This window comes from Meles meles, chromosome 4 (assembly GCF_922984935.1).
Source record: "Meles meles chromosome 4, mMelMel3.1 paternal haplotype, whole genome shotgun sequence".
In the NCBI taxonomy this organism is placed as follows: Eukaryota; Metazoa; Chordata; class Mammalia; order Carnivora; family Mustelidae; genus Meles; species Meles meles.
The window spans coordinates 159,345,189-160,498,621 of NC_060069.1; the positions used below are offsets into that span (position 1 = coordinate 159,345,189).

General features: G+C 43.8%; 2 protein-coding genes across 2 annotated transcripts; both read right to left on the reverse strand.

Moving 5' to 3' along the window:
• Positions 1–92,289: 92,289 nt before the first annotated feature.
• On the reverse strand, positions 92,290–910,532 carry DSCAM (DS cell adhesion molecule). The gene is made up of 33 exons (XM_046001392.1): positions 910,445–910,532; positions 760,673–760,990; positions 738,590–738,736; positions 424,871–425,017; positions 415,969–416,247; positions 412,172–412,447; positions 407,816–408,112; positions 406,794–407,069; positions 371,490–371,768; positions 352,599–352,718; positions 333,757–333,930; positions 238,512–238,708; positions 237,388–237,484; positions 236,629–236,757; positions 227,517–227,684; positions 216,592–216,662; positions 199,678–199,918; positions 197,946–198,092; positions 190,592–190,747; positions 180,483–180,616; positions 156,502–156,655; positions 153,285–153,402; positions 151,853–152,016; positions 150,093–150,191; positions 146,521–146,709; positions 144,988–145,278; positions 141,448–141,624; positions 128,658–128,688; positions 121,175–121,290; positions 116,995–117,144; positions 108,549–108,746; positions 106,514–106,816; positions 92,290–93,188 (listed from the first exon to the last, which is right to left on the reverse strand). The coding sequence occupies exons 1-33, from the start codon at positions 910,485–910,487 to the stop codon at positions 92,836–92,838; spliced, it is 6,039 nt and encodes a 2,012-aa protein (XP_045857348.1). The 5' UTR covers positions 910,488–910,532; the 3' UTR covers positions 92,290–92,835.
• On the reverse strand, positions 807,700–808,279 carry LOC123939637 (transmembrane protein 179B-like). The gene has a single exon (XM_046001393.1). It carries the CDS (start codon positions 808,274–808,276, stop codon positions 807,890–807,892), a length of 387 nt encoding a protein of 128 aa, XP_045857349.1. The 5' UTR covers positions 808,277–808,279; the 3' UTR covers positions 807,700–807,889.
• Positions 910,533–1,153,433: the final 242,901 nt, after the last annotated feature.

Consider the following 1,153,433-nt stretch of genomic DNA (forward strand, 5'->3'; position numbering starts at 1 on the left):
TCAGCCAATCAGAATCCTTCTCTCATGAATTTGGACTAATGGTCATGGTTACTGAGCTAGTTAACAGGAAAGAGATGTTGAGTTGGGGTCAAAGCTGTTATTGTGACAGATTAATCCGAAAAAGTCTTCACAAAAACGCAACCCTCCCCCCCATTTTTTTCCAGGAAGTGACAAAAGCCAATTTGGAGAGAGATGTAAGAGAGTGCCAAGAAGATTTGAGGACCCAAGAGAGACAAAGGTAGCTTAGGTTGAGTTAGTCATTTTGTTGCAATGAGCAGAAACCCATTCACATGAGCTAAAAACAGAATTACTCAGGACTCACAGACATCTAAAAATAGAATATCCAAGACATCCGAGTAAAGAATAGAACACCATGGGAAGGCAGAATTACATTAAATTTATAAATAAACTGGAGTGTGGTGGGGGAAGAATTGACATGTTTATATTATTAACTTTACAGCATTTTACGACTTTCAGTGAAGTTTTATAGTTTTCTTCACAAAGGTCTTTCTATTCTATTTCTAGATATTTCATGGTTTTTGTTGTCCTTCTAAATAGAATCTTTGGTGGTGGGTATTAAGGAGGGCATGTATTGCATGGAGCAGTGGGTGTGATGCATAAACAATGAATCTTGGAACACTGAAAAAATAAACTAAAGTTAAATAGAATCTTTGCCCAAAGCTTTTCTATTCGTTTTGCTGTTACTCAGGAAAACTACCAATATCTGTGTATTTAAGTCTATAACTACTCATCTTACTGAACTGCATAATATCTGATGGTTTTTCAGTGGATTCTTTGGGATTTCCCAGTAGACAGTCCTATCATCTGCAAAGAACAATAATTTGTCTCTTTTCCCCCATGTTTTTAGCTCCTTTCTTTTTCCTAGTATTCCTTATACTTCACCTTGCACTTTGAGGGAGACTTGGGGGTTGTAGCAGCCTTCGGTGACAGTGACAGACCACCTCTTGAGGTATTGTTCTCACAGCTCATCTATTTTGGGTTGACAGATTTTAACATCAGAGGGTCATGTATTTTCACGTCCTGTAGTCTTCTTGTCATACCTTTGAAGGAACAAATTTTATATATCCCAAAGACTAGTTTGGACAAATTAGTAGAATTATAAGGGAGGAGTAAGGAGGAGAGTTTAGGCTTGGTGCTTAAGGTGAGGATTCACATGGATGGCATGTTTAGGAGATTTCACTTGATTCCAATTCAAAGCATGGATCATTGAGGTGGGGTCCCCTGGTTAGTCATAAGTCATTGAGGTGGGGTCCCCTGGTTAGTCTGAGACATTCACAGTCTTAGTCAGCTTAGGCTTCTGTAACAAAATACCACAGACTGGGGGAAACAGACGTTTATTTCTCTCATTTCTGGAGGCGGGAGGTCCAAGATCAAGGTGTTGGTTAATTCGGTTCCTGGGGAGAGCCCTCCTCCTGGTTTGTAGGTGGCCTCCTTTTTGCTGACTCTTCACATGGTAAAGAGAAAGAGAGCTCTGGTGTCTCTTCTTCTTATAAGGGCACCAATCCCACCATGGGCTTCCACCCTCATGGCCTCACCTAAACTCAATCACCTCCCAAAGGCCCCACCTCCTAATACCATCATACTGGCAGTTAAGACTTTACCATATGAATTCTGGGGGAGAGAGACATTTAGTCCGTGACACCTGCCTCTGCCAGTGCAGGGATGGCCAGTTCTCCTAGATGTCATTGACTGTAATATGATCAGACTAACACATTGGACTTTATTCATGGCCTGGCTGATTTACTGCAAGGCTGCAATTTGCGGCCACTGCCCGACACTGTGTTGGCTCTCTTCCCCTGATGGCTGTGACAGTGGGCTCCATTCAGAGCCACATTGCCCTTTTGGAAGTAGTTTGTTCTTTTGTTAACAGATGCTTAACTGAATAAGAATTAAGGGTGAGTGAGATGCTACCATGCTTTCTGTGACCTCCCCAGGAGACAGGGGTCCATAGGGCAGGGATAATGATAGGTTTGGCAGGGCCCTGAATAAAATAACCAAACAACCAGAATATTATCAAAAGTAGAAGCATTAACCTTGTTCTCTCTCTCTGCTCCTTGCCCTGTAAAGCTGATCTGAATATGGAGACTTTAACCATCACCCCACCAGTCACCTCCCCCCACCCCCACTGCCCAGCTAATCATTCTCATTATTTCTGTGTACCTCTGCTGCTATAGGGTCTCTGCCACCTGAGTGTTTTAAAAGATGCCATCACATGAGTCATGATTGCTCACGAAGGTTCAAGAAGTGCCTTTCTGTTAGAGGTTCTTGAGCTTTGGTTGGGGGTCTTTTCCCAGCCCCAACAACTCAAGAACAACTTCCTAGCCCACCTGTGAAATGAATGTTAGAGCTTCCATTAGATGATTGTTTTGTCCAAAGCCAGGCTGAGTCCTTGACTGGTGAGATGGATTCCTGCATAGAAACACCCAGACACAAGTGAGACCATGGAGAGTTCCATGCGAACACGTTCAATGAGGGGCCCGAACTTCTCTGCTGGGTTTCCCAAATGTGACTGCACCATTTCCCTCTGGTGCAGCCATGGCCATCTGTGTCCCAGGCCTTTAACCAATCACTGTGGTTAAAGCAATCACAGGGCATGCATTCTGTCTGAGAAAGAAAGCTTTGGCTGACTTGTTAAGTGTTGACTTGTGGTTAGAGCTAATGGTGGGGAGAGAGTCAATGCCTTTCCACACCTGGATCACTTCAGCAGTCACTCCTCTGATTTCTCTACTCTGTACCTATTTTCCTCTTTCCAGTGCATTCCTTTGTGTCAGCCGATCATTTAAGAATGTAAATTGAATCATGTCATCTTTACCGTGCCTTCCCATTTCCAAACTTAAAATCCTTTGAGGATTTCACTGTGTCTCAGGATAAAGCCAATTTCTTTGACATGGCCTTTGACAACCTGCATGGTGCCCTTTCTATTCACTTTCCGGGAGTATCTCTTCCTCAAGCATACTTCCCCCCCTACCATAGTTCCTTTGAGCCTGGTCCTCTGTCATTGCATCCTTTAGTTCTGGGCTGTCATGCTACTTTCTGGAGCAGTTGAGATAAAACTACCTACCAGGAAAGATAAATCCTCGAATCATGGAGGTTGAGCCCTATAGAATTTTATTTCTCACCACAGAGCCTGATGCAAGTGTTCTGAGTCATGACCAATCTCCATGTGGAAGATGGCTTCAAAGGTTTGTAATGGACCAGCCCTAGAGGTGATCAGTTCCAATGGTCAGAATGCAGGCACATGCACCTTTTCCTCTCCTCTCCTCTCCTCTCCTCTCCTCTCTTCTCCTTTCCTTTTCCTTTCTTTCCCTTCCATTTTTTTTTCTTTTAGAGAGTATGCATGAAAAGGGAAAGGGCAGAGCCAAAACGAAGAGTTGATTGCTTAGACGACTAAACCACCCAGGTGCCCCAAGGCCACACCTATTTTTAAGGGAAGCTATGTGGTCAGGAGGTAGAGGAAACAGGTTTTGGTGGGCACTTGGCAGTTTCTGCCATGAGCCCTCCTGTCCTATCCCCACCTCACACTTGAGGTCCTGTTCTTGATGATACTTACTACAGCTTAATCTCAGATGTGCTTATGTGATTCTTTGATTAAGGCTGGCCTTCTCTGCTCAGCTCTATTAGGGCAGGAATAATCATTTTATGGGCAGTTTAGTTATTCAGCAAATACTTACCTTGAGAATTAGTGAATACATAGGTGTCCAAGTTGCATGTGCTTTATAGAAAATGTCTCTCCCAACATTTCTGAGGGCAGAGGGACATAGAGAAATCCTGTGCTTTCATTTAGTAAACAGCCCAGAAAGACCATGATTTGGTCAGAGTTCAAAGTCAGCCTATAGTCTTTGGCTTTTCATTTTCTTTCTAAGGAGGGTCTTAGAAAGCCAGCCCTGTTGTAGATTTTCTTGTCACCCTAGTTTATGATGGGTAGGTATACAATGGAATCCAGTGCAGACGAACACTGATGCATGGGTACATTTCTAGTCCACCTTTCTTATGGAAAGGAAAAAAATCAAACAAACTCCCAAGCTTGTGGTGCCCTCAAGGACAACAGTGTTCTGAATATGGCAAGTCCAGGATTCTACTTACATATTTTTTTTTCATGTCATTCCTTCCATATAGAACATAGCCCCAGCTTTCCACTCACCCATCTGGGAAAGAAGACCTCCTTGGACTATGGTCAGTGTAGCCATTGAACTCAGTCATTATTACTAGTGTTACCTGTAAGAACTGTAACTCCCTCCTGCCTCAGTCTATCCCTCTATAAAGTGGGTATAATAAGCCCCCAGGATGGTAGGAGGGGAATGGAGTCTTTTCCATGTGTCAGCCTGAAGCAAGATGCTGAGTATCTAATGTGTATTAATTCATGTGATTGTAGCAATCTTAGAAAATAGGTACTTTATCCCCAATTTACAGATGAAGGTATTAAATCTGAGAGAAGATAAGACAGTGCTCAAGTTTGTGCAGGTAGTGAGGGGCGAGATGGAATTTCTCATCTGGGTCTGACTTGCAAATGTGGTTTTTAACACCTAAATCACCCAGTGTGAGGTACTGAATACCAATGGACCTTACAACCAGTGATATTTTTTACCCACATAGGGCATCATTCAAGTTCTACAGCCCTCAGAGACCCCTGTGGTGCCTCCCTCATCCATTCAGGTCTTCGGGGAGTCCTCTTGACTTTGAATTCTGGCAGTGGTGGTGGAAGATAGAACAATGGCCCTCAAAGATGCCCATGGTCCAGTCCCCAGCACCTGTGACTACATTACTTTACATGGCAAAACAGACTCTGCTGTGATGTGATTAAATCACGGATTTGGAGATAGGGAGGTTATGCTGGGTGTCTGGTGGCTCAGTGTCATCATGGAGTTCTCATAAAAGGAAGACAAGAAGATTGCGTCAAAAAAGATAAGGCTACTGAGCTAGATTGGAGAGAGAGCCTTGGAAGGTGGAGGAGAGCCGGGGAGCCAACCGGTGTGGGTGGCCTCTAGAAACTAGAAAAGGTGAGGAAGAAGATCTTTCCTGGGGCCTCCAGAAAGAACTCAGCCCAGCCAAAATCCTGACTTTACTCCACAAAACTCATTTTGGACTTTGGACTTGCACAACCATTACTACAAATTTGTATTGTTTAAGCTATGAGATTTTGGGAATTTTTTGCAGTACGATAGGAAACTAATACAGTGGTAATTTCTTATACCCTAACACTCTGTGTGGTCTTCTAAATTTAGCTGTTACCCATGTGTTCAGTATTATCAACCTATCTGTGAAGATAGAGTGGGGGAGACCAGTTTATCCCTCTCCATAAGGATGTTGTAGAGGGATTGTGAAAAAGTCTGTTGGGTCCAAAACCATAGTCCAGTGGTAAGGCCATTGAGAAGCCAGCAGACCAGTGTGTCACCAAGCCCTGTCTCTGGGAATAGAAGCTGCACACATAGCTTCATCACCCTGCAGTCTCTGTGGGGCTCTCAGGAAGGTGGTGATGGTTGAAGGGAGCCAGTAGTACTATGAGGTCCATAGCTGCTGGGACCAGACCACTGTGGCTGAACTCAGTACATGGCAGTGCCCTGCCTTGGAGGTGGGCCAGCACTGCCTGTCACTGCCTGTTCTTTCAGGGTTCAGGTATAGCTCAGGCTCTTTTGTGTATTTTGTTTGCAACAAGCCAGCAGGCTCTGCAGCACCAGGGCCCTGAGCCAAGCTGATGAACATAGTAGCCACAGGAGTGGCTTTGCCACTGCAGTGCTATGAGCCAAGATGGAGCAATGCAGGCTCTGAACCACTTGTAATATTCCTCCTGTGTTCCCATCCTCCCACAGAAGTGGAGCTCTGAGCAAAGAAAGATGCACATCTCCACCATCCTCCCAGTGTAGATTAACAGTGGGGCGAGACTTTTATTAATTTGATAACCTCCTAGGTGGGCATTCAATGGTGTGGGACCTCCATGGAGCTGTTCACAGAGTGGCTGGCTTGGTTTTATGACTGTCTGGGTCTAAATGAACAAAGGCATTCTCCCGTTCCCTGGGGGAATTGCCAGGATCTCCATCCACCTCTTACTTACTCACTATAGCCCCTTATTTGCTTCATGCTCTTAAATCAAAGAGCATTCAGTGCTGCAAACCACTGTAGAGGTCTCATCCACCCCGCATTTTATGAACAAATAAAGCAAAGCTTGGAGTAATGGAGTGGCTTATCCAGGGCCTCAAGGCCAGACCCTGGCCCAGAGTCCTTCAGGGACAGTGTGTCCTTGAAAGTTTAGACCACAAAGAGAGCTGATGCAGCCCATCCCAACCTCCCATCAGATACGTGACGCTGGTCTTTAGCCCCTTTCTGGCCAGGCTACACAACCTTCTGCTAACATTCCCTAGAAGTGGAAGTAGAAGGAAGATCAGAAGCAAAAAAATAGTGGGCTACCCCATAGCTGTTGTAGCACAAATCTTGGGAGAGTGGAGAGGAGGAGGTATGGCAGTCAGGATAAGCCCAACTGCTTTCACCAAACACCCCAAATAATAGTGATTCCAATAAGAGGGCTGTCTCATGTGGGGCCATCTGCATCAAGCATTCCAGGGCTGTGTGGTACCTCCTAGTGTCAGGAACAGTGTTTCTACCCACTTGTTCCACCATCCTCATGTCCTGCCCTTTCCCTTCTAGTCACTGTGGGTCCACATTCCAGTTCTAGGAAGGGCACATGGGGATGGAAACCTGGGAGGATGGATACAGAGGGATAGCACATGGTCTGTGCCAAAGGGGTCATCTTGTGGCCTAAACTATGGAGATGGGCATATGTATGGCCCAAGTTCTCCAGAAAGTTGTCACCTGTCCACTCTTCTCAGCAAGCGTGGTCTGGGGATATGTGACTGATGTGGCGTAGCATATGTTCTTATCGCCTGCCCAGAACTCTCCAGTTAATGTGACAGCCTCCTCTTCTGAGCCTCTGTGACTCCCCTGGGGCATCTCCTGGCCCTCACGCAGGGCAACAAGGGAGTGACAGGGTGTTCCTGCCATTCAGTGAAGTCCCCAGCTGATGCCTGATGGGGGTTGGAGGACAACTATCCCAGTTTCCTCGCTCCTTGGGAGCTCATTCCAACGCTGTTCTCTAAGCGCAGAGCAACCTTGGTTGGCTTTGCTCCTTCCCATCTCATGTCCTCACTTCCCTCCCCATGCTCCCTCAGACAACCTCCCAAATAAACCACTTACATTTCAATCCTGGCCTCAAAGTTTATTGGGGGAAACCAACCCTAGACATATGGTGAGGAAGACGTGTGGGCACTTTTAGCTAAAACTCCAGGTTCTAAGGATTCTGGACCATATGTTTTGTTTATATCCTATTTTTCACAACCTCTTTTTATTAAGAAATCAGCCTCTTAAGATGAAAACAGGCAAGAATTGATTTAGTTTTTATCTACCAAGAGTTATTTTGTTACTTTACTTGAAGAAAAAGCTTGCCTTCAGGGAGAAGGAAGGTGGAATGGGATAGTGTAACCAATCTCCTTTGTTTTTGGCTCTGGATGAGTCCTGTAGATACAATAATGAAGGAAACATGGCCTCTCTGTCCCCCCGAAGGCTGCCTCCAGCGGGCGATTGAAGACGTAAGAATATAAGGAAGCAAGTAAGGCTGAGCATGCAAATGTGTCACACGGAGCTCATTAGTATGAGAGAGTGTGTGTGCTCATGCAATGGAGGGGTCTCCATGGCCAGGGTGAGGGGCAGAAGCTTCTTGGACTGGAAAGATGGAAAGAGGAGAGAGGAGAGCCCAACATTGGGGTTACAATGTCTGTGACAAGACCACATGTTCTTGCATCAACTTCAACTATTTGATCACAGGAACTTCAGTCACGAAAACCTCCCTCTGGTTCCTTGGGCATTGAATATTAACTTACTCTCGCCTTTTCCAGCTTAGCTGAACATGCGTTTCAGGTCACTTCAGGGACACTGCTATCTTCATTGATTTGTTATGACTTGGTGCTCAGGTCCCTGGGATATGCTAACATCTTGGGTCTGCTTCAGCATCTCGGGTTAAAATAAAAAAAAAATAAGGATGATATTCTCTACATAGGCACCTCTGTACTTTCTCCTGGTGGTGTTCCTCTCTGCCCACTCTCTCTGTTCCTCCCAGAGGTTCACTCACCTATTCTTTGTTGAAGCGCTCTTGGGCCCTTACCCTCCAGACCATTTTCAAGAAGGTTCTTGCTCCCTAAGAACAATTCCTTGTATGTGGTCCAGTCTTAGTTTCCTCAAGACTCTCTGCCTGAGGGGTAATGCTCTCCAGGAGGCTCCTTGATGCCTCAAGACAGCACTTCCCTGATGCACACAAACACTCAACGGTCCTGGTTGCAGAGAAGCTTGAGCTGGTAGCCTGCACAGAGCTGAGCCTTTCTCCTGGCACCTATGTTATTCTAGAACTATGAAAAGCTACTCCAGTTAAGATCAGTTTAGTTTGGAATGAGACCGATTGCACTGCAGTCCCTCAAGATCTTCTGAGTCCTGTATCTCTACTTTTTCTATAGTTTCTAAGCCTCAGACGCTGACCTTCCAGTTTTCTTAAAGGGCAAACTAACAAACTGAGTTGTCTCCCAGAAAGATTATATCATCTTTATCTTGCTTTAAACTAGATGCCTGACCTGGATTGAACCAGTCCTGGGTATGCCTCTTGGCTTCCTCTGGGACCACACTGATTCTCAATGTGAGGTCTCCCTAGGAAATCGTGTCAATGTGCTTCTGTGGGGTTTGTGGACTTTAAAACCTGGCTTTGTATTAAGTGATCTGACTTGGTGTCTGAGCTGAAAGTGACTCAGGTAGGTTTTAGGGATAAAGTGGGACTAGCAGGGGGTTGTGTGTTTCTGTTGTGTGAGTCATTCTATCCTGGGTCCAGATTCACATGAAAGATCCAGAACTTGATATGCCATCATGGATGAGGAGGTAGACTGCCTTCCTCCTCTTCTTCCCACCTTTTCAGCATTCAGGTTACTCTTCCTTTCTGTCTCTCTCGAGTCCCACTTTAGATCCCTTAATAATAGTAGCCATTACTCAGTATAATTAATGCTTAATAATTAAAACCACATCTCAATGGTTTGATGGAGAAGAAGTGAGTATCTCATTCCTATGAGGTCTCGTGAGCATTGTGTAGCTCTCCTAAGCAGCTCTCCACCCAGGGGGCCACTCACAGACTCAGGCTCCATCTCTTGGTGACTCTGCTCTCTTGGATCATTTGCTTCTGAGATAAAGAGCCTGAGGGATATATGGTGTATTGATTTTTTAAGGCTTCCATAGAAAATTGCTGCAAACTAGGGGTTGATGACAGCAGATGTTTATTATCTCACAGTTCTGGAGGCCAGAGCCCAAAGTCAAGGTATTGACAGGGTTGATTCCTTCAGGGGACACTGAGGGAGAATCTGTTCCATGCCCCTCTCTTAGTGTCTTGTGCTTCTGGAAACCCTTGATTTTCCTTGGCTTGTAGACACACAGCTTCAGTCTCTGTCTTCACTTGGACCACTTCTATATGTATCTCTCCCTCTCTCTCTCTCTGTTTCCTTTTAAAAGGACATCTGTCATTTGATTTAGGGCCTACTCTAATCCCGAGATTAGCTCATCTTATGGTCCTTGACATAATTACATCCATAACTTCCCCCCCCCCACCTTTTTCCAAAATGAGGTCACCTTCACAGGTTCTAGGGTTAGGACTTGGATATATATTTCCGAGGACCACTACTCAACCTAGTATAAGCAGTTTGTTTTATTGTCAGTCCTAGAGGGGCACACAAATCTACCTACATTCCACTGGCCAGAACATAATCATACAGCACAGCCCTAGTTGTGGGGGAGGCTGGGAAGATAGTCTTCTAGTGTTAGTGTATCTGGAGAGAAGAAATGGAGGAGGGAGGCACCTGGACAGTTTCTGGCATCAGCAAACACTCAAGGGGTATTTACTCTGTGTCAGATGCCCTGCTAAGGACTTTGTAATGATAATTTCATTTTAATCATTTTTTATCCTCACAAGAAACCTTTGCAGTAGATAGGTAGATACTCTCAGTTTTCCAACTTCCAGATCAGTAAACAGAGGCAGAGAGCCCTTTGAATGATTTCCCAAGGTTATTTGTGGATAATGGAAGCACTATTTTTGTCTAAAAAGACTGTTTCAAAGCCCGTCCCTTTGGCCCCTGCATGACATGGCTCCTAACTGCACTGACCCCTGGTTATTTGTCCCTGTGAAACACAGTTGTTACCCTTCCTTGCATGTCCTCAAGCCTGTTCTCTGATCTTCTTTTACTCATCGCTGGGGACCAACCTAGCTGGAACCAAGTGCTTTTTGGGTGTTTCCTTTCCTAGGAAATGCTCATCTCTTCACCCTGGGAAGTCTCTCAGCCTTCTTTCCCTCACAGTGACTTGTTCAAGGACATTTCAATGGACACCAATATAGCAGCCAAAGTAGTTACCTGCCAGCCCAGTAACAGGATGGAACCTACTGGCAGGAAGGGCAATGCAGATGTCCCAGATTGACTGAGGTAAGTGCTGACAAGTTCATCTGCCAGAGAAGAGGAACTGGCAAGTAGAGCCTCATGAGCCGCTTGCAAGCACAATTATTGACTTTTGAGCTAGAGGATACTGTCCATTTATTTCTGTTTTGACCGCCTGCAGGACGGCATTTTGGTAGCTCTAACATAACCTACATCAAGCTGCAGAACATCAATTGGCTGCTTGTTTGAAGTGGATCCAAACTACCTTGTCTGAATAGAGAACACAGCATATTTGTAAGCAGGAAGGCCTTGGATTCACGGCGTGTGGGGAGGAAGGGATCAGGGATACTTTCCTTCTCCCTGCTGCCCCTTCTGTTCTGGAAAATTTTCTGCTGGCTCGCAGAAGTCCAAGGAAGAAAAGATGCTAGTGTAATTTTGGATTTCATTACTGATTATTGATCCCAATCTGGCTTGTACACATAGCAGAAAACAATATTTCTGTGAAGAAATAAAGTCCAGGAGAGGAGTGAGGTTGGAGGAAGGGTAAGAAGAAGGAAGAAAGGAATCAGAGAAAGGGGGAGAGGCAGGAAGGAAAGAAAAAAGATACACATAAGCAGGAAGAAAGATTTCCCTTTAGCTTGGTTTTGAGGTAAGAGAAAATGTTTCTTACCATGTCCTTGGCGAGTGCATAGTCAGAGTACATCCATGCCCACTAAAAGTTCTGTGAGTTCTCTGTTGGTGTCTGCAGATGCACTAGGCTTCATTACAGGAGCTGGAGACCTATGACCAGTCCGTGGATGTGGGGTACACCTGAAGTCATGAACTCACAGCAGTTCACCTTGTACCTGCTATGTAAGGCATTGTACCAACTCCTCAGGGACACAGAGTGAATGATGCAATTAGTTCTCACAGTTTGCAGTGGTTAGGCACACTGTTAAGGCATGACCATCTGTCTGCAAGGAGCTTGCTTTTTAATGGAGATGATAGATGTACTTACAAAAAAGATAAAATGTCAAATTCTTTGGCAGATAGATGAAGAATGGAAAGGAGTGAGATCAGTCTCAACAAGAGAATACTTCCTGGAGACATGTGAGTCTTGAAAAAAGCATAGAGCTTAGACATGTGGGGATAGAAAAAGGGACGTTCTTGGAGAGCCAGACACAGAGGCAAGAAAACACTTGTTTGGGAGAATATTAGCTATTACAATTTGGGGAAAGCACAGGGAGATTTGGATGGTGGGGTGGAATCAAAGCCTGGAGAGGAAGTTTAAGGCAAGGCCAGATTATAGATGGCCCCTGTGGCAGAGATGGTTTGTAGTGCACCAGCCAGTCTTCTCCTTGTCTTGGAGACACAGCCATTTTACACGTCTCAGCCTTCCTCATCGTTGTATGTGACTATGTACATGTGAATCCCAACCAAGGGAACAGGGGCAGAAGCATCTGTAAGAAAAGAAGAGTGGACACCATGGGTGGGTGAAGGGTAAGTCTGAGCAACTGCACCCCCACTTCTTAGCATGCCAGTTGTCACCACCACTAGCAACACCACTGCCACTATTAACATCACTACCATCGGTATCACCACCATCAACACCAACACCAATGCCACCTCTCCTATCACCATTAGCACCATCAACACCACCACCACCACCATCATCATCACCATCATCGCTACCATTACCATCATCACAACCGTCACTGTCAATGTCATAACCACCACCACCAGTCACCACCACCATCACTAGTGCAGATCCACCATTACGTCACCATCGTCATGATGCCTCTACTGCTGCCATTGCCACTGACAGGAGTATCAAGTGCACATGCTAAGCCAGGTGCTGTTCTGAGTATTCGCACATCTTATCTATCGCATTTAACCTTGACATTGACCCTGTGAGGTGGGCACTATGATGAGTCCGTTTTGAAGATATCGTTAAAACCACTAATTGTGTTCTAGATTCCAGGAATTTAAGCCCACCTATGCTTTTGAACTTTTTTGAAATTAATTCTTTTTTTTTATGTAGATGTAACTTTTTTTTCCATTTTATTTATATTTTCAGCGTAACAGTATTCATTGTTTTTGCACAACACCCAGTGCTCCATGCAAAACGTGCCCTCCCTATTACCCACCACCTGTTCCCCCAACCTCCCACCCCTGACCCTTCAAAACCCTCAGGTTGTTTTTCAGAGTCCATAGTCTCTTATGGTTTGCCTCCACTTCCGATTTTTTTTTTAATAAACAAATAATGTATTTTTATCCCCAGGGGTACAGGTCTGTGAATCGCCAGGTTTACACACTTCACAGCACTCACGATAGCACATACCCTCCCCAATGTCCATAGCCCCCTCCCCCTCTCCCAATCCCACCTCCCCCTAGCAACCCCAGTTTGTTTTGTGAGATTAAGAGTCATTTATGGTTTGTCTCCCTCCCAATCCCATCTTGTTTCATTTATTCTTCTCCTATCCCCCTAACCCCCCATGTTGCTTCCCCATGTCCTCATATCAGGGAGATCATATGATAGTTGTCTTTCTCCGATTGACTTATTTCACTAAGCATGATACCCTCTAGTTCCATCCACGTCGTCGCAAATGGCAAGATTTCATTTCTTTTGATGGCTGCATAGTATTCCATTGTGTATATATACCACATCTTCTTTATCCATTCATCTGTTGATGGACATCTAGGTTCTTTCCATAGTTTGGTTATTGTAGACATTGCTGCTATAAACATTTGGGTACACGTGCCCCTTCGGATCACTATGTTTGTATCTTTAGGGTAAATACCCAGTAGTGCAATTGCTGGGTCATAGGGTAGTTCTATTTTCAACATTTTGAGGAAGGACCTCAATGTGAGAAAGGAATCCATCCAAATCCTTGAGGAGAATGCAGGCAGCAACCTCTTCGACCTCAGCCGTAGCAACATCTTCCTAGGAACAATGGCAAAGGCAAGGGAAGCAAGGGCAAAAATGAACTATTGGGATTTCATCAAGATCAAAAGCTTTTGCACAGCAAAGGAAACAGTTAACAAAACCAAAAGACAACTGACAGAATGGGAGAAGATATTTGCAAATGACATATCAGATAAAGGGCTAGTATCCAAAATCTATAAGGAATTTAGCAAACTCAACACCTAAAGAACAAACAATCCAATCAAGAAATGGGCAGAGGACATGAACAGACATTTCTGCAAAGAAGACATCCAGATGGCCAACAGACATATGAAAAAGTGCTCCACGTCACTCGGCATCAGGGAAATACAAATCAAAACCACAATGAGATATCACCTCACACCAGTCAGAATGGCTAAAATTAACAATTCAGGAAATGACAGATGCTGGCGAGGATGTGGAGAAAGGGGAACCCTCCTCCACTGTTGGTGGGAATGCAAGCTGGTGCAACCACTCTGAAATTAATTCTTGAATCATAGTATTCAGGTCATGGCTTAGGTTTTCTTTTGTTTTGTTTTCATTTCATTTTTATTTATTTTTAAATTTCTTTTCAGTGTTCCAGAATTCATTGTGTATGCACCCCACCCAGTGCTCCATGCAATACGTGTCCTCCATAATACCCACCACCAGGATCACCCAACCTCCCACCCTCTCTCTTCCAAAAACCTGTTTGTTTCTCAGAGACCAGGCTTTGTTTTCTTAATCATGTTCACCATGAGTCTTGTAGTCTTTTAGTTAATTATGAATAGTAGACCATGGTTTTCAAATAAAAGCACATTTAGCTGCGGATGAAAGAATTTCCAGCAAAGTGCTAAAGCATATAAATGTTTAGTGTTGTATAACTGCTTAAAACTTAGGCAGCAACAGACATTGCTTTGATAACTGTCCTTCACTCTTATGTCTCTTGCTCTTGATGAAATTATATAGGATAAATAAAATTAGGTGTTTAGAAACTTAACCTACAGTGGAACAAGAAAAGTGAAGATGGTTTTTGAAACAAAATGTTCTGATGTGAGTGCCAAATTCCTCTGTAACGTCCATTAATTCCTTCTACCTCTCTACAGCTACCATCATTTTTTTACTTCACTCTGCATTCATGGCTTGACCAGTGTCTCTAATGTCTCTACTTTCCTTTCTTTTTAGTATCTTCCTGGATCTCAGCCATTTCTCAGGCTACACATTCCCTACCCCTCTTCATGTGCTACCAGTAGATTTTAGTTAAATTTGACCTTTAAAAATGTTGTATAGTTCTACAGGTCTTATAAAAAAAAAAAACAGCCATGCTCTGCTTTACCCGTCCCACCTCCATGTCCTATTTCCCAAAGGAAATTCTTTCAACTTCTTCAGATGTTTCTTTGAGCATTTACCTCCATATTTCTAAAACAAGCTTACACAGCTCTTACTATTTCAGTTTCAGGTATTATATGTGAACTTCCTAAATCAAACACAAGGATTTACTTCCCTCTCAATCTTTTTCTTCTATTCTCTCAATATAATTATATTTTAATTGGGTTTGGCATTTTCATTATTATGTTAATAATATAATATACATAAGTTATATATTATAACTATATTATATAACATATAATATAGCTATATATTATATATGTAATATAAGATATAGTAAGTTACTATAATCCTTAGCTGAATAACTTAATGTACCATCCATTGTATTTTCTTTCCTGAGTTTATAATTGTCTATCTTTTTCTGCTTAGGTTTTATGTACTTACCACTATTGTAATCCCAAAATTTCCACCCAAAGTGTATATGTCCCCAGTCCATTCAAATACCTCAAGTAATCTGTAGCTTCCTTCATTCTTGACATATTTTTCAATCCTCTTGCTTCACTAGGACGGCAGCACAACTTTCACCCTAGAGTGTCCATCTATCCCTCAGGCGGTCACTTAATATGTCTCCTAAGTTAAAGTTCAAAACTTTTGGGTCTTATATGGTCCTCTTTCTTGATTAACTCCTTCATGTTGATGGGGCATATCTTTGGATTCCTACTAAGGAAGAATACCTGGAAGGCATATTTTTTTGAGATTGTGTAATTAAAAAAAAAAATTCTTGGGGCGCCTGGGTGGCTCAGTGGGTTAAGCTGCTACCTTCGGCTCAGGTCATGATCTCAGGGTCCTGGGATCGAGTCCCGCATTGGGCTCTTTGCTCAGCAGCGAGCCTGCTTCCCTCTCTCTCTGCCTGCCTCTCTGTCTACTTGTGATTTCTCTCTGTCAAATAAATAAATAAAATCTTTAAAAAAAAATTCTTATTTTTTTTTATGTTTGTCACCATACATCATTAGTTTTTAATGTAGTGTGCCAAGATTCATTGTTTACATATAACAACCAGTGCTCCATGTGCTCCATGCAATACATGTCCTCCTTATATCCATCATCAGGCAACCACCACTCCCCCAAAAAACCCTAGTGTCTCACGGTTTGTCTTTCCTCAATTTTCCCCCTTCACTTTTCCCTTTCTTCTCCTAATGTCCTCCATGCCATTCCTTATGTTCCACAAGTAAATGAAACTGTATAATAATTGACTTTCTCTGCTTGACTTTTTTCACTCAATATAATCTCCTCCAGTCCCATCTATGATGATGCAAAAGTTGGGTATTCATCCTTTCTGATGGCTGATTAATATTCCATTATATATATATATATATGTATATATATATATATACATACATATATATATATATACATATATATATATATATGGACCATATCTTCTTTATCTATTCATTTGTTTAAGGGCATCTTGGCTTATTTTTGAACATGTATTTTTCTTACATTTTACAATTGAGTGGCAGTTTGGCTAGGTATAAAAATCTAGGTTGTGAATAATTATTTTCAGATTTCTTATATTTCTCATTATATTCAGATTTCTTATATTTTCAGATTTCTTATAAACGCACTTTCCCCAGCTTTACTAATGCATAATCTGCATATAATAAAATTTATTCTTGAAAAGTATAATTTTTTTTTGATTTTGGTAATTATATATAATTATGTAACCACAGCTACAATCAAGATATAGAATAGTTCTATCACTCTAAAGATTACCCCTCTATAGTCAGTCCTCAGGAAACTACTGCTTAGTTTTGTGTCACAATAGTTTTGTCTTTTCCAAAATTTCATATAAATGGAATCATACATTTTATAGACTTTCGTGTTTTTCCTTTTTCACTTAGCATGATATTTTTGAGAGTATATTGTTTTTGTGTTAATATGTTATTCCTTTTTCATGGCTGAGAAATATCCCACAACATATATGTACTGCAATTTGTCCCTTCACCAGTTGATGGACATTTTGTTTGTATCAGTTTTAGGATTTTATTAATCATTCTGCAACAAACATTTGCATACAAGTCTTTGTATGCACATATGTTTCTATTTCATTTCTTTCTCTGTGAGTGGGTGAGATTTCTGGGTCATATGGTAGGTTTGAGTTTAGTTTGCTAAGAAATGGCTAAACTGTTTTCCAAAGTGGCTGTGCTATTTACTTTCCCACCAGCAATGTATGGGAATTTGGCTAATCTCACATCTTTGTCAACACTTGGCATTGTTTCTTAAGGATTTTTAAAGATGTTTTTCATTATATTACTGTCTCTACTGTTGCTGAAGAGAAATCATATACCATTTTGATTTTCAATCTTTTATCTGTGCCCTGGTATTTTTTGTTATGTATTAAGCTTTTATTTTTATTCCAGTGTAGTTAACATTCAGTGTTGTATTAGTTTCAGGTGCACAAGATAGTGATTCAACTCTCTCATACAATACCTGGTGCACATCACAATAACTGCAGTCCTTAATCCCCATCACTTCTTTCACCCATCCCCTACCCAGCCTCTCCTCTGTTGACCATCAGTTTGTTCTCTGTAGTTATGAGTCTCTTTCTTGTTTTTTTTCCTCTCTCCCTGTCTCTTTTTTCCTTTGCTCACTTGTTTTGTTTCTTATATTCCATATATGAGTGAAATCATAGCATCTGTCTTTCTCTGATGGACTTATTTTGCTTAGAATAACACTCTCTAGCTCCCTCCATGTCATTGCAATTGGCAAGATTTGCTCTGGAAACTTTAAGGTCCTTCTCTGTATCCCGGTTTTCTGAAAATTTAGTGATGTGCTTTGAGATACGTGTCTTTCATACTTCTGTACCAGGTGTTTAAAGCAGACTTTCCAATTGGAACCTCATGTCCTTTAGCTCCTGGAAATTTTCCCAAATTATTTTTTTTATAATTTATTCCTTTCTGTTTCTCTCTGAACACATTTTTTAAAGCCTCTATTGTGTGAGAGTTGGCTTTCTGAACAAGTCCTTCCATTTCATTTACTTTTCTTTCATACTTTCAATTTCTCTATCATTTTGTCTTACTAGTTAAAATATTTTTTCAATTTTGTCTTTCAGTATTTCTATTGTGCTCTCCATTTTGATCTCATATTTTTAGTTTCCAAGAGTTATTTTACTTTTTTGTTGTTTGAATGTAATTGTTTTATAATCACACTCTATTTTTTATTTATTAAAACAGCATTTACCCATATCTATCAGGATATTAATTGCAGCTTCTCCCCCCAGAGATAGATTATTATCCTTGAATCATCCTTATTTCCTTTTTACTCTTTGTTTTGAAATTTGTCTTTTCTTTTCCTGCTAGATCATGATTCTCAACAAGGCAGGTGTGTGCAGTGGAGGAGGAGGAGGGGCAGGAGAGGAAGAAGAAGAGGAGTGAATGAGGAAGAGGAGGAGGATTTTATTCTCAGGCATATTTGGCAATATCTAGAGATAGTTTCAGTTGTCACAGCTGGAGTGGGTTCTACCCCCTCTAATGAGTAGAGGCCAGGGATGTTGCTAAACATTTTACAGTATGACCACCTCCCACTCTGAGGCAAAGAATTATTCAGGCCCAAATGTTAATGGTGCAGAGGTGAGAGCCCAGTGCTGCTGAATGCTTTTGTCAAATGTCTGGTGGTCCTTCGCTGTCAGTCCATATTTAAAGTTCAATGCAGTACAAACTACTATTGGCAGAGCTTGTTGACTGACGGATCCCGTATAGAGAAATGTGGCTGGGTATTTTCATTGTTGTGTAGGTCATTGGCAGAGCTGAAGAGAAATCCTTAACTCTCCTGAGTATGAATGTGTAGGAGGCAGAGGAAGGATGGCAACCCACGTGCTCCCAGCTGAGGAGGGAGAGAGTCCCAGGGGTCTCAGGACTGAGTGTGTGAACTTATTTAATTCTTGTGTTTCTATCTATTCCCTGACCTCAGCTCTGTATACCTTGCCTCTGTCTCAGTCTCTCCAGAGAATAAACCTCAACCTTCTGCTGGGTCAAAGAGGATAACTTAGGACATAACACCTTTACACAGACTTCCGATCCATGTCTTGCTTTTGGTGATAACTGGATCTCCCATTGCTCCCCTGAGCTCTAACCTCAGCCCAGCCTCCCTGGGGTTCATCTGCTCTTTCAGAGTTGCCTCTGCTGCTTTTCCACAGCAGCTGCCATGCACCCTGGGAGTACTTCCTAAACACCCACCTCACTGCCAGCTGTTCCCAAAATTCTTTTTTTTAATATTTTATTTATTTGACAGAGAGAAATCACAACTAGGCAGATAGGCAGGCAGAGAGAGAGGAGGAAGCAGGCTCCCCGCGGAGCAGAGATCCCAATGCGGGGCTCAATCCCAGGATGCTGGGATCATGACCTGAGCTGAAGGCAGAGGCTCCAACCCACTGAGTCACCCAGGCGCCCCTGTTCCCTAAATTCTTAGAGGCTCATCCCACTTCCCGCCTGACTTCTCAGACTGAAGCCATTCTGATGTAAACCCCTGACTCCATTCCACTTAGAGACAACATTTCTAAGCTGCATCATATCTCTCACTCCTGTTTATGAGGAAATATCTCTTTCCTTGAAAAGGCACACCATCAACCCTCTGTGGGATCAACTCCTCTGGTTTCTTAGGAAAGGTGCTCCACACTTTCACTTTTTTCTTGAATCCTTTGTTTCTCTCTCCTCATAGCCTCCCTTTTCCCTGAAATGACACAGTTCGGTGTTTAAAAATGACCCTGGTGTTTCCCAAGACTCCTCTCCTTCCCTTAATGACCAAATTTCTTTTTACAAATTGTCTGCACTACTTAAAAACACTTAGCCAACTGGTATGTGCTGACCAGCCCTCACTTCTGTCCCTCCACATCACTGGGGATAGTTTTGCCTTGCACCTTCTGAGATAACCCCATGCTTCTCCTCCCTCTTGTCACTGCTCCTTCTCCTTCTTTTTGCTGATTTCTTCTGTCTCCTCTACTGAGTCTTCCTCTTGCACTGCTACTAACCAAATACCTACACTAATGCTCAGAGCAACCCCAGGATAAACTTATTTATACCCATGGCTTCTCTCTGTTGACTTTCAAATCTCCATCACCAGCTTCTTGGTTTTAAATGCTCAGACTCTATATAAAGCACATCTAAGAGAAGTAACACTTTGATTTTAGATTATGTTGGGGGAGGAAAGATGGTAGCCCAAAATATTGCTGTAATGGCTTGATACATATGGCACTATACAGTGGGCCATCAATCTGCTGGGCTCACTCCATCAAGGGTGGAAGCAGCCTCCCACCTCAGCTAAAAAGCCAGTGTGTTTGCTCTTTTTCCACACTAAATCCTTATTTACCCTTAATTAATTTGGGACCTTTTTTTACACCTAAACTATTCACATCTGTTTCCCAAATTACTCTGAAATTACTTTTTATAGTGCATCTGTAGCTTGACCAAAGAAATATATTCAGTTCAAAATAAAAGCATAATTTTGTTTATTCTGTGACTTGGAGCACAAAGGAGTAAGGCAAACCTCCTCTGAAACCCACACTTGCTCACACACTCATTATGCTGACCCTGGATTGGGTCTTGTGGCTTAGGTTGTTGGCCCTGGCTCACACTATAATCACCTGGGGAGCTCTTGAAGCATGACATTGTTCAAGCCCACCCCAGATCAATTACGGGCCTTGGGCATCAGTCCTCTTACAAAGCTTGTTAATTTGATGCCAATGGGCTGCCAGAGTTGGGAACCATGGTTTCAGCTGTTTTTTTTTTTTTTCTTTGTCCAGCTTTTATTCTTTTTTGGCCAACACTCAAATCTTACTGTAGTGGCTCTCAGACTTGAGTGGGTGTAAGACTCTCCTGAAGAACTTATTAAGCAAGATTTCTGAGCCTTGCCCTCAGAGTTTCTGATTCAGGAGATCTGGCTAGGCCCAAGAATTTCCATTTCTGACAAATTCCCAGGTGAGGATGATGCTGGCCTGAGGATCACACTTTGAGAACCATCGCCTTACTCCACCTGAGAACATGAGTCTTTTGGAGTCTGCTTCTCAGCATCAGGCTGAGCCATAGTCTCCCTGTTGGCATTAATAGTACCACATCTTGGAAAATACCTCAGTCTCAGGAAAACTGAAATAGGTGGTTACCAAAAAGCTATGTCCCCATACTAACCCCCAGAACCTGTGACTATGATCTTATTTGGAAAAAAAGGGGGGGGGGTCTTTGTAGATGTACTTAAGAAGAGTCTTGGGATGAGGAGATCATACTGGATTATCTGGGTGGGCCCCAAATCAACGATAAGTGTCTAAAATAACAAGGTGGAGGGGAATTACAGAGAGAAGAGAAGGGTGTGTGGCCAGAGAGGCTGAGATTGGAGAAATCAGCCACAAACCAAGGAATGTCCTGGGCCTACCAGAAGCTGGAAGAAGCAAGGAAAGGATTCTTCTATAGAACTTTCTCTAGAGGGAGAAAGTATGGATCTGTTGGCTCCTTGATTTTGGACTTCTCTAGAAATGTGAGGGAATACATTTCTCTTGTTCTTAAGCTACCAAATTCATGGTAAGTTATGACAATAGCTGCAGGACATTGATAGAGTGGCCTTAACCACCGTTCCTCTACTGGGGGTGTTTCTTGTCTCTTGTGCCCATAAAAAGTGAGCTATTCTGGAAAATACATTGCCTCCACAAAGACTGGCTGATTGATTAATGAGTCTGTTAAAATGCTTCCCAGAAAGAACAGGCTAGAAGCCAATGGATTGCAGCTAATCTGATATATTAAAAAGTTCTGAAGATTATCTCTAGTAGGTCATTAAGCAGCAAATGGCGTATATAGAAAATCTAATAATACTAAATGTGCTACTTTGTTATGCAAGATATGGCAGCCCAACAATTGTGGGCATCCTGTCAGAAATATTCTGGAGCAATTGTGTCTGGAAACAAAAAAGAGAAGCACGTGGAGAGCCTGGAGAGTGCCAGTGTGTCCTTGACCCGTGGGAAAGTCCTTCCAGCCCAGAGTCAGGGATTGAAGGGTTTTCTCTGTTCGGGGAAGGTATTGGCACCTTTGCATCGTTAGGCCACATAGAGACAGAGCCCAAGTGAGAGGTCTGGGCCACTCTGAGGGGCATGATTTGTCAACTACATGTCACTTGTTAGGGCTTTATTCACAGTGTTTGGAAGAGGAAGGTTAAGATACATCTAGAAAGCTCCAGGAAGGGCAGGTTTTCTTGCAATGGTCTTTGGATCCCATACACTGGGCTGGTTCTATCCTGGAAAGCTGGTGTGGGTGTGTGTGGGGTCCACTGGCTTCTTCTGAGGGGTCTCTGGCTCCTACATCCTTGCTGAGGTCTGAGTCATGGTTTTCCTGATATTCAACTTCTGGACTACCCTGTGAATGTACCACTGTGTAAACTCACTTGTCCAGGTTGCCCATACTGGTATATGTCTGGCATATACTGAGATATGTTATGCTTTTTCTGTTTATTTATTTATTTATTTTTTTTTTTTTTTAGATTCATTTATTTGACAGATAGAGACCACAAGCAGGCAGAGAGGCAGGCAGAGAGAGAGAGAGAGAGAGAGAGGAGGAAGCAGGCTCCCCGCCAAGCAGAGAGCCCGATGCGGGGCTCGATCCCAGGACCCTGAGATCATGACCTGAGCTGAAGGCAGAGGCTTTAACCCGCTGAGCCACCCAGGCGCCCCTGTTTATTTTTTTGAAGATGTCCATCCATCGTCTCATGGACGTTCTTCTGCATGCTGTGATTACTAATTATTTAAGGACAATAATCAGGCCATCTGCTTTTTCTTACTTTCAAAACACCCAGTTTTGGCACCAGCACAGAGTGGGATCGTATCTGACATACATGCATTCACAGGTCCCATTATTTTTTGAATTATTGTTACTGAATCTGGTTCCACTGTGAATTGAATGGGGCACCCTGGATGGGCCTCAAAAGGTGGCTAAATGTTCTAGCACACAACGGTAAAGGATCAACACAGCAGGTGGGGGAGAGGATGATAGAGCCAGGGGCAGATCTCAGTACCCAGCATCTTTGCAAACATTCAGGGACTGTGTATTGAATGAATGCTGCCCGAGGGAATTAACAGTGTCTAACATATTGTAACAGAATACTTTGTGGGTATTTTTGCATCCAGAGAGATTCTGTTTGGAAACTCTGCAATGCCTTTTCTTATGGGACTGACTTCTTTTCCAAGAACGCAGAGGAGAAACTCTCAGTTACATTTAGCGTCATGTTCAGCCCAAGACATAATCAGCCCAAAGGCCCAAAATGTATTTGAAAGCTGGTGTTCTAGCCTAAAAAATCACATGAATGTCCGTTCTAATCTCCAGTGTTTGCATTGTACATTGTGCAGGGAGGAAGGTAACCAGTCTTTAGGGGAGATATGTCATGTGTGTTTCATTACTTTATTTCCAGCTCCTTCTAAATCTGGGGCCCAGGGTCCTCCTGCAGTGCCCTCAAACATACTGGCCCAGAGCACAACTGTAAGGAGCTGTATTAAAATAGTGATTTAAAAAGGAAGTGATGAGCATAGTTTGTAACGTGGAAAGATGTAAGATCTAATATTTAGCTTTTCCAGCTAACTCTACAGCTAGTGTGGCAGCATGAACTCACAGAAAACATAAAGTGCTTCTTGCTAAAAATAGAAGCAATTTGTCCAGATACAAAAGGCTAGTGTGACAGGCTTTGCAACGTTTTCTTTCTTTCTTTTTTTTATCAAGAAAGAAATGTTAGTAAGCTACAATGCTGTGGGTTTTAATTCACAGGTTTGCTATTGAAGTTTTTAATTTGGGAAGGCTGACATTAAAAAAATGCTTGGCTTGCAAAGCTGTTAGTAATTTAGGTAATGTTTTCTTTGGGACTTATTTACTGATTTCATTGAGAGTTTACAGTATGGGGAAGAGAAAGTGACTATTTTTGAATGTGGTTGAAGCTATGCTATACAAAGCTTCTAAACTGGAGAAATAAGATAGAACAAACTATCTCCTGTCAGTGGGAAGATAATTATTTCAAATACCAACAATATTGTATTAGTCACCTTGCAAAAAAATTAGAACAACTTTTATGTCAGTTCCTTGTAAGTTTTAACTGGAATTGTTACAGCATTTTATTACGAAGTACCAAATCCAAAGTGAATTTTGTAAAACGAACTTCTTCTGCTAAAAAAGAAAATGTGTATCCAAGGATAATCAGGCTTCCTCCTGATAAACACTGGCCATGTTTTCTTAGCTATTGTTCTGTACTTCTGAGATACTCTTATGAACTTACTAGTGCTTTTGAATCTTGGAAACACAAGCCAATGTCATGTACATGAAATTAAACTGAGAAAAAATTTAATCCTTGTTTGAGCACTCTCGATAAATATTGAAAAATAGATTTTTAAAAGTAAGTTCTGACCTTGAGGAGTTATAGTATGTGATAGGGTAAAGCCAAAGAGAAATAGCATCTAAAAATCATGTGAGCCTGCGAACTCTGTCCTGGATTTTAAAAGTACGTGTGGGCACTCATTTTATTTTATGTTTTTATTTTATTTTTTTATTTTTACTGTGTTATCTTAGTCACCATACAGTACATCATTAGTTTTTTTTTCTTTTTGTTTTTTTTTACCATTTTATTTCTTTTTTTCAGCGTAACAGTATTCATTGTTTTTGCACAACACCCAGTGCTCCATGCAAAATGTGCCCTCCCTATTACCCACCACCTGTTCCCCCTACCTCCCACCCCTGACCCTTCAAAACCCTCAGGTTGTTTTTCAGAGTTCATAGTCTCTTATGGTTCACCTCCCCTTCCAAATTTTTTTTTTTTATAAACATAAAATGTATTTTTATCCCCAGGGGTACAGGTCTGTGAATCGCCAGGTTTACACACTTCACAGCACTCACGATAGCACATACCCTCCTCAATGTCCATAACCCCCTCCCCCTCTCCCAATCCCACCTCCCCCCAGCAACCCCCAGTTTGTTTTGTGAGATTAAGAGTCATTTATGGTTTGTCTCCCTCCCAATCCCATCTTGTTTCATTTATTCTTCTCCTATCTCCCTAACCCCCCATGTTGCTTCTCCATGTCCTCATATCAGGGAGATCATATGATAGTTGTCTTTCTCCGATTGACTTATTTCACTAAGCATGATACCCTCTAGTTCCATCCACGTCGTCGCAAATGGCAAGATTTCATTTCTTTTGATGGCTGCATAGTATTCCATTGTGTATGTATACCACCTCTTCTTTATCCATTCATCTGTTGATGGACATCTAGGTTCTTTCCATAGTTTGGCTATTGTAGACATTGCTGCTATAAACATTCAGGTACACGTGCCCCTTCGGATCACTGCTTTTGTATCTTTAGGGTAAATACCCAGTAGTGCAATTGCTGGGTCATAGGGTAGCTCTATTTTCAGCATTTTGAGGAACCTCCATGCTGTTTTCCAGAGTGGTTGCACCAGCTTGCATTCCCACCAACAGTGGAGGAGGGTTCCCCTTTCTCCGCATCCTCGCCAGCATCTGTCATTTCCTGACTTGTTAATTTTAGCCATTCTGACTGGTGTGAGGTGATATCTCATTGTGGTTTTGATTTGTATTTCCCTGATGCCAAGTGACGTGGAGCACTTTTTCATGTGTCTGTTGGCCATCTGGATGTCTTCTTTGCAGAAATGTCTGTTCAAGTACATCATTAGTTTTTGATGCAGTGTTCCAAGATTCATTGTTTGCCTGTAACACTCAGTTCTCCATGCAGTCTGTGCCTCCTGAATACCCATCACCAGTCTCACCCATCCCTTCACCCCCTCCCTTTTAAAACTCTCTGTTTGAGTCTCAGAGTCCATAGTCTCTCATGGTTTGTCTCCCACTTCAAAGACCTTCCTGGTATGAAACTAAGTTTCCTGAAAAAAAGTGGCATTTCCAAATGTCTCAGAGTTAAGTTTGCCTGAGGAGGAAGACATTTCCGTATGCGTGATTAAGTCAGAAGACCCCATTTGGAAAGGCATTTACCATACCTTTCACTCATTTACCTGACTGTCCAAGTGCCATTCCTAGAATCCCTGCACACTGAGTTTGCACAGACTACCACGTATGGGTGTAGATCACCATCGGGTGAACACATGACGTGTTTAACTGTCAGGTCCAGGTCCGAGGGATGTTGTGGGACCATGGGTGGAGCTACACAAGTATTCTTGTTGCATTTTCCAAGCCACCATTCCTCCAAGTCATTCCCAAAACTTGCTTCTATCAATATTGATGTTTATGGAGAAGCTGAGCTGTCAAGTTGTGTTGGATGTTCTTAACTTGCTTCATTTTTTGAAATGTGCTGACCTGATGTTTTCCACCTTGAATTTCAAGAGCCAGGTGGATTTTTTTTAGAAGTTCAAATTCCCTAAGTGTGTATGTTATCTTTAGCTGGGGCTCAAAAAGAAAATAGGAAAGCATTCATAAAAGGGAGACTTTTCAAAGAATGTTATTTCTATACTTTTATTTTTAACAGTTTGAGTAGACATTTAAAAAGACTCTTTCATGTCAGCAAGGGAGCTTACAGAATAAAACTTTTCTTAAAAATTAGAACTTTTGTAAAAATCCCAGAAAAAAAAAAACACAACAATATCACTTAGGGCAGGAAACAGGAGCAGAGATGAAGTATAGGACAAAGTGTATGGGTCTGACCTGGGTTCTTTCCTCAGTTTGAGGGAAATCAAGTAATTTTTGGCTTTAGTCTTTTGTCTTTTGACACCAACAATCTTCATTTTCATTTCATTTCAGAACCTGTCATTCATGGATCTTTTTCTGGATCTTACAACCTGAAGGAGGGCAAATTCTTCACCATGGCTACAACCTTTGGTCTTTCCCACTGCCTCCCTCAGAAGATTCTTTTTCTCTTTATAAAACCAGTACTCTTGTAACTAGTAGACTGGCTCTTCCCATTCCACCAGCAATCTCTCCCCTAAATCCCACACTTGGTCAGGGTTAGATGACCAGCCATTCGAACCGTTCTCTCACTAATGTTGTCAGTTTCAGTATCTACTTGAATTTCCTCAACTCTCATGTGGTTTTTGCTCAACATGGATTAAATTCTTGTGCATAAATCATGTGTGTGTGTGTGTGCGTGCATGCACCTGTGAACATGTATGTGTTTTTTTTTAAAGATTTTATTTATTTACTTGGCAGACAGAGATCAGAAGTCGGCAGATGGGAGGCAGAGAGAGAGGCAGAGAGAGAGAGGAGGGAAGCAGGCTCCCCGCTGAGCAGAGAGCCCGATGTGGGGCTCGATCCCAGGACCCTGGGATCATGACCTGAGCTGAAGGCAGAGGCTTTAACCCACTGAGCCACTCAGGTGTCCCCATGTATGTGTTTTTATAGCATTGATGTTGAACTTTTAGATGCTACTGGAGAAAGATACTCAATACCAAAAAGTTGTCTTATGTAATCCTAGCTGAAGTCTATGGTTACCTGGTATTTCTTATCATTTATTTTATTTTTATTTTTTTGAGATTTATTTACTTTTTTTAGAGAGAGAGAAAGAGAGGGAGTGGTGCTTGAATGAGGGGAGGGGCAGAGGGAGAAGGAGAGAATCTCAAGCAGATTCTGGAGCCCCACGTGGAACTCAGTCTCATGACCATGAGATCATGACCTGAGCCAAAACCAAGAGGCAGACACTCAATGGACTGAGCCACCCAGGCGCCCCTTATCATTTATTTTGGTTAAGTCCTTAGAGGATTGCTTACAGTGGCTCATCTATCTCTTTTCTATTGTCTTTAAGTCTCAGACTGACTCCTTAAACTTCATTCTCTGATGGTGAACTGTGTCCTGCCCTGCTGAGAAGATAGGGCTATATAAACTCTCCCTTACTCTTGGCTTCTCAGACCTATATATTAGAATTATATTTCATCTATTGCTCCCTTCTCTTTAGCTAATATGTCAGAAGATGTAATAAATCTCCCCCTTTTTCAATGCTGGAAAATTCTCAGTCATTATTTCTTTGAGATGACTTCTGCTCAATTTCCCCTCTTCCTTCCCCTCTTTGGGACACAAGCACAGGTATGGTGGACTTTCTGAGAGTAGCCAAGTGCCATTTAGGTTTTTCCTACTATTTTTTTTTCTTTCCACAATTTCGGTGGGTTCTAGCTTTTTTTCTCCCAATCTGTAAACACTTGTTCTGTGTGTCCAGTCTGCCATTAAACCTGTACACTATTATCACAACTTCAGACATTATGCTTTTTTCAGTTTTAGATGTTCATCGATTATTGATGAACTTAAGTTCTCCTGCAAAATTCTCCACCTTTTGGTCTATATTATTATTATTATTGTCTTCATTTAAAGAAAAATATTAGTCAAGTTAAATCCTTATTTTCTATCCCTAGTATGTAGCTTATCTGTGTTTGTATTTCTATTGAATGTTTTTTTCTATTGATTATTGGTCATTCAATCTCCCCCTCTTTGCATATCTAATTTTTAAATTCATACTGTATTATAAAAAATAGTACATACTACCGTTGATGTTCTCTTCCACCAAAAAGACTTTTTCTTTCTTTTTTGGGCAGGGAGGATGAGGGGTTGATAAATTTACAGTCAGGATTGAGTCAATTGGGTGTTGAGTGGCAATTGTAGTTAAGACTCAGTTTATATCTGATTCATTACTGTTTCAGGCTTTGACTGAGAGCATAATTGGTCTTTTTCTCAGCCTTGAAAGACAAGAAAATTCGGTTCTGCCCTTCAGAGATTTTCAACTTAGTTCTTTAACTTCACACACACACACACACACACACATACACATGTATATATAATATATAATAACAAATATAGTTACATATGTCATTTATACATAACATTTATATTATATAATTATAATATACAATTATATGTATATGGCTATATTATAATTATATAATATATAATATTATAAATGTATATATTAAATAATATTTTTATACGATGGTAATATTATATATATCATATATATTACTTATCTCTTTCTGCAAAACACATTGCCTCAGACATAGAAGCTTAAAACAACAAACATTGTTACTCAGTTTCTATGAGACAAGAGTTTGAGAGCAGTTAGTTGGGCAGTTTGCCTGAGGATCTCTCATGAAGTTGCACTTGGCTGCTGTGTCCTTTCCTCCTGTTTGGATGTTGACCAGAAGCCTCATTTCCTCACCATGTGACCTTTCTATGGGACACTTATGTGTCTGGGGTTTTCCCCAGGATGAATGATTCAACAGAAAGAGGAAGGTGGAAGTCACATGTCTTTATGACCTGGCCTCAAAAGCCATTCTCCATCACATCTACCACGTTCTATTCCTTAGAAATGAGTCTCTAAACAGAGCCCATACTCAAGGAGAGGGAATTATCTCTACTGAAGGGAAGGGTATTGAAGCATTTGTGAACACACCTTAAACCACCACACCTTCACAAGCATCTTTAGAAACCTGGCACACAGATTGAGGGACGATCTGCCTTGTGTTTGAGGCAGACTCTCTGAAGCTCTTATAGCTTCTTATAGCTTTTATAGCATCAAGAGAATGCAAGAGGATTTGTTTTGTTGTCTAGAGCGTGTGGCCTGAAGTCTCCCACATGGTCCAGAACTCAGAGAACGTCCCCAGACCCCTCTCCATTCCCATTTGTCACCGCAGTCTGGGGCACTGCAGGAAGCTCAGCTGTTTCTCTTTCTCCTGATGGAAACCCTCTGTGGGTCCTGAGCGCCAGCAGCCACCAGGAATGGGAAGTGCTCTGGGGGAATAGTGGATGGCCATCATCACATCATCACAGAGTGGCTCCTCTGTGTTTGGAATCTTAGTTCATTAGTCCCTCATGTTGCTTCCACAGTTCTCAGGTCCTTTACAAACATAATTTTGTAATTTTTTCACTTTTTTGTGGTTGCTGCCGTAGAAGCATTGGCCTGCCATGACTGCTAGAACCCACCCTGAGGCAGAAGCTGTTCTCTTCCTTTAGAAGAAAATGTCTCCATTTGTTTTCTTGTTTCTGTGTCCTCTGGGTCTTGCTCCATGCAGGATATGTTCTTTCCCTGGAATCTCTCTTTGATCCCATTCTTTACAGACAAGCAGCTTTATGTCTTTGCTCTCTTGAGTAAATCTGGTGTTTGCAATCCTGACATCTCTTTGAAACCAACCTCCAACTCCCCTTCCGCTCTAGTGTTGGAGTTCCTTTGCTTCATCTCCCATTTGGGTCCCTACCCTCTGGTTTCTCAAAGTCCCCACAAGGTCCTGTAGTAACCCGACCGCTCTACTGACCACGTGACAAAGCCCAGAGGCTTCTTCTCAGTTGGCCGCACGCCCAAACATGCAGCAGTGTCCACTGTTACAAACCGCTGTTCTTTGGCCTTTCCCTTGAGGCACTCTGTTTGGGTACATCTTCTCCCCCTGCAGTGCTCTTTCTCTCATTGTTGGATGTTCTCTCTGAATTTCGCTAAAACCCAGGGCTTTCCCTTCCATTTCTATTCAAGCGATCCCCCAATTTCACTTCTGTCAACTTTTTTTTTTGTTTGTTTATTTACAGCATAACAGTGTTCATTGTTTTGGCATCACACCCAGTGCTCCATGCAGTACGTGCCCTCCCTATTACCCACCACCTGGTTCCTCAATCTCCCACCCCACCCCCCCACCCCACCCGCCACCCCTTCATAACCCTCTGGTTGTTTTTCAGAGTCCATAGTCTCTCATGGTTCATCTCCCCTTCCAGTTTCCCTCAACTCCCTCTCCTCTCCATCTCCCCATGTCCTCCATGTTATTTGTTATGCTCCACAAATAAGTGAGACCATATGATACTTGACTCTCTCTGCTTGACTTATTTCGCTCAGCATAATTTCTTCCAGTCCCGTCCATGTTGCTACAAAAATTGGGTATTCGTCCTTTCTGATGGAGGCATAATACTCCTTTGTGTATATGGACCACATCTTCCTTATCCATTCATCCGTTGAAGGGCATCTTGGTTCTTTCCACAGTTTGGCGACTGTAGCCATTGATGCAATAAACATTGGGGTACAAATGGCCCTTCTTTTCACTACATCTGTATCTTTGGGGTAAATACCCAGCAGTGCAATTGCAGGGTCATAGGGAAGCTCTATTTTTAATTTCTTCAGGAATTTCCACACTGTCCTCCAAAGTGGCTGCACCAACTTGCATTCCCACCAACAGTGTAAGAGGGTTCCCCTTTCTCCACATCCTCTCCAACACACGTTGTTTCCTGTCTTGCTAATTTTGGCCATTCTAACTGGTGTTAGGTGGTATCTCAATGTTGTTCTGTCAACTTTTATCTTTCCCTTGGGACACAAACCAGATTTCAAGTGCTTATCAGACGTCTCCCTATGACTAGCCCATTATTACCCTAAACGCAGTATTTTGACTTGAAATTTTTTCAGAATCTCTGTTTATTCTTCAAGACTCAGCTCATGCTTCCCTTCCACTTACATCCTTCTGTGGTCCCACAGGCTACATGGTATGGGGTGAGCAGGTTTCTCTGTGCTCCCCATGAGACTCTGGCATGGCATTCATACTCCATGCTCCATCACCTGCTAGCTGTCTGCCTTGCCTCCTTAGAGCACTGGTTCTCAACTTGGGGGGGGGTCACACTATTCCCCTGCCCCCTAAGGGATGTGACAAGGTATAGAGGTGTTTTATGTTGACTCTTTGGACACTGCTCTTGGCATCTCAGGAGTAAGGGGCAGGGATGTGCTGAGCACCTTCTAGTACACAAACCAGCCCCATAGCAAAGAAACCCAGTGTCTACAGCTGAGAAGCCAGTCGACACTATCAGTCTGTTAGAAAATAGTGACAGTTTTCCTGTCTGTGAACCCACAGTGCTTGACTCACTGTGTGCACTCACTAAATGTCTTTGAAATGTCTGAAAGAGAAGAAACTCATTAAATACATCATCACTAGCCATCAGGGAGATTCAAATTAAAACCACATTGAGATACCACCTCACACCAGTTAGAATGGCCGAAATAAGCAAGACAGGAAACAACGTGTGTTGGAGAGGATGTGGAGAAAGGGGAACCCTCTTACACTGTTGGTGGGAATGCAAGTTAGTGCAGCCACTTTGGAGAACAGTGTGGAGATTCCTGAAGAAATTAAAAATAGAGCTTCCCTATGACCCTGCAATTGCACTGCTGGGTATTTACCCCAAAGATATAGATGTAGTGAAAAGAAGGGCCATCTGTACCCCAATGTTTATAACAGCAATGGCCACGGTCGCCAAACTGTGGAAAGAACCAAGATGCCCTTCAACGGATGAATGGATAAGGAAGATGTGGTCCATATACACGATGGAGTATTATGCCTCCATCAGAAAGGATGAATACCCAACTTTTGTAGCAACATGGACAGGACTGGAAGAAATTATGCTGAGCGAAATAAGTCAAGCAGAGAGAGTCAAGTATCATATGGTCTCACTTATTTGTGGAGCATAACAAAGAACATGGAGGACATGGGGAGATGGAGAGGAGGAGGGAGTTGAGGGAAATTGGAAGGGGAGGTGAACCATGAGAGACTATGGACTCTGAAAAAGAACCTGAGGGTTTTGAAGGGGCAGGGGTTGAGAGGTTGGGGAACCAGGTGGTGGGTAATAGGGAGAGCATGTATTGCATGGAGCACTGGGTGTGATGTAAAAACAATAAATACTGTTACGCTGAAAAAAAAAACCCTCTCATGAAGTGAATTGGGGTAAATCAGAGGGGAAGATGAACCAACAGAGACTGTGGACTCTGAGAAACAAACTGAGGGTTTTGGAGGGGAGGAGGGTAGCGGTTGAGTGAGCCTGGTAGTGGGTATTATGGAGGGCACGTATTGCATGGAGCACTGGGTGTGGTACATAAACAATGAATTCTGGAACACTGAAAAAATTAAATTAAATTAAAAACATACAGTCTGCTGCTTTATCTTCTTTTCCAAGTTCTGTAATACCTTATTCTCTTTTTGTTTTCTAAAATCTTTTTTTCCCCTTTTTGTTTACTAAAATCTTATGCATGGTTCAACTTGAATACTAGGAGCAGTCCACGGGATCTGTCACTGAGCGAGATCTGTCCTGCCTCTGCAGGACTCCTCTCTCTTCTGCATGCTCCCAAAGCAATGCACCAGGAACCATCATCCCTCTTCTGGAGAAGTACGTGTATTTGCTTCCATTGACACCTCCCTCAGTGATTCCTAAGTCCCCTGGGAGCAGGGTTGGATAACTGGTCTTTTTAGAGAGCTCCCAGCACAGTGGCTCCGGAGAGTGGGGCTGTGTTTCATCCTGAGTAAACTGACTCATGCTGCCAAATGGCCCTCAGTCTCTCTCAATCTGGGAGTCCTTCCTGGGTACCATGCCACATCCCCTAAAACGATGCAGAAATGAATGTATTATTTGAGCTTCCTGATCGGTGTCCTCTGTTTTCTGATAATAAATGCCTATTTTGGGACACTTGTGTGGCCCAGTCAGTTAAGCGTCTGCCTTTGGCTCAGGTCATGGTCCCAGGGTCCTGGGATCCAGCCCTGCATCATGTTCCCTGCTCAGTGGGGAGCCTGCTTCTCCTTATCTCTCTCCCCCACTCATGTTCTTACTCAATCTGCTCTCTTTAATAAATAATAAAATCTTTAAAAAAGGCCTAATTGGGAACTGGTAGGTTGGTGATGCCCTATAGTATTTATTAAATAAATTCCAACAAAAGGACTTTTAAAAACATCTTGTTTAACAGCAGCATCTCTGGAATTAATACATTGCCTTTCTGTAATGATGGGCAGTTTGTATTTTAGTATATAAATATCAATATGTTTACAGAAGGAAAATAAAGCATATCACTGAACAGTCACACCTGGCTTACAGCCCTGAAGGTAGCAGGATATTGCCACCCCAAAATATGCCACTTTGCTATAGGGATTATTCTGAACTAAAGGCAGAACAGATATAAGAAAAGCTCTCTGCCCCTCCCAGTTGTCTAAAAGGAAGACATAGATTTGTAAAGATGTCCCCTCCTGCACTTGCTACAAGAAAGGACAGAAGGTAATTCCTGGAGACAACTCTGGACATTTACTGACCCTATGATGACCCCAGAGGAATCTACATAGCACGTTTTACCAGATAGACCTATTTTTTATTGGTTTCTCCATTTATTTACCTTCCCAGAATTTTCCACCTCTAGAAGCTGACGTCCTTTTCCTATATCTTATCGCTTCTCTGAGAATGTGTTGTTCTCTTGTTAAAATGCTGTAGATGCCCAAGTTCTAATGATCCCTTTGAGTTCCTCATTGCTGGGTACCCTTATGTGTACATGCATGGCATGTATTAATAAGTTTCTGTCTGTTTTTCTCCTGTTAATCTTTTTTTTTTTTGTCAGTCTAATTTACGGCATTCTAGGAATCCAGGATGGGCAGAGGAAAAGGTGCCCTATTATACCTCCAAATCATCATGAATAAATTTGGAGATAAGGCCACTTATTTAAAAAGACCTCTGGGCTGGCATGAAGCATAGAGCAGGGAGCAGCATGTTCTTTCAAAGACAGACCCATCCTTCTTGCCATTGCCAAATTCCTGCTCTTTGATGGTGGATTTGAATTCCTGAAGTTGTCTAAAATCATTCAGAGTTGAGAACAGAGAGCAAAGAGAGCCATGTGCCCTCTCTAACTCACTCTGAATGAATTTCAGAGTGAAACTCTGAGTTCAGAGTTCAGAGTGAACTCACTCAGCCTGAATTTCTGGATTCATTTATAAACAAGTTCATAAAGCCATTCCAACGTTGCTTTATACGTTCTAACATCGCCGAACAGCTTCCACTGACTCCAAGTAGCTACTCAGAGTCTCAAACTCATGTTGATATGTAAACACAGTTGATGGAAATCCAAGCTAGTACAGGAACTCTGGAAAACAGTATGGAGGTTCCTCAAGAAGTTGAAAATAGAGCTATCCTAGGACCCAGAAATTGCATTACTGGGTTATTTACCCCAAAGATACAGACGTAGTGAAACGAAGAGGCACCTGAGGCCCAATATTCATAGCAGCAATGTCCACAATAGCCAAACTGTGGAAGGAGCAGATATGTCCTTCAACAGATGAATGGATAAGGAAAATGTGATATTACACACACACACACACACACACACACACACAGAGGACTATTACTCAGCCATCAGCAACTATGAATACGTACCATTTGCACTGATGTAATTGGAACTGGAGGGTATTACACTAAGTGAAATCCATTGGTCAGAGAAAGACCATTATCATGTGGTTTCACTCCTTGTAGAATATAAGAAATAGTACAGAGGATCATAGGGGAAGGAGGGAAAACTGAATGGGAAGAAATCAGAGAGGGAGACAAACCATGAGAGACTCATGACTTTGTGAAATAAGCAGGATTCTGGAAGGGGAGGTGGGTGTGGGAAATGGGATAACTGGGCGTTGGGTGTTATATGCAACTGGGTGTTGCACTAGGTGTTATACGCAACTTGAATCATCGAACACGGCATCTGAAACTGATTGCTGTATGTTGGCTAATTGAATTTAAATAAAAAAAAACAAATTCTGTCATGATCTCATTATCTGCTAATAATACCTTCTTTTGGGGCGCCTGGGTGGCTCAGTGGGTTAAAGCCTCTGCCTTCGGCTCAGGTCATGATCCCAGGGTCCTGGGATCGAGCCCCGCTTTGGGCTCTCTGCTCAGCAGGGAGCCTGTTTCCCCCTCTCTCTGCCTGCCTCTCTGCCTACTTGTGATCTCTCTCTGTCCATCAAATAAATAAATAAATAAATCTTTTTTAAAAAATACCTTCTTTTGAAAGTGTGTTTAAAGACCTTGTGAAGAGACGATGGGTCCTACTTTATTAGAAAAGACTAGAATATTCAGAAGACTGGGGAAAAAAGAACACTCAACATCCTTCTCCTGGATGACTCCTTGAAATACTTTTATTATTTTAAATCATGGTGTCTCTGTTCTGCCTCTGGCTAGGAAACTTCCAGGCATCTTAGATTAGGTTTTCTGTGCTTCCAACACAAGCATATCATTGGGGAGCTAAATTACATTTAGAAGTTGCATTTTTATTTTGATGATATATAGTTGATTGACTTCGCACTCAATTTAATAGAGTAATCATCTTGCTCCTGAGTGGCTATGACATGCTCAGTGCCCGAGGCCACGAGCCAGAACCTAGATCTGTTATAAGAAAGTCATCGGGTTTTTTCACAGAGCAAAGAAAGAGAATAGATTCTCTGCTCCCCACCCTCCAGCCCCACCAGCTGTTTTGAACTCATTTTCACCGGGATTCCAAAATTAATGAATTGTCTTTTCCAAAACAATAATATGTTTGTACAAATTGATGAGTCCTGAGTGGGCAAAATAGGTGTTTGTTTTGCCTTTGGGTAGGCCTGGGCTGTAATGTTGCATACTTAGTTTCATCTTCGTTTTCAAAAGACACACACACACACACACGCACACGGCAAATTGTGATGAAACATTCTAGAACATCTAATTCCACAGTGCTGGGTTTGGATTACAGTATATATTACAGTTCTGCCTTGACTTAATATTTACAGCTCATATTTTGTGTTTTATTTTTCAAAACAATCACTAGGGGTGGGGAGGGAGTAACTCACTAGAGATGAGAACATGACCAGGCTGGGCTTCAGGGTCAGTATTTGACTCAGGTCATCCACCCACTTCATTATAAGGGTGTTTCTCAAACTCAAATACTGGACAGAACCCCGTATGATACTTGTACAGGAGAATCCTTCTTATGAGAAATGTGCAAGTGAAATACTTCCATCTTGGTGATCACCTGGTCTCATAGCATCATAAGTTCAGAGGCTAGCATGAGCACCTGGGCTCTTGGACTATGCTCCTGCTTTGAAGGTTAACATCAAAGTGAGAACACACAATGGACAAGATACATAGGATTATAGCATTTGAGGGTTCCCTGTGAATCTGGGACTCCAAGACTAAAAAAAAAAACATCATGACTTATGACAAAGAATTTTTTTAACTTTCTTGAGTGAAGATGTAGAATTTACATTTGAATATGCAAGCTTTGGCAGAGAGTGTGAGTCTCAGTCCCTAAACCCAAGCATGGAAACAATGCAGCCTTGTTTCCATACATTTATCCTAAGCCCATGAAGATGGTGATAGTGGAAGGTCCTAGTTCATTAGACATAATCACTGCCAGGTCATGGTTTCCTCTAGTGATTCAGGGTCTTCTCTTCTCCCTAAAGTGGTGAGTTCTATTTCAAGGGTGGTAGGTTTAGGAAGTTCCACAGGATAGGAGGAAAGGGGCATCTTGGTTTGGGGTGTCATGGTCTACTCTTGTGAGCTTCTGAGATCTCCATGTTCCATTTGGTTAGGGGTCACTGGTTCACCAAGGTCTTTCTACAGGGAGCCCTTGGCAGGTGTTTTTTCCTCTGCTTTGTCATCACCTGAGTGATCCTCAGCAAGGATGGTATGATAGTTAATTTTGTGGCAACTTGACTGGGCTAAGGGTTGCCCAAATAGCTGGTAAAACATTATTTCTGGGTGTGTCTATGATGGTGTTTCCAGAAGGGACTAACATTTGAGTCAGTAGACTGAGTAAAAAGATCTGCCCTCTCTAACGTGGGGGGCACCACACGATCCATTGACAGCCTAAATAGAATAAATAGAACAAAGGACAAATTCTGCCTTTTTTTGGGACATTAATTTTCTCTCATCCTTAGACATCAGGTCCCCTGGTTCTGTGGCCTTTGGACTCTGGGGTTTCCACCTATGACCCCCACCCTATCTGGTTGAGACTTGAACTGAATTATTCCACCTACTTTCCTGGGTCCCTGGCTTGCAGACAACAGATTGTGGGACTTTTTTTCCCTCATAACCACAGGAGTCAATTCCCATAATACATCTGTTCTTTTTGTTTGTTTGTTTGTTTGTTTTATTTGTTTATTTACAGCATAACAGTGTTCATTGTTTTGGCATCACACCCAGTGCTCCATGCAGTACGTGCCCTCCCTATTACCCACCACCTGGTTCCTCAACCTCCCACCCCCCCCCCCGCCCCTTCAAAACCCTCTGGTTGTTTTTCAGAGTCCATAGTCTCTCATGGTTCATCTCCCCTTCCAGTTTCCCTCAACTCCCTCTCCTCTCCATCTCCCCATGTCCTCCATGTTACCTCTTACACTGTTGGTGGGAATGCAAGTTAGTGCAGCCACTTTGGAGAACAGTGTGGAGATTCCTGAAGAAATTAAGAATAGAGCTTCCCTATCACCCTGCAATTGCACTGCTGGGTATTTACCCCAAAGATACAGATGTAGTGAAAAGAAGGGCCATCTGTACATCTGTTCTTATATATATCTCTATTTATCTTACTCTCTGGAGAACCTGGCTATTATAGATGGGACACTCTCATCTTATGCAGAGGTTTGTGGGCCTATCCCAGCTATCACTTCTTCTGCAATACAATACCTTGGGATGGGCAAAAAGCTGCAGATGTTGGTCCCCAGAAGAAGCAAGGCACAGGACATCTCTGCTCCTGGATCCCTAAACTTCTCCAGGTGGGGAAGGCACATTTGTCATTCTCCCCTTGTGTAGATCAGGGTTCTTCAAGGAAACAGAACCAATAAGATCTTCCATATATAGGTGAGTAGATAGCTAGATAGGTAGATAGATAGAGATTTATTTGAAGGAATTTGTTCATGTCATTGCATAATTGTGAGGACTACGAAGTCTGAAATCTGTAGATTAGGTCAACAAACTAGAAATTCAAGTGAGTTTATATTAGAGTCCTCAGTTCAAGTCATATAGGGTAGCAGACTGAAATTTCAGGCAAAATTCCTAGGCTGCAGACTCAAGTTTGATTTCCTTCCTCTCTGGGAAAGCCCCAATATTTGCCTGGAAGGCCTTCAACTGATTAGATGAGACCCACCCACATTTTAATTAGCTTTATTCAAAGTCTATGATTTAAATGTCATTCATATCTACAAAATATCATCACAGGAACATCTAGGCTGGTGTTTGACTGCAGAACTGTGCACCATGGTCCAGCCAAGTTCATATATAACATTAACTGTGACACCCTTCCCTGCATGACTTGGCTCTATTGAACAGACCAGCCTGGGTCTGGAGTATCTTTTCAGGACAGCCACTGACCTCAAATTCTCAGGCATCCCTTGCATGCCTTCTCTCCAGCCTGGGGACATTTAAAAATTCTCGCATGGGGCAGGGAAAACTGGCTCTCACCTTATCCTATGTTCTTCCAAATCTGTTGTTTGTGGTGTAAGATGTGCTTCCTTGGGTCCTTTAGGATTGTGGTCTCTGTCACTCAAGTGGATTTTTATGTCAACTATAGTTTCTTCAGTGACTTGGAAATGTTGATTTTAGACTCAAAAGCCGAGTTGACACCCTGGTTCTGTTGTGTTATCACAGAGGGAACGGATCACACAACAAAGGACTCTGTGATGTTGCAGCTGCTGCCTGATCCCAGGGGGAGCAACACAAGGCACAAGCAGAGTCTCTGGGGGTGGGAACCCTGGAGCCAGGCCATCAGCACAGCCAGGGCTACATGTCTACCACATCCGCCTGACAGCCTGCATTGTTGATGAGATCGTGTGTGTGTTCTCTGCCCCTGGACCAGAGCCTTCTCTGCGGCCGCCTCTGCTGGTCATTCAGCCTGCATCTACCCTGCAGTTAGGTTTCACCAAAAAGAAGATGAGTGGAATGGGAAAAGGCTTCCAATTTTTCTCTCATACTTGATGACTATCTGAGCGAGGCCAGGGAGCAGAGCAAGGATACATGTCTGTAAAGAGAACCAGAATCTCTTCGTCCTCTCTGGCTGGCACTGTTCCTTAAAGTAGTTGAACATTTCCACAACCATGGAGACCCAGGGCTTCCTGAATTTGCACCTCTCTCCACAAAGCCCTTTCCTGTGGTTAAAGAATAAGGCCAAACCCATCTTTTTGGTCACTCAGGTCAGTTATTCTAGCTGGATTTTGGGAAGTAAGACAGACATAGAAGGAAGATCTAACTGCATCATTTAGAGCTAGTCCTCTGTGTCCTTGAACAGGTTTCTAGTTTCTAGCAAGAAAAAGTTGGCTCTGTGAAATATGGCATATCTTTTACTTGCTGGTGAAGACCTACATAGATCTAAGGCTGTGTGTCTTTGAACCAAGACATACTATGGTACATAATGCACAGAGGAGGCTCTCGGTATTATCTGTGCAACACATGAATACATGTTAGTAATATAGAGGCTCATGTAAGATGTAAATTAGTCACTGAGCCGCAGGAAGGACAATTGTCCATGTGACTTAAACTATTTGGCATTGTTGACCCAGATATTACCATGCTCATTTCCCATTCTGAGGGCCTTTTTGTCCGGGCATCAATTGTCAAGACCTCTAGGGTGAACCAGAGAGGAATTCACTGGAAGCTTCCAGGAATGAAGGGAAGCCTGGAGAGTCCAGCTCAGAGAAGACAGGGACTACGGTAGATTCAGCAGCACGGCTGGAGTCCAGGGGGCTCCAGTCTGGATGTCCATGTTGATGCTGTCACCACTCCCTGATACCTAATGCCAGTCCTGACATGCCCCAGGGCCGAGGCCGCCCTGGACATCTGTCTTCATCATCTTGTCCTGACATGCCCCAGGGCCGAGGCCGCCCTGGACATCTGTCTTCATCATCTTGCAGCCACCATGACCACTTATCTCCCTCATCCCAGCAGATTTCTGAGTCACCTGTCTGGATGCAAGGCTCAGGCAGGAGCTTCTTGGTGGTCACATGGAAGTTGGTAGCCGTCAGGGCGGCATGCACAGCACTGCTGTCCACCAAGATTCGCACAATGTGGAGATTCCAGTGTCCAGACTCCTGGTGAGCAAAACCCCCAGTGATGCTCACTGCTGTGTTGCAACTGACTCATGAGCACATGTGGGCTTACAGGAATGAAAGCAGTGTAGTACTAAGGAAGCAACCTTATGTTTCTATGGAGCCACTTAGCAGAGTTGGGTTCATGATAGACATTGTTTATTACGGCTGATTTATTATTCATCATTAGCAGTAATAGGCATTTGCCCAGATTTTTAAAATAGTGGGAAATAACCAATGGTCCGTGGGCTGGTTGTCTGTGAAATTGTGCAGCCGGGGAATTTTGTCTCAGACACCCCCTGTCCTGCATTTTCCACTCTCCCATCTACCTCCTTCCCATTACCACTCTCTTCCCATGCTGTCTGATCCCCTTTCTCCATGATGCAGACTCTTGTTCTTTGCTGGTGGTCAACTACTGTTTGCTAAAGGAGTTTACACTGAGAAGGGCTTACATGCGGAGCTATTTGTATTCATACCACGAGCTTGCAAAGATCTTACAGTTTGCAAGGCCCAGAGAATGCATCTTTAGTGGTGATACTTAACTGTCACAGGAATAAGGAGAATGCAGTAAGTAAGCACATGTTACGGGAATACATGTTGGGTGCGGAGGGAAATGCTTTGAATGTGCTATCTCCTCCTGGGCATGGAATTGTCACAGTCTTTGAGCTGGCTATGACTATTATTATCCTCTTGATTTTCAGGTGGGAAAACCAAGGCCTAGAGTCAAGGCTTGAACCCACTTTTGGCCAATCCACAGCTCATGCTGGGAGCTGTAGATCAAACTGCTCCACCTTCCGTCTTCTAACGCCTTCTCCCAGTGCTCATTCTTGACACTGCTGCCCACTCCATTGATAAGGAAAACAGCTTAAGGATCCTGGAGGAGTCCTGTGTTCATCAGGGTTCTCCAGGGACACAGAACCACTAGGATGTGTAGATAATCATCTCACGTCATCATGGAGGCTGACGAGTCCGAGATCTGCAGTCTGCAGGCTGGGCACCCAGAAGACCTGATGGTGTAGTTCTACTCCGAGTCCCAGTCTAAAGGCAGAAGACTGGTGTCCCAGCTGCAGTCAGGCAGAGAGCGAAGTTCTGTGTTACATAGTCTTTTTGTTCTATCCAGGCCTTTAACTGGTTGGAACAGACACACATACATGGGAAAGACAATGGGCTATACTCAGTCTACCAATTCAAGTGTCGATCTCATCCAGAAGCATCCTGACAGACACACCCAGAATAACATTTGACTAAATGCAGGGCACCTGTGACCCAGTCAAGTTGACCCATAAAATTGGCTATCACAAGTCCAAATCTTCTAAAGTGTTTCGAGGAGAAGTGAGTTGGGGGAAATTGGAGGGAAAGACTAATTATGAGAGACTGTGGACTCTGAGAAACAAACTGAGCATTTGGGAGGGGAGGGGGTGGGAGGTTGGGAGAGCCTGGTGGTGAGTAATAGGGAGGGCACGTATTGCATGGAGCACTGGGTGTGGTACATAAACAATGAATTCTGGAACACTGAAAATAAATTTAAAAAAATTAAGATAAAAACATTCTAAAGTATTTTGAGTTCCCTAAAGCCAAGAATTAATTTTTGCTCGTTTTTGAAGTTCTTTGTTACGTGTGAATATTTGGGACTCAGCTAGTCAAGCTGAGTTGAGTAAGTCTTTACCAGACCTTAGTTTCCGTGCATGGTGGCTGGAGGGGGTGGACAATCCCAGGGGCTATGGTGAGGGATCATGTGTCAAGCAAGCCCAGGATGTCAGAGCCAGAAAAGCCTGGTTTCAAGCCTTGTGTCTGCAAATAGCAAGTAATTCAAGGTCTCCAAGTCTGCAGATGGGAGAGGACAGCATCTGCTTTCTGGAGTTGCTGTGAAGATTGGAGAAAGGGCTGGGGGCACGCTGGGCACATAGTGGCCCACCATAAGCAGGTGCTATTATATTAAGAGAGGAGGAAAATGAAATCAGCTTTCGTGGCAAGGATCAAAGATGGCAGCTATATTACCAGCTGTGCCCAAAGTCATTTAGGGAGTTGGTCCACCCCAAGCCGGCATCCATCAACTGGCCATTTAAAGATATTTTCACACTCTCTTCTGGACTGCTTCATTTAAGAGACACCCAGCATGCCTTCTTTTAAAAGATAAGTCACTGAAAATGTGAGCTTTTATCCAGTGCAAACAAAATCTCTGAAATGCTGAGAAAACCTTTCAAGTGAGGACGTTTGCTAAAGACGGGCATAGCCAGGATTGATGACCTTTTAATTGATGGTGTACCAAGCTCTCAGAAATCAAGTTCAAAGTTAATGTGTCAAATACTCTTTCTTTAAGAAGTTGAGAGCCGTGACTTCTTTCTTTCTAATGACAGCATAGGGGTTTTACTTTTTTAGCCAGTCTTTGCTCCTTTTTAATATCCGCCCCCATCTCCCAGCATCTCTGGGCTTTGACACAGAAGTTCATTCTCTGTGGTCAGGGCCTCTGACCTCTGAGAGAACCCAGGGAAACAGAATAGGCTTCAAGACTCACAAAGACTTACAAGGAGTTCCCAAAGGTCTAGAAGGACAAATGTTGGGTCTGATATTGCAAGTCACTGAAAATCCATTTTGGAATTATGGCACAGTTGAGACTCTCTGCTGATTCTGTTCAATTTTCCCTTGCTTACCATGCAGTGGTAAGTTGTGACTGTTAGTGGGAATGCTTGCCCCTGGGAGGAATGGGTCTAGGTACTTCCTTAGACTTGAAATAGCCTTTAACTCTTTTATACTTGGCCAAGCCACCCCTTTCAACTCGATAATTCTTTCATTTTGCAAATGTCCTTTCCATTCTGGATTTTCCTGGGCACCACGGCTCAACTCAGCCATGCCTGTGAGCTGATTCCCAAGTTAACTCTTCTGATGGGGTAACTTCTGTTCCTTTCAGTCACCAATATCTTGGTAAAGATTCAGATTTGCTTAGTTATGCAGCGTGTACTTGAAAAAAATCCAATAGAATGTTTGGCTGTGTGGATTTCTAGAACGTTCCATGTACTCACAAGTTTGTTATCTACTCCCACTTTCTGGGAGTCCTGGTTTGTCTTGAGTACACCAAGGTCATGAATACAGATGGCCTGAGGTTTGGTCAGTAATCCCATGTCTGTCCAAAGGGTAAATCCTAAAATTTTTACCATGCTGGACCCCCTATAGCCTGGAGTCACACCTTTAATAAAGCCCAGACCATGTCCACCTCTCCCAGGAGGGGGTCAGCTTTTCTTCAGTCCCTTATTCCTCTCCCCTTGAGGTGGCCCATCAAGTCAGGATACACAAACCCTCTTGGTGCTGGTGCTCCTGCCCCTCCCCCCAAAGTGTTCCTGCCCAGAAGGGCATTCCTGAGGGTTCTGCCACCATTTGAAAGCATGTACAATCAACTTCAGATGGAAGGAAACTGCTTCAGCCTGGAGTACTTTTAGCTCAGGATAGCTAAGAGCCATGGAATGCTGATTTATTTTTCATTTTTTTGCCAGCAGCACATAACTGCCTCTTTAAATTATTTCAGATAACTTCCCTTGATGGTCTGTGGATAAACAAAAGTGCCAGTTGCACTGAGTTTGTGGGGTGGTTGGTTTCACATAAAAGAGGCATGTCCTAAGTAGGAGATCCGAGCTCCAGAGCGTCTAATTAGGAAAACCCAAGGACAGACTTGGTAAATGTCTCCCAGGGAACTCGCAGCTGGGCTCAGGCATCAAATGCAAATGAAAGATTCATAGATTCTGAGTCATTAGAAACTATGTAACAATCATAAGGCACAGTCAGCTCTTGGGGAAAATAGAAGGCACCATTATGGATTTAAAAGTCATTTGTCCTAGTGTGTTTGTGTGTGTGTGTGTGTGTGTGTGTGTGTGTGTGTGTGTGTGTGTGATGCAAGAATGTTCAGTGGGTGACCTTTGTTTCATAGGCCTCCTGTCTTGGCCTCCACTAGGCCCCTAGCCTCCACCCTATACTCTGTGTCTCTCCTATAGGCCCCTATATGGAATTTAATGCCTCTAAGTTCTTGTTATTTTGCTGGTTGTCATGTTTGGAAAACTAATATCCACTAAGCATTTTAGCATTTTAAATGAACACATTTTAATGTAAAGCTTCTGAAAACTGAAAAACTTTCAAGACATACAAGGATTCATGTCCAAGAGTGACATGTAGGCTCTTAAAGAGTTGATGGAAAAATAGTGGCCAGAGGTGTCTTTTGCTCACTCCATCTGTTAGTGACCTGGGCTAAGAACAAATGATCCCCTTTGTTGCTTATAAACTGCAACAATGTATCCTCTAGGTTCCTGGGAAGGTGGTTTACAACTGCAGCATTGTATCCTCTCCTTTCTGGAGACGAAGTCCAGAGTCAAGGTGTCAGCACAGCCAGGCTCCCTCCCAGGCTTCCTCCTAGGCTCTTTCCATGCCTCCTCCAGCTCCTGGTGGCCCCAGGTGTTCCTTGGCTTGTGGCTGCATCCCTCCAGTTTCTGTCGCTATGGCCAAAAAGAGTCGCATGCATTTTATTAGTCCACACATGGACCATAAAAGGGAGAGAAAATTCTTTGTATGGAGCCAGAGAGGAGAGCACACTGTGGTTAACCACGCTTATGCTCTGACTGCCTCAGAGACCCCTTTCCTAGGTCTTTCTCCCCACCCTGCCAGGCTCTTCCTGGAACAACATAGCCAGATGGCATCAGTCAAAAGAAGTATGACAAGAAATAAGTAGTTATGGCCTGAAAACCCACTTGGGAAATCTGTGCCCCTTTTCCAGGGGTTTCTAAATTTAATGTTTCTTACTCAGTCTTTCTATGTTCTGCACTTACTGGCAGGCAATGGTTTTCCTTCGAGACAGCTACAGACAGAATGACAGAAGTCATCTGCTAGGCAGAAGTCATCTTTTGGAGCCATAAAAATCTTGGCAGAATCCAAGAAACTCACTGGTGGTCCCAGTGCATCTCTCGGTGATCACTCTACTGAATCACAGGAGACAGAAAATTTGGTCCAAGCTCCACTGACTGCTGTTACAAAGTTGGGATTTATTACAGAGCTCAGCAGTCTAGCAATCCTGGGAAATCAGGGAGAAAGAGGAAATTCCCAGCTCTTCAGCAGAAATACTCTACTAAATAGATACAATCCTGTCTCTCATTGTGAGCTTAAGAGACTAACTTCAGAGATCTAGAAGTTTCTGCTGTTGAGGCTACTTAAAAGTGGCTGGTTCCAAAATCCTCAAGTGTTCTGTTTGTAGAACAAATGAAGTTTTAATGGCCTGCAGTGCCATTTGAATATTCATGCTAATAGGTATTTTCCATTTAGGAAATAAGGAGAGTAACCAAGAATTAATTTCAACGGTTGGCAGTTGTTAAAGGCAACTAATTTACCCTGATTCTTGACTAGAAGAAGCAAACTGCCACATCCATTAAGGAAATTAAAGGAGACCATTCTTTTCTCTTTCACCTGCACCAGCCCCACCGCACCCTATATATGCTGAGCATCTAAATGTCTCCCAAATGTGTTTACCAGTTTTATTCCAACCATTAAGTGCTTTCCATTTACTGCTATTCAGTTAACAATAGAGGACCCTGATATGAAAACCTACATTAGGTTTGAAGAGTCCAATACTTAAAGCACATTGTTAGGTCCTTCAAAGAAGAATGAGCCCAGCAGATGGGCAGTAAATCTTGTAGGTCATGGTTGTGCAGATCAGAACCCTGGTTGTTGCTCCCAGTTAAGTATGTAGATTTCAGAATGTATAGAACTGACGGGGTGAGGAGTTTGGATGCTCTCCTTTGCGTAATTGGACAAGCCAAAAAGAAAGCATTTGCAAGAAAGAACCGGATGGTCTCTTTCTTTTCCAGTCTTCAATCAGGATCATAAGAATCATTCTTGACCTACCAGCCTTCTCCCAAAATCTACATGTTAGATGTCAGAACCTCTGCTCATACAACTTGTCTGAAAATAGTGATTTTTTTGAGGGGGGAATCATCCCTTGAGGGTTTTCTGCTTTCTGTTTTGTTTGTTTATTTGTTTGTTTGTTTAAACTGAGACTGACAGTCTTAAATAAGACCACCTGGACTGAGAATCAGCCTCCCTGTCTCTTAGATCTGGTTCTGCCACTAACTAGGTTGGTGGACTGCTGAAAGTTGTCTAAATATGCTAAGTCTCAGTGTCCTCATATCTGTGGCACAGATGTTAGACCAGACAATTTTCAGGGTTTGTTTCTAGATATTTCTTCATTTATTAATGATTTATTTATTTATTTTAAATAAATAGATTTTAAATAGATTTATGGATTTATTTTAGAGAGAGAGAGCATGGAGGGGAGGGTCAGAGGGTGAGGAAGAGAGAGACTCCCAAGCAGACTCCTTCCTGAGCATAGAGCCTGATGCTTGATCTCATGACCCTGAGATCACGACCTGAGCTGAAACCAAGAATTAGGATGCCTCACCCAACTGAGCCACCCAGGTGCCCCTGTCTGTTTCTGTTTAATACTCACTTAGACAATGGTACTTTCCCACTAGTGGAAGCTCATACCATACCAAGTTCAAATAGACCCTTTAAGTACCCTAACACAAGAAAACCAGAGAAGAGAAAGGTTCTAGGATCTTGATGGGGAACTGAAATATCCTAGACATGGACGTGTGCCTTATGCACTTGAGTACAGAGAATTTCCCCCAGTGGTCTTCCCTATGTCAGATTCTGTTGTTGGAGAACCACCTCTTCCTACTTTGCCTATAAATGCATAATATTTAGATAAGTACGCGCAGAGTTCTCCAAAATGTTTGAGCTATTTTTCTCACTGAACTTCTGACACCAAATCCGTGAGGTTTTCCACACCAAGCAATTCTTCAGTTTTCTGAGAAAGCCAGCCAAGTGTCTTCCATTTGTTTCAGTTCTGATACTAACCATCCAGAGTTAGGGTCAGAACCCACCGCTAAGGGTTTGGGCCCACAAGACTGCCCCCATTTCAGACATCAGTCCCAAGTCCAGGCCACCTGGACTTCTGACTGCTCCCTGAGCACCTCAATGTGGATGTGTTGGCCCACCCAGAAGCTCATCATCATTCCCGAGTTCTTACAGAGCTTAATGTCCAACCCCTCTACCCCTTTCCCTGGTCTGTGTGGGACTGAAAGTTCCAACCCTCAAATTGCTTGATCTTCCTGGTGACCAGCTCCTCATAAACTATGGGTGGGGACGAGTGCTGCCCTAAGTCACCTCTTGAACATAATTTCTGATGTGATTCAAAGGGGCTTGTGTTGAAAGAAAAAAAAAAAAGCTTTTATTTTAACTCAGGAAATTCCCAAGTGTTTTGGGAGCCCTGTGCCAAGAATGGGGGCAAAGACCAAATATATTTCTTATTGCACTATATCTACACTTCTTGACTACAAAGTTGGGGGTTCCTAAAATCCTCTATCCCTTTCTGGTTCAGTGATTTCCTAAAATGACTCACAGAACTCAGGAAAACACTTTTCTTACCATTACTAATTTGTTATAAAGGATACCACTCAGAAATAGCCAAACGGAAGAGATCCATAGAGCAAGGTATGGGGGTGGGGTGCATGAAGCTTCCATGTCCTTTCTTGGCATCTTTTCTGTACCTTGGTATGTTCCTCAACTTAGAAGTTCTCTGAACCCCATTGTTTAGTTTTTATGAAGGTTTTCTTACATAAGCATGATTGATAATGTCATTGGCTATTGGTGATAGAACTCAAACTCCAGACCCTTTCCCTTCTCTTAAGGTAGGAGTAGGATGGGGCTGAAAGTTCCAACCCTCTAATCACGTCTTGGTTTTTCTGATGTACAGATCTGGAGCTGTCAGGAGTCCTCCAACCACCAGGCATCTCCAAAGCACACAAAAGACACTCTTATCACTTGGGATATTCCAAGGGTTTCTGGAGCTGTGTGCCTGGAAAATGGAGACAAAGACCAAATATTTACATTTTATTACATCACAGTGCTCTCATATTAATTATGAGAAGACCTCTTTCCTATTGCATAGGTCAAGATCAGTGAAATATTTAGTCACATTTAGGTTGTATTTTATGAATGTATCTTCTCTCTAAAATATTTGTGTTGTGCATATAACCATTGTTCACTGCTATATTCTTACTGCTTGCATGTGGCAGGTAGTGAACAAATATTTATTGACTGTGTAAGTAAATGAATGAGTACGATTCATTGGTGTTTTTAAGGTTTTTATGTAAGCCATGTGCTGCTGGGCACAAAATATTTAAGAGTAATGCCTGATCTGTCATTCCTGGGGAAGGAGAGAGGATGTTTCTGACGTTGCAACACAGAAATACATCCATTTTCATCTTACATCCTAGAAGTAAGTAACTCCTTCAGCAGAAGAGTCTTTACAGAATACCTTCCAGTACCACCAATGCTAATGGTACTGGGGCCAATGGTGCCTCCAAACGTACTTCAGGGATCATTCCATCAGAGAACTTTGTTTCACGCATCATTCCTATTTTTTAATTAACATATAATGTATTATTTGCCTCAGGGGTACAGGTCTGTGATTGATCAGTCTTACACAATTCACAGCACTCACCATAGCACATACCCTCCCCAATGTCCATAACCCAGCCACCTTCTCCATACCACCCTCCCCCAGCAACCCTCTGTTTCTTGAGATTAAGAGTCTTTTATGGTTTGTCTCCCTCCTGATCCCATCCTGTTTCCTTTTTTCCCTCCCTGCTCTCCACGGCCCCCTGCCCTGCCTCTTAAATTCCTCATATCAGGGAGATCATATGATAATTGTCTTTCTCTGATTAACTTATTTCACTTAGCATAATACCATCTAGTTCCATCCATGTAATTGCAAATGGCAAGATTTCATTTTTTTAAAGAGTATATATATATATATATATACATATATATATATATACACATATATATATATTTAAAGATTTTACTTATTTATTTGACAGACAGAGATTACAAGTAGGCAGAGAGGCAGGCAGAGAGAGAGAGAGAGAGAGGAGGAAGCTGGCTCCCTGCTGAGCAGAGAGCCTAACGTGGGGCTCTATCCCAGGACCCTAAAATCATGACCTGAGACGAAGGCAGAGGCTTTAACCCACTGAGCCACCTAGGTGCCCCAAGATTTCATTTTTTTTCTTTAACACATTGTTCCTATTTCCTAGTAATATAGGCAGCCTGGATTTTATGCAGTAAAGAATAGCATTTCATAAGATTTAGTTGATGAGACTCAGAACTTAACTATCATTCTTCTATTTAATTGATTTTTTAAGAGATTTTATTTATCCATTTTTGAAATAGAGAGAGAGAGAGAGAGAAAGCAGGGGGAGCAGCAGAGGGAGAGGGAGAAGCAGACTCCCCACTGAGCAGGGAGCCTGATGTGGGGCTCGATCCCAGGACCCTGGGATCATGACCTGAGCTGAAGGCAGAGGCTTAAACAACAGAGCCATCCAGGCACCCCTCCACTTAACAGATTTTTTAAAAGAAATGTGTCTTTGTATCAGGGACTATGTTGTATTCTAGGGATGAAAACATGATTAAGATAGGGTTCCTATTCTCAAGATAGGAGGAGGCCACCCATTACACAACCACTGTTTAAAGTGTCATGACACAAATGTCCACACTGTACTGTGGGAGTTTATCCTGAACTTCAGACTGAGGGCCTAAATCGTCTTGTACTGAGTCATCAATATCTGCGACTCTCAACACCATGTCCCCTCCGTGCCCATGGAGATACAGTAGATCTGCAAGAGAGATCAGCAGCGGTCTCCAAATTTTCTGCGAGTTTTAATGAAGTGCTTACCAGGATGGGTCATGGAAAAATCTCTAATTAACAATGGTGCTTACTTCCCACACCAAATGACCCTTAACAAGTTCATTGAATAAAACATCAGGGAAAGAAGAGGGCAAGATGTTGGAAACTCCCTAATTTCCCCATAAGAGCACACAAAGCATCTAGGACAGCAAAACTAAAAACCCATGGGCATCAACTACCATGAAACTTGGTGGGAAGACAAACCTACAAAATTCTAACATCTAGTGAGTCAGAAGTCCGTGTCAACAGGTATAATCACACCACTCTTTTCTTCATCATGTGATGCATCATGTGCTCTTCATGACTTGCCATGATCGTTGTGTTCCTTCTTTCCTCACTTCTTTCCTTCCTTCTTTCTTTGTTTTCTTTTTTTTAAGATTTTATTCATTTATTTGAGAGAGAGAGCAAGCCTGCACATGAGCAGGGAGAGAGGCAGAGAGAGAAACAGACTCCCTGCAGGGCAGGGAGCCTGATATGATGCTGGATCCTGAGATCATGACCTGAACTGAAGCCAGAAGCTTAACCCACTGAGCCACCCAGGGGTCCTGTCCTCCTACTTTGTTTTCTGAAACTGAAGTCAAAACCCAAGAAGAGAAACTAATACGTATTGGCCTGCTATTCTCTGCCCATCAGGGGTATACGCTGGAGTCTTATCAAACCTCCCCAAACACACATGCTATTTTCCAGAATCCTTATGTTTTCACGTAATTTTGCTCATTTCAATAAAGTCAGTTTGCTAAAAATACACAACCAAATGCTATTTTTGTATGCTTGTAAAACTTCTCATAAATAAATTCATAAATCATAAAAAATCTTGTTTCTAAATGTGTACCAAGATCTTGGTTTGGGAAATATAATTTTTAGAGATGACACAAAGGGACAAATTTAAATTGAACAGCTGGGGAAACAAGTTAGAAAAAAATTCAGCCTCTACATAAGATGGAAGGATTTGATGGTGAAGTATAGTTCAATGAAAGTTGAAGTGAATGCACAGGAGATTTCATAGTGTTGGTTTGTGCTCCTGAGACATGGCCCAGCTATGGTGAAAATTCACTGTATGCAAGGCTCTGTCATTGGGTGCTGCTTCTGCACTTTGCTGCCCCCTTCCCCAACTGGCCCCACTTGCCTGTGGAGTGCACACTTCCTTCAAGTTCCCATTGAGCCTGCTGCTCTTCCTGCTCCCTCTTATTCCTGGGGGATGTCTCCGTTGTTCACAATTTGTGCAAAATATGCTAGTGACTCCCAGGGTCCTTCTTCAGTCCTGACTAGCCTCTGGAATTGCAGACCCATATCCGCATGGAGACTGGAACTTCTCAACCTGGGTGTGTGGGTACTTTCTGAGTTGAGGGATAACAACAGGACATCCGTCCATGTGCATTTTTTTCTGGGAAGAGGGTACATAGGTTTTATCAAATTTTCAAAGTGCCCCTCTCCACCGTGCCCCCTTCACTCATCATAGCTAACATTCAGTGAATGCTTTCCTTGTGCCTGGCATTGTTGGAAGTCCTTTGCTTGAGTTGTGGCCCGTCATTATTGTAGTGGTCTGCTGAGGTGGGACGTGTCAGGGGCTCCTAGTTTTGTGTGTTGGGAACTGGGATAATAGTGAGATTGGTAAGTAGCCACGCTTACATCTAATGGATGTTAAAGGTAAGGTCCAAACTCTGACATCCCTGTCCTCCGCCTACCAAAGATAAGAATCCTAACCCTAAAGCCACGTTCTCTACTGGACACGGCTTCATATCACTATCACCAACCTAGTTCTCTCGACTCCCCTCTCTCCCTCCTCTGCCCAGGATTTTGTTTTTGTTCTCATAGTCTCCTCTAATCATATTCCAAACATGATATCTGAGTTAAGGCTCTCCCCACCTCAGATCTGATTATGGTCCCATGGGGTTCACCCCTCTCCCTCCCCTCTGTCTACCACCTGCTGCCCTCATTGTTCTCAGAGGTATTGATTGGCTTGATTGGATCACATTCCTCTGCTCAGTCATGTTTGTGGGCCCATAAGATACAATCCAGCCTTTTAGCAAGAAGTCATGATGCTTCATGATCAAGGTCACTCTGACCTTTTCAGCCACAGCTCTGACCGGCTCCTACACACACACACACACACACATCACACACACACCATGCAGACACACACATCACACACACACATCCCACATGTAGATACATCACTCACACCACACACACAGACCACACAGACACACACACACCATACAGACACACACATCACACATACACCTCCCACATGTAGAAACATCACACACATCACACCACACACACAGACACACAGACACACAGACACACACACACCATGTAGACACACACATCACACATACACCTCCCACATGTAGAAACATCACACACATCACACCACAGACACACACACAGCATGCAGACACACACATCACACACACACATCACACATGTAGATACATCACTCACACCACACACACAGACCACACAGACACACACACAGCATGCAGACACACACATCACACATACACATCCCACATGTAGAAACATCACACACATCACACCACACAGACACACACACACCACAGCATGCAGACACACACATCACACACATCACACCACACACACAGACACACAGACACACACACACCATGCAGACACACACATCACACATACACATCCCACATGTAGAAACATCACACACATCACACCACACACACAGACACACAGACACACAGACACACACACACACCATGTAGACACACACATCACACATACACCTCCCACATGTAAAAACATCACACACATCACACCACACAGACACACACACACACCACAGCACGCAGACACACACATCACACACATCACACCACACACACAGATATGCACCCCACATCAGATATGCACATCACACACACCGTATCACAGACATTCACATCACACATTCCGAGAATGACCCAAGTCCTTGCATGACCTCTCTACTTGGAACATGACCTCCTTTTGCTTTTAGGTGATAACTGCATGGTTGGTGGGGTAGGTGGGAAAGGAATACTGAGAGGGGCTTGTACCATCAGAAAGTCTGGAGACTCTGTCTGAGAAAGCAGAAACTCGACTTGCTTGTAGAGTTACCATGATCGTTGTATTGTAACTCCTTGCAGGTCCACTGAGGGAGGAAATTATCAGCTATGAGGGAGAGAAAGCAGTGGAAAGGGTTGGGGAGGGAGCTGGGCAGCCCCAGGCATGAAGCACCCCAGTAGAATGTAGTCCCCACATCTTCCTTGCCCCCATGGTCAGGCAGTGACTGGCTCCATCCATTCCTTGGACGCTAGCCCAGGGAGCATTTGGTGGTCACTCGGCCACCTGTGCTGGCTCTCAGCACACCCGAGATTCTCACAAACGAGCGAGAGAACATCACCTGGCACCACCTGGCCTTGCTTCTTGGTGACAATGAGTGATGGAAACGTTGCCTCTCTTGTTCCTCCGCACCCCAGGGAGACCTGGACACCACCGGGCTGTGTCCTTTTGCCCATGACTCCTGCCACCTTGCACCCTTCTTCATGTCCATTCCCCCTGTTGCTCACTGTTGCTCACTGCAACACTGCCGTTTGCTTCTGGGAGTGGGAGGGCTTTGGAGAAACAGGTATGAGGCAGAGGGAATGGTGGGCTCCCTGAGGAGGCTCCCTGAGGCAAGGGGTCTGGACCTTCTCCACACACTGCACTGGCCTGTCATTGGGTATGAACTGTCCCTGGGGAGGGACAGGACTCCTGGCAGGAGGGTGCTCATTAGCTGGACGCCTCTGAGACCTTCAGCCACCGTCACTCTCAGCAGCTGGAGGAGAGAAGTCCTCAGTCCTGAAGGAGGTGACCCATAAGTCACCCACCACCTTTTATCATTAAAACCCTTTTAAACCCCAAATACAAGAATCTCACAGAACCAGTACAGGAAGGAGGGACTCTCTAGTGTGAATGCCTTATTTCATTTGTCAGAAAAAAGAGGTACTAGGAGAGGTAAAACGTCTACCCAGCCTGTGGTGACTCAGCTCCCTTGTCGCTGAGCGAGGACCAGGACCCATGAGATCTTCCTGTGGGTCCAGCCCTGTATCTATGTATAACAGTGGACCTCCCTGTCCTCCTTCCCAGAGTGGATGCTTTAGTTGCTTTTGGCTGATGGGGCTAGTCTCACGTTGACTAGCCACAGGCAGCCAACTTGCACGTTCCTCGATAAATCTCCGCAAAGGAAAGACTGCAGAGCCCCCTTCATGAAGGGGCAGACAGGCCAGCCATGTTTGCAGGGTTAGCAGAAGACACCAGCATTTTGGACGGCCCCCAACCTTCTCTGACAGTGATGGCCAATGGCTTGCAAAGTCCTGCAGGACAAGAACCCCCTCCCGGGTGACCCCACCGAGTCCCTAGCACAGAGCTGGCGCATGGCGGGGCCCCCCACCGTGGGCTCTCCAAGCCAATAAACCTCTTCACAGCAGCTAACTTGCTCATCCAAACTGCTAACAGGTTTTTCTTCTCCAAAGTTCCCTCAGAAATTAGCATTACCTTCTCCATTCTTATACATATCTGAATTTTTTTTTGGGGGGGGCAAGCTCTAAAATGAATGATGATCCCATTCTACACCAATTTGCCGATCTGCTGTCCTCCCACTGGGAATATCATGATTTAGCATCTAAGGAAATCCCTGGCGAGGAGCTCTGATGGGAGGGGCATACAGGAGATTTGCTGGGGCTTGCTCTGAAAGGGAGGAGAGCAGAGGGAGATGACGCATGAGATGAAATTGTAAGAGGCCTCATCTGGACTTTAGGGGCTCCTGAACGGTGCTGCCCTTGGAGTCTTCCCAAGTCAGGGCTAAGCGTGAGGACTCTGTACTGACCCAGTCCTCGGATGCATCATGATGGCGGAGGGGCCGTCCTCACAGGCAGGGCAGCGCCCTCCCCAACCACGACCCGTGCTGGAGAGGGCCTCAGCTGTGAGCCGGGGCTTTGGTTCTCAAGGGCCATCGGACGGGCACACACGGTGTCCTCTGCACTCTGTCGTTGGTTAATCTGTCTAGATATGGCAGACACACCGTGGGCCCAGCAACCATCAGACAAAACACGCTCTTCCCAGCTGGTGTTGGGAGCTGTGGCGCAGCCTGTTCTGCAGATGTTTCTGGGGGATGCCTCCCTCTCAGCCCACCCTCAGTCTTTCCCACATTCCCCTGGATATTTTCCAAGGATCTGTTTGCAAGGTCAAGACTCCTACCAGGCACCCCTTTAAAAAATTCCCTTTCTCGGGGTGCCTGTGTGGCTCGGTGGGCTGAGCCTCTGCCTTCGGCTCAGGTCATGGTCCCAGGGTCCTGGGATCGAGCCCCGTGTCTCTGCTCCTCAGGGAGCCTGCATCCTGCCTCTGCCTATTTGTGAGCTCTGTCTGTCAAATAAATAAATGGAATCTTAAAAAAAAAAAAAGAAATGCTACAAATGCCTGCTCTGAACATTAAAAAAAAATTCTCTTTCCCAACGTCCATCACTCATAGCCAATTTCTCACCCTCCTGCCTCATCCAAACACCCTTCAGTAGCAACCGGTGTTTCTGGACTCCACTTTGGCATGGACTCTCCTCTTAACTATGAGAAGAACCACCGGATGGAGAGGACTGAGGTGGGAAGACTCATTTCCCCAAACACAGAAGGTCACAGTAGACACCTGGTACAACCATACCAAGCCGCTCCTGTCATCTGTGATTTTGAAACATGCATCAGGATCCAATTTCATGGCATCTTTCCAAAACAATGACTCGTTTTCATTTAGAACAGATGCACATGCCTAGCACGCCTGTGCAGTTGGGGCCCCACAGATACGGGGGTCACACCGTACCTGTGTCCCTGCTCACTGCTGTCTGGCTCCTGGTCATCACGTGACTGAGGGTCAGTTCTCCAGTGGTCCCCAGGTTGCTGTGCCCGGCAGACAGTCCCCTTCATTTCCTCTCAGTCCCTTTGCAGGACTCTTCTTCCTCCTTTGTTTAGAAGCTCCCCTGTGGTGATTGGAAGCCGGACTCTGGTTCTCTTCGTACCTCACTTACCACTCTGTCTTTTGCTCTCGGATTTCTCTTTTCCAGTTGCCTACGAAAGCATCACCTCACTTCTTGCTCATCTCCAGAATAGTCCCGTCCACCCCGATGGCTTCAAACACTGTGTCCATGATATTGAGGCTCAAATCCCCTCTCCAGGCTGCACTCCTTAGCTCCAAACCCCGAGGCACCTCTGCCTCCTGGATCTAGAGACACATGGGGCTTCGGACAAAAATGTCCAAACCCACACGTTCTGCTGCTGAAATTCCTCTCCATTCCTTTGAGCAGTGTTCTAATCTAAGGCAACATCGTGTGTAGCTCGTGTGACAAGATGAGGGCCGAGCCCGCCAAGAGCTGCACAAATGCACCCAGTGAAGAGCTGAGGCTTGTGTGGCCATGCTCTTGGACTGGCCTCACACTGTGCTCTCCCCACACCCATGCACGCACCCTCACAGACTCATGCACACTCTCATGGGCATGTAGTCCTGGTGCTGCAAGCGTGGGAGGTCAGTGTTTCTGCTGAAGGTATCTCCGGGGACAAGGAGGATGCAGGTCACATGCCACACAACCCACCTTCTCTTTCAATGCCTCCTTCTCTTCCCCAGCGGCTCCTCTCCCAGGACAGCCCACATCCCTTTCCTCCTCCTTGTTTGTCCCTCTTGTCCTTGTTCCTCCAGCCTCTTTCTCTTGGGGGTTTTTCATCTTTGCCAAGGAAAGACTTCTGGTCTCTTCTGGTCTCCTGAATTTCTCCTCTGACCATTGTTTTCCTTTGGGGACACAGCACGAATGAGAAAAGCAAAGGGCTTGTCCTGTTTAATAAATGCACTGGCTTCCTGGGGCTACTGTCATCGAGTGTCACAGAGGTTCTACCTCATGGTCCCAGAGGCCAGCATCTGAAATTGAGTGTCTGCAGGGTGGGGTCCCTCTGAGGGCTGTGGAGGAGAATCCACTCTGGGCCACTTCCATAGCTTTGGGGGTTTACGGGCAGTCGTTGGCAGTCCTGGGCTTCTAGAAGCATCTCATGGACCTCTCCCTTCATCTTCACGTGGTGTTCTTCCCATGTACCTGTCTGTGTCCTTTTCATAAGGACACCACTCCTACCACATTGGGGTCGCTCTACTCCAGTGGGACCTCATTTTAACTAATTATATCTGCATGGCCCTCTTTCCAAACAAGGTCATATTGTGAGGTTCTGGGAGTTAGCACTTCAACACAGGAACACAACTCAACCCATAACAAGTAGGGAGGGGAAAAGGCATTGTAAATATTGTCCCTACAATTTCATACATTTTCTTCCACCTCCTGCTCAAGGGAGGAAGTCTCAGAATCCCACGTGGCCTGGGATATGAGCAATGTCAGAGAGTAGAGATTTCTGGTGGTGGCCTCACGGTCCGTGGGCCAAAACAGGGTTTCCAGCTTTTATCACGCAGTAAGTCCCGGAAACTTCTTTAAAGGGCAGAGCTCTCTGGAACAGACACAGGTTGGTTCCTGGGTCTCTTGGTGCGCGTCTGCTTTGTGGGTAGAGCGTGTGATGGGATGGAGGCACCTGTGGCCGCACAGTGGGTACATCCTGTCATTTTCCATCAGTGGTCATCAGTGATCATAATACCGATTCTAACATTTATTACACTTTCCCATGGGCCAGGCGCCAGGCTGAGGATTGAACATGTGTGATATCATTGATGTTAGCTGAGGAAAGCAAGGCCGGTGGGATGAGGACATGGGCCCAGGTAGGCAACAGTAAATTCACTGAGCATCAGTTGAGCAGCAGTGGGAGGGGATTTCTGGAAAGACCAGGCTCACCCTGTGTGGGGAGGGGCTGGCTGCAGAGAAGCAAGAGATGGAACCTGCCTCTATTCCACAGGGGTGTGTACACCTGCCCTTGGGAGCCTCACAGGTGTTCCTGCTCCCGAGGGGACACGTTTCCTACTTCCTCCCTCCACCACTACTAACCAAACCAGTGGTTCTCAAAAAGGGGTGCACGGGCAAACCGTATCCATGTCACCCAAGCTCTGGTTAGCGATGCGGTCTCGGGCCCCACCCTGGACTTTCTGAACAAGATGCTCTGGGCCTAGAAATCTGTGTCCTTTCAAGCCCTCCAGGTGATTCTCATCCACTGAGTCTGAGAAGCACTGAACTAAACTGCCAGGTTTACCAAGCCTCTACCAAGTGTTTGTTGAGAGGAATTGGGTTTTTGATGGGGACGGACTTCACTGTGAGCAGAGGACACCAGACACTCCTGGGGGAGGGGTGGCTCCGACCCCAGGCCCCACACCCCATCTAACTCCTTTCTGCCCTCTTGTCTCACTTCTCATAGAGTTCATGCTTCTGCATTCTTATAGCCTGTCTGTTCCACAAACAGTTTTACTTGCCATCTGCAACTGCGTCATAATTTCAGCTGTGAAATTCATTTTAATGAACGGAAACTCGCGAATGCCTTGTTATGCCTGTGCTCACGGTCCCAGATCAGTGTCAACTAGGAATGCTTATGGGGAGTTAGCTACCATGTTGCAGTGTCAACTAGGAATGCTTATGGGGAGTTAGCTACCATGTTGCAGTGTCAACTAGGAATGCTTATGGGGAGTTAGCTACCATGTTGCAGCTAATCCAGAAACCCCAGGCTCTAAACCCCTGACTCTGCAGGATGCTGAACACGTCCCTTTCCGTAATTTATCTGGAGGGAAGGGAAAACAACTTAGACCTGTGTATTTTGTTTGGTCCCATGAGGAGCAGCCCCCCAGCCTGCAGGCCTGCAGCACCAGCTGCCTCCGACTGGGAATTGCTACTTCACCTGAGCAGGTTTGGGTCTGCGTTCAGGACAGGAAGGGTAAGTGTGGGGCTAGGGTCTCTGCCCACCTCTGTGTCCCAACAGACGCTCTTCCTAGTTCTCAGCCCACTCTGTAATTTGAGGAGTCGTAGGGAAAGGAGTCGGGGTCTCAAGTTCTTGCTTTGCTGTGATGTTGCTCTCCCACTGTGCTGGGGAAAAGGACCAACGTCAAGAGCTGCCCAACATTGGGTTCTGGTGGTGATACTTTCATTTTGAAACCAGATGCTGTCAATTTAACTGCACCGTGATCGCATTAGGTGCTCTTTTCCCTGCAGGGCGTTTGTTTGAGTGACACGTGGTCTTCTATTTCCCCAAACCCCCAAGCTGAATGTTGGGATCCTTGTGGGGCAGGACTGGAGCGATCGGCCAGATGGAGGGGAGTTTAAGAAAGGCCGGGTAGCCCAGTGGTCAAGGCCATTGACACTGGTGCTGCTCCAGGGTGTACATGGCATGTCTGTGTCTCTGGGCACCCCCCTTTCCCCTCTAGGACTTAGTTTGCTCACCCACACACTACAGGTGATGACAGAAATCCTGCCTCACCTGGGAGCCCCGGGGAAGGCATGACTTAAACTTTATAGTGTTTGGAACATTGACTGGTAGAACAAGAACCCTGCGTAAAAATAAAAGAGGAAATCAAGGATGATGATGCATTTTCATAGACATTTTCCCCCCTAAAATCGTAAGGTGGAAAAGTCATTCTGGTTCATGGAAACAATTGAGGGTCTGGAGAATTTATATTTATATCAGTTTCCTGGGGTCACTGCAGCAAAGTCCCACAAGCTTTTATGGTTTCACTGTTCAGGGGGCCAGAAGGCTGTGAGAGGGTGTCTGCTCCAGGCCTCTTGGCTTGTAGGTGACTATCTTCTCCATGCTTTTGGTCACATCCTCTCTCATCTATGAGTCTGTGTGTCCAAACATTCCCTTCTACAAGGACACTGTCAGGTTGGATTAGGGTGACCCTAACAGCCTCATTTAAGTCGATTCCCTCTGTAAAGATCCGCCCTCCTAGTAAGGTTCATCCTCAGATACCCGGGACTGGGAATCCCACATGTGTTTTTTGGGGGAGCCCACAACTCAATGCATAACAATGTTTAGCCATTATTCTGGTCTCTGTGCTCATCTCAGGTGGTTGGGATTTGGATTTCCGTCAGCTCTCACTTTTCCAATGTGGGTCATTTACATTCGCGTTTGTGCTCAGACCCCCTTTGGCCTCCCGTGATGTGGAATCCTAAATGCAGTCCACCACTCCTCACTGGTTTTACAGGACAGCTGTACTTCCAGTTTTGAGGTCGTCTCAGAGCGGTTGTGCTTTAATGGTTTTATTTCTTTCCTGTCCAGGCAGATTGCTACAAGTGCTTGGCTTTCCGGATGAGGTTTTTGGGATGCTCAGATGTACGCAGCAGGCCAGGATCTGGTCCATGTGCAGGGTGTTACAGGCTTGGAGAGAAAGCCTGATGATTAATAACAATTATCACAGGGTGGGTGCTCAGAGTCAATGTTATCTCCAAAATCGTAATTCTCTTCAGCATCTGCTCGCTTGAAATACAGGCGTGGGATTTGTAAAGAACCAAATATTCAGAAGATGCTCCTTTTCTCTCCTGGGTTCTGAGGATCTCGAGTCACTTTATTTGCTAGATCAAATGTGACTCCTTGTTTTTCATGTGATTTCACGATAAAGTGGGCATCTGACGTACTGGGGAATCAGGTGTAGTTTTATTGGGGTGCCTGGGGTCTGGAAAGGCTGGTTCATGCACAGATGCTATGAGGGCAGCAAGGATGCGGAAAGAGGGATGCCAACGTTTCTGACTCTTAGCCTTGTGTTCCAGCTTTTAGTCATACTCTGCCGAGGCTGACCAAATTTTGAGACACCTGTCACTGCAATTTCAGTGTACGTGCTCTGATATGTGTCTTGTACCAGGCCTTCGAGGACTTTCACTGGACGGGTTTTATTTTATCCATTGTTGCCCTGGAATGCACACTGGATTTTCAAAACCTTGACATTTTGGGGCAGTTCTGCTGTCGGCCTTGTAGCCAGGATCCAGCTGAGCAGGGGGCATGGTGGGTGCCCCTTCTCTTTCCAGATGAGACCCACTGTAGCCTTGAACTAAAGAAGACAAGATACGGAGCTGCTGGGAGCGGCTCAGGGATCACATTTTCCCCATGTATGAGCTTCTGCAAAGGAGACATGGATATGTCAGTGAGGTCTGCAGCCTCTTAAATATGTGCTTTCCAATGAGCAAAACTCAAAAACAAACAAAAAAATAACCGAGAACCTATGTAATGCTGAATTAGTATCCTGGGGCTGCTGGCAGAAAGTACTATAAGCTGGGTGGTTTAAATAACAGAGAGTGATTCTGGAGGCCAGAAGCCCGAGATCAAGGTCCTGGGCAGGGGGCTTCTCCCTCTGAGACCCTGGGGGGCAATCTTCTTGCCTTTTCTCAGCTCCTGGTGCTGCTTGTTGCCTTCAGGATTGCTTGGTTTGGACCTTTGTCACTCCCAGTCTTTCCCAGTGTCTCGTGTCCGAATTTTGCTTTCCTTATCGGATGCCAATCATTGGATTCAGGACCCCTCCCCACTTAATCCAGTAGGACCTGGTGTTATCTTGATTCCATCTGCAAAGACCCTCCTTCCAGATAGGTCACCTTCATGGGGATGGGAGTTTGTAACTTCAGCATCTCTTTCTGGAAGTCACAATTCAACCCAGGATACACTCTGTGATCCTCACCTGCACTCCTCTGTCTGCTTGGTTATCAGAAGCTTGATCACAAGAATGTTAAATTCCAGGATGTACTGAAAATGATCTGACCTTGGGATGTTGAGGTTGGATTTACAGTGACCACACATCTCCATGGATAAGAAAATAAAATTTACGATGGGTTTTGGTTTTTAGGGATCAGTCTAGCTGCCCAAGAGACAGCTTCGAGCTGATTGATCTTACCATTGCCATCAGGACTAGTGAACAACAACTTCCCCCGGACCAGACCCTCTCATAACCACAGCCGTGCTTCATGGCAGGGGTGTGAAAGGGTTCTCTGTGCTTCTGTGTGTGATCAGGCAGCATGGGCATGATCAACACTGAAGTCAAACAGTCGAGCAAAAAGCACTGATGTTTTGTTGACAACATACTTTAGTGTTCTTTGGGAGTTAGGAAATTTCATACAGAAAGGATGGAATAACTTCCGTGGTGCTTCCCCTCTATGGCTTATAGGAAGTGACTATCTAGTGTCCAGAGTCACAGCCTTAGGTGAGGAGACCCCTCTGCATGGCTTCTCTATGCTCTTGACATTGAAGGAGTAAGGGTGATGGCCTCTCATGACCCTCACCATGTTAAGAAGGTCCCCATATGGTTGTTAGCCTGGCAGAACAGCCAAGAACATGTCCATTTCACCTTTTGAAACATTTGCCTCATGATCTCGGGCAAAGGAATCACACTCCCTCTGACTTGCTTCTCTTGTTGTGAAGGGGAGCTCACACACAAGAAGGAAATTCACACAAGAAAGGCTTCGCTGAAATAAGTCAATCAGAGAAAGACAATTATCCTATGATCTCTCTGAAATGAGGAATTTGAGAGGCAGGGCGGGAGGTCATTGGGGGAGGAAATGAAACAAGATGGGATCAGGAGGGAGACAAACCATAAGAGACCCTTAATCTCAGGAAACAAACTGAGGTTTGCTGGGGGTGGGGGAGGTAGGGTAGGGTGGTTGGGTTATGGACATTGGAGACCATATGTGCTATGATGAGTGCTGTGAAATGTGTAAGCCTGATGATTCACAGACCTGTACCCCTGGGCAAATAATACATTATATGTTAATAAAAAAAAAAGCAAAAAAGAAAAGAAAAGCTTCACTGTATGTCAAAAATAAATAACAGGGCCCTCCTCACAATGAGCTTTCAAGAGTACTCATTAATATTTTCAGGGTGCCAGGGCATTATGGAGAAAATTGTAAATTAGACATAAAAATAAAATATAACCAAAAAAATTATATAGATCATAACTTTTTTTTTGTCAACTTTTCTACAGGTAATTGGGACTTTCTGAATACGTGGGCCGTAATGATTCCCTCATGCAAGTAATTCTCTTATGATTAAAATACCTAAAATGACAAGTCCTGAAACCAGCTTTGTAGCAAGTGGTTGAATTTAGAGGATGCTTATTTACATAAATGTGGCTTTTTATACATATATTTAATGTCTTTGTAAGGTAAAAATCGTGTTCACCGAAACAACCATTGTTTGAGAATTTTCTCTCAACTGAAATTGAGGTTGCTGTGGATGAAGGAAAATGGCCTTTTCTGGGTCACTTTAGAACTTCTTAGAGACACAGCAGGAAAGGAAAACAGCGTCATGAGTTATGAGTCTTAGGCTTCTATTGCTGAGGCAGTGATTTGTTACTTGTTCTTTCTTATTCCTTAGTAAGACATACTTGCGATAATATTGACTAAGCTTGAGCCATAGGTTTATGTACCAGTTCCAAATTTTAACTTTCTGAAACCTGAACATATCCATTTACTCACATTTACTGTGGAATTGGCCTCTTGTGAAGTGTCAGTGTGTTGGGATGATGAATGAGAAACCTATAGTTTTATTTTTCCCAATATGCACCCTTCTGAACTCCCGGCACAGCTCCCTGAACAGAGCCTGCAGGTCTGCGTCAGCCCCTTTGGTTCTTAAAACAGTCTCACTCTGGTGCTCAAGGCTCCGTGTTGTGCCTTTGCAGACATCGCTTTCAAGCTGTATGTCTTCTCTCTTCTCTTCCCCACAAAATGGGTCACATGTCCTCCCCATCTTCCTCTTCTTCATCTCCTTCTTTCCCTCATCTCACCTGTAGACACTGGATCCTCTGAGGATGGGGTGAGGAGGTTGACAGAAAAAGGGAACTCTCTCCTGGCTTGACTGGCTGAAATGGCAGTCTGCTCTGCTTGTTATGGTTGCCTCTCTGGTGGACACTGGTGACTTTCGTGCTCTTCTTAAGAATCCATTTATGGTTTGTCTCCCTCCCAATCCCATCTTGTTTCATTTACTCTTCTCCTATCCAAATGCAGGGCGCCTGGGTGGCTCAGTGTGTTAATGCCTCTGCCTTTGGCTCAGGTCATGATCTCAGGGTCCTGGGATTGAGTTCCACATCAGGCTCTCTGCTCAGCCAGGAGCCCGCTTCCTCCTCTCTCTCTGCCTGCCTCTCTGCCTACTTGTGATTTCTCTCTGTCAAATAAATAAATAAAATCTAAAAAAAAAAATCCAAATGCAGGGGCGCCTGGGTGGCTCAGCTGGTTAAGCAACTGCTTTCGACTCAGGTCATGATCCTGGAGTCCTGGGATCCGGCTCCCTGCTCAGCAGGAATTCTGCTTCTCCCAATGACCTCTCTCCTCTCGTGCTCTCTCTCTGTCATTGTCTCTCTGTCTCTCAAATAAGTAAATAAAGTAGTAAAAAAAAAAAAGAATCCAAATGCATAGGCTGTCATGGGGTGGACCCTTGGGTAGTTCTTTGGAGGATCCTAGGTATATCTCCTTCTCTTCAGCACCCACTTCAGGAATTCTCACCCTCCATGGTTCGTGGAGGGAGGGCGCTGCCCTGCGTGGTTGGGAGAGTGAAAGTAGGTAACATGGTAGCTGTGCTCATGGTGGAGCCTATGGACTCCTCTCCCCAACCCGAGGAGAGCCTGTGAGGGAGCAGTGGGTGGAGCTGGTATGGTGCAGCCAGCAGGCTCCTTAGGAAAGGGAAGGAGGCTTCCAGGTGACTCTCCTGGCTGTTTGCAGACAGTTATCCTCGTGTGAACTACATGGCTTCTGTGTCCATCATCAGCCTTGAGCGGAAACACACTGCCTACTTAAATTTGCTTCTCACAGGAATCTCATAAGGCTGATACGGCTGATGTCCTCAAGTAAGGATGAAACAACATCCCACACATTTTGTATCCTTGCACACTATCCATCTGTTCTCCTACTGAGACAGAAATAACTACTTCTCAAAACCTCCAGTGATTAGACTGACCTCTATGGTCTTTCCTCCTGGATACTTAATTTGGCACTAAGTTTAATCTATTTTCATCCTATTTTATCTAACATATGTATTTGTCTTCTTTCCCTCACAAGATGGTGAAATATTTGAAGATGAGAATCACATCTTCTAAGACTTCTGCTCTCCTTTTAATTGACTAGAAAATGCTGGACATTTAACAGGTATTTTAAAAATATTTCTTGATTGACTTGAAAAAGCAGCCCACACTAGTTTTAGAAGCTCAGAATATTCAGGTAATTCCTTTAACTCCTTTTTATTGTCAACTTTTTGTACTCGAAGAGACCCATGATTGGTGGATCTCTCCATCTCCTTCTTTTCATTCTATGGATAAATGAATGACCTTTGGCAGATGGAACCAAGGTGAGGCCCCATTCAAATGCACTAAGAGGGGAGAGTCCCTGGCCCACATTTTCTGAGATCCAGAACCTACAAATGGTAGCTGGGGTCTTCTGTCCTACAACACCCTAATCTCCCTGGAAAAGGATCTCTCATTGGTGACTTACAGAGACATCCAAGGATGTAATTAAGAAGAACCAAAACCGTAGTATGGAAAGTGTATACATGATTTAATAAGCAGGAAATGTCAGTTATGATATGGGCATAAGTCCCTATGTGGTCATGCAATATGTGCCCTCCTTAATACCCACCCCCAGGCTCACCTATCCCCCTACCTCTGTCCCCTCCAAAACCCTTAATTTGTTTCTCAGGGTCCACAGTCTCTATGCTTCATCTTCCCCTCCAATTTACCCCAACTCACTTTTCCTTTCCTTCCTGGTGGTGTATTGCATGGAGCACTAGTTGTGATGTATAAACATTGAATTGGAATACTGAAAAAATAAAAAAAACCCTAAGTAGTCATAAGAACAGTCTTTCTGGTACTAAGCACAAACATATTCTTCCCTAAGCATTAGGAGAACCTGACTGGCTCCACCTCTGTCCCATTCATGCTCCCTTTTCCCCTCATCCAGTTCAGTGGAGACCCTGATCCTCTTTCTGGCCCTTCACTGAACTACACTGGATGGGCAAATACTTGTGTTCTGGCTGATATAAAAATGGCACCAAAGCCTTCATCTACCCAGGAATTATGGTTTAAGATATTGTCTCTAAATTACAGAATTTTCATGAATTAACCTTCCACCACCATTTGTGCTAAGGCAGAGATCCTTTGTAGAACCTGGAAGATTCATAAATCCACTCCATGCCACCCCACCTGGGCCAGTGTAGGTTCCTCACAACTGGCTGCCATTCCTGACTACACCTTCTCAGGAATGGCTCTTGTTTTCTTATGGTTTCAGTGGCTGGGTTCTATAATCCACTGTGGTTTGGGGGCAGACAAAAGCAAACATTGGAATCAGCCAGACATGGATTCCCATCTCTACGATTGGTTATTAGCGGTGCACGAGCTCATCTTTGGCCAACTCATCTGCTCTCACAATGTTTTCACATGATTTCTGCTACGGGATCCATTTGCATGTGTGTGCTAAATTACCAAAGGTCCCCAGCCTGCAGCAGCCCAAGATTGAGGGAGGGGACAAAGACTGTTGTTTTGTTTTGCTTTGTGCCCTTTTCTGGTGACTCACATCTGCACAGCAAACCAAAAATTTGTGTTACTCCATCTGGTGCATACATCAAAATATTGATGCTGATGATAATAAAACCTGAACAAACAAAGAAACAAAACCCTGACATTTGTACCTACCTTTTCCCATGTACCATTAATTGGATTCTTTTTTACTGTTACTGAGTTTTCCTGAGAGTATTTCAAAATGTTTTTACAAGAGCATTCTTTTTTTTTTTTTTAATTTGTTTATTTACAGCATAACAGTGTTCATTGTTTTGGCATCACACCCAGTGCTCCATGCAGTACGTGCCCTCCCTATTACCCACCACCTGGTTCCTCAAACCCCCCCCCCCCCGCCCCTTCAAAACCCTCTGGTTGCTTTTCAGAGTCCATAGTCTCTCATGGTTCATCTCCCCTTCCAGTTTCCCTCAACTCCCTCTCCTCTCCATCTCCCCATGTCCTCCATGTTATTTGTTATGCTCCACAAATAAGTGAGACCATATGATACTTGACTCTCTCTGCTTGACTTATTTTGCTCAGCATAATTTCTTCCAGTCCCGTCCATGTTGCTACAAAAGTTGGGTATTCATCCTTTCTGATGGAGGCATAATACTCCATTGTGTATATGGACCACATCTTCCTTATCCATTCATCCGTTGAAGGGCATCTTGGTTCTTTCCACAGTTTGGCGACCATGGCCATTGCTGCAATAAACATTGGGGTACAGATGGCCCTTCTTTTCACTACATCTGTATCTTTGGGGTAAATAGCCAGCAGTGCAATTGCAGGGTCATAGGGAAGCTCTATTCTTAATTTCTTAAGGAATCTTCACACTGTTCTCCAAAGTGGCTGCACCAACTTGCATTCCCACCAACAGTGTAAGAAGGTTCCCCTTTCTCCATATCCTCTCCAACACACGTTGTTTCCTGTCTTGCTAATTTTGGCCATTCTAACTGGTGTCAGGTGGTATCTCAATGTGGTTTTGATTTGAATCTCCCTGATGGCTAGTGATGATGAACATTTTTTCATGTGTCTGATAGCCATTTGTATGTCTTCGTTGGAGAAGTGTCTATTCATATCTTCTGCCCATTTTTTGATATGATTATCTGTTTTGTGTGTGTTGAGTTTGAGAAGTTCTTTATAGATCCTGGATATCAACCTTTTGTCTGTACTGTCATTTGCAAATATCTTCTCCCATTCCGTGGGTTGCCTTTTTGTTTTGTTGACTGTTTCCTTTGCTGTGCAGAAGCTTTTGATCTTGATGAAGTCCCAAAAGTTCATTTTTGCTTTTGTTTCCTTGGCCTTTGGAGACATATCTTGAAAGAAGTTGCTGTGGCTGATATCGAAGAGGTTGGTGCTGAGTAGTTAGAAAAGGAAATCGAAGGCATGCCAGCCTTTGGGAGAACGTAGTCCCTCCCAGATGCAAGGTAAAAAGGAAAAAAAACAACAAAAAGGAAAAACATTTAAAAAGAACTCATTACCCACCTAGTGGTGGGTCATAAGGAGGGCATGTATTCCATGGAGCACTGGGTGTGGTGCATAAACAATGAATCTTGGAACATTGAAAAAAATTAAATAAAATAATAATAATAATAAAGAACTCATTAAACCAGAGGCGTTTAAACAAAGCAAATCTTAGTCTTTCAAAACTGATCGTTTAGATCTCAATCTAAGAGCATCTTTTGGCTGCAAGTATCAACTTGAATAGTTACTTGAAAGTCTTGAAACATTAGCAGGGAAACTTTAATTAAAAATAGCCATTGCTTACTGCTTTGAGAGAATTTTCCTCTTAGAAGAGGGTCTTCAAACTGCTTGCAAACTGCTTGATTTGAACATGAACAGATACTTCTCCAAAAAAGACATACAAATGGCTAACAGACACATGAAAAAATGTTCACCATCATTAGCCATAAGGGAGATTCAAATCAAAACCACATTGAGGTGATTATCTGTTTCGTGTGTGTTGAGTTTGAGATGTTCTTTATAGATCCTGGATCCTGAGTTTGAGGTGTTCTTTATAGGATCTTCACAGATCCTGCTCTTTGTCTGTACTGTCATTTGCGAATATCTTCTCCCATTCAGTGGGTTGCCTCTTTGTTTTGTTGACTGTTTCCTTTGCTGTGCAGAAGCTTTTGATCTTGATGAAGTCCCAAAAGTTCATTTTTGCTTTTGTTTCCTTTGCCTTTGGACATACATCTTGAAAGAAGTCGCTGTGGCTGATGTTGAAGAGGTTACTACCTATGTTCTCTTCTAGGATTCTGGAGGAATCTGCCTCTAGATTCCTGCCTCAATGAAGACATACAAATGGCTATCAGACACATGAAAAAATATTCATCATCACTAGCCATCAGGGAGATTCAAATCAAAACCACATTCAGATACCACCTTACACCAGTTAGAATGGCCAAAATTAACAAGAGAGTACACAATGTGGGTTGGAGAGGATGTGGAGAAAGGGGAACCCTCTTATACTGCTTTTGGGAATGCAAGTTGGTGCAGCCACTTTGGAGAACAGTGTGGAGATTCCTTAAGAAATTAAAAATAGAGCTTCCCTATGACCCTGCAATTGCACTACTGGGTATTTACCCAAAAGATAAAGATGTAGTGAAAAGAAGGGCCATCTGGAACTCAATGTTCATAGCAGCAATGGCCATGGTCGCCAAACTGTGGAAAGAACCAAGATGCCCTTCAATGGACGAATGGATAAGGAAGATGTGGTCCATATACACTATGGAGTATTATGCCTCTATCAGAAAGGATGAATACCCAACTTTTGTATCAACATGGACGGGACTGGAGGAGATTATGCTGAGTGAAATAAGTCAAGCAGAGAAAGTCAATTATCAAATGGTTTCGCTTATTTGTGGAGCATAAGGAATAACACGGAGGACATGGGGAGAGAGGAGAAGAGAGTTGGGGGAAATCGGAGGGGGAGATGAACCATGAGAGACTGTGAGCTCTGAGGAACTAGCTGAGGGTTTTGGGGAGGAGGGGAGTGGGAGGTTGGGGGAGCCTGGTGGTGGGTATTATGGAGGTCACATATTGCATGGGGCACTGGGTGTGGTGCATAAACAATGAATTCTGGAACACTGAAAAGAAATTTAAAAAAATAAATAAAAATTTTTTAAAAACATGACTTTTCTCTTTGTCTTCCTCAACCTCCCCCCCCCCCCCCCGCCGCCCCTTCAAAGCCCTCTGGTTGTTTTTCAGAGTCCATAGTCTCTCATGGTTCATCTCCCCTTCCAGTTTCCCTCAACTCCCTCTCCTCTCCATCTCCCCATGTTCTCCATGTTATCTCTTTGTCTGAATTAAAAATAAATCAAAGCCAATTATCATATGGTTTCACTTATTTATGGAGCATAACAAAGAACATGGAGGACATGGGGAGATGGAGAGGAGAAAGGAGTTGAGGGAAATTGGAAGGGGAGATGAACCATGAGAGACTATGGACTCTGAAAAACAACCAGAGGGTTTTGAAGGGGCAGGGGGTGGGAGGTTGGGGGAACCAGGTGGTGGGTAATAGGGAGGGCACATATTGCATGGAGCACTGGGTGTGGTGCAAAAACAATGAATACTGTTAAGCTGAAAAGAAAAAAATTCAAAGCAAAACTAAAAAAAAACCCAAAAAAACAAAAAACAAAACCCCAACACATTGAGATGCCACCTTACACCAGTTAGAATTCTTCCATGAAACTTTTGTTTGATCATATATTCCTCCTTCAGTAAAATGGTATAAGTATCTTTTCAATTAACCATGGGCTCTTTGTTAAATACGCATGGTTTTTCCTTGTTCATTAAGGTTCACTGATCCTCTTCAAGGTTGAAGACACCCCCATGGACTCATAAGCAGAGATAAACTTTGCTGGCTAATTTCTATCATCCAAATCCTAGAAATGATCCCTTAGTAAATAACACCTTGCTGTCTTCAAAGAACCTTTGAGCAGCTTATTTTAGGTGAGTTAACCCTGGCTTTGCCATAGATCTTGGTAGCCAGCTCCCCCATCTGCTGAAGGTCCCTGTCAGCTGCTCCAGTCCCCGCTCATCAGCTCAGGGACCAGCATGGTGGTCAGGATCCTAGCCGTGGAGTCACAACTCCTGCCACGGCCACTTGTCAGCAATGTTGGAGGAGTGACTGCAGCTCTCAACACCTCTGTTTTGACATCGGTAAAACAAAGATTCCTATCTCCTATGGTTATCAGAAGGATCACAGGAAATAATACTTAGGAAGGGCTTTTAGGTGTCGGGCATGGGAGAGGGGACTCCATCAGCAATAGCTGTTTTATTGTTATTTTTATTACAGAACCTTTACTGAGACCCTACTATGCACCGGGTGCTGGTTGGTCTAGGTTCACTTGGGGTGTGGAAAGGATACGATGGGTCCTTTGGTCTCAGCAGCTCACAGTCTGAAAGGAGCAGATGAATATATGGACCATGAGAGTTCAGGGTGAGCCTGACTTTGTGGGAGGATTCCCTGGGTGTTTAGGACCATCTGCCCAGATGTGAGCTCTATGGGAGACACATGCAGAGAATTCCAAAGGCAGGGTAAGAGTTGGCCATACCAAAGTGTTTTCATTGACAGGAGAAGATTGAGTAAAGGCCATGAGGCCCAGAGGGGCATGGAGGGGTCTGGAGTCCCTGGTATAGGGTGGGCAGTGAGCATGTCCGATCAGAGGCACCTCTGAGATGGTATTAAAGGGCCATGGGAAGTCACCAAAAAATGTAAGTGAAGGAGCTAGTTGATGTTACTTCTGTTCCAGAAGGATAGATTTTGCAGGAATGTGAGGAAAAGACTGGCTCCCGGTGGCTGGTTCGAGCAACACACCACAGAGAGGGGGAGCCCCTCTTGTTTTGTGTGAAGAAGGGGCTCCCACAGGAGGGGCCAGGCATGCGGGAAGAGACACCAGTGGTAGGAGGCACCCACTGAAGGTGGGAGCTGAGGCGTCTGGAGGAAAGAAGGGTGAGGACAGGGCTACTGGAATTAGCTGGCAGCATGGAGTGAAGCCCTCCGCCCACTTGTAAGGGACCTCTGACTTGGGAGGTCAGATGAGGCATCTGGCTGCCTGAAATCCCAACTTCCATTCTTTATCATCTCTGCCTCCTGGACAAGTGACTCTCTGTGATCCTTGGTTTTCTCCCATGGAACTGGGACTAGTAACATCTTCCTGCAGGGCCTTGTGCACATCTGAAAAGGGAGTGAGTGTGTAAACACGGCACCAGGAGCCCGAGGCTTGGTCAGGGGACCCAGACAGAACATGTGGAAGTGTCATCAGAAATGTGTGAGGCCATGTAAATCAGGAGGGGTCTGATTCGGGGTTTCACCAATTGCAGTTCTGGTCCCAATGAAAATGGGTGCTGGGCTTTGCACCCAAGAAGAGGAGTTGAATGGATCCTAAAGGCATTTTTATCCTGTCCAAGCTGCAGAACCAGTTGCTATAAATGTCACTCAGATAAATCTCAGTCCCAGTGCAGGGAGCTGGGAGCTGAGTGGGGAGGAGACCAGGCTGGAATCAGAGAAGTCTGCCTGTGACACTCAGCCCTGCTGCTCCTTCCTACTTCACCACCTTAGAGAAGTTTCTCACCTTTTCTGAGTTGTGTTTGCTCCCCTGCAAAATGGGGATGGTGATGCTTGCTTTCTGGGCCACTGGGGTGGGCATCAGGGGTGATCCATGGCAAGAAATTTCAAGCAGTGACTGTATTATCATTAGGGGAGATGCAGAATTATTACAAATAGTTATGTAGCACAAAATCAGGAGCACTATTTGGGGAAGAACAAGGTGTTTTGGAGGTGCCTAGGAGAAGGGGATCATTTTTAGCTGAGATAATCAGGAAAGCCTTCCCCTGGAGGATACGGGACTTGCCCTGGTCCTGGAGGAAGGTGGGGATTGGATGGTGGCTTCACCACTGTGACATGGCCAAGGAGAAACAGCAGCCATGTTTCTTTAGCCCTTGGGAGGTCAGTGAACAGTGTCCAGACACCATCATATCTTTTACACACTGTCCTCATCTGCTGGCTCAGCTGTGGTGGCTCCCACTGAAAGTCCCCTCTGCTTCTCCAACTCCTGAACGGTGGTGGGCTTGGCTTCATGAGCAAAAGTGCCACCTTCGTTTGTAGGACACCCCTCCACCCATCACAGACTGGGACACAACTAATCCCTCACTCCTGGGAAAACACAGGAGAGCCTCCCATGGCTCACCACGTCTGCTCCCCATTGTGTTCCTGTAGAAAATGTCCCCTAGCTAAACCACTCATCATGGGGAGCAGGCACAGGGCCTGCTCATTGCTGACAGCAGGCCTCACTTCCCGGCCTGACTGCAGAATTATTCAAACAAGCCAACCATGTCCTCCTGATCCTACAAAACCTGCTCCCACAGCCCTGGTGTCTTCCTTCCCTGGCCGTGAGGGTATGTGACCAACAAGCTGTTGGCAGTCTCACACGTCCATGGTCAGGTGCTCTGTGTCTGATCCTCCCGTAACCCTGTGGTCATAGTCCTTCCCTCACCAGTGAGGTAAAGAGGCCGTGTTCAAAACAGAGAGCCACACAGGTTCCCATCTGTTCTCATGGCTTCTGGTTCTAGCCTGTGGGTTCCATGGGACCTTGCTCTCTCCCATCTGATACCAACCCTTCCTTTCCCACTGCTTTCCTCGTGGGCCTGAAGCACTGGCATCAGACACAAAACCTACTGCTTTGCAGGGACCGATTTCCAGAACTGCACGGTCACGGCCTGGGCCATGTAACTTACCTCATCTCCCCAGAGGCCGTTTTTGGCAAGTAGCAGCAGTAAAATCTCCCTCATTCCCAGTCACGACAGTGACTATTCAGGCTCCTTGCCCACTCCCCTTCTTTTTAGAGGTGGGGGCAAATTCATTCTAAGGACCAACATGACGGCATCGTGGCAGGGGAGGAGACGGGTCTCACTTGGCATCTGGAGACACCAGACTGTGCAACACACATGTCCCATTGGTGCTCCTCAGTTCTGGCTGGCCCATGCCCCTATCCTCAGGACAGAAACCCCTTCTCTGACCCTGCCTGGCACCTCATTTGATTCCTCTCCAATCTATTAGGGGTGGGGACTCTGTGAACCTATCTTGTGCCCTTGGACTCAGCATTCCATGCAGATGGGCTCCCATATCTCCTCAACCCTCCAGTCCCCACCATATCAGAGCCAATATGGCTCTGGGACCCTTCCCCTCCCCTTGGGGCTGGTCCTGGGGTAGGTTCATGGCTCCTTCTCAGAGACCTTGTGCACATCTAATTATTTTCCTTTCCCTGTCTCTCTTCTGGTTTAAAGAGCACTTTTCCCTCTTAGGAAAAGCAAGTAATTTTAAAATCATTTCATTTTTTCCTGGGGCTATAGCTCTTAAAAAAAAACCCTCAGATATTAGAACTTGGCATTTTTCTTCTTTCTTCCCAACTGGCTTGATGACTTTGCTTTGGAGCAATGACAACCTCTAGTTCCAATTGGAGAAGGCCATGGGGGCAGTGGGAGATGGGGGCACACAGCACACCCCAAAGTCCCAGATGGAGGACAAGAGAGGTGCAGAGCCTAGAATTATGGACTAAATGTCTGTGTCTCCCCCATTCACATGTCAAAGCACTAACTCCCAATATGATGATATTTGGAGATGGAGTTCAGGGAGATAATTAGGTTTGGATGAGGTCATGAGTGTGGAGCCTCATGGTGGGGTTAGCACCTTTATAGGAGGGAATCCAGAGGCTCTCTACCCCCTCACCTGTGTCCACTCATTGAGGAAAGGAGTAAGAGGACACAGCAAGAAGGTAGCCAGACACAGACTTGCTTTGAAAAGTTTTTTTTTAAAGATTTTATTTATTTATTTGACAGATATAGATCACAAGCAGGCAGAGAGACAGGCAGAGAGAGAGAGGAGGAAGCAGGCTCCCTGCTGAGCAGAAAGCCTGACGTGGGGCTTGATCCCAGGACCCTGAGATCATGACCTGAGTCAAAGGCAGAGGCTCTAACCCACTGAGCAAGTCAGGTGCCCCTGAAAAGTTTTACTATTAATTTAAAAGTACTTTGCATGATAGACAGTGAATTCAATAAGTAGGGACACATACAGGGTGCTTCCCGATTGTCAGGCCCTACTCACAACATTTAGTGTATATTAATTCCCTCAGTTGTATGTACCAAATGTCTTTCAACTTAATTCTCAAAGCAACACTGTGAGGTAATTACTTTTCTTATCTTCATTTTACAAATGAGGCACAGAGAGTTTGGTTACTCATCCAAGAACACAGAGAGAGCTAGTGGTTGTCAGGGAGACTGGTTCCTAATCACCATGTAGCACTGTCTTATACCAAATGAGTTTTCAGGATTAAAATTGGTTATGTGGTTGATTGATTAGCTGGACAGAGAAAGAAAGGATAATTACTGGAAAAGAATAGCAAAGGATGGACAAAAGGGTGGACCTTTTGTCTACGTAGGACCCATAGCCTAAGTAGAAAGGCTGAGCTTTGAAGGTTGAGGGACAAGACAAAAAACAGACAGAGCTGGAAGGTGAAGTAACAGTGTCTGAGCACCTGGACCCAGCTGCTCCTGAAACTGATCAGATGCATTCTGCAATTTCAGCTTGAGCCAACAAAATCTTTTTCTCACTTGAATCAGGATATGTTGCATATTCACTGACTTGTATCTGAAGCCTGATAACTGATACGTTCAAGGAATTTGGAGTCTGGTGGTGGAGACGAGAGGTGGAGAGCTGTCACTGCAGGGTCTGACCAGTCCCTGTCTAGCTGTCTGCATTGGTGTCCCTGGCCAGTCCTAATAAGTTATATCGCTAGGCTGGATTACATCAGCAGAAATGCATTCTCTCAAAGTTCTGGAGGCCAGAAGTCTGAAATCAAGGTTTTTTTTTTTTTTTAATTTCTTTTCAGCGTAACAGAATTCATTGTTTATGCACCACACCCAGTGTTCCATGCCATAGGTGCCCTCCATAATACCCACCACCTGGCTCCCCCAACGTCCCACACCTTGCCTCTTCAAAACCCTCAGATTGTTTTTCAGAGTCCATAGTCTCTCATGGTGTTGGTAGGGTTAAGCTCCCTGAAGGCTCTGGGGAGAATCTATTGTTTGCTCTTGATGCTGGTAATCCTTGGTGTTGTTTGGCTTATAAATGCATCACCCAATCTCTTTCTCCAGGATCACACAGTAGTTTCCCTATGTGTGAGTGTCTAGGGACACCAATCGTGTTGCAGTAGGGCTCACCTGGGTGGATTAGGACTTCATTTTAATTTGAGTCTATTTTGAAATAAGGTCACATTTAAGGTTAGGACTTCAACATATATTTTTTTGGGGGGGGGCGTAATCCGCACACTGCACTCTTATACATGGCTGTATGTGACATACAGTTTTCTTGATAGTGCCCCCTCTGTTCCTCTTATCTTTCCAAAAGTGTTCACGCAGCTTTCTATCTCTCAGATCTCAAGGGAAGAGAGAGATGATACTGTCTAGAACAAAGGCCAAATTCTTGACTTGGAGTTCCAAAACTGGTTCTTGAAATTCCCTGTAAAATAACGATCTAAAAGCCAACTGAATTTTGATGTGTAAGAGTTGGACTTGGTTGAAAAACAAAAGGATTTGTAAGTTTTGGCAAGAAAACTTGGAGGGCCGAGTACAGAGAATAAAATAAGCCAGATTTCTGGAGAAGACACAGAATGTAATGCAATGGCTGCTTTTCAGCTACTTGCAAAGGGAAATAAGGATTCAACAAACAATGTGCTTAGGAGGCAGGGAGGTTAGAACAGAGCTGTTAGTAGGTGTCTGAGAAGACTCCCAGAGGCAATTTTAAACTCTAAAGAGGCAAGAATCATGCCCCAGAAGTTTGAGGAGCTCAATGAACATAATCTGGAAATATGCAAGTCTCTTAGCACGACCTAAGCAGACACCGAAGTAGATGACAGAAGCATTTAGCCAGACAGATTCCAAGGCAGCCTCAAGGTTCTGCACAACCTAGGGAGGACCAGGGCCCCAGAAGGACCAGAGCACCTGCTAAGTCAGAACAAGGGAACACAGTGGCCATGGAAGGAACCACGGACCTTAGCGCTCACTGGCTGTCAACATAGAATACCAACAGGTCATGAGGGACAGCTTCACTGAAACTCAGGTTGTAGCAGGGGCTGGAGGCCAACCCTCATCCCAGGCAGCCTGCCTGGAACCATGTGACAATTCCCCAGAACATACCTCCTCCAGAACTTAGTTTGCCACAAAGACACAAAAAAGGGGAAGGAAGGAATCCATCACTTGGATAACCACTTAACCCCAGCAGGCTGAGTCATAAAATGGAAGTGACCAATTTTCTTGGATTAAGTTTTAATTTTTAAAAAAGATTTTCTTTATTTGAGGGAGAGAGAGTTCATAAGCATGGGGGAGGGACAGGAGGCGAGGGGGAAGCAGGGTCTCTGCGGAACAGGGAGCCCAACGTGGGGTTCGATCCCAGGACCCTCAGACCAGGACCTGAGTTGAAAGCAAATGCTTAATCACCTGAGCCACCACGGTGCTCTTAACCACCGGAGCAGGATAGTTACATCTGTATACATCTGAGGCTTCTTTTTTTCCCCCCTTGAGCTGTATTATTTCTTCCCTAATTCTTTTTTCTTATTTTTTAAAATTTTCTTTTGAGGCTTCTTAATGTGTGTACTAGTTATTTATTCCCGTGTAGCTTAGCAGCTGAGGACAATGTATGGTCATGGTCTCACAGTTCCTGTCAGTGAGGGTTTAGGGTGGGATGTAGCTGGGTTCTCATCTTCAGGGTCTCTCCAGGCTACTGTGAAGGGGTTGACAGAGACTGAGGTCTCATGAGAATGCCCTCTAGGGAGAAGAAGCAGTTTCCAAATTTGTTCAGGTTATTGGCAGAATGCGTTTCCTTGTAGGTGCAAGACTGGCTGCTGGCTGGAAGTTGCCCGAGCTTGCAGGGGCTCCCTCTGGTCTCCTTCTCCAAAGTCCTCCCCCTGGGTGGTTCACAGCATGACACCTACACCCAATTGAAAGCAAGGTGTCTAGAAAGGTGAAGTCTTATGAGATGTCATCACAAGAATGACACACGGTCACCTTTGCCTCATCCTGTTCCTAGAAAGAAGTTCCAAGTGCTGCCCACACTCAAAGGAAGGGGATTGCTCAAGGCATAAATATCAGAAGGCAGGGGTCAGGGGTCATCTGGCATCTGTCTATGACTGGGTGCAGATCTTCAAACTCGCTACATATGCACGATTGTCTGCCTACAGCTTTCGTTCCAGCGTATGAATTCAACGGTTTTCAGTGAAGTCTTGTCAATTTTGTAAAGTTCTGTTAAAGGTTACAGTGCTCAGAGAAACTCTCTACGGAGCTTTACATGGAAGCCATGTAAATCCTCCCTCACTGTTGAAGGACGGCTGGAGGAAGGAGCAGCTCCAAGTGGGTGTGCTGTGACCGTTTCGTATGCCGCCAGGGTCCAAATGGATGCTTTTCTGTGTTTAGTCAAGTGTTACTCAGTGTAATTTGGCTATTAAAAAAAGATATAACATTTGAGAAACAAGAACTTGTTTTTGCTACTTTTAGTAAGTCTAATAAATAAGAAATACATGAGAACATGTAGCTGCATGACATTAATGACTATTTCACAATTCTAAGCATGCTTCTTTTATAGTGGTAGTGGAACAGTTTCTTTTGAAGTTTAACCCATAAATGCTTTAAGAAGTGGCTTTAATTAGCTCCTCTTTATCTCCCTCCCCTTCCCTTCCGCAGTCCTTCCCCTCCTCCTCCTGTAATATACGTTAATATAATTAGTTTTATGAGCCAAACTGGCTCACATCTCCAGAAGACATGATATAAAATAAAAAAGGCACTGCTTAATTAAGCATTTAAACATGATTAAGCACACTTACATATATGCTCTTGGGCTAGGAATTGATTTCAGTACCATGGACATTCACCCAATCCAAAGCTCCTGGGGCTGTTTGCCTTATGCTTATGTATACAAATATAACAAAATGACCCTTCTCACCCCAAATGTTGAAACAGTGTTTGTAAGTGAGTGGGATGCCTTTTGGGGACATTTTCCATTGATAGGTGTTACTCACCATGCACGGTCTTAAGTAATTGGGTCAAAGGCATCGTTAACCACAGTTGTTAACATTTATTAATAATCTATATGGGCCAAACAGTTGTTCTGAGCCTTTTACATGCATCATCTCATTCCTTATTCACAACATCCCTGAAAGAAGTTAGTATTATTTCTCATACTTTACATATAATAAAATTGAAACACAAAAGTTAAAAGATTATCCATGGTAGAGCCCAGAATCGAATCCAGTAATCTGACTGTAGATCTCATACTCTTAACCACTGTATTTTAAGATTCTAGCAGGGTTAGTGTACGTGGGCAAGTCAGTACAAAAGTCTTTGAAATGACCTAAAGAGAAGTAAGACTTCTTTGAGCTATTTCATTAAGTCTCAAGATGAATAGCTTGATGAAAAGACCCTGGTGTGTTGTGGGTTCAGGGTTCAGTGGTTTCCATATGTATAATGGGGCAGGTTCTAATGAAGCGCATTCTCCTCTATTTATTACTTTTGTTCCAAAGACTAGCTCATGTGAACTTTGAGTGAAATGGTATCTCTTTTTGGCCCTCTTTTAAAATATTGTGCTCAACTCAAGTCAACAATCTCTCACCCTGTGTGTTAGCAACATTGGGCTCCTCTTAGCAGGGATCTGGGAGGATGAATCAGCCACAAAGTGGGGTATCACAAAAAAAGCCTTAAAAGAAAACCAAAATCAGATTTCTGGAAACGGTTTTAAAGGTTCTACATGTATTTCAAGACCTATAAATATCTCATCTTCTATCTTTGAAAACTTTCACTGCTGGTCCAAATGTTAATCCACATTAGGTTATAAACCTGGAAAGGATTCTGTGGTCAAAGATAAAAGACAAAAGATAAAATTGGATGCTTCCTGGCTGAGTCCAACCCTGCTGAAGAAACCAATGACTTTCCCTTCTTGACTTCAAAGCCCTGACAGATTTACTTATTTCCCAAGCCTGTCAATCCAGACGTAAAAGTCCTTTGCAGAGTCCCTGCTCTAATAGTGTCCAGCCAGTTCCTCATGGTAAGAAGGCCTTGGAGGGAAGGTTAACCTAGAACAAGCTTCCACCTCACTTTTTACTGGAGACAATGCCAGTGGTCTCTCATGTTGTTTTCCTTTGCCTTCCCCAGGCTAATAGGTCAGCTTGGGAGCAGCCTCACCAAAGCTGGCTTCTGTCACATCAAGAATGCAGAGGAGCATTTTACAATTCAAACAGAGAGTGAATATGATGGCTACTAGGGGATGGAAGGTGAAGGGTTGGGACTGATGGCCTTTAAGAGTGCAAACTTATAACAGATACTCAATAAGCCATAGAGAACTAACGCACAATATATTGAATATAGGCAGTAACAGTAATGTAGTATTATATTATATAATGTGACAACTATCATTACAATGGCAATGTGAAGTATCAAATATACAATATATAAATGTATCACATGGGGAGGGTATGTGCTATCATGAGTGCTGTGAAGTGTGTAAACCTGGCGATTCACAGACCTATACCCCTGGGGATAAAAATACATTATATGTAAAAAAAAAAATTGGAAGGGGAGGCAAACCATAAGAGACTATGGACTCTGAAAAACAACCTGAGGGTTTTGAAGGGACAGGGGTGGGAGGTTGGGGGAACCAGGTGGTGGGTAATAGGGAGGGCACGTATTGCATGGAGCACTGGGTGTTGTGCAAAAACAATGAATACTGTTACGCTGAAAAAAATAAATTTAATAAAACAAAAACAAAAAACAAAAAAAAAACCCCAAAAAATGTATCACATGCTGTACACCTTAAATTTACACAATGTTACTTGTAAAATTTATTCAACTAAAAAAAAGAAAAGAAAAAATAAAACTAAGAGTATTTGGTCTTATGCTTTGTCCCTTACTTTTGGCCAAGATTTACTCACATCATATACGGAGGTCAGAAATAAATCAGATTTTTCTTCTAGGAAAAATCATAATAATAATATTCCCTAATGAAAATAGTAAGAGAAAAGATATTAACACTTTGATGCTACTTATTCAATTATGTCTTTATTGCCCAATGTTTATTGAACATCTAATACATACCAGGCACTAGGATAGGTACAGGAATAGAGCAAAATGGGAGACCTGGCATTAGTTATGCATCCCTAGAAATAGAACTTGAGATGTGATTTTATATGCAAATAATTTATGGCAAGGTTACAACGCTACCAGGGGAAAACAAAACAGGAGTGGGGGAGGGAGTTTGGAAGAGAGAAGAAGCAAGATGTGCTGCTATCTGACAAAGTCCCAGCTGTAGGCTGGTCTCATGTTCTGAAGCATAAATGGCAGTTTGGATTTTGCTCCGTAGAGAAGCAAGGGAGCTGAGCTCCCATCCTCCTGTGCTCATTAGTCACTGGGTAAGCTCTCTCCAGGGGTGTTAACTCCCGGGCATGCTGGCTCTGTGCTTGTAGGAAAGGTAATCCCAGTAGCTCAAGAGCAGTGCACTGATGGCCATTGTAGGGGCTGCCTCTCGGAGAGCAGCCCACCAAAACTAGTGTGTGGGCACTTGGAAGGACTAAGAAGATATTTGAAGGATCTGAGTGGGGCAACCAACAGGTTCATACAGTCCAGCCCATATTCTGTCTAGATTTACTTCCTTCTTACATTATATTCCCTCCAACTTGTCATGGCTTCTTCAAGATTGGGGTTGAGTTCAATCTCTGTGGAAAGTCATATAAGAGGAGAGTTAGTGGGACAAATATAGCCCCTGGTGCTCTAGTTGGTCCCAAAGCAGTATCTGATGTTCGTGCTCTCTTTCTGCTGGCACCTATTCTGGATAACCTTCACCATTGGTAATTACTTCTGCTGGCCTGGTGGCTTGTTTAGTGAAGTCACCATGACCTCATCCCTGAGAGATGACTATGCCTATGATGGTCATTGTTGTTGTAACTTTACATGCACACTTAAAAATGGGCATGAGAGTGTCCAGAGATACCCCAGTGAATCAACTGCATGGTAAATAAATTACTTTCTGCACCCAGGATGTGGAAACCCTACTTCCTCATGGTAATCAAGGTCAAGAACTCCTGCCGGGATGATGATACCTTTATTTGCCTGCTGATATGCTGTTGGAGAGACCCCAAAATGACTGGGTAGCAGCTGCAGCTTTTAGTTTAATGTGACTTTCACTGTGTCTCCTGCTGGAAACAGTTTTCCTCTGGTAAGTGGGCCTCTAGACCTATAGAACTTAAAATTGTGGGGATGAAATCGCAAATTGCCTTGTGACTTGTTGTAGGTGAAGGTTGGTTATTGTCACTCTTGCTTTCAAAGTTTGGTTTCTGGATCCATGTACTCTACCATGGGGACTTAGTACCTTACAACGGCTGTTGGTTTAAGATAACTGCTGCATCCTGGGGGACCACAGTACCCCAACTTCATGGGGTGTTGTCTCCATTCTAGGATCTTGACTATATCCTCAAGGTGCCCTTATTGTGCTCTATTATTATAGACATAATAGGGGGAGTAGACCCATCATCGTGTGCCTAATGTCACACTTTCTTTGCCCTAAGTGGTCTCTTTGTTCTAGACAACATTTTGCTATACGGGATCCCCATCATGGTACATCTGTTACTCCATGAGCTCTCTGATGTGTGGTCCTTGACAGTGGGGGAGAAAATGTAAAATGATATATGTGAATCTTGATCATGATTGCTGCTTTCTCCAAGCCAGAAGAATAAGGAAGATGTCAAACAGGAGATAACTTCAAAGTCCTGGGCTTAGACTTGTGTCTCAGGGAGAACTGGAGTAAGGTACAGGTCAACAGGGTGGTTGCCCTGCTCATAGGCAAGGCATCTTGGATTCCACATCCTGTGCCTGCCAGTCACTGCCAGTCACCCCCTTCATCCGGGGGACATAAACTCCTCGGCTCCTCCTGCTCTATTTACTTGTATGTAAAAAGTGACTCCAGCAGCCAAAGGGGGTTCTTCCAAGAAGAGTCACATGGACAGACACTTGAAAGCCAGATGTTGGGCACAGAGGAATCGAGTAAAAGAGATGTGAGGAGTTCTGGATGAAGTGCAGACAATGTCTTCCACAGACCTACAGTTCATGGCTAGCAGTGGCAGATCCTAACCAAACTGTCGTAATTCAGAACAGTAGGTGTCATAACTTACCCTGCAATTCCAGGGTCCCTGAGCCTAAGTCTCCTTCTTGGGTTTAAGGATGTGAGAAGGGAGAAGGACAACCATGCCCCAGGAAGTGACCTCTGAGCTGAACTCAGAAAGATGAGTGAGGATTATTCAGACAAGTGGGATAGGGGATATGATATTCCAGGTGGAGGGACAGGCATATGTAAAGTCACGAGGATGAGAGACCAGATACAAATATTGAAGAAACTGACAGAAGCATTGAGTGTGTGTCCATGTGGAAAGGATGATGGAGGATAAAGGGGTGTTGATAGGGATGAAAGAGTAGTCTAGTTTAGACAGAATGCACTAGATGAGAACCAGATTATGAATGGTCTTATATGTCATACTGAACAGCTTGTATAGTTTAATTAAGGCAATAGAAAATAATGAAAATTATTAAGCAATAAATTATTCAATGAGAATTGCATGGCAAGAAGACTAGTATAGCACTGGTGTAGAGAATGAGGTTGGAAAGTGTATAATATTGGAGGTACTAAGACCTATTCCAGGGAGTCTTTGCAATAATCCATGTGAAGAAGGACTTGAGCCAGAGCAGTTGTGGAGAGATTAAGAAGCATGGGGACAAGAGTGAGAGGATAAGAGACATGGTTAGTGACTGTGGAGATGAAGGAGAGTCCTGGATTGGATGGTCAAGCCATCACTGGGATGGGGACTCAGGTAGAGGGGAGCCAGGAGCAGTGAGATCAAACACAGTCGTCAGTGTTCTTCATCTGAATTTGAGCTTTGCATGGGACATTCAAATGGAGATGTCCAAGAGGCTGTTGGATGTGGACTGATAGCTCAGGGCAGAAATTCAAGCTGGGGATATAAATTAGAAATCAGCAGAATGCAGATAATAATTAAAGCTATGATTGCAGCTGGGACACTAAAATTGTCCAGCGTGAGAAAGAAATGCACAAGAGTGAGGGAGGACACCTGGGAATATACACATTTGAAAGGAGCTTTGAAGAATGAGAATATTATCAATAAAATTGAAAAGAATTATCCCAAAGAGCAGAAGAATCAGAAACCAGGAAGAAGACAATTTCCCCAGTGCGGCAGAAGAGCAAACTGAGGGGGTCATGGGATCAGACCACAAGGAACTTCTCTGTGTCTTTTAGGAGGTCCACTTCAGGGGAAAGAGTAGATGGGAGAAAGGTGGTGAGGGCATGTGACCACGGTGTACACTTCTTCAAGATGTTTCTTTGTGAAGGAGAGTGGGGACAGGACAGTGTCCACAGTGAGTGGAGGGTGGAAGGAGAGATTATTTTTTTCTTGATGTGAAAGAGCTGGATATCTTTACATGTGAGTTTGAGAGAAGATAGGAGTGGACAGGGAAGTGTGGGTCTTATAAAGGTGGGAGGAGTTGAGTTCCAGATTACGGATGGACAGAGGAGCTGTGGGTAAGAAGGGACCACTTTTCTACTGCCCTGAGAAGGCAAGAATAAGAAAGGGTGTAGGCTCAGAAGAGTTTGGGGGGGTATGCAGAAAAAGGGGGATGTTTTCTTGGTTGCTGTCTGCTGAAAGTGAGGGCAGGAGATGGGATGGTGGTTTGGAGAAAGTCTTGACAGTTCAGTCTGACCAGGTGGAACTAGGATGGCATCAGCAGTGCTGGCCTCCTAGGAGCTTCAGCTGCAGAACAGTGGTTTACACTTCCAAGAATGGGGAGTGTGATTTCCTGGCACATGTGAGCTACACCCACCAAGGACAGACACCAGCCTTGCTACCAATAGTGGCAACAACAACAAAAATCAGTTTCCTGTGATTATCACAAGGGTTACCGGGATAAACTTAGAAATCTGCTGAATGTAATGTTTGGATAGAGCCTATTTAGGTAGGCTAAATACAGGGTTTTATTTCAAAGGGACTGAGGGGAGGTCAATCTCTCCAATACCCATATGTGAGATTTTATGCAACAGGCAGTGAAGTCTCTATTACCCGAAACCTTCAAAAGTGAAAGTTTCAGTGAAATAGGCATGTTCTCTCGGCATGTGGCCAAGCAGCCAGGTTTCCTTACACTCCCCTCCCTCAGGATAAAGAGCACACACACAGTAATTGGCTGAATTTAAAAGTTTATTAAAAAGGTTAAAATCTCTCTTATACCCCATGCTTAGGCATATTTAGAGCATCCTTTTTGCATTCTACAAAACATCTGCACACCTACATTCACTTCCTAACCATCATTTAAAAACATTTACCAGTTTTGGCTGATGCCTGGGCTGGGGGGAGGAATTAAAAAAAAAAAAAAAAAAGAATGTAGTGCAGTCCTCGCCTCTCACACAGACTTCCAAGGAACTCGGATATTTACCCAATGAGACTGACACCACGAAGGATCATCCCCTCGTTGAGCTGGAAGGGCCTTGGAGAGCAGATCCCATCAGGTCTGTTTGCAGATGTCCAAACCAGATGGCCAAGCAAGAGATACCACGGTGAATTCCCGGGCTTGTTGGTGCTAGAGCCGAGCCTCTCTGCAGTGTTCTTGCTATTATACCATGTGCCTTGCCAGCCCCAAATCTTCCTATGGCCCAACATCATTAAACACACAACATTTTTCATGTTCAGCAGAATGGGCACATCGGGAGGCAAACAGACAAAGACATCTTGAGAATAGTCTTTGACAAGAATGGAAGCTGGAGGGTTTCCAGTTGGCTCTGTAGGCACTAGAATGTCCCCTTACCGCTTGCTATGATAACCCTTGTTGCAAGCATCTTCATTATGCTTGGTTTGATACAAAGGACTCTTAACTACTCTTAATGAAATTATCATCTCTTCAATGGTTGAAGGTTAATTCTTGCTACATGATTGGGCTGAATATCTTCACCAAGGTCTACTATGCTGAAGATCATGAAAGAAGATAAGTGGAAGTTTCAACAAAGCAGGCAAGCTCTCTTTTTTTTTTTTTAATGTTTTATTTTATTTATTTTTTTTTTCAGCGTAACAGTATTCATTCTTTTTGCACAACACCCAGTGCTCCATGCAAAACGTGCCCTCCCCATCACCCACCACCTGTTCCCCCAACCTCCCACCCCTGAGCGGGCTATGGACATTGGGGAGGGGAGGCGAACCATAAGAGACTATGGACTCTGAAAAACAACCTGAGGGTTTTGCAGGCAAGCTCTCTTGTCACGTGGCCAAGCAGTCAGAAAAATAGGTAGCGTTGGGCTAACAGTGCGACTCTACTAGGCTCATGCTTTGCTCTTCAGGTGGAAAGTACATCTCTTTCGACTGTCGTCAGGATACCTTCCTGGTCAATGATGGAGCAACTTCCCACCTTGATGGGAACATAGATGTTGGAGGGTTGCTGACGTGGTGGGTGGGACATGTTTCATTTGTGTGTTAATGAGTGTGGGCACAGTGATTTCATGGAAGATTGTGCTTTTGCTCAGGTCAAAGGTCTTTTTGTTCCACATACCTAAGGCTGAGGGCTAGACAAGCATGCTGGCACCATTATTGCTCCATCTTAGAATTTGAACCTTTGTAAGACACTTAAAATTTTAGACCTGCCCTCCATAATACCCACCACCAGGCTCACCCAACCTCCCACTCCCCTCCCTGGTGGTGGGTATTATGGAGGGCACGTATTGCATGGAGCAATATGTGTGGTACATAAACAATGAATTCTGCAACACTGAAAAGAAATTTAAAAAAATTAAAAAAAATTTGGACCTAGAAACTGGAAGCAGCTTCTTAACAGATTGCCAAATATTTCTGCGTGGAGTGGGAAAATGCCTCTTTTCTGAGGCATTCAGCCCTTAGGGGAACCTCAGAGAATGACAGGTTAAGGCAAACACTGAATTAACTCTTTGAGAACATAATTTTGTGCCCACACACAGCATGGTTGGAAATGTTGCCCCCTGCCCTGCAGCTGTGATATCCAGCTGGTCACCGTAACCCCTCTGTGGTAGTTTGACCCTGAGCCCCACTGTCTCAAGGACATTTCTGAGTACCTTCCCTTCATTACACACATGAATGTATATCTCAGTTGTTTTTCTCTCCGTAGAAGGGTTATTTCTTTGAAGTAGAACACAACCCTCTCTGGGGAGGCACAAAGCCAGTGACAATAAACATTGCCTTTTCTTCTTACAGTTGGCTTGAAGTTTCTGGAACACAAAGAGCTTTCCAGCTTTGCCAAGTTTGTCTTGGGAGATGAAAGAGACATTCCTTGCCATGGGCTCAAAGTCACTTTTTCCCAGCCTTTCCCCCTTTCTGAAAGTGAGAGATTGAGAAAAGCAAAACAGTAACAACAACATTCCCATCAAGTTGCAAAAGGTCTGTCAGTAGATTACACCCAGAAGTCAAAGCTGCAGAGTCCCGCTAGAGAGTGGAGGGGTGCTAGTGTTCCCCACATCTATTTCACCCTTGTCAGGATCTGTAGAAGGTCTGATTTGCACCATAGTCCAAAGCTAATTGGTTGGTCTGCCACAGTTCCATGGGCGCTTGAAGAGGACACGAGTCTCCTAAGTCAGAGACTCAGTTGTGGTATTACTTGCAGCACAGTGATTGACATGACTGCCACACTCCCATCAGTTCCCTTGTGCCCTCAAGGCCCACGGGGTGATGCACAGGAGCTAGGTAGACTCTGTACACACAATAGGTTTGTGTCGCCGCTTATGAACCATGAAGTTAAGAAACACCAAACACATTTTTTATTTCAACAAACATTTATAGGATGCCTCTTATGGATCAAGTGCTGACTTATGAATGGAGGACACAATGAGAAAAATGGAACTCTGTCCTTGTGTAGCTGACTTTCTTGTCAGAGAAGATAAAGGGTGAAAAATAATCATTATAAATAAGTAAATTACATAGTAAGTCAGAAGAGGAGAAGTGGATAGACTGAGAGCTACAGAAGATGTGGGAGCAGGAATGCTGCTGCTGGGAAGGGGCTAGATGTGGTAGGGAACAGGGTGTTCAGAGAAGGCTTCACTGAGAAGACGGAATTGGAGTGAAGACGGGAGAACACAAGGGAACCTGCTTGAGGTCATGTAGATAGACGGGGGACCTGGAGGGTGTGGATGCCTGTGTCTAATGCCTAGGAAACTCCAAACTTAAAAAGGGGTTGTGGGGCGCCTGGGTGGCTCAGCGGGTTAAAGCCTCTGCCTTCAGCTCAGGTCATGATCCCGGGGTCCTTGGATTGAGCCCCACGTCGGGCTCTCTGCTTGGCGGGGAGCCTGCTTCCTCCTCTCTCTCTCTCTCTCTCTTTCTGCCTGCCTCTCTGCCTGCTTGTGGTCTCTATCTGTTAAATAAATGAATCTTTAAAAAAAAAAAAAGGGGGTTGCTGGCAAACCTGTCAAATTTTGCCTTGGAGGGAGACATTGTTTTTATTATCTTGGTCAGAAAACACATCTGCGTTTTGCCCGGCAGGGAGACATCAGTCTATCTTCCAAAGCTATTTGTTAGGTAGCTATTCCTTGAAAATATAGAACAGAATCTATTAATGCCTCCTCTCAGAAGACACGCACGAATGCAAGGGACTCACGACGGATTGTTTCTCAATAGTTATTCCCCACTCACATGCCTAGTGATGCTTGAGTGACCCAGCTAACACTAAGGTCCTTCCAGTCTTCAGTACCAATTTGCAGAGGGGAGAGGGACTCAGCCAGGACCCTGTCCTTAGTTACCATTCACCTTCACCCTAACCCTGGCTTGGCAAGCTCAGTTATTCCTGCTGAGAGCTCAAGAGCTCTACCATCATAAAGCTCAAATAAACAGCATATAAGAGCAAACAGACAGAGTTCTGCCTAAACCTGAAGATTTCTTGAGTTATGCCCTTGTTAAGACCACAACAGCTTCATTTCTAGGAGCTGAAGAAAACTTTTCCTTCACTCCAGCTTCATTCCTCTGGCTGTGCTGTCTGACAGGTCACCTTGAGCCAATGGGTGAAGAATAACATGGAGCACAGAACCCCTGGATATTAAATTGTTGATACTTAATCTTCCCTAGTGAACTTCAGAGAATGGGTGATACCCTCCAGGACACATTCTTTAGGCAACTGAAGAAGGCTTTTGAACAGGGACATATCATCAGCTCCCACTGAACTTTCCAGGGTACATGACAAGTCTAATCAACCAGGCCTTGGATTTCCAGTACTAGTCCCTGCAAGCCATCCACCTTGGCTAGAAATAGATTTGGTGTTCACAACTAGGCCGCAGCCATTGATTTAAAAACCACATTGAGATACCACCTTACACCAGTTAGAATGGCCAAAATTAACAAGACAGGAAACAATAAGTGTTGGAGAGGATGTGGAGAAAGGGGAACCCTCTTACACTGTTGGTGGGAATGAAAGTTGGTGCAGCCACTTTGGAGAACAGTGTGGAGATTCCTCAAGAAATTAAAAATAGAGCTTACCTGTGACCCTGCAATTGCACTACTGGGTATTTACCCCAAAGATACAGATGTAGTGAAAAGAAGGGCCATCTGTACCCCAATGTTCATAGCAGCAATGGCCATGATCGCCAAACTGTGGAAAGAACCAAGATGGCCTTCAACGGATGAATGGATAAGGAAGATGTGGTCCATATATACTATGGAGTACCATGCCTCCACCAGAAAGGATGAATACCCAAATGTTGTATCAACATGGACGGGACTGGAAGAAATTATGCTGAGTGAAGTAAGTCAAGCAGAGAGAGTCAATTTATCATATGGTTTCACTTACTTGTGGAGCATAAGGAATAACATGGAGGACATTGGGAGATGGAAAGGAGAAGGAAGTTGGGGGAAATTGGAGGGGGAGAAGAACCATGAGAGACTGTGGACTCTGAGAAACAAACTAAGGGTTTTGGAGGGGAGAGGGGTGAGGGGTTGGGTGAGCCTGGTGGTGGGTATTACGGAGGGCAACTATTGCATGGAGCACTGGGTGTGGTGCATAAACAATGAATCTTGGAACACTGAAAATAAATTAAAAAAAAAATCACATGAACCTTTTGGCTTAGGCAGAATCAAGGTCCCATACCAAAGGAACCTTAACTGAGTGTGATCTCTTGCTTATTTTAAGAACAGTATGTTTTCTGTATCTTGAAGTACCATCAAGATTCTTTGTGGCAAAGACACGGAGACAATGGGATGAGAGCTTACCCATTCTCACTTGTGATAATCTTTGTATCATTTCATTCCTCCATCTTTCCCTACCTCCACTTCTCCACCCCCTTCTCCTTGTGGGTGGTCATGGCAGATATGGATGCAAGAAAGTGAGCAAGCAGACATGTGAGCCAAATGGAAGCACTGGAGTTCCTGTAGATGAATGTGCAGTGAGGGCTGTATGGTTTTCTGCCAAAGGATTATGAGAAGGCCTTGCTCACTTCAGGAAAATAGCCATTTTTCAGACTGTCAGCTGGATGGATGCCTTAGAGGAAACCCAGCTCATTGACCCTCTAGCTGTTGTCCATTGACTCTAAACCTATTCTCCCTTAACCAAGAGCTATCATGCATTGACTCGATAGCTATTCTCCATCACCCAATATCTATTGTTCATTGACCCTCTAGTTATTGGCAAAGGATGAAGAACTTATCAGAGTTCCAGGGCTCTAAGATACCCTAAGATAACAAGATGACCTCTCAAAGACGTTATAAATCAGGTTAGAGACAAGTAGAGGTCCAGAGGAAAATTAATTATTATCACCCAATAATTGTTGTTTTACTACACAGTGGCCCTTTTAATTTATGGATCTATAGAGCTTTATGGCCATCAGGAGTGGACCACTTCCTGAGAGGTAGGCAACTGTACTTTTTGATACAAAGCTTGCGTTTTGAACTCATTTTAATGAACATCATCAAGGCAGGATTATTGAAAGTAATCCATTACAGAAGCAGGTATGATGCAGAATTTTTATTTTTGCACAGCTTGAGAGAAAAAGAAAAAATGCTAAACTTCTAAGTTTGGGGAATATAGAAGTTTTAAACTGATGAAAGATAGTTTTAATTTTCTCCCAGAAAGTAGCACTTAATTTCTTTTGCATACAAAAACAGTCTGTGAGTGTCTGTGACATGGATCGAATCCTGAAACCATAGCAAGAAACACACACACACACACACACACACACACTGCACAAGCATAGAGTCGTCTATGTTCACATCGGCAGGTGGTCTTGGCTGAGTCCTGGACCTGCTCCGCAGGTGCTCTGTGTCACGTATCTATGTAGGCAAATGTACCTGCCTGGAAAATAAATGGAAGGAAGCAGTGATGGAAAAGAGGGAGGGGGAGGAGGAAGGGAGGAGAGGAGAACAGGAAATACATTTCTGAACATGCTCCAGATGGTATAACTGGCACCCATCTATGTTGGTGGCTTAGATGGGAGCCTGCAGAGAATATTAGGAGAGGAAGGTACTTGTGTAGTCTGTTACCTGGGCAACTGAGCTGCCATGGGCATTTTTCTGGTCCGTGCCAAACTTCTGTCATAGAGACCTGAGGAAGTCTGGGATGGGGTGTGGGTACCATGGGAGGAGAGGTGATCTTTGCTAAGCACACTGTGTAAGGGTCACGGGATGAAGAATGCAGTTCAGAGTAATTAAGAGTAAGTTCCCTGTTAGGGTGGGCCATGTGGTAAGTAATTTAAACTTGGAGGAAGAAGAAGAAAAAGTTAGATTTCAGAGGAACATAACTTACTATTGGCTTGTTTTCCTCTGGGTACAGAGTGAACCAGAGACAACATATACCAAGATGGTCTATTGCAAACTTAGATACTGGTCGAGGTGGTGACAGGACAGGTCCTGGAGGGTAAGGTGCATGGAATTCCCTGGTCCTCTCTTTCTTTCTCCAGCAAGCTGGTGTTAACTATGGGACTCTAGAGTAGGGATCTGCAAACTTTTTCTGTATTGGACCAGATGGTAAATATTTTCTGCTTTGCAGGCCGTACCATTTCTGTTGTAACTATTCAACTGTGCCATTGTGGCACAGAATAGCCATAGACAAAACGCCAATGGTGTACGTGGCTGTGTTCCAATAAAATGCTATTTATAAAAGCAGCAGGGGGCGGGATTTGGCCCCCGGACTATGGTTTGCTGACCCCTGGTCTAGCTAGGGAAAGAGATGCTGCGGAGAGGCAAGGAAGGAGCAGAACATCTGGGAGGCTTAGAGTACCTGGCCGGTCCCTGATTATGGTTGGGACCAGCTGCGTCGTTTGTGCTCTTCCCAGCCATCCCTGAGGAGGCTGGAATGTTGGTACCTCTCTGGTTTATTGAATTGGACTCTGGGTTCAGCTCTGGTGTTTGCAAACACAAGCATCAAGAGGGAGGAGGACCCAGCAATCAGTAGGACACAAGAGAGGTAGACATCGAAATAAAGGCAGACCACCTTTTCTTTTTTATTTCGCTTAGACAAAATGCAAAGAGTGTCTCATTAAATTAAAAAATAAACAGAAAAGAAAATCAAATTGATTCCCCCCACCCCTTCACTGACGGCACTCATCCTAATTCACAACAGAAGGAGGTCAAATTGAGGACCCAGTTTCTAATGGGAAAGAAAGGTGTGCAAACATGACTAAAGTCTTCCCCTGCCCCCAAATCAATGTTCCTTTTAAATTCACAAAGAGGGTAATTTCCCCCCCGTTTTCGTTCTTAAATCTTGTGTGATAGAACTTCCAGTCAGAAGGTTTAATCAGTCCCCCATGCACTTTGTAGAAAATCAGTAAAAATGCAATAAACTGTGAAGATCATAAAACTGGACTTCTTTCCCAAAAATTCAGACGCCCAGGCAGATGGAGCTCACACTCAGACAGAAAAAAATCAGGAGAGTCTTTGCACTGTCTGTGGTTTCAGTATTTTCTCTTTTTTTTTAATATATTTTGGCGATTTTCTTTAATTATAAATATTGGAATTCCGTAAAAAAAAGGTAGCTTTGATTGAATTTTTTAAATTGTATTTACAGCCGCTGTCCAGTCATGCTGTTTGTTATACCAGGGTGTAGGATTTTGCGTAGGGATTGTTTCCTTTCAAATGGCCCCGAGAGTCGAGCAGCGATTCCTGGGAGCTGCTCATCTTAGCCGCCTGTCCCAGCTCTGCTCCCTCTCGCTGAGGTAATGTGGCCACAGCCCCCTGCTGCCACTGCTGTCCCTCTCTTGTGGAGGACGTGGAAGAGGAGGCCTCCATGGGGATGGGCTCAAGGACCGTGGGGCGCTTCAGGGTCCGACTTTTCTGAGGTTCCAAGCACGCCTGCCCCAAACTCAGGTCCCTGCTCGTGCCTGCACCGCTTCGGTTTAACAAAAAGTCCATTCTAAGGTATGGAGGCAAATGTATGAGGTCACCTGCAAAGAAACACAGAACGGTTAGTTGGCTTTTGCTAAGCAGGGGCCGAGTGCCCCTCGGGTGTCTGAGCTGGGGATGTCACCGTACCGGGCCGTGTTTGCAAGACCCCTTGTCAGAGCTCGCCACAGAGGCAGGTGGGATCGTCCTCATCTCCCGTCATCCCACCAGGCATAGGGCAAGCCGGCTTTCCTATGGCACGTTAACTGAGAATCTTAAGTGTCATACTTCAGCCAGAGAAAGAGAGGTAACAAGATCCTTCAAAACCTCACAATGGAAAGAAAAACGTACGTCAAAGGCAACAGTGCATCCCAGGTATAAAGTGTGATGGGCTGGACCCTGTATGTGATTAGAAGTGCTTGGCAGAGCACAGGGCTCAAGGAGAGAGGCAGGGATGCCAAGGAAAGGGTAACGCTCACTGGCTAGGCCCCTGCTTCCGTCTTTCCCACATGCAGACAAGGCGTGTTTGGTGGCAGCAAGCTGGGTGAATGCAGGGGGCTCCTCCCGGCTATCCAGGGCTGGTGGGGCTCACTTCTTCGGCTCACTTGTAACTCCTTCATAGCACACTGCGTGGGGAGCTCTAGATAGAAAACAGGCTGGGGGTGGGCTGTCCACTAGGTGGGAGGATGCACAGGCATGGCTGCGGCCTGAGCTCAGAGGACATCCACGGAATGTCGGGGGATGTAATGGTGAGGCATAAAGGGGCCCAAGGATCGTAGCTTCCAGATGGAGGATGGTGTGAGGGTGACGGGAAGGAGGTGTGGATTTGTATATATCCAATTTCCTAAAAGCAATGACCTGTCTTTCATTCTTAAGAGTTTAATGAGCAAATGACATTAATTTACTCTTTGATTTACTTCCATGACGATGACTTTTATCATTTTGTTCACATACTTGAGAAAATGTGGAATTCATTTACCTCAAGGGTTATTTAAAAATGTAGGTCAAGAGGGCCTCGTGCTGTTTCTGAGACCCAACTGAATCCTGAACACTTGACATATTTGCAATGTGTTGTAACAGATTTGGGAATGAGTCTCTGTCCCAGCTACTCCCTACTGAATGAACAGGGCTTATTAAGCTCTGGAAAAACAATCGGCTGTTGGTCCCAGCTGGTTTGCAGGATGCTCAGGTCCTAGATTAGGTGGAACAAATGTGTTTGAAATTACAGACAAAGCCCACGAGAGCTGCCCTCCGTCTGCAGGGGCTTTCACACTAGTGACCAGGAGGGCTGGGGTAGCTGAAAAAGGTGGGTGAGAATTAGAAATCCTTAATAATGGGAACACTACGGTGCCCACATCTTCACATACGAGGGTTACTTGTGTTTGCTAACTTGACGGCAGGTCTGCCGACAATCTCTGAATATCCACTATCTCTGAGTGATCCAGGTTTTCAAGCAAAGCTTTACTGAGTTGCACGATGCTCTAATTAGCCCTTTCAACAGTGTGAACGCTGCAAATGGGTTCTCTTAATAATTCATGCACTTATGTGGGAGAAAGCACCAGAGTAATCTGTCATGAGATTTGTTTATTAAAGGCATTTTATATCCATTAAAATCCCAACCCATGTGCTGGTCCAAGGACGACTTGGGAAACTGGGATCTCTAATCATCCATGCACCTTCCATGTTCTTCAGGTGCCTACAGATCTGAGATCCAGAGAAGAGGAATGGAAACCGTGGCAACCGTCTGGATGTTGGCACATCTGCTTTTCTCAGCCTCCACCCTCCATCTGCCTGTTTCCATGGGAGAAACTAAACAAGGATTCTAATGGTGCGGATTAGGAGTAGAGGTCTGGGAGGTATTGCCTGCATTTAATCTGGGCTCAGTCTCCTCGCTCAGAAAATGGGAATAATAGAATCTACCACATAGAGTTGTGGTGCAGATCTAATTAGGTAATGCATGTGAATGGTTTTCTGCCAGACATGTCCCTTCTCAGAAGGTCTGAAGTTAGGGCCTGGAGACTGGCCAGGGGTTTCTACCTTGGTTTCTGTCTTCAGTGGATTGATTAGTGCCCACCACTTCCAAAAGATAGGTCCATGTCCCAATCCTCAGAATCTGTGAGTGTGACCTTTGTAGGAGAAAGTCTTTGTAGATATAATTAAATGAAGGATCTGGAAATGATATCATCAGGACTCCAGGTGGGCCTAAATCCAGTGGCAGGTGTCCTTATAAGGAAAGAAAGAAGGAGACTAGAGACAGAGAAGAGGGGAAAACCATGTGAAGATGGAGGGAGAGGATGGAGAGATGTAGCCACAAGGCAAGGAGTACCTGGAGCCCCCAGGAGCTGGAGGGGGCAAGGAAGGGATGGAGGGAGCATGGCCCCGCTGACTCTGGATTCTGGAATTCTGCCCTTAAACCCGTGTTGTTTGGAATCACCCAGTTTTTGGCCCTTTGTTACGCCAGCTATGGGACACTCACGTAGATGTCCTTTCTTCTTGGCTGGGAGAACTTCACTTGGGACCTCTTTGAACGCTTCTACTGTATGGGAACTGTGTCCACTTATGTCAGTCACAGGAAAGGAGAGGATTTCTCTTGAGAGACCAGTAACTGCAGCCCACAGAGTTGTGGTTTATGGGGTCCCCACCCTGTGCTCCGATCAGTCACCTGCACTTCTTCCCTACAGAAGCCAAGGCAGTACCCCTTCCCCTAGATCCTCTACTCCCTGAGGAAGCAGACACCTGTCCAGCTGACCCCCAAAGACCCCTTGAGGACTAGGTTGGAGGTGGCTTCCCTGAAGTCTCCTTCAGGAGGGAGCAGAAGCCTCTTCAAAGGCATCTGAACCCACAGGGAGCAGGTGTCTTGGTTCCTCACTGTCCAGCCACCCCCAGGCGACCCACCCATGGCTGCTGAACCCTCTCCATCTCTGTGGGGCTACATGCCCTAAAGCTAATCTGCCAGGACCCTCTGGAGGTGTCCCATACTTGTGAAAGCAGCAGTGACCTAGGAGACGTTCCAAGATCTTTTTTTGCCTTGAACTCAACAATCACCTCTACCAGGCACACACAGCCCTCGGCATCCTGTGTGTTGACCCGCTACTGCCACAAACACAGGCAGAGCCAAACCCTGACCTTAGTGCATGTTCTGGAAAACCAACTACAGTGGAGTTCACCTCTACTTTCAGCAAGGATTGAATCATTTATTATCTGAGTTCCTCCTCTCTGCTTTCCTCAGCCTTACCTCTCCCCTTCCTCTCTCTCTCTCCTTGTTGTCTTGTTTTCCTTATGCCGACACTCTCCTCCATGAAACAAAGGTAGAAGGAAGATGTGAGAGAGACAGTGCAGGCAGGAGGGGGAAGGAACTGGCAGTGGTGTGTAACGCAGATGCCGGGGCACCATGTCAAGGAAAGTGGAGTGTGTGCATGTGTGTACGTGTGTGTGCATTTGTGTCTACACATGCGTATGCCCATCTGTTCATGTGTGTATGTGTTTGTGTGTCTATGTGTGTACAATGCATATGTGTTTCTGTGTATGTGCGTGTATATTTGTGCGTATGCACATGTAAATGTGTTTATGCGTAGGCGTCTCCGTGTGCATGTGTGTGCACACGTGTGCCATCTGTTGTGTGTTCATGTGTTTGCGTGTGCATGTATGTGTGTGTGTTTATGTATGTGTGTGAGTGTGTGTATGTCATGAGGACAGAGGGGAGGAGAACCCGGTGGGGAGGAGCAGACACCACAAGGAGAGGATGAGGTACCCAGGAGAAAGGGACAGGTGGCAGGAAGACCTAGTCTCACATTCTGACTACTGGGAACCCCAATGCCTCCTTCCACGTTTTCCTTCTGCCCTACTTACCTAACTGCCTACACTTCTAGCGCTTTCCTAGTTAGCTAAACCCATTAGCTACTTTCCCAAACCCAGCATGAGTGCAAAGGCAGTGATGGGGGCTAGGAGCCCCAAATGAGCCTCTGGGGCACACTCCACCCACTGGTTTTTGTGATGCTTATTCATGCACTTGTGTGTCATGAACAGTCACCCCTCTGTTCTCTGCTCCTGAGGCCCACGGCCCTTGAGTCAGAGACGTGGGGTGAGGGCACAGCCGCAGGGGCCGACATACCCTCGGGGAGAAGGGGCTCTGAGAGGCTGAGCTGAGGGGCCGTGGACCTTGGGTACCACTAGTGTCTCCGAAAGTTCACATGAAACAAGCGGCATCGATTTCTCCCTCTGTCTCTAACTACCTTGCTCACGGCGGCCTTCACAACTCCTCACCCCCAGACGCCCTGACGGTCCCGCATCCACCAGCAGGTAGGCGCTCAAAGCTTGCCATCCTCCCCGAGGGACATTTCAAGCCACGGATGGCCCCACTGCATGAAAACTCACAGTAAACCAGCCTCACTCCTCCGAAACCTTCCTATCTGGACACCCAAAGCTCCTGAACTTTCTCGGTAGTGTCAGAGGCACACACAAAGCCTGAATGCACTTTAGCTTTGGAAGAAGGATGGCAAAAATCAATATTGAAAAAGAGCGAGAATGCATCCATTCAGAAAATCTATAATGGATGTGCGTTCCACGAATCTATTCTCAGACGGTGCTTCCTGCCATTCAGTGTGCACACACTCGGGAAGGAAATGTCTAAAGTTGAGATCAGTGGTTCTCAGCAAAGAGGGACTCTGCCCCCATGAGGTGTGTGGCCGTGTCTGAAGACTATTTGGATATCACAGCTGGGGTGTGGCTGCCACTGGTTTTTCCTGGACACAGGCTAGGGATGCTGTCCAACATCCTACAAAGCATAGGACGCCACTGCCCGCCCCTCACGCCATGTCTCCAGTCCTCCGGTGCTCACTGTGCTGACCCTGAGAAATTGTGGTTTAAAGGGGCTAAAGTTCACAATTCCAAGTGGACCCTTATTTTGCTTTAATTGTATTCCAAAAACATTTCATTCTATCAAAATAAAGAATTATACTGTTCAGTATCTACTAATCCACAAAGAGTTATGGCCTCCGTTCTTGGGAGAAAGTGAGGGGTGGGTCTCATGCAACGGCAATCACAAGGTCTTCCTCCTACTTGGTCTGATGAGGTGGGAGCTTAGAATGGGATAAGAACAAGATCTGGAGAATTCTGGGCTTCCTGTAAAAATCCTGCCTTTACCTCTAGATGGTTCTGTGACCCTCTTCAAGTTTTCATCTTATCTTTAGTCAGGTGAAAGGGGCACGGTCATTTCTAAGGGCACTCTCAAGTCTGTAAGAGTCTTTCTTATGCTCTTTACAACCTAACCTGTGAAAACTGGGCAAGCACAGTGCATTAGGAATTTGAGGATAAGTACAAAACAAATGAATGCATTTGGGGGAGCTTAAATTCTGAGGCACATGGCAAAAGCTTTCTTCCCCTTCCAATGCGATACTTCATTAGCTCCTGTGAAAGCATGTATAGGGTTTCACAATAAGTACGTGTAAAAGGAAAATGAATCGGAGTCTCTGGGGCTTAGCTCTCCTCTGGGGCCGTATAAAAAGGAACTTTCATCCATTTCTAATAAGGCTTCACATCTGCCCTTGGATGGAGTTGAGTAATGATGCAAAGGTAAGAAGCAAAAGATGCTTACCTTGACTTCTAGCAATTTCAATAAGAACCACACAGATCAGACTTGTAACGATGACAGCATCAAAGAGCTAGTTACAAGGGGAGAGAGTATGGAGTCTGCCCCTTCTGGAGGCAAAAGAGATCTAACACTTTTTAGTTTAATATTAATGCTGCAGCAAGGTAATGAAAACTTGTAAATGAATCTCTCTTGGTAAATGAATCTTCACTCCCAAATGGCCCCCAGGAAAACCCCTAAATAAATAATGAGAGATTGACACCAGAGGTCCATGTACGTGGATTGTATTACGATTCTTGGCTTGTACTTAGGAGGCTTCATGCATTTTTAAGAGCTCATCAATATTGCCATCCTCCTACTCTCTGGTGAACTTTAAAAACTACACTGAGGTACAAAGTGGGGCTTTGAGTTTGTTGCTGCTCACGATTTTTCTGAAATAAAATAGTTCTGAATAAAAAGCAGGATTGGAAAACCTGCCCCAGCATGGAGGCCAAGTCAGAATCCCTTAGCTGGGTGTTTGGAGCACCCAGTGAGGAAGGGTCCATGAGGTTCAAAGAAGCTCCAGCTCCCACCTAAGATCTATGAGGACCCACAATCTGGGGACGACTGAGGAGTGAGCCTGCTGGGAGACATGCCCCTGCTCCACCGTGGGGCTGGCAGTCCTGTCTCAGTAATCCTGTGCACCTTGAATCATCCCACAGAAGGACCGAGTTAACTGGAAATGAGAGGATTCTAGGCAGATGGAGTATACATTTGGGGAGTTTAGGAGCCCAGAGAGCAGGAGTCATGACCAGTGAGGAAGACAGGTCTGGCTTCTCAAAACCCTGTGAGTCTCTATCCTGAGCAATGGGCTGCTACACAAGGGATTTCAACACCAGAGTGTCCACCACACACTGGAATTTAAAGCTCGTTGCTTCCTAGTTTGGGATATAGGATGCATTAGAAGTTGGTGCCCGCTGTGCCCACACAGGGCTCCATGGAAATATGATGGTCTTTGCTGTTTTCTTACAGTTTTGTATATTCCCAGCACCTTCAGGTTATCATGACATCTCATAGGAGAGTGTGTGTGTGTTTGTGTTGGGGGGGGGGATGAGGTCCCTGTCTTCCAGAAGCTGAATTTTGCCTTGTTTCTTGTATTTCCTTATTTATTTGTTTTGTGTCTATAGGTCTCTGTCTGTTGTTTAGGATACTACCTGCTATTCTGACGAACTAAGGACACTGTAGGAAGTATTGGTTTAATATTATTAACACTTTTATGTCTTAGGATAATACCTGATACAGTATCTTTTTACAGAGAAGATATTCAATAAATATGGGTTGAACAAATGAGTGTAATAGATTTGTGTTTTCAGAGGGCCTTTTTGGAGATGCAGTGAACTCTCACTGTGGTTCAGCCTTTTTGCTTGTCATCTGTGCCACTAGAATCTAGAAACTTTCTTCTGGCCACTCTGCAGGACATAGATGGGCTTCCTATCTCTCCCTTACAAGTTACCAGGAACAGACCTCCTTCTTACCTTGTACCACCCATGGGATCCCTGGCAACTAAAGCTGAACCCCAATAAGCTAACCAAGAAAAACAGAGAGCTCAGGGGCTTGGAGTTGGAGAAAAGGCAGTCTGAACAAAAGAACACACACTTAGGAATTGGAGGACATACACAAGCAGCAGTGTCTACAATAAATCCACAAGAGCTCTCAGAAAGTTGAGAAGACTCAGGCCCCTGGAACCAGAGGCATAAAGGGGAGGAGGCCTGTGAAAAAGGCAAGTGGGCTTGGAGTTTCAAACTTGGGACCCTTCATAAGGAGTCCCACCATCTCTTCATGTGTCCTGGAGACATCAGACTAAAATAACAAGACAGTCTTGTCAAAGACTGTTGAAGAAGGTGAAATCTCCAATACGCGTTAAAGAGATCAGTGGCCTAGTAGTGAGCCAGGATGAGCCTGGTGAAATATTTAGGTCCATCATGGCAGGTATGCAGAGCAATATTTGGAGGTGCTGTTCATGGCCCCCAGGTCTTTCTAACTTTAAATATTATGGGAGTATTTGAAAGTTTGTTGGCTCAGAGCTAACTGTTGCTGTGGGTGGTGAATGTGAAGCTCATTCCAGTCTCCTGCCTTTGCTCTTCCTCTGTGAACCCCACTGTCACCTTAGGATGTCTTCTGGAGTTTCTTTGCCTCATTCACCTTAGATCTCAGTTCACAACTCATTGCTCCAAGAGGACTTCCTGGACCATTCTCGCCAACCCCTAACCCCTGCCAGACTTGATCCCCTTCCCCATTACTTCCCTTCCCAGCACTTATCATGATCTGAAACTGTGTTATTCGCTTATTTGATCAGTGTCTGTCTCTCCCACCAGGGATATAAACTCCCTTAAGATGAGGTCTTTGTGCATCTTGTCTATCGTATCTCCAGCTCTGAAAGTGGGACCAGCTATTGAGAGGGGGATCAAAAAAGACATGCTGAAGTTAGGAAGGACACTGGAAGTCTAGGAGGGAAGAAGCAGGGGCATCTCTGGAAGGATGGAGGCCAGAGAGGCTCAGAGTGCGTGGTATGTGTGCATGCATGTGTGGTGTGCACACCTATTGGTGTCCATGTGGAAGTATCAGAGATACTTGCACTTGAAAGGAGACCCTTTCCATAGTTCTTAGAATGACATCCATAATAGAAATTTCAAAATCTCATTGTAATGAGTGCAAAAAAGAGGAGAAGGTTGCAAACCTGAGGCACAGGACCTCCCATCACCTGACCCAAAGGGGTGAGGGGAGGGGGGGATACAGAACTGCTTGAGAGGAATCCACTCTGGTGCCTTGGGTCAGGAGGAGGGAGTCTGTGCCAGGTGACCTGCCAGGAGCAGAGCTCATTCTGCAGGTGGTGAGGTAGAGGCAGGTAGAATGAGTCTGTGGAGAGGGATTTTTGGCAGTAAAGATCTCTGGAGTCTAATTCTGATTCAAGAGCCAGCATGAAAACCACAGGGGCTTTGGAGGCGAAACAGTACGATCACAGAGACAGCTGAGAACAGGAAGAGCAGCCTTCATTGGAGGGCGCTGCTGGAGCAGAGGTCAGCTTGTCCTTCAGGTAAGCACCTCTCATTCCATGCTTTTCCATTTGATTAAAGGAGGGTGTGAGGGATGGTATGAATGGATCCATACACTGGAAGCCAAAAACTGCTTCAGGTACCTGGTTGTTTAGAGAACCAACAAGTTGGCAGCAGTCTGTGATCATTTCCGGCTAGAGAACCTCAAGTACATTCATCATGGGAGGGGCCAATGAACATATATTTAAGGTTGAGACCCCAGAGTGTGAGTGCAGAGATATAAAGGGGCTTATGCTTCTCTTGCTGCTCGTGGGGCCAGGATGCATTCAGCTGCATATGTGAAGCTTTAAATTGATTTAAGTAGCTTCGTGCAAGGGTATTTCTTGATAGCATAGGATAAACTCATAAATGGAGGTGCAGCCACAATCCAAGAACGTTAGAAACTGGCTGAGAAAATAAGTCACTTTATTTAAAGGTAAACTGGAAGATGGGGTTGACTTAAATGTTCTCTTGTATTTTACTAAGAATTTCTAATAATTGTCATGTTTTAACTAATTGGCCAGTCTTGTCGTCAACACAACAATGATAAATGCATTCATTCAATATATTTATTAAGTACCTACTGTATGTATCAGACACAGTGATAGAAGCATATATTCAGTGCTTAAGTCATTTAAAATATTTCTTGAGTGCTCACTGTGCTGCCAAATTACCTGCTAGACACTGGGAGAGAAGTAGGAAGGCAATAGAGACAAGTTTTCTGTCTTCTTAGAGCCAGTATCTGGCCACGTTGATTTAACTTGATCCTGACTTGATTTGTGGAGTGTTTAAAAGCTTTGGGCTACAAGTGGAAGAAAAGACCATCACACAAGAAGAGCTGATGGTGAGGAGAAAGATGCACAGAGATTGGGAAGACTTCACTGAGGCATAGGCTGACGGATGCCATCTAGAGCCATGGGGACACAGGTGGGAATGAGGTTTGAAAGTGCAGCTCAAGGAACTGATAAATTTGACACAGCCTCCAGTCAGCAGAATAATAAATTGTAACCTTGGCTTTTGCACCTGTTGTTGAATTTAGTCTCATTATAAAGGGACAATAGAAAGGCTTTCTGAAAAGCATATCAAATATTCAATAATAGTAATACATTCATCTAGAGTGGACAAAACAAAGTTTGTGGATGTTTGGTATTACATTGGCTTAAAAAATGACTCATACCTAAAGTTATAAAATCATTTTAGTCTAAATAGCATTTTAAGACTACGCTACTTCAGTTAATTGTGATCTCTCAATTGTTCTGATGGATCCAGGCAGCAATGTCATAACAAAATTTCAAAATTTTTTAAAAAAATTGAATCTAACAAGAGGAACAACAAGACATCAAAAAAGAAACTCAATCAGAATCCTACAGGAGAATATGGGCAGTAACCACTTCGACATTGACCACAGCAACTTCTTTCAAGATGTGTCTCCAAAGGCAAAGGAAACAAAAGCAAAAATGAACTTTTGGGACGTCATCAAGATCAAAACCTTCTGCCCAGCAAGGGAAACAATCAACAAAACAAAGAGGCAACCCATGGAATGAGAAAAGATATTTGCAAATGACAGTACAGACAAAAGGTTGATATCCAGGATCTATAAAGAACTCCTCAAACTCAACACACACAAAACAGACAATCATGTCAAAAAATGGGCAGAAGACATGAACAGACACTTCTCCAATGAAGACATACAAATGGCTAGCAGAGATATGAAAAAATGTTCATCATCACTAGTCATCAGGGAGATTAAAATCAAAACCACTTTGAGATACTACCTTACACTAGTTAGAATGGCCAAAATTAACAAGACAGGAAACAGTAAGTGTTTGAGAGGATGTGGAGGAAGGGGAACCCTCCTACATTCTTAGTAGGAAGGCAAGTTGGTGCAGGCACTTTGGAAAACAGTGTGGAGATTCCTCAAGAAATTAAAAATAGAGCTTCCCTATGACCCTGCAATTGCACTGCTGGGTATTTACCCCAAAGATACAGATGTAGTGAAAAGAAGGGCCATTTGTACCCCAATGTTCACAGTAGCAATGGCCACAGTCACTCAACTGTGGGAAGAACCAAGATGCCCTTCAATGGACAAATGGATAAGGAAGATGTGGTCCATATACTCCATGGAGTATTATGCTTCCATCAGAAAAGATGAATACCCAACTTTTGTAGCAACATGGATAGGACTGGAAGAGATTATGCTGAGTGAACTAAGTCAAGCAGAGAGAGTCAATTATCATATGGTTTTGCTTATTTGTGGAGCATAAGGAATAACATGGAGGACATGGGGAGATGGAGAGGAGAAGGGAGTTGGGAGAAATTGGAGGGGGAGACAAACCATGAGAGACTATGGACTCTGAAATACAATCAGGGTTTTGGAGGTGAGGGGGCTGGAGGATGGCTGAGCCTGTGGTGGGTATTATGGAGGGCACATGTTGCATGGAGCACTGGGTGTGGTGCATAAACAATGACTTCTGGAACACTGAACAGTAATTTAAAAAATAAATAAAAATTAAAAAAAAGGAAAGTCAAGCCTTTAGTTAATTCAAAGCTTGCACAAGTAAGACCATCATTTCTCCCAGGAGCTACTGTATGCAAGGGAAGAAGGCCGCCGATGGAAGCATGGCATACGTTAACTGGGTGATACCCAAATGAGGCAGATGCTTCCCAGGGTGTCTGTGGCCACCGAAGAGAAGTAAACAAAAGAGAGAAGGAGGAGAGGAGCCAACAGCTCATCTGGAGACCACACTGGAGTCTCCATGAGAATCCTAACAACAGCATCAACAAGGCAACAACAGAAACAACAACTGCTAACCATTTTACCAAATTACGCTACACACATCTTACACCAAGGTCATGCCCATTTTACAGATGGGGCAACTGAAGCCCACCAAGGTTAAACAACATGCCCAGAGGCACATTTTCTCCTTTCCTGTGTTCCTCTGCCTTGGGCTTAATGGCCACAAAGAGCTTATGTTTTTATCTTATGTTTTTCTGCATTTGCCTTGCAAATGAATGCCAACAACAAGAAATGCTTGAAATAAAAACACCCACAAATAACAGCTCATCTTCTCCCTGAGGAGGTAGGCAGAATGAGAATAAATGAAGCCATCATTCTTTATTGTATGCTGGCATGAATTTTGACTCAGTTTGGAAGATTAGTTGCTGGATAGACAATTCTTATTTTATATATTTTTATGCATTTATAAAGCTCATTTCAGCTGGGCTATATGCCATAAACCCCAAAGGAATTGCAGTAATTTAAAAGCAAAGATAAATTTTTGAAATAGGACTAGTAGAATGGCTCAGAAAATGGGAAAAAAGGGAAATAAAACTGGATTCAACAAGAATGGATAGGCCGGTCCACAAAGGAAAGTCTACAGGCAGCTCTTTCAGGGTGAAGAAGAAGAGTCTTCAGATGAGAAGAACCACTGGCTTCCATGGTTGGATTCAGTATACGGACCTGTTTATTTGTCTTCTACAGTGGTTTGCAGATACTTGTTTTTATAAAATTTTATTTATTTATTTATTTATTTATTTATTTATTTATTTATTTAACAGAGATCTCAAGTCGGCAGAGAGGCAGGCAGAGAGAGAGGAGGAAGCAGGCTCCCTGCTGAGCAGAGACCCTGATGTGGGGCTCGATCCCAGGACCCTGGGATCATGACCTGAGCCGAGGGCAGATGCTTGAACCCACTGAGCCTCTCAGGTGCCCCTGGTTTGCAGATATCTTACCCAACAATTGAAAACTGTGGCTCTTCATAGGAAACCAAGTTTTCTGGCTCCTCTTGAGAAAGCCACTCATCCTGGCCCCCCATTTTCACTTGAGATGAATTGGCAGGAACATGCTGGAATCTCTCCCCTTTAGACAGTCTGTGAACTCAAACTGTCTATCATGAATCATTCCCCTTCTCCATGCTCCCCATCCTCCTCACTTATGCACATGATCTGCCAGGCCCTGGAGGCCTTAGAACTCAGGGCTGCCATCTACACACCCAGTCCACTCTCACACACCCAGTCCACTCTCACATGCTCAAGGCAAAGACTGAACAGTGGCTGACCAAACCCCACCCAGTCATTGTCACTTTGGGTAGCTCGGTGAAACCAAGGCCCAAGCACTAGCCCACCAGTAAGATCTCTCTCCTCAAAAGTCCTCAGAACAACAGCTTTAAAACTCAAGTTTCTTGTGTTTGAGCCTCCTCTCATCATGTGATGGGGACTCTCTCCAACCTGAGCTCCCTGGGCTCTTTGATTGCTTAAACAACAGAATATGACAGAAGCAACGTGTCACTTTCCAGGCCCAACCTTAAGAGACCGGTTATTTCTACTGTTTGTCTATTGGGACTCCTGCTTTAGAACCGAGCTGCCATGATATGAAGAAGCTGGAGACACAATGGGGCGAAACCCACCGGGGAAGACATGACCAGCACCAGGCTGCCAAGCGAGGGAGGTGTCTGGAAGGGCTCCTCCAGACCTAAGTGAGCATCCCCAGTGACACAGCTGGACAGCTGTCCCCACCAAGCCCTGACGACATTTCAGATTTGTAAACAAAGTAAGTGACTGTTGCTGTTGGAAACCCATAAACTTTGGGGTGGTTCATTATACAGGCCTCTGGATGGAGGCCTGTAAACAGAGCCCCGGGTCCAAACACCAGGACGGGCTTTCGAAGCGGATGCGTGTGAATCAGGAAGACGCGTCTCCTCCCCAGTGGTCCATGCACTGCTTTGCTCACCTGGCCGATGTGCCTTTGGAACCGCCATGTTCATCACTCGACCTCCATCCTGAGGTTTGGGGGGAGATGCAGTGAACCTGCAGATCCCCGATTCTGAAGGGGTGCTGGAGGTCAGACTGTCTGTGTACTCATTTGTCCCTGCCGTCAACTGCTCCGACGATGTGTCTGATATGAAGCACTCCGTGATGGTGAACTTGGCATGCCTCAGTTGCTCTTCCATCTTGGCGTGCTCATAGGCCCTGGCCAGTTCTTCATACGTGGAGGAGGCACTTTCTGTAGAGACCATGCTGCTTCGTGCTCGATCTGCCGTGTGAAAGAGAGAGAACAAGACCGGTCAATTATGGCCTGTGGGTGCACCCACTGGACGGTCATCTCTAGCTTGTGGCTGCTTTTCCCGGATCCTTGTACCACCTGGCTGGGGTCTTGGGGGGTCTTTGGCTGAGAACTGCCTTGGTCACTATGGGGCCTGCTCTGTGTGCCTTGGTAAATTGGGCTCATGGAACTTGGTTTCAGCTGAAGTTTTCCCAGCCTGGGACACTGCCGTCAATCAGCAACGCTTAAAATGTTCTGTGTTGGGGCACCTGGGTGGCTCAGTGGGTTAAGCCTCTGCCTTCAGCTCAGGTCATGATCTCAGGGTCCTGGGATGAATCCCCACATCGGTCTCTCTGCTCTGCAGGGAGCCTGCTTCCTCCTCTCTCTGCCTGCCTCTCTGCCTGCTTGTGATCTCTCTGTCAAATAAATAAATAAAATCTTTAAAAAAAGTAGTTCTGTGTTTCAGGGCATCTGAGTGGCTCCGTCAGTTAGGTGCCTGCCTTTGGCTCAGGTCATGATCTCAGGGTCCTGGGATCGAGTCCCACATCAGGTTCCCTGTTCAGCAGGGAGTTTGTTTCTTGCTCTCCCTCTGCCCCTGCTTGTGCTCTCTCTCACTGTCAAATAAATAAATAAATAATCTTTAAAAAATTCTGCATTTCGTTAAAATAATTGGGAACACGGTGTACACAGACGGCAGTGTCCACCCCCTGCTCTGACTTGTGAATCAGCCTGTTCCATAGAGACTTTAATTGACGTGAATGATTTAAGCTCTGCTGTTAGGCTCCTCCAGCCCCAGACTGGCAAGGAGGACGTGATGGTGGTTGGAAATGAAGCCTGTGACGCTGCACAAAACTGGCCAGTAGGAAGAATGGCCCCTGGTCCCTCAGACTCATCCTTTGTGACCACCACCCTTTATGGGGCCCAGAGAGCCATCAGGACCAAAGGAGGAGAGTCTTGGTCAGAGGAATCTCTATTTTACACACTAAAAAGTTTTGAATCACCTCTGTGGAACTCTGAGACTCTTCTGAGAGAAATAACAGCCATAAAAATAAATGTACAGGGTAACACTCCACCTTTGGAACACTATTTTTAAAGTATATCAGCCAGAACAAAAGAAAATGAGTATGAAAATTTCCTACAGCTATTAGGTTTAGATATAATTTCTTTTCAAAAGTTACAGTGGGGGGTGGGACAAGCCGGTGCTATTCTTAGGCCCTGTCTTCTCTCTGAAATGAAATCTTGGTGGTTGATGGCACAGACTGGATGACTTACCTTATAATCAGCCCCTGTTTAATTGTCAAGAGGATCAGCCTATGTTCCCTATAGAGGGTGCTGTGACCTTGCCCTGAAATTTCAAGTGAAGCCTCTTAAACCCAGAGATGGTGGTGGGTCATGTGCCCTCAGCATATAATCAGGAATTATTACAATTGTGTGGGTGAAAATTTTAAAGTGTCTGTGTCTCTCAGCGGGGTAGGAACTAAAAGGAGAGAAGACCATGAGTCTGAGATTCAGGACACCTGCAAAACAGATGCCTTTTGAGTTTGCTTTGCAGAAATCGCTGGGCCCTGGGCATCACCAATGCTGCCTGATTGTACCGGTACCTGTTCCATAAGTGGCCTAACAATTTGAAAGTGACCTTGAAGGAGCATATGTAGGAGCCTCTGAACCCCTCTGTGGGCCCTGCTCATCCCCAGGGTTGCGGAGGAGGTGTGCAGACTCCAACCTGTGTCTTGTGAGGGGCTGACGCTGTAGCTGTCACTCTCCTTGTCCATTGATCCCGCAGCCCTGGGCGTCGGCAGCCTCCAGTCTGTGGTGAGGGTGTGTGCTGAAATGGTGGGGTGGGGTCTGTTGAGGGTCCACTGGCTGGCATACCGGTTTCTTGCTGTGGGTCCTGCCTTTGCATTCCTCCTGGTGGTGGGATCTGCGAAGAGCCAAGAATAACGTATTTCTTAGTGTCAAGGAATATGCTCAGTCATGAGCAAAGTGTTGAGAGTGGTTCTCTCCAGCCAGCTCTAAGAAACCCCTGCAGGACTCTTGCCTTCAGGAAGCCTTCCCTGACTGCCCCTGTCCAGAGAATTCATTTCCTTTCTCTTATGGTCTGAGACATTGATATGAAATGTAAACATTCTAAAAAGTCCTGCGGGGGAGAGAACATTAAATTTGGACGCAGGAGTTATGGACCCAAACCTTTCTCTCGGTTCTTAATGTTTCTCTGGTTCAACACACATCACCCAAACTTCTAAAGAATAACCACCATCTTCCATGTTTGGCCAAATATGCTCCAACATGGCCTCTTTTTTATAGCTGTCATACCTTAAGGGGTTGTTATGGTTTGAATCATGTCTCCTTAAAAGATATGTCCACATCCTAATCCCTAGGACCTCAGAATGTGACCTTATTTGGAAATAGGGTCACAGCAGATGTCATTAGTTATGATAAAGTCAGACCAGAGTAGTGTGGCCTTCAATCTAACAGAACCAGCGTCCTTCTAAAACAGGAGACAGACACTCAGAGGGAAGACAGCCATGGAACAAGGGAGGCAGAGATTGAGGTGCTGGGGTCGTAAGCCAAGGAATGTCAAAGGTTGTCCACAGCGATCACCAGAAACTAGGCAGAGGTGAGGAAGGACCCTTCTCTACAGGTTTCAGAAAGAGCGTGAACTCTGCTGACATCTTGCACTTGGATTTCTGGGCCCCAGAACAGTGAGACCATAAATCTCTGTTCTTTTTTAAGCCACTCCAGTTTGTGGTATGTTGTTACAGCAGCTCTAGGAAACAGTACCATTTTATTGTGGTTTTGCATTTACTCATTACCTTGAGTAGGACTGTTTTACTCATCAACTAAATTGCAACTCCCCGGATGAGAAGGACCACACCTTCCCCTTAGTTCTTTGCATATGGTAATATCCTTTTAACAGAATTGTCTGAACTTTGTCCAAGATATGGGACATTCAATGTGGAGCACACACAGTTAACCGGTATCTGGATTTTGTAACTGCCACTCTCAAAAACACAGAGATTTATATATATAGAGGCAGGTGACTTATGGGTTTCATTTTCTCTTAATCTGGAACCAAAGACAGCAGGCCAACGCACTGGAAAGAGTTCTTAGTTCAGGCCTTTGTCTGGACACTAGAGTGGACCATGACACAACAAAGTGTCTGTCTTTTCTGGAATTTTGTGGAATAAAGAAAAGGCTCCATTACCTGGAGTGATTTTTTTCTTGGACCCCAGCCTGAAGGCCACATAAGGTCCTAGATGGAACAGTTTCCACCATTGAATTCTCTGCTTCTCAAAAAGGAGTCTTATGCAGTTATGGTACAAGATGGCCTGGCCACCTCTCAAGACCACAGTCAATATTGACTAGTCAGCCCTAATGGAGCAGGAGCAAAAGATCAACACTGAAATGGCAAACCCTTAGTATTGGGACAGTGACTTACTAATAAGCCTTTGTGGACCTGGAGGTCCCTCTGGGGCAGGGGTAAGGGTGTTCATCCTTGGGTCCATTCACAGAGCCTACAATAATCTCTGGTACACAGAGTCCCCTGGATGAACCCACAGAGCCCAAGATCATTTTATGGGTGAGGCAGTAGAGGCAGAGAGAAATGACACAGCTATTAAGTGGTAAATAGGAAGCCCAGGACGGCATGGGTTGGCTCAGAGATTGCCCAGCACTTGACAACAAATATCCCCACCCTGGACATCTAAGTGTCTAATACAGTGTCCCCGTGACACTGCCTCCTTTGTAATGCCATTTTGGATCACAGGAGGCAGACACTTAGAAGTGGTAAAAGGACTTTCCTTTTAAATGGAGGATTTTCCTCTTTGCGAATTCTAGTTATTGGACTTTGAATCTAATCCATCATTCTACAGTGCTGGAGAGAAGCATTAAGATGGCAGCCAAATCAATATATTTTAAGATTTCCTGGGTCATCAAAATGCTTCATCTCAGGGCATATTCTTTGGGGCATTGATTTTAAGACAGGTTTCATCCCTTCCTTGCAAAATTCCACAGAAGAATTTATTGGAAGGTATATTTTTTTTGCCTTGGTTAGAATGTAAATGTGTTAGGCTCGAGCGCCAGGCTCTCTGGACAGCAAGGTATGAATGATAATTGTCCTTCTCCACTGAAATGCTGAGAGAGAGGTCCTCAAAGAGATAGAAAAGTATTCTCATGGGTAGGAGGCTAAGTATCTTTCAGGTACAATGGACTTCCCAAGGAGAGCTTCAATAAATGGAGCTTGTTATTTAAATGCTAATGAAACTTTTCCAAAAAATTACCCTAAATTACATAAGATTTGAGGATTCTCATTTTTTAAAAAATTTTTTGAAGGTTCTCATTTTTATTCTTTAAGTTTCTTGCAACTACAGCCATGGATCAGATTTACTCCCGGCATGGATGCTTGGGTGGTGGGGTGGTGGGTATCCATTTGATCTTTCTACTTCAAGGACGCTATTTTCTCAAACCCCCAAACTCCCTCCTGTGTTTCCTCCCACTGACCTGCCCACCCATAGTGGGGCAGAACCATAGCCCCTTTCTCACTGAGATAACCCTGTGTGGAAAATTCCATGGTCACGTTGTACATGCCAACCTCTATTCAAAGCCGGAACTCTTTTCAAGTTAATTTTGTTCATTATCCTTTTTTTTTCTAGATGAGGACAGTTTTATCAGTGGCCTGATAACGCTGGAAATATAGGTCATGATATTACTTTCCCTAAACCACAGGCTGCAATTCTCTTCTGCTCTAAGCAACCATCCTAGAGGCAAAATTATCTCAGTAGGTAGAATATTGGGGTGGTTGACACACTTTTTTTTTTTTTTTTTTAATAATCAGGTTTTGGGAGCTGTTTTGTACCTGAGCTGAACTCTACGGTAGGGTAGCTCCTAAGATAGCAGCCAAAGTAAAAATCTGACTTGGCATCTACTTGGTAGCCTCCTTTGTAGGCCCTACCAGGTACTCTACTAAGGAAATGTTCACATTTACTGCCCCTGCATGGAAAGCATTTTATTTGGCTCCCTACCATTCTGATATGAATGCAACTTAGTGATGAACCATCATGCTTGCTAAACAGCCAACAAATTAGAAGGTAAGTGATACAAATAACTCTTGGCCTTTCGAGACTGGGTCTGAACCTACATTAAGCTTTTCTGCCCACTGAATCAAATTATTTTAATTATCCTGAATTTGGGATAAGAGAGGATTTTGTGGCTAATAGGGTTATAAAACATGTCATGTGTACTGTGATCTGGATATTAATCTACTTTTATTCTCTGGCATTTGCTGTCCTATCTTGTAGAGACTGTGGCCTCCACTGCACGTGGTGATGATGCGGTGGGGCCTGAGCAGTCCCATCACACAAGGAACAAATATTTACCAAAGGCTCACTATATGCAGGATTTCCTGGCCTATATCAGGCATTTTCCCGTAGTATGGTATTGAGTACAGTTCTGGGTGACAGAGTGTGCATTGGTTTTCCGAGACTCAGTGAAAAAAGAGTGGATGCACGTCACCGGGACCTCTCCTTACTTCTATATGCAAATCTGCTCAGTCCCCAGATGTCCCCTAAGCAGCACGCGCCCCATGGAGCAGCAGCACAGAGCGGCTGAGTCAGGTTGCCGCCTTTGACCCAGTTTCACTCCTTGCCGGTGGTGGCGGTGAGCTTCTCAGATGTGCACACTTCCTCCTCTCGGAGAGCTTATCACCTCACCCACCCACAGGGCTGTCGCGACACATGGAGGGGGGAGCTCAATAGATCTCGGGGCCTGGTCTGATTCCTGAGGGACAAACACTCTGAAAGTGTTGGAGCACATTCTTTGGAAGAGGGTGGCGGGAGATTTGGTGCATTGATCAGGAAGGCTAGAAACTCAGTTTAGAGAGGGTTTGGCAGAAAAAATACACTGATGAAAAAATCAGGACAAGGGGCACCAGGGTGGCTTGTGAGCGAAGCGTCAGCCTTTGGCTCATGTCATGATCCCAGAGTCCTGGGTTCAAACACCGCAGCCCCCACTGGGGTTCAGTGGGGAGACTGCTTCTCCCTCTCTGGCTCCCTCTGCTCATGATCTTTCTCTTTCTCTCTAATAAATAAATAAAATCTTAAAAAAGATCAAGACCAGATGCTGGAGAATTCCCATGCTTCAGCTGAAGGGTAGAGCTGTTAAGGACAGGCGTGCTTCCTAGTCATTCCCATTCTAGGCCTCTTTGCATCAAGGGTGCTTGTACATGTTCTTGGTCCAGATGGGTGGTGACAAAGGGGTGACTTCCATGTAAATAAGACCCCAACACCCAGGTCAAGTCTAACACGTTTCACTTCACCCCTGCACAGTTTGTTTGTGCCCAAGAATTGATTCAAGTTCTCCTGTGATGATCTCATTGGTCGTCTCCATGGATTGTGCTGGGAGACCCTGTGTACATACATGAAGCCTCCAATCAGCTGGCTCCAGACCTCCAGCCTATCAGATGTCTTAGGAAATGGAGAACAGAGAGGCCCGAGTGGACTGCCTGCGTACTGTCTAAAAGGTTAAACATCCTTTCTTTTCCATCCCTTTTACTCTGATTTCAGAACTTGACAGTGGACTGATATTTAAGTATGTTTACTGAGCGCCTACTGTGTGTCAGACCCTGCAGCTGGAGCTGGGGGTGGCGGACACAGACACAGACACCAATAGACGCCCCTCTTTGTCCTGTACTAACCCACAGGGACAAACAGGGACACAAAAGAGCTGCAGACACAGCGAAGGTCTCTGTTTCCTCTCGTTAAAGAGTTAAATAGCCCATTGTTGGGATTTCTCCCAACCTCATAATGAATCCTTGTTGCAAGTTGGGAAAACTAAAAAAAAAAATAAATGCCTAGAAACACAGCTTCTATGATGAAGTCATGACAGTGTGCAAACAACATATCGTAGATGCTCTTCTTTAAACTAGAGAGCCCCGACCTTGACGACGCCGTCCTAGCATCATCAGAACAGAGTAATAATGCCGCCTGCCGCTGAGGAAGCAAGACTCTAGATCCTTCTCTGTACATGCACCCAGCTGTGGTGTGGAGAAACCAGCCGCATGGGACGGAGAGACAGGCGGCAGCACATGGCCACCATGACAGACTTGGGGGCACAGGGTGCAAGCGGAGGGTTGGGGGTCATCTGCGGGGCAGAAACCCACTGTTTCCACTTCTAAATGAAAAATGGGATTTCTTAGTCCTTCATCATGTGGTTCTGGGAGGAATATTTAAGGAAAAACTGATCCCGAAGATTTTTTATTGATAGAGAATGTTGTGCAGACGTTATGAAAGGAATAGCTCTGATGTTTGTTGGTTGGTTGGTTGGTTGGTTTGGACTAGAGACTGAGGCATGCGCTTGAGGAGCTCTGCCTCATGTTTGTAAACACTGCGGGATGAAGTTCATCCCAAGGAAGGAAGCAGCATTCTGGAAGCTGTGGTTGCTTCAAGGTGATGGGATCATCAGGCTGAGCCCTGTGCAGAGCCTCCCAGCTCTCCCAGTATGACAAGCAAACTCCCGAGGTTGGTTGGCCCAGGAGGCCTGGCGACCAGGCCAGCTCTCTCTCTGGTGCCCCCCCACCCCCCTTCCCTGTGGCTCACTGCATTCCTGGACGCCTCTGCCCCAACAGGCCTTAGGAGCTTTTCCCTCCCATCCCCTCTGCCTGGCAGGCGGCCTCCTGGCCATGACTCAGATTTTCTCCTCAATGGTGGGCTCCCCAGATTCGTGTTCAAAGTCGCCTCTCCCATCCTCTCCCACACCCCCAGCTCACTATCTCACCGTTTCTTCATCATATCCTGTTTTTCCCTAGCTCTCTCAGGCAAATGAAAAATGATGGTGTTCTTTGTTTGTGTCTGACTCCTGCGCTAAGATGAAGTGAATGTCTCTTTGGGTCTCATGACGTGTCCCCATCACTGGGTCATATGTCAAGTGAAATCTTAGTCAATATTTTTGGGTCTGAATGTACACATCCTTGCAGGTCCCCAGCCATGCTTATGGGGTTACGGGTCTGAGAGACGCGGACATGCTGCCCATGTGCCTCCGGCCTTCCACTTGCCTCCTGCTGGTTCTAGTTTCTGCTTAGGACCGACATTCACATCTCTGCTGACATTTTAGATGTCCTCGAGTCAGTATGTCCATTAGTCAGGTGGGGGTGTGATCATGCCGCTGGGAGGTTCCCGGTGCGTTGGCGTAAGTCCCCTCTCCTCTATCACGGCCGGGCTCTGTCAGCCCTGCCAGTCCGACATTGAAGGGGAGGTGGGAACGCTTGCTCATTCTTCCCGGCAGAAAGAAGTCGAGTGCTGTGAGTGTGGCAAGCTTGAGAGGTCCTGTCCCATGGCATTAAAGGTCAGGGACACACACAGGTCTAACACTTGGGGAACTATTTCTCTGAGAGGGCTCTGGACAATCAGCATCAGAATCTCCCAGAATGTCCTTTACAATGCGGACTGCTGGGCCAAGTGGGTCAGAATCTCTGCGGATGGAGCCCTGGAATGGGGTTTTGAACAGACATCCTGGGTGATCCTGATGCATTTAAGAGTCTGGGAACCACTACCTGGCACCTGTCCTATTTCCTCTGTCTCTTTCCTATTTTCCTGCTAATGTCTCCATCAGCTTCCATGCTGCCTGGCCATGAACCTCTGAGGTCTGAATTCATCCATTTCAGTCCCCCGGGGTCTGTAGTCTTTCCCTGACTGCACAGCAATCAGTGGCTCAGGAACCCATCAGGGCAGCCTCCTGAAGTGTCCAGACCCTGGACCAGGCAAATGATGATGGGGAAGCCAGTAGCTAGAGAGAATGCCAAGGACCATGAAGCAGGTCTTAAGGGCAAGGCTCTCACTCCTACTCCCTTGCAAAGTTAACTCTCCCTCACGGCCTGTTCCAATCTACAGTGTGTGCAAATGTCATTAGGGAAAGAAGGGGTGAGGTTAGACAAAAGAGGAGGTAAAAGATATCTTTAGCATGTTCTTGAGGACAATTGTTCAAATGAATTTCAGTAACACTTCAAACCATGAAGGAACCAACTGGTTTCCTTCATGATGCTTGATGCATTTCACAAACGCCTTTCGAGTCGGAACTTATGAAAAGTGATTTTTAACATCGTAATATTTACTTTTCTAATTATAACACTCTGAGAATGTAACTTTTTGCAGAGCGATTAGAGATTTAAAAGCTAGACATCAAAGCTTTCAAAAAGATAATAATCGGGACATCAATTTCTCAGTCTTTAAAGAGATTTAGAAACAATTTCAATTATGAAGGAGTAAGAATGTCTAATTAATAAGCTCTAGATACATATTAAGAGATTTAATTTCATTGCAATAACTAATTCCCATATATTATGAATGCGGATATTAATAACTAAGTCAAACATAATCCCCGGGGGTGCCTGGGTGGCTCAGTGGATTAGGCCGCTGCCTTCGGCTCAGGTCATGATCTCAGGGTCCTGGGATTGAGCCCCGCATCGGGCTCTCTGCTCTGCAGGGAGACTGCTTCCTCCTCTCTCTCTGCCTGCCTCTCTGCCTACTTGTGATCTCTCTCTCTGTCAAATAAAAAAAAAAAACAAAACACAAACATAATCCCCGGATTAGCCAAGACTACAATTTTTCTCAAAGAGCGTGTGCAGGAGGAAAGCACAAGGTCCAAGGACAGACCCACAGCTCAATCTTGGCTCCACCCTGCATTGTGTATACAACTTTGGGCTGTTTACCTAACTTCTCTGAGGATCCATTTTTTTTTTTTTTTACCTGTAAAATAGAGGCTATCATATCTATTCATACCCACTATAGTAGGTACCTTGCAGGGCTGCCTTACAGATAACGTACAGGATATAACCTTTTAATCCTAACCCTGGCACAGAGTACATACTCACTAATGTTAATTACCTTCCTGTTTTCTAGTGTCATCCAAATTTAAAAAAGAAATTACCTCGACCTGGAATTTCTAGCACTTTCATAGTAAATCACTACCAAGGGCTAGTGGGTTCAACTGACACAATTTGGATACCAGCTCAGATCGGACAGTAAAAACTCACTGTCCCAGTGAAAGCTACTATCATACGTATTTATTTCCGAGACACGGGGCCAGTGAGCCCCACCTCCGTCTGACGGGGACAGAGTATCAATGTCTTGTCGGTATTGCCAGCACACAGGCACGGTCTGCGCTGCCTGACCACTTACTTGTTCCCGGCCGCGCGTCCGAAACGTCCACCAGGGGCCCAGTGGCTTGTGACACTGACTGGTAGTGTACCGTGTGCGTCACCGTCAGGGACTTCTGCTTCGCTGCCTCCCCAAAGTCAGCATCCGTTAACAGGACCGTGGAGCGATCGTCTGCAGAACGGCAGGGACACAGGAAGCCAGACACGTTTACCCCCTTTCCACGTCTCCCTCGCCTTCCCTCCCCAGGCCCTTGTGTTATCGCTCATTACGACGACAGTTACGACCTCGGCTAAAATAGCAAAAACAAGTAAAATGCAAGCGCTGCGTTAGAACCGCTGCAGAATACTGAAAGGAAGTTATCTGTAGGGGTTGGCTTTCTGAGCATGGATGTGAGAGAGACACCAGAGAGGGCCTTCTCACGAAGCGAACACTGATTTGGGGAGGCTTCTTGTTGCCGCTGACTGTTGAACAGAGTTCGGGAATTCTGTGTTTGGCAAAGCCTCAGACGGAGCTGTCAGCAGAGAAGCGGGCACCACCCCATGTTGGGGCTCCGTTGCAAGTCGGCTCTGTTTGCAGGCTTAGAAGAACCCCACCACAGCTGTCTACACTCGAGGGGCTCTCACGCCAGCCAGGGTTTGGGTTTGGGGGAGTGGAGGGGAAGAGAAGGGCTCTTCTTCCTAGTTTATTGATTCCTCTATTTGAGAGAGTCTGAGGTACGTTCCCTTCCTTCCCACCTCTTCTGAGCTTTAATTACTCTGGAACGTCCTTTAATTAATGACTCGAAATGACTCACTTGTCAGATTTCCAAGCCGAGTTGGCTTCCGAAGGTTAGAGAAGCAGGAGACTGGGTTCAGATGGATTGGGAGGATTTTAGTGCATGGAAAGGAAGCAGTTGGTTGAGCTGTGTGTCATTATTTGGTTGTCTCAAGATTTTCATTACTTTGTTGTGATACTTTCCCCACTTCCTTAAAAGCTCTTTTACTCCAAGGGAAGCTTCTGTTAGGATATGTGGATATATTCATACATTTTCAAGCACAGTAGCCCAGGATGTTGTTCATATGAGTTTATCAGTCAGCTGGGACCACGCTGCGGCGTGCCTTGACACAGGAATGGTGATGTGAAAGTCATAAACAACACAGTTAGACTTCTGTGCCCAAAAAAGGCCCTGAACAGAAAGAACCTTACAAAATCCAATTACTCAGGCTCTGGCAGGAGAGGAAAGCCTCTTGAAGTTAGAATAAAAATTTTTGGCAGGAAGACAGAGGAGAGACTGCCAAGGTGTCTGCTAGCATCCCAGCGTGGGATGCGGCGTGGGCTCCTACTGCTGTAGGAGCCACGGCTCGGTGCAGGGGGTCACGCCGCAGCCTTCCCCTGGTCCCCACACTGGGCGGGCTTTCTCCAGACACAGGTTCTGACAATTGGACCTGACAGCAGAAGCCCAACATCTACATTTGTTTTTCACTAATAATACTGGCGTGTTCTGGTTTCCGACACGTAGCCTGCAGAGAGCACTCCTGATTATCTGTGGCACTAGGGTACAAACTCTTAATGGGAAACTTCAGGTGCCTGTCAGTGTGTGAGGCTAACCTTTCCTTCTGGCTAGAAATTAATGGTACTCTCCTATTGGATTCTTGTAGTCAGAGGCCAGAGTGTTTTAAAGCATCACATTTCTACTTCCCAATAATTAGAAAATGCCATCGACCAACTGTCAAGCATCACCGGGAGGTCAACGCTTCTTGGTGATCAATAATCCTGTAAATAATAGGACACATTTCAGGTGAAGGGCAGTGACTATGGACAGAATGATGGGAAGACCTTTCTCTCATGTTGGGCTAGCAATGACTACCTATTTTAACCACTGTGGAGACAAGGATTAACAAGTCTGATGAGGAACCTTCACCGAATGTTGTAACTATATTATAAGGTCAAAGGGATTATATTTTGATTTTTGAACTGATGTTTCAAAGGAAATTTTGGTTTTCATGCCCAAACTATTGAGTTCAGTAAGAGAGATTCCAGCCATACTCCTGAAAGACAAAGATGGTCAGGAACAGAGCATGGTGCTTTGTCTTGACGTGAGTTAGCGAATAAAATCTTGTACATTTAGAATGAGTAGTGAGCACTCAGACAACACGGGTAGTATTCAACTGAATTTGGTTGATTGAGGGCCATACAGGGCTTGGCCAAACTTCTTCAAGTGCTCTTATGCCTGGGCCCAACTTAAAGCCAGCCAGAGCAGCTCAGGCCTTAGGATTTAGGAAACTTTAAGCCGAGATGTCTCTGCTGTTCTATTAAAACATAATCATGCAGGAAGGGGCAAGGAGCGATGGAGATGTTCTGCCAATCTGGCCATTTACTACTGTTTTTCTGGCAGGAGGCTTCTAGCATAGGTGCCAGGAGTGGGGTAGTTTTAGCCAAACCACAGGATAGGGTTGCCCTGGGACCAAGTGCCAGCAAACACCTTCCAGAACAAACACAGAGTGAAGTTTCAAAAGGGCCAGATCGGGCAACCTGTCTCAGAGTCTGTTTCCATGGATACTGGAAAGCTGAGTGGTATTTCTAAGGTGAGGGCTTCTGGGAAGTAGCTTATTGACACAGAAGCAGGTGGTGACAGTCACAGGAGGCTAAGCTGGTGGCTGGGTGGGTGTCCTGCCCTGGCTCTGCGTAATCTCTCAATGCCCCAGTTACAAAGTAGTATCTTTTTCCTACATTGATTGGGTGGGTTAAATGAAATGATGCACATAAAGTGTTTATAAAATAGATGACATTAGCAAGACAGGAAACAACGTGTGTTGGAGAGGATGTGGAGAAAGGGGAACCCTCTTACACGGTTGGTGGGAATGCAAGTTGGTGCAGCCACTTGGAGAACAGTGTGGAGATTCCTCAAGAAATTAAAAATAGAGCTTCCCTATGACCCTGAAATTGCACTGCTGGGTATTTACCCCAAAGATACAGATGTAGTGAAAAGAAGAGCCTTCTGTACCCCAATGTTTATAACAGCAATGGCCACGGTTGCCAAACTGTGGAAAGAACCAAGATGCCCTTCAACGGACGAATGGATAAGGAAGATGTGGTCCATATACACGATGGAGTATTATGCCTCCACCAGAAAGGATGAATACCCAACTTTTGTAGCAACATGGACGGGACTGGAAGAGATTATGCTGAGTGAAATAAGTCAAGCAGAGAGAGTCAATTATCATATGGTTTCACTTATTTGTGGAGCATAACAAAGAACATGGAGGACATGGGGAGATGGAGAGGAGAAGGGAGTTGAGGGAAATTGGAAGGGGAGGTGAACCATGAGAGACTATGGACTCTGAAAAACAACCTGAAGGTCTAGAAAGGGCGGGCGGTGGGAGGTTGGGGGAACAAGGTGGTGGGTATTAGGGAGGGCACGTGTTGCATGGAACACTGGGTGTGGTGCAAAAACAATGAACACTGTTATGCTGAAAAGAAAAAAATAGTAAAGTGGTATATGTTTAAAAAAATAGATGACATTAGAGAGCCCTCAGTAAACGTGAGCTCTTCTTCTGATCATTATTGCAACGGGAATATAAAGTCTCTGATTCTGGAATGAATACATCTGTGGCAGGAGGCAATGTGGAATGGCAGATTTTGAATGGGGAGGGCTGGAAGGAGTCAGGACAGTGGGGTTCTGGGAGAACCAGACATGGAAGTCCTCCAAGTGAAATGCAGATCTGGGTGTTTCCCAAAGCACTGCCAAGGAACCCATTCCAGGACGTCTGCAGGGTGCTGAGGAATGGTGAAGAGGTGGCCCGTGCAAAGACACTTGTATGTTAAATGCTAAGTAGAGACTAAATGTTTTCTTGAATGAAGACCTTATTGGAGCTGAAGAAGGCACTGAGTGGATTTCCAGAGTGGGGCTTTAGTGTGTGGTCCTTCTAGGTTTATTTGATTGCAGGTGTTTGTTCTTTGGAGGATCAACCATAGTATCTCCAGGAAAGACCCAACATGGATCAAGGTTGGGGAACTCCTGTTTCAGGTGACCTCTGAGCTACATGTGAGTTAATTTCCCCTCCACATTTGCTGGTATTTATTATTATCCTCAATAACAATCATCTCCCTTCTACCTTTGCTCATGTAGCTCTCAAGATGTTCCCACAATTCCTGGGGTTTGGGCTGAGAGGGCATGGCTGTACCAGACACATTGTGTGAAGTCATGAACAAGGACCCTTACCGATGGTCTCCATTGTGTCTCTCTCTTCAATCAAAAGCTGAGCCCTGGGTATGTCAATGTGCATCCTCAAGGTCTGCTGTTGCTTGCTCAAGGTGTCCGAAGTCCGGGTGTTCTTACTGGGGATAAAATAGAGGGGACTTATGAACAAACACAGTTCAGACTTACATGATGCCGGCAGGTGCTTATATATCAACTGGGTTTAGCGTCGAATTATTTGAATACCTTGTGGGAAGGGGAAGGGAAAAAAAGCAAGGAAGGAAAAGGGGGAAAGGAGAAGGAAAAAATATTTTTCCTTTTTTCAAATGACATTTATAATATTAACCTTCAACAATCAGTTGCGAGATTCAAAGAATGAAAACTGTCAATAGAAATTGGTTCCATTTTGATAGAACTTTTGGAATTTCCCCTTTCTCGTGTAATGCTAAGTAAAACAAACAAGAAAAAAAGGTGATTTTTAAACCAGCAACACTTCCATTTGTCAGACATGAGATGTTCCAGTGGTGGCAAGGGAGAAAGCATGTACGCTGGCTGCTCATTGCGGGGGGGGGGGGGGGGGTTCTACTAATGGATTTGTATTTATATCTGGTGCCATTTTATTTTTGTTCCAGTGACAAATCTTAAACCGTGTTAACTTCCCTGACACTAGTTTATCCTAACTCATATCACATTTTAGAAGTAAAAACAAAACCCATCTACTGTAAGAATTTGTGTACCAGAAAATTACTCTCAGAGTGAGCTGTCTTCTAGAAGTAAATGAAAATAGGTGGTAAAATGGCATGGGATAATCAAATTCAGTCAAAGCCTACAGGAAAAAAAATAATCTGCATATTTCACAAAACACACAAAAAGTCAATAAAGGCTTTAATTAGAAATCTGTGTCCCAGGAGGGGTTGTGCAGTCTTTACAGAGTTGTAAGGATTGGGAAGATTTCAAAATAATGTAGAGCTGACCCTGGGAGAGCACAGGTTTGAACTGGAGGGACCCACGTACATGTGGATTTTTCTCCATCAACACAGTCTGGTACTGTGATATTTTCTCTTCCGTATGGTTTCCCTAATAGCATTTTTTCTCTAGCTTATTTTACTGTAAGAATGCAGTGTATAATACATAGAGTATGCAAAACATGTGTTAACAGAGTGTTTATGTTATGGGTCAGGCTTCTGGTCAACAGTAGGCTAGTAGCAGTGAAGTTTTGGGGAAATCGAGAGTTATGTGTGGATTTTCAACTGTATGGGGGGTCAACACCCATAATGCCTGCATTCAAGGGTCACCTGTATATCCAAACAACTTCTCAGGAGCAACAATCATTCAAAATAATTCATTGATGCGATAAACTATGGCATCCATAAATCCAGCCAAAATCAACTTTGAGAAAGATTTCTACTTCTCTCGACGATTTACCGCTGCATTAGTTACTTTTAGTAGAAAACGATAAGAGGGTATCCATACTATAACTGAAATGTTTTTCTTCTCAACTAAGCGTTCACCAGGAGTCCTGGATCCTTTCTTGTTGACGACGACTCACCTACCTCTGAACCCTGTAGCTGAAGGAATGTTAATAATCTGAAGGTCAAGTTCACACAAGGACCCCTGTAGACATTTACATGTTGAAGGCTGGGGTGATATTCTGAATATTTTGTAATGGCCCTTCCCTCATTTGAGTATAAACAAAACAACCTATAGAAACGATAGCTTCCGAAAGGTGCTTTCATTCCTACTTAGGACTTGATCTTGAACCAGATTTCTTGCTCTGCAGAGGAGTAACTGGGTTATGTAGCTAGCGCATGCTAATTATGCAGAGCCCAAATTCAAACGTTTGGCCTGAATTTCTCACATGGTCTATATGCTTTTTGAAATTATTTACTCAACTGCACTTTCACTGTATGTGTGTGTGTGTGTGTGTGTGTGTGTGTGTGTTTTACAGCACAGACTCTAATACTTGTGTGAAATGAAGAACATTTTGGTGACTTGGGGGCTGCCGTTTAGACAAGCTCTATTTCCACAAAAACAGATGGGGAACTGCTCCTCTGTGAGTATCTGAAAGGTCTGTTTAGAAACTCCACTAGGGACTTGAGCTTGTCCTTGCACCAAAAATAGAAATGTGAGCTAGTTCCTTCTGCTCCTCATGAATAGTTATGAGGCAGTCCGCGGCTGCTCTATTAAACACTATGAAGCCAAGCGCAGACTGTACTTAACAATAAGGGGACCACTGTCAGGCTGACACGGGAAGCATGCTAAATAGCCACTGTGCCCCACTGCGGTGGGCGCGAGGACTTAGAATATGGTTGAACTTCATAGACAAAGACAATGAAAGCTGGAAGTAAATTTCTCCTCCTCCTTGAAGGAATGCATGCTGTCTTTAGCCTGTAGCAAAAGGCACGAACATGGCCTAACAAACCTTGAGCTTCAGGAGCTAGCTCTTCCTCTCTCCCTTCGCACTGTTGTCCCCCTTGCTTTGAGGAAGTGGCCATGTGGCTCCCTCCCTGGCTTCAGGGCTTGATGCAGGTGCTGTCTTCTCAATGGAGGCTGGCCCAGCTCTGGGCACTGCCTATGATTCCCCTACCCGCCCTCTGTTGCGTTTTGTTTCCTCAGCACTGAAAACTCTGGCCCATATGTTTAATTGACTTATCTCGTTTGTGATCTGTCTCTTCCGCTGGGATAGGAGCTCTTCAAGGGGTAGCCCCTTCTGTTCTGCCCCTACATATCCCTGCGACTTAGAGCAGTATGTGGTCGGAGTAGGTGCTCAATAAATGTTTGTTGAAGCTTGTTGAATAAATCCTGTTGTTCGGGGGTACAGTGGCAGTGAGTGACAAGTCCCAGAGGCAGTAATATTCTTCTCATTTAATGGGTTATTAGGTCTCAGCTTTCTTAATGTGGCTGCCATAGTCCATAATCTATGGATCTAGGAAGGCTGAATCTCTAAAATTACAATAATTGGTCATTAAAACAGCAGCAAAACTTCTCCCCCACCAAAAAACCCCCCCAAAACAAAAACAACAACAAAAAACCACCTATTTGAGGTAAACTCATTGGTGAAAAGATTCTGGATGTTTTCACTATAGGAACAAAATTGCATCTTTTTCTGATACGGGATCATGCCAAATATGTTAGTTATTTTTGAAATATAATCTTCCACTATCCATTTGCCCTCTGGTTGTCTGATTAAAATGACAGAGAGCTGACCCTCATTCACTGAATATGGTATTTCCCAGCTTAGCCAATAAATTACTTGCAGTTTTTAAAACTCTTTAAAGTCTTAATATTTCCTTAAGCTCTGTGAGGAAAAAAAAACTAATGAAAAAGTCTGCACATCACCCACCTTCCCAAATATGATATGAAACATTCCATAAGTTTAGAATAACTAACTGTAGGGCTATCAGGAACTCATTATAATAGTTTGGTGTTGTTGGTTTTTTTTTTTACTCTGTGTCTTAAAATAGGAACATCAAAAAGGCTAAACTCATTTACATTCACAGTTTGAACCCTTCTCCACGCTTTTCCACTTTCAACTCTGAATAGTACTGGTCTTTGGATGTTAACCACGTATTGGCTAATGCCTTAGAGCAGCCTAGTCTTACCTCTTAGAAGGCTGGTATTTTGCTTTAAATTACGTTCACATCATCATAAAAGAAAGAAAATCCTTTCTATCTTGGGCCTGGTGGGTAAAGCCTCTCTTCTCTCTCTGTGGGGGGTGATTTGCTTGGGTGAAACAGAGGCCAGAGGCGTATGCAGGAGCACGAAGCCCTGGGAAGGGAGGCGGGGGATGACACCGTGTGGGGGATACCCTGGCACGAGCTCATCTGTGTTTGTCCCACAGTAGCATCTGCCTTCCTGGCCCTCGGACAGCGAATCCCACTAAAGTCTGCAGATACACTTTTTGTGGAACATGGTTGGAAAATATGTCATCTTCACCACGATCCTGGAATGGTAAAGCTAGGAACAATGGCAAATTGTTAGCTTTAGATGTGGAAAGTAGAGCACACAGGGGGAAAATGACTGGCCCAAGATCCCAGAACCAGCACGTGGCAACATGAAGTGAGGTCTGCAATGCAGGCGTGGGGCTCTATGTTCTCACTGCACCAGCCTGCCAAGTTCTCCATTTCCCACGCAAGCAGCCGCGAAGATGAGAGACAGCAGTTCTGTAGCCTTCTCTACACAAAGAGATGTGAATTGCATCAATTTTCTGGACCGCATTCAAAATATGGTTGGCCCTCCGATCTCCAGGCACGTGACTGGGTCTTTTGATGCTTGGCCCCACCAACTTGCCAAGCTCAAATTGAACTGACCCTTCAGGATGAAAAGCATTGTGTTACTTTATTAATCCTATAAAAATTCACCTATTTGAGAAGCTTGGAAATTCTCTCCCTTTTCAATCCTGTACCCTCTGGGGGAAAACCACCTCAACTACCTTAAGTGGAAGTATTATTAGCTTGAATGGTCCTAATTTCATGTTGGCTACTGTTAACCTCAAATACCACTATTAATTCCTGTTTTGCTCAGCAGGGTTGACCTATTAACCAAGAAGATGATTTTTGATGTCTCCCTTGGGTCTAATAAGAAGGGGGAGGGATGCATTCTAGGACATCAGAGAAGCTAATACCAACTCATCCTAACCAAACAGATGTTGAACATGTCAGAAAACACAGATTTCAGTGTCATAGGCTTTGGGCAAAGACACGATCTCTGGTTGAAGATTGGTGGAAGGAAGTGGCTGGAAGGTCTCTGGGAGGGCTGCAGGACGTAGGCTGTGGTACAAACCATGAAGTGGACTGGGGTAGAGACAGGGATGGTGACCTGTTACACAGAGCAGAAGTCACGCCCAGTCTACAGGGGTCACTTGATGGACTTCCGGACAGACTTTATCTCTATGCTGTGCCTAGTATGGTCAGAATATTTTCAACAGAAGTCGGAAAACCACAATTTTATATGAAATCTCTTAGGAGGGCAAGTGATGTGATGAGCACTGGGTGTTATACACAATTAATGAGTCACTGAACACTACATCAGAAACTAATGTGTTTCTAATATGTTAGCTAATTGAACATAATTATAAAAGAAAAGAAAGAGAAAAGAAATCTCTTGATTTCTAAATGTCATCAGTGAGTTCATATTTTTAAGTCTACATTGGAAAGTTCATTTTGTTTGGTAAATAAGCTATTATAAATTGATGACTGGCTTCTTTTGCTTGTTTGTTTTTCAGATGTTCTGTCAGATTTGCTCTGCACAGGTGCATGTGTGTCTGCATGCCTTCCATGTGACCACAAAAAATGTCCCAATAGGGGTTAGGGGGATAGGAGAAGAATAAATGAAACAAGATGGGATTGGGAGGGAGACAAACCATAAATGACTCTTAATCTCACAAAACAAACTGGGGGTTGCTGGGGGGAGGTGGGGTTGGGAGAGGGGGAGGGGGTTATGGACATTGGGGAGGGTATGTGCTATCGTGAGTGCTGAGAAGTGTGTAAACCTGGCGATTCACAGACCTGTACCCCTGGGGATAAAAATACATTATATGTTTATAAAAAAAATATTGGAAGGGGAGGCGAACCATGAGAGACTATGGACTCTGAAAAACAACCTGAGGGTTTTGAAGGGTCAGGGGTGGGAGGTTGGGGGAACAGGTGGTGGGTAATAGGGAGGGCACGTTTTGCATGGAGCACTGGGTGTTGTGCAAAAACAATGAATACTGTTATGCTGAAAAAATAAATAAATTAAAAATAAATAAATAAATAACCAAAAAAAAATGTCCCAATACTTGCTTAGGAAACACTTACAGACTTGCATTAGAGCAACGCAAGGCATTTTATATAGATTTTCATATTCTTCTCATGCAAATTTGATCTAGAAGGATGGGTCAAAGACCCATTATGAAAGATACATATTACAGGCCATTTGCATTTCTGAGTTCTTCTCTGAGGTCTAGATTCCTGCTACCAGCTAACTGACACTTTCACTGGACACTTGGGAAGCATCCTGAATTCAAGATGACCTGTACGAGCCTTTTCATTCCTATCAACATTCCCCTTTTCCTGTCCTAAAAAAAAAAAAAAAGTCTCTACACTGCATCTATCTTCCTAATCCCTAACCTTAGCAAATGACACTTATATTTATTTAATTCTTCACTCCAAATATTTCAGAGTAATCCTGAGTCCTCCATATCCATATACAATGCACATAGTTTTAAAACACAGCATGACCAGGGTGCTTGGGTGGCTCAGTTGGTTAAGCAACAGCCTTTGGCTCAGGTCATGATCCTGGAGTCCCGGGATCAAGTCCTGCATTGGGCTCCCTGCTTGGAGGGGAGTCTGCTTCTCCCTCTTACTCTTTCCCCTCTCATGTTCTCTCTCTCTCACTACCTCTCTCAAATAAGTAAATAACATCTTTAAAACAAAACAAAACAAAAAACCACGTATGACCAAACAGATGTCTGTGGAAAATGTAACCTATGAGCCAACGGCAGTTGACCTCTGCCTTGGGTCTTCAAAGATGCTGGTGACATATGGGCTGGGGGCTCGTTGTGAATAATAATAAAAAAGTACCAATTTATATGAAAAAATGCAGAAAGATGTTAAATCCAACTGTGGTGAGATGGGGAGTAGGAGAGACCCCATAACCCATCCTCTTTTTCTCCTACAGTGAACATCCTAAAATGGCAGCACCATTAGGGTTCCTGACATTTTTCTTATCTGATTTCCAGACTCTAAGTACCCTTTTTCACTTTTGGTTTAATCATTACAATATAAAAAAATGCAAATACTGGGGTGTGTTCTGCAGCGGTGAAAAATCACTTGTTTATTCAACTGCCACTATTCATTCACCAGGTCCAGTGCTGGTATTTCTAACAGGAGGAGGACGCATCAGGCTATGGCCTCCAAGACCAGACAGTGAATAGATACTTGCAGCAGAAGTGGGTGAGTGCTCTAGGGCAGCGGCGCTCCCAGTGCCATGGGAGCTGAGGGCAAGGAGGATCTTTCCTGATCATCCCATCTCCTTAGAAGAGCGCAGTGCACAGTGCATTTCCTTCTTAAAAGAAACTTAAGTTCAATTAGCCAACATAGTATACCATTAGTTTTTGGTGTAGTATTTAATGATCCATTAGTTGTATATAATATCCAAAGCCATTTTTTTTTTCATTCGATTAACTGTTAAAGAAGAAGGCTCAACCCCAAAGTTGGTATATTTGGGTGCAAACAAAACCAAAGCTACTTCCTTATAATGTGTCCTTTATTACAGCTTAATGGGAAACATTCCACTGGGTGAGTCTGGTCAACCAGAAAACTACCAATGGCATGTGGAAAAGTATATTATTTGGTATCTATAAATCCTATTAGGCCTCATATGGATATTTGGTACATAGAATAAACTTTATGTGTCAAAAATAAAAAGTGCTATCAATTTCAGAAAATTATTTAAAAAACCACTAAAACAAGTTGGACATTATTCTTTTAAACATGATATCTGAGATGGTAGGTTTTGTTCTTACCTCATGAGCATTTCAGCTAAACTCTTTGCATCTGGGGAAAGAAAGTTAATATTATTAGTACATGATAAACAACTCATTAACATTCACTTAGGCATTTATGACAAATATTTTACAGTCAGATGGCAATAGCCATTTTAAAATGTACCTGTAAATCCATATATTACTACTAAGAACCAAAAGTTTAGTGGATTCCTGATTTCTTCTCCCTGAGAGAATATATTTAATATTTTGATATATATATACTTGAAATATACATTTTTAAAATATATACATATATATACATATACATAAATATATATTTCAAAAAAGTATAATACTTTAGGACCATAAAAATTCTCAGACACCTGCTAAAATCTCTTTACAGTGTATATATTTGCCAATTTTTGAAAACCCAATTTAATTTCAGTAGTCAGAAAATTAACATTTTCAAGCTAGTTTATTTATGTAGTACACATTCTACTCTTTTTGTTATCTGAAAAACAACCTGAGGGTTTTGAAGGGACGGGAGGCAGGAGGTTGGGGAAGCCAGGTGGTGGGTATTAAGGAGGGCACGTATTGCATGGAGCACTGGGTGTGGTGCAAAAACAATGAATTCTGTTACACTGAAAAGAAATAAAAAATAGTGATAAAAAATAAAAAATTAAAAATGTATCATAGTATAGATAACTTTAAGAAAGCATTATTATAGAGATGTAACTGCCTAAGGTTGATTAAAGAATTATGTAAATGGCATATCTTGTGTCTAGATGTTTATTTCAAATTCCAAAGTAAAAAATTTTCTCTATTTTTTTGTCTGAGGACATTGTTTACTAAGATTTGGTTACCACTCTGACAAAAGAAATTATGTCTAAAAATTATGTAGAAAAAAAATTCTACATTTTTGGTGGCATTGCTTTGAAATTCTCATCTCCCTTAAATTATAATTTGTTTTTCTTTTTACACATTTTGTCCTGGCAAAAGATGAATGTTTCCTTTCTTAGAATACAAAAGCCCTCTTCTTGTTTTTTTTTTTCCTATTGCTTTTTAAAAAGTCTTGATGTTAACTGTAGTATTCAATAAACAGAACTTTCTGGAAATGGATTCAGCTATGTGACTGGCTCTATAGTGGAGAAATGCAAATGCTGGAGTATTTTCATTTCATTTTCATCTTTGGGGGCCGACATTTAAGTGCAATCATTATCATGTCAGAGGAGCATGGGATTACCAAGGGGCCAGGGGCGTGGGCAGTCAGGGGGATAACCACCCATGGGCTGGTGCCTCCATGAAGCAAGGCTCAGTCCTTCAAGTCGGCCATGCCAGCTCCCATCCAACCTCACAACGGGGCTCTGGTTTTGTGCACAGATGGGTTCAGTCTGGGAAATGAAACACTGCCTTCTACCCCACCCATATGGTGAAGCAAAGAAAGCAAACCAGCTTTTAACTTCCTAGTTCATGTCTTTCTCTGCAAAGACCAAGCAGATATGAGTTTCTTCTCTTCCTGAATGATTTAACTCTTGCAAAGTAAATATATATATATATATCGTGCCAAAAGCGTGGGATTAATTAGCTCTATGTAACAGCCAAGCAGTGGCTAGCTCAACAGTCTAAAGAAGAGGGGGAAATGTAAGGAGTCCACACTGTACTTCAGCTCGTGATTGGAAGGTAAGTCAGCCTCCGGCGTCTTCAGAATGGAACTGGTTTCCTCATCTTGCTCATTATCATCATGCTTTTTCTGTTCCTGAAGTCAGCACATTTTCTGTCCCATGATTTTCTTTACATCCATGTGCTAAGGAATTGCAGCACCCGACACATGGGTGAGGAGCAGCTCTCAAACACCAGCTTGCTTTAACTGCAAGTTCTCTTTATCCACAACTAGCAGGCGTCTTCACTGTGGCTATGCTGGTCCACAGCTGCAGGCACCCTGAACCATGCTTCCCTCGGCTTATCATCTCGCAATACACCCCTTTCTCTTCCTGTCTGGCTACTATGTCCTCCTCCTGATTTCCTCTGAAATTCTGAGAAAAACGCCATTATTTGAAGTATACTTCTGTGAGTTCACCTTCAAATGTCACCAGTAGAATTTCACTCGCAGTGATGGGGGTTCAACAGCACAGGGGGCACTGGGGACTGAGTGCGAATGTCTTCTGGGAGTGGCCACAGGGTGGGCTGTGGTCAAAACGGAGCATGCACTAGGAATCTGGATGTGTCAGTCTCTGCCTGGGAATTACCATGCCCTCCTTCAGAAACCAGGAAATGGAGACCCAGATACATTCCATAATCTGCTGCAGGTGAGCGGGAATTCATAACCAGTGTCTGTTGGTTCAAACTTTTTTTCCATCACTATCCTTAACTACGGCCACAGCCATCAAGTTTAGGTCAACCTGAACATTGACACTCAGTGTCAATCTGGAAAAATCCAAGACTGCCCCAACTTTAAAGGGACCATGGGACCCAGGGAGCATAGACTCCAACGGGAAGAGAGCTCCATGGCACAAAATCCTGGAATTCAAGCTCCTTCAGGGAACAAGGAGTAGGTCAGTTTGACTGGAGAGAGAAGTTTCCAAGCATGGTTGTGAGTTGAGGTTGGTCAAGGCATAAGGAAATGAGTTGGTGTGACTTTGTGTCACTGGCTGTAGTCCGGACCAAGAGGAGAAGTGGAAGGAGGGAAGAGGTGGTGATGGGTGGGTATGGTTGCTGTGTACTAATGCTGATCCATCCAGAGTGTGTGGAATGGGGGCTGGGGACGGGGACTTGGTGGTGAAGGTGAGAGGCTGGGAGGATTGGCTGCATGAGGATGGGGGTGGGGAGCATCTGACGCTTGAGCAGATGGATGGGGTCTGCAAGAATCGGGACCTGCTGGGTGTGGAGGGGACCAGCGGAGGGGCTGCAGGGAGTCCCGGGAAATTGGGGATATGCAGGGCTAGGTGCAGGGTCACACAAGCCACAGTACAGGAGTCTGGAAGGACATGGAAGCAGCAATGCGGTTGGAGCCGGAAAGCTTGGCTTCGATCCCACCACAGTACTCGACCATGTTAGTGTCAGCGGTGGGACGGGAGGGGAGGCTGTTCAAGGCAGGACTGGAATCGAGTTTGAAAGAGATGTCAGGACTGAGATGGGGCTCAGGGTCTTCATATTCAGGTAGGGACAATGAAACGAGATGGCAAAACCTGGGACACACTTTTGTTTAGGGTGAGAACAGAGTCTGGGGCACGCGAAGAACATGAGAGTCATGAAATCGTGAAATCGCAAGAGCACGAAAGACTCTTCAAGTCAGCCCTGCAGTAAACGTTTGCCTCTCTCCACCGTGTCTTGGGCAGATACTCAAACGACCTGGGACACCGAGCACTCCAGGGACGAGTTGGTGCTGTTGCCCACCTCCCCTCTCAGGTCTGACTCGCTATCAAGTCTGCTGATCTGTCACCTCAACATGTCCCCGTGGGACATTTGCTTTTTTCTCTCTGCTCAGTTGGAATCTCACGACGCGTCAGCAGCCCCTCCCGAGCCTCCCCACCTCCAGGGTGTCAGTTCTCCGAGTGACACGCACCTGCAAGAAGGGGGATGGACCTGAAACACACCCTTCACTGTATCACGCTTGCACTTTGCAGCTCTCAAAGGGACATCCCTGCCAATAGAAATCAGCACAGAGCAACAGCCTTCGCGTGCTGGTCCTAAACGATCTTTCCAGCCCCGCTGCCCTCATGTCCAGCCTTCAGCCCGAGGTTCTAACTCTTGCGTTCTCTGCAGACCGTATGATGGGGCTCCTGGGAAGCTTCCTTTGTCGCTGCATCACATTCAGACGTGACTTGCACTGTGAAGCCCCTCAAGCCCCTCCGGGTGAAGCTGGTGCCTTGGTTCTCTGGCCTTCAGGCACCCTTCTGCACCGTGTCCAGCACAGCCTCTCCCACTTGACATGGTGTCTTCCAGTTCCCATGTCCTCTCTCCATCCATTGGCTGAGACATCTTCCTCTCCAGGCTCAGTCCGGTCCCTGCTAGGCACACCAGCTTTTCCTGGGGATAGGCTTCATTGTGAGACACATCTTTGTGCTCTTGTGCTGAGATCCCTTGATGTAATTTCTACCTGGACGTAATGAGGACACCTGGAGCCATTCACAAGCCATGCGAGTATCTCCAACAGCTGTGAGCCACCTGTCTTTTTTCCAAGTTGAAGTTTCTAATTTTCTCCATCCCTCCTCAGGTGGCATAATTTCTAGGTAATTCTCTTTCTGAGAATCTCTTCTGTGAAAGATCTATGATTTTTTATTGTCCTTCATTAAATGAGGCCCAGCGCAGAAACTGGTCGTTTTTTGATATTCTCCTTCTCCCACACCTGTGAGGACGCAGGGCTCATTATGTGGGTTGCAAATGAGTTTTTACAAGTTATGCAGATTTTTCAATGATCCCTATTACATTTTATCTCTTTTGTTCCAGCCTTTCAAAAACTCTTCAAATTTGGAGTCTTTCCATTAATACATTCGCTTTCCCTCTTGGCGTTCTGCCACCTCTAAAATGGACTCAGCCTGCCCAGACTTCAACCTGGCACTCCATTATTAGCCCCATCCAAATGCTAGTGGAGTTTGTCTGGGCCTCTGCGGATCCCTATAATTCCCTGATTGCTCACAAAACATGCTTCCTATAACCTAGACTACTTTATTTCAATCTGTAATTTCTAGAATTTACTGTTTTTGAAAATGGGTATGGAATATAACTAGTTTGCAACACCTTTAATTTGACTGTTCAAAGATTATCCAGAAATATTTTGGGATTATTTCGGGAAAATATTTATCCAGAATCCTAGGACATCATGATTTGGGGTCTAGGGACCAGTACTACATGATATCCTTCCTAGTAATTCCTACGAGGAAAGAGTCTTCTCCTTCAGTGTATCATCATAGCATTTACTGGTGTCCATATTATGTGGCTCACCATTTAGAATTCTTGCAATAGTTTATTGTAAACATGCCTTCCTTTCTACTAGCAAGAGGTAAGAACTATTATTTTATGCAATTTCCCCTCCTTTGCTCCCATAATGACTAGAACATAGTAGGTTTTGAAAGAATAAGTCAATTTAAATAATCAGAGGCTCTGATTATTTTCTTAAGCTCCTTCCTTCCTTTTCTCATTCCTTCCTTTCTCCCTTCCTTTTCTCCTTTTCTTTCCCTCCCTCTCTTCCCTCTTCTATCCTATCCTCCTTCCTGTTCCCTCTCTGTCCTTTTCTTCCTTTTTTATAATTCTTCTTCCAAATTTTATGGGTTGAATAGCACTTCTCTTGTGCATATGAAAGCGCAGCAGACATTGAGTCGTTCTTTCTACCTGCCATCTGTTAATATGAGAACATCATCTCAAGTCTTGTTCTTGCTAAACGGTCTCTTGTGTTGCCTGTCACATTTTTTCCCCACAAATCTCAGCTCAATCTGAGATTTAGACTTTGTGACACCTTTCCTAAAGTCCTTTGCTACTCCTACATATCCAGCCTTGGCTCTGTGTTTCCCCGTTAATCTTCTGGGCTTGGGCGTGATAGAGAAATATCACCGGGATATTTGGAAGGAAGGGATTTCAAAAAATAACATTTGCAATGAGTCCTAGCAAACGGTATCTGGTAGGAGAATTTGGTGATTAGGAGAGAACTGGTCATCTGCCTTCAGGGGAGCATTTGGGGGTGGGGTGGCAGTGAGACCGTGAGGGTTCAGGAGCTGGTGAGAAGCAATGCTGCTGAGTGTAGAATCATCTTTCAATAATCCAGTGAGGAGAAGCAGCAGAGATAAGGGCATCAGGCAGAAGATATGGAAGATAGAAGTATTGACTATAGAAATAAAAAAACCAAATTATTTTCCATGGGAAAAATAAAATTAGAAAGTGACTGTTGATTCTGTGTTGATATACCTTCTAACTTCAGGCTTCACTGACAACCCTTTCAAAGCCAACCCTACTGAAGGGACATCCAGTTTCTTTTTTGACCATTCCCAGATCTGAGGAAGTTTCATGGAAAGAGAACTGGGATAGGGCAGTAGCGAGCTGGGTGCTCTCTCTAGCTCCAACCTGATATGTGATTTTGGACAAGTTCCTTTAAGTTTCCATATCAGCAAAATAGGGCGTAATATACCACCAAGTTTATACACCACCTGTTTGCACTGCTGTGGAGAGACTGAGACGAGGCAGCATCGCGTAAAGTGTTACGGAGGAGGAGGAAGGGGAAAAAGTAGAAGATAGTCCTCTATTGATCACCGCATGACTCAGTGGGCTCTCGGGAAGAGGCACCCTTGTTGGGTTACGAGTACTACAGTGTGGTTTCGCCCCGCTCCCGTGTTCTTTTTGTGGACCACTCTTCCCTTCGTGGGTCTGCGCACAGCACAGAGGTTCTCGCCCACCAGGCAGCACCACCACAGGGCGTCAGGGGAGCTCAAGGCAAGCCTCAAACACCACAGTTGTGCCAACCCAGAGTCTGGGCCGTTCTCATACTTTGCGGGCCCAAATGTTTCCTTAAAAAAGAGAAATCCCATCATCGCCACGTGACTACACTTTCATTTTGACATTCTGGTTAGGTAGAGCGGGACTTGCTTAGCTTCACCCTGCTGTTGGGAAGGGACTAGCCCCCCCCCACCCCCGAAATGAACACCAGCATGGGAGTAGCAGATTTTACCTAGATTTACAATCCTATCAAGCGTTCTTCGTAAGCTCCCTGACAACAGTCCCTGCTTTTCTGTGAAATTGAAATGGATCTCATAAAGTAGCTTTTTTCATAAGGGCTATGAATCTGCATTTATATATATATTTTTTACCGGATGACAAATAGGACTTCCAATCATCAGTGTGCTATGAAAGCTGATCCCAAAAACCACAACTAAGTAAATATCCAAAAAAGAAAACCCTATATACTTGCAATCTGAGAAAACTGCAAGTACAAACACAGACCAACTAGAATACCCAGGTGGGGGAGGCGCCAGGACCGACGCCGGCTCTCTCCGTCCTGACGGCCTGCTCTCGGTCTCTCACTCCACTAGTTGCCCTTGGCTTGGCCCTGCCGCCGTCCTGATGTTCTTTTGCTCCCCACCCTCTGACACAGAAGCTCCTTTTATTCAATTCTCCCATTGCAAATTTGGAGTTTTGAAATAATAATTTTGTTAAGAAATTAAGGTTTAAATAAAGAAAAAAAGGAAGGAAGGAAAGAGGGAAGGAGGGAAGGAAGGAAGGAAGGGAAAGTTTCAGAACACATGCTTCTGATCCCAGATAAACCACAACTTGGGCATTTGTTAGCTTGGTGAACTTGTGGTTTATTTGGGATCGGAAGCAGGTGCTGCTTCTTTAGATTATTGAAGTTCAAGCACATTTTTGGTCCTACAATTAAGGAAATCATTTAGCTCATTTGCAGACCAGATGAAAGGGATGTTGGAGCTTAGCGGACAATAGCCATCCCTCATGGCCTTCATCTGTGCCCATGTAGAACCACGAGGCTGCATTCTCTCTGGGAATGGCCTTCCGGAACTGATCTGTTCTTATAATATTAACCCATTTCAAAGCAAGCTTAAAATAACTACGCTTCGGAAAGAACCTAGATGTCCATCAACAGATGAATGGATCAAGAAGATGTGGTATATATACACAATGGAATACTATGCAGCCATCAAAAGAAATGAAATCTTGCCATTTGCGACGACGTGGATGAAACTAGAGCGTATCATGCTTAGTGAAATAAGTCAATCGGAGAAAGACAACTATCATATGATCTCCCTGATATGAGGACATGGAGAAGCAACATGGGGGGGTAGGGGGATAGGAGAAGAATAAATGAAACAAGATGGGATTGGGAGGGAGACAAACCATAAATGACTCTTAATCTCACAAAACAAACTGGGGGTTGCTGGGGGGAGGTGGGATTGGGAGAGGGGGAGCGGGCTATGGACATTGGGGAGGGGAGGCGAACCATAAGAGACTATGGACTCTGAAAAACAACCTGAGGGTTTTGAAGGGTCGGGGGTGGGAGGTTGGGGGAACAGGTGGTGGGTAATAGGGAGGGCACGTTTTGCATGGAGCACTGGGTGTTGTGCAAAAAGAATGAATACTGTTACGCTGAAAAAATTAATAAAAAGGGAAAAAAAATAACTACGCTTCTGTTCACAGGATGAAAGGCATTTTGCCACAGAAGCGTGGTCAAATTTTATACCCTCCATTGATTTTTATATGAAGCTTATCTGAAGCTCCAAAAGTGGCTTTTAGGCTTGGCATGCCAGTTGACCCAACTGGCTGGTGCCAACATAACTTTGCACCTTCGTGGCTAGACTCACACTAAAGGAGGAAGTTTTACTGATACTGGTGTTGATTACTTGACGTGGGAATCAAATTTTTACAAGGTTGGGGCTTCTGGGATCATGGACCCAGCCGGGGATTTGCTCTGTAACCTTGCACTTTGAAGGATTTAGTAGTGGGGAGAAATCAGGGCATGATTATAAGCAAAATGTTGCTTCTGGACTCCTGGATAAGGTTACAGATTTTGTTTTAAATGTAGCACTTGCAGACAATTCAGACTTTAGAAGATCGCTCTGCTCTAAAATTAGTGAAGTTCTCAGGAAGGAAGAAATACAGGTTGGCTAAATTGCTTGATTCCCTTCTTTCTTTCCTTCCTTCCTTCCTTCTTTTCACCATTTTTACCTAAAAGACTGTTATGTTATATTCACCTAACTGGGTTGTTAGGCTTCATGGTAAAATATACCTTGCTTATAAACATTTAGTAGTTTCTAACAATCAAACAATTAAAAAATATGAAGTTGAGAAGAATAAATGAAACAAGATGGGGTTGGGAGGGAGACAAACCATAAATGACTCTTAATCTCACAAAACAAACTGGGGGTTCCTGGGGGGAGGTGGGATTGGGAGAGGGGGAGCGGGCTATGGACATTGGGGAGGGGAGGCGAACCATAAGAGACTATGGACTCTGAAAAACAACCTGAGGGTTTTGAAGGGTCAGGGGTGGGAGGTTGGGGCAACCTGAGGGTTTTGAAGGGTCAAGGATGGGAGGTTGGGGGAACAGGTGGTGGGTAATGGGGAGGGCACGTTTTGCATGGAGCACTGGGTGTTGTGCAAAAAGAATGAATACTGTTACGCTGAAAAAATAAATAAAATGGAAAAAAAAAATATGAAGTTGACCTTAAATAGTACTTCTAACGGTGTCCATTAGGGACCCCATGATATTTTTCTATAATCCAAATTTTATTTCCAGTTTTGGTACTCATTGGTGGTTGCTCAAGCAACATTGACATATTATTAGAAAAGTCCTTATTTGGGACAATAACAATATTATACGAAGCAACCCTTTCTGTTGAATCTGTAAATATATTTGAACTCATTCTAATCCAAGCCCAGGATCTGTGCCTTACATGGGTCAGGTTGAAACTGGGTGACTCTACCACTGAGCTATATTTCATAGGGAGGCACCTGCTACATTAAGCTTGGCTGCAGTTTTCCTCTATGAGTGAGTTGGAAAAAATTGATGTTATTAACTAACATTTTGGGGGCTCTGCTGGACTAAAAGAGAAATGTTTGTGGGCAAGTCCAGCCCCCCTCCTTCCCCAATAACTCACATCACCTATTCTGTCCTTTCATGGTGCACTTTCACAGTTAGAGAAAGATGTCTGTCTCTTGTAAGCCTTTCCTCACTGTTACTAGAATGTCAGCTTCTGTGGTTCTGGGACAGGGTTGTAGTCCTCATTTTTCTCTTTGGGACCTAGCCAAACACTTGTGATCAAATAGAAGTGGTTAATAAGAAAATTTCATGTTTCATTTAAAAAGTGGTGACGGCCAGCTCGTGGCAGATGATCAACAATGGTTTGTTGAATTGAATTTACTTCTGTGCCTCCACATTAACACATGCCATTAGGAAGCAGCCGGAGTTGGGGCCTCCGTCCTTTGCACTCTTGCTGCCATCTTGTCCGACGCCAGGTTTGGAAGGCTTTGTGAAGCGTGTGCAAAATGCAAGACGGCAGACACTTTTGTACTCCAGCAAGCTACTTCCTGGGACTCTTTGCTCCCCAGCATCTCGCATAAGTACACCCTCTTGCCCACAGTACTTGTTTTCTTCCTGCTGAAACCTTTGTGCAGTCTCTGTCTTTCCTCAGTCGCAAAGAAAACAAAACTGTTTCTGGGGCGGGAAAGGCTGTGCTCTCCGATGTGATGTATTACTTTTCTTTACCAAGAGCCACTACGAAATACCAGTGTCTAGGAGAAGAGATGTCCACAGTAACAGTGCCAGTCCCAGGATATCTCCTGGTGGGAGCCCTTGCGAAAGAATCCCCGAATGATAAGGCATTGCACTTGTGATGAGCACCATATGTTGTATGGAAGTGATAAACCACTAAATTCTACACTTGAAACTAATACACTATATGTTAACTAACCAGAATTTAAATAAAAACTAGAACAACAACAACAGAATAAGAATAAGGTGTGTGGGCCTGCCATCAGTACAGCCCAGTATGTTGGTAAGAGGTAGCAGCACCTTCAGCATCTTTAGAGACTGGGGAGCTCAGATTATGGGTAGAATAAGGCAAATTAAACAACAGCTGGGAAGGAAGGAGTAATGCAATAGGGCCGGGATGGGTGGGGGGAACGACCAACTTGGCAGAGGGTGATAGAATACCAGGAAGGAGTACCTTCATGTTTAATGCATTTGCTGCCAAACCCTTGTGACTGAATGGAAATGATAAAGAAAAAAAATACTGTTTTTCTTAGAAGATGTTACGTGAACAATTCATAGCCTTTGAAACGCAGCTAGTTAGATCTGGCCATCTAAATGCAACAAGGAGATCGTATGATAATTGTCTTTCTCTGATTGACTTATTTCGCTCAGCATAATACCCTCAAGTTCCATCCACATTGTTGAGAAGCAGGGCGGGGGGCCAAGGGGGTAGAGAAGGAAAAAATGAAGCAAGATGGGATCAGGAGGGAGACAAACCATAAGAGACTCTAAATCTCACAAAACAAACTGAGGTTTGCTGGGGGGTGGGAGGGCAGGATAGGGTGGCTGGGTGATGGACATTGGGGAGGGCATGTGCTATGGTGAGTGCTGTGAAGTGTGTAAACATGATGACTCACAGACCTGTAACCCTGGGACAAATATTACATTATATGTTAATAAAAATAATTAAAAAAATAAAAATAAATGCAATAAGGACAGAACCTTGCTGGTCTGTCAGCTATTGGTTCCTCAATAATGTTGTCTCTAAAGTCCAGAATATGGGATTCTGTTGTCTGTGAAAGGGTTAGAAGAACATCCTTTTGTTATCTTAGTGATGAGCACTTGTGAATGTAATCCAACACAGTTCACCTTACACTGCGTTTCTCAACATCGTAAGCACTATGTGACTCTTATGTAGCTCTAAGATGGCGTCGCCTTCTCTCCCCAGTTGGGATTAATTGCTCCCACTTTTGTGGGTATGTAGGATTTTTTGAAACCCTATTTTGATATTCATGACATTTTTGTTCTTTTCCTGGTAGACGTTCATGTGTCTGCCTCCTACACTAAACCCAAAGTTCAGAAGGCTCTTTCTCTCTGTCTTGAAACAACAAGCACAAAGTACGGTGCTTAGGATATATAGGATTTACTAAGTTAAGTCTGCAAAATTAAGTAAGTGGTTAATGGGATTTAGCAAGGATGTTTCAATGAGATCGATGGCTCATCTGAATGATGGGGCTGTGGGAAATTTAAATGGAAGGGCTATTAACATGTACAGACAGAGCATGATGTACTTTAAATATTCTAATTTTTCAGTGAAGTGGAAGCAAATTGATAGGAAAATGTGTTAGGGCCATGTAAAGAGAAATGCTTCACATAAGTGCAGACGGGAGAAAGTACCATGTTCTGCTGCTCTCACGAGATGACAGTGAACTGAAGTGTTTGCAGAAGATGTCAGTGTTTTCTGTGTGTATCAGTGATGTCTGGGGACGTGCGAGATAAGTCCTGGGGACTGGGTTCCCAGACGAGTTCCTCAGGTATAACTTTTAGGAACATGCAGAATGCTGCATGATTCTAGTCCACCCTGGACTGATTAAATGAGAACATTGTGTCCATGCATTTTATCAAAAAAGGGACTTGGTGGAATACTGTGACAGGTCAAAAGTGAAGGACTCAGAACCACTCTTCCTGACGGGGTTTCATATTGGAAAGAGCTCGTTTTCCTCACATTGCGGTGCAAAGGCAAGGAAGGGCTCTCGGCCAGAAGCTGGAAATAGCTTCATCGCCGGGGACCTCACAGAGCTGGACATGATAATAATGGTCCCTGCTCATAATAGCGCTCGTCTGGCCAAGGCTCTTGTCTTCCATGGTTTTTTGTTGTTTGAGTGAAACTCTTACACTGGGCTTTCGCTCACATTTCTAATTTGGGAAAATGTGTGTTTTCTGCCTCACAATGCTTTACTATAAGCCCTCAATTTCCTCTTCCTGGCAATAAAATAGTTCTCATTGCCACAGCAAATGGGATTGGTCTTTTTAAAGGACGCCATAATTGATGGCCTTGCTGAGATAGCTGAGAAAGCGAGCAGAGTTGAAAGACCCATGAGAAAATAATGTTCTTTGCCTATTGATGTCTATGGTTTAGGAAACTGGTGTGAGGCTGACTCTCTCTCAGGGTCTGACTGTGTTGGGTGGTAACATTGTGCGACTCTTCTCCTAGGGCTCTGCAGCCCTGCTGAAGGCGTATCACAGAGTCAGGTCATTGGGAGATCCGGCCTGGAGAATAAAAGACCTTCTCCTGGGGAGTAGCTCCCACCAGGTCGGCTTCCAGAGAGAGTGGCGCAAGCAGGTGACTGGGGGGCCACCACTCACCTCTCAGCCTCTTTAGCCTCTGTTCCCGCCGCCTCCTCCGCACCACCAGCAGGAGTACGAACAGCAACAAGACCCCCACCAGGATGCAGGAGATGGTCACCAGCATCTTGAGCCCCTCGTTGGTTGTCAGGCCTTCTTCGCTTTGCACAACTGACTTAATGAGTGGAGGGATTGTACCTGAAAGCAGGGTCATGGTGTTAGATGACTATTAATGAAGACGGCATGGCGGAGGGTTTAGGGATGACGGTTACAAGAGGCACGCTGTGTGATCCAAGGGTGTCCAGGGTGATGAGAAATGAAAGGAGTTCTTTATCTAGGTCCTGACTCATTGATTTACTTTCTCATGCCCCTCCTCTGCCCAACTTGCAACTTACTTGACAAAACATCAGATCAGGATTTGCACAAAGGGTGAAGCCCATTTCTTTGAAAGGGACTTCATTTTGCAATGTACTGCTGGGTGCAGGCACTTGAAAGCACAATGTCCAGGCTAGGTCCTTAAAAAAGCCACATGCGTTTCCCTGAAACGGTCACCCATAGTACAACTGCTTGAAAACCCGCACATCAAAGGAAGAACAATAGGTCTGGCCAGTGGACAGAAGTCTGCAGGGAGACTATACCAGTTATACTGGCTTAAAGAAGCTTTGCATCCCTTTTGGTCAGGTAATTCACTTGCTTTTTTTCCTACTTTAGAAACCCTCATTTTAGGGTTAAGTGCTGCAGACAACTTTTCAAAGAGGAAGCATCTAGGTCTACAGACAAGCTCCTTAGTGATCAGGCATTATTATACAGCATCTGTAGATTCAGATTATTTAGAATTATCAGGAAACACCCAAGCAGACTGAACTCTGAGCTATTTGAAGCTGCTTTCTAGGCAGAGGATGAATATGATGGGCACAGAGACTCAAACATAGACCCGTACTATGCGGAGCATGCATTTTAGCACATTCCCTTACATAAGATGCTCCATCCCACTGTATTTTCCATGTAAAACAAGGGCCAGGAAGTCAGTGGTTCAGGAAAAACGATGCAAAAATAATCCAATTTCCATCTGAGCAAAAATGATCTTTATCCCGCACTTAGTAAGTAGAGCAGGGATAATAGAATCCTGGTCCCCTATGTTATCAGCCCAGGTCAGGAAAAGTGTTCTAACTATGTCATATTTTTAGCTGGAAACCCACATCTGGGGATGCTCAGAACCCACGTAATGGGATGCAGGTGAAACTGGTCTGCAAAACCACGGTGGCACAGAGACATGTGCAAGTGTTTGGCTAAGGAAATGGCAGAAGAAAGAGTCAAATACAGACATGGAAGATTCTGAGATCTGACTGGTGTCGGTGTGAGGCTAACGGTCAATGTTTGTTTCTCTCCAAATGAAAGGAAAATCTTCAGTCAGATATGACAAAAGAGATATTAAAGCTATATTATCCATGACATCAGTTCAAAGAAATCCATAATCCTTTTCAAGGGAAATAAAAATATGTATTTTTATTTCCTAGTGTAATAAAATTACTTCAGATTTCGGGAACTTAAATGTAACTCACAGAACTTTTGCATGGTTATAATCTAAGTTCATGGATAAAATGCAAACATTTTTTTTAAGAGGACAAGTATTTAAATTCTTCAGTGTGCCCTGTAAGTTTGAATCACGTTTCAAATTCTTAATGTGAGTAATTTCTAGTTAAAAGATTATCATGACCATGTCACCAGTGTGCACACTGGAGCCCAGCACTCTGGTATCTACAGATTACAGAGAAGCTCCATTCCAGCGTGTGATTATTGTAAGTCAATTAATGTAAGCCAATAAGCTAAAGTCAGAACTATGCTTCCTGCCCAAATGTGTACCTGCCACCAAAGGACTTTGAGGAACACTTAAATGCAAAGTAAAGAGTTTGGTAAGTCAAAGTCCTTTATTCTGTAAGGTCAAAGAATTAAATCATGTTGAAGAGAAAGCCAGTAGGAAGGGCTACTCTGCCTGTGGGTGGTGCTTTGGGATGGGACACTTTGAGTGACATCACTTGTAACTGAAAGCTAGGAAGTTAGACAGAAGGCACCCACAAAGAGCATTGGTTCTTGAGTAGTAGGTTTGCAGTCCAGAAGCTGGGCAAGCCATTCCACGGCCATGGGGGTGGAGTGCATTTCAGAGGCAGGACTCCAGGCTGGTGTTAACAATATCTAGAAAACTTCTACCTAAAGGTCTTCCTATATGCGTGCGCCTCAGGCTGGAAATGCCAGAGGCCAGACAGGCTTCTGGCTGGGAAGGACTTTGTGGTGACATGGCCCTGGGCAGGAGACTTGGGGTGGGTTTCCAGTGTGCCAGAGCAGGAAGAACTTGTTCTGGGCCCTCCAGGAGAGTCCCAGAGAAAACGACAAAATGAGGATTCCAGTCTACATCACCTCATTAGCTTGAGGGTCCTTGGGTTCACAGACACTATCCTTGGGATAGTATAAACTGCACTCCCAGGAAGTGGGAGTTTGCTGGAGCTTTAATTAAGCAAGATCCCAAGTGCACACAAGCAGAGGAGGGAACCACTATTTAGCTTGCCTATGGATGAATAAAGTAGGGTCTTTGCTTGAGTGCAGACTTTCTGGACCAAGCCATCCAACACTGTGCTCTGACCTGGTCAGTGGAACTGGCCAGAAATCTTGGAGGGGCAGGGGATGCTAAGCCAGGATCTCCCAACATCCTGAAAAATCGTGGCAGGTTTACATTGTGATTGAGCACCTAACTCAGTCACCGCTTTACCCTGAGTGAAAGTCACTGCAAAGCTGTAGAAATCAGCACCAACATATAGTTGCTTAAGACTTTCTAAAGTTCCCTAACCTCATAAAAATCAATGGCCCTCTATCTTTCAGCTTCACTGGGTTGGCATTTGTGCAGATATCCATCAATGGCATTTGATACAAGTTGTAGGAAAAAAAAAGATAAAATTTCCTATTGCTTATTTTTGGTTGACTAAACAGTAAAAGATACCTTGCTTGGTTTTCAGAAGGTCCAAGCAAATTGCACATGTCGGGGGGGGGGCAGGACACACACCAACATCCTATGATATTATATTACTTTCATCAGTGCCTGCGTTTCTGCTCAGGGACTACCAGAAGCTCTGGTACCATGAAGACTGTTTCTGCCCATGCAGTCTAAGGGCTAAATGAGAGCAAAGACGGAGTTATGTGGGTTGGGATGTGGTGGGGAACGGGTGGGGAGACAACAAAAGCAGTGTTAGCGCAGAGTCATCAACAAACGCACAGAACCACGTGTTTGGTAAGGGAAAGCAAAGAATCTTTCAGCCCGAAGAGAAATCACTCCTGCACCACGATTCCCTAAGGAGATTCCCAGTGGTTCTCAGTGCCTTATTTCTGGAGCAGATCCATGGTCCCGTGAACACAGTCAACTAGGGAATCCCACCGGGAGCCAGCTGAACGGCTCTGAAGCCTAAAGGGATCTGCAGGCGCTGGTCCCTCTGTGCCCAGGGTGAATGTTGAATGGGAAAGGGACTGTAAGCACATGCATGTGTGGGAGGGCCTCAAAGCCCGCCAGCTTACTGCCGTCGTAGTTGAGCGTGGCGAAGTTGGCCTGCTTCTCCGCGCAGCCAGCACTGTTGCACACCCTCATCTGCAGCTCGTACCACGTGGCTTCCTGCAGGTCGTACAGGATATAGGACTTGGAGAGAGAGGTCCGCTGAGCTGTGGTCCAGACCGTGGTCCCAAAGGGTCTGTACTCCAGTGTGAAGGAGGTGATTGGACAGCCGCCATCATTCCAACCGATGAGGTTTAGCCTCACGCGTGTGGTGTTGATGCTGGCAAAGAGTTCTTGCTCCTTCGAGAACTGGGGTTCTGTGGGAGAATGCACAGTCATTCAGCTCATGGGACCAGCTCGGGGGATACAGGAATGCTGGTCATCAGTGTTGTCCTGCATTTCCCCTGGGGTGCTTTCCCCACCTGGGTGAGGAGCTCAGTTCAAGTCTGGGTCATAGACCAGTCCCAATTTGCCCACTAGTTATAGGGACCTATGGACCAGTGGGCTGTCTCCAGCTATAATAACCTGGGTATGAGAGGGAAAATTGGGTGGGTAGAGATTATTGTTATGTATGTTAGAGCCCCTAAAGAAAAATGCTATTTTCATATATGTGTTTCCTTGAGTGATTCTGAAGGAACTGTACTATGTGTTGAGATGACCTATTTCCACTCTTGTGTGGAGGGACGTGACTCAAGATAAGTCTAATTGGATTTCAGAAGTTCCAACTGGTGTCTCTTGCAACCCAAGCACTTCTTACTGGAGCACAGGGACCTAATGGATATATTTCTGCATAAATTAATCCCTCATCCTCTGAACCCTTGCTGAATCTTAATCAAAACTCAGGTGCCAGATCCAAGTAACACCTTTGCCTTCCCATCCCTGGCTCTTTTGCTATCCAGTGTGGCCCTGTGTACCAGATGAGAGTCAGATGTGAGGGAAAGCTCCAAAGACCCTCTCTTTACCACCTCACCTAGACTCTGTGCCACTGTACCCTTTCCCTTACTGGTGCCCCCAGACTACAATTTCACTGCTGAGCCCCATTTCTGCCCCTCACCCCGCACCGCCCAGGAGTTTATCTCCTCAAAGATTCATGTTTCAGATTAAAAAACCAACTCACATTAATGGTCAACAGTCTATCCCATTCCCTTCCACCTGAAAAGTGGGTCCTTGGAGATAAAGGGAAAGTTATGGGTAGATGAAGCATGGAGTGATGGAGGGAGAAGGCCACACTAGAAGGTGTGAGGGTAAGGTGAGAGGGTAAATGACGTATTTCTTGGCGACCCAGCCAGGGCAATTTATGTAGGCACCAAAGCCCTTGGTTTGCAAATGACACTCTTCATTTTTACTGTAAATGGGATAATGAAGGAAGAGAACCACGTATATCCTCTGAGGACCAGCTATCTCTCTCATTACACTGCAACACACCCAAACCTGTTTTGGGAATAACAAAGTTCAAACTCACAAACAGGCATGCAAATATATGACGCATTATGTGTGATTGCAATGCCCCATTCAATCTGGGAACCAGAGGAAATGCAGACAGCGGAAGGCGTACAGACCTTTCCCCAACGTTTTTGCTTCTATGATTTCACTGATGCGTCCTGGTCCCACTCCATTTTGGGCAGTTAGAGTGAACTTGTACCAAGTACCACACTTCAGATTTTCCAGGCGGTAAGAACGCTCACTTGGGCTGATTGGAAAACTTCCCCACTGTTCACTGTTATCCTCGGAGTACTGCAATATGTACCCTACAGAACACAAGAAATATTCAAAAGAATCTTATTTCCTTTCTACTAGGAGTTGGTGGATGTTGGCATTTTGTATGAGACGAGAGTTCTCAGCATTCATGCATCTCTGGAAGAAAACATCTGAAGTCTCCCTGATGCCAAGAAATTGAACCCAGGCTGGGAGTAGTGATGAGATGATGCTCTGATTAGCATTGAGGCCGTGCCAGATATTACTATGGTGTATTGCTAACTGGTGTGGTGAAAATAAAACTACTTTCTCCCCATTTCCTTTTAAAAGGTGTAGCAGGCAGCAGAGGATGGACATTAAGTCTTTAGAAATCTGCCCTCAGCTCACATGTGCCTGAATCTTTGGGTATCAACATGGTCTGAAGAGGAATTATTTTTAAGAGTACCAAGCTCTGGAAAAGGGATATGTTGTCAAGGGGGTAGGAATCTCCTCAACCAGAGGCTACCCACTCCACAATCCCTAAGGGAACTGGCTTTAAATCCTGTAGCCATCCCAACATTTCTTTTTTTATTATTAATTTTTTAAAATTTTTATTTTTTTTTCTTTTCAGTGTTCCAGAATTCATTGTTTATGCACCACACACAGTGCTCCATGCAATACGTGCCCTCCATAATACCCACCACCAGGCTCACCCAGCCCCCCAACCCCCTCCCCTCCAAAACCCTCAGTTTGCTACTCAGAGTGCACAGTCTCTCATGACTCGTCTACCCCTCCGATTTCCCCAAGTCACTTTTCCTCTCCATCTCCCCATGTCCTCCATGTTATTCCTTATGCTCCACAAATTAGCAAAACCATATGATAATGGACTCTCTCTGCTAGACTTATTTCACTCAGCATAATCTAACACTTCAACAGTCACCTGACTTCTCCTTAGTCTGAAAAATCCCTCCAAAAGTTCAATTCTGCACATGATAACTGTCACCTGTATTTCCATGATCACGAACATCAAGTGTCCTTTTCTTGAGTGCTCACCAGGTACCAGCTCTGTCCTCAGCCTGCTGCATTCATTACCTCACATAACCCCCTAGAAGATAGTGATTATTGTCCCCATGGTGCAGAGCAAAACACTGAGGTCCAGGAAGGTGAAATGACCATTCAAGGGCCCTGTAAGTCAGTGAGAGTCAAACCCCACCTTCAGAATCTGAAGCCAGCTCTCCTGGCCCTTGTGATGACTGGGACATTCCTCCTTGTTATAGTCACCATTCCTATTAACCCAGTCACTTCCTGGGAGGGGAAAATAGGTCCAGTTTTCTCTGTCCCCATCTCTTCCATGTTCACACCAGACAACCCAGGACCAGTCTGCCTGGTGCATGGTGTCCTCACGCTGGTGGACTGCTATCTTCCCTCTGGCCTTTGGGGCTATATTTTTTAAACACAGGTAAAGCACTTCTCAGCTACACACTACAGAGGATTTTAAGCCCACACTGGCAGCATCTAATGTTTTGCAGACCTCTCATATGGAGGTCACATACCCTCAATTCTTCTGTGGTCAGGGTCTGGATCTTCCCTACTCTTTGCTCCTTCTCACCCCCATGGCCCTTTGCTGCCTTGGGATCCCTCCTCCTTTCCAAACCTCATTTTCTATTTGAGTCTCCTTGATCTGTACCCCTCAAAGCTCCTGCAGTACCTGGCAGGTGGGTGAGGGATCTGGGTGCCCCATGCTCCCACTGTCATTACCTGGGTTCCACACCAGCTCTGTCCAAACCACCTCCCGCTGCCTTGAACATCATGGGAAGAACGCTTCCCTCCTGATTTCTTCCAACCAAATAACATCTGGTAAGTTCTTGTAACCCTTGGCAATAGGAGCCCCCGTGCCAATGGCTTTGGCTACCACTGTGTTTCAGGGGCCCCTGGTTGTCTTTCCTTGGAAACTCTTCATTACTAAAATGGCTTCACTTTCAAGATCTGCTCTGACACTTCCTGCAACACCTTTCCCAGGCTCTCACACTTACAGAACCCAAACTCTAGTTGAGCTTTGAATTCCAGAGTCCATTGAACTCTTGCCTCAATGCCCCATTTTTCTTTCCCATAACAATGTTCTCTAATCAGCCTAGAACCTTCTGTAGACCATTTCCACAAGGAGCCTATTTTCACACACTACTCTAACTCTAGCCACATTTTTTCTGCCAGTTAGCAGCTCCGGTAAACAGCAATCCACTCTTCCTCCCAGGTGCCCAGCCCCACTTGACAAAGTCATGAGACTGTGAAATTGTGACCACCACAATTTGGGCTATTTATATGCAGCCAGGGCCTCACTCCCTCTTGACAATGGCTTTGTTGGTCTATTAATGACTCCCTGTGCATTTTACATGGTAGCTGTTACAAATCTTCCCCCACACTCCTCAAACCTACAAACACAATCCTCTCATCCCCAATCAGCCAACTATTAAAAAAAATAAATTCACTGTTTTCTTAAAAAAAAAAAAAAAGGAAGATACTCCCCTTTACTCAAACTGACAAATATTTAACAACTGGCTATACAAAAAAAACAAAACAAAAAAAAACAAAAAAAAAACCAGAGCCTTGACTAGTAGCATTTCTAATTTTGGGGGCATGTAATGATCCCCACCTTGTGTGTGTCACTGAGTGTAAGGGGAGAAAGGGACAGGAGAGCTTGCTCTCATGAGCTGTAAGTTACTGTCTCTAGCATACTGCTGGCTTCACCCTGAAATGACCCCCTATTTCCAGTTGTCTGCTCAACCTCCCCACTTAGAAGAAGGGATGTCCTCTGCTTTTAGAAGTTCCCTCCCATGTGCTCTAGCACCAGCCCCCGACTCCTGTGCATTTTTGGTATGTTTCTCTGGGTTCTCTTCCTTCCCTGTGGCCACAGCTAGCTCAGAATGGTGTTTCTCCAACTCTACACAGGCTAGGATTTTCACACTATATTCTTTTCTGCTGTGGACTAAATGTAAAACTTGGTGCAAATAGATCATTTCCTACCTAAACTCTAGGTTCCCCATCTTTTTGTGCTTTATAAATGAGAAAAATAACTGTTTAATTAGTAATTAAATTATATTAGTAGTTACTAATTACTGGAATGAATGACTGGATACAGGGGTGAATGAATGATAGAGTACTGACAACATGGGGAAGAAACAGTATGCAGAATCTTGGGGGATAGATTACCAAATTCCTTCTTTTCTGCCTTTGTTAATCTTTTACTCAGATTGGAGGAACAATGGTAATTTTGTGAATGAGATGCCTTGGATGAATGATAGGTTTCAGTAAATACCATAAAAATAGATGTGCGGCTTGCTGTTTAAGTAGTGGGGAATTAATTATAACTAACACATAACGATTATTTGGTGGAGATGTGTCATTTATTAGCCTGGGGATAGTGACAGTCAACTACTGTGGGCAACGTATTGCTCATTACCTCTGATGGAACTGCCCCCATTGTCTCCAGGGAGCCACGAGAGTGTAATGGAAGAAGATGTCGTTTTGGACACCGTAAGTCGAGGCTGATCAGGTGGAACTGGATAGGAAACAGGTTTTAGAAAACAAGAATTAGTTTTTCACATCTTTAATCTGCTTGAACAGCCATTTACCAAATCATCTTTAACAGCCATTTATTAAATAAGTGTTTTAGGTTGCCAAAATATGCAATTCACTTCTGTCAAAATGTCTATTTAGTTGATGTCCTTGGTTAAAGAGATAGAGCAGAGCGAATCTATTATTTAATGAAAATTCAACCACATTTCTACTTGGATTTATATCTAACTCATTTCCTCACTGATCCCTTGAATTTCTGAGTCGTTCATCACTAATTGAAGTCTTCTTAAAACTTACTAAAGATGCTTGCATTACTCTGAATTTCAGCCATAATCCGAGTGAGAAAGATAAATGGCATCCACTTAGCTGTTCTGTTCCCAGGGATGTGACAGGGGAAGGAGGAGTGGGGGAGAGGAGATTGAGTGAAGGAAGAGTAGGGGAGGGAGGGAAGGAGGGGAGAGTGGCTAGTGCGAAAAAGAATTGCAAAAATTTCCACTTTTTTAGCTACTCCCCCAAGATGCAACACACACACACACACACACACACACACACACACACACCTTCAGCTCTGGAAATGAAAGGTGTGCCATGGAGGGGCTGTTCATGAACTTGAAAATTCATACAAGGTTTGAAGAATACATACTTCTAACCAGTGGGCCTCAATATTAGCTTGGATCAGCACCAAGGACAGAAACATTCAAGAAATGCATAATCACGTTATGCAAATTATACAGAAACTTCCCATAAAATGTCCATCTCTTTTTCATTGAAAGAGAGGCCCATATATATTAACCCAAAGGTATGAAAACCTGACCTGTCTATTTAGATTCACAGTATCATGTCAATCTTCTGAAAAACCACGGAATTCTGTCGACTCTAATGTACTTGAAATTTCAGATCAATTCTGCATTATTATCTTTTTAAATATAGTTGTTCTCCTCCTCTTCCCTTCCACTGAGGACAACCTGATCTTATTTTTACTCACTGTGATTTATTAATGTGACAGCACTTAAATCCAAAGAGGCACATCCTTTGGTTTTTCTACTAATAAAATATCACTCTTCACCCAAACCTGAACCCAGTCAGTGGCCATTTGGGATTTTACACATGATTTTAATTTAACTATCTTGAATTTGTCACACACATTTTGTATTTGATGTCAAGAAAAAACACATATGCTGTATTAAAAACCCAACTAAATATTAGGGCAATATCCTTGGAGTTTCAGTTGGAGACTTTTTAACGTCCAGTACAGATAAAAGTTTAGTTAATTAGCAGATAAGATACCTCAATTCAGACTTATTTTTGTTTGTGTTTTCCAGGTTCCCCTTACACATACATAGAATAAACCGTGCAATTAGCAGAAGTTATCAAGGACTTTCTCAGTGATGCATGTATCAAGAAAAATGAGACAGGCTCTCTATATCAAAACTGTAAATAGTGTTATCTTTGGGGTTATAAGTGTTTTTATTTTCTTTGATTTGCTGCGGTACATTTTCCAAGATGAACAAGCATATCTTACCACAATATAAAAATAGCAATTAGCTCTTCAGAAAGGCTGATCTTTAAGTTTGTTCAATTTTACTCTTTGCATATAGGCACACATATAAAAATATCATTTAAAAGAGCCTTCAAACTCTGTACCTTGCACTTGCAAATTTAAAATAATTTCATCCGATCCCCAGTTGTTATTGGCAATGCAGCTGTAGTAGCCAGAGTCCTCCGCCTTCACGGTGCGGATAACAAAGCTGCCATTGCTGAAGATGCTCCTCCTCCCATCAATCGTTACTAGGCTGGGTGTCCCGTTACTACCTCACAGGAAGAAAAGGGCACAGATTAAAGAAATTACAATCCAAATTAGCTGAGGCTGGGAAAAAACATGAAGACTCTCTCTGAGGTCAACTGCATACTTGGAACGAAATTGTGATGACATGACAGAAACAATCAAGTAGCTGGATTTCATTCTTTGCAGAGCGGGTTCTGCGGAGGTCAGACCTGTGCGGGGGCTTGGGTCCTGCCTCTCCTCCCTCCACCATGCAGGCACCAGCCACCTCCTCTTGGGAATTCCTTCTGGGGCAGAAATGCCATTTTGACCCACACTCACATAGGGACAACTAAATGTGGGGGTCTCTTGTGGACTTGCTTAAATTTAAAGTTGTTAATGATTTTGACCTCCAAAAAGTGAACTGGGGTCTCTCAGGAGGGTGATGGCGTTGTTCCTACAATACAAAGAGTTCCCTTGCCATTATAACCGCTGCCATGGTGGCCGCTGTCCAGCCATCCCCACGTCAGGCAGAATGCCTCATCACGCGGGGAGCTTATTTATTTCCTTGGATTAACTGATTTTAAAGGACGAGAAAAGTGGTCCCTGGACCAAGACCATTACTTCAATAGTTTATGTCTTTTAAGTGCTTTTGTTTAAAATAGGCACTCTTCTGAATCCATTTTATATCAAATCTCCATGCTCATTAGTGAACTGTCAGCTTTTTATTTATATCCTAATCTCGTCCTCTGAACATAGAGAAAGCACTTAGAAAAGTTACAGGATAGAATACATCTCACCCACTTTCTGCCTTCTTTCTCAACTGCTTTTATATTAATAATTACTACTGAGTATGGAAAAACAGATTTTATATTAATTAATTCCTAATGCATTCCATCTCTTAAAGTCATTTCTCAGAGCATTTGAGGTAGGATTAGTTGGACTATCATGTTGGAAGGAGAAAGACAGGTGCAGGTCTCCTATGATGTCGGGCATGTTCATCTCAGTTACACAGGAAATTTATATGAAAAAGTGCAGAGATTATAGGTTGGTTAAACTATTTTCCCTGCAAGCATTCTGTTGTGAATTAAAGGTTCTGAATTTATGGAAGACAGACACAACACACCAGAATCCTCTTAGCACTAACTCCAAGATCCCACCCCTACCCCACCGCTTTTCCCATCTCAGAAGAGTTGGTGTTTCCTGGAATTTTCATGAGTGGAAATAAATACATTAGACCACCAGACCCAAGCTAGTATGTCTGATGTAATCTCTTAAAGTTTCACTAAAGGCATACATTAGGTTACTGGTTACCTGTCTTTCATCCATTTTACTGCAGGAGAAGGGTCCCCAACAGCTTTACAAGGCAAGGCGATGTCCTTCATCCACGGGGTAGTCACTGTGCCGCTGAAGGTCAGGATTCGCGCTGGAGCTGGAGCACCAAACATAGAAGAAACCCCGTCATGCCACAGCTACATCGACACAAAAGCCAAGATGACCCTCCCCCATATAGGGACACCCCCCAAAAGGGTGAATGCAGCACAGCCAATTAACGACACGCCTGCCAACAAGCCTCTTTGGTGTCAGGATGCGTATCAGGGGTTTTCCTGGTAAGAACATACAAATAGCTGAGAATCCCTATGGTAGCGTTTCCCCCCTCCCTTGACTAAACACGAAGAGCCCAAAGTAAATATCTGCGTCTTCGTACATCCAGAAGCCCCAAGCTGTGTCTTCTATGAGCTCAGTTGTTTGTCGAGCCCTTTATTAAACAACTTATCTCAACACCAAGAACCGCCTGTTAAAATATACTTTTAATATCTGAAAGAATAGACCATTCAAGGAGTAAAGTGCTAAAAGAAGGATGAGTAACACGGAACAACTTCTCTTTGTCAGTTTTGTGGTATGCTCCTGACTTTATTGTGTCAGCTTGATCTTCAGCACGGACATTAAGGAAAATAAATGCTTTCCAAGCAGCTGTTCTTGAAGAACAACTGCTTGCTTGGGACGGTGATTCAGAGGCTCCAACGGGAGTTCTGGCCAGAGGCATCTGGCACCAGCATAGTCCCAAAGTAGCAGGAGGAGAGAGGAAAAAGCCCAGGTGGACCTACGTCAGCAGGGGCTTCCTTGAAGATTGAGGAGACCTGCACTGAGAGGTTCTTAGCACTGCCTTCCCAAGGGCGACACAGAAGCTGATACCAAGATCCCAGCCTTCCAGAGGAAAACAATGTGCCCTTCTTTGCCTCACATTGGGATACTGTCTTCCGGGAAGCTCCCTCTGGAAGCTCAGCCAGGCCAGAGGAACAGTCACCGAAACCACTTATGAAAGGTGGCCCCAATCTGATTCTGGAGCCATAAGGATGGGACCAGTATTGGGACCCTGAATCATCAGACCCCCGAGGGCTTGGACGGGCCAGTGGCCATGGATGGAGCCAAGTCATTACAGAGGCTTCCTAACCTAGGACACAAGCCTTGGTCATTAAGTTCTACCATACAACTTCAATTTTCATTGTTGTGAGTGTGGTGGGTCAGAGCTGAGACAGAGACGAAATGCCATTGGGCTCAGAAGCTGGGTCCATTTTGCACAGCAAGCGTTACTGCAGGCTCTTCCTTCTCGGAGCAGGGTCTTCAGAGATGGTTCATGGATGGCAAAGACCACGTTTTCAGTTACTGACCTTTTGATTTCTCATTATAACAAAAATACCCTGGCCAGGGAGCAACAGATTTCTGCCATTGGTGGTTTGGCATCTTCCTTTTCAAACTCTTCAGAGCATCCTTTTATAGGATGAGGAACGTTTTTGCAACAAAACTGGGATGATTAGGAAACCCAGCTAGGGTTAGGGGCTTCCGAGCTTTTGGACATCTCACTCCCTACACACCGAATCCCAGAAGCTACACGCATGGTGGGTTGTGTGTGAGTGAAGACAAATGTATTTACTTTCTACCTGCCATTGTATTCAAAATGGGGCATCATTGTCTTTTTCCTCTCGCTATTTTATTCTGCCTTTTTCTTAGTGATCACATTAATAAGCATGTCATCAAGAGTTCTTAAAAGTAAAACTGGAATCTTGGAATGTTCTTATACATTCTCTTAGACAACTAGCAGGCTTATTAGTAATAAATTGCCAGTGTGGTGTATTCCAAAATCAGGGGTCATCTCCTGCTGACCTAGAATTGTGAGGTTAGTACACTTATTCATGAAAACTGCTAAGTTAGTGGTACCATAAACACCGAGTGGTAGCAATTATCAGAAGTAGAATAAGAATATCCTGTGCCGATGAATGGATAAAGAAGATGTGGTATATATACACAATGGAATACTATGCAGCCATCAAAAGAAATGAAATCATGCCATTTGCGACGACATGGATGGAACTAGAGCGTATCATGCTTAGTGAAATAAGTCAATCGGAGAAAGACAACTATCATATGATCTCCCTGATATGAGGACATGGAGAAGCAACATGGGGGGGTAGGGGGATAGGAGAAGAATAAATGAAACAAGATGGGATTGGGAGGGAGACAAACCATAAATGACTCTTAATCTCACAAAACAAACTGGGGGTTGCTGGGGGGAGGTGGGATTGGGAGAGGGGGAGCGGGCTATGGACATTGGGGAGGGGAGGCGAACCATAAGAGACTATGGACTCTGAAAAACAACCTGAGGGTTTTGAAGGGTCAGGGGTGGGAGGTTGGGGCAACCTGAGGGTTTTGAAGGGTCAGGGGTGGGAGGTTGGGGAACAGGTGGTGGGTAATGGGGAAGGCACGTTTTGCATGGAGCACTGGGTGTTGTGCAAAAAGAATGAATACTGTTACACTGAAAAAATAAATAAAATGAAAAAAAAAAAAAAGAATATCCTGTGCCTATATGTGCTTTTTAGGACCAGTATAACACCTCAACATGCAGATTCTTTATGGTTTGTTTTTTTTTTTTAATTTATTTATTTATTTTTTCACTGTTGGTGGGAATGCAAGCTGGTGCAACCACTCTGGAAAACAGCACGGAGGTTCCTCAAAATATTGAAAATAGAGCTACCCTATGATTCTTTATGGGTTTTTAGGAACTTTTATTCTTTAGTGACTCTGACTTCCGCTGTCAATTAAGGCCTTTGTGTATAGTATTCTATCAATAGAAGAAGAAGTAAATATTTTATTACATTTATAAATTTCCAAATTCTGTATTTTCTCCTTTAGAAGTCTGATGCTTGCTTTTGATGTAAGAAGGACTTCCTTGGGAAGTTGCTATGTAGTGATTTTCACCTACCCAGGGGGTGAGGATAGGCTCATTTCCCTGACTTTCCTTAAGATCCTCTGAGTTGTAAACTGTGTTCACTTCTAGGAGGATTCTTTTCTGATTTGCACAAGAGCCCAGTGCCAGCTAGCAGCAACCTTATTTCTTAAGCTGAAATGTGATAGCACGTGTTCTGATTTTCTGGTGATTTTTAGGGCATCATAAGCTTTATTTCTGGTAGAGGAGGGGTTTAAAAACAGTCCAATGAGAGTGGGAGAAGAGGCCCTTTCTACAGTGGCGCACCTTTAGCTAATGGTTCCACCATGATGATTTCACTGCTGTTGCCTCTCCCGGCTGAGGTCACGGCGACCACCCAGACGCTGTACTGACGGTTCCGACTCAGGTTGGGAATTCTGTAGGAAAATGAGTCAGGAGAGGCTTCAAACTCGCTGATCACCTGTGAGAGGAGACATAAATGTTCCCACATTCAAGGAGGCAAATGGCACACGTGGACTTCCTAAAGGCACAGTTATTAACATGTCATCTATCATAAGAAACAAAAGTCGCAGGTAATCCTTTTCTAAAAGGCTGGGATGGAAGATACCGATAGACGTGTAGACAGCTTACGTCTCTCTATGCAGCAGCTTTCACAGCTACCAAGGAGAGATTGCAGCCCTGAAATTATGGGTTATGGCACGTCTGTTTTATGCTGAGATAGAGTAATGAAAACAGATTTACCCTCCTACCCAAAACAACCTAAGAACACTCAAGAGTATATGAAACCAGTCTCAAAGCCATTGCACATCACGTAATGAAGAACAGAGCTCTCTGAATTATGGGAAACAAAGGAAGTGAGCCTACAATTGCAGGGTTTTACATTTTGTGAGAGTCACCGGGCCATGGCACAGAGAGGGATCCCAGGAGGAGCCCAGAGGCTTCCCTGAGTTGAGAATTTACACCTGAGAGACTGGGAAGAAGCTGGAACTCAGAGGACAGAGCTCCATGCAGAGAGAACTTCGGGGATTGGAAGAGGGTCCCACATGGGTATTCAACAGAGCAGATCTATGCAGGTATGAGAGGAAACTACCAGAGACTAGACAAAGAACTACCTGAACAGATTGGAGGTCACAGTTACCGCATTTACACAGGGCTGGGAGTAGTGCCTGTGCCACCAGGCACATTGGGAGACCCCAAGGTTCATGGGGCATTGGATACAATGCATCAGGGTCTTACCTTGGTGGTGGGGAATAGTTAGGCCTAGACTGAACACCACACTGGTACTGCCTAACAAATATTAAAAACAAAATTCATATAGATGAAATTGTCATAAGGTAACTTAACTGCCTCTCAGACCAAAAGTCAGAATATTTACAGCAGTGAAAATATCCAGTACTCAATAAGGTAAAATTGATAATGTTTGACATCCAATAAAAATTTTCCAATATGAATGACCCAAATACCCATCAATTGATGAGGGATAAACAAAATGTGTGCTGTATCCATATCAAAGACTATTATTCAACAATAGAAAGAAATGAAGTACTAATACATGTTAACTTGGATAAATCTTAAAAATATTATACTAAGTGGAAGAAGCCAATCACAAAATATCACATATTTATCATTCCCTTTTAATGAAATTTCCAGAATAGGCAAATCTAGGGAGACAGAAAGTAGACTAGTGGTTGCCAGGGGCAGGGTAGGTTTTGGACAGAATGTGGAATGATTGCTATGGGATATAAAATTTCTTTCAGGGATGATGGTGAATGTACTAAAATTAGATAATGGTGGGTAATTCTGTGAATATACTAAAAGCCACTGAATTACACACTTTTAAAGGATGACTTTTATGGTATGTGAATATTTCAAAAAAGCTGTTAGAAAAAAAGATTCAGGAATGCAAAAAAAAAAACATAGAGAAACATTTTATTCATAAAGAAAATATAATTTAATCCTCACTGACCTATTATTGACACAGATATTAAATTTAGCAGAAATGGGCATTATAACAGTTACTACAATTGCATTATAGCTGTATTTTAACTATAGATAATTAAGAATTTAAATAGACACAACTGTAAGGGGAGATGAACCATGAGAGACTATGGACTCTGAAAAACAACCAGAGGGTTTTGAAGGGGCAGGGGGGTGGAGGTTGAGAAACCAGGTGGTGGGTAATAGGGAGGGCACGTACTGCATGGAGCACTGGGTGTGATGCCAAAACAATGAACACTGTTATGCTGTAAATAAACAAATAAAATAAAAAAAAGAATTTAAATAGACACAAGAATTATAAAAAAACCACCTAAGTCAAACTTGAAATGGATTTACAATATGTGAAATGAAAGATACACTGAATTAGAGTAATAGTAGATTAGATTTTCAGGAAAAAAGGTCAGTGAACTTATAGATATATCAATATATATTAAAAAAATAGAAAAAAGAGTGTAAAAACTTCACAAAGCTATCGTGAGCTATGGGACAACATTGAGCAACATAATACACATATAATCGGAATCACTAAAAGAGGGAAGGGAGGCACAACAGAAAAATGCTTGATGGAACAGCAGCTAAGATTTTTCCAAATTTGATGAAAACTATAAACACAGAAAGCCAAGAATCTCAATGAACTCCAGACACAAAAGTATGAAGAAAACCATACCAAGAAATAATCAAATTGCTCAAAACCAGTGATAGAAAATCTTAAAAGTAGTCAGAGAAAGCATATGTTTATGTGAAGGAACAAAAATAAAAATGTCAGCAGACTTCCTGTCAAAAACAATCCAAATGCTAAAATGGATGTTTGCCCAAAATTTGTACACTGAAACCTCATTCCCAAGGTGATGGTATTAGGAGGTGAGGTCCTTGGGAGGTAATTAGGTCATGGGATTAGTGCCCTCACAAAAGAGACCCCAGAGAGTTCCCTTGCCCCCTTCCACCATGTGAGAACACAATGAGAAATCTGCAATGCAGAAGAAGTCCTTCACCATAACCACACCATGATGGCACCATGATCTCAGATATCCAGCCCATAGAGCTGAGAGAAATAAATCTCTGTTACTTATGAGCCACCCAATCTATAGTACTTTTGTTATAGCAGTCTGAGCCAACTAAGACACCAAGGAAGAAGACAGTGGAACAGCATTTTTAAAGCATTGGAAAAAAAAAAGTCAATCTAGAATTCTACACCCAACAAACAAATATTTTAAAACTAAAGAGAAATAAAGACTTCTTAAAAATTCTAAAAAGCTTAAAAAATTTATCATCAGTAGACATACACTATAAGAAATGTTAAAGAAAGTCCTTCAGTCAGAAGGGAAATGATACCAGATTGAGATATCAATGTACACAAGGAGATGTAAAGTACCAGAAGTGGTAACTGTATAGGAAAATGTATGATTTTTTCTTATTATCTAAAGCCCATTAAAAGATCATTGATAATCAAAAGATCATGATGTAGTTTGGGGTTTGTAACATAAAAGTAAAATGTATGATAACAATTGTGTAAATATTGAGATGGAAAAAAAACAAGAGGCACACTGCTATAAGGTCCTTATATATGCAGTATATAATATCACTAGAAAGTAGAAAGTGATAAGTTAAATGTATATGCTTTAATCCTAAAGGAATCAAGGAAATTACAAAATAAAGAAGAAAATAAATCCGAGCCAGCCAAATAAACATAACGGAATTATAAAAAAGTGTTCAATTAATTCAAAGGAGGCAAAAAAGTAGAAAGGAAACAAATAGGACAATACAAAACCAAATGGGAAGATTATAGATTTAAACTTCTACCAAAATATCAATAATTATATTAAGGGTAAATGATCTAAAAATCCTAATTGATAGCAGAGATTGTAAGAATGGATATAAAAGTAATACACAACTATATCCTACCTACAATAAATCTTTTCAATTATTTCTCAGATATTTCAAACACTGCTGACAATGCTGAATTGTGTTTTGTGGAAGGTAGAATACACAAGGGATGAAATTGGACATTTAGCTAAGATTTCTAAGTGAAGTATAGACGTTAACAACTGTGGTTCCTCCTGACTGCTTATGGTAAAATGCAAAAAGAGAGAAATGAATTGAAGAAGAAATTGTTAAGTAAAGAGGAACCAGAACTTAAAGATTTGGGAAATTCTTAGCTTACCTATCACAAAAAGAGGAGAAAGTGTGCTGCAGATGAGAACATTAAGGGTGTGGACCAGCAGCCATGTGAGAAGGAGACTGGCGCAGGTGTGAGCCCTGGACCAAATGAGCTAAGGCCCAGGAACACTGCCAGTTTGCACTGAGATGGGATAGAGTTAAAGAGAGTTGTCCAAGTTCTTAGGTTCTACAGGCCAGGATGACTGAGCCATTTGGCCCTGAACTTGTGCTGTTCTTTAAGAAAAGGGAAGAATGACTCTGAAGGATATTCAGAGATCATCTGGGTCACTGCCTTGGTTTCAACAGGCCAGAGAATCTCCATCTGAAGCCTTGAGGATAGGACCTCCCAGAACTGAGCTGGGGAGACCCCTGCCTGAAAGATCCCTGGGGTTCTACTATGGCTTTCAGAACTACAAAATGGATAAAGCCTCTGTAGAGAGCTGAAGTGTGGGCACAGCCCCACTGAGTATAATCCCCAGAGGTGTTGAGGGTAGAGGATTGAACTGAAGAGAATTATTCCTTTGCCTTAAGATCTAGTGGGGTTTGCACTGTGAAGTTTTGAACTTACATGGGAACTCAATCCTTCCTTCTTTCCTATTTCTTCCTTTTGGAATGGGAATATCTACCCTATGTGTGTCCTACCCTTATATTTTGGAAGCATATAACTTTTGTGGTATCACATGTTCACAGCTGGAGAGGCTTTTGCCTCTGGATGAATGTACCCGCAATCTGACCCATACCTGATTCAGCTGGTATGTAGGTAAGACTTCGAGCTTTACAGTAGCTGTTGGGATGAGTTAACACTTATGGGGCTTTTGGGATGGAATGAGTATTTTGCACTTCAGAAGGACATGGTCTTTGTGGGATCAGGGGGAGAATGGACGGAATGTCGGTGTCCCCCCAAATCCATATGTTGAAATCCTAACCCCCAATATGATGATACTAGGAAATAGGTCATGAATGTGCAGCCCTCATGAATGGGATTTGTGCCCTTTTAAGGAGACAAAGAGACCAGAGGTCTGTCTCTCTCTCTCTGCCATGTGAAGATTCAATGAAAACCCAGGTAAAAGGCTCACACCAGACACTGGATCTGAGGGTGCCTTGATCTTGGGCCTCTTGGCCTCTTGAACTATGAGAAATAAAGACCTGCTGTTTATACCACCCCATGTGGTATTTTGTTAACAAAGAGGACCCAGGCAAGAACACTAAGGTACAGAGTAAGTGACTCACTGCAGTCAGAGAGGCAGACAGTCGGACAGAGGCTCAAGTGCCTCTGGTCTGAGTCCATGCTGCCACTACAAGCAACCAAACATGCAAAGGGCTTACTTTGACTCTTGCAAGCTGTTAAGTAGCTCTCGCAGAGGTCAGTAGGCTTCATGAGCTGCAATACCAGCTCTAAAATTAATCAGTGCAAATGTTGACTATGCCCCTTCCTCATCACAGATCCCATGCTTACTCAATAAAAAATAGAGTCAAAGGATTTCCCATGGTCGAATGCTTGACTACTGTACACGCAGCATCCCATGAATAAAGGGAGACTATGGGGCTCTTGCACAGGTTCCACAGGGATGTGTGCATGCTTTCGTGGCATGCGTCCTCGTCACCCTACTTGCCCCCTTCACCACCCTACCTCTCACTCATGGCAGTCCTCTCTTGTGCTTAGAAAGTCACAGAAACATCGGATCTTTCTAGAATTTCAGAGGGAAATTGGCTTGCTTCCTAACAATCTGAGGAGACAGTCCCAAGACTGTGTGTATTTGTATTCTGTAATGCTCCAAGGCTCTGTTGTTGCCAAATTAATTCTACAAAGCTTAATGATGTGCAAATTATAACAATCACTCCAATTGAACATTAAGCATCAACAGAGCATTAAAATATATTCAGAAAATAAGGATTTTCTGGGAAGAGAACATAGCTTTTAGTTAAAACTCAGTAAGCATCCTGTCTGTAAGGGACAATTGGTACTTAACGACCTCCAAAATAAGCATTTTATTTAATTTTTTACCTGCAACCCAAGATGCACCTAAAATCAATGATTAAAAAAATACAATTTCTTCTGCAACAATATTTGTTTCACTGTTTATGTAGAAGATCAACGAAAAGCCAAAGTAAAAATGTTTATCTATAGACACTTCTTCCTTTTGGAATGAAATTTCTCTAATAGATTAAAGTAAGAAATAGTAGTCAAGCTGTCCAGGGGTTCCTGTTCTTCATTAGGGAAATTTAGCTGCACTGGTGTTTTCACCCTGTGATGCCACTCTATTCCCTGGATTGCCGCCATAATTAGGCACCATTTTTCCACTCTCAGAAGTGCAAGCAGAACGTTGCCAACAGACCCATTTAAACAATAGAAGTGTTGATTTTTTTCTTTATAACATATGTAACTGGATATTAAATGTGACTTTTCCTGTTGTCTTAAAATTTTAGCAACTGACTTAACAAGTGAGAATAGTACCCCAAATGCCGGTACCTTCTCTCGTAACAAAAAACGTGAGGGCCTACGCAGGGCTTTCTGATATTTTGTCCATCTCCCATCTCTGAACTCGACAAGAGGCTAAGTCAGGAATAGGATATTCTTGAGGAGAGCGGTCTGTGTGCTTTCCCAGCTAGGGATGACAGGGGTGCTGAGCTCCAAGCAAACCCCTCAGAGAGCTTGGAGCAAGTCTGGAAGCATGTAGAGATTGGTGAGTCACACCTGAGGCTATGCAGAGTGGCAAAGGCTAGCCCGGCCCCCAGCAGGGGAGCTGGCTGTGCTGGAGCTGGCTGTCACTCCCAGTGTGGAGGCTTAAGAATGCTTCTGTGTAGACCCTGCAGAGGGGGGCAAGACTGGATGTCTTGGGACTGGATGTCTCTGGAGGGGTGAGATGCCTCCTACAGAGGGCTGTCCTGTGGCTCCCATAGTCACGCATCTATAGATGGTACACAATTCAAATATTGTTAACACGCTCAAGAGGTGGCAACAGGTAAGAGAAAAAGAGCTAAATGGGAACAAAGAGCATCAGAAGGTCATGTGCAGTGGAGAAGCAAATCTATTTGTCTAAAGCCTCCCCTTAATGCTCAGTCAAAAACACTTGTTCTAAGAGGGAGGATGAATATTGCTTCCTTAGGAAACATTTTCCTCGATAGTTTTGATGAAATATAATAACTGATTATATTTACCTTCCATCAATTGTGTCTTTATTGGATACCGGATTTCCAAACACAATGATCTAATTATGTTGGGGCTGACTTGTTAATTTCTTTTTAAAAATTTTTATTTATTTTTTAAAAATTTCTTTTCAGCGTTCCAGAATTCATTGTTATGCACCACACCCAGTGCTCCATGCAATACGTGCCCTCCTTAATACCCACCACTAGGTTCCCCTAACCTCCCTCCTCCTCCCTTCCAAAACACTCAGTTTGTTTCTCAGAGCCCACAGTCTCTCATGGTTGGACTCGTTCATTTCCGTGTGCGATCCTGTTCTGTGCCATTCCCTCACAGACTCTGGTCAGTGAGAAGGGATCGATTTTATTTCCAGATTTCTCCGGCTATTTCCATTACATTGATGGTTCAGAGACTCTGAAACATTGAGAGTGTGCAGGGACTAGAAAGGAATGGAGGGGCTTCTCCTTCAAGGGAAGCAAGACAGAAAATTGTAGCCTAAAGAGAAGCACACCGCAAAAGAAGTTTCCTAGGATTAATGAATCAACAGTGGCAAAAAGAGAAATTGGTGGGGAGGAGACACAGACACGTTTCTCAATGTTTAAATATTTAAATCTCTAAATATTTAATTTACTGCTGGCACATCTATAACTCTGTCGTCTCATCTTCAAAGTTAAGACAGAGATATTAGCCACTCTAGAAGATTTGATTATGCCTGCAGTGTGAATTAATCTTGAATGGATAGCTATAACTAAGCGGATAAGGGATGGCCAGAGCAATAGGACACCTGGGGCAGCCATGAGAACTCACTGGACTAAAGATCTCTCCTTTGGATCTTGCAGAGAAAAGGTATGCAAGAGCTCTTAGCATGATGCCCATAATGGGAAAAACTAATAAATAGTTACTGTTTGTATTCACAGCCATTTACTGAGTTCAAGTCCAGTGTGTAGACTGTAAGGTAAGTTCCTTCCCCAAAAGAACAAGAAAGGATCATAACTTGGCAAACAGAGGGTTAATTGAATGAGGCATAGTAAGATCCTGACAGGTTCCTGCTAAAATGTAGAAATAAAAATAATTTCAATTCCCTTTCTAAAACTCCAGTCGTAGTTGAGGATATGATTAATGTTTACAAAATGTCTAAGAAAATAAATAAAACTTTGTGTATTTGATTTTTAAAAATATTTATACCAAGTTTCTTTTATAAAATTTCAGACATTTGGCTTCCCGAAAATTGTACCAGGAGTGGAAATTACAGCTCATGAGATAAACCTTGCAATATTCAGACGATATAGCTCTCATTCACTTGTTCTGCCTTTCTTACTATTGCTTTAGTTCTGATGCGTGGAGTCACAGAATTCTGAGGAACTCAACAGTTTGCTCCTCAAAAGAATGTAGAGGTTGCTTGAAGGTTGGTTTTCTCCCTGTGTTTCAGTGTCACTCGTGAAAAGCCTGAGTCTATGGGATCTACTTTCACTACAGAATTATTTTTGCCTCGTGGTTTTGTGCAATCATCTTCCTTTCATATTTAAGATACTTCTTAATGGTAAATAAGATAAAATAAATAAATAAATAAATAATAAAAATAAATAAATTTTATTTTAAATAAAAATAAATAAGTAAGATAGAATTAACCACAACTAATTATTTTAAATGCTCTTTAGTGATTTCTATAAAGCTGGATATTTATTTATATATATATATATATGTATATAATTTATATATGCTAGATTCATTTCCAAATCCCTTATTCTATTTAGCTCGATGGATGACTTGCAAAGCCTGTAGTCTTCTCTCAGCCCCTCCACTGGGGGCCACATCTGTCCTTGGTTTATACATCATGTATGGTCCTGATCTTTATTCTCCTTTGGATTTCTGCCTCTCATGTCCTCACCATCTCTCCCATGCTGGATGGGTTTCAAGCTCCCCTGGCTGCACTCCTCCCTCTATGGGGATCTTAGGTCCCAGCATTGCAGAGTCAGGACCCACCTGCTACTAACTGAAAAGGACTGAGGAAACATCTGTTGCATTAAGCTGACTAATGACCTAGAAATTATTTGAATACAATCGAGAATAACTATATAGAGAATGACTATGGATTCACAGGCTGCTCAGACCAAATTATTCAGCGTATCTCATGGATATAAAAAGAATTCCACTTAAAAATTTCAATTAACTTTTTAATGAAAAACTAATTCTATCAAAGAAGTATGGTGCTTTAAAAAGCTCTAATATCTAATTGTTTAAAAAAAAGACTCGAATGTTCTGATTTTGTGGATAGTATGTTCACAGCAGTGATTAAAAAACCTCCCCCTGAGCAGAATAAGCAAATAGACATCTCTTTAAATTACTGGACAACGACTCTTTGAGGACATATAAAATCTTTCTGTTTAGTGGCAGAGGAATGACCTGGATTACATTATGAATAAGGAGTTAGCTGGATCAATTTAGGATTTGTCTTTGTTCTTTAAGTTCTCATGTATAATACATTCTGATCTGATTTTCATTTTATTTCCCTATCTTCACCTCCAGAAAAAGATAATGGATCATGAAGGCTGCCCTGTAGGGGTAAACTGGGAGGGTCTGCATGCATGGTGGGAAGAGGGTTTTCAAGCTACTTGCTTCATCCAAGTCAATTTTGATGGTTTCCTCTGAACTTTCCTGAGATGATCGTAATTGTTGTTATATTTGTGACTGTTGGCTACATTTTAGAAAGCCTTCCAAACAACCTATTTTGGCCTTCCAATAATAGAAATTATCATTTTGTAAGGGATTAAAGTTGATGTGCAGAAAAGTACAGAAGAAGCCAAAGTCTTCATATTACTGTTTTAGAATCAGCACCGTCAAAGTAGCCAGACTGGCATCACAGGGTACTTTCTTTTCCCAGGCTCTTTTTTTTTAAAGATTTTTTATTTATTTATTTGACACAGAAAGAGATCACAAGTAGGCAGAGAGGCAGGCAAACAGATGGGGGGAAGCAGGCTCACCGTGAGCAGAGAGCCTGATGCAGGGCTTGATCCCAGGACCCTGAGATCATGACCCGAGCCGAAGGCAGAGTCTTAACCCACTGAGCCACCCAGGTGCCCCTCCCAGGCTCTTTTTAACAAAATCATCTTCATTCATTATAATTTTGCCTCATTTCTTCTCTGTGGTCACTCCACCTGCCATGTAAATGATCTATCTGTAAAAAATGTTTTATTAATCTGACTTGATCGCTATCACTTATTTGATGATGAACAAGCAATTCATTGCATTCTTAGCCAGCTTCTGGCTGCTCCATAATTTCTAGCTTTGCCATCACAGAAAACAGAGGGCCACCATTAGGTCTTTCAGATAGAACTATGGAAGGATGATTTCCATGTCAGTGACTTAAAAGCACAGACATTTTACCTATTTCCTTGTGAGATCGAAAGCATCCTCAAGTACATAAGATACTTTCCTGCCTTACGAACCAGAAACTTCATTATACAGTTTAACCTCTATTGGATGACTCACGGCCATTATCCATAAAATTTAATTCAACACAACATTTGCTGAACATCAGCTATTTCAGGATAATACCAGGCTTTCTAAAGGCAGAACAGTGACTAGCCGGGAGGCCTGCCCTTTAGCTGACAAGCCATTCTGGGCAGCGCAAGTATACTCCCATTAACAATAATGCAAGAGGTTGTAGTTATGCCAAAATGAGGCTGAAAAGCAATGCTGGGGACCCCTCAGGTGGGACAGAGCCAGTTTCCCAGGGAAGGCCATAGGCTGTCAGGGTGAATGGCCTGGACTCTGAGCTCAGACACCTGTGGGTTGCAACCCCTGTCTTTGCCTTGCAAAATGCATGTCCTGGCCAGACGGCACCCACTCCACTTCAGTATCACTGTGGTGAGGTCCTAATAACCCCACCTGTACGTGGTAATCATGAAGATTAACTGATGAAAATTAGTATTATTTAAGATGTGGGTCACGGAAGCAATTTTGTGAGTTATGACAATCATTTACAAAATAAAATGGAAAAGGAAAAAAAAAAACTACCAGAAAGGGAAATATCAGAGTGCATCACACGGAACAAGTGTAAACTCTGTTTACGAACCTTTTGTGTGTGGGTGCTAGATTATGCTTGCAAGATGCATTTCCTGTTGTGAGCCATGAAGAAATATGTTTAGAAATCATAGGGACAAAATGTTTAGTGTATAGCATATTCTCAAAAACGGTGGAATAAATAATGTAGCATTTAAGTTAAGCCTTCGGGATAAGACTTTAAATGAGAGGAAGATGAAAGGGAAAAGGCAAGGAGGACCCAGGGCATGCACACACATGTGCGCACGTGTACACACACACACACACACACACACACACACACACACACACACACGAGACCTGGGATGGCTTAAGAACTGGCTGGGTAGGGTAATGGAATCGGAGATAAGAGACTGGACAGGAGTTGGAGCTGGGCTGAGGAAATCTGTTCAGGTCACCTTGAGGATTTATGTAAAATGGGAGAAGATCTAGAATGTGAACTGAATGGTGATGACAGCAATGCGGACACTGGACTGGCCCTTGAGACTGGCAGCGGGACGTCTTCTGACCTAGTCTGAATCCCTAGGTGAGCACCTGAACCTGGGCAATGGTGGTGGACACGGGAGAAGGGAGAGGATTGAAAAGATACTGTACAAATGACATTACAGATAAAGGGTGGATATTCAATATCTATAAAGAACTTCTCAAACTCAACACTCAAAAACCTAAAAACCGAAGGGGGAGTCAAGATGGCGGAGAAGTAGCAGCCTGAGACTACATCAAGTAGCAGGAGATCAGCTCGATAGCTTATCTAAACATTGCAAACACCTACAAATCCAACGGGAGAGCGAAGAGAAGAAGAACAGCAACTCTAGAAACAGAAAATCAACCACTTTCTGAAAGGTAGGACTGGCGGAGAAGTGAATCTAAAACGACGGGAAGATAGACCGTGGGGGGAGGGGCCGGCTCCCGGCAAGCGGCAGAGGAACGGAGCACAAAATCAGGACTTTTAAAAGTCTGTTCCACTGAGGGACATTGCTCCAGGGGCTAAACCGGGGTGAAGCCCACGCGGGGCTAGCGTGGCCCCAGGCCCTGCAAGGTCACAGAAGGATCGGGGGTGTCAGAGTGTCGGAGAGCTTGCAGGTATTAGAACGGAGAAACCGGCTGCAAAGACAGAGCCGAGGACTGAACTCTCAGCTCGGGGTTACCTTGAACTGGTCGCGGGCTGGGTGAGCTCGGAGCGTGGCTAGAGGCTGGGGATACGGGAGTGATTGGGTGCTGTCCTCTGGGGGCGCACTGAGGAGTGGGGCCCCAGGCTCTCGGCTCCTCCGGGCCGGAGACTGGGAGGCCGCCATTTTCATTCCTGTCCTCCGGAACTCTACAGAAAGCGTTCAGGGAACAGAAGCTCCCAAAAGCGAACCCGAGCCGATTACTTAGTCCGGCCGCCGGTAAGGGCGGTGCAATCCCGCCTCGGGCAAAGACACTTGAGAATCACTACAACAGGCCCCTCCCCCAGAAGATCAACAAAATATCCAGCCAGGACGAAGTTCATCTATCAAGGAGAAAGCAGATTCAATTCCTAAGACAGCAGAGCAATTCCAGAGGAGGAGAAAGCAAAGCACGGAACTCATGGCTTTCTCCCCATGATTCTTTAGTCTTGCGGCTACTTCAATTTTTTTTTCTTTTTTCAATTTTTTTTTCTTTTTTCAATTTTTTTTCTTTTTTCTTTTTTCTTCTTCTGCTAAATTTTTTAAAACTTTTACCCTTTTCTTTTTTAACGTTTTTTGACTAGTTCATCTAAATATATATATTTTTTCTTTCTTTTTTATATTTTTTTATTTGTTTTATTTTTTAAATTTTTTTCTTTTCTTTTCTTTTTTTTTTTTTTTCTTTTTTTTTCAGAACCTGTTTTTTATCCCCTTTCTCCCCCCCACAATTTGGGGTCTCTTCTGATTTGGTTACAGCGCATTTTTCCGGGGTCTTTGCCACCCTATTAGTAGTTTATTTGCTCCTTCATATTCTCTTATCTGGACAAAATGACAAGGCGGAAAAAATCACCACAAACAAAAGAACAAGAGACAGTACCGAAGGCTAGGGACCTAATCAACACAGACATTGGTACTATGTCAGATCAAGAGTTCAGAATGACGATTCTGAACATTCTAGCCGGGCTCGAAAAAGGCATGGAAGATATTAGAGAAACCCTCTCTGGAGATATTAAAGCCCTTTCTGGAGAAATTAAAGAACTAAAATCTAACCAAGTTGAAATCAAAAAAGCTATTAATGAGGTGCAATCAAAAATGGAGGCTCTCACTGCTAGGATCAATGAGGCAGAAGAAAGAATTAGTGATATAGAAGACCAAATGACAGAGAATAAGGAAGCCGAGCAAAAGAGGGACAAACAGCTACTAGACCATGAGGGGAGAATTCGAGAGATAAGTGACACCATAAGACGAAACAACATTAGAATAATTGGGATTCCAGAAGAAGAAGAAACAGAGAGGGGAGCAGAAGGTCTATTGGAGAGAATCATTGGAGAGAATTTCCCTAATATGGCAAAGGGAACAAGCATCAAAATCCAGGAGATGCAGAGAACCCCCCTCAAAGTCAACAAGAATAGGTCCACACCCCGTCACCTAATAGTAAAATTGACAAGTCTTAGTGACAAAGAGAAAATCCTGAAAGCAGCCCGAGAAAAGAAGTCTGTAACATACAATGATAAAAATATTAGATTGGCAGCAGACTTATCCACAGAGACCTGGCAGGCCAGGAAGAGCTGGCATGATATATTCAGAGCACTCAACGAGAAAAACATGCAGCCAAGAATACTCTATCCAGCTAGGCTATCATTGAAAATAGAAGGAGAGATCAAAATCTTCCAGGACAAACAAAAACTGAAAGAATTTGCAAACACCAAACCAGGTCTCCAGGAAATATTGAAAGGGGTCCTCTAAGCAAAGAGAGAGCCTAAAAGTAGTAGATCAGAAAGGTACAGAGACAATATACAGTAACAGTCACCTTAGAGGCTACTAATGGCACTAAATTCATATCTCTCAATAGTTACCCTGAATGTTAATGGGCTAAATGCCCCAATCAAAAGACACAGGGTATCAGAATGGATAAAAAAACAAAACCCATCAGTATGTTGCCTACAAGAAACTCATTTTAGACGCGAAGACACCTCCAGATTGAAAGTGAGGGGGTGGAAAACAATTTACCATGCTAATGGGCATCAGAAGAAAGCTGGGGTGGCAATCCTTATATCAGATCAATTAGATTTTAAGCCAAAGACTATAATAAGAGATGAGGAAGGACACTATATCCTACTCAAAGGGTCTGTCCAACAAGAAGATCTAACCATTTTAAATATCTATGCCCCTAACGTGGGAGCAGCCAACTATATCAACCAATTAATAACAAAATCAAAGAAACACATCAATAATAATACAATAATAGTAGGGGACTTGAACACTCCCCTCACTGAAATGGACAGATCATCCAAGCAAAAGATCAACAAGGAAATCAAGGCCTTAAATGACACACTGGAACAGATGGACATCACAGATATATTCAGAACATTTCATCCCAAAGCAACAGAATACACATTCTTCTCTAGTGCACATGGAACCTTCTCCAGAATAGATCACATCCTGGGTCACAAATCAGGTCTCAACCGGTATCAAAAGATTAGGATTATTCCCTGCATATTTTCAGACCACAATGCTCTGATGCTAGAACTCAATCACAAGACGAAAGCTGGAAAGAACCCAAATACATGGAGACTAAACAGCATCCTTCTAAAGAATGAATGGGCTAACCAGGAAATTAAAGAAGAATTGAAAAAATTCATGGAAACAAATGATAATGAAAACACAACAGTTCAAAATCTGTGGGACACAGCAAAGGCAGTCCTGAGGGGAAAATATATAGCGGTACAAGCCTTTCTCAAGAAACAAGAAAGGTCTCAAGTACACAACCTAACCCTACGCGTAAAGGAGCTGGAGAAAGAACAAGAAAGAAACCCTAAACCCAGCAGGAGAAGAGAAATCATAAAGATCAGAGCAGAAATCAATGAAATAGAAACCAAAAAAACAATAGAACAAATCAATGAAACTAGGAGCTGGTTCTTTGAAAGAATCAATAGGATTGATAAACCCCTGGCCAGACTCATCAAAAAGAAAAGAGAAAGGACCCAAATAAATAAAATCATGAATGAAAGAGGAGAGATCACAACTAACACCAAAGAAATACAGACAATTATAAGAACATACTATGAGCAACTCTATGCCAACAAATTGGACAATCTGGAAGAAATGGATGCATTCCTAGAGACATATAAACTACCACAACTGAACCAGGAAGAAATAGAAAACCTGAACAGGCCCATAACCAGTAAGGAGATTGAAACAGTCATCAAAAATCTCCAAACAAACAAAAGCCCAGGGCCAGATGGCTTCCCAGGGGAATTCTACCAAACATTTAAAGAAGAACTCATTCCTATTCTCCTGAAACTGTTCCAAAAAATAAATGGAAGGAAAACTTCCAAACTCATTCTATGAGGCCAGCATCACATTGATCCCAAAACCAGACAAGGATCCCACCAAAAAAGAGAACTACAGACCAATATCCTTGATGAACACAGACGCAAAAATTCTCGCCAAAATACTAGCCAATAGGATTCAACAGTACATTAAAAGGATTATTCACCACGATCAAGTGGGATTTATTCCAGGGCTGCAGGGTTGGTTCAACATCCGCAAATCAATCAATGTGATAGAACACATTAATAAAAGAAAGAACAAGAACCATATGATACTCTCAATAGATGCTGAAAAAGCATTTGACAAAGTACAACATCCCTTCCTGATCAAAACTCTACAAAGTGTAGGGATAGAGGGCACATACCTCAATATTATCAAAGCCATCTATGAAAAACCCACTGCAAATATCATTCTCAATGGAGAAAAACTGAAAGCTTTTCCATTAAGGTCAGGAACACGGCAGGGATGTCCATTATCACCACTGCTATTCAACATAGTATTAGAAGTCCTAGCCTCAGCAATCAGACAACAAAAAGAAATTAAAGGCATCCAAACTGGTAAAGAAGAAGTCAAACTATCACTCTTCGCAGATGATATGATACTATATGTGGAAAACCCAAAAGACTCCACTCCAAAACTGCTAGAACTTGTACAGGAATTCAGTAAAGTGTCAGGATATAAAATCAATGCACAGAAATCAGTTGCATTTCTGTACACCAACAACAAGACTGAAGAAAGAGAAATTAAGGAGTCAATCCCATTCACAATTGTACCCAAAACTATAAGATACCTAGGAATAAACCTAACCAAAGAGACTAAGAATCTATACACAGAAAATTATAAAGTACTCATGAAAGAAATTGAGGAAGACACAAAAAAATGGAAAAATGTTCCATGCTCCTGGATTGGAAGAATAAATATTGTGAAAATGTCTATGCTACCTAAAGCAATCTACACATTTAATGCAATCCCTATCAAAATACCATCCATTTTTTTCAAAGAAATGGAACAAATAATCCTCAAATTTATATGGAACCAGAAAAGACCTCGAATAGCCAAAGGAATATTGAAGAACAAAGCCAAAGTTGGTGGCATCACAATTCCGGACTTCAAGCTCTATTACAAAGCTGTCATCATCAAGGCAGCATGGTACTGGCACAAAAACAGACACATAGATCAGTGGAACAGAATGGAGAGCCCAGAAATCGACCCTCAACTCTATGGCCAACTCATCTTCGACAAAGCAGGAAAGAATGTCCAATGGAAAAAAGACAGCCTCTTCAATAAATGGTGCTGGGAAAATTGGACAGCCACATGCAGAAAAATGAAATTGGACCACTTCCTTACACCACACACGAAAATAGACTCCAAATGGATGAAGGACCTCAATGTGAGAAAGGAATCCATCAAAATCCTTGAGGAGAATGCAGGCAGCAACCTCTTCGACCTCAGCCGCAGCAACATCTTCCTAGGAACAACGGCAAAGGCAAGGGAAGCAAGGGCAAAAATGAACTATTGGGATTTCATCAAGATCAAAAGCTTTTGCACAGCAAAGGAAACAGTTAACAAAACCAAAAGACAGCTGACAGAATGGGAGAAGATATTTGCAAACGACATATCAGATAAAGGGCTAGTATCCAAAATCTATAAGGAACTTAGCAAACTCAACACCCAAAGAACAAACAATCCAATCAAGAAATGGGCAGAGGACATGAACAGACATTTCTGCAAAGAAGACATCCAGATGGCCAACAGACACATGAAAAAGTGCTCCACGTCACTCGGCATCAGGGAAATACAAATCAAAACCACAATGAGATATCACCTCACACCAGTCAGAATGGCTAAAATTAACAAGTCAGGAAATGACAGATGCTGGCGAGGATGTGGAGAAAGGGGAACCCTCCTCCACTGTTGGTGGGAATGCAAGCTGGTGCAACCACTCTGGAAAACAGCATGGAGGTTCCTCAAAATGTTGAAAATAGAACTACCCTATGACCCAGCAATTGCACTACTGGGTATTTACCCTAAAGATACAAACATAGTGATCCGAAGGGGCACGTGTACCCGAATGTTTATAGCAGCAATGTCTACAATAGCCAGACTATGGAAAGAACCTAGATGTCCATCAACAGATGAATGGATAAAGAAGATGTGGTATATATACACAATGGAATACTATGCAGCCATCAAAAGAAATGAAATCATGCCATTTGCGACGACGTGGATGGAGCTAGAGCGTATCATGCTTAGTGAAATAAGTCAATCGGAGAAAGACAACTATCATATGATCTCCCTGATATGAGGACATGGAGAAGCAACATGGGGGGGGTAGGGGGATAGGAGAAGAATAAATGAAACAAGATGGGATTGGGAGGGAGACAAACCATAAATGACTCTTAATCTCACAAAACAAACTGGGGGTTGCTGGGGGGAGGTGGGATTGGGAGAGGGGGAGCGGGCTATGGACATTGGGGAGGGGAGGCGAACCATAAGAGACTATGTACTCTGAAAAACAACCTGAGGGTTTTGAAGGGTCAGGGGTGGGAGGTTGGGGGAACAGGTGGTGGGTAATGGGGAGGGCACGTTTTGCATGGAGCACTGGGTGTTGTGCAAAAAGAATGAATACTGTTACGCTGAAAAAATAAATAAAATGGAAAAAAAAAACCCTAAAAACCTAGTAAAAAATATGGGTAGAAGACATGAACAGACACTCTCCAAAAAAGACATAAAAATGGCTAACAGACACACGAAATACATCAGGGAAATACAAATTAAAACCACAATGAAATATCATTTTACACCCATTAGAATGGCAAAAATTAACAAACAGGAAACAACAAATGTTGGCAAGGACGTGGAGAAAGGGGAACCCTCTTACACTGTTAGTGGGAATGCAAGCTGATACAATTACTCTGGAAAACAGTATGGAGGTTCCTCAAGATGTTAAGAATAGAGCTACCTTATGACCCAGCAATTGCACTACTAGGTATTTACCTCAAAGATACAGATGTAGTGAAAAGAAGAGGCATGTGTACCCCAATGTTCATAGCAGCAATGGCCATAATAGCCAAACTGTGGAAGGAGCTGAGATGTCCTTCAATAGATGAATAGATAAAGAAGATGTGGTTCATATATACAATGTAATATTACTCAGCCATCAGAAATGATGAACACCCACCATTTGTATCAACATGGATGGACCTGGAGGGGGTTATGTCAAGTGACGTAAGTCAAGCAGAGAAAGACAATTATCATATGGTTTCACTCATATGTGGAACGTAAGGAATAGCACAGAAGACCATAGCAGAAGGGAAGGAAATCCAAAGGAGGAGAAATCGGAGAGCTAGATGAACCATGAGAGAATATGGACACTGAGAAACAATCTGAGGGTTTCAGAGGGGAGAAGGGTGGGGGGAGGGGGTAACAGGGTGATGGGTATTGAGGAAAGCATGTGCTGTGATGAGCACTGGGTGTTCTACCTAACTAATGAATCACTGAACACTACACCAAAAATGATATACTATACAGTGGTTAGCTGAATAGAATAAAAAATAATTTAAAAACGGTAAAAAAAGAAAAGATATTGTGGAGAGAGGATTCTCATGACACGTGTCACTTCACAGATGCTGTTTCCTCTGGTCGTAATACCCTTCTGTCCAGTAAAATGTCCCCCCTGCAAGCCAGGGTTGTACGTACATCCCAAGAAACTGATTCTGATCCTACGGTTTGAGTGACAGCCCCTTGCCTGTGCTCCATGTCATTCTGTCCTCTGTATGTCCCGCTTGTGTCCTTTGCCACATCACAGGAACAGCGACCATCTCTGGTATTTTCTGCCCTCCCTAGAACCAGGAACTCCTCAGAGAAAGGCAGACACTCCATTCTTTATCATGGCCGTCCCATGGTCGCCATTAGAGTTGTTCTACAAGCTGCTCTGGTTTCCTTGTCTTCTGGGTATGTGTTGGGATTGGCTTCCTTGTTCTCTTGTGGTTGGGGGAAGGCCATGTTATGCCTTTGTCAGACCCTCTGGAGGGGTACTTCTCTCTGCCACTCCCCAGAGTGGATAATATAGAAGAGAACTACCACCAACTCACAATGGATGTGGATGTGAAAGAAACATAAAGCTGTTGGTGTAAATCCCTGAGATTTGAGGCCTCTGGTCAGAGGACAAAGGGTGTCATTACATCATTAGCTTAGCTGGGAAACAGGGAGAAGGGGAGCAAGAATGAGTTTGGTTCTGGACACATGGTATACCGTGGAGTCTTGACAGAGACATGGATGGAAGGAAGTAGGCAATATGGGACTGAGTGGTCCTCTACGATGCTTGGGGTCGGAGAAAAACATTTTTGAACTTCACAACTTTAGATGATAATTAAATTATAGGAACAGATTCAAGGATTCATGGAGATGATAAGGATTAAGAAAAGAGAATGAAGGAAGAGTATTGAGAAATGTGTACATTTACAGGTGGGTGTAGAGGGGGAGGGGTCAATGGCCTTGGACAGCCAGTGGAGGCTTCAGAGAAAGGAGCAGTGTCCAGGGACACGGACAGTATTATAAATAGGGACAGTCAGGAGACACCACTTGACGGTTCCATCGCGGCACTCCTGTTTGACTTGAGAGTACTCGACAATTCTGGGTTTCTGATGCCACTGTCTCTTGTCCTCAGATCCATGATTTATTAAATCCAGGTCCCAGGGAGGGGGCAGCAGGTATAGGGCAAATGCACACCTGGTACTTTGGCTCAAAAGTTACCTAGACCTCGCAAAGGTTACTTTCCTTGCCTCCCTGAGACTTGCTTACGTCGATGTTGTGGGCTACACTGTGGGGAGTTTAGTTGCTGGAAGTCGTCTTTCGGATAAGGAGAGTCCGGGAACGTTCTCCTCTGCTCATGCAGCACCGTTAGCTGAACACCAGTCTGGTGCAGGGACTGGGTCACGTCGACATCTGAACCTGGAGGAACTAATGTGGAGCACGGCTCGTGGATATCGTTATTTCAGGCTTTCGGACTTCGTTCTTCAGCGCTGAGACGTTTGTGCGCCTGATTTCACGGTTTCATCTGCTTAGCACTGTGAAAGAGACACTTTCTCCATCCTCATGCTTAGCGAACACACGGGATTTCCCGCAGCTGCTTTTGTGCAGGGAGGAGAGCTGAGAGGAGATCAGCCTCGCTCCTTTCTCTCTGGGACCTTGCAAGTGTGTGAATCGATCATTCCAACCATCATATATGAAAGAAAACAAATAGTCACGGCCCGAAAATTTACATGGATGAGTTCCTGAATCAAATGAATCTTAAGACTTTGCAGCTCGAATCTCTGCCTGGAAAGGAAGGTCGACGTGTCAGGTGCACCTGCTGGTCCCTCACGGTGAGGGTCCCAGCACCACCAGACGTGAGAAGAATTTGCAGCTTCTCGTCTGGCCCCGTATGCAATTTCCAATCTGAATATCTTTGACTAAGCTGGCCGGAGAGGACACAACGATACCAGTGCCTGTGACTATACAATAGGCTTTCGCATTATGGAGAAGAGCCTGGGGCTTGTCACAGGTCCTCTCCCTGGGGGTCTTTAGAGGAAATTTGTATCAGCGAGGAGGTTAGCTGAGGGAGTCCCTTACAGCGCAACAAATTACAGAGTGTGTGGTGTCCTCGTTTATCTTCCCATGTTCTACATTGGTCTATGAGATCATTTCAAAGAACAGAGCGCTGGAGAGATGAGAGAGAGAAATACACAGAGCTCACACTGCCCTCTGGTGTTTGTGCAGGCACATAGCGTGTCGCGAGGGGTGCCTCCATCCAGTCTTCGGACTTCTCAAATCACAGAAGCTCGGGAGGAAACAAAGTGCCTCTTTCAAGTAATTTATACTCTTCCTAATTCCATGTGAAAAAAAAAATGGGTCGTATTTTCAAGTGTTCCCCTCCGAAGAGAAATGCATTAGTCCTCGCTGCTCTTTCCTTAGAATATATTATTTTATTTTAAAAATAGGTTTCATATGGGATATCTCGGTACCTCCCACTCAGTTTTTCTGTCGACCTGAAAGTGCTTTAAAAATAACGTCTATTAGAAGATCCGGGCCTTGAGGACTTAAGCGAGGTTTGAAGTAAATGAACAGCCATGTGGCTCGAGAGATGGACAGCCTGATTCTGGTTCACTTCATGTTACTGAGGTCCGCTCCGGGACTCTGGACCTTCCTTGCAAAACTTACATGCTGCTGCCCGGAAGACCACAGGCACCTCATAACGGTCCTATTTCTGGATCCATAGTGCTCTTTAATATTGTCAAAAGCAGCACAGAGACACCTAGTTCGTGGCAGTCAGACATTTTCATTAGGTGAAAAATACGGTTGTTCCTTCCCATCTTTTCTGGTTAGTTGGATCTTAGGATGGTTGTTTTTGGAAGGGTCTTGTTGGGAAGGTCCTGGGTAGTCAAACTCCAATGTCCTGTGCTTGGAGAGACCATGGAAACCCCTTTCTTCTCCATCCTGCGGACAGTTTGATCATGGCTTCTTGCTATTCTATGGTGCGGAATTTCACTGGCTGGAGGACGGGGACTAAGATGGCCCCCGGCGTCCCCAAGTAGGACTGTGTCCCCCATGCATCGGTCTGTCTGCACCAACTGCAAACGAGCCAGGTTGTGGTTGTTAGCGTAGAGGTAAAGAGCAGATGGGGGGGGGGGTACCGTTGGTGTTCTGGGTACCCTGCTAGTCTCTCCCGAGGCTACTGGACTCAGAACAGCAGGTGTGGATCCTATAGGAAGTAGATGGATGAAGAGAGATAAAGGAGCGTTCCCACTTCGAGTGGAACGCAGGTGCAGCTTACTCTAGCAATGGTTTTGTCTCTCTTTGGCAGAATGGTTCTATGTTGGGGCTGAGGAGAGAATCAGGGTCTGTGCCGGGCGCTTCCTCCCAGCACTGCTTAGTGAGCATCTCTGCGCTGTGAGGGTAGGATGGCAGGTGGGAATTAACAGCATGTTTGAAACCAAAGAAGGAGCCCACAAGAAAGTCCTGGAGCCCATGTTCGACCATGTACATGTGCATCGTTACTTCAACTCCAGAGGGGCTGCTGCTGACCGGCGTTCTCCAGCAGAGACGTGGGCCTCTGCGAGCTGAGCACATACTCTCCCTCGTCTCTCCGCCACTAGTCACGCGCACTGTCTGGGGTGCTCCAAGGCCTGGGGGCTCCCTACAGACTCTAGACTTTGGAAAATGTATCACTTTAATTGGAGAATTAATTAATTAAATTAGTTTGAGAATATGAGTCAGCCTTAAAAAGGAAGGCAGTCCTGATAGCTGTACAGCATGATGACCCTTGGGGACACAGTGCTCAGTGAGATGAGCCGGTTGCAGAAAGACAAGGGCTGTCGGGTTCACAGAGCCAGAAAGCGGAGAGGTGGCTGACCGTGCTGGAAGGAGAGGACAGGGGAAGTTAGTGGTTCAGGGGCACGGAGTTTCAGTTTGGGAAGATAAGAATGTTCTGGACGTGAACAGTGGGGACAGTCTCCTGACTGTGAATGTGCTTAACGCCACTGACCTGGGCACTCAGAAATGATGAAGATGGCAAATTACATGTGAAGGTATTTTACCACAATACAAACCAAAGTGAGTTTGTGTATTCCTTCCACAAATGCTTCCTGAATGACTGTGCATGTCAAGTTCTGTGGCTCAGCAGAGGAGGGGTCAGCCATGGTGCCTACCTCCGAAAATGCCTTACATATTCCTATGTAGATATCACGAATTTTTGGTCCCACTTTGGCTTTCTTTTCTCTAAAATTTCCCATTTGGATCTGCTTTTGTATCTGGTCTGCGAAACAGCTTAGGTCTATAATTATGAGTTGGTAGTAATAATATTAATGAAAATAAATACAGCACTGGGAAGCATTAATTACCCTAACTTTTAATTCTGTCACAATGAGTGAGGCGGACCACGTAATTGTCAGGGTCACAGATCCGCAGCAGAGGCCCCCATGTCTGGCACAAGAGGGACTCTCTCGCTCTCCCTCAGTGGGGGATGGGCCCGGCAGGAGGAAGGGGTGGGAGGTGAGAGCACAGGAGGGAGGGTGGAGGGAAGGGGGAGAGCCAGGGAGGGCCTGGAGTGCACATAATGACGAGTCCAACAGCCAAATCAATAGATGCTGTCCACTGACTATCAATTAAGGCACAATTAAGACCTTTGGGTTTTGATTTTGAGAAGCCTGCTGGCAGTTTTGTGGGAAGTCACCAAATAAGCAATAATTCTAGACAATCGTGTCCCTTATAATGATTCAGATGGGTATTTCCAAATGAGGCATAAATGTGAATGTTGCTTTGTGGTGGAGACCACGGGAGAAAAAAGAAAACCCCTGGAAAGACCTAAGTAGGTGGGAAACAAAGGAATGAAACTGTCCCCAGGGAGCCCTCGCAGCTCATTTCTGGAAGTTGCTTGAAAGGCACTTGGTTATTTACCAACTTACTGTGGGGTAGGGGTGGGAGCAGAATACAGTGTACTTCCGGATGATGCCGTTCAGCTTGAGAGGGGGAAGCCAGGACACGAACACCATGGAGGCTGAGGCCGCGGCTGCCTTCACTCCTGCAGGAGGACCTGGAACTAGAAGAGCCGTGCGTTTAGTCACAGTGATGGGGCTTCCCCCGGGACGCTCAGGCCCACGCTGCCCAACAAGAGCCCCGCTCCAGCTGCGCCCACGGTCAGCTCATCAAGGATTAGTGCTGACGGGAGAGAGAGCTCCACCGAGTCCCCTCGGAATCCACTTGCGGAAATCTCAACCCCAGACGCTCAGATTGTGACCTTATTTGGAGAAGGGGTCTGTTGAGAGGTGATCAAGTTAAATGAAAGTCTTTAAGTGGCCCTCACCTAGTAGGACTCGGATCCTTATGGAAAAAGGGGAAGTGTGGAGACAAAGACAAAACAAAGACAGAGGAAGAAGATGGGCATCAACAAGCCAAGAAGTCTGGAACAGACTCTCCCTCACAGCCCTCGAGGGAACCTACCTGGCTCATGCCTTGATTTTGGACTTCTGGCCTCCAAACTGTGAGACAATGCATCTCTGTTTTGAAGCCCCCCGTCTGTGGTACTCTGTTCCAGCAGCCCTGACAGTCTCTCTCAGATGAGAGATAGGTGAGCCCCACTAGCTCTGTCCTCTGCCCAACTTTAATAAGATTTCTGTTAAGTCAGTTCAGCCAGAATCCCCTCAATAACTGATCACTCTTGATACACAATCAACATCTTCATTCTCTATCATACCCCAGGTCATACCTGATCATCCTCGCGTGCCTTCAGCAAAAATCCTGCTTGGTCCATCTAGTCAGAACGCCCCTCATCTCTTGTCTGTGATTCTCCACCCAGCGACCCTCCTCCTTCCCCTCCATCTCTTGACTGTAAATTCCCATCTGTTTGCATTTGAAGTTGAGCCCAGTCTCTTTCTCCTACCATGAATCCCCACTGAGGTGGTCCCCACACGTATACCTCACAGCAGTTCCCCTGAATAAAGTCTGCCTTGCCGCTCTTTAACAAGTGCCACGAATAACCATGTCTTCCACAGAACCCGTACGTTCAGTTGAAGCCCCTGTCTTCCAAGGAGCCTTCCCTCCCCATTGTAGTTCCATGTGATTTCCTGCTCTGAACAGCTGGGGAATTTAACTTCTTGTGCTGCTAGAGAGTTTGGCTTTGAACGGGCTGGGGATGTACATCTTGCCTCCTGAGTTAGAGAGGAATGAGGACAAACTTCCACAGCCATCACGGACCACTCTTCCTTGCCCCGAACACTTGGTAATGGCATCCTTTTTGGCTGACAGAGGTATAGAGATACTTTTGATGAGGATAGACTTTTGTATCGGAGATTGACAGCTTGTGTAGACAACACACACTCTTCTGTAACCCATCTAAGAAGGCAGGATATGGTGCTAACAATATTAAGCATAATTCGGGAGCGAGCTTGAATGCCTATACCTCCCCCCATCCTTCTGTTTTCCAGGTTGAAGAGGGAGGATGCAGTGAGGTAGGCAATCTACAGCGGGAGGAGGAAAGAGCATTAATGCTGCTACTAGATAAGCCTTGAGGATCTTATTTTGTTCCTCACTGGCCTATTCTCCATGTGGAGAGTGGTTCCCACCTTGATAGCAGTGTTCAAATTCAAACCAACATACGTCCCTTGTGAGCCCCTGGAAGAGTCTTTGAGTCTCTTCCTGCTACAGTAACAACTCACTGACTGACTGCTTGGTAAACATTTCTGGAGTTGAATGTGTGTCTCGCAATGGGCATTTCAACTCTTCCAAGTCAAAACAACAAAACCAGCGAACACAGTGAGAGCTAACTTGGGTTGAACATCATCACCACTTAAAAATATGAAATCTCAGGAGCAGTTTTTGGCAAGCCCCGCTGATGGCAGAGGTCTAGGAAAGGGGACACATGTAAGCGATGACACTCAAATTACTAAGTCCTTAGGAACAAGGCTCTGTTGTCCTGAGTATGGAGGGCATTTGTCCTCAGGCTTCCTATTGGTGAGGGTAACAGCCAAGATGTCCACCCTCCTGCAACCTGGATCAGAACCACAAGGGCTCCTCCTGAACACCAAGGGTAGAGTGCACACTGTCTTGACTTTTTCATCCCAGTGGATGCCCCAGATTCACCAACACTCTCCATTCCTTCCATAGAGCCGCCGCCTTGCTGGGGCTTGCCATGCCCAGCACTACCCCTGCCAGCTTCCTTCTAGAAGCCCAAGTGCTTGGGGAGCAACCATGGGAGGCTGCTCAGCAAAAGTCAGTCATGCTTGTTTCCACCTTGTTTGTGACAATTACACTCGTCATGGTAATGCGGTTTAATTCATTATGTAAAACCAATGAAATGTGAGTGCCAAAGAAAGCCGTTTCCGTGACAATTAATGGGACTTCTTTGGAAAAGCTTTCTCAATGGTAAGTTAAAAAAAAAAAAAGAAGGTTTGGGTGCACCTGGGTGGCCCAGTCATTAAGCGTCTGCCTTTGGCTCAGGTCATGATCCCAGGGTCCTGGGATTGAGACCTGCATTAGGCTCCTTGTTCAGTGGGAGGCCTGCTTCTTCCTCTCCCTCTACCTGGTTGTGCTCTCTCTCCCTCTGTCAAATAAGAAAATCTTTAAAAAAAAAAAGAAGGTTTGGCAAGTTTTGGGCCAAGATCACTGAGAAAAATGATACATATAGTGAAAATCAAGACAAACTGGTTAAAAAAAGTCTAGCAGAGAGATTGTTGGTGCGTGGCGGCATGCTTTACTGCACACTCAGGAAGCCTACGCTGGAAATGGAAGGTGATCCATGCTGGAAACAGTCATGGAACTGATGTCATAGAGATCTCTTCACCCAAAACTTAAAGAAATGAGACCATGTTATTTAATTAAAGAATGAACAGAGACAATCTGAGGGTTTTGGAAGGGCGGGGGTTGGGAGGTTGGGTGATCCTGGTGTTGGGTACTATGGAGGGCACGTATTGCATGGAGCACTGGGTGTGGTGCATAAACAATGAGTTCTGGAACACTGAAAAGAAATTAAAAATTAATAAAAAATTTTAAAAAAGAATAAATAGAGAATCAATTTCCATTTGGATAAGGTAAAATAAATGTACATTAAACGTACCTTCAAGTACATCTCTTGGTCACTGTAAACCTTAGTGACTCCTTGCTTTCTTTGATTATTTCCATTAACTTGTCTTGATTATATCAGATCAAAGGGCTTTCACAGCATTTACTGTGTAAATCTCCATCTGACTCCTCATACACTGATGTACGATCTGTCTTGTGTAATCTTTCCTTCTAGGGTTGTTAGAATTTTACACAAAACAATTTTATATCACTGTGCTGGAAGGTGTGAATGCGGCATTCTCCCTGAGGGCTTCTGTTCAGCTCTACCTCTTCGTTCTCTGTCCTGGCCAGATTCATCAATTTCTCCAACAAACCTTAGTCTCCTCATCTATGAAGTTGGAACAATAATCGTACCTATTTACAGTTTTAGTGCTAGGATTATGAGAGATAATGCCTCTAAAGAATTTCTATGGAGTTTTGCACACAGCAGACACCAGATAAATCCTAGCGATCCTTTGTAAGGACCATCTTCACTTCCTTATGTTGCACACCACTAAAGGATCCCAGCCTTTACTAGGATGTGACCCAGTGTGGAACAATAAACACCAGATGTTGAGAGTTACAGAAAACAGATGGTGTAGGATGGTCTGTCTGGGACATATTTTCTTAAAACATCCTTAGTCATCTAGTTACATTTTGTTACTCTGCTCTTCAGTAAAGAATGCTGCTCCAGAGAACCGTCTCTCCTGTGTTCTCCCGATTTGCCTATGCCTCCCTGCTGCATTCCAGAAGCTCTCACAGCTCATGTAGCCAACCCCCACGGAGATCTCCACTCAGATTCACAGGCGCCTTAGACCTACCATGTCCCAAACTGGGATCACCATCTTCCCTTCCACACCTCCCCTCCTCCTGTACCCGCTGCAGGAGATGGCACAGCGATGTGCCATTTGACGGTTGCAAAAGCCAGAACTTAGAATTTCCTCGCCTACCATCCCCCACAGGATGTGGAAGGTCAGGGAGCCTTTAGACCTTCACGTGGACACGGTTAGGGTTTTGCTCTCCTGCTGGCTTAGTGTTCTGCTGTATCAGACCGCGGTTTAGGTCTCTGGAAGTGGTGTGCTTGTCCCACCCCAGGACCTTGACACAGGATGATCTGGGGTCTTGTGTTCCTTCGGTTTAGAATCTTTTCCTGCTCTTCTTCCTTTCCTTGGCAACTCCTATGGATCCAGCAGTTTCTACTAAATATTACTTTCTTGAGAAAACCTTCTCTGGCCACGAGTTTAGATGCATTCAAGGCTCCCAGGCTGTCTCTGAAGACCCTTCCCTGTGGCACATGTCAGGATCCACTCAAATCTCCTCCAGCAACCTGCAAGCCCCACTGGGCCCTCCTGTTTTCTACTGTATCTCCAGTGTCTGAGGCAGTATCTGGAACATACTTATCTTCAGGGCAGACTTTCAAAGTGAATAGAAAAACGATTTCATCAGCTATAGTGTGGTAGGAAGAATTTTAAGATGGTACCCAAGATTCTCTTCCTCTGATAAACATGCCTGTATAATTCCTTCCTATTGTACGTGGGTGGTAACTGTCACTATGATGGATGGGCTATTCCCATGATCAGATTATGTTATGTGACAAAGGTGAAGGGATTTTGCAGATATAATTAATGTCCTAATCAGCTGACTTTAAATGAAACAAGAGGGGAGTATTCTGGGTGGGCCTCACCTAATCAGAGGAGCCCCTTACAAGAGGGTCTAGAGGTCAGAGACTGAAGAACTCAGAGAGATTTGAAGCAGTAACGATATACTCCCATTGGTCTTGAAGAAGCAAACTGCCCCACTGGGGACGGCCTATGTGACAGGCAACAGCAGGTGGCCTCTGGGCACTGAATTGATGGTACCAGTCCCCTCAACACAAGGAGCCCAACCCTGCCAACATCCAGTGAGCTTGGGAGAGGACTGACCTCAGGTGAGCCCCTAGCCCCAGCCAACACCTTGATGTCAGCCTGTGAGACCCCGAGCAGGGGACCCAGCTGACCTGGACCTGGACTCCTAACCTATGGAAATGGTGAGATAATAAATTTGTGCTATTTTTAGGTGCGAAGTTTGAGGTGATCTGTTAGCATAAAAAGTGAGTCCGTACAGTTAAGGCCCCTGATGATGTATTTTAATGTAAAACGTCAAAGTCAGTGCTTTGAAAAAATACTGTTCTGGTTTGAAGTATAAGTCTGACTAAGTACGCAGATACTTCAGCCAACCTCTTTATTGCCATGATCAGTTCTCTGGCCTTGGTAATCAGGCCCAGGCAGGGTGTGTGTGTGTGTGTGTGTGTGTGTGTATGTGCATCACGGGTGGTGTCTATGTGTGCACGTGAGCCTGTGTGTATGTGTATGTGATCCACCACCATAGCCAGACCCACCTGAGCCCAGGGCTGCCGCGTTCCCCCCGAGCCAAGCGCAGGCTGCATGGTGTTGGCTGGAAACATCCATGACAGCCATCACGGTCATGCCGCGCACACGTCTCTTTTCTAGTCTCATTTCCACAAGATGCTGCTGTTCCTGGCCTCTGCTCTTATAAGAGCTGTATTGTCTACACATTCTTCAAAGGAGACCAGTTCTTTAACGGCAGCATTGTGGGGGGAGCCAATACACAGGCACAGGTGGACGTGGGGTGGCCCTTCTTACATGAGAGTGGGCCGTGGGGCGCTCCCCACGGGGCACCTCTGGGACCTTGCCTGAGTATCGCTGCAGTGCAGGAACTCTGAAATCTGCATGGGGGAGGCCCTCTGGGACACCCTGGTCTGTTGTGCTCTCGGGGCACCTGCTGCACACAGAGCCCAGCACTGCCATATGCTCAGTATCTGTCCGTGCAGGGGTGGCACTTCGGATGGTCAGGCAAAGAGACACTCAGAGGCCACTGCTCTTCAGGCACAGCGAGGTGTGATCACACAATCACCCGAGAACAGATGACCCATGCCTTCAGAAGGTATGGCTCAAGATCTGGGGCTCCAAGGGTTCAGAGGGAGCCTGATGTCTGTTGACTCTTCACTTGCTCTTAGCTCCGTTTTCCATGCACCCCCCTCCCTGCAAGGAGAGTGTGAGTCATGGGGCGGGGAGCCCAGATCCCCTACCACACCTCCCGATGGTCTTCTTCCCATATAAAATGATTTACAGAGTTATGTGCATTAGTAATGTACTCAGCAAATATTTGAACTTAAACACAACCGTCTCTATTTATACATATACAATGTTTACTTTTGCAGAAAAGGATCTGGGCTGTAAGTACCTTATGCCTGCAGAATAAAAATAACAATTGGAAAATTAATAGATTGTGTTTTGTTTGTGTTCTCTTTCCCCACGGCTTTGCTCAGATTATAGTCTTAGCAAATAAAACGGTATTAGGATTTCACAAACCCTTTAGAATTCAGAATTAGCTGTCTTGTGTTAAAAAAAAAAAAGAAAGCAAGCCAGATGAGCAAATAATCTTTTGCATTCTTGCAGAATAATAAAGGTACAAGTTCTGATAGATAGAAAGAAGAGAATCTGAAGCCTGAGCAGTTCTCACGGACCCTGAAAATACGTCCACAGACCGAAATGAGGCTGTGTCTGTGAGCCTAAAAGTATGTTTATGTACCCAAGAATTTGTGCACAGATTTAAGAATCTGTCTCCTGGCCCAGCAATCTTTATGGAAACCAAGAAACTTCTTAAGGCAAAGCTAACTTGTTCTCTGAGTAAACAGAATTATCCCTGGCAGAAGTAAACTTAAAAAAAATGTTTTAATTTTTGATTTGACTTATTTATCTTATCTATTGTTAGTTACCACTTTATTCTATTTTTGTACGCCTTATATGCAAGCGATACATCTTTCCTTCCTAAGACGATCAGTGACCTAAGAACACAACTCAAGCCCTGGGCTTCCTGACACTGGGGGTTTAGGGACCTTGTTTAAGAAATGTATAGGGCACAGAGGACCAAACTGAATGTTTGGTGTCAATGCATTAATATTTCTTTCCCCATGAGAATATCAATAAACAATGAAACTTCTTCCATGCCTGGACTAGTGCCTTACTGAGGAAGAACTTAATGAATGTTGGCAATGGTTGTTTTACTTGAAGTTTATCCACAGCCTTACATCATTTTAATTGAATCTGGCAGGTTAATTCAAACTTTCCAAGCTCTACGATTTTGTAGCAGAAGTTTACACAGGATCTATATTCTCAATTTGACTAAGCATTCCTTCTATGATAATTAGCCTTGTCCCTTCTTTCAATTAGACACAAAATTGCTTTCAGTTTTATAAACTGCTCAAATGTCTATTTCTATAAGGTGTTGAGTTTATAAAGGTGGCTAGCACAAGTCTTCACCCTCTCCAAGTAGTGAAGTCTTCATGTGTGTCTGGGGGAGAGAAGCTGATTGTTATGCCAGTTTTTCTCACATCGCTCTTGTGACACACACCAGCACGCGTGGGATATTCCACCTCCTTCCTGGGGGAAGGGCTAGACCCAAGGCAGGGTCTTTTACCGTCAATGGCGTCTCCATACGCCGTCACATGGGATACAAAAGCAGAGAATAATTGATTGATAAATTAGACCTTAGGTGTCAGGACGAAGCTTTTTGTGAGAACCCCATGATTCCTAAAAGTAGGGAATTAATTAAAGATGATCCAAAATCAGCAGTCCATACGCCGTGGGGGAGCCTTCCCTTCTTTGTGGATTTCCATACATTCTTCTGAAAAATGCAGGTGTCAAAATTCATGTTGCTAGTCAATTTGGTCTTTAAGTAATGATTCCCGTGACATTCATGTTATTGCTTAGCAATGCAAAAGAATGTGCCACCCCTGCTCTGAAGGAGTGGGGATCAAATAATCAAACACCCAGTGTCAGGAACCAGCCCACTACGTGTCAAGCTAGCTGTTTGCACACATCACTTGACTTTCTCTGTCTTAACTCTGTGCAGACTGATCATGATGGCGATGTTGTACACGAGCTCAGTTCAGAGGGTAGGTGAGGTGCCCCAAGTCCCCTGGGCAAGCGACAGCCAACATCTAGACACAGCTCCTTGTCTACTGCATTTTTTTGTCTTAACAAACAAATGTTTTAATTTTTTTATATAAAATATGTATCTTTTAAAAAAATTCTTCTTGGTGTTCTGGAATTCATTGTTTATGAACCACACACAGTGCTCCATGCAATACATGCCCTCCATGATACCCACCACCAGGCTCACCCAACCTCCCACCCCTCCCCTCCAAAACCCTCAGTTTGTTTCTCAGAGTCCACAGTCTCTCATGCTTCATCTCCCCCTCCGATTTCCCTCAATTCCCTTCTCTCCATCTCCCCATGTCCTCTGTGTTATTCCGTATGCTCCACAAATAAGTGAAACCGTATGATAATTGACTCCCTCTGTTTCACTTATTTCTCTCAGCATAATCTCCTCCAGTCCCGTGCATATATACTATGGAGTATTATGCCTGCATCAGAAAGGATGAGTACCAACTTTTGTGTCTACTGCATTTTTAAAAAACTGAGTTATGACCACTTTCACTTAGGACATAGCTTTGTAGATCTCTCCGTTAATGTGTGACTTCCTAATGGCGTTTCATTTTGCCCTAAGATTTCCCTAAATATTCCAGTTCCTTTGAGCAGAATTGGTTGATACCTGCACATTCCTGGGAAAAATTACCCGTGTGCTCTGGACAAGCTAAAGGTAATGATGCTAATTTGTGTGCCTCCCCGGTGAAGCAAGAAGGACTCCAGAGATGGTGAGGAGAGTGGGCGAGGGTAGATAGAAGGGACCGGTTGGGGGGGTAAGGCTGGGCCTACAGAGGTGATGGCTGAGAGTGAGATGGGATACGGCATGCTGCGGGTGTCGGAGAAGCTTTGTAAGGGGTTAGACGGACCTCAGAGCCCGAGTCCCCTGCCTTGCTTTCCCTGGATGGACTTGGGGGGAACCAATGTGTTTGGGATTCCACATAGAGATGGAATCTCTATCTATCTCTATCTAATTCCACATCTAACCTGCCAACGGGAGGTCATGTCCCCCACTACACTCTGCCCAGCTTCCTGGGAGCAGAGTCCTGGAAAGAAGTCAAAGTTGTAGAGCCAAAATCTGCTATGAATTTCGGGGCACTGGTGTCTCATTCCCACCCTATCTCTTGGACTGTTCTGGGCTCTGACTTGGGGAGTCCCACATGGGTATCACTTGATGGGGTTGCTCCTTCCTTACTTAAGGTGGAGACGGCTTTGTCTCTCTATTGCTGTATTTATCAGAACTTTACTTTTTAAATAGGCTCAGATATGGTACCTCAGAGTTTCCCTTAAAATAACACAAAAGCACCCCGCCCCCCCAACACAAAAACAAAACCCACTTGCCATATCGTTTTTGCAACTCTTTGGGGAAGAGTCACACAACCAAGTCTACATTGAAGACAAGACATTGGAACAGCAAGAATTAATGGCCTGAACCAAAGGGAGCCATAATTTAAAATTTTACCAAATCATTATGAATTCCTCTAAGTAATTAAAAAAATTAATATGAAGCTCTCAAACGAAAGATTGATTCTAAAGTGGTTCTAAATCCGGCATAGAATAATATGGCTTAGACCATGACGTGATCTTCCAGTGAAAGGATGGAAACCATCTGAGCCCACACGACGAGCTGACGAGTCAAATGGAACTTGTCCGGATGGGATATAAAACAGGTGTGACATGTTTTGCAGCTCTGGGATAAAAAGCATTTTTGTGTAAAGAATACTCAGCCAACAATTTGTAGAAAGAAGACAAATTCTAGAGGAGAGAAATGACGGATGCATTGAACAAAAGTGACCTAAGGAGTCGATGGTCTGAACCGGGCTGGCATATTTGGGGAGGGCGGCAGGGGGCTTGCCGAGAGCAAAGTCAAGGACAAGCGCACGGAGGAACATCGGGCTCTGGGACCCGCCCTCTCAACACCGGCTCCTGCGCAGGATGTTGTCACTCCAGGAGGCCTCATGTGTCCCCCCCACACCGGCCCCATCTCTCACCATCCTCTTTGGTCCGAGTGAAGATCTGCTCACTTCTGACACCATCCCCGGCGCGCGTGAAGGCCAGCACTTGGATGCTGTAGTTGGTGTACTTCTCCAGGCCGTCCAGCTCCAGGGAAGGCTGCGTTGTGGTGACGTTTTTAATCTCGCCCAGCTCTGGAGGACAAGAGAACACGACCTGGTGACTGGCTGTGGGCACACTGGGCGTTCTGTACAGCCCCGGGGCTCGCCCTCCAGCTGCCACACCCTGAAATCCCTCTGAGAGGCTGTGCACGGCCTCATCCGCATGGGACCGCCCAGGACTCAGGGCAGATCATCCTTCTGGAAAGCACAGTGACTCACTCCAGGTGAAGTGTTAGAACCCAGCGCCGGTGGCCAGAGCCCAGCATCCCCCAGCAGCCAGTCAAGTGTGCCCCCCACAACGGACCCGCGGAGCCTGAGTCTGCACGTGGCTCACTCTGTGCATACATTTCTAATTGCTCATTAAGAAACTTCTGCAAGTCGAATTTAGTTTTTTGTTTAAAAAGCAAACAAACTCAACTCTTACGGGCATGCGTTTTTAAGTACCTAACTTCTCAGGTGTTTGAACTGCCAGCTGCTCCTCTTACCTGGAACAAACCGCCCCCACCCCCAGCCTCCCTGCTGCAGTGACACGCTGATGTGTCAGAAATGTGGCATTAGCTAAAAATGCTACATTTCCTGGAGTGGGATCAGCTCATCGTATTCAAAGGTGGAATGTTATGCTCTCTCATCTCAGACATATTAGACAGGACGATTTGAGAAAACCTACAATGATGTGTTAAAGAGCTCCATGGGTGTTCTGGATTTTGCACTGAGCCACCTACAGAGCACCTGGAGCAGGAGAGAGAGGACTGAGGACTGCTCACCCCCACACAGGACCCTCGGGCCTACTGGCCCCGCCTTCGAGCCTGTGTGCCCCGTTTCTAAGAGGACGGGCGGGAACGAGCCTCGCTGGGTGGCTGGCTGTCGCGAAGGTCCCCTGTGCATACAGTTAACAAGCCGCAGGGCTGTCTGCCAGCTTTCTCTCCCTCTTGCCTTGGCGAAGACAACCGCCGTCCCTGCATGCTCACTTACAGGTCAGCATCGTTCTGGGTTCAAAGCTAACCTATTTAACCAGTGCACCAATCCTATCATCTCCACGACCCATTCAGGTTACAGGTAGGGAAACCGAGGCAGGGGGCGGGTCAGTTCCCTGCCTAACTAAGGTCATGGTGCTTAGCAGAGTGGCCAAGACTGTGGGCCGTGGAGCCACAGTGCATGGCCTCATGTCCACGGACCACGGTCTCAGCGTCCTGCTGTGATCACTTGGTGAAAAGGTCACATCGGCCAGATTAAACAAGCTTTCTCTTCCTGCCCTCTGTCTTTCTGTCTTCCTGTCCTTCCGGCATATCACACAGACGGCCGCCTATTAATTAACAACATCTTTTTTTCATTAGGGATGACTCCAGAATGTCTTTTTTGTCTTTTTGGTTTTCATCAGAGCTGGACATAGGTGAAAAGTTGAATCTCAGATAGAACCTGGAGTGGCCCAGGCTTGTCATACACCGGCCAGGACCCCTGTGTGGGGTGCGGGCTGTGGGGAAAAGGGGCATGGGAGGGAAGGTAGGTCATAGGCTCAGCTGCAGGCCTGAGCGTGAGCCCAAGGCCCGTCACCACCTTGAACAGATCCTGGGCCAGTCCTTTGGCTGGACGCTGTGCTGGGGGAAAGTGAGCAAGGAAGGCAGTCCCCAGAAGGTGCCTTTGGCCTGGGGTCTTCTGGGAAGGCCAGCAGGGTGAGCACTATTTGGGACCACAATCTGGAAGCCTCAAGAGTGGCTTTCGAGAGTGAAAGGATGTTTGCTCATGTGTGGGGTCGTTGCACATTCAGAGAGTGGACAGTTGTTAGGCCTGATGGGTTAGGAAGCCTCCCCTTGGAAGGGAGGGTCTGCTGGTGACCACCAGAACGCCTTGTGTTATATTATCCACTTAAGATGCTCGTCTTCCTGAGTGGATCTAATATGGGTCAAGTGGATGAGGATAAAGAAGAAAACCCAAAAGCTAATGGGAAAAATTTAAGTGTAGTCTCATCAAGATCTTTTCAGATTAGGAACTTCCGCACTGTGCCAAAGATCTCTCTCTCTCTCACACACACACCCTCCAGGGAAAACAGAGTTCCACAGAGCTGCAGGCCAGCAGCCAGTTATGAGACCTTGTCTACGTCATTGACCTCTGGGGACTTTGGGTTTTTGCATTTGTATTTAAGTTTTCATTGTTAAGAAGGGCCCCGGGGTGTCTCCCTGCTGGAGGGAGCAGGCGGCGGTCTTTGGTTGCAGGAGAAGGTGGCACGAATGCATCAGGGCCGTTCCTGGGTAAGACACCGTGATGGGGAGGAGGAGGGCAGCTCCAAGGGACAAGGTGAAGCGGACCCTCCCCATCTTTTTAAAGAAAGAAACAACTGAAGCAGAAAAATTCCATCTACTGAAGCACAACGTAGATTAGAGTTAACACTTGGATGTTTACTTGTCTTGGGGTTCACATTGCTTTGATGAAATGATTTATTCAGAATCCCCATTCAAGATGGCCCCCCGAGGTTCGTAACACGGTCCGGGTGGCACACTGGGCGTTTTCCTGACTGGCAGGTGCTTGATGCTTAGCAGATGCGGAGAAAATAGAAAGGAAAATCATGACAAAAAGCCCAATCAAAACAGCACGCTTCATTTGTTCTTTTTTATGGTTTAAGCAGGATTTCCATCATCTACCTTTGACAGACTCCATGGGGTTATTTAAAAAAAAAAAAAAAAAGACACCCAGGAACTAAAGGGTAACATTCAGTTGAAATCACGAATACAATAATATGAGATGAATATATAAAATACATTTAGACATATTATTTCTACCATAAAAATTTTTAGCTGTTTTAAAACAAATTGTTTTATGTATTCATACCCTCCCTCCTACTCAAAGAGTCTCAAGGCAAGAAAGCAGGGGTGGAAATGACATTTCTGAAGTGCTGCCAACCGAGCCGTCACCGAAGCAAACATCCGGTCGGCACAAATGCCGCCTCGCCGCAGAAGCACCGTGTTGTCTCGGGGAAACACAGACGGAATGACAGGGTTCAGATGCAGATGGAGCTGTGACTTCAAAGTGTACGGCTTCTCTAGCAACAGCAGATGAATGGCCTTGTCGCGTCTTGAACAGTATCGAACTTTCGATCATGAGAAAACACTCAGGAGTTTCACCCGCATACTGGATGGTTAGCCTCTCCTTGGTTAGCCTCTCCTGTCAGGTGTACTCACCGCGTTTATCTGACCACACTAACAGTAAAACGCTTTCCTGCATTGTATTTGAGGCAACTGCTAATCAGTGGTAGTAACAATCTGTGTCTCCCAAGCTGTGAGTGTACCTGTGTGTGTCTGTGTGGGAGGATGTATGTGTGAGTGCTGTGAGTCTGTGAGTGTCTGAGTGTGAACAGATGTATGTGTGGGTGTTGTGTGTGAGTCTGTGAGTGTGTGTGCCTGTGAGTGTCTGTGTGGGAGGATGTATGTGTGAGTGCTGTGAGTCTGTGAGTGTCTGAGTGTGATGGGATGTATGTGTGGGTGTTGTGTGTGAGTCTGTGAGTGTGTCTGTGAGTGTCTGTCTATGTGGAGGACGTATGTGTGAGTGCTGTGAGTCTGAGTGTCTGAGTGTGAAGAGATGTATGTGTGGGTGTTGTGTGTGAGTCTGTGAGTGTGTCTGTGAGTGTCTGTCTGTGTGGAGGACGTATGTGTGAGTGCTGTGAGTCTGAGTGTCTGAGTGTGAAGAGATGTATGTGTGGGTGTTGTGTGTGAGTCTGTGAGTGTGTCTGTGAGTGTCTGTCTGTGTGGAGGACGTATGTGTGAGTGCTGTGAGTCTGTGAGTGTCTGAGTGTGAACAGATGTATGTGTGGGCGTTGTGTGTGAGTCTGTGAGTGTGTCTGTGAGTGTTTGTCTGTGTGGAGGACGTATGTGTGAGTGCTGTGAGTCTGTGAGTGTCTGAGTGTGAACAGATGTATGTGTGGGCGTTGTGTGTGAGTCTGTGAGTGTGTGTGCCTGTGAGTGTCTGTGTGGGAGGATGTATGTGTGAGTGCTGTGAGTCTGTGAGTGTCTGAGTGTGATGGGATGTATGTGTGGGCGTTGTGTGTGAGTCTGTGAGTGTGTCTGTGAGTGTTTGTCTGTGTGGAGGACGTATGTGTGAGTGCTGTGAGTCTGTGAGTGTCTGAGTGTGAACAGATGTATGTGTGGGCGTTGTGTGTGAGTCTGTGAGTGTGTGTGCCTGTGAGTGTCTGTGTGGGAGGATGTATGTGTGAGTGCTGTGAGTCTGTGAGTGTCTGAGTGTGATGGGATGTATGTGTGGGTGTTGTGTGTGAGTCTGTGAGTGTGTCTGTGAATGTCTGTCTGTGTGGAGGACGTATGTATGAGTGTTGTGAGTCTGAGTCTCTGAGTGTGAAGAGATGTATGTGTGGGTGTTGTGTGTGTCTGTGAGTGTGCCTGTGAGTGTGTGTCTGGGTGGGAGGATGTATGTGTGAGTGTTGTGAGTCTGTAAGTCTGAGTGTGAACAGATGTATGTGTGAGGGTTGTGTGTGAGCCTGTGAGGTGATGGGATGTATGTGTGGGTATTATGTGTGAGTCTGTCAGTCTGTGTGCCTGTGAGACTGTTTCTGTGAGAGGATGTATGTGTAAGTGTTGAGTGTGAGTCTGTGAGTGTGTGCCTGTGTGTGTTTGTGAATGTAAGCAGATGAACATGTGAGGATTGTGAGTCTGTGAGTGAGTGTGAACAGATGTATGCGTGAAGGTTGTGTGTGTACCTGTCAGTGTGTGCATCTGTGTGAGACGATGTATGTGTGAGGGTCATGTGTGGACCTGAGCGTGGGTGTCTGTGAGTGTGAGAAGATATATGTGTGAGGATTGTGTGAGTCTGTGAGTGTGCCTGTGAGTGTGTACCTGTGAGTGTGAATGGATGTGTGTGAGGGTTGTGTGGGAGTCTGTGTGAGTATGTGTCTATGAGTGTGTGTCTGAGTGTGTGTGAATGTGAGTGTGAAAGTGTGTGTGTGGTGTTTTCTCGGGGTCAGTGGGTCCGGTCCTTTACACATGTTTTCCATCTGTGGGAACCTTGGAGCAGCAACCTGAGGAGTTTCTGTGGAAGCATCCAGTAATCCCATGGAATTACCTGCTAATTCATACATGTCACTTCTTACAAGTAGCAGGTGAAGAGAGAGTGTTCATAGCAGGTTTATGTCTCTAAGGCTTTCCTTCTCATCTTTCGGAGATTAAGTGTAGAACTCTTACATTAGGCATTAAGCACACCACTTTGATCTTCATACAGTGAGCAAAAGCATTTCTAGGAACTGTAGGCATTTCCAAGCAGTCTTTATTTAAAGACTTTCATGTTTTTGAATATTCACGTTTTTCAAGCTTTAGAAGCATCAAGCCAAAAGTACCGTATTAACCACATTAGCCTTCGTGGAGCTGAGGTGCCGATCGACAGTATGAGTGGTGAGGGGGAACGTGGATGATACGGACGAGGAGCCCTGTTTCCTGGATCCTGGAAATACTTCCAACAGGAGCAACAACAGAACCATCTCAGTGTCACACCGCCTCTAGGTGGGTGTGCAAACGCATTTAGTTCCGACTCTCTCTGGACGAGGATGAGCACAAGTACACACGATTGTGTCATACGGCAGCATGTCAATAAGATGGATATTGTACACATTTTCACTGCTCTGCACTTTACGTTATGGGATTTTTAAAGCTTTTCTTGAGTCACGAGAGGGGGAAGTTGTTGAAGAATCATCTGTGTCGATCTGTCCGTTTCTGGGGCTGGCCGAGCGTTACTGGGCTTGTGGCTTCATATTCACTGGGTTCTCCCTGGCTCACTGGTTTGGAACATCAATATGGGAGACTCGGCCTCCCAGAAGCCCACACAGAGAAGATGCTCAGCGAACACCTCTGCCTTGGATCAAGCAGGTGAATCTTAATGGAACGGCTCTAGGGCTGGATGCTGTGTGAGGAGGAGGAACAGCAGCAGGAGGAACCGACTCTGGTCATCAGCCCTGAGAAGCAGGTCTGGCATAGACATAAATAACCAAGCCTCCCCAAACTGCTCTTTTTTTTTTTTTTTTTTAGCAAATTAAGCTTATTTAGCCAAGTGTCTTCATTCCTTTATTCTGGCACCAATATTAGAGCCCCTGCAGCCTCCGAGGCCCTGTGTGTTCTGTTTACTGGGGTGGGCACAGCCACCGGCTTGGCAGAGCAGCCCTGGGTGGCCTGGACAGGGGTGGGTTAGATCTGGCGGTGCTGGTTCTGTTTGCCCAAACTCAGAGGTGAGCATGCTCTTGGAGTCCACATGTAGGCAGGGGGGTTGGAAGAAGCCCCAGACAAGAGGAGAGGCATTGTCCCTGGGGCAGGGGTGCGAGAGTCAGCTGGAGAGGAGAGAAGGGGAGGGTGCAGGTGTGGGCCACACAGGTCTTGGCCTGCAGGCAGGGAGTGAGAGGACCTCAGCAGCTCCCCTGGGAATGCTGCAGGGTGGGTGCGTGCCTGTCCTGCTGACGGAGTGGGGCTCAGTCTGGTTCAGCAGCACCCACCCCATGAAAGCACCACCACACTGAGACGCATTCTCCCCCATAAACTTCTGGCTCCGGTCTCGCCACTACCTGAGGGGTCACACTGTCATTCAGTGTGACACACAGATTTTGTCAAACACATAGACAGATTTTGTCCTATAATTTGAAATAAACACACACACACACACACACACACACAGAAACAAGAACGAAGGAAGAGAAACAGAAGGAGGGGAAGGAGGAGGACAGCAAGATGGGAGACAAAATGGAGGATCTGGGGTGGAACCGCTCCTCCCGAGAATAACAATATTCCTGGCAAGGCGTTCTGGCGTTCCCTCTGAACCCTCTCATGGGCCCACTGCAGGGATTTAGGAGGTTTCCCTGCTGAATCTTACCGGGAAATTGGAGGGGGGCCAACCTTTTAGGATACACATCACATAGAACTTTCTAGAATCAGATCAACGTCCTAGTGCAGCCTGCAGAGGCTTGGCATAGATATTCATCTAGGAAAGCACATCCATGACTATATTTCCCAAGGGCCATTCCCCTCTCATACCTCAAATTGCTTCTTGAGGCTACATGTGGTTTCAAGCAGCTGTACACCCCTGTGAGCAGTCGAGATGAGAGGTAAGAACAGAATGACGTGGGGAGAGTGAACAGCGTCCACTGATAAAGATGCGCCCTCCATACCCTAAAACCCACGTTAGGAGGGGCGTCAGCTAATACCATCACACATCCTCTGGGGCAAACTCACAGCCCTCGTTTTTATCCTCTTACCTCCATCCATCAGGTTGGCCCAGTAAATGACTCTGAACCCCTGGAGAATTCCATTCAAGGCTTCCTTGGAAAGTGTGGACCAAGATATTGATATGCTTTCTGGTGATGTTGCTATGGCTTGGACATTTTCAGGGGGGTAACTGGGCACTGAAATGAAATAATTAGAATCTGTAACAACCGTGGGTAGTTTAATTGGCAAAGCAATACGGAATAAGCAGCATTACTTTGATGTTTCAACATGCAAGCAAGAGAAAAAAAAATCACACTCAATCCACAAAAGTAAAGGGGAAATATGAGTACCATCTCCTCATTCAGATAGTATGATAACTCCGCCAAATAACGTGCATTTATGTGTACGTCCTTACAGACTTTCTCTCTTTCCAACTGAACTGCCTCACAGTGAAGGAGGTTGCGCCAGCACGGAAGGGCAGAGAACATTTCTGATCTTATTGCAAGAGTGAAGACCCATTGCTTCTCTAGTTTATTTCCTCATTGCTCTCGCGACTGCTTGAGGTTAGGGTTGCTCTACACAGCGCATGCCTTCCACAGTCCATAGTATCTGCCATACAAATGGGAAACCTGGCTAATGAGAGGCGCTGGAAAGCAGACACGTGGTCAGAGCGTCCTCGCTGCCCCCTCCCTGGCCAGCTCCCCTTGCGAAACTGTAACATGGTGTCAGAGGACAGAGGGTCAATGGACTGAGGTGGGGGCTCTTTGAAACGCTTTTCACATGGAGTTTATCCAGACCTTAAACACTGTGCCCAGGAGAAGGGACAAAATATCAACGGACCATGCACATCAGTGAAGAATTAGCATTGAGGCAAAAACCAAAAGGTATATGTAATCATGACTGCAGAGATCGTGATGCTGGACAGAAAATCCCAGTCTTTGGGTTTCTGGTTTTCTAAGACTTCTCTCCCTATAGAAATGGTCAGAAATTATGGATGCAGGTCGCCCTGTGCCTCTTCACACCTGTGACCACGTGGCTATCTGCTTAAGAGGCCAGTGCGGTGCAAATTTGGTACCTTAAACTCTGCACATACTGCTGCAATGAAGCCTGTATCTTATCTCTGTCTCTGGACCCAGAGCTCTCCTTTGCTTTTCCAGCCCTCCTGACCAGTCATGGGACAAGGCGAATTAACCCTTTGTGGTCACTAGGGGGCGCTCAGTCACCGTGAGATTTGTGCCAGGAGGCCTGCTCATTCCTTGCTCTGGTCCAAAGTGCTTGGAAATAGGAAGCAATCGTAAAGAGAAAGAGAAAGGAAGGCAGGAACGCAGGAAAGCAGGAGGGAAGAGAGGAAGGAAGGAAAGAGGGAAGGAAGGAGGGAGGGAGGGAAAGCGGGGAGGGAGGAGAGCTTCCTTAGCACTGATTTGGAAGAAATTCTTAGGAAATTGGATTTCTACATTCTGGTCAGGCTTCTGCAGTTCTAGGGAAAACCTTCAATGCACCTGGGAAAAGTCCAGTTCTCGCGCCTGGAATGAATGAGATGCTGGAAGGGGAAGGGATTTGGGCTTTGCCTGCAAGCTCTGTCAAGGGCAAGACCCAGTCTGTGCAGCCGGTGAGTGAATGAAGGCAGACTTCCCCGAAACGGAGCCGCAGTCCCCCAGGCCTGGCACCGCTGTGGCAGCAGGGCCAGCAGGAGCCAGGCTGCGGGGGGGGTGGGGGGGCGGAGTGGCGACCAGAGCAAAGCCTTGAGGAAGGAAAGGCATGAGTGGCGGGCTCCAGACCTACCGTCCTCGAGGGTGGTGGTGATGATTTCCTGAGAAGAAGGTCCCGTCCCGGCCCGGTTGCAGGCCTGCACCACCAGGCCGTACTGGGTGAACTTACTGAGGTTGTCCAGGGTGTAAATCTCACTGTCCCCAGTCGTGTCGATACTGATAATGTTGAACTGGAAGTTGCCCCCAGTGCTGTATTCGCGGTAACCTATTTGGTAGCCACGGATAATCCCATTTTGCAAATGTTTCTTGGGAGCCTAAAGAGGAAAGAAAAAGAAAACACTAAGGAACCCTGGAGGGACGACAGGAGGGAAGCCAGCGCCCGCACCGCACCCCCCCCCATTGGGAAAGCAGAAAACAGTCTGAAGGTTGTGGTAATAACAGCAGTAGGTGTCCTGGTGGGAGTGGAGTCGGGGTGAAGCGGCGAACCCATGCTCTTGGCCGGGCGCCCTTCCTCCAGAAGTCGGGAACACTGGGCGCCGTCTCGGCGTCTCAGCTACATCGACCGCCATCACACAGGCACGCTGACCTTCACACCTTCACCCGGCGGAACCTACTGAGCTAGAGCTGCTCTGCCGGGTTGTCCGAGCCACTGGGGAGCAGACATGATTTTGTGCAAGGTCCCTGCCCTTGTGGAGCTTGCAGTCTCACGGAACGTTCCAGAATAATAAAGGTGTTTCCAGTTGGAAGCTGCGTGTGAAAGGAGCCCGCCCCCGGCATGAAGACACACATCATTTTGGAATCACTTCACGGTGATTTAAACCGGGCAGGGCTGAGGCGATGGTGAGCTACTCTCTGCTAATGACGGAGCGTGTCCTGCCTCGAAGACAGAACACTTTGGCCAATATGTGGGTTTTTACAAGAAACAAAACTCTTTTCAAGTATGTTATTAGAACAACACAACAGTGATGAAGTAAAAGTTCTGTAGAAATTTCACGTAGTCGAGAGACGTGTGTGCGTGAGTGTGTAAGTCTGCGTGTGCATGCGTGAGGGTGTGTGTTTGTATGTGAGTGTGTGCACACACATGAGCATGTGAACGAGTGTGTTGTGTCTGCATGCACATGTGTGAAAGTATGTGTGTACGTGTGTGAGTCTTCGAACAAGTGCACACGTGTGTCGTGTCTGTGCACGTGTGAGTACACGCACGTGTCATGTTTATCTGCATGTGTGAGTACATGTGTGTCTTGTGTTATGTTCCTGTGCATTGTGAGTACATGGGTGCATGTATGTGAGTGTGTGTGTGCAAGTGTGTGTTTTATGTGTGTGCATGTGAGTACATGTTATGCGTGTAATGTCTGTGTGCAGGTGTTATGTCTATATGCACATGTGTGAGTGTGAACAAGCGCATATGTGTGTGATGTCTGTGTGTATGCGTGTGAGTTCATGGTGTGTCTGTATGTGAGTGTGCAAGTGTGTGCATTTGTGGTTTGTTTGTGTGTATGTGGGAATGCATATGTGTATTCATGTGTGTGAGTCCATGGGTGCATGTACGTGTGTGTGTGTGTCTGTATTTCACTAACAACTATAGATCTAGATTTCTCAGGACCATAAAAGGCTTTTCTGTCCCCAAAGTGCTGACAGGCCAGTTGGAGAGAGGGAGTAAACACTCAAGAAACCACAGAGAATCTCAGATGTCCAAGCGTCGGGCACTGGAGGGCGAAGGCCAGTGCACATCCAGAAAGTGACGGACTCAGAGCAGTTTGAAGAGGCCAGCTGCCCCTGCCTCCGGGGGCTTGGAAGGATGGCCAGGGTCTGGGACTGGGAGGGGAGGAGGTGACGCGTGCTGTATGGATTGTCTAATATGCCCCCTGCCCAGTGGAATTAGATGGCACTAAAATCACATTTTTAATCAAGTTTCCTCATTTTGGGTTTTCTTGGATTGCAACGCCTTTGCCCAACAATGAGACTGACTTCACGCATACACACAGTTCCAATGGAGATCAAGGAAACATTCCTCTAAATCATGACGGTCCTAGTCAAGCTGGCACGGTTGGACCCTGACACGAGAGCTCACCCCTTTTTTACAAGCAAATCTCTGGGCAATCTTGTGTTTCCAGTGATGAGCTGTGACTTTTCACTTCGTATGAAATCAGATCTAAAGATTTTAGATTTTGAGAATTTGATTCCACGGAAACTGTCTTACCACAACCACTGAATGTGCATTTACGTCATTTAATTAATTAATAAAATTTATTTCCCTGCAAGAGTCATCTGTAAGTCAAATTTAAAACAGATACTTTTGCTGATTTCACACAGTTTTTTTTTTAAAGAGTTTATTTATTTATTTATTTATTTAACAGACAGAGATTACAAGTAGGCAGAGAGGCAGGCAGAGAGAGAGGAGGCCTGATCCCGATGAGGGGCCTGATCCCGGGTCTCCAGGATCATGACCTGAGCTGAAGGCAGAGGCTTTAACCCACTGAACCACCCAGGGGCCCCCATAGTTCTTTTTGTGTGTGTTTTTTTGTTTTTTATTTTATATTTTATTTGACAGAGAGAAAGAGAGGCAGGCAGAGAGAGAGGAGGAAGCAGGCTCCCTGTGGAGCAGAGAGCCCGATGTGGGGCTTGATCCAGGACCCTGGGATCATGACTTGAGCCGAAGGCAGAGGCTTTAACCCACTGAGCCACCCAGGCGCCCCCCCCCCATAGTTTTTAAATGTTAAATATGGTGAAACAAATATAAATGATACATATTTTTAAAGAATGGTTTATGCCCATTAAGTATTATAATTTTTCAACTGGTTCCCTGTGTAGGCTTAGGACCTCCTCAGATACGAAGTCGGGATCACAGTATGGTGGTTATGGCATCAGGTCAAGACGCAAGTGAAGAGAGTAGAGGCAAATACCCATCAGAAAGTGTTTACATAGAGGGGCAAACAACGTAACTAAATGTTCCAAAAGCAAGGGGATCTGCTTGTTAACTTTCAGCTTCTTGGGTTTAGGATATGGTTGCACAGGTAGGGGGAGTTTTTGATTTTTTTCCCTCCCATAGATGAAAGTACATTCTAACTAGCCTAACTTATGATAGGCATTTTTAAAAGATTTTATTTATTTATTTATTTATTTATTTATTTATTTGAGAGAGAAAGAATATGAGCAATGAGGAGGGACAGAGGGAGAGGGGGAAGCAGGCTCCCTGCTGAACATGGAGCCGGATCCCGGGACCCTGAGTTCATGACCTGAGCCAAAGGCAGATGCTTAACCCACTGAGCCACCCAGGCACCGTGTGATAGACATTTTGAATCAAAGAAGCATTTAACAAATCACATGAAGAGAAAGTGCTGTTTTCATAAATAAAAGCCAAAATTCTAACTATGTCAGGCAAAGTTTATGTTTTATTATTATTTTGTAGGCTGGATAGTCCGATTTCCCCTTGCAGTGCGTTTACATTAAAGAAATCCTTGAAAACTCAGATCTCTTTTTAAAGGTCCCTAAACAGAAGGATTCTGTATGTTCAGTCTAGGAAATTGTAGGGACTATGGGGCAAGTTCCAAAGTGTTTCTGAAAGTGACCCCGGAGACTTTCTCTGAGTTGAATGGACAACAAGCTAGTGGGGACAGGGCGTGTGGAACAGTCTGGTAACAAGCTTCGTGTCATCCCAAGACAAATCAATGTATAATATCCTTTACTTTAAAATATGCTTTGGGTGGCAACGGGGTGGCTCGGCCTGTTAACCATCTGCCTTCAACTCAGGTCATGATCCCAAGGTCCTGGGATCGAGCTCCACATCAGGCTCTCTGCTCAGTGGGGAGCCTGCTTCTCCCTCTCCCTCTGACCCTCCCCTCTGCTCGTGCTTTCTCTCTTTCCCTCTCTCACATGAATAAATAAAAAAAAATCTTAAAAAAAATAAAATATTTTTGGATGATGCTTTAAACATTCAAGCCTTGGAGAATATGTTTACCTGGGATAAAGGTAGACGTATGTAAGGGAGAAACCCTAATGGGGAAGGCAGTTTCATAATATAATTCTCTGGTCATTTAAATAGCCTCAAATTGTGATTGACAAACTGGTTCAAAAATAATTATTTGTTTCATGAAACTAAATGAATGAAATTAATGGTGGTTTAGGAAGGAAAGAAAAAGAGGAAATCAGGTAGAGATCCTGAACATACTTTGAATCTGGGTTGCAGATACTGGAGAAGGAAAATTTCCCCAGATACCACTTGGATCGTGTCCCTTTCTCCCCAAATCTCAGCAGCACCCGTAGTGAGATTCAAGCCTGGTTGTAGTCTTTCCAGGCTAACGCCCCCTGGATGTTACCTGGTGACCTAGAATTCTCTCTAGCTGTTTGAACAAGCATGGAAATTCCAATTCTCTTGTGTTTTCCCAGCTCATGAAAGCCCTCATCAGAGACCACTTTTCTTCCTCCTCTATCAAAGCCCAACTCATTCTCCAAAGCCAGCTCAACTTCCAGCTCATCTGCTTCCTTCAACTGCCTCCATCCAAGGGGTTCTCTCTCCTCTGGCCTCCACCCACACACACCGAATCACCATCAACTCCACAAGAACTGATCGATTTCATCCCCTCCTGTGGCCTCTGTTCCATATCGAATGTCTGATTTCCAAGGACTTGACTGCAAGCTCCAAGTGCCCGAGGATTCTCACAAACGTGTTTGAAATCTCAGCCACTCCCTTGTCCAAAACAGGGCTTCAGCAGAGTGGACATTCTCAGAAAAGTTACTATAGACACAGGAGAGAATGGTTTTGAGCATATGTGAGGCGCAAAGAAAGGGATGGTCAGGAATGACATCGTTACAGGTTTATAACCAGCCTGGGTACAGGACCAACGAGGGTGGTTTGAAGACAGAAGAGATGCCCGGACTGCAGGCCCATGGTGCAGCTGTCAGTCAGAGGCCTGGACTAGCCAGTAGTCGCTCGGGAGCACTGTGCAGCTGGGATCCAGGTTGACAGCTGGCACCCCTACCTACGGTCACTCAGCATGGCGGCTCCTGAATCAGGACGAGGGGGTCCAGCTTCCCTTCCCAGACCCGTCAAGGGAAGAAAAGAGCATTTGAGGAGCCAACTTGTTTGCACAAAGTCATCCTTTTTCCTTTCCTTATTAAAGCAGGGATCCTGGAGTTTGTTCACTTGTTTGGCCATCTCACGGGTGACATGTTTTTAGAGCAAGGATAATTTATGGCAGACCCACAGATTAATAGCAAATCTCACCTGGCAACCAGTCCTCTTAATGTGTATTAAAGGAAGACTCTGGAATGTAAGTGAATGGAAAAATTAAAAGAAAAAAGGAAAAAAAGAAGGGACGTCTAGGGCTCACTGCATATCGCAGAAGGCAATCGTCCGATCGCATTATTTACAGACGGCTCTGACTGACACGTGTCCTGTTTCTACCTTCCCCAAGCCCCTTCGAGTGTGCCACAGTTCTGGAAGGAGCCCTTCTCTCTTCGCTGTTGTGCTTCTCATATAGGGTTAATTGTTTTTCCGTGTTGACTACTACTCTTCCTTTCATTTACCTTTGGATCCAGTAATGAACCTGGGTTCTTTCCATTTGTCTCATTTATCTGCCATCTGGGAAACTCTCTCCCCTTTCCAGCCCTGCCATTTTTCTCCTCCTGCAGTCCCCCCTAAACAGCTTTTTCTTTCATCCTTCCAGGTGTCCTTCCTCCAGCCTCCGGTCCCCCCCACCAACCCCCACTTCCTTTAAGAAACTGTCTCTTTCGATCTCCATGACAACAGTAGCACGGCGTCAGTGTATCTGTGGTTTGCAAGTGTCTGTATTTTATGTGTCCGTCCAAATGAGCCTGGGAGCTCCCTGTGGCAGATACAGAGGTCTTTAAAAAGTTAGCGAGAATAGGATGTGTGAATGCTCACAGCATCATCAAGGATGTGGGTGATTAGAGCAGGCCTCTCTTCTTTAGAAAGCCACCAGCCAGGTCCTGTTCTTGCACGATTCCCTTTCCCTTCCCAGTGAAGGTGAACAGACTCGGCTCAATGCTAGGGTTCACCGGCCGACCAACCAGAGAGTGAAAGCCTCTGCTGCAGATTTCTGCATTCCAAGAACACCACGTTACTCGGGCATGTTGAGTAACTCAGGTGAAAAATGAATTGAACATTCTTCTTTCAGGTTCTTCCAAATTCACCTGAAACGTAACCAGTCCTCATTTCCCTTCTATTCCGGGGACTGTGGACTGTCTTTCTTATCTTCATGTCCTCCTTCCAGTCCCCGTCCCTGTTCCTCAGCATCAATAGAAGCTACTCGGTAAGCTTGTGTGGTGAGTGGATGCATTCACTGGAGCGGTAGGAACCAGGGCCTATCCTGCACAGGGGGAGACCGGCAAGGGAGCCTGTGGTGAGAGCAGAGCATGGTGCTCGCAGTGCCAAGGGATGGCATGGGGTATCATGGAAGGGAAAGGGGAGAGGTGTCTTTCCCCGTTGTGACAGAAAGACTCCCAGATTCCCAGAGAAGGCACCTTTCATCTGAGTCTCTAGGAGGACCGGCCAGGGTGCAAGAGGGACAGCCTCGCAGGAATGCAATCAGCCTGCCCCACTGCACCCGGGAGAGCTAACCAGAGACGGTCCTGGAAGGAACAGCTCCGAGTGACCCTTCAGAAGGCTTCTGTGCTGACTGTGCAGGTAGGGATGGCAGGAGCTACTCAGCGCAGGTCTGAGAAATTAAGGATGAATGACACAACGTTGAAGGAGGCACAGTACCGAGAGGCCAAGAACTTTGACTTGAAGCTGATAGTCACTGAGTTCTCTTCAGATCTGGCAGCTGGGGTGGAGGCAGCGGCCAAGTGTGTGCTCGGGCTTGGAAAACACATGTAGAATTTTAGAAACAGGCTCTTACAGTTTTATGGGATGAAATTGAGGTTAACTATTGCATCACAGGACTTCATTTAATTTCTGAAGTGTGGGGTGGCTCTCGTTTCATTCACTCACGCATTCATTCATTCCTTCATCCGACCAGCAAACATGTTGAAGAGCTGCTCTTGCTGGGTCCCCTCCTTTTTCCGAATCGCACTGTTGTCTGCATAGCACACTTTCTGGTAACCACACACAGTATTTCTCACCAGCCTTAATGGCTTATCCAGCGGTTTCTGCCGGAGAACTAACAAAAGAATTCATAGCACATCCGCAGACCCCACCTGGTGTTGGCTGTGAGAGCTGATCTCCAGGATATCCCACATTTAATGTCAGGGCCTCTAGATGTCTCGAAGTTTCTGAGAAACAGAGTTGGCCAGAGCGGTGATGGGTATCCCAGAGTCTGGGATATTGAAGAGAATGACACAGAGCGTGGAGCTGTCCAGGTTCAGACCAGGGAAAAAGCAGGGAGACAGTGGGAAGGGGCTGAAGGAGACAGGTCCATGAGCCACCAAGAGGCGAGGCCAGGACCCAGCCAGGAAAGAGTGCACTTGGAGACTGTGAGGCTTTGAGAGACAGGTCTCACCTGTGCATCTAGACTTTGCACAGGCAGCTGGGATGCAGAGGGAAAGGGGTTTGGGGTAGGACGCCAGGAAAGAGTGTGTACCAGTCTGTGAGCACAAGGCTGGGACCTCAACTATTTAGCAGCAGCTGAGTGATCTCAAAAGGCTTGGCTCCTCCAGAAGGACTCAACTTGGAGTAGCTCCCCTGTAGGTAGTGGGAGCCCCTAAGAATGGCTGGGTGGCTGCGGAGATCTGGGGGGGGGGGGGGTACTTGATCCAGATCTGCTAAACAAGAGAAAAGCCAGTATTTTCAAAGATATCAGAGTCTTTGTAAAGGAATGGCCAGCTTCAACCACAGGAAGAATGACTACTGTCCTAGTCTTTGTAACTTCTGCTAGTGTAAGGTCAGTCCAGAAGAACCACAGAAGATCTGCCGTTCAGAAGGCACCGCTGAATGGAAGGAAGACTCTAACTTCATTCCTGGGAAGAGTCTTTCAGTGCTTTAGCTCTCTGCTGGGAGAGCCGCGTAACAGGAAGCTATTCGTGACGTATTCCAGCGGCCCGTGTCTGCCTCCCAGGTGTGGTCGTGTTCAGTAGGGCATGGCTGACACTCTGTGCCCCTGCAGCCATATTTGTCCATTCCTCTATATGGCCCTTAGCTAAGAACGCATATACTTTTAAGTATTTATATGGCTGCAGAATTCAAAGGAGGAAGAATATTTAGTGACACATAAAGATTACCCGCACTTGAAATGCTGGTTGCCCGAGTAAGTTTTACCGGCCGTCTGCCTCTGTGCTACAGTCGGTGGAGCAGGAGGTAGGGCAGAGGCTCTGTAGCTCACAAGGCTGGAGGTCTTTGCTCTCTGCTCCGTGACAGAAACAGCTTGCAGACCCCCCGGGGACTCAGTGTGGACGGAATCAGCGTGCAGGGTGTGGGGTAGAATTCACGGGGTGGGCGGGGATTGGAGGTGGGGTGAGGATGGGAGGCAAGTAGTGGTGGGAGGAGAAGCACCTCCATGAGAGGAAGGTTGGAGAGAGGCCAGGTCTTGGAGTGAGGGCTTGATGGAGTCAGTCCCATTTCTTGCTGGGTTGGAGAAGTCCTAATGTATGTTCTACCAGAAGAAATCCAGCAATGTTTGCATCAACAGCAGACTTTTGGTCATGGATTTAACATCTACCATGGATACTTTACGTCATGATTGAAGCATAGAGGTGCATTGCTTCCATAGAACTGTCTACCTTTGTCTCTTATCTGCGCTTGAGTAATGAGAAGCTTTAACCTCAACTGAAGGAATTTCAGGCATGAGCACTCTTAAATGGATAATGGAGGAGAAGAGCATTGAGAAAGTGTTCAGTAGGATCATCTCTCCTGTCAGGAACATGCTATCCTGGGTGTGGGATTCTCCCAGGGACCACTTTGGTTCTCAGATGGGGGATGCACCTGACATGTGCCCAAATGCAGAGACAGCCCCAGGTCCTGAACAGAGCCCCCAGGAGGGACACTGCCCATTCTCTGCCCCTTCCCTTACTTTCTTGGGAATTCTGACTTCCAGAAGTCAATCAGAATACACCTCCTGAATTCTTCTGTTATTCAGATAAAAACAGGGCTTATTTCCAACTTTAGATTGTAACTTTCAGAAAAAATATAAATGATAATATATCTTTAAAAGGCAGAATCATTTCATTTCCTGGATTTCTATGATTACTCAAAGCATATAGCGCTTCTTACATCTTAGGTTAAAATTTTCAAAAGAATGTGCTGACGGGAGGAATCCATCACAAGAGTTACAAGACTGTAAAACGAGTTCTCCAAGATTTTAATACAAAGAGGAGGTCACTTTTAAAATATTGCCTTGAGGTAGAGTTAGTTGGGTATATCTTAGTGCATCAGGTTAAACGTATTTGTACTGGTGAAACGAATCGGAAAATATACGTTGTGTTTTCCTGTTCTGTTTCATGTTGCCATGAAAACGGAATGTGGAGACTCGATGCAGGAAAGTCTCCTGCAGCCATTGGCTCACGGCTGTCCTGGCCAGAGTTCTTCCTGAAACAGACCACAGGGAACTTTGTCCAGTCTGGTTTAAAATCATAAAAGGAACATCAGATTTCTTCATTTGCCTCAGGAGACATGTCGGTGAAATAACAGGTGTCATCTGATGTCTGTGGAATTCTTGACTGTGCATGCTTTTGATTATCCCTTTGATTTTTCCTCCTAACATCTGTGCTCATTTACTAACATATCTACCTTATTTGATTTCTCTGATGAGAAATGTGTTATTAGCAACATGGTTTAATGGGTATGGAAAACGAGGCACACAAAACAATGTATATTCACTTACTCACCCGCTTGATGGGTGCCAGTCAGTGCATTTATAATACTTAGTCCCATATTCACTGTAACTCGAATTTTGATTTATTCTGTTAAAAGTAGAGTCAGTGTTTTATGAGAACCAGTAAAACTATACCCGAGACGGTCTTATGAATATTTTTCTTAAAATCACTACCTATCCAGCAAATACTAGGTCATTTAAGGTAAGTTTATTTATTTATTTATTTATTTATTTATTTATTTATTTATTCAGGCAAATTTCAAAAGATTTACATTTCCTGGGATGTATTGTCAGCAGAAAAGGCTGTGCTATCCAGAGTCACTATGGGCCAGCATCCAGGGAGGAGATCAAACCAAGTCTGTCCTTTCAGGGCCCATCCTTCAGATTCCCAAGTGCCCTCAGGCCCTTCATCCTCCCTGTTATCAAGTAATGGAACTAGTGTAAATGTTTTGAGTTTCAGCAAAGACAAAGTAACTTCCTTGAGGTCATTTTTATTAGGTAAAGAAGTGGGGGTAATATTTAATTTTCCTGAAGTCGAATCCAGTACTTTTTATATATCATCTCATCATATCATATCATATTCTTATTATATGCAATTTACTTATTGTAGATGGATTTAACTTATGTTAATCCTACTCTATGCATAATCAAGTGTTGTCCAGTGATATTTTTGTATATAGTTTTCACTCCCTGTAAGATTTCATAGCTAAAATTGTGCACAGTGTACTTAATAGACAGTAATTTTCAATATTATTCAACCATGAGCAATTTTTAGTTGGATGTCCCAACTTTAGGACCTAATTCACTTACAAAATGTGATGTTGACATGTCAGACAAAGGAAGACCTATGACTGGTCATCAATTCATGTCCAGAATGCTCTTTTAGTTATGACCTCATGAGTCCTACGCACTACTCATATTTGCATCTTTGACGATAGGTTCTCTATCAAGGCAAAAATACCATCCTTGCCACCGGACTCACTGTATCCTAGCAGTTTATAATCTAACAGCTCTGAAACAGAACCGCGGAAGTGCCTGCTCTCAGACGCCTTGCCTTGTCAGGTTCATCAAGGCTCAGTGTGAGGCATTCAGAATAAACCATCTGAAAGGACTGCCAGCTGATGAATGGAGATGGCCTTGGTCCTAGTTCTTAGCCCAAGCCCAATTTGTGTCCTGTCAGGGTCAGTTAGCTGGAGTGGTACACTGGGATGGGCCTCCTTATACTGAGTCTGAGCCAACCTTTCCAGCATGCCTGGTGTCAGACCTGGACCCACGCTCCTGGAAGCTGAGAAGCCTTTGGAAATGTGGCCAGCATTTTTTTCGCTACCCCTGGGGGTTGGGAACCAGGAGAATCGCCTGCTTAGGTTGGGAGGCCAGCCAGGACCCTTTGGGCAGCCTGGCTTGAGGCTCTTTTCTGGAGCAGAGAACTGGGGTCACTGGTGAAGGCCAATCCCATGGCTAAACCAGGAAGGCTAATCCAAGGAATCGATGGGGAGAGATGCCAAATATATGCCAAGTGAGGCACATGAGCAATGAGTGGTTATATTAAAGGGATTTGTATGTTTTACACATGCACACAAAAAGTAAGATGTGCATATAGTCCAAGGGTTTCCAAAAGAAAAGGTAGCCCCTATCGATATGAATATTTTAACATGAATGTATACAATGGGAATGTCTCATGTATTATTTAACAAATATTTAAATATACTTCTACTGGGGATATAGTGGACAAACAAAAACAAGGGAAACAAAATTAAATACACCCTCTACTCTCACAAAGCTAGTCAGCTGTGAGAAGTTGAGAGAGAAGAATCACAGGGTATGTAGACAACCAAAATGTTCCTAAATAATTTTGGATTTTCCTCCTCTTGTTAGAGGGGGAAGAGGCTGACTTGCCAATATGAGAAGGGCCAACGGTTCCTTAAATATTTGTAAGACACGTTGGTCATTGGGATTTTTAATAAAGCTGCTGTAAATCCAACTCTAGAACAAATTGATGAAGAAATGTAAATTTTGTAATTTTTCATACCCCGAGGATTAAAGCGAGAGTCAAGGAATGAAGTAAAATTAATTTCAAGGCAACCCTTCTGAATGTCAGTGGATGTTGGAAAAGGGGTGTTGACTTACGACTTCACGTATGCTAGGCTAAGTTTACATTTGGAAAGAAAGAGGGATAAGGTAGAAATTACATTTTTCCTATTTTCTGTATTATTAAAGTCGAGTAAAATTTATAACATGAAGTTGGAAGGAACAGGACAAGAAACTAATATTTGTAGAAACTTACTATGCAGAAGACACCATCTTGGCACCCTGTGTACCTTAGCTTATCGGTTGCTTAGAAACCAGTCGGAAAATGCCGGTGAGGGTCCTTGACCTGACAGTTCCAAGCCCTCAGATTTTGGGCAAATCCCTTCTAGGTCAGGAGTTTGTACGAAACCCGATACACCCAGTGCACAGATCTAAGGGTATAATGCATGCAAAGTTGAGCACAATGCCTGGCTGACAGCAAGTGCTAAGAAAGACTGGTTTCCCAGGGACCCCGGCCAGGAAATAGCATTCTTGAAGACAGTCCTTTTCCAACATGGCGTGCCATTTCCTGGGTAGAGGGATTTAGATGCCAGAGTCAAGTGGAGGCTGCAGTTTATTAAATCATTATGATGAAGGTCACTGGCAATCAGGCGGTTCTGTTTTTAAATGACAAGCTAAGCCATTTTCCCATTGTAAGAGCTCATCTGGGAAACATAACGTATTGCAATGATGCCTCAATTAGTTGGAATTACTGAGGATTGTGCAGATGTGGTGTTTTAGTTAAAAGTATTACTGAAATTTAATTAAATCCCTAAATACGCGATGTTCAAATTTTATGGAAATCAGGTAATCTCTTCTGCAACATTGTTCATTCTAAATGAAACCCAGCCAAAGGGTTGGATACAGAGGGGCAAGAAAGTGGCAAAATTATTCTCAGGATGTTTTCCCAAGTTGTCAGTCTGGACAACCGTTTTTAGTACTGTAATATTTAAACAATTGAAATGTTCATAGTTTTGGAATAGCATATGGCTCTGAAAAGACTTCTCATTCAAAACAAAAGAAAATACTTACATCAAGAGGAAAAAAAAATTCTGCCTTAAATTGCATCCTCTGGAGAAATGTTTTGAGATACTTGTAAGAGTTAAATATTTCAGATACTTAAGATTTTATGTTATGAACACATACAGATAGCAAACAAACTGTCCTTCATTTGCAATAAAATGGGACTGGTTGATTCTGAGACTGACCAGAAGAGAAGCTGACAGGCACTGTCAAGAGAGACTTATTCTGTCAGTATTTCGGCACTTAGGGAGGTAGACTAGAACCATAATTTTCTGAAAAGCCAAAAAATTCTCCTTTAGGTTTATGATTTTGAGGTACTTAATTAAATATATTATCAATAATCAGTAGCTTTAAATATTCTGATTTTTTAAAAAGACTTTATTTATTTATTTGACAGAGAGATCACAGGTAGGCAGAGAGGCAGGCAGAGAGAGAGGAAGCAGGCTCCCTGCTGAGCAGGGAGCCCGATGTGGGGCTCGATCCCAGGACCCTGAGATCATGACCTGAGCCAAAAGCAGAGGCTTTAACCCACTGAGCCACCCAGGCGCTCCTCTTTCTGATTTTTTAAAGATTTTATTTATTTGTTTGAGAGGAGGGGTGTGGAGCAGAGGGAAAGGGGCAAGTGGACTCCGAGCTGAGCTCCAAGCACACCGTGGACTCAGACCCCGCGACCCTGAGACTGTGACCTGAGCTGAAATCAAGAGTCAGGTGCTTAACTGACTGAGCCAGCCAGGTGCCCCACATCCTCTCTGATTCTGAATAACCCCAGCAAAAACTGCAAGAAACTGCATTTGCTTATGCAAACTCTTCTGTTTTTCAAAGGGGAGGAACAAGAGCTAGAAAATGAATCTTTATTATCATTTACTTCCTTTTTAGTTATTTGGAACCACTTACGCTATCTCTCGAGTTCCTGTCAAGGCACTGCTCAGCGTTTTTATTTAACTCCAAATACTTAAAATTATTAAAAGCCCAATTTAATAGGGCACCAGTTCTTGGACATCTTCCTGAAGGCTGACATTTGATGTGATGTGCAGAGGGCCATTTCCTCTGACACGTATCACAAATTTTTTGAACCATTACTGTCATTTATATTTTCAGTAAATTACAGGAGAAGCCCATTGGCAAAGTGGTGGGTCCCTGTGCTCCATGGAGCGGAATGGCAGTCTTGGGCACCCACCACAGGGGGGCCCAGGGAACTTCACGGCAGCGTGAATTAGACCCCACGATAGTACAGGCTGGAGCTCGGAGCTCCTCCCAGTTGGGGGCCTTCTCCATGGCAGTTCCTGGAAGATGGAATGCTTGGGAGGCTGTTGTGATTGGAACACTTGGGCTGTGGACTCCTTCATTCTCAACTCACAGATGTCCTCATCCAATCATTTCTTCCCTCCCTCATTCATTCATGCAAGCGTGCCACCCACTGGGGACCCGAGGTGAATGAGGTCCTCCCTGACTTTAAGAAGCTCTCTGAACCACAGAGGAGGTCCAGGCACGTGGAAGGTAGAACCATGGGATGGGGGCTTCAATGAGCTGTCACCAAGAGTGAGGGTCCCATGGGGGCTCAGACAGTTCCTTCCAGAGTCATGCAGGACTGGACAGGGTTGGGGGTGTGAGAATAGTGTCATCAGTGACAGCGAAGGAGGAGGGAGATGCCATCTGTGGGCACGTGAGTGGCCTGCTGAAACAGGGGCAAGATGGGGAGACACCTGCAGCCAATGCTGAATGGCCTCTTGAGTCCAGCAGGTCTCGGTCTCCATTCAGCGGGTCATGGGGAACCTTCACCAGGCTTGAAAGTTTAAAAGCTTGGACCTTTTCCTTGGTGAAAGACAGGGTTAAAGTAAAAAGGGGAAGTTGTGCTGTTTATTTTGTTCAGTGGGAGGGATATGTCACAGAAGGGTTGCTCATACTATAATTAAACAACCAGGATCCAGTTCCAGTGTTAACAGCTGCCAGAGTGCCTGGGACCCTTCAGAGGTCAAGAGTCTAAAATGGCTGTTTCCCCACCAAAGCCACGGCACCATTCTCCCCTCTGTCTCCTCTCTCCCCTGAAGGCAGCTTTCACTTCTGTCGGTCGTCCTGTGACCCTGAATGAGCTTCCAGCTCGCTGCCCCATGACCATGGTGTTGCTGTCCTGCCGACTGGGGCATGGGTCCCTCTCTGGGTTAATGTGATTTTTCCTTCTTTCCTTACTTCCTTCTCTCTTTCCCTCTCTGGTCAGTTTCCTTACGCAAAATGCAAATCTTTGGTGTTTACACCATAAAATCTAGTCATATTTCATGCAGGAAAATGTCCTTTACATATACTTTGGATTGTAGATAAAAGCATACAGTTCAGTTGAACCAGGGATGCACTCTCATGACGTCACCAGGCCGATGTGAAGTGACAAGCCAGTGAACGGGGATCCTTACCTGGTTCAGTCTGTTTAATCTCCCGGACACCTGTCCACGCTGACAGGCCCCACAACATCTGCCCACAGCTCCGAGAGAAACCTCTGCTCCACAAACCGTGCCTTACCACTGACTCATGATCTAGCGGGATCAGGGCTTTCTTTCCATACAACATTAAGAAGAAATACTTTAACTGCGATTCACTGACTTTAGCTTTCTTTCTCTTCTGGAGACAAAAAGGACACCATGCCTGGAAAGTCTCGAAAGTTTCCATTTTTAGGTGCATGAGCTCTGCGGACAGACACCTTTCTCAGGCAGGACCCAGAAATCTTTAGGGGCCACAGGAGTCGCTGTCCTTCCTCAGTGGCCAAGTGTGAGACTGAGCAGAGCCAGAGAATGAGGCCTCACAGAGCCGTTAGCTGAGGCAGAGTGAGTCAGCACCCCGTCTACAGAGTGGCCAGGATGGGTCCAGGGTAATGGCTCGCTGAGGGCCTTTTATTGTATGGTGTGTGATGCTCGCAGCTAGCGGATACGCTCACAGAAACGCCAGCCCTTCCCACGCTGCTCGGCATCTGCTGTCTGTGCGGCCGAACACCCCGGTCTGCTGTCCGCCGGAGCCAACCACCGGCTGGGGTATAAGGGCTCGCACAAAGGGGCTGTAGCATCGGCACTGAAGATGGTGGCCACCCTGACAACGAGGAGCCTTTATGTTACAGAGGCAGCTCCCTTTACAAACCGGCTGGTACCAGAAGGAAAACACCAACGGGGTGATGCACGAGGCCTTTATGGTTTTAGGGGCGAGCCACTTGAGGACCCCACTGTGGGTGTTGGCTTCTGCTCTGAGGGAGGACACGGGGAAAGGGGGAGAGCAGAGGAAGGGAACCTCAGAACTGGAGAAGCCAGTGTGGCTCACACAAGTGGGGACCCAACAAGAACATTCTAGGTAGAGTCCACAGTCACCATCGGCAGGAGCCCGTCCAGGGATGAGTAATTCCCAAGACAGCTTTCCCTGCTGGGTGAGTGATTTCAAGATCTCCGGGGCAGCGGGACCTCACGTGCCGCCCGTGACCAGCAAGCTCCAGCACGTAAACCAACGCGGCTTCCTTCACCAATGTCTTTGCTGTGAAAAACATGGCGGCCGGGCAGAACCGTGCTACCTGTGTGGTTGTTTGCTCTGAAGCTCAAGGGTCTATCCCAGTGACCAGCCACAAGCCCTCGGCTGACCAGTGGCCAGCCCACATCTGCAGCCACGTGTGGGCACCACTGCCTTGGATGGCAGCTGGCTCCAAGGCCACCACGCTAAGGAGGAAGGGAAGGGCCTTCTCGAGGACGTTGTTAGCTAGTGGCACAGTGACAGTCTTTTCTGCCAGTTCCGTGCGCTCTCTGCCATGCTTGGATCTGCCACCTTGGGAAAGCACCACCTTAGAAAAGGCTTCCCCTGGACTGAAGCTAGGTGTGCCAAGCACATGCATTCCCCTACTTGTGTGTCCACCCATGCTCAGGACCCCGTCAGATTCAAAGAACGAAAACAAGACACACACTCTGCTCTCTCTGCAAACAGAATTGGCTGTAAAAGTATTCAGAATGTGGACACATATACTGGACGTCAAGAAAAGAGCTTTTAATCTAACGTGGCAAAACCAAAGTCTCACACAACGTCACTGTCTTGGCATCCTAACGCGGCATGGGCGTGAAGTGCTCACCCCGCAAGCACAGTGCCAGAATACAAGGGTTTGCTCGGTTTACCTTCCAGGTGACCCTGATGCTCTGAGATGACAGGGGCTCCAGGTGGACTTCCTGAGGTGGGCCGTCGGGAGCTGTAAAGACCAAAACCCACAGGTTAGAACCGAGTTCTAGAGCAGGCTGATGTCTACACAACACGCTGGCCCAGGAGACAGGCCCCCGGCAGCACAGAGAAGTGTATTTGCAGCTTTAGTGAGCAGACCAGTTTGGCCGAGTTTCTGGTACTGAATTCACCCTGTGCGTCCTTGCTCCCATGAGAAATGAACCTTGAGGACCTATCCTTGCGTTCTTCCTCACCACACCTTTGACAACGTGATTAATCAACTCAAGTCTGAGCAAATTCCCAGGTAAGACAGGAAGGGGTAAGACAACATGGCTTTTATGAAACCCTCTGGTGCCTATCGAAGACCCTTCTTTTTCCCTTGGAACTCATGTTTAGGAACAATGGCATTGAGGTCATGGGGAAAAAAAAATCAGGATTCTTCTGCTTTTGAGTCCCTTTGATGGCTTTGGGTTTTCACACTTTGATGCTTGAAAACTCTCATGACCCCGGGTGGTAGCCTTAGAAAGAAGAAGCAGAGTTAAAGAGTCAAAGCATGCAACTCACACCATCCTATTTCCAAGACTTGTAGGATTCCAATTACCTGCCGGTTCCAGTCAGTCACTGGGTATCAGAAACGTGCCAGCACCAGGCACACAGGGTAGAACTAAGAGGCAGAACATGTTTTAGTCCATCGAGAGCTCACGTGTTACCAGAACAGCAGAATGCACGCACTGTGAGAGAGAAAAGTCTGCCAGCCGACAGCACAGAAGACACTGAAGCAGAAGAAAGAGGGAACTCGGGACTCGGAGGGAGAGACCCCTCTGGGGTCTCTATGGGATGGACGGTCCTGCCATCCCTGCTGAGCTGCACAAGGGCCGTCTCTGTGGACGTGGAGAAGCCCCTTTGCAGAAAGGGGAGGAGCACAGGGCAGATGAGAAAGTAGCAGTACTGATTGTGAGCTGGTTTGAAGGGTCTGGAAACCGGTGGAAGGGTAAAGGTAAAGGTCAGATTAGAGGAGAGGCAAGGTCAAGGGAAACATGATCTCCTTGGTTCAGGAGAAGAAGTTTGGAGTAATGGAGTTGCTAAGCTGATGGGTGTTTCCATCTTTCTTTCTGAGTCCAAACTCTGGCTATCTCACTTAGCAGCTATGTGGTTACTTAATTCTTCTGTGTCTCGGTTTCCCTCTTTATAGAACAGGACAATAAAATGCACGTCATAGGGTTGTTATGAAAATAATGTACTCAGTAAATACAAGCAATAATAATCATTATCATTGGGTGTTGGACACAAGGGGAGAGAAGGAGAAAATTCATGTAATGAAAAGAAAAGGTATGCTCAAAGGAACGATGTCTGAACACAGAGGCAAGTGTATTGTCAGGAATGGAGATGGTTGGGCCCTGGGACATGAGAGTGACCATCTCTGTGGTGGGAGGAGGGAGGAAACAATGGGGGAACTTTTGGTGGACTTGCTGGTTGAGGGAAATAGGTTCAAACCTGTTTGTGTTTTCTTAGCAAATAATAAGAGACAAGGTCAGGGGTGCCTGGGTGGCTCAATTGACTAAGCAGCTGCCTTCAGCTCAGATCATGAGCTCAGGGTCCTGGGATCAAGCCCTGTGTTGGGCTTTCTTCTTTGCAGGGAGTCTGCTTCTCCATCTGCCCCTCATCCATCTGGCTCCTGCTCTCTCTCCCTCTCCCTTTCAAATAAATAAAGAAAATCTTTCAAAAAATAAAAATAAAATGACCTAAGAGGCAAAGGCAAGAAATCAGAACGGGAGAAGGAAGGCGGGCCGTGACTTTAGGAACACAAGGGCTCAGGGAATGGCAGTGTCTGATGGAAACATGTGCCCTTAACAGCACAGGGAGCATGGAGCCCCAGTTTGACTTGTGACCATAACACAGGGAAAAGTTGTGTGTGGGCCTTCACGATGGCATCAACAGGTGCAGATAGAGTGTGCAGGTAGACTGGGGAAGCATTGGCGCTGGGCAGGAAGAAACAGGTGCCCAACTTCTTCTCCAGGAGGGGCAACTGGGCCCTCCCTCTGGCTCCCTACATGAGCAAGAAGGCAGGGGTTGGGGGGGCAGTGACTCCAGAAGCCCGGGATGGTGGGACTAGGAGAGAAGTGAGAAGACTAAGAGGAGAAGCCGGTTTGCCAGAAAAGATGGTTCATTCTTTTTTGTAAATATGAACTTGAAGGGAATTGGAAATATTGGGGCAGGAAGTGTTTACAAGGGCCAGGAGAGAAAGAGAGGGGAGTCAGCTTCTTTCTCCACACCTCCTTCGTCCTGTAACAACGGCCTGACCCCTCTTCTGTACGTCTCCTCTTCGTGCTTGGTCTGTTAGTGTCCCCACTGAGGCTCTCAGCCTCGCTGGACAGCCTGCCCCGGTCTCGCATCCATGGCTGGTGGCAGTTTTTATTTGGGTCCTAAGCATTGATCTGGTTTCCAGTTTACCTCTTTTAGAGGGGACACGGGCCCAGAGCACCCCTGAAGCCACTCGGTCATCACACTCACTTCCCTGTGTTCTTGCGTTCTGTATCCTGCCTCCCTCTGCATGCTCTGTTCTGCACGCCCACCCCCATGTACCACCCCCCTCCCCGGGCCCAGCCATGGTCAACATCTCAGTGGAACCCAAACGCACCTGCCCTGGGCAGATCTGACCTTCTGTCTTTGAGGTTTTTTTCCCCTCCACCAGCATTGCCTGCGCACATCTGGGTGTCACCCCCCCAGTTTCCCCCACCTCAGTGTGGGGACCATCACAATCACAGTGGCACTGGGCACTTGGTGCAGAGACACCTTTGCACCAGGCCGTCCTCCCCCAGCTGACTCTGAGCTGCATGGCTTCCTGATCTGGGTCTGGAGCAAGTCCCCACTTTGAAGGGTAAAGCAACGTGCCAACCAGAATGCACAGCACACTCCTCTCTCCCGGCAGGTCCCGGGGACAGCTGGTTTGCTGGGGGTGTTGCGGGCTCTTGGGTCTACCCATGAGTCCCCATGCGGGAAGACATTGTTAGCACTGAAGCCGACTCCAGAGCAGGGACCAAGGGAGGGGCTGGCATCCAGTGACCGGCCATCACTGTTCTTATAGCTCTGTACCTAATTTCTGCTCCCAGGGTCATGCGCTTTGAGCAGAACCGCCTTTTGATACAAGTTCCCATGAAGATCTGTGATTTCTCTCACACTGATAACTCTGTGGTCATCGAGAAGCATGGGGTTCATTCACAAAAATCCTTCTTGAAAAAATGATTCTGAGGTCTGATAGCTATATGGGTGCTGCATTATTTTAATTGTGCTAAATCAGACTTAAAGAAGATCTTGTCGGTGAGGAACAGAAGGTAAAGTGGGGACAGCACCTTATCCTGCTTCCTTTGGGTGTCTCTGGCTGTGGCCTTTGGTGGGGCCTTCTGGGGGCAGGGGGGGGCTATGAACGTAGGCATCCCAGCCTCATTATGATACAGTCATGCTTGAAAACAAAGACAGGAGGATAGTGTTTGCAAAATGATCTTGATTCTATCAGAAAATGTGAAGTCAATGATGCAGTCATGAATTGGGGAGAATTTGCTTTTCCAATCTAGTCCAGACCTCTCCCTCAAAAATAAAGGGACAGAAACAATGTCAAAGAGAAACTCCAAAAGAATATAATCTATATGCGTACATTAGAGTCATGCCCAATATAATTAGGAGGCATTTTGTTTGGGAACTGAATTTTCCATTCCTCTAAAACATTAGAGGAAAAACTTTTAAAAATTATCTGTATATAATATTGCACGGAGCACTGGGTGTTATATGCAAACAATGAGTCATGGAAACTACATCAAAAACTAATGATGTGGGGCACCTGGGTGGCTCAGTGGGTTAAAGCCTCTGCCTTTGGCTCAGGTCATGATCTCAGGGTCCTGGGATGGAGCCCCGCATCGGGCTCTCTGCTCAGCGGGGAGCCTGCCTTCCCCCCTCTCTCTGCCTGACTCTCTGCCTACTTATAATTTCTCTCTCTGTCAAATAAATTTTAAAAAAATCTTAAAAAATAAAACTAATGATGTAGTGTATGCGGTTAATGTAACACAATAAAAAATGAGTCTGCTTTCAGAAATTTCATGCTTTCCTTAAAGCTCTTGAGCTGTAATTATTCCACAGGTCCTCAACTCCTGGCAAGTAGACAATTTCTGTAAAATTTAATCCAAGACAGACTGAATTCCCCGAAGCTGAAAGTATTCAAGATCAACCATTGGGTACTCACTTATTTAACTAACTTTGAAAACTGTGTTGACGTCTGACATTCAAGAACTTCTTTTCATGTTCTTGAGCTGAAGCTTTACTATATATGGAAAGCGTAGTTTCTTCTTCTGTTTTTAAACTAGAATATTTCACTTTTTCTTGCGAGAGGAGAAGGATAGGAGGTAAGAATTAATAATGAAGGTGGTTTTCCACAATAAATAATCTCTGCATTTCTGCAGAAGCCAAAATTGTTCAATCTGCAAAACAGGAATAATTGAAGATGATATGTGCAGTTCCTATTGCTCTTCCCAGGCAAGGCAATTCTTTTTGGTCAAGACAGTGATGACAGAACGTTCCTGAGTGCCAGACACGCAGACCTCGGCTCTTGTTTCCTCTCCCAGGTATCAGGGCTGGCTCTCCTCCCCACCTCCTCAGTGGGCTCCTCTCCTGCCTCCTGCTTCCCTGACAGCCACTCTTCACGGATGGTTCTCTCTCTCACTTAAAATCGTGAATGCAAGACCTCAGCTGCAGAACTCCCCTGTGCCCTTGAAATACCCTCCCCTCCATGAAGCCATTCCTGGCTTCTGCAGAGTCTTGGTGCCAAATCAATCAATTACCCTGGCTAAACCATCTCCCTGGGAATCACTCCCAAATTTCTCTCTCTTATTGGGGGATTTACTGAAGGCTTACTCTTTTTTGCAGGTCCCAAAGTCGGCAAGGACTAGGGTACAAGCATGGGTTCCTCTGTTGGAGGCAGGAGGGAGAGAATGGCGCTCTACGCTGGGCAAAGGAGACCAAACGGTGTTTGATAAAAATCAAATTAAAAACAAAGAATAGTTGACCCCCAGACAGAGAAAAGATGACTTCATGTAATAACTATTTATCAAATAAGTAGCTTATTAGTTTAAACTCTTTATGTATTTGACACATATTACATGCCAAACACTGTTCTTGGTGTTTGGGATTCGGCAATGAACCAAAACAGGCAACTATTCCTGACCTTGTGGGAGGGACCCAAAATAGATCTAAACAAAATAAATTGGTAAAGTATATGCAAGTTTTTACTCATTTTTTTCACTTATTTTTATATTTTTATATGTTATGTTGATGGTGATGTGATGTTATTCCTACAAAGGAGAATACTGAGGGAGGGTGGGCGCCAAATGTGTCAGAGTGGGCAGTGGGTTGGACTTTAAATAGGGAGGGGTCACAGTAGGACTCACTGAGATGACCTTTGACCCAACACCAGAGGAGGTGTGGGAAGAGGGGGAGGAATATTTCAAAACATTCCAGAACATTCTAGGTTAGCCAAGGAGTTTATACAGAGCATGAATGAGGAGCAGTAAGGCAGCCAGTAATCTGTTTAGTTTAATTTCCAAAGTCTCTAAATGGAAGCTGGAGAAAAACGATCACTGTGGAGGCAGATTGCTGAAGGCTCAGGTGTAGGGCATGCCTGGTTCTTCCTGGTGGGAAGAAATTTCTTCCTGTGCCTTTGCTGTCCCCTGGAGGATACAGTTGATGCCACACCAGGCCCTACTGTGCGCCATGCTTCACGTTTACTGTTACATGTGGATGCCTTTTCTTCCTTAAGCCTCATCGTATCCTGTCTCCCTCCTCCCCCAGCTCAGCACAGAGAGGGGACACTTCCTGGAGATTGGAGCTGCTGCTCTGGAAGGTGATCAGGAAGGGTACAAAGGGATGTTAATCGAGCACCGGATCCAACGGAAACCCAAAGACTCCATGTGGCGACTCTGACCTTCTGACCTTCCACTCTGAGGCATCTGAAGAAATTCAGTGGTTTCCCAGCGAGCTCCTGAAGAACTGAATGTCCAGGTTCTAGGGGCAGATTCATAATGAAAATGGTGAAGGGATCAGTCATCCCAAACTTGGGCAGAGGCCATAGGTGACATGTGACCTTTAGGGGAAGTTGGTCTTGGTGATGGTCACCTGTGGATGGGACATGCTCATGGGTCTTGAATGAGCCTGGCGAGTCCGTGCATTTCTGGTCTGTTCCGGTCTAATCCTGTAGACTTCTGACAGCGTGTCCACTTCCTCCCTCACCTTCTCCTCTTTGAGGGGCTAGGAGATGCTGAGGGGAGTCGGGAAGAGAGTACTAGACAGTGAGGCCCCTGCTGCGTGTTGAGGGCATCAGAGTGTATGGTAACACCCCTGCACACTTTCACATGAAAACACCCTGGGTGTGGGGGCATTGGGAAGTGCTGTTTTCCAGCATTAGGTAAGGATTCTGTGCAGATGGCAGGGATTCCTTCTTCACTAAGCTCTGCATTGGGAGAGACAACAGGAATCCCCAATCCAAATTCTCGCCAGAGCAAGACCTAAGTTGGGATCTGTGAATTTTTCATGTAAAGGGCCAAATAGTGAATATTCAGACTCTGTAGGCCACGGGAGTTCTCTGTTACATAGTCTTCTTTTTATTTTTTTATTTATTTTATTTTTTAAAAAGATTTTATTTATTTGACAGATGGAGATCACAAGCAGGCAGAAAGGCAGGCGGGGGTGGGGGGGTGGTGGGGTAAGCAGGCTCCCTGCTAAGGAGAGAGCCCAATGCGAGGCTCGATCCCAGGACTCTGGGATCTTGACCTGAGCTGAAGGCAGAGGCTTTAACCCACTGAACCACCCAGGCGTCCCCATAGTCTTCTTTTTAAAATGTAAACCCCATTCTTTGCTTGAGGGTTGTAAGGGGTATTTGGCCCATGGGCTGGAAGTTGCTAAACCTTTAAATCAAAGAAGGGTGGGATGATGATTAATTGAGGGGAGCCTATGGTCACCCTCAAGGTAACCTCTATATACTTGGTTCCAGCTGATAGGTGCCAAGCAGACACTCAGGAGGAACTCTAAATTTGGATTTTGATGTGAATTTTCCCAATTTCAAAAGTTGAAGGGGGTTGAGGGAAATTGGAAGGGGAGATGAAACATGAGAGACTATGGACTCTGAAAAACAACCTGAGGGTTTTGAAGGGGCGGCGGGTGGTAGATTGGGGGAACTAGGTGGTGGGTAATAGGGAGGGCACGTATTGCATGGAGCACTGGGTGTGGTGCAAAAACAATGAATACTGTTACGCTGAAAAGAAATAAAAATAAATAAATAATTTTAAAAAAAGTTGGAACCTAAATTCAAAGATTTGTACTATGGTAGGCAGACCGAGGCCAACCACAGGCTCAGGCCTGCTGTGCTTGGGCTTCGGTTTGTGACCAGGGACATCCCCAGCCCACCAGGACAGGGCTGGGAATCTCAGGCTGCTGGTCCCGATGATTCCTACGGTCTTAGAGCTCTGGTTGGGTGTGTCTTCTTCTTCTACCTTCCAAAGCTCTTCCCTTTTGCCTTTCTCTACTTTTCCTGCTTTATAAGACCCTTCAAAATGTCAGTGCAAACACATCCTATACACATACACACACACACGATCACTGTTACACCCATTCTAACAAAATCCTGCGAGGCCTCTCTATGACGATTCCTCCCACATGGGATTTCCATGAAAGGTCTGCCTTGTGCCACACACACATGAAGAGGGAAACAGGAGGAGCCTGTAGCCACTGAGGTAGAGAGGGACACAGCATCACCCAGGACCCCGAGGTCCATGCAGAAAGGACAACATGCCTCGGAGGCAATTGTCAGAAGGATTCCTACTTAGTGGTGGGAGAGGAGGCACTAAGTCATCTGGGAAGACAGGGAACTTGGACGGCCTTCCAGACAGAGGGCACAGCACACACGCAGAGAACTGGGGGCAGGAAGGGCCATAGGAAGACAAGTGTAGCTTCAAAGCAGAGGAGGTGGGGAAGACCCCAACCTAACTACCTCATAGACACATTCCCAGTTCAGTACTGAGAGATGTCCCTTGGGCCTGAGACCTGGGTCCTGTATTACCATAGAGATGAGAGCGTCTACAGCTTCCATTTGAGAGAGAGATGGCCTGCTTGAGAGATGCCTCCCCTTTTTTTTTTCTTAAGGAAAGTGAGCAGTAAGGATGGGAAAAGGTCACCTTGAGATGACAGTAGTCCCCCAAAAATGTGCCTCGGGGTATACCTGCTGGGAAGCGTTAGTAGCAATCTGCTGCCACTGAAGACAGTTCTGATGAGGGGACCTGTGGCCAGGACAGTTGCCCTACCTTCTCCGTGAGTCACAAGTCAGAAAACCTGATTTCTGCATGTCAGCCACAAAGCCTATGTACCAAGACAAAGACAAATTCTGTTTTGGAGATTCCCTTTGCCCTACCTGCTCCCCTCCTTGCATTTTCCCCTTGCTCATCTGAATAGTAAATCAGACAGGCTCCATGGGGCCCCCAGCAGCCTGTGTGCAGGGCGAATCCCAGAGGTCAGCCCTGGAAGCCAAGAGACTGTCTTCAGAGGGCTCAGGGAATGGTCCTGCAGGCCAGGAACCTGGAGTGCCTATTCACCTGGCCTTCTGGGAGACAGGTGCTGCCATGGCAACTGCCAGATGCAGCAGGGGACAGAGAGCCCAAGAAAGAGCACCAGCAGCAGGACTCATCATGGACATCTCGAAGGCCGCCACCAGAGGCACCATTGGAAAATACAGTTCTTTTGAGAAGAAGTCCAGATGGAGCACAGTTAGAGCAAGGGTTAAGAAGGAGGAGACGGTTGTGCAGTGCATCCAAGATTACATTTGGGGTCAGCATCTCCTTCCTAAATATACAACGTGATGAAATTCCAGGAAGTTTGGGGTTTGTTTAATAGTTCTGCAGGAGCACGTTGACATTCACTTCTCACTTGTTTCTGAGAAATACAAAGTACTTTTAGAGCTTGCATTCCCCCTCTCCCCCTAATTATCCATCTGTTTATGGTGAGGAGGAGAAAGGCATCATTATGTCCATTTTGCAGATGAGAAATCACGTAGAGTTTCTAAGCAGTAGAAATGGCTCATCCTCAGACCTTCAAGAATAAAGCTATCCCATCACCCACCCTTGAAAACCATTTTCCAGAACCGGTGCGTTCCCAGGTGGAGAATGAAGGGCTCATCCTCACTGCTGGAAGTACTGTTCATGTCACCCATTTCTCATGGATGGTAATGACTACACGCAGCAGCAGAGTTAAATGTTTGCATTTGTTTTGGCCCAGCAATCTCACTGCTTGGAACTTAACCTAAGAGCATAATCATAAGTGTCAAAAAACAGGCCACAAAGGATGCTCATCACAGTGGCATTTAGAGTAATAAAAAATGGAAAACAACAGACATGTCTACTAATACAGGATTTGTGAAATAGATGGTAGAAGGTATCATTATGAATTGGAGGCAAGTACTTCAGGGGTCTATAGAGTGATGTCTTCTTAGATTGCCGTTAATGAGGGTCAAAGAGAAGGGGATGGAGGGAAGAAGTCAAGAATAACCCTCATTCCCCAGCTGAAAGCTGGAACAATCTTCCTGCGCACTCACTCATTTGGGGAGGACCACCTTAAACCTGGTAATGAAGACGGGATCTGAGACTAAGTTCTGATTTTACTGCAGCAGTGGGTGGTGGCTGATTGGCTCTGATTTCTGTTAGGTAGTGGAAAGCCAGGTTTAAGGTTGGGCACTCTTCCTCCCAAGAGATGAGCCAGGCCTGGGTCCTTGCCTTTCCTTCCCCAGAGCTGCTCAATGGCAGCTGGCTTCCGCCTCTTCTGCCAGGACATGGGTTGACAGCCAGCCTTCACTGGCACTGCCAGTGGCTCAGACCTCCACAAACTGGTCAGTTCACCTTTGGTAGCCATGTGCGTGTGGTGGTGGACGGGGCGGGGTGGCGGAGAGTGTGTGCATGCACGCATGTGTGTGAGTTTGTGTGCGTGCGATGAATGATTCAGTAGGTGATATTCCCTTGTGTGCGTGCGATGAATGATTCAGTAGGTGATATTCCCTTGTGTGCGTGCGATGAATGATTCAGTAGGTGATATTCCCTTGTGTGCATGCGATGAATGATTCAGTACGTGATAGCCCCTTGTGTGCATGCGATGAATGATTCAGTACGTGATATCCCCTTGTGTGCGTGCGATGAATGATTCAGTACGTGATATCCCCTTGTGTGCGTGCGATGAATGATTCAGTACGTGATATCCCCATGCCCACAGGTAGCCCTAGGTGGTGGGATTGGGAAAGTGGTTTTGCCTTCTTCAAAATGCTGATCTCTATCTTCTAAATAGTCAACACTGTATATGAACCTCTTCGTAATAGGAAGAACAATAAAGTTTACTATAGAAATACTGACATTTCTAGTCAATAAAATATCATCCGCGGCTGTCTCCCCAACTCCTCAGACACAGAATGTTCTTGTTATTTCCTAGTTAAACCACCGTCTCACACCTGGACTCCATCGGGCCTTGGGTAAGACATACACTCATGGTTCTCCTGTCAACACGGACTCCATGCATCCAAACAAAGGAAATGTAAAAATGGCTCAGCTCTTTAAATATCACCAGACTGGCAGTCTCTTATGTCTGTGTTTTAGTTCTTGTATGTGAGAACCCTGAACAAAGTTGCAAGAACAGTGTCTTCAAAGTAGAAGGCAGAGTGTTGTCTGAGTCTCTAACAGGGCCTGCTGCCATGGGGGCATTCTTCAAAAGGCCTCCACCAGGCACAGCCAACGGCCTGATTCTGTATTAGCCATCTGGGCCTGGGGGTCAGTGCCAGGGCTCCGGGACCTGGGCTTCACCCACTCACACGCACCTGCCTCGTCCGCGGTGATGGAGAGCTCGTTGCTGGGCTCGCTCTTGCCAATCCGGTTCTTGGCGTACATGCGGATGCTGTAGGTGGAGGAAGGGTGGATATCAATGATGGTGGCCGAGTTCAGCTGAGGGGAAACATCTTTGGTTCTCTGAGCAGAATCCCAGGAGTCTTTTGGGTTTTGTTTTTCAAAAAAGAAGAGATAGAGACGTGAGTTTTTTTCCTCTGCCTCTGAAAGTTCACAAGTAGGAATTAAACACACGCACACGCGCGCACACACACACACACACACAGAGGAAGGAAGAAGGGAAGAAAGAATAGTTACAACTCAAAGTGAATTCTCAAAGCAATACTCCCAGTGCATTAGGGGGGGTCATCATCAGAGGGGACACTCATTACCCATGCTGAGGGGCACAAGGGCCGCGGGCAGCTGAGGTGTGGGGCAGGGAGGGAACATCTGAGGGACTGGTAGGTATCAAGGAGGAAGGTGTAAGAGATAGGACCGTGCATCAGTGAACTAGGAAGCGGCCACATCAATGCGCTCATTGTACGAGACAGTGAAAGGAAGTATGGTTTGGACCCTGCTCCCCTCCTCCTCCCACACACAAAATCTCTGGGTCTCAAAGTTATTGGAAGACCAGCAAAACCTCTAGCCATGTCAGATCCTTCCTTCTCCAGAAGCACAGCAGTCAACATGAACTGCTTCCATAAAAACTAATCTCAGTCTCCAGCATAAACACTTAATCTCAAATACTCAATTGTGGGAACTATTTTCAGTCACGGCTAATTTTCACAAGCGCACAGACTCATAGGAAGAATTATCATTGAATAGGTGACAATTTGTACCTGCTGTGTTTAGCATTTTGGCCCATGAGGAGTAAATGGTTCTCCTTTCAGAAAGGGTTTGGGGGGCGCCTGGGTGGCTCAGTGGGTTAAGCCTCTGCCTTCAGCTCAGGTCGTGATCTCAGGGTCCTGGGATCGAGCCCCACATCGGGCTCTCTGCTCAGCGGGAGCCTGCTTTCTCCTCTCTCTCTCTGCCTGCCTCTCTGCCTACTTGTGATCTCCCTCTCTGTCAAATAAATAAATAAAAATAAAATATATATATAAAAAAAAAGAAAGGGTTTGGACCGTTGCTAATCGCGGGCTGAGGCTCAAGAGATGATGTCAGTTGCTGGAGAACAAGAACTGAAGGTGGTGGACGGAGATGAGGCTTAGACAGCCCCACAGTCCCCAGTGTCCTCTTGGGTGGCGCTCAGCACCCTTGTAGGAATCTCACTGTGGTTCTGTGCTCCCTGCTGGGTTCTGAGCTCCGTGACAGCAGATACCATGCTTGCCGTGTTCACTGCCACGTCCCCAGTGTTGGCACGGTGCCTGATGCATAACAGACAACGCATCATATATGCTGTTTAACAGATGGATGCACAAAGGGCAAAACACAGACCTCTGAGCCCTGGGGAGGGTTCATTTTCCCTTCCACATTCATGATGAGCATGGAAGTTTAGAGGACTGGCGTGCCTACTACAGGTAGCCATAAATGTTAAGAGGTCTTCTGGACTTGTACAAAAAATGTGTCTCTTCCAGGCTGCCTTGGAATGCTGTAACTAACCAGGAAAAAGAGCATAATCAAGATGAATGATGACTCTTTCACCTAAAGGGAAATGTATCACTTGAGTCAAGAAGGTTGAAGGTGGGAAAACACTGACATAGATAAAGAAGATGCAGCAAAAAGTCCCACGGTGGGAGAGGAGAAGACTGTGACCCAACAGAGGACCCCGTAGTAGGGGTTTAGGACCAGTAGGCAGACACATAAATATGGACCCTGTCCCACGAGGAGAAAGCCAAGCCTTCTGGAGAAGATGTCTAGGACAAGAGAGGAACCCTCAGGAGCCATAAGGTGCAGAGAGGTGGCTAACCAGCCCTGGAAGGAAGCAGGTACTTGTCGTGGTTGACGGCTCTGGCCATCTTCACTGAGAATGTGTCTGGGAGATGGCAGAGAGGTCCGAGGGAGCCTTGTGTATCCACTGACTGCCTCCTTCTCCCGCCAATCAACTCATGAAGAGCCCATGGGGGCATGGCCAAGGCAGGGGTTAAAGGGCAAAAGCGCAAGTTGCTTAAAGAAGGATGGTGTTTTTAGCTTATTTCCTGCAGTACTACACTTTGATAGAAAAAGATGATGTCAATGATCATAATTATTAGAATAAGGTTCAAAACAACACAGGATAGATTTTGAGTTAAAGTTCAAGAAGATGGGAAAGAATGCCTTATCCTGGAGGATTTGAAAATAACTGAATGGAGAAGGAGAAGCAAGTCTAGTTAAATCCCCAGACACCTTCTTGCAAATGATACGGCACCAAAGAGAAATAAAAACAAGGAGGTGTCTACAGGAGAAAAGAGTCAGGACAGGGATTGGAAACACTGCTTCTGATCGCAGATGCTGACGTGCAGACAGGCAGGATGTGGATTATTAGCAAAGTATGCTGAAAAATGTAACATGGGGCCGAGTGATCCTGACCCCCAAGAGGATGGAAATGCGATTGAAATACAAGTACAACTGGAAAGGGCAAACCACAGACAAAATAAACTCAGGCATGGGTCCTGAGCAGAAATGCATGCTTGGCATCCAAGAGCCGGAGGGCTCACGGGGGTGCTGGGAAGGGACGAACGGGAAGGGTGAGAAATCAAATTGTCAGGGGAACGTATCACACGTGTCCTTGCCCCATGGAGGAGGGATGGTGCTTTCAGGGTGCAGAGAACAGATGTAGTTAGTGTCAAGGAGGGCTCATAGTTCACGCTGGAAGGTCCTTCACAAGGGGGCTGTTACAGTGGAACTTGCAGGGGATGCTAAGGCTCCCAGCATTTAGCAAGAGTGGGAAGCTGCTCCCTATGGGGTCAGGAGAGCCAAGGGAAGGGACAGCATTGCCGGAGTCCAGACAGGGCTGGGACCTCAGAACGCGGCTACTGCCAGGATCCTTGTCTGAATCATTCTTTGTGCCTGCTACTGGGCGAACCCAAGGGGAGGGCAGAGGGGAAAAAAAAAAAAATCTGCATGTTGTAGCGGGTGCAGTTCAGCTCCCAGAGAAGGGCAGACAGTGGACTTGTAGGGAAGGGCAAAGTAGCAGCCGGAGAAAACCCAGGACTGAAGGGAGCTCAGGCCTGCAGAGTTGTATCTGCTCCCCCGCTGCTGTGCTGGGCATTTTGTAAGCATGACTCCTGTGGTCCCCAAATGCGTGGGTACAGGAGAAACACCTCGGGGTTTTGTGACACGGGCACTTTCAGACCCACGGAAGCAGAATTACTGTGTGATGGTGCCCAGACACCTGCGCTGCGCGAAGCCTCTCTCGGGACCATTCTGGTGCACAGCCAGAGTTCAGAGGGCTCTATCGGACTGAGTTATGACAGCATCCTGGTGACGCAGGGATTTTTATTTTCCTGAGAAATGCAGGCCTATTACACTCCTGGCATGACATGGGGCTGGGGTTTGACCTCACCTGTGTTACCCTGAAGCCTGAGGTCATATTCTGGTAGCACGTGACCTCCACATAGTCCCTATGGGACCCCTAATGAGACTGGAGTTCAGTCTCCCAGACATCTGCTGGACGTCAGACTGACAAGAGCTTGATTTGGCTTACTGACCAGGAGTTCAGCCAAGCGCAAGGGAGGGGGGCAGAATTACTATAACCCCTATGAGTGTATGGGGATGGATGTGGGGAGAGGTGTGCAAGGGCAGACTTGGACCCTGGTTTAGCAAGAAAATGTCAAGGACGTTCCCTGAACCAGTGGGTGGGGTTTCCCCACATGCGCCAGAGAGATGGGTGGAGGAAGAGGCTGGGGAAGTTCAGACTCACATTCCTGCTTCTGAAATGCTCAACAATTCCATGGGAAAGGACTGAGGGAGCCCACAGGGACCAGGGTGCTTGCACTGGGTGCTTGCTGGGGATCTCCGCTTGGGGGCCCATACCCTGAGTCAAGGGGGACAGCAGATCACAAAGGACAAACATAAGAAGGGTGAATTTGATCTGAAGAAATGTTGCTAGAGGCCAAAGACCAGAAGGAATGAGGGTGACCAGAAGGATGTTCTGGAGACAAAATGACCCTGAATGTGTAAAGTTTACGAGGCAATTCAGAGAAGGACCACTTCTACTGCATCGGTTACTGGAAGGGAGACACAGGGCACAGGTAAAGCCCCTCTCCTCTGTCTGCTTCATGGAGGAGATATTCTCAGGGTGAGATGGGGAAGAGAGGTTTGAGAAAGAAGGTTCTGGAAGACGGCACCTAGCTGCATAAGGGAGTCTGGGCTTCCTGGGCTGGATGGTTACGTTCTAGGACAAGAGAAGGTCTGAAGGACTGGAGCCCCCTCAGTGATCTGTGAGGCACGGTGCAGAAGGAGACAGGGCCAGAAGGAGGACACGTGCATGAGGCAGGTTGTCTTCCAAAGAAGTGAGGGATGGATTCCACAAAGCACCTGAGGAGCTGGAGGCACACACACGGCGAGATGCTGGGACCGGGTGGTGAAGGGGTTTTGCGTCCACTGAGAGGAGAAGCAATGCTCTCTTGGAACCCAGTCACATGGCAGCCAAAGCCACCAGTGAGATGGTGGCCCCCACGAAGCGAAGCTGATGATGCGGGCAAGATGGGATTGGAGTGGGTCAGGGGGTGGTTATAGGAGATACACATAAAGGGACTTGGGATGTTCTATTTTTCCTGGCAAACAGGAAAGCAGGAGAGTCCTCTGTCTCCCAATCCCAGAAGGGGTCTCGTTTGACCAGAGAGTTTAGGGGTGGGAAGAGTTCCACTGGACTCAGGAAGGTCTGTTCTGGTGCAAGACATGTAAGAACTTGTGACCATCATGGCTAGCCCAAGGCAGAAGTGTGCTTTCCTGGGACTAGTGAGTGTCCATTGCTGGGACTGTTCAAGCACGAACCGAGTGACCCCTTGTAGGGACCCACTCTGTTACGAAGGCCAAGTACAGCAACACCTTACATTCTTGGCAAATTAACGAAGAGTAGAGAGAAGTGTCTTTTGAGATGATGTCATTGCCTACCACAGAGGATGAGAGTCAACAAGTTCACAAGTGTTTATGACAAGTCTCATATGTGGGCTGCTCGCTGTGGGGGACACAGTGTGGTAGCACAGGGCTCCTCAGACACAGTCCCATCCTGAAACGGTCACAAGAGCCCTCAGAGGGACAGTTTCCCAGTAGGGGAGACAGATGTTTAACGTCTCCCCAGTAGAGGATCTAGATATCCAATAAGCATCCACTAAATGTTCCACAGCAGACAGGATGCTATAGGAATAGAGGAAGGGGCATACAGTAAAATGGGTGATCAAGGAAGGCTTCCTGGAGGAAGTGCCATTTAAGCTGTGATTTCAAGAACCAATTTAGTACATAATCACCCTGTAAGTTACACTAGCTTAAATTATAGTTGTCCTTTTTATACACCCAAAACTTATCGAGGAAGAAACCAGTACATGAAAAGACTAACATGATTTTTAGGGCTGTGAACACAATTATTGCCTGCTTCCCAGACCTTTCAAACTGAAAGCAGTGGAGGGTGTGGAGGGCCCTGCTGGAGACGTGAGGTCATGGAGTCGGACCCACCAGTTCTGTGGGCTCTTCCCTAGTGACTCTCCTGGAGCCGATTCTAACTCCAACTGGGTTAGACCCGCTCCAGGGCTGTGTGAACCTCTCAGCCACCGGCCCTGGGCGTGCAAAGGATGGATGGGCTCCAACTACAGCTGGATCATAGAGAAGGAGCTCTCCTACATGGGCCATGCAGAGCCCCATCAATTTAGAATTCGGAAATGTTGTGACGATGATTCTTAGATTTGGATCGTGGGTAAATTAAACACCCCAAGTATCTCCTGAGTGCTCCTCACGTGGCAGGCGCTGTGTTAGGTGCTGGGGTCCAGGCACACAAGACATCAGATACCTGAGTTCCTGCCTCTGGGGGACTTACAGGGAGTTCTGGGGGTGCTGAGGATTCTCAAGTCAGGGGTACAGATGGTTTTGGAGGCATTTGATTTAGAAGCACGTATGCATGCCAGACTGATACTCCAAACCACCTTTAGAGGATGTTGGCTACATGCCTGATGCGGAGGAGAGGCTTTAAAGCGACTCCCTCATTAAAGAGTGTTCCCCGAGTTCACACGGAGGGCCCACAGCATGCTAGGTTGTGCTAGGTGTTAGAGGAACGGGATGGGGAGAACCAGGTCTTGTGGCACAGGAACTTGCAGCCCAGGGGAGAGGACCCACGGATCAGCAGCCCCAACAGTAATGGCCCTATTCCCAAAGACGGTCCCGTTCTGCAGAACCAGCAGCTGAAACTGCAACGCATCGTCTTGGTGACACAGTTCAATCCACAACATCATAAAAATGTCAGTTCTCCCTAAGTTGATTAGCAAAGCTGATGCAATCCCAATTAAAAAAATGCCAAAGTTGTTTTTTTTTAAGATTTTATTTATTAATTTTGACAGAGAGAGATCACAAGTAGGCAGAGAGGCAGGCAGAGAGAGTGAGAGGGAATCAGGCTCCCTTCAGTGCAGAAAGCCTGACGTGGGACTCGATCCCAGGACCCTGAGATCATGACCTGAGCCGAAGGCAGCGGCTTAAACCACTGAGCCACCCAGATGCCCCAGCCAAAATTGTTTTTATAGAGCTAGACTAGTTGATCCTAAGGGTCACCTATGGAAAGTGAAGAAAACGTCAAAAGACAAAGCCAGAAGGGTGGAGTAGCCCCACCAGAAGGCGGAACACGCAAAGCCTCCGTGATTAGCACGGCGTGGTGCTGTCACAGACGGAACGATGGAAGAGACTAGAAAGTCCAGAACTTGACGGAGGAGGATAGGGAAGGCTAGTCGGTGACAAAGCTGGCATGTCCCACCACCAGTGAAAGGTGGGCTTTTTAATAAGTCACACCGGGGCAGCAGGAGTCCCATCTGGGAAAAGACCCCGTGGGACCCGTATCTCCCAGCAGATGCAAGAATCAAGTCCGAATGAACCAGAGATCTAAATGCAGGGGCGAGAGAAAGAAGCCATACAAGCAGAAAGCACGGTGGAGTCTTCCATAGCCCAACCATGCAGAACGGCTTCTCTAACTTGACTGAAATTCCAGATGCAACAAAAGGAAATGTTCATAAATTTGGGGGGAAACAACAACAACAACCCATAATCACAGAAACAACTGTATGACGGCCCATGATGGCCCAGCCAGGAAAGAAAGCAGATGACGCTGTAGGAAGGCCTGATGGGAGGCCTGGCCTCAGGTGTGGGCCAGAGGTAACACGAGAGGTGGGGTCCGGGGAGCAGGTGGGAGTAAGCGTAGGAGCCGCGGGGTCCAGGGAAGGGGGTGCTCTCGCCGGAGGGCAACCTGTGGCCATTGAGGGACTCTTGTCCCAGGAAGAGGCTGTTCTGTCCCATTTCACAGCCGGGAATGCTGAGAGCAGGGGACAGTGAAGGCGCACTGCTGGTTAGAGACAGGCCTGGTTGTGGAACCGATAGATCATCACCAGCACCTGGAAACGACCGATTCCCCTGAAGACAGGCAGGCACTGAACCGCTCCCCGAGAGGCCCCCTGGGCACCCTCGCCAAGAGCACAGAAGCCCGCTGTCCTGTGGTGATGCTCAGCCAGAGAGACTGTCAGGGGCCGCCCTACCCTGGGGACTCTGCAGACTGTCCCCATGATGTGTGTCTGCCTTTCCCTGGAGTTCTCCTTGTTACCCTCCGTGTCTGGGCCGTTCCCTGCTGGAATGCGCTTGCCTCACCTAAGAAGTGCTTCCTTGACTTCAAGATGAGTGTCTCGGAACTTGGAATTCCTTGGCTCTTTCCTGACTAGTGTCTCTACAACAAAGGCAGGTGTCCTCTCTTCCCTTTGGCCTCCAGGGGACCCCATGTGCCCTAGCTTCTGAAAGAGCCCCATTTGGGCCGGTACTGTCTTCCGCTAGCTCACTGTCACCGTGTCCCCCGCCCCCAGCCCAGGCCAGCTGTACCGTTCCCCGGTGACCGTGTCACTGGCAGCCCCTGGGCTCCTCGCTGGAGCTCCCGCAGGCCGGGAGGCTGCATGCTACTGGGGCCCTGCCGTGGCTCGGGGCCAGCAAGCCGCTCTTCTGGGCATTCCCGACGCAGCTGCGTACGTACTGCAAGACCCAGGGGCTATTTCTAAAACCCCTGTTCTGGGTGGAAACATGCTCACGTGTTGCTGCTGGGACTCCCCCTCAGCCGCCCCATCCACCCCTGCTCTGCCCCTTGCATGCGGGTCTGGAAACTTCCCCTCACTCAGGGCCTGCCTCCAGCTGCCAAGCCTCATTCTCACTACGGCCTCAGCCCAAATATCCTGAGTCGGTCAGCACGGTGAAACCCGGTCACGAACGGAGCCCAGAAAGTGAAAAGTAAGGCTACGTGGGGGGTCTGTGAGGATTTTGTTAACCCTACACACACTGGTGCTGCTCTGACTCCACCTCTCTTGTATGCGCCACAAAGTCCCAAGAGGAGGCCACAGCGGTGACTTTCTACCCTCGGGTGAGGGATCCTCGAGCTCCAAGCGACGCAGGCGTCGTCTCTCTAACCGGGTAAACAGACACACCTGTTGTGGTCTCTTTTATTTATGGCCCTTCTGGCTCCAGGGAAACTGACCTCAGCCTGAGCAGGAGGCTCGTCCAGAACCGCCCTGCGGGGCCGTGCGGGTCTCCACACGGAGCAGCTCTCCTGTCTCCACACAGACCCGGCTTACGGACTCTGAGCACAGAAGACCTCTGGGCTCTAGATGGATGTCCCTGTCTAGAGCAGCCCCCGGCTGGGGAAACGGGACATGAAGGGGGTGGGGGCAGAAAACAGAACACACTGCTTGCAGGTCGGTGGCAGTAAGGGTTCAGGTGGCGGGCGGGGAGCAAGCCTGGGGTGTGGAGGGAGAGGAAGGAGGTAGAGTCAGGCCCGCACACAGACCCCACCCGCCAAGGGACCTCGTGTGCTCTGAGCAAGGCAAGACAAACTGGTGAAAAGGGCCCCTCTGGGTTTCCTCGAGTCGGGGTTTAGTCTTACAGGTAAGCAGCAATAACCGAGGAAAACAACGAAAGGGCTTTTCGAAGTGGAAATAAAGCTGGAGGAAATAAAGGACTTACCTGATTTATTTTTGCATTCAATATCGTAGCCCGTAATGGGGCTGTTGCCGTCAAACCCCATGGTCCACCTGAGGGTGATTGTGCGTGCCTTCACGTCTTTGATCTCAATTTCGGGAGGGTCTGGGGGCTCTGTGCAATCAACAGGAAAACCGGGCTTAGTCAAACATGGCTCAGACAGAGACGCAGGTGGAGATGCTGAGTACGGCTCAGAAGAGCTTCGTCAGCCTCCGACGGTGGCTGACACGCTTACTGGGAGCGTTTTTTCCTAATTGCATTTTGGGGAGGAGAAATTCCACTTTCCCAAACAGCCCAGTGTTTACAGCAGGGTTATACGGCAGGCTTTGACGGCAGTGCGTGGCCCGAGTGGGACGTGGATCAAATGTCACTCCTCTGGTTTAGAATCCAGAACTCAAAAAATACATATATTTTGGCTTCGAAGGTTAAGGTTTCCTGCTCCTTTGGATTGCCTAGCACAAGCATTCCCACCACTTGGCTAAGCAGGTGCACTCCTGCATTCGTGCCTTCAATGGGACTGCGGGATCATCTGGCCCAATTCCTTTCAGGACTCTGCTCCCCATGTTTTGGGGGCTGCACCGTGACACCATCACACACCCTGCCAAGTACTGTTTTAACACCAACTTGGAACATAGAATTTCCTGGGAGTCGGGAGATGTTACATAGCCACACATAGAGGTCCAAGCCTGGGCATACACTTCCTGTCCTAAAAGCCATGTTTTCCCCGTTAGGTCTCCTTCCTACCTTGCACTGTGAGCTGAATTATTCCACGGTCCTCCCCATAAGAATTGATAGCATGGCAGGAGAAGAATCCGGAATCTTCTCTGACCGTTGGCAAAATCTATATGTGAAGCAGAAAGAAAGCCATCTTATCCGGTAGCATGGAACCAGGACAACTAAAAGGGTTTTTGGCTGTAAAAAAGTCTCTCCACTCCCACTCTTCTACACCCCCAGCACGCGTGCACACCCATGCACGCACGCACACACACACAGAGACACGCACACACATGCAATCCTGGGAGCAAATGATCTCTGTGCGATTGCGATGGGGTAGACGGACAGGTTCGACGTACATCATCAATGCCCGTTGCCAGTCATTAAACGGGACGTGTAATTTATGTAGGGGCCATGGTTAGGCGGACGTGTACTCCACAGACGCATTTACTTTCTCGTGTTGTGCCTTTAGTGCGTCCAAGCAACACCGCCTGAAGAAACGGATCTGTAAATCCTGCGGGAGGCGCCTGGTGCTGCAGAGCCTCGCTAGCGCTCTCTCTAGAAGGACCCAGGACTGGAGCTGCCCGAATCAGTGTCGGCATTCAAACACAGGGCCTTCTTTTTCCCCGCGTAGCTAGAGCCTCTTCTCCCCCAATGACAAACACCACTCAGTTAATTACCGACAGTACTAAAAAATATAAGGGGCTATCATGCTTTTTGTAGCTTTTGCGATCCTCTATGGAGGAATGAAGTTTTTATGTTGGATTTTTCCCGAAACAGCAAAACATATTTCCTTATAAAGCCCATCTAGCTTCTGTTTCTGCAGGACGTTAAAACAGGGGCACAGCGTAGGAGGTCATTTCTCCAGGATAAACTGTCATTAAGAGACTCACTTGTCCCCATTTTTTTTTTTAATTACAGTTGGGTTCCCTGGCATGTTTGTCATCGTTCTATTCATAACACTTCAGGTCAAGCCCTATATTTGCAGGCGACTCAGTAACGTCGCTGTAGGGAAAGGGAGAGAAATGGTGCGCTTCAGTAAGTCCTGAAAGACGGCTTGCTGTCTCTGACCCGTGTGCCCCCACTTAGATGAAGGACAGGATTATCCTGCCGGTGAAGGTGGACTCTGATCTGTCGCGTTCACCGTGTTTTACCTGCAGAGTGGAGATCACCTCCTCGCCCACCTCCTTGGTGGACACGAGGTAACGGGCCATCTCGGGGTTAATGATCCGGTCCTCCTTCTCCCAGCGGACTATGATGGGCTTCTCACCGTGGGCCGCGCAGCTCATTTCTTTCTTCTGACCCTGAGTGGCCAGGGTTGTGTTTGGATAGGACGTGATCATCGCAGGAACTGAAAACCCAAGAGGGACACGACTTACTTGGCAAAGAGGCATTCTTGATTTCCCCACCATAACACTCGGCAAAATCATGTTTAACAAGGGGTTTCTTTTAGAAATATAATGTATTCAAGAAACTGCGGAGCAAAAATCGTGAGGGGGGGAGGCGCCAGAAAAGTGAAACCTGAGGAAATGAACCATCAGCTCATTCATTCAGAAGCTGCTGCAGGGTTTCGTACTGGTGGGTGGGGGGCGTCGTTTCCTTCTCAGCCCGCTCTGTGGTCTCAGAGCATAGCCCATGTCCCCTCGGACACAAAGGGAAATGATTTTACTTCCTAATACACTGGAGAGGGGACCTCCATTAGAGGACAGTTTCTAACTACCATTTTCAACTCTGGAACTCTGAAATCTTACTAATCAACTTAGGTTGGGGCCCTGATTGCTGCCGACCACTCGCCGAGGTCACTTCCAGCTAGCTCATCTCCCACAGTTGTTAGGAACTGTCACGGTCACCAAGAGACCTCAGACCCACCCCTCCCCCACATGACAGGGAATCTCATCCCCCGTTCACTGAGAACATAGAAAGCTTTATTTGTGAACTTCTCAGGTTCCCCCCTCCCCCCTCAAAATCAACCTAAAGACCTCCATTCTTGGCACCACGCCGGGTGACTTAAGACCCTGTTCCCAATTCCGCACACCAGCTGGAAATGCAGGGCGGCACAGAACATGCATCGTTTTGAATGCACGCTGAGCTTATGAGAGAGCGAGAGAAATCCCAGGAGCTGGGGACAGAAGTGGACGTTGAAAGACCAGAAGTATTAGGATCCTGACTACCTGAGAGGCAGGGAGTTAAAAGTGGGCCCTTCAAACCAGGCTCCACAAAGGGCTCTACCTTCAGAGCAAGTAACTGTAACAATGACAAGAGCCACACAGGCGAAGCGAGGAGGGAACTGCCTTGGCTCGTGTTACGAGTGAAGGAAACAAATCTCCCCTGAGAATCCATAGCTGGTCTGACTCTACGTGGGTTTGGAGTCGGAGTCATGCTGAGGGGCTCAGATGCTGGTGACCCTACTTTGGCCACAGGCCTGAAGATCTTAGCACAAGAAACACAAGAAACACGGTCCAGAGGGAGGCTCCATCGCAGTTCCCCCAGATAAGCCTCTGCTAACGTGAGCTAACAAACCAAAAGTATGAAACAGGTGAGACAATGACCCACCATCACTGAGAACCAGCCCAAGCATGTCCAATGCTAGACTGATCAGACACGGACTATAAAACAATTATTAAAAAATTAAAAAAAAAAGATGGGAAGGGAAAAATACACTCTGAAAAAAGGACCAGGAGGCTTGAAAAACAACCGAATAAAGCTGTATTTTTACATGGTTTTGGCCTCATTTCTACCATCATGGGAAGAAAGGCCCTTCCTCCTTTCTTTTTTTTTTTTTTTTTTTTTTCCCTTTTTATTAATTTTTTCAGCGTAACAGTATTCATTCTTTTTGCACAACACCCAGTGCTCCATGCAAAACGTGCCCTCCCCATCACCCACCACCTGTTCCCCCAACCTCCCACCCCTGACCCTTCAAAACCCTCAGGTTGTTTTTCAGAGTCCATAGTCTCTTATGGTTCGCCTCCCCTCCCCAATGTCCATAGCCCGCTCCCCCTCTCCCAATCCCACCTCCCCCCAGCAACCCCCAGTTTGTTTTGTGAGATTAAGAGTCATTTATGGTTTGTCTCCCTCCCAATCCCATCTTGTTTCATTTATTCTTCTCCTATCCCCCTACCCCCCCATGTTGCTTCTCCATGTCCTCATATCAGGGAGATCATATGATAGTTGTCTTTCTCCGATTGACTTATTTCACTAAGCATGATACGCTCTAGTTCCATCCATGTCGTCGCAAATGGCAAGATTTCATTTCTTTTGATGGCTGCATAGTATTCCATTGTGTATATATACCACATCTTCTTGATCCATTCATCTGTTGATGGACATCTAGGTTCTTTCCATAGTCTGGCTATTGTAGACATTGCTGCTATAAACATTCGGGTACATGTGCCCCTTCGGATCACTATGTTTGTATCTTTAGGGTAAATACCCAGTAGTGCAATTGCTGGGTCATAGGGTAGTTCTATTTTCAACATTTTGAGGAACCTCCATGCTGTTTTCCAGAGTGGTTGGACCAGCTTGCATTCCCACCAACAGTGGAGGAGGGTTCCCCTTTCTCCACATCCTCTCCAGCATCTGTCATTTCCTGACTTGTTAATTTTAGCCATTCTGACTGGTGTGAGGTGATATCTCATTGTGGTTTTGATTTGTATTTCCCTGATGCCGAGTGACGTGGAGCACTTTTTCATGTGTCTGTTGGCCATCTGGATGTCTTCTTTGCAGAAATGTCTGTTCATGTCCTCTGCCCATTTCTTGATTGGATTGTTTGTTCTTTGGGTGTTGAGTTTGCTAAGTTCCTTATAGATTTTGGATACTAGCCCTTTATCTGATATGTCGTTTGCAAATATCTTCTCCCATTCTGTCAGCTGTCTTTTGGTTTTGTTAACTGTTTCCTTTGCTGTGCAAAAGCTTTTGATCTTGATGAAATCCCAATAGTTCATTTTCGCCCTTGCTTCCCTTGCCTTTGCCGTTGTTCCTAGGAAGATGTTGCTGCGGCTGAGGTCGAAGAGGTTGCTGCCTGCGTTCTCCTCAAGGATTTTGATGGATTCCTTTCTCACATTGAGGTCCTTCATCCATTTGGAGTCTATTTTCGTGTGTGGTGTAAGGAAGTGGTCCAATTTCATTTTTCTGCATGTGGCTGTCCAATTTTCCCAGCACCATTTATTGAAGAGGCTGTCTTTTTTCCATTGGACATTCTTTCCTGCTTTGTCGAAGATTAGTTGACCATAGAGTTGAGGGTCGATTTCTGGGCTCTCTATTCTGTTCCACTGGTCTATGTGTCTGTTTTTGTGCCAGTACCATGCTGTCTTGATGATGACAGCTTTGTAATAGAGCTTGAAGTCCGGAATTGTGATGCCACCAACTTTGGCTTTGTTCTTCAATATTCCTTTGGCTATTCGAGGTCTTTTCTGGTTCCATATAAATTTTAGGATTATTTGTTCCATTTCTTTGAAAAAAATGGATGGTATTTTGATAGGGATTGCATTAAATGTGTAGATTGCTTTAGGTAGCATAGACATTTTCACAATATTTATTCTTCCAATCCAGGAGCATGGAACATTTTTCCATTTTTTTGTGTCTTCCTCAATTTCTTTCATGAGTACTTTATAATTTTCTGTGTATAGATTCTTAGTCTCTTTGGTTAGGTTTATTCCTAGGTATCTTATAGTTTTGGGTACAATTGTGAATGGGATTGACTCCTTAATTTCTCTTTCTTCAGTCTTGTTGTTGGTGTACAGAAATGCAACTGATTTCTGTGCATTGATTTTATATCCTGACACTTTACTGAATTCCTGGACAAGTTCTAGCAGTTTTGGAGTGGAGTCTTTTGGGTTTTCCACATATAGTATCATATCATCTGCGAAGAGTGATAGTTTGACTTCTTCTTTACCAATTTGGATGCCTTTAATTTCATTTTGTTGTCTGATTGCTGAGGCTAGGACTTCTAATACTATGTTGAATAGCAGTGGTGATAATGGACATCCCTGCCGTGTTCCTGACCTTAATGGAAAAGCTTTCAGTTTTTCTCCATTGAGAATGATATTTGCGGTGGGTTTTTCATAGATGGCTTTGATAATATTGAGGTATGTGCCCTCTATCCCTACACTTTGAAGAGTTTTGATCAGGAAGGGATGCTGTACTTTGTCAAATGCTTTTTCAGCATCTATGGAGAGTATCATATGGTTCTTGTTCTTTCTTTTATTAATGTGTTCTATCACATTGATTGATTTGCGGATGTTGAACCAACCCTGCAGCCCTGGAATAAATCCCACTTGATCGTGGTGAATAATCCTTTTAATGTACTGTTGAATCCTATTGGCTAGTATTTTGGCGAGAATTTTTGCGTCTGTGTTCATCAAGGATATTGGTCTGTAGTTCTCTTTTTTGGTGGGATCCTTGTCTGGTTTTGGGATCAAGGTGATGCTGGCCTCATAGAATGAGTTTGGAAGCTTTCCTTCCATTTCTATTTTTTGGAACAGTTTCAGGAGAATAGGAATGAGTTCTTCTTTAAATGTTTGGTAGAATTCCCCTGGGAAGCCGTCTGGCCCTGGGCTTTTGTTTGTTTGGAGATTTTTGATGACTGTTTCAATCTCCTTACTGGTTATGGGCCTGTTCAGGTTTTCTATTTCTTCCTGGTTCAGTTGTGGTAGTTTATATGTCTCTAGGAATGCATCCATTTCTTCCAGATTGGCCAATTTGTTGGCGTAGAGTTGCTCATAGTATGTTCTTATAATTGTCTGTATTTCTTTGGTGTTAGTTGTGATCTCTCCTCTTTCATTCATGATTTTATTGATTTGGGTCCTTTCTCTTTTCTTTTTGATGAGTCTGGCCAGGGGTTTATCAATCCTATTGATTCTTTCAAAGAACCAGCTCCTAGTTTCATTGATTTTTTCTATTGTTTTTTTGGTTTCTATTTCATTGATTTCTGCTCTGATCTTTATGATTTCTCTTCTCCTGCTGGGTTTAGGGTTTCTTTCTTGTTCTTTCTCCAGCTCCTTTACGCGTAGGGTTAGGTTGTGTACTTGAGACCTTTCTTGTTTCTTGAGAAAGGCTTGTACCGCTATATATTTTCCTCTCAGGACTGCCTTTGCTGTGTCCCACAGATTTTGAACTGTTGTGTTTTCATTATCATTTGTTTCCATGAATTTTTTCAATTCTTCTTTAATTTCCTGGTTGACCCATTCATTCTTTAGAAGGATACTGTTTAGTCTCCATGTATTTGGGTTCTTTCCAGCTTTCGTCTTGTGATTGAGTTCTAGCTTCAGAGCACTGTGGTCTGAAAATATGCAGGGAATAATCCTAATCTTTTGATACCGGTTGAGACCTGATTTGTGACCCAGGATGTGATCTATTCTGGAGAAGGTTCCATGTGCACTAGAGAAGAATGTGTATTCTGTTGCTTTGGGATGAAATGTTCTGAATATATCTGTGATGTCCATCTGGTCCAGTGTGTCATTTAAGGCCTTTATTTCCTTGTTGATCTTTTGCTTGGATGATCTGTCCATTTCAGTGAGGGGAGTGTTAAAGTCCCCTACTATTATTGTATTATTATTGATGTGTTTCTTTGATTTTGTTATTAATTGGTTGATATAGTTGGCTGCTCCCACGTTAGGGGCATAGATATTTAAAATTGTTAGATCTTCTTGTTGGACAGACCCTTTGAGTAGGATATAGTGTCCTTCCTCATCTCTTATTATAGTCTTTGGCTTAAAATCTAATTGATCTGATATAAGGATTGCCACCCCAGCTTTCTTCTGATGCCCATTAGCATGGTAAATTGTTTTCCACCCCCTCACTTTAAATCTGGAGGTGTCTTCGCGTCTAAAATGAGTTTCTTGTAGGCAACATACTGATGGGTTTTGTTTTTTAATCCATTCTGATACCCTGTGTCTTTTGATTGGGGCATTTAGCCCATTAACATTCAGGGTAACTATTGAGAGATATGAATTTAGTGCCATTATTAGCCTGTAAGGTGACTGTTACTGTATATTGTCTCTGTACCTTTCTGATCTACTACTTTTAGGCTCTCTCTTTGCTTAGAGGACCCCTTTCAAGATTTCCTGTAGAGCTGGTTTGGTGTTTGCAAATTCTTTCAGTTTTTGTTTGTCCTGGAAGCTTTTTATCTCTCCTTCTATTTTCAATGATAGCCTAGCTGGATAGAGTATTCTTGGCTGCATGTTTTTCTCGTTGAGTGCTCTGAATATATCATGCCAGCTCTTTCTGGCCTGCCAGGTCTCTGTGGATAAGTCTGCCGCCAATCTAATATTTTTACCATTGTATGTTACTGATTTCTTTTCTCGGGCTGCTTTCAGGATTTTCTCTTTGTCACTAAGACTTGTAAATTTTACTATTAGGTGACGGGGTGTGGACCTATTCTTGTTGACTTTGAGGGGGGTTCTCTGCATCTCCTGGATTTTGATGCTTGTTCCCTTTGCCATATTAGGGAAATTCTCTCCAATGATTCTCTCCAATAGACCTTCTGCTCCCCTCTCTGTTTCTTCTTCTTCTGGAATCCCAATTATTCTAATGTTATTTCGTCTTATGGTGTCACTTATCTCTCGAATTCTCCCCTCATGGTCCAGTAGCTGTTTGTCCCTCTTTTGCTCGGCTTCCTTATTCTCTGTCATTTGGTCTTCTATATCACTAATTCTTTCTTCTGCCTCATTGATCCTAGCAGTGAGAGCCTCCATTTTTGATTGCACCTCATTAATAGCTTTTTTTATTTCAACTTGGTTAGACTTTAGTTCTTTAATTTCTCCAGAAAGGGCTTTAATATCTCCAGAGAGGGTTTCTCTAATATCTTCCATGCCTTTTTCGAGTCTGGCTAGAATGTTCAGAATCGTCATTCTGAACTCTTGATCTGACATAGTACCAATGTCTGTGTTGATTAGGTCCCTAGCCTTCGGTACTGTCTCTTGTTCTTTTGTTTGTGGTGATTTTTTCCACCTTGTCATTTTGTCCAGATAAGAGGATATGAGGAGCAAATAAACTACTAATAGGGTGGCAAAGACCCCGGAAAAATGCGCTGTAACCAAATCAGAAGAGACCCCAAATTGTGGGGGGGGGGGGGAAGGGGATAAAAAACAGGTTCTGAAAAAAAAAGAAAAAAAAAAAAGAAAAAAATTTAAGAAATAAAACAAATAAAAAAATATAAAAAAGAAAGAAAAAATATATATATTTAGATGAACTAGTCAAAAAACGTTAAAAAAGAAAAGGGTAAAAGTTTTTAAAAAAATTTAGCAGAAGAAGAAAAAAGAAAAAAGAAAAAAAATTGAAAAAAGAAAAAAAATACAAAATTGAAAAAAGAAAAAAAAAATTGAAGTAGCCGCAAGACTAAAGAATCATGGGGAGAAAGCCATGAGTTCCGTGCTTTGCTTTCTCCTCCTCTGGAATTGCTCTGCTGTCTTAGGAATTGAATCTGCTTTCTCCTTGATAGATGAACTTCGTCCTGGCTGGATATTTTGTTGATCTTCTGGGGGAGGGGCCTGTTGTAGTGACTCTCAAGTGTCTTTGCCCGAGGCGGGATTGCACCGCCCTTACTGGCGGCCGGACTAAGTAATCGGCTCGGGTTCCCTTTTGGGAGCTTCTGTTCCCTGAACGCTTTCCGTAGAGTTCCGGAGGACGGGAATGAAAATGGCGGCCTCCCAGTCTCCGGCCCGGAGGAGCCGAGAGCCTGGGGCCCCACTCCTCAGTGCGCCCCCAGAGGACAGCACCCAATCACTCCCGTATCCCCAGCCTCTAGCCGCGCTCCGAGCTCACCCAGCCCGCGACCAGTTCAAGGTAACCCCGAGCTGAGAGTTCAGTCCTCGGCTCTGTCTTTGCAGCCGGTTTCTCCGTTCTAATACCTGCGAGCTCTCCGACACTCTGACACCCCCGATCCTTCTGTGACCCTGCGGGGCCTGGGGCCACGCTGGCCCCGCGTGGGCTTCACCCCGGTTTAGCCCCTGGAGCAATGTCCCTCAGTGGAACAGACTTTTAAAAGTCCTGATTTTGTGCTCCGTTCCTCCGCCGCTTGCCGGGAGCCGGCCCCTCCCCCCGCGGTCTATCTTCCCGTCGTTTTAGATTCACTTCTCCGCCAGTCCTACCTTTCAGAAAGTGGTTGATTTTCTGTTTCTAGAGTTGCTGTTCTTCTTCTCTTTGCTCTCCCGTTGGATTTGTAGGTGTTTGCTATGTTTAGATAAGCTATCGAGCTGATCTCCTGTTACCTGATGTAGTCTCAGGCTGCTACTTCTCCGCCATCTTGACTCCTCCCCCTTCCTCCTTTCTAAGGTCAAGCTCACACTGAATACTTTGTTGGTCACCTCGGAAGCCCTCCGCTGCTTCCTGGGCAGGTGACCAGAGAATCACTGTGTCTTCTTTTCAAACTAGCAGTACTGAGTCCCGTCCTCCCCCACAGAGAACTGAGGTGGTTTGAGACGTACCACAACGTGTAAAAAGTCTCCCAGTTCTGTCGCTTGGATGCCCACAGAAGATCCCACCCTCAGTCAGCAGGTGTGTGGCAGAGTGAACAGCAATGTGAGCCTCGTTTTAGCCACAGCTGCGGTGGGATCCCTCCACCAGCACACGCGTGTGGGAGCCAGGCTGCCTCGTGAGCCCTGGCCTTCCGTCCTGATCACTCACTTCCTCCAGCCGGTTCCAGAGAAAACTGAATTTTTCTCAACAGCTTTATTGAGGACTAATTTACCTACCATAAAAACCACCTGCTTTAAGTGTACAACTGAATGGGGTTTCTTCTTTTTATCATTCAAAAATATTTTTTTAAATTTATTTTCAGTGTACCAGAATTCATTGTGTATGCACCATGCCCAGTGCTCCACGCAATACGTGCCCTCCTTAATACCCACCACCTGGCTCCCCATACTCCCACCCTTTCTTCTCCAAAACCCTCAGTTTGTTTCTCAGAGTCCACAGTCTCTCATGTTTCGTCTCCCCCTCCAATTTCCCCAACTCCCTTCTCCTCTCCATCTCCCCATGTCCTATGTGTTATTCCTTATGCTCCACAAATTAGTGAAACCATATGATACTTGACTCTCTCTGCTTGACTTAGTTCACTCAGCATAATCTCCTCCAGTCCCGTCCATGTTGCTACAAAAGTTGGGTGTTCATCCTTTCTGATGGAGGCATCATACTCCATAGTGTACATGGATTTTGTTTTCGTTTCCTAGGACAGTTGTAACTGACCACCAGGAGCTGGGGGGATTTCAACAGCAGAAATCTGTTCTCTCACAGGTCTGGAGGCCAGGCCAAGATCAAGGTGCTGACAGGGCTACATTCCTTTCCAAGTTCTAGGGAAGAATCTTTTCTTGCTTCTTCTGGCTATTGGAGGCCCCGCTGCTCCTTGGCTTGTGACCGTATCACTCTCATGTCTGCCCCCATTTTTCTCCCCTCCTTTCCCATCATGTTCCTCCTTGAGGGTTTTGCTGTGTCTTTGTATGGATTTCTTGAAAGGACACCCATCACTAGATTTAGGACCTACCCTCCAGCATTATGATGCCATCTTAATTAATTAAGATATCTTCAAATAACTTATTTCTACATGAAGTCATGTTCTGAGGTTCAGGTGAGCATGAATTTTGGAGGGCAACACAAGTATATTTACCTTATCTAACACACACACACACACACACACACACACACACACACACACACTCTGTAACAGCCCAACACAAGTATATAGTGTTGTATAATTATTACCACAGCAAGTTTTAGAACATTTCCATTACCTTGAAAGGACTTCCCACCCCTACCCACTTATAGTCCTTTCCCACCCCAGTCCCAGGCAATCACCAATCGACATTCATCCTTCTAGATTGGTCTTTTCTGGACATTTCCTGCACATGGGATCCCGCAGTAGGTATTCTTCCGTGTCTAACTCTATGGCTTTTTCTCACTGAGCATATTTTCCAGGTTCACACATTTGGTAGTGTGTACCAGTTCTTTGTTACTGTTTGCTGCTGAGTAATATTGCATTGCATGGGATTTCTGCATTCTGTTCACTCATCCACCATTGGTACACTTTGGCACCGTTTCCATTTTGGGGATATTATGGACAACGCTGCTATCAACATTTGGGTGCGAGTTTCTTGCAAGGACCTATGGTTTCACTTTTCCCAGGTAGGTCCCTAGGAGGAACTGCTGGGTCACATGGAAATTCTGTTTAACATTTGAGAAACTGCCACACTGTCATTCCAAATGGCTTCACCATTTTTCCGATGTCTGTGTCAGAAGACAGCACAGAAGAGGAAAGTGGGAGGAGTGGTTAGGATTCAGTTTATGATGCAGGACAGGAATGTTCTCCTTCAACCACATCCAAGGCAAAGCTGGGAGGTGAGCTCCAGCTTGATGCCCACTGGCTGGAGAAACCCCAATGGCCAATACAGTGCTGCCCTGCAGAGGAGCTGAGGGTGGCGAGGAAGCTGTCAGCTGCAGGGAGAGGTCGACACGTGCCACCTTAGAGAATTAAGCAAATACAGAGGCTGAAGCTCCTCCTTCTCTGAGATCAGGCAGAAGGCAGAAGGCTTCCTGTGGCAGCTTGTGCAGCAGCATGAGAAAGGGGCTGCTGAGCTCTGAGTCTGAGACACTAGAGGGATACCTTTGCAACCTATTCTATTTCTCCATCCCACTGGGGGAAGGACTAATGCCCCAGGAGTTCAATGGCCCCCTTAGCTGGTCCCAATACTCACCAGCTGAGGGACCCTATCCAGAAAGGAGGCTGAATGGGCACTCCACTGGGAGGGGCTAAAGGGAGACATGGCATCCTTCTCTAAGGATGACCTCTGTAGGAGCAGAGGCCATAGGGAGGCTCTGGGGGAACAGGGAGCAGAGCAGACCATCCCCCTACATCAGATACTCTTGCTTGCAACTTTGCACCCTCCACCATCAAAGAGTTCTGAATATTACTGAAAACCTTTGAATAGCAGACATGGAACGTAAACATCTAGTGTGTGGAAGGACCAAGAGGCAACTGAACAGGAGCACTGAATATGTGTGCCCCGGGGGCAGTGGGGGCACATCTGCTTTCTTGCATGGAGCTTTGTGTGTGATCCTGCCCTGTCTGGTGCACTGTGATACATGCTCATTATGGTGTTGGGGACTACTTCCCTGGACATAGTTACGGGGAGAGGCTGAACCAGTCTGTGTCTCCTTATCACTTTCCCTTGAAACAGAAAGTGGGAATTGTCTTTAGAGTGTGGCATGACTTCAGCAAACTTCAACCATAGGAAACATCTATGGGAACTTCTCCAGGGGAAAAAAAGTGAAACAATCATAAATAGTGTCTAAGAACTCCTAAATAGCCCTAAGATAGTTACAAAATGCAAACATTCTAGCAGTGGGAGAAAGCTCTAGATGCTCTAAGTGTTTTCTTGTTTATATGAAGGACAGAGGAGTATGGTTAAATGGTTCTCCTGCCTGAGCAGCAGACTGTCCTGGTTGAGCCACCGAGAAGCTGAAGTGAGAGAAGATGGCGGAGCAGCACACACCTCAAGATCATGGCAGCCACAGCCACTTGGGGTTGGTAAATACAGTGTGCCTTCTCCCCTCACCCTGTACTCAACATTCCCCACACCCAGAAGACTGTCATCATGGGTTTTCAATAATGATCCTCAAACCACTGAAAAAAAAAATGTTAACTTGGTCTGGTGTGGCTTGTTTACTAAGAGACAGAACTATTTCTTTTTTTATCCTTATTATTCCTTAAGAATATTTCTTTCCAGAATGGCTAATGAAAAACATCTTATGTGTCCAGGAGGGTAGGTGAAGTCAGTTGTGTGGACATTTTATTCATGGGATGGTAGGGATGAACTCAAAATCTCTCCGTGAACATCACTCGATGTTATCCCTTGAAAATATACCAGAAGGAAGGTGAAAGTGCCACTTTCCCCCAAGAGATTTGGAGAAAGAATCAGGGCCACCTGTTGAATTCTGGTGGTGCTAGTGGTGAGTGGACTCTTGGCACAACGTCTTCAGTGGTGGAGGACTGGCTACTTAGGATACATTCAGGTATGTTCAGTGTGTTAAGTCGGGGTCTTTCCTACTGGTAAAAAATTCTTTTTCCATGGTAACTGTAAACTCCATATTTGTGTATAGTATAAAATTACTTAGAAATCTCAAATGCAGTGGAGTTTCTGTTTTTAAAAAGTATGTTTTAAGGAGCTAAATTATTTGAGAATCTCCTAAGATGTTTCCTTTTTCTCCTACAATTACTTGATCTTCTAAAGATAGGAATTGGTTGCCTATTGTAAGATTCACTGGATAAAACTGAGGGCAAAAAGTGAGGAGTCACTCTCCTGCTTCGCCTCCACTGGGTCTGTGATGATGATCATGAACCTCACTCTAACCGACGTTGAAAAATGGAGGTGTCTGGGGTGAGGGAGTAAGCCAAGGAGTAGCGGTGGGGACATGTGTAATTCTGATTGCTGGCTTCTGCTTTTTAAACCCAATGCATGGTGGAGACCCTAGCAGATATGCCCCGGGCTGCAGGGATTTGGGGTCCTGGATGGGCTTGGGCAACTCAGGGAGACACTGGCGGATTTGTATAGAATCGACTGGCAGGGACCTGTGGGACTTAGGAGTTAATGAGTCAGTGTATGCCCCACTTTTGTAGACGCTACGCATCAGGCTTGGTTTATTTGTCTGGATTTAAGAAAGGGATGGAGAAAAAGTTAATAACAAGACAAAGTGTCTGAAGCTATTGCATTTTACGTAGCTCCAAGTATTGAGACACGATTCTTCTAGTAGGCAAGACTTAGCAAAGGAGTCTGGTTCATCTGATTCAGAAAACAATTCATTCACACCATTGATAAAGGAATGACATTGCCTAATTAGTCTTCCTGTTTCGCTTCCATCTTCCCTGTTACTCCAAACAAAACACTGAATGACCTTCGTGTTGGAACAACACTGGCTCAGAACAGCAGCCATATGGTGGTTCCAGACACGAGCGTTTGTACAAAGGCAACTGAAGTATTTTATGAGAAGAAATTGGCTCTACAGAACTGACAGTGCTGAATATGATATATTTTATTATTATTTGTACATGTTTTTGGAGATCTGGTGGTTAAATGTTCCCTAGCATACTGTTGGATGTATGCAGAAAAATTTGCAAACCAGAAGTAAAATAACAAGAACATCATTAAAAAACTGAGGCTCCAGCAGCCAAAATGGGCCAGGTGGTTTTTGGGGGAAATGCTTCCCACTCGTTATGCTTCCATGTTGGGGGACCGTTGATGAAACACTCCTGACCCCGCTCCTGAATGGAAAGGAAGTGACTAGCCTAACTTGAGAGGTGGAGAGGAACTGCTAAGTGTGACCAGTCCCTTCCAGTTATCTGTTGGTAGAGGACTCATGTTCTGATCTACAAACTTCCTGTAATGAAAGAGGTTGTGTCCAAGCAAGATGTGTATATGTCTCCAGCTCTCGCAGAGACTGGGTAGCCAAATCCCCCGAATTCTGAGTGTAGCATCTGCAAACACGCATTCTCCAGAAAGTCAAGATCAAACCATCCTACTCCTGTTCCTATCTCTTGCTCAATTCAGACTCAGGGGTATTATTATGAGGCCCAGTAGTATGGACTATGGACTGAGCAGAAATTTCCAGTTGCCTCTGGAAGCCCATTTCCCCTCTTTCCCAAGCTTTTAACAAGGGACATTATTAAAAATACACCTGAATAAAAGAATGTATTTCCAAGTTTTTCCTATAGTTGGGTATTGCCAGCTCAAGCCAATGATGCATCTAGGTCTCCTGGGAGATGAGCTTTGCTGGTTGGAATCCCTTTGGGCTTCCTCTGTTTCCTCCTGTTCCAGCCTGACACCAGGATCTAATACCTGGAGTGCCAGCTGTCATCTCGGACCATGAGATGATTCTGGAGATGGGAGCCTGGGCACTTAATGACACCATGAAGCTATCATACCCAAGCCGGCCTGCCTCACTCCAGAAAACATTCATATGAGAAAGAAATATAAATCATTATATTTATTAATTATTATTACTTTGGGTTTTTCCATAATAGGAGATGAAGAACTGTTTTTGAGCTAACCTTAGGTCTTGGCTCTTTGGGGGGAATATGGCAGATGTTCCATTTTGAAAACAAACAAACAACATAATTTCTATCGGATGGTTTTGCAGAGAAAGATGTACTGTACAGTATGTATAGTTTCCAAACCAACCCCCAGTTTCAAAATCGTTGTTATAGGTTGGGTTTTCATCAGCTGGTACAATCTGGTGTTGCACAGGCTGAGTGTGACTCTCAGATGTGCTCCTTGCTCACTGTGTGGCCCTAGTCACTCATCTGCTCTGTGCCTCAGTTTTGTTCTTGTCACAGGGAGATGATGACTATTGAAAGGATTAACAAAGCCAGCCTGCAGCACAGAGTCAGTGCCATAAAAGCATAGACTGATGGCTTTTCCATGCCTCTGGCGGCAGGCACTTACTTCTTCATGCCCTGAAAGAGGAGAGGTCTTCAAATGAGGAATGGACGCGGACTTTCATTTGGTGTCTGTGGTCTGCTCAGGATTTGGGGCACAACTCCTTCCTAAAGCTTCTTTACAAAGACACTTTCGGCTCAGGCTGAAATCCAGTAACCAAGATTTTTTTTCTCACAAGAACGAAGTGCTAAGTCACGATAATTAAAGATCCCACATCCACCAAATGTGACCTTGCAAAACTGAGAACAAATCTGTTGTGCATCCAAGAAGCATATACTTACTTTTCATCCTTCCTCTCAGAGCTGGGAAACATGAGTCAGAAACTGTGTAACTCACATACGATTGAGCTTTGAAACATGACCCCCGGTCTCTTCAGTCGGGGGCCTGATTCCTGCAGCTCCCTGAGCAGAGCACCCTATGGAGGAGCTCTGGTGGCGAGCTGGGCTCTAGAAATCAGTCCATGCTAGCGCCTCACAGTGTCAGGGGCGTGTAAGCCCTACAATGGGGAGTGTTTGCTGTCAGACAGGAGAAGAAGTTTGCGAAATGGCAGAGAATGAAAACAGAGAGATTTCCCATGAGGACACGGCAAGTCAAGGGCATTTTGTCATTTCTTCTTTTTCTTAGGAGAGTGAACCAATTCTGAAATAATGGGTTTCTGTCCTACCTTATGAGCTGCTATGCAGGGGAGGAAAGGCACTCTAAAGATTGCTGTTACCAGAAGGTAATTTCCTATTTCTTTAAAACAATCCACTAGAAGAACGTGCTATTGCTCCCTAAGAAAAAATGCAGCATTGCTTTGAGGACCTGTTTTCTGTTCTTTCCTTGTCCTAATAAAGAAAAGCTTAATTGCACTCCACGTGGGAGCCATGCCTTGCCGATATCATCACCTCTGGCTTATTCGTGGTTTGTCCATCTTACTCTGCAAAAAATGTTTCTTTTTCTACTCACATTTCTCCTTTGGAAGAGTGTCCCACCAAAACAGGTATTTTGGGTCTTGTGAATAAACTCAGTGTTTGGTCAGAAATGTCCTGACCCAGCCCACATTCTCCTATCCCACCCAAGTATTTCTAACCCTGTAAAGAAATGGTCAAAAAGACTTTTTAAAAATGGATAATTATCATGGCTCTTTGCAATGCTAATGTTTGAAGTATGACCTTTCCACCTGTCATGGCCATGGTTGCTGAGAGATGACAGCATGTCAGAAGAGCAGTGTTTTTTCCAAGGATTTCTGAAGCATAACAAATGGAGGGGGTAATTTAGCAGGGATTGGTACCAAACAGAGGCAGTGGGGGCAAAGGAAATCCAGACCAAGAGAGCTCTTGTTCAGAGATTGTGTGCTGTGTGCTTCTCCTGCAAAGTTATCCATTAAGCAAGGTGCCATTTGACACCATGATGCATTGGTTTATCAGTGTCCATCATAAACCGTGGTATCATCTAACAACATCTCAATCTTCTGGAAATTTGCATTCTTATGACACAAGGGAGGACCCTCTGACCTACTTTCTTGTAGCAGAAAGATGCAGGGGTGTAGTGGAGTCCCTGTCAGCAGCCAGAGAAAGCAGTACACCCTGCAGCTGACCTCACACTCACGGGATGTGACCTACTTGGCCTGAAATTGACAACGGTGGGAGGATTTACACCACCGACATTGGCAAACACTAGAAATCAGGGCTCTTTCCCCTGCCTCCACCTCCAACAGCTTTTGCTCTTTCACACTGACCAGAAGACTGCCTCGAGGAGTGAGTCACCATATTGATGCTTTTCAGGAGTGTTCCCACAATATAGGGACACTGAGGAGGTGGTGAGTTGACCTGAGAGCCATAGCTAATCTTATTCATAACAGTAAATCCTACGGATGTGAATTGCACATCACTATGTGTTTTGACAGGTGATTCAGCAAAGAGTTGATGCATATGTTGCTTTCTCAACTCAGGGATACAGGAGGGTGGACATTTCTATTAATAAACTGCTGATATTCAAGATTACTTGCAAACATTATTCTCTTCTTTTAATGGCACAAAATGGATTCTAATCATTTTTATTTCTTTTCTCCCTCCTTGGCTCTGCTGAAACTAGCACTGAAAAAGAAACAAAACAAAACACCAAGTAGCCTGGATAATCTCTAACTAGACAACATGCCTGTCATGATCATCTGGTTTGATTCCTTCCTTTTATGGAGGAGAAAGAGAAAACCAGAATAGAGAAGTGGGTGTCAAAGGCTTGGAGAGGAGTCAACCAAGATCTGACTTAAAAGAGTTCTATTCTAAAACCAACATTACCATCATCAGTATTGACCCTAGTAAAGAGTGGCCAACCTTCCTGGGTGCCTAGAACTCCCTATATTTGAGCAGGAAAGCCCTGCCTCCTGCTCCTAATGGGGGAGCCCTTCGGTCCTTCACTTAGTCCAAACAGAGGCGGCAGAAGAGGGTGTGGTCCAAGAATGAGGCAACAAGGCTGGAAAACAGAGGCAGGAACAAAGGGTTTATGGGTAGGAGAGCCACGGAGGCAGATATTCTCAGACGAGATGAAGACATATCTTAAGCCGCTTCTTCAAGTACTTTTTTTTTGAGAGAGAGAGAAAGTGTGAATTTTGGGGGGTGGGGCAGAGAGAGAGGGAGAGAGAATCTTAAGCAGACTTGGTGCTGAGCACCGAGCCCAGCGCAGGGCTCAGTCTCACAATCTTGAGATCATAACCTGGGCCTAAATCAAGAGTTCGACGCTCTATTGACTGAGCCATCCAGGCACCCCTTTAAGTACTTTTTTTTTTTTTAAAATCCCCCTCCAACATTTGACTGGGAAAAATTTCAAGCATATGGAAAGTTGAACAGCCATATACCCACTGCCTGGATTCCACAATGAATATTTCATGCACAGATTTGAATCTAAATTTATTTCAGTGTTACCTCATCAGCAAATCAAAATTTACTGAATACAGAATTTTCATTATTTTATTTTAAAATAGACTGGGTGAAAACAGGCATCAGGACAAGGCCTGGGACTTGGCATGTGTATGCATCTACCCCGACCACCTGCCAAGTCCCCCTTCCACAGAGTGACTGCCATAGCCGGTGCTTGGAAGGGTGACCCGAATGGTATTCTGAGCCACCTTCTGAAAGATCCTGGCCAAGCATGGAGGGGCTTGGAGATACTGTGTGGAACCTGACTTTGATCTTCCAACACACCCTAAGGTCCACAGGCCTGGAGGACCTCAAGGATTATTGAGTGGGTGATTTCAGAAAAGGGGAGCCTGGGGCTCTGGAAGTGGGAGAACGGGAAGACAGGAGGCAGTGGGACCTGAGGCTCTGGGAGTGGGAGAACGGGAAGACAGGAGGCAGTGGGAGGTGGAAGATATCAGTATTGAGGCCCCACTCCCCAGTTCAAGCTCCACTGACCCGTCAGATTTCACTTACAAACACAAAACTTATTAAGTTTTGTTATTAAGTTATTAAGGCAAACTTATTAAGAATTTCAAGCGGTGGCTGAAGAACATTAAACCCCAAGCTCAGGGCTCTGGAGAACTCAGGGGCCCATGGCAGTGGGCAAAGAAGCTGGGAGGAGGCAGTCTCTTGGACCAGAAGTCTGGAAGAGGGAGCTGGCGGCCTTCTTTTTCTCTACTGCCACGATGAAGACGGTGCACACAGGGCAAATCCTCATGAGCACAGTGGTTCGTCGTTCTAATATAGTAGAACCCGTCAACATTATCTCTCACTATAAGGTAGTTCCTGTCCCGGCATCCCCTGGGGGCATCAAGGAGTGCACACTCCATCTCGCAGTCCCAGTGAACCCACGTTCTCCCCAGCACACCTAACGTCAAATTTACCATCTTAACCGTTCTTAAGTGTGCAGGTCAGTGACATTAAGTACGCTCACGCTGTTGTGCAACCTTCCCCCCCACCCGCCCCCAGAACTTTTACATCTCCCCGAACTAAGAGTGTGTCCCCGTTAAAACCCAGTTGCAATCCTCTCTCTCCCAGTCACCATTCTACTTTCCATGTCCATGGATGTGACTCCTTTATGGACTTCACAGAAGAGGAATCCTGCAGTACGCGTCCCTCTTATGTACTTCGCATAATGTCATCATGGCTCATTCCCGTGGTAGCGGGTGCCAGGACGCCCTTCCTTTCAGAGCCTGAGTAACATTCTATTGGGTGCTTACGCCACTGTTTCTTTATCCATTCCTCCATCCAGGGACCCTGGCATGGCTTCCACCTTTGGCCCACTGCAAACCATGCTACTTTGGTCATTATTCTTGAAAATGTCTATGGTGCTTTGCTAGAGAAAACGGTTTCTAATTCTGGGCCCCCTTGTTCTCCAGGCGTTCAAAGGCCGAGTGGCTTTTTCTCCGTCTGGGGTCCCTGCCTCTCAGCTTCATCTCATTTCTTCATCTGTAAGAACAATGAGACCTCCAGCATCCTGAGGCTGTGATCAGGATTAATGAGATTATGTTAGTGGAAACCACCGCGTGTGTTGGAAGAAAGGCCCCACAAAACACAAAGTGCTATTATCACTGCCGTAGAATCAAAAATTCCTCCTGTCCAAATACTTGTTCATAAAAGTTTTAGCAAGTGAGGCTACCTACTGGGCAGCTCTTATCCCCATAAAGAAAATGATTTCTCCAGCCAGGAATTAATAAGTTCTTAACACATACTGAAATATCTTCTTGGCTGGGTTACGACGCTCACATAATGAAGTTACTTTGATTATAACCATGAATCAAATCCGTGTTTCCGAGCTACCGTGGGCTGGACTGGAGGTTGAACTTTAACAGGAGCGGCGGCAGCTCGACTTCCTGACAGCCCAGCTGGGGCCTTGCGGCCTGATTCCATGTGTCAAGGCAAAGACAGAAAACATTTAGGATTCATACTATATTCACTCTGTACTTGTTTCAAGTGACATTTAGAAGAGAGTTGGTTTATTTCACATGAAAAGTGTGAATATTAAGCAAGAGATATTAAAAACAGTATTTCCCCCCCAATTCGCAGAGAGATAGGCAGGACATTTCTTCCTTTTCCTGCCCCCTGCCTGGCCATGTGCACAGAAGCTACATTCTGTCTAATAAGATTTCCTAACGATTAAGGTAGAAAGAAGGAAAATAGGAAATAAACTTTGATTTCCTTCTGACAGCGATGGTAAAAATAAATTTTTAAAATGTAAGAAAATGGGCTATGTCATCATAAGAAATTGGATGAAGTCTATAATATTCATTAGAAAAAAGCAAACAGGGGCGCCTGGGTGGCTCAGTGGGTTAAAGCCTCTGCCTTCAGCTCAGGTCAAGATCTCAGGGTCCTGGGATCGAGCCCCACATGAGGCTCTCTGCTCAGCGGGGAGCCTGCTTCCTCCTCTCTCTCTGCCTGCCTCTCTGCCTACTTGTGATCTCTGCCTGTCAAATAAATAAATAAAATCTTAAAAAAAAAAAAGAAAAGAGAAAACAAACTAAAAACCAGCAGTGGCCATCCCTCAGGGGGATTCCCAATGGTCCTCACCTGCCACATTTTACCAGAGTCCCTGGTCCACATGACCAAGAGCATCCGGCAGGAGTGGTGGTAAATTGCTCAGATTAGGTTATAGACCGCAGCTTCCATCTCGGGCACGGGAGCATCTGGGTGTGCGTGCGCGTGCGTGTGTGTGTGTGTGTTCACTTGCTCCGGGGAAGCCTGCCGTTGTGTCAACAGGACACGCAGGTGGCTGCAGAGGACCATGAGGATTGGAAGTTTCTGGCCAACAGCTTGTGAAGATCCCAGGTCGCCAGTGTAGGATCTGGGAAGCGGATGCTCCCTCCGTCAAGATTTCTCTCTTCTTATTCGGAAAGAGTTCTTGGAAGGCAAGAAGTTTCCATGGAAACAGAACCAGCAGCTTCCGGTGGCTGGGGGTGCACCCACAGAGCAGTTGGGTCCAAAGCCACGTTCTAACTTTTGAGCATTTGCACAGAAGCCCACAGAGAGAAGATAAGCCATTATCCCCGCTGACGCTTGTGGTGGTGGACTCAGCCACATTCTGCTGCTTCAGCTGTGATCCGTATTGCCTTCTGGCTCCCGGCGATGCAGGCGGTGTCTCCTACAGTTGAGATCACACCACCTCCCTCCCTAGGGCACCCCAGGGGTTTCTTGCTCCTCAAGATTCTTGTCCGAGACAGGCTAGTGCCCAGGACCTTGATCCCGCCTTTGACTCTGCAATCCCCACCCTGTGTTTGATTTCTGAGATGCTGCTTTTCCCCTGAAGCCATTTGGACCACCTGGTTTTCGTCCCGAGTCAATATCCATTCCCACAGAACCCTCTTTCTTTGGCTCCTAATGTATGTTTCCGTTTGCTTGCGTAAATGCATATGTGTTTTTCTTAATTTGGTTGTCTGGGTTTGGTTATAACATTTGGTTTATTTTATTGAGTTGTCATTCCCCACCCCCTCCACACACGCACATCCTTTTCATTTGTTTGTGCTAGTTTCAAGGACATAAAATGTCCTTTGAAAAACATCTGGTGTGATACAGATGATGATAATTATAGCTAATATGTATTAAGCCCTATGTTGAGAATTTTACCTGCTTTTCATTTTTTATAGCAACCTTAGGAGGTAGATGCTATTTTTAACCCCGATTTTGGGTGTACAGAAATCGAGGCAGAGACACACTGAATGACTCATTCAAGGTCACACAGGCAGGAAGCAGTGGAACCAGAGTTAGAACATAGGCAGCCTAGACTACTCCCATCTGGTTCTGCATCCAGGAACTACTGAATTAATCTTGCCTGTTTTTGTTTTTTTTTTTAGGATTTTTTTTTTTAATTTGTTTGAGAGGGAGAGAGCACAAGCAGGGGGAGCAGCAAGCAGAAGGAGAGGGAGAAACAGACTTCCCGCTGAGCAGGAAGCTGATGCAGGGCTCCATGCCAGGACCCTTAGATCACGACTTGCCCAAGGCAGATGCTCAACCCACTGAGCCACCCAGGTGCCCCGTTCTTGCCTGTTCTCGAACTATATATCCAATAGGATCATACCGTCTGTTCCGTTTGGTGTCTCCCTTCTTTTATTCGGTGTTAGTTTACATGATGTCTACAACATATATACAGAGCCTTCAGGTGTTTTCACTGCTGTATAATATTTCTTTGCATGAATGTACAATGGCTTATTATTTCAGAAGTTTCAGATTCCACATGAGTACAAACATGTCTTTACATGAACCCCAGAAACTTACGCTTGACTTTCTTTAGGGAACATATAAAAAAGTTAAGGTATGTGTATTTCTTTAGACTTACGAGATAATACCAAGCAGCTCTCAAAAAGAATTGTGCAAATTTACAGCCTGACCACCAACTTTTGTGGTCAATTTGTCGACAACAGTAGTTCTTCAAGAGTGGCTCCTGAACCAGCTGTAGGAGAAGCACCTGAGAACTTGCTAGAAATGCAATCCTGGGGCTGGCAACCTGAAAAACCATCCACGAGATCCTGGTGCATGCCAGAGCATGAGAAACATGGCTCTGGGGCTTTCCTGGGCATGGCCCCCCCCCCACCAGTCACCTGGAGTTTTGCTCTAAGGTCCTGTGAGAGTGTCGTGCAGAAACAGCACAGAGTTCAGAATCAGAAGGGCTGATCGGGTTCTGGCTCTGCCAATTAATGAACCATAAGCTTCAATGAGTATTTATACTCTGAGTCCGATCCCTCAGTGGGTACCGTGGGGATGCCTCCTCAGTACAGAGGAGCTGCAAAGATCAAATACACGGGAAGGCCTTCCGAGACTGTACAGGCTTATAGTGTTAGTTATTTTTTCTCTGGCTAGTATTTGCATCCATGACTTATTTTCCTGACTTTGATTTACATTCCACCAAGGCTGAAGAGCTTTTCATATATACGTATATAGGCAAGGACCCGAAGGGGGGGATGGGGAAAGAAGTCAGCATTAGGGTGATGGGATTATAGAGATTTTAAAGATATAACCATGTCATGTGGTTTTCATAAGGTTTGAGCAATAAATAAAACATGTATAAAAGTAGATTTCATGGGGTGCCTGGGTGGCTCAGTGGGTTAAAGCCTCTGCCTTCGGCTCGGGTTATGATCTCAGGGTCCTGGGATCGAGCCCTGCATCGGGCTCTCTGCTCAGCAGGGAGCCTGCTTCCTCCTCTCTCTCTGCCTGCCTCTCTGCCTACTTGTGATCTCTCTCTGTCAAATAAATAAATAAAATCTTGAAAAAAAAAGTAGATTTCACATTTGTATAATATTGTATAATATTATATGTAATATAATATTGTGTAATATAATATTGTATAATATTGTATAATAAAAAAAGTAGATTTCACATTTGTATTAATATTCATTAATATTTCTAAATGAAATATTAATGGATTTGGTAAATAATATAATGGTTGTATCCATCTAGAAAACTGACATCATAAGTTAAAAAGGAAAAAGAAAATGTTTTCTAAATTCTAAACTCTGGTCGCCTGATATGAAGAGAATGGGGCGAGGGCTTGCTTACTTTCCAAGAAGAAGGTTTTGAATGTTATTCCCAAAGGGGTTACTGCCGTTGGTCGTCAGAAGGGTCTGTCTGTGTACATGTGTGCATGCGTGTGCACACAGGCCTGCCTGTGTGATTGTGTGGTGTGTGTGCACAATGTGCATGTGTGTACGGGCAGGCAGGTGTGAGTGCACCTGTGCGTGTGTGTGCTGGAGGCGTACGGGGCAATTCCCCTGCCACCAGGAGACTTGAATACTCTTAAATTCTTTTTCCAAATTTTTTTTTAAAGATTTTATTTATTTATTTGACAGACAGAGATCACAAGCAGACAGAGAGGCAGGCAGAGAGAGAGAGAGGGAAGCAGGCTCCCCACTGAGCAGAGAACCCGACGCGGGACTCGATCCCAGGACCCCGAGATCATGACCCGAGCCGAAGGCAGTGGCCCAACCCACTGAGCCACCCAGGCGCCCCTCTTTTTCCAAATTTTAATGAAAGCCAAAATGACAAGAATTTTTAACAACGTTTATTAGAAAATAAATATGCCATTACGCGTTTCTTTTTTAAGAGCTTTCTCTTTCAAAAGGAAAAAAAAAGAGTAAAGTGCTTGGATGGTCTCTTGCCCTATTTTTTTGGATTTGCTAAAGCCTTGTCTGTTTGGAAAGGAGCTTATGGAGATACAGAATAGCACCAATGACTCTGCAGACAGAAAACCACCTTTTCTGAAGGAACAAGCAGCACCATTAAACAGCCTGGGGGAGCCTGAGCCAGCTGCCTTTCCTTTCTTAGCTCAAGGTGAGGAAAATTCCCTGCATGTCCTGAACTGCAGGGTTAATGATGCTGAAGGGTGGTGGTCACGTCCTCGCTCACAAGTAAATGCCAGGATACGTGCGTGCACAGGCACACACACACACACACTACGCACTGACACGCACACACACCCAAGCAGCTCAGATCAGTGCTCTTCCTGACTTTGTGCTGTGGCCTTGTGAGTCGGATCCAGACGTAAAATCAGCGAGCCCTCCCAGGGCAAGCTTGGGGGCTATTTTCAGTGTACGTACTGGCAGGCGGCAGCTCTCGGTGTCTCCTGTTGATGGCAGCTGATGAATCTTACAAAGGGAGAGACAGAACGGAGCCAGGGATGCTTGGCAACAGGACTGTTAATCAGGAGACATTTTATGAGCGAGCGCCTCTCAGGGGGCTTTGAGATTTCAGAGGCTCGTGAAGTGAAATGTGGAACCGTCCCTCCCAGGGCAGGCGAGCAGGCACTAATTGAGGTATTGACGGCTCTAAATGAAGCAGAAACCCGCTAGGAAGACTCGGCTCGGGCGAGATGAGTGTCACCAGCGGTGCATGCCGGGACATCAGTGGTTTTTCACTCACTGCTCGTTCATGCAAGTCAGTGTGCGCTGAAGCACGGAGCCCTGGTCTCTCGGAGCACATAGCCTGAGCTGCAAAGCCACGAAAAACCGTCCACGTATTAAACACCTCTCCTTTAGGATTTCCCCAACTCGTTGTCTGTACAGATGAATGTTTATCTTGTGCATTTCCCCTAATTCCTACAGAAAGCAGGCATGGGAAGGTATCTAAGTCTGTCACAAGAGAGTCAGGCATATTAAAGAGCATTTAGTAGCTCCCCATGAAGAAGGAGGGTAGCAGTGTTCTCTCCATCCCATGCGGAGGGTATTTAAGTAACCTCATTTGACCTTTAATATTTAACACAAAAGCATCATATCCACAGGGACACCTGCTTCCTTCCCAGAGAGCCTTGGATGCCCGAAGAGGAGGGATTGTAGGCTGGCTCAGCATTCAACCGTGCCTTTCTGAAATTTGCTCTGTTCCAAGAACCATGACATCAGCGTGTGTATGTAATGAGGGCTTTCACACACGGGTGTGTTTGTGTATGCACGTGTCAAAAGCAAATGAGCGGTAAGGAAAATGCCCTCATCTGAGCCGATGTCTCCCTCATGACAGGGACAGTAGGTAAGGTTTAAGTCACTGGAAGCTGCCTGGGGGGAAGTGCACACAAAGTCCGGGGGCAGCTCTGTCTGCAGCAGCCAGAGCAGCAGTGTTCAGACTGGAGCCCGCCTCTGAGTCAGTGGTGGGCGTATAGCACAGGTGACCTGGCCTCGCTTACTGTCTGGTCCTGCAGGTCTCGGGAGGGACCCTGGAGTCTGCATGTTCCACGAGTTCCCAGAGATCACTTGTGGAGACCCACTGGCCCAGAGGAATGGGTAACTGGCTCCAAATATGTCCTGCCCACTTTGATATGGCTAATTGGACATGCTCCATCAAAAAGTATAAACGCTGTTGTTTTATTAATTCCACATCACTATGTAGCAAACATCCTTGACCCCTGCTTTCCCCTTGATATTTACTCTAAAGAAATTTAAGTGACTCCTTTGAGAAGAATAAGAAAAAATTGTGTGCATGATATCCAAGACAGAAACTGTGTAGTAAAGGTTAGTAGATCCCATGACATAACGATTTAAGAATTCTTTGTACTGGGGCACCTGGGTGGCTCCGTTAGTTGAGTAACTGCCTTTGGCTCAGGTCATGATCCTGGAGTCCCGGGATAGTGTCCCACATTGGGGTCCCTGTGTCTCCCCCTCCCTCTGTCCTTTCTTATGGCTTCTGCTCTCTCTCTCGTGCTCTCTCAAATAAATAAGTTAAAAATCTTAATTTAAAAAAATACAAATTAAATTTTTGGTGGGGCACAACTCAGTCCATAACAATACATTACCTATTGAGTAAGAAAGCTTAGAAGTCGTAATTATTTTTTGTTCTTAAACATGAATTTAGGGGCACCTGGGTGACTCAGTCAGTTAGGCACCTAACTGGATTTTGACTCAGGTCGTGATTTCAGGGTCGTGAGATTGTGCACCGTGTGGGGTTCCATGCTCAGAAGGGAGTCTGCTTGAGGTTCTCTCTCCCTTACCCTCTGCCACTCCCCCTGCTTGCATGCTCTCTGTTTCTCTCAAATAAATAAATAAATAAATAAATAAAATCCTTTTCAAAAGAAGTATTTAAGAACCTCTCTTCTTTCTCACTCTCTCCTCCCCTCTTTGTACACAAACAAATCTATATATCTATATATAGGAATAAAAATTTAAATGTCCTAAGAGATAATAAATATATTAACCAGAAAAATGATAGGTGTATTTGCTGCGCTTATTTCTTAACTATTTTCAATATTCATTTACGTCTTTAATTTGTTTGAATTTTTTTCAATAAACGTATTTACTTTTTTGAGCAGAAAATATATATTTTTTGTTTTTGACATAATGTGAGCTTAATGACTTGAATTTAAGGTCCCATTAAAATATTTCAGATTCAAGTGTGAGCAGCACAGAGATCGCCTGAAAAAAAAAGGTGCCTCAAAACGCCTTTAAACCTTGGCGGAAGGCTTCCAGAGGCGGCACCACTGGGCTGAATCAGGCCACATTCCATGTCAGACAAATGACAGAAAATCTCGAGAGGTCTTCGGCTGGACACACAGAGTGTCCCACAGAGCTGGGGCTTTGGGTCTTTTTTCCAAGGAGCTCAAATTGTTGCATGTCGCCATGTTGCTAAATGGTCAGAGGTTCTCATCCCGCTGGGAAAAAGTGGCAATGTCTCCTGTCCACCTCACCTGTGAAGGAACGTTTCGAGCGTGGTGAGAACACGCAGGATGTTATCCCTAGATGACCATTCCATATAGGAAGGTCCAATTTAGCTCCAAATGAAATTCTCTTCGGTCACACAGCCCAGATGTGGGGAGGCAGCTGAGGCCTCCTGTTTGGAAACGTCCCCATCCATTTCCCCTCCTCCCTCCTCTTCTCAACTTCTTATTAAAAACCAAACAGCAACATGAAACAGGCTGATCTGATCCTCTAGGGAGACCTAAGAAATGTCTGCTGGTGATGGGATGCATCCCTCTGCATCCAAGGAAAAGGCCCTCAAAGCAAACAGCCCCCAGGAAGAGGACTGAACCACTGTGATTTCCTTCTGGAAGCTCTAAGTGCGAGGGAGCTGGCAGCTAAATGAAGGGGCACGATTCTGAGAACTTGCAATCAGGATTAATTGTGGAGATGAGGTTCTGTGGGTTTAGAGAGGCTGCCTGTAGCCACTTGGAAAAAGAGCGATTTTCCCCTCATCTCTCCCGTCAGGGGCACTCAGGGCTGGTTGCTATGGCTGATGACGTGCGCCTGACAACAGCCTGTGGCAGGAGCTTGTTAAGGAAGCAGTGGGGGCGAGTGAGCGGGTTGTGCGGGGGGGTGCAGTAAGCCTGGACCTGTCTAGGATGATGTCAAGCTTTGAACCAAATGACAGAGGAAGGAGGAGGAGGAGAAGAAGGGGGAAGGGAAGAAGGTTCTTTTTTTCTTTTTTCTTTTCTTTTCTAGATCCTGTAGCGGGATGTCTGCTCATGCAGGGGCTTCTGACCCTCTCTCCTCCATCGCCCTCTCTCCTGTCTGGGCTTAGCTTTGCAGATCTCATCTGCGTGGGTTGTTGCAATGCGTTATTCTGAAGCAGTGATCCACCTGTCTTTGGCTGCCATCTCACATCGCTGGAGGTCAGTCAGACATTTGCAAATGGATGTCATGGCTCCACTTCCATGTGGCAACTCTCCCCCCAGATTGCCTCCCTCTCTCTATTCCTGCATCCCAAGCTCAACCTCGGACTGACTTCCAGTCCCCGTGCTCATCAGTGACAGGGTCCTGTTTGGCGAATATTCACAGAAATGTTCAGATCAGATGTGTCCTTGTTGGTCTCCCAACGGCCACCTCAATCCAAGCCTCAATCTGGAAGCCTGTGCTGGGCTGGGACCAGTGTTCTAATCCCTTTGCTTGCCCCACACTAGCTTGCCCCACTCCAATCTATTCCAAACCTCTGCCTGGTTCATCTCCCTCAAATGTCACTTCTAGTATGACAGTGGCTTCTCACTATCTGCTCTCTCTTTCTACAGCATAAAGTCCAAGACACCTAGGATTCTGCTGCAGCCTATGTTTCCATCAACCTGTTAACCAAACATTCTGCTTTTGCACTCAAACCCACTTTATGTGTTCCTCCACCTCCTGATCCCCTGTGGGAACACTCTTTCCCATTTCCAGCACAGCTGGTTGGCCCTGTGGTACCTTTTCCACCTTTCCCAAAGTCACCTCCGTCTCTGCAATCTGACTGCCATCCACCCTTCCGTGTTAACTCACATCCCATCCCGCACTGAAGACCTGCCCAGACCTCACCTCTCCAAGACGATCTGTCTTCTCTGAATTCCCACAACACTGTCATGTCTGTATCACATGTACTCTCCATAATCTACCTGCTGTCCTTCTGTATCTGGCATTGTTGTGGGGGGATATTACTTATTAAAAACTCTTTAACTTGAAAAATAGACTCACAGGGATTTGCAGGAATATTATTGTGTGCTCTGCACCCTTCACACAGCTTCTACCAATGCTGAGATTTTACACAACTGTGGCACAGTATCAAAACTGGGAAACTGGCATTAGAACATTTCTATTAACTGAAAAAAATACATATATCTTATTCTTTTTTCACCATTGTTAAACCCACATTTGTGTGTGAGTGTGTGTGTGCATGCACGTGCACACAAATGCCTGTGTGTCTATGTTATTTTATCTAATTACAGATCCAGGCACCTGCCACCACAGTCACGATACAGAATGGTACCCTCACTACAAAAGAAGTCCCTGTTGCTACCTTTTTGTATTTGCACCTGGCCGCACCCCAGCCTCTTTCCCCGTCCCCTAGTAACCACTAAATTATTCTTCATCTCTGCAGTTTTGCCCTTTGAGAATGTTAAACAAACAGAACCTTTTGAGACAAGTGTTTTCACTAAGCTTACTGCCCTTCAGTTCATCTAGGTTGTCGTGTGTATACATAGTCCCTTTCCTGTTATTGCTGAGTGTCTTCCACTATCTGGTTGGACCAGAGATTTTTCAACCATTCACCTGTTGAAGGACATTGGGGTTTGTCCCAGAATTTGGCTATTATGAATAAAGATTCTATGAACGTTCACAAACAGGGATTTTTGTGAACATAAGTTCTCATGTCTCTGGGATAGATGCCCAAAAATGTGATTGCTGGATCATATGGTCAGTACACATTTAGTTTTATGAGAAACTGGCAAACTATTTTCCAGAGCGGCTGCACCATTTCACACCTCCACCAGTAATGTATGAGACATCCGCTTTCTCCACATCTTTGCCAGCATGTAGTATTATAACTTTTATTTATTTATTTATTTTTGCTGCTTTTATAAATGTCTAGGGAGTCATTACATTTTGAATGTGCCAACAGATCTGCTCATAAACCAGATGATGGGTTGAACATTTCCAAAGGCAGCACTATGTCCTATGCAACTTACAGTACTCCCCAAATTTCTGTGCGACTGTGGTTTACCTGGAACTCCCGCCTCACCTCCCAGTTCATGCTCTCTCATGGAAGCATTTTATCTGTGCCTCACTCCTTTCTTGTCCCCTCTACCCTCCAGACTGCAAACTCCTTGAGGTCAAAGATTATGTCTTAATTATGTATATGCTTCAATTATTGGCATCTAGTAGCTGCTACACAAATATAGCTACTTGTCATATGAGATACAATACTAGAACTTTCATCCAGTGGAAGGTGTTCAAGGCAGGGTGAGAAGGGAAGGGCATTCCGGTGAGCCACGGAAGGGGTTTCTCTGTAATCAGACTGCAGAGTAAACATCAAGAAGGGGTCAGACTGAGGTCGAGGGCAGGCTATGAAGCACCTCCTAGGACAGGTCATGGAATTTAGATTTAACATGAAGGAAATGAAGATCTCCTTAAGCACAGTAAGCTGGAGTCTACATACTGTAGTCAAAGAACATAGACTGTATAATTTTACTTGATTTTTCAGTTTGAAATGGAGTTTCCTCTTAGTCTTTTTTTTTCCATTTTATTTATTTTTTCAGCGTAACAGTATTCATTCTTTTTTGCACAACACCCAGTGCTCCATGCAAAACGTGCCCTCCCCATTACCCACCACCTGTTCCCCCAACCTCCCACCCCTGACCCTTCAAAACCCTCAGGTTGTTTTTCAGAGTCCATAGTCTCTTATGGTTCGCCTCCCCTCCCCAATGTCCATAGCCCGCTCCCCCTCTCCCAATCCCACCTCCCCCCAGCAACCCCCAGTTTGTTTTGTGAGATTAAGAGTCATTTATGGTTTGTCTCCCTCCCAATCCCATCTGGTTTCATTTATTCTTCTCCTATCCCCCTACCCCCCCCATGTTGCAATAAAGAAGAGGTGGTATATATACACAATGGAATACTATGCAGCCATCAAAAGAAATGAAATCTTGCCATTTGCGACGACGTGGATGGAACTAGAGCGTATCATGCTTAGTGAAATAAGTCAATCGGAGAAAGACAACTATCATATGATCTCCCTGATATGAGGACATGGAGAAGCAACATGGGGGGGTAGGGGGATAGGAGAAGAATAAATGAAACAAGATGGGATTGGGAGGGAGACAAACCATAAATGACTCTTAATCTCACAAAACAAACTGGGGGTTGCTGGGGGGAGGTGGGATTGGGAGAGGGGGAGGGGGCTATGGACATTGGGGAGGGGAGGCGAATCCTCTTAGTCTTTGATATTCTGTTACTATGTATTCCATTATTTAAGTCCTCTATGCATTTATTTTACTTATAGTAAGGATTTTTTTTTTTTTTTTTTTTTTTTTTTTTTTTTTTTTTTTTTAGGAGCAGTTAAAAGTTCACAACAAATCTGAGGGGAAAGTATGGAGACTCCTCACAGACCGCCTGCCCTTTTGTTTGGTTCCACTTTGTTGAGCCGCCTGAGCTGAAACCCCTCGGCATTCTGATTCAGTCACTTCCTGTTGTATTTCAGCTGCTTTTTCATGTTCGGATACAACAATTAGTGCATAAAGTCTCCCTCCCGCACTCTGTGAATTATCATCTGTCCATTTGGTCGATAAAGCATCATCTTATTTTTCTGGGTAAGCGCTTTCTTCCTGGGTTCTATTTTGCTTGAGATAAAGGTGGTATTGTTTGCTTTTATGCGTGTGCATTTCCCTGACACGTCTTTGCCACCATTTCTGAGAAGCTCTTTTCTCCCGAAAGGCTTCCTGCTCCTGACATGGCAGATTCTCTGAAGTAAGAAGAAAAGACATTGTCCTTTGGATTCTTCCAAGCACTGAGGTTCTTCGAATTTTTTTTTTTTTTTTTTTTTTTTTTTTTACCAAAAGGTGAAGACTGTCTTGTTTCTGCACCATGGGAATTAATGAATGGACTTGCACCCTCAAATCTTAGAGATTTGATAAAGTAGCTCTTTCTTTCTTTTTTTTTTCTTCTTCTTTTTTTAATAGCACAATTCCAGCCTCATGAGATTCTATTTCCGTCTGTGGGGCATTGGAATCAGTGTCCTTTCGGAGATGCCTATGGCTTTATTCCCTCCTCAAACTTACCTATCTCTTTTCCCCTACTGAGTCTGTGGTGCAGAAGGACCTCCAGCAGACGTGCTCCATCAGACTTGAATGTATCTGAATCCTAGCAGTTGACATAGCAGGTCAAAGTGACCTCCTGCTATTGTGATTGTCAGTGAAGGCTTCAGAGTGCAGGGTATACCAAATGCCCATCTGTAAGCCAGCAGCTTTCCTACAGATCAGCTTTGGCTTCCTCCCTGGGAGTTATGGTGAGAATGCGGGTGATCACATTTTCCACTAACATCATGAGCACTCACCCAACTTGTCGTATTTTTATATTGAATGCAGTTATCTGTACTCTTATAATTTATTAGGAAATACTTCATTCCCATAAAGAGAAATAGAGATGAACAAATGAACATCCATATGCCTTCATGAATAAACATCGCCATCACATGGCCCCAGGTTACTGCCCATCTCTACTCTCCTGAGCCTCATTTTTTTTAAAGATTTTATTTATTTATTTGACAGACAGAGAGAGACAGATCACAGGTAGGCAGGGAGGCAGACAGAGAGAGGAGGAAGCAGGCTCTCCGAGTAGCAGAGAGTCAGATGTGGGGCTCGATCCCAGGACCCTGGGATCATGACCTGAGCCAAAGGAAGAGGCTTTAACCCACTGAGCCACCCAGGCGCCCCCTGACCCTCATTTTTTAAAATTAATTTATTTATATTTTTCAGCGTAACAGTATTCATTGTTTTTGTACAACACCCAGTGCTCCATGCAATACGTGCCCTCCCTATTACCCACCACCTGGTTCCCCCAACCTCCCACCCCTGCCCCTTCAAAACCCTCAGGTTGTTTTTCAGAGCATAACAAATGACATGGAGGACATTGGGAGATGGAGAGGAGAAGGAAGTTGAGGGAAATTGGAAGGGGAGGCGAACCATAAGTGACCCTCATTTTTTAATGGTACACCAGGGCCATTCAGTCTGGGAGCTATACAGGGAGAGGCAACAGCAAATTTTTTTATTGTTGCTATATTCTTATGTGCTAAGTTTTTAAAAGAAATTTTATTTTTTAGATCAGTTTTAGGTTTACGATATAATTGAGATCAAACAGAAGTTTCCCATATACCTCTTGCCCCAAAGTTGCACAGTCTCCCCCATCATCAACATTACTCACCAAAATGGTGCATTTTTTTTTTTAACAAAGGTAAATCTACATTGACATATTGTAATCACCCAAAGTCCTTAGTTTACCCAAGGGTTTACTCTTGGTGTTATACATTCAGTGAGTTTGGACAAATGTAAAATGGCATCCATCCATCATTATAACATCATACAGAACATTTTCACTGCCCTAAAAATCCTCCGTGTTCTGTCTGTTCATCCCTCCCCCTGCCCAATGCTGGCAACAACTGAACTTCTTACTGTCTCCATCGTTTTGCCTTTTCCAGAATGTCATAGAGTTGGAATCATATAGTGTGAAGCTTTCCAATATTGGCTTCCTTCACTTTAAGTTTCTTCCATGACTCTTCAGGGCTTGATAGCTTGTTTCTTTGTAGCACTGAATCATCTTCTCTTTTCTGGTTGCCACAGTGTATTTTTCCATTCACCTACTAAAAGGCATCTTGGTTACTTCCAAGTTTTGGCAATTATGAATAAAGCTGCTCTACACATCCAAGTGCAGGTTTTATGTGGGCATAAATTTTCAGCTCCCTTGGGTAAAGACAAAGGAGGGATATTGCTGGATAGCACTGTGAAGGGGATGTTTCATTTTGTATGAATATTTTATAGAAGGTATGAGAGTTTCTGTTGCTCCACATCTTCGTCAGCATTTGGTATTGTCAGTTTTCTGGATTTTGTCCATTCTAATAAGTGTGCAGTGGCATCTTGTTTTGACTTACATTTCCCTGATGACACATGGTGTGGAACATCTTTTCATAGGTTTTATTACCATCTGTATATCTTCTCTGGTGAGGTATCTGTTAAGATATTTGGCCCATTTTCAAAATGGGTTGTTTGTTATCTCATTGTTGGCTTTTAAGAATTCTTTGTAGGGATGCCTGAGTGGTTCAGCTGGTTAAGCATCCAATTCTTGGTTTCAGCTCAGACCACAACCTCACCATGGTGGAATTGAGCCCCATGTCAGGCTCTGCCCTTAGCACAGAGTCTGCTTCAGAGTTCTCCCTTTCCCTTCTGTGCTCTCTCTCTCAAAAAAAAAATTGTTTTACATTTTTTTACTTTTTAAAAATTTTGTTTTTTTTCAGTATTCCAAGATTGTTTATGCACCACACCTTAAAAAAGAATTCTTTATATATTTTTGATAACAGTTCTTTATCAAACATGACTTTTGCAAATACTTTCTCCCAATATGTGCCTTATTTCTTAACTCCATTTATATTGTTTACAGAAAATAAGAAGTTTTTAACTTTAATGAAGCCCCCCTTTTCAATTAATCCCTTGCATGGATCAAGCCTTTGGTCTTGTATTTAAAAAGTTATCACCATCCCCAAGGTCATGTAGATCTTCTCCTATGTTATCTTCTAGGAGATTTATAGTTTTGCATTTTACATTTAGGTCTATGATCCATTTTGAGTTAATTTTTTGTGACAGGTATAAGTCTGTATTCATTTTTTTTAAGTGGAAACATCCAGTTGTTCCAGCACCATTTGTCAAAGGGGATATCTTGCTCCTTTGTCAAAGATTGGTTGACTATATTTATGTGGGTCTATTTCTGGGTTCTCTTTCTGTTCCAGTGATCTATTTTTGCCAGTACCACACTATCTTGATTACTGTAACTTCATAGTACGTCCTGAAGCCAGGTAGTATTAGTCCTGAGCCTTTCTTCTCCTCCTACAATACTATGTTGTTTATTCTGGGTCTTTTTTCTATCTGTATAAACTTTGGAATCAGTTTGTCAATATCTATAAAATAACATGTTGAGATTTGTATTGGATTGCATGGAATCTATAAATCAACTTAAGAAGAACTGACATTGCATTTTCCTGTCCATGAACATAAAATAGATCTCCATTTATTTACTTGGTTTTGTTTATCAGTTTTATAATTTTCCTCATTATACATCTTGTATATATTTGTGATATTTATACCTAAGTATTTCATTTTTTGCACACTTTGACAAAGTAATTTTTGCATCATTTAGTGGCATTGCTTTTTTAATTCTAATTTCTGGTTGTTCATTGTTTGTATATAGGAAAGTAATGAAAGTAATGACTGTTGTTTAACAACATAGTATTTTGAAACTTTGAAGCTTTAAACACTTTTTAGTTTCAAGAGTCATTTTGTCCATTCTTTGAGATTTTCTACAGAAATGAACATGACACCTGCAAACAAGGACAATTTTGTTTTTCTTCCCAATCCATATCCCTTTTTATTTCCTTCTCTTATGTTATTGCATTATCAAGGACTTCCAGAACAATGTTGAAAAAGAGTGGTGAGAAAGAATGTCCTTGCCTTGGTCCTGAGCTTAGGGGGAAATCTTCATGTTATCACCATTAAGTATGGTGTTAGCTGAAAGTTTTATAGATAGTCTTTGTCAAGCTGAAAAATTTTTCCTCTAGGGGCACCAGGGTGGCTCAGTCAGTTAAACATCTGGTCTCTGCTCAGGTCATGATCTCGGAGTCCCAAGATCGAGCCCTGAATTGGGCTCCCTGCTTGGTGGAAAGTCAGCTTCTCCCTATCCCTCTGGTCCTCCTCCAACTTGTACTCTCTCTCGTACTTACTCTCTCTCTCAAATAAATAAAATCTTTTAAAAAATTTCTCTCTATTCCTAGTGTTTTGGTTTATTGAGAGTTTTACCATTACTTGATGTTGAATTTTGTCATTTTTTTCCTACATCTGTTGATATTATCGTGTGGTTTTTCCTTTTTAGCTTGTTGATAGGATAGATTACATTAATTAATTTTCAAATGTTGAGCCAGGGATAAATGTCACTTGGCCATGGGATATACTATTTTCTTTTAAACTTTTTGAGATTCAGTTTGCTAATATTCTATTGATGACCTTTGCATTTTTTCATGAAACATATTGGTCCCGATTTTCTTTTCCTTGAATATCTTTGTCTGATTTTGGTATTTGGGTAATGCTGGCTTCACAGAAAGAGTTAAGAAGTATTCCCTCTGCCTCTATTCTCTGAAAAAGATTGTAGATAATTGGTATAATTTACTCTTTAAATGTTTGATGTAATTCAACAGTGAATCCCTCTGGACCTGGTACTTTCTGCTTCGGAAGGTTATTATTGATTCAGTGTGGTTAATAGATACAGGCCTGTTCAGATCATCTATTTCTTCTGAAGTGAATTTTGGCAGATTGTGTCTTTCAAGGACTTAGTCCATTCCATCTGGTTTGTCCAGATACAGCTAAACTAGGGTGGGTAGGAGCAGAGAGGACTGACCCTACTCTGTGGCATATGTTCAGATCTTATGACCGGTCAGCCATGACCAGATGTATGATGAACGTGCACTACACCTTGATAACAAGCACAATGATGAAGTGTCCACACACTTCCATTTAGAACCCTGTGGAAGGTGTTATTAACTCTCATGTTTCCAGAATGTCCTTTCCTAAAAGTTTATCCAGCTCTTACACTGTCCTCTCAAAAAGAGTTTCCTTTCCCATAAGAGACTATGGACTCTGAAAAACAACCTGAAGGTTTTGAAGGGTCAGGGATGGGAGGTTGGGGGAACAGGTGGTGGGTAATAGGGAGGGCACGTTCTGCATGGAGCACTGGGTGTTACGCAAAAACAATGAATACTGTTACGCTGAAAAAATAAATAAATTAAAAGATTAAAAAAAAAAAGAGTTTCCTTTCTTCACTTCCCACACACAAAAGTAGACTGTGCACAAATAAATTTGTTAAGTGTAATTTATGTATCTCACAATTAAAGGGGGACTACTATTTATAGTTCTTCAGCTTTGTCTACTGGTAGAAGGAGTAGGTTTCTGTTTCTAGTGCCCTCTGTTCTGATTCTAGTCATGCCAAACCCGCTCTGGAAGCCCTCTGGCTTCTCGTGTGTCTCCATCTACCGAAAGTGCTACACTTTCTATGAAATAATTGGTCTTGGGTATTTGGCTGATTTGAGGACAAGCCCACCATCAATGTCCAAACGCAGTCCTGAACTGAGGATCGAGGGCCATGCCAAGCTCACCCGGGCATGAACGATGCCCTGTGGGATTTCTTGTGAGGAGACACTACCTATAATGCTTGGCATCACTGTGGAGTGGGCACCTGTTCCAGAAGCTCAGTGACTGTGCAACAGCCAGGGCTGCTCTGTAGTGTTAGTAATCTGGTACTGCTCATAGATCTGACATTCACGGGGATCTTGTAATTCATGACAATGGAATTCTGGAGATCAGAAACGGGGATGCCACCGTAAATGCACTGTACGCCCTTCTGTCACTCTCTCCCAACAGTATCCCAAAGGCAAATCAGTCCTGCTCATTTTTCCAATGAACCTAATGAAGTTAAATTGCTCAGGCAGTCATCATGGTGCCAGAAGGGAAGAGACAGTGAACTAGGAAATAAGGCTTGAAAATGTCCCGCTCTTTGCAGCATTCTGTGTGGAGTTTTTAGGGCACTGTCCTTCCTGGGAAATATTTTTGAGACAGCTACTTTGTTTTCCTTCCTGAGCCATGAGAATGCGTATCACTCACAGCAACAGGATGACACACCCCTCTGCAATCTTAAGTTGCATCTCTGGTTTCCTACCACTGTCACACAAGGCCACACATTCACTTTGTGAGGCCTCACTGGGTTACGGTGGTACCGAGACATTTACATATTGGAGGATCAATATTTTCCATTTTAATTTTCAATCCCTGCAGTGGGTTGAATTGTGAGCCCCAAAATACATGTCTACATCCTCAACCCTGGATCCCCAGCATGTGACCTTATTTGGGATAAGGGTCTTTGCAAACAAAAATAAGGTAAGGCTCTCCAGATGAGAGCATCTGAGATTAGGGTAGGTCCTAAATCCAGAGAAGGGTGTCTTTATAAAAGACAGAAGAGGAAAAGGACACAGAGATGCAGGAAAGAAAGACACATGTGGTCAGAGACAGATACTGGGGTGTCACACCTATGGGCCAAGGACCACAAAGAATTTTCAACAGCCTCCAGAACCTAGAAAACTGGTAAGAATGAATTCTCCTTCAGAAGCTCCAGAAGAAACCAACTCTGGTGACATCTTGAGTTCAGACTTCTGGCCCCCTAGACTGTAAGAGAATGAACACCTTTCTGTTGTTTTAAGCCACCCATGTGTGGGGATTTGTTCTGGCAGCCCTAGGGAGTAAGTGCGATTCCCACATGATTTAAATAACACACGAAATTTCATGTCTTGAAAACTTTACTTACTATATCATGTTTTTTATTTCATATTGTATGTATTGCTCTATTTTGTGAATCAAGGTCTCTGAGATTTATTTTTCTCATCCTAGGATCATGAGCATAAACAGATGTGGCTAAAGAGTGCCTCCTGAGACCTACTGCTTCTTCACGGCCTCTGCTTCCCCATGTACCTCCCTGGTTTAGAGTCAGGTGCTGTTAGGAGGGCTATGAAGGTGCATGCAGGTTTAGAAACATATTTTAAGTTGCCACCAAAATACATGGTACAACATTTGTTTCCACCATATACTTCTATCTATCTATCATCTATCTATCTATCTATCTATCTATCTATCTATCTATCTACCTATTATCTATCTATCATCTGTCTCTGTATAGATGATACTATATACAGAGATATCTATCTATCATCTATCATCTCTCTATATAGGATAGACATGAGTAATATATGATGGCTGTTGAAAAACCCCATTTAACTCTGTAGTTTTTACTTGGATTCTATGCAGGAGACATTTTATTTTTTTAAATATTTTATTTATTTATTTGACAGGCAGAGATCATAAGTAGGCAGAGAGGCAGGCAGAGAGAGAGAGAGGAGGAAGCAGGCTCCCTGCTGAGCAGAAAGCCCGATGTGGGGCTCCATCCCAGAACCCTGGGATCATGACCCGAGCCAAAGGCAGAGGTTTTAACCCACTGAGCCACACAGGCGCCCCTGCAGGAGGCATTTTAGATGGCCACTACAGATTATATGTGGACGCTATGAGACACTGGTAGTTTGCTGACTTGGAAATGGAGGGGAGGAGAAGGTAGGACAGAACTGGTTGAAGAAGACACAGAAGGATGGATTCCTGCTCTTGAACATAAGCTGAGACAAAGCAGGCTCCTGGAAGGGGGTGGATAAGGAGGCCGGCTCCAGCAGCGGTTCAGGGTTTCTCCCCTGAAAGGATAATACCTGGGTCCCTACCTTTTGACTTTTGTTTTCTAGTGGCACCTTAGGTCCTTCACCTGGTCATTAATGGCCATTCCAGTTGGCAGCTGAGGGAGAGCAATGTTGGAAGACAAAGTCTCCTTAGCCAACTCTGACGCTGCAGGCACCCAGACCCCAGCCTTCAACTAAACAGCATGATGCTCTTCCCTTTCCACTTTCTTTCCAGAACTTTCCTTTAGGCAGATGTAGGTGGAGGGAAGAGAGGGAAGCAACTCATGCTTCTCTTATTTTCATCCAATTAACCTCCAGTCCTTTGTTGCTGCAACTCACCTTGTGTGGGCCAGGAGGGTCTGGGCACTGGGTTTGCTTTTGACTTTAGTCTGAGTTTGTTGGCTCCACAGCTGCTTTGCCCCTCGGGCCTAGCTATGATGTTCATCTGAGTCCTGATGGGGGACTCACTGTCCTCTTACTTTTCCCACGATCAACCCTAATACGTAAGGCTGTCCCTTCACAAACATCCTCTTCCTCTCTCCCTGAGCTTCCTTTGAGACTGGACTGCAGATATGAAGATGCCACATGAGCCCAAAATACACTCTTGTCTTGATTAAACCACCACTGATTTAGGGTGTTTTTAATCGCTACCAAACCCGTGTTCTGATTTTTGTGCCACTACCTGTCTTTGTCTTGCTTTTGCCCCTTTTTCTAGGCTTGGAGCAGGGAAGTTTCTCTTCTGAAGACATTACCCGTGTCTTTGGGGTCTCACACCTCCCTGCATCTGTCTTTCCCTTACAATGTACGGGAGCTCTGACCCTTTTCTGCCCACTGCCCCTGTCGACATTCTGGTTTTCTGATTTGGTCTGGGTTCAAATGTTTCTCTAGGCAGTTGCTTGGCTTCTGCCAGTATGTATGTGCTGGTGTGTAAGGGCTACTGGGCATGCACTCCCTCCTTTTAGCTAGTTAGTTCTTCACCCACTCCCTCATTCATTCCTTCAATTTTACCAATATTTATCAAATGCCCACTGTATCAGGCACCACACAGGTGCTGGCACCTGGTCAGTGGTCAAGGTCATCAGAGTCACTGTTTCTCTGCAGCTTCCCTCTCTAGACAGACAATGAAATAATCAATACACACAGGGTGAGGTGTTGGGTGATCAGTGACTCCCGGGTTTGCAAAACCAAGCCCCCGTTCCACTCCTGTTCATAATGCTTTTCAGGTGGTTTGCTGTCCAGCCGATTTTGCCTGGACAAACACTGCCTTCTGCCCAGCCAGTCACAACTATCAGCCAGCCTGGCCACCTCAGAGCCATCCTCCCACAGGGACTCCTAATTTAAATATTTGTAGCACAGTCTTTCACTATGGATTTTTTTTTCTTTTTTTTAATATTTTATTTATTTGACAGACAGACAACTAGGCAGAGAGGCAGGCAGAGAGAGAGGAGGAAGCAGGCTCCCCCCGGAGCAGAGAGCCTGATGCGGGGCTCAATCCCAGCACCCTGGGATCATGACCTGAGCCGAAGGCAGAGGCTTTAACCCACTGAGCCACTCAGGCGCCCCTCACTATGGATTTTTAAAAACACCAGACTCCACATTTCATATGTTATGTTATCTACATATCCACCCTTTTGGATCTTGTCTACATACTTTCAGAGTAAGAGTGTCCTCAGAACACAGGCTCCCTATTTCCATGAAGACTTCCAATGTTGGGTTTTTTTGTTGTTGTTTGTTTATTTGTTTGTTTTTTTCCTTACTGAGCCATCTTGAGTCTCAGCTTCCCATTTCCAGAGCCTTCAAAGCTCTGGTCCTTCATGATTCTGCCTCCCGTCCACATCCATACCCTTTCTCAAGAAACTGGCACTGTTGTTTCTCATCCATGGTATTAGAGAGTCAAGGAGGCTCAGCTATGTGCAATCCATCTTCCCAGACCCCAACATCACTACAGCCTCTGCCAAGGGGCTGCTCTCGACCTTGGAGGACAGAGCGTCTGCGGCTCAAAGGCAGCACCCATGGAACACAGCAACTCTGACCTGAGGGACGCAACTCAGGGAAACTGATGCCCCATAAACTGGTCATAAGTCTCCACCCCGTTGGACACTGGATGAGACTGGCTCCCCACCTCCTCTGCCATGACCCAGCATCTAGATCAGAGCCAGGCTCACTGCTCATGAATGCATGGGTGAGGCATGAATTCCCGGCGGCTAAGACACACAGATTGATGTATAGGGATGCTAGTTAACTTGAATCCAGGAGGATGTTGTGGCAAAAACAGAGCACTGGCTTCAGGGATCCAGAGATCTGGGCTGTCTGTTAGGCTGCCTCTCTGGCTGTGGAAAGAACTTATAGGGGGCCCCCTTCCCCTCCTTCTGGTCACTTGTATGATTTGGGGCTTGACTGTATGGTGTTAAGGCCCTTCCAGCTATGAGATGCTCAGATTCCACTGAACGCTTAGAGCCTCCTGCCAGAAGGGACTCTGGAGGGAGTCGTTCCAAATCTGGGATAAGTAAGGAAACCATATTAGCAAAGGGAAAGGGAACTGCCCATCCTCACATGGGCACAGAGCTGGGTCACATCTGGGGAAGAGGTAGGTGCTAGAGTAATACAAACAGGATAGAGGTCAGCACTCATTTCACCAAAGGTGACATGGCCTCATGGGACAGTCTCTGTAGAGCACAAACTCTGTTTAATATTGCTTCTTTTATTCTCAGACAAAATAGTCCAGAGCTCTTTATGAGAAATTAGGTGGGGTTCCTCTCCTCTCTTCTGTGGTCAGCAGCAGTCTGTTAAAAACTCAGATGTATCGTTGAGCACTGCATCAAAAACTAATGATGTACTATATGCTGGCCAACTGAACATAATAATGAGAATAATAATAAACTCAGATGTTTCACACCTGAGCAAAAAGACCAAGTCAAGGATACATTACGACCATTTGTTCATATGCTTTACGAGAAGGGTAAAGCTACCCATTTTCTTTTTTTTAAAACTTAGATGTTCATATTTAAGACTTTCTAGAGAAGGAACCAGACATTAAAATGTATTTCATTCCAACATTCCTTCTGTGGAATGAGTGATAAGCGGAAGAACATCAAGGTGTGCCATGATTTCTCCTGGTCTCCTATCAAACCCATGATCCATTTTTTAATGACATTTATATGAAATCAGTTGCTTCCTGAAAAACTCTTAAAAATGTCCAGAGGCAAGGTTGGCTCACTTTGGACTGTTGCTTGAAATCACAGAGATTTCTACATGTGGATATTTATAACCCAGACTTTCTATCAATCTATAGTCTGATGTACCACCGGAGTGAGCGCCGCTGGGGCGGAGGGAAGGGCCTGCCAATACACTGTTGAGAGCTAGGTTTGCATAGCCCTGAGCACACTCATGGAAAGAGTTCATCAGAGGATTGCAGAGTTTTGCGAGTGGCAGGCAAGACTTGGATAATAGCACAGCATGGGTGATGCCCAGCTACGTGGCTGAGGCGCTACCTTACAGATGACCAGAGCAGCCTGTGGACAAGAAGGTGGCATGATGTCTGGTGTCTCACCTGGAGCTGCTGTCCTGCAGTGATGAGGCACCTCAGTGGGACTAAAGGGCCAAATGTCTCTTCCTGGCTGAGAATTTAATGTCATTTGCCTTATTTTTCCAAGTCAGTTTCCATATTTGAAAAGCGAAGATCACTGGATCTGAGCTAACTGAACCGAACTGATTGACCAGAACGAATGACACCCTCACCTCATGTGGCGAGAGGCGCAGTGAACAGATACCCTGACTTTCTACAAGAGAACATGTCTTGTCCCTTTGTAAAAATACATGACAAAGATTTTTATCATTTCAGGATTATTTCATTTTCAATGACTCCGAGGACAATGCATATTTCATAACATTTTATTATGTTTCTTGATTAATTGTCCCTGATGGTAAACTAGAAGCTTGATTTAGAAAATTTGGAAAATGCAGAAAAATATAAAGGAGTGTATCTTAGTTCGGGTTGCCATAAAAAAGTACCACAGACTGACTGTTTTAAACAACAGAAATGCATTTCTTATAGTTCTGGAGGTTGGGAGTCTGAGATCAGGATGCCCACAAAGCTGAGTTCTGGTGAGGACCCCCTTCCTAACTTGCCCCTTTCTCACCACAACCCCTCCCCCCGCCATGGAAGACAGGGGGCCCCTTGGTCTCTTGCTCATCTTATAGACAAAAATTCCATCCTGGGGACCCCACCCTCCTAACCTCCTCCATACCTAATTACTTCCAACAGATCCCGCCTCCACATACCATCAGATTGGGGCGGGACTTTAATCTATGAATTTTGGGAAGACACATTCAGTCCACAACACCAAAATACACCATTCTTAATCATCATCCACAGAAGTGAGAATTTTTTTTAAATTTATTTATTTATTTTTATTTGCTTATTTACAGCATAACAGTGTTCATTGTTTTGGCATCACACCCAGTGCTCCATGCAGTACGTGCCCTCCCTATTACCCACCACCTGGTTCCTCAAACTCCTACCCCACCCCCCCCTCCCGCCGCCCCTTCATAACCCTCTGGTTGTTTTTCAGAGTCCATAGTCTCTCATGGTTCATCTCCCCTTCCAGTTTCCCTCAACTCCCTCTCCTCTCCATCTCCCCATGTCCTCCATGTTATTTGTTATGCTCCACAAATAAGTGAGACCATATGATACTTGACTCTCTCTGCTTGACTTATTTCGCTCAGCATAATTTCTTCCAGTCCTGTCCATGTTGCTACAAAAGTTGGGTATTCGTCCTTTCTGATGGAGGCATAATACTCCATTGTGTATATGGACCACATTTTCCTTATCCATTCATCCGTTGAAGGACATCTTGGTTCTTTCCACAGTTTGGCGACCGTAGCCATTGCTGCAATAAACATTGGGGTACAGATGGCCCTTCTTTTCACTACATCTGTATCTTTGGGGTAAATACCCAGTAGTGCAATTGCAGGGTCATAGGGAAGCTCTATTTTTAATTTCTTCAGGAATCTCCACACTGTTCTCCAAAGTGGCTGCACTAACTTGCATTCCCACCAACAGTGGAAGAGGGTTCCCCTTTCTCCACATCCTCTCCAGCACACGTTGTTTCCTGTCTTGCTAATTTTGGCCATTCTAACTGGTGTTAGGTGGTATCTCAATGTTGTTTTAATTTGAATCTCCCTGATGGCTAGTGATGATGAACATTTTTTCATGTGTCTGATAGCCATTTGTATGTCTTCGTTGGAGAAGTGTCTATTCATATCTTCTGCCCATTTTTTGATATGATTATCTGTTTTGTGTGTGTTGAGTTTGAGAAGTTCTTTGTAGATCCTGGATATCAACCTTTTGTCTGTACTGTCATTTACAAATATCTTCTCCCATTCCGTGGGTTGCCTCTTTGTTTTGTTGACTGTTTCCTTTGCTGTGCAGAAGCTTTTGATCTTGATGAAGTCCCAAAAGTTCATTTTTGCTTTTGTTTCCTTGGCCTTTGGAGACTTATCTTGAAAGAAGTTGCTGTGGCTGATATCGAAGAGGTTACTGCCTATGTTCTCCTCTAGGATTCTGATAGATTCCTGTCTCACATTGAGGTCTTTTATCCATTTCGAGTTTATCTTTGTGAACGGTGTAAGAGAATGGTCGAGTTTCATTCTTCTACATATCGCTGTCCAGTTTTCCCAGCACCATTTATTGAAGAGACTGTCTTTTTTCCATTGAATATTTTTTTCTGTTTTGTCGAAGATTATTTGACCATAGAGTTGAGGGTCCATATCTGGGCTCTCCACTCTGTTCCACTGGTCTATGTGTCTGTTTTTATGCCAGTACCACGCTGTCTTGGTGATCACAGCTTTGTAGTAAAGCTTGAAATCGGGTAACGTGATGCCGCCAGTTTTGTTTTTGTTTTTCAACATTTCCTTAGCAATTCGGGGTCTCTTCTGACTCCATACAAATTTTAGGATTATTTGCTCCAGCTCTTTGAAAAATATCGGTGGAATTTTGATCGGAATGGCATTAAAAGTATAGATTGCTCTAGGCAGTATAGACATTTTAACAATGTTTATTCTTCCAATCCAAGAGCATGGAACAGTCTTCCATCTTTTTGTGTCTTCTTCAATTTCTTTCATGAGTGTTCTGTAGTTCCTCGAGTACAGGTCCTTTACCTCTTTGGTTAGGTTTATGCCCAGGTATCTTATGGTTCTTGGTGCTATAGTAAATGGAATCGATTCTCTAATTTCCCTTTCTGTATTTTCATTGTTAGTGTATAAGAAAGCCACTGATTTCTGTACATTGACTTTGTATCCTGCCACGTTACTGAATTGCTGTATGAGTTCTAGTAGTTTGGGGGTGGAGTCTTTGGGGTTTTCCATATAAAGAATCATGTCATCTGCGAAGAGAGAGAGTTTGACTTCTTCCTTGCCAATTTGGATACTTTTTATTTCTCTTTGTTGTCTGATTGCCGTTGCTAGAACTTCTAATACTATGTGGAACAAGAGTGGTGAGAGTGGGCATCCTTGTCGTGTTCCTGATCTCAACGGGAAGGCTGCAAGCTTTTTCCCATTGAGGATGATATTTGCTGTGGGTCTTTCATAGATAGATTTTATGAAGTTCAGGAATAGAAGTGAGAATTTTTAACACCGGCATCTCCTGTTCATCTTTTACATGTGTTTTTCCTCACACTGTCAAGATTATATCATTTATACATTCCAGATCCTGCTTTTTAATAATTTAGCTATATTATATGACTTTTACCTGCATTAAGGTAACTTTTTAAAAGCATTATTTAAAATTATCACATACTGTTTACTTATGTTGAGGCACTGTAAAATTCACACATGCATTCATTTAATTGGCTCTGTATGCAAAGAGAATTTTTTTTATTATTATAAAGGACCATGTTGACTTTTTTACATAAATCTTTGTCCACACCTTATTTCTTTGATATGGATAATTAAGGATGGAATTAGTGGATCCATAGAGATGAACATTTTTGTGGCTTTTGGTATATGTTAGAGAACGCATCCTATCAAATGGTATATCAGAATACACATCTTTATACATCTCTGCCAATATCCCATTTTACCAATTTTTTGTTTCTCTCCATGTTTATTAATAAAGCCAATGCTCAATAAATTGTCAAATTAAGTAATTTTTAAAAAAAGTTATTCTACTTCATAAACAGTACACCTTTTGTGAATTAATACAAGTGTTGATATCCTAAAATTGGCCATTAGTTTTATATACCAAATAACATTATTTGGATATGCTGGATGCAAATCAGACATAAATTTTCTTTCTCCCCATAAAAGATACTGAATAGTTCTGGGGAAATTAGCTTTAATCATCTATGGAACAAAATCTTTTAGAAAGTCTTTATGGAGTTGAAGCATTATCTCAGCATCTGTAAACTGTTTACAATGATTGTTGGGTTTTGAGTCTGTCTTTCTCCCCTCTACCCCTCAGCTTGAAACACTGAGTGACATTAATTTGCTTTCAGTTTTGCCTCATTTTTTTACTGCTCTGGACTCTTGGGGACAGGTACTAGATGTGGACTCAATGCGCTCAAGCAAGAGCGGACTGATGTCTATTTATGTACAGTCATCTGCCTTCTTTCTCTGCAACCGACCTCAGGTGGCTATTTTCAAAACATAACCAAGCCAAGAATCAGAAAATTTTAGAGTAAATTTAACTTAAATTAATTTAATTTTAAAAATGTAAAATAAAGATGCTGAACTGAATGCAGAATAAAATCTGAACGGAATTCACTATTTTCTCTTGTCTAAAAACATTGTGTATTTGTAAGCACAGTTTGAGCCTGAGTTTTGAGATTAAGGTGTTTGGTATTCAACAGAGAATTTAGCTAATTCTACCTTTTAATTAAGTTTATTTTTCCCCATGATGTATACATTGATTATAAAGGAACGTGATGCCTTGGAAACTCTGCTGTGATAAACTCTAATACCTCAGAATCCTATTTATGAAAAATCTCCATAATCTTGGTACCATGCAGTGACGAGAAGACGATATGAGAGCTCTTCCAATGAGAGCTCACTGTTGTCACCAAGGAAACACCCAATTCTTCCTTCCCACACTAGAGTGGACAGGGGTGTTTGCACACTCATGGGGCAGGCCCTACCACCCAGCCGGAAAGGGACCATCCCGCCTGTGCTCCTTTCTGCGGTCACAGGACCACGAGGCTAGAGACTATTTTTATGATGCGTTTTCTGAAATCTCTCCACCAGAGGATTTTCTATCTCGTTAATCTTCAAACAATCCTAAGACTTAACTTTGTATTATCTCCATTCCACAGATGCAGAAACTGAGAGGTTCAGACTCGTGCGACATACAAATCACACAGCTGGTGAGAAGCAAAGTGGGGATTTCAATGCATTTGTGTCTGACTCCAGGGCCCCCGTTCATTATTATGCAAAAGGATGCCGCCTCGTTACTGTCACACGGATAATAGATCGCTCCCTCCAGCACTACACACCTGCCTATGGCACCCCACCCTCCACCCTGCAGGGAACCTCAAAATTCAAACCGGTTGGAACCCTCAGATTTGAGATTTGTATAACCTGAGAAGATATTTAAAGATATCTATAAACACACACACATAAAGTCATCATGGAGTTATTTTCGGTCAACTGTTCTCAGACGACCTTGGGTAAAGGCAGCACATACAGGGCATCCCCAGGAATCTTTCAGGGGACCTGTGAGGTGAAAAGCTGTTTTCAGGATAAAGCTAAGAATGGACGGTGGCCACACTGCTGGGGTGGTGGTGGCCACCTGCCCCAGTGGCCTGTGTCCTCACCATCACGCACTCACAGTAAAAACAAACACGTCAGTTGCCAACTCCACTTAAGTGTGGTCTTGACAAAGTAGTAAAAGTCCTGCACGTCTTTCTATTTTGACCCTGAGGACACGGCCCTTTCATCTTCCATGTGACAGAGAGGCAAGCACATATGAAGCACACACGGGCGTGCTCAAGAGAAGGCACCGGGGTGTGACTCATTAGCTGCTTTCTTCATGCAACACTGTGTTTACTCAGAGAAAACTGACAGACCTTTCTGCTGGGGTATTTGACATTTTCTCTCAGTGAATGAAGTGAGCTGTCACGTCAAGGCAAACCAGGGAACGTGTTTGTTGTCAATGAGCAAAGTCTGAGCTCTCAAGTCAAGATTCGATTCTGAAAGTCTTGCGTTCTCCATCATGCACAAAATACAACTTCTTAATATTTAAAGACTTTTGGGTGATTTTCGTGATCATATTAAAAACTGTGCTTTTTCTTATTATTTTATGTTAGTCATCACACAGTACATCATTAGTTTTTGATGCAGTGTTCCATGATTCATTGTTTGTGTATGATGCCCAGTGTTCTATGCAATCCTGCCCTCCTTCATACCCACTAACAGGCTCACCCATCCCCCCAAACTCCTTCCCTTCTAAAACCCTCAGTGTTTCCCAAAGTCCATAGTCTCTCATGGTTCACCTCCCATTCCAATTTCTCCCTCTTCATTTTCCCCTTTCTTCTCTTAATGTCCTCCATGTTATTCCTTATGCTCCACATCTAAGTGAAACCATATGATAACTTGACTCTCTCTGTTTGACTTATTTCACTCAGCATAATCTCTGCCAGACCCACCCAAGTGGTCTTTTATGCAAAAGTTGGGTATTCATCCTTTCTGATGGCTGCAGACACAAAAGAAGGTCTGAAAACTGAGTGGAAATCACCCCTTTTTAAGAGACTTTTACACATGTAAGGTAAATTTCCATGTGTAAGTTGTTTCCCTCCCAGTACCAGGAAGGGAGAAATGACTAAACCTCTAGAAAATGTTATCAGTGGAGTTGGCTTAACTCTGCATAACAACCTTACCCTTTCCTTGGTCACTTCCCATAACTGACCTCCCCACTCCCAAAATCTTCTGTCTTTAGTTGAAGATGGGTTAGAAGGCAATGGCCTCAGCCATTGCAGTGAGTCACTCAGTTTTCCTGGGTCTCTCCCATGTAACGAGGAGGAATGCAAGTTATCAAACTTCTGTTTGGTTTTCTCCTGTTAGTCTGTCTCATGTCAATTTGATTCTTAGACCAGCCAAAGAACCTTGAAGGGTAGAGGGAAAATTTCCCTTGCCAGTACACACAAGTTCACACTTTGGGTTTTTGTGTGTGTGTATGTGTGTGTGTGTGTGTGTGTAACTGGGGAGCAGTAAGAGAGATTAAGATAGAGAGATAGGCAATCCTAGATAGAAGCTGGGTTCAAAAATCAGTGAACCCCCAGATCATTAATATGTAATTAATGCCACTCCGTCACATTTGGAGATCAGAAGGATTTCTGGCTATGAACGTGACCACGTCTATGTGAACAAACCTAAAGGCCTCTCTGCAACAGATGGGACTCAGAGAAGTAGCACTTCCCACTTGTTCAGATAGGCTGTGGGCATGAAGGACAGAAAGTTTCAAGATGCACCCCCCCACACACACACTGGGGGTCCCTGTGCATTTCCTAGCTTTCAGGTTAAAGAAGAAAGAATGAGGGGCACCTGGATGGCCCAGTCAGTTAAGTATCTGTAGCTCTTGGTTTAGAGCTAACACTGTTTCAAACTAGATTTGGTTAAGTTACATAGGGCCCTGCATCTGGGGGACACACAGATACATACTTATGTATCTCTGGTAGCTTTGAGTTTCATTAATAGTTTAAGTGAACGTTAAAAAGAAAGGAAAGAAATAGATTTGATCCACTACAGAAACAACTACAATTACTTTGAAATAAATACGTTTATCATTTACAACAGTTCGAGAAAAATGCTAGGTGTCAGGATGGAGGCCATGAAGATTCTTCTGATTGAGAAAAATGACCCAGGGAACCCAGCCTCCACTGTATACACCCATATTATCTACAGCACCAGTGAATGTGAGTCTAATTCCATATATAAATATTAATGTTTACATTTGCAAAGTGCCATATTTGGCAGCAAAGAAATCCCTCAAATTCTTATTGGAAGTTTTTATACAGTCACGAATTAAAAAGTTAAAAACTGACTTTCGGGGCACCTGGCTGGCTCAGTCAGTTAAGCATCTGCCTTTGGCTCAGGTTGTGATCTCAGGGTTCTAGGACCGGACCCTGCATCAGGCTCTTTGCTAGAGGGGGGTCTGCTTCTCTCTCTGCCCCTCCCCCTGCTCATGCTCGCTCTCCCTCTCTGAAATAAATAAATAAAATCGTTTTTTAAAACCCCAAAACTGACTTTCATGTTTTTTAAAGTTGGTATTTGAGACTTCATATCACTTTGAGTGACAATAATTAGGACAACTCTCTGAGGGCTAGACACACACACAAATCACACCAGAGAACTTCCAAAATGCCACCCACTTCAAAAAGATACATAAGTAATGCCTCTGGTCTTCCATATATTATATTATATTATATTATATTATATTATATTATATTATTATATTATATTATATATATTGTGGGTCCCTTTACTATTTGCTGTATAGTGCTGTTGACCATGGGTTCTTGAGAACATGAGTGGACTGGATTAAAGACTCCCTTTTGGAAGCCATGCTGTACGTGTTATCACGTGCTGGGCATGACATGCACGTACTGTACATACATGATGCCCTCGGCTGGCTTGTTGATACATGATGCAAATTCTTAATCCAAGGGAGTCTGCCCAGGACAACTGCATGAAAGACACTGCCCATTCTCTGGCTCAGGTCTTCCTCCCCACCATGCCCAGAAGAAATGGAAATGCATACATATACATACACATTTTTCTCTCCTGTCTACTGTCTTTGTTCCCATTCACAAAAACTTCCCTCAATACCTGGCCTTCACTACCACTTGGGGGCCCTTTGGGTCAAGCCTGAGAAGCCCACATTGGTTTGGAAGCTCATCTCCACCCAAGCCCCTAAACATCTCCTGGCCATTCCCAGCGTTGCTCTCTGACACTCTGCAAGTTCTCATTTTCCCACCTTCTGCTTTTCTGCCCTTACACCACCTTCCCATATCTTCAAAATTGCCTGAGACCTAGCCCTGTGAGAGAAGCCGTGGCACCTTCTTTCCTGCCGCTGTGTGTGAGCCTGGCAGCCATCTGCATGTCCCTCTGTTACAGAGTTACGTATCAGTTCTGATAAAATGCAGGATGTGGAGGTACAATCTCTGCTGTGCTCAGAAGTCAAGTTGCTTCTTCCTCTCCATTCCTTACCCCTGGGGCCTCTGGGGTCCCCCTCATCTTCACCAGGAAAATGGAGAGAGACAGAGATAGCAGCCCCCTTCACTGACCTCCTTAGTCTCTATCTGCACCAACACCTTCTTGGAATCAGAGGCAAATATGCTGGTGCCCCTCCACCAGCCGTATCCTCAGCCCAGCCATGACATCGATGCGTTCTGCCTTTGAATGATGCTGATTCTAGCATGAAAATACATTCATTCTTGCCTCTTACATGCTGGCAGAACCTACTATTAAGTTCTTAACATACATTTTCTCTTGTACATCCACACATCAGTGCAGGGAGGTGGTGTCTCATCATCTCCATGGTAGAGTAGAGGAAACCGAGGCAGGGAAAGTTAATACGTGGTAGACACAACATCTAAACCCAGGCAGTCTGGCTCCTAGAATCTATGTCCTTGATCGTATCTCAAAATGCTGGCTACCTGTGAAATTAAGCATGCAGATAGGATGCACAGGGAACTGGGGGACAGAATGTCGACATAAATGTGGGACACATCATTTTGCTTACTCTTTGCTAAATAATTCTGTGTAATTCAGTGGGTTGTCAATGCTTTTGTGGGCTGAGACAGAAATTTTTGCCTTGAATACTGACTTTACAATGGCTCAGTCCACTGTCTCACATTTCTTTAGGGAGCCATATTTCACTGCTGAGAGAGATAACAAGCAGCAGAAAAGATGTGATATTAAAATGACACTGATGATTCCACTTGGCTAAACAAGGAAAGAAAGACAGTTATGTGCTGAGTGTAGGAAGCCTGCAGGCAACAAAATGTTCCAAAGTCATCCATCCATCCACCAAGACCCAACTGTGCCAAGCTGTAACACACGAACCCAAATCATACTCAAATGTCCTGAAGCCTCTGTGGAGTGTAGTAACGTATTTTAAAAGGTGAATTTGGTATTTTTCTTTCTCATGTTTACAGAGTCTCTCAGGCTTTTTGGAAGGGAAGAAATCACGTAGGGATCAAGCACCCAGGCTCATAGGAGTCGTGGGCTGAGTCACGAGACATGCAGAGGCTCCATCCTTAACGATGCAGCACTGAAGTGTGTGGGGGCTTCCAAGCTTCAGAGAAGACTGACAACTTCAGTGTAAGAGCATAGTCTCAAATTCCCACTTTCCAGAGACAGTGTAGGGCAGCTCAGATGATTTTAAGCAAGTCTTCGGAAAAGGACCATCTTTGCAACTCATCACAAACCTGAACCTTATGGGAGGGACTGCTTTACAATACCAAGCAACACGTAGGACAAACTGTTTCCTAAATGTTCAGCATTTGTGCCCAGGTCCTTCTGTCATTCTCTCAGAATTGGAAATGCCCCACCTCTATCCTGAGATCAGACAGATGTTTTAAAGACTGCAGCTAAAAGCATTTCCGCTTTCCCCACTCCCACCTGACTCATCCACCTGGGGAGGATGGCTCTTCTTTGCTGGCTTTATTTCTTTTTTTCATGTAAGCTCTATGCCTAGGTAGAACCCAATGCGGGGCTCGAACCCACAACCATGAGATCAAGACCTAAGTCAAGATCAAGAGTCAGGCATCCAATTGACTGAGCCACCCAGGTGCCCCTTTTACATTGGCTTCTAAAACAAAAAATAAACTTTAAATTTTAGAGTGTACTTAGATTTACAGACAAGTTGTGAAGATAATACACAGAATTGCTCACATACACCACACCCAGGCTCCCTAGTTATATACATCTTACACTATATGATGCTTAAATGGCTCCTGACCCATCATTAACTACTGTCCAAATTTTATTCATATTTTCTTAACTTTAATTCCTTAACTTTAATTTCTGTTACAAGATCTCATCCAGGAACATTATATTCAATCATTCCGTCCCCTTGAGCTCCTCTTGGTTATTGACGGTTTCTCAGATTTTCCTTCTTTTTGATGACTAACAATTTTAAAGAGTACTGTTCAGGTATTTTGTAGAATGTCCCTCAATTGGGGTTTCTCTACTGCTTTTCTCCTTATCAGACTGGGGTTCTGAGGTTTTTGGAGTAGGGGCAGCAAAGAAATGGTGCTATTTCACCACAGCATGTCACATGTCCCTGTTGTCAACACAACTCATAATTGTTGGTATTGACCTTGATCACCTGGCTGAGGTCCTGTGGGTTGGGTTTGCCCACTGTGAAGTTACTGTCTCCACTCCATTTTCCAATTTAAGTACTTTGTGGACACCCACCACCTACAGATCACACCTAGGGAGTGAGAGTCATGCAATGACTTTGAGGTGATGTATCTACATCAATTATTTGGAATTCTCCTGCTGGGGAAATTTGTTGATGGCCTTATTTATTCATTCACTTTTTATTTATATAGGCATGGACTCACAGATATTTATTTTACACTTTTGATTATAATCCAACACTACTTTAATTTCTTCCCCAAATTGTTCCACATTTAGCACTGGGCACTCTCTAGGTTGGCTCTTGAGTTTCTCTGAAATACCAACATTACCATTTTCCCTTTTTCTTTTCTTTCCTCCTTTGACAGTCTGCAATAAAACATGTTTACAGAATGGAATTTTCCCATTTTGTTGATCAACATATCTACACCCTGAATGGGAGTCAGACAAAGTCACGCATCATGCACTAAGACACACAATTATATTTCTTGTTATGACCCTAAAGACAGAAGGGATATGAAAAGAAGTAAAACATAATAGAGCCAAAAATGGATTTGTTGAGTCAAATCAAGTGGTTTAGCAACCTAAGGAGTGAAGACTTCCAGAGGAGCCATGGAGACAGCATGGAGTATGACAAACTCCATTTGAGGAGCTTTGATGCAACAACCATAGGACAGTGTGGGATTGAATTTCAAAAATGGAACCAGCCACTGTCTCTATAAGGGGTTTCCCTGATTAAGAATGGTTAGTCGATTGGGGCGCCTGGGTGGCACAGTCAACTGAGCATCTGACTCTTGATTTCAGCTCAGGTCATTATCTCAGGGTCGTGAGATGGAGCCCCACATCAGTCTCCATGCTCAGCACAGAATCTGCTTCAAACTCTCTCCCTCTCCTCACCCTCCCCCTGCCATGCTCATGCTCTCTCTCTCTCTCTCTATATATATATATATTTTTTTTAAGATTTTTATTTATTTATTTGACAGAAAGATCATAAGCAGGCAGAGAGGCAGGCAGAGAAAGAGAAGGGGAAGTAGGCTCCCTGCTGAGCAGAGAGCCTGATGTGGGGTTCAATCCCAAGACCCTGGGATCATGACCTGAGCCAAAGGCAGAGGCTTTAACCTGATGAGCCACCCAGGTGCCCTATATATATATATATATATATATATATATATATATACACACATATATATGTATATATGTGTATATATGTACACATATATATGTATATGTGTGTGTGTATATATGTGTGTATATATGTGTATATGTATGTGTATGTGTATATATATATATATATCTAAAGGGAAGTTTAGTCCACTGAGGAAATACCCCTGAAGATGCAGAGGAAACTGCCCCCCATAATTGTTGACATGTTATATCTTTTCAGCAGATAAATATCTTCTAGCTCCAGAAAGATTTAGAATATAGTACAGCAATGTTTAGAGAAGAAAATTCAAGAATTATTTTTATAAGAAGTACAGTTTAAATGTTTATTAGATGTATTAGTGTTCCATATCAGATTTGTAATTCTAATTTTAATGTATAATGGAGTAATTGATTTGGAATGGTAATAGTAGGTGGAACTCTTACTGAGGTTGGATACAATAATTAACGTTTAAGCAATTATGAGAATAGCTAAATTTACTTGTAAGTTTAATTTGTTTGATTTATAAAAGTTATTTAGATGCCCAGAAAGCTTTAGTTAGTCAGATAATTGGAGTACTTAAAAAGGAAATCAAATGTATTTAATTTATAAATATAGTTTAGTCTACAAAGATGAAAAATGAACTAAGTTTATACATGGAACAAAACATTAATCAAGAACCCCTTAAAAGTATTTGTTCAAATTTGCTAGATATATATACAGAGAGATTTTTTAGTTGAATTAAAGTTAAAGGAAATTAGGGGCATTTGCATTTATAACTTAAATAAATGACCACATTAATTTTTAAGAAAAAATAATAATTTAAATAATTTTTTTCTGCATTCAAAAGTAACTGAAGGCTGTGTATCATATGGTTTCACTCATATGTGGAATTTATGAAATGAAACAGATCATAGGGAATAGGATCATAGGGAAGGGAGGGAAAAATTAAATAAGAAGAAATCAGAGAGGGAGACAAACCATAATAGAGACACTGAACTCTAGGAGACAAACTGGAGGGGAGGTGGGTGGGGAGATGGTGTAACTGGGGGATGGGCATTCAGGAGCACATGTGATGTAATGAGCACTGGGTGTTATACGCAACTGATGAATTATGGAACACTACATCTGAAACTAATGATACACTATGTATTAACTAACTGGCTTTAAATAAAATCAGATATAAAAAAGTACCTGAAGACTGCAAGAAACTTAAACAAATACACTTAAATTTGAAGACTAAAATAAAGACCATTTAAAATTCAGCCATCTCAAGGGTAAGAGGGTTCCCCTTTCTCCACACCCTAACCAATATCTGTTGTTTCCTGTGCTTCTAATTTTAGCTGTTGATGGGAATACAGATAGGTGCGGCCACTCTGTAAAACAGTATGGAGGGTCTTCAAAACGTTAAAAATAGAACTATCCTATGACCCAGCAATTGCACTACTAGGTATTGACCCAAAGGATACAAAAATACAGATTCAAAAGGGTACATGAGCCCCAATGTTAAAAGCAGCAATGTCCACAATAGTCAAATTACAGAAAAAACCCAGTGCCCATCGCAGATGAATGGATGAAGAAGAAGTGGTACACACACACACACACACACACACACACACACACACACAGAGGAATATTACTCAGCCATCAAAAAGAATGAAGTCTTGTCATTTGCAACGATGTGGATGGAACTAGAGTGTATTAGGCTAAGTGAAATAAGACGGTCAGAGGACAACAAATACCACATGATTTCACTCATATGTGCAATTTGAGAAACAAACCAGGTGAACATAGGGGAAGGAAAAGAAAAGACGAAAACCATAAGAAACTCTTAACTGTAGAGAACAAACAGGGTTGATGGAGGGAGGTGAGTGGGGGATGGGCTAGGTGGGGGATGGGCACGAAGGAGGACACTTGTGATGAGCACTGGGCTCTCTATGTAAGTGACGCATCACTGAATGTACATCTGAAGCTAATACTATTCTGTATGTTAACTACCTGGAATTTAAATAAAAACTAATTAAAATAAGGTAAAATTCAGCTACTTAGAGACAATTACTGTCAAAATTGTGGGGACTGTATGTTTACAGCCCTCTTTATATATACAGGCACGCATGTGCACACACACGTTCATACAGCTGCATAAATGGAGTCGCACCTCGTATGCTGTTCATCTGATGACGGGCATTTCATTTCTCTCTCTCCCTTCCACAGGGACACTCTCCCTCACCCCTGCCCTCGGGAGACTCACAACCTCAAGTATGTCCTTCCACATTTTTCTCTATATTCTCACAACCCGCCCCCCAACACATGCACAATACAGATGAGCTCTTTGCATAGATTTTTGGTCACAGTTCATTTGATGATAGGGTGTCTACTACACACATTTCTCTGGGTATTCCTCTTCTCACACAGCAATAGCTCCTGGCAATTCCATGTACCCCGGTATAGTCCCAATTCCCTTTTATTCACTGCTGTGTAATGTTCCTTACAGGTTCAGATGCCTCCAGAAGGGTCAACATCTGACAGCTCAGGGAAGGGCTGCACACTTGTCTGTCCCTCGCTGTGCCCTGTCCACCTCTTCACGCCTCCTGTCTCAACTCCCAGGTAGCACACACTCACAGTCCATGACCAGAAGGCCCATGCTTAGATATCTGTGCAAAACAGCCCTCGCACAAAGTCTGCCTGCAGAGCTGGGGAGACCTGAATGTGACCGAGCTCCCATAAACTCATCCTTGTCTCATGATCTTCAATTGGCTTATTTTTCCCTTTTAGGGATGAAGTTACTTTTTTGGATGACTTTGTGTTTAGTGTCAGGGCAAATTAAGTTATCCTGCTGACTGGAAGCCAGTCGAGTTAAGTTGTCAAGGTGAGTGGCAAAGAGGCTGGACTAGATGGGGATGGGCATGAAGGAGGGCACTTGTGATGAGCAAAAATGATGAGCCAAACCCTGTCTGCAGTACGGAATAGCTCTGTGGCTTTGGGCAAGTTGCTCAACATCTCTGAGCCACAGTTTCTTCATCTATAAAATGGACATCAAGTTCAGGTCCCGCCCCGGAGGCAGAAGAAAGGATGCACAGGTTAGAGGAGCAGAGCAGGTCCCACTGGGCCTGGCTCTCACCAGACAATGAGCCAATCAAGCAATTATATGCTTTTCCATTCTTGGTAATGTTGGTATAAGATGGGGTTGATTTCTTAATTTTAATATTAAGATGGTATAAGATGGGGTTGGTATGAGATGGGGTTGATTTCTTAATTTTAATAAAAGAAGGCAAATGAACAATTCTGTGACTGTCTTAACTCCTGTCTGCTGTGGCCTTGTTGCCTCCTGCTTCCTCTCTTTGCTCCTTGCTGTTCAAGGATGTTTCTCTTGATCCGACTCATTGCCCCACTCTTCTCTCAATTTTCTGCAACGTCATGGTCTTTGTCATCTTCCTGGGACTTTTAAAAGCATTCAACTGGCAGTTCTTCAGGTGCATATGCGTTTCTATTTTTATGGGATACTACCTCCCATATCTTGAACCACACCCCTGAGCTGTTTCTCCTAAAGGGCAATGAGAATAAAATGTGTCCATAAATCCTGGGACTCAAGGCAGATCCTGAACCCCAAGTGAGGGTCTTCTCCTCTGGCTCAGAGAAGAGGCTTCAATCTGCTGAACTTCTAAGTCCCCTTCCAGCTCCAAACCTTTATATGAACACCACAGATACCATGACTCCATTGTCTGAAGTCTACAACAATGGTCAGTTTTGTTAATAAGATCACTAGAACCTGCCTGTACCCTTATGAAACTAGCCTTTTCAGAAATGTGATGACGTTAGGGATAACTTACATGTCTATGGGGCTGAAGAACCCCCTACAGACTGACTACACACCGCAGATTGGGTATTTTCACATTGCTCTGTGGCAGGGGTGACCTATTACTAGGTCATCTTCAGCCTACTGAGGCAGCAGGCCACGTCTGGGGGCCAACAGTGGCCACAGAACCAAGACATACATGAACCCTCAAAACAGCAGCCTTATCTTCCACCATAACCGTCTGCAAGAGCCCCCACAAATGTACACATTTTACTTACGAAGCAGGAAGACACAAGAGAGAAAAATGGCAGGTTTTCACAAATATGATGTATTTGCTCTCATATGTAGTTTGGACAATGTTACAGAAATGCCTATAACTACGACTAAAAGAGCTGCTACTTAAAACTCTAAGTTTCTTCCCGATCTCTTTGTTCGCCTTGTCCCTTTCTGTAAGAGAGCCCAGTTGATGAGATGGGAAACAGAACTGAGTCCATTTGGAGGGAAGGAAATGGTACCAGCTCCATGAGAGTCCACCACTGCCTTCCATTCCAATCTCATCTTTTCTTCACCTGCTCAGGAACCCTCTCATCTGTCACTCCTTCAAATGTATTCATTTGCAAGCAAATTTAGCTTCACTCTGGATAACAAGGCAACCAAAAAGCCAATAACAATGCATCAGGCTTGTATTTTTTTTTTCATGAAAAAATAAAAAAAAATCAGATCTATTTACACCACACTGGAGGCCACCACCATTCTATAGAAGAGATCTACCACTTTAGATAGGATAAACATATGTTTGTATCATGAATGGAGCTAAAACAACAACAACAACAACAAACAATTCACTACTGCATTAGTAATTTTTTCATTACTCACAAGGTAGTTTGTTTTGCTCAAATAAAAATTACCAAAGCCCTAGGTGAAGAGGTACCACTCCCAATATAGTGTTACTGGGAATGGAAACGGTGTCCTTCCTTTGGACATCTGCTCTGATCTATGCACCAAAGTAGAAACTGACTTGTTTCTCCCTACACAACAGCATATATTACAAAGGGATTCTAAGCCTTGAACTTGTCTGCCATGTTTTCTACCCACATTCTAGAAATATCTTCCCCTTCTTTATGGTATTCCAAACACAGAGCCCAGGGTTAGCCCAAAGTGGAGACTCAACCATATCTGATGAGTGGATAAGTCAAAATGTGCTTCCCAAAGTCCCACTCTGAAGAGCACCTGAACTTCCAGGGTCTTTCAACCATGTTAGAAGGTCACCTTAGTTAATGGCTTTCTGGCCCTTTTCTATTCCAATGATTGTCCATGCATGCAGGCTGATTTATCCCAGTGGAACAAGCATGCAAAGTAACAATCTAGACCTCTCGGTTCCTGAGGCTGAAGGGAGGAAATGCTGCAGCCCAGAGGGGATGCAGCAAGAGAGGGTGCAGACCAGGACCACTGGGGAACACATTGCTCAGACACTCATCCTGGCTCTGCTTCATACAAGCCCAGTGGTCTTAGGTAAGTTCTCTGGGTCTCAGTTTCCTCATTTTAAAAATGGGGTTAATAACTGTACCTACAGGGGTGTCTGGGTGGCTCAACTTATTTAACTGTAAGTGTCTGCCTTCAGCTCAGGCCATGATTCCAAGGTCCTGGGATCGAGCCCCACATCGGGCTCTCTGCTCAGTAGGGAGCCTGCTTCTCCCTCTCCTTTGCCTCCCCGCCCCTCTGACTGTGCTCTCTTTGTCAAATAAATAAAATATTTAAAAAAATAACTACCTACAACATCATGAGAGAATAATGATTCAAAAAGTTCATATTGGGGGCACCTGTGTGGCTCTGTGGCTTAAGCCTCTGCCTTTGGCTCAGGTCATGATCTCAGGGTCCTGGGATCGAGCCCTGCATCGGGCTCTCTGCTTAGCGGGGAGCCTGCTTCCTCCCTCTCTCTCTGCCTGCCTCTCTGTCTATATGTGATCTTTGTCTGTTGAATAAATAAATACAATCTTTAAAAAAAGTTCATATTGTTAAAGAGCTTGGGGGAATGACTGGTACACAGTAGGCATTAAATAAGTGTCCACTGAATTACTATCAGATCAGTTGGTGTTTCAGATGCTCCATCTTAGCAATGCCTGAGAGGAGGCCATGGCCACTGGTGTCACTGGGCTGGGCATCTGGAAGAACTGTATGGGAAGCCACGGGGCAGCTTTATTCTAGCATTGTCATCAAACTTGTCACACCAACTGGATACATGTCAAATTCTCCTGTCAACGCCTGGAGCCCCGGAGCCCCAGTGCCCATCACTCATCCCCAGAGCTTGCATGTTGTCCGTTAGTTTTTACTGCTACTGTGACAGCTTACCACAAACTTAATGACTTAACCCAAATGTACTCTCTTATGATTCTGGGTGTATAGAGTTTAAGATCAGGGTGCCAGCCCGGCAGTTTTCCTTCTGGAGGCTCTACAGGAAAAATATGTGTCCTCATCTCTTGTAGGCTTTAAAGGCTTCTGCAATCCTTGGGTCACAGCCCCTCCTCCACCTTCAAAATCCTCCACTCCAATTTTTGCTTCCATTGTCCCATCTCTTCTTTGACTTTGGTCCTTCTACCGCTCTCATATAAAGAACACTTGTGACTACCTTGGGGGCCCCAGATAATCCATGAATTTCTCGATATCAAGACCCTTAACTTAATCACAGTTGTAGGTTCCACGGATTAGGGTGTAGACATCTTTGGGATGGCCATTATTACCAAGGTTTTAGAAGTTTGAGAGAAAAAAAATCATTCAGGTGTGGGTCTGTGGGAGTAAAAATTGGAAAGCTGACGTTTTGAGACAGGACTGACTCAGAACTGAGCAGTGATAGAGAAAAAGCACTTTTTCTGTGGGTTTTATTGGTGGATCTGTGGGAGAAGGTCTACATCGGCACGAGGAGTGCAGTTTAACCCAAAGCCACTATGATGACTGACAGCCAGGGTCCAGGCTTCTCTAGAAATAGAGGAATTGAAAAATTAGAGATAATGAAGAAACTAGGGTCAAATAAGCAAAAACCAGCAGTGACCTCAAGAGTCAGGTTCGATAGAGAAGCCAAATAATGAGAAGAAAGGAGAAATAAGGAGCACCCAGGGGACATTCCTGATTGTTTAAGCAATGTATATCTGTGCACCTGTCATTAACTCAATCCTGAATGTATGTTGCATCCCCTTGAATATCTCCCCTTGCATGAAATAATGTAGTATCTTGAATGTATTTCATATGCTGCAAATGTGGCAGGCACAGCATAGAAGGGAGGCCACAGATCCTCACTGCAGCAAATCTGGAGATTAATGGGAAGGAAATGGAAGCAGGAGCCTGCCACAGTGGAGCATGGTGGGTGGGGAGAGCGTATGTCAAAGCACACTTTTGTTCAGGAATAACTCATAAGACCCGGAAGTGGTACTAGGTTGGTTCAAATACAGAGTTTCTCCTCTAGGAACAAGAGGACTTTGGGCAATTGATACAATGGTCATCATGGAATTGCCTTCAATGAACCTGACCTGAAAACCAAATTTGACTCAGGCTGAGTGATTGGGCAAATCACATCTCCTCTCTGAGACCTGGTTTCAGGGTATGGCATGCAAGATGAGGCTAATCATACAATTCTTGTGGGTATTTTTTTTTTAAATTATAAGGACAAAATGCCATCAATTTATAAAGTCTCATCTTAAGAGATCTCATCCTAAGAGAATTGCTCCTTACTTGTGTTTGTGTTCATTTGGTCTTAGGGACACCTGACTCTCAGTGGTTTGGGGCTGTGGGTCTCCTGCCACCACAGTCTTCAAGAGCCTGACCCTCAGGAGATCCTCTTGCTTAAGTGGTAACACATAGTCTGTGGGGTTTGGAACCAGGTTGGTGGGAGAGCTGGATTACTTTTGAGGACATTGTGTATATAACAGTGAGCAGGGGAAAGGGTAGAGGTGTTTGTCCCCCAAACTCCACCTGGCAGCTGGAATAAACCTTAAACAGATGGACTTGGCCTGGCTGGTCTCTAGGAGGAAGAAGAATGAACAAAATGCTCCAAGTGGGGAAGCTTTAGTTGTCTCTCCTACACTCCATGAGATATTTTCATGGCTTCAGGAAGAAAGGAAAATCAACTAATTTGTGTGTTGTCTAAGTAAACAATGATGTCAGGTAGCATGTCCTTCCTTTTCCATGCCTTAACTAAATGTAACCACAGCTTAGTGTGGACGTAATGGGGAGCCACTGTTCTTTTTTAGGACAGCCACCAGGGGTGACAGTGCAGCGTCTGGGAAGAACTGGAAGATCTTCCATGATTTTCTAGAACCTTACTCTTTCCTACTTTTTCTTTTCTCTTCTTCTTTTTCTCCTTTCCTCTCTTTCCCTTCCCTTTCTTCCCCTTCCCTTCCTTCCCCTTCCTTCCCTTTCCCCCCTCTTCTCCTCTTCTTTTTGAGTATAGTTAACACGCAGCGTTCCATTAGTGTCCGCTGTACACCAGTGAGGTGACAAGTCTATACATCACGCTATGCTCACCACAAGGGCAGCCACCGTCTGTCATCATATACGCTATGACTGTACCACAGACTAGTTTCCCTACGCTGGACCTTTCATCCCTGTACTTCATCATTGCATAGCTGGAAGCCCGTATCTCCATCACTCGTCATCAGGGAGATGCAATCAAAACCACAATGAGCTATCACCTCACATCCGTCAGAAGGGCTACACTAAAGAATGCAAGAAATAAAAGGGTTGGGAGGATGTGGGGGAGAAAAGGAGCCCTCGTGCAGTGCTGCTGGGAATGAAAGCTGGTGCAGCCAATCTGGAAAACAGTATGGAGGTTCCTCAAAAAATTAAAAGCTATGACTACCATCTGATCCAGTAATTACACTACTGAGTATTTACCCAAAGAAATAGAATCTTACCACTTTCACGTAAGAACGATTGTGCCCTTCTCACCCGAGTCTCTGAAAGAGATAGGAGACCCCATACCAGGTGACTTTCCCACTTCCCTTAACTTGGGAAGAGTAGCAGTACTTTTCCAAAAAAGAGTGAGTTTTAATATGTTCATCACATGTGCCATTTGCTGTCTCATTTATAATCCTTTAAATTCTACCCATGAATGACTTCAGATATGGAGAACAGTTATGTGTCCAGAGGGGTATCAAGCAATTATGATGGTTTTCACTGATTTCCCCATCCCCAGAAGATCTGTTTCAAATGTCTTTTCTGCAGAGAATGTGCAAAATTTCAGGAGGTCAAAATACTAAATCCTATTAAGATAGTTAAGTTACTGAAAGATCATTTTGGCTCTAGTAAAGGAGATAGAAATTAGTCTTTTTTCTAAACTGAGAAGAAATCACAACAGTATATATCAGAAACAGAATACTTGACATCACAAATCTCTGGATGAGAGCCTACAATGATATTGCTTTAGGTCACAGGATGAAGGGGGCATGTTTCATGTAAGTGTTTTGAAGACACACTTTCTTAAATATGACTTAGTTTTTGTGCAGGACAAAACCAGCAAAAAGCAATGGTGAACTAAGGGTCGCCAACTAAGTTTTTTTTTTTTTTAAGATTTTATTTATTTATTTATTTATTTATTTGACAGACAGAGATCACAAGTAGGCAGAGAGGCAGGAAGAGAGAGAGAAGGAAGGAAGCAGGCTTCCCGCTGAGCAGATAGCCCGATGCAGGGCTTGATCCCAGGACCCTGGGATCATGACCTGAGCCAAAGGTAGAGGCTTTAACCCACTGAATCACCCAGGTGCCCCAGCCATCGAAGTTTTTAAAGGAAATAACCTATAGAGAATAAACAAAAGGTAGTGGCTTTTTTAAAAAGATTTTATTTATTTGACAGAGAGAGCTCACAAGCAGACAGAGAGGCAGGCAGAGAGAGAGAGAGAGGAGGGAAGTAGGCTCCCTGCTGAGCAGAGAGCCTGATGTGGGGCTCGATCCCAGGACCCTGGGATCATGACCTGAGCCGAAAGCAGAGGCTTTAACCCACTGAGCCACCCAGGCGCCCCTGTAGTGGCTTTTTCCAGTGTCAGGTGGATGGTACTGTTTAGATTAGATAGCTGTCCTATGCTGGTAAGAAGTTGACTAAACATACATGCCTAATATCTTACAGGAAACTTAGGAAAGCACTTGAGGTAGGACAGGTGAGATTCAATGTGGCTGCTTCCCTTGGAAGTGGCACAGCTAATTGGGGTAGTTATGTAATCCAGCTCTGAAAGGGTCCACAAAGCATTCAAAGTTGGTAACGGAAGTTGGAGAAAGACTTAGATATTTGAGACATTTTAATAGTGACCTTAAGTGCTCTTATACTGGCCACTTTTTTTTAATGTATTCAGTACTTGCCTAATCCCTGCCAATTTCAGGGTTCTGTCTTCAGAGTCCTGGTTGTACTTCCCCCAGAGTGATTGTATTAGGGCTCTTAGACAAGTAAGGTTAAATGCAGTCTTAAAGGTGGAGCTCCAAACTGATAGTATGGTGGTCTCATAGGCAGGTGAAGAGGAAGAGATTTCTCTCTTTCTCCTTCCCTATGTAAGCATGAAGGAAGAGGAGGAGGAGGAGGAGGAGGGGGGGGGAGGAGGAGGAACAGGAGGAGGAGGAGGAAGCAGCAGCCATGTGAGGACAAGGCAAGAAGATGGCTATGTGCAAACCACAAAGAGGGCCCTTACCAGGAACTGAACTGGAGCACCTTGATTTTGGGCTTCCAGCCTCTAGAAATAAATGTCTGCAGTTTAAGCCCCAGGCTATGGTATTTTGTTTTGGTGGCCTCAGCACACTAACACACCATAGCTCCCCAGACTTCAGTATGCACACAAATTGCCCAGGGATCTTGACAGAGTGCAAATTACGGAGCCCCACTCCAGGAGAATTTGCAGAGTCCAGTGATGCTGTGGGTGCCCAGACCCCACTTTACTCGACTATAAGTGGGAGCCATCAGCATTAAGTCTCAACCTGAGGAGGGGAAAGTTTATCCTGTGGGATATACCTACCCCACAGGGACCTCCGTTCTCCAAGTTCTGTCTCTCTATTGACACCCTCACTCCCAGGGAGCCGTTCATCTCCTGTGATGGTTGGCCAACTTGGCCCATATCAAGCATTGCCCAGATTAAACATTATTTCTGAGTGTACAATGAGGGTGTTTCCAAGTGAGATTGGTATTTGAATCAGTGGACTCTGGAAACTAGATTTCCCTTTCCGATGTGGAAGCCATCATCCAATCCAGCAAGGGCCTAAGGAGAACAAAAACGTGGATGAAGAAGGAGTGTGCCCCTCAGACTGGAATTGTTTTTCTGGCAGATGTCAGATAGTGGGAGTTCTCAGCCTCTGTTACATGAGCCAATGTTGCATTATCTGTCTGTCTTTCTCTCTGTCTATAGATACCCTATGAGACACAGATATACTACGTTTCTAATCTACATCGGTATCTCTATTTCCGATTGGATTGTTTTCTTGGGAACTCAGACTCACTGTGCAGGTGATCACTTTTCTAGAGATTGCTATGTTTTGAAGGTTCCAGGTGACCCATAACTGCTCCCTCTTTGTGAAAATGAAGAGGCCATGAGGTTCTCAGAGTTTCTCCAGGCTGGACCTAGAGCTGCTCTCCATGGGTGCTATCTGTTCCCCTTTCTCCTTTCCTGTCTGGTCGTTGTCATTCCCGTTGACCTCTCCTCCTGACACTCTTATCCTGCCTTGCCCTCGCTATTCCCACTTTACCTGTGGGGAGCAGACCTGCATTAGATTACTGCAACAGCCTCCTTACTAACTTTCTGTCCGCTTCTGTTCCACTCACTCCAAACCATCTTGCATACAGACAGCTGTTAACTACCTTTCCATCAGAACTTCTCTGAGACCTTCTCTGTTTTCACTAGTACTCAGCCTCTTCCAAAGGTTGACATTAGATTATGTGTGCTCCTTTCCCAGCTAAAAGAGTTTATTTTTTAGACTCTAGGTTTTTGTTCTGGCTATTCCCAATGTCAGAAATGCCTTCCCCATCTTTCTCCTTATCTCTGTGTATTGCAACCACACACATTCTTAATATGAAGCTCTGAAGCCATCTCCTCTATGACACGTTCACCCATGTCCCTATGAAAAAAGGTTTGACTTCCTCCCCTAAACTCCTATAGCAAATGGCCTACATGATAGAGATGACATCTGGGACACACGCCACGGCTTCCCTCCTCACAAAGTATGTGTCGCTCCCCCAACAAATGTGAACTCTTTGGGTGCAGAGATCCTGATAACTGCAGCAACGTTTAGCAGGACCTCCTGCACACAGGAAATGACTCTTTGTTAGAGGAACTCTTGGCGCTATGGATGGAGGGATGGGAGGACAGAGGGAGGAATGGAAGGATAGATGGATGGACAGATGATCAAAACACTCAAGCACTCAAGTAAAAACAGCCATATTTTAGGCTGTGCAGGGGTCATGTATGCTGTTCACCACAGGCCTCAGGTCTTCTAGCTACTGAGCATAAGCTCTCTTTCCTCCCTGATATCAGCCTCTGGGTCTCTCTTATTCCCTGCTCATTTCCATCTCCTGGTCAACCCTTCCAACCATAACCACACCCATCTTTCCCCCACCTATGACCTTGGTGATGACCCTTCCTCACCATTCTTGTTTGGTAACCTGACAGCATGCCCCTGTGTCTTAGGCTTGGCCTCTTATTTTCTGTTTACATCAATTCACTTCTAGCCCCGTAGCTCACATTTGGGCTGCCTGGGGGCTCAAACTCTGGGATCACCCCCAATTTCATTGTGCTGCATACAGCTAATGTTCTTGAATGTTCATGACTACTCTGAAACACTTCAGCTCGAGAGGAACGTCTGCCTGCAAGATCGTGTTACATTTTACAGTTTAGAATGAGAGAAAATGAATAAATCATAGAGAAAGAGAAAAATGTAACAAAGTATTTTTTTCCCAGAAATAAAAATAAATCTTAGGGGGAGGAGATTTTGAGGTGTGGTAGACACTGGGTTTGTTGGCTCATTTTGCTCTGGTAAAGAGACCTGGGACTGTTTTTTTAAAAGATTTTATTCGTTTATTTGACAGAGAGAGACAGTGAGAGAGGGAACACAAGCAAGGGGAGTGGAAAAGGGAGAAGCAGGATTCCTCACTGAGCAAGGAGCCTGATGTGGGGCTCAGTTCCAGGACCCCAGGATCATGACCTAAGCCAAAGGCAGACACTTGATGACTGAGCCATTCAGGCACCCTTATTTTTTCTTTTTTAGCTAGTGAGAGGTAATGAAGAAAGAAAGATATGAACATTTTAAAAAAGGCTAGTTTCATATCTACTATGTAACAATGTGTGATAAAATTTTCAGGGCTCAGTGCAAAATGAAAATGTGGAACCCTCTTTTCAAAAATTACTTATAATTTCTAAACGTCTTTTTGATGGCCGGGTAATATTCCATCGTATATATCTCACATCTTTTTTATCCATTCATCATCAATGGACATCTAGGTTCTTTCCGTACTTTGTTTATTGTGGACTTGCCATTTGCAACAACATGGTTGGGACTAGAGGGTATTATGCTAAGCAAAATATAGTCATCCAAAGAAGGACACATATCATGTGATTTCATTCATGTGGAATTTAAGAAACAAAACAGATGAACGAAGGGGAAGGGAAACAAAAATAAAACAAGATAAAATCAGAGAGGGACACAAGTTATAAGAGACTCTTTTTTTTTAACCCTTGGATGATTATTTTATCTTCCCTATCTTTGCAGCACATTCTTGAATTGATGTGAGAAATAATATTGCATCTCTATATATGCCCACAAGAGTAAAGTGTTACCCCTCCAATTCTCCCAAAGTCTTAATTATGAGTGTAATTATGTTGACCTAATGTGCAAAATGTAGTGATATTTCATTTTCAATTACATATTTCTATTGGCAGACTAGGGGCCACGATACAGATGTGCATACAGTACCCAAAGATACAGATGTAGTGAAAAGAAGGGCCATCTGTACCCTAATGTTCACAGTCACCAAACTGTGGAAGGAGCTGAGATGCCCTTCAAGAGACTCTTAACTATAGGAAACAAAGTGAGGGTTGCTGGAAGGGAGGTGGGTGGGAGGATGGGGTGACTGGGCAATAAGGAGGGCACGTAATGGAATGAGCATGTGATTGTATAAGAATGAAGAATCTCTGACCTCTACCTCTGACACTAATAATGCACTATGTTAACTAAATTGAAGAAAAATAAATAAATAAATAAAATAAAAAAGATACAAGTCTTAGACCTATAGCCACATGAGGCTAGGAGGCAATTGAAATACAGCTAGTCCAAATGAAGATGTGCCATACGTATAAAACACACATCAAATTTTGAAGAATTAGGACCCCCCCCAAATTAAAATAGCTCTGGAATAATGTTATTTCTGATTGCATATTGAAAGGACGGTATTTAGAACAAATTGAGTTGAATGATACAGATTACTAAAATTAACTCTATTTGCTTTTTTAATGTTGCTATCAGAAATGTTCAAATTACACATGTGACTCACACGGTGTTTCTGCTGGACAGTGCTGCCCTAGAACATGAATGCCGTCATGGATCATCACACCCCTCTGGCTGGTGATAAGAAATCAATCCTGATGAAGTTGCTGTTGGATTATCAGGTTCGTACAGGCAAAAGCATTCCTGACATACGCAAGAACCTTAAAGTGGCATTTCAGGATGGCTGGGACTGTAAGAAGTCCTTTCAACTCTGGGGAGCCACGAATGGAGATCTTGCAGTCGAGTGCAAGCTGAGGGGAGCAGCAATCACAGAGAAGAAGAGAGGAACATCTCCATAGGAGAAGAGCCTACTGACCCCTGGATCTCCGTGGTTCCCAGATGGCCATGCACCAGTACCCAAAAGCTTCCCAGAGCCCAAACAGTGCTCAGAAGGAAGCTGAGCGAGGAAAGGAACTGCCTGGACGATGAGATCATCCTCCAGCCCACTCAAGGAATCACTGCAATGAGAGATAGGACACAGACTCGCTGCCCTCGGGGAGTGCTGAGGATAAAACCCCATCTCCAAAGAGCAGGAACAAGTTGGAATCAAGCCAGGGCCTTAAGACTGACATGTGGGCAGGGGGACATCAATGCAGAATGCCATCCACAAGCTGAAATAGTGGGGACCCCATTTTGCCCTGCCGCCAAAGTGGCGTTTACACAAGCTTCTGGCAAATTCATGAAACAAGGAGGCCATTACACTGAGGTGCCTACAGGAGCAAACCGGAATCTGGGCCTGGAAATGGCCCGAGGTTACAAAATCAAAATACTAAGGACAATCAAACGCAAACGGCCATCTAGGCATTAAGCTGTAGACAACCCAGTACCTTCTTTTCTTTGCTTCTGCACCTTCTCTGTATGTGTTTCCCCTGATTCCTGTCCACAGAGTGCTCCTAACCACTTCTGGTTTGCCACTGTCCCCACTGGAATCAATTTTTGCTCAGATAAACACTTAATTAAAAAAAATTAAACTAAATTAAAAAAAATTCCAAAACAGTAAGAGCAGAGCTTTGACTCAAGCAGGAGACCTTTCTGGGCACTGAGCCCTTCCCTTACAAAGTCAGCCCCTCCTGCAACACAGAAGCCTTGTGAGACTCTGGGACCCGCATCACTCTCACCCACTTCATTCCTGCATTATCATCCGTGAACACAGAGAGAGTGGGGCTGTGGCAGCTGTTAGACCAGCATCTCTGGAGGAGAAAGGGATGATGCAAACAAGTGAGGAACCCCCCGTCGAGCAGCCACCAGGTCTTGTCCTCCCACTCATGCCCTGCGGTGACCCAGAAAAGGCCTCCTGTGACAACGGTCAACACAGGCAGCAGAGGGAAAGACAACTCAGGAGTCTACCCTACAGTTCCAGCTGGGATGTTGACTCCTTTAGCAAAGCTAAAGGAAAAAGGAAATAAATGCTCCTCTATGCCCAAATGGACATTGAGACAGCATGTGGAGGAGGCCATTTCTCAGCCGGTACGCTGCCGTCTGGGCATGGATCGCTCTCACCGGGGTCTAATATCCCACCTCTTTTATCACCCCGGCTGCAGCCACACTGCTGTTACAATTCACTGCCATTGGCTGTTCTCTGCTTAGTCAGTTTCTTAAGACCCCAGGCCTGTTTTGCCTCTCATGCTTCATGATGCAGATCCAAGAGGGCTCAGAGATAGACTGCAAAGGAGTGGGGGCTGCAGGAAAGCTGCGGGAGGTGCGCTCTGTCAAATCTCGATAAGCAGGAGTGTGGGCTACAAAGGAGCAGCCCCAGAGGTGGGAGCCTTGCTCAGAATCAGGTGCCAGACGTGGGAAGTGCCAGGCGGAAATGCCCCAGTCACCAGACATGCCTAGCTTTTCTCCAGCAGCCAGCAGTGGGGTGGACGGAGACAGTGTCTTAAAAAGCACGCAAGCTCAGTGCCATGATGCCTGGTGTGCAGAAGTGCTTGAATTCCTGTCCTGGAAATTATTTCACAAAACAGAGCTCTTTCTGCTGTTTGCCAGCTCAACCTCACTAGAGTCTAGCCCACAGCAAGGAAACCAAGAGAGAGGAAGAGGGATGCTCCTCCTTTCTACTGGCTCCCTGGAACCCACGCCCTTCCTCCCTGCTGGAAAAGACGCTGTGCTCTCCTAATAATGGCCAGGCTGTGTGGAACAGCTGAGAGCAAATCAGCAGTGGGTTGCTCCAGCGACTTTCCGTGCGATTTATTGGCACCTGTGTCATGCGGCTGCTACCGCCTGTCAGGCTAATGACACATGATGGGTGATTAAAGTGCACGTCCTTAAATCAAAGCTGTGCCAATGGTCAGAGATGGCAGCAAACAGCCCTGGGAGCTTGCTTACCCCTCTGAGCAGGAGGACCTCATTAGGAAAACAAAATACAAAACAAATTAAAAAAAAGGGACTGCCATCCTAACAAGAGCAAGTTCTGCTCCTGGGAACCTTCTCCTCTTCGCAGATTTACCTGAGCTCCTGCCCAGCACCTGTGAGAAAGGAGGAGCTGGGGGCGGACCCAATCAGCCACAGCCTGCTGGGCATTCACCTGCTTTGGTGGACCCCCATCTTCACCTCTCCTGCAGGGAGACCCCAGGGGACAGGGGACACAGGACAGGAGCAGACAGGGAGATTTCCCAGAGGAAATACAGCGGCCTCACCCTGTTTCCCTCCCTCTGGGGTTCGTGCTTGAACAAGCGGAGTTCATCATTTCCCCTTTCTCTTCATCCCAGGGCTCCATGACTGAGGATGTCATATTCTGTAGGGCTCTCTGAGCTGGTAAGTGCACCTCTGGCATGCTACAGGCTCAGCACCTTGCAGCGTTCTAAAACTGGACAGACTCCTGAGGCTTTCAGCTGCCAAGCTGCTGCAGCCAGGGGCAGGGATGGGGGACCCAGGCAGAAATACGGGTGTGGCCCCATGAAGAACAGTCCCCAAGTTCCAGTGAGATCCAGGTTCCTGTTCCTTTAAGTCTCATCAAGAAGCATGTCCAGGAGGCCTGTGTGAGTATAAGCATGAATCCCTGACCACTTCCCAAATACCCAGCAAGGACAGGAATCGCCAAAAACGGAGGTCCCAGCAGAACAGGACTCTGCCGTGGGTGATGCTTCATACTCAGGACTGAAGGCCAATGAGAGCCAAGATGAAGGGAAAGCAGGAACAGTAAGACAGTAAAGAGAAGAATTAGAAGAATAGGCAGACACTGACAGTGTGTAGCCTGGAAGGCCAAAGGTTCATCTCAGTTCCTTAATCCACCTGCGTGAGGAATCCCCAAGATGCTGGATGCTTCATGCTAAAATTGAGAGTCCCAGGCACACCAGGATGGTTGATTGCCCTATATGTTACCTTGAGTCCATCCTTGACCTTGATGAACCCAGTCTCATCTGAAACATGAAATGTTTCATGCAGTGATGCAAATTAGCATACAAGTGTACTGAAAGTGTCTGGTATGTTCCCTAAAACAATGTAGGGATCCAGCAATATTATTATAAAAATAGTATTCACAATATTTCAATTAGAATAAGATGTCTCTAAAAGTAGTGAGCTCTCTGTCAACAGATGCATACAAGCTGCGCCCAGAGGAGACCCTTCCTGGGTGGCTGAAGGGGGTTGAAACCTCGTGCAGGACCAGGGGACCCGCTGAGGTCCCGTCCCTTTGGGGAGTCCAGGACTTCTAGGAGGGAGGGTCTGTAGGGTTGTGAACAAGGGTATGTTTGCACATTCTTAAAGTTTCGAGGAGGTTGTCTGAAGGCAGCTGTTGCTCTGAAGTGTGGGATGAGCCAGGTTTCCAGGTTTCCAGGCACAGCCTGGATGCTGGGATTTAAGTTTGGGGGGCCCAGTCTTGAGGTGGGCATGACCTCATGGGAAAACACTGTACAGCCAGGAAGGTGGACAGCCAGCCCCCTCGATGCTGCATAATGGAGAGGGGAGGTACACCTCTCCAGGTTGTCTGCTGTGGTGAGTGAGCCCAACGATGGCTCTGGCTGATGGGCAAGAGATTCCTCCCCTTCTGGAGGCTGCATCAAGGGGATGTCCTCTGGGAGACAGACTGCATTGGGGCAGGACCCTTGGGGTGAGAGGCCCCACTATGACCTAGATCTCAGGCTTGGGTGGAAAGGTTTTGAATAAAAGCCTCCTTGTTGTCTTTTAAGCCCCAGCACACCATTGCCTTGTGCTGTTTTTGAAGAGGTTCTGCTCACAGTGACCTTGACTTCACAACCTTTGAATTTAAATCCAAGAGTGCTCCTGTCCTTGGCTGGGTCCTGCAGTTCCAAAGCTTGAGTGGGTTAGATTCCCCCCTCTAGAAGGCTGGAGATTCATGGACTCTGTGGTGAGCTTAATCCAGGCAGCATCTTGGAATGTCTACAATATATTCCTACAAGGGCAAGGCATTTTAAGGAAAAATCAGGGGCATGGGTCAGGAGTGTGGAGAAAGGGGGACAAAGGCTGTTGCGTTTGAAGACGTCAGGAGGATCGGGGACCTAGGCCAAGGTAGGAAAAGTGCTATATGGTGAGCTGGGAATGAAGATTTCAGGTTAGCTCGATGCATATTTTGTAGCTGGTTTCAAATTGCTTTACCATCCCAGTGGACATGCATGACGGAGGGCCTGCTAATCCCGTGCAAACCGAGGTTACTTGACATTTCCTCTGGATGGATCAACCAGAATTTCTGAATCCCCAGACAGCCTCGCTGTGGCCTCCTTTTATTTCAGTGGCTGATCAGCGAAAGAGCAACACCCACATCGAGACGCCATTGCAACGCCAGGGCCAGCTCGGTGATGGCTGCTGTGCTGTGCTGGGTATGGCCAACGTGCCCAGCCTTACTGCTGATGAGAGCATTTGAAAGAGTCCTGACAGGCCATGTCCACAGAGGCTGCTAGAAATAATCAGGTGAAGCTTTAATGAAGGACTCCATCCTCCACACATCCAAGACGAATGGCGGAAAAGTGAGGGTATAGCTGTGAGCACTGTTACCTGCCCCAGCCTCTCCAAGACCTTCTCCTTCCCGGTGCCCCTCCCTGCCCATCACGCCCATTCCGGGGATGCTGAGGCCACCGAACACCTTGCTTTTCCTCTTGTGATGCCTTGAAAGGCAGTGCAGACCTTTTTGCACATTTCTGGGCACCCATATCCTGTGGGTTATGGGAGTGGAATGTGCACAGGATACCAGTTGTTAATGCAGCTTGGAAATGCTAAGAAGGTAGAGCTGGCTGCGGGGCCAAGTGGACACAGGGCCAGTGATGGTGGCCCCCACAAAGCACATATCAGAAGAATACTGAATGAGAGAACAATGTTGACAGTATGTAGATGGAACTGAGTAGGTTACTCAAGAGTGAACTGTCCTTTCCTCTGCCTGTTCTTGGGAGCCGGCAGCCCCTAGGAAACATGCACCTGTGATGGGCAGATTCTGTGATAGCTCCCAGTGACTCCGCCTCAGGGGCTCATACCTCCATGGGATCCCTCCCTCTTGAGGGTGGGCAGGACCTGTGAGTCTAACCAACAGAGCATAGCGAATGTCATGGGATGTTGCTTCTGTGCACAGATTACATTTCCGTCTTGTGACTCTCTTGCATGTTTTGGTAAAGAAGCAGCCACAGTGGAGACAACTTCACTGCAAAGAATGGAGGGCAGGCTCTGGCCATCGGCCAAAAAGGAACTCAGGTCCTTAGTCCAAGTGCTGAGGAGCAATGAATCCTGACACCAGCTACATGAACTTGGAAGCGGGGCCTTCCCTAGCTGAGCTTTCAGATGAGATCTCAGCTGTGTCTCACACCTTGACTGTGGCCTTGACAGACACTTAAGAAGGCTCAGATTAGCTGTGATTGGCTGCCTGAGCATGGACATGGGGAAATGATAAATGTGCACCGCTTCAAGTTGCTGAGTCTGGGATAATTTGTTACAAAGCCACAGAAATGAACACATACTTCCATGCAGTTAAGGTATGCACAACGGGTCGATGCTTTGGTAAGGCACAAAAGCTGTCAGGAATCACTTATGTTTAGGATGGCCTGCATAAGTCTGTTGAATTCTTGGCTCAAGTTAAGAAGGTCACTTGCTGGGGGCACCTGGGTGGCTCAGTGGGTTAAGCCGATGCCTTCTGCTCAGGTCATGATCTCAGAGTCCTGGGATCGAGTTCCGCATCGGGCTCTCTGCTCAGCAGGGAGCCTGCTTCCCTCTCTTTCTGCCTGCCTCTCTGCCTACTTGTGATCTCTGTCTGTCAAATAAACAAATAAAATCTTAAAAAAAAAAAGGTCACTTGCCTGTAGATATAAACAGCCTCATCTCATATCAGTTTTATCAGCAACAAATGAGAGGCTATTTTTTGACTCCTTTGTTTCTTTAACATTTTTTTTTTTACGATTTTTTAAAATTCGTTTATTTGTTTATTTACAGCATAACAGTGTTCATTGTTTTGGCATCACACCCAGTGCTCCATGCAGTACGTGCCCTCCCTATTACCCACCACCTGGTTCCTCAACCTCCCCCCGACCCTGCCCCTTCAAAACCCTCTGGTTGTTTTTCAGAGTCCATAGTCTCTCATGGTTCATCTCCCTTTCCAGTTTCCCTCAACTCCCTCTCCTCTCCATCTCCCCATGTCCTCCATGTTATTTGTTATGCTCCACAAATAAGTGAGACCATATGATACTTGACTCTCTCTGCTTGACTTATTTCGCTCAGCATAATTTCTTCCAGTCCCGTCCATGTTGTTACAAAACTTGGGTATTCATCCTTTCTGATGGAGGCATAATACTCCATTGTGTATATGGACCACATCTTCCTTATCCATTCATCCGTTGAAGGGAATCTTGGTTCTTTCCACAGTTTGGCAATCGTAGCCATTGCTGCAATAAACATTGGGGTACAAATGGCCCTTCTTTTCACTACATCTGTATCTTTGGGGTAAATACCCAGCAGTGCAATTGCAGGGTCATAGGGAAGCTCTACTCTTAATTTCTTCAGGCGTCTCCACACTGTTTCCAAAGTGGCTGCACTAACTTGCATTCCCACCAACAGTGTAAGAGGGTTCCCCTTTCTCCACATCCTCTCCAACACACGTTGTTTCCTGTCTTGCTAATTTTGGCCATTCTAACTGGTGTTAGGTGGTATCTCAATGTGGTTTTAATTTGAATCTCCCTGATGGCTAGTGATGATGAACATTTTTTCATGTGTCTGATAGCCATTTGTATGTCTTCGTTGGAGAAGTGTCTGTTCATATCTTCTACCCATTTTTTGATATGATTCTCTGTTTTGTGTGTGTTGAGTTTGAGAAGTTCTTTATAGATCCTGGATATCAACCTTTTGTCTGTACTGTCATTTGCAAATATCTTCTCCCATTCCGTGGGTTGCCTCTTTGTTTTGTTGACTGTTTCCTTTGCTGTGCAGAAACTTTTGATCTTGATGAAGTCCCAAAAGTTCATTTTTGCTTTTGTTTCCTTGGCCTTTGGAGACATATCTTGAAAGAAGTTGCTGTGGCTGATATCGAAGAGGTTACTGCCTATGTTCTCCTCTAGGATTCTGATAGATTCCTGTCTCACGTTGAGGTCTTTTATCCATTTCGAGTTTATCTTTGTGTACGGTGTAAGAGAATGGTCAAGTTTCATTCTTCTACATATAGCTGTCTAGTTTTCCCAGCACCATTTATTGAAGAGACTGTCTTTTTTTCCATGAATATTTTTTCCTGTTTTGTCGAAGATTATTTCACCATGGAGTTGAGGGTCCATATCTGGGCTCTCCACTCTATTCCACTGGTCTATGTTTCTTTAACATTTTTTCAGAGATGGAGCAGGACAAAGAGAAATACTGCTATGGGGTCTTCTTTAAAATACCCTATTTGAATGCTGGGATCAGGGAAGACTTTTCTTTCACTTATCACTCCATTTTAAAAAGATCTGAGAACAAGCACAATTAATATAATCAGAAAAAGTATTTTTACTTAAAAGGGCCAGTAAGTGTCCAAGAACATACCAGTGAGTGCTGAGAAGAACTTATGCTCTTATCTCAGATTTCATTTCTATGACTCAAGGTTGAGGATCAAGGTGTCCTGTCCTTCAATTTTCAAAAGAATACCAGGACAAGTTTCCAACTATTTTGATACTTACAACCATTATGCCAGGCTCCTTTCCTTCCTAGTGCAGAAAACAAAGTTGGGGAACATCAAGAAGGAAGGAGAGAGTGCTAAGGCTTGTGTCATTTGCCGCCCACCCAAATCCAAGCAAAGGAGGCTACTAGAGAAACTTCTAGAGTTTGGGAGTGACAAACCAATTGGAGAATGAAATTCATACTCTCCCGTTGCTACTTTCTGCCCCTTTCTGCCATATCCGAGTTTATGCTAATGACTGATGGCTCTCAGGTAGCCTGAAGTAGGGGCTGGCCATGCCACGAGGACAGAGCATGTGATTAGAGGGTTAGAACTTCCAGTTCCACCCCCCTGGTCTCTGTGGAAGGAATGGGACTAGAGTTTGAGATCCACCATGATCTAATCAATCACGCCTCAGCAATGAAATTTCTATAATGACCCTGAACAGCATGGCTTGGAGAACTTCCGGGTATTGAAAATATCTGTGTCCTGGAGTGGCAATACACCTCAACTTTACAGGGACAGAAATTCCTGTAGTCAGGGCTACCTCTGATCTTGCCTGTGTACCCATTCACCCAGCAGTTCATTCTCATCCTTTTTAGCAAAATATTAGCTAACATTTAGCAAGCATAGTGCTTTCATGAGTTCTGTGAGTTATTCCAGAGAACTCCTGAAACTGAGTGGGTTGATCATGGGAAACTCCTAATTCATAGCTGGCCACACAGAAATAGGTGGCCTGGGGATCCCACTTTGTGCTGGATTCTGAAGTTAGGACAGTCCCTCAGGACTGGGATGAGACACCAACTAGGTAATTAGCATTTGAATTGACCTGAATTACAGGACACCCAGTTGGTGTCAGAGAAAGGGATTGGAATGTAGGCTACAGGCTTTGATGGTCATCAGATATTAGAGAAATCACCATAGCTAAGATTACAAAGCCTCCTTTGTCCCTCACTCTCCCCTCTTATAGTCCACCAAACAAAAGACCCAACCCTCCATCCAGGGGCAGGGTAGAATGTAATGGTTTAAGCCTGACTGACCATTACCGCATGAAGGAGTTAGTAGAAAGCACTGGGACCTGTCCAAGAAGGTGTCAGAGGAGCTTCAACAGAACAGCTGAAGACTGTGATGGGAGAAAAGTGAAAACTGGTTCACTCTACTTCTCCCACGTGCCCCCCTTAAGACCAGACTTTTCAGTGTGCTCATGACTAGAATATGTACAGCCGGCAATATTAAATGCTTTTAATTATTATAATCACAAGGTTTTCTAACTACCTAAGGCAACATCAGACCTGCCTCCCAGGGATTTGAGGCACACTGCAGCTTAACACAAGAATCAAGGCGACTGGCATAAGTCCCAGAAGTCCAGCTCCAGCTCCAGACAACTCCAGATGACGCTCTCAGCTTCAGAGTTCTGTGCAGCACTAGCTGGGGCCCTGTGTGCAGCCATACCCCAACTTCTCCCTCTGTCCCTGCTCTTTCCTACCCTCCCCCCCCCCACCATGGATGCTAATTGGTGTTGATCCCAAGACTCTCCCACCAGCTTTCTGCCCCCAAATTCTCACGTCAGAGTCTGTTGCCCTGGAAGCCACCCTATGACACACTCTTTGCTTTTTTATTTTCCATTGAAAAACCAGTTTCCTCAAAGTCTCCTCGCTTATGAAGCACGTGCCAAGTGCAGAGTACCACCGGCCCAGTTAGTGCCTCCCTCGCACCACTACCCTTGCTTTTAACTACACCTGTCTGCCTCTGATTGTATTATCAGTGCCAGCCTGTCACCCGCACGAGGGTGAGGGCCCCCTGGTTTATTCACCATCACATCTGTAGGGCCCTGAGCAGAATGGAGTTTAGAGCGCATTTTCAAGGAATGCACATGTCAACAAAAGATGTTAAATCACGTTAAGCAGATTATTTCAGTAGATTTCGGGTTTTGGCCCATATTCCCTTCTATCCACCCATTCATTCAATCACTGAGCACCTACTGTGTACAATGTGCTGTGCTGGATATTACAGGCCAGGTGGCAAGAACGCCGCTGCTGCTCCGTTCATACTGTGTGGTTTCAGAAGCAAGCTGCTGCTCTGCACCTCGCTGTTTTGGTCTACAATGGTGTTATGACACATCTGTCACGAGCATATGGCTCTTTCCTCCAGCGGGTCTGTCAGGGCTGTGAGGACATTCATAGTCCAGATCACAGCAAAGACAACAGGCCCAATAAGGGTGCCCCAAAGATGTCCACACCCTAAACTCTGGAGAATGTATGTTACATTTCAAGGCCAAAGATACTTTGCAGGTGTAATTAAGGTTGCTAATCAGCTGACCTTAGAGAGAAAACTCGGAATTATCTGGGTGGTTCCAATATAATCACATGGGTCCTGGGACCCTGGTCCTTGAAAGTGGAAGAGGAGGGAGTTAATTAGATGTACTTTCAGAGGAGGCAGGAAGAATGAGATGGAGAGTCAGAGGGCTTTGAAGTATGAGAAGCACTCAACCCGCACTTGATAGTTCTGAGATGCAAGTGATTCTATGCACGGAACAAGAAGAGGCTTCTAGGGGCCAAGGGTGACCCCAGGTCACGGAAACAAGGGCATCAGTCCCACAGGCACATAGAGTGGAAATCTGCCAAGAGTCTGAATGAGCAGGTAAACAGCATTTGCCCCAGAGCCTCCAGGAAGCAGTGCACCCTGACATCTTCATTTTGACTCTGGGAGATACAATGCAGAGACAACAGCTGAGCCCACCAGATTTCTAAACCTGCAAACCCTGAGATACTCAATGGGTATTTTTTTTCTTTTGAGTTAAGTTTTTGGTAATTTGTCATAGCGGCCAAAGAGAACAAAGACAGTAGGCATTCAATAGATATTTCTGACTTGAGCTTTTAAACCTGGATATTCCCAAATTAAAAGGCAGCAGACTCCGAGTATTTATGGAGAGAATATTCTCAGTTCCAACTCTTAGTAAACAATGTGGAATTCCCATGGAGCGTTAAAATACATGCTTTTGTGGAGGGAGATGTTTAGGTTATGAGTGCTGAAAGGCATGTGTGTGGAAATATGATCCTTCCTGAGGAGCCAGACCACCTGCTCCAAAATCAGTATCAGTCAGGGTCCTCCAGAGAAACAGAACCAATGGGATAGATACATGGATAGATAGATAGGTGAGGAATGGGCTCATGCAGTCATGGGGACTAGAATCTGCAGGGCAGGCTGGAGGCCCAGGGGAGAGTCAATGTTGTAGCTCAAGTCTAAAGGCAGCCTAGAGGTAGAATTCCTTCTTCCTGCAGAAAACTCTTTATTTTCCCCTAAAGGTTTTCAGTGGATTGGGTGAGCTTATTCACACTATAGAAGGAAATCTGCTTTACTCAAAGACTATGAATTTCAATGACAAGCACATTTAAGAAATATCTTCACAGCCACATCTCTACTCATGTTTGACTGCACAATGGGGCACCATGGCCCAGCCAGACAGACATGTAGCATTAATCATCAAAGTCTACCCCTTGTCAATGTCACCCACACATTTCCTTAAACCAGGCTTCATCTGCAAATAAAGGTGATAGCAAGGTCATCCTTTCATCTCACATGATGCAACCATCCTGTATGAGAGCAAAAACACTAATCCCGCCCCTCCAAGAGGATGCAAAGACAACTCAGGAAGCATTCATTTTCTTAATGGTCATGCACGTCCCCAAGATGGCCAAGGCAAGTCATAACTGACAGCACGGTGTGACAACAGTGACAACAAGCAGGGTACCGTGTACTCACTAATGCAATTCAAGGACAGAGTATGCCCCCTTCTCCTCATTCTCTTCACAGGGGGATGCACCACCCCTTGGTGCTGATCACTTTTTACCTAAAAGTGCCTTTCTCTTCTCTCTACCGTCCAGAACAAATGGCTACAGACTCAGAACCCAAGGGACCTTTTGACTTGACCTGTTTCCATTTCCTAGAAAGGTCTCATTCAGTATCAAATCTGTAATGAGCCACAGAAGATGGGGCATTTGTGTTGCATCTCTGGGGGAAAATATTGTTCTCTACTAAAACTCGACAGTAAGCAAAATGTGCAGAAGGGACAAAAATCTAAAAACATAGATTCTGAAACTTCCCCCTCAGGGTCTTCTGTGTCTGGCCTCAGCTCCCCTGCTTCTCTGTCCTACATGTTTCACACTGTAAGTGGTGGTAAGAACCTGTGACCCAGGGCCCAGAATAGGCTATTCTCAAAGGACGTGAACCCAGGAAATTGTTTCCATGCTGAATGTCTAGAAAGAGATAAGTCAATCCACACAGTGAAACCTGATGCGCCATTAGAAAGAACAAACAGGAACTATATGTATTTATCTAGAAAGACAACTAGGATAGGTTATCAACTAAAAAAAATCAACCAAAATATGTTGTGTACTTTCATTTTTTTTAAAGGAGAAGCTGAAAGATACAGATACACCCACTACGAGAAAAGACAGAAGAGGATGTGCCATTAACCTGTACTGCAATGCCACATCCTTGTCACTCTGGAAGGATTTGTCCCCTCTTCCTTGAACTCTGCTCTTTCTCCCAGCAGCATCGCTGAAGCAACACACCATGTTTTTTTCTGCCTCAGGGCCTTTGCACTGGCTATGCTTTCTTCCTGGAATGTATACAACTTCTTCCCTATTCAGCCAAGAGTCCATTCTGAGCAAATACAGAAGCTAAGTAATAAGCAGAAAACAAGAGCAGGACTTCCCAGTAAAGACCAGATCCGACCGGACCAGTGATGAGAATCAGGTCACGCCAACAGGAAGTCATGCCTCTGGCCCCTAAGTTAAGGGTTCTCTCCATTTCCTAAGAGAAAAGACTAAAATTAGAATCAGATGCATTCCATATAGCTTATCATTCTCTTTAGAGAGAACAAGAGTATGGAGACAGCTGTTGTCGACCAATGTGTCCGCCGTGTGTATAAAATCGTGTACGGTCCTTTGGTGTATAATATACAACACTGACAATTACAGTTTTTCCCTGGGGCCCAGAATGAGCTAAAAATCAGGTGACCTCCTTATCAGAGGAGGTGCTTTTTGGCCTATGTGTATATGGGCTATTCTCCTCCATAATGGGCCTTAAAGTCAGCAGATAAGTGGGCAGGTACAATATGGGACTACCTAGCTTGAGGTGCTAGAATCAATTGTTGAAGCATGTGGGGATTTAAATATATTTAAATAGGTGGGGAAATTGTATATGTGAAGGCCAACGGCCAACCTGGCTCTTTGTTTCGGCTGTAGTGGAACTGCAAAGAGCAGATGGCTGGTCACTGCCCTGGTGGCCATGGGCATTCCGCCATGACCTACCACTGCATCACAAATGTTCATCAGCAAGCTCTTCTCTGGGGTCGTTGCCTTTGGATGTGTCCTAACATGAGTAGTTCAGACTGTCCCTGCAGAGGGTCAGAGCTGGAGTCCCCAAGAGAAAAGTGAGCATCACAGCCCAGACATCATATTCTACATAGAATAAATTATCCGAGGGAAATCTCCAAGCCTCACCATTTACAAGTTTATTTCCATGCACCTGTTCACAAGGTCCATGGAAGGTCAGATGATTCCTGAGCTTGCTGCAGCTGAGCTTGCAAAAACAACAAACAAAACAAAACAAAACAAATAACAACAATAACAACAAAAAACTGGCCTATACCCTTGGGGACATTCTGGAGCTGACTTTCTTTAGGTGTGACTAAACAAAATTATCCAATATCTTCTGCCTCCTTTTTGAGATGAATTGGATTAAAACCATTGAGGTGGTAGCAATGATTCAGAGAAACGAGGAAGAAAAATTAGCCCCGGATGTCCAGGGATTGTCTGGGCGCTCCCAGGTGGGCTTCAGTGTTCTCTTGCTGAAAGTAAACAATTTCCCACAATGCCGGCACCAGACCAGACCTCTCTGCCGCTGAGACGGATCAAGATAAAACACACCCACCCCATCATGTCTGAACACAGGCAAGAGCGTGAACGTTGCCCAAATAAACCACAGTATGACTAAATATCCACTATTCTGACTACTGTGAGTGGCAGCCGCATCTTTGCTAAGCTTTGGCCTGGGCCCACCCCTTCATTAGAATGCCGGATCCAGGAACTGCCCCCATACTGGATAACATCCAATCAAGTTCCAAGCTCTGCTTCCCTGATCCTTCACCCAAATCACCTAACACAGACCCAGCCACATAACATATCCTTTCCAGTACCTTCTTATGGAGACACCCCACTGGCACCCCATGGTGAGCATTCTCCCTTATGTCAATAATACACCCAACATGTTCCACCACCAGTGTGGCTGATTAGCTCTGGCTGCAGGGCATCGACAGAAAGGAGGTGGGAGGGAAGGGGTTTGGGGATCCAGCTTGGACGCTTGAGTGACTCCCTGGCAGATGGCAGGAACTCAGCAAGTGTTTGTTAAATGAATGAAAGACCTAAGCTATGGCTTTTACTATACAGGTAACAAGGGAAGCCAAAATATAGATACAAAATAGCATATAGACTTCAAAATTCTGTTTGGGAAAAATAATAAAATATGTCTGGGTCCCAAATGGAAAAAAAAAATGTGCGTCTCCAGTAAGGAACCTATACCTAGAGAGAAAGGAGGGCAGTCCCAAGTTTCTGCTTGTGAGGCCTCAATATTTTACACATGTGGGTTCCTCACCCCATGGAAAGATAAACACGAGAGCAGAACAGAGACGATTTCAAGTAACGGCGAAGGGAAAGGGCTGGAAGTGGAGGGGTCAGAGAGAGGAAGGGCAGGTACTATCACACATTTCACATGTTATTAAGATATGATTATTTAACCAAGGGACATGGGTGTGGACATTTAAAAAAAAAAAGGCAAAGCTGAGGGCGCCTGGGTGGCAGTCAGTTAAGCGTCTGACCCTTGGTTTCAGCTCAGGTCATGATCTTAGGGTCCTGAGATCAAGCCCTGTGTCAGGTTTTCAGCTCAGTGTGGAGTCTGCTTGAGACTCTCTCTCTTTCTCTCTGCCCCTTTCCCATTTCATGCTCTCTCCTTCTCTAAAATAAGTAAAGAAATCTTTATTTTAAAAAAATGCAAAACTCTATGCACAAGTATCCACAAGTATTTAGGATATCAGCATAATAGCTTCCAGTAATCAGGAGTCCATCCTCACTCATTTTGTAGACACTCTACTGTGAAAATACTCTATCAACAAACACCCACAGCTCTGGATAGTGCACGCAATGATCTCCATGTTACAGACAGGGAACCTGGGCCTTGGAATTCTTGGGGAACTTGCCCAAGCTTGTGTAGCTAAGAAGTAGTAGAACTGGGATTTGAAACCGGATTGTCTAGTTTCAAAACCCTGACTCTGAACACGTGTTATGCAGGATTTTTGAAAAAATATGCCTTTATGGAGGCTTGATTCACATACCAAATGCACATTTTAAAGCATGAATTTCATGATATGTGAATTATATCTCAATAAAAGTATAAATTAAAAAAGAAATCCCAGGATACCTAATAGCTTCTCATGGCCCTGCATAATAGTTCTGAAGAGTCTGGGTTTTGAAATTAGATAAATTAGAAATTCAGCAAAGAGAATATATATTTAAAAAGGAACTAAATAGGGGCACCTGGGTGGCTCAGTGGGTTAAAGCCTCTGCCTTCGGCTCGGGTCATGATCTCAGGGTCATGGGATCGAGCCCCGCATCGGGCTCTCTGCTCCGCGGGGAGCCTGCTTCTTCCTCTCTCTCTGCCTGCCTCTCTGCCTCGTTGTGATCTCTCTCTGTCAAATAAATAAAATATTTTAAAAAAAGGAACTAAATAAAGTCTGAGAACTGAAGAGTACACTAACTAAAATGAGAACTTTAGTTCATGGGCTCCATATACACTGGAGACAGCTGGAGAAAGAGTTAGTAATGATAAAATAGATTTAAAAATAAGCAGTCTGGGGGTGTCTAGATGGTACAGTCAGTTAAGCACCCAGCTCTTGGTTTCAGCTCAAGTCATGATCGCAGGGTCATGAGATGGAACCCAGCATCAGGCTCAGCACAAAGTCTGCTTAAGATTCTCTCTCTCCCTCTCCCTCTGCCCCTCCTCCACCCCCAAATAAATAATTCTTTCTTTTAAAGACTTTATTTATTTATTTGACACAGAGAGAGAGAGAGAGAGAGAGGTCACAAGTAGCAGAGAGGCAGGCAGAGACAGAGGGGAAGCAGGCTCCCTGACAAGCAGAGAGCCTGGTGCGGGCCTCGATCCCAGGACCCCGAGATCATGACCTGAGCCGAAAGCAGAGGCTTAACCCACTGAGCAACCCAGGTGCCCAATAATTCTCTTTTAAAAAAATAAGCATTCTGTTGACAGAAGGAAAAGACTGAAGAAAAATGATTTAAGTATCAGAAGACCTAGTTCTGGGCCAATACCAAGTGGACTAACACATGTGTCCTAGAATGGCAGCCAAGAGAGAATAAAACAACAAAAAATTATGTGAAGAAATAATGGCTGAAATCTTCTCAGGTTTAAAGATCTCAGGTTTAAAGCAAATCCTTAAACCACGTCAACATAAACACAAAGGAAACAACATATAGGTACATGACAAACTTTGAAATCCCAAGAGAATGAAAATCTTAAAAGCAGCCAGAGAAAAAGGACCCATCAAGTGTAGGAGGGATCACCCTGAATTGACACAAATTCAAATTCCTAGAGAACCGAAGAATAGTTCTCCGACTGGTCCTCTAGTCAGGGGCTTCTATCAACCAAGGACAAGGCATATTGCCTTAGGTCCCGTTTACAGGGGATCTAGTGAGTTTTCAGATCCATCCCATGGTTATCTCCCCAGTTCCAGAATGTGGCACTCGGTAACAGTAGAATGCCCACATGGTTCTCAAACTGTTGAGTTAGGACTATTATGCTAGGAAAGGCCAAGTGGAAGCTAGGAGAGCACAGTAAACCAAAAATAAAACCACATTCCTGGAAAGACTGCAGAGATTAGCACATTGGGGACATGGGTGGTGGTGCGAGGTGGAGATGGAGCATAGCAGGAGAGCTAGTCATTGAGGAGGGTCCCATCATGGAGCCATGGGCTCAGCTCAACATGGGGGCTGGAGGAATCCTTCTGGGTTTCTATTTGGCAGCCTTTCTTTCTTCTTTTTAAGATTTTATTTATTTATTTGACAGACAGAGAGCACAAGCAGGCAGAGAGGCAGGCAGAGAGAGAGGAGGAAGCAGGCTCCCCACTGAGCAGAGATCCTGAGGCGGGGCTCGATCCCAGGACCCTGAGATCATGACCTGAGCCGAAGGCAGAGGCTTTAACCCACTGAGCCACCTAGGCACCCCTTAGGCAGCCTTTCTAAACAAAGGCCATGAGAATCAGAATCCAGGCAAATCCCTGAGCCCCAGGGCAGATTCATTTCTCTCAGTCTCCTGGGACTGCCGCAGGCCCACCACCCACTCTGCTGGCTGCTTCTCTTGCCTCCCTGTGAGCCTCCCATTAAGTCAGATGCAACTGAGGTATTGGAGTGTGTCAGAATCAGACAATACTCATGTTTATAACAAATTAAAGCTATCATTGTTATAACACTTTTCCTCTGCTCAGAATCCTTCCATAATATCTCATCATCATGGAAATGAAGCTCAAAGTCTGACCATGGGGCTAGCCCCTGCCTAGCTCTCTTGGTCTCATTGTGTACTTTGCACTCCAAGCACATGGACTCCTTGGGGATCCTCAAAGGTAACCAGTTTCTACCTCAAACCTTTGCACTTGCTACTCCATTTGCCTGGAATGCTCTCTCCAAGCATATGCACACCTTATTTCCTCCATTCATTCTGTTCTCTGCTGCCCATTATGTTGTATACCTACGTGCCTGCCATTTTCTCCATGGCAATGTTTGCTCCATGACAGTAATCTAGTTCTGTCTTGTTCACTCAGTACGCAGCATCTAGGACAGTCCTGGATGCTAGTGGGAGCTCAGTGGGTACTGCTTCCTGGACAAGTGGACAAATATTACAAAGGACAGCCAGAGGACCAAAGAAAGCAGCTAGGAAGTGACCCCATGACCAGAGACCAGATGGGAATGCAAGCATCTCAGTGGGTAACCGCATGGGGGGTGACAGCTAACTGAAGACTCAGAACACGGATGCCAACACCCACAGAAGGCCGTGGGGGAGGAAGGATCTTAAATCAACCGAGAAACCCTGAAATAGCTGAGATTACCCCTACACGGCAAAAATAACTTTTCTGATGCCGGGTAGAAAGGAGTCTCCAAACAGAAGGAGGAGGAAGAAGAAGCAAATGAGTAAAAGAGAAAAGTACACTTTCTTTTCCTCAGAGGAGTGCCAACCATTCCAAGAAACATTTTTAAAAGTGCTGTTTGTAGTTGCCATTCTCTTTCCACCAGGCACTGGCTTCCTGGCTTTGGGACACCAGGTGTTCCCCAGGCCTACACATTGTCATTGACCCTCAAACACCATTCTTACCCCAGACCTGTCCTACCCCAATCTAAAACATCACACTTTATGAATCCTTATAATAGTTCCTCAACCCAAAGAATGCTCCTCATTCCTTCAGAGATGTTCATTTCAGGCTGAATTAATTCCCGTGTATTGTTGATGATACTCTCCCTTACCTATTTCACTGGGATGTCTCCAGCTGCAAATGAGAAAACCCTGACCCACGTTGTTTAGACAAAAGGCAATCAAGTAATTGATCTTCTCATTCGACTATGAATTCGGAAGTGGAAGATTCTAGAAACAGTACTTTGTTAGTGGTAAAACTCCACTTTTCCAGTTTTCTTGACTCTACCTTCCTCTGTGTATTGGTTTTATCCTCAAGATAATACCAAAATGGCTGCCATGGATCAAGACGCCTCCTCCAGATAGGGTCAAGAATGAAAAGAAATGAGCATCTCTTACAGAGTGCCCTTTTAAGAATAAGGAAATCTTTTTCAGAAGATCTCTTCTTACCTTTCGTTGGCTAAAATGGGGTCTTATGCGCATCCTGAAACCAATTACCTACAAAGGGAATAGGCTGCTCCTGGGTTCTTCAGACTAGAATTCACACCCACCGGCTTAGACAGTTTAGGATTCACCTGCTGCAGTAGGGGTGGTGAGCGTGAGCTCCCCTCAAACACAAGACTTCCTGAAGATCTCTGTTATCACTGAGTGCCTCAGTGTTCTAGGCCTGCCGTAGCAAAGCACTGCTAACTGGGTGGTTTAAAAATGATAGAAATTTATTCTATCATTAAATCTCCCTCTGAAGACTCTAGGGCAGTGTCCTTCCTTACTCCTTCCAGTTTCCCTTCGCTTGTGGCAGCATCACTCCTATCTCTGCTTGTCTTCACGTGACCATGTTCGCTCTGTGTCTGTGTCCCAATTTCCTTTTTATGCAGGGATATCGGTCATACTAGATTAACGGTCACTTCATTCCAATAAAATCTCATCTAAACTAATTTCATCTGCAAAGACTCTATTTCCCAATAAGGTCACATCCTAAGACACTGGGGGTCAGGATTTCAGTATATGAATTTGGGGGCATACAACGCAACAATTAACACTGAGAGACAATACAGGGAGATTGAAACCGGAGTTGGCAACAAATTACAGCCTCTTGGTCCGTCTTCCCAATTTACAAATTCCTAATTGACCCCAAAGAATCTTCCACTGGTAGAATTTCAGACTCATTTAAGCAGTGAAATGCAAGTGTTAGGTGGAATACGAGATGCTCTACTTGGAAGGAGTCACTACCCATAGAGGGTCTTCTACCAGCTGACATTGGCCACACCCCCCAAGTTTCCATTCTTACTTTCCCATGCTTCTTCCCATCCCCTCTATGGGAATGCTAGACATCTCCATGGAGACTGCAGATATGTTTGACATGTGGATTTCAGAGGGGAACAGACGAGGGATATGAATGCGAGCGTAGGTGTGGGATAAGCTGGAATGGGGGCCAGTGGATGCTGAAGTCATGAAAATGTGTCAACTGGGGGTTTTTGAATCAGGGACACCTGATATTCTATCACAGCACTAATCTGTCTTATTGTTGGGGAGTAGTAGACTGGAATTCAGGAATGAGGGTGATAACTGTGACAAGAGCACTAACATCAACCACAAAAGTGGCCACCATTGCTCTGTCTCAGCCAGACGTGAGGAATTTTGCCGAGTGTTTCACTAATGGCTCATGCCAGCCTTACAAGGACCCTACAAGAGAGGTATGTTTGCTGTCTTTGGTCGAGGGAGGCTCAGTGAGAGGGTGAGTCACTTGTCCCAGGTAAGGCAGCTGGGAAGGGGTGGAGCCCAGGCAGTGTGGTCTGGAGCCTAACTGACAACCAGAGTTAACTCACTCTGATTCATTTACAACGCTTGGGCATAAGGCCACAGTAGGTGCAGTCATGAAGCAAAGGCAGTGCAATATCAAAACCTACTTTTCAATGGGACCCAGTCTTTTTCCTGACTCGTGCTTGCTGACTCCTCCTTAGGCCCCTATAACTCTTGTCGAGGGCCTGGTTGCTCCCAGTGCAGTGCTCTGAGAGGGACTGCTAAGAAAACTCACAAGGCCATCCAGGGTGAGACTTTCCAGAACAGTAGTTCTTGACGCTTTGCATCATGGATCCTTCTGAAGATATCAGGAAGGTCACAGTGTTTCCTCTCAGAAAAAAAGCATATATTTTTGCACATGATATCAATGGGTCCCAGAACCCTCTTGGGATTAGCCACACCCTACAGGAGACCATGAGTCAAACCTTGATTTAGAAGCTCCTGAATTAAAATATTGGGGAGAACGGCATGGACTAAGACCCACTCCACTATCTTGGCAATTTAAGAAATTAAAAAAAAAAATGTAGTTTAGTAATGATCCATATTCAATCTCTCCTTCCCCTTCTTCTGTAAGGACAAAGCAGACAAAACAAGCTTTCATCTTGTTCTTAAAGGAAAGGGTGTCCTGTCAGAGTGACTGTGAGATCAGAGAGCATTCTGTGGCACTGATTAATCGGCCATCACAGTTTCATGGAGGGACAACTTGGGACCATGCTCCTTCCTTCTAGGCATCTCACAGAGAAATCACCAGGACTAGAGGAGATTTTTATATAGATATCTAGGTATAAGGCAAAGATCTGTGGGTCTTGGGGACAGAGTGTAAAGACAGGAAGTCATGGAGATTGAATGGAATATTCAGGGGGTAGAAAGGGATTCTCAGAGGTAGGAGTCGATTAATGAATGCTATCTCCAATATCTCCCTGGCAATGGCAGAAGTGAGTGGCCTGAGGTCCCACCACATTACCAAGGTTTGTCCAGGAATGGCCAAGCTTCCGAAGACTGACCAGAGCTGACGTAAGCTGGTGGGTGTACACACAGAGCAAGGCCCAGCTGCCTGAATTCTGGCAGCAAAGAGAGATGGGCTCCACCCCCAGGGACCTGCCCAGGATGAGGCTGGCAGAGGGAGGCCTGGGGACCAAGGCCCCACTGGAGACTGAGGGTCAGCTCTGGGAGGCAGGGGTATTCACTGGATTCTGAGAGTAACCAGCTCTCCGGGGAAGCTCCTGTTCCTGTTTGGTAAGGGATGCTCTTTTTACGCTGCATGCAGAGGCAGAAGAGGAGCCGACTGTGCCCTGAGGCCTCAGATCCGTAGAGAAGTCAGCAGTCCTGGGAGCGTGCTGGCCTGGAGGCAGAAAGCTGTAGAGGAGGGTGCAATTTTGGTACCTGGGAGAAACATGAGGGACCCAGTGTTTGGGGCAGCTCTTTTCTTACCACGAAGACAAGGTGCCCCAGATCTCACATGGTCTGGGTGTGGAGGGAAGAGGCTCTGCCGTCCCCAGTGGGCCTGGGTTGAGGTCTGCGGCATTGTCACCAGAGGCCAAATAGAGAGAGGATCTGGTCCCCCTGTCTTTTCTGGCAAAGTCCTTAATAATGTCTGATGCTTTGAGTCCCTATTCTGGGGATGAGTTTTGGTAAAAGCTAAATTATAATTGAGATGATAGTGAAGAATCAGAAACAGTAAGACCAGCAAAGTTGAAAGGATTTGCTCTGCTTATCTTTCTATCCCACTGATTGCCATCTCCGACTGGTCATCGCCCACGTGATTGCCTCATCTCTGCCCACAGACTCCTCCTCACATCTGATTTCAAAAATGTGTGTGTGCTGGGGTGGGGGAAGGTTCACTGTCCAAACTACTGCAGGAGGCTCAGCCTGCACGGTTCCCCACGTGCCTTCTGAGCCCTCAACAGAATGCCCAGAGAGAGAGAGTTCTGGCCTTTAAAATGTGTGTAAAACCCAGCACCAGCCATCCTGGGAATCCAGACTTCTCATCTGAGAACCTCCCTTCACTTCCTGACATCGCTTAACCCGGCAGAAAGTTCTTGCCTTTTAAATTCAGAAATACTGCAGCTTACGTTTTTATATGACTTATAGAAATGAGACAGTACTTCACATTTTTATTAAATAGTGAAATTTCCTTTCTTTCAAAACTTTTTTCAGTTTGAAATCCCCAAACTTTTTGAAGTCCACTGTGCACTGTGCACAAACTTCAAAAAATCAAACTTTTTGAAATCAACTTTTTGATGATTCGTCAACAACTGCAGTTAAGGAAAAGACAGTGGCCGTCAGAGTTTCCAGAGACACCACTCCTGGGGGTCTGTTCATCAACAGACAGTGAAAATACCTGCCCTTGGCTCTTGAAGGTCATCTTTCCTCTTCCTTCTTCCTACACTACAGCCTTTTAATGTTCTTCTTCAGAGTGACTTCTGGAAACGTGCCAGTGCACAGCACCATTGGCCTCTACGTTTTCTCTTTCTCTCTGAACAACAGGATCACCTACTATTTGTGTATGCCGGCATACGCAGGCAGAGTACTTTCTGTGTTTTGATGTATCTTCACAGATGTGATTCCATTTAATTTTCATAATAACCCCCTGTGGAAGGTGTGATTCTTTCTATTTTACAGGCTCAGAGAAGTAAAGCAAATTGTCCAAGATCACTCATGAGAAATGGAGAACCAGAAGAAGAACCAGACTGCTTTAGGGGTGCAAACCCAGAGGTGTCTGGGGTCCCTATTGATTACACCATGTTTCTTTCTTTTTTTTTTTTTTAAAGATTTTATTTATTTATTTGACAGAGAGAGATCAAAGTAGGCAGAGAGGCAGGCAGAAAGAAACAGAGAGAGAGAGAAGGAAGCAGGCTCTCTGCCGAGCAGAGAGCCGGATGTGGGACTTGATCCCAGGACCTTGAGATCATGACCTGAGCTGAAGGCAGTGGCCCAACCCACTGAGCCACCCAAGCACCCTGATTACACTATGTTTCACCCCTCCATGTCCACCACACACAGTCTTTGAGGACTTTAGTAATTTTGGCCCCGAACGTAGGATTCCCTGTTTTTCCCCAACAAGGTTTTCATTTAGAGGCTACTGCTTGAAGGGAGTTAAAATAGTAATTGCCACCTCAAAGTAGACTTTTTACCAGTTTTATGTGATAAATTCCAACGATACTGGGAAATTCTTTAGAGTCTGAAAGATTGTAGTCAACCATTTGGGGGAAAGGGGAGGAAATTTCATCCCTTCTTTAGTGATCCTAGACAATGGTTTTTGCAGGGGTTGGCCAGTGGTGTCTCTGTCGCGATGTCATTCCTGTCCTGCTACAGGAACTGTGCTACAGTTTGAAAGGGTAGTTAGTTGATTTGGGATTATTTTTCTGTGTCTGCATGGAATGCTGTGTGTGTGTGTGTGTGTGTGTGTGTGTGTGTGCATGACTTGGGTACATGCCATTTTTAGGGCCATATTCAGAGATTAAAAGAAGCATGCCTCAGTGGCTCAGTTGGTTGAGCATCTGATTCTTGGTTTTGGCTCAGGTCATGATCTCAGGGTTGTGGGATCCAGCCCTTGCAGTGGGCTCCACACTGGGCATGGAGCTTGTTTGATTCTCTCTTTCCCCCTGCCCCATGCTGGCTCACTCTCTCTCTTTCCCAAAAAAAAGAGAGATTAAAAGAAAGGTTGATGGGATGATGTTCTTCCTCTTCTTGCTTCTATGTGGAAGGCGTCTGGGTCTGGTGGATGCACACTGTAGAGGCACATGTGCTTGTGGGTGCGTGTCTACATTTCAGCACACCCCTTCTCTCACCCATAGCAGTAACCATGGAACAGTAAAGAACGCACTTGATGAAAGCCTGGTAGTGCCCGATAAGAAAGTTCTAGAACCTGCCTTGCTGCAGTGTCAGGTACAATCCTGTCCCACCCAGAGAGACGTAAAATCAGCTGGCTGTGCTCTGTGCTCCAGCGTCCTTTCTGTTTTCTCAGGGAACCAGCTGTACACCAAGCACAGTCCTCCCATTGCTACATGTGTTGCATTTGTTTTAATGGGCATGCGTTTGTTTTCATCCACTCAATTGCCTTCTCAAACACACACACACGAGCCGGCTCATCCCCTTGTTTGTTGTTGTTGTGTTCACGGTATCATTTGAGAAACAGACCCACTTACTGGCTATCTCCTGTCTCTGGGCTTCGATCTCTCTTTCTTAATTTTTTTTTTTTTTACTTTTCAGAATTTAAATATTATGATGATAAAAAGTTAAAAATACCAGGCCTTGAAGCTGAACTAATTTATAAAATCACCAAGGGCTATTAAAAACTGGTAAAATTAACTGTCGCATAAGTGCACCTCTCTGCTAATAGATGGTAGGGCTTGAGAGAATCTGAAGCTGGCCAACTCTAAGAACCGTTTCCCTTTGATGGGTGCTCACTTTAAACTTGTCCCTGTCTAACCCCCTCCATGGATGAGGTACAACATTCAGACAGGGCTCCGATGGGTAAATGGACAGCCTTGGGAGTTTTGTTTTTAGGTACGTATCAATGTATGTATTTTAAGTAGGCTCCATGCCCAGTGTGGAGCCCAACATGGCACTTGGACTCACGACCCTTAGACCGAGACCTGAGCTGAGACCAAGAGTCGGACGTTGCACCAGCTGTGCTGCCAGTTTTTCTATTTTAATGTTTTTGGCAATTTTAATGTTTTTCTATCTCCTCTCAGTTCCCTCTCCTTCATGCACCTGTGTCTACCCTCAGGGACTGTACCTGAGGATCCGCTGCATCCCCTAGGACTGAACTTAAATGCTATGTGTTCTCATTCTGCTGTTGCTGCTCTTACACACAAATATAAATCACACCCTTGTCTGTGTACCTTCATGTTCTGCACTTTTTTCTAGTGCATTCTACTAGACAGGAATTGTGCACACCCGTTCCTGACCATCCTACCAGAAAGAATGTTCACTAAGGGCAGAGAGACATCTTTGTGCCCCTCCCCTGCCAAGCTCCACTACCAGCACCACGCGTGTGGACGGAGGAAATATGGGGAAAATCGGATTCTGCATTTTTAAAATTCTACTCACTTGTAAAAATATTTTTCCCCACGAAGCTCTCCTTAATCCCCTCAAATGACAGTTCTATCCTTCTCTGAAAGGCCCATCTGTAACACATATTATATTATTCTCCATCTTGCATTAATACTAGTAAGCTGTACATTTTTCCTTGTTATCTCCTCTTCCAAAACTTAAGCTCTTTCATTGATGAGGGTAAAGCCCATGGATGATGTATTTATATCCTTCATATCTTGTATCCTTGTATCTATTAGAGCACAAATACATACTTAAGGAAGGGGAAGATTTTTATGATTTTAAAATATATCAAAGTTACAAAATATAACCAAATTTACAAATCAAATATATTTGACTAAATATAACCACATTACAAATTATATTTCTTTTATTGGTGAAAGATGGATCAGTATAGGTTCACATTGGTCCTCAGCTCTTGGTTTTCCTTAGTATCTCATCAATTATTATTTTTTAATGACCATTTCAACTTTGGACTTAGATGTTCTAACAATTTGGCTTCTGATTCTTGCAAATCAGTTCTTCCAGAGTATGAATTTAGAAGTCAAATTTATATACTGGACATCTATAAAACATATTTTAAAGCAACCCGATTTCAGAACTGCAATTTTTGATGATATAAAAATATAACAAATAAATGAATTCGGGAACACTAAAAAGAAATTTTAAAAAAGTATATAAAATAAATAGCTTGATATTTTCATTGTTATATTGGAAATAATAGACTAACTAGAATAAATTCTTACTGAAACAGGACAGAGACCAGTCTGTGCAGCCAACTTAAATGTCTTACACACACTCACACACACACACACAGACACACACCACTGAGTTTCACTTTTAAATTCAATCCCCCTTATAAGTGATATGGTAGAGGTCCTTTCCATTCTATCCATAATACAATTAAAATAAAAAAAGAGAAAGGCTGATCAAAGCCTTGTCAGGATGAGATCACAATTTATCCAACAGAAAATTATATACATGGACAAAGATATAAGTCACTTGCTATACACTAGATGCACAACCATTTGTTAAAAAGCAGCACTCAGTGAAAGTTGGCCCATTTTATGCCCTTTCTTTGATGGTTCAGTTACCAAAGTACAAAAATAATTTCATTATATGTTGCTCTCCCTATAAAATGGGTCAGCAACATGGACCCTCAGCATGGTGTTACATGTGGCCATCTCATAGTCATGTGTCTTTGGTAATGAGGTTTCTGGTTGCTTGATTTCATAAGGATCTTTAAAAGGAAACCTATGGCCAAGACAGCCTGCTAATAACAAAATGCTTGGAAACAGACCTCTGGAAAGAGCACATATGAAACCATGCCTTAGGCTCTTCTGCAATAAAATCAACATTAATAGGAATGTGAGTATTAAAGTCAGAGGCTCACTCACTTGTTGGGTTGTCCAGAGCCTGTACCCAAGGCCATGGGAACCAAAGAGGGAGGAACATGTGGCCCCAGACATGGGGGCACATGGTCAGGCTATTACAACTGGCTGGATTTCTGCCCTCATCTTCAGTAGTGTTCCCAGGAGAGCAAAACCTCAAACCTCAGCTGGAGTGAACCGATGTTTTGTTTTGTTTCTTAAACAAGTGGTATGGAGACAATGGCAAATTGAGGCACAGAAAGACCTATTTAGGTAAAACAAAGCATTCTTCTTCCTTACTTTTGACCGTGAGGTACATGGACTTGCTGACGTCCGCGCCCACATCGTTGCTGACCTTGCACAGGTAGTAGCCGCTGTCTTCCTCCACAACGTGCTTGATCAACAAGGACCCGTTGCTCAGGACCTGAATTCGGCCGTTGAGGGCAATGGGTTGGAACTGGGGAACCCCAGCACCTGGAGGAGAAGAGAAAGGAGGGAGAATGATGCAATGAGAGCAAATACGGGGAGACAGTGAGTTCAAGTTCACCCAGACGAGTAATGAGAAGGGAGGGGAATTTACATCCAGAGGGTGGTCATGGGATCCACCATTTTTTTTTCCCCAATGTGGACATCCCTGTTTGGAGAGAAACACATTTACTTCAAATGACACTATTTCAAACTCTGGGATAAAGAGAACGAGACCTTACGAGTCATTTCTACACACACACACACACACACACACACACACACACACACCAAATTTGATGAGTGTTAAGTAGCTGATAAAGTATTCAAAGACATTGCCATACAAAGAGCACAGTGGTTGTCTCTCCTGAGACTAAATAGAAGTCTTATGTCCCCAGGGAATTCATACTCAGGTAAACAAGGGATTAACCTGGTACATTGTTTCCCCCTGTGTGAGGGGCATTGGTTGGGACTAGGAGGGTATGACCTAAGCTTTGAAGGGCTGACAGAGCTTCTCTATTTTGTGGCCTGAGTCTGTGGATTTGGGGAGAGGGTGCAGGGGTGAGGACCAATTGCATGTTCCTGGAGAAAGCCCACAGCATGAGCCACGCACATGCTCTAGAGAGGGCCTGCTGGTCTCTGTGGCCCCAGATCTTGTGTGGGAGCCAAGCACATGCACCATCACCATACTCCTTGTGCAGGAAACTTCAGCCTTTATATCCAGGGATGGAGAAGGAAGACACTTCCTCCTCTTGTCTCTACGCCAAACTGATCAGTTACCTATTGGCATCCCTCAGCCCACAGTGACAGGGATTGTGGTTGTGCCTTCCCTTCCTTCATTTCTACACCAAGTGTCTCAGCCCCACCAAAGGGACGAGGGAAATTTGTACTGTATCAAGGGGTCACTTCAGACTGAATAAGAAGGACAAGCAGAAGCCCTACAACAGGTGGTTTCTGGCAAACAGAACTGCTACAGAGAACATATGAAAACACGAACTTAAAATAATAGAGTTCCCCGACGGCTAAGGATGGAGGAAGACAGGAAAGAATGCCACTTCCATTCTAACAACGAGAAAGAGAGGCTGTTAATCTACAAAATCACTCTTCTCTGAGTAACTCAGAAGGTCACAGGTGAGTAGGTGAACTCAGTTGCATGGAGTTAAAAGTCTGGCAAGGACGTGTGGGCCTGTAAAGAACTGCCTCTTTGGCACGGGGTGGGAGGCCAAGGACGTCGGCACAAAAGCAGACAGGAAATAAAGAACCGGAAGTGCATGCGACCCACCACAGTCTCGACTGCTCTTTCATGCACCAGGGCCGGAATTCAATAAAGTATGGAGACACACAAAAAAGCAAGAAGAAAGGACCAGAGAGAAAAGGATCAACAGAATTCGGCATGGAGCTCTCTCAAACGGGGCTTTTATGGTAATTATGATTAATATCCATAAACAGGTGAGGGTTTCAGAAAGAATCCTAAAACTATTAAACTATGAAAGAGACAAAAATGATAAAAACAAAAACCACAATATTAGAGATGAAAAAATCCTTAAAGAAGCTAAGCAGTGGGTTATACACAGCAGAGGAAAAAATTAGTGAATGTAAAGCTAGGTCAAAGAAAACACCCAAAGTTAAAGAAAAAGTGCAAGAGTGAAAAATACAAAATAGATTATCCTGGAGTTCTGAAACTATATCACATCTTCTAACATTGAAAATTAGAGTCTCAAAAAGAGAAGAGAAAAGGAGCAGAAGAAGTAAGACTTGATACAGAAGACTTGAAGACGACTATTAATTAAGTTGATTTAACCAACATTTACAGAACTCTGCACCCCACAATAGCAGAAGACATACTGGTTTTGAGGGCACATTTGACACTTATCAAGATAGATGATATTGTTAGTCATAATACAAATGACAATAGATATTATGAGGTAAAAATAATACACATTATGTTCTACTTCCGCAGCAAAACTAAAATTGAAACCAGTAACACAAAAACATCTGGAAAAACACCCAAATATTTGACAATTAAATAACACATTTCTCAATGACTCATAAGTCAAAGAAGAAATTACTAGAGTAATGAGAAAAATACATATACTTGGAGTTGAACAAAGATATAAAAACACTGTAACAAAATTTATGGGGTGCAGCTAAAAGCAATAGATGGAAGTTTGTAGTATTAAATTATTATATTAGAAAAGGAAGGAGAGCACAGATCCACTCTCTAATCGTCCACCTTAAAAAGCTGTTCCGAGAAGGGCAAGGAAAACCCAAAGTAAGGAGAAGGAAGAGAATGATAAAGAGGACAACTGAAATCAGTAAAATATGAGACAGAAAAACAATAGAGATTATTGATTTTATAAAACCAAAAGCCAGTTTTTTTCTTTGGAAAAAAACCACAAAACAACAATGTCATAACTAAGCCTCGAGCTGGACTGATAAGAAGAGAGGACAAAATTTACAAATAACCATGATGAGAGAGGCCATTGCTGCAGCCCTTACTTGAATTGAAAAGATGACAGCAGCGTATCAGGAATAACTTTGTACCAATGAATTTGAAAACTAAAATTGAATAGATACATTTCTTGAAAGACACAAACTATCAAAGATCACTTAGGAAAAAGTGGATGGAGTTAATAATCCTATATCTACAAATTAATTTTTACTTTAAAAACCTTCCACAAATAGCATAACAAATGACATGGAGGACATGGGGAGATGGAGAGGAGAAGGAAGTTGGGGGAAATTGGAAGGGGAGGCGAGCCATGAGAGACTATGGACTCTGAGAAACAACCTGGGGGTTTTGAAGGGGTGGGGGTGGGAGGTTGGGGGAACCAGGTGGTGGGTAATAGGGAGGGCGCATGTTGCATGGAGCACTGGGTGTTGTGCAAAAACAATGAATACTGTTACGCTGAAAAAAATAAATAAATAAATAAAACCTTCCACAATTAACACCAGTTTCCGTAGTCAATATTGCCTAATACTTAAAGAAGAAATAAAACTAATTTTACACACTTATAGAAAATGCAAACTCACTTTACAACTGTATTTTATAAGTCCAGCATCATCTTGATACCATAGTCAGAGGAAAACCATAAAAAAAAACAAAAACAAAAAAAAAAAACAACTAGAGACCAGTATTCCTAGTTAACACAGACATAAAAATCCTTAATGAAACATTACCAAATCAGGTATATCAACATACACAAAACAATGCATCAGGGCCAAATGAGATTTACTTCAAGAAGGCAAGTTTGGTTTAAATTCGGAAATTAGTCAATGAAACTCATATCAACAGACCAAAATAAAAACACAATATGACCAACTGAATAGGTACATTTTTTTTTTTATAGAATTCAACATCCTGATAAAATCTCATAGCAAACTAGGAACAGAATGAATTAACCTGATAAAAGATTTCTATAGAAAACTCATAACTAAATCATATATAATCAAAAAGAACCTCCAAAAAATTGCTAGAATCATAGTGAGCTTAGCAAAGTCATGGCATATCAATTTAAACAATTTAAAATTAATTTTATTTATACATATATTAGTTACAAGCAGTTGGAAATTGAAATAAAAAAAATACACTTGCATCAAAACATGAAATGTTTAGAAATTCATTTGAAAAGATATGTGGGAGACTGTCCCACTAAGGACTACAAAAGTTCTTGCCAGCAATTAATGAAGACCGAAATAAATGGAGCATGACACCATGCTCCTGGATAAAAATTCTCAATATTTTCATACAGTAGGAGGAAATCTTTTTTCATAAAGAGCCAAATGATAACTATTCTAGGCTTTGTAGGCCACACTGTTACAACTACACACTTGTGCCGCAAGAGTAGCCATAGAAAATACACAAATAAAGCTGCCTGATTGGGCCCCAATAACATCTATTTAGAAAGATTGCTTGTGGGCAGGATTTGACTTGTGTCCCACATATGACTGACATCTGGTTTAAAGGTATGGAAGAAGTAAACGGCTATAATTATAAATTTGGAAGGCGGAGGGCATACACATTTGGATTAGTTTTGTGTCAGGTATCTGATGTATGAAATATCATAACATTTTAAGTAGAAAACTTAAATGTATCTTATTCATAAAGAATTCAAAAACAGGGATGAAAAGTTTTAAAGACATAATAGTATTTTTTTTCTTTTCTTTTTTTTCAGTATTTAAATTTATTTATTTTTTCAGCGTAACAGTATTCATTATTTTTGCACAACACCCAGTGCTCCATGCAATACGTGCCCTCCCTATTACCCACCACCTGTTCCCCCAACCTCCCATCCCCAACCCTTCAAAACCCTCTGGTTGTTTTTCAGAGTCCATAGTCTCTTATGGTTTGTCTCCCCTTCCAATTTTTTTTTTATATAAACATATAATGTATTTTTATCCCCAGGGGTACAGGTCTGTGAATCACCAGGTTTACACACTTCACAGCACTCACCATAGCACATACCCTCCCCAATGTCCATAACCCCCTCCCCCTCTCCCAACCCCACCTCCCCCCAGCAACCCCCAGTTTGTTTTGTGAGATTAAGAGTCATTTACGGTTTGTCTCCCTCCCAATCCCATCTTGTTTCATTTATTCTTCTCCTATCCCCCTAACCCCCCATGTTGCTTCTCCATGTCCTCATATCAGGGAGATCATATGATAGTTGTCTTTCTCCGATTGACTTATTTCACTAAGGATGATACCCTCTAATTCCATCCACGTCGTCGCAAATGGCAAGATTTCATTTCTTTTGATGACTGCATAGTATTCCATTGTGTATATATACCACATCTTCTTTATCCATTCATCTTAAGACATAATAGTATTTTTCTAATTGCAACACATTGGGGCGCCTAGGTAGCTCAGTCAGTTAAGTCTGCCTTCAGCTCAGGTCATGATCTCAGTCAGGGTTCTGGGATTCAGCCCTGCATTCAGGCTTTCTGCTCAGTGGGGAGCCTGCTTCTCTTTTCCTTTACCCTTCTCTCTGCTCATGCTCTCTCTCTCTCTCTCAAATAAATAAAATCTTCTGCAACACATTGCTTTCCACAGCATCAGCTACTATTTTCCAAAGTGAGACAAAATGAACAAAACCAATCTTATCCCTAAATCTTCACTCTTTGGGAATAAAGAAGTTGTCAAAATGTTGAAAATGCAAACTTAGAAACATATGTAATATGCATCCTTTAAAACAATTCACAGAAGATTTTACCAAATGTTTGATGAATTATGAAGATGCCAGTAAGTGAATGATTGGTTTTGAAAAATAATTAATGAAAGCTATCTGCTAGCTTACTCTGATGGTGCAAGCTTGAGAATCCCATATCAGACATTTGAGAATTTTTGATGAAAAATTCAAACAGTAAAAAAATAAATGTCCTCTTTTTCTCAAGGCCCCAATCCCATAATTTCCCTTCTTAATATTTTATAAGTTCATATAAAAATGTGCTCTGTTTCTACCTAGATGGGATTTATTGTTCAGTTACTGAGCAACCATGGAATGGCAGACACTGCACATAGCTATGATCACAAAAGACGATCACCCCTCTTTCAATCATCTCTGAAGCTGGTGGCCTCACTGTGAGGAATGTGAGCTACCCTATGGAGAGGTTCTTGTGCGTATGTCCTCCAACCAACACCCTGTGAGGACTTGAATCCTGCCACACAAGAGTGAGCTTGGGAGGAGACTCTTCTCAGGTTGATCCTTGGCAAGACTTCATCCCTGACCAGCACCTTAACTGCAATGCTGGGAGAGACCTTGAACCAGAGGACTCAGCTAAGCCATACCCAGATTCTAAACCCACAGACATAAGGAGAGAATAAGTGTGCATTATTTCAAGCCACTAATTTGGGGATAATTTGTTACAGAGCAACAGATCACCCATACATTGAGAAACTAGGTAATAAGGTAACCTTAAACCATGGTATAGCAGATAGTGAGCCTACAATATTGCTTTTTAAAAGATTTCTGGTTATAATTATTTTATGATTAGTTGGCTTTCTTTCTTATTCCACAAGATTAAGGACCATGTTGCAAGGAATATCTCCATTTATTAATCAAGGCACTAACAGAGTGGAAGGTGATCTCCTAGATTAATGCTTGGAGTGGAAATCTGTACATTTAGTGTAGAAATGCACGACTAACATGCTTACTGAAGGACACATCAATTTCATTTCAATCAGTGCTGGCTGAGGGTTCATTTTTTCCTCACACATGTACATGATTGATTGTTTTGATCTTCATCAATAGAGTATATATCTCATTATTTTAATTTTCACATTTTGACTATTTTTTGTATTTTTCTTTGTTTTCGAGCATTTTTTCAGAAATGTATTGGCAATTTGTATGTGTTTTCTTGGTGAACAGTCCATCCATAGGTTTGGCCTATGTATCTACCGAACTTTCTGTCTTTTCCTTCTTCATTTGACAAAGAATTTTGGGTCTTAAAAAGCATTTATATACTCTTATTTTACACAAATCTATTTTTTTTCTTTTTTTTTAAATCAGGTGTAGTGTGAAATATTAGCAACTATTTTTCATTATCTGTTGAAATGATCATATGCTTTTTCTCCTATAAAAGTTGACCATTTGTTTTGAAATTTTGGTTTTATAAATTGTAAAATTCCTTTTCATGGATCACATGTTCTTTAGGGTGAAGATAAGAGGATATTATGGAACTTATAATCAAAGCAAAAGCCTTTAATTTTTAAGTGCTTAAATTTGGTCCACATTTTGAAAATCTGTAAAGGCTATTGATGTCCTTCTCAACATTAGCTGCAAGAAAGGAGCCAGATCTAGTCCAATGCACGCAACCAAAAAATTCAGCAAAATGTAGGATTTAAGGAATATAGCCATAAGTCAGAAACCAGGAAATCTGAAGATGCAACAGGATTTGTATAAATTACATAAAACTGTGTATAAAACCCTAAAAACTCTAACGGAATCCTGATAGAGTATGAGCCAGTTATAGGATCATTCATGTCAAAAACATGTATGTTTGCCTTTCCTTAAAGAATTTTCACCAAAAAAATACATGTAATATTTGACACATTTATACCAAAAAATTACAACATAGACTTTAACTGTGTTGCTAAGCTGTCTCAATTAAATAGCAGAAAAAGATTATCTATTAATTCCTATCTAGAGTGAGAGAAGCCTCTTCATTCCTAAAAGGTCTTAACTAAGACAGAAATAAAGCATAAATGCATTTGAAAAAAAAATTAAATATTTATTTTATGAGGAAATGAACCTAACTTGAAGGGTCATACAATTTATAAATCTGATCATAGTTGCTAAAAAGAGTAATAGTGAACCAATTCATCTACCATAAGAACAGGAGGCCCAAGGGTTAGTATTTGTTTAATTTGGGGGAAGTAGACCTTGTCACAGTTTGATGCAATTATTGGTCATCCACTTTAGGTTCATCATTATTGTAAAGAGCAAAATTTAACATGGTGTGTACAGTATTCAAAATTCTGTAATCTTGTTGGCATGAGGTAAGCACTCTGGGTAATTAGCTCGAAGATACACTATAGTAGCCAGAAGTCATTAATTAAAAAGCTGTCAATTTTCTGTGGATAGCTAGGGTCAAGTGGGGACAATTTTAATGCTCTATTACACGAAAAGAAAATGTTAGAGCATTATGTAAGGCACATACTGAATTACTGGGTGTGTTAATGCTGTGTGACCTTTCTTATTTATGGAAAGATATGTTTAACAGTGTTTCCAAGGGCTGAAGGAGTGAGCACAGGGAAGAGAACAGCCAAGTGCCAGCAAGAGAACCCACTTGGAAGGCAGCAGTGAAGATGCTGATTGATTCATCTTTTCTTCCACTCTGGAGTCATTACTGGTCTGTAGCAAGAGAGCACTTGGCTAAGAGTCAGAACTGGAACTTACAAACTATGCCCCTGAGCAAATAGCTTATTTTCTCTGCACCCTTAACTTCATTGGATATGAAACAGGAAGAACAATGCATTTGTATGCTCTGTCGGTTCTTGCTCACCAAAGACAGCAAGGCTGTGTGAATGTGAGCATCCATGTCTACATAAGAAACGAAGAAGCTGTCCAACGACCATCTGCAGAGAATCTCCCAAGCAGGGTGGAATAAAGCTGTTTTGAAGTCAAACAGAACAGGGCAAAGGAGATCTCTCCGTGGTTCCTGGGCTTTACCCAGATATTTAGGCTCAGAGCACACCCCTCTCCTCACCAAGGAATGGAAGACACAATCCCTTATCCTTCTTGGGGGGGGGGGGGGTCCCTGAGGAATGGGTTTGTTTTGCTTGCTCAGGCAAGTGGTTCTCCTCGACGAGGAAGAGGTGGTGGGTGGCAGGGAGTGAGCAGCTCCAAAGACAGATGTGGAGATGGAGGGGGGAGAGCAGGCAGCAGCAGCAGCAGCAGTAGTCGCCTGCTCCAGGGGGAGCAGCTGCAAATGGAGCCATTGCTCAGTGACCAAGCGCTGAGCTCTGGTACTTTGTTCTGGAGAAGAGCCCAGAAGTGGACAGAGGCAGGCCCGGAGGCACTGGTCCAGGCCCAGGCTCAAAGGAAGACGCTTCCAAGCTCTAGAGCACGTGCGTGTGACATTTGTCCCCTTGCTCGCATGGGACATTCTGTGTCCATCCTCAGCCTCCTGGTACCCTTCTGATCCCTTCCCTAGACTACAGGGACCTGCAGCCTGAAGAAAACTCTTTCCCCCTGAATTGTCGCCAGGCTCTGATTAGATTTCACTGGTGAGAGGTACTTGAATACAGTTGGGAAGGAGCAGGGAGGGAATCCCGCCATTCTCCTCCAGAAGAAACAAGCCGGGGCCGAAGTGGATGCCAGACGTCACTTCCGGGGTAACGTCACTTCCGGGATAACATCACTTCCGGGGAACGTCACTTCCGGGAGAACATTTTCCCTGCTCTTGAGACCACGGTGGCCGTAGCCACAGACAGGAGTGGCTTCTAGTTCCCGTGTTTCTGGAGTTATAAGCGGTAGCTGGGTTTCTCCCACCCTTCTCCCAATTTTTCACGCCTCTAATTCCTGGTGTTGTCTTCTCGTCACAAATCACCACACCCTAAGTGGGACAGCGTCAGAGTTACCTTTGTAAATCTGCATCCTTGTAGGCTTGCCCTGCAATTCTGTTCCCTCCAGTCCTTTATGTCTGCACCACTGGCCCCTCTCCAGCGAAGACCGCCTCACTTGGGTCGAGCAGCTTCATGCCCGCTCCGGGCTGGCTACCGCTCCGTAGCTCACTAGCTCGCACGCCAGCTTCGTGACTTTCACTCTCCACTCCACTGGCAAGGATTCTTTTTACTGTTCAGGTGGGACACTGGCCCCTCACTCACTCGCCAGAAAGTAGGGCCATGGACTGACACCGTCAGCAGGGAGCTCAAGTGACTCCATCATGCTGATGCCACCGTCGCATTGCATGACGACTGTGGGCTCTCAGGGGCCCCTGCAGCTGCATCCACCCCAGGAGGCCTTCACCCCTTCCCTAGAGCAGGACATCTCTAAATATTTGCCCTCAGTGTGGTGAGAACAAGGAGGAAGAAGGCAGAGGGAGGAGCAGAGAAGAAGAGAGAAGGGAGGGCAAGATGGGCCAGGGGACTCTGGTCCTGGGGACCCTACCAAGGCTCAGGGAAATTGCAGATTCTTTGGATAGGGGTGGGGGTATCTTGGAGCTCCTCCTAGGGCCACTAGATGCCACTTATTTTAGCCCAGAGGAAGACAGGAGATTTTCATCCCTGGTGAATTTTATTCTGCCATCAAAGGAAGAAAATAAAACAATATGTTGAGTATGCAGCCTTCATTTTCACCACGATGTCACAGAGAGGCGTTGTCTTCTTTTTCGGGTTCTTTGAGCTCTTCCCCGGATTTAATTCCAGATTATGGTGCTGTTGGGGATAGGGACACTGGATAACAGTTGGGCCCAAGAGCCTGGATGAACCTGATGGATGAGCCTGGCGGATGAGCTTGAAGCAGGTGTTACTGGAAAGACCTAGGGGGTTTGCTATTGGTCCAGCAAACCAATGGCTCAGAAGAGGTTGAATGTGAGGTTAGAGACTCAGGGCTCTCTGCCCACGAAGGGAGCAGGGTAAGTGGTGAGCCCAGGAGTGCCTGCAAACATGCTGCATGTTCTTCCTGTCATCCTGAGACACAGGCCTTGGGGACTGTGGACAGTCCTGAGATATCACCTTGACCTTGTGAGAGAAGGGCTGAGCAGGGTCAAAGTGAGGCATTTCAGGAAAAGCCTCGGAAGTAAAAGGAGGCTCCTGAGGTGTCACCTGAGCAGTTGGAGCAGATACTGAGCAGTATTTGTGTCTTGGTCTGACACTGAACATGGTGCATGGAAGCATCCGGGGAACTATCGCAAGCATCTGTTTTTATTTCTATAGATTTTAAAACAAAAGAGTCAAGGCCCTGTTGGCCCCTATAATGAGGCTGCAACAAGAGAGGAGGGTTTGGGTGGGTGGGGGGCTGAAGCCAAGCGACACTTGGACACTGGGGGGACCTTGGTGGTAAGGAACAGTCAGGCCCTCTGACAGACTGCACCCATGCGTGCAGAAATGACCACCGTGAATGGCTTTCTGGGGACCATGGGTGTTGCTTGAACACAAGCAAAAGTGCCTTCCCTAAGCAGCAGTGGACACTCAGACACCTCTGAGGAAAACTGGAACTGGGGGAATGAAGCCTCTGCTGAGGAAGGAAGGACGCAGGCAGGGGCGGGGGGAAAAGGCAATCTGAGAGAAACAGGTGGAACAAGGAGGGGCCCACCCCTACCGCAGGCCTCTCTGTGTCCTAGAGAGCAGAAGAAGACAGGAACTCTCCCAAATGAAGGGTAACCTGTCCCTCACTGGAAGAGGAGACATGGGTGGCTTCATAGGGCTGACAGACTGTGGTTATGGATGGGCCGCTTTCCACCCAGAAAACTGAAGAGGACCAAACACACTTGCAGGCAGAAGCTTAAAAATACTCATAGCCGCCGACACACAGAAAGAAAGCAATTAAGTTATAATGGACGTTTTACAAAGATGTAAATAGGGCGCCTAGGTGGCTCATTGGTTAAGCACCTGCCTTTGGCTCAGGTCATGATCCCATGACCCTGGCATGAAGTGGGGGTAAGGGGTCCTGCTCAGCAAGGAGCCTGCTTCTCCCCTTCCCCACTGCTTGTGCGCTCCCTCTTGCTATCTCATGCTCTCTCAAATAAATAAATAAATGAAATCTTAAAAAAAAAGATTCAATATTAGAGAGATTGTTCATGATATTGGCTGGGAAGGCCCGATGTTTTAATGAGGTCCCTGCTCTCCATGTTAACCTTTAAATATATTACAATCTCCCCAAATTTTCAGAATAAATTTTTCTAGAACTTGACACAATTACCCTGAAATTCATCTAGAAGAAATAAACAGACAAAACTCCATGTGAGAAAGTCAGGATAATTTTAGGTGGATGGGGGGATGGGGTGACTGGGGGATGGGCATTAAGGAGGGCATGCGATGTGATGAGCGTTGGGTGTTATGCACAACTAATGAATCATTGAGCAATACATAAAAAACTAATGATGTACTATATATTGGCTAATTGAATTTAAATTAAAAAAGGGAAAAAGAAAAAATACAGGACATTTTTAGACAACAAGTGAAGAGAGTGTCATCATACTAGATATTAAAATATATTTGGAAAAGAGAACCCTCTAATACACATGGTCCCGATGCCAGTGGACAGATCAGAGTAAAAGAAAAGATACAAAACAGACTTCAGTGGACACATTTTTTTCTTTCATAGACTATAAAGCAGTACATGTTAGTGGGGGAAAGGTTGGGTTATCCATGGTTTTAGGACCACTGGTATCCATGTAAGCCTAGGATGATGACCATTGATGTTACTGACTAATTGCTTACAGACCAGGCGCCAGGGTAAATGCTTTCTATGAATCATCTTACTAAATCATCCCATGATTCCCCTTATTTTATCTGCCAGACACATGAGGAAGCTGTGGTTCACACAGGTTAAATAATTTCTGTGCAGTAACATAGCCTGACAATGCTGTCTGGGGTCTGAACTCAGCTCTTTCTTAACAGATGGTTTCCTAACTACTTCTCTTAGATTCCCAACTTCATTTATTTTCTCTGGGGGGAAAAAAAGCCCAAATTTAATACAGCTTAGTGTATAAACAATAGGGTTTGAAGTTTAAAGATGGCAGCATAAAACCAGCATTTCCTCTCTTCCTGAAAACCAACAGTGTAAGTGCAAATAGGAGAAAGAGGGATGGAATAGCTCAACCACAAAGGAGGTAAACGGTCAATGAGCAGAGGTATGTGCAGAAAGACAGGGACAGACAACCGTGGATGTGAATCTGAGCAAGCAATGACAGAGGATGTGTCGTCAGAGTGGGGGCTCATCCGAGGGGCCCAACCAGCACCCAGGAGCACAGTGTGCCCAGACTAGGTGGGGCTGGAGCTTCCCCTGCACCTGCTGTGGCTCTTAGAATCAGACTGGCAGGATGAAGCGAGGAGCCGAGTCGTTGGACAAAGTCATCTCTTTCTGGGGATGTGAATTTTCCTCAAACGGGAGTTCTCGAAAGGACGCCAGCATGTAGCAGTGATACTATGATAGAAGCAGAAAAAGCAACCAGGTAATGGGATCGCACCAGAAAAACTTTGCCGTGAGTTAGACGAAAGCTGTGAACAAAACAGCCGCTTGTCTAAGAAGCCAGAGCTCAAGAAAGAGTGAAATAGGAACCAGCAGGAGTGGCGAAAGGGGGAGGAAAAATGAAATCACCAACGTGAAGGAAAAACCGGAGAGAGTGCAAGGAAGAGCAGACTTGCTGGGGTGAGAGGTGTAGAAAATAAACATGGAAATATCATACTGAGTCAACGGCTCAAAACCCAGAGAAAACAGCTCCTGCAACGGATAGGTGATGCCACAGTGGAGAGCCTGCAGAAGAAATGAAAAGCAGGAAAGGGAACTAATATCTACAGATGCAATTTAAATCTTGTTCTCTTAAATTAAAGATGTTTAGAATCTGTGTATTAAACAGCACACCGCCGTGATGCAACCCAGGCACAAACGACGCAACTGCTGGGTCTGGTCAGCTCTTTGGTACACGCCGCAGAATGATTCAGTCCCTTCTACCGGGAGGTCAGGCAGCCCCCATTCCCTCCCAGGAAATAATGACAGCCCCAGTCTCCGACTGGCCCAGTGAGCTCTATGTGTGAAAAAGGAACAGACACGCCATTGTGAACAGAGCAGAGCTTGGAATAGGGCTTGCTGGGAAAGGTCAGCTAAGGACCAGTGGCAGCACGGGGTCGGTGTCGCAGCAGAGGAATATCCAGAGTCGGGCATCGGCAGCAGACCAGCAGGTGGAAGGTATGAGCTCTGACAGTGCAGAAAGCATTTATCCAAAAAAAAAAAAAAAAAAAAAAAAAAAAAAAGAAAAGAAAGAAAGGAAAAGAAAAAGAAAAAGAAAAGTACACTTGGGAAGTTCCTCATTGCTTATCCTGGGGATTGAGGGCTGTGTCCACAGGGAGGGAAGCCCGCACTCCTGAGCTGACTGCTGTTGCCGGACTTGCCCTCTTGGGAGTGGGAGTGTCTTCTCCCCTTGGCTCACAGCCACAGCTAGCCCAGCAGCCTGGCGGATTCTGAATGGCTTCTCCTCCCACACTGCTGTCACCCTGACCTGAGCCCTGTCACAGCTCGGGGGCTCCTCAAAGGCTCCAGCCACAGATCCTGCTTCCACACCCAGGGCTGATGCACAGACACCCTACCTCTCCCGGATTGTACCAACAGCCTCCTAGTTTGGGGTCAGCATGGCAGCAGAAGGAAGGGGAGAGCATCACTGTCACAACTGTGACCCCCACTCACCCCCACCTTGGCATCACCACATCCTTGTAATGACTGAGGGACAGCTGACCTCCTGGGAACTCTCAGATCTCCTTTCACTCTGGCCTGGCTTCAAGGTCTTCCTCCATGTTTCTGGAATATTCTGGGCACACACTTCTGACCCTGGCTTTGGGACCAGCTGGACCCTTGACCTTCCCTGTTTGCCCTACAGATGTGCACAAATCTCATTTCCCATTTCTTTCAGGCTTCACTGACATTACCTTCTCCCAGGCCTTCCCTCACAACTTTACCTGAAATGCACACTACTCCCCACTCCTCTCCGACCCTCACACACCCAGGCATGCTCTGACCCTTGCCCTTGAATGTTTCCATGACAATACTTCCCTGGGGTCAGAAGGAACCCTCTCCCTTGGCAGAGAGCAAAGGATGCCCCAGCAGACCATAGGCCACGCACTGGCTGATGCAGCCCCTCCTTGGGCCCGAGCAGCTAACAAGGGGATGGCCCCCAGGACAGCAGCTGAAACCCATTCCTACCACCAAACATTTCTGGGCACACAGACAAGGCCCACTATAATATTCAGCCCTGATTTAAAATTAAAAAAAAAATTTCTTTAGACAAGAAGACTTATTTGTCCGTATTAAAGGACAAAAATGTCACAGACAGAATTGGATGTTTCAGACTTAGTGCACCCAGACCCAAGGTCCAAGGTCAAAACTGTAAGAATGCTGTCTTCCCACAAACACTATTTCCTTCCTGCACCAGCCACCCTCAAGCCACTGCATTTACTCTGGAGCTCTGCAGCTTCAGGGTTAAACTGTTACAGCTCTCAGACGAACAACCCAAGTCCCTTTTGTTGCATCTTTTTGCCACACATAAGGAAGGTGCCCTCATGTTCTTAGTAAATATTTGATTATTGGGAACATGTTCCATAAACAAGGCTAAATTTTTCCTAAGAAACTTCTTTATCACTTATATAATTAAAGTGATAATATACAATCTCCCTCTTTGCTATCAGAAGATATTTAAAAATAAGCATTTGGGCACCTGGGTGGCCCAGTCCATTAAGCTACCAACCCTGAGTTTAGGCTCAGGTCCTGATTTCAGGGTCCTGGGATCAAGCCCCACATCCAGGCAATGCTCAGTAGGGAGTCTGCTTGAAATGCTCTCTCCCTCTTCCTCTGTCCCTCCCCTAGCTCATGTACTCTCTCTCTCTCTCTCTCTCAAATAAATCTTTAAAAATAAGCAGACCTAGGGCACCCAGGTGTCTGCCTTCGGCTGTGATCATGATCCTGGGATCCTGGGATCCTGGGATTGAGTCCTGTATCAGGCTCCCTGCCCCATGGGGAGCCTGATTCTCTCTCTCTCTCTCTCTCTCTCTCATGAATAAAGAAATAAAATCTTTAAAAAAATAAGTAGACCTCTTATTTAAAAAAAAATAAAAATAAGTATAACCCCCAGTGTTATTTTCATTGTAGGAAACAGGGAGTAGTGTGAACTGTGAAAGGTTGATACAGGAATACAATTCTGGCCAGTGGCCAAGGGGTGTTGAAAGTGATAGAAATTGCTTGCTCTGAGCCAGCAATTCTACTGGTAGAAATGTATCCCTGGGAAAGAATGGACACCTACAAAGTTCGATGAGATAGAGTCCCTGTGACATTTTTAGGATAGTGAAAAGGCAGAAGGAAGCTAACATACACTGTGCAGCAAAATGTTGGGCACACCCAGCTGCCAAGTGTTCATTCTGCCCTTTTACTTCGTGAAATAGCCCAAGCTGTAGGAATGGCTGCCCTGTGCGCAGCTATAAAGCATCTTGCAGACCTCCGTGGGCGTTGTTGTTTGTTTGTTTCTGTGTTTGTTTTGATGTTTATTACTTGATTTGTTAGAGAGATCTCCCTTTGAGGAAAAAAGAAGAGAGGGGCGGCGGGGATGAGGAGAGGGGCAGGTCTTCAACAATTCCCTGGGGCCAGTGGCAGCAACACAGTGGGGCCCTTGCCTCTGCATTTAACCAGGACAGCATTCTGTGCCTGAAGAGGCTGCGCTACGGACTGTCACACGCCAGGCCACCGGGGCTGAGCACATGGAACCCACAGAATCGTGATTTGCAGTTTCATTGATTTGGAATCTGTTCCACCACAAAAACGAGATGGGGGGGGGGGCGTGCAATGCCAAGGAGACACCAGAGAGAAGTGGGGGAGGGGCTGGCTCCCAGAGAAAACCAGCAGAACTGATTTACGGACATTCTGGAGAGGTTCCTATGGGGGATGACTCAAGTCAGATGGCAGCTCTCTCCCTTCCGTGGAAAAGTTGGAAGTGGCACAGAGCTCAGCGGGGGGAGCTGCTTGCCAACAGGGACAGAACAAAGTTATAAGCAGTTTGGGTCCCTGATACCCTAGAGGAAAAAACAAACTGGTCTTGAACTGTCCAGACTCCTCATAAGAGAAAGAGTAAACCCTTGTAGCTTTAAGTCACTAAGCCCAATCCTAACAAAGGCAAAGTGATGGAGGGATCTATGGAAGTATTAATGGGAACACTACACAGGGATTAAAAAGTCTTAGTGATCACCCATGCTTATTGAGACAGAAAGACAGAAAGACATTATTATTGAGACAGAAAGGCATTTACATCATATTGATAACTGAAGAAAGAGATTATAAGTCTGGAAGAATCATATGATCAATTTAAAAAGCCTGTAAAATTATATGAATGAATATATATATATATATATATATACATATATATATATATATATATTTGTAGGGGGCCAGGTCTGAAAGGCTAGCCAAAAACACTAAGAGTAGTTATCTTTACCTTTGAAGGATGCTATTTGGAGGGAACTTAACTTTATAAAATACTTGTTGCAATTTCTGTTTGTTTCTTGGGTGACTTCATATTGCACAAAAAAGTTAAAAATAAAAAAAGGCTATGGTAACTTACTTTGCCCATCAGTGATGGGAAGGAATAAAATGTCACCAGATCCATGACTGATGAAGCACTATGTCATGTACGAGAAACACTATCAAACAAATAAGACATGGAGAGAAGCAAGTAAGTAACACGAATACGAAACTTCCCAAAAGGGAAGCAGAAGTGATCAGTTAACAGAGGATAACAATGTTTTAACATTGTTAGTAATCCTAATATACAAATTAAAACAGAAAGTTCTTTCAACTATCTCATTGTAACGTTTAAGAATAAAAAGATACTTTCGGATTAGTGAGGAAGCAGAGACACACACAGCTCACCCTGCAGTATTTTCCAAAGGGCCCTGGGAGGGCACAGATTGAAAGGCATAAATGTGGTCACGCTACTGTGCTTCTGAGGGCTCCCCTAAAGGAGACAATCACACGCTGCCCCACATGCATATCCAAAGCTGTTTATCCCATGGAGTTCACAGTACGGAGACACTGAAAATAATCTCATGGGGAAAGGAGGAGCCTTGCACAAGGGCAAATATTAGAAATAATTCTGAAGAAGGTGAGTGTTGTGGGGAACGTTTGTAATACCATACACGGACATATACATAAACTAAGTTAAATGCATGCCGTTTCTTTTCATGTAATGTAATATGCGGCTCCAAATACAGCCTAAAATAAAAAGTCACATGGGCAGATACTCTGAATAACAGGCTTTAGCTTTTTGAATAAAGTGCTTTCACATGGACAATGTATGTGGCAGCCTATAGGGAAGTAGCCTCAGGGAATTCTTAAAAATCTAATTGATTTCCTCCTTCAATAAAGTGGCTTTGAGAACCCTCTTCCCCTTCTCCCTTCTCTCTCCCTCTGGAAGGAAATTTCCAGGAAAGGAGGTGTAAGTGGCCCATTTGTTTTGGTTTCCTTCTGTTATTTTCACAATAAAAAAATGCAACAGGTTACTTTAAAAGGCAACACCTGGAACACAAACCATAATAAAGTGAACAAATAAATAGTACATTCAGAACAATTAAACACACATAGTAGGTCTTAGATTGTTAAGAGACCGTGATTTATTTGCTTGTTTATCCCACCCATGTGCGTTTGACCTTCAACCATTTGTAGTTGAAGTAAAGATGAGTGCATGAGAAAAGAGAGAGAACTCCAAAACGCTGGTGAGCACAGGGAAGAACCCTTCCCTGGAGGAGACTGTAAGATGGACACAAGTGACCTCTATGGTGTCTAGAATGTTCCCCATTAGCCTGCATGTTACATGTTTTATTTCTGCAACGTTTACAGCCTTACCGTGAAACTGGCAAAGCTCTGTTGCCTTTGAAGAGAAAGCATGATTCAAATACAGTATTTAAATATGACAGACATATTCAAACAAAGAACACTGGATGCTCAAAGTGGGACATGGATGTGAGTGCTTTGAAAAAACTGTACCAGACAGACGATATGGAATTTGTCTATGCTAAGATAACCAGGTCAATAAATCAATCAACAATTTTATTTTTAACCTTCTAAACCCACTTAATGTCATATGTATATGTACTGGGGAAATGCTTTTCAAACGATGAACAATTCTGACCATTGGTTCTTTCATCTGCATTTGGAGGGGTATGTGTGGCGCTCCCCCAGCAGATCACAGTCACACCATTCAAGTGGGCAACACAGAGCTTTCCCGGGGGCTGAAATAACTTCCACTGATGCCCTGACCCAGGCATGATCTTTCCCAGGGAAGGCTATACAAGACCAGGGGCTCCTGGTCCAAATTAAAAACACTCAGATGGACCCATAGGGGTAAGCCGAGAAAACAGACTTGGTGGAGGTGGGAACGTATTTCCTTGCCAGAAGCACGTCTGGAAGGACTTGAAATGCTCCTCTAAGTCATTAGATTTGAACATGTTTGGCAGGCAATGAGCAAACCAAGTAACGTCATACCTTTAGAGAACTTCCACACTATGGTGGGTACAGGATAGCCCTCGGCTGAGCAGTTAAGGACGACAGCCTTGCCATAAATCCCGTCCTGGTCCCGGGGCTGAACCACAAATTTGGGAGGAACTGAAAAGAGAGAAATGTCACCTTTAGTTCAGACAACAGCACAACTTATTTTAATACCTGTAGGTATGATTTGAAGCATTCCCAGAATTTTAAAGAACATTAAAATACAAACAGTGTTTGTATGTTAACACATACAGAAAATTGGAAAACAGTATTTGTGAGCTGGAACAAATTAGGAAGGTGACCTCAGTGTAGGAAATCAATGAGATTCTTCAAACTGAAGTTACTTTGCACCTGGAAAAACTGGGCTCATGTGTGGAAGTTGACTAAACCACAGGTATGTGACATTCTTTTTTTTTTTTAATATTTTATTTATTTGACAGAGAGAAATCACAACTAGGCAGAGAGAGAGGAGGAAGCAGGCTCCCTGCGGAGCAGAGAGCCCGATGTGGGGCTCGATCCCAGGACCCTGGGACCATGACCCGAGCCGAAGGCAGAGGCTTTAACCCACTGAGCCACCCAGGCACCCTGACATTCTTTTTTATTTGTGTTACGGAAGATCTTCGGCAATCAATCCATGGCAAATAGAATCAGGACCACAATTGAAAGAACAAAGAGTAATTATCGAGAGTAAGTATTCCTCTTGGGTGTTCACTGCTCAAAGCATTTGTATCTGTTCTTCTTCTAACAGGAGATGAAGGGAAAATTAATAGGCATCCCCTAAAGGCAATAAAGAACATAGCATGGTATTGAACTTTGCCCCAAAATCTGATGAAGACACATAAACCATTATTCTTGATGTCAGCACTCTCCTGGGCCAATGGGGGACAACGGAGGTTAACTAAAGTGAGGTACCATGATGGCTTTATAGTAAGTGTACTTATTTAAAAAACAAACAAACAAACAAACAAACAGATTAAATAACTGAGTATTTGGTGACTTTTGTGAGGTGCTGAAAAAAATTCATCCCTACCCAAAACATACATTGCCCTCTGTGTAGAACACACCTGTCAAGAGAAGGCAAATGCCTTGTTAAGTTATTGCTATTCTAAGAGTATTCGAGCTTTCTGTGAAAGAGATGGTACAGGTACTTCTAGAAAAGACAGCATCTGAAGGATTAGAATCTCAGAAACTTTTCCATCAAAATCAGAATCTCAGAAACTTTTTCATCCCCAAATGATTAATTATATGATGAACTTCCAACAAAGCAATCACAGTACTATGTAAGAGGAGATGGACTGTGTCCCCTGTATGTCAGACCCTTAGCAAATGTGAGCGTTCTTTCTCTCCTTTCCATAATTCCTGGTAAAAGCTAATCTTGTCTGCTTTGCAGATTCCAGAATTCTTCCTTTAGACAAAAATGGGCCTATGTGTTACAGATCAATAGGGAGTCCAACCATCACATGAATGGACTGGTAGAAAGATCAGAACCTAGGTGAGTTAGATGCTTAAAATCATGTTGAAATGATATGAAACAGTGAAGATCATTGTGGTCATAAAACGCCCTAGGAGGTAGGAATGGCAGACATGAGAAGCAGCTGGAGACAGAACTCACTGCTGTTTCTGAAGGAGATGACCGTGATGGCTAGGAGTGCAGAGCCAAGGACTAAACGTCAGTGCTTGAGCTCCAACTCTGTTTCTTCCAGTTGGATGATCTGGTGCAAGTTATCAAATGTCTCTTGGCTTTGATTTCCTTATCTGTAAATTGGGGATAATTACAGCACTGATTTTATCAGACTGGTGTGGGGATCAAATGGATTATGATTGTAAATGTCTCAGAACAGTGCCTGGAAGTTATGGAGTACTTTATGTGTGCTGGTTAATTTAGGAAATGCAGGTATGTCCAGCTTTAACATAACCTTAACAAACACAACTCCCAACTTGCAAATTAAATAATTTATATGGCCAATAGGTCTCTTCAATATTGCTTAACTATTAAGCAATTTTATTTCATTTAGATGATATCCTGAGACACACATATTAATAAAATGTAAATATATTTAAATTGGGTGATAAGGGATGACTATTTCATGCTGGAAAAGTTATTTCTAGGAAAAATGCTGGAGATTATATAGAGCAAAGTTTCTAGTACAAATAATCAACCTCAAGGATAGATTGCAAAGTTTGAGGCACCATGCCAAATCACTCCGACCAGGAGGAAGGAAAATATACAGTCATCTATAGTCTATGCTCTGTTTGGCTCAAATTCTGCTGACAGAAGGAAGCCCTTTGTCACATGGGCAGGGTAACTAATCACTTGCATTTCCTCTGGAAACATGTCTAATTATAATCGATCCATGACCCCTCCCCTCGATTTGGTTCCAATCCAAAGGGACATTACTTAAAAACTGATCAAAGAGGTTTACATGCGAAATAACCATTGACATAGCGCAAGTGTAAGGTAATTACAGGTGGAAATGGCCCGTAAAACCACAAATCATCTTTCAAATCTTCTTCTTTCATCTCCTTGTATCCGATGCTCATGGTTCTTCCTCCAAAATGTATCACATATCCTCAAATTCTCTTCATCTTTACTGCCATGGTCTCGTCACGATGGGCAGGCAGGGTGTGTGGTAAATTGTCACACACCCTTCGTCCCTCTGGTTTCAGCGCACCAAGGGCTGGACAGTTCCACACACCAGCCAGGATGCCACACCAAGAGCATGAGCCTCTCTGCTGTCTGGGGCCTTCTCGGGAGTCACACATTCTTACTCACGGTCACTGATGCAACACAGAAATGTGGGAGACAAACATGTAACAATGAGAGGGTGGGGAGGGGAGTGCCCCTCCTCTCCAACCCATCCCGTGGAACTCTTCTGAGGCATGTTCCATGGCTGTGCTTCTCACACACTGGAGGGCATCACAATCAACCTGAAGAGCTGGCCCAAACATGAGTTGCTGAACCCCATCTTCCAAAATCCTGACTCAGTGGGTCTGAGGAGGGATCCAAGACACTGTCTTTCTAATAATCTACCAGTGACACTGAGGCTGCTGGTCCAGAGACAATACTTTGAGAATCACTGTTCCGTGGGACTCCTCGGGATTCCTCAGAGTACCAATGAGTCCCAGTGGCCCACAGCATCAACCAGCTTACTAAAACAACTTTAAGTGATATCTTCGCTCTCCTTCTGATCTCATTCTCACCGCCCCCATCCCTCACTCTAGAACTCAGGAACCAGTGCTCGCTTCGGCAGCACATATACTAGAACCCAGGAATCACATCTCAAATAGGTGATCAGCAGCCAATCGTGGGCCTCGAACTCTGCTTTCAGAGGAACTCCCCTTGCAACAAGGCCAACACTGGTTCTTAGCTGGTTCCTAGAGCAGCCTGCTAACGGATGTACTGGCACCTACAGCCCGACTTCAATCCGTTCCTCACACAGAGGCTGGAAGAATCCAAGGCATGAACCGGAGGAAGTGAGTCCCTGCTTCAAGCCAGCTGTGCATTCCCATTGTCCCCTGATACAATCCAGACTCTTACAACACTCCAAAGGCTCTTTACGACTTGACTTGACATTCCCCTCTGGCTGTTGTAAAACCCCATCTATCCCCCACCCCCCATGACTGCTCTTGCTGCTGGGCCTTCACATAAGCTTCTTCATGTCTTTGTTTAACAGATTCTCACTTACGATTATTTACATCTCAGCGCAAAGTCCACTTTGTCTGGAGCCCCTTACTGATGCTGTGGATGAGATTAAGTGCCCCCACAGAACCCTGTGTTACCTGCTGTTGCCTTTACTGAGCATGTCTGATATTGCTGCTTTCATTGCCTATCTCCCCCATCAGGCTCTGCCCTGCAGGAGAATAAGAACCATCCCTTTCCCACAGACCACTGTACCCCAGCATGGCACACAGCGATAGGACACAGAAACCTCTCTGAAAATGCCCGTGGAATGGACTGACAAATGGGTATTATTATTCCATTTTTACAGAATAGGGAAATAGATTTTGCCCAAAGTAGCATGGCTGAGTTCATTCATACCACAGATCAGAGTGACCCCAAACCCCAAAGCCTTTGAGTAGGACAGACCTACTTTCTTCTGAGGGTGGAGAGCACAAAGTATTCTAGGAGGATTCTGGGCAAGGAAACACACCGGAAGTGGAACTGTTGCAATTTGAGCTAAAACTTATGATAGGACCCGAAGACATAACACTCTGTATGGTCTGGGTTATAGTTCCCCAAAGTTACTGATTCCTCTCATAAAAATTATATTTGGGAGGTATCTGGGTGGTTCAGTTCGTTAAGTGGCCGGCTCTTGGCCTTGGCTCAGGTCAGGGTCTTGAGGTCAAGAGATCAAACCCCACATCTGCCTCTGCACTCAGTGAGAAGTTTACTTCAGATTTTCTCTCTCTCTCCTTCCATCCCTCCCTCTGGCTTGTGCTTTTTCTCTCCCCCACTCTCAAATAGATAAATAAGTAAATAAAATCTTTCAAAAAATAAATTATATCTTGGTTTCCTTTTATTTGTGTAACACTTTATTTGGTACGTTGTAGTGAGCATATTTTCCAGTCTTGTTGGCTTTCCAAAAGAAAGTGGAGGAGGAGGGTGAATAAGGAAATAGAAGGGATAGATTCAACCAAAGAAGTATGTCACATCCCCAAAAGGCAACATAAGCCATTCTTGCCATACACCTTCGTGTCATGAGACCCACATAGTCTGACAGTATCTTAAGACCTCAGGGATTCCTTGGAGGGAGCTGAATACTGAAAATTATCTGGAATTTGTGCTTAAAAATGTGCAGAAATGGGGAGCCTGGGTGGCTCAGTCATAAAGCATCTGCCTTTGGCTCAGGTCCTGATCCCATGGTCCTGAGATCAAGCCCTACACGGGGCTCCTTGCTCTGTGAGAAGCCTGCTTCTCCCTCTGCCTGACTCTCCTCCTGCTTGTGTTCTCTCTCTCACTGTGTCTCTCTTTGTCAAATAAACAAATAAAATCTTTTTAAAAAGTGTGCAGAGACTAAATTTTTTTTGAATGTTATATTTTCAACTTGTAACTTTTATAAGTAATTCTGCCTTTTTAATAGTTTTACAAAATGTTCTGAAGAGGCTATAAATCTATAAAAAAATAAGGGCTGTTTAAAATGCAGTGATCTTTGGCTTGGTCTGTTTTCTAAAGGAAGGAACTATTTTTGTAGCTTTTAAGCGATGAAAAGTAGTATGTTTACAATAGAACAGGTATTTCTTAATGTTAGAGGCAGTCATTTTTTTTTTTTTTTTAAGTTTGAAATGCGCGGCTTCCAAGAAGCTATATATTTTCTTTTTTTTTTAAAGATTTTTTTTTATTTATTTATTTGACAGATAGAGATCACAAGCAGGCAGAGGGGCAGGCAGAGAGAGAGAGGAGGAAACAGGCTCCCCGCTGAGCAGAAAACCCGATGCGGGGCTCGATCCCAGGACCCTGGGATCATGACCGGAGCTGCAGGTAGAGGCTTTAACCCACTGAGCCACCCAGGTGCCCCTGAAGCTATATATTTTCAAAGAATGGCTGTAAGCTTCCCTAAGCTGTCAACAGAGACAGGGATTCTATTTTACCGAAGGCAAACCTGGAAGCTATTTGGTGGGGGGAATGGGGCAGGTACATAAATATTGCCGTTCTCTCCTGGATGGCATTTAGTCAAGATGGTAATTAGACAAAGCCTAGGACAGATTTAATTTCTGACACTGGAAACTAAAATCCAATGGCTTCCCATCACAACCAGAAAGATGGCCTGGCCTTTGCCCTCAATGCTTTCCCTCCTCCCTTACAGAACACTGAGTCCACTGTTCTCTTGCCACCCTTTGAACACACAAAGCTCGCTCCTGACTTGGGTTCTTCATGCTTGGTCACTCTGCCTGGCGCTCGCTATGCCTTGTTCCCTCACCTTACTTGAGTCTGCTCCAAAATCTCTTTGAAAAGTCTTCCCCTGTCCACCTGACCCGACATACCTTTCCTATCCTTTTCACTCTCAATCCTCCAACTAGTTTTAATTTCATAGAACATGTAGATACCTGACATTGTGTGTTTGTTGTCTCTTTCACTGGAATGTGAGTTTTATGGGGCAGGAACTTGGGATCGCTATTTTGATCACCACTGTACTCCATCACTCAGAATATCTGGTGTAAAATAGATGCTTAATAAATATTTGTTGAAAGAATCAATGGATCAAGTAAAAATGACAGCATAAATATGGTGTCAAAAATTGGGTCACTAAACATAGCAATAAGGTAGTGGCCTCATGTAACTTTTAGTTTCCTTCCCAAATAAAAGTCAGCTCGAAGTCTTTTGCATAGTGTTTGTTTTCTATGTGGCAGCTCATCATTAAAAGCCAGAAAGAGCAGATACATCATAGGACATAAAGACGTGTGAGAACACGGACCTCCTTTGGAATCACAGAAAACCATTGCTTCAGGAGCTTTCTTCTCAGTGATGCAGAGCCAATAATAGGAAGCAAAGAGCACGTGTGTTCTGTCATTAAGTCTAGTACTTTCCCTCCAAATGGCTTCATTGATACCAAGGTCACCCGACTGAGCATGACATTAGGGAGATCACTGGTCCACAGCCAGTATAAGCCAGGGGACACACACATAAGAGCTAAAGGTTGTTTGGTTCTTTTTCCTTTCAGTTTCCCTTCTGATAACAGCTAATGTATTTTAAATTAAGTCTCTATAAATCTTCCCAATGACCCGAACAATCAAAAACTGTGCTAAGCTCTATAATGACCTGAGGTCATAAGACTGTGACAGAAGGGATGACTAAGAATTGGGCTCCAAAACTCTCTTGCTGTCATACACATTCATTCTACATCTCAGTGGAATTATCTTAGTTGTCATCCTCATCTCCTACAAGCAATTTACCCCCAACTGCTGTAGTTCCTTCAAAAATAAATTGTACTTTTACCTTTAGACTACATTCCCAGGCCTTCATTCCAATTAATCATCTAATCCCCCTGGCCTCTTCTGTGTAGTGTATCCTCAATCATGTTCCAAAAATCAAGTGGATGTGAGTGGCACAAAGAGACAGACAGAAAGGGTAGAAGGGTGTCGTCACCCACTGAGTGCTTATTATGTGCCAGGCACTGGGATAAATACATTTTTTAACCCCCAGAAATCCCTATTAAATATCACTCTACTTTATAAATCAGAGAATGGAGGTAAAGAGAGGTTAAGGAATTTACCCAAGGTCACACAGCTAACAGGTGTCCCGAACATGATAGGACTGAAAGGAAGAAAAGAGGAAAGAAGAGATGCAGGGAAGAGTTCCGGGAATGCACGTTTGCAGGCTAGTGGGCTTTCCCTTGGCTCTCCTGTGCACACAGCACAGTCCATCACCTGTCTCCAGACTGGTCTTCCTCCCTCAAGGTAATCTGTTCAAAGACATTTGTAGTTCTCCATCACTTCCTCCATCAAGACCATATTTGTTGATAACAACAGGCAGATGGGCAAACTCTACCATGGCGCAATCTCTATATCTTGGCTGTTGCTATCCCTCCCTGACCTCAGAACATATGCCTGGACACCTGTGTCCCCTCTAGTCATTCATGGAGAGTCATTAGAGGCCTCTGTTGCCAACCAGGAGCCAAGGTCATGCTTACTGTTAACTTGTTACCTAATTAAATTGTCTCAGCATCTCCAAGGGGTAAGTCTCACTGTTCCTATTTTACAGATTAAGAAATTGAGGATCAGGGAGATTCAATCACGTTCTCAAAGTCACCTGGAAAATGAACAAGCAGAAATGTGGGCCTTGATTTTCTTACTGAGAGACTAAATGTTGCATTTTTATTCTCTTTCTAAACCCTACTCACATCAAGGCTGATGGAGCTCACTCTTCCGTGAAGACTTCGTGGAACATATCAAATACTGGTCTCTCCCTTATTAGAACTCATTCTGCTCTTGTAATTACTAGTCTGTCTCTTGAAGGCTTCCAAACCACCCTCTTTGTGACAAGGCAATTTCAAGGTCTCTAAGATCCTCATTCTGTTTCTGGTTTTTTCCAAACCACATCTCAGACCAAAAACTTTAAAGCCTCCAAGAGAAAAAAAATTTCTAAACTCAAGTTAAAGATTTAAATAAAGACCCATATAATTATTCTCTAATGTTGTTTGCTATTTTCAAGCGGGGTTTGTTTCCCTAACTATAGCTTTGCTTTTTTTTTTTTTTTTTTTTTGTGAACCAAGTAACAACTGTGTTCCAAAGTTAATGTTAAGTCCACATTTTGCAATATGAATGCTCTTTCATTCTAAATGGCATAAAATGATAAGATTCTTCATCTTCCCTAAAAGGTCTATTTAGTTGATTCATAACAAGATCCAGCTGAAGTGATGATAAAATTCAACTACTTGACCACTCAAATTAAAAGTTAAAATTTGAGCAGCTGCCTGGTGCCTAGCAGTTGAAGACAAGAGGCTGTCACTCACAGCAGGCATTAGCCATCCACAGAGAAAGCTCCCTGTCCCAACTATTATGTACTGAGGGCAGGGGGAGAATGGAGGAGACAATAAGATCTCATGTCCCACTCCAACACCCAGCACAGTCCTTGGCCAGCTACTCTTGGAGAGAATGTTTGTCATCAAGGCTTCTCACACATTTTTCTCAATTACTTAGCCACTGATTTCTGCAAAGTACCTTCTGAGTTAACCCTAGCTTTGTCATCCCTGCTACCACCATCTTAACTCCAACCATCACCACTTCTCACGTGGACCACAGAGCCTCCCCTCTGGGCTCTGGACTCCTGGTCTCACTTTAGTCTGTTGATTTTTTTCTTCTTTCCTTTAGATCTCCTCATTCAATTCCCATGGCCTCCAGACCTCAGGACACAGAAACTTCCAGCTGTGAACCAAAGTTAGCTCTGTGTCTTACCCTCCGCCATGTTGGTCTCTAGCCACTCCATCCTACCACACCAGGGAAATAAGCGCATCTGCTGTCTCAAGCCTCCCCACCACTACAGGTACCAGACTTTCTTCCAGGAACACATTGCCTTCCTTTCTCTCTTTTGTAACTCCCTGCTGTGTTTTCTAATGGCTCAGGAACCCCACTCCCTCCCTCCGGGAACCTGTCTCATGTGTCTCCTAACCTCAATTTGATTAAGTTTCCTTTCTTCTTCCATAGTTGCCCTGCAGATTGTCACACCATCTTGTGGGACTGTCACCTGTCTCTCTCCCACCAGAGAGGCAGCTCTCACTGGGAAGAAAGAAACATTCATCATCTCAGTGACTGTTACAGGGCTTAGAAATTATAACCACGTGCTAAATACACTGCTGTTTCATGTTGGAATAAGAGAAAGATGCAGGAAAGAAGGGTAGAAAAAAATGTCATTCGGTTGTGGGTATAAAAGAATATATTTGTATCTACCTATTGATGCTTCAAAGAGGTACAGCTCAAAATATTTTTTTTTCTTTTGCTAGCAAGTAAAACAAGAAAATACTGAACTCATCAAACTGAAAATTTTTAAGGAAAAAAAAACAATAAAAATGGTTACACATAAGGACTTTAAAACAGAAAATGCTTTATCCAAGATATCCTGTAGTCCTTATTTAATTAATCAATTTAGCCATTACCATGACAACTGAAATTAAAGAAAAGTAGGTTCAAAGCTTATTGATTAGGGTTTATTTAAGGTGACTGACTTTCTGAAATCAGAATGATGACCTTTTATGGTATCTATAAAACTTGCTATTAAGGAGGGCACATGTTGTGATGAGCACTGGGTGTTATAAGCAACCAATGAATGGTTGAGCACTGTATCAAAAACTAATGATATACTTTATGCTGGCTAATTGGACATAATAAAAATTTTTAAAAATTTTTTTAAAAAAACAAAAAAAATGTGCACTCCAGACCTTCCAGACCTAACCCAATTCTAAAGTTTAGATGAGTGAATCATAAAACCATCCCCATCACACATAGCATAAGCTAAAAGAACTTGTATACCTATGTGCCTTCTATATGCTGTTAAATAGAGCTAACAAAAAAACAGGGGCCTCTGGGTGGCTCAGTTGGTTAAGTGTCTGCCTTTGGCTTAGGTCATGATCCCGGGTTCCTGGGATTGAACCCCACGTCAGGATCCCTGCTCAGCAAGGAGTCTGCCTCTCTTTATCCCTCTGCCTTTCCCCTGCTCTCTCTCTCTCAAATAAATAAATAAATAAAATCTTTAAAAAAGAACTAACAAAAAAAAGATTTTCTAAAATCAATGTTGAAGTTAGAATATGCTACATATGTGGTATAAAATGATACAGCCTGTGAAGAAGAAAGTGTTTAAACAATAGCCTTTCATTTTAAATCACTGAGGATTGGAACCAGAAGGGAAGCTACTATTTATGGGTTTGAAGCCAGCCACTAACCTGTGACATCTACTGCTTTTCTACAGTCCCTTCCAAAACACCATTCCATTTTTAACAAAATTCTCTTAGTAGAAAGTTGTTATTTTGCAAAGTAAGTTTCTTAATTATTTCATTTTTGAGGAATTTTGAACTTTAGGAAGGATATCTTTTAATATTTAAAAAACTGAAGTACAATTTATATACAGTAAAATACATAGCTTTAAAGCATATAGTTAGATAGGTTTTGACGAGTACATAAATGCACAAAACCCACACCCCATCAAGATTTAGAATATTTCCATTCATCCCAAAAGTTCTCTTCTTGTCAGTTCCCAACCCCCCTTCCTACTGGCAACATTCTGATTTTTATCTCTATTGATTAGTTTTCTATCTTGGAAACTCTTGTAAATGAATATAAATTGAATATGTGACAAATGTGTTATGAATAGAATATACTACTCCTTTCTGTGTGTCTGACTTCTTTTACTCAGTGTACTGTTCTTCAGAGTTGTCTGTATTTTGTGGGAGTTTGTAGTGTATTCGATTTACATTTAAACTAATTATTATTGATAGGGGTCTTGTTCTTTTGTCTCTTATTACTTCTGTTACAGTGTTCCTTTGTCTCTCTCTCTCTCTCTCTTTTAATATTGACACACTTTAATTTTGACTCCTTTCTCTTTTTCTTTTGTGTACTGGTATATTTGTTAACATTTTTCTGTACAAGCCCATATCATCAGCAAATGTAGGCACATTTGTGCCTTCTATCACAAATGCCATGCCTTCTATTTCTTATTCTTGTCTAAGCACAAAGGCTATGACCACTAAAACAATACTGATAGAAAACCTGAGAGCAGACATGCTTATCTCATTCCTAATCATGAGGACAAAGAATAAAACATTATAGATTTTTCCTAGGTGCCTTTTATTCTAGTGAGAGAGTTACTATTTTTTGTTAACTGAGAAGGTTTTTTTTTTTTAATTAAGAATGGATATTGAATTCTAGTAAATTCTTTTCATCTACTTTAATGTGTGATTTTTCTACTTTTTAAATATAATAATATTATAATATATAATAAAATATAGATTAATTTTGAATGTTAAACCAAGTTTTATTCCTGTAATAAAGCCCACTTTGTCATGATATGTTATATTTCCTTTTATTGCTGATTTGACATGGTAGTATTATGTAGCAATATTATATTGACATAGTAGTATTATGCCAACTATTTTTGCACCTATATGCATGATCAGTAAAGCTTGCAAAATTTTTTGTGTGCCATGACTTTATCAACTTCTTTATCTTGAGGTTATGCTGTGTCTAAAAATTTGGGAACTCCTCCCTTTTCCTTGATTACTTGAAAGAGTTTGTATAAGGTGCTATTATTCCTTAAATTCTGCAAAAACTTACAAACTAAGCTCTCTGTCTTCAGTTTTTGTTGGAAGGTTTTTATAATGAATCCAAACCTTATAACAGACATAAGGCAAGTCAAATGTTCGCTTTTGTATCTATGTGGATAATTTACGTCTTTGAAATCATTGATCATTTGCTCTAAATTATCAAATATGCTGGCATAAAATTGTCCAAAACATTTCTTCACTATCCTTTTAATTAATGGCTGTAGGAACTGCAGTTATGTTTGTCTTTGCATTAGTTTTCTATAGCTGCTGCAATAAATCACAACAAACTTAGTGGCTTTAAATGACAAAGCTTAAATTCTTATTTTCAGGTGATCAGACTTCTAGGATGTGCATTCTGTAGTTGTTTGATATAACCTATAAACACCAACTAGGTTATGTGGGTTGTTAGTGTAGTTTAAATCTCTTTTTTTTTTTACTGATTTTTTTGGTGTTTATTCTATTAGTTAATGAGAAAGGAGTGTTGAAATCCCTAATTGTCATTGTTTGTTTGTCTGTTATTCCTTTCAGTTCTATTTTGTAACCATGTGTTTGGATTTCTATTATTAGGAGTATCTGTATTTCAGATTTTTATGTCTTGTTGATGAATTAACCATTTTATTATTTTAACATGTCCTTATTTGCTTAGAATAATATTCCTTATCCTGAGATTTAAATTTAATTTAATTTTTTATTTAATATTAACACATTCAATTAAGCTTTCTGTGATTGGTATTTTATACAATTTTACATTTTACTACTTATGTCTTTATATTTAACAGGTACCATGCACTTGAATCTTGCTTTTTAATCATGATTGATAATTTTTCCCTTTTAATTGGTATGTTTAGTCCATTTATACCTAATGAAAGATTGATATAGTTGTATTTAAATTTTCCATCCATTTTCCATCTCTCCTTTGTATTTTGTTCCTCTTTTCCTACTTTTTCCCACTTTTCCTACTTTTTTCCCTAGCTAATTGACTATATTTTAATGTTCACGTGAACATTCTGTTCTGTTGGATTAATATCTATTGGATTAATATCTACACCTATTTGTTTCATTCTTGATAATTGCTCAAGTGTTTGCATTGAGCATATTTAGCTAGCAACATCTATGTTCAAATAGTATCATACCACTTCATGGATAACATAGGATAAATTTTACAAGAGTAAAATTCCACTTTCCTTCTTCCTGCTCTTTGTGATATTATTATCTATTTTATTTTTGCATATTGTAAATTATTATTATTTAAATACCTAAATATTTTAAAGGAAGTGAAAATGATAATAACGTGTATCTTATCATTAGCCATAAATTTATCATATCAAGAGATCTTCATTCCTCTTGTATATCAGTTTCCATGGAATTATTTTCTTTAAGTTTCAAGAACATTCTTTAATATTTACTGTAGCAAAATCTAGCTGGTAATTAATCCTCTAAACCTTTGTCTAAAAATATATTTATTTCACATCCATTTTTGAAGAATATATTTTTCTGGTTATAGAATCCTAGACTGATAAATGTTCCTCTTCCACCCCCTCCTTTCAGCACTTTAAAGATACTGTTCCATTCTGTCCTGGCTTGAACTGTTTCTGATGAGAAGCCTAAAGTTTTCTTACTTGGTCCTCTTGATGTAACAAGTCATATATCTCTGGTTACTTTTGATATTTTATTATTAGTTTTGAACAATTTAATTAGAATGTGCCATGGAATGGTTTTTCTTTATGCTTATTTTTTGAGAGTTCTATTGTTCATTTTGATAGGTAGATTTATATTTTTCTTCACATTTAGAAAATTTCCAATCATTATTATTCAAATGTCTTTTTTCCTTCCACCTCTTTTTAAGACTCTATGTATATGTTGGAATATTAGACATTTTCCCAAGTTTAGTGGGGCACTGTTTACTGTTTTTCCATCTTTTACTTCTCCATGAAAATATCTGAATAATTTCTCTTGCCCTCTTTTCAAATTCAGTAATCCTTTATTCTGCAGTATCTAATGTCTTATTAAATAGATCCAATTACTGTGGAAAGAGCCAAGATGCCCTTCAACAGACAAATGGATAAAGAAGACATGGCCCATTTATACAATGGAATATTATTCAGCCATCAGAAAGGATGAATACCCAAATTTTGCATCAACATGCATGGGACTGAGGAGATTATGCTAAGTGAAATAAGTCAAGCAGAGAATTATCATATCAGTATCATATCATATATCAATCAATTATCATATGGTTTCACTTACTTGAGGAACATAAGGAATAACATGGAGGACATTAGGAGAAGGAAAGGAAAAGTGAAGGAGGGGAAATCGGAGGGGAAGATGAACCATGAGAGTCTGTGGACTCCCAGAAATAAACTGAGGGTATTAGAGGGGAAAGAGGTGGAGAGATGGGTGAGCCTGGTGGTGGGTATTAAGGAGGGCACATATTGCATGGAGGACTGGGTGTAGGGCATAAATAATGAATCTTGGAACATTGCATCAAAAACCAATGATATATTGTATGGTGACTAACATAACACAATAAAAAATTAGCTGTTCAAAAAAATAGATTCAGTGAATTTCTCATTTCAGACATTATGTCTTTCATATCTAGAAATTCTTTCTGGTTCTTTTTTTAAAAAATATTTTACATTTACCTTCTTGCATTCCCTAAGTATTCACTTACTGCACATAACTTTTCATTTGAATCCTTGAAATGAGATGATAGTAGCTTGAAAACCTTGTCTGCTAATTCCAACATCTGCATGTCCACTAGTCTGTTTCTTTGTTTTTCCTTGTGTTTGCAACTCACATTTTCCTCCTTCTTCACATATCTGTTACTATGTGTAACACATTATGAATACGCTATTGAGAGTAATGATTTTGTTGATTCCATTTAAGAGTGTTGAATGTTATTCTTGAAGACATTTCATTTACTGGTAAAGCTTTATCTTGTCAATTCTCTCTTAAGGCCTTTTTTGGGTTTGATTAGAGTAGTCCTTATTCCAGGGATAGATTAACCCTCCTCTTAGTGGCCTCCCTAAGATTTTTTTTGTTTTTGTTTTTTCCATTTTATCCATTTTATTTATTTTTTCAGCGTAACAGTATTCATTGTTTTTGCACAACACCCAGTGCTCCATGCAAAACGTGCCCTCCCCATTACCCACCACCTGTTCCCCCAACCTCCCACCCCTGACCCTTCAAAACCCTCAGGTTGTTTTTCAGAGTCCACAGTCTCTTATGGTTCGCCTCCCCCTCCAAATTTTTTTTTTTAATAAACATATAATGTATTTTTATCCCCAGGGGTACAGGTCTGTGAATCGCCAGGTTTACACACTTCACAGCACTCATGATAGCACTTACCCTCCCCAATGTCCATAGCCCCCTCCCCCTCTCCCAATCCCACCTCCCCCCAGCAGGCTCCCTAAGATTTTAACGGAATTTTCGTATGGTCTTTGCTCTGGCTACTCAGAACTCCATTATGCCCCAGCCCTGGGTAACCTCTGAAGTCTTTATTGATCTCACATCTACCTGGTGTTTCTTCCCTGGTAGAGGTCATGCAGTCTCATCCTATGCACATGAAATATAGTATTCAGCTAAAGACTCAAAAGGAGATTTTTATTAATCTTTCTCTGAACAGCTCCCTACTTCCCAGTATTCTACCCTGCACAATCCCACACCTCAATAATTTCTAAATTTCTGTCGGTATTCTCCACCCAGAAAGATCACTGTTATCTACTTGGGCTCTGGATCCCTCTGCCATTGTTTGCAATGTGCCCCGGGCAGAAATCTGGGGTAAATTTTGGAGCTCAATTTACATACTTCCATTTTCTCAAGGATCACAACCCTCTGCCTCCTGTTCCACTGCCTGGAAATGGTTGTTTTATAAATTTTTCCCCAGTTTTATAGGTTTTTTTTTTCATGGTAGCATACATATCCATTACCTGTTATTGTTTGATGGCCCCATTCAATAAATGTAATACTTTGTTTTTCAAGTTATTTGAACCAAAATCTGCCTCCCTGAAATTTCCAACCATTTCGGTTGGTTCTGTCTTTTGGAATACCCCCACAATGGTTCTTACCATAGTGCTTTCAACATATGTTATTGATGCAAAGAATACAATCCCAATTCACTAACTCAAGGACTTTGATCCTATAATTATCTCCTCTTTATCTTTACCACGTTTCTCTCCTCTCTACTGACTCATTCCCATCGGCATGTCATGGTAGTTTCTCTTGTCCCATGTCCCATGTCCTCTTCAACTTCCTCTCTGTTTTTCTGCCCATCATAACAATGTCTCTGAAAATATTAAAATAATCGTACATATTCCTTGAATTCCCGCACATTTATTCATCTCCCTTTCCGTTCATTAGCCACACTAATCAGACATTCACTGCAACCACACCACTTTTCATGGTCATAAGCAATGTCCATCTCCTTAAACCAAATGACCAGTTCTTATATTTCCTTTTTCTATTTCCAGTGGGATTTTATACACATTATAACCTATGTGTCTTGATATATTTATTAATTTGCTTCCAGGGCACCACTTACTGGACATCCTTTTACTCTACAGACTTCTCTTTTTCCCTGTTTCTTTTCCGGATTCCTGGAACCTCAAATGCTAGAATGTTTTGAGTCTGGACCCTCTTGTTTTTCCCACATCATTGTTCACCATGTCACTGTTATTCTTTGCTTCTTCTCTACTTCTGTTAAAGACTTCTGTTTACCTTATTAAGCAACAAATGTGATTCCTCTTCCTTGCAACATTCACTTTATAATTTTTTTTTTTTTTTTTGCTTTGCCTCCGAAAGATATTGCAAACTTAATTCCTTCCTCTTACTTTAACAATTACTACCTTCATTCAGGGCACTTTTCATCTTACCTGAACTTTGAAAATGGACTCTTAGTAACTACCCTTACTATCTGGACCAGTCCATTTTTCAAACAACTGCTAGTGTTATAATTAAAAAGATAAATCAGGCCATGTCACTGACCTGGTTAAAGTCACTAATGACATCTCTTCACATTTAGAAAAAAAGTCCAGATTCCTAAAATAGCTGCATATTCAAATAATCCAGGGTATTAGGACTTGACTTTGCTGTATGCTAAGTCCACTTGGAGGTTTTACTAATGCCTGAGCCCCACCTCCAAAGATGGCTATTTAGTTAGTTTGGGCTGCAACAGAGACATTAAGAATTTTAAATTTCCCCATGTAATTCTAATGTGTGATAAAATTTGATTTGGGGGGAGGGGAATTAAAAGAAATACCCCAGAGATCTGAAAGATGGATCTACTCCCAAAGATTATGTTTCAATTGGGCTGAAATGGGGCCAGAAAAGAATTATCAGTGTTTTCTTAAATCTGTTAAGAGATTCTATGGTTAAGTCTAGATTAAGGATTACTGTCCCACAACATCTTGTCGTTGACCACTTCTCCAACCACTGACCTGCTTGTGAAGCACATTCCTTTTCTCAGAATTATCATACTTCACTGGTGATTTAATGCTAAGTTCACAGAAGTTCATTCAACATATTTGAAGAATAACCACGTGGAGTCACTAATCAGATTGTGATCAAACACATCACCCCTGATGGCTGGGCTCAACTTCAGTTCATCTGACCTTTGCCTTTGGTTACCTTCCCTACAAGGGCAAGTGATACAAACAACATTGTGTACATTTTTGTCCAACATTCTGTTTTCTGACTTGCCTCCCTCAGAGCAGATTCTTCAGGAGACAGGTTGATGTACTGCTTTGCCCTTCACGAATACTAGTAAGAGTCAATTCCTCTTATAAGAAAACATTTGGGAAATGGATACCACATTGGCTCCCATTTTTATTTATCTTCAAAAAATGAGAAAGAAATTCATGTATTCCTATTTTTAGACTCAAAAGCACAAGGTAGAAAGAGAAAAAAAATCACTTGTATATTTAGTTTGTATGTGACTGAAAATATATTTTCTTACTCAAGGAAAATCTTTTCTTTTTACAAATACAAAGTTGGTTTCTTCACATAAAATCTAAATATGCTTCAGTCTCTTTTGTTGGCAAGTACATAGACAGTACATTACTCTTCAGCCAGAAAGGGAGAGATGTCATGAGGACACGGTCCAAAGATTAAGGAAGGACATAGGAATCTGTTGCTCAGAAAGAATCTGCTCATATCTGTCAACTATCTGGAAAATAATGGAAATCAACCTCTCCTAAAAGTTACTCTAAGAGCCCAATATTTGGAGACTTTAAAATGCAAATAATCAACATTAAAATAAGCCTTTAATTTTACACAGTTGCTTTTGCAATGTGGGTAAGAACTATACTAGGGCATGAATGCATGTAGCTCTTGGAGAATCATAAAACCACATGTCAGTGCCCAAAAGACTTTACAGAATACTAGCTGCTCATTTTGCAGATGAAAAGTAAAGCGTTCCTGGGAATTTGATGACAAGAATACATATTTGAAATAAGACAAATGCTTACATTTTAGATGCACTGAGTCCCCTGCCAATATCTTCTATAAGTTAGACCCCCATTTTAATTTCTAAATAAATAATCCCCTGTTTTGTTTAATTTAATAAATGTTGTTATAGCCTCCTAAATAATGAGAAGTATAATGCTAAACAGAAGAGAGGAGCAAAACATATTTCTAAATTGAAGCTAACTTCACATTTCTAAAGCTAAAACAAAACAAAAAATACAAGCAGCTAATTTTTGCCATGTGTCAACTGTACTTCAGCAAAATGAATAAAAAAGTTGCTATTTTATGAATCTTTAGAAAAAGTGGGATCTGACAAAAAATTTGACATTTTTAAAGCCATAACCTAAAACATAATATCATAAATATTATACACAATGCAGCAGGAGCTTATGAACTTTTGCGGCCAATGTAGGGAAAGCTTCGCTCGTTCATTAAAACCTACTTCCACCTCTTCCTGTTCACATTTCTTAGCTGCTAATTATGTGGAGCTTCATATTTTAGGTAAATAAAATCTTGATTTGGTGTTAGTGAAATTTGTAGTGGGGTTTATTTTAGTGGGATGACAGCAAATTCTATGAATTCTTATTCTTTCCCTGTTATTTCAAGCGAACGCTCTCTGTGAGCATCATTGAATTTGGCTGCGTTGATGCCACACATCCTATGTCCCTGTCCTCACCTCTCACAATCAACTGGCTTTGGTGCTCCACCGCTGCGGCCTCATTCCGGGCGATGCAGGTGTAATTCCCATTGTGCATGAGGGAGAGATTGGAAATCCGCAAAGAGCTTGTGAAGTCAATGTTGTCGATGGTCACCCCGAGGCTCGCTGGGATTGGCCGGCCGTCCTTCTGCCAGGTGATCGTGATGGGCAAGTCCCCTGAGACCACAACACATGGGATGAAGACCCGCTGTCCAATGGAGAATCTTGGAAACTCAAAAGGTTGGATAAAAGGTGGAACTGAAAGAAAGAAGAGAAAACGTAAGAGAGGAAGGAGGGTAAAAAGCCACGTGCATGCCCTCCGTTCTCTCTCCTTCAACCCTCTTGCATGACATTGAAAGAGGAACACGGTCGCTGCTGTAGAATGCAAATACAGGATGTCGGAGAAGAGTAAAATTGTGCTATCCCGCTACTTGATTTTTCTCATAATTCTAAATGGAAATCATGGCCTAATTTGTACCTCAGCAAACACGCTTAATTTATTTCGATAAACTTTTTAGAAAATAATCATTTTTGAATGAAAATATTTCTGACTCTGCACTCTTCATGTAAATGCTGTGAAAGAGGCATTTGGGTTTGGTTTTCCTTAGAAGCTTTTGAAAATTATGTGTACAAGAAAAGATTTGTTTCCTGCTTCTCTAATACTAGCGCAATCATTACCATTCCCCCTTTAATGCATTCCATGCCTTGCTAATAGGCGTACTTTAAGCCTGTTCAAGAAGGGATTCTAATTTCATTGTTAAACTCCCCCTCCCTTTAGGACTAACATCCAACAAATAGCAAGTGTCAATGAAAGAGACTTATTTTATGTTAGGATAATCACATCTCTATTCTGTACTCCTCGATTCTGCATATTCCACATTAAATGGTGAACTGATCCATGGTCAGTTTTCTGTGCTGTTATGTGTTGTCAATGAGGACAAGGTTACAGCCTTCAACCTGTCCAGCCACAGACACAGCCAAGCTCAGTCTGGAAAGCTCTTTTCTGATTTAATTTCCCTGATAAATTCCTCTTCACTTTCTCACCTCAGGACCATTTTTCTCAGGAACTTCCTGGATGGTCTCACAGGATTTCAGAGTCATATCATGCTTAAAATGGAGCCAGAGAAGCCAACTTTGAATCCTACTCGGTCACTTATGGCTGGTGGAGTCATGAGCAAATTATCAATATAGTGTTCCTATCAACCCTATGGGGTTGTTATGCATAGTTTCACTTTGTAGATGGGGAAACTGGTTCTTAAAGATGCGACCTTGCCCTTGGCCATAAAGCTAGTTTACGAAAGAGTGAGAGCTCAGACCTTATCAATTTTATTTTAGAGACTTGGAAATATGCAAGATTGTCAACTGCAATCATTAAGCATGCAATAACTTAATAAGAACCAGTTACTGTACCAGAAGATTTCATAGAATTAAATCATCAAATAGTAGGACATCTGCAGAATTTGTTCACTAATCAATTATAGGTACATTTCATTAATCAGCTCAGGGGAGATTTAAGAGATCAAGCTGAGAAACATCTGAATGGAGGGGTGCCTGTGTGGCTTACTTGTTAAGCGTCTGCCTTCCACTCAGATCATGATCCCAGGTGCATTGGGCTCCTACTTAAAGGATGTCTGCTTCTCCCTCTCCCACTCCCCCTGTTTGTGTTCCCACTCATTCTGTCTGTCTCTCTCTCTGTCAACTAACTAAATAAATAAAATCTTAAAAAAAAGAAAAATCTGAATGGAAACCATTCATTGAGTTCCTGGTATGTGTTTGATGACCCTGTGTCCTGGGCACACAGCAATAAACATAGTACACCAGCCTCTGTCTGATGGAAGCTTCATATACAGTCATAGGGAGCAGAGGTCAACAGAGCAGAGCTGTGACTACTCTGCTATTTAATATTATTACTACTATTATTACTATATGCTTTCAAAAGCATTTAGGAGTAAGAACGCAGAACTGCAAATACAGCCAGAGTTAGACGGTCTAGTGAATCAATGCCTCAAGTTAGGTCTGACCAGAGAAACAAATAAACAAACAAACAACTTCAGGTGCCAGTGCATTTCATGTCAAAACTGCTGACTTCTGACAGTTTGCTGATTTTCAATGAGAGTTAGAGTTTTGGATCTGCAGTGAGTTGATCTGACACTAGGAGAAAAAAATCTTGGGATGATCTTCTACCTGGGGCTGGTAGAAAAGATCAGTTTGGATTAGGCTATGATTATTCACAATTGATATTAGGCAGGAAAAGTGCCAACTTGTAGCAAAGGCACTATATTTCTCTGTTGCCCCAAATCGCACAAGTATTTACTATTGATGTACATATTAGTAACGCTTAATAAACTACCTTTTCTTAAATAAGTAAATACATTTCCTCTTGTTTGGTTCCTTACACATCAAAACTTGGTTGTCAGTCTACTTAGACAAATATAGGCACTCAGAAAAACTAGGCTTGGTGTTTGTTATCTGAATTGCAGATCACTTTTGTTTTTAAGACGAGAACTCTGGACCCAGACCTGGGTTTAAATCCAGCTGTGCGACTAACTAACATTTTCAACTCGACTCGGTGTCTCTGTTTCCTTCTGTGTGGAAGGAAGGGGTTGTTGGGAAGCATGGATGAGTTAGCAGGGGGTTCACAAACTTCCAAGGACACCGAATCCATTGTTTAGCACAGGTTCTAATTTGTGAGCTTTAACGGAGAGGAAAAAACAAAAACGGTCAAGTTGAAAGATCACTTGGCAAGGGAAAGGACTCCATTTCTACCAGTTATAGTCGGGATAAGAAAAATATAAGGATTCCCTTTCTATTCCCCAGATCAAGAAAATTAAGACGTAGCATACTCTCAATCTATTCAATGAGAACACAATATGTAGGATGTAGAATATCAATGATTATTAATTATAAGAATGTCTGCTTCTGAGAGCAAAAGGAAGTTGTAGAACAGAGAAAGAGCAGGTGCATGTTAATTTCAAGAACAGAGGCAAGAAGTAGCTACTGAGGCATCATTTATTCATTTGATTGTTTAGAGGCAAGTGCACCCGAGTGGAGGCGGGGAGAAGCAGAGAGAGAGGGAGGGAGAATCTTAAGCAGGCTCCACACTCAGTGTGCAGCCAACCATGGGGCTCAATCTCATGACCTTGAGATCATGACCTGAGCCTAAATCAAGAGCTGGATGCTTAACTAATGGAGCCACACAGGTTCTCCAAAAAGAATCATAATTTAAAAAGAAAACAAAAACAAATTCCACCTTTTCAAAATTTCTGGAATTCTTTGGTTTATAGAATTCTAAGGGATATAATCATAGTCACAGGAGTAAATTTCAGAAACTTGAACCCCAGAGCAACACTCCTGATGACCCATGCCTAAAGACCTACACCTCCAACTCAGTGAAAACAAGCATCAGGAAGCCCATGTGCTCACTCTCAACTGTGAATTGAGAGTGACTCAACTCTCAACTCTCAAACAGGAATCCTCCCTTTCCACACGGTGCTGTGAACTATTACAACACTTAGATGTCTCATTCTTAGCCTAAACCCAAGGCTGAGAATGCAGACATGCTCATGTAGGCTCAGTTAGGCAGAGTTTACAAACAAGGGGCCAGACGTAAACTTTATAAAGAGTAGACACAAGAACACAACATGCACAGCAGCTGGGGGACACTGCCCTTCATTGCCAGTGTGTTCACAGCTAATACACAATCACAGTATGTAATTAAAGTAAGTACTTCATTACATACTCCAAATCATTAAGTTAGATTTAATGTATTAAATCGAAAAAATGTATATCAAAATTATTTTACAATACAGCCAGCCAAGGGGTGCCTGGATGGCTCAGTCAGCCAAAGTGTCTGCCTTTGGCTCAGGTCATGATCCTGGGGTCCTGGAGTCAAGCCCTGCATTGGGATCCCGGCTCAGTGGGGCACCTGCTTCTCCCTCTTCCTCTGCCACTCTCCCGGCTTGTGTTCTCTCCCCATATCTCTCTCTTTCTCTCTCTCCCTCTTAAATAAACAAATAAATAAATGAACAAATGAATAATTAAAATCTTTTTTAAAAAGTTAAAAGAAAATACAGCCAGCCAAGAATGTTGCTCCCAGCAAAACTATAATTCAAAAAGAAATTTTTGACTATTACTGAGAGTGGTGTGTTAAGATCCCCTCCTATTAATGTATTCATATCAATATGACTCTTTATCTTGATTAACAGTTGTCTTATGTAGTTGGATGCTCCCATATTGGGGGCATAAATATTTACAATTGTTAGATCTCCTTGGTGGACAGACCCTTTAAGAATGATGTAGTGTCCTTCTGTATCTCTGACTACAGACTTAAGTTTAAAAATCTAATTTATCTGGGGGCGCCTGGGTGGCTCAGTGGGTTAAAGCCTCTGCCTTCGGCTCGGGTCATGATCTCAGGGTCCTGGGATCGAGCCTCGCATCGGGCTCTCTGCTTAGCGGGGAGCCTGCTTCCTCCTCTCTCTCTCTCTGCCTGCCTCTCTGCCTACTTGTAATCTCTGTCTGTCAAATAAATAAATCTTTAAAAAAAATAAAATAAAATCTAATTTATCTGATATGAGAATCACTACCCCAGCCTTCTTTTGAGGCCCATTGGCATGAAAGATGCTTCTCCATCCCTTCACTTTCAGTCAATTTTTTTAAACTTTTATTTTTTAAAATTTTATTTAATTTTTTCAGTGTTCCAAGATCCATTGCTTATGTACCACACCCAGTGCTCCATGCAATACGTGTCCTCCTTAATATCCACCACCAGGCTCACCCATCTCTCCACCTCTCTCCCCTCCAAAACCCTCAGTGTGTCTCTCACGGTTCATCTCCCCCTCCAATTTCTCCCCCTTCACTTTTCCTTTCCTTCTCATAATGTCCTTCATGTTATTTCTTATGCTCCACAAGTAAGTGAAACCGTATGGTAATTGACTTTGTCTGCTTGACTTATTTCACTCAGCATAATCTCCTCCAGTCCCATCCATGTTGATGCAAAAGTTCAGCTTCACCCTTTCTTATGGCTGAGTAATATTCCATTGTATATATGGACTATATCTTCTTTATCCCTTTGTCTGTTGAAGGGCATCTTTGTTCTTTCCACAGTTTGGCGACCGTGACCATTGCTGTAATAAACATTGGGGTACAGATGGCCCTTCTTTTCACTACATATCTCTGGGGTAAATACCCAGTAGTGCAATTGCAGGGTCACAGGGAAGCTCTATTTTTAATTTCTTGAGGAATCTCCACACTGTTTTCCAAAGTGGCTGCACCAACTTGCATTCCCACCAACAGTGTAAGAGGATTCCCCTTTCTCCACATCCTCTGAAACACTTGTTGTTTACCGTCTTGTTAATTTTGGCCATTCTAACCGAGAGACCGACTTTCCCAGATAAACATAACAGAAGTTCACTTCTTTTTTTTTTTCTATCTATACACTGATACATATGTGTATTACAACATAGGTTCTTTTTAACCATAAAAAATGAAAGAATTATGCTATATATGTTTTATAACTTGCTTTATTGACATATTTTTAAGTCTTTATTTGAATTCCAGATAGTTAACATACAGTGTAATATTAGTTTCAGATGTACAATTTAGTTATTCATATTCCATAGAATACTAGGGCTGGCCTACAAGAGATATTAAAGGAATTAGTTCAGGTTGAAATGAAAGGACGCTAGGCTATAACTCAAGGCCATGTGAAAGTATGCCGTTCTCTGGTAAAAGTAAAGGCAAATATAGAATACTGTATTATTGCAATTTTTATGTGTAAATTCACTTTTTTTATTATTATTTTCATTTTATTTATTTTTTCAGTGTAACAGTATTCATTCTTTTTGCACAACACCCAGTGCTCCATGCAAAACGTGCCCTCTCCATTACCCACCACCTGTTCCCCCAACCTCCCACCCCTGACCCTTCAAATTCACTTTTAATTTAAAAAAAAAAAAATTTTAAATTTAAAAAATTTAAATTTTAAAAATTAAAAAAAAAACAAAAGCATAAAGTCTATGAGGCTGTTAATGGCTATACAACATTCAGAAATGCAGGGCTGGCACCAGGACCGTGGGATCATCACCTGAAGTGGAGGTGGAAGCTTAAATGAGTGAGCCACCCAGATGCCCCTTAAATTTTCTTAAAGTAGCCCAAATCTTATATTTTACATGCCTAAGTTATAAAATAGAAGACAAAAAGTAAACCAAGTGATTCAAAAATGTTCATAATGACTTGCTAAAGCCAAACAACCTGTTTGAGACACACTGCTGGCTTTATCTCCTTCATTAGTTCACTTCTTAAGGTAAATCCTCTCAATCTTGTTGACAGTGCAAGCTTGCAATATCAGAGGACAAAAATCTGGAGTGTGGCCTACAACAGGTTGGGACATAACCTTCCTCCAGGAAGCATGTAAATACCTGCTAAATGTCACTGATTACCAGGTCTGTTGATACCATTCTCTGTGCCAGTGGGGCTCCTCTCTCCTAGGCAGTTGGGAGCCAGTGAATCCAGCCAAATGTTCCTTTCAACTCTTTCTCTTTCTAAATCCTTAACAAGAATGTTGAGTTAGGCTAAGACATTTCTGTCTTGTCCCTCACGGATTAACTGTATATTCTTCCCCACAGAGGAAAAAGGGAGCTTTTATTTTTCTTCCCAGAAAGAACTATGACATAGGAAATGAAACATGGGTTGGGTGTCAGCCAAATTTGGGTAATTTGCAGTGTCTTCCTGGTCCACTTTCTCTAAGTCTGTGATTCCATTTCTTCATGTGTAAAGTGATGACAAGGAACACAATTCATGCATGTTGGTGGGGGCTTCCTGGAACGTGCAGGCAGAGAGGCAGAGGACTGGGTGCACACAGAAGCTCCTCAGTCTGCAGTGTTCTCTCTTTCCTTTCCCTACATTTCTCTCTCTCACTCTCTCTCTTTTTTTTTTTTACCCAGAGCCCACAGTTCACTGGGAAAAATCAAATACATTACATGGATGTTGAGACATGCTGAGGCTGTATTGACACTGTTGTGTAATTTCATTAACACCACATTCATCATCTCTTCTCTAGTGGTACTTTAATACCCTCATCCTCCATATAGTCCCCAGGTTGACAGCTCCTGCTCTCAGACTGCTCAAAGAGCCTGCCTCAAGCCAGTGTTCTGGGTTACAGCAATGGGTATTCTCATCTTTCCAGCTCCTTTTCCTCATTCCATCCAACAAGCTCTCTCTTCTTGTCCTTCAAGAAGTTTTCACGTTTTATATCTTGCATGCCTCATGAAGTCTCCACACCTTGCATCTGTGAATCCTGCTCATTAAGGGAATGCGAATCCCATGGCTGATTTCTGAGAGTTCAGTCCCAATGACATCTTTGGTGCCTATACTCCCACTAGATATGGCCAGGATGGGCAGAGGCTTCCAGCCCCATACTGTCCCCTGAAATGAAAGCTATGGCTCTCAGATCACAAGGTTGATGAGTGTGTGTGACTTGTGAGTTAAGTACATCACTTCAACCGTCTCTCCACACATAATTCTGCTATTTGACAATATGCTTTGGGTTCCAAAATTATAGATTACTGGCCCTATGCCACATAGTTCTCTACTCTGTTCAACAACATGATTAAACTCTTCACCACCTACTCCAAGAGTCTACTGCTCAAGATTCTATAGTGGAAAGTATCACAGGATGGCCCACGAGTATAATGTGAGTATGGCAGTCTGTGCACATGTGTATTTCCTTAAGTAGAGTGACCCAGGAGGCAGAAGTGGTATTGAATTTATCTTTACTTCCCCCAATTAGGAGAATAAATAGTGTCTTGTACATTTAACTGCATAACAGTTTTTGAAAATACCTTGTAAAGGTGACGATGAGCATGTGTTTACTCTCTGGACATTAGACAAGCCTGAATTTATGAGTGGAAAGGGGAGTAGATCCAGGATATAATAGTGAGACAGTGATAAGGACAAAGGTAAGGCTATGTTTCATAGTCTGATTAGTGTAAGGGCTCAGGACTTCTAACTTGAGGTTCCACTGAGCTCACTACCTCCTACTGGTAGAGTGAGTTGGGGAGATAAATTCAGACCTACCCTTGCTTCTTCAGTATGGCCATCTGGGCCGATTGAGAACAGTTATGTGGGCTTGATCTCCTGAGCTAGAGCTGCTCCTAACTCACCATGAATTGCATTGCCAGTGCTGGGTCTGTGTCTGCTGGAGAGTGATGGGCATGAGGCCAAGATTCAGGAGGGCATGATGTGAGAGTAATAAGAGGGTTATTGAAGCCAGAAGGTGCCAAAGAAATCAGAGTCTTCCACATGTCCACATAAATGTGGTTCCTGTAAAAGCCCTTCTAGGTGTATCTGTCTGTCTGCCCCCCTCTCTCTCTCTCTATATATATATATATAACGTGTTATGTAATATAATATATATTAATAATCATATAAAATTATTAATATATATTATATTTACCAGACTAATAATTGAACAAACTTAATTATAATTATATATAGACACTGTTGTATATAATTTCATTAACAATATATAAATTCATATATAGTATAATCATATATATATAATTAGAATTAAGTTTGTTCAATTATTAGTATAGTAAATATAATTTGAAATTATTTCAAAGTTAATTAAAAGAACCAGTAATATGTTCTCAGGAATAATAAATGCCACCATCTCTCCTTCTTATGGGTGTTCATAAAACACACACAAGTGGGGTGCCTGGGTGACTCAGTGGGTTGAAGCTTCTGCCTTCAGCTCAGGTTGTGATCTCAGGGTCCTGGGATGGAGCCCTGCATGGGGCTCTCTGCTCTCTGCCTATCTGTCTGTCAAATAAATAAATAAAATCTTTAAACACACACACACACACACACACACACACACACACACACACACACAGTGTTTTGTAAGACTGTGAGTTCATAGATCCCATGGCAAAAGGACAATGAAGGTGGGTGCCTCATTCATCCAAAAACTCATACAACAAGCTATAAAGAGGTTTAAAACCTTAAATAAGTGGTTCAGCAATTCACTGGAGGCCTACTGATCCAACACTGGTGGAAACCCCATTCCCTGGTGCCCTGTCCTGGCCTTGCTTCCTTCCTATTTCTCTGATGACCTCACCTACGCCCCAGTCTGGATGTAAGCTCCATGCCTCTGATTTCCCAATCTACATTTTCAACCGAACTCCTTCTCAAGTTTCAGGCCTGCTTGTTTAGTTGTCTGCTACTACGTTCATCTTGATGTCCCAGAAGCATCTCAAATCCCAAACCAAATGCAGTGGGTTTCCCTTGAAGCTTCATCTTCCATGCTCTCTTCCTGTCACAAAACTCCCCAGCTGCAGGAAGCTCAGAATAAGAAAAGCCTTCTTAGTCATGCATTTCTCTTTTCTCCAGCCACTATCAGTGGACTGCTGTGTCTCGTCAACTTCATCTCTCAGTATCTCCTGGTCTGGCTCCTTTTCTTCCAAATACACAACCATCACCTTTTATTAAAACTTTTTCAACTGTGCCATAATGGGGCTCTCTGATTTTTTTTTTTTTTTTAGCACTAAAACATATATATATTTTTTTATTATTTTCATCATCTCTTAAGTGGTATCACCACCAAAACAGAGTTCTCTGGAACACATTACTCATCTCCAATTTGTAGCGTATTATTAACCTTAGGAATATTTTATTTCATTTTATTTATTTTTTCAGTGTAACAGTATTCATTCTTTTTGCACAACACCCAGTGCTCCATGCAAAACGTGCCCTCCCCATTACCCACCACCTGTTCCCCCAACCTCCCACCCCTGACCCTTCAAAACCCTCAGGTTGCCCCAACCTCCCACCCCTGACCCTTCAAAACCCTCAGGTTGTTTTTCAGATTCCATAGTCTCTTGTGGTTCGCCTCCCCTCCCCAATGTCCATAGCCCGCTCCCAATCTCCCAATCCCACCTCCCCCCAGCAACCCCCAGTTTGTTTTGTGAGATTAAGAGTCATTTATGGTTTGTCTCCCTCCCAATCCCATCTTGTTTCATTTACTCTTCTCCTATCCCCCTACCCCCCCATGTTGCTGCTCCATGTCCTCATATCAGGGAGATCATATGATAGTTGTCTTTCTCCGATTGACTTATTTCACTAAGCATGATACGCTCTAGTTCCATCCACGTCGTCGCAAATGGCATGATTTCATTTCTTTTGATGGCTGCATAGTATTCCATTGTGTATATATACCACATCTTCTTTATCCATTCATCTGTTGATGGACATCTAGGTTCTTTCCATAGTCTGGCTATTGTAGACATTGCTGCTATAAACATTCGGGTACACGTGCCCCTTCGGATCACTATGTTTATATCTTTAGGGTAAATACCCAGTAGTGTAATTGCTGGGTCATAGGGTAGTTCTATTTTCAACATTTTGAGGAACCTCCATGTTGTTTTCCAGAGTGGTTGCACCAGCTTGCATTCCCACCAACAGTGGAGGAGGGTTCCCCTTTCTCCACATCCTCGCCAGCATCTGTCATTTCCTGACTTGTTCATTTTAGCCATTCTGACTGGTGTGAGGTGATATCTCATTGTGGTTTTGATTTGTATTTCCCTGATGCCGAGTGACGTGGAGCACTTTTTCATGTGTCTGTTGGCCATCTGGATGTCTTCTTTGCAGAAATGTCTGTTCATGTCCTCTGCCCATTTCTTGATTGGATTGTTTGTTCTTTGGGTGTTGAGTTTGATAAGTTCCTTATAGATTTTGGATACTAGCCCTTTATCTGATATGTCGTTTGCAAATATCTTCTCCCATTCTGTCAGTTGTCTTTTGGTTTTGTGAACTGTTTCCTTTGCTGTGCAAAAGCTTTTGATCTTGATGAAATCCCAATAGTTCATTTTTGCCCTTGCTTCCCTTGCCTTTGCCGTTGTTCCTAGCAAGATGTTGCTACGGCTGAGGTCGAAGAGGTTGCTGCCTGCATTCTCCTCAAGGATTTTGATGGATTCCTTTCTCACATTGAGGTCCTTCATCCATTTGGAGTCTATTTTCGTGTGTGGTGTAAGGAAGTGGTCCAATTTCATTTTTCTGCATGTGGCTGTCCAATTTTCCCAGCACCATTTATTGAAGAGGCTGTCTTTTTTCCATTGGACATTCTTTCCTGCTTTGTCGAAGATTAGTTGACCATAGAGTTGAGGGTCGATTTCTGGGCTCTCTATTCTGTTCCACTGATCTATGTGTCTGTTTTTGTGCCAGTACCATGCTGTCTTGATGATGACAGCTTTGTAATAGAGCTTGAAGTCCGGAATTGTGATGCCACCAACTTTGGCTTTGTTCTTCAATATTCCTTTGGCTATTCGAGGTCTTTTCTGGTTCCATATAAATTTGAGGATTATTTGTTCCATTTCTTTGAAAAAAATGGATGGTATTTTGATAGGGATTGCATTAAATGTGTAGATTGCTTTAGGTAGCATAGACATTTTCACAATATTTATTCTTCCAATCCAGGAGCATGGAACATTTTTCCATTTTTTTGTGTCTTCCTCAATTTCTTTCATGAGTACTTTATAATTTTCTGTGTATAGATTCTTAGTCTCTTTGGTTAGGTTTATTCCTAGGTATCTTATAGTTTTGGGTACAATTGTAAATGGGATTGACTCCTTAATTTCTCTTTCTTCCATCTTGTTGTTGGTGTACAGAAATGCAACTGATTTCTGTGCATTGATTTTATATCCTGACACTTTACTGAATTCCTGTACAAGTTCTAGCAGTTTTGGAGTGGAGTCTTTTGGGTTTTCCACATATAGTATCATATCATCTGCGAAGAGTGATAGTTTGACTTCTTCTTTACCAATTTGGATGCCTTTAATTTCTTTTTGTTGTCTGATTGCTGAGGCTAGGACTTCTAGTACTATGTTGAATAGCAGTGGTGATAATGGACATCCCTGCCGTGTTCCTGACCTTAACGGAAAAGCTTTCAGTTTTTCTCCATTGAGAATGATATTTGCGGTGGGTTTTTCATAGATGGCTTTGATAATATTGAGGTATGTGCCCTCTATCCCCACACTTTGAAGAGTTTTGATCAGGAAGGGATGCTGTACTTTGTCAAATGCTTTTTCAGCATCTATGGAGAGTATCATATGGTTCTTGTTCTTTCTTTTATTAATGTGTTCTATCACATTGATTGATTTGCGGATGTTGAACCAACCCTGCAGCCCTGGAATAAATCCCACTTGATCGTGGTGAATAATCCTTTTAATGGACTGTTGAATCCTATTGGCTAGTATTTTGGCGAGAATTTTTGCATCTGTGTTCATCAAGGATATTGGTCTGTAGTTCTCTTTTTTGGTGGGATCCTTGTCTGGTTTGGGGATCAAGGTGATGCTGGCCTCATAAAATGAGTTTGGAAGTTTTCCTTCCGTTTCTATTTTCTGGAACAGTTTCAAGAGAATAGGAATTAGTTCTTCTTGAAATGTTTGGTAGAATTCCCCTGGGAAGTCGTCTGGCCCTGGGCTTTTGTTTGTTTGGAGATTTTTGATGACTGTTTCAATCTCCTTACTGGTGATGGGCCTGTTCAGGTTTTCTATTTCTTCCTGGTTCAGTTGTGGTAGTTTATATGTCTCTAGGAATGCATCCATTTCTTCCAGATTGTCCAATTTGTTGGCATAGAGTTGCTCATAGTATGTTCTTATAATTGTCTGTATTTCTTTGGTGTTAGTTGTGATCTCTCCTCTTTCATTCATGATTTTATTGATTTGGGTCCTTTCTCTTTTCTTTTTGATGAGTCTGGCCAGGGGTTTATCAATCTTATTGATTCTTTCAAAGAACCAGCTCCTAGTTTCATTGATTTTTTTCTATTGTTTTTTTGGTTTCTATTTCATTGATTTCTGCTCTGATCTTTATGATTTCTCTTCTCCTGCTGGGTTTAGGGTTTCTTTCTTGTTCTTTCTCCAGCTCCTTTACGTGTAGGGTTAGGTTGTGTACTTGAGACCTTTCTTGTTTCTTGAGAAAGGCTTGTACTGCTATATATTTTCCTCTCAGGACTGCCTTTGCTGTGTCCCACAGATTTTGAACTGTTGTGTTTTCATTATCATTTGTTTCCATGAATCTTTTCAATTCTTCTTTAATTTCCTGGTTAACCCATTCATTCTTTAGAAGGATGCTGTTTAGTCTCCATGTATTTGGGTTCTTTCCAGCTTTCCACTTGTGATTGAGTTCTAGCTTCAGAGCATTGTGGTCTGAAAATATGCAGGGAATAATCCTAATCTTTTGATACCGGTTGAGACCTGATTTGTGACCCAGGATGTGATCTATTCTGGAGAAGGTTCCATGTGCACTAGAGAAGAATGTGTATTCTGTTGCTTTGGGATGAAATGTTCTGAATATATCTGTGATGTCCATCTGGTCCAGTGTGTCATTTAAGGCCTTTATTTCCTTGTTGATCTTTTGCTTGGATGATCTGTCCATTTCAGTGAGGGGAGTGTTCAAGTCCCCTACTATTATTGTATTATTATTGATGTGTTTCTTTGATTTTGTTATTAATTGGTTGATATAGTTGGCTGCTCCCACGTTAGGGGCATAGATATTTAAAATTGTTAGATCTTCTTGTTGGACAGACCCTTTGAGTAGGATATAGTGTCCTTCCTCATCTCTTATTATAGTCTTTGGCTTAAAATCTAATTGATCTGATATAAGGATTGCCACCCCAGCTTTCTCCTGATGCCCATTAGCATGGTAAATTGTTTTCCACCCCCTCACTTTAAATCTGGAGGTGTCTTCGCGTCTAAAATGAGTTTCTTGTAGGCAACATACTGATGGGTTTTGTTTTTTTATCCATTCTGATACCCTGTGTCTTTTGATTGGGGCATTTAGCCCATTAACATTCAGGGTAACTATTGAGAGATATGAATTTAGTGCCATTAGTAGCCTGTAAGGTGACTGTTACTGTATATTGTCTCTGTACCTTTCTGATCTACTACTTTTAGGCTCTCTCTTTGCTTAGAGGACCCCTTTCAATATTTCCTGTAGAGCTGGTTTGGTGTTTGCAAATTCTTTCAGTTTTTGTTTGTCCTGGAAGCTTTTGATCTCTCCTTCTATTTTCAATGATAGCCTAGCTGGATAGAGTATTCTTGGCTGCATGTTTTTCTCGTTGAGTGCTCTGAATATATCATGCCAGCTCTTTCTGGCCTGCCAGGTCTCTGTGGATAAGTCTGCCGCCAATCTAATATTTTGACCATTGTATGTTACAGACTTCTTTTCTTGGGCTGCTTTCAGGATTTTCTCTTTGTCACTAAGACTTGTAAATTTTACTATTAGGTGGCGGGGTGTGGACCTATTCTTGTTGACTTTGAGGGGGGTTCTCTGCATCTCCTGGATTTTGATGCTTGTTCCCTTTGCCATATTAGGGAAATTCTCTCCAATGATTCTCTCCAATAGACCTTCTGCTCCCCTCTCTGTTTCTTCTTCTTCTGGAATCCCAATTATTCTAATGTTGTTTCGTCTTATGGTGTCACTTATCTCTCGAATTCTCCCCTCATGGTCCAGTAGCTGTTTGTCCCTCTTTTGCTCGGCTTCCTTATTCTCTGTCATTTGGTCTTCGATATCACTAATTCTTTCTTCTGCCTCATTGATCCTAGCAGTGAGAGCCTCCATTTTTGATTGCACCTCATTAATAGCTTTTTTGATTTCAACTTGGTTAGATTGTAGTTCTTTAATTTCTCCAGAAAAGGCTTTAATATCTCCAGAGAGGGTTTCTCTAATATCTTCCATGCCTTTTTCGAGCCCGGCTAGAATGTTCAGAATCGTCATTCTGAACTCTTGATCTGACATATTACCCATGTCTGTGTTGATTAGGTCCCTAGCCTTCGGTACTGTCTCTTGTTCTTTTGTTTGTGGTGATTTTTTCCGCCTTGTCATTTTGTCCAGATAAGAGAATATGAAGGAGCAAATAAACTACTAAAAGGGTGGCAAAGACTCCGGAAAAATGCGCTGTAACTAAATCAGAAGAGACCCCAAAATGTGGGGGGGAGAAAGGGGATAAAAACAGCTTCTGAAAAAAAAAGAAAAAAAAAAAGAAAGAAAAAAATTTAAAAAATAAAACAAATAAAAAATATAAAAAAGAAAGAAAAAATATATATATTTAGATGAACTAGTCAAAAAATGTTAAAAAAGAAAAGGGTAAAAGTTTAAAAAAAATTTAGCAGAAGAAGAAAAAAGAAAAAAGAAAAAAAAATTGAAAAAAGAAAAAAGAATTGAAGTAGCCGCAAGACTAGAGAATCATGGGGAGAAAGCCATGAGTTCTGTGCTTTGCTTTCTCCTCCTCTGGAATTGCTCTGCTGTCTTAGGAATGGAATCTGCTTTCTCCTTGATAGATGAACTTCGTCCTGGCTGGATATTTTGTTGATCTTCTGGGGGAGAGGCCTGTTGTAGTGACTCTCAAGTGTCTTTGCCCGAGGCGGGATTGCACTGCCCTTACCGGCGGCCGGACTAAGTAATCGGCTCGGGTTCGCTTTTGGGAGCTTCTGTTCCCTGAACGCTTTCCGTAGAGTTCCGGAGGACGGGAATGAAAATGGTGGCCTCCCAGTCTCCAGCCCGGAGGAGCCGAGAGCCTGGGGCCCCACTCCTCAGTGCGCCCCCAGAGGACAGCACCCAATCACTCCCGTATCCCCAGCCTCTAGCCGCGCTCCGAGCTCACCCAGCCCGCGACCAGTTCAAGGTAACCCCGAGCTGAGAGTTTAGTCCTCGGCTCTGTCTCTCCAGCCGGCTTCTCCATTCTAATACCTGCGAGCTCTCCGACACTCCGACACCCCCGATCCTTCTGTGACCCTGCGGGGCCTGGGGCCACGCTGGCCCCGCGTGGGCTTCACCCCGGTTTAGCCCCTGGAGCAATGTCCCTCAGTGGAACAGACTTTTAAAAGTCCTGATTTTGTGCTCCGTTGCTCCGCCGCTTGCCGGGAGCCGGCCCCTCCCCCCGCGGTCTATCTTCCCGTCGTTTTAGATTCACTTCTCCGCCAGTCCTACCTTTCAGAAAGTGGTTGATTTTCTGTTTCTAGAGTTGCTGTTCTTCTTCTCTTCGCTCTCCCGTTGGATTTGTAGGTGTTTGCAATGTTTAGATAAGCTATCGAGCTGATCTCCTGCTACCTGATGTAGTCTCAGGCTGCTACTTCTCCGCCATCTTGACTCCTCCGGCTCTCTAATTTTTTAATCTTTCTGCACTGTAATCCATCTTATATACTTCAACCAGATTAATGTCCTAAAACACAGTTGTGAGCCTGTTCCTCTGCTCATATCCCCCTGCCTTACCATTTTAGGATCAAGTAGAAGTTAACAAACAGTACAGGATCTGATGCCTGTCTCTGCGCTGACTCATGCTGCTTGCCTCTGCTGGAGACTCCTTGTTTCAATCTTATTGACTCTGCATGTGAGGAGCTATACCCGTCCCCTATTTCTGCCCCCCAACCCACCTGGACACCATTCTCACCCCCGCCATCTTATGATGCGAACGCTCAACTCAGTTGTTAGCTACTTCAGAGACCTTTTCAGGCTCCAGATCCCTTTGAGACTCAATGCCTTTTCTCTTGGAAGCTTTCTGAAATCCAGACTTCCCATCCTACCTCACCACCAGAACTGGCTAGATGTCATCTTCCTTATTTCTAAAAGATCTCACACATGCATATTTCTCTGATGGTGTTATGTGAAAATCAGTGCTTTTCTTATTTGTCTATCCACTGCTCTCCCACAGTGAGCTGAAATATTTCTCACCCCGTGCTGCTTCTTTTTCAAGACATCTGCTACCTGCTGCTGTCCTCCCACTGACTCCAGCTCATGAACAGTAAATGCACAGATATTACCGAAATAAATTAAAGAAATCACAGGAATCAAAGAACTAAAGAAGTTCTCTGGCTTACAAATTGTTTTGATGACAAAAGTCTAGTTCGATTAGACTATCATCATACACTGTGATCCTTTTCATTTCTTTTTTAAAAAGGTTCTATTTATTTGAAAGGGAGAGCAAGAGATAGAGCATGAGGGGGAGGGGAAGAAGGAGAAGAAGAAGCAGGCTGCCCACTAAGCAGGGAGCCCAGATGCAGGGCTCCATCCCAGGACCCCGTATCATGATCTGAGCCAAAGACAGATGTTCAAGTGACTGAGACACCCAGGCGCCCCCCTTTTTGTTTCTTATTTGAAATGTTGGACTAATGTCATTATGGAAAGAGGGATCAATGCAAGGAAAAGATATTTTTAGGAAAAGTGTTTAAGATGCATATCTCTAGCTGTTTGGCATCTATGTGAGTGGCAGAAATTGATGCATATGGAGACAAGTGGCCCAGATTCCTTTTCAAGAAAGGATGTGTCCTCCAGATTCTGGGAGTGATGAAAGGTAGCACCCTTTAGTTATCAGCCACTCTGAAGACTGTTCCAGATGAAGTGAGCCACCTCTTGCAGGACAGGCTCTTTCTGGGCTGGCTACATCTGATCACTGACTGAGGAGGGAAATTATGCCCAAGCTCATAACAGCTCTGAAGGAACCTGCTTTCTCGGGCGCTCCCTGCAGGGATGATACAGCTGTCATCGGACTGTGTCATACCGCACCTCCTCCCTGTGACCAGTCCTTCTTCCCTGCCCTCCTTCCACAGTGTTGATTGCTGGGTGTACTCCTAGATAAACACCCTGTACACCAAATTCTCTTTCAGAGACTGCTTCCTAGGGAGCTGAACCTGCAACAGTTTGCCTCACCTAAAGGTGAAATTGATCTACTGTCAATAACAAAACCAAATCTGTTTGTAACACTGCCAGCACATGTTCCATCCATCCGTCTGTCCATCCATCCATCTGTCCATCCATCCATCCACCATCTTGTTTTTATTCATTTCAAATTGTGACCAGAGGATAAACATCATGTGTGCTGGGTTCTCTTCTAATAAGATCCCTCTGTACTTGATTGATAGTATTTTCCTATTCTCCTGCAGAGCAGAAATATTCTGTCATTGATAGAAGCCAGGAAAAGAATAGTTTGAAAGTGTAATTTTAAGATTACTGGGTTGTCTGGGGAGGTCAGTCCGTTGAGCATCTGACTCTTATTTCAGCTGAGGTCATGATCTCAGGATTGTGAGAATGAGCCCTGCACTGGGCTCCGTGCTCAGTGGGGAGTCTCTTCCTCTTTGTTTCTCTCTCCCTCTGCTCTGTCCCTCCCCACTCATGTGCTTGCTCGCTCTCTCTCTCCCTAAAATAAATAAATAAATCTCAGAAATAAGATTACTGCTCATTACCTGAAAAAAAAAAGGTCTGTGTTTATTTGTTTATTTGGTGGTTTGTCTGTACTCATTTAGGTGTCCCAAATTCAGCCAGTGTCCAGTACTGAAATTTTGTCTTTCATATGAGGTTATGCATATTCATAAGCTCACTAAAATATGTCAAACAGAACTAAAGCAAGTAAGAATTCAGTACTCATATTGGAATCAGAGCTCAAGAACTCCCAAAGGTGTCAGTTCAGAAATACTAGAGAACATGATAAATATAAATCAGAACACACATATGTCTGGGAGCCTAACCATATACACACCCTGCATGCACCAGATAAAGGGTTCGTAGCAGATGAGGCCTGAAGCATAAGGTCCTTAACCTGAACACTAGCCAACAGAGTGGTTCAGCTGACACAAAAATAGCATAACTTTGGAATAAATCATAGACAAAGGCAAGTAACTCTTCTATAATGATTTTCTAGACTTTATAGATTGTGAGAACCATAGAACCATAAATAGGACAACATAAGTAGAAAGGTAAGAAAAATAACTTCTACCCCCAGAATTGTTAAAAATTATCAATTAAGCCCATGGGATTTTAGGGAAAAAAATCCTAAGGCATAATGTAGAATTATAATGAGAAACAGGAACTGTTGTTCCCATCAGCTGGAAAGTTACAAGTCACACATAAAGAAGAGGAAAGACAAATTGCATGGAATTTGGGGAGGGGAAAACACTAAAACTATCTCTGAGAAGGATGACAGCATTTCCTTCAAAAGCACTTTCAGGAAGAACAGGGCATCTCTGTTCTTTTCACCAATGGCTACAGCAGTCTGTGTGGAAGGATCTGGGTGGTTTGGAGAGAGATTCTACTCCCTAGTCATGAGAGATGTTTCTTCATAGAAGGTGTTGGCCATAGCTATATCATGCTGAAATAAATACTTTCTTTAACATTTAAAAATGATGAACAACTTGAGAATTCATGAGAATTTTTGTATTTAATAATTAGAGTCACCTTGGACTGAGGAGGAAGCCAGGTTACTTTTCCCCTGGTTCAGGGCAGTAATGAGTTTACACAGAACGACTTGGTAATAAAACCGAGTAGTTTTCTGATGAACCCAAACTAACTTGCATCTCTGAAAGTTAAAGAAAAGTTATTTGAGTCATCATGGCATCAAGAAAATGAAATATAGGAAGTCAGAGAGGGAGACAAACCATGAAAGACTCTTAACTCTAGGGAACAAACTGAGGGTTGCTTTAGGGGAGGGGGGGAAAGGGGTAACTGGATGATGGGCATTGAGGAGGGCATGCGATGTAATGGGCACCGGATATTTTATAAGACTGATGAATCACTGACCTCTACCTCAAAAACTAATGATACACTATATGTTAACTAATTGAATTATATAAGATTTTTAAGAAAGAACATTTACCCTAAAGATACAGATGTGAAAAGAACGTCCATCTGTACCTCAGTGTTCATAGCAGCAATAGCCACAATCACCAAACTGTGGAAAGAACCAAGATACCCTTCAACAGACAAATGGATAAGGAAGATGTGGTCCATATACATGATGGAGTATTATGCCTCCATCAGAAAGGATGAATACCCAACGTTTGTATCAACATGGATGGGACTGGAAAAGATTATTCTGAGTGAAATAAGTCAAGCAGAGAAAGTCAATTATTACATGGTTTTCACTTATGATGGAGCATAAGGAATAACATGGAGGACATGGGGAGATGGAGAGGAGAAGTGAGTTGGAGGAAATTGGAAGGGTAGATGAACCATGAGAAACTGTAGACTCTGAGAAACAAACTGAGGATTTTGGAGGGGAGGGGGAAGAGGGGATGGGTGAGCCTGGTGGTGGGTATTAAGGAGGGCACATATTGCATGGAGCACTGGGTGTGGTGCATAGACAATGAATCCTGGAACACTGAAAAAATAAAATAAAGTTTAAAAATAAAACAAAACAAAATAAAATCCTGGAGCATGCTAAAAAAAAAAAAATAAAAGAAGAAAAGAAAAAAAAAAGAAAGAAAGAAAACGAAACCTAGCTTGTGTTTCACTAATCTAGCTAGAGAAAAGACTCTCCTAGATGGGTTGCAATTATTTTACTTGTGTTTGTGTTGATGGAAGCAAAGCCAGGTGACTCTAACCAGAGGGGATGACAGAAAGGCTACATGACAGGGTTAGGCAAGATTCATAAAAGGACTGGCATTCATTTTAAAACTTAGCTCCTCTTCCCAAGCAGCTTTTCTTACGAGGATTGTCAGTAATAAAAGGTTATTTACTTGAGAATTATCTTCCATGACACTTAGAAAAGGTCATCTTTCTTTAGAAACTTGGTTATTAATTATAACTGACTTCAAGCTGCTGCATTTCCTGAGCAAAATGCTAAAATATGGGGCACCTAGTGGCTCAGTTGGTTGAGCATCTGACTCTTGATTTCAGCTTAGGTCATGATCTCAAGGTCGTGAGATGGAGCCCTACCCTCACCAGGCTCCACACTGGGCATTCAGTCTGCTTGGGATTCTCTCTCCCTCCCTCTAAAAAAATGCTGAAATATGTCATAGTGAAACAAGGGGATAAAAAGGTAGTTACACTATTTCAGTGAAGCTCTAAGTCAATTCAATTACTTTGATAAATTTCAGGGCACTGAGTTAGTGACATAATGAAGGAACAGCATTGTTCAGTGCCCGAAAGCAGACAGATAGCATAATCATCCCTCTGCATTCTATCTACACAATATTCACATCAGCATAAGTTTGCACAACTGGCTCTCCCGGCAGTTAGGACAGCTGTGTCTGTGCACGCTCTCTGCTTTGTTTCAGGGTTTTCTTGGTGAGGACTCAGACGAGGCGGGTTTCAGCAGTTACAGGTTCTGAGTCTTTGAGTGAATGACGGATACAGAGTGAAATCCTCCACATGTTGTCATCACTCCGAGACTACATGAAAAATTCAGGTCTGAAAAACCAAGGTGTTTTCTCTGCATGCCTAGACTAATATACATAACAAATAAGTAATTCTTTCTGGAAAAAAATTAACGAATTCTGTGACTGAACTGAATAAAAAATGACAAAGAAATTCCTGTGTATGAAAATACGATTGTAACATATTTGTGATCATTTAGTATAAACAGATCATATTATAAATCTAACTGCCAGTACTTGAGTGAGTCTACCCGGTACAGGGTAAAGGCAGAGAACAAGAAATAGAGAGTAAATGGAAAATATGGGACTATTGATAGATCTAAAATCTAACACATAAAAAAAAATAAATTAATTAAAAAAATAAAATAAAATAAAATCTAACATAGCTTTGATATAAGATTAATTTAAGTAAACACATGGGTGTTAATTATGTGTCAAACATCACATACAAACACCACTAAACACTGGATCCATGCAACATCCTAAAACAAACAGCTACAGAAAAGCAGGAGTTAAAGAAATGGGGAAAACATCTACCAGGAAGATGTGAAAACGAGGTAGGCAAAAAGAGAAACTTTTCAATCATATAAGTCAAGACAAAAAATCAGAGATTATGGCAGAAAATAGGTAAATCAAAAACTACATTTAGTCACATTAACACCTGTTTGATAATTGATCAATAAAGGAACTTAAAAAACCTAGAGATGAGACATAACACAATTACTGAATGTAATTGAACACATACAGACAGATTTATGTGCCACAAATATAAGAAAAAGACAAACTTTTTTTTTTAAATAGATAAAACATCCATCGAGAAAGATTCGGTAACTTTCACAGAACTAGAATCATCTCTGAGGATACCTCCGTAGTATCTTGGTGGGTGACAAAGAGAGGGAAGTGTGGGTCATTTTAATGATGTTAGGAAGATTGGCTCACTATATAGTGAAGGAAGAAATTGATGCCTACTTCTACTGTATCTACCACCCTCTGTCGATGGAAGACCTGAATGTGGACAGCGGAAATATAAACGTGGAGTGAGTACAGAAAATCACGTAGGAATAGATCTTCCAGGAACTCAGAGACTCCTTGATCCAGATCCCGCGGAAGACAATCGAAGGTGAAGTGGAGAGCCCAGAGACAGTCTTGACAAAGATACTCACAACAATTTCTATGTAAGAAGAGACTGAGTTTGGGGCGCCTGGGTGGCTCAGTGGTTAAGCCGCTGCCTTCGGCTCAGGTCATGATCTCAGGGTCCTGGGATCCAGCCCAACATTGGGCTCTCTGCTCAGCAGGGAGCCTGCTTCCTTCCCCTCTCTCTGCCTGCTTCTCTGCCTACTTGTGATCTCTCTGTGTCAAATAAATAAAAAATTAAAAAAAAAAAAAGAACAGATTGAGTTTACACGAAGGAACCAAGCAAAGCGGGAAGAATGATGGTAAAGCAAGCAAAGGAAATTCATAGAGAGGACTCCCAAATACCTAATAAGAATATGAAGAGGGTCATGCTCGAGCTCAGTAGGAATCGAAGAAAAGCAAATTAAAGGAAAATCTACACTCTTTAGATTTGTAGCACTTAGAAAGGCAGATGATATCCAGAGATATGGGGAGATGTGGGGCAGAGATACGGGGAAATGTGGCCTCTCCTGGGTGGCTGGCAGCAGCGTAAACTGGTATTTTGGAGAGCGCTCTGCCGTCACTGGGGATACTAAGTTAATATCACGCATGGGCCCACCGACAAGGATCTTCATCGTGCACTGTGCACAGAGTCAGAGGGGCTGGAGAAAAGCCTAAGGATTTACTTTCCTTGCTTTAATACACATTTATATGTATATCTTCAGAAGGGCATAAAAAGTTGACTTAAAATAAACCTATTAAGGGCACCTGGGTGGCTCAGTAGGTTAGCCATCTGCCTTTGGCTCGGGTCATGATCCTGGGGTCCTGGGATCGAGACTCCTCACCTTGGGCTCCCAGTAGGAAGTCTGCTTCTCCTTCTCTCTCCCCCTGCTCAGCACCTCTTCTCTCTCTCAAATAAATAAGTAAAATCTTTAAAAAATAAAATATACATTTAAAAAATGAGCCCTGGGGCGCCTGGGTGGCTCAGTGGATTAAGCCGCTGCCTTCGGCTCAGGTCATGATCTCAGGGTCCTGGGATCGAGCCCGCATCAGGCTCTCTGCTCCGCTGGGAGCCTGTTTCCACCTCTGTCTCTGCCTGCCTCTCTGCCTACTTGTTATCTCTCTCTCTGTCAAATAAATAAATTAAAAAAAATCTTAAAAAATGAGCCTATTAAGTACACACATGAGTAAGTACAGACAAGACCAGAAGGAATGATAGCAAAATTGGTGGATGGTTTAAAAAAAAGAAAAGAAGGGGGCACCTGGGTGGCTTGGTGGGTTGAGTCTCTTGCCTTCGGCTCAGGTCGTGATCTCAGGGTCTGGGATCAAGCCCCACATCTGGCTCTCTGCTCAGCGGGGAGCCTGCTTCCTCCTCTCTTTCTCTCTGCCTACCTCTCTGCCTACTTGTGATCTCTGTCTGTGTCAAATAAATAAATGAAAACTTTAAAAAAAAGAGGATAAATGCAAATATATCAAAATGTGGAACGTGTATGGACTGATGATAAAGATGGGGCATAAAGCAAGTACCTACAGAACCGAAGTTCTCAATGGGCCAGTCAATAGCACCTCTAGGGGACTTTGTTCATGAGCCCAAAGGAGTGACTTCACAGTAGGCTGCGGGTTACATGAAAGAATGCTTATCTTCAGGATGGTGGTGACATTCCCATTCCCCTCTTTTGGGCATTAGAAAATGCCTGGAGGTTTAGGTTTCTCTGAGATGAGGTGGCACATCCGTCCCCCCGCACAGATACGTTAGAGACAATTTGCTGGAAGCAAAGGCTCAGCGTTGTCCTCCTTCAGCTTACGTGGAGGAGGACAGCTGATGTTCAGGGCTGCCCTGGAGGGGAAAATGGGACCAGAGAGAAAAGGAACTACGAGAGAAGGCAGATTTGTATCCAGCAAGAAGAGGAACTGTGTGGTGCTCAGGGCTGCACAGAATCAAGACGGGCTCAGTGCCTGGAGCAGCTGCAGAAAAGAGTCTGGAAAAATGGGCAAGGTGGGTATCACATGGTTGTCTCATCCACGTGAACTCCACGTTCATGTACCTCCCTGTGGCTCTCTATTTCTACCATCTCTTTATGCTATGTAGGCATCTCTATATTTATTCATGTCTATCTATGTATGGATATAATACACATACTTATGCATGGCGTTGACCCATGAGTATGTTAATAGTTATATATAAATAAAACACACACATATATATTATTTATGTCATGTATCACGTGTGCTCAGACTTACACAGTTGTGTTATGTACCAATCTATACAAAAGATCCTACTGTATGATCCTGAATTGAGAAGGGTTTTTGCTGGCTTTAAATATCTTTGGAGCATTATTGGTTAAACTACCTGAGAGTTCTTTACAGTGTGTATGTGTGTGTGTAAGTACGCGTACATGTGTGTATATTTGCAAAGAGACTGATTATGGGTTAGGCAGGGAAGGTGTAATAATTTTCCTGTCATTCTTTCTTTTTTCTCATCTCCACTTAATTGTCTCCTTCTCCAAGTTGCCATGTTTAACAAGCAGCAGTATCGCAAAACATGATTTCTCCTACAATCTTAATTTTCACTGAGTAGAAACGGCAATCTTTGACTTAAAAAAAAAATCTAACACACAATCTTTTTTCTTTTCTTCTACTTAGAGAAAAAGTTTGAGATATTATTTCTAAAAAAAAAAATTAATGAAGGATTTCCTTAAAGAAATGTATCAGCTTCATTTTTCTAGAGTGGGAGGGGAATTATAAGAGCTTCTACCCCCAGGACAAACCCATCTGAAGAAGACATGCCAGGGGATTTTGGAGCCCGATTCTGACCCCCTAAGCTAGAGGAAGGAGTTCTCTCCTGCAGGAACTTGAGAGTGTGAATCCTCAGCCAGGGGAGTAAATGTCTTAGGTGGGTCCATCAAACAGGTATGTTCCTTGGTAGTTGAGCAACAAGGAGTGGTGAAAGTCCCCCACCTCATCAGCCTTCTGTCACACTGGAATACTAAATTAACCAAGGGAGCATCTGGGTGGCTCAGTCAGGTAAGCATCTCCCTCCGGCTCAGGTCATGATCCCGGGTGCTAGGATCGAGTCCTGCATCAGGCTCCCTGCTCGACATGGAGTCTGCTTCTCCTTCTCTCACTTCCCCCACTCATGCATGTTTTCTCTTTCTCTTACAAAAATAAATAAATAAAATCTTCAAAAAAACTAACCAAAGGACTATAAATTCCCATTTGAAACCATAAGATTGCACAAAAGGATTACACATTTAATGTCTTCCCCTACATTCCTCTACCAGATCTAATTTCTCCCATATTATTCATAATAGAAACTACACCTTCCCTAAGGAGTTGCTGACAATCCATATGAACATTTTGTGAATGACTACAACTTGGGCCACACCAGACCCAACAAACAGGACCCTAAATGAAACACTGCTCAATTTTAATGAGGCACCTGAAAGAGAAAACTAGCTTGAAACACCACGTGTTCTACCAACAGATGCGTACATGACTCCAGTAGCCAGTAGAAGAGAGAAAGAAGAACTCCATCCCTGAGCGAGGTGGGTTCTGAGCCTGATTGGAACAGCAGACAGGTGGGAGGTCTCCAGCTGGAACAGCAAAGGGGCAAGCGTTCCGAATGGGAAGTGGGAGTGGGGGGCGCTGCCCATGTTGTTTCTGCGCACAGAGCTGTGCCTCCGCCCAGGCTGAGCAGCATCAGCCATCAGAAGCTCCTGAAGAGCGATGTGGTAGCAGACAGCACCCCCGGTTGCTCACTCCGAGATGGGAGCGGACCCCATGTTTAATTGGGCATTAACCTCCCGGGTTGCAGCCCCGGCAACACTGCCAGACCGCCACGGTCACGGAGCAGGTGCGGCCTACGATAAAGTGCCGCGCTGGGGCAGAATCTGTTGGTCAGACTGTGCAGAACCTGGTCCCTGCTGAACACAGAGTGTCACTAGTGTTCGGTCGGACACACTGCCTATGACACCTAATTCTTCCCTCGCTTCGGAGCAAGACACGAGAAAGGCGTGTGCTAAATCAGGAAGGGAAAATGCTACAAAGACGGTGGTGAAAAGAAATGGGAAGGAGCTGATGCTCTTGCTGTGTTTCCAGAAGCAGCCTCTCATCTGGTTACTGGCAAATGTTTATTTTAAAAACTCAGGAAAAATAATTCTGAAAGCTTGATGCTTCTCAGACACTCTTGACCACCTATGGGGTTGACTCTCTCTCGCTCGCTCTCTCTCACTCTCTCTACTAGTGTAAACCCTCCAAATCTGCATTTCAGAGTTCCTATGGTCTGAATCCAGGAGGCCAGTCCAGATGCTTTCAACCAAACCCTACCATCCATAAGCCTTGGCCAAGCCACTAACGGTGTGGGTTTCCTGTCTCAGCCTCTCCGTCACCTAGACCAGAACTCCTGGAGCGGCCCTGGGTCCAACCCCACCCTCATGGTCCAAATCCGTTCCCCATTTTACTGCGTGTCAATGTAACTAGATCTCATTCCCTCTCTTAAAGAAACCATCAACAACCTCACTCCCTTCCTTTTTAAATCATCTCCTTAAACTTTCAATAGCTTCCTTCCCAGGTCTTTGTCTTAATTTCTCCTCGCTTCCACCCTGGCTTCCGACTGCAATGTGGATCGCTTTTCTGAAACACACGACAGGGTGAACTGGAATCCAAAGGCATGTATTTGAATCCTGACTACATTACTGGACAGTTCTGAGCAAGCCTTCCGCTCACTCTCTGTTCTGTTTCTCTGCTTATGCTTCCTCTACGTTACAGAGTCACTGTGAGCATTAATTAAGGTTACACATATGAAAGTGTTTGTAAACTATAAAGTTTTATATAAATATAAATAGAAGGTGACATTTTTATGTGGCAGCCAATTAACTTTCCTGGCAGTGCTGGTCCCTAGCAATTAAAACACTCAATTAGGCACCGTTCAAGTTCACTGTGGCACCTAAAATGAGAAAGAAAAGTCTGAAATGTGTTAAATACAACCCTGCTTGTTAAATTGAAGTGAAGTGAAAAAAGGGAATTTGACTTTCCTTTCTCCCGACTTGTTTGAGAGCAGCAAATTGAGCTTCTGGTTGGCTAACAGAGCTCAGACTGCTTAAGTTTCAGGCATTATCAATAATTAACAGGTGTTTAAATTGATCTATGAAGTTTGGTTTTTTTTTTTTTTTCAAATTTCCTAAGTCAATGCTACAAAATAATCAAAAGTCCCAGACTATTAGCAAAAAAGACATGACTAAAAAATAGTATTGTTTAGGGGCACTTGGGTGGCTCAGGGGTTTAAGTATCTGCCTTGGGTTCAGGTCATGAACCCAGGGTGTTGGGATCAAGCTGCATGTCGGCCTCCCTGCTCAGCCAGGAGGCTGCTTTTCCCTCTGCCCTTCCCCTGCTCATGCTTACTTGTCTGTCTCTCTCTGAAATAAATAAATAAAATCTTAAAAGAGAGAGAGAGAGAGAAACAGTATTTTTTCCAAATATCATCTAATACACACTCAAACACACACACACACACACACACACACACACACACAGTGCCGCCTTCAGTTAACAGAGAATCCTTGGGCAACAAGATGAAAACAACGTGCTCCCCCCGTTTGTGGAATTATGGACGGAAACAAGGGGCCCACTTTCCAAGGAAACCAACTTGTGAGCCAACATATTTGCTCCTCTGAAATTATCTGAGTAAAATATTCACTGTGCGGTCTAACAAGAGAGGTAATCAAACTGTATTTATGTAAATAAAATAAGAACAGACTGCTTTCCAACCGATTCACAGAGAAAGTAAAAAAATCATTCTTTTCCTACAATTGAGTTGATTTCTTATTTTTTCTATTATCATAATCTTTATCATAATTGAAATAAGTAAGGGTTATTAATCTTTTAGAAGCATATATAGACTATAATCCTGGCCACTGAACTGTGGCTTAATTTACATATTTCATTTCCAAACATTTTAAAATTCAAATGTAAGTGTTCAGAAGTCAATCTGGTTGCAACCTTTCCGATGACATCTGAGTAAAGGCTAAAACTGTTCGTGGTGTATAATTATTACTATATATTTAAAGTTAGAAGCCATCTTAAGCAAGAAATGCAAGTGGTCTCTTAAACTGAATTATTCAATATCTTTGTCAGGGTGCAAAGTGGGTAACTATGACCAGTGAGTCAATAAATAAAAGGGGATGCCAGACTGTGATCTTTTTCACCTGGGGGTCCCACGCTGGCTTACGGGGGTTAAACCTATTCGCCCAACCTGCAATTTCCTCTTTTGGTGACTACAGTTTCATCTGTCAACACAGAAAAGATGGAATAAATGTAAGCTGGGATAGCCAATAACCGTATTTCATTTAGAAAATGTTCCTTTTAAATCATGTTTTGAAGCAACGATTCCCCAAAAGGATATGCTCTCTCCTCTGCCCAGACATCTGCATAAAAAAAAAAATTATAAACATCTCATCAACACCAATGAACAGTTTTTAGCAAATTCAGTGTTCCAGGTTTCCTGGCAAATGCACTGTTAAAGTCTTCCTGATCAAATTTGTGTTAGTGTGTGATATTCCTATAGGGGAGGCTCCACGGAGAGATGTAACCTGTCATCTAGAGGGCTACCATTAGAGACTGCCAGGGACGTCCACGGCTTTGCTCGCTTGGCTATTATAGGTTTCATAGGAATCTGCTTGGTTTCAATGTCATCTTGCATCTAGAGGGCTTTCTGCTTTCTTCGTCTGATTTGGTTGCTGCACCTGACATCCTCCTTCCATCTGGCTCCTTCCCTCACACTTCCTTTTTTTTTTCTTTCTTTCTTTAAAGATTTTTATTTATTTATTTGAGAGAGAGCACAAGCAGTGGAGAGGGGCAGAGGGAGAGGCAGAAGCAGACTCGCTGGAGTGCGGAGCCTGATGCAAGGCTCAATCCCAGGACCCCAGGATCATGACTTGAGTCAAAGGCAGATGCTTAACCAACTGAGCCACCCAGACACCTCTCCCTCACACTTTCCATCACTGATCTTTGCTTGGCTTCCATGACCTAACATGATTCTTCTGATTCCTGGAGTTGGTTTCTTTTGGGGAGAATTCTTAACCACTGGATAGAATTTATTTTCTGAGGTTTTAACCCATGTGGGGACCCCTTTTTTTATTGAGCACTTGTTACTAAGTAAAGTGAGTACACAGTCAGGAGTCACTTTCAGTCCCGTTCATATTTTAATTCACTATCTTAAGACAGCTTGCTATGGCTATTGTTTTCATTTTCCTCCTTCTTTCAATAGTGCAACCTTCTCCCTAGTAAGGGGGTATAGATGGAAGCAGGCAGCCTGTCCAGACACTGCATAACTCTGGCCATAGTGATTGGTCCAGGAATGGATGGTGATCTGTAGAAAGACTGCCAGAGTCCATCCTTCTGATTTCCCTATGCAGAATCATGGGGGAAAGTGCATGTGAATCCAGAGATGACGAGAGTTTTCTTGCCAAATAGAGAGGCTGCTCTGAGTGAATGAAGCTGATGTGTAGATGGAAACACCAAAGGAACAAAGAAAAGTTTCAGATGGTAATTAAATGGCCAACAGACACATGAAAAACTGCTCCACATCACTCGGCATTAGGGAAATACAAATTAAAATCACAATGAGATACCACTTCACACTAGTCAGAATGGCTAAAACTAATGAGTCAGGAAATGACAGATGCTGGCAAGGATGTGGAGAAAGAAGAACCTTCTTACACTGTTGGTGGGAATGCAAGCTGGTGCAACCACTCTGGAAAACAGCATGGAGGTTCCTTGAGAAGTTGAAAGTAGAGTTTCCTTATGACCCAGCAATTGCACTACTAGGCATTTACCCCAAAGAATACAAATACAGTGATCCAAAGGGGCACCTGCCTCCCAATGTTTATAACAACAATGCCTGCAATAGCCAAACTATGGAAAGTGCCCAGATGTCCATCGACAGATGAGTGGATAAAGAAGATGTGGTGTATATACACAGTGGAATACTAGTCAGCCATCAAAAAAATCTTTCCATTTGCAAGGACATGGATGAAACTAGAGGGTATTATGCTAATGATCTCACTCATGTGGAATTTAAGAAACAAAACAGATGAACATAGGGGAAGGGAAGGAAAAATAAAATAATATGAAAACAGATAGGGAGGTAAGCCATAGGAGAAGCTGAACTCTAAGATACAAACTGAGGGTTGTTGGAGGGGAGGTGGGGGGATGGGGTAACTGGGAGATAGGCATTAAGGAGGGCACGTGATGTGATGACCACTGGGTGTTCTATGCAACTGATGAATCACTAGATTCCACCCCTGAAACTAACAAAAAAATTTTTTTTAATAATAATTTTAAAAAAGGTCTAGAGCAGGCCTCTCTGATCCCTATGCTATCTGCCCCTCCCAAATCTTAGTGTAATGCAACCTTGACCTCCATGCCTACTTCTCCCCTCCTCATACTGTTACAACTGCTGTTGAACCAGTCTGATTGGAGTTTCTGCTCTTTGCAATCAATAGGATCATGGTTGATCCATTGATCATCCCCTTCTAGGAAAGATTTGTATTTAAACAGTTCTTGTATGAATTTCATCAGACTTTATCTTCACACACTTGGTGAATAGGTTTTAATGTGAGTCCAACTAAGGCATGGATGAACCTGCCTCTATGAATGAGAATCTGCAGTGAGGTCCACAGCTCCTGACAGTCACACATAGTCCTGTGCCTTACACATTGCTTATTCATGATATCTCCAAATCTACTGTTCATATTCCACCATCCTGAATTCCACTCCTGTCTATCCAACTGCCTACTTAGTGGATCCATTTAATAGTTTGACCTCAATACATCAAAGAGTAGACTCCCGATTTCTTCCCTTAAATGGCTTCTTTGCATCTTCTGCTGACTCAACTAACAGGTGAGTTCTACTTTTCATTGCTCAGGCTGAAATTTTATCTTTCACTGACATCGAATCCATCAAGAAATCCCAATGAGTAGACCTTAAAAATATATCTAGAACCTGTCTGCTCCCCAACCCCTCATTGCTCTCTCCTTGACCCAAACCCCAGACCTCTCCCCTGCATGAGCTTTCTAGCAAGGGGCCTCCTCGTCCCTTGTCTCGGCACAAAAGTCAGATGTATTCTTTTACAATCTAGTCAGGCCCTGTGACATCTCTGTGTAAAATCATCTGATCAACACCTTCATCTCACTCAGGAAAAACTCAACCCCTTAGAGCTCATCCCTGCTGTACTGGGTCCTACATGAAAGGGTCCTGCTAATTCTGACCCCACCCTTCTTAATTTACCCTGGTTCATTCTGTTCCAGCCATATAGCCTCTGTGCTGGTCCTCTAGGTGACCAAGTCTGCCTCTTTTTGTTCCCTTTGTCTAGAATGTTCTTTCCTTTAGATACATGCTTGGCTCTCTTGCCCTCTTCTATGTCCTTGATCAAATGTCAGCTTCTCAAAGAAGCCTTCCCTGACTGCCCTATTAAGCACTGAAAATCCCAAATCCCTACAAGTGCCTTGCCCACTGCCAGCCATTTTCTGCCAGGCAATTGTAATGAAACATCGTGCAAAATATTATTTTCCTTTTGTCTGACAATCCTTGCCAAGGACCTAAAAATGATTATTCTATAATTATATACCTAGAAGAAAATTAATTCCTTTTTTAAAAGATTTTATTTATTTATTTGACAGAAAGCACAAGCAGGGGGAGCGGCAAGCAGAGGGAGAGGGAGAAGCAGGTTCCCCACTTAGCAGGGAGCCAGATGCAGGGCTTGATCCTAAGATCCCAGGATCATGACCTGAGCCAGAGGCAGACACTTAATGGACTGAGCCACCCAGGTGCCCAAGAAAAGAAATTCCTGAAAACAAAATCATTTGATTCATTTGTTTCCTAAAATGATGGAAACTTTGGGGATAAAAGCCAATAAATTCTCCTTTTGGGTGTAAGCTAGTTGGAGTTGGTTTCTGTCATTGGAGCTTAAAAGGATCAAGGTTAAAACATTGATTTAGGCTAGTCTAGAACATTTTAAGAAGAAAAGTGAGTAATTCAAATGGTCTTTGTTTGAATTTATGTCTCCTAAAAGTTGGTATTAAAATATCTGTATCCATTTATCCAACGGTCACACTTCTGGCAACTTTTCCTGAAAGATATCATCGTACAAGGAGATAATGGCCAATGTGTGGAGAAGCTCATTTGACACATCATCCAAAACAGTTAAATATTAGAAATAAGTGAAACAGTTAGCACTGGTGTAGATATTTTTTAAATGTAGTCTGAAGACCCTGAGGAACCCCTGAGAACATTTTCAGGGGTTTGCAAAAAGATAACCATTGTTATTGTAACACTAAGAAATCACGTAGTTTTCTCATTGGCTTGACCTCTGCATGGATGCACAGAAGTCGCCGTGGGTAAGACCACGGGGGCCTTAGCCCAGATCATGGCAGTACCACTAACATGTAGGCATCATCCTCCTGTTGTTTACCACCACCCAATTCTAATTGTTTTTGAAACTGGTTTCACAGATGAATCCATAAAAATAATAATTTTAAATAAAACTTAAACCTTGAGTGGCTATCATTTTCAGTGTTCTCTGCTCTGTCACAAAATGGGAAGAAGGCACAAAGCACCGTCTGCCTGCTGCACAGGACGGTTGTCTTGAAGGAAAGCACTTGTGACTTGTTTGAATTACAAGCTCCACTAAGCACTCTTTTCATGGAATTCTGTTGTTTCCTCTAAGAATGGCTACCTAAAAGCTACAGTTACTCAGGCTTGTGCAACGGGCAGACACTGTCCTAGAGGGAAACAAAACAAAACAAAAAACCCCACAAGATATAGCCTGCCTCTCCTATGATCACAACGGACTGTATTTGCTGCAAGTAATGAAATTCAAACTTTCAAGCAAAAAAGTAGAATTTTATAAAACTTGTACCTGTTGCTATGAGCCTCTTAGCTTCCCAGTACTTAAAGACTTTTCTGATGAGACTTTGATTTTATTCAACAAATTCTGTTGATATTTCAAAGATCCACGTAACTCAGCAAACCAGTAATTTCCAAATGATCAATTTATCATGTTACAAAACAAGGTGTGGGTAAGACATTCGTTCGAAGGGCATGATAGACGGATAAATTTTAAGACACTGGAGTGCCAAACACTTATTGATAAAGCTTTTAATTCTCCAGGGCAGCTAATCTTTAAGATACCACCATATTTTATTCCTCTGCATTGTATTGAGTATTATAAAGTGTTTCTGGGTCCATTCACTTGTTCTGTTTGCTTACTGTTCGTCTCTCTTGATTGGACAGGGAGTGCCACAGAGGAAGAAGCTTGTCCATCTTTCATCCCTGTTTTCCTCCATGCCTAGAGTAAAACCTAGCATCTAGCAGATGTTTCATAAATGGTAAAGAAATAAATACAACCGCAAAATGAACTTTTATGTAGCTATCATAGTTTGGTTTACTAAGAAATTCTAATGACTTGAGAAAATTCTTAAGATATGTGACTCTTTTTAAAAGATTCAAAATTATTTATGTGCAAGTGTATCTATTATATTATACATATAACACAGAATACATAAAATATTACATAGATTGTATGTACGCATGTGTGTATGTGTGTGTGTATTTATATGTATCATGAAGAGGTAAACTGAGGAGGTTTGCAAGGAGATAAAAATGTTGGGTATGACCATGGAAATCCTATGTAACTCAGTACCCATAACATTAGAAAACAATTATTGGTATGTAGGAACAACTTAGACAGATAGCTTAGCAGGCAGAAGGCTATTGCTACATAATTTTGAAATTGTTTCATAGCATTTTAGAGTTATTTTCATGACCTGCACCATGTGGATTATTTACAGAATTGAAAATTTTCTTATTATATTCAGCTGAAGAAACTGACGTAGGGGATAGAAGAAACAGCTTCCCCTAAGGGTCTGCCACTACAGGGTTTTGTGTCCTGGGGTGGGTCTTGTCATTTTTGTGGTCTTTACCGATAAGAAGACCGAGATTGAGTTGCATGACCCCCAAATTCATCCTGATGGTCAGATTCCATGATGTAAAGAATCATTTAAAAGTCGAGAAATTTTTTGGTGGGTCCCTTTAATCACGTAATTCCTACACTGTTGCTCTAACCATCTCAACTACTCAAGATGAGAAGTTTGTCTGTAGCCCTTATCCATTAGAAAACCTCTTCCGGTTGGATTCTAAAAGAACTTACTTTTAGGAGTTTTTAGGAGAAGAAAGATTCAGATGGTTCCCAACTTAGGATGGTTCAACTTCCAATTTTTCACTTACTGATGGTGATATGTGTATTCTGTAGAAACTGCACTTTTGACTTTGAACCTCCAGAGCTAGTGACATGCAGGAGATAGTCTCTCATGATGCTGGGCAGCAGCAGCGGACCACAGCCCCTGGTCAGCCGGTGGTCAGGAGGGTAAACCTCTGAAACTGACCACCATTCTTCACGCAGACAACTTCTCTGCTCTTCACTTTCAGAACAGTATTCAACAAAGTACATGATATTCAACACTTTATTCTAAAGTCAGATTTGCTCTGGATGGTTTTGCCCAGCTGTAGAGTAATGGAAGGATTCTGAGCGTGTTTCAGGTAGGCTAGGCTAAGCTACGGTGTTTGGTAGGTGAGATGTATTAAACACACTTTTTACTTACTACCTTTCTAACTTACCATGACTGTATTGGTGCATAATCCCATTGTGAGTGGAGGAACATCTGTATGTACTTTAAAATGACCTGTCAGACAACTAGGTAACAGCGCCAATGATGTCTATTTTTTGATAATACTGACAACACATAGCCTCTGGAAAATCAACCCAAAAATCCACATGAAAAGAAAATTACACCAACTACAGGTCTTGTCCAGATGCAGGAATAAAGAGGTCAGCACCTCTGATGTACCCTACCCTTCCTGTCTTTATAACTGTCCTACTGAAAATATGCATCCTCTAAGGACCCGCCACTCCTAATCATGGTTCTCGTGGAAAAGCAGGGTCATGACAGGCTGTGTGATGACAGCAATGCAACCTTACCTTTGACCGTCACATGTACACTCTGGCTGGTGGAGAGCTGCGGTTGAACTAGCACGTTGCACGTGTACTCTCCCTCATCCACTTCCTTTTGCACGTCCGAAAGTTTCAGAGTGCCATTGTTCTCAAATGCCACCTGGCGATGGTTGAAAGGAAGAAGATTGGAGTTCTTGTACCATTTGATGGAGTAATAGGGATAGCCAATCACACGGCAGTGGATGTATGTGTCCCGCCCTGCTATTGCTGTGATATTTTTCATTGGTCGAATGCTTGCAGGCCCTAGAGAGACACAAAGATACTCTTGAAAATACTTTAAGGGTACATCTCATGTGTGGAAATGCGTACACTTTTCCTTGAGGAAAAAAAAATGTAGATTATTTTCTTGGGAAAACATCTTTTTCGATTAAACAATTTTTTCTGTGTTTAGATTTTTCTACTAAGAAGTTCTTTATTTCCTTCTAGTTTCACTACTTTCAAATGAATGAGTGTTAAAAACGTACATTATCAACTACTTCTGTTAAAACATTTTTAATTACAAGGTAAGAGATGATTTAATCAAAAAAGTAACTAGTCTGCACTGAAGCGTCCTGCTGTTTTTGTGAAAACATGGGTAACAATTCAATTTTTAAACTGTCTCTGTAAGTAGGTTATGGAGATGGAGGTTATGTCATGTCGCACTATGAATGTCAGTTAAAATACCATGTACACGAAGGTTTACGTGACTGCAGTAGAAGAGAAGAGGAGGGGGAAGGAGCATGCAGAGCATAAACTGGGAAAGGAAAGATCAAGTGGACAAATCTGAGAGTAACGAAGAGAGCAAGCTGACTAAAGAAACCAAAATGCCATTTTCCCCCCCACATTAACCCAATCAGGGCCATTCTGGAGTCAGAAGGAAAGGGTAGGAAATGGGAAGCAACAGTTGATCTGTTTTGGCATTCCAAGACTTAGCTCGGTGCATGCAGAAACCTTCTTCTCCACTACAATGAGTTATGTGTGTTTTTTTGAGGAGCTGATTTGACAAGCACCTCTTACGTTTATTCGAGCCTGGTACAGGACGACTCCCGCCGAGTTGTTGGCAGTGCAGCGGTATACTCCCCCGTCCCGGACCTGAGAGCTGGAGATGTTCAGGTAGCTGACCACGTTTCCCTCCGACGTGATCATCTGGCTGATGCGGTGACTGCCCCCCTTGAGGATCGGGTCATCGTCCAAGGTCCACGTGATGGTGGGCAAGGGCGTGCCCTTGACGTTGCACATGAGGGACACTGGTTCTGCTGGGCTCACCACTTTTTCACTGAAGGCAGAAATGATTTTGGGAGTTCCATCTGCGGGAATACAAATTACAGAAGGAAGTGGCACATACAAATAATTAAACAACTTCCAAATCTATTTGTTTAACGATTGGGAGGTGGGTGTAGTGGTTATTAAACACTACGAAAAACAAGTCTGGTTTTAGAGATACAGCTAAATCCCAAGCAGAATAAGATTACATTTTCAAAATGGGCAAATACAGTATTAGCAAGCTTTAATTACTTATATATTTCCTGGTTGTCATAAGAAGAACAATTATGCAATCCAGATGCCCATGCTATACCGTGTTAGCTCCCAAGAAGTCTACAATCCCGAACTGTTACATCCCCAACGGAAGTTTTAAACACAGAGGAAATTCACCCCTCTAAATGGTCACGTTAACTTGCCATTTCTGTGATAATTAGAGCTTGCTCACGAGGGAATAAAGGAAAGACTGAGGGACTGATTATCTCACCTCATTCATTTTTTTGTAAGAAATCATCCTTTAATTATTGAACTCTACATCTGAAACTAAGGATGTACTATATGTTGGCTAATTGAATTTAAGTAAAAAAAAGAAATCATCCTTTATAGTTTTAATGATAAATGGTAAGTCCATGTAAATGTCTATGAAAGCTCTGAGGGTGGGTAAAAGCCAAATAGACTTTGAGCCTTCCAGTGGGTATTAAATATCTCTGTGAGTATCTTAAGTTGATGGCTATACAATTTGTCACCCAACTTGGGACACTTCTGACAATGAAACAGCTAGGAGGAATAATTATGCCAGGAGGACAGGCACAGTCTCAGGCTATCCCAGGCAAAGTAAGATCTGGTCCTAGGGAATTTTCCATAGGAATTTCCAATATTTTCAACAAAGATAAAATTTTCATACTCCATTATTGTTCTATCATATATATGAACCATTTCCCTCACACTGTATGGTAGTAATCACAAATGCATCACTGACAAAATGGAAAGCCAAACAAATGAAGGAACACATCTGCAGCCACCTTGCTGTGCCACCACAGAAAGGTAACCGGTAACACTCCCAAGGAGTCTGAAGAGTTTCTCCTCCCCAGCCCCCCAGAAACTTGGAAGCCTAGTTCTGCGGCCAGTGAGACCTGGTATGTAGGGTTCTCCTGATGGGGTGCTGTGCTGAGCCCTCTACCATCTTTCCTCTTGCAAATTCCTGAATGTCAACTCCATTCCAATTCCTGGGTGACTGGAGAAAGCCCCCAAATATGTTGTTTTTTTTTTCCCCCCCTCATGGTAAGCGGAGTACTTCAGTGTTCTTGGACTGTAAGCATCTTGCTTTAGTACAAAAGATGAAAACAAGGACTTCATAATACGGAAGTGAAGAACCTGTGCCTTTGTCCTTAGAACACTGTAGACACTGCTTCAGCATGCTCTGCCTTAATTTATGGAGAAGTTAGGTGCTGCTGTGATTGTTATTCTTTGTACATAATCAGCCATTGATGATTAGGAATGTTATTTTATTTAATCTTAAAATTCACATTTTTTTCAGGATGGGCTAAGCTGTAAACTTCTTTGCACGGATTGTTACACCATACACTAAAAACTCGTCTTCTTTTATCTATTTTTATCTTTTTATCGTTATCTTTATCTTTATTTTTTATCTATTTTTCATCTACTTAGGAAAGTTTTCTTCAGTTATTCCTTTTTTCTCTGTAGATGAAGTTTACATACAGTGAAATGTACAAGCCTTAAGTGTAAGAATGAGTTTGTTAAATAATTAGACTGTGTAACCACTCACATGAGCACGATGTAAAGCATTTCATCACCCCAGAACATTCATTCCTAGGGCTCCTTTCATCAACCCCCTCTCATCAGACAGAGGCAGTCACTGTCCTGATTTAGTTTGCCTGATCTTGAGCTTCAAATCCTTTTGGGTATCTCTCCAAGTTTTGTTTGTCCTCAAGTTCATAATTTTTATGTGCTTGCAGTTTAGTCAGATAACATGCTATTCTATCATTTCCTAAAACAGGACTTGTTCTACTTTTCTGTGATTCCATTTTCCAGTTACTGTGGTTTGATCTTGAACCTATAATTATTAGATTTCATTTTCCTTAGACTCCACTTCCAGTTTCTTTGGCCTCATAGAAAATATTCCCAGATTCTGCATTATATCAATGGCCATTCTTAGCTCATGGTATTGTGAGTTTTTAAAACTTACATTAATCTAAAGCTATTTCAATGGGAATAATAGGAGGCTTTATCCAAGGATACTCTATCTGAGCCCATTTTAAGGCAAATTCTAGATACGTATTTATAAGTACACTTCTGCTCTCTTTTGCTACATTAACACTATCCTCTCTCAGATGAGGAAAAAAAAAAGTGAAGCTCTTGTCCTGAATGGAAACTGACATGCAATAAATAAATCTGTGAGTATGCTCGGTATGCTCCTCTGCCCCCTTTTTTATTCAAGTGACAGGCTTTTTTGGTGATGAAAGCAGACATTATTTTCCCAGTGAGACCCAAGTGTCTTTGAAATCTTTCTTGCTGTCATTCTCTGATACCCTGAAATCTTTTGACATCATTATGGATTATCAATATGCTCTTTAGGTTTTCTTAGTCACACAAGATCGTTGCCAAGGTAACTAGGCCTAGACAGGTATTCTCTCCTTCTTCTACAAAGAATCTAAAAATAATGATGTATAAGGACCACAGCACATCAGCAGCAGCAAACCAGCTCTGTACAAATTGATCACTCTCTGCCCTTAATTATTATGGGGATCACAGTGTCAGGCATTTAATATGGGTTCCATGCCTTCAGCTAATTTCACCTCTGCTTTAAGAAACTGTCTGCAAGGAAATGCTTGAATCAAAATAAGAATCTCATTGCTAAGCCTGCTTCTTCTTAAAATTAGCTAAGGTTAAAAAAATAATAGAGGGGCGCCTGGGTGGCTCAGTGGTTTAAGCCTCTGCCTTTGGCTCAGGTCATGATCTCAGGGTCCTGGGCTCGAGCCCCGCATTGGGCTCTCTGCTCAGGGGGGAGCCTGTTTCTCCCTAACTCTCTGCCTGCCTCTCTGCCTACTTGTGACTTCTCTCTCTGTCAAATAAATAAATAAAATATTTTTAAAAAATAATAGAAATATCCTTGAAGAGCATCAAGACATTTAAACGTATACTCATACATAAATATTTGTTTTTCTCTCTTTAGGCTATATGAAAGTCATGTAATTATTTTAATCAATGTACACCAAATGAATATTCAATGATACGTAAGGACATAATTTCCAACAAGATGCAACACATACAGGTGAAAGTCAGTTCAATTATCTGGTGATGAATGTATGTCTCCCTTGAATGTTACCTTGATAGCTTTTGTTCCCTGGCTGATTGATCAGCCTGCACACGTAAGCAGGCCATTAAGAATAGAAAATGGCATTCCTAGGACCTATTATCATAACCCGAGGTCCTTCCTCATAAATTTTGTTAATCTAAATTTGTGAATATCTGGACCCAACTGGGGACAACTGTACACATCAGGTGCCGCTTTTTCCTTTCCACCAAGGACTATGTGAAATTTTGCCCTACAGTTTTTCTGCCAAATTGTCTTTCTCAGCTGGGGGCTATACTCTCCCTACCCCACTCCCCGCCCCCCACCCCCAGGACATTTGGCAATGTCTGGAGGTATTTTTGGTTGTCACAACTCTAGTATCTCATGGGCAGAGGCCAGAGCTGCTGCCAACCCCCCCACAGCATATAACGTGGCCCTTCAAACAAAGCATCACTGAGCAACTCCAGTCTATGCTAATGGATGTCAACCAAACTTGAAGTTCTAAGTTTTTGCCGTCTGTATCTTGACAAGTAACTAAACACACGAATGGGCAAATTTCCATTACTTAACCTAATGTGAAGTTACTTTTGTTATGTTTACCATGTACAACTTTGCCAGCGCTGGTTCTTTCATTAGCCTGATCTCTCCTGAAGCATTAGGGCAGAGTTATTAGCTAGTCAGACAGAGAGAAATCTTAGCCCTAGGACTCAGCAGCACTGCTTCAGTGTTCTTCTCTCTGAGTGCTCTGGGTTTCGTTCTGGTGTGGCCGAACCCTGTAATGAGGCCCACTGACCTTCAAGGACCACCTGCACAAAGTCTTGAGCGGACAGCTTATCCTTGCGCACAAAGCACTGGTACGCGCCCCCGTCACTTTTGACCATGTGATCCATTATAAGGTTTTCGTGGTTGATCCCTGTGATCCTCACATTTTTTCCAGGGTTGAGGATTTCACCGTTTCGGTACCAGGAGAGTTCCTGGTCCTCACTGCCTGTCACGCTGCAGGACAAGGAAACCTGGCTACCCACGCTGCTTTTAACTTTCCTGGGGCTGATGGTAGCTTTCAGTGGCTCTGGAAATTTCGGTAAGAGAAAGAAAAAGAAGGTAAAAAAAAATCACATATGTAGACCTCATTTCAACAACATGCTGAGCTTTTGACAAGGCACATGCATCACGGTAAGCATACTCTCTACAGTTCTCATGTTTAGCATTATGTCATAGCATGCCATTTTGTTCGGGAGCACCCTCTTCATTGTTTGCCTTTCCTTCTCTATGTAGCAAATAGACTGGCAATGATCACCCTGCTTTCCCAGTGAGTAAGTGTGAGGATTAACCCACTGACAATAAGAAATGCCATGTTCTGGTTACTGGTAAGGAAAGAGATATTTGAATATTTAAATCCTATTGCCTTGTCCCAACATAGCAGCACAGATGGGTTTCTCTGGGACATTCTCTTACATTGCCACACTCGCTCATTGCCCACCCCCACCATGTGGTTTAACCAGGGCCGGTCATACACAGCTGGAGGAAAACAGGTGGATATTAGAATTCACGGCCATGAAAACAGGGTTTTTCTTTAAAGTGAGGCTAACTGGTTTGGACAGGCATGGAAATCTCCTATTTGAGGTTCCACATTTTCATTCAACAAACCCAGTTGGATGTAGCAAGTTCATTTATTGAGCATCTATTATAAGCCAAAAACAGCGTTAAACTTACAGGTAAGACAAAGATGACTTTTATGGTATGACTGTCAAATGCCAAATAATTACTAATGTCTTTTGTACATTATTTAAGTCTTGCATATTTTATTTTATCATACCCATTTTACAGAAGAGGAAGTGGCTGTTTCAGAGAGCTTAATTAACTTCACCAAATCCACTCAATAGGTAAATGGAAACAACCATTTTTTTAACCCCAATTTTCCTGACATCTTGTGTTACCACCCAGGACTCTCTGGTTTCAAGTTCAGTCTTTTGGTGGGTGAGACAAATATAAGAGTAGATACAGTAGCCTAGCAGTGATATCGGGTCCATCAGAGACATCTAATATGTGGAAGGGGATCAAGAAAGTCCTTAGATGTCAAGGATGGATAGACCTGAGCCCAGTTGCAATGAAGGGGCATTTTGTGAATTAGGTGTTGCAGGAAGACTATGTCTGCTCACTGTGGATGCAACACAGCATCTCTGTAGGAAAATTATAGGAGAAAAATGACAAAGGCAACCTGGAACAAGATTACAAAAGGCCTCAAGATTTTGGAATTAATTCAGAGGAGACTAAAGGAAGCATTCAAGTATTTTTAGCAAGTGAGTATATGGTCAAATACATTTTTAGGAGAATTGACTGATCGTACTGGGTTAGACAAATTAGAGTTGGGTACTTGGTCAGTAAGGGGGCATGGCAATTTCTAGTCGAGGTACAATTAAGACTCAATCTAGGGGGCGCCTGGGTGGCTCAGTGGGTTAAGCCTCTGCCTTCGGCTCAGGTCATGATCCCAGGGTCCTGGGATCGAGCCCTGCATCGGGCTCTCTGCTCGGTGGGGAGCCTGCTTCCCTTCCTCTCTCTCTCTGCCTGCCTCTCTGCCTACTTGTGATATCTATCTGTCAAATAAATAGATTTAAAGTCTGCATTTAGGGGGGAGGTGGTCAGGGGGTGAGACATTTTGAATAAGAAGAGCCATTGACAAGGTAGAGATGGCAGAGAGTTTGGTTTGGTTTGTGATCTTGTTTTGAAGTGCCTGCGAAACATCTGATCTAAAATTGAGGTGACACGCTCATCTGACACTCAAGAAGGAAGCCAAGGCGAAGCCCACAGATCCAGGGTTATTCTCAAAGGGAGGACTCTGGAGCCATGTGAATGAAGAGAGCGCCGGGGGGAAGAGATGGAAGAGGAGAGGGTGTTGGACTTAGAACTCAAGAGAATGCTTTCTGTCTAGAGAGGAAAGACAAAAATGAAGTCAGGGAGAGGTGGGAAACATTCAAGAGGCATTTGAGGCTTGTCTGATGTGGCAAAGTAGCATAGTAGTGAAAATAAACACAGTGAGAATTAAGACCTTTCCACAGGTAAGTTTTAAAGTGTAGACAGTGATTAAATGCCTTTATAGAGAAAGCAATAAGTTAAACCCTGAGAGCTGAGCATCAGATGCTGGGGGATGGGGATGTTTCTGGGGAGGGCACCACACTGAGCTTTGAGAGATGGGATATTTGAGACCTTTAGGTCTTTGAAAGGCATCTTTCATGTGGAGAGAGCAATGTTCAGGATAGGAATGGGTTTGTACAGAGAATAGGAAAAAGTTAGATTTAATAGGAGTAGATTTCTTTGAAGCAAAACTATGGGCAACAGGACCAGACAGGCTTACTTGGGATGGTTTGAAACTATCCTTAAATATAAATTTATTCAGCAGGAAATGGGGTGCCATGAAAGGTATTTTAACACAGAGGAGATTCTGAGCTTGCAAGGATACTTCTTACCTGCTGTTAGTGCTGTATCATTGCATCTAGAAGTTTCTTCAACTACAGAAATAGAATTGTGCATATCTTATTTCCGTTTCTCCCTAATCCCAGCCTAAGCATATTTATGTGATATTTACAGGACCCATCCTGGGTAGCTGGTCCCAGGCAGTCTCTGGGATGTCTACGCTAACAACTTCTGTTGGTTTAGAATGGTCCATGCTTAGGATGACATTGAAAAGATAGTTCCATAAACAGGAATAGGGTTGGCAAAAGTCCAGGATAAGAGAACGCCTCCTCTTTTAATGTCGACTCTTGTGATTTAGCTTGCTGAATTAGTTCATCAAATTAAAAAAAATACATCTTATTTTATGTGATATATAATATTATATATAATAAAAAGAACATTCCATTCACATCTAAGAGCCACCTATTTTGACCAAAGTTCTGCCCGTCAACTGTGGCCATGTCCTCTTGGATAACTCACTTTGATTTGGTTTCTGCATGAACAAAACTGAGGGTGTCTGACTAAAGTGCTCCCCGTTGCAGTCATACCCCTCCTTCCTCTGAGGCTGGCTTCAACATCCTTCTCAACACATTACTCAAGATAGTCACTATACATATATTAGAGATTAAACATATCCACCATATTTGAACTAAATGATATGCAATAATGAGTCCAAGTCCAATATTTTTATCATTTAGAGCCCTATATTTCTTCTGATAATAGTCCCATTCAGGAATATCAAATAGCCTCTGAAAACCAGCCAAGGTTGCACACTGTGATCTGACTACTGTTGTGTTGACATCACAAGTCCGACCTCTTCTGTCAGTGTTCAGATAAGGTGGGCATTATTAATTCAACAGTTAGGTAATGTGATCTCAAATGCATCTCCTGTGGCCTAATGGAAATCTTGCAGGTTCAGACAGACCTGAATTCGAATCCTAAGTCCCAACATCCCCAGCTGTGTAATCTTGAGCAATCTGAGCATTCATTTCCTCATCTGCAAAATGGGGTAATACTGGTCTCAACGGGACTATTGTGAGGATTAATGGAAGGCTTTAGTGAGAGCCTGGAAGTCATTTTGTAACAAGATCCCCATCAATGGTGGTCAGCATCACCATTCCAAGCTACCATCCAACTTACGTTTCACGTACAGGCGGCCTATCACCTTAGCAGTGCCGTATCTGTTGGAAACTTCACACACATAGCTGCCTGAGTCTGAAGGACGAGTGTTCTCAATGAGCAGCCCTGTCACGGTCTTCTGGAACCTTCCAGAAAGTTCCAGAGGCATGTTGTCCTTCAGCCAGCGATAATCTGGCTCAGGATGCCCAAGCGCTTTGCAAGGCAACTCCACACGCTGCCCTGCCATGGCTTTGCGATGATCAAACCCATCCAGTATGGAAGGGGCTGAGTTCGCTGGGTCTGAAGAAGAAAGAAAAACTCTTAGATGTGGTGAATGAGTTGAAGTGGTCATTTAGAATCATAGGACCTCATGTATAAGTTAATCTATACATCATGCTAACTATTGACAACAGATCTTTAAGATTTTGTTAAAGAACAGAAAGGAAAACCCTATTCATTGAAATTTCTTCTGTTCAGAATTTTCAAAAGGCTAAAGCAGGAAAGGTTCTGCTTTTCATTTCCCATTAAATAACTAAGAACTCCAGAATCAGCATGCCTCTACAGGAGCTGCTGGCCCAGGCCAAGAACTGAGTTGTTTTGTGACCAGAGAACATCAGGCTTCCCCTTTCAAAAGAACAACAGTAGCAGAGATAGTGGTTTGACATTAGTAAAATTTATTTCATATACACACAAAAGAGAGTTTTATAGAGAGTTATTGAATTTGAAGTGTTTTATTTATTCATTTCACAATATTGTTGAGCCTCACATCCAGGGCCAGTATACAGTCAGGAATTAGAGACACGGTGACAAATGAGACAGGAAACCCTCATGGAGACCCTCATGGAGCTTACAACCAATTGCATGAGTGGGGCCAGCAGGCAATGTGCAAGCACACGAACACAAAGATGATGTGGCCTGTAGTAGGTACAATGAAGAAATGGAAAGCCTGACATAACAGTGAGTGAAGGTGGATGTGTCAGGAGTGGGGTGAGGGGGACTTAGGGGTGGTCCTCATGGATGTCCTTCACCATAGCTGAGGACAGACAAAGGAATGAAGACAATCAAGGTGTGGCAAAAATCAAATGGTTATTACTTATGACACAGCCCTGTTTTTACAACACAACGGTATATAATTCACCTGTTCTCCCCAATGATGCTGTCCTGGTATTGGATTCTCGAGCCTGTTGAAGAAAGGAACCTACTGCTCTCAAGAACTGGATCAGTGGAAACCATGCAGCTGGATGACCAAGCTTGCCTTGAGGAATCGACGTTCTCAGGGCATATTATGAAGAATGCAAAAACAGAGGTCCTCTGTTGGATGCCCAACATAAAAGTCAGGTACCTTTCCTTAGCCTCTCTGTTACTCTTCCTGTTCAGAACTTGTGCTAGACCACACACATGAGTGGTAGCACTGGTTTCCACATGGTTATACAGAACAGATATAGGCTCCTGGCTCCTGAACTCTTCTTACCTTTGCCTTGGTTAGAAAAGCACCATGGCTGTTGTGATCTACCTACAGTAAACCCAAAAGCAAATGACTGGATATCCTCTATCCTATCAAAGAACCTTCTGGAATGGTCTCTTAAAGTGCTGTGATTCCATAGTTAGCCACCGGGGGCAGTCAGGAGACCCAAGTGAAAGTGGCAATCCCACTGAGCAGAAGCTGCTTCTGCCGGAGCTTTCCTTGGTGACCAATGGAGATAAAATCCACAACATACCGCTGCTCTTCTCACCTCCCTGGTGCTATATGAGAACAATGTGAATGTTCTCATGGGATATGATGACGGAATCTAAGAATCTCCTTTCTAGGACTCTCCGGCAGTTCCATTGTCCATTATAACTGAAGAATTCCATAGCCCATTATTATTCTCACTCACATGTCTGGGTGCAGGGCTCCAGAGGGATTACAGAACTAAGAAACCCACAATAGCAGGTGCAGAGCCCTTGCCAGTGGAGGCCTTATTGCATCAATCCTCTCCTGAGGGAAGTTAGACAGACTTTGGAAAGTGTTGAAGAGCAAGTGAGTTTCTTATGGACCACATAGTCACAAAATTTATTGCTTTGCCTAGAGTGGGAAGTAGCATTGGTGCTAGAGAAGGTGACACAAAGAAGGTATCACTCCTTTGGTGGGCATGGCTATTTAGTTATTTATTTATTTTGTAGAACAAGCCTACAACCCAGGAAACAAACGGTGCCCCCCGCCTTTATTTTTTAAGGTGCCCACTTCTAACGTGAGTCACACGAAAGCCATACCTAATGACTGCACTTAAAATTTTTGTTCTGCAACTAGTAGTTGATAGAAATTTCTCAAATATGCTTAAAGTAGTGCTGTGTAAATCTGACTTTTTTTTTTTTAATTTTATTTATTTGACAGAGAGAAATCACAAGAGAGGCAGGCAGAGAGAGAGGAAGGGAAGCAGGCTCTCCGCTGAGCAGAGAGCCCGATGCGGGACTCGATCCCAAGACCCTGAGATCATGACCTGAGCCGAAGGCAGCGGCTTAACCCACTGAGCCACCCAGGCGCCCCTGACTTTTTTTTAATAGAAGGAATGGAACAATTGAATATCCATATCAAGAAGAAGATTTTTAGAAACCTTACATCACACCACCTACAAAATTTAACTTAAAACAGGTCATAGATTTAAACGTGTGAGTTAAAACTATAGAACTTTCAGATGAAATGGTAGGGAAAGTCTTTATGACCTTGGGTCTGGCAGAGTTCTAAGATATGCCACCAAAGACACAAGTGGTAAAAAATCAATGTATTATACTTTATGACAATGAAAATATTTGACATTTTTCAAGAAACCACTAAGGAAAAAATAAGGAGTAACCTACTGGAGAACATATTTGCAAATAATATTTCTGATAAAGGACTCTTTTCCAAAAAATATAAATAACTCTGACATCTCTATGATAAGAAAAAAAATCAAAATTTGGACAAAAGATAGAACAAATACCCAGGCAGCTCAGTTGGTTAAGCATCTGCCTTCAGCTCAGGTCATGATCCCAGAGTCCTGGGATTCAGTCCTGCACTGGGCTCCCTGTTCAGTGGGGAGTCTGCTTCTCCCTCTGCCTGCCACCTCCCACCCGCTTGTTCTTTCTCTCTCTCTCTCTTTCTCTCTTTGACAAATAAATATATAATTTTTAAAAAATAGATTAAAAAATAGATAAAAGATCTGAATAGATGTATCACCAAAGAAGATATACAAATGACTAATAAGCACATGGAATGATGCTCGGTGTCATTAGCCACCAAGGAAATGCCAATTAAAACTATAATGAGATACTACTTCACACCCACTAGGATAGTCTTAATAAAAACTATTAAACTAAAACTAAAACTAAAAAAATAAAAAACACAAACAAGAACTGGTGCTCATAAGAAGTAGAGAAGAAACAGGTCCCCTATATACTATCGATAAAAAAGTAAAGTGGTATAGTCACTTTGGAAATAGTTTGGCTATTTCTCAAAATGCTCAACTTCACTTTACCACAGTGCCCCAGAACTCTACTGCTTAGGTATCTATACCAGACAAGTGAAACTGTGTTCACTCAAAGACCTGTTCACAGATGTTCCTGGCAGGATTTTACATAATAGCCGCTAAGTGGAAACAACCTGATGTCCATCAGTTAAAGAAGGAATAAAGGAGGTGTGTGTGTACATATAAAGGAATATTATTCAGCAATCAAAAATGGTGAACTACTGATACATCTTAAAAACATAAACGAACCACAAAAGATTATGCTAAATGAAAGAAGCCTGATACAAAGCCACATGTTGTGAGATACAGTTTATAGGAAAATTCAGGAAGTGCCCATCTGTAGAGACAGGCAGTAAATTAGTGGTTACCTGGGGTCAGAGATGGGAATTAGGATTGACTTCAAATGGACCACAGGGAGTTTTCTGGGTGGTACAAATATTCTAAACTTGGATGACATTGATGGTTGCTCCACTTTTTATGTTTACTAAAATCACTGACTTGGATAATTAACATGGGTGGAGTTGACGGACAATAAATTAAATCTCAATAAAGCTACTTTGCAAAAAAAAAAAGAATGGCACATCCCTTTTTCTATTTTAAATACACAATTTAAGCAATGCTTGAGATAGACTCTATGGGGGAAATTTGGTCATGTACAAAATTAGTACGACCAAACAGCACTGTATTTAATTTTCATCCCCTCATCTTCAATCTGTTTATCTACATTTAAAAATCACAAAAACTTGCAAACTCGCATATGAGTAGGAAAAATAATATAATGCATCTCATATATTCATCACCCAGACACAAGAGGCATCAAAAAACATTTTTTTTGGTCATGTATTTGTTTATTTCTTTATAGTGTTTGCCTTTGGTGCTATCACACTGAGTCAAATTGTAGAACCTGTCAACTTATCACTATATCATTAGTATGTTTCTCTAACAAAAATAAAAGTTTTCTTATAAAACTGCAATATGAAATAAGTCAAGCAGAGAAAGTCAATTATCCTACGGTTTCACTTACTTGTGGAGCATAAGGAATGACATGGAGGACATTAGGAGAAAGAAGGGAAAAGTGAAGGAAAGGAAATCAGAGGGGGAGATGAACCACAAGAGACTGTGGACTCTGAGAAACAAACTGAAGGTTTTAGAGGGCAAGGGGGTGGAGGGATGGGTGAGCCCGGTGACTGGTATTAAGGACGGCATGTATCGCATGGAGCAATGGGTGTTATACATAAACAGTGAATCTTGGAACACTGAAAAAATAAAATAAAATAAGAATGAAGGAATGAATAAATAAATGAATGAAACCACAATATCAGGAACATACAAGAGTTATAATAACTTCTTGATACCATCTATTATCCATTCCATATTCACTTTTCCTGATGAGCTAAGAACACATCATTATTACATTATTAGTATTTATAATTGTGCTAAGTAAATCAGCCTTGTTGTACAGTTAACAGTTAATGACTCTCGATTCTCCTTTCATCCAAAGCAGGCTCTCCCTTTTCTCTCTCATGTCTTTGACTTGCTGAAGAAGCCAGGTGAGTTGTTGTATAGGAAACCCCCAGTCTGAATTTCTTTCTTGATGGTGTCATTGAACGTGTTCCTCTGGCAGTATTTCTTATAAACTGCAATTTAGCTCTCATGAGCAATTAGATCAAACTCAGCCTCTTTCCTCTCTCTCTGCATGCATACAACATGAAGCTTTCCTGCACTCAGTGATGCCGAATTGATCAACAAGTTCGGGTGAAAAAGTTTATCTGAATCATTTATTTCATTAAGGGTTGAAATGATTTTCTGATTGTCATAGCTCCTTCGCACTCGGTAGATGTAATTATTCCGCAAATAAGAACTTTCCTCCCTAAACCAGGATTCTTCTGTTATTTTGAAATACAACAGTCACAGGAAAGATAAAGAGAATTGCGGTTCTCTTTAACCTACCAAGTATCAAAATCAAGAGTTGCTGCTAGTTTCCCTTATGAAGGCTAATGAGATTCTTACTGTTGCTTTGGTTGTTATTAAATAGATATGTGTGTGTATCAAAGTATATACAAATGTACGGACATGCATGTGTACGTGTGTATATTCATAAAGAAATAAAAAGTTTTTAAAAAATGACATGGTTATCAATCAAACGCAATTGTTATTTTTGAAATTCAACTCATCAACTCTCAGCCAAGGAGAACCCCTTCAGAAGTTGTCCCCTGTATCATTTTGACAAGACCCCATTAATGTTTCAAGCCCATTTATACGTTTCCTGTCCCAGACACTACAATCCACAACTCTTCCAAGGAGCCATGGTCCCTTTAGGGGGAGTACTAGAAGGACACTAGGATCTAGATATTAGAGGTGCTTGCTGCTGTCCACTGCCCATTGCCTCCAGGCCTTTTTAACGTAAAGACCTTGGGGACCCATTCATAAAAATACAGCAAGTGTTCACTAATAGTTTCTATTGGACATTTTAAGAAATTTCGTATTTTTATCTTTCCTCTCACACTGAAAGTCTTGGTTCCAAATAAGAGTAGCATAAACATGATCACCCCCTTCACCCCGTTATCCATTATAGTATTTTATAGGATGGGGCTCCTCCAGGGTCTCTCAGGGCTCCTGACCGCCTCTGTCACCCTTAGTAATGCTGAGTCACTCGAGCCACTCTGGCTCAACTTGACTCCTAAGGCCAGCAGTTCCCTCGGGGTGACTCTTTGTTCTCCTGAAAGGAGTATTTGCTGGACACTTGGGACACCCTCGAGGAGCTGGGCCACTGCTGAGCGATGTGGTCATCCTTAACTGCTCTAATGGCCATCTGTACCCATCTTCCACTCTGAACTGAGGTCCGTCTACCCGGGGGTGGTGAATGCTCCTAGATACATTTCCCCAGGGGCCACTCAAAGGCAGATTCTCTGCTTTGGAGAGGAGTATCTGTTGACTATTCTGCAGTTCTGTGACCGTGCGGAGTCCCAGCCGCTTGGATCCGTTTGGCGACCCAGTCCTCCTGCTACACGGTGACCATTCCTGCATGCCCCCGCTGTGGTCAGCACTCTGTCCACACACCGACCCACGACCACGTGCCACCGAGTGCTCCTAGGAGGCTTGTTCCTGTGTTTTCTCTTTTGCCATTATATTTGGTCCGCTTCCATTTCAGGAGGAGTTGAAGAGCATTAAGAACCTTGTCACTAGCATGCCCCCACAGGATTCAACCCCACGTGTGCATTTTTAAATGCTTATAAATCTAAAGTAAAATTAATTTTTATTTTTCCTTCAAAGTTTAGATTTCCTAGAATAGTCATCTGCACTCAGTGTTGACGGTCTATTTTCTAACAGTAACAACTTCCTCCCTCAACTACATTATTAACATTTCTGTGAAAAAAGGTCCTCATAGTCATGTGCTACATACACAGACTCTCTCAAGGGTCTTTCCATGGCCCTTGACTCTGTTGACCCTACAGCTACACCTCTAACCCCAAATACTCAACGTCTTGGCATGAGACATTCCTTCATGAGATTGTGCTCTGAGGCTCCACACTTCCTATCACAAATGCCCACTGGGTGACCTCATGGACCCCACACCCTTCCACATGAGTCCTGCTGTCAAAGTTTAAAACATTAGTAAGACATTCTATTAAAAAACAACAACAACAACAACAAAAACCTTGGAGTTAAGAAAAGTAAATTTGTCTCTCCAACCCTAAGACTTAAATTTGAAAATTAGTATTTAATAATTTAGAATAGAGAGAAATAAGTCCACATTTCACGGTTCGCTTGCTCTCCTTCTCTCTCTCTCTCTTTTTTTCTTCCCTAGTTTTCTCCTCCTTTTTAGATTTTCTATTCAGGTTTCCTTTTCAAGAAAGATGGGCTTTCAGGGATGCCTGGGTGGCTCAGTCAGTTAAGCATCTGTCTTCAATGAGGTCATGATCCCAGGGTTCTGGGATCGAGCCCCACATTGGGCTCTCTGCTCAGCGGGGAGCCTGCTTCCCCCTCTCTCTGCCTGCCTCTCTACCTACTTGTGATCTCTGTCTGTCAAATAAATAAAATAAAATGTTAAAAAAAAGATGGGCTCTCAAAATACCATCACTTATTTCATTTTGGGGGGATGGAGAGATGTTTTTGCTTCTTTTGCTAAAATTCAATTTAATCTTATACCCAGATCCACCCCATAACCCTTCTGCTTTCTTGTCCCGATACTGTTATGACATTCCTCTTGACTGCACACAAGATCTTTTCGAGGATATTCTGAGCAAGTAGAACACTGAGCTGTCATTAAACCACACAGGCAAATATCACAGAGGCCATTCACTTTCTCACTTGTTTTTCTCCAGTCTTTTTTTTTTTTAATGGGGTATAATTTTACTGTACTGACTGCTCTTGCCCTTAACAGAAGCAACAACGTAGACCTATAAAACAAGGAATAAAGTAACAACTGGCATGAAAAAGCAGAGGTAAAGAAAAATTATTTTTGTGTGCAGAGAAAAAAATCTCTTGATTCTGAGTTGTGTTTGCAAAGTCCCTGGAAACGTGGGTGGACTCTGGCTATTTTAAGGATGTGAATGTGAATGAGGAGCCCAGCAAAAGCACAGTGAGTGGGTGTTCTGGCAGTAATGTTTTTAATTATGCCAGCGGTCAACAGCTTTCCGTACTGTCTCCCTCACAAAGCATCACTACGAATAAGATAAAGATATTCAGGTCACAAAGCAGTTTTACCTCCTAAAGCTGCAAGGGCAAAGGCCAGATTTTGCGCCAGATTTCTAGGACCGAGATGGACATCTCACATTTTAATTGGGCTCCACAAAGAGCTGGCGCATCACTGTGGGAGGGGGTTGCTTACTTGTTTGACAGATGGGCCAGTAACAGGCTAGTGGTGAAGATTATGATATTTTCTCAAAGCATAAATGCTAGAAAGGAAGGCACAAAACTGACGTATTACCCACAGAGTGGAATCAACAGCCTTCAGGTTTTCCTCCCTTGAGAATAATCCTGGATAGAGGTGAGAGGGAGTGACTATCCCTTGACCTTTCAATGTGGGTTATTTCCCCAGTATTGTTAGACATAATACGGGGAACAAGAGCCACGTTCCCTGTGCCCGCGCTCTTCTCCCTCAGAGCTGTGTATCACTGAAAGCCTCCCAGTGCTTGTGGACAGGACACAAACACGCAGGGCAAGGAGGCATTCTCCTCAAAGCAGAAGCCATATCGGGTCACGGGAATGTGGAATTTTACAAAACCTGAAATGGCGTCACTTGGAATACCTATACGGGTACTGTATAGTATTAGGATTGGTTTAAAAAGAAAAAAATAAATAGCTTCAGTTGCTGAAATATTTTGAGGAAAAAAGAGAAGTCTTTGAGTCATGAATTCTACAAGTTCGGTTGACTGGGTCAGGACCCTGATGAAGGAAGAACAGAAATGGTAACCACGGTCTCGAAGGGTTTGTACCTGATACAAAGAGTCGAGCGCTGTTACTCTGTCGGGTCTCCCCCGTGTATCTATGCCGCGTGATACAGCGGTAGTTATATAATCCATCTTCATTCTGTACATCTTTAATATACAAGGCTCCCGTGGATGTGATGAGAAATCTAGATCCTGCAACAGAAGAAAAGGACCGCCCAATTAGAACAGAAGGAAAGCACCTCAAATCTCAACGGAGACAGTGCGTCATCCCCCGCTGAAGGAAGCCTAGGCAAAGGCTAATGCTGAGAGTGTGACAGTTACTCTAAGTCCAAGTTATTTTAATTTTTCAATTACCCTAAAGTAGGAGTTTTGAGTAAGTATCCTACATGGTAAATATATACTTAGAAAACCTAATCTCATGAATGAAGTTTTAAGATCGTGTTTGATCATTGGAGCGGAGAACGGGCGTACAATGCTGTGCAGTGAGTTTAACAGATTTTCCTTGGTGACTACTTCTCTCTTACAACGTGACAAATCAAGGGACTGTTAACCTCATTCGGTGAACTTCTACCTCACACGAGCATGAAGTTTCACCTCAGTTTGACGTGTTTCCATGAAACTCACACATGTTAGGCTGGAAAGGAGTGACATAGCCACAAACTTCCCAGAAGGACTGTCTTACCTCCTCATAATAACAGCCAACACTTAACACTCGATTCTGAGACTAAGACCAGTTCCCCATCATCAGTGTTCTGGAGGCCTGTGTGGTTTCTCAGTCACGACACCGGCAATCGTCAACCATCACTTTCCCTCCAGGAGGCACGCCTTTGCTGGTCTCCCTGTACAGAACTGTCCACACTAAGAGACCAAATGCCAGTGCTGCTCTAGGAAGGATGAAGATAATTCTTCCTTTGACAATGCAAATATCTGAAGACAGTTTTTACTGTTCAATTATAATTTGATGATAAACCAAAGAAAGGCAAAGGCATGAACCCCGAAGCGAGCTGTGGCACCCAGACGGGGAGTGACTCTCTGAAGCTGTCTGATTGCCTTACAGAATATTTCTGTGCCTGCTACAGTTCTAGTTGGGGGATAATGCAATTTTGTGACTTTCGGTAAGTGCTAATATACCAATAATTTGCCTTATTTTTTTCCATTTTATTTATTTTTTCAGCGTAACAGTATTCATTCTTTTTGCACAACACCCAGTGCTCCATGCAAAACGTGCCCTCCCCATTACCCACCACCTGTTCCCCCAACCTCCCACCCCTGACCCTTCAAAACCCTCAGGTTGTTTTTCAGAGTCCACAGTCTCTTATGGTTCGCCTCCCCTTCCAAATTTTTTTTTTAATAAACATATAATGTATTTTTATCCCCAGGGGTACAGGTCTGTGGATCGCCAGGTTTACACACTTCACAGCACTCACGATAGCACTTACCCTCCCCAATGTCCATAGCCCCCTCCCCCTCTCCCAATCCCACCTCCCCCCAGCAACCCCCAGTTTGTTTTGTGAGATTAAGAGTCATTTATGGTTTGTCTCCCTCCCAATCCCATCTTGCCTTATTTTATTGTTTGTTGTTTTTAGGTTCATTTGAAACTTCCTTTTTTTTTATTTGAGTCAGAACTTACCAGGCATCTTGACTTCAATAATTTTAGGTCTCAAATAGTTAAGTTATGAGCACAATTCCTACAGCCCTTGGTTGTTTTTTATAAAGACTACACTTTATTCCTTAACCAGTTGTTCACATAAAATAAAAATGGCTTATGGTTTCTAACACAAGTAAGAGCAATTTAAAAGGGCATGGATAAGGAAAAAAAAATCATAAAACAGGTACCAATCTTGAATAATCTTTTTAAAAGAATGCGAATTAACAAAAAAAGTACAAAAATCTTTAAGTAAAAAATTCACTTTTTAAATCATTTTAGTTATTTCAGGATATATTGTAAATATGGTAGATATTAGAATAGCTAGAAAAGCAAATGCTGTGTGTTCTAGATATTTTTGCTTTATCCTCCCCCAAAGAGAAAGCAACTAAAAATACCTTTCGCCACTTGTCATATGTCATCACACACCAGCATTTCTTACCAACATATACTGTGTAGAGTTGAAATATTCTTTCTATCAATACATTTTGCAAACTTACACGATGTTTTTTTTTAACATATAATGTATTATTGGTTTCAGAAGTACACTCTGTGTTTCATCAGTTTTATATGATACCCAATGCTCATTACATCACATGCCCTCCTTATCGTCCATCATCCAGTTACCCCATCCCCTCTCCTGCCCTCCCCTCAGCAACGCTCAGTTTGTTTCCTGTGGTTAAGAGTCTCCTATGGTTTGTCTCCCTCTCTGATTATGCCTAATTTTATTTTTCCCTCTCTTCCCCTATGCTCCTCTGTTTAGTTTCTTAAATTCCACATATGAATGAAATCATATGATAATTGTCTTGCTCTGGTTGACTTATTTCGCTTAGCATAATACCCTCTAGTTGCATCCATATCATTGCAAATGGAGGGATTTAATTCTTTCTGATATCTGAGTAATAGTCCATTGTATATATATATATACCACATCTTCCTTATCCGTTCATCGATCAATGGACATCTGGGCTCTTTCCATAGTTTGGCTATTGCAGACATTGCTGCTATAAACATTTGGGTGCATGTGCCCCTTTGGATCATTACATTTATATCTTTGGGGTAAATACCTAGTAGTGCAATTGCTGGGTCATACGGTAGCTCTATTTTTAACTTCTTGAGGAATCTCCATACTGTTTTCCAGAGTGGCTGCACCAGCTTGCATTCCCACCAACAATGTTGAGAGGGTTCCCCTTTTTCCTCATCCTCACCAACATTTGTTGTTTACACGATGTTTTAATAACCACCTCTTTTAAAGTACTGAGCCATAGACAGTAAAGAGAAACAAAAAGATCATGTGTGTAATTCCTGGCACCTTCCCCACACAGGGTATTTTCGTTAGAACTGGCAGGCCATCAGCAGCGGTGAGATGTAAGTGGAAGCGCTCTGTGTCCCGCTCACTTAGAAGCGCTGGGAAATGCACCGGGAGGAAGCAGCCGCACACATTCATTACTCTGCCGATTCTGAGAGGTCTCTATTCTCCAGACACATTTAATTTAACCACTTACTTGCTCCTGTAACATCTCACTTTTTTTTTTTTACCACTTAATATGCCAGATAAGACCCTTAAGACATATTGTTTCAGAAGAACTTGAACTTCACTTGTTTTAAATATTGCTGAGGGGTTCATAGGAAGAAGGAATTGTCCCAACTACTGTACCTCATTGAAACAATTTCTGTCTAGTGCCTCATTTCCCACTGAAAGGCGTTTCAAAATCGACCAACATTTTAAATCAAAACAAAGATGGAGAACAGGAGCCTTTGACAAGGAGAGAGCCCTGTAGACCCAGGGTCTGGGTTAGTCTGAACCCCCAGTGGAATTTTCAGGATCGACAAGGACACAGAGTCTTTGGAGCACCAGACGGCTTGTCTCCATGGTGATAAGAAATCATCTTAACGGCTCCCTAACTTGCCACCACGTGCCATTTCCTGTTTTATAACATCGGAACCTTTTGTACCACATAGAAAAAAAGGTCCGTTCACATCCTGAAAGGGGATTGAAGAATGTAGCTCTGTTAAAATAAGAAAACACTGAGATACAAAATATGGATATTAGTAATCGACGCACACACGAACTCTGTCTCTGTCTCACACACACACACATACATGCACACACACACACACACCTTTGCTACTGACAACTGTCTGGTAAGATACAACTGTGCAAAGAGCCAAAATTTTATAGGTGATTTTATTTCCCTTGGAAAACCGTTAGCACTTCAGAGGAAAACATTTCTCAAACATAGTGCATACTTTGTGTCATGTTAACCATATGGAAAATCAGTCAACTGAATGATAGTGAATGATTTTGGGGGTTCTGGGTCATCATTATGGATCTCAATTATTGAGCTACACTGCTGAGTTATTACAGGGATGTCTCAGAAGCTATCTTGGCTTCTCAACATGCACTAAATCGTTCCCAGATGTTGAAGTCCCAGTTCTGTTTTCAGCAGTGTATCTGCTCCTTCCTTTACTACCAGGCAAACCAAGAGTTCTTCTCTCTGCTGCCCATATCCCCATCAACACATCCACAAGGTGATACATTCAGTACTCTGAGAGGTGGAAACCAGACACAGCACAGTTGTTAGAGCATTGCATAAACTAAGAATCTGTGAGTCACGAGGAAGTGTTGGTGTGCTTCTCCAATGTTATTGATGTGAGCTTGTATGACAGTGCCTCTAACAAGCCCACAGCTTGGGACCAGGTCAGCCAGCTCAGCACAGGGCCTAGAGGGATATTTCTATCTGGAGACATAAAGCCAGCAAAGAAAATGGGACATCCACACAATTGAGAGTATTCTAGGAACACTCAGGGTTTAGGTCCTGCAGCTACATTCTTGCTGTTTCCTCTTCAAGTTTTCAACGTAACAGCATCAGAGCAGAAATTAAAACAGTGGCAGTCTTGGCCACCCATCTTCCAGTTACATGGAGCTGAAGACCTGAGCTGCAGAAGGCAGCGTCAGAGACGTCCAGAAGGAAGCATATGGAAGCTGATGCTAGGAAATCCAGAGTTGAAGGGTGTGCCGTTCAGTGGGCCAGCGTTCTCCTGGGCTCTGGGAATCCAAAAAGGAACGAGACAGCCTCTGTCTTCAGGGGGCTTATGACCTAAAGAGATTTCGGTCTTAGGGTAGGAGACATGGCATCAAGGAGAGAAAACAAGATGGAAGGGGAAAAGCTAAAGTGTGATCAGGAAACCCTGTTTCACCTGGCTGAAGGTACTGCCAATACCAGGAAGGACAACTGTATTATTACCAAACGTGCCTATGTCCTTGCAGATGGCTCCAACATAAATAATGAACTTTCCAGGTTAAAGCCGCCTTCATTAATCTGCTTGTTCAGTCTACTCAGCTAATTTCGTTCTCATTCTTTTTTTTTTTAAGATTTTATTTATTTATTTGACAGAGAGAGACACAGCAAGAGAGGGAGCGCAAACGGGGGGAGTAGGAGAGAGAGAAGCAGGCCTCCTGCCCAACAGGGAATCAGGGAGCCCAATGCGGTACTCGATTCCAGGACCCTGGGATCATGACCTGAGCCCAAGGCAGACGGTTAATGACTGAGCCACCCAGGCGCCCCTTTTTACTTATTCTTTTTTTTTTTAAGATTATTTATTTATTTATTTATTTGACAGACAGAGATTGCAAGTAGGCAGAGAGGCAGGCGGGGTGGGGCGTGGGGTGGGCAGCAGGTTCCCCGCCAAGCAGAGATCCCAATGCGGGCCTCAATCCCAGGGCCTTGACATCATGACCTGGGCTGAAGGCAGAGGTTTTAAGCCACTGAGCCCCCCAGGTTCCCCCTTTTTTCTAATTCTTAGAAAGAATCAAGTTAAAAGATCTTTTCCTTGGTACCAGGTAGAATAAACTTACCCGCCTGTAAGGATTTCTCACTGTGGGAGAAAGAGCTGGGTTTACTCATTTGTTAAGAAAAAAAAAAAAAGAGCAAAGGTTAAAAAAAAGAGAGAAAAAGAGATAACAAGAAACAGACTCTTAACTACAGAGAATAAACTGATGGTCAGCAGAGGGAAGGTGGGGGGCGGTGGTTGAAACAGGTGACGGGGGCTCCGGAGGGCACCTGTCCTGATGAGCACTGAGGGATGTACAGAATCGTTGGGTCACTACTGTACACCTGAAAATGACGTAACACTGTATGTTAACTACTCTGGATTTAAAGTTAAAACTTAACACAACACTAAAAAACAGTAAAAAATAAAAACAAAGGTAACTAAAACAACAACAACCACAACCACCACCACCACAACTGGGTTTTAGAATCCAGTGGCTCCAAATCCCCAAACTGTCAAAGTCACTTTCCAGCTGTGTGACCTCAGACAAGACATTCAGCCTCTTTAAACTTGTGCTTGTGTATGTAGGAAAGGCAGGTGGTGAAGAGCTTCCTCTTTGTTCCAGTGTTGAAGCTCAGGTGAATGCGTGGCTCTCATCTCTCAGGTAGTCACGCATCAAGTGGGGTATCTAGAGAAGCAGGCATGATGTGTGTTATTTTGCTGTTCTGCTGGCCTCGGTCACTGGTTCGTCGGCCGCATGAGCACAAGACTGCCCAGGGCCGTCAGCCTGCCTGAGCCAGACAGGGAAGAGCCCACGGACACAGACACAGTATTGTATTGTTCATGTATTTGCTGACTTCTCTGAAGCAGCCTCATGTAGCAGGAAAAGCATCCGAGTGGAAACAGCCCGGCTGAGTTTTATATCACATTCCTGCCACTTGAAGTTATGTCATCACGGGCCAAATATTTCCCGAACCCCCGTGAGCCAGGATCACACAATAGGGAACTAGCAGGGTGCGGAAGGACTGAACAAGGCCTGCAGAGCAGCTTGCTAAATCCCAGGGTGCGGCTGGGGGCAGAGGACGGCCGTACCAACACCATCCTCGGACATGCTCCCTGCGGGGAGCTGGGACACTCGTGGAAACCCGGAAGTCTTCCCCTGCAATCATCATCATGCGATTTGAATAAGACTATTCCCTGCATATCTGTCAGTATCTAAACACAAGACAGATGTTCTGAAGTTTTCTAAAGTAACCATTTCTCACCCTTTGTATCTCATCCAACGCAAGGTCCTTCTATTCCTCCTTCGAAGATACATCCAGAATGGTACGCTTCCCCATCTCCGCTACATGCCTTGGTCTGGAGGTCCTAGGCTTTTCTCACTCTGTTTCTACTCCTGCTCTCTCAGCCTGCTCCCCTTCCAGCAGCCATGGTCATTCAGCGCAGTAGATCAGATAGAGCATTTACTGTCCACTGGAACCCACTCGACTGAATTATTTGTGGTGGCCTACAATGGCTCAGGCTTTGACCATATTTCCAAAAGCCATTCACCCCCTCTCTCCCTTTGCCACCACAATCCAGCCAACCTGTCCTCTTACTCGCTCTACATGAGGAACCCTGAGCCCATCTCTCTACCTGGCTGACTCCTTCTTATCTTTCTAACCTCAGTTCCTAAATCAACTTCCCAGCTATGTCAGCCCACATGAACGTACCCACGGTCACTCATGCTCCCAGAGCTTGATTTTATGACATCTATGTGAGGTTGCCTCGTGTATGTTTAAGATTGGCATAACATCTCTCTCCTCCAACCAGAATAGCAGAAACTTGATTTGCCTTGCTCAATTTTTCATCTCCATTACTCAGAGCGGTGCCTAGCTGTGCTATCTGGAAATATTTGTTCAGGAGGTGGGCGGCTGAAATATTCTATCATTGCTTGTATACAAATGTGTCTCTTCTTAAGTCTGGTAAAAAGAAAGCAAGCTGAAATACCTCCTTTTAGGTTTCAACATGTAACTGCCTCATGTATAATACATAAAAGCTGTATTTTTTTCCCCTCTAGGAGTGACTATAATATATTCTTTTATGAAAATGAGCATATTTTAAGATTTTGCTGTTAATTATTCTTTCATTATGCTCTCTGGTTTTTTCCCGTGCAGCCGGGCTGTTAGCTCTTCAATAGGGACAATACTATGTTCAGGAAGATTTTAAATGCGTATTTGATTTTTCACTTAGTCAGAAATATATCTTAGGGGTTTTTTGCTTTTGCAATCTGAACTGAGTTAATAGTAATTAAAAGAACAGATGGTTCTTCTAATAGGATGCCAAATGGTAGCGTAACACAATGAAACTTTTATCAGCTGTGCCTGCCACCTCCAAGTGACAGCCGGCTGTGTAGCGAAACTGAGCTTTGTCCCGGGCACTTTCCATAATAGTCTCCAAGAAATAAGAGGAAGATTGAAAGCTAAGTTCTAAGTATACGGCGCTAGAAACAAGATGAGCTTCTGAATGGATATCTTAACATTTTGGGGGGTTTGAAAGCTGAATTAGCATTAACTAAAATAGAAGTGGAAACAAATAAATATATATATACACACACACATATATATAAAAATATGCATGATATCTATGATAAAGCTAGAGTTATTGCCTTCTCTTAATTCAGATGTAGAGTAGAACGGAATTGACTCTTCCTTTGGTTCTGAGGTAGATCTGTCGTGTGATGTGACGCATGGACGCCAAGCCAGAGTTAGATACAGGTGTGAAGCAGCTAAAGAAACAACTTGGATAGGTGAGTGGCCTAATAAAAATGATTGCTCAAAGAAAATTATATTGAAAGCTGCATATAAGGGAGAGGAGTAGACCCTCAAGATAAGACTTCTAACCTGGTGTTATGGGTTGAAGTGGGTTCCCATCTCCCAAAATTCAGGAGTTAAGTTCTAACCCCCAGAACCACATTCCACATATGTGGCCTTATTTGGAAATAGGTTCATCACAGCTGTAATTAGTTAAGATGAGGTCATACTGAAGTAGGGTGCACCTCTAATCGAATGTGGTGGTTGTCAGAACAAGTGGAAATTTAGACAGAGACATCTAGGTTTTGGCAGTAATCTTAATCAGAGCTAACAGGTATTACATGCTTAGTATGAACATCCTGTGTTTTGACCCATTTGGTTCTCACAACAACCCCATGAGACAGGCACTGTTATTATTCCCACTTTATAGATGAGAACAGTAAGGAACAGAAATTAAGTGACTTGCCCATGTTCATACAACTTTTAGTATCCTCGCCAGCATGTTGCCCTGGTATCGTGCCTGGGAGCTCACAGCCAGCCTCTCAGTTGTGTCCCAAGACACAAAGCGCGGGAACGGGGATAGTGGAACGTAAGTGACACATCCAGAATCATTTAAGCCAAAGAATAAACAGAACTGGGTTGGGAGAAGAGTGTTCCAAGTGCTCAGTCTGAGGGACGGACGGGACTGTGATGGTGCTGACAGGCAAAGAAGCTGGGGAGGGTGTCTGTTTTCAGAGGGAAGGCATGCTTCCTTACGGTGTGTGACCAAAGTCAGGCTGGAGACAGAGCTTTGGGGATCAAGCTCTGCATTCTAAGAAGCTCTTGATGAGAACTGATGCCCAGGAACCCCCCAGGTCAGGAGTGGAGGAAAAGGGGTAGCAAGACACAGCAAGAAAAAGAAGGGACAGAGACCCAGGAGGGCATGGGATTCTGAAACCCAGGTGGGGAGGACTTTCAGAAAGGATGATAGAGACATCAGCATTGCATCTCCCTGTCAGCACAAGCTAGAATTCACACGTGACCCAAAAGAGTCTCTGTGTCGTCTTCTGTACAGTGGGGAGACATTACCTTCCAGAAAATACTGCAATGTTGAATAAGAACATCCATGCGAGTGCCTGCTAGGGAAAGCCATTCTAGAATCGTTGTAATCTGCAATAAAATGCAACAATAAAGTATCCCAATTGGCTAGGTCAATAAAAACATTAAATATCTAGCTATAGACAGCTAGGCATGTCTACAATGAGCTTAAAGATTGCTACAAATCATTACCAAAGGGAAAAATAGTGTAAGACTTGGGTAAATGAAGAGGCATGAATCCCAGAATTAGACAGCCTGATATTGCAAAAATGTCCACCATCCCGAAATGAAATTCATTGTATTTTGATTGATTTCTGAATGGAATTTATCTAGAACTTGACAAAAGTCAACGTGGATTAAAACAAGGTGTGATTTTTCATCCAGGAGATTAGGAAAACATTAAAATATGCAATAAAATGTAGTCTTCACAGGGCATGGGGAATGCACACATACTGTAGGAACATCAATGGAGGACGTCTTGGTTTTCGGTGGACACTCCAGTGACCTATTTCAAATGTAGGAATTGCATACAGTTCCCTCCAGCTTGACCCTTCGAAGAGTCTGTCCTATGGAAACACTCAAACACGTGCACACACCGATGCAGCAGAAGAGGTACACCTCAGCCTGTGCAAACGTGAAAAACCATAAACAAACCTAAATGCCAATCAGGGGGTGGATAAATGAACTTCTGGTGTCTCCGTACTACGCAGCCCTTTAAAAGACAATAAGGTACAACACCCAGTGCACCATGCAATATGTAACAATGAGTCTTGGAACACTGAAAAAAATAAAATTAAATTAAATTAAAATAAAATAAAATAATAAAAATAAAATAGACAACAAGGTAAATGTAGACAGGCTGCACACTGCATGTAAGATTTGCAAGACATCGAATACAGTGAGTACAGGACACTTCATAATGTCCTGTATGAAAGGCAGTGGATGTGTGCCTGTGTATAAATTTGTGTAAATGAACAGAGAGCAAGGTGTCAGAAGATACCCACCAAAATGTCAGCTGTAGTCACCTGTGAAGTCACCAGTGGACTAGGGCAAGGGAAGGGAGAATTACAGGTTTTATTTCACAGTCTCGGGTGTTTGAGCCTCTTAAAGGAAGACTCTATTAGTGCACTGCTTGTGCCGTTGAAATTTATTTTGAAGAAGGTGTCAGTGGGTGGTGAGCATATGGACGCAGCAGGCGTAGACCAAACTCATTTGAGCAACACGACAGAGGGGAAGGAGAAAAATCCAGGATAATATTTATATTGGGAGTAAATGTGTCAAAAGATGGCCTTTTGTGAAGGCTGGTTTTCAATCTGATCACATGGACGCCTACCGAAAAGCATAAGGGGGGGCTTTCAATATTTACCCTGATCTTTGTAACTGTCCCTCCAACAACCCAACCCCAATGTCTCAGCAGTGGGTAGCGGATCTCCTGATCTCCCAGCCCTCCTTTGGGCTTTACCCTAATTGCATTCAATCTAGTCTGTTTGCATGTGTAACTCTGCCTCCCCCAATGTCAGCAACCTCTCCAGGGCAGGTCAATTCTCGTGTTTGCCTTACTTACCTACTGTTTCCCCCCACCTGACACAGTGTTGAATTAAATGCTCGTTTGAATACTGATGACCTACTTATTTCGGATCCTTCCTGAAAATGGGCTCAGTACACAGGGTATCATATTTTCAGGATCTGCTGTGCTTACAAAAGTGTCACCAAGATATTCAAAGGAGTCCTGAAGCACTGGCCTGGACCGTGGATTGCCTGGGGGAAATCACTTGTTCACAAAGGATGACGTTACCCCCACACATGGGCCCTGAAGAATAAACTAGGAACCCTGGGCTAGATCTGATAAGTAAGGAGTGATTTGGCGTACATATGTTAAATTCTCTCAGAGCAATCTAAGACATTTGTCTTATGTAAATAAAATTCTCTCAGTGAAATTCTCCTGCAGTTAAATGAGGCTCAATTATACACTACTAATTTCAGCCTGCACACTGCATTCCAACTGTATACCTAATTACCCTATTTAGTCTCTTAATGATCAGATCTTCGTTCTTGAGCAGATAGTGCAGTCTGCCATTAATCTTTCCTCTAGTTAGATTCCAAGTTATTTAAATGAATAAATCCTGGGAAAGAATAGATTTGATTTTCAAAGGAATTATTTTAAGGATTTTTTTTTTTTTAAAGAGCCGAAGAAACTTATAAAATTTAAATTGTATGTCTTCACTTATGTGATGAACAAAACGGTTTGGGGCCCTGATATCTAGGAACAAATATTTTGGTGGGGGAGAAAATCAAAACAAGTAAATAGACAAAGAAAATAATTACAAAATGAGATAAGGGCTCTTGAGGGAATTAAGGCATGGAGACTGAATCCACATGAATAGAACTGCTGTTTAGACAGGGTGGGGGAGGAAGGGTTTCTGTGGAGGATACTTTTCACAGGAGGCACAGTGGATGGGAGAGTAGGGCTGAGAGGAAGAAAGAAAAGATAGCATGTGCCAAGGTCCTGAGGTGGGGAAATGGTAGCACATTCAAGGAGTTGAAATAAAATAAGTTTTGAAAGTAGAATTGACTGGACGTGGATTTGTCCGGAAGGCTGAGGTGAGATCAAAGGCAACTTGTAGGTTTGGGGGAGGGTTGCTGGGCGACTGGAGAGGAAAACATTCGCTAGAAAGGAGAAGCCTTGGGGCATGGCACTGGTTGTCCATGGGTGACTTATTTTGGATCTGGGCTTTAACAGATTGTGGGAAAGGTAAGAAAAAGAATGCCATGAGGGCTGCTTGCCATATTGGGGTAAATCACATCTGGAAAGACGCATCAACAGTATTCCCTGTCCCATGAGATTTCTGACTTTGAGGTAGGAAGAGCATGCGTATTTCATGTTGATCACCTGTTCCAGTTGTGGCTGTGTGATACCGTGCTCATTAAAAAGCAAACTTTTCAGAAAGGAAAAGAAAGACAAGACGAACAAAGCACCGTTCTTCGATCCGCAATGCCTGTGCTTACTCTGGCTGACCATGCTGTGGACCCAGGAGGCATGGGAGCCCCTGGGCTTCTTGGTGAAACACAGTGAAAAGTAATCATAAAGTTAGTTTGCCTCATGCATATGACATATGGTTATGGGAAAGAATTTAGAAAAATAGGAACCGTTAAGGCTGAAAATAGACACAGTGGCCACTTAATATTACAGGGTAATGGTTCTTCCCATGGCGGGCAGTGACCTATTAATGGGCTGTGAAATCAATTTCATGGATTGTAACTTTGTTTTTCAAAAAATAAAATAGAGTCGATAGAACGAATTGGTGTGCATCACAAACAGGACGGGTCAGTCTTCTGTGAAAGCTTTGTTTGAATTCACAGGAGCCCATGCAGATTGTGGAGGTGTTTGTCTATGTCTGTGCGCATGCGGCTCTGTGTACGTGTGTGCTTACTGGGTCCCTACAAAATGTCTTTTTCCCTATGTATTTCTTATTGTGAGTAAAGGAAAAAAAGTTTTGAAGAGCACTGTTCAGCGTCTGGCGATCTGGCTGTTCTTTTTCTCACTAGGTTTCCCACCTCCAGGCAAGTCTCATGGTGTTCATCTACTTGGAATACTTAAAGACTTCCCTTCACAGATGCAGACTGGCAAGGCTCTAAGGCCGCAGATGGGGTGATCCTTACAGCCACAGTGGCAGATGAAGCCACTGACTTCTTTGCTCGGCGGCATCATTTGAAGGTCTTGGATTACCTCTGTTTCTTGACAATGCAAGAAAGTGTACAGGAATTACAGGGAATCTACTGAGCGTTCATGCAAATCTGCATGCAAGCATATAGTTACAAATCTCCCTCCCCCGCAACCATGGTAGAAGTCATGTCAGATACAGCTCCCGGGGATTGGATACTAGATCCTCTTGTTTTTAAGTGGTCTGATCCAATGGGATTGGGTAGAATCTATGCCAGCTTCCATGTCCCAGAGCCTTAGGCTGTGAGAGTAACTCAATTTCCCAAATGGCTTCTCAGCATCTAGCTGACCATGAATCCCATCGTCTGGCTGAATCTTTCCTAACAAAACATTACTAATACAGTCATATAGCAATTATGGAGCTGGTAATAGGGTTGAAGGTAACCCCATGGCTAAAGGCTAATTTCAAGTTATAGGGAAAGAAACCTCACCATAAATGTATGAGCCATACAAAGCATGGTGAAACAGTGTCAGTTCAATATACATTTGTGTTGAGGTAAAGAAAGACTGAAAGATAATATGTCCATGATGAATCAGGATGGGACAGGACCACTGTGGGAACACAGGCTGATGAGATTTTATAAAGAAATGCCTTGAGAACATACAGTGAGAAGTTTTTACCCAACACGCGTCATCAGTGTTTCCAAGACTTCCAAAGGGAAAGCCTCTGGAGGGCGGCCCCGACCTCCCCGCCAGCTATATGCCTCTGTCTTCCTTTCGGTCTGATTCTCAGGATGTTCTGTGAGGACAAAGGATCTCTGCTCCTCCCCCAACACTTGTTGATCTCCTTTTCCTTTTTTCTTAATCACAGGAAAAGTAAGCCACGATGGAGTATTATGCCTCCATCAGAAAGGATGAATACCCAACTTTTGTAGCAACATGGACGGGACTGGAGGAGATTATGCTGAGTGAAATAAGTCAAGCAGAGAGAGTCAAGTATCATATGGTCTCACTTATTTGTGGAGCATAACAAAAAACATGGAGGACATGGGGAGATGGAGAGGAGAAGGAAGTTGTGGGAAATTGGAAGGGGAGATGAAACATGAGAGACTATGGACTCTGAAAAACAACCAGAGGGTTTTGAAGGGGCGGGGGTGGGAGGTTGGGGGAACCAGGTGGTGGGTAATAGGGAGAGCACGTATTGCATGGAGCACTGGGTGTGGTGCAAAAACAATAAATACTGTTATGCTGGAAAAAAAATAAATAAAAATTTTTTAAAAAGATCTTAAAAAAAAAAAAGTAAGCTACTGGCTAAGAGCCTTTGGAAGGCAGCTGCATCTGGCCAGAATTTAATATTACTGTTTTGTTTTCACTGTATTTGCATTGTTTTTAATTTGAGAATTTTTTTATTAAGTTTTGTATTTTAATTCCAGTGTAGCTAATGTATGGTGTGGTATTAGCTTTGGGTGTACAATACAGTGATTCATCTCTTCCATAGGACCCCTGGTGCTCATCACAGCAGGAGCCCTCCTTCATCCCCATCACCTATTTCTCCCATCCCCCACCCACTGCCCCTCTGGGGACCATCAGTGTGTTCTTTGTAGTTAAGAGTCTGGTTCTTGTTTTGCCTCTCTTTCTTTTTTTTCCCTTGGCTCATTTGTTTTGGTTCTTAAATTCCACATATGAGTGAAATTTGTCACTATATTTGTATTTGATGCACACAAACACACCTATACATAGCTAACCATACTACTTAAAGGCAGCAATGCACATGTTCTTTAAGATGATGTTGCCTTCAGACAATATGAGTCATGTAGACAGATAAATAACAGAGAAGATGGTATTCAGTGACTGCAGAAATCGTAAAGGTGGTTCATGAATGACCAAACGTTGAGATGCACTATGTGCATGGTGCTTCCAAGGAGAGTGAGTTATACACATTGTTGCTTGGAGAAAAGGAAGGCCAGACAGATCTGGACTCACAGAGGGCCCTGCCAGGACAAAGCTGGTGACCTGGGAAAGCACAGGACAGGCCGTCCGTGTGTTACACCACTGAGGTCGTGAGCAGTACAGTAGGCTGCTGGGAGGCCCAGGGCTTGGTGCCAGGATAGTGGCAGATGATGTCCAGATTGCAAGTGAAGAGCTAAACCCAAGTGAAGCAGAGGTCAGATTATGGTTGGAGAGGGAGCAGAACTGGGAAGATGTAGACGATGTTACCGAAGCCAGGCAGCAAGACAGTCGGCGGCTGGGAAAGCCACTGGGGCAGCACCAGGCCAGAGCAGAGAGAGACAGGGCAGAGGGCTCAGCATCACGACAAGAGGTCCCCAGTCCACAAGCGGCCTGTCCGTGCTTTAGAGGAAGTTCCGGCCTCACAGCGATCTATGTCTTCTTACTTGCCCTCTCCTATGTCCTCAGTCCCTCATCCTCCTTCCCTTTTTCATGTAATTGAAGAAGTACAAACTGCCCACAGGCAGGTAATGCTCACCTGCGTGCCCGCCACACAGAGCTGACCACTGTTAACATTCTTAGGTGCTCTACTTATTTTAATGAAAGAAATGACGCTTTACAAAAAATAGATAAATTCCTCTCTTTGTTCCTTCTCCTCTCCTATCTTTTCCTCCTAAAACGCCATCATTATCAGGATTTTTAAAAAATATTTTATTTATTTATTTGACAGAGAGAGAAGGATCACAAGTAGGCAGAGAGGCAGGCAGAGGTGGGGGGAAGCAGGCTCCCCAACTGAGCAGAGAGCCCGATGCGGGGCTCGATCCCAGAACCCTGAGATCATGACCTGAGCCGAAGGGAGAGGCTTTAACCCACTGAGGCACCCAGGAGCTCCATGGGATTTTATTATATGTATTCTGTTGTTTTTATTCCATTACCCACACCTACGTGCATCCATGAAGTGGACATCTGTTTTTCTGTATCTTCTTTCTTTTTTCAAATTTACATAAACAGCTTACTGTTTACTATGGGAAAACTTGCTTTTTCCGCCCAACATTATGCTTTTTAAACTCTATCCACGTTCATACAGAGAAATCAAATTCATCCTTTTTGATATAAGTATAGCATCATATTGTCTAAATAGAAGTCATGCTAAGCACAACAAGGGAGCTCAGAGGAGGCACGTGTCTTTCTGGGTTTTCTTTTCATTGTTGTAGTCTCAGCACCTGGAACCGTGCAACACACACACACACACACACACACACACACACACACAAAGTAGTTGCTCATTAAGTATGCACCCAAAAATGAACGTGTCCTTTCGATCCACAACTGATGGGCTTTGAGAGTCCACTATACACAGAGTCTCCTCAGACGAGCTTCGCCGAGGGGTCGTCCTGACACTGACTCGTCTTCCTCCATATGAAATTACTGGGTCGAGAACCTGTGTTTCCGTCTTCCTGGCTCCTCCGCCTTGTGACTTCTGAAAGGTCTGCCGTCTCACACCGTGGGTTACGGCTCTGGCTGTGCAGGCGGGTGTTTGTGAGCCACTGATAACACGGCCGGAGCGCATGCGGTTGGTTTTGCAAGGCCTCGCCCTCCCCCGTGTACATTTTTAAACTGATAAACCTCGGGGCAGCAGGGTGTCTCAGTCGGTTTAAGCATCCGACACTTGGTTTCGGCTCAGGCCATGATCTCAGGGTCGTGAGTTCGAGCCCCGGGCCCAGCTCCACGCTCAGTGCTGAGTCTGCTTGAGATTCTGCTCTTCCTCGGCCCCTCCCGGCCGTGTGCTCTCTCTGTGTCCAAAATGAATACATGAATCTTTTTAAAAAGTTGGTAAGACTTTTTGGGAAAGGAGAAGTGGGATTACTCCAAGTAATAAAATAATCCCAAATATGAAATTAGTGGGAATAATGATTCACAGCCCGGGACAGGGCTCCTCTGGGGCCAACAGGGTACGGTTGTCAAGGCCAGGCTCACAGCCTTCCAACAAGCGGAGTCCCTTTTTTTTTTTCTTTTTCCTTTTTTTAAAATTTCTTTTCAGTGTAACAGAATTCATTGTTTTTGCACCACGCCCAGTGCTCCATGCAATACGTGCCCTCTCTATTACCCACCACCCGGCTCCCCCAACCTCCCACCTCTGCCCCTTCAAAACCCTCAGGTTGTTTCTCAGAGTCTACAGTCTCTCATGGTTCATCTCCCCTTCCAGTTTCCCACAACTCCCTTCTCCTCTCCATCTCCCCATGTCCTCCATGTTCTTTGTTATGCTCCACAAATAAGTGAGACCATATGATACTTGACTCTCTCTGCTTGACTTATTTCGCTCAGCATAATTTCTTCCAGTCCCGTCCATGTTGCTACAAAAGTTGGGTATTCGTCCTTTCTGATGGAGGCATAATACTCCATCGTGTATATGGACCACATCTTCCTTATCCATTCGTCCGTTGAAGGGCATCTTGGTTCTTTCCAGTTTGGCAACCGTGACCATTGCTGCAATCAACATTGGGGTACAGATGGCCCCTCTTTTCACTACATCTGTATCTTTGGGGTAAATACCCAGCAGTGCAATTGCAGGGTCATAGGGAAGCTCTATTTTTAATTTCTTCAGGAATCTCCACACTGTTCTCCAAAGTGGCTGCACTAACTTGCATTCCCACCAACAGCGTAAGAGGGTTCCCCTTTCTCCACATCCTCTCCAACAGACACTTCTCCAATGACATACAAGTGACTATCAGACACATGAACAAATGTTCACCATCACTAGCTATCGGGGAGATTCAAATTAAAACCACATTGAGATACCACCTGACACCGGTTAGAATGGCGGAGTCCCCTTCTAACCAGGGCTGCCGGTGGCAACAAGGAGCTCAGGGTCGCGCCGGTCCGTCGGGCCAGGCCTGCCGTGAGGAGCGCAACCTTGCGTAAAGGCAGAGTCAGGCTCCATTACACCACCCCCTCCCCCACCCCGGCGACGTACTAGCCTTGCAGCTCCAACACGGGGCTTGTACTTCATGTTTCCCGAGGCCACCTCCCCGGCAAATGTAAATGAAAGGAGGCCATTGAAAGGGACACTTGAGTCAAGCATATTTATTTTTCATTGCTGAACGACTCCTAACGGGTTCTTTGACCTCCTCGGAACAACTAAAAGGAAAACACTTGCACCGTCCTAAGTCTCCGCAAGACTTTCAAATTCCGAGCCCTCAGCTGAAGGCAGCTGTAGAAAGGACAAGGCTTTTCCTGAGACTTGCTTTAACGTTCCACTCAGGGCGCAGGGGCTGGGGTGGCCTGGAGACCCCGGCCAGGCCCTGGAGCGGCCACTACTTGGGGAGCACTGGCACCCCCTGCTGGCCTGTCTGAGGCCCCACAGGCTCGCCCTGGGGGACGGAACTGAACCCGTGGTGGGAAACACAGGCTGGGAACTGCTCTCACAAATGAAATCGCGGATTCCTGTGGGATCTGCACAACCTTAATACCTCCTCATAATGGCACGTGGTTCCCACTTTATTGATCTCTAACCAATTCCTGTTCGCTCTTTCTTGGGCCCAGAGAGAAACTAGTGATCAGCAGAATTCTGTTGTAACGGTACCCTATCAGATAGATTACTTTTCAGTTTCAAGTGTAAGCAATCATGATTCTCAATTCCACATGTATTTCTTAATTATTACTGTTATTACTTTAGGCTAATCAAGTGAAACAGTGGGAGTGGAGAAGGAGCAAAGAAATCTGTAGCTGGCTGTGATCAATTCATTGTAAACACCACTGCACTCAGACCAGCCTTAATTAATTATTACTTTTAACTGCATTCTTGCTATACAACCATCTAATGAATTTTCCTTTAAATATTGAAATAAAACTCCTCCTTGAGTTCCTTTTGGTCATTTATGTCACAAAAACACGGCATATTATTTAGAATCATATTTTCCTATTTTTCTTTCAAACAATTTAATATGGTCAACAAGTCAAAAGTAGGATATAGCAACATTCATTTCTGACAACGTAAAAGATTAATTATTATGAAATGCTTGCACAGAAGAAACTAGAGATGGCGGGTCAACGTAATAAACATCCATTTCAATGAGCGTCTGAGCTGTCGGGTAAGGAAAATTCCTTAGGGACCTAGACGTGAGGAAAAAATCAAACACTATCAAGATCTCGTTGATGCTGTGGGTGTCATGGGACATCTGGTCTCCTAGGCAGCAATGAGGAAAGGAAAGAAAAGGCTTCAGTCCTGCAAGAGATGAGGCAGCCTCTGCAGAAAGTCAAAACCTTCCCCACAGGGCAGACCAGAAGAAAACAATTCCTACCAAACACCCTCGCTTGTCCCTGCCTGGGGTTTGGGTAGGAAACATGTCTGACCACAGCATAAGGTTGGCTCAGCTTTGAGTTTTAGACGTACACTACCTACAGGGCCTAAGAAACTTTATGCCAGGAAATTAGCATAGAGTGACCCAGTTCCTGAGACCAAGGAACAGAAGCAAAGGTCAATCTTCCCTGGAGAAACAGGCTACCAGGGATGTTTAAGCCCAACACTGAGTTTCCAATCCTAAACCATGGAACATAGTAAGGAACAATTTACTCTAAGAAAAAATCAGAAGAAACAACAGAGATCCCAGATCATGGAATAACTGGGTACAGATTAGTCATTAATATATATTTTTTAAGATTTTATTTATTTGACAGACAGAGATCACAAGTAGGCAGAGAGGCTCCCTGCCAAGCAGAGAGCCCGATATGGGGCTTGATCCCAGGAACCTGAGGTCATGACCAAAGCCGAAGGCAGAGGCTTAACCCACTGAGCCACCCAGATGCCCTCCACCCATGTCTTAAACTGGGAGGCATCTACTTCCTATTTGAAAAACCAAACCATGTGCTTTGTCGTTTACAAAGAAATTTTATGGCCATTACTATATTGAATCTCCATAGCAAAACTATGAATATAAAGGCCATTTTAAGAACTAGACCCTCATTGTCCATTGACTCCTCAGATTGTGTTCTTTGAAAATATTTGACACAATTCTAAGAAATGTCAACTTTACATTTTGAGAGTTGTGTCCACTTTTACGAAAGCCTATGAGAATGCATTCCAATGCAAATAGGATATGGTTACATGAATTCATTGCTCCAGGGTAAACAAGTCTTTCTTTTTCTTTTTTCTTAAATTCCCTCCATTTTCTTCCTGCATTTTCTCACCCAGGAATTGCTCACAAATTCTGTGTGGGACACATTCATTTCCTATTGGTTTACATAAACATTTCTCAGAGCAAATATGGTGGACAGCATAAGGATCCTGTACCATTCAGATGCTGGGGGTGGGTATACAGCATGGCAAATTTACCTTTTCCTTCAATCTAATTCAACATGTGTTTAATCAAAGCAGGGTAATCGTTTATAAAGGATGAATAAAATCCCTTACATTTTAAGATAATTTGCTCTCTTCTTGAAAGACAGTACAAAAGGGCTTTTTCCAGCATACATTTTACTCATTTTGATACCTTCTGATAAATTATTCTCTTGTCATGCTGAGAAAACTTTAACTTGTCATTTGAGCGAGGATATAATAAAGTCGTTATAAATGTCGAGCACTGAAACCATCTTTCTTTCATTTCTGGATATTAAATTTTAATTAGAGAACGTCCCTTTAAATAACCAGTATTTTATAGAGAGAAATAGCATAAATGAAGGCCATAAGGAAAAAGCTAATGTTTTAAAAACGACAACAGACTGGAGGGTACTGTTTTTTCCCCAACTCATTCTAAAGTTATCCGCTGTATGTAACAAGCACGACGAAGGATGATACAAAAACAAGGGTGACCCCATCACAGATATTTTAGCATTAATACTTTACAGGCTTATTTGCAAAGTTCTTTGTTAAATTCCTCAAATCATTTTAACCATACGGACCAAGTTGACAGGGATCATACCATCGAAACCACAGCCAGCGTATTACATTTATATAATGAAATTTTTTAAAGAATAAAATAAAATTATTGATTTTCCTTAAAAAAAAAAAAACCCACATAGCTAAAGTGCAACAGAAATCTGGATTCAGCTGGCTTAGGTTAATGAAAGAAATGAGAACAGCGTACCTTTAACTCTTGTTCTAAAAAGAAAATACACTGTGTTCTAATCACTAGATGGATAAGCACTCTCCAAAAGATCTTCTTCATGTACCGTGGTCAACTGTTGTGTCCATTCCAATTGCCCCCACACACCTGACCATACACAATGCTCAGTCAGCATGTAGAGGAAAACGTGAGCGCAGAGTTTTTCTGAGAATAGGAAGTGAGAGAACATCTGTGTAGCTGAGGAGAAGAGATGAACAAGAGACAATGTACCTTTCAAAGAAGGCAGGTTGACATGAACTTGGGTGTTCACTGCATTGGGGATCACCGCTGTGTATCACTGAGAACAAATCCCAATTGTTGTCCCTTCGCTGTTGCCCCTTCATCGCCTGACTCTCGCTCCTGCCCTGTGGAAACCTCCTGGGGAGGAGAGCTGCAAGCATACGTGGGAGGGAGAGCATTTGTGGGATGGTGTCTCAGGTGAGTTTTGCGTAACCACGTTTCCTCTGACTTCTCTCACCCGTTTCAAATTCAGACCTTCTCTGGAGGACTGTGAGCCTCATTTCAATATTCAGTCAAAGCTGTTTTTGTTCATTTTTTTCTCTACTGCACAGAAGTAAAGAGCATGGAGTCTATCAGTCATCTGTTAGACAGCAACAAATTTAGAAGGATCTGTAACAGGCAGCCAAGAGAGGGATTGTTCGTTTTCAAACTGACAGGTGCAAAAAGCAGATTTGAATAACCCATGGTGGGAGACGGAAGGCCTTTGATGAGTTCATTGATTGCCAGTGCAACTTGTTTTGTGTCTTGCCTTTGGCTTCATCCTTCAGTATGGCATCTGTATTAGTTTCTTAGGGCAGCTGTAACAAAGTCCCGCCAGCTGCGTGCTTTAAACCACACAGATTTCTTCTCTCACATTTCTGGAGACCAGGAGTGTGAAATCAAGTTGCCAGCAGGGCCATGTTCCTTCCAAAGTCTCTAGATGGGAATGCCTCTTTACCTTTTCCAGGTTCTGGTGGCCCCACACACTGCTTCACTTGTGGCTATATAACTGATCTCTACCTCTGTCTTCATGTGACCATGTCCCCTCTGTGCCAATGTCCAGTTTTCCCTCTTCTTACAAGGATACCAGTCATATTGGATAAAGGGCCACTTTATTCCAGTCTGACATCTTCTTAACTGATTGATCTATTGTTAAATACAGTCACATTCTAGACTACGGGCAGGTGAGGACTTCAACATGTGATTTTGGAGGATACCGTTTCACCTATAATGGCATCTCAAAGAGCTCACCTCTGCCCATCTCATGTAGAACAAGGTCAAAACAAGAGGGAGCAAACCATAGCCATCCTTCTTTGCAAGGGAGGGGAGGTGGAGAGAGAGTTCTTCCTAGGAAAATAGCTTTCATGGAAAGCTATTTCAAAATATATGGCTATTCCTATCAGATGGATCAAGTTGCATGAAATCACTGTAGTCCTGAACACCCTCCACGGAGCTGTGCACACACAGGCACTCTTACCCCAGAATGAGCTCCGATGTGCATTTACTCATTCCAATGAGTTTTAAACACAAAGCCAACGCTACAGTAAAAGGTCTCCGGGTACATAAACACAAAGCACAGAAATCTTGATGGGTGCTGAATTTTAGACAATGTGCCCACTTCCTCTTTGAGAAAAGAATGCCATAATTCTTCAGACAAATTGCAGGCAAAACGTGCAGAACATCAAAGAACGCCCGGCTCAGTCTAATCGAATGAAAGGATGTGCCGCGAGTGATTTCGAAGTACAACTCACAGTCTTCTAATTTTCTTTCTTCCAGGAGGAATACTTAATTTCGTCAGCTTGTGCTGAGCTTTACCCCTCTGTCCAAGGCTCATCCTCACCACAGAGTTTTCTCCTAGGCAAGTGAGTGCCATGTCAAAGCAGGACCCCCAGAATGCATGTTCCTTATGAACAGGTCCAAGCTGACGTCCCCACAGCACCCCGCGGAGCACGGCACATACTCACTCACTAAACACTTGCTCACTGCCAGTGTTTGGAGAACTGTCATGCCATTGCTTTCACTGGAAGTTCCTTACCACAAAGAATTGAAGAGTCGCTACCTCCAAAATGTCACCTTGGTGGAGGATGTTACTACAGATTGTGTATCCTAGGACTTGGAATGTGGCCTGGGTTCTTGCAGAGGAAAGAAACTGTGGCCAGTCCCTTCCCTCTTCCCCCCCTGAGGGGAGGTGAAGCTGCAGATAAGGGAGTTTGGGCTGTGGGGACTATGCGTACCAAACAAGCCCCCAGGGTGAGCCCCTACTTCACCATCCCTCCTTCAAAAGTATTTTTTTAAATTTTTTTAAAGATTTTATTTATTTATTTGACAGACAGAGATCACAGGTAGGCAGAGAGGCAGGCAGAGAGAGGAAGGGAAGCAGGCTCCCTGCTGAGCAGAGAGCCTGATACTGGGCTTGATCCCAGGACCCTGAGATCATGACCTGAGCTGAAGGCAGAGGCTTTAACCCACTGAGCCACCCAGACGCCCCCTTCAAAAGTATTTTCTAATTACCCTCTTCTCCATGACTACTCTGCCTACTGTCTTCAAACATGCCATCCATTTCTCAAATCTCATACTTGAACAGGGAATAAAGAACAGGAATTCCTGATAACCAGGGCCCCGTGTTTCCCAAACATGTAATCCTATTAATCCCATAATCCTACTGATGCCATAAAAGTGCCCATAAGCAGTAAATGGTTATCCACATTTATCAAGAGAGTAAAAATTATTTATTATTTATTTATTCTTCCCGTGCGGGTTCTACATTCAGAGAACTGCAATGTAGTGAATAAACTGGCTTCTTGGTCTTGCCCATTTTTGAAAGCCACACCCCAAGCCCCCCTCAACATCTAAGAATCCCTCAGGACCCAAGCACACAAAGTCTGGCCCAGAGTGGCAGTCCATAAATATTAGTTACAAGAAAAGTGAAAAATGGAGGGCACGTACTGCATGGACCCCAGGGTGTGGTGCGTAAACAATGAATTCTGCAACACTGAAAAGAAATTTTAAAAATAAATAAAAATTTTTAAAAATTAATGACTTTCCCCAAAGAAGTGAGCTGGACTTTAGACATGAAAAGACATATGCCCAGCCCTGGGGAGTTTATATTTTATAGGAGAAAACACAAAGAAAATTCTAGCTTTTCAATTTCTATGTTTATCAGCATATATTTAAAAATCAAGGTATATAGATGTCCGTATTTTCATGTTTATGAGGTTTTTCAATTACACTTTTTCTGATTACAAATATACTAGAGACACACTGAAAAATCTGAAAAATAAATAACAAAATATAAATCCTTCAGAATTCCCAGAGTGGACTAGCTCCCCACTACAACTGACAAACACTGACTGCTCTTAACATTTTTGTCTATTCCTTCTGTGTTTTTTCCTACATGTATATGTGTGTATATTTGGATAATTGAGATTATATTGTTATTTAAAAAGCTTTCATTCGGTTTATTTTACTCAATATTTTTATCATGTGTGCACTCCATATATATCGTATGAGTGTTGAGCAATGATTTCCTGTCACTGAAAGGTTTGAATACATAATTTTAATGCTGTGTACTAATCCATTGTGTGGATATACAATCATTTAATTAACCTATCTACTCTTGGGTGCTTCTAATATTTTACTGTTATAATTAAAATAAAATAAAACTCTCCACATAGATCTTTATCTGTATTTCTAATTATTTCCTTAATTAGTTCCTCAAAGTCAAGTTTCTGGGGCCAAACCGATATTTTTTAAAGAAAGACATTAAATTGATGAAGTTTTACAATAGTTAACGAGTAAATTCCACAATCTAGCTGTTGAGTGGTTTAACAGAGGGCCAACCTGTGAAGGTCTATCTACTGCAGCAAATCCATACCCTACTTCACTCAGGTGAACGTGGCCAACCTCTGCAGCAAATCCATACCTACTTCACTCAGGTGAACGTGAGGGAGACCAAGGGGTCCTTACTGATTTCTAAGTCCCAGGCATTTTGCCTCTGTTCTTCAAACCCTCAACACTCCTGTGAGTTGAATGAGCTATGGATCATTGATCAATGAGCTATGGATCGTTCCACGAGGTCACACAACAGGAGGACTGAGGTCACGTGACCCAGGTCTGCCTGACTCTCAGTGCCACATCCTTTCTGCTACGGCAAACCAGATAGCTTTCACACAGGTAAAGTGAAAAATTATAGAATATGGACCCCATCACCCCCATGCCCCTGAGAGCACTCTAACCCCTCCCAGAGCCTCAGCAACAAAGGTATTTGGGAGGTTGGGATGCATAGCTAGTAATCCAAGCCCTTATTCGGACAGAAATATTTACAGAAGAGAGAGCAGAGAGGATGGCAAGGATATCTATTTCCTAGAGGAGGACAGATTGGGAGAGCCTCTATCTTGTGCTGAATTTTTGAAAAAAAAATGGATGAATTTCACTCAAAGGACAGGGAGAGAAGGATTTTCAACACATATTGTTGGGACCAAAGACACATGTAGGGGAGCAAATTTTGCTCCCCCAAGCTTTGCTTCTTTGGCATCCTTTCTGATGGCCACAGACACAAAAGAAGCTCTGAAAACTGAGTGGAAATGACCCTTTTGTAAGAGACATTTACACGTGTAAGGTAAATCTCCATGTGTAAAGTGTTTCTCTCCCAGTACCAGGAAGGGAGGAATGACTAAATCTCTAGAAACTGTTACCAGTGGAGTTGGCAGAGACTTAAATCTGCATAACAATCTTAGCCTGCTCACTGTGCTTTTCTTTCTTTCTTTTTTTTTTTTTTTTAAGATTTTATTTATTTATTTGACAGAGATGACAAGCAGGCAGAGAGGCAGGCAGAGAGAGAGGGGGGAAGCAGGCTCCCTGCTGAGCAGAGAGCCCGCAGCATCCCAGGACCCTGGGATCATGACCTGAGCCAAAGGCAGGGGCTTTAACCCACTGAGCCACCCAGGAGCCCCACTGTGCTTTTCTTGGTCACTTCCCATAACTGACCTCTCCACTCCCAAATCTTCTGTCTTTAGTTAAAGATGGAATAGAAGGCAATGGCCTCCACTATTATGGTGAGTTACTCAAGCTTTCCTGGGTCTCTCCCAAGTAATCAGGAGGAATGAAAGTTATCAAATTTGTGTTTGATTTTCTCCTGTTAGTCTGTCTAATGTCCAATGATTCTTAGATCCAGCCAAAGAACCTTGAAGGGTAGAGGGAAATTTTCACATGCCAGTACACACTTCAGGTTTTTTGTGTCTAACTGGGGAGCAGTAGGAGAGATTAAGATAGAGAGATAGGCAGTCCTGGATAGGAGAGGGGTTTAAAAATCAATGAACCCCAGGATCTTTAATACATGTTACTCACTTCCCAAGGGCACTCTAGGGCAAATTTAAAAGAAAGGAAAAATAGAGTTAGGTAGCATGCATAAACTAGGAATGAGAGGCCAAGGGATAGTCATCATTACAGGTGACACAACGACACTGCCCCCAGGTAGTTTAATTTGCCAAAAGACTTGCAAAATTTTTATGAAAACTAATTCCAATAAGAAATGGTAATACATTATATTTGAACTTCCTCCTCCCTTTCCTTTCATGGTTAGTTCCAAAAATAATTTGATGTGGCTCCGTATTTTTAACTTGAGAAGAGGCTATTCTGTGATATTCTTTTTTATTTTATGTTTATTTTTATTTTAATGGAAAAAAAAATGAAAGCCATTTTTGAAGGCAAGAAATTTCTCTCTTCAAAGGTCAGGCCTATTCTTACTTTCAGATTTTTTTTTTTAATCAAAAATTCAGTCACTTTGGTATCCAGCTTTAAAATGAGGCACGTTTTCTACCTGGAGACTGTAACATTTGTTCTATATTAGGTTGGAAAGGGTGAGAGCAATTTTTAAGTTCATATTTTAGGATCACTGAAAGTAGTGAAGATAGGTTTAATAATATAATTTGGAGACTTCTGGGTAGATGCCATCATTTTCTTTGCAAGGAATTTCTTTCTTTTTCTTAAATCATAAACTTTAAAAAACACACACACACATACACACAGAAATATTCAGACGTTGTTATTAGTTTTGTGTTCTCTCTAAACTAATGAACACAAAGAAACTGGACAATAAAGCAGTTCATAAAAGAATCACTCTATAAACAAAACTCTATTAAAGCTTCTATATGTTTGTGATTTATTTTACTTTATTTTCTCTCACTTATTTTTTGCTCAGGGGCCCTCCTAAGAAATAGATGTGGGGAATATTGGCTTTTGCTGTGTGGTTGACTGCGTGTCCTGATCTTTGCTAAGTCTTATTAAAAGTCCCTGAGATCACTCCATACCTTGGCCCTTACACTCCATCAGCCATCAATTCAGAATGTCAAACCTGATTACCAGGACTCTCTCTGAAGCCCCTTCTAAGCCATTAGTGAGGGAAAGCTGTGTCTTGGTGCCCGCATGATGTAAATGCCCTCATCAAGCCTTCCAACTCAAGGACAACTCATTATGCTTCAGAATAGCATTAACAGTGTTAACCTCCTAAACCAACAGGACATTTGCAATTTTAAATTTGAACTTATTAGGGGGATGTTGTTTATTTTTGTCTTCATTGTTCCCACATCTTACCAAAAGACAACTTAATTCCCATTCTAAATTATATACTTAGTTCACAAAAACAGGTTAAAAAGATGTTTAAACAGCAAACAATAACGGAACAGCATTGCATTGAAAATCACTCGCAACAGAGACTACATGAAAGGGATTCTTCACAATTTGCCTACTTTCCAAAAATTTTCTAACCTTGGGAATTAGCTAAATTTAGATACATCAGATTTAGTGCTCATTAATCCGCTATAATAAGGGCGATTTCCAAATGCAAGGGTGACGTTGATTGGTTTTGGTGGTTTCAGTCTAGTGATGAGATGAAAGGTGAAAATAGCAGTGTTTAGGAGCAACTTACATCTGTCTCTGCTGGGTGCTCCAGAACTGGGTGCCTACCACTGGTAAAACACCCAACTTGACATGGCTGCGTCTCTTCACATGAAGAAAACTTGGTGAATGAAGGCCCTTAACTCCTGCTATGACCCTTCACAAGCCCTTTTATCTCTGTTACTTCTGTAACATCAGTAGCAGCATTAGCAATGCAATATATCTTTATAACAAATTCAGTTTACAGTGATGTCACGTACAATGCCTACTGAGGATGTTTGTGTCCAGCTGGCTATTACTGAACACACAGCTACAAAAATTCCCTGGTACAGGGCCACAGGCAGCCTATAGAACCCCTGCCCTCTAGGCACTTGCCTACTCTTTGGTGATCTGCTTCTTTTGTTCAGGTATTTAAAAAAGTGACTCAAATTTAATGGCCCTTCAGTGCTTCTGAACAAAGTGCAAATGGTTATCCTGAAGTTCAAGGTCCCCTTAAATCTGACCTTATCCCAAATTCTAACCTTTTGCAGCTGACTCCAAAGGACTCCCCAAGATACCCTGCACTTTCTTGCCCTAAGCTAAAGCTTTCATTCTTGTTATTCATTTCCTTTTCCTATAAAGTCAGAAGCTACCCATTCCCCTTCTTGTGTTTAAATGGGAAATAACTTGTCCCTGACAGCCAAGCTAAGAAATCCTTACAGCTGGACCTTAGTTAAGCAACATCCATGTGCTATCTGCCATGTTTATTTTGGAATTATGCTTACATATTAAAATCTTCCCTATAAGTACGGATTTTCTCTCAAGAAAAGACAGTGTTTGGTTTTGTTGGGTTTTGCATCTCCCATAGTCAGCACTCACTGCTTGAGGAACAAAGGACTTGGGTGGGAAGACAAGGATCCCACAGCTGGTAGGTGTTTCGCACAGTTTTAGGGTATAGGGATGGAGAGCTCTGTATTGGAAACTGAATTTCTTCTAGTTTCTAGACAGAATTAGGGCTCTTGGGAGGACCAGCCCACTTACACTGGACAGTCAGTTCACTAATTTCTTATGTGCCTGGTGGTTGATTAGCATGGGCTTTTTTTTTTTTAAAGATTTTATTAATTTATTTGACAGAGAGAGAGATCACAAGCAGGCAGAGAGGCAGGCAGAGAGAGTGAGAGGGAAGCAGGCTCCCTGCCAAGCAGAGAGCCCGATGCGGGACTCGATCCCAGGACCCTGAGATCATGCCCAGGACCCTGAGATCATGACCTGAGCCGAAGGCAGCGGCTTAAACCACTGAGCCACCCAGGCGCCCAGCATGGGCTTTTATGGTCTTTATATGTCCACCATGTTTATAAGAGAATGCCTGTTGAAACGCATACATCTGAAGATGTCCTCTCTGAACCTGCCTGGCTTGGACAAACTTCCTGAATCATGTCATCCTGGTTACCTGCCTGGTGATGCAATCTACAGATACATCATCACTTGATGTTTACCTATTCATTCATTTTTATTCAACAAACACTCATATAAACTTAGTAGTGACAAGTATGTTCTAAGTGCATTACAATACTAACTCACATAAACTTGATGCTGCCCTTAGAAGGATGTGAAATGGTTATATCCATTTTTTTGGTTAGACATGGCAAGCAACATTATGTAATGATTTTTTTTTTTCTGTCTCCAAATTTCTTTGCTCTAGAGAACATATTTCTTTTTTTTTAAAGATTTTATTTATTTATTTGACAGAGAGAAATCACAAGAGAGGCAGGCAGAGAGAGAGTAAGGGAAGCAGGCTCTCTGCTGAGCAGAGAGCCCGATGTGGGACTCCATCCCAGGACCCCGAGATCATGACCTGAGCTGAAGGCAGTGGCTTAACCCACTGAGCCACCCAGGCGCCCCTAGAGAACATATTTCTAAATCTTACATAGATGAGTGATGAATTCTTCCAGTAGGGATCAACACAGAATCCCAAATAAAAAATAGTCACTAATCTGCTGTGATTGAAGCAGGCATTGTGGGCCGAAGTTGCCCCCATTCCAGAGGCACCTTCCTCTGATACCTCATGGAGCAGGTGTAAGGACCATTCAACTTACAAATTATTGAGGACCTCAAAGAGTCTTTCACTACGTGACTCACCGATTTTTAGTAACGCAGAAAATTTTAAAGTTATAAAATATTTGTTTTTCTTTAAAAAATGAAATAGTAACCATTACATGTTAATATAAATATTCTTTTAATAACAATAACTATATTTTCTAAAACAAAAAGAAGTGGAGACAAGAGTGCAATGTTCCATTTTGTAAGTCTTTGTAAGCCTTTTGTAAGTCTCTGCCTAATAGAAGACTGTGCAATTCTCATATCTGCTTCTGCATTCATCTCCCATGTTAAGTTCATCCGGTGGAAGTCTATCAGGATGAACTAGCTTCACACATGTGTAGCTGGAAAATAAAGGAGTGCTTTCATAGCTTTCATGGATCACTGTGGATATTCTTTGGTCATTTCTGAAAGGTTGGTTGCAATGGTCTTTTCATGTTCTGTTATATTAAAATTCATCACCCAAAGTTCTACCTCAGATTTGAGTGGATATATTATTGATGCATGAGTTTGGTATCATCATGCCTTAGTCATTTAGAAAAAGTCATTTATAAGTCATTACAAAATGATTTACATATCATTCACCAAACTATGCCGATCTTCTAGATGTTGACACATTTCGATATACAACATCAAAAAATCATATTTATGAGTCTCATCACTGATCTTAGCAGAAAAGTCTTTCTGAGGTCAGAAGACTGTCAAGCACACAATGGTGGATAACGATTTCCAAAAATTTTAATTTTTATTTAAAAGGTCAGATTTTACCACTGAACTAAACCCTGTCGGTTATTTTCCATGAAGTGACAGACTCACCTCGGTCCATTTTTAAGAAAATATCTGCTCGATATCTATAATCCTAATATTCATAGTTTTTCTACTCATTGTCCTTTTAAGTAACAGTAGGGTCCCATTAAAAAGAAAAACAACAACATGTGTTGGAGAGGATGTGGAGAAAGGGGAACCCTCTTACACTGTTGGTGGGAATGCAAGTTGGTGCAGCCACTTTGGAGAACAAACAGTGTGGAGATTCCTCAAGAAATTAAAAATAGAGCTTCCCTATGACCCTGCAATTGCACTACTGGGTATTTACCTCAAAGATACAGATGGAATGAAAAGAAGGGCCATCTGTACCCCAATGTTCATAGCAGCAATGGCCATGGTCGCCGAACTGTGGAAAGAACCAAGATGCCCTTCAACGGACGAATGGATAAGGAAGATGTGGTCCATATACACGATGGAGTATTATGCCTCCATCAGAAAGGATGAATACCCAACTTTTTTTTTTTAATTTTTTTTTTCTTTTTTACAGAGAGAGAGAGAGAGAGAGAGGTTACAAGTAGGCAGAGCAGCAGCCAGAGAGGGGAGGAAGCAGGCTCCCTGCCAAGCAGAGAGCCCGATATGGGGCTCGATCCCAGGACCCTGAGATCATGACCTGAGCTGAAGGCAGAGGATTAACCCACTGAGCCACCTAGGCGCCCCGAATACCCAACTTTTGTAGCAACATGGTTGGGACTGGAAGAGATTATGCGAAGTGAACTAAGTCAAGCAGAGAGAGTTAATTATCGTATGGTTTCACTTATTTGTGGAGCATAACAACATGGAGGATATGGGGAGATGGAGAGGAGAAGGGAGTTGAGGGAATTGGAAAGGGAGGTGAACCATGAGAGACTATGGACTCTGAAAAACAACCTGAGAGTTTTGAAGGGGTGGGAGGTGGGAGGCTGGGGAACCAGGTGGTGGGTATTGGGGAGGGCACGTATTGCATGGAGCACTGGGTGTGGTGCAAAAACAATGAATACTGTTATGCTGAAAAGAAATTTTAAAAAGTAATAACAAAAAAAGAAAGACAAAACAAAACCTGATAATTCAGCTCGCAGCTCAACTGCACTGTGCTCTCCTTGATATACTCATCCTGTGTGTGTACGTTCCCAAGTATCTCGTGGGAACTTCCCATTTTTCACGTAGAGCATTAAGAAGTCAGGTTGGTACTGAAGGATGGAGATTTAATAAAATTAAGGATTTTATGGCTACATAAGGGACGTTTCTGTGAATGTGTGGCAGTGAAGAATACAGCACAATACCTGCATGAAAGGTATGTGACTGATCTTGGTTTGTGCTAAGGCACCAGCAGTTTACCTTCATTGCAAATATCAAAGTAGTGAAGCAGCCAAAGAACATGTTGGAATTTTTGAGAAAACATCTGGGACATTGCAGGTCCCTACAAGAGTCTTGGAGACCCTCGGGGGTCTAGGGCTACATACTGAGAATGGTTGCTCTTGGGCATCAGGATTCAATGTTTGTTATGGGATCACATCATATTAGAAGACATGAGAAGAGCAGACAGAATGGTTCCATCGAGGTCACGTGCAGAGAGCAAAATCCAGCACTCCCAAGACCCACCCCATCTCCATCTCTGGTGACCTACCAAAAGCCAGTCTTGCTAGCTCTCCTACTTCTGTCTACAGAGGCCATCCAGCCTTACTGGCAGCATTTTACACAGCATCTTACACAGGAAGGGTGCTGGAAAAGAGTAAATTGGTTCACCTTTTTTAAACTCCCAGTGTGGGTGACAGGACGCCATTATAACATCTCAGTGGTCATGTGAGTTTTATTCTTTCTAGAACAGATGGCATTTGTCTCCTAAAAAGTAGTTTTAGCTATCTCGGATTATTATAAAAAGCATCTGCTTGGAGAAAAAGAAAATGTCTGGAGAGTTTAAATATGAAATAATTTCTAAATGGAGAAAAGATGATTTTCCCAAAAGAGTGAAACATCTGTGTATTTCCAAAGTGTACTTGTTTCCTTTACCTGAGGTTATGCAACTGTGACTCCCTGCAGGCAACCAAGATAAATAATGGAGCTACCTCAACATTAGCATCAGATTTGTCCATTTGTGTTTAATAACTATTTTTTAAGGGGAAAGTTCTAAGTTCCATTAACTACATATGTGCCTGAGTGTTAATTTTAGGAAAATAGGTCCTTACTGTATTCATCTTCCTTCTTACCTTCTGAAATACAAACGTGTAAGGCTTCATTTTAATGAAATGCTGAAACTCAGAGCAACCTAGTAGCAAGTAATAAATCATCTCTTCACATCACCTGAGAGCATTAAGTTGAAGAAAATATGAATTAACAAATTTGAGAAATTTAGAGAATATATTATGCCTCTGTCTTGCCATCATAGTCCTTCCCTATCATGGCCCATTTAATTATCTGTCCATCTCCTCCACCCACTGCTGAAAGGAGGCACTTCTATAATGCACCCACACTGCGTCAGGTCCATCAAGCTCACACCTGACATGCGCTGTGCAGATATGTACTTGATAAAGTGCTCAGTGATGCACAATCATCAGAATGGACACAATTTTATGTCTGTGTACATGAAATGGTATCAAGAAATCCCCATTGTATTTTAGCCATGATCCTTTAAAATACCAAAAAGGAAAAATGTATCATTACACCAGCATGCTCTGAGAATGCACATTCATGTATTAACATAAAACTATAATAACTTTTAAAGTATAAGTGGTTACTAAACCTATTTTCCAAAGAACAAACTAGAGACAATGTTCACTGGAATTTTTACTGGAATTTGATATCTTAAAAATCAGATCTGTAGTTTACCAAACTATGCCCTATACCATCCTGTTCTTACATGGATGGTTTGCCGGTCTGACGTTAATACAGTGGTGGCTGTTGATAGAAGAGGTTTGCCTCCAGAAGCAGGGAGGCCCTCCAGGTATGACCTGCCCTTCCAGTGACATCCACTTCATGCTGTGACACCAGTATCATTCTTATCAATGTGCGCGCACACACACACACACACAGAGCATATACACATGTACTTCTACGCCTAGCAGGATCCCAGGTGTTGTCATGAAAGGCCAATCACAAATCAGGCAGAATCCACTTGATCCCATAATGCTGATAGGGGACCCTAGGTGTGAAAGCTGATAAGCATCATGGGCTCTTTACCAAAGCTTGAGAAGTGGATGTTTTCTTAAATATTTCTTAAGGGAACAGCAGTTACAGTCTTAAATGCACAGGAAATTTGACTAATAAAATATATTAGAAAATAATATGAAGTGCAGGCATTTCTGTTTTATAACATTAACCATCATCATCATCTTCGTCATGATGGCTACAATTTATTGAACTACCAGAAAAACATTGTGCCAGGTTATGTGCATAGATTATCTAATTTAATTCCCCACTCTCTCAGTCGATTCAGGCTGCTGTAGCCAAAATATCATACCCTGGCTGGCTTATAAGCAACAACAATTATTTCTCACAGTTCTGGAGGCTGGAAGTCCAAGATCAAGGCATCTACTGACTCATTGTCTGGTGAGGGCCTGCTTCCTGGTTCACCGACCACCATCTTCTCACTGTTGTCCTCATGTAGCAGAGGCATAAGGGAACTCTCCGGAGTTCCTTTTGTAAGAACACTGATCCCATTCCTGAGGGCTCCTCATGACCCAGTCGTCTCCTAAAGTCCCCACAGCTCCTAAAGTCCCCACATACTATTACAGTGTAATAGTAAAGACTATTACACTGGGGGTTAAGTTCTAGCATTTGAATATGGGGGGCCACAAACACTTGGTGTATAAAATCCCACAAACATTAAGTGAAAAAGCTCTGAGAAGGATGTGTTTCTCATGTTGATTGACTCCCTCTTACATCAGACTTCTATCTCACACCTTTCTTGTCGTCTGTGAATACTACTTCCTTGCCCATCACTGACAACTGTCTCACTGAGGGTTCATTTCAAAGAGATCCATCTGTGACATAAACAAATGCTGCTGCAAAACGTTTTACATGTGCAGAATGTTCTGGGAAATGTACACAAATAGCAAAAGGGTAAGGATTTAGACACAATCCCCACCTTAATCTTTTAGATTCTATGAACAATGGGAAGGTTGCAGATCTGTTCAATTAAAGGCTTTAGAGGAAGTTTGTGACATTGGGTAAAATTTCACAAATAAGCACCTCAGGAGCAGTCTCTTGACGAGAGACCATTGTGCGCTCACAAGGCCTCTCAGGACTGGAGGCCAAAGGTTAGGCACAAGGCTGAGAGCATTTCCTTGGAAACAAGGTGCTTCTTCAATACAGCAGAGGCCTCTTAGGATGTTACATGTTTTCCAAGTGCCTGTTGTGTCTAGAAATCTGCTCTATGAATTGAACTTCATTTAGACAAGTAAACAGGGGAAGAATTCAATTTTTAGGTAGTCTCTTTAGAAAGTTCTAACATTGCTTAACCTCCATTCAACAAAGAGGGTCGGTCATCTACCAGGCTTTGCGCCAGCAGCTGGGAATGGGATGAACAGAGGAGGGTGTGGTCTCTTCTTGACTGGAGGTTATCAGGTTATCACTGTCTAGGAAAGGTTCTTCAGTTATACTCTTGAATTGTCTGCTTTGGATTCATTTCCATTTTGATTCAATGAATGAGTCCTCCTTCCTAGAATGACTGATATTTATGAGATCTGCAGGCATACCCAGCACATATCATCATGCTTATTTTATATGGCAGAATAAAATCATAGAATGAAATTCTATTTCAGCCCCAACTGTCACTTAGATCAAGAGGAGCCTTCTAAGAACCTTCTGAGTCATAGGAGACAAACCTCACTCAATGCAATATGGGAAAAACAGAACAAAATCTTAGCTGTGTTTAAAACATTATTTTTCATTCATGTCCTAGAATATTAGGCATGAGATCTGGGATATTTGAAAAATAATCTAATCTGGGGACTATAGGATTTTAATTTATTTCCATGCAAAATATACATTATTCAAATACAGTCATTTCTTTTCATCCAGTGAACAAGTAGGTCCTATATAGAGGGTTTTGCGCCAACTTTGGGAGTGTCAAAGGAGCATAGGACACAGCCCATGGCCCCCAGAAACTGAGTCTAGTGGAGGAGAGAGTCAAGTCAAAAGGCAATTCTTTGACCGAGTGATACTTAGATTCTGGGGGCACTGAGCACAAGGGACACTGGGTAACAGGAGCCCTTTGCCAATCTAAGTGGGACCAGAAAAGCTATCTGATCATCTTATCCTTCTGAGACCACACGTGTATAATAGTTATGTTTAAATTTAGAAGTTGTGCTATTTATCGTGACCTAGAATTATAATCACTGGTGCAGTCTTGGGACAAGCCTTAGTGATACATGTTTAAAATGGTCCCCAATAAATGAGGCTTCTGTGTCAACACTCTGTGATATGACTTCAACTTGAATCCCAGATTCAAGGGGGAAGTCTGTGACCCCCGACCCCTGAATCTGGGATGGTCTTGTAACTTGCTTTGACCAAAAGAGTGCCACACAGGTGACATCATGGAGCTTCAGAGCCATCCATTTAGAGGTCTTACAGCTTTCCCTTTGGTCCAGGTAGAATCCAGCAGCCATATGAAAAAGTCCAAGCTACCTTGATGGAAATAGGCCATATGGAATGAGGAATCCTGTAGGACAAGCCACTCCATATAAACAAAAAGGTCACATGAAGGGAACGGAAGTGGGCCAGAACAGTTTGAGCCATGTAAGTTAAGGCTTACTTAGGCAGGTGGGAAGTCTGCCTTTGACACCTCAGCCTGACTTCAGCAGATACTATGAGGAGTGGAGATATGTGCCCACCTCAGTTTCCTGTCCCAAGGAATCATGAGCCATAGAGTAATGTTTATCGAGGGCACTAAGTTTCAGAGTGATTAGTAAGCATCTATTAATAACTCGCATGACCCTTCTGTATAGGAACCAGATCCAAATGAACCACTTAACAGTAAAATACTGTCTTTCAAGGACCTATTCAAGGCACCCAGTTCCTTTCAAGGCTCTTTGACTAGTTAGTGGGCTTCTGCCCACTGAGTCATTAACCACAGAGACACAAGATGTTGCCCATCATGCCTGTAAGTAGGCTTCCATTGCTACTAAGGGATGTGGAAGATTTTGAGCCCTAGGCCATTTGACACTTTGACTACCCAACCTGAGAGTAATAAATAGTTTTAAAAAAAGTAATGTTAATTGGGGGAACAGGTGGTGGGTAATAGGGAGGGCACGTATTGCATGGAGCACTGGGTGGTGTGCAAAAACAATGAATACTGTTACGCTGAAAAAATAAATAAAATGGAGAAAAAAAAGTAATGTTAATAAGGAATAAGGAATATATAAAATGAGAGAAAAAAAAAAACACTAAACCTGGACTCTAGGCTAAGACTGGCAATTCTCATCAGGGGTGTCACTGAGGACAAAGGAAAAATGGTCCATACTAGGCAGGTGGATGGTTGACTTCAAGGTCACTTAGCAAGAGGGATCGGAGTCAGAAGTAAAAGAAGTGATAAAATGGGAATGGCCAGGTTTCAGAGATTGCAGAGTATTTACAAATCATATGAAGGAAAATATTAGTCACGCAATAAGTAACAGAAAAAGCTCTGGAACTCAGAGTGAAAGAGGACAGAAGGTCACTTCTGGGCCTCACATCCAGTTTTGAAGATATAAAATGAAGGGCACTGGCCATCAGAACACTGAATATTTTCCAGTTCTGACATAACAGCAGATGTTCCACAGTCTTAGGCTCGTTTTAGCTCTGGCTGGACATTTCCTTTATCCTAAAATTCAGCTAAATAATTTATGAAAATGGATATTTAGTTGGCTTCACTTATCGGTTTCCTCTATGTTTTCCTTTCCCAAGTCTATTTACTCACAAGGGAAGGTTTGTACAGGATCCGCTCTGTAGCACATGCAGAGTGAGGGCCAACAGCCACACTCACTCCTGCATCCAGCACAGTAAGCCCAGTGCCCTGGGATGTCACTCATCTTCAATGACATTCCTAGTGTGAGGCTGGTGCCATTTTGATTAATGAGGTATTGGTTCTCTATCAGGTAGCAATTTAAAGTAGCCCATTCTCTGTGACTTATGAATGGGATTTGAATATTACCTTCTGACCTGTCTAGGTGTTTAGGTGATTTGTGGCTATTTTATTTTCACTGAGAAGTCACTTAATATTTCTTTGAATAGCAGTGTGATAGCCCGATATTAATACTTTAATATAGATTTAAATACTACTTCATATAAAAGTGAATGGACATCTGGAAGTGAATTAGATTAGAGTGAATGCTGATAGTACTTTCAGTTCTTGGATATTGAGAACTTTAACATTAAGAAGTTATTTGGATGGGCATGTAGATGGCTCAGTCAGTTAAGCATCTGCCTTCTACTCAGGTCAGGATCCCAGGGTCTTGGGATTGAGTACCATGTTGGGCTCCCTGCTCAGTGGGGAGTCTGCTTCTCCCTCTACCTTTCCCTACTGTTTGTGCCTTCTTTCTTTCTCAAATAAATAATTAAAATATTTTTTAAAGTTATTTGGACTTTCAAAGTGTTAAATTGTATAATAATCACTTCTACATTCAGCCATGACAGAGTAACAAGGTCCATATTTACCCTTTCTTCTTAAAAACCTATGAAAAGGACAAGATCTATAAAGCAATGGTTTACAGTGCTGAAAAGCAGACACCACAGCCCAGGGAGCCCCAAGAGAAAGAACTCCAATGACGTGGTCTCCATGACTGCTCTCGCCTCCTGCCTGAAGAGAGGTCCCTGACCACAATGCATGACACAATGCTCTTCCCTGGGTTGCAAGCTTGTAGTTCCCCGCTTGAGGAGGCCAAGACAGCTAGGAATTACAGGCAAAGACACCAGAGGAGGAACCTGTAGTAAAAGTACCTGACAAATAGTTTTTCTGATTACCATGGAAGTGCCTAACATTGAGCTTTTGATTGCCAAGTGTCCACGTCAAAGACACCCCTATTGAATAAGCATGTTACCTGCTACACAACTAGAGAAAGAGCCAGGCTTCCCCACCCACAAAGTTCTCCTTTTAGAAAGCTGTGGCTGACCTAGATAGCTGGCCTCAAGTGGACCAGACCTGCTTTTCACTTCTCGTGCTTTAATTCCTGCTCTTACATGTTAAATTTTTAAAATGAATGCCCCAAATCCTAGGTACCCTATCCTCAACCCCAATAAAGGCTGAACCCCAAGTCTCTGCTATCTCTCTCTCTCTGTCTCCCTAAGGTCTTGCTGTATCGCCCTGGGCATGCTGTGTACCCTCCAGGATTCGTGAAAAATGAACCCTGTTCTTCAAAGTCCTCTGATGGTTGTTACTGAGGGGTACCTTGGAGTCATAAGAACCTCAAGAGCCAGTCCAGCCACAGCACTGGCTCTGGCTAGGGAAATGTCTGTGGAAACTCACAAGTATGGGTACAAGTGAGTAGTCCTGGCATTTACAGTTCATAGCATCACTATATAAGATCTGGACTGAAATCATGCAGAGAAGACTTATAAATCCAGGTTTAACGAGAACATAATGATGCCATGTAACTCAACTGCATAGCAGAAAAAAGCTGAGTGATATTGAAAGGGAACTAAAGTAACTGAACATAAAATTTTAAATGCCTGGCATCCAATAAAAACTTAATGAACATGCCAAAGGCAGGAATATTAACAGCCCAAGAATAGAGTAGATGAGGAAATTAAGATAATTATAAATGTACACCATTTATTCAGGAAGGTGGATGAAAGGAAAGAAATGGAATATATAATTGAGACCCAAGTGAAACTTTAGGAAATAAGAAATACAATATTTGAAATAAAACATGATCACTGGATAGGAGTAAGAACTCATTGGACGGGGAACTTGGGTGGCTCAGAAGGGCTCTGCCTTCGGCTCAGGTCATGATCTCGGGTCCTGGGATCGAGCCCACTCGGCAGGGAGCCTGCTTCCTCCTCTCTCTCTCTGCCTGCCTCTCTGCCTACCTGTGATCCCTCTCTCTGTCAAATAAATAAAATCTTAAAAAAAAAAAAAAGAACTCATTGGACAATGCCAAAGAAACCATCAAAGAATTTGAAAACATAGCAGTAGAAACCATCCAAAGTGAAATACAGACGAGAAAAATGCTGAAAAAATTGAACAAAGCATCAATGACCTGTGAGACAATATCAAGGAGTATGGAATATGTGCAACTGAAGACCCAGAAGGAGAGGGAAAGCAGAAATGGGACAGAAAGAATATATATATTGAAGCAAACAGGAAAAAGAAAGAAATAGATCCAGATTTGACAAAACTCTAAAACCATAAATACAAAAATCTCAATGAAATCTTAAGTTAAGGACCCATGAAGAAAACAAGATTAAGAAACAACAGTGTCACATGAAAAAGTGCTCCACGTCACTCGGCATCAGGGAAATACAAATCAAAACCACAATGAGATATCACCTCACACCAGTCAGAATGGCTAAAATTAACAAGTCAGGAAATGACAGATGCTGGAGAGGATGTGGAGAAAGGGGAACCCTCCTCCACTGTTGGTGGGAATGCAAGCTGGTGCAACCACTCTGGAAAACAGCATGGAGGTTCCTCAAAATGTTGAAAATAGAACTACCCTATGACCCAGCAATTGCACTACTGGGTATTTACCCTAAAGATACAAACATAGTGATCCGAAGGGGCACGTGTACCCGAATGTTTATAGCAGCAATGTCTACAATAGCCAAACTATGGAAAGAACCTAGATGTCCATCAACAGATGAATGGATAAAGAAGAGGTGGTATATATACACAATGGAATACTATGGAGCCATCAAAAGAAATGAAATCTTGCCATTTGCGACGACGTGGATGGAACTAGAGCGTATCATGCTCAGTGAAATAAGTCAATCGGAGAAAGACAACTATCATATGATCTCTCTGATATGAGGACATGGAGAAGCAACATGGGGGGGTAGGGGGATAGGAGAAGAATAAATGAAACAAGATGGGATTGGGAGGGAGACAAACCATAAATGACTCTTAATCTCACAAAACAAACTGGGGGTTGCTGGGGGGAGGTGGGATTGGGAGAGGGGGAGCGGGCTATGGACATTGGGGAGGGGAGGCGAACCATAAGAGACTATGGAATCTGAAAAACAACCTGAGGGTTTTGAAGGGTCAGGGGTGGGAGGTTGGGGCAACCTGAGGGTTTTGAAGGGTCAGGGGTGGGAGGTTGGGGGAACAGGTGGTGGGTAATGGGGAGGGCACGTTTTGCATGGAGTACTGGGTGTTGTGCAAAAAGAATGAATACTGTTACGCTGAAAAAATAAATAAAATGGAAAAAAAAAAAAAGAAAGAACAGTGTCAAATCGCCGAAATTCAGTGGTGAAAAATAGAAGAGCCAGAGTTAGCAGCACACACAGGTGACTGTAAGGATGATAACAGACTTTCCACACAACCCAGAGACAATGAAGTCACATGTGTAAAGTTCTGAAAGAAACACTGTCAACATAGAATTCTCTACCTATTAAAAAAAAAAAAGGCTCAGAAAAAAATGAAATAAGGATTTATTAAGACTAATGAAAATTGAGAGAATTCATTGCCAGCAAACCTGCACCAAAAAAGACTGTCCTTCTGGTAGAAGGAAAAGGGAATCAGATGAAGACTTGAATCTACATTAATGAAGTGTACCAGAGATGAAAAATATGAGGTTAAATACAAAATATTTTTTCCTTAACTTTAAAATTTATTTAAAAGATACTTCACCATTTAAAATAGAAATAAGAGGGGCACCTGGGTGGCTCAGTGGTTTAAGCTGCTGCCTTCGGCTCGGGTCATGATCTCAGGGTCCTGGGATCGAGTCCCGCATCGGGCTCTCTGCTTGGCGGGGAGCCTGCTTCCCTCTCACTCTCTCTGTCTGCCTCTCTGTCTACTTGTGATCTCTCTCTGTCAAATAAATAAATAAAATCTTTAAAAAAAAAATAGAAATAAGAATATGTGGTGGAATTTATACTATACACAGAAATAAAATGCAGAACAACAAAAATGAAGAAGCCTAGAAAGGAAACAATGAACATACACTGCCATAATATTCTTTTTTAAGATTATATATTTATTTATTTGACAGAGGGAGAGTGAGAGAGCACAAGCAGGGGTTGCTGCGGAGGGAGAGGAAGAAGCAGATTCCTCGCTGAGCAGGGAGACCGATTCAGGGGCTCGATCCCAGGACTCTGGGATTGTGACCTGAGCCAAAGGCAAATGTCTCATCAACTGAGTCACCCAGGCACCCCTGTCATAATATTCTTATAACATATATGACGAGGTATAATATTAGTTGAAGATACAGAGTGATATGTTTAATAGGTATATTTAAGTCATTGAGAAAACACCCAAAATAAATAAAAAATTAAAAACAAATAAAATAAACAGCAAAACAGAATAAGTTAAGAGTAAAGATAAAATTTTATGCAGTTAATAAAATAGATATACACCTCATCCAGAATATTGCAATAAAAGAGGAAAGCACAAAGAATAAATGAGACAAACAGAAAACAAACAGCTAAATGATAGATTTTGACCCAACACTGTCAATAGTCACATTAAATATAGACAGCATAACTATTTCAGTCGAAAGGCAGATATTGTGAGATTACACACAACACACACACACACACACACACATACACAAAAAACAAGACCCAGCTATGTGTTGTATAGAAGAAATGCACTTTAACTCTTAAGTCACGGAAACATTGGAAGCAATAAGATAATTTAAAATGAAACATGTAAACATTACTCCTCAGAAAACTCACGTAGCCCAAACTATTGATATACAATTGATATCAAACAAAATTAATAAAGTTATTGCAAGACTGACAAAATGATTATTAGAAGAGACACAAATTATCAATATCAGTGATAAAAAGGGGTATATCACTCAGACCTCCTAGATATTAAAAGGATAATAAGAGTAATATGGACATTACCATGCACCTAAATTCACCAACTTAAATGAAATGGGTCAGTTTCTCAAAAAGCTACCAACTACCAATATTTACTTAATATGAAATAGATAACCTAAAGAATCCTATTTACAGTTAAAAACGCTCCCCCAGGGGGAGGAGTTAAGATGGCGGAGAAGTAGCAGGCTGAGACTACATCAGGTAACAGGAGATCAGCTCGATAGCTTATCTAAACATTGTAAACACCTACAAATCCAATGGGAGAGCGAAGAGAAGAAGAACAGCAACTCTAGAAACAGAAAATCAACCACTTTCTGAAAGGTAGGACTGGCGGAGAAGTGAATCTAAAACGATGGGAAGATAGACCGCGTGGGGAGGGGCCGGCTCCCGGCAAGCGGCGGAGGAACGGAGCACAAAATCAGGACTTTTAAAAGTCTGTTCCACTGAGGGACATTGCTCCAGGGGCTAAACCGGGGTGAAGCCCACGCGGGGCCAGCGTGGCCCCAGGCCCCGCAGGGTCACAGAAGGATCAGGGGTGTCAGAGTGTCGGAGAGCTCACAGGTATTAGAACGGAGAAGCCAGCTGCAGAGACAGAGCCGAGGACTGAACTCTCAGCTCGGGGTTACCTTGAACTGGTCGCGGGCTGGGTGAGCTCGGAGCGCGGCTAGAGGCTGGGATACGGGAGTGATTGGGTGCTGTCCTCTGGGGGCGCACTGAGGAGGGGGGCCCCAGGCTCTCGGCTCCTCCGGGCCGGAGACTGGGAGGCCTCCATTTTCATTCCTGTCCTCTGGAACTCTACGGAAAGCGTTCAGGGAACAGAAGCTCCCAAAAGCGAACCCGAGCCGATTACTTAGTCCGGCCGCCGGTTAGGGCGGTGCAATCCCGCCTCGGGCAAAGACACTTGAGAGTCACTACAACAGGCCCCTCCCCCAGAAGATCAACAAAATATCCAGCCAGGACGAAGTTCATCTATCAAGGAGAAAGCAGATTCAATTCCTCAGACAGCAGAGCAATTCCAGAGGAGGAGAAAGCAAAGCACGGAACTCATGGCTTTCTCCCCATGATTCTTTAGTCTTGCGGCTACTTCAATTTTTTTTTCTTTTTTCAATTTTTTTTTCTTTTTTCAATTTTTTTTTCTTTTTTCTTTTTTCTTCTTCTGCTAAATTTTTTAAAACTTTTACCCTTTTCTTTTTTAACGTTTTTTGACTAGTTCATCTAAATATATATATTTTTCTTTCTTTTTTATATTTTTTTATTTGTTTTATTTTTAACATTTTTTCTTTTTTTTTTCTTTTTTTTCAGAACCTGTTTTTATCCCCTTTCTCCCCCCCACAATTTGGGGTCTCTTCTGATTTGGTTACAGCGCATTTTTCCGGGGTCTTTGCCACCCTTTTAGTAGTTTATTTGCTCCTTCATACCCTCTTATCTGGACAAAATGACAAGGCGGAAAAAATCACCACAAACAAAAGAACAAGACACAGTACCGAAGGCTAGGGACCCAATCAACACAGACATTGGTAATATGTCAGAACAAGAGTTCAGAATGACGATTCTGAACATTCTAGCCGGGCTTGAAAAAGGCATGGAAGATATTAGAGAAACCCTCTCTGGAGATATTAAAGCCTTTTCTGGAGAAATTAAAGAACTAAAATCTAACCAAGTTGAAATCAAAAAAGCTATTAATGAGGTGCAATCAAAAATGGAGGCTCTCACTGCTAGGATAAATGAGGCAGAAGAAAGAATTAGTGATATCGAAGACCAAATGACAGAGAATAAGGAAGCCGAGCAAAAGAGGGACAAACAGCTACTGGACCATGAGGGGAGAATTCGAGAGATAAGTGACACCATAAGACGAAACAACATTAGAATAATTGGGATTCCAGAAGAAGAAGAAACAGAGAGGGGAGCAGAAGGTCTATTGGAGAGAATCATTGGAGAGAATTTCCCTAATATGGCAAAGGGAACAAGCATTAAAATCCAGGAGATGCAGAGAACCCCCCTCAAAGTCGACAAGAGTAGGTCCACACCCCGTCACCTAATAGTAAAATTTACAAGTCTTAGTGACAAAGAGAAAATCCTGAAAGCAGCCCGAGAAAAGAAGTCTGTAACATACAATGGTCAAAATATTAGATTGGCGGCAGACTTATCCACAGAGACCTGGCAGGCCAGAAAGAGCTGGCATGATATATTCAGAGCACTCAACGAGAAAAACATGCAGCCAAGAATACTCTATCCAGCTAGGCTATCATTGAAAATAGAAGGAGAGATCAAAAGCTTCCAGGACAAACAAAAACTGAAAGAATTTGCAAACACCAAACCAGCTCTCCAGGAAATATTGAAAGGGGTCCTCTAAGCAAAGAGAGAGCCTAAAAGTAGTAGATCAGAAAGGTACAGAGACAATATACAGTAACAGTCACCTTACAGGCTACTAATGGCACTAAATTCATATCTCTCAATAGTTACCCTGAATGTTAATGGGCTAAATGCCCCAATCAAAAGACACAGGGTATCAGAATGGATAAAAAAACAAAACCCATCAGTATGTTGCCTACAAGAAACTCATTTTAGACGCGAAGACACCTCCAGATTGAAAGTGAGGGGGTGGAAAACAATTTACCATGCTAATGGGCATCAGAAGAAAGCTGGGCTGGCAATCCTTATATCAGATCAATTAGATTTTAAGCCAAAGACTATAATAAGAGATGAGGAAGGACACTATATCCTACTCAAAGGGTCTGTCCAACAAGAAGATCTAACAATTTTAAATATCTATGCCCCTAACGTGGGAGCAGCCAACTATATCAACCAATTAATAACAAAATCAAAGAAACACATCAATAATAATACAATAATAGTAGGGGACTTTAACACTCCCCTCACTGAAATGGACAGATCATCCAAGCAAAAGATCAACAAGGAAATAAAGGCCTTAAATGACACACTGGACCAGATGGACATCACAGATATATTCAGAACATTTCATCCCAAAGCAACAGAATACACATTCTTCTCTAGTGCACATGGAACCTTCTCCAGAATAGATCACATCCTGGGTCACAAATCAGGTCTCAACCGGTATCAAAAGATTAGGATTATTCCCTGCATATTTTCAGACCACAATGCTCTGAAGCTAGAACTCAATCACAAGAGGAAAGCTGGAAAGAACCCAAATACATGGAGACTAAACAGCATCCTTCTAAAGAATGAATGGGTCAACCAGGAAATTAAAGAAGAATTGAAAAAATTCATGGAAACAAATGATAATGAAAACACAACAGTTCAAAATCTGTGGGACACAGCAAAGGCAGTCCTGAGAGAAAAATATATAGCGGTACAAGCCTTTCTCAAGAAACAAGAAAGGTCCCAAGTACAGAACCTAACCCTACGCATAAAGGAGCTGGAGAAAGAACAAGAAAGAAACCCTAAACCCAGCAGGAGAAGAGAAATCATCAAGATCAGAGCAGAAATCAATGAAATAGAAACCAAAAAAACAATAGAAAAAATCAATGAAACTAGGAGCTGGTTCTTTGAAAGAATCAACAGGATTGATAAACCCCTGGCCAGACTCATAAAAAAGAAAAGAGAAAGGACCCAAATCAATAAAATCATGAATGAAAGAGGAGAGATCACAACTAACACCAAAGAAATACAGACAATTATAAGAACATACTATGAGCAACTCTACGCCAACAAATTGGACAATCTGGAAGAAATGGATGCATTCCTAGAGACATATAAACTACCACAACTGAACCAGGAAGAAATAGAAAACCTGAACAGGCCCATAACCAGTAAGGAGATTGAAACAGTCATCAAAAATCTCCAAACAAACAAAAGCCCAGGGCCAGACGGCTTCCCAGGGGAATTCTACCAAACATTTCAAGAAGAACTAATTCCTATTCTCCTGAAACTGTTCCAAAAAATAGAAACGGAAGGAAAACTTCCAAACTCATTTTATGAGGCCAGCATCACCTTGATCCCCAAACCAGACAAGGATCCCACCAAAAAAGAGAACTACAGACCAATATCCTTGATGAACACAGAAGCAAAAATTCTCGCCAAAATACTAGCCAATAGGATTCAACAGTACATTAAAAGGATTATTCACCACGATCAAGTGGGATTTATTCCAGGGCTGCAGGGTTGGTTCAACATCCGCAAATCAATCAATGTGATAGAACACATTAATAAAAGAAAGAACAAGAACCATATGATACTCTCCATAGATGCTGAAAAAGCATTTGACAAAGTACAGCATCCCTTCCTGATCAAAACTCTTCAAAGTGTAGGGATAGAGGGCACATACCTCAATATTATCAAAGCCGTCTATGAAAAACCCACTGCAAATATCATTCTCAATGGAGAAAAACTGAAAGCTTTTCCGTTAAGGTCAGGAACACGGCAGGGATGTCCATTATCACCACTGCTATTCAACATAGTACTAGAAGTCCTAGCCTCAGCAATCAGACAACAAAAAGAAATTAAAGGCATCCAAATTGGTAAAGAAGAAGTCAAACTATCACTCTTCGCAGATGATATGATACTATATGTGGAAAACCCAAAAGACTCCACTCCAAAACTGCTAGAACTTGTACAGGAATTCAGTAAAGTGTCAGGATATAAAATCAATGCACAGAAATCAGTTGCATTTCTGTACACCAACAACAAGACTGAAGAAAGAGAAATTAAGGAGTCAATCCCATTTACAATTGTACCCAAAACTATAAGATACCTAGGAATAAACCTAACCAAAGAGACTAAGAATCTATACACAGAAAATTATAAAGTACTCATGAAAGAAATTGAGGAAGACACCAAAAAATGGAAAAATGTTCCATGCTCCTGGATTGGAAGAATAAATATTGTGAAAATGTCTATGCTACCTAAAGCAATCTACACATTTAATGCAATCCCTATCAAAATACCATCCATTTTTTTCAAAGAAATGGAACAAATAATCCTCAAATTTATATGGAACCAGAAAAGACCTCGAATAGCCAAAGGAATATTGAAGAACAAAGCCAAAGTTGGTGGCATCACAATTCCGGACTTCAAGCTCTATTACAAAGCTGTCATCATCAAGACAGCATGGTACTGGCACAAAAACAGACACATAGATCAGTGGAACAGAATAGAGAGCCCAGAAATCGACCCTCAACTCTATGGTCAACTAATCTTCGACAAAGCAGGAAAGAATGTCCAATGGAAAAAAGACAGCCTCTTCAATAAATGGTGCTGGGAAAATTGGACAGCCACATGCAGAAAAATGAAATTGGACCACTTCCTTACACCACACACGAAAATAGATTCCAAATGGATGAAGGACCTCAATGTGAGAAAGGAATCCATCCAAATCCTTGAGGAGAATGCAGGCAGCAACCTCTTCGACCTCAGCCGTAGCAACATCTTCCTAGGAACAACGGCAAAGGCAAGGGAAGCAAGGGCAAAAATGAACTATTGGGATTTCATCAAGATCAAAAGCTTTTGCACAGCAAAGGAAACAGTTCACAAAACCAAAAGACAACTGACAGAATGGGAGAAGATATTTGCAAACGACATATCAGATAAAGGGCTAGTATCCAAAATCTATAAGGAACTTAGCAAACTCAACACCCAAAGAACAAACAATCCAATCAAGAAATGGGCAGAGGACATGAACAACATTTCTGCAAAGAAGACATCCAGATGGCCAACAGACACATGAAAAAGTGCTCCACGTCACTTGGCATCAGGGAAATACAAATCAAAACCACAATGAGATATCACCTCACACCAGACAGAATGGCTAAAATTAACAAGTCAGGAAATGACAGATGCTGGAGAGGATGTGGAGAAAGGGGAACCCTCCTCCACTGTTGGTGGGAATGCAAGCTGGTGCAACCACTCTGGAAAACAACATGGAGGTTCCTCAAAATGTTGAAAATAGAACTACCCTATGACCCAGCAATTGCACTACTGGGTATTTACCCTAAAGATACAAACATAGTGATCCGAAGGGGCACGTGTACCCGAATGTTTATAGCAGCAATGTCTACAATAGCCAAACTATGGAAAGAACCTAGATGTCCATCAACAGATGAATGGATAAAGAAGAGGTGGTATATATACACAGTGGAATACTATGGAGCCATCAAAAGAAATGAAATCTTGCCATTTGCGACGATGTGGATGGAACTAGAGCATATCATGCTTAGTGAAATAAGTCAATCGGAGAAAGACAACTATCATATGATCTCCCTGATATGAGGACATGGAGAAGCAACATGGGGGGGTAGGGGGATAGGAGAAGAATAAATGAAACAAGATGGGATTGGGAGGGAGACAAACCATAAATGACTCTTAATCTCACAAAACAAACTGGGGGTTGCTGGGGGGAGGTGGGATTGGGAGAGTGGGAGCGGGCTATGGACATTGGGGAGGGGAGGCGAACCATAAGAGACTATGGACTCTGAAAAACAACCTGAGGGTTTTGAAGGGTCAGGGGTGGGAGGTTGGGGCAACCTGAGGGTTTTGAAGGGTCAAGGGTGGGAGGTTGGGGGAACAGGTGGTGGGTAATGGGGAGGGCACGTTTTGCATGGAGCACTGGGTGTTGTGCAAAAAGAATGAATACTGTTACGCTGAAAAAATAAATAAAATGGAAAAGAAAAAAAAAAAAACGCTCCCCCAGAATGCCTAGGCAAAGTTGGTTTAATTGTTGAACTCTACCAAGCCTTTAAGAAAGAAATAACACAATGCTATTCCAGGTCTTCCAGAAAATAGGAGAGGAGGAAACACCTCTGAACTCGTTTTATGAGTCCAATGGTAATTTTATTCCAAAACCAAAGACATTACAGGGAAAATAAAACAAATAAACAAATATTAGAAAGTTGGATCCAAAATGTATATACAAAGAATAATACACCATAGCCAAGAGAGATGTATCTTGGTTAGGCAAAATTGGTTTAACAGGTGAAAATTAACCAATGTAATTTGCTAGGTTTGCAGAGTCTGACAAAATCAGAGATAAAGCATGCCAGTCAGATCTCTTTTCAAGAGATTCTGCCATGGATGATGTAGCTCACTGACTGCCGCCACCTGACATAACTTCGGATAAAGCATAGCAGTGATGCTGAAGACACACTGTACTCAGGCTGCTCCCAGCAAAGGAGTGGGGGGTGGGGACACTAAATGGGTCATTTCTGCCAGATGTAGGACACTTCTGACAAGCCGTGTTTGTTCTGGGACTCCTCATTGGCCTGACTGAGAATTTCTCAGATAAACACAGTCATCTGTGGTTCTTTCTTCTCCATCAATCCATTCACAGGTGCACTGTGATCTGAAAGCCTCTCCACTTCCTCCTATTCCTGATGTCCTATTTCTTTAACAAGCATTTCCCCTAATACATTTTTTTTCAACCTGCTTCTCTTTTGGCAGCTCCTTAGAAGACCCCAGTTGATACACATTCTGAAGAAAAACCACATGATCATTTCAAAACATGCAAAAACAGAAAAACTAAATGTCTTTACCCCGAGATCAGGAGAAACAAGGATGTCTGCTATCAGCACTTCCATTCAACATTGTAATAGAGGTCCTAGCCAGTGCATTAAGACAAAACAAAGAAATAAAATGCATCCAGATTGGCAAGTGAAAAGTAAAACTATATTCATAGGTGACATGATGGTCTACATAAAAAAACAAAACAAAACAAAACAAAACAAAACAAACAAACAAACAAAAAACCTTAAGCAATTTGCCAGAGGAAATACCAGAACTACAATTGGTATATTGCTATAGTGAGAGTCAATATAGCAATATACCAATTGATATACCAGAAAGTAAAAACTTTATTTCTATATACTAGCAGCAAACAACCAGAAGCTAAAATTTAAAAACAAGACCATTTATAACAGGATGAATAATTGGGCATACTTAAGAAAAAAATTTAAGTACACAAGAACTATACAGTAAAATCTACAAATTATTGTTGAGAGATATGAAAATAGTCTTCAATAAATGGAAGTACAAATCCCAGTCATGGATAAGAACACTCATTGTTATAAAGGTGTCAATTCTTCCTAAATCAATCCTTAGATTTAACACAATCCCAATCATAATCCTGGAAGACAAGTGAATTCTAAAATTTATAAAAACATTCAAAAGATGGAGAATAGCTAAAACAACTCTTAGAAATAACATAGTTGAAGGACTTAGACTAGCTGGCTGCAGACTATTTATAGAGTTGTGTAATCAAGATTACACAGATTTATTGCCATAAAAATAAAAGAAGGCAATGAAACTGAATCCAGGACATCCCACATATATGGTCAGTTAAATTTTTACTGATATACTTAGGTAATTCAATAGGGAAAGAAAAGGTGTTTTCAGAAAATAGTGCTAAAAGATCTGGCTACTGATATGAAAATAAGGTAGATAGCCATATGCTCAAAATGGGCCTAAATACTTATTTCAAACCATACATAGAATTTACTTGAAGTGAATCACCAACCTAAATGGAAGGGCTGAAACTGTAGCACTTCTAGAAGAAGACATGGAAGACAACTGAAGTGACCTTGGGCTAAAAGATGTTTTATCGAGGACACAAAATAAATGAAAAAAGAACAAATATTGATGAAACAAACTTCATCACAATTTCCAAATCCACTCTTGCAAAATCACTATTTAAAAAATGAAAATTCAACCTCAGCTTAAGATAAAATATTTACAAAGCATCTTTCTGATAAAGGACTTGCATCTACAATAATAAGGAATTCTTAGGACCTACAGTAAGAAGGCAAATATCTCAGTTAAACCCGTAGCATGAAATACACAGATCCAGTGAGCAATACAGGCATGTGTTGAAAATCACAGGTTATTATAATCACAGTACAGGTTAGATCTCCTACAAATTACTCACCTGCCAACACAAGCCTGCCTAAAGATACGAAATACTCAGATAAAGCACCATGTAAACGCCAAGGCCTCAAAGCTAAAGGATTTATCAAGGCATAGAGGAAAGGAAGGACGAAATGTTTAACACTTAGCCTATACATATTCTTGAGTAACAGAGACAAAATTTTCTCACCCTCAATAAAATATATATCCACAGTTACACATAGCAGGATTTGTGATATAGACCTGAAACTTCTCCAGGATTGAGTCTACAGACACAAAGTATGATTAGTGGAAGCAAAGGAAGAAATTACTCAGGAGAAAGAGAAAACACCTAGAACTTGATTTGGACATGTTTGCCCATGTTGGTCAATAATAAAATGTGTTTATTAATACTAATACTAAAGATGGTTATAAAAAACAGATTGATTTTTTCCAATCAAAGGCTTTTTATAATTGAAAGTAAAAGTAAATGAGAGTCATTATTTTATAACAGTTATTATAAGAAAGAAGAGAACCCACATTCTAGTACAAAATAGCAATGCAAATGGCTGAATGCCAAAGGATATTGTTGCCTATGGTCTCCTCAGTAGAGCTCTCCAAGAGTTGGTAGCCCCATGGTTAGACTGTTTACACTGCACATGAAGTTGCTATACTAAACTTCTAGACCTATTTGAAGAAAAAGTGGAGAAATGGTGAAGAAACCAAAGAACTTCCAAGGACTGGATGACTACTTGCAAGATTCTGGGGAGACTGACCAGATGTTTGCAAGGAGCACAGTGTGGTGGGCTGTGTTGAGTAGGAGGCTGTGTGGAATACCAGAATAGAGGTCTAGGGTCCTGAGGGGACAAGGGAGTTGACCCATGCCTGGATGGGGAAGTTGTCCAGGACCCAGAAAAAGAAATGAGCTCTGATTGGCACAACAGCCCATAACCTTGTAATCATTAAGAGGCACCTAGTGCCCACCCCTAGTGGGCAGGTGAGACTCATCTGGGAGGCCTTGTCATGCTCCATAAACCACTTCCTCTCTTTCTGCTCTCCTCACCCCCACCATCATTCTGATACACACCTCCACCCTACCCCAGCCTCAGGATAACACAACCCTTTCATTCATCCCTATCATCCTATCATCCTATCCACTTTCTGCCTCCACCAGCTTTATTGAGATATAACCGAGAAATAAAAATTGTATATATATTTAAGTAATAGAGTACCATCCAGTTTTATTAATGATGTGTGTGTTATTGCTTGGATTCTCGTTCTTTCTTTCTTTCTTTCTTTAATTTAGGAAGAAAGAAGGTTACAAACTTGTGGCACAGGATTGCTTTTGAACTCCTAAAACTGGCATAGGAGGCTGTTCACTATCCAGACCCCATCAAACTGAACACACAAACATCTCCTTTCAAGGAATGATCTGCACACTCTATTTCACGTGTGAATTGAAAAGTCCTGCCTTGCTTGGACATTAGGATTATTCTTTTTCTGTATTGTGCATCTTTGATGTAACTTTTTTGATTCCTATATGTTGTTCTAGACTGTGTTCCCTCTTACTTCCCTATTTCTCCTGTTGTGTCTTCTCGGATTCCCCATTCTGTTCTGGATTCTTCCCTATCCCCAGTCCCTGGCCACCCTCTGCTGTGCCAACCTCTTGACCTGATGTTCTCAGCCCAAGGTCATGGCTTCATTTGTCTCCACATGCTTTATCAACTAAGGAGAGGAAGCATTGTAATTGTTTGTACACACACACACACACACACACACACACACTAAGCAGTGCCCTATGCCTGGTAGGTTCTTGGTGTTTAATGGATACCCATTGAATTTACATCTCATAAACAAAACAGACATCCTTCTGATCATTTTTTGCATAAATGTTGTTTTTCCAAAATAAGCAGACAAATATTATAGAGGCAGGACTGAAACATACACTTTATAATTCAAAGCAAAGTAAGATCAAAATGAAAAAATAACAATTTCTTCAGAATTTTTTGGGGGGAAATCATATTCAGCTATTTGCAAAGAAAATTGTGGGGACTTACATTGAGATCAACTGAAATGTTTGAACTTGTAAAATAAAAGAAAATAATGAAGACACTATATTGAAAAATTCCAGTATTTTATGACTGATCGTGTCTAGGTATTACAGTACTCTCTAGTGGTTGGATTTAGAGCAAGATACTTGCAGGATAAATGCAGGATTTTTTTTTTTAGAAAGGCAAAGAGGGCAAGATACATAACAAAGTATCATTACTTAATGAACATTTTGTGAAAAATGCTGTACAATTGTAAAATTCAAGAACTTCTTATGTAACTACTACTGTATGTGCAAATCAAAGGATGCTGAAATCCTTGATGTTCCTTCAGGATTTTTTCATCAAATATTTTGTCATCTGAAAAGGTGACATTGGTCTGAGGGGTTGAAGCATTGGATTATGTATATAATGCTGGTGTCCATATTTTCATTTCCTATGTCGCCATCCCTAACTGAGTAGAAAATGTCCTAAAATTATTCTTGTAATAGCATTATAGAGCTGTAAGAATTGAGTGGATATCTATATGTTTCATAAATCCTTTTATTTTTATTGATGATATGTATTATTTCACACAGGTTTTGTTCCTTTTGCTCAAGATCCATCTTTAATACATAAGACAAAGGAAATAAATGATTTCTAAATAGTCATGAAGATTTTGGAAAGAAATATTGAATTTCTGAGTACAGTAGAAGACACACTGAATTCATTTCAGAAACAAGACCACAAGTTAATTATTGTGTCTAATAAAATATTGAATTTGATATTTGTAAAGATAAGAAAAATATAGAGATATTATATTCACATCAGAGAGAAAATAACTTAAATTTTGTCTTACTGTTACAGACTGAAATTTAGCTACACTCACCACTCAGATATTTCTGGTATGGCTCTAGGTATATGAGGCATATTTAATTCAGTGTAACTCAGTAAATAATAATCACTATGCTTAATAAATGTTAGTCATAAGAAAAAAAATATTTTTGAAGAAAAATTCCCATCAGACAATACATCACCCTATGTAATGGACATATAAATGATAAGAAACTTTGTCATATACATTATGTCACTTAGTCTTAAGAAAATTCCTGTTCTCCATTATGATCCCTACATACAAATGAGGAAAATGAGGCTCCAAATGAGAAAATCTCTTGCTTAGAGTCGTTCAGTGACTCAATGGCTTACACTCACTGAAACCTAGACGTTTTGCTTGACTGCATGTGCTTTTCTTCCACACGAGGGTTTCTCAATAAAAGATGAGAAAACTCCCTTGGGAATAGCCCCTGATGTAATGGCATCTTTCTATCATCTCTGTGAACCTGCAGAGGTTAAATGACACCAGACAATCAAGAGCATTGGCAGACTTTATGTTATCTACCTCACATTCTGGCAAATTGTCCAGTTGGGAAGACAGGAAAGGAAGGTTGACCAGAGCAAAGGAGTCCATGAAATTCAGCTTTTGTATACTACCTGAGCAAAACACCCTATATAAAAGAGCTCATGTTTAATCCATCAGTCAGTTTTGATTAAAGCTCAGATTAAAGACAAAGAGTCTCAAATAAGCAATATCTGTGAATCATTTTTACAGCTCCATAGCTGGGGCATAGAATTTTGTACCATTCCCAGGAAGGTGAAGTAGGATTATGGCCACAAGAAAATGGGATTTTTTTCAGTGAAGACAAGCCCTGTCTTGCTGAGGACTGCCAGCCCTGGAGCGCAAAGTATGAATGTTTTAGCAGAATGTACACACAGTACATGGTTTTAGAAAATGTCTTACTAATCCCAGTATAAATAAATAAGGCATCACATATACAAAACTAGACTGATCTGCTAAAATGAAGGGACAAGCTGGGATCAAATAAATTGATTTGTTGGTGATTGAAAAAAAAATATGTTTCCTGAATTAAACACTGTAAACAGAAGATGAAATATTGCATAAAATGGAATTGTGGAATAACAGAAAAAAGCTAAATTCCACTGACAATGAAGAGTGAAAAATTAAAACACTGACATAATTTAAAAACTAAGAAGAATGGTTTATAATGTTATTCAAGACCTGACAAAATCCTACACTTCCAGCTAGAAAGAGCTCATAAAGTATCAGGCAATTTTATAGGAAATAGAAGAATTCTTAAACATATATTGAAGACATTTAAAAAAGTAAGGAAAAAGAAAGTCTTCTAACCATACAGGTAGATAAAACATATTATCTTTAAATGGAGCAAAACTGGAGTAGCTCTGTGAGCAAACTTCTATACCCAGCTGTATTGTCTTTTGTTGTCTGCATTCAGGATCAAATCAGCTACACCATCCACATACCTCCCCTAGAAAAATCTTCATCATATTCCAGCCTTTCAAAAGATGGAGGAAAACTCAATATCATGCAGCATGACTTACAATAAACTCAGTTAAATACAAACTAGGTCCAACTATATGTTTATGTGTTACTGATTTCTCATAAAATAATAAAATGGCGACAATTGATTTGGTTGTCATCACCATCATAGTGATGGAAAGTTCCAGACTGTTGCTATAAAAAATGGCACTGGCAAGAAGAGAATAGCAAACTTAAAAGCATACTAAATTACCTAATACCCAAAAAACATACACTCATAACAATTTTTGGCATGTATAACTAGAAAAATATGTTTGAATGTCTCTGTATAAAATTTGGGAAGAATCATTAGTAGAGTAACTACAGAATGCATACCTTTCAAGTCTCTAGAGAAAAGGTGGTTATGAAAACAAGCCATATATAGAAAAAGAAAGAAAAAAGAAGGACACATGAAGGGAATGAAAACAGAGCACAACAAAAATATTCAGCAGAACTTGCAGAAACCACACTTTTTATGTTTTCCAAATGAGGCAGCTACAAAACAAAACTCTCATTGCTACAGGTTTTTCCAATAGTTAAAGGTGTTGCAGAAAAAACAAACTTCCAATATGCCATCAAAGTAATATGTAATAAACCTCAATAAAATGTGCGTCTATCAACATAGACTACTGCTGTCTAATAAGGTCTTTAATAAGTAATTATAATGACACAATTTTATCAGTAAAGGTTAAGTATCTTTATCTGAGCAGAATCCGATGAAATTAGTCCTGATGTAATAAGTATCATTTGTCACTATTAGAACAAGAGCTGTTGACAGGACTTGGGTGTCTCCGTGGCAACCCCGGTGTTCCATTCCTTTTTTCTGTAACCTTAGACACTAACAAGGCATACAAGTCCAGAGGGCATAGAAGGCATTGCCTGGGTAATTTATTTACCCTTTTCCGACTTTGCCAGGCAGCAGCATATACAAGAATCGGGAGGCATTTTACATCAAGTGGGCATCTGCTGTCAATGTTGACTCTGCTGATGAATATTTTGAACAGACTATTGTACACAGGTTTCCATTAACAAGAAAAATCACGATTTTTAATTGATTTATCATCCATAAGGCATAAGAGAGAGTCAGAGAGAGAGAGAAAGAAAACACATATGTAAACAGAATGTGGATTTTTCCATTTCAGAAACTTGTAAGTATAAATATCCCTAAGCGATGGTACGTATTCCACTAGAATTAAGCAATGTTAATGAAGTGCTAGCTACAGCTCAGGCCTCAGATAACATTTTTGGAGTCAAGCATCCCAAAGGGGGCATATTTACAGCTATGCTTGAATTGACAGGAATTTGCTCTAAGACCAGAGTCAATACAAAAGCACCAGGGCTCCCCATTACAGGAGAGCTCTTGGAATCAGCCAGATCTCAGTCTCCAGCCAGAATCACACCTGAAAACACGTACACACAATTTGACCGCCTCCATTTGGGCCACATTCCATAGTAAAATAGAACGAATAATGACAATATATAAATGCTCCTGCTATCAAGCTTATAGGGAAAACATCTAAGAGTCGAAGGTTCTGGGGGCAGGTGGTTAGGGTGTTGGGATAAAAATGGAGGAGAATGTTGTAAACAAAACTTCATATTTTACTTCTTCCCCATTGTTCTTTTTTTTTTTAAGGAATAACAAATACCAGTTTTCCCACTTTAATGAACTTACATGAAAAATAATAATTTATTTTTAAAGACATGAAGTTTAAAATGTATTTAAAAATTTTGAAGACATAGACAACCAGGCCTGGAGCCTTGTTCATGGGCAAATGCCTCAGTAACATGACATATCTTTCAAGCTATATTTATGCCATTTTTCCATCTAGAGATTTTGTTGTAGGTTGAATTGTGTTCCTCTCCCCGCCAAAAGTATGTTAAAGTGCTAACCCCAGAACCTTAGAATATGACCTTACTAGGAGATAAGTCTTTACTGAGGTTATCAGCTGGAGGTCATTGGGGGTTGGCTTTAATCCATGGGACCCATGTTTTTATAAAAAGGGGAAATTTGGACCCAGAGACACATGGAAGGAAACAAAGTGTAGATATAGGGAAGAGAAGGCTGCCACAGGACCAGAGGGCCCAATCTTCAAGCCAAGGATTGCTGAGGGCGGCTGGCAACACCAGGCACTAGAAGAGGTGAAGACGTGGGAGGATCCCCCCCACCTCCCACCCCCTGAGATCCATGAGGGGTGTGTCCCGGCAGACACCTGGATTTCAGACTCGGACTCCAGACTATGAGAGAATAAATTTCTCCTGTTTTAAACCATACAGTTTGTGGCGACTTGTTTTGGAAGCCGCAGGACACTCATAGACTTGTCCATGAATTCCAGATAAAAGACCTATTTCCAGAATAAAATGCCAGGTAAGTCTTCAACAGTGATGCCATCTTACTACGCAGTGACAGTGGGTCACTTAAATGAATGTTAGGGTAATAAAGTTAATGCTGTCACTGAGATTAAAGTTCTCTTTCCCAAAGTTTCTTGTTCAAACATAGAAAAAATGGGCATACAGCATCTTCTTTCTGTTTTACTAAATTATAAGATAAACCTTTCCCTCACATTTTGTAGTTCCTAATCAACCTTTGTGTGTGTGTGTATATATTCACACACACATATACACACACAGACATGCATATATACAAACGCTGTAGGTCTATACAGTATATTTATAGGTTTTATGTATTCATGTTATATATGTCAGCTCTATTATGTATGGATCCATGGGTATATATTCATATACACATATATACTGAGTTTCCAGCATAAGAAAGGATAAAGATTCTACATTTTTGAAATTATTTGAGGTCTTCAGAAAGATCTCTTTGCCTGCTGATCCCAAACAGCTTTTCTGAAATTTATGGTTGATTTTTACATGTGTGGGCAGTGGTGGGCCCGAGTGCAGGACTGGGGCAAGGCCAGTTTTACGCTGCTGGCAGCCCTGAAGGAGAGGGCAGCCCCAGAGTGCATCAAGCAAAGCAGGTGCAGAGACTGGGCGGGGGGCTGGTCCCTGAGAGCCAGGCCTGCACTCCTGGTTTCTGCCACCGCCCAGACACATTTGCCTACGATAGTCATGTAGGTTCGCACCTCATAAGACCAATGGGCAGTTTTCTAGGAAACCTCTGACGCCTCCTTTTCTCTATTCACCCCTGCAGTGGGCCTTGAGTATGCGGACTTCCCCAGGTGGAGATGACATGTGGTAAAAACACAGGAGAGTATCAACTACTCGTTACTACTTGCCAAAATATTTAGACACTTGGCATCTTCTTTTTTTCAAGATCTTATTTATTTATTTGACAGAGAGAGAGCACATGCAGGGGGAGTGGCAAAGGGACAGGGATAAATAGACTCCCCATGGAGCAGGAATCTCGGGACCCTGAGATCACAACCTGAGCCGAAGGTAGACTTTTAACCAACTGAGCCACCCAGGTGTCCCTTGGTATCTTCTAATATATTGTAAATATTTAAAGAATAACAATTTAAATAGCATCATTGACATTTTCAGGAACCATGTTTCACAATCTAGTTCTTAAATGTGGATACCTTTAAAGGTAACTGGAGAGAGTACAACGACAAGAGAGAGCAAGAAAGAACCAGATAGCCTCCCAGAGACATGAGCGGGAAGCACTGGCCTCCAGAAGATGCCCAGAGCTTTGCTCTCTGTGCCCTGGAGCCACCAGTCAATGTGACAACCAAAATGGCATGGGGGGTGCCTGAAGCAGCACAAAGGGAAAACCCCCACAGCTGTTCCCTCAGTCCAACTCCAGCTGCTTTTTCAGCTCATGTTTTGTCTTCCTTCGCCAGTACGTGGCCGACCCTTCGGAAGAAATTCATTGTCCAAGTTCACCATTATATTTGGCGAGAAAAACATCACCAAGCTGTTGCTGGGTGTGAGCCCTGGAACCTGAGGTCATCTGCTGTTTGAGAAAACAAGGAGCCCTCATGTTGCGATTCCAGGCTTACGGAGCAGCCTTCTGGCCAGACGGCTTCCGTGCGATGAGTCTCCCTGAGGAGCAGGAGTGGGCTTCTCTGCCCCCGCTGCCTACCAGCCTTGGATCCAGCCATTCGTACACTGATGTGCTGGAGGGCTCACAGCTCCTGTCAGCTTGGTTAACATGAAGCAGAATTCCCAAATCCCTACAAACCTAGGGCATATCAGGATGGGTGCCCTGATCCTCGAAGTGGGAGGTCAAGACCTCAGGTACGAGAGATTTGCCAAATGCACTGGCCCCTAGCAGTGAGCACCAGGGCCACCAGAGCAACCAATGCAGGGACAGAGATCCCTGTCGCCTTGTGAAGAGATGTTCCACATCTCTTCAGTGCAAGAGACACAGGAAAGAAGGGAGGGATGATCGATCACCCCATACCTGTTCCATCACTGAAAGCATGTCACAGATGCTTGTCCCGATGCATTGGATCAAACAAGACAAAGGCCCACCAGCCTAGCCTTGATTTTTGTCTGCTGTGTGCTGCGCTGAGTGCTGTTATTTTTCTGTGAGATTGGATTGGTGATGTGATTAAGTCAACCAAGCCACTGCGTTTGGGCAAATATGGGCACTCCTTCTTCCACAGGAGTTCCCCAAATAATACAGACAAATCTGCTCAGTCTTGGTGCTAAATGGTTCTAGCCTTCTACCAGTGACACCTCAAGCCACACGGTCTCATGCATGCAGAGGGAGGCACCTCACTCATCTCGCTTCTTTGCCTTCACAGCTCCGGTTCGATCTGATGCATTATGAAGGCGCACTGGCCTCCTAAATTCCTGAAATTCCCGTGAGTTTCACTCTCTAGAGGTGGGCTTGGCACGTTCATCCCATCATACTCCCAAATACATATCTGCCCACGGACTGACTGATTCTCCGTTCTCCCCATAAGGGTGCCTTCAGCTGGGCCTACAAGGAGCACACGCACACAAATATTACTTTTGGATCAATTATTAGAGTGTGGGTGGGTCTTTAACAGAAAGTCTAATTCACCTCAACACTGAATGGGAGGCCAAACTATCTCCAAACATGATAGGCGAATGCAAATTCCCTCTAGAGCAAATACCCCTATTTTTTTCAAGATTTTATTTATTTATTTGAGGGACACGTAGAGAGTGAGACACAGCACAAGAGGGGAGAAGGTCAGAGGGAGAAGCAGACTCCCCACATAGCTGGGAGCCCAATGCAGGACTCGATCCTGGGACTCCGGGATCATGACCTGAGCCAAAGGCAGTGGCTTAACCAACTGAACCACCCAGGCGCCCAAATACCCTTACTTAATTTTGTAAATATCATGACACTTCCCTTTTCATACAGTGTCCCAATACACACACACACACACACACACACAACCCTCTCCATACCCACACCTGCACACGTGCAGAGACACAACCTGTATCATGTGACCCCTTCATTAGAAAGATAAAACATAACCCAGAAGTTACCACAGTGTGTTCAAAAACTTATTCTTAGGCACCTTCACAAATATTGTTCCAACCCCTTGCAACATGATGATTTTTTTACAGTCAACACACATTTATTGAACACCTACTATATACCAGTTTCCAGGCTTACTAGGTAAACCAGCTAACAAGACAAAATCTTTGCTCCCACAGAATTTATATTCTACCTAGACTTTAGATGCTATTATAGGACAACCGAGGAAAATTATTTATCTCATTGCAAACAAAACTGCAGCTTTGCAAATTTTTGTAAAGTATCATGTGGAGTGTTACATTTATAGACCGTAGAAATGTGGTCTTATGCCCAGTTTAAAGTGCAAACTGTGGATGCGGACAGCCCAGGCTCCCATCTCAAGGTTACCATCTACCAACCTCCCTGCAGCAGTCCTGGCCCTCGTGATGCTGACCGGAGGATCCATGAGTTAATACAAGAACCACACGTGGTTTCCCGCCGGCACACGGTAAGGGCTCAGCTGGCTACTATGAAGGTCCACAGGGTATGTTAACTATTTTAGTTATTTGATAAACACTTTCTGGGCCTTTCTGTGCTAGGCACTGTTCTGGATGCTGAAACACAGAAGACAATGAGCCATGAGCTCTGCCCCGAATGGAATTTCACCCTGGAAGAATTAAAAGCACTAAAACCTAGTGAAGCATTGATGAACTCAGACCAAAGTCATTAAGTACTCGTGCAAAACACAGATGAAAAAAACTAATGTTTCTGTCATGCCAAGAGTTTAAAGAATGCCTTTTCATGTTTGTGGGGGGCATGGCTACTGCACCCCGACCTGCACCGTAATTAAACAGCTCCGTACGTACGTATTTGAGAGGGAAGTAACCCTGTCCTCACTCACAGCCCAGCTCAAAGCTTCTAGGGACACCTCCAGCCAGTCGACATTGCTGGGAAGTGGATGTCGGAGGCATCATTTCCAGCACTCTGGCTCATCTTTACCTGGGGGGGGGGGGGGTTCGTGCCTGCTTGCCTCTCTGGACCTCAGTTTCAGGACCGGTGAATAGGGTCAGAACAGCTCCCCCCTGAAGGGGCAGCTGCAGGGTTAGATGAGACGAAGCGTGTGATGCACTTGGACAGAGCTCATGCAAGCACCCAGTCCCGTTATTCCTGCTCATTGGCCAGTCGTACATCCACAGGGGTTGATGGGCCGGGCTGGTGGTCAGCAAAGGCAGGCCTGAGAGGGTGGGGAAAGTACTATGCCAGGAAGGTCTCCCAAGGCAGGACTGCCAGCTCAAAACTCAAAACAACCCGATCATCTCTACGTCACACAGAACCCGTGCAGAGGGAAATAGAACAAAAGTAGCTACCCTGCCATGCCTTCAGCATTGTTTATATTACAAGGATGATATTGTGGGGCACCTGGGTGTCTCACTCAGTAAGCATCTGCCTTCAGTTCAGGTCATGATCTCAGGGTCCTGAGATCAAGTCCCACATGGGGCTGCCTGCTCGGTGAGGAGCCTACTTTGCTTCTCCCTCTGCCTGCCACTCCCCCTGCTGTGCTCTTTCTCTCTCCCTCTCTAACAAATAAATAAATAAAATCTTAAAAAAATAAAAGGATGATATTGGGACACCTGAGTGGCTCAGATGGTTAGGCGTCTGCCTTTGGCTCAGGTCATGATCCCAGGGACCTGGAATCGAGCCCCGCATTAGGCTCTCTCCTCGGCAGGAGTCTGCTTCTCCTTCTGACTCTGCCTGCCCCTCCACCTGCTTGTGTCATTCTCTCTCTGGCAAACAAGTAAATAAAACTTTAAAAAATTAAAAGACTTATATTATGCAGTAACTTTCAGGAAAACTTCCATCTCTACTACTTGAAATTGGATGCAATAGGGTGTATTATTATCCTCTTGCTTTTGTAACAAAACACCACATCGTGGCTTCAGAAAATGCCAATTCTTTCTCCTTTGTAGATCTAAAGAACAGAAATCAAAACTCAAGGTGTCGGCAGAGCTGGTTCTTCCCAGAGGCTCTCGGGGAAAAGCTGCTCTTGGCCTCCTCCCTTTGTGCCATGGCATTCCTTGGCTCCTTGGCCACCATCCATCTCTCTTTCTGTCTTCACACCACTCTCTTTCTCACTGATTCTCCTGACCCAACCCCCATAATCCAGGGTCACTATGGGATCATCAAGATCCTTAACTTAATCACATCAGCAATGTCCTCTTTGCCATACAAAGTAACATTTCACAGGTTCTTGGAATTTAGGATGTGGACCTATTTGGGGGGTCATTACTCAGTTGACCAGATAGGGCACAGCTGAATATCTTATCCTGAAGCAGAAGGCCCTTTTTCATCATGAAGTCAGAAAATGAGCCCTGAGTAGGTACAGTTAAGAAAAATAATAGCAAATAACTTTCATTGGCTACACATCAACTGAATGGACCTCGAAGCAACCCTGTGGCCTAGATGCAGTCATCTCTGTCATTCAGATGAAGAAACAGGGGCCCAGAGGGTTAAGTCACTGGCCCAGGTTCCAAGTCTGCTAGACTGGGCTTTGTACCCAGGCCATGTCCATGTGAAGCTTATTCTCATAACCAGGACCAACACCTTGCCCCTCTTGTGTATTCTTTGTTCCGGGTTGTGAAGAGCACAATTTCTCCCATAATCGCTATACACCTTCTGCTTGTTTCAAGTCACCAGCGCCTTACGGGTTCAACAAAAATCACATTTCTCCTTTGTTAATGCATCCATCAAAAAGAAGATGAGAGCCAGTGGCATCCAAGGCAGCGGCCGCTCAAGGTGCCGTATGGTACTGTCAGAGACAGCCTGGCACCTACTGGCTCCAAGATGCTCCTGCTGGGGCTACCCATGTCTTCAGCCCCCGCATGCAATTTTAGTTTTCTCAGAGAAACTAGTTTTCTAAAATCTAATTGTCAATGAAGCAAAATAAAAGCTGGTTTGTTCATGCAGCCGGCTGGTGAAGAACGAGGATTCCTCTTTCTTACCGTCCTCCAGTCTAGGCAAGTGGTTAGTAAAGACTGGAAGGTATCAGCTGAGTCCAAGCCACAAGATTCCACTCCAAGGGGCCAGCAACATCAGGATGCATGTGACTGTCTTTCTCTACTTCCCAACTGGATCATACATTCTAGCCTCTCCTTGGATTCCTGTTCTAGCTACCATATTACTCAGCCCACCCAATCCCACAACTTTCCTTACTTCACCACTGTTTTCCTTCTTAAGAGTGTTTGCACACACATAGTGTACTTACTCTTGAGCACCACTGCCACACGATGTCCATCCGGAGCTAATATATTTGTAGTCACACTGACGGACATGTACAGGAAGAACTCTCTGCCCTTTCAGTATATGCGAACAAAGGACTCAAAGGCAGGGCAGAAGGTCAACATGTCTAACGTCGGGCTGCAAAAGATGGAAAACCATCAGCGAATGCAAAACGGCTGATCAGCTTCCCAGCGTCTTGGGGCGAACCAAAATACCTAGCTCGAAAAACAGATGATTGGAATTCAGATTCTTAAAATCAAGTGGTCAAACTCAAAAATCCTTCTGGAGGCTGGTGCTCACTTTGGGATGGTTGCTCAGCTGGGGCTTGGGACACAGGGTCTTCAGCAATTCTTCCTCATAATAGCTCATTATGCAAGGAAAGCAGTGTGAGCAATTTTGCTAATCAGGCCGTCAAGTAGAAATAATTAAACAAACTAACACAGCAGCACCCCAATTATAATTACAAAAAGCAATTCCATTATGCCCTGTGCATGGAGAAGTGAAAGGACTTTTGGGATTTGTGTCATTAGTTACTATTCTCAATAAACTTATATCGATCATCACGAATACATCAGGTATCACAAGGAACACCTGATTAGAAGCCATATCAAAACCTTCCGGGGAGCATAACCATTATAAATACTATCTGCAAGACCCATTCCGGCTATCAGTCACTGGGTTATTTTCTCATAATGTTGAAAGGAAGCCACAATTATATTCATTTGTAGATTGGGGCTAGTAGGGCATAAGAAAATAGTCTGACCCTGATTACCTGTCTTCAAAGACTCACCCCCCCGTATAATGCTCTAAAAGCCTTCCAATAATGGGAGGGATCAGCAATCATGAATGTCAAGGGCACAGACAAAAACTCTCCATTAGACAGGAGACAGGGCAAGATGACTCCAGGATCTGTATTTTCCAGTTCTTAGATTTAGTGGCTCAGGAGTTTACATAGTCTACTGGTGGCCTCGTTTTATGCTCAGAGCCCAAACCCTGACTGGCAGAAGGCCCATGAGCCCACAGTTCCCTGTTCGTAATTGCTGGGGTCAGAGTATAAGCTTGTGGCTAGATAATTTGTAAAGTCCTCTCGGGTTTTCAAATTCTACCCTTTTTGTTTGATTTAGTTGAGAACATGCATTGCTCTTTATAGTTAAGCCTATGACCTATAGTAGTTAATTTTTGTTTAAGATAGGAGGTTTAGACCAAGGCCGATTTTTTTTCCCTACAGATGTCTAATTGCTCTTGGAACATTTGTTGAAAAAAAGACAATCTTCCTTCCATGGCGCTACTTTTGCACCTTGTCAGAAATCCAGTCGGGCGTATGTGTGTGGGTCTCTTTCCAGGTTCTGGTTCTGGGCCACTGATCTGTGCACCCAGCCCTCCACCAACTTGTGGAAATTTTAAACTCACCTTTATGCCAATTTAAAGTGTTTTTATATCAATTATAGGCAATGTATTTCTTCATGTAAAAATAGTATCATAGGGGCAGCTCAGTCGATTAAGCGTCTGCCTTCAGCTCCAGTCATGATCCCAGGCTCCTGAGATCAAGCCCCACATCAGGCTCCCTGCTCAGTGGAGAATCTGCTTCTCCCTTTCTTTTTATCTCTGCTTCTCCCCTGCTCATGCTCACACACTCTCTTCCTCAAATAGATAAAATCTCTTTAAAATAAAAATAGTGTTATAACTCGGCAATTCTGTAATGATGAACTTGGGGAACAACCCCCTTGAAGAGATTAGCTTGTATAGATAATGCTTAAATCACATTTGTCTGGTTTGAGTAACCAGTTATAGTCCTTTAGGGAAGAGCCTGGAACTCTGGTTATCAAAACAAGGTTAAGCTGAATTCTATCCAGCTAGGCATTCAGTATCCTGGTTGGCATGTTGACATTGCCTGGTAAGTGCCTATATGTTTCAGATTTGGAGATCTGGTACATACTTTTAACAATCAAGGTAGAGTCCTGGCTCTACATTGAGTTTGCCTCCCATCGGCCCAGATGACAGGAAGCAGCACACACCAGGGGACCAGACAGAGGCAGTGCCCCCAAAGAGAGGCAAGCATGGGGGGGGGGGGGTGTCAGCAGAGACTGTTTGGCACAACGCCAGCTTTTTGTGATCTGAATGGGGAGGTCGAGGAGAACCGCATAACATGCACAATTCTGTGGAAAATAAAAACGAATACGTACACTCTTGTTTAGAATTACTAAGAGATTCAAGATAACAATAGAGCATTAAGCCAAGAGCTGGGTCCCTTCAGGCACATGGTCTATGTGAGTGAATAGGTCACACGCCCAGTAAAGCTGGCCCTGAGGTATTCCTTGCTCAAATAAGCTACAGAATTCAGTTTTTGTGACCTCAGTGCCTTCCAGAGTTTTTAGTAAACTATGGTAAATTTTGATTTCCAGGAAGGGACTGTACTGTTTTTCAGACAGATTTGAGTGTGTGTGTGTGTGTGTGTGTGTGTGTGTGTGTTGTGACTGTATTGGGAAACACTGTATTGTAACTTTTACAGATACACCCTGTATCTGTGATAAGATAAAGTACCTAAAGACACAGGAAGTGGATGATATTTGACTAAAAAATTAGGAAATTATTTTCAGAAATCCTGAAAATGGTCAAAATCAGGAATGTGGATGGAAATAACAATTTTAATGAATGCTCTTCAGATGGCTTTCCATGGTCAAAATCAGGAATGTGGATGGAAATAACAATTTTAATGAATGCTCTTCAGATGGCTTTCCATGGGAGGGATACAAACTGGCTCCCCAACAAGGCCACCAATATATTCATGCTCAGGATAGATTTTGGACAAAGAGAGGTCTGCACTGGAAACTTCTGCCCTGAGAATCCCAAGAGGGAAGAACTCAAGCTCTAGACCACATGTGGGTGTTCACACAGTCACTGTGGCAATAATAATAATATTGGACAAGCTCCATCAAGTGCTGACTATGGGACAGGCATAAGGCTTCCCAAAACAATCTCATAACCTGGGTGAGAATCTTTTCAGACAACTCTATTCTTATCCCTGCCTCACAAGTGAGGAACAGAGGCACAGAGAGGCTGAGCAACCTTCCCAGGTTCCACACTTAGGAAGAAAAACCTAGGCAGTCTGGCCTCCAAGTCTAAGATCTGATTAAAGTTAAGTCTTTGGCAGTCATAAAAAACCCAAGACTAGGATTCTAAGAACACAGGGTCTAATCTGTGTTCTGCCCAGACTGACTCTGTGACCCTAGGGAAGCCACTCGGTCACTGAGCTGAAAATGAGGAGGACAGGGGTGCCTGGGTGGCTCAGACAGCTAGGTGCCCAGCTCTTGGTTTCAGCCCAGGTTATGATCTCTGAGTTATGGGCTCAAGACCTGTGTCAGGCTCAATGCAAGCGGGGAGTCTGCTTGGGATTCTCTCTCTCTCAAATAAATAAGATCTCTCACTCTCTCTCTTTCTCAAATAAATAAATAAACACTTTTTAAAAATGAGGAAGACAAAATATCTGAGGTTCTTTTCAACTCTTATTGAACACAATAAGATATACTTTGTGATTTTTTCAAGGTAAAACTAGTTCTAGAATATAAATTTCTTGAGGGCAAATGTCATGCCGTGATGTTTATCTTGGTATCGACAGCTTAGAATAGCACCTAACACACAGCAGACTCTCAAACGTTTACAGAGTTCAATGAATGATTGGTGAGTAAGTTAAATAAATATGAGAACTCAATAATCCAACACACAGCAAGCCAACATTACATACTTTTAAAAGCCTCATAAATCATGATGCCAAATAGAATCCTGCAATTTTACTTGGTCTTGGTCAACTACAATGTCAAAAGTCCTACCAGCTTTTAGTCACTGGATGTTTTGCTGGAACTGGAACTCAAGAGCAGGATCCACACAGTGTCTCTGAGGTGAACACTTTCCTGTCAGTCTAAGGGAAAGCTTCACTTGGCCTTCATCCAGTGTCAACAACAGAAGAAGTGAGGACTGAAGGAGATGGCATATTTCTGCTTTCAAAAATTAGTGTATCTTCTGGAACCTTTGATACTATGCAGACCTTTACTCTCTCATGAGTCACGTAATGTAGGTGCAGATTGCAGGGCTGGTGGAGTTAAACTTCAGAGTGTTAAACCCTGCACGCTGTGGATATTGACCTCCTAATGCAGAAACATTTAATGACCTTTCTCCTGAAAGGTGGAAATAATGCAGCAGGTTCTAATAAAATCTGCATATTCTGATAATTCTGTGAGAGATGAAAGGGAGGTCTCCTGAAGCAGTAACACCTTTGCACATGTGGGTCCCCCAAGTGAAGTCACCCCTGAGTTCCCTGGTGACCTGTCTGGAGTTTCTGTCCCCTCCCCACCCCCACCCTGCCTGTGTTCTCTCTAGTGGGCCCACATTATTTTGATCCATAACATTTAGCACAACTTATAAATATGCACTAAATTGTTTATTCATCAGTGACTGTCTTTTCCTCCAGACTGAAGGTCCAGAAGATGGGGGTCATGAACACAACTGGGAGTGCATATTGAAAGGCACCAAAAAAAATTTGCTGGAAGGGTGAGTTGAAAACAAATATATTTGTTAATAGAGGGAGGGGTGCACTAAATGAGAAAAACATGCAGCCAAGAATATACTATATCCAGGTAGGCTATTATTGAAAATAGAAGGAGAGATAAAAAGCTTCCAGGACAAACAAAAGCTGAAAGAATTCACAAACACCATCCAGCTCTACAGGAAATATTGAAAGCCATCCTCTAAGCAAAGAGAGACCCTAAAAGTAGTAGATCAGAAAGGAACAGAGACAATATACAGTAACAGTCACCTTACAGGCAATACAATGACACTAAATTCATATCTCTCAATAGTTATCCTGAATGTAAATGGGCTAAATACTCCAATCAAAAGACACAGGGTATCAGAATGGATTAAAAAAAAATCAATAAGCTGCCTACAAGAAACTCATTTTAGACCCGAGACACCTCCATATTTAAAGTGAGGGGGTGGAAACAATTTACCATGCTAATGGACATCAGAAGAAAGCTGGGGTGGCAATCCTTATGTCAGATCAATTAGATTTTAAGTCAAAGACTATAATAAGAGATGAGGAAGGACACTATATCATACTCATAGGGTCTGTCCAACAAGAAGATCTAACAATTTTAAATATCTATGCCCCTAACATGGGAGGAGCCAATTATATAAACCAATTAATAACAAAATCAAAGAAACACTTCCACAATAATACAATAATAGTAGGGGACTTGAACACTCCTATTACGGAAATGGACAGATCATCCAAGCAAAAGATCAACAAGGAAATAAAGGCCTTAAATGACACACTGGACCAGATGGACATCATAGATATTTTCAGAACATTCCATCCCAAAGCAACAGAATACACATTCTTATCTAGTGTACATGGAACATTCTCCAGAATAGATCACATCCTGGGTCATAAATCAGGACTCAACTGGTATCAAAAGATTGGGGTCATTCCCTGCATATTTTCAGACCACAATGCTCTGAAGCTAGAACTCAATCACAAGAGGAAATTTGGAAAGAACCCAAATACATGGAAACTAAATAGCATCCTTCTAAAGAATGAATGGGTCAACCGGGAAATTAAGGAAGAATTGAAAAAATTCATGGAAACAAATGATAATGAATACACAACAGTTCAAAATCTGTGGGACACAGAAAAGGCAGTCATGAGAGGAAAATATATAGCGATACAACCCTTTCTCAAGAAACAAAAAAGGTCTCAAATACACAACCTAACCCTACACCTAAAAGAGCTGGAAAAAGAACAACAAAGCCTAAACCCAGCAAGAGAAGAGAAATCATAAAGACCAGAGCAGAAATCAATGAAATAGAAACAAACAAACAAACAAACAAAAAAAAAAAAAAACAATAGAACAAATCAATGAAACTAGGAGCTGGTTCTTTGAAATAATTAATAAGATTCATAAACCCCTGGCCGGACTTATCAAAAAGAAAAGAGAAAGGACCCAAATAAATAAAATCATGAATGAAAGAGGAGAGATCACAACCAACACCAAAGAAATACAAACACCTATAAGAACATACTATGAGCAAGTCTAAGCCAACAAATTTGACAATCTGGAAGAAATGGATGCATTCCTAGAGACATATAAACTACCACAACTGAACCAGGAAGAAATAGAAAACCTGAACAGACACATAACCAATAAAGAGATTGAAACAGTCATCAAAAATCTCCAAACAAACAAAAGCCCAGGGCCAGATGGCTTCCCAGGGGAATTCTACCAAATACTTAAAGAATTAATTCCTATTCTCCTGAAACTGTTCCAAAAAATAGAAATGGAAGGAACACTTCCAAATTATTTTATGAGGCAGCATCACCTTGATACCAAAACCAGACAAGGATCCCATCAAAAAAGAGAATTACAGACCAATATCCTTGATAAACACAGATGCAAAAATTCTCACCAAAATACTAGTCAATAGGATTCAACAGTACATTAAAAGGATTATTCACCACAACCAAGTGGGATTTACTCCAAGGCTGCAAGGTTGGTTCAACATCCGCAAATCAATCAATGTGATAGAACACATTAATAAAAGAAAGAACAAGTACCATATGATACTCTCAATAGATGCTGAAAAAACATTTGATGAAGTGCAGCATCCCTTCCTGATCAAAACTCTTCAAAGTGTAGGGATAGAGGGCACAGACCTCAATATTATCAAAGCCATCTATGAAAAACCCACCGCAAATATCATTCTCAATGGAGAAAAACTGAAAGCTTTTCCACTAAGGTCTGGAACATGGCAGGGATGTCCATTATCACCACTGCTATTCAACATAGTACTAGAAGTACTAGCCTCGGCAATCAGACAACAAAAAGAAATTAAAGGCATCCAAATCGGCAAAGAAGAAGTCAAACTATCACTCTTTGCAGATGATATGATACTATATGTGGAAAACCCAAAAGATTCCACTCCAAAACTGCTATAACTTGTACAGGAATTCAGTAAAGTGTCAGGATATAAAATCAATGCACAGAAATCAGTTGCATTTCTTTACACCAACAACAAGACTGAAGAAAGAGAAATTAAGGAGTCAATCCCATTTACAATTGCACCCAAAACCATAAGATACCTAGGAATAAACCTAACCAAAGGGGGCAAAGAATCTATACTCAGAAAACTATAAAGTACTCATGAAAGAAATTAAGGGAGACACAAAGAAATGGAAAAATGTTCCATGCTCATGGCTTGAAAGAACAAATATTGTGAAAATGTCTATGCTACCTAAAGCAATCTACACATTTAATGCAATCCCTATCAAAATCCCATCCATTTCTTTTTTCAAAGAAATAGAATAATTCTAAAATTTATATGGAACCAGAAAAGACCTCAAATAGCCAAAGGAATATTGAAAAAGAAAGCAAAAGTTGGTGGCATCACAATTCTGGACTTCAAGCTGTATTACAAAGCTGTCATCATCAAGACAGTGTGGTACTGGCACAAAAACAGACACATAGATCAATGGAACAGAATAGAGAACCCAGAAATCGACCCTCAACTCTATGGTCAACTAATCTTCGACAAAGCAGGAAAGAATGTCCAATGGAAAAAAGACAGCCTCTTCAAAAAATGGTGTTGGAAAAATTGGACAGCCACATGCAGAAAAATGAAATTGAACCAATTCATTACAACATACATGAAAATAGACTAAAAATAGATGAAGGACCTTAATGTGAGAAAGGAATCCATTAAAATCCTTGATGAGAACACAAGCAGCAACCTATTCAACCTCAGCTGCAGCAACTTCTTCCTAGGAACATCGCCAAAGACAAGGGAAACAAGGGCAAAAATGAACTATTGGGATTTCATCAAGATCAAAAGCTTTTGCACAGCAAAGGAAACAGTTAACAAAACCAAAAGACAACTGACAGAATGGGAGAAGATATTTGCAAACGACATATCAGATAAAGGGCTAGTATCCAAAATCTATAAAGAGCTTAGCAAACTGAAAACCCAAAGAGCAAATAATCCAATCAAGAAATGGGCAGAAGACATGAACAGAAATTTCTACAAAGACATCTAGATGGCCAACAGACACATGAAAAATTGCTCCACATCACTCGGCATCAAATCAAAATACAAATCTAAAGCACAATGAGATACCACCTCACACCAGTCAGAATGGCTAAAATGAACAAGTCAGGAAATGACAGATGCTGGTGAGGATGTGGAGAAAGGGGAACCCTCCTACACTGTTAGTGGGGATGCAAGATGGTGCAACCACTCTGGAAAACAGCATGGAGGTTCCTCAAATAGTTGAAAATAGAGCTACCCTATGACCCAGCAATTGCACTCCTGGGTATTTACCCTAAAGATACAAATGTAGTGATCCGAAGGGGCACGTGTACCCGAATGTTTATAGTAGCAATGTCCACAATAGCCAAACAATGGAAAGAACCTAGATGTCCATCAACAGATGAATAAATAAAGAAGATGTGGTATATATAATGGAATACTATGCAGCCATGAAAAGAAATGAAATCTTGCTATTTGTGACGATGTGGATGGAACTAGAGGATATTATGCATAGTGAAATAAGTCAATCGGAGAAAGACAACTATCATATGATTTCCCTGATATGAGGAAGTGGAGAAGCAATGGGTTTGAGGGGTAGGAGAAGAATAAATGAAACAAGATGGGATAAGGAGGGAGACAAAACATCAGAGACTCTTAATCTCACAAAACAAACTAAGGGTTGCTAGGGGGAGGGGTGTTGGGACAGGGTGGTTAGGTTATAGATATTGAGGAGGGCATGTGCTATGGTGAGTGCTGTGAGGTGTGTAAACCTGGTGATTCACAGACCTATATCCCTGGGGCTAAAAATCCAATATATGTTTATAAGAAAATAAAAAAAAAATAGAGGGAGGGGTACATAATATATTGTTGAGTAAAAAGTGCATTATAAAGGGGCTTAGAACCTGTGCGATCCTTTTAAAAGATATTTGTAAAATATCCATGTGTAGAACATTTACAGGCTGTTAGAGATACATTTGTGAAAAAAAATAAGTCTAGATGGAAACACCAAGATCCAGCTTAGTTTGTTGGCATAGAGCAATCTTATTTTATTTTATTTTTTTTAATTTACTACTCTGTACCTCTTTAGTTTTCAGTAATGGAGATGTACTATTCATGTATTAAATGTGTTTTAAACGACAAAATGCCATTTAAAATCCCAGAGTTACTGAAGTTTCGATTCGTGTCTTGACTTCTCAAATGGAATATGCACATTTTAATGAAAGAAACCATACAGGATACATCTATGAACCCCTTCCTTCTCCCCCAGTATATGTGGGTATTAGTATGAAACAAAAGCTCATTAAACAGCAGAGAGGGTGCATAAGTCCTATTCTTGCAAACCAGGAGATGCGGAAACACAGAGATGCATAAATCAGAACTGCAGACTTCTCATTTCCTACTTTGTGTCTGCTCACACACGTGTGGGTCTAGCGGTGCCGTCCAAGGCAGGAATCTGTCCTAGTGGCAAGAAGACTGTGTGGCTCTTCCGAGTATGGGCTAATTTATGTACTTTATTTAATCAACTTCTTATGCTGCTATAAAATGCTAACTCATTCCAAAATAAAAATTTTAAATAAGGTTTTAATTAACACTTGTATTGCTATGGGCATAAATCCACATGATGTTCCTTTCTTGGTCAACGGATTTATACTGGACTAGATCAGTAAAGCTGTTGAGAATCCCTTCTTTATTTTGGCACTATCTCATGTCTGGCAATACTATAACATCTTCTAATTAACAAGAATGTTCATAGGGCCTCCATATAAATTAGAGGTTTGAAGCCACCGGCGGATTATGGGACTTGACTCACAGGGTCTGTGTTTGCATCCATGTCCCTGCTGGGGAAGCCGACTCCCCATGGTTCCACTCCTCATTACAAGGCTACTTTGTTGCCACAGTAAAATCCAACTTTATGTCATCACCTGAATGCCCATATGGTGTTCAATATCATCTCTAAAAAGTACAATCACACTGGCAATCTATGACTTTTCCCTTGGGTGAACATAATTCCAGGCAGACTCAAGAATAAGGAAATGCAATGGCCTCATCACAAATATTAGTAGAAGAGAGATGGGTACTGCCTTCATTGGCCTCATGCCAGTCCTGCTGTTGTAGCCATCACGGGTGACAACAGCATGAAATACTTCAATGTTTTCATAATTCTACCAGATTTACAGTGGCTCCACATCCTGCTTCTCTTCCTAGTCACTTTACAAAGTTGACAAACAGGTATTTGTGTCAAGCTCACTCGCTATTAACCTAATATTTTCATTGAGAATTTAGAGGTGGATGAAAGGAAACCCTTGAATACCTTGACTTTGTATAGATTGATGATTTCCTTCAGACAAGAGATCATGTACAGAACTGGAGAAAAAAAATTTTTTTTCCTTTCCTTTTTCCCTCTCCTATCTTCGTAATATTCGCAGAAGCTGCTTTTTCTTTCTCAACTTTAAAATATGCCAAAATATGCTCATGGGTGGATCGATAGCTAAACTGGGAGACTCAGGACACTAGACTGTTGGTTGATCCATTATTGTTCCCTTCCATTGTCAGCCAGTTGGGAGGAAGCATGCATTTCTCTGTGACTCGAGAGGTAGGCTTGGACATGTGAGTTACAGCCAAGATCGTGCCAGCAAAGTGTCTGAACAGAGGCTCTCAATGTGCTTGCTGGTTTGTTATGCTCCTGAGGCTACTCTAACCTGCTCTGAGAAAAACAAATCCCACATCCCTGTTGGTTCACAGAGGAACAGAATTGAGTGGAGCTGATCTGGCTCCATCTGGTACCTCAAGACAAGCCCAGCCCAGCCCAACCTAGCTGATGTCATCCAATACCCAGCCAACTAGGAATACAATACAAAGAGAGATGAATAGTTTTAGGTTCAGGGGGACTATTTGTACACTGCATTATTGCAGAAGTAGCTGACTAATACATACCTGTTAAAAATAAACAGAGTTATAGCATAACTATGTTCAAAGACTGAACAAGAACTGAAGTGATCATCTGGACCCACTCGTCTCTTTTGGTAGATGAGGACACTGAGGCTCAAAACTTGGAATTTGCTCCAAAGTAGAGAAGACACTAGGATCTGGGTCTCCTGATTCTCAGTGCTTTTGCTGACTGAGCAATGGCAGATTCCAGACTGGCACGGATTTTTGCTATGAGCCCTGGATTATACTGCCTATGTCCCTGCTTCATGGTACCTCTGTCTGTCCCACTGTCTTCCCTCCCCTCCCTGTGCTTCCCAATCATAGAATGATCTATATTTGTCCTCAGAGTTTGCCATGATTTCCACTAGGTCACCTCATAAGCCTCTGCTGTGTGTTGGCTTCTGGGCCATGAGGTTACTCAGCTCACTCTGGGATAACACAAAGATGGGTCTGTTCCAAGGCTACGACTTAATTGAACAGTCTCTTTCAATCATGTTTGATTTTCATTTGTTTGTTCTTAGCCTTAATAACTTTGCAGATCTCAGAGTTAATTTTTAGAATTACAGAATCTCACAGTTCCATGGGGTCTAGAGAGCACACCATCCCACATCTTCCCCATTATTTTAGGGGAGAGGGAGAGAGAGTTCTTAACAAAGCTGAGGTCTGAGTCAAAATGTCTAGAAGTTGGTAAAAATCCAACACAAATAGATTTTTCTTTTGTAAGTATAGTGGTAGTGATACTGTTCACACCAGAGCCACTTCTCTCTCCTTTGCTTTGAAAGCTCAGTCCATTGAACATTTTTCTATCTCCTGAACAGCTTCTCTTTGATCCCCTCATTACTCTCTCTAGGGCTGAAGCTTATAGTTCAAGACCTTCAAGAATCTCCTCAGTGGGCTCCCCAAAATAAGTATTACTTCTCTCTAAAAAGGTACTCAGTGCAGCCAAAGTTTTACTCTGCACGTGGTGCCCCTGCTCATAAAATGCCTTGTGGAAGCTCCCTGACCTGTGCAGGAACAAAGCCACGTCATGCGTTGCATCTCATAGGCCAGCTCCCATCCCTTGAGTTGACCGACCCAGGTGTGATGACCCCCAACAGAATCACCCAGTGATCTCATCAGTGAAGGACTCCACACGTGTCTCTAGCCCATTTCTCCCACATCATTCTGTGCACAGATCCTTTCCCTTTCTTGGTTTAATGAGGGTCTCAAATCCAACTTTGAACTTGAAACAATCCCTAAGCAAAAGAAAAACAATCGCACACATTACCTACCCTCCTACTTAAATATTTATTTTACTAGGTTTATTTTTTCATCAGCAACCTTCTGATTTAGGGTTTCCCAAATGTGGAAAGCAGCCAGTTAGAGAGGGCAGAAAGCCTCGTTTTCACTCTCCTGAAACAGCAATACGATCTCGAGTATTTATTTACCATCAGTTTCCTCCCTCTACCTGGGCATACATGTCTCATAGTATTCCTGGAGAATTATGAGAGCTATGAGATTGCACATGAGAGCCCCTAAGTCATTTGTGCTGTATTTATCAAAGTGACCATGATGTCAAACTCCTCATATGTGTTCAAAATCTATGTCTTTCTGGTGCACTCTCCCACACCTGTCTATGTTGGAGCAGTTTTTGGAAGCATCCAAACCAGGCAGCCTCCTTGAGAGACCAGCCACTAATAGGCATTCTCTTCCCCAGTGGAAGCTGGCAGCCAGAGCTCATGGTCCATCCTGAAACACTGAGCACCAGCTCCCATCTTTCTGTCCTCAGTGCCCCTGGTTTGCCAAGGGCCGGGACTCACTCCACTTTGGCTCACTTCTCCGAAATACCATAAGGTTAAATGATTTTGTCTAATTTCACATCTTTGCCTTTCTAAATGCAAATTTCCTTCCATCTTTCAGAAATCCTTCTCCAAGTTATCTGATTTGCCACTGGTCTTTCACGTTATTTAAAGGCACAATGGAACACCGTTTTTTTTGTTGTTGTTGTTTTTGTTTTTGTTTTGACAGAGAGAGATCACAAGTAGGCAGAGAGGCAGGCAGAGAGAGAGGGGGAAAGCAGGCTCCCTGCTGAGCAGAGAGCCCAATGTGGGACTCAATCCCAGGACCCTGAGATCATGACCTGAGCCAAAGGCAGCAGCTTAACCCATCGAGCCACCCAGGCGCCCTGGAACACCTTTTTTGATAAGCAATTAACAGCACTGGTAGGAAGGCTTTGTTAAACCCTTTAGGGTATATTAGCTGTGAAGCCTGGAACTGGTCCTGTATACAGCATTACTACACAGCTGAATTCATATTTAGGTTGAATCTACAGTTCAGTACAAAAGTCCTTTCTTATGGGTGTGTCCCATACTCTTCAACTCACTTCTAATAGATAAGGCAGAACAAAACTGAGCTACGCATGCCTGGCACACAAGGTCATATATAATATCCGCTGCCCCTGAGCGTCCTCCAGAATCCCAGGCAGGATTTAGAACTGTGATGGGTTGCTTTTTAGATGTCAGCTAACTTAACCCTTACTTTGTAGAATCCCCATCTCCTTCCCATAACCTTCACCACACAGTAACCACGATACTTTGCGACTAAGAATATGTAAAACGTGCTCAATTTCTTGGAAAGAGTCTTGCTTTCTCTGATGATTCAGGTTGTGCAGCTCACGCCAAAAGGATGTTATCGGACTCTATTACTAACTTTCTTTTTTTTTAAATTGAGGTATATTAACATACAGCCTTAGGTTAGTTTCAGGTGTATAATATAATGATGTAGCAATTCCATACATTACTCAGTGATCACCAGGGTACACGTAGTCACCACCTGTCCCCAGACAGCGTTATGACCATCTTACTGAATATATCCCCTATGCTGTGCTTTTCATCATAAATGAGTCATCTCTGTGACTTACTTATTTTGTAAGTGCAAAGCAATATCACCTTCTACTTGCCAGAATGGCTAGAATCAAAAAGACAAAAACAACTAATCACATTACGGCGAGGATGTCAAGAAAGAAGAACCGTCATATGCTTTTGGTGGAAATGTAAACAGATGCAGCCACTGTAGAAAACAGTGTGGAGGTGCCTTAAAAATTAGAACTACCGTATGATTCAGTAATTACACTACTAGGTATTTACCCAAAGAAAACAAAAACACTAATTGGAAAAGATACATGCACTCCTACTTTTATTGAAGCATTATTTATAATAGTTATTACTTGTAACTATTATTATATACAATATATTATATATAATGTAATAACTATAATTATTATAATAGTTATTACTTATAATAGCTAAGAAATAGAAGCAACCCGAGTGTCCATCAATAGATGAATGGATAAAGATGATGTGATATATATATCTACCATAAACTCTGGCCAGACTCTATTTTTTTTTTAGTATTTTATTTATTTATTTGACAGACAGAGATCACAAGTTGGCAGAGAGGCAGGCAGAGAGAGAGAGGAGGAAACAGACTCCCTGCAGAGCAGAGAACTCGATGTGGGGCTCAATCCCAGGACCCTGAGATCATGACCCGAGCCAAAGGCAGAGACTTTAACCCACTGAGCCACCCAGGCACCCCTTGCCAGACTCTACTCTATTACTTTAAATACAAAGATATCCAATCAGTCTAAGAAATTCATTCCTGTACTGGAGAAAAAATATAAAAAAATATATTAAACAAATGCAGTGAGATTTTATATATATATATATGGATATAGAGAGAGAGGTGTGAACACATTACTTAATGAGTCAACTTGCCTGTCTCAGCAAAACACCTTCAGCCCTGGAGACGAAGGTTAAACAGAAGACTTAGCTTCGTATTCCAGTCTGGGAACTGATTACCCAACAGGCACAGAGAAGAGGCACCAGGAATACTTCTAAACTGAATACAGCTTTTTGCCATGCTCCTGAAAGAGTGTTCAATAGTCCAAATAATGAATGTTGACATTAAAAAATAAAGACAGTTTATCAAGGTCATCAGTATCATCTATGTGAAAATGTTGAGGCTCAGCCCTTTAGATTCCTTAAGTTGCATTAATTATGACAATCTTTTTTTTTATTGTTTTGCACGTAACTTTATTATTCAGTGTTTTTTTGTGTGTTCTAGAAATCATTTTATTTTTTTTAATTTATTTATTTTTTCAGCGTAACAGTATTCATTGTTTTTGCACAACACCCAGTGCTCCATGAAAAACATGCCCTCCCTATTACCCACCACCTGTTCCCCCAAACTCCCACCCCTGACCCTTCAAAACCCTCAGGTTGTTTTTCAGAGTCCATAGTCTCTTATGGTTTGCCTCCCCTTCCAATTTTTTTTTTATAAACATATAATGTATTTTTATCCCCAGGGGTACAGGTCTGTGAATCGCCAGGTTTACACACTTCACAGCACTCACGATAGCACATACCCTACCCAATGTCCATAACCCCCTCCCCCTCTCCCAATCCCATCTCCCCCCAGCAACCCCCAGTTTGTTTTGTGAGATTAAGAGTCATTTATGGTTTGAATTATGACAATCTTTTAAATAGGATTCAAAAACTCCTCATGACTGCAAATGGCAAGATTTTGTTCTTTTTGATGGCTGAGTAATATTCCATTGTATGTGTACGCCACATCTTCTTCATCCATTCATCTGTTGATGGACATCTGGGCTCTTTCCATTGTTTGGTATTGTGGATGTTGCTGCTATAAACATTGGGGTGCATGTGCCCCTTCTGATCATTACTTTTGTATCCTTTGGATAAATACTTAGTAGTGCAATTGCTGGTCATAGGGTAGCTCTATTTTTATATGTAACTGACGAATCACTAAATTATACTGCCAAAACTAATAATATAGTAAATGTTAACTAAATTGAATTTAACTAATTCTTTTTAAAAAAAATCTTCATGTTTTCCCTCTATGTGAACTTTCTCAAGGAAATTTATAATGTACTATTCTTTTGTGGGCAGGAAAGAACTGAGACATCCCAATCTTACTTAAAGGCTCTTGGTGGCAGGGGTGCTGGTTAGCTCAGGTCATGATCCCAGGGTCCTGGGATTGAGTCCTGCATTGAACTCCCCTTCTTCTTCCCCTCGCTCTGCCTGCTGCTCCCCCTGCTAGCACACTCTATGTCAGATAAATAAATAAAATCTTAAGAAAATAAACAAAAAGGCCCCAGGGGGTAAAGTGGCCAAGGAGAAAGACCAGAAGCTCCTGCAGAAGTGAACCCATTCACCCACCCACCACCACTTTGGACACCTCCACAAGGGGCTCAGTACCAAGGGGTCCCAGGGGCGTGTGCAGAGCTGGTTTCACCCCACACCTCATACGTTTCAAGCACCTTGGCAAATAACAGCAAGCATTTATTTCTTCAATTTTACACCTTTCTGTCTGACTCTTTTTGCTAGTTTTTGCCTTTTGTCTCTAAATAAGCCTGTGTCCTAGATGATGTTAAAAACACACTAATCTACTAGATTTATTAGAGGAAAGGAAAAGACCATGCATCAGGCATCGACTGGTGCCTGTAGGAGTCCCCTATTGACTTGTGTGTTTCCCCAGGTAGATGCCAGATCTCTGAGGGCAGGCATGGCTGATGCTCCCATGATGCCCTGCTGAGGGGGGCACCAACAAATGCTTGGCTGGATGAGGACTTGTTGGGGGGCTTGGTGATGGATGAGGGACAATCATGAGGACCTGGCCTCCCTCTCAGTTTCAGCCACATGTCTCTGTTTGCCAAAGCAGAGAAACATGCACTATGGTACAGGTGTGGGTAACTTCAGGGCGTTGGTTACACACTACTGTATATGGACACAGAAGGCAGATATGGGAGCTGGGATGGGTCAGGTAACACTCTCAGGAGTTCCAGAGAGGAAGGAAGTGGATGCAATGAACAAGTGAAGGAGGTAGACAGAGTGGTGGACAATGCGAGCACACTGCCAGCTACAGAGGTGAGACCTCCATTTCTCTGCTTGTCTAAAGAAGGTGGCTAGACTAAGTGAAATTTGCCATCCACCATAAGTCTAAATGTATATGTTTCTAGGGTGTAGAAATGCTTATTTCTGAGAAGTCACCAGAAGCTTACTCTGACCAAGAGCTCATTTTAGCATGCTGTCCTCTGTGTGTGTTTAGTGTTCCTAGGTCAGGTGGATAGGACAGTCCAGGGTTGGGCAGGCCAAGTCTGGCTGGAGGGGATGGCACTGAAGGACACCACTGGAGGCCAGGAGGGGAGAGGAGGCTCTGGATATGGCTCCTGGCAGATAAGGTCAACATCATAGCCATTCATGCATGTGCTGGGCTGTTAGCAAGAAGGGGGATAGACACTTGGGTCTGCTCTCAGGAGCATAGGTTAGAATGTAAACATGTACTCGTGTACATTACTGCATCATTAAAGGTTACGATACTGGCAAGAGGAAAATGCTGGGCTTCAGCGGTCACAGAAGGGCTTTCTCTCTGGGTCCTTCAGGCTGAATGGAGCGGTTGGTTGGACAAAGACGGGTTTGGAGGGAAAGGATTGGAGGCACACTTGTGAAGATTGAGTCAAGGAAGAAGGTGGCAATTTGGAGATCTGAGAGTAGGGAGTGTAGCTGGAACTGAGAGCCAAGGGTGGGGGGACAGGAGAGAGGCTGCAGACACAGATGGGGCCAGATCAGGGGACTAATGGATCGAGTTAGGAATCCTGCTTGATCCTTCAACAGAGGAGGTGTCCATACTATCCATTTTCGGTCAAAGACAAATGAGTAATAAGAGAAAACCGAGTGTCCCCGGCAACATGCAAAGGAGTCAGATCACATGGGGGAAACGGGGCCACCAGCAACTGCAGTGCAATCTCCCTCGGTCCAGATCACGACTGCCGCTCAGTCCTGGAGCACCTGTTCTTCCACGGACCTTGCTGAGGACCATCACTCCCTGCTCTGCCTTTTCCGTAGGCCATCTAGAGATGGTAACAAAAGATGCTGGTACTTCCGTGCATTGTGTGGTCTACTTTGTCCTGGAAAGTGTGGTCAAAGTCACGGGTTTAAACAAATTAGGGGTCTCAAGTCTACTTCAGAGAGCCAGGCCGAGCCAGGCCGAGTCAACAGTCAGCTTGCTCTGAAATGACACGCCTGCCTCTCTGCTCTATTTTTGACTACTTCGTCAGTCAGAGAAACACTGGAATCTGCTAAGGCCAAGATATGGGATCTGATAGGAGGCTCAGTTCTAAGGACACGAGGCCAAGGAACGCTGGCAGATCTTGGAGGTTCTCAGCAGAAATCTTTCCCACAAGCACTGCCTTACTGGTTCTCACACACAAAAAAAGTCCTCCTGGTTATCTTCCATTTAACATCTGGGCCCTGTGCAATGTAGTGCATGCTCAGTTGCATTAAGAAGCAACCATTCCGAAACTAAGGTATATGAGTATGATAGTTTTCTGCTTTTTTTTAAATATATTTTTAACTTCTTTTTTTTTAAATTATTTATTTATTTTTTTCAGCGTAACAGTATTCATTGTTTCTGCGCAACACCCAGTGCTCCATGCAATACGTGCCCTCCCTATACTCATATACCTTAGTTTTTTAATGGTATCAGCACCTATAATAATGTTTTTCTCTAAGAATGTTTTTTTGATATGATCTCATTTTTAAATATTTTCATAAAACTGCCTGTACTCTCCTTTAAAGCTTTTAGTAAATAAATTTAAAACTGAAAAAAAAAATATCTAAAACGATGTCAATTTATTTTTTTCCATCTTTTTTCCAGGATGAAAATTCTTGAGTTTCTGAGTTCTACTTCACTTGTAATTGTTATAATTTTAATATGTATATGTTTTAACTTCATTATATTTCTCTTAAATAGTATTTCAGAGAAATAGTTTCTACCAGGTGAGATCTGTTTAGTTGTCATGAAAAAGCATGAAGTTCTACCTGTAGTATCTTAAGAATCGTATAATTTTCATGAATCCAAAAAAAAAAAAAAAAAAGAAGCAACCATTCCCAGTCAGCGTGGCTGTTGAGAAACAGTAAAATTGGCCCCAAAAGCAAATGTACTTGGTGTGTGGTTTCCAATGGCCAGAATGGACTCAGACCAAGTCGCATATGAATCCTGTTTAAGAGTCATCCTTAGCAAGTCATGGATATGGCATTTCCCAAAAGGAAATACTTCTACTGACTACCTCAAAATGCCTAATGTTCAGTTCCAACCAATGAGGTAGAGCATCTGTGTGTTACCATAGACACCTGGAAGTCTCATCTTGGAAACTGTAGTTGAGAATGGAAACATAAATCCTTATGACTTTGAAAGTACCGTTGGGAAGTTCTGGTGACAATAGCAGCCCTCGGTGTAGCAGGGACCACACTGCATGTCAGCACGTGGCAAGGATGGCATGGTTCAGAAGACCTGGGGTCTTGTCCTCTGCCAATCGGGGAACCCATCCATTAGGGATGCCCTCCTTTAATATCATCTCCTTGTACTCTTGAGTTATATTGGCTCTTTATGCTCTGGACAGGGCTAGTACAGAAGGCTGATGGGACCTCTTTCCAGGCTGCCTTAATAGTCACTCTATGGAACCCCTTATGACAATTCTTTCTTGGCATGGACAATCACTCATTGGGTCAAGGTTGGAAGGTAGGTGAATGAAGTCCTACCCCTTGATGACCCGGGCTGTCATACCCCAGTGGGGGCCACATTGTGGAAGGCATGAAAAGCCTTCGTATTGCCAACACAAAACCTAAGACCCAAAATTTCTTTCTAAAAGCCCTAGTTCCCATTTTGGCTCTAAAAGGTCTAGGACACGTAAAGATCAAGAACAACTGAAAATAAATAGTTGTTTTTTCTTTTTTTTTTCCCACAGACCAGTGAAATACTTGTTCTTTCCCTATCACTTACTGCTTCATGTACGTTATAGTTTAAAAATCATTAACAACCTCTATGTAGAACAGAAGTGAGTAAGATATAACCCATGATTGTGAGAACACTGCTTACATTGGGAAAAAAATATTTGAGACATTCCAGGACTCCTGGAACCTCCACAGCCAAATGCCATGGCCAACTGTCCTCTTTCCTTCCTAGTCAAGGTCATACTCTTCATACAACACATCACTGTGCTCATGAATTACCCTGAATGCCATGTGTTTGTACTTCCAGGGGCAATAGGAACCCTTGAAAGGATAACCACTTTTCTGTTGATGTTAACTAACAGTTTTTTCCTCCTAAATTAAACAACTTATTTGTGACAAAATCTTTTCTCACATAAGATATCCCAAGCAAGTGTTTGATACTCATATCAACCAACCTCAACCTACCTGAAATTTTTAAGGGAGAAAAACAAAACAAAACAAAACAAAACAAACTCAACACTAAATCTATGTGATTGCTCTACTCTTAAAAACCCATCTGCTTTACCCCTCTACCCAATCTTGTAGGCTTCTGTCCCTATGGTTGCTGGAATATTGGCCTAATAAAACTTAATGTTTCTTGCATCTCTCAAACAAAAGACAGTATGAAGGCAAAGTTCCTTCATTCTCTCATCATGGAAACAACTGCGTTATAGTCTATTTACTCTGCAAACATAAACCTGTTCCTCATGTTCTGAGGGGCTATATTTCCCACCCATTCCCCACTGCAACTTTAAAATGCAGAGTTTTGTCTCAGGGTCGAGAGAGAAAGTGCTAAATATTATTAACATCTGTATAGATTTCCCGCTGCTGATGTAACTAACCCATTACCACACACTTAGTGACTTAAAACAGCAGAAGTTAATTATCTTATGCTTCTGGATCTTAGAAGTTGGACATGAGTCTCACTGGGTCAAAATCAAGGTGGGCCAGGCTGTGTTCATTCTGGGGACTCTGAAGGGAGACTATGTTTTTTGCCTTTTCCAGCTTCTAGGGGCCACTCAAACTTCCTGACTGTGGCCTTTTCCTGCATTACCAAGATCAGTCCCATTGCCTCTCTCTGACCCTTCTGTGCTCACACATCCCTCTGATCACGCCTCGGAGAGGACTTCTGCTTATAAGGGCTTGTGTGATTAGATTGGGCTCATCTGGATAATCTAGGATAATCTCTCCATCTCAAGGTCTCTTAATTGCATCTATAACCCCAATACCCTTATGCCACGTAATGTTCCATATTCACAGGCTTAAGGGAATAAGATGTAGGCACCTTTAGATGGCCGTTTTTCTTCCTACCACAATATCTTTATATATAATTACCTCTCTGAAATAATGCCCCACCTATAAAAATTGTGTATCTCACAATGCCCAATACTAGTTCATTATACCAGTTTGTATTGTCATAGTCTCAGATGTCAGAGATAGGAAAGAAAACATCAAGTCATCACAACCACTTTTTAGGAATCAAAATAAAATTTCATCTGCCACAGATTTTCATATGTGGAAAAAATAACTGATCTCATAAATCATCAATGATGTATTCTTTAATGTTACATTTTAAATAGTTGAGCAGATTTTTTAAAAGGAATTATTACTGTAGAAGATATTTCCAAATGACATATCTGATAAAGGATAGTATTTAAAATATATAAAGAACTTAAGAAACTCAGCACCCAAAAATGAATAATCCAATTAAAAATGGGCAGAAGACATGAATAGACATTTTTCCAAAGAAGATATCCAGATGGCCAACAGACACATGAAAAGATGTTCAACATCATTCATCATCAGGAAAATGTAAATCAAAACCACAATGAAATACCACCTCACACTGGTCAGAATGGCTAAAATCAATAGCATGAGAAAAAAACAAGTGTTGGCAAGGATGCAGAGAACAGGGAACCCTCTTACACTGTTGGTGAGAATGCTGGTGCAGCGACTCTGGAAAACAATATGGAGGTTCCTCAAAAAGTTGAAAATAGAGCTACCCTACAACCCAGCAATTGTACTACTAGGAATTTACCCAAAGAATATAAAAACACTAACTCAAAGAGATACATGCACTCTGATGTTTATAACAGCATTATCAACAATAGCCAAATTATGGAAACAGGCCAAGTGTCCACTGATGGATGCGTGGATACAGAAGATGTGGCATATATATATACAATGGAATATTACTCAACTGTAAAAAGAATGAAATTTTGCATTTGCAGTGACATGGATGGAGCTAGAGGGTATTATGCTAAGAGAAGTAAGTCAGTCAGAGAAAGATAAATACCATATGATCTCACTCATATGTAGAATTTAAGAAACGAAACAAATAAGCAAGGGGAAAAAGAGAGAGAAGCCAAGAAATACTCCTAACTATCGAGAATGAACTGGTGGTCACCAGAGGGAACATCGGGGTGGGGGGATGGGGTAATATGTGATGGGGAGTCAGGAGGGCACTTGTCCTGAGGAGCACCGGGTGATGTATGGAAGTGTTGAATCACTGTATATTGTACACCTGAAACTAGTATTACACTGTGTACTGACTAACTGGAATTTAAGTAAATAAATAAAAGTAAGAGACAGTAAAGTAAAAAGAAAAGGCATTTTTACTAACTCACATAAGCTCATGTCCATATTCTTCTGTTGGTATTTTTCTTTGGAGACACAAAGACAAGAAAGAGTTTGAGTTAAAATAACCTGTGTAGCTAAAATTTAATATCTTCTTTCCTATTCAATGTTCCCTGATAAAAGGAGCTATTTTAAATTTCTTAATAAAGGTTAGGCTTCTGGAACACCTGGGTGGCTCAGTCAGGTAAGCATGAGACTCAGGTCATGATCTCAGGGTCAGGGGATCAGACCCCACAACTGGCTTCACACTGAGTGCTGAGTTCGTTTGGAATTCTCTCTTGTTCTCCCTGGCCCCATGAGCCCCCTCCCCACTCTCTTTTAGAAAAAAAATAAATAAATAAAGGTTGAGCTTGCCTTTCCTAGTGAGACTTCTATTATACATTTGATTTAAACCTATTTTTATTGTACATCTACGGTATCTATAGCAATTAGAATCATATCCTGTAAAGGCAGAAATAAAATTAAATACACTGTTTGATTTTTTGTTTATTGGTTTCTTTCAAGCAAGTTCTGATTGGGATATACAGTATAACAAGCCAATGAAATGGTTAATGACATTTCTCAATGGACATCAACGTAGATGTCAAAAAGTATTAGAAAGTTCTAGAATGCTATACAGGTTAACAAGCTACTCTGACATTCTTTTGGGGGCTTTTAGTTTTTATTTATTTATTTAGCATACATGGAACCAGTACCTTTATAAACCAGACCAAACCAAACCAAGCCACATAACAACAATATGTGTGAGGATTTCTCTTTGCTTTGAATACTGAGAAAGCCAGCAGAACAAACCAGATTTGCTTTACTAAAGTGTGTGTAGAGTCGGAATCTTTTGACTGCCCTGAACCCAGACTAGCACTTGAAAACAAATCCCAAATGTCTTTGATACACCATTGTCTCTTCAAATTTTAGCCAGAATCTCATTTATTCATCCACAGTACATGATGATATTCAGTACCTTCTTTTTGGTTAATGCAACAAATGTTATTTACCCAGAAAGGCAATCTTTATGGCCTTAAAAAAGAGTCCATTCAAAGATACAGCTCTGGGTTTAACATTCCATGTCGTTTTCACAGACAATGACTTCCAAATATTTGATTATTTGTCCATATTTTTATCTAGGTTTTAATTCATAAATGAAGTTTATTTCAAAAAGAAAAAGGAATAACAAATAAAGCTTATTTGTAAACTTTTGAGCTTTTGTCTTCCATATGTATTGGGTTTATCAAAGGTATCAGGGCTCACAAGTTCAGGTCATGCACGGTTTTTATGAAGCATATTGAAACTTGACAGAAGGTACGTTTTATTGCTACTGTTCTTTTATTGCCCACATCATTCAGCTCTGAAAGGAAGTGTTTAGGATGCTGCTTGATTCATGTAGAGTTCATATGGAAATTTCTGGCAGCATCTGAACTACAGCTATATTTCTGTATCTATCTATCGTCTTTTCTATCATTCATTCATCTATCTATCTATCTATCTATCTATCTATCTATCTATATCTTTTGTTTTCCTTTTGCATCTTGGGATTTCAACTATATTTTGTAAATCTGTGAATCTTTTGTGGTTCAACTGCCTCCTTCTTAAGATTCTGTCCCATTGGTGGGTATTCTGGCCAGTTGGCTGAGTTGGACTATTCCAGGATACACAAAACTCTGTATGCCTTGTGTGTGGGTCCGTAAATAATCCTTTGGTTTTCACACAGCACACCAGGGTACGGTGGGGGAGGCAGGAATGTGGCAGATTTCTGGGATGTTTAGCAAGGCATTCAGCCTCATCTAAAACCTGCCCAGTTGGAATTTGGGGCTCCCTTTGAATAGCTGAGATTTAACTGTTCAGACTCCTGGCCAGGGTGAAGGAGAAGGCCAGGCTCCAGGGTCCGTAAAAGAAAGCAGATATTATTTTAATGAGAAGAGAGTATTATAGTCCAGCTCTTCATGATGGTTTCTACCAGCTTGGACATGCCTTCTTGTTGAAAGAGACAGGAATCTTCATAACAGATTAGTAGAGCTGCTTTCATGGTATAGTGAAAGTAACAGACTTGGGGCAGCAAAGGAATCTCCACACCAAATTCATGAGACACTGAGTGTTTCTTGGTCCATGTCCATGTGGTGTATTCATAAGATTCACGGGGGAGTGAGCGTATATGCCTTGAATTGTATTAAGTCTCTACCAGGTGTAGAGTGTTGTCAGGATAAATTAAATTAAAATTGCTTTCTCAATTACATCAAACATCATTGTGGTAAAGCACAATAATGATAGCAATTTAGCCACAAGTGTTTCCAGCAGACCATGTGCTGGACTTCATTCAAGTGTACAGATAAATCAAAATCACTACAGTTAACAGTTTAGGGATAGCTACACTATGTGTGTGTACCGGAAACTATCTGGAAGGGTTTTTACAACTGTGATATTTAACAAGGAATTACTACTTCACTGTGCATTCTGGTGATGACAGTGAGGTCCCTCGTAGTGTTGCTACAATCATATTGCCTCCCAAGAGGATGTCATCTAGGCAAACTTCAAAGCTAAAATTTATTTACAGATTAGTTGTTTCTTGGGTGTTCAGTTGTATCAGTTCTTTGTAGATGTTGGATACTAACCCTTTATCAGATATGTCATTTGCAAGTATCTTCTCCCATTCCATAGGTTGCCTTTTAGTTTGGTTGTTTCCTTCTCTGTGCAGAAGCTTTTTACTTTGGTGAAGTCCCAATAGTTTTTGGTTTTTTTGCTTCTATTTTCTTTGTCTTAGGGGACATATCTAGAAAATTGTTGCTATGGCCAATATCAGAGAGATTACTGCCTGTGTTCTCTTCTAAGATTTTTATGTTTTAAGGTCTCACATTTAGGTCCTTAATTCATTTTGAGTTTATTTTTGTGTATGGTGTAAGGAGGTGGTACAGTTTCATTCTTTTACATGGAGATGACCAGTGTCCCAAAAACATCTGTTGAAGAGACTGTCTTTTTTCCATTGTGAACATTCTTCCCTCCTGTGTTGAAGATTAATTAACCATAGAATTGTGGGTTTATTTCTGGGTTTTCTACCCTGTTCCATTGATCTCTGTGCCTATTTTTGTGTCAGGACCATACTGTGTTCATTACTACAGCTTTGTAATATAACTTGAAGTCTGGAATTGTAATACCTCCAGTTCTGTCTTTCCTTTTCAAGAGTGCTTTGGCTATTTGAAGTATTTTGTGTTTCCATACACGTTTTGGAATTACTTGTTCAAGCTATTCAGATGGTCAAAAGACACATGAAAGATGCTCAACATCACTCAACATCAGGGAAATGTAATAATAATAAAAATGAGATATCACTTCATACTTGTCAGAATAGCTAAAATCAAAAATGCAAGAAAAAACAGGTGTTGACAAGGTTGCAGAAAAAGGGGAATCCCCGTGCACTGCAGGTGGGAATGCAAACTGGGACAACTACTCTGGAAAACAGTATGGAGGTTCCTCAAAAAGTTAAAAATATAACTACCCTATGACACAGTAAACACACTACAGGGTATTTACCCCCAAAATAAAAGACATTAATTCAGAGGGATATATGCACTCTGATGTTTATTGCAGCCTTATTTACAATAGCCAAAGTATGGAAGCAGCCCTAGCATCTGTGTCTGTCTATATATTTACATATATGTGTGTATATATACATATATATATGTATATATATATATACATACACCACCTCTTCTTTATCATATATATATATACACTCTCCATTCTATATTTGAATATCACTACATATATAATGATATTATATATATCATATATATATATACACACACACACTCCACTCTATATTTGAATATCATTCCATTATATATAAGATACATAATGGAATATTTTTCAGTCAAAGAAAGGAATTAAGTCTTGCCATTTGCAACAACATGGAAGCAGCGAGAGTGTATTAGGCTAAATGAAATAAGTCAAAGAAAGAAAAACACCCTATGATCTCATTCGTATGTAGAATTTAAGAAACAAAACAAACGAGGAAAGGGAAAAAAAAAGAAAAAGAAGAGGGAGAGAGAGTCAAATGAAGAAACAGACTCTTAAGTACTGAGAACACACGGATGGTCCCCAGAGGGGAGAAGGTGGGGAATGGGTGAAAGAGGTGATGGGGAGGAAGGAGGTCACCTGCTGTGGTGAGCACCGGGTACTGTATGGCCATGTTGGATCACTCTATCGTACACCTGAGATTAATATAACACTGTATGCTAACCATACTGGAATTAAAATTTAAAAACAATAAAATAAAAATAAATAAAATTTATTTTATCTATCTACACAAAATCAAGATGATTAAAATATGGAGAAAAATGCGTGAGCGATATAGATACAGAGCACTAAATAAATAAAAGGTTATCCTGGAAAATGTCCCGTAAATGCATCAGTCTAACTTGTGAAGTAAATTCAATATTCATAATGGATTTGAGAATAATCATTATCTTATGCAAGCTGGTTTCGGAGAGATGTGCACACAGACATGAATACATTTAAAATATTTTAGTGACATTAAGATATGAAATGAATGAAATTGGTTAAAAGCAATATCACGCGTAGTGCCTGTTTTACTGTGTAAACACATTTTTATATTAAAAAGTGACTTCAATAGTTACTCTAACAACCGATTACCATGATACAAAGTATGAAATATATGATCTGACTATTGGTAAGAGAGAGACTTTATATTTTGTTGACATAAAGCACACAATATGGGATTTTGTGCTCAGGTAAGCAGTGGGATGCTAACAGGTTATGGGGTATCACTGTGTGGGAACTCTCGACCAGCAGAAAAGAAGAAACTGGATCTGTCAGGACTGTTTTCCTGAGGCATGGTGCAAATCATTCTCTACCAAGGCTCCTACTTAGTTATACAGCTGCAGAGAAGGTCTGATCTAGGATTTGTGCCAAATGTTATATTCTATACAGGAAAATGGAACAAATCTGCAAAATTCTAGATGCAGCTGAAATTAGTAATTTATGTCTCAGTTGTTCAATTAGATTTAATTTGATAATTCCTATTAAATTCAAAATGACATTTAAAAAGAGCTCTGATTATTTCCAGTCTTTTCTTTTCTACTATGAGGCAGAAAGATGGCTGCCTCCATTGCTGAACTTGGTGGACGCGGTATGTGAGCATGTGTGTGTGTGTGTGTGTGTGCGTGTGTGTGTGTGCATGTGTGTGCGTGTACACGTCCAAGAACTATCATATACACATGCATATAAATGCATAAAATAGAGCTTAATCAATGTGTACTTTCTGTTTTCTGAGCTCACGGGGTTGATATGTGATGAATATGGCCTTTTTGTCTTTCAGAATGCATTCCTTCTTTAGAGGAGAAGGAGGATGGGCAGACTTACTGAAAAAGGAATGCATGGTTTTCTGTCAGATTGTCTTTGTGTGACATAAAACTCCGTGGCATGTGTGCTAGAAAAGGTCATGATGACCAGCTTCTCGCTGCAACTCTGGAGGCTTCTGTGGGGTGAATGGCGAATGACTTTACAATCTCTCTGTACAGAAGGCTGGCAACCACAAAATGTATGTGTTCTTTGCATTTTCGCAAACATTTCACACAGCTTCGTCTGCCCCCCACCTTCCTCTGTCCATTCTTGGGGACCATCGCCCATCTCCTGATCGAGTACATTTGGAGGAGAAATGTGCCACCCACCTGAGCACTGGTTAGTACAACATCAATAAATATGTAGTATTGATAATGAGGACATATAAATAAAGTAGAACGTCAGAAGTGCCACACTCTTTCCGTAAGAACGGATAATGTTCAATCAAGAAACATTTATACAGCAGTTCAAATCTTGAAGCACTAAGGTGTATAAAGAGCAAACAGACTTTGCCCTCCTATAAAATCATCTTAACTGGAAAGATGAAGAGACAAACGATCCCTCACTAATAAGACTGAAGAAAAAGGAAGAGCCTTGGTCGCTGGGTTAGCAAAGGCACTCATCGTGTCTAAGTGCAGAAAGGGGGAGTCCTTGGCTGGGAATTTTCATGTTGCACAAAAGCCCTTCCACTTGCTGATGGGGCCCCAGGGTGGAAACAAGGTCCGTAACTGCCCTCGGATCCCTGCCCAGTGGGGATGGAGAGCATTGCATACTAATGAGTGGAATCATACACTGAAATGGAAAGATATAGATGAGCCAATTAGACAGTCTGTCACCATGGCAAAGCCTGCTTGTGATAAATAAGGGCAATTTTCTATTTTCTCTAATCTATTTCAAATGTCAAAGCTCTCACCAAGTTCTGAGGGCTGTTTCTTGTGTTTGCGTTCAGTTCCCGGCTACGAGGGCTGGTGCGCTGGAGCGAAGGGAGCTGCCGGGGGCTCACTCTGAGGCGTGTTAGCTCTGTGACACTGGGTAAGGCAGGTGCGTTTCTGGAGTCTCTTCCATTCACCTAGAAAATGGGAGTGACTATGCCCGTGTCGAAGGATTGTTGAAAAGAGGAAAGCAAACTATGTATATGGAAGCGTTCTGTCAGGACTACTCTGAAGGAAAACACCTAGTTTTCTATTATCCAAATGCCCTGCCTTTAAAAATGCAGGATTAAAACAGGAAAAGCAGTATAACAACTTCAGAGACACTACAGAGAACAGAGGAGCTCTACCAGAAAGAGGCAGGAGGATGGCGTGCACATACTTCTCGCAAGGAGAAGAGTTTCCAAGTGGAATAAATCCACCAAAATGCGCTTTCCACATATAATTCGTCTTCAGAAAACCCAAAGAGATTTCCATTAACTCAAATGACTTTCCAAAAGCCACAGGAGAGAGAGATGAAACTGCGGGACGTGACCACAAAAAAGCTACCTGTAGCAACCAGGAAGAGCTGACAAGGCATCCTTCTCAAAGAGCGGGGCTCAGACTACAGGAGTAACTAACGGCTTAGCCAATCACTAACTTCAGTAGAAGACAGTGGATGCGAATGGAAGCTTCTCCGGAGCTTGTCTGGCCCGGTGGGAGAGAAAGAGAGGTAGGGCTGGGTAATTTCTATCTCCCTTCTCTAAAGGGTAGTCTGCATTAGAAGCAGCCCAGGCCTGCTGACTTGTGTCGACTGGAGAGAAGTGAAGACAAAATAACCCACCTGTGAATACAAGCTGATGTCAGAAGTTGCTTCATTATAGAGTGGGAATAATTCTTGCTAATCCGGTTATGGTTACACTCCTGAGTAAACCTCTCTTACAAGTACCTGCTCTAGGAAGGCGTTCCATCAGAAAATATGAAATAAATCCAAAAGTTCCCAGCATGGAATACACACACACACACACACACACACACACACACACTACATAATATATATACATATGTATAATATGCTATACATAATATACATATATATATGTGTGTGTATATATATTTATATATATAAATCATATACAATTTATATTGTATATAAATACAATACAAGACAAGGTTAGGAAAAGCACATGAAAAACAAACGAAACATTGACACTTCACCAGAAAAGGCAGTTACTGAGCCAAATCGTTTAAACAAAACATACAACACTGGATGAAAATAACTAAAGGAAACACTTAGCATTGAGCAGAACTATAACCTCAGCGAAGACAAGGAGATGAAATATAAGCTACTTAAAAGCAAAAGAAAAGAAAAAGAAGATTTTTTTTTTCAATCACAAACTGACTGTCAAGTCATGATCACCACAAAGAAAGTAGACATCATCCATTAACATGTAGGACTAGATTAGGAAAATAGCCTAAGTAAATAAGTAGATAGATGATTAAAAGGACTCAAGATGGACAAGGAAGAAGAGAAAAAGATCCAAAGTCCACTTAACTGGTATGCCTGAGTAAGAGAAACATATACGTGCACTGAACAGTATTAAAAATGTCATTTAGGGGGCACCTGGTTGGCTCAGTGGGTTAAGCCTCTGCCTTCGGCTCAGGTCACGATGTCAAGGTCCTGGGATGGAGCCCCACATCGGGCTCTCTGCTCAGCAGGGAGCCTGCTTCCTCCTCTCTCTCTGCCTGCCTCTCTGCCTACTTGTGATCTCTGTCTGTCAAATAAATAAATAAAATCTTTTAAACAAAATGTCATTTAGGAAGTGACGCAGAAATGCCAGGAAGAGAAGACCTGAACATGTAGGTTAAAACGGTTCCATCGTCCTAAGAATATTTGAAGTAGAAAAATCAACAGGAAACTTATCTCTATTAAGATTTATTTCACAGGACTTTTAAAGATAAACTTTTTTTTTTCTTTTTGTAATTGGGTGAAAAGAAAAACAGAAAGTCGCTTGGAAGAAGAATCTACATCATAATTGCACTCATCTTTTTCACAATGACATCCCCCATTTGAAGAATGTGTAAAATATTCATGGAAATAGAAGGATACACCCAATCAAAAATAGCATTCAACTCTAAAGACTTCAGAGCACATTTTCAAATGGAAACATAGTCAGAAATTACCGTTGCTAAACCTAACCAAAGAGACTAAGAATCTATACACAGAAAATTATAAAGTACTCATGAAAGAAATTGAGGAAGACACAAAAAAATGGAAAAATGTTCCATGCTCCTGGATTGGAAGAATAAATATTGTGAAAATGTCCATGCTACCTAAAGCAATCTACACATTTAATGCAATCCCTATCAAAATACCATCCATTTTTTTCAAAGAAATGGAACGAATAATCCTCAAATTTATATGGAACCAGAAAAGACCTCGAATAGCCAAAGGAATATTGAAAAAGAAAGCCAAAGTTGGTGGCATCACAATTCCGGACTTCAAGCTCTATTACAAAGCTGTCATCATCAAGACAGCATGGTACTGGCACAAAAACAGACACATAGATCAGTGGAACAGAATAGAGAGCCCAGAAATCGACCCTCAACTCTATGGTCAACTAATCTTCGACAAAGCAGGAAAGAATGTCCAATGGAAAAAAGACAGCCTCTTCAATAAATGGTGCTGGGAAAATTGGACAGCCACATGCAGAAAAATGAAATTGGACCACTTCCTTACACCACACACGAAAATAGACTCCAAATGGATGAAGGACCTCAATGTGAGAAAGGAATCCATCCAAATCCTTGAGGAGAATGCAGGCAGCAACCTCTTCGACCTCAGCCGTAGCAACAACTTCCTAGGAACAACGGCAAAGGCAAGGGAAGCAAGGGCAAAAATGAACTATTGGGATTTCATCAAGATCAAAAGCTTTTGCACAGCAAAGGAAACAGTTCACAAAACCAAAAGACAACTGACAGAATGGGAGAAGATATTTGCAAACGACATATCAGATAAAGGGCTAGTATCCAAAATCTATAAGGAACTTAGCAAACTCAACACCCAAAGAACAAACAATCCAATCAAGAAATGGGCAGAGGACATGAACAGACATTTCTGCAAAGAAGACATCCAGATGGCCAACAGACACATGAAAAAGTGCTCCACGTCACTCGGCATCAGGGAAATACAAATCAAAACCACAATGAGATATCACCTCACACCAGACAGAATGGCTAAAATTAACAAGTCAGGAAATGACAGATGCTGGAGAGGATGTGGAGAAAGGGGAACCCTCCTCCACTGTTGGTGGGAATGCAAGCTGGTGCAACCACTCTGGAAAACAGCATGGAGGTTCCTCAAAATGTTGAAAATAGGACTACCCTATGACCCAGCAATTGCACTACTGGGTATTTACCCTAAAGATACAAACATAGTGATCCGAAGGGGCACGTGTACCCGAATGTTTATAGCAGCAATGTCTACAATAGCCAGACTATGGAAAGAACCTAGATGTCCATCAACAGATGAATGGATAAAGAAGAGGTGGTATATATACACAATGGAATACTATGCAGCCATCAAAAGAAATGAAATCTTGCCATTTGCGACGACGTGGATGGAACTAGAGCGTATCATGCTTAGTGAAATAAGTCAATCGGAGAAAGACAACTATCATATGATCTCCCTGATATGAGGACATGGAGAAGCAACATGGGGGGTTAGGGGGATAGGAGAAGAATAAATGGAACAAGATGGGATTGGGAGGGAGACAAACCATAAATGACTCTTAATCTCACAAAACAAACTGGGGGTTGCTGGGGGGAGGTGGGATTGGGAGAGGGGGAGCGGGCTATGGACATTGGGGAGGGGAGGCGAACCATAAGAGACTATGGACTCTGAAAAACAACCTGAGGGTTTTGAAGGGTCAGGGGTGGGAGGTTGGGGGAACAGGTGGTGGGTAATGGGGAGGGCACGTTTTGCATGGAGCACTGGGTGTGATGCCAAAACAATGAACACTGTTATGCTGTAAATAAACAAATAAACGAATTAAAAAAAAAAAAAAAGAAATTACCGTTGCTGTGAAATTGTTCTGACAATCAGGAAAAAAAATCGCTAATGGAAAAAATGAATAAAGATTATTAATATTGAACTCTAGTTAATGATGTGTTGGCTGAACTGTTCAAGAGGCTACTGATACCTGCGAATTATTCTGAAATGCATTAAGAATAAGATGAATGGAAGAGGAATCACTACGTGGATAATCAGATGATGGAGCATATACAGCAAGTACCAATCATAGAAGCTCGATAATGGTTAGTAAGTGTAGTCTACACAGCTATTTTAATTTTTCTATGTTTTCAAATGCTCATAGTAAAATGATGGGAAAATGAATCAAGAAATCGTGGGGAAAGCACTGAGTCTGCGTTAGTTCATTTAACCATAGGATGAGGAGTAAAACTGGGAATTTTTAGATTCAGATTTGCTAGCCTTACTCCCATATTGGATCACAAATTTCATTATGTGACATTTTGTTGAATTTCAAAGTGATTCAAAGTACTGAGTATTAAAAATATGGAAAGGCATATTGGGCAAAGGCAAGCAGGGAAGAGCTGGTCAAGTTCTCAAGTAACAGACAAAGGGAAAACTAGGGAGCATTAGCGTTACAAAGAATGGCCCTTTATGATGGCAAGGGGTATAATCTGCAACACACTTACAGAGGTATGAATGTAGATACGTAATGCAAATATCACATCAAAATTCGTAAAGCAAAATCTACAAGAAAAAAAAAACAGGCAGAAATAGTAGCAGATTTTAATTTACCTCTCTCAGCCCATAACTGATCAAATATACATAAAAAGATAATGAAGATTCACACAACACATGGAATACGATAGATCTAGATGTAATTTATTGAATTCTACAACCTGAAGACAGATACTCTGTCCTCCTCTCCATCATCCACAGAAACCATTACCAGTCCTGAAGACACATTACACCACAGAGAAAATCATTAAATTTCTGTAAGGGAAATGGTGTAGAAGAGAGCAGTCTCTGAACTTAGTACAGAATGGCAACTAAACAGGGTTTCCCACATGGAACTTTCCCCGAAGTAACCACAGAAACCAGCGCAGACACTGGAGAGCATCTAAAATACAGTGGCACTTGTGGTGAGCACTGAGTGTCATGGGTAAGTGATGAGTCCCAGAATTCCACTCCTGAAACCAATATTACCTTATGAGTTAACTAACTAGAATTAAAGTAAAAACTTGAAATAAAAAGGGAGTTAAAAAATAATAGTAATGGGTGTAGTTCCTATTGGAACCTGGGTAATATACCCAAAGCAACGCTTAGAAAAAAATTTAAAGCCTTGTACACTTATATAAATAACAAGAAAGAATGAAAATAAATGAATTTCGTATCCAATGAAAAAAATCAGAAAAAAGATGAATAAAATATATACAAGTAAAGCAAATAAAGGAAATAAGCTAAAAATCAATGCAAGAATCAATGTACTCAAAGCAGACTGGTGTGAGAACTATTACACAGATCAAAAGTTTTAAAGTGATGAATAAAATAGAAAAAAAAGGTTCAGCTAATCGGGAAAAGGAGGAAAAAACACACAAAAGTGACGATGGTACTGGGGACGGACCTAGAGTGACAAGACTGTGTACAACGTGATGAGGGGAAGATGTCAGAACCGTGTCTACCCAGATGGAGAAAGGGCTCGGCGTTCCTCGCGCATGATACGATTGCACAACTGAAAAATCCATGAGGATCAATTGAAAAACCATTACAAAGGGTATAGAGAACTCCGTGAAGTGACTGGTGGGGCGGGGGGTGGCAAACAAAGCTGACAGTCTGCCTCAGGACTACAACCACGCCCCTGAGACCTGGACCTTATCCCCAACGCCACCAACGAGAAGAACAAAGATAACAAATGTGTTCCGCCCACAAATGACCCGTTGAATTGCTTCCCTGATATGCAAAAGGACCTTTGGATAAGTGGAATGGCAGACCCTATTTAAGATGAGAACACGATACCCCGAGAAGGGCCATTCTTGAATTAATCTATACATTTCAGGCCACACTCACGAAATACCAAATGCATTTTTCCCCGGATAGACAGATAATCTGATTTTAAAGCAATCATGCAAAAACAGCCGGGACAAAAACCCTCAAAAAATGAGTAAATAAGGCAGAAGTAGTTCTCCCGGATATTCAAATGCATTTCGAGGCTGTAGCCAGGTGCCTGAGTAGACTTAGAAACATGGGGGAAAGCAAGGGAGACCACGAAAATATATATTTGTATACATAGTAGCATGTGATAAAAATGATGTTGTCTATCCTTAGAAAGAAAACAGTCATTCAATACATGGTTTTGAGGCCCCATTTTTTTTTCCAGAAAAGCAAAACAAAACAAAACAAAAAACTGAATCCATATCCCTACTTTAACTCATTGAATCAAAACAAGTTTTATAAATGAAACAAGGTGGGATCGGGAGGGAGACAAACCATAAGTGACTCTTAATCTCACAAAACAAACCGAGGGCTGCTGGGGGGAGGGGGGTCAGGAGAAGGGGGTGGGGTTATGGACATTGGGGAGGGTATGTGCTATGGTGAGTGCTGTGAAGTGTGTAAACCTGGCGATTCACAGACCTGTACCCCTGGGGCTAAAAATACATTATATGTTTATAAAAAAATAAAAAAAGTTTTGGAGATTTAAACAACACAAAATAATGTAATTATTAGAGGAAAAATAAGAAAACTTTGTCTTATACAACCTAAGATAGGAAACATCTTTCTAAGTATGATACAAAATCAAATACTTCTATAAGGCAAAAATGAAAAGCAAACAAAGTGAGAAAAATTTTTGTAATCCATATCACGGAAAAAAGATAGTTCCTGAACTGTAATGAAATGCCATCACTTAACCATTAAGGAAAGCAAACCGATAGTCAAAAGAAACGTGGAGGAGGGACATAAATTGATGGTTAATTAAAATATATATATATATGCTTGCGAAAGAATATATGAAAAGATGCTTGATTCACTCGTAATGAGTGATGTTAATGCAGTGTATGTTACTGTTTTCACCTGTCACAGGGAAATAAAGATCCCTCATGATATAAGCCAGCCTAGAATGTGTAGACACACACACACACACACACACACACACACACACACTGTGCTGGTGGGAACAAAAATGGATAAGAGCTCTCGAGAGCCACATTTGGCAAGGCAGGTAGGTACGTAGATAGACAGGAATCTCAAATTTTAAAATGCACATGGCTAACATGGCTACCTTTGACTCAGAAGGTTCACTTCCAGGAATTCATATAACAGATGTATGGATCATGCACAGACTGGTTCTTTTATAAGAATATTAGCTCCAGCCCAACCCCTAATTGCAAAGAACTAAACAACACTCCATGTTTGTCCATAAAGGACTGGCTGGGTAAACTGAGTCACATTCAGAGAACAGAACCTTCACAGCTCTTTAAAACATGAGGGAGGTGATGTTAACCAAATTATTATTCAGAAAAGTTCCTTCTGGTCTACCACATGTGCAAATAAAGTAGGCATCTGCATAGGTTTGTAAATGCATACAACATCTCCGAATGAATCCCCCAAGAACGGGTAACAGTATTTGCCTATGAAGCGGGGGCCTGGGTGACAGCAGGAAAGATGTAGAACTCTTAATAAAAATGATGACGATTATTACAAAAGTAAGAACAGCTAAGGTTTTCTAACATCCTTTTGCCAGCATTGCATATCTACCTCTCTCTCTCCATCTGCCATCCAATTAAACATCCATATATTTAACAGCGTCTCCATATTGTGAGGTAAGCACTTTAATTCTTTGACTTCTGTACATTTAGAGAAGTTCAATAGCCTGCCCCAGGTCACACACCCCTGGTTTCAGCTGGTTTCACACTAAAGCATCTGTCTCTGCCGTCGGGCGTCCCCAGCACAGTGGAGATGACGTGATAAAGGTCCCCGAAGGTGTTCACACACTAACCCCAGAACCTGTGACCCAGTCAGCTGATTCAAAAGGAGGAAGGTTATTCTGGATCATCCCAGTTCACCCGGTGTAATCGCAAGTGGAAGGGAGAGGAAACGTCGGTGTCAGAGAGGCGTGAAGTTAGGAAGACCTTTCCAGCACAACTGGGTCTGAACGGAGGCGGCCATGAACCAAGGAATGCAGGTGGTCTGTAGAAGCTGCAAAAGGCAAGGAAACTGATTTTCCTCTGGAGCCTCCAGAAGGAAACACAGCCCTGCCAACTCCGTGATTCTGGCCCACTGAGACTCCGCTAGCTCTTGTCCACAACTGTGAGAGGATACCTTTGTGTTGTCTTGAGCTTCTGAGATATATGCTTATTTCTTAAAGCAACAGGGAGTTAATATAGTGGAGAAGAACAGAAGAATGACCGCAGGAAGGTAAGAAGATGGTTGGGGCAGATGGGATTCAAACCCACTTCTCCTCTTCTTGGAAGTCCCTTCCTGTGAGTTTCTATGAGATTTCATGCAGGACGCATGTGAGTCTCCAGCCAGGCCACCTGCAACCCCACACATGCGCTCCTATGAGCCAGGCACAGTGCTTGGTTCTCAAGGTGCGGTCCCCAGACCAGCAGCAGTGGGGTCACCCAAGAACGGGTTACATGAGCAAATTCTTGGACCCCTCGCCAGATGTCTGCAATCAGACACTCTAGAAGTGAAAACCAAAAATGTGGTTTAACAAGTCCTCGGAGTAATTTGGATGCGGTGGACGTTGAAGAACCACTGACTCGAGACAGCTGTTGGTGTGGCCTGAGCCCTGGCTCCCAAACGTCACAGGACATTGGAATCACTGTGGGCTTTGGATGAATTCTCAATGCCCTGGTTGCACCTCAGACCAACTGAATTGGGATGATTCAATGTGGAGGGTAGGTATCAACAAAATAAGCTGTTCAAATTGATATAGATTAACATCAGAAACTGTGTCCAATTAAAATGATGAGTTGAGTTCACACATACCCCTTCTGGAGAATAAAATTATGTTCTCTCTTCAAAGGCCATTACAGCTAACTCTTGAGATAGTTTAAGGAAGAAACAATGACACCTTGCTGTACCAACTTGTTGGATTATAAACACATTTGTTGAAAAATATTTTCTGCAAGCTTGTCAAATTCTAAGGTCTGTTTGTTTTTGAAAGCATAAAAATATAAAAAGGAGCCTATGCTTGCTGTGTTGGGTGACAGAATCATGCCTACGAGGATCTCAAAAAGGCTGTGAAATATGCAGATGTGGTCACAAGGAGTGCAGTGCAAGTGGGACTGTTGCTCGGAAAGAAATGCCAGCATCCCACAGACATATGCACGGTCCCATCTGTGATTCTAAATTCATGGCTCCTGAGTGGCTGGAGAGTTCCCAGAGATCAGGAGTGATGCGTGCAGTTACCCTTTCAGAAATACGGCGACACGGAGCCCGGATACATCTACACTCCTGGAACTGGAGACAAGTGACATTCACCCCTGCTGAGACCTACCTCATGCACGGTACCTTCTTCCATTTCCCGAAACTCTGATTTAACAGAAAACCTCCAATGCCTTCAGCTGCTCCCACATGGCTGTGGATTATTAACTAACATTGTCCCGGGGTTGGTGGGTCGGAAAGGATCGGAGTCCAGGATAATCCCTGGAAGCTCTGACAAGCACATCTCCATCCTCTGCTTGAACACTCACAGTGATCAACACCTCACTACTTCCCACGGCAGCCCATTTACATTTTTTGTTCTATTTATTATTTATTATGTCATTATTGTTTTGTTATTACTGTTTTTAATAGGAAGTTCTTCCTTATATGGACCTGAAACTGCTTTCCCTCACCTAGCTTCTACTTCTGCCTTCACCGGCCAGGTGAGGCGTGGAGTCAGTCGGACCAATATGACCCTTGCGACCCCAGCCGATAACTAATACAACTCCTCTTTACTTCAGCTAACATTCCCCTGCTTCCTTCAAGGCCAGGCAGTAGTAACTTCTCTGAGGCCTTCAAACTGCTGAGAGTGGACAGCAAGACCCCAGAGACACTGGGGCTCCTCTGTGACCCAGCACATAGGCTTGATTTCTGCTGGCTTCCAGGAATGCCCAGAAGAACTTGGTTGAATTTAGATGATCATCGTCTTTAAAAATAATATTTTTTCCCAATGCAGTTATATTCAAAAGTTTTAGTTAGCTTTGCTCACTTTTTGTTTAAAATTTTCCTACATTTTCAGGAACTTTAAAAGAACTAGGTCGCATACATCTAGAATTTAAGCCTCAGGATACATGTTGGTCTGTTTCTAAAGGTGTTTTCACCAAAACCACCACCAGAGGGCTCCCATATTTTGGTCATTAGTGCTTGACTTATAATTTAAAGAATTAAGAAAATAAAGGAAATTTGTGGAAATAGTCACCAAATTTAAACATAAGCTGTTACTGACACAGAGACCTCAAGAATTTTTAAATGATTTTTCCTTGTTTCCTAACCCCGACACGCGTACATACACAGGCACAGATTTAATCCAGAAAGGAACGAATACTTAGTTGCTCTTTATCCATAAGTTTGCTTAAAATTATGGGATATGCTGTCAACATCTGTAGAAACTGCCACATGACTATTTTATGTGAAAGAGTGAATTTTCAGAAACAGGCACCTATGGGGGCGCTACTCAGAAGTTCCGGTGATGGTGATTTGATGAAATGAATTTACCTATCAACCGGAAGACGATGAGTCCTTCCATTTGAGAAGCAAAGAGCAGAGGCAAAGCTCTTGTACATACTTGCAGTGAGTGAAATTCATAGATTATGAGAAAGTAGTTTTCAAAAAAATGCAATTCCTTGGTGAGGGGCAGGGAGGGAGGAAGAGCGACAGGAGGGCGGGGAGGTGAAGAGGAAAGGAGGGCATCTCCTGGCAGAGACAGGGGCTTCTGCAGAGGTGAGTGAAAGGTCCACACACACTAGGTCCACGCTCTGGGGCCAGAAGTAGATGGAAGGGCGGCGGGTGTGCACACGCAAGGATGGGGGGGGGGCACTCCTCTGAGGAGACACTTCTTCACCCACATGGAACCCTGGAATGCCTCAGGAGTCCAAGACACCAGATCCTTCTGAGATGTGAAGTGAGGGGAGGCTCGCCCAGGAGACGCTGCCTGGAAATCTCCAGGTCCTCTTTCCTTGCCCCGCATCCTCTGACCTCTCCTCTCCCACCCACTCGGGAGCCTAAAGGTGTGTTCTCCAGCCTATAAGCAGAAACAGAATTTGGGGGTCGTTAAAAGTAAGTGGGGAATTTTTTTAAGTTCATATAACAACAAGAAGGAGAAGTTGGAAGAAACATGTGGGATAGCAAACCACTATGACAATAAAATCTGGACAGCAAAAGAATAAAGACCTAAAACGTCATCATCTCCATCCCAAAGGTCTGACCCCTGGATGACAGGAGTCCCAGCGTGGCAGAAGGTGGAAGGAGCAGGGAGGGAATCTTCGAAGAAGCCGTACAAGGCAGGTGCTCCACCGTGAGGGACAGGAGTGTGGGCCCACGAGAAGACCAGCCCCACGGATGAGACAAAGGAGGAGCCAGACACATGCTGATAACATCATGGGATGTCAGGGAAGGAGAGAAGGGCCTAGATGTTTCCAAAGAGAAAAAAAAGAAAACGAATTTACACCCAAAGGTCAGGAATCAGAAGGCAACTACCCTGGAAGCTAAAAGACCATGGGGAAAATGAGTTCACATAAAAATTATTTTACATTTCTAAGAGAAAAAGTATTTTCGAACTTAAAGTCTTTTTGCAAACAGCAGTTCTTCAAAATGTACTTCTCACGCACCCTTTCTTGGAAATGACTGGTTGGAGGTTGTGCCTCATTGAAAGGAGAAAGAGAGAGACAGCAGATGAAGAGGAAGGACTTAGGACTTGTGAAATGGGGAAGCAGCTTTTGGGGAGGTGGGGAGAACATAGGCAGACGCTTGCCAGGGCTGCCAGGGAAGTCAGTGGGGGTGCTAGAAGATCCGTCTGTGGGGGAAACAAGCTGGACTGATCATCTACCTGCCAGATCTGACCAGGTGTGCTCTGGAGCATGGACGTCGTCACTGGGCAAAGCAGGGAGTTAATAATATATACAATGGAGTATTATGCCTCCATCAGAAAGGATGAATACCCAACTTTTGTATCAACATGGATGGGACTGGAGGAGATTATGCTGAGTGAAGAAAGTCAAGCAGAGAGAGTCAAGTATCATATGGTTTCACTTACTTGCGGAGCATAAGGAATAACATGGAGGACAGTGGGTGAAGGAAAGGAAAAGTGAATTGGGGGAAATGGGAGGGGGGGATGAACCACAAGAGACTGTGGACTCTGAGAAACAAACAGGGTTTTGGAGGGGAGGGGATTGTGAGGTTGGGGGAGCCAGGTGGTGGGTATTATGGAGGGTATGTATTGCATGGAGCACTGGGTGTGGTGCATAAATAATGAATTCAGAAGCACTGAAAAAATGAAATTAAATTAAAAAAAAACTTCAATACAAAAAAAAAATTTCCATGCCTATGACGCATTGGCTGAAACTTTTAAAATACTAGAAGCAGTGAAAGTGGTGGCCTCTATGGACAAAAATGGGGGGGGGGAATGCTGTATATGAGCTCTTTATAATGGGGTGATGCTGCAGTCATTTGCACGTAGTGTCTGATTCTGAAGATAGCAGTGAGGTGTGCCTGGGTGGCTCAGCCGGTTCGGCGGCCGACTCCAGATTGCAGCTCAAGTCATGATCTCGTGGTCGTGGGATCAAGTCCCACCTGAGGTTCTGGGCTCAGCAGGGAGTCTGCTTGGGATTCTCTCCCTCTGCCCCTCAGTGAGCTGCTCATGCTCGGAATGAATGAATGAATAAAATCTATAAAAAGATTCTATTTATTTATTTGACAGAGAGAGAGACAGTGAGAGAGGGAACACAAGCAGGGGGAGTAGGAGAGGGAGAAGCAGGCTCCCTGCCAAGGGAGTCTGATGTGGGGCTCGATCCCAGGACCCAGCGATCATGACCTGAGCTGAAGGCAGATACCCAACGACTGAGCCACTGAGGTGCCCCTAAAATCTTTTAAAAATAGATTAGAAAATAAATACTTTTAAAAAACAAGAAAAAAAAAAAAAACACCAGTGAGGGGTATGTACTCTATGGGAAAGTGTTTTAATAGGTTCTGTAGGAAAAGTAAATGTTGTATAATAATGTAATCTCACATATCATCATAGGAAGAAACCTGGACAAATTACTCCATGTCTGAAAATGTTCATTTCTGAGAAACAGGATGGTAGGAATCCCTCACTTTTTAATCATCATTCCTGTTTCTAAATGTTTCCAGTGCCTCTATGTTTGCTTTTGTTTGTTTTTTACCTAAAAACGACAGAATTAATATAAACATTGCAATGTTTATATTGCAATTCATTGCAATTCATTGCAATGTTTATATTGCAATTCATTGCAATTCATTGCAATGAATAAAATAATGAAACCGATATATTTTATGTATTTCAGATTTAGCTGCTTCGTTACTTAAGGCGGTACAGAGAGCTTTCCAACCAGTGAGAGTTTAGTAACTATGACAAAACTCCAGGGCTCCACAGCCCATGAAGTCTGTGTTTCTGCCTCATCAGAAAAACAACAACATGGAGCCGAATGTCTGCGAGCCCTGAACTCTACAGTTGATGCCGGGGGTAGGCTTACAATTACGTCCCACCGAAGCCCCAGCACCGTTTGGTGCTTACTTCAGGGGTAGAGTTGGCTCCCTAAACGAAGGTGGCTGTCAGGATCCAAGAGCCTTCTGCTCCCTGGTCTCCCTCACGGTCAATCCCAATTTGGCCCTGCCTGTCAGGGTCCCGTCGACCCTTCTTAGGGGTCCCAGCACTATGGTTCCTCCAAGTCAGGATGCCTGAGGAGTTTCGGTTCTCTTTTAATTGATAGGATTCATTCGAGGCCAACAAAAAGCTCATAATCTTAAACGAGCAGCCTCAGAACGCTGCAGAGGTAGGAAAAATCATTATGAATTATTTTGGTTTTGTTTCGCAACTCTGCTTTCATTATGGACGTTCCACGGTTTTCCTTCCCTAGACTCCGGTTGTCATACTCGATTTTATCTCGCCGTTTCATTTCTGGTATTTTTTCCTTTTGATGCATCAGAGGGGCTAAAATGTAATTGGTAAAGATCTATAAATGGCAACTTTTTTTTCAGAGGTTTAGCTGAATCCACAAGAACTCAGACCAATTAGCACAAATTACCCCAGCAATTGGAGCTCCTTGCTAAAGTTCTGACCTTACGTGCCCCAAAGCTAGTTTATTTCATGTGCCAGAGACCGGAGCTCCTGTCCATGCTGCAAAACCACTCTGTGCCACAAGCAGGGACCTTAATGAGGTCAGGGCCAGGAGCCACTCCCTGCAACACAACTGAGGACAGTCTGCCCTCTTGCCACTGGCTAGTGAGTGGCCGATCTCAGCTGCTGTGATTTTTAACCCAGTGTTGGTGAAACAACCACACGGCGACTGTGTATGACCAGGGTCCTCGTCCTGATCCAAGGGCTTCACAGGAATTAAATCATTAAAACAAACAGATGAACTGCGTGCTGTTTTTTCTTGCTTTTTCGATGGAGACACTGAGATCGCACACTCCAGCTGCCCCAGGACACGCAGCTTAGCTTCCAGGTAACCTGGCCCCTTAGCCCTGCAAATCTACCCTCCCACCAGATCCTGGGCTTAGAGAGAGAAGCGACTTGCCCCATCATTTCACCAACAGGGAAAGCCCAGAGGAGCAAAGACCGTCCAAGTCACCCCAGGACCTGCGGTCTGGGGATAAAGCTGGATGAAAACTCGCTTTTCTGTCCCTTACTCTCTGGGGCAGCTTTTAGTTCTGTGATGTCACTCAGATGGTGTCAAGGAAGTGAGTGTGTCTGTGCATAAATATGGGGACGCAGCACCCTTCTGTTCCGAGATTTAGAACACAAGATTACATCGTGTTTCAAAACATATGTTTCTGAGGATAAGGGTGTGAATTTGTTTCACATTGAATCATATTTTGCATTCACGAAGAGCTATTTAAAGCAATTCTGAAGTAAATCAGATTTTGAACTACAGGGAACTTTTGGGAAATCATCATCTTTTAAGCTATCAGGGTATCAGGTCTGATTTACTTCAATATGTTTTAGTTAACTGGAGAGACGCACGTCTCTTGTTGTATTGGACATATTGCATCTCAAACAGGAAAAAAAAATGGTAGAACTTCATTTTGAAATAATTTTATCTTGGATTTTGAAATACCGGGGCTGTGGGAACTGGAAGACAGTTCCATGTCAAACACAAGAAGAGTGGATTGGGTTTCACTCATTAGACTGTTTGGAAGGGGTGGTTTATTTGAGAGATGGTTAATTTTTGTGTGTTGATGTGTTTTTGAATTAAAAAAAAAAGAAAAGCAAGAGCCCCTAGGCCTCATTTCTCAGAACAATTACATGCTATGCCTCCTGTCCTGTCCCCGTCTAGAACTCGGGCTCTCCCCAGCTGTGTGCAGGAGGCGGAAGCTGGGTGCAGACTAATGTACACCCCTGGGAAGGGACAAATGAGAAGGGGGAGTGCCCATCTTCCCAATGCTGATTAGCATAAACACAGCAGTGAACCTGGTATTTTAGTTGCAAAGGTCATAGCGGTCACCCCTCACAGTGGGCTATGAGCCTATTTCCCAGCCAACCAGACCGTGCATATGGGGCACTCATTTATGTGAGCAGAAGTACCAGCATCGTTCTGGGGGAACAAAGGGGCCATTCACCCAACTGGCAGAGACATTGCTTATAAAGCAGCCATCGTCTCTCCGTTTCCCTGCTGGCAAGACCACCAGCTAAGCTCAGTTCATGGATGGGAAGCCGTCAGCCAACAGACACAGACACACAGAAGGACATGTGCTCTCGTCAGAGAGGCGCATTCTTGCAGAACTACTGGTGATTAAGATTATATCAAATGTGCAATCTGAAAATAATGAGACAAATATTGGGATTCGCTGTGAAACTTACTGAGGATCTCCCGCCGTGACTGAGAAAGGGGGGGTGAGTAAGACGTCCTCTGACAACCGAGCAGACCATCTAAGCAATAAGCTGGGGGTAAAACCTGACCGGAACGAGGGCCCTGAAGTGAGGCGGGGTCTCCGGGACGCAGATCACATATGGGTCTCAGACAACTCTTTCAGGTGATGGGCTGAATTGTATCCCCAAAAATTGTATGTTGAAGCCCTAATTCCCACTACCTCAGAATGCAACTGTATTTGGAAATAGAGTCTTGAAAGAGGTGATTAAAACGAGGTCTCTGGTGTGGGCCTTAAGCCAAGGACCAGTGTCCTTGTAAGAAGAGGACGCTAGGACACAGACATGCGCAGAGGGACAACCGTGTGAGGACACAGGGAGAAGGGATGTCTAAGAGCCAAGCAGAGAGGTCTCCAGAGAAACCAGCCCTGCAGACACCTGGACTAGGGGCTTCTGGCCACCAGACCTGTGGGCAAGTGCGTTTCTGTTGTTTCAGGCCCCACCTGTGGTCCTTCGTTATGGCGGCCTGAGCACACACATATCGACGCTCATCAAAGCAGACATACACACAAAGGTCTAGAAGATTCTAGAGAACAGTCCGAGGGTTCCCTTCAAGTGTTTCTATGTAGCAGATCCTATTCCATTCCATTGTTTTCTAAGTTTTTTTCTAGTAGACAGTGCTTACTTTTGTTCATCCCAAATATGAACAAACAGTTATAAACAAACATAAAATGGCTAAAAACGGAGCAGCAGCCACGGGAGCCGCCACCCCCTCCCCTTTCCACCGGGAGCCAGCGCAGCCCCTGGGGCTCCGGCCGAGCAGCCCTTGAAAAATGCGGCTCCCATTCTGGTGCCTCACAAAGATCTAATATGTCAGCAAATTACCTCAGGTTTGCACATTATCATTAATCACAGTTGTCACGGGGGATGGTAGCGTTCCCCCAGACATCATAAATAATGATGACCTTAAGGCTCGTGCAGCCAGAATGATGTGTGTGTGTGTGTGTGCGTGTTCGTGTGCATGCGTGCATGTCAAGGGGGTCCGAGTCCACAGGGACAGAGGAGAAGTGCCTCTTGATACGTCCGCTGAGGGTCCCTGCAAGGAGAACCCCTTCCCCCAGGAAGGCCTGCAAACCCCCAGCGCGGGCGGGTCATCAGGACCCCGGCAGAGCAGCCTCCAGCTTCTCTTTGCAGACTCTCAGGGGCGTCTGAAAATCTGCTTAGCCACAGAGAAAAAATGCCCATCACCCCAGAGAGAAGAGGGCTTCCTTTACCTTACCCGCCCTGGGTTCTGAGGAGCCCCTGAAAGTTCTGGAAATGCCCGCAGCCTGGAGGCGCTCTGCATCCCTCCTCCAGCAGGCCAAGCACAGTTAATGACCTGCTCCTGTCTTAGGGCGTGAGCACTGCCGTCAGCCCTTCTGGGAAGCTCCTGAGTTCACTCTGTGTTTAAACCTTCCAACTCTGCTCTGACTTAGGTCTTAAAATTCAGACCAGCATCCTTCAGGAGGTCGCGAGGGTGGGGCATTGCATCTTTGAGGGCTGACTGGCCCAGCAAGGGGATCCTTCCCTTGAACACTCCTAATTAAACGTGGCAGGGAGAGCTCCGCTTAGCATAGGACTGGTGATCACGGGCGCGAGTCAGAAGCTCCTTCTCTCGCCTCCTTGCTACTCCACTTACTATTTGGATCTCGTTACCCTCAAGTGCATCACTGGCGTGTTCATTAACGAATGTGCTCACCTTTACATACATACAACTGCCCATTCAATCTGGGCAGTTGCAAGTTTCCTGGGTTTTTCATCCATTCTTGATTTTGTGGTGTAGTCCCATTTTCATTGTTAACTAATCACCCAACACCGAAGGCTACTTTGTTCCAGATCAGGCTTTATCTTTGTGGAAATACAGTTTCAATGCCCGACTGGAGGAGGAACCTCATGGGGAGAAGGAACTGGCTCTGGGACTTCCTTCTATTTCCATTGAAGTGTCCCCAGTAGAAGGCACTTAGTCAAGATATGTTAATAAATTAAAAAAAAAACAATAGAGTATGGGGAAAGCAGTCGACTCTGAGTCTGAATATCAGCATGTGAAGCTGGACCATTTTTTTTTTTAAAGATTTTTATTTATTTGACACAGCAAGAAAGAGAACGCAAGCAGGGGGAGTAGGAGAGGGAGAAGCAGTCTTCCCACTGAGCAGGAGCCTGATGTGGGGCTCGATCCCAGGACCCTGGGATCATGACCTGAGCCTAAGGCGGCCACTTAACCAACTGAGCCACCCAGGTGTCCCAGCTTAAATATTTAGGAAATGCATCCAAAATGCCTAGCTAAGTGCCTGGCACAGAGTAATCAATGTAGAATGATAATATTGATGAAGATAGTAATGATGATTGTAAACATTTAATAAAATGTGGGGTTAAACAGAGTTTACTCACAACTTTGTCAGCTACAGTGTGTGTGGACCAACTGACCAAAGGGCTTTTAAGTGTTTATGGAGGGCAGATCTAGACGATCAATTAATGATGAATGGGGAAGCAAACTTGACGGGAAGTTCAGAGCGGGGAGCGAGAAAGTTTATCTCCTTCCCTGCATCAGGGGCCAGTGTTTTGATCTCATAAAATCCATATTTATTTGTTTGTTTATTTATTTACTTACTTACTTATAAATATATTATCTTTAAGTTCAAATCAAAAAGCAATATATTTTCAGTACAACTAGTGAATCGTTAAACACTACATCAGAATCTAATGATGGGCTATGTGTTGGCTAACTGAACGTAAAATACATATATGTACAAGATATATAAAAATATGTACATGTATATATTCAAACCCCATTGACACATACAAATTAAAAGGAATATGAAAATAATCCCTTTCACTTAACAGTCTAGAAAAATAAAAATAGTTCACAATCTGCCATGTGAAAAGCTCCAACCTGAACTAATGAAAGTTAAAACCAAAAACAGAATGGGGGAAAAAAGGGATCCTATACAAGAAGGAGGAAGAGAGTGGGGTTGGGGGAGGAGGGAGGAGGGGAAGGGGAAAGGGGAGAAGAAAGTTAAAAAACAAAACAAAACTCGATAATGGCTAAAACGGTATTTATCTGCTAGTATTCTTTGCAATGGAACTTTGAACTTCCTCTGATGTTCAACACTGGAATTCCAAAGGAATGTTTAATTTCCAGTAATGCCTATGAATGGCCTAGAATTATTCCCACTATATGTACTTACATCCTTTTCAACAAACCCACCCATTACAAGGAACATTCAAAACTTACTGTTTCACTTTTCTCTGTTTTGGAAGGAAGTGATAACCCACCATACTTAGTGTGTTCAGTTAGACAGAGTATCAGAAGTGAGAGGTATGCTTTTAATTTGAGCACAAATGTGTAACTATTTTAGAATTTTATCAAATTTGTATCATTAATTTAAAATCCAAACATATGTCCATTTAAACTGTTAAAACTGTATTCAGTATTTTTCTAATTTTTTTTAGTTTTGCATGGAGCCTAATATGGAGTGTGAACTTACAACCCTGAGATCAAGACCTAAGCTGAGATCAAGCCTCAGACACTTAACCAACTGAGCCACCTAGGTAGCCCTATATTCAATATTTTAAAGGATACAAGTGATACATTTTCTACATTGATATTTTTCTGTATTATTTTTTAAACTTGCTAGTAGAGTGTAGTATACATAAAGGATACATTTATTTTAAGTCAAGAGTTCAATTGAATTTTCACTAACTGACCTGCCCTCCCCATGTGAGAACTACTTAAGTCAAGAAGCAGTAATGACCAGCACTCCTGAGGACCCCCTCCTCCAACCTTATGCATTTGTGGGGATCACTCTCCAAGGTAACCCATTCCCTGACTTCTAACAACATAGGTTAGTTTTGCCTATTTTTGAACTTTATATAAATAGAACCACACAGTACATATCCTTCTGTGTCCCGCTTCCTTCACTCAACATTGCCCTTGTGAGATTCATCCACGTTGTGTGTAGTTAGCTGGTGGCCGCTCATCCTTGTTTCTTTGTTAAGTTTTACGTATTGTGTGAACATGCCTTGATTCCTCTTCATTCAGCTTTTTTTTTTTTAAGATTTTATTTATTTATTTGACAGAGAGAGATCACAAGTAGGCAGAGAGGCAGGCAGAGAGAGAGGAGGAAGCAGGCTCCCTGTGGAGCAGAGAGCCCGATGCGGGGCTCGATCCCAGGACCCTGAGATCATGACCTGAGCCGAAGGCAGCGGCTTAATCCACTGAGCCACCCAGGCGCCCCTTCATTCAGCTTTTTGGGGAATTCAGGTGGCTTCCTGTTTGGGGGTCTTATGAAGAATACAGCTAAGAACATTCTAGTCCCTGTACATGGTGAATAAAAGTGAGTATTTCTATTCGGGGCGTACTTGGATGGGGAATGGCTTTGTCAGAAGTGAGCATATGACCAACTTTATATGATACTGATAGTTTTCCATAGTAGTTGTACTTGTTTTACTTTTTATGTGCCAACTAAATGAGTGAATTACAAAAAATGTCCTTTCATCCTAAAATTACGGCCATTTCTTTGATACATACAATCTTCAAACTATATAGAGCATCTTAAAAAGTCAATTCGTGGCAATAAGGCAGATTTATAATTTCAGGTGTTAAACTGAGATTCTGAACAAAAACTATATATCTAACAACACTGGTTATTACTATTTTACCATCACTTCCACAAAATACAACAACATAACACGTAGTAACGGAACCCCTTCTAGGCACCACTCCCTGTGCTGCCCGTTTTACCACAATAATGTGTTCTTCTCTTAATAAGTGTCTGGGTTCTACTATTGTCCCCCCAAATTTTCCATGATGAAACCAGATATACAGAAAATAGTATGGATATTCCTCAAAAAATAAAATAGAAATATTATATGACTCAGTAATTCCACGACTGGGTAATTACCAGAAGAAATCAAGAACACTGATTTGAAAAGACATAGGCACCCCTGTGTTTATTGCGGCATTATTTAAATTAGCTAAGATATGGACACAGCCCAATAAATATCCACTGATAGAGGAATGCATAAAGAAGATGTGGTATCTATAATGGAATATTACTCAGCCATTAAAAAGAAAAATGAGAGCTTGTCATTTGCAACAATGTGGATGGACCCAGAGGGCACTATGCTGAGTAAGTCAGAAAAAGACAGCATATGATTTTATTTATATGGGGAGTATAAAAAACAAAAACAAATACATAAACAAAAAAACTGAAGCAGACTCATAAATATGGGCAACAAATTGGTGGTTGCCAGAGGGGTGGGGGCCTGGGGGATTAAATGGGTGAAGGGAGATTAAGAGGTGCAAACTTCCAGTTATAAAATAGATAAATCATGGGGATGAAAAATATTGCATAGGACTATAGTCAGTAATACTGTAATAACGTTGTATGGTGACAGAAGGTGATGATACTTATCATGGTGAGTGTAGCATAATGTATAGACTATCAAATCACTACGTTGCACACCTGAAACTAATATAACATTGTATGTCAACTACACTGCAACAGAAATTTGTTTTGTTTTGTTTTTTAAATAGTACATGTTTTATTTGATTGAAAGCAACAAATTTCTTTTAAAAAATTCACTTGGTGAAAACCATAAAATCTAATGCATATTTTTATCACAAAACTTCCCATGCCATATATATTTTGGGGGGTTGACAAATTTTTAGCAAGATGCCTGGTATTTCTTTTCTTTTTTTTATTTTATTTTATTGTGTCATGTTAATCCCCACACAGTTCATCATTAGTTTTTGATGCAGTGTTCCATGATTCATTGTTTGCATATAACACCCAGTGCTCCATGCAATCCATGCCCTCCTTAATACCCACCACCGGGCTCACCCATCCCATCACCTCCCCTCCTTTCTAAAACTCTCCATTTGTTTCCTGGAGTCTATAGTTTCTCATGCTTCCTCTCCTCCACTGGTTTCCCCTCTTTATTTGTTCCTTCTCCTAATGTCCTCCATGTTATTCCTTATGCTCCACAAGTAAGTGAAACCATATGATAACTGACTTTCTCTACTTGACTTATTTCACTCAGCATAATCTCCTCCAGTCCCATCCATGCTGATGCAAAAGTGGGGTATTCATCCTTTCTGATGGCTGAGTAATGTTTTAAGAAGATGCATTTTGAGCCATTAGAGAAATTCCTTCTCTCTCGTATATCCCATATTAAAACATGTCTGGTTATATAATATGTACAATTTTGATGGCAGGAATTTGGCACTGTTGTTGCTGAAAACAACTAAGGTAGGGTCCAGGGCTACACTGCGTTATTATTCCAGAACAATGTGCCATATAGTTTGAGGGCCAAAATTTACAGCAATGCATACAGAAGTGTGTACACTAGGAAGGCCACCACTAATCCCCACAGAGACTTTGGATAACTGGACCTTGAAGATGATATCAGTTCAAGGACACAGAACATTCTAGACAGTAATATTTGTATATTTTTCCTTGAATACCATTGGAAAACGTTTTAGTCAACCTACCACATATACGGATTTGGAAAAGAGTTAACAATTTCTATTCACCAAAGGAAAAAAAGAAATTATTTTCAAGCTATAAATTCACTTTTAACAAAAGTCTTGCTCAGGAACACGGAAATATACTCAAATATCCAATATTATTCAGTATTGGTGAAAATGCCCAAAGGAATCCAACGAAACTACAAGTGTATGATTTTCTTCCATTTAAAAAAAAATGTATAATAGAACCAGAACCACATTCAGTAGTGCAAACAGTAAATTATGACAATAAGAAGGACTATCCTAACTCACGTCACTTCTTTAGAATTGGGGCTCAGGGTCACCAAAACTGACTACCCCGAGAGGCTGACAGGATGGGAATCAGGTTCCTGGGAGGGAGGCAGATGAGAGAGGAAACTGAGCAGCCATGAAGCTGCCAGCAAATGAATAACAGCCAGAAACAGGAGCCACTGCCCCGATTACTGATACAAAGCTGTCCCCTCCCTCCAGTATGTCCATTCCCGGTCCCCAGTTGAGCAGGAAACAAGAAATCTCAGAAGTCGCTGAAGTCACTCTAATTATTATTAGAGCCACACAACTCCATGAGAAGAACAAGAAACCCCTCTCTTCTGCCCGTGAGCCTATGGCTCACCACCACTTGGTGACCACGCTTCCATAGAAGTGAAGATCAGTCCTGGTCTCTTCGTTCACGTAAGTGAATTTCTTCCTATTCTCTCTTCATTTCATGTGGCCATTCTCACCAATATTCTACAGATAACTACTGCATACATATCTACTCTGCAAAGCGGCTTTTCTAATAAATTCTTAATTTTACACACTTAGAGCTATAGGAGAACACCATTAAATTGGGCCCATTTACTCTGAACACATTTAACCCCAAAGTAACAAAACTAACAATTGCTTTTGTCACATGTGGCTGCTTCATACCGGCCTTTCCTCTCTGTCTTCTCCAGGTTCAACTTTTTTTTTTCCTTCTGTTTTCTTTCCTTTCTTTCTTTCTATTTTTTTAAATTTTTTTAAAGATTTTATTTATTTATTTGACAGACAGAGATCACAAGTAGGCAGAGAGGCAGGCAGAGAGAGAGACAAGGAAGCAGGCTCCCCGCTGAGCAGAAAGCCCCCTGCAGGGCTCAATCCCAGGACCCTGGGATCATGACCTGAGCCGAAGGCAGAGGCTTCAACCCACTGAGCCACCCAGGTGCCCCTCTATTTTTTTTTTTTAAGTAGAGAATTGCTCAGAATTTTCCCTCACTACAGCTCAAGCATCGCTTGAAATAATTTATGTTTTTGAAATTGGACTAAAGGAAAACTTTATTGGTTTTGAGAAGCAGGACCGGAGAAATCACGGCATTTTCCCATTCTCTGAAGCCATGTCAAAAAGAATTAGAGCAAAAGGTAGCCCAAGGTCCCCGAGGTTTTGGGTCCCACCGGAGGACAATCAATGACCTGCTTTTACAATTTTTGATTCCCTTTGTTTACATCCTGTGTGAGGCCCCTGTTTTTTTTCCCCAAAGCATTTTAGCAAGACAATATCTATGCCTTAGCTTAGTGCCACAACACTTGCAGAGGTGTGAGGCAGAGAAGAATGGGGGCACTGGGGTGCCTTGCTTCTAACAGATGCATGCTTGAAAATGAGGTGATGATACACCGGATACTATCAGAGAGACTAATGACATGCAGCCTGCCTAATTGTGAAAATATAATTAAGGGAGCGCTGCTGTCCTGCAGATAGGATTATTTTCAAAAACACATCTGACTGGCTTGTTATACATTGATCGACTCTGTCAGTGAAAGACAGCTCATAAAATTGGACAATGCATTAGTTGACTCAAACAACACAGGATTCTTCTTTGTTTCTAGATTAGAAACATAATAAAATGTAGTTTTGTGGAAAAGCAAACACACATGTGCAGGAACACATAAGGACAAATTCTGAAAGATTTTGTGTAACGTAGAATCTAGTATCTATCTAAAAATTGCTAAATAGCAATTAACTAAAAATTTCTGAAAGTGTTTCACTGCTCTGAGGTTCTACTTTAATTCAATTTTGATTCTATTGCAAAGTAAAAAGGGAAGAATAAACATTTATTAGGAACCTGCTACATATAAGCATGGTCTTAGCCATTTAAAATATTACCACTGTTTTTTGTTTTAAGAGAAAAATGAAGCTAAATTGGCCAAAGTGATTTAAGTGTTAAGTGGGTTTGGCTTTAATGTCATTGACCTAAACAGTTTGGCAAGAAATTACAATGGGAATTACATCTTTATCAGCTACTTTCCATAAATATTGTATTGTGTGGATTGACAAGCCACAATGACTTCACCCAATTAAACAACTATGAAATTTTTATCCTTAATAACATGTTATTTTCCTACATAATATAGGCATACTATAATTAAACATACACAATAAAACTACTTATGCTGTTTATCAGACACGTTTTTATATAATTCATTTAGCAACTATGAAATGTCCAAGAATAAATGCAGATTACTATTTTTCCATTGAAATTCTCATCTCTGGGTTGGGTAGGAAAGCTTGCCTGCTTTCCTTATCATTTTAATAATAGAGCTGAAACACACTTCGGTCACCCTACCATAGACAGACCTTGTGTACTGGGAAGCTTTCCGTGAAAAGGAGTTCCAAGACTGTGGTTCTTTTAAATTTTGAATGGGAAATTTAAACATTAGGTATTTAAGCATGCATCCCTTTCCCTATCAAGGCACCAAACAAGCACTTTTTATTTTTCCAGGAAGCAGGCTATTTTAATCTCAATATTTCTGTAACTCCCCAATATTTATGAATTATTAATTCTATGGAGTAGGAGGAGTCCTAGTGGATGGTGGATTTGGCATGATTCTTGCCTTTAAGGATATCCCAACCCCACAAGGTCTTCTGACCTTCAGCAGGCATCCAGCCTGTTGGCAGACCAAATCTAATGGCACAATGAATTGTCAGGTCCAATATTTCATCAATTCAAATATACTGTCAGGAAAAATTGAGAGGAATTAAAACGGGCAAGAAATGATTAAATGGACTTTGGGTGTCTTATCTCATTGACCCGTCTTGGCTGTCTGTACCTTTGCTTGCCTGTGAGTAGGTTTCTACAACTCCAAAGAGGAAGAGAAGATTAGAAGACAGAAATACAAATGTTCTCTGTCTGTTCATGGAGGTGCAGGAGAGTTTGTTCTGTAGAAAATACAAATCCTGTGAGTCAAATCCCTAACTGAACCAGTTCACCCCTTACTGGTTCACTCATTTATAAATACGTTAAGTAAAATCTCTGACTCATGTTCATGTTTGTGTGGATGCCATGGTTTTACCTGCTAGAAAAAAATCCTTTGATGCAGTTTGTGAGTAGCTTTTTGCTCTGCATTCCTGCTGGCCACATCCCCTTTATAGCTGACCTTTCCCCATCTCATATGACACCAAGCGTGACATACAAATTTCCCCGAACAGTACTCACAGAAGGCTACTGTGGTTACCTGGTTTTATTTGGGAGTCTGGAGATGCAGCATAAAAAGGGTCCCATGACTGCGTGAGATGACATTTTAAAGTTTATGTTTTTGCCTTGAAATGCACACAGAGATTTTGTGCTCTGGCTCATAAGACAGCAGAGTTTTAGCTTCATAATGAATGCTTGCATTTCCATGGAGTACTGGTATACCAGGAGACCGAGCAGTTCTTCCCTCACAGCTGCTGCTTCTTCTTCTTTTTTTTAAGATTTTATTTACTTACTTACTTGAATGAGAGTGAGAGAAAGAGAGAGAGAGAGAGAACAGGAGAGGGGGTGGAGGGCAGAGGGAGAGGGAGAAGCAGAATCCCCACTGAGCAGGGACCCTAATGCAAGGCTGGATCCCCTGACCCTGAGATCATGACCTGAGCCTAAGGCAGACATAACCAACTGACTCACCCAGGCACCCCACCCCCCTCTTTCCAGCTTCTCACACCTGTTGAGCAGCTTGAGCCTGCAGTCCTTGTGCTCTTGTGCTCAGAAGCAGTCATCAAACAGTGCTTGAAATAAGCTAACATCAGGGCAGACATCTGAGAAGCAGCTGCACCCCGTGGACTCCTCTGAGTTCCTGCTTTGCTCCTTATCGGGTTTCTGCTCCTTCTGAAGCACCTGACCCTGGCTTGATGGCATCAGCACTTGCCTTAGTGACCAGGCTTGTCCTCACTTTCTGTTCCCAGGAAGAGGCAGCACAGGTGGCCGGGAGGCTCCACGTGCAGGCCACATGAGAGGATGAAGTCATAGGGAGCTCTCCCGCGCCCGAGACGCAGGATCTTCAGCACAAAGTCTCAATCCCTTCAATGTACCCTTTTGGGGGACTCTAATTCTTAGTTCTTGTCTTTCTACTGTCACCTGAAGAACAGTTGACATGGGAGGTTGTCGGAAGGCACATGCCAGAACCTACTCTCCACATGCATTGAAGTAAGGTCAAGTGTCCTGGGGTCCACAAAACTGAGGAAATGCATAGAGACTGGAGTATTATTCAGCCCTAAAAGGAAAGAAGCACCGATGTCCACAACATGGATGAGACTGGATGCTGGATGCTAAGCAAAAGAGGAGACACAGGAGAACAGACACTGTTCGATTCTGTGTATAGGAAACATCTAGTACAGATAAACCTATAAAGACAGAATACAGAGCAGTGGTTGCCATGGCCGGGGTTGGGGAGGGATGGCTGCCCAACATGGCGGATGTTCCAAATGCCTCTGCGTTGTTTGGTTAAAAATGATCAATTGTGTGTTAGGTCAATTCCACCTCAATAATAAAAAATTAAAGTGGAAAAAAATCGAAATAATGTCAGGATGAGAGAGATCTCTTCATCTCCCGCTTCTTCTCTCCCTCCTATCTTTCCTCTATCTCTCTTTCATGTGTGCACATGTGCGTTCTCTCTCTCTCTCTCTCTCTTTCTCTCTCCATGTAAAAGTAAGCATGCCAGGTAGCCTTATGACTTACTAGGTAAAGTGCCCTATGGTCTAACTCAGGTAGGTTTGGGTGTTTGGGGTGTTGCATGAGGCAAGGCTGGAGGGGAATAACAACCCTTGGAAACTGGAACCACCAGGCAGTGTGGACTCTCCTTCAGAGCTATGGGGAGCCTCCCTAATTTTTTCAATAGAGGAATAACATGAACATATTTGAACTTCAGCAGAATCAGAATGACTGCAGAGTGGGGGGTCCACTGGAAGGGAGCCAGACTGGAGGCAAAGAAATTGTGCGAAGGCTAATGATAGGAGACAGAGAACCAAGCCTGTGGCCATGAGGCTGGGCAGCTTCTGGAGATCTTCTAGACGGACTCCGTGGAGAGCTGTGAGGGAGGGAACAGAAGTTTCCAGAGAGCCACCCACGCTCTGGGGACTGAGAAGAATGGATGCTTTTGGCATTCAAGGTGCGAGAAACTTGGGGGAGCAGGGCCTTGGGGAGCAGATGGGCTGCCACCGCCGATGTGGTCGAAGTCTGATGTTCAAGCACCTGCGCACCCTGGGCCAGCACTTCTCAAACTCCTGCCCGTGCACACTCGAATCCCTTGTTCATCTCACGAAACACAGACTCTGATTCAGGATGTCTGGAAGTTTCTGCCTCTTGAACTAGCTCCCAGGTGACGCGATGCTGCTGGTCCAAGGACCAGATTCAGATTAAGGCTCCAGATTCCTCTAAACCTTCCTCTTGCTAGGCACCAGTCCTCAATGAACCTATCCTGCACCCCACGAGAGTGTTTTCTCCCCCTCCCCACAGCTGGAGCAGCAATAGTGGCCTGTGGTAGAGACTCACAACTTTGTTGAGAGAACCAGGGCCCAGAACAAAGTCCTCCCTCCCAGTACTCCTGTTTCCACAGCGAGGGATGTTGCTGCTGCTGAGGCAGAGCCAAAGGTGCTTGAGAGGTCTCCATGGAGACCATGGCTTCTCCCCATCCTGGGGACCAGAGGGATTTGGCTGCTGTTAACTATTATTTGGACACTCAGTCTTGTCCAAGTTTCCCTGTCAGCATGATTGCTTGACAGTTTGGAAAAGAAAAAAAAGACAAAAACCCCTTGGCTCTCAGGTTTGACTCTGCTGCATTAGACAGGGAGGGATAAGCTTTTTAATCCAATTCTGGTTTCATAGACACCGAAAAGCACATGCACCTGAAGAAGAGGAGAAAGCCTTCAGCCCAAAAAGACAGGAAAGGTAAATTACCCTGCAATGGACACCATGCTAATGAGGGTTCCCTTCAAGGATTACTGCCCTAAAACCTCTAACCTGAAAGGAAGGAGGAATGATTCTGACTATAGCTTCAGCAGAGAAAAGGAAAACCTTAATTTTATTATTCTCTGCTCCAACTCCCACGCACACCCAAAGATTAACAAGATGGTTTGTTTTCCCTTGGTTTCATTTCCAGAATCATCCTCAGCAAACACAATTTAAATTCTACATATCTCCCCACCAAAAGGCAACAAAGACGTGTTCAGGAGAGTTCACGGATGTCTGAAAGAAAATTCAGAGAGATTTGCCAGCTATGTGCAGAGGATATTCTATGCGATTCTACCACACTATGCTCTACTCACACGTAACTGGGTAGTCAAAAACCACAGCCCACTCTTCTCTAGATGTACACCTGAAAAAGTAATGCCATAAAATATGCATAAAGAAAAAAAATTCCATCTCCTAAATTTTGGAGATGTCAGAAAGATAGAAGATACATTGTTTCAAACAGGATACAATGTGAGATTCTGTAGGTCTGTCTGATTTGCTAAGAGCAGTGTTGTGCATGATAAATGTAGCTTGCTTTAAACAACAAAAAAAAACTAGGTCTACAGTTGGAGTCTAGGCATTTTCATTTTTTACCTAATTAAGTCCTCATAGTGTGGTTCCATTACATGGATCTTAACACCATGACTTTCCCACTTCGAGGCCAATGGTGTACCGCCCAGCTCCTGGTCAGGATGTACTGAGAATGGTGAGTAAAGACAGAGGAAGGGAAGGGCAGGGGTGTCCTTGGGCACCCACCCCACTGCCCCGTCCCTTACTTTACCACCACCACATTGCTGAGAAAAGATCTGAGCTCTGTCTGGAATTCTTCATCTCCAGAGGAATACAACCATGTGGATGTCCCAGAGGAACTAGACGGGTGGACTAGTGTAGGACTTGGATCTGCCCTCAATCTCCTTTCTTTGCTCTCCTCTTGGCCCAGGACTCTTGGCCACAGCCCTGGGATTATGTACATTTCAAATGTAATTCTCTTTATAAGAATAGATATTTTCTAGTGAAAAATCTATTTTTCTATTTGACAGTAAATGATTAAGAGCATCGGGGAGTCATGGTTAATTGAGATCTTTTTCTCACATCTCATATCCAGGTCATCAGCAAATGCCATTCATTCAGAGTAAACCAGAGCATGATCCCTTCTGCCCACTTCTTTGCTGACCCTGCCATGCTGTCCTGTACTGCCAGGACCCCGTCTCATGGTCCTCTTCCTTCCAGTCTTGCCCACCCCCCTCCCTACCACTGTCTTTTCTCAACTCCACAGCTACGGTAGTTTCTAAAGCAGAAGTCAACCCTCTGCTTCAATTCCTACAGTGCCACAAAGATCCTACAGGGCTACAATGCCCTACAAGGCCCGGCCCTCCCTTTCCTCACTGAGCTACCTGTCACCCTCCTACTTCTGCCCCACTCATTCATCCCAGCCCCATGCTGGCGTCTGTGCTGTTTCTGCAACATGCTTGTCACACCCTGGCTCTCAAATCTTGCCTTGATTTCTCTTTGCTCTCAACTACTTTTTGCCAGCTACCTCTCCTGTTTGTGTTGTCTCAAGTACCACTTTCTCAGTGATGCCCACTGTGACCATCTGCCCTATCCAACACAGCCACCTGCTGAGGTCTAGGGTCATTCCAGCTCTCCTTCTCAGCTCTGTGCAGTTAATTGCCCCATGGTACTTAACTCCTCCCAACACACAGCGTCATCTGCATGCCAGTGGTATTTCATGGAGGTACCCTTTCTCCAGGCAGAAGTCACAGGAGTGAAGATTTTTGTCTGTTTCATTCACTAAAGTGTCCCAGATAACTAGAATAGTGAATCATGTTTAATAGGCATTCAATAGTGTCTTTTGAATAAATCAAGGTTTTTTCTTTTCATTAGTTTAAGGGAAAAAACGTTTTCCAGATCTTGAGTTATTGGTAAATTCCATTTTACAATGCATAAATTATTTGGTCTAGATTACACATAATGATGATCAGTTCCACTTAAATTAAAAACTTGGTTTGCTTTGTATTTGTGTGCCTTAAATAGGCATGCAGGTCAGTGAAGGACAATTATATGAAAATAAGAATGGGGAATAATTGAGCATAAGGCTTACTTCTCATGCCCAGAACTGAAGGCTCCCAGCTGCTCTGACCCCTCACTTTTGCTTGCATGGCTTTCAATGGCAGGATATATTTTTCCTTCATGCCCTGCCATTGCATATCAGTGAGGGTCCCCCTTGCCACTCGCATAGGGTACGGAAGCTCAAACAGGCACAGTACAGGGTCCCCAAGTCAGCTGCCTTTAGATCAAAACCATGGGGCCTCCAGCGCCCATGAGATAATAGTAATATTCCAATTAGAAGGCAATCATTCTCTTTACGTGGGAGCACATTTGAGTGGTGTGCTTCCAACTGGTCTTTCTGCAGTGAGCATTTAACTAATTTATTCTCCATGACTGAATAAACATAAACAATTCAAACCATGCTTTCAAAATTTGCTACAGTTAGCACTTATTATATATGTCACTCTTCTCTTGCGCTCAGCAGAAATTCGGCATTGCACACTTGTGCTCCAAGGAGCTCAGATCTAAAGATAATTAGGATATTTGCTTTCCATAAAAATCAGGTATATACATTTGACTTTGCTCTGCTCTGTGTCACTAAACAGAAGCTTATTTCTAACATGGATTTTCAGCTACTCTTGGGAAATTCCACCAAGCTCTGTCAAAGTGCCGTTGATTTTCAAACTTCTGCTTGTGAAACGTGAATGGGTAGATCTTCAAGGAGAGAATCTGTGGTGTGTCATCCAATGTACTCATAAAGGTGAGCCCAGGGTAGGACAAATAACACAGTGTCAAGAACGTGTGTGGGCTTTAACATCGACCTTGGGTTTGATCCAGTGGGACTCAACCTTGTTTGGCCTCAATTTGTAAAATGGGATTAATAGCAACACTTGGTTATTATTGGGTTTCCTAAATGCTCAGCATGGAGCCTGTGTTCACAGTGGGGGTATAGGATATATCAGCTATGGTTATCACAAGGACTGCTGTGACCACTCTTAGATGCTATTCTGATCCTACCATTATTGACCTTGGAAAGCTGACCCTACCTCAGTGGGCCTCAGGTTTGTTTTGTTTTGTTTATGTTCAGTTAGCCACCATAAAAAAGTAGAGATAATGCCCATCTGCTATGTAAGACCGCTATGAAGCAAACTAAGGCATACCAAGAGCTGAATGGAGTGAATGGCCCATGGTAGAAGGTTCAGAGACAGAGGGTCTTGACTTCCCTAACTCTTTACACAAGGCTATTTTGGACACAATTTCTGTAAGACCAGAAGAAACCCGGTAAAAATTGATTGAGATGATCAAGAAACAGCTCTCTACCATTGTTCAGAATTTATAAGCAGATCTCTAATAAATTATATCTTAAGATTATGCATACATATATTGTAATATAAAATATTTTAAATAGGTATCCATCACCAGTATTGAGAAAAGATAATTATTCAAAGGAGAATAAATAAACACTATAGCAATTCTCAAATAGAATTGTAGAATCCACATAATGCCCAAACCCATCAAAAGAGGGGAGATTAATTAAAGCACACAACACTTCTCATTGTAACAAGATGATATGCAGTCCATTCTGCACCAAGGAAGGAGCTGGGTCTCTACACAGAACATCATTATGATGTGCAATAATTCCAGAAAAAAATAGCTGGGAATAAAACAGATCAACTCAATTAAATGAGATCAACTAAATGTACCTACGCTAGAAAAGAGACTACAGTGAAATTCACGTATAGATACTTGCAAACTATGGAAGATTGAGAAGAAACTCTTATATGTGTTTATGTAATCATATGGCATGAGAGAGGCAAACACAATATGGCAGGTCTGGAGAAAGCTGCTGAGGAATCCCGACCCAACAATACAAGTGATTCCAGCCTCCAAATTTATCAGGGCTGAAGAATTTTGACAAGACAGTCCATCTCTTTATTGGCTGCTCTCCTGACCTTTTACCACCTTGCTGAGTACTCAATGTAAACCAAATGAAACCAAACAAACTCCTAGAACCCTCCTACATATGTGATGATAGTGGCTAAAACCTTCTAATTTGGGCCAACTCTAAATAAAAGATCCTTGCTCTTAATTAAGAATCCACCCACTGGCCCGGTGTATGTCTTTCCTACTGTGTGGGATCAGCCATGCTTCAAGATGCCTGCTAATTCACCATGAAAGTTTAGAGAAATAATTTGGGGATTTAGCTATTTCTCTGTTGCTTTTCTCCCGACCACATCTGAAACAATTGTGTCAAAGGAGCAGAAATGCAATTAAAATTAGCAAATATTTCTTGAAAACCTCCTAGAGTCATCCAAGTTCTGAGCCAGGAGGAATTGCTGAACACGATTTTGGGGGAAGAGAACTCTAGCACAGCGAGGGACAAGCAGGAAGGCAGGGTTGCAGGAAAGAATGGTCGAGACAAGATGTGAGTTGTCTGTTAGTTTTTCCTTTTCACTTACTCAACATTTTGATTTCTGGACTTTCTGAAGGAGTTCCCTTAAAAACACAGGTTCTATCAACACAGGATTTATGGTTTTGTTCTGTGGGGGACATGGGCATTCTAGTGACAAATTGCCTTTTTCCACAGAGCTTACTTTTTCTCCCCCCTGGCTGGTTAAGATTCCTATTTCCATTCATTCTTCCAGGAAGTTTTTGGGAGCAGATATCCATTTTATAATGCAGATTAAGTGTCCACCAGGACCTCATCATCTGAATGGTGCAGCCAGAATGCCAACTCTGCCATTTTCTTTATAATTCAAATCTTTTTTTTTCTTTATAATTCATGATTTCATGATCACACATCATACACTTGACCTTGGATATGTCTCACATAGTCTTTACTGTATTAAGTTTCCAGCAGGGAAGAGATGGCACCCTAGTCTCAGTAATTTGAAGAGAATCTTAAAAAGGAGTCGGTGGAGTCAGAATGGCTAAAATTAACAAGTCAGGAAATGACAGATGCTGGCGAGGATGCGGAGAAAGGGGAACCCTCCTCCACTGTTGGTGGGAATGCAAGCTGGTCCAACCACTCTGGAAAACAGCATGGAGGTTCCTCAAAATGTTGAAAATAGAACTACCCTATGACCCAGCAATTGCACTACTGGGTATTTACCCTAAAGATACAAACATAGTGATCCAAAGGGGCACGTGTACCCGAATGTTTATAGCAGCAATGTCTACAATAGCCAGACTATGGAAAGAACCTAGATGTCCATCAACAGATGAATGGATAAAGAAGATGTGGTATATATACACAATGGAATACTATGCAGCCATCAAAAGAAATGAAATCTTGCCATTTGTGATGACGTGGATGGAACTAGAGCGTATCAGGCTTAGTGAAATAAGTCAATCGGAGAAAGACAACTATCATATGATCTCCCTGATATGAGGACATGGAGAAGCAACATGGGGGGTTAGGGTGATAGGAGAAGAATAAATGAAACAAGATGGGATTGGGAGGGAGGCAAACCATAAATGACTCTTAATCTCACAAAACAAACTGGGGGTTGCTGGGGGGAGGTGGGATTGGGAGAGGGGGAGCGGGCTATGGACATTGGGGAGGGGAGGCGAACCATAAGAGACTATGGACTCTGAAAAACAACCTGAGGGTTTTGAAGGGTCAAGGGTGGGAGGTTGGGGGAACAGGTGGTGGGTAATAGGGAGGGCACGTTTTGCATGGAGCACTGGGTGTTGTGCAAAAACAATGAATACTGTTACGCTGAAAAAAAAAATAAATAAAATGAGAAAAAAAAATCCTAGAAAAAAGGAGTTGGTGGAAAATACATTATTGGCCCCTTTCTGCCTTTCCATCTCCCGCTGGTGCCTCACATTAGCTGAATCCAATGGGAAGCCAGTGATCAGGGAGCCCATCAATGCATTTAGCCACTGGGGTCCCAAAGCAGGATGGAGACAGGTGACAGATTGGACCCGGAGAGCCATATGGAAGGTGTGCAGCCAAGGATGGTCTTCCCAAGCAGAGCAAGGTCAAAGAGAATGGTGGTTGCAAGGACATTCCACACAACCTCTTGCTACTACTGCAGCAATGATTCTTCACAATCTAGAGATAATGAGTCAATAGCCCCTTCTTTGTAGGACTGCCAGATTTAGCTAAGAAAAATGCAGGGCACCCGTTAAACCTGAGTTTTGGACAACATGTAATTTCGAGTGTAAGTATTTGGGATTTGCTTAGACTAACATTATTTACTATTTGTCAGAAATTCATATTTAACTGGGCATCCCATATTTAATCTGACAGCCCTATGTTTTTGTGTAAAGTTATGACTTCTGTCCCAGAGGAGGACAAATGATGAATTTCCATCAAGTGTGTTATATTTAGTATTAATCTTGTGAGTTTTATATTTTTGCTTCCCTTTCCAATTTAATTCTCGGGTTCTCCCTTTTAAAAAATTATGCTCTCTATTTTTACTCATTGTGATATATAAAGACTGTCTTCATTGAAAATGTACCAATTTTATCCTCATTGAGGTCATCTGTGAATTGCTTCTTTTCTCATGAGAATACATTTTTTTTAAGGCATTACATTTAGTGTTCTCTTGCAAGATAGTGAAGTTTTGCTACATGTATTCCGTGTGCAAGTGGGAAATACAGATTTTAAACATGAGCCTCATTCAAGGATCTTCAGTATGCTTCCACAGATAAGAAACAAATGAATCTGTAGAAACTAATATAGGCGCAAGCAAGACAGTGGTTCCACAGCTCCAAAGGCCATCTTCAGGATGGATTAGAGCATGACCATTCCAGAAACTCTTTCATGGTGCTGAACCTGCTCCTACTTGTCCTGGGTGGGAGATGCTGAGGGAGAAGAGGAGCTCCCATAGCCAGACCTGGATGCAGCATAAGAAGCCAGTGCAGTGGAAGGGCACACAGATGGTGTCTGCTTCTCCCTCCCATTGACCTCTTGGTAGCTCCCATTTGAATCCCTTCTCACTCGGAGTCAGGCCCAAAGTCCACAAAGGACTTCTCATGACTTGGCCCAGTAATGCTCTGACCTCAACTCTTATATCTTCATTTTCTTACCTGCTTTCCTTCAGTTACAGTGAACTCCTTAAGGGTCCTGAATTTTCTAGGTATGAAATCATGACAGCGCTCCTGACCTGCTCTTTTTACTCCCTGATCCCCCATTTCCACAGGGTCCGTTTCCTTGCTCTTTCATATTTTTATGGCCTTCCCTGACCAGCCCCTTCAAAATGGTACCACCTCCCTCATTCTCTGACCCTTTACTTGTTTTATTTTTCTTCTGGGAATAGACCATTACCTCCCTGTGAGGTAATCATTTGTCTATCTTCCTCTGTATATAATATAAGCTTCATGAGATCAGTTATTTTTCTCTTTTTTTTTTCCTACTGATGTATAACTAGTGTTTCCTCATACATGGAGACAGACCCCAACAAATTGGTATGAGGTCTCTATCCTGAGTAATATCACACCACATATTTATTCTAAAGGCATGCAAGCTGTGCTCATCTTCTGGCTTTGCAAGTGTCCATCACTTGAAGAGTTCATCTCCATATAACCAAGAGAACCACACCTGTCCTTTTTTTTTTGTTTTTAATAAACAATAAAATCAAATCGAGTTGGAGTTGGGGGCCACCATGATCAAAGACTGGTATCTCACCATGTAGACATGTAACTAGTCCAAACAATTTTTTGTTGTTCCTTTGATTTCACCTTTAATACACTGTATTACCCCTTTTGAGTTTTGCTGATGGTCTTGCTGATACTTAAACAATACAAACTCTCTGTCTTCTTCAGAAGATGATTGGTTATATCGCCCTATACTGAAAAGTGTTTTTGACCTCTGTTGACCCCTTTACCAACGGCCTCTAGATTTCTAAAGTTTTATCTCGGAGTCACTCTTATTTTCCCTGAAAATGTTTACACTAATTAAAGCCTCGAGACTCTTGTTCTCAGTGTCTCATCCTCCTTGGTTAAGTTCATCATAAACTAAAGGGTCCTGAGCACAAGGGGTATCAGCTCCACTGGAAAGCCCATCAATGTCTTTTGGGTCTGTTTAGAAATGCTCAAAATAATAATTCCTGACAGCCATGCAGCCCTTTCATATATATTTTAAAAAGTTTGGATCTGGGGCACCTGGGTGGCTCAGTGGGTTAAGCCTCTGCCTTCAGCTCAGGTCATGATCCCAGGGTCCTGGGATCGAGCCCCACATCGGGCTCTCTGCTCAGCAGGGAGCCTGCTTTCCTCTCTCCCTCTGCCTGCCTCTCTGCCTACTTGTGATCTCTGCCTGTCAAATAAATAAATAAAATCTTTAAAAAAAAGGTTGGATCTGTAATATTGTATTCAGTCTTCACAGTAGACCCAAGATGAATTGTTTTCCAATTTCACAGATGAGGAAACTTGCCAAGTTGGAAGGGGTTGAAGCAGAGCCAATGGCTATGCCCAACTCCAGGGGGCTCTTCTCCCACACTGTGAGTGAGAGACTGTGTGTGTGATGAATCTGGTTTAAGTGATTTGGTCACAAATTACTTCAGTGGGAAAGGCAGTGGCATATGATTATGGAATCTAATTTGAGGCATTTTCCCCAACTGTCCTAATTTCCTATACACAAAATTAACAGGTCCCTTAAGCAATTTGCCATGATCAAAGTGCCTTACTGGGGAGCCACCCAGCAGACACACGTACCGCTTAGACACATATTTTTCACATGAGCCAGTGAGACCGTTTCAATGAGTGACACTTTAATTTTATATCAACTCATTCTGGAAGTGCATATTTTGGCAATGACAAAGACAAAGGGGGACTCATCGGGGTCCTCACACACAGAGACACAATCTGGTCTTTAATGATGTAAGCCATACGTGAACAGCCCCAGGAGCCCTGGGTTTTAGGGCCGGAAGGGACCACAAATAGCATAGCCTCGCTGTTTCCAGAGGTTCCAGTAACTGGGACATGTGATGGTGTGTAAAGTCATATGAGTCATAACACTAATGCTTCAGTGATAAACAGTTTCAAATATTATTTAATATTAAACCAAAAAACATAATGGGGAAAAGAATTAAATCCACATGAATGTTTAAGACTTAATACAGGTTTCACAGATGGTTTAAGCTGGTGGTGGGCTGCTCTGGGCAGATCCCAAACTCTCTGGGGTTGTATGCTCTATTGCCCTCGTGGGCAGGCAAATGGAAAGATTTCAGAAAAACTAAGCCCCCTCAATTAGAAGATGAATAAAACTTGAGCCCCAGACAAGCTAAATGATTAATAAAGGTGTTAGAATTAGCTATTGCATGAGATGCCATGCCTTTCCTGTCTTTTTAATGGGATAATGTGCCGACTGTCTGAACTGCTTGAGCACCTATGGGTTAAATTTGGCTGGAGCACGCTGGAGGGGTGGTATTGATTTTCTAGGGATGTCACAAGTAAGAACTGTAAACAGAGTGACCTAACAACAGTTCCGGAGGCTGGAAGTCCGAGATCAAGGTGTCCGCAGGGCCATGCTCCCTTTGAAGTCTCTAGGGAAGGATCTATTCCAGGACCCTCTCCTCAGTTGTGATTCTTCCTTGGCTTATGGCAGTGACACTCATCTTGACCGGACTTTCTGTATGTGTGTGTATGTGTGTCTGCCTGGCTGTCCAGATTTCCTTTTATAAGGGCATGAGACATTTTAGATTAGAGGCCTACCTACTCCAATACACCTCATCTTAATTTAACTGATTACATCTACACTGATCCAATTTCCAAATAAGGTCACGTTCTGAGGTACTGGGAGTTAGGACTTCAATATCTGAATTTGATGTGGGGATAGGATTCAACACATAGGACACATGAGGTCCATTATGGCCCAGAATTAATGAATCAGGTGGTTCCGAGAAGGGGTAGCCTAGCTCAAAGACCAAAATAAGACTTTTTAGTGTCCAACACTTAGGCTTCCTCAAGCTCAAAATTAAAGATTATCCTCATTTCCAGAATTCACTGGACACCCCAGTCTAAGATTTTCAACTTTGTATCTTTTTTTTTTCTTAACATCTTAATTTTATTTTATTTTCTTCAGTGTTCCACGATTCACTGTCTCTGTTCCCCACCCAGTGCGCTCCATCAAATTGGTATCTTAAGTGTGCTGTGCTCAAGAACCTGTTGAACGTTTGTTGGTCCTAGGTCAACATATACAGTAAGAAAAGCAATGGAGGCTTGAGTCAGCTGCCTCTGAGAGAGCAGAGATCTACGTGCTCACACTGTATTCTCACTGTATTCTCTTTTTGAGATTCCCAACTAGTCCCTAAGTGATCATCAAGAGATGGAGAAATCCGTCACTTTTGAGTTAATTCATCTTTCATTTTAGTGGTCTAGACTTAGGCTTATTCTCCTGTTTCATGTATTTCTACATTTTTGTGGATGAGTCAGGTAATTCGCCATAACTGAATACACAAGCTCTGGTCTGGCGGAAACCCCCAGAGAGGTGCTCCATGTCCTGGATTTACTGACATTTCAGCTTTGGCTCATCTTCGTGTATGTAAGTGACATTTGGCTATCCTCCGTGGACCACCTTTTGTTGTTGTTGTTTTTGTTGTTGTTAAAGACTTTATGTATTTATTTGAGAGAGAAAGGGAGAGCATGAGCAGGGGGAGAGAGAGAAGCAGGTTCCCCTCTGAGCAGGGAGCCTGATGCAGGGCCCAATCCTGTGGCCCTTAATTAACTGAGCCACCCAGGCGCCCTGCCTCCATGGCCCACCTTTACCATTTCCCAACCTTAAAGTAATGAAGATCATCTAACTATTATTACGTGTGTATCTTTTGTGAGACTTTGCTCCTTTTATTGAAAGGACAGCTGATTTGCAATTCTAATTCACTCTGTAACCTTCGTCCCCGCTTGCTATGTGATGCAACATACTCATAGGTCACAGGGAGTAGGACCCAAGTGTCTTTGGGTGTCATTATTCTGCCTTCCACATATATATTAATACAAACTTGGTAAGTGACTTCATTATAACACGATGTACTTTGTTCTACGCACGGAGACTCAACACTGTGCTGAGGAGGGGTCCCCAGGCTTTGCCAGACCTCCGAAGAGCTCTGTGGCTCTCACCACGTTAGGAACACCTGATCTCCAGACAGTGAAGCGAAGCTGACAACGATGACCACGACTGCCTCTCATGAAGCCACAGGAGATCTTGCACGTAGTCTGCTTAACTCCTACCTCCCAGCAAACTTCCACATTCAGAGGCTTCTGTAGGTATTTTTTTAGAGGAGGAAACTAAGGTGGCAGAGAGTGATTTGCTCGTGGCCACAGCACTGACGAGGGACTGATCTGAATTCAAAGCGCTTCACTGAACTGAATTCTCCTTCGAGTCTTTTTACACCACGATATATTCATTTACCAACTAAGACTAAGTATCACTATCAGCATACAGCGGTTTTCCCTCTCTTCCTAATTCCTCTGGCCAGAGTTGAAAAAAAAACTTCAAAAAAACCACATTCCAGTCACTTCTGTCACCAGCTTTCTAGCATTCTCAAAGAAGACCTTATTAGCATGAGTTTATGAGAAGACAACACCTTTCCCTCACTGAACATCATAGCAGGAGTAAGGCAGTGAGCAGGTGTTAAGGCTTTGAAGGGGCTGCGGCATGCCCCCTCCACTATCCACACCCACTGCTTTCGCAGGCTGCTACCTCCCGCAGGAAGCTGTAAAGTCTCCCCAACAAAGGTACACCGGGTTCTGGAATCTGAATGATGACTGGTCTCATTCATCGAAGTATTTAATCAGGATTCTGTTTCCTCTGGATTGTTCAAGCCCAGAGATTGAGATCCGGCTCTGCCTTGTTGCTATAATGCTGGATAGCACCTTCACCACGTGACTTAGAGCCTGTGGACACACTGAGATTCGGCTCTGAGTTCAGCGCTGACTTACTGCCATTGTGGACTGATTATCCTGCATTACCACTGTTGTTTACCATCACCATTGGGTCACTGAATAGTAGAACTTCTCTTCCAGGCCGTCAAAGGAAAGGTGTTACTAGGTAGTCCATAACAGCTCAAGTTTCTCATTAGCATCTCTGAAGAGGGTTGGAAGAACCAGGTCCGGGACATAAACATGTCATGCTCACTGTCCCCTCTGGCCAGCTCTAGAAGCTCACAGGCCCCAGGCCTGGGGTAGTGAGGGAAGGAAAAGGAAGAGGAGAGGACAGAACAGAAGAGGAAGGGAGAGAGAGGAGGGAAGAGGAGAGAAATTTCTTTGTAGTTTTCAGATATGCGAATGACACATGTATTATTTTGTTACCAGACAAAAATTATTTAAATTATTTTTTTAGAAATACGCAGCTAAGGGGCACCTGGGTGGCTCAGTTGGTTAAGCAACTGCCTTCAGCTCAGGTCACGATCCTGGAGTCCCAGGATCGAGTCCCACATGGGGCTCCCTTCTCCGCTGGGAGTCTGCTTCTCCCTCTGACCTTCTCGCCTCTCATGTTCTCTCTCACTGTCTCTCTCTCTCAAATAAAAAAAAAAAATAGAAAAAAAAAAAGAAATACTCAGCTAAAATAACAAGATGCTATTATGAAAAAAAGTAAAGATGTAGTGGAAAACTTATGCTACACCAGCTCTCGTGTTCTCCTCTGCAAGACAGGAGGTGAGGCCCTGTTCATGATTTGGCTTTAGGGTTGCAACTCTACCCCACACCTGCTTCCCTCTGCACCAGCGGTTGATATCCTGCGAAGACTTTGAGACACCCGGGAAAGAATGAGTTTGAGGATGAGTGGAAATGGATTTAGCCCATCATGCATGAAGAGCAGCGAGACCCAACCACTATGGGCAGGTAAATCCAGAATGCCTCAGAAATTCAGCCTCATTGTAAAACTGCAACTTTGCCTCATTTCACCTTGCAAAGATAGACACAGGGGATAGAGTTATTTCTGTGTGGGCAAGTATTCCCAGAGGATGAAACTTCCTTCCAGTTATTTTTAACAGGTTTCTCTGCCATTTGACTAGAATAAGGAAGTCTAGAGATACTTGTAATATTCATTTATACCATTCTGAGAAAAAGTCCGGCAAATGCTAAGAAAAATTCTATTTCTCAGGCCTTTCTCAATTGCTCTAAAATCATTTGTTGTTTTCCTCAACTCCACCTTACGGATTTCAGAGAACACCTGAAAGCAGCAAATGCTGTTGTGCGTTTTCTCCACTTGATGAACACTGGAGTCCCTTAATGTCGCGGGAATGTTACGGGAATGGCCATGTTCCTGAGATAGCCGTCTGTGGCTAAGGTAGGAGGTGGCTGTCAGAACCTTCTAGCTTGAGCTACGCCAATTAAATTGTTCTTTGGGGATCTTGACTCGTCACATAAATTCACACAGGGGGTTGCTTAATGATTGTGAGACTCAGCGTTCCTCGCATGAAATCCCACCATGCTTCATGGACCCAGTCCCTCCACATGCGGTGGTAACAGCATCCTCGTCCTTTAGCGCTTCTCCAACAACTCTGTTAATCAAAGTGTATCTTTGAAATGAGTAAAGTAGCTTTAGTTGGCTCTTCTAAATTCAGGAAGATGCTTAAAATGATGGTAAGAACCAGTAAAAAATGAGAAAAATGAGTGACAAAATTATCCACCATAGAGTAAAAATTGAATATAATACTCTTGGATTAACTTGTGCTTCTTCTGAGGCTCTTAAAGGCTCACTACAGAAGTTTCATTGCTAATGTATTGCATGTTTGCCTTTCAAAAATATGTAACCAATTTTATAAGTTACCTGTTAATCTCAAAGACAAATGAGCATTTCCAGGTCTTCCTCACCACCGATCTCAACTGCCAAGCTTGCCTGTGCTGGGACAGCAACAATGTCTATGGCATCTGGCTTTCAGATAAGCAATAAAGAATGGGGATTCCAGCAAATCATATTGTCCATTTTTAGGTTTGACACCATTTCCTGGAACCCACAACTACCCATGTCTTCCCTGATAAACACAGAAAATGTCAGTGAGTACTGCTAACCTGCTGACCTCATAGGGGAAATATGAAAAAAGCCAAGGTGGTTTGACCACCTATTTGCTCATCTTGCTTAACTGGAAAACCCAAGTGGTTGAAAGTCTGCTTCATTCAAATATGAAGCAATAAACTATATTTGAGCATCAATTACTGATGGAAAACAGCCAATATGGAAGCGTTATTAGCCCTTTCCTCACTTCTGACACCATTCTGCTCGCCAAAATGCCACATCCATATACACAGCCAAAGGAAGGGGTGATCATCGAGGGGGGAAAATATATTTTTGAGTTTACTATATCAGCAAAATATTAACTCCAAGTATAATGTAGAAGATATTGATCTAGTAGTATTCAAAGGAGGAAAAAAAACTGTATTTTGCCCCACTGTTACTAAAACATTAACCACAAATATAGAGCATGTTATTAGATAAGCTAGACTTTGGTTTTAAAATAGACTTTCCTTGTTAAAATGACATCAGTCATTATTAAAGACCACAGCCTGATTTCAACAATAGTTTTATCATGAAGACATGCAGCTCCGCTGCTCGACGTCCGGATGAAAAACACCACACTCACACATTTACATTTATGTTGCTCTTTTCGTGTAGCAAACCCTGCATTTCTAATGTACCTTCCCGTTGTTTAAAATACCTTGCATTTATAGGAGCTGGTCAGACGTGCCCTTTAGACAGACCATTCTGTGCCTCCTCAGAGAACTGCTCTACAAAAGCATCAACCCCTGGACCTTCATGGCCAGAAATCCACAGGTATTTGTTCAATGTAGTTGTGGAAACTGGGCAGAGATGAATGTTTTACTTATTTTTTTTTCCTACAGTGGAACAAGACTCACTTGAGAAATCCTATTTAATCTGGGTGTAGGGAAGTGTGTGTATTAGGATCACACTGCCAGGAATGGAAGGAGGCTCTTAACTTGGGGTATTCACCACTCTGAATCATTCGACTGTGAAAGCAAATGGGCATTTGCTTTAACTTTTGGAAAATCAATCAATCAATGATGAAATTGATAAAATGAAATATGTTGAGGTTTATATTCACCCATACTTTAAACGGGAATTAGCATGCTATTCCTAACCCCAAAGAGCCTGTTTCTGATCATTAGAATAACTTACTTATAATCATTACATGCAAACTAGTAATGATAAAAGAATTCCAAGTCTGGATTGATTTAAGTCATAATTTAAAATATGTTAACTAGTTTGGCATTTAAACATGCAGAAAAACAACAGTTCAATAGAAAGATAATGGCAGAACTGTGCGTTTCTTAAATAAAGATTTGGTTACTGAGTTAAATAAGAATCTGGTAAAAATGAAACAGGGCCTGAACACAGGTAAGCAGCTTAATGTCTGAGGCACAGAGTTATCATGATTTCCTCTTCAAATAACAAATTTCCTCATGAAAAATTGTTGCTCTCCACTCTCCTGAATTCTGCCTATTTTTGGAAGTCAATGTTGTCCAGTGAGAGTCGTGTGTGGCTTTTGTTCAACCCTCTGTTTCCAAGAGCACTGCCATCTGTAGCCACAGAAGCAAAGAAAATAAACCACTAAGTAAAACTTAAAATGAGTACAGGAGTGACGCCCGAGATGATGTCAAACCTTGCCACCATTCCCCAGTCACCTCCTGATTAACAAAGGGTCTTCCTCCAAGACTGGTACTCCTGTGCATCGGAGAAATAGCTGGCAGATGCCTGCCAACATGCAGGGGTCTACCGAGATTGGATTTTCTGTTCTTCACTGGCAGGTGTTGAGCAGGGAAAGATGTCTGCCCTTTGTTCATTCACCCAGAGCCAGATGCCTGTTCCTGATCTCCCAGGCGGCCTGCACATGCTCACCCCAAAGGCAAATGTCAACACGCAGTGGGAGCAGATTGATAAGGAAGACCAGACACAAACATAGACGTGGTCAGTATGCAGAGCTTCAAATTTTCACCCTCTAGCTGAAAATTCGGTTGAGCAATCATAGAGGATCACGGTAAAATGTAGGAATAGAAGCTCCAGCACAATGACTTCATGCTTCGTAAAGTTAAAAAAATTACATATGTTCGTCTTGAAGCCAAAAATACCCCAACCAACCAACCAAAGAAAACTAAACCATGAAGTGGATTTTATAAGAAATGGTTGGAATTTTTTTTTTTTTCTGAAGGACTCCAAAATGGACTCCTGAACATTATTTTTTAAAAAAAGTCACTATGAAATCACTCATGGATACAGCTAAATCTAATATAGGAATAAATTCTACAGGGGCTCCCACGGAATGGGAGAAGATATTTACAAATGACAGTACAAAGGGCTGATATCCAAGATCTATAAAGAACTTCTCAAACTCAACACACAAAAAACAAATAATCATGCCAAAAAATGGGCAGAAGACATGAACAGACACTTCTCCAAAGAAGACATTCAGATGACCAATAGACACATGAAAAAATGTTCATAATCATTAGGCATTAGGGAGATTCAAATCAAAACCACATTGATATACCACCTTACACCAGTTAGAATGGCCAAAATTAACAAGGTAAGAAACAATATGTGTCGGAGAAGATGTGGAGAAAGGGGAACCCTGCAAGTTGGTGCAGCCACTTTGGAAAACAGTGTGGAGATTCCTTAAGAAATTAAAAATAGAGCTTCCCTATGATCCTGCAATTGCACTACTGGGTATTTATCCCAAATATACAGATGCAGTTAACAGAAGGGCCATCTGTACCCCAATGTTCATAGCAGCAATGGCCACAGTCGCCAAACTGTGGAAAGAGCCAAGATGCCCTTCAACAGACGAATGGATAAAGAAGATGTGGTCCACATATACAATAGATTATTACTCAGCCATCAGAAAAGATGAACACCAAACTTTTGCATCAGCATGGATGGGACTGGAGGAGATTATGGTGAGTGAAATAAATCAAGCAAAGTCAATTATCATACGGTTTCACTTACTTATGGAACGTAAGGAATAACATGGAGGACATTAGGAGACGGAAAAGAAAAGTGAAGGGGGAAAAAGTGGAAGGGGAGATGAACCACGAGAGACTGTGGACTCCAAGAAACAAACTGAGGGTTTTAGAGGGGAATGGGGTAGGGGAATGGGTAAGCCTGGTGGTGGGTATGAAGGAGGGCACATAGTGCATGGAGCACTGGGTTTTACATGTAAACAATGACTCATGGAACTCTACATCAAATACTAATGATGTACTGTATGGTGACTAACATAACACAATTAAAAAAACTTTTTATGGGCTCTACTTCAATCACAGGCAATCAAATTAAGGGAAATATTTATTAATTTCAGTGGAGCTAGTACTTTTATCACTGATATTCTAGCTGTGTAATCAAACATGACGAGATATCACTTTCTAATGAATCTCTCTTTTATGAACTAAACAATAGCTTAATTTTTAAAACAGTAAGTTGTTTAAGAATTAGTATCATGCTTATTTACATATTAGAATAGAAGCAAGACATTTTTGTTTGACAATATCATGTCATGTTTGTTCTATAATCCAAAAAATTCTTCATAAAATCTTTATTTAAAAATTATCAAAATAATTTTGTATTGTGCACACATGTGTTAATACAGATTGGGTTGAGTTGGGTGGTTATTAAAATTCTATCCATGTCTGTAAATTCTGCATGTGGTATTTTGCTTTTTAGTTTATAAAATGTTTTCACAGTTTCTCAGTGACTCTTGAGAAAGGAGAATGGAATAGAACAAATAATCCTGTGCACATCTGACAGATAAAAAAATAGAAAGATATTTCCTAATAGCCCCCAAAGAAACACAGCTGTTAAGAACTGATGTTAAAAATATATTCTCATATAAATACAATTAAAAATAAAAAGAATTAAACAATATAAATCATGACATGAATTTCTTTATCAGATAACATGAGAGTGGCCTTTGAAAAAGAAATACTATAAATTTAATGCATGCTACTTAACAAAAATAGTTGAAATGAGCATGATCTTGGTTGGGCAACTTTAGCACTCCTTCAAAGAAAAGCCTTCCTCAACTACAAAAGAAATGAAAAGGATTGTACCAAAATCAAATCACTGATGTCCCTTTCTGCTCAGTTTTGTAACTCACACTGAATAAAGTCAGGGTCCTGCACTTCCACCAAAACCAGTCCCTGCACCTCTGGCTACCATCAACTGCCATTTTGCCGCCTTGCGGGTATCAGATTGAAGTCTTGTTTCCACAGAGAAAACTTGCACACAGAAGTTATCCAGAATGAGAACAGAGAGGGAAACAGGCCACATGGTTTTGCAATAAGAGGGTGAATGTGTTTGAATCAACCTAACAATGATCTCCTTCCAACTGAACTCCATTCAGTGACTGCCAAGGAAAAGAAAGGCTTTTGTGTACCCTGAATGAGCCCTGTTCTTTCCCACACACAAAAATGAGTGAGTCTATTTTCCTTCTTATCTGTTCACAAGTGTTAATTTAACACCTACTCACTGCGGTCCCCCTGTTGCTCATTGGAGATACAGCAGCAGTGGACAGGCATGCCCACTGTCCTTCCCAATCTTGCATCTATTACTTCCATCTGTTGGAAATATGGGCTTCTTGTGGTGTCAGAGACAGTAAAATTCAGTAGCCGTCAAAGCTTGTAAAAGAAGGGGCAGAGGAGAGCGTGCACGCTTTCCTTCACACCACTTGATTCCACGCCATCGATTGCCAGGAACAAGTAGGTCTCAGAAGGGTTCCTGTAACTGGACAGTGTTTGGGAAGCATCAGCTTCTGACTACCTGGTTATCAATAATGGAAACAGGCATCAGTTTGCACCCTTGCATGTAATCTTTATATCATACCGCATATTTTACTTTTTTATAATGAATTTATATCATTTTATAGTTATCAGCCTTGGGAGTAGTAGTCTTTAGCCTTTTCTGTTTATACCAGGACAGCACTGTTAGCTCCCTTAGTGCAGTTAACAGCGCCACACTGTCCCTGGTGGCTGCCCTCAGAACTGCAGAGAGGGAACCTCAGATCTTTTTTTTTTTTTTTTTTTTTTAAGATTTTATTTATTTATTTGACAGAGAGAGAGAGATCACAAGCAGGAAGAGAGGCAGGCGGGGGGTGGGGGTGGGGAACAGACTCCCTGCTGAGCAGAGAGCCCAATGCGGGGCTCCATCCCAGGACTCTGAGATCATGACCTGAGCCGAAGGCAGAGGCTTAACCCACTGAACCACCAAGGCGCCCCAGATTTGTCCAATTTTGACTAATTCCTCCAAAACTTCTCTCTGACAGCAAGCCTCAGTAGGGCATTACTGGGACCCTCGTGTTCCTCTCCTTTGCCTTTTTCTTACCACCTCTTGTCCCCCCCCCCCCCCACTATTAGCTTGTCTGTCTTCTGGCACCCTATATATTTTTTTAAAGATTTTACTTATTTATTCAAGAGAGAGAGAGAGTACACAAGCAATGGAGAGGGGCGGAGGGAGAGGGAGAAGCAGACTCCCCGCTGAGCAGGGACCCCCGATGTGGGACTTGATCCCAAGACCCTGGGGATCATGATCTGAGCTGAAGGCAGAGGCTTCACCAGCCGAGCTATCCAGGTGCCTGCATCCTTTCTTTTGTTACCTCCTTTACTTCACTCAACCGGCCTTCTCTTCCTGTCTTTCTCCTCTTTGCCATGAATACCACAAAATCCCACCCCGTGCAGATAGGTAATTCCCAACCACAGAGAGCACGCATCATAGCAGGGGAGAGTGATGATTTGTCACTCAGGTCCTGCATCATCTCTCAGGAGACGCTATTTGCCCCTGGAAAGAAAGAGGTGGGTGTTTCAGGCCATCTTGCCAAGACTGGATGGAAATTACCACCCCAAAACATATGTGCATGCTATTTACATCAGAGTGCAGGAACCACAGTGGTTAAGAGAATAAACTCCATCTTGGGAACAAACAAAAATCTAAGAGCAAAAACACGCATATGGGTGTTGAACACATGGAGAGAATACAAGAAAAATAACATATTTAGAAGGAGAATTTAGAAAACTGGAAAATGCATGTAACAATGAAGAAAACATAAGTTCAGTTGAAAATAGTCAAACGATTTTCTGGAAACCAGATCATAGATTGGACGAGGAAACAGAAAGGCACTTCATAAATTTTCAACACTCTGCTCTCAGGACCACTAGGTAAACAGTATGGTGATAGATGGTGTACAGGATCCACAGGGAAAATCCAGGAACATTTGTGCAAACAGGGGCAGGCATCAGCTGGGTGGGAATGAGTAGGCATATATTTGTTTCCAAAAATTTGCCTTTCAATAAATGAAAGCAACCTTCTGAAATAATTTAAGAGAAACAAGACAAGTACCAAGAAAATTCAACATGGTCTAACCATATTCTCTGTTCCCAAAGAGTTATAGGGGAGCTCTTGCCTCGGTCCTCTGTGCTCTGTTTGCAATTCCTGAATCACTTTCTCTCTCACTCTATGTTGTCACCAAACCAGGAAGCCATGTGATGCTTCATCGTTCCAGGGAAAATGAATAACTTTCCCTTATTAATTTTAGTGATACATACTTATTTCTCCTAAAATGTGGCTCATTGTTAAAACTCTGCATTATTAAGAAACTGCCCCAGGCTCCAACTCAATATGTCAGAACAGAAGAGACTGTCTCCCTACTCAAAGTAAACCATGGAAACCCTGGATCTTTGTTTTCCCTCTTGTTGTTGCATAAAACCCGGAAGAGTTTTCAGTAAAGAACCGTCAGACAATGAAGGCTGTGCCAGCGTATACTCTGAGGCTCTGTGGCAATATCCAACGATAAGATGAAAAATCCCAACCTGCATTTAATGTTCAAGTTTTATTCTTTATGGGGCATGGTGATAGCAAGCACGAATGGACCCTGCAGAAGAGTTTGCTTTCATTCCTTGTTTTCTCTCTCGTGACATAAATATGTAATGTGTATTGAGGTGTCTGGATGGCTCAGTCAGGTGACCCTCTGACTCTTGGTCTCATCTCAGGTCTTGATCTCAAGACCTGAGGGTCTTGAGGGTTCAAGAGTTGTGGGTTCAAGCCCCACACTGGGCTCTATACCGGGCATCGAGACTACTTAAAAGATGAATTAATCTCTTATGCTGAGTTAAATAAGTCAAGCAGAGAGAGTCAAGTATCATATGGTCTCACTTATTTGTGGAGCATAACAAATAACATGGAGGACATTGGGAGATGGAGAGGAAAAGGGAGTTGAGGGAAACTGGAAGGGGAGATGAGCCATGAGAGACTATGGACTCTGAAAAACAACCAGAGGGTTTTGAAGGGGTGGGGATGGGAGGTTGGGGGAGCCAGGTGGTGGGTATTAGGGAGGGCACGTATTGCATGGAACGCTGGGTGTGGTGCAAAAACAATGAATTTTGTTACGCTGAAAAGAAATTTTTAAAAAAAGATGAATAAAAAAATTTCAGAAAATACATAACGTGTTAAATAATAGGGTTGTTAAACCATGACTAATACAGGTTTATCTACAGAGCTTATGAAATCCCAGGTATTGCTCTCCAAAGCGCCTTCTGAAGGGAATAACCTGACTTAGATAAGAAAGTTTGAGTGAATCATCTGATCATTTGATCCCCAAAGAGTGGCAAGGGTGAGGTCTGGGACGGCAGAGGGGAGAGATGGTGAAATTTGGTTTCCAAGAAGAGGCAGTATGCTGAAGGTATTTCTGTTTTTCCTTAAAGAGGGAGCTCCTAGCCTTCGTTAAAATCTAGAACATGAATACTTACCAGTTCATCACTCCTCGGGTTTTCAGAACACAGCAGTAACTACTCTGCTGTTCCTCTGAAGTAAGAGAGAGCTTTCTCTGAAGGCATCCCATTTTCTGAAGTGGCTCCATTTCCAAGCAATGTTTTCTTCACTTTGTTTCTGCAACTCTGACTCCCCTGCTCAGTGGGGGGGTCTATGCCTTCCTCTGAATCCCCACCCCCACTGGGGCGCGTTCTTTCTCTCTCTCCCAAATAAATAAAATCTTTTTTAAAAAAGTAAAAAAAAAATGCTGCATACCTGATACCCTTTTATCTCAAATACTTCAACATTATCTTCTAAGAGCAAGGACAGGCTTTTAAATAGCTATGGAACAATGAAAGATTTCAGAAAATTAAGATGTTACTATGAAAGTCTTTGGTTTTAAGTGGTAGTGTCATCGAACTCCAACCAAAGGTAAAAATACTTTTCCTTCTTTTTAAACCTAGTCTTTTCTGACTCCTCATGCCAAGGAACTAAGCAAGATAAAAATTCCTGAGGGCAACGATCTGTCTTCCTTATTCTTCCCAGGTGCCCAGGAGCCCCCGGGGACAGCCTTATACCTCGAACATGCATAGACAGTGTTTGCTGACTGCAAAAGTCACTCTTGAAACCGCGTTAATGCCTGCTGAGTATCTTGTGTGTCTAGAACAGGTATGCAAAACGATTTTCCATGATGCTTATGTAAGAAATGCTGATATAACCCATCCATTTGGGAAATTACATGTTTTTTTTTTTAAGGATAATATTAAACATTTTTTCCCACAGATACCCTCAAACATTACCCTAACTATTGACTTATTTTTAAATATGCTGGGCATTTATGCCATTGCTTTGGATTTTTAATATCCAGTGAGAGTTACCAACAGTAACTATCCCCATGTTTCCATTGGTAATACCCAGGGATAAGGGGAGTTATTGGTTTAGGTTGATTGTGGAATTATTGAATGGTGTTGTCCTTTGATTTCCCCTCATTGCCACAGAGATAGATAGATACATAGATAAATAAATAAGTAAATCTATCCTTCAAAAGAAAAGCAAGACTCTCCAAACTGACTTCTATTAAAATTAATTTTTTAATAACTGCTTGGTTTTATCACTACTTCCCCAAATGCTAATTAATTCTAACTCTAAGCTATGTAATTATAATACTTCTTCTGAAATACAAAGTATCTGGTGCCCCTGGGGTGAACAAGCTAGAATGTATTTCATGTTTCATTCAGCGTTTCAGGGAGCCTGGAAACAATGGAGCCGCTGCTGGCTGGCTCCCCTCCCCCAACACTGGCAAGCCCAGCTCCTCTTTAGCAGGGAGACAGGAGCCTAGCTGACAGCTGGCATCCCATCAGTTAATGCCCATCTCCGTGGGGCTGGGGAGAAACGGTGGCATGCCAAGTTATTTTTGGCCAGAATCTTCAGGAGCCTCCATTTAGTCCGTGGCCTAAGTGGCCGCAATATACCTGCAGAATGTGAATTGATGTTGCCATGGAAATAGAACAACTCTTCCTGGTTCTGTCAAAATCCATCTCTCTCTGCGACCAGGCAGGGGTCAGAGAGGAAAGAAATGCCAGCTCCAGGGAGAAAGCCAGAGAAGGGGAGGGACTCGCAGCGCCCTACAGTGTCTGAGAAACCCAATTGGCTTTTTCTGCTAAGATTCGCACACATTATTACCTTTAGAATTCAAATCTCTCAGTCTCTCTCTCTCCCTCGCTCTCTGTCCTCCTCCCTCTCTCTTTCCTCCCTCTCTCTCTCTCCCTCTCTTCACTTCCTTACTCTCTCTCCTTATCTCTCTCTACTTCTCTCTCCCTTTCTCTCTCTCTCCTCCCTCTCTCTCTCTCCTCCCTGTTTTTCTCTCTCTCCCTCTTCTCTCTCTCCTCCCTCTCTCTGTCTTCCCCTCTCACTCACTCTCTTTCCTGTTAGTAGTGAATTCAAGCATCCCCCGTCCCCAGAACCTAAAACCAACCTTTCCTCACCTGCTACGTATCTCCAGGGGCTCATTTCCTCTGCTGTCACACAAGGAAGGTGAGTGACCCAGATCAAACACTAAACCACCCCATTTGAACATTTCCACGTTGTCCGTTAATGTTCTGCTTTCAGTGAATAGACATTAGCCCGTTCAGCCTGGACCTAAACAGAAGTGGCATGACGAGAGCACATGAACATAGGACCATGGATGTCAGAATAACAAACCAGGAGACAACAAACTCTGCCTTGCCCCTGCCTAAGGGTTGCAGCTTTGTTGTGGTGCAGGGACCTGCAGCTCAGTGCTGGCAACGTCTCAGCTCTTGAGACAACAGTAGAAAGGCTGGAGGAGTGCCCCTCCATTCCCAGCCGCTGGGAACCTGGAGTGGATGCCTCCTCCTGCTTTCCTGGATCCAGCCCACTGGTCTCACCCTCAATCCTCTGTTCAGTCCTGCAGGTGCCCCTGACCATCCGCTAGCACCCCAGCCTCTGGGCTGATGAACTCTGGCTCGTAGAGATACTGATACTTAACACAGAGGAGGGTACCTCCAGGGTCTGGTGGTGCAGGTGCTTGTTTACACACACACACACACACACACACACACACACACACAGAGCCTGTTGGTTCTGTTTCTCTGGACAACCGTCAGAGGATACATTTTTGCCTAATATTTGCACAACAACAACAAAACCCAAACAACAACAAACAGGCCCCTTTGAAGCTTAACCATCACCTGGGTAATTTAGATCACAAACCTTCCCGCATCCTTTGGACCCCAGCATTTGTAACCCCTGACCCCTAATATCAGCAAACACACATTATTTCAGACTTCTCATCTATTAGAAGACACTGAACGACTCCGAGCCAGTATGTTGTCTGAGTGACACCAGTCATTGACCCTACGCTAGGCACAAAGTGGATTAGGTCTCTATACAGGGATACATTTCCATTAGAAGAAATTCTGTGAGCCAGAGCCCTATAAACTTCAAGTTGAATCGCAGGGGTGCCCCGAAACACCCACACATCAGCACATGCGTCGGGTTTGCGTGCCGGTAGTCCTGCCTTACTCAAATACTCTCCTGGATGAAATGATTCTCTATAATCATTGCAAGTCAAGTGGGGGGAGAGGTTAAACGCGATGCTGCCATATTCCAGCAAATGTGTTTCCCATGAAACTGTTTCAAAATCGAAGATTGCCATCAACAATTTAAATGCTTTTATAAGGTTCTTGAGGGGGAAAAACAAACACACTAACAAAAACACCAGTGTTAAATGGAGACTGGATGAAGACAAGCATGGTGTGTATGTAGATCCCAAATAGTAAATCCCAAATTCGAGTTAGTACGTGAAAGCTGAACGGAAAAGGTCCTTGTTTGCTTAGCTTCTAACAGACTCTAATAAGATTGCAAGAGATTCTAGAAGCACCTTCTCTCTCTGTGGTCTTACAAAAATCCTACGGTCCCTCCTTTACCTAGAACACTGGTTCTCAACTGGGGGGAGATTTTGCACTCCAGAGGACACTGGGTTAATATTTGGATGTATTTTTGGTCACAACTGGGAGTGGGACGATGGATGATACTGACATCTAGTGGGTAGAAGCTGGGGATGCGGCTAACTATCTTAAAATGCACAGGAGAGCCCCCCTCCCCACAAAAGCAAGAATTATCTGGCCCCGAATGCCAACAGTGCTGAGGCTGACAAGCACTCTAGAACAAAACCGGGCATAAAGTATGTGTTCTCCATTGGCATGTGTTGTAATTAAACTGAAGAGGGAGGCACAACTCTTGATTAAATCAAGGGCAGCACGTACTAGGCAGTTAGTAGACAGAGACCCACTATGAACTGAAGGTGCAAAATCCGTGCCGTTCTCCTGAGGAGGGGAGCCAAGCAAACAAAGCCCATTTCAGCCTCGTTGTCGTGTGCTAGCTCTAATCAACAAGAAGGGATAATAGCAATGCAATTTGTTCCACTTGATTATAGTTCATTTCACTCAACAGGGAAGTCAGATTTGATGTTCACGATCATCAAGCACACATCCTACAAAATGTATTTAATAAGAAGGCAATGTAGTTTTCAATGCCTTCATTAATTTGATTTTCCCGCCTTTGAAACAATAAATATTGATAACTAAATCTAAGTCATGTTATCCCTTTGGGCTTCAGCTGCTCGATTTGGAAACTGGGGAGTTCTCCTGGGTGAGTCTTTTTGAACGGGAGTGCATGGGCCCTTACCGGTGTACAGTAAACATCTTCCCTCCATAAACTGATCAGCTGATGTAGATATCTTTATCTACAGGGGGCTGTGTATTAATTAGAAAAGGTATATGCACCGTTATGTTTCTTGCAACATTATTTGCAGTAGCCGAGATACGGAAGAAGCCCAAGTGTCCACGAGAAATGGGTGACTAAAGAAGATGTGGAATATATATGTACAATATACAATGTACCAATATACTCAGCTATAGAAAAGAAGGAAATCTTGCCATTTGCCGATGGACCTAGAGGGTATTATAAAATAAGTTAGGCAGAGAACGACAAATATCATTTCACTTATGTGTGAAATCTAAAAACCAAGCCAGCCAACCAGCCAACCAACCAACGAAAAACAGAAAGTCTCATAAATACAAAGAACAAACCGGCAGTTGTTGGGGGGGGCTGAGGGACAGAGGAGATGGGCAAAAATAAGTGACGGGGATGAAGGGGCACAAACTTCCAGCTGTAAAACAAATATGTCACGTCGATGAAGAGTACAGCAGAGGGAATACAGCCGATGATACAGTGACTCAAGAACCTGAGTAAACGTGGGAGCTTACTCTGATGAAAGGAATTTGGTTTATGACAAAAATGCCACGTCTAGTTTAAAAAAAATTAGTAGCAGCAGTTTGGGTCCCTAAGAAAACTGAGATCATGAGCAACTTAGAGTTTGAATTTTCATGAACAAATTTTCCAAGTTAAGCTTTTTAAAATTTTGGTATTTTCCAACACAACTTATCAAAAAGAATAAATAAATAAAAATAAACCCTAAAATTTGGAAAAGTAAAAGAAGACATTCAAAAACTTGTATCGCTACTGTGGTTATGAGAGAACACCACGGATGAGAATTCCCTTTATCCTTTTCTTTTTTTTTATTTCTATTTCTTTATTTCCTACTCTTTATTTCTAAACTTTTCCACCAGTTTTGCTGGTGCAAAGATACTAAATCACAGAAGTAACATAATAAATATTTATAGACTGAAGCCTCCTCCTCTTCTTTTCTTTTTTCTTTTTTTCTTTTTGCTCTGATTGATGTACTGTATGTCAGCTAACTGGTCATAATAAAATTAGGGAGTTTAAAATATTAGATTTTTATAATTTTTCAATAATTATAAAAATCATATTGTAGGTATATGCATTACATATACATATAAACCTTAACTTCTATTAATATATAAAATCCTAGCTCGACATAAAATGTTTATATATACACAAATGTAAATATAAACAATAAAATGTATATTAACATTTTATGTAGAGTTCAGCTTTTCTGGCATTTTTTGTGTTGCCATGTATTAACAATTATTGCAATCTCTTGGTATACAGTTATCAGCTGCACACGTTACTTGGACTAGCAAAATTAACCACTCATTCTTTTTGCTGAAGTTTTCTGGTGAAAGGTGACTCGCTTGGTTGGCTCAGGGGAAGAAAAATTCACAGATACCCGTAAAATTCAAAAACGTCATGTTCATTCACCTGAGGCCGATACCAGCAATATGCTAGAGAGAGCTCAGGAAAGCTAGTCGTATCTTCTCATGTAAGTAGGCTTATTTCACACCAAGATTCCAAAGTGGATCTTTGTATTTATCTCATATGAGTAGATACATACTACAGAGCATCCGATAAACATACGTGGCCATGCAAAACCAGACTTAAGATTGACGCCGTGCCTCCAGTTTCTGGAGGAGCGGACTCCTTGTTCCCTGTGTAGCAGCGAGCAGGGGCGTAGTTAGATCGTACATGCTGGGGTCATCACAGAACATGGACTTTGTGCCTCGGGCCCAGACTGCCATGCAGCAAACACGGTTTGGGTAAGAAGGTCAGTTGCTGATAAACCCTTCCCTGAATGTATCAGAGGTTTGATAAGGTAGTCAAGCAGTCTCTTTTCAGAGTGAGTTTGGTTTTCAAGATTTCTGCACACCCAGGGACTCCCGTGGGTCCCCACAACAACAACAGGTGTACCACCATTTCTCCTCTCCCATCTTTTTCTGGTTTGCTTACTTGAACTCCATTTCCACAATGTCCACCACCTCCATCCGTAGGGCCCTCAGCCCTGCCAAGCTCACGGTCCCTTTGCACAGCATGCTTTGTTCCTCTGGTCTTTTCTTCCCATCGGGGGGCATTGCATTCTGTGGTAGGAATGGTGTCTAGTCCAGTAAAAAAGAACGAGGACTTTAAAGTCAGATTTAGTTCCTGGCCATGTGGGCTCATGAAGTTCGCTGAACACTTTGAGGCACCGATGCTCTAGTTCTGGCCCAGAGGGGTCCCAGTTCACTCAGCTCCCCTCTATACCTACCTCTAGCCAGCAAGTGGGACGGGGAGTGCTGGGGGATCAAAGTCCCCAGGAACAGCCCTCACCCACAGATACAGCAGGTCCCTCGTCCCTCAGGTAAGATCCTTCCTTAAGGATGCTCTACCAGGCCTCTCAGTGTCCCAAGTGGGGCTTAACCACATTTCAAATGTCCAGTAACCCACTGGACAGCAATTACTTTATTGTCTTATTTCCTCCCTCTCTAATTCTGTCTCTCCCCTAATTCCTTAGGGTATCTTCTGGGACTGCCTCTGAATTAAATCACTTGCACTCAATTTCTTATCTTGGGGCTTCAGGGAGGCCCCATTAGCTGCTCAAATGGGAAATGGCCCCAAATGCAGAACTGACACCCCCGAGCTAGGTGGCTCTCACCTAGATGCCCCTGAGCACTCAGCAGGGACCAGGATTTTCAGGAGAGTCCTGAGTTCAGAGGAGAGGGAGGGATATTGTCCACACTGTGTGTGGCTTAGCACAAGGCCAAGCCTTCCAGGGAAATTCAAAGTATATCCACCCCTTTTCTGGCTTGTTCAGGCTAGGGACAGAGCAGTTCCTCGGGGGTCCTGGCCGCCTTGTGGACCCTGGTCTTGTAATGAGAATATGAAGCAGAATTGTTCCATTGCTTCTCCTTTCTGGCTATATGGAAATAAGGCATCTTCGAGGAGAGAACTGGGGCGAAGGTCAGCAGCAGGTGGATGGGATTTGGGGTACTGAAGGCAAAGCAAGGAAAGCAGTCTAAGTGAGCACCTCCTAGGGAACCAGGAACTTTGCTGATCAGACATTGAGACAGTTTGAAGAGAAGTACACACAGCGGCATTGTATCTGGCATTGACCTATATAATGAGGAAGAAGTCACCATGTGTCAGCACCTGGCTGGGGTTTTAAGAGACCTTAAACACTTTCTCTCTCCCAGAACATGATGAGATGCCTCATGGCAAGCCCGGCCAGGCTGCTGATGACAAGAGGCAACCAGCACACTTTCTTCCATTCCCCAGAAACACAGCTGGCCAACCCCAAAAGCAGAGTCGCCTTCCTGACAAGCAGCTGGTCACGGACTCATGCCCAAGCCCAGCTGAGCCTAGCCCAGCTGCTAACCTACAGAAGCATGAGCTGAGTAAGCACCTCTTGTACGAAGACACAGAGTTTTGAGGTGGTTTATCACACAGCCACGGATAACTGAAATGCCCTGGAATAAGTCCAGCCTCCCCATCCTGCAGTGCCTATCTTGGCTGTCATATCCCCTGGTTCAAAGGACACTTGGGGCCACCCTTGCCTCCCAGGGATGAACACCGCATGGGAGTCTGAGACAGGAACCCTGCATGGGTTCTCCTTCCTCTCCGAAGAATGCTCTCCTCGGAGCTATGAGAACGAGAGCATCTCATCCGGACGTCCCTAAGATTTCCAAAGGGTAAAGGGATACATGCTGGCCACCATCTTCGTGTCCCAAAATATCAGGGCCCCATTTTAAAACTCTAAGCCAAAAAGCAATCCTTCAGCACTCAGGATGACCTGATAAATAAACATCATTTCATTTCACAAAGAACCACATGGCGTGGACATGGCCGCAGACACACGTCCTGGGCCACAGTGAGCGGTGAATTCCAGAATTCCCTTCCATGTGGAATTCTCTTTCCTGCACGTGGCTCAAATAAGATGGAAGACACAAGGCATGACTCACCACATTACTTTAAGGACTAAAGCAGCCCCTCTAAAAACATCACAGAATCATTTTGCTATATTAATTCCTGGCCTCTGATATTTTATTATACGTATTTAGGAAGTGTAAAAAAATAAACTTTTTTTTTTACAAATAGAATATGCATAAACATTTGCTCTGGATTTTCTAGGACAGCCCTGATTTAAAATATCCCCTCCCAATATAGACATAGCGTTCTCCCTTGAACTAAAGGAATTGTATGTTGTTGGCACCGCTAACTCGCATTACTGATAAACTGTGGGTGCTTATGCCCCATCTTTCTAATTAAATGCTTGGTTCCTTAAGGCCCACAGGCTTGAGAAATACCCTCTCCTGTCTCCCCCCCACCCCCCATGCTGAGGGAAACTTCCTGTGTTTTTTGCCTTTGCCAAGTGGGTCTTGATAAATCACCTTGTAAACCAATGTCTCTGGTTTCTGAATCCCAGAAGACAGAGGGTGGGGTAGCGTCAGAGGATCTTCATGGGTACAATCAGGGACATGGTTTGTCCTTACCAGTGTCAAGTCTTTCCACTTTGGGGCCTTCCTCTTTCTCAAAGCGTGCCATGGTACTCACCTTGGGGAAGGTTCTTAAGTGAGTCACCAGAGAGCATTCACCAACACCCTTCAGCTCTAAAAGGCAGACAATCATCTGTCACGAACTTTGTGTGTTTCTATTACAGAACATAGTAGGGTTCCTTGGTGGCTGTTAGAATAGCTCTTTTTTTTCTCTTGAATAGGAATTATGTTTGCAGAGATTTCACTCCAAGCTCTCATATTTGCTTGTGTTGATTAGGAGTAACCTTATCTTAAAAGTCTTGGATCTTTTCCAAGCCTTTCAAAGCCACATGAATCTCCTTAATACTAAGTATTTAGCCGATCAAAGGTCTGCATGCTGATCCTCGGAGACTGGTGGTCATGTCTGTCCATCACTGGATATTTTACAGTCATCTCTCCCACATCAGCTCCCACCTGACCCTAATCTGGTGGGATGAGAAGTATTCGAGGTAAATTCCTAAGCTTCTTAGCCATTGAGGTATAAAAGACCTTTAAGAATGTTGCAGACATGGGTGTGGAAGGATGTTTGTAACCACCTTAAAAATCTACCTTGCTTCTTAGAGAAAATAGTTTTCTTGGTTTTTTTTCTACTCTACAGTATCAGAGGATTAGAATTACCCCTGGCCATCCCTCTCTCCGGTACCTCCTCTTTCCTTATGAATGAAAAAAACAAAACTAAGTACTTGTATTTACCCAGAAAGCACAGTCACAGGAGCTGATAAGTGCTGTGGAAAACCGGCTTGCTATTGTTTACTTCCTGCTGCCCCCACATTACTTAGAAGAGGTCATTTTTATATCAGAGAAGTACTGTTTTAACTCTGAGGGTGCTGTCTGTTTCAAAGGGGCTGTCTATTTATCCGCAAGGATAAAGTAACGGGCACTAAACCTTTCCCAGTTGCCCTGGGTCCACCTTCCAGCTCCACACTGCCCTCCAAGGGGCTGGACCAAATCTGCATTGGAACACGGAATTCAGAGACAGACCGCTGGTTCTCCCGACATGTTTATCTTTGTCAAAGACCTGGACCTGATCCTCCTCCTCTGTTCGTGAAGCCATACACAGACTTGACCAGCTCCCTTCTCCATCAGACTCTTATCAGGAAATGAGCATGTGGGCTAGAAAATGCTCTCACATGGGCAAGAAGAGAAAGAACTCCTGTCCCTCTGGTTGACCAGTTGTCTACGGTTTATCCATTGGGAACTCTGATTTCAGGTGATCCTTCTAATTGCTTTTGCATTAAAAGTAAACCCTCTGCCCCCATTTGATGTCATGTTAGGAAATTTCTGAATTATCCCACATCCACCCTATAATAGGATCCAAGTGCCTGATTTACACCAGCAAATAACCTATTTCCTAGAGGAAAATATTTTCTCATATACAGTACCCCCTCCACCAAGAAATCCGGGAGACACTTCAAAATCAGCCTCTCCAGTAACCACACTCCTTCTCCACCCAGAACTCACACTTCACCTGTTTCCCTCCCTGTGAGTGGAAAGTTCCACCACCTAACTCGTACTCAGTAAGGAGGTCACCTCACCACCCTCTTTTTCTTCTCCCTCTCTGTCAGCAGATGTCACCAAGTCCATTCCACTGTCTGTCACATCATCGGAGGACACATCATCTGTCCTGTCCTGTCCAGAGGGTCCTGTCCTCTGGATTAAGCTCCCCCTATCTGTAATCTGGATTAAGACCCAAGCGTCAAGCCACTTCCCGAACAGGTCAGTTCCTTTCCCCCAACAACCTGATACAGTGCAGGCATTTTTATACTGAATTTTATATAAATTATATATATAAAACTTTATATAAATTTTATATATAAATTTTTATATAAATTGTATACTGAAAATTTGATGGTGTCTCCCCAACAATGAAGTCTCTGTGATGCCTCCTCCACACTTCCAGGACTATTACCAGGGCTCACAGGACATCACAGGGTAAGTGCCTGCTGGCATCTGCCCCTCCCCCAGTCCCTTCTCCACCACAAGCACACTGTGCTCTCTCTCTCTTCCCCCAGGTCCCCTCTGCCTGACACACTGCCCCTGCTATTGTATCCATCTCACTCCATATCTTCCCCTGAGTGTCCGTGTGCTTGCCTTCTCCTACGGCTGACATACCCGCGAAAACTGACCATTTCATTTCACTATCCCACTGGAGCCTTGTGGGCATCACCCCACGCACTACAGACTGGGGAGAGGGGCTCATGTTGGTGTCTCCCACTCCTGGGCCCCATGCCTGGTAGTTTCTGGCTCACAGAGGGGGCTGCTCAGTAAGCATGGGGCAAACAAAGGACAAAGTGGATTCCAACAGGGAATTTCAACCCAAAATTCCAAGGAGGGCAGGGAAGCAGACAGAGCTGTCCACCCTGATCCCTGAGCCCTCTCCACCAGAAGTGAACCCACACATAGGAGGGAGCAGGGCTCTGGTCCTTAGAACCTGAGCCCCATGGTAGACAATGTTGGTCCTGCCCCCTACCTGCTTCATTCCAGACAGAAACTCAACGAAACTGATGGACCAACAACAACAAAGTGCAATTTGACACCTTACCCGGCCCTCTATACCACTGACATGGGCGTCACTCGACCACGAGCCACTGGGCTGGGGGAGACAAATGTGGAGTCCAGGACAAAGGGCCACCAGGAGGCAGAGCTGGGGTCTGACCACCCCAGACTCCAAATCCTGGGAACTGAAACACCTGTAATATGTTCAAGATGAACACTTTCAAATACTTGAGAGTTTTTACCTTATGTTTTAGTAAACTCTTTTACACTGTCTTACTGCTTAAGAATAAAGGTCACAGGGGGCGCTGGGTGGCTCAGTGAGTTAAGCCTCTGCCTTCGGCTCAGGTCATGATCCCAGAGTCCTGGGATCGAGCCCCGCATCAGGCTCTCTGCTCAGCAGCGAGCCTGCTTCCCTCTCTCTCTGCCTGCCTCTCTGCCCACTTGTGATCTCTGTCTGTCAAATAAATAAAAAAAAATCTTAAAAAAAAAAGAATAAAGGTCATAAAAATCAAGAAGCTCCAAATCAGTGTTGTTAGATAAAAGAGGTTGTTGTAAATACTTTAATAAGGAAATTCCTTCAGAATTCACAGCGGTGGGCAACACGGAGAATGAACGATGACGCTGAAATACTAATGAATCTCAGATACGACAGTTTCATTTTCTGGGAAAACTAACCATTAACCCCCTACCCACCTGCAAATCCCCTCAACTGTTCTGAGGCAGAAATCTCTCTGGCTCTGTTCTATGACTGGGGATACGTGACTGAATGAGCAGGTGACACGCATGCCCTGGACGAGAGGGACAGGAGTGCCAAACAAGATAAAGGAGTGTGAGATGGCATGAAGGCTACAGAGAAAGAGGTGAGAAGAAACGTCCCATGCTGTCAGGATTTTAAAACAGCAGTCATACAGTTTAGCTGGAGGGCCAAGGAGGCTCTGGACTAAAGAAGAATCAGGGAAGGGAGATTGAGGGTGATGGTGTGTGCTTGGTATGAGATGGTGAGGGCTCTCCTGAGAAGGTGACCGAGGAGCACAAACCCAAAGGAAGACAGAGAGAGACAGTGGTCACCAGGGAGAAAGCATCCTCAGCAGCAACACCTACAAGCAGAATGACAATAAGGTAAAAGTATGTGGGGAGTATTTGGAAACATCCAGAAGATTTTATGGAGTGAGCCAAAGAGACAGGGACGGAGGGTGAGTCTAAGGGCAAGAGATGATCTCACAGTGCCCTGGGGACCACTGAGAGAGCCTCGGTTAAGGATGTGATGCTTGGACCCAAGCCTGGATATGTGTATGTGTTAACAGAAAGAATATCGTTCGACTTAATTGGCTTTACCAGTAGGACAGAAAATTATCTCACTTGTAGCTGATCAACAAGGGCAGGAAAGCTGAGTAAAAAAAAGTGATTTTAAGGATCCCTAGATTGTTTCAGGATATTATAAATACAATGATGCTTCATTATCAAAGGTTATAAAGGATCAAAACGACCCTCATCTCCTGCCTGGGAGTGTGATTTTATTTATGCATGTGTAAATGCATGTGAAAATTGTTTCTTTATACTATGCCATAAACATACACACATATCTTTTACATATCCCAAACCTATTTAAAAATCGTTCTCTTTCTCCAGTTTCCTAACTGAAGTTTAGAAGCACAACATTTAACCAATGTATAAGCATTGTTCAAAGAACTGAATCTACCTATTCATTTCCCATCTGTCCTTTCACCCATCCACCTTCTCACACTTCCATCCATCTACCCATCCATGTACCCATCCACCCATCCATCCATCCATCCACCTATCCATCCACCCATCCATCCATCCACCCACCCTTCTACCCATCCACCCATCCATCCATCCACCCATCCACCCATCCATCCATCCACCCACCCTTCTACCCATCCACCCATCCATCCATCCACCCATCCACCCACCCATTCACCCATCCTTCCATCCACCCACCCTTCTACCCATCAACCCATCCATCCATCCACCCATCCTTCCATCCATCCTCCATCCACCCACCCTTCTACCCATCCACCCATCCATCCATCCATCCACCCATCCATCCATCCTCCATCCACCCACCCTTCTACCCATCTACCCATCCATCCATCCACCCATCCACCCATCCATCCATCCACCCATCCACCCATCCATCCATCCACCCATCCACCCATCCATCCATCCACCCACCCTTCTACCCATCCACCCATCCATCCATCCATCCACCCATCCACCCATCCACCCACCCATTCACCCATCCTTCCATCCATCCATCCACCCACCTAGCCACGCACCCACCCATCCATCCACCTACCTATACACCCACCTATCCATCCACCTGACCATGCAACCCACCCATCCCCCCATCGATCCATCCATACACCATACACTCATCCGTCTACTCATATACCCATCTACCCATCTATCTATGTTCAAAGCGTTATAAGTCCTTATTTTGAAATTTACTTAAATGACTTTGCTTTGACTTTATTCCTATAGAAGATCAGAAGTTTATAAAGTAGATTATAAACTCTTAATACCAATGTTCTATATTTTAAAAAATGTAAATAGGCAACTATATGCTTTTTTATTCATTGAAATTAAGATATTCCCGTTATGGTATATGAAAAATTTTTCTATAAAAATTGACTTTTGTAACAGGAATAGAAAATTTCACCCCAGGTGGCAAAATCAAGTCAGATTCTTTTTGACATTTTCTAACCTTCGGATTTCTCTAGGAGCAAAGTAGTTGTATAAAGATTATATTCTTGGCTATTAATTATTTTGAGTGGTTTCCACGGGGAAAAAAAAGAAGTGTCATCGTGACAGTACAGAATAAAGTCAAGGTTTCACTGTCTGTCGTTTATAAGAATAAGAAAAGGAGGAAGATCAACGAGAAAACACATGCACCTCAAATGTAGCTGAGGGGGCCTCTCACACCTTGAGAGCTTTGACAGCGTAGGCCCTGTTTCCAGATGCCAACCTGAACTCCTCAGGCCAATGGCATTCATCACCAAGAGCCTGCTTTCATGAATGTGTTTTCTTTCTTTTTTTAAAAAAAAGATTTTATGTATTTATTTGACAGAAGAGATCACAAGCAGGCAGAGACACAGGCAGAGAGAAAGAGGAGGAGCAGGCTCCCTGCTGAGCAGAGAGCCTGATGTGGGGCTCGATCCCAGGATCCTGAGATCATGACCTGAGCCGAAGGCAGAGGTTTAAACCACTGAGCCACCCAGATGCCCCTCATGAGCGTGTTTCTTGACCAACATTATTTTTATTTGAGAAGTATTTAAAAAACAGTATTATCCAGGACAACTATTTAGGAGTGGTATATGTTTCTTAATTTATTCATCATTTACTCAATAGTTTTCTATAGGGTAATCAGTCCCATATAATTTTCTGTATTATCTATTTTTTTAATTATCCTCTGATTTGGAAATAATGAATAGAACAGTATCAAATAATGGGTGGTCGTGATGATCTCTGCCAGCGTTACTGCTAAAGCCATCATGGCATGATATCGAGTCTCTGAACGTATGTGGAGTCATCTAATATAGGACGAGAAAAGTAGAAAGTTCTAGTTTGGGGGGAGAGGATGGACTTCTGTGACAGACATGCCCAGGCTGGACCTGGTTCCCCAAGACATGGTCAGGGTTGATGGTGTGACCTTTGACACCAAGACACGAACATTGTCTGCCATTTATTCCAGTCTAATCTGCCTCTGTGCTTACACCCTTCTTGCCCAACTGGACTTACTTGTAAAGTGAATGCAATAACACTCCCTATCCTAAAGGTTTGGGGAGGGATTAGATGAGATAATACATGTCCGAAGGCTTAGAAGAGTGCTTCCTACAGAGTGCGCACTAAAAATAAATGTTTATTCTGTTTATTATAACATGTAGGAACGTGGGCAAATAAATTCCTCGGACGCCTGTCCTCATCCGTCATCAGGCAAAACCAGGACGAGAGCTAAGGTGAGGAGGTCAGCTGTAGTAGCTCGTGATTCATTCCCAACAAATACTGGCCAATGCTAGTTTCATCTCTGCCAGCATCAGCTTCCCCTCCCTTTGCTAATCAGGACAGATTTATGATACTTGATTGGGTCAAAAAAGAAATTTTTACCATCATAAATACTGTGGAAATTCAATTAACTTCAGGTATGAGAATATATTTTTCAAAACTGTGTTCATCTCAATTCTTAACATTAATTGAACATGTACTATATCCTGGGCACCGAATACAGGGATGTATAAGAGCAAAAATCTGAGCCTCAGATTCCATGCTATTAAAAAAAACAGGTTTAATTTCCCTATGGGATTCTTTTGAGGATCAAAAAGATAATATATGCTTTTTTAGATCATATGCATTGGTAAATATATTGATAAGAGGGACCTGTGTACAGACAGTATAATCTGTTGCTATAAAGTGTATTGTTATCCAGGGTGGAGAAGAGCGGTGGGGACTCAGGAGCCCTGGTCTCTCCACAGCTTGTATCATTGGTGACAAAGTCCCCTGGTGCAAACCTGAGCCCAAAGCAAAGCTATCAGGCACCAGAGTTTAAACCAGACATCATATGATCACTATTACCTTTGTTTTCTTTTTAAATGCAAATTTTTAGAATTCTGATCATAAAGGCAATTCATGTTCATGATAGAAAACTTCAAAAGAAACAGAAAAGGAATAAAGATGTGATGACTTAGATGACGCAGTCATCTAAGTTCCAAGATGACTTAGAACTAAGATGACTGAGAACTTCACAATATTCACGACTCAACCTTCCCAAACAACCAAGGGGCTGGTACCACTGTTGTCTCCACTTTCCGGATGAAGGCATGGAAGCCCGGAGAAATCAGCCCATCACACAGGTGAGACGTGTGCTCTGCACTTTAGCATGACCTGGTGAAACCCTTTCTATGCAACCTGCTTTGCAGTGCTTGTCACGGTCCATACATTGTCAATCTGTGTCCCTCCAGTTCCTAAGTCCTCGCTGCACTCACCGACACAGCAGCTACTTTTGAGGAAACACTCACTCCTGGCCAGATCTGCCCCGCAGGCTGGGGCCAGAGCAGTAAACAGAACAGCCTGGCTTCAGGACGGGGAGGCAGGAGGAAAGGAAGAAGGTGTACGCTGGGTCCAGCGGTGTTAAGGCTCCATTCCAGGGAGTCAGAGGTGAGGGGTAGAGATGAGGAAGAAATTTGTGGAACTTTGGCTTCTCCACTAGTGAAAGAGAAAGCCATCAGAGGGTGTGAGCCGAGAGTATGATCTGGCCTTTATTTTCACAAAATCCCTCTATCCGTTCTCAACGTGTGAATTTGGAGGCCACAATTCGGTCTTTCACAGGGTAGCATGCACTCCCCTTAATTAATGTCTTCTTGTGACATGAGACCTGCCACAAGGGAAAGGACAATTTCAGTTTTCTCACAGTTCTTCAGAAATAGTGCCCATTTCTGGAAACATTTACAAGGACAAAAGGCAGTAATTCCCATTCATAAGTCAGTCTCCCTCCCTCTTCTCTCTTCTCTTTCTCACACCCACCCCCCCTTTTCTGTAACACCTACTCACACGAATATATCATGTCCAGCAATATTCTATTTCCAATCCCCAGTACTTTAGACCATGGTTGGGAAATAGGACTGCCCAAGATGTCATCAGAAATGATGTCCTCTGGATTGGGGGGGCCCTGTTCCCTGTGAGGATGCTGGCAAGATGGGGTGATGCAGGTATAAGCCAAGGAACCCCCAAATGCCAGTGAGCACCAGAAGCCAGGGGAGAGCATGGAGCAGATGCTCCCTCCTCACCCTCAAGAGAAACCAGCACTGCCCATACCTTGATCTTGGACTTTTGGCCTCCAGAACTGTAACATGAGACATTTCGGTGGTGTAAGCCATCAGTTTGGGGGAATTTGTGGCAGCCGCCCTAGCCAACGGAAGCACTGTCCAAACACTTTTCTTTCTTCCACCGGGCTTTAGAGGTCCTTGGAGTGGGGCTCAGGGGCATGCATCTTTGGGCCTCAGAGAAAGTGCTCGGTCAATGTAGACTACTAGGTGAGTAAATGAGCTGGTGAGCGAGGGGACGGCTCCAGGGACAGAAGCAGGGCTTAGCTAACACTGGGACAGAGCAGGTGCTTCCCTCTGGGTAAAGAAAGGTCTTCCTGCTCATTAAACAATGAGGGATAACCCCTCCCCCTTGGGTCACTCACCCCTGAGAAACTTCTGCTTTCAGAGAGGCCACAGTTTTGATAGAGAACAAGGATTTTAGTGTCCCTTCATTTCTAGCCCGGAGAGATGATAGGATCCTTATGAACCCCAAGCAAATCACAAGGAATGGTGGAAGAGAAGGACATATATGCAGTTGGGCCCCTGCATCAATCATTTTTGGGAAAAATTCCACCCTAATAAAAGATTCTGATTTCTTTCTCCATTGGGTGCCAAGTAAAATTTTGACCAAACCTGGAAATGGAACAATCCCTACAAACGCAATGAAAATTCTCTCTGATACTGTGCTTACTCTCTCCTTGCCATCCTGTGAATCCTACGCAATCATCTTATTTTATTTTTCTGTTTGTTTGTTTGTTTGTTTTTCTCCAAGTGGTCTCTGGACCACCTGCTATTAAAATCATCAGGGATATTGTTTTCAAATCAGATCTATGGCCTCTCAGCCCAACTTGCTCACTGAGACTGGGAAGGAGGGCATGCAGAGGGAGAGGCAGGATAGCATCGTGCATTTCAATGAACTATTCAAATGCTTCTACACAATAAAGGTTGAGATCTGTTTCTCTGGGTTCCCTCTTTCTTACACAGGCAAAGGGGGTGGAGGATAAAGATGGTAAATTAACTCATATACTGAAAAGAAACACCTGCCGTTCATGAGACGAAAAGAAATCCAAACATGGACTTCTTATAGGTCAGGATTTCGGGCTAGGAAGGAGCCTCATGATCATAGTCCAGTGGCTGTTCAGGGAGCCCCACACAGCAGGAGTTCCCAGGGATCCCCAGGGAAAGAACAGGTGGTGGTGGGGGGTGTAGGGTGGGAGACGGGGGCTGAGCAGACTGGACTCTGGATCCCCAGATGTTCACACGGGCTCGACCAGAGCATTAGCTAGAGATTATCTGTTAGAAAGACTGTGATTTCAAATGAGATTTTATTTGAGAAAAAGATTTTATTGCTTAAGAACAAGCCTGCCATCCTATTACCTTTTGTAAATGAAATAAGCAGAATCACAGCAAGAGGGAATATCGCTAAAATCACCTATAATTAGTGGCCAAGCTAGAGCGAGAACTCTGTTTCCTTTCCTGTGCATGTGCCTTTTACGGGATGAGAATGGATATTGTCATAGGTAAACTCATAAAAATCCATTTGTGAGTTTTTTTGACAAACGGAAATATGGCATAGGTATCTACATTTGGATTAAGGCATCTTCTCTGTATCTGGACATAATCCAGAGCATTCCTGATGTGTCTCATTTTACCTAATGGCTTTACACTTATTTTTCTCTTAGTGCTATGGGAAAATACAATAAAGAAGAAACTGTCTTTAGGCTCATTGTACCTGTAACTTTAGACTGGATAACTTTTTCCAAGCGTTTTTACACTGAGTAGCATTAGTCCTTTAGGGTTGCTTTATTTTCCTGTATGATCCATCCTCAATATCCTGATTAGAATTCATGAATTCCTCACAAATATTGACTAATTATCAGCTGTCAGCCTGATGGGCTGTTCCTTCTACATCTGAAGCCGACTCGCCTCCCCTTTCCGTGCACAACCACAACACAGAGAAACAAAACGCTCTCTATTCATTAATTCATTCACTAAACATTAATTAAGGCGCATTTAGATTCTCGAGTAGGTAGCGTAGAGATCAAACAGCAATTCCTCTAAGAAGCCTCCATTGATTTTCCTGATAGAACCAATCTCTCTCTCCCTGTTCCCCTGGGACTTGGAGACTCCATGCTAACACACAGCACAATCTGCTTCCTGTCGATCTTAATTACCAAGTCTATCCCCTCCACCACCCCCACATGGGACCGAGCTTCTGGAGCACTAGAACCTTAGTTTTATTTTCTTTGTGTGTTCCACTCTCATTAAAGGTGGCCTTCATTCTCCCAGATTATATGCAGCTTGGTAAAGGAGCCAACAATATAATTTTCTAGGTTACAAAAGCTGGAAAATGTTCATCAGAAAGAGACTGATAATAAACAAGTATTTACGAAAAGAAACTGTATACCCTTTGATCTACCGTTCCCTACTCTATCTTCTCTTTCTCCCAAAAGGTCCTAAGAAGGTGGTCCTCCTCCTCGGCTGTCCCTGGATGCACTTCAGTCTGGTTTCAGTCACATTATCTCCACCAACAAATAATACAGAGTGAACAACTGAGTCACCAAGAGAACGTACTTATTAAAAGAAATCATAAATATATGTGAAAAAGGAAACAAAGAAAGTTCTGGGAGAAAATGCAGCTGCATGTCAATATCATCTTGGCATGGGAGAGGCCTTTCTGTACATTGAAATATTAACAAATGTCATTATTTTTACAGGCCACCATTGTGTTTTATTTTTGTTTATCTGTGTCTTCTACATATCCAGAAACAACACGTATATACCTTCACTAAGAGAAAAGGCAATTCACTTGATTACAGTCTAATGAATCTGGGAGTTTCCCCCACTGAAGTCTGTTTCAGAATCTATCCGTGCTTTCAGCATCTCAGGTGGAAGGTGAACTTAAAAATGGAATAACAGGAGGAGGAGTCAAGATGGCGGAGAAGTAGCAGCCTGAGACTACATCAGGTAGCAGGAGATCAGCTCGATAGCTTATCTAAACATTGCAAACACCTACAAATCCAACGGGAGAGCGAAGAGAAGAAGAACAGCAACTCTAGAAACAGAAAATCAACCACTTTCTGAAAGAACCTGTTTTTATCCCCTTTCTACCCCCCACCATTAGGGGTCTCTTCTGACTTGGTTACAACACATTTTTCTGGGGTCTTTGCCACCCTTTTAGTAGTTTATTTGCTCCTTCATATCCTCTTATCTGGACAAAATGACAAGGCGGAAAAAATCACCACAAACAAAAGAACAAGAGACAGTACCGAAGGCTAGGGACCTAATCAACACAGACATTGGTAATATGTCAGATCAAGAGTTCAGAATGACGATTCTGAACATTCTAGCTGGGGTCGAAAAAGGCATGGAAGATATTAGAGAAACCCTCTCTGGAGATATTAAAGCCCTTTCTGGAGAAATTAAAGAACTAAAATCTAACCAAGTTGAAATCAAAAAAGCTATTAATGAGGTGCAATCAAAAATGGAGGCTCTCACTGCTAGGATCAATGAGGCAGAAGAAAGAATTAGTGATATAGAAGACCAAATGACAGAGAATAAAGAAGCCGAACAAAAGAGGGACAAACAGCTACTGGACCATGAGGGGAGAATTCGAGAGATAAGTGACACCATAAGATGAAACAACATTAGAATAATTGGGATTCCAGAAGAAGAAGAAACAGAGAGGGGAGCAGAAGGTCTATTGGAGAGAATCATTGGAGAGAATTTCCCTAATATGGCAAAGGGAACAAGCATCAAAATCCAGGAGATGCAGAGAACCCCCCTCAAAGTCAACAAGAATAGGTCCACACCCCGTCACCTAATAGTAAAATTGACAAGTCTTAGTGACAAAGAGAAAATCCTGAAAGCAGCCCGAGAAAAGAAGTCTGTAACATACAATGGTAAAAATATTAGATTGGCAGCAGACTTATCCACAGAGACCTGGCAGGCCAGGAAGAGCTGGCATGATATATTCAGAGCACTAAACGAGAAAAACATGCAGCCAAGAATACTCTATCCAGCTAGGCTATCACTGAAAATAGAAGGAGAGATCAAAAGCTTCCAGGACAAACAAAAACTGAAAGAATTTGCAAACACCAAACCAGCTCTCCAGGAAATATTGAAAGGGGTCCTCTAAGCAAAGAGAGAGCCTAAAAGTAGTAGATCAGAAAGGTACAGAGACAATATACAGTAACAGTCACCTTACAGACTAATAATGGCACTAAATTCATATCTCTCAATAGTTACCCTGAATGTTAATGGGCTAAATGCCCCAATCAAAAGACACAGGGTATCAGATAGGATAAAAAAACAAAACCCATCAGTATGTTGCCTACAAGAAACTCATTTTAGACACGAAGACACCTCCAGATTTCAAGTGAGGGGGTGGAAAACAATTTACCATGCTAATGGGCATCAGAAGAAAGCTGGGGTGGCAATCCTTATATCAGATCAATTAGATTTTAAGCCAAAGACTATAATAAGAGATGAGGAAGGACACTATATCCTACTCAAAGGGTCTGTCCAACAAGAAGATCTAACCATTTTAAATATCTATGCCCCTAACGTGGGAGCAGCCAACTATATCAACCAATTAATAACAAAATCAAAGAAACACATCAATAATAATACAATAATAGTAGGGGACTTTAACACTCCCCTCACTGAAATGGACAGATCATCCAAGCAAAAGGTCAACAAGGAAATAAAGGCCTTAAATGACACACTAGACCAGATGGACATCACAGATATATTCAGAACATTTCATCCCAAAGCAACAGAATACACATTCTTCTCTAGTGCACATGGTACCTTCTCCAGAATAGATCACATCCTGGGTCACAAATCAGGTCTCAACCGGTATCAAAAGATTGGGATCATTCCCTGCATATTTTCAGACCACAATGCTCTGAAGCTAGAACTCAATCACAAGAGGAAAGCTGGAAAGAACCCAAATACATGGAGACTAAACAGCATCCTTCTAAAGAATGAATGGGTCAACCAGGAAATTAAAGAAGAATTGAAAAAATTCATGGAAACAAATGATAATGAAAACACAACAGTTCAAAATCTGTGGGACACAGCAAAGGCAGTCCTGAGAGGAAAATATATAGCGGTACAAGCCTTTCTCAAGAAACAAGAAAGGTCTCAAGTACACAACCTAACCCTACGCGTAAAGGAGCTGGAGAAAGAACAAGAAAGAAACCCTAAACCCAGCAGGAGAAGAGAAATCATAAAGATCAGAGCAGAAATCAATGAAATAGAAACCAAAAAAACAATAGAAAAAATCAATGAAACTAGGAGCTGGTTCTTTGAAAGAATCAATAAGATTGATAAACCCCTGGCCAGACTCATCAAAAAGAAAAGAGAAAGGACCCAAATCAATAAAATCATGAATGAAAGAGGAGAGATCACAACTAACACCAAAGAAATACAGACAATTATAAGAACATACTATGAGCAACTTTACGCCAACAAATTGGACAATCTGGAAGAAATGGATGCATTCCTAGAGACATATAAACTACCACAACTGAACAAGGAAGAAATAGAAAACCTGAACAGGCCCATAACCAGTAAGGAGATTGAAACAGTCATCAAAAATCTCCAAACAAACAAAAGCCCAGGGCCAGACGGCTTCCCAGGGGAATTCTACCAAACATTTAAAGAAGAACTCATTCCTATTCTCCTGAAACTGTTCCAAAAAATAGAAATGGAAGGAAAACTTCCAAACTCATTTTATGAGGCCAGCATCACCTTGATCCCAAAACCAGACAAGGATCCCACCAAAAAAGAGAACTACAGACCAATATCCTTGATGAACACAGACGCAAAAATTCTCGCCAAAATACTAGCCAATAGGATTCAACAGTACATTAAAAGAATTATTCACCACGATCAAGTGGGATTTATTCCAGGGCTGTAGGGTTGGTTCAACATCCGCAAATCAATCAATGTGATAGAATACATTAATAAAAGAAAGAATAAGAACCATATGATACTCTCAATAGATGCTGAAAAAGCATTTGACAAAGTACAGCATCCCTTCCTGATCAAAACTCTTCAAAGTGTAGGGATAGAGGGCACATACCTCAATATTATCAAAGCCATCTATGAAAAACCCACCGCAAATATCATTCTCAATGGAGAAAAACTGAAAGCTTTTCCATTAAGGTCAGGAACACGGCAGGGATGTCCATTATCACCACTGCTATTCAACATAGTACTAGAAGTCCTAGCCTCAGCAATCAGACAACAAAAAGAAATTAAAGGCATCCAAATTGGTAAAGAAGAAGTCAAACTATCACTCTTCGCAGATGATATGATACTATATGTGGAAAACCCAAAAGACTCCACTCCAAAACTGCTAGAACTTGTACAGGAATTCAGTAAAGTGTCAGGATATAAAATCAATGCACACAAATCAGTTGCATTTCTGTACACCAACAACAAGACAGAAGAAAGAGAAATTAAGGAGTCAATCCCATTTACAATTGCACCCAAAACTATAAGATACCTAGGAATAAACCTAACCAAAGAGGCTAAGAATCTATACACAGAAAATTATAAAGTACTTGTGAAAGAAATTGAGGAAGACACAAAGAAATGGAAAAATGTTCCATGCTCCTGGATTGGAAGAATAAATATTGTGAAAATGTCCATGCTACCTAAAGCAGTCTACACATTTAATGCAATCCCTATCAAAATACCATCCATTTTTTTCAAAGAAATGGAACAAATAATCCTCAAATTTATATGGAACCAGAAAAGACCTCGAATAGCCAAAGGAATATTGAAAAAGAAAGCCAAAGTTGGTGGCATCACAATTCCGGACTTCAAGCTCTATTACAAAGCTGTCATCATCAAGACAGCATGGTACTGGCACAAAAACAGACACATAGATCAGTGGAACAGAATAGAGAGCCCAGAAATCGACCCTCAACTCTATGGTCAACTAATCTTTGACAAAGCAGGAAAGAATGTCCAATGGAAAAAAGACAGCCTCTTCAATAAATGGTGCTGGGAAAACTGGACAGCCACATGCAGAAAAATGAAATTAGACCACTTCCTTACACCACACACGAAAATAGACTCCAAATGGATGAAGGACCTCAATGTGACAAAGGAATCCATCCAAATCCTTGAGGAGAATGCAGGCAGCAACCTCTTCGACCTCAGTCGTAGCAACATCTTCCTAGGAACAATGGCAAAGGCAAGGGAAGCAAGGGCAAAAAGGAACTATTGGGATTTCATCAAGATCAAAAGCTTTTGCACAGCAAAGGAAACAGTTAACAAAACCAAAAGACAACTGACAGAATGGGAGAAGATATTTGCAAACGACATATCAGATAAAGGGCTAGTATCCAAAATCTATAAGGAACTTAGCAAACTCAACACCCAAAGAACAAACAATCCAATCAAGAAATGGGCAGAGGACATGAACAGACATTTCTGCAAAGAAGACATCCAGATGGCCAACAGACACATGAAAAAGTGCTCCACGTCACTCGGCATCAGGGAAATACAAATCAAAACCACAATGAGATATCACCTCACACCAGTCAGCATGGCTAAAATTAACAAGTCAGGAAATGACAGATGCTGGCGAGGATGTGGAGAAAGGGGAACCCTCCTCCACTGTTGGTGGGAATGCAAGCTGGTGCAACCACTCTGGAAAACTGCATGGAGGTTCCTCAAAATGTTGAAAATAGAACTACCCTATGACCCAGCAATTGCACTACTGGGTATTTACCCTAAAGATACAAACATAGTGATCCGAAGGGGCACGTGTACCCGAATGTTTATAGCAGCAATGTCTACAATAGCCAGACTATGGAAAGAACCTAGATGTCCATCAACAGATGAATGGATAAAGAAGAGGTGGTATATATACACAATGGAATACTATGCAGCCATCAAAAGAAATGAAATCTTGCCATTTGCGATGACGTGGATGGAACTAGAGCGTATCATGCTTAGTGAAATAAGTCAATCAGAGAAAGACAACTATCATATGATCTCCCTGATGTGAGGACATGGAGAAGCAACATGGGGAGTTAGGGGGATAGGAGAAGTATAAATGAAACAAGATGGGATTGGGAGGGAGACAAACCATAAATGACTCTTAATCTCACAAAACAAACTGGGGGTTGCTGGGGGGAGGTGGGATTGGGAGAGGGGGAGGGGGCTATGGACATTGGGGAGGGTATGTGCTATCGTGAGTGCTGTGAAGTGTGTAAACCTGGCGATTCACAGACCTGTACCCCTGGGGATAAAAATACATTATATGTTTATTAAAAAAAAAAATTTGGAAGGGGAGGGGAACCATAAGAGACTATGGACCTTGGAAAACAACCTGAGGGTTTTGAAGGTCAGGGGTGGGAGGTTGGGGGAACAGGTGGTGGGTAATGGGGAGGGCACATTTTGCATGGAGCACTGGGTGTTGTGCAAAAACAATGAATACTGTTATGCTGAAAAAATAAATAAAATGGAAAAAACCTGTAAAAAAAATGGAATAACACACATCAAATAAGCATCAGATAATCAACGTTCTAAATACACGAGAATAAACTGCAAAGCTTAAATGTGAGTATTTTCAGAGAGGAATCTTAACAAGTTCTTCATAAACCATTGTTTTTGCTATTCTTTTGGTCTATTTTCTTCATAAAAGTTGTTTTCTTGCTACTTAAATGAATAGAGGTATTTTCCAGATCTGAACTTTTAACCATTCTCGTTAAAAATTTCTGAAATGTGTGCTTATCATTATTAGGCAGTAAGTTTATATAATTTGTAGGGATGGATTTGCCTTTCCGATAGGGTCTTAAGTCTGAGGCACTCTGCATAAATGAATTTTGAAAAGTCCTAGAAAAGAATACAGGGAGCTAGAAATAATAAGGAAAATCTGGACATCATTAAGGAGAAAGATACTTTGGGCTAACATCTGCAATGCTGTGGGTTTTCAGATACAGATAGACGCTTATATATGTATGTGCAGAAACAGACATGTTATAAGACCTAAGGCCAACTTTATGAAAGTTGTAACCTAATTAAGTGTATCGAAATGGGGGAGCCTGGGTGGCTCAGTCGGTTAAGCATCTGCCTTCGGTTGAGGTCATGATCTTCTGGTCCTGGAATTGAGCCCCAGTCAGGCTCTGCACTGGGCATGGAGCCTGAAAAAGATTCTCCCTCTCCCTCTGCCTTTGTCCCTCCCCCTTCTCATGCTCTTTCTCTGTCTGAAATAAATAAATAAATAAATAAATAACATATTTAAAAAATAAATCTATCAAAATGAACTTTAATAAGTAAAACAGTAAGACTCTCCTTAAGTCCAGCATATTAATGTCCAGAAATGCTTTGGAGGAATGCTTGCGATTTCAGCAACATTGACTGCCCTGAACTCAGGAGAGTATAGGACAGGCATCTGAGGTAAATCTAAAGGCATATTTACTTTGGACCTGGACATCTCACAACGGATGGCAACCGTTGCTGGCTGTGCGTGCCTCTTCAAACAAGTCTGTTTAGACAGAGTCAAGTATCATATGGTTCCACTTATTTGTGGAGCATGACAAAGAACATGGAGGACATGGGGAGATGGAGAGGAGAAGGGAGTTAGAGGAAAGTGGAAGGGGAGATGAACCATGAGAGACTATGGACTCTGAAAAACAACCTGAGGGTTTTGAAGGGGCGGGGGGTGAGAGGTTGGGGGAACCAGGTGGTGGGTAATAGGGAGGGCACGTACTGCACGGAGCACTGGGTGTGATGCCAAAACAATGAGTACTGTTACACTGAAAAGAAAAAAAAAATCACACACCCACAAAAAAAGAGAGAAGTCTGTTTGCAATAACGTGGTGTCCCCGACGCTCAGGATAAACACGGTCTGTAGCACTCAGTAGCTAGAAACAAAGAGGGAGCACGGCAAAGCACACAAAGACGGCAGAGGAAAAGGCACCGTGGCTCAGAGAGTCAATGGTAGAAACCACTTTTCTAAGAACACAATTTTGCTTCCCTCCTTTCTCTCAGATTGACTGACTTTGGAAGAGGTGCCGGGAGATTCAACCTCCAGAGAACAGTTCAAAAATAAATAATCTCGAAAGATAAAAGTTAAAATGGCATTTGTAGACATGGGTAGAAATGGCCTATGTGCTGTGCATCAGAAGAAAATGTTATTATCCCCATCAGCATTATTATTATTATAAGAAAAATGTTTAGGGGAAGGATGTCACAAGGAGCACGTTTGCTGGCCTGGTGCCTTCCCTCCCACAAGGTGGAAGTTGTACCGATGGATTTCAACTTGTGCTCCCCGGGGTCCCAGGAGATGAGGAGGGTCTCTGGAAGTGGGGGCTGTGGCAGGGAAAATTCAGTGAGATTCCACCAGAACAGTTCTCTTCTTGGACATTTTATGTCCTTGGTGTGCACTGAAGAACAGAAAGCTTCAAATAGCTTTTGGGTTGTGGGCTTTTATTCCTTTGGAGGGAGGCTATTCATTTTTCTTTAAATTGATTAATTTAATAGAAGGCTTTATAAGAAGAAAAGACACAGAGACACAGAGAGGAGGGCCACGTGATGACAGAGCAGACACGGCGGAACCCGTCTAGAGTCAAGGAATGCCAGTGAAATGCAAACACCAGAACCGGGACAGGGGAGGAAGGACGCTCCCCCGGAGCTTGTAGAGGGAGCCTGGCGCCTTGACGTTGGATCTCCGGACTTCACAGCTGTGAGTTCAAACAATGTGTCTAATGCATTAAGGCAGCTGTGGGGAAACGGATACAGTAGCCTTTACTGTGTGGCTGTGGACTGATCTGTCCAACCATCCCAAATGAAAAGCATCTCTTGATTTGCATTTGATAGTCAAATTGAGCTTGGGAAGTAGGTGTCATGTTTTATGTTCCAAATGAAAGAAGTGAGGCATGTGCTCACAATTGCGTCATGAAAAGGATGCAAAGCAAAGAAGACGGGGGCCAGAATTCCAGACTGAAGAACCCAATGATTGCTCACCTTCACAGATCGGGGGAACACTATCTTCCCTGAGATCCTCCGCTGGAGATCTCAGGTCCTGTGATTTCTCGAATTTCCTTCTCGCAAATGAAAAAGCCTGGCTTGCAAGTCCCACCGGTTCTCCAGAGTCTTTACAATAAAGACAGAAAACACCACGAGAACTAGAGAGGCTGTGGAGTAGTAGCCACAAGTACGGGTTGTGTACCTGCCCCCCACCCCAAGGAGCCTCCTTCTCCTCCGCCACGAGGGCCGCTCAGGGGGTGTGACCACACTGGACACATGCATGGGTACACAGCCCACCCAGCATGGCAGGCAGGGCTGCAAAGTTGCAGGAGAAGAGCAGGCATCGGCTATCCACCCCTACTGCATGCACGCAGGAGAGAGGAAGGCGCGTGTCAGAGAGCCAACTGCTTCTGTAACTTCTGGAACGACACTAGGAGCAATTGGGAGGCAGCACGTGTGTCTCTAGGCATCCACGGCATTTCTGAATATTGTTCCCATTTGTCCACTGCAGTGGTCTCAGACCCCCGCGCCCCTCATGTGACGAGTGAGCCTGTGGTCTCAGCGGCAAGTCAAGGGCTTTATGGGCTGAGAAGGGTGTCCATCTGGGCCTCCCCTGTAGGCACGAGGCCTTGGAAGTCTTTCCTGGCCTTGCTAAGCCTTCGTCCTTCTGTTAATGAAGATCACGATAATCCCCAGTAAGAGGGTCTTCAAACTTAAATGAGGGGATGCCGTGCCGGGGCTCTGCGCAGGAGTGAGTGCTCATTGTGTCTTCCCTTCCAACACTTCCTGCATAAAACTCAGATTGGAGATCCTGTCTCTTCTAGGACACAGGCATTTGAAGAGGGCCAGTGCAGGAAAAGTTGGTGTCCTGTGGTATGTGGGTTTCAGGCGTCTGCAGGACAGTGATTTGGAGTAGGAAACCATGGAAGGGAGCAGGGCGTGGCTTCCAGGAGCCGCTTGTCACCGGGTCAAGGGGGATATCTAGTGCAGGGCCCTGGACCAGTTAGAACATCATCAACGTGTTGGGTAAGCTCTAGCCGGAAGCGAAATGGAACGTGGCTAAGGGACTGTTACAGGCTTTGGGTGGGACAGACCTGGATTTGAATGACAGCCACTGTCCAGCCTCTCGACCTTCGGTAGGTTGCTGAGGCTTCTCTGGGCCTCGGTTTGCCCAGGCAGATAGTGGGATGATAACACTTACACCACAGGGCCTGGTCCTCATGAGCACAGCTCCTGGCATCGGGAGGACAATAAATAAATGGGATCCCCTTCCCGTCTCTCCACAGGCCTCAGATTTGCCTTTGGTGTGTACATTAGTTTGAGTCAAGATGCAGCCTGTTCACTTGAAAGAGACGTTGAATTTTTTTTAAGTCTGTAGATGGCATTCCCTAATGCTGGATTTGTGATTCATGCAATAGTTATTGGGATCGAGCCCCTGCCAGCCTCACCCCAAAACCCATCTAGAAAAAAGGCAAGTGTGCATCTTTCTAAGGAAAGTCACATCTTACACACCCCCAAAGTGTGTTTTCGGAACAACACTAGTGAGTGGGTGGCTTCGTTCCGGCAGCCAGGGCTGGGGTGGGGTCTGGAGGATATTTTAGGAAGGCTGACACCCAGCTATGGGGGAAAGGATCACTGGTGAATATTTCTTCTTGAGGCCTAACCCAGGCCCTTCCACATACCTCCAAAAGACCAAGTAAAATCACCAAAATGGTGCCCAAATGCAGCCAACGCTCGGTCAGAGAGGACTCCTACCATCTGCTCCGGGAGGACCCTCACCACCCCCAGGAGAACATGATGTCATCGTCACTGGCGTGGAGGTCCAGCTGGACAGGAAGGCAGCTCCTGCCATTTCTTATGTGTCCCTGTGCCTTGCACACCCTCCCTGCAACTCCCTTTCCGTTCTCGTGCACCTGCCACTAGAAGGGTCTTGATCTTGGTGACAGAAGGAACCATGAAAAGGCAGCTCCAACTCCAAACTCGAATCAAGCCCAGAAGCCACCCTGCACCCAAACCTATCACCTGGAGGGACCTGAAAGGGAATTCCTCAAAAGCCAAATGCACTCATCTCCTTTTCAAAGCCCTGGGATGCAGCTGTCAGGCTGCCTAAAAACCATTCTCCTCAAGGTTAAAATTTTAAGGCACTGTTTACACATGGAGGCAAAAGAGGTTTGCATAATTAATAGAGCACAGAAAATTGAGAGCCAGAGCACAAAATATGTTTTACAGAAAAACAGTCTGTGAAGGATAAAGGATGCCATCCTGATGTGTCCTGTACAGTTACAAAGAAACCCCTGGAGTCAGAGACAGTTGCCTCTCCTACTTGGAAGGGTCACAGGGGACCCCGTTCCCAATACTGCCACCGTCCATGGTAAGGAAGCCTGGCAACTTTTGGGAGGAAAGCTTCCCCATGTTTCAAATGGGCATCAGATCGGCTAAGCAAACTCCCGAGGTCCCTGCCAGTCCCTGGGACAATGGGACGTCCTCGGGAAAGGTGGGCAGGGAAGGAGGAGGAGGCAGAGCTCACATTCCCTCTGCAGACTTCGCAAGGGGCTCCCACAGCGCCCTGAACCGGGGAGGAATTCCTCGGCGTGTCGTCAGAAGGGGCGCCCGGCAGAGGCAGCCTGGCATATGGTGCCTCCAATTTCTTCGTGACAAGTGGCAGGCTAGCAGAGCCGTGGAGGAACAGGCAGAGAGCCGGTTGGCTAATCGCTCCCCGTTGCCTGCACCCTCAGGCAGAATCATACTGCTTTATGCAGATGAGCTCATAACAGTTTCTTCGATTTGGCTTTTATATAAAAAAGTGCCAGCTCCTCACACTGTGTCAACAGCCACCCGAGGGCCTACCACTTTACAGCGCAAGTGTATTACTATTTAAAGACAAGCTTTTAGCTGAACATCAGTGCTGCCTTCGGAGTTTAATTACCGCCCTCCCCATGGGGCCCAATGAGCCAGCGACTCTTCCCAAGGGGGTTCTGCTTGGTGGTGATCTTTAACTAAGTAAGTAAATGCCAAACCGGCTTGGCTTAGAGCGCCTGCGTCTGATTTCCTGCTCTGCTGCAGGACTGTAGGTGACTGGTAATGAGCCATGAGCAATTTAGAATCCTGGGGTAATTAATTTCCAATTGGAAAAAAAATAAAAAACCACAACTAGTAGAATGTGTGTGTGTATGTATATGTATGTGCATATATATATATGTATGTATGTATTTATAATATACTACTAGAATGTAATATCTTATGTAAAAATATATATTATTTATAACATATACTAATATATATATTAAACTTTTATTATCTCTTCTGAACTACCAGGGAAAGAGGTCCATAGCAGGACCAAGCTCCTGCCACCATTTCCAATTTTATTAGGATAGTTGTTTAATTCTGATGCCAAAAAGAGGTCCTTTTCCTCTTAAAATCCTTTCTCAGTTTACTGAGTCGAATGAAGAGGTTTGGAAAGGGCAAGGTCAAGAATGCTTCACTTCCTATACAGTGATCATTAAATTAGTCCTTTCTTCCAAAGTACCATGTAATAGACACAACTTTGGGACATGTAATTGTCTTTTAAAATAAATTAACATGTCAAGAGTGGTACACATTGAAATTTTACCTGGAAGTGGTCCACACAGTTAAAAAATCAAATGCATTTTCCAAAAGCCACGTAAGAGTTGAAATAAGGCAAAAAGGAAAGAGCTACTTTTATCTTCTTGTTTTGGGGAAATACAAAGATGAATCAAGGCATAAACTCAATTTTTAATGAAACCACGCTTGGTAGAACTCTCGTAAGGGATTGACTGAGCTCCCAATAGGTCAAGGTATTAAGCATTCATTCTAGAAAATTCCAGCAGGTTCTTCGCTCCCCTTGTTGGAGATCACTAAATGGACCGAAGGTTGTGAAGCGGAGCTGATGCACTGACCGCAGCTAACGAGGATAGCGGTGGTCCTGATGGTCTATCTCTAAATCAAACACAGCTCTCCACAACACTTCCTAGTGGTGCTGAGTCAATCAGTCACCTGTTTGTTCCGAGAGACTGAGGTGGGTGACAGTGTGGCAGGGCTCACCCCTGGGATGGGTAGGCCCAGCTTCCAGCCCTGCCCCATCCATAGATAAGGTCTGAAACTTGGGGAGAGGTCATCTGGACGTTCCTCCTTATTTAACAGAGACCACTGTATCTGTCATACTGAGGTTCTGAGCCTCCAGCCACACCACCGGAGACAAGGGTGGGCTTAAGCAAGGGACAGGAGACAAAGCCCTTGGAGGAGGTCTGCTGCACAAGATGCTGCTGACAGGTACTGACCTCCCAGGCTGATAAAGGCTCCCGCTAAGTCAAGTCTTGACCGTGCCTGTCATGTCTCCATGCACGCAAGATAATGAACATATTGAAGTGGATGAAATGATGAGAAGTGAAGTGAAGAGCCTGGCTTTGCGGGATGTCTAGGAAGCATCGAGCGCTGAGCTTGGTCCTTTGTTCTTCGTCTCACTGAACTGTGAACAGAACCCCATCAGAGTCCTGGTCCCATTCACAGGAAATGCCCACTACCAACCAGCTGCTAATTGGGCATTAGACCCCACTCCAGACCAACAGGTAGGCTTAGGGCTGACACTCAGCCCTACTCCATACCCTTTCTCAGAGCTGCCCCGCCTGTGACTTCTACCTCTCAGAAACTGAAAGATAAAATAAAACTAAAAAATAAAATAAAATATTAAATTTAAACATATTTTACTGAAAGTTTAATAAAATTTTCCATAGCCTTGTAAACCTCTTTGCATATAAAAATTGCTTTTTCATAAAGAGTCCTGCTAAGTAACAATGGACCCTTCTACTCCCCCTTAGGATGCCTCTTCCTCCATTGGAGGAGACATTCCCAACAAACACACATTCTCTTTGGGGAGCACTCTGGAGAATACTGGCTGCCAGGATGCATGGCCACTGCAGGCAGACCTCTGAGATGTGCTGGGAGGGTCCTTTTAAGCCAGCAGCTCAGGGGCCTGAGGCTTACCAGAAAAGGTCACACAAGGTGACTGATGGCAGACGGGCTGTGTTGGGGGGTCAGGGCTCCATGGCAGCCTGATGCTGCCAGCTCTGACCATCACCCAGACCTTAGATTTCTTACTCAGGGTTGCACAGATGAGAGGGGAAATGAGTGCTATCACAGTGGTCATCAGAGTCTACCCTTCTGAAGGGGAGGGTGCCTCCAACGATGTTCATCCACAGGGCACCTGGGCAGCTCAGCCAGTGAAGTGTCTGCCTTCAGCTCCCGTCATGGTCCTGCGGTCCTGGGACGGAGCCCGGGACAGGCTCCCTGCTCAGCTGGAAGTCTGCTTCTCCCTTGGTTCCTCCCCACCTCCCCCTGGCTCGTGCTCCCTTTCTCTCTCTCAAATGAATAAAATCCTTAATAAAAAAACGGGCATCCTTTGACAGAAGGGCCAGCCGCTGGAGGAGAAGTGGAGATGAGCTGACTCGGACAAGGGGGTGCTCCTTGGGCTCACGGCTGGCAGGCTCTTTTCTACTCCCTTACTCAGGTTCGCTTGCAGACTGCTCACCCCCAATCCCCTTCTCTGGGGCGGCGGCATTTGTCATCAGCCCGTGAGTACATGCCGCATCGGGATGGCAGCCAAGGGAGTGAGTTCCAGCAGGGTCAAACCCCTCTCTTCTGAAGGGTGTTTTATGGTTGCTGGGAGCTTCTGGGTCCCTGCTTCCTGCCTGGCCCACAGAGTCTCAAGAAGACAGTGAAGAGTGCATCCGTCAGGGCCAAGTCAGAACAACAAGAATCCCCTTCTGGGACGTTCACAGGAAGAACTGAACACAGTGAATTGTTAACCGGGTCCTGAGAACAGAAGGGCCCACAGGAGGTCCTGCACCTTCAGAGAGCTGGTGACTTTGAGGCGGAGAGAACAGGAGTGGACAGGTGGTTACTGGAACCTGGAGGCTTGGGGAAAAGGCCCACAGAGATGGACTCCAGCCTCCAGGGGACATATGAGGTGACATCTTGGTGGCTGGCAGATGCTTGAACCTCAGAAGCTCAGAAGAGGGACCTTATAAATTCGGACCTGGAAGTAGAGTATGCTACTGGCTGGCATTTGCATCTCGGAGGGGGTGCCATAAGGCTGATTTTGCAGGTGCAGAAATGATAACGCTGCAAACTGAAACTGAAAGGGGCTCCAGGAGCCCCCTGCCACTGCTGGGTCAAGGTTAGATGCCACTGAGACGAACACGCGTCAATAGCTGGGAGCCTGCCCTCCCCTATCTACCAGCCCCCAGACACCCAGGATCCTGGAGGGCAGAGCCAGGAGCCAGAGCTGGTGAAGGAGAAGGTGGATTTGCAAAATATCAGCTTTAGGATCAGCACACAGAATAGAGAGGGTGGGTCAGAGCTGAAATCCTTAATCAAAGAAAGGAAAGTGTCCTACTGACTATAGTTGTGCCTGAGTGTTAGTTTTCTATCATGGTGGACACCCCCTGACCTGTGCTCAACAGCTTAAAATGATGATCCTTTATTACTACACAGTTCTGTACATGAGATGCTCTGTGGGGCAAGGCTGCTTTGTCTGTTCAGCATGTCGCAAGCCTGGAATCAAGGTCAGCCAGGTGGGGTTCTCATCAGGAGGCTCTGGGGGAAAATCTTCTCCCCAGCTCATTCTTGTTTTCAGAATTCAGTCTCTAGTGGTTTGGGGACAGAGACCCCTATTTTCTTGCTGGCTTCCCCCTGGAGGCCATTCTAGCTCCTCTAAGGTTACTCCCATGCCTTGCCCCGTGTCTTCCTCCCCTCAATTTCTTCTCATGCTCTGATCTCTGATTCAGATTTAAAGGGATCATGTGTTTAGGTCTGGCCCACCCTGGTGATCTCCCTATCTTGAGGTCAGCTTATTTGGGACCTTAATCACATCCACATCCCTTCTGCCATAAAATATAACATCGTCCCTCTCAACTCTCAATGGGAGGAAATTATACAAGGACAAGGGTCTTTGGAGGCCATCAAGAATTCTGCCCATATGCAACTAAGGAATTGTTGGCCACAACAAAAACTTATGAGTTGCCATATGCTGGCTAACTGAACATAATTTAAAAAATTAAAAAAAAAACCAGAAACACCAAACAACAACAAAATAAGTAAATAAATAAATAAATAAATAAACAAACCATTTTGCGTGGGGAAAACAAAATATTCTGCTTACCACAAACAGCATGTAGGGAATCCCTTCTGCTCTTTTAAAAGAATTTTGAGAATCCCTGGGAATTTTGTCATGCATACAAGGTAGGCCCCAAGCTAAGTTCTGATAAAAGTTAAAGCTAAATTCTTAGAAGAAATGCACTCAGATCAAAACTTTAACCCCTTAGGGGCACCTGGGTGGCTCAGTCAGTTAAGCATCTGCCTTCGGCTGAGGTCATGGTCCCAGGGTCCTGGGATCGAGCCCCACATCGGGCTCCCTGCAGTCTGCTTCTCCCTTTCTCTGCCTCTCCACCTCATTCATGCATGTTCTCTCTCTAGAGTAAATAAATAAAATCCAAAAAAAAAACCCAATAACTTTAACCTCTTAGAATATTTTGAATACAAAATTAAGTTGTGAGGTCAGGAAGGCTCCAACCTCGTATATCTTGGTTCCCCAGTAACACCAACAGAGTCCGAAGTGGCAAGTGTGATCTGTGTGTGCAAGAGCTGGGCGGACATCTTCCTCTCTGGTGGTGAGCACTATGCTACACCAGCTGATCTCCGATCTGGTTCTAAAGGGTGATTCTTCTTATCTACCTGTTAGATAGAGCCTGAGAGACACGGCTCAGGAGATGGGGACCAGCAGACAGGGACCAGCAGACACAGCTCTGCGGCCGTGCCTTCAGACTCTGTCCTCGGAGAGTCACTAGGGCTCCAGAAGTGGAAACACAAACAGCCAGAACAGAAAGTGGAAGTTCCAAAGCAAGAAAGCCAGAAAAACCACAGCGCCCACCCCCACATCCCCGGACCCCTCCCGGCCTCAGATCTGTGATAAGAATCGGGCTGGGTGCCTTCCTCAACTCTGATTCAACCAGAAACTCCCATCTCTGTGAAGGGACAGGTCCCCGAGGAACCTACGTGTATGTCCCCATTGCTCCCTGCCGGGGTGATGCCAAGAACCCACCGCCTTGTCCTGCTGTCCTCTGTGTCGGCAGGATTTCTATCTTCCTCCACAACCTGGTAGTCAGCCTCAGCAGTCCCTTCTGCGCCCTCTTGCCCAAGGTCAACTGCTCTGTCAACTTACCATGGGAGCCAGAGCTCAAACCGCATTTAAATCTATTCCAGCTGACCAGAGTTGCGGGGAAAATGCTCTCACTCTTTCTTTTCTGGAGGAAGTGGTCTTGCAGACCCTGGATATTTCTCACATTTTTATCTACCTCCGTGAGCTAATTTCATGATGATTTAAGCTGCACAGTTTCGAGACTTTCGAGACTGTGATTCGATTAGTGTTTTTCTGTTCACCTGACCCCGTAAACGGGCATTATTTCCCATGCTTAAGGACTTCTGAAGTGAGTGTTGGGAAAGAACATTACAGATCATCTGGAAACAGTTTTCTAATTTTTTTTTTTTAGTCTAGGATTAGGATGCAAATCCGACCCGGAAATTGAACCATCGCTAAACTGCATCGTTCTTTATCTGATTACTGCTCGAAACCATCTGCACTTAATTGTAAGAAGGCAAATCATGTAGCTGTCAGCTAGGATTAAAGGACAAACCTTCTTAGGAGCCGTGTCTGTTGGTGGAACTCAAAAATTAAAGAAGAACGAGCACACAACCCAACATTTCTTTCCCAGTTTTAAAACCCCAAATCATGGAACACTACATCAAAACCTAATATGTATTATAGGCGGGCAAACTGAAGGTAAGTTTAAAAAAAGAAAAAACCACATATAGATTAACACCACCAACAACAAAACACTCCATCCAAGGTTTTTGTTGGCTATATTTGAGTGGCGTTTTTATTAAAAGTACTGAGGGGCTTATCTTTAATACCTTAGAAAGGGCATATGCTCCTTCTGTGATCCACTCCTCCCTTCTGATAATTTCCAGTGAGCTCCAGAGACCCTCACAGACACGAGCATGTCACCTGAACCTCGCGGCAGGGCTGGTGGCAATAAGCTGGGTGTGAAAGGGCCTCCTGGTGCTGAGTGGGGGTCGGGCTGCTTTCTAACAGCTAACACAGGGACAGGCCTATATTTCTTTTCTTTAACATTTTGCAAACAAATAAGAGATATTTTTGAGATTATTAAACTGAACTCACAGTCACCTCTTCTCTGACCAGTCCCTCCTCTCTCAACAAGACTTGTGGTAACACATCAAAACATTTCCCACTCCAAATTCTCAAGATGGGACACCGTTGTGCATCCGAACGTAACCAGCGCACTCATGCCAGCGGCCCCGAGTGCAATGTCAAACCCAGCCCAACCTGTAATGTTTTCCTTATGAGTTATTTCTTTTCGCAATTGTAAGACAGAGTCATAGTATTACTAAAACATGACTTGAAAGTGGAAGTTTCCCACGAGAAAATGGGATCCCAAAGGGTGACCTGACACAGACCAAGCCAAGAGGAAATTTTTAAAAGCCCAGGGCCAGATGGCTTCCCAGGGGAATTCTACCAAACATTTAAAGAAGAACTCATTCCTATTCTCCTGAAACTGTTCCAAAAAATAGAAATGGAAGGAAAACTTCCAAACTCATTCTATGAGGCCAGCATCACCTTGATCCCAAAACCAGACAAGGATCCCACCAAAAAAGAGAACTACAGACCAATATCCTTGATGAACACAGACGCAAAAATTCTCGCCAAAATACTAGCCAATAGGATTCAACAGTACATTAAAAGGATTATTCACCACGATCAAGTGGGATTTATTCCAGGGCTGCAGGGTTGGTTCAACATCCGCAAATCAATCAATGTGATAGAACACATTAATAAAAGAAAGAACAAGAACCATATGATACTCTCAATAGATGCTGAAAAAGCATTTGACAAAGTACAGCATCCCTTCCTGATCAAAACTCTTCAAAGTGTAGGGATAGAGGGCACATACCTCAATATTATCAAAGCCATCTATGAAAAACCCACTGCAAATATCATTCTCAATGGAGAAAAACTGAAAGCTTTTCCATTAAGGTCAGGAACACGGCAGGGATGTCCATTATCACCACTGCTATTCAACATAGTATTAGAAGTCCTAGCCTCAGCAATCAGACAACAAAAAGAAATTAAAGGCATCCAAATTGGTAAAGAAGAAGTCAAACTATCACTCCCAAATCCCACAGTAGGGTGTTTGTATCGTCACATTTGTAGAAGTTAAGTTTGGGGTTGTGTTTCTTCATTTGATTGTCGGTTTGGTTTTTTATGACACTTCAAATTGTTATATTGAACTAACTTAAGAAGTTCTAGACCATAATGCAAGCTGAACAGAACTGGACCCTTTTCTGGTGACTTCTGACCGAGGTGCAAGACCCAGGGCAGCCGTCACTCTTACACAAGCGAGAACAAGATGGTTTAATGCACCTCGGAAATGTCTGTTGCCGGCTATAGGAAATTTTGCTCCCAGAGGGTCCCTGGGGTTTGTTGCTGCAAAATCCCAGCCACTTAGGACCCTCAAGGATCTCACCATGTGGGCAACTCTGGAGAAATCAGACCAAGTTTGAGTCATTTGGCCAGTGGTAACTGGGATCCCATTGTGTGATGAATATGCTATTCAGAATGTGACTGGCAATCCCCCTTCAGAAAATACACAGAGATGATGATTCTACTCACATGTATGCTCTCCTCACAGGCTGTATTCCACTGAATCACACAAGTTATTATAAATTATAATTTATATATTATATTATATGTTATATATTATAAATTACACAAGTTATTGCTATTTTTTAGGTGTTCTTAAAAGATGGTGGACCCAACTGTATGTGAGGCATGAAGTGCATTTTAATAAACTTCTGTAGGATACCAAGCATGATTCCCCTACCCCCAAGATATGTCACGGCTTTTCTGCAACCTCTAACACCTTGTACTGAAGTTTATCACTCAACGCATTGTGCTGGGATTGTGTATTTGCATCCCAGTTCCCTCCGTGATGCTTGAAACTCATTACAGGCATCTCATTTGTTTTTTCGTACCTAGAAGCAAGCGCAGATCCCAGCACACAGAAGTCATTCAAAAAATGGTTGATGCCAGGAAGAAATAGAAAACCTGAACAGGCCCATAACCAGTTAGGAGATTGAAACAGTCATCAAAAATCTCCAAACAAAGAAAAGCCCAGGGCCAGACGGCTTCCCAGGGGAATTCTACCAAACATTTAAAGAAGAACTAATTCCTATTCTCCCGAAACTGTTCCAAAAAATAGAAATGGAAGGAAAACTTCCAAACTCATTTTATGAGGCCAGCATCACCTTGATCCCAAAACCAGACAAGGATCCCACCAAAAAAGAGAACTACAGACCAATATCCTTGATGAACACAGACGCAAAAATTCTCGCCAAAATACTGGCCAATAGGATTCAACAGTACATTAAAAGGATTATTCACCACGATCAAGTGGGATTTATTCCAGGGCTGTAGGGTTGGTTCAACATCCGCAAATCAATCAATGTGATAGAACACATTAATAAAAGAAAGAACAAGAACCATATGATACTCTCAATAGATGCTGAAAAAGCATTTGATAAAGTACAGCATCCCTTCCTGATCAAAACTCTTCAAAGTGTAAGGATAGAGGGCTCATACCTCAATATTATCAAAGCCATCTATGAAAAACCCACCACAAATATCATTCTCAATGGAGAAAAACTGAAAGCTTTTCCGCGAAGGTCAGGAACACGGCAGGGATGTCCATTATCACCAGTGCTATTCAACATAGTACTAGAAGTCCTAGCCTCAGCAATCAGACAACAAAAAGAAATTAAAGGCATCCAAATTGGTAAAGAAGAAGTCAAACTATCACTCTTCACAGATGATATGATACTATATGTGGAAAACCCAAAAGACTCCACTCCAAAACTGCTAGAACTTGTACAGGAATTCAGTAAAGTGTCAGGATATAAAATCAATGCACAGAAATCAATTGCATTTCTGTACACCAACAACAAGACAGAAGAAAGAGAAATTAAGGAGTCAATCCCATTTACAATTGTACCCAAAACTATAAGATACCTAGGAATAAACCTAACCAAAGAGGCTAAGAATCTATACACAGAAAATTATAAAGTACTCATGAAAGAAATGGAGGAAGACACAAAGAAATGGAAAAATGTTCCATGCTCCTGGATTGGAAGAATAAATATTGTGAAAATGTCCATGCTACCTAAAGCAGTCTACACATTTAATGCAATCCCTATCAAAATACCATCCATTTTTTTCAAAGAAATGGAACAAATAATCCTCAAATTTATATGGAACCAGAAAAGACCTCGAATAGCCAAAGGAATATTGAAAAAGAAAGCCAAAGTCGGTGGCATCACAATTCCGGACTTCAAGCTCTATTACAAAGCTGTCATCATCAAGACAGCATGGTACTGGCACAAAAACAGACACATAGATCAGTGGAACAGAATAGAGAGCCCAGAAATCGACCCTCAACTCTATGGTCAACTAATCTTCGACAAAGCAGGAAAGAATGTCCAATGGAAAAAAGACAGCCTCTTCAATAAATGGTGCTGGGAAAACTGGACAGCCACATGCAGAAAAATGAAATTGGACCACTTCCTTACACCACACACGAAAATAGACTCAAAATGGATGAAGGACCTCAATGTGACAAAGGAATCCATCCAAATCCTTGAGGAGAACGCAGGCAGCAACCTCTTTGACCCCAGCCGCAGCAACATCTTCCTAGGAACAATGGCAAAGGCAAGGGAAGTAAGGGCAAAAATGAACTATTGGGATTTCATCAAGATCAAAAGCTTTTGCACAGCAAAGGAAACAGTTAACAAAACCAAAAGACAACTGACAGAATGGGAGAATATATTTGCAAACGACATATCAGATAAAGGGCTAGTATCCAAAATCGATAAGGAACTTAGCAAACTCAACACCCAAAGAACAAACAATCCAATCAAGAAATGGGCAGAGGACATGAACAGACATTTCTGCAAAGAAGACATCCAGATGGCCAACAGACACATGAAAAAGTGCTCCACGTCACTCGGCACCAGGGAAATACAAATCAAAACCACAATGAGATATCACCTCACACCAGTCAGGATGGCTAAAATGAACAAGTCAGGAAATGACAGATGCTGGCGAGGATGTGGAGAAAGGGGAACCCTCCTCCACTGTTGGTGGGAATGCAAGCTGGTGCAACCACTCTGGAAAACAGCATGGAGGTTCCTCAAAATGTTGAAAATAGGACTACCCTATGACCCAGCAATTGCACTACTGGGTATTTACCCTAAAGATACAAACATAGTGATCCGAAGGGGCACGTATACCCGAATGTTTATAGCAGCAATGTCTACAATAGCCAAACTATGGAAAGAACCTAGATGTCCATCAACTGATGAATGGATAAAGAAGATGTGGTATATATACACAATGGAATACTATGCAGCCATCAAAAGAAATGAAATCTTGCCATTTGCGACGACGTGGATGGAACTAGAGCGTATCATGCTTAGTGAAATAAGTCAATCGGAGAAAGACAACTATTATATGATCTCCCTGATATGAGGACATGGAGAAGCAACATGGGGGGTTAGGGGGATAGGAGAAGAATTAATGAAACAAGATGGGATTGGGAGGGACACAAACCATAAATGACTCTTAATCTCACAAAACAAACTGGAGGTTGCTGGGGGGAGGTGGGATTGGGAGAGGGGGAGGGGGCTATGGACATTGGGGAGGGTATGTGCTATCGTGAGTGCTGTGAAGTGTGTAAACCTGGCGATTCACAGACCTGTACCCCTGGGGATAAAAATTCATTATATGTTTATTAAAAAAAAAAAAATTGGGAAGGGGAGGCGAACCTTAAGAGACTATGGACTCTGAAAAACAACCCGCAGGTTTTGAAGGGTCAGGGGTGGGAGGTTGAGGGAACAGTTGGTGGGTAATGGGGAGGGCACATTTTGCATGGAGCACTGGGTGTTGTGCAAAAACAATGAATACTGTCACGTTGAAAAAATAAATAAAATGGAAAAAAAATGTTTGACGTATGAAAGAATCAATGAATCTATTAATGAATCCATTAATGACTGAATGAAATGATAAATACCTTATACTTTAAAATGCTATAAATTATTGACATGTAGATTTTAAAATTAAATATTTAAGCCTTCCTGTCTCCATTTTTCAGACAGGCTATGAGCTTGAGTCACTGGCTCTGTAGGGTCTCTACAAGAGAAACCCAAAGCTGGAATGCAAGTAACACTCTCTGCTCAGGGAGCCCCATAAAGATAAAAGTGAGTATGGTCTTGAGTGCTTAAAACAGACAGACCTCTGCTCAAGCAAATATTTTGCACATGGATAGAAAAATGTTTTGATGCTAAAACCCAAAGGTCAAAAGTAACCCTTTCCACTAGCAGAGACCTCTCACACACCACCTGTACAGGACCGAGTTACTGAAGGCCATTTAATCGGCTTCTGAAATCTGCTTAAAATTGCATAATACTTTTACTGACAACAAAATAAAAATCAGAATGAAAATGTGATCACCAACTCCTGAAATATTTTACTGAGTTACAAAAGATGAAATATTAAACTTTCTTATATAAAATGATTATTCTAAATGTGAAGGCAGGACACTTGGACAAATATTAAACTTTTGTCCTGATAGTAGAAAATTTATTAGCTGGGTGAAAGAGGTACCAATTGGATAATACTGTTAGATACTAAAGAAACATTTCTGTGCTTAAGGAAAATAAAAAAAAAAGAATGTATAGAACAAAAAGTGATATGTAATGTCACTTCAAATATTTGTTCCAAAGACATTTATTTTTTTCCCTACCTCCAAATCAAGATCACTATATTGAATCACAAGCTTTAAGTAAAGAGGTATGTTTGATGTTAATGGTGATATAACACTCAGGACATGACTACAGACACATGGGCATCTCACTGGAACACGTCGGAAAGGTCCACCATGGACCCATACGCTTTGACGGCCAAGTACTAGGAATGCCTGCTTCGTGATCTGAGAGCTCTGATTCAGAGCTGCATTTGATATGCGTGCTTTGGGGCGTATACCCAAGGACAATGTTTAAAAAAAATCTGTCTTTGTACTGATGGCATGAGTGTCCCTAAATGACTAGTTTCCAAGGATCATTAGATAAATGAATGCCCATCTCTTCCTTCAGCCTCAGAAACTTTCCAGCACACATTTCTTTTTTTTTTTTTAAGATTTCACTTATTTATTTGACAGACAGAGATCACAAGTAGGCAGAGAGGCAGGTAGAGAGAGGGGGAAAGCAGGCTCCCCACTGAGCAGAGAGCCTGATGCAGGGCTCGATCCCAGGACCCTGAGATCATGACCTGAGCTGAAGGCAGAGGCTTAACCCACTGAGCCACCCAGGTGTTCCTCCAGCATACATTTCTATCAATAAAGAAATGATGTCATCACCAGATTGTACCTTTCTCAGTTATCACTAAAATAGTCTAAGTTAATTATGTTGAAAAGTCCCCACTCCTACCCAGTAGGATGAGACAGTAGCAGCATGGGATGGTGACTATGTCTGCAAGCACAGAGAGGCCAGACGGCAGGCCGACAACCAAGTGGTCCCGGTCCCACCAGGCAGACCTCCCTTACAGCAAGACAGAAACACTGATGGTTCTCTCTGTAACTTAATCTAGATGAAAACGAATACTGGAACCTTGCATAGCTACATTCTAACAGAGCCAGTCTGTCTCACTCTATACTGTGAGGCACTTCACGCTACTTTTTATCAAGTTTCCATCCCTTTCCACAAACCAGCCTGGTGATTTTATCACCTCTGAAAATGATTTTAAACCTTGATCGTTCTTGGCAGCACATGGAGAAATGTCCTTCACTAGGGACGCCAGAGTGAAGTGAATTTATGAGCCCATACCTAGATCTGATAAGCAGGCAGAAATCATTTTTATTATGTACATAAAACAGTGCCCGATTAAAGGACAGCCATATCGTCCCCTGACAACCTGTCCTATGTCACTCCAGAAAATAGGCTTTCTTTTTTAAGGTAACCGTATAAGAAAAAGCTTAAAATGGAAAGCCTTAAAATTTAAAGAGATCCAATTAAGCAAAGCCACAAATACCCGATGGGAATATTTGAAAAATAAACCCACCCAGTTCAGGACAGTACAAGTGTAGACAATTGATTATAAGCAGAATAAGAAAGTGAGAGAAACATCCTTTCCTATTTGTGTCCCTCACAGGGTCCACAATCTTGTCAATTTGTAAGAGTGAATCCATACCTTTCCGAGTTAAACAGAACGTCAGTAGATTTAGAGTCAAAAGTCACGTTTAGAATTCAAGGCTTATCATAAACAAATACCTAAATGACTAAGACCGTACCCTAGTGGAGATGACCAAGCTGGGTGTCCCTCTCAGTACTTTCTGCTGTGGGAGAAAATAGAGAGAGAGAGAGAGAGAGATGAAAAATGTAACATTGTGTTTCATTTCTTTTAGGATTTAAGAAAATTTATTAACAGAAAACTATATTTTAAAGCCAAACATTAACAAGAAAAAGGAAAAAAAATACAGCTTTGGGAGAACTAGATAGCAGGAACATGAGTGGGAAGAAATTATTTACTCAGTAATGGCAACCATGCGAATAAGTGCATTGCAGCTATGTTTGGTTATATTTTTAAGAAGCAGGTAGAGCTATCCCACTGCTTACAAGCTCCCAAATCCCATGTATACATCCTTAAAAAAGATACATATTTTGGGTGAGCCTGGTGGTGGGTATTATGGAGGGCACGTATTGCACGGAGCACTGAGTGTGGTGCATAAGCAATGAATGCTGGAACACTGAAAATAAATAAAATAAAATAAAATAGAAAAAAAGATATATGTTTATGGATATAAACGTGCATAAATATACATGTGAGTTTAGTTTTTAAATGGTCAATGAGATGACATAAGAAAAAAGAAATCGAGTCCTAACCAGCAGACAAGATCAAGGGCAGAGTCTCAGAGTTCCAGCAGGGAGCCTGAATCCATGGTCCTAGTCCACTCCTAAGGCTCTCTGATTCTGTGGCTGGGCACCACTGTATGTGTGCACATGTGTGAATGTGTGTGGTGTGTGGCGGGAGAGATCTAGATGTCTGCATCGCTAGAGCTCGCTAGGAACTTGTTATACGCTTTGAAAAATCAGTGTTTCAAGATATCCACCGCTCAGCCTGAGCTTTGCCAAGACCCACGCACCCAGAAACTTTCCACTTTAGAAGTACCAAGTTCCCCACCCACCCAGGCAGGTCAGCTTGCCTCACAGAAAGGGAAGCTCTATTCCAGACAACCCTCCAAGTGCTCTTCCTTCTTTCTAGTGAGAATAATGCACTATCTGACCCTGAATTCCTGGCAATGTGGTTCCTGCAAGTGACGTGGGGAGGGAGGCCTGCAGGGACAAGTGAATGCAGGCTGTCCTCTGAGCAGACATGAGCCTGGGGATTTTAGCTACGGAGCACCTTCTGCTCAGTGCTTAGCGACATCTCCTGATGTCCTCTTCAGCAATTCTGGGGCACAAAATATAAAAGGGACGGTTTTGGACTTCCCCAGCAGCTGTTTTGAAGATTCCCAGTGTGACCCTTTCACTGTTGGTGGGGTTGGGGGGTGAAGATTTCCTAGTGGGAACATAAACTGGATATCGTAGGGAGCCTCCCTCTTTATGTCACTTCCTGCCAGTCAATTAAGGCAAATCAAATATTAGAATGGGTCCCATTTTCTTTGACATGAAGGCAACAACAAGCAATTTGTTACCCTTTGTTGTCTCTCGAGTATCAGCATACGGTCAAGAAGAGAGCATTATTTATTGTCTACCTGACACAGCCAAAACAAATTGGAATTGCTTGAACTACCAGTTTTAGGAAAGCATACTAAAAGATTGTTTTTAGTTATTATTTTTTTTTATTTCTCCTGTGGCACATTTGACAAATTAGTTCATTGCTAACAGAATGAGTGTGCGCACGTTCACCACTGAAACTGTCTTGCTTTTTTCCACTTTGTAATAAAGCGTAGATGGGATTGTAAGTTGATACCTCTTTCTTTGTGGACATCAGTAGGAAGCAGAAAGGAAATGATGAGTTTCCCTCATGTATGTAGAAACAACTCATTAGAAGTTCATGTTGTAGTTCTGGGGCCTGATGGTCTCATTTACATAACAGACAAAAATTTGCAAGCATAAAATATGATTCAGGACATACAAGTCATACAAAAGTCATTATGATATCTATTGAAATGGAGCAGCACAACAATATTTAAGTACTTTGTTTACTACTTATTAAGGTCGTTTGTGCTGTCAAAAATTTCTGTGAGGGCGCCTAAGTGGCTCAGTGGGTTAAGCCTCTGCCTTCAGCTCAGGTCATGATCTCAGGGTCCTGGGATCAAGTCCTGCATCAGGCTCTCTGCTAGGCAGGGAACCTGCTTCCTCCTCTCTCTCTCTCTGCCTGCCTCTCTGTCTACTTGTTATCTCTCTGTGTCAAATAAATAAAATTTTAAAATAATAATAATAATAATAATAATAATAATAATAATAATTTCTGTGTTTTAAACTCAACAACTTGGGCACCTGGGTGGCTCAGTGGGTTAAGCCTCTGCCTTCAGCTCAGGTCATGATCTCCGGGTCCTGGGATCGAGCCCCACATCAGGCTCTCTGCTCAGCAGGGAGCCTGCTTCCCGCGGCCCCCCCCCCCCCGCCTTTCTCTCCCTGCCTCTCTGCCTACTTGTGATGGCTCTCTGTCAAATAAATAAATAAAATCTTAAAAAATTAAAAAAAATAAAAATAAATAAATAAATAAATTCAACAACTGTCATCCACCACTGCTCTTAGACCAGTAAGATGAGAAGATGTCAGAGCCGAATGGCAGAATTCACAGGGAATCTTCCCATGGTTCCTCAATACAAGGAAGGACCTTCTGTCACTCAATGGAATGAGCTCCCTGTGAAGATCTGCCTAGAAGATCTTGGAGCATGACTAGAAGACAAGCATTCGGGTAGGACAATGGCCCTTGGGGAGACTCCAGGATTGGGTGGGGACTTGGGAGACGTGATCTAGAAATTCCTGGCTAGCTCCACATTCTTGATCCCCATGTTCCTGCTAATAACCACAACCACGTTGACACTGATGTCTACCCACACTGAACCAGGTGAAGACATGGATGTTTTTAGTCAATCCATTGTTAACATTACACTAAGTCCTCTTCCTTTATGGTGATCACACTAGGGGTCACGAGTCAATGAACCTCAAGGGCTTAGCCTTTGGAGATGAGGAGCTGGGCTAAAGCCTGGGAGGTGTCACCTGCATTCCCACAGGTGTCCACTGACCCGGGCTAACAGGGATAACCAATCTGCAGTGGAAAGCCGGTCATTTAGACTAAATGTGCACACCTCCAGTGCCCCCTGGTGGCCACATATCCCTCATGCAACAGACCTCTTCAGGGGAACATAAATTCTTTCAAAGTGTAACCTACAAGAACGTGTTCAGGCACATATTTTGATTACATATTGTGTCACCATTTTCTCATAGGAAGGGTGTCTTAGGAAGAACAGAAACAGCCTTTTTTCATTTAAGTCTGTTTCTGGTAACTCTCTTTCCACTGTGATCGATCACTGCTTTCTGGGCTGCCATTTGAGACAATTTATATGGTCACTTTTCAGCGCTTTTTTTGGTGGAATAACACCTCATTTCCTCTATTTTCCTCTGGATTTTCTTCAAATGGTTTACATCTTAATAAAACGGGGGGTGGGGTATGAGGTTTTGTCACAGTGAGATGGTTTTCTTTTCTCTCTCCCTTTCTCTCTCATTTGCTTGCTTTTTGGTTTCAAGATTAACTCATATCCTAGATCCCCTGACGGTGATGGTATTCTTCTGTGAAACATAATAATGACAAAAGCAAGTAGACAAAGTGGTTGTTTCTGTTTTTGGAGAGGGGAAAGCATATACAGGGAATTACTGGTATCGCTTAGGGGGAAACAGAACCAGTGGAAAATGCATGAAGGGAGCCTGGAATTTGAGACCCTTTGTGTACATGTCAAGTTTCATAACATTCAGGCATAGCTTGCCTTTAATATTTCAATTCATGTTTTTTTTTTCATTATTTAAAAGTGACTTCAATCATAACTGCCAAAACTTGGAAGCACATGAGATGCCCTTCAGTGGTGAAAGGAGAGATACCGTAGTGCAGCAGACAATGGGATAGGATTCAGCACTATCGAGAAACAAACGAGCAAGCTAGGAAGAGACATGAAGGAAGCTGACACACATATCACCAAGCAAAAGGGGCCAAGGAAAAGTCTCCATGTTGTAGGATTCCAACTTACATGACATTCTGGAAAAGATAAGACTATGGAGAGTAAAAAGATCAGTAGCTGCCAGCATTTGGAGTAGGTGTAGAGGCATGAGAAGGGGGAGTACCAAGGATCTTTAAGGCAATGCAACTACTCAGGGTGATACCATCACGATGGGCACCAGTCATTACCCCTTTGTCCAAACCCTCAGAATGCACAACCCTAAGAATGAGCTTGATGTAAACTGTGGACTCTGGGTGGTGATGAGATGCCTGGGCCAGGTCATCCCTGGTAACAAATGTACCTTCTGGTGGGGCTGATATTGGCTGAGGGAAGGGGAGGCTGTGTATCAGTAGGGGTAGGGGATATAAGAAATCTCTATACCTTTCTCTCAATTTTGCTGTGAACCTAAAACTGTCTTTAAAAAAAAACAATGGCTTTGCTGACTTTTGCAAAGACTGAGCAATCCTAGCCATCTGTCCATTTTGCTGACTTTCTCCACATATTAACCTCTCTTAGTAAGGGAGGCTCAACCCCTCTAGCATAAGCTCACACTTTCCAACGTCCACGAACATGCAGCACCGCTTCTCAGACACCCAGACACTGTCCTCGCTCAGGGAAAGCACAGGCTTCCTCACAGTCACTTCTTCACATCATCCTCTCTTCTTTTTTTTTTTTTTTCATCCTCTCTTCTTGAACTGATTTTTCTACAATCTCTGAAAATAACAGCTTGTTAGAAAGTGATCAGAGACTGAGCAAGCAACTGAATACAATTAGACAAAATTATACCAAACTTAAACCAGGGGCTCAGTACTGTCGGAGCATGGGGAGTCAAAGCACTGTATTCTCCTACCCAGCCCTGCTAGAGGTCACCTTGATGGCATTAAAAGGGAAAAGGGGATAGGATCCTTCATTGCAATACACACAGAACCTCATTTTTTACTGCACACTGCCCTAGAAAAGGGACCATCCGTGGTCCCTGTGGTGGGACTTGTGCAGCGCTCATGCTGAACATCAACAGAGAGGGAGACAGGCTAAAATAAAGCATGTCATGAATCCGGCATATGAAGGCAGTGGCCGGTGGACGTTGGGCAGTGACTTACCATCAGGAAAAGCTCACACAGAAGTAGAAGATAATCTGGTGTCATGGGGGAGGAAGGGGCACAGTGTCTTAAAAAGACAAATCTTCCTCGGTACTCTTGCTCACCAAAACCGTTTCTAATGTGACCGGCTGTCCAGGTTTGCCCAGAATTGTCCAAGTTTTTGCATAGAAAGTCACTCATGCTGGTTCCTTCCTTCGTCTTTGGTTAACCAGGATGGTTAGTCATCCTGTTTAAAGTCACCAGAGACTATGAGACCTAGTAATACATGCTAGAAAAGCGGCAGAGGGCCATTCCAGGAACTGGCAAACTTCCACCAGATTGACGGTATTACATAAACTTGGGGGGAACTATAACATAGACGTATTATAAAATTTATCACTGGATGAGCACCTCTAGCTGATTAGGTAACTCACGGTTTTCAGTTGCATGCTTAAAAGACTACAAAAATGGGAAAGGCAAAGCAAAAAAGCTTCCTGTGAAAGTGCATCCCACTGGAGAAGCCAGGAGCTGGAGAGAAGAGCTGAAGCTATGATTTCAAGGCCCAGACACGGCGTGAGACAATGACCAGCTGGACTGCGCTGATCCTCAGCCTTCCCATCTACCCAAATCTGCCCTGCTATCTGTTTTTAAATACCGGGCGTTTAATGATTACCACAATAAATGCATTTGGTTAGGCGTCCCGAAGATGGAAAACAAAATCACCCCAAGACATCTTTGATGGTGTTTCCCCTCTGAAACCTCATGTCAGAGGGAAATACACAGTTATACCAGAAACAAGGAGCCTCGGGATAGTTTTCAAACAGACCATCTTCAGGGGGAAAAGAATGGGGAAGCATGAATTTCCCCCACGAGGAAGAAAAATGAAAACCACAGTAAGTTTGTCTCATCAAAGTTCTTCTCAGAAGCTGAGTAAGTCATCTTCAGAGTAAACTTGGGGAAATGGTTCTAGTCTTGCAAACAGACAAGTGGGAGGGAAGGAGCAGGGGGGATGTCCTTTTTCAGCATGCCTCCCATCACCCTCTTCCTTCATCACCCCTGCTTTCCTTTGTCCTATAGTGGACACACTCTTGGACACGCAGTTGGTGCCAAGTACGTCCCCTGCATCCTAGCAGCCCTGCCTCCTACAGACCCGGCTCCTTGAAGCCACTTTGCTCCTCTCTCTCTCTCTCTCTCTCTCTCTCTAGGACTACCCTAATTCATGGGATTGCTGTCAAAACTAAAGGGAAGGAACATGTAGAGCATGAGCATGGTGACTGGCTCATGATAAACTGTCAATAGATGTCCACACTCTTGAGTTCTATCAGTTAAATCTCAATGGGGCAGTATCATCCTGGGGGGCATCCTGGAGCTCTATAGGGATTTTGTGTTTCTATTATGACTGGGGCACTGGTATGCCTGCCCAGGTGAGGGAGAAGCAGGAATTCTCAGTGTTGTAATTGAGCAGGCCAATCCCACCCACCTGGCAAATAATGTCTTTCAATGACCTATTGTGCATTTATATAGATGAACACCCTGATGATCTCTCTCAGAGGCTAGACTCTGACTCTCTTGGGTTTATAAACATGAGTATTTTGTACCCAGTTCTAATCTGTAGGGACTTTTTTCAAGAACGTGATCATGGTGTTAACTAAAAGAAGTCTATGTTTTTCAGCTCAGAACTTTCCAAAAGGTCTTTCAATCTTTTAAAGATACCAGTGTCACTCTTGAAAAGCAATAAATGATATTACCTTCCTACCCAAGTAATGTTTAAACACTTGTAAAAACTTATGCATAAGTGTTCATAGCATTACCATTTATAACTTGTGAAGAGATAAATGAAATGTAATATATCCACACAATGCAATACTATTTGACAATAAAAAGGAACAAAGTGTTGACTTCACCTCAAAAACACTATGGAAAGTAAAAACCAAGACATAAAAGACCAGTGGTATGATATGATTCCATTTGCATGACATGTCCAAAGAAGAGAAATCTATAGGATATTAAGTAGGCTAGTGCTTGCCTACAGCTGGCCGTGGGATGGGAAGAGATCGCTAATGCATATGGGGTTTCTTTTGGGACTGATGGGAATGTTCTAAAATAAGATTCTGGTTATGGTTTCACAACTCTGGAAATATAAACAGTATTGAGCTGAACACATAGACGGAAGTGAAATGACAGGGAAATCATGCCTGAATAAACCTATTAAAAACTCAACATAATGAATTATAACCTAAAGACAAGACAACATGAATATTATTTCACGAAATACACATTTCATTATGTAGATGCTCAGTCAGACACAGGAGGCCTGAGGTTTGCCCCCTCATCGAAGGGCTGTGCTTGTGAGGTCTAGGAACACAGCGATGGTGCACGGGTCAGTAATATTAATTACAAATTTCATGCCAGGAAGTAAAGGGCTATTCTGAAATACTTGTTATCAAAAGGGAAGATGGACTTAGTATTGGGAGCCACTGGTAGTCTTAATTCTTTCAATCACCACACACCACCTTGCGTATGATATTGTCTCTTACAAATCACCTCAGAGAGGTTGAATAAACTACCCAGGCTCAGGCCCATGGTGCAAGGCAGACATGGTTCATTCCTGGTTTATCGGCCTCCAAGGGGGGACTCAGCACCGCGCTGTGCTAGGTTTCCCACATAACCCACTCGAGGACACATCCTAGAGCTTACATGCTTCCTAAAGCATGAAACTCTCTCCTGTTTTCTTGTGGGACAAAGGCATTTGGCTCTCAAGACTTATTCAAGGGTGAGATTTGCAGCCTAAGTTGGCAGGTGGAAACAGAGATTATGCTAAAAATGGCACATAACACAGAGAGAGTAATAGCCCCTCGGAGGGAAAGGCGGGGGGACTGAATGGAATCCAAAGTCGTACTGGTCAGACTATGCATGCAGCCTCTAGCTCCCTGGCCCCATCTGAGAAATTCAGAAAGGCTCCCTGATCTCCTAAGTCCCCAGCGTTTCCTTCAGGAAGGTCAGGCCTTGCACGATGGGACCCACTTCCTTGGTCATGGCTGTTCAGACCTGAGACAGGTCAGTGTGGAGGGGTGTGTGCTGTGTGGCAGGTTGAACAGCACACCCTCTGTCCCAGGGAGGCAGAAGGGGTGGCCTGCAAAGGATATCAGCAGACATGGATCGGGCGGAAGCTGAAAGGTAGCCAGATAGAGGTCTGAGGTAGTAGAACCCTGATAGGAAAGAAAAGTAGAGAGCTGGCTTTGGCAGGAAGACAAGAGAGAGGCATAAGGAGTCGGAAGCACCATGATGGACTCACACGGCTCGGAGACAGGGATGGAAACTGCCAGAGAAAGAGGCTCCAGGGTCCTGTCATGGGTACTGAATTTCTCAGTTTTGTGTCTTGACTTAAAAATGCATGAGACCATATTTTGTTTTGTTTTATTTTTAAATATTTTATTTATTAATTTGAGAGAGAGAGAGAGAGAGCATGAGCAGGGGGGAACAGCAGAAGTAGACAGAGAAGCAGACTCCCTGGTGAGCAGGGAGCCCAAGACATGGGCTTAGGCTCAGGACCCCAGGACCTGGGATCATGATCTGAGCCTGAGGCAAACACTTAACCAACTGAGCCACCCAGATATCCCCATGAGACCACATTTCATGCATAATATATGCAAGCCTGCTTTGACACAGCATTAGGGTGAGCAATTGCTTGGCATTAAGATGTACCATATTGATTCAGTTGGTTCCCATGCCTCCAAGCTGGGTACCTGGAAGCTGGAGGGGAGGGAGGCCGGGGTAGGGTGAGCAGGGGCAGAGTACAAGGTGAACATTACTTCCATAAAGCAAATTACACCAAAGTGGCACCTTTTCATTAATACTTAAGGTCATATATTGTTAAGTCTATATAACATGAAGACAAAAGATGAGGGAGCCAAGGGGTGTAGCCTTTGTACATGTGTTCTCTTCTGCCATTGGGCTTCTCCTCCTGGGATACCTGATCTCATGCCAGGACTACTCAGAATCTAGGACTGAATGACCAATGTGCCCAATGAGGTTTATGTCATCTGATAGTTCAGCAGCCATCTGAGGAAATTAGATGAGATGATGCACAACTTGGAGAGGAGAACAAGGGAGAGGAGGTCCTACTCTCACAGGAGGGAGAAGAAGCTGTTCATAAACTAAGTAATAAACTCTCGGTGGCCAGTGGGGGTGTGACCATGGGCCTTCCACCTGCTTCTACACAATCCAGGGTATCAGCCTGATGACAGTTCCCACCAAAAAATGCTAAGATGCTAATGCGTGCATGGAGAAGTCTTGTGGCACTTGTCATAGAGATAAATCCCACATAAGGAACATTCTGGGATAAGGAACGTAACTGATTTAAATTGGGATTTATTTCCACAAAGCTCAATTGCCGTCCCTACCTTGTAAATGGCTTCTGAATTATCATCAACAACCATATGTTTGCAATCAGTGCCTTGGGGTCTTCAAGATGTCCAAAAACACCAGCCAGATTTTCTTATCGAGGAAGCTCATGGTTCCTTCACATTGCTATTTCACGTTATATAAAAAGGAAAGATTTAACTTTAAGAAAGGGAAAATACATTCTGCTGAATCACTTTCACCCGCACTTAGGTCTTCCACCAAAACCTCAGGCTCCAACCTTACCCTGGAAAATTAGACCGTTAGACCCCCTGTCAGCTCCACACAGGCATGTCCCCATCCCCAGCACACACGCCTACAACATGTGTCTTTTTAAGGGCACTTGGGGGGCTCAGTCGGTTAAGCATCTGCCTTTGGCTCAGGTCATGATCTCGGGGTCCTGGGATCGAGCCCCGCATCTAGACCCCTGTTCAGCGGGGAGCCTGCCTCTCCCTCTGCCCCTCCTCCCTGCTCCAGCTCTTTCTCTCAAATAAATAAATAAATAAACTCTTTTTTTTAAAAAAAGGTCCTTTTACATAAATTTACATGCCAACTAATAGATGCTGGGGTGGGGAGGGAAGATACATAAGCCTCCTAAATAAAGCTAAAATGTGAGTTCTCAAACCAAAATGGTAGACATAAAAGTCCAGATTTTCAACTCAGTTCCATTTCCCCCTGCTAAACGGGTCCTTTAGCTTTCACCCTGTGACACACTCACATGTTATTATCACACTGAATTTCATGCCTCCGGGTTTCCTAATAAGCCTGCCATGAGCACGTGCCTCAATAGGCAGAGCAGAAGTGTGTGGGGCGCTGTTGGAGCCTGGAGAGCACAGGGCCTGGGAGGATGTCCTGAGACAGTGGCAGGGCACCGCAGCCCAAAACCCAGCAGAAGGAGAAGGTCAAAAGTCATAAAAGGAACTCTTACTAGCACAACCAGGGGAAGTCCATGTAATCTGTTCTCCATGAAAAGACAGAAATGGCTGAACCCCTGACCCTCAATGGTTCCTGAACAGTTTAAGACCAGCAAGGCTTAGGGGCATCACAATTTGGCTCAACATCCATTCTTCACTGCTCAAAAGTAATTTAAATTGATCATACACTGGATTTAGCAAACTTATTTCGAACTGGGTTCCAAATGATTTCTTCAGTTCAAGGCAATATGGATTATGTGGCACAGAAGGCTTTTAAAACTGCCTCATTGTCTGAAACATTCAGTGAGTTGGATGCTACATTCCTCTGGGGGAAAACATAAAGTCAACTAGGAAAAGAAGAAATATCACCAATGCTCCAACCCTGGCATCCCAGGTTTCACTCACTCACATATGCATTCATGCAGTAATTCATTTCCTTATCATTCACCTATCCATTTACACATTCATTCATTCACACATTCATTTATTCATCAGAGCATTCATTCCCTATTTACTCTCCCATTTATTTTTATTTATTTAATAATTTAAAAAATATTTATTTGACAAAGATTATAAGCATGAGTGGGGGGAGGGGTAGAAGAAGAAAATTTCAAGTAGACTCCCCACTGCTGAGTGTGGAGCCAACAAGGGGCTCGATCTTACAATCTTGAGATCATGGCTTGAGCTGAAACCAAGAGTCCGATGCTTAACCAACTGAGTCACCCAGGAACCGCCTCACCCACTTAATAGATAGATGTCACATGACTGCCTAGAGCTGGGTACTGTGCAAGGTGACAATCTCAGCCTCATTGCTCCTCTGTAGATATCCCTGTACGGCATACAAGAAGGTGTGCCCACGGGCATGGGTTGAAGATGCCCCCAATCTATACACATAAGCATCTTTCATTCAGTGTAGAGGAGAAATGCCAAACAGTAACAAAACAAAAGGAGGAGGTGTTGCCCATCAAAGTGAAAGACATGGGGCTGTGGGCAATGCCACATCAGGACATTCATGGGTCCTTCCTCTATAAAATATTGTTAGAATATTATATTTTATGACTGCATCAGTATAAAGACAAATATGGAAAACAGTGTGGAGATTCCTCAAAAAATTAAAAATAGAGCTACCTTATGACCCGGCAATTGCACTACTATGTATTTACCTCAAAGATACAGATGTAGAGAAAAGAATGGCCATATGTACCCCAGTGTTCATAGCAGCAATGGCCACAAGAACCAAAGTGTGGAAAGAGCTGAGATGCCCTTCGACAGATGAATGGATAAAGAAGATATGATTCATTGATACAATGGAATATTACTCAGCCATCAGAAAGGATGAATTCGCAACTTTTGTATCAACATGGATGGGACTGGAGGAGATTGTGCTGAGTGAAATAAGTCAAGCAGAGAGTGTCAATTATCATATGGTTTCACTTGTGGAGCATAAGGAATAACATGGAGGACATTGGGAGAAGGAAAGGAAAAGTGATTTGGGGGAAACTGGAGGGGAAGATGACCCATGGGAGACCGTGGGCTCTGAGAAACAAACTGAGTATTTTGGAGGGGAGGGGTTGGGGGGATGGGTGAGCCTGGTGGTACGTATGGAGGGCACATATTGCATGGAGCACTGGGTGTCATAGGTGAACAATGAATCTTGGAACTCTTGTGAAATACTAATGATATATTGTATGGTAACTAATATAACACAATTAAAAAAAGACAAACATGATCTTGGGGGGATTGTGTTCAATTTTTCTTGCTGGTTTTAAAGGAAATTAAACTATTTTCATTTATATTTATTTTCTTCCTTAAAATTGTCATGGTCTAAGCTCACTGTGCTTAGAAATAAGTTGGCCCTGGCTTTGGGGTCACATAAGTGTCCCAGTCTTCTAGCACCATTAACAACAATGTCCTTGCACATAACAGCTCACTTCTTCACATCCCCATCTCCACTGCTAAGACAGGAAATGGGAATGAGACCATGTGGCTTAGTGTTGGGGACATAGCTAGGACTGTGTGTCTGCTTCCCCTTCCCCTCCAAACAACAACAATAACAATTCACTCTGAAAACTACCGAACACTAAGGGTGGCAAGATCACAGACAATCTCCCCTTCAGAGCTCAGGAGACATGAGAACATTGAGACTAAATTAAAGTGCATGAGAGTGAAGCCATTCTCATGGGTTACCCACCACTGAGTACACAAAACCAGCAGGATCTACTATGTGGAATGTAGTAAGTAGGATCTTTATTTCACCTCCTTAAAATAATTCTCACTTTATACCAAACTCCATACCTCCCTAGCTTTGGTCTCCCTCCCTTATTTCTTAAAAAATTCTTTTTAACTGATTTGTTGATTCTGCCCATCATCTGTCTCTCCTCACTGGAGCATTAGCTCTGTAAGGGCAAGAGTCAGTGTATTTTGCTTACTGCTATATTATCATTCCTGACACTTAGATCAGTGTCAGTCACAACATATGCACTCAGTGAATAGTATTTGTTAAACTGATTTGATTTGAAAATTACCAGAAACGCTAGTTTCAAAGTTGTGAAAATTTAGCCTTTCAGATATTTTGGTTACTTGCTATGAAAATTTCTCCTCTACAAATTGCAATCCTTGATCAAGTATTCCTAATAATGCAGAATACTATTTTTCTGTTTATTCTTCTTTCCATATTTCATACATTAATATGGAATATTCAGCAAAGGTTGCGGAATGCCTGTCTACCACCCTCTTCCCTGCCAAATTTTTCTTCGTGTGCCAGAATTTCGTAGCTGAACTTTACACCAATTTGACGTTTCCCCATAAAACAAGAAGAACAAAGAAATCACATTAGCAAAGTTAACAGGGTTAACTACTTTATTAAAGTACAAGGCATTTGAGAATACGGTTCTTTTAGGATGGCTGCTCTACTAAAAAAAGAAGAAGAAGAAGAAGAAGAAGGAGGAGGAGGAGGAGGAGGAGAAGGAGAAGAAGGAGAAGAAGAAGGAGGGGAAGAGGAGGAGGAGGAGGAGGAGGAGGAGGAGGAGGAGGAGGAGGAGGAGATGACTTTGGATTAATATCCTGAGCACAGAAACTGGCCCATTTCTCACATGCTGGGGGGGGGGGGGGGGGCTCGTTCAAGGTTTAGGATGTCCTTTGTCATCCCCATGAGCCACTGCTACCACAAAGCACAATACACTCATAGAAGATGCTTATGATAATTAGAGGTGGAGACTTAAAGAAAAAGCAGAATATTAAGAATTCTATTTTCTTCCTTATTGAATGTAAACTCATTTCCTTGTTTATCCAAAATGTTAACAGTTGTCTTCACTTCATTATAAATTTAAAATAGGCATACTGTAAGAACTTCACTAAATAGAGAAAGGTAGAAAAAATGACCTATTATCACATAATGACATCTTGCAAAAAACCAAATGCCTTCTGTTAACATTTTGATATGCATTCCAGAGACTGGGTGCAATGAAGAATGATCCGAAGTGGCCTTGGGAGTTTGCTCAAGCTAGCCCGGATGGTAAGCCAAATGGAAGCAGGAACCCCCTTTCTGCTTGCATAAGGTGCTGCATCTGAATGAGACTTCTTTACGCCTGACAAGAGGGATAGGACTTTCCCAGGGGCCTCTGAGTCTCTAGGTGCTGGGCAGCTGGCTGTCCCAGACAACTCCAGTAACAGCTGATGCCTAAAGGCAGATGGGATTCTTGTCTCCTTGTTTACTAGGATTTCTTTCAAGTTCATAGCAAAGGAGAATGGGGGGATGTGGAGGGGCCCCTCAACTTGATGCAGACCTACCCACTGTACAGAATACCCAGCCCCAGCATGCCTCCCATGGGATGATGAATGAATTAAGAACCCTTCATTTGTTTGCTTATTTTTATTTTCTTCCTTAAAAATTATTCGCTAGCATGTGCAGTACCATATTGTACAATATGCCCTTTACCACGATGACAGTCCCTTTTATGCATCAACTTATAACTGGGCAGTAGCACCAAGTTGTTCAGTCGAAGCTGAGTCTAGATAGTGCTGTGAAATTCTTCCTAAGATGTGGTTAAAATCAGAAATCAACTGATTTTAAGTAAAGGAGATGACCTTAAATAATCTAAGTTGACATTATCCAATCAGTTGAAAGGCCTTAAGAACAGAGCTGGGTTCCCCTGCAGAAGAAATTCTAACTGTGGACCACATCAGCCCTTACCCCAGAGTTTCTAGTCAGCCCTTGGCCTGCCCTATAGATTTCAGACTTGTTGATCCCAACTCCAACTTTTTTGGGTGAGCCAATACCTTGAAATCCATTCATCTCTCTATCATTTATCAATCCATCTATCTCTATCTATCCTACTGATTCTTTTTCTCTGGCAGAACTCTGGTACACCACTTTGCATCAGTGATGCATAATATTTTTCATAAGCTTAAGTTCTGTATAAATGATAAATGACCTCTTTAGATAAAGTTTATGAAAGTTTTCTTTCATCCACCCATCACACACTTATTTGCTTCCTTTTTTAAGGTACCCCTTTCCAATCTGGATTTACAATATCAACATAGGAAGGTATCATAAATTCAGAATATAAAAATAACACATAGAATAGTTATTAATAAATAATTAACAAATATCAAAAGGAAGTTTATAATAGGAAAGCAAGGAGGTAAGAATATATTTAGCAAACAAAATAAATGCCCAAATCTGGGAGAATAGCAGGGGAATTGAGACAAATCCTGCAAAAATCCTAGACATATACCAAGTACACTGAAATGGCTCTGTAAAGACTTAGAGCAGTACTATAAGGTAAAAAGAGATTTCCCCCCACACACAAAGCCAGGAATGGGTCTAGAGAGCAAAGAGAAAGCTCCAGAAACTCAAAAAGCTGGCAGGCAGGCTATAAAGCAGAAAGAGAATTCCCATAGTTTAGAAAGCTGGTGGCTGACCCTGCAAAGCATGAAGAGATCTAAAGAATCTGGCTGGTGCTCAGATCCCAGGCCCTTCTGAAGGCATGTTTCAGCCCCACCTTCACAACAGGTGAACCGCATCATGTAAAGACTCCAGCTCTGCAGCAGAGTCCAGGACCAGCTCAGCTACCACTGCCCTGGCTCAGCCTCACACCATCAGCCTGGCAGAGTGGCAAGTCCTTCTCAGGAGGTAACTATCCCTTACCCCAAAACAATGTTTAATGTAAAATAAAAATCACAAGATACACAAAGTTAAAAAAAATGGGGTCTGAATTTAAGAGGAAACCGGTCATAGTAGGAAATGTTGTAATGGCCCAGATGTTTGAATTATCATTCAGGGATTTTAAAGTAACTATGATGAAAGAGCTAGATGAAAGTGTTGACAAGCGTGACCAGATAAGGAATTCCAACATGGAGAGGGGAATGGCAAAGACCAAGATTAAATGGAACTATTAGAGTGAAATTATATAATACCAGAGAGGAAGAATTCAGTTGATGGGTTTACTAGCAGATTGGGTACAACAGAGGAAACAATCAGTGAAATCAAAGATGGGCCAACAGACACTATCCTGAAATATAATGAGAATAAAAAGTGAAAAAAAGAATAAAATGAAGCAAAGCACCCAGACCTTTTATATACTATCAAGCAGTATAAATAATTGGAATCCCAGATGGAGAGGAGAGAGATATAGAATATAAAATATTTTCAGAAACAATTGTTCAGTGATTTTTAAATTGATGAAATACATCAGCATACATATCAAAAAAAAACCTGGCAAACCATGAACACAATTCTTTAAAAAATATTTTTATTTATCGTACATCAGAGGCAAATTGGAAAATGAAAAGGAACTCTCAAAAGTAGCCCAAAAACATCCCAGGTCATCTGCAGAGGAAGCATGAAAAGAACGATGGTTTAATTTCTCACCATGGAATGGAATTTTCAAAGTGCCAAAAGAAAAAGAAAAAGCTGCCAATATAGAATTCTATATATAGCCAGAGTATGCATCAAACATGAGAGCTAAATAAAGACATTTTTGGCCATAGAAAAACTTAGAAATTTTTACAGCAAGAAAACCCATGTTACAAAAAATACCAAAAGAATTTCCTCAGGGTGAAGGGATGTGATACCAGACAGAAGCTCCAGTCTGCATGAAAAAATGAAAATACAGGAAATGCAATATATGGTTAAAAACAAAGGACTCATTTATTATTTTTAATATGTGTGTTTATATATGTGCAATATATGTGTATATTTATGTATTACATATGTATATAATATATAGACTTAACTGTAATTGTTTAAAACAAAAATAGTAACATGGAGTTTATAAAACACAGAAAAATAAAAGAGCTCAGGGGTGAGGGGGGAGGAAAAATGAGGTTCCTACTTTTTAAAAAGAATTTAATAGCAAAAATGAACTTTTGGGACTTCATCAAGATCAAAAGCTTCTGCACAGCAAAGGAAACAGTTAACAAAACAAAAAGGCAATGCACGGAATGGGAGAAGATATTTGCAAATGACAGTACAGACAAAAGGTTGATATCCAGGATCTATAAAGAACTCCTCAAACTCAACCACACAAAACAGATAATAATATCAAAAAATGGGAAGATGAATGGATAAAGAAGATGTGGTATATATACACAATGGAATACTATGCAGCCATCAAAAGAAATGAAATCTTGCCATTTGCGACGATGTGGATGGAACTAGAGCGTATCATGCTTAGTGAAATAAGTCAATCGGAGAAAGACAACTATCATATGATCTCCCTGATATGAGGACATGGAGAAGCAACATGGGGGGTTAGGGGGATAGGAGAAGAATAAATGAAACAAGATGGGATTGGGAGGGAGACAAACCATAAATGACTCTTAATCTCACAAAACAAACTGGGGGTTGCTGGGGGGAGGTGGGATTGGGAGAGGGGGAGCAGGCTATGGACACTGGGGAGGGGAGGCGAACCATAAGAGACTATGGACTCTGAAAAACAACCTGAGGGTTTTGAAGGGTCAGGGGTGGGAGGTTGGGGCAACCTGAGGGTTTTGAAGGGTCAGGGGTGGGAGGTTGGGGGAACAGGTGGTGGGTAAAGGGGAGGGAACGTTTTGCATGGAGCACTGGGTGTTGTGCAAAAAGAATGAATACTGTTACGCTGAAAAAATAAAATGGAAAAAAAAATGGGAAGATATGAACAGACACTTTCCCAGCGAAGACATACAAATGGCTAGCAGACCCATGAAAAAATGCTTATCATCATTAGTCATCAGGGAGATTCAAATTAAAATCACATTGAGATACCATCTTACACCAGTTAGAATGGCAAAGATTAACAAGGCAGGAAACAGCAAATTTTGGGGAGGACATGGAGAAAAAGGAACCCTCTTACACTGTTGGTGGAAATGCAAGTTGGTGCAGCCACTTCAGAAAAGAGTGTGGAGATTCCTCAAAAAAAAAATTAAAAATAGAGCTACCCTATGACCTATGCATTACTGGATAATTACCCCAAAGATACAGATGTAGTGACAAGAAGGGCCATATGTACCCCAAAGTTCATGGCAATGCCTGTAATAGCCAAACTGTGGAAAGAGGTGAAATGCCCTTCAACAGATGAATGGATAAAGATTTGGTCCATATACACAATGGAATATTACTCAGACATCAGAAAGGATGAAAACCCATCTTTTGCATCAACATGGATGGGACTGGAAGAGATTATGCTGAGTGAAATAAGTCAAGCAGACAAAGTCAATTATCATATGGTTTCACTTACTTGTGGACCATGAGTGTTTTAGAGGGAGGGGTTGGGGGATGGGTGAGCCTGGTGGTGGGTATGAGGGTGGGCACAAATTGCATGGAGCACTGGGTGTGGTACATAAACAATGAATCTTGGAACACTGCATTAAAAACTAATGATGTATTTTATGGTGACTAACATAACAATAAAAAAATTAAAACAAACAAACAAAAAAAAAGAAATTGAATTTGCAATCAAAAGTCTTCCCATAAAATCAAAACTCAAAGAAAAAAAATCTTCAGGTAATATATCAACTTCCTTAAGGAAGAAGTGATACCAATCCTTCACAGATTTCTTTTAGACAATAGAGGAGGATGGAACATTAGCCAAATAATTTTTTGAGGCTGCATAATCCTGGCATTGAAACCTAATGAAGACAGTATAAGATAAAAAATAATAAGCAAAATCTATCATGAGCATATATCCCAAAAATCATTAAAATATTTGCAATTGAATGCTAAGACATAAAAAACTGTAATACATTTTGACCAAGCAGAGTTTATCCTAGAAATACAAAATTGGTTTAAGATGTAAAAACCAATAAAAATAATACATTATGACAGAATAAAGAAAAATTTCATATCATTATCTCAGTATATACAGAAAAATCATAGGACAAACTTTAGCCCCATCTGTGAAAAAAAACCTCAGAAAACCAAGAATAGAAAAGAACTTCCACAATCTGATAAAGGGCATCTGAAGGAAAGATACAAAGAACTCTGTATCTAATGCTGAAATAATATTGAATGCTTTCAACCTCTAGGGTTGGAAACAATGCAAAGAAATCCAACCATTATTACTTTTATTCACTTCTAATCAACATTTGACATTATACTGGAAATCTTAGCTAGTGTAATACAGCAAGGAAATAAAATTTAAGAAGCCAAAATAATCTCAAAAAATAGAGTACTATTTTTTTAAGATTTTTAAATCTTTTTAAGATTTTAAGATTTTTTAAGATTGCAAATATTTAAGATTTTTTATATTTAAGATTGCAAATAAAGCTTTAGTAACCAAGACAGTATAGGCAAAACCACCTCCAAAAAAACTACATGGTTTGATTTTTAGACTAACCATATATAATTAAAACAGAAAGGAGATGGCATAAATATGGGCAAAGATATCAGTAGAACAGAATAAAGATACATAGATACATCACTTATATGATTAATTAATTTTTTAAACCAAGGTATAAAGTCAATTAAATGGGTGTTGGGGTGGGAATAAAGTCTTTTTCACAAATATTGTTGTAACAATAAGATAAATAGATGGGAAAAATTGATCCCTGAGACCTACCTCAGTATTTATTTAAAAATTAATTGAAGACGAATCTTAAGATTTAAATAGAAAAGCTGGAACCACACATTTATGAACATAAAAATGCTTTAGACATTTATAAAGGAAACACTTAAAAAAGAAACAAAAATAAACAATTATTTAAAAAAAAACTTGGAGAATATCTTTACAACCTTGAAATAAGAAAATACTTTTTTAGGCACTAACTATAAAAAATTATGAATTAGACTTTATCAATGTTTTCTTAATTTGCTAATCAAGAAGTACCATTGACAGAATGCATATACTACAACTAAGAAACAAAATATTATATCACACTAATGATCCATATCTTAACTATATGAAGAACTCTTACAACTCAGTTATAAGAAAACAAATAACCCTATTATAATTAGACAAAAAATTTTAATAGTCACTTCACAAAAGATATATGATAGCAAATGAGCACATGAAACAGTGTCATTAAATGATCAGGTAAATGCAAAGTAAAACCATAGTAAAATACTATTTCATACACATTGAAATGATTAAATTATAGTGTCATACTGAAAGTTGGGGAAAAGGTAAAACAGTGAGAACTCGCATACATTTGTGTCAGGAGTTTAAATGGTATCTTTTTGAAGTTTCTTATAAAGTGAAAAACATGCACTCCCACTCCAAATATTTACCCCCCCCAAAATACTAATATATGTCCAAAAGACTTCAACAAAAATTTTCAACCAGCCTTCTCATATTCATCAAATACTAGGAATAACCCAAAAGTCTATCAACAGGAGAATGAAAAAAACATGTTTTAATAAAGGAACAAACTTCTGAAACTGGCAACAATATGTATGAATTTCACAATTATTATGCTGAGAAAAAGAACCCTGTATCAAAGAATGCATATAGCTTGATTCTATTTATATAAAGTCTAAGAATAGGTAAAACCATTCTGTTGATATAAATCAAAGAGGGCTTGCATTTGGGGACATGACTGTAATGGGCCTGAGCAAACCTCCGATGATGATACTTAATTGAAATGTTCTACATCTTGTTTTGTTTGGATGGTGTTAATATAAGTGTATTCAAGTGACAAAACACATTAAATTGAAAAACTGTCATTAGTACATTTGATTGTACACAGATGACAACTCAAAAAATAAACTAAGAAAAAGTATGAGGTTCTGTTGAATACAGGGGACCATGGACAAAGTTAAAATAGTGATAGAAAGGGAGAAGATATTTTCAATGTCTAAAGTCAACAAAACCTAATATTACAATGTACATAGAACTCCTGAAAATCAAAAAGAGAAAGAAACCCCACTGGCAACACAGCAAAGGAAATGAAAGGGCAATTTTTCAAAGAGAAAAGCCATAAGGCTTGAATGAATATTAAAAAAAAATTAATAATCAGAAAAAAAAAGAATTAAGATAATGAGATATTATTTTACAAGTTTTTCATCAATCAAAAATTAGAAAACCAAATATATTCAAGAGTTGGCAAGGGTAGAGGAACATGGGAAACCCCATGCTTTGCAAGAAAGAATACAGGCTAATAACAGCTTGGTGCAGAGCAATCTGGTGATATTCAGCTAAATCTCTCTGTGTTTCTATCCCTGAGAAACTCTGGCACAAGTCCAGAAAAGGAGCAGTAAAAAGATATTGACTGTGGTAAAATTTGTGGTGGTAGACTTGATGGTCTACTGGGTGTCCATCCCTGGGGAAGTGGAGAAATGAAATGTGATGGTTACTAAACCACAGAATGTGGAGAAATGAATGTGGTCACTAAAGCACAGAATGCAATGCAGCTGTAAGGTGTACAAAACTGAACTGAGGGGTCCACGGGGGGCTCAGTCAGTTAAGTGTCTGCCTTTGGCTCAGTTCATGACCCCAGCGTCCTGGGATGGAGCCCCATGTCAGGCTCTCTGCTCAGTGGGGAGCCTGCTTTTCCTTCTCCCTCTACCTCCCACTCCCCCTGCTTGTGCTCTCGCTCTCTGTCAAATGAAAAAATAAAATCTTAAAAAAAAAGAAACTCAATTTAAAAAAAAAAAAAAAAAAGAAACTCAATTTATACATAACAACATGGAAGAAGTCCAAACATAGCACTGATGAAAATTACAAGATGTATTATACCTTTCAGGGCACCTTAGTGGATCAAGTTAGTTAAGTTTCTGACTCATGATTTCAGTTGAAGTCATGATTTCAGGGATTGTGAGATTGAGCCCCATGTTGGGCTCCATCCTCAGAGGGAAGTCTGCTTGAGGATTCTGCCCTCTGCCCCTCTCCCCACTCTCTCTCTCAAATAAATTAATCTTTTTTTATTTAATTTATTATATTAAAATATTTTAAAAGATGTATTACACCTTGTGATTACACAAACTAAAACCAATATTTGCCCACAATAACATGGCACAGTCTACAGAAATACATATAAAAAGATGCACTTTAAACATACAAGCACATTTCAAATGAGGGGGGAGCATAGAAGGAAGCGGGTGATGGGAATAAAAGGAAATAAACAGTCAAAGAGACAAGACTCCGAGACCAATGAGCCTGGGCTGCCACAGAATGACAACAGAGTAGCTGAGTCCTCTGAAACCAAATCCAAACAGACAAAACTAAACATAATTTCATAAAAATGAAGAGAGAACAATGGGGGGGGAGGTGGTGTGTTGAAATGGCCCGACGAACAGCACAGAGAGGTAAAGACTAAACACTGTGAAAGAGGAGCAAAACTGAAAAAGGATAACAAATTCTAAAACATCTTTATTAGGAATCTTGGAAAAAGACAACAAGAGAGACAATATTCCTGAAAGAAATTCCATAATTACGAACCATATGAATCTTCAGATTCCAGAAATATTATAAGCCATGCAGAACAAATATTTATGAGTTTTTTACTTAAATCCAATTAATTAATATATAGTGTATTATTAGTTTCAGAGGTAGAGTTTAGTGATGAATCAGTTGCACAAAACACCCAGTGCTCATTATATCACATACTCTCCTTAATGCCCATCACCCGATTACCCCATCCCCCCCATCTCCCTTCTGGCAACTCTCAGTTTGTTTCCTATAGTTAAGAGTCTCTTATGGTTTGTCTCCCTCTCTGATTTCATCTTATTTTATTTTTCCCTCTCTTTCCCTATGATCATCTGTTTTGTTCCTTAAATTCCACATATAAGTAAAACCATTTAATAATTGTCTTTCTCTGATTGACTCATTTCACTTAGCATAATACCCTCTAGTTCCAACCACATCATTGCACATGGTAAGATTTCATTTCTTTTGGTGGCTGAGTAATAGTCATGTGTATATATACACATACACATACATACATACATACACACACACATTTATATACACCACACCTTTATCCATTCTTCTGCTGGTGGGCATCTGGCCCTTTCCAGGGCTATAGCCCACATCTGGGCTATTGTGGAACAAATTTATATATATTTTTTTAAATTCACACCTTAACTATATGAAACTATATATTATCACAGAACTAGGGAAAAATATTAAATCCTATCAGAGAATATAACTAGCAAAGTAGGATAGATACATTGACAATAGACTGTTTATCAACAATAAAATACATGGAGTGCCTGCTTGGCTCAGTCATTAAGCGTCTGCCTCCAGCTCAGGTCATAATCCCAGGATCCTAGGATCGAGCCCCGCATCAGGGTCCTGCTCAGCTGGGAGCCTGCTTTTCCCTCTCCCACCCCCCATACTTACGTTCTCTCTCTCACTGTATCTCTCTCTGTCAAATAGATAAATAAAATCTTTAAAAAATTCTTACAAGAATAAGAAAATCATGAAAAGATATCACAAAAATTCTGAGGGAAAGTAGATGTCAATATAGAATTCTATACCCAGCTATATTATCAGGCCAAAAATGAAACAAAACAGAAATCTTTTGAGACATAAAAATCATTTGAGATTGCCACGGAGGAAACTATTGGATATTATACCTCACCAAGAAGGAAATGAGGCCCACAGTAACAGGTGGGTTCTCTGCTGCTCTGCCCAGCCTTCTCAGCTGTGCCTGTTCTGACTCGTCAGACCTCTGTCCCAACTGGCTAGACAATATGCCATGCCAGATCTCAACTATTCAGACCATCCCACTAGAAGCAATGATGAATAAAGAACTCCATGAATATGTGGGAAATTTTAAATAAGAATTTGCTTTTAAAAAGGCAAGCAAGCATGTTAAAAAGAAGACAAAATTAAAATTCTAGACAAAACAATGTGGAAAGGAGGAGAAAGATGAGAGTAAACAAAGTCAAGTTCAGGAGAAGGATACATACGTTCATCGACTGCAAGCTTTGTACGTGAGCTTTTGATGTCAAGGTCACTAGGTTACCAATGATACTAGACATGGATTTGCAACTTTCACACCAGTAGGAGAAATAGTGAGAACATTAGCACTCTAACAGCAGCAGGGAAGTTCAGGAAGGTAGGCAGAGAATCCGTGACAAAGTGTGACAAATGGAAAATGCTAATGTATCAGAAATTCAAGGAAATATAAAAGGGCTTAAGTGGTCTACTAAAAACAACACATTTTTTTAAAAAAAATCTTGTGAAGTGAAGCTATAGGGTTCATTGGAGAAATGTATAATTCTAAATATATTTCTTTTTAAAAGACAGAAAGATTGGAAACAGAGTAGCTAAATAGTCAATTCTCTAAGCTGGAAAAATAAAGGAATCTCAAAAAATTAGGAGAAAGATATAAAATACAAAACAAGAAACTAAACTAAAAGTTATGTTTTTAAAGAGACGAATAATAGAGAAAAATATTTCAACACGGCACAAGTAATAAATAGGGATGGAGAAGGAGACTATGGGTCAACCAGGTCCTTTTCAATCATCAGCAAATACTTCAAAGGAGGAGATAACATTTTAGGCCTCTCCTGAAGTTCAGCAAGTGTCCTGGAGTGACAGGAAATAAGGTTTTCTTCTTAACGCTGAGTCAGAAGTGTCCACTTATCACCTTTTTACACCTTTTAAAATCTTTAGCAGCAGTGAGGTAAGCACCATCACCCCTGTTTTATAGGTGAAGACACAGGAGTTGGGGACATCAGAGAACATATCCACACTCACTCAGCTAGTTAGTGAAGAAGCCGGGTTGCAAACTCAGGTTCATCTCATTCCAAAACTCATAATCCTAACACTGCAGCACTTTTCGTAGTCTCTCCCACAGGTGAGGGTAGGAGAGCTGGGATGGGGAGAGAAACAGGGAGGAAACACAAGGTCAGGATGGAAGTTTTCCTCTACTCTTGACAAACTGTGACCTTCCCACTTTGTCAGCCTGGACCAGAATATTTTCCCACTGTTGGGTGGGCCCACCTGTACCCATACCTTCCAGAATACACTAGAATCTGAAAACACTCGCCTCACCTGGAAACAGAAGAAGAGGCATTAAAGCTGATAACTTATAACTGACGTGAATTTAGTCTTACTGTCTTTTAAAGCTTAACGATGACACCTTTACATTAGAATTCATTTACTGTAAGTCTTTAAAAAATATAAACAAATAACTCAGTCAAATGTATTTTCAATTCCAGAGTCTCATAATGTTCACTAAGGAAACTGCAGGATATAATTTATTCCAACAGCATCCTATGTTTAATTCCCGATCCCATATGCTAGTGAGAGGGACAAATCATAGGGAACTGTGCTTGAATCACAGGTAATTACCTTAGATCAACGTCATTTTGTGGTTTAGGATTCTGGTCCTAAGTCCAATTTTTAATGGTACCCACTTAAGACCTCCTTGTATTGGCCACAGAGTCCTGGGACTGTATGTAACATAACCCCACAAAGTGACTCATTCATAAGTCTGTTCTGATGCATCTATCAGAATATTCATGTCTGAATCCAAATCTTCATGTAAGACATCAGCAAGAAGAGCAGAACCAGCAGGCACAATTGTGTTTAAGTAATGAGAATGCATACTTGAAAGACGCAGACCAATATGCAACTGTATCAAATGTAATCACTTTAACTTCCAGTTGGTAGTTATTCTATTTTCTTTTAGTGCCAAAATGGGGGAAAAAACACACAAAGAAACACATACTCTTATACTCTCTAGATTCACAAAGCAAGATAACGTCCCCAACAAGAAGGAGCCAAAAGAAAATATTGCCAGGTTGTATGGCATAAACATATATGTGGTAGATATAGCCTTGGTGACAATTCTCAGAGAGTGTTTTTAAAAGGCATCAGTAAGCAGAGGAAGAGAGGTAGGCATTTGGAGGAACAGATATGAAGACTCAGAATAAGTATTTCAGGGATTTCCAGTCACTGAGAGTCTGTACATAGCTCAGGCACATGAAGATAAGATCCAGGGAAAATGAAACTCGGGTTAGGTAACACGTGGCCTTACTCATAAATACTTACTAGACGTTGAAGTGGTGTCATAAACATCGCCTAACTAGGAACAAAATGCCAGTGTTAGGAACAAAGTACTCTAGATTCGGAAGGAAAGGTAATGAACAGAAGCCACAGCCTGGGCCAGAAGCCACACCAGCGAGAACAGACAGAGGCTGGCCATGACTGGGCAAAAGTATGATCTTCACATAGACTGAACACTGATCATGAAGCAACAGGAAAGTAGTGCAGTATTTGGAACAGACTATCCTGGTGAAGAAAACAACAACAACAACAATGCAAATTTCCTTTTGGGGGAACAACTGGATCCAAAGGAAATCCTAGAGTCTTTCCAAAACTTCCAGTGAAACCAATGTGACATTCAGACAGTCTCAGAAGCATATTGAAGAGTTGGGCTCTTGTACCTTCATAATTAATGGGTTCTCCTATAGGGCCTGGAAAACAGAATATAGAACATTCTGGTTATGTGCATTGCCTTGTGTTAGAGACAACGGTGTTAAATCCCAGACTGTTTGGCTCACTTGGTCAAGATTTTCTTAGTGTGTTGTTGTGTAGCCCATTAATATGGTCAGTGAAGAAGCAAAGCCTTCTTTTATGTGAAAGAAAATCAGCCCATTTAAGAAGGAAAATCACCAACTTAAGGGAAAAAAACAACCAACATTCTCATCACTTCACAGCCCCACTTCCATTCCATTCTTGAAGATGTCTAGAGGCCCCAGGTACGATGCCCTCTCTAGAGTGAGGCAACGTTTGGGACTCATTGGCAAGGCCGGTTCACTGAGTTTGTGGATTCATGTTCAAAGTGAATGTTCAAACTTCCAGGCATCTCAGAGTTTGACCATAGGGTATCACTCTGAGCTTGGTGGGGGGGGAAAAAAAAGATAGTAAAGGATCAAAAGGAGTAAAATTCAGTGATGAAAGTGTTCTTCTGTGTTTTGAAGAGCATGATTACTATGCATTAAGGAATGAGGCAAAGTTGCTAGTGTGGATGGAATTCGGCCTCAAGAAAACTAAAAGGAAAAATAATTCTCTGTCAGTCAGAGGAATACCTATAACTTGATCTCCACTGCCCATGTGTGTCACGGAGAAATCTACAAGGAAAGGAGCACAGGAAATGTGATATTTCCTTCGTAAGCCTCCTGTTACCTGCTTTCCCTGATGGTATGTAGGGGTTTCAGCATAGTTCAGCTGAGGCCCCATTGGCTCTAGCTTCAAGCCCTGGGTGTGAGTTACTTGGTGGTAGAGAGCAGTGGATCAGGGCTGGGAATAAATGAATAACATACATTTTGCAAATTCACCTGCAGGCAGGTGAAAGACAATTTAAATTAGCCCAAGGCATGAAGCTGGAGTATTATCATGACAAGGACTGAAATCAACTGTTCTCCCACACATGTATGTGGTGGGGTACGCAGGTGCTGGTAGACCAGGGAGCTAGGAACTCAGCAAGAGTTTCCTGTTTCCATGGCAGGAAAAAGCAAAGGGCCCCGTGCTGGTGGGAGAAAGCATCAGAAGCTTGTGAAGGGCTGGTGTGGTTATCACTGTAACTGGTGCTCACTCCACACTCATCACTCAAAGAAGAAGCAGAGGTTTTGCAACGTCAGGTCAATGGACTACAAACAGGGCCGACCACCAGAAGCCCCCTGCAAAATTTATCCCAAATACCAGTGTCTGGGACTCTGTGGTCCAAAGGAGGCTCTGGAGGTGGGAACTGTGAAGCTGGACTTGTCGAATTCTATTTTGATGATTCTGGTGATGCAGAGAGAAAAGAAGACAGAGAGGGTCAGAGAGATGGGGCTTATCAGAGCCCATTCGACCCATGAGGAAATACTATTAAATGTTTTTTGAAGAGACTGTCTTTTTTCCATTGAATATTTTTTCCTGTGTTGTCGAAGATTATTTGATCATAGAGTTGAGGGTCCATATCTGGGCTCTCCACTCTGTTCCACTGGTCTATGTGTCTGTTTTTATGCCAGTACCACGCTGTCTTGGTGATCACAGCTTTGTAGTAAAGCTTGAAATCGGGTAACGTGATGCCGCCAGTTTTGTTTTTGTTTTTCAACATTTCCTTAGCAATTCGGGGTCTCTTCTGGCTCCATACAAATTTTAGGATTATTTGCTCCAGCTCTTTGAAAAATATTGGTGGAATTTTGATCAGAATGGCATTAAAAGTATAGATTGCTCTAGGCAGTATAAACATTTTAACAATGTTTATTCTTCCAATCCAAGAGCATGAAACAGTTTTCCATCTTTTTGTGTCTTCTTCAGTTTCTTTCATGAGTGTTCTGTAGTTCCTCGAGTACAGGTCCTTTACCTCTTTGGTTAGGTTTATGCCCAGGTATCTTATGGTTCTTGGTGCTATAGTAAATGGAATCGATTCTCTAATTTCCCTTTCTGTATTTTCATTGTTAGTGTATAAGAAAGCCACTGATTTCTGTACATTGACTTTCTATCCTGCCACGTTACTGAATTGCTGTATGAGTTCTAGTAGTTTGGGGGTGGAGTCTTTGGGGTTTTCCATATAAAGAATCATGTCATCTGCGAAGAGAGAGAGTTTGACTTCTTCCTTGCCAATTTGGATACCTTTTATTTCTCTTTGTTGTCTGATTGCCGTTGCTAGAACTTCCAGTACTATGTGGAACAAGAGTGGTGAGAGTGGGCATCCTTGTCGTGTTCCTGATCTCAACAGGAAGGCTGGAAAAAAGACAGTCTCTTCAATAAATGGTGCTGGGACCACTGGACAGCGATATGTAGAAGAATGAAACTCGACCATTCTCTTACACCATACACAAAGATAAACTCGAAATGGATAAAAGACCTCAACGTGAGACAAGAATCTATCAGAATCCTAGAGGAGAACATAGGCAGTAACCTCTTCGATATCAGCCACAGCAACTTCTTTCAAGATATGTCTCCAAAGGCCAAGGAAACAAAAGCAAAAATGAACTTTTGGGACTTCATCAAGATCAAAAGCTTCTGCACAGCAAAGGAAACAGTCAACAAAACAAAAAGGCAAGCCACAGAATGGGAGAAGATATTTGCAAATGACAGTACAGACAAAAGGTTGATATCCAGGATCTATAAAGAACTTCTCAAACTCAACACACACAAAACAGATAATCATATCGAAAAATGGGCAGAAGATAAGAACAGACACTTCTCCAACAAAGACATACAAATGGCTATCAGACACATGAAAAAATGTTCATCATCATTAGCCATCAGGGAGATTCAAATTAAAACAACATTGAGATACCACCTGACACCAGTTAGAATGGCCAAAATTAGCAAGACAGGAAACAACGTGTGTTGGAGAGGATGTGGAGAAAGGGGAACTCTCTTACACTGTTGGAGGGAATGCAAGTTAGTGCAGCCACTTTGGAGAACAGTGTGGAGATTCCTGAAGAAATAAAGAATAGAGCTTCCCTATGACCCTGCAATTGCACTGCTGGGTATTTACCCCAAAGATACAGATGTAGTGAAAAGAAGGGCCATCTGTACCCCAATGTTTATTGCAGCAATGGCTACGGTCGCCAAACTGTGGAAAGAACCAAGATGCCCTTCAACGGATGAATGGATAAGGAAGATGTGGTCCATATACACAATGGAGTATTATGCCTCCATCAGAAAGGATGAATACCCAACTTTTGTAGCAACATGGACGGGACTGGAAGAAATTATGCTGAGCGAAATAAGTCAAGCAGAGAGAGTCAAGTATCATATGGTCTCACTTATTTGTGGAGCATAACAAATAACATGGAGGACATGGGGAGATGGAGAGGAGAGGGAGTTGAGGGAAACTGAAAGGGGAGATGAACCATGAGAGACTATGGACTCTGAAAAACAACCAGAGGGTTTTGAAGGGGCGGGGGGGGGGGGTGGGAGGTTGAGGAACCAGGTGGTGGGTAATAGGGAGGGCACGTACTGCATGGAGCACTGGGTGTGATGCCAAAACAATGAACACTGTTATGCTGTAAATAAACAAATAAAAAAAATATATAGATAGGAAAAAAAATTTTTTAAATGCTTTTTTAAAAACATATATTAAAAGACTTATATTTTTATTTTTTATTGTGTTATGTTAGATTAAAGAAAACTAAGTATTAATACATTTATAGGTTTGTTTGTTTGTTTGTTTGTTTTTCAGTGTATCAATGCAACAGCAAGAAACACAGATGATTTTGGAGAGGGTTTGTTTTCCCCTGTTTAGTGCTAAAGGGAGAATAACCCCGTGCACCTCCCATCAGTGGAGAACAATGAAAGAAGAGGGTCGTGTTGGATCTTTCTGTGTCCCAGAGCAGAACTGGTTAAGAATGGAAAGCTGCACGTGGTCGGAGGGAGCGTTTGGAAAGGCCTGACCCAAGGCTGACTACTAGGACAAGGACATTTCAGCACCATGCTTCTCAGGCTCCAGTGTGTGTAAGGATCACCAGAGGATTTGCTAACATGCACATCCTGATTCAGGAGCTCCAAGGCTGGGCCTGAGACTCTGCGTTTCCGATCTGCTTCCAGGTAATGCCGACAACCACAGATACCCTCTGAGGGAGCGAGATGTTTCTGGAAGGACAGAAGATTATCTGCCAAGAAGGCAGGAAGAGTGTGGACAGAACCAGTGGATGAAACTCTATGAACCACTGCAGAACAGGGCACTGTCTCCTCAATATCTACGCAATCCTCAGTTTGTCTCCAAAGCAAATATCTGTGCCTTTGGCCCCATATTCTAATCATAAGAGCATACAGCTGAACCGCAAAGGAAGGCTGGACCCCGAACAGCACCAAGAATGACATCTGGGGCGGCAGCCACAGGACGTGGCGTCCAGAAAAAGGAGTCAGGCAATATTTCCTTGATGCAAAAATTAAAAAGAGCCGATAGGTGATTCGAAGGGTTCACAGAGAATACAATCTTGTCCAAAAACTAAAAAGAAATCTAATAAATTATTTTACTTTAAAAATACACCAAATACTGGGGCGCCTGAGTGGCTCAGTGGTTTAAGCCACTGCCTTCGGCTCAGGTCATGATCTCAGGGTCCTGGGATCGAGTCCCACGTCCGGCTCTCTGCTCTGAAGGGAGCCTGCTTCCCTCTCACTCTCTCTGCCTGCCTCTCTGCCTACTTGTGATCTCTCTCTGTCAAATAAATAAATAAAATCTTTAAAAAAAAATACACCAAATACTAACAACGCACATAAAGGAGAATGATAGCTTTGTGAACAAATCAGTATTTTTTTAAAGATTTTATTTATTTCTTTGACAGACAGAGATCACAAGTAGGCAGAGAGGCAGGCAGAGAGAGAGAGAGAGGAGGAAGCAGGCTCCCTGCTGAGCAGAGAGCCCGATGTGGGGCTGGATCCCAGGACCCTGGGATCACGACCTGAGCTGAAGACAGAGGCTTTAACCCACTGAGCCACCCAGGTGCCCCGCAAATCAGTATTTTTTGACAACCCTGTCCACAGCAGAGGAAATGCAAAGGATCAGAGACTGAAGATTTCTAACTAAATGACCTTGAAATCACAAAACTTCTGATTACCTTTTTTTTTTTTTTTTTTTTCCTGACAGAAAGCTAGGGCCATGGTCAGGCCTAAAGCTTATGATTCTTATGACAAAATCTGGGCTATAACTCACATAACTACATATTTTTAACAACAAAAATACTAGTCTACACACTGATTTTTTAATGCACTCACACTTCATTTTAACACATATTCATGTCAGAAAACATTTTCTCTGTTTATTAAGTGTTGTACGATATTTATTAGTATCAGTTAATTAAAAGAAAGAGATGATGTGTAGTTCAAACCCGGATGCATTACTAGTAGAATGAGAATGCAAGGTCTTTATCACAAAGGGTTAAATTTGCCATTTGGCAAGTTCTTCCTTTCCAAGCGTTCATAAAGCCAAACATAATATTTTCTCTACTTCGTAGATATCTATCATTGAAATTGTATTAAAAGAACCATCAGCTATACAGTACCTTAAACAGATTTTTAAGGATGCCAGAATTTCCATTTTAGTCTGTTCAAGTTGGAATATGCTGTAAAAATCAACATGTTCTAATTTACAAACCAGGGTTTTCTTTTCACACACTTGCAAAGCCTTTGGGCAAGAGGTTGAGTTGAAAGTTAAACATCTATTTGCATTTGGTTTAGGAAATCCTTGTCACTTTCCCATGAAATTTCAGCTGTCTCAGTGGATTTGGCGGAGATCAAAGCCCCAATGCTCAGAGAGCCTCGGTTTTAATCCCTGCCAACAGTCAATCATTTGATTCTGGAGTACAAAGAGCTACTCCTGGCACAGGGCTGCCCACATGGTTATGACTTCATACGGCCGTTTCCACCTGCCTGGGACGCATTAGGTTCCAGGTATGGCAGAGATTTTGCAAAATGGGTACTACAACAATCTAAAATGCAGACTTGTACTCAAAAGGCCGTGCCAGGAAACACCGATAAAACTTCGCTTCTCTTCCTGCCTGGTGAGCAAGCGAACTGGGCTGTCAGGTGTGGGCTGACATCATGGCTGAGTCACCGACCTGGGGTTTCTACTAGGGGACCCTGCCAGGCCCCTCGGCTGCTCCAGGAAGAGGCGGGTTCCATCAGACCTCAGAGTCCACTTTCTGTCAACCACATTGCATAATCTCATGATATTATATATGCTCAGGAAAAAAAATACTTTGTGACTATCACTTGGTTAGTATCAGCATTTTATAGGACATGTTTAACTAGGAGAATATGTGGGGTGTCCGGGTGGCTCAGTCGGTGAAGCGTCTGCCTTCGGTCAGGTCATGATCCCAGGGTCCTGGGATACAGCTCTCTGTCGGGCTTCCTGCTCAGCGGGGAGGAGACTGCTTCTCCCTTTGCCCCTGCCCCTCTCCTTGCTTATGTGCTCTCTCTCTGTCTCTCTCTCTTTGACAAATAAATAAATAAAATCTTTTAAAAATATCTAAATAAAAAATAAGTAAGTAGGAGGATATGTCTGTAATTAATCTCAAACAGGGACCAGGATGGTAAAAGATTTTATAAGCATCAGTGGATGCCTGAAGTTTCAGCTTGTCGTGACCGAGGAAACTGTATTGAAACTGTCATTTTTAGAGCAATGGACTCCCCTAGTTGTAATCATGGAGGCTGAATCTTTATTTTTGTTTTATGGTAGGTTCATTAAAAATGATTGATAAAAATCTTTGATTAGTCAAGTAATAAATAATGATAATCTAATATATATAATTATAGTACCAAACACTCATAAATATTCTAGTCTTTCACTCTCTCATGACTTAGACAAAGGGAAAAAAAAGGATTTTCTTTCTCTGGGTGTACTATTCAGTAGTGCTATTCCACATGTGGAAAAATGTTTCACAAGGAAAACAACTGAATAAGAACAAAGGAGATTACTCTGACTGAGGACAAGGGAAGAAAATCTTCATTCTCATAGAAAAGAAAGTGAAGCCATTGAAGTGAAGAAAAAGAAATCGCAGTCAATTATCATTATTCTGTAGTCCTTGTATTTGCAAGAGCTGAATTTTCCATCTTACTAATTAGGAACTCAGGACTGCATTTGTATGGAAAAAAAGAAGACCTGGGCAAGTGATACCATGTGACCCATCAGAGCTCTGCTAAGTGCAGCCTTTCTACTCCTCTGCATTGTTTCTCAAAGGCCATGAAAGTAACAATTATTCACAATAGAATTGCAATCTATCAACAAGTCACTTTTTCCATAGAAATAATCAATGAAGAAGCAGCAACAGAGCCTGCAGCTCTTGCCTCCAAAATACAATTTATAAACTTTGGATTAATGTTTTATTCATGCTTCCTCGCCAAACAAAATGAAAAGAAAAAATAAACAGAAATGAATTACCATCCTTTTAAGATAGAAGGTATTACACACAAGAAACTTAAAAAAAAAGTTTGTAATTTTTAAAATCATCTTCAGTCGCAAGTATGACATCAAATGCATAGAAATGATGAAATACAGAGCTTGCAGCCTAACACTGATAATCATAACAAAAGTATTCTCATCACTAAATTTCTGAATACAAACTATTTTAAAAAATGATAGATACATTGTGTTCTTTCATCCTCTGGTGGCTGATGTCTGGATAATACAGCCAAAAATCCTATACAAATGAATGGGCCTTTCCTTTAACCACTATTATAAATTAACCCCTTTCCCTTGAATGGACACTTTTTTTAAGGATGCACAAAAGGAAATCTAAACATGTAAGTCCTCTTCCCCAGACTGAATTAATAGAGGCCGGCAGGTGGTTTCTGCTAACTCACTAGGGAGCCCACACACTCGAAATGAAACTTCAGTGTACCTAAGAAATAGACCCAAGATGAACCAATATTCATACCCAAAGCCTGTAGCCAAAAACCTAGATTCATTTACCGAATCTGCAGCTTACTCAGACGCATGTGAATAGAGAATATTAACATAATGGAGAAAAACAAAAGCACAGTGTGAAAAATGTGAGTTTCTAATATCCCCTATTTGGTGCTCTGCCATGATGTTCACTGTTTTCACTCAGGCACAGGCACATCCACCCTTCACGGAGGCTTTCATAGATACAAGGGGAAGCGGGGAGTGAGCCCACTGCTAGTACAGAAATAATAGTATCATTTAATATCACCTTGCAGAAGATGTTGCAGTCAAAAATACTGAAAAACTACAAGAGGCTGGATCCAGTCCTCCTTTTTAAACACGAGTCTTTGGATGTTCTCTCTCTAGTAGAAGTCCTGTGCAACAGGGTCAGCCTCCCTTCCAGACCGGAAATCACCTTAGACCGTTCACCTCTTGTCCAGGGGGGCAGGGCCCTTCTTGTTCCCCACGTCTGCCTCTGAGCAATGTATTGGCAACTTCCTTTCACGAGGAAGGGGGCGATGAAGTGAATTCCTCATCCGGCCATCATGCAGCTGACAGAGGTCTGTGCAACCGCTCTCCTGGGTGCTGGGACACGGTGGTGTGCTAAGCCAGCCGGTCCCCACCCCCAGGAAGCGTCCCTTCTCGGGAGGATAAATGAACACACTCGGAGATGGGACGCATCCCACTGCGTAGTGGTCACTCTGCAAAAAGGCGAGGAGCAGGAGGAAGCGTGATGGGGTGCTGGCAGGCAGGGCCATGAGTGAGGGCTTCCTGGAGGGGACAACCAATGACAGAATGAAATGGGAATGAAGCAGGGGCTTTGCACTGTGTAAGGGGGAAATTCGGGGTTATTTTCCAGTTTGTTTGTTTTTTTTTCAATATCCCCTTTTATGTAAAGAATTTTCTAACTTCACCAGTTCTTAAACAGCCTGCTTGATGTGGGGAGGATTTGGGGAGTGTGATGTGAGGAAACTGAATCTCAGGTTTGACAAGCAGTTATTTGGGAAGAAAAGACATGGCCATCTTCCAGCCTGGCGGCAGCTCTCGTGACTCAGGTAACTACACAGGGAGAAGTAAAGTCAGTGCACGTCCGCTGGGGCTGGACGTATCTGTCCCTGGATGCAGGGGCCAGAACTCAAGCCACTTCCCCTCCCATTCCTGGCTGGTTCATGCTGCTTCTGCCCCATAAAGGTTGAGGTTTTCTCACTGACTGAAACCTCACAGAGGCAAAGAAGGAGAACATTTGTGAGGTGTGGATTCCTCACACCTCAGGGGGGAAGGAGCTGAAATCCCAATTTCAACACAGGATTTTCATAGGAAAAGAAAACACAACTACAAAGTATTAAAGAAGGCCAAGGTCTCCAGGGTCAGGATTTTGGCTGACTGAATTCATGTGCATGGCACCCTGGGTAGGGGAACTTCCTGACCAGCTTCAAGAATTTTTGGAAGCTTTGCATTGGGTAGACCTGATAAAGGGTGACCGAGAAGACATCACAGATCTTCCGTAGTAAAATTTGTACCTCTGATGTCAATGAATAAAAAAGAGCCGTTAGCTGCCATTGTCAGAGAGGAATGGAATCCCCACACACCACCCAGACACAACACGATTCGTACACTATATCAGTTGTTAGAAGCCTCCTGTTAATTTGGGCATATTCAATTTGGTCAAAGTTGGAGAACATTATTTAACTTATATTCCAGGACAATACCTTAAACATGTGAGATGTGTAAGGGGTTGTACTGGGAGAGAGAAGCGAGGGCCCCACCAGGTGAGGAATCCTGGAGTAATTCTCCTCCAGATGAGTTCTGAGAGCACCAGGTCAGCTCACAGAGTGTGAACACACATGAACTCTAGAGTCATTCGCCAAGTACGTGTTGACAATATGAATGGTCCAAGATATCTGGAGAAGAGGCCTTGGATTTGTACGCCATTTAACAGCTTACTAGTCGTTTCCCCATGTATCGGATCACAGTAAGTCTGTGAACCAGGGCTTAGCCCCACTGTGCAAATGAAGGCATCACATGCCAGAGAAATTACATGATCTGCCCCAGAAAGACACAGCAAGGAAATGGCAGGGTTTACACAGACCTCACTCAGCCAGGACCCTTCACCACAGCCCACCTGCCCGGCGGCATTTAGATCTGCTACAGACGCTTCATTCAGGAAGATCTACACCCTTCAGGAAGGGGGAGGCAGATATTCCAGTAGAGTTTTTGTACTAGATGTATTTTTTTTTAATAGCTGACTATTGTATACATTAATGTTTTATTTGTCAGGCAAGGGGTCATGCTTAAAATATGATTGTTCCCCAAGGAATCCTGGTGTTTCTCCTAAGTCAAGGTCCTGATAAGGATATTTCAAAGTCTAGAAACTACCATCTTTGTAGGCAAAGAAACACTATTGGCTGAAGGCCTATCAGACATCTCATGGTTGCACGGTCTTGTGTATCTTAACTATATTTTTTAAAAAGCTGAAGAGACTCCAGCTGTCCACAGAAAGGGCAAACTGCTAATACCTGGTTTTGGTCAATGGCTTCCTGTTGCCATTACAATAAGATGTGAATACCCCCTTTCAGCCCACAAGGCTCAGCTTGATTTCGCCCCTGAGGTCCCTCCTACCTCACCTTGAATCATCCTCTTCCTCAACCGGTCTTTCTAAAACATTTTCTCTGTCCTCTAGTACACCTAGCCCCCTCCTGCCTCTGCATTTGCTGATGCTGTTTCCTTTGCCTGGCTGGAAAGGAAGATCCCTTCCATTTGGTCCTTGAAGATGTCACTTGCTCAGGGAGCCCTTAGAGAGCTCTTGGTGACTGTCTCTTCTATCAGGCCACTCCAGGTCCTCTCTAGCCCCACACCCTGGGTTATCTCCTTCAGCACAATTTTGGCATCCCTTCTGATTGTGTATTAATGCCTTTCTCACAGAACGGAAGCCCCATGAAGGGATGTCCCTCATTCTAATACATCTCTGTCCCCAGCCCTGAGAAGGGTTCATCGGAACTCAACACAGGCACTCAATATGTGTTGACTAACAAACTGCAGATAATTTGTTTGCCGTTAAACTGAAATATGGTCAGAAAACATGCAAAACAAAACACGTTTGACTAATTTAAATGTTGTGAAAAACCAAAATAGGTCCTGAATTGTTGTTCAAAATTAGAACAAAAAATATTCTCTGCCCACAACTGAAGTTTAGAACTGCCTTAGAAACCTTTTAGTTAACTTAACCACACTATTTATGAGTTAAAGTGGATGTTTTACATATTAGAACATCATAAAAAAGTTACTTGTTATTTTCAGTCTTATTAATAACTTTAGGTGCTAACCCATGGAGTAAAGTCTGAACTCCTGGACTTAGTCATGATTTGGCAACCTCACCTGCTGGTCTTTCAGTCTCCACCTTTGCCTGAGATGCTTCAACTTCACAAAGCTATCTGGACTGATCTGAAAGCATCATCCCATGCCATGCCTCCAGGAGAGCTCCAGCTGCACTCACTCAGCCTGCTCAGCCAGGCTCAGGGCCGCATGCGTTCATGAGCCTTTGTAGTTGTCATTGACCTATGCTGAGCTAGAGGCCTGGGGAGAGCAGCCTAAGCAAGGTTAGCACCAGTGAACTGCTGACAGGTACGCTGAGTTTCCAAGTGACCCATTTCAGACGTCCAGCAGGAAGGCGAGCTGTGGATCTCACCTAGCTGCTAACATCCAGTAGCTACGCTGTGCGTGCTTTCCATGGACTCTGACGTTCCGAAACAGAATCCTAAACCTGCTCTGTGAACGCAGGTTGACCAGTTGGATATCGCATCTGGTTTTGTCTTCAGCAAAGCATTTCAGTTCTTGTGCCCCTCACACGACGTTTGATACAAAACTCTGCTACTTCTCCCAAGTCCTCTTTCAGTTGAACACAGGGGCTTTGGTATTGAAAACTGTGAATTATTTCCATCTGTAAAGGATGGTCTATGCCCCTTTCCCTCCAAATTATTAGAATAAAGTCAAGAAGAGGTGGGGTGCTGACAGGTAGAAGGAAAGCAGGAGTCAATGCTGGGTTGGGAGAAACCTGCGCTAGTGGAGTCTGGAAATGTGTTGTCGGCAGAGATTCTGCAGAGCCACGAGTCAGTGGAAGGTGACCAGGACAGGCACCTGCGGTGCAGAGGGGTGTAGCTTAGTGAAACGTCATGGTAGGTGGGAGCCTGGGATTGAAGTCCACTCATGGGGGTGCGATTCCCAGTTCTGTCCTACCCAGAGGACGACCCTGGGCAAGACATTTCAATCTTCGAGACTGACTTGTTACCCTCTGAAACATGAAAACACTGATAACGGTCTCATAAGATTGTTCGGAGTATCAGTGAAGTGACATTGTAAGGCTGTTGGTACAGTATCTGACATCGGGTGGGGGTGAGTGAGTGTTGCCTTCTCTGACAGTACCGGGGTCGGTAACCTGAAGAGGCCATCGGAACACACCTAGTCACCACCGGAGGACGAGGCGTGTTACCCCGCAACTGGACTGTCTACGCAAAGAGGATGTATCGCCATCGGGGACAGTGATGGAAACCAAGGTGTGGGAGCAAGTCACGTGATGGGGATGTTGTTCAGGGGCTGATACCAAGAAGACAACCCCAGTCTTTCCGGAGGGTCCCACCTGTGCTCAAGGACACCCCTGGAGAATGCGTCATGCCCTTGGCTCTGACTCTGCATGCGTGCTGATGAGACCAGGTTAGGTGGGGTGGCCATCGTTCACCAACACCTTCTCCCTGGGCACCTCTGGAGTTGTTCTGGAGTTGTGGCCCTGTCTGGTACCACCATGTGTCTCTGTGCTCACCTCTTACTTTCCCATCTCCCACCTTAGTCATTTCTTCCCATAACCACCCATCCACTTTGTAGGTATGAGAAACAGCTTCTCTTTAAAATTTAATCTGCAACAACACCTCTCCCATGGTAGGATTGTCACAGAGGAAGAGTAGATCATTGTACGGCCTTGTCTGCATTAGGGACTTTCCAGGGATGGGAACATACTGAGGTCTGAAAGGACCATCTGCACTCAACCTCGCACGGCAAGCTCACGCCGACAGAAGTGCCACCAAGCTCCACCGCGCAGGCCAGAGCTGGTAGGTTCTGCTTGGCTAAAGAATATGAATGTGCCCTCCTTACCGAGAGTCAGTAAATTCTTCAGAAACTCTCCCACGAAATTTTTTCTTCCCAATGACTTTTTTTTTTAACCATAGATGGTGAGAGTTACTTTTTTTAATCCCTCAGAATTTGGCAAAAGCTTTTCTTTGGGGTAGCCCAACTGCGCTGGCAAACATATGTGAAATTGTTGTGCAAGACCCTAGATTTTAACTAAATATCCTTTATTTAAATAACGGCGTGCTGTTATTTTGACATATTGGGAAAGAGACTGAGTTGTTGAAAGGATCAAAACCACACAGGGGCACACATCTGTGCGCACACGCACTGATTTACATTCGAAGAGCAGCACACACTTCCAGGAGGCCTTTGTGATCCAGAAAAAAAAAATTTTTGATTCGTTCACTTCCACTTAATCCATACAGCCTGTAAATGTTATAAGTACTTCTTAAGTGAAATGACTCCTTCCTTTTGGGGGGTAAGCCTGCAATATTTTGCTTATCAGATCAATGAATGTTTAATTCATGGCTTCCGCCAACTCAATCTAGAGAAGGAATGCTTATCAGCAGAAAAGGCAGAAGTCAACCACCTTAGGGTTCCAGTTAATAAGAATTTGGACCAAATCCAAATTCTGTTTAATGTTATACTGAAAAGAATGTCTGCAGTGCAACATTTTTAAAAGGAAGGAAGGAAGGAGGGAAGGGGGAAAGTGGGAAAGAGGGGAAGGGAGGGAGGGAGGAAGGGATAAAGGAAAGGAAGGAGGGAGGGAGGGAAGGAAGGAAGGAAGGAGGGAGGAAGAAGGAAGGGAGGAAGTGAGGGAAGGAGGAAGGAAGGAAAAGTGGAAGGAGGGAGGGAGGAAGAAAGGGGTTGTACATTTTTAATGGTCCTAGGACACAAACATCACTAATGACAAATTCTTCCAGCAAAGTACAATGTATGAACTTGAGTGTCCTAGCCTCTAACGTCAACCCCACCACTAATGGGATATAGGCTTGGCGAAGTGTGGGCTCTTTGTTCTGGGTACGTGTGCATCTGGCCTTCTTATACCCCAACTGGCCTCTGGTTCTACTTTTGGACAAAGACTAACAAGGCAGGGTGCGCTGAGAACCCCATGTTTCCTGCAGTGGTATGCTGAGTGCCACCACGAGGGCAAGCCTTGACATGGTGGAGTGCAGAGCTAGAAACCCCCTAATATTATCCTATGAATGCAGCTGACTCACTTGTTCTATGAGGAGACATAGTCACTACCTATGAAAGTGGGTGTTTTAGAAATATGACCCAAAGAACCCTCTATCCACTGGATTCATTACAACATCAAACTTTTGGATACTTTCAAATGTAAAACTGCTCCCCCTGAATGACAACCTTTTGGGGAAGGATTGCTTTGAAGGCACAGTAGAGCCAATATCCTGATCTGCACGGAAGGGTGGGAGCTGGAGAATCAGAGGCCTTCGATCCCCATTCTTTGTCCAAGAGTTTCCTGAACTTTTCCATTATTAACTTCTTTGGTTCAGATAAAAAGAAGAAATCTCTTTCATATTCAGAGCTCTACAACACGAGGAAACAAAAACACTTCCCTGGACAGGTGGGGAAGACCGAACATGCTGTGTACTTGACAGGTAGGCATCTTAGGGAGAAAAACAACAACAAAAGAAAACAGAGTAGACCATTGGGATAATTCCTCGCAGCAAAAAATATTCTTGAAACATTGGCCCTCCAAAACAATCTGGACAATACAGACGTGCACATTAAGAAAAATGGCTGAACTCTATTCATACCATTTTTAAGGCAAATATAGTGGTTTTTTCTGTGATGTAAGACCTGGCTCACATGACGGTTTCATAGCTGAAAATCACTCTGGAGGAAAAATGAAAGAGCTCATACATGCATCATTTCCTGAATGCATCATATGAATATAAATATATGTAAACTATACACATAAATACATATAACTACAAATATATACCTCTGTTCATGTTGCCCCATGTTCCCGAACCCATCACAATAAGTAAGTCAATATGAGGCATTGTTATAAACAAAGTAGGGGGCCTGGGAGGCTCAGTTGGTGAAGCCTCTGACTCCTGATTTTGGCTCTGCATGGCGCCCACCGTCAGCGCGAGTGGGCCTGACATTCTCTCTCTCCCTCTGCCCCTTCCCCCCACCGAAATAGTTTGTAATTAATTAGTTAATTAATTAAACAGCATTGTCTTCTGCATTTCTCTTTGCCTCAAAACACATCACAGTTTTCTTTGTAATTAAGGTTCGTGGTTTTTCTTTTTTCATATTATTTGCTAGTTTTTTTAAACCAATCTCAATATTTTAACATATTTTAAGAATCCAAATCAAATCACACAATGCTCCTTTAATAAACTGTAGCACTCATGACACATAGAATATATTTATGCCCTGATATCTCACCAGTTTGTCTCTTACTGACTTAAATTAGCTTCTGCCTAAGAAGACGTTACCATTGTGTCTCAAATGTAAACAGCACATGGGGTAAATCAAAATAAGGTACTTTCCCAATGTAAAGTGACCTTGTATAGCTTACACTGAAGTCTGATCTCTTGGGAAAATGTCTTCTGGAAACAAATGAAAGCTTTCCTCTGTTGGTATGATTATAGCAATGGGCTACCAAGCATCTCATAGAGTTCTAGGACAGAAGAGTTCATGACTCCAGACCAAGACTGGCAAACTTGTTCTCTTTTTCACTTTTCTTTTGAGAATTAGCAGACTTCATTTTTTAGAACAATTGTAAATTTATGGAAAAATTGAGCAGATCGCACAGTTTCCATATGCTGCTCCCCCACCCCGCACCCCGACCTCCTAATTGCCCCTCCTGTTGAAGTTTTGATTCAGTGTGGTAAATTTGTTACAGTTGAAGAAGTTCTACTGATACATTATTACTAAAGTCCATAGGTATATTAAGCTTCACTCTATCTTGTACATTGGAAAGGTTTTTGCAGAAGCATGAGTCCCTGTACTCACCATTATGGTATCACACAGAAGAGTTTTACTGCCCTAAGAATTCTCTGCATTTCACCTATTTATCTTTCTATGGTTCATACCCCCAAATCCTTGATCCCTTCTACTGTCTCTATAGTTTTGATTTTTCCAGAATGTCATATCATTGGACTCATATAGTATATAACCTTTCCAGACAGGCTATCTTCATTTGGCAATGTGCATTTAAGGTTCCTCCAAGTCTTTCCATAGTCTGATAGTTCATTTCCTGTTATCACTGTGTAATATTCCATTGTCTGGATGCACCATGAGAGGCTTATCCTTTCAATTTTGAAGGACATTTTGGTTGCTTCCAGTTTGAGGAAATAATGAATAAAGTTTCTATAAACATTTTTTGTAGCTTTTGTTAGGATATAAGTTTTCAACACTTTGAGTAAGTACCGAGGAACGTGATTAATGGATTGTATGATAAGACTTCATGTAGTCTGAAACAAACTGACAGCCTATCTTTGAATGTAACTCTACCACTTTGTATTTCTACCACCAATGAAAGTTTCTTGTTGCTCCATCTCCTCATCAGCATTTGGTGTTGTCAGCGATTTGGATTCTAGCCATTTTAGTAGATATGTACCAGTATCTATCTGCTGTTTTAATTTGCAATCCCTAACGATGCATGATGATGAATATCTTTTCATATGATTATTTACTATCTATATAGCTCTTCTTCGGTGAAGTCTCTGTTTAGAACTTTTATCCTTTTAAAAACTGGTTTTCTTACTGTTGAATTTTTTTTATTTTTTTTTCCATTTTATTTATTTTTTCAGCGTAACAGTATTCATTCTTTTTGCACAACACCCAGTGCTCCATGCAAAACGTGCCCTCCCCATTACCCACCACCTGTTCCCCCAACCTCCCACCCCTGACCCTTCAAAACCCTCAGGTTGCCCCAACCTCCCACCCCTGACCCTTCAAAACCCTCAGGTTGTTTTAGTTCTTTGTATATTTTGGATACAAGTTTTTTTTCAGATGTATGTTTTGCAAAGATTTTCTCCCAGCATGTGGCTTGTCTTTTGATGCTCTTAACCAGTGTCTTTGCAGAGCACAACTTTTTAATTTTAATAAAGTCCACATCAGCTTTTTTTTCTTTAATGGATTGTGCTTATATCTAAAAAGTCCTAACCAAATCTGAGGTCACTTAGATTTTCTCCTGTATTCTAGACATTGTGCAGTTTTGCACTTTATATTTAAGCCTGTAATACATTTTGAGTTAATTTTCGTGAAACTAAATTCTGTGATATTATTGTTAAAGTGTGTGTCTAGTTTTCGGTTTTGGGGTTTATTGTTACTGCATATGGATATCCAATTGTGTTCAGCACCATTTGTTGAAAAGACTGTATTTTCCCATTGAATTGCCTTTGTTCATTTGTCAGAATTCAGTTGGATGTGTTTGTGTGGATCTGCTTCTGGGCTCCTCATTCTGTTCCATTAATGTATTTGACTATCCCTTTGCCAATAGCACACTGTTGTAACCGTTGGAAGTCTTAAATGTCAAGTAATGGTAGTGCTCTGACTTTGTTCTTCTGTATTACATTGGCTCTTCTGAGTCTTTTGACTTTCCAAGGAAGCTTCAGAATCAGCTAACTGATATGTACAAATTGACTTGCTAAGATTTTGATTGGGATTGCATTGAATCCATAAGTCAAGTTGGGAAGAAATGGCATCTTTGCAATATTGAAACTTCTTATTCATGAACATGGGATATCTTTCCATTTATGTAGCTCTCTGACTTCTTTTATTGCAGTTCTATAGTTTCCTTCATATATATCTTGCACATACCCTGTTAGATTAATACTTAAGTGTTGTTTTTTTTTATTTTGTTGATAATATAAATGTGTTTTTAATTTCAAATTTCAGTTGTTTATTGCTGGTATAGAGGAAAGGAATTGACTGTGTATATTAATTTTATAACCTGAAACCTTGTCATAAATGCTTATTTTAGGAGTTTCATCATTGATTTTTTGAATTTTCTAAATAGACAGTTATGTCATCTGTGAACAAAGATATATATACCTATTGTCTCCTTTTCTTGCCTTGCTGAATTAACTAGGATTTCCAGGATGATGGTGAATAGACACAGTGAGAGGGGACATCCTTGTCTTGTTCCCAATCTGACAGGGAAGGTACTTACTTTCTTGACATTAAGTGTGATGCTCACTGTAGCATTTTTTTGTGGATATTCTTTATCAGGATGAGAAAGTTCCCCTCTATTCCTAATTTGTTGAGAGTTTTTAATATAAATGAATGTTGGTTTTATCAAAAGTTTTTTCTGCACCTATTATTATGATCAACTGATTTTTTTTTCTTTAGATTGTTTATCATGATAGATTATATTCATTGAATTTCAGATGTGGAACCTGCCTTCCAGACCTGGAATAAGTCAACTTGGTTGTGGTGTAGAATTCTTTTTATACATTGTTGGACTGGATCTGCTAATATTTCATTGAGGACTTTTGTAATTATGTTCATGGGAGATGTTTTTCTGCAGTTTTTTTTTCTTATTTGGTTTTGGTATTAGTCTCCTAGAATGAATTAATCTCCTAGAATTAATTAGAAAATATTAGAGTAATATTAGTCTCCTAAAATTAATGAGAAAATATTTCCTCTGCTTTTAGTTTTATCTATTTAGTTTTAGGAAGAGATTATAGAAAATTTGTATCATTTCTTGACTAAATGGTTGGTAGAATTCATCAGTGAAATCATCTGGGCCTGCAGTTGTCTTTTTTGGAAGATTATTAATTACTGATTCCATTTCTTTAGTACATATAACCCCATTAAGATGCTCTGTGTCTCCTTGCATGAATTTTGGTAGTTTGTGTCCTCCAGGAAATTACATTTTGGGGTTTTTTGGGGGTTTAGCATATTATTCAAAGTTATTTTACATTCCAAGTCTGATAATTCTAACATCTGTGTCCTACCTGAGTTTGGTTCTGAGACTTGCTTTATTTCCTCATATGTGTCCTTACTTGTATTGCATTCCTTGTAGATTTTTATTGAAAGACAGACATGATATATCGAGTCATAGGAACTGGGATAATTAGATTTCTAGTGTGACATTTGATGTGAATCTGGGCAGCACCTGGGCTATATTTAATGCTGTTGTAGCTGTGGCAGCCAGAGACTTCAGCTTTTTCTTGTTTTCTTTATATTTTATTTTTATTTCCTTATTTTTCTTTTATTTCTCTATTTTTCTCTTTTGTTCTCTGTGTTTCTGTAGGAACCCTTGGCGTCTGTGTCTTATGGCTCTCTCAGTTGTAATATACTGCTAGTACTTTAGAGTCCTGTTGGTGTGGTGGAAAGGGGCTGAGAGGGAGAAGCTTTCTATAATCTTGGGATTAAATCTCAGTTTTTAGTAACCTTGTGTTCCTGGGTTGTAACTTCCAAATGTGTGTTTGTTTGCTCATTTTTTTCTCCCTTTATGTGAGATAAGAAAGCTAGAAGGGGCTGCTATTGGCTAAGTGCTGTTCCCCACATTAGATAAGGCTCTGGCAAAATAATTTCCCCTCAGAAGACAGGGCTTTGTTATAGAGAATGTGCTGGGTTTATTTCAAATTGTTGTTTTTCCATTCCCCATGCTCCAAAAAAAAAAAAAAAAAAAAAAAAGTGGGTTTTTCTCTGATCTCCGTGTGAGAATTTGATGAGACTCCTGGAGGTGAAGCCAAGGAAAGTATATGGGAGCATCCAGGAAATGTGACCTCCTTAGCCATCCACGCTTAGCTGCCAGCAATTTGTCAAACTCACCACTTAAATATTCCAACCAGTTCTGCTCCCAGTAAACTGACCTTAGCTGTCATTCTCTGTTTGGGCCTATCTCTCCAGATTTCAGAGTGGCTGTTTGCCCTGTGACTTCACTTCTCTGATGGCTCTAAGAAAAGCCATCAATTTTCAGTTTGTTCAGCATTTTTCTTGTTGTAAAAAGTTGATGACTTCCAAGTGCTATATATTTCAGAGCTCAAGTTTCAAAAGAAAAAGTCATCAAACTTTTTCTAGAGAAGATCAAATAATAAATGTTGTGGCTTTGTAAAATATAGTCTTTATTTTGGCTACTCAAGTCTGTAGCTAAGATGTGAAAGCAATCATGGATAATGATACATGAATGATACATGAATGAATAGGTAAGTCATGTTCCAATAAAACTTTATTTACGAAAGTATGTGGATATGTCCTGTGGGCCACAGTTTAGCAAACCCTGCTCTAAACTAAAGGCCACAAGCTGAAGTGCCAACCAGGGCCAGGATGGTAGCAAACCTGAGCAAAGTTGGATGGGTTATCAATAAAAAATAAAATATACTTTGCCTTTATATTAAATACATACTCTTTACTTCCATGAGGTAATAGGGTTTATCTCATTTTTCTTGAAAACAAATATTTTATTTTGGATAGAAATGTGGGTACCACCAATCACTTAATAATTCTAAATTACTATAAACAAATAGCACACATCATGAATATAGTTGGTGGCTGGCAGTTTGTGTCAGTGCCAAGGACACCAGGGGTAGTAGGGACATTGATGAGCCGGAGAGCAGGGCACTGCAGCCATAGCCGGCTCCTGACCCATAGAAATAGGCGTCTGCAATGCCCCAATTAGTTTTTCTAGAAGAAATGGGAATCTAGATTTTATGGTACTCTTACCATTTTAAATGTTGCCAATTATTCAAAATAGACTTTCAAGGATCATACAGGCCAATGGTGTATACACCAAACACAAATATTCCAGCTGGCTGAACTTGGCTCTGGGTTGAATTCATCCTCCCATCTAGGATGACTCCAAGTTAGGAGTTAAGAACTTTCCCAAGGTCACACAGCCTTGATATGGCCGGGTGTGATGTGCACTGTAGCTTCAGAGGAGACCATTTCTCTGGGTCTGATTATATCTCCTGTCAGATGACCTTTAGCCTCCATAGGACTAACGTCCCTGCTCCGTGTTTGGTCTGGCACTGTGCCACTTTCTTCCACTTAGAAGATATCAGTAATTCCCAAGCATGTTCCTAAGGTAGCTTTTTAAATTAACCAACTTCATAATTTTCTTCATTTTTTTCAGAGTACAATTATATTTCACTTAAATCAGCGAAGAACAACAATCACAATTATGTTGTGAAATCACAGCAAGATAAATGATTCCAATCAGTTACAGGAAGTCTGCAAAGAATATCGTATTCAAAAAATGTGTTTCAAGTTATTCATTAACTTACTTTCCTGTACAAAACAGTCCTGCTTAATTTTGAACTGCTCTAAGAAAAAAAGACTTTCATCTTCCTAGGGATTTCAAGGGCAAAATGAGAGCAAGAGCGTGGTTAGAATGTCCCCCCGCCCCCCACTGTGTGCTAGCCCAGATGGAGTAAGAAGTTGGCCTAAAGGGGTAAGGCCAAGATCTCTTCCTAGAGGCAGATGGTGGAGGGTGGAGGGACAGAGCTTTCACCCCGGGGATTTACAGAGGGCCCCGGGCTTGCCTTCCTTGTTGCCCTCTAGCTAGAGCCTTTGACTGGGAGCTTTTCAAAAGAGAGAAGTAACAACTCTAAATGACACTACAACCGGTAGAGTGAGTGATTATGACATAGAGACACAGAATGAACTCGAGGGAAAGATCCTCGTATCAACAGCAGAAAAAGAATTATCCTAAAAACCTGCTGACATCACAGTATGTTTCGTTGCTATAATTTTGGACTGCCATAGAAGTCCTTTGCAATGGAGTTAGATAGAAGGACTGGATACTTTAAAATATATTCCAGGCAGGAAAGGAGAACAAAATATTGCAATCCAATGTATTCAATAAAATTAGGGAGAAGTAGTGGGTCTACTGAACTGAGTAAGAAAAAGACACCAGCCCATCACACACACACACACACACACACACACACACACACATCATTACTATATATTTTAGCATTTCTCAAGTTGATATTCTAAGGAAAAAATAAGAAATGGGGCTCGAAATAAATTGTTTTATGCCCAAACGTGTAGTGGAAAATACAAGTTAGATAAAGCGAAACAGGTATTTTTACTATAAAATCTCAGTACTTTTACTACACCTGATGCATTGTATTCTCAGCAAGAGATCTCTGTTATGAAGTAGTTTTCAAATCTGTTGACCATCAAAGTCTGTAGTCAAGTCCACAGATTATAAATTCTCCCAAAGAAGGGTGTAATGGAAGATAATTTGGGTAATACTGATTTATTGTATTTGCTGGCAAATTTTAATAACAACTTCACATATGAAGAATTTAAATTTGTGGTTTTCCTAAAGGATGCAGCCATTTTGGTCATGAGAGTACCAGGCCACGTTTTCTTCCCTCCTTCCTTAAATGGAGGTGACTAGTTCTAGAAGCTACCATGGGTTCCACGCCCAGTGAAATTCTCATGTTCTTTCTGCGTAAAATATTTTGAATACGATGAAGTGCTTTGGATTTCTAAATCAGTGTTTTCTTTCCAGTTGGGTCTAGAATGAGTTAAATATGCACATCATATGGAATTTTCAATGCCAGGAGAAGTAATTACACAAAATTGTTGTCATAAAACTCATACTGAAGCGAGATAGAACATCTGGTTAGTTATCAATTAATACCTTTTTTATTATGTTCTGCCTGGCTTTCCTCCTTCTTATGTAGGATGAAACTTGGGCTAAGGTTATTTATGATTTATAGGAAGGATAGCAATAAAGATTTACACTTATAGGGAATGCTTTGTATCTCTGCTCCAGGTACAATGGGGAGGAGAGCCAAACCTCCAAGAGAAAAAGAAAAATGAAAAAAAAAAATCTTGGGTGAGAGGATGAAAATGACATTGGAGATGCTGAACGAAGAGGAGAGCTCTAAAATGGAAACACTTTGTTGAAATTAGGTAGACAAGAGAGGCCAGGATGGGCTCTGGCAAATGGCGGGCTGCCCCTGCTATTAAAGGCTAGTCCCAGGATGGGCAGAAAGTGGTGAGATTGTCCAGACTGTCTCAAGCTCAGGTTGGAATTCTTATCACTCTGTGCTCTTACATCAAGATCGTTCTGGTAACAGGCCATCAAAGAGTGTCACAGAGCTCTGGGGATTAATTTATAAGAAGCTACAGTTCTCCCTTACGGGGAGATGGATGATTTCCCAGGTTCAGAGAGCTGCAGAACACAATTTCATGAGGCTTAAACATCTTTAAAACAGAAATGAGGCACAAGACCCGTCCAAATGGTAATCTTGAGGATCCTGTGACAAGAAATGGCACATTTACATCTCTTGTCTCTCCCGTCAAGAACAAAATGTGGAATGCCCAGTGAGAAAATATCCATCATTGAGGGTAGAATAAAATGCCCACATATCTGGCAGCCAGTTCAAGAAAACTACAGGACAATATGGCACTTTGACCGTAACATCGTCTACATTTATTCCTTCTTCACCCCATCCCTTGGCCACACCTCTCCGTATGCATTATATATTGGAAGTTGTATGTTACAACTTAGGTTGCTTCTTCAGTAAACTAAAGCAAACTAAATAAATAAAGTAAACCAAAAAATAACCCAGACCTCTGCCATGAGCTCGGTGTGGGCTGTTCAGAACTCGGGCTGGTAAATCTCTGTCCATCTGAGTGGGCATGACTTCCACCACCCAGGGGAACATGCATGTTTTATGTGGCTTTATAAGAGGAGTTGTGCAATTCTGGGAGAGTCCCTAAATCTGGCTTTCTTTTGAAAACCTCCTACCACCAATGAGGAGGCACTCAGAAGGCTCTGCTTCTAAATTTTGCAATGAGATTCAGTATTAGGTGAACCACATCCATGATGGTAGGGCCAGGCATTCTGGTGACAGGTGCCTAAGCATGTTTCCCAAAGTGTGTTTCATGTAAGATGAATATATGGAGTGCTAAAAAGAAATTACTTCCAAAAACATTGGCTTAAAGTAAACAGGTGTCTTCCTGTAAGACTTCTCAGCCACTTTGATATATTCATTATAAACCTTCTAAAAGGTAGGACTTTTAGTAGCATTTCTTCAGGCATATTTCACTGCAGAACCTTCTGTCTAGGACAGCCTTTTTCAATAGATACATAACATGATCCTCAACGGAGTCATACATGTGATTTTAGATTTTAAGAAAGTCATCCTAAATATGTAAAAAGAAGCAGGTGGAATCAATTTTAGTAATATACTTCATTAACCCAAGATATCAAAACTATTTTCATTTCAACATGTAGTCTATATAAAATGTCATTAAGGAGAACATTTACATTATTTTTTTTTACTGGGGAATGCAGTATGTAGCTCACTCTTTGGGCACTCTCAGTTCAGACTAGCCTCATGACCGGGGTCCTGCATGACATCACATGCACCCATGGCCACCCCACTTGGTGCAGGTCCAAGTATCTTAGCAGACAATTGTCTCATGGAATTGGTGTAATGTGGGATGTACAGCTAAGCACGATTTCTGCATTTAAACTCATATGATGTTGACTCACTTAATAAATATTTATTAGATGTCTACTGTGTGCAAGACACTGGGCTAGGTGCTATAGAAAGAGTGCAGAACAGTATTAAAAAACCCCTAGTCTAATGAGGATTTCATTCCAGTGATGTATGCAAGTACCGGATTAACATTTAATACAATTAACATTTAATACTAAATGCTAGGAAAGGACAGGACAGAAGCATCTGACTACACCAAGGGGTCAATGAAAACTTCCCCAACCAGGTGACATTTAAATAGATCCTGGAGGATACTGTAGTTTCAGCCAGACAATGTACAAAGAAGAACGTGAGGTGGGAAAAACCACTGTTGTTCAAGGAAATGCCAGAAATTTGACGTATTAAAATAGAACAGAGCCAGAGAGAGTCATGGTTAGATGAGCTTGGTCAACAGAAACATATAGAGTGTTCCAAACCAGTATTGGATTTTATGTGAAAAGCACTGGGAAGGCTTAGAGAGTTTTAAGCTGAACTGAAAAAAATCCATTGTGTTTTTGTGAGGAACTAAAGACAGATCCAAATTCTTCACTACACTTCTCACTGAAAGCTGGAGTCTAATTCCTCTCTTTGAATCAGAGTTGAACTTAATGATCTACCAAGAATTTGGTAGATGCCAAGTTGTGGGGTTTCCAAGGCCAGGTTATAAGAAGCCTTGTAGCTTCAGCCTAGTCCCTGGACTCACTCTCTCTGGGAGCCCTGAACCACTACACAAGAAGTCTAACTGCTGCAAGAGAGCCAAATCAAGAGCCATATCCTGGGGAGAGGGCACAAGGCGATTAGCTGAAGAGAGAGAGGTCATCTGTGCATGAGAAAAGTCTCTGCTAGTTTCCAAATCACCCTTGCCCCAAGGAGAGAGTAGACTTCCATCCTGCTGGTCATTCATGCCATCACAGCTAAAGTCCACACATCTGGAGAAGAGGTGAATTGTTCTACTGAGCCCTACCCAAAATCTCCTGTCTGTGAACAAAGTAAATGGTAGTTATGTGAAGCCACCAAGTTTGGAAATGTTTGTTTTATGGTAATGGATACTTTGAATGGTTTCTGATAATTCACCTTCAGCTCAGGGTGGAGGTGGCCTATAAGGGAACAAGGATATGTGGAAAATAGTCACCAAGCCAGAGCTTTGCTGTAGACAAGGAGGGAAATGATCAGCAACACACAATATTGTCTTCATTTTACCTTTCTCATCTGTAATTTTTTTCCTAAAGATTTATTCATTAATTTTAGAGAGAGGAGGAGGGGCAGTGGAGAGAGAGAGTCTTAACCAGACTCCCTGCTGAGCATGGGGTCTGATGCTGGGCTCAATCCCAGGACCCTCAGACCATGACCTGAGCTGAAATCAAGAGTCAGACACTTAATGGGCTGAGCCACACGGGCGCCCCTCATCCATAACTTTACTTACAGTACTGGAGAAATAAGATGAGGATCTTTAATTCTCTTTCCCTTGCCACCTTTCCCATATGTTTTCAGGGGGGTGGGGCTCTCAAGAGTGTCTGTGACCCCATGGCCATGAAAGTAACTTAGATGTCATAGTAGATAAAGTACTTGTGAATCCATCCTTGGAAAGATGCTTGGATTTACTGGAAATTCTACTTCCATGGTCAGGTGGCTGAAGAAATAATAAAATTAATCTAGAAAAAAATTGAAAACATCGACCTTCACCCCATTGTAGCTAAGTAAAAACCATTACAATGTCTCTAAGTAATATTACTAGTGTCAAATGGCAAGAGGAAAGAGTCCCCAGCAACTGGCATCCCATTGGGTAAGTCTGCCTGGGGTCGGAGCACCAATGCAACACCATCTCCTAGCGCCATTTTGGAAATAAAATGTGGTGGAATTTTGTTTAATTGGGTTATTTAACAGGGAAATTTTCATTTGTATTTATCTACAGTAGATTCATATTCTCAGTTCTTAAGAAGCTGTTTTTATTGTGAAATCCAGGGCTCACCTAAGTAAGTGATTTCTTGAATGTCCCTAAGAAAGGCTTCTGTGAATCAATGAAGACCATGGATTTTAATTCATCAGTGGATTGCAAATTAATTGCAATCACATTTTTAAAGGGAAATTGTTAGAATAGAGATTGGGATGTAAAACTTGCCCTAGCATGTACACCGCTGAGAAGAGATATTACGGCCCACTTTTCCACTTCACATTTGGGGGATCCATAGCCATTATTTCTTATTTAGGAAGTAAAATTGGCTGCACCTGGGCATATTATTAGCTGTTCACCACAGGGAACCTCATGCTGATGGGCTATAATTTAGCAGAGCAGGGAAAAAAGCACGCCAATTAAAATGAAGCCCGTCACTTGGTGCCCATTCGCTGATTGTTTGTCAGAATTTATTATCTTATATTGAACAAATAAGGGATAATTAGAAAAGGAATAAGTGTGACATAATCAAAATCTGGAGAACAAATTACTTCTCCTGCACATGAAGAAAAAGTCTCTGTGGGCTCTGAAAATCAGTCCTGCCCAGGGAGAAAAACACATCAACCGAGATGCCCCCTGAGATTCAGTGAGAACTTGAGAGGCACCCCATCAACCAGAACCCAACTCTCGCCCCAGGGGCTGGCCGTGTAGCCCCTGCCTGTAGTGTGGCCCACACCTGGCCCACTCGGCGCCCACAGGACCCAGGCTTCCAGCAGGAGTACCTGAGCCCTGGTCACAAAAGTCTGGGATGTTGGGTGATCATCCACGCTTCTTTAGGGCCAAGAAACCATCTGTTTTGTTTACTTCCTGGTGTTATTTGGTAAATGTGAACAGGCTAACATCCTGATTGAAAGAGAAGCCAATGAAGTTCATGTCAGGGTTTTCTGGCAGTTCCTTACTAGTCAAAATTATTGTACATTTTAATTATAACGAGAAGCCATTTCTGCATGCATGCGCTAGTCGCTAAAATCAGGAAACAGTGCGGGAACAAGCCCTCTGTGAAAGGTGGAATGACTTCTATGCAGGACAACTGGCCAAAGTTTCTATTGGAAAAAAGGTGCATATCTGTTAATTCAGAAATTCCCCTGGTAAGAACATCGTCTCGAGGGAACATCGTATGTGCACAAGGATTCGATGAAAGACTGTCATCACGGCGTGACATGGGACATAAAAGATACAAATAGCTGTATGTCCACTACCAGGACTTCTAACTGTGACACAGTCGTGGGAGGGAGACTCCTGAGGCCAGGTAACATTCTTCAGCAATGCGGATGAATACGGAATGTCCCTGTAGTGTCAGTAAGATAAGTGAAAGGCACGTCACAGGACATCAACACGAGCCAAATGATATAAATGACATACAAAGTACAACCGTATGGACGCACATCCCTAGGCACACATGTGTGGCCGTACATACACGGACACGTATAGCATTCCCGTCTGTATGCCTTCAAAGTAGGTGGGGATACCACACACCAAAATCATAGCAATTCTCTGAGTAACAGAATTACAAATTTTTTATGATCAACATTACGTTTTTTGTGTTTTTATATTTTTAATAATTCTGAATTCCTTTTATAATCTGAAAAGAAGTGGGGAAAAGTATTTTCAAAGTAGTCTCCTCATCATATTCAGTGTCTTGGAAGGAGAGGAGTCTCACTCAGACAAACACACCCCAGGCACGGTCAAACACCTCATACTGAACTCTTTCATTACTGCGAGTGCTAAGGCTGCTTTCCTCGGAGATTATGGCCTGCACTATACACACGGTTAGTACGCACACAAGAAAACCAGGATGCCTCAGACCACAGCAATGGTAGACGCTTGAAGGAGCCTGGGACTTGCTCCAACACCCAGACACAAGAGCTAAAGGCACCCCGAGGCACAGGGCTGCACAATGACCAAGGTCTAAGTGGGATGTGAGCGATACCTGTGCAGGTCTGCTGGCTCTGGTCTATGGGGCACATGGGTGGCTCAGCGGGTTAAGCATCCAACTCTTGGTTTCGGCTCAGGTCACACTCTCAGGGGTGTGGAACTGAGCCCTCTGTCAGGATCTGTGCTCGGTGAGGAGTCTGCTTGAGGTTCTTTCTCTCCCTTTCCCTCTGCCCCTTCCCCCACTCTCTCTAAAATAAATATGTCTTTAAAGATCAAATTCTCTCTCTCTGCCCTCCCCCTGCTCATGTGCTCTCTCTCCCTCTCTCTAAAAAAGGGAAAAGTATTTTAAATACAAAATTTTAAAAGTCACAGGAAGGTGAATGGTATTCCCTACTCCACCTCCCCATTGACTCGTGTATGGTCCCAGCGGGGCCTTCAAAGAGCTCACTTTGGATGGAAGTGATAAAGATATCAATTTGAAATAACATACATGCACACACACACACACACACACACACACACACACACAATCAAAGCAAACCAGAAACATGGCCTTGGTGATTTTGTGGGTGGCATCATGCACGAGCCAACTCCTGCTCATTGGCTGGGGGCCCCAGCAGCCAACCTTGTCAGACTGAAACACAAGGGCTTGGCCAAGAGGCTATTGAGGACTACAACGTGTGGGAAACAGAAGCCAATGTCACTCGTCTCCAGAATCTTCCAAGGGGCAGCCTGCTTGCATAACTGACTTTGGCCTTTGCCCTTGGAATCTTCCCTGTGCTGCTCATTAATAAGGCTGCTTGTACACTGGAAACATGGTGCACATGCCCTCCTGGCTTGTCCCTACCGTCAGTGTGATCAAAGATGGTCACCAGCTCGCCTCTGGTCGTGCGTGTCTCTGTGCCCCCCAAAAAAGCCATGGCCTCTGAGACTCAAGCGGACTGCTCCAGCTTGGGATGCTTCCCATCCACCACACAAATCAGAGCTGGGTGGCATGAGTGGGTCCTGAGCAATTACATGGGGAGGACTTTGGAAGCTGTGCCCCATCTCCTCCAGAATTTTCCCGGTTCCTCTTCCCCCTTCAGTAACGCCGATGGATGTGTTTTCATTGTAACAAACTGCCCCTGAGTCCTAAGTCCTTCCCATGACTCACTAAACTTGAGGGGCATCACAGGACACCAGAAACAGAGGGAGAAGGGGCAACAGAAGTCAAGACCCAGGACAAAAGAAAGTCAGAGAACCAGTGCAGAGTGGACACCACCACCAGCACCACTGAACACCCCCACCAGTCCCCCTAACACCATCACGGGACCCTAGAGACCAGGGGCCCTGATCTCATCACTGCCCTTGACACCCGGTGACCTGCCATCAGAACGGACCTGAGATCCCCACTTCTTGACTTCACTGGCTCCCTGGTACTTCAGGGCTTCTCGATCTTGGCACTGTAGACATCTGGGGCCACAAAGTTCTTTGTTGTAAGGACGTTTTGAGCATTGTAGTATGTAGTATGTTCGCATCATTCTTGTCCTCTGTAAACCTCTAGTTCACTCTTGATTGGTGACCATCAAGGGTCTGCTGACATTGCCACAGAACTTGTTGGGGCAAAATCGCCCCTGGTTGGGAATCACTGACTTAGAAGAAGCTAGGTCAGGGGTCCAGTGGAAGCTACAGGTGCATCTGGAAACCCAGACTCTGCTGACCCAGCTTCTATGATTTCCTCCCTCCACCAAAAGGCACGACAGACAAATCCCCAGACAGAGGAAGGGCGTTTGGATAGGAGTCATCTGTCCACCTTGAAGCCCCCCTCAGGGTCTCCATCAATATGGCTGCCTTTGTTACAGAAAAGAGATGAAAGCAATAGAAATGTTACTGTATGCTTTCCAAAGAGTATTTTCCTTACGAACTTTCTGGCTCCTGAATTGGGAGCTGTGTGGAACTGATTAAAATATGCCATTGCTTTAAGAAATTAAAGCATCATGTTTCAATAAACATCTTTGATAAGAAGAAAATTGCTAGTTAGTGCACATAAAATCAATAGGCTTCTCAGCGCCTCTCAAAATGTGTGCTCCTTTTTTCATAAAATCCAAACTTAGAGTGAATAAACACATTTTAAACTGTTGCCTCGTGAAATCCACAGATATAAACTCTGCGTGGCCTGGGCTCTGCCCCTAAAAAGTGCTTGCACTGGGCATGGTCTCAGGAGGCATAGGAGGAGGGTGGCAGGTCGGCAGCAGCCCCGGTATGATCAGGATGAACTCAGGCTCTACCTTAAGGCTCTCCTCCCAGTGAGCATGCACCCCCTTCCCTTCACATTGGTGGCCTGGGGAGGGGCGGAAGGGAGGGGGGTTGGGAGGACCATAAATCCACATTCTGGACATCTGGGTTCATTCTGCTGAAGGCTTTGCTGCTCACGTATGCTCTGTCAGATATGACCTACACAGCACTTAATTTTGGATCACTTAATCTGAATATTACAGACGAGTAAGTTACAATGCGCCAAGAACATCCCTCCAGGTGGACAGACTCAAAAAAAAAATCAGTATCTTAGGGTAATATTTTTTCAACAAAATACAATTCACTTTAATCTTATTGTTATGCAGTCCACATTTCTCCATTTTGTTCACAAGTCTGAAAGATAATGTTAAATCTATGAAATTATTTTAATATCCAATTTAATTAACTCATCAAAAGGAAGGAAATCAGTTCCCTTCGGCATAACTTATTTTTAGTGAACGCTTCTGTTGATTACGATTTTGTTTAATATCTACTCCTAAAGGGTGTACAAAATAATGTGTTCCCAGAAGCTTGCGTTCCCATCGCGTCCACAGGCATTATAAATATGCCAATCGATAGTTGTTAGACTCAGTGCCTTCTTGTTTGGTGAAAGATAAATTTTGATTGGGAAAATCCTTTTTTAAAAAGCCCAGTCAGAAGGTTTGAATAGATATGCCAAGAAAGAAAATATACAAATAGTGAATAAGCAATGGGATGGGAAAAAGCTCCAATATATTAGTCATCATCGAGGAAATGCAGTTTAAATCACGGGAGACAACACTACACACCGATTACACCTATTAGAGCGGCAAAATCAGAGCGGGAAGAGGGGAGGGGGGAGGAGAATCTGACAGCATCAGGTACTGGTGAGGATTTGAGGATAAGGGAACAAGTGGGGTTCTCGTCTGTTGCTGGCGAGAATCCAAGCTGTGTTAGCCATTCTGGAAAACAATTTTGATAGTTTTTTTTAGATTTTATTTATTTATTTGGCAGAGAGAAACACAGTGAGACAGAGAACACAAGCAGGGGCAGTGGGAAAAGGAGAAGCAGGCTCCCTGCTGAGCAGGGAGCCCGACTCGGAGCTCGATCCCAGGACCCTGAGATCATGACCTGAGCCAAAGGCAGACACTTAATGACTGAGCCACCCAGGTGACCTAATCTGACAGCTTTTTACAAAGTTAAACATTCACCTACACTACAAACTCAGAAATGCTGCTGTTAGGTAGTTACCCAAGCGAAATGAAACCGATGTTCACATGAAAGCCGGTAAATGGATGTTTATAATCGTTGTATTCATAATCTCCCATAACCAAAAATCCCCACGTGTCCCCCAGCAGCTGAGATCATGAACAAGCCCGTACAGCCATACAGTGGAATATTTCTCAATGTGGAACACTCTCCAGCCTACGGAGTCGCATAGATAAATCTCAAGTGAAAGAAGCCAGGCTCAGAGGCCGCAGAGCCGGCACTTGCAGGGGCCGGGTGGGGGTGGTGGGGAGGGTTGCAGAGACGAGTATTGACTATACGGTGGTGCCAGGGTATTTGGGAGGCTTGATGCCAGTGTTCTCACTCTGATTGTGGCCATGGTTATATGATTCAATGCCCTGTCAAAACTTGTGGAACTGTATATTAAAAAGAGTGAATTTTTAAAAAAGATTTTATTTATTTATTTGACAGACAGAGATCACAAGTAGGCAGAGAGGCAGGCAGAGAAAGAGGAGGAAGCAGGCTCCCTGCTGAGCAGAGAGCCTAACGCGGGGCTCGATCCCAGGACCCTGATCATGGCCGGAGCTGAAGGCAGAGGTTTTAACACACTGAGTCACTCAGGTGCCCCGAGAGTGAATTTTTTATATGTAATTATATCTTCACAAAAAGAAAAAAAAAAGCCTGTATGCAATAATGAAGCGAGCAATTTCGAGGTGAGTTGAGATTAGGAATAGTGACTTGGGGTGTTCTCCTCATACCAGACATTCTTCTGGACCTCCTTTCCCACATTTCAGCCTTTGGGGTTCATGATCAGACTCTCCAGGAGCCTTTCATAAAACCTGTCCTGGATGTCAAGTCAATGTTCTGCCACCTGGGGTGACATTTCATTCCTGACCACAGAAGAAAACAGAAAATACCCAGTAGTGCAAATGCCCAGTCATAGGGAAGCTCTATTTTTAATTTTTTTGAGGAACCTCCACTCTGTTTTCCGAAGTGGCTACACCAACTTGCATTCCCACCAACAGTGGAAGAGGGTTCCCCTTTCTCCGCATCCTCTCCAACACACGTTGTTTCCTGTCTTGCTAATTTTGGCCATTCTAACCAGTGTCAGGTGGTATCTCAATGTGGTTTTAATTTGAATCTCCCTGATGGCTAGTGATGATGAACATTTTTTTCATGTGTCTGTTAGCCATTTGTATGTCCTCATCTGAGAAGGTCTGTTCATGTCTTCTGCCCATTTTTTGACTTGATTACCCCAAAGATACAGATGTAATGAAAAGAAGGGCTATCTATACCCCAATGTTCATAGCAGCAATGTCCACAATAATTAAACAGAGATGCCCTTCAACAGACAAATGGATAAAGAAGATGTGGTCCATATACACAATGGGATATTACTCAATCATCAGAAAGGATGAACACCCAACTTTTGCATCAACATGGATGGGACTGGAGGGGATTATGCTGAGTGAAATAAGTCAAACAGAGAAAGTCAATTATCATATGGTTTCACTTACTTGTGAAGCATAAGTAATAACACGGAGGACATTAGAAGAAGGGGAAAATGAAGGGTGTGGGAATCAGAGGGGGAGAAAACCATGAAAGACTATGGACACCAGGGAACAAACTGAGGGTTTTAGAAGGGAGGGGTATAGGGGGTTGGGTGAGCCTGGTGGCAGGTATTAAGGACAGCCTGTATTGCATGGAGCGCTGGGTCTTATATGCAAACAATGAATCATGGAACACGAATGATGTACTGTATGGTAACATCAAAAACGAATGATGTACTGTATGGTAACAAAACATTTAAAATAGTAATAATAATAATAGCAATAATAATAAAGAAGAAGAAAACAGCAAGGAGACGGGCATCTTAGGAAAGTTAATATCCCCAGGACCCTGCTGGAAGAGGCCCGAGGATCTTGGAGTAGGAAGTTCTAGTTTATAGAACAACGATCCCTGGGTCCCTGGCCGGCAGGTGCCAGGTCTGGGCTGCTGAGCTCTCTTTGTGTGGTTTAAGTTGACAGGGAGGGAGGGACAGAGGTTTTGCATCGAGGGTATCTGGTAAATCTATTTGCAGGCAGGGCACAGAGATGGGCACAAGTGCCTATCCAACTGCAGGATTCAGGACTGCTGTTATGGAGAAACAGAAAGGGATCAGCATGGAAGTGAGGGCAGGTACAGAGTCCGGGATCAGCCACATGAACAGGGCGAGAGACAGGAGAGAGGAATGGGGACAGCCACCACTACATCAATTACCGTTGCAATAAAAAGTCTCACTGGGTGTGATGTCAAAACAATGAACACTATCATGCTGTAAATAAACAAATAAACAAAACAAAACAAAACAAATAAAAAATAAATAAAAGAAAAAAATTTTAATATAAAAAAAAGTCTCTAAGAGACAAAAAATACTTAAATACTAAGTGGGATGCGTTGCTTATTTTAGGCCAAATTTCTTTCGTTCCCCACAATTACACCTTCCTGCCATTTTCTCGGTCCTTGACCTTCAGCTGGTCCCCTGAGTCAGGTGCTTTCCTAGTTTTAAAAACCAAATAAAGGATTTGAGTATCAGCCGACCTGTCGGAGGTGCTGGGGGAAAAAAAAAAGTGCTTCAACGAAAAACCGCAAAATGCGCAGAGCTTACTCTGGGCTTTCATTACCTTGGAGCTATTTTACAATTCTGTAGTTTGTATGTAAGTGATGGACACAAAATCTGCCTTATGTGGGAGGAGTCTAGCAGACTTCCCCCTGGGGCATCCCTCCGACCTCATCCCCATGGGAAAGGCGCCTCTGACTGCATTGACACACTGATAATCCTGATGAATACTGGAACTGGTCACAGTATCTTCTCTGCTCCCTTATTCAGTAAGTTACATAAAAACTTCAACACGTGTTCACTCCTCTGCCTGCCTGAGGCGTCTTCTGCAGATATCAGAGCTGCCCACCTAACCCAACACCTGGGACCCCGTCCATTCAGAGGAAGGCCTCGAGAGGTCCCTGATTCAATAAAGCTCCTTTTCCCTGGGGACTAGACTAGACCAAACCCTACTCTGTCCTCCTGCTCCTGCTTTTGCCTGAGCTGGCTCTGAGCCTACTCTCAGGGAATATTTGTTTTGAATTAAAAGAACTTACCACTGATTTTTATGTATGTACCCCTTACAAAAAATAAAATAAATAAAATAAAAGTGATACTGTGCTCACAACTTATCATCTAATTGGACCTAATAAAGAAACATCGCATTAGTTACCCAAATAAATTTCAATTTATTACTGAATTAATAGCCACCCTCACATACATGAAATATTGTCAGCACTTTCCTGGAAACTGGTGCCACCCACAAATGTAACCAATTAAGTAATTAATCGAAGTGAAATGACTCCTGTCCAACAGAAGGGACATCAGACACATTTGAAACTGCGTCTGAAATTGAAACACTCTATAAAATTCCCCCTTTTCTCCGTTGTACCATTTTCTGAGAAGCAGGGGTGGGGGTCAGCTACCTCCCCCACCAAAGACTGCATCAAATATTTTGAAATGATTCAGAAGGATCGCATTAAAATCCACTTTCAGACCGGAGGTTAAGTAGCAGAAGTCTTCACAGAGAAGAAGTCCCTCTGTGCGATACGCTACTTCCTGAGTGCAGCGAACTTATTAAGCTCTTTGATGTAGCAAAAATTGTGATGTGCATATGTACAAATGATCCAAACACAGCAAAAAGCAGCAAAAAAAAAAAATCAATGAAGTGGCTTTTTAACAAATGCATTCCGAACTGGATCAAAGGGATAGCTTCCCAGCTACATGCTACTGATCTAACATTCTTTACATTTTCATTTCGAGGAAACATCTTTGGCAACAGAAAGGTGAAGGCTGTCTGTAATGAGCTTCTTGCAAGGCAAGAGGAAAGCTTCTTTCCCAATAAGAGACTGAATAAATACAGGGCCTCGGAGGCTCCGCAAACACAGGGCTGCAGAGGGCTCACCTCAGAAACACGGGACTCTTGAAAGCAACTGTGGGTTCTGAGAGCAGCTCTGCAATCATGTGCTGCCTTGTTCCTGCCCTAGAAGAGACCCATACGTGTGAATGTGTAGGTGGTCAAGACTGGCCGAGGCACAGCAGTGTTTTGGTTTGGTTTGGTTATTGTTGTCTGAGGTAAGATCCAGCACTGCAACTCTGTGCTGCAAAGAGCCACCTCGAATGGGCTTGATCATGACTTTCTCCACTCATCCTCCAGCCCCAGGAATGGGATCCTCTTGGAATTTTTAAGGCATGGGATTTTTCCAATGAGTTACTCTTAGAGGGTTTGTTAGTTTCCAATATTTGTGTGGGACTAGGCCTTGATGCTGCTTTGGGGGCATGTTCTGAACACACACACACACACACACACCCATTCCAAGCTTTGTCCCATGGGGGTGCCCTCTCCTAGGAGGAGAGTTCCTGGGTGTCCTGGGTGTCCCATGGGTGTTCCTCTCCTAGGAACACAGCACCCAGTGGAATGCTAGACTCACCAGCTTTCTGTCCAGACCCCGCTTCGCCCCTCAGCCTCCCTACTCATTGTCTCACTAACGTAGAAACCTGTCCTTGCCTCTACCCCTGTGCTCACAGGGAACAAAACAGAAGTGGCTCGCCATTAGCCTCTGGGTAATACAAGTTAGAAACAGGTGAATAAAGCACAGTGATCAGAAGTCCTTTTTCAGACCTGCCTTATCTGAACATCTAACTAGAATAATTTGTCCCCAGTATTACCGGGAAATAATCTGATTAAAAAAAAAAAACAAAACCCACAAGATTTTTCATTTTCCCCCCAGACCCTTAGAACGGAGGCAGAGGATTACAGAAAGTAAGGAAATAAAGCAGCCGCATCTCCAGATCGGGTGATGGGCACCTGAACAGCATGGCCACCCCAGTGGATGCCCAGAGCAGAGTCTGCAGAACACAAGTCCAGAGAAAGGGAAGAAGCACCGAGGAAGATGATCGTCAGTGCTGGCGCCTTCTGTGTTCTTAAACATGGGATTTATTGACTCTAACAGGTAGCTAGAAGCAATCTTTGTGTATGCACACACACACACACACACACATGCCAACTTTATAGGCAAATCCAAATTATAAAATATTTCAAAAAATTTTGAAAAACTGAGATGGCAGAATGGAACAATTTTCCAAATGCCTTATTCATACCAAGCCTAGCAAAACAAACTTTGTTTATATAAATTAAAATGAGCTTTCATAATCTAACAATATTTTTACTGTGTTAGTTGTTAGTGTTCATATATATATATATAGTACAAATATATTCATATTATAAAAGATTCAAATAATATATATGTCTTGAAGTCAGGTAAAGTTTTACTTTAAATCTTATTTTTTTAGGTGCCCCAATTTAACAAAGTGAACATTTATGCAATGTTTGAGAGAAAAATCAGTGTCCTGGAAAAATGAGAGACATTTATGAAATTCAACAGATACAAAACCCAAAATACAATTAACCTAAGAGTGGAAATACCACAGAGATAAATGTGGAGACCAATCTGTCCAGGTTCCTCAAAGGGAAATAAAAAAAACCTTGGGAATGAGAGAAAGATATTACATAAGGATGCATGACAGTGCACAGTACAGTTACATTTCTATCCTGACACCAACTCTCCCAGAGCCTTCCTTACCTGAAGCAGTCACTCAACAGCAGTCCACAACCCTGTGTTTGTTTCTCATCTTCACTTTCTCTCTTAAAAGCTCCCCCAAGGCCTTCCCCACCCTTTCTCTGTACAGAAACCTCATCTTAAATTTCGTCAGTTAGCATCCCCCTCAACTCTATACCCATCTCCAATTTATCTCCCAAGCCAGATCCCTCTGCTGGAGCCGTAAGAACCCTCACCTTATGGGCTTCTTGGGGACCTAAGTCCTTCTGTTTTCTTCCTTCCTTCATAACTGCCTCTTGCTATCCTATCACCGTACGCATCATGCAAAGATGCTTGCTTTTTGTTTTACGAAAAACACATAAACAAGTAACAACAATAAAACCAAATTCCCTTCACTGGGTTTTCTCTGTTACTACTCCACTATCCCTTTCTGGTGTTTCTGGTTTTCGTTTTTTTGCTTCTCATGCACAACAATATTTTCAAAGATGTAGATCAAATATGCATCTTCACATTCTCACCAGCCATTTATCTGCAACCTCTTCAATATGGCTTCTGCCACCTACTCCCCCCCCCAAAAAAAGAAATTGGCCTTGTCCAGGTCTCTGATGATTTCGATGATGTTAAATCTGACAATATTTTATGGATCTCAGCTTGACCTCTCAGCAGCATCTGATACAGTCAAAGACTCCCTACCATTATTCTCTTGATTGATGTCCATGATACCCCCACATTCTTATATTTCCTCCCAATCCACTGGATGTTACCCTGAAGTCTTTTCCCTCTTTGTCTGATCTCTAAATGTTAGTGTTCTTCAGGAATTCGTAGAGCACCACATTCATCCAAGGGCTTTAGATACAGTTACACAGCTGATGACTCACGGATTTATGCGGCCAGATGAAATCCACATACCTAACTGCCAACTTGCCCCTTCTACGTAAGTGTCTGTTATAGTTAAAACATAATGTGTTTTAAAGCATTCTTAATCCACCCCCCCACACACAACATCTCTCACATTTCTTCTTCTTGGAGTGAATGGGCCACCATTCACCTAATCCCTCAGTCCAGGAATCATTCTTGATTTCACCATCCTCCTGCCTCTGGGTTCCTTCCTTCCTTTCATCCTACCTCAACACATCCTTCAATAGAACCCATTCTTTCTATTCCCAAACTGTATCTCAGATCTCAGCCCATGTGCCTCACTCCCAGTTCAAGTCAACATCTTCTCTTGGGTAAACATTTATCTCTCTGCCTTCACACTTTCTCTTCTACAACTTACTTCTCCTTGTCTTCATTAGTGAAAGTGACCTCTTTAGCCCAACATCAAATCATGCTATGCTCCTTGTCAAAAATCCTTCGCTGCTTTCCCACTAAACTTAAAACAAAATCAGAACTCTTCCCACTGACTCCCAGCCTCTGGGGAACCTAAATCAACTCTCTCTGTGATCTTGTCTCCTTTTCAGTCTCACTCCGTTCCAGCCACACTGTCTCTTTGCATTCTCCACTGATGTCCCCTTCTGCTCTTCAAGTGGCTGGTCTGTTCTCATTTTTCAGGACATGGAAGGACCTTCCTGCGTCCCCAACTCAAAACAGATGTTCCCCCACCCTCTGCCACCACTCTCTCTCTCTTCGTCATTTGTTTCCTTTGGAACATTTACAACAATCCTTAATTACTTATTTGTTTTCTGGAAGTAGCTCTTCTGGCTGTGAAGTCATATCTTTTACCTTTGTATTTGGAAAATTGTACGATTTCTATTTATTCTGCCTTAGCTACAAAAGCCATCTGAGTAATCCCTTGCCCTGCCCTGTCTCTCTCCCCTCCAACTCATCCAGCACATTGATGGCATTATTTTCATTTATTATATGTTTCAGTTACTGGATTTTTTTTTCTTATCTTTGCTACTGGACTATAAGCTCCTTGAAGACAGGAGTTTATGATCAGAATATTTCATCATTTTCCCAAAGTGACCATCACATAGTAGGTGCTAAATAAGTATTTGCTGCTCAAATGATAAGGAATTTGGAAGCTAGTGGAAATAAAACTCTCAGTGAGGTCAGAACAGGTTGTACAGAGTCGATGCTATCAAAATTGGAAATTGTGTTCATAAAAAAAATACCTCGAGTGCTTGGATTCTTGCTTTATAGACCAGGAAAACAATAACCACAATAAATTGGACATTTGGTTTCCAGATCCTCAGTAAGGTAAGAAGTGCCTGTTGTGCCAAATAATTCCAATTCTAGCTGGGAAGAGAAAGGTGTACTGAGGACAGGAGTCATTTCTATTTCATATTTCATTGCCTTTGTTTCCCAGTGGCTAGCATATTGCCTGACCCATAGCAGACAACTTCATATTTGTTGAATGAACAAACAAATAAATGTAACCCCTGGTAAACAGAGGCAACCCAGTAACCTCTCCTAGATAGAGGCTATTACAAAGGACAAGGTAAGAACAGAAGAATGAGTGACAAGTCAAGCCAAGAGCAAGCCAAGTCTTAAAAGTTATTAGGCATGAGAACACGCAGCAAAATGAAAAGAAAACTGCCCACATAAAAGAAAAAGGACAGGAGCAAAGCTGACAGCCTCTACCATTACTTATAAGAAAAGACGCTTTAGAGATCCTGAACATTCTGACCTCTTCTAGGAAATCACTTGAGATTTAAAGAGTTAGTTGTTTTCCTTAAACAAGTATGAACAAGTCGGAAATAAATGGCTCTCAACTGCACTGAGTACATGGTTACAGCCTTCCCTCCATAAACACAATCAACCTAGAAATACAACAGAAGCAAAACCGTACGTGAAGACAGCAAGGACGCTGAGGATCCCTCACCTGTCTATGGAGTGTTATAATTCACCCAGCATTTGTGTTTACCTCAGCTCCTCAGTTTCCCCAGCACACCAGCAGGTAGATACCTTAGCTCACTGTTCAGAAGAGAAAACTCAGATTTCGAGAAGCACTGAGTTTGTACAGTCCCACGGCAGAAAGACTACTGGCCGCTCACATTCAGCCCCTCCAACCTCAGTTCCTTCCCACAATGACTCTTCCTTGCTGCTGGATGGAGTTCCTCTACGGTGTTTTTGACTTTAAATCTCCCCTTGTGGGGAGGCCCCAGAAAGAAACCTGAAGTTCCCCTAAGCTGTGTGTACGCGTGTGGTGGGAAACATTCAGAAGGTGCATTGCTACCTTTTTGTATATTTCCCAGTTTTGTGCCTAGCCTGCTTGTGTTGACCGGGGCACACAACCCCAGCATGAGGGAAGCTTGAATAACTCGTGTCTTCGTGTAGATAGCCAAAGAATCACCTGTAAAAAGACCAAATTATTAAATACCTGGGTAGCCAACCCCTCTGATCTACACTTCAGCAGCCTATCTGAACCCATCAGAGCAGTGGGTATCACAGAAAAGCAATGTGTTCCAGTGGTTAGGAACCTGGGCCTCGGAGCCAGGCTGCCCCACCCAAACCTGGGTCCCCCACTTACCAATCGGGTGACCTCTTATAAGCTACTGTACCTCTATGAGTCTCTGTTTCTTTATCTATAAAATGAGAACAACAATAAGGTTGTCATACGGAAAAAATAAGCAGACACAGGGGTTGACACACCACAGCCCAGGAGTCAAACCAGCTCGCGGCCTGCTTCTGTACGCAGATCTGAATTGGAAGACGGCTGTACTCATCTGTTGACAGAGTGTCTGTAGAGCCTTCTGCTCTATCATGGCACAGTCATGTAGTTAAGACATAGATCTCATGGCTCCAAAGACTGAAATATTTAGTATCTCTCCCTTCACAGAAAAACCTTGTTAACTCTTGAGTTAATATATGTGAAGCACTTAACAACAGTCAGCAGCACGTTCTAAGCACTATCTATGTATCTATCCAGCCAGCCAGCTAGCTAGTTAGCTGTATTCTGTTATCTATTTACTTTTTTTTAATATTTTATTTATTTATTTGACAGAGAGAGAGGTCACAAGTAGGCAGAGAGGCAGGCAGAGAGAGAGGGAGAAACAGGCTCCTTACTGAGCAGAGAGCCCGATGCGGGGCTCGATCCCAGGACCCTGAGATCATGACCTGAGCCGAAGGCAGAGGCTTAAACCACTGAGCCACCCAGGCGCCCCACTGTTATCTATTTTCTATCCTCCTATAATCTATCGGCCCGCCTGCGTGTGTGTGTGTGTGTGTGTGTGTGATACTAGTGAGTCTGTGGGAAGTACTAGGGTATAGGCAGACCTGTTTGCTCTCTGTGATTATTCAGTTCCTGCCCCCACACAGAGGACCAGAGGTTGGGAACCATGGGTCGAACAGTCCCAGAACTGATTGAGATTATCCTTATAAATTTCCTTGAGCTCTTTGATTCTGGGGAAACCAAAATTAGATTGAAATAAAATTAACAGAATTGACTTCTTCAGAAGGATTAAGTCTCATGAAGATATGTGACCGTGTACCTTTTGTGTGTGGATTGTATATTGAGCTAAATGACATCCAGCTAAACTTGGAGGTAACTAACTATTCCCCCGACACTTAAACCAGTGACTTACCTGTTCTACCAGTTCACATTCCCTTCCCCAGCTTGCAGATCAGTTCTAGTAACATGTCCCCACATTTAACTCATCGTCCACTTTTGCTATTTCTTCTAAATGAAATTCGTCAGCTTTTCCTGGGCATGGCTTTGCAGTGGGATCCTGGGCTCACGCGATAGTCAAGTTGCTTATGAGCGTCATTCACCGTTTTCTTCCAAAGGACTCTGCCCCTTCATGACCCCAAAATAACTTTGCAATATCCTTTTTTCCTTTGTCCTCTTTCTCATGTCCCATGATAATGGCAATGATGAGAAGGAGCTGAGACACGGGGATCTGTCATCTAAAGAGATAATCTCTGTTCACTTGGGAACGAGGTAGGTTTTCCATATTTACCCAAACGAAACGGGGTGACAGACTCAGAGCTGGGAGAGCAGAGAAGTCCCGATTATTTTCTCTGTTCTAAACCAGGAATTTCTGACAACATGTGGTCGTTCAGCCTCTGTTGACCTCACTGTCCATGAGGCTTTCCAGTCTGACATGAGACACAGGCTTATGGTGCTGAAGAAGGAAAAGGACTGACGGAGACAGAAGCCCTGGGCTGGAAACTAAGATATGACCCAGCCCTGCAACTGTGATCAGGTTCCCCAAACTCTCTCCTTCTCAATGCTTTGCTTGTATAATAGGGAAGTCTCTGTAGGTGTGGGCGTTTGGAAGCATGTGTTCATGCAGAGGACGTGGGTGTCCCTTTACAGGTTTGAGTTTACAAGGGTAGCTCTGGCCCCACGCACCAGGCCTCCAAGGAGCTGTGCCAGCGTCTAGAACTGCTGACACCAGTGCTTCGGAAGTGCTCCTGGGTGAGGCCCTGGGACTGCAATAACCAGGCTTCAAAGGCCTTTTGGACACAGGAGGGCAGAAGCAATAACTGAAATCGCCCCCAAACGAGCCCTGCTACTGTAGCCCATGGTAGAATTTGCCCATGCCTGCTTGTGTTCATATTTATTATTCACTCTATATAAACAAAGATGTAGAGAAAGCAGTTCACAAGATTAAAAGGAAGTGGGGATGGGGAGAGAGAGGAGAAGGGAGGCAGAAAGAAGGGGAAGAGAGGGAGGGATGGAAAGAAAGAGAGAAGTTGTCAGTGGGAGTGGGGGGCCCCAAATGCCAGAGCTCCCTCGAGGACATTGTCCAAGAAGGGGAGGAAAGCCAGGATGAGCTTAGTAGGCAGACTTAGTGAGGAATTCCTAAAAGAGCATGGTTCCAATGTCTGGGAACACTGTGTCTTCCCATATTGGGAATGTGTGCCGCTCCTGCCCAAGGCCGCCCAGGGAGCAGCTGCCCCTCCCAGCACTGAGAGAGGGCTCCATCTGTCAGCAACCCCCACAGTACCCCAGAAGAAAGGCACTCTCTGCCACCCAACTGAGTCGACCCACCTGGGTGTCTCCTGCGGGGACCTCCTCACCTCACAGCTTCCCCCACGATGGCTGCCCCATCCAATCATGCCCATCCTGAGCCACCCGAGAGCACTGAAGGCCATGGATACCCCAGGGGCACTTTGGTGCCCTTGGCTCTCCTTGACTTGTCCCTGGCTTTGAAACTTGGCTGCTTTGCCTCAAAGCTAGATGCTTCTTGGTGGTCTGTTTTTCTTTCAGTGGTGCTTCTCAGGCAGTCTATTCACCACGTAGCTTTTCTCAGTCTCAGTGCACCCCATCACAGGCATGGCGGGAAAGAAGGGCCCAGCCTGGCTTTTTACACATCCCTGTGTCACAAGGTCTCTGCCAAACGTCCTCTCACTGTCTGCGGCACTGCTCACCTTGTGACAAAGACAGGGAAAGAAGAAAGGTGTGCAACAGCGCTGCTGGTCTGAACGAAAACCTGCAGTCGGTGTCGTTTCCTAAAGAGCACACTTTGATACACTTCAGAGATTTCTGAATACCCCAGCCCTAACTCGCTTCACTTTAAACAAACATAAATAGTAAGTTGGGAGTTTATAGGAAAACCAAGAAACCTACATAAACGTACTGCATGGAGCACTGGGTGTGATGGCAAAACAATGAACACTGTTATGCTGTAAATAAACAAATAAAAAAATAAAAAAAAATAAAAAAAAAGAAACCTACATAAAGGTAAATGGCTCCTACAAAGTCTGAGACTCCATACTGAATCAAAATGCTTTTTAGAAGCACATTGGTTGAAGCAAATTCTGATGTGACTTGTGAAAATGAATCAAGGGAAACCTCACTAAAATGGAGTTAGAAGGCCAGAAGGGGAGGCCGGAGGGAAGGCCGCAGCACTCCACATCAGTTACGGGAAGAACTGTCGATTACGGACTCCACAGGAGAATCCTCATTACGGGCCCCAACAGGGGAGGATGTGCCCTGCATCTCCTACAAGCAACCAGCCACCCCTATAACTCAGCCCATGAGAAACCATCCTCACCCTGAACACTTGCTCTTCTCCAAACGAGTTTCACTCAGAGCAGCTTCCTCCTTTTCTCCATAAAACAGAATTCCTCTCCTTTGCTTGTTAGATTTGGTTATGGATTTGCCATAGTTTGCGTGTACCAAATTCCAATTCTCTGCTATTCCTGAATAAACTCATTTTTCTGGTAAGATAATTGGCTGTTTTATTTTTTAAGGCTAATAGACCCAATACTTCATTTCACAGACAAGCAAAGGTCAGGGTCTGGAGGCGAATGAATAAGGCAAAGTTCTAATGGAATTAATTTATACCCAAAAATGTCACATGGCAATGAGAATGGAACCCAGAAAGTGAGAGAGCATAAGACTGTTACAAAGTTGTGGCAAAGAACAGAGATGTCAGAATCCAGTGGCAGGATTGTGGCAGAGATAAAAGGCCCAGAGAAATACAGCATTTCTAAAAATTTATTTTATTGAAACTCAATTAGTTAACATACAGTACATCATTAGTTTCAGATGTAGAGCTCAGTTATTTATCTGTTGCTTACAATACCCAGTGCTCATTACATCACATGCCCTCCTTCATCCTCATCACCCAGTTACCCCATCCTTCCACTCACCTCCCCTGTAGCAGCCCTACAACAATTTCCAATGCCTTCCCTGCCTCCCCATGGGGGTGAGGGTGTGGCATCTGAACTCCCCTAGTGGCTTACTTTCCTCACCTCCCATACAAGTGACTTCGTAGTTTATTTTATAGTTAGTGAGTGCATCCATTTTTCTATCTACCTAATTCTGATCTCCTTGAAGACAGGGACTAAGTTGTGTTCAGCTTTGTCACCCACGTAAGTTTAACACAAGGCCTTGCTGTTCAAAGTGAGTGCTCCTAAACTGTCTTTGAAACAAAGAATGAATAACTATGTCACTGTGCACTGACACACGTGGCCCCATGAATCTGCCTACAGCCGTGCTCTCACATTCCCAATGTCCTTCCTGCTTAACACAGTGCTATCAGTACGAGCTGGGCTCAGCAGTCACAAACGGACATGTTCACAGGTCCAGTACACCAGCATTGTGTGGTTGGAAGCCATGTGTCTCCTAGACCATGAGAACCATGAGGACCCCATCTCTGGACCCTGGAACAGACTGTCATGTAGCAGGCATTCAGGAAATGCTCACCCAGAGACACCGAACAGAATATGTAAGGACAGAAGAGTTCTAGCTATTTGTAGTTGAGTCAGAAAAAAATCACATTGAATGCAATATCTTTTTTTTTAAAAGATTTTATTTATTTATTTTGACAGAGAGAGATCACAAGTAGGCAGAGAGGCAGTCAGAGAGAGGGGGAAGCAGGCTCCCTGCTGAGCAGAGAGCCCGATGCGGGGCTCGATCCCAGGACCCTGAGATCATGACCTGAGCCAAAGGCAGCAGCTTAAACCACTGAGCCACCCAGGCGCCCGAATGCAATATCTTTTAAATCTCATTTGGTGTACAGACTTTATCACAAAAACGTGATGAATAGCAGACTGAGACTGGAACTATTAAGGAAAGAATAGCCCTGAATCTCCTTCAGGAACTGAAGCTGCCCTTGAGGTTCTGACCTGGGGCAGGAGTGCAGGATGCTGAGTGATTGGAAGACATGGAACACGGCTCTTCTTTCTATCTCTTCATCAGGACCATCTTGGGAACTCTTCCAAGCATTGATTAGATAGACAGCCACATTTAACTAGATACCTATAAAGGATAATTGAAGGGAAAATCTACCCACTTACACAGTGGCCCATCAGACTTGTCCATATAGAATGACAAATATGGTTCCTAGAGGCTAGGGATCCCTGGTGCGCTCACAGGTCCCTGTCTTGTAGACATGGGCCCCCCAGCAAGTGGGGTTGCCATCTGTAAAATGGGAAGAGTTACAATGGATATTTATCAGGATCACTTCACACATACACACACAGAGACTGCCTTAGCTGTGTGCACATACATGTACACGCATGCGTGCAAACATGAACACACACGTGTGTATATATACACCTAACAATGTGTTGATATACATCCATACACAGAAAACACACACACTATACACAGACAATACAGATAGTAGCGTTGCCTTATATACACATACATCAAAGGGTCGTTTCGGACACACAAATACACACACTAAAGAGGTAAAATATACAAAGTGTCTAACAGTCCCTGCAGGTGTGCCACAAGCACGGGATATTATAACCATCCTTAGTGTATCAGACACAAAGTCCAACATGAAGTCAGATGCTATGCCTACTGGGAGACACAATCCTGGGATAGCACTGAAGCCACTCACTTGGAATATACAAGTGCTTTCATTGCCACTCATTCTTTATTCCTAAACCTATAGTTTTTATTCAACCCTGACTTTGGCAGTGGTTTCAGAAAGGAGACACACAACTGCATTGGACCAACATGAAGCCCAGCAGCTTCGAAATTTAAGACGAGAATGCGACCAGGTGTGAACCTCCTTCGAGGGGGTGTGAATTCCATTTGCATATTCTGATCCACAAGTATCTGAATTGTTTTAGGTGCAATTACTTAGATCATTTACATAAGGTTTTCACCCACATCACTTTCCCCTTCATTTGTCCTAAGAGAATTTATTCCCAGGGATTTTGCAAAATAGCATGTAGGAGAGTTAATTATCCATTTCCTAGTATTGCCTACATTCATCGTTCTGTGTCGATTTGTTATTCAGAATAGCCTTTAAATTGTTTATTGGTATCTTCCCAATCTGTGGCTCCCTTATTTAATATATCATCACCACAGAATTTTACAAAATGCTGAATGACAATTACTTTAATAGATTGCCCCTCTGAATGCGATACTTGGCTGTGGAAGGAAAGAGCAACAGCCTCAAATGATTTTTTTTCTATAGCATTGGTCACACAGTCATGAAGGAACACACAGCCCTCACCATCAAATGGCAGTGGCCCTGGGGGGCATGCAATGACCCCACAAGATGAGACAGCAACATCTGCTTCCACATCACTTCTGTGAGAGCAAAGGTCCACAGCTCAGAGGCAACCATGATTTCAAACATGTCACCCACTATTCACTATCAATAGTCTTAAGAATAAAGTAGCATCTAAATAAATTACATAAGCAATCAATAAAATAAAATATGCATAAGTAAAAAAAAATCTAAAATAATTCTTTCAAAAACTCCTAGTGTGTTCATTGCAGTATATTAATTTGAAACCTTACATCCATCTTCATGTGTTTCGCAAGTACACGTACCGATTCTTCCATTTGGACAATAACTGAATGGGAAGAAAGGAGGAAACTAGCTAGAAATTGGGGATGAGATCATCACCCATAAAGGACATCAGTTAGGACGGTATGGTAAAAATGATTTGATGGGGACACACAGAGTAAAACTACGAGGCCTGAGTTGCAGGAGGAAATGTTCAACAGGAGAAGACCTTTGAGTTCATGTACCTTGGAGAGAACCATATCTGGAAAATACAAGGTTACTTTCTCCAAAGGAAGGACATCATGAATTTGCCCTCTTTTTCTTGACCCAAGGACAGAGACTAATGAAGAAGAAGAAGAAGAAGAAGAAGAAGAAGAAGAAGAAGAAGAAGAAGGAGAAGGAGAAGGAGAAGGAGAAGGAGAAGGAGAAGGAGAAGGAGAAGGAGAAGGAGAAGGAGAAGGAGAAGAAGAAGAAGAAGAAGAAGAAGAAGAAGAAGAAGAAGAAGAAGAAGAAGAAGGAAAAAGAAAGAAAGAAAGAAAGAAAGAAAGAAAGAAAGAAAGAAAGAAAAGAAAAGAAGTAGCTATTTCTTCTCAAGTATACTGGCATACATTCCTTTAAAAAGGTCTCAGAGATATAAAACGTGAGCTTCTCTCTTTAAAGATGCCTGGGGGGTGGCTGTTCTCCTTGGTCGGTACACCACCTGTGGGTCAACTCTCTGCACTGTGCACAGAGCTGTCCCCGCCTGTCTTTGCACATGTGCTGGGACTGTGACAGCACAGTGACAGTCTCATTGTCTTTGCTTCACAGCCACAGGGCCTTCTGTGGCTTCTGCAGTCGAAATAGGAGAGCACTGATTTTCTACTTTCGGCCTGCCCAGAAGGCTCTTCCTGCAAATATACTCACATCCTTTCCCTGCACATCTGCCTAGACATCTGTCTCTCCAAGAGGCCTTCACCCAACATCCTACTGAAACCGTCTAAGGCTTTGATCACGATCCCTCGATTTGCTTCTAGAGCACAGGTCAGCAAGCACACCACAGTCTACACGTTCTTCCTCATAGTGGTCGATCTTCTGTCCCACTGGAAGGCAAGCACCCTGAGGACAGGAACTTCATCCTTGGGGCTCTCTATTACATCAGCAGACTTCGGAACAGCCCCCTGACACATGCAAGGAGCTCAGTATACCTTTGGGTAATGAAAGAATGAATGCTCTGGTGATGGCTCCCATAGAGGTCAGAAGCCAATGAGGAAGGGACGCAGGTGGTGGGCATCCAGGGCAGGAGGATGGAGAGGAATCCCACGAAGGAAGGGATGATCCGGAAGATCAAGGGAAAGGACAGAAGAGAGCCAGGTCAGGAGGGCTCTCAGGAGAAGAAAGGTGGGACAGCAAACAAGGTCAGTTGCTCGAGTGAGGTCCAACTGTGTGGCCACTACCAGATCGCACAATTAAACAGGCATCAGTGACTGTCAAGAGAGTGGTTTTGGCACAATGGTCCATCTAGACTGAAAAGTGCTGAGAAGTTAAAGGGACAGTTTAGAAGACAAGCTAATGACAATAATCTAAAGAGAGAGGGAGTGAAGGAGGCAGGCTGGCCAGGGGTCTTGGCAGCCCAGAATCAAGACACAAGGCTTACTGCCTTCAGAGTTGTGTGTGTGTGTGTGTGTGTGTGTGTGTGTGTGTCTGTGCTAGTGTGTGTGCATCTGTATGTTTTGCGTGAGCATGTGTGTCTGAGTGAATGTCTGTTGGTGTGCATGTACTGATGTGCGTGTCTAAGTGTGTGAGGCGGGTGCCTGTGTGTCTGAGTGTGTGCCTGACTGACAGGGTGATGGACAACCCAGGAGGAGTCCTTTCAATTCCATTAAGAACTAACCCCACCAAGTTTTCTTCTCAGGAAAGGTGAGAAATTAACATGGAATTAAAACGCCCTTGACATGGTGAATTTTGGTTCCTCTATCTCTGTTCTAGGAGATAAGATACCACAATGCCCATACTTCGATTTATTTAGGACCTTTTCAGATAATAATTTTAAGACAGCTCAGAACTAAGTCTTCACATCAAAACAATTGACCTAAACGTGCTATTGACTCAAACAAAGAATAGTAGGGACAAAGCAGCCAAAAAAAAAAAAGAAGGAACTGCATAAAAAATTAAAACAAATGAAAAGCCCTATAGGACCAAAGATGGAGGCAAAATGAATTCTCTGAAGAGGAAAATACATTTTGTTCTAATATTCTGTTAATAGATTTTTTTTAAACATGATAAGAAGATGGAAAGAAAGCTGAGAAACTCTGATAGATTATGCAAATACTCATTTCATTTCGAGGCTTTTGGGTAAAGTATCAGCACCATTTTAAAGCTGTAAACCCCAGCATTCCCTATCTCTGCTCCCCAGCTGGCAAGCACAACCAAAGGATTATGCGTAATGCACTCGGATCCAGCAGCAGAGACATTTACGTGGAGCTCAGGAGGATCTGGGATACTGCAAGTCTCGGGGGCTTAGAATGAAGATTGTTAAAATACAGTTCCATGATTTTCGCCAGCTTATCTCCACCAAGAGGTTAAATATTCTCTCCCTTCTGCAGAGGGGTGGGGGAGGGGGGTTGGGATTTGCTGCTCCTGCAGCCAGGAAGGAAAATGACTTCGATTCTTTGATTTTAGGTTTTCTGACAACCACGAAGGCCCTTCCTCATCCTCCCTCTTTCCCAAAGTGTGAGGTTTACACCGGAGAGTGTTCCACACCAAATCTTACTATAGTGATTCTGTCTTTCAGAGTTGTATCTCTAACACAGACAAGTATGCCCTATCTTTCCAGGGTAGGGGGAGGAAATGAACGCCATGGGCTGTATTTCCATTGTCTCTTCCTCTGTAACTGTAACTGGACTTGCTAAGAAAAGAAATATGGCTCTAGTCTGAAGATTTTCCTCAAGGAATCTCATGGCTACTCTGCATAGCATCTCATTCCACAAATACTGCAGGGCTTGAGAATCCGCCCCTCCAATACATGTCCCTGTCAGCCCCATTCTCAGAAGCATGCTGCCGAATCAGTTTCATTAAGAATGCCCCAGGACCCCAGTGATCAATACAGATCAAGCCTATCTTCGTCACTCAAACGCTGTCTTTGTCCGAAGGGAGTAATGGTGACGATTAGACCAAAAGAGGGATCCGGATAGAATTTACCCAGAAAAATCCGCTCTTGGATTTTGGACAATAGTCACAGGCAAAGGTGTCTGCAGCCTTCCTCTTTCTGATGAGAACATAATTGAGCTTAGTCTTTCCTACGGAGACCTCAGAGATAAGACAATGTATTAGAAGAATAAATAAATCGCAGCTCTCTTTGCCTCCCTGCTCCAATTTGTATTAAACAGGCATGATTGAGGAAGAGTCTTCTTTTTCTCTAGGTGTTCTGCTACGTAATCTGTACTATCAGGCCTTTCCACCCACGTGTAATCCTGAACTTTCAAATGGAATTTCCTCGAGAACAAGATGGGACTGTAACCCCATAATATAAATAAATTATGCACAACTCAAACACATACAATGCAACGGGGAAGTCCGCTTGGATCATCTCTAGCGACAATAACCTCATGAGTTTGTGGCTGGAAATGGATTCAAGACGATTGGCCAAAAATAAATTGTAATTCAGAACAGAATGACAAGCACTGTGGTTTAATATTTGGGCGGCGAAGGAACCGGGAGTTTATCAAATTCAAATTAAACACTCACAATGCTGTGCAAGCACTCAGGGTTAATTTAGGTCGTTCTCTCGGCTCTTGTGTTCCCTGATTTGAAGCTCGGCAAAGCTGGGGTGTAATTAGGGAATGGGTAGTACTCACTGTACACCAGTTGGGTGTAAGCTTTAAACTAATAACTCGGCAATTACGAGAAAAATGAGCAGTAATTACACCCATTTTATTCGCGGCTAGACAGATGGAACATTCTCTCCTCGTTATTGGCAAACTGTCACCACATTTATTTCATTTTTACTGTTTACTATTTGTTGTACTTTGATTAAGAGTAATTACAGGCTAGAAAAATATGAAAAATATGAATGTTGGATATTTTTTAAAAATAGAAGGAGGTCCTCCCTTCTGATCTATACTGATAGAACTCTTGTTTTAGAGCCTACTGAAAAGATGTAAGTATCCTCAAAACACTTGGAGGCAGCTTTCATTTCTGCGGACGGCTCTTCAGAAGGGGATAATCTGTATCAATTATTTGGGGCCCCACAGGCGCCGTCTCCCTCACACTGCTGCCTGGTGTGGTCAGTGAACCAGCTGAAGCAGAAATTCACCTGTGTCTGAGACAAAGCAAGTCATGCAAAACATACCATGGCTATTGTTTTCGTGGCTTTTTCCCTCCCACCCTTGTAAACTAACTTAATAGACGTCGTCCAGTAAACAGTAATATTGGGTGCCTTACTCAAATTTCCCTCAGAAGCCCATCAGCCCCAGCGACATCAATTTTAAGATCCTGTGATATTCACATGGTTGCTACCGTCCAGCCGTCAGCCATATGGGTTACACCCGTGGGGAAATACACGTGAACTCATTTTCTCGGCAACCTTGTTTCTAGCCAGCATTATTAATTTTTAATTTATGCGGGCTACAAAATACTATTGTAAGAGAAATGTTAGTGACAGAGAGCCCATGCCGATTTACCATCCTGTGAGCTCATCTTAAAAACGGTGTCTAATTTAGAGTAAGTCCCCACGTGTAAATTAACGTGTCCTCCTCCTTTTGTACGGCGTGTGTGTGTGTGTGTGCATGGGATGTTTTAAAAACATTTCATGAATCATGACTGCCGACGGTGCAGCTCCAGATTCTAAACCCGGGATGACACAGTCCCAGGGAAAAGAGAAGCCATCAAGGACCACCACCGGCCCACTCAAAAGCATGATTTTGCAAGGGGAAAAAAAAAAGTGTTTTTCCCTTCCTACAAGGCATACTTGAATACATCTGAAAAGTTGTTCCTGTCTTCGGTTTTTCTTTTTCTTTTTTAAAAAATTTTTTATTGTGTTATTTTGGTCACCACACTGTACATCACTAGTTTTTGACGTCGTGTTCCGTGATTCACTGTTTGCGTGTGACACCCAGTCGCATGGAGCCCTGGCTTCAGTTTTCCTTAATGGGAGAAAAACCCCACCCACGGCTTGTTCTACACGGGCTCCATATTGATTCATGGAAATGCCATGTGTTCATGCACCGACTTGCTAATGGCTCTGCCCGTGTGGTGATCTGCTGTGCTAGTGCGGGGCACGGAATTGATTAGTTCCCTTAATGAGCCTCCGATGGTGCTCCTAGCAGTATGCAGAATGCAAAGCAGGGGTAAGTGTGTGGCTGGAGCACACCCGCCTCAGAGCGGCCATCAAGCGGGAAGCCGAGAAGTACTGGCAGGGGGGCCGCGGAGAGCAGAGCTGGCCGCCACCGCGCCTTTTCTCCTGTAGGGGATGCGGCAGCTTGCTATGTCCCAGGCTTCCTCCCCGGGTGATGGGAGGACGGGGCAGGGTGATGGGAAGAACCCAGTCGGCCACAGTCACCCTGAGCAGCTCCAGAATCAGCTGGAGTCCGATCCGATGGGGGAGTCCACTCTGGTCTCTGCACCCTGCACCTCCCCTCCCAGACCTGCAGCTTCCCGCAAAGGAGGGGAAGAGGGGAATGGTGTCGCCTGCCCCATCTTCACTGTGTATAGAGTGTGTCATAGTTCCAGCTGGGAATGGACTAGGGAAGTAAATGATGGGAAGCTGTGAGAAGCCCGTTCGGTTCATGGCTAGCCAATGACGGATGAGTGCCTCGGGGAGCGCCGGTGGCTGGGTCTTCCAGGAAGCCGGTTGTTCAGGCAAAGGGGAGCCCAAGAAAGAAGGTAAAGAAGCTGGGTGGGAGAGACTGTGTAGATACCTCTCGTGTGTGCAAGGCCCCCACCTGCCCGTAGTCGTTTGTATAAATATCCAAAAAGCTTTACAGAGAAAGGAAGAGGTCGGAGAAGGAACAGATCAAATAGCTCCTCCTTTTCTCTGTCCCTGCTTCCCTGCCTTTCCCACCTCAAAACACACCACACACACACACACACGCTCACACACCACACATTCCGCATAGGCCCACAAATACGCACAAACCGCATATACACATACCGTGCGCACGCCACACACAAAGCACACACACACTGCGCACACACCACAAACACCACACCACGTCCCAAACACCGCACCCCACACACAAAGCACACACACACACCACATGCACGCTGCCTACTTACACACACAAACCACATATACACATACCATACGCACGCCACACACAAAACACACACACACTGCGCACACACCACAAACACCACACCACGTCCCAAACACTGCACCCCCCACACAGCACACACCTTGCACACATGCCACACACACAAATACACATATACTATATACACACACATTATACACACACCACAAACACCACATACCACACATCTCACACACATACTACACACACAACACACACAAAATACACACACCATCCCACACACATACATGCCACACCACACAACACACACCAAACACACACAGTGCATGCATGTCACACACACACACAATACGCACCACCCACACACATCTCACACACACACTACAAACATACACACCATGAACACCACACACACGTCTCACCAGACTACATCATATTACACACACTACATACACAACACACAAAACACATGCACATACACCACACACAGAACACTCACACGGAACACACATGTCACACACACATCTCATACACACATTTCACACACTCACACACAATCTAATAGAGGAAATGTTGGATGAACTGTTAAGAACTCCTACACCGTTTCCAAACAGTATGTGAAAGCAATTTAGGAAAACGCGTCCACTCTCTGAAAGAAGTAAAAACAGGCACTGTCCGCACCCCCACTGTGCGCATGTGGGAAGAGCAGGAGTGCCGGAAGCCCCTACGGCTTGTGGAAGAGAGAAAGCCCATCCTCACCTACAACGCTCGCCTCCAGGAATACGTAAAGGAAGTCAGGGCACAGAGCTGTACATGTGTAAGTCAGTGTTTGGTTCTCCTCTTGCCTTTATGGAACATGAAAGTGTCTTCCTCATGAGATGAACAGCGGGTGTGGCACATGCGTAAGATGCATCCAGGAACCCACGTTATTGTCTTGGTGGTGGCATCAGTGTGGTCTGTGTGCTGGACATTTATGTTCATGTCACCACAGCACCCCAGGTGCCAGACACAGACAAGGGAAGACAGAGAAGAAACAGAAGCTACTTGAGGAAAAGCATCTTGATCAAGTATTCAAAGATGCCTCCTCTTCCTCCAGATGATTGGTAGGGGCTCACGTCTCATGTGTTAACACCCACTGGACTGGCCCTGTTTAAGTCAGGGAGACAGTCACTCACGGAAGCATCCAGAATGCTTCTCCCACTTTAGGTGTTTCATTTCAGTCATTAGAGGCCACTAGCCTTCCTTCCCTTCTTTTAAATACTGTATCACAGAAGATGAAATACAAATTGAAAATATCTAGAAGTGAAGTTCTAGAATAATCTTAAGACTTCAGATAAGAATTTACTTGGTTCTGGGATGTGTGGGTGGTTCAGTCAGTTGAGTGTCCGCCTCTTGATTTTGGCTCAGGTCCTGGTCTCAGGCTCAAGGAATCGAGCCCCACACGGGGCCCTGCACTCACCCTGGAGTCTGCTTGAGATTCTTCCCCCCTCCCGCTCCTTCAGCCCCTCCCCCATTCTTCCTCTCTCTCAAATAGATAAATAAATAAATAAACTCTTTTAAAAAAAGAATTTATTTGGTTCCAATTCAGTAGATTTTTCTGCTCTGAAACAGATATTTACAGACTCACAAAAGGCCAGTTAATACGTGTTTCAAGGATGCGCAATAGTAAAATACAATAATATAGGGGGATCACTACTGTGACCCTTGAAAATGGTAAGGAATAGCATCCACTTCTAAAGCATGCCCGTATATTACACAGCACCAAGTGCTGAAGGATGCTGTGCGAAGTGAAACTGGAGAGGTGAGCACAACTTGGGCATACACGTTCCCATGGCTGTCAGACTCATCACAGTGTGCTTCCAGGATGAGCCCCTTGGATAACATACAATAACCATCTACTATGTGCCCAATGCTTTGCCAGACACTGTGAGAACAGAAACTAGTAAAGTGCAAAGTTGCTCCTTTGAGTGAATTTATAATGTACTTGGAGAAAAAAAGACCAATGTTCTACAGGTTTTATTTTTTTTTTTTGGTTTTTTTTTCTAAATGATTCCCCTTCTTTCTTTTCTTTTTTTCTTTTTTTGTTAATCCTTGTTGTGGTGGTTCTAGTTCTTTTGACCCAGAGAATAATAGAAGGTAGCAAAACCCAATGCCGGCATACATCATGGGAGATTGTACCATTTCCTGTGGGCCTACTATGTGCCAATATTGCCCATCATGATATATACATGTCCTCTCAGTTATCTTTATGGGGTCTTTACAATATAATGATTATTATTCACACCTGGGCTCTTGGATGGGAAAGTGGAGGCTCAGAGAGGTAAAGTAATTTGCCCAGGGTCACACAGTCTTGGAATGAACAGCTGAGCTCTGGCTGTTGGACTCAACCCAGAAGAAACTCAGAGATGAAAATCTCTACATTGGCTTTAGCCACTAAGTGGGCTTCACAGGGGAGGCGAGGCCACTGATAATCTACAGGATCAAGAGATGCCCTGGAGGACAGCATGGCAGTGGGGGCAGATGGCGGGGAAGGACTGCCCCAGGCCATGGCGGAAAGCTCACATCAGAAGCCATGAGAGTTGAAATTACAAACAGCCACAGTCTAGAACCCCCGTCATGGGAGACATTGGTTCTGGAAGCGAATGATGAGTTCCAGAGGAAGCCTTTTCACAAGTTCTCCTGTGACATTGGTACATCTGCCATGAGCCTGGGGTTCATGGTGCCAGAAGCACCCCAGAGAACCAGCAGGAGGGTTGTATTTGCTCTGTTAAGAGCCTAGAGCTTAAGCTCCAGGCTCTGTGAGTTCATAGATTAGGGCTGTCTTGTGCTTCTGGCATGTAGCAAGATCTGGAGTAGAATAAAATGTTTTCCAGTGGATGGTAAGTAGATGGATGGGTAGATGGAGGACATGGGACATGTAGGGAGAAATATAATAAAATTCCTCTTAAATGCAGCTCATATCTATATGAGTTGGATGTGCATGATGGCTACAAAGAGATACTCAACATTTTTCAATGTCTTAAATTAGGTAAAACAAGTTGATATTCTCACGGTTAACTCACACCTGGGTAGCCTTCAGTCAGGGCCCGACTTCTTGTTTTATTTTCTCTAATTCAGAGAGATAACATATTTTATAAGTGAGCAGTGTGTCACCAACAGCAAGCTTGCCAACTCGGGAGCCTCCTGATCTGAGAGCTTGAGACACTCTGGGTTTAGTTCAGCTGTAAGTCTCCCTGGGAGCAATTCTGAGAGCCTTAACAGAACCCTGAAGCTCTCGGGTAAGAAAACCATATCCACAGGCCATCTACTAGCATTCCACAGAGCAGATGAAAACACAAGCTAGGAATGCAGCCAATTCAGCCAAGGGCAGGTGCTTCTGCCCTGTTGTGGACTGAACTATGTCCCCAAACCCTCATTTACATGTCAACATCCTGACCCCAGCATCTCAGAAGGTGACGATCTGTGGAGATCTAGACTTCAAAGATTTTAGATAAAATGAGGCATTAGAGTTAGCCCTATTACAATCTGATCATATCCTTACAAGAAGAGGTAACCTGAGCACATGGAGGGATGCCAGGGGCATGTGCACAGAGGAAGAAGCACCAGGAAGGCAGCTGTCTACAAGCCAAGGAGAGAGCCCTTGGGAAGAACCAGCCCTGCCAACAACTTGATCTTGGACATCCAGCCTTGAGACCACAAGACAGTACAACTCTACTCTTTAAGCAAAAAGTCTGTGCTGTGTTGTTCTGACAGCCCTAGCAAACCAAAACACTCTCCCTTTGGTCCGCATCTGCTTTGCTGAGACTATGAAGCTCACGGTGCATAGGAATAGTTGCAGGGGTGATGGAAGGGGGAACTGGAGGGAGGTTCCCCTGCAGTGTACCTGTGGTCCACAGGTCCAGACTTACAATCATGACACAAATGCGTGCTGGGGATGCAATGCACAATGCGAAGGCTACTTAACACCACTACACACCATACGAGAAAGCCATGGAGAGAGCCTAAGTGTTCCCATCACAAGGAGACATCTTTCTTTCCCTTCTATTGCATCTGTGTGAGGTGATGGATGCTCGCGAAGCCCATCGTGGTGACCATTTCACAATATATGTCATCAAACCAACAAGCTGTCCACCTTAAACCAAGACACTGAAGTATGGCAATGATGTCTTAATCAAACTGGAAAAAAAAGTAAAAAAATAAAAATCATTGTGAACTTTCGACTTCGTTAAACTCCCAGTTTCCCAAGGCCCAGCCCAGAGGTTCTGATTCAGCTGGTCCAAGACACAGATTCAGAACAGGGTGGCCGCAGACCTGTGCTTCAATCTCACAGCCTGAAGGAGGGAGGAAAGCCACCACGTAGTACACACTCCATGACTACTTTCTGGATATGAACAAACCAGCTCTTTCTGACAAGAGTAGAGTACGAAGCCAAACCCAGATTTTATGGCATTTCTTGCTGCAACAAGTAGTGTTTGGGGCAAGACTGAGGCAATCTGTCTGTAGGGAAGAACCTCGTGAGCACATGTACAAATGTGGAAATCTTGGAACGAATGGGGCACACGGTTTACAACCTGAGGGGACTGATATCTTTTCACTCAAAAATAGATGTTAAAAAACTTCAAGATGTTTCAAATTGTTTTTGAAGTAATGAAAAGCCAGGCCCTCACTTCTTTTATTACATTTTACAAATAGGGATGCATGGTTGGGGGAGCTTCATTTTCTACTGGATCTGGCCACAGAAACACAGGGTGGGAGCTGTCAAACCAATGACATTTTCCTAGGATAACAACATAATGGAGTCTTTCATGAAGAATTTATGTACTCTCTTTCTACAACTTCTCTCCCTAATATCTCCCCCTTCTTCCTTCTTCAGTGGGTTGTTTGATGTCCTGGAAGCTACAGCAATTAAGGAAACTTTATCACAATCCACATGGTTTCTCCTGGATTGGGTGATTTAATACAGGGCACAGGCATTCGGAGCCACAAAGACAAAGTTACTGAATATGAAGTCCCTGGTAAAAAGCCATGTAGAAGGCACCAGGAGCAAAAGATTTTATTAGAGATGGTGATACACAAAGACAAAATATGGCAGGAGTGTAGAAGGCCATCAGCTGAATTACGAGAAACAGTGGGGACAGAAAGAGATCCGTATTCATGGAATCCTTTGACGCTCCAAAGCTGTCCCTTTGAAGGCACTCACTCTGCTAGTTTATATCCAACAGTCAAGAGGGAACAAGTAGCAGGGAGGAACCCCCAAGCGTCACAGCCATTGGGCAAGACCACAAAGGGCCCCCCTTCCTCTTTCATGAGGTAAATGTGTAGCCTTTTCACCATCCAGGCAAAATGTGGTCACATTTGGCGGTATTAGGTCAAGGGCCTAAACACCCCATAGTGATCACATAGGTCATTTATCCCATTCAGTTTTTTTTTATCATTATTATTAATATATACTGTATTATCTGTTCAGGGATACAGGTCTGTGAATCATTAGTCTTATATAATTCACAGCACTCACCATAGCATACACACTCCCCCATGTCTACACCCCAGCCACACCGTCCCTCCTAACCCCCTCCCTGCTGGCAACCTTCAGTTTGTTTCCTGCAATTAAGAGACAGACAAATGGATAAAGAAGATATTCTCGATATATATACTATGGAGTATGATGCCTCCATCAGAAAGGAAGAATACCCAACTTTTGCATCAACATGTATGGGACTGGAGGAGATTACGCTGAGTGAAATAAATCAAGCAGAGAGAGTCAGTTATCATATGGTTTCACTTACTTGTGGAACATAAGGAATAACATGGAGGACATTAGGAGAAGGAAAGGAAAAGTGAATTGCGGGAAACTGGAGAAGGAGATGAAGCACGAGAGACTGTGGACTCTGAGAAACAAACTGAGGGTTTTGGAGGGGAGCGGGGTAGGGGGATGGGTGAGCCCGGTGGTGGGTATTAAGGAGGACACATAGTGCATGGAGCACTGGGTGTGGTGCATAAACAATGAATTTTGGAACAGTGAAAAAATAAAATAAAATTTTTAAAAAAAGAGTCTCATCCCATTCACGTCTACATCTCACTCAATTTAGCTTTTAAAAAAGGAACCATTTATGGGGTGCATGGGAGGCTCAGTGGGTTAAGCCACTGCCTTCGGCTCAGGTCATGATCTCAGGGTCCTGGGATCGAGCCCTGCATCGGGCTCTCTGCTCAGCAGGGAGACTGCTTCCTCCTCTCTCTCTGCCTGCCTCTCTGCCTACTTGTGATCTCTCTCTGTCAAATAAATAAAAATAAAATCCTTAAAAAAAAGGAACAATTTAACATGAAAGTGTATTTATCACGGTTTCTTGGTAAACTAAAGGTAATTCACACGGAAGGAGGATGGGTGGAGGGGAGAAGAAAAGAAAATGCCACTTAAACTAAAAAATATGTTGTCTTGTTCATGAGATCTTCCAAAGCAATGGATTATTTGCACAGCCTAATGACATGAAATATGTATCCTCCACAGAGGGTAACGGACCCAGAGTGGATAAGGGTAATGAAACCTGCACGTCTGTTACAAATGTGAGTGCTCCGGGCCATGAAATTCACCGTGTTCACCACAGAGAGACCCTTGTCAGGGAGGAGGCTGGGAATCCAGAGCCCCCGCACCGTTCCAGCCAAGGAAGGAAGTCGGCTGGGAAAGCATCACGACCGTAGAGAGAGACATATGGCGGGGCAGAAGGCCAGAACTTAACTACCCTGCAAATCCCCAATGGCAGCAGGTGTTCCCCTGATACCCTGACTTCTGATTTCTTGTTCCCAAAGAGAAACGACGAGTCATTGGCTTGGTCTAGAGCTGGTCTGTGCCTGCTGAAATTCCTCCAAACTCTGCTTCTTTCCTCTGCGTTCATCCTAGATTGTCCTCCGCGGAAGAAGTATTCAGACATGACAGAAATCGTGACCTTAAACGTAAAATATCCACAAGAAAAGTCAAAGAAGCAGAAAGGATTACAGGGAAAATGGAACAGGAAGTAAACACAGTGCATGGCAAACTAGCACGTGGTTGAAGTTCAGGGGGTAGACAGGCCCACTCAGAAGGCCAGAAAGCATGAAAGCTTCGAGCTGTCCTTCCAGACGCTCCCGGTAAAACTGGACGGTCCCCCAGGCCCCACCAGAGCTTCCGAGCAGCTCAGTGCCCCCCTCCCCACCGCGTGCAGGCAAGCATCTGGGCACAAGCCCACTGGTAGGAGGCTGCACTCCCACCCAGACCCCGGGTCTTCTTCCAAGCTTCTCCTTGCTCTTAGCCCCGCGCTAGAATACTTTAAAGACACAGAGTCCTTTAAACTTTGCTCTGGCTTTTTAAAGGAGGAAAAGTTCAAGCCACTAAATATTCGCTGAGCGATGCTAATTTGTCATTGTGAAGGTAAGTTTTCCAATCCTATTATTATCACTTTATTGGTTTCTGCACGGTAGGAGTTGTTTTTAAAATTCACAAGAATGACATCAGCCAAATGTTACTGTAAAGATGTATACACTAAAATTATAGCTTACGGAGGCCAATCAGTTTGCTCCAAAATGATAAACGCAATAATCTTTGACGCAGTCCCTATGCGGGTATGCACTGTTTCTCTGATAATCGTACCCTTCCTTCTGCAAAGCGGTTGTGAATCTTCTTTGTTTCTCTATCAGACATATTTAAGAAAACAGTCATACATAGCCCATTAAATGTCTCCAATCTAACAGTTCAAAAAAAAAATCTGATCCAACATCAGTTTTCAATTAGTAATAAAGGAACATGTGACGCATTATGGTTAATTTTATGTAAGTTTTTTTTATTTGTAAATAAATTTGACTGACCTCTAAGAAATCCCAGCACATTGTCCAAGTTCTGGTTTCCTCACCTAAAATGGTAACATTGCTAGGGTCCACACAAAGAATTAAGAGTGCCAACCTAGTTCTAAGACAGAACTTTTGGCGCAGTGAGAATGCATATATACCACTTAACAAATCAAGCTTATTGATAATAATTCTTCTGAAATTTTTACTTTCCAAAGTCATCAGATTAGACTAAGGGACAGTCACTTTTCATTTCATGACTCAGAAACACTAGGACTTTCCACCCAACCATAAACGTGGCTGGCTTACACTATGTCACACATCTGTGACACTGGCGTCATCCAGCAGTCTGTGAACACCCAGATGCCCTGGAACGACCCACCCATGTGTCTTGCACCCTGAAAGTGCCCGATAGTGATGTTGAGCGGACACTAATGTCCTACACGAGGGGAGGAAAAGACATCGACGTTACCTAGAGAAGTAAGATGAGTTAAGTTGTACATGCAAGAGAACATGCCTGCATTGGGGGAAAAAAATAATAAACGGAAAAACAACAATGTCAAAAGTGGTATATTTCGCATCTGTGCAATAATTTTAAAAAAATAAGATTTTGAGAGAGGAGAGCCGATGAGTCAGCAACGAACACACGTCTCAGACTCCTGGGGTGATGCTAACGTACTCAACAACCGGTCCAACAGCGCAACTCATTAGTTAGATGACGTCATTCAACATTTTCTCCCACCTTATTTCCCTGACTGTATATGTCTGCACACCCTGGCCACAGGCCACAACTACCCAGCAGGTGACCGAAACTGTAGCACCAAATGGTTCCTATAATTCAGATTTTAGGAACGGCTGGTGTGAGAGTTTGTTTGCTGCTTCTGTCACAACTGAATGATGAGCCGTGATTTAGCATCAGACACTTTCCAGACCTCCCCATAGGGTGGACAGACTTTGGGCCCCTGCCCCTGGTTTCAGAGGAGGTACTAGGTGGGGCACGCACTGGGTGTCAGCAGTTTCTATGTGGCCTGGACTTCACAGACCAGTATCTTTTTTTTTTTAGATTTTATTTATTTCATTTTTCTGCATGTGGCTGTCCAATTTTCCCAGCACCATTTATTGAAGAGACTGTCTTTTTTCCATTGGACATTCTTTCCTGCTTTTTCGAAGATTAGTTGACCATAGAGTTGAGGGTCGATTTCTGGGCTCTCTATTCTGTTCCACTGATCTATGTGTCTGTTTTTGTGCCAGTACCATGCTGTCTTGATGATGACAGCTTTGTAATAGAGCTTGAAGTCCGGAATTGTGATGCCACCAACTTTGGCTTTCTTTTTCAATATTCCTTTGGCTATTCGAGGTCTTTTCTGGTTCCATATAAATTTGAGGATTATTTGTTCCATTTCTTTGAAAAAAATGGATGGTATTTTGATAGGGATTGCATTAAATGTGTAGATTGCTTTAGGTAGCATGGACATTTTCACAATATTTATTCTTCCAATCCAGGAGCATGGAACATTTTTCCATTTCTTTGTGTCTTCCTCAATTTCTTTCACAAGTACTTTATAATTTTCTGTGTATAGATTCTTAGCCTCTTTGGTTAGGTTTATTCCTAGGTATCTTATAGTTTTGGGTACAATTGTAAATGGGATTGACTCCTTAATTTCTCTTTCTTCTGCCTTGTTGTTGGTGTACAGAAATGCAACTGATTTCTGTGCATTGATTAGGGATAGAGGGCACATACCTCAATATTATCAAAGCCATCTATGAAAAACCCACCGCAAATATCATTCTCAATGGAGAAAAACTGAAAGCTTTTCCTCTAAGGTCAGGAACACGGCAGGGATGTCCATTATCACCACTGCTATTCAACATAGTACTAGAAGTCCTAGCCTCAGCAATCAGACAACAAAAAGAAATTAAAGGCATCCAAATTGGTAAAGAAGAAGTCAAACTATCACTCTTCGCAGATGATATGATACTATATGTGGAAAACCTAAAAGACTCCACTCCAAAACTGCTAGAACTTGTACAGGAATTCAGTAAAGTGTCAGGATATTTAGACCACTTCCTTACACCACACACGAAAATAGACTCCAAATGGATGAAGGACCTCAATGTGAGAAAGGAATCCATCCAAATCCTTGAGGAGAATGCAGGCAGCAACCTCTTCGACCTCAGCCGTAGCAACATCTTCCTAGGAACAATGGCAAAGGCAAGGGAAGCAAGGGCAAAAATGAACTATTGGGATTTCATCAAGATCAAAAGCTTTTGCACAGCAAAGGAAACAGTTAACAAAACCAAAAGACAACTGACAGAATGGGAGAAGATATTTGCAAACGACATATCAGATAAAGGGCTAGTATCCAAAATCTATAAGGAACTTATCAAACTCAACACCCAAAGAACAAACAATCCAATCAAGAAATGGGCAGAGGACATGAACAGACATTTCTGCAAAGAAGACATCCAGATGGCCAACAGACACATGAAAAAGTGCTCCACGTCACTCGGCACCAGGGAAATACAAATCAAAACCACAATGAGATATCACCTCACACCAGTCAGAATGGCTAAAATTAACAAGTCAGGAAATGACAGATGCTGGCGAGGATGCGGAGAAAGGGGAACCCTCCTCCACTGTTGGTGGGAATGCAAGCTGGTGCAACCACTCTGGAAAACAGCATGGAGGTTCCTCAAAATGTTGAAAATAGAACTACCCTATGACCCAGCAATTGCACTACTGGGTATTTACCCTAAAGATACAAACATAGTGATCAGAAGGGGCACGTGTACCCGAATGTTTATAGCAGCAATGTCTACAATAGCCAAACTATGGAAAGAACCTAGATGTCCATCAACAGATGAATGGATAAAGAAGAGGTGGTATATATACACAATGGAATACTATGCAGCCATCAAAAGAAATGAAATCTTGCCATTTGCGACGACGTGGATGGAACTAGAGCGTATCATGCTTAGTGAAATAAGTCAATCGGAGAAAGACAACTATCATATGATCTCCCTGATATGAGGACATGGAGAAGCAACATGGGGGGCTAGGGGGATAGGAGAAGAATAAATGAAACAAGATGGGATTGGGAGGGAGACAAACCATAAATGACTCTTAATCTCACAAAACAAACTGGGGGTTGCTGGGGGGAGGTGGGATTGGGAGAGGGGGAGGGGGCTATGGACATTGGGGAGGGGAGGTGAACCATAAGAGACTATGGACTCTGAAAAACAACCTGAGGGTTTTGAAGGGTCAGGGGTGGGAGGTTGGGGGAACAGGTGGTGGGTAATAGGGAGGGCACGTTTTGCATGGAGCACTGGGTGTTGTGCAAAAACAATGAATACTGTTATGCTGAAAAAAATAAATAAAATGGGAAAAAAATAAATAATTGAAAAAAAAAATGCGAGGCCATGGCAATACTAAGACTTGATACTGAATGTGGACATCCTTACTTTAGTCCCAACTTAGCCACAGGTCCCTAGCAGGTAAATGTGGTATAAGCAGGGTATTTCTACCAGGCACTCTCTATAATGTGGGGAAAACACAGGAGCAGTTTTGAATTTTATTATCTGCCACTTAAGCAATAAATGAGATAATTTGGGGATTTTTTTCCTTTAACGAATGGTTGTTATAAATTATGTTAACATATTTCAAGCTAATAAAATATTTCCACACCCCTTAAAAAAAAAGATTTTATTTATTTATTTGACAGACAGAGATCACAAGTAGGCAGAGAGGCAGGCAGAGAGAGAGGAGAAGCAGGCTCCCTGCTGAGCAGAGAGCCCAATGCAGGGCTTGATCCCAGAACCCTGAGATTGTGACCTGCGCCAAAGGCAGAAGCTCAACCCAATGAGTCACCCAGGTGCCCCAAAAGAGCAGTGTCTTAACCCCAATCCCAGTTCCTATCCACACTTTCAGCCCCTCGCCCCTTCACAGTCTTCACTGCCTCTGTACCAGCCCCGAGCAGCAGGGGCATCACATGTACCCTTGCCTCCAACCTCTACTCTGTCCACATCTAAAGCATCCCCACTGCCATGTCCCCCACCTCCACGGCCTCCACAAGGTAATGCCGTTAGATCCTTCATATTCCTAGTAAGCAGACTACTTCCGTTTACTCAATGGTATGGATGACTCCTATTCAGTTTTCCCTCCCTTCCCCTATGATCTTCTGAGCTATTTCTCATATTTCACATATGAGTGAAACCGTACGATAATTATCTTTCTCTGATTGACTTATTTCTCTCCACATACTCCCCTCCAATTCTATCCATGTAGATGCAAATGGTACCCCTCCTTTCTGGTGGCTGGTGGCTGGTGTAGTATTCCACTGTATATATGGACCACATCAACTTTATCCATTCATCTGTCGATGGACATCTAGGTTCTTCCCATAGTTTGGCTATCGTGGACATTGCTGCTATAAACATTCGGGTGCACATGTCCCTTCGGATCACTACATTTGTATCTTTATGGTAAATACCCAGTAGTGTGATTGCTGGGCCATAAGGTAGCTCTATTTTCAACTTCCTGAGGAATCTCCACACTGTTTTCCAGAGGGGATGCCCCAGCTTGCATTCCCACTAACAGTATTAGAGAGTTCCTCTTTCTCCACAAATTATAAATACATACATACATACACACAAACAAGTGGTATGGGTGCCTAAGTGGCTCATTTGATTAAGTGTCCAACTCTTGATCTCAGCTCCGGTCTCGATTTAAGGGTTGTGAGACTTTGCCCTGCACTGGGGCTCCACAATGGGCATGGAGCCTACTTAAAAAAATTTTAAAAAATAAGCAAATTTTAAAAATCAAAATAAATAAATATGTATCATTTATTGTATACATAAATAGAACAACAGACGATGTCCCATGGTTGTGTATCAGCTGAATGCCTGTTCAGAATATACGGTCCCTTTGGCTCCAGCAGGGAAATCCCAGTAGAACCCCCTGGAAATGAGAACGGCCGCACACAAACAAGGCTCAGTAGTGGTAGACACACACGTGGCCCAGAAGCTCCATGTGAGAGGTGGTCTAGGAGGGACTCTGAGAGGTGGCTGCCATCGTGGTGTCTCCAAAGAGAGTGGCTGTGGAGCCCAGGCCACCGCAGGCCAGGCCCGGTGTTCTCAGCAGGAGTGGTCCTGTTCGGCTTTGCGCCTCACTTTGCCTCCCTGTCCTGCCTGATGGCTCTGCCCTCCAGAGTGGGAGCTGGAGAGGGAGACGCTGTTTTTTCCACGTGCACGCCTGGAGATTACAGAGGTAGCCTCCTTCCGCTTCCAGCCCTCCAGGCCCCAGCAGCAGGAATGAGGACAAAGCAGCAGGGAGAGACGAAGAAACATCTTACGTGATGCCACAAGGTCATGGCTGGGCACTCTCTCTTCTTTTGACAGGAGCTGCTTCCAGAAGTCAAATACGGAAAACAAACCTTTGCTTTGGGGGAGCCCATATTTTCATCTGAGCTTCTCTGAGCATTTATCGCACACGCATCACACTTTGCACGACGCTAGAGGCCACATTCCCACTCCTCACCACCCGAGCGCTTTGGCAAGACAGGCAAGGAGGCTTCTCACCTTGCCGGGGTGAAGGTACTTAGTTGAGGTTTACCCACGTCAGCATGCCCTGCCCCCCAGGAGTAAGCTGCACACGCTGCAGACAGACTCAGGACACACATGAAAAGATGCTCGCTTTTTGACCAAGATTGGTAAAGGTACTTTTTCCCCCCTTACACATCACATAGGCTACCCCGGAGAGGGAAGGAACACAAACACAATATGCAAGAAAAAGGCCCATTTAACAACTGCAGCAGACACAGGCTTCTAGACCAACCGCGGACGCGTGTTTTACGCCTTTCCGGTGTGGGCGCAGGGTCGAGGGCGGCGTCTCCCCGCATCGATCCGTTCCCTTGCCACCTGGGTTTCTCACTGTGTTTATTAGTTTCCTATGGCAGCTGCAACAAATTACCACAAACAGGGTGGCTTAAAACAACACGAATCCACTATCTTATAGAATTAGAAATCTGGTTCGTAATTGGGTCTCGCCGGCTCAAATCAAGGTGTTGGCAGGGGTCTTCCTCCTGGGGATTTCTGGGGGAAAGTCTGTTCCCTGCCTTTCTCCACTTCAAGAGGCTGTCCACATTCCCCAGCTCGTGGCCCCATTCTCCATCCTTCAGAGCCACCAATGGGGAGTAAAGTCCTCCTCACCTTGGATCCCTCTGAGTCTTACCCTGCTGCCCCCTCTTTCCTTGGACCCTTGTGATTTCATGGGACTACCAAGATAATCCAGGGTACGCTCCCCATCTCAAGAGCCTTATTTCCATCTTCAAGGTCCTTTTCAGTGTGTAAGCTAACACTGTCCCAGGTCTTGGAAATGAGGATGTGGGCATCTCTAGGATCAATGACTCTGCAGACCACATTTAGTAAGGACCAGAATCTGGTCCCAGGGTTAAGATGCAACCTTAGGAATGAAATCATCATCTCTGCCACCGAGGTGCTCAGTCCAGACAGGGATGTAACCACAGGACTCCATGCTTATACTATGTGATCACTAGTCTAAGCAAACTTGGGAGCAGGCAAGGACAGACTCGGCTCCTGCGTTCATGCAGTGCACAAACCCAGGGACCCCAAACACCCATCAACATTCTGCCAGAAACCGGACACTTAAGGATTATGCCTCTCGCTTGTTCCCTTCGTCAGGAAGGTAAAATATCATTCTCCTTTCTTTCTTTTTTTTTTTTTTTTCAGTTTCATTCTCCTTTCATTTGTCCTCTTTCCCCCTTTCAAAGGCTACCTTCTATCCTTTTTTAGAGTTTTTATTTCATTGTCACGCACAAACACCAAGTACCTCCAGGTTCCTCCCAAGTCCCTTGAAGATAGTAAGGTGAAAACATTCCGTCTGTTTTGGCACACGTCCTTGCCCAGCCCCGCGGAGCCTGAGTGAAAGTTCTCGCTCCTTGCTCCGTTAGAAGCTGCACTGTCACATGGGCTCTGGGTGTCCTTTCCCGGCCTCAAGTCGACAGGGAAAGCCAAAACGTACTGCTGCACACTTCCGTACAAGGGCTGTTGGCATAAGCCTGGGGGCAGGGCACAAAATGGATCATTCTGTGGGCAATCCCTGCCACATTTCCGGGCCACTTGTGTTGTGGCTTCCACCTCGAGACAATGATGAGGCAAGAATATAATTTTTCTTCCTAGCTGTCTTTGGGACTGGCAATTTAAAAGCTGGAGTTTAATTACATGGGACCTGGGGACAAAACAGCCAGCCTGGTCATTCCACACCTACGGTGAGGAAAGCAGGCAACAGGACCCTCTCAGCTCAGTTTAAGTAAGGTGGTGAGGTGGGATGTCCCTTATGTTGTCTTATCTTAACCAGTGTAGATCTGAGTTGAACGTACTATGTGTCGGGCCCTAGGAAACACTGTTTTACACCACCCCTCAATGCAGGGATAGCCCCCACCAAGTGTTATGTCTATCAAAAAAAAAAAAAATAGAAGCTACTATTTTAAAAATTAAATAAAATCTTATTAGTAAAAATTTGTATTGTTTAATAAAACATTTTAAAGTTTTCTCAATGACTCTATTTTAGCCAAATCTTGCATTATAAGGAAGTTTTGTGCAGGAGGGGGTTGATTTGTTATCTACACAGGGTGGTCATCTTTCTAAGCCACCGTGGAGGGTATATAAATCACCTCCACATGACCTTGGGTGGACCGAAGCCTCCAGAGTCATGAGAAGCATCCGTCCCCGGGCAGGGATGCTCTGTCTCGTCTTCTACCCCCAGAGGTTACTTTCGGGCTGACGTGAGGAATACATCAATAATTAGCCCTTAAGATGCAATTCTCTGTTGGCCTAATTATTCGGGCCATTTTTGCAGACAATAAAAGCAAGGAAACCAGAGAACAACTCTTTTTAAAATGTAAGAGATGGTAAAAGCAACATCAGGGGGCTAGCTCAAGTGCCTTTCAAATGGCAAGAAAAAAAATTGAAGTGGATGAAGTGCAGGGTTTTATTTTTGGCTGAGAAGAGGAGAGATGCAGAGAAGCAGCTGAGGATTTAACCTCAAACAACACAGCCACGACTTCCTGGAGCTCCCACGGATGGGCAGAAAGATGCCTTCTCGAATGCGGCCATTAGACTAGGGAGTGCTCCTCCGAGAGCCATGCCATGCTGATGGGCACACTCTAGTGGGACGAAGCAATGCATGGGTATTTGTTCGTGTGTGCATGGGAACTTCTGGAAGCACAGAAAACAAATGAATGGAATGACAAGGGGTGCCTGGTTGAGGGTGGGTATGCATATGTGGGAGTTGGAGGAAGGGTCTGCAGTGGGGCTAGAATTTCCTCTAGAAATGTTTTAAAATACTTTTTGAGTTTGGGGTTATGAATGTATCACCTATCTGCAAAGTAAGTAAAATAATAAGAATAAGCCGACACTGATCTCCAAGTCAGAAGATTCCTTCCTGGGAACACACTGGTCGGGGGGGCTTCCCTGCGGGGGGCTGTCACGAAAGAGCCGTCCGCCAGGAAGAAGAGGCTCACCGCAATCCGGAGCAGCTGGCTCCTTCTGAGATCTTGCAGGGGCAGAGCCAATCCCGGCAGAAGAAAACATCGCGCAGGTTTGCGGAACGACCTGTGTTATGTTATTCCGCAATATCAACTCCTCCCAGGTCCGTAACTTCAACATTTAATTTCCGAATATCCCCGGATCTGTGAAGATACTGATCTTCTGGGGGTTTGGGGGGAGGGTTGTTTTGTCTTGTTTTGTCAAGCCCTCTGAACAAATGTGCCTCTCCGACCACTTCTGCCAAGGTTTAAAAATGATCTAATATGTGGTGTGTCCTTCCTAGGGGTAAACATCACGTTGCCACTGAGCCAAACCGACCCTCTAATACGGCACAGTGAGCTGAGAAGGAGTTTTATTGCAAATCCGCACCACGGGGCATCGTGGGAATTCTGCAAGAATCTTCATATTCATGAAGCTTAATTATAGCAAAATTGCCAATCTGTAAAATACGGCTGCATTTGAATACTACTTTCAAGTCTGGAACATGAACAAGGAGATGCCGGTCCCCCTGAGACACCCCAGCAGTGTGTGTACAGAGGACCAGTGAAAGGGAATTCGGGGGGAAAGGGAAGACAACTAAAAACACATCAAGAGGCACTCTACTCACCCAGAAAAATGAAAATGCCAATCACAGAAAGGGTCTTATTATGTACTTGTAATCAACCATAACATTCAAATTGGCGAAGAAAGAATCAAATAAAATCACAAATTTAAGACATTAGTCCTAAAGATAATACAGATTTTAGTTACAGACATGACCATGAAGGCGCCGAGGCTGCACGCACTCACCCCATCTGTTGGGTAATAGGCCAAACGCGGCTCTGGCTTGAAGCCCCTGCAATAGCCAACTCGAGATCCTAAGTGCTCCTCTGGACAGGAGGGGAAGCATCTTGAAATAACGGAGTGTGGGGGTGGGGGCGGGGGGAGGCTTCAGCAGGAGAGGAAAAGAGCCGTCAGCAGACGGTCCTGCAGGGATCAGCCAACGTGTCCTACGGGATCGAAAACACGTACCTGGGTCTAACCTTTCAACAAAAATGGAGGCAATTAATCTCTGGCAGGGCTATGATTTTCAAGCAAAGAAATAACCTCTGCCAATGTGGATCCTTCCTTTCCCCTTTTGGAAAGGTTCTCCAGTGTGCTCCAGTTCCGAGGAAATAGACAGTCCCAGGGTATGTCTTGGCATTTCCTGTTCACAACCAGTGGGGATTCAGGTGAATATCTGTCCATCTATCCACTCACCCATCACCTGGCTGCCACCCATCCCCATCTATCATCTCTCCGTCTGGCTACCCTCTATCCATCCACCTATCACTCATTAGTCTTTCTATCTACCCATCACTTATTTATCATTTATCCATATCTATCTTTCCATCCACCCATCCATCCACCATCCACCCATCCATAACTCACAGGCCATGGCAGCTGTGCACCCTTATGTGGTCAGTCATGGCTGTTTGCAATAACCCCCCACATCATATTTAAAGCTAAGACTGATGATATCCACTATGGATAATATTTTCAGAAAATATTTTCAAAATAACTTACATGGAAGCAAAGACCAAATTCATTTCACAATTTAAAAAAAAATCAACTGTAATAAATCCATTGCTTAAAAGAACAGAGCAAATGTGATGCGATGTTGTGTGGGGTGTGAGAATAGGAATGTTATTCACTGAGCACCAGCTGTATGCTGGGAACCATTTTAAGCATGAAGACACCCATTACCTGGTTGTGTCTTCGCGATATCCCCAAGGAGAGAGCTGTGATGGTTTTCTCAGGAAACACGTCCTCAGGAAGCACAGGCAAGGAGTAGCAGAAACAGAATGGTGTCACAGAGCTGTTTGACTTGCAAACCTGAGTCCTTAAAGACCATATACACTGCTGCCTTTCTCCAAATCTTAATAAAATAATAAGAGAATGGGAAGGGAGGGAAAGAGGGGAGGGATTGAAGGAAAGGGGAAGGAAGGAAGGAAGGAAGGGAAGGAAGGAAGGAAGGAGTAAGGGTATAGGGTGGGGGTCTAGGGAGGGAGGGGGGAATCTGAGTCAGCTGGAAAATAGGGCATGGGGCCATCAACTGGTCAGACAGTGTGTGAATTTATAATTAAATAATCATAATCACAATCACAAATATCTACAACCTCTCATCTTCAATTCTACAATGGAAAAATCTCCAAAAATGGGGAAAAGAATCCTCATGATTCACTTGCCAGCAAAACCTGGCCTGAACTGACAGGAGACTCCACTTGGTCCTTGTTTATCCCACTCAGAAAGAAAACCCCAGAGTTCCGCTGCACAGAAGTATTGGCAGGCGGGCCCCGTGCTCCCCCAGGGTTCAGTGAGGGGAGTGTAGAAAACATTTGGGATGTGCACAGTGTCGCCTGTCTGAAATCCAAGAAACTCTGAAACACATTTAGCTCCAAGGTTTGGACAAGGGCTAAGAACACATAGTGTCCAGTGACCCAAAGAATCCCTCCGCCCTGAAATGTTCTCGATCAGAGGGACCACGAAAGAACTTGCCGTCAAAGCCAAACCAGCAAGGACAGAAACTTAACGACAAAAGGAAAAGACATCTCAATAACGGATGGGCGGGGGGGAGGGGGAAGGAGCTCTCTGTTGCCAGGAGAACTCGTGGCAATGTTACCACATTAGGATCTGACATCATCTCTCCCCTCCAGGCTAATCTCATAACCCAGTTTAGTTTGGGCCCAAGGACAGACACTTCTGGACCTTGATTACATTTGTGCCCCCCAGACTCACCAACCCTCTACTGGGAAGCACAATATTTTGGTTGCACAGTTTCTGTAGAAAAAATAGAGAGGGTTGAGAGAAATGATTTATAAGAAACCTAAGGGTGAGCCTTCATGTGGGTGATAGTATTTCTACACATTTTTAAACCCAACAAGTAATAGCTTCTGCCGTCTATGGACTCATAACTATATTGTGCAGGTATGAAAACGTGCATAAAAATATCAGTGGGACCCTAGTTCTAACATTACTATTTATGAAAAGAATGAATAAAATGTGACAAAGGATAAACCTCTGTCTCAGAAAAGCCTGTTCTGTTATTCTCTTTTCTGTCTAGTTGCAATGTGTTTGTTCACTCGCCGTTTGTCTCATCGAAAACAGTCCTCACCGAATGCCAGTCTGTGTCAAGCATAGAGCGGACGAGGGGGAAGACAGATAAAATCCCAATTTGAAAGGTTTCACAACTAATAAGAAAACTATATGAATTCACTGTGTCTTCTCAGGTCGAGAAAGCAAACGCACCTTTCTGAGTATAGATGGGAACAATGTCGATTTGCTCATTTGCTTTTAATTAAGATAATTAATGACAGTAGATTTTCCTAACAAAATGGACATATCCTCAAACTGTACAGAAACTTTGGGGATTACCAGGCAGGAAGGGAGGGAGGGACGGGCAGGAGACCATGGGCACCTCTGCTGTAGCAAGATCTCTGCTCTAAGTGTCCCCAAAGGGACAGAATGCAACGTGAAAACAGACGGTGTCCTACGCCATTTTCCAAAACTGGGCCAATTCTCTGAGCCAAAGTTCCTTGCCTCCTAAATAAAGGTAGACAACATAGTAAGTAAATATTGGAAGAAATAAAGTAATCAGATTGAGATATTTATCACTCAGAATATTCCGAGGAAGATAGTCTGATTTTTTCAGGGTACTTATGCACATGGGATGAGAGCACAAAATCACATCATCGCTCCCTTGGGAGACCCTGCAAAGCAGTGCAGGGTACATGCTATGGAGATATCCTAAAAATGTAAAACTGATGGCATTAAGTTGTAAAAAAAAATTGTAAAGAGACGAAAGCATTAGAATTTATGAGCATCCACAATTACATAAGAAACTAACATCAAAAGGAAGTTCATGGCCGTTTCTTTCTTGAAAGGTATGGTCCTGGCTACCTTTTATCCTTCAGTTCCTTGGCCTTTTCCCCTTTATTTATCATCTAGCAAAATGAATTTCGTGACAGATATGTCCATCTGAACATGTGTGTTTTTTTAACTGAAGGCGTTCCATGCTGTACCTTGAAAGTGGCGCATTTGAGTTTGAGAGCAGAGGAGAGCGCTGTGACTCTGTGAACACAAGTCCTACTCTTGCCTCCAAATGCACAGCCAGAGAACAGGTAGCAGGTAGAGTCATCCCCGACGTTTGCTTTACCCCAGAATATACCATTGGGATTGGCTTAGCTCCCTTCCAAGACACTTAATGAAAGTGGAAGTAAATAGAAAAAAGAAAATAGCCTCAGGGTGCCAAGGTTCTCATCAGAAGGCCATCTTCGGGGGGTCAGGAACACATAGGGGCTGGCTTTGGTTGTCAACGGTGTGCGTGTGTGTGTGTGTCGCCTGTCAGCACAAGTGCCCACGGCCACCTGGCCATGCACGGGCCATCCCACACGTCATGGCATCATTCACGTGGCCAACACTCTCCTCCTCCTGTCCCTTAAACCCTGGTTTGTGGGCATCTGTCATTTTCTTTCAAGATATCCACCTGTCCCTCTCAAGGTAAGCATCTGGGCTTTCTTGTGAGGGGCTGTCCATCAGATGCAGGACCAACACTGCCACCATGATGGGCCCACACAGACCGGCACATGACATGAGCCCATCTCAGGGACTAGAGAAAGAGGGATCTTTCCTCAGGTGCCGAGCTTCTTGCTGTTGGCAGGAAGGAGTGTGCTGCCAAGTCTGCCGATGGGCCACTCTAACCCAGAGGAAATCCCAGGGCAGTGAGACCAAAAGCAAGAGTGAGAAGTGCTCCCATAGGAGTCACTTGAACACCTTGATGCAGCTGGACCAGAAGGTGGTCACTGCTAGACTTTTCAGCTGTTTGAGCCGATAATACCCTTCCAGTTTCTTATTTGTCATTTGCCATCAAAACAGTCCCGACGAGTACAAATGATTGCCCAAATCCTGAACTCAGTTTAATGCTGTAGGAAAATAAATAAAATACAATACATTTGAATTGCATGCCGTACCCGTTCCGATGTGTTCCGAGGTCAATCTGCCCACATACTGTCAGACAAGAACATGTGCACAAATTACATACCCAGCCTTTCAAAGCCAGTGTTTTTCTTCTTTGGAAGTCTGTCTCCATCTGCAAGTGACCCCTTGTCCACAGCCCGAGCTAAGAGAAGCGGATTCTTCTAACGGGCTGAGAAGCACATCCCAATGCCACCCAGGGCACAACGAACCAGCTGGGAAGTCTGTAGGACTATCTGCACTTTTGTGGAGGGGAGGAGCGGGGTCCGTCTACCAGACTCTCGGGATCTCTCATAGTATTTGTGAAGATTTGGTCACTCTCTGTGGACGCTGTCACAGTACCCGAGTTTGCTTCCCAGCATCTTACTGGTCTATGAGTGAGGCCTTTTTTTATGTTGCTGTGTTTCTGGAACTTTGGCCATACTGGGAACCCTCATTCATCGTCACATAAACAGAGAGTGCTTAGGGCGTGCCGGGCAGTTTTAAGTACAGGGAGGAGCACTGGGCACGGCAAGTGACCTACCTCCAGGGGCTTTCCTTTTCACAAGAGCAAGCAAAGCAATCAGCGGACAGCGACCTTCCACGGGGAGCAACTGCGGTAAAGACGAGGTGGTGAGTGGCTGGGGGAGGGGCGGCGGGGCGGGTGCAGAACGAAGGTGTGTTCCCGACCAGGACTTGAACGGCAAGAAGAGACCAAACAGGTCCCGTGAATATCGGGGACAGAATATGCTGGTGAGAGACTGCATGGGGAAAAAAAAAATCCCAGAGCAGGAACAAGGGGAGAGGATTCAGTGACCAGGAAAGGGACATCCCCTCTTCCTGCACACCTCCTCCCTCAGGGCCCAGACAGGGGGTTCCTGCTCCCTTCCCACCTTGTCACGTATCCATCCAAATGACTACCTGACACTTTCTAAGGGACACGTTCCACATGTCTCGCAGGTGTACCTGGAGAGCCGTTTAGGCATTCCTGAGAACTCTGTGGTTGGCCAGTTCTGTTTAACAGAATGTTCTCCTGCTCGCTGGCTTCCATGGGTTGGCCACGTGTGAACGAACAGCAGGCGTTTTGCAAGAGGGGACACTACAAAGCTCCTAGAGCGGCCTTCATATCTGTAGAGGCCACGTTCTGCGGTCACCCTCAAAGCCACACAGGCTATGCATTATCTCACAAACCCTGCACCTACCGGAAGCAGGCCTGCTGAGGAAAACATTGCCTAACGTGTACATCAGGAATGCAATCAGGAAGATAAAACCACGTGAAAATCACTTCCCGTGTGGATCTGATAATGCAGTCAAAGTAATAGCTCAGGACAAGGCCAGAAAGCGTGTTCTGATCAGATGGAAAAGTACATGTCCCTGCCCCCAACCTGCAGGGTGAGGTCGTGCTTCTTGGAGACCCTGCCACAGCTGGGAAGCAAATGGAGGGAACCTGAATAGTAGTCCTTAGCCAGAAAAACATTTTCTTACCCAAAGCAATTTTTTAAGGCTTGGGTTCCACTTTTACTTAAACATACTACAAAAAAAATAAATGCTTGTTCATATTGCAGAGTGTTTGTTGAAAGGACGCAACCGTAGCATCTGTCTGTTCTCCTGACTTCAGGGCCTGGCAAGTTACCATGGATGCATGCCTCTCCGTTCTGAGCTGTATATCTTCATCTTATCTCTTTCTTATTTAATTTCATCTATAATCTATATATCTATCCATCCATCCTTCTATACACCTTTCCCTCCTTCCTTCCCTTCTTCCATCCATCACCCATCCATCTATCCATCATCCCTCTGCCCCAGATATAAACATTTTTCAACCACTTTCTTTCCAATAACTCTCCCAATGTTTATCCCAGAGTGCCAGACCTCTTTCTTCCTCCATGAAGTCAGGGACAGGAGTACCAGACAACAAGTCACCCACTGTAATCTACAATATCTGAAAATGATCATTCACTTGCCCAGCAAAGCTACTTGTGCACACTTGTTCCTGTGCCGGGTGCTGCCTTACGATAACCCCGCCCACCTCCTCAGACCCCAAGCAATGCTGGTCTGCTCCAGATCTCATCGGTGGGCTTGGTTACATGGGGTGACAGTCAAGTAGCTCCTGGGCTTGTGCAGGGCAGTGGTCTTCAAGACCGGGCAGCTCATTAAAGTCACTAGGTAAGCTTTTAAACTACAGATGCTAGGGCATTGCCCAGACAACTTAAAGTGAGTCCCTAAGAACAGGGCACCAGTATTTATAAAAAGCCACCCAGCTGGTTCTCCTGTACAGTTAGGACTGAGAACCTACAGTCTTGTTGTCCACAATGGGGTCCCTGGACCAGCAGATTCAGCAACACCTGGGAACTCATTAGAAATTCAGTCTGGGCACACCTGGGTGGCTCAGCCAATCACTTCTCTGCCTTCAGCTCAGGTCATGATCCCAGGGTCCTGGGATTGAGCCCCTCAGTGGGGTCCCTGCTCAGCAGAGAGTCTGCTTCTCCCTCTCCTGCCTGCCGCTGCCCCCGCGTGTGCTCTCTCATTCTGTCAAATAAATAAATAAAATCTTAGAAAATAAAAAAAAAGAAATTCAGAGTCTCAGACCCTGCCCTGATCAATAGAATGAGAACCCGTTCTAATAAGATTTCCCAGTGATTCGTGTGCATGTAACAGTTTAAGAGACATTATTCTGGGATGCGGCTTTAGGTATAACGTCCCTGAGATAATAGATTGCCCTGAAGGAGGCTGCCTGTAAAATAAAGCACAAAATTGGTGCTAAGGCAAGGCACTAAAGAAGAGGGGAGTCGGTATCAACCTCAGAAAGTAGTTCAATCCCCCTCCGCACACACGTCAAATTACACATTCCTTGAGCGTGGGGGCTGTGTATCTCTCTTAGTCCTAGCGACGTTCAGAAAGCCACACATGCGGCTTGCACACAGTGAGTGCTCGCTGAACACCACCTGACTCAGCATCCTGAACAGACAGGTGCCTCTGTTACTCATCTGTTTGGAGACAACACAAATCTCCCTGCCCTTCTGCTTTTCAGTGTTTTTATCTGTATAATCTGCTTACCTTCTTTACTCTGAGACAGAAGATATTTAGCAACTGAAGCTCACTGATAAGTAATTACAAGCTAGAGCAGAAAGGCTCCTCATCTGGGAAGTTCCATAGGACCGGCTGAGGAACCCACCAACCCAACTGAGCTTATCCTCTGTGCCGGCTCCTGTTCTAGACATTAACAAAACAGAACAAAAGCCCTGCTTTCTGGTAGCTTATTCCCCACTTCCTTGCCCTTCACGAAACCATGGTGTTAAAAAAGAAAAGACACCTGTAAAATTACTACCGTATTTTTCAACTGTCATTACAATTTATAAGTCTACCATTTACTTTTTTATCAGCATCTAAGGGCTTTCTTCAACATGCGGCTATAATTTTAAAAATCCAAATTCATGTCATTGACCACACTCTTTTTAATAAATACTGAAACAAAATAATTCCCAGGATGCTTTTCGAAGTTGTTTGTGAAATAGAGGGTTACACATGTGATCCTGCTTAGTTGACTCACCTACGTCTTATCTATGAACAAAACCAGTTTTCCCATTTCCCCCTGCAATTATTTAAAAGGAGAAGATGCCACAATTCACTTTTTAAATTTTTAAATTGTGCTTAAATAGGTATCAGATCAAATTTACCACCGTAACCACTTTTAAAGATTTTTATTTATCTATTTATTTATTTGAGAGAAGGAGAGAAAGAAGGAGTCGTGGGGAAGGGCAGAGGGAGAGGGAAGCAGGCTCCTTGCTGATCAAGGAGCCCAATGCAGGGCTTGATCCCAGCACCCTGGGATCATGACCTGAGCTGAAGGCAGAGGCTTAACCGAATGAGCCACCCAGGCGCCCCACTGTTACCATTTTTCAGAGTACAGTTCGGAAGTGTTGAGTATATTTACATTACTGTGAAACCATCACTGTCATCCATCTCCAGAACTTCTCATCTTGCAAAACTGAAGCTTTAAACAACAGCTCCCCTTTGTCTCCCTCTGCCCCATCCCTTGCACCCCCACACTACCGTCTGTGTCTTTGAGAATTTGACGTCTCTAGGGAGCACACGTGAATGGAATCCCGCAGTACTTGTCATGTTGTGACTGGCCTATTTCACTCAAAGAATGTCCTCTCCACGTCTATCTATGCTGTACTCTGGGTCAGAATTGTCTCCTTTTCTCAGGCTGACTAACGCTCTCTGCACGTACCACACTCCGTTCCTCCAGTCATCTGTCAGTGGACACTTAGGCCGCGCCCACGGCTTGGCTGTTGTGGACAGTGCTGGTGTGAACGTGGGTGTGCAAATATCACTGCCACGACTTAGTTTTCAAAATTCGTCTCCAAACACTTTTGCACAGGATGGCACGTCTCCTCAAACCACCATCGTTCAAACCCATAGAAGGTCAAGTCAAATGTGTATTTTTCAGGTAACTCATACCAGAGAAAACGCTGGGCGTTCATTGAGTGACATTGCCATCCCATTAGCAGAGAGCACCTCCGGTGATCTAAAACGGAAGCTGAGAAGGGCACCTGCACCACAAGGCATGAAACAAGTTCTTCATGGAAAGGACATGATTTATATCCAAGTTCTAATTAGAAACATGACCACATAAAGTTTCTACAAAGAAACACCAGGACAGTCTTTGACTGCATTTACTTTCTTATAGAGATATAAAACTTTATTTTCCTCTCTTCATGAGTCTAGCAGAAAATTTACACGCTGCCTTTAATGAAGAAATATTCGGAGGGAGATCAAAGGCAGTGAAGAAAATGATCCAAATGTTGAAAATTGTAAAACTTAGAAGAGGGTAAAAGAATGTCTCCTAAAGAAGAAAAGAGTAACAGAGTAGCCTGGAAAAGGAAAAAAAAAAAAAAGAAGTCTGCACACACTAAACAAACAAGAGTAGAGACGGGGATGACTATCGACAAAGCAGAAAAATAGACAAAAATAGAAAACTATCTCCAGGGTCTGGAGTAGGGCAGTTGAGAAGAAAGCCCATTACCTTCCTTCTTGTCTCCCGTGCCGAAACCATTCACTGGCCTTTATTTGGACGAACCTGAATCCGTCAAGGAGAACAGAGTGAAGTCAGTGATGGGGTCAAGGTGCAGTGAGTCAGGTAGAGCCCACGGGGCAGGAAATGAAGGACACAGTGTGATCGAACAAAGAGGAAGCAGGAGTGAGCAACGGGCCTTGAGCATCTTCCAGAATATATTTTTGGGGATCATAAGGGACTAACAGGCTTTCCCTCCCACTCCCACAATAAGGAGCTTTCCCTAGTATTACAGCTGATAGATTTCTGAATGATGACATTACATAATACAGTTTCTCTCCACCTTGTTCATGGTACCACCATCCACTAAATTCCTTACACCAACAACTGGCATCATCCTTGAGGGTGGTCCTTCTTTCATCTGTTATCTGTCATACCCAGTCTATCCACCAACATACCAAATCCTTCCCAAACATCTCCCAGATCTGTCCTCTTCTCTCTGTCCCCATGTGTACCGATCTGGTTGAGTCTCCAGTGTGTCTCATACTCATTCATCCAATGATCCATCCAATGATCCAATGATCCATTTGCACAGAACAGCCACAGTCACACCATCCCCCTGCCCAGATTACAACAGGTTCGCATCATCCCAATAAAAAAATCCAAACCCCTTGATGGGCTGAGAAGGCCCTTTGTGCCCTGGCCGTGCCCACCACCCAAGCTGGTCCTTCTAAGATGCCTTTGCCTCACTCGAGGACCCCATGTGGCTGGTCCCTTCATGCTCCTCCAGCCCAGCATAAACACACACCCTTTTTTCCCTCTCCATACTGGACTTCCTTCTCCATACCTGAGCTGGACAAGATGGTGCTCTGCTTTACAGTACAAAGGACAAAATGATGTCTAGAGAAGTACAAAATAGAATCCAAATTCAATAAAATCTGAGACACACATATGCTAGATTCTAGAAAAGCAGAATTCTTAGATTTGTTCTACCCATAGGTGGTGCTTTGTCCTAGGACAACACCTGGCCCATAGTTAACCATTGATCACTGTACCTAAGGTCTAAAGGAACACCAACCACTTTTATATAAATTAGCTTTAGTGGCCTTAAATTCTAACATACTGTTTCCCAAATTGTAATCTGAGGAATATCATGGATGGTCTTGGAAGATAAAAGTAAACAAAAATAAAAATTGCAGTGATCATTTGGGATTTGTGCTGCACGGCCCTATCGCAAAGAACCATGTTCCCATTGTTTAATATGTACTTTCCTAATTCTCTAAAGCCCAGAATCCCCATGAGCTTCTTCTGTCCTCTTAACCTCTACACGTACATAGCTTGGGAAATGCTGGCCAAAAATATCTCATCAACTGAGAACGAACACTCTCAACTAAGAGAAGCATCACTAATCTTTTTAAAGATTTTTATTTATTTATTTGACAGAGAGAGAGGTCACAAGTAGGCAGAGAGGCAGGCAGAGAGAGAGGAGGAAGCAGGCTCCCCGCGGAGCAGAGAGCCTGATGCGGGGCTCGATCCCAGGACCCTGAGATCATGACCTGAGCCGAAGGCAGCGGCTTAATCCACTGAGCCACCCAGGCGCCCCAAGCATCACTAATCTTAAAGAACATTTTTTTTAATGGTTCTAGTGTTGTCCCAGAATTTCAGAGCTCATAACCAGCTGGAATACAACACTTCACTTAATGGGTCATTAATTTTTAAAATATGATGTTCCCAATCTGCCTGTTTCTGGCCCGATGACGTGATGATTGGTCAAGTTTAACCATGTACTCCGAAGGCTCAAGTAAGAAGTGGTGTGGTTTGTTATCCAGGTGCTTTTCCTCTGACTTCTTGTTACAGAGAATTTCAGACGTGCACCACAGATATGTACGGTCCCAGTGAGCATCCACGTGTCCGCCACCCGTCTCAGAAGTGATGCCCTCCTGCCACACCCAACCCCCACCCACACACACTAGATCCATTTGAAGTTGATCCCAGGTATCCAAAAGGTACTTTTTAAGAGTTAAATGTTGGCTAATGTCTCTTGCAAAGAGTGAGAAAGCCATAGGTCTCACTCCGTTGTACAGCCACACACAAGCATGCACACACACACACTCACACACACTCACATCCACACACACACACTTTGCATGTTTACTAAACAAGCAGTACCAGCTGCTTCTGACTGTGGGCTGCTGTCCCTGAATTCATGACATGGCATGGGAAAGTGCGTTCACGGATCTCTCCCTCACTGTTGATGAGGACTACTAGGTATAAGATATTTGTCCCAGACCACAGGGACTAATCCACTAGCACAGTTCCGACCGTCAGATCGGTCTGATCCACACAAACCTGTCAACAAAGCCGGTCAGCAGGCTAGCTCAGAGAAGGAAAAAATCAATACGCCTTTGAATGAATCACGCGGCGGCTGTCAGGGGGAATACGGGTGTGCGGGTTGAGACGCACACATCTGGCCAACTCGCCTTCCTCTCTCCCAGCCCTTCTCTCGTTTCTGCCTGGTGTGCCCACCCTCGCACGAGATGCCCACTCCAATGACAGAGCTCCAGTCACTGCCCCTAATTTATAGTTTCTATGTCATGTACTTCTCTTGGAAAGGAATTTGAGACCGAGGATAAATGAGCCAAATTTAAATGAAGGGAAAAAGCACTTCATCCTAAATTGCTTTACATTCGGGTCACATATGATCATTATTAACAAATACACTTCTCTGTAAAACTGGGTTTTACAACCCACGTCACAACCTCACGTACACAGAGAGGTCTACTGAACCTTTACAGAGGTTCAAGCTCCTGTCACTCTCTGCGTCCTGCTCTTTATTACTTGTGGGGTTTAGGAGCATGGACACTCATGCTATCACAATTTAGCAACCCTCCAAAACAGACATACCCCACATCACACATCCCTGGGCCTTCCGATCTTACTTCTGAACAACTAGATTGCAAGATCTATAAATCAATAGCCACTATTAGTAAAAAGTAATTCAATCTTAGACTCTAAATTGAAAACTGAAGCAACGGCGGGTATGTATTTCTCCCACATACAGCAAACAGGTATAAAACTTGAGATTATCAGCAAAGAATGCAAGTACATAAAAGGGGTTGTCCAGCTTCATTGCTTTTCCTTGGAAGATGATCCTTACATACACCTTTACCATCCGTGAAGGATTTCTTTTTGAAGACCTCAACATAAAATTAAAGACATTTACAATCAATGTTGTGGCAATTTTGATAGAGGAAGAGAGGAGCATATACGCACTCATCTTTTGCAGCAATGAATCAAATCTAGTAAACAAAGAGCCAGAGATTCAGGAACATAAACCCAGGCTCATGTGTTCAAGACCATAAATAAATTATGTAAGGGGTCCCATGAAAGTCACTTATCAGGCCCCAAGGAAATCAGAGGTTCTGCACATCTCGTGTGTAAAATCGACTTCGGAGTTCTGTGGAAACCTTTTGCTAGAGAGTCACTGAGGTCACGGCCAGCGATGGGGGGCTCGGCTCCCTTCACTTGCTCATGGGATGGTACAGTTGTCCGCAGAAAAGGACACGGGTGAGACAGGCACTGTGATATTTTCTCCTCACTTAGCGGCAGGAGACAGAGTGGAATTCCACAGAAGAGGGGTGTCACTGGGACATAGATTGGGACAGAAAATAAAGACAATGCAAAGTGTACAGGCCGTGAACAATGTTTGCGGATCATTTAAAGGATGTCTGCGAAGCTGAGATAGAGTCCTCTCCAACATTCGATTATTTGCGGTGGGGACTTGCAACATGGATGATTTTTTTAAAATCCTGAATCTTAGGATAATTTTTTAAAGAACAAATTACTTGAAACCAGAGCAGTAGAAACGTGCCACGTACACCCAGATGGCTCATTGATTTGGCTTCTGCAGAGGGCTCAAGTCTGGCTGCATTCCCTTTTGGGAAATGGCCCTCCTCAATTCCAAGTTCATTTGGCTTTTTCAATGATAGGGTTTCAATTCGAACAGATAACAATGCCAAGAACTAAAAATTTCACCATCTAATTAGGGAGGGGGAAACTCAGTACGGCCTTTCTTTCCTAATATCATCTGTAGTTTGAAAATGACTTGATGAAGGCTCTTTATAAAAAGCCCCTCACTTTTCCTGGGATGAGAACAATTGCAGTGAAAACCACCGGTACAAGGGAGTGGGCAGAGAAGCAGAGGAAATGTATGCATGACAAAGGGAGCAGAAGGAGCAGGGACAAAGAAGAGACCAGAAAAAGGATGAGGCTGGAGAATCCAAGGTCAAACTTCATTTAAAAAGGCTCAGTGGTTTAAGCCACTGCCTTCGGCTCAGGTCATGATCTCAGGGTCCTGGGATCGAGTCCCGCGTCAGGCTCTCTGCTCGGCAGGGAGCCTGCTTCCCTCTCACTCTCTCTGCCTGCCTCTCTGCCTACTTGTGATCTCTCTCTGTCAAATAAATAAATAAAATCTTTTAAAAAAAAAAGAAAAAAAAAAAACACTACCTGCTGTGTCTCTCAGAAGCTTTCACCCAGGCGGACACCCAGTTCGTCTGGGCGAGGGCAGGTAAGGATGGCATTGGGAGGGTGTAGATGGGTTGCAAGGTTGACGAGGAACAGAAAGGTTCTAGAATTCATGCAGGTTTGGGTGTGATGTATTTCCTGGGGATCTACTGTTCTGTAGGTTGCATTACCTCCTCAGCTGGTCCCTGATCCAAAATAAAGTCTAGAAACATCAATCTAAGGACATTTCTACCTCTAGAGGAATATAGTTATATTTTTAGAATCTACCAGCACACATTCCCAGATATGCAATATCTCGTTTGCATGAAAATGCATTTGAAGTATTCGATATTGAAATGAAACTCAAAAACTCGGGATTTAAAGTCTGTTTCCAAGTGACTTATCCTGAGAAGAACAATTTTCAATGAACTCCTTTTAAATCAGTAGTTCCAAGCAGGCAGTGGTGTGGGCAGGTCCTTCACTCCAGTAAAGCACTTCGACTTGAAGTCCTGACCAGACCCCTCTGTCTTGCCTGTGCACCTCTCCCACGGGCCATATGATCTCAGTGGGTTAAGCATCTGCCTTGGCTCAGGTCATGATCCCAGGATTCTGGGATCAAGACTCATGTTGGGTTCCTTGCTCAGCGGGGATCCGCTTCTCCATCTCCCTCTGCTCCTACCCCTGCTTGTGTTCTCCCTCTTTATTTCAAATAAATAAACAAAATATTTTAAAAAAATAAAAATAATACTTTATTACAGTAAGAGCTTACATGAAAGTAATAAAAGATCTTTAAGTTACTAGTGCAAAACAATCCCCCCAAAATCTCACCGAGTCCCCACTTTGCCACCTATACTGAGGTGACTGCTTCTTTCTCCATGAAATAATTTTCCAACACAAAATCTGAGCCAGAGATAGAGATGGGTGAGGTTCTAAGAAACATTCCCAAAACATTCCCATTGTCACCCAGACTCACATGGGTGAGCCCTCCCGCTAGGCAGCTGCCCTTTCTGCTGTTGGTCATGGGACCTTTCTAAAGCCCCACAATCCACATCAGAAAGACATGCTGACCCTCCTCCACACAGAAATTCTATAGTTTTTAGATGTAGCATCATAAATTGGGGAAGCACACTGATGCATGTTTGGAACAGGTGCCCCTACACACAAAAGCTATATAGGAGAGTTGACTGTGTTTACTGAAGGTGTGTGTATGTGTGCATGCATGCACTTCCCTTTAGAGAAATGAGTAAAGTAGAACATAAGGAGTAACAGCTTGGCTGTGGACCTTGTTCATATTGAAAGTGTTCTAATATGCCCCTTACAGTCTTGGCGTGGAAGGATCTCCTTTGTCTTATACTCACCCACACTATTCAGTGCTAAATTTTAACAAATGTCCCAGCACAAGAGTAGAAGGTGACAAAAATAAAATCGTTTCATGAAAATAATGAGAGACAGCTTTGGCTTTGGGACTAATAAATATTGGAGATTTGCGAATATCTATTTCCCTTAGAACATTGCCATTTTGTGAAAATCAGCTGTGAAACACCAGGTTGCATGGGATTTGACCTGCCCAGACACTTTGCACTGGGAGGAGAAGTTGATGTGAAGTTGTGCTCCAGAGTAGTAGAAAAAAATAGATAGGAAAGTAAAAGCTCTTCTTAAAGCATTAGGAATAATTGGAAAGAAAATACCATAATTTTAATGGAACAGTTGCTCATTCAACATTCTTTCAATAAACATTTATCAAGCTACCTTTATATGCTGGGGATCATAATGTCATACTTGAGGTCAGTGGGAAGGTACGATTTTAAATAAAATCAAAATAAAGAAAATAATTCTTATCCTAGACAGTTTCATCTATTTGGATTCTTCTCTAGTTGGGGAACAGTCTTTCAAAAAACATGAAGCGTATTGTCCCTTAACCATATGAAATGTCCTAGATATGTCAACTATCCAAAGTCATACCATATTTGAAAGTGTTTTTCTTGTTTAAGTAAGCTATGGCTGTTACAAGTTGTTTGTCGTTCAAGTGACAACTTTTGTTGACTCTCAGACGCTTGGGTGTTGTAGAAAACCAAAACTTTTCAAAAGGCAGAACATCTAGTTTCTAGAGAGGGAGAAGCGCAAGGTAAGACCCCAAGTGAGGGTATGAAACACGCTGGCCTCAGTATTCTTTTTTTTTAAGATTTTATTTATTTATTTGACAGAGAGAGATCACAAGTAGGTAGAGAGGTAGGCAGAGAGAGAGAGAGGGAAGTAGGCTCCCTGCCGAGCAGAGAGCCCGATGCGGGACTCGATCCCAGGACCCTGAGATCATGACCTGAGCTGAAGGCAGCGGCTTAACCCACTGAGCCACCCAGGCGCCCCTGGCCTCGGTATTCTTATCTGGGAAGTGGAGCTGCTGAAAATAACCACCTACAGGGCTGTTAGAAGTTGTTCAGTAGAACCCGACATAGGTCATCAGCCATTTACTAACCCAAACGTTTTCCAAGTGTTTCAGCGTAAGCTCAAACCTTTCCTCAAGCAGGTCTTCTGATTTCTCTCCGAGGGTAAAAGTAAAGAGCCTCTTAGTCTAGTTCATAATTCATTATACACTATCTGCTTGCTGTTTAAGAAAAGTAAACATTTAATAAAGCAATTCTTTATTATGATAAAACTCCAGAGATTATTAATTCAGTGGCATTTTAATGCCTTTACATCGAAATTGCAGGACTCCAGATCATTCGGTATACCTGGCATTTTAGTAATTCTTCTTAAATAAGACAATTTCTGCTTTTGCTCCCTAATAAGTTCACACAAGCAGTTTCTTATTTGCTTGGAAATCATGCAGTCCTGAGCACCTGCTTCCTGGACCAGGAGTACTTCAGACAGAAGATGAATAATAACAACAACAACGCCAACATTTACGTCAAACACTGTTCTAAGCATTTTGTGTAGATTAACTCATTTAATCATTACAACCGCCTTATGAGGTAGTTCCTGCTATTGTTGCTCTCATTTTCCAATCGAGGAAACTGAGACAAAGAAAAGTTACACGATCAGCCCAAGACCCCCGTGGGGGCTGTGGTGGACCGGGGATGTGGACCTAGACGTCAGCTCCGGGGTCCATCCTCGTGCCTTGAATAGAGAGACAAATACATAGCTAGAGACCAGGAATTGGCTCGGTATTTATGAGTCATGGAGCACCTCCCCAGGCATGTCTAATCTTTATCAAAACACTGTGTCCAGTTCTACAGAGAGGTAGTCAATTGTCGACGCTCTCACAGCTGTGACCTGGGGACCCAAAGCCAGGTCTAAGTTCAAACCCAAGATGTCGCTGAGACTGTTGGCAACGATGAAAGGTGAACAGAAGCCTGGAAGAGTGACCCCGTCAGGAGGTTTTGAAAACAGCCTGTATTCGTTTACTTACTGTCCCTGCTTACTAGCTTCTCTGCAAAAGACATCTTGACGAAGCTCACACAGAGCAGCATGCGTAAAATTTTCAATTCTTCAAACAGCCCAGGTCTGGACAGTCAATACTGTGCATCATCACTATGTTTCCAGAAACCAAATGGACTAAAATATCCTATAACTCTCCCCCTTTTTAAAGGTCTACACTCATGTGGGGCTTGAACTCGAGACTTCGAGATCAAGAATCACATGTTCTACCAACTGAGCCATCCAGGGGCCCCTGCAAATACTCTCATTTGTTTCCCACACACGGACACAGGACAGTCGGTGCAAACAGGGCTCAGCTGTAGATGTTTCAATCCTAAATCATTGTATATCCAACAAAAATATAGTTGCTTTCAGACTGACTTTTGAATTTGGGGTACTTTGGCGGGAAATGTTTTGAATTTTTTTCTTGTTTTTTAGTTTTTTATTTAAATTCAATTAGCTGGGACACCTGTGTGGCTCCGTTGATTAAGCCGCTGCCTTTGGCTCAGATCATGATCCCAGGGTCCTGGGATCAAGTCCTGCATCGAGCTCCTTGCTCGGCAGGGAGCCTGCTTCTCTCGCTGTCTCTGCCTGCCTCTCTGCCTGCTTGTGTGCTTTCTCTCTCTCTCTCTGACAAATGAATAAATAAATAAATTCAATTAGCCAACATATAGTACATCATTAGTTTCAGATGTAGTGTTCAATAATTCATCAGTTGTGTATAACACCCAGTGCTCATCACATCATAATTATTTTCTGTAGTAGTTGACACACGAGGTTACATTGGTTTCCAGTGTACAACACATACCATATGATTTCACTCGCATGGGAAATTTTGTATTGCATATAAGTTTTCAGATGGCTAGCCATTTGGGAAATTCATTATTCATTTTTCCAGTAACAAATGTCCCCCTTTCCCTTAGGGGAGGGAAGCCTAGGACTCTAAATTGCAAAAATATCCACTGCTACTGAAAATGGGATCATTTATCAGCAGCGTGAGAGTTCGCTTTAGCAACAGATGGCTTCATATATGTTATTTACTAATGTATCAGTGCGACCCAGAAAGCTGGGTGGGGGAGCAATGTAACATGCCGAGTTTTGAAGTGGCAGAATTCGGCTGAGAAAGTGAGTTTATACGCATATCCTCTATATTCGTCAGCTCAGCCTGCCATAACAAAATACCATCGACTGAGGGGCTTAAATAACAGAACGTACTTTCACAGTTCTGGAAGATGGAAATCAGAGATTAGGGTGCTGGTGGAGTCGGGTTTTGGTGAGAGCCCTCTTTCCTTTTCACTGGGTGTTTGCATGGCTCCGTCCCTCTTCTTAAAAGGCAATAGTCCTACTAGACTGGAGCCCAACCTTTAAAACCTCATTTAACCTTAATTACCATTTAAAGACCGTATCTCCAAACATTGGGGGTTACGGCTCATGAGTGTAGGGACACAATTCAGTCCACAGCATGATTTGAAAATATAAGTCACGCAGTTTGCCTATAATCCCTGATGTCTTGGCTCTGGAACATCTTGCTTCTGTCCCCGTCCTGGTCCCCAGCCCAGTCTGACACAAGGGCAGGCTACACACAGCTGAGGGGGAAGCAGCTGATGGTGTGGTTGCCAGCTGGCATTCTAACGCAGCTGGGGCAGAGCAAAGGGGCCGGCGCGGGAACAGTCATTCAGGTATGGGCGCTCTGCACTGAAACCCTCTGTTTTTTGTCTCCTTCCTTTTGAAACTGTTTTTATTTCAGGATCTCATTTGAGACATGTTTGTCAGTTGTCAAGCAGGCGATAGAAAAAGACGTAAAATTGGTATAATAGAGGATCAAAAGACATCAGAAAGATTTGTTAATGTACTGGGAGGATCCTCCCAAAATCCATGTCCTTCTTGGAACCTCGAAACATGACCTCATTCGGAAATAGGGTCATCATAAACGTAATTAGTTAAGATGAGATCATAGTGGAGTAGGGTGGGCCCTTAGTCCTCTCTGACTGGTGCCCTTATAGATGAGAAGAGACACAGAGACATGCACAGGACAGAGGCCCTGTGACCAAAGAGGCAGATATTGTAGTGACGGTGTCTAGGAGCTGAGGCATACCAAGGACCAGCTGAACGGCGAGAAGCTCGGAGAAGTGCACAGGATCGACTGTCCCCCAGAGCCTTCAGGGAGAGCATGGCCCTGCTGCATTTTGGTCCTGTGCTTCTAGCTTCCAGAACTGTGACGGCACATGTTTCTGTTGTTTTAAGGTATGCTGTTTAGCACCCATCTGGTGATACTTTGGAAACTAATGGTTAAAATCTGGAGGCAAAAAAAAAAAAAAAAAAAAAAGCAATTCAAAGGCAAATTCATTTGTGGTTGGAAAGCATGCTGAATTCTGCTTTAGTTATCCTCTGTTGGAGGTGGCAGGAGGGGAGCAGACGGTGCGGAATTAGCAAGCCCAGGAGAGAAGACAGGCCCAAAGTTAGGATCATCTACATAGACATGACCGACAAAGCCCCAGGAAAGAAACGAGATGACCGATAAAGAAAGTGGAGACTGAAAGTAGCTGGGGGTAAAGACTGAGTTTTGGGCCTATTTACATTTCTGAGCAGGGAGGAAAAGATAAGGAAAGTGACAGTGCGGAGATAATCGGAGAGGAGAAAGCCAACCAAAGGAGGGCAACCAATGGAGGAAGAAGGTCAACGGTGCAGGTTCTTCAAGGAAGTCAGAGAACTTGCTATGGAATTTGATGTTAGGAAGTCCTAGGTGACCTTGAAAATGTAAATTTCAGTAGCATGCATGTGGTAGAGACCAGACCATGCAAGATTAGGAAGAAGTTATTCACTTGCTTTCTCTAGCATTTGGTGCTGGGCACATTCAAAAAGTGATTGTCCGGGGCGCCTGCGTGGCTCAGTGGGTTGGAGCCTCTGCCTTCAGCTCAGGTCATGGTCCCAGGGTCCTGGGATCGAGCCCCACATCGGGCTCTCTGCTCAGTGGGGAGCCTGCTTCCTCCTCTCTCTCTCTGCCTGCCTCTCTACCTACTTGTGATCTCTGCCTGTCAAATAAATAAATATCTTTAAAAAAAAAAAAGTGATTGTCCAATGGGTGACAAGCAAGGGACCACCATCACTGAGAAAACTGCCCTGTACAGAAACCAATTAGCATAACAGGCCTAGAACTGCTTTCCTTAACAGGCCTGCTCGCAAGGCTGACCCTTGGCTGGTGTCTGGTAATTGGAATTTCAGGAGGATTCCTGCCATCTCACTGTGTCTAAACTATACAGACAATATGGTTTCTTGAGCACCTAAATGCCTGTTGTCCTTCTGAGAGTCTGGAATTATGGTACATGTCAGGCAGAGCGTACCTACCCGATGGACCTCTAGTAAAACCCTTCAACACTGAATGTCTAATGAGTTCCCTGGTAGAGAACATTTTACACTTGTTGTTACTGTTGCCTGGTAGGGAGATTAAGTGTGACCTATGTGATTCCATGGGGAAGAAAGTCCTGGAAGCTTGCGCCTGGTTTCCTCCAGACTTCTCCCCACTTACCTTTTCCCTTTGCAGATTTTGCTGTGTATTCTCTCACTGTAATAAATCTCAGAGGGGGCTAAAATTATATGCTGAGTCCTGGAAGTCTTCCTAGCCAATCACTGAGCCTCTGGCATATGCATAAAATAAAAATTCTAAGAGATTAAATCTAAGACAAAAAAAAAAAAGCTGGATTGAGAAGTGAAATATTCAATTTGGAATTTCAATAGTCTACCATTTACGAGGGAAGGGACCAGTAAAACCATTTTTTATCCACATATGAGAGCTGAGGCAGGGTAAAAAGACATTCGCTCCCTGGTCACCAGCTAATCTGTGGGAGCTGCAATCAGCAGCCAAAATCCCCTGCCGATGTTTGATAGGAAACCAAGCAATGTGTTAGGCTGACTGAATGACCCAATACCTTCATGGCAGAAGGTGTGTTTCATAAACACACACACACACACACACACACACACACACATGTGCACACATACACACACCCTGACATGCTCCAGAATAAATTTGCTACCACATTTTCCTTATTTTTCCTTTCTTCCTCCATCCTTCCTCTCTCTCCCTCCCTCCTTCCCTTCCTTTCTTCTCTCCATTTCCTTCCTTCTTTCCTTCCTCCCCCTTCCTTCCTTCTTTCCATTTCCTTCCTTCCTCCTTCCCTTCCTTCCTTCCTCCCTCCCTCCCTTCCTTCCTTCCTTTTCCTTCCTTCCTTCCTCTCTTTCTTCCTTTCTTTATTTTTTAAAACATTACATTAACATGTCTTTAGCCATGTGTCTACTTGTCTCAGAAGTTCAAAACTCAAAAACTTTTTGTTGTTGTTTTGCCCTATAATCTTGAATACAATTTCCGATTTTGAGAATGGGAATGTGTCTTCTCTCTGAAGGCTGACACTTAGCAGACTTTCTGTTCACTCCGGACGATTCAGGATCTCACTAGTGGCTTATTTCTGAAATGCCAGACTTGAGCCACCTGTCCAGCCGCTAACATCACCTTCATTCCCAGCGTCGGCAGTTTCTCTGCACTCCCCAGGCAGGTTTTAATTACTTTCAGGGGGCAGTGGAGTAACAAGCAAAAACTAATTTAATGAAAATAGACCTAAGTGGCAAAAGCATGATCAATAATGGCTTTTAAAAAAGAAAGAGACCAGGACCCTCCCTTCCTGCGCGTGTGACCATTTTTCAGTTATCCTGCTTGCCCGAAAGACAGCGTGGGGAGAGTATTACATCTCTCCACCTTTCTAATTCCAGCCTCCTGCATCCCTCCTGTGCTGTTTCCAGTGTTTATAATGATGCTCCTACTTCCTGGAAATCAAGATAGATAGATAGATGATAGATAGATAGATAGATGATAGATAGATAGATAGATAGATAGATAGATAGGAGGGACAAAGGAAGAAAAGAAGGAAGGAAGGAACGAGAGAAAGAAGGAAGGGAGGGGCGAGTTCCTTTAATGGTTTCCATTTGGACCTACAAATTTATTTTTCAGTGACTGTCAAACCAAGGCTTCTTTGTTCCTGTAGCTCCCTGGTGCTTGTATTTATTTATTTTTTTAATTTACATTCAACTAGCCAACATACAGTACATCATTAGTTTCAGATGTAGAGTTCAGTAATTCATCAGTTGCATAGAACACCCAGTGCTCATCACATCCCTGATACTTTTAAAAATCAAAGACCAGGCTTTCAGATGACAATAGGCCTGTCCCCTAAATCATTTTGATGTCGATCTCATTCCCTTTACTCACAAGCACCTTGAGGGCAGAGCTGGGTCTTGTCACCATGGCAACTGAGCAGCTTAGTGGCAGGTCGCCTTGAAAATGCTCAGTGACTATGAGTAAAATGAAAATATGAGTGCCTTAGGAGGCGAGGACGTGTCCTCTCTTAGAGTTACAGGTTTCACGGACAGAGACAGCCAGCCACATACAGCCCTCCTTGCCCCCCGCAGCTGAGCCTCCCACTCCAAAAGCCAACAGAGCACATCAAACCTGCTCTTAGTTTAAGTTTGCTGAAACTTGAAAACCTTGGCTACCTGGAGTGACTATATCTACAGTGTAATTGCTTTCCCCATCCTAAAGTGCAAACCAGCATTTTCTTAAATGGCCACCGCTTCTGGGAAAGCTTCTGTTCGTCCCCAGGCAAAAAACACTGCAGGTGTGTGTTCCTGTGATGGCCCCAGCTCTGGCTGTGCCCATGGTCACACCACACACAATGAGGTAATCTCCCCCTCGGCTCCCTGAGAGCAGAAGCCATCTTGGGGCAGAAAGGAGGGGGGCTTCTTCAAGTCCAAATCCCGCCTTATCTATGGTGACCAGACCCAAAGACTGCATCTCTAAACCACCACGAGCATTTCATGTAAAGTGCTGGGCTAATATCCTTTGATACTTAATATGGGCAGAAAATTGTTCACTTTTACTCAAAAAACAGGAAACCAAATAATCATCCGTGGACTTGAACTCATTGATCCTGAGAGATAAAATTCTCCTTGAGTCATCACTAATAGAGGTGTTCAGATGGGAAACAGCGTAACAGAAAATTGGGCCAGTGCTAAAGAGGGAGACAGATTCTCTGGGAATAATAAGTAAAATGTTCACTGCTTCCATTTTCCAAATCCAGTTACCCTTGGGCTGTGTCTTTGATGTTAATGTAGCTAAACCCCCGGTGAAATTCTCAGAATTTTATCAGAGGAAACAGACACAGAATGCTGGGCTCTCTCATTGCCAGCCTCCCTAATCAGAAAGAAACTCTCCACGGGCCACTGAGTGAAACCCGAATGCAAAGCTGTCAATATTGTTCTTTGCCAGGATGGGGTCCTGTGTCTCCTATCAGCAGCACCTCCCAAGGCACATCGCTATCCACACTACTACACTTTTATGGGCTACATTAATATTCTAATATTTAAAAGGCTCTCATTTGTGCTTCGAGAAAGAGAAGTGATAAGGATGTTGGAAAAGGAGTATGAACATCATCATTCTTGCTTTTCCTGGCTCCTTTCTGTTAGGCGAGAAGACGATAGATCTGGGTCCATCCCCTTCATGGAGGACAGTAAATGCAGAGTGTGCATCTGTCCCTGAGATGTGTTCCCTCCACACATTCCCCAGTTCCCATCCTCCATCGGTCAGAGGATGAGAGTGAAGGGGGACCACATGCCATCCCGTGGTCAGGCGGAGAGCCCAGGGAGACAGCAGAGCAGAGCACACGGCAACATCAGACATTACGTGCCTCTCCTTCCCTGGGGGAATTACGGGATGCCTACTTTTCAGCCTGTGTTCATAGCTCCGGCTGCAATAAATGAATAAGTAAGTAAAATGTCACAGGCTGGGTGGCTTCAACAAGAGGCATTTATTTTTCACAGTTCTGGAGGCTGGTCATCCAAGAACAGGCTGCCTCAACAGTTGGGATGTGGTTAGAGCCCTCTTCTGAGATTCAGACGGCTGCCTGCTCCCTGTCCGCATTCAGTGGAGAGGGAGAGCCTTGGTGTCTCTCCTTTTAAGGACACAATCCTATCATGGTGGGTTCCTCCTTCACAGCCTCCTAAAATCCTAATTCTTCCAAAGCCTCCACCCTGAATACCATCACGTTGGGGGCTGGGACCTCAACATATGAATTTTAAGGGGACATGGACAGTCAGTCCATAATAAGACCATTGGAAGATTCTTTCCAAAGATCGTTTAAAATAGATGAATTCATTTATGCTCTTAATTTGGTGATCTAATGACCTCATATGACAAGAGAGGCACGGCTTGACTCCCAAGTCTAGAGAAAGGCCAACTTAAACCTCCCCTGGAAAGAAATCAATGCATGACCTCATGTATAATAAGCTAAGGACACAACTGTTGGAATGGTAATGAATCCATGCAGATCACGTTGAAACCCAGACAGACATGACTGGTGCTTCTTACCCCTGCAGGAACATAGCCCAGTCATTGATTTCCTCAACCAAGGTTAAGGGCAAAAATTAGTAAGACCTGCCCATAGAAGCCCTTCGTTTCTTATAGGAATTCATCGATATTTACTTTTTTTTTTTCCATTGGAAGGATTTCCTAGGTGACAGATATCCACTCACCTTAGCCTAGATTTCCCAAGAGCCCTGGCCTAGAAGGTCTGCAGAAAGTGGATGGATGCCTGCTGACCAGAAGCAGGCCTTGCCTCTTTGGCCTCCCTCCAGGAACCTTGGACCTAGGAGGCTGAGTGCAGGGACAAGAGTGGAGGCCCAGGGGACAGGCCTCTCCCTGTGCCAGTGACCTCTCACCATGAGCCTTGTGTGAGCAGGGACAGTGGCCCAGGCCCTGTGTGGCCTGTGGGATCTCCAGCTTCCTTGGATCAGTCCCACTCCCAGTCTTCTCTCCCACACTCTACCCACCACAGTGGAGTCTCACACAGCCTCATTTTCATGGAAGATTGATTCACTGCCTTCTTCCATCGAAGGAAGTGACGTGAGCAGACCAGGCATGTTTCCTGGGAGCATTCCCAGCCAGATTCACTGAGGACTGGGCTGTACTGGAATCCCAGAAAGACTTACACGAGGTCATGGTCCCTGCCAACCACCAGATCTAAATCAGTTCAGCAAGGAGGCACCAGGGCTATCTGTTTATTTACAGATTACAGACAAATTGACCTTTTAAGACCATCTGCTTGCATCCCATCTGGAGGTCCTCCTGCTGCCCACAGGACAGAGGCTCCAGGCTCATCCTCTGAGCCTCCTAGCTTCCCGGGTGTAGTCACCTGGTCCCACCTCCCTCAGGGCCTGGCCGCCAGCGAGAAATGCAATCCTTCTCCAGTGAAACCATTCGGAAGTGGCTTATTAATTAAGATCCTCAATGTTTTTTTAACCATTTTATCACCTCCAATGGCTTCATGACCTCCTTCCCTGGGCATTTTTGGCAGCCCTGATGGATAGAGCTTGGGGACTGGAAATAGGGTTCAATAGTAAGGCACTGTAAGTTGCAATATAAGGATAATTTGAAGACTTCTTGTTTACAGAGCGTAACACCTCACCCAGGCACTGTTCTCAGGTTAAACTCCCTGAGAAGTCAAACAGCTCAGACTCACACTCTTCCTGAGTATGTCTCGGTCTCTCTGTCTCTGTCTCTTCATGTCTCTCTCCATCTCTCTCTCTCTGTAGACACACACACACCCACACACACACACACACACACACACACACCATATGAGCCACATGGAGCGAGCTTGTTTAAATGCCTACTTACAAACCAACAAAAGCTTCCTACTAAAGTATCCCTCAATGAGATCAAAGCCTACACTATACTGGTTTTCTGGATGCTTTTGTGCAGAAAGGAAAAGCCAAGTGCTTATCCCTGGCCCACATTGTTTTTAAGTTTTTGCTGAAGGGTAAAGCTCCCATGCATGACTGAGGAGATATGGGCATCATCAGAACCCATCAGCAAGACCTCAGTTCCGTGTCTGCATATCTGTACCCTCTCTGCTCACCAGATATAAAATTCCTTTTGTGTTATTTAGTTAGGTTCATGTTTGAAGAAAAAAGTCTTATTCACATCAACTGCAACAAGATGAAACCTGCAGGGGGATACCAGTAATTAAAGAAGCCTAGGACACACAAGAATGCACACAGTGTATTTCTTAAATATAATAACCTCTATTGCAAACATATAAAACATCTATGGCTATAGATGTCCATATCGATAGGTATATAAAACCTTCGATAGCTACTTCTTTTTCTCACCCAGATCTCCAGCAGTTCTCTCCTTCCAGGCACATCTCACTGAACAAATGTGTACCATGTGACCTGCCTTGGCCAATTAAATATTAACAGGAATGACATATGTCTCCGCAAGTAGAAGCACATGGAGGCAGAATGTAATCCTCCCCTCTTCTCTCCCCCTCCATGGCAAACCCAGAGGCTGTCTGATGTCTGTTCTACAATGGCCGAGCCTCCATCAGCCCAGGCCCCTGAGCATGGGAGACTACAAATCCTGTCCCCCATCCTCCCGCTCAGCGCAACCACAAGCCCTCACTACATGCATGTGAATGCCCTTCCCTTCTGGCCCTGGGCTCAGCCAGAGAGACTTGTCATCAGATTTCTCCATCTGCTATTAAGAAACTAAAGTGACCTCGGAAGACAAGCCCTTAAAACCATTAATCAAAGACAACAAGTAGGGGTGTCCAGCTGGCTCCGTCAGGAGAGCACACGACACTTGGTCGTAAGTTCAAATCCCACACCGGGTTTAGAGATTACTAAAAATAAATAAATAAAATTTTTGAAAAAACACCACAAATACAAGTGTACAGATGAGTCTATTATGATTATTTGCAATCACATTTCAGTCATTGAGCTCAGTATTTTCTCAATACTTTAAATTATGACAATTAGCCAATACAGCAAGGCCTCTACCATTCACCAAAGTTTAAGGGACTCTGACTGGACAGTGTTAAGAAAACCTGAAAATGTCTGTTACATTCCTGTTTACTGGGTATACTTCAAAGATTAAAGATACAATTTTTTCGAATAGGTGAATGACTGCTTTAATGGTCACTGTATGGTAACCTACACTGTCTAGAGAATCAATAAGCTGAAAAACAGAAATGCTATGTCACCATGAGAGCTTAGTTCCAATTTCACGTGTCAATGAATGAGCAAAATTTTGGTGGTATTCAAGAGTTGCACGAAAGCCTGTGTGTGCGCACATTTGCACACATTTGGACACACAGGCACACTGATGTCTAGAAAAGCAGTCACTTATAACCTGTTATAGCACATTGGGTGCTTATCACCACTGTTCTCCAAAAGCAGCCCAGGGTCACTCACTATCCAAAAATGAGCAAAGTAAAAACACTGAATCCTTTCCAGGTAGACAGGAAGGGGCAAGAAATCCACTTAAACACCATAAGACTAGAACTATAATATCTTAGAAGAAAATATCAGTTGCATCATTTCCAGGTTCTGAAAGCAAACCCATAAATTATATATATATATATATGTGTATATATATATATATATGTATGTATATATATACTATATCTACTCAGAATATGTATATATACATATATATACACATGTGTATATATATGTATATATATATATATATATATACATATTCTGAGTAGAATCTTCAAGAAAGAGTTCAGAGACATCACATAGCTCTTCAGACATTTGAAAGGGTCACAGCAGACAAAACCAGAGCTTCTGTTTTCCAGATTATGGTTTCAGGCTATCAGTCCTAAGTATTAACACCAAAGACTCTCACAGATGCAAAAACCCTACTGCCCTAATTTCATGAGCAGAAATACACCAAAATTGCCTCAGAGAAGTAGCATGATGGTTATATATGTACAGTAACTTATTTCTATCCATCAGTCAATTCACGGAAGAATATCGGAATCGAGCCCACGAAATCTACAACCCAATTCAACACCTGAAACAGCTTCGAAGAAGGTGAGCCCGGCACCCTATGCCCTGGACACACCTCGCCTACCTGAGATGAGTGACACGGTGTCTTTCTCCCAGGAGACGACGGTGACGTACGCCTCCACCGAGGAGGGGATAATGCACTTGAAGACCGCAACATTGCCTCTCATGGTTTTCTGGTCCTCCACACGGACTGTATAGGGCTCCCGTAAAACTGGAAGGCAAGAAGACCCTTGGTAAGACACCTTGGCAGGAGTTCATTGTGGGAGAACCTCATTCAGCTACTTGTGCTGTAGCTCACATAGAGTAATTGTACCACCTACAGTCATTGGGGGGAAGCAATGAATCTGTGGTTCATGCCTCAAAAACTTTCATCCCATTCACAAATAAACTACACTGTTTTCTAAAGGGCAAGAGTATATCTAAAAACAGCCCATCTGCCCCCTCCCTGCACCTGGAGGTGGAAAGTAGCTTCGTAAAGAAGTTGTGATCATGGGATACTGCTCTCCCTGTCCCCCGGGGACAAAGGAAGAATTTTCTGACTATAAAGAAAGAGTTGGGAAAAATCTAGAAAGGCAATCTCTCCTGAGATTTCTTAAAAACTACGTGTCAGGACACCTGGGTGGCTCAGTGGGTTAAAGCCTCTGCTTTCGGCTCAGGTCATGATCCCAGGGTCCTGGGATCCAGCCCCGCATCTGGCTCTCTGCTCAGCGGGGAGCCTGCTTCCCTTCCTCTCTCTCTGGCTGCCTCTCTGCCTACCTGTGATCTCTCTCTGTCAAATAAAAAAAATTTAAAAAAAAATCAAAAAAAAAAAAACTACGTGTCAAAGTAACTCTGCATAAGTGATTTTTTTTTTCTTTTGACAGTTGCAAAACAGTCTTGGAAACAACTGTTCCTCTTCCCGTGACTTCAGAAGGATGCTGCTTAGCGAGCCTGCCCCAGCACCTCCCAAAATAGGAGTATCCCTGAAAACTCTCTGTGGGGACATCCGCGAGCTGGCTGTCTGCGTGAGAGGCAGGGCGGCAGCAGGGTTCAGAGCCCACCCTGCAAGCGCACCCGCCTGGGTTCATAGTCAAGTCCAAACACTCGCACAATGAGTGAGTGTCCTTGCCACCTAGACAACAGGGATTTTGGTGATAAATCTACCACTGGGGGAATGTAAGGACTCGGCCAGGTAGTGTGGGTACAGCACTCAAGGTGGTGCTCGCCATGAGCAGGTGGGATACGGCTATGTGTACCAGCAGCTAGAAGAGATCCACACCATCTCCCGACACGAGGAAGACCTCTGTGTCCAGGAGAAGGAGAAATCAGGGCTCTAATCCAAACCATGCCTCACCCCAGCTGATGAATATGGGTGCAAGCCTTACTTCTCCACAGTTTTATTTTCCTCAGGCTTAAAAGGAAGGGGTTGAGACAGGAAGATTCTTGAAGTCTGCATTTTAGAAGCCTGGTTTTCTGTGATAGCCCCAGAGACAACTTCTCTCACCATCCATTCAGCTTTCCTCGTGGTTTAGTCCTATACTGGACAAGCCTGTGTCGAGAAAACTGGCCGTGGAATTACTTTTTAAAGAAATTAGCATACCAACGAGAGTAGGAATGAGTTTCTACAGGGAACTCTCTTGCTAGGCAGAGGTGAAGAAGCATTTTTCAGACCGGCGCTGGTTCTGTGACGTGCTGAGTATCTCAGTATCGAGTACCGCCTTATTCAGAGTATCGCTCCCCAAAGCCCTCTTTTCGCATCAGTATTTAATATTTTCCCCACTCGGAGACATTTTTTCACTCCTGTCTCAAACCAGAGAGATTTTCAGAAGGTTGGGACTCTTCGGAGAGCCCCCACCTCCGCACTCCCCATTAGCAGTCTGACGCAGTGTGCCAAATGGTGATTCCACACCGCTTGCAAAAACTCCCCAGGGCGATAGCTCAGGGTGCCCAAGAGCCTGGCCTCAGAGACATCGCCATTAACACAGAGGCAGGAGCTGACTTTGCACAGAAAATAACTCCATCCGTAGCACGTCGGAAGAGCGGTGGTCCTGCTCATAGGGTGGAAAGAGGCAACAAAGAGGTAAAGAAACCAAACTCCATAATGAATGAGGATTGAATTGTGGTGGAGGGAAGACAGATGAGAGGATGGGGTCGAGAAGAGAAGAGGAAGGGGCTGGACAACATGGCCAATGGCCAAAGAGTCCATTAGCACAGGGAGAGGGTCACTGGAGCAGGTGCAGGAATCAGTGGAAGTCTCTGTGTTTGTGTGATGCTGGTTGGGAACTATAAGATCACTTCATCTCCCCAAACTTTCAGGGCACTCTGCCTCACACGAATGGCTCAGGTGGCTTCACATGAATTTCATGGAAATTAAAGCCAAAGAAGAGAAGGGCAAGAGTCGATGACCGTCAAGAGACAGAGGAAGCACTTTCCCAAAGGGCCTAAGTCCTGGTCATGGGAGCCAGAGAGAGGGCCCCAGTGGGGACCTGCCCTTTTGTACCCAAAGTCCTGAACCCCCAGAACTCCTCAGTCCAGGCCTCTCACACATACCATGGGGCACCTTCTCCTCTTCAGCTGCCCATAGGTCTCACCTGCTCCCTCTATCCCCCACGTCAGCCCCAAGGAGCCCAGATCTTCTTGAAGCCGGGATACAACTAGGTGCACAGCATCCCACCCAGTGCAGAAAGAACGGGGCAGGGAAGGAAGTGCTCCACCCCCTCCCTAGATTCTTCTACAAAGAGAGACCACATAGGGAACCTTGAAAAAAATTAACTGTAGAGCTTCTAACAATGTTTGGCACATAGTAGGTGCTGAATAAATGCTTGGAAAGTGAATAAATAAAAATCACAGAGCTTCCGTGTTGCAAGTACTTCTAACCCTACTGTAGAAAGCGTATTTTTTTATTGTGTTGTGTTAGTCCCCACACAGTACATCATTAGTTTTTGATGTAGTGTTCCAAGATTCATTGTTTGTGTATAACACCCAGTGCTCCGTGCAATCCCAGGCCTCCTTAATACCCACCACCAGGCTCACCTATCCCCCCACTTCCTTCCCTTCTACAACTCTACATTTGTTTTCAGGAGTCCATAGTCTCTCATGGTTCATCTCCTACTCTGATTCCCACCCTCCTTCATTTTTCCCTTCTCCTAATGTCCTCCATATTATTCCTTATGTTCCACAAGTAAGTGAAACCATATCATAATTGACTTTCTCTGCTTGACTTATTTCACTCAGCATAATCTCCTCCAATCCCATCCATGTTGATGCAAAAGCTAGGTATTCATACTTTTTGATGGCTGAGTAATATTCCATTGTATATGTGGACCACATCTTTATCAATTTGTCTGTTGAAGGGCATCTCAGTTCTTTCCACAGTTTGACTGTGGTGGACATGGCTGCTATGAACACTGGGTTGCATGTGGCCATTCTTTTCACTACATCTGTATCTTCGGGGTAAATACGCAGTAGTGCAACTGCTGGGACATTATTATTTTAAAAAAAGCAACTTGGGTTTTCATTATAGATCTCCACCTTATTGATGAAAAGGTTTCTTCCTGAGGCCCCACCAGTTAAGAAGCCAACACTGCTCTCTATCCGAATATACTTCTTATAGCACAAGTCTCCCAGGATCATAGCAAGCCTCCCCAAGGTACTTGGTACATCTAGTCCTTACTACCATCACTTAGGGGAACAGAGACTGAGCTACAGACCTAATATCCAGGCAAAACCTAAAAGTTATTTTAAACATGACTGAAGTCTGTATTACAGGGAAGGGTGAGCTAAGCCTTAGCACCTTGTGTCCTAAGATGGGCTCTCTCCAGAAGCAGGTCAGAGGTGAGGTGCTGGGGGACAGTGACTGACTGTATATATGGTCCCAGGAAGACCAGAGAGGGAGAGGCTGGGGATGTAGGCAGGGCAGGACCTAAGCCAAGGTGTGATTTCAGGGCAGTTCCAGCCTCTACCTAAGCCTAAGGAGAGCTGTGAATGTGAGTTACACTTTGAGCTCCTCTCACTCCATACCTGGAGCTGGAACTTTATCCTTACAGCAGTCTGGCTCTGGCTCAGGGCTGGTCCCAGCACCCTGCATTCCCAGACACTCCCCACTCTGTGAGAATGAAGTGGCTCCAGGACACCAACCATCCTCTGAAGGCTCTCTGTGTGAGCTGTCAGCAACTAGCAGGCTCTCACCTGTGTTCTAGACCCCACTCCTCAGGCACACACAGCCCACCAGCCGCAGGGCTCCCTCCTGCACCATCAGGATGCCGAACCACGCCCTAGCTGGGGATGGGGAAATCAATCTCCCTTCCCTATTTCTCCTCCCATGGAGGCCAGGTGACCTCTAAGGGATTATAGCCTCCATGTTAGTTTGGGGAAGGGGTGGCTTCCACTGTACCCCACTTCAGAGCATGTGCACCTACTCCTACCCACATTCCTGCCCTGGCCAGAATGGAGGGTATCAGTCATTTCTGGACAGGAGCAGAGAGGAGAGGCCAGGCAGGACCAGAGCTCTCAGCATTAGAAGGCCATCAGTGGTCATAGTAGGGTTAGGGAGGTGGAGGCTAAGTGGTGCTCTGGGCACCCAGATACTGGAGAAGGGGATGCTGAGAACCTATCTGGAGGAGGTGGCATGAGGCAGGACCCTGCAAGAGCTGAGGCACCGAGCTCCCAGAGCACGTTCCATTGTCCCATTTTGTTCAGTTATGAAACGCAAGTGGAAAGAGAAAAGCATTCATGTTTCAAGATGGCAACAGAAGAGCGTTAAGCCAGAACTCCGGGACCTTCTCAGCACTGGGCCCTGTGAGACTGCTCCCATCCCGGGACATCAGTCCACGTAGCAATCGGACAATGGGGGATGGTGGCTGGAAGTAAGTCAAGGGAAAGTTTGAAGAACTGGGCACTGCCGGGGAGGCATGTCTAGGTGGCCCTCCTCTCTGGACAGGTTAGCCTCAGATTGTCCTACCCCTCTGATTCCGATGTCCAACGTGATAAAACACAAGCAAATGCTCATGGGTTGGATTTCTCTGGAACACCAGAGGACGTAAGGCTGGTGTTTCCTGTTTAGGAAATGGTCATCTGAGGCACAATGTGACCTCGAGGCACATTACTTTTATAGAAATTGGGTTTTGTTCTATTATATTTTGTAGCTGATTACTTAATAAATTGAGATGTGCCTCAAATAGTCAAGTACATCTTGAACACACCCTCACGTCAAGCACTGTTTCAGGGACTGAAGATCATAACGCTGACGGAATGATCATCTGAAGAAAGAACATTCAGGTGGCAGGAAAGTAAGAGAAGAGGAAAAGACTGACAGGCACAGGTGAAAAAGAGGGATGGAACTGGCGAGGCTGTGAGTAGCTGGAGGGAAGGAGGCACTTGACCTGGCACTGAAGGACCAGAGGACTTAGAGGTGGAGAGGAAAGAGCGAGGAGAGCGATGGTGACACAAGCAGGGAAGATTCCAGAGACTATGAGGTACTGGACCAGCACTCTTTGGCTACACTGGCTTCCAACCACAACTCCTATGCATAGGCAATAACAGGTTCACAGAAATCCCCTCTCCCTTGTCTGAAAATGGAAATAAGATCAACCTCGCAAAGTCGTGCCGATTAAAATAGAGAAAGCCTTAAACTACTTGGCACAATGTCCAGCACATAACCACTTTATTCACTGAGTCCCTATGATTGCTGGCGAGAGAAGCTGATCCGAGCTACCAGAAGCTGAAAGAGGAGACCTCTTTGAAGCCACGGTTGCTTTGGAACCTGCAGCCGGACCCTGGGAAGGGCTCCACAGCCTCTATCTCTTTGATCCTGGCTTCACATTCTCTTTTCCCACGGACAGGTTTCCTCTGCTTTCCTGGTCCGCATGCAAGGAGGGAGGATCCTCCACCCACAGTTCCCAGGAATCCTGAGGAAATATGGGTGCTCTCTCAAGATTTCCATTTCAAAATCATAAAGCAGAGAAATGGATGGGACAACCTGGTTAGTTGTTCTCCCTCAGTACCACCACCGCAGGGCAGAGGTTCCAGACTCTTTTGTGTGATGTGGCTGCAAGAGACGGCTAAGGGGCTTGCTGTGGGCTGGGCAGAGCGGCAGAGAGACGTGCAGCTACTGTATTCTATGAACATCAAGACAACTCTTGAGTGACTAGATCAGCCCAATATTATTACTTGCTTTCTCTCAAGACAATGTTATCAAGATACAATTGATATACACTAAAATAACACATTTACTGGTAGTTTTCACATATATAGACCCCCATGAGTCACCACCACAATCAAGATAGTGAACAAACCCATCACCTGAAAAGTTAACTTGTCCTCTGTGAACCATCCTTCGCACCCCCTTTCACAGGCAGCAACTAACGTGCTTTCCATAATTATAGATTAATTTACACATTTTAGAGCCTTACATAAATGGGAATACATTTTTATGTGACATATTTTACTCAGTATGGTTATTTGAGATTTCCTCCCTGCTACTGTGTTTACCAATACAGTATTCCCTTCTTATCTGTGGTTTTCCTTTTTGTGGTTTCAGTTACCCATGGTCAGCCACAGTCTGGCAGCACATGCTTCTTCTTCTGACCATATTATCAGAAGGTCAATACTGTTCTCATTCCACATCACAATGCACATATCTTTCATCTCACTTTGTCTCATCATGGAGGCATTTATCATCTCACATCACCACAAGAAGAAGGCAATAAGCCACAGGTGTTTGATATTTGATATAAAGATATTTGGGGAGAGAGACACTATTCACATAACTTTCATTACAACACACTATTTTAATTTTATGATTGCTGTTTGTTGATGTCTTACTGTGCCTAATTTATAAATTAAACTTTATCATAGGAATGTATGTATAGGAAAACACACAGTACATGTAGACTTTGTTACTATTCATGGTTTCAGGCATCCACTGGGTACGTCAGAACACATCCCCAGTGGAAAAAAAGGGGGACACTGTAGTCCATTCTTTTTCATCCAATTTTATGGGTAAACTACAATTTGTTTACTCAGTTGTCTGTTGATGGGCTTTGACTCATTTTTAGCTACTACAAAAGCAGCTGCTATGAACATCCATGTAAAAGTCTTTGTATGGGGACGCCTGGGTGGCTCAGTGGGTTAAAGCCTCTGCCTTCGGCTCAGGTTATGATTCCAGGGTGCCTGGGATCGAGCCCCGCATTAGGCTCTCTGCTCAGCAGGGAGCCTGCTTCCTCCTCTCTCTCTGCCTGCCTCTCTGCCTACTTGTGACCTCTGTCTGTCAAATAAATAAATAAAATCTTTTAAAAAAATTTTAAAAAACGTCTTTGTATGGACATATGCTCTGGTTACATACCTAAGAATAGAATGGCTGGGATATATGGCAGATATTTATTCATCTTTTAAGGAGATTGACAAACTATTTTCCAAAGGGGTTATACTATCTTACATTATCACCAGAAGTGCATGAGAGTCCCAATTGATGCGTCTCCTCACTTACACTTGGTCTGGCCATCGTTTTTACTTTTAGATTTGTAGAGATACCTATCTCACTGTGGTTTTAATCTGCATTTCCTCAACGGTTGATGACGTTAAACATCATTTCATGTGCTTCCTAGCCGTTGTATATCACCTCTGTTGCAGTGTCTCTCTAAAACTTTTAACTTGATTTTAAATAGATTATTTTCTTATGATTGAGCTTTTAGATTTCATTATATTTCTGGATAAAAGCCCTTTAACAGGTATATATTTTTGGATAAAAGTCCTTTAACAGGTATATATATATATAACAGGTACATTTTCTGCCAGGATGCGACCTGCCTTTTTATGCTACTAGCAATTATTTTAGAGGAGCAAAAGTTCTAAATTTTGATAAAATCCAATATAGCAATTTGTTCTTTTATAGATTGTGCTTTGGATGTCATACCTAAGAAATCTTTATATACCCCAAGATTGCAAAGAGTTTTTTCTTCCATTTCTTTCCAAAAGTTCATAGGTTTATATTTGCATCTATGATCCATGTTAGGTTTTGTATATGATACAAAGTATGGATTGAAGCTCACTTTTTTTTTTCATTTTTTTGAAAACGGACATAGAATTACTCCAGCATCATTTGTTGAAACAACTATCCTTTCATTGAAATATTTTGCACATTTGTCCATATGTGTTTGGTCAATTTCTAGACTCTGTTTTATATTACTTATGTTTAAATAAGTATTAAAAGTCAAGCGGTGTTAGCTTTCTTAAATTACCATCCATTTTTCAGGGCTCTTTTGGCTGCTCTAGGTACTTTGTATTTCCATATAAATTTTAGAATAAATTCATCAGTTTCTATTTGTTTAAAAAAAAGTCTGCTGAAGTTTTCATTTGGATTGTATTGAATCTATAGACCATTTGAGAGAGAAGACATCTTAATAACACTGAAATAATTTTCTCCTTTTACTTACATCTTCTTTATGTTCATTCAGCAGTGCTTTATAATTTCCAGTGTACAGATCTTTCACATTTGAGATCAGATAGATCCATAAGGATATCTTATTTTTTGTTGCTATTTTAAATACTATTTTTAAATTATCTACCAATTGTGTGTGTGTGTGTGTTCATTTTATGTACTGCTATTTTTATAAACTCATGTATTACTTCCAGTAGCTTTTTTTGTAGATTCTATCTGATTCTCTACATATATGATTGCCATCTACAAATAAAAACAGATGAACATGTTTCTTTGCAATCATAGTGCCTTTTATTTATTGTTCTTGCCTTATTGCACTGGCTACCATTTCCAGTTCAATGTTGAAAAGAAGTGGTGAAGGCACTCAGCCCACATCCTTGTGTTCTTCATCTTTAGAGGAAAAGCAAATTTTTACCACTAAGATGCTAGCCATATGAAAATTTCTATAGGTGCTTTATATTACCATAAGGAAACTAACTTCTATTCCTAGTTTTCTGAGAATTTTATCATAAGTGAATGATGTATTTTGTCAATGCTTTCTGCATCAATTGAAATGATCACATGGCTTTTATTTTTAATATGTTAATATGGTAAACTATCTGGATTAATTTTCAAATGTGAAAGTACTCTTGCTTCTGGAGATAAGGCCTACATGATCATGATATATTATCCTTTTTCTTTGTTGTTGAACACAGTTTGCTAAAACTTTGTTTAGAGTTCTTACATCCATACTCACTAGAGATATTTGTGATTTTATTTTTCTCTTATAGTGTCTTTATCTTATTTTAGTAGCAAGGTAGTGCTGATCTCATTAAATAATTCGGGAAGTATTTTCTCCTTGTCAGCTTTCTGGAAGAGTTTGTGTAGAATTTTTATTATTTCTTCCTTGTGTTTGCTAGAATTCAACACTAAATCCATTTGAGCCTGGAATTTCATTGTAGAATTTTTTTTTTTTTGCTACAAATTCAAATTCTTTAAAAGATACAGGTCTTCAGTTCATCTATTTCTTCTTGAAAAAATTTTTGTATTTTATGTCTTTCAAGGAGTTTCTTATTTCATCTAAGTTGTTGAACTTATTGACATACACTTGTCCTTAATAATTTATTATAATTTTGATATCTATAAAACATATACTGATATCACCTTCCTCTTTCTTGATTTGGTAATTTGCCTTCTTTCTTATCTTCTTCAATCTGGCCAGAAGTTTCTCAGATTTATTGTTTTGTTTTGTTTTTCCAAATAATGAAGTTTTTGGCTTCATTGATTTCCTGTGTTTTATAATCTATTGATTTTCACTCTGATTTTTATTCTTTCCTTTCTACCTTTATTGGTTTTAATTTGTTCTTCTTTTCTAGTTTTAAGATGGAAGCTGAGTCCAGTGTTTGAAACCACTTTTTACTTCTATTCAGGGTTTTTTAAACTAGAAATATTCCCCCAAGCACTCTTTCAATGGCATCCCCAAAATTCTTACTTAGATATTGTGTTTTCATCTTCATTCTATTTTTTCCCATTTAATTAAATGTTTATTCAATGCATCTTCATTCCATTTAAAATACCTTCTACTTTTCCTTCTATTTTTCATTTGTACAGACTATTTAGAACTGTGTGGTTTAATATCTCACTATTTGGGGATTTCCTGGAGTTAGTGATTACTATCTTAATTCCATTGCAGTCAAAGGACTTATATTATATAATTTTAGTTTCAAAAAATTCATCTAAGACTTTCTTCATTCCCCATAATGTGGTTTATATTGGTAAATTTCTATTTTCTTCTGAAAATAATGTGTATTGTGCTATTGTTGGATTCTTTGTTCTTGATTTAAATGATAATATGGTCAAATATTTAATAGTGTTGTTCAAATATTCTTTATCCTTGCTGCTTCTACCTACTCCTAATTAATAAAAAGGGGTGTTGAAATCTCCATTGATAAATTTTCATTTGTCTGTTTCTCCTCAGATTTCTATCAGTTTTTATTTCATGTATTTTGAAGTGCTGTTGTAGGGGGAATAAATATTTTGAATAGTCATATCTTCTGAATTCAATGACTCCTTTGTATTATGAAATGAATCTTAGTCCTGGTAATATTATTTTCTCTGAAATATACTTTGATATTAATGTACTTACTCCAATTTTTTGATGTTTTTCATTAAATATATTTGATTTCATGAGCATAGTACATATTTTCCCATCCTGTTACCTTTAACAAACCTGTATCTTTATATTTAAAGTACATTTTTTAAGCAGTATTTGAAACTAATCTAGCAATTTCTGCCTTTTAAACCAGATAATTGGAGCATTTATATTTAATGTGTGTATCAGTAGGATTAGGTTTAAAACCATCATCTTTGTTTTTTTAATTTCTATTTTTACCATCTACTCTTTGTTCATTTTTCCTATTTTTTATTCTTTGTTTAGAATTGAGGATTCTTTTTAATGATTTCATTTATTGTCCTTTATTATGAAGTTTATTAGTCATAATTCTCTGTTTTGCTATAGTGATTGCTTTCCATTTTATAACATACATCTGTAACTTATCATAGTTTCGCTATAGTGATTGCTTTCCATTTTATAACATACATCTGTAACTTATCATAATCTATATTCAGGTGATATTATACCACCTCACATATAAGGGGGAAAATAAACCTTACAAGAGTATACTTCCACATCTTTACTCCAGACTTGTTATTATTTTATACACTTTACTCATATATATGTTACAAGCCCCACAAGACATTTTGTTGTTGTTGTTTAAACAGTCAAGTGTCTTTTTTTTTAATATTTATTTTTATTTGTTTATTTACAGCATAACAGTGTTCATTGTTTTGGCATCACACCCAGTGCTCCATGCAGTACATGCCCTCCCTATTACCCACCACCTGGTTCCTCAACATCCCACCCCCCCACCCCCCTGCCAACCCTTCATAACCCTCTGGTTGTTTTTCAGAGTCCATAGTCTCTCATGGTTCATCTCCCCTTCCAGTTTCCCTCAACTCCCTCTCCTCTCCATCTCCCCATGTCCTCCATGTTCTTTGTTATGCTCCACAAATAAGTGAGACCATATGATACTTGACTCTCTCTGCTTGACTTATTTCGCTCAGCATAATTTCTTCCAGTCCCGTCCATGTTGCTACAAAAGTTGGGTATTCATCCTTTCTGATGGAGGCATAATACTCCATTGTGTATATGGACCACATCTTCCTTATCCATTCATCCGTTGAAGGGCATCTTGGTTCTTTCCACAGTTTGGCGACCGTAGCCATTGCTGCAATAAACATTGGGGTACAGATGGCCCTTCTTTTCACTACATCTGTATCTTTGGGGTAAATACCCAGCAGTGCAATTGCAGGGTCATAGGGAAGCTCTATTTTTAATTTCTTCAGGAATCTCCACACTGTTCTCCAAAGTGGCTGCACTAAATTGCATTCCCACCAACAGTGTAAGAGGGTTCCCCTTTCTCCACATCCTCTCCCACACACGTTGTTTCCTGTCTTGCTAATTTTGGCCATTCTAACTGGTGTTAGGTGGTATTTCAATGTTGTTTTAATTTGAATCTCCCTGATGGCTAGTGATGATGAACATTTTTTCATGTGTCTGATAGCCATTTGTATGTCTTCATTGGAGAAGTGTCTGTTCATATCTTCTGCCCATTTTTTTATATGATTATCTGTTTGGTGTGTGTTGAGTTTGAGAAGTTCTTTATAGATCCTGGATATCAACCTTTTGTCTGTACTGTCATTTGCAAATATCTTCTCCCATTCCGTGGGTTGCCTCTTTGCTTTGTTGACTGTTTCCTTTGCTGTGCAGAAGCTTTTGATCTTGATGAAGTCCCAAAAGTTCATTTTTGCTTTTGTTTCCTTGGCCTTTGGAGACATATCTTGAAAGAAGTTGCTGTAGCTGATATCGAAGAGGTTACTGCCTATGTTCTCCTCTAGGATTCTGATAGATTCCTGTCTCACGTTGAGGTCTTTTATCCATTTCGAGTTTATCTTTGTGTACAGTGTAAGAGAATGGTCGAGTTTCATTCTACATATCGCTGTCCAGTTTTCCCAGCACCATTTATTGAAGAGACTGTCTTTTTTCCATTGAATATTTTTTCCTGTTTTGTCGAAGATTCTTTGACCATAGAGTTGAGGGTCCATATCTGTGCTCTCCACTCTGTTCCACTGGTCTATGTGTCTGTTTTTATGCCAGTACCACGCTGTCTTGGTGATCACAGCTTTGTAGTAAAGCTTGAAATCAGGTAATGTGATGCCGGCAGCTTTGTTTTTGTTTTTCAACATTTCCTTAGCAATTCGGGGTCTCTTCTGGCTCCATACAAATTTTAGGATTATTTGCTCCAGCTCTTTGAAAAATATCGGTGGAATTTTGATCGGAATGGCATTAAAAGTATAGATTGCTCTAGGCAGTATAGACATTTTAACAATGTTTATTCTTCCAATCCAAGAGCATGGAACAGTCTTCCATCTTTTTGTGTCTTCTTCAATTTCTTTCATGAGTGTTCTGTAGTTCCTCGAGTACAGGTCCTTTACTTCTTTGGTTAGGTTTATGCCCAGGTATCTTATGGTTCTTGGTGCTATAGTAAATGGAATCGATTCTCTAATTTCCCTTTCTGTATTTTCATTGTTGGTGTATAAGAAAGCCACTGATTTCTGTACATTGACTTTCTATCCTGCCACGTTACTGAATTGCTGTATGAGTTCTAGTAGTTTGGGGGTGGAGTCTTTGGGGTTTTCCATATAAAGAATCATGTCATCTGCGAAGAGAGAGAGTTTGACTTCTTCCTTGCCAATTTGGATACCTTTTATTTCTCTTTGTTGTCTGATTGCCGTTGCTAGAACTTCTAATACTATGTGGAACAAGAGTGGTGAGAGTGGGCATCCTTGTCGTGTTCCTGATCTCAACGGGAAGGCTGCAAGCTTTTTCCCATTGAAGATGATATTTGCTGTGGGTCTTTCATAGATAGATTTTATGAAGTTCAGGAATGTCCCCTCTATCCCTATACTTTGAAGCGTTTTCATCAGGAACGGATGCTGGATTTTGTCAAATGCTTTTTCTGCATCAATTGAGAGGACCATGTGGTTCTTCTCTCTTCTCTTATTGATGTGTTCTATCACACTGATTGATTTGCGAATGTTGAACCAAACTTGCAACCCAGGGATGAATCCCACCTGGTCATGGTGGATAATCTTTTGAATGTGCTGCTGGATCCTGTTTGCTAGGATCTTGTTGAGAATCTTTGCATCCATATTCATCAGTGATATTGGTCTGAAATTCTCGTTTTTGGTAGGGTCTTTGCCTGGTTTGGGGATCAGGGTAATGCTGGCTTCATAAAAAGAGTCTGGAAGTTTTCCTTCTGCTTCAATTTTTTGGAACAGCTTCAGGAGAATTGGTGTTATTTCTTCTTTGAAAGTTTGGTAGAATTCCCCAGGGAATCCATCAGGTCCTGGGCTCTTGTTTTTTGGGAGGTTTTTGATCACTGCTTCAATCTCATTACTAGATATCGGTCTATTCAGGTTGTCAATTTCTTCCTGGTTCAATTTTGGGAGTTTGTAGCTTTCCAGGAATGCATCCATTTCATCTAGGTTGCTTAGCTTATTGGCATAAGCATATTACTGGCATATTACTTGTTGGTAATAATTTCTGATGGTTGTTTCTATTTCCTTGGTGTTAGTTGTGATCTCTCCCTTTTCATTCATAATTTTATTAATTTGGGCTTTCTCTCTTTTCTTTTGGATTAGTATGGCCAATGGTTTATCGATCTTATTGATTCTTTCAAAAAACCAGCTTCTAGTTTCATTGATACGTTCTACTGTATCTCTCGTTTCTATCTCATTGATCTCTGCTCTAATCTTGATTATTTCCCTTCTTGCATGTGGAGTTGGTTTGATTTGTTGTTGATTCTCCAGTTCTTTAAGGTGTAGAGACAGCTGGTGTATTCTGGATTTTTCAATGTTTTTGAGGGAGGCTTGGATGGCTATGTATTTCCCCCTTAGAACCGCCTTTGCTGTATCCCATAGGTTTTGGACCGAGGTGTCTTCATTCTCATTGGTTTCCATGAATTGTTTAAGTTCGTCTTTGATCTCCTGGTTGATCCAAGCATTCTTAAGCAAGGTGGTCTTTAGCTTCCAGGTGTTTGAGTTCCTTCTGAACTTTTCCTTGTGATTGAGCTCCAGTTTCAAAGCATTGTGATCGGAGAATATGCAGGGAATAATGTCAGTCTTTTGGTATCGGTTGAGTCCTGCTTTGTGACCCAGTATGAGGTCTATTCTGGAGAAGGTTCCATGTGCACTTGAGAAGAATGAATATTCTGTTGTTTTAGGGTGGAATGTTCTGTATACGTCTATGAGGTCCATCTGGTCCAATGTTTCATTCAATGCTCTTATTTCTTTATTAATTTTCTGCTTCGATGATCTGTCTATTTCTGAGAGAGGCATATTAAGATCTCCTACTATTATTGTATTCGTATCAATATGACTCTTTATCTTGATTAATAGTTTTCTTATGTAATTGGGTGCTCCCATATTGGGGGCATAGATATTCACAATTGTTAGATCGTCTTGGCGGATAGTCCCTTTAAGAATTATGTAGTGTCCTTCTGTATCTCTGACTACAGTCTTTAGTTTAAAATCTAATTTATCTGATATGAGAATCGCTACTCCGGCCTTCTTTTGAGGCCCATTGGCATGAAAGATGCTTCTCCATCCCTTCACTTTCAGTCTGGGTGTATCCTTAGGTTCAAAATGGGTCTCTTGTAGACAACATATGGATGGGTCCTGTCGTTTTATCCAATCTGCAACCCTGTGTCATTTTATGGGCGCATTTAGGCCATTCACATTGAGAGTGATTATTGAGAGATAGGTTTTTATTGACATCGTGTTGCCTTTGAAGTCTTTCTGTCTATAGATTGTTTCTATATTTCTGTTCAATGATATTCTTAGGATTTTTTCTCTCTTATAGGACCCCCCCTTAATATTTCCTGCAGTGTCGGCTTGGTGGTTGCATAGTCTTTTAAGCCTTGCCGGTCTTGGAAACTCTTTATCTCTCCATCCATTTTAAATGTCAGTCTTGCTGGATAGAGTATTCTTGGTTGCATGTTCTTCTCATTTAGTACTCTGAATATATTTTGCCAGCCCTTCCTGGCTTTCTAGGTCTCTGTGGAAAGGTCTGACGTTATTCTAATGGGCTTTCCTCTATATGTAAGAAGCTTCTTTGTCCTAGCTGCTTTTAAGAGGGTCTCTCTTGAAACAAAATTCCCCATTCTAACGATAAGGTGCCGTGAGGACTTTCGAGAATCTAAAATCTTGGGAGGAAATCTTTCTGCCTCTAGTACATGAACGTTGTTTCCATTCGTGAGATTGGGAAAATTTTCATAGACAACTTCTTCCACTATATCTTCTAGACTTCTTTCTTTTAAAAGATTATAAGTACCAAAAAAATTATGGTTTAAAGAAATCTACAGATTTGATGTGAACCCCATCAAAATACTAATGGCATTTTCACATAACTAATGACATTTTTCACAGACTCCTAAAACTTTTATGGAACCACAAAAGACCATGAGTAGTCAAAGGAATTTGAAAAAGAGGAACAGAGTCAGAGGTATCATTCTCCATGATTTTAAACTATTCTACAAAGCTATAGTAATCCAAAAATATGGTAATGACATAAAAATTGACACATAGATCAATGGAATAGAATAGAGAGCCCAGAAATAAACCCATGCATATATGGTCAATTAATCTATGACAAAGGAGGCAAGAATATACAATGGGGAAAAGACAATCTTTTCAATAAATGGTGCTGGGGAAACTGGCGAGCCACATGCAAAAGAATGAAACTGGATCACTTTCTTACACCATATTAACACACTAAAATCAACTCAAAATGGATTAAAAACTTGAATGTAAGACCCGAAACCATAAAACTAGAAGAAAACAGACAGTACTCCTAGAGAAACAACAAAACAAACAAACAAACCAAGGCAGTAAGCTTTTTGATATTTGTCTTAGCAATATATATATTTTTTGGACCAGTTTCCTCATACAAGGAAGAAAAAAGTTGAAATAAACAAATGGGACACCAGTGAACTAAAAAGTTTTGCATAGTCAAATAACCATTAACAAAATGAAAAGGCAACTCATTCAATGGGAGAGGATCTTTGCAAATCAAACATCTGGTAAGTGTTAATATCCAAGATACATAATGAACTCACACAACTTAGTATCAGAACAACAATAAACACCAAAAAATAATCTGATTAAGATTGGGCAAAGGACTGGCAGAGACATTTTTCCAAAGACATGCAGATGACCAACAGGTACACAAAAAGATGCTCAATATCACTAATCATCAGGGAAATAAGGTATCACTTCACACTGCTCATATTTGCTATTATTAAAAAAAAACAAGAAATAACAAGTGTTGGCAAAGATATAGAGAAAAGGGAAAACTCACATACTGTTGGTGGGAATGGAAAGTGGTGCAGCCACTATGGAGAACAGTATGGAGGTTCCTCAAAAATTTTAAAATAGAACTACCATACAATCCAGTACTTCTACTTCTGGGTATTTAATATGAAACAAAAACACCAACTCAAAGAGATATATGCACCCCCATTACCTGCAGTGTTATTTACAATAACCAAGATATGGAAGCAACTTAAGGGTCTATAGATAAGTGGATAAAGACTATATGGGATGGTTGTGTGTGTGTGTGTGTGTGTGTGTGTGTGTGTGTGTGTGTATAAAGTAGATTATTACTCAGACATAAGAAGATGAAATTTTGTTACTTGTGACAACATTGATGGACCTAGATGGTGTTATGCTAAATGAAATAAGTCAAAGAAAGACAGACACCATATGACTTCAGTTACATGTGGAATCTAAAAAACAGAACAAATGTTCAAACAAAACAAAACAAGAATAGACTTACAGAGAACAAACTGTTGGTTACCAGAGCAGGGAGGTGAACTAGGTGAAGAGGATTAAGAGGTACACAATTTCAATAATATTGTAAAATGTTGTCTGATGATGAATGGTAACAACATTTACCAGGGGGATCACTTTTTAATGTATGAAAGTATCAAATCACTATGATGTACACCTGGAAGGGATAGGATATGTATGTCATAGTTATACCTTAACTTTAGAAAAATCTAATTTATTTACTGATCATGGTTACCACTGTCACTTTCTTCTTCTCTTCAAGTAGAGCCAAAATTCCATCAGGTGTCTTTTGTCTTCTGATTGTAGGACTTCCTTTAAGATTTTTACTAGTGCAGCTCTGCAGCTGGTAAGTTCTTTCAGCTTTTGTGTGCTCGAAAAAACCTTTATTTTCGAAAAAAAATATTCTACTGGATATAGATCTAGATTTCTAGATTTACAAATTCCATTTCCTTTCAGTACTTTAAAGATGTTGCTTCTCTGTTTTCTGACATTGATTCTGAAGGGAAATCTGCTGTCATCCTTGTTTTTGTTCCTCTCTGTGCAGCGTATCTTTTTCCTCTGGTTGTTTTTCATGTTCTGTCTTTAGACTGCTCCTGAGAAATTTGATTATGATGTGCCTTGGTGTACTTTCTTTCATGTATCTTTTTTTTTAAAGATTTTATTTATTTATTTGACAGACAGAGACCACAAGTAGACAGAGAGGCAGGCAGAGAGAGAGAGAGGGAAGCAGGCTCCCTGCTGAGCAGAGAGCCCGATGTGGGACTCGATCCCAGGACCCTGAGATCATGACCTGAGCCGAAGGCAGCGGCTTAACCCACTGAGCCACCCAGGCGCCCTTCTTCATGTATCTTGTGCTTGGGAGTTGTAGACCTCCTTGGAGCTGTGAGTTTATAGTGTCCATCAAATTTGAAAAATTTCAACCAGTATTTCAACTGTGTATTTATTCTGTTTGTTTGTTTCACCATCCATTCCTCTGGGAACTCTATTTGTGTATCAAGCTACTTGACATATTTTTTTCCAATTTTCTTTGGAACAGATTTTATTTTTTAGGGCCACCTTAGGTTTACAGAAAACTTTTGCAGAAAGTATCAGAGTGTTCCCCAAAGGGATACACTCCTTTTACCCACCCAGGCAGTCTCTCTCGTTATTAGCATGTTCCTTAGTGTTATGTCTTGCTTACAACTAAGAAGCCAGTATTTATATATTATTATGAAGTAAAGCTTGCAGTTTACCCGGAGGTTCCTTCCATGCTGTACAGCTTTATGAAGAGTGTTCTGTATACAACATTAAGGTATCCTTCAGAAGTTCCACTGCTTAAAAATGTCCTGTGATCCATGCATTCATCCTTCCTCTCCTCCCCCGCAGTCCCTGGAAACCACTGATCTGTTTATTGTCTCTGTATAGTTGTGCTCTTTCCAGAAGGTCATAGAGTTGTATTCATACAGTTTATAGCCCTTCAAGGTTGGCTTCTTTCACTTAGTGATATGCATTGATGGTTCCTCCATGTCTCTTTTCCAAGGTTGAGTAGCTTGTTTCTTTACATGGCCAAATAACACTCCATTGTATGGATATACCATAATTCATTTATTATTAAAGAAAAAATTTATTCTGATGCTTGTTATAATGTAAAGGAAGACTTTATTCAAGACTATTGCAAATGGAACTCATGACTATTCCAACAGGGGGGAGAAATTTTTCTCAACTCCAAATACAGCAAGGACAAGTGGGGATTCTAGCCAAAGGGCAGAGTGAGGGGATCAGTCAATAGAAGATTACCCAGAAGGGCATAAATGCTAAAGGCAGGAATGACTCACATATCAAAGTAAGATGAAGAACTTGATCAGACATCGGAGTGGCCAGATGTCAAAGAGAGGGGTTGACTGAGTAGGAGTCTTACTAGAACTGGTCTGGGGAAGGACAAAGACTAGCCCAGAAGAGGGATCACAGGAGCCTGACTAAGGTTTCAGCAAGGAGAGAGTCTTTGTTATTACCCACTCTCATACTAAAGGACCACTTTGTTGCTTCCACATTTTTACAATTACATATACAGCTGCTTAAAAATTCACATATAGGTTTTTGTGGCCTCCATCTGGGGGTGCACTGGGGCAGTCAAAGTGATCACCTGCTTCTTCCAGCCCCTCATGGATCATTTTCTCTATTGCCTGATGGCCAGTCTTGATAACAGTTGCTCTGTATGTCTTGTAGGCTTGTTGTTTCAGAGAAAAGGGTAAATTCAGCCCCTGCCACTCAACCTTGGCCATGAGCAGAAATCCCAGTCAGATGCTATTAACCACAGTAAATGAAAGAGAAAACAATCCTTAGAATTTTTTTTTTTTTTTTTTTTTTTTGCTTGCCCAAGGTCATACTGTTGATTACTATTTGCTGGGGGCCAGGACCTGGCCAGGGGTGGTTCTGCTTCAAGTGGGCCATCTGCATTCCAGTCCTTAGAACAGAAAGGGGAAGAGGGTACTTGACATGAGCGTGCAAGGTGACCTAGCCTTGTTGATTCATGAGACATGACAGATGAAAAATCCCACTCTTGCTGACACACAGACCTAAGTCTAGGTTACTGAAAACTGAAGAATGTGAATTTCCTGTACTGCCAAAGGAAAGGTAATGAGGCCATTTTACCTAATGGATTATTCCAGGAAAATCCCAACATCAATCAAGGGGGACCCTGAGACACTCAGGAAGAGCTGATGCTACCCCATACCCCAGGACCCCATGAGCCAGTCCTCCTCCTGCTCAGATCTGCACTCCAGCCATCACTGGTTAGCATAGTCCAGGCACCCCCTACCTCAACCACTCAGTTCTATACTAGTATCTACATGAAAAGGGTGAAACCAGATTTTCAAGCATCCAATCAAAAATCTATAAGATTATTAAAGTCATAATGTCTTCACAACAAGAAGTAAAATTAAATGAGAAGACGTGACTGTCCATCTTGTAAATTCTCATGGATGTAGCAATCCTGTGTTTGTTAGACATGCACTAGGTAGGGTTTGGGGTCAGGAAAACCAGAACATTGATGAGAAGAACATATTCACGTGTAAGTGGAAGGTGGCACAGCCACCAGACGAGATGATGTCATCTCCACCCCTTAAAACAAGCAATGTCATGCAAAAGCATTCAATTCCATGACAAATCTCCAAAATGGCAGTTAAACAGGAGTAGAGTTGAATTCCTTTATTTGACAGGAAACCCAAGAAAGAAATAGCGGATTAACATGTACAAGCATAGCTGTTTGAAGTTTCAGGTTTTTCTGTAAGTGACTCTTTGTAGATTATAAACATGATTCTATGACACATCATTAACATTTCCAGCCTGCCAAGTCAAAGGCACTCACTCTTTCTGTTTGTCAGGTGTAGAGGCCTCTGTACAAATTTCATTTGCTTTATTTTAGTTATTTGGGGTATCGACTTTTCATAGCTCTTGATTAAAGCCGATCTTTCTCTTTCTTTCCTAAGTGTGTTCTTGCTCTGGTGCTGGAATTCATGAACGTGTCACAGAGATCAAAATAGAGTTGGGAAAGTGACTAGCTAGCAGAATGAACCGTACTCTAATGTCTGATTGCTTGCGTCAAAGAGATCATATGCAGGAATTCAGAAACATTTCATAATTTGCTCGTGTGGTGAAGTCTTCAAGCAACACCTACTTGCTGCAGAAATTATTACAAAGATCCCCCAGCTGCTGGTGCATAAGACAACAATCAAAGTCACATTCTCTTTGCCCTGACATTGTATTGTGTCAGTCTACCGTAGCACTTACAAGGTGAAAAGTAAAAAAATTTAAAACGCTGTTTGCTAACTGGAGTCTAGCTGTGAGCTTGTTTTTCAGGGCTTTGTTAAATCTGTAAAATGACACAGTATGTCCCATATGTATACCTTCTTTATGTCTATGAATCTCAGACTGTGTTCCTGAGTTGAAATATAAGAATGTAATTTTTAAGATATATAATATGTCATTATAAAAGGGACACAACCAACTCAGGATTTTCTCTTTGGCAACATCCTAGCAACATGAGACACAGTCAAAAATGTTATAATATGTTAAAATGATCCTTTTTTTTACTTCACAAGAAAGACAAGAATATTTGACTGATTCTGTTTCAGTTACATCACACTTTCATGCCAGGGTCTTATTCCACTTGAACTGTGTGTCCTCCTTCCTTCCCTTCTCCTCCCCACTCCCCCACTGCCAGCCTCTAGGATGGGTTACAAGAGTGGGGTGGGGGAGGAACAGGAAGCAAACACACTGGGTTTGAGACACTGGAAGTCTGAGTTACAGTATTGATCAGTCAAAATACAGGGACACCTGGGTGGCTCAGTTGGTTAAGTGTCTGCCTTCAGCTCAGGTCATGATCTCAGAGTCCTGGGATTCAGCCCCACATTGGGCTCCCTGCTCATCAAAGAGTCTGCTTCTCCCTCTGCCCCTCCCCTGCACTTGTACTCTCTCTCCCTGACAAATAAATAAATAAAATCTTTTTTTTTAATCAAAACACAATACATTTGGGCTACAGTTAAATCTTACCCACTTGCTATCACTCATTTCATGTCTTAGCTCCAGCAACACAAGGCATTTTGAAACCCAGTGAAGAGATCCTCGAACGTCTCAAAGAATTCCCCAGCAGTGTCAGAATGAACTGACCATAGGGTTTTCACTGGTTCTCAGCTGATGGCACTTTGCCATGTGTCACTGCCCACCCCATACCCCACCCCCATCCAGACCCAACCCCAGCCCCAAGCAGGCATAGAGGGAACAAAGCAGAGGAACCATACTCACCAGCCTTGATGTGGACATCCTGACTTCTAATTTTCCCTGAAGGATTTTCAGCTGTGCAATAATAAGTATTGTCATGGATTAAGGTACTAAAGCTTGAAGGAGGGAAGGGAAAAATTTGGAGAGTGCCGTTGGGGTGGACGTGGCGGATCCCGGGGACATCGTAGATCTCCTCGCCCGTCGCTAGGTACCATCTGAGAGACACAGGAGGGACGCCTGCGGCGGGGCAGGGCACCAGAGTCCCCGTGGTGCTCGCAAACACTACCTCTTGCAGAGATGCATTGACAAAGTAGAGGCTGGAGTGAAGGTCCTCACTGAAAACTACGAGAAAACAACACAAGAATCAGTCAGTACGGCTCCTGTTCCGAATGCAGCCTTCTGTCACTCTGGCTCCACAAGGTTGTTTTGAGAAACAATCACCAGTCTTGACTAAAATGAAATAATTCAAAATTGCTCAACTACTATGGGCAGAGAAGCTGGCATTAAAGAATCAGCTACTATCCTCACTTCGTACCTTGTACACCAATTGATAAGTTATCCCCGACCTTAACTTGCGATGGATTACTTACCAGCCTGTTCCCCACACCCCCTTCTGCCTCCACAGTACTGACCATGACTGGGATTTAGGTTGTGTATTTTGTATTCATCTATTGGTTTTCTCCCCCTCTACAGCCTGAGTTCCTGGAGAAAAATGTCATGATTTGTTCATGCTCTAACCTAGAGCCCAGAGCCCAACACCCGGTCAGTGCAGGGTAAACAGAAGTTAAAGGAACCAATGACTAGGTCCACTTGCTAGGACTAACTGGCTCTGTTTGGGAGGTACACTGAGGGATATTCTGGAATGAAATTAGCCACAATTTTGAAAAATTGAATCTGTGTTTGTAGGTAAAACATTTTAAAAAGCACAATCAGTTTTCTAAAAACAGTACCCAATCAATGATGCATATTTTTTTTTATTATTGAAAAGGTACAGCAATAATACAGAGAACTCTGATGGAAATATTACTCAATTCCACTAGCCTATGACAGTTTCTGTTCTGATTTTTATACTTCCTCTCCTGGTCCACCGGCCTACATGCTGTACCTACATGATTATTTTATGTAATAATGTGTACACGCAAAATATGCAATTGTTATAGGCTGTGCTTCTTTCTCCTAACATTATCTCATATACCAAATTCCATATTTCTATACAGACCTTGCAATTAAATAGTGGATCCACATTTTCCCTGATGATTTTCTAGACTATTCTCCTGATCTTAGTTATTTTTTATTTTATTCTTTAAATTTTTTAAATTTCTTTTCAGTGTTCCAGAATTCATTGTTTATGCACCACACCCAGTGTTCCATGCAATACATGCCCTCCACAATACCCATCACCAGGTTCACCCAACCACCCACCCCCTTCCCCTCCAAAACCCTCAGTTAGTGATCTTAGTTATTTAAATTGTTTCTGTTTTAATTGCTATCAATAAAATATATACAAACCAGTTCAGACATATTTGGCTTTTTAATTCATTGACTGAGTGCCCATGTTGCACTCAGTAATAAACAGTCATGGAGGGTCATTTATGTGAACAAAGGGTACAACTTCTAGAATCCAAAAATTAACCCGAAGATTTTAAAATGCCATGAAGACCTACTTCTCAGATGTTAGCACCTACATATGACTTCCTAAAAACAAATCCTCATCACATAGTCCTAGAGAGAAAAGAAGACCTCAATACTTGGAATTAGCCTCATTGGGCAGAGATGAGAATATTAGGGAGAACCTGTACCATCCCAGGCCATGTTATGAAACTCCAGCTGTTGTTCTAGTCTTGTGAACTCAGATCTCCCGGAGGAGTACAGGCTCCTGTTGGCAGAAGAAGATGTGCCTATTTAGAAGGGTTGTCACTTGACCAAGGATTAAGGTCTAGGAGGTTGCAGATACAGGATTCAGTTTTTCTGATGAAGCTTGAACCTCATTATACAGTTGCCTTTACCCTATAAAGCCAATTCCCGGGGAAGCTCTGTTTATGTGATTCAGCATCCCCTAGCCAGTGCCCATGAACGTCCACCCACCTCCTCTTCCGTCTCTCTCTCTTGGAAGCACCCACCAGTTTGCTCACCAGGGCCAGCACTGACTATCTCTGAGCTGGCAAACAGAGGGGACGCCATGGGTCAAAAGATGGCGAAGAAAAATCCACTTTGTAAGTGATAGGTTTACTCAAAAAAAGACAGGCAGAGGTGTTCATCCAGTAGTAACGGTTCGATGACTTTTTCTGCCAACCATAACCAAAGACTTTAGCAATGCTCCATAAATCAGAATATGAAAATTATTGCTAACTAAGAAATTGGCTCAGATCGGAAGCACAGTTAATAGTAAAACATTACAGCTTTCAACTAAAATAAGAACGCTGATAGTGGCACGGTGATTTTACATTTGAGCTTTCTAGGAAACTGACATCACCCCAAACACATTGTTAGGAGTGAGGTAACTGTCACTCTTCGAGACTAATTAATTCCACCCAGATCCTTTTTTGTTCCCTCCCCACATGACTCTTCTGGCAACTGGATTTGGGTAATTCGAACTAAATAAAATTGAGTCATATTTGAATTCGTTCTCTTGTCTCATAAAAGTAGCCTTGTTAAGAATAGCAAGTCTTTGAAAACGTGAATGTATATAAGGAATATTTCATACATAAATGTGAAATTATTTAAATGACTGTAAGAAAAATGCAAAATAAATGTTTAATCCTAGTAGTTAAGAAGATAAGTGACCCACAGGGGATTACTGTCACTTCTCCTTACATTTTTTAAAGGTATTTCACATTAGTCTTTCTACTTCACACCACTGGGTTTAATAACGTAACATAAACTCATTCTCTAAGAGACACATCATATGGCCACAGGCAAGAGAAAGCCCAAACTACATTCCAGCAGCTTCTGTTCTTCCGTCTAAGGGGCCATCCATCTGCTTAAATAATAGTACTTCATTTTATGGCATGCTGCATGCACTTTAAACACAGCAACACCTGCTCCCTCCAGTAAGGGCACGGGCAATCTCACTGTGAATTACGTGTGTGTGAAATTTCCCTGAAACTAACTGCAGTTTAATAACAGAAAGCTAAACAAAACATTCGGCATAGTCTTGCCACACAACGTAGCATATAAAATCCTGGGGTGTGGACACTAAGGACGCTGATGAAAGGGGCTTTGGAGAATTGTTCTTTCATCGGTAGATTTCTGCATGGTTTATATTGTTATAACAGATGGTATAAGCAGGGCTCCCGTGAAAACATAAAGAAGAATGTTACACTAGAAAATAGAATGTCTATATTGCTTGCTTTATTTTTTTTAAAGATTTTATTTATTTATTTGACAGAGAGAGATCACAAGTAGATAGAGAGGCAGGCAGAGAGAGAGAGAGGGAAGTAGGCTCCCTGCTGAGCAGAGAGCCCAATGCGGGACTCGATCCCGGGACCCCAAGATCATGACCTGAGCTGAAGGCAGCGGCTTAACCCACTGAGCCACCCAGGTGCCCCTATATTGCTTGCTTTAAATTCCAGATCGATCTGGCCAGGTGAAGAGACATGAAAAAAATGTTAGAGAATGCAATGACATGATACCTCCTACGTGTGAGAGTATTAGTAGAGAACCTGCCCTATACCAGTCTTCAGGCAAGGCCCCAGGAATGAAAATTCACATGAGTCTTGGTACTGATCTCAAGGAATTTTTGGTCTAGAGGGTGCCACAGTCAGTAAAGAGATCAATGATAATTCTTCCCTGAGTGTTGTCGCAGAATTATTCACAAAATTCTACAGGAGCAGAAAGGAGAGAGACTACCCCAGCCTGGGGAGGATGAGGGGAACTCTCCAGAGAGAAGAGGAAAGGAGATGCTAGGCAGAAGGCCTATAAATGTTAGGACACGGAGTCGTCACAGACAGGAGAGAAGCAAGAAGATACCGGGTAACAGGAACTTCATGGCGGAACTAAGGGTGATGCATAATTTAAGAGAGAGCTTGAGGTTCTTTATATTCACTTATTCTGATACACTTGCTCATCACCTGCTATTGACCTGGCGCTGTGCTAAGGGCTCAGGACACAAGAACAACCAAGACTCGGAGGGTGATCTCGGGAAGCTTCCATTTCAGATGCTTATTTATAAAGTTTGATTATGAGTGGTATCAGATCTCATGCTAAAAAGCATGAGCTAAATTCTGCAGGCAACAGGAAGTCCCATCCATAAGTATATACCCAAGAGAAATGAGTACACATGTCCATGAAAATGCCTGTACACAGTGTTTAAAGCAGCATCATTGACAATGGTCAGATGTGCGAACAACTGCAGTGTCCATCAACTGAAGAACTGATCAACAAAATCTGGTGTGTCCCATGAGTGAAGTTGTATTCAGCAGCAATGAGAAATGAAATCCTGATGCATGATACAGACACAGCTGACCCTTGATAACATCGTGCTAAGTGAAAAAATGCCAATCACAAAAGGCCACACACTCTACAATTATGTAAATTTACATGAAATGTCCAGAAGAGACAACTCTGTAGGAACAGAAAGGAATGGTTTCCTTAGAGCTGTGGGTGAGGGTGAGGGGGTTATAGGGTGGTGGTTAAGGGATGCAGATTTTCTTCCTGAGATGATTAAAATGGTCTAAACCTGACCATGGTGAATATTGTACAGATACATAAATGTACGAAAAACCACTGAATTGTACAAATGGGTAAATTTTATTGTATGTAAATGATATTTCAGTAAAGCTGTTTAAAAAAATAGAGAATCAGTGAAAGTTTTGATGCAGGAAAAATTGACACTTTCCCAAATTGTAGTTTAAAGAAGTAAACAATGGATTTACAAGGAGTGGAGACTAGAGACAGGAAGTCCGATAAGGCTGCTATGGGCATGACTACTAATTGCCTGGTCATTGACAAAGGGAAGAGAAAGCCTAACTATATGAATGTGTCTGATGTGATCCTGCTAGAATGTGTGGGCAGGGCCTTGGAAAGAATGAGACTGAGGAAGAGGAAAAGTCATTATTGTCAAATTCAATAGTTTTCATGCCTGGCTGCATCATTGCTATGTGAACGAAAATAGAGAACATACAAGGCAGAACTAGAAAGGCAGAGAAAACAATAGTGTCAGATTCACTAAGGTTAAGAGGGCACTGACTTTGGGGCATCCACTAGTGAGGTGGGAAAAGGGGTCTAAGACCCCAGAGAGAGATGTCATAATCAGGGAATCTGAAGCCTGCCATTCAGTAAGATGTACCAAGGAGAGTGTAAAAAACAAGAAGAGACAAAAACCAGAGATGGGGTAGGTCAGAGACTGGATGTAATAGGTGAGGGGATTAAGAGTACAATTATCATGATGATCACTGAGTAACATATGGAAATGTTGGATCACTATATTGTATATCTGAAACTAATATAACATTGTACATTACGCTGAAATTAAAATTTGAAAAATAAAATCAAAGTTAAAAAGAAAACAGAAATGGGGGAATGCTTGGGTGGCTCAGTTAAGTGTCTGGCTTTGACTCAGGTCATGATCCCAGAGTCCTGGGAGTGAGCCCCACATTGGGCTGCCCACTAAGCAGGGAGTCTCCTTCTCCCGTTTCCTCTGCCCTTCCCTGCTGCTTATGCTTGCACTCGCTCTCTCTCTACCTCTCTCTCAAATAAATAAATAAAAATCTTAAAAAAAAGAGATGCATCTTCAGGGATACTTAATATATAAAAGATGAGCAAAGGAAGGAGCAAGATGGCAGAGGAGTAGGAGACTGAGATACCATCAGGTCCCAGGAGGTCCACTAGATAGTTATCAAACCATTCTGAACACTTACAAACTCAACAGGAGGTAGAAGAGTAGAAGAGTAGCAATTCTAGGAACAGAAAATCGACCACTTTCTGGAAGATAAGATGTGTGGAGAAGTGAATCTGAGTCAAAATATGGGAATAGAGATCGTGGGGCAAGGGGCCAGCTCCCAGAAAGTGATAGAGCAGTGGAGCACAGAATCAGAACTTTTAGAAGTCTGCTCAACTGAGCAAAATTTCTCCAGAGACTAAGTGGGGTGGAACACTTATAGGGACAGTGTGGTCTCAGGACCCTCAGGGACACAAAAAGACTAGGGGTGCCTGAGTGTGGCAGAGCCTCTAGGTATTGGAGTGGGGACGTTGGCTACAGAGACAGAGTTAGAGCTGAGGAGTGAACTCTCAGCTTGGGGATACCTTAAACCATGATCCGAGGCACAGTCCCCGAGCAGGGATTCCACAAGTGGCAGATCTGTGGAGACCCACTCTTTCCTACTCTGGGAGGAGCAGTGTGGGAGCATGCTGCAGGAATCTGCTGGGTTTGGAGACTCCAAACAGGGCTGTGCACCAGAGATAGAAACACTCGATCACAGGCTGGGTGAGCTTCAAGTGCAACCACCAGGGAGATGGGAGGGATTGACTGCTTTTCTCTGAGGGCACACTGAGGAGTGGGGCTCAGAGCTCTCAGCTCCACTGGCCAGAGACTGGGGGGGGGGAGGAACATTTTCATTCCCATCCTTCAGAGCTCTACAGAAAGTGTTCAGGGAACAAAAGATCCCGAGGGCGAACCCGAGCAGATTACTTAGCCTGGCCCCTAGCAAGGATGGTGCAATTCCGCCTCAGGCAAAGACATTTGAGAATCACAGCAACAGGCATCTCCCCCAGAAGATCATCAAGAACATCCAGCCAAGACCAAGCTCATTCATCAATGAGAACTGTGGAACTCCAGAGCTAAGGGAAATGCATCATATAGAATTCATGGCTATTTTCCCATGTTTCTTTAGTCTTTCAAAGTTAAAATTTTTTTAATTTTATTTTTTTCTTATTCTATTTTTAAAAAATGTTTCCTCTTTCCTATCTTAATGTTTTTTAACCATTTTATCTTATCAATGCATTTTTTAAAGTATTTTAAAAATTTTCATTGTTAAAGTAATATTTTATCCCTTTATTGTACTTAACCTTTTTTTCTTTAAAATTTTGGGATACAATTTCTCCTAATAGATCGAAATATACCCTAAATCTAGTGCATATCCTTGTTCTAAACTCCAGCCTGCTCACGTCTTTCCTCTTTTTTTCTTTTTTTTCCAACAAACTTCTTATCCTATCAATTACCTTTTTTTAGAATTTTTAAATTTTCATCTTCACATTCATATTCCATCCCTTCGTCATGTTTACCTATATATATATATATTTTTCTTTCTTTCTTTAAAATTTTGGGAGTTAGTTTCTTCTAACAGACCAAAATATACCCCAAATCAAGTGTGTAGCTCTGTTCTATTCACCAGTCTAATACATAATTTTTTTTTTTTTAGTCTCCCCTGTTTTGAGTCTCTTCTCATTTGGTTAGTGTATGATTTTCTGGGGTCGTTGCCATCTTTTTAGTATTTTCTTCTCTTATTAATCTAGTCTTACCTGGATAAAATGACAAGGCAGAAAAACTCACCACAAAAATAATAATAAAAAAAATAAAACAAAACTAAGAGTACTAATGACTAAGAACCTAATCAATACAGACATTAGTAATATGTCAGAACTAGAATTCAGAATGACAATTCTCAAGGTGCTAGCTGGGTTCAAAAAAAAAGGGGGGGAATATCAGAGAATCCCTTTCTGGAGAAATAAAATCCCTTTCTTGAAAAATAACTAAAAGAACTAAAATCTAACCAAGTTGAAATTTTTAAAAAGCTATTAATGAGGTGCAATAAAAAATGGAAGCATTTACTGCTAGGAGAAATGAGGCAGAAGAGAGAATTAGTGATATGGAAGACCAAATGACAGAGAATAAAGAAGCTGAGAAAAAGAGATAAACAGCTACTGGAACACAAGGGAAGAATTCAAGAGATAAGTGATACCATAAGATGAAACAATATTAGAATAAAAGAGATCCCAGAAGAAGAATAAGAAAGAGAGGGAGCAGAAGGCATATTGGAGCAAATTATAGCAGAGAATTTCCCTAATTTGGTGAAGGGAATGAACATTAAAATCCAGGAGGCACAGAGAACTCCCCTCAAAATCAATAAAAATAGGTCCACACCACATCATCTAATAGTAAAACTTGTAAGTCTTGCTGACAAAGAGAAAATCCTGAAAGCAGCTTGGAACAAAAGGTCTGAAACATGCAATGGTAGAAATATTAGATTTGCATACCTACCCACAGAGACCTGGCAGTCAAGAAAGGACTGGCATGACATATTCAGAGCACTAAATGAGAAAAATATGCAGCCAAGAATACTATATCCAGCTAGGATGTCATTGAAAATAGAAGGAGGGAGGTTGAGGAACCAGGTGGTGGGTAATAGGGAGGGCACGTACTTCATGGAGCACTGGGTGTGATGCCAAAACAATGAACACTGTTATGCTGTAAATAAACAAATAAAAATTAAAAAAAAGAAAATAGAAGGAGAGATAAAAAGCTTCCAGAACACTCTGTTCCACTGGTCTATGTGTCTGTTTTTATGCCAGTATCATGCTTTCTTGGTGATCACAGCTTTGTAGTAAAGCTTGAAATCGGGTAACGTGATGCCACCAGTTTTGTTTTTGTTTTTCAACATTTCCTTAGCAATTCGGGGTCTCTTCTGGCTCCATACAAATTTTAGGATTATTTGCTCCAGCTCTTTGAAAAATACCGGTGGAATTTTGATCAGAATGGCATTAAAAGTATAGATTGCTCTAGGCAGTATAGACATTTTAACAATGTTTATTCTTCCAATCCAAGAGCATGGAACAGTCTTCCATCTTTTTGTGTCTTCTTCAGTTTCTTTCATGAGTGTTCTGTAGTTCATTGAGTACAGGTCCTTTACCTCTTTGGTTAGGTTTATTCCCAGGTATCTTATGGTTCTTTGTGTTATAGTAAATGGAATCGATTCTCTAATTTCCCTTTCTGTATTTTCATTGTTAGTGTATAAGAAAGCCACTGATTTCTGTACATTGACTTTCTATCCTGCCACGTTACTGAATTGCTGTATGAGTTCTAGTAGTTTGGGGGTGGAGTCTTTGGGGTTTTCCATATAAAGAATCATGTCATCTGCGAAGAGAGAGAGTTTGACTTCTTCCTTGCCAATTTGGATACCTTTTCTTTCTCTTTGTTGTCTGATTGCCATTGCTAGGACTTCTAATACTATGTTGAACAAGAGTGGTGAGAGTGTATGGACCCTCAACTCTATGGTGAAATAATCTTCGACAAAACAGGAAAAAAATATTCAATGGAAAAAAGACAGTCTCTTCAATAAATGGTGCTGGGAAAACTGGACAGCGATATGTAGAAGAATGAAACTTGACCATTCTCTTACACCATACACAAAGATAAACTCGAAATGGATAAAAGACCTCAATGTGAGACAGGAATCTATCAGAATCCTAGAGGAGAACATAGGCAGTAACTTCTTCTATATCAGCCACAGCAACTTCTTTCAAGATATGTCTCCAAAGGCCAAGGAAACAAAAGCAAAAATGAACTTTTGGGACTTCATCAAGATCAAAAGCTTCTGCACAGCAAAGGAAACAGTCAACAAAACAAAAAAGCAACCCACAGAAGGGGAGGGGATATTTGCAAATGACAGTACAGACAAAAGGTTGATATCCAGGACCTATAAAGAACTTCTCAAACTCAACATACACAAAACAGATAATCATATAAAAAAATGGGCAGAAGATATGAACAGACACTTCTCCAACGAAGACATATGAATGGCTATCAGACACATGAAAAAATGTTCATCATCACTAGCCATCAGGGAGATTCAAATTAAAACCACATTGAGATACCACCTAACACCAGTTAGAATGGCCAAAATTAGCAAGACAGGAAACAACGTGTGTTGGAGAGGATGTGGAGAAAGGGGAACCCTCTTCCACTGTTGGTGGGAATGCAAGTTAGTGCAGCCACTTTGGAGAACAGTGTGGAGATTCCTTAAGAAATTAAGAATAGAGCTTCCCTATGACCCTGCAATTGCACTGCTGGCTATTTACCCCAAAGATACAGATGTAGTGAAAAGAAGGGCCATCTGTACCCCAATGTTTATTGCAGCAATGGCAGCAACGGTTGCCAAACTGTGGAAAGAACCAAGATGCCCTTCAACGGATGAATGGATAAGGAAGATGTGGTCCATATACACAATGGAGTATTATGCCTCCATCAGAAAGGACGAATACCCAACTTTTGTAGCAACATGGACGGGACTGGAAGAAATTATGCTGAGCGAAATAAGTCAAGCAGAGAGTGTCAAGTATCATATGGTTTCACTTATTTGTGGAGCATAACAAATAACATGGAGGACATGGGGAGATGGAGAGGAGAGGGAGTTGAGGGAAACTGGAAGGGGAGAAGAACCATGAGAGACTATGGACTCTGAAAAACAACCAGAGGGTTTTGACGGGGCGGGGGGGTGGGTGAGAGGTTGAGGAACCAGGTGGTGGGTAATAGGGAGGGCACATACTGCATGGAGCACTGGGTGTGATGCCAAAACAATGAACACTGTTATGCTGTAAATAAACAAATAAAAAAAATTAAATTAAAAAAAACAAAAACAAAAAACAAAACAAAACAAAAAGCTTCCAGAACAAAAATTAAATGAAATTTGCAAACATCAAACCAGCCCTACGGGAAATCTTGAAGGAGGTTCTCAAAGCAAAGAGAGAACCTAAAAGTAACAGACCAGAAAGGAACAGAGACAATATACAGTAGTAGTCACCTTGCAGGCAATACAGTAGTACTAAATTCATATCTTTCAATAGTAAACCTGAATGTAAATAGGCTAAATGCCCCAATCAAAAGGCAGAGGGTATCAGAATGAATACAAAACAAGACCCATCGATATGCTGTCTACAAGAAACTCATTTTGTACCCCAAGACATCTCCAGATTTAAAGTGAGGGGGTGGAAAACAATTTAAAACCATGCTAATGGACATCAAAAGAAAACTGGGTTGGCAATTCTTAGATAAATTAGATTTTAAGCCAAAGACTATATTAAGAGATGAGGAAGAACACCATATCATGCTTAAAGGGTCTGTCCAACAAGAAGTTCTAAGAATTTTAAATATATATGCCCCTAACATGGGAGTAGCCGATTACATAAACCAATCAATAACAAAATCAAAGAAACACATCATCAATATTACAATAATACGGGGCGCCTGGGTGGCTCAGTGGGTTAAGCTGCTGCCTTCGGCTCAGGTCATGATCTTGGGGTCCTGGGATCAAGTCCCACATAGGGCTCTCTGCTCAGCAGGGAGCCTGCTTCCCTCTCTCTCTCTCTCTGCCTGCCTCTCTATCTACTTGTGATCTGTCTCTGTCAAATAAATGTTTTAAAAAAATATTACAATAATACAATAATAGTAGGGCACTTTAACACCCCCCTTACTGAAATGGACAGATCATCTAAGCAAAATATCAATAAAGAAATAAAGGCTTAAATTACACACTGGATCAGATGGACATCACAGATATATTTAGAACATCCCATCCCAAAACAACAGAAATCCAGTGCACATGGAACATTCTCCAAAATAGATCACATCCTAGGTCACAAATCAGGTCTTAACTGGTACCAAAAGATTGCAATCATTCCCTTCATATTTTCAGACCACAATGCTCTGAAACTAGAACTCAATCACAGAGGAAATTTGTAAAGAAGTCAAATACATAGAAGCTAAAGAGTGTCCTACTAAAGAATGAATGGGTCAACCAGGGAATTAAAAAAAATTAAAAAATCATGGGACAAAAGAAAATGAAAACACAAATGTTCAAAATCTTTGGGACACAAAAAAGCAGTCCTGAGAAGAAAGTATATAACAATACAATCCTTTCTCAAGAAACAAGAAAGGTCGTGGGGCGCCTGGGTGGCTCAGTGGGTTAAGCCTCTGCCTTTGGCTCAGGTCATGGCCTCAGGGTCCTGGGATCGAGCCCCACATCTGGCTCTCTGCTGAGCAGGGAGCCTGCTTCCCCCTCTCTCTCTCTGCCTGCCTCTCTGTCTACTTGTGATCTCTGTCTGTTAAATAAATAAAAAATATTTAAAAACAAAGAAAGAAAAAAGAAAGGTCTTACATACACAACCTAACCCTACACCGAAAGGAGTTGGAGAAAGAACAGCAAAGAAAATCTAAGCCCAGCAGGAGAAGAGAAATAATAAAAATCAGACCAAAAATCAATGACATAGAAACCAAAAGAACAGTAGAACAGATCAACAAAACTGGGAGCTGGTTCTTTGAAAGAAAATTAATAAGATTGATAAACCCCTGGCCAGACTGATCAAAAAGAAAAGAGAAAAGATCCAAATTGATAAAATCATGAATGAAAGAGGAGAGATCACAACCAACACCAAAGAAATGCAAATTATAAGAACATATTATGAGCAACTATACACCAGCAAATTTGACAATCTGGAAGAAATGGATGCATTCCTAGAAACATATTAACTACCAAAGCGGTACCAGGAAGAAATAGAAAACCTGGACAGACCCATAACCAGTAAGGAGATTGAAGCAGTCATCAAAAATCTCCCAAAAACAAGAGGCCAGGGCCAGATGGCTTCCCAGGGGAATTCTACCAAACATTTAAAGAATTAATGCCTATTCTTCTGAAACTGTTCCAAAAAATAGAAATGTAAGGAAAACTTCCAAACTCATTTTATGAGGCCAGTATTAATTTGATCCTAAAACCAGACAAAGACCCCATCAAAAAGGAGAATTACAGATTAATATCCTTGATGAACACAAAAGCAAAAATTCTCACTAAAATACTAACCAATAAGATCCAACAATATATTATAAGGATAATTCACCAGGACCAAGTGGGATTTGCTCCTGGGCTGCAAGGTTGGTTCAACATCTGCCAATCAATCACCGTGATACAATACATTAATAAAAGAAAGAACAAGAAGCACATGATACTCTCAATAGATGTTGAAAAAGCATTTGACAAAGTACAGCATCCTTTCTTAATCAAAATTCTTCACATACCTTAATATCATCAAAGCCATCTATGAAAAACCCACAGTGAATATCATTCTCAATGGGGAAAAACTGAGAGCTTTTCTGCTAAGGTCAGGAACATGGCAGAAATGTCCAATATCACCACTGTTGTTCAACATAGTACTAGACGTCCTAGCCTCAGCAATCAGGCAACAAAAAGAAATATACAAAACAAAATATACAAATATACAAAATATACAAAACAAAAATAAATGCATCTGAATCAGCAAAGAAGAAGTCAAACTATCACTCTTTGCAGATGATATGATACTTTATGTGGAAAACCCAAAAGACCCCACTCCCAAACTGCTAGAACTCATACAGGAATTCAGTAAAGTGTCAGGATATTAAATCAATGCACGGAAATCAGTTTCAATTCTAGACACCAACAGCAAGACAGAAGAAAGAGAAATTAAGGAGTTGATCTCATTTACAATTGCACCCAAAACCATAAGATACCTAGGAATAACCCTAACCAAAGAGGCAAAGAATCTGTACTCAGAAAACAAAAATAGTCATGAAAGAAATTGAAGAAGACACAAAGAAATCGAAAAACATTCCATGCTCATGGAATGGAAGAACAAATATTGTGAAAATGTCTATGCTACCTAAAGCAAACTATGCATTTAACATTATCCTTATCAAAATACCATCAACTTTTTTCAAAGAAATGGAACAAATAATCCTAGAATTCATATGGAACCAGAAAAGTCCCCAAATAGAGGAATGTTGAAAAAGAAAGCCAAAGTTAGTGGCATCACAATTCAAGACTTCAAGATCTATTACAAAGCTGTCATCATCAAGACGGTATGCTACTGGCACAAAAAAACAGACACATAGGTTAATGGAACAAAACAGACAGCCCAGGTGCACCTGGGTGGCCCAGTGGGTTGGGCCTCTGCCTTCAGATCAGGTCATGGTCTTGGGGTCCTGGGATCGGGCCCCGCATTGGGCTTTGTGCTCTACAGGGAGCCTACTTTCCCTTCCCTCTCTCTTCCTGCCTCTGCCTACTTGGGAAACTTGGACAGCCACATGCAGAAAAATGAAACTGGACCATTCCCTCACACCACACATGAAAATACACTCAAAATGGATGAGAAACCTCAATGTGAGACAGGAATCCATCAAAATCCTTGAGGAGAACACAGGCAGCAACCTCTTTGACCTCAGCCACAACAACTTCTTCTTAGAAACATAGCAAAACACAAGGGAAACAAGGGCAAAAATGAACTATTGGGATTCCATTAAGATCAAAAGCTTTTGCACAGCAAAAGGAACAGTCAATAAAACCAAAAGACAACTGACAGAATGGGAGAAGTTATTCACAAATGGCATATCAGATAAAAGACTAGTATCTAAAAACTATAAAGAAGTTATCAAACTCGACACACAAAGAACAAATGATCCAGTCAAGAAATGGGCAGAAGACATGAACAGACATTTTGGCAAAGAAGATATCCAAATGGCCAACAGACATGTGAAAAAGTGCTCCACATCACTTGGCATCAGGAAAATACAAATCAAAACCACAATGAGATACCACCTAGCATGGGTCAGAATGGCTAAAATTAACAAGTCAGGAAATGACAGATGCTGGAGAGGATGCAGAAAAAAAGGAATCCTCCTACCCTTTTGGTGGTAATGCAAGCTGGTGCAGCCACTCTGGAAAACAATATGAAGGTTCCTCAAAAACTTGAAAATAGAGCTTCCCTACAACCCAGCAATCGCACTACTGTGTATTTACCCTAAAAGTACAAATGTAGTGATCACGGGCATCTGAATATTTATAGCAGCAATGTTCACAATAGCCAAACTATGGAAAGAACATAGATGTACATCCACAGACGAATGGATAAAGAAGATGTGGTCTATACACACAATGGAATTCTATGAAGCCATCAAAAGAAATGAAATCTTGCCATTTGCAATGATGTGGGTAGAACTAGAGGGTATCAGGCTAAGTGAAATAAATCAATCGGAGAAAGACAGTTATAATACGTACAATCTCTCTGATATGAGGAATTTGAGAGACAGGGTGGGGGGGGGCGTCAGGGTTAGGGAGGAAAAAAATGAAACAAGATAGGACTGGGAGGAAGACAAACCATAAGAGACTCTTAATCTCAGGAAAGAAACTGAGGATTGCTGCGGAATGGGGGAGTAGGGATAAGGTGGCTGGGTTATAGAAATTTGAGGAGGGTATGTGCTATGGTGAGTGTTGTGAAATGTGTAAGCCTGATGATTCACAGACCTGTACCCCTAGGACAAATACGATATTATATGTTAATTTTTTAAAAAGTGAGGTGTGCCTGGGTGGGTCAGTGTGTTAAGCCTCTGCCTTCAGCTTAGGTCATGATCCCAGGATCCTGGGATTGAGCCCCATGTCAGGCTCTCTACTCAGCGGGAGGCCTGCTTCCCCCTCTCTCTTTGCCTGCCTCTCTGCCTACTTGTGATCTCTCTCTTTCAAATAAATAAATAAAATCTTTTTTTAAAAAAGTGAGCAAAGAATATCTGACCAAGAACTGGCACTCCAATCCATAATGGACTCCTATAAATCAATAAGAAAAAGAGAACTTGATTTTTAAAAAATGTACAAAAACCATTATACAAGTTGTCAATATGCACATGAAAAAATACTGAATGTAAATAGTCATCAGAAAAGTCTAATTAAAAACATGAAGAGGGGTGCCTCCAGGGCTCAGTCAGTTAAGCACCAGCCTTCAGCTCATGTCATGATCCTGGAGTTCTGGGATCAAGCCCCACATCAGGTTACCTGCCCAGTGGAAAGTCTTTCTCCCTCTCCCTTGGCTTCCCCACCCCTCCAGCTTATGCTTGCTCTCTCACTCTCAAAAAAATATAATCTTAAAAAAAAAAAAACAGGAGTTACCATTATTAAAGTGGAAAAAAGCAGAATATACTGAATGTCTCAAGGATATGGAGCAAAAGGAGCCTCATTTGCTGTAGGTGAGAGTATAAACTGATAAAATCAGTGTGGAAAACTGTTCACCAGTATCTACTAAAGTGGGACATATGCGTATCTCTTTTTTTAAGATTTTATTTGTTTATTTGACAGACAGAGATCACAAGTAGGCAGAGAGGCAGGCAGAGAGAGAGAGAGGAGGAAGTGGGCTCCCAGCTGAGCAGAGAGCCTGATGCAGGGCCTGATCCCAAGACCCTGGGATCATGACCTGAGCCAAAGGCAGAGGCTTAACCCACTGAGCCACCCAGGCGCCCCACATATGCATATCTTATGACTCAACAATTCACCTGCTAGGTATTTATCCAACAGAAATGTATGCACACACTCACCAAATAACACACACTAGAATATTCATAGCACTGCTGTTTGTAAATGGCCCCAACTGGAAATTGTTCAAATATCCATCAGTAGTAAATAATATGATATATTTGTACTCTGCATCACTATATAATGGTAGGAATGAATAATCTATAATTACAAAAAAAAAATAAATCTCATAACCACAATGTTGAAGCAAAGCAAATAAAGACAACAAGAGTAAATAATATATTATTCCATTGATGCCAAGCATAAAACCAGAAGACACTAATCAATGATGTTAAGAATCACAGGTTGGTGGGCATAGAGAATGAAAAGACCATATGGGCATCCAGGCTGCCAGCTGTGTTCATTTTCTTGATCTAGGGGCTGTGTACACTGATGTGCTAAGCTAATGAAAATTTCACTGAGCTATACATTATGATGTATACACGCTTATGTACATATTCTATACTTTAATTAAGAAGCTAAATATTTTAAAGAAATGGAAAAATAAAAATCCATCCTGAAGATTAAGAGAAAATTATGAAATCAGGAGCCAAAATCTGAGAGAGAATGATTCCTTAGAAAGAAAAGCATAGCATTTGAGGAAGTCAGCCAGTGGTTTTTGACAATGTCAATTGATTCAGAGAGATCAGAAAACATGAGAACCAAAACAGACCATTTGCAAATTGGGTATATTCATTTGAATGGAAATGTCATTTAGGACTAAAATACTTTTATTGATTTTATAGTAATATGTAAGTGATGTGCTTAGCAAAATGCATTGCTTCTCTAAAGGTCTTCCAAAATGAAAAGGGATATAACTTCACCTTAGGTAAATATTATCTAGAAAGCAAAACCCTTCACTGATTCAGACACTCCAAAATGTTTTTATGTTTGAATAAATGCTTTGTAATTTAGTGTCATTTTGATCAGACGATCTGAAAACAGATAAATGAATGGTCTCATAATGGCTTGGAAAGCATTCCAAACTTCTATAAAATAATTCCACAGCAGGCTATAAAAATATGCTCATATGTTATGCATTTAACTCTAATATATTTCAATTATTCTATCTATTCCCCAGCACTGAAGAAATTGTGCAAGTGCTCTTATGAATAACAACTGGATAGAACTTCACAGTGGCATAAAATTTTGAAATATGAAATTCAGTTTCTGTCCATGATAAAACAAAACAAACAAACAAACAAACATAACAGGAACTGGATTTATCCTCGCAGAAGTAAACATTTCAGAGCAGAACAGTAAGTCATGAAAAGAAGGAGACAAATGAGTTGGACCCTATTTGTGCCCAGCTTACTGCCCAGAGGGAGTTTCCAAATCCTTTTAAAAGGAAAAACCTAAGTAGAACCTGGTGGAATTTATGAGCTGAGAGAGCCAAATGTGAGTTGTGGGGAAGCCAAGACTGATAGATGTACAAAGCAGAGAGTAGAAAGTTGCACAGATTTCCTCCAGGGAGCTCAAAAAACCCAAAGAAGATTCCCTTTGATGAGTCTTTAGCTGTGTACCAATGTTTGCATGTATGTGAGGAAACGGCTGGATAAGAAACACCAGAAAAGGGCAAGTGGAAAATCCCTGAATGGAGAAGAGACTGGTTCATATTCCAGTTGGCTAGAGTGGAAAGAAGCAATGCTTGAGGTATCAGCTAGAGTACTCCAAAGTGTATCAGCACAACACTGAGGGCCAAATGGATCATAACAAAGCCTCAAAAGGATTCCAGAATGGATCTCAGAAGGAATGGAATTGATTCCAAGTAATTTAACTGCCCAGAGAAACACATTTCAATACTAGTTAATGGAAAAGAACAAAATCTAATAATCAATAATGTAACATTTTCAGTGTCTAGCAGTCAATTAAAAAAATGGACACAAACAAGAAAATATGATCTATCATCAGGAAAATATTCATTCAATAGAAACAGAGAATGAGAGATGATAGACTTTGCAGGCATGAACCCTAAGTAGCTATTATATATAAGTAATTTCCCAATATCTTTAAGAGGGCAGAGAATAACAAAGGCACATTGAAATGAAGACCATACAAATAACCAAGATAGAACATCTTGAGATTAAAAATACAGTATATGAAATGAAAACGTGCAAATGAAATTAACAGCAGATTAGACCTTGCTGAAGAAGTTATCAGTGAACCAGAAGATACAGCAGTAGAAACTTCACACACACACACAAAAAGTCTAAGACAGTAAACAAAAAATTAGTGAGGAGTACCTAGGAGGCTCAACTGGTTACATATCTGACTGGTAATTTCAGATTAGGTCCTGATCTCAGAGTTGTGGGCTCAAGCCTCATGTCAGTTTCCATGCTCCATGGGGACTTTGCTTGATATTCTCTCTCCCTCTGCCCCTGCACATGCATGTATTCTCTCTCTCTCTCTCTCTTTCAATAAGTAAATCTTTAAAAAAATATTAGCAAGATGGTGGGGGGCTATCTCACGTGCCCTAACATATGTATAATTGGAGTTCCAGAAGGACAAAGTGAGACAGAAATATTTTAACGTCCAAAATTTTCAACACTTAATGAGTATTGGAACACCAAATATCCCATAAATTCAATGAACACCAAACAGAAGAAACATGAAAAAAAAAAATCACACCATGATACATCATATTTAAATTTCTGAAGGCTGATGATAAAAAGAAAAATCTTAAAGGCAGCCAGATTGTAAGTAAAATACACACTATAGACAGAGAAATAAAGATAAAAATGATGGCCGACTTCTCAAAAACAACACAAACTAGAAGATAGTGGAGCAAAAAATAAGCATGAGGGGGAAAAAAAACTGCCAATCTAAAATTCTATACATAGCCAAAAAAAAAAAAAAAACTTTCAAAATGAAGGTGAAATAATAATGACTTTTCACACATCCATAAGCTAAGAGAACTCAGTGGCAGTAGACAAGCAATATAAGAAGTGTTAAAGGAAGTCTTTGGGGCAGAATGATAATACAAGATAGATATTTATGACCTCACAAAAGAAATGGAGAGCCCCAAAACATGGTATGTATATAATTAAACATAAAAGGTGTATTTCCTCCTTTTAAAACATTGTCAAAAGACAATTTACTGTTTACAGCAAAAATGATAGTAATGTGTTGGGGATTTATAACATAGACAGAGATAAAATGAATGACAGTATTGACACAAAGACAGGCAAGAGGAGGGAAATGACAATCTACTGCTGTAACTTCTGTCTATTACACACTAAGTGTTATAAAATCATTTGAAAGCAGGCCGTGTTAATTTAAAGATGTATATTATAAACCCTAAAGCAATCACTTAAAAAAAAAGTAAAGCAAAAAAGAAATTAGGTATTACCCCTTTAGATAGATAAAATCGATAGTTAAAAAAATGCTCCACTAATCCAAAAGGAGACAAGAAATGAAAAAAGCAACAGAAAATTAGGTGGAATACATAGGACACAAGTATCCAGATGGCAGATTTAAATCTAAACACCTGATGTTCGCATCACATATAAATGGCTGAACATGACAATTCAAAGGCTAAAATTGTCAGATTGGGTGAAAAATCAAAACCTAACCATAATTATCTAGGAGAAATGTGCTTTAAAATATAAAGAAACAGGTAAATTAAAAGTAAAATGGTAGGGGCACCTGGGTGGCTCAGTGGGTTAAAGCCTCTGCCTTTGGCTCAGGTCATGATCCCAGGGTCCTGGGATTGAGTCCCGCATCGGGCTCTCTGCTCAGCAAGGAGCCTGCTTCCTCCTCTCTCTCTGCCTGCCTCTCTGCCTGCTTATGATCTCTGTCTGTCAAGTAAATAATAAATAAAATCTTAAAAAAAAAAGTAAAATGGTAAAAAAAAAGTCCCGAGCTAACACTATTTAAACACCCCCCCAAAAAACTGGAACAACAGGTATTGGCGAGGATGCAGAGAAAGGGGAACCCTCGTGCACTGTTGGTGGGAATGCAAACTGGTGCAGCTTTTACTCTGGAAAACAGTATGGAGGATCCTCAGAAAATTTAAAATAGTGGTGCCTGGCCAGTTCAATTGGTAGAACATGTGATTCTTGATCTTGGCATCACAGGTTCCAGTCCCACGCTGGGGATAGAGTTTATTTTAAAAATAACTTTTAAAGAAAGTTAACAATAGAACTACCCTACAACCCAGCAATTTCACTATTGGGTATTTACCCAAAGAATACAAAAATGCTAATTCAAAAGGATACATGCACCCCGATGTTTATAGCAGCATTATCTGCAACAGCCAAATTATGGAAATAGCCCATGCCCATTGATAGATGAATGGATAAAGAAGAGGTGGTATATATATATATATATATGCCATAAAAATAATGAAATCTTGCCATTTGCAACAACATGGATGGACCTAGAGAGTACTTTACATTAAGGGAAATAAATCAGAGAAAGAAAAATACTATATGATCTCACTCACATGTGGAATTTAAGAAACAAAACAAAGATGCAAGGATAAAGAGCAAACCAAGAAACATATTCTTAACTACAGGGAACACAGTGATGGTCCCAGAAGGGAGGTGGGGGGTGAAATAGATGATGAGGTCTGAGGAAGGCACCTATCGTGATGAGCACCAGGAAGGTATGGAAGTATGGAATCTCTGTATTATACACCTGGAACTAATATAACACTGTATGTTAACTAACTGGAATTTAAGTAAAAACTTTAAAAAAAGAAAGACAACACAAAATTTTGGTAGGATTTGGAGCAACTGAAACTCATATATTATGATGAAAATGTAAAATTACACACTTTGGAAAACAGTCTGACAACTCCTAATAAAATTAAACACACAGCAACAAAATAAAATAAAATATAAAGAAACAGGTAGATTAAAAGTAAAAAGATTTTAAAAATTCCCTGCTAACACTACCAAAAAACAAACAAACAAACAAACAAACCCTGAAAGGGCCACATTAATATAAAAATCCAATCAAGAAATGGGCAGAGGGGAGTCAAGATGGCGGAGAAGTAGCAGGCCGAGACTACATCAGGTAGCAGGAGATCAGCTCGATAGCTTATCTAAACATTGCAAACACCTACAAATCCAATGGGAGAGCAAAGAGAAGAAGAACAGCAACTCTAGAAACAGAAAATCAACCACTTTCTGAAAGGTAGGACTGGCGGAGAAGTGAATCTAAAACGATGGGAAGATAGACCGCGGGGGGAGGGGCCGGCTCCCGGCAAGCGGCGGAGGAACGGAGCACAAAATCAGGACTTTTAAAAGTCTGTTCCACTGAGGGACATTGCTCCAGAGGCTAAACCAGGGTGAAGCCCACGTGGGGCCAGCGTGGCCCCAGGCCCCGCAAGGTCACAGAAGGATCGGGGGTGTCGGAGTGTTGGAGAGCTCGCAGGTATTAGAACGGAGAAGCCGGCTGCAGAGACAGAGCCGAGGACTGAACTTTCAGCTCGGGGTTACCTTGAACTGGTCGCGGGCTGGGTGAGCTCGGAGCGCGGCTAGAGGCTGGGGATACGGGAGTGATTGGGTGCTGTCCTCTGGGGGCGCACTGAGGAGTGGGGCCCCAGGCTCTCGGCTCCTCTGGGCCGGAGACTAGGAGGCTGCCATTTTCATTCCTGTCCTCCGGAACTCTATGGAAAGCATTCAGGGAACAGAAGCTCCCAAAAGCGAACCCGAGCCGATTACTTAGTCCGGCCGCCGGTTAGGGCGGTGCAATCCCGCCTCGGGCAAAGACACTTGAGAGTCACTACAACAGGCCCCTCCCCCAGAAGATCAACAAAATATCCAGCCAGGACGAAGTTCATCTATCAAGGAAAGTAGGTTCAATTCCTAAGACAGAAGTGCAATTCCAGAGGAGGAGAAAGCAAAGCACGGAACTCATGGCTTTCTCCCCATGATTCTTTAGTCTTGCGGCTACTTCAATTTTTTTTTTCTCTTTTTTCAATTTTTTTTTCTTTTTTCTTCTTCTGCTAAATTTTTTAAAACTTTTACCCTATTCTTTTTTAACGTTTTTTGACTAGTTTATCTAAAGATATATATATATTTTCTTTCTTTTTTATATTTTTTCTTTATTTTACTTTTTAAATTTTTTTTCTTTTTTTTTCTGAACCTCTTTTTATCCCCTTTCTCCTCCCCACAATTTGGGGTCTCTTCTCATTTGGTTACAGCACATTTTTCTGGGGTCTTTGCCACCCTTTTAGTATTTTATTTGTTCCTTCATATCCTCTTATCTGAACAAAATGACAAGGCGGGAAAAAATCACCACAAACAAAAGAACAAGAGACAGTACCGAAGGCTAGGGACCTAATCAACACAGACATGGGTAATATGTCAGATCAAGAGTTCAGAATGACGATTCTGAACATTCTAGCCGGGCTCGAAAAAGGCATGGAAGATATTAGAGAAACCCTCTCTGGAGATATTAAAGCCCTTTCTGGAGAAATTAAAGAACTAAAATCTAACCAAGTTGAAATCAAAAAAGCTATTAATGAGGTGCAATCAAAAATGGAGGCTCTCCCGTAGCAACATCTTCCTAGGAACAACGGCAAAGGCAAGGGAAGCAAGGGCAAAAATGAACTATTGGGATTTCATCAAGATCAAAAGCTTTTGCACAGCAAAGGAAACAGTTAACAAAACCAAAAGACAGCTGACAGAATGGGAGAAGATATTTGCAAACGACATATCAGATAAAGGGCTAGTATCCAAAATCTATAAGGAACTTAGCAAACTCAACACCCAAAGAACAAACAGTCCAATCAAGAAATGGGCAGAGGACATGAACAGACATTTCTGCAAAGAAGACATCCAGATTGCCAACAGACACATGAAAAAGTGCTCCACGTCACTCGGCATCAGGGAAATACAAATCAAAACCACAATGAGATATCACCTCACACCAGTCAGGATGGCTAAAATTAACAAGTCAGGAAATGACAGATGCTGGCGAGGATGTGGAGAAAGGGGAACCCTCCTCCACTGTTGGTGGGAATGCAAGCTGGTGCAACCACTCTGGAAAACAGCATGGAGGTTCCTCAAAATGTTGAAAATAGAACTACCCTATGACCCAGCAATTGCACTACTGGGTATTTACCCTAAAGATACAAACATAGTGATCCGAAGGGGCACGTGTACCCGAATGTTTATAGCAGCAATGTCTACAATAGCCAGACTATGGAAAGAACCTAGATGTCCATCAACAGATGAATGGATAAAGAAGATGTGGTATATATACACAATGGAATACTATGCAGCCATCAAAAGAAATGAAATCATGCCATTTGCGACGACGTGGATGGAACTAGAGCGTATCATGCTTAGTGAAATAAGTCAATTGGAGAAAGACAACTATCATATGATCTCCCTGATATGAGGACATGGAGAAGCAACACGGGGGGGTAGGGGGATAGGAGAAGAGTAAATGAAACAAGATGGGATTGGGAGGGAGACAAACCATAAATGACTCTTAATCTCACAAAACAAACTGGGGGTTGCTGGGGGGAGGTGGGATTGGGAGAGGGGGAGCGGGCTATGGACATTGGGGAGGGGAGGCGAACCATAAGAGACTATGGACTCTGAAAAACAACCTGAGGGTTTTGAAGGGTCAGGGGTGGGAGGTTGGGGCAACCTGAGGGTTTTGAAGGGTCAGGGGTGGGAGGTTGGGGGAACAGGTGGTGGGTAATGGGGACGGCACGTTTTGCATGGAGCACTGGGTGTTGTGCAAAAAGAATGAATACTGTTACACTGAAAAAATAAATAAAATGGAAAAAAAAAAAAATTAAAAAAAAAAAAAAAAAAAAAAAAAAAATGGAGGCTCTCACTGCTAGGATAAATGAGGCAGAAGAAAGAATTAGTGATATAGAAGACCAAATGACAGAGAATAAAGAAGCCGAATAAAAGAGGGACAAACAGCTACTGGACCACGAGGGGAGAATTCGAGAGATAAGTGACACCATAAGACAAAACAACATTAGAATAATTGGGATTCCAGAAGAAGAAGAAACAGAGAGGGGAGCAGAAGTTCTATTGGAGAGAATTATTAGACAGAATTTCCTTAATATGGCAAAGGGAACAAGCATCAAAATCCAGGAGATGCAGAGAACCCCCCTCAAAGTCAACAAGAATAGGTCCACACCCCGTCACCTAATAGTAAAATTGACAAGTCTTAGTGACAAAGAGAAAATCCTGAAAGCAGCCCGAGAAAAGAAGTCTGTAACATACAATGGTAAAAATATTAGATTGGCAGCAGACTTATCCACAGAGACCTGGCAGGCCAGGAAGACCTGGCTTGATATATTCAGAGCACTAAATGAGAAAAACATGCAGCCAAGAATACTCTATCCAGCTAGGCTATCATTGAAAATAGAAGGAGAGATCAAAAGCTTCCAGGACAAACAAAAACTGAAAGAATTAGCAAAGACCAAACCAGCTCTGCAGGAAATATTGAAAGCGGTCCTCTAAGCAAAGAGAGAGCCTAAAAGTAGTAGATCAGAAAGGTACAGAGACAATATACAGTAACAGTCACCTTACAGACTAATAATGGCACTAAATTCATATCTCTCAATAATTATCCTGAATATTAATGGGCTAAATGCCCCAATCAAAAGACACAGGGTATAAGAATGGATAAAAAAACAAAACCCATCAGTATGTTGCCTACAAGAAACTCATTTTAGACGTGAAGACACCTCCAGATTTAAAGTGAGGGGGTGGAATGTTTATTGCAGCAATGGCTACGGTCGCCAAACTGTGGAAAGAACCAAGATGCCCTTCAACGGATGAATGGATAAGGAAGATGTGGTCCATATACACAATGGAGTATTATGCCTCCATCAGAAAGGACGAATACCCAACTTTTGTAGCAACATGGATGGGACTGGAAGAAATTATGCTGAGCGAAATAAGTCAAGCAGAGAGAGTCAAGTATCATATGGTCTCACTTATTTGTGGAGCATAACAAAGAACATGGAGGACATGGGGAGATGGAGAGGAGAGGGAGTTGAGGGAAACTGGAAGGGGAGAAGAACCATGAGAGACTATGGACTCTGAAAAACAACCAGAGGGTTATGAAGGGGCAGCAGGGGGGTGGGGGGGGTGGGAGGCTGAGGAACCAGGTGGTGGGTAATAGGGAGGGCACGTACTGCATGGAGCACTGGGTGTGATGCCAAAACAATGAACACTGTTATGCTGTAAATAAACAAATAAAAATAAATGTAAAAAAAATAAAAAAAATAAAGTGAGGGGGTGGAAAACAATTTAGCATGCTAATGGGCATCAGAAGAAAGCTGGGGTGGCAATCCTTATATCAGATCAATTAGATTTTAAACCAAAGACTATAATAAGAGATGAGGAAGGACACTATATCCTACTCAAAGGGTCTGTCCAACAAGAAGATCTAACAATTTTAAATATCTATGCCCCTAACGTGGGAGCAGCCAACTATATCAACCAATTAATAACAAAATCAAAGAAACACATCAATAATAATACAATAATAGTAGAGTACTTGAACACTCCCCTCACCGAAATGGACAGATCATCCAAGCAAAAGATCAACAAGGAAATAAAGGCCTTAAATGACACACTGGACCAGATGGACATCACAGATATATTCAGAACATTTCATCCCAAAGCAACAGAATACACATTCTTCTCTAGTGCACATGGAACCTTCTCCAGAATAGATCACATCCTGGGTCACAAATCAGGTCTCAACTGGTATCAAAAGATTGGGATCATTCCCTGCATATTTTCAGACCACAATGCTCTGAAGCTAGAACTCAATCACAAGAGGAAAGCTGGAAAGAACCCAAATACATGGAGACTAAACAGCATCCTTCTAAAGAATGAATGGGTCAATCAGGAAATTAAAGAAGAATTGGAAAAAATTCATGGAAACAAATGATAATGAAAACACAACAGTTCAAAATCTATGGGACACAGCAAAGGCAGTCCTGAGAGGAAAATATATAGCGGTACAAGCCTTTCTCAAGAAACAAGAAAGGTCTCAAGTACACAACCTAACCCTACACGTAAAGGAGCTGGAGAAAGAACAAGAAAGAAACCCTAAACCCAGCAGAAGAGAAATCATAAAGATCAGAGCAGAAATCAATGAAATAGAAACCAAAAAAACAATAGAAAAAATCAATGAAACTAGGAGCTGGTTCTTTGAAAGAATCAATAAGATTGATAAACCCCTGGCCAGACTCATCAAAAGAAAAGAGAAAGGACCCAAATCAATAAAATCATGAATGAAAGAGGAGAGATCACAACTAACACCAAAGAAATACAGACAATTATAAGAACATACTATGAGCAACTCTACGCCAACAAATTGGACAATCTGGTAGAAATGGATGCATTCCTAGAGACATATAAACTACCACAACTGAACCAGGAAGAAATAGAAAACCTGAACAGGCCCATCACCAGTAAGGAGATTGAAACAATCATCAAACATCTCCAAACAAACAAAAGCCCAAGGCCAGACGGCTTCCCAGGGGAATTCTACCAAACATTTATAGAAGAACTAATTCCTATTCTGAAACTGTTCCAAAAAATAGAAACGGAAGGAAAACTTCCAAACTCATTTTATGAGGCCAGCATCACCTTGATCCCAAAACCAGACAAGGATCCCACCAAAAAAGAGAACTACAGACCAATATCCTTGATGAACACAGATGCAAAAATTCTCGCCAAAATACTAGCCAATACGATTCAACAGTACATTAAAAGGATTATTCACCACGATCAAGTGGGATTTATTCCAGGGCTGCAGGGTTGGTTCAACATCCGCAAATCAATCAATGTGATAGAACACATTAATAAAAGAAAGAACAAGAACCATATGATACTCTCAATAGATGCTGAAAAAGCATTTGACAAAGTACAGCATCCCTTCCTGATCAAAACTCTTCAAAGTGTAGGGATAGAGGGCACATACCTCAATATTATCAAAGCCATCTATGAAAAACCCACCGCAAACATCATTCTCAATGGAGAAAAAATGAAAGCTTTTCCGCTAAGGTCAGGAACACGGCAGGGATGTCCATTATCACCACTGCTATTCAACATAGTACTAGAAGTCCTAGCCTCAGCAATCAGACAACAAAAAGAAATTAAAGGCATCCAAATTGGTAAAGAAGAAGTCAAACTATTACTCTTCGCAGATGATATGATACTATATGTGGAAAACCCAAAAGACTCCACCCCAAAACTGCTAGAACTTGTACAGGAATTCAGTAAAGTGTCAGGATATAAAATCAATGCACAGAAATCAGTTGCATTTCTGTACACCAACAACAAGACAGAAGAAAGAGAAATTAAGGAGTCAATCCCATTTACAATTGCACCCAAAACTATAAGATACCTAGGAATAAACCTAACCAAAGAGGCTAAGAATCTATACACAGAAAATTATAAAGTACTCATGAAAGAAATGGAGGAAGACACAAAGAAATGGAAAAATGTTCCATGCTCCTGGATTGGAAGAATAAATATTGTGAAAATGTCCATGCTACCTAAAGCAATCTACACATTTAATGCAATCCCTATCAAAATACCCTCCATTTTTTTCAAAGAAATGGAACAAATAATCCTCAAATTTATATGGAACCAGAAAGACCTCGAATAGCCAAAGGAATATTGAAAAAGAAAGCCAAAGTTGGTGGCATCACAATTCCGGACTTCAAGCTCTATTACAAAGCTGTCATCATCAAGACAACATGGTACTGGCACAAAAACAGACACATAGATCAGTGGAACAGAATAGAGAGCCCAGAAATGGACCCTCAACTCTATGGTCAACTCATCTTCGACAAAGCAGGAAAGAATGTCCAATGGAAAAAAGACAGCCTCTTCAATAAATGGTGCTAGGAAAATTGGACAGCCACATGCAGAAAATTGAAATTGGACCACTTCCTTACACCACACACAAAAATAGACTCAAAATGGATGAAGGACCTCAATGTGAGAAAGGAATCCATCAAAATCCTTGAGGAGAATGCAGGCAGCAACCTCTTCGACCTCAGCCGTAGCAACATTTTCCTAGGAACAATGGCAAAGGCAAGGGAAGCAAGGGCAAAAATGAACTTTTGGGATTTCATCAAGATCAAAAGCTTTTGCACAGCAAAGGAAACAGTTAACAAAACCAAGAGACAACTGACAGAATGGGAGAAGATATTTGCAAACGACATATCAGATAAAGGGCTAGTATCCAAAATCTATAAGGAACTTAGCAAACTCAACACCCAAAGAACAAACAATCCAATCAAGAAATGGGCAGAGGACATGAACAGACATTTCTGCAAAGAAGACATCCAGATGGCCAACAGACACATGAAAAAGTGCTCCACGTCACTCGGCATCAGGGAAATACAAATCAAAACCACAATGAGATATCACCTCACACCAGTCAGAATGGCTAAAATTAACAAGTCAGGAAATGACAGATGCTGACGAGGATGCGGAGAAAGGGGAACCCTCCTCCACTGTTGGTGGGAATGCAAGTTGGTGCAACCACTCTGGAAAACAGCATGGAGGTTCCTCAAAATGTTGAAAGTAGAACTATCCTATAACCCAGCCATTGCACTACTGGGTATTTACCCTAAAGATACAAACATAGTGATCCGAAGGGGCACGTGTACCCCAATGTTTATAGCAGCAATGTCTACAATAGCCAAACTATGGAAAGAACCTAGATGCCCATCAACAGATGAATGGATAAAGAAGAGGTGGTATATATACACAATGGAATACTATGCAGCCATCAAAAGAAATGAAATTTTGCCATTTGCGACAACGTGGATGGAACTAGAGCGTATCATGCTTAGTGAAATAAGTCAATCAGAGAAAGAAAACTATCATATGATCTCCCTTATATGAGGACGTGGAGAAGCAACATGTGGGGTTAGGGGGATAGGAGAAGAATAAATGAAACAAGATGGGATTGGGAGGGAGACAAACCATAAATGACTCTTAATTTCACAAAACAAACTGGGGGTTGCTGGGAGGAGGTGGGATTGGGAGAGGGGGAGGGGGCTATGGACATTGGGGAGGGGAGGCGAACCATAAGAGACTATGGACTCTGAAAAACAACCTGAGGGTTTTGAAGGGTCAGGGGTGGGAGGTTGGGGGAACAGGTGGTGGGTAATAGGGAGAGCATGTTTTGCATGGAGCAAAACTGGGTGTTGTGTAAAAACAATGAATACTGTTACGATGAAAAAAATAAATAAAATGGAAAAAAATAGATTTCAGGATAAAGAATACTACTAGGATGGCAATTTCCTAATGAGAAGGTGGTCAGTTCCTCAAAATGACATAATAATCCTAAATGTTTTGTACCTAACAAGAGAACTCCAGAGTACATGAAGGAATTCTGCTGGAATCACTGTGAGCTATAGCAAACTGAAAAGGAAAACAAAGACCAGGTTTCTTTTTTTAGCACTAACTGCTCTAGGGGTAATCTATCGGTGTTTTGGTTGACAGGGAATCTGCCTTCTTGTATTTCAATGTTAGTAAATTAGGCATAGAAAAAAATCAATCCTACCTCATGTTGATGGTCGACTAGAGTCCAGCCACACTGGACCCCCCAGTGCCTTGGGTCCCCGAAACTCTTCCCACCTCAGAGCCTGCACAAATACTGGGCCTTTTGCTGGAATGTTTCACCACCCTTTGTTCCACATGCTACTACTCACTCTCTCAATCTCAGCTAACACATCAATCTTAGAAACGTCTTCCTGAAAAACAATCTGAGGGTTTTGAAGGGGCAGAGGGTGGGAGGTTGGGGGAGCCTGGTGGTGGGTATTATGGAGGGCACGTATTGCATGGAGCCCTGGGTGTGATGCATAAACAATGAATTTTGTTACGCTGAAAAGAAATTTTAAAAAAAAAGAAAAAGAAATGTCTTCCTGGTCTTCCACCTCCCCAGCTAGACCCCTTGTCCTACCTCTCAGCTTTCAGCATGATTCATTCATAACTCTCTTCTTAGTTTTTTGGTGTGGACCCCCCACCGAACTGTAAATTTACAAGAGGTGCACTACATAGGGATGACATAGCTGTATTCCTGGCACCTGGTGTGACGACTAGGACATAATAGAGGCTCTCAAATTCTTACTGAATGAATAAATGTTCAAAAGATATATAATGGTTTTCATACTCTATGTGGCCAAAAACTATCCTTTTAAGAAACAATATTTAATCTGTATTTCATATGCATCATCTATTATAATCAAAATTCCATTATATAGATGTCAAGGGACAGTGAGTAATTCCTCAGATATTATAAGAAGAACACATTTATGAGATTTAGCTACCATGTGTAAAATAATGTTCTTTTCATCCAATATTTGCACTGATTTTTTCAACAAGGGAAAAAAGGTTCAATTTTGCTATGTGTTTTACAAATCTCTGAAGGAAAAAAAATAAGAAAAATGTTAATGTTTTTTGCTCAGAAAATGTCTAAGTATTGTTTGCAATATCCTTTCAGAGAATTATTTCCAGATGTGTACAGGGAATTCATTTTAGAGATAACGTCTCTCCGTCCCTTTGGAGGGATGAAAGTCACGCTCAGTAACGTTGCTGGCGGTTAAGTGTACAATTTTAGAGACGGATACAGACACTGTAATGAGTAATCTGCATGTAGTTTGCTATGTTCCAGCATTTACATTTTGGGCTCAAAGTTATTCAAAGGCTTGAGAGTGGCTGGGGATTTGGAAAGAGCAGAAGGCACTCTGGGAATTATGACCACACGCAATAAAGAACACGAATAAACCAAAATGATGTCAATGACTCCTTAACATTCGTCAGCCATCAGGGAACAAATTTGGGAACAAAAATAGGACAAATTAATGAAAAAAGCATTGTAGCAGATTTACATGAGGAATTTCAAATTTTAAAAAATCATCAGAAAAAGAGAGTGGGAAATAAAGCTAATAACATAATAATGTTGACAGAATTGTTTCCTGAAGATGAAAAGCCTTGGGGAGAGTGAAAATATTACAAGAACAAATGTCCAAAAACACAGCGACGAGAACCAGGAGCAGACAGAACCCTGCAGCAATAAAAGGAGACTCTCGAAGTGAGGGGTGGCAGGAGATTAACTGAAGCCAACTAAATCACCTGTCCTATGATTAAAGAACAAAATAAATTGAAGTCTGAGGTTGCAGTGGGACCCCAATAGAAAGAAGTAAAATCTAACTCCAGAATGAAATCTTAAGTTACAGTGTTCAGTGAAAGCACTAACATATAACAATGATAAAACAACAACACATGTTTCTTAGTTAATCTCATTGTTCAGCAATATTTTCTTTGGCTAGAACTTCACTGAGCTCAGGGGCACTCAATTTACCATTCTGCTCCAGCCTAAGGACTTCCATAAGCCTACTTTTTATAGTAATTTATTTTTCCAGGTATCGCACAGATTTTCCTTTGTGTTTCAGTAATAAAATGAGTGACCATCTGGATAACTGCAGAGGTTGCCTAAGGGGTGACACAATCTTTTCAATTAAAAGGACCCTCAGAAGATTGACTCTAGACAAAGCTGGTCCCTTCAGTTCACCAACCTAAGTGAGAGACCTGCTCATTGGCTTCCTCTTGTGTGACTTTCTCCAGCTTCCTCCAGTATATTAAATCACGGACAACTCATCTACCATCATTGACAACTCATGGCTGACACCATCTTACCCCCCTACCCCTTTCTCCTTAGGATTACATACAAATGCCTTTACTAGCATTTGAATGGAGTTTCAGGGGGCAGGGTGAATGAACAATGACAGAGTCTAGATGCTCAGGTCCCTTGTCTTACCAGCAGTGCCCACTGTCTCCAAAGCAGTGACAGGAAGAAACCGTGTCTGCATTCCAGGTATGATACAACTCTTTGGAACACTGGGGAACATTGCACAAGACTCACCTGTCTCCACCATCGTCTATATTCTTGTATCAGCTGATCTAGTCTTTCTCTTTTTTGCCCTTACTTCATCAAGATACTGTTCATTTTGGGGACTTGATTCATTCTTTGCTCAAATATTTATACTATGGGCACATTATCATCCTTGCATACCATCTGCTTACACATCACTGAGTACACAGATAATGCAGTGGACACTTACAGAGAACTCAAGCCAGATGTCCGTGGACAAAGAAAGGCATTTCTTTGGACGAAAGGTGCCATCGTCCTTGGGGTTCTCCATACTTGAAAGCCGCTATCTGACATACGACAGTATGAAGGCCAAAGACCTGATCTATCAGCTCTGAATGCTGATGTGCTCTTCACAGAAAAAGTCATGGGACTCACCTAGAGATCTACACCCAGAGCATCGAGCCAGTAACCAAAGACATTTTTAGATAACACAAACCGCAAAATTTTACCTTTCATGCACCCTATTCAGAAAGCGACTGGAATGAATAAATAAGGCAAGAAACCAAGGGAGAGGAGTATACCACATACAGAGGAGACAGAGACTCAGACACAGGTGAGGATTCCACGAGAGGAACTTCCAAGTGGCTGAAAGTTTCCAAGATAACAGCTGTAGAGTGAAAACTAGTCCAGACAGGTGCAGAGAGAGGGCTCCCATAAATGTTTCCAAAAATAAATAAAAAATAAACATTTAAAGACCCTGATGTATCTGAATGTTTTAAAAGGAGTACTTAGTCCTGTCAGAGAATTTGGGGGATGACTTAGTTACACATGTCATAAAGACTAAGTAAACAAAAAAGTCAGTGATTATTAATCCCAGGGAAAACACAAAGCTGTTATAGAAAGGAAAAGCACTCATAATGTGCTACGTGGCTCAGCTGTAGCTAATATTTACATGGTTAAAATAATGTAAACCCTAAATATTGGTTTAACCCAAAATGGTAATATCATTACATGAAAAAAGTAGTAGCAGATAAGGAAGGAAGGCATTCAGAGTGCATAAAATTAACTTAAGTAGATATCTAACCCGCAAAAATGAAGAATTTCCGTGTAAACAGAGAATTTGAAAATATTGGTGTGAATATGAGGAGAAAAAGCTTAAAAAGAAAAAAATATAGAAAGCAAAGTCAGTAGATGAGTGTATTTCTAGAGAGGGTTTCATTCCAATCACACTAAGAAGCAGCCCTAACCAACCCTTAGGTAGAGCAGCACCCCCCACGTGTATGAATCACAGGGTGACCGGTGTTCACCCCACATCAGCCAGCATTGAGCCTAACAGCTCCCCACGGGCTCTGGGTGATGGACCACAGGATGTAGAAATCCCACCCATACAGCATTATTTGGGAGTCTCCAACATTGAAGACTTTAGGGGGAAAGAATCGGTTGATTGGAACCCCAGTAAACTGTTGCTCTAATTTCCTGGTCCCCTCCATGCCCCCCATATTCTGGGATCCAGCATTCTGAACACATCACATTCATGCAGTTCTGACCACCCTCCTCTTCCATGTGATTCTTTTTCATATTTGTTAACATTTCAGAAAGAGATCAATGAGAATCCCACAAGGTACAGACAAAAATATTGTGTCCATAAAATATCTGTTTGAATAGAAGAGCTAATAGTCATCCAGTCTCACAGTCCCTTGGCCCAAGCGCTTCGGGTCCTCCTTGACACCCCTTTTTCTCATCCTTTACATCCACTATGCGAGGAAGTCCATCAGCTACAGTTCCAAAATACGCTCAGTCAGCCACTTGCCACTGCTGCCATTTCCCTGGTCCAAAGCACTCCCACGTACCCCTGGATTGTCACAGGGCAGAGAGGCCCCTCTGGCCCTCCGGCATCCGCCACCCACCCTTCGTCCCCCGCACACATACACACTAATCCATCGGCCAGAGCAATCCAGGCACACATGCCAGACTGTCTCTCTCCCCTGCTGAGAACCCTCGAGGCCCCCTTCTCTGACATGAAGTCCACTGTTCTCATATGACCCATGCTCGCTGCTCCTTCTCTGTTATCACCACTTACTCCTCTCCTTGCTCCTTCCGCTCCAGCCATGGGGCCTTATTTTGGTCCCTCCAGCATCCCCGCAGTTTCCTCCCTCTCCCTGGGATGCCCCTCCCCCAGAATGCACTTGGCCGTTTCCCCATCTTCTCTAGTCTTTGCTATGTCCCCGCCTTCTCCATGAGGCTTGCCCTCCACCACAGTGAGGACTCCCAACTGCCCTCAGCAGTTGTCACTCTCCACAACAATGATCACTTTTTAGCATCCTACGTAATTTACTTATTGGTTATAGTTTTGGATTATCTTTCTCTCCCATTCCTTAAAGTTTGAGTTCCTAAATGGAAGACATTTAGTTGGCTGGATGCCCTGACAGATCTCAAATCCCTCCAACCATTCCTAGCATGCCCGTAGAATCCCAAGAAATGCTTCTTGAACATACGGCTGCTTGGTCGACATCCACCAAACATAAAGGAATACATCTCAGTGAAATAGAACATTCTAAAATTAGCTTTCACGGTAAGTGATTAATTATTTGCCTGTACATGCATAGACCATTTCACCTATACCAATGCATTTTCTTCCACCCCTGCCTCCTTAATCACCGGAGAGTATACTGGTCCACACTGTACAAGGTCAGAAGACAGAGGCCAAAGAGAAGGAAGGGCGTTCCACAAAAGCTCACATCTGCGTTCGGCACAATGCAAGGATGAGAGCGTGTCCCCTTTACTTAGTGGCTGCATCCACGTGTGACCTTACTGTCATCTTGACTTAACATGGCTTCTTACCCTCAGTTCCACCAAACAGTATCACCAAGTGCATAACTAAACTTCAAATTTTAGTTACTACCCTTGTTCTGGGGTGTGGTTGAATGACTGCTATTTACTGAATATGTATTTCATGGATATTTTAGTACAAAACAGATCCACAGGGGCTCCTGGGTGGCTCAATCAATTAAGCATCTGCCTTCGGCTCAGGTCATGACCCCAGGGTCCTGGGATCAAGTTCCACATCCGGCTCCCTGCTCAGCGGGGTGCCTGCTTCTCCCGCTCCCTCTACCCCCTCCCCTGCTCTGCTCTCTTTCTCTGTCTCTCTCTCTCAGCTAAATAAAATCTTTCAAAAAACAAACAAATCCTCAAAAGCAATCTTGCAGGCAGCTGTTGCTGCTATTTTCACGTTAGAGATGCGAAACCATATGAAGTTTGAACTCTGCAGCGAGACACACTGGGACTCGTTCTCAGGAGTCAACTGAGCAGGGACCGTGGGTGGGCCCAGACTCCTCCAAGCACGAGGGGCACTTTCTGGGTGTTCTCCCTCAGAAGAGAGGCAAATGCACCTACTGATTCGTGTTCAGCCCTGCAACAGTCAAAAATCCCCAAGTCGGACACCTTTGATCCAAACATGGCTACAGAATAACAACGTGCAATTCCCATAATCGAGTGGACCTGTCCCGGTGCCCTGCACTTGCTGGAGCTCGATCCGAAGCCTCCTCACCCGAGCCTGGGTCGGCCACCCTCTGCGATTCCCTTACCGTCAGCAATAACCTCCTTAACCAGGGACCATGCAAAAACCCCAAACGAACCTCGGCCACTGGAAGATCTTGACGGTAGATCTTCCTTCTTTTCTTCTTCTTCTTTTTTTTTTTCCATTTGGTTTCTAGAAAATCTGAATTATCTACCTTGGTGTACTTCTCCCCAAGATTAAAACTGTGGTTATAGATGGAAACAACCAAGCCAGAAAACATGCCTTTCAGAGTGGTTTCCTCTAGTGATACCTGCTAGTCCTGAATCCGTGGTCCAAGTGTAGCTCGTTCAAATTACATAAGGGTGTTACCGCCCACTTCCAGCTGGGCCAGGGTCCTCCCTGTTGGGACCGAATCTCAGCTGGCATTCATTAACTTTGATGGTTTGCCCATCACCCTGGAATGGATGCGCTGAGTCACAGAAACTTCCTAAAAAGAGCAGAATCCCATCCTCCTTGCTATTAAGTATTCATCACAGAATGGAGTTTGAGCATTCTCGGGGAAACCGGGTGCACTATTAACCCCAGAACCTGTGCGATGCGGCTCGGGCTTCACCAAGCAAAGAGCCCACAGCCACTCAAGTCCCTTTGCTAATAGACCTAATATACACCAACCAGCTGTGTAATGGGCCCAAGCACCCCCTGGGGCACAGAGGAAAGTCATAAAATAGAGTCCATTATCCCGCACTGGAAATTTGACTTGATTTGGATTTGACACTTCATTTAGAGAAATGTCCTGGAGGCATATCTTTTCTCGAAGGTTGGGGTTGGACTGGGTGGCTGGCTGTTGCCACATTAATTCTGCAGAGCATTTTTAAACTTAAAGGAGTAAGACTTTTAAAATATTCCCTTCACGACGACTTCAGAAAATCAAATTGAGTTGTAACGTCTGGAAGTTATTACTGGAACGTTTTAAATTAAACCAAGCCAGCTTCACTCGTTTCCAAGAGGGAGCACAAGGGCAGTGCCAGTCCCAGCATTTCCAGGGTTGGATAAAAATCAGATCTTACCTGTAAAGACAAGAGTTCTAACTTCAGAGGGTATGATATGGAGGAGATAATACCCGCCCAGCCTATCAAAGCCCCACCCCCACCCCGGATCACAAGCCTGGCACACTCGGGATCCTGTTACATCCGCCTCCACATGAGAACAACCCGGCGTGAGATGCGAGGAGGCTTCCGGTGTAGCTCAAACTTGCAAGCGAAGAGGAGAGATGGAGCTAGAACCCAGGCGAGACTCCTGCCTCTAAGTCGGGGCTGTCTTCGTTTGTCTAGTTGGGGAGGGCTGTAGTATATTTACAACACGGTGCGTGCAACTCACTCACGATTACCGAAGCCCGACATGGATGCCATAATGAAATATTAAAAAGTGAGCCTATTACCGCTAGGAAAATTTAAGTCAACGGAAATTAAACCCATTAAACGCATGACCCTAAATAACTATCACAAGAATAATTTTCACGTTTGCATATTTGGACCAATACTACACGCCTAAAAGCAAAATCATTTAAAACCTTTCATTGCTTCTTTAAAACAGAAAAGGCCCGTGAACTGGGGAAACGTCAGAGGACACGAGCCTAAATCCCAATCAGGAATGTATGCACACAAGGAAGGGACCCCTGAGAAAAAACGTCTGAGGAAACGTTCAGGAATGGGTCGAGGTCAACCTTACAGAGATCTTGAGGTTATCACGACACTAGATTTGTCCTAACCTTGTCTTACTTAATATTTTTATTACTCAAACAAAGACAACATAACACTAGGAATAATAATGTTAACAAGAAGAAACATTCATCCAACACTGCGCCAGGCACAGTTCATTGTCTCCCGTTATCCCCCGCCAGCCCCAGGAGACGAGTGCTACTGCTCTCTTGATGAGACAGAGGGAAGGGGAGGCAGGACACTAGCAGGTCACGCTCACAACGGGGTCGGAGGAAGAGCACGTGTAAGCCGCTCCAGCAGCCATAACAAAATACAGACTTGGCGGCTTAACTAACACACGTCTGTTCTCTGAGAGTCTGGGGGCTGGAAGTCCAAGATTGAGGCGTCAGCAGCCCTGCTTTCTTCTGAGGCGTCTCTCCAGGGCTTGCACATGGCCAGCTTCTCTGTGTCCTTACATGGCCTTTCCTGGGCATGCTCATCCCCGCTGTCTCTCTGTAGGTCCCAGTTTCCTCCTCTTACAAGGACACAGTCAGATTGGATTAAGGCCTCATGTCAACTTAACCACCTCGTTAAAGGATACATGTCTGATATAGCCATGCTCTGAGAAGTTAGGCATTAAGGCTTCAGCATTTGAATTTGAGAGGGAGGGACACAGTTCAGCCCATGACAGGTGGAGGCATGAGGAGAGACAATTTGGGACAATGGAACAGAAGAATCCTGAAGATTTTGCAACCACTACTACAAACAAGAAGATGAGATGTTCTCTGTGGCCCCAGGACCCTCCAGAAGGAGGTGCAAGGCAAAGATTTTGTCTCCGTGTCAAGTGGAATGTTCTGACAATTAGAGCTGCTGACTACTGAAGTTAGTGTTGCAGTGAGTGTTTCAGGAGGTGGGAGGTGGAGATGGTGTTTTGGTGAAGCGGAGGGAGATTAGACAATGTCTAGATTTTTACCCCTTTCTGTTAAGGAGCAAGAAATACGTTAAAAGATGCATATTTCTCTGCCTTGGAAAAGATATATTGATTCCATAACTTGGTCCCTGTCAAAAAGAAAACCACAGGCCAAAATGAAATCACTTAAGCCAAGTCGCCACGCCAGGACTTCATCCTTAACCTAACTGCAGCTCCAACCTCCCCCGGAAATATAGTCCTAACCACCCAGCGAGGAATGTTCTGATGAGAACCAAGGAGGTAACCCGTCCCATGGACCCTCTCCCTACCCACAAAGGAAGAGGAGGGAATCTGAGGATAAGATCCCTGCTCCTCCCCCTGAGAGAAGGTGACCCTGCTTGAAATGACCCTTTCTTTGGCTAATAACTTCCCTGTTTCACGCCTCTTCTAAAAACCTTCCACGTGTATAACTTGAATTCATGCCCAATTCATGAATTGGTTAATAAAACCAGTCAGATCTTCACACTGACCCAGCTGAATTTTTGTTATCGAACACCTTGGAAGCTTCTTTTCTGAGTGATGTGAACAAGGTCTGGGAACTCGTTACATATTAGCCTTCATTCCTAAAACAGTTCATAGAATTACTGAGACAATTTCAAGTGAGCATGCTTTGCAAAATAAGTTCTTTTCTTTTGCCCCCAAACTAGTCCTAATCAGCTGCGTGTATCATATAAGCAGAGGATTATAGCTTGACTGACTCCACGGTAAAAGCATAAGAATGATGACTATAAAACACTTTTGGGGAGGAATCACATGTGAGGAAGGTAATCTGTGTGACTGTTATCACTATTTAACGGTACTCTGTGCTAGCGAAGACTGGGCTTGGGACCAGCCCCACAGTTAAGACTTGCTATCATTTCCACTGTTTTAAGAGTCTCTCCTTTTTGTTCTGGGTAAGATCCATGAGTCTGGCAGGTTAGATGAATGCATTAAATGATTTGGAGGAATAACACTGACAGCTAAATATTTATATGGAAAAATGTTCACATCCACTTTTCTTCCAATAAACGAAAAACATTCTCTAAAATCAATACCACTGTCCACACGAGGCCGCGCTGTGCCAAGGGACACAGAGCCAGGCCGCTGCTGCCCTTGCAATAATCCATAGGTGACAGTGATTACAAGAAAGGGGCAGGTGGAGAAAATGGGAGGGAGAAGGCCTACACAGGGAGCCCCGATGGGGGAAGGGAAACAGTAGATCCTGCCTGCTGGGATTCGGGGGAGTCCTGGGGAGGATACTCTGCCTTTTCTTCCATTTGGACGGTCCCTGCATTGCAGAAACGCTTCTCCACTGGGGGCAACTTGGCTATGCGTGGAGACACCATGGATCGTCACAGCAGGGAGCTGCGTGGTGTTCCAGAACATGCTGTGTAGAGGACAGGCCTGCTGCTAAGCAAAGCACAGGACAGGCCCCCACAATGAAGAGTTCCCCAGCCCCAGATCGCAGTGGTCCACAGGTGAAGAAGCCTACAGTGGAGGGTTATGCTCACGGACTTTCAGACCCTGCCTCCGTCAGACAAGAGGTGAGTTTGGGAGCAGGCAGGAGCGTGTCACCTCCCGCCCCCCCACCTGCTGGCCTCTGCTTGCCTGCAGGGAGCACCCCTCTGGGTCTGCACTCACCCCCATGGTGAACTGAGTGGGGTCTGGCCCCACCCGGTTCTGGGTTCACACTGAAGACTGTCACAGGAAGGTGCTATTTGATCTCCATCTGACAGTTCTCCCCACAAACCCCCGGCCCCTCACCATCTCTCTTAATTGGTTCCAGGTGTGGCAAGAGAACCAGGAGCTCTCCCTGGCTTCCTGAAAAAATCTCGGTATCTGTGACCCTCGAGTCTAAAATGTATGGAGGGGCCTTGATGTACGGAGTGCTGGCTGTCATATGCAACAGATGAATCACTAAATTCCACCCCTGCAACTAATAATGCAGTGTATGTTAATGAAATTGATTTAAATAATCTTAAAAATATAAAAATTAATTGATTGATTGACTAATCAATTAATTAAAATGTATGGCAGTCCTCCGCTAAATTCTCCAAACGTCAGTGTGTAATACAAGATGAGTAGATGTAGCCTGGCAAGTACTCAGATGTACACAGACTTGGGGTCATCAGGAGACCCACATCAGTCAGCCTCAGAAATTCCGAAGTACGGCAGGGCGCCTGGGTGGCTCAAAGTCACCTCTGACTTTGGCTCATGTCACGATCTCAGGGTCCTGGGATCGAGCCCCACAGCGGGCTCTCTGCTCAACAGGAAGCCTGCTTCCTCTTCTCTCTCTGTCTGCCTCTCTGCCTACTTGTGCTCTGTGTGTGTGTGTGTCAAATAAATAAATAAAATCTTAAAAAAAAAAAAAGAATTCCAAAGGAGGCCTGAAGACAAAATCGAGGATCTCAAATACAAAGAAACCAATCCTAAGGAGAGGCTCTTGGCTTTAATAGCCACTAAAGAGCTGGTTCGATTACTCTAGAAACGTCTCCTCTAGAAAGGTCTCCAGCCACGTGCTGGAGCAGCAGAGCACGACTCAGACCAGATCCGTGGGCGTTTCCTGCTATATTGCACTGCAACGTTACCATCTTCAATAGCATATGTGTTTTCTGCACCAGCTGATTCATTTCCGTCTTACTTAAAATTCTACAAAGTTGGACATTATCTAAATAAACCCCAGAAGGAAACAATTAATTGGGGAACGTCAGTTTAACGGGATACTGTGGGTCAAAATTTGTATTTAAAAAGGCCATGAAATACCACAGAACCTGGTTTGCACTTTACTTGGATTTCAATTGAAAAAATAAGTTTATATGTAGAAAAAATGCTGTAAGGGATATTCTAGAATTATGGGAACTAAGACTATGAAAAATAGTTTCCCTTTTCCTGGTGTCTTGTCTTCACTAATGTATTTCTTGAATTTTGACTGTTCGTCATAAAGGCAACTTTTGATTTCACGGTAAGGCAGATATTAGGCATATTGTAGGGTTATAGGACGCTTGTTAAAAACAGATATCTTTATAAGGAAATACCATTTTACCCCCATTACTGGAGTTGTTTGCACCTAAAAGCTCAGCAGTCTATCCAAGTGGTGGGTGATTCATATGTTGTGTATTGACTCCTAATTACAGGGCTATGGCAGTAAGCCAAAAGGAGGCAGGAACAATCCCGGCTCGATCCTGCCATGGCATTGCCTTGGTCTCCCCTTCTGATGATCTGAAAAGCCAGGACTTACCAGGAAGAGAGAGCCTGGGGCAGCTGCTTCCCAGCTGCCTCAACTGACCTTTATGGCCCTCACCAACTGCTTTCTGGAGTTTTCTTGGACCATTCTATTTGCAGGGTACACTCTGCTTGATCCCTGTCTAGCTTAATAGACGTGGGACTTGGGACAGATTAATTTATCCATGCCTCAATTTATTTATCATGAAAATGGGACTGATAGAAACTGGCTTATATTTATGTTAGGCACTTAGTGTTATTTCTGGCCAATAAATGTTTAATGAAGGGTAGTTACTATTATTAACATTAACACAATGGCGATGATAAAGAAAACTATGCTGCTAATAATATAGCCACCCGATTAAAAATTAGTACATTTCAGGGCGCCTGGGTAGCTCAGTGGGTTAAAGCCTCTGCCTTCAGCTCAGGTCATGATCCCAGGGTCCTGGGATCGAGCCCCGCATCGGGCTCTCCACTCAGCAGGGAGCCTGCTTCCTCCTCTCTCTCTGCCTGCCTCTCTGCCTACTTGAGATCTCTGTCAAATAAATAAATAAAATCTTTTTAAAAAATTAGTACATTTCAATGGGCCCAGTGCTGTTGATGGATTTTGTTTACCAGCAAGAATCTGTTTCCAGCTCTTTCTTCCACACCCCTTTGCTGGAAGAACAGGGGATCTTTCTACCCACCTGTTCCTATCTTTGACCACCCGAACACACACACACACACACACACACACACACACACACACACCCCTGATTCCTCCTACAAGGTCGGTTAGGAACACTCCAGAATTAGACTTCCAAACACGTGACTTCAGGCAACTTAAAGATCTTTGGGTGCCTCCCATTCCATGTCTTTGAGATCGAGCTCACCACAGACTTGACTTTGCGATCAGTAAGGCAGATGCACGTGGTCACTGACTGCTGTCCTTTGTCTTCATCAAGAAGACAACCATCAAGATGCTGTTTTTTATAACAGGGAGACAGGCTGTAGTTACTGGAAAGGTTTCACTTAATCACCTTGACAACAAAATGGGAACAGAAATAAAAAGAATACGAGAAGCTTGCGATGACTAATTTTACATGTCAACTTGGCTGGTCCACAATACACAGGTATTTGGTTAAACATTATTCCTTAAGGCAGGTTTTTTGGGGGGTTTTGTTTGTTTGGATGAGCTTAACATTTAAATCAGTGGACTTTGAATCAAGCAGATTACCCTCCCTAATGTGAGTGGGCCTCATCCAATCAGTTGAAGGACTTAATCACCCAAAAAGACTGACTTGCCCTAAGAAAGAAGGAATTCTATCAGCAGATGACATTTAGACTTGAACTACAACTCTCCCCTGACCTCCAGCCTGCCAGCCTACCCTGCAGATGTACTTAGCAAGGCTCCACAACCACACGAACCAATTCCTTAAAACAAACCCCTATCAGTATACACACACACACACACATATCACATACACACATCCTCTTGGTTCTCTTTCTCTGCATAAACCCAGTACAAACTCAAAACCAGTATGGTTTACAAAGGACAGGTAATCCTGTCATGTTTACATGTTTCTTATTACATGTTGGCCAATCCTGGCATGTTTACTCTGGGCTCCCAGACTCGCCCTTCTACACCTTGTCCCGGAGAACACTCCTCAAGGATTCATGCTTTGAAGGCAACAACAGTGTCTCACATTCTTCAGGTTCTCCAGAATTTTCTTGACGGTCCCTCACTGCTTAATCCAGTGTCTCTCAAACTAGAGGATGATCAGAATCCCCTGGAGGGCTTGGTAAGAGACTGCTGTGCCCCAACCGAGAGTATCTGATCCAGTCCATCAGGAGCAAGCCCTGAGCCCCCAAGTGATGCTGATACAGCTGTAAGGGGTCATACTTTGAGAACCAGAGCCCTAAATCCAGCTGGGGAGAAGCAACAGCACAGAGAAACACACCTCCTACTTAACTGAGGCCCAGGTATGACATCAGTTCAATTCAATTCAGTTCTGCAGGGGCTAGTCACAGGGACCTCCAAGCCCTGCCCACCATGGGCAGCACCAACTCCGTCAGTCGTGGCGGGGAGTGGGCCATCTCTGCCAGCATCGGTCCTTCTTTTACAGAACTAGTGTCATTGTTATGGATCCTTCTGGAAGGCTGTGTTCTCTTTTTCCAGATCTTACATCAATGGTGCTTGCTTTGCACACGTAGGCTGAGGATTCCCTCTTGTCACCTTCCTTTTTTTGGAGTCACTGATAAAGAGAAAGAAGGAGTGCTCGAAATCTAAGCATGTGCCAACAGGAGGACCGTGGTCTGCACCAACACCGGGTAGGGAAGGCTTGTTTCGGGGTCTGGCCACTGAGGACCCCAACAGAGAGCCTGCCCCTGCATAGAGAACGGTGACTGAAGGAAGCCTGTTCATGAGCAACTTCTCCCTCTCTTCCACAAAGTTAAGCTAAGGGTATTGATGTACAAGACACCATAACAAAGCACCACAAACTGGGGTCTTAAGCATCAGAGATTTGCTTTCTCATGGTTCGAGGCCAGAAGTCTGACACCAAGCGGTCTTCAAGGTGTTGGCAGGTTTGGTGACTCCCAAGGAGTCACCTGGTGTGTAGATGACATCTCCGCATGTCCTCACCTGGTCGTCACTCTGCATGTGTCTGTGTCCTATTTCCCTTGACTTATAAGGACGCAAATCACATCAGATTAGGGCCAAGCCTAGTGACATCATTTTTTTTGTTACTGTTTATACATGTATTTATTTAATGCTAAAAAGCATCTTTTTTAAAATTATGTTGTTAGTCACCATACATTGAATCATTAGTTTTATTTTTTATTTCTTTTCAGTGTGACAGAATTCATTGTTATGCACCACACCCAGTGCTCCATGCAATACGTGCCCTCCCTAATTCCCACCACCTTGTTCCCCCAACCTCCCACCCCCCTCCCCTTCAAAACCCTCAGGTTGTTTTTCAGAGTCCATAGTCTCTCATAGTTCATCCCCCTCTCCAGTTTTCCTCAACTCCCTTCTCCTCTCCATCTCCCCATGTCCTCCATGTTATTTCTTATGTTCCACAAAGGCTCCGTGGCGCAATGGATAGCGCATTGGACTTCTTATGCTCCACAAATAAGTGAAACCATAGGATAATTGACTCTTTCTGCTTGACTTATTTCACTCAGCATAATCTCTTCCAGTCCCATCCATGTTGCTACAAAAGTTGGGTATTCATCCATTCTGATGGAGGCATAATACTCCATAGTGTATATGGACCACATCTTCCTTATCCATTTGCTCATTGAAGGGCATCTTGGTTCTTTCCACAGTTTGGTGACCGTGGCCACTGCTGCTATAAACATTGGAGTACAGATGGCCCTTCTTTTCACTACATCTGTATCTTTGGGGTAAATACCCAGTAGTGCAATTGCAGGGTCATAGGGAAGCTCTATTTTTAATTTCTTGAGGAATCTCCACACTGTTCTCCAAAGTGGCTGCACCAACTTGCATTCCCACCAACAGTGGAAGAGGGTTCCCCTTTCTCCACATCCTCTCCCACACACGTTGTTTCCTGTCTTGCTAATTTTGGCCATTCTAACTGGTGTAAGGTGGTATCTCAATGTGGTTTTAATTTGAATCTCCCTGATGGCTAGTGATAATGAACATTTTTTCATGTGTCTGATAGCCATTTGTATGTCTTCGTTGGAGAAGTGTCTGTTCATATCTTCTGCCCATTTTTTGATATGATTATCTATTTTGTGTGTGTTGAGTTTGAGGAGTTCTTTATAGATCCTGGATATCAACCTTTTGTCTGTACTGTCATTTGCAAATATCTTCTCCCAATCCATGTGTTGCCTCTTTGTTTTGTTGACTGTTTTTGTGCTGAAGCTTTTGATCTTGATGAAGTCCCAAAAGTTCATTTTTGCTTTTGCTTCCTTTGTCTTCAATAAACGGTGCTGGGAAAATTGGACAGCTATATGTAGAAGAATGAAACTCGACCATTCTCTTACACCGTACACAAAGATAAACTTGAAATGGATAAAAGACCTCAATGTGAGACAGGAATCCATCAGAATCCTAGAGGAGAACATAGGCAGTAACCTCTTCGAGATCAGCCACAGCAACTTCTTTCAAGATAGTGACATCATTTTAACTGAATGACCTCTTTCAAGACCTCTCTCCAAATCCAGTCACACTTTGAGGTGCTGGGGATTGGGACTTCCATGTAAGAATCTGGGGGAGACACAACTCAGCCCATAATGCTGAGGATAAGATACAGCTTGTACTTCCCACAGTCGCCGCTTCCCTTCCAATACGTGGATTCAAGTCTTTTCCAGCAAAGAAAATCTAAATCTGACAGCCAGGTTAGTCTCATTCTCTTCCTTCACCTCAGTTTACAGTTTTCAGACCTGGTTTTCAGCAACCAGCCCACTGTCACAGATGGAAACATTCATCAGGCAGATCATCTCTGAGGGAGACGTGCCCTCATCTTGCCATCATTTAAAACAAGAGCCACAGTCACCCTGGGATGCCTGGGGGGCTCAGTCGGCTAAGCGTCTGACCAATCTTGATTTCTGCTCAAGTCATGATCTCAGGGTCATGAGATCGAGTCCCACAGTCTGTGCTCAGCAGGGAGTCTGCTTGGGATTCTCTCTCCTTCCACCGCTACCCCACTTATGGATGCACTCTATCCCTCTAAAACAAATAAATTACGGTGCCTGGGTGGCTCCGTGGGTTGGTCCTCTGCCTTCAGCCCAGGTCACGATCTCAGGGTTCTGGGATCGAGCCCCGAATCTGGCTCTCTGCTCAGTGGGGAGCCTGTTTCCCTTCTCTCTCTGCCCGCTTGTGATCTCTCTATCTCTGTGTCAAATAAATAAAATAAAATCCTTGAAAATAATAATAAAAAATAAAAATAAAATAAACAAATAAATCTTGGGTGTGGGGGGAGCAAGAGCCACAGCAAACCATGACCAAGCCAACACTCACCAGCCTCATACTTGAGAACAGCAGTAACCCATGTAGGTGAGCAGAGGTCATACTGCAGCCGAAGACCCTTTAAAGCACCTGCTTGAAGCACCTAAAATAGTGCACTGTAAATGCTGCTATCAAGCAAACTGAAAGCCCTTGTAGGGTGGAATGGTCCTTCCAGATTTGAGATGTGACATTTCAAACATTCACCATCAGCTCTCAGCCATGCCTGCCTCTCGCAAAGCAGAAGGGCACTGTGGGGATGGTTTGGTCTGAACCCTCAAGCTTTGTGTTTCTTCCCAGCCAGGGAAAGGGGTAGCCCAGGGAAGAAGGTCAGGAAACTGTCCACAGCATTTTCTGTCCACAGATGTCCCCCTCTCCAATATTTTCCCTGTACCCGAGAGTCATTACAAGCTCCTCTTTAAACTTTGAGATGTCTGCAGGGCATCAAGCCTCACTTACATCTCGGTGTAAACTACTTTAATCTGTCATCTTTTGCATTAGTTGATTGGCACTGTGTGTTTGTTTTTTTTGTTGTTGTTGTTTTTGTTTTTTTTGTTTTTTTTTTCCAGAGGCCGGTACGGGGCGGCTTCGGACTTCCACTACACAACCTGAAGCACCAAGACCACACACCACAAGACCAGATTCACCCAAGAAGAGGTTTCAGCATTGTGTAGGTTGGAGTAAAACTGCAGGGCGGTTCCAGGGGGTGTCCATGGAATTTTCTGGGCTTCAGAGCAGCTAATTGTAATGTTCAGGGAGACGATGGATTTTCAGAGAGAACGGGTGCCAAATCGAAGGATACAGGCAGCCACTAAGACCAGGAAGATGGCTATAGCTGAGATGACCAGTGCTATGCAGAGCCCTATAAGGCCTCTGTGGGAGTCCTCGATGCAGCTGCTGTAGACCCAGAAGAGCAGAAGCAGGAGACAGTAGAGGGCCAGGAGTCCAGAGACCCCAGCCACAAAGTAGCAGAGGGATTGGGCCGAGGGTTGGCCTAAGGCCAGGGAGGAGCCATTCAGGGTGGCCACACCATACAGGGGACAGCGGCCACTGAAGGAGCCCTGTGTCCGGGTCAGCGTCGCGGCCACCATGGCTCCGCACAGGAAGGTGGTGGTGAAGAGCAAGAGCTCAAAGCGCTGCAGCCAGGGCAGCGCCATGGCGGCCCCACCACCAGGAAGCCAACTCGGCACTGTGTGTTTCAAAAATGGATGATTTCAGTTTGGATAAAGTGGATGGGAAGATGTTTGGGATCCATCTGGATGCAGTCAATGTCTTTGACCCAAGCAAGGCAGGCTGGGGACCACAGACTTCTGGGTGGTAGGGACACCAGGGTAAGAGAAGGGCTCAGAGGGATAGCGAGGATAGCTGGCCAGGAACAACTCCCTTGAAATCTCAGCTTGAGGCTTTGGAAATAAGTGGTTCAGCCCCGAAAAATGTCTCCTGTGATGTGCAAATTCCTAGTCCGAATATCTGAAGTGGAGAATGGTGCAAAGGTGGGCAAATTTCAGGCTGGTGTCACTTTACAAGTCTGCACTGATCAGCATGCAGCCTCACTGTTCAAGTTAATCCAAGCTATCTCAGGTAGGAAGGCCCCTGGGGCCATGAAGGAGGACCAAGGCTATTCCCCTTGCACAGAAGTTAGCAGGGAAATTGGGCAGGAGCTCCAAGGACCCTGTTACAACTGTCACCTAAGGTCAGAGCAGGAATAGCAATCAGAAAGGGAGAAAGGTGAGCACAAAGTAGTGAGAGTGGCCTCCAGTTTCTCAGAGGGTGTGACATTGGGACACAGTATAAGATCAAGCATGGCTTGAGCAAAATTATTCACCTCCTTGGCTTTTTAATTTGCCAGCTAAAAACAAAACAAAAACACAAAGATTAAAAATATCTACCCTGAAAGGCTATTGGGTAGAAGGAATGATATTACTTATTTTAAATTCCAGTAGGTGATTAACACATCTTACATCTGCATAAAACACATACACACACACACACACACACACACACACACACACACACACTTCTAAATTGACGCCCCCAACTATTTTGCCTCTGTGCATACCAAGGGGACTTCCTTTCTCTATTAATTTCCGAAGCACTGAGTCTCAAAGTGTAGTTTCCCAGACTAACTGCATCAGCCTTACCTGTGGCCCTGTTGGAAATGCCTGCCTCAGCTCCCCACTGCAGACCTATGCAGTCAGCAAACCGCAGCCCAACAAGTCTCCTAAGTAGGTCTAATGCATACTGAAGTTTGAGAATTACAATGCTAGACCTGGTTGTAGAATCACCTGGGATCCCTCTAAAAAGAGTCTTATACCATGGCCCCACCCAGACCAAATAAATCAGATCTCTGTGAATAGGATCAAGGTCCAGAACTTTCTTTTTTAAGATCTCCCTCAGGTGAGCCTAATGTGTGCCCATGCTGAGAAACCATCACTCTGGGTTCCATGAATGAGGTAGCTCTTATACTCAAAACCTATCTGTTCATTTCTTTGCTTCCCTAAATACCAATGCCTGCCCTATGCCCAGCGCTACAGCAGGTAGTAGGGATATAAGATGGACACGGACCATACACTTCTGGAGATTAGAGTCTGATGGCCTAGAAAGCCCACCATTTACAACCACACAAGTTGTACACCGTACAGCTCTGGTGGGAACCCTTCACATCTTTATATACAACCTGTAAAGCCACACACAATATCCAAGGTCAAAGCCCAAGGTCATCTTGGCACCATAACATGTACATGACATAAATTACAAGCAGATTTAGACTCAACTCCTGGCCAAGTCTTCAAAGGGAGTCCCAGCAGGACCAAGGCCAATGGATTGATTTCCCTCTATTATGTATAACTCCTATATTTATTCATGGAGGAGGGACATTGTATGAAATATGAGTTTGCTAAGCATGATGGTTTTATTTTGCAGCAAACCAGCACCGATATAAAGTGTTTTCATTTGAATTAACTTTATTCTCATTGTGGTAGACTGAATAATGGCCCCCAAAGGCCTTAATCCCTGGAGCCAGTGAAATTTTTCTTAGAAGGTGACAAGTCTTCATAGATGTGATTAAGTTAAAGGTTGAGATTAGGAAAATGATGGGGTGGCCATAGATGTCATCACAACTATCCTTGTAAAAGAGAGACAGAGGTATATTTGATACAGAAGAATAAAACAATGTGACCACTGAAACAAGATGCTACACTGCTCACTTGAAAGATGGAAGAGAGAACTGGGAGCCGAAGAACACACCCTAGCACATTCGAGGATAAGACAATGGATTCTCTGGAGGGAACATGGTGCCCCCAATGCAATGATTTTGGCCTAGTGATTCTGATTTCAAACCCCTGACTTCCAGACTGCAAAAGAACAAATGTATGATCTTTTAAGTCATCCAATTTATAATTATTTGATACAGCATCAACATAAAACTGATATATTTATATGTACTCAAATAAAAAATATCCAGAATAAAATAGAGTTTGGAAAGAAGTTCAGAGCAGCTGAAATTTAATGTATCCCCTTTAGTGGGCCAGGCTCTGTGCTGGTTATTTTATATGGATTAGGTCTCAAACTCACAAAAAACACACAAGAAAGGTGGTATCATCACCATCACCACTACCATCATCACCATCACCATCACTACCATCATCACTATCATCATCACACCACCACCATCATTATCTTCATCATCACTACCACGACCACAACCATCATCACCGTCATCATCATCACCACAACCATCAACATCTTACCTTCACCATCACCACCATCATCACCAAATTCATCACCACCATCTTCTTCATCATCACCATCATCATCGTTAATATTTATCCTCGATATTTTTATTTCATATTTTTGCACTGAGTTATGAAATTCTACTCCAATTGGAACACACCAGGTTACCCATTAATGGTCTTTATGGCCTGAAAGCAAAGCGAAGCACTCACAGTTGAAGAGCAACAGAGCAAATGTTCTGGAAGCAACCTGAGAAGAGCAGCCCACAGATGAATGTGATGGGCGGTCCCACAGACACCAGTCATACAGAAATTAACATGGTGCATGCTATTACTAACTCTCCATTCAGCACCATCTTGCCCAGAAGAAATTGTTTCTGCATCATCAACTCCTGGCAGCAACCTTGCTCTATCTAAGTTGCCATTTCTCAAAAGAATGTCCTTTTATCCCACGTGGGACCTGTCACCTGGAACAAATAAGGTCTTTATGAGTCCTGGAAAATGAGAGAATTTTCTCCACAAACTGTATCTTTCTGTACTTGTTCCTTACCCTGACATATAATACAAGAGATTAGCCTACTAGAGAGGTTGAATTTCACATCTCGCCAAAAAGAAATGAGGATTTTCTCATATCAGAAGGGAAAAATGTAACTTACATAAAGAAGTAAAATCTGAGATAAAGAAAAATTAGTTTTTTAAAATAAGTAAGGCTTCAGGAATTTTATTTCAGAATTTACACTTTCATAAATAAGAGTTCTTGGGGCGCCTGGGTGGCTCAGTGGCTAAAGCCTCTGCCTTCCAGCTCAGGTCATGATCCCAGGGTCCTGGGATCGAGCCCCACATCGGGCTCTCTGCTCCGTGGGGAGCCTGCTTCCTCCTCTCTCTCTGCCTGCCTCTCTGCCTAGTTGTTATTTCTCTCTGTCAAATAAATAAAATATTTAAAAAAAAAAAATAAGAGTTCTTCATGACACTGAGAGGTAACCTAGATACGATGTTTCTGTGTGGTCAAAATTCCTAAGATCTCTCACAAGTCCTGGATCTAAGGAACTCTCCCTCTCACCCCTCAAAATCTGTAGTTGTCCCTGTGATATAAAGAGGTCAAAGTTCCCTGAGTGGATTAATACATTAAAAATAAGCCCAATAAAAATAGCAATAATTATGACACCTTACACTTATTTAGTAATTCTCATATACCAGGCATATTCTAGGCTTTCACCAATAATAACTCTTTGCTCTTCCCATTATAAGGAACTACTTCTATCATCTCTGTTTTACGGATGTGGGAACTAAGGCACAGAGCTAATAAGAGGTATAATTCTACGCTAAGGATATTGGCCCCAGAGTCTTATTACACAATGTTTTAATATCTCAACAAAGTTTTAAAGGCACTTTCAGAGAAATGTGGATATCTTACTTCACAATTTACACAAAAGCCTAAAGAGCCAAGAGGGGCAGGACTCAACCTATCAGAAACAGAGGCTAATTATAAAGCCGTAGTCACAGAGTCAGAGGGGTGCTGAAGTAGGACCACACCAGTTGGTCTCTTAAACAAACAGGAGCCACCAGAAAAGACCTGCTCATATGTGGATACCAACACGCATGAGGGAGGTTTGGCAAACCGAAGGAGGAGATGCCCACTGAATGATGCCAGGATGATGTGTTACCCCAATGGGGGCAAAAGAGGTGGAATTTCAGTCTCTCACCAGACAAAAATCCAACCCAGATGAATTAAGGACTTAATGAAATGAAAGTCAATACAACCATTCTAGGAAAAAAAAAATAAGAAAGAGTACAGCAGGAAGCCATTATTTAAGGCACAAAACACGCATCAAAAATTGTGAAATGACTCTGAGATCACCTATTCCTCAGGAAAAGAACCAAAAAGGTAAAATATAAGCCACAAATGGGAAAATACTTAAAGTACTTATAAACATATAACCAATAAGGGACTAGTATAACCAATATATAATCAACTCAAAAAAACAAAAAGAGAAGAGAGAAGGAGAAGAAAGTAAACTACCCAGATAATACAAATGGTCTGAAGGCATCAGCAGGCATCTCATAGAACCAGCAACATGTATGGTCCACACACGTGAAAAGATGCTCAACCTCATTAATTAAAAGGGAAGTGTAGATTTCACATGAAATTGGAAAAAAAAATTGGAAATCTGGGGCGCCTGGGTGGCTCAGTGGATTAAGCCGCTGCCTTCGGCTCGGGTCATGATCTCAGGGTCCTGGGATCGAGCCCCGCATCAGGCTCTCTGCTCCACAGGGAGCCTGCTTCCTCCTCTCTCTCTGCCTGCCTCTCTGCCTGCTTGTGATCTCTCTCTCCATCAAATAAATAAATAAAATCTTTAAAAAAAAAAAAATTGGAAATCTGACAATGCCAAGTGCTGGCCAGGACCTTGAGTAATGGGAAATGGAAATAAGGTTCTGTAGTATATATTTGTACAAAACCCAAATCATTTGTCTACACAACAGCCTGTCAACAACAAAATATATTGTTTACTGATTATCTACCCATATCTATCTGTCTATCTATCCATTTATCTATCCAGCTATCTATCTATCAAACAGCCACTTACCTAGGGATACTATAGATCAAATTTTCCTTTTCTTTTTTAAATCATCAAATTTCCTTTCTCTACTAGATCATTCCAAAGTGTATACATACATGCAAAGTGTTGTTATTCCTCCTCTCGCTCCTATCTTGGCTTCACTTTCCCCTCCAGCCTCCTTATCTCCCACTCTGAGCAGGTTTTGTCCCCACCACTCCACTGACACTGTCCCAGAAATCACCAGGGACCGCCCGTCCCCCTAGCAGGGATCCTGGGCACTACTATGGATGCCTGGTTCACCTTCCTTTCCTGACTCTGAACTTGAGTGTCCCGGCACTCTGCTCTGGGACCTTTCTCTCCCGTCTGTACACCTGCTCCCCTGATGCTCACACATGCTTAGGGTTTCTGTAGTGTCTCTAGATTGGTGTCTCCTACATTTTCAGATTCTGGCCCAGACCTCTCCTGTGAAGCCCCCTGCATGCTGCCCCACCTCCAAAGACATGGGAAATTCATATCACAAGCTCGCCTCTGCCATTCTACTGCTCAGCCTGCAGCAGTCAGAGGTGGGATTAGAATTAAAAAGCAATTTCTTTCTTTGTCAGCCCAAATCCCACCATCAGAACAAGCCAACATACAACCCCTATATGCGTACCCCAACAATGTGACCCCCTCTCATGGGGTCATGCCATCTCTCGTTAGCGCTGAGGGCCTCCTCCCCGAGGGCTGGCTGCATGTCGTCCCGTGTCTCTTCTCAACACAGACATGGTGTCAAAATGCCAGCGCACAATGTGACACCACATCGCGGCTCACACCCCTCTGGTGGCATCCGTGTCCTGCCTCCTCTCCATCCTCACCTCTTCCCTCTACACCCCTCAACTTACTCTGCTCCCCTTTACAGCACCGGAAACTCCAGACCCAAGGCTGCTGAGGGGCTGTGTGCTCTACTTGCGGTGTTCTCCCCAACATCTCCAAACTCTCTCTTGCCCCAACGTAAGGTATTCACTCAGAAGTCTCCCTTTTAGACTCCCTACCTGGGCCTCCATATGTCCCCTAAAATGACTCTTCTTCCCGGTTTCAACTTTCTCCTTGTACCAGTTATGTGCCATGTAGTCTACTGACCTTGTGTCCTGCCCCACCCTGTCCCCTTAGGATGAAGCTATGTCAGGACACAGCATTTGCCTGTGGTGTTTGCTCTATTTCCCCAGCACCTAGAATCCATGTGCAGCACGTGTTAATTGCCCGGAAAATTATCTGTTACATGGATGGTCAAATGACACATATTATTTCAGACCAAGAATGCAGAGGAGAACAAACCCCGTCCCAGAAGGACACCCTCCTCTTCACTGCAATGGCATCAAGGGCACACACATCAGAGCAAGATGTCACTTGGGGCTGTGAGCACACATGGTACCATGAGAGAGAAAAGCAGGGGCTCACTGACACCGAATTCAGGAGGGCGTCCCTCCTTGGGAAGGGAAGTGATCGAAGAGGGGCACACAGGGGCTTTTCCAGGACACTCCTGTTTCTTTTGTTTGTTGGTTTGTTTGTTTTTTGCTCAATAACTTTTTATTACCTATCCACTCCTGTTTCTTGGTTCTATGTAAGCTTCCATTCTGCTAGGGTTACAAAATTTTAAGTTGCATTTTAAAGAGACAAGAAAAGTCATTAGAGTGCATCTAACCACATCACTTCATGGGAATCTGATATTCATAATACAAATGGCCCCACCACTGATCTGCTCTGTCATTTATGGGGCTGCAATGCAAACTCACTGTGCAACCAAACCAGGCTCCTTGTCTTTAGTTCCACAGTTCAGCTGGATGACAAATATCACCCCAGATGACTGACCTCCAAGAAGAGTCATGATAAGAAAGTGAAGGCTGTCTCTTGTTTTGAATCCCCTGACAATACTTTGTACATGTCAGTAGTGAAAAAAATCTATTGATTAATTATACAAACCATAGCTATGACTTAGTAGCATGAAGGTTATGAGAATGAGTTTCCAAAGCTTTTGTCAAGAGTGGGTCCTTCCTTTCTGCTGCATCCTCCACGTTTTCTCAAAAGCCAGCTCATCTTCCTCCTACCTGAGGCATCTGGGCCCCTCTCCCACATGTGCTCATGCAGCCAAAAACTGATCTATGAGACAGAGACTCCCTCAAAATCTTCCTTAGGAAAATGACCTGTGGCTCCACTGATATCTGATAATTTGTCATGAAGACCAAGAAGATTAGAGGCATGTGTGATCAAACATGCATTTATTTTTAAAATGTTGTTTTGGTACTAGATAAGAACTCAGATGTCCAAAGAAAACCCTGTTAATAAAGCTCAAGGAAATAAACAAATGATAGGTTGGTGATAGCTGATTTATAGCTAGATACATAACTGGTAGAAAAATGATAGATGAAAGATGATAGAAAGATAGATAGAGATGGATGGATGAATGATAGATGGATGAATGTATGTATGGATGGATGGAGGGATGGATGGATAGATAGGTGGATGGATAGGTGGATGGATGGATGGGTGGATGGATGGATGGATGGATGGATGGATGGATGGATGGATGGATGATGGATGGATGGGTGGGTGGATGGATGGATGGATGGGTGGGTGGATGGATGATGGATGGATGGAAGATGGATGGATGGGTGGATGCATGGATGATGAAAGAAGGATAAATAAATGGATGGGTGATAGATGGATAGATGGGTGGATGTATGGATGGATGGATGGTGATAGATGATATATAAACAGATAAACAGAATAAAAGGAGTCTGTTTTGTCACCAGTATATCCTCAGGAATTACTAAATAATAAACACTCAAAAATATCTGTCAAATGAATGAATGAAGTAACGGATGTCAAACAACTTGATAAAATATGGTCCAAAATCTCCAACACCTTGTAACCTATAGACGTGAATCTATACAAGTGGCTCTTCAGTCTCCACTGTGTGGCAAAGCTCAGGTGAAAATGCATTTTCCTTTTGTCTCCTGTATGACAGGACTATGCTCTTTTGGAAGCCAGCCTGTCTGTGCTCCTGTTCTATGGCAGATACTTGAGGAACAGCCTCTTTTATGTAATCAATATATGTTTTAGGAAAGTATCTACAAAGATCCATCCAGTTTAGTGTATCAGGTTTGCTTTGGTCCGTTGGATCCCAGAAAATGACAACGCTCCATGCAAAATCTGGTTGTACCTGATGAGTCCAGTGTGGCAAGGCTAAGACCTTTATCTCTGGACTACAAAGGCTATGGGTTGGTTAAAACCTTCCATAGCTCAGCCACAATAGTTCTTTGTCCTCCAAAACTGTGTTCTCCAATATGGTAGCCACTGACCACATATGACTATTGAATTCAAATTCACCAAAATTAAACAAAATTAATAATTCCTCTCCTCACTCATTCTATCCATATTTCAAATTCTCCGCAGTCAAACCTTCCCAGTGACTACCAGCCACTAAATGGCTTAATGTTCTGGAACATTTCTAACACCACAGAAAGTTGCATTGGAAAACACTGGTCTAGCATGTGATTTGATGCTAACAGTATCACCTTCACCAGGGATCACTGAGAATAAGCCATCTAGAAAACCTTAGAACTACAGAAAGGGCTAAAATGATTTAATAAGGATTAAAGAATAGAGACACAAATTATAGTTTAAGAAGCAAAAATATAAATGAAGTAACATTTGATGGGAAAGGGGATGAGTAAATCCTCTACTTAAAAATGAAACAACACAATTTTACAAAGGATAAACAGATAAAACTGACACTCTTTGGACCTATATTGTACTGAGTTTAAAGCAAATGCATTGGTCAAGAAATAGACTAATCCATTTACAAACTAATTGGATTGTTAGGTGCACATTACTATCAGAGTAGCCTGAGGTAGCACTTCCAACTAATGGTAGTAATTGCTTTTAAATAACCTTAAGATGAGTGCAGTCATCTCAAATGTCCCATTTAACTCCCTTTCCTATTGTAGAAATTATGCTATAGATCAACCTAATGGGGGACACATACCTAATATGCATACAAAGGACAAGTAGAAGAGTCAAGAAGTGAAAAGAGAAAAAAAATGAAGCATTGTAGAATGAATTAAGACAAACAAAAATCTGAACTTCGCTTGGAGCAGAGCTGGCCCTAGTCACCACTTTATGGTTCGTGGCTCTGCAGCTTGCTAACTTTATGACCTTGAGCTTGCTGTTCCATCTCTCCACACTTCAAATACCCATCTGCAAATCAAAGGGAACTGTGTGAGTGCTTGACATTTCTTTCTGTTGCTATGGGCATAGAATCCATGAACATGGCAGGGACAAGAATGGAGAGAAAAAGTAGCCCAGACTTTCTGGCCATCAGGCCAGCTCCATGCTGCCGTGCTCAGCTCAACTGGAGAGAACAACATGCTCCCAATCACTTCACACTTTGGACTCATGCCCCATCCTTCTGCTGCCCCACCACTATCCTGTCCTCCTGATGCCATCACCAGCCCCTGAATGCACAGGACCCTCCACCAGAACCACCACAACAGGCTCCTCTTTGTTGCCTCTCTCCGGTCCATCCTCTACTGTACTAACAGGTACAACTGCAGCAAAAGCATCCCATCTGCCACGTTACAGTGTTTTTACCCCCAGATTCCCTCAGAAGACCCTGAGACAGGGATTTGAGTAAAAGCAGTCTATTTGGGAGACGTTTTCAGGAGTCACAGGCACTGAATGGGCTGAAGGATTCAGAAGATGGAAGATAGCCAGGGAAGGGTGAGTTTCCAGACAAGCCACCACTCAGAGCACCTGTAACCTCATCTTCAGGACACTGTAAGACCCAGAGTAGAATCACACCACAATTAGCCTGCCTGAGAGGCTCAGGCATGTGTCATTAACTCCTACAGTCACTGGGTGAAGGCTTCTCCTAGGAGTCAATCCGCAAGCATTCCTGTGGGAGCTGTGAGGCAAACTGTGGCCAGATATCTGACTATCTGCCAGGAAATGCTCATGTCTGAGAATATCTGGGCAGGCACCAATAGCATCTGCTACAAAACCATGCATTTTCATTTACTAAATGCCCCATGGCTCCTTCATCCACCAAGGTGATGGTGGCCACTGGGTCAGAGAAAACAGATGCCTAGATTCATCTCAGCTCTTGGTTTTGTTTCTTGAGTCTGAAATAAGAGTTTGAAACCCAGGTTGAATGGGGCAATTGAGAGAAAAAAGAATGTTTTAAATCCTAAAATCTTCATCCTGGACAAGTAGAGCTTGGAGGTCCAGTGATAAAGTCCAGCTATAGGACATGGTGGGGATAAGACCAAAGATATGACCTCAGGATGGAGATCCAGCATCCTGAAAGAGGTGGAAATGGCAGTATGCAGGATGCGGAGAGATGTGGGGATAAGATGAAGTACTTGAGAGAGAACTGGGTGGTTTGAGACAACAGACACTCTGTGTAGGTAGAGGGGAACACCAAAAGGAAAGGGAAGACCCCCATCCCCTGAAAGGCCAAAGCAGGGTGGAAATGGTGAAGGGAAGGACACAGCAGAGGAGGGTTATGGTAGCAGCGTAGTTTGCCATAACCTGGGTGTGGTGTATAGGGGATCACCCAACACACACACACACACACACACACACACACACACACACAGGCATGCATGCACCATATGCACATTAGCTGACATGCAAGTTTAAGAGCAAAAGGAGATAGTAATTAAAACCAATAGCATCTGTGTAACAGTTGCAATATGCTAGACACTGATAAACACTTTCCAAATTTCAACTCATTTGATCCTTACAACCTGCATCCCTAGGAAGGAGGTATTACCATTCCCATTTTGCAGATAAGGAAACTGAGGCACAGAAAAACTGGTCACTTTGAAGTGTGTAAACCTGGCTATTCACACATCTGTGCCCCTGGGGTTAGTAATACATTAGATGTTAATAAAAATTGTTTTCAAATTTTTTTTAAAAGTTGGTCAAAGGTCCTACCATTTGTGTGTCCTAGAGCTAAAATTACAAGCTGGGTGATGTAGCCCATAAGCCTGGGCAACTAATTTCTAGAATATTCCATAGCTTTGTAAGAGCAGTTACCAAACCAATATATACATTATTTTTACTCCGCTACAAAGGTACAAGATCATGTCACTCAAATTCTGTGATAGATTACTTGTGAAAAATAGCTGTGGTGAGTTCAGCCATTCCTCTGTGCAAACAAATACTATATCTTGACCTAGAAGAGTCTTGAGGCAAACAGCTCATTCAGGCCCTGAGCAAAGCCCTGGCATCTAAAAGGAACATTAAATGCTTGGAGACACACCCTGGCAGCTCAAAGGCAAAAACACAAAATGTAGAAAGCTTTAGAACCTGCTCCCTCTTCTAGAGCTAAGTGAAAAGGCTAATTTGAAAATGAAAGGACAGGAAGCATCCCCAAACTCTCACAGAAATGTTTAAGACTTTCATACTTTCAAGCTAACTACCAGGCAGCACTAAGGTCCCATCAAGAAGAAAGCCACCATTGTCACCAGAGGCATGCAAAGCTCACCCAGTGAAACCACAGGAGCGCTGCATCCGAGAGGCCGGCTCAGCCCCAGCGATGGATGGGAACTGGAGCACCCAGGGAGACTTTCCAAATGTGACTTTCCTATCCTTATGACAGAGTATATTCACAATCCCTTTACTTTTTTTTTTTATTTCGTTTCAGTGTAACAGAATTCATTGTTTTTGCACCACACCCAGTGCTCCATGCAATACGTGCCCTCCCTATTACCCACCACCTGGTTCCCCCAACCTCCCACCCCCGCCCCTTCAAAACCCTCAGGTTGTTTTTCAGAGTCCATAGTCTCTCATGGTTCACCTCCCCTTCCAATTTCGCTCAACTCCCTTCTCCTCTCCATCTCCCCATGTCCTCCATGTTCTTTGTTATGCTCCGCAAATAAGTGAAACTATATGATAATTGACTCTTTCTGCTTGACTTATTTCTGCTTGACTTATTTCACTCAGCATAATTTCTTCCAGTCTTATCCACGTTGATACAAAAGTTGGGTATTCATCCTTTCTGATGGAGGCATCATACTCCGTCATGTATATGGACCACATCTTCCTTATCCATTCGTCTATTGAAGGGCACCTTGGCTCTTTCCACAGTTTGGCGACTGTGGCCATTGCTGCTATAAACATTGGGGTACAGATGGCCCTTCTTTTCACTACATCTGTATCTTTGGGGTAAATACCCAGTAGTGCAATTGCAGGGTCATAGGGAAGCTCTATTTTTAATTTCTTGAGGAATCTCCACACTGTTCTCCAAAGTGGCTGCACCAACTTGCATTCCCACCAACAGTGTAAGAGGGTTCCCCTTTCTCCACACCCTCTCCCACATGTTGTTTCCTGTCTTGCTAATTTTGGCCATTCTAACTGGTGTAAGGTGGTATCTCAATGTGGTTTTAATTTGAATCTCCCTGACGGCTAGTGATGATGAACATTTTTTCATGTGTCTGATAGCCATTTCTATGTCTTCATTGGAGAAGTGTCTGTTCATACCATTTTTTGATATGATCATCTGTTTTGTTTCTGTTGAGTTTGAGAAGTTCTTTATAGGTCCTGGATATCAACCTTTTGTCTGTACTGTCATTTGCAAATATCTTCTCCCATTCCGTGGGTTGCCTCTTTGTTTTGTTGACTGTTTCCTCTGCTGTGCAGAAGCTTTTGAACTTGATGAAGTCCCAAAAGTTCATCAATCCCTGTACTTAAACCCAGTGGGTTGAGAATGACCTGTGACAGTCTCTTCCCTTTGCCATCTAATGCCCAGTCTTGTGGGATTCATCCAGTCCTTCCCATATGCCTGGCACTGGTTTGTGTGAAAGACTCAGTAGACCCAGCATTGTGGGCAGAACTGGGTCCCCCGGAAAAGTCTGTTCAAGCCCTGATCTCAGTACCTGTGAATGTGTCCTTATACAGAATTAGGGTCTTTGTGGATGTCATCCAAGATCTAGAAATGTGGGGACAGGGATGCCAGGAAGACACCATGTGTGACAGGGGCACACACTGGACTGAGGTGGCCACAAGCCATGGGCCACCATCAACCACAGAAACTGGGACACATGGAACAGATTCTCCTTCAGATTCTCCAGAAGGAACACATCCTCCCAACACCTCAATTCCAATTTTCAGCCACTAGAACTATGAGACCATCAATTTCTTTTGTGTTAAGCCACTCTGTGGTACTCTGTCACAGCCCTGGGAGATTGGTACATATATCTTCTGGGCAAGAAAGAAAGAAAAACACAAAGTAAGGAACCAAAACGGAAACACAGAAAGCAGGAAATATAGTAACTTCTGGCATTAAACAGATGAATTATATTGGTCACACTTATTCTTCTTCGAAGCCAAATCTGCCCTTTTATGAACTGCTTGTTTGGATGACTAGGAGCACCAGCTTGGTGACCTTCAAGAGCAAGGTGCTAAGCTAGCTTCTGAAAGAGGCTTTGCCCCAAGACTGTACATCGCAAGTTGTCTCATCTTCCTTACATCTGAGACATACCTGGCAGAAATTCAGGAGAAACGGGCTTCTTCACAGGGCCTGACCAGGACGCTCTCCTAGCCAGCCAGTGATGTTAAGGAAAACTTTTTATCTGTAACTCTCCCTCTGGCTTGCATCCAAACACTTACCCTAGGGAATAAACTACCCCAAACAGAACCAGGATGTGCATTTGGGACATTCCTTAGTGGAGTGGGGTCCAGGCTGCACAGGGCTTTCACAACAGTGTCAGGAATGGGTGGATGGAGCCATGTGGGAGAGAGAAGGGGGCAGAGAAAGGAATGGAGAGAGGGATGGGTAGAGGAAAATATGGCTCCCCCCCAGCACAGGGCAGTAGCCTGTCCCATTTTCTCCATGGTGAATCTTCCTGGAAGGGACCAAAACCAATAGCCTAGGTGGACCCCAGGCTCAGTTCCATGCTCCTCAGGCTTGCAAATTCTCCCATGCCTTCATCCTATCCTGTATGTTCCAGCCCAGCCCCACCACTGCCTAAAACCCCATTAGTCATGTATTCCTACTGCCCCTAATTCCTCCAAAATCATGGACACCTGGTAATGAACTCCATTCTGGCTTCCTCTTCACCCTTTGGAGTCTCTATAGGTTAGATTAGACTTTTATTTTTTATTTTTTTGAAATCTGAGTAAAGCAGCCAGTTGAATAACTCTTACAGTCCATTAGGTTGTGTGTCTCCTCTCTGACCTGCCAGTTTCTAACAAATGTCCATGTTCTTGAGGGCAGCCCATTGGTGGCCCTGTCTCATCCTCTTCCTCCCCTAGTTAAGACACCATGGGACTCAGGTCCTTCTTTATTCTTTTTAAGATTTTATTTATTTAAGAAGAGAGCACACATAAGTGGGGGGAGAGGCAGTGGGAGAGGGACAAGCAGACTCTTCACTGAGCAGGGAGACTGATGCGGGACTCAATCCCAGGACTCCAAGATCATGACCTAAGAGCCAAAGGCAGATGCTCAACCCACTGAGCCACCCCAACACAGACCCTTCCATGCTGCCTTCAGCACAGCCCCAATCCTATTCACAGATGGCTGGTTTGGTTGGTGGGGCTGGTGGACCTCAGGCCACTTGCTAAATGAGGGTGAGAACCAGCTAACCCTGCCTCTAGTACTTGAGGCCCAAACTAGCCCACTTCCTCCTCCCTGGCCTCTCTGTGACCTGCTCCCTGGCTGAGGCCAGTCTGCAGCCCAGGGTGGCACCTCTGCCTTCAGCACTGGCCTTCCCCCTGCACCCTCCATCTCAGCACTACCACCCCAGCCCTGCAGGAGAAAGACGCCGAGAGGCTGCATGCACCTCTAGAACCCTGCAGAAAATCAGACACCAGGTTCCGTAAGTTCATATCCATCCACTCATCGGTCCTTGCCTCCATCCTGCTCCAAACATTATAGCATCACTCTCATTTCTCAGATGGGAAACCTGAGGCTGAAAGGGGGGCTGAGCTTGCACAAAACCTGCAGATCACTTAGAGCAGAATCTGAATTTGCTTCCAACAACCCTTAACCCCAGAGACAATGCTCTTTTCACCAGAAGTCCCAGCTGCAGACCCTCCAAGAAGTGAGAAAAGGTCACTTCCAGATGCTCGGTGTCACCAGCAGTGTGGCTGCTGCAGAGGAGGAGGCAGATTGTTTCCCTGTGAGTCCGCTGCATTCCCATGCACTGATGCCTGGCCTGGCTGTCCTCTGTGCCTGGGGAGCTGGGTGCGACTCTCCCAGGGGTCTCTGGGAGCCATGCACCCTAGCCTTCCCGCATCTCCAGCTGCCTGCCTGAGCCCAAATTGCCCCTTCCATCCATCCCTACCTCCTCCCAGCCTATCTTTTCTTACTTCCGAAGACTGCGTGTAAGGCATGGCTGTGGCCCCTCCCTCCACCTTCTCCCTAGTTTTCTCTCTTCCCCTCTATCCCTCTCTCCCTTCTGCTTTCCTCATCAGGACCCAGTTGATCTTCCCATCTCAACATCCTTGACTTAACTGCATCTGTGAAGTCCTCCTCACGCTGTAAGTTGGTACTCCCCGGCTCCAGGATTGGGATGTTGTGTGGCCATCACTCAGCCTACAACAGGACCCACCTGTGCCAGGCCCCAGGCCCCAGACCCCAGGCCATAGAACCCAGGGAGAGCTGTGCAGACTCACAGGGTAGGAGCCAGAGCTTCTAACGTTTTATATCTTGAAGGGCCTTCCTTGTCCTTGATGACCACTTGATATGCATTCTTAGACAACTGAAGGCACAGTGTAGTGTCCCTTCAAAATTCATATATTGAAACCCTAACCCCCATGAATTCAGAATGTGACCTTATTTGGAGAAAGGATCTTCACAAAAATAATCAAGGTCAAATGAGGTTTTTGGGGTGCACTGTCATCCCAGAAGACTGGTGCCCTTATAAAAAGGGGACATTTGGATCCGGACACACACACAGGGAGAAGGCCATGTGAACATGAAGATGGCCACTGACAAGTCAAGGGGAATGGCCTGGATCACAGCCTTCCCTCTGGGCACAGAGAGAACTGATACCATGAACATCTGTTCTTGAAGACACCTGGCCTATGGGGCTTTTCTGCAACAGTCCCAGTGAACTAATGCCCAATAGTAAAGCTCCTAATTAAAGAGTGTCCTGGGACACTGCACATGGGATTTTTTGAGGACTTTGTATATTTATTTATTTATTTATTTATTTATTTATTTATCTGAGAGTGAGAGCTCACAAGGAGGGTGGGCAGAGGGAAAGGGACAAGCAGACTCGGTCTGCTTGCTCAGCACTGAACCCGTGTCAGGGCTCGATCTCACAACTCTGAGATCATGACCTAAGCTGAAATGATAACTTGGACGCTCCACCAAATGAACCACCCCAGTGCCCCACAAATAAAATTTAGATAAAATAAACTTGTCAGAAAGTTCTATGCCACCACAAGTATTTCACTCCTTGGAGAGGCAGAGGAGGTGGGTGTCATGGGAGTACTCAGGGCACCATTTCCTACTCAACATTCTTGCCATCTCTCAGGGCATGAAGACTGAAGCAAAGGTTGGACCCTCCTGCAGCAAGGCGGTCTGGGGCCAGCAAAGACAGTTGCCCTCAGGACCCCCGGCTCCCTCCGGCACAGAGCACAGCCAGGTGGCAAACTCTGAAGGGACAGTCAAGTCCCTTCCTTGTCCCTGGTCTGCCCTCCCTCTGCTGGGACCCCCAGTCTCCACCACGTCCCACCTGACATCCTTATTACTTACTCTCCAGGGTGTCTGTCTGTGGTCACAAGTGATCTCTCCAATTAAGAACAACTGCAAAAACGTCCCCTGAGAACGAAATCAGAGGCACCAGACAGGTGCTGGGAGGAGGACTTGGGGGTATCAAGACATGGCAGGTAGGATACAGCCACTTTACAAAACCATCCCTGACACCTGGTGAGATTTACAAGAAGCCTTTTTCTCCCGGGGTTGGGCCATTTTGCTAGATGTGTCTAACAAAGAGTCTCTGGAGGCCACCAGTGAGCTGGGTGTTTATGTGTTTTGATGTCCACACCCAAAGCTGACCTCTCACTCCCACTGCCCTGCCAGCGTATTTTATTAAAGGCAGCCAAAAGTCTTAATTTCTCACTCTGCATTTTCTTCTCCAGATACCCCTCATTTCTCATCTTACACACCACTGGCCAATTGTGGGAAAAATAATTAGCTTCCCTCTACCCTGCGCTAATTACGAAAGCATCATTTACCCAACCCCAAGCCCGCTCGCAGGGCAGCCCACCTCCACCCTGCTTCCCGGACCCGCGGGGACGCAAACAGCGAGTGCGTTCCGGTGACAGCTGGCAAGCCAGCCTCTGGGAATAAAACATTTTAGCACTTCATAAATTTCTAACAAGGTTTCAAATTGCTGCCGCTTCCCTCCTCTCAGCTCTGTCAACTAGCAAAAGGGAGGGGGGGAAGACTAATTAAATCTACGATGGGAAAGTACTATGGGTAAGATCGCTACTGATTAAAAATAATGAACTGGTAGGACCAAATCGCAAGGTAAGGACCAAATCGCAAGGTAAGGTGACATTCTCCCCATTTCCCCCATATATGAAAATATGAGGAACACTTTCACTACTTTCTATATGTTTTGTTTTTATGGATCTACATCAAAGAACTCAATAAATACCAGAACAGAGGATCTGCTGTACCACATGCTTACGCTCAATGGAAGGTGAGACCATAGGCACCAACACTGAGTATGAGCATTAAGGCTTGATCTCATTGATAAAGTAGGTCATTTCAAATCCTTTTCCCATATGATCTTTACTGCGGCAAAGGATTGCTGGTGAGGCCTCAAACAGAGAGAAACATAACCTTGAAAACCTCGCGGAAATGACAATTTCCAGGTTTTAATCACCATTGATTTTTTTGAAATCAATTTCTTTTTGAAAATTGAATTTTTTGAAATTTTGAAAATATCAACAAAAATAAAAGACTCTTCGCTCTTCGGCACTCTTAAAAGCACAGATACTCGACGGGGACGATGAAGGCTTCAGTCGAGGCTGTGCTGGAGAGGGAAGGGAAAGGAACTCACGGCAGGTTTCACTGTCTCCTCAAACACATCGGCAGCCCAGTGGGAGGGGTGAGTTCAGGCCAAACTAGGGGGCGGAGAGCTCCTGCCGGTAACTCGGTAACTCAGGGTTCAAATCCCTGAGAGCAAGCACACAGCCAAGCACAGAGCCGTGGCCAGGCGGGGGATGACTGTGGCTCCCTGCACCCATGGAGGTTGCCTGACGCTCACTCCCCACACACAGCAGCCCTGTCTGCCTGCTTCACCCATGCCCTTTTGGATGACATAGAGACGCAAGCTTCTGCAGCTAGGAAAATGCACAGAGCATGTGCCCTACCTACCTATGGGAACATAAACAGTCTCTCGAGTGTCAGCCTAGCCGGTGTTCAGAACAGAGACCTCGGGACTGGCTGTCTCACAAAGGCTCCGGACCACATTTCAAATGCAAATGACCCCGGGGTATTAATTCCAGCCTTGCTAATCCTTGGTCCTGGACACCACGGGTAAGTGACAGGAAGAACTGCCAGTTCTGCTGCCGGTGGCCCCATGTGACATTGGGCATCTTATGAGCGATAGAACCCACGGTGACATGCCGTTGCTGGTTTGCCAGTTGTGGTCCTTGGTACGTTGCTCTCTGTTGTCTCTTCCCTCCCTCTTCCCACACCCCTGCTCACTCTCTCACTCTGTAGGTCCACCAAGAGATGTATCAAATTGTATGTCTCCCACATACGCAGAGGTTTGGCGACAGGGACAGAAAAGAAAAAAACAAGAATAACGAAGAATGTGGCTAAGGGGAAACTACTCAGAGAACATTTTGATGCTGACTAATGATGGCACGCAACAGAAAGGTGGATTTTAGAAATCCATCCCGGCTTTTAGCACATAGGCTGTGTCTCCACTAACGGAAATGAGGTCACCCCAGGTCCACTTTGCACCCCAGACTGAAGCTCCAGACCACTACAGGGGACCACCCACCTGCCCCATCTGTTTACGGTGACCCTCCCTTTCAGGACTGCAGTGTGATCATTCTGAGAACAGCATCATGGCACATACTTGTCCTGAATTTTTATGCAAGTTTCCCCCACGACTTTATGGGCATTGTCTGACCTAACGCTGCTCACCATGACATCTTGTCTTCCACCAGCAGAAACGATCGCTCTCCACCCTCCCAGCCATTCCTGCAGCACATGCCTGGTGAAGACAAGACAAGGAGCCAGCCACTGTCCTGGGCTTAATGAACGCATTCGAACTGGGTTTATTCTCATCATACACAACTTCCCTTCCTGGTGTTTGCCAGGTTCAGAGAACATCACAGGATGGTCTCTCCCTGGTCGATGTAGAAACCCATCCGCTGTCAGCAGCTCCGCGGCTCCTTGATCACCCGGGCTGGAAGTGCGCCAAGGTAGAAGCAGGCTTCCCGAGGAACAAGGAACCAGGAACCGTGCTAATTGTAATCAGAGTGAAGCCAGCAGGGGAGCCCCAAACCACAGCACCACCTGGGGATGGAGGGCTTATGGCAAAGGAGAGAAAAAGAGCTTCTCCTTGGAAGGGACGGTGAGGGCTTCGTGGGGTGTGGCCGAAGTTTCTCCAAATGGGGAGGTTATCCTGGGGGTTGATTTTTTTTAAAGATTTTATTTATTTATTTGACAAAGAGAGAGATCACAAGTAGGCAGAGACACAGGCAGAGAGAGAGAGGGAAGCAGGCTCCCCGCTGAGCAGAGAGCCTGATGTGGGCCTCAATCCCAGGACCCGGAGATCATGACCTGAGCTGAAGGCAGAGGCTTAACCCACTGAGCCACCCAGGCGCCCCTGGGGGCTTGATAATAAATATGGAAGTTAGAGATCTCCTTCAAGGTCAGGGTGAAGTACTTTGGACCCCCCCAAAATTAAATCCATTTCTAGAGGGCAGCAGGGGGATGTTTGCTCATACGATTAACTCACTAGGGTTGACATCTTAGGATCTTGGGGGTCCTTCTCCCTGTCCCCTGCAATCTCCACCAAGGCTATGAGTGGTCCTATGGTTCCAGATCCCCCTCCCCTCCCCAGGAATATTCCTGAAACAGAGTGACATTTATACCTCTGTGATAAACTGCTTATTGCCCCATAACTATTCTTTTTTTTTTAAGATTTTATTTATTTATTTATTTGTGAAAGAGAGTGAGTGAGCGAGCGAGAGAGAGAATGTGCACACAAGCTGGGGATTGGGAGGGAGAGGCAGGGGGAGAAGCAGATTCCCCCCTGAGCAGGGAGCCCAACTCCGGGCTCCATCTCAGGACCCTGAGATCATGACCTGAGCTGAAGGCAGACACTTTACCGACTGAGCCTTACAGACACCGCCAAAATATTCTCAATAGTTTAGACTTTCTAGGCAGTCTTCTAGAAAGGATGGGGTAGCCCCTTAGATGCCCAGACCCTATTTTCCTCTCGGTGAATGTGGGTGTCCTGACCAGAGACTCAAAGATGACCTCGGGTACTGAGACTGGCCTGTTGAGTTGCATCCACTGGGCAGAGAAAGTGAGTCCCCCCAACACTCACCCCAGAATGAAGTACGAGTTGCTAACACTGATGTCATCACAGCAAGACCCCGCAGAAAGCCCCAAATCCTAGGCCACCTCCCATTCAAGCACACTCGGGCCATCTTGTGTTCAGTCCCAGAGAACCCTGAGCTCATCCTCAAGTCAAACCCAGGAACATCCTTTAAATTATGTCCTCCTAAAAATAAGAAGGAGGTATCACATCACTGATCTTCATTATCCCTGGAATACAAGAAGTTGCCTTTCACGTTTTTTTAAAGATTTTATTTATTTATTTGACAGAGAGAGAGAGATCACAACTAGGCAGAGAGGCAGGCAGAGAGGGGGAAGCAGGCTCCCCGCTGAGCAGAGAGCCCGATGCGGGGCTTGATCCCAGGACCCTGAGATCATGACCTGAGCCAAAGGCAGAGGCTTAACCCACTGAGCCACCCAGGTGCCCCTCACGTTTTTTTAAAGGAGACTTTTCTCTCAATGCACAAACCCACACCAACCTTGCGGGAGGTAGATGTTATCACCATCCCCACTTTCCAGACGAGAAAACAGAGGCACAGAACAGTTAGGGAAGCTGCTGAAACCACACAACTGGTATGAGGAGGAACAGAGCTTCGAACCCTCAGATATTTTAACCCAAGGAGGAAACCTGTTAGCAGTTCCCAAGCAAAAAAAAAAGCATGTTGAGGGCATGAGGAGAGTGTGAAAAATAAAAGAATAGGACAAAAGTTGCCAAGTTGAGGAGCACATGAGGACCTAGGGAGTCTTCCCTTCTGGAAACTTGCAGAAAGATTTAGAATGTCTAGAAAGAAGAAAAGCAGCCATGGACGGCAAAGGAGTGGGTTGAAAAGTATCAAGGGGCATAAGGCAGCTTGGGAGTGGGCATGGCTGTGAACTTGGCATATGGTCCCAGACAGACCAGCCTCAGACGCACCTGCTGGGGGCTGCAGGGCATCAGTGGTAAATGGGGCTGGACAGACAGAGGTTTAGGCTCTACACAGTAGGAAAGAGCCCCGCTAGGTGTGCTGAGTGCAGGAGGGACAGACAGGCTACAATAAGGAAATGCGCCTTCAGGGCAAGGACCACAGAGTTCATTCTACCAGGCATCCTCTTTGAGCTGGCATGGGGCTAGGTGTCCTCCAACGGCTTTGGTCCTACTCAGGCTGCTGAGGTGGAGGGAACCGGGTGCATGGCGGTACTACGGAATGGAAAAGCATGAAGGTCATCCCAAAGAGCATTGTGCCTTGGGCAGCTTTTTTTTTTTTTTTTAATGGGGAGTTTTGAAAGCAGAACTCCTTGAAAGTGTGTATATCATGTGTGTCCCTACCTAGGACCACGAATAAGCTATCTCTTGGCACCTGCACAGGGTAAGACGGGGCAAACCCCTGACCCCATCTCTGCATGGCCCATTTGCACAGTGAGCGGAAGTGAACGCTGAGACCTGCTCAGTCCGCCTTCTCTGTCCCTCGGCACGGGGCTGGTTTCTGCCTGAACCGCACCTCTAAGGAATCAAGCACAAACAACAGGAAGGATGAAGATATCACGGGAAACCCTGAACAATACTCAGTTACTGGAGACAAAACTCCGAAACCCATCTGTTTGATGGGTGATGCTTTTGTTACTGCCTCTAGAACTGGTTTTGATTTGGAAAGGCATTCCAAGTGAGTACGCAGGGAAGGCCCCCGAAAATAGTCAGCTAATTTCCTGTCATATGCGTGTTTTATGTCCGGGGAAAATGCACACGCTACACCCAGTGGAGAGGAGGGCAAAAATAGGTAGACTGGAGTTTAGGGTGTCAGCTTTATAGGAGTGTTTTTTTTATTGTTTTGTAAACTATGACTCTTCGTGTTAAAGAGGGCATGAAAAATAGTCATTTTTGCTGCTACATGTGCTGATAACAGCAAAATAAGATGGACAGGAATTGATACAGAATTTTTATAATAAGGATTGATACGATGTCCTGCTGCATCAACAGCAAATTTGATTTCTAGTGTTTGTTACTAAATGCTTTGTGAGTAACAGATGAAAAAGCAATTCAATGGTCACAGCCTCTTTCTCTCCTTTGTCCTAAGGGTGTCTCAGACCTCGGTCCTACACCTCCAGCTGCTCCTGGCTGTGCAGGAACCTCAAGTGGTTTTCGGAGGTGTCCAAGCGCTCCCCTGCAGGAGCCCATCCATCCCATTGTCTCTGTTGCTACATCCTGGCACCTGGTATTTCTCTGTTGCAGGTGAAGGCGACGTCCCCCTCCGGACTGTGGACACCAGGAAGAACGGTGGGCATCTCAAGTGCTGTGCAACATGGTACCCTTGGGGGAGTCTCTTGCCAGGCAACATGGTTGCTACTTGTCATACATCAGGATTTAGATAAGGGAGTAATCATTGACATGGTCAAAGACGTGGTGACCGGGTACGGAGCCAGGGCACCCGTCTTCCAGCTGAATGTCAGCAGCTACTACCCCCTCAACTTCATCCAGACGCCCCTCGCCCCAGAGAAGTGCCTCCACTGCATGAGAACCAGCGTCCCCTGGAGGACGCCCCCCACTCCTCCCTGGCAGCCTGAGGTCCATAGCAGTCTGACCTGGGGTTCAGGGGTTGACCCCACTGCCACAGCCGAACAAATGCTGCAGACACTTTGCGCTCCAGGGCTCTCCCGGGAGGTCAGGCTGAGCCCAGCCTTGAACTCTAGCACTGGCGCTCCTGCTCCCCGCGCCGCCATTGCTCAGCAGCCCTTCCGTAACCTGCACGAGAAACCCCTTCTCAGTGTCTGCTTCTTGGAAACCAACGGTATCAGGTCCCTGCAGCAGCTGTGACAAGTCCCCGCAAAGGGAGTAGCTCCAAACAGCTGGAATTTGTTCTCTCACCATCGTGGGGGCCAGAAGTCTGGCACCGATGTGAAGGTGGAGCTGGGTGTTGCAGGCTCTGAAAACAATCCTCCCACGCCTTTCCCAGCTTCTGGTTCTGTCCGCAGTCCTCGGTGCACCCTGGCTTGTAGGTGCCTCGGCCCCGTAGATGCCCCCACCGTCGCAAGGCCTTCTCCCCGTGTCTCCGTCTACATCCACCCCTGCCCCCACTTTCTCTTCTAAGGACACCAGTTAATGAATTTAGAGGCCACACAAGACCCAAGATGGTTTCCTCTCTAAATCATCGCTCCCTCTGGAGACCTTATTTTCAAGTCAGGTCACATCCTGAGGTTCCAGGTGAACACAAATTTGGGGGGACACTCTTCAACCCATTTCACCCAGATCAGACAACTGAGCAAAGTACCTATAAGCCAGGGTCAGCAAGAGAAGGCATGGGTTCCGTGATCTTTGCTCCAACCCCACAGCAGGGCCAGGACACTGTGACTGACACGCAGCGTGTGAGTTGCAGGGGTGTTCCCCTCTGCTGTGCTGCTCTCCCTGACAAGGTAAGAGTGACAGCAATCTTGTAAGCAAGGGAAAAGTCAGACCCCTGGGCCACCGGCAGTGTGAGTTTGCAGCAGCATCTAGGAATCTCGGTGAGCCTCTGGAAGCTGAGTTCCCAGTAGGAAGGAAGCCACCAGTTCCAGGGGAAGCTGAAGCTTGTTTGAGCCCCCCATCGCTGGCAACAGAGAGTAAACACTAGCAGAGACACTGTCCAGAACGCCGGAGGCAGATCCCTGAGTTCCTTCAGAACCCCGTGGTTGGCCCACCACGTCCTGTAAGGACAGTCAGTCTGCGACTTGCTTACTGTGACAGCTCGGCTGTAAGACCCATCTTTTCTCTCTGAAAGTCTGATATAAAACACAGAGGCAAAGAGCATCGAAGCGACGAGGAGGAAGAACGTGCATACTTCCCAGCAGGCAGTGGAATGAGAGACCCACGGACAAAAGCCACTGCGCCCAGAACTGCACTGAGGTTGGTGGTGGGAACCAGAGTGAAGACCTGTGGCCCTCACACCGCCATTGACGTGAGTCCGTCTTGGGCCGGTGCGTGATAATGAACCAGCGGAGTGCCCTACAGAGCCAAGAAGATGCCCGGCACTCTACTAAGAACCTTAGGCATCAGTAAAGCGTCTTCACACCACAGCCGCATGGATTCTGACCGAGTCTCACTTGTTTCTCCAACGAATCTCAGTCCAGTTTAGGTGGCATCTTGCCATGATCCCTTGATGAGCTCACCCTGGACCTCCTAAAAGGCCTCGAAAGACAGGCTGAGGTATCCCATCCAAAGTCCCTCGAGGCTATCACTGGCCTGCTGCTCCTTCACACGTCTGCTCACTCAACAGAGACCGAGGAGGAAGCTGGGAAGCGAAGCCAGTTGTAACTACTGCCCTCACAGTGCCTACATGGGGGAGGCCAAGTTGACCAAATGACCATTGACGCAGAAGTAAAATTACACTTCTGGTAAGTGCTGCAAAGGATCCGCAGGGATGGGTGATGCTAGGAGGCTATTCACAAGGACGATTTTATCTATTCGGGGGTCAGAGGAGAGGGTCAGGGGCCGAGAGGGCCCAAGGGAAAAGGTCCTTTATATAGAGAGAATGGGATGTATGCAGATCCCTGGGAGGCCACAGGAAGCCAAAAGAGCAGTAGAATCAAGATGGAGCATGACTTCAGATGAGGCTGGAAACCTGTATGAGGACAGAACAACTTAGAACCTTGGAGACCAAGGCAAGGACCCTAGTCTGTGTTCTATGGGCAATGAGCATGCTTTCTAGAGGGGGTTAATGTGAGAATGCGCCTTCAGAAACAAGCAGATTGCACTATGTTTCATGGAGGACAGGAGTGTGGTCTCTTAAATCTAGGAAACAAACTAAGGGTCCCTAGAGGGGAGAGGGTGGGGGATGGGATAACTGAATGATGGGCATTAAGGAGGGCACCTGATGTAATGAGCACTGGGTGTTGTATGCAAGTGATGAATCACTGAACTCTGTCTCTGAAGCTAATGATACACCATATGGTAATTACTTAAATCAAAACAATAAAATTTAAAAATAAAATAGACATATAGAAATAGAAAACATAAACCCTAAACAAGCAGAGGAAAAAAGAAAACAAAATTCATGACACAAAGAAAGACAAGAGAAGGGGCACCTGGGTGGCTCAGTGGGTTAATCCTCTGCCTTCAGCTCAGGTCATGATCTCAGGGTCCTGGGATCAAGCCCCGCATTGGGCTCCCTGCTTAGCAGGGAACCTGCTTCCCCCTCTCTCTCTCTGCCTGCCTCTCTATCTGCTTGTGACCTCTCTCTCTCTGTGTCAAATAAATTTAAAAAAAAAAAAAAAGACAGGAGAAAGTCTGGAGACAGTAAAGTCAAAAACAAGTAGGTAGGAAAAAGAAGTTCCATGTGCTGGTCGTGACAACGAATGGGACAAAGCTAGAGTGCACAGTCCTCTCTAAAAGGGCCCAGGAGACACAGACAGCAAACCAATGGTTTCCAGTACACCAGACTTTAACTTTTTAACCAGGATCATTTCGATAAACACATGTTATATTCAACTGATGAATCCCTAAACCCTACCCCTGAAACAGAATACAGAATATGTTAACTAAACTGAGTTTAAATTTTAAAAAAATTTTCAAAAGAGTGCCTGGGTGTCTCAGTTGGTTGAGTGACTGCCTTCGGCTCGGGTCATGATTCCGGACTTCCAGGATCGAGTCCCGCATCGGGCTCCCAGCTCCTTGGGGAGTCTGCTTCTCTCTCTGACCTTCTCCTCTCTCATGCTCTCTCACTCATTCTCTCTCAAATAAATAAATAAAATCTTTTTTAAAAATTCTAAAAATAAAAAAACTTTCAAAAAATTTGAAAAAAGATGCTTTCTAAAAAAATCATAAGTAGAAGTTAAATGAAGCAACAAATATAAAACATATAATCTGATTATTGACCTATATTAAGTAGTGAATAAAAGTACTATTTATTTAAAAAGGAGGGAGAGGAAGAAAATAGTATTGGCTCAAGTATGAAAAAAGAGAATGGAGAGACACCAGGCTGGTATCAAGATGTCATTACGGCAGCCTATGTGAGTGACAAAAGACACACCTAGAGTCAGTTTTTCCAGTACATCCTCAACTGTGTCCACAGAACAAATTCTGAAGAAGAGAAATTGAGGCCAAAGAGTTTAACATTTTCTCTCTCTCTTTTTTTAATTTTATTTTTTCAGTGTTCCGGGAATCATTGTTTATCATTTTCAGTAGGCAGTGTTCAAGGTTCTCTCCAGGAGGTCTACTCCCTTCAATGGTACCACGTTCTTTATAAATAGTCTCGTTGAATTCCCGTGGCATACGAACCAAGGGCAGGCACGGTTCCAGATCACAAGAGGGAATGACACAGACAAAATTCCTGGCCTGGTGGATCTATCCTTCCACACCAGGAGGGGAAGACGGCAAATCACATGAGAATTAAATCCAGAAATAATCATTTCCGGCAACAAAATGCTATGGGGAAAAAGAATATATGTGAACGATGGGCAGGGACTTCAGGGTCTGCATCAGTGAAGGTCTCCTGAGCCAGGACTAGAGGGACCCGGACGAAGAGCCTCCCTGCCAGGACCTGAGGTACCTGACAGAGGAATGGCCTTGAGCAGGCTGTGAGGAGAAACTCCCAGGACACTGTCCAGGGGCCAAAAGATGCCCATGTTGCTGGTATATGATGAGTGAGGGACTGAGTGGGCTCTTTCCAAAGGAACGACTAAGATTCACATACACACCCATGTCCGTGGCAAAGGGAGGGGCAACAAAGACACAGATGAACATGTCAAACCCATAAGTGTGTCTTCCCACCCAGGAGGCAGGGATCTCACCTTGAGTAAGCGTCATTATGTGCTCTGGACTTCATACACACCACCTCTCTGGTTGTGACAACGGACAGCAGATGGAAACAACGTCTCCTGCACTGTCACGTTCGGGAGCAGAGTCTGAGCAAGACAAGTCACACAGCTTACAGCTTCTGAGAAGCAGAGTCTGGCTTTAACCCCACATTGCTGCTGTTTTTGCCACCATGAGCCAAGGGACATTAAGGTTGGGATGGGGCTTCAGAAACCAACAAGCAGCCTCTCAAGCAAGCGTGTAAAACTCATACAGGGACATGGTTCTCATGACTTAAACTGACCATAGGATTTTCTGAGCCACCTACTCCCAAATTATATGTACATTATTTATTCTACATCATAGATATAAGATAAAAAGAATTATTTTTAAGGTTTTATTTACTTATTTGACAGAGAGAGAGAGTGCAAGCAGAGGGAGCAGCAGGCAGAGGGAGAGGGAGAAGCAGACTGTGCACGGAGCTGGGAGCCCACTGTGGGACTCGATCCCAGGACCCTGGGATCATGACCTGAGCTGAAGACAGATGCTTAACTGACTGAGCCACTGAGGTGTCCAAGCTAAAAATAATTATTAAGAGAAAGTAGAGAGCAGAGAAAATTTAGTATGGCAGCATCCTATGTTAAAGTAGCACATTATTGGTAAGAATTAAATTTTAATTAAGTAATCACTGCTACATCTACATTCAAACTAGAAACTGTTGTGTTGGACAGTCTTGCTACCCCATGCAATAATAAATTCTTGTTCTACAAATTACCAACTTGTCTTTCAATTGAGAGTGATAATACTTGTAGGGACTATTTCACAGTAAGTTTTTAAAGAGGAATTGGGGCTTATAAAAGCACTTTGGGGTCCCTCTGGGATACACAAGCCAAAAGTGGGTGAGAGCAAAGGCTTTGGAATGTCTTCAAATGAGCTGGAAGAGAGAAGTTAGTGGGGACTACCCATGCATGAGACTCTGAAGGATCCTCACACAACTCGGGAGCCATAATTATTTGAAAAGAAGACTCAAGAAACATTTGGAAGGAAACTCCAACCAACTATGGGTATGTGATATCAGGCCGTGCAGTTTTCCATTTTGAACGCAGAGTTGACTACACTGGGAGTCACATTAAAGGAATAATGTTTGCATAATTAAACAGAGAAAAAATTTCAATAAAGATCTGGGCCCATCATTCACTAGAATTAGCAAATTTCAGTGAAAAGAAATCTCCTGAGCCCTTATCTTTGGCTGTAGGAGGTAGATTTGAATTTTAGACTCTGCAGGATCATAGAGGCACAGCTGGAGAGAATTCTGGAGACAGAACAGAGACAGAGCCATGATGGGACACATACTGCCTCTCCTTAGCAGCACTGGGACGTACTCCCCAGAGCCCACCCCAGCCAGGGTCAAGATCGCCCTCAACATGTATGGATGAACTTGGAACCTCTTACTAGCAGCCATTAAAATGCATTCATTCATGCTTTTGAAAGTGGTAATTTACTTTTTTTTTGGTAATTTACTTTTTTAATGCTCACAGTAAAATATTTTTTAAAGTATGGAAAGGCATAAATTAAGAGCAAGAATTTACCTTTACAAAACTCCCAACCTCAAGTACAAAAGGAGCAAACCATAGGTAATATTTTCCTGTGAATCTTTCCAGATCAGAAGTATGTAGGTATGTTAAAAGTACATAATATGCATGTACATTTGTAATACACAAATGAGATTAAAATATTCATGCTATTATAACAACACCTTATTTTTGTCATTTGATAATCCACTGTTTTATATCAGTGCCATAGGTCTATCTCATTCCACTAATTTTAAAGGCAGTACATTTTATTTTATCATATTGTTGCTTTCTGTTTAATTGTGACCAATATTGTTGAATCAATAATGTTGTACACGTCTCTCGTGTGAGAACATCACAGAGCATTCCAAGCAGAAAGCATGCTGGGTGCTTCCATTTCCCACTGCCTGTCCCCATATCCATGCTAATGCAATGGCAAATTTCCATTTTTACCCATCTGGTAAATAAAAAGATGGCATTGTGTTGATTTAATTTGCAATTCTTTAACGTGAGAGTCCGTGTTCATGTCTTTCCTGGACATCCAGATTTCATCTGGGGATCTGCCCATTCATATGCTTTGCTCATTTTTCTATGGGGCAAGTCATCATTACATTACACATTTTAATCATTCCTTATGAGAGAAGAAAGTTAGTTTTTTTTTGTTATATCTCTTTCTTGTTATCATCACAAATATTTTCCCAGAATTACAAATGTATATGGATTTTATAGCATTTACTGAATTGCAGGCAGTCTTTGGATGTTCATCATGCCTAGAAAGTTCTTCCCACTCCAAGATTTTTTTTTATTCAAATGCGTTTTCCATAACATTTTTGGTTCATATACATCTGTAAACATTTATTTCATTTATAACTGATTTGAATATAAGAATTGAGGTACAGACTCAGCTTTATTTTTTCTCCCTAAATAATAGCTAGTTGCTCCAGTTTTATTCACAGAAGAAGCACCCTTCCCTCCCTGATTTCAGCCACCTTTGTCATATAGTAAGTCCCCACACATCAGTAGACCTATTCCAGACTTGTTTCTCTTCTATTCACCTGCCTCTGCATCTAAGACAAGCTGAATAATACGTATCAATCATGTAACACCCACCTCACTCTTCTTTTACAAAACTTTTCTGTCTTCTCCCCAAAGGTCTGGATGCTGGTTTAAATCCCAGCTCTTCTGAGTCTGCTCAAGTGTAGGTTCCTGAAGCTCTCTTTCCCCTACTGTTCTCATCTGTATAGTAGTAACATGCACAGAACCTGTTACATCAGATTCTTTCTTTAGGGGAGCGAATGTTTTAAACCCACGAGCACATAGCCGGTGTCATAAGCACCCAACCCATGAGAGTCATCATTACTGTTATTTTTTTTTCTGTCTATAGATGGATGGTGCTTTGTTGTGTGCATTTTCTTTTTGGTAATCTACAGGTTTTATATTTAGCATTATCCCTTCTAGTGATTATAATATTAAACATTTATTATCTTGCTTGGTGGCTTCAAGCAGTGTCTATCAGCTCTCGCTTATCTACCTTTCCTCATTCCTCCTCATCCCCAGTATAATATACATCAGTCCACATTTTCGTGTTTAATAACATTGAAGTTCTATACCCATAACTCTGTGGCTGTGTAACCTTAAAAGCTCAACAGCACCCCATTAGCCACTGCTCCTCCATTCCTGAGTTCTTTTGGAGGCCAGTTGGGGGTGACTAGATTTTACCATCAGTCTGCTTCATTCCAAATCAGGTGGGGATGTGTATGTTCTTGAAGTTTTCTAGAAAACTTTGTCTATTCTCCTTCCCTGGCCCTACTGCTCACAGATATGAAGGCTGGGATTAGTTGTTACTTCCTGAGTCTGCCTGCCTCCTGTTACCTAAGAGAGGACCCATTTATTGGAAAGTCAGACATCACCCCCTGCCCTATTGTTAGCTTCTGTGCACATTCACCTTGCTATGCTTTACTTAATGAGTTTGGGACAGAATGTTCTGTGACCCAGACTCCCATCTTACCTGGGATCTCACCTCCAGTTTAATTACTCAAAGTGTTAGTGAAATTTAATAAGCATATGTGTGCACATACAGAGTTGGAACTGAGCTCTGGCTGCATTCTTCTAATGTGTTTCTAAAGGTCATCTCACCCACAGTCATCCAGACAAGGGATAAAGATGCCAGTCCCCCATGTGCACAGACTCAATAAAGTAAGTTAATGACAAAGATTCATTAGTTGTAGGGTATAAAATCCCAAAAGGTGATCCTCACAAGTCAGGAAACTTTGATAGAAATAATCCTTCTTGAAGGACTTGCCACACACTATCTATATGAGCACTAGAATGTTCCAGAAAGCCTAGGCATCAAGGTGAGACATTATGCTTACAGTTGTGAGAGTGGTCAATATTTATTTACACCTTACTATGTTCCAGGTACTATTCTAACTATTACATATCTTCATTCACTTGATAATCACAGCATCCCTAGAGGGGAATATCATTACATTTTATAACCTTCTTTTGTGGATAGGGTCCCTGAAGCACAGAGAGACTAAGTCATTTTCCCAAGGTCATCTAGATCTTCAGCAATATAGCCGAGATTTGAAGCTAGGGGCCTACTCTCTACCCCTATGCTATAATGCCTCCTGAGTGATTGGGGGGAGGGGCATTAAAAGAATGACCTCAGCATGTTCTGACTACAGCTGCCACTTGCCATATATCTCAAGTCCTACATGGGCCCATTCATTGAAAGATTGTAGAATACTGTAATCTGCCACAAGATCAGACTGGGAAGACTTCCAAGCATCTTCTGTCATCCATCTGCATTTCTTATGTAAAAAGTCAGAGGCCTCAGTTTAAATTTATATCATGCATTATTTATACCAATTGTCCACATTAACCCAATAGAGTTGAAGAAACAGCAAAATGGGAGGAGATCAAATCATCAAATTTGCTACCAACTCCCTGTGAACAGGCAAGTGATTTATCTTTCCTCTGCCACCACTTGGGCTGCTTGGAGGAAAAAGGCACCAGTGAGCAGAGTATTCTATTTTATAATCTTTTGGATAGATGGCTTCCCTTACTTAGAAAACTGAGCTCAAAAAATGTTCTTTAGCCTTGTGAAAAAAATGAAACACTGGTTTCTAGCTTCACATGTTAATATTGCAGACTGAAAGGAGAGAGGCACAGTTGATTTTTTTTCTCTCTTTGAAAGGAGATTAAGGAGCAGAGCAGAGAGGGTGGGATGGAAGAAGGGGAGAGGGAATCTACATGCATGACTTGAGTTTATAACAGTCTGCATTTCCTATGCATTTGCTGTTAGCTACGGAACCAGCTTCTCAGGGGTAACAACAAGGAGAGAATTGGTGGTTATCATTCACTACCGAATGGCTAAGTCTGAGGCAGCCTACAGACGGATGACCAGGGCTGGGAGTTCTGATTGAACAGCATTCTGAGTAAACTATTGGTAGCACCAGGTGCCCTTTGAAGAGTTCCACCAGAGGAGGACATCACAATCACAAAGTCAAGGGATTATCTCCATGATCCCAAAGAAAGATCAAAGATACCACCTCCAAGTACAGAACAAATTTCAGATGCCCATCTTTAGACAATGACCTTCAGAGAGAGGACCCTTCCCCCGAGATGACTGCTGTGAATTTGACAGCCACAGTCCAAGCCAATAAGTTGCAATGTCCACCACTCCAACTGCTCCTTCATAGCAACAGCCCCCTCTTCTGTCTTAACACTTCAGACAATGGAAAGCCAGACAGGTGCAGTGTCATGGACCGGTCTGTGTCCTCCCAATGTGTATATATTGAAGACCCTCAGTACCTTGGGCTGTAACTGTATTCATAGATACAGCCTTGAAAGAGGTAATTAAGGTAAAATGAAGTTACTAGACAACTTGACCTCAGACTTCCAGCCTCTAGGACTGTGAGTCACATAAAATACAAACAGTAAACTGCCAAAAACCTCTGCAATTACACTTCAAGTCGGAGCAATGGACTGCACACATGAACCTGGATGGTATTTTAAACACACCACACTTTGATTTGCCTAAAAATGGCTGTGCTATGTCCACAAGCATGAAACTGTTGAGAACAAGTGATCATTGCTCTTGGACGATTCCTACTTTGAAGAACCTATTGCTTTCCACAGACGTCTGTTTGGGGTCACAGCCCAAAGTAGTGCCAAAATGGCTTCCCCTCTTTCTTCTCACACCCACCTTTAAATTACTGGAAACGTCAAATTTGATTCTGTATATAATCTAATGAACCTGCAGTGTTTGGGGAGGTAAGGAAAAACTTTGTTTAAATGCAGGGTTTTTTTTTTAATAATTCATGTGCTATATTTCTTCAGATTCATTTCTAGAAACAAGTCAATATTCATTAGCATCACCTGCACGTTAACAGTCATTCTAGATAAGGCCATATCGTGGCATATTGTATTAACTCCGTGCTTTCGGTTACCCTCTTAAAATACACCAGCTAGTCCTCTTGCTCATAAAGTCTCAAAACACAAAAAGTTTCCAAATATAATGAATGATTCCACACTAAAAAAAATTTTTTAGAAGTAGAGACCAGTATGATTAAAGTAGAAATCAATTCACATTAGGACAAATCTCTTTGTTTTGAACTACAAACATCAGCCATTTCTGGTGAAGTTCAAAGGTGTCCACAGGAACCAGCACATACACAGGGACAAGTCCGTGGGGCACTTCAACTCTGCCACCTTCCCTATTGGTTCCGTACTGCCCTCCAGGAGTTGTGATGACACACCAGCAAGAAGGTGCTCTCGCACAGAGGACTCAAAGGGGGGAAGAAATAAGGGGACCCATCTACACACCTCCAGTGGCCTCACCACAAAATTACTCTTATGGTCCCACCTGCCTCTGGGACTCCAGAAGTTTCTAAAATAAGGGGAAGGAATGGTCTCCCCTGGCCAGCACACTTACCAGAAGAATATTAGGGAAGACCTCTAATTGATGGAAAATAGAACATGTTATCAGTAAATGATATACAGAGTTGATGTTTTTATATGTCACCTGAATCCTGGTCTCGTCTGTGTCTTCCCATTACCATCGTCTAGCTTCTCCCAAACTCTTGGGTGTGGCATCTGATGAGGTGTCCATGGAAAATAAGACTCAGAGTCCATTCATTCATTCATGCATTCACTCACTGACTCAATCATGGAATATGTGATGATCTACCCATGTGATGAAGAGAAGCAAGGAGCTTAGTGGAAAGGGCGAGACCGTCCCATCACCCACACCTGACCTAAATGTACGCTCGGTGTTTCTCTCCCATGCACACATTCCTCAGTGTCTTCCACTGAGATCATACTCTGTCCCTACTGCCAATACAGAATTGTCTCATCTAAAAAAACTACTTAGGTATGATGAACCCTCAGTGTTACACACAACTGATGAACCATTGAACACTACATTTCAAACTAATGAGGTACTATATGTTGGCTAAGTGGATTTAAATTAAAATACATAGATGGGGAGGAGGAGTCAAGATGGCGGAGAAGTAGCAGGCTGAGACTACATCAGGTAGCAGGAGATCAGCTCGATAGCTTATCTAAACATTGCAAACACCTACAAATCCAACGGGAGATCAAAGAGAAGAAGAACAGCAATTCTAGAAACAGAAAATCAACCACTTTCTGAAAGGTATGACTGGCGGAGAAGTGAATCCAAAACAAAAGGAAGATAGACCGCGGGGGGAGGGGCCGGCTCCCGGCAAGCGGTGGAGCAACAGAGCACAAAATCAGGACTTTAAAAGTCTGTTCCACTGAGGGACATTGCTCCAGAGGCTAAACCGGGGTGAAGCCCACATGGGGTCAACGTGGCCCCAGGTCCTGCAGGGTCACAGAAGGATCGGGGGTGTCGGAGTGTCGCAGAGCTCGCAGGTATTAGAACAGAGAAGCCGGCTACAGAGACAGAGCCAAGGACTGAACTCTCAGCTCGGGGTTACCTTGAACAAGTTGCAGGCTGGGTGAGCTCGGAGCACGGTTGGAGGCTGGGGATACAAGAGTGATTGGGTGCTGTCCTCTGGGGGCACACTGAGGAGTGGGGCCCTGGGCTCTCAGCTCCTCTGGGCTGGAGACTAGGAGACCGCCATTTTCATTCCCGTCCTCCAGAACTCTACGGAAAGCGTTCAGGGAACAAAAGCTCCCAAAAGCGAACCCGAGCGGATTACTTAGTCCAGCCCCGGGTAAGGGCGGTGCAACTCCGCCTCGGGCAAAGACACTTGAGAGTCACTACAACAGGCCCCTCCCCCAGAAGATCAACAAAATATCCAGCCAGGACAAAGTTCATCTATCAAGGAAAGCAGGTTCAAAACCTAGGACAGCAGCGGAATTCCAGAGGAGGAGAAAGCAAAACACGGAAGTCATTGCTTTCTCCCCATGATTCTTTAGTCTTATGGTTAACTCAATTTTTTTTTCAATTTTTTTTCTTTCTTTTTTCTTCTTTTGCTAATTTTTAAAAACGTTTACCCTTTTCTTTTTTAATGTTTTTTGACTAGTTTATATAAAATATATATTTTTTCTTTATTTGTTTTATTTTTTAATTTTTTTTCTTTTTTTTTTTCCTGAACCTCGTTTTATCCCCTTTCTCCCCCCCCCCCCCACAACTTAGGGTCTCTTCTGATTTGGTTACAGCGCATTTTTCTGTGGTCTTTGTCACCCTATTAGTTTTTTATTTGATCCTTCATATCCTCTTATCTGGACAAAATGACAAGGCAGAAAAAATCACCACAAACAAAAGAACAAGAGGCAGTACTGAAGGTTAGGGACCAAATCAACACAGACATTGGTAATATGTCAGATCTAGAGTTCAGAATGACGATTCTGAACGTTCTAGCCGGGCTCGAAAAAGGCATGGAAGATATTAGAGAAACCCACTCTGGAGATATAAAAGCCCTTTCTGGAGAAATTAAAGAACTAAAATCTAACCAAGTTGAAATAAAAAAGCTATTAATGAGATGCAATCAAAAATGGAGGCTCTCACTGCTAGAATAAATGAGGCAGAAGAAAGAATTGGTGATATAGAAGACCAAATGACAGAGAATAAAGAAGCTGAGCAAAAGAGGGACAAACAGCTACTGGACCATAAGGGAAGAATTTGAGAAATAAGTGACACCATAAGACAAAACAACATTAGAATAATTGGGATTCCAGAAGAAGAAGAAAGAGAGAGGGGAGCAGAAGGTCTATTGGAGAGAATTATTGGACAGAATTTCCCTAATATGGCAAAGGGAACAAGCATCAAAATCCAGGAGGTACAGAGAACCCCCCTCAAAATCAACAAGAATAGGCCCACACCCCATAACCTAATAGTAAAATTTATAAGTCTTAGTGACAAGGAGAAAATCCTGAAAGCAGCCTGGGAAAAGAAGTCTCTAACATACAATGGTAAAAATATTAGATTGGCAGCAGACTTATTCACAGAGACCTGGCAGGCCAGAAAGAGCTGGCTTGATATATTCAGAGCAATAAACTAGAAAAACATGCAGCCAAGAATACTCTATCCAGCTAGGCTATCACTGAAAATAGGAGGAGAGATAAAAAGCTTCCAGGACAAACAAAAACTGAAAGAATTTGCAAACACCAAACCAGTTCTACAGGAAATATTGAAAGGGGTCCTCTAAGCAAAGAGACAGCATAAAAGTAGTAGATCAGAAAGGTACAGACACAATATACAGTAACAGTCACCTTACAGGCTAACAATGGCACTAAATTCATATCTCTCAATAGTTACCCTGAATGTTAATGGGCTAAATGCTCCAATCAAAAGACACAGGGTATCAGAATGGATAATAAAACAAAACCCATCTATATGTTGCCAACAAGAAACTCATTTTAGATGTGAAGACACCTCCAAATTTAAAGGGAGGGGGTGGAAAACAATTTACCATGCTAATGGGCATCAGAAGAAAGCTGGGGTGGCAATCCTTATATCAGATCAATTAGATTTTAAGCCAAAGACTATAATAAGAGATGAGGAAGGACACTATATCATACTCAAAGGGTCTGTCCAACCAGAAGATCTAACAATTTTAAATATCTATGCCCCTAATGTGGGAGCAGCCAACTATACAAAACAATTAATAACAAACTCAAAGAAACACACCCACAATGATAGTAGGGGACTTTAACACTCCTCTTATGGAAATGGACAGATCATCCAAGCAAAAGATCAATAAGGAAATAAAGGCTTTAAATGACACACTGGACCAGATGGACATCACAGATATATTCAGAACATTTCATCCCAAAGCAACAGAATACACATTCTTCTCTAGTGCACATGGAACCTTCTCCAGAATAGATCACATCCTGGGTCACAAATCAGGTCTCAACTGGTATCAAAAGATTGGGATCATTCCCTGCATATTTTCAGACCACAATACTCTGAAGCTGGAACTCAATCACAAGAGGAAAGCTGGAAAGAACCCAAATACATGGAGACTAAACAGCATCCTTCTAAAGAATGAATGGGTCAACCAGGAAATTAAAGAAGAATTGAAAAAATTCATGGAAACAAATGATAATGAAAACACAACGGTTCACAGGAAGAAATAGAAAACCTGAACAGGCCCATAACCAGTAAGGAGATTGAAACAGTCATCAAAAATCTCCAAACAAACAAAAGCCCAGGGCCAGACGGCTTCCCAGGGGAATTCTACCAAACATTTAAAGAAGAACTCATTCCTATTTTCTTGAAACTGTTCCAAAAAATAGAAACGGAAGGAAAACTTCCAAACTCTTTTTATGAGGCCAGCATCACCTTGATCCCCAAACCAGACAAGGATCCCACCAAAAAAGAGAACTACAGACCAATATCCTTGATTAACACGATGCAAAAATTCTCACCAAAATACTAGCCAATAGGATTCAACAGTACATTAAAAGGATTATTCACCACGACCAAGTGGGATTTATTCCAGGGCTGCAAGGTTGGTTCAACATCCGCAAATCAATCAATGTGATACAACACATTAATAAAAGAAAGAACAAGAACCATATGATACTCTCAATAGATGCTGAAAAAGCAATTGACAAAGTACAGCATCCCTTCCTGATCAAAACTCTTCAAAGTGTAGGGATAGAGGGCACATACCTCGATATTATCAAAGCCATCTATGAAAAACCTACCGCAAATATCATTCTCAATGGAGAAAAACTGAAAGCTTTTCCGCTAAGATCAGGAACATGGAAAGGATGTCCATTATCACCACTGCTATTCAACATAGTACTAGAAGTCCTAGCCTCAGCAATCAGACAACAAAAAGAAATTAAAGGCATCCAAATTGGCAAAGAAGAAGTCAAACTATCACTCTTCGCAGATGATATGATACTATATGTGGAAAACCCAAAAGACTCCACTTCAAAACTGCTAGAACTTGTACAGGAATTCAGTAAAGTGTCAGGATATAAAATCAATGCACAGAAATCAGTTGCATTTCTGTACACCAACAACAAGACAGAAGAAAGAGAAATTAAGGAGTCAATCCCATTTACAATTGCACCCAAAACTATAAGATACCTAGGAATAAACCTAACCAAAGAGGCTAAGAATCTATACGCAGAAAATTATAAAGTACTCATGAAAGAAATGGAGGAAGACACAAAGAAATGGAAAAATGTTCCATGCTCCTGGATTAGAAGAATAAATATTGTGAAAATGTCTATGCTACCTAAAGCAATCTACACATTTAATGCAATCCCTATCAAAATACCATCCATTTTTTTCAAAGAAATGGAACAAATAATCCTCAAATTTATATGGAACCAGAAAAGACCTCAAATAGCCAAAGGAATATGGAAAAACAAAGCCAAAGTTGGTGGCATCACAATTCCGGACTTCAAGCTCTATTACAAAGCTGTCATTATCAAGACAGCATGGTACTGGCACAAAAACAGACACATAGATCAGTGGAACAGAATAGAGAGCCCAGAAATAGACCCTCAACTCTATGGTCAACTAATCTTCAACAAAGCAGGAAAGAATGTCCAGTGGAAAAAAGACAGCCTCTTCAATAAATGGTGCTGGAAAAATTGGACAGCCACATGAAGAAAAATGAATTTAGACCACTTCCTTACAACACACATGAAAATAGACTCAAATGGATGAAGGGCCCCAATGTGAGAAAGGAATCCATCAAAAACCTCTTCGACGTCAGCCGCAGCAACATCTTCCTAGGAACATCAGCAAAGGCAAGGGAAGCAAGGGCAAAAATGAACTTTTGGGATTCCATCAAGATCAAAAGCTTTTGCACAGCAAAGGAAACAGTTAACAAAACCAAGAGACAACTGACAGAATGGGAGAAGATATTTGCAAACGACATATCAGATAAAGGGCTAGTGTCCAAAATCTATAAGAAACTTAGCAAACTCAACATCCAGAAAACAAACAATCCAATCAAGAAATGGGCAGAGGACATGAACAGACATTTCTGCAAAGAAGACCTCCAGATGGCCAACAGACACATGAAAAAGTACTCCACATTACTCGGCATCAGGGAAATACAAATCAAAACCACAATGAGATATCACCTCACACCAGTCAGAATGGCTAAAATTAACAAGTCAGGAAATGACAGATGCTGGTGAGGATGTGGAGAAAGGGGAACCCTCCTACACTGTTGGTGGGAATGCAAGCTGGTGCAACCACTCTGCAAAACAGCATGGAGGTTCCTCAAAATGTTGAAAATAGAACTACCCTATGACCCAGCAATTGCACTACTGGGTATTTACCCTAAAGATGCAAACGTAGTGGTCCAAAGGGGCACGTGCACCCAAATGTTTATAGCAGCAATGTCCACAATAGCCAAACTATGGAAAGAACCTAGATGTCCATCAACAGTTGAATGGATAAAGAAGAGGTGGGATATATACACAATGGAATACTATGCAGCCTCAAAAGAAATAAAATCTTGCCATTTGCGACAACGTGGATGGAACTAGAGGGTATCATGCTTAGTGAAATAAGTCAGTCGGAGAAAGAGAACTATCATATGATCTCCCTGATATGAGGACATGGAGATGCAACATGGAGGGTTAGGGGGATAGGAGAAGAATAAATGAAACAAGATGGGATTGGGAGGGAGACAAACCATAAGTGACTTTTAATCTCACAAAACAAACTGGGGGTTGCTGGGGGGAGGTGGGTTTGGGAGAGGGGGAGGGGGTTATGGACATTGGAGAGGGTATGTGCTATGGTGAGTGCTGTGAAGTATGTAAACCTGGCGATTCGCAGACCTGTACCCCTGGGGATAAAAATACATTATATGTTTATAAAAAATAAAATTTAAAGTCGAAAAAAAAATACATAGATTGTAGATGATAGATAGATAGATAACACTTAGATAGAAACCACCAACACACAGTTGCCACACCCCCAAGCTCTGCAACCTTGACCCCTGATGAGGCCTGTGAGCTAGCAGCTGCAGCATCACAGGGAACTTCTCAGAAACACAGTCCTGATCAGGCCCCCCTCCCCGGCCCAAATACATCAGGGCCTACGCTCCAACCAGATTCCAGAGAGACTTATATGCCCACTGAACTCGCGAGCACCACACTCAGATGCTATACCCAAAGAGTAAGTGCTTTCCTGGGAACTCTGCATCTCGGTGCTACATGAACAAGAGGGACATTTGGTCAAATCACATAGAGAACCACTGGTTAAATCAAGTCACTGATTTCTTCGCCATGGGAATTTTCTAAGTCTTTGATGCTCATTTTAAATACTCAAGTGAAAGAAATCACTAGTAATTATAAGAAGAATGGTAACTAGTATCTGTCCAGTCCTTACTATAAGCTCTGTTCTAGATAGAACTATAGATATGAATATATAGAGAGAATCGTTTTACCCTTCAAAGGAACCTAAAAGTTAGGTATTATTGTTCTCATTGTTAAAATTAGGAATCTGAAGCTCAAAGAGGCTAATCAACTTTCCCAAGTTGGTGCGACTAGCAATTAACCAACTAGGCTGAGAACCTAGCCCCACCTGATTCCAAAGCCCTAGGTCTCAATTTGAATCTTGTGGCAGTTTATATTTTTTCAATGAACTTTCCCCAATGTGGATATAGGGGTTTTTTTCCTATTTTATTAAGATCATATAGGACTAGTCCATAAAACACAGTTTGGGAAAGTCTCTCACAGAAACAAAATTTTCCACAGAAAACTGCAGGGGCAGGAGTCCCCAGCAGAACGAGGCCAGGGCACCATCAAAGGTGATGTCAATTTTAAAGGTAAGGCTTCCATTCTGGCCATTTAGGGGTCACAAAACAATGTAAGGGTTTTCTCCAGACCCAGCGCACTGATTCCATCCTGTTCAGTTATCTGTGTTTATCAGCATGGCACCATCATACATGACGTCACTGCCATTCTGAACCTATATACTGAGCCCCTGCTGAGGGCCAGGAGCCATTCACTGTCATAGGAAGCTCTTTGCATGTACAATTATGATCTGCTCAAGCCAAAAGTAATATGACTCAGCCATGGCAGCCATTCCAGCACTTGGTGATACAACATTCTGTCTGTGGATAGCCTAAGGGAAGTGGAGGGATCAGAATTCAAGGTTGGACACAGAAGATATGGAGGAAAACAGACTATGATCTTCATCTTCTCCCCTGCACCCCCAATTTTATACTGAGGAAATCAGCATTAAATGATCATTAATGGCAAATCTCAAGTAGGAAAAGGAGCTACAGAAAAATGGACATTACTGTTCATAAACAGGAGGGATGCAGAGTGAAGGGTTTGGTCTGCTCTACAGAAAGCTGATTGTTCATCCGTGTGTACCACCAAGCAACCTGACACCAGAATCAATTTTTTTTTTCTTCCTTCACCTCTCTTCCAAGAATTCCTAAAAGATTCACAATAAACTAAATGTATTTAGCTCTAACATGAATGCAGGTTATTGTCCCAAGCAAATGACATTATACAAATTGATCTGAATTTTTTTTCTACATCTGTATTTCTGTGTTCAGAATAAAAACAAATGTTTAACCAGCACACATTTCTTTTTAACCAAAAAAGGACATTATGAAAATTCAGGCAGTGGAGACGTGACACTGCCTATCCTATGTGTTTATAAATCAACCTGGTTCCCCTTGGGGCAAAAGGGTAACTTTGGTGTGGGGCATGAAGAACATCCATTTCATGGCTTCTGTAGGGGACATACTGTTTCTTGGCAGTCCCAGGCACAACAGAAGTCGAACCATGTACTTGTAAACCCAGCACAGCTCTTACCCACATCAACCCACTCCTGTTTCATTTTGAATTGGGATCACTGATTCTGGTCTCCAACTTCCCTGCCCTAGAGCTCATCACATTAAGTGATTTCAGCCAATAGCTGTTTTTAACCACTTTCTCCAAACTGCAGTGTCCTATAAATTCAGCAATTTGGACACAAACAATACATCTAACTCCCTAAAGACCGTATGTGGATTTTGTTTTCATACCAGAATCCCTTTACTGTAAAAACATACGGAGGGGAATATATGATGATTTAAATCTAAAGCCATAATCCAGCTTTTATTTTAAAGCAGATTATTGAGGAAGGCATGAGTCATCGATCAAAAAGATTAATTTAGCAATGTCTCTTTTTTTTACATGATTTTATGGTGTAATGAAACAATACAACAGGCCCTTAGTTTGAGATTTTACCATTAAAAGAATTGTTTTCTACTCAACAATCAGAATGTTTCTACTCAACAATCTAAAATTTCCACTAGAAAAATACTAATACTTTAAGGTCACTGCTTGGCACATAGTTGGCACTCATTAAATCTGAAACAACAACATATTGCTAAGAACCTACCAAAAAAAAAAAAAAAAAGAACCCACAAAAAGCATTTTACTGTAAATGCTTCATCTTACCCCTGGGGATCATTAGGGAATACCGCACGCCCATACCTGCTGTAAGTACACAGACAGACCAGCTGAGGCTGAGGATACTTTCAGAAGACAGAACGAAACCAGAGAAGCATTGAGACAACCCAGAACAGGAGGGAAGATTACCAATAAACTTTCATGATAAAAATGAATCACACTTCTAGAGAATCAAGTCAAATCTGCATCCTTTGGCTCAAAAAGGAAAAAAAAAACAATGGAATAATTAACTGAGTTGGACAATAAATCAGGTTTAACACCAACTCAAAAACCTAACATGCTAGATGTGACAACAATGACATTTAAGTGGCTGTGTAGCTTTGTAAATAATTGGGACAAAATTTCATAATCATAGCAGCTGCTTCATTATGTCCTGATAAGCTGCCTAGGTAATTAAAATGTCACACATGACACAGAAGAGTAGATTGATTTTTTCTGCTCCATTTCTTAAAGTCAGATGTTCCTTCCCAGCCTCAGTGCTGGGAGCCCAGGCAATCCCCATGCGGACTTCGTGGCTTTGATGGGCTCCTGAGCCAGCCGAGCATCACTGGCTCTTGTCTGTCCCTCCCAACTGGAGCCGAGCCTTTGCTTATAAGACCTGGAACCAGGATGCATGATTCATGTTTTTCCCAATATCAGAGGTTCACAAGGCACTGTCCAGAACTCACAGGACCCTCAGACCTTATAGTTAAAAAGTCCCCCCAGGAGATGAATGTTTACCTTGATAGAGTTTGGCATAGATGGCCTCACCCCTAGGCCCTGATTAAAGTCCAATTTCTCTTACACATAATGAATCCCATACTCGTCCTGGCAACTTGTGTTGCTCTCTTTCACAATTCCTCACCCTTCCAGATGCTTGAAATTTAAACACTGTATTGGGTAAACTCAAGTAAATTATCTCCTTCGTGGCCTTCTGAGACTCATATTCCCATCATCCTGTTGTATATGATGAATAGGCCATCTGGGGTTGGTGGGCTCTTGAAGAAAAGCGTGTGTGCATACGTATGCACACACGTGTGCATGTGCACTCGTGACTAAGTGCGTTCTCGTGCAATGAAACCCTGAAGACGTTTGGGATGCTATAGGATAAAGTATAACAAATAACTTAAATGATGGATAGATAGGTAACACTTAGATGGGTTTCTAGGGATCCTATAACCAATGAATAGTAAACATTCCACTCATATTTGTCATTATCCCAGAACGTACACCTGATGCTGCATGTAATAGCAAGAACATCTTTATGGAAATATGTTTCACACCAACTGGCTGATGGAAGCAGAAGCCTTTACAAGCCCTCGCATAGATGGATGGAGGGTGGGATGCATTTATATGTCTCTTCTAAGAGGCCTGAATAAATCAAGGAGGGAAATAGATAGCGCGCAGGACTGTGACAATATGCTCTTAAGTAGTCATAGTCTTGCTAGTTATTTGTATAATAAATGGAACAATAAAGTATCAATACATGCCATTTTCATTCTTAAGAGTCAGGATATAGTGAAATAGTTTCTTGTCCTGCTCCTAAGGGACTACATAACTCTTTGCACTAGAAATAAACGTGCTTCTGCTCACATTGTCTTAAACCCAAACTCAGGAACCAGGGCCACAAAGCCCAAAACCACAGGGATCTCCTCAAGCTCACAGAGTGACTGAGGCATGTTTCCCACGTGAGTCCAGTCCCTTTGCCCCTCACACTGCTCAGCAAAGGAAACTGAAAGATGCATCCTTCAAGAACACAAATCAGAAAGGGAAAAAAAATACTCATTATTTCCTTGGAGGTCTATTCGATTTTCTTTAGATGCGAAAATCCTTATTTAACAGCTATTAGGCAGACAGAGGACCTTGTGCTGTGAGTGGAATTATGTCCTCCCAAAACTTTATGTTGAAGTCCTGACCCCCCAGGACCTCAGAATATGACCTTGTTTGGCCATAGGATTATTGCAAATATAATTAGTCTGGAGCAGGGTGGGACCCTAGCCGAGGATGAGTGGTATCCTTACAAAAAGGGGAAATTTCCACATGGAGACAGGCAAACAGGGAGAAAGTCATGCAAAGATAAGCCAAAGATTACCAAAATTGCCAGCAAACCGCCAGAAGCTGGGAGAGGGGCTTGAAACAGATCATCCCTTCTGGCCTGAGAAAGAGCGAACCCTGCTCTGGCCCCTTGACCTGGGACATCAGCCTCCAGGACAGAGAAGACAGAGTCTGTGGTTCAAACCTCAGTCTGGGTGTTCTGCTAGGGCAACCCTGACCAACTGACAGTGCACCATAAGCCAAAAACATTGTAACTTTATATAGAGATGGTTACAAACATGCATGTATGTGTGCATATGCTTACATGTACATGTGCACGAATACATATGACGAACACACACACACACACACGTGTAAACTGCTGAGATACCATCACCCATGACGTGAGGTGGAACAGAGAAATCCCAACACACATTTTAGGCTGACTTAATGATGTGGGATATTGACTACCCATTTAAATGGATTTGTTCACCCATTTACATTAATGAGCATTTAAATGCAACAGATATAATTTCAGGTGACTTAATGTGAATGAATAAAAATCAGTCCTATTGGGGAAAAAAATCAAAAAAAGAATTTAAAGAAAACCATCAGGCTGACTGACAAAGACAATTTGAGTAAAATTAAAGCTGTAAGAAATCTCTGGGAGCATGCCAAAGGGCAAGTGAGCTCATTATGCAAAGTCAAAGTGACTTAGAGTCCTCATTCTCCCCAGTAGAAACACACATATCTATGCACATGCACCCATGCACACGTGTGTACACACACAGGTGCACACCCACACGTGCCCACGTGCACACACAGGCTCACATGCATGGACCTAGGCTGACCTGCCAGATTCCCCTCCCATCACCTTCAAGCTCTCCAAACACACAGTCTCTAACTAGGCCAGGTGGGCCATCCTGTGCACCTCTCTCCCTTTCCTACAGGGATTCTCCTTTCCCCGACAGCTCTCTGCCCTTCCCGCTAGAGAGCACCTTAGTTGTCTGGCTTCTCTAACTTTTGCTTCACTTGTCCATGCCTCCCTAGAAAGTCACTATCTTCCTGTCCAACACAGGCGTCTTCTCAGCAGTTGGAGGTAGGAGGCAGGAATGCAATTAATTTTAATGTCTTTATCTTTTCCTTCTACCTTGCCAAAGTTTCAAAGAAAAAAAAAATCAGTTTTCTTGTAAGAAGCCCTGAGGTATTTTGCACTTTCTGGTGTTCCGGCTTGCTCAGGGATCAAAGTGGTTCTTTTTTTTTTTTAATGAATTTTTTTTTTTTAATTTCTTTTCAGCGTAACAATATTCTTTGTTTTTGCACCACACCCAGTGCTCCATGCAATACATGCCCTCCCTAATTCCCACCACCTGGTTCCCCCAGCCTCCCATCCCTGCCCCTTCAAAACCCTCTGGTTGTTTTTCAGAGTCCATAGTCTCTCATGGTTCATCTCCCCTTCCAGTTTCCCTCAACTCCCTCTCCTCTCCATCTCCCCATGTCCTCCATGTTATTTGTTATGCTCCACAAATAAGTGAAACCATATGATAATTGACTCTCTCTGCTTGACTTATTTCAAAGTGGTTCTTCAGACCCACAGAAAGAGAGAGAAACATGAAGAAATCTGAGGGGTTCCTTGGAGCCAGAGCACCTGATTTGGGCCCCAAATCAGCTCGGGGCTGAGACTACTGCAGTCCTGCCCACAGTTTCAGGAGTAGGGGAGGTGTCTCAGTCTTCTCCAATGAACACAGTGAGTGGCTTGCCCAGTTCTGGAAACCGGATGTTCACGATGAAGGGGCCAGCAGCTCTGGGTTTCCCTGAGCCCTGTCCCCTTGCCTTGTGGATGGCCAGTTCTCACCGTGTTCTCACATGGCCTCTACTCTGTGCACACTCCTCCCTGGTATCTCATCCTCTTATAAGGACACCAGCTCTACTGACTTAGGACCCCACCAAAGACCTCTTTAACTTTCAGTACCCCTTTCAAGGCCCCATCCAAATATGGTCACACCAGAGGATTCAGGGCTTCGACACGTGAATCTGGGGAGGACACATTTCAATCCAGGACAGGAGGCATGGAAAAACGTGTGACTGAGAAAAAGGAAGGACAGAGTCTGCTGCCAAGCGTTGTCTTCAGGCAGCACTGAGATCAGGCAACGGGCACTGTAGGGACCCACACACAGGGCAAATCAAAAACCATTGCATCGGCCAAACAAAACACATCCGTGGGCTGAAGACAATCAGTTTTCAACCCCTGTTGTACAATTTCTGGCAACTGTCTTTCTTTCATTGAAGAATAATTGGCATCCAATAATTGCATTAGTTTCAGGTGTATAACATAATGCTGTGATAGTTATCTACATTACACAATGCTCACCATGACAAGTCTAGTTGCCATATGTCACCACACAAAATTATTGCAACATTATTAACTAGGTCCCCTTTGCTGTACCTCACATCCCTGTGTCTTATTTATTTTAGCTCTAGAAGATTGTACTTCTCAGTCCCCTTCATCTACCTTACTCACCCCTCTACCTGCCTACCCTCGGACAACCACCAGTTTGTTTTCTGTATCTAGGAGTCTATTTCTGTCTTGTTTTCTGTGTGTGCTTCCTTTATTTTTGTTTTTGTTTTTGTTTTTTAGATTCCACATATAAGTAAAATCCTATGGTATTTGCCTTTCTCTGTCTTATTTCACTTTGTGTAATACTCTCTAGGTCCATCCAGGTCATTGCTTCTGGCAGGATTTCATTCTTCATATGGCTACATAGTATTCCATTGTACGTAAATACCACATTTTCTCTATCCATTCAACTATCAACAGACATACAGTTTGTTTGCAAATCCTGACTATTGTAAACACGTTTCAGTGTTGTCATTTTCTTCAGATAAATGCATAGAAGTGGAATTGCTAGACTGTATGATAGTTCTATTTTTAGTTTTTCTGAGGAATTTACTGTCTTCTGTAATTTACATTCCCATCAACAGTATACAAGGGCTCCTTTTTCCCTACATCTTCACCAACACTTACTATTTCTTGCCTTTTTGATCCTAGACATTCTGACGGGTGTGAAGTGACCTCTCACTGTGGTTTTGATGTGCATTTCCCTTACGATTAGTGATGGTGAGAACCTTTTCAAGTGCCTGTGACCACCTATATGTTCTCATTGTAAAAATGTTTATTTGGGTCCTCTGCCCATTTTTCAATCAGATTATTTTTGATACTAAGTTTTATGAGTTCTTTATATATTTTGGATGTTAACCCCTTACTGAATATATCATTTGTGGATACCTTCTCTCATTCAGTGGGTTGCCTTTTTGTTTTGTTGATGGTTACTTTCACTGTTCAAAAACCTTTCAGTCTGACATAGTCATGTGTGTTTATTTTTCCTTTTGCTACCCTAGTCTGAGGAGACAGATCCAGAAGCAGAAAAAAAAAAAATCAGTAAGACCAATGTCAAGTACTTTATTTATTGTCTATAGTTTTCTTCTAGAAGTTTTACTGTTTCCAGTCTTCCATTTGAGTCTTTAATCCATCTTGAGTTTATTATTGTGCATGGTGTAAGAAAGTGGTCCAATTTCATTCTTTGGCATGGACTGACCAGTGTTCCCAGCACTGTTTACAGAAGAGAGTGTCTTCTCCCCATTGCATATTCTTGCCTCCTTTGTCATAGATTAAATGGCCATATTGGTGTGAGCTTATTTCCGCTTTTCTATTCTGTCCCATACATCCATGTGTCTGTCCCATGCCAGCACCTTACTGTTCTGATTACTACAGATCTGCAGTATAATTTGAAATCTGGAGGTCAGATACCTCCAGCTTTGTTCCTTCTCAAGATTACTTTGGTTACTGGTGGTCTTTTGTGGTTCCAAACAAATTTTAGAATTCCTTGTTCTAGTTCTGTGAAATGCTGTTGATATTTTAACAGGGAATGCATTGAATCCATAGATTTCTTTGAGTGAGGGAACATTTCAACAAAATTAATTTTTCTAACCCATGAGCACAGTATATCTTGTCATTTATTTGGGTCATCTTCAATTATTTTCATCAATGTCTGATAATTTCCAAAGGACAGGTCTTTTACCGCCTGGTTACATTTATTCCCTGGTATTTTAGTCTTTTGATGCGATTGTAAATGGGACTGTTTTCTTAATTTCTAACAGTTCACTATTACATTATAGAAATGCAACCAATTTTTCCATTTCTTTGTGTCTTCCTCAATTTCTTTCATGAGTACTTTATAATTTTCTGTGTATAGATTCTTAGCCTCTTTCGTTAGGTTTATTCCTAGGTATCTTATAGTTTTGGGTACAACTGTAAATGGGATTGATTCCTTAATTTCTCTTTCTTCTGTCTTGTTGTTGGTGTACAGAAATGGAACTGATTTCTGTGCATTGATTTTATATCCTGACACTTTACTGAATTCCTGTACAAGTTCTAGCAGTTTTGGGGTGGAGTCTTTTGGGTTTTCCACATATAGTATCATATCATCTGCAAAGAGTGATAGTTTGACTTCTTCTTTACCAATTTGGATGCCTTTAATTTCTTTTTGTTGTCTGATTGCTGAGGCTAGGACTTCTAGTACTATGTTGAATAGCACTGGTGATAATGGACATCCCTGCCGTGTTCCTGACCTTAGCGGAAAAGCTTTCAGTTTTTCTCCATTGAGAATGATATTTGCGGTGGGTTTTTCATAGATGGCTTTGATAATATTGAGGTATGTGCCCTCTATCCCTACACTTTGAAGAGTTTTGATCAGGAAGGGATGCTGTACTTTGTCAAATGCTTTTTCAGCATCTATTGAGAGTATCATATGGTTCTTGTTCTTTCTTTTATTAATGTGTTCTATCACATTGATTGATTTGCGGATGTTGAACCAACCCTGCAGCCCTGGAATAAATCCCACTTGATCGTGGTGAATAATCCTTTTAATGTACTGTTGAATCCTATTGGCTAGTATTTTGGCGAGAATTTTTGCGTCTGTGTTCATCAAGGATATTGGTCTGGGCCAACAGACACATGAAAAAGTGCTCCACGTCACTCGACATCAGGGAAATACAAATCAAAACCACAATGAGATATCACCTCACACCAGTCAGAATGGCTAAAATTAACAAGTCAGGAAATGACAGATGCTGGCGAGGATGTGGAGAAAGGGGAACCCTCCTCCACTGTTGGTGGGAATGCAAGCTGGTGCAACCACTCTGGAAAACAGCATGGAGGTTCCTCAAAATGTTGAAAATAGAACTACCCTATGACCCAGCAATTGCACTACTGGGTATTTACCCTAAAGATACAAACATAGTGATCCGAAGGGGCACGTGTACCCGAATGTTTATAGCAGCAATGTCTACAATAGCCAAACTATGGAAAGAACCTAGATGTCCATCAACAGATGAATGGATAAAGAAGAGGTGGTATATATACACAATGGAATACTATGCAGCCATCAAAAGAAATGAAATCTTGCCATTTGCGACGACGTGGATGGAACTAGAGCGTATCATGCTTAGTGAAATAAGTCAATCGGAGAAAGAGAACTATCATATGATCTCCCTGATATGAGGGCATGGAGAAGCAACATGGGGGGTTAGGGGGATAGGAGAAGAATAAATGAAACAAGATGGGATTGGGAGGGAGACAAACCATAAATGACTCTTAATCTCACAAAACAAACTGGGGGTTTCTGGGGGGAGGTGGGGTTGGGAGAGGGGGAGGGGGTTATGGACATTGGGGAGGGTATGTGCTATCGTGAGTGCTGTGAAGTGTGTAAACCTGGCGATTCACAGACCTGTACCCCTGGGGATAAAAATACATTATATGTTTATTAAAAAAATAAATTTGGAAGGGGAGGCGAACCATAAGAGACTATGGACTCTGAAAAACAACCTGAGGGTTTTGAAGGGTCAGGAGTGGGAGGTTGGGGGGAACATGTGGTGGGTAATGGGGAGGGCACGTTTTGCATGGAGCACTGGGTGTTGTGCAAAAACAATGAATACTGTTACGCTGAAAAAATAAATAAAATGGAAAAAAAAAAGAAATGCAACCAATTTTCCATGCTCATTTTTTTATCTTGTGACTTTCTGAATTCATTTATCAGTTCTAATAGTTTTTTGAGTGGAGGATTTAGGGGTTTTTTTTTAATTTTTTTTTTAATTTCTTTTCAGTGTCCCAGAATTCATTGTTTATGCACCACACCCAGTGCTCCATGCAATACGTGCCCTCCATAATACCCACCACCAGGCTCTCCCAACCCCCCATTTCCCTCCCCTCCAAAACCCTCAGATTGTTTATCAGAGTCCACAGTCTCTTATGGTTCATCTCCTCCTCCGATTTCCCCCAACTCACTTCTCCTTTTCTTCTCCCAATGTTCTCCGTGTTATTTCTTATGTTCCACAAGTAAGTGAAACCATATTATAATTGACTCTATCTGTTTGACTTATTTCACTCGGCTTTAGGGCTTTCTATATACAAATAGTGATAGTTTTACTTTTTTCTTTCTAATTTGGAAACACCTTTCATTTCTTTATCCTGACTAATTGCTGTGGTTAGGACTTCTAATGCTGTGTTGAATAAAAATGGAAATAGTGGTCGTAATTGTCTTGTTCCTGATCTTAGAAAAAAGGTTTTCAGCTTTTCACCATTAAGTGCAATGATAGCTGTGGGTTTGTCATATATGGCCTTTATTACATTGAGGCACATTCCTACTATATCCACTTTGTTGATAGTTTTTATCATCAATGACTGTTGAATTTTGTCAAATACCTTTTTGGCATCTATTAAAATAATAACATGATTTTTATCCACTGCTTTGTTAATGTGGTGTCTCATGGTGATTGACTTATGGATATTGAACCATCCCTGCATCCCTGGAATAAATCCCACTTAATCATGTTGTATAATCCTTTCAAGGTACTGTTGAACATATTGTTCAAATATTCACTAATACTGAGTATTTTTGAGGATTTTTGTATCACTGCTCATCAGAGATATTGGCCTGTAATTTCCTTTTTTTTGTAGTATCTTTTGTTTAGGTATCAGTGTAATGCTGCCTCACAGAATAAGCTCAGAAACATTCCTCCCTCTTCAATTTTTTTTGAATAGTTGAGGGGGATAAGTATTATTTTAAATTTTTTTAAAGATTTAATTTACTTATTTGACAGCAAGAGATCACAAGTAGGCAGAGAGGCAGGCAGAGAGAGAGGAAGGGAAGTGGGCTCCCTGCTGAACAGAGAGCACAATGTGGGGCTCGATCCCAGGACCCTGAGATCATGACCTGAGCTGAAGGCAGAGGCTTAACCCACTGAGCCATCCAGGCGCCTGGAGGGGAATAAGTACTAACTCTTCTTTAAATGTTTGATAGAATTCACCTGTGAAGCTCTCTGGTGCTGGGCTTTTGTTTATTGGGATTTTTCTTTTATTTTGCATTGGGGGGAATGTTAATTACTGATTCAACTTCATTTCCAGTAATTGATCTGTTCAAATTGTCTATTTATTGTTGATTCAGTTTTGGAAAATTGAATGATTCTGGGAATGTATCCATTTCTTTCTAGATTGCCCAATTTGTTGGCATATAGTTGTGTAGTACTTTATGATCCTTTGCATTTCTGTGGTATTAATTGTAACTTCTCCTCATTTCTGACTTTGTTTGAGTCACCTTTTTTTTTCTTGATAAGTCTTGGTTTCACTGATCTTTTCTAGTTTTCTTTTTAGTTTCTCTCTCATTTATTCCCACTCTTTTTTTTTTTAAGATTTTATTTATTTGACAGAGAGAAATCACAAGAGAGGCAGGCAGAGAGAGAGGAAGGGAAGCAGGCTCTCTGCTGAGCAGAGAGCCCAATGCAGAGCTGCATCGATCCCAGGACCCTGAGATCATGACCTGAGCCGAAGGCAGCAGCTTAACCCACTGAGCCACCCAGGCGCCCCATTTATTCCCACTCTCATCGTTATTATTTTTTCCTCTTGCTAACTTTGGGCTTTGTTTGTTCTTTGTTCTCTAGTTCCTTTAGGTGTAAGGTTAGATTGAGGTTTTTCTTGTTTCTTGAGGTGGGTCTGTATCATTATGAACTTCCCATATAGAACCTCTTTCACTATGTCCTGAAGATCTTGGAACATTTGTTTTCACTTGTCTTGGGGTATTTTTTATTTCCTCTTTGAACTATTTTTTTGACCCACTGCTTATTTAGTAGAATGTGTTTTAGTCTTCATGTGTTTGTGGGGCGTTCCCCCAGTTTTCTTCCTATTATGGATTTCTAGTTTCATACGGTTGTGGCTGGAAAAGATGCTTGGTATGATTTCGATCTTCTTAAATTTATCAAGACTTGTTTTGTGGGCCAACATGTGATCCATCCTGGAGAATGTGCCACACGCACTCAAGAAGAATGTGTATTCTGTTGTTTGGGGATGGAATGTTCTGTATATATCTGTTGAATCATCTCGTCTAATGTGTCATTTAAGGTCAATGTTTCCTTATTGATTTTATGTCTGGACGGCATATCCATTGATCTAAGTCGGGTGTTAATGTATCCTACTATTGCTGTATTTGAATTTCTAACTTCAGGTCTGTTAATATTTGCTTTGTATGTTTAGGTGCTCCTATGATGACAGCATAAATATTTATAAGTGTTAAACATTTTTGTTGGACTGATCCCTTTATCATTACGTGATGCCCTTCTTTTTCTCTTGATATGGTCTTTGGGTTTTTATTGTTTCTTGGGGGGTTTGTTTGTTGTTGTTATCATTGGGTTGTTGGTTTTTTTCTTTGCTTTCTTTTTTCCTCAAATTTTTATTTAAATTCTAGTTAGTTAACACATAGGATAATATTGGTTTCATAGCAGAGTTTAGTGATTCATCCCTTACATATGACACCCAGTGCTCAACACAAGTGCCCCCCCTTAATGCCCATCACACATTTACAGCATCCCCCACCTCCTCTCATCAATGCTCAGTTTATTCGCCATCATTAAGGGTCTTTCTCTTTTTTTCCCCTTTCCCATATGTTCATCTGTTTTGTTTCTTAAATTCCACATGTGAATGAAATCGTATGGTATTTGTCTTTTTCTGACTGATTTATTTTGCTTAGGATAGTATACTCTAGCTCCATCTACATCATTGCAAATGGCAAGATTTCATTCCTTTAGATGCTGAGTAATATTCTATCATATATCTGTATATATGTATATATATGTATGTATATATATGTATATGTACACATATGATATGTATGTATATGTATATATATTTATGTATATATACATATATGTGTGTGTATATATATATACATAAAATTTCTATCACTTTCACACACACACATATCACATCTTTATCTATTCATCAGTCAACAGACATTTGGGCTGTTTCTGTAGTTTGACTATTATTGATAATTAAAGACTTTGTTTTAAAGTCTACGTTGTCTGATATAAGTATTGCTACCCCAGCTTTCTTTACATTTTACTTTTCATGGTATATGTTTTTCCTTTTCTTCATCATCAGTCTGTGTATATCTAAAGTGAGTCTCTTGTAGGTAATACATAAATGAATCTGGTTTTGCAATCCAGATTGTAAATTCTGGATCTGCAAATTGAATTCTGCCACCCTGTGTCTTTGATTTGAACATTTAGTCTATTTACATAAAGTAATTATTGAGACATATGTACTTATTGCCATTTTGTTAATTGTTTTCTGGTTGTTTTTATAGTTCTTCTCTGTTTTTTTCTTCTTTTGCTTTCTTCCCTTGTGATTTGATTACTTTCTTCCATGTTGTGTTTGGGATTCCTTATCTTCTTGTGTATTTATTATAGGCTTTTGTTTGTGATTACTACTAGGTTCATATATAACAACCTATGTATATATCAGTCTATTTTAAGTTGGTGCTCATTCAAATGATTTCCAAAAGCACTACATTTTTTTTCTTTCCCCACCCCATGTTCTAGAGTTCTAACATCATATTTGAGATATTTTTACTTTGTGTACACCTTAATTATTGTAGATATAGTTGATTTACTTCTTTTGTTTTTTTAATCTTTATACCATATTTATAAGTGGTTTATCCACTCCATTTATTATATATTTGCCTTTACCGGTGAGTTTTTCCTTCATGCATTTTCTTTTTTAAAAAAGAAAAATATTTTATCTATTCATTTGAGAGAGAGAGAGGGTGTGCACAAGCAGTGGGACAGGCAGAGGAAGAGGGAGAAGTGGACTCTGACATGCTGAGCTGGGAACCCTACATGGGGCTCGATTCCAGAACCTGGAGATCAGAACCTAAGCCAAAGGCAGACACTTAACCATCTGAGCCACCAGGCACCTCTCCTTCATGTATTTTCTTATTCCTGGTTATAGTCTTTTCTTTTTCACTTAAAGAAGCCCTTTTAATAAACAAGCTTGTAAAGCTTGTTTCATGGTAATGGACTCCTTTAGCTTTTGCTTGTCTCAGGATACTTCACCTCCCCTTCAATTCTGAATGATAACTTTTCTGGGTAAGAGTATTCTTGCTTGCAAGTTTCTTCTTTTCAGCACTTTGAATACATCATTCCATGCCCTTCTGTCCCGTAAGGTTTCTGTTGAAAAATCCACTTATGCTCTTACAGGCATTCCTTTATATTAATTAACTGCTATCTCTTGTTCCTTTTAAGATTCTTTGTTTATTTCTAAAGTTTGGCATTTCAATTGTAATGTTTCTTGGTGTGGATCTCTTTGGGTTGGCCTTGTTTGGGATTCTCTGTGCTTCCTGGACCTGGATACCTGTTTCCTTTCCCAGATTTGGGAAGTTTTCAACCATTATTTCTTCAAATAAGTTTTCTGCCTTTTCTCTCTCCCTTCTTCTGAGACGCCTATAAAGTCCATGTTAATAACTTAGTTTTGTCACAGAGTTCCCTTCAACTACCTTCATTTTTAAAAACTCTTCCTTCCTTTTACTGTTCAGTTTGGGTGATTTCCACTACCCTATCTTCCAGATCACTGATGTTGTCTTCTGTATCACCTAATCTGCTCCTTATTCCCTTTAATGTATTTTTCATTTCTGCTCTTGTATTCTTCAGCTCTGACTGGTATTTTCTTATATTTTCTATCTTTTTGGGTACAGTTTTCACTGTGTTCATCCAGTTTTCACACAAGTTCAATAAGCATCTATATGTCCATTACCTTGAATTCTTTATAATATAGATTGCCTATCTCCATTTCATTCAGTTCTTTTCCTGGGGTTTTGCCTTGTTTTTTCACTTGGAAAACATTCCTCTTTCTACTCATTTTGTATAACTTTGTTTGTTTCTACACATTAGGTAGTTCGGCTATGTCTCCCATCTTAAACAAGTGCCCTTATGTGGGAGATGTCCTGTGGAACCCAGAAGCACAATCTCCCCTGACCATCATGGCCAGGAGCTTGAGAGGTGTCCCCTGTGTGGATAGCATGTGCTTCCTGTCATGGAAGGACATGACTGTTATGTGTGTGCTGGTGGGTGGGGTTATTGTTCCTTCAGCTCTGAGGCCAAACTGAGATGCATGGTTGTGCTGGGATCTCAGTGAGACACACCCTCTGGCATGAACAACCTGGAGGGAGGATTTCAAAATGGTGTCCACCAGCCTTGGGATCAGCTGGCAGAAAGAGGTAGCAAAAATGGCTGCCAGCAGTCTTAGTCCCCAGGCAGAGGCCTGGCTTCCTCCCACTTCTCTGTAAGGAGATCCAAGATGATTAAGTAGGTATCTTAACCTATGGTCTATGCACTTTTTGTTCTGGCATTTTTGTGTTGATTTCCAGTTTGACTGAGTCTGCACTGAGCCCTCTAAGAGTGAGTTTTCCTTTCGCTGTAGTTCTATACTTCTCCTGGACATATTCCCTTGCAAACATACTCCCTGGTTTGCAGACCAGGTGTTTGGGGGCTCACCTCTCTACCAAAGGATCTATGGATTGGATGCCTGATGTAGAAATCAAATCTCTTCCTTCTCAGTGAAAAGTTCCACACCTTTGAGACCCTTCCCAACCATGGAATACCATGTCTAGAGTGTAGTTTTCTCCTTAGGAGGGCTGTATCTCTGACTCTTAGCTGTTTCAGTGCTGTCCCCTCTCATAGAGGCTCTGTTCATCCAGTTCCTGCACACCCTTCTGAGAGAATTATTGCAGATATAGTTGTAGATTTGTTGTGTCCATGGAAGGAAGTGAGTTCAGAATCTTCCTACACTATCATCTGGCAACTTTCAAAATCAGTTGAAAACTGTCTGGACTAGCACTGGTGACCCAGTCGTTGTTCACTCATTTTGTGTTTACTCTTTGTTGAGTAATGAATATTCCATTTCTTATTGGATGGGGACTGGAGTGGGGAGGAGAAGCTGATTCTTAGCACATATTTAGTTCCCTCAGATGTATATGTAGGTACAAAAGGTAAAGTACATATATCATTTAATTGTCTTCAAAGTTTACTGCTAACCCTTACTGTCCATATATAGAATAAAAAGAACTCATCTCTACAGGCTGAACTAAAACATAAGGTGACAGATGTTTGCATGTAGTTAACAAATCTGACAAATTGTTAATGTGCTAGATAAATATTACCAAATTCTTAGATCCTCACACAGATGGCAGGTAGGTTTCATGCCACATGCCTATTCTGATCAACTAGAAGTAACTGCCTTAAGTCTTGAGAGGAGAAGAATTCTGAGGTTTGGACTGAACATACAAAAGATAGTGCTTCATCAATTCACCATACCTATCGGGATGGCAGAAGCAGAGCTTTGCAGCACCAGATCATGGAAGCACAGGGATCAAACCAACTTTCTAGGATACTCTTTTCTTGATAAGGATCCAGTGGCTTCAACCAGACAAATCTCTTGCTTAGCAGGTGCAACAAATGGAAGAGTGGTCTCCTGAGCTTTATGAAGCCACCAAACACAGAGAGTACAAATTGTTTCTTTGGGCATAGAAGAAAATTAAGATCATGTGTAATATAAGTAGCACATCCCCTCTATAATGTTAATGTGGAGCCCAGAGAAACAAATGCTTATTAGTTTTGTTGTGAGGTTGTACTTAGGATTTTGTAGTTTTGTTTTTTTAATTATCTCTGTAATAAGCTTATTGATTTTTTTCCTCTTTAAATAAGCAATATTCTGTGTGAAGAAGCCAACCTTTCTTGGCACTACCTCTTTTTTCTGGAGATTATTAATTTCTTTTTAATAGACCTCATACTGAAAATCAAATTTTTATATCACAAAAGGATTTACATTTATCTTGAGCTGCACACTCTTCGTCGTCTATCAAACTGAGTTTAAGTTTCTAATTGAAATAATTTTTCAAGTGTTGAGCAATAAAGAGGCAATAAGTGATATATTTAAATTATTTATTCATCTTATTTATAATTAATTCAGTTTTGTTCCTTGCTGCACAGTGAGGCTAACTCAATGCCTTTGATTTTCAAATCTTCTCTATCATTAGGACAACAATAGAAGTGGTTGCTTTTCCCGCCCTACTTGTGTTTCATTGGTCCCTAGGGACTCAGGCAACATCAATTTAAATCACAGTTAAATTTGACACTTTGTTTTGCAACATGCTGCTCCAAAAACAGAGTCCTGAATACAGTGTGCCTATTATCCTTAGTCAAACTGGGGGTAAAAAATTACCCACCTGGTACAATGAGCCATTGCATTAACAAAGATCTTACCCTTCAGCATTCAAGCACAGCATATGCCCTTTGTCTACACTCTTCCTTCTAAACACTGAGACTGAAATGTCTTTAACATATATCATGCAATGGATCTTCAGCTAGTTAATCTGGCTAGCTGGTTTGTAGACAGTCACCAATTCTTTTTCCAATCTCTTTGTCTGGTTCTCCCTCTGGCAACATAAATTCATGCTCCACATTGAATTCATAAATTCCTGCCTCACCTAAACCATTTTCATAATCACAATTCCTCTTTTTTTAGAAAAATTTTAAAATTTATTTGTTAAAGAGAGAGAGAGCATAAGCACAAACGGGGGGAGAAGGCAGAAGGAGAGGGAAAGCAGACTCCCAGCTGAGAGTGGAACCCCACATAGGGCTCATACCTACGATCCTATGATCATGACCTGAGTCAAAGTCAGACATTTAACCGACTGAGCCATCCAGGCACTCCACAATTCTTCTTTCTGATTACAGTTGTTACTATCCAAAACTTAGCAGTGACAGAGCCAGGATTCACACCCAGAGTCTACACGATTGTCGTACACTCTCCTGTCCCCTAAGCACATGCCCTGTTATTAGAAGAGGCCCTAAAACTATTTGGTGGGACTCTGTCCCCTTTGTCCTGCAAACTAGAATAACATACTACTCACCGCGGTCCATGGGTCTGCCACAACAGTATGAACATTACCCAGGAGACAGGTAAAAATGTAGACTCTTAGACTATGGACTCTGAAAAACAACCTGAGGGTTTTGAAGGGTCAGGGGTAGGAGGCTGGGGGAACAGGTAGTGGGTAATAGGGAGGGCACGTTTTGCATGGAGCACTGGGTGTTGTGCAAAAACAATGAATACTGTTATGATGAAAAAATAAATAAATTAAAATGGTTCTCAGTTTAAAAAAAATGTAGACTCTTAGCCTCTTTCTCCAGAATCTGCATTGTAACAAAATCATCAGGTGATGTATGTTCACACTGAAGTGTGAGAAATGCTGGTTTAATATACCTTCAGGAATATCACCCTTCATGAAAAGGCCAGATCAAAGGGCCATGAACGGGAAATAAAAGGGCAGAAGCATCACCTTATTTCCTTCTGCGGTTAGAGATCAGGGGGAGGGGTCTGTGCAATAACTGCACGACAGCACTTGGATACATTCTGGTACCTGCTCAAGCCACCAAATAATGCTCTTGGATGGAGCAGCTCCCACCTCAGTGCTGGCTCTGCTGACCTCTTTTTCACAACTCAATGGCTTATTTACTGAACAAATAAACATGAGGGCCTATTAGTCCTCATTAGGGATTGTTAGCAAGTGGGGGAAAAATGATATATTGTGCTTACCTTACTCGGCTGTTCTAAGATCCCATTATTGGTTTATCACCCTTTTGATGAGTGACATTGACCATATCAGTACACACCACAGCTTCCCAAACACAAGTTATTATAATAATCAGAAGAGGAATATAGTCCTTACCAGGTGGTACACAGCTGAAAACTCAGCCATGATCTCTTCTCCACACGTCCTAAAACCCAGTGGCAGTGAGCCAGAACATCCAAGTAGTAATGGAAATGAGCAATGATCTTTCAAGATGGCGGATGACAGAGGCAGAACAAGTACCCATGCATTAGAGACAAGTTCTCCCTGGTGAAAGCTAAGGGTTTTGACAGGCTGGTTTATGAATAAATTCATGACATGAGACATTTCCAAAATGTCTGTTAAGAACCGTTTCAAAATGAAGTCATCAAAATTACTGCAAAATGTATACTTGGAATTCAAACAGCCGGGGGAAAAAGTGTGCTTGTTATGTAGAATTCATTATCAGTATTTCAGAGTGCAGTCTCTATAAACATTTGTTTAGGATTGCTTTTATGCAATTGTTTGGAACATAAGCAGAGAAAGAGCTGAATGGGAAATTCCAGAAGCCCAGAGCTTATTCAGCTTGGGTTTTTTCCTGCCTTGTTAGAAAGAAATCATTTCTTTTTCTTCAAATTTTAATACAATTGGAGAAATCTGATTTTTTTCTAATTTATCTGTTTATGTTATTAAGAGTAAGGACATCAATTTAATGTGGAAAATGGAAGCCATATACTAGGTATTTTCTCTTTCATTATTACCTGGAGGGGAAAAGGCTATCATTAGATGCAAATTACTTTTCACAGGTATTTAACTCACAACATAAATGTGTGCACATTCACAGACTCACATAACACTGATTCCCTGTGTATTCTGAATTCAGCCTAGAGCTGCTAAAATATGAGATTACAAGGTCAAACAATCAAATTAGCCAACAGAGGAAATTAAGGGTCAAAATACACTAAAGGAAAAAAAAACCACTATCCTTAACATAGGATGAATTAAATGGTTGGTTATGGATTAGAAACACCACTGCTCTACCATGAGGAAGGAAACTTACTTTTGCTGAAGAAAAGCACCACCTTCCCGCATACCATCATAACTTAAGAAAATCAATCTGTAAATAATAGATAACTGAAATCACCACAGACACAGCCAGGAGAAGCCAAATAGTTTAGGGTACATAAAATTTAAAAATACATATATGTCAAAAAAAAAAGCTCACTATTAAAAAAATTAAAATGTAAATGATCACCTTCAAAATTGTTTGTATATGTTTAAAAATTAATAACCTAACATACAACCATAAAAGCTTGCAAATTTGTTTTTCAAATAACAATCCCAAAAAGAAATGGGCAATGCACATGAACAGGCAGAAATAAAATTCCAGGGACAATGTAAATGCCCATTAGGGGGACTAGCTAGGTAAACTGTGGAAGATACATATAATAAAATGGAATGCTGCTATTATAACGCCACATTACGGAAGAATTTATATTGGTGTGGGGAAATATTCAGAAAATAGAATAATCAGACAAGCACCTGATTATTAATATCTGAGAAAAGTACCCTACATATTAACAGAATCGATTTCCACATAGTATAAGTATGTTTTCCTGCCTTTTTGGCTTGTATTCAAGTGTTTCACAAATTTTACCCATTCATCATATATTGTTCTCCAATTAGAAAAAAATTAATAATAAACATTAAAAAATTAAAAGAATTTAAAATTGAAGCAGTTCAAATAAAACATTTTAGCATACATGATGGGGAAAATACTTCCCAATCATATCAAAGTATATCTAAACCATTGATAAATCTTCCTTTCAAGTGTAAACTGGTATATTTTGGACAAATGCCATTGGCCCACATGGATATTTTTAGATATCAGCAGCTATGTTGAGGACAATGTTGAGTCGTACATGTATGGAGATAGCTTAGACCAAAAGGATAATTCCATTTCCTAAATTCAGAGTCTGTGTGTGCAAGGTCAGTCTCCTGTCAGAACACCAGCTGTAGCCTGGAGCATGCTGGGATGACGGGATCAGACCTCTGGTGCTTTATGTTGGATCTGCCTCTACATCTACAGGCTGATGATGGGTTGAGATGGGAGCTATCACATCAACTCAAGTTCACTGCCCACATCACCTGCTCTGATCCAAGAAAGCCAAGCATGCAAATTCATCAGGGTAACTGATCAGTGAAACATACGGGGGAAAAAAACAAAAATAAATTATTCTACAATATTATTGTTTTGTCACCAGTGTGATACAAGAACACAAATTTGGTGGCTTCACACAACACAAATTTATTCTCTTATAGTGCTGGAGGCCAGAAGTCCAAGATCAGTTTCACAGGGCTAAAGAGAAGGTGTCAACAGACATGTGCTTCCTCTGGTAGCTCTAGGGGAGAATATATTCCTTTGACTTCTCCCATGTCCTGAGGCCGCCTGCATGCCTTCGCTCACAGCCCCTCCTCACATCCCTCCACCCTCTTGTTTCACCATCACATCTCCTCCTGTCCCTCTGATTATCCACCTCCCTCCTAAAAGGATCCTTGTGAATATATCAAACCTTCTAGATAATCCAGATAACTTCCCCATGTTCGGAACCTGACTTTAAATACACTTGCAGGGGTGCCTGGGTGGCTCAGTCAGTCAAGCATCTGCCTTCAGCTTAGGTCATGATCTTGGGGTCCTGGGATCGAACCCTACATCGGGCTTCCCTGCTCAGCAGGGAGTCACTTCTCCCTCTCCCTACCCCTCCCCTCTGCTCATGCAAATAAACAAATAAAATCTTTTTTAAAAAATAAATAAATAAATACATTTGCAAAATCTCTTTGGCCACATAATAACCACAGGTTCTGGGGGTCAGCACACAGCTGTCCTGGCAGCATACAATTCAGGCCACACCTGCCTGGCAGCAAGGCAACGCCCAACCTACAGAATCCCTCTTCTTAGAGGAATGGCTTGGTATGTCTCGTCAAAATGCTAAAATTATGACAAACTATGCTTCTCTTCAGAAGCACTAAATTGAAGGTAAGTCGCATGAGTGGGTTCCTAAGAGGGAGAGGAATATTCATTCTTAAATTTCTTGCTCTTTCCCCAAGTCTCTGCTGAGTGCCGCACAGCTGAAAACCCGTGTTTTAAAAACAATTACGAAAAAAAAAAAAAAAAAACAATTACGGCACGTGCGCCATATGGCAGATACAGATGTGAGCTGTGGCTTTGGCTTCACAAATGCAAATGTTGCCTTTGACTTTCTGATGGCCTCTCTGCTGAGACGCAGGGAGACTGGGAGCGCACAGTCTGCCCCCCTGCCGCGTGAGCACCCATGAGCCACCCCAGTCACCCACCCCAAGCCGGAGAAAACAAGGACAACCAAAGCAATCAACAGCAGTGGCTGAAACACCAGTAGAGAAAAATCTAAAACCTCTAGGTTCTTCACTGTGACGGGGCAACCACGCAGAGGACGTCCACTCATTAGATACTTCTGCCTTCACAATACTCACCCACAACCGACCTCAGGCCTCTGGCCTCTGCCTTCCACCCTCTTTCTCCCCAGGAGCTCATCCCCTACAAAGGGAACACTCTGTGTCTCCATGATCACAAACCAGCTGAGTTGTTTGGTGACTTGGTCATTGTTACTGAACTCCAATTTGGACAGCGTAGCAAGGAATGAAGGGAGAGAGAATGGGGAAAAGCCGCCTTCCCACCTGTATGTATCTGGACCCTGAGTGTTGCTGGAGAAAATCACACCACTGGGCAGACTTGTGTCATAACAAACATGTGGTCACTAACCTACACAGGCCCCTCTGTGTCCCCAAGGAGAGGTCCCTCTCCCACTCTCCAAAATGTCTCCTTTGCCTTCCATAACCTCTTTAAGCCTCAAATTTCTCATTCTCAGGAACCAGTCTTCCCTCCCTCTTTAAAAAGAAAAGTGGGAAGTAGCTTTAAAAAAAAAAGTCCCTTTCACGGCCTCACCAAGCCCCCCCATAGACGCTGCGGGGTCTGGTCTACTCTTCCCTCACAGGGGTTTGGATGGACAGGATGACCTGTCCAGTACAAGCCACCCTCCTTCTACTGTGTCCACACGGAGATGGGGGACCTGCTCCTGCCATTCTGAGAGTGAGCGAGGCCTTGCTGATGCGTGGTTCGGTTCAGAATCAGGAGAGAGCCCCGTGTGCAAACCTTCCTTCACAGAGGCTGATGAAGCCTGGGGATAGATGTAGTGTGGGGTGATGAGGTCTCACCATTGGCTTCTCCCCTTCTCTTGACTATCTGGCTCCTCACCTCTCCATCACCGCTGGCTCTCTGCTGACTCAGGTCACCTTCTAGTATGATCGGGTGGAGTGCTCCCTCTATCCCCACCCCCCTCCACAACTGACTGCCTTCTCTCGCCCCCATCCCCAACAAGCATTCCCTGGGGAGATGCAAACATCCAAGGCTCCGTGTCTTCACTTCTTAGTCACTCCACAGCCCAGTCTGAACCTCTCCACGTGTCCCATTCCTCTTGATTTTCCGCCATCCGTGGAAGCTGCTTCTCAGTCTTCTTTACTGGGTCACCTTTCTCAGCCCAATCCCCAAATGCTGGTGCTTTTAGGGATTCTAACCCAGGCCCTCTTCTCAGTTCACCCTACATCTGCTCTTTAGAGACCACAGGCATGCCCCTTGCCTAAATTACCATCTGCCAGCCAACTGTCTGCTCCACTCCTGTGCATCTCTTGAGTTCCAGACCTGCCCCTCTAGCTACTACTTAACAGCCTGCTTGAAGGAACTCATAGGCATTTCTACTGACCAGGACCCCACTGGAACTCATGCTCTCTCCTTCCTCCCTCTCAAACCACTCTGACTCCAATGTTCCTGCACCAGGGGCAGGGACGTCCACCCGCTGTCCAAACCAGACTCTTCTAAATACATTTCGAATTGGCTCACTTCTCCCCAGCCACATTGCTCAGCTCATCCAAGCCCCCGCTGTCTCTCCTTATGAGCTGTAACTGCCTCCTAAATGGCCTTCCAGAATCCATTCTTGCTCCTCGCAAGTCCATCCTCTACTCTGCTACCTCCTGTAACAACCTGATCACCTTATTCCCTTCCCTTGAATTACTACCCAGTGGCCTTTGACTAAAACTTAATCCTTGATATGAGCTTTACAATTTGGCCAACGCCCATGCCTCCATTCCTATCTGCGTCCCTCTCCCTCTTGGGAAGCATCCTTCTGTTTGCTCATCTCCTCCCCGACCTGGTTCTCCAAACAGTACTGACTGCGTCAACGAAGTGCGCGTGTCACCTGACCTCTGATGAGCTCAGGGCAGCGGGAGCCCCCACAGGAGCTCAGAGGTGAGTAGGAGCATGGACTCACTTATGAATCCCTGGCTCACTCCCTGAGAGGTTTCCTAAGCTTGTTGCCTCCATCAACCAAATGTCACCTGTCCTGTCAAAGGGGCCCTCTCCTTCCAGGTCCTGGGAAATGGTCCATCACTCCCTGACCCCACCAAGCATCCAAGACCGTGACAAGTCAGCCATTGCAGGACCTGGGGGACTCCACCATCCTTTGTGCACTCCTGAGACCCAGCCCACACCTTCACATGTGGTCCCTTTGTTAAAGATCCCTGGTGCTTTCTCATCTTAGAGTGCCATTACGTTCCTGTTGGGACCTACTGGTCTACCTCATCCTCTGTACTCCAGGCCTGCTAACCTTTCCTCAGATCCTTCAGCATGCCATGTTTTGTATCCCTGGAGGCCGTGCTACAATGGCGGGTTGGTCTTTCTGTCCTGCCTGATCCACAGGCTAGATTAAGTTCCCCACTACACGCTCCCAAACTGCAGTCGACTTTGGTGCTGATGCCTTCTGAAATGCTACCATTCCTGAGTGTCTCTTGAACATCATCCCCAGGGACAGGGACCATGTGGATGGCACCCAACTCGCTCGGCACCCGGTGCCCTCTAGGAGCTCAATAAATAGTGTTGGCCGACAAACTCATCTCTCCAAGTTTACCATCCTCTGGTGAACATCTGATGATATTTAAAGTTCCATTCTAGTTCTTGTGGAATATATGTAGCATTGCTACATAAACAGCCTTGGATATCCTTGGGTAAAAAGCAACACCGTTTACTTCTAAATCCAGGAGGTATTCAACACTCAACCTTCATTTTGGACCTCAGTCATGAGGTCCAAAACATTTATGAAAGTTACAATATGTACAGACATATTTAAAGGCTGGATCCCATTGGTTTTGCATAGCAGACTCCAGGTAATATATAATGAAATGCATCAGAAATATATGATTATTGACTCATTAGTATTGAGCTCTGTTGCTGGATGACCACCTAACTATATGGTGTCCAAAATTTCCCCACGATAAGGACATATCTATACCCTATAAACCTGGAGGCTAAGCATGAGTTCTCATTCCTGCTTTCTTCCAGTTCAACCTTTGGATGAGCCTCTCTACGGCTCTTTAGGAACCAATTCTTGTCACTGGTCTTTTGAGTACCCATCACAGTTATCAACCAACTCGCAAGCTCTTGGTCTTCCCAGCCTCACATACTCACACCTCTCTGGGGGATGACTCTTCTGTCCCCTCCTCTACCAAAAACCTTCGGTCCACTCTTTGGACCTGCTCCCTCCAGAGATGTGACTACAACACTCACAGCCCTTTGGCAGCACATCGAGAAGGGGAAAACGTTGGCTTGCTCACAGATGTGACACATAAGGATCTGAAGGCAACAACAAAAGGAAAGTGACCATCTTGCCAATGGATAGTGAAGGACAGCAAAACCAGGGCCACAGTGACCACAATGCCAGGACACAAGAGAAGAGGGAAGAGAAAAAACAGGCTGGAAAAGATAGGGGTGCTGATGAGGTGGGGACAAAAGCCTGGATTCTATCCACCTTCCCCCACATCCACCAGAGGGACCCTTGTACACACGGTATGATTGTGAGCGATGTGTTTCATGAGTCACCAGTGCCCCTTGGCCACATGGGGAGCTTTGTCTGGATCTTGTTGTCTGAGTAGATGCTGTGATCTGCTGCCTAGATTCCCACTTCAGGATTCGGGTGCTCAGACCTTGCTTCCTAGGCACATCGCCTGCTGAGAGCTCACAGCAGAATCCCTTTAGGGAACTGACCTCAACCAAAGGAAGACATTACTTATCCGACGATTGGTCCAAGGCAGTGCAGGAGCCCAGCCCAACCCTGGACGACTCTCTTCAGCTGCAGTTTGATTCATGGGATCAGCTCAGTTTTCTCTTTCACCCAATCCTCATGGCTTCATTTCCTCACAGGTGTGGCTCCTGAGATCATTTCCTGCATGCAGATCGTCCCAGGATCTGTCTCCCTGCACTCGAACTAAGACATAAACCCTCGTTGCTAAAAGATTGAAGCAATGGAGGCTCCGTCCTTATCGTCCTTCATCAGCATCCCGACTTACCAGGCCTCAGAGAGACCAGCAGGCCCAAATATGCTTATTAAAGCTGACTTTTGACCTTGAGATCCAGGCAGGCCTGGCTTTTATACAAGAACTGCTATAATACTAAAGTCGAAAATGTCTTTGGGGGGTCACACATTCACCTGCTGCTCAGTGTGGGCTGGAATCATGCCCAGAGCCCACGCCATCCACAGACGGCAGACCCTCTGCCTTGTGGAATGGTCTTACCCATCCAGACCATTAAATCCACCCTCTTCAGCCTGGGTCTAGCCTCTAACTTCCATCTTAGAGACTGCTCTAGCCACCTTCCCCACTGACCATTCCCAGGGCCACTGGACAGTCCCTGAATGATCTCTGATGTTACTTCTCTCACTGCTGAGAGCCCTGCCCCTCCCTAACAGTCTGTTTGCATCCAGCCAGCTCTGGTTAGTTGGGATCCAGACCAAAATGCTCAGGGGGCCCCAGAACAGCACAAACACCACCATAGCAGAGGCAAAAAGAAGCAGGTGTTCACTTGTCCCAGGGCAGGACCAGTGGCTCGAAAGACTAGACAAGGGGCAGCGTCAGTGTGGGTTCTCCAGAGGCAGAGCCTAATTCAAGAGTTCAAGTGCAACATATTGACCGTCCCTGCCACCCAGGGAGATATACTGTCAAGTCTCCTGTAAGAGTGAGTCTAGAGCTTTGTCCTGCAGGACAGCTCTGAGCCAGTACAAGTCACACTCTCAGAACACTGACTTGGGGTTGGAGGGTGTCCGGTTATTTATACACCCGCCATGGACTGGGTATTTGAGCTGTCCCCCCGCCCCAGTTCATATGCTGAAATCCTAACCCCCAGTGTGATGGCATTAGGAGGCAGGGCCTTTGGGAGGTGATTAGGTCACAAGGGTCGGACCCTCATGAATGGGATCAGTGTCCTTATACAAGAGGCCCCAGAGAGCTCCATCTCCCTCTTCTCCTGCCATGTGGGAGCCCTCAGCAGAACCTGACCACGCTGGCCTCCTGGTCTTGGATTCCCCACTCCAGAACCGGGAGAAATGCATTCTTTCTGCTGATGAGCACTTTGTTATAGAAACCTGAACTGGCATCAGTCATTGCTTGTTGGTGCAGGGCTGCTAGGTGAGTGCTAATTCTTTGAAACTTCTGGCCTGCACTATATGGACGATCAACCTTGTGGGCCAAGCCCACGGGCCGCAGGAGTCGGCCAGTCCAACACTGGCAGTCAGAAATCTTCAGACTACACTAACACAGTAAGACCTGGACACCTGGGTGGGCGTCAGTCCAGCATCCGCTAGGGCAGGCAGCCCTTATAGATGACCAGCGCATCCCACATCCTGTCCATTGTGTACCCCCTCCTGCCATGGTGTACACTAAGCCGGCTCCCTTCTATGGCTGTCGGAGTCTGGAGGTACTATGATGGACGTCAACACCCAGATAGAATAGGCCGACATGTAGGGCTAGTCGTATCAGTGCTGATTTCTAAATCTGACCACCCACCCCTGCTCAATTTTCTCCGCACTTTGCTTAAAAAATGACAAGAAAAAATGAACAAATGGTTTGAGTGGACGTGTGACCTCAAATGTGTACACAAGCAGCTAATGAGTAGAAGAGAAGATGTTCCATGCTCTGCCTTTGGGGACATGCAAACGATGACCACCACAAACTACCTCTTCGCACGCAGTCGGATGCTGTAACGAAAAAGATAAACAAAACCAGCGCCGACAAAGAGGGAGAGGCGCCTGAACCCTCCCACACTGGCCCTGGGAACACAGAATGGTGTACCCATTTGGGAAAACAGCTTGGTAGTTTCCCAAAAAGTTCAACATACGTTTACCACTTGACCCGGATAGCCTGGCCCAGTACACACCCGAGAGAAAAGGAAACATATGTGCACACAAGAGCTGCCGCATGGATTTTCATAGCACCACGTTCCTCATAGTGGCCCCAAAGCATAAACTGCGCGAAGGTCCGTCAGCCGGAGAATGCGTAAACAAAATGTGCCCGTCCATATGATGGGATGCTATCTGGCAATAAAAGGGAACGAAGCAGTGATAGGTGCCATCACACGGATGAACGTCAGAGTGGAAAGTGACAGAGGCCCGTCTGCAGACCAGAGATTGATCCGAAACGGGCAGAAAAGGCCTATCTGCACCGACGACAGAGGCGAGATCGCTGCCCAAGGCTGGGGCTACAGGTGGGAGCGGCAAATGCCTGCGAATAGGAGGGCAGCATGTTTGGGGTGATGCAGGAATATTCTGGGGTGATTCTAAACGATATTGTGGTGTCATCTGTACAACCCTATAAACCTACTAAAAATCTGTGGATTGTACACTGCAAACAAGTGAATCCTATGCCATGTAAATTATACAATTATATCAATAAAGATGTTAAAAATATAAAAATAAGGGGCGCCTGGGTGGCTCAGTGGGTTAAGCCTCTGCCTTCAGCTCAGGTCGTGATCTCTGGGTGCTGGGATCCAGCCCCGCATCGGGCTCTCTGCTCAGCAGGGAGCCTGCTTCCCCCTTTCTCTCTGCCTGCCTCTCTGCCTACTTGTGATCTCTCTCTCTCTGTCAAAAAAGTAAATAAAATCTTAAAATATATGTGTGTGTGTGTGTGTGTGTGTGTGTGTGTGTACATATATATAAAATCCGGAAGTAGGTAAGTTATAAATAAACTGAGCCTGTGGTCACCCAGTGCACAGTTCCACACCACCTCGGACTTTGTCTGGGTCCCCAGTGAGATTTCAGGCTCCTTGTCAACTGGCATTTTCATCTTTGTTATCTTCAGCACAGAGTTCCTTGCCTATAGCGACCCCGCAACAATTATTTGTTGAACGGAACCCTAGCGGAGCGGGACAGAGGCTTTTTTTTTTCTGGACATTGGAGTAATGCTTTAAAAAAAGGTTCTACAAAATCCTTTCCCCAAAGGGGCCCTTGTAAGTGACTCACTGCATCTAGGAAAAGTACAATGATGTGAGCATGAGAAGCAGACGTGACATTTAGCTAAGGACCCAGCAAATCGGTCTTTGGCGGGGGGGGGGGGGGGGGGGGGGGTCCAACAGTCATCAGCAGTGAATATGGTGTTGCCTCCCGATTCCGGGCCAGCTGACAGTGGCACCCCAAAGTGACGGCCAGGTGTCCGCCAATGCTCAGTGCCAGAGGCAGTTGGCTCATCCGCTGAAACCATCAGATTACTGCCCGCACAGCTGAACTTGGGGGCAAGGAACACAGCTGAAGCTGTTCGGCATTTTTGTCCAAAGGTTGCCGTGCATGTCCTCGCAGACAACAGTGACGCACAGAGCCTCCAACCTGATGAATCTGTCCCCAGAATCTGACCCCTCAGAAGCTCCCCAGTAGCAAGTAGTCTGCACCCGGGACTGCACACAGTAATATTCTGGGGGTTGTGGGGGAGAGTCCTCCTAGAGGAACATAAACTGCTGGGCTTTCTCAGCAAAGGGACAGATACTAAAAGAGAAGGATTCGTTGGCTGGGGAGGCCCAGCCTATTCCCGATGGGGAGCTTCTGAACCAGGAATATAGTTGGGTGTGTAGAGCCTCTAGGCTGTGGGGTGTCAGATCTGGGCTCGGGTCCTGGCCCCATCAGTCACCAGCTGTCCACCCGCAGCCTCCCTGGACCTATTGTCCCACTTGTGCACAAGGCCATTGCTGGTTGGCAATGAGCTGTACAGTGACCAATGGTATCATATGGGAAATACTCAGCTAGGTGCTGGGAGCCCCCAGGGAAAAGCAGGTCATTAAGTTAAACAAACAGAGACCCTGGTGCAGCCAGTCATCAAAGGTGTGCCCCTGGCTGGGGTTTCAAAAGTCTTTTCCAGGGAGCGTCTGCCAGAGAGGAGACAGTCTGATTCATCTTTGCATGCTTGAACAGTCTTGGAAAGGAAGAAAGAGAACCCCGTATGATATTTGAAATTCAGACTGATGTTGGGGCGAAATTATGTCTTAGCCAGAACCCCAAAATTAGTACCTGCTGCTGTGTGTTTTAGAAAGCTGTCACTTCATATGAGACTCTCTTCTTCAAACTTTTACCCTCCAAGAATGAATTCTGACTTCACTCAGCCAAATGTCGGATACCTACCAACTGCTCAGTTCCACTCGCTGAATTTTAATGGACTTCATTATTTCCACAAGTTCACCAACATGAATCATGGAGAGAAACCGTGTTATAAAGATATGACTTCACCCAAAGATGGGCCTAAACAGGGACAGATTCTTTCCTCCAGGCACTGGAAAGGGAGCCCCAGGATGGCAAAGCCTGTGGTCCGGGGCTGGGGAAGCAGATTAAGGAAATCTTCAGGCAGGGGATGAATCCCATCCTCCAAGAGAAACAGGATAAAACGCGGTGAGCCTTGAGACCAAGACAGACTGCTAGTCAGTTCTGGGTCTGTTCTCTGGTCTGGCCTCACTTTCTCGTCTCAGATACATCTGAACCATCTTCCCCCCATCTTACGGCATGGCAATCTGTGGCGGATGGAGGGAGAAGACAGCATTTGGTTGGGACTAAGGACTCCTCACTCTAGAGTGACTCTGAGTCCTAAGTGGACATGCCTTGACAAGAGAGCACAGTGATCTGAGACTCAGAGTAGAACAGGAATTAGTAAGTCATGGGCGGGCATCTATCATCTAGGAAAGAGCAGGGGGGTAAAGACAGAGGGGTTGAGCACTCTGGAGGCATAATGCCGAAAGACCAGGCATGAGCTGGCAAAGAAGACCAGAGAGAAAGGAGAAAGCCAGAGAGTGAGGGAGACTGGGAGCCGGGGAAGAGGTTGTTGCAGTGGGGAAGGGGTACTCGCCTGTGCTGAAAAGGACCGTGAGGACTGCATGTCAGCCAGCTATGGAATGTGGCAAGATGGCAGTCCCTGAGGGCCTGGGGGCAGTCTGTCTTAGCGAAGGGCAGGGCTGCACAGAGCTGACAGATGGGGCACTGAGTGAGTACAAGGGAAGGACATGGAGGCAATGAGTGTAGACGTGTTTGGAGAAAGTCTGCGACTCCTACAAGGAGAGGTAAGGGGTAGGCACAAGCAGAGTAATCAACAAAGAGCAAACCTGCATGAAAACGCAGCCAAATCTACACTAAAGAACACAGGAGGTGAGGTTTCCATCCCACAAAAGGCTAAGGGATGAGCTGGTTGAATTTGAAGCTACACTGCTTTGACCCAAAGACCATCGTTGGGCAAAAGGACAGAAGCCGATGAGATCAAACATTCAGCTATTAATCTAAGTAACTAAAACAGGAGCAAAGGGGTGTGAATCAGGCCTGATTCACTAGCTCTTCTGGTCACTTGCAATTTTCCAGCAGTCACGTAGACACAGCTGAAATCCACTTCTCCAGCCAAGCGACCACATTAATACCCAAGAGGAAGCGGAAAGCAACGGCACTAATAAGCCTATGTGAACAGAATGCAACTGGAACATTTTGAAACGTGGCTTTTCTTGGGCCCCAGACCAGGAGCTGGGTGTGCCAAGCGCACAGTTTCCCTGCACATGGAGAGCCACAGGACCATGACACCTCTCCAGCTGTGTCCACATCCAGGTGCCCCCCCCACACCCCTTTTAGAAAACAGGCTCAGTGTTCAACCTGAGGCTACTACTTGAAGGTTTACCAGAGTTGTTGCTGAAGTCTTAAGAATGATCCATGTGGGAGCCCCGCCTCCCAGCGTAGTAGAGAAAGGATCAAAGTTAGGAATGTTGGAGTGTCTCGTGAAAAGACTTGCTATGAAAAGAAGTACTGTTTTTGCTCCGTTACATCGAAGAGCTATTTTAAAAGCTCACACGAAGATGGGCCGTGATGAGCAAGGGCACTGTTTATCTCTATTGTGTTGGTGCTAAAGGCTAAGCAGCAACATTGACAAATAGCCCATGGACATCAAGAGATTTTAGTCAGTCTTAGGGTAAAGAGAGAAGAGGATATAATGGAAGAACAAGAAGAAATGTTGACTGGAGACTGATTGACTTAGGACCATCCACAAGAAGAAACTAGGCCATCCAGCTAACGGGAGGTGGACCAGATAACTGAAATGCCCGGGAGCTTCGTACACTGACTTTTCATAAGAGTAAAAGGGAGCACTGTGAAGGCCTATTTATCTCATAGGAGAAAAAAAAATCACAATGTTTAAAAACATCATTGCAATTTACAAGTTTAAAAGAAGCACAAATTAAAAGCCAGCATTTGAGAAGAGTCACATACCAAATCTTTGAAACGTGAACTGACCTGCTCCTGCAGGAAATGTTCAAATACTACAGCAGCGTGAGGGGACAGAACGTTAGAGCTGACTGCAGAAAAGGGCCTGACTGTCACCAATCTCGACCTTCCCACTGCTGCCATGTTGTTTATTTCTGATTGCCGAAAGCAAAAAGAAGTCTACATCTTGGAAAGCAGCCCTCATCTGAACTATTCATACACTGCGAGGGGCCTATCCTTTGGTGATTGGTAACTTTCTCAGGACAAAGAGGAAGGGACAGACACCACAAGGTGTCTTTCTACCCCCCAAATGGAGCTCACTGATTTCAGCCTGCAGGCTCCAGTCCTGGGACCCACAACCCGGGCTGACACAGGTAATGCCTCCTGGAGACCCAAGAACCTATTCAGGGAATCTGAGCAAATGGAGGGAGGTCCCTTTCTCTCCCAGGATAAAGCTAGCACCAACCTCTGCTGGAAAAATTACAAGATGACATTTTCCAACTCTCATCAATTCTCCTCCACTTAATGAGTACCAGTGTCTTCTGGGCTGGCTGAGATTGTGTCTGCTTCACAGAAGAGAAAGTGGTACTAAGAACAGCATGACTGATGCCAGGATAACACCCCTTCTCAATGTATTTCACATGCATGATGATCATTTGGTTTGATGCCCACCATGATTTCAGGAGGTACATATGAAAGGCTGTGTGAGCTAGAACTTAGGGAGAACGGTTACTAACCCTGGGCTCGAGTCAGAAGATCTGGGCTCAAACGGACCTCGAGCAATGTCTCAACCTTCCTTGATACAGTTTGCTCCTCAAAAAGGGCAGAGAGCAATAAAAGAAAGGATTGCCAACGAGAGCAAAACACGAGCATCCTAGTACAGTGCCTGACATTTAGCAAGCGCTCAGCAGACCATCGCTCTCATTATTATATTTGTCACTGGTGTTGTTATCCCCATAGATAAGGAACTTGCTGAGATCCTTCTAAGATCCCAGAGGCAAAGACTCAACCAGAAACAGAAGGAGCCGAAAGTTAGAGACACAGCCATAGCTCTTACTCCCAGTCTAGCACGTCTTCTGATCTTGGCAAGATCGTGGAAAGATCTTGAAAAGATCATGGAAAGACCTTCTGATCATGGAAACAGCTTTTAAAAAAACAATAAGTTTTATTAAAGGATAGAAAAATTTGTGTTACAAGTGTAATTTACATAAAGGGAAGCTAGAGTCCTGTAGACAGAGAAGTCTGGTTTGAAGTTTGGGCAGAGGCTTAAAAAAAAAAAGGTAGTGGTTTGTACTTAGCTCTGCCCCTGACTATGTGAGGATGAAGTCAAAATTCCGCAGAGCTAGAAGCCTTCCAGCCTCCCTAATGGGAAGGGAGGGGCTGCTGACCCACATCAAGAGGTGAGTGACAAGAGGGAATGTGGTCACTCTCTGCATCAGAGACCATCAGCACCTCCACAGGAACCAAAGTCCTAGCCCAGGGGACCACATTCTATGATTTTTAAAGCAGCATAGAGGTTTGTCCTCTAAACAAACCTGTTTTCCTGAGACCATACACCTTGAATCTCGAGAATAGGGACCCATATTTATTTTCTTTTTCCAATACTCGTACTCAAATAACATCACCGAGGGCTCGAACACACTAAAATTCTCCCAGGATACAAGCAGAATGTTTCCAAAAGAAAATTCAGAATTAAAATTACGCATGCTTTCCAGCTCTGCTCCCGTTCCAGTGTGTCCATGACGTCAGATGCTGAGCACTGGAGGCAGATTCCACAGCCTCAGTCATTCCCATCACCTGTGCGACAGGGAAGCCTTGAAATCTCGCACGGCAGAACGGGTTACCCTTATTTAAAGATAGGCAGTAAATTAGATTTTTTTTTTCCTGGTGCCAACAATTAGGAATACATACTTCCCGTTTCTAAGCAATTTGAGGTTTAATTAGGATTCTCCAAGCCCCATTTGTCTTAACAATGTGACAGCTCCCGTCCCCTTGCACACCCACACTCTTCCTTCTTTCCCCGTCCTTCCCTTTTGCAGCATTTTATTCCGTAGAAATGCCAGGAGGGAAAAGTAAGCAAGCGTAAGTGCAAACGAGAGCACTTGTTTCTTCTCTGAACACGCCACTTTCAAGGCACCTTTGATAAAAGGTTATTTTCCCTTGACTGACAATTATCTCTAAGCTAATTATTAAAGTGTCTTATTAAAATGTGCATGTTTGAGGGGCTTCCGTGGGAAGCAGCGACAAACCCCCCCCCGGAAGAAGATGACATCACAGGAGTAATGTGCAGGAGAGCGCCCCGTTTGTCCATTTAAATTAGTTTCATCATCCATAACAAGTGTTTAAAAAGCAGAAAAGCAAGGGTGATGCATAATGCATTGTGTCATGATGCATAATAATTAGGCCTGCTCCCAGCCACCCCGGCTCCCAATACTTAAAAATCTCTCTGAGTAAGCATTTTGTTCTCAAGGCTTTGACAAAAATGCCATTTAGGGACTTTCAAATTTACAGACAGGCAATTTGTCATCATTTATAGGAGAGGGAAGAAGGTGAGAGGACTAGAATGCCAAGCACATCATCACTTCACAAACCTCCCGGTGACGAAATCTCCCCAGGCCCCAGATCAGAAGAGAGGCAGAGGGCTGTCCCCACGGACCCGCACACACACAGTCCTCCCGGGGCCACACGTGGCTCTTCTGTTAACAAAACGAAAGAGCCACAGCCCACGTCTCGCTCTGGGCTCACGCAGGAGCAAAATGGTTTGCTCTCGGAAGAGCCAATGGTGACTCAACCTTTGGAGAGCCCCGACTTCCTACCTGCCTTTCCAGTTCTCCACCCAGATGGGCTGAGGACGGCATGGCCTTGGAAACATTCTTTATCCCAGAACTTCATTTTGAGGAGCTATGATCATCCCTAAGAGGACACCAAATTTATGTAACCACCGAAACTCCTTGGAAACGAGAAATGGATGTACGAAAAAGAAAACAGATGTTTTTGGTTTTCTTTGTTTTTTTCATTTTTTGTTTTTTGTTTTTTGTTTTTGTTTTTTTTGCGATGAGACATTGTTACTTTAAAATGACCAATTATTTTATAAGAAAGGGCTTCTTCGAGATTTAAAATAACACTGAGATCTGAAGGGTACCTGTGCTATTTCTCACTGAAGCAGGAAAAGAAATCAGAATGTGGGATCTCATAAGCTGTACGCGGCCCATTTTTGCTTTCACCCATTCGTTCAACACTGAGCACCTTCCTGTGTGTGGGATTCTTTTCCATTGCCCAAGGCTACTCGTCCACAACAGCCTGAGTGAGGAATAAGAGAACAGTAAGCCGCCTAAAGGCTGATTATTTTCAGACGACTAAAGAGTTAATGTAAACGATTTAATCAGTGAATAATTAATGGAGTCCAAAAGGCAAACTCAAGAAACCAGAAAAATTCTCTTTCAGCTAATTTAACATCGTATCATAACTGAACACAGATCGCCTTGAGCCACAGCGTTGTACTGGCCTGAGCCCAGGGATGCGCACCTTCTGTCCCTGTGTTTCATTCCTCCCAGACAAGAGGAGGACTGTCCCCATCACTAGAACCTCTTTCTGGACCTTCACAAAAGACAGGCAGTCCTGGGAGAAAAACGCAAGGAACAGACACGTAGTGGCCGTGGACGTGTTTTTCACCATAGCCAAATTCAGTTTTCATTAAGCCATGCATGTAGGAACACAGAGCTGATACCACATGATTACTAACCCTGATGAATTTCTGGTACAAAGAAGCAGTCTCAGTCGCCCCAGGAGAGCATCATGGGCCAAGCTGCCAGGACAGAGTGCCTACATACGGATCTGCTTCGACCTACATGTGATTTCCCAGTTTCTTCTCCTATCCGTCCCCTTCGTGCATTCAGCATGATGAAAATTACCTGTGATCAGGAAGCAGGTCAGCTGGTTGGATCCAAGCTCTGTCCAAACCCTAAGTTGTCTTAGGACAGCAGTCCACTACATCTTCGGTCCCCCTCCAGCCTCTCAAGCAGAAGTTGGAGGGTGGCCGCCGGAGTCCCTTCTGTGTCTCACGGTCCAGGGCTCTGAGGACTCCGAGGCATTCACGCCTCACTCAAGAAGTAGGGTGACAGTCTCAGGACTGTGATGATGGGGGATTGTGGAAATTTGTGGAGAAAGAGAGTGCCTGTGAGGATCTATGAATGAAGGCTTTCTGCAGGGACCATCAAGGTAAAAACCCACCTGGGTAAAAGGTGAGAGTCACGTGTGTATAGTGAGAAAGAAAACAAAAGCAAAAACAAAAAACATTACCTTCAAGCTGAAGTCCAGAAGCAGGAGAAAAGAAGGAACCTCACAGTTTTGATGTACGAAGTAACATTCTTTCCCTCGCGAAAGCAAGAACTTCTCCAAAGTAGAATGCCCGACTTTATTCTATTTGTCTTCCACTTAGCAAATGGCTTTAAACTCCACTATCAATAATTGGGGAAATATCTTCTCCCCAATGTGGCAAACACGTTGACTCTAACTTCTCAAAACGTCCCCACGTTTTGATTTTGCAAAGCTGCAATTTTCTATTCTTCCCATCGTAGAAGCCAGGCTGTTGTCAGGGTCATCGTTCCTCCTTCCTCCAGGGCTTGCCCCTCAGCCTGGGACCCCTATGCACGCCCAACTCCCTGTCCCCGGCAAGTGTCCCCAAACTCCGCCCCTCCCGTGTGCCACATGCAGAATGGTCTTGCAAAGACACCATTCCATGAGTCACCGCAGTAGCAATTTAAAAAACAGAATCACTCTCTTTAAGGAGGGGAAATAGGAAGTTAAAAATGTAAGTCTCTCTTTAGGAAGGGTGTCTCACTAAAGGAAAATGATAGCAAGCCCCCCAGATGTTCCAATGTGCTGATAGGGAAGCTAAGACTCATCATGAAACAGAGTCAGGGAACTAACATACAAATCCAATTTACATCCTAAAAGGTTAAGGGGAAGGTCTCAAATAAGACTAAATTTGACTAGGTTATAACTCTGATGAATAATTAAACTTCATTTTTTTTTCCCTAACACACCTCCTAGAGTGGTAAAGATCCTCTTCCGGGCAAATAATCTTAGCACAGACTTTGCCTTGACCCATTCTATCTCCAGTGTTGACCCCTCTGCGTGTGCAGACAGCAAGACGAGATATTTTAGATAATTATAGGATCATAAACCATGGCTGGTGTTAGCACGCAGAGAGGTCGTAAATTTTACCTTTCGTAAAGCTCTTCATTTGTAAGTGATGGGGAATTCCCTGCATTTTCCTAATTTTCTTTCTTCCTATTCATCTTTTCCTGCCTTAAACGAAAACCCTCTCCTGTCCACGTTGTAAAAACTTAGTACCTGTCCTGGGATTTTGGAAGTAGCTGCAGTCATTGCTACCTTTAGACCACAGCTGTTGGCCACAAGTCTGAATCGGGCACATGCTCTTCGGACCATTTCTAAATGTCTCACTGCAATGGGGAACTTGGTGTCCCCCACATGGCCTTACGCTCAGAGTCTTTCAGATCTTCTCATGGAAGCCTGAAGTTTGCTCCTCCACCTCCCGCAAAACCATGAACCAGTCTCCATATTTATAATGCTCACCCCGACTTCCAAGCCTCTAAGCTGCACACACACACACACATACACACACCATTGCTGCCAATGTCCTCCCCCATCCTCAAATTGCTGTCCAGCCCTGATCCATGTCCCACGGGATTCCGCTAATGCTGCTCTTCCTCCGTGAAGCCTTCCCTGTCTTCACTGCACAAAGCAAGCTCCCTCCTTTTTATTAAATATATTAAAGGCATTCCTTTTCAGAACCACCAACAACTCATTTTTAAATCTAACTACATTACATTACCCAGGTAATTTTCTTATCAGTTTATGATACCTTCGTTTTTTTAAAAGATTTTATTTATTTATTTGAGAGAATGAGTGAGAGAGAGCATGAGAGAGGAGAAGGTCAGAGGGAGAAGCAGACTCCCCAAGGAGCTGGAAGCCCGATGTGGGACTCGATCCTGGAAGTCCGGGATTGTGACCTGAGCCAAAGGCAGTCGCTCAACCAACTGAGCCACCCAGGCGCCCGATACCTTCATTTTAAAAAGATCTTATTTCCTTATTTATATATCATGATTTCCCAACAAAATGGCCAGTTCTTCAAGGGCAGAAATCTTTTTTCTACTTTTCTTCTCTTATTCCATACTCCCAATAGGCGTAAGATATACACAGTACATATTTTCTGGTTACATAAGAAATCTCTTCCTAAGAAAACCCATTTGTGAGTTTATGTTGGTTTCATGATCAAACATTAGCAACATTAGTAACATTCAGTCCCTCGAGATAATCACAACTCATCACAATCTGTAGCCTAAATCATATATACGTATGGTTTTTAGCAGCCACTTTGGAAAACAGTGTGGAGATTCCTGAAGAAACTAAAAACAGAGCTTCCCTATGACCCTGCAATTGCACTACTGGGTATTTACCCCCAAAGACAGAGATGCAGTGAACAGAAGGGCCATCTGTACCCCAGTGGCCACAGTCACCAAACTGTGGAAAGAAACAAGATGCCCTTCAACGAACGAATGGATAAGGAAGATGTGGTCCCTATACACTGTGGAGTATTATGCCTCTATCAGAAAGGATGAACCCCCAACTTTTGTATCATTGTGGACGGGACTGGAGGAGATTATGCTGAGTGAAATAAGTCAAGCAGAGAGAGTCAATTATCATATGGTTTCACTTACTTGTGGAGCATAAGGAATAACACGGAGGACACGGGGAGATGGAGAGAAGTAAGTTGGGGGAAATCGGAGGGGGAGACAAACCATGAGAGACTGTGGACTCTGGGGAACAAACAGGGTTTTGGAGGGGAGGGGGGTTGGGGGTTGGGTAAGCCTGGTGGTGGGTATTAAGGAGGACATGTATTGCATGGAGCACTGTGTGTGGAGCCCCACATCAGGCTCTCTGCTCAGCGGGGAGCCTGCTTCCCCCTCTCTCTCTGCCTACTTGTGATCTCTGTCTGTCAAATAAATAAATAAATATTAAAAAAAAAAGAATACTGCTTAATCTAAGGACACACAGAGCGTGTGTGAGGAAGTGTGAGCACGTGTGGAAGGCAAGGAGACAAAGGAAGAAAGGAAAGGAGTTGACAAAAGAGATAAACCAAAAAAGAGACCCTGTAAGTCACACAACAAGAAATGAGACCACGAATGTGGATGATGAACTGAGCCATAAATTTTTTTGAGGTTGAAGTTATACTAAGTTGAATTCTGCTGGATCTAAATTTGACTTGTTTAAGAGTGCAGAGATTTCGAGAAACTCACAACATGGAATAAAATTTTTAACTTACAATTTTTTAACCCTACCATAGATTTCTGTGGCTCACAGTATACAAATAGGAGGAAATAGATGTTTGGGTGCCGATGTTCTGATCTGGCGCTTCTTGAGGTTAACCTAGTTAGGTTACACAACAGAAATTAGAAATCCTCACGCCTCTGTTTGACCCTTCCTTTTCCGGTGACTATAGAATCCAAACAGGTTCACAAGAAAGGGAACCAAAATGTATCCAGTTATCACCAACTAACAGACGGTGGTTGCCACAGTGACATTGCAACCCAGGCTCATGATCAGTGTTAAACTTTCGAATGCTTTACTTTCAGGAGAAATGGGAGAACTAAATGAAATGAAGATTGTGGGTCTTTCAGTGGTTCGAGTGTATTAGTTCCTCTCTCGGGGTGAGCCCTTGACCTGTACCAACTACTATCTAATTTCCAGGCTCTCTCAGGTTGTAACCAAATCATGCAGTACCTCTCATTGGGCACTATAAAACCCCACCAATGACATCTATCTCTCAGGCAGGCAAACTCCATATAGTACCCCCACTAAAAGAAAACAAACAAAAAAAAAATATTCAAGGGAAGGAATCTGGGCAGCAATGATTGTACAAGGCTACAAACGTACTCGTCATTCATGCCTTTAGTTTGCCAGCAACTCCACATAGTGAGATGGTCCACAGGGATAATCTAGATCCCGCTTCACCAGCAGTCGCATTCAGATTCTCACTACCGATTTCCCTGCTTGACCCTCCTCCCTCTCTGTCAGCACCCAGCCCCCCACCACCATCCCAGTGCCTGACTGTCCCCTTCCTGGGCAGCCAACACAGTCTTCTTGGCCACCCTTCCACCAGGGTTCCCAGCTCGGCCTTCCTGGGCACCCCAGCCAAAACATGGCACCGATCAGTCATATGACTTAGACTATGATTTTAACACAAAAGCCTTAGATACAAACTTAATTTGAATTCCAGTTCTCCATGTTCTGCTCCCTGTCCCATTTTATTTTTAAAAGACTTTATTTTTGTTTATTTATTTCACAAAGAAAGAGAGAGCAGAAGAGAGGAAATGTCAGAGGGAGAAGCAGACTCCCCACTGAGCACGAAGCCTGATGTGGGACTCGATCCCAGGACGCTGGGATCATGACCTGAGCAGATGCTTAACCAACTGAGGCACCCAGGCACTTCTATCCTTCCCATTTTAGATGTATCTTCTCCTCCAACATTGCACAAAAGCTGAATAGAGCTACTGCCCTCCTCCATCCAGAACTTTCCTGCGTTCCCCCTTTGCACCTGCCATCTCTTTGCGGCCCACGGCCCACCTTGTCCAGTGAAAATATGCACCTTCTTAAAAGCCAAGACTTGAAACCTCCTTCTCCCCAAAGCACTTTTTTTTTTCTTTTACTATTTTTTTTCCCATTTTATTTATTTTTTTCAGCGTAACAGTATTCATTGTTTTTGCACAACACCCAGTGCTCCATGCAAAACGCCCAAAGCACTTTTTAAACAGTCAAATCAGAAGTTGTTTCTGCCTCCACAAACACTGCAGGGCCTTCTCCGTGTGTCCAACATGGCGATCATTACCACATCCAGCCTTTTCTGCAGCCGGGAGTTATCCTCTCTTCCCTGGGATTTTTCCATGACCCACGGAAAACCTACAAAAGTGGTCTTCTTTCTTGCACCATCCTCAGTCTGGTGACAATGACTTTTTAAATTAAGGTATTTTTTATTGTTCTGCCTCTGAGAATGGGTCAGAGTTGAAAATCGTAGGGTGTGATGCTTGCTGACCTTCCTATCAGTATGCATGTCCACGTCTTCCACAGGGAGAAGCTCCTGGTACACAGAGATGCCGTCAGCCCATCGGGGAAAAACAGGAAAGAATTAAAGAGAGCACTATCAAGCCCCTTAGAGTTAGAGCCCTGTAAAGAACATTCATTGACTCAGTCAGTCAGCAAACACTTGCTGGGCACCTGCAGGGTTCAGGAGCTCTCCTGGGGCCCAAGACCCAGGCAAGGCCCCTGCTTCCCTGGTCAGAGGAAACAGGTAACAGACAAATCACCACATTATCGCAAGCACCCATAACTGCTCGGAGGAAACACAGAGGGAGGCAAAGAAGGCCACGTTACTTCAGATCGTGGAGGCCTCTCTTAGGAGATGGCATGCGGGCAGAGGACGGAATGAAGTGGAAAAGCAGACAGTGGAAAGTTCAAGGGTGGGTCATCCCAGGACGAAGGGACAGGGGATGGGAAGCCGAGTTGCTGAGCCTGGACGAGTTCAGCCTGTTGGAGCAACACCCAGAAGTCCGTCGTGGCTGAAAAGGAGGTGGCGTGGGGTGTCCAGCCTGAGCCATGTCCTGGATGCCCTTTGGGTTACAGGAAGGAATGTTGGGCTTACTTTAGGGGTGATGGGAGATGTCCCTACTGGCTTTAAGCAGAAAGGCATTGCAGTCACATTTACAATGTAAGCAGGTCCCTGCGGACACTGGATGGCAATCCAGCTGCAAGGTGAGAGCGTACAAGGACAGACCCATTGGCCAGTTACTGCCGAGCCTTGCCACAGAGGACAGCGGCCCGAACTGGAAGTGGAAGTGGAGGACATGGTCACATTCTGAAAGTCAAGTCCCTGGGAACTGCTGGTGGTGTCCTTGAGTCGGGAAGGAAGGGGGGGCCGTCAAGGGTGACGCCAAGGCTCTATCCTGAGCAGGGGTAAGCAGCAACTCTCACCGCGGATGACAAAGACCTGGGACAGGAGAGGATGTGGGGAGAAAGATCCAGAAACTCTGGGTTAGGTCCACATGTGAGATGCCTACAGGGCTTCCGAGGGGAGATGCTGAGTCTCAGAGGGTTGAAGGGTCTGAGTGGGGGCTCGGAGGGGAAGCCGGGGATGGAGAGACAAATGTGGATGTCGTCAGCATACTCATGGTATTTCAAGTCTCAGCCTAAATTAAATTACAGGAAGGGTAAATAGGGGAGGGGTCTGTGACCTGAGCCCTGGGGTGCTGCATCCCCTCGCATCTGACTGCAGAAGAGACTCTGCAAAGACGACAGGAAGCAGACACCAGAGAGGCAGAAGACAAGCCCACAGATGATGCTACCCAGGATCCCAGGGAAGGTGTTTCAGGAGGGACAGTGACCGGAACTCCTGTGTCGACAGTGGCTGGGATCTTACAAGATGAAGACTGGGGACATGGGGGTGACGCCGCCCAGCAGTGACAGTGGAACTGGGCAGACGACCCTGGACACAAACCCTCACCTCACTGTGTGAGCAATGCCGCTGGGTGCCACTCTTGTGAGGAGTTCTGCTCTAAACGGTGTCAGAGAGGGGAGGTGGGTGAGGGGTGCACTGAGAAGAGCCGGTTTGTTGGGGAGCGTGTTCTGCGTGTTAGCGCTACATGTTCGTGCCTTTACATGTTCGTAATGTCAGTCCACATGCTGGTGTGCCGATGGGCGAGAGAAGGTCCTGTGGTGCGTTACCCGCCAGACAGGGAAATTGGGATGTGCCTGAGAGCGGGAACACAGACATGAGGCCAGACCCTTAAGTGGACAGGAGGCAGTGCGATTCTGCCCATGGGTGGGGGTCTCAGCCTGTGAGGGGCGAGGCAGGTGCCTCTGCGGTCAGGGGCGGCGGGCAGCATGCACAGGGGTTGTGGTGCTGGACCTGAAATGAACGCTCACATTCAGTGCTGCCTCCACATCTGGTAAAATCGCGAGCTCTACAAACGGCCAGGACCCTAGTCCTCCTTTCTCGCTCTGCTCCTCCAGACACAGACCCCCAGCCTCATCAGCCTCCTCATCGGAGGACCAGGCACAGTCTTCGCTCACCCTTGAGCAGCGGGGTCCATGCCTTCCGCCCTGTGGGCCTGCAGAGTTGGCAACAAGCCAACCACATCCTCTGTGTGAAGCAAGGGGCTCTCACCCTCAACAATGCGAAGCCTCCTCCGTGGCTCCCTCTGTTCCTGACCGAGGCCTTGCACTGGGTAGACACCTGCATCCCGTGGGCCTTGAGCCTCCACGACTAAAATCTGGCTGTCCACCCCCTCTGTTCAGGGTCCAGAGTCAGGGACCCATCATCCGCATAACTAAGCCCCTCCCTCCTTCCTGGGGTGAAGGGAAATGATCACACCCGGGGCAAGACACCAAGACACGACACCGTGATAAACGGGAGGCGGTGTGGGGGGAGTCCAAGCAGTTCCCTGGCGGCTTCTAGGTTCTCCGTAAAAGAACCGAGGTCATCAACGGCAAGTAGACAACGAAGCGGAGTCTGAGGTTTGCAGAGGAATGAGAAGGTAGAAAACCGTCTACCCGCAGACACAGGAAGCTGCAGGCAACCACGGGGACTGAGGGTTGACCCAAGGGCCCACTCGAGGTGCGCGGCCCCAGCCTCGGACGTGTGAGAACAGCGGGCGGGTCTCTCCAGGCTGGCTCAGCTGCTCTGCTGCGGCAGCACTGTGGTTGGCTTGGGTCTCATCCGGTGTTTCCTAAAGTCTCTGAGACAAGGGGAACTCGGGGTAGGCGCGAGCACCGGGAGGGAAGGGACGGGAGGAAACATTAGAGCAAAAGCAGCAGTACCAACTGTCAGGTGATGCGCCAGACAAGGCCTCAGGCACCGTCTACCAAAATTTGGAGGGTTTCGTTTTCAACCCAAACACCATGGGAATAGACCTGGGAAGGCAAGGGACACGTGCCACAGGCTGCGGCGTGGTGAGGACCGGTGCTTGGCAGCCTGGGACAGGCAGCGTGGGCTTGGCGGTCCGTCGCCGACTGAGCATCCTAGCTCAGGAAAGAGCTAAGACCCTAGAAAGGTGGTGATGGGGACAAACCAACCTTGAAAGTCCCAAACTGGACCCACACTGCCCCATTTTTCCATCATCTTCCTCCAAGAAAACGCTAAGAAAATGATCTGGCCCAACCCAAGCCTCTGGCATACCCCATATTCCCAGCTCTCCAGAGAAGTATCGCCACTCCCACCAGTGTGCGTGCTCAGGGCCCAGCCCAGATATCCGGGGCTCCTTAACAGACAGTTGAGGAGGGAGTCAACGCAGGCATTCTGGAATGAGATTGCCCGGGTTCTGATCTTGCCTTCACCGCTAGCTGGATGGATGACGTTCAGAAAGCCTCCCGACCTTTCTAAGAGGTGATGCACTTTGATTCCCCTCAGGGATAATGTGCGTAAGTATCTCAAAGACCTGGCTGAGAATTAAATGAGACGATACAATGAAGCACTTAGCGTAGCCCCTGCTGCGTGGTCAGTGTTCCAGAAGTATCAGCAATTACTATAAATAGGTGCGGTCAGCACGCCACGCAACATTGACCCTAGAGGCAAACGCCCAATATCTTCTCATCTCCCTGTGGTCGGGTCTTCTGTGATTGCGTGGTGGCTGAGTGGAGAGAATGCAGACAAACTTTGTGACAGGGGTCCAGCTGGGGGATCTGGGCCTTGACTCCATCAGCACCTCCCACCAATGAACCCAAGGAGTGACCCCAAGATGCCACCCAGTCAATAAACAGTTCCCCCATCTAAGGGACGCTTGGGTCATTCAAGCTTTGAGCACTGATGGGGCTGGCTGTTTTCATCTTTTTTTTTCTTTTTTTTTTTTATTATTTATTTATTTGAGGCAGAGAGATCACAAGTAGGCAGAGAGGCAGGCAGAGAGAGAGAGAGGGAAACAGGCTCGCCGCCGAGCGGAGAGCCCGATGCGGGACTCGATCCCAGGACCCTGAGATCATGACCTGAGCCGAAGGCAGCGGCCTAACCCACTGAGCCACCCAGGCGCCCGGCTGTTTTCATCTTATCTGGGCCCTGGAACTTCCTACAAGTCCTGTTTGAATGTCATGTAAGCATCGAACAGCAAGACCATTGCCACGGCGTGGCGGCTGTGTTCACACCCATGCACACCCATACGCTATCCTCACTTACGGCGAGTGTGAACGTCTAGCTTGTGTTTTCTCAGCTCTTTGGGATACTTGTCCCACGGACAAACCAGTGAAATAATTCAGCAGCACTGATAAGATTCAGACTTGTGGGCACTAAACTAATCTGTATCTTTCTTTCCTAACAGCCCAGTTGAGGCTAAAGCCTCACTTGGTTACCAGTCCTCAATGACCAGCTTCAAAAACTAGTTTCAGTCCAACATTCTGACCTGTGAGAACGGATGGTCTGTTCAGGACAAATGAAATCTGATATACTTAAAAGCAGGTACACAGGGGCGCCTGGGTGGCTCAGTGGGTTAAGCCTCTGCTTTCGGCTCAGATCATGATCTCAGGGTCCTGGGATCGAGCCCCGCATCAGGCTGTCTGCTCAGCAGGGAGCCTGCTTCCCCCTCTCTCTCTGCCTGTCTCTCTGCCTACTTGTGATCTCTCTCTGTCAAATAAATACATAAAACCTTAAAAAAATAAATAAATAAATAAAAAGCAGGTACACAATTTAAACCTGGGGGCTGGGGAAGGTCCCACCACGAAACATGAACAGAATATAAATGTCACTCTTAAGCTCACTGACAGCAGGACGGGATGCCACGAAATAGCGCTGCCACGAAGCGGATAGAAGTTAATTAACCTGTCCCTTACCCGCCTACCTTCGCGCAAGTGCGTAAGCCACGGCTGACAAGGAAAAGCAAATGAATTGTCCCCATTCCTACACTCATTCTTCAGAGATGATGTTCCACTCTCTCAAGACAACTTTTTATGGCTCAACTTTTAAAGTGAATTTAACAGCATCATTTTCAAAGTTTAAAAAAAAGTGAAACGAGTAAACAGGGTTTTGTCGGGAGGATCAGGAGCTGCTCACAGTGCGGAGATAACAGGGACCCGGAATGACGGGCTCCATCTGACCACAGCCCTCGTCCAGCATCCACAAGCCCTGGTCTCTTATTCTGCAAAACTGACGCGGGCGGCACTTTCCCACCCGACGCCCGAGGAGGCACGGACGCTGAACGGCGGTGTGGGTCTGCACCCCGACCTGCGCCCAGGCCCTGGTCTGCCATGTGACAGCTGTGCAGCGCAGCACACCATCCAACCCCACCTGACGGTGGGAACGGAGGTAAGAATGCCTACCCCCTCCCAGCTTTGGGCATTACAGGCACTACTGTCAACTCTCCAAGTCATGCCTCGTATCTTAGCAATAAGCAACACCCATGATTGCCCCCGACATCATCCTCACTCTTACTACTAACACGACAAGTGCACGTAAGACAGGAAGCCAAGTGCCTGCACGCCTCAGATGCTTGGTAAGTGTGAGTTTCCTCTTCCTTCCATTTTTTTATGGGAAGAATTACAAGTAGAATTCTATTCTTCGAAGAAAATCAAGAGCTTGTAATCTCTTACAAACGATTCGACACACGAGGCCTCTGGGTGGCTCGGTCGGTTAAGAGTCCAGCTCCTGATTTCGGCTCAGGTCATGACCTCAGGGTCATGAGTGAAGCGACCTCAGGGTCACTCAGGGTCCACTGAGATGGAGCCCTGCATTGGGCTCCACAGTCATTGGAGTTGGGGGGCGGGCGGGAGGGTGTCTGCTTGAGATTCTCTCTCTTCCTCTGCCCCTCACCCAACTTGTGCTCTCTAAATAAATAAATAAATAAAATCCTTTGGAAATGATAGTGCACACTTCTCAGACTAGGGGAGATGTGAAAATCTAAGTAGGTGTTTAGACCGTATGCTATTAATTCCGTGGGCCCAGCAGTTCTCAGGACAAGGTATATGGGACAGATGACACAGGTATCATCTTCTGGCCTGTTCTTAAATGCAAAGGTCACAATATCCAGCCAGATCCAAACATGGGTATTTTGAAAAAAAAAAAAAAGTCCTAAATAGAGATGTTTCTAGTAACCAGACAACCAGCAATACAAAAAGGTAAAGGGAGAAGAAAAGGACAAGAAGAAAAGGACAGGTAATGCAAGATCCCACCACCGCGGTGCTCCTGGAACCACGAAGTGACCCATGACAACCTCTCGTCCCGGAGGTGAAATCCGTTCATGCTCTTTCCAACACATCTCAAGTTTCTCCCATCACAGGGCATTTGGTAAGCCTTCATTCGGCACACCTCCAAGTCACCTACACGGAGGTTCAAGCGTGGAAATGCAGGCAGTGATGAACACCACCACCTTAAGCCGTATTAAAAACGGAAACACACAACACCATTTCAGGAAATACACACTTCAGATAAACACAGAGAGCACGGCTCCACGATCCGTGCACACACCCGCAGCTCACGTGCCCCTCGGACTGGGAGGAAGACAGCAGGGAAGGTGCCTTCTGGGGCCAAAGGCGGGGCTGGTGGCCTTGGGAGCCCCACAGACCTCTCCGGGCAGGAAGGGGCGCTCCCTGCCCTCCGAGTGTTTCTTCACATCCTATGTCTTCAAATAATTGGTGCTTCCTAAGTGGGGTTTCCACGTTCCCCAGAGGCCTCTGCAGCCCAGCCCCTGCCTGGGAGAACAGGTTACAGAAATATCCCCTGTCCCTGATACCATGCAACAAAGGCTCTGCAGGGCTTTGAAAACAGAAATCCACATCTTCAGGAAGAGCAGGCCTCCGTCAGCCCGAGAACAGGGCGCTCCCGGCACAGGGTAACCAGGCGAGAGAAATGCATTCCGAGCGCTTTGCACGCAGGATTAATCGAATTATAATTTAATCATCTGATCAAACACGAATTAGCATAATCACTTGAGGGGGGAAGGGCTGGAGGAACACCTCAGCACTCCTGTTCTCAGTGACTTGGCCTGAAAGGGGATACGGTTTGGATTTCTTCTTTTCATGTGTGAAAAAATTAAAAGCAGATAGTAAATCAAGCTTCATCAACAGAAGTATCAGCAGCGATGAGTTTGGCAACCCAGGAATTACAACTGAGATTCAGAGGGCCTTCCTCTGCCCTCTCGCCCGGCCGCTCGCTGCAGCCACAGAAAAGCACAAACCTGATATTCCTGTGTAGGAACTAAGCCCCACACTGTTTAACTCAGGATCGCTCAACCCCGGCACGACTGACATCTTGGACCAGATAATTGTTTATCAATGTGTGGGGGAGGGGTGTCTGTCCTGCACACTGGGGACGGTGGGTGATATCCTTGGTCTCCAGGGCCAGCGGCATCCCCTCCCCTACGAGAACTGTGACAACTGAAATGTCTCCAGACGGGGCCCATTGTCACCAGGTTGTGGGGGAGGTGCAGTGGAATTGCCCTTGGTTAGAACCACTAAATTTACAGAAGACCAGCATTTGTCAAGATCCTACCCTTTTTCAAAATGATCAGATCATAAAAGGGCGCGGGGGAGGGAAGTCTTTTATTTCCATCTGCCAAAAATAATGAGCCTCAAATCATAGCTCCACGGAGTTTCCTTTCTGTCTCATGGCTCTGTTTAGAGCTCGCAAGAACCCAGGATGCCAAAGCCTGGACCCTCCAGACAATTATCTAAACACCAGCCTCCCCCGAAGCAAAGATCTCCAGACTCCCATGGGCACCCCCAAGGGAGTCACCCACAGGCTGAAAGGACCCTGTCCCTTGCATCCAGACTTCAGCCAAAGGATCACCACAGGTGCCTCCGCCTGCCCACGTAAGAACCCCCCCCCCCCGCCCTCGCCGGGGGGAATCAGCAGCCCCCGTGGAGGCCTCGGACCCTGGGGCCATACGGCTCTCCCCCCATATGCTCCTGTGTGCATGGAGGTTCAGATATTTGCTCCAGTTTCCAAGGAAAGAGAGAGGAAGTGAAAAGAATGACAGGAGACAAGGGCAGAAAGCCGCTCCACTCCCAGCAAACCCATCTCTACTGCGGGGTGGGGGTGGGGGGGCTCCCTGCCCGGCCCTGGGCAGCGGGGTCATTAGACACCCCTGCCGGAAGGATGCTCACGCTTGCGGAGGGAGGCAGGTGCCAGGAACCGAAGGGGGGAAGCGCTCCACACCTAACTGTGGCATGTAATAAATATTTTCTATGGGTTAAGGTGATTTACTCTAATAATAAATTTGAGTCACACGAGCTCTCATTTGTATTTCTTCTAAGGAAAGTGTTTAACCATTTACAATGACTGGTGCATCTCTTGCAGGTCATTAAACTTGATGATGGAAATATTTATGCCCTTCCCACGGGGGAGAGATCAAAAGAGAGTGACCTACGCCAGAGCGAAATTTTAAAGAGAACAGTCTGTGAAAACTGCAGCGGTTTTGAGAACTCCAGATCAGAGAGGGACTAGGAGCTATTTTCGAGGAGATCTTCTGCGAACTCCCTCCGCAGAGCGGCTGACTTCCTAGCACAATGCCCCCCTTTTAAAGGGACGTAGGAGTAGGAGCCTATTGTTGCAAAGAAACGGGGTCTCCCCTAATTCCTGGAGTTCTGAGTAAGCAGAAATCACATTTCTTCAGCCTGCAATGCCTTTCATACCGTTTTCTTCTAAAGCTAAATATCAAAACAGCCGCTCTGAAAGATGATCTCTGCGGTGAATCACAATAAAATCGCCAAAGCATTATAACATCAAACTTGTTTAAGATGCCTGGGAGGGAAAGTTATTTTTAATATTATCTAAAATAAGATCTCAGGACACAAAAGGATATTTTTTAAGGCTCTGAATTTAGGCCTCTCTCCAGCACATCTTCAAGTCTATTTTAGTTCAAAAATCAAGGACACGGTGTTTTGAAAGGATTATTCTGCCAGTAGTAATTGTCCTCGATTTTAGCATACATGTGACAAGGTCTAAAAATGCACATATGTCCACCATTTTCCCTTTTTGTGACAACGTGGGATGACGGTGCACGCTTCATATGCTAAACACAGTCAGTTTGGGGTCATCCGCCTCAAAGAAGGAGGCAGAGACCAAGAAAACCCAAAAGAGCAAAAGATCCCCAAGTGGTTTTATCTGACTTTGGAAGGAGCTTGAGCACCGATATTTGAATGAAGGCGTATGTCATGTTCCTGGGTTGGGACCAAAGCAAAACCTCACGCTGCCAACAGATCCATTTTCCTCTCCTGTCTCAATCTGCCCTCGTTCATCTCCCAAGATAGATGGGCGCTCTGTATATTTGTCACCCACTCGGGTCCGTGTTATCGACTTCCTGCTGGAGCCATGGTACTACATGTAGATGTCAAAGGGCTTCTCTGCTAGGACTCTGGCTGCTGGCAAGGAAGGGGTCAATGTGACAAAACAAAAGGGAACCAGGCCCAAAAGCAAAGCACATGCTGGAAACAGACCAGAACACCCAAGAAATCCTAGTAAGAAGAAATGGCATGCACAGACATGCAAACATATATATATGTTTAGATGCAAATGATTCCCAAGCTATTAGCATCCAGATTAGGAGTGCCCCTGATGGGGTCACACCTCCCCCTACTAAGTAAGGGTCTTCCCTGTTTCCAGCTTTTACTCCCCCAACCTGCCCAAACCCACATGATCGATAGTCAATGACTACTTAGCCCCACACATGTTCATCCTGCCAGTAAATCGCTACTCAGTAGAGTTCACCAAGAACTGAAGTCCACTTGAAACTAAACTGGGTTGGCTTTCTAGCCAGTGTCTGGCCCTCTATGTCCAACAGGGGCCAGGAAGCTCTTTTCCGATGTGTGTGTTTCCAGAGGTGGCTTATGGGGCACCCAGATCAGGAAAATAAGACTGGGTCTCCTCAACCATGCAGACCTCAGGCTGCAAAACCAGACCTTCTGGAGGTCAGAGGCGGGAAACTATGTGACTCTTAGCTCAGTCTTCTGCACAAAGTTGGGGGCCTGTGGAGGCAGGGAAGGAGATGGCAAGGGCACACAGTGGAAGGAGGCCTGAGGAACGTTCTCAAAGTACAGCCCTTTCCCAAAATGGTGCCGGCCTCGGAATCTCCAGCGTGAGACTCATGAGGGGACCAACTCTCCAAAAAATTTCCTTAGCTTCTTCTTCGCTGCCCCAGCCTACATGGCACTGAGAACCAGTGGCCTTGATCCACAGCTGAGAAGGTCCAGAAAGAGGCACATTACTAGAACAGGGTCCAAGGTGTCAACGGACTATGCCTAGAGGCAGCCTGGCCTCTCCTTCCTCCTCGTCTGTTCCTGTCATCCTGATATGGGGACTGGTGCAGCCCCTTTCTCCATATCTTTGGTCTTCCCATAGTCCCTACTCCCCCAAGCACCCGGGACCACCAAAGCCCACAGCGTTTTCTCCAACCCCCATCATCAGTGATGGGGCAAAAGGGAGAATGTGCGGTCTCTTGGGACCTTAAATAGTAAGAGGGGAGTGGTCGGGGCTGGTGATGTGAGACGCCACCAGACTCAAATGAACCACAGATCAAAGTAATTGCCCAAGACAAATACCAACATCACGTGTAGGTCAGAATTTTTCTTCCCAGCTTTCTATGTAAATATCCATCAGGTCTATGTAAAACAGCAGCCACGAAAGATGTAATAGGTGTTGATCTGGGGGAGTACTAACACGCACGCACGTGTCGGGTAACTGACCATCCCACTTGCTTTCCATGCTCATGTCAAGGTACCCGATAGGAACTGCTAACCTGGGTTTCACCAACCTGAATAATTTATGAAAGAATAATTCTTTCCCTTAGGGAGCATTTCACATTTGCTATGCATTTCTTGTTCAATGGCCAGAGTGGCCAGTGACCACCCTTTGCAGGAACTGCAATGACCAGCTCTAGGGTAAGTGAAAAATTACTCAGGGACGCCCCCCCCCCAGGCCCCATGTCAAGTTGCCCATGTTGCAGTCAGGGGTCTTCAGCTCACCCCTGAAGTCTCACATGTAATATTACAAAACATTGTTCTTTCTTCCCCGGGCAGCTACAAATTGGTTATTAAAAATGCTCCACAGCCAATATTAAGAAATAAACAGTGTAATTAAGCAGACTGGGATTTGGGGTTTCTGGGGTCCTGTGGGAACCCAAGATCAAATCAGGCCACAGTGGAGAGAAGAGATGAATCTCGGGTTTCTCTAATGAGAAAATATGTTTACTCAAAAGTTTCCACAGCATAACTCAGGTCCTTTATGTAGAAAAAAAAATGGGAGGGGAGATAAAATTTAAAAACACACAGAACTGCAGTGGTTCTAATTATCTTCCGACTTTGTTTCTGTCTTAGGACATAATCACGGAAATCCTGCCATCGCCCTGAATGTCCATCGGTGAGTGAGGAAGCAGAGATTTCATGAGGAACGTCAATGCTTTGCTCAATGTCGGGAGGTGTGGATGGTGAGGGTCTCCGCTGCCATCGGCCATTTCACACAGCCCGGCTCCTCAGTGTGTGACACAGGTCACCTCGGTAAGCATCCTGCCTGCTGGGGGTTCTGGTCCCAGCTGGATGTGAGCCTCACGGAGGTCCCCTGAGGATGTGGAGGGCCCCTGGGGACCCTGAGGTCATCGGGATCTTCAGAGAGTGTTATCACCGCTGTAGGTTTTACAGGAATGTCCAGTAATTTGCGAGTTCAGGAGCCTAGAAAAACGAACTCTAAACTTTCAGTGTATTTGTGCACAGCAGATAAGAATCGTTTAAATTCTGTGTAAAATGGAGCTTAAAACTATTTCCTCCTTTCTCATTTCAATATTAAAAGAGGTAAGTGTCGGGAAACCTGGGCGGCTCAGTTGTTTAAACATCGGCCTTCAGCTCCCGGGGTCCTGGAGTCGAGCCCTGCATCGGGCTCCCTGCTCAGTGGGAAGCCTACTTATCCCTCTACTTGTGCGCTCTCTCTTTCTTTCTGACAAATAAATAAATAAAATTTAAAAAAAAAAGAGGCAAGGCTCACGTCAATCAAACTTGGTAATTAAATAGTTCACAACGTCTTCCGTCACCTCAGCAAACGTATGCATCCCACAGTCTGGAAAGGCTGGCCGCAAAATGGCCCATTTTACAGATGCACCCTCACAAGACAAAAGGCAAATGCTTTTCACAGCGTCCATGCTCAGGGGTAGGTCAGGACGTGGCTTTTGTTCAGATCTCCAACCCGTACACCAGCATACAATTCATTCAATCCCATACAAATTCAAGAGTCCTACTCTTAGTGGAAAATAAGGCCCACTTGAGACTAGTAAAACCAAAGTGTTACAAGGAACAGATGCAGTGCTAGCTAGGAAGGGAAACCAGTTCATTGTTAAGAGCAGGTGTGTGCTCTTTGTCCGGTAGCATTTACGCATTCACGTCAATCAAGCAGCCTGTGGTGACTCAGCCCGCCCATCTGGCCCGCCGGTCTAGAAGAGCGGGTGGAACAAGTTAAAACTCCAGAATTTAGTCACCGATTAACATGGAGGAGACTGTGATCTTACAAGAGCCTAAGTTTGAACCCCTCTCTCAGTACTTGCTCTGCTGCAAATGTTCGGGCGGACTCAGCCCTCCCACTGTCCGTGGCTGACCTTCCCGAGCAGCGATGGGTGCTGCCCAGCGAGGCTCTGTGGCCACGCAGCATGCGGCACACCCTCCCCAGACCTACCCAGGCCCAGTTTCCAAACAATACCTGCACTGGCTCCCTACCCCACCTCCAAGTCAGACACAGACGTCAACTCAGGGAGCGTTTCTAGAACATTCTGCAGTGTCCCCAGCGATTTCTCAGGACCTCAGCAAGGGTTGGTATGCCTTTTTTTGTCTCCTCCAAAAGTTCTGCATGGTGCCAGGGAGTTAGGGGAAGCCAGCATGCGTTGTGGAGGTGATCTCTCGCGTTTTTCCATTCTTTCTTTCACTGTCCCAACTGCTGCATTTAAAAACGGAGTTCTATAAATAGCACTGCTTGCTCACTCTTAAAATCTTACTCACTGTTGTCCACGTAAAAATAACTTAAATAGGGATGCAGGTACGGTTTATCAATGTCTGTCACCCTGTCTGTCTGTGCAGGAGAGCCTTCCTTCCTCTACTTTCAACAAATATCTTGTTGACTCTGTTCCTCCCCTCACTGCTAAACTAGAACATATATTTACACATTCCAGGGGGCTTCGAGACCAAAAATTCACCCAGCCGAGTGACTTTTTTTTTTAAATACCGTAATTATCGAAAATCAACACAGAAATACAGATCATCAAATATCAAAAGATAGTAAATATTAAAAATTTTGACACCTAATCTGATTTTTGTATTGAAACAGAAGTTGAAATTTCAATGATGAATCAAACACATTCCTTTCACATTACTTTGATGAAGGAACCAACTTTTACATTTGGTTTCGCTTTGTTGCAAAATGAGAAAGAAAGAGATAATGCTGAGAAACTCATAAATCAATGGGATACTTAAGAAAAAAAATAGTAATGTGATTTTTTTTTTTTTAAGACAATGAAGTTCTAAGAAACTGAGCTTTCTTTTGATGTCCCGGGTGGCTCTTTGATGAAGAAATGAATTTCCGAGCGTCCCCAGGGAAACCTCTGCGTTGATTTCATGTTTCTGACTGGTTTTCGGAACACGGCAGGGCGGTGATTGTACAGGACTTCTGAGTCCTGTGCTTAGCATATACTTGAGAACATGGGGGTTGGTGTGCTTATGAACTTACGTTCTGTGACATTTGACACAATCCACATCAGGAGGAGCACCCAAAGCGACTGTACCACCGTATTGACCCAGTGGTAGAGTCCCAACACTTATTCCAAACGTGAATCCATTTGGGAAAAGAGAGGAAAATGCCCCAGAAGCATTTCTAGCAAATAAATGCTTGTATAGCCATCAAGTCCATGAGTCAGAACAAGATGGCAGGAGACAAGGAATCTAACAGCTGCTTACGATCCTTCCTCACCATGGTCTTAGGGACGGGGGACGTGGGGGTGGGAGAGAGGAGAGGCGGGAGTGGAAGGAAGGAGGGGTCTGTCCATCATCTGTCCCTTCGTTCACCCGGTCAGCCAACATCCCTCTCCCCCTACTCCATGCATATGCTCTGCACAGTGGGTCTAAATGGTGGACCTTCCCTTCTAAAGAGGGGGACAGCCAGGAGTCAAATAAGCGCCAAAGAAATGAACAGTGAAGGACTGCCCTAGACACCGTCAGAACAATGGCCACGGTTCCATGAAAGAGCATAACGCAGGGACCGAATCTGGGGAGCAGGTCTCTGAATCCAGCCCTGCCCAGCATCCTGAAGGGCTAGCTAACCTCTGAGCTACGAGACAGTCATCTATCTGCCCCAGGGTACTTCCCCCCAGCCCCCTTGGTGGAGAGTGTCGCCTGCAGCAGTCGTGCTGTGGGCATGCTCCAGAACTGAGTACAAGTTGGGCTGCTGGAATCTTCCATTCCCACTGTCTTATCTTAACCCATAAATTCAGGGACGGAAACGCAACTTCGAATTTTCTCCTATCTTCGACACATTAACAAGAACACAAATATGGGGGGAGGGACGTAGAAGATCGGAATTTCTGTGCCCAGTTCTCCCGGAGGGGAAGCGTTAACACCGGCCCAGGGGAACAGGTGCTGCCCAGTCTGCCTGGGAGAGCGGCGAGGGGACCCCCGACCCCAGAGCCCTGCGTGGCAGGGAGACGGACGGACTGCAGAGGCGCGGGAGCGGCAGCATCACCCCTGTCACCATCAGCGGGAGGAGAAGCCAGCAGCGCCTCTCGGAATGACATTGGAAGGTCAGCCAATCAGGCGCGGGGCTGCTCCTGGAGCGGCCACCTCCAAGAGGAGACGCACACGCGCCTGGGCCGGGCTCCCCCGCCAGTTTGGAAGGGGCTATGCAAATGCACCTTCCTTTCTGTGCACCTTCAGGTCTCAAAGCAGTGCTGCGAGCGGGGTCCTCCTTCGTAAAATCGGAAACAAAGACGGCCGGCCGCTGCCTGCCTGCCCACGGCCTTCGCGCCGCTCCCGGACCCGCGCACGGAGCCACCGCGGAGTCCGGGCCCTGGGACTGGAGCGGCCGCGGGGAGGAGAGCCTCGGATCCGCACACAGCACCGCCGCGCTTCCCGGAGGCGGGGGCTCGCCTGCTCTGCTGGAGGAGGCTGGCTGCACCAGTCTGGCGAGGTTTGCCGCCCACTAGTGTCCTACGGCAGGGACACAATTGACATGCAGGTAGCACCACCTCTCCGTCTCCTAGGCCGGCCGACGGAGCCGGCCTCCAAGGGCCAGTGTGGGCCCGGCAGCCGGGAAAATGCCCGACGCGGCTGTCCTGGAGAACGCCCTGGCCCCGCCAGCTCTGCGGGGACACCCGACCCCCGCCCCCGGAAAACCAAGGAAACCAAGGAAATGCTACTGGATGCCCTGCCTCAGCCAAGCCTCAATGTCTCGTTCCCCTAATTACTGATGAGGCACATTCAAATCTCACCCCCGAGAATTCAGCTAATTTTGTGGAACTTGGAAGCCATCGATTTTGCAAATGCAGCCACTGAGAAATCCAACCTTTAATTTTTCAGACATAAATATCTAGCCTCCTGCAGTGCTCATAGGTCTTTCCTTACAAAACGACCTTCTCCATCTCTCTCTCTCTTCTTCTTCTTCTCTCTCTTAGCCCAAAATTTTACACCGAGTTTCAATGCAAATTGCATGAGTCCCTTCCGGAAATGGTCATCGCATCTCATCCCAGACACATCCTTGATAAAACACTTTGCGAGCTACGTGGAGGTCCAGGAATTAGGCATTTAGATTGGCAATTTGTGGGGGGTCAAAATTGTTTCCCCCACCAGCACGCTGTGTATTGTCCCCATTCTGCCCAGCGGGTCCCTGATTCCCCGAGGCAGCACTGAACTGTGGTCACGCCAAGGAGCCTACAGGAGGGAGTCAAGAAGTAGACTTCTTCTTGGCATTTATTAAAGGTCTGCATGGCATTTTGTTTTCCTACAGAGGGCATCTGGCAGGGGCACACAGCTTAAGAGAGCTAGAAATTTCAGGTGAGCTCTGAAATGTTGAGATAGAATTGGAATCTGCTTAATAAAAACACGGGAGGGAGAGGAGGGCAGGAGGCCCTGAAATTATTCCCCTAATGACCCTGTTCACTTGTGTGTATTTACAGGAATAAAATAAGTTATTTTAAAAGCCCTCAAGGTTCATTTGAACTCACAAAGGTCTACTCCTAAATTTAAATAAAACGTCCAGTTTGCAGTAAGACATCCTGCGGAGAGGCACTGGTGAGGCCTGAAATGGGCTGACACCCCACCTCCGCTCTGAGGAACACCTGTCTCCCTCCCACCTCCCACCTTCTCTAATCCCCACGAGCTTCTTGAAAACAGCAAAGCAGCAAAGGTCAAGATCCCATGGCTCAGGAGAAGAGGTCAGGGACACGTGTGTACATAGAGATGCAAAGATACTGTCAAAAAAGGTATTCTCCGTAATAAATATGCTTACTGTTCCTCATTCTGCTTATCCAGAGGCCTGTCTAGGCTTTTAACAGAATCTTAGCCTCGAATGTGCTCAGTGGGGTTAAAACCAAGAGAAATTGTGCTTAAACACAATGCAGCCTGATTCTGTCCTGAAGAGCCATCCAGGGACATGTGTGTGGATATGTATCTCCACATTCACGGACCCTGATTTCTTGCACTGGAACCGAAGGTCTCCCGTGAATATTTCCAGAACACTGCAGAACACGTTGACTGCTTTAAACATGATGACAGGACCTGATCAGGTGAGGCAATTCGTTCAAGGGTTTAACCCATGAAGGGACTGCCTTCTCACTTTTATCTGTCACCCAAAACCCTGTCTGTAGCCTGTCCAGCAACCATGCTTTTATTAAGAAATAAATGTACATCCCATTACATCAGTGGGAAAAAATGCTCTTGCCCGCCACGAAAACGCAGATGCCCAGTGGGTCCTTATTTTGTTAGCACCCCCAGATCTCAAACTGCCTAATCTGTTACAAATAGATTTTTTTTAAATCATGTCAGACATTTTTGCTGTTTGAGGCCTAGCGGTCATCAGCTTAGGTATTAGAATTCATAGATCTTTTATCACACACATTCGGGAATTTTTCAAAATTAAGGTAGAACAAACTATGACAGTGGTTGAAATATTTTTTTTCCCCAAGTCTCATTCAGATAGGTAAGAACCATCTGATTTCACATTTTTGAAATGTGGCCCTATGAATAGACAGCATTCCAAATTGGACCCTTAGTCTTTTCACATGACCATATATTTTATGATCCTATGCACGGCAGGCATTGAACATCATTCATTGAGAAACTCTTTAAAGCTAATTCCCTCCCCCCCAAAATGAAAGAGCCCAGAGCTCTACAGTCGGGCCTTTCTTTTTTTAATTTTTTTTTTTAATGCTTGGTCATATAAAGAGAGGGCCATTTTTATATAAAAGAGTTCCATAGCCTTCTGTTAGATAGCATCAGGCCACATAACACAGTCACGTAAAATTATGCATTTGCCTATCAGCTTATACTGTAACATCTACTTGTGTTCATTGCAGTCCCAATAATAGTGCTTATCAATCAACTTTCAAGGTCTTGAAAAAGGTGTAAGAAGATAATGCTCAAGGAAAAAAAAGGAGATAATGCTCATACATATGCACAGACATATCCTTTGCATATATTTTCCATGTAGAATATTTGAGGTTTTACACAATTTCTCACTCTCTGATTCTCTTATGATTCTTTTGGTATGAAAATTATTTTTTTTTTTTTAAGTCACACACACTCCCAGCATCCTGGGTCAGAAACGGTATCAGAAATTCTCCCATACTATTTTCGTCACCTCTAACCGTGAAACTGTAAAATGGGAACTGATTCCGTCATCCTGCAACACGGACTTCCCAACAGGATGGAGATTTCATTTCCTTCTGTGATCCCAGCCTTTCCAAGGAGTCCAGAGACGTACGCCCTGACAGGTGAGACAGGCCATCAAGGCTTGGAGGCACAGGAGAGATGGATGTGATTTTTGCATCTTCTCCGAGCTCACATTAGCAGAGCAGCATAAAGGGCCAACCTTCCTGGTGCATCACTACACATTAGCTATGGCAGATCTCTCCCCCAAGGTAAATTCCCAGGAGGCTGCGGAAGAGGTAGAGTGCCCTCTGGGAAAGATGGGGTCATGTCAGAACTTGTTGCGAATCTCTCCTGCTGGGAAACCTCCAAAAGAAAGTTCTGAACGCTTCCCTTTAGGTTATATTAGCAAGCAAAGCATCATTACTGTGTTAATTTCAGGAGCGACTCCTTTGAGCTCCACCTTTTCTTAGTCATCATTTTTTTTTTTAATTTTACAAAGTTTATGCGTTTCCTTTGGCCTGTCAGTGTGGTGATTCTGAGGATGCTATCTAGATAGGCAAAGAAAATGCACCCCTATGCAGCTAACACTCAGAGCTTCTCTGTGCATCTTCCAAGAAAATCTCAGAGCCTCCCCTTGGCTTCTGGCATTTTCTCACCAGGGCGAGATTTCCTCCCTCCCACCCCACCCCCACACGCGCTCTCCCTCTCTCCCTCTCTCTCTCTCTCTCTCTCTATCTCCTGGGTAGGGGATTCTGCTTAATGGTTTAATTTTAACTGTCAGCAAGTCATACATTTCATGCAGATTGGTGCTCCAAAATTTGAAATGGGAATTTAGGCTGTAGCTAGCTACTCCCAGGCAATGCCAAATGATGACAATTTCCCCCAGTTCCCAAATGAGAAGAAGCCATTCATACATGTGAGTCCATATGTATGCCGTGACAGACGACCTAAGGTGCAATCACACTTACTAATTGGGTCTGACTCAGGCAAGAGCGATAGCTTTCCAAATCCCCAGGAAGAAAGCATTTCAAAATGCAATATTGACAGGTGCGAGGAAAGGAATGCTATTTACGATAGTCACTGATGTCATCTGGACAACTGTACAGGTGTTCTTAAAAATTTGTCAACATCTCAGATGATGTCATGCTTATGAGTGCATATTTTTACATAAATGACTGTGAGGAATATGTAGTACCCCAGAAGGCTGGGGAGAGGGGAGGAGGGGGAAAGGACGGAGCTTTCTTAAAGGCTTCATTGCTGCCGGGGATGAATTGTGGCAGATTTAAAGCCCATCTTTTATAAGCTCAAAAAGCTCTGAATGCGAAAGCAAGTGCTCTTCATTGACCCTCCACCTGCCCACACTCGGAATGTCATGTCCCTTTGAGGTTGTAATGTGTCAAAGCAAGCGGCGATCTCCCCGGTCTCTCCTCCTCTCGCCAAACCTGGTTTATTCTGAATGAGGTAGCTGTCTAGTACTGGAGTTAGCTCCGAGCCGTCACTTTGCTAGGTAAGCTCCTTTAAATGATTACAGAGCAATTTTTCCCTCCCGGCCTCTCTACATTGCCTCCTCTCCTCCCCAAAGAAATAAAAATAATATTAAAAAAAAAAAAAAAGGAAGAAAGAAACGCATGACAATTTAAGCCCAGATGGGGGGAGCAGAAGGGAAAGACTTCACCCATGCATCCAATGCCCCCACACTCTGGTCCATACAAGCCATGAGGTTGACCACAAACCGAAAGGCTCACCATTCGCGAAGCTCTGGAACAAGGAGAGAGCCAGTATCCACATGCCCCTGCTGCTCCCCGGCCTCCCGCGAGCGACGCGCCGGCCTCGCCCCCCGCGCTCCGCCCGGCTCCGCTCGCTCGCCACCTGCCCGGGGGCCGCCGCCCGCCCGCCGCCGCCGCCGCCGCCGCCGCCGCTGCTGCCGAGCCGCCCGGGCACGCGGCGCGGCCGGGCTCCGGGGCGAGGGCTGCGCTCGCCGCGCGCTGCGCTCCTGCACACCTGCTCCCGGGCGCCGCGCCCAACGCTGCGGCCAGAGCGGGCCGGCGGGGCTGCAGCCCAGGTGCGCCGTCAGCTCAGGGGGCCGCCGGCAGGTCGGCAGGTGGACAGAGCCGCAGACGCGGGCGTGAGCTCATCCCGGGCACCCGGCGCCCCGAATGCGCAGCAAGCGGCCTCCCGTGCGCCAGCCCTCAGCCTCCACATCCAGGCAGCAGGCGGGCGGGCAGGCTCATCTTTCCTCTGGCGCGGCCCGAATCGCAGTGATCCCTCGCTAACCTTCCCTGCCTGGGAGGCGGGCGGGCGGGCGCGGGGCGAGCGAGCGAGGAGCGAGCAGCGCGGAGGCGAGCGGGGACCCCCTCCCCTGCCTCTGGCCGCTGGGGCGCTCTGCGGTCTTAAAGCAGCAGCCGAGAAGTGGAGCCGGGCTGGAGGCAGGACGGAGGAGAGCGCAGCCAGCACACAGTCACGCACAGTCATCAGGATGCATTTCTTAGAGGCTTAAATAATCATTTCAACAGCCGATTATTTTTAGTTATTTTCTTGCAGGTTGCTAATAAGATACGGCCGGGGGTGACTATTCCGGAAGCCTGCCGGCTAAGCAGAGGTGACCATGACATGTTAGGAGTTTTAATAAAATGTGCAGCTGGATTCGGATTTCGTATTTACTCTCATAAAGTCCAGTTCATTTGCCTGGAGGGAAAGGCTGCCTCCAAATCCTTCCTGCTCCTCTAAAGATCTCTATGGTTTCACAGGCTAATTTTTAATTATCTCAAATACACTGTCAAACACAAACACAGGCAATTCTAATTTTGCTCTCTGAATGGTGCAAAAAAAAAAAAAAAACCTGATTAAAATTGCTGATAATTTGACTTAATTCCAAACATATAACCCCTTCCACAATTCTGTGAAATCCAGCATGATTATATTTCCTGAATGTTCTGTATGGTTCTGGAAGTCATAATAATATTAAAATAAAAGCTTTAAAAAGGGCGTGCATCCATATTTTATCACTTTGCAAAAAAAAAAAAAAAAAGCTGGAAGGCACCCCAATTTAGGATCCAAGGTAGAATGCTCAGAGACAGGGCAAGAAGACTGAGGAGAAGCATCTGGGGTGGAGGAGGGTGGTCTCGTGGGAAATGCTTCCTGGGCACTGGCCCCTGTTTCCCTCCGGAGCCAAAGGGGAATATGCCCACCTACAACAGCTCGCAAAAGAACAGGAAAAGCAAATGGTGAGGCAGAAACAAAATGGTGCTTTACCAGAGTTGGGCACAAGATGGCCAGGCCCTGCGTGGGAGGAAGGGCCAGCTGAGCCTGGGAGGCTGCTCTCGCCACTGCTCTGCAGCGGCAGGTGGTCACGTGCTGCCGCCCACTCAGGACCGCAGGCCCAGCCCTGCCAGACCACGTACCCCGGTGTCCTCTGGCCCTGCTCGAGTGGGGCGCTCACGCTCGGCTCTTTCCTGAATGCAGTCCCGGAAGGCAGGTGATGGCGTGATTTCTGCTCCCACATCCAGCTTCTCCACCCATGCGCTCAGTCCACAAAATCTTAACTGCGCGCCCGCCTCGCCGGAGGCTGCTCTCAGCCTTCATGGTCAGGGGCTCGAGGACCAGGGTCAGACAATACTCACATCAGGGCACGATTTGGTCACTTACGGGAGACCCAGCTTGGGCCTCGTTATCCTCATAGGCAGGATGGAAATGATCAAGGTTCCTCACTCCTGTGGTTGGGAAGATCTGATGGCAAATCCCTAGCACGTGTGGTCACCGTGATCAGCCCCGCATGGCTGTTGCCGGGTCTGGGGCAGGATCCCCAGCAAAATGAGAACGGGGAGCTCCAAAGGGAAAAAGCACTTTTAAAGCTCCTACAATATGAAACTTTGCCCTTTCATTCTTAGTCTGTCTCAACCCGTCATGGTGGTTTTTATTTCCTATTTAATGCCACACTCCCCTGGGCATGCGAATGGTTCCCAGCAAGTGCCTAAAACTCAGCACGGAACCAAGAGCTCACATCTTACTCCCTCCATGGGCCAACGCACTGCGCCTCCACCTGGATTCCCCTTCCCCACGGGCCTCTACCGCAGTGCACACGGGCCAGGAGATCCTGAAAGAGCTTCCATCTCCAAGCTGGGAAGCACTTGCACCCGGATCAGAGGGGTAAGTGTCCGGCCCTGCTCAAGTCTCTCGAGGAATAGATCACGACAAGGGCATCCTAGGGCAGGGACCACGGAGACTCGGCCCCGCACGGAAACACCAGGCCATTGCATACGGAATCTCAACACTCATCGTGAGCACACCTGGGCCCCCACCAGGCCGACTGAGGGCCACGGCACCATCCGGGCCTCTTCTTCCAACATCACCCAGATGCTGCCCAGCAGGAGAGCGGCGTGATTGCAGGACGCGGTGGGGGGGAGCCTGGTCATGATCCGGGGCACCATGGAGGGAGGGGACAGGCATGAACCCTTCCTGAGAAGCTGACAGAAGACAGGACGGTGCAGGAGCCACAAACGCAGGAATTTTTTTTTTTTTTTTTTTTTTGAGGAATGAAAGTAATTTTTTAAAGTAGTAAGTTTTTAAATTTTTGAAAGTAATAAAATTTTCAAGATGGCAGCAGCAGAACTTTTGACCCCAAGGGCAGGTCCTTCCAGGAGGCAGGATTCCAGGGCAATGCAGCAGGCCCTCTGCCATGAAGCCAACCCAACGCATCTGCCGTAGACTGACAAGGTTAACAATGACCCAGAATGTGCCTAACACAGTCTGCTTTTCACAGACACTTCCACAGCAGGTTTCAATATAAAAGCACACAAAACTGTAGGCTCCGTGAAGCCAGGCACTCTATCTGTCCTGCTCAAAAAGCCGTCCCCGAGGCCTGGCGTAGCGCCTGGCCCGAGGACACTCTCAGTAAACAGCCAGGGAATGGAACGTGGGTCTGCAATGCGGGGAGAAAGCAAAACCCGCTCTAGGATGTGTGCACAGAACATCACAGGGAAATTCAGAGAAAGAGAGACTTCCCACTCACCCTCAGAGAAGACTTCGGAGGAAAGCGCAACCTAGTTGAGTCTCCAGGTTCAGTTAAGATGTCAACACGCAGGGGCACCTGGGAGCTCAGTCAGTCAAGCATCTGCCTTTGGCTCAGGTCATGATCCTGGGGTCCTGGAATCTAGTACCACGTGTCGGGCTCATTGCTTAGCAGGGTGTCTGCTTCTCCCTATGCCTGCTGCTCCCCCTATCCCCTTCTCTCTATTTCTGACAAATAAATAAACAAAATCTTTTTAAAAAGATGTTGGGGCACCTGGGTGGCTCAATTGGTGAAGCAGCTGCCTTTGGCTCAGATCATGATCCCAGGATCCTGGGGTGGAATCCCGCATCGGGCTCCTTGCTCAGGGGGGATCCTGATTCTCCCTCTCCTGCTGACCCCTGACTGCTTGTGGGAGCTCTCTTTCTCTCTCTCTCTCTCAAATAAATAAATAAATAAATAAATAAATAAATAAAGATATCATTGTGCAACACTGAGTCGAAGCAAGGGGACATTCCCCCTGATCAAGCAGACACCAGGAAATTTATCAAATACATTTAGGTTTTAACTCTAATTTTAAAACTCCCTCGGGAGTTCTGGGAGTTCTGCAGGTGAAATTTGAAACTGGCCCCCAAGAGGTGGAGAGGCAGGAGAAACAGAAGTAAGGGGGATCCCCGGCCCCCTACTGTCTTCCTACTGCTCTGGGTCAGCCTCCCCAGCAGAAGAGAGATAAAGTCAAGGGGGCTACTCTCCGACCCCTCGAATTATGCTAAATAAGAAACAAGAGATATCTGGGGAGCAGCAGCATCTGAATTCTGAGGTCTACTCTTCCGTGTTCTCTGGGATCAAGAAGGGCGCCTGGGTGGCGCTGTTGGTGAAGCATGGGATGCTCCTTTCAACTCAGGTTATGATCAGGGTCAGCGGTTCAAGCCCCGTGTTGGGCTCTGCCCTCATGCAGTCACTTGTCCCTCACCCTCCCCTCTGCCCTTCTCCCCACTTGTTCTCTCTCTCTCTCTCTCTCTCAAATAAACAAATTTTTAAGAAGAATATCTGGAATTAAAAGACAATAATGAAAGAAAATAAAATCAACTAGGAAGCCTAATACGAGGAGCTCATGTGGAAGACACGTGCGGACCCTAAAGGTCAAAATTTGCTGGTCTCCTTATCTCTTGACCTTTCTGGTCCTGCCTCGAACCGAAAGGTGGAGTTAGGAGTCTCTTCTGCCTGTTTTGTTGGTCCTTCTCCTTCTTGTCATCTGCAGCCTCGAATCCATGGATGATGTTCACTTCCCTGCTTCCCACGGAGGGCGGAACTACAGGGTCAAAGAGGAGTCAGAAGGCAACCTCCAGAGGAGGTGACAGAGGAAAGGTGGTCTGTCTCCAGGGCTCTCCCGGCGTCCCGGCACAAGCCTCTGCACAGGTGAGTGGCTCTGGGAATGGGAAGGAGCCGGGTGCTTATGGAAGGAGAGCGGAGGGCTCGTGGAGCTCCACGGTGGGGAAAGCGGGAAAGGAGAAGCCAGATCTTGGAAATCACACCCAAGACCAACCATGCAACCTCGGCTTCCCCTTCTGCGCCATGGCTCCTGTCCACTGCCTTGCAGGAACATGGCCTGGCTGCCCTGGAAGGGCAGGGCCCTTTCAGCCAAGGGAGTCCCAAGGGAACAGCCGAGCAGAACTCATCATCCACAAATGGGCAATGACATTTTCATCCATACCAATTTTGGGAAAATTTGGTAAAATCCAAAAGGATTTTACCAAATTTTAAGCAAATTTCTGAAGAACAACTCTCAGTATTTCAGCTCCTTTATTCTTATTTCTCTAGGGGATATTATTCCAGGAATGGGTACGAAATAATTAAAAAATAAATAATATTTGATGGCCAGAGCTATGGATAACCTTGGCTCTCTATGACAAAGGGAACCCGTTCAATCTTCAGTCAATGTTTTCCAAAGTAGATGAAAGACCTCAGAGTATGATTTACACCTGGAGCATCTCCTCACTCCATTGACAAAGATCTGTTGAGCTCCTGCTGGGGGCTTGGACTGTGGGCACAAGTGAACAAAACAGGCAGCAACAGCTTCTCGTCAGTAGAGAGTCACAACGACAACGTGACGATCAGCGTGGCACCCATCACTTGAAAACTATGCTCACTCTGTTTTGTCTTGGAGAGCGACACAAGGAAGATCACTTATTAAACCCTCACTGACCTGTTGTTGTCTTTGAGGCTTTCTTCTCAAGCAATTTGCTATCACAGAAAAGACCAGCCACACACAGGTGCAACGATGTAAGTGGATGTATAGTCGTTAAATTGGTATTTGCAATAGCAATGGGAAATAAAATAAAATAAAATATCCATTATTGGGTTCAGTTAAATATGGTACAACTAACTAATGAAATACTAGGCAGCCGTTAAAAAAAAAAAGGTGAGGCAACTTTACAGCCCATACACCAAGATTACGATGTTTTGAGGTAAAAGATGTAGGCTGGGGGAAATAGCGGGCACTGTGTGTTCTCACTTCCATAATGAAATGTGTATACATTTACATGTTTATACGTGCATAGACAAGTAACAGAGAGTGATAAAAGAAGCTTTGTCCATAGTTGCATCTCAGAGGGGGGATCTGGAGTAAAACATGGGATATGTAATTTCACAAAGCCGTCTCTTCTTATCAAACAGATGCTTTCCTATTCATTTTATATCATCCTACCATGCATCTTTGTACTTTATCAATTAGAAATCATTAGCATAAAAAAGATATTAATGAGTCTTAGGAAGTTATTCTCTATACCTCTGTCTGATATGCCAGAATCAATATCTCAGCCACTAGCTATTTGTATTTAAAGGTGAATTAATTAAAATAAAACAAAATTTTAGTTTCTCAGTTGCACTGCCCATGTTTCAAGTGCTCAGTGGACATGTGTGGCCAGTGGCTAGCCCACTGATGGTGAAGATATAGAACGTTTCCATTATTGCAGGGACGCCTAGAGGGCTCAGTCATTAAGCATCAGCCTTCAGTTCAGATCATGATCCTGGGTCCTGGGATCGAGCCCAATATCAGGCTCCCTGCTCAGCAGGAAGCCTGCTTCTCCCTCTCCCTCTGCGGCTCCCCTGCTTGTGTTCCTTCCCTCCTTGTGCCTCTCTCTGTCAAATAAATAAATAAAATCTTTAAAATAAAGAAAAGAACATTTCCATTATCACAGACAGTTATATTAGAGAGTGCTGGATACTCTTCACAGAGCTCAAACCAGAGAATTGATCCTGAAATATCTTGGCCTTTGCTCTTCCTAGTAGAATTGATGCAAAGAAAAATACAGAACGGGTCTTGCATTATAGAAAAAAAAAGGCATTGATGTGTATCTCTCCCCCTCTCACCCCTTGTTAAAGAGCTTGAACATGATAAATTCATCTCTTCAACTTTTTACAGTGTCATGAAGTATTACAATGTCTGCGTGCTTTAGCCCCCTGGAAACCTAAATTAGTTGATATTTATGGATACTATTTGCAAGTACAAAGTAACACAAAGAAGTGACAGCCCAGAATCATCCTACTTTTTCACTACTGTATAAACTCTAGAACCGTTTCCCCTTTTCGGATCTTTCATACTTGTTTAGGCTTCTGAGGACCCTCCCCACTCTGAGAAGCCCAACTTCTCCCAGCTAAAGGTTAACCTCGAGTCACGATGGATCCCTCAGGGATGTTAGCATATCTGGTTCAATAAAACACAGACAGCCAACAAATCAGGAAGAGATTGCCCACCCATGTCTACTCTGAAAATCGCATTTGTGTTTCTTAATCAGCCCAGTAGGAATTTAAGTATCTTCTAGCTAATCATACTGGGGTCTTGGTCGGTCAAATGCCAAGGAAGCAACCTTTAAGACGTTGAAAGTGTTCTTCCGCTTAGGGAAAATGTAAGTGCAGAATCAGTTCTTATCCTGGCCCTTCAGAGAGAACGCAGCTTACTCTAGAATTCTCTCCTCTGTGCACAGGGCTGCCCTAGTTCCGGATGATAAAGTATCAGAGCATCGTCTGGCCGGAGAGCTGGCTTCCTAGGACCCTCTACGGGGGCCATGTGGGTATCATCCGTTAATAACAGTATCTTCAATGCAGCCCCACAACCGTCTGTTAGGCTGGGGGTTTCCATAATCAAGCAGTAGGGGAGGAAGTGGTGATGAATACAAAATGCTCTTTCACTCAGTTTCGTTTTTATACCCCTGGACTACCTGTTAGAAACTGCGGTGACTTCTCTCAGAGGACAGAACTTGGAAGCTGCAGAGAAAACCCAAAGCCATGGACTTCCCTGCAGGCAGGTTCTCAGAACGGGCTTCTCACTACCTGGAGAAGAATGCAAATCTCCCAATGTGTCTTGAACTTCTCTGGAAGTTCCGCTTTTTGCTTTCATGGGAGTCAGTGTATCACAGCAACCTGATCTGAACTCACCACACGGGACAGCCCAGCAGAGGGAAGATGCGGTAAACCAGCATTTCGCTGAGGTTCAGTGTAACTCAGACTCAGAATTCTAGCAAACAGACCCCTGGGGTGCATCTGCCACAATGTAGAAGGTGCAAAGGAGTGAAACATGAGAGTTGTAGTCTTCTCTTTGTCCACCAAACTGCTCTGATTGTAAGTTAAAGAAGGGCTGAACACTGCATGTTTGTCAACCATTATCCAATCCATTCCTATGGGTAATTTTTAAAAAAAGATTTTATTTATTTATTTGACAGAGAGAGATCACAAGTAAGCAAAGAGGCAGGCAGAGAGCCTGATGTGGGGCTTGATTCCAGGACCCTGGGATCATGACCTGAGCTGAAGAAATTTTCTTAACAAATTTGGTCTTTTATATGAGCAAAAGGAACTTCTTCAAAAGAACCTCAAGCAGCTCACTCCATCTCAAGGTCTCAGCTGCCTCATCTGCAAAATGGGAACATCAACAGAACATAAATCTGTAAGGTTCTTTTGAGGTTTAAACAAAGCATCCTCCCTGCCCAGAGGTGCCTGGAATGTCAGAAATGCTTGACATGGCAATATGGTGGTTGTGATTTGTTGCATCCTGACCTTTTTTTTTTTTAAGATTTTTTAATTTAAGGGCACCTGGGTGGCTCAGTGGGTTAAAGCCTCTGCCTTCAGCTCAGGTGATGATCCCACGGTCCTGGAATCAAGCCCCACATCGGGCTCTCTGCTCAGCAGGGAGCCTGCTTCCTCCTCTGTCTCTGCCTGCCTCTCTGCTTACTTGTGATCTCTGTCTGTCAAATAAATAAATAAATCTTTAAAAAAAATTTTTTTAATTTATTTACTTGAGAGAGAGAGCATGTGTGTGAGAGACAGCAACATCGGGTGAGAGGCAGAGGGAAAAGCAAACTCCCCACTGAGCAGGGAGTCCAATGTGGGGCTCGATCCCAGGACTCCAGAATCATGACCTGAGTCGAAGGCAGACAACCCACTGAGCCACCCAGGTGCCCCATGTCCTGACTTCTTATGGAACACGTGTGGAGGTATAACATTTTTCCTGATCACTTAAACCCATCATTATGAGCCCCACCATGTAGGTCAGAGGTCTGTGTGTCCCTATACTTGGGGATCCTGTTGCATTTGGGGAGCTTCACGTTGTTTGGTGTTTGGGACCAGTTTCTGGTAAATCTCCCCTTCCATACTCATTTATTTCAATCTGCTGTGAGACAGGAATCCAGGGGTCCAAATACGTTACTATTCTGCTTAAGGCAGATGTAAATAGTCTTACTGTCAATGATTCTCATTGCTGGGAGGCTGGTCCGGAATGGGATCTAGGCTCCAGCAACCCCAACATAAATTGCCCAAAGGAGGCCAATGGGTGGGTGGAGCCCGCTGTGTCAGAGAAGGTCAGTTCCCTCCTTCTCTGTTGGCAGCCCAGCAGGTGCAGCAGAGGACTGATCCACCTGCAGTAAGGGTGGGAGAGGTGAACAGGCGTCACTGAGGAGGACCACAGAGTAGCATATCAGTCACTAGGACTATTGTGAGAAAGTACCACAACCTGGGCAACTCAGACAACGGAAACGTGTTCTCCCCCAGTTCTGGAGGACATATGCCCAAGGTCAAGGTGTCAGCAGGGTTGGTTCTCTCTGAGCGACATGAGGAAGTCTTTGTTTCAGGTCTCTCTCCCAACTTCTGATGGTTTGATGGTGATTCTCGATGTTCCTTGGCTTGTAGAAGCATTACTCAAATGTCTACCTTCACGTTCACATGGTGCTCTCTATGTGCAATCCTGTCTCTGTCCAAATTGCCCCACTTTATTGGATTATTGGATTTGGGCCACCCAAATGATCTCATCTTAACTTGATCATCTGCAAACATCTTATTTCTAATTAAGTCACATTCACAGATACTGAGGTTTAGGACCTTGATATCTTTGAGGGGTGCATATTCGAACCCATTACATGTGGCCAGGAGTTAGACTAGATGAAGAAGGATGGAGAGAGAAAGCATCAGTAGAGAAGAAGCTTATACCAAGGCTCCTGGCCAGGAGGGCTGCTAAGATGGCAGAATAGCTGGAAGCCGCTGGTGCAAGCATGTGGTGAGCATGGGGAAGAGGGATGGGGGTGGGGAGCAGCCCAGTCCTATAAGGCTCTGGCTTTATTTGGAATGTGGGAGCCAAGATGGGAAGTTGGAAACCAGGGTCATGGAGGGTGAAGTGTAGCAGAACCAGCAAGACAGACTAGAGGGACGAGCCCTTCTGCCACACAAGTGGAGACTGGAGGTTTAATTCTAGAGAAGGATAATGCCTCTCTGGGCTGGGTGGCAGCAGACACTTCTGTTGGAGAACTAGGTACAAATTGGAAATAAATTGGGAATTAAAAAACCGTTGGTGCCCTGAATGCTGACTTCCCAAGCTTCTTCCCTACTCAGGCTCTCCAAAGTTTGGCAGCCAGAGATCAGCCTGGGATTGTTGGTCAGTCTAAGAAAAAGGGCATAAAGACACTGACATGCAGAATTCCTCCAATGAAATCATCCAGGCAGACCACCCAACACTTTTCAGTGCTTCTCAAACTTCAACATGAATAAAAATTAGGGGGGAGGGCATTAAAATACAGACTCCTGGCCCTGCCACCAGAAATGTAGATTCAGAAGACCTTGGAGAGGCTCGAGGACCTGTATGTCTAACAAGCATCTGGGAATGCTGGCACGGCTGGTTCATGGAACACACTTGGAGAATCATAGCTCTAGAAGAGAGTTGATGAGTTTCCAACGGACATTTTAGAATTCTGCTCTTAAATACAGAAAGTAAGTACTCAAAAGGACCAAAACACGTGAAAAGAACATTAATCATGAAACAGAGTAACCAAAACAAATAGGGAAAAAAGTAATGACTTAGAGGAAAGAGATTCTTCAGCAAGAAAACTTCGTTAAATCAAGCAATATTCTCAGAGAAGAAATATAAAAGATCCATAGAAAAGATCTATGCTATTTTTTAAATATTATTTATTCGAGAGAAAGAGTGGGGGTGGAGAGGAAAAGGGAGAAGGAGAGAGAGAATCCCAAGCAGACTCCCTGCTGAGCACAGAGCCCAGTGAGGGGCTGGATCCCATGACCCATGATATCACAACCCGAGCCAAAACCACAAGTCAGATACTCAACCAACTGAGCCATCCAGGTGCCCCAAAGTGCTGTTTTTTGAAAAAAGGAAAGTTGGGGTGCCTGAATGGTACCATCAGTTGAGCACTCAATTTTTGGTTTGGGCTGAGGTCCTGATCTCAGGGTTGTGTGATCCAGCCCTGAATCCAGTTCTGTGCTCAGTGGGGAGTCTGCTTGGGATTCTTTCTCTGTTCCTCTCACTCATGCTCTATCTCACTCTCTCTCTCAAATAAATAAATAAATAAATATTTAAGAAAATAAAAGAAGGAAAAGTCAAAACCAAAGTTCTTAGAAATTAAAATATGATAGAGAACTAAAAACTAAATAGAGGGGCACCTGGATGGCTCAGTGGGTTAAGCCTCTGCCTTCAGCTCAGGTCATGATCCCAGGGTCCTTGGATCGAGCCCCACATTGGGCTCTCTGCTCGGCAGGGAACCTGCTCTTTCTGCCTGCCTCTCTGCCTACTTGTGATCTCTCTCTGTTAAATAAATAAATAAAATCTTTAAAAAAAAACTAAACTAAATAGAGGAGCTAGAAAGCATGATGTAGAATGCAAAACAAAAACTTAGAGAGAGGGATTTTTGTAACTTAGAGTACTGGTCCATGGAGCCTGACATCTGAATTAAGGAGATATAGAAGGAGGAAAATCATATGGAAGGCAGAAAGTCATCAAAGATATAATTCAAGAGTATTTTTTAGATCCAAAGGACAAGGACATGATTTTCTAGACTGAAGGGGGCCATCAAATATTCAGCACAAGAGACAAAAACAGACCTACACCTAAGCACACTGTAAAATTTTAGAGCATGGCACTAAAGATACTATAAACTCCAAGTAAAAACAAAACAAGAAAACCATCAGGTTTAATACATAAGGTTAAGAATCAGCACAGTTTCTCAAAACTAGTATTAGAAGTTAGCAAACATGTCTCACTTATTTGTGGAGCATAACAAATAACATGGAGGACATGGGGAGATGGAGAGGAGAGGGAGTTGAGGGAAACTGGAAGGGGAGATGAACCATGAGAGACTATGGACTCTGAAAAACAACCAGAGGGTTATGAAGGGGTGGCGGGGGGGGGGGGGTGGGAGGTTGAGGAACCAGGTGGTGGGTAGTGGGGAGGGCATGTACTGCATGGAGCACTGGGTGTGATGCCAAAACAATGAACACTGTTATGCTGTAAATAAGCAAATAAAAATAAATTAATTAATTTAAAAAAAAAGAAGTTAGCAAACAGAAGCATATGTCATACAAAACCGTAGATAAAATAATTTCCAACCTACAATCCCATGTCCAGGTAAACCAGCTATTACTAACTAGCACCAATACGTTTTCATAATACAAGGCTTCAAAAAATACACCTCTCCTTCACTCTTTATCAAGAAGATACTGAAGAATGAGGTCCACTAAAATGAAATTGGAAACCAAGAAAGAAGACATGACATACAGGAAACAGGAGGTATAAAACAAGACAGAGATGCAGGCAGTCTCCACGATGATGGTGAGAACTCCAAGCCTGGAGAGCAAAGAGCTCAGACAGTATCTGGTCAGAGGCTCTTGGAGAGACGTCTTAGAGAGATAAAACTGGTAGAACTTCCGGGTGTTTGAATGTACTAAGAGGAGAATTACACAAATGGAAGAGGGTTTGGAGTCAGTAGTAAGCACATGGGAAACCAAGCAAACAAAAGACCCAGAGGAATATTAATTCTAAGGGAAAATATGCTTAAAAATGGGCAGGAAAATAAAAGCAGTGTCCTGTGTAACTCAGCAGTGAATATTGCTGGCACTTCAAGATGCTGGATATTGAAAACATAAACATGGAATGTCAGTCTAACTAACATTATAACTATCTTGAAAGAAGCGTGATGGAAGAACACATGCACTTCCAATGTCAGAGTGAACTAGAGTTCAGTCCTCACCTATCATGGGAAGTTAATAGTGCCTAAAACTGGAATATTTTTAATTTAAATTCAATTAATTAACATTATTAGTTTCAGAAGTAGAGTTTAGTGATTCATTGATTGTATATAGTACAACCTTGTATATGATACAAGGGGTTGTATATAATATACCTTCTTTCCTCCAGCAACCCTCAGTCTGTTTCCTAGAGTTGAGAGTCTATTATGGTTTGTTGACCGCTCTGATTTTGTCTTATTTTATTTTTCCCTCCCTCCTCTTATGCTCCTGTTTTGTTTCTTAAATTCCATATGAAATCATATAATTGCCTTTCTCTGACTGACTTATTTTGCTTAGCATAATACCCTCTAGTTCCACCCATATTGTTATAAATGGTAAGATTTCATTTCTTGATTGTTGAGTAATATTGCATTATATATACACATATACATATATGTATATATAGGAATGTATATCCTATCTTCTTTATCCATTCATCTATCAAAAGACTTCTGGGATATTTCCATATTTAGGCTATTGTGGACTCTGCTGTTATAAACATTGGGATGCAGATGCCCCTTTAGATCACTCTGTTTGTATCCTTTGGGAAAATAAAACTGGAATATCTTTTAAAGTTGCTCTATAAACATATTACTTCTAAACAAGGAGATAACTTTTAAGTGAATTAAAAAGAGTTGAGTGATTTTCTCTAGGGAGAAGAAAAGAAAGGGATGGGGATAGTGTTATTGTAGGATGTATAAGTCTGAGAAAAATATTAAATACTCAAAAATCAAAACAAAAATAGACAAATAACGTATAGAGGAACACCTCTGGAATGGTGACATGAGGAGCTACATATATTCTCTCCCCAGTGAAATAAGCATAATTGGCAAAAATTATTTTTAAAAAGCAAGTCTTTGGAAATTGTCCTTAAAGCACTACAGCAGACATATATGAAATGAAGAAACACTTATTTAAGAAAATAATGTTTTTACCCGGATGTGGAAATAGTGAATGCCTGTAGCATCTGAGTCACAATTTGCTCGCTCTCCACCCCATTTACCTCAGTGTGATAGAAGCTCTGCTCCAGGCAGATACAGCCAAGAACATAATGCTCACACTTCCCACCCCGATTTTGGATTTAGCAGATAATGACTTCAAAACATGTCTTATACATATGTTCAAAGAGTTAAAGGTTGCCTTGCTTCAAGGATCAAAAGATGGTATGATAACAATGTCTCATTAAATAGAGAATATTAACAAAGAGACAGAAATCATAAAAACAAACCAACAGAATTCTTGAGTCAAAAACTTTAACAATAAAAAAACCTCACTAGAGTTGCTCAACAGTGGATATGAACTGGCAGAAGAAAGTATCAATGAATTTAAACACAGGTCGATAGAGATCATATAATTTGAAGAATGAAGAAAAAAGAATGAGAAAAATAAACAGAGCCTCCATAAATGTGGTAAATTATTAAGCACACAAATGTAAGGGTAATGAATACAACAAAAGAAGAGAGAGAAAGGAATACAAAAGGTATTTAAAAACAATGGTTGACTGGGTGTGGTGCATAAACAATGAATCTTGGAACACGGAAAAAAATTTTTAAATTTTTTTAAAAAGATTGATGAATTACAGACCTATACCTCTGAAATCAATAATACATTATACGTTAATTAATTGAATTTAAATAAAATAAATAAGTAAATAAAAGTTTCACTGGAAAAGAAAAACTAATGATGTACTGTATGGTGACTAACATAACACAATAAAATAATAAATAAGTACATAAATAAATATTTTAAGAGAAAAATCAGGAAAAAAATGGCTGAAAATGTTCAGATTTGATGAAAATTTTTAATCTACATATTTCAGAAGTTCAGTGAACTCCAAGATAAATTCTAGAGATCCAAACCCATATCTGTTACAGAGAAGATCTGAGTGCCAAAAAAAAGATAAATATTGAAAATAACAAGAGAAAAATCACACATAAAGGAACCCCCAAAATATTAGCAGCTGACTATCAGCTACCATAGAGGCCAAAGCAGTGGAATGACGCATTCAAATTGTTAAGTGGGAAAAACTACTGTCAACCAAGGATCTTATATCCACCAAGCCCATCTTTCCAAAGTGAAAGTGCTGTAATTATATTTCTAGAAAGAAAAGAAAAGAAAAAAAAAAACCAGAAAATTTATTGCTATCAGACTTGACTTATAAGAAATAATACTACAAGAAGTTCTTCAGACTGAGCAAAATTGACACAAGTAATTAGAGGAAACAAGGAATACCAATAAAGGTAATCATATATGTTACTTGTTATATATATATATACACACACATATACATTTTTTAATTCCATATATCTTCTCCTTTCTTCTCCTAACTGGTTTAAAAATCAATTGCATAAAATATTATGCATAAAATTGCATTGTTGTTCTTATAACCTTTAAAATTATAATGCATTTCACAATAGCAACACAAAGGAGATAAGAGAAAGTAAAATTTTATGGGAGGAAGAAAATGACACAAGATGATAACTGAAAGCCATATAAATAAATGAAAAAAATTAGAAATAGTGACTAAGAAGGTTGACATAACAAAACTCTAATTATATAAAGAAGAGGAGCAAGGAATGGAGTTATATAGGATTACCATTTCTATAATCTCACTTGAATTGAGTTAGTCTAAACCTAAATACATTCTGATAAGATGTGTATTGTAAACCTAGAGCAATCAATAAGAAAAAAGTCCAAGATAATATATAATAAAAGTTGTTAAAGAAATTAACATAAGAAAATGTTCACTTAATGCAAAAGAAATCAGCAAATAAGGAATAAAGAAACTGAAAAGAAAAAAAGACAGGAGATATATAAAAAACAAAGTAAAAGGGCAGATAAATTCAACCATATCAATAATAACACTAAATGCAAGTGGATTAAGCAATCTAACCAAAGGCAGAGATTATTAGACTAAGCAAAACAGAAACAAGGTTTAACTACATGATATCTACAGAAGTCACACTTTAAATGCACAGGTATTAACAGGTTGAAAGTAAGAGGGTGGAAAAGATGTACAACAACCATAAAAGAAATGGAGCTGCTATATAAATATAATATAAAAAAGTGCAAAAGTGTTTCTAGAGATAAAGAAGCAAATTTTATAATGATAAAACATCAATTCCACAATAATTATAACAGTTAAAAACACACCACTAAGGAGGAAAAAAAAAAAAACTAAGTAAACCTAACTCAAGCAGATGGAAGGAAATAAAGATTAGAGAGAAAATAATGAAATAGAAAATTGAAAAACAATAAAGTGGATAAAACAAAAATTCCCTGAAAAGATCAACAAAATTGACATGCTTTTTTTAGATTGACTCAGAAAAAAAGAGAAACAATTCAAATTACTAAAATTAGGAAGTAAATGGGAAGTTATTGATCTAAAAAGTATTGTGACAGGATACAATGAACAATACATAGCAATAAATTACATAACTTATACCAAATGGACAAATTCCTAGAAAAACAAATCCTTGACACTACTCAAAAAGAAACGGAAAATCTGAAGAGACCTATAACAAAGAGATTGAGCCAGTTTACTACAAAAAATGCTTGGACTCAAGTGGCTTTACTGGTTAATTCTACCAAGCATTTGAAGAGTACATAATACTAACTTTTCATAAAGTCTTCCAAAAATTAGAAGAGGCATTTCCAACTCATATTAGGCCAATATTAAACTGATTTTAAAACCAGCCAAAAATATTACAAGAAAAGAAAACTGCAGATCCGAAAGGAAGAAAGAAAGATCACATCCAAATGCCAGACACTGAATCCAGCAACATATAAAATGAACTGTACGCCATAACCAAATAGCATTTATCCCAGGAATGCAAAGTTGGTTTAACATCTGAAAATCAACTAATGTAACACATGTCAAAGAATAAAGGACAAAAACCACAGGATCACCTCAACAGATGCAGAGAAAGCATATGACAAAATTCAACACCCTTCCATGATGAAAGCACGTAGCAAACTAGGAACAAAAGTGTGCTTTCTTAAGTCTGGTAAGGTGCATCTATAAAAACCACAGCGTAACATCATAATTAAATGTGAAATACTGAATACTTTTCCTCCAAGATCAACATGACAAGGATATATGTTCTCCCCACTGCTATTCAATGCAGTTTGGAAAATTCTACCCATGAAACTGAGCAAGAAAAGAAATACAAGACATCCAGATTCTAAAGGAAAAAAATAAAACTACCTCTATTTACAAGTTACATAATTTTATATAGAGAAAATCCTGAAGAATCCACTAAAAAAACTATTAGAAAAAGTAAGCAGTTTGAGCAAGTTTCAAGATAGGGGGTCATTATACAAAAATCAACTGAGTTCTATATAGTTTCTACAAACAATCTGAACATGAAATAAAGAAAACAATTCTATTTACAATAACATCAAAAAGAATGAAATACTTGGTAATGTATTTAAAAGAAATGCTGAGGTGCCTGGCTGGCTCAGTCAGTGGAGCACACTACTCTAGATTTTGAGGTCTTGAGTTCAAGCCCCACGTTGGCATAGAGTTGTGGTTTGTTTGTTTGTTTGTTTGTTTGTTTGTTTTTAAATTAATTTATTTATTTTTATTTGCTTATTTACAGCATAACAGTGTTCATTGTTTTGGCATCACACCCAGTGCTCCATGCAGTACGTGCCCTCCCTATTACCCACCACCTGGTTCCTCAACCTCCCACCCCACCCCACCCCCTCAGAGTCCATAGTCTCTCATGGTTCATCTCCCCTTCCAGTTTCCCTCAACTCCCTCTCCTCTCCATCTCCCCATGTCCTCCATGTTATTTGTTATGCTCCACAAATAAGTGAGACCATATGATACTTGACTCTCTCTGCTTGACTTATTTCGCTCAGCATAATTTCTTCCAGTCCCGTCCATGTTGCTACAAAAGTTGGGTATTCATCCTTTCTGATGGAGGCATAATACTCCATTGTGTATATGGACCACATCTTCCTTATCCATTCATCCGTTGAAGGGCATCTTGGTTCTTTCCACAGTTTGGCGACCGTAGCCATTGCTGCAATAAACATTGGGGTACAAATGGCCCTTCTTTTCACTACATCTGTATCTTTGGGGTAAATACCCAGCAGTGCAATTGCAGGGTCATAGGGAAGCTCTATTTTTAATTTCTTCAGGAATCTCCACACTGTTCTCCAAAGTGGCTGCACTAACTTGCATTCCCACCAACAGTGTAAGAGGGTTCCCCTTTCTCCACATCCTCTCCAGCACACGTTGTTTCCTGTCTTGCTAATTTTGGCCATTCTAACTGGTGTTAGGTGGTATCTCAATGTTGTTTTAATTTGAATCTCCCTGATGGCTAGTGATGATGAACATTTTTTCATGTGTCTGATAGCCATTTGTATGTCTTCGTTGTTTTTTAATTAAAAGTAAAAAATAAAATGTCACTTAAAAATGAAAAGTAAAACATTCACTCTGAAAGACTATAAAATGTTGTTTAAAAAGGTAAAGAAGAAAAATATCCCACGTTAATAAATCAGAAGACAATATCATTTTTTAAAGATTTTATTTATCCAACAGATCGCACATAGACAGAGAGGCAGGCAGAGACAGAGAGGAGAAAGCAGGCTCCCCGTGGAACAGAGAGTTCAATGTGGGGCTCGATCTGAGGGCCCTGGGATCATGACCTGAGCTAAAGGCAGAGGCTTTAACCCACTGAGCCAGCAGGCACCCAGAAGACAATATCATTAAGATGATGATACTCCCCAAATTGATCTACAGATTCAATGCAATCCCTATCAAGGTCCTGGCTTTTTTGCAGAAATTAACAAACTAACCCTAAAATTTATATGTAAATGGATAGCCAAAATAATCTTACTAAGAAGAATAAGTTGGAGGAGTCACATTTCCAATTCAATGACTTACTACAAAGAGAGTAGATCTTAAAATTTCTTATCACTGAGGCACCTGCATGGCTCAGTCATTAAGCATCTGCCTTCGGCTCAGGTTATGACCCCAGAGTCCTGGGATCCAGCCCCATATCCAGCCCCATCAGGCTCTGTGCTCAGCAAGGAGCCTGCTTCTCCCTCTCCCACTTCCCCTGCTTGTGTTTCTTCTCTCACTATCAAATAAATAAATAAAATCTTTTTTAAAAAAAGTTCTTATCACAAGGGGAAAAATATTGTAACTATGTAAAGTAATGGAGGTTAACTAAAATTATTGGGGTAGTCACTTTACAATATACAAATATGTCAAATCATTATGTTATATACCTTAACTTATACAATGTTTATACATCAATTATGTTGCAATAAAACTGGGGGGGAGGAGATTACAACAAGGTTTCAGTTATGAAGGCATTGTGGTCTGGAAATTAGTGGAACGGAATTGAGAGTTCAGAAATAAACTCTTGAATTTTCAACAAGTATGTTAAGACAATTCAAGGGGGAAAGAATAATCTTTTCAACAAATGGTGTGAGACAACTGGATATCTCCATGCAAAAGAATGAAACTGGACCCCTACCTCACACCACACACAAAAACTAACTCAAAATGATCACAGACCAAAATAAATGCAAGAGCTACAACCATAAACTCTCAGAAGAAAACAGAAGAATAAATCTTTGTGACCATGCACTAGGCGAAGCCTTGAAAAGCACAATAGACAAAAGAAAAATTTGTAAGTCAGACTATATAAAAAATAAAGTTTTTGTTCTGCAAATGATACCATCTACCATCAAAAAACTGAAGACACAAGCCATGGAATGGGAGAATATTTCCAAATCATATAGCTGATAAGGTACTTATAACCAAAATAGATTTTAAAAAAAGAAACCTCTTACAATACCATAATTTAAAAATATATAACCCAATTAAATTAATGAGATCTTAATTAGATGTTCTTCCAAAGATATGCAGATAGACAATAACACATGAAAATATAGTCAACATCATTAGTTATCAAGAAAATAGAAATCAAAACCTCAATGAGAAACCATTTCACTAAGTATCAGAGAGAGATAAACAAACATTTGCAAATTTCAAGAAAATGAAACCCTCATTCGCTGTTGCTAGAAATGTAAAATGGTACAGCCACTTTGGAAAACAGTCTGTGAGTTCCTTAAAAAGACAAACTAAACAGAGTTACCATCTGACCTAGAAATTCCACTCCTAGGTATCTCCTCAACAGACATGCAAACTTAAGTCCACACAAGAACTGGTACATAAATATTTTAGAGATGTTATTCATAATCACTCATAATTACCCTAATGAATAGATAGATAAAATATGGTATATCCATTTGATAAAATATTATAAAATAAAAAGGCACGAACCACCGATGCATGCTACCACATAGGTGAAAAAACACTGGGCTTAGTGAGGGAAGCCTAACACAAAGGACCGTGTGCTGTGTGATTCCTTTTCTGTGAAATGTCCAGAAGAGGCAAATTCATGGAGAGAGAATAGATGAGTGGTTGCCTCGGGCTGGGGAGGTGTGGTAAGGGGAAGGAACCGACTTGTAATGGGTACGTTGTTTCTTTTGGGAGTGACAAAAATGTCCTGAAATTAGATTCGATAATGGATGTACATTTCTGTAAATACCCTAGAAGCCATTGAATTGTACACCTTATGTGGGTAGATGACATGGTGTGTGATTTATACCTCATTATAGTTTTTTTTTTTAAATGCATAAGCAAGAGGCAGGTAGACGGCTGCAGACATTTTTACCAGAATTTCTCAGTGAGTGTAGATACTCTTTGCTTATTACATGTGTTTTATTTTTTCACCTTGAAGTCATGATATTCTTCATGAGAGAATTATGAAATGTTTCATAATCATAGCTCATTATCTCTTAAAAATGCAAGTTTAACAGGGGGCCTGGCTGGCTCAATCAGTAGAGCATGTGACTCTATATCTTGGGGTCATGATTTCGAGCCCCACACTTGGTATTGAGATTATTAAAAAACAAAACAAAACTAAACTAAACTAAGTAAACGCTAAAGAAATAATGGGTCACCTGGCTGGCTCAGTTGGTAAAGCATGCAACCCTTGATCGCAGGGCTATAAGTTCAAGCCCTCGTTGAGCATAGAGATTAAAAAATTAAAAAATTAAAAACTTAAATTAAAAATTAAATTAAAAAATTAAAAAAATTTTAAAAATTTTAAATTTTAAAAAATTAAATTTCAAAAAAATACAAGCTTAGAACTGTAATTAAAATGTGGGGCACCTGGGTGGCTCAGTGGGTTAAGCCTCTGCCTTCAGCTCAGGTCATGATCCCAGGGTCCTGGGATCGAGCCCTGCATCGAGCTCTCTGCTCCGCGGGGAGCCTACTTCCCTGTCTCTCTCTGCCTGCCTCTCTGCGTACTTGTAACCTCTCTCTCTGTCAAATAAATGAATAAAATCTTTCAAAAATATATAATTAAAATGTAGTTCTCATTTTTATTTAAAACTTTAAATATATAATGAGGATCCAGGTTTGGTGACCGTTTCCCAGGTATTGCGTAATTGCGTATATTGGTTGGTCTCCACTTAGTCCTTCACCCTTCCCACCCCTGTGCCTCAAGCAGCTAACCATGGTAGACTACACCATCCAGACTCCATGGGCTCATCCAGCAGAGAAGGGAGGAGATGAAAGGGAGTGAGAGGTCTGATTCAGTATCCCTCCTCCCTGCCCCACCACGGTTTTTCAATAGTGGAGTTCCTTGCAACCAGAACCTCTGTCCTCCACCATCTTGTCCTGCACAGATCTGTCTCGGGGTCCTATCACACCCCCTAGCTCCCTGGCCCCTTCATTCTTAGAAGAGCAAAAGCTTTACACTGGGGCCATGTCTTGGTCATCTCAGCATCTCCCATTGGGGCTCCCTCCTAAGTCCCCTGTCCTTCACATTGCCTGCCTGCGTTTTCCCACGGGTGTCTCAGTGGAGACACGACATATCACAGCCATTCCTTCCTCAACACGAACCCCCCGGGGTCAAAGGAAGAGTTAGTTCCACCATTCAGACTCATCACATCACATCTGGCCTTTGACGCTTGTGCGACTGCAAACACCAAGTCGCCCTTGGCCTCGCAGATTCACGTCGGCAGACCGGGATGTGGTGGAATGGGGTTCCACCTGCTGGCCTCCCCTTCGCGCCTGCCATGACACTAGAACTGCTCTTCTAAACAACAGAATTGTATTTAAAGTCCGGTTTCTCCTCCCAGATGAATGAACTGGAAATACGGCCCATGAGCCTCTTTTCCTCCAGGTTGTATGGTAACAGACCTCATCATTAACATGCTGGCTGAAGAAGTATTCAGAAGCTTTTTCTCTAGAGCCACCAAAGGTTATAACTGTGACCTCCGCAAAGGCTGACTTTAAGAGGAGCCAGTCACCGGCACAGTGTGATCAAGGGGCCTCTAGGAAGAGCCCTTATCTGAGAACAGCAACGCCCGCCCCGCCAGTCACTCTGCTAAGAAAGGGTCATCCCTCCGATCAGGGGTTCTCCAAGTGTGTGTCCACACGTGCATGAGTGTGCAGGACACTGGCAAGCCGACTACATCTGTAATCTCAGAGGAAGGAGCTGAAGGGGACTTGGCAGGGGAGAGATTATGAATATTGTACATCATTTTACTTGTTGACTCAAGATGTACTACTTAGGTGATTTTTTTTGAAGATTTTATTTATTTGACAGACAGAGATCACAAGTAGGCAGAGAGGCAGGCAGAGAGACAGGGGGAAGCAGGCTCCCTGCGGAGCAGAGATCCTGATGCGGGACTCGATCCTAGGACCCTGAGATCATGACCTGAGCCAAAGGCAGAGGCTTTAACCCACTGAGCCACCCAGGCACCCCTATTTTAAGACATTTACTACCAAGCATTTATAAGGTAAAAAGCAGTCCTATAGAATTAGTGCGCTGGGAACACATTTTGGGAATTCTGCTTTAAACCCGTTTCCCACTGACACAGTCCAGGCTCCCTCACAGAGCATGGAAGGCCCTTGGACGGCTCACTTGGCCTGGACACGCAGCTTTCCCACATCAGGCACAGGCACAGGGTGGCTCAGGTCATGATCTCAGGGTCCTGGGATCGAGTCCCGCATCGGGTTCTCTGCACAGGCACGCTAGGAGTCAGCATCACCAGACATCCAGAGCTCTCCAAACACACCAAATGCATCATGCTGGTCTCTCTGCTGGAAATTCCCTTCTTTCCTGTGTCTGGGGAGAGACCACTCTTAACCCTTCTGGACCCAGTCAAATATCACCGCCTGTCACCCAGACTGAGATCTAGCACCCTCTCTGGTCTCCCACATCTTCCACACAGCTGGCTGCATGCCCACCACACGTCTGGGGGGTCATCGAGGTGTCAGTCAGCTCTTTACTGAGCCCTCCCGGCCCCTCCCATGTAAAGCTTTTTACAAACACCCTCACACCCTAGGAGGCAGAGAAAAGTCCTTCTCCATTGTACTGACCAAGAACCCAAAATGCAGAAAAGTTACAGAAGTTGCCCAAAGTCACATGGCTAGCCGTCACTGGAGCCAAGGTACTGACCCTGCCAGCCAGCTCGGGGTGCCCACACTCACCCTGGGAGGCTGACATTAAATCATGCACTCCTCACAAGGCTGACAGTCTGAGCCTCTTATCTCTGGGCCCCCCGGGGAGCTGGCAGGACTGCCACTTGGTTTAATAAAGCTTAATCCCTGACCAAGTTACCTGATGTACCCTCCATTATCAACCTCGTAGCCATGGTGACCAGATGTCAGCTGAGTGCCGGAAACTCAGTAGACTCGCCAAATGCCTTCCTTCTTCCCCAAGTCGGAAAGAAGGAAGCTGAATGTGGGAGGCTCGGGTAGGTCACTGTGTCCCAGAAGGACAGGGACCCATCCAGCGTAAGCCTCGCCCCTCCACCACTCTGGTTAGCCCCAGGCTGTGCACATTATTCAAATCACAGAAAACGCCAACTCTGGCTTCACTCGCTAGAATGTCTGCTGGGTACGTTTTGCTTCAGAGTTTAAATTCTGAGGGTTAACGTTTTCTTCAAACACGGAAGGTGTTTCTCATTCCATGGCGTTCCAGGAGCAGCTGTTTCCTCATTGAACCAAATCAAGAAGCAAATAGTGTGGATTGATTATTGCCATTTGTTCAAGCAAATACGGATTAATATTTTACTCAGGAAAGAAAATCCGTATTCCTATGTCAGTAAATCCACAAAATACCCCTGAAATTCCAAAAAGGCAACATTTTTCTGCTCCTCCCTTTTCAGGACAAGTACTTTTTTTTCCCCAAGCCCTAAGTAATTCACAGTTGTTCCCCCCCTTCCTCTGTCTTCTTCCTGGGAACCTTCCCCCCTCTTCTCAGGAATGTACGGGTAGGGAAGAACACAGTATGTATGGTTCAGTACTATTTGCAGTTTCGGGCAACAGCTGGGGGTCTTGGAACAGATCCCCGCAGATAAGGGGGGACCCTACGCCTAAATGATTGTGACCCACAGAGCTAATATTTTATGTCGCTGCATTATTGAGAGAGAATTCATATCTTACACTTGACCCACTGACGCTAGACAATCCAGTAATTTGGTACATAGACAGAGTTGTGCAAACATCATCAAATCTAATTTTAGAAGATATTTGTCACCCCAGAAAGAAGCCTTGAACCCAGGAGCCTCCTCTCCCTATCCCCCTTCCCACCCAGCCATAGACAAGCCCCATTCTACTTGCTTTCTCTATGGATTTGCCTATGGGGGCATTTCATGTAAGACAGGATGTGCTTTTGTGACTGACTTCTTTCACTTAGCACAGTGTTTTCCAGGTTCCCCCGCGTTGTAACGTCTGCTAGCCCTCCGTCCTTTTGATGGCTCCATAATGGTCCACTGTTTTGATGGTCCACATTTGGTTTATCTGTTTATCAGTTGATGGACACGGGAGTTGTTTCCACGTTGAGCTGCTCTCGAGAACACCGCTCTGAACATTCCCGTGCAAGATTTCGTGCAGAGACTCCTTTTTATTTCTCTTTGGTGGATACCCAGGAATGGAAGTGCCAGGTTATAGGGTCACGCTTTTTCTCTTTTTCGGGACCCAAAGACTCCCGCACCATTGGGTACACCATTGTACATTTCCACCTGCAAGGTACGAGGGTCGGAACTGATTTTGAACATTAATCTGTAAGCCTCTTTCTGAGATTACGTATGTTCAGAACCTACAGCTGTGTGATCTTGGGCACGTTACTTGCCAACAGCAGTGCTGGGTCCACACCTTGGGGAGAATAGTGTCTGCCTAATATGGTCCATGTGTGGGTCAACCAAACGGATCCCTTCAGCGCACCAGCCCAGGGCTCAGAGTACACAGCAGGTGCTCAAGCAGTGGCTAGAGGCCTGCCATGGCTGGTCATCAGTAGGAAGACAACCGAAGTAACCAAAACATATGAATCACAAGACACTCCTCGTTATCCATACCCAAAAGAGGTCAGGTCCACTGCAGGAGTATCAGGAAGTTAGGGCAGACAGGGGGGCAGTCAGATAGAACCAGCTTCTGGATGAGGACGAGAACCTGCTTCTCTTCTCAGAACCAGGCACATGAAGGGAACAGCGAGAGTCATTTAGGAACGGCAAATTTGTGCACAGATATCAGTGAGGGAAAGAACGTAGGGAAAAGTGTCCACAAAGGACACCGTGCCAAGAGGGGGCCAGAGAGGGAGTACTGGCACACCTGGAAACACCTGGTTCATCAGGGTGCCTTTCCCAGACTTGCCTTTAAGACTGCAAAGACCCCAACCCGGTGGCATCCTGTTTTCCATAAGAAACCAGCGTTTGTGGAGAACGACCAGAAATAGCCCCTTTCACTTTCACTTCCTGTTCTGTCCAGGAAAGATGCTCCCAGGCCAGCTGAATAACACAACCAAAAAGTGAGTTAAATCAGCAATGGGTGGTGTCCGTCCTGATTCGAGCCCAACATGAGTGAAAACATCACCATCGGGCTGGTCCCTTAACGGGCTTTTACCCCAAGCTTTTTCAACAATGTATAATAGAGCCCTTCTATTGACCACAACTCCAGAGTCTGTCCCTATCGAGCCACCACAAGGAGGAACCTGGCAAGTAACTGAGACTCTTCTGAAATGTTAGGAAAGAGACGGGACGGGGCAGTTGGGGGCGGAGATGCAGGAGTGTTGGGAAAATCAAAAGGCCACTCACGGAAAGTTAGATTAGCTGCGGCTTTGCTAGGAGTCTGGCTTGAAAGGGGACACAACCCTTTGCTGTCTATCAGCTGGTAACACAAAACAGGGCAAAACGCGGCAAAGCTGAAGGTCGCTGTCCATTTTAGGACACTCCTGAATTTCGCGGAAACTGAAACTGAGCCACACCAGCAGGGAGATCGCGGCTCACTGGGGCGAAGCTCTGGACGAGAGCCAGTGTCCACACTCCCCGCCCAACTCGGACCTCGCCCCCCGCACTCTGCCCGGCTCCGCTCAATCACTCGCCACCTGCCCTAGCACGCGGCGCGGCCGGGCTCCGGGGCGAGGGCTGCGCTCGCCGCGAGCTGCGCTCCTGCACACCTGCTCCCGGGCGTCGCGCCCAACGCTGCGGCCAGAGCGGGCCGGCGGGGCTGCAGCCCAGGTGCGCCGTCAGCTCAGGGGGCCGCCGGCAGGTCGGCAGGTGGACAGAGCCGCAGACGCGGGCGTGAGCTCATCCCGGGCACCCGGCGCCCCGAATGCGCAGCAAGCGGCCTCCCGTGCGCCAGCCCTCAGCCTCCACATCCAGGCAGCAGGCGGGCGGGCAGGCTCATCTTTCCTCTGGCGCGGCCCCCGAATCGCAGTGATCCCTCGCTAACCTTCCCTGCCTGGGAGGCGGGCGGGCGGGCGCGGGGCGAGCGAGCGAGGAGCGGGCGGGCGCGGGGCGAGCGAGCGAGGAGCGGGCGGGCGCGGGGCGAGCGAGCGAGGAGCGGGCGGGCGCGGGGCGAGCGAGCGAGGAGCGGGCGGGCGCGGGGCGAGCGAGCGAGGAGCGGGCGGGCGCGGGGCGAGCGGGGACCCCCTCCCCTGCCTCTGGCCGCTGGGGCGCTCTGCGGTCTTAAAGCAGCCACCCAGAACCCAGAGCGCCCAGCAGGCCTGAACAGCAGGGAGCTGTAGGCTCAATCTAGAAAAATTTAGAAGTGCACCGGTCTGCTCCTATGTGCAGTCCGGGATCTTTACCGCAATCTAGCCTTACATCATTGGTTCTGTATTGCAAATACTGTATCGCACTCACAAATATCCCATCTTTAAGGTAAAAGATAAAGATCAAATGGGCTGCTTGAGCTGAAACAGTTCTGATTTTTCAGAGAGCATTAGCGTTCCGGGTTTCTCCTCCTCCCCGAGGGTAGCTGTATAACGCAGGTACTAGTAGATCAGACTCATTTTCCAGAGGACGAAACAGATTCGGAGAAACGGGACTTGTGCACAAATAAGCAAGTGGTTGACAAGCAAAGTTCAGCCTCTGCAAATGCTGACGAGTGTTCTGGGGCTTGCTTACGTTGTCGTCACGTTCCCTAACTTTTTGCGAGCATCTCCTATAAATTCTTTGTGGATTCATTCTCTAAAGGCCTAAAAATGTGCAGGATGTGGTGGACGCTAAGGGATTTCCAGTAACCGTGGAGAGCTGGCCACAAGCACCTTCAGGAACCCCACGCCAATGACAGTACCCAAACTAAGAATTCAAAAGGACAAAATGAATGGAAAGAGACGTCCATGGACAAAAGATGCCCATATAATTGGAACAGGCATGCAAGGGGAGGTTTGTGTGCTGACTGACGGCACCGAAAGAAGCTGGCTCTTTTGCTTGTGCGGGAGGGGGTCAACAAGAAGCAAGGCAGTTCTGCTCTAGGGCCCCCGAATGACTGAGGGGCCTGGAGGCTCAGATGCCTTGAAGGTAGGGTCTTCAAGGAGCAGGTGATATCCCGGGGACCCCCTCCTCCAGGCAGCCTGATGCAGGTGTCTCCCAGAGGCAGACCTCTAGAGAGCATCTGGAAGTCACCAGGAATCCTGTGAACCAAGGTGGTTCTTCCCTCTAGAAAGAGGAAATTCATTTGAAATCCCAATCCGGAACCTGGGATCCTCCCTTCTGCTTGCCCAGGCTCCAGAATGCAGGCAGCAAAACTTACAGCATCCCTGCCTGCCCCCTCCACTCCCTGCACGAGACTCAGACCACTCTTCCGGGAAGTGACCTTCACAGTTGCGAAGACCCACAGATACTGGCGTTACAGTTCCCAGTGGTAAAGCCACCTCGTGCCTCTGGAGAGAAGCCCACTAACGAGCAGGACCCTCCATCCCACCCCATACGCCTGATACAGAGTTTCCTCTCGACACCTAGATTCTCTTTCTGACATATAAATCTACATCAGAGGATTAACAGACATTTTCAGGCCATTTCCAGCACAAAAGACAGACAAGTGGAAAGAAACAGAAAAAAAAATGGAGCGGAAGGGAACGTAAAACCAAAACAAAATTCTATGATGAATGACCCCAGAGAAATAACCAAAACATTTTCAACCATAAAACAAGAATACCGTGTTGTGAGAAAAATGCTTAAAAAGTAAAAATGAGCTCCCGAGGACTAAACTATGATGCAGAAATGTTTTCACAAGGTCGATAGGATGATCAGAAGATAAGAAGTTGTGAGAAGATTTCCCAGAGAGCAGAACAAAAACGAAAAGGATAGAATATGGGGGACAAAAACAGATACTTAGAAAGTGGATCAGGGAGATCCAATATCTGCATCATAGGAATTTCCCAAAAAAAGAAATAAACAATTTAGAGATAAGAATATTATCAAGGAAATTATCCAAGACAGTGTCCCAACACTGAAGCACGTGACCCTTTGGAATAAAAAGGCACACCAAGTACCCTGAACATGCATACATAAATAAAAATATAGAAAATAAATAAACAATTCCAAAACACTCATTATCAGATTTCTGACTGCTAGGGATAAGAAGAATATAATAAAATATCCTACAGTCATCCACATTAAAGGACAGTAATTCAGAAGGGCACCCACCCTATTCTCCACTCTGATCCCAAATATCCTAACAGAAGATCGATGTCTAAAAATCTCAAGAGAGGGGCACCTGCCTGGCTCAGTCAGTTAAACATCTGACTCTTGATTTCAGTTCAGGTCATGATCCCAGAGTCCTGGGATCGAGCCCCACATCGGGCTCCCTACTTGCTTTCCCTCTCCCACTCCCCCTGCTCGTGTTTCCTACTCTCGCTGTATCTCTCTGTCAAATAAGCAAATAAAGTCCTTTAAAAAATGCTCTCTTTCCCTCTGTCTCTTCCCCAGGAAGGAAAGAAGTGAGGGAGGGAGGGAGGGATGAAGAAAGGAAGGAAGGAGAAGGGGAGGGGGAGGGAAGGGAAAGTAAAAATCTCAGGAGAAAGAATCATTAGTCTAACCCAATCTCACAGTGTAAGGGTAGACTGAAGACAAACCAGATCTCTGAGGTGTCACACCCTTCTCCAGGAATCCTTTCTCACAAAGCTACTGGAAGTCTTTCTCCACCAAAACCAGGGAGTGAAGCATGGAAGAAAGAGATATCCCCTGCACCCTCCTGAGCCTTCAGCAAGAAGGAATCCCTACAAGAGAGAGAACAAGGTGACCCTGGGAAGGACTGAGAAGGGAAATCCGGGGACGAAAGTGTCAAGTGCTGGCAAGCACAGCCCATCCATCCTGGAGTAGGGCACACAACGTTCCCGAGCAGGGTTCCAGGGAGAAACAGTTACATATGCCAGACAATTCTGTGCGCGTGGAGAGAATTTGTTCTGTTTGAAGGTCTGGGACTGATTTATGACAGTGAGAAAAAAAAACGCAAATGGGAGAAATGGAGCACCCCTTATCTCCGGGAATAACCAAACTGATAGAAGAAAGGAAATGTAATCATGGCATTGGATGGGTTCAACTGTGATGTCCACAGCAGGTACGTGAACTGTGGAACTGAATTAACCGAAGTCATCACCCAAGCCTACTGCGAGGAAGCAGAGAAGGAAGTGTCCCTTAGGTGGTAGAAGGAGGTGTCGGAGAACCCAAACCCTGTTATCCATAGTAAGGAAGTCAATAAACAATCTCTGTTCCAGAACAAAATGGAGAAAGCACAATATTTTAAGTCCAGAAATGCCAGAGTAATATGCCATTTTAAAAAATGGTACTTAAAATAAATCAGTGGTGTCAACGTGGGGTGGCATTCTTTCAGGGCTGATGAGTAACCAAGGTGATGTCACCTGTTCAGGGTTTCTGGGCACATGGCCAGATCCAGGCTGGTCCTCTGTGCGGTTGGGCACCACCTGGTGGCCGATGTCTGCACAGGACTGCCTACTGACAGGACAGCTGGGGTTTGCAGCATTCTTCAGGACTCCCAGGAAAGTAGCAGGAATCCCCCGGTTCTCCTGGTGACTAGTCATATGCTTAATGGAGTTTGATCTAAGCAAGGTGAGCAAGGGAAACCCTGGGAATGAGGTGGCCCATCCGTTATCTTCCCACTTTTTAATTGAGGTGTCCTTACATTTTCCCTCCTGGTCTCAACCTTCCCCCCCCCCAGTCCTTCCTCCAAGGGACAGGCAATCAGGGTTGCCCACCACTGTTGTTATATCTGAATTTTCTAGCACACCCTTCATTGCTAGGACACAACAGGAGGATCACCGTTTTCACTTTAAACGACTCACAGTAACTACATTATTTCTTAAAATAATAAAAAATAATAAAACTTTAAGGGATAATAGTATTATAAGCCAGAGCAATGACTAAATCTGAGAAAAAAGAACCACCAACCCAGCCCGGAGTAATCATCCACATCATTGGGCACCATAGAATAAAAATTAGACAACCAAAGCGTTACTGTCCAGGAATCTTTTCCTCGTTCCCTTTCCTACTTTCTAGCATATTTTGAAGTTACATGTTCTCAGTTTAAAAAAAAAAAAAGTTGATGATGTATTTCTTTTGCAGCCAAAGTCAAGTTGCCTATTTTTTTTTATCAGTTCAATATTTAACAAGTTTTTTTTCACTTTAAATTCTATATTTATTCTTTTTTATTTTATTTTATTTCTTTTCTTTTCAGGGTTCCAGAATTCATTGTTTATGCACCACACCCTGTGCTGTGCAATGCATGCCCTCCACAATACCCAACACCAGGTTCACCCAACCCCCTACCCCTGTCCCCTCCAAAACACTCAGTTTGTTTCTCAGAGTCCACAGTCTCTCATGGTTTGTCTCCCCCTTCAATTTCCCCCAACTCACTTTTCCTCTCCTTCTCCTAATGTCCTCCATGTTATTCCTTATCCTCCACAAGTAAGTGAAACCATATGATCATTGGCTCTCTCTGCTTGATTTATTTCACTCAGCATAATCTCCTCCAGTCCCGTCCATGTGGATACAAAAGTTGGGTATTCATCCTTTCTGATGGAGGCATAATACTCCATTGTATATACGGACCATATCTTCTTTATCCATTCGTCTGTTGAAGGGTATCTTGGTTCCTAGAGGAGAACATAAGCAGTAACCTCTTTGACATCGGCCACAGCAACTTCTTTCAAGATACGTCTCTAAAGGCAAAGGAAACAAAAGCAAAAATGAACTTTAGGGACTTCAAGATCAAAAGCTTCAGCACAGCAAAGGAAACAGTCAACACAACAAAGAGGCAACCCAAAGAATGGGAGAAGATATTCGCAAATGACAATACAGACTAAGGGCTGATATCCAAGATCTATAAAGAACTCCTCAAACTTAACACACAAAAAAACAGATAATCATGTCAAAAAATGGGCAGAAGACATGAACAGACACTTCTCCAAAGAAGACCTACAAATGGCTAACAGACACATGAAAAAAATGTTCATCATCATTAGCCATCAGGAAGATTCAAATCAAAACTACATTGAGACACCACCTTAAGCCAGTTAGGACAAATCTTTTCTTACAGAAAAAAAAATAAAATATTTTGTCTATTTTCTTCCCTTAGCTCCTTGTCACAATTAGCTTTCATTTACTCAGCAAGATTCTAGAATGAGCATCATTATCCATAAAATGCCCTTGATGACCCTGGGGACAGTGTTCAAGTCTCATCTTGGTCTTCTCCTCAGTGTCACAATCCACGTACGCTTCTTCTTGGATAATCTTGTCTCAGATTTTAGGCATTTTGGTTGATTCCTCTGGCCAGAACTTCAAGCTTCCCATGCCCTCTGGGGCTGCCAATCTCAACAGCCTGGAAAATGTTTGCCCACTACTGGAAGAGGTGGCTCAGACCCCCATTTGCTGGAAGCCCCAATGAGCTGGAAGTGGCCCCTTTGCAGGGTTGGTGGAGAGAGTGACTTAGTGCCATCCCGGACCCCTTCTCATCAGGCTAGACCTTCTCCCACGCTACATATATAATACCAATATCATCAAAGGACAGTATAAACTTTTTCACCGAGCCACATGTCTGATAGCATTACTGAATTTAACTTTTTCTTCCTCGTCCAGTTGAACCATTCTGAGCACACTAACAGTCTAGTTTTTGTTTCACTGTTGGTAAAAATCTGTATTTTTCACTCTTTTTTTCAGATTTTTTTTCAAGTTTCTTTCCAATAGATCTAATTTCTTCTCCCTATTTTTTAAGATCTTGGTTCTAGCCCACGTATAAAACTGTTATGTGTGCACACGGTTACAGGGAACACTTTTTTGAAAGTTGTAGAATCCAGAGCCAGGGAAGACTTTGGGGGATCCGCAGGGAGGCTGGGCAAGGTCAGGGCTTCAGAAGGTCCTGGCACAGTTGTGACTCAAAGCCTGGCCAGAGCCCAAATCCCCAAATTTTCTGCCTGTGTCTCTCTGGGGCCCAGCACTCTGGGTTTCTTTCCTTCTTTCTTTCTTTCTTTTTAGATTTTATTTATTTATTTGACACACAGAGATCACAAGTAGGCAGAGAGGCAGGCAGAGAGAGAGGAAGAGAAGCAGGCTCCCCACTGAGCAGAGAGCCTGATGCAGGGCTCGATCCCAGAACCCTGGGACAATGACCTGAGCAGAAGGCAGAGGCTTTTACCCACTGAGCCACTCAGGTGCCCCCACTCTGGTTTCTCAACATGTGCAGAGCTGCCCAGCAGCACTGCCCAGGGGCAGGAGCCCAGGCCCCTGACAGGAGAGTGGGGTTTGATCCCACTTCTATCACCCACTAGCTGCAGGACTATGGTCCCATGACCTAGCTCCTCGGCCTCAGTCTCCTTCTCTGCAGAGCAATGGTGGTGATAACACCTGTCTCAAAGGGATGCTTTTGCAATAAAGGAGATCTAGACAAAGCACATGGAACAGACCTTGACTCAGTACACACCATCTACATACCATAATTATTATTATTATCATTATACACTCGTGCCCCAGAAAACTGTTCTGTGAGTACGGCCAACTCATGAAAGGTCCACCCCATACTTTCATGTACCACTGCCTGTATGCTGATGCACCAGCAGCACGTGAAGACCAGGCACTGTGAAGGAGAAAACCCTGGGCCCCACTTGCAAGCCAACACCCCAACCTGCTCCTGGTTCATGGGAGCTGGTACAAGACACCAGACTCGGGGCCTGGGGTCTGCAGCAGGTGCCTCTCCTGACAGCGTAGACCAACATCAAAGCCGCTGGACACATCACTGTGAAAACCGTGATATAACTAAATACTGTTACTAGTGAAGATAGTTCATTTAAAATCAAGAATAAATATCGCTGGGCACTGGGACGTGTTATAAAGCCCATAACTCATTGAAAATTGACCACCACATTGTACATGATCCACCAGACACACCAGGCTTATGTGGAAACTCTTATGGGAACTCTTATGGGAACTCTTCTCATGCCCCCAGAAAGGTTGAGGACTTGCCCAAGTTCACACAGATAATCCCTGGGGGAGCAAGGATTTGAGCTCGTGTTTGACTTTCCAACAAAGGTTTGAGACAACAGGGCAAAGAGGCTTGGACTGCGGTCTCTGGAGCCGGTTGATTTGGTTCCAAAGTCAACCTCCACGTCTGCCTAGCTCACCTCTGGAAATCCCTTAACCAGTCTGTGCCTGAACTTTCTCATCTGTAAAATGGGTACAATAAGACTTTCCAAGCAGGACCCAAGTGACGATTAAATGAGAGAGTTGTACAGAGTTTAGGTCCTAGGTTGCACGAAGTAAATGTGATCGGTTTTATGAACCGCTTTGGCACATATTCCAGTATCGACTCGGATCCTGACCATCTGCTCTGAATCATCCATTTCTCTTGTAATGTCTTCTATGAACCCAGGCTGAAGCACACGCTCCCCTTTTATGCTTCTCAGTATGTGAGAAGGTCAGTCAGAATTCAAGGTGTGAACTGAGACATTGAAGGACTAGGGGAGTGAAGGTCCAGTGCTGGGGTCCGCACACTCCTTCTGGAAGGATCTGAGAGTAAATATGTCAGATTTAAGGGCCACACAGTCCCCGTCTCAATGAATCAACAGAAAAGCAGGTACAGACCACGACATGAATGAGTATGACGCTGCTCCAACGAAACTTCATTCACAGACACAAATCTAAATTTCACACAATTTTCACGTGTCACAAATATGCCTCTTTGGGTTTTCTAACCGCTTAAAAATCTTAAAGTCCTTCTTGTGGCTGGCTGGATTTGGCCCACGGGCTGTGGTTTGCTAAGCCTTGGACTAACATATGAAACCACAAATGGCATGCTATCGGTGGCCCTGAGGATCACGGGGGCAGGAGAGGTTGGGGAAAGGGTCACGGAAGGACCCTTTGTGGGTCCAGAGGGAGTTGGGGGAGGGGAGTGCTGAGGTCTGGGGAGGTGCCACAGTTGGCTTGCACGAGACAACACATGTGCAAAGACTCAGCACGATGCCTGCAACTCCATGGATTCAGACTCTTAAAAACCTTAGAATCTTGTGTAAGTGGATGATGCTTTTTTATAAACGCAGAAAACTGTGCTAAAGTCCCTTACAGCCCAACCACCGGATAGAATTTGGTCTTCATGAGTCCAAGGGCATTTTCAAATGGGACAGCAGCCAGATTGTATTTCCGGGTCCCCCCACCCAACCCCGCCAAATAGGTTTCCAACCATTCAGTGTGTAGAATTTTATTTTTCGTCAGTATTTCATTTCTGTGATTTGAGCTCCTGCCAGCAGATAGAGCTTGGTGACACCAGGAAGCAGGGGCACATAGTGTCTCCTTAACCATGTGTACCTACTGATATAAAACTAGAACTTCACTGGGAAAGAAAAAGGTCTTAAGTTCTGAGGGAAGGGAGAAAAAAAAAATAAACACCATCCTGAAAAATCATTCCAGAATGTCAGGCCAGGGCCCTCCAAGTCAAATTCAACCCACTTCACCTGTTCCCCTCCAAGGTCATTATTCTGGACATTAATTTTCATAGTGGAGAGATTTGGGTTTTTTTAAGCTAACAGAATTCTAGATAAAAGGTTGTTGGATAGGAGTTTAAAACTCCAGTGCTTCATAAACCCAAGGTTGGAGATTTGGGGGTCTCATGACAAAAATTTTAAATCCTATCTAAATTATTTGAAATAATTGATTCATTATCCGTGATTCTCAAACCTAAAAATATTTAGCTCAAAGCACTCATAATTGGACATGTAATTAAGATTACTGACTTCTATATTAAGTGATTGAATAAGATATTTTAGGCTCCTGAATGACATAATATTAACAGGAAAGATTTACCCTGTCCCTACCCAAGCTGATTATGAAAATCATCTTAAACTCATCCATTGCTCAGTAATTAGTCTTAAATATATCCTGGAAATAGGGTGCTTAGCGTCTTGCTGTCTCAATCAGTATTCTAGAATCCCCTTCCACGATCCCATTCGGTTCGGGTCACAGCACGCTCCGTCTGGAAGTGGTCTGTCCCTAAAGCCGGAAGAGCCGCACAAAGAATTACACACGGCGTCTGTTCGATTTGGAAGCAAAGCAGGCTCAAGCCCATAAGCCACAGAATGGCCGACCTCTCCAGCAGCCGAGTGTGGAGTTCACAGGCTTCTCCTCCCGTTTCAGCTGCTCTCCTAACAGCAACGTCATCAGCGTGCTGAGACACATCCCAGGCTCTTGATCTCCTAACACATCTTTACCAGCTACCTTTGAAAGTGACCTCTAAGGTGCCATTCCTTCCTGAAATTCCATGCCCGAGGGTGAAGAATGTCAAATCTGGCTGTCAGCTGTAGGCTCCATCCCTCCGGGGCAGAGCTCTCCCTAGCTCTCTGGGGTGTGAGGCCAGCCACCTCCCTGGCCGGTGTGCCACCAGGGCTTAGGACCGCACCCCGACACCCTGGGTTAGATCATGGAAGACACTGTTCTCGTGTTGCCTTGAAACTTTGGTTATTCACCGATACACTTGTATTTGACTTAGTAGTAATTTGTTCCATTTTGCTCTAAGTCAGGAAGTTTTGCTCAAAGACATGAACCTTTTATTTTCTCTTTCTTGCAGGCATGTGGACTCACGTATACTAGGCCGAATGAAAAAGAAACACGATAAGAGAACTTGACGCTCATAGTTGGTCTTTCACTCTGCCCTTCCACACTCTCTTCCCTGTATTTCATTCTGAAAAAGCTCCGATACACGCTGTTTTATATTATACGGTATCGTGTTTTCTTATACGTTTAAGTTGTGGGCTTTTTAGCACGCCCGCGTGGTTGCTGTACTTAGGGTTGTGGGCATGTTCCGTGGGATGACGTCATGGGATTTCCAGCAGTGATCTGCTTAGGAGAGAAGCTGAGACATTCTGGTGGCTGGGGGCACTTACGATGTAGGAGTTAGCAGTAGTGACAACTGGAACCTGGGGTGTGAACTTTTAGGGTGAATAGAAATGCAAACAGGCAAACTGCTGAAGGCAGAGAGGGGGAACTAAGGCATGCAGGCAGCTAGGCACTAGGGGACCCCCAGCTGGCTTGAAGACTATGCCCGCGTCACTCATCAGCAGATGCTGGAAAGCTAGGGTTGTGGTGGCTCTTAGTGGTGGCAAGGACTTGACTGGGCAGCTTCCTGCCTAGGACCTGAAGCATCTGCATTCAGGTACAGCAGGTTCCCACCTGGGCACCCTCCCACGTGACCCTGAGTCTGCCATGAGTAACTCTCCCTCTCGTGCTCCTCGCAATTCCTCTTCTTCCCCCGCGATCACTGATCCCCAAGGCATTCTTGGCTGCCCACGTCGGTCACGTTGGCCAGCTCCCTCTCATGCCAAGTAATAAAACACCTCTGTAATGCCCTTCTGAACAAATCCACGTCAGATCGGGCATTAATAGTTCCTTGGACTTGGTTCTTTACCAAATACCACAGTGAGCGGCTGCTTCCCCGGAATATTAAGGATCCATTAACTACACACCAGTGTTCCCGTAAGGAGGGGTCTGATGGCTTCCACGAGGCTTTATTCCAAAACCATCACCAAGTGTCCAGCATCGAGCCAAGAATGAACTCTCTCAGGAGAAACGAGCACCCACGACTTCAGGCAGCCTCCGTCCAGCTGAACCCTGCGAACCCAGTGGCTGATCTGTGTCTCAGTCCAGTCAGTTAAGGCTCTAAACCTCGGTTTTCTCATCTGCAAACTGGCAGTAAAGATGTCACCTCCAAGTGTTTCCAGGGGTCGAGGTGATGATGTCCACGCAACCAGCGTATGGAAAGGGAGTGAACTGGGAGGGTTGGGGGTCATCGGGAAATAGTCCTACAGCTTTCACGGCATCATTGTCCTCGAATCTGCTTTCAGACCCCTATTCCACACAGAGGCGTGATGCCCCTGGGAAGCCCACAGCTTCTCCATTCTCTTCAGGTATTTATAAGGCTTAGTTTCCAGATACTAAAAAGTCAGCCTTGGGACTCCTGGGTGGCTGTGGGTTAAGCCTCTGTCTTCGGCTCAGGTCATGATCTCAAGGTCCTGGAATTGAGCTCTGCAACAGGCTTCTTGCTCAGTGGGAAGTCTTCTTCTCCTGCCTCTCTGTCTACTAGTGATCTCTCTCTCTGTCAAATAAATAAATAAAATCTTTAAAAAAAAAAAAAAAGGTCAGCCTCATCTAATTCCTTAATCCTAGCATCTTCCTGATGTTCCCCCAGTGCAGCTGTGACTTCAGTTTGAAAGTTGGCCAGGAATCTGCAGGGTGTCTCTTCATCCTTCCTTGAACATTCTCTCACTGCCGCCTCCCTGAGGCCTCCGGGACTGGGCAAGAAGGAAGCATGAGGGTTGGAGACACAAACCTGTCTCTCATATCTGCTGGTGGCCCCGTATGAGGGAAGACACTCCAAGGCCAGGTCTTTCCCTTGCTGCCCCTCTTATGGGCTTTTCAGGAACGTGCCTCACACCCGCTGTGACCAACACATGCCATGGCTTACCTCCGTGGCTGCTCGAGCCACACCAGCCCTCTCTGTGACAGCAAAAGCCCTTTCTTGGCAGTCTCAGCCCAGCCTTCTTCTGGAGCATTATCCCAGAGGGGAGAAGGACATGGATGGGCTCCTGCCATTGCTGTCAGGAAGCCGCCGTGTGCTCAGGTGAGCCCATGCCTCCAGGGGTGTCTTCTGACCTCTTCAGTGGGGACAGCCACAGGTTCTATCTTCTGCTGTCCCCTCATCGGCTGTCCTGAGGATGACGTGAAGTGGCCTGCAGGTGCCCTGGCCACAGCGGCTGGCTCACGTGGCATCTAGCGGAAGGACAGCATGGTCAAGGTGGCTAAGGATACGGCCCCCATAGCTGGGTCCCTGGGTGTGGCTGCCGCTTCCTAATTATACACCTTGGACAAGTTACGTGAGAGCTGATTGCTCTGTGCCTCAGTTTCCAATCTGTACACGGAGACCACAGCAGTCCCACCAGGACCTGGACGTTACGTGTTGACATTTAGTACCAGGATGCCCTCAGAATTCTCCCCTCCGCCCTAGGGACGAAGCCTGAAGTGTCCCTCTCTGCCTGCTCTGCCCGGGGTTTCCTGTTAGATTCTGCCCCGGAGAGGCTGTCCCAGGCTGTTCGGAGCTAAACAGGGGCTGCAGCCAGGGCAGCTGCATCCGGCGTGGAGGGCAGCCAGCGGCCGCCACTCATCCTCCCAAGAATCAGGCACTTCACTGCAGCAGGCACGTGAGAGCTCCCCACCGTCCTGGCCAAGCCCCACCGGCTACTGGCCTCCCAGGGCTGCTGCGACGGTGAAGTGACCCTGCACGCGGCAGCGCTAGGCACAGCTCTGGGTACAGTCGGTGCCTGGTACACGCCGGCGGCGAGGATCTACTCGTTAGGGTCCTCAGCTCCGCTGGTCTGTCCGTGCATGACACTCCACCACGGCTTTGCACTCACTGGTGGAGGAAGTCTCAAAGCAGCGCGGCCTCCCCGAGGTCTGGACAGAGGCTGCTGTGCTTGCCCCACCTGCTCGGGAGCATGGTAGACCCTGTGGGCGTTCGCCCAGGTGGGGCGTGTTGAGGGCCACGGCAGGACTACGCACGCTGTGCACAGCTGCAGCCACAGAAAAGTCAGCGGAGATCCGCCTTGTCCGTCTCACTTCAGCTGCTGGAGAGCGAAGGTCAATGACCAAAGGCAGAGGGTCATTTCCGAGGACCCCTCACCAATCCATACCCAAACCAGACATGCACGTGGAGGACAAGGGTCCAAAATCACCGCACTGTTGAAACGCTCTGAGATTTAATTTGAAGTCACCATACATTGGCAAAAATAGAGACGTCCAGGTGAGATCAGGTGACTCCAGCCAACGCAGAGCCAGGCTCTGAGAGCTGCTGTGGTCACCGTCTCTGGGCTCAAGGCCCAGCTGCACCTGCCTTCGTGGCCAGGACAGGACACCAGAGCATTTGCGAGCTGCAGGGCTTGCAAAACCCAAACCGGCCCCATTTACTTCTGCTCTGCAGGGATCTTCAAAGGATGCCTATCTGAGCGCCGTGGTGATTACATGTTTGTTTGCACCTGTACGAGGACAAACCCACATAAAGCCTAGACTATAAGGAAGAACAAACAATCAGACACAAAGCCTTTCGCGCCACCTGGGTTTTTCCGCTGGCAGAGAAAAGAACGGCTCTTTTCAGTGGAGTTCGTCTAAGGTACACCCTCAAAACTTTGAGTCCAATTGATATATCAGAGCTTCCTCTTGGGGCTCTAAACCATCTGGGCTTTGTGCCTGCTCTCCCTAATGTCTCCTATCTATTGTTACAACAGCCTCCCTCCTGATCTCTAAAACTAGAATCAAAATAATACTTTTTTATTTTTTGTACACCCTTCTGGTCCCTCTAATGATCTCTCTGTGTATAAGTGGTCCAGGTCATCTCCCCCTTCAACTCCAGGCATGACCACGGCTCACAGCCACAGAGACTGCTTCTTCTCCAGAATTACCATCTCCAGGAAACAGATGCCTCCTTAGTCGTCAGGCATAGGCGTGCATCGTGTCTCATGCTTTTCCCCAAGAAGACACTCAGCTTAACTCAAAGAGATTTGACAGCAACTAGAATTCTTCCCTCCCTCATCTCTCTAGGTTTTTAGGATAGGATGAAAATGCGGTTTCATTATTGGGATGCTTGAGAAAAGTAACGTAAACATGCAATTGTGTGTGTGTGTGTGTGTGTGTGCGTGTGTGTGTGTAAATATTCTGTTTTTCCCCTCTAAAGATAGGTATGTAGATATGACAGAAAGATGATTTCCTTTCTACCTGTCTTTGTTCAGAGATTTCCATGCCACTGTCTAACCAACCTGCATTCAAAATGCAGGAAACCAGAAAGAATACCAAGGTATGTGTTGTTCTGGGAGAGAAGGCCAAACCCAGAATCGAAACAAAAGATTCAAACTCCAGACATTCAAATCCAAGAGCCGGACCAAAGACAGGCCAATCACTGGCATGGCTTTTCTGCTAATTCTTGTGTTACCACTGGTGGGGTGACAGCCTGTCCTGCCTTCTTTCGTTCGGGGACATGGGAACACCTGCCGGTGATTACATCATTCTTTCGTCCCGCCCGCACAGAGCCCTTCCTGCGTCCTGGACATGCCACGGTAAACCAGAAAGAGAGGTTTCTGCCCTTGTGGCTCTCATTTGCTAGTAGAGAAAACACAAATAAATAGATAGACAAAAGTGATTTAAGGTGACTTTGTGGTAGGAGCCCCAAGGAAGACCTCAGGCTGCCCTCACTGGGGGGTTGGTCAGTTCAGAGAGCAGCATATAAGACAGAACAGGATAATGGGGATACAGAACTGTCAGAAAGCACAAATCCAAAAAACTTGACACAGTGCTGGCCCCAAACTCCAAGACTGCCAGCCACTTGACCTGCCCCCAACTGGACTCTGATGTTCTTGTCCCCGCAGCATTTGGGAATCATGGGATGTCCACGATGACCCCACTAAGTCCAGCTGATCCCATCAGATTGTCTGAGCCATCACTTCCTCATGAATGGTGACTGAGAAGCTTTTTGGTTTTACACAAATATGGGTTTTTCCACAGCGCATTCATCACTGGGCCTGGAGGTGGAGTTTCCAGGGAGTGCTTATGAAGACAGCAAAGGAGAGATGCCAGATGGGATTCTATCCTGTGCTCTGTCCCTGGGGACACAGCTTATCTCCTCCTGCCAATGGGGCTAGGATTGAACCTTGCCAAGGCACATAAGGCATTGCCAAGACCAGTACCAATAGACCATTCACTATTCGCTAAATCTGAAAAAGAAGACGATGACAGAGTAACGAATGTCCTAAATCAGGCTTTGTGCAACGGGGAAATCACGCCTTCTGCATGGTTATAAGAGCTATCCAAAGATGAGTTTTCAAAATGTGTTCATTGTACCAGGGCCATACAGGACTGTGTCTTAGCATTTTGATGTATAATACTGAACAAGATAGAAAACATTTAATATTTTAAAAAAGGAAATAATGTGTTGGGGGGGAATGGTGGTGAGAAAGGAAACTAGGATCACTCATACTTATGGCTGAATGTCGGGTGTTAAAATGTGCCCACAGTTCTGATCGTTTTCCTATCCCCTTTGTTCTGCTTCCTTCCTTGTCATTTTGCTTCCACTCCCTGATTCTCCCTCCCCAGCGCTGCTCCCTCTCTGGGATCTCTCCTGCCTCGCCTTTGCAGTCGGTTGGCATGATGCCATGCTACCCCTGTTTGTCTTCCTCTCTTCTACCTAGAAGAAAACAGCATTTGCTTTTCACTCAAGAATACCCAGCAGCCCCCTCATCAGGATGAATGCCACTGGCCGGACCGAGACGCCCGTCAGCAGCCCACCGACACCAGCATCCAGAGGATGACTCCAGGAGGGAAGCGGACACCCCAGGAGGTCTGGGCTGATGTCTTCAAACTTCCCACCTCCAGTTTCCTTTACAAATTCTCCCCACAAGGCTCCCTACTGGTCACCCACGGCCCAACACACCTTCACTGTGTGCTCCATCCTCCATGATGAAGCTCGTTGCTCTTATGCTCAGAGCACAACCATACATCAGGTCCTTCCAGAGCCTTTCCAGCTCACTCCAGCTGAGACCATTGCACCTTTCCAGCTTAGAGTCCTCCTGGTTGGCCACTCTCTGTTGCTTTTGTACCCTAGGGAGTCCACATCTCATTTCCTCGTCCAAACTTCAAGGTCCTTAGAAGCGATCTCCCCATGGGACACCTCTTGTCTCTCCCACAACACTAAATAGCCCTGTCTCCATGGTACGGGCTCATTCTGTCATACCCACCGAGCAGCATGGCCCAGAGGTAAGACAATGATGTTGACATGCTCTCACTTCTCAAGGAACTCTGCCCAGTGCTGAGCCAAACATTTATCACTAGGCATTAAAAACCACATCTACGGCTCCTTGATATTTACCCAGAGGAGCTGAAAACTTATGCCCATGCAAAAACTTGCACACAGCATTTATAGAAGTTGTATTTATAACTGTCACACTTGGAAGCAACCACCATGTCCTTCGGTAGGTGAAGGGACAAGTAAACGAGGAAATCCAGACAACGGAAAAGTATTCAGTACTAGAAAGAAATTCAGTACTCCATGAAGAGACATGGAGGAACCTAATCCATGCCATCCTGTGAACAAAGCCAGTTTGAAAATGCCACATACTGTATGAGTCCAACTACACAACATTCTAGAAGAGACAAAACTATGGAGACAGGAAAAGGTCAGTGGTTGCAGGGGTTGGGGGAAAAAGGAACAATGAGGCAGAACGCAGAGGGTTTTTAGGACAGAGAAAGTACTCTGTATGATTAAGATACATGGCATTATGCATTTCTCAAAACTAGAAGAAGATGCACCACCCAGAAGGATTTCCAGTATAAATAATGATGAACTCTGGGTGACAATGACGAGTGGGTTCATTGACTGGGATAAAGGCGCCCACCTGGGGCAGGATGATGACCATGGAGGGGCAGGGGGTATGGGGGAACTTTCTGAACCTCCCACTCAAAACTTTTTGTGAACCTAAAACTGTTCTTAAAAATAGTTTCTTATGGGGAGAAGAAAACCCACATTAGTGTGTCTAAGAGGACTGGGGACAGGGGGAAGAGGTCAGCCTCACCCTCTCTGAATCAAACCACAGAAGATCTGGCAAAACTTGTTTCCGAGACGCTTGAAACTCAGCTTTTTAGGGACAAGTGGAATACAACAACCCGGAACAGCAAAGAGGTTACTCCATGTGGTACACATGAATATTTTCATTCTGGCAGCTTAGAGGCATAGATTACTGATCCAAGAAGTGAACTCACAGATCACTCATGGAAACCTCTGGCTGCATGAAGGAAGAGACCACGTCTGGTAGAGACTCGTGATTTTCCCAAAGTATAGCGAGAGTGATCAGAGCTCACCAACCCCTCCGAGCCCCCGGCCCATGAAAAAGTCTACTTTGGTAGGAGCCCCACATATGGACGAGCATCTGTAGCCTTCATTTTTGATTCCGGAAAGGGACACAGTGACACTCAGCTCTTCGAGCTGCTGGGAGTGCAATTCACACATTTCAGGATTCGTAAAGCTCTACTCCACAAGCATCTCTTCTGTTCCAGGAATTCTCTTTTGGGGGAAGCCCAAGGCAGGTGAACATTCTTCAGGAAGCATCCATTTATGACAAATCTCACATAAAGGAAATCAGAAGGGTCACATTCATTCTAATGGTGGCTTCTGAGTGCACAAACGTGAGTGATAAAAATTTAAGCTACTCATGTTATAAAGACAGGAAATACCTTATTATCAAGAGGTGTCTGGTTTCCTGAAGCTTTGTGTTTCGGTCCATGCTTTCTCAGAGCCAAAACTGTAAGACTTATGAGGTTTTTAAAACTTAAGTAATTTTTCTTAATTTACTAAAAATCTCTCTGGATTGTTGCATTTATGCAGTAAGTATCTACGTCGATCTTCTTTTTACTGGGATCACTTCTTAAAGAGACTGGATTTCAGAGCCTTTTGACTTAAGCAGCCACCTAAACTTATTGAAGAAAAAAATAAATTGCTGAAAAAATACACCTGTTGTAAGTTAAAATTGTCTGGGGGATAATTTCTAGGGAAAAAAAAAGTATTAGTGAGAAGGATTATGTCCCAGTTGTTGCTACAACTTTACAGATGAGTTGAGAGTTACGGATTGTATCCATAGCAATCGCATGATGTAGCTCCCTTACTTACCAACAGCCTGCGTCCGAGGTGGAAGTGTAGGGTAGACAGATGGGAGCAGCTCCAGGCATCACATCAGGACACTTACAGTTTTAGACCAAAGATGTGATTGCTTTTCCTTGGGGTCTTGTGACCCTTGCTGTCACTTTATTCCTTTCCAAACTCAGTGTCTCATTGAGAAGATCAAGCTGTGGTGCTCTCTGCCCAGAGGACAACTGACTATCTGAAAGATCCGAGTGTGATTCTACAGTGAAGAGCTTGTCGCTGAGGAGCCAGGAGGGACCCCCTGGAAAGGGTCAGAGGAAAGCACCATCCGTGTTACTGTGTGGCCGCAGTGCCGGGGGTTTCCAGCCTGTGAACATCTGAAGGAAGTCCCATTCACCTAAGTGACAGCGTCGCCCACATCCTTGGCTTGCCAGGAAGGCTAAAAACTGTATCTCAGGAGTGTTAAGAAGAGACAAGGAGACATGGAATACAAACGCCAGCGGAGAACTGGTCTGTTCGGGAGTCCCGGCCGAGCGCAGGCTGGGGTGGGGACCCTGGAGCCTCACGCAGTCCTAGGTCTTGGGCAGTTAATTCTCAGCCTTTCCGCCATCAATGCCTCACCTGAAGAGGAAGGTTATAAATAGTACTTAGTCCAAAAGATAGCTAGGAGGACTGAAAGTTTGCAAAGGTGTCTGCTGAGTCGCAGGTCCTGGGAGACTAAGAAGACACACAAAGCTGGCCGAAGGGCGGTGAATCTGAGCTACCCAGGAAATTCAAAAGGATGCTATCACAGGAGAATGGCAGGGGAGGGTGGCATCTGGGAGGGTCCTGAGATGCCTAATGGTCTTGCAGGTGGCCCAGAGGGTGTCAGGCAATGCCGGGGTGTGGAGGAGGTGATGGGCAGCGAAAGGGGAGGGCGTGTCTCAGACAGTGGCAGGCAGTGGGCAGTGTTGGAGGATGTGTCCGGCCCAGACCCTGTCTCTAGTAATGAAGATGACATCGGACCTGTCATTTTACAGCACACACAAACGATTCCCCTCTAATTCCCCAATGAAAACAACTGAGCAGGCTGAATTAGAGACCCTGCAGATGTGTTTGTAAGCAAAAGACAGTGATTAAGAGCCAGCATGGAGTCACGAAGAGAAAGTCTTGCCAAAAGCATCTTTAAAAAAATAAGAAGATTTTATTTATTTATTATTTGAGAGAGGGAGAGAAAGAGATTGAAGGAAGGAGTGAGAGGAGGAGCAGAGGAAGAAACAGGCTCTTCGCTGGACAGGGAGCCCAACACCGGACTCAGTCCCAGGACCCTGGGATTATGATCTGAGCTGAAGGCAGACACTTAAACAACTGAGCCACCCAGGTGCCCCAAAAGCAGCTTTAAAAAAAAAATGTAAGATTACTGGTCTGTTAGATCAGGAGAATCTGTTAGAGCTCAGGGATCAAGATCACAAGGGGATTTTCACTGGGTTTCAGCAAGTCCTTTGACAAAGACATAGTATTCTTGTGACACAGCAGAGCGCTACGAACAGAAAGATACCTTGAATAGTTCAAAGGTAGCCAGGTGTCCACGGGCTCTGGAGGGCTGGTTACAGGTTGTCACAGGGAAGGGCAGATTCTCTACCAACATATTAAAGGACCATAATCTTGACTTCCCACACTCATATTTCATCAGCAGGTTGGACGAGGACAGTGTGCTCATCGACTGTCCCTGTGACACCTGCTGTTACAGGTGACCCTGCGCTCAATGTAGAATCAAGCTTTTAAAGGGCTGCTGCCCCCCGGGGGCGGAGCTTCAGCAGGGGCAGAGGGAGATCTGCAGGCGGGCAGTACTGATGGTCACATGGCAGAGGCCAGGTACTTACTGCCACCGACCCGTTCACCCAAAGTAGGTACAAGAGCTTATTTTTTTTGGCTCTTTTTATTTTTTAATTTTTTTATTTTTTTTATATTTTTAAAAGTTTTTTTTTAAGATTTTATTTATTTATTTGACAGACAGATCACAAGTATCAGAGAGGCAGGCAGAGAGAGAGGAGGAAGCAGGCTCCCCGCTGAGCAGAGAGCCCGATGCGGGGTCCTGGGATCATGACCTGAGCCGAAGGCAGAGGCTTTAACCCACTGAGCCACCCAGGCGCCCCTAAAAGTATTTTTATTATGTATATTTCACCACAATAAATAATGCAAGACAAAAAAAAAAAAAAACACCAGAAAAGTTGACAGTGAAATAAAAAAGGCTTATTACATGTAAACTCGTTTCGGTGGCCTAGTCAAAAGCCAAGGTACAGTGTTGCCCCTTTCTCCGTGTTGTGACAAATTTTTGGTGGTAAGTGTCCTTTCACTCATGATGGGTTTGAAAACAAGGACACATTTAGAGAAGGTGTTAGGGAGATTTCATTTCCTGTTTATGTTGGTTTCAAGTTCTCGGAAGGTGACCTGTGAAAAGGGAAATGTGAACCATCATTTCAATAGAAATAACCCTTTCAAGTAAGAACCTGATATTACCCAAAAAAATTGCTATCTTTTAATATGAAAGAAATAAATAAATATCTGTTGTTTAAACCAAAAAGAGAACCCAGTGTTAAAAACATTAATGACTGACCAACTTATTGATTAAAAATAATTTTCACAAATAAATCCTACTAACAAAGTGTATGCATAAAGTCAGTTTACAAGTTTGCCCACATGTGGCATAGTATGCGTGTATTTCATGTGATATCATATTTTAGATGTTTCGTTAACTTCGTGCAACAACTCTTCATCACATGCCTCCATGAGATTTAGAAACGCTACATTGTTACTTGTTTGCAACATCACAGAAGGAAGTCTGCTACTGTGACAAATGAGGCAGAGTCCTTTGAACAATTTAACATGAAAGTTAACAGAATTGAGAAACTCGTGAATAAAGGATCAAAGTGGTATTTTTGTTCCACATATCTGAACTGGAATAAATATGTCAATATTTCAAAATGATGGCCACATAGTTATTAGTGCGTATGAAGAAAATGGGAAATCTCATGGAGGAAACCAAGAAAACTCAGGATATGAAAGGACTGTAGAGGGAAGCGCGGATACAGCTGGGTGTGATCTGCACAGTCTGAGACCCTGGGCTTTGGCGTCCGCTGCCCTCTTTGCCAAACGGCCTCAGGACCCAAGCGGTAGCTAAGAGAAGGAAGTAAGGCAATGTGAGTGATGCTGAGGAGCTTACTGATTGGTACCCAATCTGTGGCACATAGAAAGGATTGGCTCTTCTTACTGGAAGTCCCTCCCTGCTCAAGATTGAGGATCTTCCATTTCTCTTAGGTCTCTTGGAAGAGGGTTCAATAGAAGAACCATCTTCTGAGACGCAGCCAGCCAAGGTAGAGGACAAGTACCTGGGGACCACCACTGGAAGCCATTTCCAACTCTCTCCTTCTACCTTCAAGTCCTTCACCCTGCCTCCCACTGTGACCCCCTCGGAAGCCAGAGGGCAAGGGTGCTGGGGAGAAACACCGTGGAGGTCAGCCCCTCGAGGCAGCAGAGCAAAAAACCCCCATCTCAAGGAACGCCCATCTCAAGTCACCCACTCGGGGCACATGGATGCACTCTCACTCTCCAGCTGGACATGATCAGAGGAGCAGGTCCCACACCTGAGCTTCTAACATGTGCCATCCCCTTCCTCATCAAATTGTCGTGAGGCAAGACCTTGTAGGAAATGAAACCAATCTGCCAAACAAAATGGCTTTTCCGGCAACTCGCTTGAATTCTGATATGGTCAAAAATGGGGGCACCTGGGTGGCTCAGTGGGTTAAGCCGCTGCCTTCGGCTCAGGTCATGATCTCGGGGTCCTGGGATCGAATCCCACGTCGGGCTCTCTGCTCAGCAGGGAGCCTGCTTCCCTCTCTCTCTCTCTCTCTCTCTGCCTGCCTCTCTATCTACTTGTGATCTCTCTCTCTGTCAAATAAATAAATAAAATCTTTTTTAAAAAATGAAAATAAGAGGAAGTAGAAGAATTCAGGAAAGGAGATCGTCTTAACACATGGGAGGAAGAGAACCCAAGCTCGGCAATAATAGTCAGCTCGGTCTGCTTTCATCCAGACATCTGTGTCCAGACAAAATTCGTAGCTGCCGTCCCTCTGCTCAGTGTGGTGGTTTCTCGGGGTGGTGTCCCTGAGGCATGATCAGGTCACGGGGGTGGAGCCCCGGGGGGGATGCAAGCTCTTACAAAAGACATCCCGCAGACTCCCCTCCCTCTCCCGCTGTGTGAGGACACAGAGGAGTGGATCACCCGAGAGCAACCTCATCCTGCCACATGGGCACCCGATCCCCTGACTCCCAACTCCAGCACGGAGAGCAGTAGACTTCTGTTGATTTAAGCCCCCCAGGCTATTCTGTTCTCTCACCGCAGCCTGGACGGACTAAGACACAGACTTCAGAAGATCCGTAGAGAATGGAAGCTCATGCCCAGCGTGTGTTAATCCTTTTGAGCCCTGAGTGTCCCGGGCTCAGGCTATACACGCCTCTAGGACATGCATGTTTTCCCATTAGGCGCCACCTCTCATTTTTGGCTGAAAACGTGGGTCACTGTAACTCCAAATCAAAGGAGCAGTGGGCACATCAGATTACAACTTTTTGCATAAAATTATGGCAGAGACCCTAAAAAGTCAAGGTATATGGCCACCTTTGCTGAAACGCAGCACCCTACCCAGAGATTTTATTGTTCATCTTGGAACTAGCAGCTCGGAGGCATCTGCCTTAATTTCCAGATTCATTTCTCACCACCCCACCTTAATGAACCTTTTGCTTCCACCAAATGGATCGGAGCCCCATCCTTGGCCACCCGGCCCCTCTCTATGTGGTTCCCTGCCCAGAGTTTCATGTCGCTCCTTGTCACTTCCTCACAGGGAGCCCTTGCCCACAATCCTCCACTCAGGCACTGTCACAGTAATTAAATATTATTAGTGCAATTTCTGCTACGTGAAGACATCCACAAGCCAGATGTAACACTGCGGGGGTGTAACTCACCCCTCTTGCACTGAGTTTAATGTCACTGCCTCTCATTTGCACCTAGTTGGTCTGTACACTTCGTAATCCTTGTGTCTCCCCGCTGACCAGGCTGTTGGCATCTGGGGGATGAAAATCTTCCTAAAATATTTTCAGTTCCCATTTGTTCCTGATCACAGAGACTCTATGGGGAGGTGTTTAACCAGGGGTCCCCTCGCCCCCCCATGACTTAACCCCAGTAGTGGGACTGTGAGAAACATGCACATCAAAGGTCAGTCATCGTGATAAACAGCTTACCTCCACCTTGCAAGAAAAATATATGCCATCATCGGGTAAGTAAGCTTCACAATGCACATTTCGGTTCTAGAACCCTCCCGGGCTCAGACCCTACAGTCACTGCAGGAAGCACTCTGTGCTGCATCGGGAGAGCCGATGTGCTCAGAACATTCCCAGGAAACAGCAAACCTGTCTTAAGGTGAAATTATGTTTCAAATGCAAGTTAAGTAAACATTGGAGCCTCAGTAAATTTAAATAAATAAATTTGAGCTGATTAAATACACATCTTTAGGTAAATACGTAAGTGAATATATATTGAATAAATGTATTTAGAAAGAGAGATAGATGGAGATTTACAGAGATATCTCCGAGGATTTCTTATCTGCAGCAAATGACACAGAAATCTATGGGGAATGCTATATAAAGATGGCCACAGGTGAGGGAAGATCCAGGTGGTCCCTGAACCAGGGCAGAGCCAGATGTAAGGTCAAAGTCCAGGTGGAAATGTAGAGCCCAGTAGGGCTGAACATAATGGTAGCATCCAGAACCCCCAAACAGGTGAAAGCCCAGGAGCTAAGAGTCAAGGGCAGAGGACAGCTCAGTGTATGGAAGCACTGTAGGTTTACCTATGTAAGGCTACCTCCCTTTTCTAGAAAGATACAGCAGCTGTCATGGCTCTCAGTATGTGTCCTCTCCCTCTTAGCTAAAGATGTGCCCATAGCTGTGACTGCTAACCTCAGCTCAGGCCCCAGCTCCCCATGGCCCGGGACAGCAGGGCACAGTGCTCCAGGTAGTACACTGCACAATTGCAGCAGGAAGTACAGTATAAAGTGGTGGCCCATGCCTCAGCCCAGCCAGCATTGAAGAACTGCCTTTCTGTGCAAGGCAGTAAAAATTTGACCAGTGCCCTTGAGGAAGAAAACCGACAAAAGCTATTAGCCATATATAAGGATTCACCCAGCAGTGGCTGTTCAATCATGCCAGGTCTACCGACCTGGGGCTTCGTGTCCACTCCTCCATGTGTCTCGTTTGTCAGCCCTGTTATGGCTTGCTTCCAAGGACTCACTCTCCCTCGGTCACTCAGTTATGGTCTGAGGTCCTTCTCCAGTAACCGAGTGTTTGAAAATAATGTCACGATAACATGATTTCCTCCCTGGCACCTTTCTGGTGATTCTACTTTTCCATCAGCCACCTCTTCTCTCTCACCACGGCCCCTTCTCTGATCTGGTCCAGAACACTCCTAGGAGAGGCTGGACAGAATCTGCACACACCCAGAGGGCCGGCATGTGATGGCAGCTCAGAGGAGTCAGAGGGGAGGGAGGGAGGGTCACTGCGGAGCTCCACCTGCCCAGGGCACCTACTCCTGTGAGCAGACACAGGGCCATGGGGGGGGGGGGAGTGGGCACCACAGGCACACCCCAGTCAGCTCAGCCTTCAAGAGAAACTGACAGCAAGGAGTGTAGTTGGCTGGCCAAGCTCAGCCTCCCCAAATTTGGGGTCGGCTGTGGTGCTGGCCCCAAGGGGACACGTTCCCTGGGGTGGTCCCAGTCAAGGGCAAAAGCCAGGCCATTTCTGCCCAAATACAGCTGTCCCTGAACCAGGGCGCCCTGTCAGCCTGGCCAAGGCTTGCTTGGGGCCATGTCTCAGTGTGAGGCCCTTCCCACACAGCCCTCTGTTTGTTTGTGCTCCTTCTCCCATTCATCCCCCCACAGGCGTCCCCAGCAAGCCTCTTGCTCGTCTAACTTCGCTAGACACAGCTTCCTGGAGGAACACGAACCACTCAAGGACTAGGGTGGACTGGATGCTTCCGGGTGTCAAGCTGTGCCAAGCACCCCGCAGGTGGGATCCCTGCTTCGCCTAAAACAGAGAGGCCGCTCTTTCTCCACGTAGGCGTCAGGCTCCCAGAAGCCATCCCCTCCCCTGGCAATGTTTGAGACCATCTTCCTTTCTGGCTGCTGTTCCTCTCCTGTTCCCGTTCTGATAAAGGCGCTCTTTCTTTAAAAATGCCAATACCGCCATTCAAGGCTCGGCATGAATTAAAACAAGCATCTATGCGCAGCTGATGAATAACCATGGAAATGGAGTCAGAGGGACAGTCCTCAGCCGGTCCTCACCGCACCTGTGGCTTGGCCACGCCCCCCCACCCCCTGTTAGCACAGGTTTGTCCTTGGTGGGCCCTAGTGCTCCTCAGACATCACAGGAAATGCCCTTACAATGCTCATAGGTTTTCTGGCCCGTTCTTTTCCACCGGGTATGCAAGAAGCCCTTTGCCAACTGTACTCTTCACGAGCATTGGCTGGTAACGATTATCTCACATCGGATTAGAAGCTCCGCTGACTTGACACAAGCAATGGGGAGGAGGCGGCCGAGGGCACGCGGGGAGGGGGGCGAACCACAAATTGCAGGAGCAAACCCCAGGAAGCACCGCTGAGGGTCCCTGCGGCCGGAGCAGACGAGGGTCGCGCGGCAACCATCGGCACAGGCGGGGGGCGGGGCGGAGGGGGTGTGGAGAAGCATCGTCCGGAACCATGCAAACAGCTTAAGGCAGCATCGCTTTGCAAAGCTTGAGGCAAACTTAACCATTTTCGTGTATTTGTTAAATTCACAAATGTGTGTTCGGTGCCCGACCACAGGCCATGTGCTCCTCGAGACCCTGGGGATATTGTGACGACCAAATCCCTGCCCCGCAGAAGCCGAACTGGAGCAAATTTCCCATCAGAAGTGGCCACACGTGCTCTAGGCGACGGCTGCCAAAAGGGCGCGCTTCTGCTACCTGCAACGCGCTCTAGCGAGCGGCCCAGGCCTTGCCTGGAGGTTGCGCAACCAGCGCGGTGACAGTGCGCATCTCCGCAGGTGGGTTCCGAAGGGGGCGGGGACGCAAGCAGCGTCTCCCGCTTTCCGGGGCCTCTGCGCCTCACCCTCAGCGGTGGGGCTGTTCAGGCGTGGAGTGGGTCGGCGCTGCGCGGTCGCTCCACCGACGCCAAGGGAACGAGTTCTGGCTTCGCGGCCGTCCGTGCCGGCGGGAGCTCCTACTCACACGGGTTGTAACAGCGCCACAGAAATTGCAAATGCACGGAGGCCGTCAGGGGTGCCCGTCAAAGCCCCGTGCTGCTCCCGCCGTCCCCGTGCTGCTCCTCCCCATCCCCGTGCTGCTCCCGCCATCTCCATGCGGCTCCCCGCCGTCCCCGTGCTGCTCCTCCCCGTCCCCGTGCTGCTCCTCCCCATCCCCATGCTGCTCCTCGCTGTCCCCGTGCTGCTCCTCCCCATCCCCGTGCTGCTCCCGCCATCTCCGTGCTGCTCCCGCCATCTCCGTGCTGCTCCCGCCGTCCCCGTGCTGCTCCTCCCCGTCCCCGTACTGCTCCCGCCGTCCCAGTGCTGCTCCTCCCCATCCCCGTGCTGCTCCTCGCTGTCCCCGTGCTGCTCCTCCCCATCCCCGTGCTGCTCCCGCCATCTCCATGCGGCTCCCCGCCGTCCCCGTGCTGCTCCTCCCCGTCCCCGTGCTGCTCCCGCCGTCCCCGTGCTGCTCCTCCCCATCCCCATGCTGCTCCTCGCTGTCCCCGTGCTGCTCCTCCCCATCCCCGTGCTGCTCCCGCCATCTCCGTGCTGCTCCCGCCGTCTCCGTGCGGCTCCCCGCCGTCCCCGTGCTGCTCCTCCCCGTCCCCGTGCTGCTCCCGCCATCTCCGTGCTGCTCCTGGCCGTCCGGTGCTGCTCCCCGCCGTCCCCGTGCTGCTCCTCCCCGTCCCCGTGCTGCTCCCGCCGTCCCAGTGCTGCTCCTCCCCATCCCCGTGCTGCTCCTCGCTGTCCCCGTGCTGCTCCTCCCCATCCCCGTGCTGCTCCCGCCATCTCCGTGCTGCTCCCGCCATCTCCGTGCGGCTCCCCGCCGTCCCCGTGCTGCTCCTCCCCGTCCCCGTGCTGCTCCCGCCATCTCCGTGCTGCTCCTGGCCGTCCGGTTCTGCTCCTCGCCGTCCCCGTGCTGCTCCTCGCCGTCCGGTGCTGCTCCTCCCTGTCCCCGTGCTGCTCCTCCCGGTCCCTGTGCTGCTCCCGCCGTCCCTGTGCTGCTCCCCGCTGTCCCGTGCTGCTCCTCACCGTCCCGTGGAACTAGAGCGGGGGAGGCGGGGGCTTCTGTGGAGGCCCAGGGGGCGGGCTCGCGCCCGGAGGTTTCACGCGGAGGGCCAGGGAAGGGGTCGGCGCTGCCCCGTGAGCCACGATACATCCGTGGGGAAGCACCGTAGAGATCTTACGCCTAAATTTACTTCCCGACCTGCTATCTTATTGCCATGTCGTGTTTAAGAGCACAGACTCTGGAGCCAAAATTTAGGTTCGAATCCCACCTCTGCCTGATTGGCTGTGTGATCTCAGGCAAATGACTTACTTCTCTGTGTCTGCATTTCCCCATCTTAAAAAAAAAAAAAAAAAAAAGAGAGAGAGAGAGATTAATAATAGTATTTATTTATATGGTTGCTAGGAAGAAACCCCTTAAAATAGTGTCCAGCACAGGGTAAGCATTACGTAAGTGCTTTTCAGATAAAATCAATCAATAAAATTAAAATTAAATTATTTCCCAAAGTTTCTGTGATGTACATGCATTGCTGTCATCCTTAACATAAAAATGATTACTTCAACTTTGGAATTAAAATCCTGATAAATTATAAAATACTTCTTGTCCCCTCCCTTCCCTGCTTCCTCTGCAGGCACTGACCTGAGAATTTCCAAATGCAGGAACAGGGGTTGTCTCTGATTTGCATGAATGAACCCGAGTCCATGTCACCCTGAAATAAAACAGCCAAATGTGTTGAACCCCTCTCTCCCTCCCCGCAGAGAGACAGGAATCAGTCAAGTGGGGTTGTGCGAGTTGGGAGAGAAAGGGGGAAGGTGAACATGAGAGAGTTCTTTTTCTTCCTTCACTTTAAAAGGCATGTTCAAAGGACCCATGCTTGTACATGGAAAGGAAAGAGTAGACCATGTCAACCAATTCAGATTCAACAAGCATTTCCTGAGCCCCTGCTCTGCACCAGACACTGTTCAAAGTAAAGCGGAGGAGGCTTTGAATGAAACAGGCAAATGCCTGCACTCACTGGGCTCTCCCTCTAGTGGAGGAGGAAGAGAATGAATAAGGAAAAGTGCATGGGAAGCCTATGACATGCAATGACTATGAAGGGAAGGCAGAGCAAATAGCAAATGGCCATGTGTCCCTTACACAGGGAGTCCAGGGAAGGTCTCAGAGATGGGGATACATGGGGAGGGGAGTGAGAGACTGAGCCATGCATGGACAGGAATGGTCCTAGCAGAAGAAACAAGCGGGAAGGCCCTGAGCTGGACTCACGTGTGTCCAGTCCAAGGAAGGGTTTTTGGAGGTCTGAAGGGCCTGCGGGGCAGGCTGGCCTGGGTCTAGAGATCCCAGCATGGTCAGCAGAGAGGTGATGATGAAAAGAATAGGAAAGGATGAGGCTGTCCAGGAAAGCGACCTAGGGTCCGAGGCATGGTGGGAAGGTGCCACAGATGTGGCATGGCATTTGTTGGTTTCAGCCAACCGGGCAAAGAAGGTACAGCCTCCGAGAGTAGGGCTGCCGATGGGGCAAAGTGAGTTATTGTGGGAGCCAAAGTAAGAAATCCAGGAGATTCCCGGGTAAGTGTGGCTAGAAAGAGGTAGGAGGGACATAAAATGCAGATGCTTTATATTGATTATAGGGCTCTGCGGCAAGGATGGAAGAGATTCTGGAATCTTCCTGCCTGCCCGTCAGTGTTGGGTTGACAAGCACCACTGGCCGCCACGGGAAGCACTGTCTCAGCAGTGGCTTCACCACCTGGCATATGCCACTGTTGCGACCTGATCTCCAGGAAGAACTTTCTTTGGAACCAAATTTCCAGCTGAACACAGGACATCTCTGCATGGATATCACACGCCCCTGAGATGAAACTTGCCCTACATTGAACTTACAATTTCCCCCTCAAACATGTCTCTTTCTCCATTATTCATGCCAAGGAGCCACCAACCAGCCAGCACGTGAGTCCATGCAGGGATCGGGGACCACTAAGACACACATTCCTTCCCTACCCATCATTCACTATCAGCTGGCCTCCAAGCTCTACCAAGGCAGACTGCGAAGGGTCTTCCAACCATGCCTACCCATGCCCAAGTGAAGGAACCCCTTCTCCCTCATTATTCCATACCAAAATGAAAGATTGGCTATGTAGAGAGATGCCCTGGGTGGGGGCAGGATGGAGGACAACTAAACCATGGGCACTTGTCCTTGACCTGTCAGTAGGGTCTCTCTCTAATAGCCACTGCAACCCTTGCACTGGCTTTCAAGGGACACAAATGTACCCCCACCATCCTCCCACTTCACGTGGACACAGAGTCTTCTGAGTGATTCCACATAGCTCAGCTGATTACAAACTGAAACTCAGTAACAAGAGATAACACAAAGTGACTGTCACAGGAAGTAATAGGACACCAAATCTACCTTACGAGGCAGACCAGCTCCCTGAGGCTCAGAGACCCTCTACCATTCTTAGCCCACAGCAAGTAGGCACTGCCTTGCCCTCTGTGAGTCTCCCTTCTCTGGAAAGGATGCCGAGACACAAATGCGCCCCAGAGACCACGGCCATACTCCACGATCTTATCCCCCCACACCTGTGTCTTTAAATGATCCGTCCAGGGATTGCCATCAGACCTAAACAGGGCAAATCAAATTTTTCTCTAGAATTTTTCAAACCAGAGCTATGGAAGAGTTTTCTAGCATGGTGAGTGATGGGCTGTCAGCAGCCATGTGGGCACAGTGTGAAGAAAGCCAGCAGGGAGGGAAGACCGGCAAGAAGATGACACTGTGCACAGGGAGAGGCAGAGACAACACACAGGAGCCCGTGTCTGTGTGAAACACCATTTCCATGGCTCCCGGAGACTCAGATGTTCTCTAGTCTTTCCTGGGATTTGACAAAAGGACAACCCAACATCCTCTCCGAGAACATTCTCCTTAGCCTGCACCATGTTTCGTTCATGTTATGCTTCTTGTGACTGTCCTGAGTGGTACATCTTAGGACCTGGGGTCTTCTCCTGCGAAGGTCTCTTCACGCTACAGTACTGTCCCAGGAGTGATGCCATCCCTTCCCTGCAGGGCTGATATCAGAATCAGTGGCCTTGCTGTGCTCAGTTACACCAAAATCCATGAGCCTCCCACACGTTCTTGCAACATCGTGCACTGGTCACTGGAAAAATACCACTTCCCCAAAATGTGCATTAGACATTAAAGAAATCACAAGTGCTAATATAACATTAGGAAAGTCTTTATATATTGGAAAAGTGTTAAGCTCACATTTTTTTCATGTTCACTTTTTACTCAAAAGTGAATTTTATGATTAGCAACGAACACTGTCAGTTGTTCTTTGGAATGACACGGCTCAGTATGTCCATTTTTGTGACGGGGTCTGCTGAACACCCAGATCTGAAGAGCATTGTGCCTGGCAGGTGTTCCTTCAGCCGGAAGTGGCATCCAGCGGAAAAGCCAAACTTGCTGTTCCAGCTTGAAGCTCGGTCACACAAGTGCTGTTCTGGGGACAAGCATCATGCTTAGGCATGTAGCAGGGGGGTTTCCGTATATTCTACCCATCCTGCTCCACAGAACAGTAAGAGATGTGAACGCCAATGTTGGGATTTAATAAAATTAAGTATTGTTAGTGTTCCATCAAGGATATTCTTAAATGAAACTGGTTGGCTTTCTCTTTCTTTCTTTCTTTCTTTCTTTCTTTCTTTCTTTCTTTCTTTCTTTCTTTCTTTCTTCTTTCCTGTGAGTGCACATTAGGGAAGGAGCCAAGGACTCCTGGCCAGTTTGACGTCATGACCTTGACTCAGCTCAGGCACCAGTGGTTTTACCCACTGTGATGGTTAATTTTATGTGTCAACTTAATTAGACTATGTTTCCCAGTTGCCCCATCAAACACCAGTCTAGAGATTAGTTTTTTCAAGATTTTATTTATTTGAGAGAGAGCAAAGAGGGAGAGAGAGAAGTAGACCCCCTGCTGAGCAGGGAGCCACAGGGCTCGATCCCAGGACCCTGAGACCATGACCTGAATCAAAGGCAGATGCTTAACTGACTGAGCCACCCAGGCTCCCCAAGAGGGTATTTAAATGAGATTAATATTAAATTGGTGAACAATGAGTAAAGCACTTTACCCTCAATGATGTGGGTGGGTCTTATCCAATCAGTTGAAGGCTTACAGGAGAAAAAACTGAGATCCCCTGAGGAGGAGGGAACTCTGCCTCCAGACAGCATTGAGACACAAGCTGCAACATTCACTCTTCTCTGGGTCTCCAGCCTACTGACCTGACCTGCAGATTTTGAACATGTTAGTTCCCATAATCATGTAAGCCAATTCCTTAAAATCTGTCTCTCTCACTCTCTGTGTTTGTGTGTGTGTATTATCTATATGCATCTATCTAATCTACATTACATATATTTGTGTTATCCCACAAAACAGCACTGTTTCTCCCTTTCTCTCTCTGAACACACACATACACACAGACACACACACACATTCACATGCACACATACCCTACTGGTTCAGTTTCTCTGGAGACATTAATATACCTATTAATGCTTCTGGATCATTAAAGTCAACTCGTGAAAAAAGGCAAATAGCATCTTTGTGCTGCATTAAGAAAGTCGTTCTGATGGTGTGATACCATACTGTGAGAGTATTTTGGGTTCTGCTATTCCCAGAGGTCCATAGCCCACACCTGGAGAACTGCTGTACTCATACCTTCCCCCCAACTTCTCTATAGTCTCAAACCTTTAGGACAAGGCAGATAAATGGACTTCCTATCGAACCTGATCAGCAGGAGGAGATTGGAATCTGGGAGAAGGAGACAGGAGGACCATCCTGGTTGGGTCCCTGAGTGCTTTGATTCTTAGGAGAGACCATTTCCAGAGCCTGGTGCTGCTCAGACTTGGTTGTCTTCTGACATCAGGTCCCCCAGGGGTCCTTGGTTCAGAAGCTTTCTCTGATAATTCTATTGTGGACAAGTTGCTAACCATTTGTGTTCCTCCTATTCAGGTATCACAGCCATGCATATTTTATTCCCATAAATTATGAGAATTGAGCCATCACAAAACAGGACGTGTTCTTTATCCCCTTTTTGTCTCCTCAACACTCAGCAGGTGCGGGATGAAGTCTGGGCCTTGCTGGGAAGTGTCTGAGCAGGTATTGCTCCTGCTGGCTGAGATCTCGGGAGAGTCTGGACCACAGCCAGGGCACCTCAGGACAAAGGAAAAGGGGAAAGAATTCCACAGTTGGTAGCAAAACTGCCTCCTTGCCCGAGGGAACTTTAGCATTCAAGTTATTAAATAAAGCAGCCTGGCTGGCAGTTGGCTAGGAGAAGCAATTCACACCACTGTAAATGGATTAGTGCGATGTAACGCCTTCCACATTTCAATTTCAATTATTCCAAACGGGTGCACAATATTTAACATTCACAAATTGTTTTGAATGTCTCTAGAAACGCAAACAGTAAATATGTTTCTTGCTTTGGGCTCTGAAGAATGTTTCCTATGCTCATTGTTTTACCTCTTTGCCTTAACCTGCCTTTAGTCAGGTTGACCAGCTGCCTTGTTTTGGTATGAGAAAGGGGACATAGTATATGCTCATTGGGAAATAAAGATGAAAACAATAGGAAGACCCAAGGTGCAGGGTCTATGGCTGTCCTTGTCTGACACTCCCAGCTGGTGAGTTCTGAAGGAAGCCTGGTGTGAGAGGGGTGGGAACCCCTGCCCCTGGAGCCTGCACAGAGAATTCCCTGGGGGGAGTATGATTGACATGCACAGTGATAGCTTTGCAGCATGCTTGCTCCCTACCTGATTCTTTCCTCGATTAAGTGGCATAACATGACATAGAATCTGGGGCCTAATTCTAGGAATACTAACAGATTCGGTGTATAACTGCTTATCAACCACGGGTGCGACACTACAGGATAGCCCCGCCCACCAGAGTTGCCATTTTGCTGTGGTGCATTGATGCAATTTTATGCACATACCATCCTGTAGCTCGGTTTCTGAGTGACCCTCATGTGCTGCCTTTTCACACTAGGAGGCTTTGAAATGCAGCAGACAGACCAGCTATAAAAGTCAAGTCCATTCTACAAATTGGAACTGGGAGAAGAAAGTCTCCCTTTCAAATGTGGTGTTGGGAGTGGAAGAGGAATTTCCACTTGCTCTGGGAGATCGTGAACTCACAAACTTCATTCCTTAGAAGTGTTAGGAGGCAGCAAGTGTTGGACCCTTTAGGAAAAAAAGGAAGGCAACAAGGAAAAGTGCTTGTTCCGTTGCAAAGCCAGGGAGGAGAGGTAACAGGCACTGGGGAAGTTCATCCTCGTGTGAGGTCAAACAATGCCATCTGGATCTTCCTGAGGAAGGCACAGCAGCAGGGGTCAGGGGCAGCAGCAGAGGGGCCAACCAGAACAAATGATGGAGCTAGATGCTTGACTGGCAGCCCTCTGGCTGTTTGTGCAAATGACTGCAAGAAACGTGGTCCTCGGGTGAGAGTGCCTGAGACCTGCCAACCCCTTCTCGCTTGTGCCTTCTTATTTATTCCTCTTGCATTTGCCTTGCCAGTCCTCACCACTGGATAAACCTAAAAAGCCAGAGTTAAGGCAGTGTACTGGAAACGAGAGCACAGAACCTGCAGCCTAAATCTCTTTGGGCTCCTCAAGGAAGTACCTGGCTCTGAGCTTGTTGAAAATCTCAGATGCTCCACGTATAAAGAGATTCACATGTGGTTGTGGGGGGTGGGGGAGGCATGGTCTGTGGAAAAGTGCTCTCCCTCCAATTCATAGGCTGTGTCCTTGAGTTAAGCAGAGTTTGTTCTTCTAACCAGTCGGGAAACAGCTCTCCAAGTTGGAAACAGAAACTAGGATATTTGCCCCACTCCCCACTTCACCCTACACTCTGAATAATAAAAACAAGTCACTCTTACTTATTTCCTAGCTCTGGTCAAAGGACAAAATGGAAAGGGTGTTACGAGATTATATTTTTATATTTTTTAAATTCTTACCCCTCTTGAATGAATGTCATGTTCGACAGTAAGGAGGCTCCCACACTCACCTGTGTGGACAGGTAGGGGAGCACTCCTTCTTTCCTGTCCTCATGAGACTACGAGACTATGTAGAAGCATCTCAGGTAGGGATTTTGTATTTGCAATTCAAGTTTAGACAAGGGCTTATATTTAGGAAGAAATGTGAGGTGTGCCTGATTGATTTTGTTGTGTGTCAAAGAGTCCACCAACTTTCTAAGAAGAAAACAGGGTGCCAGGAAGGAAAAAGCTGAACCCTTTAGGGCCAATACAATATTCTTGAGTTGAATTGTAATTATCCATGATTTTATAGTAATGTAAATAATGGGTGTGAGGGGAGAGAGAATGAGAGATCTTCAGACATAGATAGAGTGAGTCATTTAAGGTCAGGGCAGAGAAAAAGATCCATATTTTATGCTATCTTATAAATATTATTGTATGATAATAATAAAAATAATATCATGCCAATATTGATAATAATAAGGTATAAATGTAATAAAATAATGTATTTATATGCCAATCACAGCTGTTGCTAGGATTCATTGTAAGTGTGTACTTAACTGCTAACAGAGTGGGGCTTGCCATAATCATTCCCATAATCACATTATGATAAATTATCTATTCAGGAATAGAAATGATGCAGATTAGCTGTCTAAACTGCCCAAAGTCACTTTCTTTCCCCCTTTTTGTACACTGACTCTGTGTATGTATGTGTGTTTTCTGTGTGTGTGTGTGTGCACGCTTGCGTGTTTCTCTGGGGAGCAATTCTCTCCCATGAGTGAATTCAGGCTAAAGTCTTTGAGTGTTTTAAAGAAAAAGGTAATTCATGTTCTCCAGACATCTTTTAAATTTTTTATGTTATTAATGTGTTAAACAAATATGTTATACAAATATTCCTGAAAAACTGGAAAGAGTCTACAACAAATCTGATGTGGCAGGAGAAGGAATTTATCTAGTCAAGTATTATGGTAAAGGATGAGTTATCAAATTTATACCCTATAAAGATTATCAACTTCTAGAAAATTCATATAATTTTCCAATAATGTAAGCACATTAACATTCAGCTGAAACTCCATGAAATCTAAATTTTCCAACAATGCTATAGAAAACAAATGAACCTCTCCTTATCTCTTCTTGGCCTCATTAAAGTCCTAGTTCTTAACCTTGCTTGAATCTGGGGCCCATCTGAGCATCTTATAAAATCTATGGCCCTTTTCCCATAAACCCAATTCAGGCACAAATTTAGAAAGTCTGTGAGTTTGTGAATCCCTTAAAGTCGATCCACTGATAATTTAGAGGGTTGGGAATCCTAGACTCATTCTTTGAACAAACATTTATCAAATACCTACCGTGTCCTAATCCATTTCCAGGTGCTAAATATTCCAAAGTCTGGGATAAGTGGTCCCTACCTTCAGGGAAGAGAACAAGGACAGTACATGGATAAGCAACTAAGAAACAAGGTCACTTATGATCATGATGGGTGCTTAAAAAGTCACCCACTCCACACCCAGGAACCTGCTATGATAGGAGACTTGTCTAACTTTTACAATTAGCAAGAGTTTTGTTAGAAGAAAGCAGTGTTTAAATAACAGGGTTGCCTCCAGACCAGCATGTAATTATTATTCTAGGTTAATAAAGTCTTTGGACTGAGAATAACCCCATCTCTCCCATAAATGAGAACCCCCCCCCACTCTGCTTCTCTCCATTACTCAAAGGGGTCCAACCCTCTTGAACTTCTTCAGAAAAGAACCAAGAAGAGCAGCTCTAGATATAGCAACCCTCACCACTTTGAACACTCCTGATTGTTAGATTGACATATTTACTTATGACAACCTGACATTTGATTTTCTGTAGTTCTGAATAATTAAATTATTCCTAACCTACTGAACAAGTTGAGTCTAATCCATCCTCCTACAAATTCTCCCATAGATCTTTTATCCAGGTTAAACATTCCCAGTTTCCATGGTAATTCCCAAACAATCCACCATTCTTCATGAGCCAATATATTAACTGGAAATGAACTGAGCAATGCAGACTAGTGTTTGGCAATCACTGCCTTTGACATACAGCATTTTATTTATATTAAGCCTCAGATTGCATTTGTTTAAGTCAGCACCCACTAGGGCAGTGGAGATTTCCATTAACTAAAACCACCTAGGCTTTCCTAGTAATCAAAGTGTTCTCTATTTAATATTTATTTTTCTCTCTTTTTCTTTAGCTAACTTCTTTAATTGAATACTTCATTCTTGTTTATTAGTCTTATTTTCATTATAAGTATTTAAGGCTATGAATGTTCACGTACATACTGCTTTAGCTGCATTCTGCCAGTCATATTAAGCAGAGTTCTATTCTTGTTCTAACTACTTCATAATTTCCACTGAGATTTTTCCATTATCAAAAATATTATTTAAGGAAAGTATAATGTGTGTTTGCTGTGTTAGCTGAGATTATCCAATTCTTCTATAAAGAAAACAATCAGAGTGTGTGTGTGTGTGTGGGTGGGTGGGTGTGTGTTTCTATGAGCAGTAATGGAGTCCCTTTAACCTGTACCCATACTAAAACCTCTGAGTGTTTTGAAGAAAGGAATAATTTAGGTAGTCCAGAGACCATGTGACTTTTCCTATGAAACTCACAAAAAAGAGTTAAGCATTGAATTAAGCTATTAGTTTATGAGATTTGCTAAAATCATACAGTGGGTTAAATATAGATATTAAAACTGACAGTGACATTTCATTATAACTCTAATAGACTATAAGGATTAGTCTTTCCTATTTCAGTAGCTCTACCATATCTCTTCCAACAAAGAAGGTGATTTTCTCTTACTCTTGTTCCTGAGCTTCAATTCCACATTGATCAACTTTAAAAAAAAAAAAAAAGGTGGTTTTTGCATCTCAGTGTGAATTTGGTGCAGGCATGCGTTTTTGCCCTCTCTGTGCCCACTATCCTTTCCTTGCATCCCAGTCTCTCCCAGGTGACTTTTATTTTGCCAAATACATTTCATTGCTTGCCTTTCAGCCAGGATCCACAGGGGGAAAGGGGAATGGGGGGCCATGGGGGGAGGCAACACCTTCATTCTGCAAGGGAGACTGAGAAATGTGGAATGTAGTCTTTCTTCAGGACACCATGCACCCAACTGCCCCCTGAGGAAGATGAGGAGGGTCCTGGGAAGCAGCCAGAAAAACCGTCCCAACCCCGCCATAATAATGCAGCTAATGGAAGGACAGTAATGTCCATTCTGGAGAAAGAAACGAACATCTTTTTTTTTTAAGATTTTATTTATTTATTTGACAGGCAGAGATCACAAGTAGGCAGAGAGGCAGGCAGAGAGAGAGGGGGAAGCAGGCTCCCCGCTGAGCAGAGAGCCCGATGTGAGGCTCGATCCCAGGACCCTGAGACCTTGACCCAAGCTGAAGGCAGAGGTTTAACCCACTGAGCCACCCAGGCGCCCCAAGAAACAAACATCTTGAGACTGCTGTCCTGTTCCTCTGAACAAATGAGGAATAAAGGCCATAGGAGCTGAGTATTTGTCTGGGAACAACACCAAAGGAGCAGGTTCGTGCATCACAGAACAAGCTGCTTGGGAAAAAGAGGAGCATGAGCAGCATCAAGCAGGACAGCTGCTCCTGCCCTGGGTTTATGGACTCGACCCCCACACCATCCCCGCAAATGTGTATGTTGAAACCCTAATCCCCAGGATGGCTGCACTTGGAGACGGGGACTCAAAGGAAGTAACTAAGGTTGTGTGAGGTCCCGGGGTGACCTTGATTCCACAGTATGAGTGTCCTGATGAGGGAGGACACCAGGAAGCTGGCTCGCTCTCTGTCTGTGTGACACGCACTGAGGAAAGGCCACGTGAAGATGGAGCGGGAAGGTGGCCATGTGCAAGCCAAGAAAAGAAGCCTCACCAGAAATCGAACCAGCCAGTGCCTTGATCTTGAACTTCTCTCGTCCGGCACTCGGGCGAAATAAATGCCTATTGTTGAAGCCCACGGGCCACATCTTTTGTCATGGCCGTCCGAGCAGCCTGACGCCTGGCATCACTGCGGCCTCAGCTAGAAACCCTGGAGGGCACCAGGGGCAGGGCCTGATGGCAGAGGCACAGCCTGGCCTCCCTCTGCCAAGAGCATCTCTGAAAGCAGGCCTCAGCCACGATGCTTCCGTGTCAAGAGCAAGCTGAGGCTCCATGAGCCGGGGAGATGGAGCTGGGGGCTCCTGCGGGGGACCACGTTTTATTTGACTGGGAATACGGCATGCAGTGCGGTACCCCATGCTCGGCAAGAAAACGGATAAATGTTAGAATCGACAGATAATGACCGATGGATCGTCCCCTAAGGTTGGCAGGAAAACGGTCTCTGGCCCCTGGGGATACCTGTGCTCATGCGGGTAGCTTCCCCAGGATCCCAGAGCTGGCGAGCAGCCTTCAGGATTACACTCCAGATATCTGTTGACCTTCCTTCTCTCTGCTGTGATGGGGCGGGGGCATGTCATCTGGAAGAACAAGTGCCTGGGAAAGTGACACCCAGCACCTGTGTCCCCTGTTCCCTTGATGAGCTGAGTCACCTTGAGTGAGTCACCTGTCCCTGCACCCAGGGGCTCTTGCCTGTAGAGAGCAGCATGGTGGCACCAGAGAAGGCCAAGGCCTCCTCCAGCATGGATACCATGGGTCTCCACCCAAACATAAGCTGGTGAATTTCCCTGGCATGTGCTTTCCACGGCGGATTCTGTTAGCCAAACCCTCCACAGATGTGGGGTCACACGCAACCGCACGGGGCTTTGGTGGAAAGGAGCATGCATTTTCTGTCCTTGATGTGAGTTCCATCTTCTTGGCTTGGAAATCAGAGCTCCTTGAACCGCCAACTCTACCCCCTCCATTTGGGATCCGACGAGTATTTGAAGTGCTCCCATCATCGAGGAAAGCGTCCCTTGGTGTGTGCAGTGGAGGCGGGCTGGTGGCTGGCTCGACATTTGCGTCAGGCTTGGTCCTCTGATGTTAGCAGAGGGTCCCCCTGGGTTTTGTCCTGAGGGAAGAGAATCGGAGGGAGGAGGGAGTCACAGGAAGATAATTGCAATCTTCTGTTTTTCACTCGCTCTCTCTGCTTGCTGCCCCATTAAAATGAAAGGAGGAGGCATTGGAGTAATGGAGTATCTGAGTGGGTGCACAGGGTCATCACCCGCATGGTGGAAAATGGAATTGGGCGGGGCTCAGCCCCTGCGGCCTGCTCCAAGGGACCAGCCCTCCATCCGGTCTTGTGGGCAGCCCCAGGCCCACAGCAGATTCGCATTCAGGAAAAATCACTGTAGCTGCTCTGGGGTGTTCAGGGCTATGAGACAGAGGGGCAGGAATCATTTAGGAGACAGTCGAGCAATCCCCATGAGAGATGGTGAGTTTTAAGTGTCTTATGTTACGTTAGTCACCATACAGTACATTATTAGTTTTTGATGCAGTGTTCCAAGATTCATTGTTTGTGTATGACACCAAGTGCTCCCTGCAATCCATGCCCTCCTTAATATCCACCACCGGGCTCACCCACCTCCTCTTCTCTGAAACCCTCAGTTCGTTTCCCAGAGTCCACAGTTTCTCATGGTTCTTCTCCCCCTCTCATATCTCCCCCTTCATTTTTCCCTCCCTTTTCCACGCTATTCCTTATGCTCCACAAGTACGTGAAACCATATGATAATTGACTCTCTCTGCTTGACTTATTTCACTCAGCATAATCTCCTCCAGTCCCGTCCATGTTGAGGCAAAGATTGGGTATTCATCCTTTCTGATGGCTGAGTAATGTTCCATCATATATATGGACCACATCTTCTTTATCCATTCATCTGGATAGGGCATCTCGGCTCCTTCCACAGTAGTGAAAAGAAGGGCCACAAGCACCCCAATGTTCATAGCAGCAATGTCCACAATAGCCAAACTCTGGAAGGTTTCTGTTGTTTTAAGCCACTAGATTTGTGCTGACTTACTGCCACAGCCCCAGGACAGTGACCGACAGCCCAGCGACCGTCCACTGCCTCTTCCATCCCACCCCCTCACTAGGGGTATGGGCGGCTCATAGCCACTCTGGACTCCACTCCACTCCCCTGGACCCCTGCCTGGTCAGGCCTCTGTGATCCTGCAGGTTTCCTCCTTCCTCCTGAAGTGTCCTTCCCACTTTATCGTCATGAAGTCCCCCCACCTTGAAAAACAAATGTCCATTAAGTTTTGAGTCTCCAGAGGGTCCCATCTCTACATGCCAGTGTCTTGTGGTTGCAGAACTGTGGCCTCGCTCGCCCCATGTTGCACAAGACCATTTGCTCCACGTGTCCTCGGCCACACTGTCAAGCAAAGGTCAAGTCACTTTTTAATTTCTCCCTCCCCCACACTGTGGAAATACTGCGTGCATCAGGGTCCAGCCAGTAAAACAGAATCTGTCAGATAAATGAAATAGAGGGACTATAACTCGGGGAATTAAATACAAAGATGCTTGGAAGAAAGGGGGACTGAGGCATCCCAGAGATCAGCAGCACAAAAGAGCCCCTCCATCCCCTGGGGCTGGCAGGGCAAGGGCAGGGGACAAAGGCAGGAGTGGGGACACCAGCTGGAGGGAAAACCTGGAGGGCCGTGAAGCTGATGCCAGGAGCTTCACCCACCCAGAGAGAGATGGGAAATGCCCTGGCTTCTCCCTCCTTCCTCCTACAGGGGTCCAGCCCGAAACCAGCAGAAGGCCTGGGAGCCTGGTTAATGGGCCAGCACTCCCCCCACCCCGCCAGGAGCAGCAGAGAATGGCCAGCACTCATCGTGTGGGGCTGGAACTTCTCAGGCAGACGTTAAGTCGCAACGGCTGGAAGGGACAGGACACGCTTTGTGGTGGAGAATATGGTGAGTCCTGGAAGACGTCTGCACCCCAATCCCCGGGGCCAGTGATGATGTTACCTTGCTGGGTGAAGAAACTTGTAGACGGGGTTAAATTTGTGATGGGGAGGTTATTCTGGACTATCCGGGTGGATCCAAGGTAAGCACGAGGAGGCAGGACAGAGGGAAGCCGAGGTCAGCTCATGTGAGGAAGGGGACCCTAGCCAAAGAATGTGGGTGACTTCTGGAAGCTGAGAAAGACCAGAGCCTTCGGCAGTTCGAGCTGCTGTAACAGAGCTCCATAGACCTGAGAACCCACACCACAAACATGCATTCCTCACCGTTCTAGAGGCTGGCCATATTGGGTGTCTAAACAGTGGGGATCTGGGCAGTGTCCTCTTGTGGGCTGAAGAGAGTAGATGTCTCCCTGTGTTCCCCGCTATGGCAGAGAAGATGAGGGCACTCAGGGATTCCCTTCCTAAAGGCACTGATCCCATCATGAGGCCCCACACTCATGATTAATCACCTCTCAAAGGGCCTACTTCCTAACTTCATCACGCTGGGTGTTGGGACTTGAACGTGTGTATCTGAAGGGAAGAGCAAACATTCAGACCGGAACAGCAGCGAAGAGACAGACTCTCGCCTGGAGCCTCCAGAAGCAACCAGGCCTGGTGACACCTTGACTTTAGCCCTATGAGACCCCGCTTGGACGCCTGCCTTCCAGAACTGTGGGAGAACAAATTCTGGCTGTCTGAAGATACCGCGTCTGTGGCCATTAGTTACAAGTTGCGCGGGGGGGTCAGACTCCTAAAGAGAGGACGCGGCTTTTCAGATTCAATCAGAGCCAAGGATTCATGGTCTTCATGAGTGTGGTGGGTGCCAGGGGCCGAGGAAAGACAGAAAGTCCAGGAAAAAAGGGAAGTGGCAGGAGGGAGCCTGGCTGTCGGCGATCCGCAGGCTGGAGGAGACAACCGGCCACATGAGGCCAGGTGTGAGCACAGGGCTACAGAGCAGAAGCGCCGTTGGAGAAGGGCAGACCCGAGAACTGAACTCGGTGTAACGAGCCGGCCTCACCGTCAAGACCTCACAGGTACCATGCCAGAGGCGGGGACCCCCGGGGACGACGGTACCTATAGTTAGTCTCCACGTTATGGACAGAACGACCCCCTTTTGTTTCCCTATCAGACAGGCTGGTTTTTGTTTTCCTTCAGAGACGTCTTCTTCTCAAGCTGCCTCGGTCAGAGGCTTGCTTTGACCTCCCGTCAGAAACCGAGGGCAGATTCATCTTTGTCTACTGGCATTAGGCAATTTCAGTCAAAGGCATGAACCTCCTTTAAACACTCGAGGTCCAGTCTGTACCTGTTGATTTCCCTTGGTCTTAATAAGTCATTTATTATTGTTCTGAGCGGGTCCCGTCTGAGGTCATTCCTTCTTCCCATCCCCAGGAGGCCAGCTTGGATTCCCACCTCATGGCATGTTTTGTTTAACTTTCAAAACTATGGTGGGGGGGGGGGCTCTCCTGAAGCACACCTTGTTTCGTCTAAAATTACAGCTAAATCCACCTAACCCGCATGGTTCTGGTAAAGCCATTGTCTCTGACTTATTTTAATGTTTCTAAAGTGCATTTGCTTTATTTTGAAAGCACAGGCCTAACCACGTATTTCTCCAAGGGTTCAATTTGGAACCATGGTGGAAGGAGCCGCATGAAGGATAATTTTCCCATCACAACCTTCTGCGTGCCACGAGCACACAATGTCACCATTGTTCACACTGAACCGATGTATGGCTGATGGACGTCAGGTTGGTTCATTACTGCAAACGGGCCCCATTGTTACAACCGCATATGATTTTTTTTTAAATGTCTCCCTCCAACCATTTATTCTAGCCTTTCAAAATTTAAGAGACTATTTATGACAGGCTCCCAAGGTCATTGATGGACACAATGTACCTGAGTTTTCTGTTTTTCTTGTCACACTTAACCCTTTTTATATGAGTGGCTTCAGATCCGCTGGCATAGAAATTGGCTAGCAAGTTAATATTTTACTACATTAAATCGACTTGACCTCCTCTGACGGTGATCATTATTGCTATGGCTTTAGGAAAGTGGGAGAAGGGAATTCAGGTTTTAACAATATACTTCTTGAGAAATGGGAAAGTAAATGAGGAAAATGAGAACCAGATTCGGTGGCCAGACGCATGAGAGAACATGTTGGGTCCACCAGCTCAGCACACAGTTGGGGTTCAAGAATTACTGGCTGAACGAGGGCATGAAAACCAGTTCAGTTGAAATTGGGAGGAATAAGGAATAACTTACCCACGAGATAAATTTCTAATCATTCTTCTTCTATGCAATATTTGCTTTAATGCAGAAAAATAAAATAAAAGTAAGGACTCCCTCAGACATTGTGATTGCGCTCCAGCTCCGTGAGGCATGAGAAAATTATTTGCAATGTAGCTGAAACTGACACGTGGTTTCCTCTTCGCCACTCAGGTCGTGGCTCTCCAGGCGGGCTCGTGCCCTCCCCTCAGGTGTAAACCGGATTGACTGAAGGGGGTTTCCAAATAGGAACCAGGGACGGCCAAATATGGGGGCTCATCAGAAGAAAGCAGACGATGGAAGCTTGCGTTTTCCGGAAAATGTGTTTCTGCGTATGAATAGACACCAGCAGGTGCAGTGTGGTGGCCCAGATACAGAGGAGGCAGGGGTGGGATCTTCCTGGCTCAATAATCTTTACCATTCAGAGACTCCGGGTTATTGGGCAACTTCACCTCTTGACTCCTTGGAACAAACTCTTGCTGGCCTACAGGGAAATCACACTTCAGTCCACACAAGTCTGTTGCAATACAACCCCGGGGCGGAGTGGGGGGTAGGAAGGCCATCTCTGTGTGGCGACAATGTCAAAGAATTCTCAGGCTGCCTACCAGATGATTGTTGAAATGCAATTTAAATCTTTTTTTTTAAAGATTTTATTTATTTATTTGACAGACAGAGATCACAAATAGGCAGAGAGGCAGGCAGAGAGAGAGGAGGAAGCAGGCTCCCTGCCGAGCAGAAAGCCCGATGCGGGGCTCGATTCCAGGACCCTGGGAACATGACCTGAGCTGAAGGCAGAGGCTTAACCCACTGAGCCACCCAGCCACCCTGCAATTTGAGTCTTTAAGGAAGTTTTTAAAATTGACAAAGGATTCCCCTCGAGGTAGGCAGGACACAGAGTTGCTGCTTTAAAATCCCCCCTTTCCCCGAGGCACTTTCTGATGTCTCACCCCACATCTCTCAGTGTCATCGCCCCTCGCCCCTCCAGGCTCTCTGAAGCCTGGCACCACGGGACCTGTCCCGCTCTGCCTCCAGGCCTGCTCCCGACCACTCATGTTTGCCCCGCTGAGGAGGCAGGCCAGAGTGGGAATCAGGGCAGGGTACTGGGCTCCGATGCTACCCCAGCAAAGATTGGCTAATTCCATTCCCTTGGAGGGTACGTATATAGACATCGAGGTTTTGCAGACATAATTGAATTAAGGATCTTGCGATGAGGTCATCCTGAATGAGGGAGGGCCCTAAATTCAAGGTCTGGCCTCCTCTTAAGAGAAGAAGCAGACATTCCCACGAGGAAGACGCCATGTGGAGATGGGGCAGAGATGAAACGATCCACCTGCAGCCCCGGGAACCCCGAGGACTGCCTGGAGCTAGAAGTTGGGAGAGCGACCCGGGACCGTTCTCTCTCAGAAACCCCCAGAAGGAACTGACCTATCCAACACCGTGATTTCCAACTGCTGGTCCCCTGAAGTGAGAGAAAGAATTCCTGTTGTTTCAGACCACCCCATTTATGGCAATTTCTTTTTTTTTTTTTAAGATGTTATTTATTTATTTAACAGAGAGGGAGGGGAACACAAGCAGGGGGAGCAGCAGAAGGAAAAGCAGGCTCCCAGCTGAGCAGGGAGCCCAAGTGAAGCTCGATCTCATGACCCTGAGATCATGACCTGAGCTGAAGGCAGACACTTAACGACTGAGCCATGCAGGTGCACCCGTTTATGGTAATTTCTTAGAGCAGTCCAAGCAGACCAGGGCAAGCAGCCCGTGGGATTCGAGGGGAGGTCTCAATGGATTTGGCAAACTGGGGTTGGAGACCTTCCAGGTCTCACCTGACCCTGCGTGTCCCATGTTCCCGGTGATCAGGGCCAGTCCTGTGCCTCCCCCACCTGAACCTTCTCCATCTGATGGTGTCTTCCCGGTAATCGTGGACTCTCCCCACCTTCGGCTGTTCCAGGCAGGGATGCCATCTTCTATGGCTCTGAGTCCACGAGTAACCCCTCCTGGGCCCCCCCTGCTCCCCCTAATTCACCCAGACTCCCACCTCTGCTTCCACGCTGCTCACAAGCATCTGGTCACAGCCCCCTGCTGGGAGCCCTGTATGTCCACGATTCCATGGGAGAAAACCCAGCCTTGGTCCCTGCAAGGCTCCTCCCTCTGTCCAGAAAAGTCTCTAATTTCTCAAGGAATTGGCTGTCCGTGGAGACCAGGTTACCTACTAATTCCAGCCAGCAATTTCACAAGGAAGTTTCTTAACCCTCCACAACTCAGAGAATTCATAAAACACAGTGGTGTGTTCAGATATACAGCCCAGGCACCCTCTGGGGGCATTGCCGTGACCGCCTCAATCCCTTCCACGGTTTTCTGCTAGTTCTGCTAGACCCGTGCCAGCCTGTGTCGGCCTGGCTCATCAGCCCACGCCCCACCTCCCTCTCCCCAACACTCTCCTCCCTGCCCCCACCCCATGCATCACGGTGCACTGGTTTCCAGGAGCTGCTGAAACAATTTCCTGCAAGCAGGGTGGCTTACAACAGAGAAATGTATTCTCCCACAGTGCTGGTTGCAGAAGTCTGAAATCAAGGTGGGCAGGGTCGGTTCCTTCCACCAGCTGTGAGGAGAATCTGCTCCAGGGCTCAAAGCAACTTCCGGCCACTGTGACTGTCCACGCTGTTTTTTTCATTTGTAGCCAAATTCCTCATCTCTCCTCCTTCATCACCTTCTCCCTGTCTGTTTCCTCCCTTCTGCTCTCTGATAAGGACACTTGCCATTCATCTGAGCTCCACTGTAAGCCAGCGTGATCTTATCCGAGATCCTTAATTACATCCCCAAAGACCCTTTTCCCAAATAAGTCCTGCTCACAGGTTTCTGTTAGGCGTATCATTTGGGGGCCGTCACAAAGCCCACCACATCTGATACCATCCGACACCTAGAGCACATCCCTGACTTGCCTCCACGACACCCCCAAATCCCTCCTAACACGACGCTCACTGATCCTTTTTCTTTCTTCTTTCTCTCTTCCCCAACTAATCCTGTTTTCTGTCCTACAGGAATTGTTGTTGAGCATCTGGACTCCTGACAATTGACCCTCTTCCTCGGCAGGCTTGAAAAGAAATCTGCTTCATAGGCTGGCGAAAGGAAAGGTGATGGAAACCCATTTTATGCTGCCAGTGACATTTTTTCCCACGTGAACTGATAAGTAATTCAGAAGACTATCTTTCCTTATACTGAGGAGATGAAATGCTTCTCTCTAACCCAACAGACTTAGTATTTTCCCTGTGTTACCAAGGCTGAGAATGTCTACATTTGAATATTAGGACCTTCTTAGGAATTACCATCTTTGGGGTGGTCCTAAGGCTTTAATCTGAAAACCTTCCCTGATTCTAAAAATACAGAGATGAATGTCAAACCTGATAAACAATGGATTTTCCTGTATTTTGTGGCCATGTTCAGATTTCAGCTCAGGTGCACAAGGGAAATAACAGAATCAGACATTTGGAGGGGGGAGGCGTGTCCATATACAGCCCCCCCATCTGAAATGATGTAAAACAAAGGAACAATCACCACCAGTTTACGTGGAAGATTTTTTTTTCAGTATTTTTTTCCCATTTTATTTATTTTTTCAGCGTAACAGTATTCATTGTTTTTTTTTCCATTTTATTTATTTTTTCAGCGTAACAGTATTCATTGTTTTTACACAACACCCAGTGCTCCATGCAAAACGTGTCCTCCCTATTACCCACCACCTGTTCCCCCAACCTCCCACCCCTGACCCTTCAAAACCCTCAGGTTGTTTTTCAGAGTCCATAGTCTCTTATGGTTCGCCTCCCCTTCCAAATTTTTTTTTTTAATAAACATATAATGTATTTTTATCCCCAGGGGTACAGGTCTGTGAATCGCCAGGTTTACACACTTCACAGTACTCACAATAGCACATACCCTCCCCAATGTCCATAACCCCCTCCCCCTCTCCCAATCCCACCTCCCCCCAGCAACCCCCAGTTTGTTTTGTGAGATTGAGTCATTTATGGTTTGTCTCCCTCCCAATCCCGTCTTGTTTCATTTATTCTTCTCCTATCCCCCTAACCCTCCATGTTGCTTCTCCATGTCCTCATATCAGGGAGATCATATGATAGTTGTCTTTCTCCGATTGACTTATTTCACTAAGCATGATACACTCTAGTTCCATCCACATCGTCGCAAATGGCAAGATTTCATTTCTTTTGATGGCTGCATAGTATTCCATTGTGTATATATACCACCTCTTCTTTATCCATTCATCTGTTGATGGACATCTAGGTTCTTTCCATAGTTTGGCTATTGTAGACATTGCTGCTATAAACATTCGGGTACACGTGCCCCTTCGGATCACTATGTTTGTATCTTTAGGGTAAATACCCAGTAGTGCAATTGCTGGGTCATAGGGTAGTTCTATTTTCAACATTCTGAGGAACCTCCATGCTGTTTTCCAGAGTGGTTGCACCAGCTTGCATTGCCACCAACAGTGTAGGAGGGTTCCTCTTTCTCCGCATCCTCGCCAGCATCTGTCATTTCCTGACTTGTTAATTTTAGCCATTCTGACTGGTGTGAGGTGATATCTCATTGTGGTTTTGATTTGTATTTCCCTGATGCCGAGTGACGTGGAGCACTTTTTCATGTGTCTGTTGGCCATCTGGATGTCTTCTTTGCAGAAATATCTGTTCATGTCCTCTGCCCATTTCTTGATTGGATTGTTTGTTCTTTGGGTGTTGAGTTTGCTAAGTTCCTTATAGATTTTGGACACTAGCCCTTTATCTGATATGTCGTTTGCAAATATCTTCTCCCATTCTGTCAGTTGTCTTTTGGTTTTGTTAACTGTTTCCTTTGCTGTGCAAAAGCTTTTGATCTTGATGAAATCCCAATAGTTCATTTTTGCCCTTGCTTCCCTTGCCTTTGCCGTTGTTCCTAGGAAGATGTTGCTACGGCTGAGGTCGAAGAGGTTGCTGCCTGCATTCTCCTCAAGGATTTTGATGGATTCCTTTCTCACATTGAGGTCCTTCATCCATTTGGAGTCTGTTTTCGTGTGTGGTGTAAGGAAGTGGTCCAATTTCATTTTTCTGCATGTGGCTGTCCAATTTTCCCAGCACCGTTTATTGAAGAGACTGTCTTTTTTCCATTGGACATTCTTTCCTGCTTTGTCGAAGATTAGTTGACCATAGAGTTGAGGGTTGATTTCTGGGCTCTCTATTCTGTTCCACTGATCTATGTGTCTGTTTTTGTGCCAGTACCATGCTGTCTTGATGATGACAGCTTTGTAATAGAGCTTGAAGTCCGGAATTGTGATGCCACCAACTTTGGCTTTCTTTTTCAATATTCCTTTGGCTATTCGAGGTCTTTTCTGGTTCCATATAAATTTTAGGATGATTTGTTCCATTTCTTTGAAAAAAATGGAGGGCATTTTGATAGGGATTGCATTAAATGTGTAGATTGCTTTAGGTAGCATGGACATTTTCACAATATTTATTCTTCCAATCCAGGAGCATGGAACATTTTTCCATTTCTTTGTGTCTCCCTCCATTTCTTTCATGAGTACGTTATAATTTTCTGCATATAGATTCTTAGCCTCTTTGGTTAGGTTTATTCCTAGGTATCTTATAGTTTTGGGTACAATTGTAAATGGGATTGACTCCTTAATTTCTCTTTCTTCTGTCTTGTTGTTGGTGTACAGAAATGCAACTGATTTCTGTGCATTGATTTTATATCCTGACACTTTACTGAATTCCTGTACAAGTTCTAGCAGTTTTGGAGTGGAGTCTTTTGGGTTTTCCACGTATAGTATCATATCATCTGCAAAGAGTGATAGTTTGACTTCTTCCTTACCAATTTGGATGCCTTTAATTTCTTTTTGTTGTCTGATTGCTGAGGCTAGGACTTCTAGTACTATGTTGAATAGCACTGGTGATAATGGACATCCCTGCCATGTTCCTGACCTTAACGGAAAAGCTTTCAGTTTTTCTCCATTGAGAATGATATTTGCGGTGGGTTTTTCATAGATGGCTTTGATAATATTGAGGTATGTACCCTCTATCCCTACACTTTGAAGAGTTTTGATCAGGAAGGGATGCTGTACTTTGTCAATTGCTTTTTCAGCATCTATTGAGAGTATCATATGGTTCTTGTTCTTTCTTTTATTAATGTGTTCTATCACATTGATTGATTCGCGGATGTTGAACCAACCCTGCAGCCCTGGAATAAATCCCACTTGATCGTGGTGAATAATCCTTTTAATGTACTGTTGAATCCTATTGGCTAGTATTTTGGCGAGAATTTTTGCATCTGTGTTCATCAAGGATATTGGTCTGTAGTTCTCTTTTTTGGTGGGATCCTTGTCTGGTTTTGGGATCAAGGTGATGTTGGCCTCATAAAATGAGTTTGGAAGTTTTCCTTCCATTTCTATTTTTTTGGAACAGTTTCAGGAGAATAGGAATGAGTTCTTCTTTAAATGTTTGGTAGAATTCCCCTGGGAAGCCGTCTGGCCCTGGGCTTTTGTTTGTTTGGAGATTTTTGATGACTGTTTCAATCTCCTTACTGGTTATGGGCCTGTTCAGGTTTTCTATTTCTTCCTGGTTCAGTTGTGGTAGTTTATATGTCTCTAGGAATGCATCCATTTCTTCCAGATTGTCCAATTTGTTGGCGTAGAGTTGCTCATAGTATGTTCTTATAATTGTTCGTATTTCTTTGGTGTTAGTTGTGATCTCTCCTCTTTCATTCATGATTTTATTTATTTGGGTCCTTTCTCTTTTCTTTTTGATGAGTCTGGCCAGGGGTTTATCAATCTTATTGATTCTTTCAAAGAACCAGCTCCTAGTTTCATTGATTTTTTCTATTGTTTTTTGGGTTTCTATTTCATTGATTTCTGCTCTGATCCTTATGATTTCTCTTCTCCTGCTGGGTTTAGGGTTTCTTTCTTGTTCTTTCTCCAGCTCCTTTACGTCAAACTACACCATTTTTTTAATCTATCAGATTGAAAAAAAAAATTAAGACCTTGTTGAGAGACCAATTTTAAGAAGAAGCTGGCAATCGAGCATTTTCACACATTCAATTGTAAACTAGGAAAGCCTCAGAGAGTACAATGACTTATTGAAAAATCATAAATAAACTTATATTTTGAACTTGCAGTTCCACTCCTGGGAGTTTATCCTACAGCCTTGAGTGACCATATGTTATGTTTTATCGATGCTCAAGGTGCACTTTGGTAATTGGATGAGTTTGACTATCAATGTTGTGGCATGTTTTAATCAGTGGCATTGTTTTTTCCTTGTTCATGGCACATAAAATAATAGCGTGACTTAATATCGAGGCTGCTTAGATTAGCTCATGTCAATTGGTAGATTACCTGGTATAGAGGGATTTGGTTCCAGATGCACTGAAAGCAAAGCAGGAAACAATGTGTAGAGTTGCTACAATTCATGTATAAACATGTCTTCTTTACCTGTGGGTGTATCCTACATCGGTGTTAGGGATGCCCACTCACGTGTAACTGTTGGCTGTCATATCTGTGTTTCTGCTCTGGTCTCTGGCAGGATTCTGAAACCTCCGCTGCCTCTAGGAAAGAGAACTGGGTGGCCAGAGGATAGAACTGGAGGAAAATTTCACCTCTTTTGTATTTTGGAAACATTGTGCAAATAAATGTATCATCTAAAAGTTGTAAAAATGTATCATCTAAAAGAATGTTACTAAAAGCAGAAACAACCAGTCATCTGCTCTGCAGACCCTGCTCTGTGTTGGCTTATAATGTCCTCTCCTCCTGACTGACTATACCTGCTTTAGCCACTGGGCTGGTGAGAAAGAAGGAAAGGAAATCAGTGCCACAAAATTTACTCTTTATTCCGAGTCTAGCTATAGCAGGAAATCCTCAATTCAGTAACTGAATGTCCTTTTTGTACTCTCTATGATATATTTAACGTCATAAAATCCCTTTAAAATGTATGATTTGGGACAACTGAGCTTAGAAGTGTGTCTAGTTCTAATAAACTTTGAAAAAAATCCTTACTTTTCTGATCATAAAAGCAATACCTTGTTAAGGGAAAAGGAAAGAGAGAGAGGAGTGCTATATAAATTGCTACCATAGCAAATGGAAACAAATTTTGGAAAGGGTGAGAGATAGGGAGGTAGTCCCTGGAACGCCTGTAGCAAGCGGTGTCTTGGTATTTGAAAGAGCAGTGATTTTACATGTGGGCAGAGTCATCATGACCCCAGCTCACGTCAGCCAGGGGCATCGAAATATCCCACAAGTGAAACACCTACTTGAAAGGGTTCTGCTTCCTACCCCTCCCCCGAGGTGCTGCAAGAGGTACCCCGTGGGAGGGCGGAGTTTCCCCAGCTGGTCCATGAGTTCCTAGAGGCCATCTCTATATTCCCGCCATCAAACTGGGTGCCTGGCACACATGGGTGGTCAAAACATAATTATGGAGTGAATGAAGAGGTGGCCTGGGATGGTGGAAACCCAGCCCCCCTGGACGCCAGACACACATCAGACTCAAACCTCGAAGCCTGCAAGCTGAGTCTGAGTAGGTCGCCCACCACCTCTGAGTCTCAGCCATCGTCCTTACAGTGGCTGTGATAACGCTTTTCTTGCTGCAGAAATCAAAAAGCCACTTATGCAAACAAGGGTGCTTGCACAGCTGCAGGAACGCAGTTAAGGCACCGGGTATTTTTTTCAAGTATGGTGGTAACTGCTGGGAAGGAATCCTGATGACAGGCAGAGTGGGGGTGCAGCAGGCCCCTGGGAGCATGGGGCTGGCAATGCCTGTGTTATCAGGGCACGGTTCCCCCTGCCCCTCCTCCCCTGCTCCGGGGCACCCTTGCAAACAAGTCCCGCCCACCTCAGGGGACACACAACATTCAGGAAGTGAGGTAAAGTCCTGCATTCTTAGAGCTTCTTTTTAAAACCAGGAAGAGACACTCCTACACCTTGTCTACTGAGGCTGCTGGGGAAACCACACATCTTCGAAGACTGGTGTCCTACGAGCCCTAGGATGCTAACTGCTCCTGAGCCCCCAGCTGGCAGCCTTGTCTCCTCTGGTCGCAGGTCAGAGTCCCCACTTGCACCCACAAAAGCTGTTTCAAGCCTTGTTTGTAAGGCTGCTTCCTCACTGCCTGCCCTGGCTTCTTAGAGCAGACAACCTCCCTAACTAGTTCACAGGGAAATCGGAAATCACCTAATAAAGATGTGGTCCACATACTGCCCAATCCCACTTTGACATGTACAATTCTTTGGCTTTACTATATTCACAGAATTGGGCAACTGTCAAATCCGTCAATCACAGAACCTTTTCATCAGCCCCAAAGAAACCCTCTATGCATAAAGCACTCCCTTCCTATTCTCCCCTGTCCCTGTCCCCACCAAGGCAACCACTCATCTACTTTATGTCTCTACGTATTTGTCTATCCTGGACATTTCACCAAAATGGGGTAACACAACACACGACCTCTGTGACTGGCTGTTTTTCACTTGACAGAACATTTTCAAGGCGCCTCCATGTTGTGCCAGGTTTTGATGACTCCATCATGGGGATGTACCACACTTTAGCACTTCTCAGTTGATGGACATTTGGGTTATTTCACTTTGGGGTTCTAACAGGCTACCACGGGGTTGGGGAAGCCTGCTTGTACCAATTTTTGCAAGGACACGTGTTTTTATCTGCCTTGTGTCTACACCTGGGAGTCAATAGTTGGGTCATAGGATAACTGTGTGTTTAGCCATTTGAGAAACTACCAGACTGTTTTTCAAAGGGTCTGTACCATTTTACATTCCCACCTGCAGGGACAAGCTTCCAGGGTCTCCCCATCCTGGCCCACACTCATCATTGTCTATCTTTGGGATTCTAACTGTCCTGCTTGGGAGGGACCTCTCCCAAAGCCTCTCATTGTGGCTTTGATGTTCATGGCTAATCTTCAGGTTTTTGAACCCTCTGGTCTCACTACTGATTTCATGTAATCATATACATATACTGTGATTATATTTATATGTATATATTACACAGAACATGAATGAAAATATTATAGAAATATACAATAGAAACTATAATAGAATAAAACTATAGTAGAATGTAAACAAAGAACCCTCAATACCTATATTACAAAGCGTGTAAATCCATCATGATCCATCTATTTAACATCTATGCTGTTCCAAGGGACAGGGTAGGTCCCACTGATGCTGTCCCTGAAGGCTTTGACCACCAGCCACGCAAATCACCTGCTGATGGCATCGGTCCTTACCAGATCCTTCCCTTCTCAAAAGAGCAGGATCCTTCTGCCCCAACCAGCTAGCTCCATCCAGACTTGGGTCTGGACCCCATCCACTCACACCTCTGGAAAAGGGGCTTCCTTTCCACCCTCTCTAACTGCTTTCTTGCCAGTGTCACCAACCACAGAAAAATCCCCTTTCTACGGGATCCCTCCCCAAACAGCTGGTGCAGCAGACACGCCAAGGCGAGGATCCCAGGGTCACTGCTCCCTGGAGCCTGGGGCACCCAGCACCCCGTTCATTGTCTGTTATAGCTGCATCTGTCTCCTGTGGAGGTGAGGAGGGTGTGGCGCAGACACAGAAGTCCCTCGGAGGGCTGCCTGGCTCTCAGCCAATGTGCCTGCTTGCTCTTACTGTCTTCCAAACCGTGGTCATGATTTGAATAAATACTCTGTGTAATGACCCCGAGGTGAGGATGACAGTGTTGTAGGGCCGGCTGGAAGCGTCTCAGCGACCCCCTTTCCACAGCCTGACCCTGAGGCGAGCACCGCTACCAGCTGCTCGCGGACCCTCTTGGAGATGGGTGTCCTGTACGTGGACAAGACAGTCGTGGGAGTGGAGAAGATGCACGTCATAGCCTCCTGAGCACGATGTTCTGGCGTTTGCTGTTTTTCACTTCATATTCATTCTTTTAGAGATGCTTCAAGGTCAGCCCCCAAGACTGACTTCATCCTTTGTAATAGCTGCCCCTGAATGAGGCCATAATGGATTTGCAGGTTTCCTGATACAGACACTCTGTATCATCAGTACATAATGTTATTGCCGTACCGTCAAATACTACACATCTATAAGGATAAAGACATATGATGATTAATTACACGTAATTAAAATTCATAATAAAAATTGCCAAATTTACCTCAGAAGATGTAGCAAGTGACAATTTCCAGCCACGAAACAAGAGCATGTCTCTCTCTGCCTCTCACCCCCAAATGCTGTCTTTGATCCCTGTCAACCTGACAGGTGGACGACAGAGTCAGGATATCATTTAAGTGCTTGAATCCAAATAAATAGATACGTAAACATGGGTCCTAACCTGAGTGAGGCAGAACACATCTCCAAGTGTCTAGCAGCTTTTTGTATTTGCATTGGGTGGAAGGGTGGAAACTATCTGTGTTTTCTCTCCACTCAATTTCTATTTTATTTTAAATATTTTCTTATTGTTGGTTAGAAAAATTAACCTTTTGATCATGATAAAAACGGCAAAATTTTGGCAAGATCCTCTTTTTTGTTTTGAATTTGTTTGTGATAATTTTTTTCCCAATTCAGGGCTATATGCAGTCAGATTTATCAGTCCAGTTCCGGTGTAATAGCTAAAGAGAAATTCTTCATTCCTATGTGTATGTATACACACACACACACACACTCACACACGTATACACACATACACATACACACACATGCATATTCTTTATAGAGAGAAGTATATATTCTTTATATATAGATAGTTTGAGCTGTTGAAAATTTGTTTTCTACAATTTATTTATTTTTCCAAATGTTATCTAGTTATTTTTTCCAAATGCAATCCTTATTTAATAATATTTTCCTGTCTAATTCAAAATGACATCTTCAAATTCTTTACCTAATTGGGTCTATAAATGTGTCTCTTCTCCATTTGTCTGTCTTTTCTAATGCCAGCATCCCATTGATTTAATTATTGTAATTTCATTTAAGAATTTTTTTTCAAAAAGCTTGCTTATTCCTCCCTTCAAAAAATGCTATTAGGTTTTTTACTGCAATTATATTAAATGTATAGATTCACCAAGGGAGAGTTGGTAATTCCATGAAGCCGAGTCCTGTCCAAGCCGGGTATGATTTCTCATTTATCAAGTCTGTCAAGTCCTTTCATACAGTTTTAATGTTTTCTTCATCACGATCTCCACCATTTCCTGTTAAGCTCATCCCAAGAAATGTCATGTTTTTTGTAGATGTTATAAATGGTTTTTTTCTTCCACCATAACCTTCCTCTGCTGGGTGTAAGACAGCAGTTAGTATCTGTATGTTAATTGTTCTATTCTGACCCTTTCTGGATTCTTTCCTGTATAATTGCTTTTCAATGGTTTGTTCTTGGTGTTTCCACTTTTTCCCTGGTGAAAATGGTCCTTCATCCACTCTAATTTCCTTTTCCTTTCTAGTTGCATTGACAATCCAGATTAAGATCAGTAAGAGTAGTAACAGTTCATGTCCTTTTGTCTTACTCGTGACTTTATGGGGATGAGTTCGCTGTTTCCTTATGAAGCATCAAAGTGTCCTTAGTAGAGATGACTAGTTAAAAGTAGAGATGTTTACTTTAAAAAGCTGGAGATAACTACTTAGAAAATATTTTATTGTGAACATTTAAAACAAATAAAATTAGAAAGTACAGATGTTTATTAGAAAATAAACATCCTAAATCAAATAACTTATATTCAATAACTGCTAACATCCTATTGTACTTGTTTTATACACACAAACACACCCCATATGTATATATACACTTTGATGACTGATTTCATGTAAGTATCAGGAATCATGGATCTCCTAAAATGTAAGCTATTCCTCGACATGGACACAAATCACTATTAAACAAAATAATAAGTATAATACCCCATTTTTTCTAATAATACAACACATTTTCAAATGTGCCCAAATGACTACAAAATAGATTTTATGGCAGGAAATAGAAATCACAATCATCAATCACAAATTTCATTTGGTTTGTTACATCTTGTGTTGGATATATTTCACATTGCTGAGAAAGAAATACGTATTCTTTTTTATTCGTAACTTAGATGCAGTCCTTAACAACTGTTTTTCTAGCACCTAATGGGAACTTTTTCTCTTCTGCTCCATTACTGGGGTGAACTATTACTAAAAGTTTCCTAATATTGAAGGCAGTTTATATCCTGGGAATAAAATTTTCTTGATGTTATTTTTCCAATGTGTTACTGGATACTGTTATTAAGTGAGACTTGCCCATGGTTTTTGCTTTTCAGAGTTTTTTTTTTTTTAATGTTTGATAACAAAGCTATGTTTTCTTCATTTTTTCAAGATTTATTTATTTACTTGAGAGAGAGCGTGCACACACATGTGAGTGGGGGAAGGGGCAGAGCGAAAGGAGGAATGTCAAGCAGACTCTGTGCTGACCTCAGAGCCGGACGTGGGGCTCCATCTCACGACCCTGAGATCACAACCTGAGCGGAAACCAAATGTCTGATGCCTTACCGATTGTGCCACCCAGGTGCCCCTTTGCCTCAATTTTTTTTTTTAAAGTAAGATGTTCTTTCTTTTTTTTTTTTTTTCTCCTATGCCCTGAAATAGTGTAAATAGCTCTGGAGGCAGTTCTGGTAGCATGGATGACGTCGTCGCCCTACAAACCAGCTCTCCCGCTGTGACCTCTGACTCACTGGGGCTGTGACCCCGGTTACTCTCCTCTCCATATCCCTTCCATCTTTCACCTTCTCTCTCTCTCCTACCAGCTTTCCCCTGAGCTCTAGAATATGGCGGCGGGCGGAGCAGGGGTTCTCTTTCACTTCACATAGTTTGATGGTGAGAACCTAACTAGGATTTTGAAGATTTTCTGAAGCTATGTGGAGCCTGTTCCATGGTTGTGTTATTCTGGTGAGCACTCTTGACCGGCCACATCTTCTTGCTTTCCCTTGAAGGGCCTTTAGATAGATTTCAGCATAGTTTTTTTTTTTTTTCACTTTTTTTTTAAAATTTCTTTTCAGCGTAACAGAATTCATTGTTTTTGCACCACACCCAGTGCTCCATGCAGTACGTGCCCTCCCTATTACCCACCACCTGGTTCCCCCAACCTCCCACCCCCCGCCCCTTCAAAACCCTCTGGTTGTTTTTCAGAGTCCATAGTCTCTTATGGTTCATCTCCCCTTCCAGTTTCCCTCAACTCCCTTCTCCTCTCCATCTCCCCATGTCCTCCGTGTTCTTTGTTATGCTCCACAAATAAGTGAAACCATATGATACTTGACTCTCTCTGCTTGACTTATTTCACTCAGCATAATCTCTTCCAGTCCCGTCCATGTTGCTACAAAAGTTGGGTATTCACTCAGCATGGTTTATTTTTGACGAGTCATCCTGAAGGAGGTGAGTTCTTCCTGAACAAACCAGGGACGGTCTGTGGAGAAGGGGTCCAGACCATGTTCCAAGCAGGAAGAATTGTCCTTCTTATCTAGGAACATGGATTAAGTATTTTAGCCTTTGCTTCTGCCCAGCTGATGGAGAGCAGAAGCTGAGGCTGCTCAAAGAAAATGTGTTTCTTCTTGCCTGGACTTGACCCCTGCTGGGCAGTTCTCTGAATGTGCCGTGGCAATCAATGGATGGAAAGTCAATGCTCCGTGAGTCACATTCAGTGATAACTTCTAGATGAGGAGTCTTTGCTTGCCCCTCAGGACAGCAGGCCAGTGAGGAGGGTGTTTCCGCAGGTAGAGTCTCATCTGAATCCCAACACCTCTTTCTGCCTATGTGAGCCTCAGAGTCTCCAGCTGTAAAATCTGAATTAGTCTGTGTACTGAGATAAAGACGAAGGGAGGTGACCCCATGATGCTCATCCTAACGTTGCTCAATGAACGTAAACCCTTATTATCACTATGTTTAGCTGAAGTCAGTCAATTAATAGAATTAGAAGGAAAGCCCAAAAAGAACGGTGTAGAGACCCCTCTCTGCCACTACCAGGTGAGGTCTCCAACCATGCAGGTCCAGAATCTCATCCTTAATGGACTCATTTTCACTAATTAAATTGGCAGGCGATCAATTCAAAACCAAGATGTGAAACTCTTCATCAGCCGTGGAGATTAACCTAGGGCCACACTCAGTGACGCTGTGTGAGCATGCTTTGGGCACACAGGCTACTCAGCAGGAAGAGACGGTGGGCACGAGGCTGGTGGAACACTGGACGCTGGCAAGAGAAGAAAGGAAAACAACTTCTGGTGAAATGAAAATGTTCTGCCTGAAAACTGGAGGACCGAGTTCCCAAAATGCATGTCCAAGAGACACACGCCAACCTTCATGTGCCCTTGACCACCAGCTCTTGCCTCCTCCCAACACGGCTCCCAACTTCACACTCAGGTTTTCACCAGTTCATTCCAGTTTTTGGTCATTCACAGTCGTTTAGGAACCATTTTGCAGAAGCCTCCAAGAATGATGCAATTTCCAGGTGTCTTGATGTTTAACTGCCCTGCGGGTCCCTGAGATCCACCTTGGTTATAGCAAGAGAAAGACACCCCCTGTTTCGGGCACTCCTTTGTTCTTTCTCTGACTCTTGCACACATCACTCCGTAATTTACTCCCAATTTTTTCTCTAAGAACATTTCACAGTATAAATTGTGGCCTGGAAAATGGTGTGTTTCCCCTGCTTCCAGACAAGGAAAGCTGTAAATAATTTAAAGTTCCTGCTGTGCAAAATTACCCAAACAGAAAGTGCATTTTTTATGCTTGGCACTGAGGATGGTAAAATAAGAAATTGTGCCAATTTTCCTACAGGTGAAATTTTAGCTTCTTTATAACATAAGCACTTTGACTCTGAAATAAGTAATGTAATGAGATTTCTTGCAAGGTGTGCCAGCATTAATGTAGGGCCATAGAAATAATGGTCCACGTTTACCTTTTTCAAAAAAAAAAAAAAAAAACTCAGGGCACCTGGGTGGCTCAGTGGGTTAAGCCGCTGCCTTCGGCTCAGGTCATGATCTCAGGGTCCTGGGATCGAGTCCCGCATCAGGCTCTCTGCTCAGCGGCGAGCCTGCTTCCTTCTCTCTCACTCTGCCTGTCTCTCTGTCTACTTGTGATCTCTCTCTGTCAAATAAATAAATAAAATCTTAAAAAAAAAAAAACTCACAAAATTACTGATTGTAAGTCTGAGCCTGGAGCCATAAAGTCACACCTGAGGGTTCAAAGACTGCGCTCAGTCATAGCATTCATGTCACCATCCCTGTCCAGGTCAGCACACTCAACTTACAAGAAAAGATTATTTTGTAGCTTTCTGATTTATTTTGTAGATTCTGATTTGTACGTTACTTGAATCTCCATAAACCACCATATTTTGAAACATCCGTGTGACCTATTTTTCATCCCCTAATAAATGAATCATGATAAAACGGCACCTTGTCTTGTTTCTCCTGATGTCCCAACCTCATGAGCACCTCCAGGGACGTCCTGCTGTCCCTGCAAGGACTGTAGGACGTTCCTCCTTCATGTCCAAGAGCAAGAAGAAGAGCGAGGCCATCCTGCTCAATCCCTTCTCTTCAGGAAACCCATGCTGGGAGCGCACGATGGAAAGACGGACAGTCTCTTGATCGTCTGCTCAGGCGCCATTTTGCAATGAGGGCTGCTTCCCTGGGTACCAGACCAGTGGCTCTCACACCAACTAAGCAGCCCCAGTTCTCATTCTGCATGAGTGGGGAAGGGTTGAGCCATCAGATTTATGAACACAAAGCACAAACACGGCAGAGAAGAGCCAAGTATACACCAAAGATCATGGGGCCTGGTCGGTCAAGGGTCCACTCATGATCTCGGGGTCGTGAGATCGAGCCCCACGTGGGGCTCCATGCTTGGCAGGGAGTCTGCTTGCAATTCTCTCTATCCCTCTCCTTGTGCCCCTCCCTCCACATGCTCTCTCTCTCTCTCTCTTTCATTCTTTCTTTCTCTCTCTCTGGAATAGATAAATCTTTTAAAAATGCTCATAATAAAAATGATTGACCAACAGCTGCTAAGTGCCATCAAATGCATGCACAACCAGAGTTTGCTTCTGGTGGTAGCTGTCCGTCCCTCTCACCCACTGGTTTCACCCTTCCGTGCAGAAGTTCAGTCCCTGTACGTCTCTATACTCTTTTTCTTACAGGACATCTGGGTGCTGAGCAGTTCTGAGCAGATGCTGAAATGCCAGGGAGATGAGTCCTCACGGGTATGAGGGAACTTGGCTTATATTTTCTACAAAGACACAGGAAAGAAGGAATGAGAAAGGAAGAAGGGTGGAGGACAGAAATTAAAATAATAAAAAAAAAAAACAGAAAATACTGCTTCCTATAAAATGGTCCCCAGGGTTGCAGCAGGAGGGGTGCTGTGGGGCTCCCTGACTATAGGAGACTGAGGAATAAATGCTCAACTATGTTACCTGAAGAGTCCAGTTTGCTCAGGACATTGCTTTGCCGGGCATGTCCCAGCGCAGCAGCCAGCATTGCAGACCACCCGCCTGGAGGGTCTGCCCAGCCTCACGCTGCCTTCTGGAGCTGTTCCTTCAGGGGACACCTCCCATGACCCCTGAAGCAGGCTGGCTCTCTCCCTCAGAGGCTCATCCCACATTGGGGTTGCCACCTTCTTTCAGCTTATTTCTTCTCTACTAAATTATAAACTCTGTGGGGAAAAGGATTGCACCTGCCATGGTCCTGATCTCATCCCCTGAGCCACCTGGCCAACAGTCAACAGTCAATCCATGAGCTTAGGGTGTCTCATTAAATAAACACTTTCCCACTCACTTACATGAGGTGACAAGTTCTGTATTCTTCTGAGACCAGAGGACATTGTGCCCTTTCTTACATCCCTCCTGGGTTGACCATGTACTGAGTTCTTGCCAGCATGGCTTGGTTGGCCTCGGGGGATCTTGAGGAAAGAGCAGTGACTGACCAACCCAGGAGGAGCTTCCTCAGCTCCCCAGCCTCAACAGTCATCTGAACCTTGGGTTCAAAGTGACAAATGCTTAACTCGGGAGAAATGGAAGGGCTTGAAACCATCTCATCTAACAGTGATTTCACACAGTGTCATGTTGACTCTGCTCTTGGAGAAATGGGACCATTAGCCTGTTAAACTTTTCCAGAGAATACACCTCACCCTCCAAACTGAAACAGGGGATGCTCTCTAGTTGGAGATAAACCCACAGGCAGATCCTCAATTTCCTGTTCAACAGCTCTGTGCACATGACGGATTGCAAGTTCCCAGGAGGTAGGACTCAGGTGTGCTCAACTTTGTCATCCCAGGACAATTACAAGCAGATCAGATACCTTTGGGTGGCAGCTGCCATATGTCTTCCCTGAGCTTCAGCACAAACTGGATTCTGTTTGAAAATATCTATTTATTACTTTAAAAAAAAAAAACCACCCAGAATGAGTTTCTTGTCACATGATGGATTCACAGAATACAGAGCTTGACAGCTCATCTTCACACTCACTACCACGGTCTCCGTTGCTCTCTGGGTGAAAGGAGGCCTGATGCACCGCTGGCGTCGGACAGCCTGCTCGGCGACCGACCTCCTGAAAATGAACCTGAGCTGAATGGCCCCTCACACTTAGGATGTCCAGCACGGACGACAGGACCAAGCTCCACTTCTGGCTTCTCACCAATTTCTCCCCAGTGAATACTGAAACCTCCAAAGCGAAGTATGAGTAATATACTTAATGTTTCACCTTCAAGCTTTATTTCATAAACTATAAGCTCCTGCTTCCTAGTATGTCCTCCTGATTCAGTCTCATGGATTCCAGGTGCGGCGTAGCAACTTAACAACATTGGTTTTCTACCTTGGGAATAATTTAGAGCACATTTACCCCCAAATGGTACAATTTGAAGGAATCTAAAAATGACTTTCCCTTCATTTTAAGCACTGTTTCTAATAATCCCCAAAGGCCAAGAGTGTGTTATGACTGCCCTTGAACGGGGCTGCTGACTGTGTGAGCTATGTGCATGGCAACAGCAGAAAGAATTCGGAAAAGGCCAGTCACTTGGGTGCAACTCCCTGAGACTGATTTCTTGGGGACTAAGACGCATTCCCAACACCAAGTCCAAGGGCTGGTTTCCCACCCTGACATAATCTTTGGGTGGAGTATTATCTCCTCAAGACCCCCTCTCCACTGTAAATATACCGTCCGCAGAAAGGTTGGTGTTCTACTAACTCAGCAGAATTTTCTTTTTTTTTTTAAAAGATTTTATTTATTTATTTGACAGAGGGATCACAAGTAGGCAGAGAGGCAGGCAGAGAGAGAGAGAGAGAGAGAGAGAAGCAGGCTCCCTGCCGAGCAGAGAGCCCCATGCGGGACTCGATCCCAGGACCCTGAGATCATGACCTGAGCCGAAGGCAGCGGCTTAACCCACTGAGCCACCCAGGTGCCCCTCAGCAGAATTTTCTGATCAGGTTTGTGGGGAGAACCTTCTTGGGATGTGACTCAGGAGGGCTCTGCCCAAGTGTGCCAGTCTTCTTCTGTGTGACACGAGAACCTACTCTACATGGGACTGTCCCAAAAGGAAAAGCAGATGCTTGAGTCCCCAGAGGTCCTGGAAATGGCCAGGTGTGAAGAAACTACGCATGTGTTCCGGTAGTACGTGTACCGGAACTTTGTCTGAAAGCAGAGGATCCTGGGCTCAGAGAAAGCCTCAGTAAGTTCACACACAGCCGCAGTGAGTGAGAGAACCCCGGAGAGATGCTCTAACTCTGGCCGGATGTTGACATTTCAAGTCTAGAGACAAAAAACATCTCTAGGTCTTAAAAACTGGACACCAGAGCTCACCTGGTCTTTGAAGGGATGTATTCACCCTCCAAACAGTTAGGATGAGAACCCAAGATCCTTTCCCTTCCACCTCTAGGGAGCAAGGGTTTCCCCCCTCCTCCCGGGAGGGGACAGGAAGCAGCTGCCTCTGTCTCCCCAGCATCAGGAGAGAAAATTTACTCTTCATGCAGAAGCAGGCTTGTGTTTGTGGGCGTGTACGGCATTGGCCTACTTCTTGCCACATCACCCCAGGGGTGAGAATCAAAGCATGGGGAACCCTGCAGACACTATTTGCTTTCTAAATGAATAATGATCATCTGTCTTTAATCCAGAGTACACAGTCTCATGTACACACTCAGGATAAAGTTAATAAAGGTAACTATGAAATCCTAACAGCAATTCAAAGGGGAAAAAATAGCTTACTTTATGTCCCTTTGAGCTTCACTAGTGGCTAGTCAAGGGGAGGGAAGGACTGTTCTTAAGGGTAAAAATGGGGTGAGTGGAGAGAATTCTTACTTTATATTTGTGGCCGTTGCTTTTTTCTCTGCCAAATACATGGTGTTAAGTCAGGGGTTCCCAACCTCAACCCCGCTAGAAAGAATAGATGGTTCTTTATCATGAGGACTGTCTTGTGGTTTTGAGGACACTGGAGGAGATTTTGCAGCAATCCTAGCCTCTGGAAATGGTGCCGCTGGAAACATCCACTCCCCCTGAGCTGTGATGATCCAAAATGCCCCGAGACATTGCCAAATGCCCAGTAGGGGGCAGAATCGCTCTGGCTGAGAACCACTGTTGTCCCTGCACACGGGACACCACACAACCATGCGTTTCACGTGGTACTGGTCACGGTGAGATGGAAGAATGGTTTTCTGCATAAGCCAACCAGATTTTTTCTTCCTTGTCTGAAGAAGTCTTCTTTGCCACCCCACAATTAACCCATTCAAATGGTAACCAACCCTTTTCATCCACAGTGATTGAGCTGAATCTGCAGAGACCCCTGGGACCATGCCACCACCGCACAGACCTGCTTGGAAGGGCTGCCAGGCCGATGGCTAACAGCAAACACTCTTAGGGATCAACACTTGATAGAGGGGAAGGATCCGAGACTTGCGGGGGAAGGAGAGACTAATGAAACAGACAAGGGATGTGGAAACGGAAGGGCAGCAGGACTAAAGACTCACCCCCTACAAAATTTTTTGAAGAATGAGCACCACTGAATACAGAGTCATTTGGAAAACAAAATGCACAACATTTGAGAATGTCATAAAAGTCAGCGGCTAGGTCATGGGAAGTGAGGCCCACTCTGTGTCCCCTTCGTTAGAGCAGGAGGGAATGGGCAAAGCAGCAGCTCAGATGAGAACATGTGAGTGCGGAAGGACAGGCAGCCTAGACAGTGGTGGCAGATGGGGAGAAAATGCTCGGGGCAGGAGTGGGGGTTCATATCTTCCTTATGATTTCCTTATTGCCTGGACAACAGATGTACCTTAAATTGAGGTTATTTACCTAAATACTCCTCTTCTCCACTGGGCTCTAGATTTTTGTAGGCAGTCCAGGTCTTCACTGTGAATATTTCTGTTGAGGTCCCTAGCCCAGGACCTGACACAGTAAGAGAATCAGAAGATGGAAACCCATGCCAAAGGGAGGCACTGTGTTACTTAAGCTTTGTTAAGTACATCTACCACGGTTGGTGACTGTGGCTCACGATTAAGGATATGTTTCAGAAGGACATCCAATCATGGAGAGCCACTCTTGCCTTCAGTGTAGACAGCCTACAGAAGGGGAGGCCTGGGTGCCATCACCTGAGGCCTCAAGAACTCTCTACATGAAACTGTCAAAATGCCCAGGCAGAATATGGTCTGGCAAGGCGTATTCATTTTCTGTGGTGCATGACAGATTACCACAACCTTATTGGCTTCAAACAACACCTATTTATCATCTCTATTTCTGTGGCTCAGGACTTCCAAGCACAGCTTACCTGGTCCTTGGCTCAGGGTCTCCCAAGGTTAAGGTGTTGCTGGGCTGTGTTCTCATCTGGAAGCTGGGTTGAGGACGAATCCACTTCCAAGCTTGCATGGGAGGTTGGCACAATTCCTTGATGGTTCTTGACCAGAGGCTGTCCATGGCTCCTACAGGTACCCACAGTTCTCCCCACAGGCAGTCCACAGCATGGTATATTGCTTCCCCAAGGTGCACAGGAGAGCAAGAATGACTGCTAGTGAAACGGAGTCTTACACAACACAGTGCAAGCAAAGGAAACACCTCCTGCCACCTTTGCCATATTTATTGATTAGAAGCAGACTGTGGGTCCCACCGAAACTCAGTGAAAGGAACATTTCACAAAGCCGTGAGCACCAGGAGGCAGAGCTCACTGGGGATCACCTTAGCATCTGTTCACCACAGGAAGGAATAAAATTAAACAAGAATTGTAACAGGGGCACCTGGGTGGCTCAGTCCATTAAGCCTCTGCCTTCAGCTCAGGTCATGATCCCAGGGTCCTGGGACTGAGTCCTGCGTTGGTCTCCCTGCTCAAAAAGGAATCTGCTTCCCCCTTGCCCTCTACCCCTCCCCCACACCATGTTTGCACTTGTGCACATGCTCTCTCCCTCCCTCTTTCTTTCACAAAAATAAAGAAATAAAATCTTTTTTAAAGAATTGCAACAATTCTCCCCTGTATAACTTCCCGAGCGCTGTTCACCAACAGCATGGTTACCATCACTTTGCCAAAATTCCAACATTCCCCTCTGATGGGAAAGTTAAGGGGAAAACTGGACTGCAGGATGGGTTTCCTTTTTCACGCAGTGGCTCTCACTGTGACAGGTCTCTGGTCCCATCCCATTCATGACTGTGACCTGCTGCCTGCACATTGTGGGGTTGGGGGAAAGGGGAGAAAGTCCCTCACTTCAGAAACCTTGATTTGAAAATGGCAAGATTTCATTTCTTTTGATGGCTGCATAGTATTCCATTGTGTATCATGCTTAGTGAAATAAGTCAATCGGAAAAAGACAACTATCTTATGATCTCCCTGATATGAGGACATGGAGATGCAACATGGGGGGTTAGGGGGATAGGAGAAGAATAAATGAAACAAGATGGGATTGGGAAGGAGACAAACCATAAATGACTCTTAATCTCACAGAACAAACTGGGGGTTGCTGGGGGGAGGTGGGGTTGGGAGATGGGGAGTGGGGTTATGGACATTGGGGAGGGTATGTGCTATCGTGAGTGCTGTGAAGTGTGTAAACCTGGCGATTCACAGACCTGTACCCCTGGGGATAAAAATACATTATATGTTTATTAAAAAAAAATTGGAAGGTCGAGGCGAACCATAAGAGACTATGGACTCTGAAAAACAACCTGAGGGTTTTGAAGGGTCAGGGGTGGGAGGTTGGGGCAACCTGAGGGTTTTGAAGGGTCAGGGTGGGAGGTTGGGGGAACAGGTGGTGGGTAATGGGGAGGACACGTTTTGCATGGAGCACTGGGTGTTGTGCAAAAAGAATGAATACTGTTATGCTGAAAAAATAAATAAAATGAAAAAAAAAACAAAATTATAAAACTGTCAATAACACAAAACTCTTCATCTCTTAGTAAAGAGTAAACCCAGACTGATGGAAGTCAATGCAATGACACTGAAAGAATAAAAAAGCCAGTTGTCTACTTACAAATCATATGACCTCCTTTACCAAAATGTCTGGGTCTTATGCCATCGAATAGAATAAATAAGTATACCCCAAAAATAAACTATATAAGGTGATTAAAAAAAAAAAAACAACCTGAGGGTTTTGAAGGGTCGGGGGTGGGAGGTTGGGGGAACAGGTGGTGGGTAATAGGGAGGGCACGTATTGCATGGAGCACTGGGTGTTGTGCAAAGACAATGAATACTGTTATGCTGAAAAAATAAATAAATTTAAAATACCCTAAAAAAAAAAAAAAAGAAACCTTGGTTTGAAATGATGACCTATAAATTCACAAAATTTTAGTGCACTGCTCCATGGCAGGAAAACTGAGATCACACTGATCCCCTCTTTCCCATCCCTGGACAGGAACAGAGCCCTTTCCCTGAAGCTTGGTCACAACCAACATCTTTCTTAATGAGTGGCCACATACACAATCTTCTGCTCCCAGAAAATCGGATTGGTCTTTCCCTAGTCCATTCTGGCCAATTTCTCTTGAATGTTATTATTCTTTTCTGACCTCATTAGAAGTAGTTTTGTTCCATCCTGATGGTGTGTTTCCAGACCCAGTCCTTACCTACTGTTTGACTAAGCACAAAATGTTTCCTTCATCAGGTAAATTAGTTAAGAAGCCAGTCACTCAGTAAGCCCAATCATGCCTGGGCTGAAGGCTAAAAATAGAAGGAGAGAGAGTCCTTCCAGCCACGGAAGCAAAAATGAATCACACTCTAAACCCCTCTATGGATGACTCCTCTCCAAGGAAGAGGTAGTCTCCATTTCTCTACCGGGAGCACTGGGCTCTGAGGAGGGTGATTTGAGCAGACTGTACAGGTTGGAATTGCTCCTTTCTCTCCCTCCCCTGCCCGATTACTCTCTGTTCTCCAGAAGGGCCACAAACGAAGACGTGTGTGCAGCTTCTGTCCCACCATGGCCTCTAATTGCCATAGAAGTCATTTGTAGTTTGTTTTACCTCTTGCATACTGCACTTGCACACTTCTTTTCTTATTTTGATCTTTAAAAAATTACAAGGTGTTTCTTCAACTCACATATCATGGGTTTCATCTTTGTAAAAACCTTCTACCATACCAACCCCTTGTCCTGCAAATGAAGCTAGTGGGAACAGTGCAACTGAGTGGCTTACTGGGGCACCATGGTGAATTTACTGAGAGCAGAATCAGATCACACAGGAGTCCTGAAATTACTAGACACTATACTAGTTTCATGAGGGGCAACCACGGAGACCTGGTCACAGTGTAGGATCCCGGGATTACCAGATTTGTTGTGACCTCAAGGTGGCAGGTTCATGTGACTGAACCACAGCTCAGAAGATCCGAGAAAAGGTCACACTCAGGGTATTTAGTCTGGGGGCTTCCCACCGACGTCCTGCATTTTTCATCATTTTTCTTTCTTGCCTTCCTAGAACTCTTGTTTTCTGATAAGACCAGCCCCAAATTCCTTCACCTATTCCTCTTCTCCACCACCTCTCATCTTCGAGTGACTTCATTTAGGACACAGCCACCACTGTCCCCTCCCCCTCAACATGAAATGTCCCTTCTACTCCTGTCCTCATCACCACAACTTGATCTTTCCTCTTCCGTGTGCACCACGTGGTCACGAGCGCTATCACTTCTGGGATGTCTGTCTGGTACTGAGCACTGTGCCGGCACTCACCACGTATCACTTCATTTAAGCATCGCGAAAAGTGGTGGAATGGGTGGAAGGGGATGTTCTCTCCACTCTCCATGTGAAGCCACTGGAGCGCAGAGAGGTTAATGACCTTCTCATGCTCTCTTATTAGTTCAGGGTGGTGTCAGGATTCGCACCCAAGTCTGAGTCCAGAATCCACACTCTCTCGCCTGCTCTAGCACAGCATTCCAGCATGCCCTAAGCTTTACAGAACATCACTGATTTTAGACTCTCTGTCCCTTGGGAGCCCTCAGTATACATGCACATAGGCCAGATTGTTTCTTTTTGCTTGTACTTGGAAAGCGGAGTTCTCATACGTCTGTGAGAAACTAGTGCCACACAATTCTTCAGCCTCTGCTACAGCGCACATGCGCATGCACACACACACACACACGCACCACAGATACACGTGTATAATGCACCTCTACATTTTGAGGCAGACATTTCCATCCTAGGCAACACCAAAAGTGAACAAAGATCTCTCTGCATTGGAAACTTGTACCCTCACTAACCTCCTCCATCTATCCAGCACTCTAGCCAAGTCAAAGTCAATATAGATTATCTGTTTCACATCTTTCCCAAGGACTTGACAGCTCACATCCTGGCCAGAGACATGAGAAATTAATGTGGCAGTTTTCTGGTTTTTCTGCAGCACACTGACCTCATTGGCATTATACGACACTGAAACTCTTTGGGATTTTTTTTTTTTTTTTTGAAGCTCATGTTTCTTTTTTTTTTTTTTCTTTAATTTCTAAGGTTCCCTCCCCTGTTCATTTTTTCCAGTATAATTTTTTTGATATACCTCTAAGTAGTCCTTTGTGAATCTATACCGGATGTTTCCTGTTCTTTGTGTTGTTTCTAAAGAAATTACAATTTTCTGGGCTTTAATTAAAGTGTCCCACAGGATACCTCCGTTTTCTTCTGCTTCATGTAATATTGTGCAATTTTGTCTATTATGCCTTCTGCTCCTCTTTACAGATGCAGAACTCTCCTCCTCTGTGCTGCCTTGAATTCCCACAAGAACCATACGTGTATGTTTATCGTACTTCTCAAAGTTTGAGACACAGATATTGGATGCCTCCTCTTGTCGACAGTCCAACACTAAACACAGGGAGATGACTACAGATATCCAGCTAATTTGTGAGTCAATGGGTAGAATTAGGTAGCTTTACTCATATCTACTACCAGCACGGAATATACAGACAAAGGCCAAATGAAAGGAATCTAATTTTTCCTATGAAAAAATAATGATCTACATCATCTGATTCGAGGTAGGTACAATAGGACATGCAGACCTGTACTACCACTGTAATCTTTTTCAAAAGTGGATAAATGATATAGCTCGTATTTTTAAGGGATTGGAGAGGTACAGAAATGATGAAGACCAAAAAAACTCAAGCCAGAGAGATAAAAGAGCTTTTCCTAGGTGAGATGCTAATTGCTGAGTGTTTTCTTTTCTTGGTGTATTTGCCAGTTCCAGTTCTGAAGATGACTAGATTATGCTTGGTCCAAACTGAAGGATGCTACCAGAAGACTCTGGGAAGTCATCTGTGGATGGAGTGATGGATTGAAAGGATAGCCCCTGACAACCATGTCCTCCCCTTGAGACATTTGCCGAGCTTTGCTGCAGCACTGAAATGTCATACAGCACTTAAGAAACTAAGTCCATTAGAGAGAGAAGCTCTGCAGCAAACACAAAGACAGTCTTTGTCGTTCTGACTTTTCAAGTCATTAACCATACTTGAACTTGTGTGGGAGCTAAGCCCAAAGACTTCAAAGAGCAGAACATTCTGCTGAAGGTGAAGAGAGAAAGCAAAAGTTTAGGAGCACCACCTTCAAGAAACAAGGATTTACCAGATATGAACAAATCCTGCCAAAATTACATTCCAGCCCCAACCCAAGATAATCTCCATTGAGTTGACGTGATCAGCTCCTCATTCTACATGCGCACAAGAGGAAAACGGAGCCCTCATTGGCTGACGATATTACCTAGAGCACATGTGAGCTATTTCCATGTGATATATGGTGTCTAAAAAGATATCATTGGATAAGCGACTGGATCTTCAATCAAGAAAAAAATGTTTAATTAGAAGAATATAATTTCAGCTGAGCGAAATAAGTCAAGCAGAGAGAGTCAAGTATCATATGGTCTCACTTATTTGTGGAGCATAACAAAGAACATGGAGGACATGGGGAGATGGAGAGGAGAGGGAGTTGAGGGAAACTGGAAGGGGAGATGAACCATGAGAGACTATGGACTCTGAAAAACAACCAGAGGGTTTTGAAGGGGGGGGGGGGGGGCGGGGGGAGGTTGAGGAACCAGGTGGTGGGTAATAGGGAGGGCACGTACTGCATGGAGCACTGGGTGTGATGCCAAAACAATGAACGCTGTTATGTTGTAAATAAACAAATAAATGAAAAAGAAAAAAAAAAGAAGAATATAATTTCAGCTCTGGCATGTAAAGAACTTGGGAGTCATCATTCTATACTTATCAACAACAACAAAAATCTAACAAACTGAAAATCAATGACTTTCCTTGAGCTGATCAGGAAATTGAGGTCACAAGTTAAACCACCACCTCAAAATCTAGACGGGGAAATACAGAGAATCACAACCCAAATCTGCTTATCTGGAGCAGAAACCACTGGGCTACAGACTTGTAGGAATGTTTAAATGACAATCTTGAGTTGCTAGAGGCTGAGGTACACGTTAGCACAAGACTGAGAAACTCCTAGTGCCATAATCTTAGTGAGTGTGTTGGGATTGGAGGAGACACATCTGTGGGCTTTATTTCCAGGAAACACACCAGGTTCTCATGGTGAAGACTTGAGAACAATGTCCTCCTGGCCCTGGTAGGGAAAGGCAATCATTGTGAAATACAACAGTCTTCTCCACAACACAGAACAGCTATCCAGAAGGAAAGAATTTGTCAGAACCTTAGCTGAGCTGGGAGAAGGGCATTCGTCCCAGTCAAGCTCCACGCTGCCTTCCTGTCTCAGCTAAGTGAAAAAACACAGTCATCAAGGGTCAAGGCTTCAAGGAAGTAGACTGGAAATGCTTCAGCCAGGGAACAGAGTAGGAAGCAAGGGCCAAAGGGAAAAGCTAGGCTTCTGCAAAAACACCTGTGGAGGTCAGAGCCCCAAGGCACAGCCCCACTAAACAGTTCAGTTGAACTGAACTTCCCCTCCCTAACACCCTACCACCACAGCAGCTGGGCTGCGGTATGAAAAACAATGGATTAAAGCTGAAAAGACTGCAGAACACAGACTTTATATCAGGAAGAGTACCTAGGGAAGCCCTAAGTCAACAGGAGAGGGGAAAACCAATGACGCTGAAGGAGTCGGAAATTTCTGGCATCTACAGCACCAACAAGTATCAAGCAGTCTTGGCCAGATTAACATAACACCTAGCAACAGAGCCCTATCTACATTAGGACCTGTTACAGCCAGTTGAATCAAAAAATTACGAGGCATCCAAAAAAGCAAGAAGAAGAAAATCTGAAAAGGTGGATATTTAAAATAACTATGATTACTCTGCTAATGTGTATTGGAGAAAATGCAGACAACATGCAAAAACAGAGGAGTGATGGGAGCAGAGAGTTGGAAACTCTAAGAATAAAAAGACCAGTGCTAGGAATAATACTGTGAGAGAAATTCAGGCTATTTCGATGGGCTCATCTGCCAATGCAAGAGAGCCAAGGCACTGGTGAACTTGAAGATAGTTCAAGAAAAACTTCCCAAACTGAAATTCGAGGAGGAAAAAGAAAAAAAAAAAGCAATCCAGAAATAGAATACCCAAAAACTGTGGAACAATTTCAAAGCCGCACCATATGTGCAAATGGTGCAGCAGAAGAAAGAGAGAATGAATGGTGCATGAGAATCATCTGACACAACAATGGCCAAGAATTTTCCAAGATGAATAACAGACGCTAAACCACAGACCCAGGAAGGTCAGAGAACACCAAATGACATAAATACCAACGCTTTCTCCAAAATACCAAGGCACACTAAATTCAAACTATAGAAAACCAAAGACAGAGGAAAAAAGTCTGGGAAAAAAACCTAGAGGAAAAGAAATCATCTAACTCATAGGGCAGCAAGGACAAGAATTACATCAAAAACAATGTAAATAAGAAGAAAGTGAAGTGAAATATTAAAATTTTGAAAAGTAAGGGGCACCTTAGTGCTTTGGTCTATTAAATGTCTGCCTTCCACTCAGGTCTTGATCCCGGGGTCCTGGGATTGAGCCCCACGTGGGCTTCCTTGCTCAGAGGAGAGCCTACTTCTCCCTTCTCCTCTGTCCCTCCCCACAGCTCATGTTCTCTCTCTCTCTCAAATAAATATTTTTTAAATAAAAAGAATTAACTTATAGTTATTCCTTAAAAGCGAAAGACAGGATGAGATAAGGTATTTTATATGCTTCAAAAAAGACACAAAGAAATACACATTACATGTCATCATGTCTGGAAGGGGCACCTAGGAATGTTACATGTGCTGTGTCCTTAAGCAGAACTGGCCGTGATGAAAGCCAACCTACAGTAGACTACAGATGGAGGAGCCCTGCACCTGGACTTGGTGACACGATTCCATCTGATCCCGTATTGTTGGATACACAACACTATGCACTTGCCAAAGCCCACTGAACTTTATAGCACAAAGAGGGAACCTTAATGTATACAAAATTTAAGTCACTTAAGAGTTCACGGATCCCAGCTCGGAATATAAAATAAAACAAAAGGCTCAAACTGTATTAACTGTATTAAACAATCTCAGTGAAAAGAGGGATGAAAAGTATACTGACTTAAGTAGCTTTGTAAATGACTGAAGCCTGTAAGACTACAAGTAAAAGAAACAGCCCCTAAGCCAAGAGCTCTAGCTGGTAATCTTGTTTCCCCCAGGACTATGGGCTGATTCTGAAACTACCACAGGTGCGTATTAGACTTAGCACAACTGAGCAAGCCTGGCAGGCGGTGGCTACTGGATGTTTCGCTGTTGCAGTGGGGGGTTACACAGAAGCAGTGGGGGGCTAGAATGATTCAGGAGGTAATGGATTAGAGTTAGAGCCCCATCATGATAAACTCAGTTTGGCTGGAAACAAATACAGATGGTTGCCTATGGAAATGTTTGTCGGTATGTGATAAGAAGCACATCTAACCCCAAAACGTGGTGTCTAATACCACTTTCTAATCAAAAGAACTAGGGCTCCTTGGAGAAATGTCTGATTCTAGGACCAGAGCAGAAAATATACAAGGTGAGCCTGCAGCTTTTTGTGTTACCAGAATGTAAAGAAATGCTCCAAAACAAAAGAGATTGTAGGATATGTCAAAGGAACACAAGAGTCAACTGGGAGTTTCCTGCAGTCAAAGCTAGAAGAATTTGAGCAAAAAATAAAGTAATACTGGATTATAACCTAAAATATAACCCATATATCCATTAGCCCATACCAAATATTAATAAATAATTGAGAAAGTGAATAAATGCATAAAAGACAAATGTCCCCCAGAGAAGAATCCCAGTTAATTTATGTAGACACTTCATCTTCAGGAAACAGAGTGTAACTCCCCACTTAAGTGTGGACTGCGTTTAGGGATTTCCTTCCAAAGAGTGTAATATGGAAGAACTTGTAAATCACTAGTTCAGGATTCAAGTTCGCATCAGTCATGATAAGTCATGTTGATAATATGTATCCTAGAAACATGCATGAGACTGGAACACTGTATCTGTCCTTCCCTCAAACAAGCACGTCTGGTCTCCTCATGAGAAAAACATCAGACAGATCAACAGGAGCTGGAGGGACACTCTACAAAATACCCTACCGAAACTCCTCAAAACTGTCAAGGTCATCAAACACAAGGGAAGTCTAAGAAATGACCACAACCAGAAAGAGCCTACAGAGACATGATGACTAATAGAATGCAGAATCCTAGAACATAAAAAGGACCTTCCATAAAAACTAAAGGAATCTGAACAAAATATGGATTTATGTTAATGACGTATCTGTATTGGTTGCTTAATTATGAAAAATATGCCATACTGATATATTAATAATAAGAGAGGGCTGCCTCAGTCAGTTAAGTGTCCAACTCTTGATTTCATCTCAGGTCATGATCTCAGGGCTGTGGGATGGAGCCCTCCATGAGGCTCTGCACTCAGCATGGATTCTGCTTGGGATTCTCTCCTTCTCCTCTGCTGCTCCCCCTGCTTGTGTTCTCCCTCTAAAAAAAAGTAAGTAAAATCTTTAAAAATAATAATAATTCTGTGATCCCCTGGTTGCTAAGTTAAAAAATAAAAACTCTGAGACATGAAAATAATAATAATAATAAGGGAAACTGGATTCAGAGTACATAGAAATTGTGCATTATTTCATACTTTTTGTAAATATAAAACTATAATAAGATAAAAAGTTTATCTTAAAGATTTTAATTATTTATGTATCAGAGAGAGAGAGAACACAAGCAGGGGAGCGACAGGCAGAAGGAGAAGCAGGCTCCCTGCTGAACAAGGAGCCTGATGCAGGGCTCGATCCCAGGACCCTCAGATTGTGACCTGAGCTGAAGGTAGAGGCTTAACCAACTGAGCCACCCAGGCATCCCCTAAAAGGTTTATTTTTAATAAAAAGACCATAAATATTCAAAAATAGGGGTACAGGAGATCCAGATATTGAAGACAGTTGACAAGGACTTTAAAAATATAATTCATATGTTAAATAATAGAAAGAAAAATACTAGTAAAATTAATGAAGGGGTAGAGAGTCTTGCTGTAAAGTAGAAGTGTAAAACATAATTGAGTGGACATTCTGGAATTTTTTAGATATCTGAGGTTAAGAACATGTTGTACAGATTTAACAGAAGATTTGACACAGCTGTAATAAACTCAGAGACGATACATGAAACTATCTAGCCTGAAACACATTAAAAATAAAACAATGGAAAAACAATTCAAAGCATAAAGACAAATCAGGACATAGTTCAAAGTTCTAATAAATGTGTAATTGAAGATCCAGAAAGCAAAAAGGATAGAGGGTGGGCAGAAAAATATTGGAAAGGATAATGGCTAAGAATTTCTGAAAACCGATAAAAGATCTCAACCTGTTTAGAAACTCAGCAAGACAGAAGCAAGATAATTACTTCCTCCAAAAAAATCACACCAAATCAGGTTTATTTAAAGTGTTGAAAATCAGATAGAGGAGAAAAATCTTTCCAACAAAAAAAGGCACATAACCTTCTAAAATGCAACAATGTCTAGAAGCCAGAAACAACAGGTGATGTCTTTAAATTGCTGAGAGAAGAAAAAAAGAGCCTTCCAACCTAGAATGTTATTCCATCATAAACACATAAATGTCCTTCAAAAATGCATGAAATAAAGATATATTTAGGAAAGTCAATGCTAACTCAATTTGCTGCCGGAGATTGGAAATGATAAATAACAGTAGTAAAGGAAGTTCTTCAGGCTAAAGGTAAATGATCCTTGATAAAGGACAGAACTTTGAAAGGAAGAGTTTTGGCAGGAATCGATACAGGGTTAAAATCAAATCGTGCGACTGTTGACGGTCAAGATGGCGGAGAAGTAGAAGCCTGAGACTACATCAGGTAGCAGGAGATCAGCTCGATAGCTTATCTAAACATTGCAAACACCTACAAATCCAATGGGAGAGCGAAGAGAAGAAGAACAGCAACTCTAGAAACAGAAAATCAACCACTTTCTGAAAGGTAGGACTGGCGGAGAAGTGAATCTAAAACGACGGGAAGATAGACCGCGGGGGGAGGGGCCGGCTCCCGGCAAGCGGCGGAGCAACGGAGCACAAAATCAGGACTTTTAAAAGTCTGTTCCACTGAGGGACATTGCTCCAGAGGCTAAATCAGGGTGAAGCCCACGTGGGGTCAGCGTGGCCCCAGGCCCCGCAGGGTCACAGAAGGATCGGGGGTGTCAGAGTGTCGGAGAGCTCGCAGGTATTAGAACAGAGAAGCCGGCTGCAGAGACAGAGCCGAGGACTGAACTCTCAGCTCGGGGTTACCTTGAACTGGTCGCGGGCTGGGTGAGCTCGGAGCGCGGCTAGAGGCTGGGGATACGGGAGTGATTGGGTGCTGTCCTCTGGGGGCGCACTGAGGAGTGGGGCCCCAGGCTCTCGGCTCCTCCGGGCCGGAGACTGGGAGGCCGCCATTTTCATTCCCGTCCTCCGGAACTCTACGGAAAGCGTTCAGGGAACAGAAGCTCCCAAAAGCGAACCCGAGCCGATTACTTAGTCCGGCCACCGGTAAGGGCGGTGCAACCCCGCCTCGGGCAAAGACACTTGAGAGTCACTACAACAGGCCCCTCCCCCAGATGATCAACAAAATATCCAGCCAGGACGAAGTTCATCTATCAAGGAGAAAGCAGGTTCAATTCCTAAGACAGCAGGAAATTCCAGAGGAGGAGAAGGCAAAGCACGGAACTCATGGCTTTCTCCCCATGATTCTTTAGTCTTGCGGCTACTTCAATTTTCTTTTCTTTTTTCAATTTTTTTCTTTTTTTCAATTTTTATTCTTTTTTCTTTTTTCTTCTTCTGCTAAATTTTTTAAAACTTTTACCCTTTCCTTTTTTAACGTTTTTTGACTAGTTCATCTAAATATATATATATTTCTTCTTTCTTTTTTATATTTTTTTATTTGTTTTACTTTTTAAATTTTTTTCGTTTTTTTTTTTTTCAGAACCTGTTTTTATCCCCTTTCTCCCCCCTACAATTTGAGGTCTCTTCTGAATTGGTTACAGCGCATTTTTCCGGGGTCTTTGCCACCCTTTTAGTAGTTTATTTGCTCCTTCATATCCTCTTATCTGGACAAAATGACAAGGCGGAAAAAATCACCACAAACAAAAGAACAAGAGACAGTACCGAAGGCTAGGGACCTAATCAACACAGACATGGGTAATATGTCAGATCAAGAGTTCAGAATGACGATTCTGAACATTCTAGCCGGGCTCGAAAAAGGCATGGAAGATATTAGAGAAACCCTCCCTGGAGATATTAAAGCCCTTTCTGGAGAAATTAAAGAACTAAAATCTAACCAAGTTGAAATCAAAAAAGCTATTAATGAGGTGCAATCAAAAATGGAGGCTCTCACTGCTAGGATCAATGAGGCAGAAGAAAGAATTAGTGATATAGAAGACCAAATGACAGAGAATAAGGAAGCCGAGCAAAAGAGGGACAAACAGCTACTGGACCATGAGGGGAGAATTCGAGAGATAAGTGACACCATAAGACGAAACAACATTAGAATAATTGGGATTCCAGAAGAAGAAGAAACAGAGAGGGGAGCAGAAGGTCTATTGGAGAGAATCATTGGAGAGAATTTCCCTAATATGGCAAAGGGAACAAGCATCAAAATCCAGGAGATGCAGAGAACCCCCCTCAAAGTCAACAAGAATAGGTCCACACCCCGTCACCTAATAGTAAAATTTACAAGTTTTAGTGACAAAGAGAAAATCCTGAAAGCAGCCCGAGAAAAGAAGTCTGTAACATACAATGGTAAAAATATTAGATTGGCGGCAGACTTATCCACAGAGACCTGGCAGGCCAGAAAGAGCTGGCATGATATATTCAGAGCACTCAACGAGAAAAACATGAAGCCAAGAATACTCTATCCAGCTAGGCTATCATTGAAAATAGAAGGAGAGATCAAAAGCTTCCAGGACAAACAAAAACTGAAAGAATTTGCAAACACCAAACCAGGTCTCTAGGAAATATTGAAAGGGGTCCTCTAAGCAAAGAGAGAGCCTAAAAGTAGTAGATCAGAAAGGTACAGAGACAATATACAGTAACAGTCACCTTACAGGCTACTAATGGCACTAAATTCATATCTCTCAATAGTTACCCTGAATGTTAATGGGCTAAATGCCCCAATCAAAAGACACAGGGTATCAGAATGGATAAAAAAACAAAACCCATCAGTATGTTGCCTACAAGAAACTCATTTTAGACGCGAAGACACCTCGAGATTTAAAGTGAGGGGGTGGAAAACAATTTACCATGCTAATGGGCATCAGAAGAAAGCTGGGGTGGCAATCCTTATATCAGATCAATTAGATTTCAAGCCAAAGACTATAATAAGAGATGAGGAAGGACACTATATCCTACTCAAAGGGTCTGTCCAACCAGAAGATCTAACAATTTTAAATATCTATGCCCCTAACGTCGGAGCAGCCAACTATATCAACCAATTAATAACAAAATCAAAGAAACACATCAATAATAATACAATAATAGTAGGGGACTTTAACACTCCCTCACTGAAATGGACAGATCATCCAAGCCAAAGATCAACAAGGAAATAAAGGCCTTAAATGACACACTGGACCAGATGGACATCACAGATATATTCAGAACATTTCATCCCAAAGCAACAGAATACACATTCTTCTCTAGTGCACATGGAACCTTCTCCAGAATAGATCACATCCTGGGTCACAAATCAGGTCTCAACTGGTATCAAAACATTAGGATTATTCCCTGCATATTTTCAGACCACAATGCTCTGAAGCTAGAACTCAATCACAAGAGGAAAGCTGGAAAGAACCCAAATACATGGAGACTAAACAGCATCCTTCTAAAGAATGAATGGGTTAACCAGGAAATTAAAGAAGAATTGAAGAAATTCATGGAAACAAATGATAATGAAAACACAACAGTTCAAAATCTGTGGGACACAGCAAAGGCAGTCCTGAGAGGAAAATATATAGCGGTACAAGCCTTTCTCAAGAAACAAGAAAGGTCTCAAGTACACAACCCAACCCTACACGTAAAGGAGCTGGAGAAAGAACAAGAAAGAAACCCTAAACCCAGTAGGAGAAGAGAAATCATAAAGATCAGAGCAGAAATCAATGAAATAGAAACCAAAAAAACAATAGAAAAAATCAATGAAACTAGGAGCTGGTTCTTTGAAAGAATCACTAAGATTGATAAACCCCTGGCCAGACTCATCAAAAAGAAAAGAGAAAGGACCCAAATCAATAAAATCATGAATGAAAGAGGAGAGATCACAACTAACACCAAAGAAATACAGACAATTATAAGAACATACTATGAGCAACTCTACGCCAACAAATTGGACAATCTGGAAGAAATGGATGCATTCCTAGAGACATATAAACTACCACAACTGAACCAGGAAGAAATAGAAAACCTGAACAGGCCCATAACCAGTAAGGAGATTGAAACAGTCATCAAAACTCTCCAAACAAACAAAAGCCCAGGGCCAGACGGCTTCCCAGGGGAATTCTACCAAACATTTAAAGAAGAACTCATTCCTATTCTCCTGAAACTGTTCCAAGAAATAGAAATGGAAGGAAAACTTCCAAACTCATTTTATGAGGCCAGCATCACCTTGATCCCAAAACCAGACAAGGATCCCACCAAAAAAGAGAACTACAGACCAATATCCTTGATGAACACAGATGCAAAAATTCTCGCCAAAATACTAGCCAATAGGATTCAACAGTCCATTAAAAGGATTATTCACCACGATCAAGTGGGATTTATTCCAGGGCTGCAGGGTTGGTTCAACATCCGCAAATCAATCAATGTGATAGAACACATTAATAAAAGAAAGAACAAGAACCATATGATACTCTCAATAGTTGCTGAAAAAGCATTTGACAAAGTACAGCATCCCTTCCTGATCAAAACTCTTCAAAGTGTAGGGATAGAGGGCACATACCTCAATATTATCAAAGCCATCTATGAAAAACCCACCGCAAATATCATTCTCAATGGAGAAAAACTGAAAGCTTTTCCGTTAAGGTCAGGAACACGGCAGGGATGTCCATTATCACCACTGCTATTCAACATAGTACTAGAAGTCCTAGCCTCAGCAATCAGACAACAAAAAGAAATTAAAGGCATCCAAATTGGTAAAGAAGAAGTCAAACTATCACTCTTCACAGATGATATGATACTATATGTGGAAAACCCAAAAGACTCCACTCCAAAACTGCTAGAACTTGTACAGGAATTCAGTAAAGTGTCAGGATATAAAATCAATGCACAGAAATCAGTTGCATTTCTGTACACCAACAACAAGACAGAAGAAAGAGAAATTAAGGAGTCAATCCCATTTACAATTGTACCCAAAACTATAAGATACCTAGGAATAAACCTAACCAAAGAGACTAAGAATCTATACACAGAAAATTATAAAGTACTCATGAAAGAAATTGAGGAAGACACAAAAAAATGGAAAAATGTTCCATGCTCCTGGATTGGAAGAATAAATATTGTGAAAATATCTATGCTACCTAAAGCAATCTACACATTTAATGCAATCCCTATCAAAATACCATCCATTTTTTTTCAAAGAAATGGAACAAATAATCCTCAAATTTATATGGAACCAGAAAAGACCTCGAATAGCCAAAGGAATATTGAAGAACAAAGCCAAAGTTGGTGGCATCACAATTCCGGACTTCAAGCTCTATTACAAAGCTGTCATCATCAAGACAGCATGGTACTGGCACAAAAACAGACACATAGATCAGTGGAACAGAATAGAGAGCCCAGAAATCGACCCTCAACTCTATGGTCAACTAATCTTCGACAAAGCAGGAAAGAATGTCCAATGGAAAAAAGACAGCCTCTTCAATAAATGGTGCTGGGAAAATTGGACAGCCACATGCAGAAAAATGAAATTGGACCACTTCCTTACACCACACACGAAAATAGACTCCAAATGGATGAAGGACCTCAATGTGAGAAAGGAATCCATCAAAATCCTTGAGGAGAATGCAGGCAGCAACCTCTTCGACCTCAGCCGTAGCAACATCTTCCTAGGAACAACGGCAAAGGCAAGGGAAGCAAGGGCAAAAATGAACTATTGGGATTTCATCAAGATCAAAAGCTTTTGCACAGCCAAGGAAACAGTTAACAAAACCAAAAGACAACTGACAGAATGGGAGAAGATATTTGCAAACGACATATCAGATAAAGGGCTAGTGTCCAAAATCTATAAGGAACTTAGCAAACTCAACACCCAAAGAACAAACAATCCAATCAAGAAATGGGCAGAGGACATGAACAGACATTTCTGCAAAGAAGACATCCAGATGGCCAACAGACACATGAAAAAGTGCTCCACGTCACTCGGCATCAGGGAAATACAAATCAAAACCACAATGAGATATCACCTCACACCAGTCAGAATGGCTAAAATTAACAAGTCAGGAAATGACAGATGCTGGCGAGGATGTGGAGAAAGGGGAACCCTCCTCCACTGTTGGTGGCAATGCAAGCTGGTGCAACCACTCTGGAAAACAGCATGGAGGTTCCTCAAAATGTTGAAAATAGAACTACCCTATGACCCAGCAATTGCACTACTGGGTATTTACCCTAAAGATACAAACATAGTGATCCGAAGGGGCACGTGTACCCGAATGTTTATAGCAGCAATGTCTACAATAGCCAGACTATGGAAAGAACCTAGATGTCCATCAACAGATGAATGGATAAAGAAGAAGTGGTATATATACACAATGGAATACTATGCAGCCATCAAAAGAAATGAAATCTTGCCATTTGCGACGACGTGGATGGAACTAGAGCGTATCATGCTTAGTGAAATAAGTCAATCGGAGAAAGACAACTATCATATGATCTCCCTGATATGAGGACATGGAGAAGTAAATTGGGGTGTAGGGGGATAGGAGAAGAATAAATGAAACAAGATGGGATTGGGAGGGAGACAAACCATAAATGACTCTTAATCTCACAAAACAAACTGGGGGTTGCTGGGGGGAGGTGGGATTGGGAGAGGGGGAGTGGGCTATGGACATTGGGGAGGGGAGGCGAACCATAAGAGACTATGGACTCTGAAAAACAACCTGAGGGTTTTGAAGGGTCAGGGGTGGGAGGTTGGGGCAACCTGAGGGTTTTGAAGGGTCAGGGGTGGGAGGTTGGGGGAACAGGTGGTGGGTAATGGGGAGGGCACATTTTGCATGGAGCACTGGGTGTTGTGCAAAAAGAATGAATACTGTTATGCTGAAAAAATAAATAAAATGGAAAAAAAAAGAAAAAAAAATCAAATCGTGCTAATTATTAATGAAAATGACTTAATCTTAATAATGAATTAATCCATAAAGTGATGATAGTGTCTTGTGTGGTTTAGGGCATATGCAGAAGTAGAAATGCATGACAGCAACCGTGCAGGTGCTGAGTGTGGACAGAGTCACGCTAGGGTAAGAGCTTCCATTATTCCAGAAGAGGTGAAGGTAAACGCTACTCTGGGATGAACACTGATTTCCTAAAGTGCTGCTATAATAGTAAGAACATATAAACAAAAGTTTGAGAGTGAAAAACTTTGAAAAAATATACTCAACCAGAGGAAGTCAGGAAAAGATAAATAAAAGAACCAACAACAGATGGGATGGATAAAGAACAAAGAAAAGAGGATAAAATCAAAATCAACCACATTATTAATTACATTCCCTATAAATTAACTATGCAACCTATAAAAGATGAATAACTTATTAAAATAAACTCCAATAATTTAATGCTTGTGAAAAACAATAATATGTGAATATTGTTGTGGAAAAATAAAAAGATGAAAGTGTATACAACCCTCAAACAGAACCGGGAGAGACTGTTGTGGCCATATTCGATATTAATACTGTTCTTGTAAGGTAACAGTTATAACCAAAGACTTGGAAGAACCTCTCATAATAACACAAGTATCCATTGAGCCAGAGGATGAAACTAATCCTTAATGTGTATGCCTTTAATGACATAACTAAAATGCACTTAAAACAGACATTTGTAGAATGAAAAAGGAAAATAAACAATCCAGTATCAAACCTGGAGATTTTAACCAAACCTCCCCTGGCAACCGACAGAATATACAACAAATATGAAAAAAATATATATACAAAACTTATAGAAGAATTAAACAATAAGATTAACTAAGTTGACCCAACTGACATTATGGAAAACCAATCCTAACATACCAAATACAGGTTTCCAGTTCACATTTGGATGTTCCCCAAAATAGATGATAGGAAGGGCCATAAAGTCGACCTCAGCAAATACCAAAGAATCCAAATCATATAAAACACGCTCTCTGACCTCAATGGGATTAAACTGACATCAATAATAGGTAACTAAAATATTCTCAAGCACTTGAAAATTAAACAGCACATGTCTAAATAACACCAAGTCAAATAAAGAGTCACAATGGAAATTAGGACATCTTTTCAATTAAGTAAGAATGAAAATTTGACATTTCCAGTCTCGTAGAATGAAGCCAAAGAAGCAGGAGAAAATTTATGGCTTTAAATAAAGGTGTTTAAAGATAAAGTTAATCAATTATCTAAAACTCTATCTGAAAAAGCTAGAAAAAAGAAAAGCAGATTAAACCCAATGAAAATCAAAAGACAGAAATCATAAAATTAAGAAGAGAAATCAATGTAATAGAAAGCAAACATTTAATAGGGAAAATCAACAAAGCCAAAAATAGATACTTTGCAAAGACTGATGATATTATTAAACCACCTGTAAGACCATCCAAGAAAAATGAAAAAAGACAAAAATTACCAATATCATTATTTTTAAAACAACATTACTATAAATCCTGTGGTCATTAAAAATGAAGAAAGTACTATTACTGATTTTATGCCAGTTCTTTGAAAAATTAAATGGACAAGATTTTTAAAACACATACTACGAAAACTGTCAAAAGAAGAATCAGAAAACCTGAAGAATTTGATATTTTCTAAAGAGCTGACCCCATTAAAATTTTTCCACCCAATATTCCAGACTAAGACAGCCTCACTGTTGAATTCTTCCAAATATTTAAAGAATAAATAGTAGCAATTTTTACAAACGAGTTTCAGAAAAGAGAAGACTGAGGAACTCTTCCCAAGTAATTTTATAACCTTTTTTTAAAGATTTATTTATTTATTTTTAGAAAGAGAGTGAACGTTGGGGGTGAGGCGGAGTGAGGCAGGAAGGGGTGGAGGGAGAGGGGGAGAGTCTTAAGCAGACTCCATGCTGAGCACGGAGCCCAACACAAGGCTGTCTCACGACCCTGAGATCACCACCTGAGCCAACACCAAGAGTCAGGCACTTAACCAACTGCATCACTGAGGCACCCCAAATCTTGACAACAAAATCTGATGTGGTCATTTCAAGAAAGGAAAATCAGGGCCAACTTTTCTTATGTCTATAGAAGCAAAAGTCTTTTTTAAAATTACCACATTGACTCCAGAACAAATATTCCACTGTATGTTAACTAACTGGAATTTAAGTTTAAAAACTTGTAATAAAATAAAATAGTAAAGTAAAATAAAATAAAGTAAAACACCAAATTGAATCCAGCCCTATATATAAAGGACAAAATGTCATGGTCATAAGAAGCTTATTCTGGATGGGTTAACATTAAAAAATTGATCAGTTTGATGCAGCACGTTAATAGGATAAAAGAGACAATCATATTTCTGTAGATACTGAAAGAGCATTGGTAGAATCCAACACCATTCATGATATTGAAACAAAAATTTTCCGCAAGCTAGAAATGGAAGGAATCTTCTTTAGTCTGTTGAAGATGCTTACCAAAAACAAAACAAAAAACCCAACAGCTGAGGCACCTGAGTGTCTCAGTGGGTTAAGCCTCTGCCTTCGGCTCAGGTCATGATCTCAGGGTCCTGGGATCGAGCCCCACATCGGGCTCTCTGCTCAGCGGGAGCCTTCTTCCCTTCCTCTCTCTCTGCCTGCCTCTCTGCCTACTTGTGATCTCTGTCTGTCAAATAAATAAATTTAAAACAAAAAACCCAACAGCTAGTATAATACTTAGTGATGAAATACAGAACTTTTCTCTGGGGGGTAGGCAGAGGGTGGTTGGGTGATGGACATTGGGGAGGGCATGTGCTATGCTATGCTGAGTGCTGTGAATTGTGTAAGACTGATGATTCATAGACCTGTACTCATGGGGGAAATAATACATTATATGCTAATTTCAAAAATAATAAAATAATTTAAATTTTTTTTCTATAAAATTTAGAAAAAATACAAGGGTTCTACTGCCATCGCTTCCATCCAACATTGTGCTTGAGGCCCTACACAGTGCAAAAATGCACGAAAAATAATAAAATGTCCAAATGAAGGAATCAAATAAAACTGTCATTCCTCACAGATGACATGATTGTATATTTATCTGCAGAGGAGGTAAGAGCATTAAAATGTGAATTTACAAATATAAATAAATAAAAATTTAAAAATAAAATGTGAATTTACAAATATAAATAAATAAAAATAAAAAACAAAATGTGAATTTACAAATATAAATAAATAAATAAAAATTTTTTTAAAATGTGAATTTACCAATCTGCTGGACAAATGGTAAATGTACAAGTGTCAAATGTTTGTCTAGATATGATCAACAAAGAATTATCACATGCGACATTTAAATATCATTGCAAATCGTGTTAGAAAACAGCAATGTTTGAGAATAAATCCAACCAAAGATACCCATGAACTCCACACATAGTAACTCGGTTGGAGTAGTCAATATTGTTCAGGCTCCCAAATTCTCTAGTAACATCAATAAAATTCCTATCAAAATCCCAGCAGATATATTTATTTTTTAAATTAGCAAACTGAATTTAAAATTTACATGGACCCAAAAATTCCAAGGGCCCAGAATACTGAAGAAAATCGTGAAAAAGAAGAGCAAAGTTGGAAGATGGTACTACGATATTTTAACCTTTGATAAAGCTGCAGGACATCAGACAGCAGGACAGCACATCAAGGCTCGACCAGTTCAGCCTCACCCACCAGAACGGAATATATTTGCAGAATTTGTAAATGAGAATTAGATAGAAGGTGGTCTTCTGGGGCCCATGCAAACTCTGAGTTGACCACCCTCCTTCCCTTTCTTTCTTCAGGCCTCCCTCCACTTCAGGGATCTCCTACCTTCCTTCTAAACATAATATGATTGGGGCGCCTGGGTGGCTCAGTAGCTTAAGTGTCTGCCTTGGGCTCAGGTCATGATCCTGGGGTCTTGGGATCGAGCTGCATTTTGGGCTCCCTGCTCAGGGGGACGTCTGCTTCTCCCTCTCCCCCTGTGCTCTCTCTCCTAAATAAAAAATAAAGTCTTTTGAAAAATAAGCATAATAAGTCGGAAATTAACTCCTTTAATTTGTTGCTTTTATTTTTATCTTTTCTTTTTTTAATTTATTGGAAAGAGAGAGAGAGAGCACAAGCAGGGGGAGCAAGAGAGGGAGAGGAAAAAACAAATTCTCCACCGAGCAAGGAGCCCGATGCTCGATCCCAGAACCCCGGGATCATGACCTGAGCTGAAAGCAGACACTTACTGGACTGAGCCACCCAGGCACCTCTGTTGCTTTCATTAAGTAGAATTTATGTATTCTACTTGAAATTTTTGTAGTGCAACATCAGGAATTTTTCTCTAAGAAAAAGACGTAACTACTTTTTCTTTTTTTTAAGATTTTTTATTTATTTGACTGAGATCACAAGTAGGCAGAGAGGCAGGCAGAGAGAGAGGAAGGGAAGAAGGCTCCCGCTGAGCAGAGAGCCCGATGCGGGGCTCGATCCCAGGACCCTGAGATCATGACCTGAGCCGAAGGCAGAGGCTTTAACCCACTGAGCCACCCAGGTGCCCCATAACTACTTTTTCATTCACGGAATCCTTGATCAAAAGTGTATGTTGTCAGTGTGACTTTGTAGGAAAACTTTCCCTTTTGTGATTACAAGACAATTTGAATGATCAGCCTCAGTTCCAGGGTGCATGAAGTGTCTGGAGAAAAGAAAGCTCTGCCTGGGCTCTGTCACTATCCTCCGCTCAGTTTCCCAAACATGTGAGCTATTCCCTTGAAGCCCCCTACCCTCACCAGCGGAGGGCAAAAGCACAAACGCACACACAAAACACACCACACATGTTACACACCACAGACACACACATCACAGATACACCAAACACGCCGCACACACACTCGTCCATGAACAATGAAAAGGAATGAAAATGAAAACGTGCTGGTTCAGAACCTTTGGGCTGCAGCGAAGGCCGTCGGAAGAGGGAGGGTCATGGCCATATAGATCTTCCTCCAGACGCGAGCAAAGTCTCAACCACACAACCTAACCAACCTAACCTTACAGGTGAAGGAGCTGGAAAAAGGAACAGAAAGGAAAAGTGATGCCAAGCCCTGACCATTGCCCCGGTGTCTATATTTTCCCCTTCCCCTGCCTTGCTGCCGGAGGACACTACGGATTGCGTGCATCATGAAGGCAAAGTACTTGACCCAATGGGTTTATATTCTGGGAAGGCTTTGGACCAGAGGGGGTGGCTTTTACACACGTGCACACGCACACACACACACACACACACGCAGACTGTCCAGATACTGGCAGAACACTCCTCAGCTGGGATTTGTAGCTATGGGGTCTAGAACATTCTCTCACAGTTGGACTGGGGTTATGGGTTTGAGGCAGATCACAGAGATAAAGGGCCATTTGCATCACATCAAGGACACATACTATCAGCATTAAGTATCACTGTTGATGTTGACCTTGGTCACCTGGTGGAGGTCATATTCATCAGCTGCCTTCCCTGCGCACTTCTTCTCCGCCTTCCACTACGGTCCTCTTTGGACAGAAGTCGCCATGTACAGCCCACACCTAAGGAGTAATTATGCTCCGTCTCCTTGAGGATGTGGTAGCCACATAAATTACTTGTACTTCTTCTCCATAAAAGACTTCTCCTCAAGTCTCCTTGATTGACTGATTGATTGATTGATTGATTGACTTTTATTCTACCACACATTTATGTCAGTACGGACAGTATGGGTATTTGCTTTATACTCTGAGTTATAACCCAATGTTTCGGTGTTCAGTTGGTTCCACCTTTGGTCACTAGGAGCATTTCCAGCTGGTTCCTGTGCCCCTTTGATAAACCCACAGCAGGGTATGTTTCTTACTTGTCGGCACCACAAGAAGTTCCCAGGTCCATCTCAGTATTTGCTGTCCTCGTCATAGAATTATTCATTTCTCCGGGGAGCCTGGCTCCTTTCGCTGGAGAACGGCATGAGGAAGCGAGCGCTGAACAGTGGGTGGGCTCCTCGCTTCAGTGGTGAAAGGATCCTCCTGGCTCTTCAGTGTGACAGCGGGTGACTTGCCAGAAGTGGGACCCCAAAGACCACTGCTCCCAGGACTTTCTTTCCCTCACACTATCCACACTCAGCCTCCGGCAATTCCTCCAAACAACCGTACAAGTATTCCTGCCCAAGGACGGCCACGGTCATGCTCTTCCAGTGAGCAGACCTCTGTGGCTTTCTCTCTCCCCAGAGGCGTCTGTCTCTCCACCCTCTGCAGTGTCTGTTTTCCCTTCTCTGACGGGGCCAAAGACAGGTGTTGATTCTTAGTGTTTTTTCTTACTGTAAGGATGTGAGTAACGACTTGCAAGCTCTTTGCATATTGAAGGAAAAAAAAAACACACCCAGGCTTCCTGTTGGCTGGATATGGAGGTGGGGAAAACGTGCGGGTTAGGAGTCGGTTAGCCGATGATGATCAAAAGTTGTGTTCACTTTCTCCGATTGACTTATTTCACTAAGCATGATACCCTCTAGTTCCATCCACGTCGTCGCAAATGGCATGATTTCATTTCTTTTGATGGCTGCATAGTATTCCATTGTGTATATATACCACATCTTCTTTATCCATTCATCAATCGGAGAAAGACAACTATCATATGATCTCCCTGATATGAGGACAGGGAGATGCAACATGGGGGGTTAGGGAGATAGGAGAAGAATAAATGAAACAAGATGGGACTGGGAGGGAGACAAACCATAAATGACTCTTAATCTCACAAAACAAACTGGGGGTTGCTGGGGGGAGGTGGGATTGGGAGAGGGGGAGGGGGCTATGGACATTGGGGAGGGTATGTGTTATGGTGAATGCTGTGAAGTGTGTAAACCTGGCGATTCACAGACTTGTACCCCTGGGGATAAAAATACATTATATGTTTATAAAAAATAAAATTGGAAGGGGAGGCTAACCATAAGAGACTATGGACTCTGAGAAACAACCTGAGGGTTTTGAAGGGTCGGGGGTGGGAGGTTGAGGGAACAGGTGGTGGGTAATAGGGAGGGCACGTATTGCATGGAGCACTGGGTGTCGTGCAAAAACAATGAATACTGTTACCCTGAAAAAAATTAATTAATTAAAATTAAATAAATGACAATATAAAAAAAGAACACTGTAACAAAGTAATAAAATTATTATAAAGATTTTAAAAAAAGTTGTGTTCACTGTATTCGATATTCGTGGCTCGTAAGCGTCACCTCATGTTAGAAAAACAGTCTATTACACACACCCCTTCACTTGGTTTTGAAGTCAGAGGCCCCAGCCAGTTAAGCTGACATCGTTTACATTACAAGGTAGCGCAGTCAACACCTTGGGCTTCTGGGTTCAAAATGACTTTGCTCTTCAGGATTACCCAAGGGAAATCTTGAGACAAAGATCTTCTAAACGGGTAATTTTTATAGTGCTGTGTCATAAACATATCCTCAGCTCCATGTAGGGTGTCCTGCAGCCCTCAGCAGCTACTGGGTCTGGAACGTTCTCTCAGCTGCTCTCCGGGGCCCACTTTCCACACATCTGATGGTACCGGGCAGCCCCAGGGGATCAATGTTTGGGGAATTAACCTTCAGTGAGGGACGCTTACACCTGGCCCTGTCCCATTGATGGGGCAATGGGGGAAGTGGATCTAGATTTTAATCCAGGCTCTGGACAAGGACGTGGCTCCTCTCCTGTGTTCTGCATCTGTAAAATGGGCGTAGGGATAACTGACCCATGATGTCTGCGGAATTAGCCCTGATAGGTGCAGCACAAATGTGAACTCACGTGAACTCAGCACAAATGTGAACTCATGTGAAATCAACGTGAACTCACATTCGGGTGCTTGGTGCCACCTGCTCTGTGATTTGGTGAGATTTCTGCCAAGTAGGATAAACGTTGGTTATTCTCCTTCTGATTCGCAAAGCAGGTTTCCATCCCTGGATCTGAGAGCTGATCAGCCGTGTCTTGTGGCCCACGATCAGGAACGGTTGCTGGTATAAGGATGGGTTTTGATTGCCTGGGCTCCTCAAGGCTCCTTCTCTCATGTATTGCTGTCTTCGGTGTGAGATGGCATTCAGACCTCAGCCGTGGCCACTGTCAACACCTCTGCTGTGCCGGGTGCTGCTGATAGAATGGTGAGGACCATGGATTTGAATCCCCAACCCCACCGGTTCTCACTGCAGCAGGTGTTAGGACGGGAAGGCAGAGTGCAGGTGGGGGAAAGGGAGGGGATCGCAAGAAAATATGGAAGAGGGACCTTCCATAAGGTAAGCAGCAGGGGGCCCGGGGGCTCCCTAGAAGCAATGACAGTGACCCTGAGATGCTGAAGGAGAGAAGAGAAGCCCCGGTGACAGGCAGGCGAGGGGAAAACCTTGTTGAGTATCCACATAAGCCAGGTGCTAGCAAACACTCCTTACAAAGGACCACCTGGAAAATATGTTCAGCTTTGCAGGGCCTATCTGTCCCAACGACTCAACTGTATTGTTACAACACAAGTCACAGACAGTAAGTAAACAAATAAGAGAGGAGGTTTCCCCCAAAAAAATGTATTTTTGGATGCTGAAATCTGAATTTCATAGAATATTTATGTCTCAAAAAGTATTCTTCCTTCAATGCTTTTCTTTCCCACCAACTGAAAATATAAAACCCATCCTTGGCTCACAGATTACACACACACACACAGCAGGCCAGATTTGGCCCATGAGCTGGAGTTTACAGATCGCTGGGGTGAGCCAAGAAGGCGTGGGCACCAGTGGTCAGCAGGGTCAAAGACCCCCAAGAGTGAGTCCTGGATACAGTGAGATTTGCACGAGAACGCTTACTCCCAGGAACACCTGCTGCAAGGCGAAATTGTCCTTTTGTAAACAAGGATCAAAGACATTCTCTTACCATTGTTTATAGTCTCATCAAATGTTAAGGCTGGGCCCAGAAAATGGCATCTGTGTGACCTCATTTGCATACATGATAATTCACAACTGCCCAAGGTCAAGGGAGCTCACTGTCTAAAAGCAAATGGTTCTTAGGAGAACCCATTCAGGACTAGGAGGAGTAATTCCTCCAATCTGGTGATGAATATGTCCTCCAGTTTGAACTACTTGAAAATTCATTCCAGCTCTAATAAGAGTTGGTTAGCAAAATATGGAGTATCCCAAGATAACATTCTTTTCCTAAAGAAGAAAGGCTTGGGAAGTCTGTACACACTTCGTTGTACACACAGAAGTGAGGTCCCAGGTAATGGTCCTGTGTTTCATTAATTCCTATATTCAACAAGCAGGTGGTGAGACCACAATGGCGGACATTAGCTCAGAGGGAACCTGAGCAACATAGATAAGGCCCCTCCTTCGTGCTACTTACAGCTTAGAGGAGGTAGATATTCCACAATCACACAAAATTATATATTTTCATAACTAAGATGACATAAAGGAAAAGTTGGAGAAACCATGAAGCGATTGAACCGGGCTCATGGCTCAGGTTGGAAGGTCGGAGCGATCTCTCTGTTCTCTCCGTGGGCAGAATAACTCTGAAGCTGGAAAGGGCTCAGACCATGTGTAAAGCTTAACAGCAGTTCTCAGCACCACTAGGTTAAGGACAAATGGTCTGAGTCAAGGCTAAGACACCCACAAATGTGAGTCCCTCAGGACCTCCTTGGCCCTCCTGAGGAATCTGGATTTTATTCTCTGTGCAGAAGAGATTCTCCGAGAGCTTTAAACAGAATATCATTGCACTATGATTTCCATTTTCGTGGGAAGGTAAGTGCAGGACAGGCATCAGTAATGAGCTTGGGTTTCTAAGGGCGACCAGATACAATGGCGTTCCATCTCATGCACGACAAGGTTTAAACCTCTGGATTCTTTCTGCTGCTGTTCCACCTGTTGTCATGTTCAGGGCAGTAAGAAAATGAAAGCCCCCCTGACCTCATTCACGTACCACCCAGAAATGAGCACTTGTGTGTGGAGGACCCGCACTGTGTACAGCACTCAAGACGGGGATGTTGTCTGTTTGCCCATCCTTGTCCAGAGCCATAGAAAAGTCAGGAAGCAACGCCATGTCTGGAGGTTTGAGCATAAGTATGCAGCCTGGAAACGTGTGTCATGCTTCAGGACAACCCAGCGGGGTGTTTTATAGGAAGGGATTTCTTCTCAGATAAAATGAATCCATGTGGTGTCACATGGTTCCTTTTTTTTTTTTTTTAATCTGTGGGGACACCTGGGTTGCTCAGTGGGTTAAGCATCTGAGTCTTGGTTTCGGCTCAGGTCATGATCTCAGGATCATGAGATCGAATGCCACATCAGGCACAGAGTCTGCTTGGGATTCTCTCTCCCTTCCCTCCTCTCTCTGTCCCTCCCATTCATGCTTTCTGTCTAAAATAAATAAATAAATAAAATCTTTAAAATAATAATAAAATCAAAAAAATCTGTGAATGTTAAAGAAACCTTCCTTCTGGCCCCCGTTGTCTTCCGTATACCTCTTTCCTCTGGTTAATTCATTCTCAAAAGACAGAACATAAGGCCAAAATACACCAAAGAAGGAATAATTCCCTTTGAATTCATTGGGGATTCTTATCATTTATTCCCAAAACTGTGAATATCACTCTTACTTTGCTCACAAAAAAAAAAAGAGCAAAAATGCCTAATTATGAAAAAGGAAGTACTATTTTATTAAAATCGTCTGTCTAAATGTGACGGTAGTTATGTAATTTGGAGTGTAAGGGGGGACTCACTCAATGTGAGAATATTCTAGGTCTGTGGCTGGACCTTTGTCCGTCCGTGTGACCCCTTGACGTGCAGAATCCACACGGATCCCGGTGCAGAGAAGACGCCTGCCGAGGGCCCCGGATGTGTCGCTCTGCTCACTCACAGCGACTGACTCTGGGCCCCCTGCCTTCCATGCCTGCGTTAACCTGCTGGGGCAGCCTCAGGAAGGTTCTGACCCGGCGTCTCAGACTGCAGACATGTGCTGTCTCTCGGTCCTGCAGGCTGGAAGGCCGAGAGCGAGCTGTCTGTGGGGCTGGCTTCTCCTGAGGCCTTGCTCCTTGGCCCTGTGCTTCGGGGTTGTCCCTGCCTATGACTGTGTCTTCATCTTCCTCGAGGGACCCTGGTCCTATCGAATTAAGGCCCAGCCTCATGAGCTCCTCTTACCTTAGCTTACCCCAGTCTCCAAATACAGTCACTGTCAGGGTTCGGGTCTCAGCATATGCATTTTTTTGCAGAGGGGGACACAACTCGGCACGTAATAGTGCACAACAAAGAGGGAGGCATGTGGGCCTGAGAGCTGGAGGTTCGTGGATGGAGGGATGCTCCTGAGACAGCCTGGCCTAAGAAAAGGCAGAAGAGACACAACGTGAATCTTCTTCTCACTGACCTGGGCCCCTGGGCGCACCGCAAGGGTGGACGCCCAGCAAGGCTGGGAGGTTGGGGACAGGGGAACAAGGGCCTCATGACCATTAAGGTCCTTGCAGAGGCTTAAACACCACCAGGGTCATTAGAGAGAGTTGAGCCCCACCGAGCTCCCTCTGGAGACAGAACGATGAGGAATTAACGAGTCAGCGAGCAGGGTCTTGCTGCTGCAGGCAGGAACCAAGAGACGGGGTGGCCCAGACCCAAGTGAGACTCCCCAGAGTACCTGGGAGACCTGGCGTTGCCAGCTTCCTCCTGCTGAACCTTAAGCCTAGCCTGGCAGGCAGGCGTCTCTCCACCCGAGCCTTGGAAGCTTGCTTAAGATTCCAGCTGAAAAATAAACGCATCTATATGTTTTCAGTGGTTCACCTCCGGAACATTTCTTTTCTGATTTTCCTGCCAATGAGGGATATGCAAACGCAGTTTGGTTTATCATGAAGGAAAAGAAGCTTTTGTTTTTTAACAGAAGCCAAGGTTTTTCATATGAGTTTCGAAGTTTTGTGTTGGTCCTGGCTTTGGTTTTGATTGCCGCAAGAGCTCGTAAGACGGGAGCCTCTCCCCAGAGCTGGCAGGCCCGTGACTCTGCTGAGGCCTTGCTCCCAACGAGGGTCCACAGTGCTGCTCAGGGGGCCAACCTCAAATCAGGGAGCACGTGGAGGAGCAGGACTCACCCCTGAATGAAGGGCAGAACCGCCTACACGTGGGTTTTCTGCAGCAGGAAAATGAGTCCTCATGCCTGGAGGGAAAAAGCCTAAAAGCTAGTGTACAGACACAGATATAAATCGAGTCTAGAGCATGGGGGTGTGGGTGCAACTGTGTGTGCGAGTGTGTGCATATGCATATAAAGGTTAAAATACACGTGTGGGTGTGCCCACGTGCACGTGTGTGCATCAACCCACTGTCTGTGTGTATATAAATGTACGTGTGCACACATACGCACACGTGTGTGCATCAACCCACCGCCTGTGTGCGTATATAAATGTACGTATGGACACATACGCACACGTGTGTGCATCAACCCACCACCTGTGTGCGTATATAAATGTACGTGTGGACATGTATGCGCACATGTGGACGGGAGGCTGGATGTGTGGGTGGGTGGATGGATCATGGATAATAGGTGTAAAGTAGGTCAATAAATGGATGGAGGGATGGATAGACAGACAGACAGACAGATACAAACCATAAAACTTGCATTTTGAGGGGCACCTGGGTGGCTCAGTGGGTTAAAGCCTCTGCCTTCGGCTCAGGTCATGATCCCAGGGTCCTGGGATCGAGCCCCACACTGGGCTCTCTGCTCAGCAGGGAGCCTGCTTCCCTCTCTCTCTGCCTGCCTCTCTGCCTACTTGTGATCTCTGTCTGTCAAATAAATAAAATCTTAAAAAAAAAAAAAACTTGCATTTTGAGAAGCCGGAAACACAGGAACCCCAGTCTACTGAGTCTAAAGGCAGAAACCATGTAGAGCAAACCTAGGTTTAAGTCAAATCCAAGTTCAAGAGAGGGTCAGGTAAAGATTCAGCCCAGAAACCTGCAGGGATCCCTAGTGCAGGGGTTAAAATCGAGGGTACATGGTGTGGGGGGGCTGTATGAAGCCCACGACAGGCTTTCAGACTCAGGTGGGGCTGGGCTGGGTAAGGAGTTCAGACCCGGGAGGGAGGGACTCAGTCACTCCAGCAGGGTGACCACGGCCATGGGGCTGCCGGCACACGCTGCCAGACCTTGCCTTTTTTAAAGTGAATTTTTCATCTACGAGTTTTAAATGTTGGCCCAATTTATTAAGCAGGGGACAAATAAAACTCTTCCGCAGAGACATATAACCCCCACGTGACGACGGAGTTCATGGAGCTCCCTGAAGCGTCTTGGCACAAAATGCTGAGAAGCCATCGGCTCTATTCCAGTTTCTAGAAGCTTGTAGAGCTTCTAGTCTAGAGGGGAGAAAGACACTCATCACCGCAGGAAAACGTCAGAACTGGCCCAGACCCCTGGCAGGGCTGCAGGACGGCCTCCCCGAGGGAGAGCAGGAGCCATGAGGTAGGGGTGCTGCAGCCCTGAGCACGGTTGGGAGACCTGGAAGGACTTCCAGAAGCGAGTAGTGATGATGTCCACCGTGAGCTCCGCTGTGCAAGCCTCCTCGTGCCAGTCCTGCTTCCCGGGCTTCCGTCTTCTTGTTCCAACCCAGCCCATTGTCCTGTGGCTTTGCTCCCGTTTCTCTTTTCCTTTTTATAAAGCACCAGAGTTTCACTGAGCATCGCCTCGCGAAAACACACTTTTCCAAATGATGCGTTTTTTATTTTGTTTGTGGCACCTTCCTACCATATGAGCCTTTATATGGAAAAATAGGAGTATCTCTCTTCCAGAGCTGTTCTGTTTTCTCTGTTAACAAAGTGTCGCTACCCTTAGAATTCCTTTCACAGTTTTTGCTGGGTTTTTAAAAAACGTATTTTCTTAATCAATCTACAATTTACTCCTGGGTCTAATCTGACATAAGGGTCCAATGTTATTTTTTTGCAGATGGACGGTCAATAAGTTATTCCAGAATCATTTTTCGAGTAAGCCAACTTTTCCAAATAAAAGTCAGTTCTATCTTCATCATAAATTAAATTTTCCTGCCTATTAGAATTGACTTGGAGATCCTCTGTTCTATTACAATAATTCACATGTCCCTACGCTAAAACAATATTGACTTGATGACGCTAAATAAATGTAGTATAAGTTTCCCCCCCTACTGTTGTAATCATTTTCCAGGTAATATCAGTCTTTTTCTCCCCCACATAATCATTTTTTTTATTTTTTTTTATTTTTTCCATTTTATTTATTTTTTCAGCGTAACAGTATTCATTCTTTTTGCACAACACCAAGTGCTCCATGCAAAAAGTGCCCTCCCCATTACCCACCACCTGTTCCCCCAACCTCCCACCCCTGACCCTTCAAAACCCTCAGGTTGCCCCAACCTCCCACCCCTGACCCTTCAAAACCCTCAGGTTGTTTTTCAGAGTCCATAGTCTCTTATGGTTCGCCTCCCCTCCCCAATGTCCATAGCCCGCTCCCCCTCTCCCAATCCCACCTCCCCCCAGCAACCCCCAGTTTGTTTTGTGAGATTAAGAGTCATTTATGGTTTGTCTCCCTCTCAATCCCATCTTGTTTCATTGATTCTTCTCCTATCCCCCTACCCCCCCATGTTGCTTCTCCATGTCCTCATATCAGGGAGATCATATGATAGTTGTCTTTCTCCGATTGACTTATTTCACTAAGCATGATACGCTCTAGTTCCATCCACATCGTCGCAAATGGCAAGATTTCATTTCTTTTGATGGCTGCATAGTATTCCATTGTGTATATATACCACCTCTTCTTTATCCATTCATCTGTTGATGGACATCTAGGTTCTTTCCATAGTTTGGCTATTGTAGACATTGCTGCTATAAACATTCGGGTACAGGTGCCCCTTCGGATCACTATGTTTGTATCTTTAGGGTAAATACCCAGTAGTGCAATTGCTGGGTCATAGGGTAGTTCTATCCCCCACATAATCATTTAAGTTTGCCACACCGTGACCATCGCGCAGGCGAACACACAAGCACACACGCTGATGGGCTGAATCCTGGAATTAAAAAATCAGGCACCTATTCCTTTGTCTTCAAGCTATTATCCCCTTTTACAAAGATGAAAATTCTCTGAATGGGCAATATTTCCCAGTGCATTTTTTCCATCTGAAGGTGAATGAAATCCCGAGTCCCCGTGTGAGAGGAACTTTCTAGAGGTGCAGAAAGGCAGACAAGGAGTAAGGGTGAGGGGGTCCCTGCAGGATGTTGAAGCAGAAGCCAGAAGCCCCAGGCCTGCAGTGTCTGGGACAAGTCCACTTCGCTTCGTGGCTTGAGGGGCTCCATCCTGTTCCCTGGACACTTCCTCTCACGTATTACAACCGTTCTTATACAAAGGGGTCCACATACTTTTTTTTTAAAGGCCAGATAGTAAGTATTTTCAGCTTTGTGGGCCAAAAGGGAATATGAAATATATCATGTAAGAACTTATGTAATCATTTCAAATTTAACTACTGAAAAATGTAGAAACTGGGATGCCTGGGTGGCTCAGCCCTTTAAGCATCTGCCTTTGGCTCAGCTCATGATCTCAGGGTCCTGGGATCAAGTCCCACATCGGGTTCTTAGCTCAAGAGGAGCCTGCTTCTCCCTCTGCCTCCATTCCCCCTGTTTGTGTTCTCTCTCTCTCTCTCTGTCTCTCTCTCTCTCACACACACATACACATACACAAATACATAAAAATAAAATCTTTAAAAAAATGTTAAAACCATTCTTAGTTTGTGGGCTCCAAGCTTTACTCTAGAACCTTCCCCAAACTTTGTTCACAAAATTCCAGAATCTAATGCTACTGTCCCACTAAATGTTGAAAGGTGGTTATGCACCTAAAAATATTGCTTCCATAAACAGTTACAGACACACACTACACACGGAAGGTACATACTGTAATTGACAATATTGTGTCTGACCATACTGACCCAGAACCACCAAGACATGGCCTATCCGACCAAGATTACTGAACGTTAAAATGTTAGTTGGTAGGCACCTCGATGGTACAGTCAGTTGGGTGTCCAGCTCTTGGTTTTGGCTCAGGCCATGACTCTGGGTCATGAGATCGAGCCTTGCGTTGGGCTCTGTACCCAGCTCAGAGTCTGCTTGAGATTCTCTTTCCCTGTCTTTTGCCTCGCCCCCACCTCGCACACTAGTGCGCGTGCGTGCTCTCTCAAATAAATAAATAAATCTTTAAACAAAAGTTATTTGGAAAATTTAAATAAAGAAATAAATAAATAGCTATTTGGGCATCTAGGCAAAAAGAACAAATGCTTTATAAGGGGAAAATAAGATTATCAGGCTTTTTGAGAGCAATGTCTTATGCCATAATAAAATGGCATAACATTTAAGATTTTTAAAAAAAAGTGAGCCCAAGGTTTATAGTCAAGAAGCTGACTTCCAAGTATGAAAGGCAAAGAAACCCTGTTTTCCGCATGCATGAGCTCTTCTCACGGAACTTGCTCAGGAAACAACTCAGAAACCAAAGTGACGACTTGAGGCAACTGCTATTGACAAGCAGGAGACGTAGCATGACTTCCGAAGCCAAGTCTTCGTGTGGGCTCAGGGGAGCTGGTGTGGCACGTCTGGGCTGCTCGGACCACGCAGATCTAGTATCGAAGACAAATGGAAGAACCTGTGCACACAAGACGTTTCGTGCTTCCAGGAATCGTACTGACGGTGCTGGTATTCATGTTGCTGTTCTGAGATTTTGCGTGTGCAGTGTGGGACAAACAATTATGGATATTCCAAGCCTGTCATTCCTCTTGTCATCGAGAACTAGTAGTCTTAGTTTGGGAGAAAGAAGATACCGATGTGGCGGCAAAGGCAAGGGAAGCAAGGGCAAAAATGAACTATTGGGATTTCATCAAGATCAAAAGCTTTTGCACAGCAAAGGAAACAGTCAACAAAACCAAAAGACAACTGACAGAATGGGAGAAGATATTTGCAAATGACATATCAGATAAAGGGCTAGTATCCAAAATCTATAAGGAACTTAGCAAACTCAACACCCAAAGAACAAACAATCCAATCAAGAAGTGGGCAGAGGACATGAACAGACATTTCTACAAAGAAGACATCCAGATGGCCAACAGACACATGAAAAAGTGCTCCACGTCACTCGGCATCAGGGAAATACAAATCAAAACCACAATGAGCTATCACCTCACACCAGTCAGAATGGCTAAAATTAACAAGTCAGGAAATGACAGATGCTGGAGAGGATGTGGAGAAAGGGGAACCCTCCTCCACTGTTGGTGGGAATGCAAGCTGGTCCAACCACTCTGGAAAACAGCATGGAGGTTCCTCAAAATGTTGAAAATAGAACTACCCTATGACCCAGCAATCGCACTACTGGGTATTTACCCTAAAGATACAAACATAGTGATCCGAAGGGGCACGTGTACCCGAATGTTTATAGCAGCAATGTCTACAATAGCCAGACTATGGAAAGAACCTAGATGTCCATCAACAGATGAATGGATAAAGAAGAGGTGGTATATATACACAATGGAATACTATGCAGCCATCAAAAGAAATGAAATCTTGCCATTTGCGACGACATGGATGGAATTAGAGCGTATCATGCTTAGTGAAATAAGTCAATCAGAGAAAGACAACTATCATATGATCTCCCTGATATGAGGACATGGAGAAGCAACATGAGGGGTTAGGGGGATAGGAGAAGAATAAATGAAACAAGATGGGATTGGGAGGGAGACAAACCATAAATGACTCTTAATCTCACAAAACAAACTGGGGGTTGCTGGGGGGAGGTGGGATTGGGAGAGGGGGAAGGGGCTATGGACATTGGGGAGGGTATGTGCTATCGTGAGTGCTGTGAAGTGTGTAAACCTGGCGATTCACAGACCTGTACCCCTGGGGATAAAAATACATTATATATTTATTAAAAAAAAAATTTGGAAGGGGAGGCGAACCATAAGAGACTATGAACTCTGGAAAACAACCTGAGGGTTTTGAAGGGTCAGGGGTGGGAGGTTGGGGGAACAGGTGGTGGGTAATGGGGAGGGCACGTTTTGCATGGAGCACTGGGTGTTGTGCAAAAACAATGAATACTGTTACGCTAAAAAAAAAATAAAATGGGAAAAAAAAGTAAAAAAAAAATTAAAAAAAAGAAGATACCGATGTGGTAGAGGGGAGGTTAGGGGTCTCCTTTTCATTTATTCCTTTGCTTGTATTTGTTAAGTCCTTTTTGGGGGAGGAGCAGTTTTAGGTTCACAGCAAAACTGAGGGGAAGGTACAGGGAGTTCCCCTGCCCGCCATGTGCACAACCGCCCTGCTCACCAACGTTCTCCACCAGAGTGGCTCAACCACCACCATGTCCAAGTTTACCTTTACATCACTCCTGGTGTTGTAAATTTTATAAGTCTGGTTAAATGCCCTAAAAATCCATTTATCCCTCCCCTCCCGAACTCCTGGCAAGCCACTGATCTTTTCTACCATCTCCATGGTTTTTCCCGGAATGCCACATAGTTGGAGTGAGAGAGCACCCTGCCTTTGCAGATGGCGTCATTCTCTTAGCAATATGCACTTAGAACTCCTCTACGTCCTTTCGTGGCTCATTTCTTTCTATCACTGAGTACGAGTCCACTGTCTCGATGGACCACAGTTTATCCATTCACCTACTGAGGACATTTTGGTTTCTTCCAAGTTTTGACAACTATGAATAAAGCTTCTACAAGCATCCATGTGCGAGTTTTTGTGTGGACATAAGTTTTCAACTTCTTTGGGTAAATACCAAAAGTGTGATTCCTGGATCATAAGAGCATGTTTTGTTTTGAATAAAAGTATCCAATTATATTCATAAGATTGTGTGTGTGGGAGTGTGTCTGTGTCCTATACGTTTTGACTAAAATGACTCGAAGGTTTGAAACAATGAGCAACCCCAGTAGCATCCACGTCCCTCAAACCAGATTGTTGTATTGTGATGAGAAATAACATTTTCCCCTAAAAGAAACAAAGACTTCTTTTAAGAAAATGGCTGGTGCAGTTTGGGCCCAGGAAATCTACAAGATGAGACTGAAATCTTTTCACATCAAAAGGTATGGATCACGTCAAACAAAGAGTAACTTGAAAAGCTCCCACTGACCAAAGATGGAACAATTTCAACTTCAATTAAAAAAAAAAAAAGATTGACTCGAGTATCATATGGTCTCACTTATTTGTGGAGCATAACAAAGAACACGGAGGACATGTGGAGATGGAGAGGAGAAGGGAGTTGAGGGAAATTGGAAGGGGAGATAAACCATGAGAGACTATGGACTCTGAAAAACAATCTGAGGGTTTTGAAGGGGCGGGGGATGGGAGGTTGGGGGAGCCAGGTGGTGGGTAATAGGGAGGGCACGTACTGCATGGAGCACTGGGTGTGGTGCAAAAACAATGAGTATTGTTACGCTGAAAAGAAATTAAAAAAAAAAAAAGATTGCCCTGGATTGAAACCTAGTAAATGTACTAAAATCCGTTGTTTCCTAATGCTAATTTTTATAAAGCTACTTGGTCACCTTTGAACAATGACAGAACCTATTAATTATTTTTATAACTGGCAAAGAAAGAGGGAGAATACAGCATTTATCTTGAACTGGTAAATAAAGGGAAAAACAAGGTATTTATTGCTGTTTCTGTATCAACTAAACTATCAGCTAACCAAATAGTAGAGTAGGGAAGTATCTCTTTATAAAAGTATCCAGGCTAACAAATGAAAAAGAAGTCACCAATTAGCAAACTTCTCCCACCACAAAACGAAATAAAACACACAAAAGCCATGAAATAACAGATTGACACAATGAGCACCAGTGACCACAAACCTTTATAACAAAGATATAGATAACCAGACAGCATGTGCTCCCAAAGAAAGAACACTCCACCGCTTCTTCCCATCATGCCAAAGCGACCTAATCTGAAAGTCTGTGTCTAGTCAAACCTCAGGATCCAGGTCCCCAAGGGCAGGGAGTACGAGGGAAGAATGGCACGCAGGACCATGCTGTGTGTGTCCGTCCCGCAAGATGGAGGCTGGGAGTCACCGTAGTTCAAGCAGCTCCAGTGGCTCAGCAGGTGAATCAGAAGGACAAGACAGGGGAAGGAAGGCATGGAGGAGAAAACTGTAAATTATCAGTCTGTCAAAGCAGAGAAAAATGAGTGAAATGAAATGATGCTGCCTCGGGATTCACAAACTACAGAGAAATGCAAGAAAGTTATCATGGCAGAAGTTGGGATAGCGGTTATTTGTGGGGATTTGGTGTGACTGGAATGGGGCACATGGACAAATGCTACTTTTGATGTGGGTGTTGGTTAGGACTACGCTCACATCATAGTGAGGGTTTAGTGATGCAGGTGTCTTTTGGGGCTTCCTGTATCTCCCACGTTTTATGACAACAGATTTTAAACAGCAAAGAAACCGATAAGCTGGGTGATCTCCAAGGCTATCTTGTCCCTTCGAGAAGCAAATTTGTTTCATGGGCAGGGTTAAGTCCTTAGAGGAAAAAAACGATAAAAGTTCAGGATGCGGCTTGGGGCAGGGGGATATAAAAAGCAAGAATTATGGTACTATTCGTGCAAGGCCATATCAAGAGAATTTCTTATGCAATCAGTTTCTTGATACAGAGGGTTAAGATGCCTGTTTGGTCAATGAGAGGTGTAAACAGCCAAAGTCCTTAAATTAAGCAGAAAGAATATTCGTGGGAAGCTGTGTGTGTGTTTTCTAACCAAACAGAGGTCATGCATTTCAATATCAGATCACAGCACCTTTTGAAAGTCAGACTACATGTCTCAGGAATTTGGACTTTGGACAAGAATTGCTGATAGATTTGCAGATGCTTGGCTGGACCCTTGCAAACGGGGCATCATAGAGATTAGTCCGGCTGCATGATTGAATCAGGTCTGTCTTTTGGGCATGGCCAAGGCTCTTTGGATGTTGGGTACCGTCAGTCCTGACAACCAATGTTTTTGTCACATACGTCGTATTTGAAATATTTATATAAGAGGTCATGTGCAATAATACTTTATTCTACATGTCCATGCCCACAGTTAAATCTATTTCTCTATTAGTCAAGCATGTGGTGCACTCATGGCTAGAGCAGAAAGGTTTGCATCATCTGTTGTCCTTTGAGAGAAGCAGGCCAGCGGGACAAGAAGTGTGCTCTAGCTCTGAGCCATCCAGTTTTACTCTGTTGTCTCCTCGGATTAAGCGCCAGGTCGGCTAAGCCCAGGCACACAGTTGAATTGAATTAACCAGGTTACTCAAAGCCAGAAATCACTGTGATAGAGGAACGTTATTCATAGGATAACCTTATTCTTTATTTTCAATTAGATTTTTTTGTTGTTGTTTTCTTCAGAGGAAATTAAAGTCCTTTATTAGAATAAATAAAACTACAGAAGTTGGGTATTCATCCTTTCTGATGGAGGCATAATATTCAGGGAGGGCACGTGTTGCATGGAGCACTGGGTGTGGTGCAAAAACAATGAGTACTGTTACGCTGAAAAGAAATAAAAAAATTATAAATGAGAAAAAAACTCTGTCAAATATGAAAAGCACGGAAAAAAAAAAGAATAAATAAAACTTTCTTAAGAAACTCTTTGGTTGGGGCGCCTGGGTGCTCAGTGGGTTAAAGCCTCTGCCTTCAGCTCAGGTCATGATCCCAGGGTCCTGGGATCAAGCCCCACATCAGGCTCTCTGCTCCGCAGGGAGCCTGCTTCCTCCTCTCTCTCTGCCTGCCTCTCTGCCTACTTGTGAGCTCTCTCTGTCAAATAAATAAAATATTAAAAAAGAAAGAAAGAAACTCTTTGGTTTACAAACGCATAGCAGACCCGACTCTCTGGCTGGCTGTCCGACGCCCAAGCAGGGACACTGCGCCACAGATTTCTAGAGCCCTCGCTGCTGAGAACGGTCACGCTGCCTCTGAGATTCCAGATGAATGGCACAACATCATTTGGGGGTGGAAGCGAGGACTCGGAGTTATAAGAGGAAGATGTGGAAACAGGCCAGATGAAATTAGATCATCCAGGCAGAGGACAATCCTGGAGACGCTTGAAATAAACCCTTCATATGTTCACGCCAAAAGATATGCAGGAAGATGTAGTTATGGGATTTTTTGACTCTGTAGGGCTGGCTGGAAATAACATTTCTGAAGAGAAGCAGCAAAAGTAAGCGGAAAGGTGAAGGCTCTCTGACGTCAGGATGCTGGGAGGTCACCCAGGCTGCCCAGCCCCAGCCCACCACTCACGCAGCGCACAGAAATTCCTGACACAGCATCTCTGACGAGCCGTTACCCGGCATCGGCATAAGGACACAGAGGGAGGGACCCAGGACACCTGCTGATAACCTCTGAGCCTGAGCGGGCGCTGGGGAAGATGCTGGATGATGTCCATCTTCATGCTCCCAAGTTCCCTGCTCTACACCCTCCCTCCCCAGCAGGAAGTCGTCATTGTCTTTCTGATCCTCCGGTGTCCTGGCTGGGGAAATCCGCAGTTGGAGCTCCAGAATGGGAGCCGCCCTGTGTGACAAGAAGCTCCCTGTTCCGCGAAGCAACAGAACTGAAGCTGCATGACCACGAGCCGGGACACCGGGAAGTCCACTGGGAGGGGCAGCAAGACAGAGAGCCTCCAGCCTCACAGAAGCTGAGGCCCTTGTGACAGCAACGGTAGGTACTGAAATCACTTCCATGAGTCCTGACTCACCTTGCGGGCCAGGCACTGTGTTGGGCATTGCCGGGAAATCGCAAGCTTGCGGGGGGAGCTGTTAAGAAAGAGACCCATGAATATATGGTGAACTGACTTTCCAAAAGGCGTCGAGACGATTCCCTGAAGAAGCGAACGTCTTGCAACAGTTGGCCCTGGAATCTCTGGGTCTCCATGATGGCGGGGAGTGGCAGGGGGAGCTCAACCCTTACCCAAAGCATATCCGGGATGAGTTTGCAACAGATTGTAGACTGAAGCCTAAAAACTAAAATTTTAAATCTTGTACAAGAATATGGGGGGGGGGGGGGTTCGTGCTCTTTCAGTGTGTTTTTTTTTTTGTTTTTGTTTTTGTAGCCAAGCAGGAAAAGCTTGGCTTTTATAAACTGGACTTAATCAATTTAAAATCTTCTGTTCTTGTTCAGAAAATGAATAGGGGCCCCTGGGGGGTGCCGTCAGTTAAGCGAACGACTCTTGATTTCAGCTCAGGTCACGATCTCAGGGTTGGAAGCTCAAGTCCAGCACCAGGCTCCACGCTCAACACGGAGTCTGCTTGAGAGTCTCTCCCTCTCCCTCTGCCCCCTCACTCATGCGTTGTCTTACTCTCTGTTTCAAGTAAATGAATCTTAAAAAAAAAAAATGAAAAGATAAACCATAGTTGGGGAGTAAGTACTCATAACACATATATCTGGAGAAGAGTTTGTATCCAGAAAGTATAAAGGAGGCACACAAATCAATAATAAGGCAAACACCGCATAAAGCGTGACCGAAGGCTTTGAGCTGCTGTGTCACAAAGCAGATATAGGGATGGCCAACAAACACATTCAACATGTTGAAAGATGTTCAAGAGCATGAGCCATTAGGAACATGTAATTAAAACCACACTGAGATACCACTGCAGATCCAATAACGTCCAAAATTTAAAAGACAGACAATGCCAATTTGGCAAGGATATAAAGCATTTGGAACTCTCCTACACTGCTGATGGTAAAGTAAAAAGGTTCTACCACTTTTGAAAACTGTTTTGCTATTTCATACAAAGTTAAACATATATTTAGCACACAACCCACAATTCCAATCCTAAGTATTTATCCAGATAAAAATGTGTGTCCACACAAAATCTTGTATGTGGACATTTACAGCAGCTTTATTCATAGTAGCTGAAAACTGGAAACAACTCAAATGTCCAAAATAAGTGGTTAGATAAACCAATTATAGCATACTTACACAGTGGATATGACTCAGTAAGAAGGGAGGGAGGGAGGAGAAAGGAAGGGAATGGCTTTCTGGAACGTTCAGCATCATGGGTGAATCTGAGAGGCATGCTAAGCAAAAGAAGTGAGACCCAGAAGAGTGCATACTGATAAATGCATCCATCTGAGTTTCTAGAAAGGCAAACCTAATTTACAGGGACAGAAAGCTGGTCATTGCCCACCTGGGCTGCAACAGGTGGAGAGAAAATGTTCTGTATCAGGATTGTGGTGGTGGAGACACAACTGAAAAACTTGTCAAATCTCCTGAACGAGGGGCACCTAGGTGGCTTGGTCAGTAAAGTGTCTGACTCTTGATTTCAGCTTGATATCAGGGTTGTGAGATTGACTGAACCCCCACAGTGGGCTCTGCGCTCAGAGGGAGTCTGCTCGTCCCTCCCCCTCCCCCTCTGTGCCTCCCCCATCTAAAATCAATAAATAAAATCTTTTTAAAAATCTCTTGAGAGACTGTGGACTCTGAGAAACTAACTGAGGGTTTGGGGGGGGTGAGCCTGGTGGTGGGTACTATGGAGGGCACATATTGCTTGGAGCATTGGGTGTGGTGCATAAACAATGAATTCTGGAACACTGAAAAAAAATAAAATAAAATTCAAAAAAAAAGAATATCACAAAAAAGGAAATAAAAGCCTCTTGAACTTCAAGTATATTTTATTGGATGTAAGTTATACCTTGATAAACTTGATTTTTTAAAAGATTTTACTTATTTATTTGACAGAGAGATCACAAGAAGGCAGAGAGGCAGGCAGAGAGGGGGAAGCAGGCTCCCTGCTGAGCAGAGAGCCCAATGTGGGGCTCGATCCCAGGACCCTGGGATCATGACCTGAGCTGAAGGCAGAGGTTTAACCCACTGAGCCACCCAGGTGCCCAATAAACTTGATTTTAAAAATAAGTATAAAGCACTCACCTTTGCACCTTCCACATAGCAAATGCCTAACGAAGGAGGAGATGGGGGAGAGGGAAAGAGGAGGAGGAGAAAAAGAAGAGGAAGAAGAAGTTATGACTGTTAAATTTACTTCCTAAAAGCATTTCTTTGGTGCAATGCCTGGCTGCCTCAGTGGGAAGAGCATATGATTCTTACGGTCGTGAGTTCGAATCCCATGCTGGGTGTAGAGATGATCAAATAACTAAAGAAGCTTTTAAAAAGTATTTATTTGACAACAAAACTTATTTAATAACAACGTAATGTCATGAAGACATCACAGTTGTTGTTGACACCATCGGGACATTGGTTGGCTCCCAGTGAGTTCATAAACAACCAAAGGAAAGGGACGTCCGATACTACACACAAATACACATCTACTATCCTGCCCTAACTGTACTGTACTGGCTAACACACAGACACATGCTTCAGTGCAGGAATTCCTTCCTAAGCTTTCTCTGGAAATTTGTTTTCTAAATCTCCAAGTTCAGAAAAAATGGGTCAAGAAATAGGAAAACAGAAAAAAAGTATCAGAATTTTCCTGTGACTATAAGTTGAACCATCAACATCAAAATGTTTCAAAGGCATCTCCTGACATCCCACTGAAGGCAGGAGCAGGAACCCCTGACACGTGGAGTAGACAGCTAGGATGCCCATTTCCAGTAACTGGGGCAGGGGCAGGCAGGAGAGAAATGGTCATGTTCTCAGTGGTCCCTCAAGCCTACACGTGCTGCCCTTTTGTGGTACCGTGTGCTCCAGGAGGCTAATGGTGAGGCGCTTCTGGAGACTGGCTTATCACATATTTACTTTCCACAAATCTTACAAGTGGTGTGCCAAGGAATAATAAGTGTTGGAAGCAAAATACGTTCTTATGTTGTCCATTTCATGAAGTACTATCAAGCTGGATAGAAGATGGAAATTTCCCGTAGGTTTACTTATCTTCCCCAGCATTTCCTGGTGTTTCAATATATGCTGTAGACCACAGTGCTTTGAAAATACTGCTTAATTTGGTATTTCTTTTTTTTAAGATTTTATTTATTTGAGAGAGAGAGGGTGAGAGAAAATGAGCAGAGGTTGGGGCAAAGAGAGAGGGAGAAACAGACTCCCTCACTGAGCAGGTAGCCCAATGTGGGACTTGATCTCAGGACCTTGAGATGGTGACCTGAGCTGAAAGCAGATGCTTAGCTGACTGAGCCACCCAGGAGCCCTTGATATTTCTTACTTATGAAATTTTTTAAGGTATCGTTAACAGCAAGCAAAGAGTATGAAGAATATTGTAAGTTTTTTAAGAATAACTTATGAGCATGAGCATTCCCAGGAAGTTCCCCAAATTGAGATTCCTCATTCTCAAATCCCAAAGATTAATATCCATTAGGAAGTTTGGAACAACTGCAAATAACAGCTATGGAGATGACTAGGACGATTGGACTGCATGGGCTTCATAATTTGGGTGGTATTTGAGCAAAGGACTGAGGAATGAGCCTTGGGTGTAGGAAGGTACATCACAAATGATGCAGGTGGAAAGGGAAGGGACCCAGCAGGAGTGCTCACCACCCCCAGCAAGTAGGGAAGAGTGCTGAGGGTTGGTAGATCAGCAGTCGGGGAGGTCCAAACTACCAGGCAGGCCAACTCATAGTCCAACCAAGGTGACACCATTCATCAGCCTCTCAAGCAAGCTGTTGCCCATGAAGAGTGGGCATGAACAAGGATTGGACACAGCGATGGAGAAACCTTGCCCCTGGCTCGGGAACCATGATTCTCCTCATCAGGGATCTAAGGAACTCACAGATTGCAGGTGAGCACCACTGGCCTTCCTATTGTTCTGGTGGACCCTACACCTCCACTTTATTGGCTAGAGCTTCTGACCAAGTCCCCCTTCTATGCCCCAGGTCCAGGGTCTAGGTCTCAGGGAGCCCAGTTCCTGCTGGGTCCCTCTCTAGGCACCCAAGTCCAGCCTTCTTTCATCCAACCCTCTCGGGAACTCAAGTCCTGCACAATATGGCCACTGAGCACTCAGCCTAGATAGCTGGCCCTGCCCTGCTCACTCCCCTCACCCCACCCCACCCCATCCTGCCATCCATTGGGGCTGGAACTGCCAGCCTGCACTTCTGACATACTTACCAGCCCACCACGTCCATCTTGTCGCAGAATCACTTGAATTATAAACCTGGATTTTTGTCTCTCTTTCCCCTCCGCGATTTCAGGAAGATGACTGCTCTCAGTGCTTCCTTGTCTCCAGCCAGAAGACAGAAGCTGCCGAAAGTCACAACTTGTTCTATCTTTGATGAGAACCTAAGTTCCTCTGAGAGTTCACGTGGGGCAACCAAGAAGAGCAGGACCTTCATCCATGTTACAGGGCTGGAGGCTGTGTCTTGGAACAGGTTTAGGAAGAGTGGGGACCCTCACAAGCTGGCAGCAGCAACCAGAAGAGGGGCTGTCAGAGGGGAGGGTAAGTGGGGCACCAGGTGGAGATTCCTATGCCTCCCAAGCAGGGCAAAAGGAGCAGAGACCACACCTGGGGAGTCAGATCACGGAGAAGGTAAAAGAGCCCCTTAACAGAAGCTGCCCCATGCCCCAGCCCAGCCTTGGAGAAAGGCAAAGCACTAGGCTCACGGAGTAGCCTCTTGCGTATCTGTCTATAGACTATGATCGGTGGCCGCGTCCACACCGGCGTGGGTCCTTCTGGCTCCAGCTCATGTCTGCTGTGCTGAGCCCCAGCGCAGACAGCTCGGGGAGGGTATTCAAAACAAATCTCTTCTCTCCCACTCCAGGATCTTTTAAAGAGGATTCATTGAGTTTACTGAGTTGGTTAAAATTGTTTCATGCAGTGGAAAACAGCTGTGTTGATTGCCTAGACGGGCCCATTCAGGGAGCATTCCGTTTCTGTTATCAAACACAGATGGGCTGCAAGAAGCCCCACAAAGAGGTCCGCGAGCATCCTTCCCCCCGGAGGGCATCTGCTCGTGTGACAGGTCAGACTCCGCACTCAGCGATTTCAGTTAAGGCCTGATTACATACCTAAGCCCGCCGCTTGTGAACACAGCCAAACCTCTCTCGCTGTTCTGTTGAGAAGTGATTCGCGCTCGGGGGTGGGGGGGGGAGGTGGAGACAACAGCAGACGAGAGCGCAGAATCCATGGGTGTGCCCTCTGCTGTGACCGTGACCGGGTCACTGAACTTCCAGATTAGACTTCCTGATCTCAGAGGAGAAATTCTGAAAAGAAAAAACAATGCAGGCATCACTTGGCTGGTGCCTCCCTTGGGAGCCGGAGAGGCTGGAAGCTCATGCAAATGTCCCCACCGACTGTACTGCGGGGAATTTCGCCCGTGTGGAGAGAGCGTTGGTCGGGTGTCTGTAATTTACACAGAAACAAGCTAGTATGCAGGTTAGAAATTATTTACTTTGTACCTCAATACTATCAAAGCCATCTATGAAAAACCCACCGCAAATATCATTCTCAATGGAGAAAAACTGAAAGCTTTTCCATTAAGGTCAGGAACATGGCAGGGATGTCCATTATCACCACTGCTATTCAACATAGTACTAAAGTCCTAGCCTCAGCAATCAGACAACAAAAAGAAATTAAAGGCATCCAAATTGGTAAAGAAGAAGTCAAACTATCACTCTTCGCAGATGATATGATACTATATGTGGAAAACCCAAAAGACTCCACTCCAAAACTGCTAGAACTTGTACAGGAATTCAGTAAAGTGTCAGGATATAAAATCAATGCACAGAAATCAGTTGCATTTCTGTACACCAACAACAAGACAGAAGAAAGAGAAATTAAGGAGTCAATCCCATTTACAATTGTACCCAAAACTATAAGATACCTAGGAATAAACCTAACCAAAGAGGCTAAGAATCTATACACAGAAAATTATAAAGTACTCATGAAAGAAATTGAGGAAGACACAAAGAAATGGAAAAATGTTCCATGCTCCTGGATTGGAAGAATAAATATTGTGAAAATGTCCATGCTACCTAAAGCAATCTACACATTTAATGCAATCCCTATCAAAATACCATTCATTTTTTTCAAAGAAATGGAACAAATAATCCTCAAATTTATATGGAACCAGAAAAGACCTCGAATAGCCAAAGGAATATTGAAAAAGAAAGCCAAAGTTGGTGGCATCACAATTCCGGACTTCAAACTCTATTACAAAGCTGTCATCATCAAGACAGCATGGTACTGGCACAAAAACAGACACATAGATCAGTGGAACAGAATAGAGAGCCCAGAAATCGACCCTCAACTCTATGGTCAACTAATCTTCGACAAAGCAGGAAAGAATGTCCAATGGAAAAAAGACAGCCTCTTCAATAAATGGTGCTGGGAAAATTGGACAGCCACATGCAGAAAAATGAAACTGGACCACTTCCTTACACCACACACGAAAACAGACTCCAAATTGATGAAGGACCTCAATGTGAGAAAGGAATCCATCAAAATCCTTGAGGAGAATGCAGGCAACAACCTCTTCGACCTCAGCCGTAGCAACATCTTCCTAGGAACAACGGCAAAGGCAAGGGAAGCAAGGGCAAAAATGAACTATTGGGATTTCATCAAGATCAAAAGCTTTTGCACAGCCAAGGAAACAGTTAACAAAACCAAAAGACAACTGACAGAATGGGAGAAGATATTTGCAAACGACATATCAGATAAAGGGCTAGTGTCCAAAATCTATAAGGAACTTAGCAAACTCAACACCCAAAGAACAAACAATCCAATCAAGAAATGGGCAGAGGACATGAACAGACATTTCTGCAAAGAAGACATCCAGATGGCCAACAGACACATGAAAAAGTGCTCCACGTCACTCGGCATCAGGGAAATACAAATCAAAACCACAATGAGATATCACCTCACACCAGTCAGAATGGCTAAAATTAACAAGTCAGGAAATGACAGATGCTGGAGAGGATGTGGAGAAAGGGGAACCCTCCTCCACTGTTGGTGGCAATGCAAGCTGGTGCAACCACTCTGGAAAACAGCATGGAGGTTCCTCAAAATGTTGAAAATAGAACTACCCTATGACCCAGCAATTGCACTACTGGGTATTTACCCTAAAGATACAAACATAGTGATCCGAAGGGGCACGTGTACCCGAATGTTTATAGCAGCAATGTCTACAATAGCCAAACTATGGAAAGAACCTAGATGTCCATCGACAGATGAATGGATAAAGAAGAGGTGGTATATATACACAATGGAATACTATGCAGCCATCAAAAGAAATGAAATCTTGCCATTTGCGACGACGTGGATGGAACTAGAGGGTATCATGCTTAGTGAAATAAGTCAATCGGAGAAAGACAACTATCATATGATCTCCCTGATATGAGGACATGGAGAAGCAAAATGGGGGGGTAGGGGGATAGGAGAAAAATAAATGAAACAAGATGGGATTGGGAGGGAGACAAACCATAAATGACTCTTAATCTCACAAAACAAACTGGGGGTTGCTGGGGGGAGGTGGGATTGGGAGAGGGGGAGGGGGCTATGGACATTGGGGAGGGTAAGTGCTATCGTGAGTGCTGTGAAGTGTGTAAACCTGGCGATTCACAGACCTGTACCCCTGGGGATAAAAATACATTATATGTTTATTAAAAAAAAAAATTTGGAAGGGGAGGTGAACCATAAGAGACTATGGACTCTGGAAAACAACCTGAGGGTTTTGAAGGGTCAGGGGTGGGAGGTTGGGGGAACAGGGGGTGGGTAATGGGGAGGGCACGTATTGCATGGAGCACTGGGTGTTGTGCAAAAAGAATGAATACTGTTACGCTGAAAAAAAATAAATAAAATGGAAAAAAATTATTTACTTTGTAATGACGGCAACGATGCTCTGTGTTCTCTTCAAAACATCGGAGGGGTTTGCGCGTGCTGTCTTCAAAGTGAAAGCAGGTCATCGGGGCGTGATCCCAGCGGGGAGCTCAGTCACTGGCATCATAAGCTGGCTGCATCTCAGCCAGGCTGCTTAGCCCTGCTGGGATCAGGCCACCGGGAACCTCCCTGACCCTGAGGGCGTTGGCAGAATGATGGGCACCTGGAAACACTCACGTCCTAATCCCTGGGGCCTGGAGCTCAGCAGAAGGGAACTGGCAGATGTGATTAAGGACATTGAGATGAGGAGACTTTCCTTTGTAATCCAAGCTGTCCCGATGTAATCACAGCAATGGCTATGAGAGAGGGACAGGGGGGTCAGGGACACTGAGGGAGAGGCCAAGGAAGCAGAGGTCCCTGTCAGAGAGAGGAGAGAGAGCCCAGAAGATGCTACACGGGGTCTTTAAAGGTGGAGAGAAAAGCCACGAGGCTGGAATGCAGGAGACTCCTAGAAGCTGGGGAAGGCGCAGAGAGTCTTGAGAAGGAACCAGCCCTGCTGACACCTCTGTTTGAGGACTTCTGTCCCCCAGATTTAAGGTGGGAAGTGCATGGGGTTCAAAGCCCCTAGTTTGGTGCCGGTTTGTGATACCATGCCGTATAGACAGGTGGGAAACGCTTTCCCCCATGGGCTGCCGTGAGGCCCTATGCCTTCCCAGACTTCCAGTTTTTCATCCCAAACAATACGATCTTGAAGTGGGATCAGTATCCTGGAGGCCCCTGTTCCATTTCTGGCAGCGGTATAACCAGATAGAAACTAAAGTCGAGGATAATTTTAAGCTCCTAACAGACCGTGTTCTAGACATCACATGTGAGTCTGACTGGGGGAGGTATTTGGCCCCAACTTCCAAGTGTCTGTGCAAACAGGAAGCAAACTTTGAAGCGTGTCCAAACCACTTTCACGAGGCCAGGCATGTCTCTTGCCAAAGCAAGAGGAGAATTTTTCTTTCCAAGGACTCAAGTTCTAGAACGTATTTTTTTAAGACTTGAGGGGATCATCAGGTGAGGAGAAATAAGAAAAATCCATCTTTTCTGACCCAAGTTTAGTATGTACACACCAGCTATGGAGATAGCTAGTGTGTCCCTTTTCCCTCCTCATCTGATTTGTCGCTACGCCCCAGGACTCAGACGATGTGAGGGTGTGTAATGAGGGAAGGGAACAAGAATGCTCACATGCCAACAGGTCACAGAGTTCCTCAACCAGGGTATTTTTTTCTCTGTCCCCAGGCTTCTGACCAATGGGTATTTCACTGTTGGGTTAAGGGAAGGTTAGCAGGTGGGTGGCTTGTCCATCACCAGCTTCCTTCCCATACACATGGCAGGTGTCCCTGGTGGATCATGACCCCCTCCCCTCCCAGCCTTCTCCCAGAGAAGCATGTGGGCTTCTCCCTCTCGATACTGTCACTCACTATCCAGGCTGGATCTCGGCTCCTAAAGAAACCTATTGGCCAATCCTGGGGTGGAGCAGCCTAAGAGAGCAAAATATTGGCAAGGATATCTCGCTGATAGATATTTGCCCTCCATGGTCTGTAGCACAGTAGGGCTTCCAGCTCAGCACCCCGAGGGCAGAGAAACAGCCTGGGTCAGGTAAGGAAGGACAGACAGGCTGCTCCATGGCTGGCTCCCTCGCTCAGGGCCCAGGTGGAGATTCCTGAGATGCTCCAACAGGGTGGGGCTGAGAGAGGACGAAGGGGGACAGAGGACAGCAGGAAGGCACTGAAGACAAACTTTACAGCTTGACCACGTGGCCCAGAACCTCTGACGTGGGCAAGGCCGGGGGTCTCCTGCCTCCAGACCTTATCCCTCCTCCTCTCTAGTTCATGCACCTGTGGGACATCCCGTTGTAAGGGCACGCCTAGCATTTCAGTTGCCATGGAAACCTCTGGGCTCATCTAGTGGTATTGTGAGGGTTTTACGGAGCAACCCTCACAACTGTGGATCTACATGGGCTATATAACGTTAGGGTATCCCAGGGCTCAAAGTCTCCACTGAAGTCATGATTTTTCATGAAGACGTGTTCGCTCTGCTCCTGGGGAAGGTTGCTCTTGGATTCTGGCTGAGAGTTGGCGTTGACTTAACACTGTCTCCTGTAGCCAGGAACCTGACAGTGGGTTTCTAGAAAGCGAACCTCTAAAACAGTCTGACAGGCACTTCCCTGTGGCGACCCTGCAGGCCGGACAGAACAGTCAGTGGCCCGGCAACTAGCCATTAGACCTAGCAGTGCGGGAGAGGAACCTAAACCACTTAACCCAGAAAAGAGGCTGCACCAGACATCGTTTTCTTTCCTTCGTTTTCTTCCCTTCCCTGTTGGAGTCGTTAAAGTCAAAGCAGAATTCAGGCTGGATCCTTCCTAAAACGGTAATAACACTTACTAATTCATTTCTCACATGAAAAAAAATAACTAAATATCAGACAAAGGAAGTAATTAAATTATGGACTGCCCCTGAGATGATTGCAGATCTCACCACGGTGGTAGACCAACATCCAGGGACACCCGTGGGCCAATTTTAAGTGAAAAAACAGTCTACAAAACTATACACTGGGATGCAGTTTTTCACGATTCATAAGTATGCACGGAAATTGAAAATTCTATAAACACAAGTGCCTAAGGATGGGGGAGACAATGAGAGTTTTGTTTCACTTCGTCTTTCTTTTCTGGTCTTTTTCCTGTTAAAAAATGGATTGTTTTTGTAAAAGGGGAAACACTAATTTCTTTAATGTTCAAAAAAAAAAATGTAGCCCATCTAATAAGCCTGTTGACAAGGGTACACATGTTCAGCTACACGAGGAGGCAGGAGAAAAGTGACAGAGTAAGGTCTTGGCTCTGCTTTATGACCCGAACGCTCGCCATGAGGAATGAAAGGAAAAGGTGCTCCTAGCAGACTCAGAGGTGTGTGTGCCCTTCAGCCACTTCCTCACGTGCCAGAGGTAACCACCATCACCACGGTCATCACAGTGTCACCACTGTGACCTCCAGGCCCACCGCAGTCAATTATCTTAACAGTGGCACTCACTGAGCATCAACCCACCGCTGGGCACTCTTGCATCCGGAGCAGCTGACTGGCTAACGCCTCACGTGTTAAACCCTGTCAGCTAGAGAAAACCAGCTTTTCCCAGAAACTGGTAAGGATCACATTGTTGAGCCAAAATCAGCTACCCCTCCAAGTAGATGAAAAGCAGTTACATTTGCCCTATGCCTCCCAGCATTTATTGCCCATACAAAGGGGAGGAAAGGAAAAAGAAAGAGCTGCGTCTCCATAAATGGTGATGCTCTGTGAGTGAGGCACAGACAGACGTCCTCGGTCCAGCGACCACAGGACAGGTGTGGGCACCCTGGAGACTAGGAATCAAATGTGGGACATTCTACAAAGGGTTAGGTATTTTGGAAATCAAGTGAGCATCTGGCTTAAGCATAAATGCATGAGATTTGTACCCCCCATAAGCCATCTGAGACCTCAATATTTAGAGAGCTGGTGCCTTTCCTCAGAAGTGTCTGTGTGTGTATGTAACTGAAATTCTATTTTAAATGTTTCCAAACTCATCATACGCACACCCAGGCACGCACGCCACAGCCTCCTTCCTCTGAGAAAGCTGATGCAAGGAAATTATTCTGGGTGGTTTGAATCCTGGGCAGCAGGACAATGAGCCACCCACAGCGAGGTAACCAAATGTCCCCTTTGGGCACAGCCCTGCACACTGCTAATCGTGGTGGATGGTTGTGGTGCCAGCCAGAGCTCAGGAGCAATGGGACACAGCACTGAAGGACCATGCGGGTTGCTGGCAGCAGTAGCTAAACGGAGAGGCAGTCTTCAGCATGCATGGAGCGAATGCTGGGGACAAGACACCTTCAGGTGTACACGTGTTTGTCAATGGCAGGAATGCTACAGGACCAAAAAAAAAGGAAGTTTCAGAATAAGAAGATCAAACCATCCAGAGGAGATACGCTGACCTCCTGTGCATGGCATTCAAATGTACCTCTGATGGGTTTGTACTTTTTATAGTGACCATGCATATTTTGAGCATTAATAGAAAAAATATATTTAGAAGCATATAATGAGGTAGAAGCCACAGCCTGCCCCCAGTTCATCAACACACCTGCCACACATCCCTTGTGCACCTGCACATTGGAGCTTGTGCCCAGACAGCAGGAAGAGGAAGGGAGGGGTGGGTGCCGCTCCAAGTTCCAAGGTGCCCCCAGTTGTTGTAGGAAGGCTAACCAGACTGTCCCATCTCCACCTTCACCATGAGAGGAAGGGGCATGGTCTGCATCAGTCAGCAGAAGACTGCCCCTCCTCCTGAAGGTCCGACTAAGTGCCACTTAAGCGACATGAAATCTTTGACCCCCTCCTCTCCCCCATGCTCTTACCGTGGTCATGTCCTTGCTGGCAAGTTGAACGAACAAAAACAAAGCCCCACCTACTACACAGTCCGGATGAATGAATGTAGAGATGCCCGTCCTTACTACTTATAGAAAATAGAAATATACACAGGCTGTTTTGTGCTATAGGCATACACATTTTTTAGCTTAGCAAAAACCAGCTTCAAACACCAAGAAAAAACATCAATAATGCAGGTGAATGAAATAGGGAGGTAGAAAGACCCAGGAACATCCAGCCAGCTCCATTACTGCAGGAATACCCCTGCATTCCTCAGTCAGTGCACCTGGATGATCACCTCTTTAATCATTGCCACCTCGAATGTGCTGTCTCCCAGAAAGAAAGATAGTAGAGGGGTGAGTGGGCGGCTCAGTCCGTTAAGTGTCCAGCTCTTGATTTCAATTCAGGTCATGATCTCAGGGTCGTGAGACTGAGCTCCATGTTGGGCTCCCCACTGTGCACAGAGGCTGCTTGAGATTCTGTCTCTCCGTCTCCCTTTGGTCCTCCACCCCCTCACGAGAGAGAGAGAGAAAGGCAGTGTAAGTGCAAGTGCTTATACCTTCATCGTATAACATTTGTTGGTACACAATGGAAACCTCCAAGAACATGCAGTGGTCAGAACACCTCATCTCCTTCCTCTGAAATACTAAGGGGGAAAACGAAGAAATAAGTGATTGATTTTAAATCCAGGTTTAAACACTTCCCAGACTGTTAAACTTCTCCTGGCTTTTTCAAGGTTAACAATCTATATGTTTCGTTCTGTAACCACTATTGTGATTGGTCTCCCGTCTAGGGATTGATCTTCTAAAAGGTAAAAATCAATAACATCAAAAAAACTTTATAAGTAATTTCCCCTTTTCTATGGATTTTATTTTTCCTGAGATACTGATCCTCTATCTATCCATCAACTGCCCTTTACTGTCTGCTTTTGTCATACCGATACCATTATCTGTTCAAGGACATTTTCAGATGTACAAAACCTTCCTTCTTCCCTTATTCTTACTGAGCCCTTTGGCCCTAGACTAATCTCTCTCTACTTCTATTGTGGATCTATCATCCTGGATAAAATCTATTCTTCTTACTCTTTAGGTTCAGTCCCTTGTTTTGCTGGAGTACATCCTCAAATAACTTTGTCACCACAGTTGCCTTGGGGCGGGGGGTGGGGGGGATCTGGGTTCTTGCACAATCTGTCTTCACACTTAGCAGATAATTTTGTTGCATATATAATTCCAGGCTATAAATCACTTAGAACTGAGAAGACACTCCTCCTTGTCTTGTAACACTGAGCTTGTAAGAAGTCCACAAGCAGGGGCGCCTGGGTGGCTCAGTGGATTAAGCCGCTGCCTTCGGCTCGGGTCATGATCTCAGGGTCCTGGGATCGAGCCCTGCATCGGGCTCTCTGCTTGGCAGGGAGCCTGCTTCCTCTTCTCTCTCTGCCTGCCTCTCTGCTTACTTGTGATCTCTCTGTCTGTTGAATAAATAAATAAAATCTTTAAAAAAAAAAAAAAGAAGTCCACAAGCAGTGTGAATTGTTACATACAAGTATGACAAGTTTCATACTTGCTGGAAGCTTCCAGAACCTTCTACTGATTGGGGTACTTTGGCCTTTGACACAATATGCCTCAATGTCTGCTTCCTCATGGGTTCTGCTGGGATCAGAAGATGATTTCCATCCAGGGACATGTGCTTTCTTCAGCTTGAGGAAATATTCTTGTGCTATACTTTTAAAGACTGTGTTTTCTCTGCTCTCTCTTTCTAGAAATTCCCTTGATTATCTTGGACTTTTATTATTGTTATTGTGTTATATTAGTCACCATAAAATACATCATTAGTTTTTGATGCAGTGTTCGATGATTCTTTGTTTATGTACAACACCCATGCAATACGTGCCCTCCTTAATACCCACCACCAGCCTGATATCCAAATCTAGCCAAGATCTCTAAAACTCAACACCCAAAAAACAGATAGTCAAGTCAAAAAATGGGCTGAAGACACAAACAGACACTTCTCTAATGAAGACACACAAATGGCTAACAAACACATGAAAAAATGTTCATCATCACTAGCCATCAGGGAGATTCAAATTAAAACTACATTGAGATACCACCTGACACTGGTTAGAATGGCCAAAATTAGCAAGACAGGAAACAACGTGTGTTGGAGAGGATGTGGAGAAAGGGGAATCCTCTTACACTGTTGGTGGGAATGCAAGTTAGTGCAGCCACTTTGGAGAACAGTGTGGAGATTCCTGAAGAAATTAAAAATAGAGCTACATCAGAATCCTAGAGGAGAACATAGGCAGTAACCTCCTCGACATCAGCCACAGCAACTTCTTTCAAGACACGTCTCCAAAGGCAAAGGAAACGAAAGCGAAAATGAAGCTTTGGGACTTTACCTCGGATGTCTACACTGATGCTTGTCATTCCGGGAGCTCGCACACATCTCTGCCGCTGTGTTGTGTTGTGTTTCTGTTTCATTTTATTTCATTGTGGAAACTTCTGTTGAGTTTTGTAGTTGGAAAATGATTTTTGGCTTTATAGGAGATCACTCTTGTTCTCTAAGAGTCTTTCTTTGTTAAATCCTGTTGCCGTATTACGGATTTTGTATCTTCTCAAATTGCTCTCTCTGAAGACACAGTTGGGATTTTTTAAAATGCCGTTTTACTTGTTGAATTATTCGTTTCCTCCTGGGTCACTTTCTTCTGCTCTGTCATCTTTGCCTTTCTCCTCTACATTACAGGCTCTCCTCAAATGTCCATGACTCCCTGCTGTCCATTCATATTTTATTTATTTAAGGATTTATATACTTATCAGAGACAGAGAGAGAACAGGCAAGCGTGAGCAGCAGGACAGGCAGAGAGAGAACCTCAAGCAGACTCCCTGCTGAGCAAGGAGACAAACACGGGGCTCGATCTCACGACCATGGGATCATGACCTGAGCGGAAATCAGGAGTCAGGTGCTTCACCAACTGAGCCATGCAGGTGTCCCTATTTATATTTTAAATACTTCAACAGCTGGGAGCTCTGTGTCTGCAAGGGAGGTCCCTCGTGGAAGGTGTCACTGCGGCCTGAGCAGGATGGGGATGGACTGGAAACAGCCCACAGCCCAGGGCCCCAGAGCACGCTACTCCCGGGGCCAGGCTTCTCTAGCTACGCCGGCTACCGCTCAATTTGCCGTTTCTTTAGCAGAGAATTCTTTGCTTTTTTGCCTGAGGGGTAAACATTGGCCTGTTGGCTGTTCCCTGCTCAAAGGTGAAGAAGGGGGTTGTCAGGGCTCAGGTCGTGGTTCGTCCCCTCACCCCACATCTCACTCCCACCCTCCCAAGTGTCTCTGAGTTACAGGCCTCTGTGGGGCTCTGCGGAGCACCGGGCAGGTGTACAGTGGGGTCTCTTCCAATTACGTTCCCCTCTGGACCCTCCGCCCCGGATTCATTACCAGTCACCACAACTCCACCTGCTTTTACCTGCAGGAAACGCAGAGGGAGCTGTCGCTCAGCATCGGCTCCCTTCCAATTCTCTTTATGGTGTAAGCTAGTTCATTTTTCATTCCCTAACTCTCATTCCATAGGGTTTTGAGAGTAAGAAGAAAGAAACATATGTGAATTGTCAGAAACACACACACACACAGAGAATGGCCAAAGGGCCAGAAAGGAAGAGAGGCGGGCTTCCAGGGCTAGAAGCCTTGAACTCTGAGTCAGCCATGGGAATCCACAGCTTCTAAATGAGTCCAAGACGACGTGAGGGAGGTAGTGTGTCTACTTTCAGTTGGGGTTTTGCAGCCAAATTAGACTGTTGTGCTAAAACCCAAACCTGGGTGCGTTCCGGTGTAATTGCTCATTCTTAAAACCCACACACAAACGCACATTATCATCCTCTCCTGTGAAAACTGTGCTTTCATTGGTAAAGGTCAAAACACAGACCAAAAAAGTCGTCTCTGATGTGACTTCGCAGCAGGAATGACTGAGCGAGGCACAAACAAGGAGCGCGGTGCCAAATATTTCACTTCTTGTTCTGGGTGCTGTTCGCAGGGGCGCCTTTACTTTAGGAAATGTCCTCCTCTGGATTCATGGGGTTCGTAGTATATAGCATTCAGAAAATAGCAATTGTTCAAATATGAAGAAATAAAAAGGAGGACAAAATACTTCAAAGATCTTTGTTTTTAAAAAAAGATTTTATTTATGTATTTGAGAGAGAGAGAGGATGAGAGAGAACATGAGAGAGGGGAGGGTCAGGGGAAGAAGCAGACTCCCCGCCCAGCGGGGAGCCCCACACGGGGCTCAGTCCTGGAACTCCAGGATCATGACCTGAGCCGAAGGCAGTTGCTCAACCAACAGAGCCTCCCAGGTGCCTGGAGATCCTTCTTAAAGACGTGTCTGATACTATAACACAGATGTCCGTGGACTGCACACGCCCCTCCTTCCTCGTAGGGCGAACTTCTCGATGACGAGGGGGTGTCCTCCTGCCTTAAACAGTTCTTCAGTGGCTAAGTCGGGAAGACGCACAGCGCGGGAGATGCAGTCGACAACTGCGCAATGACGCTGTGCGGTGATGCCTGGAGACCACACCCACCGCGGGAGCGCCTCGTAACGTGCAGAATCGTCCATCACAATGCCGAACCCTTGAAGCTGACACAGCGCTGTGAGTCCATTGCACTTCAGTTAACAGCGTGAAGAAAAGACCAGTTTCGGGCTCACAGCAGGTGCTCACCAAGTGTGTGTGACCGATGTCCTGGCTCACCGCCCTGTGCCAGGCCGCGGGCGTGTAGGGCAGGCCCCGAACCGGCGTGCAGGTCGATGGACGGCTGCAGGAAGTGATTGCCAAGAGACTATGAACAGGACTGACCCATAGCAGGGCAGCTTCTTACAGTTTTGCTGCAACCCTGCAAGAAACATCAGCGAATCCGCTGTGCTTTCCGTAAGCACGTGGGGGAAGCCTCCCCCCCATCCTCGGTCTCTGTTTCTCCCTTTGCAATACATCTTGTAGCAAATGCTACCTTGCAAAAAAATGCAGTCTTGAGGTCAGGACAACGAGCAGGGAGAGACTCCATCACGCCCCTATGATGAGCTTTCCTCATGCGTCCCAAAAGGAAGGCGAATTCCACTCCGCCAGGCTTGCCAAGCCGTGGCAACGTCGCAGGCTGCCACTCAGTCCGCTCAGAAGGGCGGGGAGCTGCCTTCCTGCCTGCTCACAGGGAAACAGAGAAGGCCACTCAGAGAGCGAGCAGCTGGGATGGTCTCCCCAAGGGGGCAGCCTCCCTGGGCCTGCAGAGAATTTTGCAGCTTTTCTTTATGCATTTTTAATCAATTCTAAGCTTCTTACAAATATGTGCAATTACGTTCTGCACTTCGCTTTGTAATAAGAGTTAATGACTGCTGCAGTCCTCTGGGTGAATATTGATAATCTGACTCTCCGATCTAAAATTCAGTGTTAGCACAAAAAAGAGGAAAAAAGGAGAGTATAGACTGAGATGAAGGGTCTTTTAGTTTTTGCGGGTTTTTTTCCTTAAAGGAAATCAAAAGTTGGAATTGTGTTACCTTTCAAAATATCCCTAATGTGAAAGAACAGAACGTCTCATTTATTCGCCACATAGCTTCTGATTCAAAATATATATATTGAAAATCCCTGACATTAGCTCTCCCTCCTTGAAACATTTTACAGATTATCTTAAACAGAATGACCCAGAGAGGTCATGTCCCATTTGCAAGCATTTAGAGATGAAACGTCTTCCAAGTGTCCTTGACAAAGAGAACATCTCCGACCCTCCCAACATGGGTGGGACCCCTGTTGCCACCCTTCTGCTAGATGCCGACCAAGTCGTTCTATAACCGACAAGAACAAACACAGCTCAAACCTGCCGAGTGCGTGCTCTGTACCAGCCACACGTCCGTACGTCCTTACAAACACCCGGCAAGCAGGTGTTCACGTCATCCCCCTAGTGGGTAAAGACACAGAGGCACGAGGAAGCCGTTTACAAAGTCTGTTCTCTTTGGGGGCACTGGGGAGCCACAGCACCTCTGTTTATCGAAAAGGGACCCGTGGATGCCCATGGCCCTGTGAACGTTGCCACAAACCCTTCAGGCTAACTTCCTGCCGAGAACTCAGCCCCCAACCCTGCTCCGGTGCTGGTGGCCCCCTTCCTGCTCTCCCATGCAAAGCGAGTGAGCACAAAAAGTGTGCAGGAGACAGGGTCCGTCCTGAGCCATCCCTCGCTGACCTCGTTCTGAGACTCTGCGAGCCTACGTGGCCTTGCTGGGAAAGTGGGGAAATGTGGGCAGGAGACCGAAGCCTAGACGTCACAGCTGACCTGCTGTGTAACCACGTAGCCAATGTGGGGCTCACGTGCTTATCCAGAAACCAGCCTCAAAGAGCCCCTTTCAGCTCCTGCCCATGTGATTCCATTCAACAACCATTTACTGAGAGTCAGCCAACCGGGTGCTGGGAATTAAAGACAATCAAGTTTTCTTCTGCGCACAAAGAAGTCAAAACGCTTCTCAGAGTCTCCCTGTGACGGAAGAGTCAGGCTCAGAGCGCCTTCTCCGAGGAGCCCTGAGACAGGGCAGATTTCTCGCTTGCCTGTTACACAGGAGAACGAACATTCGACTCCCAGAGCCTCCTTCTTCTCACCAATGATTCGGACTCTGCAGGGAAACGTGGAGATGCTTCTCAGTGAGGGTCCAGATTAGCCTAGGGATCCCAAGTGACTGGAACAGCTCGCGTCCTCCCAGGGTTCTTGGGTTGTTGGGACACACAGGCATAGGGAACCACACACTCCTGAGCCATTGTGTGAGACTCCCAGCCTGCACGCCACTATACCCGTCACCCACCACGAACCACGGACTCAAAACATGGGGAAAAGAGTGTCTAGTTTCGGAAATGGACCACCAGGGCACACCCCGTGCTCCCAGGACCGCAGGGATCCAGCTGTCCCTGGAACTTCAGAGACTCTAGGTTTTACCATTAACAAGGACCATTTTCTAAATGTGTTCTTTTCTGGAAACGAGGCAAATGTAATGTGATTGACATAGTCTGCGTCGTCAGACTTCGAATTTCAACAATTTACCTTTCCTCCTCTATTGACGTCTAAATGTACAGCCAGAACGGTGGGACCCCAGACTGACATCTAGCATGGTGTTTGTCAACGGTGCCTGTGCAAGCAGGGAATGAAGCCAGTGTGGCAAAGCTCTGATTCCGTTAGTGGCGGGAAAGGCAGTAAGGGCTATCTAAAGACTGGATGCAAGGGGAACGAAGAGAATGTGAGATGAGGCATGTTCCATCAAGCCAAAGGCAGGGGGCCCTCTGGCTATGCCTAAGCTGCCTTCCGGGGCGGGCTGTGGGGACAGGAGCTTCTGTGGCAGAGGGGATCTCCCAGCCGCAAAGCCAATCTGAGTGTGGACAGGGGGAGAATACCCCTGGGAGGAGGAAGATGTAGGTATTCATATACCGTCCCCCCGATGGACTGCACGTCCCGAATGGTACCTGGGGAAGTTAATGCCCAGCAGACATGGCAGAGAAGGGGGAGGGAAGCAGTGAGGCCCCGCAAGATCTGGGCAAAAATACGGGTAGTGGGGGACCCAGTGGCAGCCAAGCTGACGAACCTATTTGCAGGAAGCTTAGTTTCCATCACCAAGAACCCACCAGGAAGCACAGCTTCTCAGATAACTTCCCCCAGCTCTGTGAGCAATCGCCCACCAAATGCACACTTTTCCAGAAACCCCTTCAGGGCTTGGAGTTTCAATTACTGTGATCAAAAGGAAACCATGTACTTAGGAAAATCACTCATGCGGAACATTTGCTGGGTACATTTGGGCACTAAGTACGTTCTAAATGGTGGTCATGAAGCAGAATGCTCCGCAGAAGGCCATGAGTGAGCTCTTCAGACGGCATCCTTGCGAGGAATTGCGAAAAAGATAAACCAAGAAAACGACTCCCCCCTTCCAGAAATTCAAATGCTTAAACCAGTAGCGTAGACTTATTCACGCACCACGAAGGCAGGGCCTCTCCCACTTTAAAGATCTGACAATTTTATTCTCTTGTGGGGAAAGAATCTCTCACTTTACAAGGGAATGGGTGGAAAGGAACTAGGAATTCTTGAGATTTGCTAGGGCTTCGACCTCGAAAAGGCCCACAGCCAACCTGCCCAGCATTCCTTCCAAGCAGGGCAGGGTCTAAGTATCTCTTGGTCTGACACTGACATCTTAGCGGAGCCTCAAGACAAATCAGTGATGGAGGGAATTTTGTAATTCCTTTATAAGTGGGGAAACTGAGGCAGATAAAGAAAAGTGTCTGAAGACTCAAAGCCCGCAAATGGGAGAATCTGAACTCAAGTCTCGCTTCTTCTTTTTAATAATCAAACAGTATTTATTTATTTACTTATTTATTTGCCAATGTCTTATTAACATATAATGTATTATTAGCCCCAGGGGTGCAGGTCTGTGAATCGTCAGGCTTACACACTTCACAGCACTCCCCATAGCAATAACCTCTGCAATGTCAAGTCTCACCTTCTAAAGCAACAATTAATTTTAAAATAAGTTTTAAAAAAATACTATTTACAATAACATTTGAAAAAATCAAATGCTCAGGAATAAATCTAACCAATCTAGACAAAACCATTAACGTGAAAGCTAAAATACATCACTCAGACGTTGAAGAAGACGGAAGTAAGTGGAGAGATACACCGTGATCACAGACGGGAAAGCTTAATATCGTTAAGGTGTGCTTCTTCCCAAACTTAATCCCCAACAGGGGTGTGTGTGTGCGTGTGTGTGTGTGTGTGTGTGTGTGTGTGAGTGTGTGTAAGTTGACAAAGTGCTTCTGAAAGCACTTTGTGGATGAGCCAAGGACCAAGAGTGGTCCACACAAACTTGGAGAACAAAATCAGGACTCCCATTACCAGATTTCAAGACTTACTACAAAAACTCATTAATTGGGGCTTTTGGGTCCTGGCCAAAGAGAGACAAATAGACCTGTGGTCAGAAGCGGACCTACACATGCAGGCGCCCACGCAGCTCAGGCAAGAAATGACGATCTTCTCAGTAAATGGTGCTGGGGTGATAGGATATCAACGCTGGGGGAGAGGAGCCTTGACCTCTACCTCTTATCATACATGGACTTTAATCTCAGATGGGAAATTATGAAAGTGAAAACACTAAGGCTTCTAGAAGAAAACATACAAGAAGATCTTCATAACTTTGGCAAAAAATTTCTGAAATTTGACCCAGTGGGCACTAACAAAATAAACCAGTGGTACATCGGACTTCAATTAAATCGAGAACTTCTGTCCATCAGACGACTTCATTTAAAGGATGAAAAACACCGTGCAGGGTAGGAGGCAATATTCACGAGGTACGTGTCCGACAAAGGACCCGTGTCACAAACATGCTCGGGGCATCTACAAGTCATCTTAAAAAGACAGAGTATCAGGTTTAAGAAGTGCGGAAGTGCCTTTAACAGGCCCTTCCCAACAGAGGATGTCAAGCCGGCCAATAAGCACATGGAAGTGTGCGGAACACAATTACTTCTCAGGAATATAAAACTCCAAAGAGATGCCACAACACCTCCACCAGAAAGCCTAAAATGAAAAAAAAGAAAAATCTGTCAAGGGAATATTGGTGAGGGTGTGGTACAACAGGGTCTCTTCTAGTCTGCTAATGAGGGTGTAAATGCACAACCTGGGTGGTCTGGTCGGTTAAGTGCCCGACTCTTGGTTTTGGCTTAGGTCCTGATCTCAGGGAGGTGGGATCGAGCCTCGCATTGGGCTCCGCACTCAGCTCAGAGTCTGTTTGAAGTTTCTCTCTCCCTCCGCCCCTCCCCTCCTTAAATAAATAAATAAATGTTTTTTGGAAAAAGGAAGTGGTGTGACATTTTCTGCTGTAGGTAAACATATACCTACTCACTGATAAGCCAGCCATCCCATTCCTGGGTTTATACCAAGAGTAAAGGACTGCTAATGTCCTCACAAACACAGGTGTGTACACAAGTATTCATTGCAGGTTTATGTAGAATAGTCCCAAACTGGAAACATCCCAAAAGCTCACCAGCAGGGGAATGGATAAAATGAATTGTGGCCCATCCATTCATTGGAATACCATTCCATAAGAAAGAACCAATTTACTGATATACAAAAAAGCCTGGAAACAACGCACAGACATTACAGTGACTGGGAAAAAAGTCACAGTCAAGAGTGGCCGCCCCATGATTCCACTTACTTAAAAGCTGGCAAACAGACAAAACTAATCCAACGTGTTTGAATTCCCAGTCGTGGTTATCTCTCGGGAGAGGACTGACTGGGAAGGATCATTCTGGAGCCTTTGGGGACGATGGCGTATGCTCTATGTCAACCTTGAAGAGTCTACATGGTTTACAGTTGTGTCAAGTTTCATCTCATTATTCGCATAATATTTGTGCAATTTACATGCTTCACTCTGTGTTTTTCATCCCGGGTACAAAAACCCATGGTTTCCGAGGGCTGGGGGGATGGGAAGCTCTCATTTAGCTCCTATAGAGCTTTCGTTTTGCAAGATGATGGATGGTGGGGATTGTTGCACAGTAGTGTGAATGTACTCGGTGCCACTGACCCGTATGTTTAAAAACGGTTGAAACAGTAAAAATGTGTATGTATAGTTTATTTACCGCAATGTAAAAATAAGTATTATATCAAAGCAAAGGACTGTCAGATGAGAGGTTATACGGTGTGTGCAGAGGAGGAAACTTCAGCTGGGGCACGAAATGAGACCCCCCCATCCATGCCACTTTTTTTTTTCCATCAGTGAAAAGTCACTGTCTGCCTTCTTCCAGGTCATTGGTGCCTTCTCCCAGCCCTGCCTACACGGTTCCTTGTCTTGTAGCCCTACTATGTGTCCCAACATCAGACACAAGAAAGGACAGCTGATGGGGGGCTCCTAAAGGATGAGAGGTTGTGGCAGACACAGACACACATACAATTAAATATGGCAGAGGGTGCATATGGGCACACAGGGAACTAAGGAATTAGGGGGGCAGTTACGGATGGAGCCATCTGAATCTCAGAGAGGCATTTTGCAGACGGAGCAGGACCCACATTGATTTCCATGAGGAAATTCAACATGAGCGGCATGTGGTACGCAGGCTCACTTGCCTGGCAAGCTCCCCCTTGAGTATATTTTTGGGACCTGTGTTATTTTCGTCTCCTTTTTCAGATGTGGTGGGGGAGTGCCTGGCTCAAAGGCAGTCCTCACGTCCCTCGAAACTCCCCTCTCTCCCAGCACACAGGGTGCTGCACACAGTAGGTGCCTTACAGACACTGGCTAGATCACATTACTCTGTTTGTCTTCCTACTACAGCCACGAGCCTTGAGTCCGGAAACACCCTGCTCCCCATCCCATCTCCGTACTGCGAACAGGACGCCTCCCTGGCACCCAGTCTTGTGCAGAAAGGACCATTTGTTCCTTTGTTGACCTGCTCAGGAATTAATTCTTCATCTCTTATTAAGCACCCACTGCTTACTTGGCTAACCATGCATCATTGCAAGTCCTTGTGGGTTTATACACACTCTCGAACTCCTCCAGTTACCATCCTCGATCTGATCCTTGTGGAGACCCTGCTGGAGGCATTGGTCCTCCAGCTCCTTATTTTACAGCAAAGGTAGGACTCGAGGAAACGATAGGATTTGCTGACATCACGCAGCCACCATGTCCCAGAGCCAGAGTGAGCACCACTGAGCACATTACCCCAAGACTCTGAAGCTCCACTGGGCATCGGGGGGGGTCACTTTCCAGTTCTCCCCCCGCCCCACGAAAAGCTTGACACACCTGTGGCTGCTACCGTCCACATCATCACATTGCTCACTTGGGCTTCTAACTGGTCATTATTGACTTTTATGCCTAGAGAGAAACCTGGGGGTGCGGGGGAACAAAATAGCAAGAAAAAGTTCCACATTCTGGTAAAGTTAGATGACCCACAGCCAGGCTGGAAACGGAAACATTCGAGCAGATGGGGTGAGTGTGTGTGCACCGAACCCGACTTACGGAAGTCTCGGGACTGGGGTGGAAGTAAAGAGCCACCACTAGGGACCTCTCTCCAACATGCCTCCGCTAGTGCGGGTCAAGGTAGAAAAGAACCTTCCAGAACCCGGCACACTGTGGCTTCCAAGGGGATCCTTTGGATCTGTCACTAGATCCTTGAAATGTCCTCATTCCTTTTCAGGAGGTGCTAACAACCAACCTAAGTCCCCAACCTAGGATGAGAACCCATAAACCGTGTGTAGCAAAGGATAGTTCTAAACTCTGATGACTACCTAGCTGAAGCATGCTGAAAATTTCAAAATGACTTGGCAAAAATGAGGAGTTCTGTTGACAAGGTAAAGACTGGTCCAAGCTGTGAAGCAGAAAATATCCTTTTTGTGATACCATGGAAACTCACCCAGTACAAGGGAGCTGTTTTCACGTTGGGGTAAGAAGACCGTATTCATGGGAACAATACTCCTTTCAAGAAGATCATACCTCCCAGGCTCGTCCTGCTTTCACACTCATTAGGACGTATCACAGACGATCGGCTCCGCACTCATGTCCCAGCAGAAGCACCGTGGGGAAGCTTGGTCACCCCATCCCTTTATCCCCAGCCCCTGTGATCAGCTTGGCAGAGCTCTGCCGACTCTGTCCCATGGGGCTTGTGGAGTTTCCAGACCTGATTCCATCATAAGCCCATATTTTGAATTATTGAAAACCTTCTGACACATTTACCTTTAGACGATAAATTTTTAAAATCTGGTGCTTATCCTAAAGGGAATGTTTCCAAAGTGAACTCAGACAAGAAGAAACTTGATAAAGGCAGAATAACCAAGTCTTATTCCTTACTTAGTCACCCAAGATCACAGACACCTCTGAATATATTTGCACCAAAGAAGGGAACTTTGTATTCATGGCTCACGGCACCTCGTTATTTTTCCAGCATATGCTTGTTCACTGCAGCTATGAAGGGATATGAAATGTCATGAGCACAGCAAACAGGGGCTATGAGACACATAATGTCTCCTAAGATGGGTTCACATGAAAGGATGGAGCCCAAGTTAAGACAGAGCTAATCAGTGACAAACTTAACCCAACTCTGTTCCTTAGTGCACAGACTATTCAGAAAATCTCTGCTGCTGTTTTGGAGAATTCTTACCAACTCTTTATGTTTTTAAAGATTTTATATTTTTATTGGACAGAGAGAGACAGAGAGAGCACAAACCGGGGTTGGGGGGGCAGAGGGAGAGGGACAATCAGGGTCCCTGGCTGAACAGGGAACCCAACAGGGACCCAATCCCAGGACCCCGGGATCACCTGAGCCAAAGTCAGACACCTAACCTACTGAGCCACCCAGGCGCCCCTTATCAACTCTTGAAGTGAGCCCCTTTGAATAGCCGGATCTGACAGTGAAACAGTTTTAAAATCGGCCAGTGTGCAGGCAAGAATGCTGGGATCACACATGGGGGGCTATTTTGTTCAGGGCTGCAACTGGAGAAAGCTGTGATCCAGACAGAGATAAAAATGATGCATAAGGGGGAGGGTACCTGGGTGGCTCAGTGGGTTAAGCATCTGCCTTCAGCTCAGGTCATGATCCCAATGTCCCAAGATTGAGTCCCACGTTGGGCTCCCTGCTCAGCAGGGAGTCTGGTTTTCCCTCTGTCTCTCACCCTTCTCATTCTCGCTCTCTCTCTAATAAACAATAAAATTCTTTTAAGAAAAAGATCGTAAGGTCTGCTAGGACATCACTTACGCACGATCATGCATACTATCATGGCCGCAGTGGCCCAGACGATGAGGCTTAGTGATCCCCAGTGCTGTGGCTTCAAACCACAAGACCACCCACACCTGCCCCTGCTGCTGGCCCATCTCCTCCAGCAGCAAATCCTAATCTCGGGGAGAAACTGCCTATCAACGTACGCAGCGGGTAGGACTGATCTCCCCAAAAGAGCTGAACTCCTAATGCCCCAGTACCTGTCAACAAGTTCTTACTTCGAAATACGGTCTTTGCAGAAGCAATCAAGTCAGGATCAGGTCACCCCAGGTTAGGGTGAGCCTTAAATCCAGGGACTAGTGTCCTTGTAAGAAGCAGCAAATTGGATACAGACTTGGAGCGGGGAATGAAGCACGAGGAGACTGTCAGGTGATTGAAGCAATGTGCCTATAAGCCAAGGAATTTCAGAGGCTGCGTCTACCCCACGGGCTAGGAAAGCAAGGAAGTTCCCTCCCCTGGAGCCTTCAGAGGGAACACGGCCTGGCTGTCACATTGATTTTGGACTTCTGGCCTGAATTACAAGAAAATGCATATTGTTGTTATTTTAAGGCATCCAGTTTGGGTAATCGGTGGCGGTCACGCTAGGAAACTAAACCCACGTATCATCACAGTATGGCAGCACGTGGCATCCTTTGCTCTGAAAAGATGACAAGATGACAATTCTGAAATCCCTGCCTTGCCCTGTCCACCCCCCCCACTCCCCCAGATCATGATCCCATGGGCTGGGGCAAGTCCTTCCCCCTCGCTGAGTCTTGGCTTCCTCCCGGGTGAACTGGAAATGAAATCTCCATGTGCAGGTCTGTGCACGGCATTGGACGAGAAGTGGGAAGAAAATGCTCAGACACAGTAGAAGGCCCCTCCTCTTCCCCATCAGAATCCTTCACAAAATGTGATCTGGGTTTTAATCATTGCCAATGATCCCAGAATTTCCTGTTGTTGCTGTTTTTTTTAGTTTGATAGTTGTGATGGTTGATTTTACATGGCAGCTTCAGTGGGATACGGGTGGCCAGATATGTGGGCACATGTTCTCCGGGAGTCTGCGAGGGCGTCTCAGCAGGACACCAACCTGGAACAAAGCAGGGTGCCCTCCTCAGGGCGGGTGGGCCCCGTCCAAGTGACCGAGAGCCTGGAGAGAAGGAAGCCTGACTTTCTCCCATCGGCTCTGGCGCCACAACAGCTTCCGGCCTTCCGACTCCAACCACGACCCTAGCTCCACAGACGTGGGACTGGCCAGGCTCGGTAATCACATGAGCCTTTTCCTTATAATCAATCTCTCTCCCCCTCCCACTCTCTCTCTCTCTCTGTCTCTCTCTCCCTCCCTCTGTCTCATAGACAGATGATTGCACACTTACTACAAAATTCTGCTCCCAAGAAATTTTTTGGGTGGGGGGAGGTTTTGCAATAATGTAGTAGTTTCCTTATCCTGCACCCCCTGGGGAAGGGGTGGGAGACTGTGCTGTCCCATAGCTTCTGAGTCCAAATGCAGTGCATCCCCAAGAGGACCTCTCAGAGATCTTATCACTTGTCCCCTGACCCAAGGAGCCTGGTGTCTGGGAACTGGGAGCTTTGGCAGCGGAACAAAATGACCACTGTGGGAGCTCATCACACTTCCACCAAAGAGGGGTGTCGATGTATCTCCTCTTCAGTTAAGGCTCCCCCGGAGTGGTCCCAGAGACACAGAGCTGAGGGCAAGTGTTGTCCAAGAGGTAACTATGGGGTGTGCAGGAAAGGGAGGAGACCGCCAACAAATGGGCAGAGGGGCATGGTGTTTGAAGAGCTCCCTTCTATAAGTGCCTGCTGGGTATGCTCAGCGAGATGGTGAGGAGCTCACTCCAGCTGCCCACCTGCAGAATGAGAAAGCATGGGTATTTGTCATCCAGCCACCATGGGACAGGGTCACTGGTGCTGCTACAATGATGAGGACCCAAGAGACATGGTCAGGGTGCTAGGAGTTAGTTGTAGCATCTTTTCAAATGACCACCCCCCGCAAGATTGCCTTCAGCCAGGAGTGAGACGAGGTCAGCAGTGGAAGGTAGAGGGTATCTGAGGGGGGTTCATGAGTGAGCCCAGAGCCTGAGACCAGCATATGGGTGTTCCCAGCAGAGAGTCTGATGAACCCCACGAGAGACAATGTCAAAGAGGACCACAGGCAAAGCACAGGGAGCACCAAACCCATATCTGAACCATATCAGTGGGTGACTTTCCTGCCCTTCCCCACCTCCCACCACACCTGTCTCAGCTCTAACCTTGGAGGGGCCAAGGTGGTGGGGTGGAGAAGGCAACAGAAGAACAGTGGGGAAAATAAGAAACATTGGTTAAATCTCACCACCCTCCCCAGGACTTCCCGGTTTAACGCTTTCCTAGTCAGAGGTGGGAAGACCCCCCCCCCAATTCTGAATACAGTTTGGGTTTGGGGGCCACTAGACTAGATCGGACATTTTAAATACTGAATCAAGACTGTTTAGGGATCTCAAATTGTCTAGAACAGCTTCTTATTCTCCGTCAAAGATTTCAGGAGTTATTGTCTTGCTCAAGATTTTATCCAAGAGCCAAGCTGGAGGGAACGAGGCCACATTGAACAGTGAAGGAAAGGATCAAGTGTATTACAGAGTTTTCTTGTTCAAATAAATAGTTACAGGTCTTGGCAGGTAGGGGAGGATAGAAACCTCTGACTTCCCAAACCCAAGCAGCCACTGAACCACAGCCACATAGCCACAATGTTACAATCACAAGCAATAGAAGGATTGAACTGGTGCACATCTTTCACCTGCACCCACAAGTCACTTGCAAGACACAGAGCACAGGGAAGTGGGGGCTGGGCGCAGGGCAGACGGAGTCCATGATTTCACAGTGGGTCCCCTTAGCAGTCTGCTGGACAGAATACCTACTCTTCTAGTCACCGCAGTGGTAGGGTGGTAATTCAGTCAAATGCCGTACATTTGGGATTCTCCAAAAATATTTCTACTTTAATCATTCGTTCTGTAGTACAGGCTTTCCCAAAGAGTAAGAAAGAATAATGGTAAACATTTTATTTTAAAGCACGTTAACAAAGTACCTGGCTGGCTCAGTTGGTTCAGCTTCCCCCTCTTGGTTTTGGCTCAGATCGTGATCTCGGGGTCATGGGATCGGGCTTGCAATGAGCTCTGTGCTCAGTGCGGAGTCTGCTTGAGATTCTCTCTCTCCTTCTGCTCCTCCCACTCACGCACTCTCTCTCTCTAAAATAAATAAGTAAATCTTTTTTTTAAAAAAGCACATACCATTGCAAGTAACCCCCAAATAAGTCCAATGTTGAGTTTCCTATGATACACAGTGATGCTCTATATACACGTAAAGCTTTTATAAGAAAATAAAATTGAAGGTGGTACTATGTGTGTATCTACATGTGTATATATGCACATACGTATGTACACGTGTGTCTGCTTGAAGTGTATGTAGTCCTGACCAGCCATGCTTTTGTGTCTCTCCCACCCCACTCCCCCTTCTTCTTGATTTGTCCTTGTCTCCTTCACCATCACCATCGCCATCACCACCATCAGCATAGTGAACATGAAATGAGCATCTATTATGTGCCTAGTGCTGAGCTAAAAGCTGGACTCCTATCAACTCATTTGATCTTCCCGACCACCCCAACAGGTGGGAAGACTGAGTCACATGCCAGACTTCTCTTTCTGCAAACTACACAATTATTGCATTGTGCTTATGTGTTTACTGACTGACTGGTAATGCAGGTTAGGTTAGTAGTTACATCAAGGTCAAGGGAGGGGAGATTATAAGTGGGCAAAAATATGCAGAGAGGCACCTGCCAGGAAGAAAAAAAAGGACAAGTCATTCAAACAGGCTACATCCCAGCCCCACGCACATCAGCCAGAGGTAGGGCATGCACTTCAGGCCTGAGAAGGAAAGTTATGTGCTCTGTTCCATAATTTAGGATTATCCTATGTTCCTGGAGCCTGGCCCTTGCTAGATCCAGTGTACCCCTCCTGATGTTAAGAAACGTGTAAATAATGTACAAAGAAAGCAGCAATTCCTGTGACTCGTGGCCAGAACAAGGACTCCGTCCTTTGTCTTTCTCCAGGCAGCACACTGTGACCAGGCTTCCCCTTCCTCTTGCGCTAGCGTCGTTCCCCACGCCACAGTTCAGCAGGAACATCCTTGAGATGTAGATCGTATTACCCCATGGCCCCTGAGCTGAAAGTGATCACCCCGAAGGGACTCTGTGGAAAGAGAAAGAGCCCTGAAGCCCCAGCTGCACGGTCTAGATGCAGGTGTACACCAGTGAGCGGGAAGCTCCGCCCACCCCAGCCCTGGCACCTGCGGGAGTGAACACCTGCGGGAAGCTCCGCCCAGGCCAGTCCCTGCACCTGTGGGAGTGAACACCTGCGGGAAGCCCCGCCCACCCCAGTCCCTGCACCTGTGGGCAAGGACACGGGATCTCAGGGCCCCATTTCTAAGGCACTTTCAGCTCTGGGATCCTTGGTCCTTGTCCAAGACGGTCCTTGGTCCGTCTTTGGGGCTGCTCCCTTCTCTCTCCTGTGGCTGTGAAGTTGCTTTTTCCATCTCATTCCCTTCTTCTTTTATTTTTGTTTTTAAGTAGAATCATTCAGCCTCTGCCCTGTGGAACTTTTCTTAGGGCAAGCAGCTCTTTGAGCCAAGGAGCTACAGTCGCTCCCGAAAGGAAGACATGACTAGTGAGAACAGGTAAACCCACTCGTGGAGAGAGCTGGCCATTAGTTCTGCCGTGTGGGGGTGGAGAAGGCCTCACGGAGGCAGTGACTTTCACCATGAACCTCAAGTAGGAGTTTATCAGATGGAGAACAGGACGGAGCTAGGGAAATAGTTGGAGAAGCGGTAAGGTATGGGCAGCAGAGGACGTAGGTGAAAATAACGCGCAGAGGGAGGCCTGTGTGTAGACCGTGTCTGAATTTCACAACCAGGTGTGTGAGGCTCGGGAATGGAGCAAAATGGGAAAGGTCGGAGGCAAACCACCTGCCGATTGGGAAAGAGGAACGGAAACCGGATTCCAGCAAACTCCGCCCATGGAGCGGAGAAGAGCACAGACCAGGACCTTCCGTCTGCGTTTCTCCAGAAATTAAATGTGTCGGGAGAAGGCAGTAACTGAATCCTCAAAACATTTAGGTTCATCCCAGATTTAAAAAGTTGTTCATGTCCCCTTACCGGTTTTCTATATAATAGAGTCAAAAATGCTTTAAATCTCCAGAGCAAGTTCGCCACATAAGGGACTATGGGAATGGAGTTGAAACTCACCCAGATTTTTTTTTTAAAGACAAATTCCTGCCCATATAGGCAGGCAGTTGCACAATCCTAATTGTGCAAACTCTAGCTGGGGTTTGCTAAGACCTATGGGAGGCAGGGCAGCTGGTGGGAGCCTGAGCTGGGGTTGGGGGGAGACACTCTCATAAGCATGAATAATGGGAGGCATCCGGTAGCAATAAATTTTTAATCATTTCATGCCCCTATTAAAAAAAATAACTGCTTTGACTCACAGGTTTCTAAAAGACCAGCATTTACAAAATTAAACTCGATGGATGCAAAAATTGTGGCCAATTATGTCACAGCCCAGAGTGGGTGACAATGACTGGCCGGCAGGGTCAGCCCCTTGGAAAGGGCCATCATAATTGGAGCCACGGACAGACCCTAACTAGGGCAACACCGCGAGGTAACTTTGCAACAAGGCACATGCTAATTCTGCTTGTGCTGGTGTTCATTTGGTGGTGCTGGTCGGGCTCAGGGTCCTTTCCTAATGATTCCATGACTACAAGTCAGGTACAAATAAAACCTCAGTCGCAACACCCTCCCTCCTAAAGGCAGTGTATTATTTTGTGGATATTTTAATAGTTAAATTTTAATGAAGGTGGAATCAGGATTTACTATGGACAGAAGCAGGATGAACAGAAAGAACTTATTCTGTTATACAGAGGTCGGCTGGAAGGAGGGGAGGCTCTGGGGGACAGTGGCAGGGCAGGACAGATCCTAGTGTGGATGAATGGACGATACCTGGCACACTACAGGCCTGGGGCTGGCAGTCAGAGCCACAAGAGTATCACGGGGGGCGGGAGGGACGGGAGCCTCACGGGAAGTCACCCCACCGCACCTACCCAGCAACACTGTCTGCATCCCAAGCAACTTGCTCCCCAGCAGCAGCAGCGCCATTCTCCCTGGGGGCATGCTGATCTCTGACTCTGGGAGGGAGCCACGCTGCCCTCCCACCTGCTGGCACTTGCCTGAAATGCCGGGCACACTGGCTATCAGCAGGCTGCGGAAGCCCAAATTCCACTCTGTTTCCTCCCATTTGTAAGCCAAAATGTGGCCCAGAAATGACTCCAAGTTGGGCTAAATATTTCATATCACATCCTTCTCCCTTAAAATTATCTGTGTTTCTACAGGTAGTTCCGGGTGTATGCAAGAACAGAAGGTTATAGAACGGATGGTAAATATTTCATGATGTTGGGGCTGTGGTGATTCCAAATTCCAGAAATAAATCCCTTTCTAGAAACAACAGAAAGGGCCCCTGTTGTCTGGGTTGGGGAATGTTTTGATGTCCAAAGCCTCACTGTTTCAGTCACTCACAGACCATTCTTATAACTGGAGGGATCTTAGCCAAAGAAGAGCCCTCTGGGCATAACACTGACCCTTCAGGTTAGCAGCTGTATGTTCCAGAAACAGGCAGCAGGATGGGCGGTTTGAGAAGGCAGGAGAGCTTGCCCCCTCCCCCATACATCAATGGGCTCCTAGACCAGAGAAGTTGGGCTTCGAGTCCTTTTTTTAAATATTTTATTTATTTATTTGACAGAGAGAAAGCGATCACAAGTAGGCAGAGAGGCAGACAGAGAGGGAGGAGGAAGAAGGCTCCCTGCTGAGCAGAGAGCCCGACGCAGGGCTCGATCCCAGGACTCTGGGATCATGCCCCGAGCCGAAGGCAGAGGCTTTAACCCACTGAGCCACCCAGGTGCCCCTAGGTTTCGAGTCTTATCCACCAATGAACCTCCCCAATCTTGCTTGCTGTGTCTTACCTGCTAGTCCATGGAATTAGCTGTTTTGAGGAGGAGGGTACAACTGGGGGGTCCAGTGTGGGGGGGACTGGGAGAGAGATCGATTGGGTTTGAACCCATCCGTCAACACCTTGAATCTGGAAATAAAATGTGACAAAATGAGAAATCAGAGGCAATAATGACCTTTACTGTTATATTCTAACGTAAGAGGAAAGTTAAATCGTCGACAATGACCCAGGAAGGGTCACTGAATGAGAAACTCCGGGTGGGGCCCTGCGACCTGGGTTTTAACAAGCTCTCCAGGTGACTTGGAGGCCCTCAAGTCCAGTGACCACTGAGCAGGCACCCGTGGTCCTAGCAACGGCTGCTTTGGGGAAAACAGCTACTGGGTTTTACTGCCCGTTCCCACTGTGCAGCTCTGACACCCACCCACAGAGAAAACAGAGAAAAGATGCTGCAAACAGTCTTTTTGTTCTTCAAGGGCAAGCCTTTGTCCAGGAGAAATATCCAATGAGTGGCTTCGCCCCCGCTGTAGAAATGCCTTACTTGTTCCCTAGAAACAGAGGCTAGGATGGCCACATGCTTGACAGAGAAGTGTAGGCTGCCTCTGGAGAGCACCTGCCTTCCCCTGCTATCTCCCATCCATCCTTTAGGAAGAGGCTCCATCTGCGGGGAAGTCCTCCCCGGGAGCCCTGAACCCCCACTTCACTGAGCCCCATCGAGGTGGTCTGAGGGCAAGCGACCCGTCCACATTGGCTTGAGTTGGCAGGCAGGGAGCGGGATCAGGTGGAAAGGGGGAGCAGTTGGGGCTGCTTAGATGATGGAGGCAGAGGGGCCCAGGAAAGAAAGAGGAGCAGGTGTGTGGCTCAGACCTCCCTCCAGGGAGAACCTTCCCCGAGGAGCCCGTTTGCAGCCAGCCCTTGGCTGCTGCACCCGCAGGACCCATCAGTTGAGGCAAGCGCTCCTGGGCTCCTCCTGAACCCTGAGCTTCGCAGGAGTTTCAGAGCTGGCCTTTCTGCCCAATGTAGCCTTCCTCTGCAGGTATCTCTGCCCTGGGGCTCCATGTCACCTGGCCACCCAGGCTGCCTCTTAGGGGCGGCAGTCTGAGGATCTCCCCAGGCCAATCCTCCTGGGTGCCTCCCTCCCTTCCCAGCTCTTGGGTCCCAAGAGACTCCAGAGCACCACCCCCAACCCTGCACCTCCCCCTGGATTCCCATAACCCTCTTGCCCTTTCCATTCCACCTTGGTGCCCGCTTCCCAGAAGACTGAAGGGACACACCTGTCCCAGAGAAGGGGCTGAGAACCATCATACACCCAACAGCAAGGTCCTCATGCTGGACGCCTGGCCACCCCCTTCCGACTGGGATCAAGTAATGAGAGCCATGCTCAGCTGTCCAATGACACCAGCTGCTCCAAATGCTTTATGTGCCATCCCCCACTAAATTCCTGCCATGACCCAATGAAGGAGGAATGTTCTCTCCATCTTACGGATGAGAAAACTGATGTACAAAGAGACAAACCGACATTCCCACTGTCGGGCAGCAGCTCCATATTGGGAGAGCTGCCCTAAACCGGCACTGGGCCCCCCGCCTCTCACTGGCTCACATACGTCCACCTGCAGGCAAGAACGGGCTCTCGGCCATCTGTGTACCCGCAGGGCCCAGGAAATCACTGGGAGCCAGTGAGCAGTGAATAAATAAACGAAATGTTACATCTCATGGGTGCACTGATTCCCAACCCATGGGAAGCTACCGCTGGGCTGTGACATGTCCTTGGGTCCGTGTTGGCGCACAAATTGAAAACATAATTCTTCGTATATGTACGTGCAACATTTTAAAAATGCATACAGAAACCATTGTGATGATTCGTAATAAGAGGTTGTTGAGTGCATCAGCGTTTCCGGATGCTCCGTTTCCACCACATCAGATTCCAGAAGTACAAGAGCCTCAGTGAGACTCTGTGACTTCTGTCACATTAAAAGAACCATGGAGTGCCTGGGTGGTTCCATCAGTGAAGAACCTGCCTTCGGCTCAGGTCATGATCCCAGGGTCCTGGCATCGAGCCCCGCATCAGGATCCCTGCTCAGCGGGGAGTCTTCTTCTCCCTCTCCCTTTGCCTGCCTCTCCCACTGCTTGCGCTCTCTCACCCTCTCTGTGTCAAATAAATAAATAAAATCTTAAAAAAAAAAAAGAGCTGTAATTTTGGAACATAAGACAGAAAGAGGACAAGGAAGAGAAGAAAAGCCACAGAGAAAGAAGGGTTTTGGGGAAGAGAAAAAAGGAGAGGAAAGGGCACAGAGAACTAGTCTTTGGGGCAAGAGCTATCATGAGGGTTTTTTCACTCCCTCGTACGTGACATTCCACTTCCTATGTTTTTACCCCAACAGGGCTCACAAAAGAAAATCTTAATTTGAACCATCTAAGGATTGGCATCCTGATTGGCCAGTACAGAACTGGAACTTGAGTTGTTCTGGAAAGCTTTGAGAACCACACTCTGTGTTAAAAATGATCAGACTTGACTCAAGTGATTTTTGGACATAATGAATGAAATCAGCAAGAATGGAAGCTCACACCACCCGCCACAGAAAATCCAGGCAGAAGCAGAAATGCAATTTGCTTCCTGCATTACTAGCAATAAACAATCTTTTATATCATAATGTAAGATCTAAAAATAGTTCACTTTAAATTTTGAGCCCTTGTACATAATGAAAGGAGTCTGTGCATAAAAGCTAGTTATTCATTTATTCCCTGCATCAAAGGCTTCAACTGTAAGAGCCCAATTAACAAAAAAGACCAGTGGGAAATTATACACAATACTTTTTGTTTATTACAGAGAGATTTTCATTCATATCTTACTGAAGGGAAATTTTGTACTGAGTTACATCACTCATCCATGACATTATTCCCTCTAAAGATAGGGCTCTCACAAATGACCATGCAGAAAGAAATGAAATGGAAAAATAGTGACTTTTAGAACGATAATGCCCCCCTGTCCTTATGCATTGTAGACAGCATTTCCATGGCATGGGTCAAGCCTGTATCTTTGGACAGAGGGCAATGCCATAGCTGTGGCTTGGAAGAAGCACCAGGATCATGACTCTGGGAATCTGGATTTTAATCCTGGTGGAGGAGGGATCTTTGCTATACATTGACTTCTTAATGCTGGGCACATTATGCAAATTACCTCTAACCCTCTCCCCACCATGCCATTGTGCAGGGGGGGAAATGGACAACTAGTGAACTGCAGATTGGGGTTCACCTACTATGACAACCTCCAGCCCAGAATTCCTCTTCTACCAGATGAGGTGGCCAGGAAGATCATTTTTAAGATACCTTAAGACTCTGCTACTGCAGGACCAGTTCTCAAGAAGGCTGAGGACACTCCCAGGATATCAGATAACCAAGGAGAAACAGCAGGGATCACACTTGTCCTTCCACATTCAAGAATGTTGTTCACGGGGCACCTGGGTGGCTCAGTGGGTTGAAGCCTCTGCCTTCGGCTCAGGTCATGATCCCCCGGTCCTGGGATCGAGCCCCACATCGGGCTCTCTGCTTGGCAGGGAGCCTGCTTCCCTCTCACTCTCTCTGCCTGCCTCTCTGCCTCCTTGTGATCTCTCTCTGTCAAACAAATAAATAAAATATTTAAAAAAAAAAAAAAAGAATGTTGTCAGCTGTTCCTCCCAATCCCCGGCGTTCGTGGCATGCAACAGTCTGTGGCTTGGCTAAGGCCCGTGTCTGGGTGCCAGTCAGGAATCTGGTCTGTTGGAGCAAATCATTTGGCTAGGGAAGGAGCCTGCTGACCCCCCAGCATCCCCATTTGCAGAAACCCAGGTGGTTCTCTGCTTCCCGTCACAGCAAGTAGCTCTGATGCGTTGATGGAACCCTTCCTCTTCCTAGAGGAATAAACGAGCCCAAAAGCAGGCCACTGGCTAGTGCCAGACTGTGGACACGGCACACACTGAGGAGTGAGGTGGCAAGTCAGCTGCGCTCAGGTCCCTGGCAAGCCCAGCATCTGCTTCTCCACGGGTGGAATTATGTGTTCTCACTGGGTTTGAGAAATGGAGTATGTATCGAGATCTCACGATGTATGTTTTAAGAATATCAAAGGCCTTTCTTATCACTTCCCCCATCCTTATTGTGCCTGAAATTTCCAGAAATGAGAATGTGATTTTTTTAGAGCAGTGTCTCGATCATGGGGAGGGGGTAGGATGAGGCGTGCTGACGTGAGTGGTTGTCTGACTGGGGACACCTTGACAGCTATAAGTGCGTCCAGTTGGCCTTCTGAATATCAAGAATGGAGGACCAAGTCTCCTCCTCATGTTCTGGCAACACTAGGATACAATGTAAGGTTCACATAGCACACACATGGAACGGTCACAGAGGAGGTAAAAAGGTACAGAGAAAGGGATGAAGAGGACACATTTCCTTGGTGCCAGAATACAGGGACTTTCAAAGACCCATGGGGTCTCAAGTCTCTGACAGAGTCACTAAGCAGACCCCCATAGTCCCACACAATGGTCAATAATAAGTGACCTATTATCTGGGATGTCCAGAACAAGTCACTACACTCTCCTAGATACATGATTTCCAACACGGACATGTATTACGATACGTTAGTATACATTCATGTATTACGACAGTTACATGATGTAATTAGATATGTGTATGTATATGTGTGTTATATAATGGGTAAAAACGATCATGCATAGACGTAAAATACATTCCTATGGTTGCACCTGTGTAGCCAATAAATATGCACAAAAATATAGTCTACTGAAGCACATACTCAAAATTGTTTCCAAATAGTAGTATATGATCAGGGCGCCTGGGTGGCTCAGTCATTAAGCATCTGCCTTTGGCTCAGGTCATGATCCCAGGGTCCAGGGATCAAGCCCCGCATCAGGCTCCCTGCTCAGCAGAAGGCCTGCTTCTTCCTCTCTCATTCTCCTGCTTGAGTTCCCTCTTGCTGTGTCTCTCTCAGTCAAATAAAATCTTTAAAAATACCAGAATAGCTAAAATTAACAAGTCAGGAAATGACAGATGCTGGCGAGGATGCGGAGAAAGGGGAATCCTCCTCCACTGTTGGTGGGAATGCAAGCTGGTGCAACCACTCTGGAAAACAGCATGGAGGTGTTGAAAATAGAACTACCCTATGACCCAGCAATTGCACTACTGGGTATTTACCCTAAAGATACAAACATAGTGATCCAAAGGGGCACGTGTACCCGAATGTTTCTAGCAGCAATGTCTACAATAGCCAAACTGTGGAAAGAACCTAGATGTCCATCAACAGATGAATGGATAAAGAAGATGTGGTATATATACACAATGGAATACTATGCAGCCATCAAAAGAAATGAAATCTTGCCATTTGCGACGACGTGGATGGAACTAAAAACAAAAAAAAATAAAAATAAATAGTAGTATAAGATCAAAAATACCTTAGCTTATCTCCCTTTATCTGGATACAGTCCTTCCTTCAGTTAATTTTAAGATTATGTTAACCATATTTCCCCATGTTCAGTTTGTGGTCAACTAAAAAAAAAAAAAATTTTTTTTGCCCTTAAACTTATGTGAAGCCAGGCCTCCCTACCCTTGTATCTCTAAAAATACTTACTGAACAAAGTATCAGAATTCCCATTTATCCGTATTTGAATTTCTTTTGTTGGTTTCTGCCCACTATTTTTGCCTGCGAGGATTAATACCTACATTTTTTTTTCTCCTCAACCATGTTAAAAAGGAAAAAAGAAAACTATAAAAACCTGCTGGAAAGAAATATGCAAAATGTCGACAGAGGTTGTTCCAAGGTGGTGGTTTCTGGTGACTTTTGAAATATTCTGCAATGGTCATGTATTTCGATGGCCATAAAAAACAATAAACATTTGTAAAGCAAATGTTTCAATTTCTGTTCTCTTCACTGTCTCTCCAGACCCCAAGCCAATGGGACATGCTCTAAGCTCAGGTTTTAAAGCTCAACACAGGATTTGATTTATAACTTGGCCTTGGTTTTAATTATTTATGTCCATTAAATCGTCACAATTTCAAATCGTAATAGCACTTAACATAAATATGTGCAATGACATTTAACCAAAGTAGACATAGCTTAGGAGGAAGGAGGGACCCAGGACGTGGTTTGCGCGTCCTGTGCTGTGCCCGGCTAACAGGTGTCCCTCCCTGGTCTGTACTGGAGTAAATCCATTTAGCTCCTGGGAATGGACTCTCCTTTTTCTTTTTCTTTTTTTTTAAGATTTTATTTATTTATTTGACAAAGAGATCACAAGTGGGCAGAGAGGCAGATGGGGGTGGGGGGGAGCAGGCTCCCTGCTGAGCAGAGAGCCCATTGTGGGGCTCAATCCCAGAACCCTGAGGTCATGACCCGAGCCGAAGGCAGAGGGTTAACCCACTGAGCCACCCAGGCACCCCAGACACTCCTTTTTCAACATTATCTGCAAGCCAGCTGTTAGTCAACTCTTATATAAGTTCTTGCCATGTTCTGATCAATGGCTAATTAGTTTCATAAAAATGGTAAACTAAACCCAGATTTTTTACTGATGTCTGTGCTTTTTTCATAAAGATATCAAAATGTTATCTTCATAAACATTTTATACAAACTTTGAGTAGAACAAAATAGTAACCACAATTATAGGGGTTTTGTGTGTGTGTGGATTTTTTTGTTTGTTTGTTTTTATGACTCAAGGTATGACTGGTGAAATCAGCCAGTACAAAGGAGACAAGGGTAGCTGCTCCCCTGCCATTCAAGGGCCCCCCAGCCAGCCATGCTCACCACTACTCTCCTGGATGGAACCAAGAAAAATCAGACCATGGCTGCTCAGCCCAAATCAGCAGGACGACCAGGGCGATCCCCTGCCCATGAGCAGGCACGTCCCCTCCTCCAAGCTGAGGGAAAGCACCAGGCATTCTATTAAAAAACAAAAACAAAAACAAACAAACAAACAAAAGAACACTTTAGGGGCACCTCGGTGGCTCAGCCAGTTAAGCATCTGTCTTTGGCTCGGGTCACAATCGACATCCCTGCTCAGCGGAGAGCCTGCTTCTCCTTCTCCCGCTGCGCCTGCTTGTGTGCTCACTCTCTCTCTCTCTCTGTCAAATAAGTAAATAAAATCTTAAAAAAAAAAAAAAAAACAACAACTTTAGAGGCCTAATAAGCAGAAGGTGGACTGTGAATTTTTTAATTCCAAGAATTCAACCAGAGGTATTGGAGTGTTTCCTGAACACAGCAGGTGCTGAATCAGCGAAAGGACGTCAAAGACACTTGAAGAGGTGGAGGCAAAATGCCGCCGGTGTGCGGGCGAGAGACCAAAGGGGTGTCCCCTGCAGCACTGGGACAGACGACGACCGCAGGAGCAGCAAGACGAAACCAGCAGTTGAGAAGAAAATAAGATCATGTGGGGATTCAAAATTGGTATGAGAAATATGCTATCGTGTTTTAAAAGACGAAAGTGTTCGCAGCATGGATTATCAACACACAGCTATTATCAATGACTCTGTACAAAGTGTGTTATTATCTAGATTATTAAACTAGCAGCTTTGATGCAACCATTATGGAATGATTGTGCAGAAGGGATGTTGCAGGATCGGAGCCTAATTAGACGGGATACGAAAGCCTGATGGGTATCGGACACTAACAAACGGATCTAGGGGAGGGGTCTGGGTTTGGAGCGGAGTCTCAGGCTTGGTTCTCTGCCGACCGTGAACCTACATGATGAAGACCACATTTCTGAGCTCCCATGAGGAGCCTGCTGATCACTTTGTGCAACCAGAGTAGGTATATTGACTGCATTTCTGAGAAGTGTGTGCAAATAAGTCTTTTTTTTAACGATTTTATTTATTTATTTGACAGACAGGGATCACAAGTAGGCACAGGCCGGCAGAGAGGAGGAAGCAGGCTCCCTGCCAAGCAGAAAGCCCGATGCAGGGCTCTATCCCAGGACCCTGGGATCATGATCTGAGCTGAAGGCAGAGGCTTTAACCCACTGAGCCACCCAGGCGCCCCTGCAAATAATTCTTTACAGAAAAACAACTTATGCTCTAAATGTACCCAGAGAGAAAATGCATATGTGAATGTTTAGAAAAATTTTAAAGCGCAAAGATAGCAGTGGTTAGCAATAACAAGGTCTTCACATCCAGATGGCCAACAGACACATGAAAAAGTGCTCCACGTCACTCGGCATCAGGGAAATACAAATCAAAACCACAATGAGATATCACCTCACACCAGTCAGAATGGCTAAAATTAACAAGTCAGGAAATGACAGATGCTGGAGAGGATGTGGAGAAAGGGGAACCCTCCTCCACTGTTGGTGGCAATGCAAGCTGGTGCAACCACTCTGGAAAACAGCATGGAGGTTCCTCAAAATGTTGAGAATAGAACTACCCTATGACCCAGCAATTGCACTACTGGCTATTTACCCTAAAGATACAGACATAGTGATCCGAAGGGGCATGTGTACCCGAATGTTTATAGCAGCAATGTCTACAATAGCCAAACTATGGAAAGAACCTAGATGTCCATCAACAGATGAATGGATCAAGAAGATGTGGTATATATACACAATGGAATACTATGCAGCCATCAAAAGAAATGAAATCTTGCCATTTGTGTCGACATGGATGGAACTAGAGGGTATCATGCTTAGTGAAATAAGTCACTCAGAGAAAGACAACTATCATATGATCTCCCTGATATGAGGACATGGAGAAGCAACATGGGGGGTAGGGGGATAGGAGAAGAATAAATGAAACAAGATGGGATTGGGAGGGAGACAAACCATAAATGACTCTTAATCTCACAAAACAAACTGGGGGTTGCTGGGGGGAGGTGGGATTGGGAGAGGGGGAGGGGGCTATGGACATTGGGGAGGGGAGGCGAACCATAAGAGACTATGGACTCTGAAAAACAACCTGAGGGTTTTGAAGGGTCAGGGGTGGGAGGTTGGGGGAACAGGTGGTGGGTAATAGGGAGGGCACATTTTGCATGGAGCACTGGGTGTTGTGCAAAAACAATGAATACTGTTACGCTGAAAAAAATAAATAAAATGAAAAAAAAATAAAAAATAAAAAATAACAAGGTCTTCATAGCTTGTCGGTGACTATGGTTCTACCTTGGTTTTTTTTAAACTCAGTGTGTAAAATCCCAATGATAGTAAAATAAATAAGGATTATCTCTTGTGTAAATGAAGGGGCCTCATGCACGGTGATGACTTCCTCTCGAGTTACATGATTTGTGTGTCTGGGCTGTGGCAGCGCTACCCGGCTATGTCCAGGATGTGCAGGCCTGACCCAGGTCACGAGGCTGTGGGAGCCGAGAGGACGTGCAGAGACGTGGGGTTCCAGGAAGAAGCCACGAGCGCATCACACAGGTGGGTGCCGGACCTTATTCAGGAAATGAAGACCTCAGGCATCAGGAACCGACAGAAGTGAGCCCGGAAGACTAAAGGATGCTGCTGTCCTTGCCAAAAAAAAAAATAAGTAGGAAAGAGGGAGGCCTGGTGAGGGTGTACGGGCAGTGGGACAAGGGACCGTAACTGGTTCCATCTCCTTGGAAGAACGCAAGTGCTAGAATCATGGAAATCGGCACCTCGGCCTGCGTGTTGTCCAGTTCAGCACGTGTGAGGAAGGTTTCCAAGGACCCGAGGGTTGCCACACTGATGCAGTTGAGTTTCTAGATCCAAAAGGATGGGCAACAGAGCTGGAGTGGCGTCACCAACCTCACATGTGGCTACTTGCAAGAGGAGAGAACCAGGCCTAGCATAAGCAGGGGCGTCCTCCCGAACGTCAAGCCATGGCCCACAGGGAGGTGGACAGGCATGCCGAGCCGGGACACTCCACTTAGACTGAGCAGCCTGCCAGCATCTGGCCAGAGTGTCCCAACACCCAGACACGCTCTGAAACATCCCTATGTTGGTGCTAGACATGAAGACGGAGGAGACAAGAAATCCAGTTCAAAACAAACCACTGTCAGAAAACATACTCATTTAAAAAATTATTAAAAATTGTGAGTACAGGTGGTTATTTTGGAAGGTGCGCAATGCACACAATGATGGGGTCGGTGTCAGGGCTGAGCATTAGAGGAAAATGTACAGCTTTAAGAATTCTTCATTTTTTAAAGATCTTATTTATTTATTTGACAGAGAGAGAGAGACAGCGAGAGAGGGAACACAAGCAGGGGGAGTGAGAGAGGGAGAAGCAGGCTCCCCTGCTGAGCAGAGAGCCCGATGTGGGGCTCGATGCCAGGAACCCGGGATCAGGACCTGAGCCGAAGGCAGATACCTTACCAACTGAGCCATGCAGGAGCTCCCAGCCCTAAGAATTCTAATGGGAAAGTGAGATCTATACTTGGTGGATGGGGAGGATTTAATCCAGATAGGAACATTGAAAGGTATGGGAAGAGAAATCATATTCTGCTGGTACAAGAGATAGAATGTTCCCCGCCATCGAGAACATGCAGACCTTCCAACAAACCAACAAACTGACTGTGTTGAACCTGAATGTGTGTCTCAGAGACAGAAAAATCAGGTAACCACTCCTCATACGGGTAATTCACCGCCGCAGCCCAAGCCCCTTCTGTATGTTCTTACCTGACATTCATCTAAAAACACAACCATGTGAGCACATGGGGGTGGGCAAAAATCCCGCAGCCTGCCTGATTCCTGTGACACCTCTGCTTTAGACATGCGTCACCCAGTGTAGCTGTCACCGTGCCGTGACTCATGTATTTCCCACAGCAGAGATGACACACACCAGAAGCACTAGATCACTTACATGTTAATTGCAATTACGTAGCAAAAGATAATGTGCTGCCAAAAGATTCACAGGATAATTGCCCTGTGATGACAAGGTAATTCTTCCTCTTCTCCCAAAACAGAATGGAGATGCCCCATCTAATGACTTTGCAATCTTCTAAGCAAAAAAAAAAAAAAAAAATTCACTCGGCCCCAGCCAAGCCTGTGCCTTTCCACAAACGACTCCCCTCCCAGTGTCTTTCATCGTGTCAGAGGAAGCGTGTGACCATGCCAAGCATGTGATCCGAGTTCTCAACCTCAGCATACGCAGCCAGACGATTTTTGGCTCTGTGTGTGCGTGTGTTTGCGTGCGTGTGTGTGCATGCGTGTGTGTGTGTGTGGAGGGTGGAGGGGAGGGTCTTCCCCGTACATTGTAGAACATTCAGCAGCATCCCTGGTTTCTACTCACTAGACGACAAGAGCACTGGTCCACCTACAGTTTTGACAATCAGAATGTTTCTAGACATGGCCAAATGTGTCCCAGGGGAGAGATCACCCCCCATTAAGAGCCAGGGGATTAGCTGTCTTTGCCCAGCTGATAAAAAGTCCATTCACAGCCGTTAATGCAGGGTACACGCAGGAAAGAGAGAGATGCGTGTCAGGAAGTGCCCCTTGCCCCACAGTCCCCGCTGCATGCCTCCACTCCAGGCCCCCAGCACCTGCTGTCCTCGCCTCATTCGAAGTCCCCACTTCAAGGAACTGCTCAGGCCCTTTTCCCGCCAGAGATCCCGGCTCCAAAGTGACTCTGCCGTCCTCTTCGGTTCTCAGCACCCCCTCCCTGACCAGAACCACACAGATGCCTCTCAGAGCATACATTTCACCGTGTTACTGACCTGAGACCAGAGCAGAGAGGAAAGCACTTCGACTGAAAATAAAACATCAAACAATAGTGTCCTTAATACTCACAGGGGTGTGTGATGAAATTTTAGATGGTGCGTACAAGCGGATGAGGAAATAATTTAGGGCCACAAAACTGTTTTCAGGATTTCCTATATGAGACTAGGCCTGCTGAGCCCTCCCAAGGCCTTGGGGGGCAGGAAGTCCTTCAGATTCCAACGACAGTACAGCGGAAACTGAACAGAGGAAACGCTTTGTGTTCATTCTCAACCCTGACTATATGGGGCCTGGGCTTTCTCTGGTCCGTTGCAGGGACAAATTAGGAAAGTTCCAAAAGGTTCTCAGTATATCCTTGTAATTTGATTTAAGATGTAGCCACCAAGAGAAGACACAGTTGCCCTAGAGCATAGGTCAGCAAACGGTTCCCGTGAAGGACCAGACAGCAAATATCTTGGGCGTTGTGGGTGATAGGGCAGCACCTACTCAACACTGCCATTGTAGAGTGCCATGGACAAAATGTAAATGCATGAGTACAGTTGTGTTCCAATAAAACTTTATTTACAAAATCAGGCTAGAGGCCAGATTTGATCCAAGGCCCATAACATACCAACCCTTGACTTAGAGGATCCTCCTTGTTCATGAAACAACTTCTCCTGAGCACCAGCCATGAGCCAGACTTGGGAGGCATGCTGCGGATATGAGATTTATAACACACTGACCCAGGACTTACAAAGCTTGTCCTCTAATGAGGACAGCGACATTCAAACAGCAGATCCAGGGATGCGTGAGAGGGGTACCATGGAAACCCAGAAGCAGTGATCAGCTCCTCCCCTGGCGGGTAGGAGCGCAAACTGTTTAAAAAAAAAAAGCCTTCACTGAAGAGGTACCCAAAATGCTGACCCACTGAAAAAGACATTGTTTTTGGTAGAGGCTACACCCATGTTCGGCCAAGAATCCTGGGGAGCCCATCTTGTCTCCCACAATTGGGGTTTCCCACCATGGTTGTATCCAGAAGTTATCCATCCCTCTTCCGGAGCTGCTGTGTGCATAGACAAAGGAGGCTGCAATTCTGAAATGCCTCATCCTCAATGATGTGAGCCACAAGCCTTGACCACCTCACCTGGCCACAGCCCGCCCAAGTGAAGGATACGGATTTAGCTGACCCGAGTTCTTTCCTCCTCCTTTGTCTCCAAACACCTGACTCTTCAGTTATGCAGAATCATCTTCAAGTTCTCTCATATTGCACACACGCCATTTGCTTTAATCTATGGACTCGTTTGGAGCACTCTAGAGTTGTAACTCAGATTGCAAATGTATCTCATTTCATAATATTTAGTGACGTCTCACGACTGGCTGAGCTACGATTGGACAAGAGTTTAATTCTCACTTTAGGACTATAGCTTCCTGTCCAATTCATGAGTGAGAGAACATGGAATGTTACTGTTTCTAACACAGAAACTGTTTCTAACCACAAAGGGTAGTAGCACTGGAATTGGAAAGTTCATGGAGAGCATGAAACCCCCTCCTGAACTACTATGGGAAACATTGCTTTGGCTCCACATCCAGATGGCTCCCGCCCCCGTTGATTATCACAATACACGTGAACCTCTGATTTCTAAGATTCCACCCAAGACAAACTCATCCAAGGGTGCATATGAAGAAAATTAACACATGAATTTTAGTAACAAAACATCAGGGAAGGATGTCAATTAGCAATCTAGTTTGAGAATGGCGGTGGTGACAAACAGTCACCCAATAGCCACCCTCTTGAGATTGCCTTGGAAAAGTCCCAACTTTATGACTAGAGAAAAATGCTATAAATCCCCATGATCTGCAGTGGGGGGACTTTCATCGGTCACTCTGAAGCCTAAGTCAGTCCCACAAACCCTACAGACGTTCTGTTTGTGAAAGGGCCAGAAAGATGGGGTCAGTGCCATGGCTTCTGGGGCACAGGGCAGAGTGCAGAGCTGAGACCATCCCCTTACCCTTGTTGTCATGGCCGCGATGACTTGCTTTACTGTGAGCATTGTCCAAGCAGAAGTTGCTGACGGGGCCAGCATAGCCAAGCCTGTGGCCTGCCCCGCCGCTGATGGGATGGATGCCAGAGGCTGCGCACCCACCATTGCTCTCCACCAGCCCGTCCTCCTCTCCAGAAGGGGGGTACCATCCATAGGCTCAATGCCTCCACAAGGATTAGTGCACCATGTGCGGGGGAACAGGGCTCCAAAAGCATGTAACTTCCAGTACGTTCTCATAAATGGTGTATTAGCGTCCTGTCGCCGCTGTAACACATGACCACAGACTTTGTGGTTAACAACAACACAAATTAATTCTCTTTCTGTTCTAGAGGTCAGAAGTCTGAAAGAGTTTTATGGGACTAAAGCGGGGGTCTCTGCAGGGCTGTGTTCCTTCTGGACTTTCCAGAGGTAAATCCATTTCCTTGCCTTGTCCAAGGTTCTGAACTCAGCTCCTATTCATTGGTTTGTGGTCCGGTCCAGACTTCAAAGCCCAACCATCCAAGGTCTTCATTGTCATATCTTCTTCTCTGACTCTGACCCTCTGGCTTGCCTCCTGAAAGGACTCTGAGTCCGCCCACCCAGACAATCCAGGATAGTCTCCCCATCTCAAGCTCCTTACTCAATCACATCTGCAGAGTCCTTTTTGTCACTTTAAATAATATTCACAGGTTTTAGGGACTGGGATTTGGATGCCTTTGAGGGGCCATTGCTCTGCCTTCCACACACACACACCAAGCAAGAGCTTTGCATGAAGGGCAAGAATGAAAATTGTCCATCCAAGTATGGGGCATAGGGACTTGGAGGCTGCTTCTAAAGTCCTCCTGTCCTGGAGAAGAGGGAAAGTAGAGGCCACCAACCTTGGCAGCAGAGAGCACTTGAACGAGGAGTGCTGGCCTGGAGCCAGGAGATGCAGGCTGTAGGTGGCTTGGCTGCCACCTTCCTGTGCGACTCTGAATGAGTGGTCTCAGGTCACCTGCACTTCTGAGCTTGCTTCTGCTCTGTTCCCAGTCTCAGCTCCCCCCTCTGCCTCTGTATGCATGTACTCTATCTCCCCCGCCACATGAGCTGCTCCTGCTCATGCTTCCTTGGGGGCTCACCCTGCCTCTGGAGCTCACCTGCTCACCCTGTTCATTGTCAAGTCCCCCCTTCTCCAAGGAGCACCTTCTTTAATCCACAGATGTCTGCAACGCCCTTCCCTTTAAAAGATCTCCTTTGGTCATCTCCATCTACCACCTCACACCTCTCCTCCTCATCACAGGAAAACTCCCCGAAAGGGTGGTGGGCCCTGGCCACCTCCACCACCTCCCTCCATTCTGCACACCTTCTTGATTTAGATTTCTGTTCCCAAACATGCTCCTGAATCCCCACTGTCAGGAATGACAGTGACGTCCATCTCGCCAAGCCTAGTGGGCAGTTTGCTCCTCCTCCTCAGCCTCTGGACATTTCACATGGGTGATCATCTTCTTCCTTTTGGACACTTCCTTCCCTTGCCTCCCTCGACTTCAAGCCCTCCTAGTTTCCTTCCTCTCTCTCTGTCTGCCTCTTCCCAGCCTCATTTGCTGAATTCTGCTCTTCCTCTTCTTGCCAGCATGTCAAAGCTGCAGGCTCCCGGCTGCATCCTCAGACCCTTGTCTTCCTGCGCCTACCCCCTTGCTGAGCTCATCCAGTCTTGCTGTCATCTAGGCATTGCCTAAATGCCTCCCACATGCTAACAGGTCCCTGTTTATGTCCCCAGCTAAGTTCCCTCCCCAACTCTAGACTCGTGTGTCCAGCTGCCTCTTCAGTATCTCCTCTTCAATGTCAACCAGACATCCCAGACACAGCATCCCCAAGAATGAACCCTGGTTCATCCTCTCCAACCTTGCCACTCCCAAAGCCTTCCGCACTTGACCAAATCCATTCTTCTGGAGGCTCAAGTCAAAATCCTGGCTGCCATCTTTGCCTCCTTCATTCTCTGCCCCCTTCCACCCAACTCAGCATTGGCTGCATATTCAAGACATACCAAGGAGCCTTTGTGCTTCGTGCAGTCCCTCCACAACCACTCCAGCCCAAGCTGCCATCATCCCTCACCCAGAACGCTCTCCAGGCTGGCATTGGCATCCTCTCTTGACCCTCCCTCAGTGTGGTTTTAATGTGGAAGCCGGAGAGCTGTACTTTGCATTTTAGAAAGAAAAATCCTATCTTGTCTGACCCTTGCACAAAATGTCCCCATGACTTCCTATCCCACGCAAAAACAAACAGACAAAAAAACAACAAATAAAAACCCGAGTTCCCAGCAGTGTCCACGTGGCCACACGTGCTGGTATGCAGCCTCTCTGTGGCCTCATTTTTAGTGGCTTCCTGGCTCACTGACCTCCAGCCTCCCCACTCCTCAAGAAAAAAACCTCCTCTGCTTTGGCACTTTGGGATCCCACCTTAGAGATGGCTCCTTCACATCTCCACGAGGTTCGTGCCCCAACTTTATGTACGTCTCTGCTCAATGTCACTTTCTTAGACAAAGCTCTCCAAGAGCGCCGTATCCAGCACAACCTTCCTTTCCCCATCCTTCCCCCGATCCCTTTGTAGAACACGGCATTGTCTGCTCTGTTCCCAGTAAAAATGGTGCCCATTTTAACTTGTCGACCTGTTTGTTTTCTATCTCAGATCTTACGAGACTCATTCTTCATTGTATCTCCGTGACTCCATGAGAGTGGTGCCCAGCACCTAGGAGGTCCTTCGCACATGTAGAGCATTTGCACAAAGGGTGACTATGTTCTCATAGAACATCAGCTTTTGCTATCACACTGCTCTCTTGCTATCTAATCGCTGTTGCCCCCCGGCCTCCCTAAAGGGGCAGTGGTGTCTTCAGGAGCAGGGGCTTATCTTCTTTATCCCAGCATCTAGGCAGTCCGTATAGATTAGATATTTTGATAGCTGAATGCAGAAATGGATTTCTCAGATTAGGTGAGTAAGAATTACACCCATGGCTGGCCCTGGAGCCCATGCTTTGACAGGTAAGAGGATTTGCCTTTGAAGATTAATTCCTCACTCATCTCAGTATAAATGCTAACAGAGCTGGTCACACAGACAGGAACAAGCAAAATGATTTTTTGAAAAAATCGTGGGTTACCCTTCCCTTTTCCCATAGGTTGTAATTAGCAGTGGGCTTGTTTTCACTTTCTTAAAGCTTCATACGAGTGCCCTGGTCTATCCCTCTAACTTGTGCCTTAAAGAGAAGGAATGTCCCCTGGGGACATTCTCCCAAGGCCACCCTCACCTTCACAGCAGAAAATACAAAAGACCCAAATCAACCACATTCCCTCCCAAAGCTAATTCTGATATAATGAGAAGTAGAGACAAATGTAACTGTTTTCTTGGGGTTCGTGACCTGATTTCCACCAGACTTCAACAGACTCTTCAAAGACCCCGACTCAGTGCTCATCTGTGTAGATAATTTAACTTTTGTTGTTATTTTTTTATGCCTCAAAAGTTTTGTTAATAATGCAGGGCTCCTTCACAAAATTTTAGCAATCATACTTTCTTTGGTCTAAGAAAGCAAAAAAAAAAAAAGATTAATTAAACAAGTTAGGTTATTTGAAGAAAAGGAAGGGAGATTATGAAGAAGAGGAAGGGAGATTATGAAGAAAGCATTTAAAATACAGATATTTTTAAAGTACGGTTGAGAAAACTAGCATCCAAACCATTCTTATCAGAATTATAGTATTTTCCATTTAGGGAAGTGGGACAAGTTAATTGCATAGTTACCATGAAATAAACTACATGGTAATTACACAGATATGGCTTCAGAAGCCGTAGTAATTACACTGAACTAAAGCATTCTAAAATAGACCAAGAGTTACCAAGTTCACACACAATGAAAAATGTTTAACCTGGACTCCAGCTACTCGATGTGAATACAGCACCATCAATGACTCCTGATGCCAGTTTTCCAAGACAATGAGTTTTAAATATAGTCGTATTTCTAGAAATGGTCCTTGGCATTGGCACAATATTTCCTTTGAAAAACCTCCGTTAACTACCGCCAGGCAGCAAGAAAGTTGACAGTAATTCCTTGCCAAAGAGAGGTGATGATCTTCAAAGGAAAATATTAACGGTTTTAGGAAGGAGATTTGCGTCCTTGGCTCCTATTTGCATACTGTATGTCAGAGCAGAAAGGAGGAGGTCTCAGAACAGAAACGGCTAAGTTGAGAAGTGAACAGTGCAATGGATTTTGCAGAGAACAAGCTATCTTCTTGGGAATTGAAAGGCTCGTTGTATAGCTCATCCCCCAAAATGCTCAACGCCATCACGTTTTGTACCTCTGTTTTATACCAAATCATTCAGCTAGAAAAAGGAGGCAGGGGACAACATATGGATGGTGGGGATTGTCCAGCTCTAAGTAACATGATCATGGAAATAGCTCCTGGAATCCTGGGTTCCTAACACTGGGTGTCTTGAAGCAACTTACTAACCTTTGGGCCTGACTTGATGAAAAGTCTCTCTTCCTTACTTAAGGCGAGGGACTTAAAGTTCCAGAAGAAGGAACCTGAGGGTTTCCAGCGATGCCCAGAATTTCTCTGTGCAGCCCCTAGCCTCCTGCTCTCCTCCCCACCCCACCAGAACCCCACCCCAGAGTTCACATGAGGGTCCGCAGATGGGGCCTGGCCCCCTGCCCTGCATCCCCATCATCAGGGCTGAAATATGTCAGAATAAGCTGCCAAGACCTTTGTGAATTTAATTTCGTGGACATTGTTCTGCGAAGCTGATGCCAGGGTAGATGATGGCCATGAGAGCAAGAAACGAGATTCGTTGAGGACAAAGCCAGACGGAGGGGAGGGAAGCTTCTAATTGCACATAATTCAGACCTTGTTTGTGCTCAGCTCTGGCTTGGCCAGGCCAGCCCCAAAGCCATGGTGAAATGAATTTAGTCTAAAAATGAACATTGGGGAGGGGAGGCGAACCATAAGAGACTATGGACTCTGAAAAACAACCTGAGGGTTTTGAAGGGTCGGGGGTGGGAGGTTGGGGGAACAGGTGGTGGGTAATAGGGAGGGCACGTTTTGCATGGAGCACTGGGTGTTGTGCAAAAAGAATGAATACTGTTACGCTGAAAAAATTAATAAAAGGGGGAAAAAAAAAAAAAAAAAAAAAAAAAAAAAATGAATTTAATCTGTTAAACCCTGACCTGAGCTGCCTCTCAGCCTCACACACAAATGCACATGCACACACACACGCACACACAGGTACACACAAACGCACACATACACAGAGAGAAATTGTTCTGACGGCTGTTGAGTGTCTCCACTGGGTTGTGAGATTAGGGAGGGCAGAGAAGTATCTTCTGCTCCCTGTTTGCATTTCAGTAAATGTTTGTCAACTGAGTAAACGGAAGCTTAGATCCCACCAGAGATGAACCTCTGTACAGAGCACTAGGGAATGTTCTTGCCTTCAGCCAAAAAGACTTTGCACAACACGTGAAGAAAACATAGCTAGGAACTGGTGTGTGTGTGTGTGTCTTTTTTTTTAATATACAAGATCAAAAGAAAACAAAGCTGTTTAGGATTAGTTTAATTTAGTCCAGGAAACATTTTAGAGTTGCTGTAATCATCAAAAGTCTCACAGTGGCTAACGATGGCTGGACCTCACAGTGCCAGGACCCTCTTTCGAAGTTGTTTGACCATGTGGCTTTAGGGCTTGATCAGGTTTGAGATCCCACAGCTGTTTCAAGCATGACATGTCTAAAGTCAGCCGAGCTGTACCTTTCAAAGAACCTGTGTTTTTAGGGGCAGGTGGCTCTGTGTTGACAACAAAGATGAACTTGACTTTCCTGTGACTGTTCTAGAGCAGTTGCTAATTAAAATTATTGATGTGGAACTTCGTCAAACCTACCGGCAGGGAAATATTTCATACCCACCACGGCTATGGACCGAATCTTATGTTTCCCCAAAATTCATATGTTGGTACCGGAATCCCAGTATCATGGTGTTTGGAGGTGGCCTTTGGGAGGTAATGAGGCCAGGAGGGTGAACTTCTCACAAATGGCACTTGTGCCCATATAGAAAGGGGCCAGAGAAGGGGGCCTGGGTGCCTCAGTGGGTTAAGCCTCCACCTTCAGCTCAGGTCATGATCTCAGGGTCCTGGGATCGAGTCCCGCATTGGGCTCTCTGCTCAGCAGGGAGCCTGCCTCACCCTCTCTCTCTGCCTGCCTCTCTGCCTGCTTGTGATCTCTCTCTGTCAAATAAATAAATAAAATCTTTTTTTAAAAGGGGGGGGCAGAGAGCTGGCTAGCTCCCCTCTCTGGCATGTGAGGACACAGGAAGGAGCCGTCCATCTGTAAACCAAAGGAGGGCCCCACCAAGAACCTGCCCATGCTGGCACCCGGATCTCACACTCCCAGACTCCAGAACTGTGAGAGATAAATTTGTGTTGTTTACAAGCTACCCAGTCTGTGGTATTTTGGTAAAGTCACTCAAGCTGGCTGAGAAGACAGCCACACTCTTGAATATGGATGTAAGTCAGTCAACATACCACCTACTCCGGGCGCACATGGGCTAAACCTTAGCACAAACATAGCATCAAGCTTCTGCCACCAGGGAAATAATGAAGAACCGCGATCTTGGAGTCCTTCCCAGCATCCCTCAGCCCCCACCCCCACCGCAGGCTTGGCCATGGCCATGGCGGAGCCCAGTTTGGTATATCCTCCTTGGCCTATGGGAAGGCCCTGATCACTCCCACCCACACAGGCCAGCTGGACACCAGAACAACAGGAAGAGACCGCAGTCAAAGACACCTGGACAGACAGTGGCTGTGTCCATGCAGATCCCGCAAGAAGGCGGCTTCTCACCCCAGGCCCAGGAGGGCGCAAATGCAGGGACTCTTACTCAAGAACTAACATTGTAAATGAGTTGTAAATAGCTAATCTCACTATGCCAGCTTCTCCAGATCACCTGGTCACTCTGTGCCTCTTTTTTCCCATCTGGAAAATGGGGACGGTAACAGAACCTGTCTCTTGGGCTTGGTGTAGGATTCTCAGGGACAATGGTTAGCAGGTCTGGAACATGGTGAGTGCTCAGGGAATCTTGGCCCTCACGTATACAAATCATGGCTGGAGACTCTGTTTCAGGAAGGTCCCTGAAGTGAGTAGCTACAGTAACAGGGTCTCCTGGTTCCTGAGTCTGAGCCCTGTGGATAATCCTCTCTGTTTTCTATGCAGTTCAGGTCACTGCTCAAAATAGATTTTTTTTTTTTACTTCTGCCTTGAATAAATAGATTTCTGTGGTAATAACTCATTTTTACAAAGAGAACCACACTTCCGACGCAAACCCCTGGACAAAACACGCACATAAACATAATTTACATGGATGCATAGTTACGTACATGCTTACATGTCTGTATTTGCTAATATAAAGGTAACGTCGATCGTAGAACATTTGAAAAATATGGAAAAGCATACAAATAATCAAGAGTTACTCATAATCCCATAATGTCCACACCAGGCATCATCACAGTTGATATCCAGGATATAGCTTTTATGGTCTGGGAGTTTTTTTCCTGAGCACACAGACATTTTCAGGTGTCTGTCTGATGTATCTACATGTATATCTACCTGATATAACGTCTGACCTATCTACATATATGAACACGACTTAGCGGATGGTCTTGGGCTCTGGGCCACTCTTGATATGCCACACCGAGAAGTTACTGGGTTTGCAGGACATCTTCTGGTGCTGTACTCTTTCCTCTTGGGGGCTGTGTGGTCTGAATCACAAAACCTGCCCATCAGGACGACCCACCACCACTGGCAGTGCGTGGGGTCAGTCTCGATGAACAGGTGGTGTCTCCTGCCGGGACCGAGCTCTCTGAGCAGCCATGATGCTGAGTGAAATAAGCCAGTCACAGAAGGACAAAAGCAGCATGACTGCCCTTGTGCACGGGAGCTAAAGTGGTCAGACTCACAGAAGCAGAGAGAACAGGGTTGCCAGGAGCCGGGGGAGGGAGAGTGGGGAGCTGCTGGGTCCTGTGCACCGTGGAAATTGGGCAAGAAAACCTTCCAGGGATGGGCCCTGCAACACCGTCCTTACAGTAACAACACTGCACCTGACACGTAAATACTTGTCGAGAGGGTAGATCTCATGTTCCGCGTGTGGACGTTTATCATAACAGAATAGGTAAATAACTCAATAACCATTGCAAAGCCTCCACGGAATTCTGCACACGGGCTGGGAGGTGAAGAGCAGGTAATCAGGGATCGGTGGTAGGCAGGCTGGCATCCCATCGCTGCCATGCCTGGGGACAGTGGAGGTGAGCTGGCCCCCTGGCTGTGTCAGCCACCACAGCAGGAAGATCACCACCCCCGCGTCTGGGGTGGAGGACTCCATCCCTCCACTGAGTCTGCCCAGGACTCTCTGCTCCTGGGTCATCCGACTTGCTGTTGCTTAGTAACTGGAGCACCTAATTATTCCACTAGCAGGTCAGAGAAATGTCAGCAACCCCATTACGTGGACCCAAGACCGTCAGGCAGAGGGCGACCATTTGCACAGAGAACTTCATTTTCCAGGGAGGGATAAGAAAGCCAGAGAATCGCCAAGTTCAGAGCATGTTGGCTGATAGCAAAGCAAGATGGTCTGGGAAACAATCGCAGTTGAAACCGGATGATGAATAGCAACTCAGAGAAGGTTTTCCGTGTTGGCTGCTGCTTGTTTTGTTTTGTTGCCGTTAGCCCTGGAAGTATGCGTAGATAAGGAAGAGTGAATGCTCAAGGAGAAAAGGACTTCTTCTTCTGTTAAGATAATGAGGCTTTCCTAGTAAAGGTATATTAAGGATTGTGCCCTTTTTGGGGGGGTTAGGATTTTTTTTTTCTTCGTGTTGTATTTTCTTGTCAACGAATTCTAGGTGATCAGGTTTTAAAATAATTAGGTTGTCTTTTTACTTTTTTTTGTTGACAATCCCCATCCATTTGCATTTGTCTGTGGCTATAATTATCAGGGTTCTATTTTCTGAAAAAATTCTTCCATGTACCTTGGGCAATGGGCTAAAAACGTTCTAGCTTTTTGAAGGGTCAGGGGTGGGAGGTTGGGGGAACAGGTGGTGGGTGATGGGGAGGGCACGTTTTGCATGGAGCACTGGGTGTTGTGCAAAAAGAATGAATACTGTTACGCTGAAAAAATTAATAAAAAGGGAAAAAAAATAAAAAAAAAATAAAAACGTTCTAGCTGCCTGTGGACCGTGGAACGTGGCTGGCCCATATAGATGCTCCGTGCAGATGGAATGGCCTTCTGTTACTCACAGCTGAGTTCACTTTGGGAGCAAGGAGCCTGGGAGTCCAGATTTCTTTGTCTCCTGTAAGGAGAGTAGTGAGCGGTTGCGTGTACCACAGAGGGACACTGAGGGGCAGTGACCCCCAGTGTTCATGGACATGCCCCCTTCCAGACACAAGAGAGGTTCACTCCGTCTTCACTTTCTCTAGCTCACATTAAATTTCACACCAAGATTGGCAAGCCAGCATGGGCCTTTCTCCCTGACTTAGGTGGCTCTCAACACCCAAGAACTGCCTGCCCAGTTTAAAATACCCAAATAGGGGCACCTGGGTGGCTCAGTTGTTAAGCGTCTGCCTTTGGCTCAGGTCATGATCCCAGGGTCCTGGCATCAAGTCCTGCATCGGGCTCCTTGCTCAGCAGGAAGCCTGCTTCTCCCTCTCCCACTCCCCCTGCTCGTGTTCCCTCTCTCGCTGTGTCTCTCTGTCAAATAAATAAATAAAATATTTAAAATAAAATAAAATTAGGGTGCCTGGGTGACTCAGTGGGTTAAGCCTCTGCCTTCAACTCAGGTCATGATCTCAGGGTCCTGGGATCAAGCCCCGCATCGGGCTCTCTGCTCGCGAGAAGTCTGCTTCCCCCCCACATCCTGCTTCTCTGCCTACTTGTGATCTCTCGCTTTGTCAAATAAATTTTTAAAATCTTAAAAAAAAAAAAAGAAAAGAAATTGAGGTGCCTGGGTGGCTCAGTGGGTTAAAGCCTCTGCCTTCCGCTCAGGTCATGATCCCAGGGTCCTGGGAATGAGCCCCGCATCCGGCTCTCTGCTCAGCAGGGAGTCTGCTTCCCCCTCTCTCTCTGCCTACTTGTGATCTCTCTCTCTGTCAAATAAATAAATAAAATCTTTTTTAAAAATTAAATTAAATTAAATACCAAAATAATGCTGCTAACTGTCCTCTGGGGCAAAAAGGCTCGGAATCAAAGAAAGGAGGCTTCCCAAAGGGAGGGAAGAATTGCTCTTCCTTGATTTTTTTCCCCAGTGAACATCGGTGGGAGAAGTTAACTTTGAACAACTAAAACATTGCTTGGCTCAGTGTTGCTGACATAGTGTGGAGCTTCTGCTGGGTAAGTGCTGACCGGCCGGCAGGCACCTGCCGCCCCTGCTTCCCCCGCGGCGGAGGTGCACAGGGAAGCGGGTTCCGCGAGGCTTGGCCACCGGCCCCCTCTGCTGGCCCTGAGCGGTAAGGGACCCGGAGCCGTCAGCCCCGCAGAAGCTCCGAGCTCCGCCAGTTTCCCGCAGAGCCGTTTTCCTCGAGCCTCTCCTGCGTTCCGGACGCCCGTCGCTGTCCAGAACTATTCCTGATGACGGCGGAGAGCAGGACACGATGCGCGGGGATGCGGGTGTGGAAACGGCACACACAGGATGGTGTGACGGTTGCACGACACGCATGTCCTCAGGGCCGCCCAACGGTAATCGAAAAATGGCTCCAGTGGTCCATTTGATGTAATGTGTATTTTCCCACAGTGAAACAGTAACAAACACAAAGGGAAATGGCGCCAGTGAGGACAGGGGAAAGGGAGAGCACAGCCCAGGCCTGTCGTGTGCTCCCTCATCTACCCGGCACGTCCGCGCGGCCGGCGGGGTCCGCGGGCCCTGGCCTCAAGGGGACACAGCTGTCACCCACGGATGGCTGTGGGCTGGGGAGGGGACGAGGCCAGGCTCCAGAGGGGTTGGGGCGGGCATGGGGGTCAGGGGCGCAGCAGAAACTGTCCCTCGCTCCTTCCTCTCCATCTGCCCCCCACCCTCTCCAGAGCCTGAAAGAGATTCACGGCGTTACCAGGAATGAAGGGACCACGGTCTTTGGGGACCCTCCGTATCCAACCCTACCTACTATCCTCACAGCTCCTACGGGGACAAGGGCCGAGGTGCTCCAAGCAGCGGAGAGAGCAGGCATGGGCGCACAGGTGACCCCCTCCCCGCAAAGTCCCCTACGCATGTTCACGCAAACTATGGAAACTTCAAACGGGGGGGCCAAGTCCCAACAGAAAACACAGGCGCTTGGAGCATATCCAGAGGAAAGGCGCAACTCTCCTCTCCTTCTGAACTTCTGGAGGAAGGAAGCTCGGGAGAGGACAGGAAGTTCGGGGAGAGGGGGAGAGGGAGAGAAGGAGAGAGGAGAGAAATCAAAGCACAAAAGGACCCAGAACGGAGCAAGAGGGGCTGCTGCTCCACCTGGAGCCTGCGCTGGGCGGGGGAGCCCTGAGGCGCAGGCCTCCAGCTGAGCTTGGGGCCAGGAGCCCGCGTGGACCTTTGTGTCAGCAGAAGGTGGGCCTGTGCGTGACAGATTCAGCAGGGAGACTGGTCTTAGGGTGCTGGAAGGGCGTGTGCGTGTGTGTGCACCTGTGTGTGCATGAGTGTGTGCCTGCATGTGTGTATGCATGTGTGTGCACGTGCACGTGTGCCTTCTGCGCCTTGTGTGTGCACTGTGTGCATTATGTGTGCATGAGTGGGTGTGTGTGAATGTGTGTGCACCTGTGTGCATGTGTGTGCGTGTCCACGTGTGCCTTCTGCGCCTTGTGTGTGCACTGGGTGCATTATGTGTGCATGAGTGGGTGTGTGCCGCCTGCGTGTGCACGAGTGTGTGTGTGTGCGTGTCCATGTGTGCCTTCTGCGCCTTGTGTGTGTGCATTATGTGTGCACGAGTGCGTGTGTGAATGTGTATGCACCTGTGTGCATGTGTGTGCGTGTCCACATGTGCCTTCTGCACCTTGTGTGTGCATTATGTGTGCACGAGTGTGTGTGTGAATGTGTGTGCACCTGTGTGCATGTGTGTGCGTGTCCACATGTGCCTTCTGCGCCTTGTGTGTGCGTGTGTGCATGAGTGGGTGTGTGTGTGCCGCCTGCGCGTGCATGAGTGGGTGTGTGTGCCGCCTGCGTGTGCACGAGTGCGTGTGGGTACAACTGTGTGCATGCGTGTGCCTGTGCTTTGAAAGTGTGCGCTTACGCGTATGTGCATCCGCGTGTGGGTGTGCGTGTGCGCTTGTGTGCATGTGTGGGTGCGGGTGCATTTGAACGTGGGCGGGTGGGCATACGTGGGCGTGTGCGGGCATGTACGTGCACCGGGGCCTATGCACTTGTGTGTGTGAGTGTAGATGTGCTCGTGTGTGTGCACGCACTGAGCAAGCCATGAGCTTTTCTATCCAGTATCACATAGCAATGGGAAAAAAATCACCAAACCATCCCTCGGTTTGTTTTTTCACTACAGCCTTTGTTTTCGACTCTAAATGACGGTATTATTTATTCTTTAAAAAGAGGTGTTGTTTTTTAATCCAGGAGACTACAGGTATCATGAGAAATTTGGCAAGGTTCTGGCAATTTACATCTTACATGCAAATTCATACTTGACACCTGCTAACGGCACAGCCTGCAGCATCCATAAAAATCAGGCCACAGACATGCATTAACCAGAAGAGATAGGTCGTGTGGCGTGTCAGTGCCCAGGTCGTCATGCAGAAAGTGCCTCCAGAGTCACAGCGGCCACGCTTCAGGCTCCCCTTCATATGGGCTGCCTGGACACTGGGTCTCTAGCTCCTACGAACACAGTAGGGTGCCCCCCAAGCCTTCCCAAACGTGGACACTGGCAGACCTGACCAGTCCTATTTACTAACACGGTGGCCACTCGTTACGTGCGGGCCGTTCTACGTTCCATGGCCCCTCCCGCGAGCTACAGACCCTTTGCAAACTTTACAGTAACAGAGAAGCATCCCTTGTAACATGCTTGCAATCATGTGTTCTGCATTTAATTTAGAAGAATTTATGTGACATAAAGAAGCCTCACGAGTAATTTATGAAGCCTGTGTCTCTGGAGAGCACTGAAGAACTATATTCTTACAATACTCTTTCATTCAGGAAACACCTACTGAGAACGGGCCACGCCCAGGCACCTGTTCCAGGTCGCTAAACTGTTAACGCAAATCAGGGCTGGCAAAGAAAAAGCCATCTTAGTGATCCACCTGCTGTCCGCCCTTGTTCCAGACTGTCCTGGGGTGGGCGTGACCCATGTCAGCTGCTCCATCCAGCTAATGGGAAGCCCGTTCCAGGGGACACCTCACACAGCGTAAGGAATCTCACCAGCTAACTGCAGTCTAACGAGAGAGTACTACATTCCCATTTTTCAAGTTTTTAAAATTTATTTTAGATGTTTTTATTTACATGTATTTTCAATGTTTATTGAAAAAATCATAAAACGTCTTTAAGGTTTCCTAAGGTATATTTTGATAACATACTTCAGGCTTCCATTCAAGCAACAAACATGTCAAGAACCTGCTATCCATGCAGAGAAAGAAGACAGAGTCCCTGACTTCATGGAGACGGGAAAGAAAAACATCATAAGCATATTTTGCGGCCGTGTAAGTATTCTGGAGGAAAATAAAGGGGGAAAGGCAGTGTTGAGTGGGGAAGCATCCTGGTCTTACTTTCAGAGGGACATCCCCAGCAGACCTCTCTCCTAAAGGGACATTTGTGTGAGGACATGAAGGAGTGAGTGACTGAGCCGAGAGCTTTGCCTCTGATCGTCCTTGTCATACATCTCTCAGGTCTCGGGGACACCCCGGACACATGTATGTTTATCACTGTCAATCACATATTGAAAGGTATGGGAACACAACAATAAGTGATGGCCAGGCCTGCCCTCAGGAGCTCGGGGTGCAGTGGGGAGGGGGCCGGTGAACAGGTGATCTCCGGGTGAGTGTACGCCATGCCAGGGAGAGCTCCGGGTGCACAGTGGACGCATGGGTGGGCGTTTAACTCAGAACAGGTGCATTCTAGATGCTGGGAATGCTACAGTGCAGACAACGTTCTCCGTCCTCACGGGGCACACATTCTACTGAAGGAGGGATATCTGTACCTGTACCTCTGTTTATGTCTATTTCTGTATCTTTTTCTATTTATATCTCCATCCATCTGTCTGTCTGTCTTTAACAGCCATAGTCTTCAAAAATTATAATTTATCAAAAGGAACAGGAATGTATCTCTATAGAAACATATCTATAATTCAAAATGGAAATGTGAGGGACACCTGGGGGGCTCAGTCAGTTAAGCATCTGCCTTCAGCTCAGGTCATGATCCAGGGATCCTGGGATCGAGCCCCACATCAGGCTCCTTGTTCAGCAGGAAGCCTGCTTCTCCCTTTCCCATTCCTCCTGCTTGTGTTCTCTCTCGCTGTCTCTCTATGTCTGTCAAATAAATAAATAAAATCTTTTTTTTTAAGTGGAAATATGGGGCGCCTGGGTGGCTCAGTGGTTTAAGCCGCTGCCTTCGGCTCGGGTCATGATCTCAGGGTCCTGGGATCGAGTCCCACATCGGACTCTCTGCTTGGCAGGGAGCCTGCTTCCCTCTCACTCTCTCTGCCTGCCTCTCTGCCTACTTATGATCTCTCTGTGTCAAATAAATAAATAAAATCTTTAAAATAAATAAATAAATAAAAGTGGAAATATGTTTGCTCAAGAGAAAATTTAAAATGTATGACTAGGGACGTCTGGGTGGCTCAGTGGGTTGGGCGTCTGCCTTCAGCTCAAGTCATGATCCCAGGATCCTGAGATCGAGCCCCACGTAGGGCTCCTTGCTAAGTGGGGAGTTTGCTTCTCCCTCTCCTTCTGCCTGCCACTCCACCTGCTCGTGTGTTTTCTCTCTCTCTTTCAAGTAAGTAAATAAAATCTTTTTTTTTAATGCAATGGGTACACAATGGGAGGAAAACATGTATTCAGTGAGGACCATCAGGGAAGACTGTAAAATCAGCAGAAAGGGAATGGAATAATGCAGGAAATGAGAGGCTGTATTGGGAAAAGGCGGGAGGCTCAGCGGCCTCTGACGCAGGCACGTGGAGTCAGACACATGAGTGGAGTGAGGGAAGCTGGGAACAGCTGTGGAGCCCCGCGGCCCTGGGACCCCGAAACACAACGTCAATGACAAGTATTTATAACAGAAAAGGTCACAACCACTCCAAAAACTTGAGATAGATGTGCTTAACTTTCTGAGTGAAAAATCAGAAACCGGAGACTCTTCAAAAAAGACTTAATTTTTCTGCAAAAGAATAGAAACAGCCACAATCCTAATGTAGAATAAGAAAGCACCTGTTGTTACTAAGCTGTGTTTTGAAGTCAACTTGAAATACCATTTATGGCAGGAGTATGAAATGTTCTATTTGGTCCAGAATTAGATAATTTACCAAATCCTTATTGGATTTGTCAATATCGACTTAATAACGAATATAATGAAAAAAATCCTAAAAACACCGAATCATATACAAGCACCGTCTCTTCTTAAAATAACCCTGGAAGTCATTATGCTTCTCACTCACCAGCCCTTAGCAGAGTGGGCCTTCCAGAAATGTTTGTTGTAAATGCAATGATCCAATTAGAAATGTTATAGCAATCTTTGAGACAAGTGTAAAAAGACTGAGAAATTCTGAAGAAAGCAGAAAATTTTAGAAACCATCTGGAAATCTTAAATAGACGACAGTAATTATTCAGCTGTTTAGAAACAAGCCCTTAACAAGAAAACTTGAAGCTGGTCTCTCATTTTCTGCTAAAATAATTGTTTGTTTTCAAATCTCACAGTTTCGGGTTTTGTAATATTGCTTACAGCCTCCCGTCTCCCTGTGGACAGATCCCACACGGCCAGTCACTCTGCCCACCCCGAGAGAGCTCCTCCAGGGCCCTGTCCTCCCTGCAAATCCCCCCCAAAACTGCGACCAGCTCCCTCCGTGTATGGCCTCCTACTGTCCTCTCCCTGACCCCTCACCTTCCAGAAGCGGACCCTGCTCCCCACACCTGCAGGCCAGGCCCCACCCGAGTGCCCAGAGCAGCTCTGTGTCCAGGAAAGGCAGAGTGAACACGTCCCAGCTCCGTGGTTGATGTGACTGGATCAGGGCTTGGTGTCCCGTCTAGAACCTTCCCCAGTGTCTGAGTCAGGAGGAAGCCCTCTTCAAGGTTGTTGGAAAAGCAGGAGCAGGTGAAAAACGTCCTGCATGGCTCGAGTGACTTCTCCGCTGCTTCCTAGGAGCTGAGACAGGAGCCTAAGTGAGTGAGCTCAGTCACGTTCCTGCACCTGAAGCTCAGCCCTCCGACCAGCAGACCCCAGACCAGCAGACGCCAAACAGGACCCCGGTAACCCACGCCCAGCCTCTTCTCCAGCCCGTGCTTTCTCTGCTCCGCAAAATCCATTTTTCACTGAACCTCCCTGCACCGTTACCTCTGGATGGCCGGCGGCTCTCAGATAGGTTCACTGAAGGCCTGGGCTCTGCTCTGCCCCAGCCGGCTTCCCTGGGACCTGCTGTGCTGCCCCCAGATCCTGTCCACCACCCAGACCCTGATACCACCAGAACGACCCTTCCTGTGTCCTACATGAATCCTCCAAATATGGTCCTGGTGGGAGCAGTGCACCCTCTTTCCTTAGAATTCTCTAGAAAGTCACCACTTACCCTCTTGATAGAGCTCCTGGGTCTCCATTATCGTGCACACTGTACCACCCACTTGTCCTCCTTCCTCAGACCCACACCAATCTCTTTACTCTCTTTATTTATACCAAGAGCCCAGTGGTTTGCAGAAGGACCAGACAAGGACAGAGAACCACCAGGTTGCAGATACGGCTTGTAAAAATCTAAACTAACCCATATCCCTGTAATTCTGCAGTCCCTCTCCACACGGGCAGCCAGGTGGCTCAGGAGGCCACAGCAAACACCACAGACTGGGGGCTTACACAGGGATTTTTCCACAGTCCTGGATGCCGAACGTCCAAGGTCAAGGCATGGGCAGGGCGGGTTCCTCCTGAGGTCTCTCTCCTGGGCGCATAGATTCCATCTTCTCCCTGTGTCCTAACAGGGTCCCTGTGTGCATCCGTGTCCTTCTCTTCTCATAAGGATCCAGTCAGAAAGGATTAGGGTCCGTTCTAAGACCTCATTTTAACTGATCACCTCTATAAAGGCCTCGTGTCCAAATAGGGTCCCATCCTGAGGTACCAGGGTTCAGAGCTTCAACATATGAATTTGGGGGGATACAATTCAGCTCCTAACAACCCCTAAGCAAAATCTAACCAAAAAATTACAGTGCCATTCCCTTCAAATTGGGCCAGGGTCAGAAGTATGTAAAGTCACAGGTCAAGCGTGGCATGACTTCCCAGAGTTCACTTTACTACAGACCATGTTATGCCTAGAAAAATATTGTCATCCTGTACCCTGGGGCTAATAATACATTATATGTTTATTAAAAATTTTAAAAATTTAAAAAAGAAAAATATCGTCATCAACATATGTTGGAGAAGAATAAAATTTTCAATGAAATTTTATTCTGTGAACACGGGCCTTCAAGACAAAATCTGCCACAGCCTCCCACCATCCTTGGCTGGACCTGGACCCACTTGTGGTATACGTTCTCCTTTCTCTGCTGCAGAATTAGGCTGGTGGAGAGGTTTAAGGAGTTCTGAGTCTTGCTCCAAAAGAGCACTCATTACAGCTTTCTTGTTTTTTCAGACACGTTATTCTGAGAAGCAAAACAAAGGTTTCGGAGCTCCCTGGAGTGTTAATAGTGTGGGAGCCTTGTTGGGCTGCAAACATGCTGGAATGTTTCTACTCAGGCAGAGTTCATGTCTTAAATCATATCCTCAGGATGCAATTAATTTATTTGAATTGATTGGCGCTTTTAAATTTTCTGAGGAGCTCCATCTAAGGGGAAGGTTGGAGATGGAAGTAGGGCATGCCAACCCTGGCTGAGAGGGACATGCTTCTACAGATACTGCCGATGGAATCTGACAGAAGCTTCTCACGCCAGTGTGTCCCCAGCTGGATTTTGTGGAAGTGGTGCCCATGCTTTAAAAAGCTAGTTTGAGTGAATACAGGATGCCTTTATGGAAAACCCTTCACCTAATCATCTGAAGAAATGCTATGCCATGTTTCTGGCATAAATTAGCACAATGCAGTTCACCTAATATAGTAAATATAGCAATTAACCAATTCAATAGGGTAGCTATACCAATTATTCCTAAATTCATATGTGTGCTCAGTGCAATCCTCATCAACATTCCAACTAGATTTTTTATGAATTCAACGTAAGAACTCTAACATTAATACGAAGGGATAAAGTTCCATGAACTGATAAAATGCTTCTTGAAAATGAAGAACGAGGTAAGAAGCAGGACGGACTTGACTTGAGAAAACCATTGTAACAAAAACAAGATGGTTTTGGTACAGATTTGGACAAATAGACCAATGGAACATCTGAAGGAGCTCAGGGATGGCCCCACGCCAGCTTTATGCATGACAAAGACAACACCACAGAGCGATGGGGGGAGAAGGAACTCTTTAGCAGATGACTTGCAGGAAATGGAATTACTGGGGAGAAAATAAAGCTATATTCCCAGCTGATCCCCTATAAAAATGTCATTTCCAGACACTTTAAAATCCTAAAAGTTAAAAATAATAGCTAAGATACAAGAATGTATCTTCATGACTCAAAATTAGCACAAGACTGTTTAAAGAGGAACCAAAAAGAATCGACCACAAAGCAATGTGTTAATGGATGAAGGCGATGACATCAGAATTAGAGCTTCTCGTTCAGTGATGAGCACCACAAAGTTCCCGGGGGAAGACAGGCTAAGAGGAAACACTTGCTACATCAAGAGCCAATGGCATACTAGTGTCTAGAATACATATGGACTGTTATAAACCAATTTAAAACCATAGAAAAGGACACCTGAGCGGCTCCGTCAGTTAGATATCTGCCTTTCTCTCGGGTCATGATCCCGGGATCCCGGGATCGAGTCTAGCATCAGGCTCTCTGCTTCTCCCTCTGTTTGCTGCTCTCTCTCTCTCTCTCTCTCTCTGACAAGTAAATAAAGAAAATCATTCAAAAAAAATAAAATAAAAAGCCACAGGAAGTTAAGACACTATAGAAAAAATGAAGAAGCAATTGTAGATGAATATATGCAAGAGGGTATCAAAATCACGAGCGAGCAAAGTAACACAAACCACGAGGAGAGACCAGGGGTTAAATGCAATGAATACTGAAAGCAAGAGTTGGGGAAGACGTCCCACACTGCTTGTTCTACAGGATACACGAATACCCAAGAACGTATGGTAGACACACTGGAGTGGGCAGCTACCAGCGAGAGAGGAAGAAGAAGAGGAGCTGGCATGACGGGGGTGGGGACCCGTGAAGTTGAGCCTCACACACAGCAATGATGAGTGTGCACCATGACCCTCTGTATCGTGACCCCCATCTCTGCCCTAGAGGAACAAAAGAACAACATGCATGTCGCCCTGTGGGAGTTGCACACATGACTGACCATCATCAATGACATAAAAGCGTCCTTAATTACGAAAGCCAGAAACTAGCTGGCTGCACACCAAGTCCCAAGGCACCTTCCTGGGCGCATGGAAGTCTGCATCTTCCAACCTGCTTTTCAGTCTGGTTGGGACTATCTGAATGGGTCTGACCAACTAATGACAGTGCAATGCCCCTTCCATCTGGTCCTAGAGCAGCCGCATAACTGTCCCCCTTCCACCTCTCCCAGCCACGGCATCAAACGTGAAGGACTCTGAGAGTCACTTGATGATAGAAACCTGTATCCTTTAGCTAGCCTCCAGAGGAGAAACCCCCCAGGAAAACCAGGGAACCCCATCAGACTCACATGAGCTAGAAATAAACCTGTGTTAAGCCACTGGGAAGTGGGAGTTAATTTGTTTAAACACTCAGCTTATCCAGATAGAATACTATTCTATCAAGCCCACTTTGGTCCTCTCTGTTGAAAATAAATGGGGGAGAAAAGCATATATACTTTGTACCAGGTAAGTTTGAAATCGTAAGGCTCCAATTCAGAAATGATTGAAATTGAGGAGAAATTAGCGTTATGATAGCTCAGTTCTTAGGAAGCAACTTAGAAACGTTCCTTTCTTGGCTCCACAGCAACATGCCAGCATGCCGGACGTCCTCACGGATGGAACCCACGCCTCTGAAGTTGAACACAACGCAAACGCATCTGCTAAACCGGCCTTCCTCGGGAATTTCTCTCACTGTCGCCAGAGAAGAACTCTCAAAGAAACATCAGAAATAGAAGATACTCAAAGTTTACTTTTCCGTGCCTTCAACATGTTTCCCTTAACAGAGTTGGTGTTCATTTCCAAAATGAAATGCATGATGGGATGAAGATGGAACTATTTCTTCATACTTGATAGTAATCAGAGACTGAGCCTTGGGACTGGTGCATATTAATCCCAACCCTCCTCTTCACATTCCTGCAAATAAGTGACCTTCCCTTGAACTTCAAAGGGCAGGGTACAACTTCCAGACAATACTGTAAGGCAGACTGGAAAGCTTATATATGTTAAACGTACAAGGCACTCTTCAACGAGCCATACTTTTCCCCTTCTCATCTACCAACCAGGGGTCCCCTTTCCCGTCATTCCCACAGCCAAGCAGTGCCCAGTCCCAGCTAGCCTCTCCAACCTGTCTCCTGAGGCACAGCAGTTTTGCCTGCTCACCTCAATCCTAGACCCCAGGTGAGTCCAGGAACTGGTTGGTTGCTTAAATACCACTATGACTAAAATAAGTCAAAATGAGTCAGAGGAGTGCGCCATTCATTCATATTGACCTACTTACTGAGGAGAATGCCTACTCCTGAAACTCTGCTCTTCCTTCACGTGATTGGTGCTTCCTACTTAAAGCCTAATCCAAAATTTCAAGCCCAAACTAGTGACAAGGACTGTCCTCTTTTCATCTCAATTATAGACCTTTTCATCTTATCTGTGTCAAATATTGTGTCTTGCAAAGGAAACGGTCAAAAAAAGCAAAAGACAACCAACGGAATGAGAGAAGATATTTGCAAATGGCATATCAGATAAGGGGCTAGTATCCAAAATCTGTAAAGAACTTATCAAACTCAACGCCCAAAGAACAAATCGAAAGACTCCAATTCAGAAACAATTGAAATTAAATTGAAATTGAGAAATGGGCAGAAGGCATGAACAGACATCTCTGCAAAGAAGACATTCAAATGGCCAACAGACACATGAAAAAGTGCTCCACATCACTTAGCATCAGGGAAATACAAATCATAAACCACAGTGAGAAACCACCTCACGCCAGTCAGAATGACTAAAATTAACAAGTCAGGAAATGACAGATGTTGGCAAGGATGCAGAGAAAGGGGAACCCTCCTACACTGTTGGTGGGAATGCAGTCTGATGAAGCTACTCTAGAAAACAGTATGAAAATTTCAAGAAGTTGAAAATAGATACCCTACAAGCCAGGGATCACTTTAGTGGGTATTTATCCTAAAGATACAAATGTAGTCATCCAAAGGGGCACGTGCACCTGAATGTTTATAGCATCAATGTCCACAATAGCTAAACTATGGAAAGAACCTAGATGTCCATCAATAGATGAATGGATAAAGAAGATGTGGTGTATGTATATACAATGGAATACTATGCAGCCATCAAAAAAACACACAAAAATCCTGCTATTTGCAATGACATGGATGGAACTAGAGGGTGTTATCCTAAATGAAATAAGTCAATCAGAGAAAGATGAGTATCATATGAACTCTCTGATATGAGAAATTTGAGAGGCAGTGTGGGGGGCATGGGGGTAAGGAGGGAATAAATGAAACAAGATGGGATCTGGAGGGAGACAAAGCATAAGAGACTTTTAATCTCAGGAAACAAACTAAGGGTTGATGGGGAGTGAGGGGGGTAGGGATGGGGTGGCTGGGTGATGGACATGAGGGAGGGTATGTGGTATGGTGCATGCTGGGATTGTGTAAGACTGATGAATCACAGACCTGTACCCCTGAAGCAAATAATACATTCTAAGTTAATTTTTAAAAATTGTGTCTTGCCCACTGAAATTCATTCTTCCCTTTGCCCATAGAAATAAAGTTATAGGGGGCAGTAGAGGCCAAGCTAGAAGCTATGCATGCCAATTTCCTTTGCGGCTGGGTGTGGCTCTGGGCATCTATGAGCAAAACGAATATGTAATTTCTACCTCATTTAGTTGAAAAGAATCAGCTAGCCCCTTTCTCTCTCTCTCCCCTTGAGCTGAGACATGATTGAACTGCAGGTCCTTGGGAATGGTGGAACAAGATAAAAGAAACTGCTCCCTTCCAGGAATGCTCACACAGAGAAAAGCTACTCCATGTCTTCGACTGTTATGTGAGAGGGAAGTCAACTTCTATTCTCTTTAAGCCATTGTATTTGGGGATTTCCTTGTTACAACTGCTTATACTGCTCATTACCTAATACTGCCTCTCATTTGTGATATCCATTTCATCCCTGAAATTGTAAGATCTTTGATGCCAAAGAAAGGAGAACCAGGACAGTAAGAGTTGTTCTGTATAAGCATACTCCTAGATGCTTTTATTCTCATTTTCTCCTTTCTTATGTGACGTAAAACAGTGTTGTGGACATGCTTCCTTTTTTTCATGAAAAAAAAAAAGCTGTTTAGTGATCTGTTGCTGTGTAACAAATCATCCCCAAACTTTACAGCTTTAAGAAATCATTTTATTAGGCGTACACATTCTTGAGTCAAGAAGTAAGGAGGGAGAGAGCATGGGTAGAGCATCCAGGGTCCAGAATGTCTGGACCTATTTAGCCAGAGTGACTCCATCTCAGTTAAATAGCCATTTTGTTGTTTGTACAGTAAACTTAAATTGACCCTACCCCCCAGAGAAACTTACTTAGAAGCAAGTCCAAGAAACTAGTAAAATGTAGTCGGCTGGTTCCTGAAAACAGAGCCCAGAATACAAGAACAAGTCAGGCCAGATGGAGACATCTAGTCAGTAAAAAGTACTGTTTGTAACAGTGAGAATGTCATGCCCAAACCAAAATGACTCCATCTTGGGAAGGACGACGATCTTATTATTCACACTGAATATGTTAACTGAGTAAGCCTTCCCAGAAAGTACTGTTTGTAACGGTTCCTGGTATGGGATAATCTTGAATAACAAGTCACCAGATCAGAAGAAAGCCAATCAGCAAGAGACACACAAACCTGGTAGGTTGAGATACCAGGATATGGGTTGCAGTTTTACCCAATAAAAGGTAGCCTGTAAGATTGGATTCGTAAGATTCGGAGATGGTCCTAACCGGTCAGTCAGTTGATTCTTAAGCCTGTAGGCTGGGGGTGACTTCTAATACTTGGCATAAAATAAAGCTTTAAATAACTTTCACCTTGTCTCAGTCTCGTTCCTTTGATAACGGACCCTAACCATCTGGGCAACTGGAAGTTCAGGTGTGACTCAACATCTGGTAGTAGGATTCTTCTGAGGCCTCTTTACTCATGTGTCTGTGGTTTCTATTTACTGTCACCTGGGACCCGAGCTGGAGATATTGGCCAGAACACCTACAAGTGGTTTTCCCCGCAGCATGGCAGCCTCAGGCTTCATACATGTCGTACAGATCTACGAAGTAAATATCTAAGACAACTGGGTGGTGACTGCACGGCCTCTGATAATTTAGTCTTGAAAACTACCCCTTTGTAGGTCAAATGGTTGAATATAATTTAATATGATTCAACACATTATTTGTTTTATGCCATTTTATGCCTCTCCACCCCCCCCACCAGTGTTTTTAGCCCATACTAGACTCTCAATTTAGGTTTTATAGAGAAACCAAATGGCCAAATGTGTGATATAAGAAAAGAAAAAAAATACTACCCGAGTCCCTTGACCTCTTGTTAGTCAGAACATCACTTCTCGTGGCTATCGTAACAAATTACCAAAAGCTCGGTGGCTTTAAAGAGCAGAAATTTATCTTCTCACAATTCTAGAGGCCGGAAGTCTGGACTCAGCATCACTGGGCTGAAACCAGGGTGTGACCCAGGGGTGTGCTCTCCCTCTAGAATATCTAGAGTAGAATCTATTTCTTGCTTCTTCCGGTTTCTGGTGGCCACCAGCATGCCTTGGCTGGTGGCCACATCATTCTTATTTCTGACTCCATGGTTGCATGGGCCTCTCCTCTTCCTGATCTGTCAAATCCCCTATGCCTCTTTCTTATAAAGACACTTGTTATTGTTATTGCATTTAGGGGCCACCCAGGTAATCCGGGATAATCTCAAAATACTTAATTGAATCACCTCTGAGAAGTCTGCCATCTAAGGTAACAGTCACAGATTCTAGAGATTAGGAGATGAACATCTTGAGGGACCATTGTGCAGCCTACCAGAGTCAGAACACAAGCTTCCAAGGACATAGGTGAGGCCACTTTTGGTGGCAGTAGGCAGAGTCCAACAGGCTGGAACTGAAATCCTGTCATGGCAAGAGCCTACAGGACAAGCTCAGAGACAGGGTTCCAAAGAGCTCTGGCCACTCCTGTTCAGCCTGTGACACCTAGTGCCCTGGCTCGTGTCCACAGTGTTCACCCCAGGAGCTCAAGAAGCCCAAGGAGAACCAAGTAATGGTCCAGTCTATGTTACAGTTTTGTGGGTGCTTGTTTCACTACTCTATTTTCCCAGCATCTTTGCTCCATATAAAGCCCTGGGCGTGTTAGTGAAAAACAAGAATTATCATTAATCTTTGTTACTTGAGGACTGACATGTCGAGTTCTTGGCCACCAGACTCCCCAGTGACAAGGACATGTAGTGTAATGGGAAAAAGTCAGGGGACATGAGTGTAAGTCTCCGTTTGCTGACTCACAGTCTTCTACCTACCTTTATTTCCTGAAGTAACTGTTTGCACTCCAGACTCTCATGCTCACACCCCTGTAATAGCCACCGCTTGTAAGCTCCACCATGTGCTAAGAACAGCTCTACGAAGATGACTCAGAGGTATTTATGAAGTTTGGACATCTAATAGAGCACCTGGTGACTTGTATGCACCCCTTGGCTTTCAACCTGAGGGGAGCATCACACTTACAACCAGGTAGCCCCAATATCTTCAGCCCAAAACATATCGCTTATGTCTGGCTCTGAAAACTCCTAACAGCCATCCACCACTCAGCGTCCGTGAAGACATTCAAAGTTATGTGAGGAAGATCTGGCTTCCTATGAGGTATCACTCACCGCAACAAAGAAGAACTGGTCCTTTTTCCCCGGGAGACTTCATAAATTGTGAGATTCCTCACTTTCTGGATCAAGATCATACTGCTTAGATTAACGAACTTGAGAACAGGGCGTGGAAATACAAGAGACAGTGAAATCAGAACCACTTGAGTACTGGAAGGCACGAGATGGCCTGTCTTTAAACTGCAAACCTCCGAGGGGGGCAGGCTTCAGAAGCAGCCTCGAGATGCTTCCAATGCACCCAGGTGCAGGGGAGAGGGAGAAGAGGTTAAATGGGAACATATGGTGGGAGATTAAGCAACATCCCTTTAATCCCCAACTGTCCCACTACCCCTGCTGTAATTACATGCCATCAAATTCAAAGGCCACCAGATGTTCAAAGCCTAAACCAGGAATTACCCACTTGGCCAGTGTCTTAGGGAATGAGCACTCTGACTCGAAGGGGAGAGCGGCATTTAAATTAGACAAGATGAAAGCATTTTTAGATTTGTTCACAAAGAGTGGGCGGATAGAGGTAAACCAAAACATTAAGCATTTTCTTCCTAACAGAGGACCGCGACTGCTGGCTGGTGAGCACAAATTAACTTCTAGTGAGACACCTATTAGAACTCACACAGCAAACACTCACTGCTCTTTTGAGCTCAGAGGGTTCACACGCTTGTTATCTTGGGGGACAAAATCTTTCACATAAGTTATTTTCCCTTGATGCTCCAATAAATTAATCACTTCTTCCGAAGTAAAAAAAATAAATAAATAAAGGCGAATTTCTTCTCTCCTTACTTTAAATAGAAGAATAATATAAGAGATAGTCCATAAAAAGAGACTTTCTTATTGTGTTTCATTATGCTCATTATTAGGTTCAGGAGATGACTTACTCCAGATTGTGGAGAGAGGAGACATCTCCCTAAACTAAGAGTGACTAACTGAGGTGGATAAATCTGCCTGTATTCCACCTGATTTCAATGTTTCATGTGATATGAATCTGTATTAAGTTATATATAGATATCTACCTATCTATATGTATAGATAGATAGATAGATAGATAGATAGATAGATAGATAGATGATAGATAGATAGACAGATAACTATATAAGGTCTAACTCTGATTAATTCAGTATGAAATTCCATTCACTAAAGGGTCTTTCCAGGAGACAGCCTAGATCCTCAACATTGACTGTTCCTGACTCAGGCTCTTCTCATGTTTACTTCCGGAGTACCAGGGACCCAGCATAAAACAACGACATGTCTCCATGTCAGAATAGAACCTGTCTTTTACTGACAATGTGTTATTAAAAATATTTCCCCTAGGGCACCTGGGTGGCTCAGTGGGTTGAAGCCTCTGACTTCGGCTCGGGTCATGATCCCAGGATCTGGGATCGAGCCCCCCATCAGGCTTTCTGCTCGGCGGGGAGCCTGCTTCCCTTCCTCTCTCTCTGCCTGCCTCTCTGCCTGCTTGTGATCTCTGTCTGTCAAATGAATGGATAAAATTTAAAAAAAAAAAATATTTCCCCTGTATCTATTTTAATAGTCTACCAAAGTATAAGACTCAAAATTTTGGGGTGTTCAATCCAGGCCTGTAGAATTCTGATAAGTATCCAAGAGATCCCAATGTAAGTCAGGTTTATGAATCAATGATCTAATCCAATGTTACTTGAATATATATTATGGGCCTTGTGCAGTCTGAGTGAATGGCCCCAGCTGACCAAGCTTATGTCCAATGGTCTATCAGTTTCAGGTCAGGAGTTGGGGCGGGAGAGCCCAGTGGTTATGAATGAGCCGAGAACAGGAGTCGACTAGACTTGAATCTGGCTACTTTGTCAACACATCACCATAACCCAGTTACTTAACTTTATTCTCTGTGCAAGAACTTCCTTATTATTAAATGGGATAAGGATTGTGAAGCCCCTCCTCTTCCTGTTACACAGTAAGAGTTCATTAAATGGTAGTTATTACCATTCTCAGTTTTAAAATGATAATTTCCCCTGTCCTAATTCCAGTGCCCACATTGAATACTCGGGCTTTTGTTCTTGCCACAGAGACATTTTATAAAATTTGGGGGTGAAGCAGTGATTGAGGTCTTGCCTTGGGATGATGTCTCCACGTGGTACCTACCTCTGGCTTTGTTCATATTCCCAACTCGCCCAGTATTCAGATGGGGTCGTTGCTCTCTGCCTTTTTTTTTTTAATGTTATGTTAGTCACCACACAGTACATCATTAGTAGCTGGTATAGTGTTCCATGATTCATTGTTTGCATATAACACCCAGTGCTCCATGCAATATGTGTCCTCCTTCATACCCATCACCAGGCTAACCCATCCCTGCTCCCCACTCCCCCTGAAACCCTCAGATTGTTTCCCAGAGTCCATAGTCTCTCATGGTTCATCTCCCGCTCTGCTTTCCCTCCCTTTGGTTTTCCCTTTCTTCTTCTAATGTCATCTGCGCTATTCCTTACATTCCACATATGAGTGAAACCATATGATAATTGTCTTTCTCTGCTTGACTTATTTCACTTAGCATAACACCCTCCAGGTCCATCCATGTATGCTTTTTTTTAAAGACTTTATTTATTTATTTGAGAGAGAAAGAGTGAGCGTGAAGGGGAGAGGGGCAGAGGGAGAGACTCTCAGGCAGACTCCATGCTGAGCATGGAGCCCAAAGCCAGGTTTGACCCTACAACCCTGAGATCACAACCTGAGCCAAATCCAAGAGTTGTATGCTTAACTGACTGAGCTACCCAGGTGCCCTGTCATTGCTCTGCTCTTATCCTTTATTTCCCTCCTATCCATCAGGTCCTGATTTTAGCTTGTCTAAGTGCTTTTTTTTTAAAGATTTTATTTATTTATTTGACAGACAGAGATCACAAGCAGGCAGAGAGAGAGGAGAGAGCAGGCTCCCCACTGAGCAGAGAGCCCGATGCGGGACTCAATCCCAGGACTCTGGGATCATGACCTGAGCCAAAGGCAGAGTCTTTAACCCACTGAGCCACCCAGGTGTCCATTGTCTAAGTGCTTTTAACCCACAATGTTGCCCTAATTTTCACTATAAGGGCATGGGCCCATTCAAATGTATCCTTTAAGCTCCAACCTCAGGTGCTGCCATGATCCCCAACTTGGAAAACTGGCCTTGAATCTGACCTGTACCCACCAACTCTTGACTCAGTCCACACAGCCCTGGTCCCTCTTCCAACCATATAGATCTCAAACTAAAAGGTGGGGAACCTTTGTACACACTCACATTCATAGCTGCATTGTTCACAGTAGCCAAAGGTGGAAACAACCCAAGCATCGTTTGAGGAGAAACAGATATATAAAATGTGATCTATCCACCCAGTGGAATATTACTGAGTCTTAAAAAGGAGGAAAATTCTGGCACCTGCTAAAAATGGATTAATTTTGAAGACATGATGCTAAGTAAAATAAGCCAGTCACAAAAAGACAAATACCGTATGATTCCACTTCCATGAGGTTCCCAGCATAGTCAAATTCATAGAAATAGAGGCCAGAATGGTAGTTCCCAAGGGGTAGGGGAGGGCATGGAGAGATAGTATTTGATGGGGACAGTGTTCCAGCTGGGGAAGACATAGAGTCCTGGAGGGGACGGTGCGGATTGTTGCACAACCATATGAATGTGCTTGACGCAACTGATCTGTACACTTTAAAATGGTTAAGATGGCAATTTTACCAAACCACATATTTTTTTAATCTAGGAAATGCCTAGAAGTGTTCCCTTTAACTTGGGGATGTGGCCGTGATTCCCACCATAACCACTATTATTTAGCTTTAATCTAGAAATATTGATCAATGCAATGAGAGAAATAAGAAGATCAATATTGTAAATGAGAAGACATGATTACAGTTGACTATTATTTTGCACTGAGAAAAATCAAAAGAAAAAACTAAAGAGAAAATTAAAGTATTAAAGAGAAACTAGAAAAGGGCCACAAGTTGGTCTGCAACTTAATAGCTTTCCTATATACATTTTCTATATATTACTAGAAAATATCAAAAAAGGAAAAATTTTGTTTATAATTTTCACTTAAAAGAATGACACACCTAGACAGAAACATTACAAGTAACATGCTGAGCGTACATGAAAAAAATTTAAATTCTAAGGATCATAAAAATCACTTCAGTGACTTGAAAACAACAATAAAACATTTTTCAAATAAAATGATGGAATGCTAAAAAGATATCAGTCTCCCTAAATTAATCTATAAATTCAATGCAGTGTCAATTAAAATGCTAAAAACAGTTTTTTGACTTGATAAATGACATTGAATTTCATCTGAAAGAGTAAATACTCCAGAAGAGCCAAAAAGTTTGCAATAATTTTTGCACCATCATACTTCCAAAGCTCTTCACTTGTCTGGTTTCATAACTGAGGAGGAATGTGCCTTGGGGTGATTTGTACATTCATCTCACCCATGTCTGGCTTAGATGATGTTTAGAATCGACTCTGGACTTCAGAGTTGATGATGTCATGAGTTGAGACTTTCAGGGTGTAGGGAGGCTGTTGGAGGAGAGCGAATGTATTCTCCATGGGAGAAAGATGTGAATTTGGGGGACCAGAAGTGGAATGCTATGGACAGAATTGTGCCCCTACAAATTCATATATTGAAGCCCTAATCCCCCATGTGACTATATTTGGAGAATGGACCTTCAAGGGGTGATAAAGGTTACATGGGATCATAATGGTGGGGCTGTAATCTGATAGGGTTGGTGTCCTTGTAAGAAGAGGAAGAAACACCAGAGCTCTTCCTCTCTCAGACATGCATGGGCACTGTGAGAAGACTGTCATCTGCAAGCCAAGAAGAGAGCTCTCACCAAGAACTGAAATCAAGCAAACATTTTGAATTTGGACTTCTCACATCCAGAACTGTGAGAAAAAATTCTGTTTTTTAAACTACCCAGTTTGTGGGATTTCATTGTGGTGTCCTGACCTGAATAGTACAGCTACTTTGTTCATGAGCCATTGGATGATGGCCGGATGGATGGAGATAGAGGATGACCCCTATTCACAGAATGGGTCATCCTACCCACTTGATCATTAAAATCCTCTTTGGCTGAACTCACCCTTTAGCAAGCATTCACATGGGTCATTAAGATTCTCATAGTTTTTGCCCACTCAGAGAGGCCTATCCAAATTTCTCTTCCCCAAATTTCCTTGTCACCAATTTTCTAATCACATTCCTTCCAAGTCCCTGACCACTCCGCCAAACCATTCGCCACAGCCAATGAATAGCGTATAATCATGTCTGCCATTTCTTCTTGGAAGAAGAGAACAAATAAGTACATTCTTCTAGGCTCTGCCCATTGGGTCGATTTCCCTTCAATACTACTCTTCAGGGATGTCCCATATAAGGGGGCTATGGTGTTGGAGTTATCCACCTTCAGATGGTACCTGCATATCACATAGAATGGCCTGAAAACCAGACCCCAGTTTTCTCTTCCTCTGTCAGTTAATTACAGGGAACTCACCATGAGGCCATAGATACAGACTGAAAGAGAGAACACAGTGTAGCTAGAATGGGGACCATGGGCACTTGGGCCATTTCTTCATGTAACTTCCTGTGCTTTCAGCCTGCTGGGCCCCAACAGGTATATATACCATGTTCATTGATGAAGGAGTGCTGTTGCACACCCTCAAGTCTATAACTTGGAGCTGAGGACGGGGTCATGTTTACCATTAACCATTCAGTTTCTACTAAAACCTACTAGGAGGCCAGGAGCTGTTTTCTCAAAAGGAGAGTAGCTATCAATAGACGATGACAAGACTTTGCTCCAAAATCCTAAGGTTCTGCCCTGATTCACATGTAGGGGCCTGACAAAAGTCTATAAACAGCACCTCTGCCTGATAATTCAAGCACCATTGAATCTGCTGGATCACACGGTCCAAGTGGCAGAGCAGCCTGGACCCACCACAGAACTTTTTCTTGTGCTGGGCCCACTCAAAACTAGCAACACTTTGGGTCACTTGGTACATGGGCCAGAGTAGCCCTTCTAAACCAGGAATATGTTGTCTCCAGAATCCAGGAATATGTTGTCCCCAGAATCCAAAGAGACCCACTAAGGGTTGTGCCTCTTTTTTTAGTTATAAGAGGGTCCAGATGCAACAATGAATACTTCACCTAGAAGGGATAGTTTGGTGTGCCCTATATCACCCCTAGAAATTTCACTGATGTAGAAGGCCCATGAATTTTTGTCCAATTTATTTCCTATCCTCAATTATGCAAATGTCTACTAATAAGTCTAGAGGAGTTGCTACTTCTTGCTCTCCAGGTCCAGTCAGCACAACGTCTTCAATGAAATGGACCAGTGTGATATGCTGTGGAAGGAAAAGGGGCTCAAGATCCCTGAGAACCAAGTCATGGCATAGATCTGAAGAGCTGATGGATCCACGAAGTAGGTCAGTGAGGGACACTGCTGGTCTTGCCAGCTTCTGGTGGATCTTATGAAGAGGTATGAAGAAAAGAAGCATTTTCCAGATCAGTAGCTGTATACCCAGTACCAGGAGCTGTGTTAATTTGCTCATGCAATGACACCACCTCTGGTACAGGAGCTGCCATTGGAGTCTCCACTTGGTTGAGTGTATGGTCATCCATTGCCGTCTCTAAGACCCATCTGTCTTTTGCACGGGCCAAGCAGGCCAGCTGAATGGGAATGCCATGGGAATCATCAACCCTGTATCCTTTAAGTCCGTAGTTGTGGCCCTAACCTCCCTTACTCCCCAGGTCAGGGAACCAATGTGGGGATTCTGGAAGCTGCTGAGTATATCTGTTCTAATTATGCATTCCAGAACTGGAGAACAAAACTACAGGATGGGTTCAGAGACCCACGGGCCTGCTCTGAGATGGATCCAAGCTGAAACTCCACTGATCGCCTGACCTCCACAAGTCCCTACTCTAACTGGTGGGCCACAGTCTCATTTTAGGTCTTCTGGAATCAATGTTAGGTCAGAGACAGTGTCCCAGGGTCCCAGAAAGACCTAATTATACCCTCTTGACCAATGCACAGCTACCAGAGTTAAAGGCTGTCAATCTCTTCACAAAAGGCTAGGAGAAAGATGAATAACACACATTTCTTGGATCTGTGAATGTGCTAAAGTGGGGGAGTTGATTGAGGGGCTATCTCTGCTTTTAAGATTCAAGTCAGGCTTTTGTTCACTTAACCTAGAACTTTTCTGCTGATGCAGACTAAGTAAGAGTGGATAGGATTTGTATTTCAGTTTTGGAAACATGATCAATGGCAAACACCCATGAGAGTCAAACTACTGTGATTGCTGCTTTGACTCACCTGTCCAATATGGTCCCTGCCCACCTTGCCTTTGGCCGCTGAGAGCCATCTCTTGGCCCTTGCCTCTCTGGGACGCAGTTGCTCACACTGCATTCAGTGCTCCCAATCCTGTGCTGCTCTTCTCACTGTGAGGTCTGGGCTGTACGTAAGAGCAATCACAGAGCTCTTCAAGGATGCTGGGACCCCCTTCACAAATTTATTTCTCACAGTTATGACAAAAACTGTGTCCCCAAGGGCAGATGAATGGGTCTTCAATAACAAATCCATTCCAACAGTCCAATCCCCTAAGTCTTGGTATCCCTTCCACTACATCAAGCCAAGGTAGGCCAACCGTTTCTGAATTTCTCACTGTGGGCCACCTTTTGGTCCATGTTTCAGCCAACTAAACAAATGATGTGGTTTGAAAGGCAGATCTTTTCTAACTCCTAAGCTGCAACATTAACTGTAGAATCTCTGCTTGGTGAGCTCCTGTCGATAAATTTGATCTGATGCAAATTTATGTTGCATTCTCCAGTAGACACAGCGATGATTCCACTGAACCAGAAGTTAAGTATGCTACCCGGCCACAGTGGGCTCCTCACACCTCTGAGTCAGAGGGCAAAGAGGAGAATTCCTCTGCTGCTGGGATCACTGATCCTGCCTACCAAGGACGGATTGGCCTACTTGTCCACAATGGAGGGAAGCAAGAGTGTGTCGGGAATACAGGCGATGCCTTAGGGCATTTCTTGATATTACCAAGCCCTGTGATTAAGGTCAGTGGAAAACCACAACAATATAACCCAGCAGGATCACTAACAGCCCAGACCCTTCAGGAATGAAGGTTTCGGTCACCCACCAGGCAAAGAAAGAACCACAACCAGTTGAGATGTTTGATGAGAGCAAAAGGAAGAGAGAAAGGGTAGTGGCCAGAGGTTGTCATAAATACCAGGTAAGACGATGTGAGCAGTTACAGAAATGAGGATTGTAACTCTCATGAGGGTTTCCTCCTCATTTCATTCATTAATGTCATTAATAATGAATGTCATTCACATGTGTGTGTGTTTATATTTGTACTTGGAGATTAAGTAAGTATGGTTTAAAGAAATGCCCATGGGTGCCAAGTTGACAAGCAGTGGACTTTGGATGATCAATTTCACCTGTCCACTTGACTGGGCCACAGGCTATCTAAATATTTCCTCAAACACTCATCTAGGTGTGTCTCTGGGAGGGTTTCTGGATGAGACTTGCATTTCAGGTCATGCGCTGAGGAAAGCGGACTGCCCTTGCCGTCTTTCCTAGGCCTCATCCAGTCGGTTGAAGCCCTAAATAGAAGGAAAAGGAGAAAGAAGGGCCTCCCCCTGCCAGACGACCTTCGAGCTGGGACATGGGTTTTCTCTTGACTTCAGACCCAAGCTGAAACACAGGCTCTCCCTGGGTCTCCAGCCACACTGGGACTCTCCCGGTCGCCGGCTTGCCACCTGCAGATCTCGGGACATTTCCGCCTCTATAATTGTAGGAGCCAATTCCAATAAATAATTAATTACTTTTTTAAAATATCCAATTTTTCTTGGGAGGCCAGGGTGGCTCAGTTGGTTAAGTGTCTGCCTTTGGCTCACGTCATGATCCCAGGGTCCTGGGATCGAGTCCTGCATCAGGATCCTTGCTCAGTGGGGACCCTGCTTCTCGCTCTGCTTGCTGATCCCCCTGCTTGTGCTCACTCACTCTTTCTCTCTCTCTCTCTCTCTGACAAATAAATAAACAAAATCTTTTTGAAAAAAACTAAAAATTAAATTTTAAAAATTTAAAAAATAAAAATAAAAAATATCCTATTGGTTCTAGTTCTCTGGAGAACCCTGACTAATGCTGGTACCTTTAAGAAGGGAAGAGTAAGGGGGCACCTGGGTGGCTCAGTGGTTTAAGCCTCTGCCTTCGGCTCAGGTAATGATCTCAGGGTCCTGGGATCGAGCCCCGCATTAGGCTCTCTGCTCAGTGAGGAGCCTGTTCTCCCTCTCTCTCTGCCTGCCTCTCTGCCTACTTGTGATCTCTCTGTCAAATAAATAAATAAAATATTTTAAAAAAAAGAAGGGAAGAGTAAGGCAGAGAGTCTTGTGATTCCGTTTGTAGACCTGCGAGCTAGACTCAGGACTCAGCGCTACCACAGCCCTCCCTCCCTGTACTGGTCTTTTATACCTGGTGGTCTTCCCTGGGCTCTGTCTGCAATCTCTTGTCCCACAGCATAGAGTTGTGGCCATGATACCAGAACAACATTCTTCTAGTTCACGAACCAAAAGGAAGAGAAAACTATTCAACCCTACTCTACCCTCCAACTTTGGTCCAGAAAATTCCCAGGAATTTTCTGCATCAGCCTCGGTGAAGAGTTCATCCCCATTCAGTAACCCCTAAATCCAGAAAGTGACAGTGGGTGACCAACTCAGTACGGGCAACATGGCGCATTCTGGCCAGAGGGGGCCATGTCATATGATATAATAATACGATTAATCATAAAGGAGCAAGTTTCTTGCAAAGCAAGAGTGCTAGGCAGACATGGCTGGATTCAGCCTCCCTGAACTCCCACCTCTCTGCCCACATCACCCAGTCCTACACATCGGCTATATCAGGTACGAAATCCAATTCTCATTCCAGATGCTAGTCCAGAGCCCTGACCCAGTAGGCAGGGAGTCCCCATTGCTCCCAGGAAAGGGGATAAAAACTCTAAGAAGCATAATAGAATTCAAGCTGTCCTCTTGGGAGCTTCTAACCAAGGGGAGAAAGACCCTCAGCTTTCCCCCAAATCCAGTGAGTAAAGTTCAGATCCCAGGACCTAGAGTTGTTTATTCTCTTCCATTGAAAGAAGAAACACCATCATTTCTGGTCTGAACGGTCGCTTAGTGCTTCTGGCACACATTTTTCTCCTATGATGGAAAACATTCTGTTCTTTTGTGTGGGAGTCATTTTCATGACATGACTCATCACAAGGAGCCCCAGCTGTGTGTCTACACCGTGTTTCTCAGTCTGCAGGTCTGGGCTGAGTTCCTACAACCTCTCCCTCTGGAGCTTCTTTCCCGGGATGGGCATGGCAGAGACCACTCCAAAACCACTCGGTTTTCTCCAAGATCCCATGTCCTGTGCCCACACCTACACTCCAATGTCAGGACAAACAGAAAGACACATATTTAACGACGGAACGTCTTGGGGGTAGGAGGGTTTCAGTCGGTTAAGCGTCTGCCTTCAGCTCAGGTCTTGATCCCAGGGTCCTGGGATTGAGTCCCACACCCCTCTCCCTGCTCAGTGGGGAGTCTGCTTCTCCCTCTCCCTCTGCCCCTCTCCCCTTCTTGTGCTTTCTCTCTCTCTCTCTCTCTCTCTCTCAAATAAATAAAACCCTTAAAAAGGGGGGGGGCGGGACACATGGGTGGCTCAGTGGTTAAGCGTCTGCCTTTGGCTCAGGTCATGATCCCGGGGTCCTGGGATCGAGCCCTGAATTGGGCTCCCTGCTCTGCAGGAAGCCTGCTTCTCCCTCTCCCACTCCCCCTGCTTGTGCTCCCTCTCTCGCTGTGTCTCTCTCTGTCAAATAAATAAATAAAATCTTTAAAAAAACAAAACAAAACAAAACAAAAAAGACACATATTCAACACCTGCCACTTAGCAGGCATGTGTGAGAGAGAGATTGTCCACAATGCAACAGTGGACACATCACATAATGTGAGCATGACCCAGAACATAACTTTCGGGCCATGTCTGACCACCCAGCTGCCCCTGGCGCCCAGCAGCTCTGCTGTAGAAGTGCGTACACAGGTTCCATCCTGGGGTAGAGAGACCCAAGCAGCATAGGGCATGGGCAGAGCTCTGATGGAGAAAACACACGGTGCCCCAGGGCCCGGACGAGGGGGATGCAGCTCACCTGAGGCTGGGGGAGGGGCACACGTGACCAGGAAGGACGTCTCCCAGAACATCTGCATGAGCTGAATTTACACCTGGTCCAGTGTCCAAAGTAGGGAAGGTGCTCACTCGCCAGGAAAGGGCCAGAACAATCTGTGGGAACTGGGCAGAAATGAGGGTTCACACGGGGTCTAGAGCACAGAGCACGGCCTCAGTTTCCCTATGAACCATCCACTGGACCTGACCAGGGCTTCCAAGAGTCATTAGCGAGCCCCTGGCAATTTCAGGGAGAAGTCTGGCTTCACAGGCGTTCCTAGTCTCACCTGCCCTCTGCTGCCAGGCTCAGCCCTCCGTGAAGGCAGGTACTTCCGGTCCCTCCTGCACCAAGCTCAGAACACACACAGCATCAGGGCCCTTCCGCTGGTCCCACTGGAAGAGATGAGGACCACACAAGACTCTGGGGACCCATGTGTAGCATCTATGGACATGCTCACTTCCAAAAAAAAAAAAAATGTGTATGATGTGGAAAGGCAGTGTCCCTTCTCTGTAAGCTGACTGAGAGTGTCAGATGGGTGCTCTGGGGTCTTTCTCTTTTTCCACTGATGTTCAATTGTTTTGTTTTCACTTATAACTTCCAGACATTCAGTAAGACCAAAAAACCCTCATAGGTAATCCTTTTTATGTAGTAATTCCCTTATCAGCCAGACCAGTCACTTCTCTTTTTTTTTAAAGATTTTATTTATTTATTTGACTGAGAGAGAGCGCTGCAGGGGGAGCAGAGAGAGAGAGAAGCAGGATCCCCACTGAGCAGGGAGCCCAAGGTGGGGCTCGATCCCAGGACCCTGGATCATGACCTGAGCCAAAGGCAGACACTCAACCGACTGAGCCACAAAAGTGTCCCTAGACTAGTGACTTATTTTTACTTCTGTGAGACGCTGAGTCCCTTGTGTTCAGAGCCAGTGAGTGCTACCATGCAGCCAAAACCTCGCTGCAGATACACAAGACACGGCCAGCATGAGCTCCCTGGAAAGTCACAGACTCTCATCTTTCGGCTCTCTGAAAACGAGTCAGCTACGTGTGCGCGTGATCGTTGACACGTGGGCCTATCTGAAGCCAGAAAACCAAAGATGAGAAAATCCTCTTCGTGCCTGGCTTTGCTACCGCGAACCAGCGGAGACAGAATCCAGCCCTGTTTGGTTTGGCTTTTATCCAGGAACGCACGGAACCATTGCAAGTCCTCACTGTCTCTCCACATCTTTCTGCCGAGGAACCATATTGTTCTTGGCACACAAAGAGGGAACCCTTTTGAGGTCGGGCCTTAATGAGCAGGAGGGGATCTGGCCCATCGACGCAAGCCACCCCTCTCCAAAACGCGTGCGCGCACACACACACACACAGGGCGGGAAGCACCACCAGCATCAAATTCCACAGACTTGCCCATCTTGAGAGGAGATGTTGGGGCCATGGACCACACCTGGCCACCTGGCCTCCGGCAAGGCTGGGGAGGATCCTTATCAGGGCTCCACGGAACCAAGAGAATGCGGTGCTGTTTCACCTTTGCGCTAAGTCCACTCCCGCATTGCACAAACCCACCTTGTTTTATAAGATTGGGACTCACTATTTACAGAAAATCACTGCTTTCATAGTAAGTCAAATTTTCAGATGCAAATTAAAAACCATCAGGAACACGTTAGCCCTCTACATATGGGTCTAACAGATACAATGTATAATAGATAATCAAATTCACACAAAGAATATTGCACGCAATCCCCCAAGTCTCACCCACACCCCAGATCCCATGGTGATAGGATCACACCAGGTCTGCAAGTATAGAAAAAAGCACTGATGAGTAGACTCATATCCATCCCGAGAGCAGAAAACAGGCACCCAAGTTTGTGACTCTAAGGTCAACATTAAAGATGATACTTTTCAGACAACGAGTAGAAATAGGATTATAGGGCATCTCCTTTTTGTCTTCCAAGAAGAAAACATTTTCTGAAATAAAAGGTTTTTCCAGAAGCATTGACATAGCTTTGATAGCTTTTGGTTATCAACCCAGGCTTCTTGGCCAGTCTAATGAATGCATAGTTTCCAAAATCTGGTTGTAATCAGTCTAGCTGACTTCAATGACACACATCCGTCGAAAGCCAGCAGATAACGGAAGAAGAGCCGGCAGACGCTCGCAGAATAATATGGAAGGCTCTCTTTCTTCTCCTGTGTGCACGCACTCCCCCTCCCTCTCTCTCTTTCCATGCACACATTGTAATTATAAATATGACAATCTCCGCAGAGTGACTTCAGTGAAGTGAAATGAAGTAACGTGTTACTGTAGAAATTCTTGCTTAGGAAAGCAAACTGAGCAGCACAGAGGGCAAAAAGGACACGGACCCAGCCTTCCCTAAAGATGCTTCCCCGCCAACAGCAAACGTAGCCCAGGTGCCAGCTCCCTGTGCTCGACCCTGTCGTCACTCATACCCATCGGTGTCTCGGAATTTGACTCCGCTCCAGCTCACCAGAACAGACGCTATCCTGGCGTATGGCTTGGATCAGATCACAAAGACACATGATGGGGCAAAGCGAGTGGATGTGACACATGGCCACACGTGTCCCTAGCTGCGGAGAAGGCTACCCTGTTGAGAGAACCCTTAACAACAAAGCATTCCCATGTGCCCCGCCGTCCTCAAATAGGAGAATTGCCTCATATACATAAACACTATAGCGGAAGGTTGAAGTGATCGTTCTGACCAGACAATGGCTAAGAAAACTCCATCTGGGAATTTAAGAAGGGAGGGATGACATCCGCTCCAGGACAGTGATTTTCTATTCTAGGGCCCCACCATGAGGCCACATCAGAATCATCTGGAAACAGCTAGGACCATGACTGGCTGAACTATTTATCAAAGCGATGTCTCTCTCCTTCTAAACACACAAGAGGGCTGCGTTTCCCAGCTTCTGTTTCTAATGATGCTGTACCACACAGCTTAGGTGCATTAGAGGCAAACTATATCTGAGACCATCCCAGTGGCACATCAAGGAAGACGTCATGGGGGAAGGGAGCATTGGGGCAGAGTTCTGAAGGATGGGTAGAATTTGGTATGGAAAAGAGGAATCATGAAAACTCTTGACAGAAGGAATGGTGTGGATAGAAACGTGAAAATGAAGGGGGTTAGGGGAAGTAAACAATACATCTTTTTTGGAGTAGCGGTCCTCAAATTTTGGTCCCATGGAATACTGCAGACTTCTGAGCTGAACTGAATGGAAATCTTTAAGTGCAAATGTAATAGCATTTCTCCTAATCCAAAGGAAAAAAAAATGCTTAACTAGCAAATAATTTTTAAAGACTTTCCTCCTGTTTATTTTCCTTTCTTTCTGTCTTTCACGTATTCATGGCCAAATCTTGGGCAGACACTGTGCCTTGTGCTAAGTTCTATGAACCCCAGCAACCGACAGATGTTACCTTTGCCTTTATGGTAGTTAGAATCCACAGGAAGCACAGGCATTGAATTACTTCTTATAATCAGGGTCATGCTTAAGCAGGAGACTAGTTTGACAGAGAAACCTGTAAAGCGTTATGTTACCTTCCCAGAGTTCTGAACAGGACAGCAAGCTGAGTGACTTAACCAACAGAAATGTGTCATCTCTCAGCTCTGGAGACTGGAAGCCAAGATGAGGGCAGGGTAGCTCCTCTTGATGATGCGAGGGACACCCTTTCCCCAGCTTCTGGAAATTTCCCGCATCTTTGGTGTTCCTTGACTTGCAGACCCACTGACCCATCTCTGCCTGCCTCTTCATGTGACATTCCCTATCACCCCATGTGTGTGTTCCTGTGTCCACACTTCCTTTTTTTATAAGGGTCCCAGTCATATGGTGGATTAGGGACCCAACTGACTCCAGCATGAGCTCATCTTAACTAATGCAATGACCCTCTTTCTAAATAAGATCACATACTGAGGTAGAGGGGTGAGGACTTCAATATATGACTTATAGGGGGATACAACTCAACTCCTGACATGTGAGAAACCCAATAATCTGGGAAAACTGCTCTCAGGAAATGAGTGAGGTAAGAGATGGGGGACAAAAGCATTTTAAGCAGAGAAAACAGCATGTGCAAAGTTCCTGGGGTGGAAAGGAGCATGGTGCATCAAACATAAGTGTGGTTCAGTTGAAGAGGCCACATAGAGAGGGAAAGCAATCATTACAGAAGAAATTATGAATTGTCCTGGCAAGAGTCTGCTAGAACCAGAATGATGGAAGGAGTCATGGCCATTGGAGAGTCAGCCATATCAGACCTTGGTAATTTCTTCCTGGACACAAGAGAGACACAGAGTCATGAGTGAGGTTACAAGAGGATGGAGAGCGGAGGTGCCACAAAAGCTCAGAGAAAAGCTTCCTGGGAGATGAAGAGGTTGAATGAAGCAGTCACAGATTGTCCCCTTGGGAGTGAGAGGCAGGTGTGACCACTGTCCTCCAGGCTCTTGGATAAACAGATTGTGAAAGTCACATCCAACAGATAAAGGGGCCATCCCAAACCAGACCAGTATTCCAGGAAAGTCCACAACTGTGACTATGTGGGCAAGAGTGACGTCCCAGAGACAACAGTGCAGAACGAGCACTTGTGACCACTCTGAGGATGACTACTGTTTCTCATACGGCCGTGGTGGTCAAGGAGAAAATCCAGGAGAGGTGGGCAAGCCTGGTGCTGACTCTAACGAGATCACTGAGTACACGCGAGGAACAATGAGTAGGTGCGTGCTGCACAGGTAAGAGAAGACAGAGCAAAAAACACAGTTAATCAATGCCACCTTTCCTTGTGGGTGGAGCTCCAAGGAGAATCAATATTTGCAACCAGTAAAGACACAATGCACGCACCGGTTAGGAGCTCCGCTGTGCTCCTTCATCTGAGTTAAGGCAAGGCATGGCTCTATTTGGATCTCATGTTCTCATCTTCACACCGTGGCCAGGAACAGGACCTATGCCATAGAATGTGTGGGGAGGGTTTTACGAGGTAATTTGTTCTGGCGGAGCCCACAAGAGCAGCCCACCAGAGTTAGCTGTGGCTGCGGCCAAACAAGAACAGCAGGCTAAAGACGCCCAGAGAGCGAGAGCCCAGAGTAGGTAGGGTTCAGTGAGAGACCCTGAACTCCCAAAATGGACCCCATCCCAAGCCAATCCAGTGTCCACCCAGGATCTTGACATTGGGGTGAAGTCACAGGGCATGGGTTCTAGTCAGCTTGAGTCGCCATAACCAGTACCACAGACTGGGGGCTTCACCAACAGACTTCTGTTCTCTTACAGTCCCGAGGCTGGACGTCTGAGGTCGGGGGGGTCAGCAAGGCTGGTTCCTCCCAAGGCCTCTTCTGGGAGTGTAGACACTGTTCTCTCCCTCCTCACGTGGTGTCCTTCTGCAGGTGCCTGTGTCTTGATCTCTTCTGATAAGGACACCAATCAGATTGAAGTAGGGCTCCCCTGATGACCTCATTTACCTCTCTAAAGACCCCATCTCCAAACACAGTCACCTCTGAGGTCCTGGGAGTTAGGACTCCAACAAGTAAATCCGAGGAACACAATTCAGCCCAGCACAGCCCCGTGGCTGCTTGAGTGAATCCAGTGAGCCTGGTGACATCAGGAGACAGACCATGGCAGAGGGAAGCTACAGACCAGTGAGGTCATCTCTGACCGCTCGACATTATGGGAGGCACAGAGAAACTGGCTTTGAGGGAGCTTAGGAAAGAGCCCTAGTCCCCTGGGGTCAACATGAGTTCAAGGGAATCATGACAAAACCCCCTTTTTTATCTTCTTTTTCAATCAAGTTCTCAAGTGTGCAATTGTTTATTGACTGCCCACCATGTGCCAAGCATTGTGCTCAAGCACAGCCTCTGCTTATAGGAGTCGCCATTCCCGTCAGGGAACCGGGCAGCCAAGCCAGTGAGTTAACATACACTGTGAGCCGTCCAACAAAGGAAGGAAATGCACCTCACAGAGAGTGCTCGGGCGAGAATCGTTGATTTTATCTGAAGGCCTGGGTGGGGGTGGCTGGTCAAATGAAGCTTCACAGAGAAGACATGGAGCCAGGATTTGAAGAAATCATGATTTTCACAGAGGAAAGGGGCCTGTGAGCTCCACCGGCAGAAGGTAGGGGTTGTGTCGAGAAAGGGACCAGCAGGCGGGAAGAGAGTACCGGCAAAGGCTCAGACGTGAAACAACACCCATCACCTGCTTGTGTTTCTTCCTCAGATGCAAAGTAAAAGTAGATGTGTGGCAGGTCGCCCACAGGAGAGGAAGTCGGAGGTCAGAGAAAAAATGAGGCCAACTAGCTAGAACCTTCTCTACTAGTAATGGGGAACAGAGGGGCTCTTTAGAAATGATGAGGGGACAGCCAAACCAATACTGGGACAGAAGCACCAATGAAACTCTTGCAAGACACGGTGGTTGTATCTTCTCACATGGAAAAGAAGAACAAAGACACAGCCATGACACCAACACGTGGGGACTCCTAGACTCAGGTGCCCCAGACCCCCTCTCTGGGCCCTCAAGCTTCAGTTTCTCTCACGGAGTCAGCTCTGGTCTTACAAGCCCGGCCATGCCGTAAAATGACACTCACTCACCCATTCAAATGCAGAAAGCATCCGGAGCGTGCTCTCACCAGCGTGCATCCATGTGGCCAGAGTCAGACGATGGCCTGCCCCACTGGAACCAAGAATAGCAGTGGGCAGAGGCAAGCAGCCACAGGAGCAGAATAGGGACTGCTGGGGACATCCGCTGACTGACGCTGAGCAGGTGTGCATCCAGGCAAGGCATGTGAAGACAGGAACAAAGGCCGTGGCGATGAGGAAGGAGGAGCTCAGAACCAAGAGCATTTAAGAACCAGAATTAGCAGTACCTGGGGCTGACTGAACACACTGCATGAAAGAGAAAGGGAGACTGAGCCAGTGCAAAGGTTTCTAATGTGGAAGTTCCTGTGGATGGAGAAGTCACTAAGGAGGAATTAGGGGACAAGCATGAGAGCAGGTTTCAGGGGAAGGTGACATGTGAAGGTTGGAGACACCTCAAACATGAATGGCATCTTCTCGTCTCCAGGTGGAGATTTGGCAAGTCATGCAGGTTAGCTCTACGCCAGGACCAGAGCTAGAGCAACTACAAGGACAGGAGGAGACAGTAGAGTGTGGGGGACAGATGGGGCCAGTATGGGGGGTTCCTGTTTCCATTCACCCGATCAATACAGGAGTTGTAATCTTGACTACAGTCTTAGGAATCAATTGGATTGGCACTTAGGGAGGCATGACAGGGAAGTTTGCAAAACACACTGTTCACACAGAAATGAACACCAGCAAAGTGGCTCTCCGTGCCAAACACAGGAGTGTTTGTTCAAGGGACCTGAGGCCCGCAGCCCAATTCCCTGCCTTCCAGATCCCCACTTAATAGTCATTATCAAATTACACTATCCTTCCAGGATCTATAAAGAACTCCTCGAACTCAACACACACAAAACAGATAATCATATCAAAAAAATGGGCAGAAGATATGAACAGACTTTTTTCCAATGAAGACATACAAATGGCTAACAGACACATGAAAAAATGTTCATCATCACTAGCCATCAGGGAGATTCAAATTAAAACCACATTGAGATACAGAGTCAAGATGGCAGAGAAGTAGCAGGCTGAGACTACATCAGGTAGCAGGAGATCAGCTCGATAGCTTATCTAAACATTACAAACACCTACAAATCCAATGGGAGATCGAAGAGAAGAAGAACAGCAATTCTAGAAACAGAAAATCAACCACTTTCTGAAAGGTAGGACTGGCGCATAAGTGAATCCAAAACAACGGGAAGATAGACCGCGGGGGGAGGGGCCGGCTCCCGGCAAGTGGCGAAGCAATGGACCACAAAATCAGGACGTTTAAAAGTCTGTTCCACTGAGGGACATTGCTCCAGAGGCTAAACCGGGGTGAAGCCCACGCGGGGTCAGCGTGGCCCCAGGTCCCGCAGGGTCACAGAAGGATCGGGGGTGTCGGAGTGTCGGAGAGCTCGCAGGTGTTAGAACGGAGAAGCCGGCTACAGAGACAGAGCCAAGGACTGAACTCTCAGCTCGGGGTTACCTTGAACTGGTCGCGGGCTGGGTGAGCTCGGAGCGCGGCTGGAGGCTGGGGATACGGGAGTGATTGGGTGCTGTTCTCTGGGGGCGCAGAGGAGTGGGGCCCCAGGCTCTCGGCTCCTCCAGGCCAGAGACTGGGAGGCCGCCATTTTCATTCCCATCCTCCAGAACTCTACGGAAAGCGTTCAGGGAACAGAAGCTCCCAAAAGCGAACCCGAGCCGATTACTTAGTCCGGCCGCCGGTAAGAGCGGTGCAATCCCGCCTTGGGCAAAGACACTTGAGAGTCACTACAACAGGCCCCTCCCCCAGAAGATCAACAAAATATCCAGCCAGGATGAAGTTCATCTATCAAGGAAAGCAGGTTCAATATCTAGGACAGCAGCGGATTTCCAGAGGAGGAGAAAGCAAAGCACAGAACTCCTGGCTTTCTCCCCATGATTCTTTAGTCTTGCGGTTAATTCAATTATTTTTTCAATTTTTTTTCTCTCTTTTTTCTTCTTCTGCTAAATTTTTTAAAACTTTTACCCTTTTCTTTTTTAAGGTTTTTTGACTAGTTTATCTAAAATATATATTTTTTCTTTTTTATATTTTTTCTTTATTTGTTTTATTTTTCTAATTGTTTTCTTTTTTTTTTCCTGAACCTCTTTTTATCCCCTTTCTCCCCCCCCCACCACAATTTGGGGTCTCTTCTGATTTGGTTACAGCACATTTTTCTGGAGTCTTTGCCACCCTTTCAGTATTTTATTTGATCCTTCATATCCTCTTATCTGGACAAAATGACAAGGCGGAAAAAATCACCACAAACAAAAGAACAAGAGGCAGTACCGAAGGCTAGGGACCTAATCAACACAGACATTGGTAATATGTCAGATCAAGAGTTCAGAATGACGATTCTGAACGTTCTAGCCGGGCTCGAAAAAGGCATAGAAGATATTAGAGAAACCCTCTCTGGAGATATTAAAGCCCTTTCTGGAGAAATTAAAGAACTAAAATCTAATGAAGTTGAAATAAAAAAAAGCTATTAATGAAGTGCAATCAAAATGAAGGCGCTCACTGCTAGGATAAATGAGGCAGAAGAAAGAATTAGTGATATAGAAGACCAAATGACAGAGAATAAAGAAGCTGAGCAAAAGAGGGACAAAGAGCTACTGGACCACGAGGGGAGAATTCGAGAGATAAGTGACACCATAAGACGAAACAACATTAGAATAATTGGGATTCCAGAAGAAGAAGAAAGAGAGAGGGGAGCAGAAGGTCTATTGGAGAGAATTATTGGAGAGAATTTCCTTAATATGGCAAAGGGAACAAGCATCAAAATCCAGGAGGTGCAGAGAACCCCCCTCAAAGTCAACAAGAATAGGTCAACACCCCGTCACCTAATAGTAAAATTTACAAGTCTTAGTGACAAAGAGAAAATCCTGAAAGCAGCCCGAGAAAAGAAGTCTGTAACATACAATGGTAAAAATATTAGATTGGCAGCAGACTTATCCACAGAGACGTGGCAGGCCAGAAAGAGCTGGCATGATATATTCAGAGCACTCAACGAGAAAAACATGCAGCCAGGAATACTCTATCCAGCTAGGCTATCATTGAAAATAGAAGGAGAGATAAAAAACTTCCAGGACAAACAAAAACTGAAAGAATTTGCAAAGACCAAACCAGCTCTGCAGGAAATATTGAAAGCGGTCCTCTAAGCAAAGAGAGAGCCTAAAAGTAGTAGATCAGAAAGGTACAGAGACAATATACAGTAACAGTCACCTTACAGACTAATAATGGCACTAAATTCATATCTCTCAATAGTTACCCTGAATGTTAATGGGCTAAATGCCCCAATCAAAAGACACAGGTATCAGAATGGATAAAAAAAACAAAACCCATCAATATGTTGCCTACAAGAAACTCATTTTAGACGCAAAGACACCTCCAGATTTAAAGTGAGGGGGTGGAAAACAATTTACCATGCTAATGGGCATCAGAAGAAAGCTGGGGTGACAATCCTTATATCAGATCAATTAAATTTTAAGTCAAAGACTATAATAAGAGATGAGGAAGGACACTATATCCTACTCAAAGGGTCTGTCCAACAAGAAGATCTAACAATTTTAAATGTCTATACCCCTAACGTGGGAGCAGCCAACTATATAAACCAATTAATAACAAAATCAAAGAAACACATCAATAATAATACAATAATAGTAGGGGACTTGAACACTCCCCTCACTGAAATGGACAGATCATCCTAGCAAAGATCAACTAGGAAATAAAGGCCTTAAATGACACACTGGACCTGATGGACATCACAGATATATTCAGAACATTTCATCCCAAAGCAACAGAATACACATTCTTCTCTAGTGAACATGGAACATTCTCCAGAATAGATCACATCCTGGGTCACAAATCAGGTCTCAACCGGCATCAAAAGATTGGGATCATTCCCTGCATATTTTCAGACCACAATGCTCTGAAGCTAGAACTCAATCACAAGAGGAAAGCTGGAAAGAACCCAAATACATGGAGACTAAACAGCATCCTTCTAAAGAATGAATGCATCAACCAGGAAATTAAAGAAGAATTGAAAAAATTCATGGAAACAAATGATAATGAAAACACAACGGTTCAAAATCTGTGGGATACAACAACAGCAGTCCTGAGAGGAAAATATATAGCGGTACAAGCCTTTCTCAAGAAACAAGAAAGGTCTCAAGTACACAACCTAACCCTACACCTAAAGGACCTGGAGAAAGAACAAGAAAGAAATCCTAAACCCAGCAGGAGAAGAGAAATCATAAAGATCAGAGCAGAAATCAATGAAATAGAAACCAAAAAAAAAAAAAAATAGAAAAAATCAATGAAACTAGGAGTTGGTTCTTTGAAAGAATCAATAAGATTGATAAACCCCTGGCCAGACTCATCAAAAAGAAAAGAGAAAGGACCCAAATAAATAAAATCATGAATGAAAGAGGAGAGATCACAACTAACACCAAAGAAATACGAACAATTATAAGAACATACTATGAGCAACTCTACGCCAACAAATTGGACAATCTGGAAGAAATGGATGCATTCCTAGAGACATATAAAGTACCACAACTGAACCAGGAAGAAATAGAAAACCTGAGCAGGCCCATAACCAGTAAGGAGATTGAAACAGTCATCAAAAATCTCCAAACAAACAAAAGCCCAGGGCCAGACGGCTTCCCAGGGGAATTCTACCAAACATTTAAAGAAGAACTCATTCCTATTCTCCTGAAACTGTTCCAAAAAATAGAAATGGAAGGAAAACTTCCAAACTCATTTGATGAGGCCAGCATCACCTTGATCCCAAAACCAGACAAGGATCCCACCAAAAAAGAGAACTACAGACCAATATCCTTGATGAACACAGACGCAAAAATTCTCACCAAAATACTAGCCAATAGGATTCAACAGTACATTAAAAGGATTATTCACCACGATCAAGTGGGATTTATTCCAGGGCTGCAAGGTGGTTCAACATCCGTAAATCAATCAATGTGATAGAACACATTAATAAAAGAAAGAACAAGAACCATATGATACTCTCAATAGATGCTGAAAAAGCATTTGACAAAGTACAGCATCCCTCCCTGACCAAAACTCTTCAAAGTGTAGGGATAGAGGGCACATACCTCAATATTATCAAAGCCATCTATGAAAAACTCACCGCAAATATCATTCTCAATGGAGAAAAACTGAAAGCTTTTCCGCTAAGTTCAGGAACCCGGCAGAGATGTCCATGATCACCACTGCTATTCAACATAGTATTAGAAGTCCTATCCTCAGCAATCAGACAACAAAAAGAAATTAAAGGTATCCAGATCGGCAAAGAAGAAGTCAAACTATCAGTCTTTGCAGATGATATGATACTCTATGTGGAAAACCCAAAAGACTCCACTCCAAAACTGCTAGAACTTGTACAGGAATTCAGTAAAGTGTCAGGATATAAAATCAATGCACAGAAATCAGTTGCATTTCTGTACACCAACAACAAGACAGAAGAAAGAGAAATTAAGGAGTCAATCCCATTTACAATTGCACCCAAAACTATAAGATACCTAGGAATAAACCTAACCAAAGAGGCTAAGAATCTATATGCAGAAAACTATAAAGTACTCATGAAAGTAATTGAGGAAGACACAAAGAAATGGAAAAATGTTCCATGCTCCTGGATTGGAAGAATAAATATTGTGAAAATATCTATGCTACCTAAAGCAATCTACACATTTAGTGCAATCCCTATCAAAGTATCATCAATTTTTTTTCAAAGAAATGGAACAAATAATCCTAAAATTTATATGGGACCAGAAAAGAACTCAAATAGCCAAAGGAATATTGAAAAAGAAAGCCAAAGTTGGTGGCATCACAATTCCAGACTTCAAGCTCTATTACAAAGCTGTCATCATCAGGACAGCATTGTACTGGTACAAAAACAGACACATAGATCAATGGAACAGAATAGAGAGCCCAGAAATAGACCCTCAACTCTATGGTCAACTAATCTTCGACAAAGCAGGAAAGAATGCCCAATGGTGCTGGGAAGATTGGGCAACCACATGCAGAAAAATGAAATTGGACCACTTCCTTACACCACACACGAAAATAGACTCCAAATGGATGAAGGACCTCAATGTGAGAAAGGAATCCATCAAAATCCTTGAGGAGAATGCAGGCAGCAACCTCTTCGACCTCAGCCGCAGCAACATCTTCCTAGGAACATCGGCAAAGGCAAGGGAAGCAAGGGCAAAAATGAACTATTGAGATTTCATCAAGATCAAAAGCTTTTGCACAGCAAAGGAAACAGTTAACAAAACCAAAAGACAACTGACAGAATGGGAGACAATATTTGCAAACGACATATCAGATAAAGGGCTAGTATCCAAAATTTATAAGGAACTTAGCAAACTCAACACCCAAAGAACAAACAATCCAATCAAGAAATGGGCAGAGGACATGAACAGACATTTCTGCAAAGAAGACATCCAGATGGACAACAGACACATGAAAAAGTGCTCCACATCACTCGGCATCAGGGAAATACAAATCAAAACCACAATGAGATATCACCTCACACCAGTCAGAATGGCTAAAATTAACAAATCAGGAAATGAGAGATGCTGGCGAGGATGCGGAGAAAGAGGAGCCCTCCTACACTGTTGGTGGGAATGCAAGCTGGTGCAACCACTCTGGAAGACAGCGTGGAGGTTCCTCAAAATGTTGAAAATAGAACTACCCTATGACCCAGCAATTGCACTACTGGGTATTTACCCTAAAGATACAAACATAGTGATCCGAAGGGGCACGTGCACCCGAATGTTTCTAGCAGCAATGTCTACAATAGCCAAACTGTGGAAAGAACCTAGATGTCCATCAACAGATGAATGGATAAAGAAGATGTGGTATATATACACAATGGAATACTATGCAGCCATCAAAAGAAATGAAATCTTGCCATTTGCGACGACGTGGATGGAACTAGAGGGTATCATGCTTAGTGAAATAAATCAATCGGAGAAAGGCAACTATCATATGATCTCCCTGATATGAGGACGTGGAGATGCAACATGGGGGGTGAGGGGGATAGGAGAAGAATAAATGAAAGAAGATGGGATTCGGAGGGAGACAAACCATAAATGACTCTTAATCTTACAAAACAAACTGGGGGTTGCTGGGGGGAAGTGGGGTTGGGAGAGGGGGAGGGGAGTTATGGACATTGGGGAGGGTATGTGCTATGGTGAGTGCTGTGAAGTGTGTAAATCTGGCGATTCACAGATCTGTACCCCTGGGGATAAAAATACATTATATGTTTATAAAAAAAAAAATAAGAAATAAAAGATACAGATTCTGGTTTAAAAAAAAAAAACCACATTGAGATATCACCTTACACCAGTTAGAATGGCCAAAATTAGCAAGACAGGAAGCAACGTGTGTTGGAGAGGATGTGGAGAAAGGGGAACCCTCTTACACTGTTGGTGGGAATGCAAGTTGGTGCAGCCACTTTGGAGGCTTAATTTCCTCAAGAAATTAAAAATAGAGCTTCCCTAGGACCCTGCAATTGCACTACTGGGTATTTACCCCAAAGATATACAGATGTAGTGAAAAGAAGAGCCATCTGTACCCCAATGTTCACAGCAGCAATGGCCACGGTCACCAAACTGTGGAAAGAACCAAGATGCCCTTCAACGGACGAATGGATAAGGAAGATGTGGTCCATATACACGATGGAGTATTATGCCTCCATCAGAAAGGATGAATACCCAACTTTTGTAGCAACATGGACGGGACTGGAAGAGATAATGCTGAGCAAAATAAGTCAAGCAGAGAGAGTCAAGTGTCATATGGTCTCAATTATTTGTGGAGCATAACAAAGAACATGGAGGACATTGGGAGATGGAGAGGAGAAGGAAGTTGAGCGAAATTGGAAGGGGTGGTGAATCATGAGAGACTATGGACTCTGAAAAAGAACCTGAGGGTTTTGAAGGGTCGGGGTGGGAGGTTGGGGGAACCAGGTGGTGGGTAATAGGGAGGGCACGTATTGCATGGTGCACTGTGTGTCATGCAAAAACAATAAATACTGTTACGCTGAAAAAAAATAAATAAAATTTTTTTAAAAATTACACTGTCTTCCTTTCTTGAGACCCATGACTAAAGTGTTCTTGCTTACTGTCTGGGAGACCTTCAGTACTTTGACCAGAGCATCTATTCCTGATAGAGGAAACGCCTGGAGAAGTCAAATATTCCAGGAGGTCATGATAACACTCCAGCCACTTCCTTTTAAATAATGATTGTTCCTTTCTCAGGTTGACAGTAGGATCTGGATGCAGAGTGCTGTTTCCTCCAAAATTCCATTGGCTTGGCTATATCCCACTCGTTTGTACTGCTGTACCTTACAGGGGCTTCCCTCTTTATGCAGAATGAAATCTGGACCATTTCACCCGCAGTCTGCTCTGCTTCCTAATCTCACTCCACACAGCCCCGTTTTATCATAACAGTTCTGTTACAGTGAAAATTACATTGACCCCTCTATCCCAATGCCCCTAAAAGTGTCAACCCATTTCAGAATCAGCTCAAGTCCAAAAGCCTGTTGAACTCTCATCAGATGGAAAGTCCCAAACATCATCATCTAAATCAAGTGTGGGTGAGACTCTGGGTGTAATTCATCTTGGAGCAAAATTCCCCTCCATTTGTAGATCTATGAAACCAGAGAACAACAGACAATGATGGGACACACAAGAACACCAGCGGTTGACACTGAGGTCAAAGGGGAGAAAACAGAGGGAACAGAAGAAGTCACGGGTCCCAATCAACTTGGAAATCCAATCTGGCAAATTCCATTGGGTATGAAGCCTGGGATTAATTGTGCATGGCTCTTGTATCTGCCTTGGTTCCACCCCTGTGGCATTCTTCCTTTTTCATGAAAAGCAGCATGAGTGATTTTAGCCAGCTGTCCCAACCTATAGACTTTTGCAGGACCAACAACAGTCCTTTCATCCTGCCTATCCTTTTAAGTCCAAACTGGCACTGTTTTTACTCCCATGAAGTCCTCAAGAACTTTGTGGGCCTCCCATTTATATCATGGGGACTTATCCCATGAAACAAAAGGCTCACCCACAGGTCTTTCCTGAATAATCCCACCTCCAGTTCTGTTGAGATGGTGTGAAACCATGTTCTCAAGCTTCCCAGAAGTCCTCTGATTTATTTAGGGAAACTGCAAGTCACACTCATAATCTCTTCAAAGAAACATTTGTTTCTTTGAAAATTCTGAAAAAATCAGATCTTCTGATTTTTGGAAGACATCAGGAAAAGATCATTCATCCACTCCTGAGCTTTTTCTAGAGCACGTTTTCCTGATGGTCAGTCCCTTCATTTTGGCATCGTCTGCATTGTGGAGGGTATGGGAAGGTTCAAAACAGACAAGTCCCGATTCCTTTCTAACATTTCTTCTCTCCATTTCTCTCATTCATCTTGAATTTTACAATAAGCAGCAAGAAGAAGCCAGGCTGCACCTTCAACACTCTGCTCCTCAATCTCCTCTGCTAAAGCTGCAAGGTCATTCTTTACTAGTTCTGCTTTTCACACAAAAGACTCTGTTTTGGGAAAAAGGCTCCACGGAGCTTTGTGCCACCACACAGCAAGGCTCTCCTTCCCTCCTGTTTCCTGGGACAGGCTCCTCATTTCCTTCTGAGACCTCCCTGGTGGCACGTGTAGCATCTATATTTCTACCAACAGTCCATTTGCAATGATTTATGCTTCTTCTCCACCATGTTTCTCAGTCCTTTATGAGCCCTCACTGATGCGCTAAAACACATATATCTCTAGGAATGGGGTATCATACTCCAGAATTCTTCAAGGCTCTGCCCCCTGCCAATTCCAAAGCCTTTACAGTTCTAAAAAAAAATGCTTTTGACATCAGCACCACATTCCTGATATGAAAGTCTGTATTAGTTTGCTATCACTGCTATAACAAATTAGCTCAAATTTAGGGAGTTAAAACCATTCTTAGCTTACAGTTCTGGAGGCCAGGAGTCCTAAATGGGTCTCACTAAACTGAAAATCAAGGTGTCTGCAGGGCTGATTGCCTCCTAGAAGGTCAGAGGGAGAATCTGTTTTCTCTCCAGCTTTTAGAGGACATCAGCATTCGTTGGTTCATGACCCAACTCCTCTCCCTTCAAGGACAGCAAACACATGACTGATCTTGAAGTCATTATCACAACTTCTTCTCTGCTTCTGACTCTCTTCCGGTTTTAAAGAGTCCTGTGATTACATTGGGTTCCCTCTGGCAATCCAGGGTAGTTTTAAGGTCAACTGTCACAACCACAATTCCGTCTACAGCTTCAGGGCTCCTTTGCTGTGTTAGGTAACGTATTTGTGGTTTCCAGGGAGCACGTGCAGGTCTTTGGAAGGCCATTATTCTGCCAACCACAAGTTCAGTCATGGTTGAGGTGGAGGCTGCTGCCCTGAGCTCTGGTTGACAAGTTGGACAGAGGGAGCATTCCATCCAAAATAACAACAGTTATCTTCCCAAATTCTTGGTGTTTTGAAATGAGTTTGAGATAATATGTATGCTCAAAGCAAACAATCACTTGTTTAGAACATCCCTCTTCTAGCCCTGGTAATCAAGAATTTAGAAAAATAACAACTGTTCGGTACACAGGGACCAAAAAAAATGCCTTTGAGCCTACATACATCAATATTTCTGTTTAAATAACATGTGACCAAGGCGCCTGGGTGGCTCAGTGGGTTAAAGCCTCTGCCTTTGGCTCAGGTCATGATCTCAGGGTCCTGGGATCGAGCCCCGCATCAGGCTCTCTGCTCGGCAGGGAGCCTGCTCCCTCCTCTCTCTGCCTGCCTCTCTGCCTACTTGTGATCTCTGTCTGTCAGATAAATAAATAAAATCTTTAAAAATAAATAAATAAATAAATAAATAAATAACGTGTGACCATCTCATGACTGTGTTATTCCAGCAACGCTTTGCTCTTCTTTGACAGTAACCTAGCAATGGTTCCATGCTATGGGGTACTGCAGGTGGCCCTGGGCTCGTCATCAACCCCAATGATTTTAAAGGAAAATAAACTTCAAGGAATTCAGGCAGAGGTAAAATTAGCAATTCCAAAGCAAATGTTCAAATTTGAAAACATTGATATATTCATAACCATGACCAAAGTTTTACATTCGCCAAGTAAAGTCTAATTTCTCTCTTATTTAGCACAACCTTCACAGGTACGTTCACAAAACAATCTGTTGAGTGTGCGTCTGGCTCTGGGCTAAGCTGAGTCTCCAGTCGGAGGAGACCCAGATGTCCCTGATTGCTAATATCAGGCACAAAATAAAAGATTCCCTAAGGGAAAGAAACTGACACTCTGGCTGCCCCGTGTTTAGATGTTACCTTATTTAATCCCTTCCATAGCACTGTGAAATAGCACTGTGTTGTTGGTGAGTCAGTAGACCCAGTGAAGGAAAGCAGCTTCTGCAAGTTCCCACAGTCAGATGAGGGCAAAGGTGGGGTACAGACTTAAACATTGACTTCCCAGAACACTGACTGTGATCTACAGCCTGATGTCCTCTCAGAGGTGCAAAACAGGTTCCGTGCAGGACCCAAGGAGGACGCTGTCGCTGCATGGGGTAATGAGCGTCACAGGAGGATCGGGGAGAGTCAGGAGAATGGAGAGTGGAGGAAGGATGTTCAAGGTGAACAATGCACAGACGAGGAGAGCTTGAAGTACATCCAGGGGAACAGGGAGGAGTCTGTCTAGCTGGACCACAGACCTGAGAAGGAAGAGCTTGGACTCAGCCATCGCTTCCAATGCAGAAAACCTGAATGGAAAGGTGTGCAATGTGGCCACTTCCAGGAGAAAACAAAGAAAACCCACTAGACATCCATGAGCAAGGCCTGGATGGACCCAGAGCTGGACTTCATGAGGATTCTCATCTGCATTGGGCAGCACAGACGGGAGAAAGAGACAGGGGCGCTGGGCCAAAGCCACAGGCAGCTGCCAGGGTCCATGTGCGGGGTAATGAGGGTCTGCATTACACAGATGGTAGTGGGAATGGAAACGAGAGGCCAGATGCCACAGCTGATGGGAGAGGCAGCAGAATCTGGCCTGACAGGGGGTGACAGCTGAGGGAAGGTGGAAAATGTGAAGAGGGAGAAGCTAAGTGTGTCTGACTCAGAGGTTTCCAGCCGGGGAAAGCAGAAGGAGGCTGGTCCCAGATCGCAGGAGTGAGGCACCAGGCAGGAAAGTGGCCCCGGGGCCCTGGACCCAGGGGAAAATCAGAACCACAGACACCCACTGGCAGTCCTCTGACAACGGGCACAAGTTACAACAGTGAACGGGAGACCCCTGGCAGGGGAAGGGAAGGGGTCTGGGCACATCTTCACAGAGGCTGCTGTCAGAGGACGGGAGAGGTAGCAGGGCCAACGAAGGACACAGGAAAGAGCGCCGCGGGGGCAGGAGAGCCGGGACAGCTGCGTCCTGGATGCGGGAGACCTTCCCAGGGAGGAGCTGCCGGAAGCGCTCGGTGCTTCGGGGAGGTCGAGGAAGACGCACCTGGTCAAGGGAATTCGCATCAATCACGTACGGAGCCCTCAGCTGGGCACTACCACGCACACACTTCATGCAAGGAGTCCTCGCGTCAGTGCCACGGGGCGCAGACCCTTACCGGTGGGAAGACTCGGGCTCAGGACCCTCAGCTGCTCCCACAGCCTGTGCACAATGGACAGGCCCAGGCCCGTCCCACCATGCCACGCTGTTCCTCTCAGTTCCTGCCTTACCTGTTGGCTGGTTCTTGGCTTTCTGCGCTCCACAGAGTCTTGCCGTCCTGAAGAAGGCATCGCTCCCCAGCTACAACAGGTGTGCGCCCAGCAGCTGGCAGAGATGGCCTGTCCAGCACGCGGTGCCTGCAGCATGGCTGTGTTGAAAGCATGTTCTCTGTTCCCTCCTCGTTAGCCTTCTTGCTACCACGGAGCAGGGAGCACAGGGGAAAGGGAGCCTTTTCTCGGTGACGCAGGCCTGGGAAAAGCAGGTACCACCCCCACATGGCCCCAGTCTGTGCCCTCCTTCAGCATCAGGCACCAGGAACTCTGATGTGAGCTGAGAACTGATACTTCAGAAAGAAGCGAGGGGGAAGGAGACGGCTGAGGGCTTGGCTCTGGAAGTGACACTGACCATAGGCTCTTCTGCACCTGCCAAATCCCAGCACCAGGGGAAGCTCAGCTGGGCTCATCTTCCCCAGATGTCCTGTTCCTCCTTCCCTTCGAAGCTCACCTTCCCTTCTTTCCTCATTCTTTCCCTTCATATCAAAAAGGAAAGTTGTCTAAGAAGAAAGCTCACAGTTTTCCAAACAGCAGAAATCTTACCTGAGCATGGTCTCTGATTTCAATGGTTCTAACCCTAACCCTAACCCTAATTAATGTCCCCCAAAAGTCTAGTCACTGGACGTCTTAAGAGCAGTTTGCTAGAGAGCTCTTGCCTTATAGGGGAAACTGAGGTGAGCCATAGCTCTCAACACCTGTAGGATGCAGCGAATTAGTAATTCATAGAACAACAATAGCTTTATTGGAGAACAATAGAGATTAAGAATAAATAAGCTAAGTATTTAACCAAAGAACTCAAAAAACAATAGTAAGCCTAAAGAAAAGAATTAACGAAGATAAGAGAAAAAATAGAAGCCCCCCCCCCACTTGAAAAGTTAGCAGGTTGATAAATAAAATCAAGAGCTAACTCTTTGGAGACATATCTTGAATGAACTTTTGGGACTTCATCAAGATCAAAAGCTTCTGCACAGCAAAGGAAACAGTCAACAAAACAAAAAGGCAACCCACGGAATGGGAGAAGATATTTGCAAATGACAGTACAGACAAAAGGTTGATATCCAGGATCTATAAAGAACTTCTCAAACTCAACACACACAAAACAGATAATCATATCAAAAAATGGGCAGAAGATATGAACAGACACTTCTCCAACGAAGACATACAAATGGCTATCAGACACATGAAAAAATGTTCATCATCACTAGCCATCAGGGAGATTCAAATTAAAACAACATTGAGATACCACCTGACACCAGTTAGAATGGCCAAAATTAGCAAGACAGGAAACAATGTGTGTTGGAGAGGATGTGGAGAAAGGGGAACCCTCTTACACTGTTGGTGGGAATGCAAGTTAGTGCAGCCACTTTGGAGAACAGTATGGAGATTCCTGAAGAAATTAAGAATAGAGCTTCCCTATGACCCTGCAATTGCACTGCTGGGTATTTACCCCAAAGATATGGATGTAGTGAAAAGAAGGGCCATCTGTACCCCAATGTTTATAGCAGCAATGGCTACGGTCGCCAAACTGTGGAAAGAACCAAGATGCCCTTCAACGGACGAATGGATAAGGAAGATGTGGTCCATATACACGATGGAGTATTATGCCTCCATCAGAAAGGATGAATACCCAACTTTTGTAGCAACATGGACGGGACTGGAAGAGATTATGCTGAGCGAAACAAGTCAAGCAGAGAGAGTCAAGTATCATATGGTCTCACTTATTTGTGGAGCATAACAAATAACATGGAGGACATGGGGAGATGGAGAGGAGAAGGGAGTTGAGGGAAACTGGAAGGGGAGATGAACCATGAGAGACTATGGACTCTGAAAAACAACCAGAGGGTTTTGAAGGGGCGGGGGTGGGGGGGGTGGGAGGTTGAGAAACCTTCTCCTGAGGAGCAAGGAAGCGAACACCAGTCCAGTGCCCTGGGTGGCCCTGTGACACATTCAAAAAAAAAAAAAAACCTCATGCCTATGCTTCTTACAGTTGTAGGGTCCAAATTCACACCATCTTTGCGGTACAGAAACATATAGGCAGGGGAAAAAAATCACCAGGAGGGAGAGTCAGCTGTGTAAATTTTAATTTTTATTATTTAAAGTTAAATATAGGGACACCTGGGTGGCAGGGTTCAGTAACGGCCCCAACGTACCAATGAGAAAGCTAAGACAGGAAGCAGCAGGGAGGTCTGAAGCTCACAAGGTAAGTGGCAGAGCAGGGCTTGAATGAAGGCTCGCAACTCACATTAGTAGGGAAAGAATGCATCATTCGTTAAATGTTTTAGGAAAATTGGTTTATCGTGTAGATAAAACGAGTTGAAACGCTGCCTCCTAGCACAGGCTGATATTCTACCCGGGCTGACGAACTACATATTTTCACAAATTATGAAAGTACTAGAAAAAAATATGAAAATACTTTTTTTTCTAGAATCGTAGAGTGTAGGAGATCTTTTGCAGCAAGACACAAGCCAGAAATCATAAAGGAAAGTGACAAAGCCAAGTATCGAAAAAGCCAAGTATCGAAAAACGCAAACTGCTACGTGGCAGAACACCCCTGACCCGAGTGACAGAGATGGCGCAGGCACGGCAACGGCGTCACTCGTGTGCGTTTGGGGTCTGGAGTTTGCGGTATAATGCAGGCTACGTGGTCAGGGAGAAGCTGGAGGAGCAAAGGAATCCGCCTCCAGCCTCTCTGAGCAGCTGAGCATATCCAGCTAGCTCCACAGTTGGGCTGAGAAAGGGAGGCTCATGCCACGTTGTGCAGTCAGCCCGTCAGTGGCGATCGGCTGAACCAGGAGCAGAGGAGAGCAACTTCTGCCCCCGCTGCTCCTGTCTGCCTCTTGTCTACAGAAACAGCCTTCACGGAGAGTAATACTGATGCTTCCTTTCTTCTCCCACATCTCAATTAAACTCCCTTGGTGAATTCTATTTGGTATCATACAATATGTCCATACAAGGATGGACTGGGGATATAGAGTTCCAACTTAGCCAAGTTGACAAATGGCAGGCTGGAAGAAAATATTTGCACATCTTTACCGAAAAAGCAAACAAACACAGGACTGAAGCCATACTAAAATGAAAAAAAAAAATTTGCCGTGGGATTGACATAAAATTTAAAGATTGAAAATAATTTAAAATTTAAAATTTAAAAATTTAAAATTTAAAGATTGAAAATAATTGTTTGTGATGCTCTAAGGAAATTATCATTTTCACATATTATTGGTGAAAGTAGAAACAGATGCAAACATTTCAGAGAGGAAAAATGTGTCGGTTCCAAAATTTTAAACATGCACACAGTTTGTCAGAGATTTTAAATGTCATTTCTAGGGGCGCCTGGGTGGCTCGGCGGGTTAAAGCCTCTGCCTTCGGCTCAGGTCATGATCCCAGGGTCCTGGGATCGAGCCCCGCATCGGGCTCTCTGCTTGGCTGGGAGCCTGCTTCCTCCTCTCTCTCTCTCTGCCTGCCTCTCTGCCTACTCGTAATCTCTATCTGTCAAATAAATAAATCTTTAAAAAAAAAAAAAATAAATAAATGTCATTTCTATCCTAGAAAAAAGGCAACACAAATGAGCAAAGATAGGTTGTATGAGGTCACTCTTTGCAGCTTTGTTTGCAACAGTTAACACCAACACTGATAATGGGAATAACCTGTATTTGTACCAGGAACAAAAATGCAATTGTTTTCAAAATGATATATAGGCAATGATGTGGAAAGATTCCAATATATTATTAATGAAAGAAAATTGTCCGGTGCCTGGGTGGCTCAGTTTGTTAAGCATCCAACCCTTGATCTCAGGGTCAGGAGTTCAAGCCCTGCATTGAGGAGTGGGGGGAGAAAGAGAGAAAGAGATATAAAAGTGACTATGGCCACGGGAATGGAGACGTATGGGGGAGCTGGGAAGTCAGAGAATAAGTGGCTTAGGATACTTAACTGAATTTGCTTGAATTCATTAGAATAATTGTTTTAAATCTGTTAAAACAATCATGTGTTTAATTTACATATCATTTTAAATTATGTATCTACCTTAAAAAAATAAGTGTTTTTTTCCTATATAAGAGTAAAAGAATAAAGGGGAAAAAAGCAAAGAAGTGAGGGAGAGAGAAGATTTCTCTAAAGCTCAGATACAAATGGATGCCTTTCATGTAATGACCTACCTCCAAGGCAATGTTTTTACAAAATACATTTGCAGTAAGATAACACAAATTCACATTTACGTAAGTAAAACAACCACTGCCTTTGAGTAAGGAAACAACTATCAGAATGTAGAATTCAGCATCCACGTAATCACTTGTTGTCAAAATCACATCTCTCCGGGTATAGCATTTCTTTTCCAAAGTTTTAAAAGCTCAGGGCTCAGAAATGCAACTGAGGCTACAGCCTCAAGTCCTGATGCTTGGGCTTCCTGAACAAGAATTTCCTACCAGTCTCTTGCTCTTTTACTGCTGGACTTGGAGTCACAGAGTCTCCTGCCACACAACATTTGAGTCAGTTCTTATCTCTGTGACTAATCACAGAGACCTTTAATTCATTTATTTTTTTCAGCGTAACAGTATTCATTGTTTTTGCACAACACCCAGTGCTCCATGCAATACGTGCCCTCCCTATTACCCACCACCTGTTCCCCCAACCTCCCACCCCCGACCCTTCAAAACCCTCAGGTTGTTTTTTAGAGTCCATAGTCTCTTATGGTTTGCCTCCCCTTCCAATTTTTTTTTTATATAAGCATATAATGTAGGGCGCCTGGGTGGCTCAGTGGGTTAAGCCGCTGCCTACGGCCCAGGTCATGATCTCAGGGTCCTGGGATCGAGTCCCGCATCGGGCTCTCTGCTCGGCAGGGAGCCTGCTTTCCCCTCTCTCTCTGCCTGCCTCTCTGTCTACTTGTGATCTCTCTCTCTGTCAAATAAATAAATAAAATCTTTAAAAAAAAATATATAATGTATTTTTATCCCCAGGGGTACAGGTCTGTGAATCACCAGGTTTACACACTTCACAGCACTCACGATAGCACATACCCTCCCCAATGTCCATAACCCCCTCCCCCTCTCCCCATCCCACCTCCCCCCAGCAACCCCCAGTTTGTTTTGTGAGATTAAGAGTCATCTATGGTTTGTCTCCCTCCCAATCCCATCTTGTTTCATTGATTCTTCTCCTATCCCTCTCACCCCTCATGTTGCATCTCCATGTCCTCATATCAGGGAGATCATATGGTAGTTGTCTTTCTCCCATTGACTTATTTCGCTAAGCATGATACGCTCTAGTTCCATCCACGTCATCACAAATGGCAAGATTTCATTTCTTTTGATGGCTGCATAGTATTCCATTGTGTATATATACCACACCCTCTTTATCCATTCATCTGTTGATGGACATCTAGGTTCTTTCCATAGTTTGGCGATTGTGGACATTGCTGCTATAAACATTCGGGTACACGTGCCCCTTCGGATCACTATGTTTGTATCTTTAGGGTAAATACCCAGTAGTGCAATTGCTGGGTCATAGGGTAGTTCTATTTTCAACATTTTGAGGAACCTCCATGCTGTTTTGCAGAGTGGTTGCACCAGCTTGCATTCCCACCAACAGTGGAGGAGGGTTCCCCTTTTCACAGAGACCTTTAAATCATCACTTTGCTTTTCAGTGATTTATTAACCTTACTTTAAGTCCCAAGGAAACAGTCACAGCAGGCAACATGAAGATGATTCTGTGGTTATAGGAAACCAACAGGCCATCTATAAGCAGGATATCCTCACCCTTCCACTGACGATGATGATGATGAAAATTATGAGGAAGGTGATGACGATGGTGGTGATAATGGTGATAGTGGAGATGTTGATGGTGGTGCTGAGAGTGATGATATGACGGTTATGATGGTGGTGATGGTGATGAAGGTAATGGCGATGGTGATGATAATTGTGGTGATGATGGTGATGATGACGTTGGTGATGATGGTGGTGGTGATGATAGTGATGATGGTGATGGTAATTGATGGTAGTGATGTTGGTGATGGTGATGAAGAAAATGATGGTGGTGATGATGCTGATGGCGGTGATGGTGGTGATGATGCTGAAGGCGGTGATGGCGGTGATGGTGGTGATGATGCTGATGGCGGTGATGGCGGTGATGATGATGATGATGGCGGTGATGGTGGTGATGATGCTGATGGCGGTGATGGTGGTGATGATGCTGATGGCGGTGATGATGATGATGGTGGTGATGGTGGTGATGGTGGTGATGGTGATGAAGGTAATGGCGATGGTGATGATAATTGTGGTGATGGTGATGATGATGATGATGATGACGTTGGTGATGATGGTGATGATGGTGATGATGATGCTGATGGCGGTGATGGTGGTGATGATGCTGATGATGACAACTAGCATCAACCGCATGCTAACCTTGAGCCAGTCTGTGTTCCAAGAACCCTACATATATTAGTTTATCAAACCTCACAACCACCTCATGGGGTCAAAATGATGACCTCTCCAGTTTGCAGATATGGAAACCACTACACACTGCTTAACCACAGCAGGAAGTGCAGAGGGTCATGGAGCCCCAGCAACCTGGTTCCAGAGTCTGCAACCTCCCTCCTTACTAGTGGGGAAATCTGCTTACTGCCAATTAACTCAGCAGCCTAGGTACAAGTTGGTCTTCAACCTATTCCATCCTTCCTTTTGTGACCCAAACCACAAGCTAAGATACTCCACATATCAAAGAGATACGTGGCCCAGCGCCCCCTGCAAGCACCTCACCTGGGTACCACATGGAACTCCGTACATTTGCGGGCTCCATCCCCCATGCTGAGCTCTTCTGCAGTTCCTGGGAAAGAGCTAGGTGCCCAGCACAAGCCAATATGAGGGACAAGGTGTCCTTCCATTCCCTGTACTCTGGAGGGTGCCCTTCTGAAATGAACACAGACTGCCTCACCCTACAAGTAAGGAAACTTGGTATGAAAAAGGATAAGAAATCTGTCTAAGATCAGATACACTATGTCTACAAGTTAACCAAACAGAGTCATGGGGCATCGATAAACAATGTCTTAAAAATGCTTGAGTGTGTCTTTAAATTCCCTAAAAGTAAATTCCAGCATTCTTCGCTCTCTACCTAAATAGCCCCCACAGGCCACAGCGCCATCTGAAGGTGACAAGGTCAGCCCTTCACTGGGGCCAAGACCAAGTCTTCTCTGATGCCTGATGCCCTTCCCAGCGCTGGTGCTGCAGGGCTCCAAGCATCTCCCTGAGCAGTAGCTGGCACATGCTCTGATGTGAAACAAGGTGACATTTCCCATGAGGGACGGGAAACTGCATCCAGCTACGACTTGAACCATTTCTTCAGGCAACTGAGCTATTGCGGACTCTGACTCTTATCCTGGAACAGCAGCCCCCAGGCAGGGTCCTGATGTGACCTTCATGTACCACCAAGCACCATAGCAAGGGTGCGCTGACCTCCACGTGCACAGGCTTAGAATTACCACTCAGCAATAATGCTGTCTAACTGGGTTTTTATTTTTTAAACCACTTGATTGAGATAGGAATGACTTACAAAGAGCTGTACATATCTCATACATACCTTAATGTTAGGACATAAGTATATGCCCACAAACCTATCAGCATAATCATTTTCATAAACATAACCATCACCTCTAAAGTTTCCTCCTGCCCTCTTTCTTTTTGTGTGTCAGAACACTTAACCTAAGATCTGCCCTTTAGCAAATTAGTATACTGTAGTATGCAATACATAATTACTCACTGTAGGCACTGTGCTGTACAGTGGGTCTCTAAGACTTGTATAACTAAAGCTTGTACCTTTAGCTAAACATCTTCCGTCCCCCTTCCCCCAGACCCTGGCAACCACCACCCTGCTTTCAGCTTTCAGAAAGGAGGGAATCCTGCCATGTGTGACCAAATGGTTGAGCCTGGACGATGTTTTTGTTAAGTAAAATATTCCAGACACAGAAGAACAACTATTGAGTGATCCCACTTCTGTGAAGAATCTAAGAAAAGAGTCAAACTGTCTACCTGTCTCTGAATGAGCTGGATATGAGCCCCATGCAGTACCCCACCCATTCAACTCACATTTATTCATTCATTGAACAAATACGTCCTAAACCCCTGTGATGTGCCAATCGCCAAAGACAGAACAGTGAACGAAACTGGTGCAGATTAGAGCTGACAAATTGGAGGGGGGCACAGCGGGGGAAGAGGCATTGTGAACTGCATGCAAGGGTCACAAAAAGCTAAGTGGGACCACGTCACCTGAGGGATTGGGGGCCATGTCAGAGAGAGGATGAAGTCAGCCCTGATGATTGGAAGGTAAGAGTTGGCTTGGTCAAGAGGGAATGGAGGCAGAGGGAGGACAGGTGGCCCAGACAGGAGGAAATCTAAGGACAAAGGCTTAGTTCAGCAGTTGGAGAGACAAGGAGAGGAAGGGAACAAGAACGGCTGCCATCTCCGTGTTCCGCGAGTGACACTCCATGACGGGGCTCGGAGTTCTAGAGACAACAGAGACGCTGGACAGGAAGACATCCAGAGGATTTCAGCAAATTGAGACATGATCATTTTCAATAGAATATTCTGGCTACAGTTTGGAGTGTATTGGGAAGGCTCATGTCTGGAAACATGATTAGGAACTATGGCAATC

Bases quoted from the DNA above. Each gene is read 5' to 3' on its own strand.
- LOC123939637 (XM_046001393.1), bottom strand. From the start codon at position 808,276: ATGGCGCTGCCCTGGCTGCAGCGCTTTGAGCTCTTGCTCTTCACCACC.
- DSCAM (XM_046001392.1), bottom strand. From the start codon at position 910,487: ATGTGGATACTGGCTCTCTCCTTGTTCCAGAGCTTCGCGAATG. The intron at 760,991-910,444 runs GTGAGCCTTTCG...GTTTTCTCGTAG, and splicing joins GTTCCAGAGCTTCGCGAATG to TTTTCAGTGAGGACCTTCAC. The intron at 416,248-424,870 runs GTACAAACCCTT...TTTCTTCTTCAG, and splicing joins CGCTCGACTCTTTGTATCAG to ACCCAGCGAACTCAGCCCCT.